The following is a 1138241-nucleotide window of genomic DNA, read 5'->3' on the forward strand; positions in this document are numbered from 1 at the left end:
CCATAAGAGCCAAAGACTTCACAATGGGAGCCCTTCCCCTTAAAACTCAGTAGGGCTTTATGAAACTGCTTCAAGGAAGAAATCCTATAGCTTGGAGACTTGTTTTCAAACTCTCAGTTGTAGGATTCTACTAGAGGGGCCAGTAAGACAAAGTAGAGAACATACTGTACAAGGAGAGATGAAAGGAATGAGCACAGCTTAACAAAAACAAATTATAGGAGAGGATATGACTGCTGTCTATAAATACATGGGGAGAGTAAACAGTAGAGGGGAAAAAAAGAAGTCCCCTATCCAAGCTACATAAAAATCTTGGCGTAAGAACAAATAAGCAGAAATAAGCCTTGAAAGAATTATCCTTATTTGTCTTCAGGGTCACTTTGTTGTCTCCCAGCAAAGGTTGCAAGAGTGAAAAGCTTCAGCTGAGAGGAAACCTGCTCAGGTGCTGCACTGCTCAGTCTGTGATGCTCAGCAGCTGGGGACCCTTCTGCCTCCCACACCCATGGAAGGATCTGAAGTCCTCATTTCTGACCATTTAAGGAAGAGTAACCGCTCGACTGATATTTCTGTCGTGATCCATATTGAAGTGATTAGTGGGTTTTCCCCAGGCACAGTGCTTATTTTTGCTGGTTGTCAGAAAGCCTGCATAAATAGTACGAGTACCTAGATTATCAGATGGGTATTAATGCTCCTGTGGAGGCATTAAACACAACTTACCCACTTTGTCCATCTGGTCGTCTTTCATAGCTGGAAGTAGCAGGGCTGGCTCTGAGGGATCCCCCCTCCCAGCAGAGGTGGCTCAGACTGCCTCCATCACCTCATCACCCCCTTTGGAAAACAGCTGTCAGAAGGATGTGTTTTAATAAATCCAGGGCTGGACAAGGGGAAATATTCTGGGAAAGTGAAGTCCTTCAGATCTTTCACGGTTCTTTAAAGACTCTGTTGTGATGCCTAGATATGGTGTTAATTCTAAGAGATAATATTTCACTTTTATTTCTGCTCAGCTTCTAGCAGACTCAGAAATATCAAAAAGCATCATTAATAGTTTTGAGTCATCCCAGGCTGCTTAATGGGGAGGAAAGGAAAATAGCCTTTGGTTACTTAGCAGTTGGCACAGAATTATCTGCTGCCTATGAGAGTGCACCAACAGAACCAGACACAGGGCAGGGGCGACACAGGGACCTGAGCAGAGCATCAGCAGGGCCGGGTTCTGTCCCCATCGTAGAGCTGCTCAGGAAGGAGGACATAGGGATCCATTACCAGCAATCCCAGGTGAAGGGGCTGACCTGGATTTGAAGCTGAGCTCCATCTGCCCAGTGCAGATTTCTGGGAAATGCTCCAATAATTAAAGTAAAGAACGACTCTGCTGCATTGGTGTTCTGTACGTGACATGGCCTGCATGCGCTGCTGCTGTGCCTGTGGGATCTGCTGAACTCAGGTCTGAAGTCCCTGCCAGAGGCAGCAGCCTTACAGTGGGGGCAGGCAGGCACTGCCATAGGAACAGCTGTGTTCTTCCTTACTGCTATGTTGGCAGCTCCATCCCAATTCCTGTACCCAGCATGGCTTTGTTATGTAGGTCCTCATGGTGAACTGAAAAGCTTCCTTTTCCTAGGAGTTAGTGCACATTTCTGTGAAGTGCACAGGAAAGCCCATTCTGGAGCACGTGAATTGTTTTGTAATTCACTTTTCTGCCTGTGTTCATTAAATGTTGGGGAATGAATGACATTACTGTGGGTGCAGAGCAGCTGAAGGTAGCTGAACCAAATGCATGTGATGAAATGCTTTCTTTAATGGTACAAATTGAATTTACCTCTTAAGTCAAAGCAATCTGGAGATTATTAGGTAGGTGCTGTTAGAACAGCCCAGCTTGTTTGGTGAAACTTTTCTGTGCTGAATGCAAAGGATAATTTGGCTTATTTAAAAGAAACTTTTTTTCTGGAGGGACAACAGGAGCACTTTGTTACACTTGTGTGTTCTATTTGTATGTCTTGCATGAGGCAATCTTAATTACCTTTATTATGGCTTGCTCTAAATCAGTAAACTCATATCGTTACCTTCACCATGCTTCATATTCTCCAAGCAGAATGCAAAGTAATCACATTTCGGCTGCATTATAATTCAGAAGGTTCTAACAAACATTTTCTCCATCTTCTAGATTGGTATTTTAAATCAGCCTTGCGTGAGGGAAGTTCAGTGGATACTACAATGCACAGCCCAATTCCACACAGTTTAATTTGCAAGTCTGGATGCGAGTGCCTACTTATCATGCACAGATGTAGACAGGAGAGGTCAGTGGGGCCATCAGGCACGGCCTGCTTACATAACTCAGATGAGTTTACAGCACTCAAGCATTTTTCTTCATCTCATTTTAATTTACATGCCTCTCAGAATGGGACAATGTCACAAAAAAATCAAATAACCCCAACAAAACCAGCAACCAAGAGGTGTGGGCTGAAGGAAAGCTTCAGAAAAGCTTTGCAGGAGGTCTGGAGGGAGATGGGGGGTTGCAGAGCATCTTTAGGGAGAAGTGGCCCAGGAAGCGGGAGGTTTGCCTTCTATGGCAAAAACTTGTGATGGTGCCTTTACTTGGCAAAAGGAATGGATGGGGTGTTTGGGAGAGCAACTCGGGTCAGGCAGATGTTGGTGAGTAGATGAGATGGGGCTGCTGTGCTCTTCCAGCCGGAGGGAGGAGAGCACAGCCCTCACTGGGAGGAGCTGAGTGCACGCAGTGCTGTGTCCCCTTGCAGTGGCCGTGGGGATGACAAAGCAGGGAAGGCAGGAGGACAGCATGCAAACGAGGTGGTGCAGAGATGGAGATGCAGAGATGGAGATGCAGACCTGATGGCCTGTGAGATGAGAGAAAGGATTCAGTGCAGGGTTACGGTGCTGTTCCAGACAACGCAGGCAAATAGGGAAATTATTGGGACTACCTGTGAAGACTAGAAATAAAGCAACCTAATGTGAAGGTTTTTCTCGCTCTGACAGCGTGAGGCCATTAGGAAAACAAAGAATGAATTAAATGTGGGAAATACAATGGGCATTACATCAGATTCCAGATACGGCAGATGATGAATCGGAGCAGCACGCCTTCTCTGCATCTGGCAGCTTGTTATGTCCTCTGAGCGCCTGCCCTGAATCGGCCTTTCTAAGCTAAGGGAAGAAAATACCCATGAAGAACTTTCAGAACGTGACCCACGTACCAGGAAAGGACAGCCCTGAAGTCCTCCTACACTCTTCTGTGCTCAACTGCACAACCACAGGGTTGCATGGAAATGTAACACAATAGCGTGCTTGTATGCAAGTCAGTGCTGAAATGCTAGGGAGGCTCATAGGAATCCCAAATAAAATAGGATAACTTGAAAATCTTTGTTTTATTTCTTTCTAAAATGAGTACAGATAGCTGTTGAGGAATATGGGAAATAAAGCAATTTTATTTGGTCTCGTATATTTCCTTGTGCTATTTGTTATCCCAGTGTTTCAGCATGGTATAATGAAATTGAGAGTGGTTTTTATAGGATAAGGGGAGAAATTGACTCTATAAGTACAAGGAGCTGCCCAGAGGACTTGAGCAGAGAAAAAGGTATAAGGAAATTGGGTAAGAAATTCAGCTCACTTCAGTTTCAAACATGTTTCTTGTGTAACAATTCAAGTCATTGAGGGTGAGTTAGAGAATTTGTATCTGATTTTTTCTTTTTAACTTGGTTGCTTGTGGAAGGGCCGTGTCAGTGCAATAGGGGCTGGTTTCTGTGCCCCAGTATAAAGGGCTGCAGTAGGGACTGTAGAGAAGTGGCTTGCACTGAGAGCTGAGCTTGCTGCAGTTCTCCAAGGGTACAAGAAGGGTACAAGCAGCAGAACCTGCCCTCCCCTGCTATGGGCTCACTGGGCCACAACAGGCCAGGTTTGTGCGTGTGCTTGTGCAAAAACCGTGTGTGGAGCAATCTGGATTAAACTGAAGGATGCTCACTCATATCATCTTATTTAGGAAGTTTCTCCTAAGCCACTAGCTCACACAGCTTGCTGAATGCATGCTAATGGCAAACAGGGACTGAGCAAAGCTGTATTTTTGCACACTGCCATAACACAAACACCTCCTGAAGAAGAGCTGCAACAGGAGGAAGGCGATGAACCCCACCGCTGGGACCCGTTAGCTGAATTCCCCGGAGCGGTCAATCAGCGCGGCTCCTCCCCACCGCCAGAGGGCGCTCCGCCCTCCCTCGCCCTCCCAGCAGGGGGCGCTGCTCGCCTCCCCCAGTAGGGGGCGGAGCGCCGCGATAAGAAGAGAGCTCGGATTGGCGGGAAGGACCTCTGCGGAGCGGTGCGGAGATGAGAGCGGCGCGTTGATTGGTGGCGAGCATCCGGGGGGAGGGGGAGCGGTGAAGGCCTGGGCAGCGGTTCCCCCCCCTCCCCGTGGGTCGGCCCCCTCCTCCCCCCCCATTTGCTCCCCGACCCCCACACTTGGCCTGCCCCAGAGTCTTTTCTCGACGACTTTTGTGCCTCATCTTCGCGGGCGGAGGCGTTTCAGCCAATCAGCGCGCGCCGCCGCTGACTGTTGCCAGGCAGATTATGGTAATGAGGTCCGGGCGGCCGCCCCCCCCTCCCGCTCTGCAGCTACCATTGTGAGGTGAGGACAGGTGGGGGGGTTTGGGGCCGCAGCGGGGCCGGCGGCGGAGGCCGGGACGCGGCAACCGCACGGGACCCCCTCAGGTAACGCGATGGGACGGTCCGGGAGGGCAGCGCGGTGCGGGGCCGCCGCGGGGCCGCGCCGGGGGTTTCGGCCGCGTTGTTTTAGTCGCACCCAAGATGGCGCCCGGAGCTGGCGGCCGCTGAGCGCTGCGGCCGGGATAAACCGTTCGCTCCCGGGAGTGGGGGGGGGGGGGGGAAGAAGGGCGCGATCGTTCCCCTCCCCCCCCCCCCCAACCCCGCGGGAGAGGTACGGTCCGCTCCCCGCCCCAGCCGGGATCCCCCACCCGCCCGGCCGGAGGGAAAGGGGCTGCCCCCACCCCTGCCCCCCTCCCCGGATGGTACAGTCCGGACCCCGGCACCTCGCTACGGGCGGGGGGTGTGTATGTGTGTGTGTGTATGTGTGTGTGCGTGCGTGCTGCAGCCATCTTGTTCCCCCCCAGTGCTGTGGGCGCTCAGCCCCCCGTTACGGCGGGCCGCTCGCTTTCCTCGGCCCGCTCTTTAGCCCGGCTCCCCTCCTTCAGGCAGCCGGGCCTTCCCATCTCCTCTCCTCTGCCCGCTCGGCGCGGCCTTTCGCCGGCAGCCCCTGCCCCTGTGCCCCCCTTTCCCCCCCGGTGCCTCCCTCGGTGGTTGGTGCTGTGTGAGCGTCGGGCTGGGGGGGGCGGCGGGGGTCAAACTGAGGAGAGCGGCGGCAGGAAGGGGCGCACCTGCCCCTACCTGATTGGCCGCGTGCCTCGCGCCCCCGTTTGCCATTGGCTTAGAGAGAGGAGGGGGCATTGCGCCCCACTCCTCGGATTGGCTGCGGTGGGGCGAGGAGAGTATATAAGGGACGGGTGGGGGCACCTCCGGGCTTCAGCTGCCCCTTTGCGGAGCGGCTCCTGTGGGCCGGCTATGGGGTTGGTGGGAAGGGCTTGGCAACCCTCACCACCATGTTGGAGGTACCAAGGTGGGCCCGGCCAAGGGCAGAGCGGGACCAGCCCCCTGTTTGTGGCTCCTGCCGTGTTGGGTGCTCTGCAGGATAGAACGAGGGCCACCTGTAGCTTCTGTGTGTGGGCTCTGATAGCTGCCCACGTGGTGCTCAGGTTGGTTTTTGTAGCAGTGTCGGTGGTTGCCTCAGCCAGATGAGCTCCTTCTTGTGGGCCGTGGGTTGGCTGTTATGTGTGACTGATTTATTTCTTTATGGGGCCTCTTGCTTTCAAGGTTTGTGGTGTTGAGTCGCTGGAACTGCTCCTGTGTTGCTCTGGCATTGAGAAAGCGTTAAACTATTGAGTGAAAATGGAAAAAATGAGGCCTTGGGTTTTTGTCTTGTAGACTGTAAAAAGGCAGCTGACCCCATAAAGGGTTCATTATCCTGCGTGAGAAACTTCATGTTTGGAGGCTGCTTGTTGTGGATCCCTGGAAGGAGCCTTTCCAAAGCTTAAAAACCTCCTTCCCAGGTCTTTTGTTTTTGAACCTGATCTTTGCAGCCGAAGGACTGAAATGAGTGGGCAGTGTTTGCTGTTTGGTTATCTGCACACAATGCTTCTGTCACATTAGTGCTGTATTCATGGTCCTTATGGGCTTTCGAAGGACAAGTGAGCTCAGTGCTGCCTATCCCTGTGAAAAGCATATCAATATTTCTGTTTACGAGTTTTGATGGTGATGGAGACTATACTGAACTTTTTCTTCTGTTACTTCTTTCAACAATTGAATTTTCTCCCTCTTGGCCAAGTCAGAAGATGAAATGCTTGTGAATCAACTGATTTTACAAGAGGGTTATTGGGCTTTTCTGTTGTGATAAAGTAGTTGGCGGTCCCAAGCCTCCTAATGCCTTCATTTTTAGGAGCAGTAAGGAGGTGTATTTCTCAAGTTAGTCCTAACCCGAATAACTTGTCTCCTGGAATGTGATGCTTTCTGGCACTTTGCTATGTGCGTTCTTCTCTTGTGTGTGAGCTGTTTGAAATGAAGACAGCTTTATTACCTTGGTGTGGGATGAGATATCGATGTGACTGTTGTTATCTGATGGAATAACTGGCTGCTTGCTCTTGACAAGAAGTTGGTGTGAGGAGCTTGCTTTCATCCTGCACCTCTCTTTGCTGTTAACCTGCATAGGAAATCCTTAGATGAGCTCTGTTAATTTGCTTTGCAGTAAGCAGCTACTTTCAGTGCATTTCTGACCACCTGCAGTTGCTGTCAGCTGTGTAAACAAAATTGTAATTAATTTATAAGTGTAGCTCGTTATGGAGGCTGACTTAACGTTGTGGATTTTGTTTTGGCTTAAACGAGAGCTGAGCTGTTTGCCACTTCTATTTTTTGTGTCAGTACACCATAGAAAGATAAGCGGCCTGATCTGTTAGGTCGGCACCTGCTGTCGTGTTCAGGAGGCCTGGTTTGTTCTCAGTTTATTCTCTTGCATTTCACACCAGCAGTCGATCTGCAGCAGGTGAGTCTTGGGGCTGCTTCTTAATGTGCAGAGAAGAGGTTTTGTCATTTGAAAGCGGTGATTTAATGAGGAGGGGTGGGAGAGGGAGGAAAGAAGCAGCACAGTTTGCAGGAATGGGAGCAAATTGCAGCTTTAAGTGGTGGTGGCTTTGGGAGGAGGAATAGGAGACGGGTGAGGAATGGAGCTGAGTGTGGTGGTGTGGTTTTCAGTTAAAAAGGTGCATTTGCAACAGTGTAGGCACAGTTTGCTACAGATGCTTTCCTTGTTACTCTCGAGGAAGTGCCTTCCCTGCTTTGTTCCTTTATCATTCTTCTCTGTCGTTTATAAACCAAATCAATTAAGTAAATGAGGTCACTACCTCGAGCAGCTGAAGCCTGAGAGTTGTGGTTTATGGCAGTAGCAGATGCTGAGGATATCACAGGGACACAAAACATTTGAAAGAAGAAAATGACATGAAAAATATAATAACGTGTTCAGAAAGCTGAGGAGGAGGAAGAAATCAATTATAGGGGTGACTAAGAAGAACATGTGTATAAACAAATTTTAATCCTGTCTCTCTTCCTACTGAGAACAGGAAGGACAGAGGCTGTGAGAAGCACTTGGTCATACAAGAACTGAGGCTGCACAGAAATCTAGAGAGGGAGCTGCATCTCCAAGCAGGTCTGGAGCCAGGTCTGTGCAGCTCTCCTGTAGGACGTAAATCTGCCTTGGAATTCACTTGCAGTTCCAGATTATCTCCTGTGTTTTGTGGGATAAACAGACCTGTAGCTACTTGTGTGCTACTTCCAGAGCATAGCTGCTGTCGTGGTATTGTTTTGGAGCTTGGGCAGTGCCTTCAGTACATCACACGAGCCCTTTCATTGATGCAGCAGCAGAGGACTTCTCTTGGAGATCTGAGAGGCCTCTTCCATCTCGTTGTGCTGTGATGGATGTGGTGCAAGGATGCAGCTAGATCAATTCATTATGTGCAATTTGAGCAAAGAGTGAGTTGGTGTTTGGCTGAGTTGTTCTATTTATTATATGGCTAAATAAATTGAAGCCATTTTTCCTTTTGTGGAAATAAATAATCTCTGCTGTCCCAGCCCTGTGTATGATTTCTATTTCTAACTCGCCGATAAAACATAAATATTGTGGCTATATATTACCTCCCCTGCTTATTAACGTGCAGACAATGCACAGGAGCTGAGCTCCTTGAAACAATGTGTGTTTTTGATGAATGAGGATGCAGAGGAAGAGCCAGCAGTCGTGACTCAGTAGTCAATGAGGATGGAACCCCAGCGTGCTTCCCAGCCGTGCTGCTGCAGTGGGAGCACCTCCTTGCCAAGGAACCTCAGGAAATGCAGCAACTCTGCCTTCTAGGCAAGCTGGGGTAATTCACTTAAGTGTGGGATATAGCTTTTGCAGGCACATGTGATGTTCCTTTTGAGTATCGTAAATCACTTTCATATTAAAAGCTGGAGGAAGACCCCGTGGTCATAAAACCCCCTTTTGTAGCAATCTTGCTGTCCTTGCATATGGTTAACAGTGGGAAAGAGTGGTCAGTGAGCTCAGTACTTAAAGAATTAAGCTAATAGCCACTGCTGTTATTGCTGCAGGGAACTCCAGTCTATATGCGAGCCTCTTTTACACTAGGGAGTAAATCACATTAGCTTTTTTTATGTGCCATTATTGTAAAGTGGCTTCTCATCTGAGATACTGCAGTGGCTTTATGACTCCCTGAGAAGGAAAGCAGGTTTCTCCCTTTGCCCAGCTTTAATGTTCCCCCCTCGCTGCCATCTCAAAGAAGGGACCAGGATGGATGTTTGGCAGCTGCTGGCTCCGGTGCTTCCTCAGCAGAATGCTCTTAATTGAACTTGGAGAGCTCTCTGCAGATGAAGCCTCAGGAGTTTTTGTCTGTATCTCCTGCGTGGCCCAATGGTTGAAAGAAAGTCTCATTCCCTAACAGCAGCTGTGTGAAGAAAATACAGGTGCTGTTGATCCTTTTTATGACTTTCAGAGCTGAACTTCTCTTCGCAGCGCTGTGTGGTTTCACTTGTCAATTTCTGTCAGGAATCCTTGCATGTCAAATAAAAAGAGCAGCTGCTTTACCTCTTCTGAGCCCTTTTCTCAAAGCACTGCTCCATCCCATTCCCAGCTGATGGGGTCACAGGGGCACCTCAGGGTGCTGTGCTGCAGATGCTGAGGCTGCCTGCAGGTAGGCGGTGCTTTCATCAGCACTTGCCCTTTGGGGCTGGATGGCTGCTGCTGAGGACAGCAAGGCTGATGAGGACGTTGGTGTTGGTGGTGAATGAGGTGCCTTGCCCTGAGCAGAGTTCATCCAGAGCTGAATGCGGCGAATGGGGAAAGCTGCTGATTTAATGATACAGCTTCAGATGCTGCTGGGATGGGAGAGAGGGGTTATGGTGTATTGTGGAGGTCAGCAGGAGTTCTCAAGTAAGGTTTCCACGGAGATGAAGAGCAGGTCAAATGCAAAGAGGCTTTCCATGCAGAGGAGAGGCATCACCATTAATGAGCATTCTGGATTGGATGAGGAAGAACTGAAGATGAAGGCCATAGGTCTGTGGCAGCTGCAGGTCTGCAGTGGGTGTTAAGAAAAGGAAGGTAAATATGAGCAGCATACTGAAATGAACCAGTTTCCTCCTGCACAGGTTATTGGTTTACCTGCACTTACCCGGTGAGGCAGGCAGCTGGGTGTTCTGGTGCATAGGTGTAGAGGAGGGTTCTGTTCCTGCCCTGTGTCTGCTGACTGCACTCCAACTCCAGATCAGATGCTTAGCAGCTGTGCTGAGGTCCTTTAATGATTTGAAGTCATGGAGCTGTGCTGTCATGCCACGTTTGCACTGCATCCTGTTGCTGCCTTGCTGTTCTGATGCACTGCAATGCTGCTGGGCTGTATTTATAGCCACTGCTGCTCCAACCCATGTCCTTACCCAGTATGGATTGGGTGAAGCACACCTGCTATTCTGGAGAGGAAAATGCTTGTAAATGGTTCAGCATGTTGTCATTGCTTCCTGCTTGTGTGCATGCTGCTTATCTGGCTGTATTGAAGTGTGTGTGCCCCATTAAGGTGCCTGTTTTTGTGTGTTTTGCTCCATTGGAAGTGCCTCGTTTTATGAGGAGAAACCTCAGCAGCTGCAAAGCACAGTCTGGGGGCAAACAATGCAGAGAGCAAGCAGACAATGTCCCCTTGTGTGCCAGTATGGTAATATTGGCACTTTGATTTTAGCCTGAAGTCTCATGCTTCTGCTAGGAAACTAACAAAGCTTGCAGCTAGACCCTGTGAGAAAAGTGCTTTTCTTTACAGGCGTCTCCCAAAGTGCTCTTGTTAGCAGGGTTAATGTGGGCCTAACGTGCTCATTGTGGTTCCTCTGCAGCTAATTTGATAGGAATAAAGAGCTGAGGCTGTATGTGCTGAGCTGGACGTCTGTTGCTTCCTTGTGCTGCGCGACATCTCTGCTGATTGAAACCCACAGGGAAATCATTAAAATCTTGAGGCGCTCTGGCTGTCCGTGTCACAGCTGTAATGATCTTTGATGGGGGATATGAGGAAGAAAATCAGGTCATGCAGGATTAATTAGGGAGCGTCCTGTGTAGAAGGACGGGAACAAAGTTGGTGGTGTATTTCTGTGCTCGGTGTAGGGAAGGTTCCTCAGGTGCCTGTTGGTGTCGCTGTGAGTGACTTTGGTGATAACAGAACTGATAAGAAGTCAGAGATGGAGCAGTGGTGTAGGGGTGCATCCCAGCCCTTATTTTGTAGTACAGAAGCTCAACAGATCCTGCAGCTTGTGTTCTCTGGCTGCTATTGCTACACAACTGTCTGCATGCATCTCATTTCTCTGGGAAACACCCATAGGTAATGGCACCACTCATAGAAACCACACCACTGAGCCTCTGAATTGGCTCATCCTGGCTTTTTTCCCTGACATTTGAGATGTGTTAATTTTCAGAACTAGGATAAAACTTGAAATTTGTGTATGCTGCTTTCTTTTCCATCTTTTTACTTTTTTTTTCTGGTAGATATGAATCTTCACGTCTAGTTTTATCTATTTAAAACCCTTGTAAGTTGTCTGTGCCTAAATGAGCTGCTGGAGTGAGTCAGCAGCTGCCCTCAGACCTCCAGTATTTGTGGTGGGGAAACTCAGCCAGAGCTCCTACTTGTTGCACCGTGTGGAGCGAGCCATTTCCGTACCTTTCTCTTCATTTAATCTCTGATTAATTTAATTGCATTCTTCCTAACGATGTAATTCTGTTATTGTTATTTTAAAGATCAAAACAACAAACCGTGAAACCTTTGCCACTTATTGTTGTGAGCAATTAAGTATTGGTTAACTGATTAAACTACTGGCTGTTGTTAGTCCAATGACCTGAGCTGGCTCTTGTTTCTGACTGCCATTACTTAGCAAGGGCTGTTTGGGATGAACAGAGCTGCACAAAGTTGGCAGGCAGGCATTCAGTTTGATGTGAAGTTGTTCAGGCTGTTGTTCCATTAACACAGCTCTGTTCCTTGGTTCTGCAATCACCAAAAGGTCTGAACCCAATGGAACGAGGCGTGGAGTTCAGTGGAAGTGGACGGATTAGATAGGATTAATCCTGGGATTTTCTCCTTAATAACGCAGCGAGAAGCCTTGAGATAGCAGGATGAAAGTGTAAGGATGGATGTTTCCCACTGTATCAGAGCTTATGTGAGCTGTAATGGATAAGTTATGTTTATTTGTAATCGAGCCATGTTTCAGCACTCTGAAGGCACGGCTGGCTGCTCACTGTCCACTGCTGCAGTTCTTTTTTGCCATATTAATGAGATCTCCTAGCTAAAGCATAGCATGCAGGTGCATCGATTTCTTTCCTTTTCGGTGCCTTTTCTGGATGCCTCGTAATGAGCCACGAGAACAGAGATAGCATTTCTGTTCATTTATCCCAGGCCCTAATGCAGTGTGAGCCCAATAAGTGAGAGCTGCGTGTTGTAGTGTGTTGCTCAGCATGAGACAGCAAATGCTGGGCTCTGGCAATGCCCAGGAATAACTTGCCCAAACTCTGTGCGTGGAAGTGATGCGATTTCTTTTTGAATTTATTTCCACCCCCCATATTCTGTTCAGTGATGTTTCTGTGCTGTTGATTTCCACGTTCTGGCTGAGGCCGATGGTTCAGACAGTGCTCAGGTCTGCAGAGCTTATTCATTCGTGGTGAAATCAGCAGAAGGCAGAAATGGACTGCTTTTTTTCCTTATCTTTTTTTAGCTTGACGTTGAGGAGCCAACTGCTGGCATTTATGGGAATAAAATATGACTAAAATAATTTGCATTTAAAATGCAAATGAATGAAAGCATCAGCAAGGAGCCTTCTGCTTTCTTCGTGGTGCACAGACAGGGTGCTGGCGTTGGATCAGTCCAGGGAGGCACTGAGTATAAAGCAAAGCTAATTGGAGTAACTGAGAAACGAAATGGGCTCAGCCTTGTGCTAATTCCAGGGCTGTGGATATTTAGTGTGGCATTGGAGACGAAGAACTGGGAAGGTGCTGAACCACTGACTGAACCAATCACCAGAGCCAAAAAACAAACCCTTCTGACATTCCCAGTGGCAGATTGAGAAGCCTCAGTAAAATTGCAAGAGGTGAATAAGACATAGCTTGAGAGCACTTTGTCAGGATCTTTGGACTTGCATCAATTAGAGTTTATGTTTCATTATTCTTATTCTAAAAGTTGCCTTTGTCACATTACCTGAATGCCAGCTGCCCTTCTGTGTGAGGAGAAGGCTGGCTGTAAGCGTGAGGCCAGCAATGCATCTCTGAATGCATCCTTTCCTGTTAGAAGTCTAATGTTGATTTTGGGCACAGTTTATTGCTTTCTGACCTTGTGTGTGCCAGCAGGACCACGTGCAGAATGTTCTACTGCACGCTTGTGGCTGAGGAGGGATGTGCAGGAGGAGTTCAGTACCCTTCTGTGTGATGGCTGAGTTCTTCCCAGCTCCTATTAAGGAGAAAATAATTAGGCAACGTGCTTGAGAATGGAAGATGAGAATGCCTGTGTTAAGTGAAGCCTGCTTTATTCTGCAGTGTGTTGCTGTAGTGCAGTAGCTGGTAGCTCCAGCTCCCTTCCATCACAACAAGAACGGGCTGTTACACGTGTGTTTTCATATCTGCATCTCCTTTCCTTCTAGCCATGTTACTGAAGATCCCCTTCTCTTCTGGAAGTAGAAGCACAGTGAAGAGATGAATCTATTCAGCCAGACATTCCTCCAGTAGTTATTTCCCATCGTGGAGCACCACGGCAGGGGGGAGATGGACTCGAAGGAAGAAAGTCCTCAGGTGTGGCCTGACTCTGCTGAGCAGGACCAGAATGCTGCTCAGGTGACTTCTGCCTTGGTTTCTGGTTCTGCTGGATTAGGCTCAGTGTAGTGGCTTTGCAAGCAAATGCTCCCATTCAGCTGGTTTTTGTTGGTGTTTGTTTTTTTTTGTTTTTTTTTTTTTTGAAACTATCTGGAAACTCAGCTTGTATTGGAGGGGAAATAGAAACATGCTTGTAGTGATTCCAGAAAGTGAGCTGTGCAAACCACAGCAGTGAGCACACAGGCATTTGAAATGTATGAAATGAAACCAACCAGTAGCAGTATGCATTCAGTGTCCAAAAATAAATATATATGGTTGTGGGAAAGCGAAAGGATATTTGGATTAATGAATATTAAGAAAATATGTGGTCTGTGGCAGCCCATTCTGTTGGCATCAATTGAATCAGCTGGAACTGTGAGTGGACTTTTTAGGAAAGTAATACAATTTTTTTCCAGTCAGACATCTGGGTAGTGGGGAAGAGAGAAATGTTAATTGTCACTGACTAATGTGGTCAGATTCTGCTGTGTGCAGCCAGTCCCTCCATCCCTGAGACAGTGCAGCTGAGAATGTTTAGAAGACTGATTTATTTCTTTGAATATGTTATGAAGGGAGCACTGCATGTCATTTGAACCACAAGCCAAGGAATCGTGGCTTTTCTGGTAACTTCCAGCTTTGAAATTTGCAAAGAAAAGCAGCCTTCAGTAACCTGTGTTCTCTGCAGTGGGATCACAGTGCTGCTGTTTGCACGTGGCAGTTAAAAGGTTTGATCAGTATTTGCAGAGCACTCCAAACGTGAAACACTGCATGCATTTTTACTGTAGTGTTTGCATAAGGATTTATTGTATGGAATCAGTGCTTAGCATCCCTGGGGAGTGCCAGGTGTCTTCTGAAACAAACTAAAGGGTGAAATGAAGTAAATAAAATTTGCAGATGTGGCCTTATTTTATGTGAAAACACGGTGATGGATGTGGATACCAAAGCTTGGTTTCCTACTAACTGTGCTATTTTTTTTCTGTGCACTGAAAATGGTTTTCAACATATGAAAGGTGTCAGCAGATAAGTATGTTGCTATTACCACTGGACTTAGTAATACTGGCTTGTTCTAGGTAATGTTTAGTCAAAATAAATGTATTTGCATTTGAACTGCCCTGGAGGTAACTGTTCTAGTAGCCATTGGAGTCACTGCTTCGTGTTTGCAGTTGTTTCCCTGTTTAAACAGGTGAATTGCCTACTGATGCTGTTTGTGCTCCACAGAAGCAATCACAAACATACTGTTGCTGTCTTGTGATAGCTGCAATCCTATTTCTTGAAGCAATAATCAAAGTTAATAGATTCTGCTAGCCAGTTCATCAAACAGAAAAATTTCTTGCAACTATGGAACCAGCTGAAGTAATTATCATAAATCCAGAAAGCAAGATAGAAAATAAACAGTGCACGTAGTGGCAATGCAGAGGCACAGCCTGAAGCAGGGATGGAGCACCTCGTGGGAAGGCAGGGCCAGCACAGGGCAGCTCAGGTGCATGCAATGCACTGAGTGATGGAAGGGCTGCAGCCAGGATCCACCCCTTTCCAGCCCTCATTTAAGGGTTGGCACTGGAGGGGAGGGGATTCTGCTGGAGATCTCTGCATACGTGGGGCTGTTGCATTTGAGCAAGTCCTCACTTGCTGCAGGCTAGGACTTTGCTGTTCTGCTGTCATTGCTGCTGCTTCCATTGCATTTCTATGTACCAATAAATCCCATATGAAAGTTCAAATCGACAGTTCAAAGTTCAAATCCAAATGTTTTCTCTTACAAATTTTCAAGGTGTTCCAAAACTTGTTTGAATGCATGCTGTGTACCAGTAAGGTCTTGAGTTAAAATGCAGGGTAAAACCTGGAACCAGTGGTAGTTATTACATCCAGATTTCTATGCTGCTAGTGTAATTCAGATGAGTTTATAAACATATTTATTATACACTGAGGTTTCTGTTGTTTTCCTGACACCTGGTTTGTTATTTGGGGCATAAGGTGGTGGGTGCCTCTGCAGCCGTTTCAGTCCAGGGTCTGTTTTTCTTGCAGGTGCACTTTGTCCCAGAAGCAGGGACGGTGGCACAGATTGTGTACAGCGAGGAGCAGGAGCGTCCCTCCCAGCAGGTGGTGTACACAGCAGATGGCACCTCGTACACCTCCGTGGACACCTCGGAGCACACGCTGGTTTACATCCATCCCGTGGAAGCTACGCAGGCACGTGTGGTTCTGAGCCCACCCCTCCCTTATGGCATCTAGGAAATAAAACAGGCTTGTTTGAGATTAAAGCCAGCTGCCAGCGAGCGGCGTGACTGGAAAATAGCAGGCAGTTACTCCTCACGCTTTTATCTGCCCCTTGCTGAACAGGGACTTCATGCTGTTCGTTTCGGTCTGATGTGCAAATGTGGTAATCAAAGGATGTTGAGGCTATGAATTATGAAATGCTTGTTATTTCACTAAAGGTGGACGGGGTGGTAATTAAATCCAAAGTGTTTTTGAAAACGATTAATAGTCTCTCCAGAAATTCTGCCTCTGCCTGTATTTGGTAAAAAGCTGAGAGATCTGTGTCTTCTGGAAGAGTCCTTGTTTGTGCAGTGCAGTGTTAATTATTAATTGTAACAATAACAGCCTTGCCTTTTTGCAGAAGATCCTGGTGACTTCAATCTAATTTTGTAATCTCTCTTCACAGAAGTTGTTGATTGCATAGGCCTCAGTTATTTTTCTTCATAATTATATGGAATATCAAAGCTTTTTTTTCCCCTCTGACAGAGTGTGTTTATATGGAGTTAATATAGCATGCATCTGTACCTCTGCATGGATAGACTTTAAAAATCCAACAAACAAGCACACATAGGCATGCTTCATCAGGGTGCTTTATGTTCTTGGACAGAACAGAGCAATATTGCTGCTAAGGGCCTGTATGTGACACTGCCAGCAGCACTGGCGTAGGCTTCTGTGGCATGATCTTGTCTCTTGTGCAGTTTTCAGCCATATAAAAAGCAGTTCCTATGTGGTGGGCTGTTCTGAGATAAGATACCAAGAGGATATCTCCCAGGAAGTTAATGACCAAGAGAATCTGCAACTCTCTGAATGTTATCACTTAGTCTAAATTAAAAAATGCACTGTAGTAACGAGACATTATCTTGCAAAAAGCACCAAGGGAATTCTTCCCATCTCATGCCTCGGTTTGCTGGAGCCAGACTGCTGTGTGCTGGGGTGTTTCAAATGTTGGCCAAGCAAGCAGGCAAGCTGCTGTCGGTGCTTAGTGTTCCTCTGAGTTTTGCTCTTCTGGTGTAGCAGCTCTCCCAGCAGAGCTGTTCTTGAGGACTAGCATATGAATATTGGAGTTGTTGTGTCTTCTATTAAATGAAAGCAGACATCCTCACCCTACCAAATTCATATGTAGGATGTGCTGATATCCACGTGCTTTCTTTTGAAGAGCTCTCTTTTGAACTTGGAGGAAGAAAAATGAGTCTGCTGTGTTAACAGGCATGTTAAAAGCCAGCAAAGCAGTTATTCTTATGGGGATTGCATTTTGGTGACAGAGCAATGCTTGCGTTGGGAATAATCAACCCAAGGCCAGTTTGATAAACCTTTCTCACTTTGTCTAGACTCTGTTTACAGATCCATCCCAAGTGGCTTATGTCCAGCAGGATGCCACCACGCAGCAGGTAAGAAGAGATCGTTTTCTTTGGGCTTCAAATTATAAGGAACATCAGTGACAGAGCTTAAAGAGCTTACTCTGAATTAGCAAGGTGACAACCTTCAGTCACTTACCATCTTCCCAGTGATGGTGAACAAAAAGCAGGTGTTGGTGAGAGACTGTTATCTTGGCCCTTCTGTGCATCAGTGTCAATAGAAAGCATGAATTTATTTTTTAATACATGTTCAACACCAATACAAATTTACTGTCCCAGACATCGTGAGAAATCTTTCAACAGTATTGCTTTAAGTCAGTCAGCAGGCTGATACATCTGACTTTACTTTAATGTCATTCTGCAATGACTGAGTTAGAAATTGTCCCCATACAGACTGATCAAAATACCTAGAAGCCCCTAAAAGCTTTCAAGGGGTAGAGATTGGTTCTGAGCCAAGCTCTCAATCTACCAGAAACTTCCCTGGAAAATAAGCATGGAACCTGAAGGAACTCAGTTGTTGGTTTATTTCTTTTTGGGGGATTTCCCTGGGCTGACATGCTTGTCTGTAGGAAGTGGTCTGGGAGTAGAAATGCCCCTGGAATGGCACTGGTGTGTTAGATGTGAATTATCACCATATTGCCAATGCTATCATTACAGTGTGTATTGGCTGTCTTAGTGGAGGGTTGAATGTGCACTGAAAAATAAAGCTTCTTGTTTAAAGGAGACCTAAACTGAGACACAGACTGGAAACTGAATGCCACAGAGCTGTGAGCTGCTTTTTTTGCTTGTCTTTTGAAGGTGTCATTTTGAATATTTTTGCCATATTAGTTCTGCTCCAGCAGAAAGCCAAAAAATTCTGTTTAATCACCACAAAGCTTATTCAGCAAGCTTTCCCAGTAAATAGATGATGAAACTGGGGGGATGGAATTCTTACCTGCAGTGCAGGTGACTCTGAGAGTAGGCTGTGAGCTGCTGCTCTAATACGTTGAGCACCAAGGGCATCAGAAGTTCTTGTCTGTGTGTCTTCAGGCTGCCCTCCTTTCTTAGGCTGGCAGCAGTCCCAGCAGAACAATCTCATTATGGCAGTTATTACCTTTGCAGGTGTTTTTACATCAGCATTTCATGTAGGACATCCCTGAACAAAGGCATCTTTGTCTTTGGGAAGTTTTACTTAAAGAAAAAAAAAATCTTTAAAATTTCCTTTTAAAATAATGCCTATATTTGCATTGCCTGGAACTTACATGGAAATGAAAATTAGGGATGTTTGAGGTGTGATTAGCAGTGAGGAGTGCTAATATGTGGTGCAAACAGACGTGAGGTTGTATGAGCCTCTGGATGCTGGCACTGCTGAACAAGGATGCTGTTCTGTTGCCCCTTGGCATCCTCCATGGCAGCAGTGTGCAGTTCAGCTGTGATCCTGGATGTTTCTTATTTGCTTTCATGCACTTCCCTGAAGTCTTTTTATTCTTTTTTTCCTGTAGGTTTATAAGCAGTTTCATAAATTACTTTTAATACATCTTTAAGCTACATTTGAAGTTTTAAAACTATCTGCTTATGTTATGAATTTTCTTGTGTGCTCCTTTAGTGCTGGCGTACTTCACTGTTCTCAGTTCTATCTGATATTTATTGTGCACTCTGTAGTGGGGCAGAGGCTTTAATTTTAGCATCAAAGCTGTTTAACAGTCAGAGACATGAACTTGCAGCCACATAATGTCAACTGTAGAGAAGGATGGAAAGTCATGCAGTGTGCTGGCACGAGTGGCTGCATAGATAAGCAGAGCACAAAGACAGGAGAGGTGATTCTTGAGAGTTCAGTTCTGCTTTATCACAGTATGAATGGGAACAGTGTGTGATAATGTGTTAATTTTCCTGTTGCTACACTAAGATATGGTATAAAATTGAAGAAAAAATGGATGGCGTGGCCAAATAATGTAATAAAATTGTTGGAGTTCTCTCATCTTTGAGTGCTTGAACCTCCAACAAGGTCAGTACACCTCTTTGTGTTATAGTGTGTCTTGTTTACTTAAGAAGAAGGAATACAGATGAAATCAGGAGATGATTCTTCATTTTATTTTTCAATGGAGAAGGAGGAAAGTAAATTTGGAAATGGAAGAGACAAAGACCATAGTTGAGTGGTTTGCCAAGAGCTAAGTAAAGAGCTCATCACGCTTGGCTTTGGCCTCTTTGAAGCCCAGGCTGGGTAACGCTTCTGCTTAAAGGAGTGGGACATGGGCTGAGAAGCTTTTCAGTTTGGGTTTTGTCTTTTCCTGTTGTCTCTGGATTTTTTAGGCTTTATTCAAGTCTGTCATCCATACCAAAAACGTCATTGAAATGCTGCAGATTTTGACCTAGAGTAGGACTCCAGGGAGCTTTGCATGCAGGGCTCTGCTGTGTACAAGTGAAAAATGGAAATGATGCAGTGCTAAAATGAGTGCCTATAATTTTAGGTAACTGTGCTCTTGCCTGCTGCTGCTCAGAGCATGAATCCCACCAACCTGTCTGTGCTCGGCAGCGTTGCTGAATCCCCCCAGCAAATGGCTCTGGAGCAGGGTCAACAAGCAGATAGAGTAAGTTGCCAGGCACCCTTTTCTTTTTGAATGCAAAAGTACACTGATTTCATTGTCTCAGGTGATGAACTGTGTCTGAGTGATATGGGAGGAGATGCAGAAAACCCTAGCACAGATTTGTACTGTCTTCATCTCACCATAGAATGTGTTGTGTTATTTTCTTGAGAGAGATCATATCTGATACACAGCAAAACCTCATCTGAGGGTTGTTTTGTTTTGAGCAAGCACCTTAAGATCATCCTTGCTTTGAGAAACAAAGTTAACAGTAGTTGTAACTCTGACTGTCACATAGGACCAAGATCCTCTGGGTGTCCTTGCCAATCTCTTGACAGCTTTACTGTGTTTGGTGTTTCTTGTTCCCTACCTGAGAAACCTGTGTAGCAGATGGATATTCAGTGCACTGCATGTTGGTTAAAATGTAGGGGAAGTCAAGGAAAAAAATCATTAAAATAGTGAGGGAATAAAATAGTCTTGGTGTTATCTCCTCCCTCATTGACTTTTTTTACACATGTGTTCTGGGGATTGTTTTCATCTGATTGTATGATAGGAGAAAAAAAAATGTACTGAAGTTCAGGGTTTGACAGTTTGTACAAAACAAGTTGAAATACAGCTTTAGGCTCTGTGTAACTTCCAGAGAGCTTGGACTCCATTGCTGAAACTTTTCATGAACATCCAGAACTTCTGACTTCAGTTTTTCCTTCCTTGAAGTCAGGCCTTGCCAGAGCTGTCCTGGGTGACTGTCAGCAGCAGGGATTTCAAGCATCACTCAGCATTCATGTATCGTGTAGCGTCTCTTTCCTTCCTCCTTTCCCTTACCAGAGAAAGCAGGAAGGTTAGGCTAGCAGGAGCCCTCATTGCTTGTTTTTGTAAGAGTGTTTTTCCTTGTGAACCAGTTGTGATTGCTTTCTGTGAATTCTGTCTTCAGGCATCGTTACCGGTGCATAACCAGGTGTTGCCTCCTATGGAGGCAGTGGATGGTTCTGACCCTCTGGCACCGCTGCAGAATCAGATGGAAAGGATGGAAACAAAAGAGGAAGACGACGAGGATGAAGAAGATGATGAAGATGGGGAAGACACTGACATGGATGAATGGGATCCAGATCCACCTCGACCGTTTGATCCCAATGATCTGTGTAAGCATGTGAAGTAGTATGTAGCTTTTCAGCTGCCCTTTCTTTTGCTTTCACCAGGCCTCTACTAGAGCGAGTCAAAGATCTCTTGTGTTTTTAGCAGTAATAACTGAAGCCCTTTATATCCAGAAATGCATGCTCATGTTGGGCTTTGTCATATAGAAGGCAAAGTGAGATAGTTCTTCATTTTGTGGGAGGCCATCTTCCCTAATCTTTTAAAAGACAGGCAGACTATTGGAGTGAATGTTCCTGTATCTGAGACGAAGATGCTCAGAGTGATAAGGCTGTCTCTTCTGAGCTGGTGCGTGTCTGTGTGACAGTCATGTCCTCTCTGACTTTGTGTTGTAGGGTGTGAAGAGTGTAATAATGCACATCCTTCTGTGTGTCCAAAACATGGACCTTTGCATCCGATCCCAAACCGGCCTGTGCTGACCAAGGCAAGAGCCAGCCTCCCCTTGGTGCTCTACATAGACAGGTTTTTGGGAGGAGTCTTCTCCAAAAGGCGCATCCCCAAACGCACGCAGTTTGGACCTGTCGAAGGACCCCTGGTTAGACAAACTGAGCTCAAAGACTGCTATATCCATTTGAAGGTAAGGGTGTGCGAGAGGAGAGGAATTTATATTTAAACTTTGATTTTTGTCAATTTCAATCAGTGGCTGCAACTTGATCAACTACTTCACTGGACGTGTGCCTGTGTTGCTTCATTTCTGAATGTAACTCAGAAATATGCAGCTTGCTTTGGCTTCAAATCTGTCCTTTTATCAAGGAGGCAGTAATCATGATGAATATTCTAACATTGTGGTGTTACGATGTATAGGACTCCAAGTATGCAATGCTGTGAATCACTGTCATGTAGGCAGAAGCAACGTGTAGACATAAAAATAGTCTGAGGATGTTTTGCAGCCCTTATTTTGCATCATGCTGTAACTTATTTTGTTTTTTCTTCCTTTCCCTTCTTCCTCCACCAGGATGTAGGGGAGAGGAGAGATTTTTCTCTCCCGTTCTCCTTGCCAAGTCTATTGGCACGAGATAAACTGGGTTTCACTAATTTCTATTTCATGTTTACTGGCTTGATCATAGGAGTTACTCTAGTACTTGCTTGATGTATGGTCCAGTCTTAACAGCAGTGGTCAGTGTCTGACTAGGAGTACAGACAGGTTCAGTAACAGATTCACAAGTTCATTTGAAGAAGTGGGTTTTGTTTTTTTTTAACAGCTTGAGGCACTGAGAGGCCTGAAATAGAAGAAGTGGGTGTGCTAGTTAGAAACATCGGGCAACATCTGCTGTGTCTGCTGCTGAAAGTTCAGCTTCTTGTGCCTCAGTCACAGCTGTACATCACATACTGTGCCTGACTCTAATCACTACCTGTGTCTAAGTATTTTCTTGTGTACTGCTTGTTCTTGGATCCCCATTGGCAAAGAGATCAGCTATGTGCTCGTTGCTTTTCTGATGTAAATGTTGTGTAGTCACAGTAGACTTTGTTTAGAAGTTGGAATTCTTTCAAATCTGCTGCAGGAAAGTCATGTGTAACTGATTCTTATTACAGGTGTCTCTTGATAAAGGTGACAGAAAAGACAGAGATTTACAAGAGGACCTGTGGTTTGAACTTTCTAGTGAGGCTCTTTGTAACTGGATGATGTTTGTGCGTCCAGCTCAAAACCACTTGGAGCAGAACCTGGTTGCTTATCAGTATGGCCACCACATTTATTACACAACCATTAAAAACGTGGAGCCCAAACAGGAACTCAAGGTATGGCATTGCTCGTATTTGTGGGCTTACAGTTTCTGCTGATGGAATTGATTTCAATTGCTACCTAATAAGCACATCTCCAAGAGCCAGAAATGATTGCTGTAAATAATTGGAGCATTTTTTAGGGCTTTTTCCTGTGATAAAGCACATGGTGGCCTGAATCAAATGTCACTGAACTCGGCAGTCAGCCACTTACGGGTTTTAAATGAGTTTGGCTGAGACATAAAATGAGGAAGCTTAAAATTAGAGCATGTAAATGATTTGCTTGTCACTGTCATGCTTTACACTGCATATATTTTGCTGATGCAATCTAATTTTTATTACAGTAGTCTTATTCTTTTTAGTTCTGGATGCCCTTTCCAGTTAGTCCTATGTGCCTTTGACATGTTTTCTGGTGCTTAAGTGAATGTGGTCTTTCACTTTACCTGGCTTTCCTGGAACTTTTGAAACTTTGCATGTGGAAAGTGATAAAGGATGTTGTGACTGCTCTGTGAGTGACTTTTTGTTCCCTCTAAAAATGTATAGATTACTTTGAGCTCAAAGCAGCATGGCTGGCTGAGACAGCCTTCCTTCTTAACATCATCTGGGGAACTGGGGAGGTGACAAGGGGAAAGCTAGTGTCAGGAAATGGTTTGTTCTTCAGAGCATTCTTGTTGCACGTGAGTTCTTACAGTTTAACAGAAGGAAGTTGGAAACACACTTAGCTAAACCAAAAGCCTGCTTATACGCTTGTTGCTGATTTTTTAAGAGCAGAAACTTTTTCCTTCCCTGGAATCAGTTCTTAATTTGTTTAAACCAAATCACTGGGAACCTTATTAATCTATTCTAAATGTATCCAAACTGCATTTTTCAACTGGTCTAAAATCAATTTGAAATCAGGCTTCAATTAAATCTGTACAGACCTCCTTGTGAAAGCACCATTTTTCTTCATGTGTCAGTAGTGTCTTTAGGGGTAGAATCGTTGGGGTAACTGACAGCAAATTACCTAGCCTGTACAGTGTTTTCTTTGCCAAGTGAGCATCAATATGAATGTGTGGAACTTGAGCACTGCATGACAGGTGAGTTGTCTGGGGGCTCCAGGTTTCTTCCTTAGTCCAGCTAGTTAGATGCCTACCAGGTAACATGTATGTGCTGAGCAAGTCTCCCAAGGTCTTAGAAATGCTGCTCATAGCACTGCTACAAAAACACCTGTGACTCAGTCAAAACTTGCCCAGGTTTTTCATGCTGGAAATCCGTTCATGTTTATTTAAGAACATCTTTTAAAATTGAGCCTTTTTAAGTAAACAGCAAGATGAAAAGTGACACAAGAATTTTGAGCTAAATTTAAGCATCTGATTCTAGGTTCTGGTAAACTTAGCCATTCATGTGGCTCTGTGCTGAAGGTTTCCTAAATCACTTTAAAAGTGAGCCCAGCAGGCTGCAGCCTAGCAGTCCTTTGTTCTGGGAAGCAGGACCATATTGCTTGACTTCTGCTTCTAAAAACACTTTTACTTGTGTCTCTGCGTGCTGTGCTGCCTGTTGTCTGTGTAAAGACATGGGAAATCCCTGCAGTTAAGAACTCTTCCTTTTGGTACAACTGCCCTCCCAAATAACAGTGCTGTGCAGTAAGATCTGCAGAGGTGAATTTTCTTTCCTTTAGAATAGTGGTAGCCAGGTGTGAGATTCACATTTGTATGAGGAGGCTGTACTTTAACATTACGTGGACATGCTTGCTAAGCTCTTCTATTCATCCATGGAGGTATATTAAGCTCAACAGCTTTATTAGCAAGGACAAAAGGAGAAAAAGGAATTAGGGTTGAGGCGAATAAAGTAAGCATATTGCATAGAAAACATTTTTCAAATGAATTCCTCTTGGTTCTTTTCCATGTAAGGAAGCATTATGTTCCCTTGTATTTCCCACTCAAGGTGTGGTACGCTGCCTCTTACGCAGAGTTTGTGAACCAGAAGATCCATGACATATCTGAGGAGGAACGCAAGGGTAACTTGGGCTTTTCTGCCTTCTGTTTGTGCAGTGTGATGCTGGTTGGGTGACAAACTTAGTTTTGAGTATGGGGCCTATAAGCTGCTGGAAAGAAGTGTTTCTGAACTTGAGAAATGAACCTGTATGCTCCTGCTTCAGGTTGAAGAGACTTCTGTTGACTGCACCTAGCCACACAATGCTGTAGGTGCTCTTTTGGGTACCTAATTCATGTGAATTTTCCCCAGTGACCTTCTTGTCTTTCTACAAGGAGCTGCAGTTGTGTCCCAGGGCAGAGAGGATTGCTAAAAGCTATGTTGAGTGGGGCTGTGCTGGGTGTTCTGCAGTCTGTCTCCACTTGAGTGGAGAAATACAGCCCAGGATAGAAGTGCTTGGGGAAAAAAAAACAGAGGCATTTAATTGATAGTGTCTGAAATGCTGTTACTGACCTTTCCAATGGAACACAGTTCTCAGAGAGCAAGAGAAGAACTGGCCGTGTTACGAGTGCAACCGTCGTTTCATGAGCTCCGAGCAGCTTCAGCAGCACCTCAACTCCCATGATGAGAAGCTGGACTTCTTCAGCAGGTACTGAAAGCTTTAGCTTTGTCCCTGTGTAATGTTGTTGCTCTTCAAGGTTTGCAGAGTTAATATCTGCAGGTATTAGTAACCAACTTGGGTATTCAGGAGAGAGTGGCTCAGCACCAAGGAGGTGAAAATACAGCACCAGAAAGCTGAGCGGCTTAAGAGGTTTTGCCACAGAAGGAGCTGAAGGAAAATAAATCCTTCAGGGAAGCTGGTGAAGTTTTTTTTTGTTTGTTTTGTTTTAAACAATGACTTAAACTGCAATATTTTTGTATGGCAGAAGTGAAATGCTGATCCTTTTCTGATGTATCCAGATACAGAGCTCAAAGAATGAGGCATCCTGTGCTTTGCCTCTCCACTGAGGTGGAAAGATAGTTATCCTGACCTATTATAAACTCAATCTAGAACCATCCTTCAGGGAACAGTAGACATTGGTGCCTTGTTGTTCCTGAAATTTGTTAAGTGGCTGCATTTTTTTTTTGTTTGTTTGTTTTGACACAGAGTTGTTCCCTTCAGTTTGCAGTGTCTGAGTGCTTTTTTGGGGAGGGATGTTATGGCTTCAGGCTTTAAATTGGATTGCTGGTACAGTTACTTCCCAGCACTCCGTACCCTGGGATGCCAGAAGAAGAGTTGCCGTGGCTGAGCACTTGCTGGAAGCCAGTAGTCCTGTCAGTCCCAAAATTATCAAAGTAAATTATAGTGTGTTCTGTACTGTGATTTCTCAGAGTGCAGCATAAGAGCACTGGTTGGTACCTGCTTATGGTTTTTGGTGACAGAGTTTCTTCAGATTTTGTTCTTCATTGCAGGCTGTTGTACTAAGTAAGAATGCATTAAATGAGTGAAGATGCCAGATCCATCTCTTGTCTCTAACTTGAAGCATTGTGCTCTGCAGAGCCAGAGGAAGAGGTCGTGGGCGAGGAAAAAGAAGGTTTGGACCAGGCAGGCGCCCGGGACGCCCTCCCAAATTCATGCGTATGGAAGTGACCATTGAAAATGGAGAGAAGTGTGAAGAAGGAACACAGGTATATTTGAGGGATGGGGAGGAGGAAAACAAGATACCACATGGGATGTAAATGTTTAACTGGAAGAATTTAGGGCATCAGTGTAAGCTGAAGGCTTGCTCCTGCTTTATATCCAAGTAAATTGTGATGTTTCTAGGTGTGAGTCTTTGCTGGAGGAGCACATCACTTCTGTTCTATAAAGTCTGTAAAATTGCTTGCATTTCCACAGCAACTTTAATCCCAAATCTTGTAGCAGTGAGATAGGCTACTGCAGCTGTTTAGCAGCATCACAGAAGTAATTTAGACAGTAAAACTGTAATGGGAATTTAGGTTCACATTTGTCCTTTCTGGAACATGAGGTCAGAGCCTGCTCTTATAACTGTTGCTGGTGGAATTAAATCAGGTAGAGCTATGATTCTTTATGATGTTTTAATATTAACAAAGGGTCCTTCTGTCAGCCTACTTACTGCAAAATTATTTTGCTTGTGGCTGTTAGTTATATTCTGCAGGAACCTAATGTGATACATTGATATAAATTAAATGTTAATTCTGTCTAATGCTGACTGGGCATAGGGTTAACATAAGACCCTTTTATGAAGGTGTCACAAGAAATCAGTGGCTCAGTTTCGTTGCTTGGCTGAAAGCTGGTGTCTGGAGTGGTAATTTTCTTCTGGCATCTCACTTGGTTACAGTTCATTGCTGATTCAAAGGGAGGAAGGCATACATGGCCTCTGAACGCCTGCTATTTGCTTTCTGAGCATGCAGAACTGCCCTAAATTTTGCATTATATGCATACAGTTTGAGATGGTGCCACTCTCTTTGCAAATTGAGCCAGCAGCCAGCTCCAAGTCCCAGCTCTTCAGAGAGTCAAGACTCACTGGGCACAATCCTCTGCTAATTTGTCTGAGTGGCTCTGGGCTGGTGGTGGCTCGCATCCTCCCAGCCTGGGAGTATGGCCCACATTTAGTTCACGTGAGTCTGTGAAGTCAAGCAGGGAAGCGTCCCAGGTCTTTGGATGTCTGCCCACCTTCCTAATGACTAGGCACAAGTTCATCTGCCTGAGAACTTGAGGCTTGAGGTGTCATGACCACGGTTCTGTGTCGACATGTGTGAAAATTTGCCACCTAGGCCAGGATGGGACCTTTTGGATAGAATACTGTTCTACTGAATCTGTCTGTCTGGTAAGCACTAATGGTTTATAACAGCTGCACTCCTGGCATCTTGCTGTTTTGGCTTTTTTCCTCCCATGCCTCCATTTATGTTTGAACAGTACCAGCGCTGAGCTGTTGCATTCTTGATGTTTTTCTTCATAGTTTGACCTTTCAAGTTCCTTAGTTGCATTATAAGTGATTACATGTAAGGATCCACGGGTTTTTTCTCCTTATACTGGAGGTTTCTATCCAAAAGGAGTTACTGGACTTTATGAGGAAAACAAATGTGGACTGTAGCATGTGTTTCCTGTTCCCAACACCCTCCCTTTTCTTTTATAGTCATGCTAAAATGGAAGAGAATATCTTTGTGTGATAAATATAAGTAATATATGCAGCTGGGTAGATGAGAGTGCAGAACTTGGAAACTGGATAGTAAAACACACTGTGCACAGTGTAATGATCTCATTTATCACTCTTCAGTTTGTCATTCCAGCTAGTTTGCTAGAAAGGGGAGACTGCATATCAATGCCCGATAATGATTCGAAGTGACAGCAGTTTCAATGAGACAGATTCCCTGCTTTTCCTGGAGGTCTCATCTGTGCTACAGACTTTGGTCTTAAAATTTCTTACAGGTCAGCCTAAATATCTTTGGTTCAAGCAGTGATGAGGTCTGTAGTGCAGAAGTTTGCTTGGCTGTTAACAGCTGGGTCATTTTGATCCTGTGTCCAGTCAGATGTGGATGATGTTATGGCAAAAAGTGTTACATTCTTGTAGTGCTGCTTCCTCAGTGCTCTGAATGTTGCTGCTGTAGGTGGAGAACTGCTGAGATTATCACTGAAACATATTGGAATAGAGTAGTGTGGACACTTGTTTATAGCTTACAATGAAATATGTAGAAATCTGGTTGTCTGCTGAGTGATATCAAAGCATTTTTCAGTGGGTGGGGGGAATAATCACTGGCTGTATGGTTTGCGATTTCAGGACTTGCTGCATTTTTCCAGCAAGGGGCAGTTTGATGAGGCCAGACAAGCAACACTGAATGGGCTGGAGCAGCAGGAACAGACTCCAGTGCCATCAGAGACACAGCCGACACTGGAGCAGCAGTCAGAAAGCCACCCACTGCAGATCCAGCCCCAGCACGACGAGAGCGCGGCGCCTGCGCAGAGCACCATGACTGCAGATGACATGAGGCGAGCAAAGCGTATCAGGGTGAGCAAAGACAATGGTGGCTCATGTTTTCTCTCACCCCCTCCGTGTGCTGTAACCCAGAGAATGCTGGACCTGCCTGAAAGGAGCAGCTGGTCCCTTTCTCCCACTGCAGTATCCATTTCCAAGTCCTGATTAAAGCATCTCATTCCTAGCAAATTTTCCTTCTGAGAGGAAGACAAATCTCATGTAAAGAACGAGTATCTCATGAGATGCGATGGAGAACTGGTCACCAATTGGAGCTGATTCAATTCCAGCACAGTAATTCTTTCACACAAGCACAGTCCATCCAAGCTGGCAAGCAGGAGTGCTTCCAACAGCCGGCTGGATCTGTGCTGTGGCACAGACTGGCTTATTCACAGCACCATCTGTGTCTCTCAGAACTCTTGCCTTGCAAATAGTTGCTAAAGAGAAATCACAACCGCAGTTCAAGTCTGCTTAGTTGATGATAGTGATAAAATCCTTTCTTGGGGTAGAAAACCTGTCTGTCTTTGTGAGATTAAAACCTGTGCTAAGAGCTTTGTGTACCAACAGCAAATGCTTTGAACCTGAGCTCTGTCAGCTGAGTGAGCTGTTTTTTTTTTCTCTATTGTGTGTGGGAGGGAAATGATTCAAGCAAATAATCCTTCAAGCCATGTAACTGTGAGATTGGTTTATTTAGCCAAACATCTTTCTCTTCCATGTGTAAAATTTTGATTACAGAAGGGAACAGCTGCAATTTGGTAAGGCATAGTTTTTAGGGGATGAGAAGATTAGAAAAGAGTTGAGTAACAGTTCAGTATAGGAAGATGTTGAGCCAGATTTGTGTCTCAGTTTATGGTGATATGCATGCAAACGATTGTGGTGTTACCCCATAAGTACAGCAGCATATCTGGAAGGAGGAGTTTGGCTGTGATGTTAATTTAAGGTTTTGTTAAACAGTAAATGCAGGAGGAAAGGGAAAGAAATTCAGAAGTTACTTATGTCCTGCTGCTTGGTGTTCATCCTCTGAATGTTTATCACAAGCAGATCACAAAAAGAGGTGTGCAGTGGTGGTTTGATCCTCAGTGATGTGTTTGTATCACCAAATCTACAAATTAAACAGCTTGTTTAGCAGTGATGTTTCAAGAGAGGGGCATTGGCAGAATGGCACACTGATGGTTGTGTAGCACTTCTCATTGCATCAGGCTGAGACAACAGAAAACTAGCTGCCATTACTTTTTAACAACTGAAGAATTGTGTTGAGTTCAGTACCCTGTGAGTGCTCCTTCCATTCAGCTGTTCTCAGCATGCACAGTAGCATGTCCTCAGTATTATCAACAAGTAAATACTTGGTTTTAAGAGTATAGCATGTAATTCATTTCCAGAGAATAGGTAGGAAGCCTTGACAGCTGATTACCATCTGGAAACCTGTACTGCTGTAGTTCTTCCTTATTACTCACATGAGGTTGCATTTTCAAAGCCAGCAATCTCTTGTGACTCACCTCAGCTTTTCTGAGGTTTGAGGCAGGGATGTTCTGTGTGTGTTTTCATTCCAGCTGTAGTATTGAACTCTGGTGCCCCAGGTTCAAGTCCTGATGGAATTAGTTCATTTTTCATCCTCTGCTTTGAAGCCTGTGGAGTTTGACTTTAAATATGGAAGTCTGTTAGTTACTATTGAAAGGATATAGCCACCCTATTCTTCCAATGAAATAAAGTACACTGTCTTCAGCTAAAAGGAATTTTTTAATAATTTCGATTTAGTTCTGTTGTCCAGAGTGATTATGGACTGATCTCAGGAACACATGCACTTCCAAATGGCCTTTTTTCATGTACAGACCTGATCCTAACGTGCCCTTCATGGGGTGACTGTTAACCCAGAGGAAGCAAGTGGCATGACAGGGATATGATTAGGAAAGCACAGTCATTTCCTTTGTGCTGAAGGAGGGAAGGTGCTAAGTTCTGTAATGATGAGTACAATGAGGTGAGGCTCAAAATGTCCCTGTTCCTCAACTTTCCACCGTATCAATCCTTGCCTGCTTGTCGTTCTGCCCTAATTATTCCCTTTTGCCAGAGGTATTTCATTCTCTCTGGCTCCACAGTTACATTACATCATTATTAACTCTGAATCTAAGAAAATAAGAGAAGTCACAATATACTTTCAGGGTTATCTGTGCTTTTTATTTCGGTCCTTTAAATCCTCCTGGGCAGTTGTTGTTTACAAGTGAAACATTGAAGATCTATTTAGTGTTTCCTAAGGCAAAAAACTCAGCAGAAGTAAAGGGGGAAAAAAAAAAGCAATCTGAAGTGCTGGCCCCCATTGAGGCCCACAGAAAGTGTGAACACAGAAGTCAAGACTTCTGTTTTCAGGTCCATTGCATAACATAAGTATTTTTCTCTCCCTTAATGCTGCCTGCTCAGCTGGAGCTGCAGGTAGGTTTATTTTTTTGAGTTATTTCTGTTTCTAATCAGATGGTACATAACAACATTGCATTCTATGTTGTTTTGCCCAGCTTCTGTTGAGTGTCTCTTGATCTCCACATCATCAGTTACAGTTACATAGTTGTCCTTTAAGCAACTGACATCCAGAATGAAGAGTTATCTGAAAAACAACTGACATTTTTCTAGTGATTTCCATACTTTACTGCTTCCAGGACTGTGCTGACTTAGATGTAGAATAGCCTGGCCTGCTGTCTTAGTGGTCAGATTGTTTGAGGTACAAATAGCAATGTATGTTAGCAGTGGAGTTGAGAACTTGTAGCACATCTTAAACTGTTTGACTTATCAGCACATCCTTGTAGTTAAGGCAAAATTATATGGAAAAGTGGAAGAAAAGAACAACTTAAGATATTAAATCTTAAAATAAAAATCTGTGCTACTCTTGCTCAGTTCAGTGTTCCTAGTTTCTTTCAGTAACAAGAAAAGCAGTTTCAGGTTTGACTGTGTTTAGTCTGCTTCCCTTGGAGCAGACAACAGAATTTGAGGGAGTTTCTCTTGATTTAGAGCCTTCGTGGGTTTTTAGCTTCTTCACTTTCAGTCTCTCAGATGTGATACGTGCTAAATGGCAAAGATGAACAAATTGCTTTCAAGTTCTTACTATGCTTATAAAACTGCCGTTCTGCCCCTGCTGTAGTATTCTGAAACTCTGTTCTTCATAACAGTAAAAAGGGTCAGCATCTCTTAAAAATGCACTCCACCAGAAGTTTTCCAGGCAATGCTAAACCACTGCTGCACACCTCTGATCTTCACAGAAGTGGATTTTTGTACAGGGCAGTGGAGTTGCATCAGCCCTGCTCCTGCATGACAGATGGAGGGATAGACAGCATGAGGCTGACTGCATGGCCCAATCCTGAAACATAAGTTGGTACTACAGCTCTCTTCTTGTACCCAGGTCTCTTCTTTGGAGGGGGATTTAGCTCTATTTTACAGAAGGATGCCATGCTAAAGATGGAGATGTGGACAAGAGGGGGAACTTCTCCATTCTGCTTTCTTAACTCAGTGTGTAATTGTAGGTATTTCCCTTCTATCCATCACAGCATCCACTTCTGTAAAATGCAGACTGTGTGACCAGAGCGTCTTTTGAAGTTCAGGTTCACTGATCCATTGTTTTTGATCTTGGAAACGGTCTGTGAGGTCAGTATCCAGCAGCAGCTAATGGACTCTGTGTTTCTTTCAGAATGCAGCTCTTCAGCACCTGTTCATAAGGAAATCCTTCCGCCCATTCAAATGCCTCCAGTGTGGGAAGGCATTCCGGGAAAAGGACAAACTGGATCAGCATCTGAGGTTCCACGGCCGGGAAGGGAGCTGCCCTTTGACTTGTGACATTTGCAACAAGGGCTTTATCAACAGTGGTTCTCTTGAGAGCCACATGAAGTTCCACATGGACCAGAAAACATATTCCTGCATTTTCTGTCCCGAGTCCTTTGACCGGTTGGATTTACTCAAAGATCACGTGGCCATTCATATCATTGATGGCTATTTCACCTGTCCTACCTGCAAAAAGCGCTTTCCAGACTTCATCCAGGTGAGATGTTGTACTGATTTAAAGCCCCACCTGCCAGATCTCTTGCACTCACTGTTTTTCTTCACTGTTTTTCTCGCTGCAAGAAAGATATTGAGGCCCTGGAACGTGTTCAAAGGAGGGCAACAAAGCTTGTGAGGGGTCTGGAACACAGGCCATATGAGAAGAGGCTGAAGGAGCTGGGAACGTTCAGCCTGGAGAAGAGGAGGCTCAGGGGAGACCTCACTGCTCTCTATAACTTCCTGAAGGGAGGCTGTAGTGAGCTGGGGGTCGGCCTCTTCTCTCGTGTCATTAGTGATAGGACCAGAGGGAATGGTTTCAAGCTACGGCAGGGGAGATTCAGGCTGGACATGAGGAAGTATTACTTTTCAGAAAGGGTGGTCAGGCACTGGAATGGATGCCCAGGGAGGTGGTGGAGTCACTGACTCTGGGAGTGTTGAAGGAAAGGCTGGATGTTGTGTTGAGGGACATGGTTTAGTGGGAGCTATTGGGAATAGGTGAATGGTTGGACTGGATGAGCTTTTAGGTCTTTTCCAACCTTGGTGATTCTATGATTCTTTTTTCTGGTGCTTGGATTTCAAATGTGAAACCTCATTAATATTTTTTGAAAGAAAAGCCTCGAAACACAGAAAGCTTTAGGAAGTGAAGGCTGGTCTCAAAGTAGGCAAAAGCAATTGCTGTTATATAAAGTGTCACCACGATATCAGCTGTTAAGATGAATTTATTTTTAAGCCAGAGATTAAAAATTTTTTTGCTAAGAATTTCTGAGACTGTTTTACCACACAAATCTTTATTTGAATAAATTCCACTATTCTGTCATCTGCAATTCCAGGTCAAGAAACACGTCCGCAGTTTCCATTCGGAAAAGATTTATCAGTGCACAGAGTGTGACAAGGCTTTCTGCCGCCCCGACAAGCTGCGGCTCCACATGTTGCGGCACTCGGACCGCAAAGACTTCCTGTGCTCCACGTGTGGCAAGCAGTTCAAGGTAAGGTGATTCCTCACTGGATCACTCCTGGTACAAGTGGAAGTCAGCGTTCTTTACCTCCCTTTGAGCAGATAAGGTCGTCCTCTGAGGAGGGAGGAATGGATGTGTGTAAGCTGCAAGCACTGCTTTGCATAGTATGAGAGTTAAGGCATTTGTTTCTGCTAGAAAAGGGGCGAGATCCAACCCAGCAAACTCTGCTGTAATAGGGTGCCTCATGTTTCACATCTTGTCTCTGATCAGTTAATTTCTAAGGCAGTTTCATCTGCTCATTAAGAAACATCTCGTTAAACAGCTCAGTTGCTAAGTGCTCGTGTTGTGTACTTCTGGCAGTTTAGTTAGGAAAGTTTCAAGTTACACCAATGGATTGGTAATATTTCTGGCTGAGGTGTGCGTGTCCATGGAATGCATCTTGTCAGCACATGGCATCCAGATGTCTTAGTAGATTTCTTCAGAACAGGCAGAGCAGACTGAGCCAGGTAAAGGGTGATGGCTGCAGTCTAGTTTCCCATGAGATACTGGGAGGATTGGAAAGCACTTTGGGGTGAAGAAGCACATTCTGAATAGTGTGTGCCCAAAGGGGCTGAATAACATTGGGACAGACTCAGTACCACTGTGGGGCTTGAAGTCAGCATTGCTGGAGAGCATGAAGTGATGTAATCTTCTAGTCACATAGAGTCAATTTTAGATGAATTCAGAGAAAAGCCAGGTTGGAGGGGTTCACTTCTATTGAAGCCACTAACTTAGCATTAGTTTGACTTTGCTTTTTGTGGCTGAGTAACCTCAGCTTTTGAACAGTCAGCCTAAACTCAGAGTTATTTCTTGTCCATTGCTGAGCATGCACCTCTATTTCACAGCAGCAGTGAAGAGAAAAAGCCAAAGAGGTGTCTGAACAACTTACATTGTGGTTCCTATCTGTAGCAAATAGTATGGCAGTAAGCATTACTGATGTTGTTGCTATTGTTACTGTTATTCCCTGATGTAGAGGAAAGACAAATTGCGAGAGCACATGCAGAGGATGCACAACCCAGAGAGGGAGGCCAAGAAAGCTGACCGAATCAGCCGCTCCAAAACTTTCAAGCCTCGCATCGCTTCCACTGACTACGAGAGCTTCATGTTCAAGTGCCGGCTGTGCATGATGGGCTTCCGCCGCAGGGGGATGTTGGTGAGCATCCACGTGATCCAGCCCCACTTCTCACATCTTAGCTAAGGAATAAGGGTAGAATTCCCATCGCTGGAACACAGTGATGCTGTGAAACCAGCATAATCTTATTGTTGGTTTGAAGTTGGGCTCCTTCTTTAAACCTGTACATCTTCTCTGTTCAGCAAAATGCATTTGTGTATTTCATTGCCTGTCTTGCATGTCTGCTTGTCTCCAGCATCTCAGTGTCGTGCAGTGTTGGTTGAGCCTTAGTGATTGTTCAGCTTTTATGATGCTTTCTTGTTTTTCTCTTGCTCCTCGGGAGGGGCCTCTGCTGGCCAAGCACTGTAACTGGCCCTGTGGAAGAATGCTTGCAAATAAGGCTGCTTCTTTCATGTTTTGAGGGTTGTGATCTCTCCTGGCAGAGATCCTTTATATCAGCTTGTTCTCAGCTACCCAAGACTTCTGACAAGTTATTTTAACCCTTCCCATTGTATTTTCACCAGGGAAGCTATGAGTATAGCAAGGCCGTGTTTACCTTGCAACTGACGGAATACACAGTAGCCTTTGCAGTAGTAAATGCTTCTGGTGCTGCTGGCTAATACCACAGTTTTGGTTTGGCACTTACCATGTTTAGGACAAAAAGCAATTGCTTAGCTTCCAGTTGTAATGTGCTCTCTTGTTCTTCTGTTTCTTTCTCCTAAGGTGAATCATTTATCAAAGAGACATCCAGACATGAAAATAGAAGAGGTGCCAGAGCTCACGTTGCCCATCATCAAACCCAACAGAGATTATTTCTGTCAGTACTGTGATAAGGTAGGTAAGGAAATGACCCTCAGAATGTAGCTCGGTCCTGGGCTTGTGTACAAGCAATTTGTCTCTGCACAAAAACATCTGGCAGGGCTTGCAGTGTTTCTGAAGGGCTTGCCAGCAAGCACTGACCAAAAGAAATTGAGATGAAATGAGTTTAGGCAAGGGAGCCTGAATACTAGCTGAAAATTGCAGTTATTCTTTTCTGCTGTGTTTGGAGTTGGTAAGACTAAAAAGATTCAGCATGCAGCGACCCATCCAGAGTCCTGTGTCACTCTTTGCAATACAGGACTAAGTATCCTACTGAGCTATAATTTCAGAATTTCTTCTGGTTTTTCTATTGCTTCTAAAAGTTCCAAAAATCCCAATCTCCCTTTTATTTTAAGCTGCTTGGTCACATGTCAGTAATTCCCAGTGTTCGTAGAGCCTGAAGGTTCTTCTGCACTTGAGTTCCTGTCCTTGCTCTCTGGCCTTTTGCTTTTTATGTATGTAGGCCTTTATTTACCTGAAAATGCATTTTGACTGACTGTTCTTACCCTTGGTACATGCCTTAGCCATGTCTCTTTTCTTCTGTTTAAAGAGGGGGGGAAAATGATAGTGTTTAAACAATGCTATACCATATTTATTTATGCCTCAGAAGTTAAAAAATGGCTGTGGTTAGTTAAGGTTATTAAAGCTGTTTGATGCCTCATGCAAGAATGGAGACATCAACCTTCACGATAAATTAACACTGGGCCATGTAGAAGTTTGGTGATTGTTGGCTTCCCTGATGTTTGTCCTTTAAGTACAAGCCAAAGATGATTTTCCTCTTCATTTCCCATCCTGATTTGATGCTTTGTTTTACACTGAGCATGTTCTCAAATAGCTTCTATGTTCTATACAGTAGTTGCTCTTGCAGACTGATTAAATGCTAGAATGTGCATCTCTATCTATTCATTATGTTGTACTTGTTTAGAGTTATAGCTAAACACTGTCTAAAACAACATGGAGACGTTCCAGGTGAAGAGAAGTGATATCAGATTTCTGTGCTTCCATTTGAAATTAAAACGATGTAACTCCAATCATTACCCTTCAGGTGTACAAGAGTGCCAGCAAACGCAAAGCTCATATCCTGAAGAACCACCCTGGTGCTGAGCTACCTCCAAGCATCCGGAAACTGCGCCCTGCAGGCCCAGGAGAGCCAGATCCCATGCTGAGCACCCACACCCAGCTGACAGGCACTATAGCCACCCCTCCAGTCTGCTGTCCTCATTGTTCCAAACAGTACAGCAGTAAGGTATGGGGGCATCTCATGTCCTCAAAGGACAGCTTCTTTTCATAGTGATGCTCTTTCACTGTGGCTTTTGCATGTAGAGCTCTTTTATTCTGAGCCAGAGTGCTACTTTCATGCTGCATGCTGACGGGGTAGGTGCAGTCTGCTAGTTTTATGGCAACATGGGGGGGATGAGCTTGAAAGAAGAGATGTGTTATCAGTGTGTGGTTACAGAGAAGTTTGGAAACTGATAGCTTGTTTACTTGTGAGGGAAGAGGGATAGAGGAACAAAATTCAAAGAGAAGGTGGCCTTTGGAGAAGGTGTCCCAAATGTTTAGCTGCACTGAGGTAAAAAGCTTATGGATTCTGATGTTTGATGTTTTGTATCAGATGGCTCTAATCAGAAGAGATTTTGTGATCTTATTTCCTTTCTTGCTGACCAGAAAAATCCCATGGTGCTAATCCTAATGCTGTCATACTGAGAGAAACCTATAAGCTGCAGTCCACACGTGTTAGGCTTCAGCTGACCTTAAGCCTCAGTTGCTGGCCATTTTCCTAGTGCTCTTTTGCATCTCTCTGCAGACAAAGATGGTGCAGCACATTCGCAAGAAGCACCCAGAGTTTGCTCAGCTCCCTAATGCTATCCATGCCCCCCTGGCGACAGCTGTCATCAGTTCCACTCCTGCAGTCCTCACCACTGACAGCACTACTGGAGAGACCGTCGTGGTAAGGATCCAAGACGTTCAATCAGATCACTGGAGGGAAACAAACAGGATAGGAGCCCTCTGGTAGCAGACTTAGTGTTTCTTAGTATTTCTGGCAGGCATCACTTTAAAACATGTGTTAGGACACCACTGGAGGTCATTTCTGTTCTTGAATCTGTGCTGTATTTGTGCTTGACCAGGAGTTGTGTATTTCTTCCTGGAGCTGTAAGGATTTACCTTTTCCTCTATTCCATTTCCTTCAGACATGTGCCACTGACTCTACATAATACTTGCAAAGATGCCTGATTTATTCAGGAATCCATGTCTCTGGATTTTTCAGAGTCTGCTCTCCTGAGATGCTGAGGATTGTAAGGATATGTTTAACAACAATAGACAGAGGGCTGGATCAAACTCCATTCAAAGGAATCAAGATTTTCCTGAAATCCTTTAGACAGTGCAGTACTGAGTGGTAATCACCTCTGATGGTTGATCTCTCCAGTGTTAATGCGTTAGCTGCTACAGAAGTGAAAGCTGAGGCTAGAAAATCAGTCTTCTGTCCTTTGGTGATGCTGGGGTGCTGCAAAGCTTCTAAAAACCTTCCATCAGTAATGTTTTATAACCTTTATTTGAAACTGGATAAGAGACTGTTTTGCTTGGAAATAGGGAGATTCACTCATTACATTTTCTAATGGATTTCAGAAATGCAGTTGTCAACAGAAGTATCATTCTGGCAGATGAGGAGGAAAGATGGAGTATATTTAAGAAAACAATGCTCTATTTACTAGCAGAAATCCTGCACTTAGAAAAAGTAGACAAAGTTCCCAAACAAAAGAAGTATTATGTCAGAAAATCACATACAATAATTAAAAAAAAAAAAGAAAGATTATGGACTTTGAGTGATTCTGACTAGCATTTAGATAGTGGATGATCCTTGGTGACAGCTTGTGACCCATCAGCCTAGCTGGGTTTAGCTCTTGTAAAGCAATGGCTGGGCTCAGTGGTGTAGGTGTTAGGTTCAGTGCAGTGAAAGAACCACGACCTGCAAAGGTATTCAGTCGTGTAGGCACTATGGATGATATTCTGTCTCTCTCTACTGCTCAGACAACAGACTTGCTGACACAAGCAATGACAGAGCTGTCCCAGACCCTCACAACGGACTACCGAACTCCCCAGGGGGACTACCAGCGAATCCAGTACATCCCTGTGTCTCAGTCCACAACTGGCTTGCAGCAGCCTCAGCACATTCAACTGCAGGTTGTTCAAGTGGCCCAGGTGTGTAACCTGCTGGGAGGCTTTGTATGCTTTTTGACCCTCTCATAGGAAGCCTGCGCTTCCTTGGGGCTGCAGTACTGGGAGATTTGTTAGGGAACAGTTGAAAATAAAGCGAGGAAAGTTCTTGGCTGCTTCTGCAGAGAACTTGAAATATATACCTCTGCTTTGGTTTTCTTTCTAGGCTACCTCACCTCACCAGTCTCAGCACTCCACAGTGGATGTTGGACAGCTTCATGACCCCCAGACGTACACCCAGCACGCCATCCAGGTGCAGCACATCCAGGTGGCAGAGCCATCACCCACAGCTCAGTCAGCATCGCAGGTATTTCACTCTTCTCTGCACAGATGGCATATTACTATCCTGAATCACAGTAATCATCTTGTACATCAGTTGAAGGACTGCACATGGAAGATAGATTGCTATATAAACATCTTTGAGATCGTCGTAATCCTTAGGGCTTAGTTGTGTTTTCAGAATGTACAGAGGGTAGAGATAAATGGCCAGAAATGGGTGAGTTCACAGCTATTCCTGATTAAACAGAGGCAACCACTTGAAAGATATAAATGAAAATTGGCATTCTTCAAATATTTGAAGTACAGTTCTTCGTGCTCTGGAATAATTTTTAGCCTCTTGTCTAAGTCCTCTGCCAGACTTTTTATCTTGGAATCAGAGGATCAATGAGTCCAACTGATGGGCTACCTAAAAATTAAACCATGTGTGACAGCATTGTCCAAATGTTTCTTCAAAATGGAGTAGGCTTGGCGCTATGATTTCTTCCATGTGGAGCCTGTTCCAGACTGCCAGCTCAGTGAACAACCTTTCCTTAATATCCAGTCAACCTCTCTGAGCTGTGCCATTTCCTCAGGCCCTGTGTAAACTTTGGGAAGCCAGTCTGTCTTTAGTAGTCTCTGAATATTGATCATGGAGAGATGTAAGCTGGGGGAGGTGGAGGAAAGCTTTGTACTTCTTGTGCTCAGTGTGCTGTTGAAACCTCAATTTTCCTCCCTTACTAAAGGAGGCTGTGTTGATAATGTGCAGGAGTATGCAATCCTTAGCCTGCTTGCTGCTTTTCTTTTCCTAGGTTGGGGGTCAGCCTCTGAGTCCCTCCTCACAACAGTCACAGCAGGAACTCAGCCCCTCGCAGATGCAGACAGCTGCATCTACACAAAACCAAGCCCTCCAGCAGCAGCAAGGATCTTCAGTTCAGCACACATATCTTCCCAGCACGTGGAACTCATTTCGGAGTTACTGTAAGTGTCAGTAGTAGCTAGAAGTTTGGCTAGCATGTGAGGCTACTGTTTTCTAGCTTTACTGGCCAACAAATGGAATGTTTTCAGAACTTGTCAATCTTAAGTATTACCTTAAATGAAAGTGATTGTGTTAGCTTTTATTACTGTAGGTCTATAATTATCTGGTACGTGGTCTGGTCAGGCAAACTGGATTCCTTTAGTCCAAGGATTGTTCAAACTTGAGTGGATCCTTGAAAAAAATCAAGAAGGTGGAGATGATATGAAATGATTTTTTTACATCCTTGCAGCTAGGATGGTAATTTTGTAATTTCTTGGAGGATAACAGGATGTCAGTTATATTCATGAAACACCAAATCCTCCATAGCTATTCTTGTTAATGATGCAAGGCATAATCATCTTTCAAGGTGGTCTTTGAGTTTGCAGCCCTTGATTCTCTGGTTTCAATCTTTTAGCATCCGAGATCCAGATGATGACCATCCCTCAAGGCCAGTATGTCATCACAGAGACAGCTGTAGGTACACCTGTCACCACTGTCAACACAGGGCAAGTGAAAGCAGTTACTCAGGTAAGGAAAAAAAAAAGGCTTTTTTAAATCTAGAATAATGTCAAGCTTAAAGGCTGTAGAGGTTAACTGAACGCTCATGTAATAAGCAGTCCCACATAAGGAGTTGCAGCAGCTGTACTGCACTGACATTGGGCACTATAAGTAGAACTTGAGCTCAACATACGTGAAATGCATGAAACTTTCAGAATAGTTATAAATTGCTATCTTAATTTCTAGTGCAGAGTTAACTGTATAAATAGTTAAACTGTTAATGGACCAAAGTAGTCCAAAATACCTCAACAAGAGTGCTTTGTTACACTGGTCTTATAGCTACATTTAAAAGCAGGACATCTTCAACTTCAAGATTCCTTATTTATGCCAAAATGTCATTCAGCATAGCAGCAGGAAGTTTAGAGATAGAACAGAAAATATAGAAGATGAAATGATTGACTTTGTGTTCTTCTTGCAGACTCACTACGTGATATCCGAAGGTCAACCTGATCTGGATGTCAAACAGAATTCCTCACTCTCCAGTGAGGTGCAGGTTGGTGTTTCCCAGCCACCAACCCACACTGATACTCTGGAATCTCAAACCAGTAATCAGCAGCAAACAACCCAGTACATAATCACTACAACCACCAATGGAAACGGGGGCAGTGAAGTGCACATCACTAAACCAAGAACTTTCTCAGCAGAACACGAGTGAAGAAGCACTGGGGTGTCACCTGTATTTTTCACCTCCTCTAAAAGCCCAAGTATATGGGTATCCTGGAGCTCATCTGTTTTAAAGTATATGCTCACTTCAGCTAAAATCCTGGAGCTCTTGTTAATGCTTTAAGAGGGTTTAAGTCCTCAGTGGCCATGAAGAATTACCCTCAAAATCCTTCTGGGATGCCACTTTATGCAGCTTTTAACAAAAAGGACAAGAGGAGAAATGAAACCTCTGCTTGCCCTGGACTTTTTTGGCATGTCTGCTGACCCTAATTTTTTCCTTCTGAGAAGTGTCTCTGGTAGCCCTCTACTATTTCAATTGTAAGGGAGTAGCTTGCCCCTCTGAAGGCTAGTTGGCAGGTCATGTTGTATGTATATTTATAATGGAGCTGTTAAACAAGAGGACATCATGTAAATTGCTGGAATATGGCAGAACTCCTTTCTCTGTCTTTGTTTCAGCAGCCAAGGTGAAAGGGAATATAAACTTGAGAGCAGACTTCCTGGAGAAAGAGAGCAGCAGTGCAGCGGTGACTCTGCGTATGTGTGGGGATGGAATTGCAATGAAGCTGTGACGACGTGCAGAAGCAGTCCATTAAATTATTATTTTTCCAACCCTCAAACTGTTTACATGCTGTCTCACCTATTCTACTTTACCAAGCAGTTCCAGAAAAAGGATAAGTACAGCCTTATGTTTGGAATAAAACAATAGCAGCACGTAACAGTAGTATGGAGCCGCTGTTGTTATTTTTCCCTCCAGAGTTTGCAGGGGAAAACACCTTTTTTGCCCATAAACAAAAAAGGTTTACCTTAGCCTGCCTAGCAGCTTCTGCTGTGATCTCTAACAATAGATCTGCCAGGAGAAATGGCTATAGAAACACACCATCTGAAAATGCAGGGTAGTCATCTCTGTTGCCACCTCAAAGTTGGATGTATCTTTCTCTTGAAGACTGGATGAAGAGTTGGTTATGCTGGTTTTCCAAATACCTTGTTAAAAACACACTAATTCCTTTTGGACAGTTTCTTAAAATGACCAGCCTTGGACTCAGGAAACACAAGAAAAATACCAGTGGACCACTATTTACAGGACACAGAAAGCCATCTGCAAGAGTTGCCTGCTTTGCAAGACCTGGTCTATGTACAGAACTCGTGTTATGTCTAGGGACCAGGAGAGAGGGAAAGGTGTTGTTTATTTTTCTTTTAAGGCAGTGGGTTTTTTTCTTACATAATTCTCCTTCACAGGTCGTGTTGGTTGGTTATTTAATGCTTTTTGGTATTTGCAAGAGTATGATTACAACACCATCTATACTGCTGATGGGCTGTACTGTATCTGTCTAAATGTTCATTCGTTCTGCTTGGAGCCTCATTCCAGAATATCAGTGCATAACAGGATAAGTTTATTTATAGAGTTGAAAGCAGAGAAGTTTTGTCGTAATGGCCCTTGAGAAAGGCCAGAAGAACTAAAAGAGGATCTCAGTTTTTTCATTTTCTCTTAACGCTGCGTTGAGTGCAAATCTGGAACTCTGGTGTAATTGCTTCTACAGATTGAGATGGAGTTGAATCATGTGAGCAGTGTTACACATGTACACAGGTTGTGGTGCCAGGCCTTACGGAGGCAAAGCTCTTGGATATGAGAGAACTTACTGCTCAGACTTGGAAAGCAGATGTCTTGTGACTTGCTGGCAAAGCCTTGTAGCATGTATTCCCTTGGTGAATAACGTATCTATGGAAATAGTGACTGTGCATGATGAGAAACCCTGATTAAAATACTGGCCAGTCCAGAACTGTTTCAAGGTAGCTTTGAAGTGATTTGCCAAAGTGTAGATGAATTTGTGCCTGGGATTTCACTTCTCTTCTTGCAGCCACAGTAGTGGGGCATTAACTAATAATTGGGGCATTAATGAGATCAGTAAGTCGTTGAAGACCTGAGCTCCCATTCAGTCATGTGCAGTGATGAGTCTTGGTTCTGTGCATTTGGGAGCTCATCTACTTAAGCAGTGCAGCCAAGCAGCTGTGATTCCCCTTGATTCATTTGAAATCACGTTGCTGAGCACTTTTTAAATAACAGGCCATTGCAGTGTTTGTATGGGAGAATAGAAAGGAGCTCTTCATACTGGCTTTGCCTCAGTGTCCCTTCTTAGGAAAGGGTCTGCTGCATGAACAAAAGTCACACATGTGGTATGAGCAGCAGGAAAGTAGAAGACTGGGAAATTAAATAATTGCAAATGGATGCTGCTCTACAGGAGCATTTTTAAAGTCTTAAAGCCTGAAATCTTTGGTGTCAAACTTTAATGATTTTGCAAATGTGAAATTAAAAAAAAGAACCATCAACTTTGCTTTATTCAACTTTGTGGAGGGTTGCAGAATGAGGACGCTTGCTCTTGTGCCAGTTTTTCAAAGCTGAAAAGTGCAAAGTGTTCCAGGAAACAGTTGTAAAATGGCATCTTTGAACTCACCCCTGCTGTATTGAAATTTCTGCTCTGTCCCACAGCAATAGCAGTGTACTCAAGCCATCAGCTTGACACCAGCATTAAGTGATTCATCGTGTCCTCAGTCAAACTGATGCTTTGTGGAGGGAGAAGCATGTCTGGAAATCAAGTAGTGTGAATTTTCATTCCAAAGTAATTAAGTACAGTGACTTCCCAGAGTGTGGGGGGGAAAGCTGAACAGCTCTGCAGAGCAGTTGTGCTGCAGGACTGGCCGTTAAAAAGAAAGAAGACAAAGACAACAGTTTGCATGGGTTTTTTCCAACTTCTGCAGTGCAGAAGACATAGGATTTATAATTGTTTTTTAACCAGAGCCACCCCGGAGATCTGTCTTTTAAAACAATGCCCTCCTGGAGCTTAACTCTGCAGCACTGCTACCTGCTCAATGATGGGAATTGCCGTGGGCTCTGCTTGGGCTCATGCTTTTCTGTGTGGTGTTCCGGGTCGGATTCTGTTGTGGTTTTGTTTTTGTTCTCCACTACCCCCCCCCCCCCCAAAAAAAAAACCACCCTGAAATGACCTGTCTGACTGCTTGGGCACTGGGGACGGAGCTCAGCTCTTTCCCACAGTGTTGTGCCTGCCATTATTTAAATGTGTATGTTCATTGTACATTCGGTGACTGTTAGTGTTAATAGTCTTGTGCTACCTGGCAGATGTAAAAACAAAAGTAATAAATCTTTTTTTTTTTTTTTTTTAAAGGCTGTGGTTTCTGTGGGCTGCTGTGAGCGTTCCCCTGCACTGTGGGGAAGGGGTGGGGGAAACCGTGGCTTTTAATTAAGTGTTAATTAAGAAAACTGTCCATTGTCACCGAGGGACAGGAGGGGGTGGGGGAGAAAACTTACCTAGACGCGGCTCTATGGAGGCTGCCCCAGAGGGCAGCACAGCGCAGGCGCAGCAGCTGCGCTTTGGCGCATGCGCCGAGAGCGCCAGGCGCCTTACCACTTCCGGTGCGGCTGCCTTCTGACTTCCGGTTCGGGGGCCGTGAGGGGGCTGAGAGAAGCGGCCGGCAACTCCGGGCCGCGCCTCGGCGGGAGCAGCTCCGGAAGGCCGGGTGCTTACCGGGCGGCGGCTCCCCGGCCTCGCTGCCGGTGGAGGAGCCGTGCGGGTTCCGCTGAGGTGAGGAGGCGGCCTGGGCGCGGGGGAGGCGGCCTCCAGCGCTCGGTGCGGGACAGGCGGCCCGCCGAAGCCCCCCGGCGGTGCGTGCCGCTGTGCCCGTGGTCGGGGCGCGTGGCGGGGCGGTCGTCTCTGCTCAGCGCCGAACCGCTGTCCTCTGCGTGCCGTGCGATGGGAAGCTCGGGCAGTTCAGTGTGAAATACCCATTTTTGTCCTGGTTTTTTTTTTTTCCCCTTCACTTGCTCTGCGTGCTTCCCCCCCTTCGGCCTCTGCACAAAGCCAAGGGAGACGAGAGCTGAGCTGCGCAGCTGTTTCCAAGTCCTGTGCGAGGGGAGCAGGGCCCTCCATCAACCCCTGCCTGCAAACAGAGCTTGTGGAAAGCTTGAACTTAGTTTCAGTGTTTCGGTTTGCGTATCAAAGACTCTCCAAAAAGATGAATGTAGTCACTTTATCGTGATGCTTCGCTCCGTATGTGGCAGCTTCTGCACGAAGGAAGCAGTGTGAGGTGATCAGCTGTGCTTGTTGGTGTTACGTGCTCACTGGAAAAGCATTCCTCCGTTGGCACAGTGTGTGCTGCAGTTGAACATCCTTTTGTGTTTCCCTCTGGTTGTGTCCCTTGGATTAATGGTGTGATTTGCGTTTGAGCAGCTGCTTCATCAAATGTGACCCCTCAGATGTTGTCAGTGTGGGGCGTAGCTGGTTTGGGAGCTCTGGTACTGGTGGGTGTGCTCAGGGTTTTGCTGCTGTTGTTCAGGAGCTGGAAAGAGAAGAATGGACTCTCTGGATCACATGCTGACAGACCCCTTGGAGCTGGGGCCATGCGGGGACGGAAATGGGGCGCGGATCATGGAGGACTGCCTGCTGGGTACAACCAGAGTCAGTCTGCCCGAGGACCTTCTGGAGGATGTGAGTAGTGCTTTGTGTTTGCAGAGCCTTGACGAACAGCGTGTTTTAACTTCTATTGTGGGGATCACAGAGGAACAGAATTTTCTTGCTACCAATCTCATTTATTTCCTCAACTTCTGTACAGTGTTGTTTGGTTGGGTGTGAGACAGCCTTGTGTTACTTACAGAGAAAGCCTTAGGAGCTTAAGCTGCTGAAGATGTTTATGCATTTCTTCTCATTGTTGTTATTTCCCTTCTTTAGCCCGAGATCTTCTTTGAGGTTGTCAGCCTGTCTACGTGGCAGGAGGTGCTGACAGATGCACAGCAAGAACACCTCAAAACGTTCTTGCCTCACTTTCCTGAAAACAACCGCGAGCATCAGAACAAAATCATCTCTGCGTTGTTCAGTGGCGAAAACTTCCGCTTTGGAAACCCACTGCACATTGCCCAGAAACTCTTCCGGGGTCAGTGAGCACAATAATTGTGGTGTGTTATCAGAGTTAAGTTCTCAGGCTGAAAACTGAAGGAATTTTTACCTCTGTACCACAGATGGGCACTTCAATCCCGAAGTTGTGAAGTACCGGCAGCTGTGTTTGAAGTCGCAGTACAAACGCTACCTGAGCTCTCAGCAGCAGTACTTCTACAGGCTGCTCAAGCAGATCCTTGCTTCCCGCAATGTGAGTGACTTCGGGGCGCAGCCATCGCTTTCTTGTGCTCTGTAACTGGCAGGCTGTCTTTCCAGCAGTGTGCCTTGGTGTCTGTGCATTCGCAATTCTCCAGTCTCCTTTTTCTTCTTTTCCAGTGGCCTGTGTAAAATAAGAATGCTAGAAGTTCTGTTTGCAAAGATGCACCTCAGACTTAGGTTTTAAAATTCTCATAGCTCTCATTTGTGTAGTGTCCTTTTTGTGCCCACCTCACCCTTGATTTGCTTTTTTTCACTGTATTTTAATGAGTCAGTCTGCTGTGATTTTTCTACATTTGTCACTGTGAAACCAGAAGTTTGCTAACAAAGCCTTACAAACCCACTGCTTCGTTGGAAACAGTAGAACAGCTTAGGATCTCTAAAGTCTTATATGGATACTGCTGTCAGCCAATCTGCCGACTGAAATATATCCTTTGTAAATGCTTGTTTATTGTTGCATTAAGCTTAAACACTGAGGTGGGTGAAGAGGGAAGTCTGTATAAAATGCCTCACAGTTAATGAATGTGGGAAATGAACACAGAACCGTGCAGGAGCTGATTTCCTCTGTAGCTCTCACAAGGGAAGTTTTTCATGTTTCATTAGGTGTGCAAACTGCACAGGAGATCTCAGACCAGTGGTTTGTGTCCTGAACAGTCCACGTATTGCTGGTCTGTGGTCGTGCAGTGTTTTACGTACCAAGGAAGATGCAGAAATCTCTTACTAGATCTCTTCTTCTTCCCCTCTGCTTGAATGATTGTTTATAATGCTGATTTTAGAACTGCCAACAAATTGTGATACTTTGCAGGGGTTGCACATAGCTTGACCATTCTAACTTACAGAGCTGTAACTGAGATAACTCATACCATGCATATCTTCTCTTCCAGCACTTGCTGGAGCTAGCTAGGAAAGGAGGCCCTGATATGATCCTGAAGAGGAAGCATTTCTCACCATCGTATGACGCAGAGGAGCGGGAGAAACGCACGCATCGGCGCTACTTGAAGATTCTGAGGGAAGTGAAAGAGGAGTGTGGAGATACTGCTTTGTCTTCTGATGAAGAAGGTAATGCCCTGGGCTGCAGTAAGGATGTGAGTTGTGAATAGAGAAAAAGGCTTTTTTTTTTAAAGTGAGGATAATGTATTTGGTAGAGGAATGAGAGGTGAACTCCAGTGTTACTGACTGCCCTTTGACAAGCACTGAGGAACAGGATTAGCTGTGTTTGGGGCTGATAAGACCTGCAGAAATTTATTTGATTGTTTTGTTTATTGAAGATCTAAGCTCCTGGCCCCCGAGCTCTCCTTCACGTTGTCCCAGTCCACCGGTTCCCCTGAGGGTGATACCCACACTGTCAACCATGGACATGAGAACAGCAGGTGAGAAACAACCTCGGTGTTGGGGTATACTGACCTCAATAAGGATTGAGGTGTGAGGATTACTTTGAGAATCCTCTGAGAGCCTGCAATAAATCTGCTGTGAGAATCTGTTGTTTCATGAGAAATCATGTAATACTTCAATTGTGTGGTCCCCACAGTATCCAAATCTTCTCATGCTTTGTTTTCACTTGAAAAAATAATAGTATTTTAACACAGAGTCTGCAGTTTGTTTAATATTGCTGATTTTTTTGTTGGTTTTTTTTTTGTCCTTGATGATTGAAGCAGTAGCATGGTACAGTTGTAACTGTTTAGCTGTATGTGGCAAGGGAATTCCTCTGAAGGTTACTGTAAGCAGGGCTGCAGAGCCTTTGGTGCTCACTTCTTTTCACTTCCATACCTGCGTTAGCAGTGAAACCTAATGAACAAAGATAGAAACTGTTGTAACAAACTGGTCGATGAAAAGAGTTTCCAGTTATCAAGTGATATTTATTTACTGTAAGTTGGAGCTTTTGAGAGTGAGAATGAATAGAAAATTGCATTCTGAGTCTGTAAAGTAACCAAGCAAAACAAGAAAGGCATCTTATCTCTGACTTTTTTCACTGCAGACAGAATAGAACTTGGTGAGAGTGATCTGAAGATGATGCTGAGGAAACACCGCGAGAAGAGAAAATACCAACCTGTAAGAGAACAGGAAATCTTGGGGTCTGACAAGGAGAGCGTGTGGCCACCTTCAGTTCATAGCATCACACGTGTAGTTGTTGATGGATATGTGCACCTCTTGGGCATGGTTACCTGCTTAGAAGTATTCTGTAACTTCCACCGTGTGTTGTTGAGACACATTTTCCACTTGGGGATTGAAGACTTCCCTGTTTCTGTTGTAGTGATTCACTTTTTAAGCTGATCCCAGACAGGATTGAGGCGTTTCAGTGTTTGATTATCTTCTGTATCTTTGTTGCTAACACAGCATTTTATCCATTCCTGACTTTCCTTTCTGTTCCCTTGTCCCATGTAGGACCACCCGGACTTGGTGACAGCAGATATTACTCTTGAGGACATTATGACTCGTGTAAATGCTGGCAGGAAAGGTTCCTTAGCAGGTCAGTGGCTGGAAGCAGTGCTTGCACACTGCATAAACATGGGGTGTTCTGTGACTGGGAAATCTAAGGATGGAGGTAGGCTCTGCTGAGTGTTGTATTCTTTTGCTCTTTGCATACCTGGCTAGCTGCTGTGGGATTGTAAGTTTGGATTGCACACAGGCAATCCCAGTTTCTATTGAATGTGCTTCCAGCTAATTGATTTTAAATTAATTTGTATGCCTGCTCTGGGCTGTTACCTTTGCTTTTCTAATTTCATGTATGTTGGCATAGAAACTGGGATTTTCCTGTTGAGGGATAAAAAAAAAGACGGGAGTAGGAGGATGGGATGAGCAGATAGTGAATAAGTTTGTTTCATGTGTGGTTTTGAATATATGTTTAATGATGTTGTTATTTTATGGTCCCCACTGAAATATAGTAAGATGCTTTCTTGTTGTTTTTCTTACCTTTTATCATTTCTGAAGCTTTATTTGACCTTGCAACCTTCAAGAAAAAGGTGAAGGAAAAGGATGACAAAAAGAAGAAAAAGCTGAAGGTCGTTAAGTCAGAGGTGGAAGATTTGGCTGATTCTTTCAGCGGTGCACATGGGATCCCATCACTGTCTCAGGACCATTCCCCCATCCCTCTGTCATCTGTCAAAGAGGAGTAAGTGCTTCTGAATGCCCTGAATGCTCTGTACTGCTTGGAGGATGTTCAGCTCCATATCCTCTGTCCATGAAGATGGGCTTTGTATGATGTGTGATCTCAAACTCAGGATGCTCACACTCTGCTTGTGTGTTCTTTCATTTGAAGACCTCTTGAAGAGATGAAGCCATGCCTTGGAGTCAATGAAATATCTTCCAGCTTCTTCTTCCTTCTGCTGGAGATACTGTTTCTGGAAGGTCCTGCCAGTCTCTCTGTGGTGAGAACCACCCACATGGTTAAGAATCTTTGCAGAAAGTAGAATTAGAGTGCAGAGTTTTTTGTAGCTGTGTAACAGAGATTTTGTCTGGAAGCATCTTGCTGTAAATCACATCCTGTGTGGTTCCATATTAAAAAATGACAACCCACATCTGTTTGTAACAACTCTCACCTGCCTTTGTGAGTCTTTCCATATCTGCTGTTCAGGCCATGATTACATAAATTCTGTGTATTAAGCCTGGTGATGGGGGGGAATTTTTTCCCTATTTTTGCTGTCTGTTTTCTGAAATACCATCTTACACTTGAAAAAGTCAGGTGATCTTTTTTTGTCGGTATCAAATCTTTTTTTCCCATTAAATGTTTGGCTGTTTTGGTTGCTATTTGAGCATTCATAGCTTAGGTCATTCAATCTTTAACAGAATGCTTGTTTTTTCTTTCCAGCTTGAGGATAAAGTTATAGATTGGCAAACTTCTCCTGCCAGTGCACTGAATACCTGGTTCTCCTTTGCCCCTAATTGGTCTGAACTGGTTTTACCTGCCTTGCAGTATCTGACAGGTGACAGCAGAGGTAAGAATAGCTGTCAGAAATACTAATGGTGCTTGTGCATTTGTTCTAATCAGTGCTGGTTTGTATTACAGCTTCAGTCAGTCTTTAATTCATCAGTACAGTAAGTTGTTGTATTGCTTACAGTGTTTCTGTAATAGGTCTTAGGTTTCTTTCTTGACCATGGTAGACTTTGTATGAGGATAGTAGGTAAGACCCAGCTTGATTCAAATGAATGTGAAACTGAAACAGGCTGTTTCTCCTGTTTAAACCGTGTCTGTAAAGCAGCATGTTTGAAGCAGGTGCAAAGAGCTGTGGTTGCCTTTGGAGATAATGACAAATAAATAAGATGCTGCTCTGAGCAATCCACTGGAAACATGAAGTTGGCCCAGCTTTTACTTGGGGCTTGGGCCAGCTAAGCTCCACTTGTTCCTTTTAAACTAATTTAGTCTATGGTGCTGATTTGCTTAGTTTTAAGTGGAGGGACAGTGTGGATTGCAGTGGCCTTTGCAGAATGGATGCATGATGGTGATTACTGTGAATCTGAAGTTTGTTTCAACGTGAGCCCATGGATAGCCACCATGCAGTAAAGTTCCTGGGATCTCATCTGACAGCTTGGAGCTGACAGGGTTGTTACCCTGTTCTGTTCTTGGGCTTGCACTGTTACTCAGGAGATGCTGACCTTCCCATTGGGCAGGTGTGCATTTGGGGATGTAAGCACTTGAAATGCTGTCACTGTGAGTCTGACTCAACAGTTTGCATTGCAGCTGTGGAACTGCAGGGGTTGTGTTGGTGTGTGATGATTCTGAACTGCGCATCTCTCTTTGTAGATGTTCCATCCAGCTTCTCACCTTTCGTTGAATTCAAGGAAAAAACTCAGCAGTGGAAGTTGCTTGGTAATTTGCACTTCTCTATGATTTCTACTGTAGTAAAGATCATTTGTTTTCCCCAGAACTCTTCTGTTTTCCTTGTAGCCCAGAGATGAAGTCCAGCAGATCCACAATTTCAGTGGTTAGGCCTTTTGTATTTTGGCTGAGCAGAAATGAGGTTTACATTCAGTACTTTTGCTAGGCGTTATTTTCAGCAGTAGAAAGAGTAAGTGATCAAAGGCACTGAGCCTTTCTTCCTTTATGTTGCTGGCATAGCTGTGTTTGTCACCCTTCAGATCTTTCTGAACACTTCCATATTTTCCATGCTGCAGAGCATGCTTTCTGATTATTCAGTCTAATTCTTAATTACAATTATAAATAATTTAAGCTTCTCTGTGAAGCAGGCTGATTTTATTCTCATTTTACAAGCAGGAACTGAAGAGCAAATTAAGAATAAATTTGCCCAGGCTCGTATTGTGTGAATTACAGATGCTTTGCATTTTTTACTTCAGCTACTAGGCAGATCTTTCTATTCTCAGCTATTGTGACTCTTGGTCATATTCACAGGTTTAAACTGGCAAAATTTTGGAGTCAGGTTGGACTTGGTGATCTTAGAGGTCAACATTAATGATTCTGTTATTCTGTGGTATTCCTCCAGTCCTTCTGCTAGTCTTTGGTGCAGGTTATGTAGACACTTGTTTCTGCTTGGGGTCTTGCTGACTGCATTTACTTTGGGAAGTGGAGACCAGCTGCACGTGTCAAGTATTGCAAGCAATGTCTTGTCTGCTGTTCTGGGGGTGAAGCATTGTCCTTCATCTGAGCACAGGGCATTTATTAGATTGCAGCCCTTTGCTGTGCCTGTGTTCAAGTAGTGAAACTGGAGCATCTGTGAAGTATGTAAGGTGCCTTGTGATGGTGACATGTGAGGTTAGAAGAGAGCAGGAGGTGACTGCAAACTGTGAGCAGCTGGCTTTGTAACAAATAATTTTCATTTCTTATGTTTCTTGGTTTTTGGATTAGGTTCTTGCCAAGATCATGAGAAGGAATTGGCAGCACTGTTTCAGCTCTGGTTGGAGACCAAGGACCAGACTTTCTTCAAAGTGAGTCAGAAGAAAATGGTCTTTTAGCAGCACAAAGCCTGACTGGGTTGTATCCAACACTGACATTTCTGTTTCTTTGATAGGAGAATGAAGACAGCTCAGATGCCACAATGCCAATTCCTAGAGTGTAAGTGTACAATTCTGCTTTTAAACTTTCACAGTATGTGCTGAAGCTGGGAGGTTTGGTCCTTGTACCTCTAGAGCTGGTTTCTTCAAAGGAAAATTTTGCATCATGTGTCAGGAGGGAATTTGTAGTTTATAGATGAAATAACTGGACACTGCAAACCCAAAGAGTCCTCTGATCTAACACGTGTCCTCGTTACTGGATTGCTTAAAATCCTTGCTTACTTTCAGGTAGACTGTAAAGAATATATTATGGTCTCTGCAGGATTATTTATACCAGCATAAGTGCTTTCAGAGCCTTTTCTTTGGTGCCAGAAGAATTTGCAGTGAGGTGGCTAATCCTTTGGGATAGGTTTTGGGAGTACTGTGGGTTTGTTGCTCAAAACTGATGGTGGTCTTTGTTTCAGAAGGACTGACTACGTAGTCCGACCTAGCACTGGAGAGGAGAAACGTGTATTCCAGGAGCAGGTAAAAAGAGAATCTTCCTAAGAGTTGGCCATGGAAGGAAGACAATTTGTATTTTGAGAATTGTTTGAGAATTGTACACTCTCCAAAAAGTTTGTTGGTACAAATGATTCATGTGTTCCTTCTTATTGAAGTGGGTGTTTCAGCCTCAGATAGAACTTGCTAACAACATATCCTGACTGCTTATTTCAAAAACCCCTATGTTTCCAACAGGTATCAGGTAAATTAATTGACCTGAACTGTGTTTGTTCTACACTGTTTAAGTGTTTAATTAAGGAACTATCTAGAGAATGATAGTAACTTAGCCTGTATTACAGTATCAGTTACAAGCCTCAAGACTTTGCTCTGTTTAAGTTCTTTATGGAGAGTGGTGAGGTGCTGGAACAGCTGCCCAGAAAGGCTGTGATGCCCCGTCCATCCCTGGAGGTGTTTGAGGCCAGGTTGGATGGGGCCCTGGGCAGCCTTGTTTAGTATTAGATGTGGGGATTGGTGGCCCTGCTTGTGGCAGGGGGTTGGAGATCCGTGATCCTCGAGGTCCCTTCCACCCCCAACCATTCTGTGATTTGTATCCTGCTAAATTCACTCCTCTTGTTTCAAAACAGGAGCGTTTCCGTTACAGCCAGCCCCACAAAGCTTTCACCTTCCGTATGCACGGCTTCGAGTCGGTTGTTGGTCCTGTGAAGGGGGTGTTTGACAAGGAAACATCATTAAACAAAGCCCGAGAGCATTCTCTGCTGCGATCAGACAGACCAGCATATGTCACCATCTTGTCCCTCGGTAAGGCGATTGCATGCTCTGACAGTTGTTTATTTACTAATTAAAAGGCACATTTGTCCACCCAAACAATGACTTTAGGAATCTACATCATGAAAGAAAAAGGTGGATGGACTGATAGGACATAAATGAAGAAGAAAAAAATGACCTGAAATAATGGTGATGAAATGCTGGGAGCTGGAGTTGACTACAAGAACAGAAGACAGCTGTGTTTTACTTCTTTTGTGAGAGAAAATGGGAAATGCAGAGGAGAGCTCACGAGGCTGGTGGGAGCTAAGGCTCAGATAACTGCAAGACAAAGAATAGTGGCTTAAGTGTGCTGTTGTGAAGTTGGGGCATTGTGAAGTTGAGTGCTGGTCCCTGTGTTCATTGCTCCTGGCTCCACACCAGCACAGTCAGTGTACTTTAAAATGATCATTTGTAATCTCTGCTCCTACAGACATCAGGGGCTCTGAGGGATCACTGGGACTAGATTTTGTTGACTGTGAGGGCATTGTACAGTGGAGAGGAGATAGGCATACAGAAACATATCTGCTGAATTATTTGAATGCCACTGCTTCTCTAGGGCTGGAAGTTTAAGCTCTGATTTTCTACTTCAGTTCGTGATGCTGCTGCTCGGCTTCCTAATGGAGAAGGAACTCGTGCTGAAATTTGTGAGCTGCTTAAAGATTCCCAGTTCCTGGCTCCTGATGTCACAAGTGCTCAAGTAAGTTGAATGTCATCTGGGAAAAAAGACCCAGAGTTTACAGCACATCATGCATGCAGCTGCTTACAGAACAGATTCAGAAACAGTCGATTTTTCAGAGCCCTTGGATTTGTTGAAGCTCCATTTAATCCAAGAGGGCAAGCAGCACCCTGCAGTGTAACTTCTGCTCCTAGTCATTTCTTGCATTTAGATTGCCAGCGACTTGCTCTGGTTTAATGCTGAATGGGTTTGACTTTTCTGCACGTGACCCCCAGCTGCCCCAACAGGGACCTGCTGTAATACAGTGAATTCTGAATTTTCAGGTTAACACTGTTGTTAGTGGGGCTCTGGACCGACTGCATTATGAGAAAGATCCCTGTGTCAAATACGACATTGGACGCAAGCTGTGGATCTACCTGCACCGGAACAGGAGTGAGGAAGAGTTTGGTAAGCCTGCCTTGGTGGGACTGCCCTGTGCATCCTTACCTACACCACTATCCACATGTTTCACCCTGCTTTTTCAAGAGCATTTGCTGTGCTCTTGAGCTTCTCCATCCTAGTTGAATGATGAACATTAATTCATCAGTCTAGCTTTTTTTCTCTAGTCTTTGCTAATATTTGCCCAGCAGCATACAGTCTTGCAGAGCAGTATGTTAGTATTCTTTGTGCAAGAACTGCAGATGCATGTACATTGACAACTTCAGCACATCTTCATTTCAGCCTTTTGGGCTAATTTTGTTTTGCCTTTTTTTATGTGCTATTACATGTACCTGCGTGGATGTGTGTTGTGTTTCTTGCCTGAAGATGAACTGAGAGGTGGCCACTTTCTTAAGCACATTTGTTTGTGTTCTTTAACTCTTCTTTAACTTTCTTTTTAACTTATACTTGCAGAACGGATCCACCAGGCTCAAGCTGCTGCAGCAAAGGCCAAGAAGGCTCTCCAGCAGAAGCCAAAACCTCCAGCAAAAGTGGTAAATTCCTTTGCACAGATGGGCATGGATTTGTGATTGAGAATGAGATATGGATTTAACTTAATCTGTAAATTTTGCATCTATTGAGGCTGGTGAAATTTGCCACCTATTTATTTAATTTCCTTTCTGTACACGTATGTGAGAGTTAGTCTGGTACCAGTGCACAGAATGTAAAAGAAAAGAGGGAACTTTGCTTCTCCCCATATTACCCACATTGATCTTGGCAGGAAGATCAACAGGATTTGTGCTCCTTCTCTTAGAAGTGGTAGCTTTAGATCTTTTGAGATCAGTCTGTAGCAGGGCATGTGAAACATGCCTCTTCCTGTGCTGAAGCTGTGAGGATTTGCATGTCTTTCTTTGATTTTTTGGCATTGATACCAAATATCTGTAAAATAGTCACAGCTGGCAAATTAACCAGAGTGGACATCTGACTGTTATGAACGTTTCTCAGTGCTGAGAGGCACTTCTCCCTTGGAACAGGAACAGCCAAACTGATCAGCCCACTTGTGGCTGCCGCTGAGGAAGGCAGAAAGACAGATGTCTGTGATTTCAGGATTCTGCACCGTGGCATCATTTATAATTTTCTAGCTGTTTAAAGTGCTCAGTCTGTTCTCCTTACAGTGCAACAATGACAACCATTTCTGTAAAAACTTTCAGTTTGACTTGGTTCCTCTGCAGAAATCTAGTAACAAGGAGAGCTCTGTGAAAGCACTCCCCAGCAGCACGTCAGAGCCCAGTCAGCTGAGCCTTAGTGACTCCAGCATGCCACCAACTCCCGTGACTCCTGTGACACCTACTGCACCAGCACTACCAGCAACCCCTATTTCACCCCCACCAGTGTCTGTGGTGAGCAAGAGTGTACCTAATGCTGGATCAGAGCCAGCAAAACCCAGCCAAAGGTATGCTCTGCTTCTATCTTACACTTGTGAATATTACTGGTTCTTTCTCAGTCATCTACACCTTTGCTGACCTACTGGCTTTATCTTTTCTGTAGCGTTCTTCTGGTTTCATCCCCTACCATGCCACAGCTTGGGACGTTGCTTTCCACAGCCCAGAGTTCACAGACCCAGTCTGGGCAGCAGCCACCTCCCAGCAGGGTGGTAAGTCACACTGCATCATCAGTATTGCCGCAGGTCCGAGTGGTCAGTGCCCAGTCCAGCCTCCCAGCTGTGTCTCAAGCCCCAGTGGTAACACAGCAGCAGCAGCAGCAGCAGCAGCAGCAGCAGCCTACATCAGTGCCTCAGATCCGTGTCCCAGCTACAGCCACGCAAACCAAAGTACTGCCTCAGGTGAGACTGGCTGCTTGGGAATGCTGCAGTTGCTCTGATGTTTGTCTGTGGGTCTCTCTAGTTTGGTGCAGCTGCAGGAACAGAGCATTGTTAACAGCTGTGCACAACTACTGTTCTGTGCCCCCTTTTTTGTTTCCGTTGCCAGTTTATGTGGCAGCATCTGTTTGTGTGTTACACTAAAAAATACAGAATTTGCAAGCTAAGGCATGAGACAAAAGCACTGTGTATTAGTCTGTTAGGGTTGTGTTAGTCTGCTCATAAGCTGCCTCTTTGTTTTGCTGTAGGCTGTGATGACTTTACCAGTAAAAGCTCAAACCAGCCCAGTACAGGTGCAAAGACAAGGAACCTCTGTGACAGGACAGACAGGCATCACTGTGACAGGACTGTCTGCAGCACCCAGTCCTGCTGTAAAGGCAGTAACCAGCTCTCCAGGCAGTTCTGCTACAAGTACCTCCTCTACCACTGTCATCCAGAATGTAGCTGGCCAGAATATCATCAAGCAGGTGAGAGGGAGGAGAGATGAGAGCGAACTGCATGTCCCAGTTGTTTGACATTTGTCGTGACAGATGTGCATGCAGATGTGAAAAGAAAGTGAGAGGAATAGTTAGCCATCGTGTACCAGTTGATTGACCATGCAGACTCAGGCAATTGCTGGTTTGCTGTATTTTAGCCCCATTTTCATGTGCAGGTAAAGAATATGTTAGTGCAGGCTCTTTAACTTAGAATCTGCACCTGTTGTTCTTTTATTCCATTCCTTTTGTTTGAAGTAGAAACAATTTCCAGAACATTTCATATGATTTTGTGAATGCTGTGTAGCAAGCAACCAAAACTGTTTTCAGGAGTGCAGTGAGCACTTAGCATCCTGCTGAAGAGGAAAAGAACACTGAGCAAACATCGACCTGTTGGAAGTTTTACTCTTGTTTTACTGTGCCCTGGACTGTGTTCCAGTTTGATGCAACAAATCTGGTTCTCTGGTCTTTTCCAGGTGGCTATTACAGGGCAGCTTGGCATGAAGACCCAGCCTGGAAGCAGCATCCCACTTACAGCCACCAATTTTCGGATCCAAGGAAAAGATGTGCTGCGCCTGCCCCCCTCCTCAATCACCACAGATGCGAAGGGACAGACAGTGCTGCGGATCACCCCGGACATGATGGCCACCCTGGCCAAATCTCAAGTCACTACTGTCAAACTGACTCAGGACCTCTTCACAGCAGCTGCTGGAAGCAGTGCTAGTGGGAAGGGCATTTCTGCAACATTGCACGTGACATCCAATCCTGTCCAGACTGCTGATTCTCCGGCCAAGACCAGCACGGCCTCATCTTCTTCTTCCAGTCCAGCTGGAAGCACAGTGGTTAAAGTGACTCCTGACTTAAAGACTGCAGAGCCAGCGAGTTCTGCTTTCAGACTGATGCCTGCTCTGGGCATGACTGTGGCGGATCAGAAGAGCAAAGCCATTACTACAGTGGCATCCACTGAGGCCAAGCCAGCTGCTACCATAAGAATCGTCCAAGGGCTGGGGGTGATGCCACCCAAAGCTGGGCAGACGATTGCCGTAGCTGCTCACTCTAAGCAAGTACCTTCTTCTGCAGCAGTGAGCGTGCCTGGCTCAGTCCATACCTCAGCTGTCTCCTTACCAACCGTGAGCGCCACAGTGTCCAAAGCAGTTGCTGTTGCCTCAGGAGCTGCTGGGACTCCCATAACTATAGGCACAGGAGGTACTGCTGTGCGCCAGGTTCCTGTCAGCACCACGGTTGTATCCACATCACAGGCAGTAAGTAATGCTGAGGTTTTTCTGGAGTTGGCAGAGAAAAGGGAGTGGTGGTTTATTACTGATGGCTTATCTCTAAAAACCTCTTACATCTGCAGAAGGTCAAATTAAGTAGTGTAGAATGTGAGTCCACAACTGATTTTGTGGTGTTGGAATTGCAGCTAAGTATTGAATGACCAGAATACAGTTAACTGTGTGTCTTCCAAAAACTCCTTTTGAGACAGTGAGTGAAATAAATTGGGTTTATCTGAAGTCCTCACCACTAGATGCAGTTCAGCATCTTGCCTCATGCTTCTGAAACCACCTTTTTTGGAATAGTGTCCCAAGCAGAAGTGCTCTTCACTTGTATAAACATTTTTACCAAGTTACCAGTTCATTGGTTTAATAGCTATTACCAGTGGTTTTAATGCCCAAAGCTGAATGCAATGTAAACTGTGTTGTGAAAGTTGAGTAAGTTAATTGACATTACCATAGTTTCATAAGGATAAAAATGATGGGCAAATGCAATGCTCCTTCACAGAGAAATATTGTGGTGCAAAGATGAAAGGGATTTGCAGGATTGGGGCAGCTGTGAAGTGAATCAGTTGGAGGTGAATTTCAATTAGACTGCAGATTATATCAGCAACACTGCTTTGGTTTCTATTCCCAGGATGCTGAAAAGCAAGCTGAATGGCAACTGCCTGTTGTCAAGCAGTTTCTCTGCTGCATTCCCTGTGGCTTCTCATGTATTTTCAACTTCTCTAGGGTAAACTACCAGCACGAATAACAGTGCCTCTGTCAGTGATCAGCCAGCCAGTGAAAGGCAAGAGCGTGGTGACTGCCCCCATCATCAAGGGCAACCTGGGAGCCAAGTGAGTACCTTCCACCTAGTAGTTTTGTGTGGAAATAGACTGAGGAGGTTCTCTGTGCAGTTCGGTTCCTGGGGATCTAGCAAGCAGAGGATGGTAGAGATTTGAAGTCTGTTGAAAGGACCACTAACAGCAAGAAACTGAATGTGGAGTCTGACAAAGAATGCAGTCCTTGTTTAGGTGCACTGAGATGTGGATTCTAACAATACAGGGAAGAAAATAATAATATTTGCTTTTAAGCCAACTATAATAGTTTAGTTTATAATAGATTAGTTCTTTGTTTGAGCAAGAATTAACCTGGTGACATACCTAAAATTGTTTGTAATCTGAGGGCATCTCTCTGTCAGAGAAACTAGTGCAGTGTTAACTGCCTCAGTGCAAATCCCTGTGGCGTTCAGGTATTGTTGTCTTTCTGTTTATTCTTCCATGAATTCTGGTAGTATCTCCCTTGGTTCATATTTCAAGGCAGAACATTGTGTGCTCAGCTATTCTCTGCATTCCCTGGGAAGTGTTCAGGTCTGATCAGACTAGCCCAGTAACAAACACGGTCCAGAGTTAGAGGGTTTAGTCCATGTGATAAAGTCATTCTCCCTAACCGTGAGAAACGTTGACATAAACTTTTCACTTGTGTATTTGCCATTGTTGTGAAACAAAAATAATTAAAACCATTAGTAAATTAGCTAAGTCATTTAATCTCCTAGCAACTGAAAAACAATTCATAAAAGACATAGCCTGCTGTACTGTTTATTAACCTTTCAACAATTCTCTTTCCTTAGCATCAGTGGGTTGGGCAGAAATATCATCCTGACTACGATGCCAGCAGGGACAAAACTGATTGCTGGGAACAAACCAGTGAGTTTTCTGACTGCACAGCAACTGCAGCAGCTGCAGCAGCAAGGCCAAGCCACACAGGTAATGGCATGAAGAATGATTCCCTCATTTGCTTTGTGATGACTGAACATCTTCATGAGGACATCTGATAGATGCATGGGCTTCCATGAGAAGTGCAGGTGCACAGCTTGTCTGTATTGAGCACATGCACTGCATCGTTTCCTTTTCCTTCCTTACATCCAGTTATGGTTTTTAAATGTTTGTGAAGTACTGATGGTATAATGAATGGAAAACCAGGAGTCCTGTCATTTCTGGTTGACTGAAGGATTGTTTCTGTACCCTGACTTCCTATTGCTTTGCTCTTTGGCTTCTGCAGGCCTACATTTCTTGAAGAAACCACATTGCTTCTTTGTGTAACCATTTTGCTGTCTGGAAACTTAGTGTTCGGTTTCAGAAAGGTAACCTTCCTTGAGAGCTGCTAATAATAAGTCTTGAGAAGTGAAGCATCCAATGGAGTGAAGTTCTTCCTCAGAAAACTTGTCATAGCAGCTGATATGTCAGTTTTTATTCACACTAGGTTTTAGTTCTTCCTGTCTGATCTTGAGATCTCTTGCCACCCTCCCACATGAGTAGTGGATGCAGCGATCTTCTTGTGCCACATTCTGTTTCTGATATGTTTTGGTGTTTGATCTTGTTCACCTAACTGAAATTTTGTCAGCAGCAGAAGCAATCATTTACAGTGTGATGCAGGTGCTGTGTGGCACCAGGTTGTTCTTGACACAGGTTGAATTTTTTTCTTTCCATTTCAAACAGGTGCGAATTCAAACAGTTCCAGCCTCCCATCTGCAGCAGGGAACGGTGTCTGGCTCAACTAAAGCAGTTTCCACTGTCGTCGTGACAACAGCTCCATCTCCAAAACAGTCCCAAGATCAGCTATGAGCACTGGTCTGAAAACCAATGGCTTTCCTGAATCTGCTGTCATCTTCCAAGGTCACCCAGCCACAGTCATGGCGAGGGACTGGACTGGATTCTGTCACGTGCAGCACATGTTACTTGTCCTGCAGTCAGCATGTGCTGTCGAGGTAGAAATGCCACATCAGAAGATGCTGTACCTGTAAAACAAATGGTTTCAGTCCAGATCTGTAAAGCTAAATTCTGTGGCATTCAGCATTTAAGAGATGTTTTTCTTTCCCATGTTCTCTTCCCATCTGAAGTTCTTTTTACCAAAGGCCATCTGTCATTTCTGTCCATTTTGGTTTATAGACAAAGCAGTTGATCTTGGGTCTTCTTAACCAGGGTATCTTGCTCAGAAGAGACAACTTGTTGGCTTTTCAAAGTCACAAAGAAGGTGCAGCATTTTGGTGGAGTCTAGCTGTCACTGATTTTATACAGGTGACTTAGGATCATGGCATGAACACCAGACGTTGTTTGTAACATAGCCTGGAAGTAGATCCCTAAAACATTCAATGTACTATTTATGTATAGACTTTTAAAATACCTCTTCCCTGTCTCTGAGCTCCAACTTCTTGTTGAATGGATACCACTTCCATGTCAAATTTCTGTCAAGGCAGTATAAGAGCCCCTGGTCAGGATGATTCTTGATACAAACAGAGAGACAAAGGAGATACAAAAAAGTCAGAGAGATAAAAATGACAAGAAGTCACTGTGAGTAAGTCTGTCAACAAATAAGAATATGATGGAAAGGAAAGCATTCACCAGAAGCATTCTCCTTTATTTTTCCTCAACAAATGTTTGTGTCTGTCAGAAAGGACTAGTTTATTTTAAAAGCTGAGAATATGTTTTCAAATATACCCCAACTTCAGTCTCTTGGACGTGGAAGAAGTGTTTTAGCCAGTGATTCTGTTTGGCCTTCAGTTTGGTTTTTATCTTTGGAATTTTAACCCTTTACAAATTTGAGTTTTGCACATATTGGAGAAGAATTCCTTGCTGTCCTGGTGTGACCCTGAAGCTTTTCCAGAATAAGGTCACAACGAGTGTTGAGCTAGGAGAATAAGAATACAGAAAGCCTTACAAATCCCTTTGCCATCTCCCTTCAGTTTTGTACAGCTTGTTGTTTTGTGTACATGATTGTTTAGCTTGCCAAGGGCTAATAGATTGTCCATCTTCCTTTGTGAGATGGTTCCTTCTAACATGGTTCCTCTTGTCTTTTTTTAAAACCTGGTTTGCTCTGAGTTACACACAATTGAATAGAATGTATTTACAGAACCAAGTCTCATCTCTCAGTGCTCTAGAACTTCATGGCAGAAGCCTCAGCTGAAGCTGTGTGTTGCTGTTCAGACTGGCTGCACCTGAGCAGAGCAAACTGTTCTGCTAAGCTTCAGTCAGGTATGTCAGTCTTTCTGTGCAGCAGCTAACCTGCTGTGTGAGTTGGAGGAAATGGGTGTTTATATGAAAAAACTGGCTAGCTGCAAGTATTAAACAAGCAGGACACACCAACACACAAAGCAGCTCTTGGATATGCCACAAGAACAGAACTGGGAGTGATAACAGTTTTCTGAGCACCTGTCCTGCTTTGTCAATTTGTGTACCTCTTGTATGAAGTCTGTCAAACAAGTGGACAGGACAGGGCTGTGGTCTGGGGGGTGTATGAAGACATTCTGAAGTCCTTCTACAAACGCTTTTAGTTGTGAAGTTAAACATTAGAAGTGGAAGAGATGACAACCTTCTTCTATGGCTTACATGAAAGAGTCTCTAAATTCAAAGCATAATCAAGATGATTGTGCTCTGTTGGTTCTATTTCTAAGGTTCTTCAGTGTCAAAACTTGCAATCAGGTGCTGAAGGATGATTACAGTGTGAAGCACCTTTAATTTCTTGCAAGCAGCCGTTTGAATTTGTCTCTGGAACATAAGGCACTGAAAGCATTAGGTTTCACAAAACTAAAAAACGTGCATCTAATTGCATGAGTTCAGTGTGTCTCTGAGGCTGTTGCTGCTGAGTTTCAGCAGTCTGACTCCTCAGATCATCACCGTCTCCTTTCTTCCATAACCAGCTTTGCTAAACTGCTTGTCCACGTGAGCTACCTTTACATGCATGGCTGCTTGACTGAAGACCATTCTTGCTGCTTTTGAAGCCTGTGATCTCTGGGGAAGGAGCACCAGCCACTGTGTGGGTTTCTTACGTTAAAGAGCTGCATTCTGAATGGAATAGCACACCAATTTCAAGAGCAAAGTACGCCCTGTTCCATGGTTCAGCTTCACCCGTCTGATGCGTTGATTCCACTCTGGTTGAAAAATAACCCTTCAGCTTCTGCAAGTAAAGAGCAATCGGTTTTATAAGTAACCTATCATCTCTTAGCAATGTGCTTAAAGGCAGAGAGGGGTTCAAGTTAGTTTTTCCTTATGCATGCTAGGGCTGGATGAGGGTATATTTAAGCTAGGCTGTTTTCCATGTGTTTGCTCCTTTGTCCCCTTGCACTGGGAACTAAACACTCTTCCTGTGAGTACCACAGGGCTGTGCACAGGAGCAGGAGTAAAAGGCTGAGAGAAAGCAGTGTGCTGACAGTATCTGTTTTCCAGCTGTTTGTCCTGCAGGGCCTGAAACTGAAAGGATTTTTGTTCTAATGCATCCCGGCCATTATCTCTTGCAATTAAAAAATGGGATTACAGCCTGTTTTCATCACAGCGAGTTCCTCATGAGTGTTATGTAAGAGCCTTTATTGTTTCTTAAAAGCTGTGGGATAGGTATTTATTTCTACTGAGAGAATATCATGTAATCACTGCTTATAAGAACTGAGTCCTACACAGACTGCCTCAGGCCATTTAAACACACTAACCTTTATTTTAACAACTGCTTCATTTTATTCAAATCGTGGGGAAAATCTCTATTTATACCTCAGTGAGATGTTCTCATAACCTAATGATCTCTCCTTGGGGTTACTTGGAGTGTTCCTTTTTCAAAGCAAACTAACTGAACAGCAGTCTGCCTCTTTTTAACAGTTGTTCTTCATTTTTCAGTTGTTAGGTAAGTTCAGAAACCTTATTGCTTGCTTTTCATACGGCAAAAGTGAACCACAGACAGCAGAACAAAGTAGAATTAGACTCAGCTTTGGAACCTGGTCCAGCATGGCCTGGATTTGGCAGCTGGTGCCTGACCTCAGGACCCTTCAGGCTGAGTACTATTCACAGTGCACTGTGTGGTGGCAGTCTGGCATTGAGACTTTTCCCCTGCAGCCTTAAACACAGCTTGTTACAGAGCAGACAGAGCTGCAGGGGAAACTGATGGAGACTGCCTCAAACAGAGATGTGTTCTAATGCTGTAGTTCTAATGCTGTAGTTGCTGGGCACTGATGAGCTTAGTTCCCTCTGTAACTTAGTTGAGTCATTATTATTAGGTTAGATGTGTTGTAAATCCAATAGCATCTACAGTGCTACACTGGTCATTCGGTGGTAGCAAAGTACATCCAAGTGCAGCAGTGGGAATTAACATTTTGCCACCAGCAGAGTGGTTAAACATTAACGCTGTCTTCTGCCTTTGTCTTTAATAACCCAGAGGAGTACTATGCTTACATGTTTAGTTTGCATTGTGAGCTGCTCCTTGGAGTCTTGGTTCAGTTGCTTGTGCAGCGGTGCAGTAACCTGTGAGCTGCACAGCTGGCGTGTGCTGGAACTTGGCATCTTCTGTTTACTTTGTGTTTCCAGCTCCACTGAGCTACTGACCTCGTTTGATAAAAACTTCAGGGTGGCATTGCTGTATCAAGTGATACAGCAAGTGCAGCTTGTGAATACAAACTCAGTATGGTTGTTTAATGGAAGTTTTGTGAATGTGTGTTGAAATGCAGGGTCGTTTTGGCAAGCTGCTTCCTCCCACTGTGCCTCTCAGTGTCCAGTCCTGCTGTCATCCAGTGAGTGTTGGGATAGCTGGGTATAACAAGGAATAGAATAACTGTGTACCAGCAAAAGCAGACTGTAATCATTATCAGAAGTGTAGTGTGGGTTAACAGTGCACTTTGTAGTTTTGAGCCTGGGCTTCATTAGCATTCTGGCATTTTGTATTGGTTCTGTGTATCTCCCAAGCTTTGTACAGATTGCTGCTGGGAGGTGTGGAAGAAATGTGGCATCTGTTTGCAGAAGGGAAATGGTAGCATCCAATGGTTGGCTGAATTTGTCTTGTCTTAACTGAATTTCTAGATACAGAAATCTGAATTACTCACCACTGGTACCTCCAGAGGCAAATGCATCTGACCACCCCCAGATTCTTGTAGGGTGAATTGCTCTCTGGATATTGCCATTTTTTTCCATGGACTGTAAAGATAATCATGGATGACTATGATCAAAAAAGCTCAAATCTGAGCTTTTAAACATTCACTTTAGAGATGATGCATCCTATGTAAAGTGACCCATCCAGGAGTATGAGGGAAGCTTCTGGAACAAAGTATGAAACTCAGAGCATTCCGGCTCCATTTAGTTTTATTGTTAAATTACTGTCAGGAAAAACTGTCAGTTAAAGTTTTGGAGTTTTAATTTTTCTCAAAACAGTGTAAGCATTTTGCCTTGAAAATGATCTGATGTTGGCTTTCCCACAAGTCTGGCTGAATTCCTATCTGTGAACAGAGATGGAGCACTGCATCCTCATCCATGTTTTAGGGGAGTCCTGATTTCTTTTCAGTTGTAAACCCTATCAGCAGTTTCCAGTTTGAGCATGGATTGATCTTGTACACAGCGTCCTGCACTGAGGACTAATAGGTAAAAGGTAAAAGGTAAGGTAAAAGTTCTAAGAGCCAATTTGGTCGCTTCCACTGAGAAGTATCCACCAAACTAACAAGCCTTACACCTGTCAAGTTACCTTTTCTCACTGTCCTCCAGTTTGCAAGACCTGGGGCAAAGTAATTCACCTTCCAGAGCAAATATCCTTGACAGAAAATCGTGCAGGTCTTTAATAGCCCCAGGACCAGCTGGGTTTGCATCCGCACTTACAGCACAAGGTATCACCAAATGCAGGAGGGGGCAGACCTGCTGACGGTCACACTGCTGTGCTGATGAAGATAAAGAGCCAACCAGGACCTGGAAACAAGCACCTGAAAAGATGCTGGCGTTGTTTGAAACTGGGTAAGTGCCTTCAGTGCTTTGATGCATGATTCTGAATGAATTGTCAGCAATGGGACGATGTTTGCCCGTGGGGAAGCAGTGGTTAGTTGGCATTTCTGAGACAGATGGAAACACTACATACAAAAATAAGCTTGATTACTTAAAGTATTGTGCTGAGGACTTTTTGACTGCTTAAGCAAGCTGCCTGAAGGCCTACGCTGAGAACTGTTTTCTTCCCTGTTTCCTGGTGCCCTCAATTATACAGTGAAAATCTGAGTATGGGCAGAGAGTGAAAAGTCACTGCAACTTTATGAATTGCTGGCCTCTCTTTGCACTGCCTGGTGTAAGGAGTGTTTTCATAGCTGGGGTGGAATGAGTGTGTGTAGTTTAAATGACAGGCAGTAGGTTGGTAAGCTGTTGCACTGTGATTTGCTTTTAACATTTTCATTTTGCTCCTGTAATGAAAAAGCACTTCCCATGTAGCTTGTCATGTAGTAGCCTATGAAGCTGTCTTAAAGCTGGTGAAAAGCAGAGAGAGATGGTTGTCTTTGCTGTCAGTTTTATTGTCACAGTGTCAAATGCGGTCATACAGGATGCTGTTAACTAAAATCATAACTGAGCTGTTGTTCCAAATGTGCTGGAGGACAGCTGGCAGGCAGGAACACATTAATATGCAAAGCTTAGGACTCCCTAAAAAGCCCTAAGAGCTTCATGGCCACAAATCCAGCACCTTCTTTCTTTGAAAGGCAACAGGAAGGCCTGGTCTGTAAATTTAGTGGTACCAGAGAGAAAAAGACCACAGTCAGAGGGGTGAGTCCTGCACCTTCTGCAACCTCCATGGAGAGAGCTGTAAATACAGGCAGCAAGGAGCAATGTTCATCAGCTTCACCCAGCTGTTACCCTTCCTGCAGTGATGCTGTCCCACAGGAACGAAGCACACAGCCCAAAATCTTGACCAGAGATGCACAGAGCCACCAAGGGAAGGGAAGAGCAGCTCTGCAGCCTGTGGTAGGCCAGGCTTTTACAGTTGGTCTCTTCTGAAACAAATCTATGTATTTGATTGGTTGTCTTAACTCTGCAAATACCTGCCAAATCTTTCTGTAGCTAGAAGGCAGCTATACCTACTTAAAGCTTATAGGATGTGTAAACAGGCTGGCCAGAATTCCAGTACATTTGAGATCTCCATCTCTCTGATTTCAGTCTGCTTAGCAGCAGTGCTTCCTGCACTGGCTGGAACATGCAGAAGTACTAGCAGGAAAAGAAAGGCCATTTCAGGCCTCATCTCTCCAATGTCAAGGCCATTTTTTCCTGCATGTTTCCTGTGACACAGTTAGCATGATCAAAAAGGAAGCTACTGATAGGTTCTGACACATGCCAGGAGCCAGGGCATCCTTGATATGCTGTCTTCTGTCATTGTTGTTTAAGGTCACTTGGCTGCTTTTCCCTAAAATTTACAGCATGTTTTTGAATTACAACACACTGTGAAGTCCTAAGAAAAGTCTCTTCTCTGTGACCTGCAGGACAGTTACGTTGTTGGAGTGAAGGTTCAGTTTAGGAATCTGCACCAATAAAGCTGCACATCACAATTCAGTTTGGTTGTCCAGCAGACAGCAGAGCTGCGCCAAGAAATCTGTGGAAGATTTGGGCCAGCTTCCCTCTGGGTGGGAGGCAGTGCTGAGCAAATTGGCTTCACCAAAGCCCTGGGTGTTTGTTAAGCAGAGGATTCACAACAAAGCATCCGCCTCTCCTGATTCAGTGCAGTGCAGGAGAATAATTGCCTGTATTCGTTGCTGCTCAAGTTTTGTAATTACTACTGTGCAGTCAAAAATACATGTTAGTGTAGCTGAATCACACCCTCTGGTGCAGGGAAGGGACAGCTCTGAAAAGTGAAACAGAGAATTACAGGAATGATCCAAGCTACTGATCAGTAGCTAAAGTAAGGCGAAAGGAAGCTGTCCCACAGAAGGATCACCTGCATCATATATATTTTTATATATATGCACTCACAGAGAGAGAAAAGATATATATAATGAAGCTACTCCTAAGGATACATACCTCCAAACTAGGAGCATCCTCGCCCCCAGTCCTGTCAGTCAGCAGTTCACCACAATAAGGTTCCTTCTCTCCTTTGTGCTGTGTGGTTCAGGCTGAAGGCAAACAGCTGCAGCTTTCCACTGCATTCCCCTGCCTGCACCAGGCTCCCTGCAGGGCAATCTGAACTCTTGTGACTGGTGTAGGACAGAGCTCAGGGCCAACCAGTGGTCTGTCTCACAGGAACACAAATGAGTTGGTATCTCAGATTTGTCAGTCCAAGTCATGCACAGAACGAGACAGAACTGAGGGTGAGGATTACTTCTGCTCTTACACAATAGGTGCATTATTCCTTAAGTCAGGTGTGGTCACCCTTTTGGCTGCATGACCTAGGTGGAAATAATGTTGAGATAAGTGATTCTTTGGTAGCCGAGTGCTAGTCGTGCCACAGATACTCAGTACAGTCTCAACTTCCAGAAGCCATTGGGAACTACTGTAGCTTTTCAGAAACAAACTGGAAGGGTTCTGGATGTCAGAAGTTCCAAAGGGGGTCCCTACTCCCATAAGCATAACAAAAAGTCCTTATCCTTATAGAAAGGGACAGACTACAACTTCAGCCCAACCAAGTAGGAAGCCCCCTGCTTACACAGACACTCTGGATGAGGTGCCTCTATCTGAGGTTTTGTGCCCACTCCATAACCAGACCAGGAGAAAGTTACAGGTGAGGCTCTTTGTACCAGAGTATATCCTTGCTTTTTACTAGATGACTCAACTGCTGATGACAAACGCTGCTTGCTTCTTTGTAGGTTTTCCTCTGAGACTTTCCTGTATTCTGTTACATGTACAAAGGGTGTGCTTCCATTTTGTGCAACTGCATTTAAAGGTATCACGACACCATAATCCTATTGATTCCCTATTTGTCAGTAGAGTTTTTCATTGGAAAAGTAGCTAAAGATACTGCTTTGTTCTGAGAGCACGAGTCAGAAAAGCCTGAAGCAAATACCAGAAGTAACCAGTACCCAACAGAGAAACCAAAGAGAGCCACTCTGCTTGTAGGAAGGTCATATTTCAGCTCTTGTGCTTATGAATCTGCTGTTTCCACCACTGTACTTGGCACTGCTGCCTCCTATTGTGAATGCTGCTGCAAATGCTGGGCACCCTCTACACTGTGTGTTTTCCTTTACTGCAAGATCTGCACAGCACTTTTGCAGTCAGATCTTCCCTGTGGATCCTGCAGAGCTGCCTTGTGCTGGGGCTCAGACAACTGACAGTGCAGATGCCACCCAGGAGGTTTATCACGCGATGTGAAAGCAGCAGGATGAGGTATAGAGGCTCTTCCTCCACTGTCCTTACCTTTGGAACTCATAACAAGATGTTTTCTATTTTCTGTAGTGTAGAAATGGTTTTTGTGTGTTAGAGGAGAGTTGCTGCTGCTGCTCAGTGGGTTTCCAAGACCCCATCCCATGCTCAGCAGTGATTTCCAGTTCCTGCTGAGCTTGAAGGGCTGCTTCCTATTGCAGCTTTCTTGTTCTTCCATGCCAAAGGCTGCTGGTCCTTAAATTAAATGATTAGCTTCTGTTTTTGGAAGTGAACGTGTTCTTCCCAGGTTGCCCACATCAATATCCTTGTTGTTCTTCCGCTCCTGCTTCACTGAGTAGAAAGGAAGGTCACATTAATGCAAGAACAGATTGTCCTGGGAGGAGGGGAGGCAGACAAATTGTCATCTTTTGAGGTGGAGAATGGATTAGAGCAGGTCTGCAATGCTGATCTAACCAGCAAGGTGTTTCATCCAGCTGATGCCTCATCCTGGAGAGTACAAGCAGCATCTTGGGAGAGCATGTATTACTTCTCACCTTTGGCAGACTGAACTCTGGGTGAGTTCATGCCTGATTTCCTGCTTTAGGGTGGGCCTGTTGATTTTACATGCAGTCTCACCATACCCCACTAGAGGGATAACAGAAAGAACATCAGTCTGTATGTTTGAAAGCAGGAGCTGGACCTGCAAAAAAACACAAACAAAAAAAAAGCCCTGCTGTATGGCACATCCCTCATCAGCAAAGTGAGGGAAATAAGAGGAATCAATGAAAAATCAAAGTTGTGCCTTCTTTTTTTTGGTTATAAGCAGTTAAGGTAATACCAGATCTTTTCCATAAGAAACAAGGAGGCAAGGCAGGTGAGCACAGGTTAGGTATACTTGTTTGTAGTAAAGCAAAGAGAGATAGGTGATTCCAATGCACTGTGTGCATCTCAGTTCTTACTCATTTGCAGACTGTCAGGCAGACAGGACCTTAACTGACTTTGAATCTTGGGTGTGCCCAAGTGCACAGCTGCATTTCAAAATACACAGTGCCTGAAACCTGGCATTCAAGCCTGTCCACTCTATTACACTTACAGTTTGGCAAACACTGCTGTTACTGATTCAGAGCTCACCAAAAGAGGCTGTGCTTTCACAAGCCATGGAAATCCTCAAGAAAGGCCTAGCAAATTGTAGAATCCTGGCAGCAAGCTTTCATCCTACGGTGTGTTTCTTAGCCATTTGCATGCTATGTCCCACAGCTGTCAGGTGGCTGCTAAACAAGAAATGACCCTCCTTAATTTTGAAAGTGTGTCTCAGAATTGTCTGTGGTGTGCTGGAGAGCTGCAGGTGGGCTTTCCTATTGCATGCTGGTTGCTTCCCTCCACATCCTTTGCTCGCTGCTCATGCCTATGCCTCCCACAGGATGGAGCTGGTCTCTTGTGCCAGCTATCATGAACTCAGGAAAGCTCTGTAATGAGCATTTGTATGGCTAAGTGCTAAAGCAGTTGAAGTGACTGGTATTACTGATGTGAGGGGCAAAGCTATTTCTGATCCCTGCCGAAGTTATGTTTTGGAAGCAGGACTCAGTTCACAGCTTCTGAAAGAAGCATTAGAGATCAAAGGGAATGTTCCCATCCAAATTAAACAGAAATCCCTGAAAAGCTTTCTGAAAAGCAGTTCTGCATCTCAGCTTGGCCTTTGTGACCCCATGTGGCCAACTGAGGGCAACTTGCTGCGCTTTTACAGGTCCCATTCTCCAAAGTCAGTAACTATTCTCCTCGCATTACAGATGGAGAGATGAATCATGCTGAGACAGCTTACAGGAAGAGCTGTCCTGTGGAAATCCTCGGTTGCACAGTACCCAATGTTCACCAGGAGATCACACTCCTTTGCTGGAGCCGGGGGCTGCCGGTTCAGCTGGAAACCGCAGTGCTTCTGGATGACGTTTTCCCCTCCTCCCACTGAATCAGCCTTCTATTTACCCATTGGAATGCAAAGTAACAGGACACCCTGTGAGTTTTATCGCTCTCCCGATCTTTTGTATCGCTGTCTAAGTTGCCAGACCGGATTGGAAGTTTTAGCTGCAGACATATATGGGGTGGTTTCAGGGTTGTCTGGCAGGAATCTGGGTGGGAGGGAGCTGTTGGTGAAATTTGAATTTGGGAGTCACACTGAGAACAGAATCCTTGAGACGCTGCAGCAAGGAAAACCCTTTGTCACTGGCTCTGAATCTAACCCATCGCTGGTGTGCCCATGTGGATGGATGGTGCTTCTTTGTGGAGTTAGAATTACTGGGAACTGCCTCCACCAGAAGACGTTTCCCCTGCAGGCAGCCTGCCTTCGCTCCTTGTGTAAGCAGCTACCTTTTCCTCTTTTCACTGCATGGCATTTCCAGGGCTGGGAACTGATGTGAAAGAATTCTGTTCGGTCAGATGGTGTTTGCTCCTCCAGCAGCTAATCCCTGTCTCCTCTTGGACTCTCCTGGGGGTAGAGCTGGCTGTGGTTTAGCTCCTGGTACTTGTGTACAGTTGTAACAAAGACAGACTTGTTTCTCAAAGTTTCGGTTGTACCTAAAGCAAGTCATCTCCTTCTTCCTAGAGGTATTTTAAACCTCAGCTTTCTGCTCTCATGCTGCTGTTGTGGCCATACAGATACAAAGAGAGGAGGCTAGGTGGAAGAGGTGACAGCCTTTATTGAATGAACTGCTGTAAGTGGGCAGAAATGGAGGCTTTGTTTGTTGCTGACTGCTACCATTGCAAGTGAGTAATTTGCTTGATCTTTCTGCTTTAATTACATCTTTCTTAATAGTGGAGATGGACTTGCTGAGTTCAGCATCCTTCAGTCAGACCAGAGAGACACGTGGCATGTCTGCTAGTGCAAAAGCACGTGGCATATGCTTATTGAGAGTGGTGCTTTGATGTTTTGGGTCTGTACAGTGGTCAGAAGGAGCAGGCCATCACCTACCGTGGCAACTTAGCCATTATTGCAACACAGCCACTGTGCTTGGGCAGCAAAGAAAAGGGAATCCTGTCATTTAGGGCTCTGAACTGACTGCCTTCCAGCTATGTAATATTTTATATTCAGCAATGGATTGCTTTCTTGTTTTCCCAGCCATGATTGTATCTTCTTTTTCAAAGAGCCAACTGGGCTAATGAATTAGTTTGCAGAATGTCAGTGGCTTGAATGACAGGAAGCACTGAGCATTTGCAGCTCTGCGTGAGACCAGGAGCTGTGCATCTTTTCAAGAGACACCTTAGGTCTCAAAGAGTGAGACTGCCCTCATTAGCCACATCCCAGAGCACAGCATTTTCTTGGCACCTGCCTGGAGGAGACTAATTGATATGCAGAAGAGGAGGATAAATTTGCAGAAACAAAGAGCGGTAGTTCAGCTCAGAGTAGCTGCTTTGTACATACGCTGTTTTACTGGGGTATTAAATCAGATTGGAGCACCTGCAGTCAGCCAGGGAGGGAAAAGCTGTAAAACTGGAGTGCTGGGAAGGGCTGGGCATCGGGAGAGAGCTCAGAGCAGCTCCTGACATCAGCCAGCCACGTAATTTCAGCAGTCTGACTAACAAAGCCACCTTTTGAAGGGGAATACCTTAAATCTGAAAATAGTTCCTGCCCTGTGGTACTCAGCAAGCAAAGGGATTCTAGTGCCTGATAAGGGAGCTGGGAAAGCAATGGCAGAAGCACTTCTGCAGGAGCACAATAGTTAAGTTTTTCACCCGGAGAGAAAACAGCAGGATCAGAGAGCAGACATCATCTCTTTTTCCCCAGGGAGGCACCTGTGAAAGGGACAGGAAGCTTGCACTCCGCAGGAGACATTTTAGAGCAAGGGCAAACAAAGGTAACGCAGCACGCATCTCCCTGCGGCGCTGTGAATCAGCATGCAGCTTCTGTTACACCAAACCAGAGACGTGGCAGGTGTGTGTGTTCAGGTATGGAAAAAGTCAGTTTCAGGGCTGGAGGCAGTTGTTTTAAAAGGAGGACCAGTTCACACTCTGATTTTTGAGGGGTACGTTGTGTGGTGGCATAGGCTATGGCATGTAGCATGGAGAAGGGAAGAACTTTTTCAAGGAGGATGGTTTTGGTGTCTTTGATGCTGAACGTAGGAAACCTAGAAGTCAGTGTCATTGGAGTCATCTTCCCAAGAAGAGGAAAGCAGTGGGGTAAAACTGTGTTAGGAATGCAGATTTTGGTACTGAAAACTTTCTTTTAGATCTGCATTAGAACATCCTGAAAACGCAGATCTTTTCTTCTGATCTCTCCTTCTCATCCCTGGCAGTGCTGCTTAATATGAGGCTGTACAATCGCTGAGACACGTTGCCCAAATCTTGCAGTGTGGGATTTGGATATAGTGTGGTTTCTGCTGTGTTGTGTGTCATTGTGCATCTCTTTTCCTCTGGCTGGAGAATGATTAATTGAAGAGACCTTTAAAGGCCATCTGTGCTGCTACTTGAGGGATCTAAATGGTGTACAGGAGGGACAGAAAGGCTGTAGTGCTGTGTGAGGGATCAGGGTTGGGGTGTATGATGGACAGTGGTCCATGCTGCTGCCTGGGGGACCTGATTGGGGATGCTGGGTGGAGCTGTGTTACTATAGAAGGGATCTTTGTGGGGTGCATGTGGACAGAAGGGCTGTGCTGCTACCTCAGGAATGTGTGCGTGGGCTTCAGGGACGTGGGACAGAGGGGACAGCTGATGCTTGAAGGGTGTGAGTGCGAGTACAAGGGGTACAGAGGATCTGCATTGCCACTTCAGGGATCTGGGTGAGGGTTGTGGATGGACAGAGGAGCTTCTCTGCTTGAAGGAATCTGGGTAGGAGTGCTGGATGGACAGAAGGTCTGTGCTCTGCCCACGGGATCTGGGTTGGGTACATGGCAGGCACATGGCTTTGCTTCTACTTAAGGATGTGAGTGAAGGTCCTGGATGGACAGAGGGGCTGTGTTGTTACTTGGGGGATCTGGGTCGGGGTACGTGGTGGACAAGGAGACATGCTGCTGGTGGAAGTATCTGAACTGGGGTCCATCTGCTGGAGGCATCAGGGTTCCGGTACCAGATGCACAGAGGAACGGCTGCTGTTTCAGGGATCTGAACGGGATGGTTGGACTGGATGACCTTGATGGTCTTTTCCAACTGCGGCGATTCTGTGATTCTGCGACTGGGGGCACAGATAAGGACACGCTGTGCTCGGGCAGCTCCCCGGGGTTCCCACGGGACGGCTGTTGCCACCCTGCTGCCCGACGGGGAGCACACAAAGAGCGGGCAACCCCAGCCTCCGGCTTCACCCCAACCGCGACCCGCTCTGCTCCCGGGCCGCTTCCTGCTTCCCGTACCGCACCTGCCGGAGGGCCGGGCCGGGGGAGGAGCCGCGGAGCGCCGCGCCATGGCGGCCTGAGCCGGCGGCGCTGGGCATGGAGCGCGGCCCCGGGGCGCCCGGCGGCGGCATGAAGTACACGGCACGGCTCCAGGTGAGCGTGAGCCCCGACCGCGGGATGGGGGAACAGCGGAGGGCCGGAGATGCCCGCTGCTTCGTGATTCGCGGTGCTGAGGTTGAATGAGTGGCGGCCGATCGGGATTTCAGCTTGAATGCGCCGCGGTGCGGGGCTGGGTTCGGGGTGCCGAGCAGCGCTGCTCGCCCTAGAGAAGTGCTGTGAGGCTTTGCTCGTTAACCGGTGAGTTATCTGCGTGCTTAAGCCGCAGTCTTTGCTTTCTGGGGAAAGCGAAGGGTCGATCGGGAGCAGCTCTGCGCCCAGAGCTCTGTTCAGTACCGCGAAGCTGCTCCAAAGCGGCTTTGGACTGATGGCGAGCTGCGCGTTTTCTCGCTGCCTTGCTTGTTGGGAGCCCGGCGAGGGCTGCTGGTTGTCATCTGACGGCGGGTCGCTGGAGCGCTGAGGAGGAAGCTGGCCCACAGCAGGAGAAACTGGTCTCCCTGCTTCCAGCCCTGTGTGCAGCCCGGCACAGGGAGAGTCGTCTGCAGTGTTATGGGTGAGGTCCTGCGTCACCCTTGTGCCAAGTGCTGGTTGTCCTCCAGGAAAAAGGACGTTTGGGATCCTGACAGCCTGCTGCTGTGCTGGGATGGAGGTGATGGCCTCAGGTTGTGCCAGGGGAAGTGCGGGTTGGTATTAGGAACAACTTCTCCAGTGCGCTGCATAGGGGGTCACCGTGCCTGGGGGGGTTCAGAGCCGTGGGATGCGGCACTGAGGGATGCGGGCAGTGGGGGTGGGCTGAGCTCAGGGATCTGAGAAGTCTTTTCCAACCTGAAGGACCATACGGCAGCTGTGGGTTTCGTACGTCTTCATGTCGCAGCTGGATGCTCGAGCCACCTCTGCCACACTGCGGTTGAGCTGCCAGGGTCAGGGATGTGCCATGTCCCTCCCTGGGGTCTGAGCACAAGAACAGCTGATGTGCTCTGGGAGGTCTGTCCTTGCAGATGAACGCTTTGAGGAGTTTGTTTCTGGTCATTCAACTGCTGTTGGGCTCGGTGGACCTGGAAACATGGCGGTGCAGCAGATGGGAGTGTTTTGCAATGGCTGTGCTTCCTGCTCTGAGATTTACAGCCCGTGGGTGCAGTGCATGGGGAAGCTAATCCTTGTCCTTAGAAAGGTGCAGAGCTTTTCTCTCAGGCAGTGCCAGTGGCTGCTGGGTGAGCTGCTGCTTGGGCCAGTTCTGCTGCTCTTCTTGCCAAAGGCGCAGACGGATAAGGAAGGCACAGAGAGAGAGAGGCTGAAGTTGATCGAGAGTGCGGAGGACCTTTGCTCTGTAAACAAAAGATCACTGTAAAACTGTTGAGGGAACGGGGAGAGCGGTGTAGAGGGCCTGGCTGGGGAATGTATGGCACCAAATGTTCTCACCTTGCTCAGGGAGAGCACGCCATTTCCAGCCAAAGGCCATGCAGACACACCTTACAGAAGGTGTGCTGTGATATCTGGGCAATGAGCTCACACAGAGGAGAGAGCAGCTACTGCAGCGGCTGAGTAAGGGTGGATTTGCTGATACAAGGCTTTGCTTGGTCAAAGATTCTGGTATTTCCCCTGCTGTTGACCCCGAGTATCGAAATATCTTGGCCCAGGTCCACCTCAAGACTGGAAGAGCCAGTAAAGAGTGTGGGCGAAACGTGATGATGAGCTTAGGATGCTTCACCGAGGTCTGGAGCTGTTTGTTGTTGTTCAGACACTACTGTGCACCAGGCAAGTTCTAAATAAGCTACTTGCATCTGTGGCGTGCTTCCCTTCTGGGCCTTGGAAATCAGGGAGGAATTTCCAGGCTCACAGCTATATGTCAGGCCTCTGAGGCGACTTTAATTCTCACCTCTCCCCAGGGTTGACAGTCTTACATGAAAAAAACCTGCTGCAACAGAAACACAAATAGATGTGGTCACTCCTATGAGCTGTGTGTTGCATGACAGAGCTGTGCTGATAAGGCTGATGCCAAGCCTATGCTGTCCTGTGCAAACATTAACTTGGTTTCTTCTGTAATTAACCCAAGGGGATTCGGTTTCTCTGTGACTCAGGATGGTCACAAGATAATTGAATGCTATAAAGACCTGTGTTTGGAATTGGTGTGTGACAGGTATCTTTCCCTGTTAAACTTGCCCTCTCTGCCTGGAAGTTGGACAGACTGGAGGATTCTGTCCCTTATTCCCTTCTTGGTTCAGATGCCATCGTTTTACAGTGCAATTACCCTTCATAAGGAACTACTGGAGGAAAATAAAACACTGATAAAGTTTCAACAGTGCTTTACTGCCAATCCCGGGGCAACGCAGTGTGGACATGCCTTAGTGAAACTTAGCTCTCATGTTTGCCATTTCCACGTCGTTCTTATCAAGAATTTGCATGAAAATTATCCTTGTAAGTTTTCTTTCTGGAGCAGTACTGAGGTTTTCAGCAGGTGTTGGTGCAGCAGTTGGTCTCAGGTTGGTGTAGCTGCACTTGAGCTACGTGGGTGAAGTGAGTTGCAGGCTGTGCACATGCTCCCAGTAGCTTTTAGGGTATTTTTTGATGTGAAACAAGTTGTTTCCTCATGTGCCAGCGCCATAAAACTGCTTTTGTCTTTGAGTATCATCTGGAAAACTTTGGGTTTTGAAAGAACGATTTTCTGTGGTCTTTCTGCACAGCAGTGCACAAGCCTAATGCACGGTAAGCCCTTGGAAGGTCTGTGGGATCTGAACTGCCCCTGTGAAATGCCTGTTTCTCTTCCTCTGCCAGGCCCAAGGAATGCAGTTGGTGATGAAACACCGCTTGAGCAGCAACTTCCCTTTCTGCACCCCCATCAATCTCAGTCTTGAGAAAATAATTGTATTTTGAAGATCTGTAGTGAGAATAAGGTGTGGGATGTGATGGCGTCCTCGCTTCGCGAGGCTTTTGTACCCACTCCAGAAGGAGGAGCTTTGCTGCAGTGAAGCAGCTGGGTGTGATGCAGTGTGTGTTATTTGGAGGCAGGCAGTTTCCCTGTGCAACAGGGGGAGATCTGTGAGCCCACTCCACTCCTCCCCAAGGCCTGGCTGTCCCAGGCAGTGAGCCTGCCCTGCTGCCTGCAGCCAGAGCTGGCTGATGAGGTGGCTGATGGCTGCCATCCTTCTCGTTTCCAGTACTGCACGCTGCTCATGTGATAATTGTTATAGATTTTATTGAGCAGGTGTGGCTGGAAAAGGGGAGGTGAGAACTGCCTCTTGGATACACAGGCTGGGATCCGGAGAGTGTGATTACTTGGCAAGGGTCAGGTAATGGTCTGATGGCTCTCCTTCATCTCAGGCGACCTCCCCCAGGTCCTGTCTGACTTTGCACTGCATCTCTTGGCTGTGTGCATTGGTCAGGGAGCTGTAGTGCAGACCTGGAGCAGAGGGAAGGAAGGGGGCTGTGCAGAGCCACAGAGCTGCCAGCAGAGCTGGGTGATGCTGTTAGTCACAAACCTGCTGTTCGCTTCTGTGCGGATCTGTGCAGAGGAGATGGGGTTGGAATGTGGTAGCAGTCAAGGGAAGCAGTTGAATCCCATATCTGTGTTGTGCCGGGCGAACAAATTAACTGCTGGTGATAAGAGACAGGTGAAACTCATGGCCAAGAGCCCAGCAGTTGTGTGGGGCAGAGTCCAGTGAGGCAGACGTGGACACCAGGTCAGAGGACGTGCCTGGGAGGGGTGCAGAGCAAAGGGGGCTGTTGGTGTGTGGGCTGTGCTGGCACTGCCAGGCAAGCCTGAAACCAGCCAGTAAGGGTAATGAATCCCACATTGGCCAGCCCTCTGTAAACATCTTGCTGGGAAGAAGCACGTCCTGACCTTGCTGGGAGTCCCTGCTGCAGGAGAATCTCTGCTTTCCAGTAAATCATCTCCCATCCAGAGACTGCTGTGGCAGTTCCCACCCTCCCTCTGTGCCTGCTGCATTTCCTGCTAACAGAATTAGTCACTTCTGCATCTTCTGGTTTGTCCAGTCAGGCCGATTACGGTTGCTGTCTAAAAATAAATTACGTAGCTGTTCTGCTGAGGAGTGGGAAGGTTTGCTTACATACTGGATGTCATTGGGAGCCCGTCACTGGGGAGCTGCATGCAGGAGATCTCGGAGCACAGCATGCATCTCTGTGCACACTCCTCTCCTGATCCTCCTTGCAGTCTGTGCTCCAGGAGGAACTGAGGTGTGGGAGAAGTGAGGCACCCTCTGAAAACAGGCGCTGAGTGCAGGAGTCCCAGTCCTTGGTTTGTTTTGCTGAGAAATCAAGGCTTTGCAGAGATGAGAGGAGATGCTGAGGGTGGCACAGGATGCTGCAGTTCCCCACACTGCAGTCTGCCCAGCAGTCTGACCACTAAATGAACAGCTGAAGGCTCACCTGCTGCTTGGTTGAGGGCTTTTTGATCTTGTTTTTTTGGGGCAGTTTGGGCTGTTGCTTGCTCTTCCACATCAGGAAAAGACTCGGATTATTAAACGCTGACTTCCCGACTCTTCACCATCCCCAAAGGATATTTTGAGGAGGCCCGGGCACGTGCTGCTGTACAAGAAGCTCCTTCTTGTCACCTGGAGGCTTTTCAGAAGTAAGCTGCGGAGAAAGCATACTTCCCTCTGTGCCCTGGTGGCTGCAGCTCAGGGTGAGCTGCTCCTGAGTGCCTGTCCTGCCTCCTCAGCTGTGACACACATCTTTCTGGCCCTTTCACTCGCTTGGCACGTGTCTTTCCTCCCAGGACACTGCAGGCAGCAGCACCAGTTGGAAACCTCGGTGCCTACCAGAGAGCCCTGCAGCCAGCAAGGGCTGAGCGAGGAGGAGCAAGAGGAAGTAACTGAACCTGTGACTAACGCGGGCAGAATATCAAGGAAGGTTTTCTGCTAAGGTTTAGAGAAGTCGTTTCCTTGTGAGGGCTGAGAGAGTCGGACCTCGGATCGCTTTGTGCTGGCAAGTGTCTCTTGGGGAATCACGAACAAGGTGAGAGCAGGACATGCGTTCGCATCCTCTCTGATTTACATCTGAGATGCTGTTGTGGTGAAGGGAAAGTTTGGTCCGTGTGAGGGAAATGCACAGCAACAGTCAGCTAAAGGAGATTGGAAGAATGGTCATCTTTCTCTTGATTTTGCTGTGATCTTTTGGCTCTTTCTTGCTTTTGGTTCCATCTGGTTTCTGCCTGGCTGAGGGGCACTGAGCAGCAGTGGAGAGGAGCTGTTTTTCCCCTACAGGCAGAAGGGGCAGCAGCAAAGAGGATGTGCAGCACACTGAGTGTGGAGCAGTGGCTGAACTGTGCCGTTTGGACACAGATGTGTTTGGTACTAAGGTCAAATGGGTGCTTTCTGTGCTGAGTGTGGGCAGGACAGATTACTCAGAGGTTGGGACAGAGCTTTGTCTGAAATCTTCTGGCATGGTCTGGTACATTCCATGGTGCTTGGGGAATGCTTCAGATCCTTTGTATCGACAGGGGACTTGTCAGGAATCACTGGTGCTTGCCCAACCTGCAGTATGCAACAGGTTTTCAAAGCATCTTCATGCATGTCAGAGGAGGCTGGGAAACAATGGGGCTTGTGAGGGGTGAGCATGGGAGAGGATGAGACCTTAGAAGAGAGGGTAGGGACAGAAACCTCTTTATCTCTGGACACTGGGAAGCCCAGGAAAGCTGCTGCCAAGTGAACATCATTAAAGCCCTGGAGGTTGTTCTCTTGCCTTGGGCTCCTGCAGATGTTAGATGTGAATTAAATACTTTCCTTTTGCTGACAACAGCAGCGTTTTGGAAATCCTGGAGGCCAGGTCCTGGGAAGGGTTGGCTCTGCAAGCAGTGGGGAAGGGGAGATGCTGGTGAGGTTTGTGGTTGGGTTCTTCCCTTTATGTGTCCTTTACGTGAACTGTGATGGAAGACTCCCAAGCAGAAGATTTGGGGGATTTGTTTGCTTTGGGAACTGATGCTTTGAGTGTGCAAAGATGGTGCATCAGGCACAGAATCTTGATTTGATGGAAGAGTTTCTTGATGTGAGGCGTATACTTGCAGTCAAGTTCTCTTTGTGTGTTTTCTCTTACAAAGTTTTGCATTTTCAAGTTCTGTGTGATGGTGGAAGCTAAGCCAGCAGCAGAGCAGTCGCAGTGGGATGATCCTTGTGGCCTTCTGAGCCTTTTCTTTCTGCTGGCAGTGGCTGGATGTTGATGACAGAAACAGTCTGACACCTCAGAGATGATGCGGTTCATTTTGATTTCTTTTTGCCAGTAATAAATAGCACAATTGAATGAGGGCTTCCTACCCCATGCTGTCGTTTTTCCTGAGTTGTTGGAGTTTGTGACATTTGTCTTTGAGCAGTTGGTGACGTTTCTGAGCTCTGACACTGAGAGGGCAAGCAGTGTCTGACCCAGCATCCAGCTGGCTGGAATGTTACCCCCTTCCAGAGCACAGCAATGCGTTTGAAAGCGGCAGATTTGTGCTGGTCAGCATTTTGGGTTGTTGTGTCCTTGCTGTCAGCCAGAGCTGGAGGAGAGGACATGCTGAGCTTCCTCTGTGCACAGCTAGAGCTGCCCTCAGCTGCATGAGCTGTGCCCATGCTGGGGGCACGAGGCAAGCCCTCCCTTCAGAGGACATCTCCAAATTCCTGGTGCGTGCCCTGGCTCTCAGCTACGCCCTCCAGCTTTCATAAGGAGAGCTGAAGTCATCCCTCCTCCTCTCCGTGCACTGAGTGGGCACACATAGGGCGAGCTTGTCTCATCAGCATGGGGATGGGAGGTGGGTTTTCTCTCTCCAGTTTGCCCCAGCTGGAGGATGGAATGCACTGCTCTGATTCCCTCGCTGGGTGAAGCCTGGGCAGCTGCAGGTATGTGGGCAGGGCGAGGAGCTGGGGCAAGAAAGTGAAACTGCAGGCAGCAGGGGCTCACTGACACTGGTTCCTGGCCGTGCTTTCATCCTGTGCGTGCAGAGCTGATGCAGGGCTGCGTGCTGTGACAGAGCCCTTCCCCTCGGTGGCCCAGCCCAGCGCAGGGCGGTGATGGCTGAGTACTGCTGATGCCATTCTTCACTCCTGGGTGAGACCTGCTGATATCTGCCAGCACGTTTTGTCCTGAGAGGCGGGCTGGCTGCTGGCGAGGGGGGAGGGTTGTTTGGTGTTCATCCTTGTGTTTTATTGCTTCTCTAAGGCGTTTGTTCTGAGTGAGAAGGAATGTAGGAGTGTTGTGTTGGCCCAGCAAACGCACGGCGTGGTGTGAACGTTCAGGGAGGAAGTAGTTTGCCTTCTGTTTCGAGCACACAGCGCTGCTGTGTCCTGTGGGGTGGCACACCTGTCTCATAGCAGGTGTTGTGGTGATTTTCTGTCTGCTTTTTCCACTCGCCCTGAGGTTCTGGGTTGGTGACCTGCCACAGCCTTGGGTGCCCCAGCATTTGCTCCAACTGATCAGCTTGGGTTAGGCCCAGAAGGAAGCACCCACTTCCTTTTGGGGTGTGAGGAGGAGGCACATGTTAGCGCTGCTGTCTGCGCAGGATCCTGCTTGGGGGTGGCTGTGGGGCTGCCGGCACTGAGGTGTGTGTTGGGCTCTCAGTGATGCCCGAAGGCTCTGCTCTGTGTCTGTAGGTGCCTGACTGCCTTGCAGTGTTGGATCTCTCCAAACCAAACCTGGGGAATGACGTTTCCATTGCCCTGCCCTCTCTTCCCATACAGGACATGAACAACCTGGAGGAAGGGGTGGAGTTCCTCCCTGCCATGAACTCCAAGAAGATGGAGAAGCGTGGCCCGAAGCGAAGGGTAGTTGTGGCCATTCTGATCATTGCTTTTCTGCTCATCTCCCTTGTCACTGGCCTCCTGGTTTGGCACTTCAAATGTGAGTGTGATGTTAAGCTAACGTGGGGTGGTGGCATGCGCTGGGAACATAACCCTGCTGTTGTGGATTTGGAAGAGCTTCATTACCAAGTGTTGCTCACCTGTGACCTTCCTACAAAGTGCAGTAGCAGCCAGAGGCTCCAGAAGGCAGAGAGCCCTTTTCTCCCCCATCACTGGAGATCAGCTGTGCCACAGTCCCTGCCCTGACTGCCTTTCCCTGTGAAATGTTGCCTTCCAGACAGGAACGCGCCTGTGCGGAAAGTCTTCAACGGCCACCTGCGAGTTCTGAACTGGGAATTCATCGATGCCTATGAGGACTCCAGTTCTCCAGACTTCATCATGCTGGCTAAGAAGGTGAAGAGCACGGTAAGCATTTTCTTGGATCCCTACTGCTGAGTTTTTGTTTCTGTTCTGTGGCCATAGAGATCCTACTTGGAGCTTGGAGCTTTCTCACTTCTCTCAACTCTTCCTGCTCATCACGAGTCGTGTGACTCACTTTTAAATGGATCTTGGTATCACAGCTCCAGCCCGTTGCCACGCTGTCTCCCTGCCCTGTGGCCCAGTGTGCCATGTGGGGTTGCCTAGGCAAATCCCAGGGCTGGCAGGTTACCCAGGTCTGGCATGTAGGGTCAGAGAGGAAAAGCAGCTCTACAGCTGAGCAAGCTTGGGGGCTGGGGCTGAGGCAGGAGCTGGCTGCAGGAATCTGGACACTTGTCTCCTTCTTTCAGCTCTTCTTCTTCCACTCTTTGGCTCCTGCAGATTCCTGCACTCCTGGGATGCTGGGTATGTGTCCTGATTTTCCTCCAGAGGCTTGAAGCTCTGTCTGTCATTGTCCTTTCTGCTCCCCTTACTTTAAGATGTGCTGATCATTCTTCTTTAAACTCCTTTTAGGTAGAGGATATCTACAGGAGTCATCCAGATATTGGTCCTTACCATAAGGAGACAGTAATCACTGCGTTCAGGTGAGTGTTAGGAGATGCTATCTGAGCCGAGATTGGGAGTATAGGAAAGCAGTTCTGGGGTGTCACGTTGGCCATAAGACCCTCTTTGCTGGGCTGCTGTTGATGGAGGCACCTCAGTAGTCACCCCAAGTGAGGTGGTAAAGGTTGGACAGTGAAAAGCAACCTCACAAGCATTGTGCTGAGCCAGAATATTGCTTTCTCCAATCTGTCTCATCGTGTGCTGAGGGAAATGTCTTGGGAGAATTGGATATGGTGCAGTAAGCCCTATAAGACACAGCAGCTGGTGTCTGGCAGCCTGGAAAGGGTCTTCACGGACTGACTGGGGCCTTTGCTGGACTTCAGTTTGCTCAGCTTGTTATTGAGGCTGTCCCTTTCCTGTGGTCATCCTCCAACAACAGCTTATCATTTGACTGGCCCCCTCTCTTTTGATACGTCAGCCCTCCCATGTGTGTCCTTGCTGTCCTTGCCCTCACCCCATAATCACCCTCCCTCACAGCGAAGGCAGTGTCATTGCCTACTACATGTCAGAGTTCGTCGTCCCCAAGTACTGCGAGGAGAAGCTTGACCACGCCATGGCAGACAGGCAGAATTTGGTGCAGAGGCTGAACCCACGGCTGCGAAACCCCATGCTGAGGGTGGAGTCAGTCATTGCTTTCCGTGAGTGCTGTGTTACTGTGTGGGACTGGGGAGGAAGGGAGGCTCTGGTGTTTCACTGGAGCCCTTAGCTGCCAGTTGTACCCCTGCTTCGGGTGCCCTTGGCTGCAGGGGCTGCTTGCAGGGTAAGCACGAGCCACAGCAGTGCAAACCCTAGCGACCTCTTCAGCTTTGTGTGAAGAGACTTTTCACAGCTCAAAGGGTGACAGCACCTCTATTTCTTCCTGCAGCTGCCGACCCCAGCATCGCTCAGAGTCCTCGGGACAGTAAGTACAGTTCTTCTTCAGTCTCAGTGTAATAGCCTCTGTGCATCCCCAGGTGTCTGCAGGGTGACAGTTTCCCTTTTGGGGTGAGGAATGGCCTGAGGGGAGGGGCTTTGCCTGAGGCAGATCTCCATGTGCTGCTTGGAGCCGGTTTGGGGTTGGCCACACTTGCTGTTATCCAGCAGTGGTGGGTGGCCTGGTCTGTCCTTTGCAGTGCCTTTCTGCAGGAAGGCAAAACTCCAACACATCTGCTGTCCTCTGTATACCCTGCACCCACAAGAAAGGTCTCTCCTCCTCCTCATTTGCCCTAATAACTCTTTGCTGTTCTCCTGGGCAGATAGTTGCCTTTTCACCCTCCACGCCAAGGAAGGGGAGATCACCAGTTTCACCACGCCGGGGTTCCCCCACAGCCCGTACCCCAACAATGCACGCTGCTACTGGACACTGAGGGCAGATGCCAACTCCATCATCAGCCTGACCTTCAAGACACTGGACTTGGAGCAGTGCACAGACAGCGGTGACTACATCAAGGTGTATAACTCTCTGAGCCCTGTGGAGCCCCATGCTTTGGTGAGGTGAGTGTTCCCAGGGTTTGGTGTTCCTTCTCCATAGGGTGGGGAGAGGGGTTCGTGTTGGCTCTGTGTTGGCTCTGTATGTGGCACTGAGTTCCTTGTGGGAGCTGACAGGCTGATCCTGAGCTGCACAGAAGTCCTGGTGGTGGAGCTCTTGTCCCTGCTCAGAGCTGATCTGTGCTACTTGAGGCTCACTGTGCAGCTGCCTCACAGATTCTGTTCCTTCCTTTGTAGGCTCTGTGGGAACTATGCTCCTTCGTACAACCTGACCTTCCTGTCCTCCCAGAACGTTATGCTCGTCACGTTGATTACCAACAAGGAGGGGAGATTCCCTGGCTTCAAGGCTGAATTCTTCCAGCTCCCAAAGATGAAAGGTAAGCATAGACCTTGGTCCAGTTTTCCCCTCCTCTCCCTACCACCAGCAGCTGAAAAGGGGAGTGCACCTGTGGCTGTGGTCAGTTTGCCAGGCATTTTTCCAGGGCTGGGAGATGTGGAGGCAAGGTCCCATCTTAGCTCTTTGAGCTTGTCTTGCTTGCAGCTCTTGGCTGCTGTGATGATGTCCCCTGAGGAGGGGAAAATAAGAATTAGGACTGGCATGCAGATGGGTGTATGCAGGAAGTTGGTTTCCTGAGTGCTTTTGAAGCCTTGGAGCAGGAGCTGCTTTCTGCCAGAGATTAACTTCAATGTGTTAAGGACTGGTGCATTTCTCTCCTTTCCTGCCTCAGCCACTTATGTCTTGGGAAAGCCACATCTCTTTGAATCTCTAATCTGCTTTCATCTTCCTGCTTCTCTTCCAGCGTGTGGTGGGACTCTAAGAGGAGAGAGTGGCACTTTCACCACTCCCTATTACCCAGCTCACTACCCACCAGCCACGGACTGTGTCTGGAACATAGAGGTAAGACACATTCTCCTCTTAACCTTAAATATTGTGTCAAATAAACCTGCCTATATGGGACAGAGTGCAAGTGAGTTTACAGAAGGCACTGCCTAGAGGCTTAGAGTCTGAGATGGCTAGAAGAGGTTTTAGGACTAATGTCAAAGGCAGAAGAGGCTGAGGGAAGTCTGGACCTTGTGTGACACTTATTGTAGCCCCCAGTAGCTGTAGCTTTGCACAGTGCACTTGATCTGGGCTTGGGGACAGAGCTGTCTCTTGCTGGTAAAACTGCTGGCAGGGTCTGTCTTTTGCCCTGGGGGAGTGGACACAGTTGACAAAGGTCTGGCCTCAGCCTTCTTCTGTGTGCTGCTTTAATGTGAGATCCTAGGGTCAGCAAGCCAAGTGGCTGTCTGAATGACAAGGTGAGCAGTAGTGGCTTTTTGGGAAGGTTTTTCTTTTTCTGCTTGACTTCTTTCCTTTCTCAGTTATCTCTCCTTATCTCAAACGTTTTCCCATGTAACTCATTCCCTTATCTATTGCTTCAGAAAAGCAGCATGCCTCTGACTCTTTCCTTTTCAGGTTCCCTCTAAAAAGAACGTGAAGGTGCGTTTCAATATGTTCTTTGTGCTGGAGCCCGGGGTCCCAGTCAGCTCCTGCACCAAGGACTACGTGCAGATCAACAACACGAGGTAGGTTTTGGGCAGCCTGTCTGACTGTGGCTCTGGCCCTTCAAGTAAGGAGGGGCTGTGTTCAGTTCTATGGCATTCTGTGCTTTCCTTAAACCTGCTGTGGAAGCAAGGTGCTGTGCAATTTGGGCTGAGGCAAGGTAGTGCTCGGGTCTGACCTCATAGCTCAATGGCCAGTGGTGAAAACAGATCCACACTCCCTGTTCTGAACATCAGACAAAGGGTTTGTTGCATGCTGCAGCTGAAAAGAACCCAAAGATGGGCTGTGGAGCATCACATTCCATGCATTTTGTGCAGAAAGGCAGGTCCATGAGGAAACAGCTGGTGTGATTTTGCTTGGATGAGTATTTCTCTATTGTTAGGCTGACTGCATCCCCTTCTCTGATGCATTTACTTTTAAATTTACTGTTAACTCTTACACAACCTAATGGAAGCTGGACTAAAAACACAGTGTGGGACTGCATAGGGGAAGCAAGCAGTGTTGTTTCACAACATTTTGGGCAAGGGGGCTGACCCTTTGAGGAGAGAGGGTTTCAAAATCAGAATCTGTATCTCTGGTCCTGTGTAGCTCCTGTTGTTCTTCCTTGTGAAGCAATTTCCTACTGATCCATCATGGGAAGGGATCCTGGGGCTTTAGAGGCTGCCCTGGATGGATTTGAGATCAGAGAGACAGTGATCAGCTTCAAATCAGGGATCTGGGTGAACTTGTGCCTGATTGTCAGCAAGGCCACTGTTTGGTGTTGCTTGCAGCTGGCTCCAACCTTCTGCCAGCTACAACAAAATCCAGCACTTGTGTGCAGGCCCTGAGATCCAGCAACTCGTGCTCAATTCTGACCTGCTCTGTTTTCTGCTGTGTGCCCACCTGAAGTGACCCTTTGTGGCGATGGGGAAATCAGGGGTGTAAGAAGGGCTCCTCAGTGTTGATCTGTCGCACTCCCTTGGTGTTCATTTTCTCATTTACCCATCAGGTACTGCGGGGAACGTTCCCAGTTTGTGGTGGCCAGCAGCACCAACAAGATAGCAGTGCATTTCCACTCAGACCGTTCCTACACAGACACTGGTTTCTCTGCAGAATACCTGTCCTACGACTCCAGCGACCGTGAGTTGAAGCCTGGAGGTGGTGGGTGGGAACTGGAGGTGTTCTGCAGGATAAGTGACCGGGGGCTCTCCCTGTTCTACACTTCTTCTGTCTTCCTGTAAATCAGGAAGCATGCTTTTCTGGGGATAGGAGCACGTCTTGTTTTCCTGCTGATCTCCTTGTAGTCCTCTGTTCTGAGGGAAAGCTGTTTTTTACGTTGGATGCTGCAAGGAGGAAGCTCAGAGCATTGGGAATTACCACAGGGGGGGCAGCTGCAGGGCTCACGTGTTGTTTTGCTTCTCCTCCCTCCCAGCCTGCCCTGGCAAGTTTGCCTGCAACACCGGGCGCTGCATTGAGAAAAGCATGCGCTGCGACGGCTGGTTGGACTGCGTGGATGGCAGTGATGAGCGGTCCTGCAGTAAGTGCCCTGCCTGCCTGAGGGTGCCGTGCTGGGTTTGTTCTGGCAGTGAGCCTCAGTTCAGTTACAGAACTGGGCAGGAGTTGCAGAGTACATGTGGAAAACCCGTGTGATGCATGGATGTTGTTCCTGTATGCAGGAGTTTCTCCTCTTGCATTCACAGCGCTATCTAATATGTGTTATTGTTCCTGTTGTTTGAAGTTAATTAGAGAGAAGGGGATTCCTTGGTTTGGGATCTTGTCCTGAGGCGTGGGGCTGTTTTCTGAAGGAGAAATGTGCTGCTGGCACATGCTGTTTTCTGGTGTGCTTGTTTCTGTGTGCTTGAGTTCCCACTTGGGAACCACCCAGGTTTTCCTGTGGTGCCTCGCATGTTGCTGGTGACCCCATGGGTAAATTGCAGATCTCTCCCCTGATTTCTCTCTGTTCCTTCTCAGCCTGTACCGACCAGCAGTTCAGGTGCCAGAATGGCTGGTGCAAGCCCAAATTCTGGCTCTGTGACAACGTGAACGACTGCGGTGACAACAGTGATGAGTTGCAATGCAGTGAGTAACTTGTGCTGTGGGCAGGATGGGCTGAGGGCTTGAAAAAGGTGAAGGGGTGAAAATGGTGGAAGCACCGGTGTTTGTAGCTGCAGAGGTTTTACTTATGTTGAAGGAGAGGGAGATGGATGCAGCCATGCAGATTTTCTGGGACCGTGTGTGCTTTGCTGTTTCTGAGGAGCTGCTCTCTCCTCAGGTTGTGCAAACGACAGCTTCAAGTGCAGCAATGGGAAGTGCATCCTCAGCACACTGAAGTGTGATGGCAAGGACGACTGCGGAGATGGGAGCGACGAGGGCACCTGCAGCAAAGGCAAGGATGGGCTGTGGTGGGGACCTCCCTTGAAATGCAGCCTCTTATGGATGTTCTTGTGGCTGGGCAGCCTGGAGAGCATTTCTGCCTGCAGTGGCAATGTCCTGGGGTGGGCAGAAGTGGGGAGGGGCTCCTGATCAGCACAATTTCCCCAGTGCTGGGACTAACCCTTCTCCTTTGACCTTCCTGCAGCATCCCAGTCAACAGTTGCCTGCAAAGATTACACATACAAGTGCCGCAATGGACTCTGCATCAGCAAGCAGAACCCAGAGTGTGATGGGCAGAATGACTGCGAAGACAATTCTGATGAGGACAACTGCAGTGAGTACCCAGCAAAGGGAATACGTGGGGTTCTGGGCTGGGCCACTTAAACCAATGTGTAGTAAAGAGAACCCCTGGGTAACAGCTTGGATCTGGAAACAGCTCTGTTCTTTAGTAGTGCACCGAGTGCCTGCATTGTCCAAGATGTTTCCAGAGGGTTTACAAAGAGAATGCAGGCGTTTGTCTGCATGTTTACTGATTTGGCCAGTGAGTGTAGCAGATTTGTTTTTATGCTGATGGCTGATAGCGTCAGCCATCCCTGGTGTAGGAGGGAGCACTTGTGCTGTTCTGGGCAAAGGAAAAGAGGGTGGTGGGAGTATCTAAGTGTCTCTTCTCCTTCCTCATCCCAGACTGCGGGACCCGCTCCTACGTTAGGAAATCAAGGATCGTTGGTGGGCAGAACTCAGATGTGGGAGAGTGGCCATGGCAGGTCAGCCTCCATGCCAAGAGCCAGGGCCACGTCTGCGGAGCCTCGCTCGTCTCGGAGAGCTGGCTGGTGTCAGCAGCACATTGCTTCCTGCAGATTCAAGGCATCAGGTAGGTGGGAGCTTCTGCCAGGGACACTTTGTGCAACAGATCTGAGGGCTACCTGGTTTAGCACTGTCACAGACGGATGGATTTGGGGGAGAATCTTGTAGTGAAGTGGAAGCAGACAGTTGGAGTACACTGTTTACTTGTTGAGGTGTCACATGAGTTCCACTTTGTGTTTGCAGGCACTGCAGTGACTGATAGATGGTGGGATTTGGGCTGACAGGTCACCCAAAGTGGCACTTCCCTTTTCAGCCACTTGCTTCTCTGAATAAGCAGAAAGATTTGTAGGTTTTGAAGACAGCAGGCACAGTTTGTGAGCTGGGATGTCTGCTGGCTCTGCACAGCAGGACCTCACTCCTGTACTCTGTGACTCCTGCAGGTACTCAGATGCCAGCCTGTGGACAGCCTACCTGGGCCTGACCAACCAGAGCAAACGCAACGATGCCAACGTGCAAATGAGGCAAATCAAGCGCATCATCTCCCACCCCTACTTCAATGACTACACCTACGACTACGATATTGCTGTCCTGGAGCTGCAGAGCCCTGTCACCTTCTCCTCTGTCGTCCAGCCCATCTGCCTGCCCGATTCCACGCACAACTTCCCCGTGGGCAAGGACCTGTGGGTGACCGGATGGGGAGCGACTGTGGAAGGAGGTGAGCACTGAGGTGACTTCGTTTGCTGGGAGACCAGAATCAGATGTGATTCTCTTGGGAGTGCACACAGTTGAGGTCTCAGAGCTCAAGGGAAAAATGCACTGGGAAAAGACAGTTGTTGCAGTGGGGACTTAGCTGATAATTAATTGGTCACTTGTTAGGAGCCGGAGGCACGAATGAAGCGTACAGGTATGAGACTGTACAGGGGTGGGGGCTGCTGCTAAATGGACTCTGTGCTTACGCTGCTTCTGGTCCTTGCAGGCAGTGGATCCACCATCTTGCAGAAGGCAGAAATCCGGGTTATCAATCAGACTATCTGCAACCAGCTGCTGACCGACCAGCTGACGCAGCGCATGATGTGTGTGGGGGTCCTGACGGGCGGCGTGGACGCGTGCCAGGTAGGCGAGCGCTCCGCTGCACTGCTGATAGCAGGGCCAGCTCTTTGCTCAGCACTTTTTATTCTGGCACACTGACTCGCATTTCCACACTCAATAATACGCTGCACGTCTATGTGGACCCTTCTGGGTTCGCACGGACAAACTAGAATGCATGGCAGCAGCAAATTGTGTTTATTGATGCTGTGGTCTCATAAATGGATCACCGGGTCGGACAGCAGTGCAGCTGCACTCAATTATTGAGGGCCTTGGTGGCCCCTTATTTAGATTTGTTCAGCTGGTTTTATTCTGGCGTTCTTGATTCGGGGGGCTGGTTTTGTACATTGGATCGAACAGGAAATTGTAGGACTCGAATTAATCAAATTATTTCATCCCAATTTTATGATTTTTATGATTTACTTTAAAAACTTTTTTTTTTTTTAAATGTTTTTGTATTTACAGTATGTTTTTTTTTTTGTGCAGGGAGACTCAGGAGGGCCCCTGGTCAGCGTGGAGGACAGCGGGCGGATGTTCCTGGCTGGCGTTGTGAGCTGGGGTGATGGCTGTGCACAGAGAAACAAGCCTGGAGTCTACAGCCGGCTGACAGCCCTGCGGACGTGGGTCAAGGAGCAGACGGGGCTCTAGGGGCTCTGTGCACAACCCCCAGCCACAGCCACCTCCTGCACAGCACCGCCTGGGCACAACGCAGGGCTGTGAGGCACTGCCTGAGGAGCTGCCTCCAGTGTGAGCCTCTACCTCACCGCCTCTGAGACTCCCAACCCTGGGCTGCAGGGTGAGCGCAGCCCTCAGTACTTCGTCCTCCCAAAGCCACGTCTCCACCTCTTGATTTCTCTCTGATGGGGAAGCGAAGGCGGTTCCCACCCCAACCCTGAATGAACAGTCAGGGAACAGAGAATTACAGAAATTTCAACTTTATTAAAAAAAAAAAAAAAAAAAATTAAAAAAAAAAAAAAAAAGAAAAAAACACACAGTGTTTTTAGAAGCAAGCTTCCTGGGAGAGGTTCAAAACAGTCTCTCATCATCATCTATTTCATCTCATTCATTTATCTCATTAAATTGTTTTTAAATTGTTATCTGCAATCTTCCATCTGGTCTTCAGTGATGAGGGGGGAGAAGCTGTCAGCCTGTGTCCAGCTTGGCTTCTGCTCTTCTGTCCATGCAACGCTGCGTAAGGAGCCCAGGGCTGCAGCACTGAGGGAGAGAAGCAGAGCTGCAATGTGGCTGTGGAGGGAAACCTGGAAAAGGCAGGGCCCTGCCCCGAGAGCAGAGAAATAGGCATTACCTTCTCATTGTGCTTCACGTTGCTCCTTGGTACCCAGCACCACCATTCCCACTGCACTGAGGTGCTGCATTGCGCTGTGACTTCGTCCTCACAGGGAGATCCCAGGGACAGACAGGGGTGTTCCCACAGCTTGGCCCCTGCAGAAACAAAACAGGTTAGCTGGGCCTGCTCCCCAGCTGTCAGATCCCCCACTCTTTTTTACCTGTTTTAAGGAAAAAATGCAACCCTGTGACTGCTGAATGTGATTTCTTTTTCCTGTGTAGCCCAGTCCTGACCCCAGGAGAACACACTCCCAGTGAATGTAGTTAAATCTTTATCTGTAAATACATTATTTTTTTTTTTTTTTGTAAGACTCTCTATGAAATGGAAGTGCTCTAATAAACTGGGATATTTTATAATACGTGGTCTGGGTGGTTCTTCATGGGCTTCTGTGCAACCATTCCTCTTCTAGGAAATCTGCAGCACAGATCCTCCAACCCAAGCTCATTTCCCTGTGAACAGCTGTCCAAGGAGGAGGCTGAGCATCACAAATGGAAGTGCTCCAAAACCCTTTACCTCTTCTCCTTCTCAGCAACTGCATCAGGCTCTGACTTTGGGCAGCCTCAGGTCCCCAGCCCATTCCAGAGAGGCACAGCTCCTTTGTGCTGTACTGGAAGAGGTGCTGACACAGGCAGTGCTGCAAACAGCTTCCCGCCTGGAAACACAGAGACAGCACTGAGCTGCTGCAGTTTCTTCTGTAGCTGGCACAGGGACTGCTCTGTGTGCTCAGCTGCACTGCTTCCTACAGCCAGGAAAGCAAACCCTAAGGAAAAAGCAGAAAAGCTGAAAAAAAAAGAGGAAGAACCACACACAACCCAAAAGACACCACAAGGAAAAAGATAAATAAAACACCACAAGCCACCAACAGCTCACAACCAAACCGTTTCTCAAATCCAAAGTCCAGCCTGGACACAGGGTGCAGATGGATTTGTGCAGCACACAGCTGCTCTCTGTTCCTGCCAGCTTCTTTGTCTGGGGGACAGAAGGATTTTAACTGCTTTATAGTCTCACCAGAGCGCTGCAGAGGCAGATGTGGCTGGCAAGGTGATGCATTGGCCAGGGTGTGCCAGAAGCACAGCTGCTAGGGCTCGCAGGGGAGGGCCTGTGCTTCACTTCTCCCTACAAAGAGACAAAGAAACGTCTTTGTATCTGAGCTTACACAATGCTGCAACAACGTACAAGCCTTTACTCTGGGCAGTCACAGCCCTGGGTCTGTGACACAACACTCACACATGGGCAGGCTGGGCTGTGTGCCAGGGTGACCCCACAGCTGCAGCACTTTGTTCTGGCCACGCTCTCAGCATTTGGAGGAGAGACACTCAGACTGGAGCAGAACAAGCAGGGTGCAGTGCATGAAGCTGCTCCCCAACCTGAAGGATGGACGCTTGCAGGACTGGAGAGCAAGGACTGGCTGTAGTCACATTACAGCTCATGCACACGAGTAGGGAAGCAGCAGGCAGCTGCACACAGCTTGCTGCTGTGCTCTTCCTGAGCCCGGCCTGGCTCAGCACCTCTTGTTTTCCCAGAAGATGCAAGGAAGCTGCCATAAGCCCAGCTCACATCTCCAAAGCTGCTGGGGTGCTCACACAGCCCTCTGTGGGAGCTTGAGCTGCCCAGAGGTCTCCCCTCTCCCCACATCCACTCCTGTGGTTCCTGCAGGTTTTCCTACCTCTGTGCAGACCCTCTGTCCAGTCCTGCTGCTGGATGGGCTCCTGGTCTGGTGCAGGCAAATCCTCTCTTGGTTTTCTCACTAGAACAGAACCAGGAGGGAAAAGTCAGTCATCCACGCTCCAAAGCCGCTGCTCCCCACCTCCCAACCCAGCTCATGCTGACGGGCTCAGCCCTGTGGTGACAGGCTCTTTGCTGAGCAGGCAGGAAGAAAGCTGTTTTCCGAATCCCCCTCATCAGCACGAGAACAGAAACCTGCCCTGGGGCTACAGCTGCCTTTCCGGCTGCAGGGTTTCCACCTGCAGCACTGGGAGATGCCTGCCACAACTGCAGCAGTTTAACAGCTGCAGCACACTGCACATGTGGGTACAAATGGGCACAGCTGCACCCCTGAATTCCTGCAGGAGGTAAGGGAGGACGATGATCAGAAAAATGGCCCTAGGATTTAGAGCTTTGTGCTACTTTGCAAGGCTGGAATGGGCCGGCCAGAGTCCTCTGCCCATCATCCCCCACCAGCTCGGGAGGCACAGCTCTTCTTCATGCAGTCAGACAAGTAACCTAGCTTCAAAAACAAGAGAAGATCAAATACCTGTCAGCACCCACCCAGACTGCAGGCTGCTACTGAATCTGCAGAGTAGATCGAAGTCCTCTAGACCAGCAGCACTCAAACTACTGCAACAGGCAAGAAACAAACAGCATCAGAGAGCTGGAGACCCACCAGCCCTGCCTCACCCAGGAGCAGGTGGGCTCAGCCTTACCTCCAGGCAGCACAAATGAGTGCTCGCTCCCAGCTATCCCCAAGACAGGCTTTGCACTAAGCATCATCTGCCCTGAATTACTGGGGAAAGAGAAGGAAGGTTTCTTAAAAGCCTTTTTGGCTCAAGCATTGATTTCATCCTTGCTTTTGCCAGCACGTTTCCTTCATGCCCCAAACATACATGTAACCAGAAACTAACTGCCAGCAAAGGGCTGCATTCACTTCTTTGTGAGCCTGCCTCTAATGGAAAGCTCCTTTCTCCCACCATTGTGAGCTCCCAGTGCCATCCACACCAGAAGGGGTGATTGAAAACCCTGGATAACATCATCTGATACACAAAGGAGACGAGCAGGGGAAAAACACACCACACTGATCCTTGCTTTGGATGTGCATTTACTGTGCCTACAACTCGAGATGAGTTGTGTTTGCACTGCAGTCTTGAGGGTTTGGCAACGCAGAGCTTGGAGTAGTTGGGACAAGAGCTGCAAACATTAATGGGTGGCTGAGCTATGGCTCCAGCATCACCTTCACCCTTGGCAGAGAAAGGCCAGCACCCTTAAGCCTGCCTCCAGGGTTCAATAACCCGGGTCAGAGTATTGTGCAGACAAAAGGAAGGAAGCAGCATAGAACTGCCCTACCCCAAAGCTTTGCAAGCACTTGCTGCTTTGGAGCTGCATGATTACTGCTTTGCTTCCCTCCTTGCCCAGCTTCTGTGCTCACACCTCCTGCAGCCTGGTGAGTGCCAACACTGGGCTGCAACTCCCTAAGCTACATCAAGCTTAGAAGCCTCTATCAGGACTGGAGACCTACAGGCTTGGGACTCCAGTGATGAGACAGACAATTAATTCCCTAAATACCCCCCCTCCTTCCCCCTCCATTCCCTACAGCCTCACACGAGAGCACAGCAATCTTTCCCCTCACGTGCTTTCTTCCCTGCTGCTATTGCTGGCTTCTTGCAGCCCATTAAAGCAAGCCAAGGAGGAGTGCCAAGAGCAGGATTTCAGCAAGAGACAAAGCCTGCAGTAAGAGATCAGCCCTGGGGAAACTGTGAGGCATGCAATGGGGGGTGGAGGGGCTACCAGAGGCCTGGATGCACCCAGAACAAGCAGGTCCTATGCAGTACTAAAAGCTGTCAGAGAAACCAAGGAAATCCCAGCCAAGACTCCCATAGCATCAGAACAACATGAAAATAAAGTCACACAATGAGCTGGCCTACCAGATGCCCTCTGTGCCCTAAGGCAAACAATACAGGACTACTCAGAGCTCAGCTCCTGCTCCTACAGAAGCCATTTCTTCATGAAGAAAAGAATAAATGAATAAAAAAAGCACGATTAAACCAAGCTGTGCCCTGGAGCTCAGACCCCACTAGATGTCCCTCTCAGCCAAGGTACAAATGCTCCTGGATCATCACCAGGAGGAGGACGAGAGAAATCCAAAGGCCAAAGGGGAGGGAGCCAAGGGGAACAAGTGCAGAGGAAAGGAAGGAGCAGGCAGGGAAGGGAAACAAGAGTAGGCAGCACCAGATGGAGAAGAGAGCTAAGCAGTCCATAGCAGCTGGCTTTGCCTGCAAGGTGCTAAAATGAGGTACTGTGGGGGGGAAAAGTGACCCATAGAGTCCCTGTGCTCGGGTTGGGCAGCTCAAGGAGTTTCCTCCAGCAGCTCACTTGATGTTTTTCCCAGCTCACCAGGCAGCTCCAAACCATTTCCCCTGGGCTGTTGTTCAAATGATTGCCTCCAAGTGGCAATGTGTCAGAGGAAACAGCCCTCCTGCTGCTCCACGTTAATAGAAACAAGCTGACAGAACCCAAAAGGTGCTTCATTTCAATGCAGGGTGCATCTGATGCAGTGGGATTTAGGTACTATTTGGAAAGAAGAATGGGCTCACACTGTCATCCTCTGCATGGCACAGCACAGCACTTAAACCTACCGCAGCCCAACAGCAGATCTGACACAACGTGCATCATCTAACACAAGCTAGAAGGTACATGAGCCCTGCTCTGAACCAAAGGAAAACACCCACACAACTTCTTGTAAAACCTATTTACACAGCCTGGCTGTTCCACGGGCACGCACAGCAAGAAGGCCATCCTTTAAGATGAATAACCTCAACCCACTCAGCAGAATTTCTGCTATACAGTTACTCACCTGTGGATGGCTGTAGCTTCACTGCATTTAACAAATACCTGGTCCTCCTCAGCTTCTGTGATCAGCAGCTCCAACCCAGCTGATGCTCCTGGACTGGGGCTCCTCAGATCACGGGTGCACTGGGCAGAATAGGTCTCACCTCCTGTAGCACAAGTGTGAGAGCAAGAGGAAGATACCTTTCATGCCCTCCAGCCTTTGGGGAACGTCAAGTGACACTGCTGACAGACGTGGCAGAAGCTACAGAGTTCATGGGAAGCGCCTGATGGAACACGCGCATCCCAGCTGCCTGGCACAGTTGGCAGCCATCTCAGGAGAGGGATCATCTCATCCCAGGGCCGAGACAGCAAACCAGGGACAGAGGTGAGCTGCCCAGATTTAGAAGCAGACTGACAGAAAGGCAAGAGCTGAATGCTCTGTGGGAGGGCTTTCCAGCAGCTGCCGCTCAAGACAGAGCAGACAGCAAACCTCCTGCACAGCAAACCAGAGCTCACACCTAATCTAATGCTACCCCTCTCAGAGCTCACAGTGGGAAATAAAAATGACAGCAGTTTTATAAATAAAAGAGCTCGCTGTCACCCACGGGGAACACGAGATGCTTTGGCAGAGGCAGGTCTTGCAGTCACCTTGTTTTCACTTCAGTCAGTCACTCTTCTGAGATGGCAGCTTGGGCTTCCTCCTAAAAGAGGGGTCACTTGCTGTATGCTGATGACCCTAAAAAACAAACAAAAACACCACCACCACATCAACCAGGAGTAGAGTCAGACGCCCATTTTGAAGCTGGACAATTCTGCTGGTCCAGGTCTACACATCTACCAAGGGAGGCAAGGAAGTGTGGTCCTTTCCACGCTAAGAGCACGGAGTTCTTTCCTCCTACTTTGCTCATCCCCAAAGAATTGCAATACCCTTAGCAAGAAGAAAGCACCAGTCCTTCAATTCTGCATGAGCATTAGATCAATCAGAAAAACAAACATGAGAAAACATAAACCTGAAGCCTTACAGTTCCAGACTGAGTTCTAGCATTGGCCAGCATAACTGATGAAGTTGATTTCTATCTACTAGCACTGAGCACGTACCAGGCCTACCTACCACAGAAGAGAAGACATCCACCCTATTTGACTTACAGCCTCACCCCAGAGGGCTTCTGATGGGACAGGGGAGGCAGGCCCCTCTGAACTGCCAGGTTCAGCATCCACAACACAGAAGATGGCTGCTCCTCCTTATCAATACAGCTGGCAGCTCAGAAGAAACAGAGAAGCCTCTACGAAACACGAGGGTCCACATTGCAGTTCAGTTGTTTCCATACCAAAAGCATTCACATTTTAGTGCAGGACCATTAAATCCACCTTGGGACCAGCCTTCCAAAATGAATGCTTTGTGTGGCAGATGTCAGCACTGCAAGGCTGTGCCTCAGAAGAGGTCTTCTGTAATCCTCATGGCAGCCCGGTCTCTTTGTGCAAACACTGTTGGCTACAGACACATGAAAAGGCTCAGAGCACAAAGCAGGAGACATTTTGTAAAGCCACGAGTGGACAGACAGCGCCTTTCAGAGAGAAGCATTATACCTAATGCAGCACTGCCCCTCCGAGCAACAGCATCCCGGGGTTCATTGGCACAGGTAAAATCTTTCACATCTGCTGCACTTACAGTAAGAGGGATGACAGCTTCTTTACGAATGCACAGAGCTTCCAAAGAAGAACAGCATGGAGGGTTGCCGTGGAGACTGCAGTAAGCAATGTGCTGCCAGATGACTGGGTCTCATACCACAGCAGGCATTTGCCAGAAGGGTGATCTCAGCAGTGTGTGCCGCATTATCAAATATTCCTTGATGGAAAGAGTGAGTCTGTGTAAGGATCGGGTGAATCAGGCTGCACGGAAGGTGGTTCTTTATGTTACCAATTAGTCATGTTCTTGGGCTTTGCCACCACTGCAAGTGGCACGGCTGCGGTTCTCAGAGCAGAGCAGCCTTTCTCTCCAAGGCCACAAAAAGCAGCAGGGCTGGCATGCAGCACTGGGCTGCAGGGGACCACAGACCCACCAGCTGCCCTCCGTTTCACCACAAGAGATGCAAGCACAAGATCATCCCTACCTCTGGTCAAACCACAGCAGGGAACGTGTTGAAGAGCCTTCTGCTCAGTTTGGGTAAAGCACGAAGCAGCCGCCCAGGTGGCTCCTGACAGAAAGCAAAGCTCCCCATCACACGATGTATTACACTACCACAGGCCTCTCAACCACTCCCAAGCATCCCCCCCACCCTTAACATTTCTGCCTTTATTACATTTTATTCTAGTCTTCTCCCTTGCACAACTACACATTAAATATTTACTTGCCCCTTCTCATACTGGCTCCAATTTGACAGTGCCTCCAAGGCCCAGTCCCACTCATCCTTCATGGAAGATGCTTTACCCCATCATAACTCATCTATTTAGCAGATGATATTTTAAGAACTACTTCAGCATTAGCTGAGCTACTGGTTACACAGCATTGGCAGCATGGGAGGATAAGCAAAGAAAGCAAACCATGGGAAAATCCTCAGCTTGCTAAGAAAAAGCAAGCTTCTTGACTAAGCGCTAGGCACAAGCAAAGCCAAAAGTAAAGAACAGCTATTGCCATATGTTCAGTTTGCCATTTAGTTCAACATTCCAAGGGTAATCTTTCCCATTTTCACCATTTGGAGATACGCTCACACGCTACAGAAGGTCCTTCCACAAACCAACAGGTCTTGGTGCTCAAACTACCAACTATCAACGCTTGCCAGTCTTTGAGACACTTGTCTCTATGTCATGAAGTTCTCCTATCCAAAGCCTTTTTGTTTCAGGACAAACATCAAAGTGACACCAAAAGAGTTAACCAGTTCTCCAAGATCACGATGAGCGTTAACCCACTTGTAGCTTTGTGCTCTCTTCCACTGTGGAATCTGGGAGAGGAACAGATCAGGTGGAAAACTAGGAAAACATTTCTCATAGTGAGAAATCCACCAGGCCTCCCAAGGGAAGCAAAAAAAAGCTCTGATGCTTGAGTCACTTAAAACTGGACCAAGTACAGGAAAAGTTAGTGGAAGGGAACAAGCCTTCCCTATTGTGGGGAAAATGGAGAAGTTGGATGACCTCAGATCTTTCCCATCTCCAGTTGTATGGTTCCAAGAGTGTGAAAGCAGTAGTTCACCCAGGTAAGTCGACGACTGGTTGTTGCTATCAACCTGCCATAGGATGAGCCAACCCAATCAACACAACTCATGCAACAGCAGTCAGGACCTGGACCACACTGAGCTTGAGGTGAGGAGCAGCTGCTAACAGGAGTAGAAGTGTCACATCTACAGGATGCAGATCTACAGCATCTACAGGAAAACCTACACTCTATGCAACAGTCAGGCACAGCAGCTGCTTTTGATGGGTGTTAATATTATATTGACTGGTTGAACCTCCAAGATGAAACACTTCAGACCAATATTATCTGACAATAAACTCACACTTCATATAGTGCAACTGTCAAGTTCAAGTGCTTTCAGACAGATCCTTTCAGTTACTCACAATGCCAATGGCTTCAGGAGAGCTAATAGTCAAAGAAAGACCCAGCAACACTGTACAGGATACTACTGGCTTTGCTGTTTAAGAGCCACCTGCTCCAGGAATAGCTACCTATTACCAGCTGGAGAGAGGAAGAAAACCCCACTGGGAAAAGTCCATTCCTTGATCATCATCAGCCTTTCACACACCTTGGAAAGGACTGGTGTCAATGCCTGGAAGATACTGCCTGGGCAGCCCAGTCATTTAATGGCAAACCCTGACAAGCACGAGTTAACTCTGACACGTGGTCCAGCCATCAGAGACCTGCGCTGACTGACCACAATACACCAGCAGATAAACTCCAAGGCATCAACTCTGAGTCTACCAGGATCTCTGTAAAGCAGCAATTACCCGTGCAAGGACACTTGCCCTTGACAGCAACTTGGCAGAGCAGTGAGGAGGGCTATTAGATTGCAATTCTAGCAGAGCGCCAGCTTGCTTGTTGAAACGTGGTATTTGCAGTATGATGAATTCTGATTTCAAGATAATTTATAGCCTCAGTAAATAAACAGGCTTATGGCTGTTTAAACACTGTTTAACAGTCGTATACAACAGCTCTGGGCAAGCACACTGAAGAACAGAACAGTTGTCTGAGCTGGGAAACAGACAGCAGCAGAAAGCAAGTGAAATCCAAAATACTTCCCATCAGAAATGAGCTGTTTCCTCTCTCAAAACCAAAACAACCTCTGGACGCAGTTCTTGCTCACCTTTCTCCTCATGTCTGTGCCAGAAGATCAAAACCTTTTGTAGAAGGCTATGTTATCCTGTCACCTTTCACGGGGTGCCTTTTGCACTGGCTGATCCCAAACGCTGTGCCTCAGCTCACACCAGTTTTGCTCGTCTGTTTGGGACACAGTAGAGATTGCAGTGACAACTTTTGGGTTTTCTAAAGTAGAACTGACAGACCTGGAAAGTTTGGAGATAGATTTAGAAAGCAAGTTAAGACACCTTTGAAACCAGGGTCATAGGGATCTACTTTTTGCTCTGTTACCTGGGATGTTTTGGACTGAAAGACATTTCTGCTCCTTTCCTACCCCTGTTTAATACACAAACATGCTTGCAGGGAAGTTGCATGAACCTGCAGCTCCAAGAACAAAAGAAATCATTAGGGGCTGGAAGCACCAACCTGGGAAAAAGAAGCCAAAAGGGAAATTACAGGGAAGAGCCACCCTACAGATGCTGAAATGCACCAACCCTCTGGACAGTGGAATTATTCTGGACAATGCAAGGGGCTGGATATTCCCTAAGAGTCATGGGATGAGAGGAAAAGGAAAATTTTAGCTGCCTACCAAGGGTTGCTCCCAAGAGGAAGGCTCAGATGAGTCTCTTCTTCCAGGGAAGGGACAGTACGTCCTCCCTGCAACCAGCTTATCACCCCACCGCAGCACACAGGAGATGCAGGAACAGCCCTGCCAGGAGCACAGAGGAGATGAACTCATTCCCTCCCCTGTGCTCTTGTTCCTATAGATCAAGCCACTCAGAATATTTATCCCATGTTTCGATTGTGCCTATGGGTCTACTTGGCTTGCTGCTCTGAATAAATTAAGAGCAAGGAAAGGGAAATTGCTGAACACAGCCAAGCCGTTGTACGGGGCCAGAAACCTTGCCACTCTTGGACAGCAAATTCCCACTCCAAGCAGTGATGTTACAAGGTCAGAGCAGGGAGCCATAGAATTTACTGGTGGGCTTGCTGGCACCTAGGCCAAGTACAGGGTCAGCAAGGCAAAGAGAGCTCAGCAGAAGGAAGCTAGAAAGGGGTTTCAGCCATACATTACACCATGGCTGAAGCACAGCATGAGGGAGAGGCAACAGGAACCACCAGAGCCAGGGATGAGCAAGAAGACAGTCCTGCCCATACAGGATGTGAATAGCCTCTGACATAAGGGTAGCTGAGTCTCTTGGATGAAAGACAGCTTACAAAGCCACCTGCCACTGCCTTATTGGAGCCTCAGGCAATCCTCTCAGGCCTCCATTTTCCTCTAAAGACAGGACAATAGTTCAGAACTGCCTCTGTAATGACAAAACACACAGGACATTACTGCTGCAGATGATCTCATACAGACATGAAGGCTTCACACCAGCAAACATATTTCACAGATAGCACAGCTTGCCAGCACTTACCTGAGGAACCAGTGCAGAGCTGGGGCAGCTCCCAGCCTCGTTCCCTCTGTAATTACTGTGTCTCACTCAAAACAACACAGCTCATGCTGTAAAGACTGCCAGGAACACTCATGCCTCTCTTCACCCTGCAGGAAGAGTTCACACATAGATGGAAGGAAAGTAGAGGCCTGATTCAATGGCTAAGTGATGTCTTGACCTAGAAAGTTGGCATCAGAGTCCAAAAGCTTGGATGTGAAGTTGATTTTCTAAAGAACTCAGAAGAGCTCAAGACGCAGCCTTTGCCATGCCTGTACATGTGCATCTACATCCGAGCCAACTGCAAGTCTTGTGCCTGCACTAACTTGGTACCAACTTAGCACTGGAGGATCTTGTCTCTTAGCTGAGTTCACTGTTACTACAGGGTGCCAGTTCATAACTGGTTTGTGTCCAGAAGTCTCTGAACACAGGCAAAATGAACATGCACCTACCTGCAGAATACCAGAGACATTCAGACTGGAGCAGGTCAGGTTCTGAGTGAAGTCAGGATCTACAGGGATACCACCTCAGTCTCTCAGATGTTAATTCCACACTACCCTGGAGCACTTTGCTTAGAGTGCTAGGAACCACGGCATCAAGCAGCAGCAAGTTACCTACAGTCACAGGACACAGGAGATGAAAACACAGCAAAGTTGAGGGTTGTTTGTTTGTTAAGTCGTAGGTCTGACCCAGAACATTGTCAGAACAGCTACCAGTTGGTTAGACAGTAGTAGGTGGCACACAGAGCACCTAGAGACCCCTGTCAGATATTTACAGAGAGGCTTAGCATACTTCCAAAATCTTTCCACCAGATCTAGTTTTGCTCACAGGCGTGGGTGTTACTGAGAATCACTGCTGCTGGGAAGAATTGTTCAGCAAACACACTTTGAACAGGATCCATACAGAAGAGGTTTGTATTTCCTGAATGGAAACGAAACCCCTTTATATAGGCTGGATTGGAGATTCAATGGCCAAACTGTTCCCTTCAGACCTTATTTTCTTTGGACCTCGAGCATACCCCACATGAGACATCTGGCAAAGGACTTACAGGATACAGTTTGCTTTGGCACTGGATGGGTTTGGAGCTCACAATGTTTAAATAGGATTTTATGAATTGAACAGTCTTGCTCTCTTCTGTAATGCTTCAAATTAAGGTTTCCACATGTGCCTTTAATAGAGATTCACTAAGACACTTATTGCACGTTAAATAAACATCACTCAGTGAAATAGAACACCCTCATTGAGGGATTAACAAACATACAATTCAGTCAGGCTGCTGCAGCTGTTAAACCTCAAATACAACTTCAATGTCATAATCAGTCATTTTATTAAGATAATAATTGCCCTGTTAATGCTAATTAAATGACTAATGCCCTCACAGTCCTGTGATGCTGTTCACTGATAACCCCTGAAATAGATGCAGCAGCCCACTCCCTCCCCATCTTCGAGACAGTTCAGGTTAATTAGCAACTCTGGACTCTCCTGTTCACTGCCTGCTACTCCAAATAAACTTCCAGAGAAAAATCAGAGCTGTGATCTGTTTCCTTGGAGAAGGAGGAAGGCATAAAAACCAAACAAACAAAAACCACCAAACATTTGGGTTTTGTTCCTCTCTCTTCCTGAGAGGAGATGGCAAGTTAGTCAAGCCAAATGGCTTGTTTTTAACCAGGTAAGCAGAGTAGAGGAATAAATACCAGCCAAAATCATCGGCTATAGTGCCAGTAAGGTAGAAAGGGATCACTGCCCTAACCACAAGGCCCACATACATACCTGTGTCCTGCCAAGAACACCTCATTGGGACCTTACTCACAGAGCTGGGGAAGCCCAGACAACCTGCTGGTCCAAGACCATGCTCAGATGCTCAACAGAGGATGCCAATTCACAGCCTGTACCTCCCAGCACAACACTGCAACCCCAGCTCCTTCCCCAGGACTGTCTCAAGCTATGCAGACACCCAGCTCTGTGCTCAGTACATTGGACACAGCTGTTCAGCCCCCACAGCCTAGAAGCTCGTGCAGCAGTTGAGACCAGACTCCACTGCCCAGTGGTTCAGCCTGACCATCCATCATGAGATGGACCAGATGTTCCAGCAATGGGCTACAGCAGGGCTCAGCAGCAGCCATGGAGCCTGCAGCCAAGGCAATGTTGTAACACTTGGCTGCCTATGCAGAGAGATTCCCTACCCCTCGTTCCCAGATTTTAGGAATGATTATTACTTTAAAAGTTTAAAATAAAGAAGGGGAAAGAGGATTCCTTGGGTCTTCATCATTTTAATTGGACGAATATCTTCCATAAATGGTAAATGTAGCTGACCTCATAAAAAAAAAAAAAAAGCAGAGAGGAGCAAGTTACCACTTGCCATGTGATAGTAACCTTTCTTGTAGCTCACGGATTCAAGTTACTAGCACAGGCAGGCTTCCATTTGTTAGACCATAAAATAACACACTGCCAAGCCCTATAATGGACTGCAGATTTAGATATTGATTAATTGTTAAACTATCTCTGCAATGTACTATGTTAAAAGGGAAATGACCTCATGTTTCCTTTGAGACTCCTCACCTTCCTCCTACTCCAAGAATTTCTGCAGCATGGCTTGCTGCTGTCCTTGCCATCCCCTTGTTGCGTGGAGCTCCATCACAGTTCACACAGGTCCTTTGGAACATGTTCATCTTACACTGAAGCTTCTTCTTGTGGTATTCAGGAAGGGGAGGGAAAAAAAACAACAAAAAAAGGGATCAGATTCAAGCAGAAAAACCCACAGCAAGAACATAAGGAAGAACAGGAAGAACATAGCCCAAGATGCTTGAGATGTGCAGGCACACAAGTGTCACAAGAGCATGCCAAAGCAGATATGTCTAATATTCAGGGATCAGAGCAACATCTCAACGGGAGAGAAACACTGAATCCTGCTCCAAGCCTGAGGCTCCAGAGAAGACAAGTGGCAGGAGGGGAGGCCAGTAACCATGACAACCTTTCCTTTTTTGGTACCAGACAACAGAGATGACTCCTGTCAACACAGGCCCTATAGCCACTGTCTTCATTTCCCTTTTCTCAGGAGGGCCCTCCATCAGCAGAGCTACACTGCAATGTAACACAGCTTCCCCAGGCTTCAGAAAGGCTTCCCCTTCATTCAGAGGCCACAAAATGAACACCAGTAGATCCTGGGCAGCCATCGCCTTCCATTTTCCTGCCAAAAGCAGAAGATAACAAACAGAAAAGACATGTGAAAAATAACACGTGTGCTAAGAGACAGAAGTTAAATAAATCCACCATTTCATGGCACAGTTTCACCCATCTAGAACAGCCAAAGCAATTCTGAAACACGCCACTTAATTCTCGTTGTTATTCACTGTGCACATCAGGTAAGCAGCTTCCACCTCCACTGGGCAACCTCATCACTGACTTTTTTATGATCTATGCACAGCACATAAGGTTAGGAATGAAATTAAAACTACTCAGATCCCAGCTCTTACACAAACATGGCACAGGACAAGGCAGCACCCTCCCAACACACCTCCCAGGCATCTTAAGCAGCACATGCAGAAGTAGATTCTTTCTCCTGCCTTCCACTGAAGCTTCCCAGCACTTAAAGCACTTTTTGATTGCGTTGTTTTCCCAGCACATCCACCCAGCTACAAAACAGAGATGTTCCAATAAAAGCAGTGGTACCTCAAGGCAGCTATTTGTTGATATGGTCTTTTTCCACTTGGGCTGGAGAAGAGGGTTTCTAGATCTTTGGTCTCCTAGGAAGGGCTCTAGCAGCTGGTTGAGCTACAAATGGAAATCAAGCAGTTGAGGGTGAAGGGGCGACAAACCCCACATTAGCTTTGCAGCTTTCTTGGATCTTTGCTCCAGCTCAGAGTTTTCATATATAACATTTACTTTATCAAAGTGATTTCCAAAGCCTGCAACACATGCACCCTTACCTTGTCTCCCAGCAGAGAATTAATTCCTTAATTCTCAAGCACCTACTGTCCAGAGGGCAATTGAATAAAAACAACAGCCCTACCTCCCCACCCCAGTTCAAATAACATTTGTACTTCAACATTATGCTGTATTACTCACTTTCCACTGTAGTTTTCCTGCACGTTTCCAACCGTAGATTCCTGAAAGCAACAGTTCAATCTCCTGGATCTGACGTAGAGAAGTTCCAGCTAGAGCCTCCAGCACCCACCTACAAAAACACATTCCTGTTTAATCTCACTGCTGTGCTTTAGAATTTTTACTAATTTCTCCCCTAAATCCCTCTGTACCCCAGAAACAGCAATGGAAACTCACCAAGTGAAAAAGCCACAGGCAGCTCTGCAGTAATGAGCAGTATTTATGCAGCACCTGGTGCCCACATTCAGCCTATCAGGCTGATTAGGTAAGAACTTACCTCCTCCTGAACCGAGCCTGGCTGAGAGGACAGCAAAAAAACCCCAAACAAAACAGCACACAAGAGCCCATGTTTCCCTAGTTAGAGGTTCAGTTTTCTTGAGGATCTGCTTTTCAGGTCTGTGGTTCCTATGTGCAATCCACATAGCCTAAAGAGAAACTCAGCGCTACAAGGAGCACCAGGACTGTTTCAGATGTCAGTGCCTATGGCTGCTGTGTTGATGTTTGAGGGAACAAATGTGCCTGGTGAGGCAGGGAGGTTAACATAACTCTGTCACTGTTCAATGCTACGAAAAGCATTAAGGTTCAAGGAGTGAATACAGAGATCTGTGGCGAGCACACAAAAACCTTATTTGGAAATGTGCAGATTTAAACATACAAAAGAATAAGAATGGAAACAAAATGTACAGAATTTCAAAGCTGACATCAGACGAGCTCTGCAGGACGACCTTTTAATTAAACCATATTAAAGGCCCCTTTTCAGAAAAAAAAGCACAGGGCTTTAAAGCTGTCCTCTTCTTTAAACTATTTCGTAAAGGAACTCTTCTCACGTGGGAGATGAATGAGGATTGAGCCTTGGGTTGAAGAACAGGGTGAGTTTGAGGATGGGTAGCGCCCTGCCTGTGGAAGCCCATCAGAAATGGAGAGGAAGATGATGGTAGTAAAGTGAGGAAACGTGGCTTCCAAGTGAGGGTTGCAGAAGAAGGTGGCAAGTGAGTCAGTCTCGCTTCATCAGATGCTGTCTGAGCCACTTCTGGCCTGGGAGATCACCTGGCTGATCCAGTCAAACCTCTTTCTTTCTCCATGAAATGAACATCACTCAAAGCCGAGGAAACTGGGGGGAGAGCTCAGGGCAACCTTTAGCACAGCCAGCCAAAGGCGTACAACAGGTCTGCTTTAACCCTGGGGCTTCGCAGGGGGTTTATGTCTGGAGAGCAGATGCACACATGTGGACTGGGAGATGGGGAGGAAGGAGAGAGAAGATGTGTCAGGGACAGGTAAGTGGAAAGTCCGAGTGACTGCAGCTCAGAGCTGCACTTTGAGCTCGTGACTGCGAGCTTCTCTGCCAAGTTTTGCAATTCATCAGGTAGGAAGGTGCTGTGTGAGCACAGGGTTATAACATTACCTGGGAGCGTTTCACCTGCCAAAAAAACAAAGCAGAAAGTAAAATTTCAAAAGAACTCACAAAAAGAATCGAACAATCAGGAATAAACTCCGCTGGACCAAATTAGGGAATGAATTCTCCTAATTACCACAAGATGCTCCCAAAGTCTGACAGTATCTCTCGGAGCAGATGTGTTCAAATAATATTTCCTCAGCCTCCAGCCTGCGTGGGCAGATTCCAGAACCAGCCACTAATGTTAAAAAGTACCTAATAAGCATCAACATTAAGAAACTGCCTTGGCTTTTGGTGCTTGCTTTTTTCCCATCCTCCAGGCCAAGCTGCAAACACTTTATTGGTATTATTCACATCAGAAAGCATTTGATTAAATAAAACAAACCACTAAATTCTGGATCCATGAAAGCAATTGCTAGAAAGGAAGGACTGGAGTCCTTGCAGTTCTTATGCAGACAAAGGAGCAAAGGAGCAAGTCTTAGTTTTTACTAACAGTGACAGCAAACACTGCCTGCCTCTCTGGAAAGGTTTTCTTTAGGGATGAAGAATTATACACACTTGCACACAGATCCCAGGCAGGTTCACTCATTTCCCACGTGATGAGCTGCAGCAGAAATGCTGTATGGTGACAGAGGTTCTTGGAGTGCTGTCTTTGCTGCACAACGGCAACTTTGCAGCTGCAGAAAAGCATCAGATAAAATCATGCCAAGTTTTTCTCCCTTGTGCTTTCTGTGCTGCTTTGGGTTACAGCTAACTGAGGAAGAAGCAACACGAGTCTTGCAGGCTCTTTTGATCTTTGCCCTTTGTGATGCAGTGACAAGAAAAGCGAAGAGTCGGGCCATGCCTGAACAGATATGGCGTGTGTAGAGAAGATGGAAAATGTCTTCAGAAAATTTGCCTCATCTCTGGTAGCCACCTGACCTCTTAGGATGCTTCGCATGGCCCTTGCAGGGCTGCATGAGGACAAAGATGAGATGGCTTCTTGGAAGAGCTAGGAATTAAGAAATGCTACTTAAAAGCTTGCCAATTTATTCTTCAGAAGGTCCCTGCAGCATCACACTGACAGCAGGTATCTTTCCTGCTTGTTGAGAGCTCAGTTTCAAAATTCAAGATCTCGTCCTCCTCACAGCCCCCTCTCTACCCCCACTCTGCATTCTCATTTCTGAATGAGCTCCAAGGTTGATTTCCTGCATGTTTGAATAGGACCAGCTTGACACAGCCTGCCTTGGGATGAAATCACCAACTTGGCTTGCCTTCCATCTGAAAAACAAATCCTTCTGCAGGGCTTTCATCTAGAAAAAGGACAAGGATTCTGAAACGCAGGCAGGCCTCTGCCAAGTTCCTGTGAACCAGTGCCTGAGCTAAGCTTATGTTTGCTGTGTATTTAGCTTAGCTTTAATAAACTGAGAATTTACACTAAAAAAATAATGCACGAACCTCCTCCTGTTTGCTTTTGAAATAAAGAATCACAAATACAGGTAAGAGAGATGTGGAGGATACGGAGTGCTTACAGAAACTGTTTCCACAGATGAAATCAAGCATGTGGAAATCACACACAGTGTGAGCAAAGACGAGGGAGAGCACAGAGAAAGGAAAACTAGGACAGCAGCATCAAATGGTGGGTGTTCTAACATCACTCCTTCCTTTCCTTTGACTTCTTCTGTGACCAGATCTTAAAAGGTACCTGATGGGAAGAACATCTTTAGGGATCTCTGGTCTTCAGCTTTACTATTAACTCTGCAAGAAAATGGTGATAATAATGCAAATTTATGGTATGCAAGCAGTGTCGTGGCAATGGCTGGATGGTAAATGGGTATAAGGGGTGAACAGTGAGCAAGTGAGGGAACAGAGGGCAGCCAACCAAGGGCAAGTTCCAAACCCAGAAGGAGGTGCAACAGCACATGCTGAGAGCCTGCTGAGGGCTGTGGTTCTTGCACTGGGGCAGGGTTGCTTCAATGGCAGTCCCCAAATATGACCAAAAAATCTAGCTAGTGATGGTTGAGAGAACATCCTAAATGAGTGAGATGGCAACATAGTAAGGTACCCAAATGTAGTACTACAACTGTACCAGGTTGCAAAGGTGTTTACTGGGCACATGCAAGCAGCTACAGACAAGGCTAGGTTGCATATCTATTCTGCAGGAGCTTGTATTAATTCTTGCTAACACTTCCACTCGTTGGCCATCTAGGGTCTGAGAACCACCATATGGTTATCATTGGTACCGGAGAAGCACGTGGCCAGGACATGTGCAACTCACATTTTCCTCTGGACCACACTCAGCCTGCACTTGTTTATTGTGGGGGTGAGACTGGAAAAATCATTGACTCACTGTCAGGAACAAAATATTTAAAACCTTGAGTTGAAAATGAGTCTTTTAACCAAGTTTTTTTGCTGGTGTATAGGAAAGAGAACACATATTGAGCAGGAAAGTTTGAGGGCTGCACAAGTGGTTAAGATACAGTGCAGGGACATAGCATCGCTCTGGCCAATGTCAAGTTTCTACTCCAACCTTGCTCTAAGCTATACCTGGTTGAACCCCCACAGAAAGATAACCACACTATCTCTGTTCCTCAAGTTTTAGATATCACTGCACCTTGCAATGTTTCCATCCAAAATGATCTGACCACATATGGACCCATCTGCAAGGATGTTATGACGCAGGCAGACCAAGACTGCACTCTGGCCCATACTGGCCCTAGAATACAATGTGATGTGACAGAGGGGGAGTAAAGGTTTAATGTGGAATTCAGTGCATTTCAGGTGCAATACCCAGCTCTGCCATGCACTTTGTGGAAGTCATTTTGGAGGCTTGGTGCCACAGCCTATGTTACTGGGTCAAAGCTTGCAGTGCACATGTGGTTCTAACACCACATTGTTTATGATTTACAATAGAAAAAAAAATAAGTCTGTAGAAAAATTGAAGACATTGAATGGCTGCAGGCAAAAAGTTCTCAAATGTGTGCAGTGCTACCCTCTGTTCCATTGCACAGCTGAACTCAACAGCTGCACTCGAGTCTGCTTCAGTGATGCTGCCTGAAACGCATTCATCTACCCACAAAGCTCCTGCAGATCTAAGGAGGCTCTGCTGGGTCTAAGATCTGAGCCAAGCTTAAGCCTGGATTCTGTGGCATCCAGTTCCATTTGCCACGATGGTTTCTGCCAAGCTCGCCTGACCACGGGAAAAGCTTCCAGTTCTAATTCTCAGCTCTGTTCTCTTGCCTCTTTCCATTCTTCCTCTCTCTTTCTGCTGCCGGAAAACACACGAACAATGGAGATTAGCCAGAGCTCAAAGGCCTTTCAAGTGTTTTCCAAAAAGCATGAAACCTCTGCTTCTATTCCTTGCTGACGTCATGCAAAGCCAGCTCACCCCCCTCCCCACACTCTCAAACATCTGAGAACAGTGAGTGCCTCACATCATTGAAGGGGTTCCTGTCCTCAAATCTAACAAACAATAAGACAACTGAACATCTGGAGGGAACAGATGCTTCTTGCATCTCTAGAGAATATGTTTCCATGTGTACTTTATGCTACCCAGGGCTGTGTGCTTATGAAGAAGAGGAATATGGGTTCCTTGGCAGAGCAGCACCCACCAGCCATGAATCAGAGTTGCTCAGTGCACAGATATGTAGCTGTAGAAATGTAGCTGGTGGCACACTGCAATGAACAGTGACAGACTGAACTTTGCTGTTCACCTGATGACACCAAACTGTACTGCAAAGACAGGCAGACCTTCACAGCACATTTGAATCAGACAGATCCAGGAATAGGTGGGGGTAAACTGCTAGCTGAAGGCTGTAAAAACAGGCATGTACAAAATTAGTGGGCTAACTGCTCCACAGCTGACTATTGAGAAATTATTCCATTTCAACTCATAGTAGGGCTCTCAGGAGAATGGGCTTGCTTGGTTCAGCCTGTGCAACCTCCTTCCAGAAAGAACAGTGCAGGTTTTCAAGCAAAAAAACCCCAGGGATTAATTAAAACCACAGTCATTAACTACAGAAGAGCCACCTCTGGGTTCTTGACCAAAATCACTATAGGGGCAGAAGCCTCGTCTCCTCTTGCAGACCAAGCACAGAAAGGAAGAAAGTAAATCTGTTTTTCAGCTATGACATCTGCACACCCTGCTCAGATATCAGATTTTCACTGCCTGGCACCCAAGGAAGCCAGAGATGAGCAGCAGCACAGACCAGTGGAGGCTGCCAAGTCAAGGTTCCATGGGAAGGGCACTTTGAAGATTGGTCATGTACTATTTTTGCAGCCCAGCCCTGTGTGTTTATTATGCCAACTGCTAAATAAACTTCAGTCAGACCCTCAGCAGTCTCACCTTAGGAAACAGATGAGTGAGATCATACCTGCTGAGTGAGAAAGGGAAGATCTGTGCTGAGAAAGTCCCACCTACCAACAACAGGGAAGGCAGACGAGGATGGTGAAGCTGCCACAGTTCTAGTCCATACTCAGCCAAGACAAGCCCTAGAACTCCAAACTCATGGAACTTTATAGTTCAAATCCACAAGATATTAGTTTAGTTCAGTCACTTCCAATATGGTCGCTAAGCTGCCAAGCAGCAGCATAGGGAGTTACATAGAAATAATCCTAGCCTGAGCTTCTTGTGGCATCATAAATTGCCTGTGTCGTCAGTCAGCAGAAATTTGAGATGAAATTCTTTCCTTTGCAGTTGATTATTTCCAAGACTTTGCAGAACTGGTGAAAGGTGCCGAATCGACAGCCCTGAATGCCTTTCCATTTGTCCACAGAGACAGGCAGAAATAAGCTGGTAATCAGAACTTAAAGCTGCTCCGCCAATGTACTGCAAAGCTTTTGCTTGAGTTGGGCTACTCTTCTTTCTTACTGGTCCGCACCATTGCATGCCCTGGAAAAATCACAACCTCAAACTTCTACAGCTCATTCACAGGGCCAAACCCAACGAGAATTTTACCCCATGTGTCTGGCAGCCCTCTAAGGGTGAAGCAGCCTCTTCCAAATACACTGCTGATGTTTATCAAGGCCAGGTGCAAATCTTCTTGCGCTGGCCTGGAGCCATGAGACCAGCATGTTTTTAAGAATTTCACCCTCCTACCAGACAGTGTTTTTCAATATTTTGCATTAAATCTTCTGCTGTATTTGATTAGCCTGCAGCAGCTGCTTTCCACTCTCACAACAAATCATAAATCTATAAGCTTATGTGTGAGAGACTGTCTGTGCCTAAGAATGCATGTGTCTGAGAAACTGTGGCTGCACAGTTGCACGTGAGTCCATACCTGAATGCAGTCTTGAGTGAGGAAGAGCAAATCAATGAACCCTCATGCATAAACAAGTTTGGACCCATGTTGGAGGCCATATGATTCCACAGGGTGGCTTATAAAAGCTTGTGTGTGCACACATGTAAGAATTCCCACTTGGAAAATGCAGCCAAATTTGTGCAGTTCTTTAAAGGACCGCTTCACACTGAAACCACGAGAACTGAAGTTAATAAATGCTTGATTGCACCAATGTGATTGCAGATAAGCATGCACAATGTAGAGGCACAGGGTTATCAGAGCACAGGTAAGAAAGTGTTACGAAGCCCTGGCTTGCACCCATTCCCGTGCACAAAACCATGAGTTCATGTGCAGTCGTGTTTGTGGTTGTGTGTACTCAGACAAGAACTGCTTGTTGTGATGCCAAGGTCCCCCAACCCACAGCCAATTCAGATAAGGAGAGCAAATGGTTGAAAGAGAGGGAGGGGAAACTGCTACATACATTTATAAGAAAAAAAAAACCCAACAAAAAACGTTATTCAAAGACTATAAAAGGCAAAAGTTTGGATGAAGGAGAATAGAGAGGGTTGCCAAGTCATTACCAAAAAAAAAAGAACAACGAGCAAGCTGCTGCCAGGTCCTGGCACGTGTGCTTTTACTTGTATAAATCAGTCACTGCAGACCTATGGTAGTTCTTGCTGACAGGCTGTCAAGCTCCTTGGCTGGGGGAATAGGGCATGTGCTTTACATGCACTTACAGAATAGTAAACTGTTATTAAAAGTGGAAAAAAAAATCCAGTCTGATTTACTTGCGGTTTTGCATGCTCAGCTGTATTATCACAGAACAAATTCACTCGTGCACAGAGTAGTCTGGGTGCATGGAAAACTACAGGCTAACCTCCCTGTAGAAGCACTTGACCTCTGAAGGGGATAGGCAGAAAAACAAAACATCTCCATGATCTGAGAATGGTAAATGAAGAAATGGTCTTAAGCCACAGAAATTCTGCGTGGATTTCAAACAGCCCAAAGCACTGGGGGATGTGGTTCCCTCATGCTTTCAACTGGACAGACACCTGTGAACGTCTCAGCCTGATTCAGGAGATGGGGAAAGCACCTCTAGGCAGGCTTAGCTCAGGGCTGGGATCAGGCCTGCTGCTATGTACAGCACAGACTCATTAGCTGGGCACAGAGCAGAGAAGCTGCGTGTGCTCAGTGAGCAGCCAACAGTCCTGAGCTGCCTGGGGTGCAGCAAAGGGGGAAGAAGCTTGTTGCTTTCAAAGGTAAGGGAAACAGGGAGGCACATGCTTTGCCTGAAAGCTGCTGGGACCACTGGCACGAATGGGCTCTAGACAGCAGGAGATAGGAAGAATGGATGATCAGCTTAGGGGAGCAGGGAATTAAAAACAGTAAAGCCAAAGACCAAACGGAAATGCTATATAGTAAGAGAAGAAATAGATAATTGTCTGTGGAAAACCTGACCAGACTAGTTCTCGCTGTATTGACTTTGAGTTCAGTATAGCTTCGTCACTGCCTTCCCACGTTACAGGGCACTCGTCCTGCTTTATCACTCAATAAGATGCACAAATATAAATACAGACACGCACCAGTCTGGACTATCTGCCTGTGTTATCCCACCAAAACACCACGTCAGCAGCCCTGACTACCATCCAGAACCTTTCAGCCTTCCCAAGACTGTATGTCTTTGACTGTATTTCTCAGTTTATGGGGACAGGGACTCACCTGCTGCTGAGAACCTCTGCTTACCTCATCAGGAACCTGTTCTCATCACTCCCTATGGCTGATCTGTCCTCAACAGCATATTCCCTCACTGAGCGTTACTGCTTATTTGTTGTGGTCTCATCTGGAAGAGAATGCTTGTAAGATAAAAACAAATCTAAGCATTACTACTAATACTATTATTAAAACATTACATAAAAAATAACCTTCTAACAGAACAAAACAAACACCAACAACTGCAGCAGCCTAAACTGCAACCCAGAATGAGATCTCATTTGAGCATGCAAGCAGACAAAATGTCAGTAATAATTCTAACACTAATTCAATGTTAGATAACAGGGAGCATAGGTTCTCTGGGACAAAGAATGTGGATATAATGGAAACAAAATAGAAAAAAGAGATGTTTGGGTGGATTTGCAAAGCAAGCCTGCCGCCAAATCAAGCTCTCAAGGTTTCCAAATCACAGCTCCTGGCCTCAGCTGATGGACTCACTGCCTTGCTAGTATGCCTTCTGCACATGTCCAGAACAACACAAGATGCTCAGAGATGGGTTGTGCTGCTAAGTGTCTCAGGGTGGATCATGGGGAGAAGGTCAGACTTGCGCAAGACTCGTATGTTAAAGTAGGTCACTGATCCAACCTATCCATTTAGGGTTATATGCCTTACTGATGACTTCAGCATCTAACTGTCTTGACAGCACTGCCAAAACATTAATGGATCTAGGGCAAAACTCAGCCCCGAGCAGGAAGCCAGTGCAACACCCAGGCACCTTAACCGCGTTCAGAACTGTGCTTAACCAAGATCTGAAGGGCATGGGAGCAAACTGAATTGTTAGCAAGCATGTTTGTAACACCAATTATATTCCTGTGTGGTCTCAGCAGTTGCACAGTGGCCTGCAGCTGACAGATACAACAACCTTTCTAAGTGTTACTGGGGATCATTGCGCGTCCTTTACTGATAGGGACAGTGAGGTGCAGAAAATACCTACAAAACAAACCTAGGGAGAGCCTCACCCAGAGAACTGTCACTGGACACTTGTTTTTTGAACAGGAACAGTATACACCCAAGCCCAAGTGAACCAAAAAACAAGTACAAATACCTCAGCTGTTATGTGTGAAGGTACCTCAAGCAGATTATGTTCGTCTTCTTTAAAAGGTGTGGCTGTGAACATAGGGCTTGGGGGATTAAAGGAAGGGGGAGTAAGAAGCTAATTGGATTCTATTTGGAGGTGGATTTATGTTGGCTGAATTTTTTTGGTCAGCAGCATAGTGGAACCTGTCACTTGTAATTGAGCTAATGAAACACCTTTGGAGATTAAAAAACCCAACAAAAAACAACCCACGAACTAAATAGGGACTTGGTGGAGAGAGCTGAAGCTCATTCACTACAGGCTTACACAGAGATGCAACTGCTTTGTTTAAGAGCAGTGGACTGGGAAGGTAACAGCTGAACAGGTTTTACTTTGCAAAATCTGTTTTTCTCACTCAAGGCTGCTGGACCAAGGGGTAATTAGGCAGATTTTTTTGTTAAGGACACTCTTCCAGGACAGGAATCTACACTCTGCCAATATGGTAATGCAATTAATTAATTCCAGCCTCTCCCCTGGTCTTGTTTTCAATAAATAGAACAGGGAGGGCAAGCTGTTTGCTCCACGGTTATGGCAATGGAACAACACATGGCTTAGCTGAAAGATGGCTTCAAATACCTGGCCTTCTTGGTGCACTTTTACAGTGAGCTTCCATTTTCCAGCTTAGCTCCTTTCGGTTTTTAAAAGGAGAAACAAGAGATTGTTTTCTAGTCTTCAAAGCTGTAGCAAACCCCCACTGACCTAAAGCCAAGCAACCAAACATGACTTGAATGCAAGTGAGGGAGTCCTGGCTTCCCAGGCCTGCCAAAAGGCTGAGCTACAGTCCTGCAGGGAACTGCAGCTTCTTTGTGAAAAATGTTAATGTATTGAAAATAAATACCTTGTCTTCCAAGTCAGGAAGAAAAGACACTTTTATAAAACCTTAATTCCACTTCTTTCCCCCTGCATTCCCTTCAGGAGTTTAAGAATAGAGCTAGGTTTAATGAGAAAAGAGGATGTACTTGACACCCCTGATAATAAAAAAGCCCACAGTACTGAACACTGTGCAGTTGTACAAATAATAGTATGGGCATGAGGAGCACAAGAGTGGGCTTTGAGTGCACAAGAACAGATCTGTGCCAGCCTCACTACTCAACAAACCCTGCACATTGTGTAAGAGAAACAAGAGCACATAACACTGCATGAAAAACAGAGTTACTACATGAGAAGGCAGAGTACAGACTTAGGTACACAGACCCTGCACAGATTGAGATGGCAATGATATCCTGGAGGCTGGCTTTTAATACTCTGATAGGAGAGATGGCTGTTCAACATTAAGTGCCTTTTTCCATTTAAAGCTTCCTGCTGTGGTTTGATTCCTCCTTCTCTGGCTTTAGGAAAGAAGACACAAGTACCTGCTTGGTCTATTAGCAGCTACCTGGAAAGAGGAATGCCTTGAGTTAATGAGGGGATCACAATAGCCAAGGTGCTGAAGGAGAAGAAAATGTACCTTAGTATGTCAGCAAGCTGCATTCTACACTGCTAGGTTCTTTGTGTCTTCCAACATGCAGCTTAGAGTCTCTGTGTTGGACAGCAAACAAAATAAAGGCTTTTTCAGAACATGGGTACTGCAAACCCACTTTGAGATGGAGGATTTCTGGCATCATCACGAGGAACGCAGACAAAAACAGATCATGCCCAGTTACGGCTCAGTAGCTGATTCAGTGAATTTGTGCAAATGGCAGCTGATGGGGAAAAGACACCATTGCCAGTGTTTCAGCTAACAGTTCAGCTGCCAGTTTTGGAAAAAAAAGGAATCTGGTACCTTCCTACAAAGCTGTGATGCTCCTACAGCACTGTGGCAAACAAGGGCAAAACCAGTAGCAAAAAAATAAAACAAATAAAAAATAGATAAAACAGCACAGACACAGAGAAGAATGATCTCCATGCAACAGCTTTATTGCACCCAGAGCTCCACAGACACTCTTTTGATCAGAGCCATACTTTAAAGGCATTCTGTCCTGCTTTATAAATGGCATAATATCTGGGGAGCCAGGAGCTTGCTATTTCACAGTAAGCACTATTAATTGTTCTGCTTATCATGTTGTGCAGTTTGACCTAACCTACCAATTTCCCTCCACTCCTGCTGCAAAACATCCATCACTTCTTAAAGGGTTACATAAAACTACACAGAAAGGTTCTGGTTTGTGTTAGCTTTATTGCTATAGACTTTAATAAAGCACCCATCACAGTTGCCTAACCACAGAATAGGTCAAACTCCTATAATTCTTCTCATGTCTCCAGAGGGGAAAGCTATGCAAAACATAAAATTTAACCTCCCAGTGCTTTATTACTGGCCTGGAAAGATGTCAAAGGCCGTGTGAGCTTTCACTCATTCCTTGCTCCTTTACAGTCTACAGCAACAGACCAAAGGAAGAAAGCAGGCAAGGCAAACAAGGACAGTAAGATGGCAACATTAACCACGCTCTTCATGTCAGCCAACAGCACACCAAGGGTAATATGCAACACTGAGTTACTGGATCAGGAAAGTGTAAACAAGTGGCATTTGGAAACTTAACAGCTCAAATGGGCAGCTTAGAGATCAGCTTTCTTCCTCAACAATAGGTCTGTGTGGGGTGAAGCCACTTCTCCAATGCCAACTGCTGGCAAACCTGGCAGGGAATCCAACACAAAGGCTCATCACAGCTGACTGTGCATGCAGCAATAGCGAGTGCACTATATTCTGCAGGTTTTCTTCAGCATTTTGCTCACTGAACCTGCTACATACAGGGTAGTAAATACACGGAATGACTCACACTTGTACACACATCAGTGGGATGTGCAACAAACCCACTTTGTCTAAGTGCCTCCAAAATCTGCTACCTCCTCCCAATGGTAGCGACGAACCAGAGCTCCTCTGCATCCTTGCATTCTCAAAGGCACGGATGAGCAAAGAAACAGGTTTGTTTCCTGTCCCCCACCTCTTCTTGACCATGAGCAGGAAAAATACTGGAGAAACAAAAAAGCCACAGAATTTCTGTGATAAGAAATCCACTCGGGGATTGTTTTCTACATCTGTCTCACAACTGCAAATTAATTCCAGGTTAGCTCATGTCCGTACTAAATCTTTAATGGCACTGCACAGTAATTGCATCCTGCCTTTATCTGATGGATCACGGAAAATGAGAGTCAGGTACAACTCCTGTATAATAGATGCAGGACTTGGGCATTGCCAGCCAGCTGCACAAAGAACTTTTGTTTTCCTTCTATGAAATAGTGTACTACCAAATGGGTTTTCAGCCCAAGGAAGCATCCCTCCCTGAGATACCAGATGCTGACCATGCAACGTGCAGCAGCCATGTTGCCTTCAGATCCACTCAAAGACATCTGAATGCCTGCCAGATGGTGAGAGCAGGAAATAAAGTGCATGCATACGTGGGCCTTCACCGCAGACAGCGTGAACCAGTGACACTGCAATCACAGTGCTCAACAAAACAACGTGCTGAACAGCTCTTTCGAAAGGAATTTAAAATAGGAACGCAAAATTAAAATATTGAATTACCTCACTGTCAGATTTCAAATTAAAAAAAGCTGCAAGTCTTAAGACAGTAAACAAAATTCTGCCTGTACCACAAGCAGAATTTTTAAGAGCAGTTCACTGCCTGTTTTTTCAAAGAGGTTTTTCATCCTGGGCTTGCCCTCACTTTTGGGAAGGAGGCAGAGCTGCGCATTTTTTATTTCCTTAAAACAACAAGTTAACCCAAAGCCATTTCTTCTTGTTTGGCTCTTTCTTTCTCTGTATTAATTTCAACTCAATCAACGAGGCAGTTGCGTAACTGTTGTTTATAATTGCTGTCACGTCAGCCCTGAAACTGATCACTGTAACACTGAAGTTACATAAAAGGTTTTGTTAAGATTCTTATTACTTTTCGCATTTAAATTGTGGGAAGACAAAATTCAACCTTGGAGAGATGTTTTGGTTTCCCAAACTGATATTTTAGTGTCTTTCTTCCAGCTCTATGGAATGCAAGGGTCTGCTTACCCCAAAGCTCTGTACACCCCGTTAATGCACAGGACAGAAAATACAGAGCAGCAACTCTGTCCCAGCACAGAAGTTCACAATATGGGTAAGATGTTAAGGAGCAATTTAAACCTATTCCTGGAAAGGCCCACTATTGGAATACTTCAGTGGACTGGGACTGTCATTTACCCTGCTGAAGCTGAAGTCTGAAGGCAGTGGGCTGTTGGCCTTCAGCAATGCATTGCAAACCCTGAGTAATCACTTCTGCACGGGTCAAAATTTACACATATACAAATGATCCTGGACTTGAGTCATCTGCTCCACCAGCCTGCGGTCTCATCGCTCCTCTCTCGACGTTTTTGTTTGCTCCTCTTTCACTCAGAGGTGTTCTTACCTGGGAGACTTCTCCACCCTCTGCAAAGATCTCAGATGATCCATTTTACCACCAGTATTCTGGTATTGTCTTTCTAGACAGATGAGTGCCCAGGGGCATCCTCACATCTACCTTGGGTCCAAGACTGTTTGAAAGTCGTACTGCACTACAGTCCAACAAATAATTAAGGACTACGATTTGTTTTGGTGTAAATGAATACTGCCCATATTTATTCAATGCTACTTCGTGCTTAACAGCAATCTATAACTGACATTGGCTTTTCTTAGAAACGGTCTGGAAAATGTTAGGGTCTACGTGAAGTAAAAACTACAGCAAAAGCTATGCTGAAGAACCATCAACATTCTCCCACTCCAAAAAAAATATCTCAAGACCACAAAATATGTCTGCTTCCTTACGATGAATATCTTGTCCATAAGTCCTGTCTCTCTGCGGAGGAGGTTTAGGGATGAGTGCAGGATCACATGAAGCCATGTCTCTGCTGCTGACTGCAAACGCGAGGGAAGTTTGTAAGGGCTAAGAGAAGAGCAAAGGGAGGCTCTTGCTGGAGTCTGAAGCTAGTGACCTGTCTCATCCAACTGAAAATTAACCAAGAAAAGCATCGTAATAGCAGCCACTTCTGGAGGGAAGCCGCAAGGAAAGAGTTTGTCAACCAATGTTTTCGAATGCTCGTTGTTCAAAATTCTTTCTGAATGAGCACATGTTGTGTGCGCGTGCGTTTGTGTACAGGGGAACAGGCAGTACTTCGAGAGAAAAAACTGCTATCTTCGAAGTTATGGAAGGATTACGAAACACAGAGTGAAGCATCTAGATTTATGCAAGTACGTGAAAGAAAGGGGACGTAGTTTAGACCTACACAGGAGGTGTATGCTCAGAGATACGCCCATATAAATCCAGTCAGAAATGTGAAAAGCAGCTGGGTTCAAAACAGGAGGGAACCATGAAAGTCATGGCTGTTATCAGTAAGTGCACATCTACGAGAAGTTCCACATTTCTGAAAAAAGTGTTTAGATCCAAAAGTCAGAATGACTGAAATCTACTTCTCAGAAGAGCTCTGAGCTGTAATGAGGCTCTAATGTACACACTTACCCCTGCTCTGCTTGCTCATGGTCTCACAGCAATCTGTGCTCTGAGAATGGTGATGACAGACTTATGTTCAGTACTCTGGAGATGCTGCACGCACAGGCAGCTTGTGAAAAATGCTTTATATGTGATCCAAGCCAGGTTCCTCTTAGCAGCTTCATTTTCACCAGGATATCACATATGTAGGAATGGTGCAGTAAGCCCTGGAGAGCTCTTCCCTGCTATTCTACATTCTCAGTAGCTATGAATTCAATCTCATCTCGGCCGCTCTCCTCTGTGCAAAAGAAATGGTACTTCATTACTGTCAGGAATAAAATGCTTAAATGCTGTAAGTAAGCCACAGAAAAACTTTGATAGTGTACATTTGCTTTGTTAAGGATCTCTAAATGATGTTTCATACCAAACCTAAACATATGGCTGTGCTTTGCAAAAATCCACTTCAGTCACAAGGCTGAAGCTTGATATCCATCAAAGGCAAGCATTCTCACAGTCTCGCCTTAGCTTTATGGCTATATATTCATATACAGTCATACAGGCTTTAGATTTGTAATGGTCTGCTAAACATCACTGCATATTCCTAACTGTAGTCTGACAGTCTTCAAAGCGACTGGATTCTTTCTTTTGAGGGAGACCAATGGAGTCAAAGCCTTTACATTTCAACCCGTAATTCTCTCCAAAGCTTTCCCCAGATACGTTCCCTCTTCCAATTATGCTTTTGATAAAATACTTCTGTCCCTACGCAAGGTCCTCAGGAACACAAGAACTTGGAATTTACTCTCAACCTCCTCTACCCAAGGTTCACTGTGACTGCTTATGCTGTGCAGCGGAATGCTTTTCTTTTTTTTCCCCCCACTTCCCACATCAGATGCTGACTCCTAGTGTATTAATCATGTCAATCTGCTTGTTATTCACACAGGTTACTGAGCAGAGTTATAATCATTTCAGCCAAGTAATTAAAATGTCCATTTTCCTACCTGTGCCCTACCTATGAGCTGATCCAGCTAGCATCCCTACTCGGTCAGACAGGCGGATCTGGACGAGGCAAATTAATTTAATTGCAAGGGTTGCCAGAGATGGCAGAGGTGTATTTTATGTCCCACGACTCTAGGCTGCTTCAGGACTGCTTTGCAGCTCATGGCTGTGATCACGATGACTGCCTACTGTCCCTTCTAAACATCTTCTGCTTTGACTAATTTGGTTAGGCTCATTCTTGGCTGGCTTTCCATCAATAAAACCCCATTCAGAAGACTGCTTTTGCAGAATACAGCCTAAAAGAGAACATTAACAAAAGGAAATGTAATATACAGTGGAAAATCAAACAACAACACGTACTTTATTCTTAATACTCCTCACTTATGTAACTTCTTCAATCATATCTCAATGTTTACTTTATTTCAAACTACCTTCCCTCTAAGGACAGCTTGAACAATATTGAGTTCTTCCTCATATTCAACTGTTTGGAGATGAATTATAAACAAAAGTTATAAGAGAACGTAACTGAAGTAACAGATCTGCACCTTTTAACCAAAGTCTTTTGCACTTTAAGACAAATGTTGATGTAGTTAAAGAATGACACAAAACAAAGATATACTCCATAAAACATTAATATTTTAATGAAAAATCTTAGCTTCATGTTTCTATCCAAAGACACTCAAAACTAGTTTTTTCTCCCCCCTTAATTTTGACCTATAATGGGACCAGTTTGGATAATTTTTTTTGCATTTTAGAACATTTTTTTTTTAAAGATTAAACAACCAGGCTAGCAAAAAGGTATCCAATACATACTTTTCTTATATCAAACAAGCTAGTATTTCAATACAATGTAACTATACAGAATATATACATTACACATATGATCACAAAGCAAACACTACAGGCTCAGAACAGATTTGAAAAAACATGATATTCACATTGATTACAATAACTCTAAAAATGATTGCAACGTTGAAACGGCACTTAGTTTACAAAAAAAGTCACAAAAATATATATAGCCACCAAGAACTATGGTTCCTGAAAAATACTAATAGCCAGATAGTAGTATATAAAATGTGAAGTGTATTTAAACATCGTATACATTAAAAAACAAAAACAAAACCAAAAACCAAGTCTGTTAAGTCAATAAACATGCCAAGTAATCTAGCTGTGGCCAGCATCAACAAGAGAAGCTGTACTGTGGATGAGATGACGACTGGATATACGGCTGGTGACTGGAGACTGGCACAGTTAAGGGGGTTTCACTGTTACTAAAATGCACAAAGAAGCCCAACAATAATTTAATTCACATTTTTCCTCCAGCTTTACTCTTTCCCTCCTCAGGGTTTCACCACAGAGCAGCACCTAGAGTGAAGGCACTGCAGGTACAGGGCAAAGAAGCCGTCCAAGAAGTTTGTGTAGCCAGGGCTATAAGTCAGAATATCAAAAGCATGCACCAGCTAAACGAATGGTTCAACAAAATCACTCCTCTGGGGACATCAGCAACCCTCAGGAAGACTGTAGGTACAGTTGCCACACAGGCTGGCAGCACCAGAAACCGATTCGACTTTGTTTTAGTGCAGCCAGATTTGTAGTTGAGACCTGTGGGACACTGAATTACTGTGATAGCACATATTGAGTTAACAAAAACCCAGAGCAGTTAAGTACTGTTGCATTAAAAGAAATTCACATTTGTTTTTTATGGTACATTTCCTCAAATACTTTGAATCGAGTCCACCTACGAGGGACCTCCGATGTGGCTGAGGCACAGTCTGGCCTTGAACACTTTCATCTGCCATCGAGATGCTATGGAATTTATTATGTCCATCACTGGAGAGGAGAACCCTCCAAAGATGGGTTTCACCTTGTACGCAAAACTCAAACTTAATCCATCTGAATGAAAATTAGCTATTTTCCATTTTCTGATGGTGTGGAAGTTGCAATGGATCCAGGAGCAACAGGTGCTCCCACATCTGCATTTTCTCCATCCCTGCAGGGTGCACAAAGCTCCCGTTCTATTTGCATATAAAATGCTTCCTGGTGTGTCTCAGAGAGAGACTGGCAATAGTCTCAGTGCTCGTCCATCCTGGGGCTGGAGGGGAAAGCCAGCAACCAAGAAGCGACTGAAGCCCTCATATAAAAACTTTAAACCATAGCTTAAAAACAATAAAATTTTATCCTGTAAAGGATATATAGGGATCATAGTCTTACAAAATATATCTTACTGCATTGGCAGCTAGTACTTTTTAAAAAAGTTTAAATTCACACCTTTTAGACTCAAATACATGTGAACCCAGAACCATTTTCAATAACCTAGTCTACTAATCTCTCAGTATGAGAGACGTGACTACACTATCTGTGAGCCTGACAGCTGAACTCAAACAGCAGCGAGACAAACCAAGAAGAACACATATCACACGTGGTGCAAGAAAAGTGACAAGCAGTTCTGATGGGGAGCTTAATTTGCTGAACGTGAAGGCAATCCCATGGATCTCCAGGGGACTTGTGCTATGTGTCTGCATCAAAAAACAAAACAAACCCTTACAACTTGGCCAGATCTCCCACACAGCTAAAATAGCATTCATTTTTCTTCTACTCTTTGCAGGGAAATAGAGAGCTGCTGAATTTTATCCCCTCTCCCGAAACACCACAGTGAGGCAGAGAAAAAAACATCCCACTGCTTTCTTGTTTTTCTCATTAGACATACTGCTCATATGCACAATATGCAAGGGAGAAAGACCCCATACAGAAACCCCAAGAGTCTGGGACCCGAGCATGCGGCAGAATCTTGCTACTTCTGCGGTAGTGAAGGCACTCAACTTGCAAATGAATGGGTGAGGAGAGGATTTTCCACTGGGTGAAAAGAATGGTGCTGCATAGGAGAAGGACATGCAGAAGTAACATGTTTGCATCACTTTGTGAGTGAATTTGGAGGTTACTCATCATGGCAGAAACTACTGCAATGGGTAGCATGTATCCATCTGAAGATCTCAAGACGATGAAGGGATTGGAGCATCTCACAGTGCATGCTGAGAGAGAGCTGGGACTGGTTTGCCCAAAGAACAGGAAGCTCAGGAGGATCTTACCCACGTGTACAGCTGCTGGATAAAAGGCTGTGAAGATGGAGCCAGACTTTTCTCAGTGGGCACAAGCTGAAATACTAGAAATTCCATTGAAACATGAGAAAAATTCTACTAAGGTGAGGGTGGTCAAACACCAGAACAGATTGCCCAGAGGAGACACAGGGTTTCTTCTTTGGAGATATTCAAAACCTCACCTGCCCTGCTTTGAGCATGGGGTTTTGGACCACATGATTTCTGGGGGTCCCTTTCAGTCTCAACTATTCTGTGATGCTGGTCAAGTAGAAAGATAAATGCAAACCAAGGAACTTGAGGGTAGGGGGGGAAAGGATAAAAACGCAGCCCGGGGTTCAAGACACTCAGATAACGTATGGAAGGAAGCTTTCTGATTAACCCCAGGTGTAGATCAGACAAGTTTCTTCTAGTTTAGATATCTATCTCGCTCAATTTGGAATCCAAGTTTTAGCAACAGAACTTGTTTTAAGATGTTCTACATTTTTACATCTGTCCCGTGAAGAACACCAGTACTCCAAAGAACTGAACATTTCCAACAAGCTAGGGAGGAAAAATAAAAAGGATATTTGTGTTTAATTTATGCTCTACGGAGAAAAGAGACAGTAGCAAGAAACACAAATGGGAAAACTAACAAAAAATGCCTAATCCTAAACCAAACAAACCCTCTAAGAACTCTACTGCCCCTGCAGTGGAATCAGACTGAAAAGTGAGAAAAACAAACCAAACCAAAACAGATGTTACACAGATATTACAGGGATGAAAAGATAATGTGTAACACTGTGCAATGAAAAATGAAACCCACAGCTTGCCTTGTCCCAAAGTGTTAACTCATTTCTTCTCAAGGAAGAACAGATTAGAACTACAAAGGTAGCGGGGTGCTTTTTAAACTCTTTTTCACTCCTCTGTGGTATTCAGAAAGCAGTCTGCCTTCTGACACAAAGTTATGACTTCTAAAAACCCAATATCCGGATACGTCTGTTCTGTGTTTGCACATCTCCTCACCAACAGACACATTAACAAAAGATCCAGGGGGTGAAAATTACCAGATTCTAACAGAAGTTTATGTCCATCTGCACCTGACCACTGAATGTTACACCTGTACAGTCTGGAACTGTTTCTGTGTGAGTACTATTTTACTGTGTGAATCACAAAGGAATCTCACGGACCTGGAAAGATGAGTAACACTTATTACACAAAAGAAAATCCTTTATTTGAGTTCAGTGTCATAGCCCTATAAGTCAAGATAAAACTCATCAAAAGGCATTTTCTTGTCTCACTGGCTTTTCAGTTATAGAAATCAGAAGTGGAAGAGAATTGGTCTTTAAATTCAGCCCACCAAAAAGACACCGGACCGATTGGTAGCACAGCATCACAAAAGACTATTTCTCCTTTAAGCCCTTTTAGGAAGACCTCACAAAGGTAGACAACAAGACTGAACTGTAGCAGAGAACTCCTTTGCAGCATATTTATAAAACACTCTATGGATCTGGTAGGGAAACTTCAGTAACATGGAAAGGATTTAAATTCCAACCGTTTTCACTTTATTTAACTAAAATGTGTATTTTGTACTTAACACGGAGTGGAGAAAAACTGCTGAAGACAATGAAACTCTAAGTTCTTTCCAAAGGGCAATAGGCTATTATTCCTTACAAAAGCAGGCTATCAGTAGAAACAACCCAGACCTACAGAGTATCAGCTGCCTAAGCTAACTGAATACAAACTGATGGTGCAATATAATACGACTTTTGTGTCCTCTGTTTCTTCAGGAGCACCCTTTCCTATCAGCATTTCCTCCTCGTGTTTGCATAAAGCAAATCCAGACAGAAAACAATAACTTAAAATCAAGATTCAAAACTGAGGGAGTGTATCATGCCTTTGGAATACAAAGGCCAAGTAATACCTACTCTCTCAGCACATCATCTGTAGGCGACAGGCATTTGGCATCAAACACCGAGTTAACTTCAGAAGCAATAAAAAAAATAAATCAAAAACCTCCTAATGTGTTTCCTAATTCAGCTTTCAAAGCAGTACCATAACCCAAACAGCCTCAACAACACAAGAATCACTGCTCTGAAAATCCCATACCCTAAATTTGCAGCTTTTTCTAAATATGGAAAAAATGAAATTGCAAATCTTTCACAATTTATTGCTTACTTGAGCTGTGTATATAGCTGGAGTAATGGCCTTTAATAAACTGAATTGGCAAGGATTTAGAATGTTTTGAAATACGAACAATTCATCACTGCTATATAGGCTTTTTGTAAACAACCCCTTGTTGGGTTAGAAAGTTGGCCTCTGAAGGGAATAAATTGCTTGTTTTGTCCAAAACAAGCCTAATAAAAACTTGAGAAACCATACATGCATATGTATAAACAAAAAATGTGCAGTAATGCAGAAGAGAGCCCATTTATTTTCCCCATCTGTAAATTCCCTTTAGTTAGGTTTTGGAGACGAGTAGAATACAGTATACATGATAGGAAGAAGTGACCAGAACTGCAAGCAATCCGGCCAAGATTTCAGAATGTCAGTTTGGGAAAACCTTCATTTTCACACACGGTTTCCCTTCTACAGAAAGATACAGTCATGAGACATCAGTCAGGTGTGCATGGTCTCACACCCCTCTGACCTCCTCACTTCATTGCATACCACCAGAATTTTCCTGACCATAGTACTTCCATGCCCACCCTCAGACTGGCAAATCCAGAGCGGCCATTTGATTGAGATGTTTCTAAAAGGACTGAAATATAAGGAGAAGGAATACCTGGCGTGACACTGCTTGGTTTGTCAAAACCATTGATCTGAGATGAAAAGGGACAATGTGTTTTTTAAAAGTGTGTGTCTGTTAGTTTCAAAAATGCTTACGTTGCCAACAAAGGGGTCGCAGTAAGCGCTTTGAAAAACAGCAGGCACAGAGATAGGAAACGTCATTTTTTTTAATGCAGAAGATTAAAGCATCCACTCAAAACTAGTCAAAGCTGCTCAGTAATGATTTCCAACACATCCTGTTGTTTGTCATTTTAAAAAGGTTCCCTCTGATTTCTTTCCCTTAACCAGAGGGTCTGCAGAAGCAAGAGAAACTTAATGAGCTGTTCTAACTGTGGAAGAAGAAATAGTTAAAGTGATCTGAATCAGTTGTTCTTCTTTAGAAGTGTATCACAGCTTCCATGATGTTTTGACAAGATCTTTTTGTGCATTCAGTCTTAAATATTTTCACAGAAGTGATCATTCAGTCATGAAAAATAATGTAACATCTGTTGCAGTTTCCTGTTTAAAGCGTAGCTTACAAAGTAAAAAGGGAAAATCTCCCCACTTTCGTTTAAAAAAATTAAATTAAAATGTACAGGACCAAACACAGGCACTTTCCAAAGAACAAAAATGAAACCAAACCATGAATTATTCAATAGTAATAGATGACAGCTCCGGTTTTGGAGGGTCACCTGCAGTTGCCTCAGCAGTGGCGTTAGTCTTTGGCTGCTCTGGCACATCTTCTTCCTTCTCTGCCAACCCACCCAGAGACCCCAAGGGGAAAGTGCTTTCACAATTCTGAGTTGACGAGACCTGTGAAATGACAGGCATTTGGACAGAAGAGTTGCTTTCAAAGCCATGCTCCCCTAGCTCATACTGCCCGAGGGTCTCTTCTTGTTCCTGGTTTAAGTAGTCCGGTACTAGGAAGTCACTAGAAGAGGGGCAAAGGACAGAAGAGAAATGTCACTTCTAGCACAAACACTGGAGGTATCAGTTTCTTTGTATCAGTTACATTATACAAGCTGCACAGAGAAGAGATACTTGCTTCACATTGTTCTCAGATCTTCACAGCAGCACACCTCACTAAGCACCCAGTTCTCATTTAAACACACAGAAAAAAATAGTCAACAACATCTCTTTGTCACTGTTGTGCACCCATATTTCCCACACAGAAACCTTCTGATTTAGACTGCATCACCTTGATGAGAAAGAAAGTTAACGATCGGAACATCACATGGCACTGAAAACCTCATCGACAAAAGGGAACGTTCAACCATTAAAAACAGAAACAAAAATTAGTTCAGCACTGGCAAAGATGTGGGCCTTTTCCACCCCTGAGATAAGATCCACCCAAGAAACAGCAGCACTCAGAGTGGACAGGCTGTAAAAGAAGCACGAGGTGAGGAAGCAAAGCTTCTGCTGGCAGTACAGGCAGGTTGCCAATTGCAACAGTGTTTTGTGACGGGCACACAAATCACACGAGCTTGAGCAAAGCCGAATTTCATTTCCTTCTCTGATCCACACCAGCTTACTCCTTCATGGACAGCAGTTCTACAACTATTTAAAGACACCACATTCTGTTAGTCTGATCATTTAGCAATAGGTTAGCTAGAAAACTAAAAAGGTATGAAGTCAATGCAATCTTTCCACAATATCCACCATTAAGCAAACACTTTAAATGAAGTCACAAGTCTATTCTCTATGTAAGCAAACAGTCTGTGGACAACATTTTGAATATCAAATCACATACAGCACTCCACAGACAGTACAGAATGGCTTAACTCCATTAGCCTGCCCACAGACACAACTGAAAATATAAATTAAGTAGCCCAGAAGCAGTTTCTGCATATCACTGGGTTCTCCAGTGCCCTCCTATAAAGTTCACACACTGTAAAACAGATCAGATATAACAGATAGTGGTGCAAGAATGAATGTGACTCAAATTAGCTGGCAACCTGATGAGAGGCACAGCAGGCTGCCCTGCAAGCAGGAAAAGATGATTTAGGAAAAAAAGGAAATAGGGGGAAAAAAAAAAAAGAGAGGGGGGAAAAAAGAAAAAAAAGCAGCAAGTTTCCCTGTTAGGTTTTTGCTGTGCACCTCACCTGCTCTGGAAGTAGTTTGCTAGCTCTGATGCTTCATGGTTCAAGCTCCGCAGGTGAACGATTAAATTTCCAGAGTTGGTGAACATGGCGCCGCATGTTTTGCACTCGTAAATCCGAGGCTTGCGGATAATGTGCCGGGAAACCCGCATGTGGTGTTTATATTCCCCGAAGGAAGTGAAAGTGGCACTACATATCTGGCACCGGAAACAGCGTTTACCTTCGTGCTTCAGGCGATGCATCTTGAGCGAGTAAGCTCGGGTGAACTTTTTCCCACAGCGGTCACACTGAAATGGTTTAATGCCTGCAAAAAGAGAGCAGCAAACGTTCAGCTTTTGGCATGGCAAAATCCTTGCAGATTTCTCACAGTGAAAGCACAGGAGCAGCGCCCAGCCGCAGCGAGGCGCCGATTCAGGAAGAAGCGCTCCTGTTAACTTTAAAATGGCAAAACAATTAGCACAGAGCTGCCATTTTTCAGAACCAGCTGCTATTATTTCATAATTATGTAACCCATCTTTAACGCTTACATTTCTTCTTCCTCACAGCTTAAAATGAGCGTAAGTTTCCATGGATTAGACTATGATTAAGGAGCTGAACCACAGCCAGAAAGGATCTGATGCAGCTGTCATCTCGAAACATCTTTCAATTCTTTTGATCTTGGGAGATTCTTGTGCCAGACTGGCTCCCAACAATGCAATTATCAGACTACCCCTAATTGCAATGTCTTTTGCTTGCCGCCTCTGGCCTCAGAGCAGTGTTCTGGCAGGGGGGACATTGTGTACAGGGTTCCCCCTGTAATGCAGCAGGAATGGTGATAAAAAAAGTAAAGCAGCAGCCTTTATATTGTGTGGGAACCCTTATATACAAGAATTTTCAGCAACCTTGCATGACAGACAACTCTTTAAGACGGTTTAAGTTCATGCTTTGCCTTTTTTCTTGCTTTAATTTAGTCATTCTGTTACCCGTTCAGTTTTCATTTGTTATAGGCACTAATAAAACCCCAAAACATATGAGCTCTGCAACATGCTGCAGTGCCTGAGAGTATGTAATCACACCCAAACAGAACGATTACAACATAAAAGACTGAATCACCAAAAAGTTAAATAAAGAGTCTGAACTCCAGAAAGTGTGGAAATCCAAACATGAGGCCAAGAATCTGGAATACGGAGCTCTATTCATAATAGGGCTGTCAAGGAATAAAGAAGATTTTTTCAAAGGGCTGAATGTGCATCAGTCCACGCTGTTAATTCCACTGGTCTTTCACTCTGCTTTCGTTATGTTCAAAGTGAGAGCTGAACTTTTAATTGGGGCTTTTACACAGAGAAAGCTGTAGTTAAGGTTACACTGAAACTCCTCGTTAAGCATGTGAAAACAAGTTAATATTCTAGAATATCGTCTGGTGGAGCTTTTCATGCTCGCATACTCTTCACGGGCACATACTTCCTCAGATAGTCTGAGCAAAATCTCTTCATCCACTTTGCTCATGTGAAAACACTTCTAACACTTCCACGGTGTGGGAACTTATTCTGCACATTTTGCACAGTAATTACTCTACAAGAGTAATCTCTTCTCATATTCTCACCCGGGTGCAGCCCATCGACAGATCTGCCAGAGATGCTTTGCTGAAGCTTTCTTCCATCAGCTACAACTTCAGCAACCTCCTTTGGATAATTTTGCAACTGATACATCCGTACAGTTTGCTTTTTTAAATACTAGATGTATTTTTACGGCTGGCCTGAACACATTACGGCCATTTTGCTTGAAGGCATTTGACAAAGAACTGCTGACAGTGAAGAATTTATGCCTCGACCTTTGCGGGTGCTCTGCCTAAAACTGGTACAGCATCTGAGTGCAGGTAAGAGTCAATCTCAAACTATTAGATGCTGAACTGTTAAGCTTAGTTAGTGCTCAGCTATAATAACCCCTTAATATTCCCTCCATTCACTAAAATGTCCATGTTCTTGCTGGGTACCACTGAAAAGTCTTGAAAAATACTGACAGCAAAGACATTAGGAGTTCATACTTTGGTGAGAATTGAAAATGGGTGCAACTACTTTGGGATCAAGAGTCAGAAGAGGCACTTGTACAAACCATTTCATGCCTGTATTATCTGTAGAAACTGAATTCATTATCAAACTAGTTCAATTACAATTTCTCCAAAAACTCAGATCCAAAACCACGACATTCTTCAAAGCAAAGACACAAGATGACATATTTTCTAATGGCTGCAATTCTCCTCTGAAACACAGCAGACAATTACGGTCTCTAAGAAGAATTTCAATCTACATCACTTCTTCAGTATAATAAAAAAAGCCAAATATACTGTGAGGTTTCATCTTAAATCTTTCCTGCGAGAAGAACTTATCCTGATGACTTCCAAGCACATTTTTTTTCAGTCCACACAAATGCTGATTATCCATCAGTCAGATCTATGTATCAGAACAAGCACTTGGTGAGACCTCTCTACCCAATCTTTCTGAAATCAGTTCTCTTGCACCTGGCACGTGATTAAAAGGGAATTGTATTACTGCATTTGTGGCATTGTGAGCCAACATCTGCACATCTGTGAATTAGTAATTATTGGAAATAGCACCATTCCTTACCTGAGTGGATAAGCATGTGTTGTTTTAAGTTCTGAATGCGAGTGAACCGGACCCCGCAGGTTGGACACTGAAAAGGTCTATCTGGACCATTTGGGCTGGGTCTCTCTGTGCTGCTGGTAGAAGGAGCAATGTAGAGTTGGTAGGGATACTGAACGTTCTCCAAACTACAAAGAAAAAATTCACTGATTTACAAGCAAGCTAGAGAAAAAAATTAGAAGCCATGTCTGTGGAAATCTGAACCTTGAGCATATTAGAAGGAAAAAAAGACTGGCCCTCTGCATTCCTGTCGAGATCTATATTTACATGGCAAACCTCTTCCTCTCTACAGCTATGTGTCTGACCTGCATCCTGAGTTTCATGTTCACTGAATAGACAGAACAGTTTGTGTTTTTTCCTTTACACAACAGGTCTCAACACTAGCTGAATGCAATTTTCAGGCGTGGGCATTTTATCATGCAGATTGATGATTTACAACCAGTCAGAAGTCCCTGAGGAAGAACTTAAAGAACTGAGTAAATGGGAAAGAAAAGGTTTATTTTGCAGCTTCAGTGACATTTACAAAGGAAATTAAAGCCAATTCATTTCCATTTCAATTCACGTTCCATGAACAAACATTAGCATCTACAATTACACAGTCCTACATTTAAAATATTAATCTAATTCATCAATACTTTTTCTTATCTGATTCAATCAGCTCTATCAGAATACCTCAAGCATTGTGCTGAAAAAACCAGCATGCAGACTATAATAACAGAACAATTTAACTTCCAAAGTAATTCATTTAAGACTAATTGCTCCTACGCAGCCTCTAGCTGCAAACTGTTTAAGTGTTACAATCCAAGTCCTCTGGCAATGCAATTGCTTCACCAAAGGGCACAAAGAAATAAAAACATCTCTGTGGGTATAAACAGAATAACAATGGGAATTTGTACTTACCTGGGATTTCCCTTTCCTGAGCACTAAGGTCTACCTTCTTTTTTGGGGGGGGGGTTCAAAATAGACATTTCAGCTTGCTCACAGCCTGAGGGCAGATCAGATGTCACTGGCAGCAGGAATCTGCTCTGACCCTGAATCTCACCTGCAAGTCACAATTACCACGGGCAGAGCAATGCAATTTTACTAAACCCTAATGTCTTAAATGCAAAGTGAAAGAAGGACAACAATGTCTCCTGCTGAAGACAGTCAGAAGGTCTCCCTTACTGCACAAACCCTTTGGCTGGGACATCCACCTCAAGCCCACTTTGTTGGTTTCTAGGTAGGGTTGTATTTCTGGACTTCCAACAGGAATTCCAAAAGGAATTTCACAAATACACAAAAAAAAACGCAGACCAGATTAGCACAGGAGGATAAGCACTGGGATAACATCTTTGAAATCAACACCTTCACTGTATTTACTTTGGAAGTAAATGCCAACAGAACTTTAAGAACCAAGTATCTGCATTCTGGGTGCAAATTATGGGTCTCAGCAGCAAAAGTTCCAGATGAAATATTTATCTGGTGAGAGGGCATCAAGCACTGCTTGATATACACAAGGTAAGAGTCTACTGCAGAAGTTTAGCGTCTATAGTCTATAAAATCAACAATTTCTGGCCTCATATGGAACTGGAATAATACTTGCCCTAAGAAAAGTTAACATTGGGATTTATACAAAAATTTATAGAATTTTCTTCCTGCTTGCTGATAATATTATCACAACAGGTTTCTCTCACCCATAATAACGGAAATGCTGGTACCAGGCAGCACAAACCAGGTGCAGCAGCACAGCTCTGGCCGCAGCCTGACCACGTGCTCACTTAGTGCTGAGCAGGCACCACAAATGGGCCAAAGTGGACCCAAAATGAGTCCTGGGGAGTCATCCAAACAGGCTTAAGCTGCCTATCTACAGCAGACTTCTGCTATGAAAACCCACTGCCCATCCTATTATTAGAAGCCTGCTGAGAGCTGTACCAATGTTTGGAAACTGGATAAGCAGTTTTACTGCCCTTTACTTCTTTTTATACATAATTGGGTCCTAAAGAGCTGTGGAAAAGATAGATGCTGGCAAACTTTGCTAAGGGGAAAACTTTCACAAAGGAAGTTACCAGCTCATATCCTGCATCTGACAGAACGGGGCCTGCCACTTAGGGGTCCAAAAAAGATGCCTCACATGCACCTGCAACAGATGAAGTTATATTCAAACATAGGTTCTGATTTGCCTAACTAAATTTCTGCCATAAACTCTGGCACTCCTGCTTCCCTTTGTGAGCAGATCATTAGACAAAGAACCGAGTTTACTCAGGTGGTATTTGAGAAATATCACAACGTTTGGCTAAGGGATAAATCCCTTCAGAAAAGGTTTCATTGCCCTCAGCTAACTGGAGAATTCACAGTTAAAATGTAAGCTAATATGTGGCAACAGAAGTGACAGCTGTGATGCACAGAACTGCTGAAGGGACTCTGGATAGGCTAGAAGCTCCTGGCCTTAGATGTACATACAGATATATACATGTTAGAGTGTTCAAATAAGAATTACACTGCGTTATTTGCAGCAGTATTTAAAATGCCTTACAGAGAACTTCATTTTCTGGTCGCACATTTCTCAGGTCCTTCCTCCCTCATTTCCTGCACTGTGGGCTTGTCAAGAGGCAAAGTACACTGTGCTCCTCATGCTTTCTAGGGAGACACTCAAACCAGGGCAGAAATTGGGAACCACAGCTCTCCTTTTGTATCCAGCTTTCTCAGGCCAGCTCATCTTCAAAGCCTGTAATGGTGCCAGGTTCTCTGCGATTAAAACTGAAAGGAGATGTGCTATGGGACAATCTCCCTGGAAGAAATTTGAAATAAAGATTTGGTTTTCTACATTAAAAATTCATAATGAGAAAGGCTGGTCAGAGCAGATAACAGGCTCTGCAGCTACCAGTGACTGGCACGTCCAAGGCCATTCTAAAATTGTAAGCAGGCTGAAATATCTATTGGTGACATAACTGTCCACCTTAGCACAACAAAGAAATCACATTTTAACACAGTCATAATGTCCCTTCCCTGCTTCTTTTTCCTCATATACACTCAATTTCTCATGACTCTGTATTTGTCACAAATGAAGCACTTATTAGTTGAGATTTTTCTACCATCTGAGAGAATTTCTCTCACAGATGTATACAAAGATAGACACAAAATGCTACTTGCAAGTTTTTCCCCTTTTCACCCACAGATTACACATACCTTCAATGATGTAGAACTAAACACTGGCAAATGTAAATGCCAGAATGCTTGGTGAGCCTAAAAATGTCCTCTGCTTGTAAACAACAAGTGTTTTAGACAAATGGAGGCTCTCATTATAGTGGATGTTAGAGATCCTGTCTTTGCAACCTCTTTTTAAATGCAGCCATGAACGTGATATAGAGGCTAACAGTTAAACCAGCCAAAGCTGTGCTACAAAGCTGTCAGAAAAGTGTGTCAGAATCCAAAGGTGAAATACCAGGGAAAGAACGTAACAGAAATCAGTGTGAAATGGTGATTTTCATACGTAACAGATCCCTGCATGCCTGTTAAACTGACCACACTTACATGTGACCTGCTCATCAAGAATGCCTTCATTTTGTTGGGATCCTATTAATGAGTGCCTCATTTAATGCACCCCAACCTGTGCATCCCAATTGCTGCACAGTGACTGACAGCTGCATTCACTGCTGATGTGCTCATCCCGTGCTTGAAACAAGAACTCAAAAGTGCAGTGCTTGAATGGCTGTCACTGCTTATCAGAACGCACTGCCCAGCCTAACAGGCATTATACACACAGGCATGTGAAAGAAAGTGTCTTATGACTTGAAAGCATCATTTTACTCATTTAACTGGACAGGAAACCTTAGTTCTGAGTCTAACATTTTCATAAATTCCCAGAAAAACCACCGATTTTTCTTTTTTTTAATAGAAGCAATGTGTAACGTGTTCATTTTTATGATGGTTCTGATATTCTGAGATCAGTTTGTTTCAAACTTGGCCATAATCTCTGGTAAGCACTCTTTCCTTGTCTGCACGAAAGCGTTGACAGAAATCCTCATTGTTAAAAGGATTTTATATATTTTCATTTTTTCCACTCAGTTTGCATGGAAGTTCTATAATTTGATGGGAAATTTCTAAAATAAGTCATTGCTGAAAATACGTCACTCGATTTTGTAATTTAAAATCAGCCTCAAAAAACTGACATTAGCTCTAATGAAGGCAACGTGTTCCCCCAATTCAAACCCCAGGCGTTGGGTATTTATTTACAGTGAGGTTTTCTAGCAGATCCATACCATCTTCTGTCGTACACAGAATCATTTCCAGGCAGTTATTTTCCCTTCAGATTTAATCCTACAATGAGACAGTTTTAGATGGAAATGGCAGGGATGATTTTAGAGCTATGAAAACGCAGCTCTTCATAGTTATCTCCATGGAGTTTCACTTGACACAGTTTCTGGAACAACTCCCAGAGGTTGGCACTTCTCAGATCAACTTGTCTAACAAAACACTGTGCAAAAGCTAGCTTGTCAATATTTTAAAACTTTTGCTTAGACATGGAGCAGCCATCTATGCACCACACCTGACACACATGACAAAAGCAAAGAAATAATGAGCACAGCCTTGCAAGTCAACTGCAGGTGCACCGCTTGGCTCCAGCAAGGCCACCATACATCTTCCGCTCAACAGACCTGTCTGAGTTCTGCCTTCTAAGCCAGCCTGCCCTTACAAGGGATTCCCACAATAACTTACCTATTTCCACACAGCAAAATGTCTGAATATATAAAGCATCTTGGTAAAGAGCTACAGTGAAAGTTTGGGGAAAAAAACTATAAGGTTGCCCTGTCTGCTTTGTGTTTTATGACAACAGAAAGGTCTGAGGCAGCCACAACCAGCTATTCCTTTTTGTTGTTTTTGTGGCTTTACGTCAGCTTCAGCACACATGCAACAACCACATCTGCCTCACAAGAAAGATCTCTGTATTATTATTTATTAATATAGAGCAGCGATTAAGAAACAGCAAAAACATGAATATCTGTCTTCACCAGTGTAGCCTGGAAATAGACAGGAAATGAAAAGCAACAAGTAAACAAACTCTGACTTTCATCACCTACATTCTTCTAAAGCATCCGATCCTTCAGGCACTGATTGTACTTTGATCAACGCAGAGAAGCGTACGTACAGACAGCTGAACATTCTGGGATTAGGGCTGGGTAGGTTAATTACAACACAGCACTTGCTGCAGAACAGTTTGCACACTGCATGGCTACATACCGATCATCGTCATCCGCATGAGCGTTGGCGCCAGAGGTGCTCTGCAGTGTGGGTAATCCCTCCGTCACCCCCTCATCCATTGAGCCTAGGCAAAGAAAAAAGGGCGACTTAATGCAAATATGTGTTCAAAAAGGGCTGAGGGGGGAGGTAAATACACATACAGCTTGCTTCGCCAAATCTCTGAGAGTGAGTGCTTCCTGGGTGGTGAGATACTAAAATTATCTTGGGAAAATCACTTAGAAAACTGAGAAGCAACGTGTTCCAACTTCAACTTCTCCTCCGCACAGATTATCTAGCAAATGGACAACTCAATAAAGGGCAAATATTTGGCACACCTAGAAAACGAAAAGAATCTATGTTAAATGCAGCCAGAGTTTATAAAACACGTCCAGTACTAACAGAGCAAAGCAGAAATGTTGCTTTCACCCATAGGGTAGATTTCAACTGCTCAAGAGTTCATGAGCAGTGGAGCTCAGTCCTGTTACTTTACAAGGCTTTTGCAACCCAAACCTTCTTGGGGCTACTGAAAGGAGGATGGGAGGAAACATGCATCTCCAGCAGTTTCAAAATAACACTTGTACAATCAATTTCTTTTAATTTTCCTATGATCTGACAAACAATATTTGGGAAATTCAGCAGTATGCAATCTATGCAGTTACAACAGTTAATTCCATTTTGATTTATCCTTCTTTCCCATGCTATGCTTAACTAAGTCGACTGAAGAATAATCCCAGCTCCTCATAGGTTTGATTTTATGCCTTCACCTCTCCAATGGAAACTGTGCTAATGAGTTATGAAAGTATCTTCTCAGGCATAGCTATTACTGTTGCTATAATGACTTATTTATCAAGGCCCCGCTTCACATCTTCTGTATTATAAAGTGCCTCCAAATACAACAAATTGCAAATGAGTAATTCTTGAAATTGCCCAAAGAGCAAAGAAGAGCTTTCTGCAATATCAGAAAGGCAAGAATACTTTCACAAATGCATTATAAAGCACTGAGATAAATATATGCAATTATACAAAGAGAATTCGTTGAGAAAGGAGAAAGCTGTACTTTAACATATCTTGCTGCCTCCATTTACTGTTCTTTCTATTACTGCATGAAGAAATACATCTTCAGGAGGTAAAAAGTGCTTTCTGAGCTACAAAGCACGCCTTATCATATATCTGATACATGCAAACTGTGACAGCGCTGCTTCTCTTGTAGGCAAATGTGAATAAAAACTGTTCTCAGGACAGTTAATAATATTATGCAAAGGCTGCTAAATATTAATCCAACCATTCAAAGACAAAGTAGAGACTTGCACATTGAAGATTTAGGGCTGGTTAGCATCCCGTATCTCCACGTAGCCCTTTAAAGAAGAGCATGCTGTACTAATAACCCCAATAGCAGACATTTTAACCTTAAACATCATCATCACTAAGGCCTGAGGTCCTCCACTCCATACTGTACAAACTGAGGTCAGCTACATGTACAGTGGTACAAACCCTAGGATAGGAAACAGAAAATGCAAGATTTCCATGAAACAATTGTGGCTCCAAATCAGACACCTTTTAAGATGGATATGTAAAGCTGCTTGTCAACAGAAATCATTTCAGAGATGAGAAAAACAGCTGAAGCAATTCTCAGCAAGGTACAGCAAGGTGCCTGGCTGTGTTTCACAGGATTTTTTGTAGCCTAGAAATTCTACCTTGTTTATTCTTTCAAGCTCCTGGATAAGGTATTTCTATAGTTAGTAAAATCCCCTCCTTTCACTCAATACACTATTTTTAACTTCACCTAATCATCATTTGTGCTTGTTCTATTTTGTCTGTCACAGTACAATTATGTTGATGCAATAATTTGCATCTCTGATCACTTGGGCCTGGTGAGGTCTATTCTGTGCTCCTCCTACAGTGAGTGAACAGCTGAGTCAAACAAAATGTGTTTGTGAGCGAAGATCACTTTTCCTGGAAACTATCCATTGAGCAAACTTTCTTTTAGATTTTAATCTACGCGTTATTTTGTCAGGCTACATACAAAGAATTAGCAATTCTAAGCTTAAATCTGCTCCTCAGAAAAGGTTAACAGCACTCACTGCAGTTAATAAAACACTCTGATTTGGAAAAAGCATTACTGACCTCAAACGTCAACACAAGAGCTACATAAACTGATGAGCAGAATCAAGATGAAGCCCTGAAGGATGGCACAAAGGGAGGATGTTTTCATTTCTTTTTAGTCAATATTACCTGAACTACTTTAACAACAGACAAGCCTAGAATGCTCAGCTCCACTTCCTGCAGAGAACGCACCGCAGCGCTGCGCTGCCCAAAGAAAAGAATTTATGCAGGCTACATTTATTTACTTTATTCTAGTTTATTTTAATTAACTGACATAGCCTTTCATGTAAACATTACTTGGATGAGGCAGACCAGCACATTCTGCACCCTTATGGTTTTCTAATAAAATAGGCTTTATTAAACATCAGTAAACAAACTCTACCAAACACAGGTCAAGCCACTTAACTGAAGGCAAAATAGCTGGCTTGGGCAGAATTTTGGCAATTAAACTGGTTATATTGCAAAATGCTTGCCTTCTGACCTACTAATAGCCATTCAATGCATGCTGTGCAAAGAGAAAAAAAGATTATTACAGTAACTCAAGACTAGCTTCAAATTGTCCTTCATGGAAAAAGGTTTCTCACAGCAATTGGCTGTATTTGAAGAAGCAATTTGAGAACAGAATCCCAGAGAAATGGAAAGATACTCAATATTATGACTGTGTGGTTTTGCCTTCGTCTGGGACATTAAGATGACAGTGTTTCACCACTTATTTTGCAAATCTTCTTACAAAGGCTCTCTGTCATGACTACACAAGATTTCACGTCTGATGCAAAGAACCATTCTGTCCCTCTGTGGCTATAAGCCATAAGCCTTTCAAACTTGGTGATACAATTTAACTGAGCTCATGCCTTGCGATACCACTGCAAACAAGATTTCTGTTTCTGCAGTCAAGCAACCAGAGGTAAAATGGGGTTATCAGTCTCTTCTGAATAATCAAGAGCTCTACCACCAGGCTCACCTCAGCTGTGTTGCACAGTTATTTCCAGAGCTGTAAGTCCCATACTCCCACCATGGTTTATATGTAACATTAAATAGATAAAAAATACAGTAAAACTTGAACTTTAGCAGACTTCCCCCCATAACCTCACGATTATCACTATTATACGTGCACTATCTACCTGCACATATATCTAACCCCAGCAATGGTTATATATATCCTCATACCTATAGAGGACGACTGTGGGCTGATCAGGAGATCCTCCTGAACTTGCTCGCTTCCTGGGACTGTCTGCTGGTCGCTCAGGGAGCTCTGGGATGCGCTTACAGGCTGTGACACTTCCTCATGAACCTCCTCATCACTTAACCTTTCCACTTTGACACGCACGTCTTCTTCGATCACGAGGGGCGAATTGGCTTTTGTGCTCTCACACGTCACGTAATCTGCAATTCTCCTGTTTGACTCCGAGGGCCCAGGCATGTCCAAAGTCCTAGAGTTCTCCACCTGCTTCACTTTCTCAGACTGAAGCCTTCGATCAATTCCAAAAGGAAAAGTCCACGGAAAAGCTAAGGAGGAATCTACGGGCTGATTTCTGGACTCTGGGTAAGAAGTCGAAGGATTCAGCACTTGGGGGGAACTTGTTTGTGTGTTGCACTTGACAGGGCTCTCAGGAGACATAACTATGTAGCTTTTGCGCTTTCTTCGCGACTCTCTGCAAACAGGAATGGCTCTTTCCACCACACTGCATTCAGACGAAACTGGAGAAAGGCTGCCATCTCGAGAAGTAAAATTGCAGTTTGCATTACTCTCCTGTCCTGCATCGAGCACTTTCTCTTGCTGGCTGTTGGGCGTATTCCATAAAATGCTCGACTTCATGAACTCTGAGCATGTGCTAGCAACACTGAACATTTGCATATAGCTGGCTGCTGCCAGCACATCAATGATGTTTTCTGTGTTAATGGACAACGTTGCTGTGTAAGCGTACTCCAGAAGAGGAATAAAACCAGTCACTGTCACGTGGTGCAGGTCCAGGACACTCTTGCTCTCGTCTTCTGCTTGGCCAACGAGTTTGGAACGGAAGAAGTCACTGCAGGCTGCCAACACCACCTTGTGAGCCCTGAAGATTTTGTCCTGGACACGAATGGTGATGTCACAGAAATGTCCATCGTTGCGAAGCATGTTTAGCTTTCCAAGCATCTCCTGACTGTGAGCAGGGGAATTATGAGTGAATGTTTTAACACCCATTTTTACACCTTTCTGCCAGCGTTCTTTCCACATATGAGAGATCACGGGTAGCCTAAAACAAAGACAAGAGCTGTCACTTTCATTTCTGGAAGCAGAAGTTCATAAGACTGCATGCAGAAAATTCACCAGCATACTCTAGGGTTGTTGTTTCTTCTAAGATCCAGACTGTATACTGGATTAACTCCACAGAAATGCAATTACTTACTTGTAATTTTCAAAAACGCAGACACAATTATTTGCAGTCTATCACTAATATCATCTTCCACGTTTCTGCTACTGTCCAGTCCAAACAAACTCTGAGCACAGCTGAGAGAAACAGCAGTACCCAGCACCAAATGAAAGCATCTTGGAAACCACCACCTGTGTTAAAAATCCCTATTTTTATTCTGTGGATTCAGGAAACCATTGCTCACAGCCCTTAAGCCTGGGAGAATTTGTCAAATCATTCTTTTAAGCAGAACAGACATTTTATTGGTCCACTTACAAGTGTGAAGGAGCGGGCAAATATCCCAGAGAAGGCATTTAATAGCAAAAGAGTTTTAGAGAAACTACAGCATGAATTTTCAGAGGGCAGAGTTCAAGCTAGTAAACATAAAATAATTGTTGCCAATAGCTCTGCTTTACTGCTGTACGGCAGGTACTGATTGCTTAATGCTGCTTTATGCATGTGAAAAATAAACAAGGAGAGCAACTTTCTTACAAAAAAACCCAACAAACTGCCTTCTTAGGGACCAATTCTCTTCAATGTGTAAAGCGCATGCATGGGATTTGGGCAATGTCCTCAAGGACCAGAAGGGACCATATGCCCCACTGTCTGGCAGGGTTTTAAGGCTGCATTGGTTTCCCAAACCACAGTGCCTCTTTGATGAAGCTGATCCACGACTTAGTTCCTCTGTGATACAGAAAAACACTGTGCCATGCTAGGTGCAGCATGCCTAGACATCTCCTGCCCCTGCATGGGAACAGCTGTGGCCACCAAAGCTGTCCCAGCTAGCAGAGAATAGAACATATACAAAAAAAACAAGCCCAACCTTAACTAAGTTCATATGTTCACTCAAACTGTTTCTGAATTATTCCACTGTAAAGGAAAAACAAGCTGTAATGTTATACCTTCTTAAGGCCCCCAAGCTTCCATGCAGTCTTCTGTGTTCTATGTGACTCACACAATTAACATGATACAGAAACATCATCTGGTAAAGTTGGTGGTTGAACATCAGTAACATAATTGGATCTGATTATTTCCTGGAGTCAGTCAGCTTACTCACATCATCTTTTGCTTTTCCCTTACACGTATACAAAGCTGCTTCACTTTTGCAAACTGCTCGTGTGAAGCTTTTTAGATACAAAGAGCACTGCAAATCGGGAGCAACTTACCACAAATCTCAGCGCATGTTTAAATGGCAGCTGTCAGAGCCAACCCTGTTCTACAGGGCTTCTTGTTGCTTTTGATACTGCAAACCCTCTCACATAGAGGAAAAATAGCTACTCTAGAGAATAGACCAGCACTTAATATATACAAAGCCTGAGTGAAACTATAGATGCCATTTGGATTTGAAATGAAATTTCACACTACTGCAAAAGAAGAAGTTAAGCACAAGCAAAACACTCTTCAGTCAAAGAAAACATATTGACCTCAAGAGGCATCTGAAGATCCAGACTGTTTGATCTCCAGCACGAACCAAATGAAAATCATATTTAATTGATCTCAGACCAAAACTCTGCAGTAAAATCTTGTAACAGCATATTCTAGAACGGCCTTAGGATACCATTCCTTCTGAATTCCTGAGTAGCTACAGCAACACGTTGGCACCTCAGAATCCCAGAACCACCGTTCAGGAACTGGGTTTGAAAAGATGAACACGTGCACAAGGACAACCGACAGCAGATATGGCATTTGGAAATAGCACCAATACATAATGGTACAGCAGGAGAAAACCTTAAACAAGCGATTCTCTCACTTCTTAAATGCCTGGATGACCAACCAGCATCTTCCTTCTCCATTCATCTGAATGAGTAATGCTCATCCCTCCCATCTGAGGGTTCTATTCTGCTCACCTCCTCCGGACTCCCCTCAAACCATTGCTCCTGCTTCCCCTTCCTGCCCGCCTCTCCCCTCTTCAGGCTTCCTTTCCCTTTCATCTTTTGCTTCCTTGACCTTGATCTGGTTACAGAATTTTAAACAAAATAGCGGAAGGCAGTGATGTGCAATAAATTCATCTGCATTTATTACAGGAGCAGGGTGCCTGCCGTGAACACGGGACAGTGCTCTGTTAAGTCACTTCTGTAGCTGACTTTGCCCTCGCTTCTCTGACACGCCACCATTCAAACAAGTGGCTCCTACACAGGCTGCAGTGCTGCCAAAGGATGCTATATGTATATGCATGTTATTTTCAGAACAATCAGAAGAAGTGGGCTGGGAAGGGGAAACAACATCAGTTATTTGGAGCTAAGAAGCTAGTGAAAACGTCAAATATTTTTAGAAGGTAATTTAAACAAGATGAAAGTATTTTTCACATGAAAAGATGGGCATGCTAAAGCTCAGACAGGTCATAGAGGGGTTCAATTCTCCTTTTTAATCTTTTAGTTGCAGAGGGCACTTTTATAACTGCAGTAAATCATAGTCATGAGAGTATGTCAAGCGAGTAAAGGGCTGAGACAACAACTTCACCTCAAGTCTGACATCTGTGGATTGCCATTTCAAAGTGACACTTTTTTTTGGTCATACTATCAATTATTAGATACACCTGACAGCAGCAGTTAGATCCTGAGGTGTGGGGTGCTACATTCGGAAGCTATTAAGAACCATAAACCAACCAAACACACAGTGCACTGGGAACCTTCAGGGCTGGAGATTAAGGCACGTAAATAAAGTGATACATGGGTTGCAGTTGAAAAGTCACCATTTGTCCTTGAGTCATACACCACTGGCAATTCCACCACCAGGGATGGACTCCTGGTGTCAAAGAAACAGCAGCCTGCTTTTCCCTTGCAGCTGATGACAGCACAGCTCCTCCTCCCAGTCCCCATGCACACACATCTTGCCTTGCCCCACGCCACAGCAGAGCATTTCAAAGGTCAAGACAGACACAAAGAAATTTAAAGATACGTTTCAGAAGTAAAATATTCTCAGTGGGACACTTCAGTGTGCATCTGAGTTGTTTTTAACTCTGCTCAGACTCTCACAGTTGGAGAGAATGGCTGTTCCAGGGAGCATGCTCACAGTGGGAATTCACAAGTCTTGCCCAAGCACCGACCCCAAGACAAGGTGAGAATTCAAACAAGAGCGTTTCAGGACTTCCAAAGAGAAGGGAATGTTAGCCACTATGAGGCACAAGCAGTTTGAAGGCCAGCGCTGCAGTACCAAAGACTTTGTACAATTAGTTTGAATGTTAATTCAGACTTGATTTGCTTTTAATCCTACAAGCATTCATGTAGACCCTGCCTCTAAGCTGCTCAAAGTAACTCAGCTCATCTGTACTCAGTCATGGTCAGCACACAATAAGTTTTAGCACATTTATCAATTCAAGCACACTGTTTTGTGACAATGATTAAATGTGTGGCACGCTTGGAACAGTAAATGTGTAAGTATACACTGTGCTGCATAAAGGGAAAAGAAACTCTAACAGACTTCAAAAATCTTAGGTGATCTGACTGCTTCCACAAAGCCAGAACATAGCTTCTTATTCACCTCCTGAGCAGTGCTACCACTCAAATCACTGTCTTTAAAACACTTACCAATAATGATCTTGTTCTTCCTTTGGAACAGTCAGTGTAGTGCACTCAAAGAGCTGTTACGTTCAATTTCTGACTTAGCTACATCACAACAGGCACGACATAAGTTTTAGTGCCCACCTTTATGTCCCAACATGCAGACTCTTACAGAACCACCACTTTCCTGGCTACTAAAACCAACAAACTTCAGAGATGTAGATGTCACGTTTTTAGTGCCAAAATAACTGTAGGAAATTCCTGCCCTGCTGCTCCCTGATCCCTCAGGCACATTCACTCACCTCTGATATCATGCTGTAAAATGGGATCACTACAGTCACCTTTTGGGAGATTTGCTCTTTGCACAGTGCTTCTTGGACACTGCTGCAGCACCAACTCCTGCAGAGCAGCAGCAGCCCAGGGGTCTTCTGTGGGGATAAATGGCTGGACAAAGAACAAAGCCCAACTACACCTTCAGCTAAAGAAACAGTCTGTTAACCCAACTTTCACAGTACACCTCTTCTCTACTTCTTCTATGTTCCAGAGATAGTATCTGTCTAAGATACAGAGGCAAAATAAACATTACCAGTCAACATCCCACCCTGCTACACAGGTACAGGCATCCCATTCACCCTCAGTGTCTAACTGGTTAGTACAATCATGGTTGTAATTGAAATTGAACAACTGCCCTAGTGTGTACTTAATTACAAGTTTGCTGTTCTTATTTGCGACTTGAAACACTCACGTATCTAAACACACATCTGTTTCTCCCAACAAAGCCAGCTGGCCTATTGCAAGGTACTATCCCCATTACAAATCTTGCCTTGCTTGCTGGCTGCAGATCACAAACTGTTCTCACTTCCAAAGAATCAAGAGTGCTTTCTAAACTTTCAAACAGTGTTTTAGGTCAGTAAACCTAGCTTGAACTCAGCCTCACGCTGCCAAGTCTAACGGTACTTATGAAAAAAAGAAAAAGAAGACAAACACAAGGTTTCTCTGCTCAAAATTACGTCAATGTGCAGCGTTCACTTTGGTGTGCTGGAATCTGCGGAATGCAAACCTGTAACCTTTAGCTGCAGCAGGCACACGGACCAGGGAAACGAACCATCCCGAGAAGCATGCAGTGGGTCAGAACTCCAATTTCCTCCAGGATACTTCAAATTGTATCTGCACAAAGGAGCTAGTGTTAATTTAGTTACCTCACGAGCACCGGTGATGTTAAACATGACATAAATGCTGAGCTACAATCTATAAACAGAGGCCGAAGGGAGACTACATCCTGCAGCAAATATGCCAACATTCAGCACTGAAGCTGACCCGGTCCTTGGTTTCTGGGTGCTGGAAACAGATTTTTCCTTCCTCACTGCCCTAAGAAACTGAAATGCTCCTCTCTCCTCTTCCTTACAGCTTCACAGAACATTGCTATTTTCAAGCATTGTCCTTCCTAAGGAGGATGCCGGGGGCTTTATGCTCAGACAGGGCTCTCCAGCTGCAGGTTTGATGCTCCTCCTGGAGCAGCACCGCACGCACATCCCTTCTGTGGAGGAAAGAACTGCTGACAGCACGATAAGAAACTGCAGAACTTCACCTGGGAGCTTTAATCAGAGAGGAATTTCACAGAGTAACCTGAAGCTTAGAAACACTATAATCCATCCATTTACTGTTAGCAGTAATATTCCTTTTCACAGTAGAACACAGATGAAAGCGCGTTTTGCTTTCCATTCATTCCCCAGCAGCGCTGCATCAATAAAACCATTTGCAGTGCAAGAAAGTGGTTTTGGCACACCACTTTGAACAGCTTCGTATACCAAAGCTTTTGAGGCCATTGACTCCATCTACCATTAGCACTGCTTATAGAAAACATTTATTAGCCTGTTTATATTAACAGTAAAGTTTGTACATACATTCTCCACACTGTTTTCCATAAGAAACCTTTCCCAACATACCACAGCAGCCTCCTAAGCTGCCACCTCCTCCTCTACAAACATCCTGACAGATACTTTCCAAAAGCAGACCTTCCCAAATCTCAGCTCTACACCCCCAGAAGTTGGTATCGAGGGTGGCAGAAAGTATTTTGTAATCAGAATTCATAGAAGCGGCCTAAAATACTACAGCTGACAGTTGTGGTTAAAATGTGTAAGTCTGTAAATAGCCCACGTAATTTTCAGATGAAAGATCAACTCCATACACCCAGGCCCATTTAACAGCTGTGAAAACCACATTATGGCAACAAATGCCACAACCAACTCTAAATCCTGAACAAATTAGCAGGGATTCAGCTAAGTTCCCCACAAGTAGCAGTTGAGCTTTACAGAGCCCAAGTACAAAGGCTGAAAAGATGAGCACATCTGGAAATCCTGAGCTGTGCCACAACCCATAACTTTACCTGCTTGGTACCAAGGCAAACCACATGAATAAAGGATACAGAGAAGCAGGTGCAAAAGAGCACTTTATTCTTTCACTGGATGTTCTCTGACAGACTCAGAGCATCCATCAGCAAAGGACACAGAGAAAAAGCATCCAATAGCTTCTCTTCCAAAATAATTACTTAGGAAAGGGAAGCACCCACAAAAATATGTTTCGTATTCCTAACACATCCCTTAAGTTTCCCCAAAATTAATAGAAAAGCCACAACTGTAGCATGCCCTGAGAACAGAGAAGAGGAGTAGGGGCATGGCAAAACCCTGATGGCAGTTACAGCAGTGACTAATATTTTTAATAGCAATGATAATGTAGATCTTTAATGTGGCTAGGAAAAGAGCAACTTAGATGACAGAAAAGTAGATCTGCATGGCACAGATCTTGTAGGTGCACGTTACTCCATAGAGCTGGTGAAAGCACCGAGGCCAGTGGTGGGATGCCAAAAACAGCAATTCATTCTACAAAATGATTTTATTGTAAATTGAGATGGTAGGTCAGCTGCAACAGAAAAGTTTTGAGAGAATGAAAGCATTTACGTATCCATTTTGATGGAAAGCTGATGTAATCTTCGCAGTAACAACAGATGCCATTCCCCTCCACTGTGACAGCAGAGCACAGATCATCCTAGACAGGTTTGCATGACTGGAACTTCAGCTCTGAGCTGGACTGAGTGTGTGCCAATATTCCTTCTCCTTAAGGCGCCACAGCTCCAAGTCATTTATCATTTCTGCAGTTTATCACTCAAAACCCAGATACTGTTTTTGGCAACAGTGCTGTAATTGCTGTTGTTTTAATCCATACTCTAATCCACCCAATTAACTTTAAGGTCCATTCCCAAATTAGGAATGAGCAAAAATGCACCTGTTCACAATTTCGGCTTTATCTGCTGATGGATTCATCACGGTTTGAGGTTTGACCAGAAACCAATGCTCTGCTGAATGCACTGAACTCAAGCCCTCCATCTCCTGAAACACGAGTTTTACTTTGTGCTGAGTAAAGTCATAAGCAGCACGGATGAAGCTAATGGAAGAGTTCACATTTCTGTGCAAATCCCTAACATAATTACAATTCGCAGCTCTGTCCTCAGTTTTTGTCACGACGAGCCCAGGACCCGCTCAGCAAAATTGTTTGTCATCCTTATTCATCATCTGGTAGTGGGTTCCAAAGTTCTGGCTGAGCAAAGCACTCTTTCAAAGCTCCAGCAGCCCGTCCCTTAAGTGCCACTGCTCTCCTGGCACGCAGCGAGAGAAACATTTCCACTTCACATGGCTGCCTTGACTCAGAGCTGATCTGAACAGAAACAAAGAGGCCTGTGAGTTACATCGAGCCATCCTGTTAGGGACCCTGATGATAACAACATACTACTACTAAATCTCTGCTGTGAGGCAGGGTGGGGAAAGGTACTGATTTTTGCAATCCACTCTGCACACTGTTGTTGGTGTTGTTTGGTAAAAGATGCACAGGTTGCCCTTCTATTCATTCCTCGGTTTTGAGATTTTATTTTAAACCATGGATGTTGAACAGCTACACAGCACAAAACCTGCTGTTACAGAGCGAGAATAAATCAGATATTTACTTATCTGCAAACACTTCAGCTATACTGGTTCTATAAGATAACACTCGAAACAGAAAGTCTACAGATGCCAGAGTGAGAAGATCAAAGTCTTCCTCATGTTACAAGACTGCCTGTGTGCAAAAGCAGCACCATTTGCTGGATACATGAAAAAAGCAATGTTTACTGTAATGAAAAACAAGGGAATGTGTCTACTGCTTTAATCCTAAGTAATTTAGGAACATTAAAAACAGCACAGAACATATCACAGAGCTGCTGTGCCTGTAACACGAGATCATGAAGGCAGGCCATAAGCCATTAGTTAAATCAATATTTTTCAGGAGCTGCTGTTTGTATACAATGTGAAGCACTTTTTTTTTTTTTCTTTCCTCCAAATTGGTCATTTGCATGGAAGTCAATGCATCAAACACAGAAAATCCAGTATTCCTCTTCTGACAACATGGCAGAAGACATTAGATAAAAAGAGTTCGGGAGCTGGCTGATAGGAGGATACACTTCAGCCTGAGCAGCATCGTACAGAAGCCAGCACTTGGCAGAGAGGATGGAAATTCATCCAACAGAAGGGCCTCCATGCTTCCCAGAGATGCCACTGAAGAAGATGAGGAACATACCAATTTGGAGGACATATCTTCCAGTATAACCTTAGCACAATGTCTGTTTGAAAGCTCCAAGCATGTTCTTGAAGTCAGGAAAGGAGCTCTTCCAAGCCCTGCATCTAGCAGAATTAAAGAAGTCATCTGCCTGAACACAACAGGCTACAGATGCCAAGGCCACATTCATTAAGTTTACCAGCAGACACACACTTGCAACAGACACTTGTGCAGCTCATCAATTCCACATGGAAGTGACACTTCTGGATTTACTTTTGTCCCTTACCATCTTATATGTGGCCTCCACGGCTTTCTTCTGAACCTATCTTAAGTTAGCAAGAGAATTCAGTCTCACTGAAGACGTTTCTTCTTATTTCTGCTGCAGGAACCGTACTCTGCTGATGTCTCTGCAGCTGACAGACTTATGCCTGTCATGAGACAGGTTCACATCAGACAACCACTTTACAGATAAATGGGAAATTAGTAACTGTGGAAGGTGTCACAGCATTGGAATTCAGGTCACACACAGTGAAACGTAACCTGCTGAACGGTTTTGGTCCCATTGGCTTTGAGCAATGGAAATTAACCTGCACTGCACTGCAAATGGCCCTGGCCAACAGCAGACCCCTCTGACTGATGGGAGAAGCTGAAAGTCGACAGCAGTTTGTGACCAAAAAAGGTTGGGGACTACTGACAGGCAATTGAGAGCTCTGTATGCGTGCGCAGGGCACGCTAGATGACTACAGCCAGATTAAAGCATAGCTGCAAGTCCTAGCCTAGATAAAATTTGAAGATTAAAGGCCATGTTGTAGGTGTATAAAATGTTACCACTGCTTTCATTACAAGTCAACCTAAAAATGTTTCCATTAGACAGCGCTGCAATTACAAACATGCAAACTGATACTTTAATCCTCAAGAAAAGGTGTTAGTGTAGTGGGAGAAGAGGCACAACTGCTCCAAGATTGTCTCATTGTGCTGCACGCACCTGCCAGAAATCTTGGCAACCTTAACACAGTGTTAATGTAATCCTTCAAATATTTAGTGCTGAAGCTCTGGTAATTTAAACATCCTAAGATGTTTCCGTCTCTCAAGGATCAGCAGTGATGTGTGATCAGGTGTTTGTATAAAGCTGCAGAAATCTGGCTGAATGAAAATAACCTGAAGGAAAGAAGAATGAGAAACCAGAGACAGCACCTGTGTGTACTGAGGCTAAGTATGTCATACCAACCTGATAATGTGTGTTTCAGAAAAAGGGGAACACCACGTATGATGTGAACTGCATTAAAATGTTTGAATCATGTGACGAGCAGAGCTAAAAATGAGTGAAAACAAGGAGATGAACAGGCAAACTAAGTTACCTAAGGAGCCAGTTAAAAAAAGAATTAATCCATATACTTGGAATAGCAGGTCAGAGGATTTAACTGCAAAGTGTCACAAGGACTTGTCTTCAGCAATAATCTGAGTGTTTCTGAAGAGACACTCAAAAGAACACTGATGAAAAGCCTAAGATGTATCAGCACAAAGCATGAAAACGTATGACTGATAACTTGAGCTCTAGAACTAGAATGAAGTTCAGGGCCAATCCAGCAGTATGGAATTAAAACTTCATCATTAAACACACGGAACCTAGAAACAGATGAGCTATAATCTGGAAGCTAATTAGTTAACAGTGACATTAGAAAAAGTTCTCCATAGTATTTAACTAAACTGAACAGCTAACTGAAAGGCCCTCAAATAATCAGACTTAATAATCTTTTGTCAAGTGTTTGTCGGGATTTATTTCAACTCCCAAAAGGTTCTCAGGAGGTTTTCCGGTGTCTTTCCTCTCTGCTCACCTGCTCCTTACCTTTGTCTGTAAGGAGAGCTGGGCGCAGGTCTTGACAGAGCACTTACCTCAACCAGGCAACATTTCAGACAGAACGTGCTCTAGGCAGAGCCAACAGGACATCCATTAAGTGCACTGATCAGCAAGACAGTTCTTAACCTCAGGATCTAATTAAAAGGGATTACGATAGTCAGGGCAGTACTGCAGTGCAGGCCACGCACGAGGTGTTGATCTGCTGACATTAAGTTCTCTTTTATGCAAGACTTAAAAGACACTCCTTAAAACATTCACAGATACATAAGGAAGATAGATGGCGCTTTCTTAAGCCACACTACCTTACAACATCACTGAAGCGTGCAGATCCCTGACGTGCAGCTGAACTCTGACAGACGAACCGGGTGAGAACGTACAGCAACTGCACACAGCCCAGCACCAAGGGCGAAGAGCTTCAGGAACACCATCAGTGCAACGTGCTGATGGCTGCTCCCAACTGCCACAAACACCACCGGCTTTCACAGCCTGCATCTTTGTATCTTTCCCTCTGGTCTTGTTTCCATGAGCAGCAACAGTTCTCCAAGTTTTGGTGTGATCATTTCAAGCCACTTCTTTCAGAGAACAGAATGTTACCATTCACTACTTCAAAGGACCCCTATTTAACTTGTTGCCTTTTTGAAGCTGCAGTGCAAAGTATAAACTTTATGTGCCCAATATAGCTTTCACATGGTTGAATAAGCAAACTAGACAAATGCCACTTTCCCCGGCTTCCAGCACTTTGAACTTTTGGTTGTAAGAATCTCACATTAGTGTTCCATATAACACATAAAAGTGAATTTTCAGACGGTGGTTAAACCGAGGCTCATTTAACAATACGAGCAGTAACTGCTAAGAGATGTTACAACATACGGAATTATATCTTCATAATAAAAATTAACGTGCAAATTTCACTAGATAGAACGTATTGTGATATTGCACAATAGATTCATTGTCCTGCAACCTTTTTTTTTTACCAGTTCTCTGTAAAAGCACACAGCCAAGCTGTTAGATGGCAAGTAAACAGTGGCTCATCCTGACGGCATGTGCCACAGACCGCCAGCACATGAGCAGATCTGTTCTTGTTGTTGTTGCTTTTGTTTCAGTAAAGGAGCCCAAACCAAAGTGAACCAGCAGTGCCCTCACACAGCACACCCCACAGAACGTAAGGTGACACAGACTGCTCTGCTGTTACATCCATGAGGCGCACATTCAGAGCCGACCACTCTTCATAATGCACAAGGTGTAACTGTAACACGATGTCTACACCTCCTGCACAGTTTCCCTCTGAACTAGCAGAGTTCAGAGGAAGTTCCCCAGTCTCTCAGTGTAGACAATCCATCGCATGACCTCTTCCCTTCGTGCACAATAGAGCAGAGCTTATGTTTCACAGCCTCAAAGAGCAGAACAGCCCAACACCACAACCCCCAGCTCACCCAGTGACCCCACAGGGCTGGTGTGGAAGCCCAGGGCCAGACAGCACAGCAAGACCCAGACCCTGAGAAAGCACAGCAAGCACACCAATGCTCTTCTAACACCAACAAACCTCTTCTAACACCGGCACTGGGGCAGCTCAGGAAGGGGAATCACTGCCCAAGACCAGCACACAGTTTGGTTCCCCACAAGCACCACTGAATGGCAGTCAGGACGCTGAAGGCTGCCTGCCCCACACACCAGGTCCCACTCCTACACACCTTTGCTGCCAACTTTTCAGGCCCTTTTGAGCACACTGGGCAGGAAGTCCTGGTTTGAACAATTCTTTCAACCTGCAAGACTAATATGCGCAAACACAGAAAGACACCAGTTAAACATAACATTCTTTTTAAGTGCTGCAAACTGCCAAAAAATGTCCATAAAGCACTTTTATTTGTCACAAGGCAACAACGTTCTAGTTTAATACCAGAAAGCTGTTTTTTTTTTCTTGTTCTGCCATGGCTACCTATAGCACTTCAGTCTGCTTTCAGAAGCCTTGCAAGAATTATCAACAAAGTTCTGAAAAATACACATCAAAGGCTGCTCAGCCCGGCCTCCCTCCCAAATCACTAACAAAAGCAAAAGTCTCCAAGCCCTTTCTGGGGGAACCACATGAAAGAAACAGGAAGAAATATGGCCTGTTTGGCGTGTCTGCGTGCCAAAATATCCTAATACAGCTGAAGGTTTTCTTGGTAGCCCTGCTGCATTAGATCCATGAAAGAGTCAAAAGGGAAAATACAGATCTGTGCTTCCTCACACACATGTATGCCTATTTACCAGACCCAGCCAAGTCTGCCTGCGTGTGCTCAGAGACGAGGGCACAGGAGGCCTGCTTCCAGACAGAAGGGAGTCAACTGCACACACCACTGACCGATGCCACACGTGGAAAATAAACCACTTCTTTGTTTCTCCCAGGACAGAACGAGCCCAACTGGGCACCCTGTGCCCCCAGCGCTGCCAACAGCAACACAGCTTTGGCAGTGGAAGAGTTCCTCCTCCCCACCCCTGCTGCCACCCCAAGCAGCGTCTCCTGCTTTGCTGTACGCAAGGCTTTAATTTTTGTCACTTGGAAGTGACGAACCTCCTTTTACAGAAACAAAAGACTGTAACTGTATATCACAATCATTAGGTTTGTGACAGCCAAATTTGGCTAAGTGCTAGTTGTTACTATCTGCACAAAGCTTAGCTGTCAGCCGAGCTGTTGTTTCGAGTATTCAGTTTTATTACAATAAATGACAGCTTTCCTTCTCTAGCTTTTATTTCAGATTAGCAAGGAAGCGTTACACCTTAATGAAATACACAGTAACTACAACAGATGAATTTATCTGAAGCACAGTGCAAGCCTCCAACCTCCTGGAAGCATTCTAGCCCCGTGAATGGCAGCAGTGCAAAGAGCTTGCACTGACAAGCAGCAGCAATGGAAAACCTGTGTGAGGAGCAAAGGGGAGACACTGAGGTGAGGTCACACACGACAGCCAACCCCACCACACCACACAGCATCTCAAGGCGTTATGGATGCAGACAGCACGGAGCACAGCCTGTCAGGTGCCCAGACACAGAAACAAACAGCCACCTTCCCACCAAAGTGCCTGTAAAGAATCCTGAGCAAGTTTAAGCAAGGCAGGAATGCGATTGTGTCATCGGCCTTTTAGCACCATGCATACCCTTTATTTTCCTAATGACTCAATTATGCAGGTAAAATTAAATGCCTGAAAGGAGTTCTTCCTGGCCCCAAAAACTGAAAATCCTTGTGTTTATCCACAAGTCAGTTAACGCAGGAACTGCAACACCTCAAGCTTTCTCTCTTTCTTACCTTGTATGGCCAAACCTGGACTGGGAGGATCAAATGCTGGGAATAAAGACAATCTGGTGGTTTGTTTCAACTGCAGCATTCTAGTAGCATTTCACAAACTTCCTGGAGTCATTCTTATCATGGGTATTTAAGCACTACAGGAAAAGAAAACTGCAGCAACTGTTAGACCTGGAGAGCTGCAGCACTCTGTAATCACCAGCTCCCAGCACAGGATTAACACACCTGAGCCCACCAAACATCTCCAGGGCTCCTGGGTCTCTGCTGTATTTTTGACCATAAGAATACTGCATACAGTAGAATGCTATCATAGATGAGTGAGAAGGTGTCCCTCTATTAGGAAACATGTCTTGCTGCTCTGGAAGAAAAGGCCTTTATTCCATCTTCTTGGTGGTCATCCTGTGGTCAAATCACCTCTAAAGAACACAGCAGACCTCAAAAAAAAAAAAAAAAAAAGGCATTGCAGAACAGTCTGCAGACAGAGGTACAAAAGACCAGGACGATCCAGCTTGGAAAGGAAAAGAAAACAAAACCCAAAGAAAACAGAACCCACATCTATACAATTGCAAATGAAAAAGTTACTGGGAAAAAAAGATCCTTTATTCTTTCTCCTGCTACAAAAACTAGGAGGGGTTCAATGAAGTTACCATGCATTGGGGCTACAAAAAAAAAAAAATCAACAGGAAATATTTTTGCCCAAGTTGTGGCACTCATTGCATAGCATAAGGTAGAAGCTAAAGGTATAAACTGCTCCAAAGGTTTAGGCAAAGCCACAGCTGACGAATGCACCAGGCATCATTACCCACACAGCCTGCACAGCTCCTCTGGCTCAGGCCATCCCTGGCTGCTGGCAGACACCCGGAGCCAGCAGTCCCTCATCTGCCTGCTCTGCTTCTTTCCCCTTATGATTTACTTCTGGCCACTGTCACACACCACATGCCAAGCTCCACACACACTCCGCAGCCCTTATTATCTCATCATTCGCGTGTTCTGATAATTATTTCACACGAACAGGTTTATTTCCCCAGCTCTACACTGTCACATATTAAAAACACACTATCTGCAAATTACGTATAGTTTAAGTCACTTCCTTAAGTTGATTAAATAGGAGAGAATTAAATGAAATTCCCAGCCTTTACGGTTCACCCCTTCCATCCGCACATCCAAATGCCATTTTACCAGGCTGCAGTTCATCCCCTCCCACCACCATTTCATTTGTGCACCTTCCACAGACATTTGTTTTCATCCCGTGAAACCATTAGAAGAATCAATTTGAACTCCAAAGCAAGCTGAGAGTAATGGACTCCTGTGTTTACGTAGCAGTAAGTACACAACTATTTAATTGGATCTATTTGCTAAAAACTGCATCTTCCAAAGCAACAGCAGCATCCACCACGGCAACAAGGAGCTGCCATACATTTCTTATGTAAACCAACATTCCCAGTATTTGTTCTCCTCCTCAGAACTGCCAAAATAGCAATCATTGACTACTGAAACAGTGCCACAGAAGGCACATCTCCCATCTAGTTTTACTCCTGAAATCGAACACTTACTCAAAGGAAGTAATTAAGTTGCTGCCCCTTTTCAGCAAGACAACTCCAAGACTGATGTCATAATTCAAGCGACAGGCTGTGAACAGCTCTGCAATCATAGCATTTAATTTAGAAGTCAGCACTTGACACATTGAAGTATTTGGAATTCCTGAAGTCTGGCTGTCTGCACAGTTGCATAATTTGAACAGGAATAACCTACTTACAACCAGGCAAGATAGAAGTATGTCAACAGACAATCCCTTCTACGTCAAGGGACATCTCCTTCCTCTCACATACCAGCAGCAAGAGCATCACTCACCGATCTGTCACGGTTTGGTTTTCTTCCCCTTTAAGTTAGTGAACTACAATGCCTTTGAGAGCTGTTACATTTATCATCACATCTTCCTGTAGAAATATACTCAAATGTTCTCAAAGACCATCAAGAAATAAGTTTCCACGTGCAACAGACTCCACCAGCGAAACACTAGATGTGCAGAAACCAACACCAGTGCCAAGGACCCAAGGCCTCCTCGCTGCCAGAGCCACGTGAGATCACACAAGCACCATCCATCTTACAGCAGGCATCACACAGCCATTCAGGAGAAGGACACAAACGTAAAAAGCCTCCAGAAATAACGTCTGGACACTTGTTCAGCTTCACACACACAAGGGAAGCTGTATTTTCTTTCGCCCCCTCCTAGCAAACAACCGACCAGACGCTCAGCACAGCAGACGTTTGCTACAGACACCACAGAAAGAAATCACCCTTTTAAAAGTTGCCAGTTTATGATTAACCTCCTGTTACAAAAAACATGGCAAGGGTTCAATTTCACTTGCTAACTACTTCTCTTACGTGCTACATAAGAAATACACGCAGACACTCCTCCCCCTAAACTTGACACTCACAAAAAGAGGAATTCTCTCACCCTGTTAAAAAAACAAGAACAAAAAAAAGAGCCAACAGTGCAAAACCTTCTGCGTGGGAAAGCAAACGTGATCCCTCCTCCTCACAGGTGAGCATCCACACAACCAGCATCCACCTGGGGAGACAAAAAGCAAGGGCTGGAAATTCCCTTCCCCTGGAAAAGGATGGCTTTGAGTGTTCACACCAATTAGAGTTTCAGATTAAAACCAGCTGTTTAAACAGAAGAAGTCCCCAGGGAGACACACTTACAGTATTATTACTAGTTTCTGGTATAAACAGCTTTACATCAATGGAAGTATTTATATTGGTAGAGCTATATGCAAGCTAGCAGGTTAACACTTGTTCAGCTCTATCTTAAATAGATTCACTCAGACCCAGGCAACCTCTCCAGGCACATCACGCCTTGGATCTGCGTTACACATGGATATCAAGATGCAACAGGAGAGCTCAATGGCAGAAGAGCAGCACATGGAAATGCCCCACGAGACTCCTGGACACCAGCCTGTGCCAGACAGCCATTCCCACCCAGTATCACCTTGCAGGGTTCCCAGAGCAGTCCCATGTCACTCCGTGTACAACAGCTTGCTGCTAGAAACCAGAGGTCAGCTCAGCAGGTGGGCTGGGTGACTGCCACCTGAAGAGAAGCCAGGAGAAAAGAACAGAGAGAGCACAGGGGGCAAACATGTAAGTGGGAGAGCTGAGAAATTTCCCTCATGATAATATGGCAAACCTAGGACTTTGTGTGAGGAAAAGAGAGAATGCTAGAGGCTTCTGGAAACATGTGAGAAAGGCTGAATGGGAACAAGAGGCAGACAAAAGTCAGGAGACTTCCAAGTTACATGTATGACTAGAGAAAAGAAACGCAGTACATTTTAGACCAGTGATGTCTGACTTGAGATCTGCAGATGCTTAGGGAATGCACACAGTATTCCCATGTAGAAAAGCAACCCAAATACAGCCACAAATTGCAGGGCACAGCTGGTTGGCCCTTCTGGCACACACAGCAAGGAGTACCACACATGGGAGCAGGCACCCAGCAGTGCCACGAGGAGTCTATGGGAACAGATAGATGACAATAAAGGACAAACAACAGAAGCATCAAGGTGTGCCAGCTCTTGGTCAATGGGATAACCAGCTCTTGTAGACAGTCAATGGGATAACCGTTACAGAAAGCATAACAGGCTGTCCTCAGCAGCAGGTAACCCCACAGCGCAGGGAGATGGAGGAGCTGCCAGCAGGTCTGCAGGAAGACGTGTGGTCCTCTACTGGGGTGGAAGAACTCAGAGAATGGGCAGGGTTGGAAAGGACCTCAAGGATCATGAAGTTCCAACCCTCCTGTCACAGGCAGGGCCACCAATCTCTACATTTGATACCAGCCCAGGCTGCCCAGGGCCCCATCCAACCTGGCCTTGAACACCTCCAGGGATGGACGGGGCATCCACAGCCTCTCTGGCAGCTGTTCCAGCACCTCACCGCTCTCAGTAACTCAGAGATTTTTGAGGACATTACAAAGCCCCGCGGGACGGCCGTGCTCCACTTGCTGCACCGTCCCAACACACCCATGCAGGAAAAGCAGCACGGGGGGCTCCAGAAGCCAGCAAGACCCCCAGTTTGAGCGTTCCTACAGAAGAAACGACAGGCTCCGAGCAACCAAAAGCACCACCTCCCCCCTCCGCATCCCCATGTGCCAATGTTTACGTCGATACGTGCGGCGGATCGGGACGCGCATCGCGCACAGCTGAGCCCCGCACCCCCTGCGGGTCGCGGCCCCCGGCAGATGGGCGGCGGCGGGGGGGAGGGAGGCGGCGGCGGAAGGGGGGCACAACAAAAGGCCGCGGGCTGCACAGGGACGGCCCGAGGGCCCCGGCGGCAGGACAGAAGGGGTCGGGACAGGAGGGCGCCCGGCGCCGCCCCCACCCCCCAAACACGGACACACAGACACGCGCTCTCCCCTCAGGGCCGCCCCGAGCCCAGCCGTTCCACCCTTACCTGCGGTCGCTGGGCCCGGCGGGCGCTGGAGGCCGAGCCCCCTATCTCGGCGCTGGCCGGGCCATGGCGGAGGGAGGCGGAGGAGGAGCAGAGGCCGCCGCCGCCACCGCCGCCGCCGCCGCCTCCCCCTCAGGCGCGGTGCTGGCGGGGCGCTGAGGCGGGGTGGGAGGGAGGGGGGCAGCAGCCCCGCGTGCGCGGCCGTTGGCGGCGGGGCGGCGCGCTGCAGCTCGGCGGGAAGGGGAAGGGGAGGGGCGGGGGCCGCGGGAGGGATCCGACGGTCCGAGCTCCCGCGCGCCGCGCCGCCCGGCCGGGCACTTTGTTTGTGTCCCACAGTGCAGCGCGGCGCGGGGGGGCGGGGCCGGGGGGAGGGGCGGGGCCGATGGGATCGCGCGTGCGCAGTGAGCGCGGTTGCGGGGGGTCGCGAACGTGCGGGGAGCGCGGCGGGCGTCCGGCCGTGTGCGCGGGGGCGCCGCGGTTGTGCATCGGCGGGCACGTGGGGCACCGCGGTGTATGTGTGCATGCACGGATCGGGAGCGTGAACCCTCAGGCAGCGAGCAGTCAGACGGTGCACGCGTGCATTCGTCGGGAGCGTGCAAACAGAGCACCTCAGTGCATGCATGAGGGGACCAAAAATGCGTGCATGCATGCACGAACCAGGATTGTGCATACACGCACATCCAGGCACCGTGCGTGCACATTGCTGCATGAGTGCATGCAAACCATGCACGGTGCACAGCATGCCATCGTCCCAGTGGGTGTGCTGCACACAAATTGTAGCACAGAATTTATTTGAAAAGCGCCTCCTGAAAAGTAGCACAGTGCTCCTAGCTCCCAACGTCCTCAATAGAACCCCTGGGGCCGTTTTTGACTGTTTCTTGCAAAACCAGAGGAAGAACGGAACCCCAGTGGGCTGCAAGATTGCACTCGCTGCTGCTTAAATTTCTCCTTTTGCTTCCCCTGGCTTTGCATTCACACGGAGCTGCATGGTAAGCCTGGTGCATTGCTCTATGCCGATTGCTTTGGTGAAAAACTGGAGTGAAATAGCATCAACTGAAGCAAATTGTGTGCGTGTGAGTGCGTGTGCAAAGGTTGCTCTCGCTTTTTTCAGCTGACAAATAAGAGGTTATTTGCAAGGCGAGGAAGAATGCTCACCCTCCAAATTCTGCTCCAAAAATCACACAGCTGGGGGTGTATCATGTTTGCAAATGGAGCGATGGAAAACGTTACAGCCTTAAAGCACTCTGCAAGAGCAGCTCCTGAAGAGCTCAGCCATCCGGCACGGCTTCCTCTGGGGCAGCGCTGCTCTTCCTGCTGCTGAAGCCTTTAGGATTGGGAACATCTGACTTTAGGAGCATGCAAGTCCAGCTCAGAGCGCACGCACAGGAACCGTCCCACCAGGAAGCCACCAGCATGCTGATTGCTACCACTGCAAAATAATAAAAAAAAAAAAAAAAAAGTGCTGCTGGTGCAGCTTTGCTCGCTGCTTCCGCCTGTTTTGCCGCAGGAGGTCCCAGAGCACAGTGCTGGGGGCCCTGGGCAGGATGCAGCAGTGCCCATGGGTGTGACACATCCCAGGGTGCTGTATTGCTGCTCACGCTTTAGCGCCTTAAAAAGAAATTCACCCCTTGTTGAGCTGCTGGAAAGGGAACTAGAGAACAACCTGAGAAAAATATTAATAAAAGCCGAGAGGCGATAGGCAGGAAACCCTTTATTGGAAAGGTAAAGGCAGAGTCACAACCAGAGTTGCCCTGAAACTCAAACACAAAGATAAAATCAGAAAATGGTACTTTTTTCCACTTGCAACGGAAGTCCCGAGCTTGGTTCTGCTGGATCCGTTCTGCAGCTGATGGGATCTGTGCATCCCAAGGGTGACAGCGGGCGCTGCCGGGCCATGCGAGGAGCGATGCTTTAGAGGAGGGACAAGGGAGCAGCATGGTCAAACACAGACAGTCTGTTTTTTTTTTCTTAGGGTACAGACAGCTACTGTACAAAACAAACCAGAAATCTGTAATAAATACACAAGAGGCTCAGTACATTGCTACAATCCTTCACTGAAGGGAAACATATATATACACATATATATCCTAATATATAACCTCTTTGATAGATCAGCATAAAGGCTACGTGTTGCTATGGGAAGGCAGGAGCAGACCCCGTGTCCCCAAGCAGGACCCACCAGCCCCCAGTAAAGCCCCAGAAGGCCCAAACTGAGCAGTATTTCTGCAAGGAGCCACCAGCCTGCCTTGGCCATGGGTGGGCGCCTGCAGCTGTGCTGCAGCATTCCTCCTTTGGCATCCCAGGGGCAAAACAAAGGGCACAGCGTGGGGTCTGATGCAGCAGGGAGCTTTCTGCATAGGGGAAGCGCTGCAGAGCAAATGTGAAAAGCTGGAAAGGCCTTTACGGGCTGCAGAGCTCCTATACATGCAGACATTTTCCTTGGCACTGTCTCAGGCTGAAATATCTGCCCCATCCTAAATGGATGCTGCTTACACCGCTGGAGAGGAAACACATGCTTGCCTTTGAGTTAAAACCCTCTCAGCTGCAAAGCGGAAAAGAAAACAACCCAGCGAGGCTACATGACTTTAGCATCCAGCTATTTGTTAGAGCGAGAGGCCTTAAATTCCTGGAGATTAATTAGCAGACAGAGAACATTGCCCGAAGGTAGGTCTGAACTGCAGCCCAAGCAGCCCTGGATCCAGACTGCGCAGCTGGCTTTTGTTTTTGGCTTTTCTCAAAAAGAGCCCAGCCAAAACGTTCAGCCCCTGCACTCCTTGGTTCTGCAGCCCTTGGTGTCACTCACAGAGGGGTTCGTGTCCCTCCTAGGGGATGGATTTTACATCACAGCTTTGGCCAGGGCTCTCCTTCTGGCCCCATCTCAGACCTGCACGGTGGGCACTGCAGTGGGGAAGAGTCCACGTGAATTTTGAAGTGACCTCCCTTGCTCCAAGCACACAGTCTGCATCCCCTCTCCTGAATCTATATCTCATTCCAAAATTCTGCGTCTCCTCCAAAAATCTGCATCCTTCTCCAGAATCTCAATCCCTCTTCAAAATGTGCATCCTTTCCAAAATCTGCATCCCTCTCATCCTTGCAGCTGCCCAGATTCACATCTCCATGCAGTGAATGACAGCAGAGCCTCCTTGCAGACAAGGCAACCTCTCTGCTTGAAAAGCCTCCATCCTGCTGTAACAATGGGGACAAAAGCGATTCCCCCCAAGGCACGGTTTGCAATATGGACCTGCTGTTCGGTCACCTCCATGCTGGCAAAACAATTGCATCATGCTCAGCCCTTCTTGCAAAAGCTCCCTCCCATGTGCAGGGCAGGATCGAGCAGCTCCTGCACCAAGAGCAGCTCCATGAGGCAGCTTCATTTTGCAAATGGGGAAAGTCAAATGTAATAAAAATCCCCTAATATCCACCCAGCATGCGATGTCAGTGACAAAACATTTGCAAATTCCAGCCCTGCTCCCAAGGCTCTGGCTGCTGCCAGCACACATCCAGCGAGAGGCGATTGCTTCAAAAGGGGAGAGGTCAGTGAGTGAGCAGCATCTGCAGCACGGCCAGAGCGTCTGGGCTGGGAGAGGAGCTGCAGCCCTGTGGGACTCCCTGTTGGAGCTTCCAGGCCCAGATGGAGCCAAATGCTAGGGCTGAGCATCCTCGGGTGTCCTGGGCTTGAGGGATTGGGGCTGAGCAGTGGTACCGGTTGGGTCTCATCTCCAAAATGAAAAGCACAGCTGGTAAAGTGAACGTGTGGCAAGCAGAGCCAAGAGGATGGGAGAGGGTATGTGGGCGCAGCCAAATGTTTGCTCTGCAGGGGAACAGGGACAGCAACAGGCATTTCGCAGCCAGAGCGCTGCAGAGCTTTAATTAATCCTTGGGGCAACCCTGCAAGTGGGAACAGGGGTGGGATCATTTTATACTGGGGAAATGGAGGTGAGGAGATACGTGTTCCTGGTGGGGCTGCAGCTCAGGGAGGAACAGCGGCTGTGGGGGATGTTTGGAAGCAGAGCTCTGGCACCTCCTGGGTTATAAATCCAGCAGAAGCCGCCACGACTGCCTATAGCCCAGCCCTCGGCTGATTCCCTTCCAGCCACACGAGCCACTTATCTCCAGCTGAAAAACCACAGCCGATAAAATGCTCAACACACCCACACTGCTGAATGGCAGGGACAGCGACCTCAGCTGCACAACAACGCTTTTGCAAAGAAGCCCCAATTTCACCACGTCCCACACCACCACCACCCACCCCATCTCTCCTGAACCCGCAGCCCCAACCAGCCAAAAAGGAAAGGGCACAAATAAGTGATTCCTCCCTATTTTGCTGCCCTTATTCCCCCTTCTGAGGTAGACGAACCGCCGGGCTACCAGCAGCTCTCGTCCTCAAGCAAGCCTGCGGCACAGTGGCACTCAGTGGCCTGTGTCCCCAGCCCTGTGCCCTGCTGTCCCCACTCAGCACTGCTGCAGCAGGCAGGTGGCAGTGGCTGGCTGTGGCCCTGGGGAGCTGCATTTCTCCGGGGCGATGACGGTGCCGGTGTAGTGGATGCAGGAAGCATTGCGTGTCCGCACGCCCTCGCCACACGTCTGGGAGCACGGCGACCAAGGGCCCATGCGCCAGAGAGGACATGGGATGTCACCACAGGGTTTGATGTCCTCAGGCTTGAGGGCTCGGTCGCAGGTGGCTGAAGGTTGGCCTTCGACATCCCGGCACTCCACTGTCCGTCTCTGCCAGCCAGAGCCACAGGTCTTGGAGCACTCGGACCAGTCGCCCAGCACCCACTGCGAGGTGAGCATCGGGCGGATGACGTTGGCCGACTTCTTCTCTTTGTCCTTCTGCTTGCTGAAGGGGACGTCTTTAGGGATGAAGAAGGTGTACTTGACTTTGGGTGGGAAGACCTCGCTGGCAATGGTCAGCAGTTGGACGGTCAGGGGCTCTGGGAGCTGCCGGAAGCTCTGCAGCCTCTCCAGAGTCGTCATGGAGCCACTGTACTTGAGGATGGTGCCCTTAATGAGGATGTCCTGCTCCATGGCCGAGATGGCAAAGTCACCGTTCAGCAGGTACCTGCCCTCCAGGGTCCTCAGGGCCAGGTAGTTCCCGTCGTGGCGCACCCCGCGGTGGCTGCGCTGCTTGATGTCAATGTTGGTTGCCCCAGCTGGGATGGTGACGATGTCATTGTAGCCATACCTGCATGGGGCGAGGGGACATGGTTATTTTCCTGGCCTTTCCAAGGGGGATCGTGGCTCTGAAGCCATCTCTCAGTACCCAAGAGCACTGCAGAACTGGTAACACTGCAGTTGTGCCAGATGTGCGCTAGGCTGGAAAGATTTACTAAATTAAACACAAAAATGAGCAATGCAATCAAACAAATTAGCACAATTATCAGCCTTGGTAGGAAACTATGTTTCCACTGCTCCCCTTTGTTTGACACGGCTGCAGCATTTGGCACGAAAAGCCAAGGTGCCCCCATGGCTTTGTCAGCGCTGATGGCACAGGGGGACAGGCGAGCTGGGTGCTGCTGGCATCGCGTGCGTTGGCCAGATGTCCCTGCTCACATCCAGTCAGGAGCCAAACAGTTAACAGCACAGCCACCTCCGATCTTGTTGGTGCCAACTGGAAAGCCTTTCCTAGAAAACAGCAAGAACTAGGGCAGCAAAAATACTGCTCACCGCAGGCGGGCATCGCTGCACCAGGCACCCCAGGCTCCTCTCGGAAGGGTTGGCAGCCCCATCCTGATGCCAAGAGCTCCATTTGAGGACACTGTGCTGGAAGAGTTTTTTCTGCAGAGCATGACCCTTGGGAACACTTTGCTTTTCTCTTGGCTCAGGGCTGCGTCCCTGCGTGCCCCCAGTGCTGCAATGCTGCCTGGTGACAGTGACAAAATGCCACCCTGGCACCCCATCCCCCCACATGAATCACGCCGTGGAGCTGGCAGGGGGCTCTCACACATTCCCCAGGTTGACGCTGCGGTCAGGAATTATGGTCAGAGTATTTTGGAACAAAGCCTCAGGGTCAAAGCCTGCTCTCAGTCGCCCTGGCCTCCATAACCCCGATCTTAATGGGATCTCTTCTTGGCTGTAGCTACCACGCTAATCTCTCTTTAGTCAACCACAAACAATTCATAGGAGAATGGAAGCTCCATTCATCTGGCTCCCTGGAAGGAAACCATTTAGGAAATCTAATTTGACTGAGTGAGTCACCTCGCCGCATGGAATTGGATGTGCTGGGCTTTGTTACTATCTGTTCAGCAAAAGCCTCTGCGGGACGCATTAACTCCAGCTCTGTGACAAAGCAGCAAAGATTTTGGGCAGCAGAAAGGGCTGCCCACATCCTGGGACCTTATGGAGCAGAGGATTTTTGATATTCCTAGTAAAGGGGAATGAGAGGGGGATGGTTTCCTGAGCATCACGCTGGTTTGCAGCAGAGAGAAGCAGGAACGAGTTTTGCTGCACGAGAGCAAAATGCACCACGTCAAACACGCAGCTCACCCTTGTGCATCACAACACCTTTCAGAGCTGCATGCTGAGCAGCACCGTGCAGACACAGCAGAGCAGTGGGGACACGTGGGGTCGGTGCAGGGGAGCCCAGCTGTGGAAACGCTGCCTCTGCTCTTTGCTAAGCCCTGACTCGATCTCGTTTCCTTTGCGGCGAGCGTAGGAAGCGCTTACGCAGACATTGGGCTTTGTGAACATCTGCCCAGCACCCCTGGGCTGCCCGCCGGCATGGAGCAAGCAGAGCTCCCCGGCCAGATGTTGCCGGGTCAGGAGCTCTGCAGAGCCAAAGCAGCTTTTCCAATCACAGCCACAAGAGGAACAAATGTCTCTGTGCTCCTTTCCTACAGCCTGATGCTGCTTTTCATAGAATCATAGAATCATAGAATCATAGAATCACTAAGGTTGGAAAAGACCTAAAAGATCACCCAGTCCAACCGTTCACCTATTCCCAATAGCTCCTACTAAACCATGTCCCTCAACGCAACATCCAGTCTTTCCTTGAACACCCCCAGGCTCGGTGATTCCACCACCTCCCTGGGCAGTCCATTCCAGTGCCTGACCACCCTTTCTGAAAAGTAATACTTCCTCATGTCCAGCCTGAATTTCCCCTGGCGTAGCTTGAAACCATTCCCCCTGGTCCTATCCCTAATGACACGAGAGAAGAGGCCGACCCCCAGCTCACTACAACCTCCCTTCAGGAAGTTATAGAGAGCAATAAGGTCTCCCCTGAGCCTCCTCTTCTCCAGGCTGAACATTCCCAGCTCCTTCAGCCTCTCCTCATATGGCCTGTGTTCCAGACCCCTCACCAGCTTCGTTGCCCTTCTTTGAACACGTTCCAGGGCCTCAATATCTTTCTTGCAGTGAGGGGCCCAAAACTGGACACAGTACTCGAGGTGCGGCCTCACGAGTGCTGAATATAGGGGAACAATCACCTCTCTGCTCCTGCTTGCAACACTGTTTCTGATGCAAGCCAGGATGCCATTGGCCTTCTTGGCCACCTGGGCACACTGTCGGCTCATGTTCAGCCGAGCATCAATCAATACCCCCAGGTCCATTTCCTCTACGCAGTCCTCCAGCCACACCGCCCCAAGCCTGTAGCGTCGCCTGGGGTTGTTGTGGCCGAAGTGCAGGACCCGGCATTTGGCCTTGTTGAAACTCATTCCATTGGCTCCAGCCCAGCTCTCCAGCCTGTCCAGATCCCTCTGTAGGGCCTCGCTACCCCCAGGCAGATCCACACCTCCAGCCAATTTAGTGTCATCTGCGAATTTACTGAGGGTGCACTCGATGCCCTCATCAAGGTCATCAATAAAGATATTGAAGAGGACAGGCCCCAGCACCGACCCCTGCGGAACACCACTCACGACCGGATTTTTTTTCCCCCCTGCCCATCTCCAGGGACTGCTCTCCCCTGTGCCTTACTTGGATCTGTTGAGCGAGCCGGATATTTTCCTGCAGGTTGAGCCGTTGCCACCACACACCCCGCACTTGTCCAGTTTCTTGGAGGACCCAACAACGTGATCACAGCCAGCCTTGATGCACTGCCCATGCACACAGATGGACAGGGTCTCCGGACCACACAGCGTCCCATCTATCACCTGGGGAGAGCGAACAAGGAGCGTGGAATTTGCAGGAATTTGCTCTGAAATGGGTATAAAGATGGACATTGGGAACTGACGTCGTGAGATATCTTACTTTGGGCTCAAAGACTTTAAACTCGCTCCTTCCCCTGGCTCGGCAGAAGAGCTTGCAGCGGTCCCGGGGGGAAACCCCTGCGTACTTGGGGACCCACTCCAGCCGGTTCCCCTCCAGATCCGTGAAGTTGTAGCTGTTGTATTTCTCACACTGCTGCTCCCGAAAGCTCTTGCCTAAAAGGAAACGCAAAACAATGAGCCAAAAGCCCTGTGCTGCGAGTAAGGAGCTCTCATCCTCCTCAGCGGAGATGTGGGAGAGATGTGAGAACGGCAGAAGCACACAGAAAGGAAGATGCTGCTTGTACCCAACAGACTGCAGGGCAATCACGGGGTGCAGGAAAAAAGCACGGGGAGCGGGTGAACGTGCCTTTGGGAACAGCAGGGAGCTTACCATCCTGTGGGCACTCGTTGGTGTGGCACGACTGGTAACGGGTGCGCTGGCCCTCGCAGTAGCGGCCGCCGTGCTGTGGCCGGGGATGATCACAGTGGCGGTGGGAGAACTGCACGCCACCACCGCACGTCCGTGAGCACGAACCCCATGGGCTCCATGCACCCCAGCCGCCATCAACCGCCGGCTGCAAGAGGCCATGAGAAGCTGCCAGGGTGGAAAAAGTGCAACCATCCCCCCCCCTCCGCCCCCAGATCCTCTCCCCATGCCGCGGACCGGGGCCCTGATCCAGCAAAGCACTTAAGCGCGTGCTTTGCGTGAAGCTATTGCTGGTGTGCACGGGTTCGTGTGCTGGAAGCCTGCAGTTTGCTGACTGGCTCAGGCATTGCTGCTAATTCCTCCGGTAAAGCAATGCAAATAAATCAGCTTAAGCAGAGTTAATTGCAGAACTGCTTGCTGTGGTTAGGACTAGCCTGGTCCTATGATCCTCTATGAGCTCTCTCCTGGTTTTGGCTGGGAGGGAGTTAATTTTCTTCACAGTGATTGGTATGATGCTGTGTTTTGGATTTAGCAGAAAAACAATGTGGATGTGCTGCACAGAGCCAAGGACCTTTCACTCCTTGTGCTGCCCTGCCAGCGAAGGGGCCGTGGGGAGATGAGGAGCTGGGAGGAACAGAACTGAGACAGCTGACCCAAACCAGCCAAAGGAACGTCCCATACCATGCTGAGCAATAAAACTAGGGGGAGCTGGCTTGGGGGGGGTCACTGGTGCTTGGGGATCGGTCAGCAGGTGGTAAATATATACATATATAAAAGTACACAAATATAGAGAGGTGCAACCCCATCCCTGTCCTGCAGTACCTGGGGCTGCAGCGCATCCTGTGGCAGGCAGGCTCCATCCCAGCACAGCCCACCACCTGTACAGGGGGTGCCATCAGCCCATGGCAGGCTGCCGTTCTTGGTGTGGCACAGTGGCTCCCCACTGCTGGTCCTACACCACAGCTGGGCACAGATGTCCTCCTCCGTGGTGTTGGGGCAGTGCTGGAAGTCTTTGCCAAAGATCTGCTGGCACTGCTGGTCCAGGCTGTATAGCGCTCCTCGGCCAGGCAGCTCCGAGGGCAGAGAAAGGGCTTGGGCTGGGGCGTCAAGCAAGCAGTCACCTGCAAGCAGCAAGAAGGAGCATGGATCAGGATGGAGGTGCACTGGGGTTTGGTCCCATGGGTAACACCAAGAAGAGGACACTGAGATGGGATGAATGCCCCATCCCTGGAGATTTCCAAGGTCAGGTTGGACCAGGCACTGAGCATCTGATCGAGCTGTAGGTATCTGGGAAGTTGGGCCAGGTTCCTTCAAACTCAAACAGTTCTAAGATTATAAGGGGACAGAGCTCAGCTGGTGTTCTGACTGAGCCCTCTTCACCCTCTAGAGTTTGTAATGAGCCTAAGCAATCATGAAAAATGCTTTAAATTCTGCTGAGCTGAGCCTTACCGTGCCCTCCATCCAGGAACTCAGTGAGGTACATGGCACTGCATGGGGACCAGGGCTGGCTCTTGTTCAGGTGGACAAAGAGCGGGGCCATCATATGGTGCTTGCCCAGAGGCCCAAAGAGCCGCTCACAGGTCTTGGAGTCATCGTGGGGCATGCTGAGCACGTGGCCTGCAGAGCAGAGGGCATCTCCAATGAGTTATCAGCCTTTTTCTGTTGCTGCAAATGCTTTTTGCTTCCAGAACAGAAGCAATCATAGAATCATAAAGATTGGAATAGACCACTGAGATCAAAAAAAAGCACAAAAGCTCCACAAAAGCACACATTACCCAGCTCGTGAGCCAGCGTGTAGGCAGCCTGCAGCCCCTCATCCTCGATCACCGAGCAGCTTTTGTTGCGGTCACACATGGTGCCGATATCCGCCACCCCCAGCGTGTCACAGCCTTGATGCCCACAGAAATCCTGTTGGGAGGCAGCACCCGAGAAGGTTGAGCAAACCAAAATTCCACATCCTAAATGCACTAAACTCCCGAATCGGCTCGATTTGTGCCAACTGGAAGCTCCATCCCTTGTGATAGGAGCTCTCCCCTCTCTCTGCGCTATCTCAAAACCTCGTCTCCCCCAGCGTCCGCACCAAGGGACCCCCAGACCTGTCGGGTGAGCAGGATGGCTGTGTCATAGTGCTCAGGGTGCCGGTCGCTTGGTGGGTTGAACTGCTGCTGCCAGCTGCAGAAGTTGCGGAGGGTGAGGCCACCGTTGTCCGACACCTCCGGCCCTGCTGCCTCCTCATCCACCACCAGCACCTTCACCACCACCAGGTTGACGGCATTCTTCAGGCTGGGGTGCTTGTAGATGCGAGCTGCCATGGACATCAGGGTCAGGACGTGGTTCTGCAAGAGGGAGATAGCTGGGGTGAAATCTCTACACAGGGGTGTGGTGTACCTGCCACCTTCTCTTATTTTTGTACAATCGTAGAATCATTTGGGTTGGAAAAAACCTTTAAGGCCATCGAGTGTGACTGTTAGCCTACTTATCTTTACTAGGAAAGGAGAAATCAAACCCATTTATGGAGTCTACCACATCCAAACAGTCATAGATCCACTTAGGCTGATGGACTGGGTGTTGCCATTCCTATACGCAATGCTGTGCACCCTGAGCCTGCAGAAGCCACGGGCACAGCAGCGTCACTTCATTTTCTGCCTTCACACCCAGCACCGCTGCTCTTTAAGGACAGTTCTGGGCCATGCAGAGCAGCCACAAGGCCAAGCCACGCGTTACCCCTCCCCACCACAGCCTGAGCTCCTGACTGGGGCTGTGGGGCTCCCACACCAAGGCTTTGCCCAGCAGCATCCTCCACTCAGCAGCCCAACAGCCGGCGATGACTTCATACATCAAATGCGCCAGCACCGTCCTGGCTGATGTAAACATCTTATCAGAGCATCGAAATTCCTCTTCTGCTTGGCACGCATTCACAGACCCGGAGTCATGAGAAAAAAATGCACGATTACACAACAGCGAGTGTTGTGAAAGAGAAAGTGGCTTCTCTGGTCCCCAGACGGATTGCCCGCCCGTCTCGCTGCAGTACCAGCATCGCTCTGAGAGCTCCCAGATGGGATAGGGAGCACGTCCATGGAACCTTCCCATCAGCAGATGTCTTGCTTCAGCAATTGCAGCTGAAGCCTTCCTTGGGCTGTGATAAAACAGCGGCCCCAGAGAGGCTGGTGGGAGCACAGCAGACTTTATTTAGACTGGCCGCTGCTCCATGACATGGCTCACATCCCAGCCAAAACATGCAACAAGTGTCATGGAGAAGTCACCATGCAGATGAGGTCCCTGTGAGTGCAACCAATTAGAATCACACAGCCAGTAGGGTTGGAAAAGACCCCTGAGATCCTCAACCCACCCCACTGTGCCCACTGCCCACATCCCTCAGTGCCACATCCCTATGTTATGGAACGCCCCAAGGGATGGTGATCCCTCCCTGGGCAGCTGTGCAGTGCAGCACTGCTCTTTCAGAAGATAAATTTTTCCTTAAATCCAACCTGAAGCCATTTGCTGCAGGGGATGAGGGATTTGTTTACCCCATAGGGGAGACCAACCTACAAGTAGCATAAAGCATCCCCAAAATTGCCCCCTGGAGCTTCCATAGCCCCGGACATGACTCTGTAGGGTTATGCCAAGCCAAGGAATTATTCCAGCAGTGGGAATGGGGAGCTCAGAAAACACCCACCTGCCTGCCCTTCATCTACAAAGCTCCAGAAAGAGCTGGAAGGATGGAAAGCGAACCGAACAAACAGCTATTTAGCACAGATTAAAAGGTCAGATTCACTTGTTCCACCATCTGGTGTCTATTTATACCCATCTTCAGAACAAGTGGGAGCCCGCTGGGTTTTGGGTGGCTGCTGCAGTGCTCCGGGGAGAGCAGCAGCACACCTGCATCTCCTTGCTGCAGCCAAGGGCTGGGAGCTGGGGCTGAACATGAGCCCTTTGGCCCCATGATTAGGCTCAGCAACGAAAAAATAAATAAGACAGAGCATAGAGAACTGAAGCGATTGCTCACAACTTGCCAGCGTTGAAGGATTTCACTTTCCAATACAACCTCTTGCAAAACCCCTACTTATGTTCTTCTGCAAAGGAAGTTCTAGGAAGTCTGCAGAGAGCCCCAAACTGGTTTTTGTTGTCCTCTTTTTCTTTAAAAATAGTGTTTCTGCAGGGGAGAAACCGTGCTTAGACACCATTACTGCGGTATGCACATGATGGTCCAACACCCATGCAGGAGGGCAGCAGGGTGCAGCTCCCTCCCAGCTCCCAGCAGGACCAACAACAGGAGAGCTGCTGCGTCCAGCTTGGAGTGGGGCTGTAGGTTTGTTTGTTTGTTCATAAGGTCACCTTCTTGTTTTCCCCTCCCTGGAAGCCAGCAGTTTTGCAAGGGGAAAAGAAACGCTGAGATTTCTGGAGCACAGACAGATGGAAGGAAGAAAACACAGGGCCAGATGAGAGGGCTGCCCAGCTATTGGAAACAATGCACATGGACATCCCAGCCTGCTTTCCTGTCCCAAAACATCTGCTTGCAGCCCCCCAGCTCAGATACCCTGCAAAATCAGGGCCTTTGCCTCCAGGCCACACAGGCAGCAGGTCTGAGCATCGCAGAGGTAGCAGCAGGACCCTGGCTGTGGTCAGCGATCCCACGTGCCAATCTTAGAGAGAAGGGATTGCAACAGCGCTCCTAAAACCTCATAAATCTGCCTGCAAAAACCGCAGAAGTCAGGAGAGGAATCCCGGCTTAATCAGCCCGACCCAGTTCTGCTGCGCTCCCCCACGTGCCGGCCCTTTACAGCAGGGGTTGCAGATTCTTTGCTTGCAAGGAGAGCGGCCGGCAGCCACCCGTCTGCAGGGGGAGGCTCAGGGAACGTCTCATCTGCACCCAAGAGATGAGAGAAATCCCACCGCAGGAATCCGGCCCTGCTGCCAACTGGCTGGGGATGCTGCGGCCACTTCCGTAACCGTGCGCTGCTCTGGGTGTCCCGGAGCATCCCAAGCACTGCAGCATCGCTCTGCAGGTGCACAGCATGGAAACGGCCCCTGCAGCACCTCCTGCCTCTGCTCCCACTTCTCCCCAGCCCCATCTCCTGTGATCTTCAGCTCAGAGCAATGCCCAGATCCCACATCTCAGCCCTGGTTTTGCTGTCGCTCTGTAATTTCTTCCTGGTTTATGTGAGTATCAATTCTGCCTCCATCAAGCTCTTGTTATCTAAATTAGGTTAACAGCTGAGTTATAATGGCTCAATCCATGACACAGATTGATTAAAAATAAATCACTAATAGCATTTCCCTAATAACAGAATGGCATTGATTGTAATTTGCAATGCTTGAATGCATCTCATGGTGACTATCTTCTGCTTGATCTCTTACAGCTCATGCAAGAAACTAACAGGGAATGCAAACAATGCTTGTGACCTTTAGTAAATATGGTTACGGGAAGAGAAGTCACAGCAGAAATATGAAAGGGTGCTTTGGACTCAACATTCCTGCTGCCTGGGCATCTCCTTGTAACATCACCAACACTTGTTGGCTCCCCAGCCCCAGATGCTTTAGGGAGCAGCAAGCAGCTGCTGGGTCTCTGGAGTTGGGAGTTTCTCCCTATGTTTGTGCTGCTGAGAAGATCTTAGGGGAGAAATCCATGCCGTAAGAGCTGCCACATGACTGGCAAGGTTTTCTCCCAAATTCTGAAATGTTAGCATTCTGTTCATCCTGAGTGTTATCTCTGGAACTTTCCTTCCAATTGAGAAGCACTCAGCGATGCTGAGAAGATATTGCTTTCTGGGACAAAGGAGATGGGAAAAAGGGAGCTGGGCAGACTGGAAAATAATTAAGGTAATTAAGGAGGAAGCTGCTGTGCATCTGCCCTGTGGTATCGCCCACACTCTGGGGCACAGCACCAGTGCTCCCGCCCCATGCAGCTCAGCAGCTCTGCACAGTGGGATTTTGCTTTTTCCTCAGCTGGGCATTCTTGCAATTCCCCCCAAAATGCTTTAGCTGTAGCAGAATGCAGACCCCTGTGTGCTGTGCAGCATCCACTGCTCCTCCATCCTCCGCAGTGAGGATTCTGAGCTCTCTGGAGCTCCAGAGCCCAGCCTGGGGTTACGAAAGCAAAAGTTGCAAAGTGCAAAACCTGAACGCTGCTGAGCACCAGCAGAGCAGCTGAGATCAGCTGGAGCACCAGGGCTCCACATTCCTCAGGGTCAGGCACTGTCTGAGCAGGGCTTTAATGAAAGCTCTGCTTTAATAGGAATGGAGAAATGGAGGGAGACCTGGAGAGGAAAAAAAAAACCAACAAAAAAGGGACGAAGCAGCAAAGCCACAGTGCCAAAGTGCAGATGATGGTTTCAGGTGCTCCAGCTACAAGGACTGCTCCCCCAGCCCCATACCCAACCAGTCCAGAGGATGAGCAACTTCAGTGCATGGTCACCAGTGACAAAAACCCACAGATTTCAGCAACATCTGGACCTGAAGACCTAAACAAACCTTCATGCAACCACACAGCAGCACTTGGGGCACAGCACAGCACGGGGCTGCAGACAGCCTGCAGGCAAGAGATGGGGAAACTGAGACACGTGGAGGAGGTGACCTCCCTGAAATCAGGGACCGGAGCTGCTCACCACTGAGAGTCGCTTTGATCAGCCCTAGAACCCCTCGCAGCACCGCAGTCTCGCAGCCTCCGCTCGGCTGCAGCAGGTGGCTCGGGCGCAGGGCTGCGATGCTCACGGAGCTCAGCGCATCACCCGGCAGCGCGGCTCCGACCCGACGGAAGGAATGGCTTTAAGACCCTCTGTCCCTCCGCCGCGGGGACACGGCGTAGAAGGGGCATCGCCGTGCTCCTCGGGATGGATGCTGGGTTTGCAAAGGATGCCCCAAACACAGAACCTCTCCTCTGCGCATTAAGGGGTGGTAGACCCCCACCCGGAGCCGAGTGGGGGCACGGCGAGCTTGAGAGAGGGAACAGGAGAAAAAAAGAGGGAGGGGAAAACGAGGGAACAGATGGGGATGGAGGAACACAGGCAGGAGGTGACAGAGAGGCAGCGGAGACGGAGACAGGAGAGGACAAGAGGGGACAGACGCGGTGGGAACGGGGACGCGGACAAGAAAGGACAGGAACGACAGGAATGGATGGGGGAGAAAATCGCCCCCGGAGAAACGGAGAGGATGGGAAAAGTAGGGAACGGAACGTCAGCGGGGACGGGAGGGACCACCGGCAGCCCTTACCTCCACGTCCTCCCCGTAGAAGCGCACCATGGACGCATCGGCCACCAGCAGCGTCTCCACGTAGCGCGCCTCGGAGACGAAGCGCCGGGCGCGGCGGAGCGGCTGCCCGGGAGCGGCTTCGGGCCGGGGCTGCGATCGAGTCGGGGCCGGCGGGGCGGCGCGGCGCTGGAGGCGGTGCGGGCGGCGCCAGGGCGGGCCGGGAGCGGGCGGCCCGAGAGGCTGCAGCGCGTACGCCGCCCCGTCGAGCAGGAAGGCGGCGCGGAGCCCGGCACCGCAGCGGCTGAGCACGGCGGGAGCGTCGGGACGCCCTTCGACGGTCCCGGCGTAGAAGCAGCCCCGGCGAGGAGCGGCCCGGCCCGGCGGCCGTCGGCCTCCCAAGCGCTGCAGGCGGAGGCGCGGGGCGAGGAAAGAGGCGTCGGGTCGGAGGCGAAGCACGACGGCGCGGCCGAAAGCGGCCAGGCGCAGCGCCAGCTGTCCCGGCGGAGCGGGCAGGCGGGCGGGCAGCAGCGGCTGCGCCTCTCGCGGCGGCGGAGGCAGCGCCCAGGCGTGGCACAGCAGCAGCAGGTGGAGCGGAGCCCGCCCGCCCAGCAGCGCCCGCCGCCCCATCCCGGCCCCGCCGGGCTCCCGGCCCTCGGCCCCGCGCTGCCTCCCCCGCAGCCTCCGCGCCGGCTGCGGAGCCCGCTGTATTTATACTTTCTCCCCCGGCTTTGACATAAGAGGTTTATTTTTGATCTCTCGCTGTTCTCCCCACTCCCCTCCCCTGCCAGCCAGAGGCCGGGGGAGGAGGAGAAGTGAAAGAAAAAAAAAAAAAAAAAAAAAAAAAAAGCAAGGGAAAGAAAAAAAAAAAAAAAAAAAAAAGCACTTTTGGATGGGGTTTGAGGCCAATCAGGCGCCGGGAGCCCCGCCTGCCTCCAAGTGTCAACTTCAGCCTGTTACTCTCCCAGCATTAACCCCTTCAGGACAACCTCCGCCCGCCCGCTCGGAGTCCTGCCCCGGCTTGGGGTCCCGCCGCCGCTTTTCCCCCCACCACGAGAGGCATTGCCCCGGGGTGAGCCCACCCCACCTCCCCGGACGTCCCTGCCGTGCTCCTCGGGACACGGCTCCAAAGCACGAGGCCTTTGCCATCTGCAGAGCATCTCCGTGCAGCCTGCGGGGCAGGAGGTGCCTGGGGAGCGCCGGCCCTGCGGTTCCCACGTCCTTTGCTCTGCCAGGGATGGAGCTGCAGGCCCCGGGGGAGCTCCAGAAGTGACAAACACGGAGGTTTCTGTGCCCCAACAGCTGGGCCCACATGGGCTTTCCTCGGGCTGGGACAAAGCAATGGGCTCGAGTGGCTAAATCGGACTGGTGGAAAATGCTTGGGAGAATAAAGCAGTGCAGCCAGCTCTTGCTGTCCGCTTGGGGGAAACGTGACTTCATTAAAAACCCACATCTCCTCTTTTCAAAACTGGATTTTTTATATCTCCACATCCACGTGCAGTCATTGAGTATGAAGGTCTCACACTGCACACCAGGCAGAACTGTCCCTTGTACAGAGGTGGCAAACGTTGGGAGATGGGCAGACGCACGCTGTCCCTGGCTGGGAACCTGCTTAGCACCAGGAACAACCCACTGTAATGGAGCAAGGGAAATTACTGCTTATGCAGATGACTCCTTTCCTCCTAAACTCTCCTTCCCCATTATTTCATGAGATTCCTGGCCTCCCCGTGCAGCACTGGGACGTCCCTGCTGCAGTCTGGGGGTGGCACGTCCTATTGTGCTCCATGTCCTCATTTGTGTTTGTGTTTCCTTTCTTTTGTTTTTTGGGTTTTTTTTTTGTTTTTTTTGTCCTCAGCTTAATCCTAAAAAGATCCAAATGGGTGAAGCAGCATCACAGCTTCCTGGGAATTCTGCTTTCCTGTGGCTGGGAAATTGCTCCTGGCCACTGCAGGCAGCGCTCCCTCTACACGAGGATGTATTTACATCTGTTCTGCTATTATTATCTCCACTTAAAAGCCACAGCCCTACCTATATAGTAAACAGAGGCTCCGAATAGCAGCACTCCCTGGGGCCAAGGCTCTGATTGCTTCTTGTCTTTTTAAAGTGTGGTTTTCTGCGGCTGGAGGAGGAGAAGGGAGGAAAGAAATACAACCTACGGTGTGCTTCAGTCTGGGACATCTCTGAGAGGCCTCATATCAAACGTGCTTCCCCAACACCCGGCCTTGGCTGCTCTCTCCCAGCCGCCCGGCTGCAGCTGGAGAGGCTTTGTCATAGTTCAGATTTGCATTTGAAAATCAGCAGAAAAGCACAAATCAGGACCAGCAGCCAAAAGCGAGCCGTGCCTCTGTCTCCTCCAGCCCCAAAGCTGCTTTAGGAGCCTGCTGACAGCCGGGCTGTGCTGCAGGAAGGCAGAGGGGTGCCCCTGCGCTGAACTAGGCCAGGTAAGGCTGCAGGCGATGCAGGGCACGTCTCTCCAACAGGATGCAATTTATTCCCTGCTTTCCGCTCTCGTTGCCGCATCTTTGATCTCGGAGGACGTGGCTGCTTCTTTGCTCTGAGGCACCGCTGGTTTTCATTAGCAGCCCTCAGCACACGGTAGCTGGAATTCCCTGCGGCCGATACGAGCCTCATTGGGCTCGTTATGAGCTCGAAGGCAGCGACCCACACCTGGCTGTGACTCCTGCAGGCAGAACGGGGCACCCCAACACTTTCTGGGGTTTCACACCTCAGACCCTCGCAGCGTGGCCTGCTGGTGTCCTTCACCCCATAGACAAACGCTGGCTGTGGCTTTCATTTCTATAGGGCTGTCTGAGCATGTGAAAGCCATTAGTGTAGTCACTGTGATTTAAAGACCCTTTTGATCACGCATCTTGCGAACGTCTTCCCTTCTGCACAGCCATGCAGTGACTGTGCCCTTCTGTGTCTCCCTGGGCTCGTGCTGCCCAGCGCTCATCTCCAGGGGGTTTTTGGCCACGGGGATGAGGCCCATCGTACAACCGGGTTGTACCCTTTGGGGAATCTCTGCGGTGCTCTGCTGTGCCAGGCTGCTGGGTCTGTTCATCCCCTTTGCTTTGCCTTCAGCCCTCATCCCAGCATGGGGCAGAGGATGGGGAGAAAGCAGTGCGAGGATCTCAGCCCTCCGCTGCAGAGCATCGCCGCTGGGTGTCAGTGCCGCCCCGCAGCCCGGAGAGCTCGCAGGGCAGAGGGACGCACGCCCACAACCAATTCTATTCGTTTTGCTCTTAAAACAAGCAGGTTGGAAGAAATCTCGCTCGGAACATTCGCCTGAGCTTTAAATCGGGCTCGTATCCTTCCAGTCCATCCCCAGGGAAATGCCTTCGCTGCAGAGATTGGGAGCTGCGCTTGGGGATCTGGCTGCTGAGCTGGGTTTGCTGGAGAGCTGGTGTGAGAAGCGACTGAATGAAGGAGAGGAATAGATCTCAACATAAATGCATTCAGCACAGCCACGAGAGGGCTCCCGTGGCTCGCAAGTGCTGCTTCAGCATTGGCTCGCAAGTGCTGCTTCTTCAGCATCGAGTGCCTCAAACCCCTCATTCCACACACGAAGCTGTTTTACCCATCCCTCGGTGCAGCGCTGTAGTTCCCACAGGGCCCCTTAGAAGTGAGATAATTTGGTGATTCTATGGCTCTAAAAGCCGACTGCAGTGCTGGGACAGAGGGCTGCAGGGTTGCATCGGCCCCACGAAAGGCAGGTGCTGCGCTCACAGCAAAGCTGGGTGCCGAGAGCAAAAGCACGCGGGGATTTCACCCCAAAGGACGCAAACTCGGCTTCCTCAACCTGCCGGCACCCACGTCTTTATTGTCTATTTTGAACTGAATTTGGATTTTCAACGCAAGGCATCGCATCGCATCACTCGTAACACCAGCAGAGGGCTGCCTTGCCGCGGGCTCGGAGCTGCGCTTTGCCCCGATGGAGGCACTCCAGCCTCAGCACTGAAGTAATCCGGAGCCGTACCGAAAATCACTCCTCTAGGAAAAATAAACAAAAAAAACAAAAACAAAACAAAACCCAAGCTCCAAACCAGGCACCAATCCCCTCTCGTCCCTGTTTCCCCGCTGATGTTAATGGGCTGATGGGAACGCAGAACTGGGGCAGTGGTTTGGATTTACACACATCTCTGCTCTTCTGCAGACCTGGTGTGTGCAGGCATGTTTGGTGGATGGATTTGTGCTGTGAGCATCACGTGAAGTTAATTAATTAAGCCATCAAGGATGGAGCCTTCTTGGGAAGATGTGTATCATATAAGGGCTGTGTAGTCCCGGCTCATAAACATTTGTGCGGGGCTGTCGGTGTGTGAATGATAACAGATGTGACATTGGCTTGGGGGAATACGTGGGGCCATCTTCTATCTCCCCTAAATTTCCACTTCTGCTGCTTCAGAGCATCCTTGAAAAAACCTGTTGGACTCAATGATCCCCACGTGTGCTTCCAACTCTGGGTTTCTATTCCATGATCCCATGAAAGCTGCTTTTCCCATGGCCATGTTCCTTTAAATGGGAGCAAGCCTTGAATACCAGGGGATGGGAAGAGGGGGATTTTGGATACTTTCTAGATATATGAACCAGCAACACCTCAGGACCTGCAACACCAGCTGGAAATCAGGTAAAAACTTGTTAGGATGTTTTTCTATGCCTCTCAGCATTCCCTTACCAGGTGCCATGTGGGCCACGTGGTCACCTCCACGTGCTCGGGTTCCTTGCTGCTCTCTCCCTCGATGACCCTATCCAGACACACTCAGCTTTTCTCCAGGCCTTTCTTTCCTGGAAAGCCTCTTAACAACACGCTTTGAGTCATCTTCAGCCCCTGGAGAGGATCCTCCTTCCTGCCCATGTGGTGGGGAGCAGGGAGAGCACAGCCTGAACTTTTGGGATGGAGCCCGGGCTGCAGGGCCGCAACGCCAGCTCTCCCCTGGCTGCAACCCTTCTTTTCTATCTTTGCTGTGCAGCTCTTGGCCCATCTATCTTTATTTATTTTGTGAGCAGGAATGTCCAGGGGAGGTGCGAGGTTTTTCGCTCACCTTTTATTTTGGACTTCTCACCCCTGGAATTGCATTGATGGATGAGGAAATAATAAGAGAAAATGAGTTGTTGCTTCCCACAGTCACTTGAGAGGAAAGGAGGAGGTGGGAGAAGAAATCCTCAGATGCCAACCGCTCACATCAGCATTTCCTGGTCAGGGTGGGCTATGGGTGAGGCCTGGGTGAGAAGGGATTCACCTTAATGTGGGCTCTGGGCGAAAATCAAAGTAGGATCAGAATTTGAGGCATTTATATCTTGGTATCTGTGAGGTCAAAAGGCATCTCTCACCTCTCTTCATTCTTCTTTAGGTCATCTCTATCCCTTCCATTTCCATTCAGCTCGGGCAGCAGCCAGGTGCAGCCCTGCAGAACCTCACCAGGCCATGGCAGCCGTCCCACTGCTGGGGTGTCCCACACTGCCCTGCTCCTCCACACAGCAGCAAGCATCTTGCTGCCCCCACCAGCCCTGGCCCTCTCTGCTTTCTCTCATCTGCCCCTTTGCACTGGCAGGAGACACAACAGAGATGTTTCCCCTGTGAGTTCCCCTTCGTGCCTCAGAGCAGACAATGCAACCAGGGGGTTTGTCCACATCTTGTCCTTGAGATAGGGGAAAAATGAAAAATAATGCCTTGCTTCTTGTCTGCAGTGCTCTGTGGGATGCCAGCAGCCCCAGGCTGCCTGCAGAAGAGGTGCCCTAAGGGCTGCCTGTAGGCAGTTTGTGCTCCGTGGAATCCACAGCTTTCCCATGAACCACAGGCAGGAAAAGGAAGGCAGCAGAACCTGGCAAACAAAGCTCTGCGGGTAGTGATGCCCCAGGAAAGAGTGAGGGCAGGGCAGAGGGCTGAGCTGCATCACCTCCCTCTGACCCCAAAGACACTGTACACAGCAACAGCCCAAAGCCATTCTCAGGGGATGGAGTGGGTCCCAGCTCAGCCAGATCCAAGCCACTCACATTTTCTGCCTGCTTTCCCCATCAGGATGCAGTCAGATGTTCTGCAGGCTGGAGATAAAGTCCTGCCAGTTCTCTTTGACTCATCCTCTGCTGCTGGAGAAAAACTACCAGACGCAATGATGAGTAACCCTGGGCTGTGGCACCTGGAGCCAGGGTGCTCTCGTGGGGATCCTTTTGCTCTTTTTTCCATCTGCTCCTCACTGCCAGCCCTGTGGGCCGAGACCCCCTGAGCTCCTGCCCTGTGACAGCCCTGTGCTGTGCCTTCTGCCCTTCTCCCTGGTCTCCAGGGGTAAACTCACCCCTTTGAAAGGTGCGGTGTTGCAGGATGTCCATGCCCATGTCAGCACTTTTCCCCTTCATCCCTACTCACTGTTCTGCCAGTGTTATCTACCAGCATCCTGGGGCATGTTGCATTTTGTCCAGCAGACAAACTCCCTGATTCACTGAGTGCAATCTGGGACCCCACTTCAGCTGCAGGGATAAGGGACAACTGAGCACAGCCTGGTGAGAAAGCATTGCACAGGAAAGTGCTGGCACCAAAATGAGCCAGGCTGCCAGCTCTGTGTCTATGCCTTGGGTTGTATTTCATATACACACGCATTTTCAAGCTGTGCTTGCAGCCTTTGCTGAGGCTTGAAATCACATCAAAACCGGTGTCTCTGCAACAGGGCCTTAATTTGCCATTAAACAAACCCAGACTGCTGGAAAGGCTGTGAGGATGTGCACGCCTCGGGTGCCTGGGAGTGGAAAAGTCCGTGCTTCCCTCTGGGCACAGAATCAGCCTGCATGGAAACAGAGCAGCAGATAGAGACCCACCTGGGCACCTTCCCATGCAGCCTGTCCCGGTGTCTGCGTGCTCATCACTGGCAGTAAATTTGGTCCTTGGCCTCAGACAAATGCTGAGACCTCTTCATCATTCTCCCTTTAGCTGTCTTCCTCTACTGGATTCCATCCATGATGGGATGCTTCTTTCCCCTGATAGCATCAGCAGCCTCAGCCTCCTCGCAGCCCCAGGCCCTGCTCTGATGATCACAGTGCATTTAGTGGCTATGAGGAAACCCCTCTCTTCCTTTACACTCCTTACAGCGTGCCCTGGGCTCTCAGCAGACACTTTGGATGCTAACACTCCCTGTGTGCACCCTGCGGTGGCCTTGGGGATGCAGGGAGGCTGCGCTCCTGCCGAGCAGCTGGAAGCACCACCTGGTTGAAGCCCTGTGATGGAGCTGGGGCAGAGCAGCGTGGGATGCGCTGGTCCTGGAGAGAGAGGAGCTCTGGGGTACCGTGGTGCGTAACACAAGACGTGGTGTTTCACAGCAGAAGCCCACCGATCTCCGTACTGAACTCCTGAAGGAGAACAAGAGCAAATCCCAGAGACCCCGACCAGCGCATCCTGCTGAACAGACCCACCTCAAAACCTTTCCAGCTCCCAGCCCGGCCCCCGCTCAGCTCCCCGAGTTGCAGCAGTCTCCTTCAGCCCCGCGGGTAGGTAAGGAACCCCCTCCAGTTCTGCAGCACGGAGCCGGGGTGCAAAGTCCGGCTTCCTCCGTCCCTTCCCGCAGGCGCCGGGGGAAGGCGGCAGCGATTCCCGGGCGGAGCGCTCCTCTCCCGGCCCCGCTCCTCTCCCGGCCCCGCTCCGCTCCCGGCCCCCCGCACCGGAGTGGCTGCTGCGAGGCCAAGCCGCGCCCCGCTCCCCCCGGCCCCGCTGTATATAAAGGCGATGCGCCCCAGAAGGCAGGTAGCGGCGGGGCAGGCGGCTCGAGCGGCCGCTCCGCTCCCTCCAGCCGAGTTTTAGCAAAAAGAAGGAGGGACGGAGGAAGCAGCAGCAGCAGCAGCAGCAGCAGCAGCAGCAGGGACTGGCTCCTGCTTTCTCCCCCCATGTGAGCCGGGACGATGCTGCCGCTGCTGCTGCCGCTGCTGCTGGGCGCCCGCGCGCTGAGCGCACCCCCGGGGGACACGGCGGTGGTCACCCCGCTCCGCCTCGACCCCGACATCAACGGGCGGCCCTACTTCAGGCGCGGCCCCGCCGAGGCCGTGGTGTTCCAGCTGTCGGCTTTCGGGGAGGATTTCTACCTGCATCTCTCCCCCGACGCCGGATTCATCGCCCCCGCCTTCGCCGCGCACTACCTGGGCTCCGCGCCCGGTGCCTCCCGTCCCCATCACCTCCGCCACTGCTTCTACTCGGGGGATGTCAACGCCGACCGAGAGTCCTTCGCCGCTCTCAGCCTCTGCGGGGGGCTCCGGGGGGCTTTCGGCTACCGGGGAGCCGAGTACACCATCAGCCCGCTGCCGGGAGCGGAGCACGGCGGGGCTCATCGCCTGCAGCGCCGCAACGTCGCCCACCCGCTGGGTGCCTCCGCGTCGCGCTGCGCGGTGGGCTCCGGGCTCACCCCGGGGGTGCTGCAGGCTCTGGAGAAATACCGGGGGAGAGCGGCCGGGGGGAAGGCAGGAGGGAGAACCAAACGCTTTGCCTCCGTGCCCCGATACGTGGAGACCTTGGTGGTGGCCGATGAGTCCATGGTGAAGTTCCACGGGGATGACTTGCAGCACTACCTGCTCACCCTCATGGCCACGGCCGCCCGCCTCTACAAGCACCCCAGCATCCGCAACCCCATCCAGATCTCCGTCGTCAAGTTCCTCCTCATCGGGCAGGACGACAAAGGGCCCAAAGTCACCAGCAACGCCGCCCTCACCCTCCGCAACTTCTGTGCCTGGCAGAAGAAGTGGAACAAAGTCAGCGACAAGCACCCCGAGTACTGGGACACCGCCATCCTCTTCACCAAGCAGGTGGGTGCGGATCCTTGGGGAAGGGTGGACGACCCAGCAGGGCTGCCCTCCTCCCCTTCAGGTGTCCTGCACCCTGCCACCCCTCCTGTGTCCCTACCACCCTGCACCCCTCTCCCAAGGAGCTCGCTGTCTGGGTTGGATGGTTGGGAGGGAGTCAGCACTGCAGAAATCTGACAGGGGAGCGAGGCCAGGAGGTGCACAGAGGCAGGTTGCCCATGCACCCATGAAACTGCCACTCAGCCCCCCGTTGGCAGCCAGCTCTGCCACCCAAAATGCAGGGCCTGAGCAGGGCAGTGACACCTGCCAAGAAAAAGCCTCTCCCTGCTTCCTCTGAGTCATGCACGAGGTCCTCCTGAGAACCTGGAGCTCTCCTCTTTGCCCTGGCTGCTCCACGTGGACTGAATTCAGGGCTGGAAGGACAGCCAGCACTCAGCCCAGGGAACAGAGCCTGCTGCATCCCTGCTGGGCTGCAAGGAGGCTTTGCTGTGCTGCCCTTGTTTCTTGCTAGAAATGTCACCATGATAGGCAACCAGCAGCACCAGCCCCCAGTTGCTGTAGGGAGGGGAAGAGGATGCACCCCTTTCAAGGGGACACAGTCACATTTCACCCCAAACACAGCGGGTTTGGCCAGCAGCGGCAGTTCGCATTTTCTCTTTCCCCTGTCCCTGCCCAGATGTCTTTGGATTAGGGACAGGTCAGGAACTCTGCTCAGCAATTCTGAGGCCATTCCCAAAACTTCTTTCCAAGTCAAGCACACGTGGGTGGGAAGGGCGTAGCTTCCAGCTCACTCAGCACGTGTTAGCAGCAGTGATGCTGTGCGGGACGTGAGACCCCGGCCCCAGCAGGGGCTGCATCCCCTGGCCGGGTGTAAATCTGCTGGAGCTGCTCCTGCCTGCACCAGCCAGCTGTGAAAGGGAGGAGGCAGCTCCGTGGCTGGTGGAAGCCTGGTGAGGTCAGCGGAGCTGCACGTGGGACAGAGCTGGTCCCAGAGATCTGACAGCCTCTCCATCCTGCAGCATGCAGCATGGCCGGGCTGCATTTTTTACACATTGCTAAGCCATCCATTTCTGAAATCCCAAGGCAAGCTCCATGCAAAGGCACACGATCAAGGAGACATCTGCCTTCCTTGAACGCATCCATCTGTGGTCCCCCGACACCCCAGCGCTTATCTCCCTGCCAAAAAGCTGTTACATAAGACCCCGACTTAAGTTTCACTTCGAGCTCGGTTGATCGGCAGTTTCCAGTTGTGTCAACGCGTTGCTGATGGATGGGCTGTACTGCCTGCACTCCCTGCGCCAGACCTCGGATTCGCCTTTGGGGAGCTCAGTGCTGCTCGGCTGGGTGGTGTGGATGTGCCGTGGGATTTCTGCCTTCCTACCTGAGCTGGTGCATGCTGGAAGGACTGCAGAGCACTCATCCTGCTGATGCCCCTTGGAAATGATGGTGCAAATCACAGAGAAACGTTTGACCGCAATTTTCATCATCCCCAACCTTGATGTCCACCAGCTGTAACAGCAAAGGCTTGCTGAGCCTGCCATCAGCTGAAGGGATATTGCACCAAAGGATGTCTCGCAGTAGCTTGGCATCACGGGGGAGTTTAGAAACCCAACAGTTTCAGCACTTTGAGGAGCTCACATTTTTGGGATTGCTTTGGACACATGCACTGGGGAGCATCGACAGTTGGGAGAGCGCTTGTGTGATGGCCTTGGCCTCTGAGCATGGGAATGAAGGTAAAAGCCACAGGGATCCCCCTCAGGTGACCTGCAGACCATCTCGAGAAGCTTGCAAGAAGAACAGCCTTTGGAAGGTGTCCAGGGATGAAGCTAGGGCTCCTGGTTTTATTTCTGGCCGTCTGCACACAGAGGACGTGCCAGGTGTCAGTGCTTGGGTAGCCCTCTTCCCATCCTGGTGTTCGCCCAGGAGTTCCTTCCCTGCCCTCCTCCCATTCCCCTACTGCTGCTCCCATTCCACTCCCTCAGCCCCAGAGATACATTTGAGGGGTTTTAGGACCCCTTCATTAGAGCCCAGAGCTGCTTCCCCTGGGGCTGTGATTGGGTTCTGAGCCTGGGCAGGGGGGTGATGGAATGCCCCACAAAGAGCTGCTCCTTCCTGCAGCCCCACAGCCAGCAGGCGAGGCTGGCTGAGAATGAGAAGTGGGTCAGTGTGTCAGCGCAGGTGCTGGGCTGGGAGCCAACAGCTCTCTGTGCCGGCCAGGAAACAGGAACTCCTAAAAGAGCAATGAATAGGGAGTGGCTGCTCCTCCTCACCTCCGTGGGGCACCCCATGCACCCCACATCACCTCCAAACCCACAGCGCTGGCACTGTGGCATCCTTCTCACAGCCAGGTGTAGCTCTGGACCTCACGCTGGCTGGGATGTGCTGGTTCCCACTGCGGGATGGGGATACTGTGCATGAGACAGGACCTGGGATTCAATGGGGTCCCAGTGGATGTGGAAAGCTGTTGTGAAGCAGAGTTGAAGCTGTTTATAAGACAGGGTTTTCCACCAGCTACAGCAGCCAGGATGGATTCTGGGCTCAGCTGTTGGAGCCTCCTCACCACCTCACAGCACCTTGCCAGCCCCACACCCCATGCCTCGGCTGCTCCTCTCCCACGAGAGCGGTCCTGTCTGCTTTTTGCAGCCCTGCAGCTGCTGCTAAACCCATCTCAGCTCTGGCCGGGGCTCTCTGGCGTTCTTGGGGCCATTACCGATAGCTGAACCTGCCTGCATGGGAATGCCTTCAGCCTGGAAACCTTGCTGGAAATGTTGGCAGAGTGGCTCCTGTGAGGTTTCTAGCAACACAGGAACGTTGGCTGGCTGGGAGCTGAGCATGAATCACTCTTATTTATAGCATGGGAGCACCCGGACAGTCCCTTACGTTTTCTTTTCATGTGGAAAGCTGCAGCAGTTCTCCCTGCCCTGTGCACAGCTGCCACTACAGCTCCATGGGATGAAATACCCCAGGGGTGAAGCTGCAGGGATCCATCCACCCTGCTGTGCTGCTTTGGGGTGTGCTGGCCAAAGGCAGTGATTGCAGATTGAGAAGAAATCACAGCACTGCCCATCCAGGAGAACACGGCAGTGGATGAGAGCAGGGTTTGGCTGAGCCCAGGATGGGCAGTGTTGCCTTTGGGGTTGGCACAATATCTTTTGGAGAGGAGTGGAGGGATGGGAGCATCTGAGGTTAACTGCTGGGCTGCGGCATGTCCTCAGCCAGCAGCTTTTGGTTTGCAGTAGCACCTGTGGATGCTGGGGGTGGCATCCTCCTGTGGTGCTGGGGTCTGGGCTGGTTCATTGCATCAGCTGGGCGTGCTTGCTCCTGGAGAAACATCAGTTGTCATTGAGGACACAGGAGCAGTTCCCTTAGCATGCTGGGCCTGCTTTGGGAGCTTCTTATCACTAGGAAATGGAGAGATGGCTCAGCTGTCAGCCAGGGCCAGGTCTTTCCACTGGCCTGTCTGGGTCCAGACCTTGAGCTCATAGAAGGACGGAGCCAAGCTGGCTCCTCTGCGCCGAAATGGGCTCCACCCTGCCTGGAGGAAACGCTGACACCGAAGGCACAGGAGGATGCTGTGTGTAACAAAAGGGTCACATGCAAAAATGCCACTGAGTCACCATCCCTGGAGGTGTTCCAGAACCACGGAGACGTGGCACTGAGGAACACTGTCAGTGGGCATGGTGAATGATTTTGTGATTCTGTGTTTCCTCTGCGCCCTGGGGCTGCGAGGTCCCCATTCTCTGCAACTGACACCTGCCCAGCAGATCTGGGGCCGGGTCCTCCGGAGGTAAAGGGGCTGTGGTGGGAATAGGACCAAGTACCAACCCCAAGATTAACCCCTTACTTCTCCACAGGACCTGTGCGGTGCCACCACCTGTGACACGCTGGGCATGGCCGACGTGGGCACCATGTGTGACCCCAAGCGCAGCTGCTCCGTCATTGAGGACGATGGGTTGCCCTCAGCTTTCACCACGGCCCACGAGCTGGGTAAGGCATGCCTGGGGGCTCTGCGTCCCAGAACACCGGGGGGATGCAGTGCACCACAAGCCCTGCATTTTTAGAGAAATCGCATTTTTGGTCTGAGGGCTGTGCTTGCAATGGATGTGCTGCCCTGCCTCATGTCCTCAGTGTCACCAAGCCTCATCCTCCAGCCCTGCTTAGTAATCAGGAGCAGCAGCAAAGTTCAAAATAGCCCCAGTTCAGCCTACGGAAGGCCAGACAATGACAGGCATCCGGAGAGGGGAAACTCCACCTCAGCTGGGGGGAGGAAAGGGCTGAGAAAGTGAAAGGCATCACTGTTGTGATTGCTGGGTTTCCAGAATTTGAGAATCCTGAAATAGCAGAGAGGGATGCTGAGGGCGCACCGACTTCTGGAGACACTTGTGTGGTTCTGCAGGGTGAAGGAAGAGCTCTGATCTCCTTTTCTTTGAGGTTTCCTTAGACCTTCCTCAAATGATGGCCATCCATGATGCAGATGGGAGAGCATGTTGGAAAGGCTTGGGGTGCTGCAGTCAGGGTGGCTCACATGTGCCTGTCTTGCAGCTCCCAGCATCCATGTTCAGCTCAAGCCAGGGCTTTTGCAAGCTCTGTGCTTCCCCAGGCAGCTCCTTCTCCTCTTGAGCTGCCCACAGCCTTTGCAGTTGTTACAAGGAATACCATGCTCCTTGCCTCAGTTTCCCCCTCTACACACAGCAATGCCAACTGGGATTATTCACGTTCTCTCCCTTTCCATCTCCCAGGCCACGTCTTCAACATGCCCCACGACAACGTGAAGGCCTGTGAGGAGGTCTTTGGCCGGCTGAAGACCAACCACATGATGTCTCCCACCCTCATCCAGATCGATCGTGCCAACCCCTGGTCAGCCTGCAGTGCTGCCATCATCACCGACTTCCTTGACAGCGGCCACGGTGAGCTCTTCTTGTTCTCCTATCCTTGTCCCCACGCTGTCCTTATCCCTGTGACGGTGATGGGGACAAGCTGTTGGGGTAGGCAGCAAATTTCTCCTTGCTCTCCCAATAAATCGAGAAGGAAACAGAGAGCTGAGTGGTGTTTCAGTGGGCTGAGCTGGGGCTGAATGCGAGGTAGCTCCAGTCCCATGAGGATCGGCTCAATGTTCCCCTCCCTGCTTCCTCAGGAGACTGCTTGCTGGACCAGCCCTCCAACCCCATCCCGCTGCCCGAGGACCTGCCGGGAACGAGCTACAGCCTGAACCAGCAGTGCGAGCTGGCCTTCGGTGTGGGCTCCAAGCCCTGCCCCTACATGCAGTACTGTGCCAAGCTCTGGTGCACCGGCAAAGCACGCGGGCAGATCGTGTGCCAGACACGGCACTTCCCCTGGGCTGATGGCACCGGCTGTGGGGAGGGACGCTTCTGCCTGAAAGGAGCCTGCGTGGAGAGGCACAATGTCAGCAAGTACAGGGTGAGTACCTGCGAGTCCAAAAATGCCCTGTAGACGATCGCTTGGCACTTCTGCACGGGTGCTGGCTGAGCAGTCTCCAGCGGGGTCCTACAAAGGGACAATAATGGAGGAAGGTGAGGAGAGAGCAGGGATAGACAGTGCAAGCAGGCTGCTCTGCCTGTCCCATAGAAGATCTGGGATAGGCAAGCCCGCAGATTTTGCTTGCAAATGCATCTAGCAAAAGGATAGCTGTGAGTCCAGAGAGGGGCAGAGATGGAAGCCATGGGGACAGCAGATGACGCTGTGCCACGTCCCTGCAGGTGGATGGCGGCTGGGCCAAGTGGGCGCCCTATGGCACGTGCTCGCGGACATGCGGCGGTGGGGTGCAGCTGGCCAAGCGCGAGTGCACCAACCCTGTGCCTGCCAACGGGGGCTCCTACTGCGAGGGTGTCCGCGTCAAGTACCGCTCCTGCAACCTGGAGCCCTGCTCGGCTGCAGGTAAGGGCAAAACTTGCCAAAATTCATGACCTGACATCAAAAGGCGCTGAGCCAAAGGGGAGCCTGGCTTCTCGTGCGTGTTGGTGCCTGTGAGCTGAGTGGGATGAGCTGATTGCAGCTGTGAATCCTCTGCTCAACCCACTGCAGAGGCACTGCTTGCATCTCCAGACCAGCTGAATTCTGGCAGAGTCGAGCCGCCAGCACACCAAAACCCCAGACTTGCCACAGCTCCTTGGGTGGGGTGGAGGAGAGCCAATGTCCAAATGTCAAGTTCTTTGATTGTTTCAAAGCGCTTGGAAACACGGTGGAAACATGCCCCTAAATGTGCCCCCTGCAAATGTCAGAGGTGGCCTTGCCATTTGCAGTTCCCTGGCATCCTTGTGTCACTGCATTGTGCAAGGAGCAAAATGTTTCAGAGTTGCTGCGCTGAGGCTGCGGGCTTTGCACGGCCGCCCTTAACAAGCAGTAACACCTGCCCTAGGGCAGTGGTCTGTGCCCCGTCTGATGCACACTGTGTTCCTTTCAGTGCCAGGAAAGAGCTTCCGAGAAGAGCAGTGCGAGGCATTCAATGGCTACGGCCACAGCACCAACCGCCTCACTGCCTCCGTCTCCTGGGTTCCCAAGTACTCTGGCGTCTCACCCCGGGACAAATGCAAGCTCATCTGCCGGGCGAATGGCACGGGGTACTTCTATGTGCTGGCACCCAAGGTTGGTGAGGGCTGGGTGGGCTGCAGGAGGACTCCAGTGCATGAAGCAATTGTCTGTGCTTGGTGGACAGATGGATTTTTGTGGGTTAGAAAAGATGGGAATCCATCAGGCTGGGTTGAATCAGCGCGTGTGCATCCACTTATTTTCTTCAGTGGTGGATTGGGTTCGTGGAGGGTCTTCCTCTGGGTTCATAGAACTGCCTGTAGGGTATGCCTATGGTCCTGCTGAGAGGCTGGAGCAGAGGATGATAGTTATTGCACTGAGGAAGTGGTTCACCTCCTGGTCTGGAGCCCCGTTGCATTAGCATAAAGACAGTGATGTAGCAGAAGCAGTACTGCATGGCTCTTCTCAGAGACCCCAGAATGCCCAATTGCAAAGCAGAGAGTGAGCACGGTACATGCCAGCACCTCCTGAGGTCCTGCTGGGCTGATGCTGAGCGGCTGCAGTGGGACAACTGTGGGGTGATGCAGGGTACAGCTGTTGTCTTGCTCGCTCTCCTGCAGGTCGTGGATGGCACCCCGTGCTCCCCAGATTCCACCTCGGTCTGTGTCCAGGGCAAATGCATCAAAGCGGGCTGTGATGGGAAGCTGGGCTCCAAGAAGAAATTTGACAAGTGCAGTGTATGTGGAGGAGACAATAGGAGCTGCAAGAAGGTCTCGGGCTTATTCACCAAACCCATGTAAGTACTGGGGGGACCACATGTGAGTTCTTCTCCCCTGTAGGGTGGACGCAAGAAGGTGGTGGGGATGGTGACGATCAAATCCTCCAAAGTGCCTGCTCTGAAGTAGTAGTGCATGCTAACAAGCCCATGGCTTCTAGTGACGGAGCCAGCTCTGGCACAGCCACACTGCTGAGCTTCTCGTGTCTGGGTGAGCACAGCCTAGATGAAACTCAGCGTGCAGAAATAAATCTTCATGGGATGGAGGAGATAAGCTTAGGGTTGGAACTGCTGCCATCGCAGCGGGTGGGAGATGGCGACACCTGCAGCTCCGTGCCTCATGGCTTGTCCTGCCTGCTTCCTCCTTCCAGGCACGGCTACAACTTCGTGGTGGTGATCCCCGCCGGAGCTTCCAACATTGACATCCGCCAGCGGGGCTACAAAGGGCTGATCAGCGACGACAACTACCTGGCGCTGAAGAACGGGCAGGGCAAGTACCTGCTGAACGGGCACTTCATCGTCTCGGCCGTGGAGCGGGACCTGATGGTGAAGGGCAGCGTGCTGCGGTACAGCGGCACCGGCACTGCTGTTGAGAGCCTGCAAGCCTTCAAACCCATCCAGGAGCCCTTGACTTTGGAGGTGCTCTCTGTGGGGAAAATGACCCCTCCCCGGGTGCGCTACTCCTTCTACCTCCCCAAGGAGAGCAAGGATGACAAAACCTCCTACAAGAAGGAGGGCAAAGCTCCTCCGGATCTCAACAACAGCGTCCTCAGCTTGTCCAACCGCTTGGATGGGGGCAGGCCGACCTACAAGCGTCCCTCCTACAAGTGGGCAGCGGGCGGCTGGGAGGCGTGCTCTGTCACCTGTGGCAGTGGGCTGCAGAAGCGAGCGGTGGCTTGCCATGACTCCTATGGCCACCCAGCCTCCGAGTGCGAGGCTGCCCAAAGGCCGGTCGAGGTGCGGTCGTGCGGGGAGCCCTGCCCGGCCTGGGAAGCGGGACCGTGGGCTCCTTGCTCCAAGAGCTGTGGGAGAGGCTTCAAGAGGAGGATGCTGAAGTGCGTGGCCTCCGGTGGGAGACTGCTGCCCCGGGAGAGTTGCAGTTTTCGGAGGAAGCCGCAGGAGCTGGATTTCTGCACCTTAAGGCCATGCTGAGCTGTGCCAGTGAGGATGAACATGGTGTTTCTCGGGCAGCGGCCATGGGTGGGGAGAAGGGGAGATGTCCATAGCACATATCGAATGAGGGTAAAAAAGGGAAAACAAACAAATGAAAAATAAAGGGACCTGGGTGCGGGGAAGGGCGCACAACCAGGTGATGAGAGGGCTTTCACCGAGCAGGTTGCTCGGAGGTGAGCAGGAACCAACCTACCTCGAAGCTGCCGCACACACAGGGACCCACGGCTGGGAGCCGGAGGACAGACAGACGGAAATCACTGCCAGGATGGCCCCAAGGACACACAGAGGGGACAGCCCCGCATGGCTCAGACAACGCCTGCCCCGTCTTCCCAGGGCCAAGCCTACCTCCCCCTTCCCCGATTTTCTGTGTGGGACCAAGCCAATTTACCTACACAATGATGGCAAGTTGTACTGCCCAACAGGGTGCTGGGTTTTGTAGGGACTGTTACCTTCAGGGCTTGCAAGCCTTTGCAGCTGTGTGCATGTCAACGGGGATCCCAAGTGCCAGGCTGGGAGGTGGTGGCTTGATTCTCATTTTCTCCTCATGTTTATGATCTGACCAGTGTATATTTTATGGTGCTTAACTCTGTGTTGTTTAACATGCTCCCTGTGCTGGATGCAAACCTGGCATGGAGGGAATAGCATTGCTTCCAGCAGAGCCCCTCCTGGGGCTAAGGTTTTCCTATGGTGCTCTGGGGAGGCTGAGACTGGCTCTTGGCTAAATGGGTGCCCAGAGCACAGCCTGATGCTCGTTTACACCCTGGTGCAGGGAAGGGTGTAAAGCTCTTTGGGACTAAAAGGGATCACAGTGGAGGTTCAATGTGAGCAGTAATTGCAGAAATGACCAACTGTACTGTAGCATCATAGTGCGGTGCCTGGGAGCATCCCTGCCTGTTGCTGGTGCTTGACTCTGCTCTGAAAATGGTGCTCACAGGGCCAGCACGCCATGCCCAGGCACTCTGCTGCCTGCCCCATTCCAAGCTTCAGGGTTATTTGGGGCTGTTCTGATCCTCCTGCTCCTGCAGAGCATCCACAACCAGCTGCATCCTCCTGGGTTTTGTGCTAGGGCTCATTCCATACCTCTGCAGTGTCTGCAGGCTGTCTTACCTCATCACAACCCTGCCACACACCTTCCACCATAAGCCTTCTGCTCAGATCAAACCATCAAGGATCATTTCACATTTTGCTTTCCCACTGATGAAGGTCCCTTGGAGGGAGCTTGCTATGGACCTCTTGACCGAGATATGTCACTATTGGGAAGAGCAGAAGGGTCGACCCCAATTTTTGGGTAGGCTGCTGTCTCAGCAGTGAGATGCTTGGAGTCTGCTCAGCACATGTGGAAGCTCTTCATGCTCCACCAAGCCTCCAGCAGTGGTCAGAAGGGTCCCAAGGAACAGCACAAACGTTCTCATGGAGACCTTTCCCACCAGCTTAGCACATTTCTTGTGATACTGTTTGCAGACCCACCCTCCTAGATTTGTGTAATTCTTTTTTGAGCACAATAATATTTCTGGTCTCCGCGATGCTTGATAGAGCCAGGAGCAGATGTTGTGGTTGCTTTGCACAGCGGGGACGGGATTTAATGTTCTAGGAAATCCCTTCCAGGTCTACATTCCCATGAATGCATCATCCATTTTCTGGACAGTTTTCCTGCGTAGCCGAGCCTGCAGTGCTTTCGTTTGGGGACAGAGCTCCAAGGAGCTGCCCTTTGCGTCTTGCCATCAAATCGATGGTTTCCAAGCCACCGAGGAACTGTCATCCTTGTCCGATGGGGGCGAAGGATGGGGTGGGAGGGACTTCTTGAGTGCAGTTCTTTTGCCAAGTGTGCAGCAAAAGGATGGAGATGCCTATTGTACTGGCTGCTTTGTGTATACCATGTATACTAAACATCGATCTCTGCTGTTTGTGCATCAATAGCAAACCTGAAATAAAACCGTATTTAAAGATCCACCTTGCTCCAGGGGGCTGTTTGTGCCCCCTTGTGTGTTTGCTTGGGCAGCGTTGGCAGAGTACATCCTGGCTTATTGCAGCCCCTGCTCATTCACTGGAGGAAAAACATTGGAAGGTCCAAACACATTATTCTGAATATTATGGCAATTTGTCTTGCTTCTGCTGTAGAATTTGTAGTTGGCAAAAAAAAAACAAACCCCAAAACATCATGTTGGATGAATCCATGCAATGGCAGGACTTGCCTGCACCTGGGAGCGATTGCAGCGAGGCTGTGCCACGAGGCTGGTTTTGCTTTAGCCTGGGATCGGGATATTCTTCAGTCAGAATCACAGCAATATAGAACATAGAGTTAAATGGATGAATGCAAACTGGAACAGTGCTCTCACATCCTGGAACAACCGTGTCCGTGCATACCACGAGCTGGGAGTACCCATTCCCGACGTGCTCCTCTGGCGTCATTCATTCCGTCCACAGAGCAAAGCAGGAGCCTCTTTCCCACCACCTCCAGTGGGCCCAGGGAAGGCTGGGGGGTTGCTAGGTGCTTACAAAACACTCAGCAGCTCCCAGCCCTCCTCTGGGCCAGCGGTGAGATAAGGCACTGCCTGCTAATGGGCCACGTCTGCTGAGGGATGCCTGATGTCACTGCCTCAGCTTTTATTTCCCCCTGAACAATTGCAACTTTCTGTGCAGCTATGCTGTAACCCTTTGGCAGCTTTTATGAGGTTTTTTTTGGTTTTTTTTTGCATAAGGCAGAGCACATTTCCAATACCAAAGCAAAGCACAACAGCCCTGACTGAACACCTTCCCCTCTGCAGCCCGGTGACAGACAGCTCTGCCTCACCCCATGAGAAGCTCAGTTTCAGCCCCAAGAAATCCCACTCTGCAGCAGCTCCAACTGCACACAGCTTTATTAGCAACAGAGGGCTTGCACTTCCGGGGCTCAGCAATAGCCATATGTAACCTGAACAAATCACCCAGAGAGATAAAAACGTGCACAAAGGAAACATTTACCTGGGAGGGAAGGAAGAAGCCAAGCGCTGATGCCAGAACCCCAGTTCAAAGGGAAGGTCTGTGTTTAGCCAAGTTGTGGTCTGTTTGCTCAGGGCCCTGCTTTGCTGGGAAGGCTGCAATTACTTAACGGCTCAGGGATAAGGGCAGGCACCTGGAGCGGGGTGGGGACAAGGTGAGCTCCTGGGGAGGGAGGAGCAAAGCTGCAGCCATGTGGAAGTATGGGGGTGGCAGACATGAGGATGCAGGGCACGTTGCTTGTTCCAAACTGCTGGGACACTTGCATTTGGTTTCCCCCCATTATTTTAGCCTCCCACCCCTTTCTTTGTTCCTGTATGCTTCTCCAGACATCAGCTTTTGCAGAAAGGTGCTGGGTTGGGCAAGATTCTGCTCTCACCCCCTGTACCTTTCCTTACAAACAGAAAGCAAAAAGCATGAGAATAGAATCCACCCTCGTGGCATAGCTGGTATTCACAATGAGACATTCAGAGCTTCAGCCTCTTATAGCAGCACCTATATTGTAAGTCATGCTCCTTGCACGATGTCACACACTGGGGTCTTGCTGGGCAGGAATGTCCCATGGTGCCAGATTGAGTGTTGTGCCCCAAAGCTGCCCCTCACTGAGCCCAGGCACTGAGGATCCCTTTGGAGGAGGGAACACCCCCTTTCTGTTATCATTGCCATTAATGTTGCTCTTTCTTTCTGCCTGGAGACAAAAGCACCACCAGACATATTGGGAACAAACAGTGCTAATGGGGAACACGTGGCCCAGCCAGCAGCAACGCTCACGTGAAAATACTGATGTGGAGCAGCGATGGGGCACAAAAATGCATTTCTATGCCAGGATAATTGATTCCCCCTTTGCCACCATAGGCTGCCGGTCACTTGCAGCAGACTAAACTTCCCCCCATCATCTTCCCCAGCCAGTAAACTGACACGTTCCCACAAGAATCCATGTGAGTTTTGTTTTTTTTCCCCTGTATTTTTTCTAATTATACAACTCAACCAGTGCCAAAATCTGTCTGGCCAACTCGAATCTGGCAGCGGAGCTCCTGCACACAGGGCCAAGAGAATCACCTCCTTGCTGAAGGGCAGCAGGTTGGGAATGTACTCAGACAGAGCTCTTTGCAAGGCTCCAAACGGAGATTTCTATGCATGCATACACCTCCAGAGGAAGGTTGGCATTGGCTGCCCGTGTCAGCACTGTGCCTGGAGGTGAAGGCATGAGCTGAGCCCATCAGATGGCTGCTAATGACTGCAGCCCTTAGCTAGGGAAAGCACCTGGAAATGGCAGCATGGGGCAGTGGTGTGAGCCCCCAGCCCTTCCTGAGGACAGTGCTGTTGGGTTTGGTGTAATTAATATCAGCTGGGGGACAGAAGGGCTCCCAAGGGCTTATTTAATGTGGCTTGATTATTTATTTTTTGAAGTGTTTTATTTTCCCCCTTGTAAATGAATTTAGCGCTGAGGAGAGGTGTTGGATTGGCAGCTCTGGAAATACAAGCCCTGAAGGGCACATGTTTTGGAGTCCTGCAAGTAACAGCACTGCATGCGATCCAGGCGTGAGGGCAATGACTTGCAGTCACTGCAACAGCTGCTATGTGCTCTGCACTCATTGACATTGCTGTGAGAAAGCAGAGCACACTGCCCACGGCCACCAGGCAGACTTCTCAGTGTCCCTGCACTGCTTTGGCCTGTCATGCAATGCCACATTGTTTGCACTGCATTCCAAGTGCAGTGTGCAGGCTCCAAATAGCAGAAATACGTGTTGGCAAGACCCTGGTCACTGCAGGGACCCAACCATAGAATCATAGAATCATAGAATCATAGAATCACCAAGGTTGGAAAAGACCTAAAAGCTCATCCAGTCCAACCGTTCACCTATTACCAATAGCTCCCACTAAACCACGTCCCTCAACACAACATCCAGCCTTTCCTTGAACACCCCCCAATGACATGTGCTGTCCAGAAGCAGCCCCATGTGCTGTGTGGATGCGGTCAGGACATCTGGAGTGGGGATGGAGGGGAAAGTGCAGTGAGGTATGGTGATCTACGTGGGCATCTCGTACACCCAGGGAGTTTGGGAAAAGCCAGCATCCCCGTGCTCTGAGTGAAATTTCCTGCAGACACCCAGGGTCAGGGCTCTGAGCACCTTGTGGAGCTGTGGGTGTCCCTGTTCAGTGCAGAAGAGATGGGACTGGATGGCCTGGAAAGGTCCCTTCCAACACAAACCATTCTATGACTCCATGGTTCTAAGAAAGTTGGGTGTCCAAAGGCTTCATCTACCTTTGGGCTCCCTCTGGATTTAGGAGGAGGTGATGGGTTTTGGGGTATCACCATGGTGAAGCACTGCCTTGATCGGGGCAGTCCCAAGGTGCCCATTAACCCCTGTCTTCAGCACTTACTTTTGAGGTGAGGAAAAACGACCACAGAGGGAAACAGGGACTGAAAGACAAGGAGAACCTGGACGGTGCTGTTTTATCCCAAAGGCAGAGAAAAGGAAACAAGGCAAAGGAATGAAAACAAGGGAAACCTCAAGAGGGAGACGTGCTTGGCAGCCCCTACTGCCTCGCTCTGCAAACACGGAGCAGCTGTTATCCCACCTGGACCTGGATGCTGGCTTCTCTGCATCCCTGGTGCGTCATGGAGCAGTGGAGATGCTCCACGAGTGCTCAGGGCACAGGTAATGCACAGCCCTGAGAGGTGATGGGGAGAAAGAAAAACACTTTTATGTTGTTCAGAGTGAGCTCTTTCTTTCTCTATTTTAATTTTCGGTTGGATGAAGCTGTGGGGAATGTGCTCCCTTTTGAGAAGGAACTCTTTGGGTTGTTCCCTTTTTCTTTGTGATCTACATTACCAGTTTTGGGGTTTTTCAGGGCCAAACTGCATGTGCCATCACCCCTGTGCCCAGCAGAAATCACCAACCCATCACCCCCAGTTCCCATTGCCCTCGCTGGCTCTGTATTTAATGCATTACATGGGAAAGCAGAGCTGGTCACTTGGCCCCAGTGGTGGCGTTGGGTTTTTCTTTGTGGTTTAAGGCCAAGCTAAAGGGCAAAGGGATTTGGGAAATGAGTGGTGCTTCGGGGTGGGCGCTGGCTCTGGGTAATCCCTAATCCCACAGCATGTGGAGAAATCCTGGCTTTGGGACACCACAAACACCATCAATCCATGTCAGCGTAGCGGGGTGGAAACAAAATAGGGGGAATTTGCTTCATAGGAGGGGAAGAAGCACGAGGCAAGGTTTGAATCGCAGGGGCTGCGTGTGAAGGAGAACAGAGCTGGCAAAAATGAAGGGAAACACTCAAACCCCTCCATCCGTGGGAAAAGATGGGGTGGACGCAGCCCCTCTGGGGGACAACCTAAAATCTAGGGGCTGCTTGCAATGGAATGGTTCCTATTTGTCTGGGGAAAAGCGACGTCTGCTCCAATTAGTGCGTTGCGTGCGCGTGCCGGGGAGGAGATGTTTTTGTTTCCTCTTAGGAAGAGAGAAAAGAATTAATAACAACAACAACAACAACAACAACAACAACAAAGCACGAAACGAGCTCTGTTGCAAAGCCAGAGTGCTGTGTCAGAGAGACCGGGATCCAAATGGTTTCTCTTGAGCCCTCCAAGAGGAACGGAGCATCCAACGCGGCTGGAAAACGGAGCACTACCTCCTAAAGCTGTCCTGGGGGAGGCCTTCAGTTGTTGAGGATGATTTTACAACTCCCCACAGCTGGGAGTTCAGGAGGAGATGCCGACGGGGGCTCTGGAAGGGTTAAAACCATTCCGCCTGTTCGCACTGTTCCTTCTTAATATCGCCCTTGAATAAACAAACAGGCGAATCCCACCCTCTCCCCGGAGACTCGTACTTGGCTTGTTTCAGAGAACAAATGATAATTATTTGCCTTCATTTATTTATTTATTTAAAATTTCATTGTCTCCTTTCGGCAGCCATCGGGATTGAGGAAACCGAGTGACAAAATGAACAAGGGAAGCCATAAACTCGAATTAAACAAATCACTGATAAGCCCAGAGCAGAAAGGAGATAAAAACCCGATGACATTCCCCTCGTGGCACAGAGGCTGGAGATGTTGATAAAGCACAGGGAGACGGATGGATGCAGCCAATGGATGCCAGTAGGTTAGGAGATGCAGGTGCAGCCGTGTCCTCCTTGTTCTAGACATTAGGACTGGCTTTTTGGGGATAGGTCAGGAAAATATCAGATAGATCAGGACGTTTGCAAGAAATTCCATTGCTTTGCTGTAGCAGAGGCTGGCTGGCTGCAGGGGATACGCAAAGCACTTCACATCCTCAGGATTCAGCCCTTTGTCTGCTCCTCTGCTTCTTTCCAAGGACCAGTTTCAGTTTCTGGGGAGGAGAGCAGTGCTGCATCACACAGCTGCCCAGGGGAGGTGGGGGTATCACCATTCCTGGGGGTGTTGCAGAGCTGTAGGGATGTGGCACTGAAGGATGTGGGCAGTGGGCACGGTGTGGTGGGTTGGGTGGGGATGAAACAAAAAGAGTAAAGGAGAGGTGGTGCTGCTGTGGATGTGATGGCATTCATGTGGTTGGAGCTGCACCGAGCATCCCCCAGGCATTCCCACACCTCAGCAAAGAGACTCCACGTTTTCCTTCTTTGGGAATGGGATTCGTGTGCCTTTCCCCTAATCTCCCATCTGAGAGCCCCTCAGAGCCGATAATGAAAGACTTCCCCCTGCATCAGGATTGCTGCTTTGCGAGATTAAAAACTGCCCCTGAAGGAATCCCCCAGCCATAACAAAGCCATTTGCTAAGATAACATTAGTTCAGCATTGGGGCTGCTCATGGCACGCTCAGAGGAAGCACTCAGATGGCTCCTGTGGCCCTGACTAAAACCAAATGCATCCACAGACCAAAGGGACCACCTGGCACATTCCATGGATGCCTTAAGTCACTTACTGGGTTGAACTGGGAAAATCACTTCTAGACATGCCTAACGGAGGGAGAAAGCAGAGCACAAGTTTGTGCCCTTTTGCACGTGATGGCAATGGGATGCTTTCACAGCAAGAGGGATTTGGGGACAGGATGGCGGGAAGAGCTGCTACTGTTGGATGGGGTTGCATCACTGCAGGGGAAGGGAGAAGGAAAACAGGAGTTTGGAATCAGGGTGAAATTCCTCCTGGCTCTCTGCTTTCTTCAGAAATAAAAATACCCCAAATAGCCTGAGAACGAGGCTGCTCAGCAGATGGTACTTTGCCCCTTTTGGGATGCTTTCTATCTTTGCAGCTGGGAATCCATTATGGGAATCTGATCCCAGGAGGCTGCAGAGCTGCAGGCCCAGGAGCTTGGGTAGCTTGGGAAATTTGCAGTTGTGCCCTGCCCTGAACCTTGGATGTGAGCCCAGCTCTGATCTCGCTCCATCCGAGTGCCACTGAGCCCCTTCCCCAGGCTGCAGCTCCCCAGCCAGCCAAGCTCTGCAAAGCCACCCCAGATCCCACAGTCTCTTTCTGTCCCAAACCATGTCCCAGTCCCCAGCTTCTTTGGCGGACTGCTGCATCCAAGCACGCACCATATGTGCTCTCATCAAAGCATTTCCCAGTTTCCTTTCCCAGCACTGGTGGCTTCCTCCAACCTTTTCTTGGCTGTCCCTATTTCTGGGGACATCTTGTGCTCAGCACACTCTATGGATGAATTTTCCATGAATTTTTAGGAACACTTGGTGAGAAGTGCAGTGATTCCGTCCAAAGCTGGGAGCAGATGTTGGAGAGATGCATTTTGGTGCTCACCAGTCACCTGCTCAGCATCTCCTGCACTGCATGTGGGAGCAGGAGCAACAGGGACGAAATGTTTTCAGAGCTATGAGACATTGTGGGAAAGCTAGCTGAGCTCTGAACAGCTTCTTCCTTTGGGTTTCCTTTGAAAGTAACTCCCAGTTTAGCGCCTGCTTTGCAGAGCTGTGCCTGCAATGGTGCCTGAGCCCAGAAATCAGGGTGTGATTTGGGGTTGTGCTGTAGGCTGCAAAGGATGGAGAGGAAGGCTGCATCCCTTGGGATGCTCTCAAGTGCTTAAATGGTTTGTGTTTACGAGAGCTAAAAATATTTCCTAAGGGAGGGAGAGGGGACAGAAGGTCTGTTTGCTCTGTTATCGCTTATAGGCTCTGTTTTGGAATGAGGCTTAAATAGAAATAACATGGTATTGAAGGTTAAGTAAAACACAATCAAGCAGCATCCCTGCGTGGCACAGGGCAGCTGGGATGAGCAAAGCCCCTGCATGGCCCTGGGGACAGAATAGGGACGGGGATCCCAGCCCTCAGAGCTGCCATGCATCCCATGGCCATGCTGGTACCTTGCTCAGCAATGCCTGGGTTCCTGCCCTGCACTGCAAACTGCAGCTGGGCCAGGAGTTTCTTGATTGAGCTTTTCTTCCCCCCGGACTCAGCTGAAAAATAGGAATCTAGGGACACTGCCCATGGGAAGAGGTTCTGATGGATGCTCTGGAAGCAAGGGGCTGGGGTCTCCTCCAGATGGGTCACATCACTCACGGTGAGCTCAGGGTTTGCAGCAGGGTGAGAGGGGGGCAGCGCTGCTCAAGCTTTCTTTTTAAAGGGCATTCTGTTTCCAGTGTGAAAAGGGAATAAATCAATGACTCTCATCGTCCTGAGAAAGGCATGTCTGTGCCCCTGCACCATGAGACCCTTGTGTTGCCCCCTGTGACACTGTGTTGGTGATGCACCAACAGACACAGGCTGGGCATTGTGCAATGTGTTCCCAACAGCCCAGCAGTGCCCAGCCACGCTGCAGAGCATCAGCACGGCCCCCCCAGTGCCATGATCCCCTTGGGCAATCAATGGGACATTGTCTGGGGAGAGCACTGGGTGACATACAGCAGAGTGGAGCGGTGGCACAGAGGTCAGGAACGTGAGGACGGTCCAAGTGCCTTTCCCCTGCACTCATTAATTCTATACGTTTTGCATAAATTCCAGCACAACGAGGAATTTGGGAGTGCTACCAACCCATCTGCTTTGAACCGGCACTCTGGTTTGCAGGAAGGAATGTTACTGGGAACAACTCCGTGCCTAAAATTGGGTCTGATCCAAATCTTGCTGCTTCACCCTTCTTTCTGCCTTGAGCTGAGACCAAACCTGGGACTGAGAAGAAACTTGGGAAAGAGAAGAAAGTTGAGCAACCTGGGGCTGCATTCACATCTGAGCCTCCCAGCTTACCCTGATGCTTCCAGCCCCTTGCAGATGGATGGGCAGTGCTGGTGATGGAGGAGACAGAGCCAGATCCTGGCTGGGGAGTTTAGAGAAAGAACTTGTAAATGGAGAAAGTGATGAGCATACAGGGATGCCTTTCCAACAGCCAGGAGCAGAAGAAATCGGGAGCTGACACCCATCTTGGAGGGTCGTGTGTCTCCTGATGGGCCGAAGGACCATCTGGTGAAAGGATGAGGTCTTTAGAAGATGCCCATGGCAGCAAGAAGGCAACACAGGGACTGAGTGGCTCTGCTTTCCAATTCCTGCTTTGTGCACAGGGTCTGACTTTCCCAGCTTGAATTCCTCGTGTCTATTCAGACCATGTCTGACTTCCATCCCAGGCACGTCTGTGCGGCTGCTTAGGGAAAACAAAGCTGGGAGGACAGAGATAACATTGCTGATGTTGGAAATCTGTGCATCCCTTGGTGCTGGGAGATACCTACAGCAAGTAGGGAACTTTCTATGAAAAATCACAGGTTTTGCTAAGGCTCTCAGGAAAACACTGCTCTCCTGCCAACCTCACATCACATCAGTGCTTTGTAGACAAGATCTCCCTCTGTGCCCTGCACGGATGGATGTGTTTTTGCCTTGGCTCCACCAAACAGCCGTGAGTCAGCTAATCCAAACCAAACAGCGCGGGGAGCGGGAGGTCAGCCCAGTGCACGGCTGTGAACTCAGAAACAGCACCTCGAGCAGAACCAGGGATAAAATCACAGCACCACGAGCAGGGCAGTGCTGGGTGTCAGCGAGGACTGGTGCCAGGTCAGGGAGCACCCGGTGTGACACTGGGAGATGGTGACTTTTCCCATCCCCTCTGCAACCTTTCTATGCAGATGCTTCCCACCAAGAAGCCTCTGCATTCACTTCACCACTGCCTTCTTGTTGCATCCCTCTTATTTTTGGGGTCATTTTCACCCCTGTTTTGCTGGCTCCCCTTTCTTTCTTACCCTTCTCTCCTCCAAAAGCATCCCTTGGACACACTTATGCAGAGAAAAAAGTCCTTCCAGCCAGCTGCCAGCTCTGCCTTTGGCCTCTTGCTCCGGTTTCATGTTTGACTCTAATCCCACAATTTATACAGCGGAGCCCTGGGCCAAACCCAGCGTCTCAGGAACCTGCCAGAAACCTCAGCTTTTCCTAAGCTCTATAAACAGTTTCCTGCCTCCATCCCTGCACCTGCTGCCCATGCCGTGCTGCTGGCCAGGGATGCTGGTGGCATCCTGAGGATGGTGGTACCCTGGGGATGGTGGTACTGTAGGGATGGTGGTACTGTAGGGATGGTGGTACCCCCAGGAGGGACAGGATGCCCAGGGGTGCTGCTCTGCTGGATGGGATGCCCTGTGCTGCATCCCCTTCACTCTGCTTGGCAATATCTGGGGGCTGTGAAACACTCACCCAAAGCATGAGCAGTGAAAGAGTTCGATTCCTCAGAGCATCTCAGGGCAACCTGGGAAGAAGTAGACAAGGAGTTAGGGGAGGCAGGGACAAGAAGAGACGTGTAGGTGTCCCAGACACCAGCAATGGCTGCTGGTGTGCAATACAATCTTTTGAAGTGGAGCTGCAATGTATTTCTTCATGTTAGTTTCCTTCCCCTATGTTTTCAGAACAACTAAAATCCCAGCGATGCAAACAAGCAGCAGGAGTGGGGCCTGGGGAAAGCACAGAGTGGGGAGATCTCTTCTTATTGTGCTTCTAAAACGCAGTGAGGACACTGCAAATTACGGAGCACCATCTGCTGGCACGTTATTTATTGACTGCCTCTTTCCTTGTGATGCAGCACTGGGGCAGCACTGAAGCAGCTGGGGGCATTATACAAGGGTGAACCCAAAGCACGGTGAGATGAGAAAACCAGTGGGCAGAACGTGCTGGGTAAATGCACAGAGGCAAAATCCCACTCGCTCCATCGAGGGCAGGACTTCACCCATAAACCTCACCCTAATGGGGAGTTCAGAGCTTAAATTCATTAAACTGATGGTGTCCTTCCTGAGCGCGAGATTAAAACCAGGAGACTTTGCAGGTCTCTGCTGGCAGCATTCGGGGCTCCAGTCGAACGGGACATAAAGCCATTTCCTCCTGTATAAATCACCTGAATGCTTTTAGCTCACCCCGAGGCCCAAAACAATGCTTTCAGCTCAGGTTTGCTCCTTGGTAATGCGTGCTGGCAGCTGGCCCCATCAGTCTCCGGCACAGACATGTAACTCAAGCCTCTGACAAGTGCTGATTTAGAGCTTCAGCCAGTAAATCAGCATAAAATCATCGGAGTGCTTGCTCATATTTTTCCAAGTGGGGCTTTCTCACATGCAAGGCAAAAGGTCCTGGGACCCAGTGCTCACTATGGGACACCAACCGCAGGCTGCTGTGTCCTGGACCCTGCAAACTGCTGTCAAATCCACACAGTGTGCAGGATGGAGATGCTGGGAAAGCAGTGCAAGAGGGCTTTCTGCTGTGGAAGCTGTTTGTGCATGCATGAAGTTGGCATTGCACAGCTTTGGAAGCCCTTTGCAGCGCAGGGAGCTGAGGGTGCACTAGTGGGCTGTGTTGTGCTATACGGGATGATGCTGGGCCACTGTAAATGAGCCAAGGGCTGTGTTTCCCAGCATGGATTTCTCTCCCGTGGGCTCTTCTGCTGGCACTAAGGGAATGGGAAATTTGCAGTACTTCAAAGCCCCTCTGCCACTCTAGACTGTGTGATCCAAGCCAAAGTGCAGCCCCAATCCATCATCCAAAGAGGGATGTTTGTGTATGTGTGTGCAATGACAGACTGGAGAGACCCGGAGCTGAAAGCCAGATGCTTTCCCCAGAAATAAAACGGGTTAAGGGCTTTAAAATGCAGGAAGAGCCTGTGAAGGAAGCACCACTGCAGTCAGTGGCTGTGACAGCCCTGGCCCTGGGTCCCAGCATCCCAACAAGCATCGACTGCCATCCTGTGTGCTGAGGGGAGACAAAAGGACACGACCCAGACCTCTCAATCATTCCACATCAGTAAGTCCTTAATGGGGGCAGAGAACTGCAGAAGTCAGCATCCCCCATGGGTTACAGCTAACGCTTCTCCAAACAAACACCCATCAGATGCTGATAAAAAGTTGCTTTCCGTAAACACTCTGTTTATTGCACTGTCCCACTGATTCCTCTGCTGTCAAAACAGACAGGCAAACGAGAGCAGGGCTGAAACCCATCCCAAAGTCCTACCAAGCTGTGAAAGCATTTGGTGACTTTGTTCCTGGCTTGGATTTCTTTCTTTTTTTTTTTAAATTGTTTGGATTTGGTCACAAGCAGGAAAAGCTGATCTCATGACAGCTGAAAAAGCCCCGTGAGAGCCCGAGCTGTGAGATCTGATGTCACGCACGGGCAGTCCAGGAGGGAAGGAAACCTCTGTGTCAGCCCAGAAAAGCAGGCAGCTCAGCTCGCCTTGCCTCCAGGCAGCTCTTGGTGGCACGTGGATGCCCGAGGCTTGTGCCTGAATGGTCAGCCCCAGGGAGGGGCTGGGGGTCCCACCAACATCCCATCCAAAACCTGCCCGAGAGGTTGGCACGCAGGCTGAGTCAATGGAAATAGGGTGACAGAGCCATTCAGGTTGGAACAGACCTCTAAGAACATCCCATCCAACTGCTGTCCCACCCCACCGTGCTCACTGCCCACCTCCCTCAGTGCCACATCCCCACGGCTCTGCAACACCCCCAGGGATGGGGACTCCACATTGGGGAGCCTGTAAACATCAGTGCCAGCTGCCACCCAGAAATGGGGGAACAGCAGTTGTCAGAGAGCTCAGAACCCCCTCAGCTGCCAGGTGCTGCGCTGTGCACACGTGAAGGTGTTTCAGTGCAGGGAAGCATTCAGGCTCAGGCTCTCGTTCCCAAAAGCCGATGCAAAGAATCCTGTTTCACTCTCTACACTGCGATTAGCCACGTGTACAATGGGCTGACCGCTGGTATGCGTGGCAATGCCAGAAGTAAATGAAACTCCTCCCTGGGGAGAGGGCTCCATTGCTTTTGGCTGCTGAATTTGTGAAGTTTTTTCACTGTTTTGTTCTTTTTTTCCCCCCAAAATGCCTCCTTGGAAAACGCCTCTGGATTTTGATGTGAAGAAAAAATAAACCCAATGCTTTTGGTTGTGCAAGGAAAGAAGGAGGAAAAAAAAAGAAATCATTGATATTTTTGAAAGCTGGATGATTTAACCAAACATGGGAGAAATTGAATAGCATCCATGGCCATTGGATGTGCTTAAAAGAGCTCCGTGAGCCTCCTGACAGGAGAGCAGCCTGCTGACACCTTTCACATGCAATGAGTGCAGCTCACTGCTGCAACAGGAATAAGCCATGGGGAGGGAGCCTGGGTGCTGGGAAGGCAAGGATACAGAGGGCTGTCCCGCCTCAATGCACTCTTGTGCTGTGGGCTGCCTCTATTCTGTGCTCATACACTGCAAGAAAGGGATGGGGGCAAAAAGGGCATGAAAGAGAAATGGACAAGAAAGTGAGAAGTGGTGGTTTGCACTCTTTAATTTCCTTATCCAAGTGGAAGCTGCTCTGGTAATGTGTGCAAGGAGTGAATACCTCCAAATCTTCCCAGCAAATGAATAAAACCAATAATATTCACAGAGCGTGGATTCGACTGATTTCCCTCCGTGTGTTTGGACTGAGATCTGACAGCTCTGGATCCAAAGGGGAGATCTGTGTTCGACTTCCTTGGCTCTGGATCACACCTAAGGAGCTCGTGTTTGAGCAGCATCACCAAAGGCCCTACCAACACACCTCCATTGAACGTTGGGTCACTTTTCCCTTCTGGTCCACAAATAAATTATCTGCCAATAAATGGAACCAGAAGTGGCTTGGCCAGATGTTCTGCTGGGGCCCCAGGGAGTCGTGGTGCAGAAAGGGTAAAATAGGGGGAAAGAGAGAGAAAAAAAAAAAAAAGAAGGCAAATAAAAGATAAAATACGAACATGGCAGCTCCATTGGCTGCTCAATGCCGGCGTGGGACCCCCGGCTGCAGCAGCTGTGCCCATTATGGGGTGAGGTGCAATGCCCCAGCTGGGAGGCCGTGCCAAAAGCAGGATATGGGAAAAGACCATTTTCAAACACAGATGGATTAAACCTTGATTCCTTTTTAAATGAGATTTTAATGCGCTGGCTGCACGCGGCCGATGGATATGGGAGATGCTGGCTGGACATGAGATGGGTTGGGGTTGAGTGTCCCCAGGGCACCTTGCTGACCCCATGGTCTCCCATGGGAGAGGCACACTTTGGTGTCCCTGTGCTCTCAGCCCTTGTGCTGAGCTGCAAACCCTGGAGCACAACGCTCTGCAACCCACCAGAACCTACAGACGGGAGATGGACAGATGGAGCAGAAGGACCTTTGATTTTGTTGTGTTTTTCCAGCTGGAAAGAGAAAGAGAAAAGAGAACGTTCCCACAGAGGAAACACTATTTACTTTTTTTTTTTTTGCTTTTTTTTTTGCTTTTTTATTGTGGTGGAGCTGAACTGTAACAAGTCACTTTAGCTCTGTTGAACGCAGGATTTTCTCACTTTCCGGTAAACTGCAGTTACCATGGAGAGCTCTGAGACAAGCCAAAGGCAAAACATTGGAAACTACACCCAAACTCACCGCAGCCATATCAAACAGTTAATTAGAAAGGCCGTCCATGTGTTTCCCATTCCCTGGAATGGTTTGAATCAATTGCCCCGTGATTTATCACCTGTTTTCTGTGCGAACGGTTCAGCTCTGCTCTCGTGCATGTGTTGGAAGGGGGATCTGTGCTGTGCAGCAAAGGAGGGGAGGGAGATATTAAGGACTTACAAAAAAAAACAAAACCCAACAAAAAACAATCATCAAACAACCAATTCTGCTCCTTCCTCCAGTCTAAATCTCCCCCCGGAATGATATGCTCTGGATTCTGGTGGGATTTCTATCCCTTGGCAACTGAGAAAAAAGGAGAGACAGCTTTTGATTTTGGAGCACGGAGGATTACAGCTCACCGGGCCATGGCAGGGCTGTGCTGTGCAGGGCCCAGATAGGATTCAGTCCCAGCTGCTTCTCTCCCCTTCCCTGTCCCCATCCCTGCATGAAGCAGAGCCCATCCGGATAGGTGGCTGCAGATCCTCATCCCTGGGTTGCATCTCCTTTCCAGGAACGCTTTTCCCCACTTATCTCATGCCTTAAAACCCACAGACCACGGGGTTCCCCCTTGGTGGCCCATGCATCCCGTTGCCACCCTGCTGGCAGGCATGCAGTGATGGCTGATGGGCAGTTGGTGAAGCCTTAATGCCCAGAGCTAAATTCCCAGTTGGGCTTCATCCCCGCTCCCCCTTCACAAGGCATGGGGAGAACACACCTTGGTCCTGCCTTGTGCCAAGAGCTTCTATGCAGAGTTGGTTTCTCCTAGCATCCAAAAGCAGCAAAGAGATGGTTTGGAGGAGATCCCTCTGACCTTCAGCTCTTTCCAAAGCACGCTGACCTGATTTTTCCACTGCCATCTGCATCGCTGCCCTTTGGGGTCGGGTGAGGTTGTGAGCCACTGCAGTCCCCTCCGGTGGTGTGGGTTCCTCCAGGAAAGTTTGTGGGGATGGCTGGGATGGACACGGTGTTATCAGCAGCCATTCCCCCACGCTATGCTCCAGTGAAGCGCTCTGACCGAGGTGTGTGGGGCTGATTGGAAACCCTGCACATTTATCTAACCCATCCCCCAAAGCAGCTGTTGGCCTGAAAGGTGGCTGCTCCTCTCGCGCTCCGCATTCCACCTTTCCTGCCAAGAGTGGGGGAGAGAGGGAATAAAAGCTGCTCTCCTATCATTAGCAGATGATTGAAAAACCTTTCAGCTCCCCGAGCCAAGCGTGGGAGATAGCAGTCCTGCAAGACAGGAGCCGAGAAGCCCACAGCAGCAGATGGTGGGAAGAGGCAGGGACTCCCCTCCATCTGCAGAGGTTCGATGTGGAGCTTGGGGTGAATCCTACACCTGCAGCAAGTGAGCAGAATGCAGCAGGAGCGTGGCAAAATTGCCATTTACCCACATAAATGGCTCCCATTTCACTGTTCCCATAGTGAACATATGAATGTGTGCACTGCTTTAGCTTGAATTTATCTTTTCATTGCTCTGAGTTCCGCCAGCCTCACTCCTGTCCTGCTCCTGGCCACAGAAGGGAAACAAAGTCATTGCCTGGCACAGGGGTTACTTGCCCCATTTGTCTGCAGATCTCCTTTGCAAGAGGAGAAGGTCAGACCCGTGCCTCAGTTTCCTCTCTCACTGCAAAGAGAAGAGCTGGTGGCAGGGGATGCACAGAGCTGCCTTGGAAAGATCCGCAGGGTTGAGCTGCTCTGGCTGTTTGCACCGCCTGGGACCCTGCAATCTGCGAGGAAGGAAACCGGCCTCAGGCAGCAGGAAAAAAGAGAAATCTCCCAGGACTTTCCAAAAGTTTTCCCACCCTGTGAAAAAAAAGGGCAGTGGTGCACATGTGCACTCATGCCCTGGGACTGCTGCAACTCCTCATGCTGCCCCGACCTGCAGGAGGGAAGAAAATGGCAGGGAGATCTACAAGGCAGGAGGGAACGAGGCTTGCAAAGAGGAATGACCTCTGTGAAGTGCTCTGAGGAGCAGCAGTTTGGAAAGGAGGATCTCAGCTACAGATGTGTGCGCAACGGATCCAAGAGCAGTCAGCTGCCATCCAGCTCGATGGGCGGCTGTTATCGGCACTCACGCTCCGTTCCACGACAGCTCCTTTTCAGACACTCTGTTCTGACAGGCTGAATAAGAAATTCCTCTTGTCTTCATTTTCCAAATCCAGAGTCAACGCTTTGTCCTTTTTGTGGCTGTGAAATATTTTGGCAATGCGGGGCTCCTTCTCCCACCTGGGAGTTTGCTTTGATTGCATTGACAGGGCAGTTGGACTAGATGGCCTTTAAGGGTCCTTTCCAACTCAAACGATGCTACGATTCTGTGACTTCCTTCAGCCCATTGCTGCAAGCAGGGCTCCAGGGGCTCTGCCAACACCACAAGAACTGAAGGAGGGAGGCAGAAGGGAGGAAGAGGAATCAGAGCTGCCCAAACTAGAACCCATGGACTCCAAAGGGTTGGCAGCAGGGTGTTTGTCATCACTGCAGATGTAGGGAGTATGTAGGAGCAGAGCCAGAATTTGCTTTGCATATGCTTTATACAAGAGTGAAAACTCAATCTGCTTAAAAACATGAAGAGCCAGAAGTGCTGCTGACGTGAGCCCAGGCTGTGACAGCTTTGGTTAAGGAAAATCACCCAGGTGAGCACAGGGCATGCTGCCGTCCTGCTCAGGGTGCTAGAAGAAGGCTTGTGTGTTTGCATTCTAGGTTACACTCCCTTTCCATTTATCAGGGAGACACCGTGGTTTCTTGTGCTTTATTATATTTAATGGGGTATTATTTTTTTTCTTGCTGGCTGTTTGTTTGAGAAATTTCTCCCAGGGGAGCTCCTTTTTGATCGCTTGGTTGCCAGACAGAATGACATCAGACAGACGCTCAGAGGAATGATATAAAGGCAGAGCCTTATTTCTTAATAACAGGCTCTGGCAAAACACAGAGTAAAGTTAAACATGCTGGAGAGCACCAGGACCCAACGCTGCATGGGCTGCAGGGCAGGGGGACAGGAGGGGCTGCTCTGCCCAGCCCATGCATGTTCACCCCTGTTTGTTTGTGGCCAGGGTGTCCTGGTCCCTTTGGGAGCAAAGGAGATGCGGTGGCAGAAGGCATGAAGGTGAGCTTGTGCTTGCAGACCAGCTGGTGCCAGTGTATGGCTGTGTGCACAGGGCACTGCTTATCAGTTCACTCTTTGTGCCCTCTGTGCTCCTTGCGGTGTTCCACAGACTTTCTGCCTGTTCCCTCTTCCTCATTCCAGCAGCTGATAGCAAGAGCTGAACGAGATGGTCAGACCCTCCCACTGGAGATGGGCAGCAGCCCAGGCACCAAGTGACCTAAGGTTCACAGCTGCCTCAATGCCCAGTTACAGATATTGGAGAAACCTCCTCAGTGAGAGCTCCTACACAGTCTGACACTGAGCTAAAAGCCATCTAATGTTATGGTTACATCTGGCTTTCAGTTTCTTCTTGCTTTTCTTCTTAAGTTGCTCATAAATTTTTTTTTTTGGGGGGGGGATAAAATTCCATTTGGGCTGAAGTTGTCTATGTTTGGACATCCCTCAAAACTTCATTTAAAGAAATGTAGAAAAGGGAGAAGAGGGCTCTGTCAATTCACATACTTTGTCATTCAAAACCTGAGCTTCCCCTCACTTCCATCTTGGACTCCCACATCCAATTCGTACCCTACTTCTCAACAGCACCCAGAACTGCCATGAGAAAATGCTGTGAAACCCACTGTGCCCTGAGGCTTTGTGGCCAATTCAGGCTCTCTGCTCTGTCAAGTTGGCTGAGATGGTTTCACCTCCTCCCATCTTTTCAGCACGCCGCATTTTGGAGGAGCAGTAAGGAAACCCAAGCAGCCAGCAGTGGGATCAAAGCGGGGGCTGTGTGGGGTGGGAGCAGTACGTGCCCAGGAGCCAGAGGACAACTCGCCTGGGAACAGAGCACTGTTGTCAGCCCCACAGAGGAGAGCATTCTCCATTCATGCCCACGCCATTGTCTGCCCCATGAGGAGCACCGTGCCGTGCCGCGGTGAGGATGTCTGTCTACACACAAGAGATGCACTGTGGCGGCTGCTGGGCAGGCAGGGAGGGGATGCACGAGTTAATTGGGCACAGAAAGGGGTCTGTAGGGGTCTTGTGTTTCCCACTCCCATTTGGGTTGATACGTTGCTGGAGGGGGAATTCCCAGTTTCTACTGGAGTCGGCACAACACAGACACCCTGGTTTGATGTGTGATACCTACAGGCAGAGTTTGGAGAGTCAAACCCACCAGATATGAGCCATGATGGGATTAAATCTGCAGTTTTTTCAGGAGTTCATATGGATTTCAAGAGCAGTGATTTGAACAAAGGCTTCTCCAATCAGCAGCTTTGGGAAGGGCCTTTGCGTGCTTTAGGCAGCTTTGGATAAATTAATCACAGAATTAGATGGCTTTGCCCAATTCACATGGCTTTGCCCCACCTGCAGAACCCTTGGATGTAAAAAGTCTGAGTGCCAGCTGTCACCAGACCAAGCTCTCATTCTCTTGAGGCAGTTCTCTGTACCCAGCTCAGTGAAGGTCCCAGATGTGGGTCTTCTCCTCCTTGTCTCCTCCCAAGCAACCCAACTCAGTGCAGACATCATTTTACCATCCCGTGGAGCAGCTGCCATCTGTGAGCAGATGGTTTGATGCTGTGGGATTAGTAAACCTGGATCTGAGCAACAAAAACCAAGGGGGAAAAATATAAAATAGCAAGCCTCAATGGCCGGTATGGCATCATTGCCCTGGGTGATAGCTTTCAGTGGGACAGATGGCACCGAGGCCTTGGAAGAGCAGTGAAGTAAGAAGGGCTGGAGTGACACAATGGATTTCTTGGGGGGTGAGGAGGGGATGCTGTCACCTGATATGTGTGCACCCCCATGTCTGTGCCACAATGCTCATTTGGAGCACGGTGAGACAGCTCTGCTGGCAGCCAGGGGCTGAGGGAGCCGGGTGCTTGGAGGGCTGTGCTGATGCTGCTTGGCTGCTCCAGGGACAACACGGTGAGAGCACACAGAGCAAAGCCTGACGTGGGGCTGTGACAGCGGTGTGCACCGGGAACCAGCAGCGCTCTTTCTCCTGGTGGCACAGAATAAAGGCTGAGCAAAGTTCATGGAAAACACAGCCGGTGTTGCACAATGCTGGCAAAAGGTCCCTTCATGGAGAACACACTGAGAGCTTTGAGGATGGGGGAAGGAGGAGAGCGAGTGATCCCACACTGCTGGCACTGCCTGTGCAGCCAGATGCTGCTCCTGGTGGCACGGCAGTGACCCGGGGCTGATGGATGCCAGGGCTCTCTGCCCTGCAAGAATGCAGCCCTGGCAGGGCAGGCAGGGAGGAGAGCAGCACACCCAGCATGCAGAAATCAAGACATTCCTTTCTCCCCCTGCAGACACAGACACGAGGCTGGGATGTGCAAGACAGCTCCTTGTGCCCGCAGTTTCACCACGGCCAGATGAAATGTAGGAGATAGGCCAAGAAATAGGCTTTGATGTGCAACCACCACCCGGCTCCTCTCTGTTATTCCTTCCCCCCCCGTGCCAAACCGAAGTAATAGATGCTTCCCCTCTGCCCCCATGATCCAAAGGTCCTCGCATGGACGAATTCATCACTCAGATAACTTCCCGCAGCCATGAGATGGGAAGGCCAAGGTAAATACACACCCATCCATCAGCAGATATGTGATGAAGCTCTCCTTTCTTCAAGGAGTTCACTGCAGAGGTTCAACCACAAAGCGATGCTGTAGCAAGGCAGTGGGATGCACAGAGCCACTGAGGATGCTGTCAGCATCCCCGCTAACAGGATTCATCCTGGGGTGCACAGCTCACATCCGAGGGGTTTGCCAGCAAAAATGACCCTTCCCTTCAAAAATGAAGTGTTTTCAAGCTGTGTGTATTGGTGGCTTTTGCTAGAAGGCAAAGATGAGAGGTAATGGCCTCACGCTGCACCAGGGGAGGTTCAGGTTGGTTGTTAGGAAACATTTCTTCTCAGAAAGAGAGATGCTGCGTTGCACAGCTGCCCAGGGAGTGGGGAGGTCACCATCCCTGGGGATGTTGCAGGGCTGTGGGGATGTGGCACTGAGGGATGTGGGCAGTGGGCACGGTGGGGTTGGGCTCAACGATCCGAGAGGTCTTTTCCAACCTGAATGATTGTGTGACTGTATGACTAAGGCAGCGGGGACAGGGCAGACGCCATTGGCACACAGCCTATAGACAAACAAAACTGAACTTTAGACCAGAAAAACCCGAATCTTTTCGAATCAAAATAGCCTCCAAAAGGCAAAAAGAAAAAAAGAGCAGATTAGGAGAGTGAAACAGATTCCCATGAAGAGAGCAAAGCTCCGAGTGCATCCGCACCGTGTCTCCACATCTCGTCTTCCCACGGAGGGACCCTGGCTGATCTCCAGACCCCAGCTGGGCAAGCAGCAAAAATGTTCCGACGCGACAAACTGTCTGATCCCTGCAGCACAGGGAACTGTCTCTGGAGCAGTGGGGCACTGAGTAAGATGCTCTCACTGCAGGGAGCCCCAGGCCAGCTCCCACCCTTATTGCAAAGGAGCAGGAGTCAGATAAAAGCTCCTCTGATAAGGATGAACTGTGCTATGCCCTCCTCTGGGCTCTGGAGGATTAACCCAACAGGAACATGATCTTGGGACTATAGTCTCTATGGGATGTGATGGGAGCTGCTGTGGACTCCAAGGAGTGCTGAGCAGACAAGTCCATATAGCAGCATGGCCATGGGAGCAATTGGCCAAAGTCAACGGCAATACTGGGAAAGGAGCTTGGTTACTGGCTGTGAGAACAAGGATCAGAGCATGATGGATCTGAGAATGTAATGTGTTTGCTTGGAGATGTCAAGAACAGAAATTTATTTGCTGTCAGGGTGGTGGCAAAGAAGAATAAAAGAGAGCAAGAGGGTGTAGCAGATATACTTCACTCCAGCTTTGTTGCACCCCACCCTTCAGCCCCAACCTTGGGTGGATTTGGGTTTCTTTGGACTGAGGATGGTTCAAGAGAAGAAATCAGGAGTGAAGTCAGGATCAAAGCCTTAAAAAGTCTTCTGCACCAACACAGTGTGAGGAATAGGCACATACCAGAACACCTCCCTGCCACTGGTGCCCGTTTTTCCCTTACCCTTTGCACATACCTTAGAGCTCTGCTCTGTGACTCTGCTGAGTTGGCTCCAACAATAGACATAATTTATATTCGGTGGGAGACCTGACTTCCCTCCCACCACCTCTGCAAGATACAAGTGCTCTGCCTGTAAATGCTGATACAGGGGAAACGAGCTGCTTGCTGCAAGCTCTCCGTGCCGTTCTCATTGGCATGTGATATATCACAACTAACAGTCTCTCCTTCATGATATTACCAGCCCCGACCCGTGATCTTGGGAAGAATTCAAAGTCCAGCTTATCAGCAAAAAAATAAGCTAGTTAAACTTAAAACAGCAAGACGCAGCTTGGGCTAGAGGATGATTTATTAAGAAACACGGACTTCGGAGACAGAGAGAGGGAAAGGAAGCCACAAACCCCACATACAGCCTGTAAAAGTTCCAGTTTATAATCTAACATGAGTGGCTGCACTGCTCTGGCTGAGAAATCATCTGGGATCCATCACAAGGTGGAGGCACGCAGCTGCAATGAATCCACGGGTGGGAGCATCACTCCCGTGTGCGCAGTGCAGAACGTGGATCTGAGGACACAGCCCTGCTCGGGCACCCCAAGCCCTGCATTTCCCAGGATGGAGCACCCAGGGGGCTGAGGCTCACCTCTGGGGGTGCTCCCCTTGTTTGGGCACAGCCTGGCTCCAGCGAGACTTCATGCATCCCCCCTTTCAGCTGCAAATAGCCGTGGTGCTCCACGTGGGCAGCATGCCATTGGATGCTCCATCTGGGCAGCGAGCCGTTGCTCCCTGCTAACCAGGCACAAATATTTCCCTGTGGTATCTAATGACTTGTTAAAAGCAGGCAACTCTATTACAAATACGGATCTGAATATAAAATCGCACCTCAAACAAGGCAAAGGCAAATGATGTACAATAATACTTTACACTCACATTTCTTTTTTTTTTATTTTACGAGAGCAGAGCAAAGCATTTGAAATGAAGTGAAAAGAAGATATCAGAAACCAGGTGTTGTTTTTGTGAGACCTTTTGATTTGGAAGAAACTCACTTTTTCCACTAGGAAGCTGTTACATCCCAAGCCTTTGGCTCACACTTCCAGAAAGCACTGCAGGCGTTATTAATGACCACCAAAACATGAGGACCAAAGCATCTGAGCTGACACCTCCCTTCCTGCTGAAGGATTACACTCATTCATAAAATCCAAAAGAAAAAAAAAAAAGCCAATCTGATAGCATGAGCTGGGATGAAAATCATTCAGGAAACAAAGCAGCGAGGCTGGATTTCATACCTTCAGCCACACCACTCTCAGTAGGGCCTGGGATTTTAATGCAGCCTTTGAAACAGGAGAGAAGCAGAGTATCTGGTGAGTGGGAAGGGCTAAAGGCAGTGAGGAGATTGGGTAAATCCCTGTCCTCCTCTCCCAGCCCCAGGGGTAACCCAGACCCACTGCTTCCCATGTGCACCCTCCTTGCTGGGACCCCTCTCCCCGTGTTTGTGCATTCTTGTTTTACAGGGAGGGAAACGCCAGCGAGAGCCAGCAAACATAAACTGAGTGAGCAGGGAAGCTAACAAGCTGCCCGTAAAAACAGAGCTGCAAGAGCCTGGGGCGAGGGGCTGGCAGTGGAGGGGCCGTGCATTGGGGCTACCATATTGCAGAGTGCTTCCACACCAAAAAGGGCCCCTGCAGGCCCATTTGGGTGTGGGCTGCCTGTGGTTCCCACTTGCATGTTTGGGTTTTGCTGGTGCAGGCACTGCCATGTGTCCATGCTGCAGCCAAGGCTGCCTGTGCCAGCATCCCTTGCAAATGAGTGCACGGGAAAGAGGAACAACAATGGGTGGCAGTCAGGAACTGAGGCTCAGCTCCCAGCCCTGCCATGGCACAGCTGCCCCACTAAAAAAGCACCAACACCCCCCAAAATGCGATGCTTCACCAAATTTCCAGCCAGCTGTGTGCTGCTCTGACACACAGCACGCCCCCAGGCAGCCCCAGCCCTCTTCCCTTGAGTGCAGATGCTGCAATGCAGTTCTGCCACAGAAATATTTCCACCCCACTGTGACACACAGAGCATGTTTTGAAACGCTGCAAGGCATTGCAAAATGTCTCTGTGGTCGCTGTTTATCCTGCTGAGATGGAGAATGGGGTTCCTGGTCTGTGCTGCTGTGGATGTGGTTGGGGAAATGCCAGCACTCGCTGCACAAATGATCAGTGCAGTGGATGCTGTGGGAGGATGTGAGAACGCCATCATTTATGTGCAATGAGCTGTGCCTGTTCTTGGCTTCACCCACCTGGTTTTGGGAGTTTGCTTCCAACTGGAGCTGCTCACAGTGGCCAGGACCCTTTTGGGACATTTGGGCCAGAGCTGGGTTCTGTTCTGGGTCCTTTCCGTGCCAAGGAAATAGACCCACATTGCTCTCATCCTGCCAGCACTCCAGTACAGACAAGCAAACACATGACCAAACTTGAGCAAACCTGCAGGGTGAGAGCTTAGTGAATGCAGACTGAAAAACTCTCCTTTTTTGGTCCTTTCCTGTTTTACAGCTGGTCAGAGGACGTGGGCAAATGTTCTCAGCATGATCTAAGAGCCAGGTGACACTTTCTGGGACTTTCCTAAGAGGATGCAGAGAGCAGCATTCACTCCCTGCCACCACGCACTTGAACACAAGAGGTTTGCACAAGAAGTCATTGACACCTGAAGGAAAAACCCAACCACTGGTCACAGAAGAGAACAGGATCATTAAGATTGGAAAAGACCACTGGGTTCATCTCCAACCATTAACCCATCCCTGCCATGCCCACTGTCCACGTCTCTCAGTACCACATCCATCCCCTTATTGAACCCCTGCAGGGATGGGGACTCCACCACTGGATCTGACATAGCCTCACCTGAGGACATCAGTTCCTGCTCTTGGAAACACCCAGCTCCAAAAGAAACGAGAGCTGCGATTAGAAAATGCACCCTTCTAATCTGCACTGACATCTCCATTGATTTTTGGGTTCATTGGCTCTTGGAAGCTCGAGAAACCCAAGCTCAGATTTGGTAAACTCTGAGACGAATGCTCCTGCATTTCCAGTTGGGGCTGAACAGGTCGTGGTTCCCCACGCCCCGCACGGGGCTGACATCAGTTCCTCTCGTTTTTATTGTCCCAGGCCCAGCTCTGGCCCTGATTTTTAATTGCCTCATAATTTCTGCAGCACTTAGAGCTTTTATAAGCCTCCTGCCTTCCCCGAGGTCAAGAATGAGTGCCCCCAGATCCCCCATTTTCTTAATCACCGAATAGTTGTGAGCAGTAAAAGAGGAACGTGGATGCCATTTCCTCGCATTGAAGGGTGCACTGCAGTTTAACGAAGGCAAAGGGGGGAAAATGATTGAGGGATGAAGTAACTTTGTGGCCTTCCTTGGCCACCTCCATCTCCTGGTGTCAGGGAGCACCAGAAAGGTGGAGATGCTGGGGAAGGACAGATGTCCTTCATGCTTTTGGGGTGGTTTGTTGTCAGACTCTTTATAGGGGCCGGTAGCACTGAGGGTAGGTTTAACCCTGCCCAGTTTGCCAGAATTGGGCCTGGTGGACTGACTGCCTGTGGGTGGTAGGAAGCAGGCAGGCTTTGGCTTGCTTTCATTAGGAGCAGACTGAAGCTGTATGAGGCTCTGAAGGAGGTGTAAGGAGGAGCTGCAGCCAGGAGGGGTTTTCTAGGGAAGGTTTCCCATTCTAACAGCCCCCACGCAGCCAATCTGTGCCCAGCACTGATGGAGACAGCCCCATCCCAAAGCAGCCCAAGGCCTGGTTTGCAGGCAGCAGCACACGGAGTACAGAACCATAGAATCATAAAGGTTGGGAAAGGCCTCCAACATCACTGAGTCCAACCCCAAGCCGCCCCACCATGCCAACATTCCTCAATGCCACATCCCCATGGTTATGGAGCATCCCCAGGGACAGTGACCCCCCACTCCCTGGGCAGCTGTGCAGTGCAGCACTGCTCTTTTAGCAGAGATTTAACCTCAGTGAGAACTGAACAAAGCTGTTCAAGCAAATTCTACACTCGGCAAAAAATGAACCTCCCCAGATGTCCCTAAATAGATGTACTGACTTACTCTGTTTGCACTCAGATTTCCCCCAGGAAAATACTAAGTTGGAGAGGCCAGAAGTGTCCCTGCTCCCCCCAGATACCAGGATGGACAGAAATAACACAGCATGGTCCTAGGATAACAATGACTTCGTGCTGTTGTGTTATAGCCCTAAACATAGCCAGCCCTACTGCAGTGCAGATAAGTTCATTGGGAGCTGACAGACACCAAATACTTGCTTGATTTCATGTGCTGGGGCTGAAAAATTTCATTAGCATCAGAAGCACTAAAGAAAAAAGCATTTTTCTAGCTCTCAGAGTCAGCAAAAAGCTCAAAGACGTCCAAGAGGGAATCAAAAGGCAGAAGAAACGGCAGCAACAGAAGCAAAATGAAATAGAGAGTTCTTGCTGAGTGCTGATGCTGGAGATGCAAATCGTGATTTGTGAACGCCTGGAGATGGAGAAGTGGAGGCCATCCGAAAAGGGAGCGAATAAATGAGACTTTGTATGAGGTCCATAGAGATAACTCAAAGCGAGAGCGAGCCGGTGTTTTTCCAGCTGAATAGAGTTCTGCCAGACAGCATTTTGCAGGCAGGTTTTGATGTGATGAAAACATCTATTCAGGATTCTGAACGCATTGTGCTTGGGGAAGGTGAGCAGCAGCACCAAGCCGTGCCCCTGCCCTCTCTCAGATCCTGCATTACTTTGAGCACTGAGGACTGCAAAGGGCTAAAAGTCACAGCTGTGATTTATTTTCCCCTTTCTTTCCACATTGAGCATCCTTGCTCACACAGCCTCCTGCACCCTGAGCTACACCACACTCCCAACCCACAGGGAATGATGCAAAAAGATGCAGGGAATATTGCAGGGCTGGAAATGATGGCTCACAGAGAGATGGGCAGGGGGTGGCAGGTCCTCACAGCCCCCCCAGCTGACACCTTCAGGGGGAGGTCGGCACAGAAACAGCACAGCACAGCCAAAATACGCGGTGGTGCCGGCGGCCCAGGTAGGTGCTCGGGGAGGGATGTCCATAGGGTGGGCTGTGGAAAGCTGGCCGGCGGCTGCACAAAGCCTGCTGTGAGCCAAAGCAAACAGCTCCTGCTCCAAGTGCCTGCCTGGCTCAGCGCACAGAGAGGCACCGAGGCACAAGGTGAGGTGCTGGAAACGGAGCTGGGAGCACCGGGGGCCTTAACCTTCACTTCTTGGGCTGCTCCTGGGTTTGCAGGAGATGGGGGAGCCATTTATTTGTTGCATTTGTGCTGTCGGCAGCGAGCCAGCAGCTCAGAGCACCGTGCATCACACAGCACCGTGCATCACACAGCACTCTGCTGCCCCGCACCCCTCCTAGAAATGTGCAAACGAACCCATTCTAAGAAAGCACCTTAAGATCTCCATACCCCTCTCATCTGAGCCCTTCTGCTGCATGTGCTCCAGCGATGCGCTGTGAACACAGGGCCACCCCTGGCTGCTGCTGGCTGCTCCTGTCCCCTGCCACAGATGGCACGGGTCCCAGTGGATGGCATGGCCCAGTTGTGACCGAGGTGTGGAGGGCGGTGGGAGGCGATGGCTGGAGGCCAACCACCCTGCCATGAGATCCCCAACTGTTCTCCATGAAGAATGGCCCCTTGTCCTGCCCCAACCAAGGGACAGCCGGGCGGTGTTGGGGACAAAACATCGATTTGCAGAACCATCAACAAAGGAAGCCCAACAGCCGAGGCAGACGGGGATACCTCAGCCCTTGGCATGGACCCAGCAGTGCCACAGACATCATTTCATGCTGGGATTCCTGCAAAGCAAAGGGCAGCCGCCCTTTTCCCCAAGCACTGTGGGACGTATGGGATGAGTGTGTGTGTCACAGAGTGACATTTATTGTTTTTTTTCACACACACAGCCTGCTTTCTCCCATAGCCTGCCCACCGTGGGGAACAGACACATGGGAACCTGCCCAAGTTATGTCATTCATAACCAACTGAGCGTATGGGGTTTGCTTGCTTCCTTCTGTCCACCAGAAAAGTCCCAAAATATGGGTTGGTCATAGAATTTACTCTTCCTGATGTCAGAGCTGCATGCAGCTCTGCAGGGCAAAGGCAGCAGATGCACTGAGTGATGCCAAAGAACAAGCAGGCAGCAATAAAAGGAGTTGGGCTTGGTGATCCCTCCCAGTTGTGAAAAGGCACTCACCTGCCACAGCCTGCAGTGAATCCCTCTCCTGCTGGTGGTCCTCATGCAGGAATTTGCAAGCATCAACCCAGAGCCTTGGGGTGGGAGGGTGAGGGTTGGGGTGAGCGTCCACAGGTGGGTTTGGGGGTATTTCCTGAGCAGCAGAAGCCAGTGAGTCTGTGGGAGAGAGCAACAGCTTGTCATTCTTGATATCAAAGCCACCAGCTATATGTTACATTTAATAGGACAGTTATCGAATGTTAAATACTGGCATGATTAAAAGCATATTTATAGAGGATTAACAGCTCTGTAATGGCTGCATGTCTGCTCCGAGGCCCTTAAATCTCCCTGAATATGTTTCTAATCATCTATACAATAACCATCTTAATAAATCAGAATTAAAGGCATGTTTGGGTGAGCGCGGATCCCAGCCTGCACCTGGCAGCCTTTTGTAGATGGGAAAAAAGAAAACTCCCAATTTCTGTACAAAAAATGCCATTCTATGGGGGGTGTTTCTCACTCTGCATCACTCCAGGCCTCCCGGGATGGGTCTGGGCTGTCCCAGGGCAGTGCGTGTCCTGCTGTCAGCAAAGCACTGCAGCACAGCAAAGGCATTCTGCAAAAATAAACGCCGGGGCAGAGTTGGAAATGTTTATTTTCCAAGAGCAGGCCATTCATCCAGCGACACCGCTCTGCTCCAGAGAGTCCCCCTCTGTTTATATGGGATGATTAATGAGACGCAGATTGTCTGTAGCCCTGACGGATGCTGCAGTCACCAAGTATGAACTTGGGAGTGATCCCACCTCTGCCTGGGCCATCCTGATTGGCCTGGAGAACGGATTTTCTTCCTGTTTTGTGCAATCAAATCCAAGATTTTATTGCTTTTTTTTTGATTTTATGGTCTCTCCATCCACCCTCTGCAATCAGTCCTCTTTAGGCTCTTTAGGCTGCGACCTCCACTAAGATGGGAGCGGGGCTCAGAGAGCTCCAGGCAAACAAAGGGGCCGAGCCAATCCTAAAGGAAGGAGCAAACCCAAGAGCCGAGGTGTGCTCATGACCATACACCACGATGTGCTCCTGCCCTGCAGCCTGAAAGCAGTGCCATGCCCATAAGACACAGGCTGTCCCTGTCCTCATCACTCCACCATCACTCATGTTGGTTTTGTGCCGTCTGCTCACCCCATGGGTGCATACCTGACTTCCCCATAGAGAGATTTAAGAAAAGCTCAGTTTTCACCCTTTGAGAAGCTGCCATAAATCACTCCCCACCGTTAACAGGCACAGCTGCACAGGGGGTGGTGGGTCACTGACCATGGGGGTGTTCCAGCACCGTGGGGATGTGGCACTGAGGGAGGTGGGCAGTGGGCATGGGGTGGGCTGGGGTTGGGTTTGGGGGTCTGAGAAGTCTTTTCCAAGCTGAGTGATTCTATGAGTTGTTTCTAATTGCAGCTGGGAGGGACTGGGGAGCTGTGGCTGAGACCAACCTGTGTAAGTGGGCTCTAATTAGCCCCACTAATCAAACGCCACCAGGGGAATCACTCTGCACAGAGACAGAGGAGCTGAGGGAAAGTGCAGGACACAAATTAATGAGCCCAATTAATAATAATAATAGCAAAGACATTTTTGCAATGGCTAAAAGGGGTTGGATTGAAACCATCTTGAACTTGTCACCACAACAATGCTTTTGCACCCCTCCGAAATATGGCTCAGGGCAGCAGCAGTTGACACATTTCTCCAGCACTTGAAGCTCAAATTGAAAAACTGCCATTAACATTAAAAAGGAAAAAAAAAAAAAAAACTTTTAAAAACTCCATACGTTCCTATTTTTTTTCCTCCTTTCTGATTCACCCTTCCGATATTTTGCTTGGACTCCAGTCCTGATGCATTCGTCCTCCTTAGCACATTTTTGGGTTGCTTCCACCATTGTTCTTGGAAACGTCTTTTTTTAAAGGACATATATTTAGATATACAACCTGGTCTCCCATGTTAAAAATCCTGCTTGAAGCTGGAAGGGGAAAGCATGCAGGAAAGTGAGCCAAGCCCCGGGCCAAAGCTGCTGCCCCGGGCGCTCGTGGTGTGCATGGGGGTGCATGCAGCACGGGTGTGTGTGTGTGTGCAAGGGGTGTGCATGCAGTTTGCACAAGCATGTGTGCAAGGGGTGTGCATGAAGCTGTGTGTGCATCTGCACGTGTGTGCAAGGGATTACATGGAGGTGGGTGTGCATGAATCTGTGCATGTGTGCGTGTGCAAGGGGCTTTTTGCACCGGGTCAGGAGAGAGTGCAGGTGGCTACGTGGTGCTGGGGGACCTCGAGGTGTCAGCACAGTTGCTGGCACAGTGGGTGGGATGTTCTGTGTGTGGCACTGGAGGGCTCTGTCTCCAGTGCAGAGACATCTCCCAAAGCTCTGCCAGCACAAACAGCAGGGCTCACTGCTCCAGCCCTATAGTCCCCAGAGGGGCTGGAGCATGGCCCCGCATCACCATCACACCCAGCAGCCCAAGCTGGGTTCAGAGGGTCATGAGCATTTCCTTCAATCTTGCAGCATGCCCAAGTGTCTTTGCAGCAATGCTTTGGGCATGGTGAGGGGCTGCACAGGCTGCATGGGCAGCTGCACCCCGTGCATTGGGGCTGGGGCAGGCTGGATTTAATAACCCGCGAGCGCTCAGCCCGCACCCAAACATCTCATTTTGAAAAGCCAGCTCAGAGTCCAAGAAGCACTCGCAGGCTTTTCATAAACACACTTTAATAATCTTCATCAAGAATTTTAATACAGAGCGAGCAGCTTGCCAGGAAATGCATTTACACTGTCAGCTGCCGAGAGAAATGGCCCTGCACTGCTGCTCAATACCAGAAACACCCTCTCCCCCTCCCTCCCATGCTTCCTTTCCTTCCCTTTGTATGAATGTGATGGAGCTGGAGAGCAGGTGGGGTGCAGGCAAGCAGCACAGAGATGCTGCCCATCTCCCATTGGGATGCTGCCCATCTCCATTTGAGATACAGAGACTCATGCTATACCTCTTCTTTTTCTGATAGTTTGGGGTTTTAAAGGCTGCAGGCAGCATCTTTCCCTCTCTTCTGCTAACCTGCAGTATTGGGGGGTAGCTACAGAAAGCTGGTTATTTAGATGATGGGAAAAACCAGGCGGTTGCAAGCTATGGATGTGGTTCCAACAGCCTTTCCTTCACAGCAAAGATTAATGGGATCACAAAAAATGTCCTGGCTGGCTGTGGCATTAAACAATTAAAGGTTGAGGGTTCACCATCTGCTGGCGCATCAGGTTTTGGTTGCTGCCAGAGGCAAAATACCCGATTTGATGTACCCCGGGCCCACAGGGCTGCTGATGGTGGGAATTGTGTTTTACAGCCTTTTTCCCAACAGCTGAAAACGCTCTGCTGTAACACTGCGTGTGCTGCTCTGAGCACTGCGCCGTGCCCTCCCCAAGCGTGCAAAGAACATCACCGTGTCCCTGTACACTGATGGAGAATGCCCTCTTCCTCCATCACCTCTGCAGCCCTATGACCCTAAAGCTGAGAGGAAAAGAAATGAGGCTCACCCCAGCAATGCCTCGAGCCAGGGGAACCCTAAAACCAAGCACAGGCAACGAGTGGGACAACGCAGGTGTCCCGAGGCAGGGCTGGAAGCAGAGCTGTTGTACCTTGTTTGTGTTTCTATGGTATTACCCCACTGCTGGCTCCCCTCCCGCAGCCCCCACCAGCTGCATCTCAGCGAGGTTAATTTCTAACATGAAAAACGGCCTCCCAGGAGCAGCCGTGGTTGATTTAAAATAATAAAAATGGAAATCTCAGATTTGATGACTAATCCCAGGAGAGGGGCTTAAATTAGCGGGAACCAATCGGCCGCAAAAGACCAGAGGAAAATTCCTGCTGGACTTTTCTCCTCGGTCCACTCCCTGGCTTCATTTTCCATCCCCAGATCCTTCCAGCCTGCAAACATATACAGTGTTGCCTCGGCAACCATGAGACGAGATATACGTACACGAAAAAATGAGACAATCTCTTTCCTCGGCGATTGCCTGGAAGGTGGAAAATGGAAACCTCTCATAGCAAGGCCAGCCCATCCTCAACACCCCAACCTGCCCCGAAATGCACCAGCTCCCATGGGAATGCTCATAGCATCCTTCACCCACGCTGGTCTCTGACATGCACCGCTCCTTCAGCCCATGGGAGGATGCTTGGGATACGCTGGTCCTCTAAAACAGCAGGAATGCTGCACGTGCCTGGTGGTGAAAGCAAAACATCCTCCTACAAATAAGCAGAAGGCTGAAAACGAGGGGAAATAGCTGGGTGAAGCGGGCCACTCACATGTCTTGTGGCTGTGACAGAGCAGTAAGGAAAAGCTGCCTTTAGTACCCTGTTACAACTGATAACATTGGGTTGAGTTGGGATGATGTTGGGCTGGGTTGGAGGCTCCCATGGAGCAGTTCCTTCAGCTCAGCCACCGTGTGCTCTGCTTGGGATGCCAGAAAAAGCTTCAAGTGAAATTCTGGCATCCTCAGAATCGGTGTGGATTTTGCCTCAAGTCTCATCTGAAACAACAAATCACTCCTTGCTTCCAGCCCCACAATTGTCTTCATCAATGAAGTTCCTCATCTAAGATTTGCCCCATCAAACAAGGGATGTGCCTGGGATTAAACGTGCCAGGGCCATAACCAGATTTGTTCCTTGGATGCTCCAATGTACTGCCATGCAGTTCTGAGCAGCCCCTTCTCACATCACAATTGCTGTTTGCAGCGTTAGCGCTGAGATGGGCAGGAAAAGTCCTCCAGGGCCAGCATGAAATGCAAAGCTGTGATAGCAGAGAACATCATCACTCAGAAAGTCAAGGAGAAACATGCTTTGCCAAGGTGTGAAAAATATTTATATCTGAACACACAGTTTCTCTCCAATTTGCAATTCCCTGTGCACTTGGGAACCTGAGCCCTATTTGCGGGAGCGGTTGCTAAGGTAAGCTGCTCTCTGCCATCAGCGTGCCAGTTCTGGGGCGCAGAGAAGATGAAGTGAAAAAAAGGGTGGGAATGTGTGATTTGATCTGCTTTTTAAGCAATAACAGCTCCACTGCAAAGCTGTAATCCGTGGGGTGGAGCAGGACCAAGATCATAACTCCCAGAGAAGAAAAATGATGCCCTTTCACATGCTGGTAGCGTGTTATCTTTAAAGTCAGAGGAAGATAAAATAACTGTCTGCAACTATCACCACCTTTCATCTGGAGGGATTCTTGCTCTGTGCACATCACTTTTCCTACAGCCGCAGTGGGGCCACCTTTGGGCTGGAATGCAGCAGTGGCTGCACAGAGCAGGCAGGGCTGCAGGATGGGAGGGGATATTTACTGCAAAACGAGGATGAGGGTTGTTGATGGCACTCTCCCTAGAAGAGACACCAAATGCTGTGCAGAACTGCAGGTGAGGGCTGATGCAGGGGCAGCACATCATTAGAAAGCTGAAGTTGGAGCAGGGATGCTGGACCAGACGTGTGCTGGACCCCACTATCCCTTTGCTCCCTGTGTTTCTGATTATGAAGCATCACAGCTTTCCACCACAGGACCCATCCCACCTCTGAAGAACTCTTTTCCCTTTAAAGATAAAGGCTTGAGGTCAGAACCATAATTCCTACCCCGAAGTGAGGGGTTTGCTTTCCTGCAGGGGGATGAACTCCAGACCCCGAGCTGAACTGGGTGCACTGAGACAGCTCTTCTGCCTGGTAGCACTGATGATGTACAGAGATACCCAATACTTCAGACCCATGGATTGCAGGGACCAGAGGCCTGGTACCTGAGTCCAATTGCAGGTGGAATTTTAGGTAGTCGGGATGTGTTTCCTCAAACTGGAATTTGGGCTGCAGTCCAAGACTAACACCCCCGGTTCCCCTCCCGCAAATAGAGCCGAGGGCTCTTTAATGACCACGAGTGGTCTAGGCCTGTTAATGTCTTATCCATAAGCTATTCAGTATTTCCTTTTAAAGACAAAATAGTTGGAATACCTCTCTTTTTCTCTTCAAATTGCAGTCGTGGCGGCTGAAAACGCAGCCTCTGCACTATTTCCATATGTGGCACCAATGCTGAGAAGCCTCCGTTCCATGGGAGTCCCACCTCTTGGATTTTTATGGGAAACTCCAGCATTATCAGGTTTATAGCAGTGCTAATACCCCGAGATAAGGGCAGCTCCTCTCAGTGCTCAGCGTGGCTGGGAACTGAGCATCCTGCAGCCACTGCTCACATCCCTGTGCATCCCAGGAAGGGCTTTAGGGTGGTCACATCCCCTGTTGAACACCTTGGAAGAACAGCAAAAGCCAACACCACAAAGATCCCCAGTCCAACTCCAACCCACCACACCGTGCCCACTGCCCACATCCCTCAGTGCCACATCCCTACAGCTCTGCAACACCCCCAGGGACAGTGACCCCCTACTGCCTGAGCAGCTGTGCCAATAATATCTCCAGTCTGCTCTGGAAAGTACAACTTTTTCCCATGGTAAAATCTATCACTTTTCCCATATTGTTTTTCATATACATACATATATATTGCTGTTGTTGTTGTTGAAAAGCTGAGTGCAAAAAGACAAAAGCATTTTTCTGGGAGGTTAATTCCTATGCCATCAAGTCCTGGGAAGACGCAGCTTTGCACCGTCCCTCCTGGTGCACAGCAGATGAGCTTTGGCCATGATGCTCACAGAGGGAATCCTTTGTTAAGATTGGAGGACACAGCTGAAAACTGCGGCTCTTTTTGGCCCCTGAAGGGTACCATGATCCCAAGTTGCCAAAGAACCTTTAATGCTAGTGGGATTTAGGGCTTAGTTTCTTAAGCAATTAGGAATCATGTTCCGGGAACGATTCTCTCATGTCCCTGCAAGGGTCAGTGGATGAACTGGCATCAGTTTAGTGAACAAAGATCTCCTCCTTCCTTGCAAGAATTATTTCACATGGATGCTTACAGGTAACAGGGATTAGGTTGTTGCTTAGATAGTCCCAGTGCTGTGGGGCCCCTGGTCTGATATGAGCTGCTAATTGCTACTTCAACATCACCAGCACGGCTAACAAAGCGCTGGGAAGGCAACTGCCAGGAGAAGCTTTCCATCCATCCAGAGCACAGACATCATCAGCATTTTTGGAATAACACAAGCAATTGGGACCCCAGGGATAAATGGTTGGGAAGGGAGACAAGTGACATGGCCTGATGACCTGCCTTGTGCTCAATGCTACACATGTATACATAGCTTATGTTTCAAACAGCCCAGGGACGGGGTGTAAGCACAAAACCAGCTCTTCTAAGCCTTCACGCCAAAACCACGCACAAGGAGGCATTTTCCCTGCCCTGTTTTCATGTTTCTTGACAGCAGTGGCAGCAGCTGCAGTGAAAATGGAAAGGAAAGGCCTGGCCCAGAATTCTTTGATATGTTTGCAAGCTCTCCTGAACGCCCGTTTGCATTTGGATTGATGATCTGGGTCACTTCGTGGCCTGTCAAGAAATATATTTTGTTTTTATGAAAAATGTCAGTGAAAAGAAATGATTCCTTTGATATTTCTCTTTAAAAGGTTTCAGGCTTCCTTTGAAAAGAATATGCCTGAGCCTTGCGAGAGGAGAAACATCCAGCTTAGGCATTTCTAACAGAAAACTGATTTGAAAATATTTGTTTTCAAATGCCTAGGACCCCTCTTGTCTCCCCCCTCCTTTTGCTTGAACTGCAGATTGTTTCCATTCCCAGTTCAGCAAATCCTCAGCTCCATTCCTGCCAGGTGCTGATTCCATGCGCCTGCAGAAGCTGAAGATCCCACAGGTCATCCCACTGGGACACGTCCCTGCTCAAACCCCATTGCAAACGGGTGATGGCACATCCTGGGGTAGAGCTGGGATCTGAGTGTTGGGATGTGCCATTGAGGACCCCGAGGATGCTCTGGGTGGGACCATTCTGGCTGTTCAGCTCCGCTTGGTGCAAACAAACATTCTTTTGGTCCCAATGGAGCACACATCCACATCCCAGCTTTTCCACCTTCGGTGGCTGAGAATGCAGAGAAACATCAGGAGAGGCACCGTGCCGGCTTTAGCAGGCCCTTACAGCAGTCCCTCCCTGCTTTGACAAGGGATTGCCAAGGGCGGCTGCTCCTCGCCCATGTCACCTCCTCACGCACTGAGGATCCCGTCCCCATGAAGGGCCGTGGGCTCCCAATGAATGGCACTATTGAGGTGCCCGCTCCCAAACATATCTGTGGCTCCAAATCACTGCAAAAATGATTTTTTTTGGATGCCTCGAGCCACCGGTAAAAGTTTCCCTTGTTTTCATCTTCCTGGTAGCTCCCAACCACAGCAGCAGAGTGCTCTTCTCCTGCCAGCCTTGCCAGAAAAACAGGAAGGGCCAGAAAAAGTAGAAGAATCACCTGAAAAAGGCTCTGTGCAGGGCAGCACTGAGTAATTGCCCTCCACTGGCATGCAATGGGCTCTCAGCATGGCCCTATGGAGGGGAAATAAGGGGGAAAACACCACCTGGCCACCTCAGGTACATCTGCCTACAGGTTTTTTTACCCAGGACATTGTCAGGGATGTGCAAACAGCAAAATGCACGAGCTCACACTGGCCCTGCAAATTGTTCCAAAAGGAAACGGGATGATCCTGAGGGAGTAAAAATAGTCCTGTCTGGACATGTGTGGGTGAGCCATTCCAGCACTGGTTCCTCCCGTGCCTATGATTTTCTGATTCGAATAGATTGCCGCTTCCCAATTTCCATCTTTTAAATTCAGTTTGAATCAGAATGGGAAAAAAAAAAATAAAAAATTCCCCACCGTCTGAAGCAAGATAAGAAACCCTTCAGACTTTTCACTAGCTGAGAAAAACCAACAAAACTCATTTGGATTGAACCACAAGCACTTTCCTCATTATAAGGCTTTGAGGAGCTGCCAATAAACCACAGCAGAAGTCCTTCCCATGAGCTGGGCTGCACAAAGCTGGCCCTGGGATGCTGGGGGACACAGAGCTCGAGGCTCCCTGAGATCTGTGCCCATCTGAGGTGCTCAGGTGGTCCTCACAGTTACTTGCACAAAGCCTACAGAGCTGCCAAAGCCCCAGAGGGGTTTGGTCCGGGATTCCCTTGGAGCACAGCTCTGTGTTTTATAGGACCACAGTCTATTAGCTCATTTATAAGGCAACGTTAAGCTGTTTTCAGGCAGTTGGAGCAACGGGAAGACCAGATGGCTTTGGGACTGAGGGTCCTTTGCCATGCGGGATGTGGGTGCCAGCTCCGACCCCTCTGCTCCCAAGGTGCTCGCATCTCACCCCACCCTGGGGTGTGGGAACTGGCTGGGAGGGAAACTGGGGTGGGATTATGCTTAAAAGGTGCACGGGATGGGCAGGCTGACATCACCACCACTTACATGGGCTGCGGATGATTTAAAGCAGGCGTGGGGCTGGGTGGGTCTGGGTGCAAATTCGGTGGGGCCTGGGGGGAGCCTGGTGCCAAAGCACAGCTCCAAAACGATCCTCCTGGAGCCAGCAGGGAGCTACGGAGCGAGGGCTGCTCTTAGACACTCAGCAAGCATCCAGTGCTCCAATAAGAGGCAGCACCAGTAGGGATGGATCGTTATGAATGCTGTATTTTTGTTTTTTAAACCATTACTTGTCCTCAGAATGGGTTTCACCAAGCAGGAAAGGAGCTGAAGCGTGGAGGTGAGAGCAAGCTGGCTTCCCCTGGGGAAACAAGAGAGCAAAGGCAGAGCGTGTGTGGATAATTTGAGGGCAGAACAAAATGGGTTTGTGGCCATGGTGGTGAGAATAGCAGCAGGAAGGGAAGCAAAGCAAGAGGAGCACTCAGTGTGGGTCACAAACAGCACAGTTTTCAGGAAAAAAACCAATAAATCTAAACAGAATGCTTTGGGTCATGGCAATGTTTTCTCCAGTTTAACACTGCGTTCCACTTTGTTTCGTTCTGCTAATTGGTTTACTCTTTTGGTTAAGCAGGACATTGTATTCCTTGAGTCGCTGTCAATTTTTGAACATTCCCAATCCAGAATGAAGGGTCAAAAAGGTTTATTTTGAAAAATGTCTAAGCAAAATATTTCTACATAAAAAAAAAAGGTCCTTCTCTGGCCCAAACGTACTTGCCAAATTAGCCTGGTATTTGTGACTCATTTCTCTGCCACATTTCTTAGTGAATTTACTATTTGTCAAAAAGGGGGGGGGGGAAGGTTAACCTTACTGTTAGGAAAACACACATACATTGGGTTTACATAAACAGACTGGGTGAAGAAAAGGCATTGGAATATTGGTATTTCCTTTGCGTTTGTTTCAGCATCTGTCTCTGTGCAGATTGGATGCAGAGCAGCAGCGTTCCCCTTCCCTTCCACGTGTGTTTCCCCATCAGGAACCACAAGGCAGGCCGGCGGAGCAGCGTGGGTAACATATTTCAGCAGATATGCTTTTAAGTTTATTTAAACTTCAAAGCAGGGCATGGTGGATGTGATTGTGGAGGAAGGAAAACACGGGTGGTGCTGGAATCCCTTTCAAAGCCAGACACTCAGCCCTTAGCGGGATCTGAGCACACATTTTTCTTCCCCTCCTGCACATTGCCCCCAAAAGCCCTTCTACTTTACTCCTCCTTCATATTTTCAAGACACAGAGTTAAGTGAACTGACTGCCTGCATTAGGAGGAGCAGTGAGACTTCATGTGGGAGTTGGCAGTGCTGGGCATTGGTCCCTGGGCTGGAGTGAAAACAGGTTTTGAAGTCCTTACTGACAAAGGAAGAAGTAATGGTGAAAAGCAGCGAGGATTCACCCAACAGCATGGAAAGCCAAGCACCTCCCACCTCCAAATGCCATCAAATGCAAGTCTGCACACTGTGGTCCTGGAGAAACGGGCATAAAGCTGCACTGGATGCTCATGGTATGGCCTCCAGCTCTCCAGGCCAGGAACTGACCCAGGCACAAGGTGACCTTTACACGTCCCTTCCAACTCAACCATTCTATGACTTACAACTCCCAAGAAGCCCAGAAGAAACAACGTTGGGACAATTTAGCCCCATGAAGACAGCAGTTTGTCCCAAGGGAGACACAACCGCCTGGAGGGATGCCTCTCTGATGGGGCACACGTCTTGGGGAAGGAACAGGAATAGCATCATTCCATCCATTCCCCTTGGTTCCATCCATTCCCCTTGGTGCCAGCTCTTGGCACTCTCCACGTTTCACTTGCAGAGCTGTAATTACCATCTCTGTTACAGCTTGGCTGTTCTGCATTCCCCAAGCTCTGCTTTGCTCCATGTTTCTTCCACAAGGCTTCCTCCCTGCAGGAGGAACTATTCCCACTAAAATCCCTCCTCGCACAGCCTGAGAAATGTCCATTAAATCATTTTTCCAATGGAAGATTGTGCTTTCAATTAAGCAAAAGAAAAAAAAACAAAAAAAAGCTCACAGAAAGCATCCGATTTCCTCGAAAGTGCTTAAGCTGTTTTATTGGAAAATAAAACGACCAGAACTTGAATGCTGAGAAATTCCACTTTGAGCAGAGAATGATCAAGTTTTGGTCACTAATCCCGTATTTCTCTTCCAGCAAAAGTCAACCTTTTCTTTTTTTCTTTTTCTTCCTGACACATCACAGATTCAATTTTCCCTGGGCAGGCAGCACGTGGAGCTTGAGTTTGCAGTCACACCTCTAAATCAGCCTGGAGACACGGGTCTCAGTTGCCTGGATGAGGATCTAAAGCAGCAACACCCAAACATGGCCTCAGTTGTGGGACCACCAGAGAGCATTACGAGGGCAGAGCTTTGCACCATCATGAGGAACCTTTGTTGAACAGGGATGCTGCAGACACGAGCAGACCCTGTGCTGCTTTCCCATACCTTTGCAACTATCACACGCCAATATAAAGATGTGTTTTTCCACTAATTCCTTCCTTGCACTCTCTTATTATAGGGCAGAAGGCTACCTTCACTGTCATTAATGAAAACCACCACACTTGCAGGGCTAATGGCATAAAAAGCTTTAGATTCAGCTGTTCAGAAAACAAATCTCCATCTCCACCACCCCCGAAGCTCCTCAGTTCAACCAGCACTTCAGTTCCCCTGAATAACTCATGTCCTTTCTCACAAAGGCAGCCTATGCATACACCTGCTTGTTCTTGATTGTTAATGAATAATCCTGAATTAGCCACGAAATGCTAAATAGCACCGTGATCTCATCAGGCACTAACCAGCCATGAGACAAGCTTAGCAACCATCCAAACACACGGCCCAACCTGGGGAATGCTTCACACCCAGAGGGTCTTTCTCAAGAAGCAAGAAGGCTGAACCTGGCAGGAAAGAAACCTCTTGATGATAAGGCCATCAGCACTGAGAGAGATGAAGAGGGCTGGGATCGGAGTGGGGCTGCATGCACTGCACTTGGGATCTCACTCTGCAGATGGGAAAACTGAAAGACATGGAGGTTTGAGCCTGAGGCTGTGAGCCCGGGAGTTCCTGGTGCCCTCATCTGGACTCAGACCAACGGAACACCTTGTCTTGGGTTTCCTCACCCAGCGGAGCATCCTGCCTTAGGTTTCCTCACCCAATGGAGCATGTTTTGTCTCGAGTTTCCTGCCCCCAGGCATGAGCTGCTGGTGCTCCCAAATGGGCACCCCACTTCCAGCAGTGCATCTCTTTCAAACTGCATTTCCACCAACATATCACAGCAAAGGGTCAGCACTGGGGAAACTGAAGCACAGGGGAGTCAGACCTGCCCAAGACCAGAAGCAAACCCTGCAGCAGGGGTGAACACTTCAGCTGAAATAATCCAATTTAATCACAAAACCATTTCTCCCTCTACCCTAGGAGCCTGGTGTGCTTCATTCCCTTTCCCAACAAAGCCAGCTCGAGCTGTAAAATCAGGATGGTTTACAGTTATCTAATCATCAGCTTTTCAGTCCCTAGACATGCTGGAGCCAAAGATTTGAGTTCTACCAGGGCTCAGCACAATGATGTTTGGCTTCAGGAGGTTCCCTTCTGCTGAGAGCTGTAAACACCAGCTCTGCTCCACAGTGGGGAGATGTTTTTTAAAGGGGTCACACAGGTAAAGGAACTGCAGCCCTATGCTCTCTCTGTGCTGTTTTGAGGCTATGAGGTTTACAAACTTCATTCGCTGCTCAACTGATGTCCTTACACTCCCGGTCCTGCAGAGCACTTAGGCACGTCCACGTGTGCTTTCAGACAGAGCCCTCAGCAGGGAACAGGCTGCTAATTTCATATTTAAATCGACCCCAGGCCTGATATCCCATGCCCTGAGCGCTGACCCAATGGCTTGCACAACACTGTTCTATATCTGGAGGAAACGCAGCGATTAATGCTAAGCCAAACACTTTGGCAAGCTGTTGTGAGAAAATGATCGTGTGAGGCAGAGAGCTGAGAAGTTTTGAAGTTTTTAGCTTGGCCATTCTCAAGTCAACTGCACTCCACCAGCAAGTCCTTGAGCACAGCCTGCTCCTTCTGTGCTAACCATTAATTCGTGGCTGAGGGCTCCCACTGATCAGGAACTCAATCAGAAGGAAAAGCCAACACCCATCAGGATGCTCTGCTTCACAGAGCATCTCCTTGCATTTCAAGGCAGCTCAGAAGCTAGGGCTGTATCTGCTTAGCAAAACTTAGGCTTGCTGTTTAGGGATGCCATTCCACACTCAGACTTTTCTGCTGGAGCCAAGCATTTATCATGCCTAAAGTAACCAGCTTGCAAAACGCAGAGGTGGGAAGTTTGGTTTGCTTGTTGAAAAAGCTTTGAAGCAATGTGACTTTTGTTTGCATCATATGTAGAAGTCTAGAGCTCTACAGGAGGTAAGCTGTGCTGGTGGCTACAGCAGGACCTGAAGCCATCTGTGTATTAGCTGGCACTGACGTGGCAAACACAAAGACCCAACGCACCTCAGATGAACACAAGAAAAATTAGCTCAGTTTCCAGCGATGGAATTCATGCAATTAAACCCTGCCTCACCACATCCTCAGTCCAGAAGAGCAATTCAAAGAGCATCAGACAGAAATTAATATATTTTTGCTTTCAGGCCCCCCAAAAAATCAGCTTTTTTTTTTTTCCTTTTAATGCTGAAACATTCTGCAGAAACATCTCACATTTTCCAGTTAAAACAGAGCAAAGCATGGTGCTAAAACATACACAACCCATTTCATCCTAAGAATATTCAGCCAGCTCTGCAGCTAAACCCAAATTGCTGGATCCCTGGTGAAGAGACGATGCACTTGGGGAAGAATCTGGTTCATTTTGTCCAGTGCAAAGCAGGGATGTCACAGGGCACAGAGCAGCTGCTATCTCGCAGCATCGCTGCCCTGATTGCAGTGCCCTCTGAACCAGGAAAAGAAATCAGATTCAGATCTGTTCCAACACACACTTGTGCAACACATGTTGGACTGACTCAGCTCAAAGCATTTCTTAGGAATTATGTCCCTAGGTACAAGCTGTCTTTAAAATGCTCGGGAAAGAATCATTCCCTTCACGAGGGGCAGAAAGGAGAGCTGAAAATGATGCTAATTCTCAAAAGTCAATTGAAAAATAAAACAAAAAACAGTTGGAGAGTCAGTGAAGCAACAAGATCCTGGTCAGCCCAGCTGGTAAGGGAAGCAGATCAGGGCACAGCTGGGCTCGGAGGATTGCAGGGCTGAGGCAGTGGAGCACAGGGAGTTCAAGGGTCTGGGTCACAGGGACACACTAAGTGGATTTAAGGGAATAGGGCTGATGCAAGTCCCATGCTTTGGGTTCGGAGGAAGGGCTGATTCACATCGAGTCACGTTGCAGGTCAGCTCTGGGGCTTGGAGAGCCAGCTGGGGAGGAGCAGGAGAGGACCTGCATGGAGCAGCTCCAAAGCCAGCTCCAAGGCAAACACTGCTGCAGTGCTGCCCAGCAGGGATGCAACCCTCTGCATTTCAGGGCAGGGTACGCCCAGGAAGGATGGAAGCTGATGGATGTGGGCTTGAAAACCTGCCTACAAGAGAAAGCTGTTTCAGGAAGACAGCACAAATGGGGAACAAACCTGCTTAAGGAAGCGAAATACAGAGCTCAGCAGTCTCTGTGTGGCCAGGAGGATACAGGGGTGGTGAAACAGGCAGATGGGATATGGGAATGGCTTAGCAATGGCTTGGGGTTCTGCTGTAGGCTGTCCTGAGATTCTTCCAGCCAAACCCTCATGCTTAATGTATTTCAGGTATTTGTGCCCAGGTGTTATTGTTATTTTGCTATGGTTTTATCATCATTTAATAAGGAGTGGGATTCTTCCTTGGCTCCCTTTGCTCCTGCCTGCTCACCTTGGTCCCACAGCAAGGCACGGCTGCTGGCTTGCTTTCCACCCACAGTGCTTGCTAAACTCAAGGACAGCTGAAGGGTATCAGAACCAAACTGCAGCCCAACCCCACGAAGTCCCAGCTCCAGGCACCCTCCCGCAGTCAGGGGTTAAGCAGCAGCCATCTCTGAGAGCCTTTATCTGCCTACGCTGGGAGCTCAGCCCCCACAATGAATGAGAGCAGCAGGGAGAAGGCTGGCTGTGAACAGTGCCCACCCAGGGAGACAAAGCTCAGGGTGAGAGCTCAGAGCCCTGGAGCAATACCTATACACAATACAGACCCTTAGTAGGGATGCCCAGCCTGGTTTAGGCTCTGTGTAGACAGCCACGAGCTGATCTCTGAGCAGGACCAGGCCATCAGGGAATGCATCCTTTCCCCACGCTGGCTTACAACTACTGGCTTGAAAGAAGCTTCAAAATAAAATAATAAAAAGCTGAATTCCAGTACATTCCATTACACCATACAGTCTCAGATTAAGGCCCTCAAATATGCCTTTAATTTAAGCTTAATAAAGCTGTTATTGTCCAGTCATTAATGACTGCTTATTAAAAACATATTTATTGCATATGGTGCTGAGAGATCTCACAGAGAGCGCCCGGGGCAGCAATCCCTACCTCCACCCCATAGCGTTTAATGAGAGATACATGTGTATGGGGCTGTTAATTCTCAGCAAGCATGTTTCCAATAAGCACTTGTTTCTCAGCTGAGGTAGCATGCAGGCATACCTGCGTGTGCACAGACACGCCGTGGGATGTAAATGAAATGCAGACATACAGACCTTCTTTTGACAGCACTACTGGCTGCAGAGGGACAGGATGAGAACACAAGTGTTACCAATAGCAGAAGTCAGCTTCTGCTCTGCTTTAGTAACAAGTTCAAAGATGCTCAGTGCGGGTGATGGCTGGGGCACCATGCTAAGGATCCACAGCCCCTTGCACCCTCAGTGACAGACAAGAGGATGGCATTGTTGGGCTGTCCTCAACAGGAACTTTATCCAAAGAGGTCAACAGGCCCACTGAGAGCCAAAGCATCAATAAGAAAGGAAGGGTGTCTGTGCAAACATCACCTCTTCTGCTTTGCAAGGACAAATGACAAGAAATAAATGCTGATTTTACTCATTGGAAAGCTGGCTTCGCTCAATTTTATAAATAGATCTGCAGAAAGCAAAAAGCCTTTTGCAACCCCAAGTCTGAATTGTTCTGTTCCCTGCCCTCCCACCAGACAGCCCCAGCCTGCAAGGGCCTATAAAAACCACTGACTGCTCATGTTGGTACTCTGATGCCAACTATTTTTGTAGCAAGCCGTACTGCGGATAAGAAAAGGACAGAAGGAAGAAGAGGGAGGTGAGGAATGTCATCTCACAGCAGCTGCTTGCACTGTGGGGACATTCATCCCTCCTGGGGCCCACTCACCCAACTAAATGACACAGGATGCACACACCGACCCCATCTGCCACGCTGAGGTTCGTTGTTTCGCCTCTCAGTTAGGGGGAATTAAAAGGGTGGGAGAGCTGATTTTTGGAACACTCCCTGCCTCCTTCCTTTCTGCTTTCCTTCGAAGCAGCTCAGCCAGAGGCTGGGGGAGAGGAGGGGAAACACTGCCAGAACAGCTCGAACAGCCCTCTTTGGAGACCAGGTTTACACGCTCAGCTGTCCCTTGTAAACTAAGCCCTGTGTGAGAATTTTCCCAACCCTTTCCATCTCCCCTCCTCGCCCCCTTCCCTCCTGCTTTGCTCATGCTGCAAGAATGCAGAAAGAAATACTTTGGGACAAGGACATCCTTCAGTGCTGCAGGAGAGAGGGGGGGGCACGAGGATCAAATAAAACAGCCCCAACTGCAAAAGGGCAGCGAGGAAATGACAGAGTTGCCTCGATCGTCCTTCCTGAAGGCTCTCAAGCACCTCGCTGGAAGGAGGCAGCCCCTCTGCCAGACACAGGTTCCCCAGACAGTAGCCCCAGCCAAAAACCTGTTTGCTCACCGCTGCGGCGATGTCACCGCCAAGACCTGTAAGTGGAAGTGACAGCACAGGGGGTTCTGCTCGGATCGCTTTCCTGCAGCCTGTGTGTCTGAACACTCAAGGTCAGGTTTGCAAATGGGGAGATCCTTGGTTGAGCACTACTGAGCTGAGATGGAGCAGGGATGCTCCCTGGGTGGTAATTGAGCAGGATGGGTTTGGCTGTAGGTGAAACGCATTCTGCTCACTCTGTAACAAGGCACATGGGGAGGAGGAAAGAGACCATCCCTGCAGGACCTGATGTGGCCTGAACCCTTTGGAAAATCTCGTTTAAAATGCTGAGCACTTTCTGACTTGGAGCAGGATAAAAAGGAACAATTTGCTCTGTTGTGGCCAGAGTGGATGTGTCAGCACTACGAATCTGCAGGGCGAAGGATTCCTGGGACTGGCTCCTGGTGCAGAAAAGAGGATCTGGGGAATGTGTGTCCCTGCTGGCCAGATGTGCAGTCTCCATACAGCTGAGCTCACTGAAATGCCCTGGGAGCCGTGGTTGTGTCCTTGCTATGCCTGCTCTGGGCAGGAGGATGCACAGGGGAGGCTGCCGGCAATGAGCATCACTCAGAGCCAATTTAACACAGCCCTTCGATCCTATGACGAACTCAAGACAAGCCCAGGCTGGGTGATGCTGCCCCAGGAGCCCTTAGGAAGCAGGCGCAGGCCTCCATGCTGGGGTCTCACCATCTTCCCAGCTGCTCTCTGATGGCCAATGATCTACAAGCACCATTACTGCAGCCACACCACCTCCCCGGCACAGCCCAGGCCTGAGCCCAAGAGTTTCACTCCTTGAGTCGAAGGAAATATTCCCTACGCAGAGCTGCCCCCATCCCAGAGACACTCCTGGTGCACAGAGGGAGCAGCAAACACCTGACATTGGGCAGGCAGGATGACACCTGGACATCTCCTGCACCCCACAGAGGCTTCCCAACACAGCTGGACAAGGAGGAAGGATGAATTCAGTCATCACTTCAAGCAAGAAAGCTGCAGAACTCATCCTGCTCAGGTTGCCCTGCATCATCTGTGAGATAAGACCCCACCAGCCCAAGCTTCACGCAATGCAACAAGCCAAAACCAGACTGGTTTCTGCCACCCCTGAGGACTGCCTGCTGTCTGTGGCTGTTCTCACCCACATGTTGGTCTTCCATCCCCATCACTGAGGCCAAAATCGAGGAGGGCCTTCTTTTTACTAAAATGCTTTACATCTTTTCTAACCTCTCTGCCAGCCGGACGGCCACGCTTCCAGTGCAATTACATGCATCATCTAAACATCATCTGAAACGAAGGGACTTCATTTAATTAGGTTATTTAAATGACACGTTTGATGGAAAAAGCCAAGAGGGCTTAGCAAAATGTTTAACGATCACGTTAGCTTGCATGCATACAGAGCATTGCCTGAAAGCCTCAGAAATCAATGGCAAGACTTCTGTTGGCTCTGGAGGCTGCGGACCAGATGCGGGCAGAGGGTGACAAGAGAAGCAGCCACTGAAGCTGGCCTGGGAGCATGGGCACCGTCCTGTGGGCTCCTACCACACTTCTGTGGCTTTCCTCCCCCTTTAGGAACAGCACTTCTGCAATTTTCGCCTATTTGTGTTATTATTTTTCCCTCCTGCTATTCCCTCTGTGCAGAAAACAAGTCCAAAAGAGGCTTTTAAAAGGGGAAATTCCTTCCCTTCAGCAAAACCAAACCTGAAAGCATGTCTGCTGTTAAAAAATAAGAAATCTGGTGTTTCGTACCAAAACAAACAGCGATTTAGTTCAATTCTTTCAACTCCTTCCTTACAAACCCAAAAAGCCCAAACCAAGGGGCACGTTTTTCTAACAACTTATTTTCAAAGTGTGACAGAAAAGATTTCCTGTTTCCTCAGCCCTTAAGAAGCTCTGCAGGTACAAAAGGCAGAACATGTGCAACTGGGCATCTGCTGATGGAAGGCACAACCCAAGGAGTCACAACTGATGAGCACAGCATTAAAAATAGCTCTGCCCAGACAAGCTGCATGTAACCTTGTCAGATGCTATGCAATAAAGTTCTGGAACACAGCTAGCCTAAACAATTTCTCTTTCTGCATACGCAAACGCAATCAGTGCTGAGAGTCGAGAGCCAATTCTTATATGCCATATTCAATAGCATCCCACTGAAACACAGAACAGCAACAGAGAAACCAAGAGAGGAGAACATGCAGAGAACTGTCGTGTATGACAACTTGAGAAAGATACGAAAGACATCTGTAATACTTGAAAGGGAAACCGTTGGATGATTTTCAGACTTCATGAGTATTTTAGCTTTTTCTTTTTTTTTTTAGTTTTCTCCTGGTGGATTCTGCTGCTAACAATTCCCAGTTTCTGGGACAAACCAACCTCCTGGATGCAACCCAGAGCTATGGCTGTTGGTAAGGCAGCACCAGCAGGCACGGCGCTGGACCAAGACCCTCATTGCGGGCAGAAGGGTGGGACAGCCCCGTGATGGGCAGAAGGGCTCGGATGCCCCCAGGATTGCCCTTTCCTTGGGCAAGGAGGAGCTCCTTTGCTTCTCCCCCAGCCTCATCCGCTCAGCAGGGCAGCCAAAGAGTGTCAGCAAGTGAGTCACCACAATGGAAAGAGTTGTGCCGAGCCCAACTCCTGGCCCTGGCTCCTGCAAGTGACACAAGCACTTTGGCACTTGGCCCTTGCTCTCTTTAATCTATAGATCTGTAGCCCCCACCGCTTCCCTTTGGAGGTTCCTGCTCTCCCCACAGAATGCTCCATGGAGCCGAAGGAAAACAGAGGTGGCCCTTGAAGCTGCAGGAGTTGGTCTTAAATCCTGACACCTCCCGGGGCATGAAAAGCTCAGTGGGGAGGGAGAGACCAGAGCGTAGGAACACAGTAAGTGTTGGCAGCCTGCTGGGAGGGCAGCAGGGAGCAGAATGCCAGCTTTGTACCGTTAAAATAGGAACAAATATGGGGTGCTGGAGGCAGCTGAGAGCAAACGCACTGGGAACCCTTGCACGCATCATTGGTTGGTAACCTGTGAGGGCAGGAAGGGGAGCTCACTGGGTGCCGTGCTACGTCTGAGGGTGCAAATGCCCAGGGCTGAACTACAGGATCCATCAGGTCCCTCCCAAACCATCCTGTGATCCCAGGGCTTTCCTTTAAGCAAAGGGAAAAGAGCTCCAAGGAGAGCCGAAGGTCCCAGCCCCAACCCAGCGGAGCCATGGGGAAACCCATCCGTGCTCAGCTCCCGCTGCACAGAGCAGCACGTGGGGAGGTCTGCAGAGGGAAACAGCTCTGGAAAAAAAGTCTCAGAAATTTACGGAGCTTGGCCTGGTACACAGCCGTGCATCACAGCGGGTAAATGAAGATCGCAGGAAGAGCTCAGTTCGGCTCGAGCCAAACCAAACTTTTTCCAAAAAACAAATAAAGAAACCGAAAACCAGATCCACAAATAGGCTCAGTCTCTTCCCTGCTGTTTCCAAAACTGCACTTCTTTCGGTGAATTAACTTTCTGGACCTCCTACAATGAAGCAGCCACTGCAGAATACGAGCAGAAGAACCCAGAGACCGTTCAAATAAACACTTCCCTTGTGTATATTTGAATCTTTCATCATGTCCTAAATATCTGTGTAGGACTTCTATTTGTATTTGTAAACTCGGAGATAAAGGTACTCAGAGAGTTTACTTCTTTCTAACATCACACATGTAAATAAGCAGGGAGCACAAACCCAGCACAGACCTGTTTACCTTTTCCCCATATTCCTCTTACTTCCATATCCTCCTCCCCAAAAACAACAACAGAAGACAAGCTAAGGAAGCTGAACACAAACAGCGCTGCAAGCTCAGTGCTGGGCTGCAAGGAGTTCAAGGATTCCAGCTGCAATTGCAGCCACAACGCTCCAGGAATTACTGTGGGGTTGGTGACAGCAAGAGATTAATCACGTTTAATGACACATCACCTCCACCCAAATTAATTTAGGTCTTTACGAGCCATTTGGTTTCAAAACGGGTGAAGAAAACTGGCAGCAGTGATACACCACAGAAAAGGACCTGCTGGGTTCTGTGACTCTGGGATGCTGGATTGCCATTGCCACACGTGGTGAGGATTGCACGGACCAGCATGCAACACAGGTGTGGAGTTATTCCATGTGCTTCTCAGCACAGAGAGAAGTGGTTCCTGCCTTCACACCCTGCCCAGACTCCCAGCAGTCAGCTTAGGGGAAAGCTGTGGGGGACACCAGATGCACAGAGCCCTCAAGCAAAGGGGAAAGGTGAATCTCCTCCCGCCATCAACTCCTGTTCTGTTTAGCATAGGACAAGCAAAACAAATGCAGGGAAAATAATAACTGCATTCCTTCAAAAAACTCCTCAAAGAGATGCCTTATGAATTATATGCACAGAAAATCATTTGTGTGGGCTCTCATTTTATCAAAACCATCCCACTTCCTATGTCAATAAAGGGCCATTACCGGTTACATGATATTTCTGGCTTGTAACTTGATGTCTTGCCCATATTTCTTTGCACTGCAGTCAAAAACGTCTTGTCTGCAAAGCACAGGTCAGATAATCTGGGCTCTACAGCTGTTGGCAGCTCCGGGGTTGTTTTTCCTTCCCCTTCACAATTGCCTGCTTTCTTACAGCAATCCACATCGCTGCCCTTGGTTATCCATTCTCTGCAGCCAAGCGACCACCACCATTTTGCTTCTCCTTCTCCCCAATGCAGCAATGCTCTGCTCCAGGCTGATGGAGCTGCACCAGCATGAGACAAAACGAGTGGGGAATAAATGCCCTGCTCAGGGATTCACTGCCCCCGTTTCACTCTGGCTTCATGCACTGCTGCTGCTCCCCAGGTGTCTACTCTGCAATTAGCAGGGTTTGCTGGCATGCAGCAAAAACTGGGCTTTGTCAGGTTTTATTAATTGCACTGAATAACCACCTCCGCATTGATGTTTTGATCTAGAGATTTCTTGGTCCCTGGTGGCTTCAGGAGCTGCTGATATTGCATCTCCAGGGCTATTTGATAGCACAGTACATCTGATCCTCCTCCGTGCCTCGCTGGCCTTACCCTGCTGATTGCAGTCCCTCCCCTTGCCTTTGTAAATCTTCACCTCCGTGCATCAGCAGCACAGAGCCTTTCTCCAGCTTTCAACCCAATCCAGAGCTGCCCTGGTCCAGCTGGGTCTCCCATTCATCTCATTACAGCATCTCATCCACTTCGCCGCTGCATTTCCCTCCTCAGCATCACAGCCTGGCCTGGCTCATACCTTTCTTTGAATTTTTCTGGAGGAAAAAACGCAGGCTAACCAGGATCCTCGCTGTGGTGCCTCAGTTTATGGTTTAAAGGAGAAAAAAGGGCCCTTGTGTTTATTCCACAGCTCTCTGGAGGCCCTTACGTTAAGTAGAGACAGATGAGCTGAGCACACTAAGCTCAGTGTTTCTCTGGGACAACATCTCCATACCTCATACTTCTCTGGGACACCTCTCCATACTTCATGCAACCTTGAAGGAACATCTGATTCCCTTGAAGGTGAGGTTATTCCTAATGAGCCTCTCTAGGGGAGCAAGAAAAGGGAGGTGGATTTTTTTGCACACGTAACCGAAAATCCTGGAAATGGCTGTTGGCTGAGTTGCACTAATAAATAAAGACTAATTTTTGCGTGCATAACTCATGCTGGTGGGAGATAAGAAAGGAATGCAAGTTCCCTCCGAGACCAGTCGAGGAGAGAGTTATCCTCTGAGATCAGAGCAGAGCTCATCGAGCCAGCAGCACAGGCCAGTCCCCATAATAAATCCCCGCTCGGCACAGCAGACCCCGCAGCGAGGCACCGGCTCGCCCAGCAGGGAAGCAGGAGGCATGCCAAGCCTGTCCCAGAGCAAGAGTTTGGGGTTTGCAACACAAGCTCCATTTGAGCAGCAGGCTGTTTATCACTGTTATGAAGTAAATGCATTCCTCAAAGGTGAGGCAATGGGCTCTGCGGATGGGAGATGGTGCTCGCCCTCCCAGAAGGCTTCGGGTGGCACTCCTGCTTGGGGAATGGGCTCCACGTGGTTGAAGGCTGGAGAGGCTGCCAAGGAGCCCGGTGCTTCCCTGCTGCCAGAAGAGGAGGGAGCTTGCTGGTTCGCCCTGCTCTTGCAGGTTGTCGGCTCTGCCTGCTTGTCGACCTCGTGAACGAAGTGATGGAGGCTCAACCAGCACCTTTTGTGCACCACTGCTTCGAGACCCTCACTTATCCCTCCCAAAAAGCTGGATTTTCCTTCATTCTCTACTTCTTTCTAGTTTTCCTAGTTGAGCTTTTGGAATGATTCAAACTCCTGTCCTCCTTAAAAACACCAAGGTCTCCTCATGCTAGACACAGTCAGAAACCTGGCAATAGAGAATGGCACCGAACTCCTGGGTGTAACAAAAATCCCTCTTGCAGGATGTTTCACATTCCCTGCTCTTTTCCACAGAACCCCTGCTCCTGTCTCCGGTGGGAGATGCACATCCCCCTCTCCTCACCCATTGCAGCATGTTTTTGGCAGCCAAGCCTGTGCTGCTGAAGGAGAAGTCAGACAGAGCTCCCAGCACTGCCCACCTTTTTAAGTGCACCCTGGTTACACTCTCACTGTTCTGTGCCTCCTGGTGTCACCACAGCCAGGTGCCATCACAGCTGGGATGAGGGAACACCCTTCCCTGCTGGCTGGGCAGGACACAGGAGCAAGGAAATGCCTACTGCACAGATAAGTGACAACTGCCCTATGCAGAGCAGTCCTGCTGCTGGCAGCACTATGAATCACATCTGCCCTTGCCTGATGGTTACACCCAGCCTCACGTACACCAGTTTGGTTCAGGATCACAATGAGAGCTGGGTTTTGCCTGTCGTTGTTCCTGTCGAGTGCAACACGGTGCAAAGCAGCCGTTTGGCAGAGCTGGAGGAGCCATGGCTCTGCGTGGGGCCTCTGCTGCTCCTAGGATCCTGCCTGACATCCAGTGATGCATGCTGACAGCAAAGCCATCTCCTTCTGGGAAGGAGGAGCCATCAGCCGTGGATCGGACCGCAGTCCCAAAGAGCTCACTGCACCTGCTCTGTATTTATATAGCAATAGTAGGAAAAAGTCAAGGCAGTGGGGCTGTGGAGAAAACGGGGTGGGAAAATCCAATCTCAGCTATGCAACACTGCATTTTTCTACCAACACATTAAGCAAAACCTTCCATATTAAACCAAAGCTACATTGTTTAAATCCTAAGGGGCTAATCCAACTTCCTATCCCGCATCTCTCCAGAGTGTTTCTTCTAGCAGGCTCCCATAGAGATGTGCTCTAAAGAAAAGATGTGAAAAAAATTCACAGCAATCTTTCAGCCAATATCTTAAAAGTGATGGAGTTGGTTTCAGACGCACCTCCTACTGTGTGATCCATGCCTCTCAATGAGAGGAGGAATAACCTCACGCAAAGACAGATGGAGAATTTCTAGGGACACGCAGCCTTCCACATTGTCAATCCCAGCGAGGCCATACCAGCAGCACTGAGGACACAGCTCACCCATTACCCTGATCCTAAAGCTTCCTAAGTCACTTTTTCCAAGGCCTATTTTCCCCATTCATCACCCCACTATAAAAAAAAAAAAAAAAAAAGCAAACACCCAACATTAAAAACCTGCTGGGAGCACAGTGGGGTTTGTTGCAGCAAACCCCAGCCAACGTGACAGAGACATCACCTAATAGCTATGCAAAGAGCTCTATTTTTAAACCTTTGCCTTGGCTACCTATTAACTCCTTTCCTCCTGGGACGAGGCGTGGAGATCCCTGGTTAGCAGCGAGCACCAGACCCGATTCCTGCCTTTCAACCTTTACGATTTGTTTTCATCTCCAGGAGGGAGAGCTGCACCCCCCGGCCGCATCGCACGCCCGGCTGTGTTGGTTTTGGAGCAGCACGGGGCTGCTTCATACTTGGCACTGGCAGAGTTGCGTTACACCAGCTGCTCAACAACAACACACCTGGATGCAGGCTGAGGCTGCAGGGAGCCGAGCAGAGCTCTTCATTACGGCAGGGTGACACGGTGATGCCAGCATGACCTCATGGTTTACTTTAGCTGCATGGTGACGTGATGAAGAGCACGTGTTTGCTCAGCTGCCCACGGCCCCTCCAGCAGAGCCGTGTGGGATGGACACCTGTCTGCAGGGCTGGAGCTGTCACCCAGCCCCATCCAAGCTTCTTCTCTGCCCCGCCGACGTAGAATCGATTTTCCTCTTGGCAAGATGCATTAAAAGTGGTTTCGGGTTTGGTTTGGCTCTCCGGACTGATGAAAAGATTTAAATTCTCTCTTTTTGAAAACCGTGCCTTACTCCGGCTGCCCAGAACAGGACAGGAAGCTGAAAACCCGATGGCATCCACATAAAGGCTGGGAAAACATCTCTGCAGCAAGCTGAAGGCTTGTGCAGGAAAATATGAGACATTCATGTCATAATTATAACTCACACTCGCACAGAACCTTTCAGCAGGGGATTAAAAAGCACTTTGTGAACATTATCGACCGCAGCTCCTTGACGAGGTAGGTGGGAGAGGCTGAGAGGTGCTGCTCCAGCCCATCTCTTTAGCAGCCAGAGTGTGCATCTGGGGGGCCGCAGTGCCTGGATCCTAAAAATGACACTGAAAAGGGCATCAGAAGCCAAAGCTGGTTCCCTACCAACAGCACCACGCGACTTCAGGACTCTGGATACAACACAGCAGCACAACTGAGATTCTATAACAAAACACCTCAAATTGCCATGAGATGGAGCACGCTGTTCCTAACCCAATGCACAGCACAGGACCGAGGGCTGGACCTACAGCAGTGCCAGCATAAGGCTGGGGACGCTTTGCAAAGGTGCATCAGCAGCGTGCTGGCTGACAGCATCCCGCTGTAGGGTTACAACTGAGTAGATGAGAGATCCTCAGCTCCAGACACACGAGGTTATCCATTGCTAACATGCATCTGAAGCATCTGCCTCTCACACTTTGGATAGTTTTGTCTCACAGTGCCAGGAACTACAACATCCCAGAAAACTTTGGAAAGCTTAGAGAAAAGGAAATTGTTTCAACAAAACCTCGGGACTTGCAGGACTCGACCAAACCAGCCCTGGCCAGCCATGAGCACATCCCCCTGCACTGCTGGAAGCAGCTCCTGAACCACAGCAGCATCAGCACCGCAGTGCTTTGTCACAGCTCAGGTCAGCTATTCCTGATCTGCTGGAAGATGGACGCACCCCTAAACCCTGCACAAATGCCCCACAGAATTCTCACCTTCCCACTGCAAGCAAAGGGCCCCAAAGGCCACCTCCAAGCCATGACAAGGCAGTTTGCAGGCTGAAAAAAGATCACAGTGACAACTCAGTGAGGTTCTTCCAACCTACACCTCCTCACGTTGACCATTCCTATTTTAGACCCCTCTCCACTTGCCACAGAGCTGTAAGGGTACCCAGAGCCACCCAGCAGCACGCACTGTGCCAGCATGGGGCTCCATTGGGCCAGAAGGGCACGCAGGGCACAAGCTCTGATTAGGAAAAGCTGTTTCACAACACAGCGCAGTTATAGGATGAGCAGTGGACTCTGCCAGGAAGAGATTTTTGTTGTTGTTGTTGCTCAAAACTGAACTAAACCAGAAAAAGCTGTGATTTTTATTGTTGGTGAAAGGTGCTGGATTTGCACTCACTCAGGAAGCACGGGATTGTGAAACGAGCTGGGGAGAGCTGATTTTCCTATCCCATGAAGGCTTTTAACTATCCAGAATTTCTTCATGTCCACATCACAGGATCAAGAACACAGAGTTACTATTACATTAAACAAGGATTTTATACCAGTTCTGTTATCAAATTCACCAGCTTCAAACCAGAATATCATGAGATTTGACAAATAAAGCATTTGTATTTCTCCTGACTTTTTCACTAAAAAATCATTCTTCCAAGAGGAATTATCAAGGATTCCTTAGAGAAAGATTTGGCCAAAATCCCTCTGGAGGAGGCCAGCTTGGCTAGGGCACAAACCCAGCATTCCATCTGCAACTGGGCACTGCACACCTCCTGGCACACCTGAGCTGATGGGATGGCTGTGTTATCTGCCTATGGACTTCAGATAGTGGGTTTGAACAGCCACCAGCCGAGCAGTGAAAGGGCATCAGCTAATTGCCTTGGGGAAGTAGGGAAAAGGAAACAAACTTCTGCAGTGAGAGCAGTAGAGAAGGTGATGACTGATGGGAGGTGAGTGAAGACATCTCTGGACCCAGCTCCCCTTCAGCTGGAGCATCACTGAGGCTGCAACAGCAGCTTCAGCTGACAGCTCCAACAAATGAGGGTACTCACTTGTATTCAGCTTGCTCTTCCAGAGCACGTAAGCAGAAAGGAATCCAGTTCTATAAGAAAAAAGCTCTGGTGGGTTTCAGACAACTGCTGCAAGGCAAGGCAGGCAGCATCCCCACCGCAGGGCTCTCCAGCATCCGGTGTGTTTGTCAGTACAAGAGCACAGACCAAGTGCTGGGATCTATGGTTTCAAAGCAAAAACACAAAGCTGGGGCTGCTTCCCTCTGTACCAATGTTCTCTCTGTAATTTATCTTGGCCGGTGAAGAACTTGTGCTTTTGGTTAATTCTGATTAGGGAAGCAGCAGTGAATTCCAGCCCAACTCTGATGGGACGTGGGGATGGAAACCGGCGTCACGGAGCACGCAAGCACTGAACCCCTCCCGCAGCAAAAGCCATTGCACCAAGGCTGCAGCATCACCCCAAAGCAAAGCTGTGCTGCAGGGATGGGGCTGGGAAGGAGTCTGGGTGGTGCCAGGATGCAATCGTTCCAAAGAACTCAGAAACCACAGCATAACTTCCCCCGTCATGTACAAAAACAATCTGCATGGAAGAGGGGCCAGTGAGTACATACACTCATTTACACTCTGTTGTTATTATCATACATGTTATTCTCCATCAGTGATGAAATCCATATGTCTGCTTTTCCCTTCGTTCCTTCTGCATTACCATCTGAGGCTCTGATTTAATTCCTGGCTTTCTCTATCGATAATTCGGAGCCATATAGGAGGGAAAACATGGAATGGGAGACCTGGAGACAAAGCCGTAAGCAAAAACAAAGGGCAAAAAGGCAACTGCGGGGCCAAGCACCACATCTGTTGTCTCAGTCAACAGGGGTTGGGGAGAGCATGGAGCTGATCTCCAAAATGAAACAGACAGCGATTTACTGCGGTGAACCAAAGGCATTGGGCAAGGGTTAAGAAACCAAGGACCTGAGCTTATAAACACTGCAGCACATAGTTAACTCGGTTTCAACATCAAAGATGCCTCACGTGAGCAGAGTTATTGAGCACGTGTTTGCGGGGCACGAGGGGTTAGCACTGCAGTCAGAAAAGCTGGAAAAGGCGGGGACAGAAAGCACAAATAAACAAGGATTAAAAATAACCAAAATAGAGAAAACTGGCAGGGAAAAGTTGGCAGTGAGATAATAATAGGAAAAAAATTAAAAATTGTTAGCATATATGTGAGGCATCCTCAACCTGCTCGTTTGCCAGAGTGAGCAATGAAACAGTCTTGCTGCTGGAGCCTTTGTTCTCTATTACCCTTCTTGCTCTATTAACAGAGCCTCATCCATGAGAAAACAGCTTCATTGGCTTAAAAATTCTCACCCAGGTACGACAGCCTGCAGAGTAGGATGGTAAATTCCTTCCCAGCAGGATCTTATCTTTGCACACAGATGGACTGATGGGTCGCTCAAGCTTAGGACAACTCACCCAACCAGCAAAAACCAAGCAGAACAGCAGTGCCATTGTTTTTGCTTCCCATCACTCATGAGGGCCACACATCAGCCCACCCCCAGTAACCTCATGCATTTGCAGCAATGGCAGCTCAGAGCAGGTGTAAGCAACGGGAAACACTCCTGCAGGTTCCTTCCTGGGACTCTCACAGTGCTGCCTGCAGCCAGGTGGGATGCAAACATCCACTCCTCGCCGCCACTGCCCAGCTTCCACCAGCTCAGAGCAACAGCAACGCTTAGGAACACCAAACTCGAGCTGGAAAAAGTGAGAGGCAGTGAGAAAGTGAGGAAAAACCCACCTACCCACAGAGCTCACACATTTCCTGTGGGAAAATCTGCATTTTTTTTTGGTGGAAGGCTGTCAAAAAAGGGATTTTTCCCATAGCTAACTTTCTTCCAGGGGAAATGCTGGAGTTACAGCCAGCTCTATTCTGAAGCTCTTAGGTTTCCAGTACTAGGCTGGGAATATAATAAAAATAAGCTTCTTCTGGAAGAGCACTGGTATTTCTAGCTCCGAAAAGAGCTGATTTGAGGAGCAGCATGCACAGCCATTAGTAGTGTTAGAAATCTGTCAATGGGAGATACAGCAGCGCAGATGAAAAATGTCAGGAGGAGCTTTAGAGAACATTTTAGCTCCCGTTTCCCTCTCCAAGTTATTTCCTCTGCCGTATTTCTCGCTGGTGTAAGACGACGAGTTATGAAGCATTCTTGCAGGCATGAGAAAGCTTTCACAGGTGCCTGCCATTCACTGAGAGCCCAACCTGCCTGGCTTTGGTGGAGCAGCTCAGCTAGGAGCACCCAACCCACCCCATCACAGTGCATCCAAACCCCAACCCACGCATCCCCTCTCCAGGGAAGCACTCAGCACTCTCCACACGCTGGCTGCCAGCAGCAATCCCTAAATCATCCCCTGCTCCTCTTCCCCTTCCAGTTTTGCTGGGGAAGGTCTGCAGCCGTCCCCTTTCAAGAAGGGTTACTGTGCCTCAGCAATTGCAGTTTCTGGGTATTGCTCCTTGACCTTATGCCTTCACGAGGCTGAAAGTCTCATTTTAAGTGCTGAAGGCACCTAAGGGATGGTGTGCCACTAAGATGAGCAGGATGCCAGCAGAGCGGGCAACTTGCATTTCCTGAAGTTCAACAAGAGTCGCATCGCTTTGCTAGGAATGAAAGCAAATGCTTTTTTGAGGTTCCTCCTCTATTCTCCTTACCAGGAAATGCTATCAGACACCAGCAGGAGAAAGCAAAGTTGGCTGCAAGAAGCAATTATTGAATCACAGAACTTTTTGAGATGGAAGGCACCTTTCATAAGCTCATCTACTCCAAGTCCCCTGCAATGAACAGGGACATCTGCAGTCAGGGCTTTGCTGAAGTCAAAGCTTTCCTTTTTTCAGTAGCTCAAATGACAGTTCCATAGCACTGTACTCCAGGCACGTTTCCTTGGCAGCTGATCTCAGACAGTCCATATCTCATGCCTAGATCAGCTCCATGCAACAAGGAATGTGGTGCACCTTTATCCCACCTTCTTCCAGCGACCATCAGCTTTCTTCCTCCACCCCTCAGCTGTCTGGTTTTCAGCACTTGGTACCATATTCCTCGCTCTGAGCTGGCAGGAGGATGAAAGAAGCCTGCAGCTCTCCTCCTCATGAAACATAGCAAAGGGATCGTGTCATGGCTAATCCCTCCCCCACCACCTATCAGTTATTATTACAAGAAAACTAAATCGCCTTGGAAGCAGGAAAACCATTTTTTTCTCATCTCAAGATTGTCTCCATTTACAATCAACGGCGTAATGCTAAACCAGCAATGTCTGTGCTGACCGTGAGGAGCCGTCCCCGAGGTGCAGCCGTGCCTGCAGACAAACAGGATCCAGACTTGGGCTCCATGGGACTCCAAGACTACCTTGCCCTGTGATAAGACCCAGCAGAAGGAAGCAAGCCTTGGGGGATTCACATGAGGCAGTGAAGGCTTGCAGCTGGACGGCAGCAAGCTCCGTGCTTGGAGCTGGAGAGAGATCACAGGAGAACCCATCGCTTCCCCTTAGAGATACCAGCTGGGCCAGCAAGCAGTAACCTGAGAGGGGCTGTGGTAAGGAGCTACGCTAGCTAACACCCTCTTATTGTCCACCAAGGCCCAGGCCCACCCTTCCCCAGTCATTTTCCCAGAAGTTTAACCTTTTATCTTTTCCAGGCATTGCTTTATTTTTCTGCAGCAGAGTTCACTCGCCGCTGCCCAGCAGGTATTTGTGGCAACGCATCTTGGAGGCTGATGGCCACATCCCTGCAGCATTCCTTTGCTTCCCTAAGCACTCTACCCTCAAGCTTTAGGTGACTCTGAGGTTTACCAGCACCAAAGGAAGAACCATGACCAGACACAAGGTTGGGGTAAGCAGAGAAGCTGTTTTTCTCCCCATTGCACGGCAGGTTGGTGGCTCACAGGGCCCCCCAGCCCCATGCTCTGCCCAGCTTGGGAACACCAGGCATTCTGCCTGCTCCGTGGCTCCTTGCCACAAATAAAAGCGATCGTGCTTTGGGGCTGCTCTCTCTTCCCACAGATTAGCTGCCTTTGCACATTCCCAAACAAAGCATTACACTATGTGAAAAGAAGGCGCAAGCCCTGCAAAGCCCATCCCGCTGCTGGGACAGGAAATATCTCCCATCATCTCAGCTAATCCTCCACCAATACAATGAGAAATGATGTCCAACGGCCGCCAAAAGATTATTAAGTGAAGAACAAAAATACTGCACCGCCCATTGCAATGGAGCCAAAGGCAATAAAGGGGAAATACAAGCTGCAGCCAATGGCTGGAAGGAGGAGGGGGTGAGGAGCAACAGAGCTGTAGGCAATTCCTTCTGCAAACCCCAGTGCTGCAGTACAGGTGCTTTGAGGACAGCAGCTTAACCCCAGCTCCCCAGGAGGCCACCTCAGCCTTTTTGCTGCACCAGCAGATGCGTTTTGCTGGCAAACAGGCAGGCACACAGGAGAGGACCAAAGGCCAATGCACTGATGTGAGAGTGGGAGCAGAACGGAGCACACAAAGCTGCCAGCTATGAGCCAAGCACCAGCAAGGCCTCCTAAGATGCAAACTAGGGTAACACCACAGCAGTGCTCCAGCTTGATATCGCCTTTTCTGGATGCTCACCAGCTTCTCTCCTTAGGCTGGCTGTAGACCACAGAGACAACGGACCAAGTTTATGATGCACCTCGAGACCTGCCTGCAGGTAACAGAGCTGCTGCACCAAGGCATTACTAGCAGGGTCCTACCTGTACATCCTACCTCTTTTGCAGTACATTAACAGTTTGGCTTTAGCTACAAGAGATCCAGCTAACACAGCCATTCTGCAGCCACCCCCAGCAAGCTGCTGCTTCTTACACACTTCAGCATCACACCATAGAGAGCTCTGGGTTACCTGGGGTGATCCTGCACAGCCCAGCATCAGCCACACCAGCTCCTTCTAGGAGAACGACATGCAAACACTCAGAACAAAAATCTCGCATCTCCTTCCTGCTCTTCTCCTCGGTGCTTGAAAAGGGCTGTGAAATTAAACGAGGCACCTGGACGGACAGCACTGAGCAAAACTTGGCGCCCGCTTCAACAGCAGCCTCCAAAAAGCATTTCCCAGTTTGAACAGCTTGTTTTTAAAGGCAGCATGGGCTCGAGACTTTTGTTTAGATTTCTAACAAGTGCATTTAAGGCAAAGAGAATTAGCTCCTGCGGAAGCAGCACAGGTGCTGCTCCTTCTCTGTGCTCCCTGCAAGAGCTGTTCCACCATCAGTGGCTTTGCTGAGCTCCTCCAGCCCATGCACAGCCCCACTGTGCTGCTGCTATGGGAAAAATCAGGCAAAATTCACTCCACCAAGAAGGTGGAACGTGATTTTCCTGTCCATGTGATAAGAGTACACAGCCAGTTCTAATTCAGAATTAAAAGTGGTGTTTAAGTTCCATGCTCTATCTCAGCAGAGAACACACACATTTCAAAGCCCACCTTCACCATTCTGATCTCACGTTTGATCTTCTCAACACACCAAAGCATCGCCCCATCACAGGGCTCAAACCCTACCCACACCTCAAGGAGATGCTTTGCTGGATACGGTGCTCCAGCCCTGATTGCCCACATAGCATAGCTTCAATCCAAACACCCCAGTTGGCTCTCAGCCCACAAACACCCCCAGTTCCCCTGCACACCTATTCTTCCACAGCTCCTTCTGCATCCAAACCCATTTCCCTTATCCTCCTTCAGGCAGCAGGTCTCCAGTCCCAGGGAGAACTGTGCTTTGTGATAGCAGAGCTGCTTGCCAATCAACAGCTGAAGCCAGACTTAATCCCCTAAACAGACAAAGGCTTGGGGAACAAACTCAATTTGTTTTAATTTGTTGTTTGCTTACATTTTTGATAATGAACATGGAGATCTTGGCACCCTGCGGAGCACAATCTCTCCTAGGTGAGCTTTTAATTCCTCCTCCTCATTGCCATGCAGTGACATTAACTGTTCCTCTGACTTCAGGGAAGCATTTTTGCTGTGTGCTTTGGAGAGCTTGCCGACTCATGTCCTGCTCTGCAGCACTGCTGGGCACTCGTGTCCTTCCAAAGCACTTGGGAACACCTATGGATAAGCTGCATGCACGGCAAGATAGCCCCAAGCAATTAAAATTGAGGGAATGTGCACAGAGCTCACACAACACAACACCTGGATTGCTGCTGATTCCCCAGGCACCCCACATCCTGCCCTCCAGACTGAGGACAGACACATCCCCTTAATGTCTGTGCTCGGATGCTCACAGAAGCACTTGGGAAGATGCAGGGACCAGCTGTCTCTGAGCACAGTAAGTGCCTGGGTCTCATTTTTATTGATGCTGGGTAGAGTCACACATTACTGAACACTGGGCTGCTTTCCTTGCAGTTCAGCAGAACACATGAATATGTGCAAAGCCTGGGTCTGGGGCCCCTTTGCAGCATCACAATTATGCTAATAATGATAATAAAAAGAGGTTGTTCCCTCCTAGAAAGCTGAGTTTGAGCAAACAGCCAGACAGGACCAGAGCAAAGGATTATCCTTATCACCACTTTCTGTGACTCATCTCAGCCTCCCCAGAGGTCACCACTGCTGGGAATGGTCATCACCCAACTTCCCACAGCCCTCCTGTGGTGCTGCCCTGCTGCATCCCTTTGCCCCACACCTTCCCACTAGAGGAACCCTCCAGTTCTGTGAATAAAGCAAACTTTAACAAAGGGGAGTCCTGTTGCTATTAAAGCAATTAAATCCTCCAAACAGTTCCACGAATACCTGAGACAAAAGCTGGGTTCTGACTGCTGGCTCAGACATCCATTCATTTCTGCAAGTCGTTCTACAACACATGATGGAGATCTTAGGGGAACACTAAAATGATTGCACCAAAATGTGGAGATCTAATGCTTTCCAGGAAATCTTAAAGGTGTTTTCCTTAGGCACACTCAGTCGATCTTTTGCAATAGTGACCCAATCTGTGATGTTTGGGTATTATATTCCCACTATGGATTCATCGCCAGATTTTCCATATGGAAGTAAAGCTGAAAGGTGGCACAGAGGGAATGCACACCTCATCTCTCACCAGGCTCAACATCTGACAGAGGCTTTGAACTGGCAGAGCTGTTGGAAGTCAGCTGCCCTCCAGCAAGGTGCAGAGCCAAGTGAGGCACACCTCAGCCCTGCTGCTTTGGGTGCTGCTGGGTACGCTCGTTGCATGGGTCTGATCCCAGCTCCAATCCCTCCTATCTGTATCCTCCCCTTGAAGCTGCTGTTAAGCAGAACCATTTCCTCCTGGTGGCCTTACTTAGAGGGTGGTTGCTAGCAGAGATTGCTCCCTATTAAACCGTCAGAGAGCTGCTCCAGGGTTTGAAGCAGTGACATCAGGACTGGGGGTGGCTTTCACCCCAAAGACTGCTGACAAGGTTCCCTGTGCAGAAACTTCATCAGCTCAAAGCTCCCGATGGGCAGAGGCAAAGAAAGTGCCACTGTGCAGCAGAGAGCTCCACTGCCCTCTGCCAGCACCTGACCACGTGTGGAAGTCTGCAGAGAGCCTGAGATGTACATGCTCCTGATTTTGACACCTGTCATAGAAGTGTGCACACAGAACGTACAGAATCTCCCCATCCCCACCTGGTGCAGCCAGCACCCACAGGTAACAGCTGGCAGCGTGCTGAGCAATTGCAAGAGTCCTGTTGGTAAATCCTGTCCCGCTTGTCTTTTATATGCAGTAACAGATTGCATGCAGCCAGCCTAAGCCAACCCCAAACCCTCCCAGGCGGAGCTGTGAGCTGCCCAGTCATCCTTCCTTCTCTATTTATGCACCTGGTGATTTACGTGCAAGCCTCACCCACAACAAATCCTGCTCCCCAGCCAGCAGGGAGGGTGTTCCACCACACTGGCTTCCAACCCAGCTCATCCTCCAGCAGGCTCCCAGCACCTCCCTGCCTGGCAGTGCTGACACACGTGCTTGTTCCCTCCTCCATTACCCAGAACCTCTGGGATTATGAAACACTTTGGGTTTGAGTAGTTTTTTGGGTTTTTTTTTTTTCAGGCCTGGCAAAATCTCACTCCATAAAGCTTTCTGTTCTGGCAGTGAACCGTTAACAACCATTCCACGTCTGTTTTTCTCCTGCTTACATCGAGCAGCAGCCTATAGACCACGCTTACCCACTTAAAGAAAGGTCCACGATGCAGTGTCAACAACCTCCAAGTCAAAGACACACAAATTTATTCTTCCTTATCCTCATATCCTATTACTCAATCAGAAAGGCAATTAAATTAACCGGTTGGGAATAAATCATGAGCAATAGCCTTTATTCCTTGACATTTGCTTGTTCTATGTCACAGCAAATAGTTATATAAGTAAATATTGGGGAAACAACCACATAATTCAAGCAAGGAACGTCACAGGGTTTCTGGAGCCATTGTAAGCAGCATAGGTCATGGGGCAGCCTGCATGTCTGTGCTGCCACATGCTTATTTGCAAGATGGTCACACAGAGGGTTTTATCTCCATTGGACTGTGTGCAACTTCCCCCGGATCTCCAGCTTTGCACCTGTGAAACCCACAGGTACATGCATGGAGGCTCTGGGCTTATCTTATCCCCAGGCTCACACAGTCACCTGCTGCATTATGATCGTGCCTCCAGGTCCACTAGCAATAGCACACAAGCAGCTGGCACTGAGGCTATTTTAAACAGAGAACCATCATCAGGGGAGCCTGGAAGCCATGCCAAGCTCTTCTTGAGCTCCTTCTATGCAGCTGCTTTCTGCCTACCAGAAAAAGGTTTGCCACATAGGATCCAACACTCCAGTGTGACTCAGAACTCAGAAATAAATCAAAGCACAAGCAGCAGCCACAGAAGTGATCCAGATGCTTCTATACTTTCCCAGGATGATGCTTGCCTATAAGCAGTCACCTAACAAACGTATGGAGCGCTCAACCTGCTCACCAGTCCAGCCAGGCAGGCACTGTCAGAACTGCTGCACATCCCACCTTGCATTCCATTCAGGATTCACAGGTTTTACCATCACAAGAGAGCCAACTGCCCACACTGCACCATTGTGTCACTCATTCCCACTCCCTTCTATGGCTGATGATGTTCTGCACTTCACTTTGACAAGTCCTCCCAGCACATTTCAAGCTTTTAATCAGAGGCGAGATGCCAGATCTTCCACCAGTCACCCAAAGCCCTTCACAGCCATGTGGCTGTGGCTAAAAGATGACTTGTACCCACCTCTATTCTGCTGTTGATGACTTACTGCTAAGTCTCTGCTCCTTCATTCCCCTTCTCACCCTCATGCGTTAGGGAGCATCCCTCCAAGGACCGTCTCCCTCCCATGGGTTGACCCACAGAGGTATCACTGCCTTTGGGATGGACACACGGAGCAGATCAAAACTCCCAACAGCAGCTCTGGCTCAGTGAAATGAGTACAACTGGGACCAGGTGAGCAGAAGTGGGGTTACCATAGGTATTGTAACAATACTCACAGCCATCCAGTGTCCGAGGGAAAGCCATGCGATTGATTTGCACCACGTGATGATGGAACAGCTTCTGATTCAACAGTAACTACAGGGGATGTTAGGCCACAGCTAGTAAATGAGGTATTTGGAAATCAGCAAGCCCAGAGAACTTGTAGCTGAGATTTAAAAGAGGCCTGGCCAAGGAGTGCTCTGGATCGTTAATGTTGACTTTTAATAAGTCTTTGGAACACTGAGGATTGAAAGAAAGCTTATGTTGTGCCAGAGTTTTAAGAGGATAGAAACAGGATGACCCGCATAATTATCCACCTGTGACCCCAATTCTTATCCCAGGTGAAATAATGGAACAGCTGTAAAAGAACTTCATTAATAAAGCATTAAAGGAGGGTAACAGCAAATGCCAACAGCTTGGGTTTATAGGAAGCAGATTTGTCACTACATTGAGAAATTTTTTTGGAGTTGAATATGTTCCTTAAGCTCACAGCCTGAACGTAAAAGGAGTAACAAAGTTTGTACAGTTTAAAGCCATCAGAGGCCTTACAAAAATCTCTGCCTTCCTCTCCTCACAGAAAGGCTACCAGAAGAGTTGCAGGAACCACCATACAAAGCCAGGAAACAGCGAGGCAAGGTGGGGAAGCCATCCTTGAGTCACTGTGTTCTTTGGAAAGCCACAATCAATGAGCGAAGGGAAAGGAGCAGCAATCACTGGAATTTCCCAGGTGTTAAGTGCAGAACATTGTCACTCCCTGCTATGGATTTCCTTGGTTCAATGTTTCCACAGCTGAGGAGTGCACTGGCTTCTAATTAGTTGCATTCAGTGCAAGATCTACGTGGCATTTACAAAACCTTCGCTTTGCTGAGGCCAAATCTGTAATCTTAAGCACAGCTACCAGCAATGCTTCCAGGTATGCGCCAAGGGATGTACCTCTGAGTCAGAAACGGCAGAGAGAGCCAGAGCTAAGCAACATCCTGCTGGTAAGGGACCACTAAATGCACCATGCATTGTGAAGTCCTTGGGCCCTCGTCCAAGGGCAAGGAGGGAAATGTGGGGAAACATACTGAAGCAGCTGGAAGTTGCTGTCCGTGTCATCTTCCGGGATGAAGAAATGGGGGATGAAGAGCCAAACTGCATCATGCTTTTGGGTCCAGTATTACACAGAGGATGCACTTCATCACCAGCAGCACTGCCGCCCTGCCTGAGGTCAGCCCTGGTGTGATCTCCACGAAAATGCCAGGTCTTCAGCACCGCAGCCAAAAACCTTCAATCCCTGTCATCTTCCTTTTGATTTATGCCTGCATCCAAGCCCCTGCCAGCTCCAGGTGCACCGGTGGGAAGACATTCTTCACCCTGAACCCATCAGCACACAGCAATGCACATGGGGGGACATCGCTGCTCTGCCAAACAGCTGGGCTGCCCTGGGCATCACAGGGATGGACGGACAGAGGGGCTGTGAACCATTTCAAAAATCCCCTCGACAGTCATTGTCAAGCCTCTATGACTTCATCTTTGTTACTGTTATGTTTTTGAGAGTCAAGAATAACACCGACTTTCCATATCTTGTGGTTTTTGGAGGGTGTGAATAAATTCTCTTGCTGTGAGCTGCTTAGGTATCAGTAAACCCAAGCATTGAGCAATATGCAGAGCCCACGGTGGAGATGTGGCAGGCAAAGATTCACCATCATGACACATCCTGAGCTTCTAAATGTCAAGTCAAAACCACCAAGACGTGCAGATGTCTCTCACATTCATTACAGGTCTGCTCAGCCACATCAGCTTGAACTTGAAAATGGTGGCACATGGCTTGTCCTTCTACATTCACACCTTACACACCTGATTGAATACAAAAATCAAAGCTGAGTCCATCTCAGAAGTACTTGGAGGTCACCTCCCTCTGCTGGTGTTACTCATGTTATCCAGTTGAGAGCAGCAAACAGGATACATTAGGCCATGTCAACCAGAAGACTACAAAACACTCTGGAGAGCCAAATCAGGGCCGTTTTTGGTCTCAGGATTCATTCAGTGAGTCCCTGTGTTCGCTTCACTCCTTTAAGTTCTCAAGGCTGGAAAGAACAGCAGCGAGGGGGCAATGAATGAGGCACCCCAAAGTCACAGTGCTCCCTAAAGGCAGCCTTACACCACCATGGCTGCTTCCTCCCTCGTCTCTTGATTTTTCCCTTCATTCTTTACTCCAGAAGACCCTTTGTATTTTTGCTTTCCCTTTGCAGTGCTCCTCAGCTGACCTAAAGCCCACGAACACACACAGCAAGCCTTCATTTTACTCCATGGCTTCCAACTCCAGCTCAAGAGGAAGAAACCTCCTACACGAACAAGTGCATTAAGAACAGGAGGAGAGGGAGAGACCTCATTTAAGACCATACAAGGGGAAATTGCAAAAAATTACCTAAACCTTTAGGAACATATTTATATTTTGATTTCATGTAATATTACTTCCTGGTTTCCAGCACATATTCCCTGGGCGTCCCCTATCAAATATCAGGCAGTATTAAATCACTGATCCCTGATCCCCGTAGCTCTCAGAAAAACATCTGTACTAATTTGTTGGTTTTCCTTAACACGAGGGCCAGATGAACTCCTCCAGGGCTCAGCCAAGTGAGATCGCTGACAGATGCAGAATAAAAGTGCAAAGATTTTTCCTTTATTAAAAATAAGGTTCCACACTCCAAGCCCCGAGCTTGTCATTTGCCAGAGTGATGAAATGACACGCGGCAACCTTGATCCAGCACTGTTGTGGATACAAAAACAGGGTTCTTACCTAATGCAAGCAAATGGTTTCTGACAGCACATCCAAATTGGCACGGGCCAACGAGGTGAGGGGTCCGGAGTCTGGATGTGGTGCCTTTTTGCTAGGGGTCTCTGAAATGACTCAGTTGTTGAAGTTCACTGATCTGTGAATGCAGCAGTTCTGGCACTCGGCTCTCTGCTGTCAGGGCTCTGCCTGCAGCGCTGCCAAACCTGGCTGCAGCACTTCGACACGGAGCCGCATTCTTAGCGGGGACAGCGGTGTGAAAGCAAGCCAGCTCTTTGTCCTTGTTCACAGCAAGGTACAACAGCCCCAAGCAGCAGCAGTGACTGCTGCCAGAACAAACTGCACAGCCAGCACCGCCTTTGGGGGGCACCTTCTGACCTCCCTTCCCTCTGAGTCACACTGAGACCAAAGCTGTACCACGCTGTTTGTGGAAGCAAGAAGGCAAGAAGTAAGAGGGCAACCTTCAGTTTGCTGAATCACCTCAGCCACGTTCCACAGCAACAGCCTCACACATCCCAGCAAGGTGCACGGGCATCTGGCCATTGCATGGCCGTGGGTACGTTTTGTAGATGAAACTGTGATGCTCTTTGTCCTGCCTTAGGAAAGGCACTGCACACCAATAACAGTCAATTGCAACTCTGACAAAGAACCACCATTCCCCAGAAAGGGCATAATTTTCATAGTAGAAGCTCCCTTCCAAGTTCAGAAGAGCCCCAGGAGATGCTGGGCACAAGTCACAGCCCTGCTGCAGGCCTATGAAGCTCCCACTAGTCACAAAAGAACCTCAGCTGTCTCCAAGAAGCACGGCTCAAGTCAGGGCCACTCATCTCAGGAACCAGTGGCATCTTCCCAGTTGCCACAGGAACCTGGCAGAGCTGGGCTGCTACCGGAGCAGACTCAGTGTTCTCTTCCCTCCCTTTTCTACAATGGGACAATTCAAGAACTAACACAGCACGGTTCTTCCCTGGGGACACTTACATTGGAACAGGACAGGCTGGGTAGGGGATTCAGATGGCATTTTGCTGTGGCTACACGCTCAGAAGCTCACTGTGAGGTCTCAGCACACCACTGACTGCTTTCATGTCCTAAGGAAGCGCGAGGGCTTAAACTTCCTCACGTCATCCAGGATGCTGAAGCAGTGCTGGAGGCCAGCCTTGCACTGACAGGGATATTAATAAGGGGAAGACACAGCTGTCAGTACAACTCAGCCCCACAAGAGCCACCCCAAACCTCATCATCCCACACCACACTGCATCCAGTGACACAGCTGTGTTCATGCTGGTGGCTCATGGTGGGCATTCCCCCTCCAGCCCCTTCTCAAGCAGCAGTGACACAGTGCAGGAAACCACAGAAACCAGCATCCCTCCACCAGCAGCCCGCAGAGCAGCCCAGCCCGGGCACTGGTCAGCCCATTGACAGCTGTATCTGTTTTCAATAAACTTTTATAGCCTGTCAATGCGCTGAATCCTACGCAATAAAATCTGTCATAAAAAAAGGCCTTGCAGTGCCAGTGTCTTTTCTTTTTCCCTTTTAATTTGAGGACAGCTGGGAGGGACCAATTCAAGGGCCAAGTCCATAAGATGTTTTTTGAGAGAAAAAAAAAAAAAAAAACAACACTTAATTACAATGGGAATTTTCAGAGCCTCCTTGTGGGGAGAGCAGCCATCTTCAGAAGTGACTTCATTTCCAGAGCTGGCTTCCCTCCCAGTATTTGAACAAGCAAGGAAAGTTCAGAAAGGAGATAGGTTTCAAGTTTGGCTTCAATGGCCATAAACTGGCCTTTAAAGCTGCAGGCAGGCTGTGGGATGGTTTGCTGGAGTCCCGAACTCCAGGCCATAGACCTTCAGGAGCAGAAATAATGCCTGGCACAGATAAGGAACTTGAAAATCCTCCATTGGCCAACCTGTAGATTTAACCCTGCCTGGCTTCTCCATCTCCTCTTATAAAGAGCCAGGGTCTGAAATCCCTGGTTTGTATTCCCTTCCCAACATCAGAACTTTTGGGATCACCATTACAGCCATGTTGAGCCAGCTCCAATCCCCTGCACATAGCCAAGTGAAGGGAGAAGGGCACTTAAGAGCAGTTATGAGATCCCAGTGGAGCACAGCAGGAGACACAGAGCACATGGAGACTAAGAGCCAACAGCCTCTTTATTCTCTACCTTTAAGATGGAGATAACCTTGTCTCAATGAGCATCTTAGGAAGATAAACGTGGTGCCAGCGATCACAAACTCCATCTCTCTCAGGATATCCCAATTCCCAGGCCTGCAGGCAGCTGCTGAGGGCAGCTCTCACCGCAGCTGATGGCTGTTTGGTTATCAGGCTGAGCTCTCACTGCAAGGAGCAGGGCTTTGACAAAGCTCCTGCAGCCCCAGGGACAAAAGCTATGAGTAAGCAGGAGGAATTTTCCCTGCTTGCATTGTTTGGACTGTCAGTCACCCCAAGTAGTACATGAGCCTGAGAGTGAGCTGCAAATACTGTGTCCCAGCATGTGGCCCAGGGAGGGGATGCACGCAGGCACGGTGCAAACAGCTGGAGCTATGGACAGCTGCTCTCCACCACAGCACACTGACTGATGCAGCCTCTCACAGAGACGTCAGCTTTCACTTGTGTTTGAGGAAAGATAAGTCACTAATGACCACTGCTTAAATGATTCTTGGCAGGAAGAAAAACACAGAGGTCCTTTATGAAGGGTTGCTCTTTATCTGTCAGAATAGCAGCGCCAGTTCATTTCTTGGTTTCATGCTGAATGCTGTCTCTGGAGCGGGCTGGGGGATGCACATGGGGGAAGAGCTGCTTTCCCAGTCCTCCAGACAAGATGCTGATGTCTGAGAGTGATTGACCACCCGCTGGAGTCCCACAGCTCCATCCACCAATAGCAGCTCCTCAATTTAAGCTTCTCTTTTCTTCCTAATGAAAAGTGGGGGAACTGACAGCAGTCAGTTGGAACAGCCAGGGAAGGGGAAAGCTCCTGTGCCCCCAGCTGGGGACCAGCTTGGACAGCACAGCCAGGTGATAGAGCCCAGGAGGGTGATGACTTACACCCATGGGCAGCCCTTGGGATCACTTGTTCTATCCAGCAGCCTAAGCAGCAGCTCTCTACGAAGGTCTGCCAGCACTCTGGCACAATCAATGCCTATTCTCCAAATGATATCACAAGAAAATCCAAGGCAACAAGCCATCCCCAGGCTGCAGGAGGCTTCCTCCAAACTTGCATGGCTTCAGAAGCCACTTGCTTTCCCATCTACCCTGTATGTTTTCTAAGTCTCTGCTCCCCATCCTTCTCAATGCACAAACTCCTGCATGGCAGCAAAGCCCAGCTGCACACCTCTTGGCACAGAGCAGGCACAGTGAAGGCTGTGTTCGCCAGATCCATTACAAGGAGCAGGAGACTCCCTTCTGCCAGGGGTCCTCAGGGGTCACTTTTCCTCCCCATCTGCCCAGAGATGGATGGCCAGACTGCCCGACCAACTGGTGAGAGTTAACCGGTGCCTCAAAGCATGCTGAGAGGCTTCCATGACAGGTACTACATCGCTGAGAGCTCTGTTATGTCATTCCACCAACCCCTTGGCCAAAAATCTGCCTTTACAGAGAAGATCCAGACACCAAATAGGTTATTAAGTGAGGATGTCTGACAGTAGTTCAGCTACAGAGAGATGTTAAATAGGAACAATGAAACGATACTCACATTTGAGGATGCTGTACATCTTCAAAGCACTTCACCAAAACATTAACTGATTATACCCAAAAATAAATTGCTCACAGCTGTTACTGAGATCCATGAGGTATTCAGAAGAAATGGATGGGACATCATCCATCCTGGAACATACAACATGTGCTGCAGTGTAATCAAGAGCTCAAAGGAAATAACTCGCAGGGAGCTCAGCTTTTAGCACCCCTTCGCCGCACACCTCAAAGCAGGGCTTGTTGTTAGGGGAAGGAGCCCAAGCTACCTCCTCTCTGCTGCAGATGAAAGCTGTGACGGAGCCAAAGCCCTGTTCAAAGTTCAATGTCACAGTTACAACTCCTATTCCTATTTTACCTTAGCAGGAGTGATGTGCACTTCTGTGCATGCCAGACAACTGAAGACATTTACAGTGTTTACAGCTGCAACCAAGAAGAGAACATACATCTGGCCCTGCTTTAGTAAACACTGCAGGCTCATCCAGCAACCCCATTTGCACCCATCTGCATCAACTTAAGCACAGCCCTCACCACCACTCCACTGCACGGTGTTCAAGAATTCAGACTATCAGTGCACACCCATAACAGCATCCCACCCCCAGAGCAGGGAGCAGCAAACAGGTGCAGCACAAAGCCTCGTGGCTGGAGCTGCTTTTGGTAGCACAGTCAGAAGAGCACCAGGGCACTGGCATCTCAACAATCCCAGGAGAAGTATTTGCACACAACTATTGGCAAGCTCTCCAGCACTGGAGCTGGTTCCTGGCCTGCTCCCCACCACAGCACAGCATTTGCCCAAGCAGATGCCTGGAAGGACACGAGCAGGGATCTGGCATCTGCAATAACTATTAAGGTATAAAAGGTTGTTTGTTAGCAGGGCAGCATGTGGCTGATTGCTGCCATGGCTCTGTGTCTGCCACTGACCCACTTTGCTGTTTGCTTGTGTTCCCAAAGGATGGAGCAGCCCTGAAAACATGCCTGGAGCAGCCCAAACCCAACCACTTCCACACCCAGTACCAAGGCATCAGGCCTGGCCCTTACAGCCAGTGCCCCCCCCAAAAGCAAGGCTGCCATGGGAACACCCAGTGGGGTGCAATGCACAGGGCAAAGCTGGCAGCTTTCCGGATGCCAATGGAGAAGAAGGCAGCAGACCAGGCAAACTCATGTCTGCAGAGGACTACGGTGTTACAAATAGCTTGTACGAGGGAGCAGAGAAACCAAGGCTTGCTAGGAAAACAGCAGAGATGTATGGAAGACACGCTGACGCAGCCCACATCTAGAGGAAAGAATAACAGCCCCTCATTTTCACGAGCATTAGAGCTCACAGCATGCTCAGTCTCACAGGAGTTCTGGTTTCAGCCCATTCTACCATTCACACACCGTGTGCTGGAGATCATCCTGCAACACATCATCAACATCTCCAAAGAATCCCAAGGTGACTGCGTTTAAAATGAAACTTGCAGTACCCTCCAGGAAAGCCTTGGAGCTGACGTGCCCAGGGTAACAGAGACAGCAACCTATTTCAGGATGAGTCGTTGCAAAGCAGCAGCCTGTGGTGCTGTGCCAGACTCTGCACCTGGGGAGAATCCACCACCTTTCTGTGGCTTGCCCTCAGTTCACACCACACCAGCTCCAAAGTAGCAGCCTGGTAGGTTTCATTTTGCAAACCCCATTTTGGTGGGTGTTTCCATGCTTGCAGAGTACCAGGAATACATTATCATGCTTTTTAGGCTCTGCAAGGCAGGAATTGTGTCCTTATTACAGTGTCAAAACTTGCCTCAATCTGTATTACTTGAAGCCAACTGTGAACACACACCCTGCAAACTGTTTCAGCTTGAGGGATTTGTCCAAGGACAGCAGTGTGGCACGGGGGCTGAACACCTCACCCCCATCCTGTTCATGGCAGAAAAATATCCTCATAATACTACAAAGCACTCAGCTTGAGATGTTATAAAAGCTGATACCAAGGGACAGAGAAGAGGAGGATGCTCCAAGAGGTGCTATGGATATCAGTCAAGAGAAACACCTCCAGATGCAGCTCTTATTTAGGATCTGCAGCATGAGATGCAAGGCAGACTGTCAGCAGGTTGTAGCTCAGAACTGGGGGTCTGGAAATAATGCTTAAAAACCTCAGTGTGGGGCATCAGAGGAGAAAGAACCAAGAGCTGCCACAGCTCAGCACTGCAGTGCATTGAAAGAACTGCATGCAAGTTCCAGGGGTGGGCACAAGCTGTGCCCAGAGCTGAGCAATGGGGTGACATAAGGCAGATGCTCAGAGCTGCCTATGGCTGCAGGAGGGTCTGTGCATCCACACAGCCAAGGGAGAACTGTGGATGGGCAAAGCACACACAGCACCTGCTCGTGCTGTGCCTGGATCCAGTCAGCACTGTCAGCCTCTCACTTAAAAAAAAAAAAAACCCAACAAATAGAGTTTTCTCCCATCCAAACCTCTCTCCTTCCCCCTCTGAGCTCATTCATGGCTCAGGCTCCGGGACAGCTGCCTGGCTGCCAAGTCCCCCCAGCTCACTCCTCGCCTCAGCACAGAGCAACATGAGCAGGATGATAGCAGGGCCAGCTGTGAGAAATCACTGCACCACTCAAAACAACTGCAGCAGAGAGCGAGCAGGGGAAAAAAAAAACATAGAACTGCAGCAAGCCCCTCAACTCCGTCCCCTCTGCCTGCCCACTGTGGTCTCATTGTTACAGCGATCCTCAAGTCACCAAGCCAGCCCTGGCCAAAATGACAGCTCATTAGGAACAGTTAAAAAACTACAATGGGTGGGGAGTGCAGAGCCCAGGGAGCAGGCAGTGGATTTTTTCACACCTAGGTGATTGTTTAGAACACAGCTCAGGTCGATGGAAGTGACCTGGATCCCGGCTGGGCGCGGGGCCAGCAGGCTGCAGTGTGAAGCCCTCAGCTGCTGCAGAGCCCTGCTGACACCCCAGTGCTGCTCGGTGTGAGCTGGGAGCCTGCAGGGCCTTGTAAGCATTTACATTTTATGCAGTCTCTGCTTCCAAGAGTTGCCAAGCTCTTAACCTGCAAGCTCAAATCAAACCCAGAGCCTTCTCTATGGATAACAAACAAAAAAACCCTGTTTGGCTACAGCCACTTAGTGCCCCCTGAAACTCCACAGGAACCATTTTTGTTTAAATGAGAGCACAAAGAAGGCAGTGATGCCCATGCTTATGTTTGTGGAAACATATTGTTTCCCCATGGTGACTTGCAGAGTGGGCTCCCAGCCGTCCTCAAGTGACACCAAGCATCAGCACAGGGATGCTGAGGGGATGGAGCTGCTCACCAAACACAGACATCAGGAACAGCACAATCTCAATAGCTTGGCAAGACAGACAGGGTTTGGAAAGGCAAATATGCCCAGGAACCCCACTGATAGCAGCTTTGGCAGTCAAACCAACTGTGGCTTGCTGTCCCCAAGAGGACAGCAGTGCTGGGGACACAGCTGACCCCAGCAAGGCAGGAGCAGAGCTCTGTCTCTGCACATGGGACTGAGATGGGGCTCAGAATGCCATGGCAGCTGCTGCTGGTGACAGGACTGCGTGGGAAGCTGAGAAAGAGCAGCAGCACTCAGGCAGTTAAGAACAATTTTTTCTCAGTGTATCACCTTACTGCTGCTCCACAGCCCTCAAGGCAGGCCCTGCAGCCCCTCTGTGGCAGGGCAGCATGGGGCCCTGCAGCCCATTTCAATTTGAAGCCACTCCCAGGCGATCATGCTATTGTCCCACTTTCCCTGTTCGCTGGCTGGCACAGCATCTGGGAGGCACAGCATGGCTGCTCCTCCTCTGCACCTCCTGCTCACGTGGGATACCAGCCACAGCACAGAGCTCTGGGAATTTCCCTCAAGGTTTTAGGTGAGTCTCTGCCTCTGGGATGCTCAGATGCACCCTAAAAATCAGCACCCCCACAACATGCCTCCACACCTCCTCTGTGCTGCACTAGCTCCAGAGGAACAGCAGAGCCCTGATCTGTCGGCTCTATTTAGCTTTGCTGCAGGCACATCTGATGAAGCAGAGCTAGAGGTTATGCTCCCTGTTACAAAGTTGGAAATAAGGTTGCAAGAAAAAAATGAACCAACCAAGATAACAGTTCTAGGATGTGCCTGTCACCAGGATGCCTCTGGAGCTGCATGCACCTTCATCTCCCTAACGCACATTGGTGTTTCTGTACAGAGTTCCTCCAGCACAAACCCTCCCCAGCTTTACTCCCTGCAGGGCAGTGCCCCCACTCTGTTGTGCAGCCATCCCCAGAGTTCTGCCTCTCCTGGATGTGGGCTAAGCACAAGGGAAAGGAACAGGGCTTCACCTCTGCTGTGCAGGGGACTCTTGACTCTTCAGAAGCAGCACTGATTGCACGCGTTTCAGCAAGCCCACGGGCTCCCACATCCTCTCAGCACATGAAGGAACAGCTGACTGTTAGCTAGTCAGGACTCTGGTCCAGATGAACTCCTCCCTTCCTGTCCTCTGCCTTCCAGAAAGCCGCTCTCTCCCTTTGGACAAGTTGATCTCTCACCTACAGCAAAGGCTCTGCCCTCAATAGTGAGAGCAGGAGCTTCTCCAACCTCTTCTGAAATTGCTGTTCCTTGCCAAGTCTCCAGCAGAAGCATCCTGACAGCCTGCTGCCCTCGTTTCCCTGTACCACCTCTTCCCACAGAACAACAAGCTTGCTGCCACCAGGTGGGATAGCACAAGCCTATCTCTGCCCAAACACTGCTTTTGGGCAACCAGTTTCTTTTTCTTCCATTCCTTCATCCTCTGAGGCTTTGATGTGTGCACAGAAGGGAGGACAGATGGACAGGCTGTGCCCTGTGGGACAGCGATTGCAGGATGAGGTAAGGCAGAAGGAAGTGGGTGCTGTAGGCTGAAGGACAGCTGTAGCTGTTCCCAGGATCTGGAGCAAGCTAATTGATAAATAGCAGAGTCAGAGCTAGAGGAAAGCTGGGCATTCACAGCCAAGAAAGCCTAACTGCTTTGGAAGACATTCTGGCCTTTGTTACACAATTTCCATGCAAAGCACTCACTGTACTCAGAGAGCGAGAGGTGAACAGGGGATAGATAATGCACAGCCCTCACTCATTGCACAGCCCAAAGCACAGCTCAGCGCCATCCTCCAGCTTCCCACCTAGCAAAGAGCACAGCCTGCAGCAGCCAGCACTGCAGCTTGTCCTGGCAACTGCCACTGGAGGAAGCAGAGTAAGGAGCAGCAAGGTTTCAGCCTCAGAGCAGCAGCTCCTATTGCTTTCACAGTGCCCATGGCCCCTTGGAGCCTCAGATGATGGTAAGCCAAAGTCTTCCAAAAGGAAGACTTAAGAATAGCCAACCAAGAGGTAAATAAAAGCCAATTGGAAGCACCACAATTCACAATTCAGTAAGCCAGCCTAGTGCTGGCCTGGACAACAGCTACATTAACAGAAACCCAGGTCTATTCCCACCAACCAACAAGTTCAACCAAGCCTTACCTTACCCAAGCAAACAGCATCCGAGGTCCAGCCAGCACTGCTGCCTGATGCTCAAGATGATCTGACAGAAGGAACCTGGAACAGAAGGAAAAAAGCTGTAAGCCTTCCAAAAGACCCAGACATAACATGCTCACCACCTCCCTACTGCTCCTCAAGGCTTTGCCTTCCTTTGTCACCCCTAAACCTCCCACCAATACCAAACATACCCAGAACACTGCCTTGCCCAACCACTCCACCAAAAAGCAGCCAGCCTCAGCTCAGCCTGACTTATATCAGCTCCCCAGCCCTCACAGCCCTGCAAGGACAGATGATTACTCTTCTCCAGGTGGGACAGGTTACTCTATGAGCCCCACAGGTGTCCTGGAGAGCTCTTCTAGATGCAATTTGAGCCACTGGTTCTGCAAGACTCGGCAAGCTTTGTATTTCTGTGCTTCCCAGCCACAGCAGCAGGACGTGGGCAAAGCCTGTGTGTGCGTGCACCAAACACACGTGCACACCATCGTGTGCAAATTATCTGTCTTCCATTTGTGTTTGGTTTGGCTGCACAGCCTGCTCTCTGCAGGCTCAGCCAGTGGATATCCCGGCTCAGATAAACAGCAGACAGCTGCTGGGAGTCAGAGATATTCTGGTGATTAACAGCTGTGTGGGTCTATGCAGCAGAGCCCCCCGACCCCTGAGATCCCTCCTGAACAGGCTGTTTCTTTTCAGATTTCTGTTTGTCAGGGGAAGGCTGGGAGTGATCAGAGGCAATTCTCTGTGAAAGTCGCAGGTGAAACCCAGTGAGAAGAAGCTGCAGCCCCAAATCCTGTCCCTTCCTCGCCACAGCAACGTTTGAGCTTTGCCAATGGCTCTTGCGCAGCACTGCAGTGCCAACAGCAAAAATGAGACTGCTCAGTCTGAATTCCCTAAGATGGAATTCAGAGATGATCATTTCCAAAGATCTGAGGACATTCCAGGACGATGCTCTGGCTGGAAGGAGGGCTTCTTTCTGTTAGAGAAGGGAACAGAAAGGGATGGAAATCCATCCCTGGTGTGGGACGCCTTACTTACAAGCCAAAGACTTTTTGATGGATGAAGGGGGTGAGAAGTAGGAAGTTGCTCACAATGCGACTATAAAAACAAAGTCAAGAGATTAGTTAATAATGTGTGGTCTGAGAAAACAAACACGTCTTTCCATAAAGACTAGTTCAAATAAACCGGTGCTGTTGTCGTTAAGCCCTGCCATCTGCACGCCTCTTCTCCACTGGGTCCAGTGTGAAATTTAAAGGGACCACTGAGTGGAGGAAGAGTCCCCAAACATCATCCTGTGGGGCACTTCAAATCCAGATTCCTCCCTGGGTAACGTGTATTGAAATGGGATGTCTACAGTTGCATGTGCAAAGGCAGGAAGCCTACGGTGAAAGGGCTGAGTTCATAGAAGGATTTGAGTTGGAAGAGACCTTAAAGGCCACCTGGTCCAACTCCCTGCGATGCACAGGGATACACACAGCTCCATCAGGAGCTTAGAGCCTCATCCCCTGACTCTGGGTGCCTGCAGGGATGGGGCATCACCAGTTACAGGACGGTCTCTTCGAAAGGCTGAAGCCTGACAAAGTCAGCAAGCATAGGTGCACGGAAAGGGGCAGGGTGTGCCCATGGGGCTCTGTCCTCCTTTGGCTCTCAGCTGCCACCATTCGGTGGAGAGCAGAGACCTCCCTGGCTCTGCCCTGGTCATGCTTTCATGCTTGATTGCAGCTCATCAAGGCCCAAAGTCTAATAATGCAACAACTGAGGCTGGGAGCTCCCTCTGACAGTTTAACTGATGGTTGTAATTAGGAACTAGCCCACACAGCTTTTCATTAGTGTGCTGCACCGCGTAAGACTTATTATGACTGTTGAGGAGAGACTGTGCTTGACGTCCAGGAAAAAGGCACGAAGGCCTCCAGGGAACTGAGGGCAGCAATGCCTGGTGTGAACAGGGAGCACACGCATTTTCCAGGTGGCAGGTAGAGTCCTCTGGGCTCCCTGCTTTCTTCCTGCCTTCTCCCTTCGCAAGCAGAACCTGCTTCCCTCACCCGCCCCCTAAAAACCCCCCTAAGCACCCCCTAAACAGGGTTTTGTTTGTGTCAGTTCCATCCTGCAGCCTCAGTTCTTCTGACTCCTGGGCAACGTCTGCTCTGCTCGTAGCTGTTTGATAGAAGAACTTGTGATTGTAAATGGCACAGGGAAGGAAAGGGAAATAAACTGGTTATCGTGCCAGAATCACTCCTGGCACTCCTCCCATTCCTATTTTCTCTTACTTTATAAAGCTGGAATAAATCAGAATGATTTTCCCTGGAGTGAGCAGCACACCGATGTGCTGATGGAAGGGGAGCAGAATCAGCACCTCAGGCCTTGCATTGCTGTCCTGAGCTGCAAGTGGTGGGGAAGGGGAATAGAGTCTGAGTGTTTATTAGCAGTCATAACCTTAATCAAATAACACTCAAGGATATGTAAAGAAATCTGTTCCAACTGCAGCCTCCCAAGCCAAATAAAGGAGTAAATGGGACTTCTATCAAAAATCTCTTTTAAAACGCACGCATGTTGGGTCCTGAAAAATATCCCCACTTCTTGTGGAGGAGCCAAAGCTCCAAAGGAGCCACCCCAGAGCAAACCACGGCCCTTCGTGCCACACACCAACCCAACACACTGCGGGATGGCGATGCTCTCCCTGCAGACACCAAAGCAGCCCTGAGGCATCTCCCAGCTCAGGGATGTTGGACCTTGCATTGCAGGAGCCTCATTCACTCTCTTCCCCCCACCTATGGGACCGTTTATGCATTACGCAGAACGATGTGGGAAAAAAAGAAAGAAAAGAAACAGGCTCTGTGTAATAGAGGTGCACGTAAATAATCACTGGCCTAATCCCCTTTGACAATGAAAGATATCCAACCAGAAAATGTTCAAGCCTGTAACTCAACCTGAAATTTAAGCACAAGGAAGTTGTGTCAAAAGGGGACTTGGGTTCCCATAAAAGCCTCTCTGCTTTCAGACCCTGGGCCCCCAAGCCAAAAAAACAGAGCCAACTTCCAGACATAACATCTGAGAAGTGCAGGCCTCGCAGAGGGACTCGCAAACTGCTGCACAGAGACAGCCACTGGGAAGGCATGGGGTGAGGGTCCTGGGGGCCTGGTGGGCGGCCTGCTGTGCCAGGCAGGGATGCTCTCCACCACAGGACCTGAGGGATGAGCTGTGTTGTCCTACGAGGTCACTGACAGCTCTCTCCAAAGGGTCATCTTAAAGCCAGCTGGGCAAAGTCCTGCAGAAGCTCCTGTGCAACCCTCCTGAAGCTGATGTGTGACCGTAGCATTTCGCTCGGTGCAGGAAGAGGAGCCCCTGGGCAGAGAGAGGTGGATTAAATAACCTTAATTGTGGTTTCAAGCCTCCTGCTTGACTGCTTCTATTCCACTGAGGATAACATGTGTGTGAGGTCCAGCGCAGAGAGAGGAAGTGCTTGTCCCTCTCATCCCACTCCTTGCAGCCTCATTAACTCCACTGGAGTGGATATGTCCCGCTGTGAGGACCTGAGGTTAATCAGTGGCCATAAGAAAGACAAGAAGCAACATGAGCTAAATGCTGGGTTCTCACATCACCTTGTTCCTCTCCTAGCTCATGCCCCATCCAAGGAAAGGCAAGCCACTGGGGCTTCAGTTTGCACACCCATTACATCCACACCCCTAACAGGTCCATCTGCCGTGCCTCTGCTCTGCATGCACACTGCACCCTCTGCCTGCACACAGAGCACCAGCATCCTGGTGACAGAAATACCAGGAGAGAAGTCCTGGGAAAGCAGGCACAGAGCAAAGCCAGTGCAGCTCCGTTGCAGGACTCTGTGGTTTCCGTGCTTTATCTGGCTTTACCCAGAGCCTCTAAACACACGACCCTGCTGGTGTTATGTTTCTTCCCCCGACAGCATCCCTCCTGATACGCTGGGGAGTTTCTCTTTGCTCGTTGGGAATTTTCCTATGAGCTGGTTTCTCATCGGAAAATGCCGATACACTGAAATCAAAGCTCTTGGTGGGAACGCAGCAGTGTCAGGGGATCTTCCATGGGAAAGTTTTCTCCAAACGCAGGCTGGAGCTTTCTGTGTGAGCCAGCCCTTCCCTGCCACCTGGCTCAGCAGTGTTCCCCTGGGATGGGGACACCCCCACCCACTTTCCTCTCCCTGAGGATATCCACCATGAGTTAGCGCGACTTGGGTTGGAAGGGACCTGAAGCAGGGCTGGAAATGGGTTCGGATTTGGGAGAGGCACCACATCGTGAGAGCTGAGTCCTACCCCACACCCGGCTCCAGCTCGGTGGGTCTCCTCGTCCCCTATCCCACAGGCTGTGCCCCCTCAGCCCTTGGAGGTTCTGCCATGGCTGAGACAACAGCACCACCGTGCGCCTCTGCAGCGCCGGGGGAGATGCAGGCAAAGCCCGCAGCTCCCTCTTGCGGCTCCTACAGCAGCCCGGAGATGAGGATGGGGATGCAGGGTAAGCACAACCCTGCCTGAATCTCGGCTGCGTTCTGGGGGAGCCGCTCCTGGGCATGGCAGGAGCCCAGCAGGCGCTCACACCTGGTTTCACTAAATATATTACCAAAAACCATCGCAAAGGTTGCGGTCCTTCTGCATTCTGCTGCTGCAGTGCTGGAACCCCTAAGCACTAATTTTGCAGAGCTGAGGGCAATTTGTTCCTGTTTGTCTGTTTTTTTTCCCCACAAACAATCTTTCTCCTGCAACCGCTTCCTAAATTCACACTGATGACACGGGGTCCTTCTGAGGTTTTTCCCGACAACAATCCAGAGGGCTGAGAGATTGCAAAACATCTCAGTGCTGTCTTATCTGCCAGGGCTCGAGCCACTCTCCAGGCTAAACACAGCTGCTGCCAAGCAGAAAAGTTGAACAGTTGCTTAAGGACAACACCATCCATAGAACAAGTGCAGCAAACTTGTTGCCCAAGGAAGGCAACGTAGGCAGCCCTGCTCAGCCACACTCGTCTTATGCCTGGATGCTGTGTCCCCAGTCTCCCTACAATCCCAGTTCTTCACTCCCAGCCAAGCACCCTCCATCTCCAATAGCACAGCATGTTTAGGGGTATTTGGCCGAGGCCACCAGGAGGACCTCAGAGCCCTTGGACCGGCTCACACCGAGCTGTTTGCCCCCAGCAGCCCTCATGGTGCTGAGCTTCCCAGGGAACATCGCGCCTGACGGCGTGCCAGCCTTGTTGTTGGCTGCCGATGAGATAACGTCTCTTAAATCTGGATCTGTGACACGAGGGCGTTCAGCCCCGTTTTGCCTGTGGCTGCGTTCCAATTTCAGGACAAAAATGACCAGGAGAAATATGAGAGGTTAGTGACATTCTTGGCTTGGAAATCATCGGCCTGTCGCGGAAAGGAATGCGATTGAAAAGAGGTATCGCTGGTGTTTGTTTTCAAGCCCTTGATGTGAGATGCACTTGAATACACAGTGTTCTAATGCAGCTTTTGGGCTTCAGGTGAACCTTGCTGAAAGGGGTGGGACAGCTTATTTTTGACAGAGGAACATTTTGGGCCAGGAACTGCCCTTAAAAAAGATCCCAATGCATGGTGCCTATTTATACCCAGGATGCTGCTTTCCTGGGGACAGGAGAGCCAAGTGATGGGCAGCCCTGCATCCTGCTTGCCCATCCATCCTGTTGCCCATGCAGCACTGCTGCCCAGTCCCTAGTGCTTGCCTAAAGGGACTGGGGGGGTCACAGAGCCCACTGGCGCTGCTTTCAACACGCACGTGCATCTGGGAGAAAACTCTCTAAACATGCAAGGGTGTGTATGTGCTTTGTGCTGGAAACAACAGCCATGTGCTAGTTTATTAGAATTCACTTGCCCGGACAAAAGCAAAACAAAAGCTTAACACAGCTTGACGGAGCCCAGAGCAGAGCGGGTTCATTAAGGGCACATTGCCTTTTGATGCAGTGATGAAGTGCAGTGCTGGGAAGGCTCTTTACCAATCAATCACGATGGGAAGGCTCGGGTCGCTTGGTCTTCATCACTTGTTACAAAGGAAGCAACGAGAAGCGACCTCCATCCCGCCAGAACCACTCTGAACAACCCTTTTCCATGAGGGGCAGAGAGGTGAGCCGGGTGAGAAATGCAGTGCACAGTGTGCAACACGTGTTCTGGAGAAGAGGGAGCATTCCAGCAATTTTTGTTGGTGTAATCACACAAAAATGTTGATGGGCGCAGGAGCACGCGCTCTTTGCGCAAAGAATCCTGCGTGCAGAAGATAGAATCAGAGCTGAGAGCACGGAGTGCTAACGCTTCAAAAGGACTTGGCTCCCTTAGTGGATGTAAAACGTGAGCAAAACACAGGATACAGAATCATAGAATCATTAAAGCTGGAAAAGGCCTCTCAGATCTCTGCTCCCACCCCACCATGTTCCTCAGTGCCACATCCCCATGGCTCTGGAACGCCCCTAGGGATGGTGACCCCACCACTCACTGTGCAGCTGGGCAGTGCAGCATTGCTGTTTTAGAGCAGAAACTTCTCCTAACACCCAACACACTGGACCATCCAGCAGCATGCCCAGTGCCTGTGCTTGCCATGAACAAGTTGCATCCATCAGGAGGAGGACACGGCCCAGGCAATGGCTCCCATTTGGGAAGAAGCCCTGCATGGTTCACTGTGCTGGGAACATCCCATGCCAACCAGATATGGAAAAGATGAGCCACCAGGCCCACAATTTGATGTTAAGAGATACAAGCTCAGCTCTTGTGCCTTTCTCTCCATCCCATGTCATGTTCCCTTGGGCCCATCACCGCCTCACAGTCAGTGAGCAAAGCTATTAAATATCCACTGCTTCCCACGAGCTGACATCTCTAATCCCCCCACTGCCATCCCATTTCACACACCAGCAGCTGAGGCCTTTCCCCACTGCGAGGGGCTTTCTGCCCCCCATTTCTCTGGTCTTATTGCTCCCTCCTACTCGCAGCTGAGAATTAAAAGACATAATAAAGAGCCCTTGAGCCAGAGATGGGGAGGGGGGGAGGGAAAGCAGGTCCTTGTTAGAGCCTGGGATTCATCTGCCTCTCCCTGTGGAGATGAAGAGGCCCTTTCACCCCAGCAACCAGAAGGTTGGAGCTGGATATGTGCTTACGAGCCCGGCCGTGGCTGGGATCTGCCATCCTGGGGCCGGATCCCGGTGAGGTTTCCAACCCAGATTAGATGGCACGGTGCAAAACGCATTAGAGCCCCGGCCGGGAGCGTTGCTGGGAGATCTTCCCTTCATAAGGCTGCACGCTTGGGAGAGAGCTGCTGTAGCTATGAAACCGTGCACACCGCAGCTCTGGCCTCTTTCTGCAGATTAAGGTTAATAAGCAGCTCCTGGCCCCCGTGCCCACCCCACTGCCGGAGGTGGGAGCCCAGCACCTCTTACCTCTGCTTTTGTTCTCTGCTTCTGCCGAGCGATTTTCATTACAAATATCCTCTTATGGGGTGCATGGGGGGGGAGGGGAAAACAGGGGGGGTGGCCCACACAAAGAGAAAAGCAGTAATTACAGGGCAGGGGCTCCTGGAGGAGAGATTGGTGTGGATTCGACATGGCAGCGGTTCACACGTAGGGCCCCTCCAGGGGCAGCTCCTGCTTCCATTTCATTAGGGCACACTGCACTGCTGGGGGAACTTCTGCCCCGAAACCAGTTCCCAAAAAGGGGACAGTTGCACTTCTTTTATTCTCACTCAGAAAGCAATTTTGCTGCCAGCCCCAGGAGCCCCCGTATGCAATGGGAAGCACAGATGCTGTGCGCTCTGTCTGCTTTAGCAAAGCCAGGAGGTGCTGAATCAGCCCCTTCAACACCTTCCAGCCTTGGGCACGAAGGCTGAGCCCTCAAGTTGCTTACTAAGAGAAACAAACTGATCTCCCTTTTGAAGGGGATGTGAAATAACCCACAGACACGAATGCAAGTAAAGCCTGAAAGTTGTTCTTCTGTCCTCTCTTGCTTAGATAGCACAAGAGACCCGAGAGAAGGAGCCATCAGCCCACCTTCTCCGTTCCTTCTCCTAACACAGAATCACTCAGGTTGGAAGAACCTCCCAGATCCCCACCCTGCCGTGCCCACATCTCTCAGTGCCACAGCCCCATGGTTCTGTAACAGCCCCAGGGCTGATGAGCCGCATCCCTCCTGAAACAACTGACAAGTACTACACAATCCCTGCCCCTGAAAGCTCACACACTGAACACCAAGCAGGAGCTCAGTGCCCTTGCAGGTGCCAGCAGCCATTATTCCAACACAAGGCGTGCAGTGGGACTGCACCTCAGGTTTCAGGTAACCCCACTGTTGCTAAAAGCAGCCCCAAGCTCATGGTTTGCCTCTCTGTAACAACATGGCCAACTGCACAACTCAGACCCAAGCTCTGCAACTTGTTTCCAAACGTGCTGAATTCTGCTTCGGTTCTGTTTCTTAATTCCCATCATTTTCTCTTTCTCTCCTTATCTACTCATTAATTTCCACGGGTTTTCATTTCCCACAGCCTGAGCCCTGCTGAGACCACTCTGCAGACACGGGATTGCACACCACAGCCCTTCCTTCTGCAGGGAAAGGTCAGGGATGGAGGTTTAGAGCACTGAGAAGAAAGGCAGCAGCAGACAGACAGAATGCTCATAAAGACCTGGCTGTGAGCTGCGCTGAGAAAATGTCAGGCTGGGGAGGCTGTAATAGCTTTAATCTGCAGTACAAGGGGATTAAAAGACTCGTTCTCACAGGACAAAAAAGAAAGGAGCAGAGCGGAAGGAGCCGAACAAGAGGAGAATGGAGGCTGCAAGGGGAGGAAAGGAGAAAGTTAAAGAGCTCAGCTATAAAGAGCATCGCGACTCAAAGAGCTCCATCTTCCAGCGCAATAAAAGTGAAGTGGCCTGCATGGAAAAAAGGCTTCAGCCCATGGCTTCCCTTGTGCTTTTTCACACTAAGCACACACACACTTCACCCTCCTTCAATCAAGGCAACTTGTTATGTTTGTCTTTGTTGATTTTCAGGGGCAAAGGAGTAGGAGGGGGAAACAGAAGGTTAATGAGGCTCTGCCAGATGCAGCGCTCCAGAGGAGCGGTGGGTGTTATATATTTTAAACAGTGGTTTGTGGTCTTTGATCCTCACCCCTGCTGTCCCTCTGCCAGGATGGCCCTCGAGCCCCCCTTGTCTCCAGGGCTGTGGAGGAGCCCTGGGAACAGGAAGGAAGCAGGAGCATTGGGGGATGCTCTCCTCAAGTAACCTTTCAGCAATGCTGCAGCAACCTTTTCAGCCACTCAGGAAGGCCAGGAGTGGGAGAAAGCCTCTGTGGAAGGGGGAAGAAAAAGGGCAACTTTAAATACTTAGTGAAGGGGAAAACAAAATCCAACCTCAATGCATCATTTCAGGGAGATATAAAGGCAAAAGGAGCCACTAACAGGGAGAAGAGCAAGCTGCACTCCAAGAGGGAAATGAGGCACTTGAAACCAGCTTGCAGTACTGCTCAGGAAGCAGAGCTGCTCTGGGCTGGATACAGAACACAGATCAAGACAAGACAGCAGGAAACTCAGGGCACATCCCCATTAGCACGCTGCCAGCACTGCCCTTCATGGCAGGAGGTCTCTTCCCCACCTATACGTACATAAGGACACACTCCAGACTGCACAACTTCAAAGATCTGTCAGCACAGGATGCTAGAAGAACCATGAAAGAGTTCTGGCTTCCCCCCATTGTCACCTGCATCACCCCCAGGACTCCAAGCAAAAAGAAGCGAGTTTGTAGCAGCTTTCTGCTGTTAAACAGGAGAGGAATCATTTCTGCCATCCAGCTTCCCAACTCAGCAGGCTCACGTGTTAGGGGAGAGGCTCTGGAACAGCACCAGGCAATGCCAAATGTCCAAAGCTGCTTCTCTCAACTATTCCACTATTTGAGCAGCTCAGGCTGCCTAGCCCTCTGTGCACAAAGAAAGAAACCAAAATGCAATGAGCACACTCCAGAAAGGAATTAGAGTACAGCATATCTGGTGGAGACAGGGGCTGGAGTGGCATTAAGGGAGGAAGAATATAATTACCTGAAGTGGATGGCAGCCAGGAAAATGGTATTAATTTATTTCAAGAAAGCCAGAAGTGCCCAAACCTGAATTTTACATTTAAATCTAGAAGATGGCAAATCACAGCATCCTGATTCCCTTCTTCCAGGGTCTGGCTGGAAGGGAAGGTCTCCAGATGGGTTCTGACTCCCACTGCCTGTGGCCACAATGCACCCCACCTCCATCTGGGAAGCCAGGTGCCATCCCAGCACAAAGCTCTGCTGTGAGGCACACAGCAGCAAGGCAAGGCCTGCACCACACAGCACAGGAAAACCCATGTCCCATTGCATACAGCTCACCTGCAGGCAATAAAGCCACGCTAGGTCACAAACAGTCACAGGAATGTTCTCTAGAGCACAGCCACTATTTGGTCTGCTAATAATTATCCACTGTTCTGCAGAGATAAATGCTTAATCCTCTGGTTGTTGACACTGGAAATGGACCAGTTGGGCCTGGGGTGGATATCATACAGGGGAACTTGGCTCCAGCTCCGATCCCTGCATCATGTGCTGTACAAATGTTCACTGGCTTATAGGTAATGGATTTCATAGGGTGTATGGGATCTTTCTATGGCAGAGCTAATCTAAAATAATACATGACCCAAGCATTCATTGTATCAAGTTTTCCTTCCTTTTCTGTGTTTTTTTTTCCCTTAGATTAACATTTCAATTTTCTCTTTCAGTCATTCCTCCTTTCCTTATAGCTTACCAGCTTTCTCCTCTAGCACTGGTATCAGGGAGAGCTTCCCAAGCAGCAGTGCCCAAAGGACATTGAGATGGGCCTGCATGACCCCTACTCAGGGAGAAAGGAGCAGAGCTGATGATATCTGAGAGGGGAAAATTGTGCACACTGTTGTACACAAGCAGCCTCTGCCACAGGATGTTTTTTCATTTATTTCTGCTGGCCTTGTTTGCTTTACCAAAGCAATATTTCCAACCCAATGGAAATAAACTTCCAGCCCACCTGAGTACAGAAGTTTGCCATTGTTGTGCTCAATTTAATTTGAAAGTGATAGGGAGACGAAGAAGCAGCATTAGAAAAAGAGCTGAGCTTCCTATTGGATTTTGTATTGCTCAACAAGACACAGAGAGGGGCTACTTGTTCTTCCATTGCTCCTGGGCAGCCTCATCTTGACTGTGAGCACAGACTAATATCTACAGAGAATGGGAGCTTGAAGCCCAGCCTGTAAGAGCTGGAGAAAGGGCTCCAGCAATCCTGGGTTCTGCTTTCCTTGCTCTAAGAAAGAAAAAAGAAAAAAGAGTTCTGGAGATTAAATCTGAGATCTCACAATCCAAACTCCTGAGGTCTGCTCCTGACTCTGCTGCTGATTTGCAGTGCATGCAAGTAAACTTACTTCATCTCTCTGCCCCAAGCATTCCCACGCAGAATTACAGAATGGGTCAGAAGGCCCCTTTAGAAATCTCCTGGTCCAACACCCCTGCAGTGACCAGGGAACACAGAGGAGATGCTACTACTGCACCTTGTGAGCAAGCCCACAAGACGCAGGCTTTGCATGAAGGATGCAGAGCACACACACACGCACTCCCCAAGCAGTTGCCTGGTATAACCACAAATCACCATCACAGCACTCCAGCCAAGTGCCAGTTCTCAAGCTACAGCCCTCTGAGCCCACCAGCAAAAATCACAGATTATTTTCATCAGAAGGAATGAATACCGAGCTGTTTGCCTAGTGCCAGAGGTCAGGGCGTATTAGAGCAAAGACAAATCTCATCCTTCCAAGGACAAATCCAGTGTTTGTAAGCACTGTGCTAGCCTCTGCCCCCGGGTGGAGCTGGTAGCATGCAGTCTGCAGTCCATCTCTGACTTATCTTTCTCAGCAGACACTTAATGATATCCCTTATCAGTGGCAGAATGCAGTCTTGGTGCTCCAAACCCACTAAGTTTAAGAGAAAGCAATAGCAAGCAAGCACACCATGAGCACCTGGGAAACCACCAAGCATCACAGGGTATGTACATCACACCAGCCCTGGCTGACAGCTCCTTGTCCTGCTGCCTTCACCCATTCCTCAAGGTAGGCGATGCAATAAGTGGAAGCTGTAGGGAAAAAAAAGGGAATCAGAAGCCTGGCAGTGAAGGAAAAGGTGAAAAGGGTACTCCAAGTAGATAGTGTCTAAAGGTATGAGTGCTGCTTCCCAACCTGCTGCTTGGCCATTTGTGATCATCCCATACAGAACATTCTCTAGCACACTGCCTGATCTGTTCTTATGCTCTCTAACACACCCTGTGTTCCTGTCCCTCCTGTTCCAACCTCCTCAAAAGTGTCATTGCTGAGAATCCTCCTTTTACCACCTCAAAAGTATCATTGCTGAGAATCTGCTCCAATAAACTGTGCAGAACTGCATTGATTCATTACATTGTGCTTTGCCTTGGGATGTTCTGGGGCTTCCTAACAATATACTTCCAGGCAGCAAGCTACTCCTTCCCAGTATTTATTGCACAACACAGGCAGGCAGACACACACCAGAAGCATGAAGAAACACAGCCATGTGTCCATCATTAAGCAGCTGTCTCTGGGAAGGGCAGAGGCTCTGCTGTCAGTAGTGTCCATGTTCAAATTACATGATCTCAGCGCTCCAAGAAACTGCATGAAAAGCACCCCTTGGTACAGTAACATGGAAATTAGCTGAGATCTTGCATGCTTTCCTCTTGCAATGCCTCCTCTTTCCAGTGCTTTAATCTGTTGAGAACACCAGGAGCAGCATCTCCTTGATTTGCAAAGTCCTGCACTGATCAGTTCAGTGATCCACATCCTGGCAGAAATACAGACAGGTCTGCTTGCATGCACTTTCCAGGTCCTTGTCATTGGTCTGGCAGAGGTAAGGTGCTGCTCTGAAGGCCATTTAACAGCTGACACCCCCTGGCACACATTCAGCTTTCCTTCTGGCCTCAGAGGTGCTCACTCCCCTCCTGGAGCTTGCTGTGAGGAGCACTGTGCAGGACACAATTTATGTGCTGTGTGCCACACAGAGGTCAGCTCCTTCTCTCCTGTGCCCTCCAAGTGAGTGTCTGTGGGACTGAACTATGACCCACCAGGCAAAATACACAGTCATCCTGAAGTCCAATTAAGTTACCAGTCCTCTTCAGGCAAGGGAACAGTTCTCTTTCCTAGGATCAGTCTACCCAACTTGCCTCTTGATATTCAGTCAGCAAAAGATGCCAGAACAAGACTGTGGCAGCGTGGCAGCAAGGAGACAGCTTGTCTTCCAGCTTCCCAATCACGTGGGATGCAGGGATGAGTTCCTGGCTGACTCCATGGCTGATGTCATCACACTCCATCCACTCCCCATCTTCCTTCTGGTAAAACAGATGGCACAGGGCAGGCTGCTTAGAGAGAGCAGGGACAGCATTTGGCCTTCCCATCACCTGCCACCTAGATACCATCACACCACATCTCTGCATGCCAGTGCCAGGTGGAGCTTGAAGTCACAGAAGCAAAGCTTGTGTGCCATCTGCCTTTATACATTAGGACTGGTCAGGCACATGGGCAGGACATGACATTCCAGCAGCATCTGTGGGCAGCCTGCACATCCTTCTCAGACCATCCAGCTGCACAGAAGTCAGAAAGCTTCAGCCCAGGCTCTCCACCAGATCAGCAATGGAACAGCTTCTACATGGCAGAAAGAGCTCATCAGCCAGCGACACTGGGTCTAATCCATCACCCAGACAAAACAGAGAAGCCTGGAAGCAGCCTCATTTAGTTACAGCTGGAAGAATTCTTAACAAGAAGCTCCCAGACATGTTCAGTAAGCATCAAAAATTAAATCAGCCCATGCCTGTGGCTTCTCTCCTTCGCTGCTGGCTACACCAGCCCTTGTTAATGTGCTGCACCACCTGCTTTCTCCAGACCACTAGAGTCAGATGGCACGACAGTTGCAGTCTCCAGCTCATCACTGGAGCCTTTCAGAACCAAGAACTCCAGCAGAATGTCCAAGAGGCAGAAAACCAGGTGCCTGAAATGGAAAGAAGACAAAGCTTAGCCAGTGGAGCTGGAAGATCAGCTCCAGACACACAGGAGCCAAAGAAAGGCAAGGCAGAAACAATGACTGTCTTCAGGAGATGAAAGATCTCAAGCCCTACAAGAAATATTTCAAGGGATGGTTCAGCACCCCCACACCCAATCCAGGGAGTGTTTGAAAGCTGATGAGCACTGCAGAAAGCACAAAAGCATCTCCTGGAGCAAGATAGCATGTGCCTTTCACTGCAGTTGAGTATTGCTTCCCAAATGCACAGCAACAGGTATGCAGAAAGACACCAGTACAAATATATGCAGCTCCCACAGCTCTTCTACAACCAACAAACTAAACCAGGGTTTGTTTTATTTCCTTCCATGACATCTACAATCTAAGAAAACACAACACCATAGGTAATATGATTGGCTCAACAGCCTCCGGCCACACAGAGGTCCTAAAACACACTTTCACAATCATCACACTAGGTTCCTTGATAGCATATGAAGTCTGTATGTGAAGCATATGCAGATCAGCCAGATAGATTCTACATCAAGCAGCTCATGTCAGAGCACAAAGCACAGCTTACGGGCCCCACAGCAAGGTAAGGAGACCATAACCAAAGTACCTGTTTATAACAGGATGGCCCAAGGACTCCAGCACCAGGCTCCAGCTCATGCGACATTTATCGGTTCCAAGGATTTCTTGGACCACATCTGTCAACACCAGAGGCAAAGCTTTAGGAACAGCACATTTTCACTGTAGGAAAACAGGCTCAGTCTTCTCCTGGTGGGTGCCAAATCAAAGTTTGTGATGGTGCTTCTGAGTGAGAGGCATCTTGTGCCCAACATTACCGTGAGAGAAAATATCTAAGGGCAGGCTGATTGCCAGGGAAAGTGTTTCTGCCTGGAACAGAATGTAGTGGTAGAACTTTTTCATTCCCAAAGGGCACTAAAGGCTCCTTACACTCACAATTCCATTCAATGGAAAAGTCACTTTATCATTTTAGAGCAAGAAGCCAAGTGCATGGCTTCATGACTTCAGCAGTGGCATCTCTAACAGCAGGCACAAGCACAACATGGCACAGGCCACATTTTGTTGGAGTGGCTCATAACAGCTGTGCTGCAAGCTCCAAGAAGGGGCACATGGCAGCCTGCACCTGAGAATCACTGTGCCCTCTGTCAAGTTGTGCTGCTCTCTAAATGCTTATACAAGCTGCCTAGAACTGGGAAACTATTGCTTTTGCATGCAGGAAGCTATTAAAATCCCATAGGTTATGAATGTTTCCCAGTATGTTGACACATGCAGGCTCCATCTCTGTAGCTGTATATCTAGAGATGACAACGCACTGGAGAGTTCCCCAGTCTCACCCTCAATGGCAGGTGACATCTTTGGGACACACTTACTAGGCAAGATCCCCATCAGGCTCTGCAGGGCCTGCTCTGCAGCTGCTTTCTTCTGTTCCTCTGTCCTGGCTGGCTTGGGCACTTCTGGCAGAACTCCTCCAGGCCAGATGGACTCCTGCAGCAGCTGGAGGTACTGCACCCAGCGCTGGGTGCAGGTCAGGTTGACCACCTGGACTTCCAGCCACCTGTGGAGAGAGAAAGATAGGAGACATCAGGCTTGAAGCAACCCCAGAGCTTTCTGGAAGGAAAATCAGCTTGCTGGGTAAGTTAACACAGCTTTCAAGTATAGATATCAAACATTTTCCCGAGTCACTCCCCATCAGGGCTCAGAGGTGCCTGCAGCCAGCGTGAAGGAGACATATCACCACCATCCAAGCTAGCCAGGGCATGTTTCTAAATGAATGGCTCAAGGTTTTATGTCACTTCACTGCACAACAGTGAAAGCCACAGCCATCGACCAGAGCGCAACACCAACTGAAGTCCTTCTTCCCCAGAACAAGGAGCAGCCATAAGCCAAATCCTCGATGCCACCAAGGCCAGCAGAGAGTCCCCAGTGACTGAGAACTGGGGTCTGGAGAGGGAGAAGGCTCATGATTTCACCAGGACTTCGAGAACCACAGAGGAGCCGGCAGGCAGGGCCAGAGAGCCGTTCCTCTTGGCAGCTGGCGTTCGTGCTTGCAATTCCGTCACCACTACGCCCCGGCAGCTCATAGTACATCCAAGAGCACAGGCCCTGCCAAGGCAAACTTTATTTAACCTGCACTCTGCCAGACTGTCTGCATTCTTCTCCGGCGAGGCATGTAGGCCAAGGGCATCTTTCCCTGTGCAGCAGGGACAATGCGAGCGGAGCATCAGGAATAGCAACACCAAAGGTAAGAGGGCTGAAGAGCAGGTAGGCCATGAGGGTGCTCCAGAGCCATGGGGATGCGGGCAGCGGGCACAGCGGGGTGGGATTGAACTTGGGCATCTGAGAGGTCTTCACCAACCTGAACGATTGTGATACTTGTGTGTGCTGTGCAAGCCTAAAACTGCGGTGGAGGAGGAGCCTGTGTGCTCAGCTGGGGACCACGAGTTCCTATGTTGCTACATGATAGCGCAGCTTCCACCAGGGTAACAGGACAAGATGTCACAGCAGGGTCTTGTGTTTCAAACGTGCCTTTTCCCAAACAACCCTTTGAAAGAGTTTTTATCTCCAGCAATCAGCAGCTGAACGCCTTGGATCATGGTAAACCTTCCAGCCATCCCCAACCAAATTAAAGTGCTAAGCTGTGGCTCCTCTAGGGAGAAAGGCTTTCATTAACATGTTTTCAAATACAATCTGCTTCTCTAATTGAGAAAGCACTTGACAGGCAACAGAAGCTCAGAGACTTGGGGACAGAGCTGCAAACAGTACAACTCTGCATCTGGGGACACCAGATCCAATGTTGACTTGAAATTCACCTCAGCAACAGTCATCCACCACCCTCTAAAAGGTTGCAAAAAGCAAAGAAGAAACATTCTTTTTCTTAAGAATGCTCTTAAAATAGCAAAAACTCAAGCAAATAGCGCACAGAGTGAAAGCTGAACTCTGAGAAGGCAGCACACATTTCCAGACAGCTTGAGAACGGGCTGAGAAGTGACGGATGCTGGAAGGCCTGGTACAGACAGCCTTCCATTCCTAGCTCTTTTCTGTCTATAAAATCAGCACAACCAGGCTACAGGACCTCCAAGTAACACCTATAAATCTTATCGCATGTGCACGCATTTTGATCAGGCAAGAGCTTGCAGGTCTTGGTTCCCACAGTTACAAAACATAGCAGATGGATTTTTTTTTTTCCCCTGGTCTGGCAGCTCCTTGCCTTTCCATCTGGGAAGAGAAGGGCTGGATCCCAGGGCAGAAAGGGAGAAAGACAGACCCAAAATGACAGAATATGCATGAAAAAAGAAGAGATCAGACAAGAACAGGGCTGAGAAGGAAGAGAAACCAAAGCTAGGTGCAAATGGAAGACTAGGAACAGGGAATCATAGAATGCTATGAGCTGGAAGGGACCCTTAAAAGGCCACCTGGTCCCACAGCTCCATCAGTGCTCAGAGCCCCATTCCCTGATCCAGTGTCTGCAAGCACAGGGCACCACCACCTCTGTGCCATCCATGACAGTGCTCTGCTACCATCTCTGATAAAACACATTTTCCATTCTAAACTTCCCCTCCTACAGTTTGAAACCATTTCCCCTTTGCCTATCACAACACATGCTGTGGGTTCATACCCTTCTGTCAGTCTATCAGCATGTGTTGACCCATCCCAAAAGCCCTGGGAAGACAGGAGTCCTCAGGCTGGTGCCACAGCATCCTTGAGTTCTGCAACTCATGGAGAGTCACGTCAAGCTCTATTGAGAAACCCACCTGAGCAAGACCTGGATTTCTAAGGCAATTGACCTTTTCACCAGGCAGACTTGCTGCATCAGCACCAGATCAGGTTTAGCAGCTCAGACTTCTCACACAGGAACTCCAAACATGCGTGGGTCCAAAGCTGCCCCTCACCAGCTGATCCCAAATGATTTTTCTTGTACTATTAAAGTATTAAGCAACAGATCCATGTGCCACATCACAAACACACATCCTTGCTTCCAGGTAGAAATAAATGTGGTAAGAAGCAGAAATAGAATTATCCTTTCCAAGTTACTATTTCCACTCTGGTATTTAATGAAGAAATAACCTTAATAAGAAAAATAAACCCATCACCAAACCATCTCCTTAGACTTTGGCAGAGACCACAAATAGAGAGAAAGTGACCTGCAGGGCTCAGACATTCAAATGCTTCAATAATGCCCAATGTAAGACGACAGGCTGCCAAGGCTACGAGCTCCTGGACATTCGTCTGGGGGTGCATAACTTGCCCATGTTGTAAGGGTCCTCTGTCTGAAATAGCTGCTGATGGAGGAATTAAATGGCTGCTAAAAAAGAGCTGTTTTAATGCCATGGCTTAAATTGGAACTCCAAGGTCAGCTGAAGGGACCCATTAAGACAAGAACTGCAAAAGTGCTCTGGGAATGATGAACAAGGCCCGTGTAGCACAGACCTTGGTCCTCCTCTGCCCCCTGAAAGAAACAGGGCTGCTAATAGAGAGCAGCCAGGTCAGGAACAAAGCACTGCTTATGAACCAGAGCTTACCTGAAAAGAGGAAGCATCACTTAAGTGCTCTATCCATAGGGTTCACCTGCTGGAAAGGGCTCATCTCCCTAAGTAAAGGGATTGCTTCTTCTGGAAAAGAAGGATGGACCACGACTGGCCCAGCAAACCAGAAGATACAGTACAATCCATACTTACAAACAGCTCTAGAAGCTGAGAAACCTCTGCTCTCCTCCACCAAGGTAAGGCTGAGAACTGCCAAGTTCATTTGAGCAAAGGAATGGCTGGGTTGAACAGGCAGTAAAACCTTTTTTTAGCACCAGTCGTGATTACAACTGAACATACAATAATTGTGAACCCACCCCAGAGCAGGGACTGCAAGGATACAGACCATATAGACCACATAGAGACTGTGTTAGGGAGGGAAAGATGGGAAAGTTTTTCCTTGTCTGCTTTAGCTATATAAACACAAATAGCTCTGCAAGTACATATGATCTGTGCAGAACAGTAGCAGTAGTGCAGGTCAGGCTCTACTAACTCAGCCCAGTACAAAGCTTCTGATTCCCTGAAGTCACTTAGCACAGCTAACCAGAAGCTCAAACAGGGCCTGTGAGACCCAGGTAGGGATTTAAGGAAAAGGCAACATCTGGAAACACACAAGGCAGTCAAACACTTGACTCCTATGAAATCAGAGAAGGCTGATGCTTAGACCACCAGACCATCCTTCCTTCCAAGTCCTCGTCCCCCAAATTCTTCCTCAAATGGTGCCTGCAACAACAAGAAGGCTCAGAAAGAGGGACATCTGAATGCTGCAAACCATTTCTGAACAGAGCTTACAAACCTAAAAGAAACAGCTGGAAGTGGGCACAGGAAGAAGGATGGAAAAGCACACAGGAGAGCTGTGCCCCAGGCTCAGCACCTGCTGCTAGAGCCCATGCTCACCTGCCAGGGCCACGCGCCAGCAGCAGCACGTGTAGCTCAGAGCTCGCACGCTTGGCCCCACCACCTTCAGAGCAGACCCACACTCACCCAGCCATCAGTCAGCTTTAGCAGAGGAAGGAAGGAGAAAAGAAAAACAAAAAGAAAGTCCTCCATAAATCAAAGAACACGAAGCATCACAAGTCCTTTTAAACTTCTGGCCAAAGATACGCATGCAAAAAGTAAACTATCCTTCTCACCTTACTGGAAACGCTCCTCTCCTGCTGCTCTATAAAAAGTTTACAATTGTATATGCTGTGAACAATGCGTCCTGTACCCCTGCCCGAGCACACATGATGAAGTGTTTGACCAGCGAGGCAGCAGCCCCATGGCCAAGTGCCTTCCCCTCGAACAGAGTGTCTTGCCAGCCTCCCAAACACAGCTGTGCCAAGGGCAGCTGCTCTGGGGGAAGGAAGGAAGGAACACACGAAGCTGCAGGGAGCTCACACAGGTAGCAGAGGCAGCGTGCTTGGTAGTCCTGCCTGCACCAGCACTTTGCTGATGTGGTGCGCTGAGATTGGAGCTGGAAAAGCACTGGGAGATGAAGGGCACAGCATTTCCCTGGGGGCAGAACGCATCAGCCTTGCTGCTGGGAGGCACAGAGCTTTACCTGCAGGTTCACGTTTGCTGCTGCTGCGTTACTGGCTGCTCTCTCCAACACAGCTGCTGCAAAAAGAAAGCTCAGGAACACGTGGCTCCAGCTCTAACGTCTTCCCGCAGTAAACCAACATAGCTGCTTTGCTGGGTTCGTTCTTTTCTCAAGTTAGATCTCCCTGCAACACCGTGGGGCTCAGGAAAGGGGGAAAAGCTCTGCAATGAAAAAATCATCCCCCAAATCCCCTGATTTTGAACAAAGCATCCCAGCTTTTTGATAATATCTTCATCAAGTATTTATTGAGCCAATTAAGCTCTCAGCAGTGCCCCAGGGAGAGGCCAGGCTGTCTCAGCCAGGTCCTGCTCAAAGCAGATTGCTTCATTAGCCCACTTCAGAAAAAAAAACTTAATAACAGAATTAACCCTTCATGAGCTGGGGAAAAACTACAGCCCACAAGGAGAAATTACATCCCTTCAATCTTTTCCTGCTTATTCTTCTCTGTTGGAAATTTTCTTTCTTCTTAATTTGGAAAAAAGAAAGTTGGCAAGTCTCTAATTGCTGAAACAGAATCAAAAGAAAACGAGACGCAGTTAAAATAATGTTGCAATTGTTATCAAAGTAGAGAGCACTCGCCTCATTCTAGCGGCTGTTTTTGGAAGAATGCTGCCTCTAAATGAGGGGAAAAGAATTATTTGGGACAAAGATTCAAAGCCAGATCCAAAATTTCCAGGTGCTTGGAGACAACTGAATCAAGGCTCGTTTCCAAGCGGCCTTTTATTTACTTTACACACACACGAAGACACACACAGTCCTAAAGATTGCTTTTGCTGCCGCACCCCAGGCTTGCAAGTCCTCTTGCTGCTTGCAGCTACAATGGCCAAAGCCAGAGGTGAGGAGGAGGATGCCACAAGGCTGCTTGCCCTGCATCTAAACTACTGCTGCCGTGCAGGCAGGGGCATGGGCTTGCAGCAAAAGAGCAATGAGATCTCTGCAGCCCTCACTGCAGAGCCAAAGGGATGCTGGCTAACTGTGCCCACAGCAGGGAACAAGGCAGAGGAACAAATGGACTGAAGCACTCCACCTGCAGCAAAACACGGGACATGTGGTGAGCTACCTGCCAGCAACAGAGCTAAAGGTAACCAAGTGCTGGGAACAGCTTTAGCACCAGCCTTCCTGGCTTCCCCTGGCACCAGAAAGCACAGGCTGGTTCTCCTCTGTAATAATGGCTTTTTCAGAGATAACGCAGAGAGAACAGATCTCTGCAGTGAACATCTGCCCAAGCACAACCACATCCTGCTCTGGGTGCAGAGTGGTTTTGCACCATGCTTAGCACCAGGTCTTACTGCTGCTTTGGATGCAGACATAGCTTGTGCAGAGCTGACAGCTCTGGGCAGCCAGGACAAGGTGCTGGCCATGGGCAGCACATCCCCAGCATGCTCACACTGCAGGTGCAGGCAGGCTGACTCATGGGCATTGAAGGGGACCAGGCAACACTACATGCTGGTGGCACTTGAGGTGGAGAGGATCAAGGGGGCTGCCATGGGGCTTTGTTTTTGCCAGTTCTGCTGGCACAGAGATAAAGGAAGATAAAGCAGAAAAAAGCCAGCAAGAAACACAGAAGAGCTGTGATCTCTGACTCATACCACAAGTGCCCCAACACCTGGCCTGACAGCAACAGGCTCCAACACAGAGCCCTGAATCCAAGAAGGCAGCAAAAAGGAAACCCAGGGTAGCAGAGCCCACCCGAGCCATCCTGCATGATGGCTGCAGCACCACGATGTGCCCTTACACAAGGAGCAAGGGGCAGAGATCTCTATGAGAGGAAGCTGGACCTGTGCTGTCACCCAGATTGCTGCAGGGACCCCAGGGTTGGCTGCAAGGACTGCCTGCTGCTCTGCTGACAGCCTGTCATTCCCAGGACGCTGGTCTGAGATGCTCACCTGGTGGTACTGTAGTTCCCAACTATTGGTTGCCCTGCCTTCAGAAAGTAACATGGTCCTGGGAGAACCCCAGCAGAAGCCAAAAAGAGCTGGCAGACCCCGACCCAGTGACCAGCATGCCACTGAGGACAGATCGAGGGCAGGGTGCAGGGTCACAGCACAGCATTCTTTACATGCCCACCATTTATTTTTACTGCTGCTTTGACTCACGGGCTCCAAAAAGGACGTGGATTCTCTAAATGCTTTTTATCTCTTTCCCTGAAAAGCCCAGAATAGCCCCATCTACTCTCAGCAAACAGGTTCCTGGTGAGAGTTCATCATTCCCAGCCCGTGGGAGGGAGGTCAGACAGATGGGCAGGGAGCAGGGCTCAGTTACAGGGACCTGGAACATGCAGGGGCTGCTGGAAGCTCCCCTCCACCCACCTCTCCTTTCAGCTCCAAAAAAGGATCACTCCCTGTTACATAATGGGATGAGCACTGCTCAGATGCACGCTTGCACACACAGCTCCCTTTTACTTAACAATACCTTTTTCGGGCATACTCTGCACTGCCATCAAGCTGACAGTTAGCAGAGACAGATGGTGCCTGGCTCCAGTGACTGCAGCTACAGAGGAGGGGGAAAAGGGACCAGAGAGGAGCAGAGTGGGATAGGGAGGGCTCAGCCATCAGCTGCACAAAGGTAATGCTGGTGCTCCACAGCAATGCTGTAGAGACTAAAGCAAAGGAAGAGAGGTAGCTCCCTGCAGAAGTCTGACTTCTTCATAGACTGTGCTGCTGCTTTGATTTTTCTACTTTCACACAGGGCACATGGAGCTCACAGTGACAGCCGTGCCCATAGAGGTGGCTGCAGGAACAACATGTTTCTCATGGAGCCCAAGACGAGAGAGAAGCCTGCAGCAACAAGCCCCTTCTACTTTCCAATAAGGACAAGCAGAATTCAGCACAGACACATCCCATCCCAGGGACACGTGGTACCTGCACTCTGCAGGAGGTGCTGAGCATAGCACTAAGAAGCCACAGGACTTTGCACCATCACCTCCAGCCCAAGGTTTGCATGCAGCACATTCAGCTTCACCCAGACCCATTGAAGCTGAGCTGCTACAAACACATCTGTCCTCACGCTGCTCTGCCAGCACAACAGACAGAGCTCCTCCAGTTTCCAGAGCCAGGCATGTGCTTTGGATATGACAGCTTCTCTAGTGGAAAATACCAATGCCACGTGTCAGTGCTGCAGGCTCCCTGGGTGACTGGGACACAGCTTATTAGGAGGCTATGACATGCATGCTCAAGCTCTCATAACTCTGTGCTTACATGCAAGGATTGGGTTCCAGCTCATTCCCCAAGACACCAGAACCCATTTTGGAGAAACTGGACTAACACCCACCTCCTCCCACCCGAGGAAACCAACTCCAGTGTGACAGCCAGCAGGCTCTGACCTCAAAACACTTCAGCAACCTCTGCTGAGGGCAGCTCAAGTTACCACCCAGGTTACAATGTGCTGTGCTGCACATTCTGGCACTGTCTTTGAATGCCTGCTACAGAAGAGAGGGTGCAGGAGTGGGAAAAGCACTGCCCTGAGGCTCCCCTAGCCCAAGTACTTCTGGAAAGGCTTATCTTTTACACTACAGACCATGTCCTCAGCTGGTGATAGTCTCTGACCTGCACAAAAAAAAAAAAAACAGAAATGCTCTGTTTGTGTGTCTTGGCTTGGTGCCTTACCACACAGAGGCACTGGCCTCAGAAAGGCTTGGCAAGCACATACCAACTGGAAAGGAAGTCTTCCCCTAATACATCTGTGGGTCAGTGCCCAAGGCACAGGCACTACTGGCCCACCACAGATTGGAAGGGGATGCATCAGTGAGAGCAAAGGCCCTGGGAGCTGTTCCTTGACAAGTCCCTGTTCCCCATGCCTGTTTATTCTCCTTTTGCTGAGAACACAAGCTGAGGCCCTGAGCAGCAGGAGTGCAGCAGAAGCCAAACTCTCCCTGGAGAGCTGAGGAGTTGGGCATATTCACTCCTTCTCTAAGGAGCAAATTCACATAGCTTTCCACTGTATCAAAAGCCAGAAGGTTGGCTCCTGGCATTATACTGCTGCTCACAGGGAAAGCAAACCTCCAAGATATCTACTCCATAGAACTCCATTTTAGAGTGACTCCAAAGGCAGTGCCACCATGCTGCTGGGAGGATGGTCACTGAGGTCTTACCTTTGAATGAGGGTCCCAAAGAGCAGGTGGAAGACCTTCTGGATATTCTCTATGCACAGCCAGCTCCAGTGATCCATCAGCAGCAAACGCAGCAAGTCCAGGGCCAGGTCAGCCAAAGCAGTCTCAGAGTCTGCCAGGAGGAAGAGGAGGATCAGATAAGTCAGCTCAGAGCCTAAGCAAACAATGGTGAAAAGCAGATGAACTCCACTCTTTTCCCCAACAGTCTGAGCAATGCTTTGCTCCCCAGTTTAACACCTGGTGCAATATGCAGGTAGTCAGCCTGTCAATCCTGCCCTCATCATCCTCATTTCCACTTCCACTCAAGCAGCACAGCCCTGCAGCCACCAGAACATAGCAAGGGCAGTTTTGCTCAGTCCCTGCTAACTTATCAACTCCTAGACAACGCATGATGGCAGTGCAACCAAAACTGGTGAGAAGGAAGACTGCCAGGAGCAAGGAACACTGCTGAGGACCATCCTCCCCTGTTTTCCTGAACGTTCCCCTAACGCATGCAGTTCTCCAGGCACAGAGCTCTGCTTGGTGTCTGTGGGCTGCCATCGTGTGGCAGGTCTGAGTCTCAGCAGGACGATGGATGGAACATCTGGTTAATCCAGATGCATCAGTTCTGACAGTAACACTCCTACATCCAGACAGAAACACCTGCTGGTACAGATCAGGTACAGCAAAACTTCTCTCGTCCTCAGATGGATGAGAAAGATGAGAAAGCCTAGAGTAAAAACAAAATTCAGAGTAAAAATAAACTTCAGCTTGCTAGAGAAACAATTCTATGCTGCCTGGATGCAGAGCATCGTAGAGATGCAGAACAAAGCTGTCAAAGCACAGCAAATCTGCCTGAGATAACCACTCCTAGGCCAGCATCTCAACCCAAGGCTGGTGCACCTGCAGAACTACTAAGCCACTTTCCAAAAACTCATCTTTCAACCTCTCTTCCCCTATAGAGAATTGATGGAGATAAAGGGGAGAGTTTCCAAACCCCATCATGCCTCCTTCCCTCCTTGCTACTCATGAATAACTTGAGGCCATTTATTCAGAGGAATTCAGGCGTTTGAGTGCACTCAGCCTCTTGCTCTGGGCCACACACAAGCTGATCCCATAGCTGTGCCCTTGGAGCTGACTGCCCTATGCAAGAACCAGAGCAGGCTGCTTGCTTCACTGCAACTCCATAGGTCAAAAAAAGTGCTGTCAGTGAGCTGTTTGTTCCCATTTGCATCCAAGCCTCCTTCCTTCCTGAGCTGCTGGCCACTCTCCTCCACCCAGCAAGCAGATAGGGATGCTGCTTGCCTTTAGCCCAGACATACATTCCTTTTGTCCAGCCAGACCAGTCTGCCCTGTCTCAGCCCACAAGCATTTGACATCATTTATGTACAGGCTTCCTCCAGGGTGAAGCTAACTTGGCCTGTCTCTATCTCCTGTTCTCTGTACAGTGCTGACTTCCCATTCCAGTCCTGTTCCACAGCAGCTCCAAAACAACTGCAGGCATGTGTTCAAAGCTTACAGGCAGAGCTGGTAGCACAGGCTGTTTCAGAACCCCAGGCCCATCCTGTCACAAGCACGTGCTTCCAGTCACAGCTTGTCAGACTTTCAAACCACTGGAACAAAATTTCTGCAACGTTCCAGCTGATACAGTTCAGCTATTCCAAGATTAGAGAACGTTTTTGCTCACACTCAGGGTAAGCTTGTAGTTGCTCTGAGAGGACAAAGACCTCTGTGATTCAGAGGAGGGATCTATAATCAGAAACTGAACATCGTTCCTTTAGCTGAGGTTATGCATTTGCTATTTGCAATGAATTCATCCCAACTTGAAAGACTCTCAAATAGCCTTGATTTGTCCATGCACTGTGAAAGGATAACTTGACACTATCAAGAAACCATAATCTGGCATTTAATCCATGTAAAAGAGCTTGATTTGACAACATTAGCAGTTTAGGTAGCACATCCTAAAGAAATGTACTTCAGCAGTAACTGTAGTGAGCACACTAACATGAAAATCCACAGCAGCACAAATGAGCCAAGACTCGAGTTGCCTCCAACAGCAATAAGGATGAGAGCAACTGCCCAAGAGCACCACAAAGGACTCAGCTTGCTGCCTCATCAATCAAGGAGCAACAGGCAGGGGACCAGATGCTCAGCAGGCAGCTGGTGCAGGACCTGGGGAAAAAGGCTGGAGCAATGGGGCTGAGCTCACCCGTGTCCAGATGTGCTCCCTGCTCCAACGTGTTCAGCCCATCTGTATCCTCCTGCACACATTTTTCCTTGGCTTCTTCACTCCCCTCGCCCTCAGGAGCTTTGCTGGGGACTGCTTCCAGCAGCTTCTCCTGCTTCTGGATGAAGGACTCCATAGCAGCCAGTGACAGCGTGCCAGAGACCTACAAAAGCACTGCTGTATCAGTACCAGCCTGTACTGCCCAGACAGCCCCCAGCACCCAATACAGCACCTAGGGGTGCTCAGAGCCTTTCTGCAAAGGCCTGACATGCAGGTACAAGGCTGCAGCAGCCACAGTTGTGCACGTGGATAATTCCAAACCAGCACCCCAACAGGGCAATGATCAGGATCATGAAAGCATCATAAGAGGGAACTGAACTTACAGCACTGCCCTCCCTCACGGAGTACACAATCCTGTCATGTGCTTCACTCACACTCAGCACTGGAGTGATTTTGCTGGATGGGAACCTCAGCCTGGACCTGGAGAAGGACACAGGACACAGTCAGGATTTTCCCCACAAGCTGCAAGCAATGTTTCCCAGTTCCAGCCAAGAGTTTGTACCAGCTGTTTGCTAAAACTAAGTCTGATAGGAGCTAAAGTGGTTCCAAGCAGCACCTGCCCCACCAAGGGCAACAAAAGCTAGCTGCAGAACCATGCAATGAAAGCTTTAGAATTACTTGTCTTCAATAACAACGTTTTTAAATACTGGCATCGCCACAGCTTTCCAATATCCACCACAACACCTTCCTGGACAGGTGTTTTGGATAAGAGTCTGCATGCAGATGCACACGATGCTGTTCAGCAAGGTATGAGCACATCAGCACATCCAGGAGAGCATTCAGACAAGATCTGAGTTGAGACATACCCAGCAGCATTGTGAAATTTAATTATGAATACAGACGTAAAGGAGGATATGAGAGGGCATTTCAGACTTGGGACACATTGTAAAATAGTCTGTTTATCATGAAGGAATGTTCTTTCCAGCCAAGATGCTTTAGAAGTTGAACTTTTTTTCCTTCTTTTTGTTCTCACACAATTTTTGTTAAAATTTATCCAATGCTTTTCCTAGCAAAACATCTTTTTTTTCCCCCTGGAACAGCAACAACAAGAGCTATATTCATGCTGTGGAAGTCTGACCATTCCTGGAAAAATCTTTAATCCAAACAAGGGCTCAAATGCCCTTCTCAGCATGCAAGAGAGAAAGAAACTCAACTGCAATTGACAGCTGAAGGAGCCCTTACTTGTTTGCCTTCTTCCCATCTGGCTGATATTTCCCATCCACTTCAGACTCACTCAGATCCTCTGTGGGGCTCTGGGGCTCTGACCTGGGGAATGCTGTCTTCAGGGTGTCCACAATGGCATTTACAACAATCTGCAGCGAGAGCCAGGAACACCATCAACCACTAACAGACTTTTCTTGAATAGGAATCAAAGAGTTTTAAGACTTGCAGTGTCCCTGTTTTCCACGTGGAAAAAAAAAGCCACAAAACAGGCTCTGAGAGGGGCTCTCACCCTTTGTGATGTCCTGGGCAAACTCAATGCATCTACACAGAGTTTGACTTTTCTAGCTGCTGCTGCAGCAGCCATGCAGACATGTGCAAAGAGCATTTGGTGCACTCAAAGGAGGTTCACTCTGCCCATTTCCCACCACCTACCTTGTCTATCCTGGAGACAACAAAGGGCTTCTTGACAAACGCAATCCTGGCATCCGTGTTCAGAGCAAGGAACTCCTGCACCTCCTCACTGTTTGCAATCTCAGGGACTGCACACAATTGCTGTAAGGGGAGAGGGTTTTAGCTCTTCTCAGAGTGAGCATCCCAGCTTTCTCACATGAAGTGCAAGCAGAAAACACCCGAGGTGCTCCAGTGCATCAACAGACAACTGTCCTGAGCCACTGCTTTATGCCAGTAAAATAAAATAGGAGCCAGCACAAGAGCCCAGCTCCCAGGTATCACATCAGCAGTGAGCTGATTGCTGCACCAAAGGAAGGGGAAGAGTGAAAACCATCTCAGCAGCCACAGGAAGCAGTGGATACAGGCACCAAGTACCTCACCTTCAAGAAAGATTCCAGCAGACTTTTTCTGGCTTCCACTTTATCGCTGTCCATATTTCCAAATGGGAGATCAGGGAACAGTTTCTTTGGTCCTTTGATATCTGGAAATAAAATGCACGTTTGTGAGCTCGAGAGAACTGTAAGAGCTGTATTAAAATCTTAATGCTCTTTTACTTAAAATGACCACTACTGTGCCTCAGCCCAATACACAGCCCAGATCAGGCTGAGTCAGACCTTAAATCCATCTGTGTACAAATGAGGTAAATCCAATTTTTTATTTATGATATAGCTCATACACAACACTTGCTCACACAAGCAAGATGCTTGCAGATTGCTAACATTTTAGTGTTGCTGTTCATTGCCAAGGTGCAAAACTGCAAAAAGCTGTTTGGGAATGTAATGCAATAATGGGATGGAAAGTACAGTGATAATAGCAGGGTGACAGCCTCTTACTGTAACAAATGAGAATGAGCCATGCAGCAGCTGTGGATGCAGAAATGAAGGAAAAGAGCTGCTCACCTTTAGAAAACCTCAGTTATGCAGGGATCTCCAGCAAGAGATGCCTTCACCTCCACTGCCAAGCCTTAAATGAGGTCTGGGAAGGGGTGGAACCTGACTCCACCCCTTCCAATCACTCAGGTATACTGTATGCACCTGAGCTCCCCTGCATTGGCCCTGCCTTCCCACCAGGTGCCCCATCACTGTTTCAGGCCATGTCTCAGCATTTCCACTACAGGGAACAAGGATGATTTCTGCAACACTATAATTTGCAAGCTAAAGAAATCCCACTTCCCATCATAGAGGACACAGACACCTCAAACAGCCCAGCACCCAGACGGGCTCAGACAGGGCTGCATATGCTCAGAGCAGGAAGGGGCACACTGGGGTCACAGAGGGGTGGTCACAGGAAGCTGATGCAGCACTGACTTTTCAGGAACTTGCGGAGCTCCGGTTTCTCCTCCAGCCTGGTCTGCAGGTTGAGGAACTCCCGGTAGCGGCGGTTCACAGTGTGGTAGGCCATCTGCTGAAGGCTGCCTGCAACCTCACCCTCCAGGGCTGTCTCATACTGAGGAGGAAAGCAATGCTAGTTAACCCTTACAGACCTCCAAGCAATACCATGTTGCCCACACATCCCACCTAACAACTCCCCAGCTCTCTCCCCACACAGCACACAGGTTCCTCACAATGAAGGGATGGGTGACATGGGGCTACAACTCACCTTGATGGTGTACAAGGTGTAGGGGTGGAAGCCAGTCCCGCTGTGCTCACGGGCAGTGATGGTGCCGGTTATGCGCAGGTTCTGGATGACCACCGGTCCATCGGGGCTGCTGAGGGGCTCAAAGCTGAAGGTGCTGATGGGAGCAGTCGGGGAGGATGAGAGCAGGGGAAGGGGCTGAACAGGGTCTGAAGGGCTTTGTGGCAGGGCCTCTGGTGTTCCCAATTCTTTCCCCAAGCTGCAGGGCCGTTGCACAGAGCACTTCTTGGGACTGTCCTCCTCTGTCTCCATCACTGGATCAATCTGGATGTCAGGGCAGGAGCCCAGAACATAAGCAGATGGGAGTAGCAGTCCAGCATCACTACTGGTGGTATGGCCATCCTCCAGATCCCCCATCCCATCCTCTGAAGTGTCTGCTCCCTCCAACAGAGCAGGAACATCAGGGAGATGCTCATCAAGAAACTCCCCAGCGGGTGATGGTGCCAGCAGCTCCACATCCTGGCCTGGAGAATCCAGCTCCAAACCCTCATAAGGGAACAGCAAGCCCAGGCCTCGTGGCCTCAAGACAACCCCCTCACTACAGGGTGGCTCACACGGCACATCCACACCATCCTCACCACCAGCCCCTGCTTCTCGCCCAGGTGATGGGGATAGAAGCGGTACTGCTGGGGCAGCACCCAGCTGAACTGTGAGAGGCAGAGAGTCTGGCACTGGAACTGCAGGGCTGGGCTCCTCGCCCTGTGCCTTCCTGGGGAAGGCCCCAACCAGCAGCAGGTTGATCCAGTCAGGGTCAGCCATCTTCCTGATGGCTGGCAGCAGCACATTGCAGGCCACCAGCTCCACCACCACGAAGCGACCCGTCCGCGTCTCCAGGTGGGGCCGAGGCACCAAAGCCCGCAGCAGCAGCTCCACAGAGGCGCGGGCATAGCTCACCTCAGCCGCCGGGCTGCAGAGGGCTGGATGCAGGCCCGCGACCCGGCGGTACTCCTCCCACAGCAGCCCGTGTCCCCGTAGGGCCTGCAGGTAGCTCTGCAGGTGACGGCCACACAGCAGGAGCAGCCGGCGGGCCAGGGCCTGGCGGTCAACCCGCGCCATCCGCCACCTCAGCTCAGCTGCCAGCCCCATCATGGCCTTCTCCACCTCAGCCTCAAAGGCGTGCTCACTGCTGACGGTGCGGTACCACGAGGAGACGAAGTCCCTCACCACTTTCCTGACGGTGCTGCTGATCTCCTGCTCCAGCAGCTCCTCCGCCTCAGGGCTGTGTGCCGCCGGCCGCAGGGATCCAGCAAAGCGCTCTAAGCGCAGCCTCCAGCCTGGCCTGCTCAGAGCTCGGGGTCCCAGCCACCCACCCAGCACAGCTGCGGTCCCACACAGCAGCGCCAGCACCTGCAGGTCCAGCAGCAGCACCAGCAGCCAGCCCAGCACGGCCACCAGGGCCAGCATCTCACGGCGGCACGGCATGGTGCAGCAGCGGTGGGGTTCAGCGGTCAGGCTCTGCGATCTGGATTTGGTATCGGGGCTGCAAACACCGGGCCTCAGCCGAACCACCTCTGGGCCAGCAGGCTGCGAGGAGCGGGCAGCAAGGGCTGCAGCCAGTAGGCTGCTCAGAACTAACAGCCGCTGGGGCTCTGGGCACTCGGGCTAGGAGAAGCACGCACGCAGCTGGGCATTAGGGCCGGCCGAGGACTCAGTTAATAGAGCTGCTACCTACTGGGCTCCCAACCGAACATTACGGCCGCAGCCCCCTCGCACAGCACCACTCAATGACCCCACGCGGCTCCAAGCCCCGGGGCTGCACGCAGCACGGCTTCACCGACCACCCCGCCCCCTCCGCGTCCCTCCCTGACCCCTCACCGAGCACCAGAACTGCAACCGGCAAACACCAGAGCACCGACACAGCAACTCCGCGACTCCAATCTCAGCCACCCGACATTGCTCCAGGCCCCGGAGCTCCGCGCTACCGCCTGCGCCCCGCAACGGCACGACCGCACCAGGATGCGGGCGGCGCGGGATCCGCCTCTTTTCCCTCCTTTTCCGGCTCCGCCCCACGCGGCTCCGCGCGCACTGCAGCGCCCTCTGGCGGGGGGCGCGCGGCACTGCAGCCGTTGGGCGCGCGGCACTGTAGCCGTTAGGCGCGCGCTGGAGGTTCCCGCACGCGCGCTGGGCTTCTTTTGCACGCGCTGTGAAAATGGCAGAGTTCGCCTTCGCGGTTCTCATCGTGCTTTGAGAACAACAGCAAAAAAAGTCAGTGCTCTCATATTGACGTTCCAGCGTGCGCTTTGTTGTGATGGGGACGTGTGTAAAATGGTGCAGTTTTGCACTTGGGCCGGAGGAATCCCAGGCATCCATACAGACTGGAAGGAGCGGTCCTTGAGAGCAGCACTGCAGAGGAGGACCTGGGGGTCTTGATAGATGAAAAGCTTAACGTGAGCCAGCAGTGTGCTCCTGCAGCTCGGAAAGCAAATGGGATCCTGGGCTCCGTCAGCAGAGGGGCGGCCAGCGGGGACGGGGAGGTGATCGTCCCCCTCTGCTCTGCTCTTGTGAGGCCCCATCTGCAGCACTGCGTCCAGGTGTGGAGCCCCCAAGAAAGACAGGGAGCTGTTGCAGAGGGTCCAGAGGAGGCCACAAAGATGAGCAGGGGACTGGAGCACCTCCCTCATGAAGACAGGCTGAGGGAGCTGGGCTTGTTCAGCCTGGAGAAAAGAAGGCTGCAGGGTGACCTCAGTGCAGCCTTCAGTACCTGAAGGGAGCCTGCAGGCAGGAGGGGAATCAACTCTTTGAAAGGGTAGGTAACAGCAGGACGAGGGGAAATGGTTTTGAGGGAGGGGAGATTGAGGTTGGATATCAGTGGGAAGTTCTTTGCTATGAGAGCGGTGAGGTGCTGGAACAGCTGCCCAGAGAGGCTGTGGATGTCCAGTCCATCCCTGGAGGTGTTCAAGGCCTGGTTGGATGGGGCTCTGGGCAGCCTGGGCTGGTATTAAATGTGGAGATTGGTGGCCCTGCCTGTGGTGGGGGGTTGGAGATCCATGATCCTTGAGGTCGTTTCCAACCCAACCATTCTGTGGTTCTGTGAAAACGCAGTGGCTCGGAGCTGAGGGATTCTGGAGGCTGTAAAGCCGCGGTGCTGCTGTGGGGAGGTGGCTGCAGAGCTCTGAGCCCCGTGTGGGGCATCAATCACAGTGCGAGTCTGGCACAGAGAAGCGTGGTGCGGTGCCTTCGCCTTGGGGCTCGTTTCCTTCTCCCCTTCCCAGGTAGTGACAGGAGCTGCTTGGATGGATGGAGAAGGCAGCTGCCATCAATCCTATCCTCAGTCATTCCCTATGGTGAAATTGTGGCTTTTGTTGCAGTGCTTTTTTGGAAGATGAGCACAGTGTGAGCTGTGGCACGACGGTGTGCTGAGGTGTGGGGGTGTGAGGTGCTGAGCCCTTGGCTGGGGTGGGCAGAAGGCAGCGTGAGGCTGCTGCAGTGCTTTGGGTCTGACTTTGTGTTAAAGCACTGAGGCTGTGGATGAGCACTGTTACTATAGGATGGTGAGATTCAGATGCCCTGCTCAAATATGGGTGATGCAGGCACTCCTGACGCATCACTCAGCAGGCGCTGGTGGGACTCCCTCTCCCCCCCCACGCTTTGCTTTTAAATTATTTAATGAGCTCCTTAAGCTGTTTAGCATGGAATTTGTCAAGGCTCCATCAGCCATATACAGCACAATGTGACAGCCATACTTCTATTACAAACAGCGTATTAATCTTGGAATAGCGCTATTTGTTTTCCTCCTTTGCTTTTATGGTGCTTAAAAGCATGTATCTTCTCCTGAAAATCAATAACTAAAGCTATGAATAATAAAAAAACACTGCGGCGAATGGCTCGTGGAGATCCTATGGCTGCAAGTTGCAGCAGTAATGACTCTGTTTGCTAGCCGTTAAGTATGTGAACTCAGAAGAATTATGCAGATTATAATAGCTGTATCAACATAAGTATGTTTTGCTGATAGACTTTCCTGATTGGATCCGCAGGACGTAAGCCTGCTAATCCCCTGCATCGAGGACCTGATTATATGAGAGCGCTCTGCAGATAGAAAGTTAAGAAACAATTAAAAGAAATGCTGGCCCATGCACGGCGTTTCTCCGGAGCTCTGCTGTTGTTGCTGTTTTTGTGTTTCTCTGTAAGATTTTTCTCTTTCCCTGTGGCTTGGCTGGAGGCCAATGGACCCAGCTCGGAGCCCTGCTGCAAACACACGCTTTGTGCTTTGCTCATTGACGTGCAGGCAGTGTGATGTGGCCCGTTGGACCTGGGTGTCTGCATGACCTTCCCTTCTCCACTCCTCAGCCTCCCAGAGATCTGCTGGCTGGAGCTAATAATGGTGCTGCAATGAAAAGACCCCCTGTAATTAAAAAATCTGCTCGCTGTGCACTTGACAGTCTTCAAAGTTGTGCAATTTTGCATGTAGGAATTTGCATGTAAGATCTGCTTATTAACATCACCTTGCTACTATCAGCTGTCACTGCAGGAGGTTGCAGTCAGCTCTACAAAGTCTGCTCTTGCTTAACGATGCTTCAGATGTCTTGTAGTTGGTTCTGGTGTTGCTCTGCACCTCAGTTTCCCCTTCCTGTTCATCCTCCAAAGCTGTGCCACTCCCCTGATGCTGTGTGATTGCCTGGGAAACATCCATGGGATGCACAGGAAGGTTGGTGCATTGGAATTCCCCATCCTCCCTGGTTGTACCTTTCCCTGTGCTGCTGTGGGCTCTGGCTGTGAGTTTGTGGTGCCTGACGGACACCTTGGCTCCCCTCTGCCTCTTGCATTGATGGTTGGAGAGGTTCTGGCAGCTCCTGAAAGGAGTAGAAAGGAGGTCATTGTGCATCAGGGCTTGTCAGGAAAAGATTCCCCCGGTCAGCAGAGATGCATGCAGAATTCTGAAATGTGCTATTTATTTTTAGTTTAATTTTTGAGCAAAAAATAAAAGCACCTTTCCACCACGATCTCTTCCAGCAGTTCTGCTCTATGCTGAGTGGGGCAGCAGGGAGGAGCTGGTGTCTCCATGCCCATCTCAGATCTTTTTGCAATAGATTTGCAGCCAGGCTCCTCTGACTGGTGGTGAAGGTGGGACTGGGAGCTGTGGAGAGGCTGGGCATTTTGTCCTGTGCTCCCAGTCCAAAAAAAAGCAACCCAAGAGATAAATCAGGCTGCCTCAGGAAACAGGATGAACAGGTCTTAATTATGGCTTGAATCCCAACTGGGGATGCGTGTATACTCTTAGTGATGGTTTCCAGGCTGCTGGGGGTGCTGTGTTGGAATAGCAGTGCTGTACTCACTGCACAGGGACCGGGGGGTCACCATCCCTGGGGTTGTCCCATTACTGGGGATGTGGGCAGTGGGCATGGTGGGATGAGGTGGGGTTGGGGAGCTGAGAGGTCCTGTCCAACCCGGATGATTCTATTCTGTGAAGGGTGCTGCATGAGAGCATCAGCTCTAGGGTTGGCTTCCGCTTTCCCATATAGGCTAAGGGAAGGGTATGGGTTGGGTTGGCAGGAGGGATTTGTCTGGGAGCGGAGGTGGTGGAGGCAGGATGCCATCCCCCACCCGCTGCCGTCCAACCTAGGAAGCCATTGCTGCTGCAGCTCACCCTATGCTGTCTGGCATCCCATTAGCAAATAAATTCGTTATGTTCAGGACAACGCAGTCACTTAATGTGATGTGCACATCACCAAACCCCAAACGTGCTGCGTGCGGAATCGGGCGAGTTGCGGTGATGAATGTCATGCAAAACTCCAAGGCACTAATTGAAGGTGGTTTCAACAGAATATTCAATTAATGCTCTCTGCGTCGCAGACAGTCTGGAAAAGGCGCTGTTTTCTCCCGAGGATCTGTGTTACTGTGCAACAAACAGATGAAAATGAACCGTTTTACGGCCTTCTAATTGAAAGTCGATGCACCAGTTTTATTAAAATTTTCATGGTGGGGGGAACTGGATGCCTGAGGGGTTTGGTAATGGGATGAGCGAGCTGCCTCGCATCCAGCCGCAGGCAGGAGCAGCTGGGAGCAAAGGGCTGAGCCGTCCCTGGTGGCACGTGTGGTGGTGGCAGGTGGCCCTGCAATGGAGCAGGGTCTGCGTGGAGCAAAGAGAGGGACTGCTGTGTCTGTCAATAAACCCCTCCTGCCTCCTTTTGGGACGCGCTGTCCTTTCAGATGGGAGCCAAAAAAATGAGCTGCGACTTCACAGAAATCAGCCTGTTTGCTGCCTGATGCATTGAAGCTGTTGGCTTGGGGCCTTCCCTTGCATTGGTGTATGAGTACTAATTTATGCTCCTGCATCTGATGATGATTTAGCTGTTTTAAAGTGTTATTTACGATGCGTTCCTGTACCCATTTCGCCATGATGATAGTGTTTTGATAATGGGAATTTACAGTCCTCTCTGACAAGAGGCTGTAAACCAACCGGCTGGATGTGTTTTTGTATTCCTACAGGCCTAATTTGTAACATAAAGCACTTAATAATTGTTATTAATGAACCTGCTGTGGTCAGTCTATGGACCCAGCTGGAAATCACATCTGCTGTTGGATTTGCAGTGAATTCCTGCAGGTGGAAGGAGCACGGCTGGAGCAGGCCGGGTTTGGGGAGTGTATGGGAACTGCTGCATGGCCTGAGCCTCGGATTGAGGACCTGAGGCCAGCAAGGAGTCAACCTGGGAGCACAGGTGAAGGCAATTCTGTGCTGTGGAGGGGTGGAGCCTGGCTGCACCTCTCCTGGACCCCATTTAAGAGCTGACTGCCAGCAGGGAAGGTTTTCTTTCTGGAGATCCTCTGGAGTTTTGCAGTGGGCCCAGGATAAGGTAAGCGCTCTATCTATTCTCTTTTTGGTGTGATAACTTGCTTAGCTGAACTTTCTTGTTTATCTCACAATTATGATATCTGTGCATTTGTTGTTTACATAGGGAGGTTTGTGGCTGTGTGGGGTTCTGCCACCCCACGCTGTGAGGGGTGAATTGGTGTGGAGAGGTTGGATTTGTATGGCTGTGAGATAAAATGTGCGATTTGTCCATCTGGGTGCCTTTAATTTTTGTTAGTGTGATAGAGGGGAAGTCATCCTTTATTGCAATATAGGAAAGAGGCCTATGGTTTCACAGAGGCAGCAGGGGTTTGGGGACAATGAAAACATGTGGTGCTGAGCAGCTTTCAGGAAAGCATCTCTGGGGATATCTGTGCCCATCTCTCACTGGAACGGGGGCAGTTGAAGCTTTCACAGCCTTCTGGGTATTTCTGATAGATTCCGGCTTGGAGAGCCAGCCTGGAATGAAGGGGTAAAGGATGCTTTTGATTGCCTCCAGTGGGCTGTGTGACCTTGAGGAAGGCATGTACTCCCTTTCTAGTGGAAACAGGGCAGTGCTGGCATCCTTTGGGTCGCATCTGATATGGTGCTAATGTCTTTTATCCAACCTCGCAATAGACTCCTATTATTGACCTCCCAATAGACCCGTATGCATTTTGGTTTTGGTGCTCTCACCAGCTTGGGATAATGTAGCTTGATGTCAGTAGGAGCCTCTTCAGATACAGCAATAACAAATCAGAATACCTTTTTTGAAGGCATACCCGTGCTTTTAAGTGCTCATGTCAGTAATTGAATGGCTTTGGAGGGGTTCAGTCGATGGCTTGAGCATCCCTTGGCAAAGCCCTCACCCCCTGTTCACAGCCCAACATGCTGTCTGCTGCTGTTGAAATGAGGTAATGCTTTGAAGTATCACCAGATCTCTGCAAGAGGAATATTTTGCATAATTGGTTTCTGACAAGGCCTAAAATACTATTTAGAGTCGCATGGCTGAGTGTTAATTTATGCCTGTACTCCTAAGCGTAACTTTGTTATACAGCAGCGTTATTTATGGTGCGAGCTCGGATCTATTGTGTGTTGGTGATAATGGAGATATATAGCTGGCTGTTGCAAGAAGCTATAAAAGAAATGGGGAGATGTTTCTCTGCAGTTATGGACTTAATTTTTTAATGTGAGATATGGTTGCGATTGCGAGTGATGTGATCTGATAGTCAATAGGATGGCGCAGGGCTAGGGATGGCTTGGGGGAATAGGTTCCTTTTGGAGGATGCTGTTCAGCTCCTGCTGAGCCTGATTGCTTCTTGCAGCGTTTTTAGTGACTTGAAATCAAAATGGTGGCAGTTGACTTGTTGCTGCTCTTTGGTTCTATTAAATATAATTATCACATTTAATTAAAACTTCAATCATAAAAGTGTATTGAAGATGACAAATCTTAGATTAGTGGGGATGGAAAAAGTGGCATTTTGCTGTAACATTTTGGAGACCCTCCACTGTTTTGGGCAATTTGGCTTTGTGTGGAGGGTGATCTGCTGTCCTCACCCATTGCACCAATGGGTTCTGAAGTGTTGGGCAGTTCCTTGCCTTTCCACCAGAGATCTGCCTTCAACCACAGGTTTTGGGCATTGTGGCTTTGTTTTGAATGGGATTGAAATACTGTTTTGCAACTGCATCAGACATTACAGGCAGGAACATGTCTTGTTTTTGCGTTAGTTTGTTTATGTTGTACTTGACAAAACATAACAGGAAATAATTGGGGAAAGCAAGTCTGAGGTTCAAGTTGTTTCAAAACAAGGAATGCAAATGTGAGATTTTGAGAAGTATCAAAGCAGGATGATTCAAAGTCGTTGGATGTTATTTTTTCCCTCTCCCATGAAATGAAATTTCTGCAGGGAAAAGAGCTGACTCTGCAGAGTGCCTCACTTCCAACAAATCTCATTTTATTCCGATGGAAAACCATTCCAGCCCAGCTGTTTCCAGCCAGGTCTGCTGCTTTCCTTTCTGGGCCAGATTTATTCCTTTCCTCTGTGTGCTTCCCTGTCATCAAGACCGCCCCAAAGCTCTGGGAAAGGCATCAAAACAGCTGTGGGTACTTCAAAGTGTGGCAGTCCTGTTAGATGTCCTGCAGCCACTGAGCCAGCGTGGGACGTGACCCCTCCCAGGTGTCCCCCTCTTCCAAAGACCTTGAAAGGAGCCCTGATAGACTGAACTCCACTTCTGCAGCAATCGCCTGCCTGCGAGACTTTCCCTGTGAAAATGCAGGGGATTGGGGAATGTGAAAGGAGCGCGAGTGAGATGAAATGAGAAACGAGGGGGAAGCTGATGAACGGGCGAGGTGTTAGCGAGATGGAAAGAGGAAAGGCTTTCCCAAAGCAAGCTGTAAAAGCCAAGACGGTGCTGTCACACTGAGCATAAAGCTGATGATTTGCCAGTGGCTCAGCTGCTGCAAATCCCTGCTGGGTGGGGAGGAAGGGGTTTGCCAGAGCAAAAGGGAACCAAAGTGGTGGTCCTCCCTGTGCAAGGGGCTGTGGGCCCTTAGCATGAGTGTGAGCGTACATGAGGCTGCTCCTTGTGGGTTCTGCATGAGGCAGAGCTGCATTTCATAGGGAACTGTATGGGAACTGCTGAATTGTGGCCTGAGCCTCTGATTGATCACCTGAGGTGAGCAATGAGCCCTGGGGGCACAGGTGAAGGCAATTCACCTGTGCTGCTGGAAGGGGAGGAGCCTGGCTGCAGCTCTCCTACAGCCATTGAAGAGCTGATTGCACGTGGGGAAGGATCTCTTTTGGAGATCCCTCCTCTGGAGTTCTGCAGCGAGCCCAGGACATGAGTAAGCATTCCATCTATTCTCCTTTTGGTGTAATAACTTGCTTAGCCAAACTCTCTAGTATGTTCCGTAGTTATAACATCTGTACATTCATTGATTGTCCAGGAACGCAAGGAAATGGTCGTTCTTGGCTTTCCTGTGGGCTTTCCTGCATATTCATTGCTTTTTGGGAATAAAGCACTCTGTTAATAATATTATTTCGGAGTACTGAAGGTTAAGGCGATGCCCATAAGAAATGGAAGAATCCTTTGTTTAGTTGTAAGCTCATCCTTAGGTGATGCAGAGGATGCTTGTTTGTGTTCTGTCTCAAGGCTGCTCAGGCTGATTCTTCACTTCTTACATCACATCTTAAAGTTTTCTTTAAACTGTTATCACTTAAAAAAAAAATCTTCTTAGCAATTATGGTTGTTTAAGAAAAAAACTTAAAATCCCCAAGGTCAAAGCAGTCTCATCTTTATATGGATTGCAATAAATTACTTCCTGCCTATTCATAGGATAGGGAAGACCTTTTTATGTAGAAAGGATCATTATAGAGTTGCCAGGTCGTTAATTACATTGGGCTCTTCTCGCTGTGCGACTCATCTCCATGAAGCAGCAAAGATCGTGGTGAGAGATAATGCAGTAAAAAGTGCATTAAAATGCTTCAAATGTCCTTTGCTCCTATCTGTACATCAGTCAGAACTACAACTGATTCCAAAAGGGCACTGCCAATTGGAATCAATAAACTTTTACAGGTTGGGCTGAGGCCTGTATGGATACTTGGAGTCAAGGCAGGGGCTGGTAGCACATTCTGTGCTGATGCTCAGGAGTATTAAAGTTTAATATACTCTGTTCTGGCTGGCTGTCACCTTGGTGCAAATCCAGAGTTGCTCCATTGCAGCTGATGGAGGAATGCAGGTGCACGAGCAGAATCTGGCCCTGGGTGTCTTATTTACTGCTCAAACCACCTGCTTCAGGAGATAAAGCAGCTGCTATCTCTGTAGCCTTAAATGTGACATTCAGGCAGTGATGTGCCTGGTCCCCCCGTCGCTTTAGATGCTTGTTGATTTTTCTTAAATGTCAGAAGAGTTTTTAAACTTGATTTGGATGCAGCAGCACAGCTCTCCCGTGGGGTCTGTCTGTCTGTCCTGCTCTGGGGCTGTCTGGTTGATGTGTGCTGGGGGGGCATCAGCCCTCTCCTTTGTTAACAAGGGGAGATTTTGGCCCGCTCCTTTATTAGAGAGACTTTAGCTGTGATTTTGCTCCCTTTAAGAATGCAGTCCCTTTCTGTAGGCATCACTCCATGCCTGTGGATGGGCTGTGTTCACACTGCTTTTCTCCCATCTCTTGGTGGGGCAGAGGGGCCTGGTAGTGCCGTGCAGTTTGGCTCTTCTGATGGTGCTTGTGCTTAAAATTGTTGTCAGAATGCATCTCAGCACTGTGACTTGTCCTTGGGGGGAAGCAATGTATGCCCCATCTCTGTGGCACCATGGCAGAGTGGTCCCATCCATCTCCCTTTTGGCTCTGGGAGGTTACGAAAGGATGCAGAACTCAGCACAGTGAAATGTTTGGTTTTTTTTCCTGCTAATTTGCTGTTTTCCTTGTCTGGTAATGCTGGCCCAGCCACAAACCCAAGCTCATTGGTTCAGCAGGCTGTGTGCTACCAGTGCAGTGCCCAGTGATACCTTTGGGCTCAATGTGATGGCTGCTGTTTGGAAAGCACAGCCTTGCTCGGGGTCATTGCAGCATCAGGAAGTGGGGCTCATCTAAAGGAAGATGGTTTGCAAGTTGTCCTCAGTGGTTTCTCATAGACAACAGGGGTCTGTGGAGGGAGTCAGGTGCAGTTCTCATCTCTGTGCCTCCCGTTCCTTGCTGCAGGCTCAGCCCCTGCTCTGAAGGTGAAGTTGGGAGAAGCTTTGTGGATTCTAAGGAGAAGAATGCAGCATCCAGGCACTGCTCATCCACAGTGGTGTTTGCAGCACTGGAGTGCATAAGCAGAGTTGTGTGCTCCGGAGTGGGGCAGGGTGGCCGTGGGGCAGGCACAAATGCGCCGTGTCTAATCGTGAGCTCAAAGCCTTCGCTATCAAACCTTCAGCTCTTCACAGCCTAATTACAACTTGCCTGGTGCATTGGTTACGATGAGCAATGAAGATATAATCGCTGCTGTTATTTGTCCTTCCTGGCTCCAGCTGTTAAAACAATTCCTCCTTCATAGCCCAGCCAATTTCATGGCTCTGATGCGTCCCTGCTGCTGCCAGCCCTTCCCTGCATCCCGTGTGCTGGGCGCGATGCTCCACAATCTCCATGAAAGCAGCCTATTTCCTGCATGAAGCCCGTGAAATTGGGAAGATAATATTTTCAGAGCTGCTGGTACCCTGATTGCATGTTTGTTTGAAATGACAGTTTATGTTGTCTCTCTCTTTCATTAGGGAGGTTCAGCGATCGCGATGTTATTAACTAACAACAGCACTCACTGCATATAAACATGATTCCGCAGAGACACTCCAAGGAGCACTTGAAGGCAGAGGGGAGGGAGATTGAGAAGGGAGAGAGATGCTCTGTTCCTTGCCTTTTTTTCCCCCCTCTCCTTCTAGTGCAGGGGAGAGAATTTGAGCTAGATTAAAGTCCAGAAGAGTTCTGTTTGTACTGTAATCCCTTGGAGGGGGAGGGATGAGAATCTACCTATTCCCTTTCCAATCAAAACCATGGTGCAGAGGGATGCAGTGTGCTCTGCCCAGTGTCTGCAGCATCTCCCAAAGCCATCCCTCCTCCTCCCATTGCCTGCTGCAGTTCCACCTCTGCCCCAGGCAAATGCTGTTAAATTGAGGCAGTGTGACTGCATCCCAGGCAGGGATGGGCTGCAGCCTGAGTGCCAGCCCTATGGAATCCCTTCACAAGCATAGGCTGTGGCTGTGGGCTTGTCTTCTAATGCAGCTTGGTGGTGGGCTTTGGTGTGGGCTAACAAAAAACTACTGCTGGGATGAAAATGGGGGAAGGAGTGTGGATTTCTCAGATTTTATAAGTTAAGGATTGCAAGCTTGTAAGCTTGCATGCTGAGGTTTCTGGAGTTGTCATTGATGTAGGCTGCTGGCCCTAATGCATCACCAAATGTGGGAGCTGGAGCCATCAGGGTGCTGCTGTGAGCTGGGCTGCAGGAGCAGCATCGTCCCCAGGCAGATGGGAAGTGATTGATGCTGAGTGCATGGTGTGGGTTTGGGATGGAGGCTGTCGTGGCAGTGTGGCTGGGTGGGCAGACAAATCCGGAGGGATTCTTGGTGGCAGAACTCAGCCTAGGAAATAGAGGAGATGCTGACGTCCTCAGGGCTGGGGCTTGTCTGTCTCCTGTCTGTGATGGAAGAACAAGAGGAATGGTTTGGTGTGAGCATCAGCGCCTGCCCTGCATGGTGGCTGTGCTGCTGATTTCCCATGCTGCAGGTGCTGCCTCTTATTAAATGTAAACGGCTGTGAAATGGGCTGCGGGGGAGTTCTCTGTCCCGAGGTGTGGAGCTTGTTTTAAACAGAGCCAGCAAAGTTGCTTGTAGCCATGGCTGCCCATTAGAAGATCCTGTTTCCAGTGAGTTAACTCTCTGCCAGGAGATAATTGTTCAGGCTAAAAATTTCCATGCTGTAAGTCTGCCTTGGGCTATTTGAAACCGGGGAAAGGGAGTCTTATAAAAATCTAGTGAAGGAAAAAATGAAGTGAGGTGGCGGCGGAGCTGAAGAGATCGCGTCTCTCCATGAGATGGAGGCAGAGACTTGGAGTTGGGCAGGGGGACGCGGGTGCTGTGCAGGGCTGAGACGCAGCGGTGGGCATGGGCAGAGAGCAGAGCTGTGCCTGAGAGGGAGAACTGTCCGTTTTCATTACCACCGACTCATAAACGGGAGGCTCTGCTGCGGCTCTAATAGCTGCTGCCTTGTTCATCCCCACATGGGCTGCTTGGTTAATGTGGTTCTCCTGGCTAGATAGCAAAAACGCTCACGACAGGTTGTTAAAGGAGCTTGATTAAAGGTATAGCAATTTAGGAAATAGCAGAAGGCTTCTCATTCAGCCTTAATTTGGCCATTTGCATGGATTTGTTCACTGTGATTGTTTTGAATGATATAATTGGGTGTTATTTTCTCGATGGGAGTGCTTTATCTATTCCAAAGAAGTGCTAGCTACAGTGCAAACATCTCTCTGTGGGTTCTGCTTTGTCTCTGTCCTGTCTTCAACAATAACCATCAACAACAAGCAGACGGCAGGGGCTGCTGGGGTCCTTAAGCCCCTGCATTCTGCAGCCTATGGCCTGGGGACTTGCTGAGCCAAGCTGAGCTCAGCCCCTGCTCTCCACCATTTTGATCCTTGTGACCTTGCCCACGCTTTCGCCTTTCACAACACCTTGCTGCAACAAGTTTGACAAGGTAATTAGATGTGTGCGTGTGCAGAAAAAAGCACTTGTTTAGGTTTTGCACTCAAGTCTGCAAAGAAAAAAAAAAAAACACCCAAAAAACCCAGAGCCTGAACTTGAGATCTGCCAGCATCCCCACCCTCAGTACTGGTGGAGGAGTAGGGGCTGCACCCCTCCATGTGCCCCAGAGGGCTGCTGGGTGTGGTGGTACCCAGGGGGGGCTGTGCTGATGCCTCCCTGCTTGTGCAGCTGATTAGAAAGCAGAAGAATGGAAAGAGAAAATGGAAATGGGAAGGAGCTTGACAGCCCATGGAGAGGTATTTCAGAGGTATTTCAGCTGCAACACAAAACATTTGGTGGTAATTATAGAATAACCTTCATTTAAATGCAAATAAGCTTGTAATTAAGATAAGGGCTCTGTCATTTGCCAGCATTTCTTCCTCCTTCCCTCCCTTGCCAGCCATGGGTTGTGAGATGTTCCCCATCTTGCCAGAGCTGCTGCTTGCTGGAGGGCTCCTATGGCAGGGTGCTGTGCTCGGGTGCTGCTGAGATGCAGATCCCATCCCCAGGCTGTGCTGCAGCCTGCTCCAGGTGTGGGATGCTCTGCAGGGGCTGTGGGAGCAGAGCTTCTCTGCTGTGTCCTGCTCTGCATGGAGTGTGAGGTTGGAACCAAGTTCCAGAAATGGCCCATGGCTGCTTCCCACCCCCAGTGGGGAGGTGGAGAGCAAGCAGCATTGCATAGGGATCTTCCAGCATTGATTGTGCCTGGGGCTTTATGAGACTAATCTCTGTGGGGAGAAAACAGAGGAGAATAGGGATGCTACTTCTGGCCTTAGCCAGGATGCTGGGAGCTGGGCAAAGGTGAGTTGGTGGGTTGGGCTGAATTGAATTGCACACCTACTCCTGGACACAGGGTAATAATGTCGTGATAACGTTTTGACACTCCTTGCTGGAATTATCTGTCACCAGCCTGCAGGTAGCACCTTGTAATGCGGGAGGGATCAGTGTGTGGGGCTCCTGCATCCCTGCAGGGATGGGCACCGGAGCACAGCGCGGCTCCAGGAACAGCCGCTGCTGGAAAGGTTAGCCAGCAACCTTTGCTTAAACTGTCTCAATCTGTGTGAAATGTTATCTCTCCGCCTGACTAAAGATATGTGAGCCGAGGGAGCGGAGATGCTCCCAGATTGTATTTATCTAGCCCTTTGAAAGGGCGTCTGAGAAATTAACTCGGCAGCTTAGGAGAACTTTAATGTTTTGATAAGTGGTTGGTGTTGCTGCTCTGCTTGACAACTGCTGTGGAGCATCCCCATCCCAGGCTGGGGAATGGCACTGCCAGCTGAGCAGGAGCTGCCAACCCCCTGTGTGCTGCTGCTGCCCTTTCCTGGGCTGTGCCTGCTGGGAGTGCATCCTTCTGTCTGCATCCATCCCTCACAGCTGGGCATGGGTGATGCTCGAGCCCTCAGGCCATCTGTGTTGCAAATCCCATGGAAGTGATGCCTGCTTTATTCATTTATTCTTCCTTTCTTCCTTTTCTATAGGCTTCTGCAGGTGTCAGGGGAGGAGGGAAGGGCTGGGAAGCGCAGGCCCTGTGTGGCGGGAGTGGAGGTGACTCCAGGGATGTGGATGGTGGGATTTGAGATCAGAGAGGAGGCTGCAGCAGCAAGAGTTTCAGTGGGGTTGGAGGCAAAGGATTTGTAGGCAGCCTGGAACAGCTGGTGTTATTAGATGCTTTCCTCTGGACTTCTCCTGTAAAGCATCCAGGGGAGGAGCAGACCTGGTCATCCCTAGGGTGAGATACAGAAGCTTCTCATTGCTGGCAGAGAGCTTTGTTTTCTGCTGAGAAAACTGGAAGAGGCTGCAGGGTGGATTTTCTTTGCTGGAGAGGAGCAGGGTAGGAATGTGTGCTGCCCTGGGTGGTTTTGTGCTCCCAGTTGAGGTCCAACCAAAGGGTGAGTGTGGGTGAGTGCCTCGATGCTGTTAAACAGCAAGACATATCAGGAGGGCCTGGGCTGCTCAGAAAGCTGCCTGGAGGAGAGAGAAACTTACTGGTGGGAATGTTCCTGAATATACAAAGAATTTGTCAATATAGCTCAGTTTTTAATACTTGATTCTGAGCTATGAATAATTGACCTCAACATGCAGCAGCTTGGTGACCTGTGAAGTGATGCTGAGTGCACTGAGGGGAGCAGAGAAAGTGTGGATTTGGGATGAAAGCTTGACGGGGTGAATAGGACAAAAGCCCTGGGGCAGTCTGTGGGGGAGAGCCCTGAGCTCTCTCACCACTGCCCACGAGATGGCAGCCAGTGCCCGTGCAGCACCCAGCGCTGCACCTCGGTACTGTGGTCACAGAATCATTAGGTTGGAAAAGGCGTCTCGGATCACATCGTGACCCTCCACTGTCAGCTTCTTGGCTGCAGGATGGAGCTCAGGCTGCTTCCTGTGTGTGGGCAGGTGGATGGTAGCACCTGGCAAGGAGCCCTTATGTTGGTGATGGATGCTCCCTGGGGAGGCATTGCAGCAGCAGTGGAGGGTTTGCATTGTCAGTTGTTCATCTGCACCCCTTTGCTGAGCACAAAGCTCAGTGTTACCCCTTACCCCACCATGACCAGCAAAGGAGCTGCAGCACAGCAGAGGGCAGCAAGCCCCAGCTCAGCCCTCTGCCTCCTCTCCTGTACACTGGCCCTATTGCTGCAATAGTTCATTTGCCACAAACAGCCCCAATTACAGTATTGATCTTCTGCATGCTGGGAGCTGATGGTAGGTCCCTCCCCAGCTGGCCTGGCAAACAGAACTCTCTGTCAGCTGGCACTTCATGAATGTCACACAGCAACTTCCTCATCATCTCCCCATGGCCATCATGGGCAGCTCTCAGTAAGGAGGAGGTGAACCATTTGTGAATAAATGGGGTCTCCTCTTCCCCTGCCTATGTGTTTTATGTGGTTCTAAAACTGGGTTTGTTTGGGAGAGTGGTGCAGTTATGAAGGGGATGCAAACTAGCAAGCAGCAGATGAGCAGTGATGTCCCAGTGATGCTGTAGGTTGGTTCTTGTCAGTGGTGCTTTGTGGTGCTCCCCATTTTCTGTGGGTTACTTCAGTGTGCTATTTTGTGTTGCTAGAAACAATTCAGTTTTATGCCTGCCTTCATTGCTCTCCTCGTTAGGCTGAAATACTCCACAGCTTCCAGAGCCCTGGTTATGGGTCATGTCCTTGAGAGTGTGGAGCTGAACATCCTTCCTGGAGGACCTGATGTGCAGCACTGCATGGCCAAATGTGTGGCATAAGGGTGAATAAGACCTGCTTTTTATGGTGGTGTTTTTTTGCTGGCTTCTGTGTATGATATAAGCATCTTTACAGTGCAGAAATCCCCTCTGGGGAAAGGTGTGATTGGTTTCTCCCTTAACCAATCTGCTTGTCCCATTCTAGTGGTGAAATAAGTTGTTTTTGTTGTTTTCTTGCATGGAGAGTTTACTTGCAGAAGTCCTGCAGGAATGCTGCCTCCCTGCTCTGTCCCCTTCAAGGAACACTGTGCAGAATGAACAGAGGCTTCAGAGGTAGCATCCAAGCTCCAGCAAAGTCCATTGCATTGACTACAGATCATAGCTGACGAAAGCAACGTCCATTGAAAAATGAAGTTCAGAGCCTTGTTTCCACTGCCTCCAATTAGCAATATTGTGAGAGGGCCTGGAGGTATCCTGCTGTCCTCGGGGCGGGACGTGTGAGGAATGCAGAGCAGGGCTGTGCTGCCCCGTGCCTGCTGGTTGGAGCAATCTTCTGCAATTCAATTCCGCCTCGTGTCCCTGGGCTGTTAATTTCCATTATCTGAGTGTCTGTGCACAAGGTGATGAGGACAAATGGGGACTGGGACAGGAGGGCCCTTCCTCGTGCCTTGCAGGGATGCTCTGCAGCCGCTACATTAAGTGGTCCCCCTGCTCGGGCATGGCAGTCTCATGTGGAAGGGCTTTGGTTGACCTCAGCCTGACTCCTGCTGTGTGTCTGGCTTCAGTTACTGCTAATTGACTGGCTTAGGAAGTGTGAAATGAAGGCCTGGTATTGGTGTCTGCTTAGGGATGAGGTTCTTGTTCCTTTTTGGCAGGAGGGTGCTGCTGGCAGTGCTCAAGGTGCATCATTTCCATGATGTGCAGAACTCTCTGCTCTGGCTTTGCAGGCTCCTTGAGTAGCATCAGTAAGAACAGGCCAATGGGACTGCTGTTTTGGAGGGGGGGACCTAGCAGCAAGGTTAGCATGCAAGCAGGATGTAAAGCCCTGCTTGTATCTTGTATTCCTCCAGCATTGCAATTTGCAGCCAAAAATCATGAGAGCTGGATGCTGAGAGAAATCCATAGTTGCCATAACGACCAACAAACTGTAATTAGTCAGAGTTGAGAAGAGGGGTCCGAAGAACAAATGGAACAAGGAGCTGCTCTTGGAGGGGTGCTGATAGAGATCAGACAGCCTGGTCACAAGCGTGCTGCAGGAGAGCTAATCTCTCTTGGTGCAGCTCAGTCATTAGGCTCCCAGTGGAGCTGATTTGAAGCCACATAAACTCCAGATTTTCTGATGTTTTCCCTCGTGGAGGATGCAGGAATCAGAAATGCCCCATGTGCTGGGGCTGCTGCCTTGAGGTGCAATGAGGTTGTGCTGGTGAGGAATCTGGAGGTGTTTGTTGGTGCAGAGAGCTGTGGGTGGAACAAAACTGAGCTGCTTCAGGTTTCCCCTGAGCCAAAAAGAGGCAGCAACTGCTCTGCTCCAGGCACTGGGAAACCATCTATGGTGATGTGAATCAGGGGCAGCAGCGCAGCCCTCGCTGTGGCAATGGGGCAGAAGTCCTGGCTGTGTTTTTGTCTCAGCTCCCTGTTGCAGCGTGGCCTGGCACGAGCTGCTCTGCTTCTCAGTGCTCCAGTTCTGCAAAAGGGATGCTGGCAATAAAGCCCTGCATAGTTTGGGGGAAGCTAATTAGTTCCATTAGGGCCCGGGGCAGTGCTGACTGAGCTCTGCCCTTGTACCCATCTCTGTGAGGTGGTGCTCCCCTGCTTTAGGGGGTGAGAGGCAGGCGGCTTCCACGTGGGAAGAAGTCATGCTAGCATGAAAAACTACCCCTGGAACACCTCACAGACAATATAGAACAAAACCCATATATTATAATACGTCTGGAATACAATAGAAGCAAAATCTCCTGGCAGCAAACATTCATGCACTTGACTGCCAAGAAAAAAAGGACCGTACAGAAGATGAGACATGAAAGGGATCCCTGCACAAAGACTAAAAGTCGGAACACAATAGTATATATTTCAGGCGTATGAAAAGGAAGTGCGACAGTAATACTAAGGAGACAAGATACTCCAACAGAACTGGAGCTGAGGAGAGAGGAAACTCAATCAGCAGTGACACAGGCAGCACGGAGGAGGCAGCGCTTTGAATGGATCGCAGTCCTTTTTTTTATTATTATTTTTTTTTTAAATCCTGCTTATTTATTTTATTTCTCGAGGAATTAATCTTGCTCCGTTTTTCTGGGCTTGTACAAGAACAAGGGAGCACATGAATAATACATTGCTGAGACCAGAGAGATACAAGGGGCTGCGTGCATGGGAATGTCGATACAGATGCCGTGCTGTATGAGGACGGTGCTGCTGGAGAGGGGCTGCAGGAGAGCTGAGGGCTTTGTTGGCATCTGGTGCTGAGTGCACGGCTCCTTGCCTGGCTCAGCAGCAGCTCTCTGTGTATGTTTAACAGAAGAGATAATTTCTAATTCATCTCCTTGTCCCTCTCGTGTGCTTTGAGCTGTGCTCTGAGGGGAAGAGCTGGCAGTGCTGGGGCTGTGCTGGCCAAGGGAGCGGGGCTGGAGAGGTGCGAGAGCTGTTGGTTTTTTGTGTCTGTTAACTTTTCTGCATCAGATATTCAAATGCAGCTGGTGGGCTGAAGCCTGGACTTTTTTCTTCAGTTCCTGCAAAAGCCAGGCCTTTCCAACTGTTTGATGGCTCTATTCAAGAGGCTACGTTCCTTTTTAAATAGGTTATTCTCTCTCTGCGAGATCAGAGAGCTTGCCTTTCCCCACCCACCCCTGGCAAGGCCCTGCTGTCTGCAGTTCAAGCACATCCATTAGCTTTAATGATGTCCTGTAACAAGAAGCCTCCTGCCATCACCCGGCTTAGATGCAGAGCCTCAAATGATGGCTTTAGAAAATGGGGATTGCACTGCAGGAGCACCTTGGGCAGAAACAAAGGGCTCAGCTGGATGTTTGCATGTGATGGCAGCGCCAGTCCTGCCGGGGGGCTGCAGCCCTGATGCTATACCTGTGCTGGTTTGATTGTCCTGGTAGAGCATCATTCTGGAATGCAGAAGGGAGCTGGGAAGGCGTTAGGTCCAACAGCATCAGGCTGTTGGACCTTGGAAACCAAATGCTCAGGTCAGGGTCACCCTTGCTTTGTTACCCTTGTTTGTTTTGCAAGGAGTGAGCCTTCAAAAAGTAAACCCTTGAGTTGAGTGTGCAAGGGGACGGCAGGGGATGCAGCCTCGTGGCATGAGGGAGGATGGAGCCTGGCAAAGGCAGTGGGGCTTGTGCAGGCATCCCATCCTCAGGGATGTCCCCATCTGGAGGGCACGTCCTATGTGGAGCCATCACAGGGCTTGGGAGGACAAGACTTGGCTGGTCTGCCCGCCTTTACCTGTCCTAATGGTTTTTATGGGGCTGCTATGAACAGATGACACTTATCAGCCAATGTTGGTCTTTTTTTTTTTTTTCCTCATTAATGTTGATGCACCAAAAGCTTAATCAATCTTCTGTGACAAACGACCCCGCTCTCAAGGGAGTACAGAGCTGTAGAACGAATCAGCCATGCAGATTGGAGGCAGAGCTTGCAGATGTGGCAGCCAGGTACCAGCCCATGCTGTGCTCTGCAGCATCCCTCTGCTCAGAGCACCAGAGCTGACTGCAGGATGCTCCATCCCATCCCACTGTGCTCCTCGGGGCTTACTGCCCTGCTGGCTGCTTTGGCACCAGCTGCAGTGGGTTGGTAATGACTTTCCTTCTCCCTCCAGGGCTGGATGTGAATGGCTGGGCTGGAGGTGAAAGGCCCTGGTTCCCATTACTGATCCAATTTCCCGGACTTTTACCGGGTAGATGGGAATTGCCAGAGCGGAACAGCCTGATGGGCCATTGAGCCCAGTGTCTCCTCTCTGACAGCAGCTACTGTTTGGCGTGTAATTAAAAGCCTTTGTGTTATTTGACTTGTAATGTAATATCGCCCTGCTGTGTCCATATCTCATTCAGGAAAGAATAGGCCCTGACATTTGCCAAGATGGAAACAAGTCCCCTTGCATGCTGTGGCCATGGGGTTGGCTCTGAGCCTATGCCATGCATTGCTCCCTGCACGTGGGCAGTGCCTGCACCCTGAGCGTGCATTTTGCACATGGGTGGAAGGTCTGCAGAGAGCTGAGCTTGCAGGGAACAGCAGTGTGGGAGAGCTTTGTGATTTATTAGGTTCTGCTGCAAACACTGAGATTAAGGCAAGTGCCTTAAATGGTCCTTAAAAGCTGCCTTTGGTTGAAGAGATGAGCCTGTATGATATTCTCTTCCTGCTGCTGTGTGGGCTTGCTCCAGCCCCTCTGCGCTGACACCGCTGCCTGACTTTGTGCTGCAGCAGATAAGCAGCATGCAGCCCCATCCGTCAGCCCTGCTGGGAGGATGCAGCATGGTGAGCTGTGGGCTCTGCTGGCAGGTGCGTGCCTGTTCCTGGACTGTGAGCAGAGGCTGTGCATTGCACTGCCTTGCGGAGATAACAGCCCTGTAGATTGCAATCTGCTGTCCTTGTTTGCTGTGTGCTGGCCCGGGTCGGAGCTGTGCTGTGAGCAGCACGTGGTGCTGCTGCTCTGTATGCACCTGCTCTGCCCTTTGCTTTGCTGCCTGTTGGCCACCCAGAGGGGCTGACCCTGCAGGGTTGATGTTCAGCAGTGCGTGGGGCTGAGGTGATGCTGCCAAACCCCTGTGCTCTCTCCAGAGACCCTCTCCACAGGGGGGCTGTATTTAAGGCTGATTAATTTGCCCACCTGCCTGCTGTTCCCTCTAATTGACTGAACCTACAAGAAAACAAACCTGTGCTGATCAATAGAGAAATAATTTCACAAATTGTGGGCATAAATCATTCCTGATCGGCGTGTGCTTGCGTTTGTTAATGAATAAAGCAAACAAAATCAATTTTCTTTATTGAAATGCAATTGTTCCATCTATTATTACTTTACTTGGTGAGGAAGAGGATGGCAGCTGCACTGTAACCCCATGGGCTGCAGTGGACACAGGTGGGCTGTATGCCATGCTGCCCAGTGCTGAGGTGTATTAATTAGCATTGTTACTGTGGTATTGCTGTCTGCAGGCAGGAGATAAAGGAGCCAGGTCCCATGCCCACATCGATGCTCTGTGTTGCAGCCATTGCCACCAAGTGCTTGCATTGCAGCTGCTCAGAGTGGGAGATGGGGATTTGTGTGTGATAACTGCCTTAGAGCTGCATGGATGCCTAAGGGATCTGCCTGGGGAGCCCCATCCTTCTTATGCTTTTAGTTTTTGAATAGTACAAATGACAGTGCAGCCATAAAAGCAGGGATAAATAACCTCGTGCTTGGCATGCTCGGCCAGATGGGACTGTGTGGAATGCAGTGCCCAGAGAAGGTCAAGTTTTTAAATCTAAGCTGGAGCTAAGTAAAATATTGGCTAACTAACTGGATTCCAAAGCTCATAAAACGTTGATAGTGCTGAACGTCAGCTCGAATATATCTCCTCATCTTTTAGACAGGGAGCTGGTGCTTGCTTTCCTCTTCACTCCCTGGGGAGATGCAGGAGGCGGCCGGGAGCAGCAGAAGGGAGCCCGTCAAGTGCCTTGTTTTCCTCTGTGTTGGCAGGGCAGAGCCGGAAAGGTCGCAGGGGTTAAGAGCAGCAGCGAGAGCTGAGCTCCAAGCAGTGCTTCCAGGCACCGTGCTTTGATTTCTTAAGCTGAGCTGCAGGCTGGGAGCACTGAGAGAGGGACTGAGTGCTCTGAGCGTGGGCTGACCTGCCTGTGTCCTCTGTAGGGGTGGGGGGCTGCCTGTGGCTGCAGGAGGGACCCCTGCACTTAATGTGCTGCGCTCCTAAGAGGTCACCGAGGGCTTGTTTGCTGTGAGGATGGGTGCTGTTCCAGGCAGGGATGCCTTCTGCTATAACAGCAGAATAAGTCTCAGGGTTTGTGTTGGTGAACCCCATGTGAAATGCCCCTTCAGGTTGGGTAGCAGGAAACACTGCTCCAAAAAATGATGCTGCACTGCACCGCTGCCCGAGGAGGTCAGCATCCCTGGGGGTGTTCAGAGCTGTGGGATGTGGCACTGCAGGATGTCACTGGGCATGGTGGGGAGGGCTGGGGTTGCACCTGGGGATCTCGGGCGTCTTTTCCAACCTAAATGATTCTATGATTGTGTGCAACACTTTGAAAATGCTTTTGAAGTTGTGATTGGGTTCTATGCTTTGCTTCTCTCTCCTTTTTTTTTTTCCCTTCTGTGCTCTGCAAGGAGCATGGCTCAGTGCTGTGGCAGCATCAAGGTCTGCTGACCTCGTGCTCCCCAGGAGAGTTGTGTTCTCCCTCGCTGGCTTCACTTCAAGGCAGCGTGGCCCATTGGTATGCTTGGTGTGCTGCTTGCTCTTGTACATACTGCATTTTTATTCAAATAATGGTATTGATCGTTGAAAATGTAATGGAGAAAGTAAATGAAAACAAATAAACACAGACGATTTGTACTAAACTTTTCTCAAGGTTTGGCTCTGAAAGTCACAGAACTGTTTGCCCTGAGCAGGGTGATGGAGCTGCTCCCTGCTGTTAGCATTTGCAACCAAAGGGATCTATGAGCTGATGGCTGGACAAGATCCTGCTTGCACATCCCAGCCACAGCTGTCTGTCTGGTTACAAAGATCTGTGATAGCACTGAAAGATTCAGGTTTGTGTTTTGGGTCATGGTCTGTCCTCCATCGCTTACAGTCTGGTGAAAGTTCTGCTTGTGTTGGGTGTCAGCAATGCATGGGAAGCATCACAGCCACCACACAACGCTGCACAACTGCAGCTTGCCCTCCCTCCTGCCCATCACAGGCATCTCGCTGATGTTTCCTGCTCCTCTCAGGGTTTAGCAGTGGGATGGGACTCAGACTGCACTGGAAATATTTCCAGGTCTTGTGGTTGATATGAAGGCTATTGTCTGAAGTGCTTTGAAAGGCTGTAATTGATTGGTTTTCCCAAAGAGGAGAACTTCCTTTCTTGTTTCCATCAAACTAAATGCTTTTAGATTAAAGAGCAACCAAAGAGCAAATCTCTGCTTGAGAGCCCCTGCTGGGTTTAGGGTCACCCTTTTGGAGCTGGATGTGGGGTTGCAGGGCTGGGGTGACACAACCAGTGAGGAGCAAATGCCCCTCTCCCCATGGCTGCTGGGGGGCTGTTCTGTCCCACACTGATCATGGTCCAGGAGGGTATTTTGGCTGGGTCCTGTGGGGTTCACGGAGCAGCGATTGATGGAGTGCAGCGGGGAGCAGCCAGTTCCAGCAGACAAGATAATGAACTGCCAAACACAGCACGCGAGAAAGGGAAATCCATGATAAATCCACCTCTCATGTGCTGTGGAGGAGACAGATAAACTCCCTCTCCCCTCCTGACAGTGGGATTTTTCTCTCGTGAGCCCACGGCAAGGATGCTGCTGTCCTTTGGCACTGCTGGGCGGAGGTGATTAATTTGGGGGATGTCAGGGTTGTGCTTTCCTCCTCTGGAGTGGTGGGGTCAGCATCTGTGCCCACTCACTGCTCCTTTGCCTGGTGCTTCGAAGGGGGTCGGTCCCTTATCTGCAGTGCTGTGCTCTCCCAACTCCTCTCCATGTCTGATTAATAAATCATGAAGTTTGCCCAAGACTTCCCTCTGTCCCCACCCAAATACAAACATTCCCCATCACTGCCACCTTGCAACCAGCAAAGCTGCTCTCTCTGACAATCAATTACCCTCCGGAGATGAAATTATTGTTTAATGGCTTTTGGAACAGGCTCCTGCTCTGACATTCATCACAATCAATAATGCATCAGCGGGGACAAAAGAAATTACCTGCCTCCTGCTAAGTGAAAGGGTCCATTTGTATTCTGTGCAGACCCTTTGCACCCTGGGCTGCGGCTGGGCAGGGGAACTCTGGTGAAGTTGGCTCCAACCTGGGGCTCCTGTTTGCCAAACTGGGTGTGCGAGGCAGTGGGAGGGGATATGGGGGATGCTGGAGGTTTGGGGGATGCCAGGGGAGCAAGGCCTGCTGCATGGAGAGGTGTCCCCAGATGATGCTCAGCCTGGCACAGGTTTCCCTTCAGCATCCTTTGCTTCTTGCTACAGCTGCAGTTCGGTCCTTATCTCAAACAAGGCAGGAAGCAGCTTTGCTCCTCATTCAAAGCAAAGAGGGCACAGTGTCCTCAGCGAGCGAGCTCTGATCTATCCAGTGCATCTCCTGAGATGGGGTATGATATCAGTGTGTCCCTGCAAGGGGATCGGCGTGATCGATGTGTCTGCAATGCGAGCAGTGCTGCTTAGTGTCTGCTGCCGGGTTGTCTCAGGTTCTGTGCCAAGGTTTGCCAGCACCCAGCATAGGTTATGGTGGCACTGGGGAGCAGGTCAACCAGTCCTTCCTGTTTCATCAGGCTGGCAGCAGCAGTTTTGCTTTTTTGGTAGCTGAATCTCTGTACAAAAAGCCCAAAGAGTAAAGAAACAGGGGTTGCTCCTGTGCTGCTGTCCTAAATGGACTTGTGACCCAGGTCTCTGGCAGCATCGGCCTCCCCATGTATGCCATTAGGTTTGGGTCCTCACCCTGTGCCCTGCAGCATCTCATAGTGATTAGGGAGCATTACTACTTAAGTGGCCACCATAATTAGTGATGAAGTGGCAAGTTTCATCAGCTCAGCACCTGCATTAAAACCACTTGATTGCAATTGTTTGTTTTTACCTTCTCAGCTGCTGCTTTGCCATATCCTAAATACAACAGCAGGAGCCCAGCATGAGGCACGTGTGCCAGGTCCCCATTTTGACACTGTGTGTGGGGTGAATCCAGTGGAGCTGAAGAGGAGCATTTGTAATATTTTTCTCCTCTAAATCAGCTCCTTGCTGCAGAGTGGCTCAGCTCTGAAAGCGTTGCTTCAGGAGCCTCGTGGGTTTGGGAGCACAGTGCTTGCCTTGCAGTTCCCAGGCAGCAAAGATGCGGTGCAGTGAAGGAATGCTGAGCCTGGAGCAGGGGAGGGAAACAGCATTCACACCAACACGGTGTTTAGCTGTAATCTAACATGACTTTCCCCTCTGTTGGCGAAGGGGAGCACATGATGTTAACATCCATTATCATGTCATATTCGATGGACTGCCACAACGCATTACGCTCTCTCCCATAACACGTGGGGTCCTGACAAAACCCATTCTCTCCTCGTGCTGAAGGCTGCTCTGGGGGGCGTGCAGAAATACCACTGCCTGCAGGCGGGGAGGGGATGCAGCTGCAAGATTCCTGGGCTCAGCAATCAGAGATCAGAGCATCCTTATGGCTGAAGACCTCCCCACCCCACTGTGCAGCCCTCTGAATTCAGCCCCATCACTGCCGTGCTGCAACTTCACCAACTTTGCCCAAACTCCCCATTGATCGAGGTGGTGATTAAGCTGTTGAATCACCACTGCTGTATCTGTAGTGTCCAACTGTCATTTTTTTTTCCCCCCAGATCTTAAAAGGATTTTTAACTGTCAGATGTACGCAGCATATTTGCTCCTAATAATCAATATTGATTTTCCCGTAATACTGTCTGTCTGGATGCCATGCCTTATTTGTTGTAAGATTAGAATCTCGATAAGCTTGTAAAATAAATCAAATTTTTTCTCGTGTGTGCGTGTGCACATATGCAGAAATATCTTGTTAAGATAATTATCTTGCTCTGTTGGTGGAAAAAGAAAAAATGGAGCTGTGCCCTGCAGCTCCAAAACCAGGACTGAGCTCTGGGTGCCTTACTTGTGATTTTAAAATGTGAATGTGGGGAGATGGACCCTGGGTGCTGCAGTCTGTAGATAGGGAGCAGGGCATAGGCAAATCCTGGCTGCAGAATTATCCTCTCTGACACTGAAGCCTATTGGAAGTTTGCATTTCAAAGCATATTTTTCCTTATTTTTATCTTTTAGTGGGCAATGATGTGCTGTTAGAAGCCATGAAACTGGGTCTGCTGGTCGCCTTTAATGCTGCAGTGCCTTGGGGCCAACCTGCGAGCGAGCTGTTCTGCTAGGCAACAAGTACAAGGCACTTACACCCTCCTAAGCGTGAGCCTCGTGTGTTCTGCATGGAGTTACCTGCATCAGCAGTAAATGCTCTTGCTGTGTTCTGCCTTCAGCATGCATGGCCAAAGCGTGCTGTAGGGTTTGACTCAAGACAAGCTTCCACTGCCTGAGGACCCATGGTAGGGAGAACGCTGAAACAAAAGCTAATTGAATATAACTAAAATGTGTCTAAGGAAATAGAAACGCTTTGCCCGAACTGTTGGGAGGAAAAGTCAATTTTCCCCTTTTTGACAGAGGATGCCAGATAAGATGCTTCAAATCGGCTTATTGAATTATAAAAACGCCGACATTTCCAGGCACGGCGCTTTGCTTTGAAGTGAAACGCTGAGGTTTTTCATTCTGACATTTCCCAGTTGATGTTTTTGGTAACTTTCCACGTACCTGGTTAAAAGTGAGATGTGGGGAGGGGAGAAACGCGTGGCATTAAAATGACCAAATTGCTGAATGAGATAAAATAACGAGTAAAGCTGTTCTCTAGGTAATTCTCATTAAACTCGACCATTCAGTTTCTGCTTCACCTCCCCACTGCTGTTCCAATTGTGACCCAAAACACCCCACAGCTTGATTATTTTTTTTCCTTCTTAAATTATTTACTACTTGTACTCAACGTGCCAAAAGTCCCATTGAGTTCTGTGACTCCAAGTCATTGCAGGGACTTGTTGGGAGCGTGAAGGTTTTCTTGTTTCCTCTTTGAAAATTGCTGTTTGTTGCAAGGGGAAAAAATGAAGATCTCCTCTGCTATAGTTTCCTATTCTGTTTTTTGGCTGCAATAGGGATGTTGTGTCCTCCTGGGTTTGCTGTGAAGGGGATTTCTTGGAGAGAAGTTGATAAACATTCTCAGTTCCACACAATTCAGTTTGGGGTTGAGCAGGATAGTGAAGTGGCTGCTGCTCTCACCAGAAACAGTTGGTGGAGATGGGGTGCAGTTGAATTGCTTTGGTTTATTTTGGGTTTCTCTATTCCCTGGGCATTCCTCTAGGAAGTGAACTGGAATGCGTATGGGAAAGGGAATGTCTCTGGGGAGGGATCACCACCTCCAGCTGGTGCATCGTGTTGCCTTCAACACCTGCTCTGTCAGAGAAGTAGTGGTTCGGTGGTCTTGGAGGTGTTTTCTGACCTTAGGGACTCAGTGAGTGGGAATGGTGGTGGTGAGCTGATGGCTGGACTTGGAGAAGACCTCCAAGATCATCAACTGTAATGATTCCATGAGTGGGTGCAATGGGGATGGGTTGGACTTGGGCTAGATGATCTTAGAGGTCTTTTCCAACCTTAATGATTGTGTGACTCTGTGATTTGGGCTTGGGGTCTCCTTGGAGCTTGCTGTTGGTTGTCCCCTTGGGTCCTGGTAGCACCGTGGGGCAGGAATGGTGCCACCACCTCCTGCAGTGGGGCTGTAGGTGGGTGCTGTCTGCAGCAGTGCAGGGAGATGGGCGTGCAGAGAGAAGGCTGGAGGGCAGCAAAATGCACCAAAAAAGTGCTGTTAAAAAAAAAAATAGGGGAGAATAAATAAAACTAAGGAGAGAAGAAAAATTAAACATCAAAAGAACTGAAAAGGCAGCGAAAGACAAAGTGAAGTTCTGCTTCTCAAGCGTCTTTTGTGGCTTTCTGCACATCCCATTTGGATTCCCTCTGTTTCAGGGGGGCAGAGAGATGTGTGAGCGAGCTGAGCTGAGCCAAGGATGCTCAGTATGGAAATAACCCCTCCCCAGAGTCCCAAGCTGCACATGAAAGCCCTGCCCCTGGCTCTGCTGATTATTCAGCCTCTAATTGTCTCCCATGCCTGCTTGCAACGTAAATACTGGAGAAGGGAGAAACCTGGATGCTGTGTGGCCGAGCCTGGTGTGCTCCCAGTGTTTGGGAAGGGAGAGGCATGCAGCATGGGCTGAGCATCCCTAATGCCTGCTGGTGGAGCTGAGCTCAGGGTACCTGTGGGCAGCAGACACGTGTTGGGGTTGGCTTGGGGGAAAGCTTCAGCTTATTGAGCACGTGCAGCTAAAGCTTTTAGTTCAATACCTCTTAGTGCTAAGCCTCAGTGTATTAACTCAAGACTTCCCCCGACTGGGGCATAAACATACATGAGTTCTTACTGCAGAAAAAGCATTTGATGCTTGCCTCAGAGAGAGATTTTCTCCTCTGCTGTGTAATGCCAGAGGGCTGGAGCTGCCCATTGGCTCTATGGGGCCTTCTATGGCCCCAGGGGGGTGGCACAGTGTGGGGACGATGGGAGCAGCACTGGGGTGTCTGCTGTCTGCAGCTCACGTTGTCCACTTACAAGCACCTGGCCAGCTGCTCAGCTCTGCATCACAAACAGTTCAGGCAAGCATTGCTCTCATCTTGTGTGCATTTGCAAAGGAGCAATTTATCAGAGCGATTTTTATCCTCGTTAAGGCAAATTAAGCCCACAAAGCTGGCAACAGAGGGGAGAAGGGGAAAAAAAAAAATAGAAGTCTGTGTTCATGAAATATGTATTAAAAACAGCCATTGTAATAAATATTTGAAACCTGGTTATTAATGTTGAATCATATCAATGTCAAGCGCTTGTTTCACGTCGCCTGTTCCGCTAATTGGGTGCAGGGGTCGGCGGACCTCGTGTGTCAGGGCTGTGTTGGACCCAGTGCTGCTGTGCTTGTGGAGTGTGAGGCCAAAAAATGCAGTGCAAGATTGGAGGGGACAAAGGAAAAATGGGGAGAGCTTGCTTTGAGGGTTTGTGCAAGCGTTGTGGTTGCAATAGAAGCGCCTGCATGTGGAGCTGGGGGTGATGGCTGCTTTCCAGTGTGGAGCAAACATCTGTGTTCCCTATCAAGGCAGGTGATTATCCCAGGGAGCCTGGTGCTGTAAAGCAATGTGTCTGTGCTTGGCAAAACAGGAATAAATCTCCATGCTTGGACAGTAACAGGGGCAGTAAAATCAGTGCTGGTTATTAAAGAGGGGGCAGTGAAACTCTGTAAACCTACAGTTTAAGGCATGGGTCTCCCCATGCTGTTGGTGTCTCACACACACAAAAAACCCTATGAAAAACTACAGTGTCAGTGACAGAAGTGGTCCTTCTGTGGCTTTGCTGGCTTTTTGTTTGGAGCATCCTGTATTAGGAAACCTGAAAAGCAACAGGAGCTTGGATTGGAAGCAGAGCACTTGATTAAGCCCAAACCTTTCTCCCTTCCTTTCCCCTAGATTGCTTCCAGCCCCATTCCTCTATTTGCAGGGCTCTAACTGCTATTTCCCAGGAGGGCAATGATGATTATTAGCTCCATGGCTCTATTTAGCAGCCCTCCAGAATGGTGCCAAGTCCGGGGGAGGTTTGCACAGGAGGGCTGTGGATTTCCCTAGAAGATGACGTGCTTTGCAGGGCCAGCAATGCACACTGTTTTCCCCATTCTCTGCTGCTTTGCCCTGTTGCTGTTCTTATGGTTGTGGGTAGGGTAGAGCTTTGTGAGTCCTTATTTCTATATTGCTTTATTTGCAAGCCTACTGCTGCCTTACTTTGGTGCATCATGCCTGTCCTGCCTTAGTTTCCCTGCCTTGGAGGAAACTTTTTAGTGCCTAATTGCCTGGGGCTGGAGGTCCCCACGTTACCACATGGCCACTTGGCAGCTCTGCTTTGTCCCTGCTGCCCTTACAGAACCCATTCCATCAACGCCACGTGCCAGCCCTCCACTGAGCAGTTGCTGTGGGTATGTGGGTTCTTTTTTTCATATTTGAAGCAAGCAAATAAATAAATGGTAATTTAGTCGTGGACCCAACCCAGCCGCCCATAAAGGCAGATGTAAACCAGATTTACAGCACCATGCTGAGATGCTTTTATGCGAGACAGAGCTTCAGAGGGGAAGCCATCTATCAGGCGAGGAGCTGGAGTGAATGAGATTTAAAAGGCAGCTTCCCTTTGTTCCCTAATAGGTTGGAAACTTCGGTGTGGAAGTCGGGGAGGAGGGAAGGGGGAAATCAGAAGGTGTTAGGGATGGCATTGTAGTGTGACATCGCACACCTATTTGGGTAATAGGCTTTAAATGTCTGAGAAGGAGAATCCTCTGGTTTCCCATGTTTTTCTCCATCGCTGTAAACTTATTGGTTGGGGCTGAGAGCTGTGAGGGACCCAGAGTGGGGGTCCTCTGCTGGAGGTGTCTGCAGGCTGTGGTGTGCTGGGCTCGTGCTGGGGCTGTTTGCTGGCTGTGCTCTGCTGGACAGAGGTTGAAGGGGAAAGGAGTGGGAAATGGGGATCCTGGGGTTGGGGTTGGGGCTTAGTGGCTCTTGCTGCTGGGGTTTTGTGCTCCTGCTGGGAGCAGTGCTGTGAGCACCTCGCTTTGCTGCCTGCATTTAGGACAGTCCCAGCAGAGCATCTGCCCTGTGCCTTGCTTGCATCAAAAACCAAAAGCAGATCTTGATTAAATGCAGGATTAAAGCAGGAAGGTGAGAAATCCAATGTTGCTGTGCTCTGGGTTGGAGCTGACAGGTGTTGGAGGGACACCTCTAGGGCAAAAAGGGGCAAGATGTGCTGGGAAAAGTTAAGTTATCCTTACACTGCATCATTCAGGTGATTCAGATGGGCACAAATCAGCTCCTCCGTGTGAGAAACGAGTTACTGCAGAGTCAAAACGCTCCGACATCTTTTCAGACTTGAAATGACCCCGCAGTGCTCAGTGCCTCTGTGCTGCCTGGTGCACAAAGCAAGGAAACCAAAGGTGCTGGGAGTGCGATGTCTGGGGGTGATCAGAGGCAGCTCCCTGCTGCCCGTTGGTTTATCCTTACCAGCTTTTGGTACCCAGGCCAGCAGTTGTCCTTCATGGGATGTCCATGCTGGGCTCTTGTGTGCAGCACAGGCACGATTCCCCATTCAGCTCAGGGGCTGCTCCGTCTGTCCGCGCGTTCAGCGGAGATGATTTCAGCCATTATTATAACTATCCTGTATCGCATCGTCTAATAAAGACATCAGTTTAAACCCCTTACAAGTGGCAATTACCTAATAAAATGCAGGAAGGATCTTCCAAGTTGGCAGTAAAATTAGCATTACCGGGGTTTAATTAATAGCCCAAGCCTGAATGGCTCTTCTATGCCCGACGTAGGAGGAATGGCTGCATGCTTGTGCATGCAGACGGGCTGAGATGAGGAAAAAGTCAGCGTGTCCTGAAAGGGCTCCGTGCCTGTGAGCCAGATGGGTGCTGGGGTTGGGATCCAACACTGGTGGGGATGCTGGTCATGGAAGTATGGAATTCTTTGAGTTGGAAGGGACCTGTGAAGGTCATCTAGTCCAACCGTCCTGCAGTGGATGTGGAGTCATGGGATGGCTTAGTTTGGAATAGACCTTGAAGGTAAATCCAGCTCTAATCCTTATCCAGTTTGAGCACCTACAGCTAGATCACGGTGCTCAGAGCCTGCTCCAGCCTGACCTTGAGCTTCTCCATGGAAATGGCATTCACCTCCTCTCTGTCTCTATGGGTTATTTGTTCCTTGTGTCATTTTTCTGGGTTTGCTGAGTACTGGGCTGATCTGTGCTGAGTGTGAGCTCCCTCCCTGCTGCACCTGAGCTCAGCCTCGCCATGCAGCAGCATGCAGACACACACACACACTGATTGATCCAGTGTAAAACGAGCTGCTACAAAGTCAGCCTGTCAAAAGGAGAGAGGGGGGGAAAAAGTAAAAGAAAAAACTGAACAAATCTGAAATGGCAGGGTGACTTTATACCTAGCCAGCACTTTGCATCGCGTAGCCACGGTGTTTCTGATGTGGTACAAGCAGCCCTAGAGCCAGGCTGATTTGTGCTGTCAAAGCTTGGTCCTGCCTGTCTTTTTTCCTCAGCCCCCCCCATCCCATCTCCCTCTGTGTGTCCATAGCAGAAGCGAATGGGTGTGGTGCTGTGCTGGTAGAGGGAGGGACCCCCAGCATGGTGCTGAGGAGGGTACGTCCATCAAGCACAGACACTGCAACAAGATTGTTTTGCTGGGGGTGCGGGGGGAGCACAATCTGCCTGCAGATGTGCATGGAGGGGGGAAAGCAAAGCTCTGTGTTTAGCAAAGCCAATTTCCTCCTGTGTTGGGAACGGGAAGCGATGGTTTGGAGAATAGTGTTTCCCAAGCTAACTGTGTTGACAATGTAATGAAAGTATTTGTATGCACTTGTTCTTGTTGTATATAAACTATGGCAAATGGAAATCTACAGGATTTTTTTTTTCTCGTCTTGCTATTCTCAGGCAATTTGTAGCTGGGAAATGATGGGAATTCAGTGCACCAGCAGGAGGCTGCATCTCCTTCCTCTTGCGCTCTGCACAGGCGTTGGCAGGAGGATGGCTTCTGCTCCTTTCTGTGGCTGGTTTGGGGCTGTGCATCACTTGCAATGCTAATTCAGCAATGCAGAGTCCAGGTGTGGGGTTGGGAGGTGCTTTTGGGGAAAAGAAGCAATGTGCTCTGAAAAAGCCTTGCAGCATTTTGAGCAGTGGAGTCTCCGTGTCTCTGCTTTATGGATGGAGGGTTGAGGAGGAGTTGGGTTTCATGCGCTCCCTGTCTGTGAGCACCTTTTTGGGCTGTTTCTGCCAATTCTCAGCTCCATCACCTTCTGCCAGCACCCTGTGTTGCTGCTGTGCTTCCTGCTGTGCTTCCCTGGGGCAGCGCAGGGACCGCCAACTTTGGAGACGGTTGTGGAGAGCCAGAATCCCGTCATCGAGTGTCACTGATGTGGAAATACGGGATCAAATGAGTAGCAATTCGTGTGTCACCGCATGACAGAACAAAACCCTCTACCGAGGAATTAAAGCCATAAATATCCTACAGGGCCCCTTCCTGCTAACATGCTCCTGACATCTGGAGTGGCAGCCCGCTGGAACCTATCTGCTGTCAGAGAGCGGTTGCAATTAAGTCCTGAATGCAGAGGGGAGAAGGGGGAAAACAATTTTTTAAATGACTTGGCAGGTGATGGAAAACCAAAATACCCCATTCCATTAACGCGAGCAAATTTACCTTAAAAAGACTGGGTTAGAGACTAAGTGAGTTAATTGCCAGAGTCAGTCACTCAGTTCTTGGTCTCTGTGGGGCCGGTGCGGGAGTGATGGAGGGTCCATGGTTGGGTTCCCACCTAGGTCTGTGCCGCTGCAGTATTTAACACTTGGACTGCAGCACAGTGTAACTCCTGACTCGCCGTTCTCCTCCAGTTTGGCAGCGCTTTCCCCTCCGGCCAACCTGTGGGAGCCCAGCAGTCCCTTGCAGATGGCCTCCCCCTGCATTGCTGATGGCTCAGCCAGGCAGAACCGCAGCATCCCTACGCGACGGATGCCAGCAGGGCACGAGGCTTCGCGTCTGTCTGTCCTACCCGTGGGCAGCCGTAGCAGCGATGGCCCCGCAGAGCCTCATTGGCATTCTGCAGGATGCTCCTCGCTGAGGTGGTGCTGCTCTCGCCGCAATTTGCATTTGTGGAGCTTACAGGAGGTGTCGCTGAGCAGATATACTGGCAAGCTGCGTCTCGCGGAGAATTTATTTTGTCGGGGTTTCGCTCCCTCCTTTGCAATCTGGCTGCCTCAATTCCCATTAAAGCATCGAGCTGCTCCGTTAGATTATAAGGCACAAAACCCGCAGCAGGCTCTGTGCTGGGTTTGGTTTTCCTCTCCCTTGCCCCGTTGCTTGGCTCCTCTCCAAACACACAGCCATTGTGAGACCGCTGCGTGCGTCTGCTCCGTGTCGGTGTCCCTCCCCGACCATCCGAAATCAGGGAGCAAAATGTGCCCTGAGCAACTTTGGAGCTGAGCCTGGGAGGAATGAAGGGCAGTGGTGTGGTCACCGTCCCTGGAGGTGTTCCAGAGCCGTGGGAAAGGATGTGGGCATGGAGGGGTTGGGGTTGAACTGGGGGATCTTGGAGGTCTTTTCCAACTGGAATGGTTCAATGATTCTGAGTTTGCTTCAGCCCTCACCCTGCAGATCTGTTCGTGAGCCCTGCCCACGTTGCCCAAATTCTGCAGCTGTCCTGTTGTGTTTTTTGGAGTAAATATCACCAAGTCCTGGCTCTTCACAGCCTCAGCACCCGAGTGCTGGTTTCAGGCAGCTCGCAGTGCGTGGGGCTTTGCTCTCCAATTTGGCTTGCAGCAGTGCTGGGCAAATTGCTGGCAGTGAGGAGTTCTTTCGCCCCGAACGCAGCTTTGTGCTGACCGCAGCGATCTGCTCAGCGTGTGTTGTCAGCCAGGAAAAAAAAAGAAATTAAAAAAAAGCAAATAGTTTTCAAATGGTGCATGCTTTCTATCAAGTCAGCTACATGGAAATTTTACTTTATTTTTTAAGGGATGATGAAAGGGGAGGAAAGACTCATCCGGAAGCAGTGCATTTCATCTAGTTCAATTGCTGTGGTTGTGTTTTCAGTGCTAGAAACGCTCATACGTGTTTTTAATTGGCCTGTGAAGTTGGTTGATTGCTCTTTTGAGTTTTAGTGTGAGGCCAAACGCTGCTGTGCATCTTTGCTGCAGGGAAAACTGGGGGGAAAAGCACAAGAGAAACAGGAATGGCTCTCTTAGCAAGGGCAATCAGAGTGCCCTGCAGGCTGGTTTTGGTTTGGAGCTGCGTGGACCTTCTGTCTGAGATGGGTAAAATGCTGCACCAACAGTGGGTGAGCGCGAAAGGAGAGCGCTGGTGATGGTTTTGTCTTATTTACTGCTGACATCCGGAGGTCAACGCGCTCATCTCCAAGGAGAGCACAGCCCTGTTAGTCAAACACGGAGATCTCCAGCTTTGTAGCTTTGCTGCATGATTTATAAGCTGTGGGGGTATAAAGAAGCTTTCCTCTGAAAATACGAGGGGATATTTTGATCCTTTCGTTCCCGTGTTCCCCTGTTCATTTTAACTTCGGTTTTCTGATGCCAGAGCACCAGAGCTCAGCTCTGCTGTGTGGGTTCACAGGATCGGGCTGTGAGCTCACACCCATCCAGCATCCCTTTGGGTTCCTTTAAATGAGCGCCTCCTGGTCCGAGTGGATGGGATTCTGTGCCATGTGACGAGGCACTACATCTGGTATTAGCAACTTAGCATCTCTGAGGTGCTGGGCAGGGGCTGAGCTGAGTCAATGGGTAGGGCAGGATGGCTGCAATCTGGTCTCCAATCCAGCATATGGGGACAGAGGGTTGCTTTATGGTGTAGGGCAATGTCAGGTTCCTTTCCCTTCCCCGTGATCATAAATGCATGCTTAATGGAAGAGGTGGCAATCGCTGCTCTCGACTGCTCCTGCATCCCAGTTTGGAGACCAAATGGCACCGTGTGAGCAGCTGATGAGGTCAGGAAGGAGAACTGCCTTTCAGTAAGATTTCAAAGTCAGGAGGCCTTGGTTTGTTCTGCATTTGCAACTCTAATGTATTCTTCCCCTGCACTCCCACCCACTCCTCACGCTCAGCCCCAGACTTCCTACTCACATGGCTATCAGTGTCACTTCTGAAACATGTCTTTCCTTGAAGATCCAGCTTTTCATCAATTAAACATTTCTGACGGCTTTTCTGAAACAAATCCTATATTTAAAAAAAAAAAAGATCACAATACTTCTTGCTTTCTAGCAAAGTTTTCCTTTTGCCTTAAGTCTCTGACACCTCCTCTCCTTCCATTGGAATCAGGTTTAATTTTCATGCCCAGTGGTGCTCTGAAGCCCCTAATGAGCAGCAGGTCCATCCCTTGGTGCCAGCTATCCAGGATCAGTGTTGTAGCCATACAGATGCTGAAGCAATAAGATAGAACTGACAGGACCTGATGGCTTTGGGATGACTTGCAGCCTTCTTTAATTAAGGTGAACACGTTTAGCTGGCAAAATATGCACAGTCCATGAAAGTTTGCTAAGCATGTTGATTTAATTGGCAGTGACTGAATTTAAAGTAAGCATCCAAGTGTGTAGCCGGCCCCCTTGTAGACCACGGCCCCTCTGAGGGGCACCAAGGGGATGAGGGCAGGGAAGGACTCAACATCTCTCCCTATGGAATGCATCACTGCTTGGCTTGGAGCAGCTTTCCAAACATAATCTTCCCTTGTAACTTGATGTTAGAGGCTGATAGTTTTGCCTTCCCCCTTTTCCCCATTTCCAGTGGTTGGGACAAGCATCAAGCTGGTGCCAGGCTCGCATCCACCACCGGCCGCACATGGTCTCCTGCCAGCACTGCTCTGGGCCTGTCTGCAATAGGCACAAGCCAGCTCCCAGCACCCTCAGCCTTCATTTCCTTTATTAGCAATGGGTGCAGGACTCTAATTACGCTCATTAGGGATGGTTATGTTTCATTCTATTTGAAGCATCCACAGCGCTGGGTAGGTTTGGAGGGACTGTGGGAGCTGTGCAGGGAGCACCAGCCAAGGACTGCAGAGCTCAGGGCCACCGGCCAGAAAGCACTGTTTGGGTTTTGTGTTTGATGATGGCCATTTTCATTCTAAAAAGCCAAGGGACTAATTTGTGAATTTTTTGCAATTTTCCCACTCTGAGCTCCTGTTTCTTCTCTCTGGAAAGCAAACTCTTCAGTAGGGAGATTTTAGAAACCCCAGTGCTGTAATGCCAAACCCTTTATTTACTGCAAAGGATCACTTCAATTACAGTTTTGTAGCAGTGAAGCGTGCGCCTTGCAGCCGTGCATCCCAAACAGGTGCCTCCCCCAGCACTGCACGCCAGAGGAAGCCTTCAACAGGTGTTATTGTTCCTCCTGGGATGGAACGGAGGCACAGCTAAAGCTCCTGATTGCTTTAGCATGATTTTTGCACGGCACTCATGCACCCATGCAAACCCCAGGCTGTGCTGGGATGCACCGCTGTGCTGCAGGAGAGCAGAGCGCTGGGGGTGGCGGTGGGGAGCAGCAGGAGCCTCTTCTTACAGCAAGTGAAAAATCAATCCTTGACCTTTAAAGGAGTTTATGAATTCCTGGCTTAGGGATCGATGCACATTGATTTCTGTGTGTCTGCGTGGGCTCGCCGTGTGCGCTATCAGGTGATGAAAGCTGAGTTTTGCTGAGTCCGGAGTGGGCAGAGGCAGGTGCTGTCTCTACTGAGCTGCCAGCAGTGAAAACATGATTTATTTATTTTTTTTTCCTCTCCCTGCTCCCCACCTTTTGCTCTGTGATCACCGTGGGACCGAGGTCACTGGGAGGTGCCGTGTTTGGTGTTCTGGTGAGGGATGCTGGAGTCTCAGGTGGAGCAGAAGGATGGCTGCTGTTTTCTGCAAGCCACTGTGCTGGAAAACAGAACATAGCATCTGCTCTGGTCCCTTTTTTCCTATGGTATTACCAACAGGCACAGCTGGGGTGGAACTGGCATGCACTGGGGCTTGGCTCCAATAGGCTGAAGAGCTCTTTCCCCACCCTATGACAAGTAAGGCACGGTGACAAGGGCTGCTCTCCACGGGGAGACTGAGGTGTGGGACTAAGAGTAACCCAGGGGGTGTCCAGCAGAGCCAGGAAGCAAATCCAAGCTCATCCTGCAGGATTTTTCACAGGATCCATTCTTTGCATTAGCTCTTTTGTAGTATTTGCCCAACCTTTTACCTACATCCAGTGTTCTCAGCTCTGTCACTGCAAAATCAGTCTATTAAATGGTTGAATATGTCCTGAAACTTGCTCCCCAGCCTCACCCTTGGTGAGCACCCTGCACACGAGGCAGATGCTCTCTGGTCTCCTGCTGCTTTTTGCACTGCTTTACACTCAAAGATCCTAATGCAAGACTTGCTGCAGGCAATGCTGTGCCACACCTGGGTCTGGGTTGGAAATACTTTGTGCTTCTGTTACTACAATTGCAAACTAATGATAACAGTGATAATAATGGTTTTCCCAAACCTTTTTGCTGCCAGACCCAATGTGGGGGCAGGAGGGGAAACACCCCGCCGGGTCGGCGCTTCTTTATTTAATCCAACAATTCCCCCAGCCTCTCCTACTGTCTTTTCTAATGTATTCCTATTTGTTTGATCTCCTACAAACTTCCCCTCTCTGATCTTCTGATGAAATAATAAATCCGGGGCCCTTGAAGACGCTTCTCGGCAGGAGAGTCTAAACGAAAACCCTTTTAAGCATTTAGAGTTTTTTAATGTGACAATCCCCTCCTGCAAGGGTACCGTATATACTGTGAAACACAGGGCCACAGAACCTTGTTATTTCCCAGGCTGGATCCACTTTCCTGTCTGGGGGTGCACAAGGATGTGGAAACTGAGCTTCTCCTTCAAGCTCGGCCTGAGAGCGGCCATCCTTTGGTCTAATATTAATATTCTGGGGCCTGGCACCATGCTGTTCGCATCCCTCTCCTTACAGCAGCTCTGAGAAGTGAACCAGCCGTCCTTTTTTCCCCTATTTCAAAGGGAAACGCTGCATTGTGTCTTGCACGGCGCCGCTGCAGAACCCAACAAAATGAGAGGGAAACGCAGTGCCATCGTGTGGCTCTGCTGCACGGCAGGGACAGCCCTGGCAGCCATGCAGGTCTGCGGAGCCAGCACTGGGATGCATTCCCCCCCTCTCTTGTTCCTTGACAAGGCGTAATCACGTTTGCTCCATTCAGGGTTTTGGCAGCTGCTGCTGTTTGTTGCATCGCATCCCTCAGTCTGCAGCGCTGATGGCATCAGCGTCCTGCTGCACGCTCACGATGTTTGGTGGTGTGTTGCTTCCATCCCGAGGAGGAATGGTGGATTTGGGGGAGCCAGCAGCAAAAGGGCTGCTGTGGTGGCTGGGAAGGAGCCAGCTCAGGGGTGTGTGGAAAGGGCAGATCCTTTGTTTCTGGTGGAGGGTGGATACCTCTAACCTGGTGGCATGGGGTGGAGATGATAATTGCTAATGGATGTCACTAAGTGCTTTGCAAAAGCATGCGTGGCTGCAGAAGTGCTGTCATTATTTGCATCCCATTGCGAAGCTCCGGTCAGTGCTTTGTGCTGGATTTCATACATAGAGAAGAAGGGGGGAGGCAATAGAAGTGGAGAAAACACCATTACCAAGGTCACCGAAGGAGAGAACAGCCCAGGTATTTCATTCCAGGACCAACAGCTTTTCCTTCTGCTCCTTTTTGTTATCGCAGTTCCCATTTCTCCCCTTCCCAGAGCTGGCACTTGCTGTTTCGATCCCATCCGTCGTGAGCGTTTGGGCAGTCAGGCACCCAGCTCGGCCAAGCAGCCTTAAGTGAGTTTAAAGCGAGGGGAGAAACACGAGCTGGGAAGAAAATAATGAAGTTTGTGGCTCTGAATCTTAAGCAGCAGCTTTGGTGGTGCTGCACGGCGGATAGGGATGAACTCGCCCCTTCCCAACGCTTGCCAGCCAATTGGCGGCTCCCTCCAGCCAAGCTGCTTTATAATTAAGTGATAATTGTTTTTGCTGGGGAGCACACAAGAAAGATAAACAGCTTGAGGAATCAATAAGCATCAAGGTCATAGGCTGAGTTATTTACTTGAATCATCTGCAATTTATCTCCCAACTTTGCTGTGCAAAAGGGAACGGTGACTGTTTCATGGAGGATTTAGGGAGTCCGGGGTGAGCGTCGTTACTTAAAAATCGTAATGAGAGAGGCTGAAAAATTGGTATCTTTATATGAAAAATATTCAGAATTAACCAAAGATTTAGGAGTGTGCAGCCAAGATGCAATAGAGTTATCCACAGGCATGCATGTCCCCATCCACACATGCACTTCCTCTCTTACATCGGTTTAACCAAATCAATGCAAAGCGCAGTCTGGACACTTACTTCTCATTAGCTTAAATTTGTCCCTAATTGATGCAGACCAAATCGCAGTGAAGTCGGGGGGGAGCAGAGCTGGGAGCAGCACACATAGCAGGTTGGGGCTGTGGAGCTGCACCCTGACCTGGTGTTGGGTGGTGGGAGCAGGCAGAGATGCAGCCATCAGAGGCAATTAGTCCTCTTTAAATCCTTTTTATTAATTATTATTATTATTATTAGCCAGTGGTAGCTGAAATCTATTGCCTCCACACAAGGGCTGTGGGGTGGTCCCAGCTTCTCTTTGTGCTCGAGTCGGTTGCAAGTGGGTAAAGCAGAGGGCAGGACATTGCTCTGTGTGTGATGGGTTTCCTGTCTGATGGAGGCCGTGCTGGAGATGCTCTGTGTGTTCTCCAGTCCCCAAAATAGCAATTACAGAGTGCTTTTCACTGGGAGGGTCTCAAAGCCATTTGTTGTCCCTATTTGGCTTAGGAACAAGCAGAGAGCATGTGTGGGGAATTGGGGTAACTGGGGCAGGGGGTGACATGGTCTCAGCACAGGACATTACCCACCAGCCAGCACTGCCCCTTGCTCTGTGTGGCAAAAGAAACGTTCCATTGATGTGGAAGAGTTTTAGCCCAGGCTGCTCCTGTTGGGGCTGCAGGGTGAGCAGGTCTGGGCTCCCTGGCAGTGCCTTTGGTGTCCATCTATGCTGCCAGGCCCTCTAATTCCAGAGGCTTGTAGCTCTTCTCCTGCCAGCCCTCCTAGCTCTTGCCCTCTACACAAGCATTCCTCCTCATCCACCCGCCCTGCCCATGCCCTCACGCTCTCCATCTCTTCACTCCCCTCCAGCTCTCAGCACCCATTGCTCTCCCTTTTACCAGAGCGTCCTCCCTGTGGCATCCCTGAGGCATCAGAGCTGAACTTAAGCAAAAGCTGGAGCAGACCCACTGTTAGCACAGCGTGCTCCCTGGTCCCCAGTGCATGCAGATGGAAACGACAGGAGCAGGAGTGATTGTGCAGATTTTGCAGCCCGTGGCTGTGCCTGCTTCCTGTCCAGCCCTCTGCAGCGAGGCCCATCTCTAGCATCACCATTATCAGGCTCTGCTAGCTGCCTCGTGCATGGCTGGTAGCGTTTCAGCTGAGGACTCAGGGGAACAGTGTTTCATTTTTCCCATCGTTGGTGTTTTGCGGCGCTTCCCGTGCTGAGGAGTTCATGGGTTCAAGGATCCATCAGGGAGGCATGACGTGGCTATTTCTGATAGCGAGGAGTGGGGATGCTTGACCCAGGAGGTCCCCGCCAGCCCTCCACACAGCTCCTTTCTGTTCAGCTCTTTGCTCTCATGCAGACCCAGCGAGCTGTGCCACAACCCCCTTTCCTGTGCATCTGCGTTCCGTGCCACCAGATGCTGTCTGAGCGCTGCGCTGTTATCTCGGGTTCCTTTATCTAATGAATTTATCATATCAAGGCAGCAATTCACACACCTCCTTCGCTCTCAGCAAAGGCTGGAGTGCATTACCCGTCATGCTAGTGTCCGAAATTACAACTCGGTGTCGATCAATCCCGGCTTTTGAAATCCATTTAAATGGATGTAGCGATCTCCAGCGAGCGCAGTGCGAGAGAAGAGATGCTGTGTTAATCTGTAATGAAACAAGAAGTAACCCTGAAGGGAAAGACAAGCGAGGGTGAATGGGGCTCTTGTTGCAATGAGCATTTCCAGCGATGTTCTCATTCTCTTTCCATTTCTGCTACACACCCTCTATTTTTCTCTATCCTTTCTTTCAGTGCATCGCCTCTTTTCCTTTGGAAATGCTCTCTATAATGATCCAGTCGCCTGAGTTTTCCCAAAGAGAAACGAGCTCTTTTATTTCATTTGCTCACGACCCCAAGAAATTTCAAATGGAGATGGTGCTAGCAAAGCTGTGTGCGTGGAGATGACAACCTTATATTATATTTATAGAATCTGCCTTTAGATGAGTTTGAATATACTTTTTGTACCTTGGGAAAGAAACTTTTGAAATTATTCACCCACGTTATGATTAATTTAATTTCTTATAGTTGAAGTGTTTGCAAAGTCAAAAAGTGTTTCCATTCCCTGTATCTGCGTGCCATAAACTTCTCTCCTTTACAACACAAATTAAGTTGTTTTGAAGCTCGAGACTGAAATGTTCAGAACTGCCTTAAGCGCTTTGATTAGAGCTGCCTGCAAAACTTTCTAATGAAAGTTTCCAAAATGAAAACACGGGTTCACCGAAATCAAATCATTCTGTGGGACCATCACCATTTTCTCATTTCCAATTTCATCATTGCTTTATTTCAGCGACGCCAAATCCCTTCGGTTCTGTTGGTTGCTTTGCATGTATGGCTATGTTGCAATTTGGGGTAGGGAATGGTGTTATAAAAGGGAAACAAAGCCTTCTGAACTCATTGCAGTAGTGCCACAATGAATGTGATTTTTTTTTGTCCATTGTTTTGAAGCAATGGGAATTTTTGTTTGGGGGGGTAATGGAGAAAATGATGCAAGTTGGATTTTTCCAGTGACGAGAGGTGATGTTGGCTCCAGCTGAGGTCTGGGTGCCCATTTCTGCTGGGGTTTTTGCCAGCCTTGGTCTCATCCCTCCAGCTCTCTCCATCTCCCATGCCAGAGGAGCTAGCTGTCACGGCAACTCATAAATCACAACTTTGTAGCATGGCTGGGGCGAGATTGCTTTGAAGATTAATTCCTTTGAAAGATTTAGGGCAGAGGGCAAGATGGGGACCTTTCTCACCCCTTGAAATGGCAGCAGTGATGTGAAATGTCTCAGGGTCTGTGGGAATTGGCAGCACTGGGTGCTGTGGACGTGGTGGTGTTTGGGGAGGACGTGGAGGCTGGGATTGTGTGCTGGGTCACCATCAGCCGAGCATCTCCTGCATCACAGCCTCCTCCTCTCCTTGGGGATGAACTCAGCTTGGGAATCAGGGGGTTGCATCCAGGACGCTGTGCTTCCCCCAGACCCTGCCCCATGTTGAGCCACAGACGCTGGCTCTCCTCAGTGAGTGAGGCCATCAGCTGTGCCAGCCCGTATGTAGCACTGATCTCTAATTCTCTTAATGTGGAAATATAGAATGTCTTGTGGATGTGGCCTGTGTGATAGCATTCCATCAGAGCTTGAACCTTTCTGTGCTAGTGCTGGAGAGATGGAGTAAAATCCAAGAAATGATTAATTTCTGGGGAAGTTTCTTGCCTAGTGGGTGACCAAGGTATGGGGGAAGGCATTACAACCCTGCATCACACACAGCAGCACACTGGTTCAGAGAGAAGCCCCCCATGATACCCAAAACACCCAAGCACTTGCCCCATCTTTTGAGAGCTCAGCCTTGGTGCCAAGATCCCAATTTTTACCAACCCATTTTTTGGTCCATCCCTCATGCCCACCTGCCTGTTGGTTTAGGTTCCCTGTGTCTGTGTGATGAGGACTGGCAGTGTTGGGTTGAAAACCCCTCCACTGAGGTCGTCTCCCAGTGCTGCTTCAGCTGCCTCTGCCTGGCCAAGAGGTTTTTCAATTTCCCTGTGCTGGCAGGTACAGCACCATGGTTAGGATTTAGGGCTTGGCCTGGCCATTTCTCCTTCCTGCTTGCCAATTAATCCCCTGCTGAGTAAATACATTCCCTGCGCTTCATCATCCTGCAAAGAGTCCTAAAGACAAACAGAAAAGCGAGAAGGAAACAAAACAAGCCATGCACCGATAAATTAAATGCACTGAGGAAAACACAGAAAAGACCGAGCAAACCTCAAGCAGCCCCTTCCTCCAAGTTAATTAATTGGAGCCTTGTTTGAGGACAAGCACCCTCTTAAATCCCCCATTGCCAAATGCAATTTTCTTGGTGCAGTCACTCTGTCCCTGACGGACGGGAGGCCAATCTCTTCTTGACAGAAGGCGAGTGCTGCAGCACTGCTGGAGTGCAAATAATAGGTTTTTAACACTCCCATAGGGGTTGTGATCACCCTGTGAGCATCCCCCTGCTCAGCACCCAATGGGGAGGCACTGATAGGAGATGTTGGGCTGGAAGGAGATGGTCATAAAGTGGGGGTTGGCCTCCTCTCCCAGTGACGGGATGGGAAGCGATGGCCTTAAGTTGTGCCAGAAGGTGTTCAGGTTGGGTATTAGGAAATATTAGTTCTCCAAAAGAGCGGTGATGCTCTGCACAGCTGCTCAGGCAGCGTGGGGTCACCATTCCTGGGGGTGTTCCATTACTGTGGGAATGTGGAACTGAGGGATGTGAGCTGGGGATGGACTGGGGATCTGAGAGGTCTTTGCCAAGCCTAATGACCCAATGAAGAGGAGGAGGGTTGGGTGCAAATTGTGTATGTGTCACTGAATGACTGGAGCGCATCTCCAGGTGCACCTTGCTTTGCTCCCAGTGCCTTTTCCCTCCTGAATTGCTGATGGCCTCCTTGGCTGTGATGCAGCTCTGCAGGCTTGGTGGCTGCGCAGGGTCAGCGCTGCGCAGTGCCTCATTTGTGGGCACAGGGCTCGTGACTTCACTGTGTTTATAATATCAGTGAGAACCCGTGTCAAATCCATTGTTGCATGATGTGACCAAATCCATTACTGCACACATGGAAATCAATTACTGCACATTAGGGAACATTTAACACTTGGGCCTTTTCTGCCGCGTTGTTTGCACGGTGTGGCGGAGGGAATCGTTATCTGCTGCTCTGGGAATGGATTGCTTTCTTTGTAGATCTGTAACAGATGCACGCAGGGATGGGGTGAAACATCTGTGTGATGGTGCTTGGTTCGTGCAGCAGTGGGGCAATATGGGGAGCTCACCCCAAAGCAGTGCGAATCGGTGTTTTCCTCCACCACGTCCACCATCCTCCTCTGTTGCCTCTCTCAGAGCCACACCACCCCCACGTTGGCCCACATTGATGCATTTCTCTCCTCTTTGCCACGTATTAAAAGACAGCACCAAAACAGCCGCTCACAAAATCCTCAGGTGAGAAAAGAGCATCCCACTCCCGCTCTTTCCCACCCCTTTGCATCCCCTCAGCATCCCCATTCTGCAGCCCACTGTGGGATTTTTGCCCGTCCTGCTTCCCCCTCACATCTGTGCAGGGATGAGGGAAATGGATGAAGGTTAATTTTTTCGATCCCTCTCATAATGATTCATCCATAACGATTTCTATTGGTTATATTTCCTCGTGTGACAGAAACAATTTACTGCATTCCTGCAAAGCCTATTTTCTCTGCATGATCTGCTTGTGTGGAGGTTTGGGGAAGTAATTTACAGATATTTTGCCTTAAAATAGCTTACAAAGACAAAAGAGTCCTGTTGACACCAAGGTGCACTCCTTGGGAGTGAGGAAAACGGGGATAAAACAGCTTAAAAATAAAAACACTTTATTATAGTCACTCAAAGTCAAATTCTACATCGCCCACCGCTGCCTAAAGCTGCTTTTGCTGGAGGGGACTCAGGGATGTGTAGGGCTTTGCTGAGCATCGCGTTCTGCTTGGGTTGGAGGATGCGTGGGGATGTGCATCAGTGGGGTTTTGGGGTGCTGTGCTCCATGGGCAGCAAACCCTGCAGTGATGGCTGTTTGGGTTATTGGCTCGGGCAGCGGTGCAGCTCACACACTGCTCAGTAATGGCTTGCTCCATCATTTCTTGGTTGGCTTGGCCTGTCTGTGTCTCCCCAGGGGCTCAGCACTGCCTGTGTGTGACATGCTGGGCCAGGCAGGAGCATTGCACGACTCAAACACACCTTGTGTCAGGGCAGGACGAGCGCTGGCTGTGTCTGTGCATGCCACATACCAAAGTTTGCCTCTGGCTGACAGCTCCCCTGCCTTTGAACGGGCTTTTGGTGCCTCACCAGGGAACAGAGGAAGGGGCGTCTGCAGCCACTGCTCTCCATGCACGCATCAGTTTGGTGCACAGCATCTCCTGCTCCCTCCCAGGGCGGCAGCGCGGCGATGCTCGAGCAGTGGGAGGGGGTGGAAGGCAGGCGTTCATCCTGGATCAGCCGGTGACGCAGGCAGCAGCAAACACTGCCTCTTTATCCGCCTGCTGCCCTGCTGAACATAAGGCCCGTTGTTGCTGAGCCGTGTGCTCACAGCAGCGCCTGGGGAGTCGGCTCGGGGGCTGCTGGGGGCAAAGGCTATCGGGGAGCGAGCCCTCAATGAGCCCTTTGTGGGGAGGCAGGAGGCTCCTCTTGGCCAAATAGGATGCGGGCTCATCTCAGTGCAGTCGCAGGGTCTGGAGGGATGTGCTTGCAGCTGGTTGGGCTCAGTGCTGTACAAGAGGCAGCATCCTCAGCTTCACCAGGTCCTTTTACCCCATCCTATTGCCCCGTGAGCGCTGGTGACTTTTCTCCACTGCATAACCCCATCCTTTGAAGGCAGGGAGGTTTTGTGCTGGGGACGCACCTGTCCTGTGGTGACAAGTGTCCCAAGGGTGGCAGCGGTTTTTATCAGCTCTGTGCTGAATATGGGGCTGGTGGGGGCTCTAAGATAGCTACATCTGGTGTCTGTGCTGCTTTACTCCTTTTTGGGAGAACGTATTGAGGTGCTGCGTGTTGTCCCAGCCCAATTAAAACTGTTGTAGGTAATTAGAGCGAATAATTGGCTGGTTGGATTTGGGAGGCATCACGCCATGCGTTGTCTTCCCAGCAGCAGACAGGGAGGCGTTGGGATGCTGCTCGTGGGTTTGGTGAACAGGAGCTGGGAAATGCTATTTCTGAGCTAATAAGTGTGGATTTGGTGTTGTGTTGAATCTGCACCTCAAAAAAGTCTTACATTTATTGTGGTCACTTTGGTCTTTTCTTGAAAAATAGTTGGGAGCGGCTTGCTAGAATTAGGCTGATTCTGAAGTTTCAGGCCATCCATTCTGCACTGATGTGATGTTCTCCCCCGACGTTTTATTAACTGAAAACTCCCTTTTAGTAGAAATGAAGCCTGGATAGTGAACAGGTTTGTGGCAAATGGGCTTTGGGCACGGTTTGAAGATGCTCCAACCTTTCCCATCCACTGTGAATGTTCAGCTCCATCCCAACCACCCCTGACTCCACACACAGTGATGTTGTTGTGCCCCCTTGCTGCTTACATCCCTTCAAATCAGAATTACAGTATATCCCAAGTTGAAAGTGACCCATAGGGATCATTGAGCCCAACTCCTGGCTCCATTCAGGACTGTCCAGCAATCATACCATATGTCTGATTTAAGCCATGTCCTCATGTTTTGTGTATTTGTTGGTAAAGGGATGAAATTATTCCAAGTTCCAGAAGCTGTAACTGTCTGTAAGGGGCTTCACTGACGCTCCTTTCTTCCCCTACCTGATGCAATAGGATCAGGGACCTTGCATAAGCCAGCCCCAGCAGAGCAGCAGGACGATGAGGTTTTGTTCTGTGCTAATTTGAAATGAGGTGAGTGATGGCAAATTGAGTTTCAAGGGCAGCAGAGACAACTTGTCAATTTAGCCTGTGCTCCACGACGTCGGTGCAATCCTTAGTAGCTGGATCTGAAGCTTGTTTACGGCAGTGGGTATAATAGCTGCAATCCCCCAGGTAGATTAAGCAATTTCTTCATTTAGGACTCTCAAAACTCTATGACATTTTGAGGGATTTTTCTTGACCTTGCAAAGGGTGAATGCTGGTTTCTGATGCCAGCACTGTGGCTTTCCTAACGACTCCAGGGGGGAGCAGAGATGGAAGGAGGGGTTGGGTTTGTTGGGGTGGTGTGGATCTGATCCTCCATGGGGCTGGGGTGCATCCTTGGCTGTGAATGCTGTGGGCAGGCCAACTCAAAGGGATGGATCCCCATGGGCAAGGCTGTTAGTGGGGAAATGGGCAAGAGCAGAAAAGAAGCAAACAGAGCTTCTTAAATTAATATATATACATATCTGTGCAAAGCAGCAACCTGAAAGCAGTGGGGGCAGGGGGTGACGGGTGACATCCCTGCCCACCTCCCCGCTCTGATGCGCCGTCTGATTGCGCGGATGTTCACGGCTGCGTGTAGGACATGGGAGGCACCTAATGACTGCTGGAGCTGGCGTGATTCCTAAGCAGGGATGGCATGTGGCTGCTCTGCAAAGGGCTTCGGGACTGACAGGCTGTGAAAAGTGATAGAGCGGAGAAACGCCGGCGTGGGGAATTAAACACATGCACAGATTAAATGAACTCCATGGTGACAAAGCGGGGATGCTCCAGCACTGCTTGGGTTTGTGGGGCCGGGGGGTGTTTTGGTGGGGTGCACATGGGCAAAGGAGCTCAGAGCAGAGGTGAAGTGCAAGGGCAGCACTGGGGCTGTCCCACCTGCACCTTTTGCTGCTGTTTCTGGAGCTCTCTGACCATAGAATCGTTAAGGTTGGAGACCTCTAAGATCATCGAGTTCAACCATCAATTACCCCCCCTCCCCCCATGCCAACTGGCTGTGTCTCTTAGTGCCATGCCTGCCCTGGTGCAGGTGCCTTTCTGTGCCTTTCAAGCCAGTATTTGGGATGGAAAGGTGCAGGATCCCTTTGGCCCAGAGGCTCTTCTCCCCATTTACCATAGGAGTTGTGTCTCCTAAGTCACCTTCCCTGCCAGTCTCCTCCTTCACTCATCCTCTCCCCAGGTTTTCATTATGTTAATGAGGGAATTAAAATCATTTTCAATATTTTTAAACCAAATTATGAACTCACAGGCTGCTTTTGCTCCTGCCATATTGTTAAGTGTCTTAATAGGCCTATTTCCTATTTAAATATACTTCATATGTCATTGCTCAGATGGTCAATGTGCAACAGCCTCTGTCAGCATGGCTGTGTAGGCAGTGGGAGAGAGTGACCAGTTTGTGGAAGCCCCATATAGGAAATTATTTGCTTTTTGGAGTGGAAACAAACTCCTGGCAAGGGCTGCAGAGCCTGGCATGGCTTTGATTTTGGGGCAGGAGTCTGTTGGGTGTGGGGAGGTTTCTTCCATCCCTTCTTCTGGGGTTGGTGGGGCTGTGATGGAGCAAATGAAGTTAATACAGCAGGGGAGGAAAAGAAAAACATAGACCCCAAAAGAAGTCAAAAGCATCACAATAAAGCGTAAAGTGTTGGAATAAATATTATTAGAGCATCTTCAGCAGCAATAAAAAGATTAATTTGTGATTGCACAAAAGAAAAAAAAGCCACAACAATGCACTTATGCTAAAAATTGCTGCCAAGAATTGCTTTCCATCTATTGCATTCTGCTTTATTGGCTTTTCCCTTCTTGCCCTCCCTTTATTCCCCCATCTCCCTGAGCTGGCTCTATTGCTGTGGGTATTACGGAGGTCTGATCTATCGGTGGGACATCCCTCACACATCTCCCCAGGGCTCTCAGGTTCAGGATTTTACCTTTCTTTCTATTTTTTTTTCTCTCTCTATATGTTTTTAACGCAGTGAAACTGATTTGCCACCGGCTGCTCTAAGAGGGTTATGCATACTAGACTGGCAACATCTGATGTATGGCCACATTTGGAGCCACAAACTACACCAGCCTTAATAACATTCTTCTTTACAAAGTGCTTACTGTTAAATATTTATGAGACGATGCATGAACAACTGCTGCCACGTCCATGAGCACATGAGCATCCCTCCTCTGTCATGGGCTGTGGGAGGCAGGTGGGCAGCCGGGCTGCTTATTGCTTGTGTAACGCTCTGAGCCTTGACTTGCCCTCTCTTAACTGTGTTTTCAATAGATGAATATTGGCCATCACAGATTTGAGGTGGTGTGGATCCAGAGGGCTGTGTTCCCAAGACTGCTCCAGACTGGCTGGGTTCCATAGAATGAGCTTTTCTGGATGTGTGGGAGTTCCTGGCTGCAAAATGGGATGAGTTTGAGCCGTGTTAGGTTCTATTACAGGACGCTTTTTGGTTGCTTTTTGGAGCCCTTACATCTTCTGAACCCCTTGGAGGGAGAAAAACGGGACTCAAATCTGTATGTTCTTAATTTTTAGAGTCAAGCTCCTGCCTTCACCTCAGCCCACACCCCACTGCTGGGGGGTCTCTGAGCCCGTTAGCTCCTGCAGTTCACCCATGTGGGATAGAGGTGGGGATAGAGGTGGCTTTTGGCTGCTGCCTCTGCTGTGTGGGTTATCCTGGCTCTGTGCTCCGTGCCACGGCTGGCAGCTTCATCCTTACCGACACACAGCATCATTGGTGCACATCCTGTATTCCAAGGAGAGATGATCTCTCACCGCTCACAATTGTTTTTGAGTTATCTGATTTTATCCCGGCGATAACGATCTACAAATTGCACCGAAGCATTTGGAGGGCGGGTGCCAGCCCAGCTCCTGTTGACTCCTTTAAACATCGCCTTTTCCATCCCACCCTCAGGAATGGGCTTTGGTTGGGTGCCAGGCTGAGTTCCACTTGTAATGCTTTTACTTTTGTTTATTTTTTTCTCGTTATCTGATCGCTTAGAGATGTGTTTGTAGCCTACAATTCAGAGCGCAGCAATAACACCGCGCTGCTGCAATACTCTTTACTTAGGGAGCTTCTACTCCACAGTAGAGAAGGAGCTGCAAACCTGTCTGCAGTGGCAGAGCCCTGTGCTGTAACCTGAGGTCCTTTAATGAAGAAATGAGGTTTTGGAGGCTTTCTGCAAAGACACATCGGGGCGTTTCTCTGCCTTGCTGCTTGTTGGCTCCACACCCCAGCCGTGGGAAGTGGTGGATGGAGGGATGCGTGGCCCTGCTGCCACCCATCATCATCCCTCCCTTGCAGCCCCAGCACTGCTGTGTGCAAAATCATAGCTTTGCTCCTCCAGGAGTGAGTTTATAACCTTTATAAGAGGGAATAAAGCGATTGGTATCAAGGGCCAACGAGTGAGGGCCGCGCGTTGATGTACTCCTGTGGTCTTTATGGTTACCTGGAGAGTTTGGGGCGCAGACGATTTAGTGTGTATGCATTTCTTTATTTCCTTGGCTATCTGTATGGCTGGCACGTAGGGGCGACGTGTTTGCTGCCATGGAGCTGGAAGCTCCATCTCCCAGTGCGTGCATTGCTGTGCCCGAGGGGCACTGGGGGCATCGGGTTGGGTGCAGGACCAGGATCTGTGCTGTGGTGATGTGGCAGGACAGCGGCAATGGAAATGTCACCTGGCTCAGCAGTCGTGGCCGTGCACTCAAAACCACCCCGACCGTGGGGTTTCTTGCAGCTGCTGATGAGCCCCCAGGACGTGAACGTTGAGCTGTAAATGGTACACATAATATTAGTAATAATTTCACAGACAGCTCTGTTCGTTTCTGAAGTGAGAGGAGACACTTGTGCTATTCCGCCCGGCTCTCTTTATGGTATAATCTCCCATTGAGATTCAGGGCACAGCTCCACTAATTAAAATGATGAATGCCGGAGGAAGGCTTTGGGTTTGGGTTCAGAGGTTTTTTTTTTCCTTCTGCTGGGTCTGGTATCTGCACATACAGAGACTGCTTCAGGCAGAGGATATTTGCTCACTGAACGAGTACCTAGGACAGATAGAAACGCTCACATACCCCTGCACAAACACTGGCTGAGAGATACACGAGCCCTGCTGCAGTCTGCCTGGCTGTCTGGGCTTTGTGCTGGTGCACACATCTGGAACCGTGCAAAGCCAGAGCTGAGATACTTGCTTTGCACCTACAGTCCCACCCAAGTGGGAGCTTTGCGAGGTGGCTGCACGGCTTGGGCTTTCCTGCTATGGGATGTAGAGAGGTTTTGGGCTGAGTTGGAGTTCCTGCTGCTGTCTGTCCTGTGCCTGCGTGCCCTGGGTCGGTGTTGCAGATGAAGAGTAGCCCTGGGAGCATGGCTGGTTTGTACATCCTCACCTTCACACAGCACTGCCTGGGGCTGGGATCTCAGCTGCCCACCAGCACCTTTCTGCTTGAAACAACTTGTGTTGATGAACAAAAAGCCATGATAAATGAAGAGATCTGGTAGGCTTTCTTGCAGTTAAAGCCTTTTTTTGGAGGCTTTTGAGCAGGGCTGCAGCAGGTGTGCACCTCAGTGGCAAGGGACACTTTGCCTGGGGAACTGCAGCGTCTGCACCTTAAAGCAGGGCTTTAAGCAGGAGCTCTCCATGAGGTTCTTGCATTGCTGCATGTTGACAGCAGCTCCTGCATGGGGCAGGGAGGCTGTTTGGGCAGCTCAGGTCTGGTCTCCATCCCTTTATTCCTTCCTCTGCGCCAAAGAGCTGTGCTGGTGGGGATATGGGAAGGCATGGAAATCTTCAGGCAGCTGCTCTAACTCAAACTACTCTTTAATTCTGATGATTTAAATGGAAATCATGAGAGCCTACATAGGGACGAGCCCAGCTGCTCCGCAGCAGTTGAGCATCGTGTGTTCTAGGATCCGTGCTTTTGCAGGACTGGATTCGTTTGTTTTCATTTCTCCTCTTGCCTGCTGATCATCCAACTGTCTCAGTGTTTGGGTGAGCTGCAAAATACCAGAAATACCAATAATAATTAAAGATAACAGGCGATGGAACCCAAACTGCAGCCTGCTGCTTGGCTAGCAGCCCTTGGAATCAGTTCAGTCCTTAGGACCTGCACGAAAGCCCTGTGTGCCTGGTGCTTAGGTGGGCTGCAGCCCCCGACCCCTTTCCTACCACTCCTTGGAACGTGAGTTTGAAGGCTGAGTTTATTTCCTGCCCAAATTGAGTCGTTTGGCTCCAAGGTCCCACCCTCCGGATCCATCTGGCTTTCTGCCCACGAGATTATGTTATATAAACCACCCCTAAACGCAGCGTCTGGGAAAGTGCCTTTATGTTTTAATTTCCAAATAAGCAGGCAAAATTGAGTGCTCTGATTGGCATCTGCAATCAGAGCCCCATTCAGCAGGAGCTGTGAAGGGAGCTGATTGCAGCAGGCGCTGCTCTGACCTTCTGGGGCTCTGCTGCTGCCTCGGCTTCATTAGCAGGATAAATATTTTTCCAGAAACAACATTTCTGAGCTGCCAGAAGTCGTGACAGGGATGGGGACTGCTCTGCATGTAGGCAGTGCGCTCATGCATCCTGTGGCTTGGGGTCTGGGTGCTAAACGTGTGCTTTGGGGAGGTTGGTGACGATGCTTGGGACACGTTTGGGACACCTGGAATTATCCTCCCTCTCTCTGTGGTTCTCTTTTCTTAGCAGCTCTCCTTCCACCGAGCGTGGGGGACGTGATGTGTATTGCAGTGCTTTGTGCTAAGGGAAATGTCCCGTGTCCAAGTGCTTGTGGCAGTGATGGGAGAGCAGAGAGCAGCTGGGGGCTGTCCCAGGACTGCTCCTGGGGCCACATCAGGGACATGTCTGTAGCTGAGAGCTCTGTGCCTACAAGCAGCATCCAAGCTGCTACTGCTGGGACAACAGCATCTGTGGCATCAGCTGAGCCCCTCGACTGAGTTACAGCCCGCTCTCTGCTCCAGGGGCCTCTTAGCATCCTGCAGTCGGTAATAGATGTTTTTAATTCTCATGGAATTATTGAACAAACATCAGGGAAATATGTTTTACAGTCCAGAGCCAGCCCTGAGCATCGTTAACATTGTTATTGGAGACGAGGCGGATGATTTAAGCAGGGACCTCTGACAAAGACACACACCTGTCCATGAATAAAGGGCTGCAATTTAATACCTGTGCTCTTAATTAAGAAGAGGATGAGGGTTGAGTGCAGTGCCCGCTGCTGATGTCTCCTGAGCCCAGCAGGCGAGGTGATGCACTAATGCTTCCTCCCTGCTCCTTGGCACGGCTCTGAGGCACGGTCTGAGGGCACGTGGGTGCCAGAGCCCATGTGTCACCATGGGGTGATGGCATCACATCATCAGTGTGGCGATGGAAATGAGCAGGTGCTGCCAGCTCCAAGAGCTAAGTGCATCCTGCTGCTGTCACAGCCAGGCAGGCTGCTCTGCTGGCTACGCTGCTGGCAGCATCTACAGCTCACCAGCACTGGGAGAAGAGGATTTGGGTTTGCCCCACTGAGGGCTTTGTGCAGCCAACTCAAGCAGCTGTGTCCCTGAGCTGTTACCTCCCTGTGGGCAGCACAGTGCTGCACACAGCTGCCCAGCCCTGCTGCAGTGCAGCCATTGAGGGGCTCCTGCTTAATGCGTGGCATTGCATGGCTGCATAGTCACTGCTCTCCACTGTGCACCCAACTGGGGTTTTGTCTGGGGGAAGGCTCTGCTCCCACTTTCTCCATCCCCCTAGGGCTGCTGAGCTTCCTCCCATTGCACTGGGACTCAGCAGGGCTGTGGGAACCCTCTGCATGGCCACAGCAGGATGCAGTTGGGGTATGCACGTCCTGGCCTTGCTTGTTTCTGCTCTGCTCTGGTCTCCCCTTTGCAGAGTCTGACAAAAAGCCAGTGCTAGAGGCATTGTAATCCTAGCAGGGCCTCCGAAACAGAAATCTTGTATTTTGGCTGCAGCGAGCTCTAGAAATATTGGTAAACACTGATTTTCTTCATTTGGATGCAGCAACGAGCTGATGGGAGGCTCTGGAGGAGCAAGGCTTGTTTGCATGCGTGTTCAGCACACAGGCACAGCCGTACACATGTTGGCTCGCAGCGCGGTTCACTTCACCCGCGTCCTGTGCAGGCAGCCATGCAAGGAAATTACTTCTGCATCCGTTGTGCTGCTCCATTACAATAAAGGACGAGCAGCTGGTGGGCTCCTGCTCCTCGTCTGCATCCCCATGGTCCAGACAGCACTTCCTCTTCAGTGCAGCTCAGATTCTAAGCTCAGAAGTCTCAGATTGTTCTGGTGTCCTCTGCAGCTTCCCTGCTGCCTGCGGTGCTGAAGGGGGATGCAAAGAATACAATCACAGAATCGTTCAGCTTAGAAAAGACTTCTCAGATCCTCAGGTCCAACCCTTCCCACTGCACCTGCTGACTGTGTCCCTCAGGGCCACCACATCCTTGCAGCTCTGGAGCACCTCCCCAGGCCACCTGTGCCACTGCATCACCACACTTTGCAAAGAGTTTGAGTGTGATGACAGCACGCAGCAGCTCAGATTGGGCTTTGCATTGTGATTTTTGGGAGCGTGTCTCATGATGCTTTGTTGTGTCCAAAGGGGCAGAAACCCCCAGTGACAGCAGTGGTGGGAGGAGAGGTGGCAGCGTGGGTTGGTCCCCCTGGTGAGGGGGGAAAACTGAGATCAGTGCGTGCACCTCATTAGGCATCTGAGAATTGAGCTGTGAGACACCAATCTATGGGCAGGCGAGCTTCATTAGTTCTGCTTGTGGGACTGCCTGTTTAAAAGAGCCTGTAGATTGGGCAAAATTGTCTTTTGTTTTTAATTATTTTTTAGGAGGATGTGGTTTTGTCAGAGCCCAAAGTTTTTGATCATTATTAGTGTCAGTTTGCTCTGCCCAAGGCTGTGTTCTGGAGGATCTGTGGGCTGTGCTCCTGGTGCACACCTGATGTTTCATTGCAGAAACTGAGTCCTGATTTGTGCAGAGCTGATGCTTTGATTCCTTAGTGTTTCCCGATGCAACTCTTTCAGAACAAACAAGCAGGCAGACCCAGCAGGCCTGCTCTGGGGCATAGGAGCAGCTTTCTGTGCAGAAAATCTTGGAAATCTGAGAAGTCTGAGCTGGTTTGGCTACGAGGGCTGGATTTGCTCTGGTTTCAGCTGAGCACGGTGCGGGTGTTTCCACACTTGGCTTTTCCCTGCCCATGGCCTTGGGGATGCAGCCCCTGAGCATCCCTTGCAAAGCGAGGGCAGCCCCAGCTCTGTGCCGGCTGCAAAGCTCCACGATTGAAAAGCGCCGAGGAAAGATGAATGCGGCTCTGAAAAGGTTGATTTGCACCATTCTCCTGCTCAGCTGTGCGTTAGGGAGGGAAGTGGCAGAGCACAGAAGCCCCACGTGCTACAGACAGACCCCACAGCTGAGGGGAAGGAATTAGTCGCTCGCACACCGCGTTCCAGTCGAGATCACAGCTCGGCGAGAAAATAGAAGCAGGAGAGGCAGACCTGCTATCGCCTCCAACCCCTCTGATATGAAAACGGAGGAGAAAAGCCAAGTGCAGAGCAGATGAGAGAGACATTTGCCTCCTCGTGTGCAGGCTGACAGGAGCGGGGCCGGCATTGTCAACCCCAACCTTGGGAAAGCCACAATGAGAGCAGGAAAGTCTTTGCAAGACAGGATCCCCCACTTGCAACGAGCATGAAGCTTTAATTTCCAGCCCCAGCTGGTTGTGAGATATTGAGCATTAAAATCACATTATTCTGATTACTGTCTTACTACGTTTTCCACTTTTATTCCTCACTTGGACTCCAGCTCGATTTTAGTGCGTACTCCCTCCAGATCCGCCGGTGCCAGGAGTCAGTGCTGTATACCATTGGAACGCTCAGCCTCCCGGCTTTCAGATGGTATAATTAAAGCATTAATCTCTTACTCCAGCAGTCTGTAAGACAGCAGCTGCTAAAATAACATGGAAGGAACCGCTACAGAAAGGCGCTTTGGTTCCTGGATGGCAGCAATGATTCTGTAGGGTCGGCACACATCGCGCCCTGGTAGGGTGGGTCTGGGGTGAGAACAGAAACTGCTGCTGGGTTTCAAGTCTGTTCCTCCTTAGGAGTTGAAACCTCGGATATGGTTAAGGATACTGACATCTCTGTGCTGTGTAGAGGTTTGGGAGCTTCACTCATTCCAGTGTGGGACTCGTGTAGGTATGGAAAGTGGAGGAACTGGGGAGCGGTGATGCTTGTGGACATTCAGAGAGTGGGGGGACCCCCAGCCCTGGGGCTGTTCAGAGCTATGGGGATGTGGCACTGAGGCACATGGTCAGTGGGCAGGGTGGAGTGGGCTGGGGTTGGATTTAGGGATTTTAGAGGTCTTTGCCAACCTGAATGATTCTGTGATTCTATGCCGGGCTCATTTACAGGCTGGGAGAGCAGCAAAGCCTTCATTTATCCCCACATGCATGCAGTGAGCTCTGGTGGTGGGAGAACAGCTCCTCCCCAGGTGCCTCTGAACACAAGCTGGGTTCTCCTCATCAAGATGCGAGCTGCCAATGATTTTCATAGCTTGATTAACGCTCTTCAGACCAATTTCCTTTGGCTGCTGTGGAGGAGCTGAAGGAGATGGATGTTTTCCATTACTTGATGTAATGACTGCAAGGCAGCCTAATGAAACCTATGCAGGCAAAGTTTACAAAAAGGCCACCAACAGGCATCGACGGCAGGGCTGGGGCTCAGCGTTGGGTCAGTGGGTGCTGATGAAGCAGGATGGAGGAGCAGCGATGTCTTGGCTGTGAGATGGGATGGAAGAGAGGAGAGAGATGGAAGTTTGTGTTGCCCCTGCAGCAGATGCCTGCTTTGTTCAGCTCTCTGATGCAATGTCAATGCCTGCTGGACATTGACCTAGATCTGCACTGAGAGGATCTCTGCATGCATGGCTGCAAGGTGATGCTAGGAGCTGGCTTTATGGACCTGCACTTCATTATGCTGAGAACAGGAAAGCTGTATTCCTGCTGGGGAGAGGTTAGCTTGTAATTTTCAACTGAGCGAGCAGGTCAGGCAGGGTCCATGAGACAGGAGGCTGCAGGAAGCAGCTCCTTTGGCTCTCCTCTTCCCCTTTTGCAGGTAGTGGCTCCCACCTGCAGGGCTGCAGCACGGAGGGCAGAGATACTGCAATGTGAGCAGCACCACGTGCAGGCAGGGATGGCATCCACCTGCTGGCATGTGGTTGAGCAGCAGATTTCATTGTACCTCTGGAACAGCTGCAGTTAACAAAAGATGAGCGGCCCAAGGGCCAGTTTCATCTTATGGAGGCTGTGGGAGATGGCTTGAAATGTGCCCACGAGCACTGAATGGGGTCTGAGCCTAATTAGCCCCTGAGAGGCACCTGCTTGGTGTGTGAGATGGATGTTGCGTGGGCTCCAGGCTGCTGTGTCCTGCACAGAAGGGCTGGATGTGAGCCTTGCACTGCTGTGATCCTGCAGAGAGAGCACAAAGGGCACATGGGCTGTGCAGAATGAAGCTATTGCCGTGCCAGCTGCTGCTGAAAGGCAGTGAGAAAGCCATGTCCAGCCCCACGGTGCCTGTGGGGTGGGCAGGGGATGGCTGAGATCCTTCCTCCAAACAGAGCACATACCTCCAGACCTTGGGCACTTGCTTGCCACCAGCCAGGTCTGTGAATCCAGATGTGGCACAGCTGCATGCAGTCCTCATCCTCCTGAGAAGAGATGCTGACAGCAGGCAGAGCCCTGGGGCTGCACCCAGCATGGAGGTTGAGGTACATATAAATATATATATAGGTATATTTCACAGGCAGAGCAGCAGCTTACGGTTCCCTGTGCTTTATTCATGACTCAGCCATTTCCTCATCTACCAAATGAGGATAATGGTGCGTTTTTGTGTCCCAGGTGTGTTCAGAACACTGGCAACAATGCAATCGAAGTGAACATTTCCATTTTTTTGGGCTCCAAGAGGAAGTTCTAAGTGAGGATAATTCTTATTTCGTATCTAATACTGCGGGAGGTGTGGCAGAGTAAAAAGTCCCATCCAAAGTAGGAGAAGTGAAGGGGAAAAAACAGTGTGTGGGTCCACAGAGGGCTGGATGTGCTGAGCAAGCACCCGTAAATCAAGGCAGCCAAAATTAAAGGCCTTGATAATGGGTTGGATTAATCTGCTCTGACTTCTGCGTCTAAAAGTTCGATGTCAGTGCTGGGGTTGGTTGCCTCGGGCTCCCTCCTGGTCCATGGACAGAAATAGGCATCTCCAGAGGCCGTTTATTTCCTACCAGAAAGACGGGTGAGATGAATTGCCCTCCGGAGGTGCTGGCCTCTCTCCATTGGCAATGGGAGCTCTGGGTATTTTGTTGGTTTGTTTTTTTTTTTAACATTTATTTTAGAAATGCATGTGGGGAGGTGAAGGCAGACCCTTAAATCCCACCAGGGCTGAAAGGAGAGCTCTGCACAGGATGGGATCTTTGGGTGTAGGGATGCAGCATCTCACCTCACTGCTGGGGGTGCCCCCTTCTCTTGCCAGGCAGTTTTACTCCCAACTGATGGGGTTTTGTATCCATGCACTCTTTTCATTTGATATGGAAAAGCAGAGGGATGCCCTGCAAGCCCGTGCTGCACTGCTGTGTGTAGGAGAGCCAACCTCTGTGAATGGCAGCAAGCAAACAGCACAGCTCAGCTGGCATTTGCATGTGGACACTGGAGCGATGGGCCACATTATAACATCATAAAGCAAAGGGAATGGAAACAGCGAGCTCCTAACTACCAAACCCTGAGTTCTGTGCTTTAAAACCTATTCGAGAGGGCTCAGAAACAAACTGTGCACTTCCACGGTCTCCTGTGTCCTCCTTCTGTATTTCAAATGAATAATAGATAAAGGAATCATTTTATTTAAAGAGAATGAGAGAGTTGAATAGAGTTTGCCTTCAAAAAAAACCAACACACCAACACACACAAAGAGCGCTGCAGCGCTCGGCCCTGATTGCTGCTCTAAAAGAAAAGTTGGCTTTCCATTTATTATGGAAATAAATTAAGTTGATTGTTGGAAAGTTGTATGCAGGGTAAGAACGGTGCCATTGTGAGCTGCAGAGAGATGGATGCATTTAATTTACCCCATTGGTACGTTCAGTGCATCCTCACCGCTGGGTATTGCAAGGGACTTTTTGGGGATGCAAATCTGCATCTGGGGCAGTGGTGACAGGGGGTGGAAAATTCCTCGGAGGGGAAAGATGTGAGTTTGAACTGTTGAGTTTTGCTACAAAATAGTGCAGGGAAATGTGTGCGGGAGAGCAAATGAAGGGCAACGTCTTGAGGGTGGAAAGGGAGCTGCAAAATGTCTGCTGATGTTTATGGGCAGCAAAGGTGAGAAGCAGCCCTGCGTGGCTGTGCTCCCTGTTTGCAGCGTGCTCCAGCCTGGTGCCTGCAGGCCATCTCTCCCTTTGCACAAAGCTGCCACCCCCACGGTGGCATTTACACTGCTCTGGAGTGTTTTCCTTTCTGTTACTGCTTGTTGTAGCTGAGGAGCGGGGCGACCTGTCTGTGTGGCTCAGCACCTGTGGGCAAACAGCAAAGCAGGGACATGGGGCAGCATTGGGCTCTGTTCGTTCCTTGTTTGGCTTTGCAAGCTTTGACTGGGCAGAGCTTCTCAAGAATCATCTCTCCAGCTGCTCTTTGGATTGTCCTTCTGACTCTCACATCCCTCACTGCCATGTGCCCACACTGCTGGTGACCCCCCCCCCCCCAGGGATGCTGGTGACCCCCCCAGGGATGCTGGTGTGACCCCCCCCCCCCAGGGATGCTGGTGACCCCCCAGCAGCTGTGCAGTGCAGCGCTGCTCTTTTGGAGAAGAAATTTTGGGCCGTGCAGGATTTCTGCTTCCCGTGATCAATTCAGGATCAGCTGCAGCAGCGCAATGAATTTAAGGCCAGAGGGGACTTTTAGATCACATAACCAGGCCCCAGAAAGTCATTAGATGGCTCTTTCCTGAGCCTCAGATTTCGTGTTTGTAGAACATACATCTTCCAAAAAGGTGCTGGGGGTTGATTTATGTATCTCAAGAGATGCTGCATGCAGGACTGCCATTGGTGGTTTGTTTTAAAGGTTAATCATCCTCGCTGCTAAACATTTGTGCTTCATTTAATTTGTCTGCCTTTACCTTTCAGGTGTTGCCTGTTGCTGTGTCTAACACCTGGCTTTGTCTCTGACCCACCCCACACCTCTCTCCCTTCTCTCCCCCAAACCAAAGAGTTTCTCAGCATCCTTTATCTCAGTTAGTTTTTAATCAAGCCATTTGTTCTTGGAGCCTTTTTCCACTTCCAGTTCCTCTTTTGCTTCCCTCGTTCGGTTGTTATTTCAAATACAAACAGGAAAGACATGAAAACCAAAAAGTGCTCTGCAGGGCTGAGTTAGAGGGGTGGGATGAGGCCACGTGTGTCCCACTGCCCCATCACACCGAGCTCAGGGCTGTTGCTGGGCTGGGGCCAAAGAAGGGGGAAGCTTTGGGGCTTTAAGGAGTGCAATAGATTTTGTGTTTCCTTTAATGAATGAGTCATGCAATTACTGCAGCCTGAACACCTGGGCCCAAGGTCTCATATCTCCAGGGAGGCTTTCACTTTTTCCACATAGTGTTTGTGGTGCTCCTGCATTTGCTGGGAGTGGAGGGTCCTCCCCACGTGCTCCAGTGCTGCTGTGTGTGCACAGAGGCAGGAATTTCCAAGGAAATTCCAGCAGGAATTTCTCCTGCTGTCCCACTGCATTGTGCTCTTGTTCTATGGAAGCCTGCTGGGGTAGAAGCACTGTCCAGCCTTGGTCCATCTGAGATACCTTGCCCCAGCTCAGGTGTTTGATGGCTGAGCTGCAGGCTCTGCAGGCATCCCAGTGGGGAGGGGGCCATTCAGCTGCCTCCTGCAGAGACCCAGCTCTGTTTTGGGGGTTTTCAAGTTGGAGTACCTGGAGGAGAAATGGCATGGAGCTGCATATGATCTAGTGCCCATGAGGCTGCAGAGTCACTGGGGAAGGGAGCTGAAGGAACCCATATCTGCAATGTGATGGAGTAGAAACTGGGAGGAAAGAGGGACTTGCTTGCTCTGCTGTTAGCTGCTGCTCCGGCCCCTTAGCTTGGTTCAGCTGTTCTGGATGATCACAAACCAGGTGTTCCTGATTGGGCTCGTTGGGTGGCAATGGCTGTGGGGCTGTGCTTCGTCCTCCCACCTGGTAGGGGCTGGGGGGGGGGGATCAGCTCTGCCCAGATAAAAGGAGAGCAGGAGGGGATCTGCTCAGACATGGAGCTCTGTACCAGGAGCTGGGGGTTGTCTGGGAGGAAAATTGAGTTTTTTCTTGGCGTTGAAGTCATGTGAGGAGCTGCTTCAGTGGGGTGAGTTGGTTTCTCTTATTGCAAGATGGAGACCTGGTTCTTACAAAATGGGAGAGGATTTGGGGTAGTAATCCCCCACCCCATGGCAGCTTGCTTGCACAGCTTAGCTAGGGCTGTGGTGTTTGCAGTGAGCACTGCAGCACTTAGCAGGGGCACAGGGTAAAGCCAGGAAGGAAGGGTTGGATCGGTGGGTGAGGTCTGATGTAGGGAAAATGCTTTTAGTTCTCTTTCTTCTGCTACATTTGGGGCATTGGCATGGCTGTGCTGCTTCTAGGGGTGGTCCTGCAGAGCTCTGCCCTGAGCCCGAGGGGGTTGAGCTGATGTATTTACGTACCTTCCCTGCTCTGTGTTTAAAAAGCACCTTGGAAAAGGCAGTAAAAGAAGCCACAACTCTTCTCGGTGTGCTCTAGGGGTTTTAATTTATTTTTATTGTTTTGGATGCTTGCTTTGTTGTGTTGTTTTCCTAATACTGGAAGTTAGCCTTACTGCAGAGGTGGCGCAAAGGAAAAGCATTGCACTGGTTTAGAATTGTGTGGGCTTGATAAGGTAGGACAGAGGGATGTGGCATAGATGTCAATAAGCTGCAGAATTACTTCAGATTCCGGCAGAATAGCAAGTCTGTGTTTTTTCCTGTAGTTTCTTGCAATAATGTAACTGGTGATGCATGGACACAGCTGCCCAGGGAGCGGTGGGGTCACCATCCCTGGGGTGTTCCGGAGCCGTGGGGATGTGGTACTGAGGGATGTGGGCACGGTGGGGTGGTTTGGGGTTGAACTGGGGGATCTGAGAGGTCTTTTCCAACCGTAATGATTCTGTGAATATCAGGAGTCAGAAGGGACCTAGCAGGCTCACAGAGTCCAACTCCCATTTGTTGCATTTTCCATCTCAGGGCTGGAGTGTGCAGCGGTCAAGGGGGGAGGGTTCTGTGCATATAATGACTTAATATACAAAAACTGTTTGAAATGGCTTGACTGGCTGCCCCAGTAACTACATCAGAAAGCAACAGTCCAAGTCTATATGAGTGAGCATCCTCTCCCTGTTGCAGGCTGGACCAGGCTGGCTGACAGATGCTCCTGGCTACGCAGGATTGCTGCGATGAGAAGACATCCCCAAGGTAGGGCAGACTTGTTTCTGATTACAAGATTATATGTGTCTGGAGGGCATCAATCTGTTTTCCTGGTTTTCAAGGCAGTTTTTATTGTGTTTGTGTGGTAGTGCTGCCTGTGATGGCTTGTTGGGAGTGCAGTTTTATCTGGCTGGCATTGGGTAACCTTGCTCAGTCCAGAACGGGAAGCTTCCGAAAGTGGTTTTGCAAACCTGGAGATGTTTCAGGCTTATGAGGCTTTTGACCTGCCTCATTTCTGCTCGTCTCCTGTATTTCGAAGGGAGAAGCTTAGCAATGTGAATCATGTGAAATACAGTGTGAAATCTTTTGAGTTATCTAAGCCATGCGCATACACACAGGCGCTCCTACCTCCCTTAAAACTTCATCTCTCTTTCCTCTGCTGATCCATGTCGGATTGCTTCGTGCCATGCTGGGAGGGTGGATGGGGGCAGGTGGGGATGTGCTGCCCTGCCCTGCTCTGCTTTCTGCCTTCTCTTTGCATTGCTCCACGTGCCACGTGCTCATTACACCTCAGCTTGGCGGCGGTGGGGATGGAGGGCTGACCTCCCTCAGGCTGGGACTGTGTGTTCCTAAACCTCATGCATTCTTTGATCTTTTTTTTTTCTTCTTCTTTCCCTGCCCTATTTTACTCAGTACTGTGGCAAAAAAAATGTCCACGAGGCTGAAAAAAGTGGTATTCCTTCCTAAATGTAGAGTCCACCTGCTTCTCATATATGGGTTGTGTGCCCTTCCTGCTGCTTTCCCAGCCAGCCCTTTGCTGCTGCAAGGCTCATGCTTGTTGGTAGCGCTCAGTCTCTCTGCTGTTCTTTCCTTTTGCTGAGCAGTAATTTTGTGTGGCTTCTGCTCTTGTCAAAGGCAGAAGAAAGCTTAGCCCACGCCAGGCAGTGTTTGAAGCTGTGGGGCGCTGGCTGGGCTGCGTCTCATCTTTGCAAGGGTATCAGTGCAAAAAGGAGGGGAAGAAACGCCAAGGAAAGGCGTAAAGATGGGCAGGAATGGAGGAGATGGGCAGGAATGGAGGAGATGGGCAGAAATGGAGGGGATGGGCAATGCGGCTTGAATGATCTTAATGATCCCAGGCTTTCCCAATCATTCAGTGCCGCTGTGTATTTGCCACCTAATTTCTTCCCAACAGCCCTAAACCGAAAATAAAGTGCTGTTTAATAAACACCACTCGGCATTTCATTTCCCTGAATGTTCTGGTAGCAACTGCTAATTATTCCAATGATTTCCCCCCACTGTAATTATTCAGAACCAGCTATTCACGGATCCCTCCATTGACTTGGATATCCATACACTCGCACACTGAAATATGTATATATTTTGGTGTCCTATTGAAAATTCAATAGGATCCAATTTCAGTCGCTATTGCCTTCCCCCTGTGTCTCCCCTCTCCAATTTGCTGATGCTCCAGCTGCACGGTGGAGAAGAAAGGATGCAGCGTCTCACGCAGACGTAAACAACGCCGTCCAACTGCAACGGGGCGAGAAAAATTACTTCCTTGTACTCCTGTGCTCCTGACAAGAGCTGCTTCTATTTCTTTTTATTTTTTTCCTTCCCTTTTTTCTACTACGTTTGATTTTTCCAGCAGTGCTGGGTGGTGGGGAGGGGGAGTACACAGGGAGTGCTGTTTTTTTTGGGGTGTCTGGACATGCTCAAATTGCAAATATGGATTTCTGAAGGCGGTGGGTTTGTTGGCAAAATGGGTGCTGCAACTCGTGGGGCTGCCTTACCTGCATTTCCCCTGTTGGGGATCGGATGGGATTCCAGCTCTTCAGGTGTTGGGACACGAAGGTGATTGCGGGCTCCTCTGTTTCCCTGTGTGCTCAGCAGATCCTGAGTCTGTGCTCTCTCTCCAAGCCCTGGAGGGAGCAAAATGAGGAAAAAAGACCAAGTTACACAGAGATGTGTTTATGTTTGGGTCACCCTCAAGAACGGGTGCGTTCACACAGTAGCAAACCCCCTCTATCTCCTCGAGCCATCTGTTTGCAGAGCTTTGGCCCATGCAGCCGTGCCTCTTCCCTGGGTGGGCTTATTGCCTGCTTGTAATCTGTGGGTAAACAGCCTTCTGAGCTGTGATAAGAGATGTGTGGGAAAACCATCACTGTAAATGCTGGGGATAAGGAATGTGGTTTGTCTGGGGGAAGGAGCAAATTAAGAGGTGAGCAGATTCTTGCTGACTTGCCGGGTCCAACCCCGTTGTTTCACTTGTGTTGCATCTCGCTTGGAACTGGGAGAGTCTTGTTCTCCACATCATGCAGCTGAGTGGTCCTTAGGTGTGTGGTGTGTGCATCCCTGTGATGCTCAGGGACTGACACCAGGGCAGGGCAGACGGTTGGGTCTGTCAGCAGCCATCCCATGTCTGCGTGCACACCTCAACCCAGCCCTTCCTCCATCCATTTGCCCTTTCTTTTTGCTTCTCCTACCATGAAGATCACGTTGTCCCTCAGCACGTAGTTCAAATTTAAAGCAATGTGCCCTGAACGAGCAGCCCCAGCTGGAGGCTGTTCTGGGCACTGGGGCGGGGTGGTGGCCCACTGCCCTGTTAGCACATGGAGTAATGTTAACACATTACTGTGTTTAATGTACTCAGTGCTAATCTTTCTCCAAACAGAAACGATCTTGCTGAGTTCAGCACTGAAGGAGCAATAACCAATGAAGGAGATGAGATTAAGAAAACTCACAAGAATCAAATGTGCTGGAAAGGGCTGGGGAAGAGCCAGGGGCACTGCAGTAAATGACCTCTCAGGGAATTAGGACAAATAAAACCGTGCTCTGTCTCTTCTCCGAGGCACCGTATGGCAATGCCTCTGCTCTCCCCTCTCTGCTGTGACCACGGATGATGCTGTCAGGGTTATTTCTGCACCAGAGCGCAGCAAACGCTGTGTGGTGAGCAGTGCAACAGGGCTGCAATGAGGGATCTGCGTCGCTGCGTTCAGCAAAACCAACCTCTCGAGCTGGAGGATTGCTGCTTCGGTTGGTGGTAGCGTGAGGAGCTTTATTCTGCCTGGAACAGCCTCGAGAGGGCAAACAAACCTCTGTGCTGTGGCTCTCGTTGCAGAGGCTCTGTGCAGCTGGTGATCGTGGTGTTCTGTAAGCCAGGAGTGGGGCTGTCCTGCTGTGCTCGCTCTGCAGTGTGCTTTGCTCATTGCCGTGTCTAAATTCCATCGGGCTGTGATGCAGCAACCCAAGCAAATCATGGCAGTGCAGAATTGGAAGGGAAACACGGGGATCATTGAGCTCAACTCCACGTCTTTACATAGGATGACCTAAAAAAAACCAACTCCAACCATATTTCTGGTAGCAATCCAGCACAGTCCCACACTGAGCTCTGCTGGGCTGGATGGAGCTGCAGGGAAACCCTGGGTTCCGCTGCTGTGTTCCCAATTCTAGATGGGGGCTGCAGGGCTTCAGTCCACAGTGGAATGGAGGAGGTTGGGGCCCATTGGCTTTGCTTTGCAGCGGTGTGGAGGTGTGCACCCCGTGCTGTGGGGCTGCTGGGGGCTCACCCCATGGCTGTGCTGTCAGAGGCAGGATGTCCTTCACAGAGCCCAGCCATCCCCATGCACCCCGCTGCCTTCGATCCCGACCCAGCGCCGTGCGGGCTGCAGGGATGGCTTGGCAGTGATGTATTTACTACAATTACCATCTCTCTTCCCAGAGGAGGAAAAAATAGATGAATAATATGTTTTGAAGGTGTCATGGAGTGAAAGCAAGAGAGGAGCTTGAGCCTGAACTTATGAATAACTTATAGGCTTCCTCCCTCCGTGCAGTCACTCCATTTGGGCTTATCTTTCCTGCCCGTAGGAGGTGTAATTAAAGGAGTGAAGCTGGGCACAGCGCTCGTCTGTCTGGCTCTGTGTGTGCGAGGTGCCACAGAGCCTCAGTGGGGCTGGGAGGGCTGTGTGACTTTCTGCCACCCTTCAGCAGGGAAACTGGTGTTGTTGCATTACTCGTGGTCTCCGAGCTGTGCTGTGCTCTGGTGTGGGAGCATCCCCCTAAGGCACCTTTGGCACTGATGGCACCTGTGGCAGGGCAGTGGTGGGAACCCCCTGTTGGCAACGGGGAGAGCTTCAGCCCTGGCACCAGTGGGGATTCCCTTCCTGACCTCAGGCGATGACTTTGCCTTTCCCAGCTTTGCTTTCTTTCCCTCCATAAAATGAGTAATTTGCTCTTGTCTCAACACTTCTCTCCGCTTTCTCTATTTTGACTCCAGCAGCTGAAGGGAGGGGATTGCATTTGAGCGGTGTGCACGCAGCGCCGCGCGCAACGGAGCTGGGATCTTATCAGCAGCTTGTGAATGCTATTGTAATGCATATTGTAATTATAGGTATGCATATAGAGGGATGATGGAAAAAAGAAAAACAGAACAAAACGGGGCATTTCCCTCTGGAAAAAATGGGAGTGAAATAAAGCCATGCCTGGGACTGTGTCAGTTCCAGCAAGAAATGTCTATTAAAAATTATGCAGTGCTGCTCAGCAAGGTCACTGTGCTCCTGTTGGAGCCACTTGGAGGTTTCCTTCCAAAACTGCAAGGGGGGGGAAAAAAAAAATAAGGCATGCAGACTTTTAGGTGATGTGCTGTAATTTTGCCCTTCAGATTGGGGATAAAAAATAAATTTGTGCAGAAACTTGGCCCAAACGATTCCTCCCTCCCCTCTCTTTGCAGCATCCCTCCTTAACCCCACATCCATGTGCGATTTCCAATGAATAACTCCTTCCCCGTCCCCTGTCTCGGGAGCACAGCCCTGCTATCTGTGCTTTCCTATCACTGCACGCAGATATGTACGGGGTGATGGATATTAGGTGTTTATTGCACGGCATTGTGTTGAACATTACCTGCTGTTTGACACGAGGAGCTGGTGTTGTGCAGAGCCACGAGCCCAGGGCTCCTTAGGAGCTGTTCCGGTGTGTCGGGTAAATAGACGTGCCATGAACAAGTGCTGTGTGACTTAGTAATGCATGGAGCAAATCTGGGAAGAGCACTGCAGCACAGGGGCTGCTCTCTGCTTGGGCAGACAGATGGGAAGTTTGGGTTTTAGAGGGGAATGTGTCGATAATCAAGCAAATGGGGTGGTTCTCTGGGTGCTGTAATAGCTGGGGTTGTGTTGTGTTGAGTGCTGGCCCTTGGTGTGACTGTTGGCTGGCTGTTGTGCTGCTGGGACAAAGATTGCAGAGCTGCCCCATAGGAGCTCCCCGGGCTGCAGCCATGCAGGAGGAGCACAGCTGGATGTGCAGAGGTTCCCGGCCAGATCTTCTGGATTGCAAAGCAAACAGCTCAAACTTGGGAATCTCTGAGGAGGAGTCGGTGTAAAAAGCCAAGATATTCTTTTTTCTTTGTGACTTTTCTGCCTATAATGTTGTTTTATGTTGCTGTGAGTCATCTCAAGCAACAGAATGCGCCACTAATGAAATGCTGAATATTTAACACAGCATTATTTATTTGGCCGGCATGAAGGAGGGATCTCCAGGTTCGGTGCTTCCAGTTTTCTCTGTGTTGGACAAATGCTGGATGGGGTCAATATATGGTGTTGGTCTCCGGGCCCACGCTGGTGCTGTGCTCTCAGTATTGCGTTGCATGTGGGCAGATGTGTTGGTTTTGGACCTTCTAGGATCAGAGGAAGGGGCCGCCTCGGGGAATGGGCTCCAGATAGAGAATCGCAGAACCATTGAGGCTGGAAAAGACCTCTCAGATCCCCACCCCGCAGTGCCACATTTCCATCGCTCTGAACACCCCTGGGGTGGTGACCCTTCTGCTCCCTGGGCAGCTGTGCCAATAGACTTGCTGGTTAGCTGTAGGTGCCCCCGTTCAGGTCATTTCCACCTCTAACCATCCTGGCACCTAGCAAGCAGTTCGTTTGGGCGCAGGACCTACACGAGCAGCATTGGATCAGCTGTTAGGAATGGGGCGAGCGCAGTTACAACACGGAGTCCGTTCTTATACGCGCACGGCTTTATCTGGAATAAAAGTAGATCGATGCCACGAGTTAAATTAAATCTAATAGAGGAGAGGTGAAGGGGGGCCGAGCTGCCCTTGGGGTCGGGAGCCGAGCCGGGCCGTGAGGGCAGAGCGGAGCGGCCCCGCGGCGGCGCTGCCGGAGCGGTGCGGTGGGAGCGGAGCGGAGCGGGGCGGCTCCGGAGGCGGCGCGGAGCCAATGAGCGGCGCGGGGCGGGAGCGGTGCGCGGCCGGCGGCGTGTGCAGCCCGGGCGGCGTGTGCGGGCCGGAGCGGCGGGCACGCAGCGCCTGTCCGTCGCACCTTGCCGCCCCTTCCGACCCCCCCTTCCCCCCTCCCCCCCTTTTTTTTTTTATTTTTCATTTATTTTTTTCCCTCCCCCATCCTGCGGTGGTTTTTTTTTTTGTTTTTTTTTTTTTTTTCTTTATTTTTTTTCCCTTCCCTATTATTTATTTTTCCCTGTGGGGATTTTTTTTTTCCTTTTTTTTTTTTTTTTTTTTTTTTTTTTCCTTTTACCTCGCCTATTTTTTCGCGCTTCGCTTCGGGAAACGCTGGATTTTAAACCTCTCCCCGGCAGCAGGCAGTGAGTGGGGAAAGGAGGGGGAGGCACGCAGCTCCGAATATGGCCCAGGCGAAAATGCAGCACCCCGTCTCATGGGTGATCTTCGCCGGGATGGCCGCACTCCTCCTCTTCCAAGGTAGGGGGCTACGAGCGTGCGTGATCCTATACCGACATCCTGGGGGCGAGGAGCCCCCAATGGGGGGGGGGGGGTATGCGAGAGGCTGCTGGGGTCCCCCGTCCCCCGAGTTGTGGGGGATGCAGCACGGTGATATCTCCCTTCCTCCCTTCCTGCCCCCCCCTTTACTTTGCGCTATGGAGGAACTTCTTGATTTTTGGGGAGAGGGGCTGCTGGGCGATGCCAAGCGGCTCTGCCATCTCCAGCAGCACAACTTGGCTCCTGGAGGAGCCGTACATCCAACAGGCGGTGGGCACGGGGAGGTTCGTGGCCCTTCTGCGCTGCTTTTCTGCTTTCCCCCCCCCCCCCCCCCTCCCCGGCTTGGTTTGGTTTTCTTTTGCTGGATCCGCCTGCAAGGTCGTCCCAAAAACTCGGTGCAACCCGAGGGCTGCGGAGTTGGGGAATTTGTGGTCTGATGTGTTCTGGTGGCGAGCAGTTTGCTCACACCCTGCAGCCCCTGGGGAGGGGATTTGCAAAATAGATAAATAAATGTGTGCACTTTATATATAAAAACAGAGAAACGGGGTGGGGGGGAGGAAGGGGGAGGCGGCAGCCGGTCCCAGCTGGCCGGCAGCACCGGGCTGTCAGTCTGCGTTAGGCTCCTTACAGCCATCTGGAGGGGCTGTGGGAGCGGGGTTTCCTCCGGGGGGTCGCATCCTGCAGCGGCTGCCCGGCCATCTCGGGCTGCAGGAAAGGGGGATGCAGGCGGGGGAGCCCCCCGAGCTCCATTGTGGATGTATGATCCTGAGGGCTCCGGTTGCCCTCGGGGGTTTTTTGGGGTGCAGGCAGCCCCGGAGATGAGGATGCGTTTACATAGGGGATGGTATTGCAGTGGGAATGCTGCAGCTGTCCTGGTGCCTGCTGTGGGCAGCTGTTGCCCTGAGCATCCCTGCTTGGTTCATCCTCCGTGCAGCAGGACCTTGTGTGGGGCTGGGGGCTCGTGAGCGGGGGCTGTGCCCCAGCAAAGCAGGGGGAGATGGGCAGCGCTCAAACTTCTCTCTGCTGGGCCCGCTGTTGCAGGGAGAGCTGCTGGGATGGAGCGGCGCGGGCTGCTTAGCATGCACAGCACACAGCGAGGCATCGCTCCTCTTCGCCTTCCTCCCATTGCCCTCCTCAAGCTCCCGCTGCCTGTGATGCTGCTGGGAATGCTGGCGCTCTGCATCTCGTTCCCCTTGGGGCTCCCGGGGCTGCCGCCTCCATGGGGAGCCCAGGCTGGGCAGTGGGCAGCCATCCTTCTCCTTGCTTCCCTGGTGCAGAATCTGTGCCTCTTTTAGTGCTTTCTTCTGTCTCCTTGCAGCCCTATTCCCTGCTCATCTCTCATGCTTCCCTTCATTCTCCCATCAAAGCCTGCAGATCAAAAAGTTGATTTTTTTTTTCCCCCTCTGCAGCACAGCAGTGAGGAGGGGTGGGCTGCCTCCTCCTGACTGAAATCCTTTGCACACACACCCCCAACCCCCCCCTGCACTCAGCCCTGCATGCAGTGTTGGTCCCACAAGGCCCTGAGTCACTGCTGGGTGGGAACAGCTGGAGCTGCAGCACAGCGTGGGCTGGGGGGGGCACAGCCATAGGATGGGGGGAGAGGGTGGCATAGGGCAGCCAAAAGTTCAGACCTTTTTTGGAAGCTGGGAGGTGCTGGGTCATCAGTGCTGCATGGGAGAGGGTCCCCCTGGGAGGCTGGGTTGCATAATCGTGTTTCAAGGAGTCATTTCAAGGAAATAAACTTGGGAGCAGAAGTCATTTTGGCTTTTAGCAAAAACTTTCAAAGTGGATTTTGAGCAATTGGGCTTCCATTCAGCCCCAGAGGGAGCGTGTGCATTTACATATGTGTGTGCATTGGCAGATATGCAGCAGCCCCCTGCTGCTGTAGTGATCTTTTCCGCTATTTACAGTATTTCTTTGAATTTTAACTTTCCTTACCTGATGGTGGAACTGGTTTGTGGCTGAAAGCATGAAAATTGTTGTCATGCAGGAAAGAACTGTTTTGCACATCGCTACTCCAAACAGCTCAAGAGATCTGTGCTGCCCTCTGCGGCAGTTTGTCAATACTCCGGGTCATTTACCTATTTGCAGCCAAACAAACAATAAGGAGAGTGGCTTGTGAGTGTGCTTGAATGTGGAGAGGAGCGTGAAGTGGGGTAATTCAGGAGTGCTTGGGCGCCTGTATTTATGCAAGCATCCATTGGTTTGCAGCTTTTGTTGTTGCTTCTCTTTCCCTTTCCCCTGGTGCTGGGCACGCAGGGAAGCAGGGGCTTCGGCCCCAGTGCTGGGGGATGAGTGCTGCTTGCAATGCAGCATCCCCCACAGCTCTTCTGCACCATGTGGAATAGTGGCAGTGGGGGTGTGGAGCAGCTTGGAGGCTGTGTTCTCTCTTCCCAAAGCAGAGGGATGCTTGTGGCCATGCCCTTACTGCCACCCAGCCATGCTTCCCAAGGATGGGTGTGAGAATCACAGTCCAGGAGAGGAGGGGAAGAAACTCCTCACTCAGCCACGCATGAGGGGATTAATCAGGCTAAAAGGTCAGCAAAGATTTAGCTGGGCCTTTAGCATCAGTAAGCCAAGAATTTGGGAATTTGATTTACAAATTAGCATAAAGACCTTATTCTAATGAGCGCGCTGCATAGGTATGTAAAATAATAGCAGATGTCAACATCGTACACCGAGCAATCTTCACTTGGAAGAATTATTTGCCCCCTCAATGTGGTTGGGTTGCAGATGGTACCTGAAGGGGAACGGGGCTGAAACAGCACAGAGGCATTGGGGTGCTGCCATTGGGAAGGGCAGGGTTGGGGAACGTGGCCTGGAATGGGGCTGCAGCCTCAGGAGGGCTGGAGGGAAACCCAGCAGCTCCTGCACGGAGGTAATTGCACTAATGAATGTGTATCAGAAAAATTATGTGTATCGATGTCTTCTGGTGAACACCCGGATTTATTGCTCCCCTGGGGAAGTGCTGGATGTGGCTTCCGTGGTGGTTAATGGTTACCACGCAGGTCAATAAAATGTGATATTCACCCCAACGACAGAAAATAGCTATTTAATAGGTAATAACAGTAATAATCAATACCGACATGATTAGATAACCTAGTTAGGTGCAGTACATAAAAGAGGGGGGTGCGGTGTGGGTACTTGGAGCACTGCTGAACATCTGTCACTCTTGTTGATTCTAACTGGAGGTGCAAGCAGGGATCCGGCACCTCTGGAAACAAGGCTGCTGGCTGGGATTAATTGGCACATTTTTAAGACTCAGCAGAGTCAACAGGAGCCCCAGCAGACCTTTGTCATGGGAAGGATGCACTGCGGATGAACGGGACGGCGCCGAAGATGTTGGTTTGCACGTGGTGGGGCTGAGCTGGGCTGTGTGCAGTGCTGCACATGGGGTTGTGTGTGTGCTCCTTGCTGCTTCCATGCATGGGCGCAGCTCCGGGGGGGCTGTGCACAGTGCTCCTCCTCTCAGGTACAGATGAATTCGTGATGTATCAGAGGGAGCCTTCCTGCCAATGGTTGGGTGCTCTGGGGACTGCCACCGGTTTTGGGGTGTCCCAGTGCTCAGTAAAAACCATTTTTTTTTCCTCTTCTCATTTGGATCATCGTAGTAACCTTGGCTGATGGTTATTCCATCTGCCTGTTGTGCTCGCCCTGTTGTGCGTGAGATGAGTGCATTTGATATTCCAAGTGTCTGCTTCGTTTATTTCTCTTGCTGTTTTTGCTTAAAAACATCCATATTTGTGATTTCCTTCCCCCCATTTTATTTTTTCTCTATGAAAAAAAGAATTGATCAGTTGACAGATCTGGGTCAAGGCAGCAAGGCTGGCTGGCTGTGATAAGCCAGGGTGGAGGTGGAGAGGATGGCTGCAGCCAAAGCATCATAAGGGGATGTCCTTATGGCCACAGGGCCAGAAAAAAACCTTTTGGTATCTCTTCCCAAACTTCTGAAGGGCCAGGAGAGGGTAAATGTTCTTTGCCTGTTCCCCAGCCCAATGGATGCCTTTACTGGAGCAAAGCCCTAAGGAGGGTAAATGTGATGATGTTTTTGGGTTGTTGGTTGTGCTCCTTTGATGCACGGTGGCAAATCTCTCTTGCTCAGTGGGACCAAGCCGTGATCCCTCTCAGATGTTGATGGCAAAGGCTCACAGCTGCCTTGGAGCTGTGACTTGGGATGGAGTTCTTGGTTTCAACCAGAGGCCAAGAGGAGCAAGATGCCAACTTTTAGGATTCAGAAACCCAAGCTGTGCTGATGTCTCCATCTCCAGCCGGCATCCTGCACCTCTGTGTGTGCATCCTCTCATTCCTTCATGTAGCCAAGAGCACAGAGGATGAGCTCTCCATCACTGCATCCCCGGGGCACCCTGATCCCAGGTGCTGGAGCCCTTTTGCGTGGAGCACGCTGTGCTACTGGCACATTCAGGGCTGCATCCGCCTCCTTCTGCCTTCCCTATGCGCACGCCTCGCTCCTGGTTAATAATAAATCAGAGGTGCTGCCTTCAACGTGCTCTTATCTCCTGCCAAGAAGGATAGCATGGATTTTTGATGCGCTTACAGTTAATATGTCCAATGCTGAAAGCTGTTGTAAATTAATTGACCCTTTGACCCGCCTTGTCCCGCTGGCTGTTCCCTCTAAAGGCAGCGCTCCTTTCTTGGCATCCTCCCCCCTCTGCTTTTTCCTTCCTCCACCTCCTGCATGCTTTGCTTGCTGAGCAGGGCTGGGTGCTGGGCAGTGTGGCTCTGAATATTTCCCTTAGAACACCGGGGAGGTGCTGATGGAGCTGGTGGTGCCTCATCCCTGCAGGTACCCAGGGTCAGGCTGGACGGGGCTCTGAGCAGCTGGTGGAGCTTTGGGTGTCTCTGTTCATTGCAGGGAATGGGCCTAGATGGCCTTTAAGGTTCCTTCCAGCTCGAACCATTCAGTGGGAGCTTGGTTCTGCCTGCATCCTGCAGTGAGTTGGGGTTGTTGTGTGCTCCATCCTCACCTTGCCACAGGGACAACACCTCTTCCCTCTCTTCTCGCAGCTCTATCTAGCTTGTATTCCCTTTGCAACTGGGGTCTTTGCCCCACGATGCAGTTTTGCACCACAGAGCATGAAGAAAGCTCCTTCCCCAGCTAAGCCAAGCTTGCAGTACCCCAGGCCCTCAGGTGTGCCCTGCTGTGACTCAGTGGAGCAGCAGCAGCCAAGGAGTGGGAAACCCCGCAGGAAATTGTGTAATGTTGGAAACAGAGGGAGTTTTTCCATTCAAAGGCACGGATTCCCAACGATAGAAAAACGTGGGGGAAACAGGGATTGATTTCAAGTATTTTTTGCTCCAGATCCGAGCTTTGCTTTACGAAGTTGTGAAGTTATTTCAAACAAAATAGCAATCCGAGGGCGGCGTTCCAGCAGCACAGCAGAGCCCGCAGTCTCGCGCCTCGTTCCATTTCTTTTTTTATTTTTTTTATTATTACTTCTTCAAAACAGACCCTCTGCTAATGTTTTGATTTTGTCAGAAGCAGCATCCTTGATTTAAAGACCTGCTTTGAAAGCCAAATCCAACCCGCCTCATTGGAAGCGCGACAAGCACTTGAAGTGCGAAGCAAGGTTCATTAATACTGCAGCGCTATCTGGCCCTTTGAGCGTGGCTGCATGTATTGTTTTCCCCTCTTTGGGAGGCTGTCTGGTGGATAACGCTGAGTTGCTGGGTTTGTTTGGTTGCTTTCAGGCTTTATTCCCGTTCTGCAGGACAGATGGTGTGAGGAGATGAGAGGGTGCCTACAAGAGACTTTTTGCTCGGTCAATCCCTGAAGCCGGCACCGGGGTTTTGATGGCAGTCCAAGGAGCGACAGGGCTGGTTTTGGCTTTGGCATGAGTGACATCTCTCTTAATGAGGCTCTTTTTGGAACAGTGCTGCGGGCAGCGGGAGCCGCTGGACAGCCAAGCTGTCATTGAATGCAACATTGAAAAAATGGTATTATTTATTGTTGTTTTCTGCTGCTTTGCTACCCGTCAACACTTCCCGTTGTAGGTTCTCAGCTTCAAAACCTGACATCACATTAGCAGCCGGCTCCAAAGCCCCCAAATAATGCATAAACTATGATTATTCCTTCTGATCCACTTGTGTTTATGTAAATGGCTGGAAAAGCGGTTTTTGGCTTATTTCAGAAGCTTAAGGGATTCATAGCAAGCCTATTATTGAAAAATCAGAAAGTGAAAAGCAACTTCTGAGACGAGGAATTAGCAGCTCAATGGCTGCGTGCGTCGCGCTGCCTGCGCTGCTCCGGCGGTGGCACAGCTGGGAATTCCCCCTGGGATTCACAGCCACCCACACAGCAACAGGTTGTGCAGGGAGCTGGGATGCTCTGCGGGTTGTACAGGCCGGGATGGGGGATGCTCGTGCAGGATGTGTGCAAGGGATGCCTGCGAGGATGGGAGTCGTGTTCAAGGGATGACTGTGAGGGATGTGGGATGCCTACAGAGGATGCTGGGTGTGCACAAGGGAGGTGGGATGCCGGATGGTGTGTCTCTATGGGATGCTGGATCTGCTGCACCTCGCTCTCTGTGACCACGTTGGGTGTTTCCTGCATTTGGGTTGAAAGTGCCTTCTTCGAGCTGGGTGACTGGGACAGCACCTGGTGCAAACCTGCTGCTGTGCGGAGTTGGCTGTAACCTGCCAGTGCATATGGTGACCAAATGGAGCTTGGAAGAAGCCAGGAGCTCCACAGAAAAAGATTCAGCATAGAGTCTGGAAGAAAAAGCCATCGAAGAATCTGAGAGCGGTGACAGGAGTGAACCCATACACCAATATAATGCAATGCAGTGCCATTCTGCTTTGTGCTCAGAATCACAAACTCAAGGAGGAGAAGAGGGCTGAGGTCTCAGCTAAGGTCCAGGCAGAGCCAGAACTGCAGCTGAGGGTTAGCTGAAACAGCAGCACTGGGCAGCATTCAGCCACCTGAGTTCAGAAACCTGTAGTGTGGATGTACAGCTAGTAAATTATATTGGAGCAGTGATAGGAGGGGGGAAAAGAAGAAGTGGTATAGTGGTTGTTGTTGTCCTGCTGAAGGGACCCCAGCCCTTCCTCTGGAGCAGTGTGTGTGGGTTGGTGATCAGGAAATGTTTCTTCTTTGAAGGACTGGTGATGCGCTGGCCCAGGGGGTGGTGGAGTCACCATCGGTGGGTGATCCAGGATTGTGGCACTGAGGGATGTGGTCAGTGGGAATAGTAGGAAGGGTTGGACTGGGGATCTGAGAGATCTCTTCCAGCCCTGATTCTATGCCCAGGAGGGCTGCAGGATGCATACGAGGGATGCCCGTGAGAGGTGAAGGTGTGTACGTACTGGTGGTGCTGGGGAACACCTGTGGGCCCCGTGTGGGTCTCCATCCTCATCCCTCTGCATGATCCTCATCCCTCTGCCCCAGTGAGGATGCAGATATTGGGCACATCCTCCTCAGACCTCTCTGGCCGCCCCGCTGCCTCATCCCTCCTCTCCTGCTGCTTTTCTTTCCCTGCTTCGGTCCCTTTCCCCCTTCCTTATGTTAATTTCCCACCTGAGCACCAAGTACTTTATAAATAGCAAATCTGAAATGAATTTCCTAGCAGCAATCATTATCTCCCTCGACAGCCATTAAACATTCACACAAGCAGAGCAAAATGACAAAGGGGATTGATTTTTACAGTATGTTGGGGGGGGGGGGGGAGGCAGGAGAAAGGAAATATGTTGACAAGGCTCTTTTTCTCCCCAATTCTCTCCCCCCTTCCCCCGATCCTCGATCTCGAGGAATTTAAAATCACCCAGCAACTCCTTGCTGGGGGAGAGGGCAAAGCGGGGGATAAAAATACAGAAATTAATGTAAGAAAAGCTCTCTCCCAGCCTTGCTGTACTCTGCCAGCTGGTAAACATGCAGTGGGTGCTGCAGAGATGGAGGGGTGGGCTGGGGGGGCTCCGTCCCTGCAGAACAAATGTGTTGATGCTGAAGTCGGGAGCGGGCGAGCTGCTGCCGTATGAAGCACTGTAGCTGAAAATTTAACTTTGATTTCAATTTTCATATTTGTCAGCAATAATTAGATTCAAGAAATGTTTTTGCCGCTGTTCTAAAATACTAATAAGTAGGAGCCTTTGTAGTAGGGCTAATGGAGTCTTTTTTTTCCTAGTGGGCTAGAAAAATTCCATTAAAGGGGAAAGTCATACTATATTACCGTGCTTCAACATGCATTGGCTTCGCCACCGCCGTAATATCTGTGCTGGGAGACAGCAGCTGTGGGAATGGGGCTGGCAATAGGGCTGGCATTGCAGCTGGGGCTCTTTGGGGGCTGTTTTGGGGCAGCTGAGGGCTCTCAGAGCGCTCATGGGATGATATTGCACTGGTCCCCTGGCTGGTTCCTGCTGCCTTGCTTTGGCACTTGTTCTCGGCGTTTCAAATCCATGTGGGATTTTTGAAGATGGTTTATGGGATTCCCCTTGCTGGCTCCGCTGTGCTCCTCCAGAAGGGAAATGAAAGGCCTCTTCTGCTTCAGCCCTGACTGCTGTGTGTGTGGATGTCCTTGGTGCCACGTCTGAGCCCCGAGCGATGCCCTAAAATAAAGAGAGATTAAATTTGCTGCCGATGTGCGCAGCAAATGGGGGAAGCTGTGAGTTGCGTCGTTCTCGAGTTACTTCAGCCTATTAAGCAAACAAAAGCACTTGTGGAGTGAGAAATGGAAAGGGCCAGCGCGGCCCGATTAATCCTGGCTGTACAATTCCATTAATAAGCCAGCTTTTAATAGGTGGCTCTTTCCAGGAGCTGCTGGGACGAAGAATTGATGCATTCGCTGTAATTGTGTTGCGACTAATAGGATATGAAGAAAATTGTATGGAGAACCTGTTCTTTTGCCACCGTTTTCCAATCAGCTGAAATAATGCCTTCCTCTGGAGGAGCCCACAGGGCAATGATACTTAAATCTCAGTAGGAGCAGCAGTGTTTTCAGTTCTGGCACAGGTGATGCTGGGTGGTTGGGGATGCAGGGAGTGGGGATGGAAGCGCTGGGATCCCTATGGAGGGGGTTTTGTGGCACGGGGACACCCCTGGCATCCCCCCCAGCCCCTGCATTGTCAGCACGAGGGCCCTTTGCCCTCTGCAGTCGCTGTGCTTCCTTGGGAGAGCAGCCCAGGATGTCATATGTGGAGGAGCACAGTCGGAGAGAAGGAAACACAAAGCTGAGGGCTGCGAAATGCTGACAGCCTCTGGTTCCTGCAGCCTCTGCACTGGGCAATCTGGAGAAGTTTATGTGTGCTGCAGAGCTGATTGGGGGCTGTTTTTGTTTTTCCCTCTTCCTCCCCATTTGTATGCACGCTCTGACCCTTGGCTGGGAGCAGGCTGCACAGTAAGTACAAAAGCAGGGGGAGCCCAGGCATGGTTCAGCTGAAATCCCCTGGGAGACAGATGTGATTGCCTTACAGAAACGGCTCCAATAAGGCCAGAAAGGGATATTGCTTTTATAGCTTTTGGGATATAAAACATTTAGGAAATGTGATTGACTGGCAGAGCCTAATTCATCATGTGCCCGTTTCTCTCTCTCTCCACCCCAACACAGCAGCACGCTCAGATGGGCACGGCTGTGCCTCTCCCTTTCCACCTCTCTTGTGCACATAACAGTGTGCAAACCAGCACTGCTGCTGTGTGCACGTGCACACCCAGCACACGTTCCCTCTGCTCCTGACTCCTTGTCCCTCCGCCCGTGTCATGGATTTATCATCATTCTGCTAAGCGCTAGAACTCCTGTGGCTATTTATAATTAATGCTCAGAAACCTGCCAATCCATTTAATGACACTAGGAGGTCACGGCCTCCCTTATAGCTTCCCATTAATCATCATTAGAACAGTTCTGGGTTTTTTACATTCTTTTTAAATGTTAATTCACCTTTATAATGCTCCTTTCAGCTATGACTGTAAAGGGAGACTCTGTGGTGACTCCAGACTGTCTTGCGAGTGTGTGCAGGTGAAAGGCACAGTGGGACAATTGCACTTGATAAAGTCTCTTTGGATGGCTCCCGCTGGAATGAATCACGCTCACAAACTCTGTGAGATGGGATTTCTTCACTGCCCTCTGCTGCCTGCTGCTCGCAGTGCTGCTCTGCATCCCTCGTGCCTCCATCCCTCGGGTACCGCCGAGCCGGCGCTGATTGCTCCCTACCCACAAAGACCCACGCTGCTGGGATCTGAGCAGCAAGGAGGTCCCGGAGGGGTCTGCCAGCTCAGTGATGTTCCTGCACTGTGCTGGAGTTGGTGGGTTGGCACAGAGTTTGCTCAGACTCCACGGGCTGTGTTAGTGCAGCTCCTTGCTGGGGCGTCTTTGGATTTCACCCGTCTGTAGGTTGGTTGTGGTTGCTGTGCCACTTGGCATCTTGTGACACTTTGCCATCCTGGAGGTTAAAAAAACACAGCAGGAGATGCAGGGCTGTTAAAGGAGGGAGTCCATCTCCTTGTCTGCTGCCTCCCTGCAGTCGGGCAGCCCCGAGGCCTGTTCCCCTGTGTCCCAGAGCACTGGGAGGCAGTACAGCAGTGCAGCAGAGCCGACTTGCAGAGATGTCACGTCACTGTCTGGAGGAATGAAAGCTCTGAGTGCAATCTGGTTGCTTTTGGCAAAAAACAATCCTTCCTATGTAGCCCTCCCTTGGCTTGCTGTCATCCCCTGCCTGGAGTCAATCTGTGCTTGCCATTAACGGGAACGGGTCTGAAGTGATGCTCAGCTCATCCCAATTCTGGCTTTGGTGCTCTCAGGAGTGTCCATGCTGTCGTAGGGCACAGCTTTGCAGCAGGGGTTGCTCCAGATGCAGTCATGCATGGAGCCATAGGATCCTCTTCCCGCAGCCCCACATGGGTTTGGGAGGAGGAAGGTCCACGTTGGAGGGTCTGGTGAGGCATGGGGACTCCTCCCTTGGCCCTGACGGGAGCCCAGCCCAGCTTCTCTGAGTAAATACGCCAGCAGCATTTGGCTTAATGAACTGTGGCTTTTAATAAATGGCTCTTATCTTGCTGAAGTGCTGCTAAATTGTCAGGATTTAAAATTAGCCTAATAGATTTGCGGGCGATGTTTTATTCACTGGTTAGTTGGGAAGAGAGAGGGGGGATGAGATGGCTCCACCCCATCCTCCCTGAATTATACAAGAGTTATTTATTTGTTTGGGCCGAAGGGGAAATGTTCTGGATTAATGTGTGATGCCTCAGCACCTGACTTAATGGGAATTTAGAGACCTATCCCAAACTGATAGTCTCCAATTAATCACTCGGTGGCCCCTCTGCTGGGCTGTCCCTGGAATATATTTTTCACGTTGGTGTTGAGTTGTGGCACCCGCTGCTGCTTGCCAGGGGATGGAGATGGGTCCTTCCCTTTGGCTGTGAGCTTTTTGGGTGCTGTGCACCACTTCTAGCAGGTTCATCCTGTGCCAGTACTGAAGAAGAGCCCGTATCTCCTTGTGTATGTGTGTGCAACTCGACCAAAGCTGAGCTCAGCTTCTGCTGCATCCCATGAAGTTGCTTTGTGCCTTTTGAAAATGCAGAGCCAGTTACCATCCTGTTGACAGTTCAGAGACATATGGAGGATTGGGACAGAAGAATGTTTTATAATAGACTAATATCAGATCTGGTTGGGATGAAAGATGCCAGGGAAATGTCAATCACCGGCATTATCCGAACAAACTGCTGTACCTGCCGAGATAATATTTAGCAATTATGTAGCACCCAACTAGCTTAAGCAGCACAGACGGTGGCTAATTAAATCTCCCAGGACTTCCTTTGGGTGGGTGTTTTCCTAAAAGCACGGCCCTATCTCCTCACAGGGTGTTTTGTGTGAAGCTGGGTGCACTTCTCACCCACCTCCTGGGTAGGGAGAAAGGGGCACAGGAAGGAGCTGGTCCTGCTGCTCAGTGAGGGTGGGCAATGCGTTCTGCTGAGTGACCCAGATAGCCCAGGGTGCTTGGCTGCTGAAGGCCTGGTGCCTCTCATCCTTTCTGAAACTGGGAAGCTTGGGTGCAAATCCAACCAGCATCCCTCTGTGGTACAGTTTGCAGGGCTGGATGGGGAGTGTTGCACTTTGTCCTTAGTGCTTCTGCTTTCCCTTAGTTGTCTTTTCCCTGTCCAACCTTCATCCTTCTTTCCAGCACAGCATCCTTAGAAAGCCTCGTGTTGGGCAGTGCATCTCCATGGACGTCCCAGCTTGGGCAGGGGCAGCTGAGATCACAGCAGCTGGGAGGAAAGCTTTCAGCTCATCCCAACCTGTGCCCCCCTCACCTTGCCCTTTGCACAGAGCATCCCGCCGGGTGAGGCAGCGCTCTGCCCGTGACTTTGTGAAGGTCAGCATTTGTGTGTGAAGTGGGGCTGGTCGTAGTGATGCGTGATGCACGGTGTCAGCCGTAAAGGAAATATTGTATATAAAAGATAAGTTTTTCCCTTTCTTGTGGCGGAGGAACAAGGCGCTGGGTTCATTTAGCATTCATAAAGTCTTGCTTTGGAAACGCCTTTAAGTACTGCTGAGGGAGACTTGAAGGAGCGTGTTTGAGAGTCAAATGCATATCTCCTTGGGCTCTCCTTTCATCTGCTTTAAAAAACACAATCTCTTTTTTTTAATCTTTTTTTTCCCCCTCTGTAAAAATACTAATCTTCTCCAACAGCAGCAGACACCCAGGGTGCAGGCGCTCAGCAATTAGCTCAGTGAACAGAATAAGCGTGGAGCAGAGGGAAGGGGAGCCTCAGCCAAGCGCTGGGAGGACGACAAAATGCAGCCCGCTAATTAGGGGGCAGCACGGGGGAAAGCTGGCTGCTTAATTCAGTGCTAAGCTGCTAAGTCACCACGTGTTATCCGCCCCGGCAGCCCAGGCTTTGGGGATGCTGGGCTGACATTGGGCAGAGAGGAGAATGGAGCAGGGACTTGGAGTCTTGGGGTGGGTTGGAAAGCAGGCGGCCCAAGCACTTGGTGAGGATGAGGATGGAGCATGCAGCAGGGTGAGGTTTGTTGCCTTGCAGTTATAGAGACGTAGAATTATTCAGGTTGGAAAAAACCTCTGAGATCCCCAGCCCACATCCCTCAGTGCCACGTCCCCATGGCTCTGCAGCACCCCCAGCGATGACCCTGCGCTCACTGCGCTGATGCATCACAGCTCCTTTGGAGAAAAAATGCTTCCTTATATCTAACCTGAGTCCCACCTGTTTTGGGCTCCACATGGAGCCTTTTATTTGAGTGCTCCCAAGGTGGGGAGGGGAGCATCCAGCCCCCACCACACCACCTCCATCCTGCCGAGCCAGCCTCGGTGTTGCATGGGCTGAGGTTCAGCTCAGTCTTTCCCTTTGGCTGAAACTTTTCCCTGTCCTTGAAGTCTCTTCTCCTTCACTCTTCACTTGAGGGAAGGGAATTTATTGCAATGAAATATGTTGTCTTGTGGCTTTTTATGAAAACAGCACATGTCACTGCCCCTGTTTCCTGGAGCCAAAGGATGTGGCTGGATTTCAAAAAGAAAAGGGCTGGATGATTTCATTATTGCTAACAACTGTTCCCACAAAGATAAGGACAGTTTAATCACATTTCCCGTGCAGAAGTATCGAGGGAACCAAGAGGGAACGTTTCCATTTGATTTTCTGTGTTGCCTGCTGTGGTTTGGTCGCCTTTGGTGCATCGCGGTGCCAGCCAGGCCTGGGGGGAGCATCATGGCCATCAGGGCACCACGTCCCAGGAGTGATGCTCCAGCCTGGCCTGTGGGTTTGTTTTGCTGCTGCAAAATCAGTGCAGGCAAAGGGGATGAAGTCGCCATGTCTTCCTCCTGTTGTTTGCATGCTCACGGCATGGCGATGCTCCATAGAGGAGCTCAGTGGTTCAGTGCACCTGGCAGTGAGCACAGGGTCACCGTGTTGGATCCCAGCAGTGACCACCCAAAGAGAGAAGCTGGCTTGTAATTACAGTCATAATTGGAAATGATTAATGGTAGCAAAAGAACTTCAAGCGATTTCTTGTAATTAAATACTAATTTTAATTCCTTTGCAGTGCCGAGCACCATGTTTGCTTTACTGGTGATATTTATGCCTGTGCCTTACATGTATTTTTAAGATATTAAAAGTGATTAACATTTTTTGTAACCGGGTAAACAAGTAAATATCAATTAATTTGTTTACTTTGTGTCTGAATATAGCAATTACTATTTCATGGTTTCAAAGATCTCTGTTCTTGAGGATTTGTGGCTTTCAGTGTGTGTAACAAAGAACGCTCCGATATGAAGTTGGGGATATCATAGCCTCATTAAGACTGGAATCATAGAATCACAGAATGGATTAGGTTGGAGGGGTCCTTAGAAATCATCCAGTTCCAATGCCCTGCCCTGGGCAGGGTTGCCATCCAGTAGATCAGGCTGCCCAGGATCCCTTCCAGCCTGGCAAAGACGGCTCCGATCCCCCATCCAACCCCAGCCCACTGCCTGCACGGCCCACATCCCTCAGTGCCAAGTCCTGAGCTCTGCTCCAGCGAAGTACTGGTGGGTGCTCCTTGATTGCTGCTTGGCCAAATGCATTTCCAGACCTTGTTTTTTCCTTACCTTACTGCCATCATATTTAGTTGGCTTTGAATTTTGACCCCATAGCTTGGGATTGGGGGTTTGGCGTGGGCACGAAAGTGAGACCCACAGAGCCATGGGGACTCCCATTCCAGGGAGAGACCTGCAGTGCTCCAGGGAGCTGCAGAGGGCTGCACTGGCTCCAAACATCACCCAGCATGGGGCTGTGCATCCCTCGCACCCTCTGTACCATTGCTTCCAAGTGCTGCTGTGCGAGCATCGCTCGGCTCAATGCGCTCACGTCCTTCCCATGCCTTGACAGAGCTGTGTTCAGCAGAGCCAGGCTGGGAAGCAGTTTGCTGAAAAGTTGGTGCTGCTTCTCATAGCAACACACCAGGCAGAAAACACTTGATGGAAATCGTGTCTTTTCCTCACCAGTTCCTTGGTTCCTTGCTAATGCTTTTCATTCCCTCTTGCTGCTTGAAAGAACTGATCGTCTGATTAAATTAAGACAGACACAAAAGCAGCTGGCCTGCCAAAGCCTTGGATTTTATTAAAAATAATATTGTTTACAGAGTTCTCTCCTTTTATGGTGCATATAAAACAGCGTGTTCCACCCGAGCAGCCAGCAGGCTTGCTGCAATTTACCCAGGAAGAAGAAAGAGATGGAGAGGCATTAAACCTTGTTGTGATGGGGAGTGAGGAGGAGAGGGGAAGGAGATGGGGAAACAGCCACGAAGGGAAGGGAAGGAAATTGGAAGAAAAGAGCAGAGGAGAGATGGGCTGGGTCCTGGGTTGCGGATGCCTCGCTGCAGGAGTGCCCTTCCCATGCTTGGCTTTCTCTTCTCTTTCTGTGTCTTCTGTTTGTTTGTTTGTTTGATTTGGTTCCAAATAATTAATGGTAAAAACCCGTGGCTAATGGTTTGAATGAAGGATGGATGGGTACTTTAATTAACTCGTGAAAGGATTATACACTTCTGCTTCCAGTCTGGCTGACCCCAGTGAGGTAGCGAGGCTGTCCCATGTGGAGGGGAGCTGGTGCTGGGGATGTCACTGTCAGTCAGTGCGGTTGGGAGGATGCTCAGCCTGCTGATCTCAGGGCACCAAAATCCCTGGCACGGGAGCTGGGGAGCTGCTGCAGGGTCATAAGATGGAAGGCAGGGCTCACTGCTGGCCCTGGGCTGCTTCTCACCAGCTCTGCAGCATAGAAAGTAATTTCTACTCACGGCTCATCCGTGCCACATTTTGGATCAAAAGCCGTTTCGACTCTGAACGAGGCCTTTTTGGCCTTCCTTCTGTAGTGGTATCTGCCCCTGGAATCCTCCTCACTTATCAGCCCCTCGGCAAGCTGCTCCGTTTGATTGCTGATCTGCCTTATTATGTTTTTAAATGCACTTTAATATTTTAGTTTTAGCGACTTTTTCTTTTTTTTAAAGGCTAAATTTCAGCTTCTGAAGTGCAGTACCTCTCTTTCACTTCAATGGGAGCCTCTCACATTTATCCCAAGGCATAACATGGTCCTTGCAGCGTGTGAAATTAGAGGCACTGATTAGAGCCTCTCAGCCACCGCCGCTGTGCACCTCAAAGGATGTTCAGGAGAGTCTGGTTCTGGAGCTGGGAGTGCCTGTGTGCTCAGCATGGGGTTTGATGGGATGTCCTGCCCCTTGGAGCTCTCTGCAGATGACCTGGAGATAGGGGGCTGCTTGGAGGGTCATGAAACACCTGGGTGGTGGGATTGATGGCTTTGGTGGGAGGTCTGTAATGGGTTGTGCCTGTGGGACATGCAGGATGAGCCAGAGCAGAGAGGTGAACACACAAGGTCAGTGTGAGTGCTTGCTTTTGCCTTGCTCCTTTTTTCTTCATATTTTTCCTTCTAGCTAGAACAGTGCAACAGGACGTTGGTAAAAATTGTTGCACCTGATATTCTAGTTTGAGAGTGCCTCTAGCCAGATATTTAGTGCTTTCAGTCCTTGATGGAGCCAGCAACAACCTATGCTCTGCTGTGTGGCCTCGAAGGCGCTCAGCACCCATTGCTGTGGGGTGCACCCATTGCTCTGTGCTGCCTGGCAGGGTGGGCTGTGTGCTGCCCTTGGGTTGGCTCCTGGGGGTATGGTGCCCATGATGGAACCAGAATACGTGTTTTGTTATGGGAATTCATTGATTTGTTTTGAGGGTGGTTTTTTTTCTCAAACCTTGGTGTGGTTTTGGGATATTGTACGTGCTGGAGGGAGTGGGGCAGATGCTGCAGATGTGGGCTTGTGCTGCTGATGTCATGCAGGATCCGAGCAGGGCTCGGCAGCAACCTGTGCTCTTTGAGATGCCCTTCCTCACCTAAATGATTTCCCACAAAGAGTGAGATTTCGGGATGTCAGTGCTTGAGATGGGGAGACTGAGTCCCGTGGGGCAGGAGGATGTGTCTCACAGAGCCTTCAAACCTTTTGGAAAATGGATAAAAGTCCGTCTGCCTTCTGAAGCAAAGCCTTGAAACAAGGGTGATTAATACCCTGGGGTGTAGGTGGCTGTGGGGTGTGCTGGGCATCTCTGGGGTTACAGCAGAGCTCTGGTGCAGAGCCCTTGCTGTCTCTGAAGTGGTTCAGTGGTTTCAGCTCACAAAGATGGTCAGAAAGCCTGGTGTGGTGGGGTGGCCGTGGGAGGTCTGCGGTGCTTCTGTCACTCAGTGTCTGTGCCATAGCTGTCGCTTTTGGCTGAGGCTTTCCGTCCTGTCCCTGCCAGGACCTTTGAGCAGTGTGAGGGAGGGACAGATGGTTACAGGCTGGTCACCCTGGTTCTGCTTGGAGCAGTGGTAGCACCATCCCCAGATCCCCTGCTGAGGGCATCAGGCTGGGGGCAGGTAGAGAGGAGAGGTGATGGTAACTCTCCAGCAAAGCAGGTTGTCCCTGGAAATAGAACATGAATAAGTAATCCGGATAAATAATGGAGCTGCCTGAACTGGAACAATAAAGAATAAAAGTGCTGAGTGTGGCTTGCTGTGATTTGTGGGGTCGTGCTGGCTGGTCCGCTCTCTCTGGTGAGTGGGTGCTCACCCAGCAGCCACAGCATGGTGACGTGGAGATGACTGGTGTGGTGATGGCTTGCTTTGTGGTCTCCTCCTTTGTCATGCTGCTCTGGTGTGTTGTCACTGCTGCAGAATAACCCCTGCAAAGCTTGGGGGCTCGGTGGGTGTAGCCTTGGGGCACCCCTTGTGGGCAGCTGCCAGAGCTGCTGCTTGGTGCTGGAGGTGATGCAGACTCCTGCAGACATCCTGCAAGGCTTTCATGAGCCGGAATGGAAGTTGCACCAAGTAGCAAGTCAGAATCTCTGCAGCAAATTAGGCTTTTCTCTTCTGCCTCCTCCAAGGGATGTGGCAAATAATTATTCACCACTACCTTCATATGATATTTATGTATGGGAAGAGTGCTGTCATGTCTTACTCAATCTTTTCTTCTCGAGACAAGGCAAACCCCAGCGCCTTTCATCTTCCTTTGGAGCTGTCTGTGCCTCTCACCCATTTCATTGCTATTCCATGGACTCAGCCCCACTTGTCCGTGGCTCCGACGTGCGATCAATCGCATCCCATCAGCCCGAGGTGTGCGCCTACCCCTGCGTGTGCACTGTGCTGAGCTCAGCCCGGATTGATCTGAAGGGAAGGGGACCCTCCAGCAGCAGCTCTGCGCAGACAGATGTGTGCTTAGCAGGGGCAGCTGCTCGGTGGCCGTGCTAAGCCACAACGCCTTAACCTTTGGCTCTGTGCGAGCGTGACGGCCAGATCGGGATGGATATTGCAGCTGAGGCCTGAATTAAAGCAAGTGGAGCAAAATAATTCTCCTTTGTCCTTCTTACGCTGCTTGTGTTAACACAGCCTGTAATACGATTTGCCATCTTGCGTGGCCTGCTCGGTTCCTCTGCAGTCTGTGGTGCTCCAGTCCCTGCACGCCGCTCCCTGACCGCTTCTCCTCGTTTCCATCCGTGCGTTTGATTTCTCCTCCCGAAGTGCATCACCTGGCTCCTGTCCATATTGAATTTCCTATTGCTCGCTCCGGAGGTGATTTGAAATTCTGGTCCAACCCTCCGAGCTCTTCCAGTCCCTCTCCTCCTCGCTTGGCATCGTCTGCAAATTTTAATAAGCGTGCTTCTGGCTCCATCGTGTAAGTTGTTAATGCAAATGCTGAGCAGAGTGGGGCTCAGGACAGAGCTCGGCACGATCCCACGTCGGGTTGCCCTCCTGGCTTGTGCGTAAATAATAGATAAGGGCTCTTTGAGAGCGCTTTGTCAACAGCCTGTTAGCCTCCCCTCCGCCCCCATTACATCCAGACCGCGCGTTGCTCGCAGGGTGCCGTGTGGGACAGCTTCAGACGCCTTATTAAAGTCAAGGTATATCATGTCTACAGCTTTCCTCTTATCCACCAAGCCTAGTTATCCTGTCAAGGCAGAAATTAGGTTGGTTTGACATGATCTGTTCTTGACAAACTCGTGGTGGTGGTGGTGGTGCGGGGCTTTTTTCTCGCTTTATTAAATTCCCGGGCCTTACAAGCTGTGATAGTTCCATCGTTTGTTTTAGTATCTTCGCCGTGATTGAAGCTGAGCTGATTGCCTGCAGCTCCTGGCTTTTTTTTCCCTTGAAGATAAGGGAGGCTCCGTGCCCTTTCTGCTGCCCTCCTCCAGCTCTCCAGGAGCAGTGCTGGCTGATTTCCCCCATTTGTGAGCACGCTCAGGACGGCTTCATCAGCCCCCGATGACTTTTTAGTTTTTGTTTTAACCCTTCCTGTGCCGGCATGAATGCCTGCCTCCCTTCTAACATGGAATTGGGAGCGATGTGCTCATGTTGTACCTTCCCTGACAGACAGACAATCCGACACGCAGTGGAGATCCCAGCCACGATCTCCTTTGAACAAGAGCTGTGTTGTTCCTGCCTTGTGTCCCTCACTGATAAGAACTTGGTTTGCACACTGGCGCTGCTGAATTTCTCCCTGGTTGCTGTTGCCCTTCTGTTTCCCCCATCCCTAGTTATGAGCCTTTGTTTCTGTATTTTTTTGGTGGGGTTCCTCCTTTGCTTCCAGGCCATGGAATGGCTCCTGATGAGCCATGCAGCCTCTTCCTCAGCTCTCCAAATTCCCTTTGCATGGGGATAGCCCGCTGTTTATGCATGTAATACAGTCCCTTTCAGTACTACCAGCTCTTCTCTCCTTTGTCTCATAGACTTGTCCCAGGAGACAATAATCCACCAGCTTCCTCAGTTTATTGAAACCTGCCTTTTGGAGTCCGTTGCCCTTAGTCTACGCCTTGCTTCCCACTGACCTGTGAATCATGTTGTTTCATCAGTGTTCTCACCCAAATTGCCTCCCCTCGTATAGCAGCAGGGTTGGCTGCAGTGCATCCCTGTTCTCCCCATCATGGAGCTCCATGGAACCCTCAGCAGGGGCTGGATGGAGCACGTCTTGCCTCGTGCTGCAGGTGCTGTGCAGCAGCTCTTGGTGTGGCACAGGTCACCCGGGATGGCTCTCATCCTCCCCATGGATTTGTGTCGCCAGAATTGCCCCTAAGAAGAAAAAGGTAGCTTGGGCTTGACTCAGCTTTCAGGCAGCAGGGTTGGATGAAAGTAATCCTGTCCTCTGTAACAAAGATGTGTGGGGGCCGGATTGACAGAGACCTTTAAATGTCAATAAAGCAATTCTGCATGGCCTACAAATCTTCATGGGGAGCTGATAGGGAGGGTCTGCAGGGCTGGGCAGGAGAATTGTCCCATTGCACAGCACCGGCTGTCCATCTCAGAGCAGCCCCAGGCTATGATGAAACCCATTCTGTAGATGGTGCTGCAAACCAGGGGGGCACAGCAGGGTGTGTGAGATAATAAAGGGCTTTATATAGGATTTGCCCACCCAGCAGTGCCCTCAAACAACACCCAACCAGCTCAGCTTTGCTGTAGCAGAATGCCCCCACCCATGGCTGCACTGGGCATAAAATATGGGATTTCAGGGCACCCCCTGCCAGCCACCTTCTGCCCAGCTCAGCCTGCGATGCTCACGCCCCATTAGCAGCATGTGAGGGATGCAATCTGGCATCTGTCCTCAGCAGCGTCCCAGCCGTGGTGTGACAGACACGTCCCCAAAACAGGCTGTTCTGTCCCCAGCAGGCGCACAGGGACTGTCACTGGCGTGCGAGCTGACAGCTGGATGTGCAGTGCGTCCCCTGTGTGCATGTGCATGGGTACTGGAAACCAGCATGGGCTCAGAGAGATGTGATGCTTCCCAGTTGCCCATGAGGATATTAAATTTCATGTGTTGATGTCCAGAAATTATCATATTTGGGAAACAATCATTAATCTCTGTCTCCTCCCTGGGCCCTCCTCCTGCTCTCAGCTCATGCCTTGCTCCTGCTGCCCAAGTTTTGCCTCCTGCCCTTCTCCCCTCCTGCCACACTTCTGTGTCCCGGATCCCACCAGCTGCAAGCTGGAAGCCAGGAACAGGGCATTGAAAATAGTTTTGTATTTTATTTATGGCTGTTTTAATTGCTTCATAAGGCTGCAAGAGCTGACTGGTGGCATGTTGGGCTGCTCACTGGCTTTGACATGGAGATGCTCTTATGCCCCAACAGTGATGGCTCCTCAGCTTGCAGCACACACGCAGTCCTGCAGAAGTATCTCCCCTCCTCCCTTCTATCCAGGCTCTGAATGGGGTTTGTTACTGTCCCATTGCCGTGCTGTCTGGGCAGCGTGGTGACAGCATGGCATCCAGCTTGCTTTTGCACAAAGAGCCGGAGCTGGGCACATCCCTTGCCTGGAAGTTTGCTGGCTGCTAAGCGTGTTGCTCTGTGGAAGCTGAGCAAAATAGGCTTCTTAACTTAACGAGTAAACTAATTTGTCAGGCGGGCGCTGTTCTGTTTCCCTCTGCAGTGCAGCTCCTCTCTGCCAGCACTGCACATCCTGACACGCTGGATCTGCACGGCTGGGAGCAGCTCGGCCCGGCAGCAGGGTGGTGATTTGGCGCAGGAACTCTTTCCACACAAAGATGTTTTGTTTTGTTTTGTTTAATAAAGCATAAGACTGAACTGTTTGCTCTCGCTTGTAGGTTCTGAAATATGCATTTAATTTAGGCTTAATGAGGGAATTCTTGTATATAAAATGAAACGCCTTGCGTTGGCTCTCCAGGATGGGGATGGGAGCTGCTGTGACAAGTTGAGCTTGGAATATCGTGCAGTCATTAAGGTTGGAAAAGGCCACTAAGATCAACTAGCTCAACTGTCAACTATTCACCACTATGCCTGCTAAGCCATGACCCAAAGATGCTGGGGATGCTGAGGAGTGGGGCTGGCTGGTGAGGATGACAGGAAGGGATGGCTCAGCACAGCAGATCTCAGCTGCAGCTCGTGTCTGTAAAGAGATCTGCATTATTTCAGGTATTTAGGTATTTATTTTGATAATTCAGCAAATACAGGCACTTGTGCAGGGTTGTAAGGAAAGACTGGCTAGCTGAGAATAGCTTTTGATGAAAGGACCTAAAGATGCAAGCTCCATCCATCCCCTCCAGTTACGTGGATAGAGCAGTGGGGACGAGTTCAAAGCCACTGCACAAATAAACTCTAATAGCTTTCCTCTTGCATTTACGTTATTAGGGGGTTCATTTGACTGGCATTATGATGATAAATGAAAAATGCTTTGCACCATTACGTCGGGCGCTAATGCGTAGTGGGAAGAATCTTGGCTCGTTTAAAAGGAGCAAAAAGTGACAATGGAGGGAATGTGCTGGGTTTGTGCAGCTGTCTGCAAGCACAGGGGCTGCAGGGATAGTGGGATGGGGGCAGAGCTCACAGCTCTGGTCTCGCAGCGTTGGGGTAAGGGCGATGGATGATAAGGGGCTGTTGCACGCAAGCAGTGCTCAGAAGGGTTGCTCCCACACTGCAGTGGATAAGCACGTGGATTCACACCTGGTATTGCTCAGGCTTTGTTGGCTGTGCTGCCTTTTGGTGTGGTGTCCCACTGATGGAGGGACAAGGAGTTGAACTCCATCATTATGGGTGCTTTCCTACTCGGGGTAATTGATGAGTTTGTACCTGCCTCCATCCCTGGTTGTGACCCAGGGGCTGGAGGGTGAGGCGCACACCAAAGCTCACATCAGAGCCTGCGGGCAGCCCTAGAGCCCTGGGAGAGGATGCTGCTGGTCCACAGCCTTCCCTTCGTTTGAAGCCGTGGAGCAAATTGAGTTCAGAGGGTCAGTGTTACTCCCAGCTGCTGCGACAGAAATCCCTAATGCACCGTATGCCAGCTTTCTCCAAAGCTCCGGCTTCTTTTTTATGAGCCTCTGTCACTCTATTATCTGTCTCTGAGTTGGTCTTTAGCTCTTTAACCTCATGAGAAGGGAGGGAAAAGGAACCTTGAAAGGGGGGAAAGAAAAGCAAAAAAAAAAAAAAAAAAAAGCAAACAAGATGCTCTTGAGGGAGGCTTTTCATCCTTGGCCACGGAGCTGTAATTGGGTGCATGGCGAGAGCCTGGCTGGAAAGGGGCAGGTTTGAAAGACTCATGGGGTGGGGGCTGAGGATCTGCAATGCCTTTTTGGGGGAGGCATTGTGATGCACTGAGCATCCTTCTGTCCCAGCCCCAGCTGTGGAGGCAGCCTCTTGGTTATGCCAGTCCCTTCTGTCCCCATCCCTGCATTGGGATGGGGGAGCAATGATGGGGTTACAAATTCGGTGTGGCCCCATTCCTTGCAGGCAGCGTTTGGCTGCTCGCTGGCCCTGTGCACCGTGGCACAGACAGGGCTTCAGCTCAGCTCCATCTCCTGCATGCTAAGCACGCCGTCTCCCTGCAGGATCCTGCAGCCTTCTGCACTGCTCTGCTGCAAAGGGGGTGGGGAGGTGGATTTTGTCTTCAGCACAGCAGTGGGGAGGTGGGAAGCAGTGGGACGAAGCCCCCCTTCCTTGCATGTATTTCTATGGGTCTGGTCTCACCCAGACCCACGCCAGTTGGGGTGCAACCAGTGCCAGCCCCAGGCTGCTGTGTGCCCGTGTGCTGCTGCAGTGCATTAATAACATCTCCTTTCCCTGCAGGGATTTGCAGCCCCAGGGGTCGTGTTGTTGCAGGAAGGGCTCTGCTGGTGCCGTTCTGCAGGTGGCAATGGGGAGGCAGCTCTGTGCTGCAGAGCACCGAGTTTAGTTCATCCTTAGCAGCCTTCTGCAAACCTTTGCAGGGTAGAAGGGTGTGGGCAGTGGGGGTGAGAGGGGCCATGGGGTGGCACATGGGCCCTGCTTTGGGGTCGGGTGTGCACATCCCAGTTTACTCCTGTGCCTCATCTGGTGCCTCTTCTGTTCAGGTTACTGACAGCATTGCAGAGTTTGTGGTGGTCAGAAGCTCATGCATGGCATGGCCAAGTGCTCCGTATTTTTAAGCAAGACCCAGAAAATGCCTAATTGCCTTTCTTTTTCTCTTCCTTTCTAATAATTCCTCCTTTTCAGTGCTAAAAATAAGGCACCGAGAGGGAGAATGCACCAAAAACGAGGAGAAAAATTGTAAAGTTCCTATTCGTGCCTAACAAAGAGCCCCCCGTGGAAACGTGTCTTTTTTCTGGGGAGGAAAAAAAGCCATTTTGAATGGGGTGTGGGTAGAGGAGGAAAGAGAGATCACTTTAAAAACTTCCACTCGCTCCAATAATGAGATTAAGGGAGCTGCCAGATGAAACCATCTGCCTAATCTTTTACCCAGAGCAGCTCTGTTCCCAGCTCCCATCCAAGGATGGCACCGGGGCCGCCTTCTGCCGTGGACTGGCCTGGAGGATGATGCCCTGTGCCTGCATCCCTGATATGGAGGAGATGCTCACTGCAGCCCTGCGCCGTGGTGCCAACACGCGCCGGGTGCCCGCGGATGGGAGGAGGAAAAAGAAAGGGGAGGGGGGGGAAGGGGGCGAAAGGCACTCATAAAAAAGACAGTTTGACATTTTCTTGACTGTTTTGAAATTTTCCTAGCACAACAAGCTGTTTATCCGCCACTCCAGCTCTTATTGAATTAAAGTGTGGAGGGGGTGTTAGGAAGAAATCAATTCGTGCTCCATATGCTGCTCTGTTGGGGAACGTGGCTCTCTGCACACTATGGAATATGTAGGGAAGGGTGGGGGAAGGAGAGATAAATCCATCAGCTAACAAGGTAAGTGCCTTGTTCCTCCATCTGTTACTGCTGTGTCCTTATCTGGGATTGCAGCGTGGCAGCAGCGATACATCTTGTGTCAGGTATTATATTCCAAATTCATATGAATGAATTTTCATGCTCGCAACAATCCATGATCCGGCAGCCACAGCCTCCTCCAGCTCTGCGTGCTGCCACGTGGCATCTGCAGGCATCGCCCTCTGCTCCTGGAGGATGGGCAGATCTTGGTGCTGGGGCACGTAGCCACGTTTTGGGGGACAGGAATTGACTTCAGTGAATCCCTGCGCTGCTGAGCAACTTGGCCGTCGGTGGAGAGCTGCGCGTGTCTCATCTCTGTCCTGCTGCAGACCGGCTCTCAGCACATCCATTTGTACCTGTTGGTGCCTGAAGGGGCTGTAAGGAAGAGGGAATGGGCTCTTCAGTCTGGTCTGCTGGGATAGGATGAGGGAAAATGGTTTCAGGCTAAAAGGGGGGAGATGTAGATAAGAAAAAAGTTTTTAAGGATGAAGGGTAGTGAGGCACCGGGTGCCCAGAGAGGTGCTGGGTGCAGACAGGCAGGGTCAGGCTGGATGGGCTCTGAGCACCTGATGGAGCTGTGGGTGTCCCTGTGCATTGCAGAGGCCTTTAAGGTCCCTTCCACCTCACACGATCCTGTGATCTGGCTGTGAAAGCAGCACGTTTCTGGATGTTGCCCGTGTTCAGCGTCAGATCAGCTCTGGACTGAGCTGAGCACACGCAGTAGGTAGAGGTACTCAGTGCAGCACTGCCAGGAGTTTCTCTGGAGGTTCAGTCTTGAAATCTGAAGTTGTCCTCGCCCCATACTGGAATCATGCAACTATTCAGGTTGAAAAAGACCTCTGAGATCCCCAACCCATCGCGTTGTGCCCGCTGTCCACATCCCTCAGAGCCACATCCCCCTCCAGGGGACAGCTGCTGTGCCAGTAACTGAGTGTGCAAACGGAAGCTCCTCAGGAGTTTTATGGGCAGTCTTCAAATCCCTGCCCTCTATGTAATCAGCTCACCCAAAAACCTCAGTTGTCACAGCGACTGCAAAGCCTTCTGCATCGTGAGGGGATGCGTCAGAGCCTGGCCAGGATGCACGGAGCCTTGTAAAACCCACAGCATTATCCCAGGGCCGTGCGTAGGGCTGAAAAGCCGTGTTGCTGTTTGCTGTTCTGAAGGACTTTGCTGTTGTTCTGAGTGCTGCCGCAGAGGACAGCACTGAAAGTCTGTGCTGGGACTGGGAGCGTTGGTGAGGGCCAACGGGTTTTGTGCCCACTGTTGGTGTGAGGCATGGAGCAGCAGTTGGATCTGAAAATGAAGAAGGTTGGCTGGGCTGGGGCTGGGAGCCAGGTGTGCTGGAGCTGCTGAGCAGCGTTATGGCTGCCCACCTTCTTCCCCGTTCCCGAATAAAGATGCTATTTTTATTTTCCCTTCTGTTTAGCCCCGATGGGCTTAACCCATCTCTGCGGAGGCACAGAAATCCCAGCTCTAATTTCAATTAAGAGCGCTCCTTTTGATTGCAGCCCGGGCTGGGGTTTGGGATCCATTCCTAATCCCTATATTAGCACTGATTCATCTCTTCCATGAGCATTATCATCAGTGGCCCTTAGGGGGAAAGGAGGGGAGGGATCTTTCGGGAGGATAAATACCATTTGTTTGTGTTTGTATTAGCTTCCACGCCGCATCCTGATTACATCCCGCTTTTTGACACAACAATTATTATTAATTTCCCGGCGTCTGCGTTTGGATTCTCGCCGACACAAAGGGAAGATGACGGATAATGTCAGGCTCGGTAATTGGGTGGGGGAGGGGGAAGGAAGGGGGGGTGCAGATGGGATATTATTAGATTGTAATTCTTGGTGTGGAACGGGAAGGTATTTCTCAGCAGATGTCGGCGCGAGCTCTTTATCCACACGTTAGGGAGCGATTGTCTCGGCTGCGCTCTGCTCCATCACCCCTGCCCCGCTCTGCCCCTTCTGCACAGAAATCCCATCAGCTCCTCCTGGTGGGAATTGGCTTTGCAGGGCTCGCCTTCTGCTGCCGGCTTTGCAATTAACTTTGCAAAGCGATCCCTGGCTGCAGCCATGGAAAAGAGAGGCTTGCTGCTGCGGGACACTCCGAGCACTGCGTGCGTGCCTGCAAAGCGCTGGGTGATTCCTCCCCTGCTCTCTCTCTGTGTGTGTTGAGGGTTGAGTTCAAGCTGGGAAAATAATAAATAAACCAGAGGAACTAACTGTGTTTCAGCGAGCATTGATTTCTGAGGCTGCTTGTGAACCATGGAGAGCTGTTTGTGCGTGGAGCGGGGTTAGAGGAGAGCGGGAATGGGTGGGACTTTGGATCTTTGGAGAACTTTCTTAATTGTAAATCGATGCCAGGCAAGCGAGATGTCGGAATATCTTTTGCTTGTTATCACAGAGACCAGAGGTGGTGATGGAGTTGCTGTGATGGCTTGTGCCTGGGGCTGGCAGGGAGGGAGAACTAAGAGAGAACCTGTAACTCATAAAGGCTTCCAGCAGAGGTGTCTTGTGTTCTGCTCTCCGGCACTGGAGCTTGGGGTGCTCTTGGAGTCCCCGCTCACTCTTGGGTTGTCCTACAGAAGCAAGCTGTCATCTCTGCTCAGCTGGAACCAGCGTAGAGTCATTCAGGTTGGAAAAGACCTCTTGAGATCACCAACCCCACCCCACCGTGCCCATTGCCCACGTCCCCCAGTGCCACATTCCCACAGCTCTGGGACACCCCCAGGGATGATGACCCCCCACCCCTGGTAGCTGTGCAGTGCAGCACTGCTCTTTCAGGGAATTTCTTGCTAATTCCCAACCCGACCCCTCTCCCCACTGCAGCATGAGGGCAGGCATGATGCTCTTGTCCTTGGATCCCTGGATCTTTTCGCTGGCTGTGCTCTTCTGATGGCGCCAAATCCCTTTGTTTGTAGGGTCCTGCTATGTGTCCCAGGCTGAGCCTAGCTCACCTGCATCTCTACTGTGTGGCCAGCAGCCGTATGGGTTTTCCCTATAGGGCAGAATGAGATGTGTTTTGGGTTTCACCCCTCAGGGCAGGTTGCTGTGTGAGTGGGAGAGGCTGGAAGCATCTCATGTGCGTGGCAGTGAAATGGTGGTGGGCTGGAGGGGGCGCTGCCAGCTGCAGGCATCTATTGGTGCTTTGCAATGAAGTGGGGCCAGACTGCATCTCAAGGATCAGCTGCTGAAGTGGAGGGTCTGTTCAGTGTGGTTTGGCCTTTGTGAGGCACTCTAGAAGGGCAGGGAAGGTCAAGGTGAGCAATGGGATGATGCACCATCTCAGACCGGCTCTGTTCCGGTTGGGACCTGGAGGTGAGGAGAGTCCCAGTGCTGCAGGATCCCAGCCAGCTCCTGCTCCTTTATTTTCTCTCTCCAGCTTTGATCTTTTCAGCCTTTAAGCACTCCTCGCCATGGATCTGTGTGTTCAGCATCCAGCACAATTCCTGCGGGTCGGCATAACGGCAACAATAATGCAGAGAATTATCAGAGATGTTATCAGCCAAACTTGGCAGCTTTTCCAATCCTCTCCTCCAGCCTCACCCCTCCTCCTGCAGCCTGACCTGTAGGTGCTGCAGCCAGGCCACCAGGTCATCTCATTTAATGGCAAACCCTGTGTCCTTAGAACAATGAATCTGACGCTTCGTTCCTCTTCTTGCATCTTTTTTATATCCATTTGCACATTGAAATCTCTTTAGCTGACTCCTGCCAGTCTTTACAAAAAGCTTTTACAGCTTCAGATGTTTCAAAGATTGAGGGTTGCCCATCAACCAGAGAGTTCTCCTTGTAAGCAGCTCAAGCTCTGCAGAAGGCAGTGGGAGGGAAGCGAACGTATTTTGGAAGAAATGGGAAAAGGAGGCAAAGAGAAGAAGGGGTTTTGTACTCTTTTTCTCTTGGGGGAAGCGTTTTTATCTCTAAATCTGTGTAATTGATGCCCAGATACTCTGGTGATGAGTGCCTTAGAAATGCATCTGCAGTAATAATCTAATATCCGTTTGTTAGGACTCCAAGGAAATCTAATAATACTGATGCTTTGCCTAATAGAGCTCCTTTCATCCCAGGATAAAATGCGAGGAGTTTGAGATGGAAAAGACCGATTTTAGGTCGCGCAGTTCATCTCCCTTCCAATGCGAGTCTCAAGGTATTTTGCAGGCATTAAATAATTAAGGAGCAGTTATGGTCAGGGAAGCAACGAGGTGAGGGAGGCGGCAGCTGGTGAGCGCGTGGGGAGCAGAGCTGTGAGCTGCAGTCACTCAGTATGGAGTTGTTATTTTCAGGGAAGGAAAATGTGTAAAGGTTTGGGTTTGTGTTTTGAAGTGCCCACCTCAGTGCTGCTCTTCTGCTTCACCCTGCAGTGGTTGGAGCCAGGCCAGCCCCACGTTGGGGTCTCTGCACTGCTGGACCCACATGGGGTTCCCTGGGCTTGCTGGCAGCAAACGGTTCTGGTCGCTGTCAGCTTGAGCACGTGGTGTCTGCATGATCCCTGGGACAGGGGTGACAGGAGGGTGGGATTTGGGGATTTGCAGAATTAATGACGTCTGCAGTGAGCTGTTGGCCCACAGAGCCAGCGAGGAGGGGAGAGCACCTGCGAGCGGATCTGACCTCCTGTAAATAATGGTGGATGGAAATGTCAAGCCCAGAGCTCCTAAGGAAAGGCTAAAGGAGGGGATGAGCTGAGGGAAACGTGGGCCTGGGTGTGGGAGGGTGAGAGATGGAGGGGTGTGATGGAGGGAGGTGGTGTGTGACGGGATGGAGCCCTGGGCAGGGCAGACGCTGGAGCTGAGGTGGCCCCATAAGACCCCTGGGATGCAGTGGTGCCCTTTGGCTTGGGCTGCTGTGCCCAGATCTGTGTGCCATCCTTCCAGGCCAGAGCCTCAGGGAGGGAGTTTCAGTAATTGTCCTTCCAGTGCATGAGGGAGCGCACAGCAGAAAGTGGCTGCTCCTCTTCTCCAGGCCAAGGCTTTGCCACCTCCTCTGAAAAGATGCTCTCCTCCCAGTCCTTTGCTTCTCAGTTGAGAGTGCTAATTAGAGGGCCAATTAGTGCTCAAGGTCAATTTGATTTACACACTCACTCCGCCAGGAATTGGAAGGGGCCTGTCTAGCGATGGGGGGTCACCACTGAGCAGGGCTGATGTGGAGCAGAGGACCAGGAGGTGAAGTGGCTGCTCCCCCTGCAGTGCTGCCCGGATGTCAGTGCAGCCCGGTGATGTGCCATGCACACCTGGGCAGCTGCTGTGCACATCTGGGTGGTGCTGGGTGAAGGCATGCAGTGAGGGGCCGGGCTGTGCTGCTGGAGAGTGAAGCTCGGAAGCACTTCACTAAGAAAAAAAATTGAAGCATGCAGCAAAGAGTCACGAAAACTCCTTTATCTGCTTCTCCCTTGGCCTTAAGATCTGCATCTGGGCTCAGCAGTGGGTGCCAGAAGGTGCGTGGGTCACCAGTGTTAGTGCATGGAAAATATTTTGTGCCACTGTGGGAGTCACCCCTCTGCCCATGCAGCTCACCACCAGGATTTTAGGGCACAGCTCTGTGCCCACCTATCTGCCCTATTCCCGTGTCCCCAAGCCCCCCCAGTCCCTCACCATGCCCCACCAGGTGCTGGCACATCCACCATCCTGCAGTCTGAGCTGCCTGTGTGCAATCCATGCCGGGGGCAGCGGCTTGCTGGCAGCTCCAGCCCAAAGCCGATGAGAAATGCACAGAGCAGCAGTGCTGGACTGCATACTAATGGGGCGAGAGCTCGGAGGGAGCGGGGAAGAGAAGGGGAAGGAGCCAGACTGCAGCTCCTGGCTACCAGCGATTGATTTATTACCAGGTTTGCTGATGAATGTGTGAGAAATGCTATTGGTGATAAAGCAGAAAGGCCGTAATTAAAGTAACAGCTTTCAGTTTTTAAGCACTGCCTGTGCATTTCTCCTCTCTGGCAGATCGTGCGGTGCTGCTCTGTGCCCCCCCGGGTCCAAAAGCCCCGTCACGGAGCTGCCCTGGGGACACGTGGGGAGGCTGCAGCACAAAGGGGGCTCAGGAGTGGGTTTGGAGAGGGAGTATTGGGTTTGAGAGGCTCGTGCTCACTGCTCTGCCACCCATCTGCTCTGTGCACCGCCAAAATGCCCTCCTGCCATTGCATGCTGCTGCTGCAGAGCACTGCAGAGAACTTGGCAGGATCCAGGGTGGCACGGGGTGCTCGTACTGCTGGGTTGTGGATTGGATTTTGTGTTAAATCTTTTCTTCAGCTAGGTGAGAGTGCTGCTCCCAGCAGTGTAACCCATGCAGTCCCCCCTCCTGATGCACCAGGGTGGGGGGAATGGGGGTCCTGCTGCTCAGTAGGGTCTGGATTGGTGATAGATGGCAAAGTGTTGGGTGCTCTCATGTAGTAAATGGGGCAGAGCAGATTGTGATGGATGGGCTGGAGGGTGGGAGGGTACGTGAGTGAGGGATGAAGGGTGGAAGAAGCAAAGAGGAGAGTGCTGCTGATGACAGGTGGACAGGTGTGTGCGTATCTACATGTACATGTATATATGTGGGAAGGGAGAGGGTCTCTGATGAGAGATAGATTGGGAGAGATGGATGGATGGGATATTTATAGTGATGGCTGGGTAGATAGAGCTGGATGTGTGTTGATGAATAGGGGGATGATGGATAGAGGGCAGGGATTGTGAGAGCCGGGGAGCTAAAGGGTATATACGGTGCTAGATAGATTAGATAGAAGGATATATGTGATGATAGAGAGATAGTGCACACAGCAGCCTCTGAGTGCCCAGCAGCGCCGCTGCTTTTAGCTACTGTGAGCTTGGGTGTAATCTCGTTTTGCCCCGGTAAATTCCTTATCAAGGCAGCTTTTTTAAATGAAATCCCCTTAAAAGAAATGAAAAAAAATGAACAGAGCACAGGCAGCAGCGCTCCTCCTCCGCCAGCACTGACCTGGGCTGCCCGTTTCCATGATGACAAATTAACCACTGCCAACTTCCACCGCGGACGGATCCGTCCCTGGGCGACCGCCACCTCAGGGACCATTTCTGTCCCAATGCACCCTCGGCTCTGAGCATCCCCAGAAACTCAGTATTGGCACACGGCGCCACCAGCACCTCGCCTTGTGGCAAATCCCATCGCCATTGCCAGCCTTGGCCAAGAGGAAGGCTGGGAGATGAGTGCTGACTGCTTGCCCTCCCCACCTCTCCCCCTGCAAACAGCTGAGGGTCCTGGGGGGGAAGATTGCTTGCAGAGCCCCAGCCTGCAGTCTGTGGGGTTGGGGCTGCACGGCTGTGGGTTTCCACTCTCCCCAGCAGACAGACAGACAGACTCAGCAGACGTATGGAACTCTGTTGCTGTGCCCATAGCAATTAAGGTGTGCTGATGAGCCCCAAGGAAATGGGGATGTTGGGATGAGCCTTCAGGAAGCTTTCGCTTACCTGCAAACAGTTCTGGTGGGGGGAAAGGGGAGAGTTCCTCAGGAAATGTTAGGATAAATGGAGCCAGTCGTTGTTTTTAAGGGATTTGGTGGAAAATAAGGATTTGATGGCAAATAAATTTCAGATCTGTCTCGCCTTGCTGATGAGGGAGAGGGTGATGAGGTCCCTTGGTGTCACCTGGAGCTTGTGGCGTCAGCTGGTGATGCTCAGCACTCATGGGAGTCCTGGCAAGTGCTGCAAGATGTGAGCACTGATGCTCAGAAGAAAATGGCTGTAATTGACCTTTTTTTGGCTGTGGTTGCCACTGCTGGATGTCAGCTCTGTGTTGCCACTGTTTTCAGCCCAGAATGTCCTTCTGTCCCCTTTTATGCTTGGTTACCTTCAGGCTTTCCCTATGGGGGTGGTGAGCCAGCAAAGCACCTCTGCTGCGAGTGAGTCATATCCCACCTCTCCACTGAACACCCTGAGCAAACACCAAGCCTGCACACCCTCGCTTCACTTTATGAGGCTGGGGGAACGCTGAGCAGAGCTGAAGTGCTCACACTGGGATTCCCTCTATTCCTCTGAACTCACAGCCTTACCAGCAGCACCTGCTTGCCCATGTGCGTGGGATTTGGAGCAGCGCGGCTGCATGCAGGAGCACTGCACTGTGCTTTGTGGCTGCAGGATGGAGGGGTCAGCTCTCCAGCACCTGCAGCACCAAAGGGATGCATCTGCAGTGCCACTCTCGGCATTTCCAACCAGAGCAGCTGCACAAGGGCTCCCAGTTCCTTTTGGGACCCTCCGTGGCACAACGGTGCTTGCCCCAATCTGGCCCCTGTCCCATCATTACACAGTAATGGTGCTCGAATGGGTGATGCTGAAAGGTGGGGTTGGTTGGGAGTGTGGGCATAGAGCCTTCTTTGGGTGCACCTATGGGCTGGAAACACCAGGAGATGCTCAAAGAGCTCTTACCAGGTGGAAAAGGCATCAGGTGTGCTTGCGGGGGGGTGACTTCTAGTGCTGCTGGGCCTCCTTTGTGCTAGATCTGAAGCCCTGCCAGCACTTAGCGAGCCGTGTTGGTACTTTTACACACTTATCGCATGCTTCAGCAGCCTGAAACAAAGCTTTAGGAGGCCAAGTGGGGAATATTTGCTGGCTGTCGGTTCTTTTTCCCCACGTGGGGCTGTGTGGGGCTGCGCTCCTGGTGTGGCAGAGCAGCACCGCACTGCTGCAGTGCATCTCCGGCCCCTGGCTTTGATTGATTGATCGGCGTGGCAGGCTAATAAGCGATAACAGCACATATGACAAAGCAAACAACCATCTAATGAATTGATTGACATCCGAAGGATTTGACTTGATGCACAACCCCAGTCGCAGATAAGGTTAATGAGGGAGAAATTAAAATGTAGCTCGATGGGTAATGAATACAGCATGTGCCTTGTTGTAACACATGCCAGATCCATCACTCTGAATCAAGCGATGGGAGCAATTTCTAAATTATTTATTGCACCCCTCATCCTCCCGTCTCGAGGGAAGAGTTGCTCGGGCTGGCTTTTGTATTTCTTTTATATATAGATAGAGTGGGGTCTGCCCGTCTGCATGGTGAGGGGCCGTAGCCAAAGAAAACTGCTCTGAATTTTGCAATTTTCACGTTTTTTTTTTCAAACTCAATAGCAAAAAAAAAAAATAATACAACAATCCGGAACCTGTCACGCCATTTGAATCATAATAGCTACAAATTCACTCCTCTGAATAAACGGAGAGGCTTATTTATCAAATATATACAAGATGTCTGGTTGTTAACACTGAGTAGGCAGAGGAAATGGGGAAAGTTTGCATATTTGCTGCCGTCTCCGGGGACCCTTCTTTTCCTCCCACTTCCATTCCCTGTCCCCTCCCCCGGTGCATCCCCAACTTGTTTCAGTTTGCTCTGTTTCTTTTTTTTTCCTTTGTAAATGCGTCTGGCTGACAAAACTTGGGCTGTCACAATGATCAGGAGATGGAGCTGCCAAGGAAGGGAGATTTGCATGGAGCCCGCGTCTGGCCGTGCGCGGATGGCGGTCGGTGTGCTGGCCGGGTGCTCAGCCTGCTCTGTGCTCCTCAGTCACTCATGTGAACGGGGTTTCACTCCCTGAGGGTGAGTCTGCGATTTATCCAAAGCCAGACTGATCCACGTGGATGCAGAGCGAGGAAGCGCATCGGCTCGGCTCCGTGTGTTGCTGCGAGGGGGAGCAGGGGAAGGCGAGGAGCAGGCAGGGCTGGGGTGGGCAGCGTGGAGGGGATGCGGGCAGCCTGCTTTGGGCTCTGATGGGGCGCCGTGCTGCTGGGCTGGGGGCACCTGGGCTGGATGCTGTGCAGTGAGCGCTGCCAGGCTCCGGGCCGCGTGTGCCAGGTGTCGGCGTTTCAATTAAGCAGTGAGACAGGCAGCACTGCAGCACCTGTACGTCTCTCTCCCCAGCAGCCTGGATGCATTGTATGATAAATAACAATAAGCAGGCCCAGTCAAAGGCTGTAATTGAATCTCTTCATTTTGCTGACGCTGTGAAACGGCGCCGTTGAGTGAATTACGCCGCATGGGGATCACAGAATCACACAATTGTAGGGGTTGGAAGGGACCTGCAGAGATCATCGAGTCCAACCCCCACAGGGATGCGGTCAGAGCGATGCACACAGGTACACATGGCAGTGCTGGGGGAGAGAGCCCAGCACGGTGCCTTCCCCCTTTGCTGCTTCCTTTTACCTCCAGCCTGCTGTTGTTCGCTCATCCTCCGCTTCCATCCAGAAGTCTCCCGACGGCCGGTGCGTTCTTCAGCCCAAATTTTGCCCTGACAGAATATATTGCATCTGCATTGAGGCGGAATGGAATGGGAAGAGGAGCTTGGGGGTTAAACGGCTGCTGCTCCTGCTCCTCCCAAACATCTCACCCTGTTCCCGTTTCAGGTTTTCTTGGAGGTTTGCATTGAAAACAAGCTCTGCCTTTTTATTTTTTGAATCCACTTTGTGCACCGCTTTCTTTTTTCTTTTTATTATCTTAACCATCCATTATTTAGGAACTGCTGGAGCCTAGAAACCAATTTCCATGCTTATTTCAAAGAGTTTGCAGTGTTTTGTGTCCGGGCTGCATGGGAGCAGAGAAGACCACAGGGAATGGGGTTGGTTACTGTGGGGAGGGGATTGCAGCTGGTGGCACCGGCGGTCCCCATGCATAGCACTTTGTCCTTTATTGTTCTAGGCTTTGCAGGGCTTGGTGTGTAATGCTGTGAGTCCCTGAGGATGCTGAAAGCCACTCAGGGAGCAAGCAGAGGGTTATGAGCAATCCCAATGTGGCATCGGGGCAGCTTGCAGCCAGGAAAAGGGGGTGGTGGGACCCCGTGGTCGCAGCATCATGGCTTTGGGGTGGGCTTTTGGGGAAGCCCCATCTGCAGGAGGAGCGAACCCATGAACCCTGCTGATGCTGTATAGGATTGAGGTGGTGGTGGGAGGGAAATGCAGGATTGGCGGATTGAGTTCATCCCTGCTATAAGCCCTCAAAGTCAGCAGAGTTGCAGCATGAGCAGTGCTGGCTGGGGGCACTCGTGGACTAAGAGGTGCTAATTAGAGATCCCTAAGTGCTCTTGACTCGACATAACCCTGCGCTGAGCTGCCTGGCGTCACATCATGCGTGGGACCCCGACCTGAGGCCGTGCAGGGCTGTGGGATTCACTGCTGTGAGGATGTGCACGTCAAGGGAGAGCTGTCCCAGTGGGATACGGTCCTTTTTCCCTGTGCTGAGCCTCAGGTCTTTCATCTGGAGATTTCAAAAGGGCTGGAAAAGATCAGTCGGTGCCATTATCATCTCTGGAAATGGAGATAGCAGAAGTGTGAGCAGCACTCTGGTTCCCACCTCTGTCAGAACTTCCCCAGTGCTGTGCACGCAGGGTGCCTCTCCCCTGTCAGTATCCACACTATCCATGGTACAAAACTGAGATGCGATGATTGAATTCACAAGCAAATCTGTGTGCTGGCAGTGCACCATCTCCTCTTCCTCCCCTGCTGGTGGCAGTTCTCCCTGTGGGGTGTTGGGTGCTGGGATGGGCCGACAGAGCAAAATCTGAAGGTTTCCCAAGCAGCCTCATCCATCCACACTACAGGGAAGCCCCTCGAGCTGCAGCAAGCACGGCGATCAACCCATATCACAGACAGCAGCAGCGAGGCCTCACAGAGCTTCTGCACTCATCGGTTTGGGGTGGACAGCAGCCAGCATCCTCACAAAGCCAAGTTAAAGCTGCAATTGGAGCCGTGTTTTGGCACTGCCCACGTTCCCCCGGTGCTCCAGCATCTTCCTCGGGCCGTGCCAACCCGCAGGAAGGGCTGAGGTGTGGGTTGCAGCGTGGCGTTGCTGGGGGTGATGCTGTGCTGCTGCAGGGAGGGATGCAGGCGGCCGCCGCGTTGGAATTTTCTCCGCGTCGCTGCGAGTTAATTCATTCCAGTAAATCATCCAAAATAATTTGCGGCGAATATCAATTTTCTGTGTGAACTTCTCGCTGGCTGCACAGAAGTATCTCTGCCGACACGGCTCCCTAATTCTGCTGATCTGAGACAACAAAGCAGCTGGGGAATAAACAGGAGGCGAGCTGGAGTCCCCAGGGCTGCCTGCGCCAGGGAGGTGCTGGAGCTTACAGAGCTCACAGATAAAACCCAGCAAACGAAGGCGATGATTAAAGGCTAATTTGCTGTCTGTGTAGTGTTAAGTGCCCCCTTTCCTAATGAGCAGCAGGCACTGCCAACCGCATTCGCCTTTGCTGTCTTGCTTTTATTTACCTTTTCAATTATTTGGATGCCTTTCAATAACGGACGCGTCTCTGGGCGGGGGCTGTGAGCCCACCTCTGTGCCGTGGTGTGGGGGATTTGCTGTCTGTGCTGGGAAAGGCTCTGGGGCAGGGAATGTCTCCCACACTGCCCGTCCTGCTCCACGTGTCTGGCGATGGATCTCAGCCTGCGCTGGAAGGGGTTCGGCTGTCACTTGCTCGACCTCTCTCCCCACCAGCTGGTAGAGCAGGGCTGTCTCACAGCCGGAGGGAGGGCTGTGCTGAGGCCATGGGAGAAAAAAAAAAGAGCTGAGGAACAGGTTTTGGGGTTGGTTCGGTTCCTTGCAGAGTGGCGTTTTGTTGAACGCTATTCCAGGGGGCAGGGATGGCATGGAGCGAGCTGAGCGATGTCAGGTGCAGGGGGTGCATGCACAGGGTGACCACAGGGTGCTAAAGGACATTACCTGAGGGACACGAGTCCTGCCAGCACTTCTAAGCAGTTACTTCTACAGCATCCCTGTGCAGCGTGTGCTTGTGTCTGATGCCACTGTTCATAGAGGTGTGAACCTGCAAAAGGGTGCGATTCCCATTTAATTGAGGACCTCACATTAGGAGCAGACGTTGCACTTTGTGCTTGCATCCTTTTTCACAAAGCACAGACAGCGGGCAGCTAGAGCAAATAACTGTGCTTTGCTCAGGAGCTGGGATTCAGTGGGCAATGGCAATGCAACAGTGGTCTCTTGCATCCTTTGGCAAGCAGTGGCAATACAAAGGGCTTCCTGCATCCTTCTTCTGTGCCCTTCCTGCACTCATGAAGCAAGCAGGGCTTCATTTTTCACGTTGCTCCATAATGACAGGGCCCATTTGTTGTCTGAAGTGGGAGCCAATTTCCATGCTGTGTCCACATGCCGACACCTCCATCGTGGTTGCAGATGTCTGAGAAGGGGAATCCTGGGGCACTGTGTGTCGCTCAGCAGACTCATCCTGTGACTGGGATGGATGGATGTCCTGGGTTATGCAGTGACAGTGTTCACACTGGGGACTGGGAAACCCGTGATTGGCGTTTTGGCTTTTGTTGGGAGCAGGTTGAGATGGGATGCTGGGACGCAGGGGTCGCATCCTCCCATCTGCTTATTGTGGAGATGATCTGCCAGATGGGGCTTTGCCAAAAGGTGACGGGAAGGCAAGGAAAGAGGGGTGGTTTCCCCACCTACAGGGTCTGCTACGTCTTACTGCCATGTCAATCCATGTGGCTTGGTGTCCCTCTGCTGATACGAGGCAGCCCCACAAAGATCTGGGGCACCCATTTGCAGCCGGTGCCGGCACCGTGCATCGCCTCCCAGAGCGGGGAGCAGCCCTGATTAAAAGAACTATTTATAAAGAACCTGGATGCAAGAGAGGGAGGAGCGATAATGAGCTGTGAGCAGGGTGGGGAGAGGGGGCAGCTCTGTGCATCACTCCAAATTAATATTAGTATTTTATTATCGCTGCTTTATTTGGGCTGTGCTGCTGGTTCCCATTGGTGGGGTGGTTGGAAACTGTGCAGTGCAGAGGCTCCATCAGAGGCTGTTTGGGCAGTGTTTTCCACCAAGAAAGGCTTTATTTATTTGTTTCTTTGCTTCCTATACGGTTGTGAGACAGAATGAATTTTTCATGGAGAAAAATTCAACGGTGTTTTATTGCTTGAAAAATTGGCTTTAAGTGCACGCGAGGTGCGTATAGGAAAAAATGCAGAGCTTTTCAGCCGCCTCCGTGTATTTATTTGTTTGTTTGATGCACGGCACAGATTTATTTAACTGATGGCAGCACCTCGAGTGCATCAGGCACTTCCTAAGCACTCCCTGAGGCCGGTGTGAGGTTGGTTGCAGCCTGAGGACAGACGGAGGTCGGCAGAAGGGGAAGAGCTGAAGTCGGTTGATGTGTGAGCTCCTTCTCTTCCTGTGCGCGGCCTCGTGGGGCTGGGTTAGCTCCTGCCACCTCCCCTCGGCCAGTTTGTAGATAGATATGAGTGTCTTTGCCTTCCGTTTAGCTGGGATCAAAATTGCTGAGTCAAAGATTCGTTTTCCTGCGGAGCCCCGTGGAAGGCAGATAAAGGGGGCTGCAACGAAAGGCATCAATAATGCATAGGGCATGGGAGCAGCACTGTGCCAGCAAGTAGATCTCTCAGTAAGACACTACCCTGCTTACTGTCCCCTCTATGGGCACGTATGGGCTGGGCTGGATGGGGCCCCTGGCAGCCAGGTCTGGTGGGGGGCAGGGTGAGCTCACACTGGGTATTAAGAAGCATTTCTTCTTAGAAAGAGCGATGCTGCACTGCACAGCTGCCCAGGGAGGGGAGGTCGCTGCCCTTGGGGTGTTCCAGAAGTGTGGGGATGTGGGCATTGGGCACGGTGGGGTTGGGAAAGGCTGTGGCTGCCCCATGGAATGCTAGGGGTTAGTGCTGGAGTTCTGTAGGCTGAGGACTGAGCTCGCTGTGATGCTCTGCAAAGGCAATGAAGGTGTTCTTGAGCTCATGGGGGCTTTTTCATGCAGTCCCAAGCCGCAGGGGGCTTCAAAGTGCTTCCCTTTGAGCTGCTGCTTCAAACGTGCTGCTGTCCTCAAAGCAGAACACTGAGCAAAACCCCATCAGATTTTATCCTGTTCCCATCGAGTCTTGATGCAGAGCCATATATCAGCCCCAGTTTGGCATGGGGGCTCCAGGTGGGTAACTGGGGCTGCTGGAGCCCTGTGTGCCAGCATACGGACAGGGGATGCTGCTGAGTGCAGCTGAAAAGCAGCAAATGTCCAAGCGATGGAAGCCAAGCTTTCTGCTCCCTTTTATTTCCCCTGCAAAGCGTGTCCTCACTCCTGGAGTTTCTCATCCTTCCTTCCCCGTGTTGGGCCTCGTGGATGAGCAGAACGTGGCTCCAGGGGGCTGGGGAGGAGGGGGCATCCTATATCCCCCATGGTAACCTGGGGGAGTCTGGGAGGCTGTCAATCACCCCTTGGTGAGGAGGGTCAGCAAGGAGCTCTGCTCTGGGAAGGGTGGCCCATGAGTGCCATCTTCAGGTCTGTTCTTACCTTGAAGTTGCAGCTTGGTTGCCTCCAACGTGCTATAAATCCCAATGGTCTGTGTTGTACCCCATTTTACCCCACAGCTCCTCCCCAATGCCTGCATGCCATGGGTGCTGCCCCTTGGGCACCTGCTCAGGGGTGTTGTTGCACGGTGCTCCTCAGTTCAACGTTTTCAAGGGTGTTTGAAGGAAACGTGAATGGTTCATTGAGTGGTGTTTGAAGGAAGAGGAGAATTTAATTAAAAAACATGAGGGAAAATGAGTAGTAAAGGAGGCTGATTGCGGGGCTTGGCACAGGGAAGGCTCGGGCAGGGCAGTGGGGCTGGGGCAAGCTGCAGAGCCAGGCTCTATGCTCCATCCTTATGCCCGACTGGAGAAAGTAACAAGGGGAAGAAGAGCAAAAACTGACAGTTCTTTTATTGTTGTTTGCCGTTTTTTTACATAAATCTTGCAGATTGCACAGTCTGTTTTTTTTCTTTTTTCCTCCGTCTGCTCTGTTTAATGCAAACGGCACCTTCCTGCTGATTGCAATCACACTGATTGAGAGATACTCGCGTGGGGCTGGGAGGGAAGCAGCAAGCTTAACCCTTTCTCTCTCCTCCCTTGTCCCATCTTGCTGCCTCGCTCCTTCCTCCCTTTCCCTTGCTCTGTGACTCCAGAAGGGCTCCTGCTTTACATGCACCACAGTCTCCGCTGCACCAGCAGTGAGTTTGTTTCAATAAGCAAAGGCTTCAGTTAGCTACCAACCTGCCTGCTGCAGGGCACAGGCCCAGCTTTAGCTAATGGGATTAGGAAGGAACTTTTCTTGCAGAGAAACCATCACCTGTCTGTCTGCAGCAGAGCTGTGCTGCAGGAGCAGTGATGGGAACGATGCCTTTGCTTGGTTCATCTTTGTGTGCCCTGTCCTGTTCCTTGTATCACAGCTCCTTCTATGGTGCATGGAACGACACATGGCTCCTTGCTCTTCCCCGTGCCTTGCAGGTGGACATATGTGGATGGTGCTGCAGCAAGCTGCTCTGCTCCTAATGTGCATGCACTGTGTTGGTGTGCGTGCAGCTCTGCTCTGCTGGGAGATGCAGGTTCCAGGGCTGCAGGAACCAGATGATGATTTTTTTTTTGCCGTCCCTTATGCTGCTGTAATCTTTTCTGCAATAGATACAGGCGTTTTCATGGTGGGCTTTGCTGGATACAGCTGTTGGTCAGTAGTTCTTGCATCTCAACATGGGGTTTGCATCAGGATGCACAGAGGCCAGCTGTTTGCTCAGTGCACTCAATTTCCAAACCCCCCCTGGCGATGGGACAGCAGTGTTTGCTTCTGTTTTGCTGCAGCTTGTGCCAGGGCCACACCACGTGCTTCTGAAGGGTTACCAGCATCACAGCAAAAGGCTTTTGCTGGTTATGCGCACGGTGGGAAGGCAGCACGTGTGAGCAGAGCAGTCCTGCAGGCGCTGGCAGCTCAGCCAGGTGTTGCATGCAGGTCTGCTTGGTGCAGTAGAGCTACCCAAAGCAGCACAGAGCACTTTGCAGCCACAGCAGTGCCAGTGCTGAGGTCAGGAGCAGACGTGGCCTACATTACCTGCAAAGGCAACGGCCTGGGGGATTGGATTGCATTGCCCAACTCAGTTACGTCTCGATAACATCACGGTTTAAGACATCGATCATCTCAAAGGAACCTGCAGAGGGATTTTAATGCCTCACAAATTGCTTTTCCTTCTATTCAATTTACATTCGCGATTGCACGGAGCATATTTAGGAGCTTTCCAAACCGCCACAAACAATGACAAATCTCCCCTGAAATGTTCTCCAGCTGCAGTAAATCCAACCTGACAAAAGTGAGGGAGAAACTTCAGCCTTCTCATGCCGTGCACGTGAGGACCTGGCCAGGGTTACGGCAGGCACCCGGTGTGTTTGCCAATGTGTCCTCATGCAGGTTCTTCCTGGCCTGTCGGGGCTCCTCAGCCCACCCCTCTCAGCTTCTGCAATTAGTTTCCCAATTGGAAATCTGAAGATGTCAAGGAGCCAGCTGAGCTCTTGGTTGTCACAGCCAAGATATCTGAGCGAAGCTTCTCACTGCGTCCGTCTCCTCTGGTCCTGCACCTGGCATCTGCCAGAGCATCACTGCTGGGCAGAGCCAGATTGCAGCTGGAGAACGTCAGCTGGCCCTCAGCGGATGGAGATTTGGCATCGTTCCTGGCACCTTTTTATCTCTTCCTTCCACGAAGCTCTGATCCCAAGAATGACCATGCCCGAGGGGAGAGAAGCAATCAAACGCAGCAAGGAGAGCTGCTGCAGCAGAGCAAAGCCCGCTGCTGAGGCCCCAGGTGTGGGCAAGTGTCCTCAGCCTTCTCATTCAGCAGTGCTTCCGTTTGGGGGTGGTGTGTTGGGCTTTAATCGGGTTTTCCTGTGCTCTGGGGCTGTGAGATAGGGCCTCGACTGCTGCTTGTGTGTCCCAGGAGCATGGGAGGGTTGGAGGCTGTGAGCAGCAGGCTGTGGTCGTATGTTAAGCTTCAATTCATGGTGGTTCTTCTGAAGTACTGGGATGGATGGGAGTGTGGACAGGAGCCCATCTCCAGCAGTGCATGTGGCCTTGCTCCCGAGTGATGCTTAATCAGCCTGACCTCCAAAACTCACCTTTCCCAGCTGATTGGGATGTACCTGAGGAAATGGAATGAGTGCTGCAGTGAGGCTGGGAGGTGAATTGGAGGCACTGCAGTGTGGAATAACAGGGACTGTGGGCACAGAGCCCCTTACCTTAGGGTAAAAGCCCTAAAAGCACAGAGAGGAACCTCTGATTTTCCAGTCTTTGCTGCCCTGGTTGCTGCCTCATCCACCCAAATCCAAGCTGGCATAGTGAAAAATATTGTGATGATATTCCTTTCCCCTGCCTTGCCCCTTCAAAGCCAGCCCTCTCATTGAATTAGTGGATGCACCAAGGCTGATCATTAATCTTCCGCAGCTCTTGAGCACTGCTGGTAAATCTGCTCTGGTAAAGGCACCGAGTCCTCTGCACCAAGGGCTCTGTCCTGGCTCGGGGCTGGAGATGTGCTGGCTCCAGTTGGGGTCCCCAGGCTGTCCCCAGTGCAGGGCACAGCACTGCAGGGCTGGAAGCAGCACTGGGATCTCTGCTCCTCTCCTGCTGCCTGGAGCTCACCAGTTTGCATCGCATCGGAGGAAATGGGAAAGTCATAAATCAATCTTGAGTGTTTCTCTTCTCTTTAGGGGAAAAATAATAACCCCAAACAAAAACAAGCTTGCAGTCGGGAGAAAGGAATTCCTAATGACAAACTTACTTCAGCTAGGACACCAGGGGCTTCAGCTATATGAGATTAAACCTGCTGTGCTGAGACTCTATTACTCCATATATTACTGTGTGCTGCTGGACTGATGGTTCTCACAGGCGGAAATATAACCCTTTGAAATGTCAAGGCACATAATAAAGAGACCTGGCAGGGGAGGCTGGATGGCTCCGGGGATTGATAAAGCCTTTACAGTGCTGGCTGTGCTGCGAGCAGGGGTGGATGCCTGGTGGAGCTCACACGCTTTGCTGGCCCTTTTGTTAGATGGCTTTCAGGGAGAGGCGGCATGGGAGAAATTCTCCTGCAACAACCCTGTCTGACTGAGTTTGCTTTGGAAATAAAGAACGGATCTCAGAACGAAAGCTTGGATGGAAACTTGACTTGTTCCGCAGTCGTCGGCCACAAATGTTTGTCTCTTGGGTGGCACTTGCAGGATGAGGAGCAAAGCTCTTAATGCCTCCCGTTCCTTCACTGCGCTGCAAATCTGACATGGATGGACCCATGTGTGCTGGGGAGGTGCTGGGAGCCCCTGACCCTGTGAAAGACCCCGCTGTAAACCTCCTGAGAAGGGTTGTCCTAATGGCTGGTCGACACAACCGTTGCAGGATGAAGGCAGGCAGCAGATGGGAGCAGCATTAAGGACCTCGTAGCAAATCCTTAAGGGTCAGGAGAAGTATTTGCTCGTTGGCTGATGGATTTTCTGCTTCACAGACTGGGTTGATCCCAGCTGGTGGTGGGCAGGATCTGCTGGAGGAGCCAGGATTGCCGGTGCCGTGGGTCTGTGCTGCTTTCTGCATGACATTCCCATTCCTCCCCAAAAACGCGGGCTGGCAGCTGTGAGCTGGGAACCTGCCCATCTCCTCATGGCTGCTGTGGGCTCGTTAAGGCGAGAAGAGAGGAATAAATCTGCTAGAACTCATGAACTATTTACAGCCGTGCTGAGCAAGCAGTCCACGATTATTTATTTATTCTCCCCAGCCAGACCATGCTCAGAGCCCTGGAGAGGCCGAGCTGCTCATGCCCACCCCGTGCTGCCTTCTCTGCACTGCGGGGGCACAGGGCTGGATATGTCCCTCCAGGCCCCAGGATGCACGCGCTGTGTGCTGCGTCGGCTCCTGTTCATGTCACGGGGAGATGAAACCTTTGTGCTTTGCTTTGGGTGGGTATCTGTGCGCCCGAGGCCACAAAAAGGAGGAAAATCATGTTGGAGAAGTGATGGCGGGCATGGGAGGCAGCGCCAGGGCTTGTCCTGTTGTCCCTCCTGCCATCTCACCGTGGTCCTGCACTGCCCATGGGTCTTCTCCCCCAAAATTTGGGCCGAACCACCAGGCTGGATGAGAAGTGGTCTCTTTTGCTGATGTCTGCCTTCCAAGACTAGCGTTGCCTTCAGAGGTTTTTTTTGGTTGTAGGGCTTATGGGCCAAGGACACTTCTCGCCTGCAGCTTTATATCTGTCAGTTTGATCAGCAAATGGGGGAGAGGGCCATAAAACTACAGAGGCTGAGTCCTCATCCCTTTAATCCCGCCAGGAGGGCCTGCGTTATTTCTCCACCGAGAGCGCTAATAGGATTCTAATACGCCGGCAAATGGGATTTTTTACAACTGCCATTCTGCAGTTACTGAGACGGTGTGTCACCAGGACAGCCCCGTAAATCCTCCTGGAGGTGGAGGGGGACGGTGGTTCTGCTGCAGCCCCCGTGGGTGCTTTCCCTGCTGTCAGGGCATTGCTGCAGCTCAGTCAGATGCCATCTGGTCGGGAGGTGGGGCTGGCGGAGTGCTTCGCTTTGGCTGTCACTTATAGGGTCAATATGTGGCCCTTGGGACTTCCCTCCTGGCTCTCTCCATGCCGTCCTTGCACTCGTGTGGCAGCACTGAGCATCCCTGTAGTTGCTCTTAGCAGCTTGGTTCCCAATTCTCTCGGAGGAGCCTTCCTAGGGTGGCAGGACCTGTTCTTTCCTCCCCTCCATGGTCCCATCTCCTGTTGCTGTGCTCTGCATTGCTGCTAGCAGCAGTGGGACCAATGGGTCTGGGCTTCCAGGCTCACTCCTTTGCACATGGAGTTACATTCCATGGGTTGAGAATGTGCAGGCAGCCTTGGCTGTAGGGAGTGAGGGCAAGCGAATCCAACTCAATTGGAGCTCATCTTGGGGACCCGCAGGACATGTGTAGCACTGCTCTCCATCCCCTCCTTCCCCTCAAGCAGCAGAGCCATATATATTGCATTACTCCATCCAATCTCAGCTCCCAATTGATTTTTTTCCAGCCCTGATCTCGGTAAGCCAGGAAGATGGGATTTTTTCCAGGGCAATCACGGGTTGATGGGTCCTTGCAGCTGCTTCCACACTTGAACATCAGCAAATAAGCAGCTCCCCACACTGCTCTCTGAGCAGCACCTAATTCCCTGGGACGTCTGCTGGGGTTTTGTTGTACTTAGCTGCAAATTGCCACAGCAGCGTGGGCTGCTCCCTCTTCTCTTACAGCAGTACAGGCATGTATGCTTTATCTCATCTATTATCACCTATGCCTGGTAGCTAACAAGCTCCCACCTACCATGCTTGCAACTCCCGTTCATTGCATTTGTACCACTGCCCTCCAGCCCCAGACTGACAGCAGGCATCCTGGTGCGAGGTGCTGCACGAGCAGATTGCCACCACAGCCCTGCCCTGTAGACAGAGCACCAGCCCTCCCCATTCCCACCCTGCAGACAGCGGAGCCGAGGGGAAACACGCCGTCCAAGTTAATAAAAGCACACAGCAAAAAAATCTCTCCTGATTTATCCAAGGTGATAAAGGAAAGCTGAGGTTTGGAAACAGATCTCAAGAGCGCTAAACAGAAATTTGCCTATCCGTAAACAGCTCGCTCTAGGGTTTGTAAATTGCCATTTTAGGAATGCAACAAAAGTAGCAGAGTTTCTTCCCCAATTAAACGAAAAATTGAGGAGAAAATTTCCGCATGTAAATCGGCACCGGAGAATGAGATCGTGTTGTGCAATAAATGGGTGAAGGCAGGAAAATGTCACATTTTATTGAGGTGAGATTTGTGATGAGAGAACATCTCTTAGAGCTAACGGATGCGTGGAAGGGACGATGAGTTGGTGCCAGGCCGGCTTCGGCACGGGGTCAGAGCAATGGGAGGAGGTGGGGAGGGGTGTCCTGGGGACGTGACACCAAGGACACGGCAACGCTGCGGGAGCAGCTCTGGAGCTGCCACCATTTCCAGCAGGGAGTTAATGCCAAATTGGCACCATCTGCTGCGCATTCGGGTTTGCTTCCCATGCTGTTCAGCCCTGCCTGGCGCACATCTGTGCGGGCTGCTGGGGACATCGACCCAAGCACTGACAAGGCATTGTTTTAGTGCTGCTGCTCCAAATTCTGCCAAATGATGCAAATCCCAAACTTGCCCTCTGCGCTCAGCTCGGTGGCTGCACCTCTGCAGTGCCCGGAGTGCTGGAGCTGGGCTCGGCCCCGATGCGCGGTGCTGCGTAGGAATGGGGCTGGATCGAGGCCACCAGCCACCAGTGTGCTGCAGTGTGATTAAGACCCAGCCCCAGCTGCTCCCCTCGAGGCCTGGCTGTGGTTTCCATATGGATGAGGTGTTGAGATGGAAAGGTGTCCAGAGCTGAAGCTGAGAGTTTGAGAAATCCAACTCGGTTCCACTGGGGCTCCTCAAAGCCGCCCTGCTGAGCTGCTCTCCAGTCAACCCCACTGGAGCTGCGTTGCTTGTACGAATGTAGCCCATCCCGTTGCTTTTTGGTTTAACTTTCAGAATGGTTTCTAGTAAATCGCCTGATACCCCGCTTCTCAGTTTTCCTGGCTCTCAACAGCTAAATAACACCTTTTCCCACGGTGCAGCATTAAAGCAAGAAAAGAAATGAGCACCTGAGCAGCTCAGTGCAAACCACGCAGCACCTGCAGCACTGGCAGTGGAGAGGAGCAGTGCTGGCGTTTCCAGCATCCCAGGATGGGGGCACTGGGGGCTGTGTGCCCCATGCACCCCAAATTGGGTGTGAGGTGTGCGTGCCTGGGTGTTGCTAGGAGCTCCAAGCCTGGCTCTTGGATTGGAGATGGAGAATAGGAGGAAAAGATCAATTTTCATTGCTGCAAAAGCTAAACAGCACACAGTCTCAAATTTCCTCGGGGGTCTCGTGTTGTTTAACTTATTTCTTAATGGTCTGAAGCAAGGGGTGAGCAGGGCTGTGGCCTTCAGCTACTGGAGAAATATCAAGTTGCCCTAATAAGGGAGTTTGGGGAGTTATGAAAAGGAAGTGGATAAATCAGACTGTAGTCCTTGTGGCAGAGGCCATGTCCTTCAGAGAGGTAAATATCATTATTAAATAAGAGGAAAGGAGAAAAGCAGGGCAGATCTGCTCTGCGTGCAGGAGAATTTGTGCTAGGGAAAGAAGCACTGGGGTGGGGATTGCTCTGCGTGTGTGTCTCTGCAGGAGCAGAGCGGTGGGACTGACTCTTCCCATCATTTCCAGGGCAATAATAATAAGAAACCATAACAAATGAACACGCAACGTTGTGACAAGAACCTCAAACTGAAATTAAGCACAGAATCATGGGCCAAAAGGTGACTTTTTCCTCCCCACAAGCGCTTCATGAAGCCAGCAGAGCCTCTGGGATGTTTGCACCTGGCCCTGCCCAGTCCCAGTGCTGACATGGGCTCGTGTTGCTGCTTTCAGTCCATGCTGTGCTTCTTGGTTGGCTCCATGGCAAGAGCTGCGGGGTTTTGCAGTGATCTGCACCCCTGCAGTGTGCATCCTTCTGGCCTGAGCAACCTGTGACGTTCCGCCTCTCACTTCAGTGACCAGAACTGTTCCACTTGGGCAGAGCAAACTTCCATCAATGATGCAGAGAAAAAAAAAAGAAAAATAAATTACCCCCAAGCCCCAGAATGTTCGTGTTTCTCTTCCTGTGTCTGCAGCTCGTTGAATAGTCTCCCTCCTTGTTGGGAAGTGGGAATAGAGTTCATGGCATTGGGAACATAACCGAGCAAATGGCCTTTGCGCTTATCAAGTGCCTCTGCTCTGCTTGGGCATTTAATCACCCGCAGAAGCCATTTATTGCCTCGTATACTCCTCTTCTATGAACATTAGGCCTTAAATACCTGGCATAATTAGAGGTGAAACTGCAGCGCTGCGCCGCACCTCCTGCCCGTGGAAGGGTAACAGATGAGGTAGGAGTTCTGCTGGAGTTCAAGGTGAGAGCCGTAAAGCCGATTTTCTGCATGTGTCAGGGACATTATTTTAGGAATGTATAATTCTGCTCGCGAAAATTGAGGCTGGCTCAAATAATAATTCACACTTAATGAACTTAGAGTTATAGCCCTGGCTCTGAGATCCCCTCTGTGCCTCGCATGGTCGATTTGCCTTGTCAGATGTTTAAAGGATGGTGAGGAAACGACAAAAAGGATTTGGTGGAATTATGCGGAATTCCCCCCAAAACCTCTTTCTTTATGTTTCGATTCCTGTCTAGGAGAAAAGGAGAAATTCTCTGCAGCTTTGCCTGTAATCCAGTCTGCTCCTTGGCTGGGACTTGTCGTGTTTTTAACCTTGCGCGTTCTTCTTGCAGTGCTGCACAAACCTCGTGGCCTTTCTGTGTGTTAGGGAGAATAAATGCCAGCTGTGAATATAGGTACCATGTGTGTGTAGCAAATGCAAGAACCCATCACAGCCCCGACGTGTTCCCTGCTACCCAGCAATCAGATATTCAGAGTCTCCATCATTAATGCAGTTATCCTTGAAACACCCCTTTGATAGTAAATTAATGGGCTGTGCTGTGTAGAACATCACACCATCGCTAGTGCTGGTTTTATACACTATCAAGCTGTATCACAGGGAAATGCTCACCCTTTGATGAGTAAAGCCATGGGGATATGGTTTGGTGATGGAACTCAGTAGGTCAGGCTGGTGGTTGAAGATCTTGCAGGTCTTTTCCAGCCTGGGTGATGCTGCAGTTCTGCTGCTGTGTGCCCATCTGTTGTCTCTTGGCGGTGAGGCCTCGGTGCTGAGCAGGCTGGAGACCTCAGCAAGATGCAGAAGCAGCAAGGCCAGGGCTGGTGTGCATTGGGTGTCACCATCACCTCGTGTGTTGGAAGCTCTGCTTTGGGGACCCGTGCCAGCCTCACAGCCCCATCACCCACCCATCCCAGCCACGGGCTCAGCCCACGTCTGGTGCTTCGTGGTGCTTTCTGGAGCCCTGCAGCACTTCCTCGAAAGATGGGGATTTTTTTTTGCTGCTGGGAACGCTTGGCATCTGTATAAACAATTGTGTTAAGCCTCTGTTGTAGCAATTTTGTTTGTACAGTGAAGCAAGAAGGCTCGCTTTACCCCTCTGCTGTCTGGAAATGATTCCTCCAGGTTATGTGCGGAGCATTTTTCAGTGTACTGATTTCATTCAGGGAAAAAAAACCCAAACCAACACGACACTATTACAATGACATATTCTTCCCCAATGGTAACTTTATCCCCGCTTCTGGCTCATTGCAGAATCATAATTCATTTTGTCACACGGATAGCAAATAAATAATAAGAATAAATTGAGCAGATTATCTCATCTTTGAGCCCTGCCCAGCGTTCATCAAATCCATGCCAAGAAGCAAGACGTGGCTGCGGCCGGATTGATCCTACAAGAGCGCCTACCTTCAGCTCCATTAGCGCCCCTGGGAGCTGCTCGCCCATCTCCCCAGGTCCTCTCTTGCCTCAAATGAGCAGTCATTAAAGTGACACATGTTCCCAAAGCGCCTTTCTTATGAAGGCTCTAGTGAAAATGTATGTGTTGCTGTTTCTCTCCATTGATTTTTACTGGAAGGACCGAAAGTACAAAGGCGAAACTCGGCTCGGCGGAGCTTTGCTGCTCTGCATTCCTCGCGCCGCACATGCAAACCATCCATTTCTTCTCTCACTTCAAGGAAGTTCTAATAACAGATGCTGCAGGGAGTTTCTGTAGGACTAAGGTCTCATTACTTTTACAGGAGATGCTACTGTACATTTACTGGTGTACTGCAAAGCGTTATAAATAATTAACAGAACTGCACTGAATAAACCTACTGCAATCCCACTAATTGGTAAACAGACTCGGAGCGTATGAGCAGTATTACCACTTTCAGTGGGATGATGATGCACTTGTATAAATTCAAGCTTATGAATAATGGCTTAAAGGGCCGAGGCTTGCTTTTATTTATTCCACAGCGCTCGAAAAATGGAAGGTGCGTCATAAGGCGTGAATGAAGGTGAGGTGTGCTGCCCCAGAAAATATTCGCTCCAAAGTCTCATCTGCGCTAAGGCTGGAACTGAAGGAAGTAACTCGTTAGCAAGTAACAATTACTGCGGTGGAAGCTAAATTGAAATAATGCTCACTGAACCTACGCCGAGTCCCCACTTGAAGTTATCGCCGTGCAGCACGTGTGGAATGCAGAGCAGGGCTGTTAATTTGCAGCCGTGCTCCGAGGTGCCGTCGCGAAGGTCTTGCTGCCAAAACAAGCCTTGTCTTCCCGCACGCTCTAATATGAATTTAACCTGATGTATTTAAGCTGCAGAGCATGCAGGGGTGAATCCTGTGCTTCGGCTCGAGTTGAGGGGGAACGTATTTAAGCATAAACTGGACCCTTCTTAAACTGAAATGCATTCTGTTCATGGAAGTGTGTGCCCCCATTTAGGGGTTTTGGTTTGGGGATGGACTCGAGTCATCTGGCTGCTGCTCAGCCGCACGCCACTGTATTGCAGATTGGAGTTGTGTTGTGTAAACGGGATGTGGCACCACTGCAGGTCAGAGAAGAGCAGTGCTGGCCTTGGTTTTGTGTGGCAGGAGGGAAGAGTGGAGCGAGAGCTGTCATGGCAGCCAGTCCTTAGCAGGATGTGCCTACAGAGCGCTGGGTGTTGGAGCACAGAGCTACGCTGCGACTCAAAAAGGCGAACAGCCAGCATGGTGGCACAAAACATTTCAAGACTATATATAAATATCTGACCTATTTCTTATGGATAGCACAATAAGGACTCGATCAAAACCCCATTGAATTCTGCAGGAGCCTTTCCATTGACTTCAATGGCTTTTGGATTGGCCTCTATAAATGGCTTGCGAGGAGCGGGTGGTGGTGCATTTGCCTGCCTATTTTTGTGATGTGTTTGATCACTCACTCGGTGATTTTTCAAACTTGAGCCATTCGCAATGGGGAGCTGTTGCAAATCACAATGTCGGATGTCCAAAGAAACGTCTCTTGAAATTGAACTGAGACTCATAAAACAGATAAATGCGTTGGCATCCCGTGGCCCGTCGAAATGAAAGGACAGCATTAACACTCATTAAAAGGGACAAGGCAGTGCCACACTCCTGCTGACCCTGTCATGGGGACGCTGGGATTTTGTCACTTCAGCTTTCAGTTCTGCCAGGGGTGCAGCAGCTCCTCCACTGCCCTTTCTGCAATGCAGGAATTGAGAAAAGGGGCAAGAAGTCTCCCAACCCAAGGCTGGGAGTGCCCTGGGGCTGGAGGGCTGGCTTTGTTCTGCAGCAGAGCCCTGCAGGTTCTCCTTGCTCCTCTTCATCCTCCATCTCTACGCTTCTCTTTACATGCTTCCACGTGGAAGCGGGTATCTCATACCTTAGTGCTGCTGATTGAATGCCATGGAGGGGCTGCCACTTCTTGGCATCCAGTAAGGTCACTTTCACTGCAGGTTTTGAAGAGCATGGCCTATTGGTGTCATTGCTGGAGCTGCAAAATTAAGTTCCAGCCTTGTTTTTTTTTTGGTCTTATTTTATATAGTAATAAAAAACAAAACAGAGTCAGAATGAAAGCTTTCCGTCAGGTTAAAAGACTATTCCTGGGAATACTCTGTGATGTGAGGAAAATTCACTGCTTCAGAATTTTGCCCTGGGTGAAATTCAACCCAGATTTCAAAGTCTCTGCATTTCCTATAGAAGAGAATTTCCACGTTTTGACTTTTTTTTTTTCCCAGAGAATAAAGGTGTCTGCTTTTTTCTCCCGTTGTATCATGCTCATGTAGATAGCAATATTCAATCTTTTTTGATTGTCAATCCTAGACATTTCTGAGTGGAGACAGAGAGCGTTTGAGAAATACGATGTGTGCAGATTGCCTTATTCTATAATAACAGTGTTGTTTTTTGTCAAAAGCCTTTTGTGGATGTCTTGGAAGCAGTCAGAGGATTAGGGATAGAAAATCACCATGTGCGAGGTGATGCCTCAGCCAAATTGCAAGGCTTTGCGAGGACGCCGCTCGCTCTGCTGTTGCTCTTAGCATTTGCTCTGCCTGTTGGCTTCGAGGAAGAAACGCTGATGTTTTGTTGATGCTGCTGCATCAGTCACCTTCCCAATGTCACCGCCTGTCCTGGCGCTTGTCAGTCCTTTCATGCCTTCCTGCTCCCATCCTGCCCATGATGAAGGCTGGGGCCGCCCTCACAGTGGCGAGATGGAAGTCGAGGTATTCATTTCCTTTCTCCTCCACGTCCTCACGCTCTAATTGCTCCCCAGCAGACCTTTGGCATGCTTCCCTCTGTTATTGCACAGGGATCGGCTCTGGCTGCAGCTCTCGCTTTGCTCTTGTCCGACCTTACCCAACAGGACCTCCTCAAGGTAGAGCTCTCATCCTTTCCCTTCCAATGATGCTGCTTTACCTGGGTCACGGTGTGCTGCTCTGCTGTTTACCAAACTGTAAGGCTATTTGATTTCTCAGCAAATGCAGTCTTTGTACTGCATAAGACAAACGCAGACGACTTCTCCAGCAGCCCTGCATCAGTTTGTCTCCTAAATGACTCCCTGAGGTGGGTCCAGACAGCAGCGTGTGACCCAGCATGGAGCTCTGCTTCAAACTCAGGTGTTCTTAAGTTGGTTTAGAGCAACACCTCCCAATTTAGTGACAAACCAGGAGAAATTTAGCCATGATTGAGTCTAGCTGAATTTTGCTGGGAAGAGTTGTTAGGGAGGATTGGCCAAAAGCTTCTGAACAAAGCAGCAACTGAAGAACCAAATCTCATGAGTTTTGTGCTGTGGTAATTAAGAATAACGTGCTGAGGGTCCGTCAGGGAGAAAGCTTTCTGCAAGGCTCAGTATGGGCAGAAGGAAGCTCTGTTCTTTGAATGAGTTGTAGGACGTGGAGAGCCAAATCCACGGGTTGTAATTGCGCTCAATAGACCAACAGCAATTTGCTGCCATCGAAGATCTGCTCTGTACAGTAGAATGGGGAATTAAAGGGTTTTTACCCCTTCTAAAGGCAAGGCAGTCATGTCCTATGCTAAACTGGTGAGTCCCCATGACCTCCTGGTGTGCAGGACCATGAATTTGTGCAGGATGGATCCATCCATCAGCACCGTCCTGCAGGGCCACAAGCAGTGCCAGCTCTTACGTCCCCATGCATCCCCTGGTCCCTTTGAAGCAGATCCTCCTCCGTCAGCCACAGCAGGATTCCCTCCTGATTGCGATGCCTTTTTTTTTTTGCCTAAAGCAGAACTGAAAATTAAGTGAACAGATCTGTTTAAACCTTTATAAATACATGTTTAATATCCGCTTAATGCGAGATGGAATTTATGAGCCGTTAAGTGATGCTAGATCGTTTTTGTAAGAATAGAGAAGTCTAGTGGGAAAACTTCCTCCTGGGACATAATCTCATATTATTATTTTTTTAAGAGCGAGAGATTTAATATGTTATAGTTGACGTTTCCAGTGACATTGGAATATTTCCTATGCAGGAGCTTTCGCGAGCGCTTTATAAATCTTTAAGGGATTGATCTAATGAAGTCCTTACGTAGGGGTTGGGTGTGGGTGTGCTGTGGGTCTGGGGCACCCATTGGGGTGGGCAGAAGTGGGGACACCAGCCTTGCGTTGGGTTTACCAAGGATGAGAAGCGTTGTGCTTCTTGCTTCCCCATTGAGCGCCCTGTGGCGTGGCTTTGCCCAAAGGAATTCCCCATCTCGCCATCCGGGGCAAGCAGAGAACATCTATTGGTCCCTTTCTTTCCCATTTTTGTCCCTTTTCATCTTCTTAGTGTGTGTCTGAGAGGAGCACTGATGTCTGCTCCCATCTCCCACTCCCTTTGGAGGCTCCTGGTGGGGATGCTCCCATGGAATTGGGGATGTGGCAGCAATTGGAGGCTCGGTGGCTCCGTGGTGGCACTGCAGCTTTGGGGAAAGGAAATCATTCTGCTTCCTGCAGGCACTGCTGAAATGGGTTTTTTTTATCCTCTGTTAGAAACGCCGATGAAATCCCTCTGTTCCTGTTGCAGTTTGTTTCAAACATTTTGAGTATTTCCGGAAAAATCCCCAACCAGTTTTGATATGAAACTTTAATATTTTCTCTTCTTTTCTCCGCCTGCCAGATCACACATTTGGAGGAGAATACAGATTGACAAAAAGGGGTGGGTGGGGGGAATGCAGCCGTTCCCATCTCATCAGATACCTCCTTCCCATCAGAAAAGCTAACTCGGATTCGGCTTATTTCAGCATTGTCTGCACTGCTCTCTCCCATTCCCAGCAGCATTACCTGAGCAGCACTGCATTGGGGTCCCTTTCGAGGGACGTCCCCAAGCCAAAGGGCTGGAGCCATGCCCTCCACATCAGCCCATTCACAGGGAGCTGCTGCAGCCCCACTGTGAATTTTGCCCCACGCTGGGGATGGCAGCATCCTGTGGGGTGCTCACAGCAGCCCCTGTCCCAGGGGGGAATTTCCAGTAACCCCCTGCCCCATTGTGGGCTGTTGGTGACTGATTGTTGGGTTTCTTGTGAATAATTAGAAGGGGGAAAAAAAAATAAGAAGAGACTGAGGCAGAGAACTGAAGAAATAATCTTTTTACATTTTAATCTTGAGCAGTTTTCAAGCAGTTTGATAAGGCGGGTTGTAGAAATGTCAGCTTCCCCTTATCTCTAATTGACTTAAAGTAGAAGCAGGCTTTAATCCTTGCATGCAGAGGAGCTTCTGATGGGGAGATGAGGGCAATTGATTTCTGCCTTTTTAATTAACACTCTGTCTGCCTTAAAAACAATGGAGAGGGAGGAGGGGAAAAGCACATGGTGGCATTTAGAGCTGGGAGGTGGCTCATGTGACGATGCCCCTAAGCCTTGTCTTGGAGCTGCTGGCAGAGAGCAGTGATGCTGCTGGTCCTGCAAGACCCTTTTCTTTTTGCTGGGGACGGAGCCAGTTGGCCCCTTGGATGCCCTTCTTCTTCTCTTGCTCCCAACCTTGCTGTGCTTACCCCCAGCCAAGCGCAGGCACTTTGAATCACAGAATCATTAAGGTTAAGACCAGTGAGATCACGTAGTGCAGCCATCAGCCCATCTGAACCATGATGCATCCAAGGAGCTGAGCTGATGTCCTGCACAAAGGCAGGAGCTCAAGGGAGCTCCAGCCTAGCCAGGAGCATGGCAGCCCAGTAACGTCCAGAGGAGGAACAGAGGGTATCCCAAGGATATCTCCATGTCCCTGCTGTCCCATGAGGGAGTGATGCTCCACATCAAATGGGGCAGAGCAGGGGGCGCAGCACTAAAGTTGCTTTCAAGTCATTGGCAGCATGGAAAAAAATGATGTGGAATGGCACACAATTAATTGTCATAGAAGGATATAGGGAGTTTTCTTCCTGCACGGGCAGCTGGGGAAATGGAGTTTTGGCTAACCAGTGTTGGGCGTAGAGCATCATGCGGGCGAGCTCAGCGGAATCAATGCAACCCCCCCCAAATTTATGGGGCTGCAGGGCAAAGCCCTTCCTTGACAGGTGCCATGAGCAGGGTGGAGGCAGCAGCTGGGAGCAGGGGATTTTCTGCTGCTTGGGCTCGGGCAGGATGCACCGCCGTGCTGGCGTTAATGGCTTTCTCAGTGGGGGCAGTCGGCTGCTGTGTGTGTTACGGCTCCGTTTGCCGTCCTGCTGCAGCACGCTTACACTTACACGCCAAAGTGTCAGCATCACAGCAGAGAGGGTTGTTTATGCAGCACTTAGTAACATCTACGGGGTAATGGGCTGTGCAGAAGACCCTGGGATAATTGGGGAAATGTCTGGAAGTGGATTAGCCGTGTGTCTGGGTGGCTGATGCTTGGAAATACATACATACATTCGATCTTTAAATACATATTAGGCGAAAGCCCTGCTTCTCCCTGGGACTGCGGAGGTGGGGTTAATGTGGCGTGGAGGAAATGAGTTAACATCCCATTGCTTTGGGCAAGGCCGAGGCGCAGGGGGGCTGCGTGCCTTTGTGGGGTGCATCGCTGCGTCCCCCCAGGGTGGCTCCCAGGGGTAAAGAGCTGCTGAGATGAGGGACGTGTGGGATGGGAGGACACCTTGCCAGCTGTCCTGCCCAGGGATGCTCTGCACCACGCAGGATGGGATCTGGCCAATTCCAAAAGTGGGTTTTTGGCTTGAGGATGGCTGGCCACATCTGCACGCTGCATCTAGCAGAAGGGAACTGTGAGGCAGAGCATAAAATAGGGCTTAAAAACCCAGGCATGGAAATTGAGGGGGGTGCTTTCGTGGGCTTGGTGGCACGGTGGTGATGGCCTGGTGGTGATGGGCTAGATGCTCTTAGAGGACTTTGCCAACCTTAGTGATTCTGTGCTTCTAAGGCCAGCCCTGTTCTTGCTGGACTGCTCAGTGCAGGCGGTGCTGGGATGCCGTGTTGCACACATGCAGTGCACATCCCACAGGGTTGTGCCAGCAGTGTGTTTTCTGTTTTGTTTACAGGTATCCATTTCTCCACGTTTAAAGCTGCCCAATAATTCTTATTTTCTTAATGCTGTGCATGGTCCCCCTCCTTCTGACAAATCGATTTTTTAAGGGTTGCATCCGCTGCTGCTCAGCAGTAGGGAGGAGAGGAAGGAGTGGTGTTTTTGCTCTGCTTTTCCCCATTCCCTTTCATATCCTAAGGGTTATCAAGTCAGCCACCAGAATGCCACAGCCTGCCGTGATGGGCATTTAGAAAAGAAAGAGAAAACACAAAGTAATCCAGTAGCCCAACCTCCAAAACCTATCTGAAAAGATGGAGTGAGTCCTGCCTCCCGTGTACAGATGTAATAGAAAAGCATTATCTGTGTGTGAGTCCTGATGGAAGGAGCCCACAATTCAATTTGTATCGTGCGGGTCCGAATAAATATGAAAACGCTGACAAATCTGCCCGGATAAATCTTTGCAGGCAATGAGGAGTCTGTGAGGAGCAGTGGATGGGGGACAGATGTAAGGGCAAAGGTGCAGACACTGAGGGCACAGCAGTAATGGGGCAGAGGCTTCAGAAGAGGACCGCAGTGTTTAATTAGAAGCGAGCAGGGCTGAAGTCTCCCAGCTGCTGAATGCGTTGGGAAAATGGGAATTAGGCCTTTAAAATCACTTTGGTCCTGTGGGAAGTGGTGTCCGTGCAGAGCTGTGGGTAGCAGGTGGCTCCTGTACCTGAAATTGGGGGTGGGGAGGGGTCTGCATGCTCTGTGCACCGATGTTGCTGCTGCAGCTCAGCGGCTGCATTGATTTCCCATCAGCTCCGGATCCGGCCGGAGGGGTTTTCTGCAGCCAGTCTGAAATTTTGCAGCTTTGCATTTCGCTATAATTAACATCTGGGAGGAATTAAAGGGGTCTTGGGGGAGAGAAGCGAGATCTGAAGTTTAAATAACAATTTGGTTCCAGCACAATTAAAAATAAGCTGCGATGCCATTGCTGGGGAGTGGGGGATCAGCAGGATCACCATCCCTGAGGCTGTTGCAGGGCTGTGGGGATGTGGCACTGAGGGCTGTGGGCAGTGGGGTTGGAGAAGGGGTGGGCTGGGGATCTGGGAGGTGTTTTCAGCCTGGATTCTAGCAGTTGGAGGTGGTTGTGGTCCAGCTGGTGTGGATGGGAGCGCTGGCAGGAGGAGGAGGTGGAGGGGGACAGGGACGAGGCAGGATGTGGGGGGGAGCAGAGTTGGTCCTTGGTGCTTGCTGGGAGTAAACATGGGTGGCAGGAATGTGAGAAAGCATTTTTGTACGTGTGTGCATACAAATACGAGCACTTGGTGCTTTGGGTGCACGTAGAGCATCGCTCTCCTTGTGTGCAAAGCTGGTCAGATCTGAGCTGCAGCTCCACGCTTGGATGGGAAAAAAAAACAACCACTCTCGAAATGAAATATTGCGCAGGTTGGGTGCCAAGACCCTCTTGAAGCTGATTGGTATCAGTGGCCGTTTCGATTCCCCTGAGATTTCTTTAATTGCTTTATTTGCACTCATCTGATTGCATCTCATAGTACGGCATTGGGAGGAAGTGGAAATGGATGCAAACAGAAACGCTTCAGTGTGCGGAGCAAACTTCACATTGCCTTTGCGCTGACTGGACTCAGCAATGCCGTTCTGCTGCTGCATTGAGGAACAGGAAAGGCTTTTTTGGCACAGTGCTGGCGTTCGTGGGGGTATTGCAAAGAAACAAATGGGTCGGGGATGGGGAGGAGCGTGTGTGGGATGTGGGGGAGCAGTGAACAAACGCGCTCCGTGCCGTGCGGAGCCGCTGCGTGCGCGGCTTTACGGATTTCCATATTTATTACTTGTTTTGTGCCGCAGGGGGGACAGAGCTCTTCATGATTGGAAATTTAAGCAGAGGACTTCTTTTTTTTTCCCTTCTTTTTTGTGTGTGTGTTTCTTTTTGTGTGTTTCTCCCGCATCGTTAAGGTGGTGGCGGTGCTGTTTGTTGCTGGGTAATTAAATAGGATCTGTTACGGTGTGGAAGGAATCCTCAGGCACAAATCTGCATTTGGTTTTGTTTTCTTTTTTGAGGGAGGGGGGAATGAGCACATGGGAATAGAGTGGTTTGGTAGCTTTGAATTTCTGTGCTTGTGAAGGGTGAGTGGTAAGCGGGCACCAAGAGAGGCAGCAGAGCAGCCAGACTTCTGTAGCAGCATTCCCAGAAGTTCTCATAAGTATAACCCAGGATTTCCAGGCCTGCTAGGCTCTGTGCAGCAGCTCCATGGCACGCTCACTGCCACTGCTGCTTCCATCCCTGTATGGATGGCTGTGTGGCATGGCAGGAAGGCAGTGGATTCTTGGAAAGCTCAGAAATGGCAGCCTTGAAGACTAGAAGGCAAGTGGAAGACAAGGCAGGAGTCATAGAATTGTAAAGGCTGGAAAAGACCTCTGAGAGCCCCAACCCCAGCCCACTGTGCCTAGTGCCCACATCCCTCAGTGCCACATCCCCACGGCTCTGGAACACCCCCAGGGATGGTGACCTGCACTCCCTGGGCAGCTGTGCAGTGCAGCACTGCTCTATCTGAAAACATTTTCCCAATATCCAATCTTGGAGAGATCCTCAAAAGACTAAAAAACCTGAAATCTGACATCCCCCTTGTTTTTCTTTCCCCCCTCCAAGAGCCCCTGTCCTCCTACCGCCCTCCTCCAGCATCCATTCCATCTGGGAGCCAGCATCCCTTCTGTCATTCCATTTTTCAGCAGCTGTGGGTTTGCTCCTGGACTCATTGCAGCCGTCATTTCCAGACCAGTCAGTACCACTTCTATACAATGTACTTGGTGGTTTGTCTTGCTACAGTTTGGTGGTGGATTTGTTCTTTGTGCAGAGTTCAGTTTGCAGAGCCGAGGTTGAATCTTCTGAGTATTTCAGTTGCCCAAATAATAAATAGTAGCAGCAGAAGCCAAGAATACTGGGTAATTGGTCAGTGACATACGTTGTGTTTGAAATTCTCCTGCTCCTGCAATAAACTTGTTCCTCTCTTTTATTGACTCTTGATTAAATTTTTGTAACAATTACCGACCGATAATAAGCAGGTATTGATTGCTCTGGAGGTGAGCACTGAGATTTACCGGCACGAGGGCGGGAGCTATTGACTGCGAGGAGAAAAATGGCTCACACTGGGGGGGGGGATGCTCCTGGAGGTCCATTTATTTGCATGGTTGTGCAGTTGTGATGTCTCCCCAGCTTGGGACTGACCCATGGGAACCCAATGCTGTGATCCTGCCTGATGGCAGCTGCTGTTTCCTCAATGCCACCAAACGTGTTTTGAAACTGGAGATCTGTGCTGTTCGGCAGAAATTAAGCCTTCTGTTGGCAAAATCCAGCCTTGATGAGTACCCAGATTGGTGGAGAAGTCCTGGCCTTGCGAAATGCTCAGAATTTGTCGTTTTGATGTTTTCCACTCTTCCATTGATTTCAACTCTTCTGTTTCAGGAAGTGATTTGCGCCTTTTTTTTCCCGAGATCTTTCACTTTCCATCGCGTTTGGGAGGAAAAAGTGCTTGTCTGCTTGCTTTTCATCTCAAAAACTCTTGTCAGCTCCCACTCTTGTGCTTATCACCTTTTCAAATGGAGGCTGCGCGTGTCATCGCGGGCTCTTGAAATTAAAAGGCACTTTGAAATGCCGCCTTTAACTGCATCCCAAGGATAACAGGCAACTTGAAGTCCGCGGCTTCATCTCCCCAGTGACACAAACCCACTGCTTGAACTGCTGATCTGTATCTGGGGATGCAGTGATCTCCTCCATAGCACGTGCTGCTGTGCCAATAGGTGGCAATCTCTGCTCGCACACGGCTGTGACATGTGTCACCTCGCCTGCTGCACGTGATCCCTGCTTTGCCAGGCATCTTGCAACGGGAGCATGAACTAAGGGGGTATATTGTGTGCCTGGGCGTGCTTGGCCTCATGTGTGGGGAAAGGGCAGCAACCAAAGGGCTTAGTGCCCTTATGGAGCTGTTTTAGGACTTCTCCTAACGTTTTGTGGCTCTGTTGGCAGTGAGGGATGGAGAAGGGCCACAGACCCCGTTCCCTGTCCCTTTAAGAGCTTTTGCTGGCATAATAGGATCCTTGATCTTGCAACTGCATAAATCACAGGCAGCCAGCTCGAGTCAATTCATATTTTTGCAGTTCGTTAGCAGCTCGGGAGGAAATTGCATTTATTATAATTGCCTCTAATTGCACCAGATTAGTGATTACAATTATTGATGGTGGCTGATTATTCATTAGGCTTCAAATCAATTCCCCTTGCTTCATCATTACCCAAAACAGTAACTCTGATGAGGAGAGAGGGCTGGAAGAGCCCACGTCCACACTGCTGCCAGGAGCCTGCCTGCCTCCAAAGTCATCTGAAATCAGCTCTTGGCACTGATTAGTGAGATAGGAGAGGTCATTAGCCAGGGCTTGGGGTGCCTTTGGAGCCTGGGAGCTGAACGGAGTCACTCAGGTGTTTTCCTTGGTGGGGCTTTTTGCACCACGCTGAGGTTTGTGGGAAGAGTCACAATAGCTCACATTGCTTGCTCTCAGAGCAACTTGCAGCCCTCTCACCGCCTTTGAAGCAGGTGGGGAATGGAGGCAAAGGGAACAGTAACCCTAAAGCTGCCCATTGGGGTGCAGAGCAGCCCCATTGTGGCACATGCAGCCTTGCAAATCTGCCCAGAGCACTGCTTGCAGCCCAGGTGCAGGCAGCCAGGCACCTGCACTGTGATGTCTAATTGTTATGAGCACTGCCTGACTTGCATAATAACTTGGGTTTGGGGCTGGGAGCGCCCTCAGCCTGCTCAGATGCTCAGCTGAGGTGCTGCGGGGTGAAGAAACCTGGGTGCAGTGCAACTCTCAAGGAGATCCCAGCTATGCAGATGCAGTAGTCATTCCTCCAGTGGAGCTCTGCTGCCCTCCCACCAAGAAAGCATTCCTGCAAAGAAGCCCAATGAGTCAAGATAAGACCAAGGAGCTGGAAGTTGTGTGTGTTTGGTTTTTTTTTTGGCTGGCATCTGTGCTGTTGGCTCTGCTAGGAGATGCTGCTGCCCAAATGGTGTCAGTCTGACCCATCAGCCTGGAGCTGCAGGATGCCCCCAGCCCCCAGCCCAGCAGTGATGGCAGCTGCCCGCTGTGCACTGCTCTGCTCTGTTCCAGCTGTGTTGGGTGGGATGGTGCAGGATATGGTCAGACTCTCATCCAGAAGCAGTGGATGACCCACAGCCCTCCCCGTGCTGCAGTCAGTGCTGCAGAGCTGAACTCCTTCATCTCATGCTGATGAGGATGAGGAGCAATCTGGGTTCTTTGAGCACTGCCCATCCTTGGCCTCTCTCTGACGATAGAAACGTTCTGGGTATTTATCCCCAAGCGTTTGTCCTTGGTTTTCCTTCTGATTCACCTGAGCATATGCTGAGGAATGATTTATTTTGCCGATTGTTCACAGCAGAGTGTTCTTCTTTTGTCCTCCCATTTCAGATAGCTGTGAGCGTCTGAAATCCCCAGTTACTGTGCAGTTTACATTCAGCAGATCCCAAACGTGTGGGTTGGGTTTTTTTATCACAGCAAAACTCAGACGTCCTGCTTCTTCTCCCACTGTCTTTGCGGGCGCTTCATTTGAAATCATTTGTGAGGTTTTGGTGGAGCTGTGGAGAGATGTCCTCCTCCACCGAGGTGAGAACCTGCTCAAAGGCACAGCCCCAGTGCTTGCTTTAAGGTTCAGAAGGGTTTTTTGGGTTCAGAAAGGTGCAGGTGGAAAGAAAAGGTGCCCTGGGGTGCTCTGAATCTCCCAGTTCTGAAGACAGGATTGCTGCTGAAGGCTGGGGACCAACAGTGCCGTGATGCGCCGGTGGGAGTTGGCTGCCATTGCTACAGCTTTACAGACAGCAGAGTTTTAAGCGTACGTGTTTGAAAGCTTTAAATGAAAAGCGTTAAAGAAGAGATGAGGTACCAATGGGGAATAGAACCGGCATCATCAGAGCCTTTCTGATAGAGCAACACAGCTTGAATTTGACTAATGAGCCTGAGAGTTTAAAAATAGGTTTATCTGTGTAACATCGCCTTTGTGGCTGCGGAGCATTGGCCGTTGGATGCCTTCAGGTTTGGATTGTTGCATGCACGCTGTTTGGCCTTGACGTTTGGTGGCTGCCCGTTGTCCCCAAGGTGAGAATCCAAAAAGAGAACCTTCATTTCGCCTGCCAGGATTCTCATTTTGAAGGCTGTGATTCTCATTTTGAGGAACTTCTTTAGATAACCATGATGCTCGTCAAGGAGCCAAGATTCTGGTCCTCAAAATGAGAATCCTGGTCCCTGAAATGAGAAACTTCTCCCCAAAATGAGACTCCAAAAGGAGAATCTTCATTTCATGTACCAGGAGTCTTGTTTTGAAGGCTTAAGATTCTCATTTTGGGGACCAAGACACTTCATCTGGAAGTCAGAATTATCATTTTGGGGTCCAAGATTCTCTTCTTGCATACCAGGATTCTCATTCTGAAGACAAAGATTCTCCTTTTGGGGACCAGGATTCTCAGTTTGAGGAAAAGGTTCTCATTTTGGGGATCAGAATTCTCACCTTGTGGACTATGATTCTCGTTTTGGGGACCAAGGTTCTCAATTTGTGGTCCAAGATTCCTGTTTTGGGGATCCTGATTCTCATTTTGGGGACTAGGATTCTCATTTTGGTGTTGAAGCTCAGGTGATGCCCCAAGCCCAGATTCCCTCTATCCCAAACACAAGAGAAATATCTGAAATAGCAGATTCTTTTTCTTTTAATAAGTGAATAATCTTGCCATGGCAGCATCCATATCAGAGTGCATCTGAGACAGAGATGCTGTGTTTTGGCTCATGTTGCAGGAGAGAAAATGAAACGAAGTGCTTGGAGTTTATTGAGGAGATAAGAATTGATGGTTGTACATTTTTGTGATGCCATCACTCAGGTTTTGGGAACCACCACGTGTGTGCAATAGCATCAGTGCTTTCTGTGCTTGCGTGGGCTTTGCTTGGCGAGGCCCATCAGCATTTGGAGGCGATGACGGTGCTCCTAAAGCACCCATCAGCAGATGAGATCCCATGAGCTGTGCTGGGGATGCTGAAGCAGCAATGTGCGGATGCAGGGTGATGATTAAGGAGGGTCTGTGGATGCTTATCCCTGCTTTTGGTCTCACGGAACGACACGTGTGCTCCGTGCCTCAGTTTCCCCTTTTGAATGTGACATTTGCAGGGAGCAGCCGAATTGCTCAGGATGTGACAGGGCACAGCCCAGCAGGGAGGGGGGGAGGAGCACTTTGGAAATGACTTCTGCTCAGTGCCCAAATCCCTGATACAATCGAAAGCACTTCAGAAAGGTCCCAGCTGCTCGCAGGGAGGCAGATGCTCAGCCAAGCAGGACCGAGAGGCGCGTGATACAGCGCTGCAGCACCGGAGAACGACAGCCCTGTCATGCTGACTTATGATGGATGAGGAAAAAGCCTATTTCTCATCCGCTGTGGGAAGACATGAAGTGTAAAGAAGGATGCTCCAGGAGTCTCTGGACGATTCATCTTGTGTCGGGCACGCTCCTGGAGCTGGTGGAGTTGAGAGAGAGCAAAGCCAGAAGGCCCCCCCCAAAAAAAAGGAGGGGCTGGGGAAAATTCATTACGCTCAAGCTAATCTCCCAGGGAAATAGCAAAATGTCAGCAGCACCCGCATAGGGATAGGGGAGGGAAATTAACGGGTGGCATTTGTCAGGTGCTAAACCAGGCGTGGAGCGGAGCGGGATGCAGCCGGGTGCCCACGCCTCCTGCGAGCCGTGCCACAAAGTGCAGCTCTGAGCTTTGGCACTAAGGGGAGGAATTAAATCCCTGCACCCCGCTTCTGTGAGAGCTGCTTGCCCCCCTCCCCAAAGGGGATTTGCCGCAAATCTCAGCTCGCTTTTTTGCAGATTGCACCTTTATGGCCACGGAAATGGGGCTGGAGGCACACTGCCCCCATCGCTGCCCCAGGGTGTGCAGCGGGTGGCCGGATCCGTGCTGTTATTTGCCCACCTGGAAATGGCCTGGCTTCAGTTCCCAGCGCCTTGTTTTCCATTTGGGAGATCTTAAAGCACTTTCTGCTTCGAGACATCTCCCGAGTCCGGTGGCAGCAGTAAATAGCTGGGCGTTTAGGGATGATTGAGCCATTATTTCCAAGTGCCACCAAGGCTGCGCCCCAGCAGTGCGTCTGGCAGCACTCAGCATATAGCACAGAGGGGACGTTTAATAGCTGCAGTCCCAGGGTACGGTATTTGGTGTAATAGTTGGGGCTTGACACCAAATAAAAATCCCCTATTAAAGAAATCAGGTTAATTTCGTGTGTGAAATGAACCGACCTAAACTGCTCCCAAATAGACAATATATTGTAGTTTTTCAGTGGAAGCAAAGAAGTACGTGGAGGCTGTGCTGCAGCAGCCTGGTGTGATCCTCAGCCCCCTGCAGGGTCCCATGGGGCAGAGACCCTCTGCTCAGCTGCAGGATGGGGATGTGGGGGCTGGAGAGGTTCAGTGCCACTCTTCTCTCCATTCAGCAAGACTTTTCTTGCCAGATCCTGGAAGGAGAAGACCGTCTCCTCCTCCACCACCAGAGACCCTTTCTCCTTCCCGCCCCAGGAAGCCGTGATACAACTTGAAACCGATTAATAATACACAAGGGATGAGGTGGCTGGGCAAAGAGCGGCCGTTTCCTTGGCTGGCTTGTGTTGTGCTTTTATTAGGCTGCGATCTAAAGCGAAGGAGAGGGAGTGATTTTATAGCCTGCAGCGTCTTGTTTGCAGATGATTTTCCAAAGATGCTTGGTAGAATATCAATTGCCTGCCAGGAGAGATGCTGGCAGGCACTGCCTGGAGTGGGAGAGGCACTGTGGTCCCTCCTGGAGTCGCAGCACCAGGGACACTGTTGGGTCCCACGTGCAGCACAAGGTGGGGATGGATCAGGGATGCTGGGTGGGCACAGGGCGGTGGGCTCTGGTGCAGAATCATGGAATGGCTTTGGTTGAAGGGAGCCTCGGAGATGCTCCAATTCCAACCCCTGTGCCTCCTGCTGTGCAGTTCCCCACACCCTGCAGACCAGACACCCAGGTTTTGCCCAGAGATGTGTGTGGACGGCAGCTGGGCTGTGCTTTGTGGCTGCTGAGCCCCTGAATTACAGCGTGCCATAGCTAGCAGGAAAAAAAGAGATGAAGGGAAGCGAGGCAGGGGTTCTGCTTGAAGAAAATAATACTTTCTGGTTCTTTGCAATGCTCTGAACCCTTGAACCCTCTCAGATGCCGGATGATCAAGGGTGCGGAGCTCCTGCCATCAAGCAGAAGCTACAAAGCCCAATCAGCAGGAGAGGAGCAATTGCTGCGCTCACGGTATCAGAGCTCTTCTGCTGATGAAGAAGAGCAGAGTCCGGGCAAATTGGGAATGAGAAATCAGCATCCAAGCAGAGCTCCGAGTGACCTGGCTGGGAAGGAGGCAGGAAGAGTTGGCATCAGCAGCGATGGTGTTTGTTCAGAGCATCTTTAATCACATCCCACGTCATCTCCATCAGCAGGAAGGTGGCAATCAGGGGATGGGGCTGCTCTGTGCCATCGAGGCTGTGCTGCTCTGGAGCACAGAGGGCTGTGATTTGGGAGCGTTTGGTTTTCTGTGGGCAGCGAGGGGTCGGCTCACACCGTGCTGTGGATTGGGATTGAGATGCTCTTGCAGAGGGAGCTAACGAAAGACAAATGCAATGTACCCTCTTATTTGTATTTTTTTCTCTGCCTTCTTTCTTTGTAGTGGTAAAATGATAGAATTTCATGCAGTCAATTGAGGCTATTGAGTTGTTTTGCCACTAAAGTGCTGGAGCATTGACTGCATAGATCCACTGCGTCCCCTTGGAATCACATCCCTTTTAACAATGCGCCGCTGTGGGAGGACCAGGACGGCTTTAAAAGGTTTTCTAGGGTTGTATTTCTGCCTCTCGCTCTCCCACTCCATCCATTGAAATCAGACCTGAGGCTGTATCAGGGGAAAGGGGAGCTTATGGGGTGGTCAGACCCCACGTGTTCTAACCCAGCATCCCCCCCGCCAGCCCATAATACCCAGCTCCTGCATCCTTGCTGCATCACCTGCTGCTGTTAGTGCCTGTGATATTTATGAGATCCAGCTCTCCAGCATCCAGCCCATTCTACCCCTCCGTCCTCTCTTTCCTGGCTCTTCGGTGTGCGCTCTTTTAATAACTGTAACCCATCTGATAATGTTGTTATAAATTAATGATCTGTTTACAACCTTAACTCTGTTTTAATGAAGATTTTTTGTTGTTGTTGAGGAAAATAAAAGCTGCTGTAATTATACCTTGTAACTGCGGGGTTTTATAGCCGGTGAACTCATCCAACAAGCAATTTCTATTAGTTTATCCAGGCAAATATTCTGGTGTTGATTTCATATATATAAAAAAATACACAGCGACTCCTGTGAGCGGCAGAAATCATTTCTCCTGGATCCCTCTGTGTCTGCATCTCGAGAGCAAAGTGCTGCAGGATTTTGTGATGTCTGAGGGAAGCTGAAATCACCGTTGTGCCTTTCAGGCAGGGTGTTAAAGGTGTCTTTCCTTGGACCAGCTTTGTATTTTCCCCAGGCTTGTGTCTCAGAAGGCATCTCACCTTATAACAGTCTAAGGGGGAGCAATCCTCATAGCTCAGAGAAGCTGTGGGTACCTCATCCCTGGAGGTGCTCAAGGCTGATTCAGACCTGCCTCATCTCTGCTTTTTTGCTCATGTTACGTTTGCAAGTTTAAAAGCAGCACTTGGGCATGAAAGCTGATGTGGGCTCTGTGCTGGGGACACGTTGTCACAGTGCTGGGAGCAGCAGGGCTGGGGCTGTGGGGCTGTGGGGCTGCTGTCTGAGCCCTGGGGAAGGGATCAGGAGCATCGCAGGAGATCGGGGCCTTAATTTTCTCTCTTATTTTCCCTCCATCCCCCCGCAGATCTGCATAAAGCAGCTCCTCTCTATCGTTTATCCATTCGTGATCCAGCACAAAAGGCTCTGCCTTGGAGTGGAGATGTCATCTGCAACAGTGTGAGGCCCTGGGAGAGGAGCACCCCCTGCTCAATTGCAAACCCTTTCTAACCATTTACCTTGTGTGTATACAGAGCATTGCATTCAGATTAATCCCTGGTCTCCTCCATCGAATATCTCCTTTTCTTACATCTCCAAGGCAGGAGAGTGCAGACCCGGAGCATTGCAGCTGTGAGATGGTTCATCTCTGCTGCAATCCAGGAGCTGTGCTGCTGGGGCATCCCCTCCACAACCCATCCTTTGTATTTACTGCACATCCCCGTGCTTTTATGGCCCATCCCCTCTGGGCCACCCCATTACCCTCTTCTGTCCCCAAACTTTGCGCTTTGTTCCCAGCATCTGCCCCGAAAACCACCTGAGGCTGAGCCAGCTGCATCACAGAGCTGCTCTGACAGCAGGGGAATTATTAATAACCCGACACCTAATTATGTGTGTCTTAAGCCTGCACTGACATCTTTTCCAGAGGACGGAGGAGGGGTTTTGGGGAGACACCTCGCTGTTTAATAAATAAAAGAAGAGATTCATAAAGTGTGTGGCAAGCACATTCCTCACATGGAAACGTTACGGAATAACGCAGGATGAATAATAGAAAAGGTTATTGAAAAATTCATAATTTCCAAGCGCCGGTGGAGGCGAGGCTTCCGTGCCGTTTATTTGCCTGTAGAAAAGTGATTAAAATACATGTTATTGTCCCGTCTATAGGAAAATGTTTGATGAAGTGGATACCAGCACGACATTTGAAAAATCCATTTTGTTGCATTTAGTGGGGGGAGGTGGGGGGGAGGGGGGGGCTGTGAGCTGCGTCATCAGGGCTCCAGAGAAACATTAAAATAGGAAAATTGGGAAAAAAATGTAATATCCTTGGGGGTTGGGGGCTATTGAGGATGCCCTGCCTCTCAGCAGTGTCGTTTGACTTCATTTCCATGCCTTTAGCATTGAAGTTGGAGTGAGATTCCTTTGGCTTATTTACTGCTTTAATTGCCGAGATGGGGCACAGAGGCTTTCTGCATGGACGGGAGAATTTCTGCAAAGTTTGCTATTGGGGAAGTGCTGAGGTGGACACAGTGGGTGTTTTTGGATGCTTTCTGGAGTTTCTTGTAAATCTCACTGGGCATCAAGTCGATTTCATATGGAACTCGGGCATCAATTCGACATCAGATGGGATGTGGGCATCTGGTCAACCTCAAATGGGAGCTGATCATCAAATCAACCTCAGGTGCAATTTGGGAATCTGGTCAACCTCGCAGGCTTGTAAGTGGATGGGACTTGGCTGTGTGTGAGATGTGCAGGTTGACCAGCTGGGACTGGTGGAATTCAGGTTGCTGGGTGCTTTGGAATGAAACCATGAGCATCATGTCTGTGCCCTGCATTGTGCCCTCAGCTTTGGTTTTGGAAACCTGGAGGATTTGGGGTTCTGGGGATGCTGATGTCTCCACTCTAGCATCTGGGTGGCCAGGCAGTGCATGCAGTGATCTCTGCACAAACACTTGGGTCAGAGCAGTGTGGAAAGGTGCAATCACCCATGGGATCTATGGAAATCCTTGGGAAAACCATTTTTGCAACGTGGATGGTGTGAGTGATTCTCCAAGGTGGACCCCTGAGATAGCTGCACTGGACAGGAGGGTTGCACCGTGCCAACCCCCACTTTATATGTTTTATATATAGCCCACAGGCACTGAATTTACCTGTGGATTAAAAGGGAAGAGCCAGACCCCGTGCTCTGTTAATGTTGTCGGGGATGCGTCATTCACATTAGCCTGGATCTGTCCCCAGGAAGAGGTGACAGCTTTTCATCCCCCCCTGCTCGTGTCTCAGATCTCGAGCAGGGTCTATATTTGCTGCGTTAATGACTCGGAGCCTATCTGCAGCTCCTCTTTGGTTTTATTCATAGATCCCATCTGGGATTGTCAGAAATAGAAAGGCAAAACCTGCAGAGGAGCCATGAGGCAAGAGAGGACATGAGGCAAATCACTGATTCCAAAAAAGAAAACAAGGAATTGATTAAAACTATTTATCAATCAATCTGGGAGGAGTGGCCACATATTTTCAATTAAAAAAATCCAAAAGCCATTTCCCCCCCCCCCCCTTTCTTTTTTTTTGTATGTTTAGAAGTGGAGTACTTTCATTTTGAGGGAGTGTTTGTATTGGACAAGTTCTCACATCCCAAACTTAGCAGGTCGCCCCATAATTCAGCAGAGCAGCACACAAAGCGTTGATGTCAATGGCCTCCATCCATCCGTCCTGGTGCAGAGAGCCTGGATTCTGTCCCTGCATGAGATACCTGGCAGTACCTGCAGGTGGGCACTGCTCCTGTGTGTCTGAAATGGAGCTGTGCTCTCTCCCACAACCCAGAGCTGAGCCAGCCCCAGCTTCCAGCTCCCCCTCCCTGTCCCCTGTACCCATCTTGGATGATCTAAATTAAAATCTGTTATCATTTCCCGGATAATCCCCTTTGATGCCCTGAATGCAGCAGAATCTGTCCTGCTTCAACCTTGCATGTAAGTGCTGATAGCTTTTGAACAGCTAAATGGCTTTGTATATCTCATACAAATGTCTGCCTCATCCCCGAGCTGGCAAGCGCGGCGCGGGCGGCAGGGGAAGCTTTATGAGTTACAAGTGGAATTACTTCGGAGAGCTGCTAAGAGGGCCAAACCTTTCAGTGCATGTTCCCTTGGCATCTTCTGGCTGGCAGGGCTGGGGCTTGCGTTGTTTCAACCTCTGTGAGCAGCTAATTGTCATCACGGTGCTGAGGCAGCGGCTGCCGTGCGATTTGTCACTCGGGCTTTGCTGAGGGCCAGCCCCAGCTGCTGACCTCTGGGAGCTCTGCACTGAGTTTGCACATCTTTCCTGGTGCTTAGCCCCCGTGCAGCTCCGTCATGAAACGTGCCACTCTTGGGCTGCCTTCCCTGCTGGAGAGGTGGAGATGTGCAGAGGGATGGGGATGCAGAGAAGTGTGGGACTGCACTGCAAACTGCAGAGGGAGAGGCAGTGCCCTGTGGGTGTCAGTCCCTTGCCGTGTGCACATGCCATCGTGCATTGCAACGTTCCCACATGCAGCCAGGGCTGTGCTTTGCTGAGGAGGAGGGATGGAGGCTCAGTGGCTGTGGCTGCTGGCCCAGCTGCAGTCATTCCTCAGAGCTGCCTGCTGTGTGAGCTCATCTGCCAGGCTGGCCAGAGAGTAGTTAAGTGGACTTAACCTTCCACCTTTGCTTTTGCTTCCTCGGCAAAAAAAAACACAAACAAACACACAACAAACACGCTGACATTGCTGAGCAGGGGCTTTATGTGAGCAAAGGTCTTGGGGAAGGCAGCCAGCTGCAATCTTGGCTCAGCTGGGGCAGCCCTGGGTTCCCGTGCATATCTGAGCATGCATGGTCCCCCCAGCTGCCCTCGGGCTTCCTTTTCCTTTGGGACAGATGTCTGCAGACAGGAACAGCAGCTGGTGCCTGCGGGATGAGCACGGCTGAGTGCATCCCATCCTGCAGCATCTCTCTGCAGGGCGATGGCATAGCAGAGCTGTGAGCACGGTGCATTGCTGTCCTTGCAGATGGGGGCTGTGCTCCGCTGGTGGCTTCTGGTGCTCTGGGTGCCGAGGTTGTGCTTTGTTTTAGCACAGAATCACAGCATGGTTAGGTTGGAAGGGACCTTAAAGCTCATCCAGCTTCTGTCCTGGTGGAGGGATCAGCAAACTGATCCTGCCCCCTCCAGGAAGGTTCTTTGTAGACACTGTCTTTGATGCAGGTGGTAATTGAAGGTCGCCTTTGTTCACGGAGTTCCTTTCTCATGAGCTTCCTGCTGGGATTTTGTGCAGATATTTGCAAATCCCCAGGAGTTTTGCTAATTTTGCCACAGCTGTGCTGGTGCACTGCTTGCAGGAGGTGCAGGGAGTTTTCCATTTCCCCGTCAATACTGCTAACAACAAGGAAACATCCTTCCCAGCAAGGTCTGCTTATGGCAAATGCCACAGGAGGGCTGGGGCTGCTGCGATGTCAGCAGTGCTGAAATCAGGGCGTTGAGACACTGCTTGCTCACTGTGCAGTGCAGGACGTGGGGAGCAGGGTGGGCTCATGCATGGCACTCAGGCTTTGCACCCAGAGAGGGACTCTTCTCCCTCGAGAGCGAGCACAATTAAGCGCATGCTAACGATGTGCCAGGCAGCAGTGTGGCAGCATTTCCCTGCAGAGCCTGGCTTGTAGAGTACGATGAATAATCATGCCTGTCCTGCTCTCCCCACGTGGAAATATTGCGATAAATAAATAAAACAAGATGCATTTTTCATTTCATTAAGTTTTTCCTCCTCTCTCTCTTTAATTTTCCTTTTTTCCCCTCTGCTTTCCATCAGCGCTCTCCCTCTGGTGAGCAATTTCCATCCACGTGGCACTGAGCAGCTCAGAGGAGAGGCTCTGTGTGGCTGACACGTCTCTCCCTGTCCCATTTCTGGGGGTGAAGATGATGGGAAGTTTCCTCCCTGCACTGCTCTGGGGCTGCTGTGAGCTCCCTGTGCTGGTATGAATGCCCCAGAAAGCCAGGAGTGCCCCTATGGAACATCAGTGGGGCTGAGCAGCTTGGTGAGGCTCAGCTTCTGCCTGCCCCTATGAGCAGTGCTGTTTGCAGGGGTGGAGTTAGCAACTGAGCCTCTCCCTGCTGTTTCCTCCCATTCCTGCTGGGATGTGCAAAGTGCTGCAGGCACCGCAAGGTGTGCAAGCCCAGCCAGGCACCAGCATTGTGCATTGAGGTACCACTGTGTGCTGGGACTTCCCTGCTGTCAATGTCCCTGGGAGCAGGATTGATGGATCCAGCATCCTTCAAGCAAACTGTATCTCCAGCCACGTTCTGGAGTTAAATGACACAAGACGGGGGATAATATATGGGGTAAATGGCAAGAAAAGAGCGGCATAAAGCTGTGGCAGGAGGGATAAATTAAAGCCTTCTGTCACAAAGCCAATAACGGGGAGAGGGGGAGTGGAGAGGTGGAAACAAGAAGGAGAGGATATTTATTTCCAGATGAGGTATGAAAGCAGTGGAGAATCAATGAGTGGAACACAGGGCATCTCATGCGTGTCACTGGTGTGTACACAGCCTGTGCTGCTGGCTGGGACCTGGCGGAGCTGAGGGCACCCAATTTGTGCAGCCACAGTTAGAAGTGATGCAGCCTGCTCCTGGCTCACAGCACCACGCTGCTTTGCTTACTTCCAGAGTTGCTCAGGGATCTTGCAGCAGGTCTCAGGTGCCTGAAGCCAAGTCTGTCCTGTTGGTTGGTGCTCCAAACCCCATTCGGCTTGGCATCATCCAGCTGGCGCTGGGACCATCATGAGGAAAATTGGATTCATTCTTCTATCTTCCAAAGTCTGAAGACCCAAAGTCTGAACTTTGGGTGAAGCCCAGAGTTGGATTCTGTGTCTGGACTCCCTATGGGTCTCTGCCTACTTGGGCTGGGATCTGTGAAAGTATCCTGCATTGGGCTGCTGTGGGGTTGCAAAGGGTGTATTGTTACACTGAGATGCATTGAAATTTTGGAGGCTGAATTGCTTGGGAAAGCAAAGCATCAGCACCCTGCTCCCTGCAAGGATGCCAGCCTTGCAGCTGATGCAGTTCATCCAAGGTCCCTGCAAGGGTCGCAGTTGATGCAGTTCATCCAAAGCCATGCAATGCAGTGAGTTGCAAATAGCATCCTTTCCAAGCAGGCCCTGTGCTGGACAAGTTTGCAAGCTGGGTGCAGGCATGCAGGTGTCCTCGTGGCTGCGGCGGTGCTGGGAGATGTGCTGCTGCTGCTCAGCTCCCTGCTCACCCCTCTGATAAGGTAATGAGATGCAAGACTTTGGTGTGTTTGACAAGCTGCTGTCCTACAGCGAGCGAGCTGAGAGTGCTCAGAGGCTGGGAGAGGAGATTAATTAATGCTAAAAGACACAGTTTGATGTGGCAATGAAATTTCGATTATAATAATCTCTAATTATCTTGTAGCACAAGTGCCTCAGCTCTCCCAGGTGTCTTCCCCACTCTGAAATTGTTATTTGTTGGCATCAAAGGCAGAGAGGAGCCCGGGTAGGGGCTGCACATGGAAGGGAGCACATTGCAGGGTGGGGATGTCTGCCTGTCCCCATTGGGGGGCACCCAGGTCCTCCACTCCAGGTCACCTTTATCTCCTTAGTGTTATGCTAGGGAGGTGAAGCAGCTTGCTTTTGGAGGCGCTGCCCTTGCCGTGGGATGGCTGTGCACTCCAGAGGTTTGCACGATGCTTCTTGGCGAGCAGGAGGCAAAAAAACAGCAGCCCACATTCCCTTTGCGGGCTGTTTGCAGTCGCAGCGTTGTTTGCAGATGAGCTCGGGGCCTCGCTGGGTAAAAAGGGGACGCTTGGTGAATCCTATTTCACTTCACCAATGAGCTGAGAAACTATTGGATAATGGGTTATGAGTTGTAGATCTGTTTGATTGCATTGTTGCAAAGTGGGAATTGTTTTGCAACATAGATTCTTAATCACTGAGGCATCTATGATTGAATGCGTCGAAAATTGGTTGAAATTGAAAGTTAACTATACTGCAGACGGCTTATTCTTGTGTATAATTGAAAATAAATTCTAATAACTCTTCTCAAAAAGGGCTGCCAGGAGGAAATTTCCAACCTTGCCTTCTCCTCAGCCCCCTCCTCCGAACCAAAATCCCCTCCTCTTCCCCTCATTGCCTCTTTGCGGAGCTGGGAGACCAAACCTGATCTCAGCATCTCTCCTTGCAGCCATCAGCTTGCAAATGGGTGTCGTCGTGATGCGTGGGGATGGGATGCTGAAAGGGACAGAGCTGGTGGTTGTGCATGACTGCAGCATCAGATTTGCTGCTGCTCAGGGTTTTGTTTGCCAGGTATGTCAGCATTTTGTAGTGTTTGTGGGATGGTGAACGGCAGAGAGGTCAGCTGCCAGTCCTGCTGGTCTGTTGCAACTCGAGATCCAAGGGATGTCCTACAGAATTAGGAATTGTCAAAATTAAGCCTGATAGAAGAGAATTTTATATCCCTAATGAAATTTTAGTGGCAACACGATTGCCCTGCGAGACCTCCTGCCACAAGTTGTTCTGGAGGCTGAAAGTGGAGCAGGAAATGACTGCTCCAGAGAATAACATCAGTGATGTCAAAGTAGATGATCTCTAAGGGCTTTTCCAGCTCAAGTCGTTCTGTGACGCTGTGCCATGCTGCTGTAAGGCACGGGGATGAGCCTTTAGGAGTTAGTTTGAGGATAGATGGGAGCTGTGCTCTACAGGCTCAATGCTCATTCTTGAGTTTGAGCTCCACGTGCAGCGTTGTGATGCAGAAGAGCTAAGCTGTGCCTCAGTTTGTAAGCCATACAGTGTGGTGTGTGCCCCTCTGCTTTATTCTGGGCACTCAGAGGGGAGATTCATGCTTCCTGCAGGGCACAGCAATGGGCAAGTCAGGTCTTGGTGCATTATATGAACTTTTGGGATGTCTTCCTACATGCAGCAGAGCTCTGTTGCCCCACACCTCAATGCCTGCAATGATTCCCTCCCCACATTCACGCTCCTTGCCCCTGGGGCTTCTTGCTCCATGCATCCCTTCTGGCTGTGCTCCCTGTGCTCCAGCAATCTTCTGCTCTGAGAGCAGAGGCTGCACACCCAGGTCCTGCCTCGCCGTTTTATGCAGACCACAGAGGTGAAAATCAAATGGTAGCCTGCTTTTAGCAAGCTTATGGCACTCTGCTGAGGGGTTATTCTTCATGGGACGAGAGGTCAGTTTTGTTTGACAAAAAGTAGGGGCTTTCTTACGTTTTCTTGCTGTGCCCGAGCTATTTTTGTCCCTTTCTCCACCCTCGTGATGGGATGAGGCAGTCCATAAGGTGCTTTCATGGCCTCATTTCAGAGAGGGCTTTGCAGAAGTTGCAGGGATGGGTTATTATTAAGTACTTGCAATGCTAAAGGTGCTTTGAAGCCACACCTGGGCTCGTTTGAGATCTGAGCCAGACCACCAGAGAAGAGAGGGGCAGAACAGTGCCCAGGGATGGGGAACAAAAGGCTTTTGTGCACTGACTCTCCTTTGCTGCTTGGGAAAAGCAGGTTGGGCTCTTCTGTGCCACCCAGAAAACTTTGGGCAACGCTGCCTCCTTTTGGAAGAGCTCCACGAATTGTATGGGGAATAATAGCTATTTAAAGCTGGGTTAACTGTGGAGATCTTCCCCAGTTCTGTGTCATCGTTACTTACAGTTATCATCCAAATTTGACATTCGACATCTTTTGGGAGAGCTCCAGCAATGAAACAAAGCGTGAGCTGGTCTGCAGTCCAGACTGAGCTTAGCAATGTCTGAGCTTGTATTAGAAAAGTTGCACAAAATCAAGCAAATTGATTTTAAATCAATTTATTTAAAATAGTGCTAACTCGTAATACAGACAGAACTAGTTTAACCTTTGCTTAAATTGATTTTGCTTGCAACAGTAAATTACAGAGTGAGACGGAAGTGATTTAATGGAGGGTTAAGCCTGCTTGAGTGTGTCCTTCTGGGGGACTTGCATTGGTTTGCAGAGCAGTGGTGGCCTGGTTGTTGTGAGCACCTTTGGCAATTTGGACAACTGAGTTTTCTTCCTTGCTCTGCCACCGCTGTCGGCAGATCCCCATCTCTGGACCTCAGTTTCCTATGTGTGAATGGGGGAATTTGCTTGTTTTGTAGGAACCTGGGATCTGAACCCAGCTGTGCACTGCAGCATCCGCCTCCCCCTGGCAGCTCCTCATTTCCCCCATTTGATTTCCAAAGAGATGGGCTCAGGATTTTGGAGGCGAACGTGAATTTCCCCAGTGCTGGAGCAGCACAGATCTGGGGCTGGGAGCTGAGGAGCCTCAGTCCAACCCAACCAATGTTTTGCAGTGGGCAGTAAATTGGCCGTGTTGCTTGTCTGGAGCTGGTGTGATTTGAATTAATCAAATGCTGCTCAACTACAGGAGGGGAAAAAATAGGGTCTAGATTGACGGAAGAAATGGAGTGGTGATAACTGTGTTTTAATCCAGTAGCTTAGGGCTTAGAGCAGTCGCCTGGTAATCAATCCTGCTTTTTGCCTGGGGAATGTGAACCCGCAGCTCCTGGGAGCTGCTGAAGGACGTTCACGGATGGGAGATGCTCAGCTGCCCTCCTGCTGGCACGCTCTGCTTTGTATACAAATAGGTATTTATTAATTAGGAATCTGAGTGGCTCCTTCGTTCTGAGGTTAGGCTGCTCGCCGGGGAAGCTCTGGTCCCTATTCTCATTAAGCTTTAATTATACAAAGTAAAATACCATCAATAGGAGGGAGTGAGCCCCCTGAATGCTGGATGAGGGGCATTGGCTGGGAGGTGGCCACAGCATCCAGCCCTGGGATGAGGGGCTGAGATGGTGCTGAGGGCTGAGGCTTTGCTTTGGGGCTTTTCCACATCTCCACAGCCTCTCAGAGCTGCTGCCATCCGTGGATGTCTCTCAGCACCCTTTGCACAGTGGGGTTTTCTCCAGCCAAGCCAGGTACTGCTGCACAGCTGAGGCTGCTGCTGACTTCCATACCCATCTGTGTGCATCTCAGGAGCCCATACATTTAGAGGGATAATTAGTAGCTGCCACAAAGGAAGCAGAGGGGCACTAAGCACTTCTGCTCAAATTTTAGAACATCCCCTCCCCGGGAGGAAGGGATCTCCAGGTTTTCCACCAAGGCATCTCCCTCCCCATTTTCACAATGCCATCAGTAAGGCAAGGAGCGAGATGGGAGTTTTCTGGCTGAGATGCAGCCACATGGCTCCATGTCTTGCTGCTGTGCTCGGCAGTTTGCTTCCAGCTGGGGATTAGGAACAATTTCCTCTCTGGAAAGCAGTGCTGCACTGCACAGCTGACAGAGAGTGGGGGTCACCATTCCTAGGGGTGTTCTGGAACTGTGGGGATGTGGCACTGAGGGACGTGGGTAGTGGGCACAGTAGGATGAGGTGGGGATGGCTTTGGGGATCTTGGAGGTCTTTCTAACCTGAATGATTCTGTGATTCTTCAGTTTCCACTGTATCCCTTCCAGCCCTTGTGTTCTGGAGCTGGGGTCGGAGCGCAGCTGGGCAGGAGTGGGGCAGTCAGTCTGTCTGCTTCCATCTGTCTGTCTGCGGGCTCGGCCTCACCAGAGGGAAGGGAGCTTTAATGAGTTCACGTTTTGGAAGTGCTCTCAACTCTTCAGGTGAAAGTTGCTCTCTGGGAGAAGTGCAAAGAGCACTGATTTGCATTCTTATTGCCAGCAATATCCATAGGGAGAGAATGTCAGAACAGCTGTTATGTCAAATTACCTTCCTTCAGGAACAGGGGATTTTATCTGTCATCTCGTGGAGGGCAGAGGCACTTGCACCCCTTGGGGGAAGCCTGCTTTTGCATAGTTTTGGCATCCAGTGCTCAGTGGAATGGCTCAGCCTCAACCAGCACGGTGCCAAAGGAGCACAGAAATGGGACAGGGATGGGGACGGATGCTCCTCTCCCATCACCCAGCTCCCATCTCATCACCCAAGTCCTTCCCACCCTGGGCTATGGCAGCAGCTCGGTCCATCCTGCGCCATGCAGCCTTCATTGCAGGCTTTCACTGTAATCACTTCTTAATTAACTCAAGCGACGGCTTTATTTCTCGGAGCCCATTTCCAAGGGCTTAATTTTATTTCTACACAAAATTAATATTTTACGTTTTCTGCTCGGAAGGAAGGCAGCATCCACGGGAGCAGAGGAAGCGGGGCCGCGTGCGATGCCGTCTGTATTTTCCCAAGCAGCAGTCAATTGCCAGCGATCATTTGCAGGGAGGAAAAAATGGAAATAAAACCAGGCATGAATCAAGATCATTAAAAGGCTCCATCTGGACCGAATTAAGGATGGGTTATGTCAGCAGACGTTGGCCTTTCCTGGACTGTGCTGTGCCCATCGCAGCGGGGGCAACAGAGCCTGGCCGTTGTGATCTCCATCTTTATATTTAGTTTTTGGGGCCTGGGTTTCATGCTCATACAGTGCTGTGATGCAGGGCTGGGCTGCTTCAGTAGCAAATGTGCCATCATTTCTGGTTTTGCAGCTGGAGACCCCAGGCTGGAGCAGAGCCTTGGTCCCACTGCAGCAGTGTGCCTCAGTTTCCCTTCCCATGAAGCCACGCTGACCCCTTTTGGGAACTGCTTTGATGCACACTGGGGCCATTAGGGGAGCAAGGAACCACTCTGTTGTCCATGTATGGGGCTGTAGACATTAACCCTCTGTTCCCAGGAACAGCCTGAAGCGTGTCTAAATGAACTTGCATCTGAGAGGAATTTCTGCCTCCCCCTCCTGCTAATCCTGTGCATGTGGCTCAACCCTAAGCTGCTCAGTGGCATTAAGTTTCTAAATAAGCTCCGGATGGGACGAGGCCACAAGTAGAGCTGGGTGCCCTCAGCCAGGTGACCCAGAGGGCTCCAGAACAGCCCATGGGTGGAAGGGCTGGATGCCCACAGCCCAGCAGCTCCATCTTGAAGCATTCTTTTAATGCAAGAATCTGATTTTTCTCCAGAAATAAAACCTATCTTGAGTGGGCTGGCGAGGATGGCAGCAGGGTTGTGGTGCAAAATGTGGGAGAAGCATTGGCATCACCTGCATCACTGCTGGGGGGACCCAGGGATGATGACACCCAGGGCAGGGGTGTGTTAATATTGCGTGTTATTAATTGTAATTACACATGTAAGCATTGATGCTTTACTCCTTGCTCAGAGTTGCCCGTGCTCCAGGCATAAGGAGCAGAGAGGCAATGCCAGCCCGGAGTTGAGTGTTGGAAGAGAGGCTGAGGAACGCTGGGAGATATTAAATCTCTGCAGTCATTCAGCAGCTCCATAATTCATAATCCTGAAACGCACAGGCTGATAATTGCCCTAATCACTGGAGAAACATGGCCAAAATGTACTGAAATAAGCCATAAAACTCATTACAAGATAACAAGATTCTATCTATTCTCAGAGGTCGCGTTAAAGCTCGGCGGGTCAGGGAGTTAATCACCTCCTCCAGTGGATGCAATACCGATCAGCAGAGCTCGCTGCAGCGCTGCTGTTGGGCGCTGCATCCCAGCCCATGGGAAGGGGCTTTTGCTTCAAACAGATCCATGGGGCACATACGTTTTTTGGGAGGTTGGCAGCTCATTTGCTTTGCATCCATCCATCGCTCTTGGGTTGGATCAGCTTTGCCCCAGCCCGTGTCCCGGCTGCGTTGTGCCTATGGAGGACTGCAAGCATCGTTGCTTAGGGGGCCAAAAAGCTCAGCCCCTGTTTGAGCAATGGCCCTGGAAGGTTTCCCTGATCCAGAGGGGGGTTCTGCCTCCCCATAGGGTTCGTGTGATGGATATTGTGCCTGCAGCTAATCCGTAATCCTTGGTAAATGCCGCTGATGAGTCAGTGCTCATTTAACATGAAATAGCCCTCCTGTGAAATCCATCTCCATCGATTTAGCAGAGCTGCTTGTTGACTAAATATTAATTGGTTATTAGAGGTACGGGTGAGGAGGGGGAGATGAGCTTTCCTGGGGCTGTGGCTCATTCTGCCTCCTTTGCTCATGCCCTTCTGTCCCCGTCCTGCTGTTTGGGGGTGCTCAATTTGGTGCCTGAGCTCCCATTGCTCAGCTTGCAGTCCTGCACAGCTTTATCCTGCTCAGCCTTCTTACTTCCTGTTCATGAACTTAACATATATTACACAGTTTAGTTTTGTCTCTCTGCTCTGGGGGAGATGTGCAAGGCACAGACCAAAGTGTCACCTCTGCTAATGCCAAGTACTGAGAGTGGACCCAGCACAGCATCCCAGGGTGATTGTCAGTATTTTCTTTAATGCAACATTTTTCCAACAAGAAAGAAGTCAAATGAATGTTCTCAGCCTTCTTTTGCCTGTATGGTTGCATGGGCTGAGTCCTGCTGGGTGACAGGAGCAACAGTTCAAAGCTGCCATGCATTTTTCTGTCCCCTAATCCTCCCCCCTGCATCAGGAGGGATGGCAGGCAGCCCCGTGGCTCTGCAAATGAAGCTCCCCACAGGTGCAGGATGTGTTGCTTTGCCCAGCGTGAAAAATCGATAAATAGGCTTCCTGCAAAAAAAGAAATGAGTACAATGCACAGGAAACCCTGCTACAAAGCATGGAGAATGAGAGCATCTTGCCTGGCCGCAGGGCTCTGTCCCCACCTAGCGATGCTGCAGCACGCAGCTGCTGTGTGTGCAGGATGTGCTGCTGGTGCAGTGCTGCGTTCTCAGCCGGTGTGATCCTGCTTTTTTGGGGCTCCCATGCAATGGGAGCACAGCACCCAGCCCTGCTGCAAGGAGGGAGAAGAGTTAAACCAGTCGCATTTACTTCTTGCAAAGCAAAAGGGAGACCTCGTGAGTTGAAACTGGGGAGCAGCAGCTCATGGTTTTATGGTTTTATGGCACTGCTTTGAGGAGCAGACAGCAATTCGTTAAGGCTGGGCTGCACAGCAAGGAGGGCTCCTCCAAGAAAGCATTACCCGTTACAAATGGGCAGCACTGACCTGTTCCAGTCTGGTGCTTTGCAGTAGAACCCCATCGATGGCCACAAGCTCACGAGTGCAGCAAATTGAGCCCATCTCAGTCAGGATTTGTTTTTTCCTTGCATATGCCCTCGGGTGGATGGCAGCAAGCTGCAGACTGATGCTCTGCAGAGGGATGAGAACAAATTTCTCAACCCCTCCTTGCAACAGCTGAGGTTGTATGGCGTGCTTCCACCCCTGTCTGGTTTGTGACACACAGCTCGTGTGCTTTGGAAAGGTGGGCAGGGAGACGGATGGATGCAATAATAACCATCCCCCCTGGTGCTGAGGATTTCCCAGCATCATCACCTGGGTGGTGGGGTGCAGTGAGGTGAGCTCCTCCCTGCTGCCTCCCCATCCACATCGATCCCCCGTCAGCTGTTGTTGGGCTTCATGGCAGGTCGTGATGTCCTCCTTGAGGTCCCCCCCTGTATACCCCAACTCCTTTTGTAAAGGGGCAGCAGCCATGTGTGTGTGTGTGTGTGCACATGGATGTGCCTGCCGTGCCAGGTGGAGCTGTGCATTGGCACACAGTGGGGCAAAAAACCACAGTGAAGGGAAAAGTGGACTCATGGAGATGTTTGAAAGTAGGAAGTCCTTTGAAAGGAGGGGGAAGGCAAAGAGAGGAGTGGGAGGAAAATATCGTTCAGTTTTTGCCATTTCAAAGCTTTGAGCTGACCTGATTTCAAAGAATGCCTGTGTAATACTTCCCTTTCTCTCCTGTTTTTTTTTCTCTCTGCTCAATAGGTAAGTGGCATTTCGTTCTACTCATCCTTAAGGCAAAGTGAGACTGTTTCTCTCACACGGGTTCTGAGCTGCGCGGCGGCGGACCAGCAGCACAGGTAGGGCCAGCAGCCCCAGGGCCAACACACAGCCCTCCCTTGTGCCCAATTTGGGGACAGCTTTTGGGAGAGCATCAGTGCTGTGGCAGCAGAGGGAGACGCTTGTGGATAGGAGATGGAGCTGTGGGTGTCAGCATGTGTTGGGTTCTGTGGTGTCTGTGCAGGAATGGCCTTGCTGGCAGCTGCTGGTAGGACTGAGCTCATTGCTCAGGGCCCTTCCAGTTGCGCTTTCAGTGAGTGTGCTGACTTAGTCCAAAGATTTGGCCTGGAGTGGCAAACCTGAATTACAGCAGCGAATGCTCTGGGCAGCATCCAGGAATGGGCAGGAAAGAATTATTGTCTCTTGCCCTGTTTTGCTCTGCAGTGAGATATCTTCATAATGTGAGCAGAGCAGGGGATTGCTGGGCTGCAGGGAGTCTGGCAAAAGAGAAAAAAGTAACTGTAAACAACAGGAAAAGCACCAAAATGAGGAGCAATGCGTCCTTTCCCTGCTGGCTTCCCCCCCTGCACACGCTTGTATTTGCAGAATAGAATGGAAAACAGTCAATGGCAGAAACACTTTGCTGCAAGCAGACAGTGTTCCCTTTGCTTTGGGGGTGGCTGAGGCTCTGCTTCGCTGTCCCAGGGAGTGCCATGCATGGTGGTGACAGCAGTGCCCTGGGGGACCTTGGGTGGATGGGAACGGAGTGCAGCACCCCGAGGGGAGCTGAGCCGAGAACCAAAACAGCGTGCATCCGAGGCAAATATTTGGACAGTCTCAAGGCTGTGTTGAAATGAAGCGTCAGCTGCTAATGGTTGATCCTGCAGGGAGCAGCGGGTCCTCCTGCCGTGCTCAGATTGGAGAGCGATGCGCTGGGGCTGCGCTGCCGTGGGCACAGGGAGCGCTCAGCTCTGGGCAATGGGCTCAGAGCACTGCTTGGAGAAGCAGCCAGGTGAGCTGTTGGCTCCCTGCATCACCGCCTGGCGACCCTTTGCTGTGGCCCTTGGCTGTGCTGTGGTGTCAGGAAGGTGCCGCGTGTTTGGGCAGGGGCTGCAGGGGGTGGGTTTGGGTGGTGCTGGATGGAGGCGTTCTGGTTTTAATGGATGAGATGGGGTGTGTTGGTGGGCTGGGGATCCTGGCAGTGCTGGAGTGGCATCGCAGCCGTTAGGAGATCCCTCTGATCTCACTTGGCCTCCTGCCTCTTCCCTTCACACCCCTTTCTGATCTGCCTTGCAGAATTGCGGCGTTTATATCCCACGATTATTGTAATTACCTGTAGAAAACATGGCCAAAGCCTGTGTAAATCAGAGGGCATTTAACCCCTTGGGTGCCTCTCCTGAGTCTGCTCCCACCAGCCTGGCTTTGCTGCACTCCCTGTGCTGAACACCAGCACTGAGGTGTTAATCTCCCCTTTTCCAGCCCCAGCCGTGTCAGCATCTCCTCTGCAACAGGTCGTGCTCCTCCCTTCCCTTTCACCCCCTGGTTCTGGACAAACACCGACCCAGAAGGGAGAGAAAAGGAATTAAATTAACGAACACAATTTCTCCCTGTCATTGAACTCTGACTAATGAGTCTATTTCTGGGTAATAAGAAGGAGCAGGAAGTGACAAGACACTGTAATGAATTAGTGGCCCAGAACCTCGTTAGTCAGAATAATCTTTCCATGAAAGATAAACGATGCAAACATTAATTATGGAGCTGCTGCGGAAATGCATTCTGTTATTTGGCATCCCAAGACATCTCTCCAAGTTATTGCTGGAGCGGGGTGAGGTAGAGAAAAAGAAGGATTATAAAAAGAAGCAGTGATGATGCATAGCTGCACTGCAAGCATGTTTGATCACTGTGATGTGACGCAGATCTGAGCAGTGGTGATTTCCTGGGGACACCCGGATGGATGGGCGCTCCTCCCTGCTTGTGTGGCACAGTGCTGCCCATAAGGATGCCCCACGGATGTGAAGAAATGCACCTTTCAGGGGTTAAAAAACCAGCTGGGAGCACTGGGTGAATGATTCCCCTTTTGACACAGAGGTTTGGATGCTGAGATGAATGCTCTGTGCCCATAACCTGGACACTGCTGCTTTCTGCAGGCGGTGCCTTAGGAGTGGGGCAGGTTCATGCCAGCGAGCCACAGCTGGGCCTCAGTTTCCCACAGCAGCAGCTGAACCTGGGATGGGTTTCTCTGGGGAGGAAGGAGGGAGGACCACCTTAATCTCTATCTCATTAGAAGACAGGGAAAATCAATCCACCCCCACTCCACTTCCCATCTTCTGGCTGCTCCCACCTCCACCGTGTTAGCGCAGCTTGTCCCAATTTTCCTCTTTGTTGTTTTTATTACTGATGTATTCAGGCAGCTGCTTGCACATTTCAAAGAGGCAGTGCAGGGAGGTGGCTCCCAGCACCAGCTCTGCCTTCCAGGTTCAATTACTTTGCAACACAACTTTATTTTGCGCAGCATCTCTCTTAGCAGGCAGCCTGGGAAGGACCTGATGGGCTCTGGTTGTGGGGGAATCGGAGGGGGACTTCTGTACCAACAGTGTGTGCATAAGCTTTTAATTCTGCAGTCGCAGCAGTGGCACCTTGGAACCCAAATAATGGGCTGCAGACACACCATGCAGCGCTGTGCTTTAGTTCTGGTGCTCAGGGTGGGTTTATTCCAGCAGCAGATCCTCACCCACGTCTCAGTGAGGGTTGCTGTGTCAGTGTTCCTTGCAAACCTTTCTTTTGGCCTCCCTGGATGGGGAATCACTGCTAGTAAAAGGGCAGAGCAATGTGTGTGTTGCATTTCCAGGGGGCTGTGAGGGTACAGCATCTGCAATGAGAAGGTGCTCAGAAATTGCCACGCTGGAGCATTGCAAACACTTCACCATGCTGCAGGTGCACTGCTTTGCTGTCTGCCTGCTTAGAGCCATCTGGCTCTCACAGCCTGCTCTGCAGGTGAGGGGCTGCCCCTGCCCTCCCTGTGCAACTCCTTGCCCTGAAGAGGCTTCAGGCAAAGGTAAGAAGGGATTGAGGAGTGATCCTGGCTCTTCCCGACTGGTTTTGCTGAGCTCAATCACAGTGTGAAATGGTGTTATGCTCCGTGTAATCATCGCCATCATCACAGCTATTGTCTCAAGAAGGGGAGAGAGAAAAGAATCAACCCACATCTCATCATCTTAAACATTTTATTATTGTTTTCTGCTAGTTCTTAGCTGGTCCCCAAGGTAAGGGAAGGGAGAAACAAGCTCAGCTGTGCTCACATGCATCACAGAGCTGTGGGACCTGGGGCCGGGAGAAGAAAAGTGCCCCAGCAGCTCTCCGTGTGCCAGGTTGTTGTGTTTCTTGTGTCTCAAGTGCTCTTCTGCGTGTTCAGAGTGCATGAGAATGGATCAAACAGGCTGTGCTCCTTTCTGCCTGGGCGTGCAAACCAGGCTGGCTGAAAGCAGCTGCTGGGGAGTGAGAGGAGATGGTTCCAAAGCTCAGCAAAGGAGGTGGGAAGTGGGAGGAAGGGCAGCAGAGACCCAGCCGCCAGCATGGCATGGGGACCCCTGTGCCCAGCCATTGGGGTTCACAGAGCACTGGACCAAAAAATATGGAGGTTTCGAGGGGCACGAAGGTTCAGTTGTGCCTGATTTTGGAGAGGAGCTTGAATACTGTGTTTTGCAAAATGTCTTTTGGAGGTGGCTGTCCTCGCATGGTCTGACACCCCCAGCAGGGCATCTCCTGCTGTCCATCCCCATGTTTCTGTCCCCTCAAGCATGGCTGACGCACCGCAGCCCCCTGCAGATAACTGACTTGGGAAGCGCTAGGCATAGGCGATTTGGGAAGAAAACCCACCCAGCAAAGCCCCCAAAGATGTGATTTTACAGCCTTGATGCTCCTGACCTCGTTGGCTGTAACAACGCACGGCTCAGGCTGTGGAACCACGACGTGGCAGCTCGGCGGGGCTGTGCTGTCCTCACACGGCTCTGCTGGGTAACTGCACTGCTGTGTGCAGAGCAGGGCTGCGTGCTGCAGGGCTGTGCTAAGGCAGCAGGGCTGCACGCTTCTTTCTCCCCATTCTTATCCCACGTTGCATCTCCAGGCTGAGCATCCTGAAAGGGGCGATGCTGTCAGTGGGACCCCCGCTCCTGCAGCCCCCCAGTGCCTCAGGACACCTTGGCTGCATCCTCCTGTCCCAGGTCCCTCTCTGCCATCTGTGCCAGGGTCGTTAAAAATGTGAATTAGTGCTTGTCGTGCAGTGCTACTTAAAGGTAATGAAGTTTACTTGGCTGGGTAAATTACCAGCTCTCTTTAAATGGCCCTTTTTTTCCCTTCATTGCTATGCAGATGTATGCTAATGCGATGGTCTCCAAACGCAACTTTGATGACCTTCTAATTTTTATTTATTTATTTACTTGACGAAGCAGTTTGGATTGTAAGTGTAATTTAATTAGCAGCCCCATTTCAGAGGCTTTCCTGACAGCCAGCCCAGGGGCAGGTGAGAGGAATGGGGCTGTGGGGGTGTCCCAGGTGGGTCTAGCAGCCCTGGGCTGAATTTGGGTAAACTTCTGGGGCTTAACAGTGCAATGCTTTGATGAGGATGAGCTGTGCATTGTGTAGAAGGAGGGCACTGTGTTGAATATGGGGAAGTTTGCATGTAGGCTGAGCTTGGCTCTACAGAACACGCAGTGCATCTCCTGCAGGCTGGGAGCACTGAGGCCCTTGGCTGTTCCTCTGAATTGGTTACTTGGGTGTGCAGGGTGCTTTGGGACCAGGGGAGGCAGTGGAGGCTGCAGCCCCTCCTCTTACAGGCTGTTGGCCTCTCTGCAATGAATCACAGCGCAGCAGCATCGCCTGCGACGCCTCTGCTGATGGATCTGGAATTTCTTCCCTGCAAGGAAACGTGTGGCACAGCAGAAATTGGGCTGGCCTGGGAACCGAATGCCCGTGGGTTTGAGATTCACACCCCCAAATCCCACATTCCCTTATGGTTTGCCCCACGCTGCTTTGCCCCTTTGCATTCCCAAGCCCCTCAGGCAGCGTGCCTTGACAAGGCAGCTCCAGCTGCTGCTGTTGAGGTTTGCATCTGTTTGTGGCAGAGACACCCCTGAGGTTCCCCTGCTCATCCACAGATGGGTGAGGAAACCCTCGAAAGGCATTTGTCAGCAAAACGTACCCAGCTTTGTCATCTGCATGGTGCTTGGGTCCCAGAGCAGGGCTGGCTGCCCCCAGACCCACCAAAAGTGTGATTTGCTCACCTCACAGATGTCCCAGCATGGGGAGGGTAAGAGCAAAACCAACTGGGGGTCCTTGGAAAAAGCCAGGAGGAGCCCTCAGCAGGTGGGCTGATGCCCAGGTGCCCAATGGAGGTGGGACACGCCACCACAGCCCCTTGTCCCTTTAGCCTAGGGCCATAGGATCAGTCCATCAGCATCTCCATGAACAAAGCAGCACAGAAGCCCCAAAGCAGCTGAGCAACTCAAGCAGCTCTCTGCACAATGAGTGCAGGGAGCCCTGCAGGCTGTGCCTCTCCAGCCCCTCTCCTCCCCCAGGGGCTGGGAAGCGTGAAGTCATCTTGGTGCCCATCTGCTCCGCTCCAGATCAGGGCTGCTGGCATCAAGAAGGCAGCTCCAACTTTTATTGGCGCCTTCATGTCCTCCGATTGACTGATAAACGGGCTCCTCGTTATGTTTTTGTGTTTTACTCGGCTTTTTAATTAGCCTAAGGGCCTCATTAGCGGCAGCGGCGGTGGCGGCTCTGTGATCAGCCTTGCCTGGCATCCAGCCTGCGTTGTGTCACAGGGGCTGGGCTCTGTGGGGTCACCTGCACCTCCCTGCCAGGAGCTGCTCCTGCTGCTGGATTCACCCCCGGGGCTCCCTGCCCCCTGATGTCACTTCTGGCCCCTTGCTCTGCCCTCCTCCCATTGAGTCCCACCAGTCCCCTGCCCTGTGCTGAAACCCTTCCTCTCCTGATGTAGGTGGTGAGGGTCTCTCTGCCAAGAGGGGTCCCTCTGCCAGGGCTCCGTTCTGCAGGGAAGTGCTGCCAGGTGTCACTGTCCCTAAGGCGTGGGGACCCTGATGGGAGCACCCAGCTTTGCCGTGTTCACAGCCACACGAGGCACTGCTCCAGCTGGTGCCCCCTTGCTCTTCCTGTGCCATCAGGCAGTCAATTAGCAAGAAATTAATATTGTGATTAGCAAATATTATGATTTTCTATCTGAATCTGTAATAAGCTGATTATTCACTTGGAGCCGGTAGATGCCTCTGCCTTTTCCATGTTTGGTGCTGGTGGAGGAGCATCAGCATCACTGCCTGGATGTGGTCCTGGCTGGGGGGTGGCACCCAGTCCTGTGGGGGTGCCACCACTGCATCCCCACCTCCCTGCCCAGGAATCTCTTCCCTAGGGGCACCTTGGTGGCAGCTCATCCCCCCAGCCCTGATGCTCCATGTAGCTCCATCCCTGCAGCTGGCTTTGGGATGCCCCTCTCCCATCCCACCGCAGGGATTTGGGGATGCTCCTCCGTCCCCAGTGGGTTTTGCAGGGTAGAAGCAGGCAGGGCTCGCTGCAGGGCTGCAGCTTGTCAGCAGATGGCAATCCCTTCCTGCAGCACTGCACAGCAGCTCGGTGGCACTCGGGGGACTTTTGCACTCTACCACAGCCCGCCCTCCCCATGCAGCCCTGCAGCCCGCAGGCATCCTGCAGGGCTCAGCTCTGCTCCATCACTTTCTGCCTTCCGTGGTTCCTGCTGCAGCTCGTTGTGGAGCTGGGACTGGTTTTCCTGCTTGCTTTTTATTCTGACTAGCTCTCTTTTCTCATATTGATTGCAATGCTTTGTGATTTTAATGTTGGCCAGTGTCCGGGCATGCTGGGGGTGTCAAACTGTTCTCTGAAGGGTTGCTTCTCTTTTGCACAGTCTATTGGAGAGTAGTGTGCATCCTGAGCATCGTGCAGGCAGGCATTTCAGCCTTTAAGAAGGCACTGGTAACTTTCATCCTGCAGGTTCCCAGCATACTGATGACGGATGAAATAGATGATTTTCTCTGCATTTTTAAGAAGACACATTTTCTGCCCATTTTTTGGCTGGGGAAACTGAGGTGCCTGCAGGGTTTACTTATGGTTGTGTGGACATGGAGAGCAGGAGCAGTGTGGGGGGCTTTGGGGGCACAGCTTGCAATGATCCTGTGCCTGCTCAGCCCCATCTGGGACCATTCATTGCCATTCTCAGTCCACGAGCAAAAAGTTTTCCTTAGAAATGGCTCAAATATGAGGGTTTATGGCTGATGTTAAGTGCTCATAAAGAGGACAGCATGTAGGTCTGAGTCATTTTGGGGCTGCGTGGGCAAGCCAGCATCCCATCCCTGTTCTATCCATGGGAGGTCGCCCCTATTTCGGGCCGTTTCTGGGTGGAACTGGGTGCTGGCTGAGCGCGGATGGTTTTCTGGTGGAGAGCTGAGCGCTAGATGGCGAAAACGAGCCGTGGAGCCGCTCTCAGCCCTGCTGCTCTCAGCCCATCGTCCGTGCTGAAGACTTTGGGGAGAAAGAAAAAAAAAAAAAGAAGGGAAAAAGAAAGGAGACAGGAGCTCACCTCCCTCCCTCCCTCCCACCCCCAAAAAATGAAAAGGAAAGAAGTTAGGGTAACAGGACTTGTGTGAGCGTGGTGCGATGCAGAGCTGCATCCCTGACCTACAGCATCCTCCCTCCAGAGCATCCCACTGCTCTGCAGTGCCAGCTCCAGCACGTGAGCATCCCTGTAGCTGTGTCTGGGTGCTGTCTGCTCCTCTCCCCTCTCCTCCTGGCTCTGGGCTCCTGCATGGTGCGGGCAGAGCAGACTCCTGCTGCCTGGCCATTTGTTTGCTTTGCTGTCGGAGCTGAAATCACTCCTTATTCCAGCAGCTTCGCCACATGGGTGTTTATGACCCGTGCCTGAGGCAGATTCCCTCCTGCTGAGAGTTGGCTGAGGCTCTTGCAGCTGCTTTTCCTCCCAGTGCCAAGTCTGGAAGGAGTTTATTGCATGCTAACGCATTGCGATGCAGCCCGGTGGGGATGTCGGTCTGTCTGTCCTCCATCCGCCTTCACAATCTCTTCCTCCTCCTAAGCCCATCCCAGAGCACAGCAGGGCAGTGATGGCTGCTGGAGCAATGCGGGATGGCCGAGGGAACACAGTGGGGCCATGAGGGCTGCTATCCGGGCAGAGTCAGAGACACCAGCTCTGTAATCACTGACAAAAAGGAGATTAAAAAGGGGCTTCATCGAGGGCTTACACATTGCTGGAGGGAGTTGAGCGGATTGATGCCACGAGGCTCTTTGAGCTGGTGTCAGATTAGAGGAACGAGTGGGCATCAATTTAAGCCAGGATGCTGCAAAGCAGGACACTGAAGGAATTTGGGTGAATATACATTTGTTTAAAATATTTTCCTACGTGCTGATTAGTTAATCTCCGTCATTGACTACCCAAGGCAGCAGTCGGAGTAATCAGTGCAAATGACTTCAAAATGAAGCCAAGCTGGTAATTAGGGATAACAAATGTCACGTCATGAAAGCGGTGGTTTGGCTCAGCGGTGGAGGAGCTCTGCAGAGGTGTTCCTTCAGCACCCATGGGGCCGTTTGGTGGCCCTGGGACAGATGGCACAAAGGGTTTTGGTGTGTTAGCCAGCTCTGCGTGGCTGCTGTCTTGGAGCTCGTGCTCTCTGACTGCCTTTTTTGGGTTGCTTGAAGGGTGCTGAGGTACTTTTATTGGAGAGGAAGCTGGCCGTAACCCAAGGCAAGGTAGCAGAATGCTATGATGACTTGTTGCTTGCCATCAGTACGCTTCAGAGTTAACATCCTCAGGTGTGAATGAGCAATAAGTTGTCTGCAGTGCTCAGCCCCGACCTTTGCAGACTGTGCTGCAACACAGAGCCAGTGCTGGCTGCTTTGGAGGGCCGGGCTGGTTTTGCATGTTTGTGAAGTGCACAGCAGGGCCCTGATTTCAGCCATTACCTTTAGGGCTCACTGCAGCAGTAATGACATCTGAAAGCTTGGGGTTTTGCAGTGACTGTTTTTCCAAAGTCTCTTCCGGTGGTGTTTGAATTATGATTTTTTTGTTTTGAAGTTGCTCTGTGAGTAATAGAATCAACTCAGGCCATGAAATTACAAAAAAAACAAAGCCAGCCCAACAGCCGGACCCCTGCAAAGTGTCACCTTCACAGCGATGCAGAGCGTGGCACTGACACAGTCACCCGTCAGGGTGACACGCTGGCAGATGGCAACGTCTGCTGGGACAGAGAAAGTGAGAAAGCAGAGATCCTGCATCCTGCAGCCACGCACACAGCACTCAGGGCTGTGGCTCTGCCTGCTGGGACCAGTGCTGGCAAATGGGGCTGAGCCCAGGGCTGCCCAGCATCCTTGAGTCTGTGCAGAGCCCAACCGCTCCCCCAGCACAAAGCTGGAAGGAGCCTGGCAGTGTTTTTCTTCCTTTCCTTCCCCTTCTTTCATTATTATTTTTTTTTTCCTTCCTCCTTCCTGCCTGTGACTCCAGCAGACATCTGTCTAATGAATGTGAAGGCATTTATACTGGCCAAAGTGAAATGTATGAGGCTGATCGCCTTCATCTTATTACCGCTAATGGGAGCCCGCGTAGATAAATCCTCATGGATCCTGATGGAAACTTACCTTTAAATATCTCGCGTTCCGAGTGAAATATGGTAATGCCGAGTCCAGGGGAGGGGTGAGACCAGTGCCTGCTGCAAAGCACGGGGCTTAATTTGCTCCTCTGGGGATTTTAGGAGTGAAGGAGGAGGGCTGGCAGCTGGGGGTTGGTTTTGGGGACGTGGGTTTGGGGCTGGTTGCACCGTGGATTGAGGCTGCGGTCCCTGATGCTGTCACAGCCACGTCCCTGCTGGGGGAAATTATAAATAAATGCCAATAAGCCCTGAATTCACCGGGTAATTAAATAGCTAGTGGCTATTAAGCACATGCCTAGGACTAAGGCTTAATAAGGCAATAATAGGTACTGTGCATTTTTACACGTGTACCCAGCCATAGGTGGTAAACCTCAACCCAGGTGCGCTTTAAATAATCAATTGTTATTTATTAAACACGGAGCAGCTATCTGGTTGCATTTAAATTAAGGGCCTGGCTGGGAGATGAGCCTGGATTTAAAGCATTAAGGGGTCGGCAGTCTCACACAGCGTGCTCTGAAATCTTCAGTTCTCTTATCCTACCCGATGCCGACAGCGTTGTGCGTCAGAGCCCCGGCTGTGCTGTGAGCATCACCACACGTGTGATGTTGGGATTGCAGCAGGAACAGGGGCACCTCCCCAGCTGGGACAGCGGAAGGTGTCTGTGGGGTGGATTGGATGATGCTTATGGGTCCCTTTTTGGGTGTTCTGTGGGTCTGTAGCACACTCATGGCGCACGTGTTGGTGTGAAGTTAATGCACTTTGAGCTACACTTACTGTGTGATATCTCCATCACAGGTTCATCGCCTTGAGGGTCTCAGTTGTCTTTTTCTTTCCCTCCCTGAGGAGGGATGGGGTGGCTGTGCCCTGCTGGCATTAGAACCTGATGTTTTCATAGGCTGGCAATGTCCCCGTGGAGCCCTGCTCCCCTGCAGCCCTCGGCTAGAGCTTAGCAGTTGTCCCTGCATGTCAGCGATGGGTTCAGCATTCCTCCAGGAAAAAACAAGCAAGAAACAACAACAACAACAAAAAACCCAATGCCATAACTGCTGCTGTTTATCCCTCTTATTTTCAGTTCATTTTATGCAGCTTCAACGCAGCCGACACTCACCCAGGTCCATTAATGGAAAATAAAGGTCACGGCTGGAGGCACCGAGCGGTGCCTTCCTGCACAGTGTGTGCTCTGAGCTTTTCAATTTTCTTTCTGATCCGGTGCAAGCAACCTGGGCAGGATTGGCCTCACTGCACCCAGCTGGCCAGCAGTGCTCAGCTGCACAGCGCTCACAGCTGTATTGGGGCAGCAGCATCGCCCTTGGGCTGGGCGCTCCCTCAGCCCTGAGCCTCCTGTTGGTATTTCCAGCCTCAGTGGGATTTTTTTGCCACAGTTTTTTGCTAGAGGGAAAGTTTTCCCTGGCTGCGTTTGCAAGATGAAGTGTTTTTTTTTCCCCCCTCCGCTTCATCCTGATCCCTTTGTAACAGGATCAGCTAAATGAGCAGATCTGTTGCGCCAGTCCGCCGGCCCCTGGAGGTGAAAAGCCACGGCAGATTAAAGTGGTTTTTGTGATCTCTGAAGCAGCTGTATTTTACATGCTGACCTTGTTCTGCTGATCCTATTAATGGGTTTCACAAAACACAGAACCCCACGGCTGTGTGTGCTTGGCTCTGGGACCTCAGAAGGCATTCCTGCATCCACCCGATGCGCCGGGGACCTTTTGGGTCCTGGTCTGGGGATGGAAACCTGTGGGCAGGGCTGGGGGACGTGCCTTTACCCTTTGCTGTCTTGGGGGAGGCAGTGGCAGCCCCCATTCCTGCAAGGACGTGGTGCCTTTTCTAGCCCCTGCTCATCCCTTTCCATACCTTGTCCCAGGCCATGTATCCCTACTGCTTGCTTGGTTGTGGACAGACTTAGGTTTATTTCTTTGCGTCTTGTAAGCTTTATATATGCATGTTGGTGTCCCACAGCCAGCAATGACGGGCGTTATGTTTTGAGACAGTGCGGAGGGAGAATATAAAACCTAATGGGTGGAAACCCCCATCTTTGGGCAAGGAGGTTCAGCACAGCCCTCCTGCTGGCACCAGTCCGTGAGCAGCGCCCAGTGTGAGCCTTGTGCCATAGGGCTGGGGTGCAGCCCCTAGGCCCCTTTCCAACCAAATGGGGGAAAACAGTGCTTGTGGAGCTGCTGGCAGGAGGAGAAGGTAAAGGAGATGAGGATTTAAGGGCCTCAGCTCTTCCCGTCGCTCACTGGGGCTGTGACTTGTGATAATGCCCCCAGGCACTGACTGTAATGCACGTAATAAATTAAAACCAAAAATGTGATTACTTTGTCGCTCGGAAGACAAATGCATGTGCCTAGGGAGTAACAAAGCATGTTTGATTTGTTGTTGTTTTTACTATGTTTACTATTATTATAACTTATTCCAAATTATTCTGGTCTGAAACGGAGAGGAGGCTGTGGCTCAGAAAAGTGGGGTTAGGGAAGGGACCTGGAGGAGGCAAATCCTATAAGAGGTGAATCTTATAGGAGGCAAATCCTTTAAGAGGCAAATCCTGTAGGAAGCAAATCCTACAAGAGGCAAATCCTATGGAGATGGAATCGTTCTTGATCTTGAATGCTATTGGGGCAGCCGGTGGTGCCTTGGTGCTGCCCAGGAGGGCACTGAGGAGGATCTGCTCCTATTTTCCCCTATAGGAGCAGAAATCTTTTAAGAAAGCTCCATCTCTTGTCATTCCTGGCTAGGGAAAAGAAGAGCAGAGCTTCTAATACCCAACTCTGCAGGAGTCTCTAATGCTAAAGAGCTTAGAGGGAGTGCTCTTGACTTTGAGAAGAGTAAAAGCCTCCCTTGTCCCCTAAGCGGTGTCCGGCTCAGTGAGCCAACGCGCTCTGATACCACAGCAGATGGGTATTTCTAGCATTTGTTTTGATGATGAAAGTGTACATTGTGCTCAAAGATGCCCCCAGGACACATTGTTCTCTGGATAAAGCGATGGAAATTAAAACTAAGTTTCCTAGGTCAAAAGGACGCTCGTTAAAGCGTTCAGGCCTAAGAGGAAAAAGGAGGGGGGAAAAAAAAGAAACAAAACCCAACAAAACCCAGTTATTTCCTTACGGAAAAAGTGCCTCTGGGGGTGGGGATGCGCCATGTGGTGTTTGAAAAGGTGTTGGGTTGTGGGGCCTCTGCCTTGGGATGTGCCATCAGTGGAGCCGATGGCTAAAAATGGGGCAACAGGAGGAAAAAAAGGGGGTTGGGTGGGTTTTTTGTCCTGTAGTGGTGTATGTAGTTTTACAGGGCCCTGTAAAATGGGTGATGTTGCAGTGTTCAGATGGCTGGACTAGATGATCCTGGGGGTCTTTTTCAATGGCAATGACTCTGTGGTTCTGTGATTCTATGGAAATGCCATTGGTGGCCATGCACACACGCTCCCTGCTGCTGATAGCAGGGTTTTGTCCCCGTGCTCCATCACTCCTTGCTCCTCAAGAGTGGTCCCAATACTTACTGTGCTGCGTGTCTATTCTGTACGCCATACAAGCTGCGTAGCATCATTCTGACTTGCTTTCCCCCTTATTTACGGTTTGATTTTCCCTCCAGAGATCGGCACGGAGCGTGAAACGTCACTTTCGTTCTACCCTGCAGATCAAGGGAGGAGATTAATAGGTGGGAGCATGCGTTGGGTCCGCGCGCGCATCGCTCTCTCCTGCAGCGCTTTCTGTTCTCAATCACATTTGGACTCTGGCGCAGCGCTGAGCACAAACTTCCTCCTCTCTCCCTCTAAAAACCCATCAGAAATATTAATCCCCTCGTTGCCACGGAGCGCCCGGGGGCCGCGGGGGTTTTCATCCTTCTCTCCATCCTCCACCAACCCCGTTTATTTTCTGTCATTAAGCGGTTTCCTTTTGATCAGGACATGAATTCCCAGGCAGCCAAGGGTCCCTCGTGGGGCTGCTGCCCTGCTGCGGCCATGGGCCACAGCAACAGGCGTTGTGGGGTGTAAATATATGTGTATGTATCTGTAAAGATATGCCAATGCATTATGCGTATATAGGAGTATATACCTGCATACAGAGTCCTGGCTGTGCCTCAGTTTCCCTTCCTGCCTTCCCCATACGGAAGGAGTGCAGCCCGTATGGAGGGCAGTGCCAGCAGGCACAGAGATGGGAGATGCACAGAATGCAGGTCCTGAAAGGTGCTTAAAAAATCCTTTCCACTTCACTTTAAAGTGCATTTATTTGTAATTCACTCTCCATGTGTGTACGATTAAGGATTGGGGCTCTCAGACATATTGCTTTTTCTAAAGGGTGAAAGGCACTCAGGTTCACCTTTAAGGATTTATTATTGTTTCTCCAGAGCAGGTATTTGCCAGGGGTATTTCTTGCAGGAAATCACTGCAGATTATAAAACAGTAAAATAAAATAAAATAAAATAAAATTAAAATAGAATAAAATAAAATAAAATAAAATAAAATAAAATAAAATAAAATTAAAATAAAATAAAATAGAATAAAATAAAATAAAATAAAATAAAACAAAATAAAATAAAATAAAGTAAAATGAAACCCCCTCTCCCAAAGCCAGTAACCTTGTGGAGTGATGGATTGTCTCAATGCAAGCAGGGTATGGAGAAATGGAGGAGGAGAGGAAGAAATGTAGATACCAGAGTATACTCCAGGGGGTCAGGAAAGGGATATGAATTATTAAGTAAAATTAATAATTGAAATAATTAACAGCTGCGAGAGATTTTTGTCCATTCTCCACATAATAGGGTAGTAATGTTTAGTATCAGGCCTTAGTAACCACTAGTAATTTGATGTTAATTAATTCGTTGGCTCAGCATTCCAAGCTTTTATGGGTATTTTCTTTCCTTATAAATATATTAATAAGTTTAAGTAATTCTACAAAGTAATTTCAAAAATATAAAAAAAGACAAAAGAAAGAAGTCCTAGCAAATGGCAAGTCATTTATTTCTGATCAGTAATTAAAATGGCTTCTTCCCCCATGAATGTACATCAGAGGAGAATGGCTTTGTTCCATGGAGCTTCTATTTGCAGCCTCCTTCCTCTGATATAAATGGCTGCCATTTGCTGTCTGGGGGCTGGGTGGCTGAGCGCTGCAGTTTGCATTTGGGTCTCCTAAGGGTTTTCCATTCCTGACCCCGTGTCTCAGAGCTCTTTGGGCTCTTTGGGTTGGGTAGAGATCTCCAGCTGATGCAGAGTGATGGTGGTGGTGCTGCTCGGGGCCTGGGGTGGCTGGGAGGTGGTTGTGGTCGGGGGGAGCTGAGCCCCTCCAGCAGCTCACTGGGAGCTTCATCCAGCCCTGCAGCGCAGAGGCAGATAAAGACACAAGAAATAGGGCTGAAGTTGGGTTTCTTGTAAAAAAAAAAATACAAAATGTGGATACGGGGATGGCCGTGGGGTTTTGAAGCACGTGGCTGGGAGGGCGCTGTGGAGCCCCAAATGTCCCCATTGAAACTGGGCCCAGAGATCCCTCCCCATCTCAACCGCCGTGTGACTGATTTGAACGTTGGGTTCTGTGCACCATTTGGGTGCTTGGACTGCAGGGATGGAGCAGAGGCACCTCCAGGGATGGGGATGCTCTCCTGGCTGCTGGAGGCACAGCAGCAGATGTGTGCACATTTCTCCCACTCACGAGCTCACCTTACATGTAATTTTTTCCTGACTTCTTTAGTGACTCTGTGAGCGCCATGGAGTTTTTGGGTACTTTTCTTTTTCCCTTCCTGCTTGATGAAGTGGGTTTAGTTTTTATTGAATCAGTTTCCTCTGAGGATAGAGGTTGCGAGTGGATAAAACCTCTTTCAATCCCATAAAAATGCCGTCAGGGGATTCACTTAAATTTATTTAATCCTGTGCACTTTATCGTGGTCACTTCATCATGGCAGGTAAGTGGATGCTAATGGATCCCTCTTCTTTATGGCCTGCAGCCTCCTGGAATTAGATCCCCCCAGTGCAAATCTCTCGTTTGTGGTTGGCATTTTATCTTCCGTCTTTTATTTGATTAGCAGCAGGGGGGGGGGAGGCAGGGAGCCCATGTCAGGGTATTAAGGCCAGGAGAACAGGCTGCTCTAATCTGCTCTGACCTTCTGAGTAGCACCAGCCCAAACTTCTCCCTGCAGATGGCCAAATTCTCTCTCCCATATGGATATATGGGGTCTTGGGCTGCTGTGGGGTTGTGGCCTGTTGGGCTCTGCTCTTGTCTGCTCTTGCAGTGGGTCAGAGCTGATGTGATCATCCCTCTTCTGATGGCCCCGTTCTCTCTCCTCCACATTGACAGCCCCTTTCCATTGGAACGCTGAACTTCATTGTAGCTCCACGCTTTGCCTCCGCAGAGTCGAAGTGTTTGGATGCTCAGGTGAAGGTTGTTGCATGCCTGCTCCATTAGTGCTTTTAAAGCCTGGAGATTTGGTGTCACAGTGCTGCTTTTCTTGATGACCTGCCTTAGTGTGCTGGTTTTGCTGCTGAATCTGAAGTGCTCGCCCTGGCTGACCTCCAAACCTTGGGCTCAAGGCTGTGGGATGCTGCCTGCTGTATCCATGTGGTCCAGGAGCTGTTTGGGTTAAAAGACCTTCACTGAGGGACAGGCAGCTGTGTGGGCTGTTGCTTTTGAGAACAGGAGGAATATACCTGCCCAGGTTTAGTGCCATGGCTGCAATGATGCAGAGGTCCCTGCTGAGTGCAGGGGGGTTGGACCAGGTGGCCTTTAAAGTCCTTTCCGACTCAAACCATTGTATGATTTGCTCTTTGCACGTTGGTCCTGAAGCCCCACAAAGCAGAATAATCCAGAATACTCTGCAAAAGGGAAAAAAAAATACAAAGCCTGGCGTGGGGGAAATGAATCTTGCAGCGCAGCGGTGACATGGGAGGAAAGGTGTGCAGCAGTGCCCGAAGGGATTTACTGCCCGGGGGTTGGGATCCTGACACTCCCCCCGGCCTGGCCCCAGGCTGAGGGAGCTGGTGTCAGAATTAATGAGAAAACTCCATCACTGCTGAAGTGCAAAAGGCATCGGTTGGAAAAACAGACACCGGTTGTGAGTTATGGAGGAGCCCTATTGCTGCTCGCTGCCGGCGGAGCAGGTATTGGTACTGGGGAGGTCCAATTATTTCTGAACTGCAGACAGCCTTATTAACTTGGGCAGAAAATTAATTAGTCTAATTAGAAAACCTCGTTGGAATTGGATGGGGAGTGACTGGGGGAGATGGCCGTGGTGCAGCCATGGGAGGGAGGAAACACGAGCGATGGGGGAGCGGGCAGATAGATGGGAAATTGTAGTGATTCTGGCCTAAAAATAAAAAGCAAGCATGAATATTTCCTATACACACACACACATAGCTGTGTCTATGTGATATAATGCGGAGGGGATCTACTGGAAGGTTCCTGTGGGTGGTTGTATTTATTTCTGATGCGCCAGTCCGTCTGCATGGGGTTCTGCTGTAAAATGCTGGGTGGGTGGGATTGAGCTTTTGGGATTTATGAGCTCCTTGAAACATCTGTTCCATCCTGATCCCCAATGGCTGGGTGAGAGGCACATCGTGGGGCCACGGAGGGTTGGGAGAGGTGCAGTCTGTGTTAATGGTGGAGTGGGGATGGAGGAAAGGGAAGGGAGCAGGGAGGGATGCGGTGAGGGATGGCACATCCCTGCAGGCCAGGTATGCTGAGGGAGGGGGAGATACTGCAGTGTTGTGGGGATTTGGCATGGGGATTTGAAGGAGGCATCAGGTGCTCACATTCCGGTAGGAAACGTGCATTTTCCTCCTTTCACCTCTTTGCAAACACCAACCAATGCTTGGTTCTTGACCTTTGAAGAGTATTAAAAGCAGAGATGGGCAGTCCAGCATCCCGAGGGCAATCTCCCCAGGCCAGTGGGGCGCTGGAATCCAGCTCCAAACACAGAAATAAAACCCAGCTGTGGGTGAATTCAGGATCGCCATCTGTGCTTTGGACCAGGGCTCTCCCAAACAGAACCAAAGCGTCCTGCTTATCAAAGCAGGGTGGTGGCAATGTCAGCCATCCCCTGCCCCCTCCGTGGGTCACTCGGTGTCTCCCACCCAGCACCTGGCTGGAGCAGCAGCTGCCTGTAGGTGACATTGTGGGCTTGGCAGCGGCTGAGCCTGGCAGGCTGCATGGCCCCTGCCTTCTCCCCAGTGCATTTGCCCTGATGGCTTTTCTGCCTGTTTCTGAAATAACCTGTCAAGCTCAAGCTAATAATGAGCCATAAGTCAGATTCTCTCTGGTAGGTTGCCCCGGGTGTCCATCACAATCTTTAGGGGTGACCCAATTATGATAATTGGCCAATCTTGCGACTGGCGTTTGAAAAGAATTGCCAAACAAAGCAGGAGAAAATGAAAGCTCCCTGGAAATGTGCAAAAAACCCACAGGTGGCTTTCTCAGGGCCCTTTTTTGGTACGACATGCCTTTGTTACTGACCCTTTCAATGTGCCTTGCTCTGATACCTGCAGGGAACAGCAACATGAACCCCAAAATGCAGCCAGTCCCACGGTGATGCTATGCATGGATGGTGGGAAAAGTGCTGGACCTCATTGAGCCTCCTCCATCCCACCTCCATCACCCTGCAGTGCCGGAGCAGCTCACCAGTTTGCTTGAATTTCCTCCAAACCTTCCTGACGGGGTGAGAAGGATCGTTTGGCACTGAAAAGCTTTGTAGCAGTTTGCAGCTGGAGGTTTTGCATCTTGCCTCGCAACTGCTGCTCTTTGGCAGTGTTGTATTTCAGATGGCCGCGCGTGGGACCTGTCGTGCTTTGCTTTCCAATCTGCTGTCATCGTTTTGACAAATGCTGCCCCAGGACCCCACTCTGTTGCTCCTTCTGCAGGGTTGCTGCTGAGCCAGAGGTGCAGCTGTTGCACAGCTTCGTGTCCGAGATGCGAGCTGAGAGCAATAGGCTTTGATTTTGCAAGAATATTTTGAATGATTGTGGACTCCGTGAAAGGGAAGAGCAGCAATTCCTGCCCTGCTTTGTAGGGTGTGCACTTTTAATTTAGGATAATGGGAATAAGGGAATTTTAGCCCCTCTTTGCTACCCATTCACTTTCTCCATTCTGTGATTCTTTGGTTTCCTCCTTGAAAGTGGCCCTGGTGTTATTATCAGAATAGTAATAATACAGAGACAGTGCTCTGCTGGGACTGCTGTGACCTGCTGCCCAGTGTTTTCTGCTGGAACGCTGCTGGAGTTGCAAGCTGGCACCAATCTTTTAGCTTCGGGTTCATCTGCAATTTACAAAACGCACTCAGAGTCATTTTTTATGGTGTGTTTTGTTATGATACCATTTAAAAACCTGGAAGAAGCGAGGCACCTTTTAAAAGGTGCTCCTGAGCCCGCTTTGTTTTTTATTTCTTTGGCTGTGTTTTGGTTATTAGGTCTGTCCCCAGGGACTCCCCACGTCACAGCATCCTGCACCGCAGCACTGGGTCAGCATCCTCACTGCCTGTGCTCACACCACCCTCTGTATTCAGACTGGTGGTGGGTTTGCAGGAGGGCTATGAGGAGCCCATCCGGGGCACAGTGTGATCCCAGCAGTGGCAGTGGGTGGCACAGAGCTGCCAGGCAGGAGGAAGGTGGGCCCTGGGGAGCAGCGCGTGAGTGAAGAGCATTAAACAGAGCAAAACTGATAATGAATGCTGCTGTTATAGCACCTGTCACAACTGCTCAGGAGTTTAATGCCGTTCAATTTTCAGAGGAGAGAAGTACCTTTCTGTGATGACTTTTTTTTTTGGTTGTTTTTTAATCTTTGAAGAGGAAAAATGCTCTGTGCTGCTGCTACGCTCTCAGCGCTTTGCTCCCTTTGGTGAAGATGGGGAAACTGAGGCAGAATGTGGCTGCACACGGCTGGCTGCAGCAGCACTGCATCTCCCCACGCATCTGCAGATCCTCAGGAAGGAGCTGTGCAGTTCTTTTTGGGAGCTCCTCGCGGCCATGGGTTGTTGTGCAGCCAATATTTAGGTCAGCAGAACTGAATTCCTTTTGGAATCATAATATTATCACCATCATTGCAAAGGTTTTTGTTAGGTGCTTGGGACGGTCGAGGAGCTCCTGGGCTGGGGGCTCGGATCTCACTTGATCCAATCTGCAAAGCTGTGCTCCTCCCTGTTGCACTTGGGTGGGCTCCTAGTTTTGGCACATTCAGCACTCGGTTTTGCCTTCCAACATGGGGTTGGATCCGGTCCTTTTGCTGTGGATGCACAAAGCTGAGCATGTTTCCTTGGGGTCAGTGACTAAGAAGCCCCTCAGATACCTGTATGGGGAAGCACCGTGCCCCATGCTGTGATGGCAGTGACTGTGTCTGTCTGTAAATGCCACCGGGAGCAGATTTGGGGTTGTGCTCTGCTTGCAGGGGATTTGCAGCCATAGCCACGCACGGGGTGGTGCTGGGCTGTCACGGAGTGTCATCCTTCTGCTGGGCTCTGAATTCACGGCGAGAGCGAATTAGCTTTCCTTAAGTGAGTTATTGTGTCTCGGAGTCGGGGCTCTGCTTCTGCAGAATAAAACAAAACTCTCTCTGGAGATCCGCTCTTAATACCACCTGCCTGGGAGCCTTGATACGGGGCTTAACGCCAACATGAATATTCATCCCTTGCTGTGGGAAGTCTGATCTTGCTCCTCATCTTTGGGGGGATTACAGCCGCTTCCCAGAGGGATGGCGAGGTGACTGCTTGCTTTGGGGAGGGGCCCCCTGCCTCCCAGTACGCACACAGCAGGCTGCGGTCCCGATTTTTGGGCAGGTGAGGTGCTGAGATGCTTTGGGACGCAGCACAAGAGGGTCTCAGTGCAGTCTGTGCTGGTGCAGTGCCGCTCTCCTCAGCAGAATCACAACCTGCAGAGAACTCTGCCCTAATCAAACCTAGCCAGCCCCGATTGAGGAGCGCACCGCTGTCTGCTTATCAGGGAGCTGGGCTCCAAATTGGCCCCTTTAATGGAATCCCGGCTCACGCACAAGTGTTTGAATTAATGGCAGTGCCTGCTGCGCATGGAGAAGTTGGGCATTTGATTCCAGTTACAGGAAATTGCCATAATTTCTGCTCCATGCTCCTCTCGAGTGACACTGAGCATCGCCCTCTCTTTCTCTCTCTCTGCTTATTTATTTGCAGGGGATGATGGCAATGGATGTGGGCGCGTTCCCACCCGGAGCAGCTGAGGGCTTGTCTTGTTAGCATGGCAACCCCTGCTTAGCAGCAGACCTTTTGTGTGCCGAAGGAGGGAGAGAGAAAGGGAGATCTGGAGGAAGAGAAAGGATGGTTTGCAGGATGAAAAGGATGCAGACGAGAGCTCAGGGCTGGCTATTGGCCGCTGCCCGCAGCCACCACACTTCTGTAGCAAATTGAGGTTGTGTGAGCGCAGGGGATGCTTATGGGGCTGCCAGCTGTGGAGCATTGGGGCCCAGGGGTGCCAATGCCACCAAGCATCCCCAGTCCTGCTGCAGTAGGCCATCCCTATCCATCCCTATAGGTGTGCTGTGCTTGCTGCCTTTCCTTCCCTCTTCTCCTTTAATGCAGGTAAAGGTTACGTGGGGATACCCAGCGTACTGACTGCGAAACTGGGAGATCTGGAAGCTCTCGTTGGAGGGCGGGCTGCAAAGATGAATGCGGGGATGTTTGCAAAGCATTTAACACTGTCATGGGAAGTGCCAGAGAAAGGCTGAGGAGGAGATGAATAATTTTGTCTTTAGAGCAGTTTTGAGCAGAGTAAAATAAATACATCCTGGAGCCACCTGAGCAGTGAGGGCCTGTGCTGGAGGCTGCTCTGTGATGGGTATATAGAGGGCTCGGGCAGTGGTAATTAATGCCTTCCCTAACTCTGAAGCACTTGACTCCTCGACCCCAGTATTGGTCACCCAGCATGTCCTTTAGCTTCCCTAATGCAGTGAGATGAGCAGAGAACTACACAAGCAGGAGATGCCTTTGGGTACCGTTGCTACTGGAGGATGGAGGGGTCCTGCATCCCCTGCTTGCGGAGCTCTCTGCACCTCTGTGCTGCCGGCCAATCCTTAAAACCCAACCCAGAGCAAAAAGAGGTTCTACTGAGTGTATGAGCACTGGTGGGCTGACTTTGTGGAAGAGGGGATGCTTTGGGGCCTTGGGGGCTTGGTTTGGTTTAATTCTGGTATACACACAAGTCCTGGGGAGCCCTTTGGGAGAGGACAAGACCCTGCTGTGCTGTAATGACATATTCAGGAGATGTCAGCAGTTCTGCATGATGCATCAGGAGGTCTGCACTGCAGAGCTGGTTGCAGGCACATCTACACAGTGCTCGATGCAGTGGGGCTGAGCACTGTGGGGCGAAGGAACCCACAGACACCTTGGGTACCTTGTGGCATCCCTGATGGATCCTTCCCTTACAGCAAGGCTGCAGCCCTCCCCTGCTCCCCCCTTTCCAGCCCCGCGGATGCTGACAGCCAGCACCATCCATGATCCCAACTGACCTTCTTAAAAGGGATCAACCGCGGAAAATGAAGAGATGAAGGCTAACGGGAGGAGCCAGGGGAGGGGGAGGAGGAGGAATGAAATTAGGAGTGGATATTAATAACCATGTTAAATATTTATCTGACCTCCTTTCACATGATCCTTTTAATGGTGACCCAAAAAGCTGATGCGCTAATATTCGCTCTGGCTGCTCTGTTCTGCCTCTCTGACTGCGGCTTTGGGTTGGAATGGGGAGAAGTTCTTTCTTGCTTCTCTTGGGAAGAGCTGTGGAGTGGTGGAGGGATGGGGGGTCCTGAAGGAGAGTTGCTCATCCACAAAAGCAGCGCTGGTGATGGTGGGGCTGCTGCTGGGAGAGGGAGAGAAGATGCGGAAAGATGGTGGTGGATTGAATGGATGGGAGAAGGGTGCAGATGGCTTTAAGAAGTGCAGGGGATGTGCCTGCAGCCCGCAGCATCCTTGCCCATCTCCCCACACAGCCTTCTGGCCCAGGCAGAAAGTTCCTTGTCAAGGCTGGATATTTGCTGCAGATGTGGCTCCCTTGCGTTGCTCCGTCCCCCGTAGAAACCATTCACGTCTGACTGAAGGAAATATTTGGTGTATTTTTGTGTAAGCACTCCTGGTCTGGGTGCAGCTGTTCCGAGAGCAGCACTGCACCAGTCGTGCCTATGGTTAACTTCTCTGCTTTCCAAGCAGGTCAGGAACGGAGCACAGGGGAAGAGCAGCAGTGTAATTTTAATGCAGGGAGCTCTTTCATGTCTTCTTCTGATCCCACTTCTGCTGCTTTCCCCTTTCTGCCTTCCGCTTCCTCCTCCCATCAGCACTGAGTGGCAGCAGCGCTGAGTGCCTCCCAACCCTCCGTGTTTTCCAGCAGCTCGTCAGCTTGCCTTTTGCTACTGAAGTGCCTGCTGTGCTTCCTCTCTTGTTTCGGTGGCTCAAAGCCCATAAAAGGCCCTTGAGAGCTGGAGTGAAATATCCTCTCATATTATAGTATTTGTCTTTTTATAGGGAACCGCATTCATTAGAAGTGAGGCTGAATACAGTGCTTAGATTTTTCCAATCTCCCCAGCATCAGCCCCCTGGGATGACGCCCTTTCACTTCTCTGGGGCTTGACTGAGTCCTCTGAGACGTAATTCCTATTTTCCATTCAAGTGTCAATTAAGCAATAGCCTCAGTTTCCCCACTGATGGAGCTGGCGGCACTTACCAGCCTGGAGAAGCGTGCAGGGAGCTCCAGCAGTGAGCAAACAGCATTTGTCACCAACAGCAGTGGGACAACGCTTTGGGAATAAAAAGCAACATAAGATTTTACCCATTCACTCAACGTTCAATGAGGGAGTGGGATGGGGAGCTGCTGAGCCTCTCCATCGCGTAACAGAAAGGCGTTTAATCGCTCTCAATGTAATCTTGTAGAACAGGAAATTCTCCACTGGTCCGAAAGGATATTAAGATCGCTGCTCTGAAAGTGTTTGAAATTATCGTCATTAATCTAGAAATGATTATTGCTTAGTTCAAGCCGGGCAACGTGAAAAATAAAGTTAACTTGAAGTGTATATGGTGAAAAAGCAAATTGGATTTTTAAAAAAGCTTTCATTTCCTTAATGGAAGATAAGATTAATAACATGGCTCGAGAATTCAGAACAAGTGCGGGTTTCCGAAATTTCAAAGCAGTTGGTGTTGGGAGAGGCCAGGAGGAGCAGAGCTGTGGGTGGTGGGATGGGAGCTGTGCTGTGTGGCATTGCCCCGTGTGCTGGCTGATCGTTCCTGGGCTGTTATCTGCCCCTGTGAGCCCCCCGGCCCCGTCCCAGTGGTCCCACCACAGCTCCGTGGGTTCCATGCATCCCCCATAGCCCGTGTTGGTGTTGATAGAAGGTTAACGCCGGTGGGGCTTCACAACTTTTTGATTTATTGTCTTTCGGCATTCATCACTCTTTTCTTTAAATTAAAACTCCCTCCAGATGGGGTCTGTGACACAGATTTATTGATCTGCAATAAAACCTCCCTCATAACCTGTGCAGCTGTCCATTCATCTTTCAGTGAAGGAGGGATCATTTCTCCATGGATGTCCCAAGAATGAAAGCGAGCTGCTAACTTTTTCCCTCCATTGCCTTTGCAGCATCGTAGTTTCCCCCCAGAATTTCCATTTCCCTTCCCTTCCCTTCCCTTCCCTTCCCTTCCCTTCCCTTCCCTTCCCTTCCCTTCCCTTCCCTTCCCTTCCCTTCCCTTCCCTTCCCTTCCCTTCCCTTCCCTTCCCTTCCCTTCCCTTCCCTTCCCTTCCTTTCCCTTCCCTTCCCTTTCTCTCCCCCTCCTCACTCTCCCCCCACCCCCATCTCCCCTTCCCACAATTGCCTCATCCCTAATGTGGATTACACTGCAATAGATGGGCTCAGCATCATCTCAGAGCTTGACCCTCATGCATCTGCAGCTGTTCAGATGTCACTGCAAAGGTCCCAAGTGATGCCCCGGAGTTGGAGTCTATTTTAGACACTGAGTCCTAATGAGGTTTCCATGCCCGGTTCTCACAGGGATGTGCAGAGAAAGGGCATCATGGCAATAAGTTGCAAGAAGCAGCAATAATTAGGTGCTGAAAGAAATTGGAGCGAGATAAGTTGGCTGGAAAGTGTAATGATCTGCTGGTTCATGACTCCTTGTGTTCGCTTGTGGCTTTCTCACAAATGGCTCTGCTGCCTGACCTGGAAGGAACCCATCTACAACATCGTCTTGGGCGGCAATGGGATTTTGTTCAGGTTTTGTGATGTGGTTGAAAAGACTCTATGGAAATGGAGGTGCTGAAATCTAGACTTGCCCAACTCAATTCTTCTGAATTCCAGTATTACTTCGTTTCTGGTCCATGGCTCAATAGTCCTGGTGCTGAACGCCCCGAGGAAGCACGCAGTGCTGCTCGCTCCTGGGGAAGCAAATGGGATTAGGGAAGGATCAGTCGCTCTGACAATCGAGACAGGGCTTTTTAGGTGCCTCACAGCACAATGCTGCATGAAGCAGGATTATGGTATGTCTCACCGAAGTCACTTGACACATTGAATGTGCATAAAGATGACTACATGTGTAAGGCTGTCAGATGCTGGTAGTGCATATAAAGGCAACGGTGTCGCCTCACCTAGAGCCATCCAGGTCCCAAGAACATCCCTTCTGATGCTTCACCTGCAGTCTGGAGATGGTCAAAGCACATCCCTACCAATATGGAGGGACAAGAAAAGCTGCAGGAGGAATGCACACACTGGTGGGAAGGCAAGTGGGTAGATGGAGTGGCCCTAATGGAACCCCTAGAATCAATTGAGTTGGAAGGGACCTATGCAGACCATCTGGTCCCACTCCCTGCATTGAACAGAGACACCCACAGCTCCACCAGGTGCTCAGAGCCCCTTCCAGCCTGACCTTGGTTGTCAGCAGGGATGGGGCATCCGTCACCTCTCTGGGCAACCTGTCCCAGTGCTTTACCTTTCTTAATGTAAAAACCTTCTTCCTTATATCCAATCTACATCTCTCATCTTTCAGTCTGAAACCATTTCCCATCCCAACAGATCCTACAGAAGAGTCTATCCCCTCTTTTCTTGCAGCCTCTTTAGATACTGTTGGTAGACAAGAGCTGAGAGCCATGCAGGGCTACAAGCAGTGCACATGGGCAGCTCAGGACTGGTGGTGGCTTGGGTGGGGGTAAACAGGAGGATGGGCAAGCGTTGAGTCAGAAGGGAGGACATCCTCATTTATCACCATAATCAGGAAGCCAGGCTGAGAAGGTTTTAATCACTGTGCACGGAGCTGGAATGCAGAGCAAGTTTATGGTTTACAGTGAGTGGACTGACACAGCTGATTGATGTCAAATATGTCATGATGTATATTGTAAAGCCAGGAGATTTAATGGTGTAACTCCATGGTAGTCTTGGAAGTGAGGCGCTGCAGAGCAGGGAGTGATGGATGGGCTCATTTACATGTAAAATTGCCGATGGCATTGACAGCACTGGTATGCAGAGGGAAGATAAGAGGGAGACAGTGAGATTCACTCTGACCCTGGTATTGAAATATTAAAATACAGCTGTAGGATCATCTGGACTTTGCAAACTGAGTGCATGTCTGGGTGTATTTGAGCATACATACACACTTGTGCTTATGCTTATAATTACATGCGCAGTATGCCTTTGCAAAGTCGACAGCTCCACGCAGCATTATCAGCTCTTGGCTCAGGCAGAAATAACGTGTGCTGCTCCCACATCCGCAGGAGAGGAGCTCCTGGTGAATGCAGATATTGCTCATTTTGAGGAGCCCTGTGGTGGTACCCAGGGGGATGGGCAGGCACAGAGGCACAGGGAGCTCAACCCACCGAAGCACAGCCTGCACGTCCCGTGGCACATGGTATGCAGTGCTTGTGCAGCTCAGCATCTCCCTTCTAATTTCCATTGACTTAAGAGGAAGGTGTGAAAAAAAAAAAGGAAAAAAAAAAAAGGAAAATTTTGGCTGCGTGTGTGATGCAAACTGAATGTGGCAGAGCAGAGAGCCTCGCCTAAATAAACTGTCACAGGATGTTTTGTTTCCAAGCCCTTAACATTCCCAGTTGCCCTCAGTTTGTTTCATGAGGATGGCACCGAGGTCTGGTGAGCTGCTCATGGGGAGCCCAGGAAGGTCACTGCAGGCGAGCGGTGCTTGAGGTGCATGCACATGGAGGGAGTGCATGAGGCCAGGAGGCTGAGCGCCCGTATTTAGGGTGTTTTTATCAGGGTTTAACTCTCCTTCCAACCTCTCGAGCCTATCTGCTGTGCCCCAGCTGCAAGTGAGCGCGCGGAAGCCGATGGTGATAAGTTGTCGTGGTTATCTCCTGCACAACTCAGGGCTGAGCAGCACGGGGAGAGCAGAGCTCTGCTGAATGCTCAGTGCAGCTCAGGCAGGGGTCTGAGGAGCAGTTGGGGAGAGAGATGCCCTTGGTCCCTAATGAGGGTTACTTACATTGCATTTACCTTCATCCTCTTGGTCCCCGTTGCTTTTGATCCCGTCCCTCATTTCAGCCTGTTTGACAGTCAGTGGAAGGGCCTAAACGGGGATATTTTTTGAGGCAGGTTGACTAAGCACCAACTGAGCTGACCCTGATATAAACGCTTAAGAGGCTTTGCAGGGGATTAAGTGACTGTATTTTAATCTTGCCTCCTTCCTGGGGATGTGTCGCGGTCCCAGCACGCTGCCTGGGTCTGGGGCTGCTCTCCTTGGCTGCTGCTCCCAGGACAGATGGACGGGGTGGAGCGGGCAGAAAAAGGACAGCACTTCCAGGAATTACCTTGCATTGCTTTTTCCTTAAATTAAAATCCTGGTATTAAAACCCTCCTTGCAAAGAACCGGAGTTGGAGGGTGCTGTGTTAGAGAGAGCAGTTGTGCTGGGGGGAGGCAGGAGGGATGTAGACATTTTTTTGGACTCGCGGAGCTCATTCTGTGTCTGATCCCAAATCCTTGGCAGATAGTGTGAATCCCTTTTTCCATTAACTCTCCTGGGCTCCAGAGGAGAAAGCTGTTTGTAGAAAAAGGAATAGGGATTGCAATAGCAGATCAGTGCAGTGTCTATCTCCAAAAGTTGCCGGTAGCAGATGCTGTGGGAAAAGTAATAGGGTTACACTGGAGTCATCAGGTGTATGTGGGGAGCTGCAGTGGGGGCTGCACACACAGTGGTGCCCAACGGATCCTTGTCCGAATCGTAGAACCATAGAATCATAAAGGTTGGAAAAGACCTCTGAGGTCATCAAGTCCAGCCATTGACCCACCACCACCATGCCCGCTAACCGTGCCCCTCAGTGCCAGATGGGCTCACGAGATGAAATAGACAGTCCCCAGTTTGTGAGGTGTGGGTGAAAGCATCACCCAAATCCTTGGCAGTATCAAAATCTCTGAGAATGCCTTGTGCAGAAAGTCCTGACAGTGGAGATTTCTGCAGCATTGGGGGCTGCAGGGACCACACCAGCTCTCTCTGCTCCTCTCTCCATCCGGACCACGCTCTGCTCGCCCCTCACCATCCCTTCCCAGGAAGTTGAGGCTAGTTTTTGTTTGTTTATTTTAATTATCGTCTTTCTCCTGGCTCGGTGCTCCCACAAGGGAGACGGCATCTGTGTTAATGGGATTATGCGTGCTGTTTGCTGATGTGTACGCGTTTGCCACTTCCTCTCCCTTTGAATTTCACCCAGATAATTGATTTCTGTCTCTTCCCTGGCACTTGCTTTTGCAGCGCGGGGTGTTATTAGTCGTCTTTTGTTTCACTGCCGAGTGATGAAGCCTTTACAAGGCAGCCCGAGCACAAACAATTGTTGAGTCTCTCGCTTTCCTTATTAACTAACAGGGGATTGCAGCAGCTTGAAGCCTTTGGAGAAAAGTAATATCGTAAGTGATGCCCTGGGAGCAGAGTGGCTGGGTGGATTATCCCTGCCTCCTGCTGCCAGTCCTCCGCTCAAGTTGACTCCAATGTCTCTTTGCCATGCTTTTATCCCTGTTTCTGCTCCAGTTGAGCTGTTGTTTGTGTTATTGTGGCACCTGGAGGCAACCCAGCCAGAAACACAAGGAATTTAACCAATGTTTTAAATTTGGCTTAGTGGGCATGGTGGTGATGGATCAACAGTCAGACATGATGATCTTAGTGGTCTTTTCCAACCTTAATGATTCTATGACTCTTGTTTGAGGTCTTTGGTTTGCCAGTCTTCAGGGTTTCCCTTCCCTTCCCTTCCCTTCCCTTCCCTTCCCTTCCCTTCCCTTCCCTTCCCTTCCCTTCCCTTCCCTTCCCTTCCCTTCCCTTCCCTTCCCTTCCCTTCCCTTCCCTTCCCTTCCCTTCCCTTCCCTTCCCTTCCCTTCCCTTCCCTTCCCTTCCCTTCCCTTCCCTTCCCTTCCCTTCCCTTCCCTTCCCTTCCCTTCCCTTCCCTTCCCTTCCCTTCCCTTCCCTTCCCTTCCCTTCCCTTCCCTTCCCTTCCCTTCTTTAGAAGGAACAGGACTTCATTCCATCTGCAGAGCATCCTATCTACCACCATGCCTTCTGGACATGGGGAAGAACTTCAGTCATGGAGCTCTGCTGAAAATAACCCCAGATGAGTCTCACCCAGCCAGGTCCCTTTGCTCAGGGCCTTGCAGAAGTGGGATGTGCTCCCCAAAGCACAAGGAACTGACTCCCTCTCTGCCTGCCCTTTTGCATCTTGGCTTTGGTTTCTTCTGTTTGCATAACTGTTTGGCTTATTTTCTCCTTCTATTCTCTTTTTCCATTCCCCTTCTTTTCATTTACTTTCTCCTCTCCCACAACCTATTTTCTGTTTGATTTCTGCTTTCTTCTTCCTTCCCTCCCTCCCTCTCCAGACTAGAATGTGGCTAGCATGAATGAGTGATTTTGAGGAGGAATAAAATTGTTTAAGGAGGGGAAAAAAAGCAACAACAACAACAGCATATTCTGTGCATCCCTGTGTAAAAAGTACAGCAATAAAGCAGAACCACACTAAATGAATTAGGGTTTGAAAAAAAAAAATTACCACATGTCAAATACTATTAGCACTCGGATTTGTAGAAGGAATGTGTGAACAGTGGAAGCTTTCCTTATTTTATTGTGGTTTTTTTTTCCTCCTCCCTTTGTAAAGCAAATGCCAGCCTCTCCTAAGAGCTGGTTTTGGCGCTTTGAATGAGTAACTGATAAAAAGAGGAAAAGCAAGACACGTTCACCAGAACCATTTTTCATGATGTCAGGGTATCAAGGTAATGTGTTACTTGTTGCAGGAACTTCAGATGTGTTCCTGTATGTGAGCAAAAGTCTCATTTCCTTTGACGGGATTAATGATCGCTTGTTCCACCCGAGAAGAAAGATGGAAGAGAATCAAAACCAAGAGGGCCGAGAAAGAGAAATTCTGTCAAGGGATTGATTTGCTGGCATGGACTAGCAAATCAAGGAGGGACTGCTTTAATAAGAGAGCTCCTGGGGGCCTGGGTAGCATAGAGCATCCCCAGGGACTGTGCTTATTGCTGGTAGAGCCCACAGTCATTTGGGTGGCCCTATCTGTCATTGCAGCTCCCGTGGCTCTCAGTAGAGCTGAGAATAGGGCACTTTAGAAAGGAAGGGCTATTTTCCTCATCCAAAGCACGGTTTTTTAATTAATGGCGTTATTGCTCTTGCAATCGTTGTGGTTATTTTCACTTGTACGGTTGAGTTTGAAAGGATGACGTGTTCAGCCGAGGGATGAAATGCTTTGGGTTTGGCCAACAAAACCACACGTCCGTGTTGTCAGCCTGTGCTCCTGGGCGATTGCTCTGAAGAGCACGAGGACTGAGATTGTCTGCGTCTCTCTTTCGCTGAAGCCTCTCCACTTTGCATGAATAAATATTTGTTGGGCCGGCAGGGATTTTATAGCCCATCAGAGGGGCACTCAGCCGGGCTGCAGGAGACGCGTGTGTTCCAGTGCCTGCTTAATTATTTATCTCAGCAGAATGGCTCCGAGAGGAGACCGAGAGAAAGGGCGAGAGGCCAAGTCTGTAGCCTGATAGCTGAGGCGTCCGGTTGCCAAGAGAGCCCTTGACTTTTTATTGCTGAAGATACACTGTCTTTTTTAGAGTTCAAGTGGGTTTTCATAGCATCATAGAACTGGGAAGGTTGGGAAAGACCTCTAAGATCACCCACCCCTACCGTCCGCCTCCAGCAGTGCTCTGTGGTTCCTATCTGTGCCATTCTTGGCCACCTCCAGGGATGCTGACTCCACCACCTCCCTGGGCAGCCCGCTTTCAGCTCTTGCTTTCAGCAGGAGGTCTATGTAGCATAGGGTTTTTTTTCATATCCATTTTTTTCTCCAAACTGGGCTAACCCCCTTTGCATTCCCATCTCTTGGATCTCTTTGCTCTTGCTCCTCGAGTGTCTCCCCCATTTTCCCTCACTGCACCACCCATTGCAGCGTGCTCTTTTCCAGGCCCTGAGCTCTTGTTCCGGTTGCAGCATTCCATCAAGTTGAGCTTCCATGCCTCGTGCATCCTGGCACAAAGGTCTGCACATAGTTTGCTTTATGTTAGGTACAGGCATTTAGTTTAAAGTGAGCTAATTAGCAGCTGAATTAATCAGAAGGAAGAAGTTCTAGTCCAATAGACTCATGACTTGCAGGGGCTTCTTCCAGCCATGCTTTTCCACAAGGGCTTGGGAGATGTTGCTTGGCTTCTGATGAAGATGCCCTCAGAAGTCTGCAGGCCTCCAGCAGTCAGATTCTCATCCTCTGCTATTATGTGGGAGGAAAAAAGGTCACTGTGGCCGACCTTCCTGGGCAGATCTTACACTGAAGGAAAGCTGGAGCTTCTTGGAGGAAAGGCTCTGAAGCAACGCCAAGTATTTGCCATTCACACATTCCTTTCAGGCTGATTCATTACCTGTTTACAAAATTGTGCTGTGATAAAAATAAAAAAAAATAAAAAAAAAAAACAATGATACTTTTAAATAATTGCCCAAATCAAAAGAATTGACTCCACTAGAAAGTGCTTTAGCAAACATATTAGTTAGGCATCTTATTAGAAAGTGGTTAATAAGAAATAATGCATTAATTGCGCCGCTAATAGCTGTAGGTTCCAGCCTTCCCGAGGCTTCTAGTGGATGCAGTATTGAAAGAAAGGAGCTTTGAGGTGTAGGTTTAAGCCCAAATCTGGGGAGGTTGAGGCAGTGCTTGCCATGGATGGGCTCTGGCTGGGATTTCCTCCAGCGACCTTCTTGCTGTAGCCGAACACCCAACGTCTCAGCACGTGTTCGTGTACCGAGGAAGCCCGAGGAAGGCCATGTGTATGGTGCCACATTCTGTGTTAAACAAAAATAAATTCCCTCTAACGTGAGTTTTTCAGACAGGTTGTCCTAATATATTAACTTCTGTCTGTGTTTTGAATAGTCAATTTCACGGTGAAATGAGTTCTTAATAATATATTTACCACCTGGGAGAAATCTCCCAGCCATCTGGAAAGGAGTGGGGATTTAGTGCCTCCAAATGGAGATTGGTTTTTTCTTTATTTGTTTGCCCAGCCTTCCTTCCCCAGGCGGGACCTGCAGGACGTGTTGGGTGCGAGCTGACCATGGCACCTTGGGGTGGGGGCTTCTCCCCCAGCTCCTGATGGCATGGAAGTGTCAAGAGGCACCTGGAGGTTCCCCATTGCTTCCCAATTGGGGAACTGGTGTGAGGATGAGCTCCATGTCCCCTTCACCAGCCCCGGGTTGGGACAGCTTCCATCCAGGCCCAAAATGGGTTTGGGGAAGAGGAGCTTTGCCTATAGATGCTGGCAAAGCTGGACTTGTAGATGGAGATGTCAGTGATACATGACCTAAATCCAGGCTGTTTTGTGTAATACATCTTTTGAACTCCGGTACGATGGAAGCCAGATGCAAACCAAGCTATCCCTTGATTACATGGGAAAATGGTAAATTCATCATCACTTGAAGGCTTTTAAGCAAGACTGATTGTCGCTCTGTAGCCTATGTGTTGCATCAGCAAGAAGTTATCTGGTCTGATAGTGTTTGCCTGAGTGCAAGGGAATAATCCTTCTGTTTGCTACAGGGCTTGCAGGGTGAAATTGTACGGTGTGACATCTTCAGGCTGTCAGATTTGATCGTCCCCTCTGACCACTGACATTGGGGATTGATGGAAACTCATCATGGCCTTTCCCTTAAGTCCTTCCCTACCTTCCTCTAGTGCTAAATCTTCATCTGTTGCATTTCTGGAGTGTGAAGTTCCCACGTGCCTTGAGGGAGGTTGGTGTTCACCCAACACAAGTCCCTGCAGGAGCCCAAATAGAGAATAAAGAACAGAGGAACCTGATGGCTCCAGGGCTTGAAAAGCATTAATTTGGTTTGCAGAAGTGCTGACATTAGCATATCCCAATCCCCTGCTTTAATCCTGTGGGGAGGTCAAAGGAACTCTTTGCCATGGCAATCTGCACAGCAGTGCATGGTGCTGTGGGTGCCTTGCAGGTGTCATTGCAGGGGGGATGCAGGGCAGTCCTGCTGCCTGAATAATTTCTTTGCTAAATAACCTCCACTGTGCAAACGTGAATAATCTGGTGAATTGTAACTGCCAAAAATCTTCTTTTTGGGAGCAGTGGGAGAGGCCAGAACAGCAGGCTGTGAGAGCCAGGTGCAATTGCATTGTACTGCACATGGCCTCTAACACTGTTGTACATGCAAGCCAGCACGGTGCAGGCTGCACTCTCTGAGGAAGGCATCAATCTCCATTGCATTTTTCATGGGCTGAGAGCAGCTCTCAGAACGCTGCTTTCTGCTGCTTGACTCCTCTCTTTGCAGGCGGTCAGAGGTGCGGGTTGAGGGTGAAGGTGCTCTTCGAACAAGGCTGGAGGCAATGAGGTTTTGTTTGTTTGTGATGGTTTGTGATGGTTATGCCATCCATTTCAGCCTTACAAGGCAGGGGATGCCTCCAGCAATGCCCCACCTTGACCCCAGCTCTCTCCCATTCGGTGCAGACACCTGGCTGCTCCTGAAATATGGATGGGGGGGAAAAAAAGGCTCTCGGTGAGGAGCAGCATTTTACAACAGGTTGCACCAAGCCCCCGGATTTCGCTTTCCTTGAAGCTGGCAGTAATTGAAGACCAGATTTTGCAGCTGCTGTTCTGACATGATATTGCTGCCGGGTGTTATGAAAACCACCAGAGCTGGAAGCCAGAGCTGCCTGCTCTTCTTGGAGTTTCGGCTTTCAAGCACACGAAACATCAATCTCTAGCTAGCGGCTCATGAGCTATCAGCTCCTACAATCAAGTGGAAAAGAGTATTTTGAAGGCACTTAGTTACTGGAACAGCACAAATGCTTTCTGGACCAGTCAGTGCTTCCATGCCTTGCTCTTGGACCATGATTAGAAAGATAAAATCTGGTCCCTCAGAATGTGCACTGTGCAGCTGCCCGTGCTGCAGAAATGCTGAAATAAAGGGGAAGATGAAGGATGTGGGGTCCCTGAGCCTATGGGGCTGCCTTGAGGTGCGTCCGGATGGTTTTACATCCTTTTTGGTTCTCCTTAATGGTAGATAACTCATTTTCCCTCTTGATCTTTTAATACAAAGTCTTTGCTGATGAATATGTGAGGAGGCTGATTCCGTAGCCCTGAGCATCAGGGTTTGTAAGGCTTAGGATGATTTTTAAAACTTCTATAGAAGTGGAGGAGCTTGGTTTTCGCTTAGGATGAGATTCGTTGCTGTTGTTTTAATGGGAGCCGGGGAGTTCGTGGACTTCAGTAAGTGAAGCACTGCGTTGTATTATTGCTGCCCATTGTGAGGGCTGTGCTGTGTCCTTAACAGCGGTGTCTGAGAGGAGTGCTGCTCCATTAGGAACCCATTTCTGAAGACTTGGAGCAGTTTGGGATGCACGGTAGGGTTACCCCTCATTGCTGCCCTCATTGCTGCCGTGACGGGCGCTGCGTTTCTGTGTGTGACATCACTGTCTGTTACCTCGATTTATTTCTTAAAGAAATTTAAAAGGTCGGAGGGTTTTAAATTGAAACCATTTCCACTCACAGTCCATTTTCCATAAGCTGTTTTACTGGTGATGTGACATGACATCAATAACAATGAGGTTTCTCGCTACCTGCTGTAGTTGTTTATGGAGAGGAGCTTTGGAAAACAGATTATTAGAGAGAATAATGGATGGGCTGTAGGGAGACGAGGAAATAATTGCATTGAGGGGGCTCAAAACCATCATAAAGCCAAGAATGGAGTTTGGTTGGACTCTGGTGGCACAAGGTCTCTAGGACTGAACTGATTCGCCATAAATCTCTGCATCCCGATCAGGCGACTGCTTTTCTTCTCTTCTCTTCTCCACAAGTTGTTTGGTGGTTTTTTTTTTCCCCTCCTTTTCTTTTGAAGAAATACCATGGAGGAGATGGAAGTGAATAAAAACCACCCAATCCGCAGTGATGGCGGTTAATTATCCGCTCGTATTCTGTGAGCACCTCTGGATTCCGTGTCAGGGGGCTGAGAACCATCCAAGCATAGAATAGAAAACGCATCCCTTTCCTTCAGAACTTGAGGAGTAAATAAATACTGGGGGGAAAAAACAAACAAATCCAAACAGCTGAAGAATTAAGAAAGAAAGAGAAGAAATCGGCATTGGGAGGTGGGAAGGACTGCAGCTGGGGAGCCATGAGCTCACCCTGAGCACTGGAAACACTGCAGGACCAAATGTTTTCCTGAAGTTCTGCTGAGTATTTCCTCTCCTGTGATCCTGGGGATTTCAGTTTGGTGTCTCACAAAGGACCCATTGACAGCTCGTTTCACACAGGAGTCTCCCTCTGTTTTCCAGTCAGTCATCTGTGTAACTTGTTTGCATTACATCAGTGCTGGGGGTGCAGAATCGAGGTAAAAAAGCAGAACTTTGGGCACCTCCGTGGGCGGCCGTGGGGCTGTGGTCAACATTGGGAGAGATGGGACTGTCCATGTTCCCTGACCATTGCTTTTCACAGCTCGGTTGGCATCCAGAGCAAAGAAACAACGTTGGCTGGGGGTCACCTCAGAGAGAAGTCAAGACTTTTTATTTATTTTATGGCACAAAACCAGTGTTTTCTGTCAAATTATAATGAAACAGTTTATGCAAACCTGAAAATAAGCCCATATGCTTCACTTATGTCGCCTTCTCTCTCTCTCTTTTTTTTTTTTAACCTTTATTTAAATGTCAATTTTTTGGAATGACAATGACATTTCTAGTGAGAGATTGAAATGTAACGCGCAAGAAACATCACCGCGCGGTGTTTTGACTTCCCTTCAGCTCCCTCCTCTCCTCATTCTATTTATTTTCTGCACAAAGCCGTTCACTAAACCTGACTTGAATCCACAGATAGTTTCAGTTTCCTGAAAATGACATTTTCCAGCAAAATACGCCGTCAGTCGAAAACAAAAAGACAAATGCAATGGGTTTTGCCCACCCCCTGCTGCCAGCTCCAGCCCTTATGGCACGTGCTTGTCAAAGCACTCGGGCCAATAAAATGCAATCCGGGGGGTTCCAGCCCCTCTGTTTGCTTTTTTCTCTTTGCAACCTGCACATTTTTGCTTTTTTGTGTGTGTGTGTGTCCAAATTGTGTTTCAAGCAGGTGGGCTCTGTGCAAAGTTGCAGCATGCTGTGGTCAGATGAGGGGATGCAGCACGTTGGCCGCACTCCTTGCAGTCAGAAAGGCTGCATTTATTGCATCTCGGTGGCACCAAACCAGAGCAGTGTATTAGTGACAGTTTCCCGTGGATGAATGGAGCCCAGTGTGAAATGTGCCACTACAGGAGCACAGCACAGCCCCTGGCTGCAGAGAGCAGCAGTGTGAACCCAAGCACTCCATCAGAGCATTGCTGAGCTGCTGCCCGTGTGCTTTTCTGAGTCGCCGTCTGGAAGGGAAAAAATGCTGCCTCTCAGCATCCTCATCCAATGGGCAGAGCATCTTTTGTCACCTCCTGCTTCCTTGCCTCCAGCTTGCTAAAGACAAGCTTCATATTGGGTTTGGTCATCAGAGAGGTGATAAATGCCATTTCTGCAGTGGTCTGAGCTGTGGTGTGTCCCCGTGTGAGCGCAGCCCTGTGAGCGTGCAACTTTGCATCCAGCAAGGGAAAATTAACGGCAGGCAGCTTCCCAAGGTGGATTATTTCATTATCGTTGTAATTGGTACTTATAATTAGATGTTGCCGTGGTGTGTGGTGTGCCTTGAGCACTGTGGCCAGAAAAAGCAGAAGGAAAAAGCATTTTTTTAATAATTAATTATGACTGTTGTTTGTTTTGTTGTGTATTTATGCACTTGTTATTTCAATTGAGCACCCTCGCTTGGCTCAGTACGGGGCTCTCTGTGCTCTGCTCAGGCTCAGCTCTGCCCCATGCCCTTTTCTTGTGCCTCGTTTTGCCCGTTTTGGTTGTAAATTGGTTCTCATGTGCCCACAAATTGGGAATATCTCTGCATGCCCGGCTCTGATCCTGGCTGGACCCAAGGAGGGCTCCCTGGTGCTGCCAGTGAATGGCTGCAGAGCTTTAAGGGCAGGTTTGAAGCCACTTTCCCAGTGGGAGTAGAGCAGGGGCAGGGGGTGCCCGGTGCCACCAGGGCTGGGCATCTCGTTAGAGGACAGAAGGCTCTTGTCAAGGCCAACTTATCCTGGAAAACCCCAGCTATTTGCCCTGAGGCAAGCAAAGGGCTTTCTTTGTGGCACTGAAACAATAAAGGGCCTCATCTTCATTAGCCAAGCATCCCAACAAAGCGCCATTGATTTGGGTAGGTGACAAGGATGAGAGGGATGGGGACGAGGGATGGGGACGGTGACCCCAGCATCCATCTGGCTGGCTCTTAATGAGCGTTCCGGAGCACAAAGTGGGTCAGCATCCCTCAGCTCTGCCTGGACCCGAGGCACAGACCTGGGCCGTGTGCCATGCAGTGGCACGAGCCTCCTGTCCCCATCCCCAGCCTCCTGTCCCTGCTGGAACCTGCGGCTCCCCGCGGCCCCGGAGCTTTGTGTGAGTGGCACTCGTGGTGAGCTTTGAAGCCTGCAACCTTGAGCACTTCAAACAAGCAGAGGACAGGCAGATGATGGATGGGAAATTAATATCTAACAGGGCTAAAAATTGTTCCCAGCGTCGCCCTCACTCCCCTGCCCAGCTGAGCTCTATTTACTTTCATCCCATCCGGAGCATTTAGCACAAAGCGGCCGATACACTCTGAATTCTCTAAAGCACAAAGCCTCCCATTTCCCACATCCAGCTGAAGCACTCCGCTTTCTCTTCTGCTCTGTCTCCTTTGAAAGCCTCCTCTCCCTCATCACTGCCTCTCCAGGGGAGGAACAGAAACCAGGGAAGTTTGGGGAGGGATTTCCAGCAGTTGGGTGGGAATGGTGTGGGTGTTTGTATTACCCCACCTTGCATGGCCAGGGAGTGCCTGAGGTTATCAGAGCACAGTGGGCAAACAAGTGATGTTTCCACACACCGCCAGGCAGATTTTCCCAGGCTGATTGTTTTGGGGTTGGTGCAAAAACAACGTAGGAAAAAATACTTCAGTGATGACACCTTAAAGCTGGGTGCTACTGGGCCGTCTGCCAGGGGCAGAGCTGAGATCCGGGCTGTGACATGGCAGCAAAGAGAGGTGCAAAAGCCCCTGGGGGGCTGCGGGTGGCAATGCTGTTGATGCCCACAGGGCTGGGGTTGTTCCTGCTCTGTGAATGCGTATCACGTGCCTTGGGTTGTGAAATGGGGAGGGGTGGGCTGGTCTGTGCGTGGATCTAGCTTCCCCCAGGGCTTCTGATTGCTGCAACTGTGCTGACACGTCAGAGAGCCGCAGACGTGTTGGTGCACAGTATGTGCATCTCCCCTCCCTGGGGACACCTGCTGGGGGACCCATTCTGCTTGGGCAGTGTGGTGAGCCCAGAATGGGGTTTGGTGCTTCTCGCCCTCTGCCTGCCTGCCCCAGGCCCCCCAGCTGCTTTACTTATGGCACCGTACCCCTATGGGGCGCCTCCAGCCAGGAGGTTGTTGGAGATGTGCCCATCCTGCCCTTTTCCTCCCTTCTCCCTTTCGGTTCTTCCCCATCTGTTCATCAGGTTGGATATTAGCAGGAACAATTTTCTCTGCAAAGGAGTGGTGCTGCACTGCGCAGCTGCCCAGGGAGCGATGGGGTCACCATCCTGGAGGTGTTCCAGAGCTGTGTGGATGTGGGCAGTGGGCAAAGTGGGGGTGGTTTAGGGTTGGACTTGGGGATCTGAGGGTCATTTCCAACCTGAATGGTCCTGTGACTCAGTGGTGCCTTCCCAGTCTTGAGCCATCCTTCTTTTCTCTGCACGAAAGAAGCTGAGGGGGAGGGAAGAAGAAAAGCAATCCGAGTCGATAGGTTTTTCCAATAACCTTCCCTAAAATCTCACCAGGTTACATTATGCTCTAATAGACTTTAAGCCAATCTGCCTAATGCCATTGCAAAGGTCAATTAAATTCACCCTAAAAAATTTACTCCTGGCTCATTATACATTTGGAAAATGAATTAGAAGCACAAGCTGCCCCAGAGGTTTCTGATATTTTGCTAATGAACATGTCTTCTAATGGAAGAAAAGGAAAGAAAAGCGCTGCCAAAAGAGCCCTTTGAACAGAAGGGTTTGCTGGGCCTGGTGGGGAGGTGGAGCTGAGCTCTTGGGCACGATGGGGATGGGCTGGGGTTGGACTTGATGATCTCTGAGGTGTTTTCCAACCTGAATGGTTCCCGTGGTTCTGTGATGGAGCAGCATTGTGGTGAGGGTGCACAGCCAGCAGAGGAGCTCATGAAGCCAACTCTTGCCCAAGCGTTTGCACAGAGCCCTGCCATGTGCCCATCCCAGCAATGGGTGGCTTGGCATCACCTCTGCAATGCCACCATCCCGCTCTGCAGGCCAGCTCTGCTCCAGCTCTGCACGCTCACAACCCACCCCATTGTAATTACACCTGCAGCACACCGTGCCCGCAGGGACCCCCTGTCAGAAAGGGAGGCAAAATTAATCAAGTGAATGATTAATTGCGATCTGCGACCCAGCTTTCCGCCAGCCACAAGGGGTTCTGTGGGATTTTTCAGCCTGAAGGTGCTCAACATGCAGTACCTTTAAGGAGAGCAAGAGCTTTTTGCTTTGGTTTGGGTTTTTCTTTAGAGAGGGCTGTATAAAGCTCCGTGCCTTTGAGCGCCCTGCTGCTTATCGGGCTTTCATCCGCTTTGCTAACCTGCGGATGCAGGCAGGGCTGCATGAATGCAAACGTGCTCTGTTGTCCTTTGAGCAGCTGGAGATGGTGGCATTAGGGAGAGCTATCAGGAGGGCCCAGGCTGGCGTTAATTCTGAGCTGCTCTCAATAAGGTGTTAATTTTGAATGGTCCATTTGATTTCCTGCCCTGTGGTGCCGTGGGGTGAGGATGGGGAGGAGGGCGGCTCACGGGTGTGCAGGATGGGGATGTAAAACACATGGAGACCAGAAATGGTGTATGGGAACGGAGTGAATCGCTGCCAATAAAACCCTAGACGTCATTCCTGTGGAAATCAGCACATGCCCACAGAAAGGCTCAGTCTCAACAAAACAGCGTTTCTGACCAAACACTCACATCCCTCCCGTTGGTGCAGGAGTTAAATGAGTCAAGGCTGTTTGCTGAGCATCCTTGGGGCTGAATGGGGCTCACTGTGCTGATGTTGGGATGCCAACACCAGTAAACCCATGGCTGGGGCTCACATCTTGGTGGGTGTCATGGCAGAGCTGGCATCCGTGCTCCTCCTGGAGGACAGCTTGTCCATCCTGGAGCAGGTGGCTGAGCTGGATGGGATGCTGGGCACATCTCTCTGTTCTTGGCTGGATGGGAGGCTGGTGCAGCTCCCGTCATCTGAAACAGGCTGCAGCTCCAGCCTGAGCTCTGCCTTCTTCCAAGAAGCTGCTGGGAGTTGTCTTGCAGAAAAATCTTTTCTAATTTTCTTTTTTTTTTTTTTGGCACGGGGAGAAGCTTCAGGAAAACTGTGAGACTGGGCACACCTCCCTCCAGTTTGTCTTTAATTACAGCGAGGGAAGAGGTGGTAATTACAACACACCTTGCCGTGCCTCATCTTCAGGTGAAATCAGAGTTAGGAAATATGCATGCTGCTCAGGGGAGCATCAGTGCCAGTGCTGGGCACGGATACCCAGCTGGCACGCAGGGCAGGATGGGGACAGCTGTCCCTGCCTCTTGCTATGGGAGTTGAGCAGGAGCTGGGGACAGCAGCATGCTGCTCACAATGTCAATTATTAGCGTGCTTAGTAAATTACCTAGTAAATTGGTCCTTAAAATTTCCAGCGGCGTGTCCTCTCTTGCACTCAGTGCCTGCAGCTGAGCTGTTGTGCTGCTCTGCAGGAGGATGGATGGAGCTGCCCATGTGGTGCTGGGCTTGGTGCTGTGCCCATCCCTGAGCTGGTTTTGGGGCTGGGTTGGGCACGGCTCCTTTCCCACCTCAAGGTGTGTTTTCCTTTCTGCTCGCTTCCAACTCTCCTTTCGCCTTTTCATGTGCACTTTAAAGGTCAGCCCATATCTGGAACACGCTTTAAATTTGCACGGAGAGCAGAGGACAGGAGGAGAGGGGAGGCACTGCTGCAGCAGCTCCTTAGAGGGCACCATTTGCCACTTTCCAATGCCTACGGACTCACAGGGGCACGGGACCACCCACCAGCCAAGGAAATAGCTTTTTCCCAGCAGAAATCCCCCAAAGCACAGGATGAACACTCTGCAACCCTGCTCACTGCCATCAGCAGCTGACCCCGGTTGCTGGCGCTCCATCACCTTCATCCTTCCTTGAGGGATGCTCACCTCTTCACCCCGCTGCCATCAGCAGGATGAAGCATCTCCTCCTCCTCGCTGCCTGACCCACTCCTCCTTGCTCCCAAACCTGTGTCCTCACCGTGTCCTGCATCCCTTAGCTCATCACAGGGCAAGGGGCACACCTGGCCCAGCGCTGTGCCCCCTCCTGTCCCCACATGCCACCCCCTGTCAGCACTGCCTCCTCCCCCCAAGACCTAATGCCGCTTCGTTTCTGTTTTAATTTTGCTGCGGTTTCACGACAGCCACTGCTGGGTCAGGAGTTACAGAAAGGTTATTGGTGAGTGATGGGTATTGACATCCTTAGCAGCGCCCTGACCCCATCAGTCTCGCTCTGTTCTTCTTTTTCCTTACGTTTGCCCTGCTTTTTTCTGGAGGGCTGCTCTGCCACAGATTGGCTTTGCTCGTGCATAAAGCTTGCTTCATCAGATTTTTACCCAAAGCCACGTTGGATGCTCCTGATTGCAGAGCAGGGCGGGAAGCGCTGGTTGTGCTGAGTGTCAGTACTGAGAGAGGCTTTTCATCATCATATTCGTATTTTGCTCCCACCCAATCCTCCTGTGCTGCCTTTTTCTCAGCTTTTTCACCCTCATCCTCTTGATTCACCCATGCAGCTTGCCCCGGTACCCACCTGCATCACATTGCCCATGCTTGGGGATGGTACAGGGACTCAGGAACAACCAGCTCCATCCTGCAGGGATGCCTGGGGCAGTGGTAGTCACCGTCCCTTGGGGGTGTCCAAAAACGTGGAGGTGTGACATTGAGGGATGTGGTCATTAAGGTTGGGAAAGACCTCCAAGATCCCCAAATCCAACCCCAGCCACTGCCCACGTCCCTCAGTGCCACATCCCCATCGTTCTGGGATGCCTCTAGGCATGGTGACCCCACCACTTCCATGGGCAGCTGTGCAGTGCAGCACCACTCTTTCAGAGAAGTTGTTCCTAATACCCAACCTGACCTCCCCTGGCACAACTTAAGGCTTTTCCCTCTCATCCTATCGCTTTTACCTGAGAGAAGAGGCCAACTTCCATCTTACTAACAGTTTTTGGGTGGAAGGAGGCACCAATTCCACCCAAAAATCACGAAAAACTCAGAGATCAGGGCAGAGTGCCTCGGGTCCAGCAGAGCCACGGCTCACCCCATCAACATGCAGAGCTGCTCTCCCATAGGCAGATAAGGACTGCCTGGCAGCCCATCCCTGCCTTCATCTGGAAGGACAGCAACCTTGGCTCAGGCTGTTTGGAAATAGGGCTGAGCTCATTGGAAGCACCTCTTATCTCCCTGCAGGGAAGGTTCTGTGCTGAGCACGGCGGTGCTGCGCTCCCCGATGCTGCGATAAGCCGCCCTTATCAGATGCTTCAGCACTAAAACTCACCGTGCTCCAACTAGTTGGGCTTTTTTTGGTGTTTTTTTTCTCCTTTTTTTTTCTCTTGGCTTTATGGTTGCCTCCATAAAACCGGCTGGGAAAACTGCTGAAGCAGTAACCCTGCTTGCTTTTAAAGGCAGCTGCAAATCAGCCCCGTGCTCCGCTGCAGCGTGGAGCTGCTTTTATGAGTGCTAATTAACCAGGATCTGCCCTGGGCTCTGCCTCCCATCCAGCCCATGCAGGGCTGGGATTTCACTGCGCTGTGGTTCTGTGCTCAGCACTAATAGGGTTGGGAACAGATTGGTGTTTTGTAGGATTTGGTGGTGTTTGGACCCTGGGGGAAGGGTTGGCTGTTGGAAACTTGTGACCTCTGTGGGTCTGTCTGCATGAGCTGTAGTTGGGAAATGGTTTTTTGGGGAGAGCGAGCACTGTTGGGGTTGGAAGAGGAAACTGCCGAATGCCATTCTGCAACTTGAAATAATGGGAAAGGGCAGCAATTCCAGGAATTTCTGATCTAAGATGAGGAATGCATCACCTCCAGGATGTGGCAGGGCTGCTCCTCAGTCCTCCTGCCCATAAGTAAAGGGCCACCATTAGTATCCAGCCTTGGGACTGCCTGGAGCTCCTTGGCCACAGCAGTGTTTCAGGCACAGACTGTCTGTTTGCATGCTTCCAGGTCTGTTTGCATGCTTCCACATGCTTGCAGGTTTGCTTCTCCTGATGTTGCAGGAGAGGCAGGAGGCTGCCTCCGAGCTCCCCTTTACCTGGCAGGGCTGGGGCTAAAGGGAAAGACCCTGGTGCTGGGAGAAGCACTGCCATGCTGTGAGGTGCTGGGAGCCGAGCTGCAGGCTGACACATTGCAATTTATTTGGACCCCGTGAGTCTTTTCAAGAAAGCAATTTCTTTGACATTTTCTTTTGGCATTTGAAAGGGGGTAAAGGTAGTATTTCCCACGTACACTCATCGCTCCCATCCCTTCCCCAAAGTGATTTAGATTTCTTGCTCTGCGAGATGCAAGCCATAAACTGTGCATAGAGGGAGGTCGGTGCACGCAGCGCGTGGAGCCTGGTGTGCTGTTTGCACAGCAGTGTCCATAAGGATGCCAGGAGCTCTGCACAGCTCTGGGCTGCGTGGCGAGAGGCTCCTTCCAGCCTGGGCTCCCACTGATGTGACACTCACAAGCAACAGTGAAATATCATCAGCATCATGGCTAGGCTTAAATCTTTACTGAGTCTCCATTTTTCTTTCTTTAAACGCTTACAGAATAAATGGAATTTATAATCAGAAACCATAAAATCCCTGATTTATGGTTCATCTTGATGACAATATTTAATAACTCGTGTATATTTTATTACATCATTTTAATGCCCTGTTGTGGAATTTTACTTAGGCATCTCGCCCTCTATATCAACCTGTCGCAGCACAGATGGGCTGACTTCTTGCCTTGGGCTGCGGACGGAGCCAGGCTGGGTTCTGCCCAGGGCTGCCTGGGTCCATCCAAGTGGGCTCCACACTCAGACCTGGACGATTGCAGATCTGACGCTGTTCTCAGCTCCCTTCCAGCATCCCCAGCCAAGCTGCAGTGCAGGTGGAGGAGAAATTCAGCTGTAGGGCCTCTCATCCCTCCTCAAGGACTTTCTGCTTGGAAACCAGCATCTATTTAGGTTATTGCTTTCCCAGTTCAAGTGCATTCTCCTCTGGAAAGCGCTCCCCAGCTTTCTGGGATCGTTAGAGCAAATTAGCTGATGCATCCTATCAGCCTGCTGCACCTGAGGTACCAACCTGTGCTCAGTGCTTGCATGCAGAGGGAGCTCAATGAGCCACATTCTGGCTCTGTGGAAGCAGCAGCTGTCTGCATCCTCCCTGCACAGCTGAGGAGGGGAGGAGAGAGGGCTGTGGGAACTGGAAGAGGATGGGGAGCAGATAAGGATGGATGTATGGAATGGACCGTGGCTTGGGGCCGTAGAATCATAGAATCATTTAAGTTGAAGACCATTAAGATCCCCAAGTCCAACCCAGCCCACCGTGCCTGCTGCCCACATCCCTCAGTGCCACATCCCCACGGTTATGGAGCACCCCCAGGGATGGTGAGCCACACTCCTTCTGCAGCTGTGCAGTGCAGCACTGCTCTTTGGAGAAGGAATTCTTCCTAGCATCCAACCTGTGTCACATCACCCTGATGGGGACTGATGGGCCAGCCACAGCTGTGCCCTCCCATTGGAACCCATTGGTTTCTTTTAGATATAGCCAGAAAATCTAAGTCTTGTTTGCAGCAACTAATTTTTCATTGTGGGACTGTCTGAAATCTTTGCACTGGGAAATCAGCTGCTTCCTACAGATCTCCTGCTCTCTTGCAAAACATTTGTAGAGTTTTCATCCTGGGAATTGTCTCCCCTTCAGTGATTCAGCGTCTGCCTCTGCTCTGCCGGGAGGTGGGGCTGGCAGAGGTGTGAATAACCCCAGAGAGCTGTGGTGTGATGCTACCTGTGTCTAACTCCAAATTAAAGTCTGGCAAAGGAGGTGGCAGCCTATTAATACATCTCAGGCAAGGCTGGAAATGAAGAAAGGGAGTTACTCATGGTCTGGGAAGGTGGTAGGACAAGAAGGCTGGGGGCTGAGGGAGGGAGGGGTTTTGCCCAGCCATTAGAAGGCTCCCTGAGGGGCAGCCCTGGCGCCAAGCATCTGTGGGGCAGACAGAGGGGAGGATCTTTAGGAAACGCACAGGTCATCCTGCTGACCCCATCGGTGCCATCGTCAATTCCACCGTGGGCATTCAAGAAGTCGGCGTAATGGCTGGGAAATCTCTTCTCCTGACTGCATGCAGTGCTGGGAGGCACCGTGCTGCCCATGGAGCATTGAGCAGCAGTAATTGCAGCCCTGCAGCTCCGTGTTTGCCATGGCAGGGGGCTGGGCTTTGCTGCCGAGGTGCCAAGGATGCTCACAGCAGATGTGCCGTCAGCCATCCTGGTTTTCCTGCAGGTCTCCAAGGTCTCGTTGGAGCTTGTGCTTTTTTTCTTAACACTCCTGGAGTTGTGCAGTTGCACAGGAGTCTTGGCTTTCGTTTAGGAGGAGGTTTGACATGGAAAAAATGTGTGAAAATATGGCCGTAGGCTAATAAGCAAGTGTGTCTTTATTATTAATTTTTACGTAGGATCTGAAAATGAAGGCTTTTGGGGGGATCAGGCGTGGACTGGTGGAACTGTGGGGTTTGCAAGGGCTGCAGTGCTGGGTTTGACCTGGGGAGCTCTGAGCCCCACGCCTGCAGGGACTGAGCCTTTTTTAGAGGGAAACCAGTGCTGGGCAAGGGGGGGTGAGTGATGCCCAGGGGCAAAGTTTGGGGTTGCACTGGCAGTGTGGGTGCTGGCAGCCAGCCCTGGGCGCTCCCCCTTCTCTGCACTGAGCAGAGCTTAAATGCCACAGGAATCCGTGTCGCTTTTCAGAGGCTGTTACAGCAAATTGTTAGCAGGCGAGGGGCAGCGCAGGAGCTGTCGCTATCGGCTGCGTTTTGCTAATCTGATCTGAAGGGTCCTCTTGTGAGTGCATCTGGAGCGGTCCCTGCCTCGCTCTGCAGATGCAGATTGCCATGTGTGGGATAAGGGGCACTGAGACATGCCAGGTTCCCCTCCCAACCCTAAAGCTGTGCCCCCCCCCCGCGTGCTGCTGCGTCCTGCGGCTTTGCACCTGAGTGTACATCAGTGCACAGTGAGTCAGGATGGAGAAGGCTGTGCGTGGAATCCTCAATAACACTTCTCACTTCAGAAAACACCTTTATTGCAAAAGCTGTTTGGTTTCCTGGGACAGTTTGCATTCGTGCAGGGCAGTTGATGTTCCAGGAGCTGCTGTGTGTCCCAGTGGGAGTGCAGCACACATCCCGTGATGGGTGGCTCTTCCAGCAAGCAGAACTGCCTTCAGTTCTGATGAAACCCCATTGCCGAAGTGGAGAAAAATCCATTCTGTGGAAATTTTGCTTGTTGGGAATTTCTTTTGCAGATGAGGTAGTTAGGGGATTTTTTTCATTAAAAGCATATATATATATATATCTCTATATTTGAGTTTCGCTGGATTTCCATTTTCCAGCCAACTCTCTCTGCGATGCTGTTCCTGCAGCAGCGTATGGCTTTTTTTTCCCCTCAGGAAATTTTCTAATATCAATTTAATTTTGACTCTCACAACTGCATCTATTCCGCAGGGAACGCTCCCGCCAAGGAAGTGTTCCCTCTTAGCAGCAAGTTCATTTTCCAGCTTAAAAACATCATTCAGTCATTCCTAATGAAAGATATAATCAACTTTCAGGTTTCATGGCTTAGCTGAGCCCCTAATGGGGATGGGGAAACCATTCCAACAGTGGCTCAGCCTGCCTTTCCCTCACTGCAGGCTGTGCTCACAGCTTGCAATGAGTTGCACTGGGTGAGGTTGCACCCAGAGAATGCAACCTGTGCAGGGCTGTGCACACATGGGTGCAGCATCCACGTGGGTGCAATGCAGGAGTTGATTGCTCGATTTGTGGCCTTTGCAGCCTGCAGGGTTTGCTCCATTCCAGCCTCAAGCTGAAGCTTTCGGACATTGCTGCACACAGTGCTTTGGGGCTCGCAGACTTGCTTTGCTTTGCTGCATGACATCTGCAGGCAGTGGGTCAGCTGAGCTTTTGTTTTCTTGCCTCGGAATGAACGAGAAAGAAGAAAAACCCAGACAGCCCCATTTGTGTCCTGTCTGATTGCATTTCCGTGCCTACATATCTGCTCTGCATAAATGTTGGTGGAGCGCTACGGGGGGAATAGGCTGTCGTTGCATGAATGTGCCTTGCAGCAGAAAGGGCTCGGTTTCCTTTGAGACCTCACTGCATTACAGCACAGGTACTGCACCACGCATCCCCTCCTGCACCCAGATCTCCCTCCTGAGCAAGCAGGATTACACTGCTCTGCACTGCCCTTGGGTCTGCACACACACACAGCGCCCATCCCAGCCCCTCTGCTCCCCCAGCCCATCAGTCCATGTCCTTCTGTCCTTCTGCTGAGCCTTTCACTGCTGCCTTTCCTCCCTCTGACTTACAGGATTAGGCACAAAAATGGAGGGTTGTGGTGTATAACAGTGGGGCTGCAACTACCTTAAAAATAGAGTGCAATTGCACCATGGCAGTGCTTCTGAATCACCTCCCCACCTCTCACTACTCCTGATAACTGGCATTTCTCTGTGTTTCAGCACTAAGGATGCCTGCTTTCTGCCCAGTTGTGCCTTTGGCTTCTTGGTCACCCTGTCTGTGTGGTTTTAGCATTCAGTGGCACCACTGATACTGCACTTACTCTTTAATTAATTTACAGCCATGGAGCTGCCCTTCCAGTTACATGTGTGGAAATTACAAGCGTGGGCAGCACAGCTGCTGTGCAATCATCCCACCACTGCACTGTGATTGCACCTGTTGTGCCATCAGCGTGCAGCTAAGGTGGAGTTTTGGTGGCTCTCTTGGCATGGATGGGGGAATGGTGGAATCACAGAGCTGACAGGTGACCCACAGAGCTCATGGAGGGCAGCTCCTGGCTCCACACAGCATCACCCAGAAATCACACCCACACCCAGAGTGATGATGCTGCAAAGGCTGGTGGTAGAAGCCAAGCACACACCTTCTGGGGTGCAGCAGTGGGATCTTTTCCATTTGGACCCCAAATCTGTTGAATTTATGATGTTAAGCAACCTCTTTTCCCTTGGTGATTTGCCACGTGTGACAATCCTGCTGTTGAGAAGGGTCCCACTCAGCAGACTTGGGCTGACAGAGCTGAGCTCAGTGCCTGTCACACATCTCAATCTCCCCCTTTTCACTGGAACAAGGAAAGCTGTTTTCCTGCCTCTCGAAGCTGGTTGAGACCTACAGATGACGAGCACAGTAACGTAATGCATTTTTATCGTTATTAAGCTCCCAGCGCCTCTTTCCCTGTCAGTACAATCAGGCTAATGAGATGTACCTACAGCTCCCAGAGCTGGGAGGACAATTCGGTCCATTTCTTCCATTTGGATGGAGCAGAGCGCTGTCGGTTGCCCATATCCCTCTGCCACCACTGGTGCCAGCTGGTGCAGGCTCCAGGACCGGGGGCCAGGGTCCTCCCTGGTGCATCATCATTGACTTTAATTGGGCTCCGCCAGGGAGAGGTTTGGATTGCGGATCTGCTGGCGGTGGGTTGGTGCCAGATGGCAGATCTCCATGTCCTCTTCCCCTACAGCCTGAAGGCAGAGAGGGGAAAGAGCCTCGCAAAGGGGGAAAAATGGGCAGAGAATCCTGAAACACAATGAGGGCTGATTCAAAGCTGCTGTGCTCCAACCCGGTTTGCTCATTATGCGCTTGTAATTGGCATCTGAGATGTGTGCTTAGAAGCAAAGCCTTGCTACCCCTTGGCCAAGTTCTGCAGTGACGTCGCTGCCCTCCCCACAACACCGTTTCTCCTTACTTAACACAGAGTCATTAAGGTTGGAAAAGACCTCAAAGATCATCTGGTCCAACCATCAGCCCTTCCTCCCACCGTGCCCACTGAACCTTGTCCTTATGGCTCTATGACACTAATGCTGAAGTGATTTAATGACCAGCCCGGGTGTCCTGAGGGAGGGCCACGACTCCTTCAACCACCACAAAGAGTTGGGGCTTCGTGAGGGGACAGCAGGGCACTGTGCTGGTGGTGGACTTGGGGTGTTGTGTGGGGAAGCCCTTGGCTTTCACGCTCTTCACCGTGAACCCTTCTGCTCTGAATCTGCTCTCCCATTTTGATATTCCCTTTGGTGCTTTAGAGCTCGCTCATGGCTATTTTATGTATCTATCTATAGTTGTATAGTTAAGAAAAAATGGCCAAATTGTGGCTTTTCATACACATGCAAAGAAGAGCAGCGTTGGGAGGAGGTGGCAGCGATTGGTATAGGCACAGTGGGATGTGGGGACGCGGGGGGTTCCCTAAAGCAGCCCAGAGCTGTCACCCAGAGCCCCTTCTGTCACTGCTCCATCTGTGCCTCGTGGGTTATCTGAGGACGTGGGGCCCATAAAGCAGCAGTCAGAAGGGAGCAGCGCCGTAGTACAACCACATGGAAGCTGATAACTCGCACTGATGGCTTTGCCAGCAGGGAGGAAAAAAAAAAGAAAAAAATCCAACACCCTGTAAATTTACTTTGTTTTGATATTCAGCTACTCCTTTTTCTTGTGGAGTATGTGCTAATGTGTGTGATAGCTCCGTGGCTGTGTCAGAACACAATATTCAGATGGTTCCCACCAGTTGGTGCTTGACGAGCTGTTTCAGAAGGCTGGCATGGAAGAGGGGAGCATCTCCATGTCAGCATCCCCCCTCTCCCGCCTGCCTTCATCTCAGGCCTCCATCCCCACCGAAATGAGCAGCAAATCAATGTGTGCCTAATAAAAGATGATTGGAAATTGCTAATAGGAGTGTGGGAGGGCAGCCTTGCCGCCCGGAGCCGAGATGAGTATGGATTTTCTCTTGCCAGGGATTGTAAACACTGCTGAGCTCCCCAGAGAGCCCCGGATGCTCACCCTCTCCTTTTGCCCTCATCGTTCTCCAGCAGCCTTAAAGGAGCCCAGTAATGGCAATTAGCTGCATTAATTAGCAAGAGCTAGCAGCGCTTAGCCCCCGTCCCAAGCTGTGCATGCTCTGGAAGGCATGTGATAAATGAGGGCGTCGGGTGGGGAGTTTCTCAATGCCTTGGTGCTGGGCTTTAATCTCTGTTCCCCGTATCTGGGAGCCTCTTATTTATTTACAGTGACCCCACGCCTCCCTGGGCAGCCTGTTCCAATGCATTACCACCCTTTCAGAGAAAGGAATTTTCCCTAATATCCAACCAGCAGATGCTAAACCCCTTCTGGGCAGCTGGTGCATGTAGTTCATCCGTGTCACAGGACAGTCCAAAGGCAGCTTTGAGGATGCTCTTTCTTTTGAGTGAGGTGCCCAGTGCCAGGACACGGAGCTTTGAGGTGTGATGCCCAAAGCTCTGCTTGGCAGCAGCCCACGCATCACCGTGGCCAAAAGTATTAATGCAGGGGAAAAGTTAACCACACTTACTGAACTGCAAAAAAGGTTGTTTTTATACCCCTTTATTGGAATATAAAGACAGCTTTTATAACCTTTTAAAGGGACATAAAAGCAGCTCGGAGACTTGAAAGCTCGCTCCAATTTAAGACGGCGTGGCGATGCTGACAGGTTTGGGATGCGGTTGCAGGGAGGACAAGGGGACTGCAGCAGGCCTTCCTGGAGGTGGCACGTACTGCTGGGGTGCACACTGCGATGGGATCCCTCCTCTCCCCCCATCGATGGGGATTTGCATTCATGCCCTGTGTTGGCCCTGTGTCGGTGGGACGCGACACGAACAGCAGGGTGACCTTTCCAGCAGCCCCACGGAACAGGTTGAATATGGAGAGGCTGTGATGCTCTCTTCTCCCCATGCCACCTCCCAGATAATAAAGCTTCCAGACAGAGTGCTGCATGGCCACGAAGAGGACGGGAGCGGGAGCAGCTGCTTCTAATTTTGCTTTGTGGGGAGGGAGGGAGGTGATGCTGAGAGCACCCCGCATTCTCTGCACATATTTTTCATCATTATAGGCAGAAATGCCAGAGTGGTGACAGATATTAATGCAGTTCACGCCGGGAGAAAATCTTCTTTCCATCAGACTCAATGTTCAGCAAGAGGGCAGTGCCATTTGCAGCCCTCGGGAGGATGTGTTTGAAAGGTGATGTGTTCTTTCCCCGGGAAGTTTTATTCCGAGATGAAGTTGAGATTGGAGCAAGGGCACCTGGATCCGTCGCAGTGGGGCATCGTGGATCCAACCAGATGTGCTGGAGAGGCGATGAGGTTTGGGTGCAGCCCAAAGTGCCCACGCAGAGCCTGGGGATGTCACTGCCACGTGTGGCTGTTTTGGGGCTCGTGCTCCATCCTATGGCACGCAGCTGTAAGGTCTGCAGAGTTCCTCTGCACAGCGCTGCGCTTCCTCACACCCCTCAGCCTCCTTCTATTTGCTTATCCCACTAAATATTCATCAGTAACATTTAAGACAAAGGAAAGAGATAATTACAAGGGGAGAATTTTTTTGCAGTATTAAAGGTTAACAGAATTCTTGGCATTTGTGCCTTGTCGATCTCCGTGTAATTATGCTCATTTCCCAGAATTCAGAGGTGACTGTGCCTGTTAACGCTCAAAGATGGTACCCCGGGAATTAAATTTATGAGATCATTTCTCAAAATCTTCAGATTCAACCCAAGCATCCCGCTTAATGGCACGGTCATTATTAATATTATTCTTGGACCCGCCGCGCGGGGCAGAGGACGGGTGGCAAACAGAACACTGATGCATGTGGGCAGCAGCACGCCTGGCTTTTGTTCCTGAGCCATTTGGCAACCTCAGTGCTTTGTGAAATGAGCATTTCGCTTTGGGTTGGCGGGAGCTGCAAAGGTGTGGGTTGGAGGTCCAGCAGAGCAGCGCTGTTTTGGCTGTCGGGAGTTGGGATGGGAGCATTTGCATCTCCGCAGCTCTGGTGTTTAATGAGAAAACAAGTGTTAGCCCATGCGACGTGCCTTATCAGTGCACAACAGGAGGCAAAAGCAGAGGAGCAAAGCTCGGTTCTTTGCATTCCTCGTGTCCGTGCTGGAGCTGCTGAGGAGCTGAGGTGAGCACCGAGGCACGGCTCGCTTTGCTGTGCCGCCTGAGCAGACTTTTCCTCCCTTGGTGCTGTTAAAATGCAGAGCGGGTAGGGCTGCAGAGCACTGGGTTAATGTCATACACTTACACAGTGCTATTGGATGGCCCACGGCGTGGTTTTACCCGATGTCATCACCTGATTCGTCCCATCAGATGCTGTGAGTGGAGGGGCTGCGCTCCTGAGCGCTAACACAGCACGACCTTGCAGCCATGCAGCGAGCAGCAGATTGATCCGAAACCAATATCGATCCACACCACGCACAGCTGGGATCAATCTCCCTTAATATCTTCCCCTGTGCCAGTGTGGCTCGGTATCTTTGAGAATTCTCTAGTAGACATGTTTAATATGACAGCGGCGCGTATGGAGGTGTCACTCCATCAATGCATATGTTGTGTTGGGTGGGCTGTGCTCGGAGGCTGAGATAGTGAGAACTGTCAGAAAGGAGCAATCAATAAATCAGAACGTCTCCTAAGGGGATTTGCCCATAGGGATGGGGGGGGTCACCATCCCTGGGGGTGTTGCAGAGCTGTGGGGATGTGGGCAGTGGGCACAGTGGGGTGGGCTGGGGTAGGACTTGAGTTGCAACAGGTTGGGAAAAGCAGAAAGCGGAGCAGGGAGGAGCTGCTTGGATGGCTTTATGCATTTTGCATGCTGTCTGTGCCCACTGCTTGGAGCCGGTGTCAGGGAATGAGGGCTGAGTGCCCGCAGGGACACTCCACACATTCAGAAAAATGGCCCCAAATGGCCCCAAATGCAATTTCTCCACTCAATGCAGGGAAAGCCTTTGGGGCAAGAAGGGCTCAGAATGGCTCCAGCCAAGGAAGGCTCTCAATCATTGCTTCTTAATTGGGGTTGGCGTTAACAAGGGGATAAATGAGGCAGTGTGGTGAGCAGAGCAGGAGCCCACATCCTTTGTGTGCCGTGAATGGGCACTGCTGCACGGGGCTCAGTGCTGTGTGTGTGCACCTGACTGATGCCAAGCAGTGAGGCCGTGTGTGCAGCCATGGACCTGATGGAGAATAATGCAGCGCCGTAGCATGGAGGGGAATTGTGAATGGTTTGAGCATAAATTATGGTTCTGATCATATTTGGCAACTTCAGACTAAAAATAAATGTGGACTTTGGGGTTACAGATTGCCATCTATCAGCTTTGTGAAAAGGAGAAAAAAAAAAGGAATTAAAAGCCAAATCCGGCCCTAGAAATTGCCTGGCTGTGACCTACTTATGGAAAGTCAGGTTTTTTGTTGGTTCTTTTCTTTTTTTTCCTCTAGGATTGAACTCTGTCAGTATGGGGAGGTGTGGGCTGTGTGTGTGTAGGTTTGCTGGCCGCTGGGTGTGAGGGCATCCATCGAGCAGCCTCTGAGCAAATGCATGGGAGAGGGATGCCGTGTAGTTCTGGGCAAGCTGGAAGAGGTGGAAACTGTTTTATTTCAGTTGATGGAGGAGCATCAGTGGCAGGCTTGTATCAGGGCATGGGACCACTCAGTGATGCACGTTGGCCTTGTTTGTTCTGTTTCACCCCAAAGCAGGAGGTTTTGCTGGAAGGCTCAGCACTGAGGAGGCCCCTGCAGCAGTGGAGAATGCTGGCTGAGGCTGGGTTTGGGCTTACAGTTGCAGCTGATTTGGGGCAAACCGATGGTGCAAAAGCCATGGCTGGGCTTTGGGGGAGCACAGGGGCGAGGGAAGGGAGCGTGCCCCAGGAGCTGCTGCAGAGTGGCACTGCTGAGTCTCACCCTGTCCAATCTCGCTGGAAAATTGAGTCAATATCTGTCCCCTCCCCAAATATTTTGCACAGCAGCACCCATGGCTCCTTCTGGCGGTGTCCCTGAGAGCTCTCTGCATCCTCCCTGCTGCTCATTGCTCCCCTGCATCCCTCCATGCGATGCTCCCCGCCCCTCCTGCTCTCAATTGCTGCCAGGAGGGGGGGCCTTCAGCCTTGGAGGCTGCGAGAGGAGATAAATATGTGTGCAGAGCAGGTGTGTGTGTGCGCCCGGCTCGTTCCGCTTGTTTCCTGCCTGTTGCTTGCGAAGGAAGGAGATTTTTATCTGAGCAGGAAGAAAGCAAAGGAGCTGAAAGCAAGGCGAGGTGCTGCTTTGCAAGCATCTTCGTCCGTGCATGGCAGGCTCTGCTGCTGTGGTCAAAAAGCAGCGAAGGAAGAAAGGCTCTCTCATCCCCAGAGGAGGCTACAAAGCTCCCTTTCTCTTCCTGCTGAACCTTCACAGCTGGACTCGGTTGCTGGCTCCTCTGCTGCTGGAGTGACTGAATTATTGAAAGGAATCTTGATTTTGTTTTCTCTTTGCTGTTTTCATGCGTTGCGTTTATTGTCTATAGATATTTTTAAAGTCTGAAGCAATTACAGCTGTCAGAAAAGAGACGAGCTGTGACAGGCTGATTTATATGTACATTGCATGTGTGCAAGAGAGGGAGAGCGGGATGGGCAGGGATTCTGCTGGGCATTGGTATGCAGGAACCAGCCATTTAAATTCCTTGGGACTTGCCGAGGACACCAAGCTTCTCCTAACAGGGTTGGTTGGTGACTTTGGGTTGGGATGTCTGGAAGTCACTGCAAGCCTTTTGAGGTCCTCCTGCTCTCAGCACTGACAGGTGCTTTCTGTCCTGATGGAGGGTGCCCAGCTTGAATGTTGCTTTAGGAGTTTGCATGGCTGCAGTCCTTGTGATCCCATTGGTTTTGCTGATGAAGGAGCTTGTCACTGCCTGGGCAAAGGGAGCAGGGTGTGCACTGAGAGTCCTGTTCATGAGGGCAGCTAGTAAGTAGCACGGGGTGGTCCCAAAAGGATGCTCCAGCAAAATCAGTGCCTCTTGTTCCTCGCTGACTCACACATCCCTGAAAATTCCCTGCTCTAGAGGAAATGCAGCTCTGCACGTGGAGTTTCATTCTGTCACAAACTCATCTTGCTGTTTGCAGCTAGGTTTTGTGGCTGCAAAAGTTGTGAAGCCCTCCTGCGCTGAGCAGGGCGAGCTGCAGAGCTCCCTCCTCCCGCTGAGGGCTGCAGAGAGCTGCTCCCTTCTCCAGGGAGCCGGGAAGCGGAGGGAGGGAATGCAGGGCAGCACGTCCCAGCAGTGCTGGATTCATAAAGCAGAGCCTTCGGAAGGGAAAGGAGTCAGGAGAGAGATGCAAAGCAATCCCCTTCTCATATGACCTATCAGCGCGCACAATAATAATAAAGCTTTATTTGATTGAGTGTTTCCTCTGCCTGGCACAGCTCATAATGTTGGAGAGATTAAATAGCACAGTTAGTGAATTAAGCAGTAGTTTACAGGGGATTCGGAGACTCCGGGGATTAGTAACGGGCTATGGATCCTTTCACATCTAGGTCACCCCTCGGAATCCAGCTCAGGTTGGCAGTGATTTAAAGCCCACAAAAATTCCCCGGTGCGGGGCGAGGGCTGCAGAGCGTGCGGCGAGGGATGGAGGAGGGAGGATTTGGGGACGGGGCGATGCGTGAGCCGGGGGTGCGGGGCTGCAGGAGCTGAAGGCAGAGCAGCTCTCTGTGGCTCCGGGATGTTGAGCTCTGAGGATTGCTCCCAGCACCTTTTGCCAGCATGAAGCTGTGCCTGGAAATATTATTAACGCGTCCGGCCGCTAGCGGAGGGAAGGAGGAACTGCTCGGCATAAGCAAATGCGATATCTGTTAAATTATGAGCTGATAAAAAGTACTCGGGGACTGCGCTTGCAGCTGGGGAGGAATTTAGCGCTGACGCTCATGTCTGTGAGGTGCAGAGGACCAGGAGGGCACCCTCCTGCCTCTCCTCGTCGCTGCCTGCATGGGTTTTTTTTTGGTGGGTGATGGGAAGTGTGGGAAAGGGGAACCATCCTGCGCCTCAGTTTCCCCTCCTGCACAGCGCCTTTGTGCCCGGGGACGGGATGGCGTGGAAGCAGAGGGGGTAAATATCAGAGGTCGTTTGGCTGCCGGGTGCAGGTAAGCACGCCGGGAAGCGAGCAGGGGAGAAGGGGGGGGAGGTACCCCATCCCATCCCCGTGGAGCACGGTGCGGTGGGGGTTAAGGCGGCCGTCCTTCGCCTGAGAGCGCGCGCCCACTGCCTGCGCGCGGCTGTGCGGTGCTGTGAGCGTGCGGGAGCCAAAGTGCCGGTCAGTGATGGAGCCGCTGCCATGACAACCCCGGGCAGTCAGCCTGCGTGCCGCGCAGGGATGCTCCCCAGCAGCCGTGCCGCCGGGGCTGGGATGCTGCCGCCCTTCTGCACCCCGTCCTCCTGCTGCTGAGGGTGTCCGACATCCCAACATCATCCGACATCCCAACATCATCCGACGTCCCGCAGCCCGGCATCCCAGCGCCCTGCGTCCCGCCGGGACCAGCCTGCCTTTGGGACCCCGCGCTGGGGCTGGAGGAGGAGAGGGACTGCTGGGCACTCGGAGGCCTTTGCCCGCTGTGCCTTTGTTGCTTCTGGACCCGCTTGCTAGCTCGCTGCAGGGAGTGGTGGTCTTTTTCTGCCGCCTGTTGTTGGCTTTTCTTTCATTCTTTTTTTTTTTTTTTTTTTTTTTTCTTCTTTTTTTTTTTTTCCCCTTGTTTTTATGGACTGCCCCCGCTCGGGGAGCTGCGAACTCGGGACAAGTGTGTGTGTGCGGGGCGGGAGCGCGGCGCAGCCCCCGGCACCTCCGTGCCCAAGTGAGCCTCGGACTGCTCCCGGGAAGAGCCGGCTCGCCCAGCGTCCAGCACCTTTGCCACTTCTCCTCCTCCTCTTCCTCCTCCCCCCGGCCCTCCCGTCCTCCTCCCTCACCCGAGGATACTGGGGACTCCCTCCGGATGCCGCTCGGCAGGCTCAGTGCTCGCAGGCTGCCTTTCCAGGGGCTCTCCTGATCTCCGTGGAGCTCCGCATCGCTCGCCTCCGCGCCCGCCCCGGTGGTTTTGCTCCCCCCCGTCCCCACACACACGCACCCCCTCCCTCCTCTCCCCCCTTTTCGCTCCCGGTGGCCTCGTCGGGTGTGTTTTTTGCCTGGTGGAAAAGTCCCTGCTGCCCAGGATGGGGGTCGGTGGGTGCTTAGCCCTGCCCTGGAGGTGCCTAGTCGTCCTCTGTCTCAGGCTGCTCTTCCTTGTGCCCGCAGGAGTGCCCGTGCGCAGCGGAGATGCCACCTTCCCCAAAGCTATGGACAACGTGACTGTGCGGCAAGGGGAGAGTGCCACGCTCAGGTAGGAGCTGCTGCCTCGGGCTGTGCTGGGGGGAGTTGTGCTGTGTGGGAGCTGCCTGTGCCTTTGGGATGTGCCTCAGTTTCCCCAGTCGGGGAACTAAAAAGCTGTGAGTGCCACTCCCCTCTTTAGGGCAGTGGGGGGGATGTGGGGCTGTGTGCTGCACCCCCTGCTCAGGTCCTGTCTGCAGCGGTGCCATGGGAGCAGGGGTTGTGCCCAGCGCTGTGCCCCACTCCTGGTCCCTATTCTCGCAGCAGATGGGCGCAGTGTCCTGCTGGGGCTGCTGGGCAGGGACATGAGCAGTACGAGGCTGCATTTTAATTGCTGTGTTGGGAGCAGTGCTTGCAACTCCGGAGAGACTTTGGTATCTGCGGGGTTGGGTGTGCGCAGGGGAGCGAGTGGAGCAGGGCCAAGGCAGGATGACAGAACAAGGGGATGATCTTTGGTCGGACTCTCTTTCAAATGTGAATCCTCTCCCTGTGTGTTTGCTGGGACTCGGCATCGTGTAGCTGTGCCTTTCAGCCCCACAGCCCCTGCACCTTCCCAGGAGGAAAGAATGGAGCAGCTGTGTGCCATCCCGATGATTTTGTCTTGTGGCATGTCATGGCTGGGCCAGAAAGGTTGGGTGTGGGTGCATAGGGGTGTGTTGGATCAGAGCTCACCTCCTGGCTTCTGGTTAAAATAGCTCTTCCAAACATCTGGGCTTTCCCAAGCACCGAAAATCCTATGGATTTACAATGGGATGTCGAAGAGGGAAGGTTTTGTGTTAAGGGAGCAAAAGGTGCAGGAGCCGTGGGTATGGGCACTCTGCAAACTCACTGGGAGGAGGAGAACTGCTCTGCTTGGGGTTCCTGCCCACGGTGCCCAGCCCTGCTCAGTGTGCAGCGTGCAGACAAACCAAGCATTGCACAGAAAGCAGAGGGACAGCGGCGTGAGTCAGCACGGAGTCAGGGCTGCTTTCCTTCTCAGCGAGGCTGTTGGGTGGTGACACACGGGTGACAAATCTTGCACCTGGCTTTGGGAAGCAGCCCTGCAGACAGTATTCCCATTGTGCTTTCCCTTGGGCCCGTTGCTTTTGGGAATTATCCATCTCATGGCATTAGTTTGGTCACTGGAGAGGTGTTGCAGTGGCAGTTTGGTGGTTTTTTCCTGCTGGTGTAAGGTGGGGACGGTTGGGAGCAATGAGCCGCTCTGGCGGTGCAGCCATCGATCTGTTGTTTGGGAGTTCACTTGTTCAGAATAGCAATGCTGCCGCGTGTTTCCTCCCGCCCAGCACACTGATGCTGGGAGCACAGGGAGGGGGAAAACGATCTTCCTCTCCTTTTTTCCTCCTTTCCCACTCATTTCCATGCGCGGTGGGAGGACGGCGAGCCGCAGCCAAGGACTTGGAAGAAAGCATATGTCTCTGGAGGTCCCTTTTTATGGTTCTTTCTTTTTTTCTTCTTTTTTTTTCTTTCCCAACTGACAAAAGGGAAAGCAAGCTGAAAAACTTTGCTGCTTCTGTGAAAACCCCACGAGGGCTGCAATTAGGTTACTCCACACTGGGTGCCAGCAGCCCTGCAATGCCCTCCCCGCTCCATGTCCGGCGTGCTGGTCACAGCACAATGCATAGCTGCAGGGAGCAGCTTGTGCCCAGGCCCAGCAAAGCACAGCCCCAAAGCTCATTTAAAGGCGTGCAGGCTTTGCTCTGTGTTGTTCCACAGTTATGTTTGGGTGTAATGCTGCAGGTGCTTTGGTTGGGGATGGTGCGTTTGGGGTCAGTGCTATGGGGCTGCGCTCATGTGCCTGCAAGGATGAGTCAGAGTGGGGTGGGGGCACCAGGGTTGTTTGTTTCCTTCTGTATTGGGATGTCTGCTGAAGCACACACACTTTTGTGTTGCTTTGGTCATGGTTAAATGTAAATCTGTGGTTAGATGCTGGTATAGAGCTTGTGCCTGGGGTGGTTGTGGGCGAGTTACTCTGGGGTGCAGTAGAAACTGCAGGGATGGGAAGAGGACTTGTGGATGTCCAGCCTGACTTCTCAGTGCCTTTATCAGTGCCCACGTTGGGCTCTTGGGGTTATGCTTAGGGCTTGGGGATAGCACAGGGTGCCTTTCTTCATCACACGGTCAGGGTGAGGCTGGTCCATCCCATCCCACACCTTGGTTGCATCCTACCCACCCCGGTAACAAGCAGCTCGCACCCTGTGCTTGCAGCAGCGCCGAACCCAACCCATTTCTCAGACCTCTGCAGGAGCTTTCTCAGCACCAAAACAAGAGGTTTGATTGCGGTTTCACTCTGATAGGCATCAGTCAGCACTTCCCACGCACGGCTCTGACAATGCCAGCAGCACACATGGGTGCTTGCAGGCGTCCCCATGAGTTCACAGTGCCCTGAGCAGGAGCAGGTGCAGATCCAACCAGAGCAGCACTTCTTTCCCTGACTGCTCCCTGGTTTTCCCGATGCTTTTATTCACTTTGATTCCACCGTGAAGAGTCAAATCTGAGTTTAACAGAGGCTGAATCCCTTCTAACCCCTATGTTTCATGTGATTTCTGTGCCCTTTGCCATTGCTCTCCACAGTGCTTTACCTGAACCTGTTTTTACAAATGCATTTTGCCTGTGTTGTGCTCTGGAAGTAATTTTGGAGAAATGATAACTTGGCGGTGAAACAAAACAAAATCCAGCATGTTTGTTTGCCTTTGACGGATACAAACAGAACCTGCCTGCTTGCTGCACAGGAGGGAATCTTCCTCACACACAGCTCTGTTCTGTGTTGGATTTGGAGACCTCCCTGCACCCACAGACCCGCAGCAGAGGGGCTGCACAGCCCCATTGCATCCCCAGCGCTGCTTCTGGCTTTGCTTGCGATGGCGTTTCTGAGAGAGGAGTTGATTGCTAAAGTGACATGTCAGCAAATCTCAGCCACCTCTCCCCCATCTCTGAGATGGAATCAGCCTAAAGTGGGGGGGGGGGGGGAGAAAAAACACACACACGTCATATGCATGGATTATTTTTATTTTTTCTGAGTACAATTTCCATCTGAGATGAGATGCGCTCCTGATTGCTGTGCCAGAGAGGGCTTCCCTTTATAGCTCTGCTGCCTCGAGCTCAGCGTGGCTTTTGGGGCTGGGGGCATCTTGTGCATTTCTGTGTCCATCCTAAGGCTGAGTGCCAGCTTGAGGAAGGTGTAAATCCAGCAGATGGCACTTTGGGATGGGAAGGGCTGGTAGGGTGAGGATCAGAGCCTGTAGGTACACAGCTGTCTAGTGGGAAGGTGCTGGGGTGGCATTTCTGATTGCTAAGCCAGTGTTATGAGATGGAAGTTCATCTGATGTTAGGTGCCCCCCGAGGTCCTATCAGTGTGTTCGTCTCTGTGTAGCCCTTGGAACATTTGCTTTCTCTGTCTTTGTGAGTCATCTGCTTGCACTGCAGTCTTCAGTGGTGGGATGTGCCCCTCTGTTGGGAAAAGTGCAAAGTGTGTTATGCAGGGGGGCTCTGCAGATGGCCAGCAGCACCCTGCTCTCACCTGGAGCTTGGAGTCCCAGCAGTGGGACAGCCTTCACCACGACTGAGCTCAGAATCAAGCATGGGACCTGAATCTGTGCCCCTTCTGTTGGCTTCAGGGGAGTTACCCAGCCTTGGTCTAGCAGAGCTGCTCCTCTCTTCTTCCAGACCCCCCAGCCTGCCCGTTTCTGTTTGTGGTGCTGGAGCTCAGACACCCTTATTTTCCTTCAGGAGGAAAGGGGAAAAATAGGAAGGACTTAATCTACGACCACATCAGCAGGAGAACTGGCTAATAGAAATTGTAATGAGAATACAGAGCCAAACAAACAAGCAAATGGGAAAATGCAATCCCCCCAATGCAATAAAGAGATTTATGCCGACAAAGGGGCTGATCCGGCGCTCATTAATGTCACCACAAGTCTTTATCCTAACTGTAATGGACTGTGGATCAGGTTGGAAGACAGCATCTTAGCTACAATATGCAAACTGTTGACGCCCTGTGCAAGGAATAGCAATGCAGAAAGCCTTCTCCCAGCAGGAAGAGTTGGCTCTTTGTTGCATGCAGCACCTCTGCAAGGCGAATGCGTGATGCCCTTGGGTGTAACGTTCAGAGGTGCAAAAGCCACTGGAAGCTGAGAGCTAGGCTGGCTGCTTGGATCTCCTTCTGCTGGAATGCCACGCATGCCTTCATTGCCAGGGCGTTAGGAATCTCGCCTTGAGTAAGGGTTCCTGGCTCTTCCCAAGCAGCAGTCCTGCTGGAAGGAGGTCTGTGGTTCACGTGCAAAATGAGGAGATGGGAGAGCAGATGGGTGGGGATGGGTGGCTGGAGGCAAACTTGGCAGCTGTGCTGTCCTCTGGAAGAAGAGCTGGTGGTGATGCTGAGATGGGGAGGGAGAGACACCTCTGGGGAGGGAAAGGACACCAGGGGTCAAAGAGGAGACGCATGAGTCTAGCTCTGCATGCCAATGAGGACAGAGTAAATAAGGAATAAAACCACCTTTCAGCACGAGCAGCTGGTGAAATATCACAGGTTTGTTTGGTGGATTTTTTTTTCCAGAGATGGGAGATTTTGACCGACTCTGCAGCCATAAATGGCTCTGACACCTGCGTCTGTTTTATCAGACACATGCAGAGCCCCAGACATGATCCGAACATCCATTACTTTGGATTTTTAAGCCTGTTATTTAAAAATAAAAAAGTCATGATGGGTTCATTATTTTCCCAGCATTTTGTTCTCTATTCAACAGAACTTGGGTGCTTTTCAGTTTCTTGCACATCCCTAATAAGAAAGTGTCAGGCAAAAGAAACTCCCCAGGGTGTGGAGGAAGGGAGCAGGACAGCTCTAGGTTTAGACCCACTCCCAGATCCATAGGTGATGTGGACCTGCAGGTGGGCACAGCACTGACATCTGGAGTTACATTTGGGTTCTTAGCCTGAAGTCATTCAAATCCAGTAAATTTTAGGTGTGAGGCTTTGCTCCTGAGTAATCCTTGCTGTGTTACATCTTTGGTGCTCTCCTGCATCCAGTACAAAGATATTGAGCTCAAAGGAAGAAGGGCCATCTCTGTGACAGGATTGCAGGGCCTGGGTGAAAGCAAAGCACATCTCTGTGGGTCCAGTGCTCACCTTGCAGGGACATTTCCTGGGAGCTGGGCAGGCACTTTGTGCTCCAGCTTTGAGGTGGAAAATTCACACTTCAGTTCCATAAGGTTTTAGAGCATCTTATGGGAAATTTTGTCTCAGAGGGGAAGAATTCCTGGAATCAGAGTTTCCCTTTGGCTGCAAAAAAAGTGTTTTCCTGCACACCTCTGAGCTGCTCTCATTCTGAAATCAGTGTTTCCCTCTTTCTACATCCTTCCTTATTGCTTCTTGAACTGTAGGAGCTGTTCTGCTTTGACTTGAACAAGGATTCTGTTGAATATCAGCTTGCAGAGGCCAAGCTGTAGGCTGGCCATTGCACACTGCGACCCCATTTGCTCAGCAGTTCAGTGCAAGGTGTAAATCAGGGCAGGACGTGGCGGTGTGGGGAGGCAGCAGTGTGGGTCCATGAGTCCAAGGCACTCCAGTGTGCTTGTGAGACGTGATTTAGTCCTCTGCAAACACACCGTGAGGAGCTCAAGGCAGCATTACCCTTGACTTTCCTCTCCCCTCTTGGTGCTTAAGCTCTGTGGCACGGCAGGATGTGGCCGGAAGGCCAAAATCCCACCTTGGGTTGTTATTGCCCTGTCGTGGAGATGGATGTTTGAGGGAGATGCCTTCACTGGTGCACGTCAGCTACATCTCCTAAATTTCCCTGCTTGTCCTTGGCTGGTGGAGGACAGCAGCTGCAATCTCCTTGCTGGTTTACAGCCAGCAACACGCAGGCTGCTGATCTTGTTTAGCCAAATACGGGGCTTTGACCTCAGACACATGCCTGGGAGCAGCACATGAGGCACTGTGGCCATCTATAGATCCACCTGCACCGTCTTGGTGGCCTCCATCCATTCAAGTGGCCAAGATCACGGGGGGTTGAATACCAAGAAAAGACCAAAGGCTTGATGGCCGAGAGTCACATGGGAGAAACTCTATCCTCCATGCTAGGACCCAGCCTCAGTATTAGGGAGCTGCATCACGAACCCATAGAGGTGCTGGATGAAAGGGTGCAGAGCAATGGCCTGGTGCAGCCCAAAGGATGGGATGGGGATGTGCCCACTCTTATCACTACTTCTCTTCGCCTTGCCAGCTGTCAGTAACTTAACTAAGCCATGGCTGGGCTGGGTGCAAGCAGAGATCTGTCCTAGGAACCTCTTGCTTATCATACCTGTCCTTTTAGGAGCATGTTTCAAAACTTCATGCTTCATACTTCTCCTAACAAGCGTGACTGGGGGTAGGATACTGATGTCTCTTTCTGTGATGTGAAGTCTGGATTTCAATCTCTCATTTTTCAGCACCTCCAAACCGCCCTCCTCTGGTGCTGGGGTGGTTTATCCCCACCATTGGGTTTTCCTGCAGTCAGCACCCATAGCCAGGCTGTACTGCGCTGATGTGATGCAGGCAGTATAGAAATCGGCACATGACATCTCCCTCTCTACGCTGCTGTAAAATTAGCTTCATCTCAAGTGGCAGAAAATGATCATATCCTCGCTCGAGGGCGATGAAGAATATTCCTGAGTCACTGCTAGTGATGAAACAGGCAGAAAATCCAGAGTGATACACAACTGCCCACTCAGTTTTAATCGCCGAGGCCATTTGCTGCTGCAGAGCCCAGGGAAGCGCTTCCTCCTCCTCTCCTTCATCCCCATCCATCACCCGCAGTGCCAGTCCCAGCAGCCGGGCCACGAGCAGCGAGTGTTCCTTTGTGTTCCCTGGGAGGAGAGGAGGAGGTAGAAGCTTTGTTTCCATAAAGTACAGGAGGAAATCAAAGCAACCTCTGTTCCTCAGTTCTCCTCCTGTAATTCTGCAGCCTACTCCCAGCTCACCCTCATCCCCACAAATCTCCCCTCTGCTCATGGCTCAGAAGCAGCCCTGTGCCCATCAGCTTTAGTTCAAAGCTTTCTCCTTGGGTTTTTATGTTGCCGCCTTGGAATGAAGCACCCTCTTTCCTGCAAGTGCCAGCTCAGCGCTTGGGAAACGCCTTGCCAAATTTGCTGGTGACTAGGCCAAGAAAACCCTTCAAAACACTGCTGATCAGAAGCAGAGCGCAGCAATGCTTTCGTTCCCTGCATATGCTCACTGGCAGCTTGTGAGAGCTGAGCACTCCTCGAAGGAGCTCCTGCAGCCACGCTGTGCCGTGCCGTGCCATGCTGTGCCATGCCATGCCATGCCATGCTGTACCATGCTGTGCTGTGCCATGTCATGCTGTCCCTACCTCCAGCTTGCACGTGCACTGGAGATGTAGGGTCTGTAAAGGCTCTTAGGACTTGTCAGTGTTTATCCCTTAACCTGATTGTAGATGTTTTCTATCCTGCATGTTTGCCAGAGTATGCTATTCAGACAAAGCTCTCCTGGTGTCACACTTCTGCTAGCATAGCTTAATGTCTCCCACAGCCTGCGAGGGGAATACGCACCGCTGGCAAAAGCACAGATGCGCAGGCATAAAAGTGTCAAAGCAGGGGTTTTGCCAGCTCAGAGCCATTGCAGCAGCTCGCTCCACAGATGCAGCCTGCCACACCAGCAAAGCTTTTCCGCACCAATTGGCCAAAGCCAGGCAGGTTCCCCCAGACCCCCACTCTCCTCTCCATCATCCCCCAGCTCTGCACGCCGTGCACTGATTTGTCGCGATGATGGTGGCAGTGTGAGCAGGTGCAGAGCTGCAGGACGTGCTCCAAGCAGCTCGCTTTGGAGGTTGTTCCAATGTGCTTTATCCTGTCTGCACACGGTGCAATAAACATGTGTTTTTCCTCCTTCTTTATTTCCCCATCCCTTCCCCAAAGCCATCCAGATGCTGGCTGCTGCCTTTTGGGTGAGGCTGCACTTCAGGGAGGTGGGCGTTGAGCTGAGTAGAGGGCTGAGCAGTTTGGGATTGCTGTGTGTTGTGATGACCATCTCTTGCATTCTGCACATGCCAACCATTGGCACGCATGGAAATCTGTCTGTATTGCTATAGGGGTGTAACACACAGAAACTGAGTGTCTGTCTGTGTTGGTATGGAGCTGTAACACGTGGGAGCTGCATATCTATCCATATCAGTATGGAGGTATAACACATGGATTCTGAGTATCTGTATCAGTGCAGAAGTATAACACAGGGAAACGGAATATCTATCTGTGTAGTTAAAGAGGTATATGGGTATAGAGGTATAGAAATATGTAGGTATAGAGATACAGAGATATATAGTTGGTACACAGCTAATGAACTGAGATAGATACGGTGCAGGGGAGCAGTAATTCCTGCAGATACCTACGGAGAGATGCAGGGTGCAGAGCTGCAGGCAGTAGGAGCAGTGCAGATGGAAAGCACCTGCAGGGAAGCAGTGCTGAGGTGGAGCAGAGTTGGTTGGGGGCACCTGGGGGAGGTGGGGGGGTCGGGCATGGGGAACTGCTCTCATCTTTCCTCTGTGCTGCCAAGCGCTGCGCATCGCTCCTGCTGTGATTGTGAAACAGCCCTGGAGAAATCAGGGGGATAACAAGGGAGGGAAGGCTGTGGCTTTGTTAGTGGCATTTATTTTGTTTTCTTTCCTGGCACGAGAAGGAAGAAATAAAGTTGGATTTCAAGTGGGGTTGTTGCAGTAATGGGGGGAAATGAGAAATGCTCTTCAGCTGCCTTCTCCCTCCTCGCGGCCCCATAAATAACCCTTCTCACGCAGAGACGGCTCGGCTCTTACTTAGAGAGCCCATTTTGGCTGCCTTTATTTGTTTTGCTGCAGCTCAAGGACTGCTTTCATGAGAGCAGAGCACCTTGTTGGGGCCCAGCAGCCCTGGGGCTGCTCCTCAGAAAGCCAAATGTCCACAGCTGGTTTTTGGGGAGCCCCTGTGTTTGCATGGCATGCTGCTGTTGGTTCCCTGCTTTCCAGCTGTGCCCTTTGTAGGTCCTTCAGCAGCATCCAGTCTTCATAAAACTATGCAATGTCTTTATCCAGCAATGGAGCAGAGCTTGCAAATTGCATCTGGGGACCAGGGGACAAATAGTTCCATTGTGAGATGGGATGGATCTTCATCCGAGGAGTTTTGGGCAGATGCAGTGTAATTCAGCCACAGAGTCAGTCAGCCCTTCCTCGTGAACCCATGGAAGCAGGGTGTAGGAGGTCATGTCCTCTGCATGCCCTTTTTCCACTTCACCATTTCTGCTGATTTTTGTTGGTCAACTGATTTCTTGCAAGTTTTAGAGAGGGCTGGGAGTTATATGCCTGTAACTTCCATGTGAGGCAGGTAGATGTCCTCAATGATCCTTATGGGCTCCTTCCAACTTGGGATATTCTATGATTCTGTGTTGACAGACCCCATTAGCTGTCTGAAATAATGTAGGAATGAGCCCAACTCTTGTATGATACACTCAGGACTCACAGGATAGGATTTTCAGGGTTGGAAAAGGCCACCAACATCATCAGGTCCAGCCCCAATCCCCATGAGAATTGGCACGACGTGGAATTTGAGGGAAAGGAGAGCTTCAGTCTGCACTGGTGTCACCTAAGGTACCCAAATGTGTAGGAAACCATTGAGGTGTGCATGGAGGTGCTCGTTATGGGTGCGAAGATGGTGTGAAGATGGTGTGGTGTTGACAGGGACAATCTGCCAATCCTGGTGTCAGGAAGCAGCAGCAAAAAGCACAGGGTTTTGTTCTGACCGCTGCTGATATCCAGTGGGAGATGCTGCACTCTGCTAGAAGATGGCACCAGCTGGTGTCTGTGGCTTTGTTGGAGCTGCCTGGCTCACCCTTCATTCAAGGGGGGAAAAACAGCACAACAGCAATGACAAGGGGAAAAAAAAAAAGAGCCCATAGCTCGCTTTCCAGAAGTTCCTAATGCTGCAACAGGCAAAGCATCAGAGATAAAAGAAATAAAAAAGCGAGGGAAAGAGGGAGAAAATGCGTTTATGAGCTCTCAAGCTAACAGCATGCAACTCTCATATTATTTTTCCTTCTTAGCCTTTGAAACAGCACAACGGCCCGGAGCCTTCCCGGCAGATGGACAATGTGCATGCCTTAACCACTTAACAGCCATTAGCCTAATTTCACATACTGGAGCCAAATTAAATAATAAGTAAGAGGCTATGAAAAGCTGGTTTGGAGCCTGTGTTACTGCCTTTCACTTGATAACCTTCTCATAAACAGATGCTCTCTCTCTACCCTATTAACCTTGTCTGAGAGCAGGGGGGGGTTGGCGAGGCAAACAAGCCAGACCCCAATGGTGAGAGCCAGGCCAGATGTGTGTTTGGGGGGGGCAGATGTGTGGGGCCAGATGTGCAGGTCTGCAGTTTCCTTGCTCCCCATAGCTGCTGAGCAAGAGCCCGTTCTGTGGTTGCATCCAGGTCGTTTCTGCGTGCCAAAAGCTTCATGTGGCTCAGCGAGCCCATCTGCACTGCTGGGAGAGGCTGCACGGGGCTGGGGACAGCTCTGCTGTGCTTAGGGGAGCCCTGCCTTGGTTCTGCCACCTGAAGGTGAAGGCGTTTTGCTGCTCATTCCCCTCTGTGCCCATGAAATAGGAGCGGCAGCACATGCCTTAGCGTGGGGAATTTGTGAGTATTAATTAGCAAGCAAAACACTTGTGACATTAATGTGGTCACGGGAGGGTGAGGCAGTTGCAGACGTGCACAGAAGCGACCGGTTGTGTATTTTGCAAAAGATTTTGGGATGGTTGCCATATTTCTGCGCCGACCTCCACCGTTTCCCATCACTCTGTGCCACGCACCTCAACTTTGGACCACGTGAAACACCAACCCCAGCATTACCGATGGCTCTGCAGGCATTTTGGGCGCAAAGTTTGACTTGTTAGTAAACTATCTCAATTTAAAAAGGGCAGATTGACGGGGAATAGATGGGCAGCCCCTCCTAGCACAGCACACCGGTGCCTGCAGACAGCGTGCTCCCACCGGCTGCTTTTCCAGCTGCAGTAGATGGGAGCTGCTCTGCTGGCTGCAGGCTTCCAGCAGTTTCTTGCTGCTGAGCTCGTTGCAAGGCGAGGTCCTGAGGAGAGACGTGACCGCTTTGCTCGCATGGAAATGTGACTTTTGTTCCTTGTTGGTTTTGCTCCTTCCTCTAAGCTGTCACACGGGCTCTGCTTTCATATGCAAAATCCGTCATCTGCTTGGCACGGCAGCCAGCTTTCTTACAAGTTCGCTTCATTTTGGTCCAAGCAGGAGTAAATTACTGCAGCCTGTGGCTGGGACTCCGGGAAGGGCTCTGTGCTGGTGGGCTCTGAGCTTCCAATGAGGCTGAATCTCATTTTGTGTGGCCTTTCCCTCCACGGGGCAATGCAGAGTCCCTCTCCTATACCTGGCTGCCTGTCTGTACGAGACTTGCAGGTACTTAATGTCTTTGAGCCATCTGTTCTTCTGTCAAATTTAGTTAAAATTGGCCAAAGACTTCACAAATTATTGGGGAATATTGCTAGACAGAGGCACGCAGGCGAAGAGCACAAATGCAGAAGCTCATTCCAGTAGGAGTCTGGGCTGAAAACACACCAGGGGATATTATGCAGAGACGAGACAGCTGGAGAGATGGGGTCTGCATCCAGCCTTGCCCCGGTGCGGGGGATGCTTGGCTCTGTGCTTAAGGCTTGGGTCTGTTTTGGGTACTGCAGAAAGCTCTTGTGCAGAGATGGATTTTGCTTTGGGTAGGATGCGACCCTCATTCCCAAAGCACTGGGATACCCAGAGCCTCTGGGGCACCCAGGAGTTGGATGCCTGATTTAAGCAAGATTTGGGGAGAGAGAAGGAATAGCCATCCCTCCAAGTGTGCCTAACCTCTTAAGGTGACCCTACTATAGAGATGCCTTTCTCTTCTTTTTGATGTAGATGACCAGCGTGGGCTAAGGTGAGATAGAATGCATCTGTCACAGGGGAGAAAAAGCAGAGGCACCGGCAAAAAGCCCCCTGGAAGGCTGGGTGGCTCTCAATCAATTAGCATTTTGGTCAGAGCACAGAAAAGCACGAGCAATCTGGGATACTTGCTCGTGTAACTGCAGGTGTCTGGGATGATGGATGTCTGCATCTGAGCGTGTTGTCTAGTCCCCCTTTGCAATCGCTGGAGAGCAATGGGCCTTTTTAGGGTGCAATCCATCCCAGTCTAAGGCAGATGTCTAAAATAGGTCAGACAGATTGTGTCCTAGCAGTGCCTTTTTCTCTCCATTTGCTGTAAAATGGGGTCCAAATGGCTAGCTTGCATGTCGATGTGATAAATCCCCACCCAAGCATTTAGGAGAAGGAATAGGATCAAAAAAGGAAATATCCAACATTGATCAGAGTGTGGTATGAGAGCCAAGCGTACAATTTCAGCGAGAGAGCTGCAGAGAAGTACCAGATACTTCATCAAGCAGAAGAGGGGCAAGAACAGAGGGTTTTTTTTTGGTGTTTTTGTTTCATTACATTTTCGGGGTTTTTTTGGATGCTGAGTCCATCTGCATCTCATCCCTCTAACTTCCAGAAGCCTCAGCTAAGCAGTTCTGGAGGAGGCTTGTCATTAGGCTTGTCATTAGCTACCTCACACAGCAACCTGCGAGTTCATTAGTATTCTTTTAGTGCTAACGAAATGTCCGAGCTGCATCTTTTCTGCATGAGAGGCTGAAATGCTTTAGCAGTAAGGGAAAACCAGAGCCAGTGCTGTGCAGACCACCCGGAGCAGCCCTGCTCTGCCAGCAAAGCACTGCTTGTGTCAGCGTGGCAAAGTGACCCCCAGGAGCAAAAGCAAAAAGCTGGTGCAAAGGGAATTTTGTCTGTATGAATGCATCTGCAGCCTTTATAAATGCATCTGTAGGGAGGGCTCTGCTAACAGGGCTGCTGGAGTTGAGGTTTGTGCAGAGGGCTGCCAGCACCTGCAGGTACCAGTAGAGCATGGAGGGCTGTGCTAAGGATGTTCTGCCTTCTCCTTCTCCTGTAGGAACCTAGCGGGCTGCCTGGTCCTGCTGCATGCTTTGGGTTCCTGCGTGCTGGCATGATGGAGGGAACTCGGGTGCACGGGGTGAGAAGGGAAAGTCAGCAGCAGGGCCGTCGCTGTGCCCTGCCTGGCTAAGAGGCTTTCATTGATTTTTATTTTCTTCAATGGAAACAGAACTGACATCCATTAACCAGCCTCGCAGCCTCTCCGGAGCAAGAGATGGAGGTGGCAGAGGCTTTATTGCTGATTTTTCCTTGTTGGTTCGTGCATTGCTCTCCTGCTGCTCTCTGGTAATGCTCAGCAGCTCAGGCTGCGACCTGGGAGGTGCAGAAAGCTTTGAGAGAGGAGCAGGACAAATAGGAGGTGGGAGTGAAGCTCTCCTAATCTGACCTGTCTCCAGCCTGTGTCTGTGTTTTGCAAGGCCCTCTACTTACTTAACAACCTTAGTCATCCTCAGGTAGCTCTGCCAGCAGCCATGGGGAAGATAAATGGGAGAATCCATCCCGTCTGGCTGCGTGGTGCAGCTCTGATGCTTTTGCTGCCTGCAAAGCCTGAGTGATGCAAACAGGTTGGGATGGTGAGCAGCAGGATGCTGAGGGAGCTCCCAGTTGTGTCAGTGGGAGATGGGTGCCGCCCCACTAATTGAATTGCTTGAGCTTCATCTCAGGTTTGTCTAAGGAGAAGGCTTGAGGCTGCATGGAAGCAAAAGAATTAATATGTATTTAAGTTACAGTGTAGATGGAGCTCGTGTAGATCATGTATAAATCCACATTTGATGTCAAGATTTTGCCTGCTGAACTCTCAGCATAATATTTTGCTCAGCATTGGCTCTATGTACTTCTCCCCCTCACTTTTGGTGTTCGTGTTTCCCATCAGGGGCTGTCACTGCTCTGCAATCACTGCGCTTCGTATTCCATTGCAGTTTTCTTTGGGGGGTTGGTTTTTAATATACTGCTTATGAGGAAGCCTGATTTTGGGAGCGGAGCAGCAGAGCATTTCTGCAAGGGGAAGAGCTCAGGAAATAGCACAGAAATGAACAAACACTGTGAGGGGAGGAAAGGATTGCTGGACCTTTTTGGCTAGTGAGTGCTGCAGAAATACCTGTGGGTTTCAATGAAGGAGTGGTCGGTGCTGTTATGTGCCTCTGTTTTGGAAAGGACAGGAGCTTCCTATGGCTCTCCATTCCCTGGGTGCTTGAGAGATGCTGAAGGTCCCCACACGTGCCATGCATCAGTCCTGCTCCTTTCCTTGTCACTGTTATGGGGAAGTTGATTAAATCAATTAAAGCCTCTCTGTTGTAGATGGGGCCCTGGTGAGGATGCTCTGGGTGTCGTTCTCTGTGTTTTTGCCTTGACCTCATGGCCACTCCAGTGACCTGGTGACAGTGTGTGGAGGGGGAAACCCAGGAGCTGGAAATAGGCTTTGTGCTTGGTTGCTTTCCTGTTTGGTGCTCTATATATATAAAAAATGCATCAGAGGAAGAGCGCTTGGCTTAAAGAGTGCCTGGATGCCAACACCATCTCTGTTTGTTTCCCTTCCTTTAACAGAGGCTTTGTAAAATTTTTATGAAGCATTAATGGAGGGAAGATTTTCCTCAATCTGATTTTATAAGGTGAGCAGTGAGGACCACCCCCTGCCCATGCAGCCTGGCTTAGCACTCTGGGACAGCCCTGCAGCCATTCCTTGTGGGAAGGGGAGCGCTTCCAACCCTGCTGGTGTTGGGGTGGTGGGTTCAGGAGTGCTGGGGAAGCAGAGGGATGCGCTGGGGATGGAAGTGAGCCGTGAGCATGAGGATGGTTTGTGGAGGAAAGCCAGGTAAAGGTGAGCTCATGCTGGGGGAGAAAGGGTGAGACAGCATCCCGAGCATCCTTGTCAGGCTTTCCCTTCAGCACGTTGGAAATGTGCTTGCAGGCAAGAGCTTGATCAGAAGTGATGGATAGGAGGTTTCACTCTTTCTTCTTTTTCCTTCCTTGCTTTTTAAATCTTCTGTGCTCAGCGCTGTTATCCTCCTCTCAAGGGGGAAGGCTGACCTGGCAGATGCAGAGCCTAAACCCAGAGGCTGTGGTTCTACCGTGGGTTTCCAGGCAGCGCTGAAGGCACACAGGGCACTTACAGCACTGCCTTGAGCTGCTTTCCTTCAAGACTGAGCTGGTGAGGGGAGCAAACAAGTCCTGGCAGCAGCCCCAAAGAAAACCATGGAAAACATCCAGCTCTGAGGAGCTTAATGGGAAGTTATTAGCTTGAATGTCCTCCTTATTGTGGAGGCCGGGCTGCCTTATCATCCTGACAGCTCTGAGAGATTGATGTCCCTATGGTGGGAAGCCGAGCAGTGGTTTTGTGGTTCACGGGAGCCTTTGCTTGGGTTGACCTTCCCTCTGGTCAGAGAGCGCGGCTCCAGGGAGAAAATAGCAGAGGTGGATGGGGGGAACAGAGGGGACAGAAAATCCCAATGGTATTTGGTGGTGTTTGGAGCTGTTTGGTGCTGTGCTGAAGCTTGCACTCACATCTCATTGCAGAGCAGTGCGTTGTGGTCACTGGCATTGGCTCATGCTGGGGTGCCCAGTGAGGCTTTCTTGCTTTACTAAATTAAAAGTGTGATAAAACTGACTGCGCTGGGAAACGTAGTGCCTGGCCAAGAGCGAGTTGATATATCTGCAATTACTGCAGGTGGAGTGCAGTGAGATTTATTTAAAGGAGAATAAAGTCACTGTTTTGGGGGAATAAACCTGGTGCCATGAGCCTACCAACATTGGCAGACAGATGGTGGCAGGAATGGAAACTGCATGCAGCTCTTCCATCCCGGTCCTGCTTGGCATCTGGGTAAGACCAAACCATAGAATCGTAGACACAGCCATGCCACAGCTGTGTGCTGTGCTTTCCTGGGGCTGATAATCGACTCCTTAAACCTCAGCTCCTGCATTACCTTTCTTTCCAGAGGAGCTCTTTGTAGGCATCGTGCTCTGCTCTGAAATCATTTTCCAAGTAGTTTGGGGGGCACTGTTGGGAATAACAGAGGACACGTTCCACGTGGTAGCAACAAGCATCCTGGGAGAGCTCAATCCGGGAGACAAGGTGTTTTGGTGGCAGGACATCGTGTGAGCTACGGAGATTTCCTGGCCCCAGTCTCCCCAGGGAGGTTTAAAACTTTTAGTGCCTTCTTGCTTGGATGTACTTAGCAACAAAGAGATGTCAATTATTTAAAGATACAGGAAGACATGAAAGCCATTAGGAAGGGACTTGGCACCCCCGGAGACACTGCAGTCTTCTCCATGCTTCCCCCAACGTGCATACAGAGCCGGCTACAGAAAGCTGCAGTGGCAGAGGAGCTTGGGTTGACACAAGCAAAGTAATGACCTTGGGTCAGAGCTGGCTTGCAAGCAGCCCCAAAGCTCTGGTTTGCAGCCTAGGAGCAGTGAGGGACTCTTTGTAGCTTGGTGTGGTCCTTAAGGGAAAGCAGAACATCCAAACACGAACAAGGCAGGCTGATCCCTTAAGAGGAAATAAGGCAGAAGGGTTTTATCCAGCCCTGTAGCATCTCCTTGAAGGAGGGCTGGCCCCGTGCAGTATACAGACATGCAGCATAAGGAGAACCTCAGCTGCATTTCTTGTGTTTCCTTGGCTCATCATCCTGCCAGGAGTCTGAATTTATGTGACACTTGTTGAGCTGCAGAGGTATCTCAGACCAAAGCCAGGGATTGGGTATCGTCAGTTTTGAATATGCAAGTGCAGAGCTGTAATGTGCTCAGGAATGACTCATGCTCTGTCTTACGCACTGAAATCAACTCTAACAAGGCAGGCAGCAGCTCAGGACAGTGCCAGGTTGGATATTGGGAAACATTTATTCTCTGAAACAATGGTGCTGCACAGCACAGCTGCCCAAGGAGGGAGGTGGGGGGATCACCATCCCTGGGGGTGTTCCATAATAAGTGAGAGATGTGGGCAGGGGGCACGGTGGGGTGGGTTGGAATTGGACTACATGATCTTAGAGGTATTTTGCAGCTATTACGATTCTATGAGCATTGGCCTTTCCTGTTGCTTCTCCAGGACTTGTTTCTTACATCTGGTCACGATGGGGAATCCCACAGCCTGGCATGCTTTCCCCTCTGCTTGCCTGGCCACTCGTGCTGGGGGAGGGCAATTTCACATGGGCACCTGGTGCTGCTCACAGGAAGGTCCTGGTTGTCTGTGGCACAACTCCACCTGGGACAGTTGTCACCATTTTGCATTGCGTCGTGGTTGTGCCGTAGCTGTGGAGATGGCTTTTTTCTTTGCAAGGAGAGCTGGCTTACAGGGAGGGTGCTTAGGAAGCTGTTTTATGCAGAGAGGAATTTCTGATTAGAGAGAGATCTCGGTGGTTTATGGAGAGGTTAATCTCAGCGACTTCAGCCCTATAAAACTTAGTCGTGTAATCAGCCTCTGCAGTGATTGCAGAGCAGCAAGCAGCTTTCTGAGAGCTATCTGCAGCAGCGTAGGGATGGACAGCAGAGGAAAGCAGCTCCCAGGGTCATGAAGAAGCCTTCCCCCACTCAGTCCTGCAGCAGAGCTTGAGGGCTGTCCAAGCCCCAGGTGATGCTGTCTCACACCCAGTTTGGAGCAGGCTGCCTGCCCACCTGGCTGCTGCAGCACAGCGTGCAGTGCTGAGTGCTGAGGCTGCAATTAGCGCAGTCCCAAAGCTGCCAGCACTGATTGAGAGCTGTGCTCTGCTGCTTTGTCCCCAGCAGCACGTCGGGTTGTGGCTGCTTGTGATGCAGGACCCCCATTCAGACAAGAGCCAACGTTTTTGATGGCTTATGCATTCCAAATAGCATTTTGTATTTTGCTTTTGTCGGGCCAAGGCATGGCTTCTGGTGTCTCCCATTCTCCACTGTTGCTCTTACCTACATGTTCCCTTCCTGTTGGCCATCCCAGGTTGCCAGGCAGGTGGAATCCCAGTTAAACATTGGGCTTTCAACCCAGAGATCACCATGCTTCATCCGTGGGCAAAGCAGATCCCTTTGTGCCGTTGGACCTGTCATAATGAGTAAATAGAAGAAGAGTTTAATTGCAGTTTGAGTGGAGATGGTGGTCAGATAGCACGTCCCAGGAGCTCCCTGCCTGGGCTGAGGATGGAGGAAGAGCCAATGGGCGCCCACCAGGTCTTCCACAATGGCAAAATCTCTTCTCTACACAGAGCAAGCACATTTGATTTATTACAACGAGGTCTGAAAATAGTACTGGAGCAGTGGGAGAATTAAAAACATGCATGGCATGTATATGATACAGAATAACTAATCTCTCCTGACACTTACTGTCAATCATGGGAAAAGAGAAGATAACTAACTCTGCCTCTCATGTTCTCTGGTCTGCAGTCTTCAGTCATGAAGATAAATGTCAGGCATCAGCTGTCCTTTAGTACAGCCATATCCTGGCAGGCAGCAAGGTTCCAGCAAATCCTTGTGCTGGAAGGTGTGTGGAGAGCAGCTCACACCCCAAAACCCTCAGGATGAACCCTTGGGCTGGCTGTCAGAGCACGTTGGGCCCGAAAGAGAGGGATGTGGATGTGCAGAGATATGGATGTGAGCTGGGGCTCAGAGCAGCCCCTTTGGATGCTCCTGTCCTACATGCAGCAGCCTTTGTGCTCAGCCTGATGTGGGATCTCTTCTGGTGACAGCCAGATCCAATTCCATATGCAAACCCTTTTTTCTGAAGAAGTAATAATGCCTTTTTAGGTCATCTGAAATCATTTTCCCATTCATCCTAGAACTCTCAAATTATTTCTGAGGAAAGGGAAAGCATGGAGAAAGATTAAGATAAAAAGGGCTTCTTTTAATTTTATTTTTGAACGTTTCATTTGAAATGAGGGAAGGGGGCAAACACAGCTCTTGTCGATTTAAATTGAACTGCTTAACTCGAGTTGTTTCAGAAGGAGCCTTACGTGAAGGAGGTTTGGGCTCAGTCACAGAGGAGAGAAAATCATATTTTGGAGCTAGTTTTTTTCATTATTGGGGGTGAGGAGAGCATCTCCCCAGCTTTGTTCCCCCTACAGAACGAGGCAGAGGAGAGGCATGAAGACCAAGGAGCAAAATTGTGCCCTCATTCAGTGGTGCAGGGGGGGAGCGTGGCTGCAACAGACACCCAGGCATTTGGGGAAAGTGTTTATTGACATTTGCAAACATTATTTCCCTCGTAGAGGTGCCTACAAGGGCAGCGTTAGCATTACCACTATTAATAATAAATAACAGTAGTACAGTAAAATGTGTGCTTCTGTATTCTGTGTCATTCAGTGCATCTCCCCATGCTTTGCAGAGGAGAAATCTAAGCACGTGCGAGGAGGGTAAATATGAGATGGGGAGGTGAGATGGAGATCAGGCAGTGCTTGTTGTCCCCTTTTGTCCTTATTCCTCCTGGCATTTTTATTTCCCATTTTAACCCAGATCCGGGCTGCTGGGGCTGCAGGTGGATCCGTGTGGGTCGTTTCTTATCCAGAGAGCAGTGCTTCACTGCACAGCTGCCCATGGAGGGGGGGTCAGCATCCCTGGGGGTGTTGCAGGGCCGTGGCACTGAGGGATGTGGGCACGGTGGGGTGGATGTGGGGATCTGAGAGGTCATTTCCAACCTGAACGCTTCTGTGATTCCTTCATTGCTGCTTCCCCCAAAGGATCTGAAGCTGTTCCACGCTGACTTAATGATGTGAAATAACGGGGAGACTCCTGAAGCCACCTGGCTGTTTGGATGCTTCATTCTCTCCAGCGCCGAGTTAAAAAATGGGGGATATGTAATAAGAGGGGTGTGAGATGTCCCTGAGAAATGGGCTCCATCCTCCTTTTGGGAGGGTGACTCATCTTCCCCAGCATTTCTCAGCAGCTGTGAGGGCACGGAACTTTTTTGGAGAGAAAATGAGATCCTTGTGCAATCACATGATTCAGGGAGCTGGCACTTTTCAGTGGAAGAGCACTAAAAATAACAGGGCTGGGTGACAGGATAGTAGCACTTTGGGTTGTTTTGCATGCTGAAAGGCTTCTTGCCAGCCCTACGGAGAGGGGTCGAGGGCTTTGCCCTGTGGTGACCCCGTGGCTTTGGGGTGAATTTGGGGTGAAAGGATTTGGGGTGAGAGAAGAACGGGTAGGGAGGAAAATGGGGTGGAATGACAGCAAGAGGGACGGGCACAGCATTCCTTGAACTTGTGCCCGATGGGCTGAGATGGCATTAAAAGAAGACAAAAGGAGAGAGACAGGGTGAGAAGTACAATGACTTTAATTTGTAGGCAGAGACTGTTAAGAGAGGGGGAAAAAAAAGAAAAAAGGAGTACTTTGGGTTCTTTTATTCATCACTAACCATAAAAGGCCCAGACTGTGTTGCCAGTGGCTTTAAAATCCAGGACCCCATTAAACCTTCCTTGATAGTAACTCAGCATTTGGAAACATGACTTAAAGGAGGAGTGAGAGTGTGCAGGGGGGGTGGAGGAGCTGCTTTAATCATGATTTGGGGTGAAAATCTTGCTTTTCTGCCATTTTGGGGGAGCCAGGGGCTCTGTCTGCCTGTTGGCCTGTTGGAGCTGAGTAGGATCAGCATTGCCCTGACTGCATCCCAGGGTGCTGCCCTGCTTGCCCACAGGTATGAGATCAGGATTTATGCCTGCTGCTCCCAGACCAGCTGCTGCTCAGGGGAGGGTGCACGGAATGCAAGATGAGGTGGGAGAGACCAGCAGATAAAGGCGATGGGTAGAGCCAGCAGCAAAAGGCTCTTTGGATTAAATCCCTTGATCACAACCAGCAGGCACGTTCCTGTCTGGTTTGAAGCACACACCAGGGTGAGGGCTTGGTGTCACAGTTTGGCTGCTTTGAAGTGGGCTGAGATGAGGTGACGGATCCATTCCCTGCCCTCTGCCTCTGGTGTGGCTGTGCACTTCTTTCTCCTCAGGGGAAATAGGAGAAACCATTCATTTCTAGAGCAAAGCTTGGATGCGGTATGCAAGGCTGTGCCACACCACGTCCATTGCTCTGTGTGACAGATCCCAGTGCAATGGGGTGAAGAAATGGCTCTCTGGGGAGATGCAGTCCATGGTGACCCCAAAGCCCTGAGGGTTTCCCTTCTACCAGGGGTGCACTACCCCAGCGTGAGCATCCCTCCTCCGAGCCAACATGGGGAGAAGGGAAGGGCTGCAGTGGATCTTGGGCATGCATTCAGCCCTTCTCATCAATCCTATCTGAGCAGCTTTGGGTTTCACCCCATGTTATCTCCATTGTGGAGCAGGAGCGACTGATAGCCGTCCTATCAGCTTGCTGTGCTTGAGGGAATGGGTGCTGCCAGAGGGATGTGGCTGTGGCCAAAGCCCCACTGGGGATGCAGCACAGTGAGCGGGGCTGGGGCACTGCTGAAGGGTCAAGGGGAGGGGTGTAGGGTGAGCTGCTTTCCCTATGGAGGTTGGGAGCTGCCCCCTATAGATGTGTGCCTTCCCCTGTCTGAGCCAGACACGGTGTCTGCAGACTGTTCCTTTGTCTGCTTTAAAGGAGAGATGACAAAAAACAAGATTAACCTGCAGAAATTCATGCTTCTGTCATCGCTTTCTCTTCCTAATGGAAACACAGAGGATCCTAATCAGTCAGTGGTTGTTAATGTGGCAAAAATGCTCATCTGGGTGACTTGTCTGGGAGAGACGAGGCGGTTTCACGCTCAGTTATAGATAGGGGTGGTTGGGAGGTACTGGCAGCTCTGCCATTGGTGCACTGAGGAGGTTTTGGATTTGAGGGGTTTGCATCACTGCAGCAGGATAAAGAGCTGCTTGGGACCTCACCCTTTCCATGGTTGTAAGGAATGCCCAGAGAATGCTGCAGTCCACGAGGTCTCAGCCAAAATCCGGCATTTCCAAAGGGCTGAAAGGAGAGGAAGGAATCCCATTAGGATCTCTTTGAAAGCTCCTTTTCCCCCGAGCATGCCAAGCACTAGTTGCCCTCAGTTCCTGTGCTCAGAGCCTAACAGGCTTGTGGAACATCTTTAAGTATTACTGGGGGATTTGGCCTGCTGGAAGCGGGCAGGCTACAAAATCCCAGCATTGTTGTGCTTGGCAGGGGCACCGTGCTCTTTGCAGAAGGGGAAAGGCTTTGTCCTTTGCTAAAGCTTGAGCAAACTTCCATTAAGAATTAACCAGAGTCCACCGCATTTCAGCACTCTCTGATGGCTTCCCTCGTGTTTGCCATGCCTCGCTCGTGGGCAGCTGCAAAGCATCCATTTTCCTAGAAAGATTTGCTTCCATCTGCTCTATCGACTTCCATAATGGAGTTAAGACCCCCCTGCTTCCTGAGCCAGGGCACGGAGATTATCCTGCTAATAGAATCCAAGGCAACCCCTCAGCTCCCAGATGGCTCTTGACAGTTGCTGGGTGATAGAATTCGCTCCAGAAACAAGAAGCTGGTCAATCTGGCCCAATCCGTAGCACCCACTGTTGGAGATGAATCTGGAACGACGGCTCAAACTGCTCCACCAAAGCTTTTCTCATTTTCGCTCGATTTCAAGGCTGACTGAGGCTGAATGAGGTTTTTCATTGAGGATGCTGGTGTTTTTGCAGACACCCGTGGAGGAGAAGAATGAGAATTTGGAGGAGATGAAATGTCTTTCCCAGTTCGTGGGGACGGTCCTCCAGCTGGACCTGTGCTTCAAGCACAAAACTTTAGGATCATAGAATCATAGCATGGGTGAGATTGGAGGGGACCTCAGAGGTCATCTAGCTCAGCCTGCTGCCTGGGGGTTTCCAGCCACGAGGTCAGGCTGCTTTTCCATCACCCATTGGTGTCTGATAGCTTTGGGTCCTGTAGGGGCAGGACAAGAGCAAATGGAGTGCTGGGTGGGGAGGGGGCACAGGTGTCAGCATCCCAAAGCCTGTGCTGTGGTCCCGTGGCCACAAGGGAGCTCAGAGCTTCCCATCGCAGCATCATAGGCGCCTTGCCACGAGAACGTCCTGATGGTTCTTTAAGGGCAAATTTTGCTTTGGAAATAAGAAAAAGGAAAAAAAAAAAAGGAAAGAAAAAAGGGAAAGATGTACAAAACCAATGAGACAAAAGGAAAATATGTTGATTTTTAGTTTGGATCCTTACAGAAAGGAGACTGTGCAACCATGCAGACTCTGCCTGCCCTACCCGCTCCTTTCCCTCGTAGTTTCTGAGCCCTTCGGCCAATTTCTACCCAATTTGACAGAAGGAAAGAGGTCTCGAGAGATATTAAATTTCTATAAATTTCATTAAAATTGGTGGCTGGGTAGAAGGGACCAGCTATTACAGCAACCCCACGAGACCGGGGCCTATATCATATGCAGAGCCTTTGTTCAACTTCAAACGGTGTCTGAGGAGAAAGACTTGGCGTGAGAGCAATTTCAGGGAAAATCTTTGACCGGCCCTTGCACCTTAACAGGCACCGGGGAACCTGGCTGGAGAGCCCTCGAAGGCAGTGTTCCATTTGTTCCACTGCCTGTGGATGGCTTGTTCGTTGAGAAATGAACTTGTAAGTCCTCGAAATAGGTCAGGAGTGGGATGGAAGGAGCGTAGGGGCCTCGCTGGTGCATCTCTGCAGCAGAATAAATTGCAGCCGCGGAGATCGGGCTGATTTCTGCCCCTGGCACGCTCTGCTTTCGTGCTCAGCTAAAAGTGCTGAGCTCCAAATTGGGAATTGGTTCCGAGCAGAGAGCCGGGAGGAGGGGAGGGAAGGGAAGGCCAAACAAAATCTCTGTATTATTAAGATTTTAGATATACAGTTTTGATAAAAGCTTGCAAGTAGCAAATTTGCTATCAAGCCTAATGTAGCATGGCAGATTTTGTCTGAGCTAGCAAAGGATCACATTTGCAGCTCCTGTGAGGCGGGGAAGTGGGCTCAATAGGCTATTTTCCACATCCACGCTCTGTTCCAAAAAAAAAGGGAGGGGAGAAGGGAGAAGGAAGGGAAAATAAAGACAGTTTCTCTTTTTTCACTCTGCCCCGATTATGAATGTGTTTGCTGTGAATGTTAATAGCCAGTAACTTGCATGCTAAGTGCAGGCTTTGCCACAGGGTTTGTTTTTGCTGGGTGAGCAAAGTTGCTTGGGAGGGCCCACAGGAGGGATGCGGTGTTGCGGTGAGTCTGACACGCTGTGTTTTCACTCCGAACCTTATTTTAGTTGCTCTGAATGTTGCTCTGCATCTTTCTGTGCCGTGCTGGGGCTGCGGGGGGGTGGGAGATGGGAGGAGCCTGAGATATCCATCACCAGTTGCTCTTCTGAAATACCCATCACAAGTTGTTTTTCGTTAGGCATTGGCTTTCTTAGTCAGGAGCTGATGTCACAGCTTTGATTAAAAGCGATTCATTTGCAAATGGAAGTTTTGGGAGGGAGTCGGTGAGCTGGCATCACTGGTCCCACCACACCAAGATGCAGACAGCATCGCTGCAGCGCACAGCATGTGTGAGCCAGCAGGGAGAAGTTCCTCACTCACCATCTGAGCACTGTTACACACAGCGTAGAGGAGGCTGCGAGTTTCCCCCTGCTCATAGCCTCGCGTTTTTCTCATGCATGAAGCAACCTGTCCTGCTTTAGGGGGCCGTGGCGTATTTTCCTGCTCAGGAGAGCGTAGGAAGATGGCTTATTTGTGCTGGGATCAGATGTGTGTTTTGTTAATGCCCCCTGTGATGTGCTGCTGGTTGTATTTGCTCCGTGTGCTGTAATTTGGTGGCATAGTGACCCACTGTGCTGCTGCTGTGAAGTTATGGGATGGGTTGGGCTGGAGGGACCTTAAACATCAGAGAGCCTCCAGCCTCTGCATCTTGCCGTATCCTTTTTGCTCTTCGTTCCCTTCCTGCATTTCTGTGCTGCTTTGTACCTAGTAGAGTTTATTAATGCTCGCCTGATAGGTTTTCTTTCTGCTTTCCTGCAGCATCCCTGCTCGTACAGCCTTGGCTTCATTTAAAGGGGGATGGGGGGAGGGGGGAATAACCCTGCTGCTTCTACTCAATCAAGTGCTGTTTGTGCTGGGAAATGAGAGAGTGATGCCATCAAACTCACTTATTCTGGAGGTAGTCCGGGTTTGCAGCTGCCTGAGCACGGCACGCCATGGCAGCAAAGCCCAGCATCTGCCCTCCCTGCGCCCTGCTGCTCCCTCGGCGTTTTGGAAGTAAAGCAGCTCACTTGGCTTTTATTTAGCAGCTGATACAGCAGAATTCCCCAGGCAGAAAGGTCATCTCCCTGTTTGCTCCGTGGGAAGATTAGGGCATAATTCCCCCCACTTCTCTGGTTCCTATATGGGCACGGCGATGCTCAGCGGTGGCACCCAGCCCCATGCTGTGCCCCACTCCCCAGGGCTTCCCTGCCTCATCCCAGCAGCTCTGTAATCGGACAGCACCATTTAGGCTTTTAAGACATCTGAGGCCACTTTTCATCGCAGCCCAGGCTGCTGCACAGTTTTACAGGGTCATAAAAGCCCTGACAGGAGTCATAAAAGCCTCCAATTGCACTGCACAAACCCGTGGAGTATATTTTAAGGGCCCCTGAGTTTTCATTTTGCTGCTTTTATGGGAACTCATAAAAGCCTCGATGAGCACAGCCCCTGATTGGCTCCTCAGCACGGAGGTAGTTAAAATTACAGCCACCGACAAATTGTTCCAGTCTAAATAAATCAGTGCTTTGCATGTAGCATGAGCCGGGAGCCCTGTGTGCATGCAGGCACACGCGTGTGCTCCCAGGGAGCACTTCTGCTCCATGCCCGCAGGGACCAGGTTGCACAGCATTGCGCACGCCTGCTCCCTGCTGCATCGTCGCCTTGCATGATGCACCGGCACGCTCAACCTTCGCCGTGCTCCCACCAAATGCACCCATGGGATCACTTGAGCCCTCTGTGCCTGCTGGTGTAGCAGGGCTGGCTGTGTCACCGTGCGGGGATGCAGCCACGCGTGGCAGAGGTTGTAACGGAGCTGCCGGGCTTTGGCTGCGTTTTCTGGCTCTGTTACATTGCCACTGAGCAACGTCAGTTTGTCAGGAGGGGAATATTTCACCCAAGGAGCTCGCTGTGGCTTTTCTTTTTGCACGTTGCCTAAAATCAATGGGTGGTGGAAGTTCAGATGCGATGTTTGGAAGCACTGGAACAGGCTGCCCAGGGAGGTGGTGGAGTCTCCTTCTCTGGAGATGTTCAAGACCTGCCTGGATGCCGACCTGTGCGACCTGCTGTAGGGAACTGCTTTGGCAGGGGGTTGGACTCAATGATCTCTGGAGGTCCCTTCCAACCCCTACAATTCTGTGATTCTGTGAAGCTATGGCAGCAGACCTGTGGCTGGAGCATGGCTTACAGTGTCATTGCTTGGGGAGCATCTGCCTCTGTTTGGTGACCTGGGGATTGCTGAGTGGTTTTTGGGATGGCAGCAAGCAGAGCATCACCTCAGTGCCCCTTCAGCCCACATCTGTCATGGCCCAGGGGAGGGGAGAGAGGGGGAGCGATCAGAGAGGCTCTCATTGCTCTGCAGAGATAAATGTATCTTATTGCTGTCTTGCCGTAGCTTTATATAGTAATTATATCAACTACAGCTGATCAAAGCATTTGTTAAAGAGAAAACTCTCTCTCCTTTGCTTTTGTTACTGTTTGCAGCCAATTTGACAGGCTTTACATCTCCGACTACATTTTCTTTTATTTTCCATGCTTGATTTCTCTTTTCTCTTCCTTCTCCCTTGTTGGCACCTGGCACGTAGACGGATCTCTCCCTCCCTCCCCCCTCTCTCCATCTGGCTCCATCACAATGTTTTTAAGCCATCCCGGAGACCTGAGAGCCACCAGCAGCAGTGACACAGGGTCCACCTACCTGTGCCCTGTGTTGTTTTTCCAGATGTTTTGCCCTTTTGTTGGAGCCACATCCACGAATCCCAGAAACAGCATGCTGCTGCTGCTTTAATTTTAATTCCTTTTGTTTTTTTCTTCCTCCCATTGACTTTCAATCCTTCTCTAATCTCATTTAAAAACCTCTCTCTCTCTCTCTCTTCGATGTCTGGGCTTCTGTCTCTCCGTTATTGGCTTTATGGCCAAACGCTTTAATTTATTTGCCATACAATATCTCTTTACCACTGTTCTGGGGATACAAATTGTTTGAAAGACGTTCCAATGATGTCGATGCCTGGCACATCTGTTTGTCAACGTGCAGCATTTCCAGCTCGGGGATGGGTGTCTGCTTCTGCATGAGCACTGGGGAGCCCGACTGCAGTCCCCTCAGCTCACATTCAGCTGGGCTGTGGGTTTCCCAACACAAAGTGTACAGGGAAGCCCTTCTTTCCCAGTGTTTGCAGTGTGGTCTTCGTGCCCCACTGTGTTCGCAGCCCTTATCAAAGCACTTCATAACTTCTAATGTGTATTGATTGCTGCCTATTTCTCCTCTTATTTTTGCGTCGTGCCTGATTGCTGCTTTAGCAGTGAGAATAGGGCTTTTAGCCAAAATTGTCTTTTTTTTTGGATGGTAGAGTCCTGACTCTGTCTGTCTAATAAGTTTTTTGTTACGAGCCCACATTTCTCTGTTGACATTTTTCCTTCCAGCCAATTTCTCCCATAATTTTCCCCGGCGCTGGAAATGAGTCCTTTTGAAGCACTGAGTATATATATTACTGATTGGGGCAAGCCTTTATTATCCATAGTGAATGTAATCAGGTCCTCATCACTAGTTTCTTGATAATCACCGAGCGCCAGTTCAGTCATTAATTTCGTCTTTATCCATCATGTCTTCTTTCCACGTTATTTGCTAAATAGCTCGGACGTGATTGCGACACTCAGCATCTGAGCTTGTAACTCTTTGCTTTCTTAATGTGTTTACATTGCCAGCACACGCCGTCCCAGCTCCTCAGGTCTGCAGTATTTTACTATGAAGGATGCTCAGCCAAGCACTGTTAGCCTGCATTGAGGAGATGAATGCCCCTTTGTTAGGCCATCACCATTGACAGTCGTTAGACCCCTATGTTTCAATACTGGCTGCCTGCAAGCTCTAATTTATTATCTCCCCAAATCAGGCTCTTCAGGGCTGAGCTGTTTGTCTTTCCCCTTGTTGTGGTGCAGAAATTCATCCTGATGGAGTTTTTGGGCAGCGGTTCCTATGTACCCTACAGCTCTGAGCCGCCAGCAACTCTGGAAATAAAAATCTAAATGGGTTATACCAAGGCCAGCCCTTCCAGCCTGCCTGCTTTCCACCAGGCAGTGCCAGCAACCTTCTCATCAAAGAGATATTCCTGTTTTTCTGCCTCCTGTGGTACCCGTGGAGGAGCAATGAGTGCACGGCTCCTTTGGGGCAGCATTTGCTTGCTGGGAGTCCTCAACAAGCTAACACCCCCTGTTGATTGCAGGATGAGATTGCTAATTAGCCAGGACAGGGCTTAGCATTGCCATCCTCTGGTACCCAGAGCAGTGTTCTCAGCCCTGCCCTGGTCCTCTCTGCTTGCACTGTGCTGCACCTATTAGAGACTTTCAGTGTCTTTCAAGGAGAGTTTGCAGAGCTGCTCTGGATTCTGCCAGGAGCTCACTAAGGCTGCAGGCATTAATAAGGAAACAGGTTTGGATTGCTGGTGATCCTCAGCCGGTCTACAAAGAGCCAAGGGATGACAGAGGCCTCAGGGGAAGGCATGGTGACTTGCAGGGCTGAGCTGAGTCCTGGCAGCACCTCTGCTGTCCTCCTCCCCCAGCAATGTGCTGCCAATGGCTTTTTCTGTATGGCAAGCTGCTGTGCTCCTTGCTGGCTGCTTGTCTGGGGCAATGCAGCATTGACATGGGGGTGAGAATACCCACGGTTACACCTCTCCCTAATGCACATCTCTATCTGTCCTTCCCCACTTCTGCTCATTCTTACTCATAGTTTCAACTTCCCTCCCTCCAGAGGCATCAGCCCCTTTGGATAATGTGCCCTGACAGCTCCTCTTCCTGCACGTTGTGTCCAGCTGTGCAGGGATGGGAGGAAATCCACAGCATAAGTGCTTTTATGGGCTGGAAACAAACTGCATCGAACCATCAGACACAGCACCACCCCAGAACTGAGCGAAACCTCGAGAGGCTGGCAGATGTTTGGTGCAGGGGATCAATGCCCCACAGCTTGCTGTTCTTACCCATTTTCTCCCCTCAGGAAGGTGCTGCTGGCCGGGCTGCCCATGTGGCCATGGATGGAAATAGGCACATTCCATTTCTTTTTATGCTTTCCAATTTCATTTATTGTTTTAGGATAATATAATTTACTTTGTTTTTAATACAAGGGCTGCATAAGCTACCATCTGTATTATTTTGCATCCCCTGACATAAATCTCCATTACGCCACTTACTAAAAACTCCCTTTATTGCCCTGACCATCCCTGCCCTCTGCAGATTTGTTTTCCCCTCCAACTACCTTATGAACTCAATGGGTTTGCACCTGAGAAGAGTCTTTGGGAGGGTGAGGATGGAGGCATGGAACATCCCTGCTGTCTCCACCTGTGCAGTGAGCCCACATCCCTCATCAGGGCTGTTCCTAGAAGGGACCTTTGTGTCTGCTCAGTGTTTGTGCAGCGTCTAGCCACGCAGGATCCTTCTCTCCATGCGTTCGCAGGCATCCTTCTAATAACCGTGATTAATAATGAATGACAAGCATTAAATCACTTTAAATATCTAAGAGCAGCACGATGGAGACCCGTTGCTTCCCGGCAATGCTGATGCCATCCAGGTGCGGCTGGGCGCGTCGTGCCAGGGCCATGGGAGCCTGGAGAGGAGCATTGCAATTTGTCTGCTTTATTTAGCTGCACTGCCCGGAAACCTGGGCACAGCAGGGCAGGTTGTTCCTGCATGGCTCTCCGGGTTCATTGCAGTGCTGCAGGGATTGGGTGAGGAAGCAGCTGCTCTGCCTTGGCAGGCCACAGCTGAGCAAAGCTCGCTTTGTGGCAGCTTGATGCCTGGAGAGTGGGGTTTTGCAGGCAGAAATTATCCAGATTATAAGGACCTGCCGTGCTTGCGTGGAGCAGGAAAGCTCTGCAGACAGGGACTCGTTATGTGATTAGGGGCTAGAACACATCCTGCTGTAGTCTCCATCCCCTGCTTTGATGTGGGACCACCTCTGCGTAGCAGGACTGTCCCAGTGGTGCTTTAGCCCTCTGCTCTCCCCTCTGCCTCCATCCCAGCATGGCTGTGCCATGCACCTTAGCTTTCCCCATGAATCCCATCCATGGGAATGGGCTGGAGGCGGGGGGCCATCAGCAGAGCCGTGGGCCTTTAGGTTGTAGCAGTGGGGGAACAACGTCCCGTTCCTTCTCAGCCAGGCAGTGGTGCTGCCATTCCCATAAGGTGGGACAAAGTGCCTCCCTGCAGGGGAGCCGCAGAATGGCTGCATGGGGCAGGAGCAGGAATAAGGGGGAGGTGTGCTTCCAGATGCTCAGCAGAGCAGAATGAGATGGAAAGCCTATCCTGCTGTGAGGAATTCCCCTGGCCATCGCTTGGATCACGAGTGGAACTGGGGCAGAAGGAAAAATGCTAAAACATACTTGGGGAATGGTGAGTGAAGGGCAGAAGTGTGGAATGGGAGGGAATAAATTATTTAAGGTACAATCATTAGAGCAGTGGGGAGAAAAAAAAAAGGCTTTTTCTTTTTTCCCTGTTTTTTGCTTCATTTGCAATATTGGAAATGGGAAAAATCATTTTGAATCAAGTTGGAATGCAGCCTCAATAAGTGACAGCTGTAGAAAAATAAAGGAATTCGTGCCAGGTTGAATGATCTTTGTTCAGTGAGAACTGAGAAAAGTTTTGCTTGAGTGTTTTCGTAGCAAGACAGATCAGAAAGCCAAGGGAGCAGCAAAGTGCTGTGGGTCATGCAGTGGGGGGAGGACAAATGACCAGCTGTAGGGGCAGCACTCTGAACAGGAGACCTTGTGGCATGGGAGGTGTAGAGCCCCGCTTGCATCCCAGCTCCTTTTCTTATGGGTGACATCCCAGTGACAGCTGTCCCCTCTCCCTGGGCTTTTCTGTGCTCCTGTGCTCAGTGAGGCACGCAGTGCTGTCCTGGCAATGCAGTGCAGCCAGCTCTGGACAAGTGCTTTGATAGTCTTTTAAGATTTCCAAAGCCACTCTTGGAGGGCCGTTAAGACCTTCGGCTGGTGATAATTGGATTTGTAAGACAGTGCAACATGTGATAAAGTGCTCTTGTTGGACAGGATCCCAGTTTTCTTCTATCATTCCTATTAATGTGATAAATGTCGCTGTCTAAGCTGATAGGGCCGTGTTGGATAATAAGATTGGAATCAGCTTTGATTTCTCCAGCTCACTTTGGCATCAGAGCCCTGCTCCCCCGGGCAGGGAGAGCCCGGCCAAGGGGCTGTGAGGCACGGGCTGCTCACCTTCCTGCCACAGCATCTTGTAGGGCCAGGCAGCAGAGGGGATGAGTCCAACACACTGAGCTTGGGTTGGGTTGGAGGAGCAGGAGATGAAAACTGTCCTAATGAAAGCTGATAGCAAACGAACACAGGAGGCTGAGTCCAGCAGGGAAGCACAGGTCCAATTTGGAACTGAGCAGCTGTGAAATTGGACCCTTCGACCACAGCTGGGGCTGCAGGAGGAGCAGAGGGGAGCATGGCTAGGAAAGGGAGTTGGGGCTGAGAGGAAACTTTTGTGGCCAGAGATGATGGAATGGACTGCCAAGGGAAGTGGTGGAGTCACCAACCCTGGGGGTGTTCAAGGAAAGGCTGGATGTTGTGTTGAGGGACATGGTTTAGTGGGAGCTGTTGGGAATAGGTGAACAGTTGGACTGGATGAGCTTTTAGGTCTTTTCCAACCTTGGTGATTCTATGATGTTATTGCTCTCCATGTCTTGGCTTGCCACGGTCCATGGGAGGTTCTTCTCATCTCTGCCTACTGGGAGACGTGCAGCCAACTGGATCCCAACTGGAGAGGTGACACTGGAGAAGTGCTGCGTGCTCCATCTGCTCTGAATTGTGCTCCAAGGTGTTGTGCTGTGGCAGAAAAAGGAGGGCAGGATATTTTTTTTCATGTCAAACCTCCATTCTGTCTGAGAAGTGATGGTTACTCTTGTTCTTTGTGTTAGTAGATGAGAGATTTCTCTTTCAATCAAGTAGTTTTTTAGATGGAGACATTTTCCCTCGTCCTTCTCTCTGCATCTCCCCTGTTGCGTTTCTGCTGTGGTTATTCCTTAGGGATGAGCTGTGTGTGTTGGAGAGGACACTTAATAACACTGCAGTAGCAGCCCAGTGTGTGATGTTCTGTGGATGAGTAGTTACCAGACTTTATTCATGTTGTTGGGGTTTTTTTCGGTAGGACCCATGCTTTTCTTGCTGAACAATTGCCAAATGAAGTCTCCTTCTTTCTCAGGGCTGCTTTGATGGGGCAGCTGGAGGCAGCAGCCTTGAAATGAGGCTGCTGAGCCGCTGCCCATTGCTGCACAGCAAAGACTGTGTGCAAAATGAGGGTGGGGGGAAGGTGCTGTGCCCATGCAGAGCCGTTGGGCTTGCTGTGAGCCACATGCAGGGACAGAGTGCTGCTCAAGGCCCTAAAAACAGCTTTCATGCGTGGTGTGGAGGCAGCCAGCAGTCAGCACAGCAAATCTGTAAATGCCCCCATGCACAAAGCCATGCAAACAGAAATTACAGTCGAGACGCAGGGAGGCACTGCAGTGATCATCACGTTATTATCCTCAGGTACCCTTCCTTACAGAGCAGCTGTTTGCTGCACTCAAAGGGAAAGAGGAGCACACACTGTTCAAACAGCCAGGCAAAGTACCCTGGGCCTGCTGAGCCCCAGTTTTGTAAATGTTATTTCCAATCTTCATTGACTTCCCGGAGCGTTCTTTCCACTCGCTCTGATTGCTGCTTCTCGCTTTGGGGAGCTCGGTTTTGTCCTCTCCATTGATTGCTCTGATCTGCACAGGAAGGGGAGCCCAGCGAGCAGCAACGAGGCAAATCAAAATTAAAAATAATAAATAATAATAAAAAAGCCCCAGCCCTCAAGATCCAAGCAGTTTGTACTGTCCAGGGCTCAGATGGAAGCGATGCACCTGAGCACTTGAGCTGTAGAGGATGGGAGTTGCATACTGCTGGTATGGGAGTGCAAAGAGAGAAGGGTTTGAGGTGAGCTGGGCTTAGGACTGGGAGAAAACAGAGCTGAGATCTTTGGGGTTTGGCAGCTCCTGGGCAGCAAACAGAAAGAGTGAGAGGAGGAAGCTCTGGAGGCCAGGCAGCCGGGAGCATAACGGGCTCTTATCTCTGCAGGGCTTTATCTGTGCTCAGCTCATTGCTCATTGTCAGCCATGGCGGTTTTTTGCTCGGGGAAAGCGTGTCATCCCATCACTGCAAGGACGAGAGATCCCAGGGCAGAATGGGAAAGCATTGCTACAGCTGCCCAGCCAGGCAGAGGGATGCTGCCCTGCTCTGCCTGGGACCAGCAGGGACCAGGACATATTGCAGGGTGATGATTTGCAGCTGTTTGATGAAGGCCATGAGGAGCAGAGATGCTGATTTCCAGAGCCATTGATCTGTGGTCACACTGCTCCCATCCTTCCCCCGTCGCTTCATCTCAGTTTTGGAGGAGGCCACAGGGCAGCAGGAGTTTCTGCACTTCAAGTAGTGGAGGTGCACCCAACCCAGTGATCAGTGTGCATGAAGTGCCCAGAATTCACCACTGGTCAGCAATCGTTCTGTAATTGATCCTCTGCCTTGCTCAGCTAATTACATCTCCTAGAAAGGCTTTCCCTGCTCGGCCCCGCAAATCTTTGTCCAGCAGGAGATGACAGAGCTCCACTCTCTGTCGTTGTGCCCTGGCCATTAAGCACTGACCCCTGGAGCATCTGGGTGTTAGGTTTTCTGGGGTCCAGACGTGTTTTATTGCAGCCCCGGAGCAAAGGAGTACTCCCTCATGTAGCACTTTAGATGCCACACTGCAGTCTTTTATTATTATTATTAGTATTAAACATAAGATTTTTAATCTTGAGAGAACGGATATTTATAATTTACCACCTAGGGCTTGGTAATTAATATTTGTGTAGAGCTCTCAGCGATGTCTTGGATGTGAGATGTATTATATAAATAAAGACCGTCTTGTGAGCAGCAGGGGGAAGGTGGAAAGAAAAAAAGGCTTCTGCAGTGCGGGTGGCAATGGCTGTCACCTCGATCCCTGTCACCTAACGGGGCTGTGACACCTCAGGGACCAGCGCTCCCTGGGCCACCGGGGTTTGCAGTTCGTAGGCAGCTCACGGCGTGTGAAATGAGTTTGTGTTCCAACACGGCTTCCCAGCAGAGCAGAAAATATGACATGCTTGCAGGGGCTTTGGTTGCGTGTACAAGGAGCCGTGAGCATGCTGTCACCACGTCCCAGTTGTGGCACCGTGTTGGGACTGAGGTGGGACGGCATCGCCGAGCTGCGGTCCTTCGTGGCCAGCAGCACTGGCCAACTTTGGGAGCCCACGAGCATCCCTATGCCTAGAGGTGGTGAAAATACTTTCCACCCAACGATGCCCCCAGTTGGTGTTTGGTGTTAAAGGAAACCCCCCCAAACCCCTGGCAAAAAGGGGGAATGGCGTCGAATCCCATGCAGTTGGTGCTGACGTCCTCCATGCCTGAGTCCAACCCTGGGTTTTCAAGACAGAAAGGGGGGGTCTGCGACCATTGGAAGCATTGGGGAGCGAATCTCAGAGCGGCAGCTCAGGGTTGAGGGAAGGAGAAAAGCAATCTGGAGCAAGTTGTTTCATTTTCCAGAAGAACACTGGGATTCTTTTGTTTCAATTACCTCCTCTTTGGTTAAAAAAAAATACAGCGAAGCGCCTGTTATTAAGGTTGAACAAACAAACTAACGAAAAGGAGAGAGCCTGACAATGAAACAAAACCTTTATTTTCTGGTTGAACAAAATGTTTAATTTGACCCACACCATTTTTCACCTGATTTTTCAGTTCTGTCATAAAATCAATTTTCTGCATAGCTCTGTTCTCCCACGCTGCCCATGTGATGGCTTGGGGAATCCTTTTCTCCTTTGGTTTTTATTGCTTCTTTTTTCCTTTTTCTACTTCCTTTTTCTTCCCATTTTTCATTATTTTCTACTTTTCCTCTCTTTTCTTTCTATCCTTTTTTCCTTTTTTTTTTCTCCCCCTCCTTTTTTTCCTTCCATTTCTCTTTGAACCTCTTTGAACCGCTCTAATTATAACGTAGATCTTATGTAACTAATATGTGCAGGTAATATTGTGATTATATATAGAGAGCCATATGGTCCTGTGCAGTCACTTTCAACGTTGTTAAACCGCTGAAGCGGATAAACTCCATGTCCGTGCACAAAGTAATTGCACAAAACTAATTTGTGTTTGCAAACAGAACTGAAATTAAGTATGTAAATAAGCAGAGCTGCAGACTAAATATTATACTAGGGAAGGAGGGGGTGGGGAGGAGAAAGTAGAAACAACTTCATAACTGCAAAGTACAAGCAGCTCAGGAGATGGGGATGGTGAGTGTTTGTAATGTGCTGAGAGCTGATGCTGTGAACAACTGTTGGAGGCTCTGGGGCTATAAATCCTGCCTGCGTCCTTCCCAGCCCTGCCTCCAGCTGCAGCACCAGCTCTGTCATTCGGGGGTGGGGGGGAATATATATGTGAGAACTTAATGTTTTTGCTGGGAAATGGACGCAGTTTAACCCCGTGTCATTCGTTTAGAGACTCTGTTTTACTTAAAAACTTTTAAGAAGGAACGTTTTATCGCCTGGGGTGAGCGACGTGACTAATGGCTGCAGACACATGCTTCTGCGACACATAAATCCAGCGCTGCTCACCCAGCCCTGGGGCTTGGGGAGGTGCCAGCTCCTCGTTTTGGGGCCGCCGTGTCTCAGGCCGTAGCTGATGGTGCGGCCTCTGCATGGAGGAGGGATGCAGGTGGATATTTGCAGTTGGTGTGCTGGATTGGGGGACCGTTTGCTTGTGAGCATCCCAGCAGGCAGAGCTGTGCAGCAGGAAGGCACTTTGCACCAGCCCCAGTTGCATCCAGTCCCAGTGGATCCCACGCCATCAGTGCACATGCCGCAGCCCCCAAAGCAGGCAGCGATGCTCGCTGCTCAGCACGGCGATGGCAAGGTTCCCTCTGCTGGCAGATGCCATGCTCAGGCCCCTGCAAAGCTCTTGGCAATTACACGGAGCTGGAGTAAAGCTAGAGAGGGGTTTAATTGCATGAGTGCTTGGGAAAATGTCACTGAGCGTACGCACACGTGACATCCTGTATTTACCAGGAGAATAGGTGCTGGCAATCCTAGCTCCTATTTATAACCTCGTTAACGGCTTGCATTGGGAGTGAGGGAAGAGCTCTCTGCAAGTTTTCCCTTCTTCTCACATTAGCATCATGTTTGCCTCACTCCAATGGGTGCTTGCAGGTGAGTCTGAAATGGGTTGAAATCTGCCAGCGGAAGCATGCTGTGCGAGTGCAATGTCATTATTCCTGCTATCATCATTAATGGTGATGTCCTTGTCATGAAATCGGTGGATTTCAGCTGTGTTAGAAACCACAGAGCTTAAAAAAAGCTCCCGAGAACATAAAGCAGAATAGCTGTTTACCAGATGGATAAGGGGCAGAATAGCTTGGGGGATATTATGACTCCTTGTTTTCAAGATGGTGCAAAAGCACAAGGTAAAATAGATACATTAATTGATAAATAAATAAATACTCCTCGAAAACAGATGGGTCCCCTTGAGCCCAGAGCCATATCTCTTTGTTTCTTTTCCAAGCTCATACTTCAGAACAGAGCAGGAGTTGTGCAGCACACGCTTCCCTGCCGCAGTGTGCAGAGCCTGCCTTCGTCTGCACCGTGTTGCTTCAGCACCAGTGCTGCATCCAAACAGGCTGTGGGTCTCAGAGCCTCTCCCAGCCCTGTGGACAATCCCCCTGCAGAAACCTGCTTGGGTTTCCTTGTCCTGCTGTAGAGCATTGCTCTGCTCTGCTCTGAAAATAGCACGCAATTTTGCATCGTGGCAGAGGGCACAAGCTTTGCTACTGATACTGTGCCCAAATGGGCTAAGAGTCACAGAGGTTCTTGCAGCCCTATGGAAAAACCCCCTGCAGAAGTCTGCTTGGGTTTCCTTGTCCTGATGCTGGGCTTTGCTCTGCTCTGAAAATAGCGTGCAATAATACAGCTGGGGCAAGCAGCAACCCAGGATGCTGTGTCCCAGAGCTCTGCCATGCATTCATTGTGTGCTGCTGCAGAGCTTCTGCAGGGTGGTCTGTTGCTGGGAACAGCGTGGATGATGTTTCATGTCCAGCTCTCTGCTCTGGGTCATCCCCCATCCCGTTGTGTTCATCAGCATACAGGGCTGCCCTGGGACACCCAAAGGATGCTCTGAGTCCTTTAAGCAGGAATACTGGGCACTGGCCAGCAGCACATAGGAGCTGTCAACACAGCACTGCACCTTTTGTCTTGAGTAGGCATGGGGTTGCATGGCTCTGGTGTGGTTGCTTGGTTAGAAAGCAGAGGAAAAGCTAAAGATGCACCCATTGGCTCCTAAAAGCAATCTCAGAGCTGGTGGACTGGCTGTGGTCACAAAGCAAAACCAATATCTGGTCTTTGGTGTTGCTCTGCATTGCTTTGCGTCGCTGACGTTGGAATTCGGTGTTGCTTTCCCCCGAATTGAGTGAATTCACTGCAGAGCTGCAGGAGGAGGGAGCTCAGCCTCCTCGCCTTGACCTGAGCCAAACCTCAGCCTGCAGGACGTGGAGTCCAGAAAATGGGGAGGTGAAAGTTCCAGAGATGCCGGGAGAAGCCACTGTGAGGCTGATTTCCACCCTCAGCCACGATCATTTTGTTCTGTTGTTGTGCAAATGTTTTAAAAATAACCAGAGAGAAAAAAAAAAGAAAAAAAAAAATGCAAGTGCAGGGTGAAGGCACTGATAAACACAGCCTGAAATGCTGTTCCAGGCAGACTTTAGAGCCTGAAATCACCTCAAATGTATTCTGAATTACCTTGAGCATATTTAGACAGATCTATTTTTCATTGCAGGACATTAATGGACTGACTTGGGGGATTTTTTTTCTCTGCGCAACCATTTCTGTCGCACGTTGTGAGGAGGAGGCAATAACCCTCCTGGCACCAGGATGGGAGGAGAGGATTTGGGAGGGGGTGGCTGTGGGCATGGCGGTGGGTCACAGCTCCAAGGCTGTTTTCCATAGAGCACACCAAGGCTGGAGCTTTGGGGCTGGGCTCTGGGGAGGCTGAGGCTATTTTCTTACCTATCTCATGCACTTTTCCTGGCTGTCGTGCTTCGTGCAATATTTGCATCCCTGAAGGTTTGTGAGTTCCTTTCCATTGGTTCCGATTCGAGACGCGACGTGTGTAAAGTAATACAAAGAGTGGCAAATTGTTTTTTCTCCCCAGGCTCTGTGCTATTAGGGAGCTCTCCCTCTCACAAGCAGTTCAGATTTCTGGGTGAATTAAATGGAAGCCAGGTGCTTGTGCCTCCCAGGTCCTCGTTTTGCAGCTCTCTCTGTGTCCAGCAGGCAGAGGGAGGATGTGGGAATGGGGATGCTCTGCAGGGCTGGAGGAGGTTGCTGGAAAAAAAACCAGTGCAGCTGGCAGCCCAGTGATGCAGGAAAGGTCTGCTCTGTCCGAACAGCAGGCGAGGGGCAGGCGGAGCAGCGCGGCAGATGCTGAGGGGTTGGCCTAGAGCAGGCTTGGGGAGAGGAGGAGGCAAAGGCAAGCAGGTGAGCAGGGCGATGCTGTGCTGGGAGGTTTGGAGAGGGGATGGAAGGAGAAAGATTTCTCCTGCTTCATTGGGTTGCTGCAATCCTGGGCTTTGCTGGAGGCAGGGCTGGAGCCAACGGCTTCTCTTGCCTTCAAGCGCTTCCACGGATGCCCTGCCCAGAAGGAGCCTCCAGAAGGAGGAGAAAAGCCAAAGGAGCTATCTCCCCTCCTCCTTTACAACTTGCTGCCTGCTTGGAGGAACTGTAAAGCTCTCCCCATCCTTATGATTAATGACTGCGGCTGCCACTGAGCTCCGGTGGGCAGCAGCCTCCCACCACGACCCCAGGTAACAGCCTCAGCAGTGCAGCTGCGCTCCGTGGTCTGATGGAGCTGGTGCTGCCCTGTGCAGCAAGGAGGATCTCAGTGTGAAATCAGAGCAGTGGCTGTGGATGCCCCCAGGGTGAAGGAGCATGCGGTGTGCGCCATGGGAAAGGGCTTTGAGCATCCCCAGTGCTGAGCAGGTGTCCGAGCAGATGGCAGCAGTGATGGGCCGGTGCCGCAGTGGAACAGGGCACTATTCCATGATTTCTCCTCTCATTGCTGTTCCTGAGACAGCACTGCATTTCTGTAGTTCCTATAGCATGAGTTTGTCCAACAGTCGTCCTTGGTTTCTGTTTGTGGACAGTGAAGAGGAGCCATATTGATGGCAAAAGTGTGGAGTTTTTCACTCATCCAGATACATTCCCAATTAAAAAGATACGCAATAGTTAGGCTTAGTATTTTTCCCTCCCAAAAAGACAAGAGTAGGGTCTTCTTGCAAGCATAACTTCAGAATGAATGGGTAATTACAACTTTACCACCTTCTAAGCAGTTGTGCTCTCATCTGAGAGCTGTGCTCTGCTCGATAGGTTTTGTTGACCCCACATTGCCCTGAGCTCTGCCCTGCCTGAAGCCAAGATGGGTTCCCAATGCAGAGCCATGCCCCGTGCAGGGCTGTGAGCCTGGAGCATGGCGCTGCTGTTGGATGGGCATCCATAGGGTTAACAGAATGGTTTGGATCAGAAGGGACCCTTAAAGGCCATCTGGTCCCACTCTGTGCATTGAGCAGGGACACCCACAGCTCCATCAGAGGCTCAGAGTCCCATCCCCTGCCCCTGGGTGTCCGCAGGGATGGAGCACCACCACCTCTCCGGGCAACCTGCACTGTTAGAAAGGAGCATGCCCTTCAGCTGGTGACCTTGGCTTATTGAGCTGTTGGAGATCGTCGTGCTTGGGATGAGGCTTTCTGTGTTGTGGTGTGTCTGCTGGAGGTGTGACCTGGCTGCAGGAGCAGGCAGTGGGTTTGCTGCAGGAGGATGAAGAAGAGGAAGCACGGAAGCAGATGGGGAAGGCATTTGTCCCCTCCTTCCCTCGATCTCCCTGGTAGGAATCGCTCACTGGTTGTTCCTGCTGAAAGAAGGCAACGCTGTGCAAAGCAACAGGCAAAGAAAGCAGCGGTGTCGGGAGAACAAGAAGGAACATTACAAACCAGCCAGCTCCTGCAGGAGAAAACGATGCGTTCCAAGGATCCTTGAAAAATATAAGCATCAGTTTGAAGGAAGGGAGAAGGGAATGTGCCAAAGTGCCCTCCGGTCCCCTCAGCAGCAGCCGGAGGAGTGGCTCGCCAGGCCTTCCCTCAGTCTGTTCTGCTTTGGGCCGGAGATTTTTGCAAACTCTGGCATGCCGGGAATTTTAATCAGGACCAGGGCCTTGTTGGTGGTGCTGTTTATAAATCCGAATGGAAGAGAAGGTCCAGATTGTGCCTTAAAAAAGGGGAAGGGAAAAAAAGAAAGAAAGAAAGAAAAACACACAGACACAAAAAAGCAAACCGGAAAAAAATAAAAAAGCCGTGCTCCAGAGGGGAAGCATACAAGCTGTTCCCATCCTCATTCTGTCCTGGCTGATGGAAAATCACCAGCGCTTGCCTCATCTAAATGGCACTTTATCCACTGGAAATGTGAATGCTGTCACCAATGCCCGGGTCTGTCAAGCTTATCAGCCAGGCTGCGAGACGGGAGATGCACCCCGTCCTGCCCGCACTGCTGTGATGGATAATGACATTTCCAGGCTGATGGACGGGCGTTAAGGTGCCCTGCAGAAGTCCAGTGCTTGTTCACTCCCAGTTCCACAGCCACAGGAAGTGGTGTTTGCTCTCCAGCTGGTTTTATGTCCTTCTTTCATGCTGTTAAGAGCCAGTCCTGCAGAACTGCGGTGTTGAGTCAGTGGGCTTGGGGGGAGGGGGGTTGGACCTGGGGGTCTGAGAGGTTTTTTCCAACTGGAATGATTCTGTGATTCTGGGAATGAACTCCTCGCTCCTGTGCCATCCATGCTCTGCGTGCATCGCTCCCATTGCAGGAGAAGGCAGATGAGCGACGAAGCCCATAAAAAGGGAGGTGCAAAAGTGGCTGTATTGATGGTAATCATCAGCTGGGTGTAAATGCGTGGATAGAAAGGAGGCTTCCAGTCTGCACGTCTGGTGCTGGTACAATCCCATCAGATTTCATCATGCCCCAGCCCAGTGAGGGGTTATTAATGGGGATCAGAGCTGTTTTCCATATGCATGACCCTGAAATATCTTCTTCCAGAGTGAACCTTAAGCACGAGTGCCATAATGTAATGAGTTAAACTGCTTGTTCACAGTTCCACTAAAAGCAAATGGGCTGGGGATTTGTTTTAAAAACTGGACAGAGCTTTATCGGCCAATTAATCAGAATGTATAATGGATAAATTAAAGGGCAGCGTCAAGCGAGGCTGCCAAATAAAAACCAATAAAGTGCAGTCTGCAAATGGACGTGGCATTATGGGATGGCACACAACATAAGCAGGGGGGGGAAAGGAAAAAGGAAATAGGAGCGTGTGATACAACCGGACATCACAGTAATCCCTCTGCTGCTTTCATGGGCAGAGCTGCTTCTCCTGAGGAGCACAAGCAGGGGCTGGGAGCAGGAGCTGGCAGTCACTGAATGGAGCTGGGACATCAGGGCATAATGGGAAGGAAGGGAAAATACTGGAAGAATTGGAAGCAGTATTTAGGGTATGGAGAGGTGGATCTGATGGAGAGGAGGTGACAAGAGCGTTGGCCAGGCCCTTTCTTTGGGAGGTTTCGATGCCAGGCTGGCCCTGCTGTGCTGCTTCCGTGGCACCACTCCCTGCAGAGAAACTTCCATACGGAAATCTTGTAGCTGAGAGACGGGGCCAAGTCCTGACGAGCATATTGCTGGTGAGCAAACACGAGCAGCTAGCTGCTCAGCTGCTGCGCGTGCCGCAGTCATGTGCTGACATCCTCCCAGCTGCACCAAACCCTCTCTGGTCCCGGTGTGCATCAGCTCCTGTGCTCATCCCCCTTCCTCTGTCCTGCCTGCAAAGCACAGGAACCCAAGCAGGTATTTCCGTAGACGTGGACCCCCTCCCATGCCCTGAGCATGCTCCAGCCCTGCGTGGGTGCAGTTATCCATCCTCGTTAACCAAAAGGAGAGGCGAAGGGCAGCGAGGCGTTAGGTGCTGTTGCATCTTCCTGGCGTGCAGAGATGCTCTTTGCAGGGATGCTCTTTGCCCGCCTGCATCCATCTGCTGCAGGAACAGCTCCTCGCCTCCCCCAGGCGAGCTCCACTCTGTGCAGACTCTCACTGGAGTTTGTGCCGTGGAGTGGGAGTGCTGCAGCATAGGGGAGAGCAGCGTGGGAGAGGGTTGGAGCCCAGCAAATCTGGGCATGTTTTCTTCGTTTGGACAAATAGCTTATTCTCTGAAAATTCACTGGTGGGTCAGCCAGCACCATCTGTGAAGCCCTGCCAAATGTGGCAAAGAGTTTCAGCCAAGAAACGGAGAAAGAAAAGGAAAAATGAAACTGCCTGGAAGAAGTCCATCCTCAGAGCTGCTTTTTCAAAACAAATGTTTTGGGTCTTTCTTTCCGAATTATACTTTCTGTTGACATTCTCCTGGTTAATAACATTTAAAGGCCTGAGGTACTCAGGTTATTTGACCCGCTGTCTGTGTGTGGGAAATATTTTTGTTCCTGGACAGGGACCTATAGGAAAAGCTTTGCTTGATGCCCGTCTGGTAACTGTCACGACCTGGCTCCATCCTACAGGGACAGTGCACTGCTTCCAGTCCCCTGGTGCCAACGGTGCAGCAGCTGCTCCAGCTCCTAAGCTGAAAATGGAAACTGGGAGCCACAGCTTGCAACAGGGGCAGGTGACCGTTGCAAAAGGAGCTGGAGTTTCTGGAAGAGCTTAGCTGCACCTGCTGGTGTTTGCTGTCTGCCCTCCAACACCGCTCTTCCGTGGTATCTCCTCTTCCCTGATGGTCTTGGTTTCCCAAATGCTTCTCTGCGAGAGTCCTGAGCCTCAGTGCAGCATCACTAATCCCTTCTTGCTATCAGATTTTAACGGGGAAGAGGCAATAACTGAGGGCTGCTGCCCAACACCTGAGGCCACGTTCTTGTTGAGCGTAAGTGGGTAGAGACATGAAATAATGTAAGCTGAAATAGAGTTTTTGGACGTCATGGTTTAACCCCCTGCTGAGTTGGAAGTTAGATCCGTAGGTGTGCTTTGCTGCATGCTGTTAGAAACCATTCAGGCTGCAAACTGTGGGGTATTGCAGCAGTGCACACACATCCAGGCCAGTGGATGCGAGCAGACCTTGGAGCCATCATCTTGCAAAGCGGTTTATTTGGCTAAATATGCCATTGATTTGTTTGGGCTGCGTTCCGACTGTGTGGGCTCTGTTAGTCAATACAGCTCCAGTCCTGCTCGCTGTACTTGCTAATTGCTAGGTAGCAAATTATATTTAGGAAGTGCAAGGCTGAGTATGTGTCGATGTGCTTGGACAATGGGTGATGGGAGCGTTGTCACCAGGAGAGCGCGGCGAGGGCTGGGAGAGGTGCTGGGCAGCAAGGGGGGGAGGCAGCAAGCAATGCCTGCAGGCAGCTGGAAGAGGGTGAGGGATGGGGTTGTGTCCTGTGGGCTGTGTCTGTGCTTCCATATATTGGAAGTTCCCATCACCATGTGTTCTGTGTAGGGACAGCATCAAGAATGAGAGTCCCTGAAGCTGAGAACCGGATGGAGGTGGGAGGGATGGGATGGGTGCAGATGGGCAAAGCAGCACCAGGGCTGGGTGGGGGGTAAGGGCTGTTGTGGCTGTTAGCAAAGGGAGCTGTGAGGAGGGGTTGGGGTTGCCTTTGCATCGTGGTGAGGTGCAGCCCCCAGCCTGCATGCCGTGCTGCTCCTCAGTGCCATCTGTTCCCAGCACCAATGTCAGCAGCAATGCTGTCACTGCTACACTGAGCACATGCTTCCACGTGCCAACCCAGTGTCAACTGGGGGCACATGGCAGCCTGTGGGAGACAAGGGCGCAGCCAAGTGGGATTTGTTTCTCTTTTCCCTTTCTCTTTCCTCTGACAGCAGACAGTTGTAAATACTCGGTTTGTTTCCCATAGAATTGCAGTGCTCCCATCAGACACCAGCAGTTCCTCCAGGCAGCGCGCAGCTCCACAGACCTCTTCTAAACAGAGGCAGAGATACTCGAGAGGTCCATTTCATTTCTCTGAAAACAATTCTTTGCACAGCTGAACCAAAGAGCAGCCACAGTGGCATGTTCTGTGTGCATCCCCACTGTGTGTGTTTGTCCAAGCTGACCATGCCCATAAGCTCACTGCCATTAGTGTGTATTGAGAGTAACAACTCCCTGTCTTGCAGGAGAGATGTGGTTAAGGCTTGCACAAAGAGAAGGGTTCCACGGGTGCTTTTTGGGGGTACCTGAGCAGGCAGTCACAGGCTGTATGCTCATTGCCTGCACCATTTGGTGTGGGCAGCTGCAATCATAGAATGTTTTCAGTTGGAAGGGACCCTCAAAGACTCTCTGATTCCACTCCCCTGCAGTGAACAGGGACACCCACAGCTCCGTCAGGTGCTCAGTGCCTGGTCCAGCCTAACCTGCTCCATGCACAGAGCTTTGCAATGGGACAGTGCCCCGCTCAGATGCTGATGTGCAGAGCTCTGCACGCTCACACACGTATTGCAGTGCCTTTACTCATGAGCTGCCTTCCATCCAGCATCACTGTCACTTCCACACACGCTGCTTGGAAATAAAATACAATTAAGAAATGAAACGAATCAGCATCGCCCTAGGATGGGGAGAAAGGCAAAGCAACCCTTGCTGGGTGTGCTGCAGCCGTTCGCCATCTGAGCCTGTTCCCCCAGCAGCATTCAGTCTTATCTTCTCTGGTGCTGGAGCACAAATAAAGTATGTAACAAGAGTCTTTCAGGTCCATTAGAAACACAGGGGGAAGCAGTCAATGTTAGCCAAAGGAAGCCGACAAAGGATGAAACTGTCAGGGCTGAAGGAAAGCCATTTCCAGGCAGCGAGGAGGTGCTAATTAAATTAAATTTGAGATTTCTGCCGCTCGTTCCTAATCAAAGCTGGAAAAACTTTCTTTCTAAGAAGAAAAACAGGTTGGGGGGAGGAGGGGGTGTTGCTGCTCACTGAATTGCTTGTGGAATACTGCACCCCGTGCTTCCATCCAAGTGTGCACACTGCTGCACGTGATGGAGCCCGTCGGAGATGCCTTTCCCTTTGATGCTGTGATTGATTCCCCGAGGACAGGCGGGTGCTACCTGGGGAAGCAATTTCTGATTATTTTTAGCCTTGCGAGCGCCGATGGGGATTCCACTGAAGGACGGCATCCTGTTTGCATTAACCCCTCACGGCCCAGCCCGGCTCTACCTGCTGCACAGTGGGATTCCCAAGCTGTGGGACCCTGTGGGGATGTCAGCACTGTCCTGCAGGTGGTTCTGCAAGGTGACAAACGGGGGAAAATGGAACAGCTTCAGAGAGTGAGCGCGGTGATGCAGACAGAGTGCTCCCACGGGTGGGATGGTGATGGAGCAGAGTGGTTCTTCCAGAGGGCAGAGCAAATGGTGCAGAAAAATGAGACGGTGAGGTTGGAAGCGGTGCTTCCAAAAATCATTCGGGTTCAGCTCGCAAACAGAACATCTCCAAATGTCACCGGGTTTAAAATCCGGAAAAATGCTTGGAGTGGATTTCGCCCCTTTGCCTCAGCAAAATCAAAACAGTCCTCTGTTTGCTTTTCAGCACTCAGATCTGCAGCTGATGGAAAGCAAATGCAAGCGGAAAGGTTGCTGCGAAGGATTGTTTTGCATGCAAGGATTTAGGATAAAAAATGGGGAAAAAAAGCTGTGTGAATCCGTGCGCTTGCAGAAAGATGCCGGTGCTTCTCCTCTTGTCAAACTGGAACTTAGTAGTGATAGCGGTGCTCTGTGCTGAGCCCATCACCCATCCCTCATGGTGAGAGCAGGGCGAGGGCTGCTGGGTGCTCAGGCCAGAGCTCTCGGGTGGATGTTGAGCAGTTCTCTGCTGCGTGGCACATCGCTGGGTGCAGACCCCTGGCGATGCTGTGGGGTTGCAAGCAGAAAAGCTTTACGCCCCCAACTCTGCTGCACCCAAAGCAGTGCTGCTTCTCTTCCACCTCCTGATAGATTTCTGCACCCCCTGGGACTGCCCTTTGTCATGCTGAGCCCTCCTGGGCTGTGCATTAGCAGTGTAACTGAGTGTGCTCTAATTGGTGGAGAACCGGTCCTGAAATGTCACGGGAAGATTTATATCGCAGTGCAGCCTCTCCAGGTGCTAATTTTGCTATAGGCCACTGGATAATGGCTCCTGGAGAAAATTATCCCCGTGTCTTCCTGCTCTCTCTCCCCTCTCTCTCTTGCATTTTTTCCCTTTCCTTTCGTTCTCTAACTCCTTGGTGCTGGGAGGGCTCAGGAAGGCTAAGGCTCATGCAGGGAGGGTGATTCTGCTGCAACAAGTGAGGAGTGGGTTTACCATGAACTGAAATACTAGGAAACATCAGTGAGGACATGGCTGAGAAGCTCTGAGCTCCCGGCCCACTGGAAAGCCTCCCTTGGCCCTAAGGAGTGTGAACACAGGATGAGAATGGACCTCCCCAAAGGTTTTCCTCTCCCAGCCCCATTGGAGGTAATTGTGAGCCAGGCGGCCCTGGTGGGGGCTGTGTTTGTAATCAATGAGAAGTTTTGGTCAAACAAGACAAGTTTTTTTTTTTCTTTTTTTTCTTTTTTTTTCCCTTCCCCAACTGAAACAGCAATATTGATCTTCTCGGTCAGTTGCATAAAGACCATCTGCATTAATCTGATTTAATGGGGATTTAGCTGGCACTGGAGTGAACCTGTTACTCTTCTAATCTCATTTCAGCAACACACCACTGTTTTTAATACTGTTTTTTTTCCCCCCCCTCCCCTCTGCTGTCCCACTCCATTTGGATCAGACTCCTCCCAGCCAATCCATCACTTGGTTTGGCAATTCTTTCACATTTCCTCAGTGCTGGGCTCCTCCACCACCCAGCACATCCCAAAAAATGCTGCAGGAGCACACACAGAGGTCTGCTGTATCACAGAGCAGTCTGTGTGCATACTGCCTGCTCCCATGCTGCCCAGTTCTCAGTGCAATGAGTTTTCTCACCTCCAGATGGTGAAAACTATGCAAACTACATGGGTGTGGGGTGGGGGGAAGATCAAGCACCGTATTTTTGGCACTTCTGCCTGAGGCTGAGGAGTTGCGAGGACCGAGCAGCGAGAGGCAAATTAAAACCTTGCATTAATTCCATTAACTACGATCATCTTCTCACCGGGGATGAAGTTAACCGCTCGCCATTAGTATTATTATCAACAAAAAGTTGCATCAAGATGCCCACGCAACATTAACCCGACCCCGCCGTGCAGATGCGTCGCTCTCCTCCCTCCCATTCCCCCTGTGTTGCAATGACTGCATGCTGAACCCAGCGAGCCTCCCTTCCTCTGCGTGCTGCCTCCCGGGTGCCTGAGTGAGCAAGGTGCTAAAAGGCAGCGCAGGGCACCAATTTAATTTGCCAAGCCACTGGCTCTGCTGTCACCGCCGCGCGCACCGCCAGCTGTGCCATTAGTGCCTGCACAGCTGGACTGCTGTGCTCATGGCAGGCAGGGCTGCTCTCCTTTGTCTTGCTGTTGAACCAAGTGCAAATGCGTGATGAAAGCACACGGTGCCAATTTGAGCTCGGCTTTCTGTTTCAGCCTTGGCAGTGGGTGGAAGCGTTGGAGGGTTTGGGCTTCGCCAAGCTCAGGTTTTGCTTTTGGGGGGAAGGTGGTGTGCTTTGGATAGTGCTGATGGCTGCTTTGCACTGCTTTCCTCTCTTTGTTCGGTCCTTCTGCACCGGAGGGGTGGGCACAATACTGGTTATTTCCAGAGATAAGAGGAGACCTTATCTTTTATCCCAAAAGGAGTTTGTGGTGAAGCGAGGGTTAGCCTCTTCTCCCTGCCAACAGGTGATGGCCTTGAGTTGCACCACGGGAGGATATGTGGCATTGATCTGAGCTCTCACTGTGAGTCTTTGGATGAAGCAGATGCCTCTGCTCAACTGGGAGATTTGAGATCTTCTCCCTTGGGTTTGGGTTTGGTTTAACCCCATTTTCCCCATTGCCCTTGGAACACTGCAGAAGACAGTGATGGGATTAGGGAGGGCTGGACAACGTATGCAGTGTGGCTGTGGGTTGATCGATTTCTCATGCCCTCCACATTCACCCACTTTGGCCGTGTGCTCCCTGTGTGCCATGGGGTCTTGTTTTGGATCCCACCCTGCAGGGAACAGCAGCTCTTCTTGCTCTGTGTCACACAGCTTTGGGGTCAGGCGGTGCTGGGCAAGCCAGCCCTTTGCAGTGGAGTGCATTACTTGTCAGGGAGCACCGGTGAGTTACAAGTCTGCAGTGGGTAATTTTTCCTTCCCTTTTGCATGGATTACACTTGTTCTCTGCATGGCCTTTTCAGCAGGGAGAGCAGTTTGGTTACACATTACCTACACAGCAAAGTGTGCTCTAATTGGCCAAGAATTGGTCCCAAAATGTCAGGGAAAGATTTATTTCCCAGCACAGCCTCTCCAGGTACTAATTTTTCTATGGGCCGCCAGATAATGGCTCCAGCACACAATAGCTCAGAGTCCCTAATCAGGACACAGAGCTGTAATTGGGTTGAAGGGATTTGAAATCATTAAAGCCACATTCAGGGGAATAAAAAAAGGAACCCCTACCTTTCCTCTTCTCTTCTCCCCCCCAAGACAGAGTAACTGTGTTTAATGAGCAGCTCCTGGCACATCACTTGTGATATTCCGGTAATTGTGTCGGCAGCAGAGCAGCCCGAGACGAGGTTATTGAGCATCCTGAAGTGCAACAGTCACAAGTTCTGCCATGTTGGTAATTTCAGGGTCCAGCACCCAGCCTGGTGTTGGTGGAGCTGCAGTGAGTCTGACTCTGTGTGCTTCTGTGTCCCTGATGCGCTGTGCCTCTTCCAGCCGTGCTTTGGCTGTCCTTGGTGTGTAACCCTCAGCACAGCATGGTTCCAGAGCTGTGCTGCTGTTCTGGTGTTGTCCTCTGTGAGAACTGATGGGAACAGCTCTGCAGCAGGTTCACTCTGGGTAGTGGCAGGTGTGAAGCTGAGAAAAGGTCTCCCACACTGCGCGGAGCCAAATTGCTCACTCTCGCTTGAATTCGCTTTGATTTTTCCCTTCTTCAGCATCCTGCTTCACACTTCTAATGGGTCATTTTCCTCTTTTTTTCACATTGAGCGATTTGCTCCGGTGTTTTGAGATGCATTGAACTCCACTTCTGTCCTCTGAATCTCTTGCAGACCCCCAGCTCGGTGTCACCCACTTGGTGTACGATGTGCATTTGCTTCGATAGTTGCCAGGGCTGGGGACGGTGCTGGCACCAGGCAGAGCCCAGCTTGATGAGCTCTGCTCTGACAGCACGCTGCGAGAGCTCCTCAGCCCCAGGCTGAAACACTGTCAGGATCTAAATGCAAAAGCAAGAAGTTTTGTTTGGGTCAGACGACGCATTTTGTTGGGCATGGTGTTTGTGCACGTGGTAGGAGCAGTGGGGCACAGCTGGGCACCGTTGCTGCATTGAATCTTCATTGCCATCGTGTGATGGGATCCGGGTGGCGTTTGGTGGCTGCAAGCAAGGGACCACCACCACTTTTGTCTTTGAACTGCTGGGATATGAGTGCAGTGCTGTGGCACGGCGCACTGCAGCTCCGTTTGTTTCCCTTAAGCTGCGCAGTGCACCCTCACCCGCTCTGCAGGGAGGGAGAAAAGGTGACATCAGGAGGTTCACCAGTGTGGGGGAAATATTATGTCCAGGTTTAATTGGCAGCGATTGTTTTGTCTTCTGTACAAAAGCAGCAAATCCCCAGAAGCTGGTCAGGAGCACAGCTGTTTATGGCGAACAGAAGCTGCTGCTTATCTCCTTGTAGCAACCTGTCTCCAGGAGATCACGGCTTAATTAACTCGCGTGTTATCGAAAGTGAAATTGTACAGACATTGTTTGGGGGGGGGGGGAAATGAAAAAAGAAGAAAAAAAAAAAGGGAGATAAAGTGAAAGGAAGGAGGTGACCTGGGAGCCAAGTGGAGGGAACTCTGCAGAACGCCGAGCACGCGGCCGGGTGGCTCTGAAGGGAAGGATGACGCAGGACGTGGTGCAAAGGCACAATGTGGGGTTCTGCTGGAGGGGGTTGTGTGCTTCCAGGGCTCCTCCCGACCCGATTGCTCCTCAGATCAAAGCCGGAGAGACAACAATACATTCTGAACTGAGAACATTAATTTGTATCCGGAGCGTTTTAATAAATAATTTTTTAAAGCCCAGCTCAGCCCTGTCATCTCAAGCCAATTGCATTTAATATCCAGCCCTTCTGACTGATGGGTTTTTAACACCGTAATTAGCGTGTATGGCTCTTAAAAGCCTTTGTTGGTATCTCAGTCCTTCTCTGCATTATGGTGTCCCTGCCCCCCTCCTCACGGCCCCTGTTTGATAGTGTTATTCCATTTGTAGTTGTTTATTGCTCCCACTGAGGCAGATGAAAGGCAGGGAGGGTCCAGAGCTCTGCTCAGAGAGGCTCTGCAGCTCTTGGGCTCCAAACCTGAATTCTGGCCTTAAAGGCCACATGTCTGCAAAGCGGATGTGGTTCCCAATGCGCTTCACCGGTGCTTTGTTGGCTCCTTGCTGTTTGGTTTGGGGTTGTTTTGGGGAGGGTGCTTTCTCCTCTGTGAGAGCTGAAGTCTTTATCTAACAGCCTGTGGCTCAGAGCTGGGGCTTAAGAGAAAAAGAAGAATCCTCCGTAAGTGGAATTAGCACCAGGCACAGTGTTTGCCCACTGTGTGCCATCTGATCCACGGGAGGAGCTCAGCTCTGTTTTTGGAAGGCAGTGGAGTGTGAGCATGGGGAATCAGACCTTGTCCAGAGCAGCCAGGTGCTTTCTTCCACGTTTTGTTCCACTTCACTGTTGGCTAAAGATGGCCCCAAGGCAAAATCCCAGCTCTGAACAAAAACCTCAAGTCTGAACCCGCTCCCAGACTGCAGGTGCTGCTTATCTCGGCCGCGATAAGAATCAAATCTGAAAAGCTGAATCGCTGCTCTGTAGCAGCAGCAGACCTCTGCCGTGCAATTGCCCTGCAGTGCTTTAAGCCTCGGGTGCAGTCGTCTGTCTGCACAATCTGCGAGCGCAGCGCATTGCGAGGCTCGTGCTTAACGCCGTGCACAGCTAAATCCTGCCATGACCCCTGTGCTAGGCAGGCCTTACAGCTCCCGTTTTGCAAGCAAGGAGTGAACAGTCCCTGGCTTTCAGTGAAAGCAACACCGGGGCACGTTTTGCCATTCAAACCATGCTGTCAGAGAACTGTGTTAAGCTATCGTGGAACCCAATGGAGACCACTGTAAAGGGAGTGCTTCAGTTGCCCTTGGTGGCAATGGGCAGGCGGCAGTCCGGGGCACTGCAGCCCCCAGAAGTCCATCCCCGTGCCCGTGGACATGCGGTCTCTCCAGCAGCTGTAGGTGCTTCTGTTGCCTGCTTCTGATCACTGCAGTTCTCCCACGAAGCCATGTGCACAGCTTGTGCCGGCACAGCCTGCAGCAATTTGGACTGCAAAGACCTCGCACCCAGAGAGCCTGGAGCAATACAGGGGAAATATGCAGAAGACTGGAGCAAAACACCGGTGCTCGTGCTTGCTTCCTGCTCATTTTGGCAGGTGCTGTGGGTGCTTTTAGGGGGCTGCTTTCCCTGCCATGGCCAGCAGCGTTGCCAGCTGAAGGTTTTGCAGGGTGACATGCCTTGGCACCTTCCCATCCCCAGCTCAGGCTCTCTGGCAGAGTTCAGGGGGCTTGCATTAAAGTTTAGGGCCTGTCCATGACTTACTGTTGGCACATGCTGCTGCCTTTCGCTGCTCTGGTGGCATTGCCTCTGGCTGGTGGTGTCTTGCAGCTGCTGGCCCCAAAAATTGGCCTGGAGCTAAAGCTGTGCCTGCAGAGCAAAGCTGAAACCCTTCCCTACCCTCTGCTTCTTGTGTTAAAAGACTGTTTAGTCACTGGGTTTGGTGCCTGCTTGGCAGCAGATTGCTGCACATCCTCGTAGTCTTGTTTTGTTTTCAGATTGCCTTTTTGGAGATAAACACTAACATCCGCCAGGGAATGATGGACGAGCTCTTCCTTCTGAAGCCTCTCTCGCTTTTCTTTCTGGAGTGCCTGCAAAATGTCCATCGCTCTCGTCCTGTGTCCTGAGTGCAGGTGCTTGCCCTGCTCACATTGCTTTGGATCGCATCGCAGATATGCAGAGATGCTCTGGTGGGGGTGGGTGGATGCCCAGTTTGCTGTGTGCTGGGCTGGAGCCCTTTGAGATCTGGATGTTGAGGCCTGACAGCGATTATCTGCAAACTGCAGGTTGCAAAGACTGGCAAAAATGAGCCAAGGAGGGGCTTATGTGAGTGGCCTCTCCTGTCCTTTACCCATCCTGAGGCTGCAGGGAGCACAGCGCATTCAGTGGCTGCTGGGGGTCAGCTCCTGCACAGAGAAATGGAAAAAGCAGTTGGGAAAGTTGTGCAGGACAAGGAGAGCTGAAGGATGCTGTGCGACGTCAAGGTGAGCAAGGTGATGGCATTTACGCTGGAGATATTTGGGACTCAGGATCTGGGATTAGTGTCAGCTCTCGTGGCAAGCTAAATTAGAAATGCAGAAGCTGTCTCTGTTTGTGATATGGGGCTGTTAGGTGCTTCAGGTGCTGTCATTCTTATTTAGGGATATATTTAAGGATTAACAGTAAGAAGTCCGGCATTAGCAGCAGAGAAATGAATGTTAGTGAGCTTAGGCTTGGAGGGCTTATTTTTGATGATCATCATGTGAGCTGCTTTAGGAGAGATGAGCTCCGAGATGGGGAGAGATTCTTGTACTTCCACAGGAAAATAAAACCTTATGCAAGTTTAAATACAGATCAGAACTCAGCAACAATGACGGCTGCACGGGTAAAGCCGTGTAACTCCGATGCCTTTGCTGGCTGAGGATCTGCAGCTCACAGCATCCTGCCTATTTTTAGTCGCTCTCACTCTCTCTTTTTTTTTCTTCCTTCCTCCTGCAAAATATGCACAATCAAACAATGTCCACAGATTTCTTTGTTCTTTGAAATCACTCTCCGTTTTTAATTGGCAACCTTTCCATTTCTGCCTTGATCACAGTTGGCTGCAAGTAGGTTACATTTGCTATGCGTGCTCTCTCAGGCACTGGAGCTGGGCTGGAGGAGCAACCTGCTGCTCTTCCCTGGGTGCAGGCACGAACATTTGGTGCTGCAAAACATTTGTTCCGAGGTGTAAACTCCACATTTCACTTTTCCCAACTTCGGCCTCAATATGTGCTGCCCACCAGCAGCAGCACCAGGGAGAAGCTGTTGAGCATTCACAGCTCCTTACATCCCAAGACTGGAGATGATCCTTGTCTGTTTGGGTTTGTTGTGTTATTATGATCATTATTATCGTTACCCTTAGCATCATTGTCATCATCACTGCTTCTCGTTATTTTTCTAAGCATTCATAGAATGGTTTGGGTTGGAAGGGATCTCAGACAGCATCCAGTTCCAACCCTGAATGTTGAAGCTCATCCCAAGCTCATCCCTCAGGGTTGTTTCAAGTGCATTTCAGACTGCATTTCAGCTTTCTGCAATGGGGGATCAAGGCTGCAAGACTGCAGAAGTACCCAGTTTTGTTCTCCAAGCAAGTGATCTGCTGGCCTCATGTCTGCTGCCTGGCCAGGCTGGACAACGATTGAGTCTCCATTACTTATGCGTTTCCTGAAGCTGAAACAATTGCTATTATCCCACATAACATTGCATGACCTACATTTTTACTTTGAAAGCCTCCAGCTAATAATTAGTTTGAGTTTCGAATTATAAATAAACGCATTTAAATTCCAGTTTAAAAGAAAAAAAAGAAAAAAAAAACAACCGAAAAGGGGTGGGGGTGCAAGGAAAGCAAGCAAACCTTTTATTAGGTGAAATCACCACCTCTCCCTGCTGGTCTCTGCATTCCCTCTGTTCCTCAGTCTGTTGGGGTGGGAAGGAAGGAGCAGATTTGAGGGAGGAGGAGGATTTGGGCATTTTCCTGGAAAACTGCAGGAGCTTTGGTGCTGGGGAAGTTAGGGCCATCTGGCTAAATAGGGTCAAGCTCTTCATTGGCAGCGTAGGGAAGTTTGGAGGAAGAGCAGAATGGGGTTGGGGCCACTCCAGTGGATTTATCATTTAGGACAGGGAGCATTAGGAAGGGAGCAGGCTGTTCCTTTCCAAACAGGGACCTTTAGGAAGGGAGCAGGCTGTCCCTTGCCAGATACCCACCATCCACCTCTCCATCCCATATCCAGCTGCAGCAGCCCAGGAGGCTGCGTGGTTGGGATCGTTAATGGGGTATCTTTAAGTAAGCATGATGTGACACCTAGGCTGTGATTGGCAACCAGTGAAAAAAAGTCTGTTCTGATGCCTCCAAGCATGGCTAACGTGGAAAGTGCCGTAATGCGCCGAGCCGCGCGGCCCCGCGCCGGTAATTGTCATTCTGCTCTAAGCTGGCGATCCGTGTATGCCTTGAAGCAAGACAATTGCTAGCCTTTGTAATTTCCTTTATGGAAAAAAAATCCAATCAGACTTAATAGGGACAAGACCAATAGAGATCTGTGGAAATTAGTGTGAAACCTATAGGAAAGGATAGACGATGAGACGTCTCCGGAGCAATCCCACGGGTGAGTTTTGCTGTGCCCAGGGAAGGTTTGCATTCTCCTGTTGCTTCAGTGGCATTTGCCCATAAGGAGTTATCCAAAGCGATGCTACTTCAGGTGCTGTTTCTATTCAGGAAAATGTCAAATCCTTTCTGGGAACTCTTGTTGTCTTGGTAATTTCTTGCAGAAACAAGTTCTATAAAAAATCCTCTCTTTTCTCGGCGCTAGGTTTTTCTTGTCTATTTTGGATGTAAATATTTATTGGAATACTTTAAAAAAAAAATTTGGGAGCAGCTTTAATAGAACACGTGTGGTGTAATTTCTCCCCCAGAATAGCTCTTGTGAGCTCTTTGAAGCACAGATGGAGGCGGAGAGGTAGCTCATATTTCTGATACCAACGCGGTGCCTTTGGATAAGAGCCCTTGGACGCTGAGATGCTGTCTGGCCCCATTCTTTCTTCATGCACTGTTTCCTAATCTGAAGTGCAGCTCTCTGGGAGGTGCAAGCCCAGCAATGAGAAGGGTCAGATTCACAGCAGTGGGATGGAAGCACTGTGGTTTCAGGCAGGAGGCTGGCTCGCTTCTTTTTGGGATGAGCAATGTCTACCATTGCAAGAAGATCCCCCGAGTCAGAAAGAGCAAAGCTTGAGCACAGAAGCCAGGACTGCCCTAATAAAACATTTACTGGGGTTTGGAGATACGCTCACTCCAACACGGTGCATACATATTAAATGATCAAAGTTGGAGGCCTTTGGAGGAGCCGGCTGCTAATCTGATGCAACCCTTGGGCTTTGCTCACCGCTGGCTGCATGGAAACAGGCAGCAGCTCTGTTTTCCCATTTAAAAGATTTCAGGGGTAAGCCAGGCAGGTCATAGCTCAAGAAGCAATAGGATTTGGCTTCTTAAAGGCTTTGACAAGAGGGGACTTGGGGAGGTGTTTGGGTTGAGGATGAGTTGGGCTCCACCTCTTGAGTCCGTTGCGCTCCTGATCCCACTGCACGCCATCCCAGTGCCATGAGCATCACAGGATTCTACGATTCAGTTTTACAAATACAAATCTACTGATTCTCACTGCTCCAGCAGTTCGGTACTGATGGTTTTCAGCTCAGTTACAGCATCTTCTCTGTTTCTCTAGCATCTTCTACAGCTTTCATCTAATTCCTTGACTAGATTCCATTTACCGGCGGTCTCGTTCTTTTAAGGTACTTGAATCTGTTTGATCATCAACAAATTCCTCTCTCTGTTCCTCTGATAAAAAATTAAATCTGGGCACCTTCTGAAGGCTTTCCAGCCTCCCCCTTTTTTTTTTCTCTGTGCTCTGTGGGGAGTCAGAAAGCCCTTTTCTAGAAAAATAAAATAAATAACAATTAGAGTTCAAAGTGTGACATCTCCTCTTAGAAAGAAGAAGAGGTTGAGAAGAAGAAACAAAACCACCCTATATTCTTACAGATGTGACATCAAAATGAGAAACTATAAAGGATGTGCTTTCAAAGGCTCACGCAGGGACTGAGTTGGTTCAGTGGGAAATGGGCAACTGGAGTCTCTCGTGGCTCTTTGAAAGCGTGTCCCCAAGCTCCCAAAATCCTGTTGTTTTACCTCAAGTGCCAACAAACATGCTGCAGAGCATCCTGCGGGCTGCAAGGCTGCTGCGGAGCAGGGAGATGGTCATGGGAAGCTCTTCCCTAGGATCCCTGTAGGATTTTCTCCATCTATGATTCGTTTTGGGGAGGGAGAGCTGCAATCAACCTCTGCTTGTCTTGATTGCATTTTTATCATCTTCTTGAGCTAATTGTGCGCGTGGGTTGGCATGCAGGGTGCTGTGCAGGGTTTCTGGTGGTAGAATCTCTCTTGCTTCCAATGCACTCATGCAAATATGTGCAGTCCCAGGTGGTTTCAGTGCCTGGGTTCCCGTGCTGAAGCTGTGGGATGGGTTATGGCTATGGTTATGGTTAGGGTTATGGTTATGGCTATGGTGAGGGTTAGGGTTATGGTTAGCGTCCTGGGCTGGCTGTGCATCGGCGCCTTGCTTTGCTCCATCTGCCTCTGCATCACCTTGGATTAATTACAGTACAGTGCAATATACATTTGTATGGTGTCTGCACAAGTGTCTCAGGGCCCTTTGCAATCTTAAAAATCTAATTAAGGTGCAGCCTCCAACATGAATGCTTATCACTGGAATGTGTACAGCGAGGCAGACGCAGCAGGCCTTTACGTCTCAACCAGGAGCTGAATCCACATTCTCGTGGCATTATTAATTACTCAGCTCCTGGTATCTGAGACACCAATCGATACCATGAGCCTGGCTGGCTGGGAAGCTTTCAGTGAGCGTGAGGGGATAGGTGATAACCATCAGTGAGAAAAGGCTGAGCCGCTCTTCTGCAGTTGGGCTGGGAGGAGGAGGAGGAGGAAGAGGAGCTGCAGTGCAGGGCACATTGCATTAGGGCACATGTATCAGGAGGCTGTTTGCTTTATGCAGAAATGAGATGGCTGTTTGGGATCTTGGCCTGAGAACAGTGCTGCCCTGTTGGGGATGTGATGCTGAGGGATGCGGTCGCTGCTCACGGTTGGATGGGTTGGGGTTGGACTTGGGGATCTCGGAGGTTTTCTCCGACCTTAATGAGTCTGTGATTCAACGAAGGCTTTGGTGGCTCCTCTCATTGGTTTCACAAGTGGCAGCGGCCCTTGGGAACACTGGGAGGGGGGAGGAGGGAGTGCCACAAGTGCAACACAAGCGTAAATAACCGGGAGGAAAAGGGAAAGGAAATGTGAAGAGGCCCTTTAAATATGAGCCTCCAGAGCCCCGAGCCCAACTAGCGTTCCCTCAAGTATTCAAATGAGATTGCAGCATCAGATTGGTATGCATTAGGCTGGTCTCAATGAAAATTAACATGTAATTGCTTCAAATGAAGTAAGTGAGGAGGTAATCTGTTCTTAAATTGGATTCGCAGGATTTTGTGGTACCATAATGCAGCTGTGAAATGAAATATATTTTAAGGATGATGTCCTTAAGGGGAGGGAGGGGGAGGGCGTCTGTGCTGGGGAGGGTCCTTTCCCTCCGCCCCTCTTTTGTTTTAGGCCTTTGGGTGGACTTGTTGTCTGTCGAAAACCCAACACCAGAGCTCAAGCTCTCCTCCATACAAGTTTCCATGTGCTGTGCCCACCTCTAGTCTTTGTTTGCAACTCTCTTTGCTCCGTTTGCCCCCAGCAGCATCCTTCTGCTCACAGCCCCGGCTCACCCCTCGCCGCTCCTGTTTTGTGCCTCAGCTTGTGTGGAAAAGCCACTTTAGTGATAATTTTCCACTTGTAATAAGTTAAGTGCATCGCTTCCTTTCGAATACATTTTCAGTGCAGTTAAGCCCAGCAGTCCCTTGCCTGTGTGCTTAGTTAAATGCGCTTCTTTGCAGACCGTTGGGGTAGATGGCTTCACTTTATTCCTGGGCCATTAGTGTCAATTGCACAAAGCAGAAGCAGGATTTATTCCGGGGGCACAGCTCATAATTGAGCGAGTTCAGCGCTGGGGATCAGCGCTAACTGCTGGGAGTGCAGCGCCGAAGAACTTCCCCAGCAGGCTGCCGGCAGCTCTGAAGCTCTGTGGGGCCAACAGCGGGGGATGCAAAGCTTGGGGTGCTCTGCACGGCGTCCCCCCCAGCCCAGGCTTTGGTTCCGTGCACTGCGGGCATCTCACATCCTGGCTGTGGGGTGAGCAGGAGGCACGGAACGGAGGGATGGGGAGTGGGAGGAGATGTAATTTCATGGAGTTTAACTGTCATGCGATGCTGGCAGGGAGGTGATGAGATCATTAGGGAGTTCTTTTCTTCGTGCATCATTTCCCAAGAGTCCTTTTGAGTCCTCTCCAGCTTGCAGACCCGGTGTGGGGTGATGCTGTCCCTTTTGTAGGTACCTCTGGAAGACCTCTGGGGAAGGGGTGGCTTTTGTCTGTGGTTGTTTGCCTGCTGGCATCCAGGAGCCCCAAGCAATAGTTCACCTACTCTGCCAAAGAAAAAAAAAAGGAAAAAGGGAGAAAATCAGCAGCAACAAAAGGTCCGCAGCTTGCAGGAGGCCCCGAGCTCATTGCTGGAGCTCCCTGTTGGGGCAGCACCTCATTAGTAACCCAGCCATGTCCCCGCACAGCTGCCTCCACGCATTTCGGTGCTGGCGTCACCCCCTGGCAGCATCAGCACTTTTGGAGGGCACCCAAAGCAGATGGGCCAGGAGCCCCAGCCTCGGGGACAGGGACTGGGTTTGGGACACGTGTCCTCTGCGTGCTGCCTGCACGGCTGCTTTGTCACACACTCCTCTGAGACGGAAGATGCCATAGATGTGCAGAGCCCCGTTGTTAGCAGAGACAATAGGAGGATAAATAGAAAGGCTGGATGAGCCGAGCAGGGGAGCAGGGGACTTGGAAAGGTGCTGGTGCACTGCTGCATTGCAGAGAGAGAAAGACTTTTGCAGACACGCCGTCCCTGCTTGCTGCATTGTGCCCTGCTGCTCTGCACCAGCATCTCCCAGGGCTGGGGCAGCTCCGTGCCCGGCTCTGTGCCCCCCAGCACACTGCAGGGGGGGTCCGGCTCCATCCCTCCCTCCCCAGTCTGCTTTCCTCCTGTTTCTTTGGCATTTGCCATGAAGGCAGCGTACTGGGAGTTGTTTGCAGCATTGAATCCCGGGCAATGAACCAAGGCAGATCTTTCCGAGCCTGGTATATTATTATTAATGTAATTAGCGTGAATCATTTGCATGTATAAACTTTCAATTGAGGAGATCAGGTACTTTACAAACATGCATTAACTCTCCCTCCCTGGGAAGGAGGTGCCAGCTTTGTTTAAACCTTGCAGAGGGCAGAACTGAAGGGCAGGGATGTGCTGCAGGTTGGTGCGAGCAGAGGAAGGGCGGCACCTCAGGGCTCCAACTGCACCAACCAAAATGAAACTTGGGAGGGGAAACACAAAGGGTTTTTATTTTCCACTTCTGAGCGCTGCTTTTGAGCACCTCTGCAAGAGGCTTTGTGGTGGAAGCTGATCTTAAGGCACCCACAGCCTTTGGGGATTGCTGGGGGGCTGGAGGTTGGGACCCCCCCATTACTGCTGTGTTCATTGCTGGGTCGGGTCCCTTTGCTCAGGAGGTGGCAGCCAAATTCTGGCTGCCCCCCACAGCAGAAACAGCACGGGGAAGTCTATGAGAGCAGTGGGACCGTGCTGGAATGGGATTGAGCTGTTCACAGCCCAGCCTTTAATTAATCATAATAAATAACAATAAAATGTGATAATCACAGAAATAAATCTAAGATGTGAAGCTCTGCCTCGGGCGGAGAGCTGGTTTCGTTGATCATGTATAGCACAGTGGTGATGCTGGAATGGGAGGTGCTGGGGGTCGGTCCAGGGGTGGCTTCAGAATCCAGAGCTGCCTGAAAACTGCAGAATCGAACTGGAAATTGCTGGATGAGGCTGGGAATGACCAAATCAGACTGGAAAACAAAAAAAAAACCAAAAGCCATCGGGGCTGCTGAGTGATGGTGCCACGGCGCAACACGTGTGAGGCTCCATCAGGTGATGAGGATGTGGGCAGGGGGTTTCTGCAGGGTGGGTGCTGAGACCCCATCCCTGTCTCTGCACCCCGGGATGGAGCTGGTGTCCTGATCATTGCCATGAAAACAGCAATCAGGTTGCTAATTTTACCGAGCTCTTTTCAGTTCTAATTAGCATTATTCATTTCTTATGTGTCCTGCTGGGTTGAGACAATCTGTGCTCTCCAGCCCAGCCCTCTGAAACACCAGCGAGCTGCACAGGAGGCAACAAAAAATGTTGTGTGCCAATTACTACACTTCAGTAATTAAAAACCTCCTTCCTCCCGCTGCCAGGCCACCCCCTCTCCAACATCCCTGTGTGCAAACTCGAGAAAGCAAAGAGGAATTTGGGCAGCCATCATTGCCTGTGCAATCTGTGCCGAAAGCACGGGGAGGTGCTGGGGGCTGTACGAAGCATAGCATGAGGGCAGGGCTCCCAGCCTGCGTGCCGTGGTGGTTGTAGCCTTGATACGTGATGGTGGGATGCTGGGATGGAGGTTGGTTGGGGTTCTGGTGGTCCGTGGGGTGGTTGGCCAAGCCCAGATGCTTTAGGAGATGTCGAATTGTGTCAGTAACATTTCCATTTCCCATAGGGGAAACAAAGAGGGAGAAGGTTCGTTGCTCTGCATCTTTTTGGAGGAGAAGGCCTTGCTTTCTGAGCAGGAACGTAGCTGGGATTAAGGAACTTGAGAAAGAAAACGAGCTCATCGGAGCTCAAATATTTTGCCATCTTTGTTGGAGGCCACCTCTGTGTTCCAGCCTGCCTGGGGCCTTAGAATCGTAGGATGGCTCAGGCTGGAAGGAACACAACAGATAATCCTGTTCCAGTGTCTCTGCCTTCCCTCCCCATGGCAGGGCAGGCGGAGCATCCATCAGTCCGCAGCATCTCTGGGCATCACTGCGTGCCAGGCGTGGGGCGGGGGGAGCGCGGCGGTGCCTCTGCTGCCCACCTGTGCCTGGAGCTCTGATCCCAGCCCCTGCCAAAGGCTTAACGCTCGGCTGCCCCGGGATGGAAGGGAGCAGATGGAGGGGTGGGAGAGCTGCGAGGAGGGGGCGAGCCACGGGGACCCCAGTGCTTGTGCATGGAGGAATGGGCTGGAAGGGGCGCAACGGGGAGGCTGTATCCTGCCCTGCAGCCTTGGTTCCTGTCATATTGAAGTCATTTGCTTGTCCTGGCCTTACCTGCACCGGGAGGGGAAGGGAGCCTTCCTCACGGCAGCCAGCTCGGAAATAGAGCCTGGTACCTGCAGCTTACAGCACTTTGTCCCCAGGGCTGTGCTGCTGCATATGGCACAGGTTTGGCTCGGTAGCTTGGAGAAGGAGGAAAGAAAATAAAATAACAAGTTGAAGCTTGCCGATCCGAGGGACAGAGGAGCGTGTCTGGGTGATAAGAAGAGATTGCGACCGGGTGCTGTGAAGGGCGACAGCACTTATTTCACTGTTGCCTCATGCGTTACCTGAGCCCCGTTGCTTCTCAAAAGCACTTAAATGCCCATATGATAGAGGGAATGCTTGGATTACACACTGTCTGGCTCCATTATTATCCAGGGATCTCCAAACTGATGCATTTCACAAAAAAAATAACAAAAAACTGGTGTGGAGGAGGAGAGAGGGAATATATATATGGTTAGCTCAGGCTGCTTATGAGTCCTCAGTGATGATCTCTGCAAAAGAGGTCAGTCTGAGGGATTCAAGCTGCACAGGGCTTCCCATCACCCAGAAATGCAGCTTTAGCAGAGGGCTGGACACCCCTTTTCTCATGTGGAAGCACTGCAGGAGCCCGTTGCATTGCACTGGAATGGGCAGGCCAGAGCCAGAGAGCAAATCCGTACCTGTGTTTTATTCAGACCCCGATGGTCTAAGCTGCCAGCATTGAGATCCAGAGCCCAGTATAATAAAGCCATCCTTTGAGGTGAAATCCCACATATTACTCAACTTGAGAAACTCAATTCTAAGGTTTCGCTCAAGTTGTAAAGCAGCTGAGAGCAAGCAAGAGCAGAGTTCTTGGTGTTCAGCCCAGGCTGAATCTATCACTTTTTTTTTTTATGAAGATAATAAAAATCTGCTTGCATTTAATTTATTATTATCGTCATATCATTATGGAACAGCAGTGAAATAGTTTAATTTATCAGATGTTTTTCACAGCAGAGAGGGAGGACGGTCTGACTGCTGGGGTAGCAAGTCCTCAGCGTCCTCGGGGTCCAGTTGTCCCCCATCACCTTGGGCAGTCCCCCTCCATGGGCGCTCACATCTCCTTCCTCCAGATGTTGGGTGTTTGGGTCGGGGTGGTTTTCCAGCTCCTTCTGCAGCTGGAGGGATGGAGGAGGATGGAGGAGAGGAGGCGGTTTGTCCCCCGGGTGTCTGCTGGCAGAGCTGAGCGCCGCTAGCTCTCACGACCGCACGCTTCTCTGCATCTCCCTCCCACACCTATAGAATGGGAATAATGGCATCGCCCACCTCCTGGGGAGAGTCGGGACATGGAGACGAACTGGAGGTGGTGTGGCTCTTCTTGTAAACACTCTGTGCAAGTCCATGTGAGACACACAAACCCTCGAGGAGGAGGGGAGCAGCAGCACCATGAGGAGGAGGAGGTGGCGGTGGATCGTGCCCCACCGAGGCCAACTCCAGCTTCATTGCACACAAGGGGGGGCACATCTTGCAGCTTCACAGAATCATAGAATTGTAGGGGTTGGAAGGGACCTCCTTGTCGCCTGCCTGAAGTTCCCCTTTACCCAGCTTCCCATGATAAGAGTTAGGCTGTTTCCATGGGGTTCTGCCTTCCTTTGCTGCCCTGCAGGCTGCTGGGAGCCTCTGGTGCCTCCAAAGTTAATTTGCATCCCAGCCGGTGCACAAATAATGGAGTAGAATGGGGAGAATATAAACAGTGGAGCTTAGGCTGAGTGGTTTTATGGAAGGACATTATCCGCCATCGCTGGCATGCAGCAAAGCCCGACTTGGTTCTGTAATCTCCAGCTTGCTTTGGTGGTTTAGGCAACAGGGAGATGCCTGTGTCCTCCCAAAAGGTGTGGTTTGGGGTCAGCAAGGAGGTTTGAGGCAAGGAGCAAATGGAAATGTGGGGGCTGTAGGTTGTACAATGGATGGGCTGCGATCTGCAATAACTGTGAAGCTGTCGGGGAAATCTCTTGAGCAGAGTGCTGGGTGCCCAGAACTTCCAAAAAGGGTGAGGAGTGGGGCTGGGAAAGGGTGATGGCATCATGCTAACAGGTCTGCTCTGCCCACAGGTGCTCCGTGGACAACCGCGTCACCCGCGTGGCCTGGCTGAACCGCAGCAGCATCCTCTATGCCGGCAATGACAAGTGGTGCTTGGACCCGAGGGTGGTGCTCCTGGCCAACACCAAAACCCAGTACAGCATCCAGATCCACAACGTGGATGTGTACGATGAGGGGCCCTACACCTGCTCTGTGCAGACAGACAATCACCCCAAGACGTCGCGCGTCCACCTCATCGTGCAAGGTAAGGGGAGGGGGCTTTGAGGGGGGGGTGGGCTCAGCGCTTTGACTTCCTGCTCTCTTTTGCCATGGGGTCTTCCCCTCCTATTGCTCCTGCTGGGAAGACAGCTTGGTGCAACCATAGGTGATCCAGGATTGAGAGTCCACATGAGGTTGGGCAGCGCTTGAGTGTGGCAGTGTGCTGACAGGTGGACTCGACTACCTTAGTGGTCTTTTCTAACCTTAATAATTCTATGATGTAACCCAACTTACTTGTAGCAGTCATGGGACTCTGGTACAGGCATCTCTGCCTCCCAAAATAATCACTGCTAAACTCACATTGCTGGTTTTTTGTTGTATTTTGATGCTTGCATTTTTTTTTTTTTCCCAATGCTGGAGGCAATGCTTAAAGTAAAATTTGTGTTGGGGGAAAAGAAAGAGCAAGCAGATTTGTGTACTGTGCGGGGGTGTGTGTGTGCCTAGCAACAATATGTGTTTGTGTGTTAAAACTCCTGCGAGGAGGAGGAGGGATGGCGTGGGGCGATGCAGCATGTGGTGACCCAGCACATCTCCTTGGGGCTGCCGACCCCAGAGGTGTGTGTGAGCCCATGGGCCCACAGCAGGGAAAGGATGGGTGCAGCTCTGCAGGTGTAGGGACACGCTGAGTAAGGGACTGCTGGCATGGAGACAGCCTATGGGGGATCGATGGAGAATTTCTGATCCCTTGCTAGCAGCCCTTTTTTTCCTCCTGCTTCTTCTGTGATTTGGCCAGAAGCCCTCTTAGCATGACACACCAACTCGAGTATTGGAATCTCATCTCGGGCTAATTTTCGAATGCTGATGGATGTATTGATCTGGAAACAAGCTGGGTTAAAAAGGCATTGGTCTTGTACACAGAGCTGGGTTGAGCTAATCCGCCGTCAATATGCCAGGCCCGAGCATAATTGACAGCCTAATGAATAGAATGGGGGGGAAAAACCCAAACCCAACCTTCCCCCCCTCCTTCCCCTTCCGTTTTGTCTTTCCTCTTCGAGCAATCAAGCAAACTAAACACAGCCGGACTTTCTCCATCTCCATTAACCACGGAGAGAAAGCGGATGTGTTGCCATCCTGGGTCTTTGCTGTTTATCTTGCAATCTGTTATTACCTGCCTGCATTTCTTAAGCCAAAGTCGATCACCCGCAAGTTCCCATCACCAGGGTGATGCAATTTACGTTGGCTCCCTTATTCCAGTGTGCTGACCGGTTTCCCGTATCACCAGACACCCAGGCTCATCCCTCCTGTCTTGCTGCAGCATTAGGAAGAGATGTTTGGATACAGGAGGAAAAGGTCACATCTTAATTCCCAGCAGTGGTTTGAGCACTGGAGGACTCAGTGATGGTCTCAGCCCTAGAACGTGCTGCACATCCTTCCTGCTGCTGGAGGAAATGCTGGCTCTTGGAAGCATGGCCCCTCATTTCAAGAGTTATTGCTTGGCTTGCTCAGCCATCTCTTGGGTGGAATGAGGCAGTAGTGTGTTCTGCAGCAGGGTGCATGGAGGTGAGCCTCCTCAAAGGGAGGACTGCTGGAGTGACCCCAATTAAAGACAAGTGAATCCCTCCTGCCCCCAGGTGTGGGGGGATGTCCGTATGGAGAGAGCTTGGAGCTCATCATCCCTCATGGAGCTTCTGGATGGAGTGGGTCTGTGGGGGAAAGAATAAAAAACAGAAGAGGGATGGGGTGGGAAAAGGAGCTTTCTGTGGGATATGAGCGTTGGAAATGGTCCTTTGTGGCAGCAGAGGGAGAGGAAACTGAAAGCCATTGGGAGCCCTAGGATGGCCGCGCTGCAGCGAGGGAAACGCCGTGCATTTATTTCTAGGTTGACTCTATTGATGGCTGAGATCCCAAAATAGGTGGGCAGAAGGCACCTCCAGAGCTAATTTAGCCTGTCCCCCTGCAACAAGGCAGGGACAGCGCTGGCAAACATTTGTGAGAGCTATTCTTGAAAATCTCTAACGAAGCAGATTCTGCCATCTCCCCAGACAATCCATTCTACTGCTCTGCTACATTTATAATTAGGAAATGTATGGCTATGGCTAATATCTAACTTGAACCTTCTTTGTTGCAAATCAAGTGGAGTTTTTCTCATCCTATTCCCAGCGGATGTGGAGAACAATTGATCAATGTCCTCTTTGTTACAACCTTTTGCTTTTGGGAAGGTTGTTATCTTGTTGCCCCTTAGCCACCTGCTTTCTGATCCCACTGGAGCCCTCTTTCTCCCACCTTTCCTTGTTGGTCAGGCTTTCAGAAACTCGTCACTCTTGAAATCCTTCTCCTGAAAGGCAAAAAGGTGATGGCTGCTGATCCAGGAATAGCAGATCACTGCATCTCCCCCTCCCATTGCCAGCGAGCCTCAGCACTAATATGGGACAAATGAGCCCAGGAAGGAGACAACAGCCCCGTGGCTCTGAATGCATCAAAGTTTGGACCTGCTATTTTGGGGACTGTTTTAAGTGAGGTCAGGCTGGGTGTCGGTGATGTGAAATTGATGTGAGGCAGCAACATCGCTGCAAAAGGTGCAAAGTGCAAGGAAGGAGCTCCCAGCCACCTCCTGCCTGTTTGGCGTGGAGCCGAAAATGAACCTTTGGGGCAGAGCCTGTGTTGTCTGCAGTGTCTGGGCGGTGGTCCCTGCACATCCCAGTGCTTCCTCATGGATTTCTTGTCAGGAGGGGCTGCAGCTGCAGGAGGGAGAAGCGCCCAGCAAAGCGTGCGGGTGTTATTGGCACAGCTGCACAGGGAGCGGTGGGCTCAGCATCCCCAGGGGTGTTAAAGAGCAGCAGAGATGTGGCACTGGGGGATGTGGCATGATGGGGTTGGACGTGGTGATCCTTCTCCAACCTGAATGATCCTGTGGGGATTTTGTGAGTGAGCTCTGTGCGTAGAGAGATGCGGAAACCCGGGGCAGAGAAGAAGGCTTCAGTTTGGCCCCATTGACCTTTGAAGAGTAATGCTCTTCTCTCCTCCTTCCCCACGTGGGTTTATTTAACACACAGCTCCTTCTCCCTCTCCCCAGGGGCACTCCAGCTATTTAAGCCTCTGTTCTTCAGGTCGCTGGGCTGAAAAGCGAGAGGAGAGGAGGGAGGAGGATGGTGTCTGGAAAGCTCTTATTTGTATTGATAATAAGCCGACTCCGACGCGCGCCTGCACAACACTCCCACTGCCTTGTAAGATGCATTATGGAAAGTTGGCCTTATCTCAGTGCTGGAAATGGACTTGGTGAAGGAGGCACGGGTGCTGCCGGAGCTTAATCTCACTTAGACACGCGAATTTGCATGATAGAAAATGGTGGAATTTTAGTGCTTAGAAAGAAAAAAAAAATAAAAAGGGAATGCAACTGGGGGATATTAGCACTTTCCGTTGCTTTATCACTTTCTTTGCCCCTGTCTGGCTCTTTCTTTTGTCACCGTTGCAAGTAATCACCCCTCCCCTTTTGTTTGGTGTAAATGAGTTTTCCCACTCCTTCCTGTGTTGGGCTTAATCTGCAAATCCCTGCTTTCGTATGGGAACTAATTACCTGCTTGCTGGAGTTGGGGGCAGTGGGCATAAGTGACACAGGGCTGCTCTGGGGTGGGAGCTGGCACTGGGTTGGCACCTCGACCTAAGCATCACTGCCACCCCATAGCATCACTGCCAAGGTGTGTTCTGCAGTGATAAAGCTTCTGATGGGGCTCACAGCCCCACCCTGGCTTTGTTTCAAGCCCTGAACTCTGCCCAATTAATTTTCCTTTGATGCAATAAGCCCCTTTGGCTCAAGGGAGGTCGGGAATAACTTTTTGAGGGCACTGCTGCTGCCTGCCTGGCATGTGAGCAAGGAAGGGCTCACACAGTAATGCAGGAGGATCAGACCCTGCAGCTGTTGTTGCTGTTGTGCAAAGGCAGCTTGCAGGGAAAACAAGGTGGGTAAGGATGATGAGGGCTGGGCACTGGGTCTGGTCACTTCTGATGGTGCAAGAAGTGGGATTTTGGAGGAGTTTAACCCTCAGGTTGAACCCAAGTGTCTGGGTACCCACTTTGGGGCTGGGCAGGCTGTCCCGGCCCCCAAGAGTCACTTGACCCCTTTGCAAATCAGTTTAACATCTGCAAGGCAGAGATAATAATTGTCACCTACTTCACAGGGGGGTTGATGAGGATTAATTTGGTAACGTCGACAGAGGTCTTTGAAGATGGAATGCGCTATCTGAGAGCTGAGCATTATTATTAATTAGCAATTATAGCGTGGGGCAGGAGGGGGGAAAACAGACTCTGGGACTTGCACCAAGCACTTGTCCCTGCTCTCAATGCAGTTTCAGGCTCTCCTGGTGCTAGAGGGACCAAGTGTGCTGGTCTCCACTGGGTGCATGTCCTGCAGTGCATCTTCCTTCCTGGGGACACTGGCACAGGGAAGAGTGGGAGGGATGGGGAGGTGAATGGTATTTTGGGTATGGCCAGAAGCAAACAAATGCCCAGTAAAGAATGTCATTGCTCCCATACAGAGAGAATTGGCAGGAGACTGAAGTGAGGGGAAGGGAAGGGTAGTGACTCATAGGACACGGACCGTTTTCATTTCCTGCATGCTTTTATGCCTCACATGCATCACAGCTGCGGGTAGTTTCTCTGCTTTTCTCCCCTGGTGAACTGCTAACACTGGAATCCAGCAGGTTCCTCTAAGCAGTGCAGATGCAGACCCTGCACCACAGTGCTGTGACATCCCAGGTATGTGGGGGCATGCAGTGATCTCGTCGGGGCCATTCCCACCTCCCAGCACCCTTTAGTTCCCTTTATTTCCATGCCTCCCAGCATCAGCCATGCGTGCTTTGGTTGTGGCAAGGCGAGCTCAGTGCAACTCTTTGCTACTCCCACAGAGACACACAGGTCACCCTCGGGTCACTCCTCTCTGCAAAGCAAGAGCCTGCTCTTCTTGGAGCCTTTCTGTGCACGCAAGCTCCCAGCAGCTCCATTCACCCATGGCTTTCAGGGGGAGGTCACCTGCATCACCTGGAGCCATTCAGCAGCAGCAGCTCTGCAAGTGCTCTGCAAAATCTCACGGCTCCCCAGGCAGAGCCAGAGGAGGACGTTGGGTTTCTGCAGGTCTTGCAAGGTGTTGCACGAGTCATCCTCCACCGTCCCAAAGGAGATGAGCATCTCCCCGCCGCCACGCACGGGTCCCAAAGTAGTGTTCAGCCTGGCAAAGCCAGCGGCGGGTTAATGAGGTGGCTGCCATTTAATGTTACTGCAGTCATCTCTTTTGTTTTACTACGTTAAAATATTTGCGGCGGAGCGGTAGGACCGCTGTAACGCGATAGCGCTGCCTTAATGCTATTGTTACCATGGCAACGCTAATGGCAGCTCAATAACATTATTGCAATTTAATCTTACAACAATAAAATTAAGGGGAGAACAGTGAGACCTCAACAGTGTAACGTTACTGCAGTGACAGCGCTGTTATCGCGATCGCGGAGTCAACGCAGTGTAGGGGAACACGGGGAGCAGTGTGTATCGTTCCTATAGTAACACAGAGGCATCCGCACAGCACAGCAGGGATGGATGGAGGAGATGGGGCCGGGGTGGCTGTGTTGCAGCTCCTGGGGCTGTTGGCAGGGAAGGTCACCGTGCTGTGAAGTCGCTCTGTTCGCCCAACTCTGCGATCGGGTGTCGTTATCGCAGCCTTTCTTCTCCTCCCTCTGTGCTGGAGCTCTTTGGAGCAGGGCTGTTGTTTTAGCGGTAGTAACTCTGCGGGGAAGGATTTAAAGCACTGCCTCCATCTAGTTCCAGATCCTTCTGCCCGGCGTTTTATAGCATGTGGCTGTTATGGAGCGATAACGTTTTATATTTATATGTCATCTTTCATCGTGAAGGATCCCAGCACAAGCTACAAATTATGGCCGTGCCGCAGGGCCAGGCAGGCAACCCGGCACACGGCGGTGATGGAGGGGCTCCATCCAAGGGCACTGGGGAGAGCTGAGCACCTGTAACTAAGTGAGCCGTTCTGGGAGGGCTTACCCTGAGTCCCCAAACTTTGTGACGCTGGGTTTGCCCGAGGGGATGGGATGCAATGGGTGCAGCCTTGTGCATCCTGAGCCACGCTGGTTGCATCCAGCGGGCTGCAGCTCCCCTCCTCCTTCACCTATGGGTGAGCCTTGTGCACCCAAGGCAGCACCCACCACTGCCTGGGTGGGCATGGGGAAAGGACCAACAAAAAACACTTCCTGACTTTTGAGCATGAGGAAAGCTCACCCTGTTTCTGGGGTGGAGATGGGTGGGCATAGAGTAGGAGGTGGGACAGGGGAACTGGGAGGGAGGGAGAGCTACTGCAGGGTATTTGGTATTGTAGTGGTGGTCATTTCAGGGGATGCTTTGCAGCTCAGCACAGGGCATCAGCGTTTTGTGCAGCACCAGGCATGGCAGCAGTGGGATTCAGTATCTTCAGTTTCTTGAAGGAGAACCCAAAATCTGAAAAAGTGCTTTGAGGCCCTAGCACAGATTGAGTGCATTTGTACAATTTGGGTGCAGTTGTTGGACTTGGGTGCATTTGTAAGGCTTGAGTGCACTTGCAGGATTTGAATGCATTTGTAGGTTATGGATGCATCTGTAGGGCATGGACACATTTTGGGGGCATGGATGAATCTGTAGGGTTCGGATGTACTTATAGCAGGATGCATCTTTAATCTGCAGCATGCAGCAGAAGGACAGCATCCCGATGCCATGCACACCGAGTGCAATTTGCTCCCAGCTCCAGGGGAGGGAGTCAGAGCTGCTGCTCTGTCCCCACATCCCTGTCACATCCCTCGATGCTCGCTGTGCGCTCGCTTTGTCACCATGCCTGGCAGGCAGTGTGATGCCCAGTGTGCTTGCTGCTACCCCACAGTTACCACCCCCATTCCCTCTCCTGCACGTCAGGAGAGCATCCTGGCGTGGAAGGCAGGTTTCAGTGCTCCAAGACCTTCTGCTCTCCCCCTCCTTGGTCAGCAGATCCTGGCCAACCCCGCTCTGTACATTTGGAGCCTGGGCACGGTGCTGCCCGCCTGCCCACATTTCTCCATCTCAAGTGCAAATCTGGGCCCGCTCCGCAAGGCAGCTGCTTGGCTCCCCTCACGCATCAGCATTTGGTTGCTGTCCATGGGTATTTGGACTCTGACCACCGCTCTAATTCCTTGTTTGTCCTTTAATAAAAGACCTGCGAGCCCCTTGACACCGCAGTTGGAAGCAGTGGGACCTCATGCCCTGCGTGCCAGCTCGCGTGGCAATCTGGTGTCACATCCATCCTGCCAACCCGGCTCCTCCGGGACTCACATGTTTGAAAACAGGAGCAGCAGCTCATCTCCCATTCACTGTTTTTCTCCATCATTTGCTTTATTAAATATTGATTTTCTGTTGCATTATTAAACCTTAAGTCCCGAGCATAAATTCTGAGTTGATACTTTAATCTGGCTCTTCTTTTTGGCCTTTAGAGCTGATTTTATGGCCAGTCCCCCCGGAGCCTGTCCAGCAACAGCACTCTGGTTGCAGCAGGTTTGGTCAGCTTGGTGCTGCCTTCACCATTGCCACACATAGGGCAGCACCTGTGGGGGTCCATAGTGCAGGGTGCAGGGTGCAGGGGGCCAAGGGTGCGATCTGGCAATGAAAAAATGGCAGATGAGTTTTGGGGAAGTCAGGATGTGTGTTATACAGTGCCGCCCTCGCTTGTTTGGGTAGCACAGACAGACTGCAATCCAAAAGAGGAGTTTTGTCGCGGGCAGCAGCATGGCATCCTCCTGTGTGCCCCCGTCTGTTTGCTCCCCAAGGCTTTTGCTTATTGCTTTGCCAAAATTGCCACACTCAGAGGCAGGCAGTGTGGCTGCAGATGGCGATGTCTTGTCCTGAACACATCTCCTGCGCGATGCTGTCCAGAGCTGCACTTTGCTAGCTCACAAATCCCAGAACTGGGCTCAGCCAAACCTCCAGGCGAAGCTGTGGGGATACAGTGGTGGGACAGCTGCCAGCCCATGCAGGGACGGCCACCAGCACATCCCTGATAGCCCGGCTGGGTCGCACTGCCCTCCCCATCCCTATCGCGGAGCTGCACGCAGCGCATCGGTGCCAGGGCTGCAGGCTGCCAACAACCAGGTGTCGGAACATGGATCCTGAGCCAAGCTGGCTCTGTGGCCAAAAGGGAGGAGGGGAAAAGAAAAAAAGAGGCAGAGGAGCTTGCACACGGCCTTTGGATACCTATCCAAACGGAGCATGCTGGGCAGTATGAAATCCGCATCTGGCAGCCGGAGCGCTGAGCAGTGATTTAAAACCCGGCTCCCAGCGGCAGGGAAAAGGAGGCAGAGTGGGAAGCAGATGTGAACACAATGCTGGAGATAAAGGAGAGGCCAAGGGAACAGCTGCTGGAAAAGCTCGACAAATATCTGCGAGCTTAAGGACGGGCTGGAGGGGTCACTGAGCCTAGGGGAGAGTGAAGGGGGGGAAATGGGGCTTTTTTTGCTTTGGAGAGGCTGAAACTTGGAAAATGAGATTGGGGACTGGAGGGACACGTGCTGGGAGCTGTGTGCTCTTGTCCTGCTGGCTTTTTTTTTCTTTTTTCTGCTTTTCTGTTCTGGTGGTGCAGTGAGGAAGAAAGATTTACAGAAGGAGATGGGAAGAAAAATGGCAAGTGGGGAACGAGAAAGGAAAGAGCCTTGAAAAAAGATGGGGAAGTGTGACCTTTGGGAAATGCGTGTGGAAATGAGTGCGCTGTTAGACTTGGTCATCTTGGAGGTCCCTTCCAACCTTGGTGTTTCTATGAATCTGTGAAATACAAGTCCTGAAATATGGGTTTCCTGGCCCTGTTGATGGAGCTGGATCCAAACATGGGGCAAGGCGGTGATGATGGCAGCCCCATACGGATGTCCGTGGGCTCCCCTTACTCTTCCTGGGCTCAATAGAGATGTCTATCCATGCCATGCCCTCTGCAGTCCCTTACTTGCTTCATCCTGAGAGCTCCAGCTTTCATCCCACTCCTCTTTTGCAAGCACTTCTCTCACGGAATTAATTCTTTCTTGCAGTGTTTTCCTTCTCTATCTTTTCTTCTGGGCCATGTCTGTCTGAAATAATATTTTTTGCTCCTTCAGCAGCAGGGCTATATAATTGATGGCCTCGCCAAGCTTTCTGAGCTAAACATTAAACCCTTCCTGCCTTGGCTCCAGCCGGAGTTCATTACTTTCTGAAAAGCTTCGTGTCTGTTTGTGCTCAGATTATTGTTGTTGTGGAGGGGAGGATATTGTCAGCAGAGAGAGAGGAGGAGGGGCTGGATTTGGCCAGCACTGCTTTGTAATCAAATCCCGCTCGCCTGCTTTTTAGCAAATTTTCCAGCCTAAAAAGGCCTCTTTTAGTGAAATTGGAATACCGGCACCCTCCTGGAGGCAGGAGCACAAATCCTGCCCCTAAGTAACGTGCAGCATGTGTGAGATTGTGTTTTCCTCATGCTCTCTCTCTCTTTTTTTGGTTTTTTGGTTCTTTTTTGGCCAGACGATGCGGAAGTTTTTCTCTCTTTATTTTTCCCCTTTCTTTCTGCCTTACCCCACTCCTCCTCCAGGCTCCCCTTCCACCTCAGCCCTTAAAACACAGCAAGGCGGAGGTGATTACAAGGATTGGAGATGCAGTGACACTTCCCTGCCAACAAGTAATTGATTTATTAAAGACATTACAATACATTCATGGCTGAGCGTAAGAGTTTCCTTTGAACTCGCTCTAAAATCCAAAGGGATTGTGGCTGTTTGTGAGCACCGCGGGCAGAATAAATCTGTGCTGCCCCCCACCTCCCCCTGCTCCACTGCAATTTCATTTCCCTTTGACTGGCACAAGTAAATATCACAGCTCGACAACTCCCGTCCAGTGACCGGTGTGATCCAATTTAATAGCATTTAAAAATTCAAAGTGATTGTTAGCCAAATGGAAATGTAAGATTTCGTACCCAGCCTGCCTTGGGGGAGGAAGGGAAGAATAGGGGAGGGCGAGGGGGATGTAGACAAATGGACTAGATAAAAAATAATGGAAAGTAACTTAATTAAAGAGGCTCGAGCCAAGTTAAAAACAGTGATGATTCTGAATCTGAGAACCGCAGGTTTTAGAAGTGAAAAGAGGAAGAGGAAAGAAAGGAAATTCTGGAAAAAGAGCCTCCAAAATGATTAAATGGAGGGGAAGGAGGAGCAGGAAGGAAGGGGTAAAAATATTCCTTCCTTCCTTGGAAAGCACGAGCGCAGGGGGAATACGCAGCGCCATCGGTGAGGCTGGGCATTAGCAAGACAAATAGGAAAATTAAAGGATGCTCTGGGGGAAGATAACTCCCTGTGGCTTTTAGGGCTTTCTCAGAGGTGCGAGGGTGGCCAGGATGAAGGCTGGAGGGTTTCACTGAGGAGAAATGGGAAATGAAGGCACATTCCTCATGGAAAACGAGAGCAGCCCCCATGCACGCAGAGCACGCCGCTGTCCCTGCCTGCCGGTGCCTTTGCTTTTAACTCTGTCCAACTTTGCATATTTGTGGGTAGAAATTTCTTGATGAAATTTTAATCGCAGCTCCGTGTGTGGATATCTTGCTGTGCTCAGCACAGCCTGGCAGGATAGCAGGTGCTGGTTGAGCATCAATCCTAATGGGCGCTTTTGGGCCGTTTGCTCTTCGGGTCTCGTTTCCCCATCTGTAATAATAGTACTCCCATAACACGTGGGGGTGTTGTGACAGTAGGGTTAATGCCAACACCGTTGGCAGAGCCCAAGAAATGAACATGGTGGTGTGCACAGGTAATGAGCACCTGCAGCACAGTGTTGAGCTCCAGGCACATCAAAGCGAATTGAGGCAGCAGGGACCATCCTGTCCTCCAGCATCGTTGAACCTGGAGGGCTAACCATTAGCACCTCCCTTTCAAGGAGATGATAAGGGGTGAGGAGCTGTGGGTTGCATGATGTGGGTCATCACACAGCAACTAGGATGAAAGGTAATGGCTTCAAGTTGTGCGAGACTGGAGATGCTCCATGGGACGAGCAAGGGAAGCATGGAGACCCCCACAGCCTCCAAGGAGGGAACACAAGCTCCAGGCTATGCAAAGAAGTGCTGAAAGATGGAACGGGGAGGCTGTGGGATGGCAGCTCTGCCCCAGCATGGATGATGGATGCGCTGGCGGGTCGCATGCTGAGCAATGTGATCCCAGGAGACAAGAGGAGCGGCGGCATCTGGAGGCATAAATCACCTCGCCCACGGCTCTCGTGAGGCTGCCGGGCACTGCTGACCTCCTGCTTCATGAGCAGGCGAGCAGAGGGGTTGGTCAGCAGTAGCAGTGCTGGCCTCGAGACCTCCTAATCAGAAGATAATGGGGCCGTGCTCCCTGCCCAGTCCATTTATTTTTCACCGGAGTTGAACGCGAGCAAAAAGAAAGGGATTGAGGAGGATTGAGGAGGCTCCTGAAATTGATGGAGCTTGGGGTGGAAGCACAGGAAGAACAATTATTTGGGGATGCCAAGGCACGGGGAGGAAAAATAACAGCAAGCAGAGCCGCTGCAGGCAGTGTGGAGGAACAGCTCGAGGCTTTGCAGGCAGATGGGGGATTTGAGGACACGGCAGCCGTGCGTATCTCCAGCAAGGTTTATGGCTGATGTGTGGTTCAGGATTGCTTCCATCTGACCCCACGGAACACACTGTATTTTTGTGTCTCATTGGCACAGCCCCTGGAACAGTGAAAGATGTCTCAGAGAGGGCAGGAGGGACGAAAGTAGATGGAAGAGGCCAAAGGGACACAAACAGAGGGGAAGATACGGCTAGAGCGCAGCAGCAGCTCAGCCCAAAGTTGGGGCTTTCTCTCCTCTCCACAGGAAAGCAGTGTGGAGGTGGGAGCATCAGGCGACCATTGCAGCTATCCCTGGGCTCCTGCAATGAGATCAGTGTCGGTGTGGAAAGAGTAATCAGAAACACTTATTTTGTGCTTGAGCGGGGGGAGAGGGAGCGCGGAGGAGAGCGCGAAGATAAGAACAAATATGCAAGAGCGTAGTGTGTTTCTAATGGAAGGGAGATTTATTTCTCTCTGTGTCTTTTTAAGCCTCTAGATAGATCATAAAAAAAAAAAAAAAAAAAAAAAAAAAAAGCAACCCACACACAACCTGTCTGCTTGAAATAGCCGAAATGTAATTTAAAGAGCATCACTTTAACTAATACTTCACTTCAGAGACACCTGCCCTATATTCATTGGAGATGCGGGCTGCATTAGAGCATCTGATTTATCTTTGGGAAGGATGTTGGAGCTCTTTGTTCCTGTGTTCCTCTCTGCAAGGGAAGTGGTGTGGGCTGGCTCAGCAGGCTCAACTCACATAGCGCCCATCCTGAAGTGGGGAACACATGGGGGGCTGCTGCAGGACCTGCATGCAGGGCTGCTTATGGGAAGAGGAGCTGACTTCCACTAGATGATCATTAATGTCCCTTCCAACCTAAGCTGTTCTGTGATTGTAGCAGGATGGCACGTGCATCTCAGTTGACGTGAGCCCCAGTTGCATGTAGGGTGTAGTTAGTAGGACTGTCCCCATGCAGAAATCTCTCCACCTGTGGTTCCTGTGTCCCCAGGCTCTGTCTATCCTATCGCATCTTACTATCTTATCATTCCTGAGCATCATGGTAAGATTTCTGGTGCACCTTTCTCTTCACTGTCTTCCTGGTTTTTTGCCCATCACTACTCCATGCAGAGCAGGGCACAGGCATCGAGCATCCCCTGCAGCTCACCGACAGGCAGCAAGCAGCTTTACCAACCAAAAAAAAAAGGGAAATTCCACAAATCCAAGTGATGATTTTCTCCCAAGGCACTACCCGGATCCAGCATCCTTCAGCATCCATCACAAGGCAGGATCTGCTCCCAGGCTCTCAGCCCTGCTGTGGGACGGCTATCGAGGACGAGCAGGGGAGAAACAGAGAGGAGAGTTATTGTCAAGTCCCTCGCTCTCCCTCTCTGATCTGAAGTTCACTTGTAATATTTTTCTCGACTCCAGTTGCTAATGCGTTTTGTTCTCCAGAGTGCGCGTGGCCCGACTTCCCGCACAGCCTTTAATTAGTTTCTGGATGATGACATCTCCTCTGAGAATCGTCTCGTCGTGTCCCTCCGATCTCGGGGGGAGATAAAGGAATCTAATAAAGACGTTCAGCATTTGGAGGTGATGGGTTTGACAAGCTTTGTATTAGCGAGGCGTCGTGTTCCAACTTTGCCGGGCGCGCTCGTCCCCGTGCAGTGACATCTCCCAGGGGTCCGACGGAGCCTCCAGCAGCACCCGGGGGACCCTGCAGCCCCCACGTGTCCCCACGTCCCTGTCAGTTTGATGGCCGTGGAGGTGGCTGTGTGCAGTGCTGTGATGAGAGGTGTCAGCGATGCTGGGAAGATGACGCCGGGTGTCTCAAGGCTCTGAGATCCTTCAATTTTCTGCTTTTCATGAGGCGTTGCTTGTCTGGCAGGGGGAATCCCAGGTGACTTGGGGGCAAAAAGCAGAAGCTGAAAACTAGATCCTAGCTCTGTGAAGTGTGCGTGGAGCCGAAAATGAGATCTGTCTAGACAGGGAGCTGATCTGTCGAGCAGTCTTTCTTCAGCTGCATCTCTTCATGGCTGACAATGTAAAAACTTCTTTCTTACAGCTTTCATTTTTCTTTTTTTCATTTTCGTTTGCATGAGAAGCATGAAGGGCTTTATAAAGGAGGTCTGCACCATTAGGTTCATTTTAGGGAAGGAAGTGTCCAGTGCAGTTCAGCAGTTTGGTGGATGCCCCATCCCTGCGGACACCCAGGATCAGGGGATGGGGCTCTGAGCTCCTGATGGAGCTGTGGGTCTCCCTGTTCAATGCACGGAGTGGGACCAGATGGCCTTTAAGGTCCCTTCCAGCTCAAACCATTCTATGATTCTATGATTCTAACCTCCTTTGGGCACCATAATGTGAAAGCAGATATTGGGTCTCTCAAAGCTGGATTCTGGCTGTACACTGAAGCCATTTATTAACAGCCATGCTAAGCAGGCTCTTGCTTTATTTCCCAAGATGTGAGGCTTAGTTTTTCCCTTTCGTCGAGCAGATGGGAGAATAAAGACCTGGATCCTTCCAGAGCCTCAAAAGCAGGCGACCCAGCATTAAGGCTGCTTGGCCTGATGGCAGACGACCTGCACCCACCTCAGAGTCAGAAAGAAGTCGTCATGCTTGAGCTCTGACTCTGCTTTTGTGCCGTGTTTATTCTGGCACATCCCTTGTTGACGACGGCAGGAGCAGCGCAGATTTATGCTGTCGTAAGTGGAATCAGATTGGGCTCCCTTTTGGCACTTAGCTATAAAGTTTGTCTGCAGCAGCCCTGCGGCTTATGCGGTGAATTATATCAGCGTTCACAAATACTTTACTAATGAATGATTGGGAACGTCTTTCTCCCCCCTCCCCCTCTGAGTTATTTCAATGCCTTGCCATATAACCTGCTGCAGAGACAGGTGTAAAAAATTTGGTGTCCTCCAAGCTCAGAGAGCTGTGCTGCAATAGGAGGCATTATCTGCTCGGGAAATCATTTAGTTACATCTCAGTGCTGTATGACACATCTCATTACGCCTTGCTTTAAAACGAGCAATTGCCATTAGTTATTTATTAATTGCTTATTAAGGTCATTATGTATGTCCTCTTCGTTTCCCGGCTCTTCTCCCAGTGCCAGGTTTGTGCGGGGGGATTGGGGGAGGGGGGCTGAGCCCTTTGGTGAAGCTGGGCCAAGGGATTGTGCAAACCTGGGGTAGGGTCTGCACCCTAAATTGGAAGTTTTTTATATACAAGCCTGCACGACCCAGGACATTTCTGGTGGCTGCATGTAGCTCCTGTTTCTCTCTCTGCCTCTGGGGATGGTTCCTGTTCCTCCTACTTCATGGACTACTTCCTCAGTGCAGCCTCTGAGCTGTGCTGGTGTTATGGAAGGGTGATGCCCTCTCTGCTTTCCTCTTATGGTTGTGTGAGAGTAGCAGCACCTGATTTAGAAGCACATTTTAGGAAACAGTTATTAACTGAAAGAGTGATGCTGCACTGCCCGGCTGCCCAGGGAGTGGTGAGGTCACTGTCCATGGGGGTGTTCCATAACCATGGGGATGTGGCACTGAGGGATGTGGGCAGTGGGCAGAGGGGTGTTTTGGGGTTGGACTTGGAGATCTGAGAGGTCTTGTCCAACCTTTATGATTCTAACTTGGTGTTGGGGTCCCTGCACCGCATCGCAGCCAGCCCTGCTGTCCCTCAGTTGTTGGTGCAGCAGTGTGGGCTCGATGTGATGCTTGGCAGTGCAGTGAGCAGGGCTGGGGCTCCCAGCAGCAGGGCCCTGCTAGCAGTGTGCTGTAAAACACGGAGAAGTCTGTGGGTAACAGTGGAAAGTGTCTGTTATTAAAGGCACGAGCTGTGGCAGCCTGATGCTCAGGAAGCTGCCAGTGCACATCACAGATCGCCTGCAGAACACAAGTCTGAGTCTCCCTCTTTTTCTTGCTTCAAGATGCTTTTATAGATGTTCTTTGCTGTTGCCTTTGATCTGGAACAGATGTTGCTCATGCTGGAGGATGGAGGTTTGCATGTTTTATGAGGGGGAAGCAAGCCTTACCAGCAGAGCCCGTCTTGCTGGCAGGCTGCTGGCATGGGCATTGCTGGGGCTCTGCACTCTCCAGCAATACCCCATGCACAGATAGCAGGCAGAGATGCTGCAGCCCCATCTCCTATCTTGGTCAGGATGTAGGTGGCTGAGCCAAAAAACGCAGTTCCTCATTGCAGGCACCCTTGCAGGCTCATGCTGGTCTCCTTCCCCTGGATCTGGTGGTGAGCTTGCTCCAGGCCCTGGGCTGTGTGTGTCAATAGGGACAAGCTGGATGCGGTGCAGGGACTCAGCATCTGTGCACAGCACTGCGTTTGGCTGCTGCAGGGTGCGTGCAGGGGGCGTTTGCACCTGTGTTGGCTCTGGGATGGATGCTGGGAGGTTCATCCTGTGCCAGGGCCAGGAGGGTGCGTGCGCACACAGCACAAGTTGGGGAGTACATCTGTGTAGGCAAGTGCATATGCTTGGAGCTGCACAGGCATCTATCACCTGACTGAACACCCTGAGCGTGTAACGTGCCATATGGCTTGGTTAAATATTTAAGCACGCTGCTTTCTGTCCCTGGGACTCCGTGCATGCAAGTCCAGCCGAGCTCTGGGTCTGCAGTTCAGCACTGTGCTGAGACCTTTCCCATCACTGTGGCAAGAAAAAAAGGGGGGAGGGGGGGGAAAGCAGAATTCAGATCGATGAAACACCAGCCGGTCTCTGGGGAAATCTGCACTGTGTCACTGGAGCAGCTTGGCCAACACTGCCATGTTTAATCACTTCTGAGCAGGAGAGATGCTGAACACAAAAGGACTGCCCGCAAGGAGAGGTTCCCGCCTGGGAAGCCGGCATTTATTTAGCTTTATTTATTTATTCATTCCCATTGGGGCGCAGCTCCATCTGCGTCCCGCGCTCAGCAGAAGGAATTTCTCCTCTGCCCCAGTGCTGCAGCAGTGCCGACTGATGGGGAAAGCTTTGAGTGGAGGGAACGGCAGCACCGGCGGCCGTTAAATAATGTTAAATATATACTTGCGATCACTTATTTATTGAAGTTTCCCTCTCTAGTGTAGTAAAAGCCTGACGACGTACCTGCTAAGTCTCAAGAAAGGCATTTTACAGAGTGCGCGTGGTTAATTATTCAAACGTTTAATTAGCATACAATAACTGTCGCGTTAAATCCTACCGCTTTTAATTTAAGTGGTTCCTAAAGACTTTGCTGACGCTGTCGCTCTCCTGCTCCCCAGCCCTCACCTCATCCCAGGCAGGCTGCAGTGCATTGCTGGAGACCGACCGACCGAGGGCCATTCCCAAAAGCTGCATTTGCACTTGTTGTGCTGCAGATTCTCCCATTGCATGGCCAAAGCCATCATTTCACCTCCCTTTCCCATCCCCAGCAGCATGAAACACTGCAGGAGCACTGGTGCTGCTCTGCTGGGGAGGAGGAGGAAGCAATGCCCTTCAGGATGCATTTTCAGAAGAAGTGGAAACCAAAGTTCGATTTGTTTTGATTATGTTTTAGAATCTGGTCATTTAATTTGATTGCAGATTTCTATCCGTCACCCGTGTGGATGCAAATCCCTGTGCGCGGCACCGGCATCACAAATGCAAAGGCTGAATTTGCTGTTTGCCAGTCTCCGTGAGCTCAGCAAAACAAGCCAAATATGAGTGATGCGAATCCATTAATTAAAAAACATTGCCAAGGTTCCTCCTTGGTACGGTGTGCATTGCATGGGAGATGGCAGATAGCATCACTGTGCGGGACCGACAGCTGCAGTCAGTCCTTAGAATCCTACAGTCATTATAGTTGGAAAAGACCTCTGAGATCATCCAGTCCAACCGTCCAGCTCCCACCAACACTGCCCACATCCCTCAGGGCCGCATCTCCATGGTTGTGGAACACCCCCAGGGAAGGCGATCCCTCACCTCCCTGGGCCTTTGGCTCCAGCACTGCTCATCCCTTCAGTATCAAACCCCCATGGCCCGTGTGATTCTGAAAGCTCCGTTGTGGGAGCTTTCCGTCCTCCCTACTTGTAGCACTTTGTCATTAATTGAATCTCCGTGGACTACACGGCTGTTGGCAGAGCATCTCCCAGCCGGCCATCCCAGGAGATGTGTGCCCTCATGCTGGGCTTAATGACACTGATGAATTTTAATATTTCCTTTGGTGATGCCTTCACAGCCGCTGTCCTGCCCAGAGCCCCATTCTGGGACCTCCTGATTCGATGCATGATTATCAGATTAGCCGTCATGCCCAGAGCAGCAAAAAAATGAACTCCCAGAAGCCCTTCAAAACAGGGAATAATTCATTACCCACCTTGATTTCCACTTAAAATGTACTTTAACTACACTTCCAACTACAAACCCTAAATCACCCTCATGTTCACAAAAAATCCATCATTTCTTATTTTATTGCACGGCACTGGCATGACATAATCCCTTCCAGAGCGTCTTGGAGTGCTTTACGGATCAATAAATTACTTACCTGCACAGCAGAGGCAATGCGTGCAAGGCCATTGCAGACATTGCAGTGTGTGTGCAGCAGCTGGGATGGGGACAACAAGGGACGGGGTCCTTGGGAGCAGCAGCTGGGTGGGGAATGCCCCGTTTGCTCCCCGTCTGTTTCCCATCGTCAGCCCCTTTCTTTTTTATGTCCCCTCTTTGGGTCTGGCCCCATGCCATGTGTGCGCTCAGGGCCTCGTGTTGCACTGGGGTGGCGGAATTAAGGCACAGAATTGTAGAGTATTGAGTTGGAAGGGAGCATAGGGATCGTTGAGTCCAACTCCTGGCTTCACACAGCACCACCCAAAAATCAGACCACGTCAGTGAGAGAGCTGTATGGTTATGATGGTGTTTCCTTCTTTGTGTCGCTGCAGTGTCGCCGAAAATTATCGAGATCTCTTCTGACATCTCCATCAATGAAGGCGGCAACGTCAGCCTCACCTGCATAGCCACAGGAAGGCCAGACCCCACAATCACCTGGAGACACATCTCACCCAAAGGTAAGAGTCAAACGTCGCCCAAAATACCCCAAAACGGGCTGGGAGGTGCTGCTGGCTGCTTCGCCTGTTGCTGAAGTTGAGTAAAGAAGATGATGTGCACTGAAAAGATGTAACTGGATGCAGGAGGGTTTTATTAGGGAATTATCCGGCCTGGTGGCTTGGGAGAGGAATAATGTGGGTTTTTTTCTTACGTGGAGGACTGGTGGTGGTTACCAGGTTGGGGTTGTGCTGTGCATTGGGAGTGCTGGGGCTGCCACAGCAGGTGGCTGCGTGTGGCACAGGGCTGCGTGCTGAGAGCCCCCCCAGGGAACCTCACACGTTGCATCAGAGAGGGGCTGGAAATGGTGCAAAGCAACAAGAAAACACACAGAGCATTAATTGGTAGCCTCGTTAATTGGAAAGCAAACCCTGAGCAGAACTGTGTGGGTGGGAGTGCTGGGAAGTGAATTCCCATACACACCCATTGGGGGCTGTATGACTTCAAAATCCTCTCCTCACTGCTTTTGGGCAGTTGGATTTTGCTCTTTGCACTGTACAAGCTGCTGGGCCAGACCCATCCTTCCTCATGGCCCCAGCAGAGAGCAAGCACAGTCAGTGCCATCTCAGGCTGCTCTCTTGACAGGAGCCTCTGGAAGATACGTTTCTCCATCCTGCATCCCTCCTGCCCCCAGGACCCTCCTCTCCCACTCCCTGCCCCTCGCTGCCTTCCTCCCCTGCACCCATCCATCCTCTCCTAACCAGGCTCCAGCTCCCAGTGCCTCTCACTTTCACAGGGGTTATTTTCGCTGTTTGCTGCCATCCTGCAGGTTTCTTTCCCCAGGGAATCTTTACCTGTGCTTGAACCAGATGTTTCCATTTTACTTAGGACTTAGCTGCTATGGAAACTGAGGATGCATCACGAGAGGAAGAGTGAGCTAATCAGAAATTACCTGTGGTGCTGTGTAATTTGCAGCAGCAGCTCTTACCCGATTTTGGCCATGATTAGGCATTCTGCCTTCAAAGCTCAAAGAGAGCAAATGATTGCAAAGATTTACCTGGCTCTGCCTGCCTGACAGAGGAGGGTGCTGAGCACAGGGATGGCCCAAGACAGCTCTGGTGGCTGCAAGTAGCTCCTGTTCCTCTCCCTGCCTCTGGGGATGCTCTATTTGCCCGTTTCCAATTCAGCATGTATACAGGAGACAAGGATTTGAAGTACAGGGACTGAAATAAGAGCCAGAGCAGGTGTGCAGAGGTGCTGTAGAAGATGCCAAGGTGATGATGAGCTCCCTGGGAGGAGATGCTGTGGTTTGGAGATCCAGGACCCAAAGCTGGCTGCTGCTATGCCAGTGCTGGAGGAGCTGCTTCCCATACTTGCACCAACGAGTGCTCCTCTGCACAGCAGCACTTCACGGGCTTTATTATTTTCTTGGCAGCTCTCAGTCTGTTCTGTGGTTCTTGGTGAGAAATGAAGCAAATAAGAGTGTTTGCTCACTGGAAGGAGCATGCAGTCTGGTTTCCCAGAGGACTGACACCAAAGCAGCTCAACTCCCCAGCGATCCATCCCACTGCAGTCCCTTCCCAGCCACCTGTCTCCTGTCAGTGCACAGGTTGAAATGGAATAAGGAGGAGGTGGGTGCAGACACACGTTCCTCCATCACAGGGCTCTGCTGAGAAGCCACAGCTGTGACAAGGGGTTTGGGGGCTGCACATGGCAGAAAACCCATTTGGGAAGCCAAGCTCCAGCACCCAGCAAGCCAGCTCCATCCCCTGTGCCAAACCCACTGGGATGTCAGTCAAGAGAAGTGTTCCAGCAGGGTGAAATCTTTCAAAGTTATGAGGGCTTCAGATGCATTGGTCCTGGCACCACGGTGCTGATGCCATCTGCAAACAATGGTAAGACCTTGTGGTTAATGGTGTGGTTTTGGTCACGCAGGTGTTGCCATAGTTACTGGGCTCTTTCTTTATTTTTGGGGTAACTCTGATGTTGTCATGGTGATTGCCACGTTGTCAGTTTGGTTTTCATCTCTTGGTGAACAAATGCATCCCTGTGGCAGGCACGAGACTTGTCTTGCCTCCTGTTAAGCTCAGGAAAAGTGCTGATGAACTGCAGTGAGTGGCACCAAGGGCTCACTGCTATCCCGAGCCAAGGGCTGCATCCAACTCGTCATCCTTAACAACCCTTGATAGACTTTTCTGCCACGGTTTTGTCTAATTGCTGTTTGATTATTGCAGTAGTATGATGGATTCTGGTGTAAGGCTTAAGAAGGGAGGCTGCCAGGGTAGCAAAACATTATGGTTTGGCTTGATGGTGTATTTACTCATAAGAGGGCTGATCAAAAGGTCTTTATAGCAGGAATCCCTCATTAATCTTAGGATTAGTCTCGGCAATGAAAGCAGGAGCCCAGCCCTGCCCCACAAGCACAGTGCTGCATTGCTGCTGGGCCAGCAGCACCTGGAGGGGGATGTGATGCTTGGAGGGCCCCATCCTGCCATGACCCAGCTGTCCTCAGTGAGCAGTTCTGTTAACCTCTGCTTCCTCCCTGGGAGAGGTGAGACAGCAGTCCGTTGCCTGGCAGGGCTGAGGGGAGGCTAAATGCATTCAGGACGTGAGGTGCTTGGGTGTGGGAGTAATCACAGCTTGTATATGCACTTAAGATAGATGAGACATGGTGGCCTGATGTGGCAGAGGTCTCTCGAGATCGTCTGTCTATACATCAGCAGCAAAGCAGCGGAGGGACTCTGGGAGAAGTGTGGTATATTTGGATTTATTGATTCTCTCTGGCTCTTGGCAGGGCTTAAAATAAAAGGAAAAGCTGCTGAAAAAACATCCAGCTTGAGGAGTTGCATGTCCCCAGGAAGGGGGCACGTCCCCTCCATTCAGATGTTTGTCCATTGAGTGCATTGCTTGCTGCACCTAATCTTTCCAGATCCTTTCTGGACTGCAGGCAGGAGATGCCTTAGAGCCTAGAAAGGAGGCACTGAGAGAAGCAAGGGGAACCCTTGTCCCCAGGAAGGGCTCCCTGTAACCATGCCTCAAGTTACCACTGTATGGGAGCTGCTGAGTCACGGCCTGAACCTCTGATTGATCACCTGAGGTGAGCCATGAGGAGCACAGGTGAAGGCAATTCAGCTGTGCTGCCTGGCTGCACCCCTCCTAGACCTATTTAAGAGCTGGCTGCCAGGGGGGAAGGATCTCTTCTGGAGATCGCCTCTACTGGAGTTCTGTGGGTGAGCCCAGCATTAGGGTAAGCCTTCCATTTATTCTCTTTTGTTGTCATAGTCTACTTTGCCTAACTCTCTTGTTTATTTTGTGATTATAACAGCCTAATATTTTTTGATTATACAACCACTTTCACTTAATGACAGAGAATTGTTCTCTCTGCTGGTCATTTTGACAGGGAAATGGCTCTCACAGAGCAGCTGATTCGTGCCTATTGCTATGTTCCTCCTGGATCTTATCTATGGTTTTACACTGTCTCTTGGCTCTTACTGAAGGTTCAGAAGGCATTGGAGAAGGCCAGTGCACCTGTCTTGCCTTTCTTGTCTGTATTTAGATGACATTTAGTTGTATGCATCTTCTTGAGCTGAGCAAACACCAGAGCCAACTGCAGCCTTGGGGGAGGTAGGGGTGTGAGCCCCAATTTGTGAAGAAGGACTTTTGTTGTATGGGCCATCAACAGCGGTATGTGAAGGAAAGGAATTGAACCTCTTGTGGCTGAAGCAGAGAACCAACCCAGAGCTGCATCGTTGGGTTGGATTGGGTTGGACTGAGTTAGGTTGAGTTGGTTTGAGTTCTATTGGTTTGAGTTGGGTGAGGCTGGGTTGAATCTGACTGGGTTGACTGAAGTTTAGTTGGGCTTGTTTGGGTTCGATTGGGTTGACCTGGACTGGGTTGGCTGCTCTGTCAGACATGACATCCCATCTTGCCTTGTTGTATGTGTTCCCCTGATCTCATGGCCTTTCTCCAGCACTGAGGCCCTGACTGCCTGCAGAGGCCAATGCCCAGGATCTTGCAGAGGCTCAGCCAGCAACCCTCATCCTCCTTCCAGGAGGCACTGCAGGCCTGGGCTCCAGCTAAATTAACTGAAGCATTTCAACAGGCTCCAATCCTGTCGGCAGCTTAACCGTCCCCTTGTTTACTGTTGAAATAATTACTGCTTTGCCATAATATTAGCTCTGAGCCGTGACTCCATTACCATTATCGCCGGAATATTACCCATTTATTATCTCCCAGCAACCCTGGAAGATGAACACTAGGCTTCAGAGACCAATTGTTTTACAACAGACAGGATCTTGGTGTGCATTGTTTAATGAGGTAAACTACATTATAGCCGGCATTAATTTGGCTGCGGTGCACTCCACTAAATCATTGTTAACCTGTAAATCTGCCACCCATTTTGATGTGCATTTAATCAGTGCACTCCGGACAGATCCATTGGGAGAAGGGTCACTGGTGGCTTATTTCCATTGGTACCAGTGTGGCACAGGCAGCAGTTTTTGGCCAAGGTGAAGGCGGTGCTGGCTTGCAAAGTTCTTGTGCACGCGTTGCAGGCTGCAATGGGATCCTGCCAGGAGCAGGGGGAAGATTTAGCCCCCCAAAGCCTGCTATGGGAGCAAGATGGGGTAGGAGTGACTTAATCCTGGGTAACACATCATGCATGTTGGGTGCTGACTGTGCACGGCCTTCTTAGTCTTTCCTCTCCAATGTGATGCCCTTGTTCTTCTTGCTATTGTAAAGCAACAGGAGATTATGTACCTACGTGTGTGTATATATAAAAGTAATATTTTTGTTTCTCCACATGGTGGAAATGAACCCGCTCAGCTGATTTGTTTGCATATTTGGCACAGCCGCCTTTACAAGATGCATTTTCGTACAAAAATAACAAGACCCCTACCAGCTACAAATGAGGCAATGCCTTTCCATTACAGAAAGGAGCAAAAAAAAAAAAGAAGGAAAAAAAAACCCAACTCTGTGCTTCAGCATATTCCCTAAGCACAGCTTTGCAGTGTCACTCTTTCCCTCCTCACCAGAGGCAAAGCGTGCTCAGCTCCCCAGGATTGGGGGATGCACGCAGACCTGGGATGCTCTTCGCAAGCAAAAAGCAGACGGCTGTCTGCACCCCTGAGCTCATCCCATTGCTCACCGCCTTCCCGAGGCATTGCAAGAGGCCTCCATCTGCCTTTGCGCCGTGCCCAGCACAAGGGAGCCGCAGCCCCGTGCAAAGCGATAGCAGGAAGAGTACAGGAGATTTATTTGTCTCGTTCCCGAGCCGATCCATTTGCATGACAATCTCGTAAGCCCTGCATACACGCAGCAGCAGCAGGACGGGGAAGTTTCCACGTGTTCCCGGTGCGGACAAAAACCCCAATGTGCTGACAGCATCGGCTCGCTGGATTTTCTGTCTCTTCTTTAGCAGTTAGAGCTCTCCCTCCTTGCCTGGTTCGTGCAGGGCTTTGTGTCGCTGGCTCAGGATGTGCCTTTCACTCGGCTGGCATTTGGAAGCAGAGGAAGAGCAAGGAACGGGAGTGTCTGAGATGCGAGAGATCTCCACACAAATTAAAACCTTTTATCAGCCCCTAATAGCTGTGCAAACTAATTATATTTGGGCCAAACTTTGCCAGAGACTCCCTCGAGGTATTATTATAAAAATCTGAGCTGTGGAAACGCGTCCCCATTCTGTCAACACCAGGTCGCTTCAGCTATAGAAAACTCGTCTGGTTTTAGCTCCTGTGATGCGCTTTGCATAAGCCATGGCAGTTGTTTTGGGGGAGGAGAGAGCTGGCCGGGCTGTGTCACACATGGGCCAGGTCCTCCCACCCCATCGTGGTGGCTTTTGGAGGTACAGGGAGAGGGTGGGAGGTTGCAGGGAGTTTGGTGCATCCGTCCTCTTCTGACCATAGGGTCAGCACCATCAGCATCTCACCCACCGTGTGCTCCGCTGGTGGGAAGGGTCTGCAGCCACGTAGGCAATGTGAAAATTGCTCTCTTTGGTGCCAGCACTTTGCTGGCTACGTTCTGGTTGTCTTAGAGCTGATTTCCCTCAAATCTGTAGAATCATGAAGGTCCAACCATCCGCCTACCACCATTATTAGCCACTAAGCCATGTCCCTCAATACTGCATCTACAGGTTTCTTTAACACCCCCAGGCACGGTGACCCCACCACCTCCCTGAGCAGCCGTGCAGAGCATCACCACTCCTTCAGAGAAGTTTTTCCTAATATCCAACCTGAAATTCACCCCATTCTACCCAGCATCACGCTCTGCTCCCTTCCTTCCCCATGAACGAGGCATTAAGTCCCAGTGCACCCCGGTGTCCACAGGTGGGAGATGCTTTGCTGGCATCTCCTGACAGGCTTGTCCCCTGTCCCCATGCCACCGTTCCCCTGCCTGCCTCGTGCTGTTCCTCTGTGCAGATTGCTGGCTAATGGGGCGGAGCCAGCGAGAGTGCTCTCTATTAATGGAGCAGAATATAAACAGTATAAAGCCTTCATTTCCCAGGCTGTGATTTCATTATTAATATACTTTACAGTTCACAGGTTGTTCATTTGCTTCCATGTTTTCTCAGCTGGTGTAATCTGCGGCTTGGAGTGAGAAGAGTCATAAAATTTCCATTTCCAGTTGAATGTGCGTCCAATTCGCCGTGAAATGTTTCTCTCTGTCGTGAATATTAAGTGCACGAGGAGTCAGTAGCTGCGGGATTAGTTAGGGCAGGTTGCCAGCCCCTGTTCCACCTCCCGGGGTTGAGATGCTCACAGTGTGGGAGATGCAGAGGAGGCAGTTGAAGGAGGACCAGCGGTGTCAGGGCAAGGAAAGGGTTATGGGCAGAGGGAATGAGCATGTGGTGGAGTGAGGAGGGACAAAACATGCAGAGTGTGGTGGAGAGACAGGGGAAAGTTGGGGAATGGTGGAGAGACTGCAGGGAGGGATGTGATGGGTTGAAGGATGACTGAGACCTGGTGGAGCCAAGCTTTGCTCCTCCATACAGTCATAAAATCGTTAGCATTCAAGAAGACCACTGAGATACTCAAGCCCAACCCACCCCACTGTGTCCACTGCTTGCATCCTGCAGTACCACATCCCCACAGCAATAGAACACCCCCAGGGATGGTTACCCCACCACCCTCTGGGCAGCTGTGTGGTGCAGCACCACTCTTTTGGAGAAGAAATTATTCCTAACAGCCAATCTGATCCTCCCTGCATAGCCTGAGCCCATCACCTCTCCATCTCACATCTCTATAACTCTCATATATGTTCTCTATAACTTGCTGAAGGGAGGTTGTAGTGAGCTGGGGGTCGGCCTCTTCTCTCGTGTCATTAGTGATAGGACCAGAGGGAATGGCTTCAAGCTACGGCAGGGGAGATTCAGGCTGTACATGAGGAAGTATTACTTTTCAGAAAGGGTGGCCAGGCACTGGAATGGATGCCCAGGGAGGTGGTGGAGTCACCGAGCCTGGGGGTGTTCAAGGAAAGGCTGGATGTTGTGTTGAGGGATGTGGTTTAGTGGCAGCTATTGGGAATAGGTGAATGGTTGGACTGGATGAGCTTTTAGGTCTTTTCCAACCTTGGTGATTCTATGATCTCTGTCCACAGCCTTGGTGCTTGGCAAGGAAAAATCCACACTGGTGTGTGCTCCATGTTGTAAGTCAGCCTGGTGTTGGGCCAGCACCATGGGGTCGGGGGCTGTGCCTTTCCACTACCCCAGTGGGTTTCCTCATCTCTAGCGTGCTACCATGGGCAGGAAGCTGAAATGCTTCTAGTTCAGCTTCACACAGGCGTGCTGTGATGGAAGAGAGGGCTGTGTGAGCACATCTGGAGCACAGCTGGCCCCATGCAGGCAGGGTGGCACAGCTGGAGGTGGTGATGGATGCCCGCTGCCCGGCTGTGCAACAGCAATGCAGGGTGCAGCATCTGGCTGGATCAGTGCTGGTGGGAAGGGGACAAACAGCAGATCCTGGTTTGTGCCCAGATCGTGGAGCAGTGTTTCTGTCCAGCTCCTTGCTGAAGTGACTCCTGCCATGGCACTCTTTGCTGCAGGGAGAAAAAATGCCTCTTCCTTTCCCATCTTCTCACGGCCGAGTCAAGATAATAATAGTCTTTTTCTGATCCCTGAACTTTCCCATCTGCTTGGTAAAACAATGGCAATTCTTTTTCCTCACGGTCTCTCTCTCTCCATCTCCCTCTCCTTTATTTTTATATAATTTAAAGCTGCAGCAATGCTGTAGCCCGGGGGTTTTCCCCTTCCTGTGCTACACTGCTGTTATTTAGAATGGCTTTTCCCTTACATAGCAGTGCCTCTTGCTCCCTCCCCACCCCGCCTGTCGGGTGCTCATCCCATTCCCAGTCTCTCCCATTGCCCAGCATCACCCAACCCTGGTGTTCCTGGCACCATGCAGCCCCCAGACCCACTCCCCATCTGCTTTCCCTGGGATCACAGCATCCCCCAGAGGTGCCGTGCCCACCGGTCCGGCTGCTCTCCATAAGCCACAATACTGCAGCTGATCCTCCAGAAATGGAGACATCAGTGCCATAAAACATGAGGGACAGAGCGAGGCCACTGGGCTGGAAAATAGCATCTGAAAAAATAAAGACAGGCTAAAGATGATGGAGGGGCGGCAGCCGGCCTCACCTGGCCCCAGTTCTGAGGTTAAGAGCCAGGCTGGGTGCTCCTCATCCTGGGTGAGTTGGGGTGAATTAGAAAATATCCCCATTCCCCAGCAGCTGGCGGCCAGGCTCAGTGTGCAGGGAAAGTTTCCCACATCCGTGGGACTTCTTGCCAGCGCTCTGAATGGATTTAGCCAGCACTTGATGCTTATTTTTTTTCACTCTAATGCCTTTATGCCACTTGCTTCCCATCCTCGGGATATTTTCTTAATGCGGCTGAAATGCAGCTTAGCAGAGGTTACAGCCATTTAAATGCTTTGGATTGAAATTATGTCCTAAGAGCTTCTCCTGCAGGGAAAGCCTTTGGGTTTAGGTTTGCAGACAGGGGGACTTTAAGGTCTTGGGTACAAGCAGCTGTATTTTGGAATGGCATGGAGGAAAATGGGGAGAAGAGGGACGGTGCTGGGGATGTTCCACCCTGTGAGTGAGCACAGTGAGATGGGTTGGGCTTGGGGATCTTTGTGGTCTTCTCCAACTTTGATGATTCTGTGACTGGAGGGCGCTGGGGGATCTCACCATCGTTATCCCCGCTGCAATACCTGCGATAGTGAATCTGGACCTGCGTGGCATTTTTTTTGGGTGTTTTGCAAACAGGAGCAGCTCGCTTCTTGGTGTTAGCCAGGGCCAAGCCTTGCGCTGCGCTGCTTCTCCTCCAGGCAGCACAAGAGCTGCCAGCAATGGGACGGGCTCCAGGAAAGCCAAGTTGCAACAGGATTTAATGGAGGAGCAGAGCTCCTGCAAACAGGATGCGTGTCTTTGTCTGAGTGATTTTCTCCCGGAGCATCTGTCACTCTCCAACATCTCGGTATCATCGCAGCAAATTATTTAAACACTACCCACTGTACCCCATCTGTCAGGCGGCCCTTCCTCGTGTATGGGGCCCTACCTTGCTGCCTCTCCAAAGGAACTCACCAGCAAAGGCTGAGAGCCAAACAACAGGACAAATTAAATCAAAAGCACAGCTTCGGCACCCAGGGGGAAAATGCACATCAGCTTTGACTTATTGCATGGCGCACGCTTACAAGAGAGAAGCAGCGGCTTTTGTCACTGCGAGGGGCCATGAAAAATGAATTAGGGCCGCTGCTGGGAGAGGGCATGCAGGAGAATCCTTCATTCTGGCGATGCTGTCCTCTCTCACCTTGCAAGCGGCAATGGGGGAAAATAGTGGGGAGGAAGGGAAGGGAGGAAGGGAGAGGAGGGCTGGGGCTGGGGGTAGCAGTGGGGACAGGGAGGGAGAGGAGCCTTGTGCTATACGGTCACCCACTGTCAGCTCGGCTCGTGGTGCTTTGTGTGGCTCGTTTACTCCTGAGTTAGAGCCTCCTTCAAGGGTGGTTGGTCCCTGAGTTGTTGTGTTTTGTTTCTTTAAATATTAATTTCCATAATCCTTTTATTTCCCAATGAACTACTACTTGCAGACAAAGGGCTTAATGCTCCTTTTTTATTCCTGCGCACAAAGAAGTTGCATGAGGCTCACAAACATGTGTGAGCAGCAGCGCACAGAGTCACGATGTGCAGAGCTGGGGGACAAGAGACGTGTCCCCAGGTCATCACAGGGGTCACAGCCATATAGGATCATTAGGGTTGGAAAAGACCTCTGAGATCCCCAACCCTGACCCATCCCACGTCCCCAGGTGCCACATCGCCACGGCTCTGGAGCACCTCCACAGTGGCTGCCCACCACTCCCTTGGGCAGCCTGTGTTTTCTCTTTGGAGAAGAGATTTTTTCCTAATACCCAACCTGAAGCTCCCCTGGTGGTGGTGAGGTGCTCGGTAGGGCAGCCCAGGATCCCCATCCTCTCCATCTCAGCGCTTCTGACATGCCTTTTGGAGATGGGAGATTTGAGAGCTGAAGGCCGGGAAGCACAATAGAAGATAGACTGCTTGTACCTCATTGTCTGGAGAATAGATGGGCTGCGGGCTCCCGGAGAATAGGAGCTGCCACTCAGGCAGCTTTAATAGAACAGGCGGCAGATAGATTTCAATAAAAGAAATGAGTATAAATATTGTTAGCACAGAAGAGAGGGAAAGTGAAAAAGATCTTGTTTGACTAGTCACAGTGGGAAACTTTCAAGGACTTTTAAGCTAAAAACTCAGCACAATGGTGATACAATGGGCAGCTCGGCTGCATCTCATGACAGCGGCAAGGCGAGCGGGACGGGCTGCTGCATGGCATGGGGATGCAGTGGCACCCGAGGGGCTCTGCAGGGAGCAGGGAGATGTGGTGTGTGCATCTGTTTAATGGCAATCTGAGTTGTTGCAGGACGTCCCTTTCCTTTGCAGCCCGCAGAGATGATGTGGGAGCAGCAGGCCTGGTGGCTTTGTGCACCAGCAGCCCTTGGAATCCTGCTAATTAACACAAATAACCAGTGTGTGGGGTGAGATAGTTCTTTCCTTGTTGTCAGGAAACTTGAAAAAGCTTCTGAGGGGTGAAGAAGAGCGGGGTGATGGTTTATGGTTGTCCCCACCCCAAGCTTTGTAACAGGGTCACCCCTCCAAGGGGCTGCAGATGGAGCCCGTGGCATTGGGATGCAGTGTGCTTGGAAGGAAGGACAGAGCCGTGCCCTCCTGGGTCGATAGGGTAATCTTGAAGAAATCATCTTTTAATGATTGCTTTGGATGGTTTCCAGAAGGTTAATTACCCCACGTCTTCCTCCACTGGAGCGTGGGGAGTCAGAGCTTGGGGTGAGTGGAGGTGATGCTGCTGTCACAGTGCCATCGGCCAAGCGAAAGAACAAGGGAACATCTTGCAGTGCCTGAACTTGGTTCGTGATGTGCTAAATGAGCAGTCAGTAGTAGTGGGGAGATGCTGAACAATAAAAGGGGCAGCAGGAACCTCCTCAACCTTTGGCCAAGGGCATGGGATGGGGTCAGCTTTGGTTCTTCGTCACCCAGGGGCACAGGGCTGTGTCACTCTGCAGTCAGGTTTGGGGCATGGTGGTATTTAGGGGGTTCCTTCGTCTTCCTCCTCCTCCTTCCCTGCACAGAGGAGCATTGCTTTGCTGCTAACTCACCCACACCGTGTTTCCATACTGGAGGAGAAGGGGGGGAGTCAGCTCTCGGATGCTGGCAATTCCCTCTTATTACCTTTGTATATTTTATTTATTTACTATAAACTGTTATAAGAAGGCCATCACCGCCGTGTCGGTGTGACATGTGAAATAGATGGCTCTTGGTTTTAAGAGCGTCACTGTGAGCCGGGAGTCTGCACGATGTTAATTTTTATTGCCAGAAGTAGCCATAAATTGATAGCTCAGAATTGCTGTAGGGGCTGTAATTAACTAGTTACTATTTCACCTCCAAAAGGAGCAATGTTTCACACTCTTACTTTTACTTATCTGGAATCGGCCACTGTCAACATCTGCTGAAGCCAGTATAAAGATTTATAGACCTTGGAGGTAAATATTGACTAATGGGCAGCTTGGCTTAATGTTCACCTTGAAGGACAATAAATTGTGCTATTGATTGAAGCTAGATGTCAATATCTGCATTGTTGTAAACATTTTAATAAAATTATCTCCATAAAATATTCCCATTCTCAGGCTAGCCCGATCGGTGCATGGCCAATGACTCAGGAGCAGCACTGGAAATCTGGGCAACCATGGGGAGCCCAAACCCATAGCGGGGCCATTGCTGAGATCCACAGAGGTAGGAATATGGCAGGTCTGCAGAGCAAGGCGCATGGATGTGGTGTGGGCACACTGCAGCATTGGGAGCTTGCTGGGTGTCGTGTGCTGTGCCCTGATTAGTGCAGGAGAAAGGCAAGGAGCTGGTGTGATGCACGGGAGCAAAGAGGTGCACAGAAACAGGAGAGCTTGCTGCAGGGCTGGCATTGCCTTGCTCTGATGCTGGCATTGCAGCAGTGCTCAGCCAGGGTAACGGGAAGCGACGTGGCCCAGAGACCCCAATGCTGTGAGCTGGGGGACGGCGGCACATAATTAATTTGGGAACATGTGTTTGCTTTCTGGTGAGTTATTATCTTGTCAGAGGCTCAGTGGAAACTAACAGGTGGGAGGAGGCAGAGGGGAACCCAGTCAGGCCTAGCAAAGGGGAAGCAAAAGAAGGAGAAAGGCAAGGAAGGAATAGATGAGGCCCCTGATCTCCCCACATGTCATCTCATCCACTCTGTGCAGGACCCCAAGCACTGCTTGGATGTCTCTTGGAGCAGGGTTTCACCCCCGTGGTCCAACCAGCACCCCTGTCCCAGCACTGCTGGGCCAAGCTCTGCTCTGCTTTGCGGTGCCCCTTGGCCCTGCCGGTGCTGCTCCCCGTGCCCCCGTTTGCACCAGGTTAGGTCATCACCCTCTGCAGAGGAGTGAGGTGCTGTGCCTTTGAACAGTCAATGGCTGTTCCATTTCTGGCCTGGATTGTATTATTATTGTTAATAATAATAATGGGTGCTGGCTGTGCTGGTTTTGTAGCTCCCGAGGAGATGAGAGCGCTGTGCCATTAATTCCTGCAATATTTCAGCAGCTAATTGTGCTCGAGCAGAGGCAGCCCTGAGAAGTTCCCGAAGTCACTCCGGGCATTGCAGAGCTGCTGCTGGCTTAGGGCTGCTGAGCTCCAAGCAGTTGCAGAGGCAGGAGGAGTCTGCACCATTGGAGACCCGCAGAGCAACCCTAAGAAGTCTGATATACGTGAGACCAGTCAGAGGGATGACTCCCATCCAGAATCTGGGCTGGTGGTGCCCTGATCCTTAGCCTCAGGAGCTCAGCTTCCCCAAACATCAGTGTCCCCAAACATCAGCATCCCCAGCCACTGAGGGCCCCAACAACCATGGGGCAGCAGTGCGTGCATGGAGCTGATTTTCCTGCCATGTCCTTTGTGCAGGAGGGGACGTGAGCCAGAGCTGTTGTTTCCTCACATACCACGCTGATTTTTGAGCCCATTCATTTCCAGTGCTCTCAGCTGGAGCAGCACATAACAAGCCGCATGGCTTCGCTCTTTATTTACTGCCACTTCCCCATCAGAAGCAGCTCTCAATATAAAACGCAAGAAGTGGAGAGCACCCTGTTTGTTAAGCGCTCTGGCAGGAAGGCAGGGAAAGGAGATGGGGCACAGCTCAGCAGGTGCCTCCATCCGGGTACAGACTGGCAGAAATCTGTCATTGCTGCAAAGGTGCAATAGGGCATCTCGTGTCCAGACCACTTCAGTGCCTGTGTGTACGTAGCTGCTTAAGCTGGCCTCTGCGTGTATGTTGAAAGTAAAGCAGGTAAGGGAGAAAGGGGGAAGTACTGTGTACAAGGGACCCTCCTCTCCCATTGACCTTGGTGTGGGATTGCTGCACTAATAAGGCTGGATCCATACAGGGACCCTAGCAGCAGTGGTCTTCATCTTAGTGTCATCTCAGCAATAGCACGCAGAGCATTGCATGGTGGTACCTTTGCAGGCTCTGCGTGTCAGGGCTGATGGCACAAAGCCAGACCCCAAAACTTTGCATTTTGTCCCTCCAGAAGCTGATTACCAGGCACTGACTGATGTCAGACTCCTGCACTACTCCGGCACAAAGGCTGGGAGCCTTCATCTCTCCCTTCCCCAGCTTTTGCAGGTGGCAGGCTGACCCTGGCCGTCACTTCACAAAGTCCTTTGCTGGGTGATGAAACGCGCCCTCGCTGCCTTGCTCCAGGATCAAACCTCAGCAGTGCAGTGCTGGCGAGTGATGATTTGGGGAAGGGCCTTTGCTGAGTTTGGAAGCAGAGCTTTATTGGGCTCTTTGCACAAACAGGAGTCAGATCTGCACGCAGAGCATCCGAGGGCTGCAGCTGTGTCGTAATTCCATCGGCAGGCAGCGCTGTGCTACTGAGAGCTGATTCTAGGTCAGCCGGAACAGGCAGCTTGTTTCCTTCCCTCTCTCTCCTTTTTGCTGCGCAAACTGCTGCTGGATATAAAACTGTAATTTTTGTGTCTCCAAAGGATATCGATTTTGGGGTAACGCCTTCATATCTCGCCCTTCTGCTGTGCTAAGTGCTGATGAGCTCAGCGGTTTTTCACTGCCAGCCGCTCTGCTGGGAGCTCAGGCGCGGGGCTGAGGATGCTGCAGGTGGATGGCAGCCATCCATCAGGGCTGTGTGCATGAGAGGACTCACCTCAGCCCTGGATGGGGTCCATGGGATGGGGGTGGGCACAGTGCGGGGCTGGGGTTTGTGCTGATGATGCTGCAACTGCAGCTTGGGCATCAGCATCTCAGTGGGTACCCAGGGTGCTTGCTGCAGGATGTGGCATTCAAGAAAACACATCAGGCTCCGGCCCTATACACAGATCTGCATTTATGCACGTGCTCAAAGCAGCTGCATTCAAAGCAGTCTGTATGGGCAGTGTGTGACTGTGCTCACTGTTTTGGACCAGGGCGAAGAGCTGCTCTAAAGGTATCGTGCCACGCAGGCAACATTCATTGTATACAGTCTTCATGCACATGTTAAGAGCAAGATGCGCCCGGCTGGCCACCCAAGCATGTCAAGCCACAGCATTTTGGGTCACAGCAGTGCACACGGGGCTGTGCTGGTCACATCACCACATCCCCTGGGAGCAGGGACCTGTGCTTGGCCTCGCTGCCATTGGCACTCACTCCTGGAAACAGCTGTCCAGAGTTAATTTATTTCCTAATGCTGCAGCAATGTTAATTTATAAATTACACTGGTAATTCGAGCTATTATTAATTTCAGATGGTGTAGGGCAAGCTTAATTAAAATATGATACCAATTGCCACACATATGTACCAAGGACTACCGTTTAAAATTTATAGGAATATTAAGTGTGACACTGGTCGTGGAGATGCTTCGTGCTGTAATTATCGCGTCTGAGCTGCAGGAGAGCTGAGAAAGGCAATGGGGAAGTGTCAGGGAAGGGAGGAGGATGCCACCTCTCCATCTGGGTCTGGTGGTTCCTGGGTGAAAGATGCTTCTCTGGAGCATCCTAATTGCTGTGTAACTCGGTGTCTGTTGTAAGGTCTCCACGCTGGAGGAGCTGGATGGTTTTGAGCATAGAGTGGCACGGGGAGAGGGATAGAGCGCTGCAGCTGAAGGGCAGTGTTGGTACTGATGGTGTAGGAGCAAGCTGGCTGCGATTCAGTGCAGCTGAAAGATCCGAGGGAGGCTTCAGGGGGAATCCAGCAGCACCTTGGGGCGGGAAGATGGGATGGGATGAAAACCCCCTGCCCATCCTGCACACACTGGGGACATTAATATGCAGCAAGTGATGCTGTCAGAAGGGCTGGGACCAGTGCATCTGGCACCGGTCTAGCAGGGGTTTCTTGCAGTAGATGGGTGGGACAGCATGGTGGCCCATGGTGACAGCATGGTCCCAGCTGGTTACCACAGGTAGGGCATGGGCTCACCGTGTCCCCCTCGCTCACAGCCCACTCCCTCCACCCAACAGCCGTGGGCTTCATCAGTGAGGATGAGTACCTGGAGATCACAGGCATCACGCGGGAGCAGTCGGGCGAGTACGAGTGCAGTGCCTCCAACGACGTGGCTGCGCCTGTCGTCCAGAGAGTCAAAGTCACCGTCAACTGTGAGTAGCTGTGGGGTGCAGGGACAGCCCAGGGCCACTTTGTCCCACCCCGAGGAGATGCAGCATTCACCTGCCTTTGGTCCCACCGCCCAGCCTGGCAGCAGCAGGTTTCCAAGCAGGTGGTGCTCTGCCCTTTTATTCCCCCCCTTTTTTTTTTTTTGTTTTCGAGCTCCGTTTTTTTCCACCTCTTCCTCAGCTGTCTCCATCAACCTGAGTTTTCTGCCTGTGGTGAGATGCTGTGCTGATAACCTCAGGGGAGAGGAGGGAAGTGAGCAGTAAATAGGCATTTCTTCGTTTTGAAAAAAGGGAGAGAGAGAGGAAGAAAGCAGCACTGTTTGTGCTTGTAGACAAAAGTGAAGACCCTCCAAGCACCCCAGACTCCATTCTGGTCACCCCTGGAGCTTTTGGGCATCAGGGAGCGCTGGTCCTTGGAGGATGCAGGGATGTGGTTGGGGTCCCCCATCTGCCCAACCCTTTTGGACAGCAGAACAAGAGTTGCAGGAGCTGGGCATAAGCTCGGAGATGATTTTTCTCCTTCCATGAGATGGGGAAAGAAAAGGAGAGAGAGGTGGGAGGCACCAACCCCCAGCTCCGTCCTCCCCACAGACCCGCCGTACATCTCGGATGCGAAGAGCACCGGTGTGCCGGTGGGGCAGAAGGGCATCCTGATGTGTGAAGCCTCCGCCGTCCCCTCCGCTGACTTCCAGTGGTACAAAGACGACAAGCGGTAAGAGCCCGGGGTGCCCCATGGGGGTGGGAGCTGACCCTTCCCCCCTTCACCCTTCATCATCAAAAACCCCCAGAGCAAAGCCAGCTTAGATCCAGGACCTTCCAACACCTATAGGTTGGGATTCACAGAACCGTAGAATCATAAAATCATTCAGGTTGAAAAAGATCTCTTGAGATCACCAGTCCCAACCCCATCCCACCGTGCCCACTGCCTGCATCCCTCAGTGCCACATCCCCACTGCTCTGGAACAGCCCTAGGGACAGTGACCCCACCCCCGGGCAGCTGGGCAGTGCAGCATCACTCTGTCAGAGAAGAAATAGTTCCTAATATCCACCCTGATGAACCTGTCCTGATGCAACTTAAGGGCAGTACTTCTCATCCTAAATCATAGGGGATGCTTCTTTCTTGGTGCCATCTCCATCACCCCTTCTGCTCTCCTCCCAGGCTGGCTGAAGGACAGAAAGGGCTGAAGGTGGAAAACAAAGCCTTCTTCTCCCGACTGACTTTCTTCAACGTCTCTGAGCAGGACTACGGCAACTACACCTGCGTGGCCTCCAACCAGCTAGGAAACACCAACGCCAGCATGATCCTTTATGGTGAGCAGCACTGAGGGGCTGGGATGGGGACCAGGCACAGCTTAACGGAGCGACCACCAGTGTGCAAGACCTGCAGTGGAAAGCTGGGGCTTCTGGAGTGATGCATGTTCCTACTCATCCTTTCTAACACAGAGTGTGGGTGAGCACAGGGGAAGCATCAAAACCTCCAAACCACCCTCCTGACTGGGCACTGCTTAGAGGTGTTGGGCACTGTTGCTGTGTTTGGGCATCAGTGCAAAGCAAGGGTCTAGCTACGGGTGTCCATTGCCTTGCTCTGGCAGATGCCAAGGAGAAGCAGGGCTTGGGGGCCTCCATTCTCTCCCAGCATCATTCCTCATGATGACCCACCCTCAGTTCTGGGCCCACTTTGGATTTGCAACAATTGTGTGCAAAGTGCATTGTTGTCCACCTCTTCAACATCACCTTGTGCTGGGGACACCCAGGGGGAAACCCAGGGGAGGCACGGTGTGGCATTCCTGCCCATGGGTAGCAGTGTTCATGGATGACATTAATAGCAGCCCATGTTAAACAAACCACAGGATGGAATTAATCACTGCAAAGAGGGTTTAATGGAAAGCACCAACTTGCTCCTGGCATTGCAAACCCTTTCCTAGAATGTGTGAGTTATTTAATTAAGCCTAGAGAGGTTACAAGAGACCCCTTTTCTGCAGGAAAGGCAGGGTTGTGGTAGAGCAAGACACTGCTTTTGTAGGTGTGCAATGATTGTAGGTGTGCAGTGATTAAGAAAAGGAAAACAAGATAGCAATTAGCACTTTGTACCAGCAGGGCATTTGGGAAGACATCTCTGGAAATGTGGTCTCTCTTTCCTGCTGTCCCCCCGTATCTGTGCAGAAGGCACTGCCCATCACGTCTGCTCCTTTATACATGTTGGGCTCAGTGAGCACCTGTGTGCTGCTTGCATCCTCATCTTCTGTGGGTACCAGCTGTTGCACTGACTTTCCCCACAGATCTCTTTCCCTCACTGTGCTCAGGGCTGTGCCCACAGCTCCCAGGTCGCTCCAACCTTGGGTGTTAATGAGCATCACAGTCACTTCTGCAGGAAAAAGTTGGTGCTGTAAGTGACAGACATTAGTTGTTACCTGGCTGTTAAGCCTTCATTAGGGTTGCTTAGAAACGATCTCAGCTTCTTCCCCATCGGGCTTTCCAGTAATTTTGGTCACCAATGACTCTGTTTTTCAGGGAGAGGGACAGGACACCTCAGGGCCACATGGCTCTGTCCATGCTGTCCTGCCCTGGGGACCGAGTGTCCCACGTGGCCTGGGCCACTTGTGTGATTGTAATCTCTGTATTGGCTTATGGGATGAAAATCTCACATAATCCTGGGACCCCATTCAAGGGTTGCACAGTGCAGGCTGGACAAGAAGCCTCTGAGTTAAGAAGGACTCTCTCTGCTGGTGGTTTAATGAGAGCTGCCAGTTACTGGATTTTCTTCCATTAAAGACACTTGGAGTGGCTCGTGCCATAATGGGAACGTGGCCCCATCACCTTGTGTGCAGCCCAGCTGGGAGCCAAATCCCCTTACGGTTCCCAGTGAAGTGCTGTGCTACCTGTTGCAGGAGAAATGTCCAATCTGTGTGGTTTTGGGGGACGGTTTTGTGTGCATCCCCTCTTCCTTGAGGCTGAGTGAACTATTCAGGGTTCTCCTCCCCCAAATGGAGCTTTAATCCACGTCAGCACATTGACGTTTCCAGTGCCTTGCAACTGAGGATAGTGCAGAATACATCTTGTAATCCTTTCCTTAATCTTTTTTTTCAGGGAGGTCAACTGGTGCTTTATCTAACACGTAGCAATTCTTATTACAGGCCTTCCACCTAATTCAGCGGCTCATTTGATGCTGTCTTTAATGTGATGAAGTGCTCTGGAATCAAATAATTTTCTTGAGTCAGAAAAAAAAAAAAAAAAGGAACAGAGCTCTCTACTGCTCCCCTTTTGTGCAATCCATGTGGATTCCCAGAGGGTTTGCAATAACATCACCCAGGAAGCTCCACATGGATGGAGGACAGAGGCCCTATAGCAATCATGACCGTGCATTTTCCCATGCCAAGAGCAGGCTGAGCAAAGCACCTTGAGCCTGCCATTGCCTCTGTGCCTTAACCTTGACTTGTTCTTTGATTTTTAGAAGAGACAACAACCGCTCTGACACCCTGGAAAGGTCAGTAATGATGAGCCTGCAATGCCAGCAATCCCCCTGCTCCTTGTCCCTGTGGGTCCCTCCAGCAATATCCAGGGAGCAGCTCCCCTAAACCCCATTGCTCCAGCTCTTGCAGTGATAACTTTGGGGCTGCTCGTGGCTTCCCCATTGCTGCTTAACTGTAGCCACATGCGTTTAGCTGCATTTCTGTTTGGGTCTTTAACATGCCCACCTCCCACCTCTGCATGCCACATCCCCACTGTCCCCTCCACTGCTCTCTTCCCCCCTGTCTCCAGGATGCAGGCAGGGATGGTTTCGTGGTCCTGTTGCCCAGTGGTGCTGCAGCCAGTCCTTCTTCCTCTAGGATGCTTTTAGTGTTGCTTTAGTGCCTTTTTTTTGCCTCGGGATGTGGTAGGGGTGCTCTTCCTTGCGTTGCTGCTCTTACCGATCGATCGATCGCTTGCCCTGGGGACCACCACCATCCTGATCTGGGGCTCTGCAGCCACGTGGCTCCATTTGTAGTGCACTTGGTGGCTGCCAGTGGGATGATCTCAAGATATTGGGAAGAGTTGGAGGCAGCACGAAGCTGCTCTTGGTTCCAGAGCTGCCCATTGCCCAGCTTGTTAGTCCCACCATGATTTAGGGCTCTGTGGGTAGTGGTGTCTGTAGGGGTGCTAGAGTATGCTGCAAAAGGGAGACCTGATGGAGAGTGGTCCTCAGTGCCCTGAGTGAGGGGACATCTCTCGGGATTGCAAAAGTGAGAACTGATCTGATCCTCCCACATGGTCCCACTTGAGCAGGACAGTTTGGGGTGTTTCTGCCAAAAAACACCAACTTGGGAGCCCTTCTCTGTGGCATATTTTGAGATCCTCACCTGTCTGCCTAAGCATGGGGATCTCTGTTCCTTACAACCCACTTCATCCTTCCTGCAGAGGGACACAAGGTGGCTCTGGGGAGGCTGGGTGCCAGCAGGAGCTGGGTGCAGTGCTGCACATGGAATCATTGAATGGTTTGGGTTGGAAGGGACCAAGCTCCACTGTGGGCTGGTTGCCTCCTACCAGCTCAGACTGCCCGGGTTCCCATCCAGGGCCTTGGGCACCTCAAGGCACGATGCACCCACTGCTTCTCTAGGCATCCTCTGCCAGTGCCTCATCATCCATCTCCTGGGTGATTTTTACAGAATCGTAGTCATCTTGGAGTCACAGAGTTACAGAATTACAGTGTTACATGATATCCCAGGTCAGAGGATGAAGTCCAATTCCTTGGTGGTACTTTTGGTTTAGCTGGGTGAAAGCTATCACCTCCAAGTTCACAGAACATTTGGAGGAGCTGGAGGAGGTTGCTTTGTGGTTTTGCATCCAAGATGATAGGCTGGGGATGGGAAATGGGAACCAGCACAGGACCGTGGTGGGGTTCACATCCCAAACCCAAGGATGGGAATGGCTGCACCATGCAGCTCTCGGCGGCGACCCCAGTGTTTGTAATAGCACCGGGGCACAAAGCAGCGTTGTTTTCTTCCCCCCTCCATTCCCTCCAGCTAACAGTGCGGGTGTTTCTCCCCCCGCAGGCCCCGGTGCAGTGCACGATGGCAACAGCGGTGCGTGGCGACGAGGCAGCTGTGCCTGGCTGCTGGCCCTGCCGCTCGCCCAGCTCGCCCGCCAGTTCTGAGCCCCGAGGCGGCCACGACCACCACAGCAGAAAGGAGAGGAAGAAGATGTATTCACTGTTTCTGAAAATAATCATAAGAATTGAGAGAGTTGTCCGGCCAGGCCTTCTGGGGGAGGGGGAGAGAGGAAAAACACGCAAAAAAAAAAAAAAAAAAAAAAAAAAAAAAAAAAATTAATAATAATAATAATAATTCAAAGGGAATTTGGAAAGGAGGGAGGAAAAAAAAAAAAAATTATCCAAGGCTTCCTGCTGAAGACGCAACGCGACTGAGTCTTTTTCTTTCCTCTGGTTATTTTTTCGCCTGCCCCTTTTTCTGCCCCGTTTCGTCGTTCTCTGCTGTGGGTCAGTGTGGGGATGGGGCAGCCCTGGTCCCCTCACCATCCCCGCTCACCCGGAGCCCCTCCGTCCGTATGCGCAGGTTTTTTTCTTGGCCGAGATTTCCTCGTCTTCTCATGGACTGTGCCGCCATTTGTGTTCTGAAATATATATATATATATCCACATATACATATATATATATATGTATAGATATATAGATCTTCAACAGTTACACCACACCGCCACGAACGGAAAGGGAGGAAGGAGAGCAGTGCCGAGCCACGTTCATCGTACGCCACGCGGACATCGTGAATGATAAGGGTTCATTTTATTAATTATATTTTCTGATACGAGCCTAGAACTCTTAGTTCCTAAAAAACAAAGATGCAAAAAAAAAAAAAAGAAAGAAAGAAAGAAAGAAAGAATGAAAACCAGGAACGAGAGAGCAAGCGGAGAGAAGTGTGTTTCTGAGGAGGATGGTGCTGGCTTGTCCCTGGGCGAGGAGCAGGAGCCCTGTGCTGAGACCCCTCACCCGGCCTGGACCACGGCCATACAAACAGTTCCTCCGTGCATCGAGGCGAAGGGAGACGCTGAATCTTTTTATGGGATATATATATACAGTATATATAAATATACATATATATATATATATATATATATAATTTTTTTTTTGTTAGCGTTCCAGCCACAGTTCCCAGCAGGGTCCTTCCGCTGCCATTACTGCATGCTGTATATGGAGTTAGGTGTGTATTGGTCCTCCGTGAGATGAGGAGAGGTTCTCGCTCCGCACGTGCCCAGGTCCCATCACCTTTCCACCCTCGGGTGTCTGGGGACAAGGGGACACAGGTGCTGCATGGGGTCCCTCTCCATCACCCTGTGCTGCGCACCCTTGGTGGTGGAATAAAGCAAACCGAGGGATGGACGTAGATATAGATCTATATAGCTCAGTTTCATTTATATATATATATATATATATGTATATGTGTGTGGGTGTGCGTGTGTGTGTGTGTATATATATATATACATATATATATATATATATATAAAAAGAAGGCGAAGCGATCGGCACCCACCGCTGAGCCACCGGCTGAAATTTGAGGGGGGGGGGTAGGGCACCTCAACGACTCGCTTTATTTTTCACTGGTGGGGGTCTCTCCTGCAGTTTCTTTTCCTCCTTTGGTTTCCCTTCCTTCTCCGCGGCCGACAGCGAGGCGGGGGCACGGCGGGCGGGCGGCGAGGGGGCTCTCTCTGCCTCTATCCATTAAAACGATTGTTCCATGTGGCCGCTCCGTCTGCTTGTGGTGCTCATTGCCCCCGCCGCGGCCGCTGGGCGATGGGGAGGGCTGCTGGGATGGAGGGAGGGAGGGAGCAGTGATGAGGAAATGGATGGAGCAGCAGGAGGAGGTGAGCGCCGAGCCCGGATGTGATGCGACACAAGGTGAGGCTTCAGTGAGTACATAGAGGGCCGGGGTGAGCTGACTGGTGTTGGAGGTGATGCGGTGGGGCCGCGCAGGTCACAAGTGAGTTTTTGGGTGTTGGTGAAACCTTGCTGTTGGTGCGCTGGCGTTGGTCTCTGTTGGTGCGTGGAGGGGTGTTGTTGATTGAGTCTTCAGCTTTCACTGTAGCCACCGGCTTCTCAAGGCGCGTGAGCTCCACCTGGCACATGGCGTGTTGTGTGAGGATCAGAGCTGGTCTGTAACGATTGCAGGGCTTTTAATATTTTATTTTTTTTTCCTCCTCTGAGTTTGTGCAGCCCGAGAAGTAGGCAGGGAGAAGGGAGAGAGAGAGCAGAGAGGATAGCGAGGTGTTGTGAAATGACGGCGCAGCATCTCCCGGCCCCGGGCAGCATGTGGGGACCTGAGGTTGGAGCATCCCTCGAGGACGGGGAGAAAAGGTAGGGAACAGAGACCCCCACCCCTGTGTGCACAGTGCCCAATGCACCTTTGGGCTGATTGCGGCCAGCAGCATTTGCAAAATGTTCAGCTGTTCCCATCCTTCAGGGAGCCCTGCCCTAAGCGAGGGTCCCTTGCTGTCACTGTGGGCACCAGTGCACCATCACTGACAGTGCAGTGGATGCAAGGCCCTGTTTGGAAAAAGGGGAAAATCTCCAAAGGGACTTGCTGTGAGCCCCAGGGTTGCTTGTGTCTTTTCCCTTGGTGGCAAATACTGTCCCTGTGGGAATGGAGGTGCCCCCAGTACATGGGCTTTATCCCAAAGTTACCCTGTTGGCAGGGTTGCAAAGGCATCCCACTACCATGCATTTCCCCATGGGCTCGTGGCATTTAATTGCTGTTCCAGGGCAGGATGGCCAGATGCATGCAGCTTTCTGCATCCTGGAGTCAGGATGGCAGAGAAAGAGGGGATCAGTGCCAACCACAGTGCTAGAGCCACAGTGATGGCTTTGTAGGAACTGCTGTGGCCACATTTGTTGTGCCACGGCCACAGATGTGTGTCTGTGCTTCTCCTGGGGGAGGAGATGGAGCAGTGCATGGCTGTTGGCTTTCAGGAAAAGAAAGTTGGCTGTGGCAAGGCAAACCTGGCAGGTAAGGGAGGAACCCTGCCCACCTCCAAAGGATGCATCTGGGGTTAATGGGGCTCCTCCCTTTATTTTTGAAATTCTGATATTTTCAGTGCTGTAGGCAGGAGGTCAGAGGGCACAGTGCCAGGGTTTGAGCACTGCAGAATTAGTTGGAGAGAGAGACAGAGAGATGCTGGTTTATGGGTGTGTTTCTGTATTTATTTAGATACATATTTATTTGTGTCTCTCAGTGAAGGGAGATGAATGTCATGGCCTGAAAGATGCCCTCGCTCCCTCTGGATGTAGCTGTGCTCCAGGTGTTAGTGATGCTTTCCTGTATGTTGTGAAAGGAGCCCACTTGTGCTTGTGTTGTTCAGGACAGGGTTTATTGCTTGTGCCACAGGTTTCCCAGTGTGTTAGCTGTGATTCTTGCCTTGCAGGAAGTGATGATACGGAGCACGAAGGGAAGCCCTCTGGTCTGGGGCCACAGCAGAGAAGGGAGCGTGTCAGGCTGTCTCTCATTGTTCTTCTTGGTTGTGACACAGCAAAATTGCACTCAGGAGAGGCCAAAAGTGTCCAAAAAAGGGAGGAGCAAGGGCTCGTTCCCTTCTGGATGGCTCTTCCTTCTTAACACTGCATCCCAATGACTGGTGCTTGTCATCCTTTTACCAACCACACCAAGAAGTCCAAGAGTTTTGCATGGGGGATGGCTACAACCTGATTCAGTTTTGCAGGTTGTACGTGCAGCTGTTGTTTTTTTCCTAAGAGGCATGTAAAAGGCTGCTGGTAGGTGGACGGAGAGCAAAGGGACAGTGTCACCATTGTATCACCTGTAGAGATGTGCACAGACAAGAAGGATGGCCCAGCCGGGTGATTTCCACCTCCATGGCCACGATCGAGGTGAGCTGTTTGGAGTCTTGGTGCTGCCCTAGCCCCAATCCATTTGGATGTGCTGGAGCAGGTGTGCTCCTCCCATCCCAGACCCCTCTCCCAGTGTGTTTAGGGAAGCACTTACCTTTCTTTCCAGTGCACACAGCCAAGGTGTCCCTGATAGAGCCATATGCTCAAGTGGTTGCAGGCTGTGGGAGGCTGTCACCATGAGGAGCAGCTGGCTCAGCAATACGCTCTGAGGACACTGCTTTCCAGCTTCATGTCAGGAAAGGCAAAGGGAGGTGCAGAGCAAGCAATCAATCTCCTTATGGGTCAGGCGTTGCCCCAGAGCATCTTGCTGCTCTTGTGCTCCTAGCAGCCTTCCTACCCTCTAACACAGCTCTGAGATATCAGCTTTGGGGTTTCTGCAGGAAAACAGGGCCCCTCACTGAAGAGCATCCATCAGTGGGATGGGAAAATGGTCCCAAGAGGCACAGGTCCCTTCCCGTAGCCTTCATCCGTTGATGAAAGCATACTGTCTGTGTCTTGTGGAGTCACGTCTTGATAGGCGCAAAGCACTGTTAGGAGCATTTCCTCTGCAGTGGCATTCCTTGCACAGAAGTAGGTTTTTTGGAGCAAACGTTGTTAAGAGACGATGACACATGAGACAACACAGCCACCAAAAGGAAGAATCCAGTGGTGCTTCTGCTGAAGGTAGGCGAGTGAACAGAGCAGAGCCGGTCCTTCCCCTGCAGGGCTCCTGAAATAGGTATGTGCTTGTCTGTGCTGCACGACCCATCAGCAGAGGACAGACGTGGGGATAGGGATGAGGGAAGAGTCAAATAGCAGCGAGGCACAGAGCAAGGAGCCTGGTTGGGAACCAGACAAGCCGTGGGGCTGGAAGCAGTGCCAGTGCAAGGGCAGCCAGGAGCTGAATGCGGCTGCCATGGAGCACAGTGCACAGGAGCCCCGCGCTCGCCATGCGCTCCGTGAAGCAATGCCCCGAGGGTACAAAGTTCGTCAAACTTTATTGATACACTGCACAATCACAACCATCTCTTATTCTTGCCGAATTAGAAAAGGTTACAACTACAATGTAACATGCACAAATCTCAGGTAGTATAGCCACCCTTGGAATACAATGATCGACGGAAACTCGGAGACCGCGCGCCGGCAAGGCGAGCACGCGGGGAGTGGCGATGGCACGAGGCTCTGCCACCCACCCACACGGCAGAGCCGCGGCCTCGGACAGCCAACACGTTCCTCACAACTGCACGTTACATGGCACGAGAAAGTCGAACGCCGTCCCGACGGAGGAGGACAAGGAAGCCAGCCCAAACCAACCCGGGGAGGGAGAAGAACGGGGAGCGCGGGGCGGCCCCGAGGCTGTTGTGTGTGACCTCGGGGCATCTGGTAGTCGTCATGTCTTGTCTCTGCAATGCCACAGCCTTTGGCCTCGTGTCAGGGACTGGTTCAGTGTTTCTTCTGCAGGGAGAGAGAAATAGGGCACCGGAGTAGTGTGCCAAGCAAGGGTTGTGTGCCAGCTGGGGGGTGTTGGAGGGGGGCAGGGAGGTGGCACTGGGGTGACACTGCCGAGCGTCTCCCATGCCCCAGGAATGCATCTGAAAGCCCCAGAAACAAAGATGAAGAGGGGGCCACCTGCTGACACCATCCTTTGCCAAGCGTGGTTGTGAGCATTGCAGGGCACTCAGCCCATCAGGGTGTCCCACGCAGTTTTTGAGAGCTGGGAGATGGAGCTGCCAGGTAGAAGTCAGGGGGGTTATGTCTATTTCCTTGCAGTTGATGCGTCACTGCTGTGGTGGGATCACATTTGCATGCTTCTGCCTTGCTTCTGGGTGGAGAGGGGCCGTTTGTTCTGTGGATCAACGAGTTGGGATGGGGGGCTCGGAGCAGGAGCGTGGGGAAGGATGTGTGGGCCACCGTGCCCCCCTGTGATGGTGCCACTCGCCTCCACAGAGATGCACACAGATGGGATCGGGTTGCTGCTCATGACTCCTTCCCGGGATGCTGGTGGGAGTGCAGGACCAGCTCACTGCTCACCGTGCCACATCCCTGCCCATCAGGTAAGCTGGTGTGCCTGGTCATTGCTGGAGCGGTGCCTTCAGGCTGTGTGGGTTTTGTCACTGTCGGTGTCCCATGCGTGGGGTCAGGAGCATCCCTGCAGATTTTGCAGCTGCTGCTTCTTTTGTAGCAGCATTGTAAGTGTGCTTGTTTGTGCAACGCCCAGGAGGCCCAGAAGAGACGAGGGATGAGGCGAGGGCACCGCCACAATGAGGACAGGGCGGTGGCACATTGCAGGGTCTGTGCCAGGGTTTTCTTTCTTTTCTGTAGGATGGAAAACAGGGCAGCAGCAGTTTGTATGGGGAAAGATACACAGCCTCAGCTCTCAAGTCATCTTGCTTTTGGAGGGAGAAAGAAGGGAAGGGCAGGGAGACAGATCCCCAGGGTAAGAAGGTCATGGTAAGGGGGGACATCGTGTGCTTCCTTGGTGTGCTACCATCATGTTTTGTCCCTTTGTTGCTGGCACTTTGTTCAGTGCTGTGCGGGACTTCTCTGGAGCTGAGTAGGAGGTTCTGTCCCTGGAGTACAAACCCAAAGCTTCCCTTCCTTGCCCCAGAGCATAAGGATTGAGGTTACCCCCCATGCAAGGAGCATTGCAGCACTGTGGGGCCACGGGCTGAGAACCAACACAGCCCCATTGAGGTGACCACTGCAGGGCAGCTAGAGGAAGCAAAGAGAAGGTTCTGACTGCGCATGTTCTCGTGTCAGTGGAGCCTCTCAGCAAGCAGCAAGCTGGAGGCACCAGGGCATCCTTGTTGTGTAGGTGTAGCAAATTGACGGCCATTATTTTTCCAGTGGAGCCTGAGCTGTCGCCAAATGGTCAAACACCACTGCTGGGACAGGCGGAAGTTTTTGCCTGAACAGTGTAGGAAGAGCCCTTGGGGAGACCTGAAGCACCCATAAAATGGAACTCTGTGGTCCCACACCTCCTGGCACACAGGGGTGGCAGCAGGCATGTTGGAGCTGCAGCTGGGGCTCTGTTTGCTGCCTGGTGCTTGCCTGTGTTGGTTACTGCCTCCTCCCAGTGCCAGTGCTGCAGTGCCTTAGCTGTCAGATTGAGCAAGGAGCTGGAAATTCAGTGAGCATCTCAAGTGCCCGTGGTCCAGAGGAGCTTCCTCTGGGCAGGGACACATCCTTGGGCACAGGGCAGAGGGGCTGCAGTGCAGAAGGGAAGCAGCGGGGGATGGAGAAGCGAGGAGATGGTCTGGGAGGAGCTTTGGTGGTGAGAGATCACATTCAGGACGGAGACGGTGCAAGGCAGACGCAGGGCTCCAACTTCAGGGTCTGTTTGGGCATAGGTGTCTCAATGTGACGACAAGATGGACGTCCCCAGCGACCGCTCCGGGTGGCCCCCACCCACCACACCCGTGTCCAACACGGTGTCACCAAGACGCCTGCCAGGTGTCAGCAGGGAGCCCCATCCACGCTGTACCCCATCCGTGGGGCACATCGCCCACAGCCGGCTCGATGCAAGGAGGGACAAGGCGGCAGACAAGGCTCGGTGCAGCATTGCCCTCCGATGGGCAGGCGATGGTGGCGGGTGACAGTCTGGTGGCACGTGGTGGGGTCTGTACAGCGTAACTGGCGGCGAGAATGATCCCGGCAGGTGGGAGACGTGGCCGTCCTCGGCCCTTTGGCGCCGCTCCCCGTCCTCCGGCGTTGTGCCCGTCTGACGGAGAGGAGTCCCCGGGCGGCCGTCCCGGGACCCTCCACTCCCTTATCAAAAGTCGAGGAGGAGGCGAGCGAGGAGGGTGGCCCAGAGGCAGAGGCCAGCGGCCGCCCGGGAGGCTGCGTTGCCACTGTCGTGCACCGCTCCGGGCCCTGCACCAGGGGGAGAAGAGGAAGAAGAGGGACGGCGTTCAAGGCAGTGATGAGAGGATGAGATCATGCTGTCATGCAAACAGAAGCCCTCCCCTTGTCGTCCCTTGGCGTTCCCCTCTCCCCCCTTGGCAGGTTGGCAGCAGTGGGTCAAGTCCCCAGTTTGGGGACGCTGGTGACATTTGGGGCACCTACCATACAGGATGATGCTGGCATTGGTGTTGCCCAACTTGTTTGTGGCCACACACGTGTAGTTGCCATAGTCCTTTTCCGAGACATTGAAGAAGGTCAGCGTCGAGAGGCGGCCCTTGCTCTCGATCCGCACTCCCTCCAGCCCGTTTGCTAACCTGCACAGGGGGTCGTAGATGGTGCTGCTCAAAGCCTTACATGGGTTAATATAAAACAGCCCCAGGCACCCCCTCCCTGCCCTCCACAGCCTTATGAGGTCCACCCTTCACCCCGCTGTGCCACCCACCAGCACCTCACTCCATCCCCAGTCCCATCTCCCTCCGTGGGTTGTCCCTGGGATACCCACACTATCCATGGAGAGAAAGACCTGAAAATCCCCGTGAGGTCTGGGATCCTCCATAGCAGGAAGAGCCTGGCCTCTCTCCAAGCTGATCCCTTGGCTGCCTCCATCCCGCCCTGCATCCTCCATGCACCCGCACCTGGTGTCCTCCTTGAACCACTGAAACTCTGCCACGGGGACGGCCGAGGCCTCGCACTGCAGGATGCCCTTCTGGCCCACTGAGGCGCCTGTGTTCTTGGCATTGGAGATGTACGGCGGGTCTGTGGGGATGCCATGCCATGTCACGTCCCTAGGATGGACCACGTGCCTGCCCCACCACCACATCCCCACCAGGGATCCCATTCCATGCACTTACAGTTGACAGTGACTTTGACTTTCCGGACATCTGGGACGGCCACATCATTGACAGCACTGCACTCGTACTCGCCCGACTGCTCCCGTGTGATGCCCGTGATCTCCAGGTACTCGTCCTCGCTCACGAAGCCTTGCCCTGTGATAAAATGGGGCACCATCACCAACAGCTCCCAGCTCCAAAACCAACCTACACATAAATCCCCGCACACCCCTGCCATCCTCCTCCATCCCTTTGCCAAGCTGGCATCTCCTGCAGCCAGCACTCAGCACAGGCAGGTCCCCAAGCCTTCTCTCACCTTTCCCAGAGAGATGCCGCCATGTGACAGTGGGCTCCGGCCTCCCAAAGGCCAAGCACATGAGGGTCACACTGCTGCCTTCATTCACGGTGATGTCTGATGAGATGTTGACGATCTGAGGGGGGACTGCAGGACACAACAACAAAGGGACCGTCAGCACACAGGGTCATGGAGACCTACCAACATTCCCAGCCCTTTCCCCACCACCAGCCCTGCTCTGATGTCACTTAGACCTGCACAAAGCATGGCCCCATTGACCACATGGCAACCTAGAAAACCTGGACCAACCCCTACAACCTTTCAGAACAGAAATTCCTCCTGGCAACCCCCATACAGGCTCTTCAAGACACCAGAGTCTGCCATACTTCCCCACCAGCCACCAACCCTTCACCTGGAAAATGCCACCTGTCACTGGCATGGAAGGGTCTGCACACCCCATAACACCCACCCTGCCGCTTCAGGCAACCCATGATAACCAACTCATTATGACTGCCAACAGCTCTCATATCTTAGCATTTTTATTAAAGCTTTCTAAATTACTGATTGTCTGCTCCATTCAGTGCTGGCCATTGTGATTTATATTAGTCTATCCCCCGATACTCCATCTAATAAATAACTTGGCAATCTCCAAGCCCATAAATCCCCATCCCAGCAAAAAGCAATTAAAGCCCGTTTGCTGACGCCATTCATCGGTGCTCCAGGCCTTGGGGCTGGTGAATGCCCCTCCCCAGGAGCTGATCCAGCAATGCAAAGGGAGTCTCTCTCAACCAAATCCCAGGCTGGCTATGCCATGCTCAGTGCCCGTGAGCCCTCCGTGGCCATGGCAGATGTGAGATCTCAGCCCCACAGTGCCCAGCAATGGGCATGAGTGCAAATGGATCTTGGTAGATCCCTCTGCTCCATCCTCCCTATTGGGTTCCAGATAGAAAACAAAGATCAAGAATCACAAAACCATAGAATTGTTCAGGTTGCAAAAGACCTTCCAGATCATCAAGTCCAATCTCAGCCTAACCATACTACCTAAAAGACGGGGCATTCCAGGGGAGGGGTAGTTGAGAGGGGCACAGAGACTATGGCAATCTCTACTGGGGAACTCTGCCTAAGCTGTGAATGCAACAAGGCACACATAAGCCCATCCAGCCAAGTGATGCTCTCAGGCATATTTCACTCTCCATAGGGACAATGGCAGCGCCACGTCTCCACCAACGCCACGAGACACAGCCCCTCTACATAAGGCATCAGCTGCATTTGGAGCTCTTCACCCTTCCACCATCCACCAGCAACACCGCCTGCTCCAGTCCTGCTGATGCTCAGCTACTGGCAGTTCCTGTGCCTTGGCAGGGGTTCCAATTCAGCCTGAGAGCACCTTTTGCTCCCGGGGGGGCTCACAAAGGCTGGGCTTCCCCATGCATGCACTCGCAGCTCGCTCCCCAGCACAGCCCGATGGCGAGGGCGCTGCCGAGCCTCCGCCGCCTGATGGGCCCTGCGAGGCTGTAAATTTCCCAGCAACTTGACACTTTAATATAGAAGTACAGTCTGTTATAGCAGAGGGAGATTGTCTGAGTCCTTCAGGGGAGACTGGCAATCCAAAAATGAAAAGTGTGCGGCAGCAACCGGTGAAAAATGTAGTTAGTGCTGGGAGTGCGAGCGGCACGCTGCCATGGTTTGTCCCCAGCTGCTGCTCCAAGCAGCCCTGTGTGATCAGAGCTCCTATTGCTCCTCGCAGCACCCAGGGACAACGTTCTTTGTAAAGCTGCTTGCACGACATGGGAACTGCGGAGCAACCAGGGCATGGAGCAGAGCTGCGCTGTGCACACACGGTCTTACACTTATGCATTGCAATGTTGTCCCAACTCATCCGTGCACCCCAGCGTAAGGCAGGCCACAGACAGACACCCAGACTATGAGGGGCCGGGAAGTGTGACCGCATGGCCCCTTGCAGCACGCTGATCCCATGGGATGCACAGGGCTGGGTGTCCCTGAGAGCACGGGAACATCGCCGGCATCGATACCCAACCGCCACGGCAATCGTTGCCTATGAGGTTACATGGACTGGCAGGAGGACATCCAAGGGACCTGATTGCATTTCTATAGATCCCACCAGCTGCTGGCTGCAGCCTCAAGGGCAGGCTGCCATTGCCTTTGCTTTTAGCCACAAGAAGGGCGGGAAGGAGCTGGGACTGTGCAGGGACATAGGAGACAGCAAACAGGACCTAAGAGCAGGGTAACAGGGAGCAAACACGACAGTGGTCTAACAGTGACCTGCAGGGCCAGTCCATCATTACCTGCATGCTGCAGGTAAGGCCACAGCACCCGCACAACCACACAGCAGGAGATCACCATGGAGGCAAAAAGCTCTCCTGTCCTCCCAGCACCTACACAGATCAGTGGGACTGACAGCACTGCTGTGGGTACTATCATTGCTATTCATTTACCTGCTGACAGCAAGCTATTTTTTGGCTATCTTTGATTTTTTGCAATAGCCACTGAGGGCCCTCTCCTTGTCCTACATCCCGTATGCAGCTAATATCCAGCTTTATGACACTCCTGTCACTAAATATAGAACATAATAAATGATCCCAGGGCAAACCTGTTAGCAGTCAGAGAAGCAGCAAAACCGGGGCCGGCGTTCAGGCAGGGACATGGAGTGCCATCTCCTGACACATGTAATGCACTTTACTGCAGCTCACCTTGCCTTGCCTCGTTAGCCCAAACGTACCTCACAACACACCAATAATAAGATACTCAAGGGAAAAGGGGTGAGATCATGGAATGGAAAAGACCATTAAGATCATCAAGTCAACCCATCACCACCATGCCCACTAAACCAGCTCCCTCAGTTCGTTGAGAGGCACAGGTGCTGCCAAAAACTGGGGCATAGATGCTGCCCAAAATACACTGCCATTGGTACAAGACACAGCTTCCCAGAGAGAGCCACCAAAACACAGCTCTGGCTCCCACCACACCGAGGTCACACCAATGTGGATGCCAGCTACAGAGGTAAAGCAAACCAGCATCACAGGAACTCTATCCCCTTATTAGCAGTCTTGTTTTCTATTTAAAAGACCACTTTTAAGAGCACAATGGATGTGCAGCAAATCCCGTGCTCTCGCCAGAGCAGTGCGTGGCCCGCGGAGCATTGCCTCCATCCCGTGTAATATTAATCAGGGGGAAGTTAATGCATAACGTTCGCCAGGCCAAAAAAATACATTTGGGCTGTAATTTCTTGTTTGTTCGGAAAGCGGGCGAGAGAAATTGAATGTGAAAGTGATGCCACTAAATTCAATAACAATAAGCCCGTGATTTATCTCCTTCCTTTACCGCTCAAGACCCGCACTGCCCGACGCGCCGATTAATGTTTTACGCTGGGTACAGGAGACGGCCGCACAGCGGTTCCTGCTGATGCCCTTGGGGGCTGTAAAACCCTGTGCCTCCCCTCGCCCCCAAACCCTGCCAAACGCCAGGGCTGCCCCGATCCTCCGGGCTCAGCTTTGCTCCTGTTCTGCAGCAAACTCCTTGCAAAATGGCTGGAGATGCTGCAAGACTCTCAGCGATGACGGGGGATGGCTGTTGCAAGGGGCATGGCCTTCTCCTGCTAATCTGTGCACTGAGAGGCGGCTCTTCGGTAATTACTGCCTGCTTATTGACTCAGAGCGACACAGAAGCGTGCAAACAGACAGGAGCTGGCTTGGCTTTTGGCCACTCTGTATCCCAGATCCCCACCAGCAACGCTCGCTGCCCCAAGCTGACTGTTTTTAGCTGTGAGATCATTAACGCCGCACGCACAGAGCTGAGCCACTGATGTCCCTCCGGATCATTAGCTCCTAAACCACTCCAAGAGACCTCTTCTTACACCTGGGAGAAGGTGGGATAAGATGGGTGCCTATGGGCTCTGCACACCGCTGGGCATCCATGAATGCCCTGCCCTATTTGCTGGCACAGCATGGGGTCACTTGGGTGTGCTTGGTGGCTTTTTTGCCCCAAAACAGCACTCCAAGAGGCGAGCTGACCTGTTTTACCCATGCAAAGTGGCACAGGACACTGCTGCTCACTTTGTGCATCCCTCCTTCTGCTGGATTTTCTCCAGAGTGCCTTTTGGCTCCTGCTGCTGCCACCCTGGACACAGACAGACCTTTAAGGCAGCACCTTTCAACATAACCCAGATGCAACATCTGGGTGTCCAACACCTGTTTGGATCTTGGCATTTCGGGTCCCCTCTCATACACAGCTCAAGACAGGGATGGTGTCTGCCTACAGCTGGCACCAGTGGTGCAACACACAGTGATGCCAGATGTGGGCATCCTTGAATACCACACACAAACTGCACGTGCTTCCTGAGGTCCCCATGTGCTACCCTGGTTACAAAAGCACCTCCTGCTCCCCCCCCCAGCCTCTCCTTTTCCTCTTTCCAGGGACAGATCTGACAGGAGAGCTGCCGCCCTCTTTCATTAAATGTTAATGCTTTTATTTATTCTCCAGTATTTATGGACCTCTCATCTCTTCCCATTGCTAGTCACATATCTCCCTCTCGTTACTGCCAGACGAGGATGGACAGCCGATTTGAAGCATCAGGACGCACACCTGGATGGCTTCCCAGACACCCTGCAGGGACAGAGTCCTTCTGGGACAGCCCATCCAGCACACAGAGATGCAGACCCACCCATGCAGCCCACCCAGGGCTGCCCACCAAGAGGGACCCCACATACATGCACTCAATATCCTGCCTGGCACCCTGGGAAGGGGCACATTAAGGCTTTAACCAAAGTGCTGCTCGTTGACAGCCAGGATTACCACCTCTCATCAACCCCATTCTGATGAACCACGATGCTCGTCGGCACTGATTTTATCAACACTAGATTAAGCACATCTGACAGCTACAGGTTGGGCACCAGGATGGTTTTCGTCAAATTTCTCAGCCCAGAGAGCAGCACATCATGCCATCACCTTGCACACTCTAAAAATGCTCTATCTGGGGGGAAGTTTCCCCTTTCCCTTCTCCTACCCATAAATGCTGCCCTCCCAGTGCTTTCCCAGGTAAAGCACACCTCACAAGGTGCAGGCTGGGCAATCACCACAACCCACATGCTTCAAACAAATCATCTCCACAGCACAGATGAGGTTTCCCTGCCTGGCTGATACTCCCTCAGTGACCACATCTCTTCTCCTGCCTCCCTTCCTGAAAACAATCCAAGTGCAGCCAAGGGGAGTGAAGAAAACTGACCACAAGCACTCTATAAGGAATCACAGAATCATTAAGGTTGGAAATGACCACTAAGATCATCACATCCAACTGTCAAATCATCCCCACCATGTCACTAAGCCATGCCTCTCACAGCCTCATCCAGACACCTTAGGAGCCTGGAAGCATCACATGGCATGTCCCATATCTCCAGCTGCCTCTCATATCCCTTCCTGCCCCTCTTCTGGGGGATGTGGACACCCCCAGCACCATGCATGGTCGGACCACGACACCTTCGGGCTGCAGTCACACTCAATGGGACAAAGCAGTGGGATAAACACACCATTAAAGACCCCACCACCCATGCAAAACCACAGTCTGAATGTACCAGAGACCACGAGCAAACAAAACAACCACAAAATTAAAGCATGGGCGTAGAGCTGCCTTCACTATGCAGCATCTCCCACCTGCATACCACGCACCCTTTTTCTCCACGTCTTCGCACTGAGACGGTGCAAGCAATAAAAACAAAACTCAGAGTGTTATACCTACTGTGTAACCACCTGTCAGTAAATTTATGAACAATTAGGAAGCAAAAGTGCTTCCCAGGGAGCTATTTGTGTGCGCGATAAAAACGTTCTTTCTGTTTGGGAATATAATGGGGAAACAACTTCTCCCGTCCTCCCCCCGCTCTGCCATTTTTTGCTTTTTGCAGTAATTAATCCAGCTGCTGACACTCTTTTGTTCTGTCAGCTCCCGATGCCTGCAGCACATCCTGCTGCTCTGACCTGCCCGCTGCCAGCTGCTTTTTGGGGCTTTCCCTTCCTTTTTTTAGGAGCCTGAGGATGCTTTCGCATCACCCCCCTATGGCTGAAAGTCACAGCCTTCTCCCTGTACCCAGCTAGATTTCAGGCTGGTGTTCTCTCCCAGCCACTCTAAGGACATTTTGCTCTCTTTTCAGCTCAAAAGCCTCAGGTTCCCAACACGTGCCACTGCAGCACTGATTCCCCAGCATTCAGCATCTTCCCTTAACCCTTTGGTTGCTCCCCACACTGCTCTGCCCTTCATCCCCCACCTACAACCACACATGTGTGACTTTCCTGCTCCAACACCCAGACTGCTGATGCATTTACAGATGCAAATTCACGAGTCCCCATGTCCTTAATTCCACTGAACAAGACCCAACCCCTCTGTACAGCTGAAATCCTACCTCCTCCAGGGCATCTCACAGTACCACCCTTAGCAAACCCAATGCCCATTTCCCTTCCCAATGTAGCCATTCACACCAGGGTGGTGGCTCTTCCTGCAAGCCAGGCTCTTTCTCTTCCAAGACCTCCCCCCTCTTTATGCCTTCATTATTCTTTCATTTTTCTCCTTTGTTGTCTTCTGCTCTTTTTTTCCTGGGCACTTTCCTGCATGCACACACTTTGTTCTCTCTTCCCTTCGTAGTACAAGTCTCTGGGCTTCTCTTCTCTCCTCTTTCCCATCCAGTTATCTTACTCTTCATTCATTTCTACCCTTCCTGTTTTCCTCTGAGCCATCCTCATCTTTGAACTCCAGTTGTTTTCACACCTACCTATTTTGCCATCTATGGGCTCAAGGAGAGACATGAGCTCTTCTGACCTGGGGAGAACCAGGTGAAGGCTGTATTATGAGCTCATCCTTAGAGAAAGCATTTCCCCTCTGCAATGGCACCTCACTGCATGCTCCAGCAGCTCCTCTCCTGCTGCCACCACCCCTCTCCAGCCCCCATCTCCTGCAGCACGATGCTACCACGAGACTCACTCCACATTTTGGCCACTTGCAAAGATTTCTCCTCCCTTACGTGGCAGTTTCCAGAGCCCCCATACTTTGGAATGAAAAAGCAGCATCTCCCACTTGTTCTAACAGTGCACATGCCAATTGATTTTCCCCCTGCAGTTGCTCATGGTTCGTTTTTTCCCCTCTTGTGCCATCCGGTGTGTAGTTCAATAAACTGCTCAGCAAATGGCTCAGGCCCCTTCCATCCTCACCCCCACCTGTGCAAATACCCCCAGAGAAGGAAATGTGAAACATTAGTTTAACTGCCATGGACATTATGTGTTCTTGCCTTGTGCTCCTGCTGGGAAGACTTCTTTCCAGCCTAAGTGATTTTTTTTCCCTTTTCCTCTTAAAAGCCTTTTGATTTTTCTCTATTTTCCTGCACTCCATCCCCACTGCTACGAAGCCAAACTACGGAAGAGTTTTCTGCTTAAAATCACCGTTTCGCTTTTCCCCACCAGGACGATTAACCCAGTGCAGCCAGAGCCAAACCTCCAAACAGTCATCAACAAAGCACCAAATGAGACCCCGAGGAGCGATGAAGGGGAAGATGCACTCGGATAAGGAGTGTGTCCAAACTTCGCTGTGCCGTTTGCTGGCCCACCTGATGAATGGCTGCAGCACCGAGAGGAGAGAAAAGCAAACAAGGAGCCTCCTCCGCCCATTGCTGGGCCACCTTAGCCTGAAAACTCAGCCAACACACATCATTTTTGGTGCACTTTTTCCAAAAATGCCAAGAGAAGCTTGGGTAGGTACCAAGGACATGGGCTGAGCCTCTGAAAAGCTCAGGGTGAGGAGAGGAGCACCTCCTGGCACTCTCACTGCCAGAGCAGAGCCCATGGGCACCATACCATAATGAGAGGTGCATTCGGGATGGGTAGGGAAGGAACAGTTTGCTTCGCACACCAGGCATCACCCAGCAAGGTAGAGATGTGCCCCAAGCACAACGTGTGATCTGTTCCTTGCAAGCTCTTGATCCCTGCACACCACACAATGCAGCAGGAACCACTTTTGCACTGGACAAACAGAAGCTGGACACTGCTATCCTGGATGGATAAACTCCATTTATCCTCCACTAGAGGGTACTGGATAAGGCCCCTGTGGACCACCTCCATGGGCAGAGGGACCCCCAGGCTCCTTCTCAGACATGCCCCAGCTGCAAGCACTTCACCAGGCTCCGCTGTTCAGTCTTTGTCTTCCTCATTATTGCCTTTTCTCTTAAGCAGACAAAAATAATAACCCATTAAGGAGCAAGCAAGTGGTCAGGCACTGGCACAGCTGCCCAGGGAAGTGATGCAGTCACCATCCCTGGAGGCGTCCAAGAACCACAGGGATGTGATACAGGGATGTGGTCAGTGGGCACAGTGGGGGTTCCAACCTTCCTGATTCTGATCCTTAGCATCCCAAGTGCAGATAAAGCACCCAAGGGCAGCAGTGAGCCTGCTGCAGAGGCCACATCCTGCCCTGCTCATTCTCCAGGCTGAGCTGCAGCTGCTGTTCACCACGTGCACAACCCTCATGTCAAACTCTCCTGCGCCCTAATAATAAGCAAAACCACTGACACTCGTGTGAAGCACTTTCTGCACGTACAGCATTTTATCAGCTCTACTACAACTGAGCTGCTCCCCTTGCTTTGCTATTTGCCACACAGCCTCCCGGTAAGGTTTTAATAAGTATCACAGTCTCAGCTCCTGCCTGGATATCAAAGGTAGCACGATAAAAGCAAGTTTAAAAGCATCACTTGTGCAATCGGAGGTGGAGGGGGGGCCCGCAGCACAGCCTGTCTTAGGGGAGAACAGCTCAATGAGGCTGGTGTGGGGGGGCTGCCCTTTCAGAGAGTCGAGAAGAAGTCGGTTGTTACTGGGAAGAAAGAAAAAATAAAGACTCCATTTGCTTGAGAGAAGCTCGCTGAAGAGCTACAGCTGTTGTCAGCGCCACGTTGAAAGGCAGAGGATGCAACTATTGACACAGGACCTGGTTCAGGGCACTGCCTTTACGTGGATTCAGGGGGGTACTGCTGAAAGGAGATGCACACCCAGCTCTCTGCTGCCAAGAACAAAGGCTGTGGTCCTTCAGAAGCCATCCTGCCCATGGGGAGAGGAAAGCAGCAAAACGCCCAGACAGGAAAATGGATTGCACCGACCAGAAACTAACAGTAACGATGCAGACAGCTGGGAGAGGCTTTAATGAAAAATCTATGGTGAGCGGGATTAAGGCAGAACAGAGGAGGGTTCTCCAAATAAATCAGAAACAGAGGACATCTGAAGAGTACAAAAGACCACTGTTGGGTAGGGATGGGCAGCACCGGGGATCACTGCTGAGATCTCCACCAGCTGCAGCGCTCCAATCCCGGTGCAATGCCACGCTATGCAAAGCTGCTTTGGCCCAAACACAGAGTAGCAAGAGCCAGGAAGTGTTCAGAAATACCTGCAGATGGGGACTTCCTCCCTGTTAGAAGATATCCCCGAGGTCTCAGCCCAAACCCCGCTCTGCATTTCTCCGGACCCGATGCAAAACCATGGAAGAAAGTCCCCCATCGTGCCTGCAGGATGCTCTGCTGCATCAGTGACACCACCCAACCATGCCTCGCTTCTGCAGCATCACTGCAACCTCTTGTTTAACCGTTCATTGTGCTTGGGAGAGGCTCCATCTCACTCCTGCTGCCTGATTTCCCATCACCTCCTCCCACCTCTTACCACTCCCTGTGCTCCATCAGCCCTTCTGCTGCTGCCTTCCCCTCAATCCCATCCCCAGCCTCCACTCCCAGAAGGAAACCTGCCTTATTCTTTAACATCTACAGTCTCAACCACATCACTGATGCCAAGCTCTGCACTCGAGGCAGAAACACCCCCTGGCTGCTGCAGCAGCCCATGTCAAGGAAGCACAGCTATGCCCTGCCTGTTGCTCCTGGCACCAAAACCATTCTGCAGGGTCTCCTGGCCCATCCTGGCCCACTGCACCTCTGGGAACAGGGCTGCACCTTGGGACAGCAGGGCTCCCCAGCACCCATCACTCTGGAGCAGCCTGCCTTCACATCTACTGGCTACATTCGTCAACAGTTCAATGCAGGCAAAACTCTCTGCTTCCTACTAATTGCTCTGACAGAGAAGTTACAGCTCCTTTGGTGTCATTAGTGCCATCAGAGCTGCTCTGCTATGCAGACTCCCCTCCCATTCACCCCTACGAGCTCTGTTTGGGCTTCCTTGCTCCAGCAACGGCCCAACAGCATCCTCATTTCAAGCTCTTTATGATAAGAGAGGGATTAGGCAGCTCGTTCTCTCTTACACCACATGAAATCCCAGCTCTCCCTGTGTTTGCAACCCCCCCCAAAGCACCAAAACACCACACATGTGCCTATCAGCCTCCATCCTGTCGTCACAGGGAGAGAAAAAAAAGCTGCCTGGCCTCCCGCCATCCCCGCTCTTACAAAGTGCTGTTAACTGCTGTAATGAACCAATCCCAGAGACATATTAATAACGACACGAAGAGACACATTTACTGTTGATTGTGACTCGCTGGCAGATTTATCGCCGGGTTGCTAGGAGGGAAGGTCTGGCCCTGCAGTAGCGCAATTAAAACCAAATTGAATACAGGGACAAAGAATCAATAATCTATCCGGGCAACTTTTAGTTGTGCAAAATACAAATATAAATTAATTGACCTGAACACGGATGCTAACTGGTCCTTACTGCCTGCTTGGGTGGGGAGTGCCACCAGGACAGTGCCTGCTCTGTAGTCCTGAACCCACATTTGACACTGGGACAGCTCTGACCAATATAAGGTGGTGGTTCCATCCCTGGGGACCAGACAAGTGCTCTGGATGCGACCATCCCTTGCTTTCCCCCTCTGAGCCTTGGAGGTGCATTGCAGGCTGCTCTGCCCACGCTCTCCTCCGCTGCAGCACACTCCAAGCACCAGCACTTGGCACCAACATCTTCGTGGAATAAAAGGATTTTTGGCCTTGCTTTAATGAGATAAGATAATCGCACGGGGATTTTACGAGGCAAGATATTGGGTGTTAGGTGCTGGAGATTTATTACGAGCCAGAGCATGAAGAGGGGAAAAGAAGAGGAAGAGATGTAATCTCTCTTGCTCTCATGCTCATTTCAGGCTGTTTGCTCATACAGCACACGGAAAAGCCTGTGCTCCATGGGCAGAACCAGCAGCAGCCCTGCATGCTGCACAACCTGACCAGCCCTGATGCCACCAGAACCTCAGGGAAGGAACGTTTGGGGTGGTAGGAGCCAAGAGCAGGCTCTGCTGTGTGTGACCAAAGCCATCCATCCCAAGCCTCTGCAGGGCGAGGGGTGAGGCGGGTGTCATTCCACCAGGCAGAAAGAGCTCGGATGCTTCACAGGTGTTGACTGGATGGATTAGCACTATTAGTGAGCAGACAGGGTAAACAGATTAAACTTTGCAGACGGGTGGCTGGTACGCAAATCGCTAAGGGGGGAGGAGGGAATGCTCTGATATCTTTCTGCTCCCTTCTTTCCAAGCGACATCCTGCCCTCTCTGCACCACCAGCACCCCAGGACAGCCCAGCACGCTCAGAGCAGAGCCCCACTACAAACTCCTATGGAGATTTGGCAGCAAACAGGCACACAGCAGCCCGTGGAAGCAGCAAGTCGCCCATCTCTCACACCTCGCAGGACAGCTGACAGGCTGGGTGAGGTTTTCCCCGCTTTGATCGGTGGCCGTATCGAACCCTGCCTCTTCCAAATGAGAAAGATACATAAATATATACATATCCGTGTTGGGGGCTTCTCAGAGACATGTTGAGGCTGAGAAATTTTACAGATTTGCTCATTGCAAAATCAATACCCATCAGCTGTTTGAAATTAAAGGAAAGATTAGGTCCTGGTTTTATACACGCTTTATTGTATTCTGAGAGCTTTCTACTCAGCCAGATAAATCTTCTTTAAGAGGATTAGGAAACTTTCATTATCTTTATCTAACCTGAACTAACACTAACTCTGAAAAATTAATCTACAGACTGGACAAAAGCTGATAGCTGCTGCAAAGGAGCCAGGATCAGAGGCACCATCCACCGGAGCTGGGGAGCCTGGTGGTGACCTCCAGCAAACCAAGATCCCCCTGGAAATATGCCAGCGTGCTTCATAACTGGCTCAGCACCAGCACTCTATGGGGTCCATCTTACTGGTGGGCTTAAGCTTGGTTCCCACACATCATGCCTCCAAGTGGTCCTCGGTCTGCTTCCATTGGCAGTGTTGGCAGGTGGGAAGGTTGGGAAGCAGCACGCATGCTAGGGTGAGACAAGCAAGCTGAGAGGCCAACATCTGACCAAGGCAAAGACATGTTTGGTGCAAGAAAGGCCCCCAAACACCTCACTGCAGCCCATGCTGCTACAGGCACCCTGATCTGCCAGCACCACGAATCCCCCAGATGATGAGATCTGAGGATGCCAATTTTGAAACCAACATCAGCTGCTATGCCAACATGCTCTCCTATGAAGCCCCATGCCAAAAGATCATTGAAGCCCCCCCCACACACCATCTGCCATCTTTCCTACAGCCCTGTGCTCTTCGAATCCATTTCTCTGTGCTCTTTGATTCCCTGTACTCTCTGAATCCATTTCTCCACCACATCTGACAGTTCTTTGCCTTCAGCCTTCCAGAAGCATCTTACAAACAACTCCCCAGTGCAGCAAACCGAGCCACATGGTAGGAAAAGGGGGATGCCAGCCTCACTTTCAGTTTCCAGGTGTTCTCCTCCCCGTGCCACAACCACACAACACAGCAAGGCATGGGCAACCTGAGTTCATCTCCTCCCAGACGTAGCAAACACTTGCACAGATCCCTGCCCCATGCCACTGACCACCCAAAATCTCCATCACCAAGAGGGCCTCCAAACCCTCTGGCACTCTTCGTCAACACTCAGCTCAAGGCCAGCACCGCGAACGTTAGGACTTACCTTGCACGATGAGGTGGACGCGCGACGTCTTGGGGTGATTGTCTGTCTGCACAGAGCAGGTGTAGGGCCCCTCATCGTACACATCCACGTTGTGGATCTTGATGCTGTACTGGGTTTTGGTGTTGGAGAGGATGACCACGCGGTTGTCTATGGACCACTTGTCATTGCCAGCATACAGGATGGTGCTGCGGTTCAACCACGCTACCCGCGTCACCCTGTCATCCACGGTACACCTGCGAAAGAATAGCAGGAAGGTCACCAACCCAGTGCCAACACACACACACAGAGCTCCCAAAAGTGGATGGGAGCATCATCACCATCCCCCCACCCCCTACAGCTGCTATGGGCACTGCACGCCCCACACACGCTGCACACCAAGGCAGTGCAACCCTCCCACCACCGCCTGCATCCCCCATCATGGGAAGATTCCTCAGAAGACGGTGCTGCCTATTTTCCTTTCTATTTTTCCCCCATGGCTCTGGGGAGGCGCAGATGAAAATCCCATTAGGTTTGACCTCCACGCGCCGCAAAGGCTTCCCGCATCCCCCGCTCGCCCAGGATTGGAGATGAAGCTGTAAAATTTGCTGACAGTTTGGCTTGTCAGCACAGCCCTCGAGCCATCCCAGTGTGATATACACCGCCACGGCGGGGGAGAGCGGCCGGCACACACCGAGAGAGGAAGAAGAGAAAGAGCCAGAGACGGCGAGCCAGCACGCAGGAAGAGAAGGGAACATTTGGATAAGCAGCTGTAAATCCTACAAGTGCCTTGAAAACACAACGCAGTCATTGCAATTATTTATTTCCTGCCTGGCTCCCTCCTTCCACAAGAAGCACGAAGGCTGGGGAGCTCCGGTCCGCGGCGCTGACTTACGCTTGGCACGGAAGAACCGGGGAAAGGGAATAAAAAGAGGAATTAAAATGTTCTCTGAGAACTTGGCTTTTTCATTCTGTTTGATAGATTTTCCTCGATCTATTTACTCCTGGCCTTCGCTGCCTCCACGGTACCCGCAGCCAAACCACGGTGCATTTGGGTAAATTAAGAGCTGAGCGTTCCTCGGGAGCTTTGCCTTCCCCACCTGAGGACTGCGGTCGGAGAGCTCTCTCAGCGTGAAAGCAAACCAAAAAACAACCCCAGGCACAACTCACGCTGGCAGCAACTTAGGGCAAGGCACTGAAGTCAATCAGGCAGCTCTCACGCGTTCCTTCCCACACGACCATAAATTCAGAGGTGGGCAGCAGGGCTGCCCCATCCCCAGCACGCAAGGGTTGGGTGCTATATGCCTCCCATGCCAGGCTTGCTGAGCATCGTCTCGATGCAGATTATTAATTGAGCAGAGAGATGGGGCAATGCATGGTGTGTTTTGGGCTCCCCATAGGTCTTTGGTTTGGAGGAGTGAGCAATACATCCTCCTGCAAACAAGTCCCTTTCCCCATGTAGGAGCTGTACATCTGCACTGGATGCAGATGCCCAGAAAACCCAATGGCTCTGAGGGCACTCCTGGAGCCCGAGCATCCTCATGCCCCCACTGCCATAGAAATGCACACTGCAGGGCAGGTGTTGTCCTGGTTGTCCCATCACCAGGGAGGTGAGGTGGCCTCGTGCCAAGCGTAGGCATCGCCCTTTATGGGAAAGCAAGTCCTCCATTCAAATTAACTGGGGGAGAGCTAAGCACAGCCTAGTTAAGTTCAGCCCTGGGGGATTCCAGTCTAGTGGACTATTACTGCTGTCTCACTTCATTATAATGAATAATAAAGAGATACTTACACACGGTTTCTGTAAATTATTCATTGCGTGCACTGAAAAATCAGGGCAGTAATATGTAAAACAGACAACTTGCATGTCTGCGCTCATATAAATATCCAGACTAAAGCCCTCCGAGGTACTCCCGGGTCCCCTCATTAGGGGTGAAGTACAAGGAGCAGGGTTTGAAGTGACAGGAAGATGCGCTTGTGCCGTCTCTGGGAATGTTCAAACACCACTCACAGGCTCCAGCTCACTTGAACTGGGGCTGTTTGGGGTGGGCACACGACCCCCGGCAGCCCAGGCTGCTCGTTTTGCATCTCCTGCCCGCATCTGGGGCTTGAAGCCAAACCTCCACCAGTCCCATAACACAGACAGATGTGCTCCTGTGGGCCGGAACGAGGACAGCATCACCCTTCCTTTTACCCACAGGAAAGGATCTCCATCAAAAAGACTCCGAGTGAACAGGATTGGGAAGCCGTTGTGCTTCAGTAACGCGGAGAGCCGACCCACGGAGCCTCCCTGCTTTGGGTGACAGCAAACACCAACACACATCCCAACGCACAGAGCGCCCTGCCAACTTCTTCATCAGGCTCAGAAAGCGATATCCATTAGCAGCTAAGCTGCCAGCACTCCCTCGTCTCTGAGCCGCCTTTGCTACCTATTTCCAATTGACCAGGATTATGATAATGTCTCCAGTAAGCAAACAGGTAAAGAGACTTCTTCAAAGTGTTTAGATAAAGCAGACAAGCTCTGACAAAGCTGGATAATAAAACGGGCCAGGAGGTTTTCCCTTGAAGGGATCTAATTAAGAACAAAGACAAACCCACATTAACAGTCTCCTGGAGGCACCATATCCATCTCCAGAAGAATCGCTCTGTTACGAGTCCAGAAGGGACAAAAGAAAATAAAGCATGTGTCAGGCAGGAGGGAAATAACCCCTTCCTGTCTCCATGGCTCACCTGGAGACAGCGAGGCAGGGGAACAGCTTTGAATGGAGATGCAGGCATCAGCTCAAACCCGCAGCCTCATCCTGGCTCCCTTCTGCAGCACTTCTTCATGCAACACAACCTATTCCATCCTCTCCATGTCCACCCCGCTCAAACCATCAACTCCCTCGAGCAGAGATCCCTCACTACCTGTAGCACCTCACCATGCTTGCTCTCCACCAGCCCATTTTGCTGGGGTTTGAGGGCAGGACCTGGATGCCGTGCATTGCCTGAGCTCCATCCCACGCTGCACCCCACTGACAGACACAGCCTCAAGAAAGCAACATCTCCCCAGCCCCACATTCATCCCTTTGCTCTGCAGGGGGATGGCAGCGGCTGTACCAATGCCAGCACCCCATGAGAGTCGAGGGCAATGAACCCAAGCATGGCAGAGCGGGAAGATGCATGAGGGAGGGACCTGGGGGCACCGATGCTCTGCTTCTTCCCCTCTAATTGCACCCATTCCTCATCCGTAAATGCTAATTTTGAAGTTTCTCCGAGGAATTATTTCACTTAGTGTCAACAATACGAATAATTCCTCCGACATGGCCTTTGTGTTTGGCAGCGCTGTGTGACCATCTTCCTCCTCCCGCCCCTATTAGCGGGGACCCCTGCGTTGCTCCCATGGCAGGCGCCTGCCCAGCCTCATTAATGACACTGACAGCACTTTCCCTATGCATGGGATGCAAAATGACACCTGCTGCCTTCCTTCCCAGCCTTCCCCTGTGCACATCTCAGCCCTTCCCTGCAGTGGCAGCGAGGCAAAGGCTGGCATCTGCAAGCTGGGGCTGCCCCACGGTGAGGGAAATAACACACCAGGGGCAGTACGAGTCTTTCCAAGGGATAAATGACATATGAAGAGTTAGGGGAGTAAAGCAAGGCTTCCAAACAGGGATCTGCGGGTGCAAAATAACCCAAAGGATGGATATCTCCAGAATGCTGGGGCAGCACAGTCTTTTTGCAGCTGCAAAGCAGGGCAAAAGGAGAGCAGGAGCCTAAGGGGAGATGCTCGTCTGCGCATCGACCCGCAACCCTCTCTCTTCCTCATGCAAACAAACAAATCCATTCTTTTAAATACTTTTACAGCCCTTCAACCCCAAACCATTTTTCACTCCTGTAGGCTACACATCTCTTCCAAATGACAAATGGAGATGCCAAAATCGGTCGCAAAACGTGTCGGCTGACCCAGTTTTCTGAAGCTAAAATATTTGACCCAGATCAGGAGCGAGGGAGAAGCAGCTTGGAGCCACGATGGAGCAGAGGAACCTGACATGAGGACATGGCCACAGCCACGGGCTGAGTGTGCTCCATCTTCCCAGCAGGGTACGGGTAGCTTTGGCACCTGCTGCAGGGACAAGGGATGCCCATACAGTCAGGATACCCCAAATGCAGATGGGTCAGTGAGGATGCTGAAGGGGCACAGCCCCCACTGGGCTGTTGCACCCCCTCAATAGTGACAGCATGATATTTCAGCATGGGAAATTTCCAGCCAAAAGCACCTGTCCAAAGGGCAGAGCATGCACCCAGTACGAGAAGCCATCGTTAATTATGTTTGCAGGGGATTCCTGCTGGGATTTTTCCCTCTCTTCCAGTACCTGCTCCAATGACAGAGCTAGCAGGCTCTGAACGTGGCTCTGAATGCCTTTTATTCGGGGCGACTGGAGCAAAGGCAGAAGAGATTTATTTGTAATCATTGGAAATAAACACAGCTCTTCAGAAGTAAACACAAAAGAACAGAACCTGGCGGAGCTCCCGCTTCGTTAAATATGCAAATTAGAAACAGGCCAGCAAAGCACGCGGCTCCTCTAATCCTCTCCCAACAACGTAAAGCATCACATTAGCCGTGGTACCAGGGCATCTGCAGTGCGTGCTGGTGGGGATGGGACAGCAGATCCCCAGGGCAGGGCTGAGCATCAGCACCGTCAGCTCTGAGATTTATTCTGCAGGAGGATGATGGGAGGCACTTTGTCTTCATCCCATTCTGCTGGGATTTCATCTGGGCCATCAGCTGTTTTCCCTCTCCCTCCTGTCCTACTGGGGCTGTGTGACTCTACCTTTCCTGATCGAACCCAAGCTCCTGTTTTAGGGCCACCCCAACCCTTCCGGATGCAGGAACCTCCAACTCACATCTCTTCTTCTGCCAAGGACACAGCAACAGCAATTTCCATAGCAATGCCAGCGCAGCCTCAGCCGCATCCCCACGGCCCGACTCGACTTACATTTGTTCTGCTCCTTTTCCCACCACCTCCCTTTCCGCCACCAGCTCTCCATTTCTGCACATTTAATTAATTGCCAGGCCCATTGCTACCGCACTGCCGGGGTTCCCCAGGCGATCTCAGCACGGTTCCAACACACCACAGACCACCAGGAAACCAGGAATCCCCTCCCACCCTCCAAGCCCCCCCAGCCCAGTGCCAGGAGGGCTTCTCCCCTCTGCTTCCCCCACAGCATTGCTCCCTCTGCCCCAGCACCAGAACAGAAGCCGGTCCCCATGAAAAATCAAAGCCCAAATTGATACATTAGAGGTTGCTAAATATAAAATATCCATCTGCGAAGATAATAAGCCTGTGAGGGCCGGGGCTGTCTTGTTACTCCATTTCAGAGAGTTTAATGGTGTTTTGGTCCATGACTGCAGCTCCCAGACATTAGAATAATAACAAGATGATGAAGAAGGCGGGCGCTGGCTTTGCGAAGCATCACAACTCCAGACTTAACCCTCGCCGTGCAGCCCCGAGGGGTGAAGCTGCACAGAGCAGCACTGATGCAGTGCAGCACACGCACAGCCCCCCGTCTCTGTGCAGCCCCTGTGACCGCCACCACCCCCAGATCCTTTGGCCCAAGCTCACTGCCAACCCTGACCAGAGCCCCTTCCTCCAGGGACTCACTGTGTTCTCATTCTGCTCCCAGCAGACCAGCTGGTCAGCCACCAGCAGCTGATCAGGAGGTTCTACCAGGTCCTTCCACACGCACATCTGTGTGCAGACATCTTCACCCCCCCACACCAAAAAAGTAGACGGGGTGTTGAAATGAGATTTTTGCCTCCTGCGGTGGCATCTGGCCCCGATCTATTTGCTGAGATGCTCTCTGCCTTGACTCAATTCTTCCTTGTGAGAGATATGAAAATAACAAGCACCCAACTCTCTCTTCCGCACATCCACCTGTTCCTGCTGTTATCTCTGCCAACCTATGCCTATAGATTACATTTCTCCATATGTCTGTACACAGCTATGGGAAACCACCCACTGCCTCAGGCACCGTGCTCCCATTGCAAGACAACACAAGCATCATTACTGAGCAAATATGCCCCCTGACACCTTCCCAGGGCTACAGAGAAGATGTTATCCTCGTGCCCATTGCAGCAGAGAAGATCAGAAAGCATCAGCCTTAGCCTCCGGTGGCCAACAGCCATTATTAGCTTAATAGAAATCTTCATAAGAAAATATGAGGCTGCAGCAAAAGAAATAGAGCGGGAGCCCTTTTGATAGAGCAAATCAATGGGGATGTTTATAGAGCAGATGGCACTTAAATGCTAACATCGGAATAAGTCAATGTGTGCATCCACACCTGATCTCCTGAATGGAGATGAAAATGAAGGCGCTGAGCTGGGCATTCAGTCCCAGGAAAACGCCTCTGGAGAGAGCCTGGCTGGGCTGAGTATCCTCCCAGCTCCTCTCCAAACAGCTTTCCAGCCCACCAAAGCATCACCACCTCCCCTGGGTAACATCACCTGCAGCATCCCAGCAGCCTGCAGGGGTGGGGGTGGCTTCTCACCTAATTCTCTCACCCCGCACTGATGCTCCGTGGTCCAGCAGGGGAGAAAAAACACCAGGAGAGACCACTGACAGCCCCAAAGGATGTGGTCCCACTGCCCCTGCTCTCACAGCACACCGGGGAGATGGGCACCTCAATCAGCACCTGTGTAAGAAATTCAATCAGTGCTAATCTAACACAATGCAGCACCTGCTCCCCAGCTGATTTCTAGTGTTCTTCAATCAAAAGGAGGAGAAGAAAAGCGGAGTTTATTGCTCACGGTGTTAGCAGACCTGAACAGCCAAGAACCCGGAGCCCTCTACTTGTGTGGTGTGGGTTTTGGATGGGTTGATTTTTTTCGCTATTCCTTTTTTTTCTCCCCCTTTCTATTTTTTTCTACCACCTTCACAGGCAGAAATAACTGGCTCACTGTCACAGTTGGTCATGCAGCTAAGTAGTGGTAATTAACGTGTGGCAATGCTGGGCTCCGACCGCTATGACTCAGCCATCCTGATGGGGATGGTGACAGTCTCCACCACAGCCACTTTCAACCTGGGACAATGCAGGCACAGCTCTGGTGACTCCAGCAGTGTCCCGTGGATACAGAAGAAGAAAGAATGTTGATTAAACCTGATTAAAGCACGGGCCAGGGCACACCTGGGATACAATGATCTTCTGTATAGCCTGAGCAAACTGATCTTACAGATGTCCCTGGATGGCAAAAAGGGAAAATTGGACCAGGACAGCATGAGTGCTGCCTCGTAGCAGATGCAGCTGACGTGTGGTTTGCCTCTGTGCATCACCAACAGAGGAGGCTGAGGCTGGCAACCAATGAAAACACTGTGCAAGCACCCACGCAAAGCAAAAGCCCATATTGGTGGGATGCACAACCACCAGTGTGTGCAACTGAGCTGACATCAGCTCTGAGGGATCCACGCTGGACCTGGAGAGTCCATGGGATCCATCATTGTGGGGCAGGGAGGTAACAGCATGGAGGTTTGGCAAAGGGGCACACGGATGTCCCCCGGGGAAGTGGTGGCACGGCATGCAAGTCACTTTGGATGGACATCTGGCCAGGTGTGCTCTATGCTTCCGTCAGTCTGTCCATCCACATCACTCCCCCCCCCCCCCCCCAGACCCCTCCCCAGCCCTTCTCTTGACTCGCCATTAATTACCAGGAAAAATATATTTGTCATGAGACACCCGCTCCTATCTCTGCAGCTCTTAAGGGTAATGGAGAGGTTTCAGTCTTTGGAGGATAAGTCTCAGGCTCTTGGCTGCCTGCCCGGGAGGATTATTTTACATCAGGTTGAGTTCTGTAGTAATTATCTTCAAAACAGCTGGACTGCTGGATAAACTCGCTGTATCTTAATACACAATACAAGAGCAAATACGGAGAATTAAACTGCAATTTCAGACGGGCCTGACAAATAGGTGGAAAAACCACTTGGCGGTGCTTTGGAGGCTGAGGCTCAGGACTCCTCAAAGGTTGGGCGTGGGGAGGCATTTTTAGGTTTGAAATCAATTCAGAGTTCCCCAGAGCCGGAGGGGAGGGGGAGGGAAGGGGGGGGGGAAGAAGAGATTCTAGATGAAGACGTTTCACCCCAAAGCTCCCGCTGGGTGGAAAAAGCAAAGCACCATTTTCCTGACCCTCATGGTTGAAAAATCAGACAGTATTTGATCATTGCCTGGCTGGGAAGCTCAGCATCGTGCACAGCCTGGAGGTTTCGATAAGAGCTTCAACTCCTTGAGCACGGAGCTGCACCCCCAGCACAGCACAGCCTGGCTGCAGCTTCATGCACATCACTTCACCCTGATGGACAGACGGATGGAACAACAGCCAACCACTGGCCCCAGTGCTCCAAACACCGCTGGGCCTTGGGATAATGAAGGAAAAAATCAGCATCTCTCAGTGATGCAAGCACAAGGCTAATAGTGCCTAAAAGGAGGGAAGTTGTGCCGGTAGAGGTTGAGGCCATATTTCACAGCGAACGCCGCACAGCACTGCTGCCAAATGAGAGATCTGCAAATTAGCCGGGTAAGCAATCAGCCCAGGAATATAATTGCCAATTTGCAGAAATTTCACCAACAATTAGGCAAAATAAAATAACCCACCAGAGGAAATTCTCTGCCCGCCGCTCCCGCGCCTCCCCTGACCTGTCTGCTCTGTGCTCAACTACTTCATCGCGGGCTCGGAAAGCAGGGCTGGCTGCTCCAAGCACCAGGTAACGAGCAGCCAGAGCACATCACACCTGTATAGAGATATTCATTTGTCTGTGTGTGCGTATGTGGAAGCACTACGAACGTCTCAACTCTCTGGAACAGCAGATTCCTTCTCTCTTGAGTTTGTCAGCAGATGAGAACACAAAGAGAACAATAATCGGGACGTGCTTTAAAGAAACGCAGCTGATGACCATGATGCTAACACGTGGGGCTCAAATAAACCAGCAGTGTCAGGGCAACGTGCTTGGTATTTCCACTGTGCTGAAACACGTGGGTGATGGACTGACCTCAAAGGTGTTTTTCTTTGCATCCCTTATGAGCATAGGGTTGCAATAGGCAATGCAGATGTGCAGCAGAAGCCCAGGTCACGCAGTCATAGAATGGTTTGAGTTGGAAGGGATCTTTGAAGGCCGTCTGGTCCAGCTCCCCTGCAATGAACAGGGATGCCCACAGCTCCATCGGGTTGCTCAGTAGTTCCTCCAAACCATGCCAAGAGCTGATCTCTTTCAGGCCCACGCTGCCATACCTCTGGCTGGCCAAAAGCAGCACAGCCAAACACAAGGAACACAAAGGTCACATCTGAGGATGACTGGAAGAACTTCAAGGTCTCGTGCCCCATCCCCCAACTCGTTCACTCCTTCCTTGTACCAGGAGCCCAAAGCACACATCCTGCAGATGGAGAAGACCCCATGGACCCAATGGATGAAGTCATCCCAGGTGCAAGAGGAAGGCCCTGCTCAAGGAGCCATCAGCTTGACAGCTGGCAGGAGGCCTCTCCATCAGCACCCTACAGCAGGGCGTCTGCGCAGCCCAACGACTTCGTGCAATTAGGGGGGGTTTATTTGTTTGAGTTGTACATGAATATACCAAATTACATTATCAGATCATAGTCCTGCTTCTGATTTATTCCTTCTTTGTTCTTCAAGTCTTCGTACATCTAAGCAATTAACCTCTCAAAGAGCTGGAGAACACATAATTATCCTCATTTGTCTAAACGTCACCAAGATGGCTGCCTTTCAATTAACCTTCTGGGAATGGAGGAAAGTTGGAGTGATACAGTGATCATTTCCAACTTCGGTGTAAGCTTTTTTTTCCCCCTTAAAGTAATTTAATTGAAATATTCAGATGATAAAATACAGCCAGATAACTGTTACTGCAGGTAACGGGATCAAGAGGGGGCTTGCAATAGAAAAAGAAGTCAAACGAGGTACAGTAATATTATATCAATACGTGGCGCTTCCATCTAAGAATATCCAAGCACTTTGTGCGTGTTAATGAACAGAACCATTCTCCTTCTCCTGCTGGGCCGCAGTAAGGACTTCTCTACCAGTGGGGAAACTGAGGCAGGAGGCATCACCAGCCTATGGGACGTGGCTGTCAGCCCCCCAGGGCTGGCTTCACGCCGAGGGCATCGTTCCTGTGCTTCTTAACAAAGTTAGAGCTGGGGACACGGTCGTGGCCAGGCGGCTTGTGCCTTTGTTCACTCCAATAATAGCCTGGTTTTGCTGAGATAGCGTCTGACACGCCGGGAGAGGCATTAATTCCCACCCATTGCCTCGCTGATAAATATGCATCGCCTCCACCAGAGAGTGCCAGGTCAAACTCTGCACCCGTATTAAGAAAGACACCAGTGTTGTCTGTCGCATGCGAATAATATTTATACAGACCCACACACCCGCACAAACAGACACGGAAAATAAACAACCCAGCTCCGAAGTTCATCACATCTCCTCCCTGACAAGCGTGCCTTCTCAATTCAGCGCTGCTCCCAGCGTGAAATCGAGCCCGCCAAATAGCAATTCCAGCTCAGGTCCGTGCCTTCCGACTGCCTCCCCACCAACCCAACCCAACCCCTGAGGCCATGCTTGGGTTCACACGGTGCCAGAAAGCAAGCGGTCCCCCCCCGGAGGGACTCCATAAAACCACTGCTCTCCAGGTGCATTTATTCGGAGAGATGAAGCAGGGATAACACAATAGCCACTGAGTTTATTCTCAGCACAGGCTGACGGCGACATAATTAAAATGCAAGCTGGAGTCAAGGTACCTATCAATAAATCTTTGCTTTTGGCTCTTAGGCTTGACAGGAAGCCTATACCTGGCGAGGGGAGTTCAGACAGAGGGGGAGGCACGAATAAAGGCTCTGGTTTATGGACGGCCATTTTAATGTTTCGTTTGAGTAATGGGCCTTGCAAATTAGCACCCCGGCGGACTGAAATACATAATTTTCCAAGGACACGCAGGCTCTCGATCCGACAGGTGATGTGGGCAAGCAGTCCCCGAGGGGAGCTGCGATCTCAGCGCTTCTCGGTTGCAGTCATATTTTATCCTGGGCGGGATGACTAAGGAGACGACAGCACAGAGCTCGGGGGGAGGGGACCCAGAGGCTGGGGGAGGAAATGGAGCAGAAAACGGCCCCGTGCCAGTGTGGGGCTGACGGGCAACAGCAGTGGGGAGCAGCCAGGCAAAGGGAAGCGGCGCTCGGAGCAGGCAGGGAGGGATGACGTGGAGCAGCACAGTACACAGCACAGAGCTCATCCCAGAGCCTGTCTGCAAATTGCTTTGAGCCTTGAAGGAGCCGGACGCTGGTAATTCTCCCCCTTGATGTCCCTTCCTGGCACAGTGTGACATCTCTGTGGTGCACAGCCCTGCTCCTCCTTTCTGCCTAAATAATGAAGATGTGGAGACAAGCACAGGTCCCGCAAAGCTGAACTGTGGTAGGACCATGGTGTGACACCCTGCTGGACCCCCAGGAAACTTGCTGAGGTTTCCCTGTCCCATGGCACTTTGTATGGATTTCACCATAAGGACTCACAGATGGGTGGCACACTCAGACCCTGGAGCTGCGTCTGCATCCTCACTGCTGCCTTTGGGATCACACAACACAGAGCTCCTACGTAGCACTGTGCCCCATGGCAGGATTGGCAAAGCTCTGGCAGCCCTCACCCTGCCCACAGCATCCCCTTCACTGCCCTCAACCAGGATGGGAACATACTTCTCTTGCACTGCAGCAGATGACAAGTGACAGGGGCTGGGGAGAAGCCAGCTGCCTCCTGGTGACAGCTTCCATCTCCTGCATCCAGCCCTGGGAGTGATGCTGCCTTGCCAGCCACCAGCGTGTGCTTCCCCAGCTGATGAGTGGTGCTGGGGTGCTACTGGGGAAGGTCAATTTCAGAGGTACTACACCTGCACTTCCACCTACATCAAGACACTATTTCTCACACTGTTTCTCCCTGACCCACAGCTCACCAAGGAGAAAGCAATGACTTTCTCAGGAGGCACTGGGCTCAGCTCTCTGCGATCGTAGCCATCTAGGGGCATTAAATTTCATTTATAGCTACCCGAAAGCTGAAAAGAGTGGCCAAAGCCACTCTGGACAGTTAATCTGCCATCCTGTCACCTCTCCAAGGTTGTTCTGGGAAATTCCTGTAGCCTTTTCTACCCATAATGACAAAAAAGTGGGGCTGGCGACACTATTTTTGCCACTCCGGCGCACACAAGCAGGTAGAGGGAAGGAAGACGGAGGAATGGGCAAACACACACAGAAATCATTTTCTCCTGGCAAAGCCGCCGACTCAAGGAGAAACATAAAACCCTCGATGAAGGGCTTGCCTGGTTTATTATAACATCGGCTTTAATTTATGCGCCTGCCTTTTATGATTGTTCTCTATCACTGTTCCTGGGGCTTATTTATAGAGGGCCATTAGCACGGAGAGCAAGCCCTGATGAGTGAGCATTTGCAGCGTCTGCCAGGGGAGCAGGGATGTAAACCGGGAGGAGGAGGCAGAGAGCTCCCACACGGGGCTGCAGCGAGTCATCTCCCCAAAAGCCAAGAAGGATAATTTGATCTCGGAGTGAGATACAACTTCATCTCACGTGGCTGCAGCCTCCTTCACGGGCACTTTGCTAAATCCCCGAGTCCCTGGCTCGATGGATCTGCTCGTCCGCATGCAGGGGAGGGATGCAGGGAGGAGAGCTGCTGGGAGCAGGAATGCTCGTGGAGCTGATGGCAGGGATGGCAGCGCGAGGCTGCGTCAATTAGACAAAGAGAAATGAAGCTGAGAATGTTGGCATCATCCCTAGGGATGAGGCTCCGCTGCCAGCACCGCGGGGACCCACCGGGTGGAGGCACCCACTGCCAAACAACACCAAAAGGGAGCCGGGAGGAAGGAAGGAGGATGGTGATCTTGGCTGTGCTGCTTGCCAGGAGCATCGCGGGGCTGAATCACCCTGCTGCACAGGGAGGAGGAGGAGGGGTGGGAGGATGGGGAGCAGGAGAATGAGAGCCATGGAGAATGTTCTCCCAGCCAGACCATGCAACACTGTGCTCTGCACCCGCACCTTCCCCAGTGCCCAGTGGGGACCTCCAGGTCCTTAAGGAATGTGGCCTTTGAGCACAGGTAATTTTGAAGCATCCCCTCCTGCCTTCCAGCCCCAACCCCTTTCCATCTACCATCCACATTTCAGGGGCTGATTTCCCCATCTGTCACATCGCTGCGAGAATTCACCACTTCTCCACTGCCTGTTTCATAAGGAGGGACGGCACAGAGCTGGGCTTCCATACAGCATCAGGATAACAGCTGGGTGGGATGCAGCAGAGCCCACCCCCTCAGAGCAGCATTACAAGACAAGGAAGGTGTCAGACCAGAACGGGTCCCTCTGAGCTGTGAACCCATCTTCGTGGCAAAATCCTTTCCCAAAACACAGCGATGCGCGCGGAAAACAGAGCGCTCGGTTCACAACCTGCTAAAGCAAGTAGGTGGGTATGTTGCCAGATAGAGATGATGTAAAACGAATTTGTACCATCAAAGCCTTCCCATACAGTTCACAGGTAATTTGCAACGAGAACAAAAGCTTTAAATTCATCTCCTAAATTATTCACTACAAATCGTCCTCTCGGCTCCCGTGCCGGTGTCCTTCAAGCTGTTCAAGGCGGCGGTTCCACCCCCTCTTCGCATGGGGAGGATGGAAGTGCTTTGGTTTATGGAAAGAATTGGGGGGAGCAGGCAGCTGCCTGAGGACAAGAGAAACTTCAAGCTCCAGCCGTCCCATCAAGGGGCTTTTTCAGCTCTTTTTCGTATCGTTTTTTGGGTTTTTTTTCCTTTTTATTTCACCAAACAAACTCCCACTGCAGGCAGTGTAGATGACGTTAAATTATTTTGGAATATGCTGAGAATGCCCTGCCAGGCCAAGCAAAGCCTCATAAATCATTCTGCTTCCCCCACCCTCTTCCCATTCCTGAGCTCTCTTTCAAGCCAGAGAATGCAGCTCCTGCTGGGGCACGTACAGGGTCTGAGCATCTAGGATAAGAGGGTGTAAGTGCAGCAGAACCATGAGATCACTGGGTTTAGGCTGCAGAAAGCAACTCTGCACCACACATAAAGGCTATGAGTGCTACTGCAACCAGCAGTTGGGATGCTCAAGTGATGCTCCAATGGAGCAGGGCACCCAGCTCCTCTCTTGTTACCCTTCAGGGCAGAGGGAGGTGACATGGAGAGCTGTGCCCAGGACAGAAAGTGTGCACATCTGGCACTCCTGGCACAGCCAGAGGGCTCCGTGGCCCCTTCTCTGCTGCTAAAATCCCATTAAAAACACCAAATTGAGAGCCCATATTCAAAGACAGCACCCAACGGTCAGGGCTGCAGCATTTTGGCTCAGGACCCAGAGCTCGACAGAGGCAAAGTCATTTTCTAATACCTTAAGTGACATTTACCGAGTCCCTCATGCTCTGCTGTGACACCAACAATGTCATAATAGGGCCATGAGAGCTGCACATCTCTGTTGTGGCCTGGTACCCATCACTCAGGCATGATGGATAGATTGCAGACTTGGGAAGCGCTGACAAGAAGGATCAGCAAGCAGCTCCATTTGTGGCTCTGGGCAAAGGGGAAACCCATTCCTCCCCGGCTCACAGCCAGCCAGAGAGGGCAAACTGCTGCAATACAATGCACAATTGGGCCCAGATACCTGGGGACAGAGCCTGGAGGTGGCCCTCAGCTCACCACGTCCCACCATCTCATGCATAAACACAAATGGAGTTCTGTGTGTTCTGTGGGTTGGTTTTTTTTTCTTTTTTCGATCAGTGATCTTCCTCCTCCCCAGGAAAACAGTAAAATGCATTAAAAAAAAACACAATAAAAGCCTCGCCAGGCACCCTTACCTCTCCAGAGCCTGAGCTTTACGACACTGTAGCTATTTATTGCTTGCTGTGTTTTGCAAATACCAAATGTGACGCTCATCCTGAGCAGCCTCATTGAAGGCCCCTTGCTTATTCTGTAGACAGAGCTGCTATTTTAGACAAGCCAGACATGAAGCAAAAACAAAACCTAAAGCAGACGGAGGGGAAAAGCCCTCGCAGCTCTGCCACAGCAGCAGAGATCCATCACGAGGCTTTGAATTCACCCTTGCAAAGGAAGGTGGGGAAGCCAAGCAAGGATCTGCATGGGGCTGGGTGGCCAGCCAGGCTCCCTCTGCCACTTGTCCCCACGTCCTGCACAGCATCACAGCGCTTTGGGGATGCCCAGCTGCAATTCCATGCTCTCCTCCAGGACACCCATCACTACCAAACTCCCCTGCAGCCACACCAGCAAGGCCCAACGTACCAAATATCTCATCCCCAGCATCCCGCAAGGGCTGAGGAACACGCGGACGCGCTCCATAAACCCACCATTAGAGATCCCCTGATGGAGATGGATGATAATTTGCGAATGATTAAAACACAATTAACGGCGGTAGGGAGGTACTCGAGGCTCTGCAAAGGAGCCGTGCAAATGAGGAGTTATCAGGACCTTCGGTGTCCTAAGCACCTGTCAATTCTTGGTTGAAACAAGTGCATTAGCCTCGTCCAATATCCATCTAACCTTTACACTCTCCCTTGCTCTGTTTCCCTGGCAACCATTTAAAAGTGCTGGAAAAAGGCACAGCTGCTTTCAGGAAGAAAAAAAAAAAAAAGGGAAAACAGAAAAAAAATGGAAAAAAAAAAAGGAGGGGGGAAAAAAAAAAAAAAAGGAAGGAAAGAATCATAAAAAAAAGGCACTGTGTTCTTTTATGGCATGCGGTTGCTTGTTGGCTCTTTTTTCTGTTCTCTTTCTGCTTCTTCTATAGGTGCCTCTGTTTCCCCCGCCGACAGCTCAGGACTGCAGAGATGGACGGGATGCCATTGGGAGGGGGATGCAGTGCCTAAATGCCCCCCAACCCCCCACCATCACATACAAACCCACACAGCTCTCCGGAGCACGACAAGCTGCAAACTCCGTAATTCGCAGAGCTCCCTGTCACACTCTGAGCAAAACAGCAGTTAACAAAGGTCAAAACTTGAGGCTGTCACTAAGCACTCCACCGCCACCCGCTAAAGAGGGTTGTTTTCCCCCTTTTGCCTTTCCTTCCCGTTCTCTCCCTGTCTGGGTGTTATGCACGCTGATGAGAGTGGCATTTGTCCTCTGGGACAGCAAAGGGTAGCGGGGAAATGGCAAGGAGAGGATTGGCCACCCAGCACAGTGCCAAGGAGATGGCCCTGATTCTGCCACTGCTCTGCTCTGCCATCTCTGCTACCAAATGCCAGCAAAGGGCTGGAAATGGATCTCTTTTCCCAATGCCCGGAGCAACCCACAATAGATAAGGGAATGGGAGGGAGAGGAGAGGTGGGTTCTAAGGGCTTCCACTGCAGGAGCCATTGGGAAGGATGGAGCTGGAGGGAAAGCAGCAGGGATGGGCTGAGGAGAAGGTGCTGCTTCAAAGCTGTTTGACCATGGAAAGCTTGTGGATTGTCAGTAAGAGGGTAGAGGTGGCACTGGGGGACGTGGTTTAGGGGGCATGGTGGTGATGGGTTGATGGTTGGACTTGGTGATCTTAGTGACCCCACTCACAGGCATCCATTCGCCTCCTTCACACAGGTTTCACTTTCAGCTCTCTGATGACCACGGACTAATTAATCCTCCCACTGCCCTCGTGAGATGGTTACAGAATGGAATTACAGAATATCCCAAGCTGGGAGAGACCCATCAGGATGGCTGAGCTCAACTCTTGGCTCCAAGACACCAAACCATGGCACCGTACCACACTCACTGGGAGCAAATGGGCACCAAGGGCTCCAAAAAGAGGGTAAATGCACCCAAAGCAGGGGGGGCTGGGCTATGAGGGGTGGGGGCAGCACCCACGGGGAGCAGAGGCAGGGTGTGATGGGTGCTGTTAATTAATTGCACAGTTTGAAGCGTGCCACTGCCACTTCACATTCAGCTCCTTAACCAGAGGGCGGCGGGGGGGAGAGGGGGGGGGGGATAAACAACCCATTAAACAACATGCATCAACAAAACAGAAGAAAAACCACGAACAAAAACATAAACAAAGGGGAAAAAAACACCCTAATCTAATGTTCCACAAACACTGGGCACCCAAACAGCCTATCTTTGTCGGGAACCTCAGTTCCAAGAACCACTTACAGGCTTTCATCAACACATTATAATATTAATCAAGACTCATAATGCAGAGTGATTTGCATGCCAACAAATATATTTACACTGTAAATTGTTTGTTGAGAAGCCTCAGAGAAATATGCAATTCACTGCTATTGAACTTGGGTAGCAGGGAAAAAAAATACAAGTACAAACTCCCTGTAGAGTTTGTTCCTTCTGGTTTTGGCAACGCAACTCATTAGCATGCATTCTGATTTCCACGCAGGCCTTTGCTCGGAGCTATTTAGCTGGATCACAGCAGTCAGGGATGGAAAGGATTATGAAGGGTCTGAGAGCTGAATCCAGGACACCGGCTTCTCAGCAGAGGGGATGCTGCTTATGCTGAAGTGCTCCAGCACTCTCCTAAGAGCCAAAGCACGGAGCTTTCCTGTGTCTGGATCCTCTCCATGGGACCAAGTGCTGTTCCCCAGCCCTGGGGCCATGGGGCTGCTGACCCCCAAAGCCCTGCTCCCACTGAGGGCAGGATGGATGGATGCAATGCTGGGCGATGGGAAAGCTCCCAAACACTGCAGCCCCTTCAGCCTCAAACCCCAAAGCCCAGTATCACATACCAACCAGCCCTCACAGCCTGTTCACCCACAGACAAGAGGAGCGTTTATTCTCTCTGTTATAACAGATAGGCTTTCACAATGCAGTCGGTGTCTGCAGCCACTGGGGGACAGGACAAGACAGAAAGCAGCAGAAGAGATGCATCTTCTGCACGGTTTGCACAATCATGCTGCACTACTCATCCCAAGCAGCCTTCTGCTCCATCCTTAAGGTTGCTTTCACCCTGACTTTCCCCACCAAGGTGTGCTACCATCGTGCCTGGCTGGGGATGTGGGGCTGGGAGGGATGATGAACCACGGCGTTAGAGGAGAATTAAAATGAGTATTTTGCTGTGCCTCTCTAAGCTGCTGAAGAGCCGATTAGCAGGAGACATTGATCTCCTGGTTCAGAGATCTTCTAAAGAGTGAGGTGAAAAAATAATGGGAGGGAGGAAGGGGAAAGCTAATTAACGCTTGCAGGGTTGCAAGCTCTCCGCGAGGAGCTGGTATTAATAGATGTGATAGAAGGTGCCCCGGCCAGCAGAGCAGGAGGTGTTTGCTCACCCAGAGGGTGTCTGTGCTGCAAAGAGGGCTGTGCTCAGCCCATGCCAAGCAGGGAGGTGCTGGGGGATGGCACGGAGGGATGGCAGACAGCAGCGAGGTGCTGCGGCTTCAGGTCACTGCGGTCCCCATCGTGCTGTGGGCTGCTCACACCCAGGTCCCTGCGGCTGTGGCTGCTGCCTTCGCTCAGCCTTTGCTCAGTGTAAATACGAGCCGAAGCAGGAGGCTGGAAGAAGTGTTCCCACACCCCCCAGCTTGTTATCCTACCCCCCGGCCATGGGCTATTTTGGGAAGGCAGCGATGTAATGTTGGCTCATCCACACAGCGCTCTCTGCACAAACCCACCATGTGGCCATGATTTCATCCCTGTAAAGAACAGGGAAATGATCCGAAAGCACAGAAAGCATTTCTGTAGAGCAGGGAAAATCACCGGAATAAACTTTCAGGGTCCATCAGGTAGTTTGATCTGTTTGTATTTAATACTCCATTTCTCTACGCATGCAAAGTGCAAGCCCCTGATCCCTGCTCAGTAATTACCAACATTAGAAGACTAAAGCACGGTCTTAACCATTGGCTCTTGCTAATGCATACACAACCACTTCCCTAACCCTCTCCGTGCCACAACATTAAAGATGGGCAGATGCCTCCAAGCTCTCAGTTCACAACGACTGCCCTGCAAAAACACCAGGGAAGGAGGAAGAGGTTGGATGGGGGTGAAGGGGCATTTTATTTGATAAAATCATAAAGAGCAGCGCATCCTGCAGAGGAAGAATCTCCGAGACATAAATGTCAGGTTTATGAACAATTGAGCTGCACTATGCTTGTCCAAAATTGCTCTTTAAGGTCAGTGCTGTAAGTGTTCCCATGGGCAAATGGACTGCGGGATGCGTGCTGAGTGCTGAGTGGTGGTTTGCCTGTTGAGAGGCTCTCATGCAACCAGCACCCAGCGCTGAGTGAGGAGGGGCCCCCAGCTCCCTGCATCATCACCCCTGGCAAGGGTAAGGCTGCTGTGCCCTCTGCAGCACCTTGCAGCATGCAGGCTGAGCTCACAATGCTGTTTCTTACCCTGGGACCTCCGGTCACTTCTGCACCCCACAATGGGACGTGAGCATCGACCAGGTTTAACTCAGAGCAAGAGGGAGCTGCGAGCTGAACTTGTAAAGGTTACAGCAAGCAGCCTTGTTGGGAAGCAGGAGGGACGATTGCTAATGCAAGTTGCTTTACGCTCCTCAGGGTTGTTACGCTGGGGCTGTGATGGGCCATATGGTCTTGTCTTGACCCTTAAATCATCTTACGCCTTTCCAACAGCAGCACTCGCTGTTGCTGGCTTCCATTCCTTGTTATTCTTGGCACTGGGAGGCTGGGATTGCGAGGCAGCTCAGCCTCGTAATGAGATGCATCAGATGGAGACCATCTGGAAGGAGCATCCAACTTTAACCTTCAGGGCTACTTGGAAAAGGACCTTCACCAGTGAAAGCCTCCTTCCCGCGGACAGGCAGCCTGCTCATGGATGCTCCTTGTAACACACGGGGGTCGTGGGAGCCATCGACCTCCATAGAGCCCAGCACCAAGCCCTCTGTGCTCAGTGCCTACAAGAAGGGCTTCCATCTGCTGCCTGCCAAGCTCCATGTCCTCGCCTGGTGCGAAGGCTGCGGAGCGGGGCCAGGAAAGAACCCGGGGGAGGTGGGCAGCAGGCAGCCAGGCGGGTCACGGCCGGAAGAAATTAATTAGGCAGAGCTTCTCATCAGGAAAGGCAGGAGGGGAGTTGGGGCAGCATCCAGCTCGGATCAGGAAGCAGCAGGGAAGGAATGTGGCCGCCGGCGTTTTGGACCTTCATTTCCTTTCCCCTCACCTCTTGCTCCCAATTTCCATTTGCTAATAGCAACCCTTTGCATTTCCATATTACCGTTTATTTAAGGACTCTGCACATCTGACAGATACTGCTGACAAATCTTGCCGGGCCTCTCTGAGGGAGATAAACTTTGCTGTTAGTGGAAAACTCATTTTCCAGCCGTTTCGGAGGCTTCTGTGTTTGTTTTCATCCCAATTAGGAAAGAAAGCCATAAAAATGGAAATTCTTCACACAGCAAGTTTCTGAGACAAGAAACCCGTGCTCTGGGTGGATCAAAACACTTCACATCAAGGTGCTCCCAGCACCGACACCGCACAGAACCGTTTGTCTTTATGGATCTAAAACGGTGTTCCAAGCAGAGCAGCCCCCATCAGCGCCCTGATGCTTTCAGTTGTGCACTGATTTCCTCTGAAAAGGAAACTGTGGCACACGCAGAGGCAATGAAAACGCCTCCTGACTTCAGTGCAGGTGTGTGCTGCGCTGCTGAGCTTTTCCTGCTTTCCCCCCTTAGCATCAAAAGGAGATAACTGCAGGCTCCCTGCTGCCATCCCGAAGAGATGCTGACCCTGCAACGGTGGGGAGGTGGGAGGGGGACAGCAGGGATATCCCAAACCCGACTGTTTCCAGGGGTGCCAATGCAGCAGGGATTTGTGCTTTGAGCTACAGGACCCCAATTTCATGGAGCAAAGCCCCAGAGCATCTCTAAGCACCCGCTCAAAGCATAGGAAAATCTGCTCCTTTAACCACGTGCTCAGGAGCTTTGCTCAATTGTGCTTTTTTGTTCTTTCCGGTTTTTTAATTAAAAAAGAAAGGCCCCGCCGTAAAAAGAGGCATTTGGAAGCAGCAATCTAGCTTGTATTCATGGAATGAGGCAAAGTTCATTTGAATGGAAATTGAGAATCCAAATCCTCGGAAAGGCTTTCAAAAGCCCACCTTAAACGGTTTTCTTTGTTCTCCGAGGGGTTAAACACCTCCTTGGAGCCGGGATATCTTTCCTGAAATAACTCTGCAGATCCCCACAAAGGCCACTCCTGGTGATGCTGCCGTGCTTGGGCGGCTTTGCAGGCACAGGAGCCGCAGGGAACCGTAGAATCATTAACGTTAGAAAAGACCACTAAGGTCAGCAAGTCCAAGCGCATCACAGCATCGGCCCACCCCACTTTGCAGGGCCCCAGCAGCGTGCAGATGGCCCACTGGACGCACGCACACCCCACTCCTTTTTCTCCACCACTTTTAGCCATCAGCCCCACTGATGGCACACCCCAAAGCAGCAGTCCCCTATGTTTGTTCCAGCACAGAAAAGGACCAGGATAGAGGAGAGTCTATGAGCTGCGCTCTCTGCCAGCATCTCCAGCCAATCAGAAAGCTTTGCTTGCAAAGAGATCTGCCACCAGCCTCCATACATCCCCCACATCCCAACCCCAGGCATTGCCTGAAATCATCTGAGATGCTCAGGCAAATTGTTTCCTATCAAACATCCCCCTGAGACACACCGAGAAATAAAGATTCCTTGCAAGAAAGGAAGAAAAAAGAGAGCAGCAGAGATAGGATCTGTGATGGAAGGAGCAACCAGAGAGGGCTTCAGGAGGAGCGCTGCCCATCCACCAATGATGAGCAGAGAGCACAGCTCTGCCCAGCCCAGGGTGGGATAGCAGACAAGAGGTGAGTGCTGTCAGCATGACTTTGCTCCCACCTCTGGGGCTCGTGGTCATAATTTCATGCCCAGCCTGGACTGCAGGGTGTATAAATCTGTCACATGCCATCCCTGATGACAGCAGCTGGCTTCCTGGGGAAGGAAAAGCCTCTTCCCATACAGCAGGCCATTTCGTACATGTCCACTAAAGAAGATTTAAACCTCCCTGCGAAGTACCGAGCGCTGGTCAAGACTCTAAAAGAGGACACTGCATCTTCTGCCACGGCTGCACCGGGAAGGAGAAATTTTGGCCAGGAGGGCTGACACTGCTTGCTAAGGGAAGGGCAAATTTGAAGGATGTAGGGAGAAAAGCCACAGCTCTGCAGCACTCCTAACCCAGATCCTCCACAGCACAAAGTCACCTCTTAGAGTCACAGAATCGTTAAGGCTGGAGAAGACCACTAAGGCCATCAACTCCTACCATCAGCTCATCCCCACCATGTGCACTGAACTGATGTGAAAGGCTGATGCTCCCCGTGCCCCAAGCAGGTCAGGAACGGTGACAAAGCTCTCACCCCCAAGAAAGCTCCTGGAGCAGCACAAAGGGACATCACAACCTTTGCTGCTCCTGCCTCCCTTCCTGCTGTCAGTGCCTGCATCCCTGTGAGCTGAGCTCAGGCTGGAGCTGCCTTCGGATGCAGCACTGATAACTTCGAGCCACACAGGGAGCCGGCGAGCCACCCCACTGTGTTATTAATACATGAACTTTGCCACCGCCCTCCCACGCTGCCTGCTGATTTTTATACCGTATTGCATAATTAATCTGTCAACATTCTGTGACGAGGTATAAATATTAATAATACGATCACACACTCGGCTGTTCCTTTTAAAATTCAAACTCTGCAAAGATAAATCGCGCACTTAATCTCAGCGAGCTTTGAAGAGTGTATTAAAAAAGGGGAAGAGGAGGAAAAAAAAAAGGAGAGAGAGAGAAGATACATTTGATTCTGAAACAGGATCGCTTGCTTTCACCTGGGTCTGTCCTCTCTTTATCTGTGCCTCTCCCTTCGCACTCCACGCCGATGCAATGGGAGCAGCACGTGCTGCATTGCTGAACGGCGCAGCAGTTGCTGGATGCTGAGATGCTGCTCATGGGCAGGATCTCCCTTGCTGATCACAACCCGGGCAGAACTGCAATGCTGAGTGGTGGGAAAGATGCCAAAAAGAGCTTTGAAAATCCCTTAAAGCGATGTGAGAAGGGCAGAACCAGAAGGGGTGAGGTAGAGCTGTGTATCTGCTTCTGGTGCTACCCCGAAGACCAAAGCTTCGTCAAGGCTGAGGTTAGCAGTGTGGGGAATGGGAGCAATAAATTCACACATCCCTTGAAAACACAACTCTGGAGGCCGTGGTTCAGCACTTCAGAAAGTGCAAGCCTTTAAAGCACGCCAGTTGTCCAAACTAGCAGGTTTCTAAGCACTTTGCTATGCACAGCCCTCAGAAGCAGGCATGTTAGGTCTCCTGCCTGAGGGAAGCCTCTGGTAAAGCTCATAGGCTCCGAGCAACCTGATGGAGCTGCAGATGTCCCTGTTCACTGTAGGGTGGTTGGACCAGATGACCTTCAGAGGTCATTTCCAACTCAAACAATTCTGTGATTCTATAACCAAGGTTTATGAGATGTCACTGCAGAACAGCCTTGATCAATGCCTCCATTCCCAGCCACGGTCTGACCAGTGAGCCTTGCACCAGAGAGTTCCCCCTGGAGGAGCCACCTTGTGCATTCTGGGCTATAAGACCTCAGTAGCCCATGCCAGGTCCTCTGTTCCATCTTACCTTCCACTTATTATTCATCCTTGTTGAGAAGTTGCTACTTGCTGAGATTTTCCATTCCCTATGATAAAACAAGCTGCCTGAAATCCCTTGACAAGTTTTCCATCACCCTTCTGCCAGCTCCAGCCTTGGCTGTGCCACCAACTTCGGCCAGAGGTTCTGAGCTACCCAACTGCTCTGTGGAATATATAGAAGAGGCCTCCAGGGTGACCCACACAGCCACTCTGTGGGCTAATTGAATCACAGAATTATTAAGGTTGTAAAACACCACTGTAGTCACCCAGCCCAACCATCAACCCATCATAGGAGAGGCTCCTTCATAAGGGGGTTCCTTTCTTCTCCATTTATAGTCTGTAAGCACAGGAGCTTCACCTAGCCCTGCTTTGGATGCTAGAAGACAAGGAAAGGAAGGAGACCCCCTAGCCCCCATCAGCCTCTGCAGCACAAAGAAAGCAAACTGACAGCAAACGCTCCCATCAACGCTCCAGTCACTTTGTTTTACAGAGTGCTGAAATGAAAGGGATACTTTAGATTAAAAGATTTGTTTTAATGGCCTGATTAATTCATTCCAAACAGACAGAGAATGTTCTGAGGATCTCTGTTAGCTCTTAACCTTTCCAGCTTGGGTTGTTTTTTGGTGGGTTTTTTTCTTTGTATGTAAGCGAAGGATGTGTTTTAATTTAATATTCAGTGCCTGCTGTGCTCTCTCTGGGTTGGATCACATGGCTTTCCTTCCTCACATGGAGTGGGACCAAACGCTTCTTAAAATAAACGTGGAGGAGCTGGTAAACACGGAGGGCGAAAGCAGGAGGGCTCACCTGTTGGCCCATGCACGCCACGGGCAATTACCCCATTCACCCTGGTTCAGTTCACAAAATTAATTAGCACTGAACGCTGCTGGTCCCTATTATTTATGAGCTAATGAGCAGGAAAAGCTGCAGCTCCAAGGGTAAGTGCACTGGGACAAGTTTCCAGCCACCAGGAGGAGCGGATGCCACCCTGTGATGCCACCAAGGTGTTGGGGATGGGGACCCGCAGGGACAGCAGAGCCACCAGGAGGAGCTGAGAGGCTCCATGGGCAGCGTTTGCCCACCTCTTCATGCCAGTGCTCTGAGAACATCTGGTCCTGCTGCCCCAGCTGTGCTCATCCCCCTGTGCCTTCTGCTCCTCCAAGGAAGGAGGCTGAGAAATGGAGTTGGCTCGTGGTGTGACAAGCACCGTGTCCAGGACTGGTCAGAAATGATGGAAATTCTGCTACCTGTTGGCAAAGGCCATCTCTCTCGTGGCTGTCACTGTCATGTTTAAATTCAGGGAGGCCCCTCACATCACACCTGTCTCCTGCAGGGCCCGAGCTGTTTCTCTTTCCCTCCCTCTCAAGCTACGAAGACAGATTCATCCTCGGATTGAAACATAAGGTTGCTTTGTCTGGAGGAGAAGGGACAGTGACAAACAGGTGCATTAGCAATCAGGTGAGCACGAAGCACTCTCCAAGCCCTGGGTTGGACAAATGCAACGCTTTGCCCTCGCTGCTGCTCCCATCCAAACTTGGGTGCCCAGCATGGCATCACCCCATGCTGGCAATGGGGCTGTGCTGGGGCTCAGCAACGTGCAAGCCCCAAGGCACAACGCTGCAGCAGCTGCAGGGTGAGAGAAGAGAGGCATTTCATTTCCCCCTGGCTGCACTCACTCACAGGAGAGCACAGCTCCAGCTCTCCATCTCACTCTTCCCCTCTCTAGGACCATGGAGAAATATCACCACTTGCTTCAAGCGAGGCAGAAAGTTCAGCTGCAGCAGCTGCTGAGAGCACTCCATGTGTAGTGCTCATTTTTCAGCCCTCTCCTGCAGTGGCTCTGCTGCACTTCTCTGTGTCGTGGTGGGACCTCCCCATCCTCACCCCAGGGGTTTTTGCCCCTTTGCCAACCTTGCTCCAAGCTGTGGCATTATTTGGGGTAGACCAGGCCTTCTTGTTATTTCTGCATCCTGCTTGCTATTGCAATTTGATTCTCCTAATTGCTTTGTCTTTGCCTGGTGTATGACAGGAAACCAGTCTGATCTGCACATTACCTGCTGTAAGGAAGAGAACACTGCTCCTGCATGGGTATCTGGCCAAGGACCTCCTCTGAGGCAACAAGAGATAATAAGGACTGGAGGCAATGATGGGCACCAGCTCTGGTTGGGCACACTAATTGAGAGAGGATGCGAGAACGTATGAATGCTGCTGTACCAACAAGGTTATCTGATGGAGGACTTCTAAGGTGGGAAACAATCACAGGCAACAGACCCTCCTGGTCACACTAATTGGTGGCTTAACGAGCTACGGGTGCCTCTTCCAGGAGGGGTGAACCTTGCAGCTGATAAGATGCGAACCAAGAGGTCCAGACTGGGAGGCCTGGGAACTGCAGAGCTCTGCAAACCCATGAGGGTGTGCAGGAGGAACAAAAAGGGAGGATAGGTTGGAAAGGGTATTAAAGGGCTGTGCCCCAGCAGCTGCAGGAGCTGGGCTGGAGGAGGTAGCCACACTCCCATCTATCTTAATCTCCCTTAGCATCTCCTCATACCCAATCTCATATCCAGGAACCAACCAACCAAACACAAAAATCAGCTGCCCAGCCAGAAAATCATCTTATTTTATTCATATGTTTGTAGGATTGTGGGGTTGGTTTTTTTTTGCCCATACTCTCACATTTTTGTTTCCATCTTGCTGCTTAAAAAGCAGAGGGGGGAGTGGGAAATCGCATCCTAGCGGTTTTGCTTCTATAAGCCTTTTCCCTTTTTTTAGCACACAACAGATGTTTCACACGTCAGTGTCTCTTGACAAAGGCGGCCTTTTTCTGTTGGAGAAAAAGCACTCAGAAGGAAAATTTGCTCCTGCAGCACTATCCCCAAATTCTTCAGCTCCCCCACACCTCCTCCTGCACCCCCAGCTAAAGCACATGTGCATCAGACGTGCTAAAGCATGCGGGTCCTCTGGGCCATCCCTGCACGATGGTCTTCCTCCATCAGCCCCCCACCCCTGATCACCACCAGCACAGTGGTTCCTACCAAAATGGCACCATAACGGAAACGGTAGTAAATAACTCTCATTAACTTCAACAGTAACTCTCCTAAAAGGCAAAAGGATTCTGCAATTAAAGGCATAATGCTGTGTTAGACTTAAAGGAAGAGAATATAATTAAACTCAAACTCTCCGGACAAAACCGCATTTAGAGAGCGCTGAAGGCACAAAGCCCCAAGTGAGCAGGGATGCTGATTGCAGTAACTAGCTGGCCATTATCAGCTTGATAAAGGGCAAGGAGAAAGGAGGGCCCTGCAGCTGTCACCTCAAAGAGGAATCGCAGTCAAAACAGTACAAAAGCACAGGACTCGGTGCCAGGACTTCTGGCTATTCTTTGGCTCGACATATATAACTTGCTTGTTTTCTCCCCATGCTTCAATCTACTCTTATGAAAAATGGGGATGATAATAGCCAGCTAATGGTGGCATTGTTTGAAATAATAGCTCTGCTTTAAACAGGTGAGCTGCCTCAGCTTGCAGAAGCAATGCTGTCAGCACTGCCGGAGACGGATTTTTTTTTGCCCTTCACAATAAATCACCAGCTCTTCTCTGTGCTGTGACAGCCAGGGAATCGAGGAAGGGTCACAGCTCATCGTGCTCCAGAAACCGGCCTGCAAGCAATGATTGCTGAGTGTTGGAGCACCAGGAGGGGAAGAAGGCTGGGATTCACTTTGTCTCTTAATGCCCAAAAACGGGACGGATGCCACCCTGTGATGCCACCAAGGTGTTGGGGATGGGCATGAGAAGTGTGAAAAGCAACGGAAGGACCACGTTGTGCGTGCTCAAAGGGCTCCAAAACTGCAGAATCAGTGCTTGCCAATGGCATAAGCTGACCTGTACGATGGCAGAAGCCAGCTGGGGCTGCCCAGGGCCCTGAGACACAGACCCCAGAGTGCTCCCATCCCTCTGCACATCCCCACCCTGCTCCATGCCCATACACAGAACTTGGAGACATCTCTTTGGGAGCAGCCGCCACCCGCGTTGGCACCAACCCCTTCCGCAGGACGAGATAATGTGCATTATTTGCTAAAATAAGTCTGACATTAATTAGCAGGAATCGCACTGGCAAAGGCTCACACTGTGCAGCAGATGTGCTGCGGGCTCACAGCTCTCTCCCTCCCCGCTGGGTGGGTTGGGGGAAGAGCTGGAGTTTGTGCAAGGCGGCCAAGGAAGGCTGCGTCAAGTGCGACTGTCACCGGCGGTGCCAAGCTGAAACGGCGTCCCAACAGCAGGTTGGCTTCCTTTAAAAGACACAGGCTGGGGAAGAGACAGATGTCATCTGCAATAGACAAGGGGTGGCTGGCACCAGGGCTCTGTGCCCCCCCTGAAGACGCAGGTTTGGGACACGGGCATTTGACTTCCTCCAGAAAGTGGGGAGTGAGTGATCGAAGCACTCATCTGAAAGCGCTTGTTCTTTCCAGAACATCAGCCTCAGATTCAAGCAAGGCACTTCAATTCCTCTTCTTCTGTGCTCGATAAACCCCGGTCCATAAAATTTATTGCATGCTTCTAGATGACAACTGCAGGAAAAAAATCCCACTGCTGGAGCCTCGTCTCGTGTACACAGCCTTACAGATGGCACTGCTACGGCTGATTTACACGAGAGCAGAGTCGGGACAAACCTGAGTGCCATGAGCCATCCATACCTGGGTGCAAAGCAGCACCTCTGCTCCATGGCCTCATTTTGCCGGTTTCCAACAAGCATCCCAGCACGCAGGTCAGCTCCATCTTCCTGGTGAAAGCTGCAGCACAGCCATATACTGCAGAGAACTGCACATAACGACCTGCGTGGGGCTGTACATCACTGCACATCCGCATCCGACCTTCTGACCATACACAATGGACTCAACACAGGGCAGGAAACCTCTCTCCGAGCACAGAGAAGCTGCTGTAGGACCTGCTGCTACCTGGCATTTACAGACCATGAACAGGAGTTTGGTCCTCACATATTACATGCTTAGCAAAGCTGAAAGAGTGGGCAGTCAGCCCTGGGGAAGTGCATCCTGCTTCCCTGCCTGAAGAAGGGGAGGTGGGAGAGATGCTGCTGGTGGTACGAGACAGAATAAAACCAAGCATCCATGAATGCTGAGAAAAAGGCACGGCTTGAGGTGACAGCATGGCACAGATAGGTGTGGGGTGCTGGGGGATGGAGGGAGAGAAACCATGGGGGCTGAGGGAGGTCAGCACTGAAGGGTGCAGTCCTCAGGCACAGAGGGCTCAGCAGCTGGAACAGCAGGCAGGTGGAGGGATGAAAGAGAAGAAAAAAGGGAAGGAAAAGAAGAGGGGGGGAAAAAAAAAGAAGAGAACGAGCTGTGCCATGGTGAATGGAGTGGAAAGTCTTCTGAAGGAGCCATGTTTGTCACATTAAAGTGAGTGAAAGGCAGGCACGGGTGCTTCCCTGCCTGTCAAGTGCGTTTGTCTCCGGCCCTGGGAATTTTCATTATTCATTACTCGCCCAGCATGGACAGCAACACGAGCACCAGGCTCTGTCTAATCCCCACCTGATAATGTATTTCTGATAAGCATGACGGAGCCGACACCGCCAACCAGATTCACATTTCCACTGTAAAAGTGCCATTTACAGGAGGCAGGCGTCGCGAATTTAGGTGGGAGATGGAGGGGAGGTGTGGGCTGATGGGTCCCAAGGGCGCAGGTGAAGAATGTCACCGTGGGTCTGGGGACAAAGGTGACATCCATGCTGCCACCTGTGCAGCAGGGATGGGTGGCAGGGCTCTGCTGAGGGCAAGGATGCATGCTTTGTATCAGTATCCCTGATACAGGGAGGTCTGAGCATGCTTCACAACATGGCAAGAGCCTTGGGTTGACTGCTCCACAGCACAGAGTTCAAATCAGAGGCTAAAAATCCCCATTGCAGACACAGTTCAGAGCTCCAGAGGAGCACTGCTCTTGGGGAGCGTGTTAATTCCACAACCAAGCAGGGTCCATGTCCACCAGCAATTATCACGCCTCGGATCAACCTCATTGACTCCAATACTACCACGGTACAAAGCCACAGCAATGGGCCATTAATATTTATCAGGCTTCGTATGAGGAAAAATGGCTTGTATGATGTGTTCCGTGTAATTTATGTCATGGATTTTAACAGTGGGTCATGTCAGAAGCCAGATAACAATAACCTTGTCAACTAGTGAGATTTATAGCTTGGTTAAGACACATATAAAGGTAGGATATTATTCTAAAACCTGTATTTGAAGTGTGAAAACTCTAAAGAAGAGGTATAGATGGCTGAAACTAAGGCTATTTGAGAGAGAGAATTTAGGTCAAGTATAAATATGGAAAAAGTTCTCGATGCCGAGATCTGCAACCATCTCCCAGAGGAAGGAGGAGGTGCTCCGTTGCTTTCCACATCTCACAGCAGACCAGACCGAGGACTAAGCATTACACATGGCAGAGAAGAGCTTGTGTGTTAGCAAGGGGATAGGCTGAAATATAGCCATGCATGAGAAGCAGCAACGGGAAAACACGCGGCCTTCCCTCCCTGTTGATCCAGCAGCTTCCCATGCACACCAGGAGAGCAGGACGAGGCCAGCAGTGATCCCAGCAGACAGCACAGCTCCTCCATCCCTTCTCACTGCGATCATAACTTTGCCACAGCGGATCTTTAACGCTCCCCTCGCTAACAAGCTGCTCTTGTTTTCACGTTTTGGAATGGCTTAATCCTGTATATGATAACATCCCCAACAAGCGAGTGCATTAAACTGTGACAGCTTTTCACTGACCTAAGCAATTGCATTACGAAAACGCCATTAGTGTCTCTCTCTTCTTCATCTAATCCCCCTCCTCCCTCCACCTTCTCCTCGGCCAGTAAAAGCTGTGCTCAATGCCACTATTAAATTACCCTTAGAAATACGCTCCTCAAAGAAAATCAATGCACACGTGTTTTAACACTTGTCACAAATAGATCAAGCGGGCCATCAAACATATATTATTCCACCGGAGGTTTAAATAAATGGGAGGGCTGCCTGTTGGCTGTTGCTGCCAGGCAGCCCCTGGACTCCTCCTGGATGCAAAGATGCTGTTGTATCACCTCCCTCCGTTTGCTTCAAAGCCCTTTCTCCCCATCCCATCCCCTACTATCATTTACTGCCCCGAATGGGACAACCATCCCCGTGAGCACAGCTCTGCATGAAGGGGTTTGTGTGGCAAACATGCATGCAGATCTGAAGTGCCTGATAAACACATCGCGAGCCCTGAAATCTTTTCCTACTGTGCAGACATTTGCTGATGCTATTTTTACTTCAACATCATTTTCTCTGTTTTTCTTTTTTTTTTTCTTCCCCCCCCCTCTTCTTTTTTCCTTGGTCAAATCAGGACAGAGACGGATTTCTTGCCGACTAATTAAAGCCCCACATGTTAATGAACTCCCAACACTTTACTGCCTCAGAGTGTCTGCAGCCCCACAGGAAATTAATAAGAGCTTTAATCACAAAGAGACTTGAAAGGTCAGTGCCTGCAATGGGTCTCCAAACACAGAAGGCAACAGAATCATATCATATTTTCAGAGCATCCCACTGAGGAGCTGAGGGGGCTGAGTACAAAGTAAGAGGCACAGAATGAGAGATGCTCAGTCGTGGGGCGAAGGAAAGCAGGACAGAGGCTGTCATCACACTTTGCCTTTGTCTTCTGTTTAATCTGCTGTACCTTGGTTATTTCTCTTTTCCCCAGGTGCAAGGCCAGATGGCACGTGATCCATCTGCTAAAGAGTAACCCTTTAGCACCCGCTGACATCTCCTCTCCTGACCTCCCTCCCATCTGCATGCTAAACGAGCTCTCTCCAGTTTTCCCTTGCTGCCTATTTGCATGCATCTTCCTAAAGCTCCTTTCAAGATATTATGGTTACCTAGATAAATTGGTATCATAAGTGGACACCCCGGATAACCTAATTACTGCATGAATCCATAACACCTAAGCATGGCTTGCTGGGGCTGGGCAGCACTGCCAGCAAAGGGCTGCTCCATCCCAGGAAGGTCTGTGGGTCAGCACATGCACAGCATGTGCATTTTCCATATGTCCATTCCCAGCCCAACGTGAGTTTTACCAGCCACTCCAATGGGAGCACTCAGAATAAAAAAAAAACACCTATGCTATGAATGCAGGTCTGGCTGGAACACAGAGTCACTCACCATACAGAAGACAACACAAACTGATGTTCAAAGCACAAGTTGGGACACCCTTCACCAACCGGCCAGCCAAACTGAGCTGAAGAGCCTCGGCTTCAGGAGTCTCAGAGGGGACACCCCACCAGCAGCTGGCAGCTCCCCTCTCCCCACTTCCTCTGACCTCCATCCTGCTACTTCCCACCTGATTGATTGCAAAAGCTTCAGCGACTCTAATCACAGATCAGCGCCCCGCTCCAGGGAGACAAAATCAGCCCCAGCGGTGTTTATCATCCCTGCAAACTTCTGCCATCCTTCTCTTGGTCCTCCACCTCTTTAACCCCTCGCTGCCTGCAGCCCTCAGGTGCTTTCCCACTGGGTGTTCCTTGGGATGGGCTTAGGAGGGAAGAGATGGGAGCAACCCTGCGAGAGAAACAGCCCCCAGAATTGCTGCTGAGCTCAAGCAAACCCCCAGCAGTGCATCGCCCAGGAGAAAACACACTGCTGAGCCACAAACACTCCATGCAGCTCCTGTCTACAGACACACAGCCAGGCTTCTTCCCTCGAGTTCAGAGCTCCTCTCCTTTGGGCAGGTTGTAATTGAACACCACGGCAGGACCAGCCGCTCCGGGAGGCACAGCGCAGGACGAGGCTGATCATCACTCCACTTCTGTCTGGCAGTTCCTTGGCCTCATTTTGCCTTGCGGCTCCTCATCCCCCCTTGGGATTTGGCCCCATCTACAGAGATAATTGGAAACACACCCTCCGTGTCCTCTGCCTGTCAGAAGCCAGCTGGCTGATGCTCTAAAGGTGATCTCCCTTCTTCTGAGGCTCACAGAGACCCTGACAAGATGAGTGCATGGGGAGCAGGAGAGACCCCTCTGCCTTCCCACACCTCACCTCCAGGCCAGCCTCAGCATTCTCTTTAATTTCCAACTAGATCTCATCTGACAGCACTTCACAAATTGTGAGAAGTCACCATCAGAGCAACGATCCAATTACAAATCCTCTACAACCATACACGAGGATGCAGTAAGTGCAGCAAGTGCACCCACTGCTCACCTCCAGCTGCCCAGTGCCTCTAATTCCCATTCTTGCTGCTTTTGTATTTGGCTTCATTCTCATCCTGCCCATGGAGAATGCAAACAGCAGAGGAGAGGAGGATCCAGCCCTATAGAAAATCCTTGGAGGCACCGACAGCAGGTTGGATGGGGCCCTGCTCTGCCTCATCCAGTGGGAGGCAACCATGCCCACGGAAGGGGTTGGAAATGGATGGCCCTTAAGGTCCTTTCCAGCCTAAGCCATTCTTTGATTCTGTGTGCTTAGCAAACCTTCCCAGCCATAGCATCCCTCCTTCTCTGCCTTTCTGCAGCAAGGGACAGCTTCTCTTTGCTGCCGCCGGCACTGATGTTGGCCTCCTGAAGAACTGGGAAATACATATATATACATATAGCTATATATATATATAAATATAAAGAAGAACGACCCGCTTAATGAGCTCTGATACACTCCTTGTAAAGAGTAGGAAATTATCTACGAGTCTAGGAATATCTTCATTAAAAATGCATTTAGCTGCGGAGCGCTACGAAAGAGAGACCTGTAATACATGAAAGATTAGCCCCAGATTGCTGATTGGGCTCTTTCACATCGTTATGGTAATTAGGCTCGCACGCTGTTTTGCTGACTCTGACACTTCGCCGGGTTTGCCTTTGTCTGGGATTTAAGGTGGATTTTCCCCCAGTTCTTCGCCCCGTCTCCCTTCCCCACCAATTCCTCCCTCTCCATTGGGCTCGTTCTGCCTCAGCTCATGGATGTGCAGTGCTCCCACACGATTGCTCTGCCCACCCCAGCCTGCCTCGCATGGAGGAGAGAGAAGACATTAATGGTAATTACAAGGTGCGAGTGGATATTACAGCTCTCAATCTGATTGCCACTGAAACCAAATAAAAATGCAACTCAATCAGGCAATTATTAAAACGGGGAATAAACAAACTGAGGTTTGTGTTCATCCTCCCCAGCACCGTGCCCTGCTCCCCATTCCATGGAGCAGAGGGGAACCATCTTCCCACATCCCCCCGTGTTGATGCTCGCCCAGCCCTGCGCCCGGGGCATCACAGCAGAGCTGCTCATCTTGTGTTAACCTGAAGGCACCAGGGCAGGTTTGGAAACTTTCCAGATGTGCTCAAGAGCCTCTGACTCAGAATAATAATAGACAGGAACGATCATAAATTAATCTTCTCTTCCATCTCTCCTTTCCTCATACATGTATTGATGTGTTTCTATAGCCTCTCCGCATCCTCCCTCCTCTCTATTCATTCATCTATCCCCCGGCATGTCCTTTAATTACCTACCCATTAGGTTTCCTCTTTCCTGGCTGCACTTTTTCTCCCTTCTCTGGTTACTGCGGGGAATAAGCTTTAACCCAGACACAGAGCACAGGGGAAGGCTCAGGCAGGATTCCACTCCTCAGGGAGCTCCAGAAATTCCTTCTTATGGGCAAAAACCTTTTGATTAAGTGGAGGAGCTGCCCAAGGCGACATTATTGGCTGCCTGTCTACCCCAAGCCACCACCAGCCACAGGGGAAAACCACACCAGACCTACTGCAACAAGGATGCAGCTTTGCACACCCGTGCTGCCCTCTTCCTCATATCCCAACCCCTTCAAATCCCTCTGCAAACCCACACTCCCCCTAAGACCTTGCAGATGAAACCACAGCAAGCAAGGCAGCTGCAGTGGACCTGCCTGGCTTTTGCTGGGTGCTCGCAGAGACCCCAGGAAGAGTGGGGCTCTGCTATTCCTGCACAGCATCAGGAAACCATGGTGGGTGCTGACGCAGCGTCTGCCTTCAGAGCAGATGAAACTTTTCCAGAGCTCAGCCTCCAGAGTCGGCATTCGTGTCCAAAAAGCACAGCAGAGCCTCTCTGCGAGCAACACCACAGCCACAAATAAACCCAAGCACCAGCAGGATGACAGCTGTAATGAACCAGTGCTTACGTCCCACTTGGAGGTTTCGGAGAGGCTGCTCGGCGGCTGATGACTGATGACATTTGGGTTTCAGCGAGACAGTTTTCACAGGAAATCTGCAGAGCAGCCAGTTTGATGACACCCCCTCCACTTCCCCTATAATTGCTTAATAAGCATTGGATCACAGCAGCCTCATTTGCTGCACGTGCGTCTCACGGTGAGGGATAACACAGCGCTGGGAAGCTGATGGTTGGAGGCTTCGTGCATCTCACGAAGCCACCCCATGGAAACAGCATCCCATCCCATCCTCAGTAGCTTACACTGCCCTTTGTGGGCCCCAGCAACCAGATTCAAGCCTGTCGAGGGATGTGGTCAGTAGGTATGGTGGGAATGGGTTGGCTTGGGCTTGGTGATCCTGGTGGTCTTTTCCAACCTTAATGATTCTGTGATTCTCTCACACTGCCACTCCCAAGACACTCCAGCACTTGCTGCCAAGGAGATTTCTATTCCCAAATATTTAACCTTGATCTTCCCTACTGCAAATTAATCCGATTCCTTCCTGTTCTATCTCACAGTGGACAGAGCAATCGATCGGCCTCTTTTCTGTAACAACTTCTGACATATTGGAAGAATCGAGATCACATCTCCCTCTTCCACCGTCAGATCCTGCGAGTCCCACAGTTGCATCTTCTTCCCCACCCCCTCACCCTTTGCTGGAGTGCAGCAGTACCCAGACCTGGGCTCCCACGCAGGGGCTGCTTTCCCAGGCTGCATCCCAACTTGATTCCCTTCCCATCGCAGCTCAACGTTGCTACAACCACCAGGATATCAAAACAAGACCGAGCTCTCCTCCAGGAGCTGCTATTTATACCCCAGGGACTGATGAGCACCAGCAGCACAGAAGAGCACAATGGGGAACAGCAGCAGCCTGATTGCTGAGGGGTATTTTTAGAGCATACCCAAGACCCCTCACCCATGACAGGGGGTTTTCATCTCCCCCCCATTCCCTTCTAAATCCCTATGCACAGAGTTGGCTGCTGGCGCAGTGCCTTGTGCACACAGCTGACACCTCACTGCTGCTCACTGCAGCCAACAAGGTAAATCACTGCAATCACGCTCCGAAAGCCACATCCTGTCCCTCCTCCCTCCCCTCTGTGCCCAAACCAAAATAACAGGTGAGGACTGAAATGTTCATACAGTCAAACGCACGCTGTGCTCCTCGGCTGGCAGAGCTGGAGCCTAAGCAGCACCTCTGCTCTGTCAGCTGGCAGCAGGAGCTGGGGGTGTGCGTGGGAACCCGGCTAGGAAGCAGCTCCAAGGGGAGACAGTGGCTGTTAGAACCCCCAGGTGACAGGCTGCCCTTCCATCGTGGCTTAATCACAGGCAGACAGGAGCTGCTATTTGCAGGCACGTTAACACAGCTGTGTCAACTTCTAGGTGAATCAGCTTTGCTTCATCAGACGCATCAACAGACTCAGCACTGCCATCTCTTCTCCTGCTCAGATTTATTTTAATTGCAAGCTGCGAATAGCATTCTCCCTCATTTTCCTACCCACATCCATCTGGAAATCTCTTTCAGATCTTCTACGTTTGCATTCCTTACGTTTTTAGCACCCCCCCCCCCCCCCCTTCTCTTTCCCACCTCGCCCTGTTCGACATTCAGGCTCAGGTTTGCAGAAGGGAACACCAAGTTAGAAATGAAGAGGATCTGGGTTGCAGCAGCCTGGCACTTTGTGCTTGCTCAAAGACTGGTGTTCCTGAAAGCATCTCAAAGTGGTGCCCATCTCCCACAGCTGCTGGCTTCCCTGCAGGCTCAGAGCCCTTGTTCCCCAAAGACACCTGCACCCCACACTGGATACCCAACAGATTCTATCGACAAAAACAAGTGCCAGCCCTGAGAACCAGGCTATGCAGACATAAGGGAGAGGACACAAGGTGAGAACATCTCCGAGGCAGGAGCTGGGAGTCCCCACAACCACCCTGAAATCTCTTCCAAGGGTTCTGCATCCCTCTAGGAAAGCACAATGCTCCCTTCAAACCCACCAGTTCCTTGCACTCCTCCTGGATGCACAGCAGCCATTTCAAGCTTGTCCCTGGACACCTCTTACGCAGCAAATTAATACCAGCAATCAATCATTAATCAGAGCTTTCCTCCAGCTCGCAGGGAAGGGGTTTAGGCAGGTTCTGCTCCCACTCAGACAAATGCACAGCGGTGGAGCAGCTCCTGCACTCCATCATGCCGTGCCAGAAGCCAAGAGCACAGCGCTGCCCCAGCATCTGCCTGGGTTGGACTGGCAGCAGCAAGGATGTTATTAACAAAGAGAAAAGGGAAGAAAAAGTCCGCCAGCAGTTAGTCATCCGCCCAGCCTCGCTAAGAGAATGGAATAGTTAGATATGGCTTTTCCCATTATAGCTCGTTAATGACTTGCCATTGTCCTCCTAACGTGTTAGGGGGAAGCATGGAGGACAGAATATCTCTGGCTGATTATAGAGGTGTCCTGGAATCGCCATATAAAACCCTCGGCCGTAATTAAAGGCTGCTCTTTCCCATTTCTTATGAAGGCTGCTTGGCCCTTATATACATATATTTCAATGCAATTATTTGCCAAATAAGAAACAGCCTCACTCTGCAGGCACTTAAAAAGGACTCCACGCTGGGCCCCACCATTCCAACGTGCACGTTTACTGTGCCCTTAGCACAGCCTCTGGCCCCTTCCAGGGCTACATCCTCCTTGCTTCCATCCACGGTGCCCAAGCCCACCCTGAACTATGGGACTGCAACCCACGTGCCCAAGTGAGGCTACTAACCTGCTTCTTTTAATTCCCTGTGACACCAGCTATAGATATCTGCTGTGAAACTCATGATCCTGCGATTTCTAGCAGCTCTCTTCAGGGACCAGGCAAGCACAGCACTGCCACACAGCACAGAGCTGCTCATAAAGCGCTCTGCCTGCTTGCACGGAGAGGAGAGCAGTGCTTTTATGGGGCTCCTGCACCACACTGCCTGCCAGTTATTTGCAGCTGCCATAAAAACCATGCAGCAGCCATTTGCAGATGGGCAGAAGAGCGGTGGGGAGGCAGAACTGCGAGTGATGGGGGAGTGGGAAGATAAAAGCAAGGCACGGAGCACAGCGAGCATCACTTCCAGAGATGGAGCCCAGCAGAGCCTCGACCAACCCCAAGTGAGCAGGGTTTGTCCCAGCACTGACCCCCCCCCAATGTGAGGACGCAGTGCCTCAGTCCCTACAGACTCCTCAAGCAGCCTGCCATGGCTTCCTTTAATAACTTTGCAATCAGGTTTAAATTGCCACTGCAAAAGGTTTATAAAAGTTTGTGTTGCCTGCTAATTAAATCCATACAAATGCCAGCTCGGCATTAATTTACTGTAAAATTACTGTGAGGCTACCGTGGGTTATTTGCAAGAAGCTTGCCCACGCTGAACTACCAGCGAGGAGCCGCTGACCTTGGGAATTATCTCCCCCAGCCCTCCCTGCCTCAGATCAGACACAGCCACTCTTCGAGGCACCACATGCAAATATTGTTGCTTTTCAATTATTTGGCGACTGATCCGATGGCGTGGAGACAGCGGCTAATTAAAAACTAATTGAAATCAAACCATTTCCAATTCCGCTGCCTTTCATCGCCTCTTGGAGCAAAGGTTCCTTCCCTTGTGGGCTGGCTGTCCTCTGTCCTGTTGGCTCCTTAGCTCTGTAAACAGCCTCTGCGCGGTGGTGTTGGGTGTTTGTCCCAAGCCTGGAGCATCACGGAGGCTCCCATGCAGCAGAAGGGATGCTGGGCAGATGCTGGCTGCATGGAGATACAGGGTGAACGGCCGTTGTGTTGGGCCATGCAGCGATGACTCCCAGAGCACCATGGAGGCACCCCAAGGAGCAGAATGATGTTGGGCAGGCGATGGCATAGGGTGAATGAGAACCCAAGGAGGCTTGGTTCCTCAGTGATCATTTAATTCAATGCCACATTCCAGCTGGGTTTCATAAAGGAGGGGTTTCAGCCTAAAGGACACAGCCAGGGCTCCTCTGGCCACGCAGCAGGTGGGCAATGAGCAGGCAGCACAAACCAATGAGGTTTCACCCTTAAAAGCCAGGAAAAACCCATCTGCATAAATCCAGCAGAGGTGGCAGAAACGGCTTCCCAATATAGCTGCGCCTCAGCCTCCGAATATAGAACTGGACACACTGTATAAAACCCAATTATGACTGTGAAAACCTCTCTCAGACGTACACACTTGAGACTGTATTAACTCCAGCAACACAGTATATCTTGTCATGCCAATAAAGTTCTTGACACTGAAATTGAGAGGAAGGAGAGCGTCTCTATGTACATGGGGAGCAGGGACGGAGCGAGCCACAGAGAGAAAGGATACAGGAGAAGCAGCTGATTATAACAAGCTCGTTTAATTTGCCTGACACATTTGCCCTGGTATCTTTTTTTTCTTTTTTTTTTTTTTCCCTCAACGACTTTATGGCTTAGCAGGAATAACAATAATAATAAAAAACAAATGCTAACCAGAGTTATAAATAAGCGGGGAGACAAAGAAAGGAAGACGCACACGTGGGTTCGGAGGCACTGAGCTGCCACGCTGAGGTCTCCAGAGCCCAGCCCCACCATGAGGACACCTGAGAGCATGGGATGTTGAGGTGCAATGGGCAACCCCTCCTTTTTGGAGGGATGTCTGCACAGAGGTGCTGGAAAGGCACTTTTCCCTTCCCACGTCCCTGCATCTTCCCATGGGGAAAAGCTCCCTGCTGTGAGCACCATGCCCAGCAGTGCCGCCTGCAGCCAGCCAGCAGCACGCTGCTCCTCGGGCTTCACACCCCGAGTGCTCTTCATTATTAATCCTCGTGGAGGATCACGCTGATCAAATGATATCTGCATTAGCAGGAACACTGCAGAGCTGTCACTGCGTTACGCAGCTCTTTCTCCTTCTCAGTATTCACGGTAGCTTAAGGGCAAAACAAACTTGGCTGAGGAAGGGGGAATGGAAACCTTCTGCCTCTGCCATGCGATTAACAGAGGCCGTGGTGGCTGGCAGCTCGGGGCTGGGGAAGCTTTATGGGGTGTGGGGTAGGAGGTAGAGTGGGGTGCAGAGTCCCAGACCTGGGCAGGAGGACGTAGAGCTGCCCTCATGGACACAAGCAGCAATCTGTCCCCTTCTTGTTCCAAATTTCCCCTCTCTGAGCTCAATGGAGACCCCAAAGTTTGGGGGGAGAAAGGCTGACAAAGGGATGGGGGCAATGGGTACCACCTCCAATGCACATCTGCACACCATGCACAGCATCTGGGCAGGGGGTCACAGGGGGGTGAAACCCCCCCGACATCAAGTTCCATTGAAGATAAAGACATAAACAGATAAAATCCCAGAAGGGAACCCAAGGTGTTGGGAAGAGGAGAGGTCCTGCTCCACCCCTCGGAGCGCTGGCAAAACCCTTCCCATCCCCTTGTGCCCCCTGGGGAAGGCGATGGTTCCTCATATTAATGCCGAGTGTCAGCGTATCAATTTCAGACTCTCCCAGAGTTGAGATGAAACATGTGCCAAGGTCAGGGCTGGAAGGCTTAAGTGTATCTATTGTCATCCGCATAATAGCATACGGATTCATTTCTATCATTTTTATCTCTCTCCTTTTTTAATAATCCTATAGCAAGGGTATAATTCTCTATTAATACTTTATAGAAGAAGCTTGATGGGAGGAAGCGGGGTGCTGCCTTCTTTTTCCCACTTACAAGCAGTGCATACAGAAAGGTGGGGTTTGAGGTTCCTTCTTTTTTTTAACTGAAAAAAAAAATGCTTTCGATTGTTTGCTTCCCTCTTCTTTTTTTTTTCACACTACTGCAGACGAAACAGAAACCTAAAGCTCTTTCTCTGAGAGAGACTCATTAGAGGTCCCCAAAAATTGGAGGTTTTCTCAGCTGTTATTCCCAGGCGCAAGGTTTAACGAGGGCTTCTCTCTCGAGAGGGTTTCTCCAAAGAAAAAAAGTCATTAAAGAAAGAGGTGACAACAAAATCCGCCCCCAAACGTGGCGTTTCCAACGGGCAGCTCTCCCCTGTCCTCCAAAGGCATCATCTCTCAAACAACATAATCCTAACCAGTTCTCCAGATGTCCTCTGAGCCTTCCAGAAAATGGAAGACAGACAGATCTTGAATTTTTAATGGGAAAAGCAGTCAGAAAAGTAAGAAAGCAAACAAACAGCGACGAAAAAAAACCAAACAAAAACGGGGCTTTTTACTCCTTCTGTGTATGTAAATCTCATCTCCTGTAGATTCCTGTTGCTGTTCTTTTCTATTTTTCAAGCTAGCAAACGAGAATCTACAGCAAACAGCTCTGGATATGGCCTTAGGAGGTGTGCTGGGGTTCAGGGATGAGCTCCCAGCCAAGCCATGCCAACACCACACACAGCCAAGGACACGTCCTGCAGACAGCAGGGTCAGGGGACGGGGCTGTAATGCAGTGTGGGTGTCCCTGCTCAGTGCACTGAATGCCTTTAAGGGTTCCTTCCTACTGTGACTCTATGAACAAGTATCAGTCCTTGCAAGGGTGAGCCTGGATGTTGCTCGGACAGGGCAGTGCTGTTTGCAACACATCTGCAGTGCCTCCGTCAGCGCTGGCTTCCTGATGTCAGCTCAGCAGGCAGCCTGCTCCTATGGCATCCATAGGTGGATTGGAAATCCACTGTGGAAGGGGAAACAAAGGGTGCAACTGATGGACAAGTGACATGCCCTGAGCAAGACTGGCAATGCCACTCGTTCCTCCCAGCATGGCTAAGGAGCAGAGACACATGCTGTGGTGCCGGCTGGACCTGTCATCTCTAATTTGGAGCCTGGCTTCCTGCCTGTCACTGCCATCGAGCAGCCTGTCACCTGCCAGTCGCATTGCAGTGCAGCACTGAGAGGTGGCCGTAAAACTCCACATCATCTTAGCCCAGTGCTGGAAGCGAGCAGAGCCTCCTGGAGGGGAGGGGATGGGGTGGGCAGAGCAATGAGACACCCAAGCCTGACATGGGGAGCGTCGGCCACACCACCACCATGCCTCAAGGCATTGCTTTTGCATTGGTACAGAGGCAGCGGGGAAGCACGCCTCCCCTCCACTAAGAAGACTGCTTTCCACAAAGGCTTCTCCCCGTGGCTCATCACCTCTCCAGTGGAACAGCCTCGCAGATACACTCCCACCCACACAGACCTTATTCCAGTGCCATCACTTCTTGTTGACAACGCAATGATCAGGGTAAGCAGCTTCCAATCCACCAACACACAAGATGCAGAGCAAGGAGATAAGCATTAGCATGTCCAGAAAGCTGTAGCAATAAAGAAATGATGGCCAGCCTTACTCCCATCAGGGCACAATGTAAGAGCTGCAGCAGTCCAGAGGCCCACACTCTCACCCCACTTGCTAAGCAGCCAAGGATATCCAGAAACTCAATATTTTTAGCTGACTGGGAAGGGGAAGAAAATAAGAAAAAAGAAAAGCCACCCTTCTATTCGTAGCACAGCTCAAGAGGATACAAGTTGTAATGCTGAGCGAGAGCATCCTTGGATGACAGCCCCTGGATTCCTGCTGTGCACGGCAGGGCCGAAGTGCAGGGAATTCACTACAGAGAGATGGGATTCAACCTCTGCCCAAACACACGTGGAATCCAAATGCCAAAACACTCCGGGGTCCACAAACAGGGCTATGGTGAGCACAGACTCATCTAACGTGGTTTTAATCTTTGCCCCTTAAGGAAATCCTATGGGGTTTCCAAGGCACAGAAAGAGCTGCACACAAGGAGAAAAGAAAGTGGGAGGGAAGGGGGAAGGAAAAACTGTATTTTCCCATTCTCAGAAACAAATCTTCCAGCCAAAGCCCCACCATCCCTCACATCCCAGCCGGGCAGGGCGGTACTCAGAAGGAAAATTGATCTCATTGTCGCATTAAACGCCGTATCAGCGCTCACCGTGTTGAATTAGTGCCGGTAGATTTCTCTGACTAGAGCATGTTAGAAATCACAGTTGGGTTACAAGAATCAATTAGGGCCAGATGGGGCTGCGTAGAAGTTAAACAATTTGCCTTATTGTAGGACTTGGTGCTGTGGTAAAGGGTTCTTTACATTTTCATTTAGATTTAAAAATCACTCGAGTGCACCCTCTGTATAATTCAAACGAGGAATGGAAAGGAAACTACCAAGAGGGTAAGAGATATATTGTTCTCCTCTGGAAGATAAAAGTGAAAAAAGGAGGGATTAGAGCACAGATCCTCAGCAGAGGTAAATCTGCATAGGGATGCTGAAGTCAGTGCAGGAGCACCAGTTTGTGGAGGAGCTGTGCTCGCCCAGAGGCAGTAAAGCGCATCGCCTCACATCCATCCTGGTGCTGTTTGGTCATCAGTGGGAATTCAGGCTAGAGGTTTTGCAGGTTGATCTCGAATCGCTGCCCCATCTTTGGGCAGGACAGGGAGGCTGTCACCTTCACAGTGATGGGAGAAGGACCCACACCGACCCACTCTCAGCAGAGCTGGGGACTGGTAATGAGAGCTAGCCAAGGTTAGTCAGGGGAAAAAAATACTCGCTAATATGCAGCACACCTCCACTGCTGCAATAAAGACAAGATTGAATTGCAGAACGTGGCTGCGGGTCTTGTTTCTATACGTTTCAATGTTGTGCTCCAACAGGTCGGAATATTGTTAGCAATTCCGTCTGCAGAGGAGACATTGCTGAGCTGGGTAAAACATGTGGCAAATTTCTTTTTGCACTCATCCCGGATCAGGTAAAGGCATTTGATTATATAGGCTCGGGGGTTATTTGCATTATGGGATTCCCAACACTCCTCCTGAAATGGTTAGGAGCATTATGTAAATCAGCCAGAGGGGAAGCTTCCGACGCGCGTCTCAGCTGATGGAACAACTTTAATCTCAAACCTGGCTACTTTTCCAATTACCTTGTATGTCTTTTGCCACCGAGCGCTTCGTAAGGGAAATCCAGCCTTTGTGGGGGATCCCTGAGTTGTTACGTTAGAAGAAGGAAAAGGGCAAAGATCCCATTCAATTTTCCATCTGCGTGCGTGGGCTAATGCGATGTGCTTTCTGCAGACAAGAGGAAAGGTTAAGCAGAGCTCTCGTCAGGAGAGAAGCTGGGAGGCTTAAAGCCAAGATCTGCATAGGAACCACAGAGCCAGGGCCCCCTGAAAGCCAAAGGACAACCAACATCTCAGCCCATGGGGCTTCTGAGCTACCTGTAAGCTTTCATGCTTGGATTTCCGGGCTTCAAAAGGGCACCAAACTGCAGAGCATCGCGTGGACGCCCACCTGCCTCCCTCCCCTTCCTCATACATGAACGGCGATGGCAGCTCAGGGCTGGATGAGCAGAGCCCAGGGTAGGAAAGGGACGAATAACAGGGCAGAGAAATGCTGTGCCATGCCTCAGACAGCTGCCATCGCAGAGCCCAGCTTCATTTTGCATACAGAATGCTGCCTTCATCCACCTTTCCTTCCCTCTTCTCCCCAACAAGCACCAAGACTTCAAAACAAGTCTTCACCCTTTCGTGGGCATGGACAGCTCTTCACAGGAAGCTCTTCATCACTGAACATGAAATCTCAGAACAAATGACACTGTTTAAAGGACGAGGAACTACACGTAGAGAATTCTCTCTGCCTCTTACTAGAAACGAATTCATTTCTATTGCTGTTGACAGTAACTGAGCTGCTCCTGTGCTCACTGGATTGCAGCGTCCATCCCTCCCTTCAGATACACCTTGACTAATTTTGCATCATGTATTATTTAAGCCTGGTACCTTCGTGCAATATTGAAGACCTGACTCATCCGTTATTATTAAGCCCTGCCATACACCTTAGGAGGCTCTGCAATCTCCACAGCCTTCGATCTGCACAAAGAGAACAAACACATCTCAACCTCTCAGTGAACACAAGGAAGGGGTGCTACTACCACCCTGCTCCCCCTTACTATGCCCACATTACTGCTTTGACACGGAAAGTGCTCGAGATCCTGCCAAAAGCCAAAGCAGAGAACAAAAAGGGGACACAGCCTCTCATTCCTGATGCCTTCCGGGTGAGGACAGTGCACCTTTCGGGTCCGTTCTCCCACCAGGTTCCCCACTGGTTCTCATGATCTACAGCCTAACCTTCCATTTATTTTACATCAATGCCTTCCTTCGCAGAGAGGCAGAAACAGCTTTTGCAAGCCCGACTTCACACAGCGTTCATTGCAATGGGAGGATTGTGGCATCTTCCAGGGTGTGCCAAGCTCACCCCAGCTGGTTTTCCGGATGCAGAAGGGATCACAGCCAACAGCCACTCCTGTCACTGAGGGATGCTTCCCAAGCTTCCCTTCCCAGGCACTGGTGCTCTTTAGCTTAAAAGCTGGGTGATCAAACCATGCTTGGCGGTCGCTAGGCTTAGGAGGAATTTACATCTGAATTTCACAGCTTGGGTCCAACTCCCTAACAGGCAGAACATGAAACGCAGTGAATGCTTCCCTCTTTTGAGTGTGGATCTACACCTCGAGATGAAATTCTGTGGCTAAAATGCATCTCTGCTTCAAAGGAGTAAGCACAAGTCAAACGCAATAAACCCAGGAAGGGGAAAAATTGAAAATATCTCAGTGGGAAAAGACAAGGCCTCACATGTCTGCAGCTCTCATAGCACTTTGAAACGTAACAGTGCACAGCCAACCACAGAAGAAGCCGAGTTCATGTCTTGAAATCAATCCTAGCTGATGGGAAGGGAATTTGTGAGTGATAAACCACTTACTTGAAGGGGCTCTTAAGCAAAATCCCACAGGGATGCCTTAAATTGGACACTTTACGGCACGATCATAGAATTCTAAGGTTGGAAGAGACCTGTAAGATGCCCAAACCCAACCACCAACCCACCCCACCATGCCCTCCAACCATATCCCTCAGTGCCACAGCTTCATACCCATTGTGCAAAGGCAACTGGGGAGGTGAGGTTGGCTGGGAAGGGATTTGCTGGCCACCCCAAGCAGGAACCTGTTTCTATCCCTCCCAGAATAGCTGAGGCTCAGCTAACTACAACCATTTAGAAGTCAGGAACCGAGTGCAGGTGATGTTCAAAGCTTCCACCATAGCTGACAAAGTGGTGAATCTTCATGAGCAGCCTTGAGCTTCTTAGGGTACAGTGGATCACCCTCCTGAGAGGGGCACACTCAATGGCCATCACTGCTAACACCCAGGGCAGAACTCCCAGTTTGCTCCCAGGTGGAGCAAGGAGGCATCCAGTAACAGGGAGATGCGTGGGTCTGACCTCCTGCTTCTACACACAGTGCCAAGTCTCTGCCCTATATCTGGATGCAGCCACTGCCAACGTCTCCAAAACATGGGATTCAACATCCACGTCTCAGCACTGACACACGCAGGCTCATGCAGTGTGACCTTGCCTGCCCACCACTGAACCTGGGCACCCTCACTGCGAGTTCACACTAAATCCAACAAGGAACAAGCTACACATTTGCAAATATTGAAGGCAAAGTTGTTTGGGGAGAGTTCAGCACCTTGGGTTGGGGTTTTCTTTTTCCATCCCCCCCCTTCCTTTTTAAGCTTTGTCAACACCAACTGTGCTTTCCTTCCTGGAAACCGTATAATGATGAGAGAAACTGTTTATTTTTCTCTTTAAAGGGATGAAGTATGTCTCTCTGATATTACACACGTCCATAAAAACGATTTACAGGATTGAGTGGACGGGTCACACGATGCCCTTTGCCTGCCCAAGGGAAGGAGGGAAAAAAGGTCACTCTGGGGTGAGATTTTCAAGTGTTTCTTTGCTTCTCAAAGGCTTTTGTATGAAATACCATTGGAGTGCAGGCAGCCAGGACTCAAGAGACCGAGCTCTCATGGAGCTTGCAGGCAACAGCGCTGTGTGGTCTGAGCACAGGGCTGGGCAGGGACCTGGGGCAGCAGCATCACAGGATGTGCTGCATGCTCTGCTCTATACACCCATATGTACATGGATGGAAAAGGACAGAAACAAAGAAAACTAGGACAAGGGAAAGGAGGCAGAGTCCAGCTCATGTGACCCCTCTGCCAAAGAAAGCAGCCAGAAATAAAGCAGTGCCGGAGACAGTTGTTAGGGATGAGATGGAAGCAGTTAGCTTTTGCCTGTTTGTTTTGTTGATGCTGCCGGATTTTTGGCAGGGGAAGAGAGAATGGGGCTCTAAGCACTTGTCAGCATGGGCTCATCTTGAGAAAAAAGATGGTGCGAGACAAATATAATTGCATTTGTTAAGGGAGTGGTGGAGGCAAACAGACAGGGAAGGCAGCGGATGCTGCTTGCTCCAGCATCAGCTAATCTTCCAAAACACAGCCCTGGAGGATGTGCTCAGCCGCAGCCACAAGATCTGGGGGCAGCAACACACACACCCACAGCGCCTCCAGCATCACAACTAACCACCAAGGCAGAGAATGAGACATAGCCTGCCCAGCAGAGGCAGATTGTGTCTGACAACAGGCACTGAGCACAGCAGTGGTGTCCCCTCTGGACATCAAGGTTGGGGAGCATCCAAAGAAAGCGTCGAGCACTGCGATGGGGCAGGAGGAAGGCTCCTCGTGGGGTTACACCAGAGGGGAAGGGGTTGATGGGAGGACAAAAGGTGGCTCAGGTGCCCCAGTGCCCTCCTGCAGACCTCTGGGTACCCAGGTGACTGAGGAGCATCCATCTGCTCAACCTCACCTCCTGCCTTCTCCAAAAGACACCTCTGTATCTGATCAGCTTACACCAGAGATGGCTGAAAGGAGTGCATTTCCCCCTTCCCCTCACTCTCTTTTTCTCCTCTGGATTTACGACAGCAAAACCCAGACCTCTATTCCTGGAAGCGCAGTGCTGGCTGGGAAGCCCTGCGGCTGGCAGATGCACCAGGCCATTAACCCCATGCATACAGGAAGCAAAGGGACAGCCAAGGAGAGCAGAACCCATGGTTCTGCAGTTCCCAATCACTGCCATTGGGTCCCTCAAGGACTGAGGACCCTGCATTCCCCAGGAGGTCATCCTCCCAAGCACTTATGCAGCTCCTAAGCCCCTGATCCTGCCTCCCCCTACCACCCTGGTACTGAAGTCCCCCAGCACCTTGCAAGATCAGCCTCTAATTAAACCACTCCCTTGACAGCCTGCAAGTTAGCTATGGCTCATTATCCTCACTTAAGCAACTGGAGAAACTGAGGAAAGAGAGAAAGATTAAAGGATTTGCTAAATCGTCAGCAGCAGTCAGTGGCAGCAAGGATGCAGCAAGCCCAGGGACCATAAAACTCACCTCTAAGCACGGGAGAGATTACAGGCACAAACTGCTGCACTTGACCGGGGTGCTGAGAATGAACCCAGTGAGCACTGTGCCCCTTTTAACACCTCTGGGTCCCCACTGCTGTGCCCACGGCACCCAAGGGCTGCGGCTGCGTCTTGGAGGAGCCAAAAATGGCGCTGATTTCCTCCAAGTGAGCAGGCAAGGGCGATAAATCAGCTGCAGGAAGGGCTGGAGGAGCAGAGGGCCCCCGGGAGAGGCTGCAAAGCCCAGGCATGGAGAAGGAGAGATCTGAGAGAGGCAAACGAGGGCTTGGGAGAGCGGAGTGTAAAGCAAAGAAAGGAGACAGGAGAGGAAAAAGCAAGAAGATGGGATATTACTCCCTCCTTATCCCTTCTGCTGCTCTGGATCATATCCTCATTACCCCCTCAATGCCACTTTGCCAATCATCATTCAGTTATTATTGCTCCTGATGACAAACTATTGCAGCTAGCGCTCCCTCGGCAGCAAATCCCTGCCTCCATCCCCTGCCCTGTCATGGCCATACTGATGATTGCTGCAGCGTGACTGGGAGGAAGGGATGGGGATGAGGAAGCGATGAAGGCGAACGCACATCCCAACCCTCCACAGCAGGGTGAGAAATTGCCTCCCTTAACAGAGAGGATAGGGACAGGGGGGCTGTCTCCTTCTGAACCCATGTTTTCCAGTTGGGATGGGTTCTCCATCATCAGCAATGTCTCTGCTCCCAGCAGATGTGCAGCCCATGAGGCCCAGGTGCACAGAGGGAGACAAAAACAACACTTCAAGCGAGGCTTGTTCATTTTTTTTTTCCCTCTGCTTATCTCTTTCCTTGCATTCTGTTTGTTATTTCAGTGCAGATGGGCTGGGTTTAGGAACAGACAGGATTTGCTGCGGCGGCACTCACTTCCACCTCCCAAGGAAAAGAAACACAGCAGCACAGGTGGGAGGTTTGCTCCTGTAAAACACAACTTGAGGCCACAACAGGGATGACGTCCCACCGAGGGCTAGGAAGTTCAATTCAGAATAAAAGCCAACCCCAATAAGGGTTTCCATCCCACAAGCCCCAAACTCCTGCAGCCCACAGCCCCTCACAGCCCTCCCTGCAGCAGCACCAAGGTGCAGGCACGGAGCAGAGCTTTGGGGGCAGATCGGTTGTCTGTCAGCTCTCCATCTCCCCAGTGCCTTGGCAAGGCAGCCGAGCAGGGAGAGCCCTCCAGAGATGGGAAATGGGGGCATCCAGTTCGTCTCATAACGACATCGGGCTCACGTTGGAGCGTCGCTCCTCTGAGCTTCACCTTGCAAATAAATAGCTCTGAATCGCAGCCAGAAGCAACAGGATCTTTCAAAGACATTATCTGGAAGCAGTCAGTAGAATGCACCTAAAGTCTCATTAATCATCCCGCCGCTTACAGTACTTCTTAATGGCTTTTATGGTTTATCCTTTGAACGCCAACAAAGAGTGCGATTTCTCCTGGCTTATTCTATTAAACAGAAATCAATATCTAATACAAATGTGCCGACGGTGGGATATTTGGAAAGGCCGAGGAGGCACCTGTCGTGCTTTTCTCCTCTCCTCTTTGATTCGAGCAGGATGGGAACAGCCACTCAACATAAAGAAGCAAGAGGGGCAGGAGCAGCGTAGGGAGGTTCTCATCTCTGTAAGGGCTCCTGTATTTTGAGCAATGGCTGCGAGGCAGCTGAATCAACACTGAGCAGAGATATAAATAAGCTTCTAGGAGGGTGGTCTCAGGAGCTGGAGCTTGCTATTAGTACTGGGGAGCTGCAAGCCTTTTGCTCTCCATTGGACGTGAGTCTGGAAGGCAGAAAGGAGAGGGGATCCGCTTTGCTCTGCTGGCTGGGATAAGCACGCTGCTTCAGGACACGACTGATCCTCTCCTGGCAGTGCTTTCCAGCCCAGCACAAGCATAACCCACCAACCCAGGCACCACAAGAGGGGCCCAGCCACAGGACTGAAGCGGCTCTAGGATTTAGCAAGCACAGCTCAGGGCTGGCTCCTACACTTAGAGCAACACGACTCTAAACAGCTACAACAAGTGGCATTAACCACATCGGAAACCAATTCTGAGATCCTAATAGAAAATGAAATCTGTATTTGTTAAAAACCACTTAGAGGGTTTGGAGCGTTCTTTAGATTCCTCGTTCAGAAACACGCTGTTAAGTAATTTGCAATTTACCAGATTTAAACAGTTAAGAAAATCCTTCCTGAAAGCATCGAGGAAGACGAATCGTATCGCCCCACAAATGAGCTGATTCACCCATAGCTTTCAATGGCATCCATCACCTCACAGCACCAGAGGGGGACCCACCCCCCCCCCCCCCCACCCAGTGATTCCAAACACACCAAACACCCCAAAGCAGGTGGGAATAATGGAGATCGGGCAGCAGTACCTGCACGTGGTGGTGCTTCCTGCTGAGGCTGAGGCTTGGATATCTCATCCTTGCACATCCCATCTGGGTGCAGCTGGCTCAGGCCATGCACCGCAGCGATCCCACCAAGGCTTCAGCAGCTTGGCTCTGCCTGACCTCAGCTCCAAACCTTTTGCAGCTCAAAAGATGCTAGCAAGCAGATACGGAGGAGATCAGACGCAGAGCTGGAGGAAAGACTTCAGGCAAAGGTTCAAAGCAGCTTAACGCTCAGAGCCCTGCCCAAATCCTAGGCCAAGGGAAGGAGAAGAACAGGGGGAAGCAACCAGCAACCAGCACAGGCACTTGCATGAGCCCCCTGTGTCAGTGTGTGTGGCACCCTTCTGCAGCACCCTATGGTATTACTTAGCATGGCTGATTGCACTGACTTCCTTCTTCCCCTCCAGAAAGTTTCTCTTTGGGGAGAAAAACAAGGAGCAGAGCAGTTACGGATGCTCGAGGCACTTAGCTACACGTAGCAACCCCGAGCCTGCCAGAAACATCCTTGCACAAGTGATGCTTCCAAAATTAACTCCCTGCTCTCAGCATGTTTGAAAGGGAAAAAAAAGGCAGAAAAGAACACTGCACCTCTCAAATGGCAGCGCTCAGCTCTGCTTCAGCACTGCCATGAACCAAAATGCAACAGCATCCCGATGCTCGATACAAACTGACAGGGGCCCTGGCTTCCTCTGTATCATACCTCACATCTCACATAGAGTCACAGAATGGTCTGAGCTGGAAGGGACCCTCAAAGGCCATCTGGTCCCACTTCCTGCAGTGCACAGGGACACCCACAGCTCCATCAGTGCTCAGAGACCCGTTCCCTGACCCTGGGTATCCGCAGGGATGGGGCATCACCACCGCTCAGTGCCAGTGCCTCACTGCCCTACTTGCTACAAACTTCTTCCTTATATCCAACCAATCTCCCCAGCTTGGAGTCCAGGTACCTGGTGAGCACACTCTGTCCCCTCGGTGCTCACACATGGCCAAGCAGGGTGCTGCTGCACTCACCAATAGGAGAAGGGACAGAACTGCAGCCCTTCAGCCTTCAGGTGAACGGAGGGAGGCAAGGCAAGAAAACACCATTTGTTGGCAATGCAACAAAAGGTCATTTATTTTTCCTTCCCAAGGAAAGACGTCTCCAGCTTAAATCATGAAGGCTGCTGGCATTGTTCTGCTGCCTATCTGGATCTCCTTATTTATTCATTTGGCTGCTGCACCGTCTGCCCATGCATCACCACCAGCCTGTCTGCAGCATCACTCCATCCCGAGGCGCTCCTGCTTCGGCCAGCCCGACTCCAAGGCAGAGCCCACAGCCAAAGCAAACACCCCCAGCATCTCTCCTCCAAACAGAGAGGCATTTTAATAATTTAAAGCTTTATGGCTCTCTCCGGTTGCTTGGTGAATTATTCACAAATTTCACAGTGACAACAACAACACCGCCCACCTGCGCGCACACGGAGCAGGTGCACCTACACAAAGAGAGCTGCTCTTTACAACTTCAGAGATGCTAAATCATGTCAAAGAGAAGGGATGAAAGACAGGGGGAGGCTGCCAGTCTCCAATCACATCCTCCGCTCTTCCTCTCGAATAGCTGAACGCTCCGGGTGATTTTCGCGGGGCATGTGACGATCGCAGACACTTCTGCGGTGCACAGGTGTGAAAAAGGGAGACAGGAGGGAGAATAAAACCTGCTAACACTTCACTCGGGCAGCGGCAGTGAAGGCAGGTGCTTTTTTTCCCAGCTGCACAGAGCTGCGAGGAACAGGAGGGAAGCAGCAAGCAGCCGAGCCGGCTCAGATCCCAAGCATGCTGCCTTCAGCCTCTGCACCCTGCAATGCGAGGAGGACTCCAGCGGTGAGTCAGCTCTGTTCCTGCAGCAGACAGGTATTCTGCTGGCAGCAGCTCAGTGCTTGCTCTTCAAAACTTCTGTAAGCCAGGGCTGCCTGCTGCTGACAGGCTGCGACAAGGATTGTAAGCAACCAAACGGGCTCATGCCAGCCAAAGATGCTCTTTTTCTTTTTTTTTTTTTTAAATGGTCTTTTTTCTTTCAGAGAAACTGAAAGCGGGAGCACCTGAGAGATGGGTTTGTTTGCTGTCAGAAGGGCTGAGATAAGGACCATCTGGTGCAGAAGGTGCTGGGTGAGCAGCTGAGGGCAGAACCCGTCCCGTTGGACTTGAACAAAACCCGAGTGGTACAACAGGGCTGGGAGAGATCCTTAGCAACAGCAAAATTAAAGAGAGAGTTTCTGAGATATCATAAATCAGCAATTTCTGCAATGTCAGATATTAGCAATGAGCTTTGTGGCTTATATTCTAACTAGACGTGCACAGACACACACACACACAAACACATACATATACATGGCTTCCTATCTGCTCAAATTCTTCCACAGCTTTGCCTTGCTCCCCACCTTTGGGGAGATGCTCTGCCCACCCCCCACCGCCCATCCCAGGACAGGCATGGATGAGCTCCTGTTTCCACAGGGTGAGATGGGCTCTCCATTTCTCAGCATTGAAGAACTGCCCCGCACCAACACTCAACCCCAACCCCCTTCCCCAGTGTTTCCAGCATCAGCCAGCTCCCCACACTCACCGGGATACATTCTGCAGCGGTGCTGTGGTGACAGTGGGGAGGTGATGCTGGTGGGTGAGGTGACAGCCAGCAGGATTTATCACCGCAGGCTTTGGGAAGAGAATCCAGCTCAAACTCAGCTGAGCACAGAGGTTTTTGCCTCTGCCTGAGCGTGCAAGGGACGTGACCTTTTCTGAAAACTCTGGTTATTTATTTTGATAATCCTTTTGTTGGAATAAACGCTTTGCTCCCACCGTGGCCCCAAGGTCGTTGGAGTTAATGAGGAGAGGAGAAAGGCCAAGAGAATGGGATTTGTCCTTTGCAACTGAGTGCATTAGTGTAGGAGAGGTGAAATGAGGGGGCTGGACTCTTTCTCCTCTGCTTTCTACTCGAAAAAAGCCAACAACAGCAACACACAGCCACACAATCAATCTCTTTTTCTATCTCCTCCTCGCTCTTCTTTCTTTACCCCTTCTTTTTGTCATTGCTTTCCTTCAGCCTTCTCTAGCTAATCGTATCACCTCCATGCTGAAACCACTGCACACCACCTGCTGGAAGGAGACTGATGTCCACGCACTGGATTCCCGTGTGGGACAGCCCTAAGGTACCACTGACCCCATGCAAGGACCTCTCACCCCTCTACAGACACTACAGCTCACAACTGCCCTTTGAAAGCAGTGGGGCGGAGAGGAATCCGCGCACCTCCCTGCTCCAATGCAGCCATTTTGGTGCAGAGATCTGCAAGAGGAATATTAAGCTCGGTCTGAATGCAGCAGCCTTGCTTAAGATTTATGAAGGATGAAGGAAGGAAGATTCTGAGGCAAAGCATCATCTCAAAATAACTGCCGAGTCCTGGCGGGTATAAAAGATCTGTCCATAAACCAGTTTGTCATCACCAGTCAATAAAAATGCAAGCAACAGGAGATGGAGGACGCGATAGCTGCCATCCCTGGTCCTCTGCAGCACAGCCACACGATCCCAGCCAGACCCACAGTGCACGGCTGTGTAAGGGCAACAACACGGTCGGTCTTGCCCTGAATATATGTCCCCCTCCCCAAAATGTAAAGGTGAGCGTAGATAACGCTCAGCAGCAGCTTTAGAGCTGCCAAAAATAAGCACCACCACTTAATTAACCCACTACCCAGGCAGCACCGGGATGGGCAGGGGAGAAGGATGCAGGAACATCCCATAAAAGCAGTGGAGCAGGAGTCAGCACACAGCCCTACAGCCACCCCTGCCCAGCTCTCTGCTGTATTCTCCAACGTGCAATTAAGTCATATTTTAAATAGCTCAGATGATGGAGTGGACTCCATAGGCTTTGCAATCTCTCAGACAGGAGGATTTCTTCCCCTGCATAATTATTTATACCCTAATGGCGCTTATCAATCCACCTCTCCTCATCTTCAAACCCAACGGATCGGTGGCCCCATCCCTCTCAGCTCATCCTGCAGCCCCGCTCAGCAAACATCCCATCGTGCGGGGCTACAGCGATGCTTTGCAGCGTGCCAACTCTTTGGGATGCCTCACTCTTTGGGGGAAAGACCCAAAGGATGACTCACAGAAGAGCTTTACCTTCACCCACCTTTACTCACCCACGATGCTCCCACGCCAGCTTCAGCCAAGCACTCGCCTGCATCCTCTCTATTTTCCATAACCTTCTGCCCAAACAAAGCCCCGCCATCTCTTCTCATTACTGATCACTCACATCAACCTCCCAGCAAACACTCTGGGGCCACTTGGCTATTAACAGGGCACTAACAGCGAGGCAGAGGAGGATATATTAATATCTAATAAGAGTGATAGATGATGTGAACCGCTCAGGCACTCCAACTCAGGTACTCATGTCAGGTACTGGAGCTAATTTAAAATAATAATAATAACAACAATAATAACAACAGCAGCAGCTGCTGCCTTCATTTTCCAAGCCAATTGATTCCTCAGCAGGAATGCCATCTTGACAGATTTATTTTGATCGAATTGTCTAATTGAATACAGTTCTTGTTTCCCTTCACTTTGTGACCTTTCACGGCCGTGAAATAAATGCGATTTGGAGAATTACTCCTTGGCAGCAGATTCAGTTCCTTCAGGGCTGGGGCAGCTGCTTTGTCTCTCTGCCTCGCAGTCCCCATTCCTGGGGGTTTTCAAGAAAAAGGTGGATGTGGCACTGAGGGATGTGGTCAGCACGGCGGGGATGGACTGATGGTTGGGAGTAAACTCTTCAAAAGGGCTGACAGTAGCAGGACTAGGGGAAATGGGTCCAAGTTGAAGGAGGGAAGATTTAGGTTGGATGTTAGGGGGAAGTTCTTTACTAGGAGAGTGGTTGGGCCCTGGAACGGGCTGCCCAGGGAGGTTGTGGATGCCCCGTCCTTGGACGTGTTTAAGGCCAGGTTGGACGGGGTCCTGGGCAACCTGATCTGAATGTGTATGTTTGGTGGCCCTGCCAGGCAGGGGGGTTGGATCTACATGATCCTTGGGGTCCCTTCCAACCCGGGTGATTCTGTGACCTGGGGATCTCAGAGGTCTTTTCCAACCAGAATGATTCCACGGTGCTTCCAGTCTAGTGGAAGGAGTCTTGCTCCCAGCCCCGGGATGCTACAGGAATTAGATCCACCATCCATTCCCCTCCCCTGGCAGAGACACGGGGTGTCAGAACCAGCAGCCTTCACCCAGTCAGCCCTCCTCCCTTGGGCTTCCCAAGCACAAGACTCCTCCCAGCCACCAGACCAAGCCTGGTCCAGTGTTTGGCGACCGTGCCCATGGCAGGGGGTTGAAACTAGATGAGCATTATGGTCCTTTTCAACCCATCCTGTTCTATGGTTCTCCAAAGCACATCCAGGGAGCCCTGCAGTGCCAGACACGAGGCGACGTTTCCCATAAATTTCACGGGAGCCGAGTCTCAGAGATTAAAAATAACCAGACCCGATCCCTCGCAGACAAACGCTCCGTCTGCGCGCCAAGAGAGGTCCTGGTGAGAAGAGTTGCAGCTGAATCTTTTATAATAATATCAATCAATATTAAAAATGTATGGTCTCGCTCAATTTTTAAAGCATCTCAAATTAATCTTTAAACACAACTATTTTGCTTAAACCAAAGGCTTTGGTTTGCCTGAGAATGGTATTTCTGTCTGCTCCCCCGGGCTCGTGCCAGGTATTGAGAAGAGGTCTAATAAGTAAGTAAATAACATACATCCAGCAGAATTCCCCAGAACCACAAATGGGGAGGGAAAGCAGAACTTTCCTCAAAATCCATTATTGACTTAACAGCAAAACTGGCTTTATCTGTGCAGCGTGATAGGCCCTACAGACAATATTAAATGAGCTCAATCTACAGGGTTTAGGCTGGATAAAGAACAGCCACTGCAGCTTGAGATGAAGGCAGAGGACCGGGTGATGGTGAGGCACTGGCACTGCTGCCCAGAGATGCTGGTGATGCCCCGTCCACAGAGGTGCTCAAAGTCAGGAAGGATGAAGCTCCAGGAAGCCCAAAGAGAAGCCAGACAGAGCAAAGAGCCATGCCCTCCATCACTCCATTGCCAACACAAACACAGAAATGCCTGTGAAGGGAAGGGGGGGGAGGACAAAAAAAGCACTCAGCCAACAGGGGCATCCTGGTGACAGTGCCTCTAATGTGTTCTGGGAAACGTGGCATTTTGACGGCGAGACTTCTGCCTCACTTGCCGTTTAATGTTAAGAGGCTTGTACAGTCAGCAGCGTTTAAAGAGTAATGACTGTTTTCATGGTAAATGCTCTGTTAAATAACCCAGGATTATTGTGTTGTGTTAGTGCATATATGAAATGGCATCTCAAAAAAATAATAATTGTTTTAGAGCTAATTGATGTTTTTAACCAGCTCCGTGCGCGGAATTTTTATTTGGTGGAGGGACGGGCTGCCATCAGGAAGATGGCAAAGAAGACAGGGAGGCTTCAGCCTAACGAATCCAGTCTGTCTGGTGGCCAGGACTGCTTCTGAGAAGGTTTGAGCCACCTGCACTGAAATGCCAAAGGGACGTCTGCATCCTGAGTATGCACGCCTCCAAAGAGCCCCACAAACAGTCAGTGGGATGCTGGCGAGCCGTCACTGCAGGGCCACCATTGCTCTCAGCCCTGCTTTCAGCATCTACTTACAACATCTCTGACCTCAGCTGCAGTTGTCCATGCAGTGGTATTTCAGAGTCACCTGGAACTCAGAGAATGTCACTCCCAGGGGATGACACAGAGGCAGTGCTGATCCTCCACCCCTGTCTACCACTGCAGACAGCAAAACAAACCTGTTAGCAGCACGGGGCTGATGAATCACTGCTGAGCAATCCTGCTGCAGGAGCTTAACCATGGCTGCTCCAGCAGGGATTTGGGTGGCTCACCTCCCTCCCCTCCATCTCCTTGAGGCCAGCCTCCTCACCAAGGCACACAGATCACAGCCTTCGGGCCAGAAAGAGCCACTCCAGGACCCTCGTGCTGAGCATGTCACGATTCTGATCACATTCTGTGCAGAAGGATCTTGAGCATATTTGTTCAGGCTGCCCAGCTCCCTGTTTCCGCCCCGCGCAGTCTGCAGGCACTTCACTCCTCCATCAAAGAGCAGAGAAGTACTCTTGCTTTCAAACCTGGAGCCTTTGAGCTGCTCTGGCAGCAGCAGCTTGGCTGACCCTTGGCTGGAGGCTTGCAGGGCACTCAAGCAGTCAGCTGAGTCCTGAAGCTTCACAGAGGCAGTGACTTTTTGGATGTGAAGTTAATCACACGAGCACGAGTCTCGGAGTTGCCGGAAGGGAGAGCGGGGCCATCAGAGACCACAGTTAAAAGTCTCAACAATCTCCTAAGATCTCCGTATCCAGACACCAGTGAGCTCAGATCACAGGGTGAATTGCAGCTCCTGGGGAGCACCTGCTGGGTCACTGGGTCTCATCCCTTGCAGTCAGGCAGATGATTAATCCAAAGGGTCCTCAGCATCCCCGCTGCACGGAGCAGCACGGAGCAAACAGCTCCTAACAAACCACAGACCTGCAGTGCAGAGGCCAAACGCCACCAGCTCTGATTCCTCACAAGAAAGGAGAGGAGATGAAAGCTATTGCTGTGCCCCAGACCCCAGCAGCAGCAGGGAGCGTGTAGAAGGAAAGCACTGAAGTGAAGCACGCTCCGAGGTGTGCAGATGGGCAGGCAGGAAAGCTGCGTGCTCCTCCAGCATGGCACGAAATAATTGGGCTGTAGAATCTCAGCAAAGACTGCCAGACAGGAGAGCTCAAGACCACAAAGCTGCTGGTTTGAAGTTGCTGCTCGCCCTTCAAAATCACTCCCATCCCTGTCCATGCTAAGAGAGCATCCTTGCACCATCGCACAGACCTTGCAGCCCATCCCAGTTCCCTTGCAATAGGAGTCACCAACTTTTTGCAGCCCTCCCCAGCTATGAGAGACTTGCAAGAGCAGCCAGAGATAGGTTTGAGCTGATAGCCTAAGAGACATTGCCCTCCTTCTTGGAGAGGTGATGAGAGCAGTGCCCTTTCTTAGCATCACCCCATGTACAGACTGATGTTACAGCCGCTGGATCACCCAGATAAAGCTAAATCCAGCTCTGTGCACACCGACATCATGACTCACAGCCTCCATGAAATAAGATACAGAGGGAGATGCTGAGGTCAAAACCTCCTCACCCGCATTTTCTCCCCACCTTATCTCCTGCTAAACCGCATTTCAGAGCAAGCCATCCCCAGCTCAAGGACAGGACAGCTGTCCAATTCGCTCTCTTCCTCTTCAGAGGGAGCCCTTCCTTGCTCCCAAGGCTCTGTCTCTACCTCCTCTTTTCCTCGGAGGCATCTGGACCCCAGGAGGACGCTGCCCTAATGGGTTCCATCTCATTACTGCAGCCGCAATGTCAAACTCTGTCTCTCTCCATCCCTTCAGCATCTGTCTCTGCGGTATCTAAGTGCCTCAGATGAGTAGAAAAGTCTCTTTGTGTGTTTTCCCAACCCTTGGCCATACAAGCACCATTTAATCAAGCTCAGTAATGAAGCAGAAACAAGTCAGAGCAGGCAGTGCAGTGACACGAGGGGACAGCACAGCCCTGGAAGAAAAGAGAGGGACCAGCAGCTGACAAAGGGAAAAGCAGCAAGCAAGGGTCCAGAGAGCTCTGAGGTCCTGCAAAGGCCCAAGCTCTCAAATAACCCTCAACCTATAACTTGAAGGTGGGGTTGTCAGCACTGCTCCCTGCGCAGAAGGGCTATTTATTGTCCTGTGGTCCTCAGGCTCATCCTCCCACCTGACAAAAACAGCACAACCCACCCCCAGCACCCCTAAAAACAATCACTGCAAGCCCTGCAAACAGCATTACACATTACACAACGATCTCATCTGCTACAGAACGAACAGGGATGTGCACAACTGCAGGATTACCACAGATGTACCCATCTCTGCAAGTCACCCTGGGCAGCGAGCAGCTCTGCCTGCACAGCGCCTGTCCCAGCTGCTGTAAATGCTGACAGCCCCTCACTCAGCAGTACAACAAAATGCTTGCTCGGTAATAAAAATTATTTAAAATTCATACCTACATTGGGAAATTATTCAGTGAACTCTAATTACTTATCAAAAGCTGCGACGATATTTTTTAAGGAGAGGGAGTGCCCATAAATACAGAGCCATAAATAAACTGCTCCTCAGTAGCACGAATTAATTTGTATTTAATTGCTAGAAATTGCTATCAATTACCAAACATTCCTTGCAGAATAGGCAAATTCTTTTAAGAACAATTTCAATTGCTAATTGGAAGTCATTTTTATTTGTTTGCCTTCTTTCCCATCTCCCAGCTCCTGCAGGGTGAGGCACCCATCCCACTCTGCAGGATCCGGGCTTCAAGGTGGGAGCAGCGAAAGACCTGTGAGTTACAACCCAGGATCTGCTCCTGAGATCTGGGAGTTGTCCATCCAATATCAAGCAGAGGAACACCTCCCAGGGAGCATTCGTCTCACTTGTATGCAGACAGAGCAGCTCAGCTGAGGCAAAGCAATGCAGACACTGCAGGGAGCATCCCCAAACCCAACCCGTGCTGTATTGCTCCTCTCCAGGCACCGACCCTGCCCTCTGTCAGAGGCTGCCCATGCATATGCCATGCAGCAGGAGACAGCACGCCGAGCAGCCCCAGCATCGCTTCTGATTCATTTTCTGGTGTTTTCTGCTTTGCTGTTGGCATAACATCCTATCAGCACAGTTAATTACATCCACGCTGAGTGTGAAGGGCAGGCTGATTCCCAGAAAGAGCCGCAGGCCATGCGATCCATCCCGCTGCTCTCACAAAACAACCTCCACGTCTGCTGACAAACCACAGCACGGCTCTCCCCGTACAAACCGCCCTTATGCTGCTCTTCCACTCACCCCCAGCTGTCAGCTCCCACCCCACGCCCAGCATCACTGATGGGAAATCAGGCTAAGGCTGCAGTATCCATCCACATCACCCAAACAGGCAGCAGGGATGCCTCAAAAGCGGTCATGCAAGCATGGAGGATGGAAAAGAAGAGGGGGACAAGTTGGATTATTGTGCTGCATTTGTGAATCTCCCAGCAAAAGGCAATTTAAGAGCTACCTGAGGGTCCTCCAGAATCGGAGAATGGCAGAATCAATAAGGTTGGAGAAGACCTCAAAACCACCAAGTCCAACCCAACCCCATCCTCACCATGCCCGCTGATCGCGTCCCAGATGGAATCATTCAGTCATTAAAGTTGGAAAAGACCTCAAGATCGCCAAGTTCAACCGAATCCCATCCCTGCCATGCCTACTGACCACATCTACATCTATAGACACATTTGGGACAGAGGCAAGACATGGATGTAAGCCCTCAGCCTGAGGGGTGACCTGAGCGCTTTCTGAGCACAATATGCAGTGGGAAAGCACCGTGGCTCCAGCCCAGAGCTCATCCCACTGTGTGGAAACAGAGGTACATCTGTGGGTAAACTGGGATGGGACGTGCTGGAAGAGCTGCTGGTACCCATCATTGCAAAGCAGAGGGACTGGGGGTCCCAGGGCTGTGAGCCCAGCATCAAGGCATCACCCCCCCAGCCCCCAGGACCAGGGTGACACTGACATGGAGCCATGTGACACCCGTGACAAGTGGAGCAAATGCCATCGCTTCTCCGCTCACCAGAACAGGCCTTCTGTGTCTAATCCATCATATTTGATGCAGATCTCTTACCCTGAAGTGTTGTCAATGAGGATTTAATTTAGCGCTAATTAGACAAATATTGCATGTTAAACAGCCATTGATTATTAAGAAACAGTGAGCACGGTTGAGCCGTGCAGCGTGCGGCGGACACGCCGTGTTATATCTGGGATGAGGCTGGTAAATGTCTTGCTGTTTCTAATCATCAGCTAGTAATTAATGTCCAATAACTTGTAACTTGGTTTATCATTATAGATTTAGGAAGCCAGCAATGGTACAGTATGTTAATTAAACATCAATTGATTATTTAAGGCATATAAAGATTTAACAGCTAGGTGATAGATAGACAGAGTTGTTAAACTTTAATAACCGTCACACATTCCCCTGTACTATTAACTTAATGACAAAGAGCCTTGTTCTTGAAGGTAACTTTTGAGTGTAAGCTGCAGAGGCACATGGCTCTGAGCAGCCCCGTGCTGAGGACCTGAGTCTTCTGCTATGGAGGAGAGGAACAGAAATCAGGGCACTGGGAGTCCTCACTGCGCTGCCATAGACATCAGCCCTGGGGCAGGGAGGCAGGATGCCCAAGGGACCCGCCAGCATCCCACCTGCCTGCAGGAAAATGGATCAGAATAGACACGCATGGGCTGAAGGCTGCAGAGATCCCCATGTAAGATAACGAGCAGCAGAGATCGTTAAGTGTTGGCAGCACTGCAGGAGCACACCAAGCCCTGTGCCCACTCTGCAGCCCTGAGCTCTACAGGTGGGTGCTGACCTAGAGCAGTTTGCTGGGAGGGTTCGGAGGACTGCACACCTACAGCGTGGGAGGAGAAGAAAGATGAGAGGCTGAAGCCTGCGGATGAAATGGAAAAGCTAAATGGCTTCTGAAGGGAAAAAACCTGCTGGACTCAATGGGTTTGGCAGCACCCCACTAAGTGCAGCATCAGGCTTGAAAAACCATTGCAGCATGGGTTTCAAAAAGCAAGAGTGAGCGTGGGGCAGGGGTCAGAGCTCAGCCCCAGCAGGACCCTGCAGCCAGGGCTGGGCCGCCCGCATGGCTCTTGGCTGGGGAGAGCTGCAAATGGCCCAACAAAATGAAGGTTTGAGGCGTGAACCTGGCCTCAGGCTGTCACTAAAAGCCATGGGGCCACAGCATAACCCCCAGTACAGGAACGGCTGTAAATTCATCCTCCAGTGGGTGATGGGAAGGAAAAGCAAGCAGATCTTACAGTGAATGCAAGGTGCTTCTCTCTGGACACCCCTACATGGGACATTGTGAGATGGAGTGCGAGACATCAGTGAACACAGAAAGCAGAGGAACAACCCAAAGAGTTCTGCTGTGCTCAGAGGGGTTTACCCACTGCAGCAGGGACGTCAGGAGCAACGAGGCAAGGCGGGGAAGTGTCGTGGCAGATAAAGGATCCTTCAGGTAGGAAACAAAACCAGCTCTGGAAATCTCGGGGAAGTGAGTTTAAAGTCTCTGGAGGATATCAATTGAGAGTCTGTCACTTGGTGTCAGGATAACTTTCCGGACAGCTCTCAGAGCTCGTTAAGCTCCCGCTTGGGCTGCATTTGAGCTCTGTTGGCAGCGCTGTCTGCTGGCACAAATGTTGAAATTAGAGATGAGAAAGGCCCATGGGTGCCTCCTGCCTCAAAGCAAGGCGCAAAGCCTGAGTGATGCATCAGCCTTGGGAATTCTCCCCAAAGCATGGGTGCTTGCACCTCTGGGACAAGCAGTGCCTGCTGTATGCAGTCCCAGCATCACCAACTATGGCCACAGGGAGAAACTCACTGCTTCCCCCATAGCAGTCACTGCCTCTGAAGCCCTGCAAGCCTCCCACTGCTCCACCAGCTCCAGGTGACCAACTTTAATTAAGTCCAAACAGCCTCATTGCAGGAACATGGGAGGAGAGGGTGACTCAGGCAGGGCTGGGACCAGCTGGCCTAATTACCATACAGTTAAGAATACTAATTAAAACCGGCCCACCCCCCAGTTATATATTATAATAATAAAAAAAACCAAATTAATCAATTCCACTTAGAGGGGTATATTGGAATAAGGAGCAAGAGTGGGGAGGGTGGCAGAGGGAGAGATCAGATGTGACACGAATGCTAACAGCTTCCCAACGTAGCATTGCTGCAGCAAGCCCCAGGCCTGGCTGCCTCCAACAGTTACTTTGAGTCTCCTTGGAAATGGGTTTAATCTTTCCCTCTACCTGCTGCTGCATCAGAGCAACTCCTGCGAGCACACAAAGGACCTTAAATCTCTGCTTTAACTGCCTTGATTGAATTAAATGCAACCACGCCATAAAGCAGCCTCTTCATTTAAGGTGCAAGCATGGAAGCTTTCTCCTCTGCTCACGGCTCTCTCCCTGTTTCTGAAATGATGAGTTGCTCGCGGGTTATGCTCTTTTTAGAAAGAAAAAAAAAAAAAGAAAAAAGTCATCTGATAAAGTGGGTTATAAAACTGGTGGTAGTAATAAAGGGAGAGCAAGGAGCCTGATGCAGAGCCGGCCGGGGAGGCAGAAAGCGCTGTAGGGACACAATATCTGAACTGTGATTAATATGTGACCCTGGGTGACTGGGGAGGGAGCAGCGCCCTGCTGAGAGGGGTGGAGGAACTGAGGGGTGATGGTGGGGATCCTCAGTGTCACAGCCGAGGGAGGAGTGATGCCTATGGGTGGTGCAGGGGTGAAGCATCAGCAGTGGCTCAGCACAGCCACCAGTCCCCAGCGTGCACATCTCCCTGCTGAGCCACCCCACAGCTCCGTATCCGACTGCTCATCCTCTCCCACGGTACCCAGGGATGTCCTGCTGCTCCCTGCCCCTCTGCCCACCAGAACCACGGCCTTCACCCAGGGCACAGACACGGCTATCGGCTCCTTTTTACGAGCCTTCATTGTTATTACCACCTATTTCTTTTTACATCCCTGCCAAAATACCAAACATTAATCTCCCTCGCTCCCTGCAGGCAAAACATGGGTAATTGGATTTATATGGGTTAGAAATTTGTTAGATTTTATATATATATATATATACACACACACATGCACGCGTAACAAACATAAATAAATAGGAGGTGGGGAGCTCTGCCGTATCCCAGCCCCACTACCAGCAGCATTCAGCCAAAGCCCGTTCATCTCCGGGATCACAGCTCCCCATGCTGCCAGCTGGCTCTGATTTAGGAACTCATCTCTCAGTGCCGCTCTCCAGCTCCCTGATGGGAGTCACTGGTCCTGATTTTTACTTCCATTCCCTCCGTTTTTCCCTTTTCTCCCCCCTCAGAATCATAGAATCTTTGGAGTTGGAAAGGACCCTTTAAAGGTCATCTAGTCCAACCCCCTTCTTCCTCTTTCCTTTCCTGCCTTGACCATTCTCTTTTTCCACTCCTAACTTTGCCCCCTCTTGTACTTTCACCTCCATCCTCTTCCAGCTAGAGCCAGCAGGTGCCAACACACACAGCAAGAGAAGAAAAGCCAACACAACCCCACACAGCCTGGCAGCCCCTCAACTTTGCACCAACTCCTTGTTTCTCTGCTCCGAACTCCTCCTGCACCAGATGCAGCACCGGGTGCCAGCAAAATCCCCCATCACGACCCCATCCTGCTCCACGCAGCTGCTGTTTTCCTCCTCCTCACGGAGAAGCAAGCTTTGAGACTTGCTTGTATCCTGAGAAACGAGCCCATCCGTGAGCACAGTCATGGAAATAACTCATTTTAAGCAAATCTCAGGAAACATTCATAAGAAAACAGAAGTACAATACGCGAGGCTTTGCACCGAATGTCTGACCTTGAAGGGTTCTGTCTGTCAAGGAAGACAAGACACATGGAGGCAAACCTGCAGTAAACAACCCATTACAGGCTACGAATCGCTGGCAGGGGCTGTGGGGGAATTATTTTTCTCATTAATAAAAAAAAAAAGAAGAAGAAGAAAAAAAAAAAGAAGAAGAAGAAAAAAAAACCAGAACATCAGAACCCTCAAAGGCTGCTCGCAAGGACGGAAGGAGCAGTGATAGTCACCGCATCAGATATTCCTTATGAACTGCCTGCTCGGCTGCGGTATCTAAAGATTATCACTTAACACAATATGTCCAGCTGTTGTAAAGAGCATCTGCGTTGCAGGGCTGAGAAATGGAAGGCTCTACGTGGAGGAGGCAAACTGTGAGAGCAGCTGAGGGAGCAGAGGAACTCTTTGGAAGCGGGGATGTGGCAGCCAGCCTCTGTGCCCCCGTTCCCTTATGCAGCATTTACACCTAATCCCTTCCTAGAAACAAAGGCTGGCGCTCCTGGAGCAGCACGCTGATCCAGGGAAGGACAGCTATTACTGCTCACCAGCCAGGGGAGTTTATTATGCTTGCAAAAAGATTGCATGTACGCTATAGTGAACGGATTACTAACAGTTCAGTCTCATCCCCCGGAGCTGAATATCGCTGCTTGTTGCTATTTCTGGCTAGCAGAGCTCAACAACTGAGCGTGGAGGTTGGTTTCTCACTAGTAGGGGGACTTGTGTCCTGGCCTTCGAGGTGACAGCAAGTGACATCTCTGCCTCCTGGCACAGAGCTGGGCTGGGCCTGCTGCATTCTGCTGTGCATCCAGCAAGGCTCCAGCTGCAAAACATAGACCACTAAATGTGCAGCACTGCCGCTTGAGATGGCATCTGAGACACCAACATCTCCAGTGGGGAACCAGCATCTGCACTGCAGCTCCAGCATCTGCACTGGGGAACCAGTATCTGCACCAGAGCACCAACATCTGCACCTTGGGCCTCCAACATCTGCATCTTGGGCCTCCATCACCTGCACTGGGGCTCCAACATCTGCACACTGGGCCTCCATCACCTTCACTGGGGCTCCAACATCTGCACCTTGGGCCTCCATCACCTGCACTGGGACTCCAACATCTGCACCTTGGGCCTCCATCACCTGCACTGGGACTCCAACATCTGCACACTGGGCCTCCATCACCTGCACTGGGACTCCAACATCTGCACACTGGGCCTCCATCACCTGCACTGGGGCTCCAACATCTGCACACTGGGCCTCCATCACCTGCACTGGGACTCCAACATCTGCACACTGGGCCAAGGGCTGGCCAGGACGGGGCCCTCCCAACACCACCCTCCAGCAGTTGCAGCATTACAGTGAAATTAGCGGGCACTGTAATTATAACTATCAGGAGCAGATAAGACAAGTTAAATACCAGCTACCTGGGGAGAAATTATTATGCCAGCCAGGAGGATCCAAATGCCAGAATCTGTGGCTGTAATTTCACTGAGTCGCCAATTACAGCTCCTACATGCAGTGAGCTCTACCTTGGAAACGGCAGGTATATATTTAGCTGCTCCAGAAAACTTTTGGGGGAGGAGGGGGAGGAAAGGGGCAGCGATGGAGCAAGTCCTCGCTAATCTTCTCCCTGCTAATCCCCACGCTTTGAGCATCTGCACACAAAAAGCAGGAGCCTCTTCCCACTTCTCAGCACGGATTTAACAGCGGAGACGTGGCTGTGTTAATGCTCCTGTTCTCCAGGTTGCATGGGGAGTGTCAGCACCCCCATCAATGGTAAGGGAAATTGAGGGCTGGCAGCAAGCAAACCAAACCTGTGTGTGATGGCAATGCAGAAAGCAAGCAGCCAAGCTGATCTCTAGACTGCCCAGACCTACACCCACAGCCCACGGTCCTGCAGCTTGTATTCTGCAGGGAAACAGATTGCAATAGATGGTGACCAACAAAGAAATAAATAAAACATAGGAGAAGCAGCAGCAGCGGCGTTGTCAGAAATAATTAAAACTATAATTGCAAAAATAAATGGAGGAAAGGCGTCTCGTGGTGTTTTATTCTGGCTTTCTTTTTTTTTTTTCTTTTTTTTTTCTTTTTTTTTTTTGCTGTTGTTGTCTGTAATTGGAATTGTTCTCATACTGGCTAATGGACAAAAGACAGCCAGTCACTGGGGAGCTGGTAAAGCTACACCGTTCTTTTGGTCCTTTTTCTTGATGAGAAATGGGGGGGTGCAGTGAATGGAAAGGTGGAGGGGGGCTTTGTGGGAAAAAGCCTTCAAATACAGGGAAAAAGCATCTCTGCCATGTGCTTTAGTGGGAAACTCAGGTACAGATACCTGCTACTTTTGGTACAGTCAACCAGCTTTCTCTTCTAATTACCTCTGAGAAACAGCCACTGCTGCCCCCGACCTACAGATGGGGAAACTGAGGCAGGGAGCAGCCAAGGAACCCCCCAGGTGCTGATGTCCCTGCAGTGACAGCTGAGCACAAGGCCCAATGCACCCATCCATCCCAGTGCTCCCCCCAGGCGCTCACACACACTGCCTCTGTCCTTAAAAAAAAAAGAGCCAATATTTCTTAAATACAGATAAAACTATAAAGCCTTGAAATTTTGAGCAGCTGTTGTTTTACGTCTTTATGAACTGTACTGATGCCTGTTATAAAAGGTCGATTTGCTGGCAGCACCAGCAATACGACCCAATTTACTATATATCCCTGCTTTTACACCACTTGAATATTTGCCACCGCAGCAGCTCTGCCTGCACTTCAACCCTGGATTGATGCTGAACTCTGACAATGGAAAAGAGGCTACAAAGTGCAATGCAGATGTGTTAAAACACACAGCAAGGCTTCAGGCTGGGCTCATCCTTTGGGACAACACCCCAGTGCCATCCCAAGGCAGCACACATCCAGCCTGAGGCTCTGCTTCCCAAAAGCAGAACTGAATCTGCACCAAATCCCAGCTGGGCAATTAATCCCTACCCTTCCTTACTGCTACCAGTGTGCTTGTTGTTCCATTCCATGCCCCAAACTGGTGCACAGCTTGGGTTGCTGTTGCCATCCAAACACCTGCCCTGCTTCACAGCAGGCTCTGTATTTTGGAGTCAGAGAGCAGGAAGCTTGATTTTATTTTTAATAGCACACGGAGAATTTGCAAACTGCCGCCAGTTCCCCAGAGAGGAAAGGTGCATGACTATTATGGGAATTGTTTGTTCTTACAATAAAAAAGTAGTGAATTATCAACAGTCTCTGCCTGTGGGGGAAGCGTTTGCTGCTGAGCTAAGATGACCCAGAAGTTGCCTGCAGATGGAGCCTTTGTTTCTGCAAGGATTCTGCGGAGCCTTCCCAAGAAAAAGAGTGGAGAAACGGGGAGGAGAGCACCCAAAATCCAACACAGGAAAACTACACCCAGACTGAAAGGCCTCCATGTTCCCCCATTGCTGCCACGCAGCTCTGCTCTCTCTCTCCACTCCCCTCTGCAATGAAATGTGGGTTTCAAGATCTCAGAACGCAAAGAGCTTCCATCAGCCCTACTGAAGCCAATGGCACTCGGAGGCTCAGCCCTTTGATGTCCCTTCTGGTGTCTGTGCTGGATGGATGGGGACCTTCCAGACGTGGCAGGATGGTGGCTATGCCTACAAGTGCCATGACCTGGAGCTGTGGCTCTCAGTCTCTGGTCTGAGAGCCAAGCAACGAGTTGAGAGGAGGACAACGAAGCCCACACTCCATGCCAGCAGCTGGCCAAATGAGGGTCCCCACGCTGCATGTCCACCAGCAGCCACCACCCCTCTTGTAAGGACCCGAAGCCACGCTGAGAACCACGCAGCAACTTCTCTCTGCCCAGCAAAGCTCCAACACAGCTCTTCCCGTAGGTCCCTCAGATGAGTTGCACGATCCTTCAGCACACCACCACTGCACGCCGTGTGCCTTCTGCCCCCCAAATCACAGTGCTGGCTGCAGGTGCGTGGCTGCCTGCTGGGCCCAGGGCAATTCCTTCCTTCTACTTGTCAACAGAACAAATAAATCCTTGCAATGCTCCACTTGTGCTTGCTGTCTGTAATGTCTTCCCAATCCTTAGCCCCAGAGAAGGCTGCTTGCTGCCCAGAGGCTGCAGGGAAGGGGGGGTAACACTAGGAAACAGCAATGCAAGATAAGACTGGGGGGCTTAGAGCAAAATGGAATGACTGCAGCAGGGAAAGCTGAACTTGAAGATAGAAAGGGAGGAGATGAGAGCATAGGAAGGTGCACCACAGAGCATGGGCAAGAGTAGATGCTGGGAAGGGAAATGGGCACAGAAAACACTTTCAGGGCAGGGATCCCTCTAAGTCCCAATGGGGGCTGCAGAGTTTACAGGAAGGCTAAAAGCCCCTCACGCCAGGGCTGCCTGCTTCACAAACATCCCCTCTCACCAAAAGGAGGCCAGGAGCTTTAAAAAAAAAAAAAGAAAAAAAGAAAGAAATCCAAGTCAGCCCTCTGCTGGCAGCAGCCTCGGCCAGCACAGAGCCCAGCAGCCTTTGGCCCTGGGGAGGGGGCTCAGCCCCTGCAGCTCTTGCCCCCAGCAAGCCCATGGGCATCGCTTCTGCTGCCTGCCACCAGCATCACCTCTGGGATGGTCCTGTTGTATGGCACGACTACAAGGGTGTCCCAGTGGGTCCTCAGCCCCAGGCACAAAGCAGTGTCCCAAAGCACTGCACCGCCGCAGCTCCCAGCGCACGTGCTGGGCAGGTGTAGGGACAACAGGGGCACATCTCTAGCCCTGGTCAGAAATCCATCCACTGTCTTCTTTCGTGCCCACAGGGAGCCCTACAGCATCTCCTGGAGCTTTGCTCCAGAGGGGACAGCACTGGAGTGAGCATCCCTGCCCTCCAGGCAGCACCCAGCCCCTTTATCCACACTATGTACCAAATGTTTCCCCCTTTCCCAGACCACAAGGAGCGTGTCTGACCCTGTACCTCCAAGCACAGCAGCCTCAAGCAGCTCCGGCTTCGCAGCTAACAGAGGGCACGATGCTCTCAGCCTGCTTGTGGCTTTGGGAGCAGCTGCTGTCTGCTGCAGCCCTGGCTTTCAGGTTTTGAGCAAGGGAACACGCGCAGCATGACCTGCACAGCACAACCCAAAGCCCTGACACAATCCGTGTGCTCTCTGCTCATCCACCTGCACCACTGCCGTGCCTCTGAGAGCCCATGTCCTACACAGGCGATGCACCACGTACACCTGTAACTCGCTCAGGGAACGAAAAGGGATGCTGTGCTGTACTATGCAACCTACAAGTGGCCCATCTGCATCTAAGCCGCTTGCATTTCTCCTCCAGCAACCCGCGTTAAGGTAAAACATCCATCAGAATTCATAAGATGCACCCCTGGAGTAAAAGATTGATTTGATATTAACAGATCCGTGCAGAGACTATCAAGCGATCGAGCCGAGCCACCGACACCTCCGAGGCATCGCAGCCCTGCAAACCGCCGGCACGGCGCGGACCCTCCTCCGCATGCAGACAACTTGCAGGCAGCGCTCAGTTGCCGTCTGCCACCTCGCCCCTTTGTCAGCCCCACGTCTGGCACCAGGCAGCGGCAGGAGGGGGTCGCTCCGCGCGCAGCCCCCAGCCACACATCCTCCCCAAAGCGGCTCCAAACTCACAAGCCGGTCCCAGGACCGCACGGCGCACAGATCCCATTACGCACACGGGGATCTCGCCGCACCACACCGATCCCATCACGACACAGCAGCACAACGAGACCCCCCGCCCTCCCCCCAGCACAGCCCGAGGCAGCAGCTCCTACCTGAGCGTGGCACTCTCCCCTTGCCGCACAGTCACGTTGTCCATAGCTTTGGGGAAGGTGGCATCTCCGCTGCGCACGGGCACTCCTGCGGGCACAAGGAAGAGCAGCCTGAGACAGAGGACGACTAGGCACCTCCAGGGCAGGGCTAAGCACCCACCGACCCCCATCCTGGGCAGCAGGGACTTTTCCACCAGGCAAAAAACACACCCGACGAGGCCACCGGGAGCGAAAAGGGGGGAGAGGAGGGAGGGGGTGCGTGTGTGTGGGGACGGGGGGGAGCAAAACCACCGGGGCGGGCGCGGAGGCGAGCGATGCGGAGCTCCACGGAGATCAGGAGAGCCCCTGGAAAGGCAGCCTGCGAGCACTGAGCCTGCCGAGCGGCATCCGGAGGGAGTCCCCAGTATCCTCGGGTGAGGGAGGAGGACGGGAGGGCCGGGGGGAGGAGGAAGAGGAGGAGAGGAGGTGCGGAGCAAGAGATGAAGGTCACAGAGCTGTGTCTGCTCGAGACGCTACTTTAAGATTCAGTTGGGCACGCGCTGCGGAGAGCTGGCATCAAAAGTTTATAACCCAAGGAGGAAACGTAAGTGTCTCTGGCAGGAAAGGGAGGGCGGCCATAAAAGCAGGCTGGGGGAGCAGAGCGGGCTTGGAGTTGGGTCGCTGGCTGGCTGCTGTTCTTTTTGCTTTTTAAAGAAGAGAGGGAAAAGGAAAACAGAGAAGACGAAAAAAAAAAAAAAAAAAAAAGCCCCAAAAAAACCAAAGCTCCCCAAATGCCGATTCTGTCGCAAGATCGAAACTTCCCCGCGGAGCTGCAGGCGATGTCCGGACGCGGCGCTCCTCGGTGCCGGGCGCAGGAGGTGGCTGCAGGTTGGGGCTGCAGCAGGGGCTGCTCTCAGCGCAGCAGTGGGGCAGACGGGGTGCAGAAGGGCGGCAGCATCCCAGCCCCGGCGGCACGGCTGCTCGGGAGCATCCCTGCGCGGCACGCAGGCTTTCTGCCCGGGGTTGTCATGGCAGCGGCTCCATCACTGACCGGCACTTTGGCTCCCGCACGCTCACAGCACCGCACACCAGCAAAGGACGGCCGCTTGCAGCCCCGCGCCCTGCGTTAACCCTCGCAGCCCCTTGCTGCAGAGAGGGCTTTAATCATGCAACACACGGCGCGCAGCTCGCAATGCAGCCCCCGAGGAGAGGCGGGATGCCGGCTGCCCAGCCCACCCGGCCACACCTCGCTGCTTCTTTCCCTGCATCCACCTGTTGATGCTTCCCCGATGCACGCAGAGCGGGGATGGCGTTCTCTCCTGTGTCTGTGCAGCAGAAAGGCTGGAAGGATGCTCGTGGTTAGGGCAGGGGGACGTGGTGTCCTCTCACTGCGTGTGTGCCCCAGAGGACTGCATAGGATGCAGAGGAGCTCCAGGGCATCCCATGCTCTGTCCCTGCCATCCTCACACCTGCTCTGCTGTGACACTGCAGTCAGAAGCTCTTGGGTTCGCCGCTCCCACCAGAGCAGCCCCAGACACCAGCAATAAATAAATGCCTTGCTGTCCAGAGACAACCCCAAACCTCCATTCAGCTGCTCCAAGAGCAAAGGGGCACACCAAGACCTCACAGACCACCCAGACACATCTCTGTGCCTACAGACAAAACTCCATGCCGTGCTGCTGCTTCCCACACCATGCTGTACAACTACTTGTGCCCACACCAGTAGGACAGCATGTTTGGGTGCCGTCCCCCAAAGGGCATCTTCTGCTGAATGCTTCTTGGGAAAGGGGCTAGAGGAAGAATGGAAGGGCCTGTGAAAGGGTTTTCACAAATTCCTGGCCCCAGCCTAGTCCAGAGACCCACACATGGCTACTAAAACTGATGGAGATCTGCAAAGGGTTTGCATTGCTCCCGAGGCCAATTATGAGCAGAGCACAGTGCCAGTGAGACGCAGTGACCCTAAATACATCCCTAGCCACAGGCTAGCACTGCAGAGCTGCACGCTGGCTCCCGGCACTAGCTATGGCTGCAGGCACCGGAGGGATGCTCACTGCAGCTTGGATAAATAGGGCAGTGAGGGAAGCACGGGGAAAAGCAGGGCTGAGTTTGCCATTGGAAAGTTAGCTTAACCCTGAATATGCAGCCAGCAGCAGGCATCCTCTGGGGGGAGAGATGGGGATGAAGGACACCCCATCTCCTGCCTTATCTGCTCACACAGCGCAGAGAAAGCAAAGCTGTGGCAGAGAAGGAGCAGCAGAGGGAAAGAAGTCAGCACAAACCCACTGCAGCTCCCCACCCATCAGAGAGCCCAACCCCAAGCGCTGCTGAGCCTCCTCCAGCACTGGGAGCAGCTCCAGGGGCAGAATACTGCAAGGACCAGATGCTCCACTGGGGAAATGTTGTTTATCCCTTGGGACAGGAAGCTGTAGGCGAGGAGTGCGCATAGCAGTGAGCCTGCCAGAGACAGTGCAATTCAGGAAAGGAGAGACTGAAAGGGGAAGAAGGCTGTCTGCCTCCGAATGAGACTCTGAGGAGGCTGGAGAGACGTGGTTACATGAACAGATGCATAGGTAGGGCATAAATGGATAGATGGATAGCTGAAGTGGCTGCTGCAGACAGCTGGGCACAGGTGAGCATATATGGGGCATTGGGGAGGGGAAAGGGGGCTGGAAAGAGAGTGCTCTGCATATTTATGTAACAGAAACCTACCTAAATGGGTACGGACCCAACAGCCTGGAACAGCTCTGCAGGAGGCTGCAGGCAACACGCCTCAACCATGCTCACCCCCGAGGCCACTCTGAGCTCGGAGATACAAGGAGGAAAGCAATGTTTCAAATGTTTCAATGCAGCCAAGCTCCCCCACTACTCAGTAGCCCCAGTGACGATGCTTGTGCCTGGGAAGGGAAAAGGCAGCAGCAAGGGGTGATGGATGAGGCAGAAACACCTGCATGCTCCTCTGGGTAACAAGGGAGTGACATCCCACTGCCAGCTGCACACCATCACGGTCCCTTTGCTGCTTTGCCATGTGTCTCCCCTCACAGCAGCCCCCTTTGGGGCCGCATGGTGATGCTGCACGCCGTAAGCATCACCCCAAAGCAATGCAAACAGCTGGAGCCTCTCCTGCTCCGTCTTCTAGGCTGCCCCATCACTGTCACTGCCACTGAATGAAGGGAGCAAGCTGGCACATGGGGGAGAAAAGGGTGAGGGAGAGAAAGCTCAAAACGCAGGAGGCTGCAAAAATGCGATCCCGACACCAAGCGAGAAGGCAGGAAAGCAGGGCTGGGCTTTCCAGACATCTGCAGACCGCAGGTCGTATGGGGGGCTCTGCAGGTGGCCTCAGCTCAGGTCCATGTCCAATAATACCATGCAGCTAAGAGGGACTGGGAGGCTGGCACGAGCCCTGGGGGCAGCAGGCATATGGCAGCGGCGGATGCTGCTCCTCACGGTGACGTTAACAAGCCCTGACCTTCTCTCATCATCCCAGAGGCTCAGAAAGAAACCGAGACTGCAAGGACAAGTCCCTCCACCTCCCTCGCTGCCTTCCCAGCCGGTTGTCAATCTCTGCTTTTATTAGTGGCGCAGTTTGGCCTCTATCTCCCTTGGAGATTTCTCCCTCGTTGCTCTAATCAGGAGCTTGCAAATGTCAAGAGTACAGGCCTGGAAGTAATTAGTGAAGGACCGGAGCCCGGGGGCCATGAGCCGCTCAGCGGCAGCGCTGCTCCGCACCGGGGAGCAGCCCAAGGGCTCCAGGACCCACTCACTGACTTTCTTCTCCAACCTCACATTATTTTCCCCTGCTGCAACAGAGGGAAGCACAGAGAAGCTGTGTGTGCAGCTCGGAGTGAGCAGAGCTTCCCTGGCAATGCAGTGAGGGGTGGGCTACCCAACGGCACCAGAGCCCAATGGCATTTGGCCACCAAGTGTCACCTCTGTGCGTGCAGGCGCTGCCTCACCCAGACGAGCCAGAAGAGCCCCAAGGATCACTGCTACCTCCTTGCAGATATTCACAACCCACGTCCTTCCCAGGAGCACAACCCATGGGCTTCCACTATCCCAACCTGAACCTACCCTTGATACAGTGGCAGCAGCAAGGTTTGCCCCTCCTTGGGCAGCAACTCCTGCCCAGGCTGTGCACAGCCAAAGAGGAAAAGCCCTCACCATGCAGAGAAAACCACAGATCTTCCTGGGAAACAGCTTTCTTTGTGTTGCTCCAAGTCTCCGAGCCATTCAGCCTCGTGCACAAGGAAATGGGGTTAAAGCTTCACCCAGGAAAGCAAAGCCTCACAGAGTAGCAGGGAGCACTGAAAGGAGGGCAGAACACCAGGTATTTAATCAAAGCACCAAGCCCTGCTCGCAGGGTTCACCCCAGTGCTGGGGGAAGCAGAAGTCCTCCAGCACTCCCTCTGGAAGCCCCAGAGCTTGTTCAAAGCAGCACTGCTGCAGCCCCTGCCCACAGATAGCAGAAGCCAGGTTCCTTTCACATCTTGCTCTGCTAGGGCATGGCAAATTTCACACCAGAGGGCCACAGCACACAGCTCAGCCCCATGGCAGATAGGCAGAGCTGCTCAATATTGGCACCCCATTACATACGGGTGGCATCTGGGTGCGGGGCTACGGGACTCCTAACCACAGCCTTTCTGCACTGTTATCCCCTCCTCCTTTTCTCCCACCTCCTCCTTCTCTCCCTCCTTCTCTCCATCTGTCCCCATCCCCCTTTCTTCCCCACCTTTTCTCCTTGCATGCTTGCAGCTGCTAATTTTTACCCAGCATATTTGGCAACTCAGCCCAACACCTCTTCCCCCACACCTTGCCCTGCTTCGTGCTTTTCCCCTATTCTTATTTCTTCACCCCAAAGCGAGAGCATTCCCCTACCTATCGCCTGGGAGATCCCAAGGGCAGGTGTGCTTACAGCAAGAGCACCACCAGAATTAGGTAAATCCAACCTCTGAACGCACAGCATCCTTCTGCACTGCAAACAACACCAGCCAAGCAACCCTTCCCTATGGAAAATGCTCTTCCAGGATGAAAGCCTTCCTGAAACCATCCACAGCTGGTCCAGTGCTGCCCAGCTGCTCGCCCAGCAGCAGCTCTCCATGCAAAGTGCAAACCTCTCCTCCTTTCCCCCCCTCACCCCCTTGGCTCTATCGGCCAGGATTTATTTATCCCACTTAATTTTTCCAGTTGTTTTATCTTGTTTTATCTTTGCACTAAATCAGGATTGCTCCGCCAAACCCAACTTTTATTTTCCGTGCTGTTTCATGTAATGCATTTTATCGCATGAATTTAGCAAAGGGAAAAGCTGAGGTAATTGTGAAAAAAACGCAGCCCATTCTTCAAATTGATCGCCCTGCTCGAGCTCGGCGTGGCAGAAAATGCAAACTTGAGTCCTGCTGCTCCGTCACCCCATGGACTGCATGCTGCCACATCCCTATGGAGCTTCATTGGGAACTAAAGGCTCTGCTTCAGTGCACTCACACCATGCCCCAAGGTGCTGATCGCTGGGAAAAAGCAAGGGCAAAGCATGGAGATCACCAGCAGGGCAGCTTGGCTGTTGCTTTAGCTCGGCATGGTGCAAATGGACCAGAGCACACCATCCCTCTGACATGCCCTACATGCAGGTACAGACCCCCCCCAGCTGCCATAAAGCTGTGAAGACATGCAAGCCCAGCCTGGGGCATCACACAGCCATGGCTGCAGCTCAGTAGGATGTGCAAACCAAGCTCCACTTCACACCGATGGTTTTAATGGGATTGCTTTACACTTAATACTCGGCGTGCAGCTCAAATCCCTGGATGAGGCAGACAGATGGCATGCTCAAAGCAGAGGAAAACCTGACGGCTCTCAGAAAGGAGGCCGTGCTGATGGCACCCACCTCGCAGAGCTAAAAGCAGCCGCCCCTCCTTTACACCAAGCAGTAAAGAAAAAAGCACTCTGCAAACACTCAGTGCTGCTCAAGCAGCCCTCAAAGAGGCCGAGAAACTCAGGTAGAGCAGAGCAGGACCGAGCCTGAAATTCAAGGATTGCATTTTCCAGCAGCACTTCTGACAACAGCCCAGGATTTGATTTTTCCTGGGGAGGGCAAAATGTTAAGATCTGCTTTGCGTTGCCAAGATTCTGTGTTGCCATTACTGTTGGTACGCAGTGTGTTTGGGCAAGTTTTCAGCTCCCATGTGTTTATTTTTCCCCTAAGAACCGTCTCTCAGGGGATGGGAGATGTGGGCGATTACAGATGTGACATTTTGCTTCATTAACAAAACATTTCCGTACCAAAACACGTGACTGTTCACCCCATTGGATGCAGGAAGCTGCTTTGGAGAAATCACAGAGCAACAAAAACATTACGACTCCTAGACAGCTTCTGCAAATATTATCATCTCTGCTTCACCCCATTACGGCACTGCCAACCTACCCCATCATCACAGCACTGCACACCCACCCCATTCCTTTGTACAACCCGTGTTGGTAACAGCTCTGGGTCTGAATCCCAAATCTCACACCACCCACAGCCTGTAGAGACCCACAGAAAAGCAGTTTGGGGCCAAATCAGACTGCTGCTAAAAGGAGGGGCTGGGAGCAAGAAGGGGAAAGTGTTGGGGAAAGAAAGCACAGGGCCAGGGGTGCAGGCAGGCAGCACTTGGATGAGTCCAACCCTGCTTAGGGAAAGGACATGGAGCAGGAATTCAAGGCCTGCTTTGTTACTGTCCCACAGATAACTGCTTTTCCATACTGGAGATGCTCAAGGGAACCTGAATGTGTGGCAGGTAGCTGTGTGAGCATTGCCCCATGCCTTGGCCTCCCAGCCATCCCCCCCAGCCCAAAGCAGAGGGACTTTCCTTCCACCTCCCAGCAGAACTACAAGGCTCGTTTTATAGATGCTCACAAAGCACTTTGTGAGCTCTTAACAGAATGAATAAAAGAATAAACAGATAGCACAAGGCCCTGTTTATCCTCTTTCTAAATACGATGCCACTGCATAGCCTCCAGGCTTATTTACAAAATACAGAGACGTACGAATGATCAGAGCACAGCCGTGCCACCTACGCTCCATGCTGTAATAGGGAACACGAGGCTTTGGCTGCCCTGGGAGCTCAGAAACAATGCCCCCCAGCACACATATGGAAAGCCAAAGGAAGAAAATCAAATCAACCCAATCTCCTCAGCACGCACTGCTGTTTTTCCACACTCAGGTGACACAAGGGCCACCCATCTTGGTGGCTACAACCCACTGCCCTGCTCAGAGGCAGGAAGGAGCAGGCAGCCCACAGCCCTGGGCTGAGCAGAAAGCCCATACGAGTGCCTGCAAACCCTGGTGCCCTGCATATACACATTTATACACACCTAGAGGTGTATATATATACCCACAGACATACACCTATTCCCCTCCTTGCATGCTCTGCTGGGTCTGTGCTCTGCTGCTGAAGGTCTGGGCACTTACCCTCACCTCTGAACCACCCCAGCTTTGCAGACTGCAAGTCTCAGCAGGAATAAAAGCTCTCCAGATTTTCAGCCAGTGATTTCTTTTTATTATTTTTCAATATATATTTTTTTCCACCTTTGAAATTCTTCTAAGGGCTGAAGCTTGGAGGGGGAAGAAGAAACAACAAAGAAATACTTGGTGAGGGAAGGATGTCAGCTCCTGCAAGGCCCGGAGAAGTTCCCTGGGAGTTTGATTGGAGTGGCTACCTGAGCCAGAGCACCTGCTCTGTGTGCACGTCGCTGCTGATTTATTCCCAGTGGTATCAGCACATGGAGATAAATATGCAAGCTGCACAGCCAGGGTGTGAATGTGAGCAGCTCCATCTTCCCGGGTCAGTTTTAATTCATCTTACAGAGTCAGCCAGGTCTGAGCCACTCGCTCCTGACTCCAACCCAATTCTCTTCAAAGCCCAGGTCTGTCTGGAATCTGGGATTTAAATCTAGGTTTGCAGCAAAGGAAACGAAGCACGCTTTATGAGCGAGAGGAACCTTAGGGGAGGGTTTGACTGCAGTTTCAAAGGCTGAGCAAGGTTTTTGTACACAGCGCTGCCTCCGTTCTGCTCACTGTCAGCAATCCGTGCTATCTCCGTGTTGCTGACAACCCGACAATCTCCGATACTGCAGCAAGGTAACAACCTGCAGGCTGCAAAGTGTGCTAGCTCGTTTTCCAGTGGGAATAACAAAGCACAAAAAGACAAAGGAAACCAAATAGGTTTGGGGATGCAAGACACTTGCCCAACTGGAAGCGTCCAGGGTCTTTCCAAAGCTCTGGTGGAAGCACAGCCTTGGAGAACCCACAGAAACAGAGATTTGTTCAGGTTTGAGAAGACCTTTGGGATCCCCAACCCAAAAACCCCAACCCAACCCATCGTGCCCACTGCCCACCACCCTCAGTGCCACATCCCCATGGCTCTGCAACACCCCCAGGGACGGTGACCCCACCACTCTCTGTGCAGCAGTGCCCACACAGCACTGCCCCTTTGGAGAGCTTCTTCCTAACACCCAACCTGGCACAAATTGAGGCCATCCCCTCTCACCCTACTGCTGTCATCTGAGAGAAGAGACCAAACCCCACCTGCTACAACCTCCTTTCAGGGAACCATAGAGAATACGAGCCATAGCTGGCTTACCCCTAAGCAGCCCAGTGCCAGCAGAACGACACCCCTGTGTCAGCCCCAGGCAGGAGTGTCAGACAGCACAATGAGCTCACAGCCCCATCGCTGCCTCTGCCTGCATCTCCTCCCGTACGCCGCATTTGAAGTCGGCATTTGTCACCTTAAGCAGCTCTTGTAACACAAAGCAAAACTGTCAAGACAAATATGAGCGCTGCAGATGGGTGGCATTTTCTTCCTAACTGCTTTATTTTTATTTATTTGTGGTTTTCCCCTCCCATCTCCTTCGCCCTTTACAGCTGTCCCTGTTATAGCAGCTCGCCCCGCACGCTCTGCTGATGAGCAGCCGCTCACCAACTTCTTCTGGACCTGAAACGCTTCTCCTGTTCACTGCTGTTCCTCTGTCACTACAAATTGGCACTTCTAAAGAGATTTCCAGGCCAAGCATTAACCCCCTCTGGAGCCCAGCCTCATAAACACACACGTTATTTGTCAAACGAGAGAGGGAAACAGTCAAGCTTCAGGAAAACAGAAGTGACTTGTCTGAAACAGCACAGAGCAATGAGGATGGAGTATGGAGTGGAGACAGGCGGCCCCAAATGCCACCCAACCCACCCTCCCTTCTCCCTGCAGCATCCCCAAATGGCTCTGCCTGCTCCATCAACCTGCAAGCTCAGGTTGTCTGCTATTCAGAGCCAGAAATAGTGCCCAGGAGTCCTGACATCACACAGCCGTATGTAAGCACAAAACAAGGTTTCCTCTGGTTGCAAATTCCAGCCCAAACTCCTTTTAGAAAAAGGTTTATAGAGGTTTTATTTATTGTCAACTCCCGGATGATAAAATGAGGCTTCTACCGGTCCTATTTATTTCCCCCTCACAGGAATCAGAGGGGCTGAGATGTGGAACAAATGAAGGGCTCCAGCACTGACCCTGGGCTCGTGCTGCTTTGCAGACCGCCGGGTGATTATTTTATAATAGCTGATAGCATCTATGATTTAATGCAGCTGTTAGAAATTAGCAAGGACTCCATCGAAAGCGTCCCAGTCACTCACGATAACAGGCTAATAAATCATTCCCCCCCTGCTCCCTGGCATTTACAGTGCTTTTGTAGAGATGCAAAGCAGAGATCCGGCCACCCTCCCGGATTTATTTTTATTTATACTTTTAATAATGCAATCACATAAATAAATTTAGGACGCTGTGACTCTGTTGCCCAAAGCAGCATTGATGAGAACTTCCCCTGTGTGACTTCCCTCTGTAGTTTTCTCCCCACAAGGCAATTAAACAGATAACAAACAGCTTCAAGGCACCTCGGAGATTCCCAATCCCAACGCGTGGGGTGAAAACCTGACTCCATTGGAACCTAAGAAGGGTGAGGGGGGAAAAGCCGCCTATGGTGGCACTTAAAACCTGCATGTAACAGGGTGGCTGATGCTGGGGCAGGAGGAGGACAGTCTCATAGAATCACAGAATCGTTCAGGTTGGAAAAGACCTCCCAGGTCCCCATCCCACTGTGCCCACATCCCTCAGTGCCACATCCCCATGGCTCTGGAACACCCTCAGGGATGGTGATCCCCCACTCTCCAGGCAGCGCAGCATCATTCTTTGGAGAAGAAACTTTTCCAGCCCCTGTGGCACAACCGTCTCCACTGAACCACATCACAACGGAGTCCACTCTGCCCTGCCTGTGCCCCTCTCAGCAAACCCAAGGGAATGCCATTTGCTGCCCAGCACGACACACCTGGTGCAGACAACCTACATCCGAGCACAGTCCCAAAGGACCCCACGAACTCCACAAGCCATGCACTGAGGAGCAACGCATCCTTCCCCACCTCCCCCCGCCCTGGCCCACCCCTGCTGCACGCTTATTTGCACACCCACACACGTGCCTGCTCTCCAGGGGCAGCCAGCCAGCATGCACAAGCCTTCAAAACATCTCCCTGATGGACTCATGGGAGCTCTCAGCTTGTGTCTAAGCTGAGGCAGCAGGGCTGGGAGTTGGGGAGCAATAGGGGTTTGTGCAGAAGAAGCAGTGAACGCAGCCACCTCTTCTCCTTGCACACCTCCAGGTCCAGCTCTGAGGTCATGATGCATCTTTCTGCTTTTCCTCCCTAGAGAAGCCTCTGTGTTCAGTGTGTCCTGAAATACAGCACGCCCCAGATTGACAGCTGCAGGTTCACAGCCGATTGCAAAGGGCTTTTCTGCAACATTTCACCCGGTGCGCTCTGCAGGCGCTGGAGCGGAGCGAGATGCACCCAGCTTGGGGGGCAAAGACTGGGCAGCAGAGCTGGGAGCGGAGCTGTCTGGGTTTACTCCCAAAGGAAGTTCACCCTGGGTTGCATTTTGAGCTTCTGCGAGGTTTCCATTCTTACACATTCTTTAAAAATGCCCCTTCTCTAATCCTTCACACCATCAGTTCGCTTTTAGTGGGAGCCTGACAAACGCAGACAGCCCTGTGTGCATGTCAAGGGTGAAGCTCTGGAGCTTCCAGCACATGGAGACCACCTCCATCCTGAGCCAACACAGGGAACAAGCACCTTGCTGCTGCTCCTCCTTGCTTTGCTTCACTGAAACACAGCAACAGAAATACCAAAAATAAAAGCGCTCTTGCTTCTCCTTCATCTAAAAACATCTGCTGTTAATAAGGAGAAGGAGTCAATTTATTTCTTAGCCTTGCGCTGAGCTCTGCTATGAGAGAGTTTAGAGGAAGCCAACACCCCAAAGACTCTACACAGACATCAGTGGAGCTGCAGCACATCTCTGTTGAGTCCATTTAAAATGCTCTCAGCATTTTCATCATTTCCTCCCTTTTAAGTAGAGTTAAAGCCAGAAAAATTACTCTGCATACACAACCCCAGAGGTTCCATATTTCTTCCCCTGTGATGACATTTCCTGACCAGATCTGCTTAATTTATAAGTTGGGAGATAGGGTTCCTTCCCACCCCCACCCCTTAAAACTGCCAGCCCTGCAAATTCCTCTGGAATGGAAATATTCATCCGTCCTCCCTGCTCTGCCACCTCCGCACAGATATATGGCACCAGGCACAGCTCCCGAGACACGAGCAGATGGGAGAGGGAAACCCATTGGGATCCTGAGCCCAGAGCTGCATTGGCAGTGCTGGGGGTGAAGGAAACCACGAGGGATGGGTGCTGGGTGTGAGCATCCCCGGAGATGAGGCAGACTCATGGAATCATTCAGCTTGGAAGAGACCACAAAGATCATCCAGCCTGACTGCCACAAGTGATCCAGCGCCAATTATTCCCGTCCTCAACACAAATTCTCTTCTCAGCATGCAAGAAATTGGAAAAGCCTTGATCTCAAAAGAAAGTGGAGGGCTTCAGTAAGCACTTTCAGCAATACTTTAATAATTCTAAAAATTCTAATTAAATTTTTAACATTTAAATACATTTGTCGTATGTTTCCATTAATAACATCCTGTGCCTCCTTTAATTTGAGCATCTTCTCACCCTCGACAAATAACTTCCCCCCACGTATTCCAGCATATCTGGCACTGCAGATGACACCACTTTCCCAAGGCCGTGGTGCAGATGGGGGGCAGCAGCCCGTGGTGCTCTGCTGTGAGCAGCATGAGAGGCAATGGGAAAAGCAAACCAGAGAGCTTCGTGGGACGGGCCTTCCAGCAGAGCCAGGAACACGTCACAGCAAACTGCTGACAACTGGGGATAATGGGAATGTTTTTCTTGCTATTATGGCTGGGATAACTACAAGCAGAGCGAGCGAAGGAGCAGAACAGCAACAAGCTTCAGAGGCAGCTCTCTGAAAACATCCACAGCTATCTCCCAAGACCATTGGCACAGCAAAGACAAGCTCCCAAGCTTCCTGCTGCCTTGAAGAAGCAGCTGCTAATGGAGAAAACAAGATGTGAGCTCTGTATGCCTCAGTCCCTTCTCACTTCTGCGATACCATCTTTAGAAAGGGCAAAAAAGCTGATTCTGGAGGATAATTCAAGCCATCCGTTGATGACTGCCTGGAGCAGAGCGGTGCTTAGTAGCTGGAAGGGATCTTTTATAGTTTGGTATTTATTTTATTAATATTATTATTTTTTTAACCGTTGAATCATTTTATTAATATTAATAAACTAGCAGGAAAGTGCTAATTTCCTTCATCATTCCCCTAATTACCTCTATTGAATTGTGAGGATCATCTGCATGAATAATGACTCCCCATGCACTTGCATCACTGTTCTGCCTCTGTTCAGCACAGTCGCCATGAAGAGCTGCATCCTGCATGGATGCTCCAGCACTGCAGGTGGGAGAGAAGGGTCTTTGGAAGCACCACGTGTGTTGGGAAGAGCAGCTCATGGATCCTTCCCCAGCCTTAACAGCCTGGCAGGGATCATTGTGTTCATTCTGCCCACACCAACCACCCACCCCAGACATCAGCAGTTTCCCTGCAGGCTTGGGCCAAGTCCAGAAGCTCGCCCTGCATCTTGTTCCCAAGGAGCCAGCAGCAGCACCAGGGGACATCTCCTTTTGTCACACACTGAGGCCACAGGGTTCCACAATGGACCAGATGGTCTGCATGGTTCTGATCCCACACACAGCAAAGCAATCTTTTCCACCTCATGAAATACCCCAGGGCCCAGCGTTCAGCACAAATCCCATCTATGTCACCTCCAAAGCTCCCTCACACAAAGTCCCTACCACACAGTTTTGCAATGCAAGCCAGGAGGGAAAGGGACACCAGCTTGGCAGATGACAGCTCTGCAACACCCTCTGGCTTGCTGGAGAGCCACAAGTCTTTAAAAGATGGATGGTGCTCTTGGATGGCATCCATTCCCTGCAGCTACTGTGTGACACAGGGCTTGTATGAGCAGAGGGGTCTGCCAGCATGTGGCAATCTGGTGCAGAGCCTCTGCTGTGCTATCTGATGTCCCCAGATACAGGATCTGCACTGGGACAGCATCCTGTCCTCTTCTCTCACCAGAAAGCATGAAGCACAAAGGACATCTCCATAGCCATCCTTGTTCTCAACATGGAAAAGCAGCTCTGACCAGCCTCTGCTCAAACATGGGGGAGGAAATGGGACATTTCCAACTCCCCCACCTCTCATCACTTGCTGTGAGCACACTCAGCTTGCACGGCACCCTTCAACCACTGCCCCTGAAGCAGGAAAGCGCATTCCTCCCAAATTTGTATTCATTTTCATGAACTCCCCATAAAAGTCACTAATAGAACACAATCTGCTAATTAAATTTCACTCAGGAAAGCATTTTCACCTTAGATTAGCGGTGTCCTTGCACATTTTTTGCCACTAATGTACTAATAACATCTTATTTATCTTATAAATGAATTCGCTTAGACTTATCATTAAATTTGAGATATTAACACACAAAGTGAAAGGAGGGCAAATAACTCCAAAGGGATGAGAACCAGGAGTCCATTTTCCTTTTTACTGCTAGGGAAATAAGGCAGCATACTGAGAGCTCAGGAAAGCAACGCTCTTCCTTTGAACTGCAAGCAAAAGCAAGGAACCAGGACCCAAATCCCAGCAAAGGGAGGCAGCACAGCTTCAGCAACCTCAAGTCTTTGCAAGGAGGTCTCTATTATAACACTGTCCTGTGCCAAACTGCACTGAGATGCATCTCACCCCACTCTCATTCATCCCATTGAGGCCACAGCTACATGCCAACACCCAAATCCATGCCAGCACCCAAATCCATGCCCCAGTTTCCCAACGACTTGCCCCCGCAGAGATGCCCCATCTGCATGTGCAAATAGGCTGGAGAGCCCGGCTGCTGTACCTGCTGCCGAAAGTGTGGCCTGGATTTAAAATATTTGTCAAAGGGAGGGAGGAGGTGGGGGAAAGGCGTTCTTGATCATGAATCTTGGCAGGATGCAGCTGCTGTCTGTGCTTCCCTGCGCCTGGCTAGAAGATGGATCACAGAGAGGAAGCCAGGCTGCAAAACTTAAATCTAGGCCTGCCTTCGCTCTCTGCTGCAAATCCTCCCTGCTAGAGCTGTTTTCTGATGACACATCCTCAAAACTTCCTTGTACCCAGCTCCACAGGGACACCTCACCGCCCTCCTGAGCATCACACGAGGTCTGTGCCAGCTCCCAATGGCTCCGCAGGCACCGAGCTGCGCCTCCAAGAAGCAGGATGCGTTTTTGTGCCTGGCTTTTCATTCTGCTCAGGCTTTTTGTCCCTAATGGGGGGTTTAGCCCATAGGCAGCCTGGATGGAGTCCCACCCTGGCTGAGCAAAACAAGAGCAATGATGGTTCCCTCCACGGTGCATTCATACATGGCCCCATGGTGCTTAGCAGCCAACTTTGCAGAAAACAGCATCCAAACTCAGCTATTCTGACAGCAGCATTTTCTCCTTCCTGACGACCCAGCTCTTTCCCACTCAGGATGAGGCAACATTGACATCCAGTGGCCGATCAGGTTAATCGCACAGGAGATGGGGTTTTCTCCTGGGGATGGAGCACGCCTTCGCCAAGAGCCAGCAGTGACATCCAGAGCTTCCCACGGCCACCCTTCCTGCAAGAAACCTGCCAGCACCACAGCCCTGGCATCACTTGGGCCCACCAACACCACGAGCCAAGGGACTGCATCCTGGGTCTGCCTCATTCCCACGTTCTCCATGCTGGAAGATACAACAAGCCCACTGGCATCACAGCCCCTTTCTGCCATACCAAGCTCCAACCAATCTGCCTGCACGCGCAGCTCATGCCCATCACCTGCTCACACCGCTCTGGGTTCTCTCTTATTCAGGCCATGTTGTCAGTTATCGTCTTTTATGAACAATTTGCATGCCTGCAGGGGCAGCCGGATGCTCTTCCCTCCCCTGACAGCCGCGAAAACAGAGGCTCCCCCTCCTCAAGTCTGCTTTAAAGGTTTTCTCCCGGTTTCTGCGGGGGGTTTAATTTTATTTTAAAGAAACACGAAGGCAGATTACATGCTATGCAATTAAATATTGATTGGGAATTCTCCCCAAGTATGCTTCCCCTCCATCTCTCTGCCTCCGCAGGGAGATGTCAAGTTCTGTTTCCTAAGCTGTCCCCATCCAGTGATTACGTTCATTAGGACAGCAGCCTTGTGGTTAAAAGAACTTTCTTTGCTGCTGTACGTTTAATTAGACAACTCTTTCCCAGAAATTATTTATAGCCGAGCTTGGGAGCTATTGTTAGTCCGAATGTAAATAAGATTCAAAAGGGAAATCCCAGGGCACCCCTGTGGCTGGTGAGCCGCTCACTTCAATCCATTAGCACTGGTCCCAGCGCCCCTGCTTAGCACAGCCTTCCAGAGGCTGCAACTTGTGCTATTTCACAAAATAATACAGCCAGCCAGGCTCGGCACAGGCTTCCAATGCAACTTTTTGTGCACGAGAAATATTTTCCCTGTGCTCAATGTAGGGAGATGGGAAAAGCGTTGTCATGCCGAAAGGCTTTGGTTGGAGAAGGGCACAGCAATGCCAGCGCCTTTACAAACACAGATTCAGCCTGGCTCAGCCCAAGCTGGTCTGCTCCAGTCTGAGTGCCCCTTCCTTCCCCACGCACCTCCTTAATTCAGCTGGAACGGAGCTTGGTGGGAAAAATATCAGCTTTAATGAGGGCAAACACCTCTTTGCAAAACCACCTGAGAACACCTGAGCAAGCTTACGTGTGTGTTTAAACAGGATCATTTCGGAAACGTGCCTAGAAAGCAAGCCCTGCAAACTTAAAGCCCTTTGCAGTGAGAACGTGATGAGCTCCAGCAACCAACTGCAGGCTGGGTATCAGGAAAAGGTCCTGCACCAGAGGGTGGTTGGGCATGGAGCAGGTTCCTCAGGGCAGTGGTCACGGCGCTGAGCTCAAGGAGCCCTTGGACAATGGTCTCAGATGTGATCTGAGTTCTGCCAGGTCCTGTGTGGGGCCGGGAGTTGAATTCCATGATCTTTATGGGTTCCCTCCAACTCCACATACTCTATGCTTCTGCAGGAAAAGCCAGCACTTCAGTCCCATCCTCACCACAAAGACCAAATCAAAGACCAGCACAACCTCCAGGTGAGATGCATCCATCTCTTCCTGAGCCCCTCTGCAAGCAGAATGGCCAACAACTGAACACCTCCATTTTCAACCCAACAGAAGTACAGGACAGGATGGGTGTCCTCCTCCCTGCCCATATGTACCCACAGCTGTGGTTGAGTTAGGATATTCAGCACTTGCAAACCATCTATACATCATTAATGGGGGTTAATCTCACACCTTCACACCTTCAGCTGTCCCCTGCTGGATCTGGGGGCAGGGGGATGCACTCTTGCACTGCTAGTTAGCAGAGCAGCACTCTGCAGAAAGCTGTGGCTCTCTGCTCTGATAGAAAAAGCATGCAGGGGGCAGCAGCAAGGCCAACGTTGCAAAAACATGATAAACCTCCACAATCTACAAACAAACCAACAGCAGCAGGCTGAAGGCTGGCCAGCACGGCTGCGTTGTACCAAAAGGTGACTGCAGCAGGCAACAGAGCCGGTTCTGATGCACCTCTCGGGTGGTTTCTCAAACCCTGGAAGCTGAAGGTCATTGCACAACCTGCACTGCACGTGGGGGAAATGCAAAACCAAGTGGCACAGCCTGTGCTGCCAGCTTTCCATTTCTGCATTCCCATCTCCGCCAGCGCCACTGCCAGCAAAGCTCCCATCAATGCCACCAAGCCCAGGCAAAAGCCATCACGGTTCTGGAGGGTAGCGCTGTGGGGAGGTCTATTATTTTAAACATATAATTGATTCTAATTCATCACTTATCGCGCGGTGACAGATTTTTATATAGTTTATTATCTCAGTCACAGCACGGGGGCCCGGGGGGCTGGCTCCTATTGTTTGGCATTTCCTGCTCCTGCCTCATCTCGAGCTGCTCCTGTTATCTGTCTGATTAAGTTAGGGATGCTGGTAGCTCCTGGTCCCCAGGTAACTGTCAGCACTCGCACCTCCCCTGCAGGACTGAAGCTGCCTTTGTGCACCTCTCCTCCCCGACCCGCCTGTCACAGGCTGTCGCTGCACTCAGCTGATCTGGAGATGAAAAGAAAGCAGTTGGGCTCCAGGGCACCGCAGCACCCTGGAGGATGCTACCTATAAAGCAGCCCAAGAGGGCAGGGACCCCAAGTGCCTGGGTTAGCACTGGGATGCGCAATATTGCATCTCTTCACCACCCCACCCAAGCCCTGAGCCCAGGGGCCGAGTCCTCCTGCAAGCTGCACTGGGGAGCAGCTCCCCTTGCAGTGACATGGGTCCATTTTGTGTTTTTCCACTCCACAAAGGCACGTGCAACTTTTCCACGGCTTCAGTTTCATTCTGTACGAGAACGAATAAACCTGAGCGCATGCAAACGTTTCCTCCCAAAGAGCTCCAGCAACACCACAACCTCCCCCGACGCTCCACGCAGTCACACCACAATTTTCATGTTTCATTTCAGCGTTTTGCATTATTTTTGAATTATTTCTACAACATTTCACGACGCTCAACGCAACGCTGAACATCGCACACAACAGCTCCGAGGATGTCATTACGTGACACAACACAGTGATGGAAATGTTTCACAATTTGGTGCTATTTTGGAAGCGTCGAGGGCTGCCGCTTCTTAGCTTTGATTGAAACGTCTCGTTTTGATTTATTTATCTTTCCCCCCCTTCTGGATCAAAGCGTGCCGTGCTCCAAACTGTACGGAAACAGTTTGACGTTGCTCTATAAAACGGAGTCAAAACAATTCTTCTCAACACAAACAGTTCAGACTTTTCATCTCGGTGTCAAACCGCTTCGTCACAGTGAGAACAAAAGGCGAAGCTGGGATGCTGCAGCTGACTTGAAGTAGCAGCTGCCCTTAATTATTTTAATAGCAAAAGGAAACACCGCCAGGATTAACCTGCTTCCCCGGTGGCACGGCACACAAATGGACCAATCACCACAGAGCTCTGACCAGCCAAATTCAAACAGAAGTTTGAAACGGGGAAATTCTGGGCCCTTTTTCTGCCTGGTGCAAGGCAGGTCCGTGGCCCTGCATGCAGCAACGCCTTTGTGGCACACTGTGGTGCTACGGCTGCTCCCCACGCACCTGGATCTCCTTTAGCACAACACAACCGGGCTCTCAGCTCCACAAAGATCTCTGGTTTCCCCACCAGCAATTGCCTTTGCTGCTGACATTTTGCTCAGCACGTGATGAGTTTCCTCCCCCACTTCCCCTAGGAATGACACCGCTGTTATCTCCGCTGCATCTAAAGCACACACAGACTCAGTTTAGGGACAGTTAATTTCCAATTCTTTCCAGATGGGTTGGAATAATATCCCCAGGTGGTAAATACATTATTAAGAAGGCAGTTTGGTGTGAAATTGGCTATTAAAATATAGATAAAGTTTAATATATTGAGCTCCTTGTCAGAAAAATCACTTTAGAGGGAGCTTATTATTTGTTTGATATTAAAAGAGTCACAGCTCCGCTCCAAGTGACAAATGGGGAGGGGGAGGAAATGCCACTAGTAATGGACAAAAGCTTTTTAACATTTAAATTTAGGATTCTGCTCGGCACCCCATGCTGTGCTGGGTGCGTCCATGCTGGGTAAACCCATGCAACGCATCCGCCTTCAGTCCTCCAAAGCCAACAGCTGAGGTTGGCCAGGCCTGCAGCATCCCTCCTTGTGTGCCTTAGTTCCAGGCATTTAGAGAGGAGAAATCAAAGAGGAATCACTGGGAGGGAAAGAAAAAAAAAGCTTTCCCAGTATCCATAGGGCGCTGTGCTGTGGCTTTACCCACGTGTCCTCTTGCTGGAGCTCCATCCTATCTCCACACCTCAAAAAGCAAAGAGCTCTGAGAGCAAGCTCAAGCATTTGATGATTCTGTGATTCCAAAGCTCTGCACATCCCAGCCTGGGTGGGATCTACACAGAATAATTAAGCAAAACATCAGCAGTCCAATATGGCACTAAGCAGACATGAGAGACGAGCTGCCTCTTCCCTCTGCTCCGCGCAGGGCTCAAGTCGGGGCTCGCATTACTAAGACTTCATTAGTTTTACAAAATATACTACAGAACATTTACTAGCGGGCTATGAAGAATCATAAATAATTAAAATTAAATTACACTTGTCAAGGAAATGAACGAACCGCTTCCTTGAGATGCATTATCCTCACGCACTTATTTGTTGCTGTTTGAAGCACTTGCTCGCCAACTTCGCCGGGCTCTGCAGAGTTGGGCTTGGAACACAACGTGCTCCCAGGACCACAAAACACCACCGACCTGATTTGTGCCCTGCTGAGCTCCGAAGCAGAATTGCAATGTGAATCACCCACGTTGTGACACTGCAGCCGTACTCTGAATCAACCGTGGTGTTAAAAGCATTATCAATCGCTATTATTATTATCATCTGGCAATTAGCAAACCTCAATAATTGGCGCTTATTAGATCTTCCACTTGATGAGAATTTACAGTCAGAAGCCTTTGAGGGGAGGCACAATAACAGTGGAAAACATCTTAACTAATTAATTAAACCATCCAACAGCCCCAGAGTCCTTATGGGGGAAAAAAATAACCAACCCTAGCAGGTTGTTCTGAGCCCAGGATGTGGAGGTGCTCAGGGGACTGCAGGCAGCAGCTTTGTACCGCCCAGCCCATGTAGGAACCATAACCCCATACCCAAATCCTCAGGTATGCACAAAGAGGGGCAAACCCATTCGTTCGGTACGGCGTTAACTTGTGAATCAATAATTAATTAGCTAATTCAATTAATTCTTTCAACACTTGCAAAAACAAGACCAAACTCAAACAGTATCGTTCAGGATTTATGTTGGAAGGTTTGCACAGATCTGCGCTTCCAAGGAGGCACGTGCTGATCCTTGCACTTTGTTGCACTGCCCTGCATTTGTGGGGGGATCTCTCCCCTGTAACTTAAGGAAAGCCAATACTGCTGGTTTCCCTTGGAGAGGAGAAAGGCAGTACACCAGCAATAGCAGCAGAACTCTATTAATAAACTTCACAGGGCTGCAGCAAGGAAGGCAGGGAAAGCCCAGGGAGCAGCAAGCCCTGCACAGAGCCCAGCAGCAGGGAGAGGGCGATGCCACAATGGGCTCCACCATCGTCTCCCAGTCAAGCATGGAACAGGAGAGCACACAGTCTGTGAGCACATGCCCTGAAGGCAATGATCCCTGGTGGGATTCCTAGTTTGGGCCCTTCCAACCCAGGCTGTTCCACAATTCCATGATTCTACGAACCAGATTTCTGCACTCTCCTCCTCACCGCACTCCTGCAGAGCTTCTGAAGAAACCTTCCCCATCCCTTCGCCCTCTCTTCCTCACTCTGCTTGCTGGCAATTATCCACCAAGCACTGCAGCCTGAACCTCGTGCTCTGCCCAGCACCAGGCACGGGGTTTGAGGCGAGTGAGAGCCAGTGAGTGGCTCGCTAGTGGAGGAGGAGGATCAAGGTTGCTGGTGCTCCTTCAAAGGAGATGTGGAGAGGTTTGGAGGAGAGGCGGGACTGCCGGCAGGCTTCCCCAGAACATCTTATTAGAGTCACTTTCACACATCACTTGAAAGCTGCCTGACAACGTTCTTTCAAATACAAAGCAAATACTGTATAAATTAATAGCCCTTCAGGGAAAGGCAGAGGCAAGCGCTTCCCACCCGCGGCCCCGACGGCCACTTCCAGCAAAGTGCCACCAGGATGGGGAGATGAGATGAGGATAAACCCTTCTGCTCCAGCTCAACACGCGCCCAGGTCCCCATGTGCACCCTGACACTTCCAAAAAGGAGGGTGAAGTGAGCAGAAGAAGCCTTGCATCCCTGACTGCCCTGCACCGCTGCTTCCCCGAGGCAAAGCCCAGGGATCTCTTTTATAGAGCTATCAATATTTCACGTGCACACGCTTGGAATTTATGAAGGTAAAGCGATGTCTCTCCAACAGCCATCCCGTATGCAGCTCAGCTCGGTGCAAAGCGAGGGCTGCTCCCGGCTGTGGAGAGGAGATAGGCACCGCTTTTGGCTCGAAGAGATTACAGGACACCTCGATTGGAAAAGGATGGGCCACTACACCCAACCTGGCTGCACCCCTGAGCTTCCATTGGGCTGGGACCTGCAGAACAGCCAAGGCTGGCTGCACGCTGAGCTCTGCACAAGAGCCCTTCCTGCCCCACCGAGGTTAAAATGGAGCTTGAGATCCTCACTGCGATGCTCTGCAGGGACTCTCGGTGGCAGAGCCAGCCTCCTCCTGTCCCCCATGAAACATTCCTCGTTTCAGACCCACGACCGCACCATTCCAGTATTACTGCATCCCAGGACCCCCCGTGGCTGTGCGCAGCATTCCCGCATCTCTTCCTCTCCCTTCCCTCGCTTTGCTGCCTTTGCCCTTTTCCCGTGTTTAACAACGCCGGCTTCCCTCCTCCACTGCCCCAAACCCACCTCCTTCTGTGCAGACCCTCACCGGAGCCACGCAATTGATTTAACCTCTGCTATCTCTGCGATTAGCCCAGCCACAGAGCAGATAGTTGCCTCTTATCAGCCCATTAAGGAGTCAAAGAATGCCGTTACCAGTTTTTTATCTGCAAAGTGCACACAAAGCCCCGCTGATTATTCTATTAATTTGTTAATGAACCTGTCTTGCCAGACAGACTCTCAGAGCCTTTGCAAAGTAGGGAGAGGAAATTTTCATCTTCCTAGGGGTTCATGCCCTGGGCTCACCAGGCTTTCTGTTCCCGACTTCTGTAGGATCTGAAGCAAAAGTTTATCCCAAATTACAGAGCTAAGAGCGAGTCTGCGCTGCGGGTACCGAAGCAGAAACTCGGGCTGAAGATACAGCTGCAGGTGCTGCTTCTGATGCAATCCTGATTACAGCCCTCTTTCCAGACCCTAAATCTCCACTGACCTTAAGATACTCACAAATAACACCAAGGACTCCCATGAAGCTCACACTGCTGCCACTTCTTCTGAGCACAACTGAAAACCCACACGGGCACTGCACCAATCTGCACCACAAGTCCAGAGCTGGGACCCTACAGCTGCAACCAAAGCAGCAAACCTGGCAATTCAGGGATCTCCCTGCCAAGGTCAGCCAGAAACCTTCTGATTGACTCAGAAATGAGATATTAAAAATAATAAATTCGAGGCTGCGTTCGTCTGCCTTCGGAGCCTCTGAGATTTCTGAGCTCGTGTTCTCTCGCTGTGCAGCAGCCTTACGCTGCACCTTAATGCCTCCAAATCTTTAATATATTTACTCTTACAACACCCTTGTGCAGGAGTGATATTATTACAACCTCAGAAAGGCCCAGAAAGCCTGGGATCATGCAGAAAGACAGGAGCAGAATGAGCGATTACGCCCAAATCTCCTCAATCCCGGGCTGCCTCTCTAAGCACCCGCCTGCTTCTCCTCCCCATAAGCAGGACAGGCTGCAAAAGCTGAGATTCCCCAAAATGCTGCGAATTGGGAACTCAATTGCAAAGCACAGATGTGGCGAAGATGAAAAGAAGGAGCCCAGCCAGGGGAGGAAGGCAAAGCTCATCACACTCCTTCCATTATATTCCCTCACAGCCACTGCTCGAGAAGAAAAGACTGAAATAACCAGGAAAACGCAGTCAGTTCTGTGCAGAATTCACCTGTCTCCTTGACCCTCCCTTCTTGCCCCCATCCTGAAAAACACAGGCTTTCTTTTCGGTTATTTTTAGGTGAGGACAGCTGGGTGCTTAAGTACTTCTAAAGCTGCCAATTGCACGAGGAATTAAATGCAGAACCCCGGAGCAGGGAGGATGAATACATCACGGACAAAAGAAACAAGCCATTACACCCACACGCAGCTTTGTTTACTTTGCATTCATACATGACTGCTGTCACCTCCATCCCTGAATCCCAATGATAAAAGTCAAAAGGCAGAGAATCCCCACTCACGCCCTAAAATCTCTACCTGATACATACAAATGCAATTTGTCCCAGCCTTCCCGAGGCCCCATGGGCAGGTAGGACCCAGTTCACCCAACTGGACTGGGAGCAGAGCCCCTGGCCCAGCCTTGGCCAAGCCTTCTGGCTTCCCTGATGGCACTCAGATATCTGGAAGCCAACCATTTCCCACGGACATTGAAGAGCTGCCAGCATTCCCGTAGGAACCCTTCCTGCGCTCTGTGCCAAGAGAGGCAAGATATTTGTTTCCACGCTCCTGGGTTTCAGCCATGCTCTGCATGTCATTCATCCTGTTTTCACACTGAAGCAGGCTTTGATCTGAAGACCAGAACTGATACCACATCAGAATTTCAAAGCCACGTCGCCTTCAATGGACGCACCACTCAGAGCCTCCTCATCGCTCATCCTCCCCTGGAAAAGACTAACCTCATTTGCAGTTCACGTTTTGATGCCTCACCCCGTGCCTCCTCTGATGCATCCCCAATCCCAGTGTGGACTCAAAGGTTCTTTAAACCAAAGCATTTTAAACCAAAACAACGGCAGCATCTGGCAGGGCGCAGACCAGCCAGCCTGCAGGTCGGCTCCATCTGCTGCTGGCAATGGCTTTCAGGTCAAAGCAGGCTTTCTTTGCACAGAGCAGAGACAATCCATGCCATAAGGAGACCAGCGGAGCTCTATATTAAAGGTTATGAGTGTAAAAGCACAGATCCTCAGCAGAAGAGCCCATGAAAGCCTGCCTTGGAGATAATACTGTGGGAAGACCAAGCTCCACATATCTCAAAGGCAGAACTTTGGACTCTTGACTCAGATTTTCACACTCAGCAATTCAGAACCCTTCACTAAGGGAAAGGCAATAGCTGTCCCTGATGGCCAAGTGCTCAAGGCTCAGTTCTGGGACCTGATCTAGCAGCACACACACTCCAATGCTGCCAATGGTCAGCAGCAATCACCCCAAGCAAGACAATCCTGCAAGCATCTAAACCATTCGATTCAGCACTGATCCCCCTCCCTGATGACACTGGAATACAGGCATCCTTACATGACAGTTTCATACCACCAGTGCTTTCAGCACAGATATTATGTTATTAACTTAACCCACCGTTACAAGGCAGTGCTTGGCACACAGAGCCAAAAGCACCGTTTGTCAGCTGGATGGCACAGGGGTCACTCCGTGCTTCTCACAGCTTTGAGCACAGCTTGGTTTCAGCTTCTCACTTTTGGGCCCAGAACACAACGACGGCAATAAACAGAACTAATGGCGTGTAAAATGGGGGTGAAACCTGGAGAGAAGTCCTTCTGCAGCCAGGGAAACCTTCCACTGCCAGCACTTGTGCTACTGAGGAGCCCGCTCTTCCCAGAGCATCCCAATGCCACCCAGGCATCCCTACCCCAAAGAGCTTCTTGCAGCCCAGCATCCTCCCAACAGGCACCACCTTCATCTTCCCTGGCTACACCTTTCTGTCTAACCAGTGCTTGGCATTTGAGTCTAAAGGTTAATTAAGTGTGGCTGCAAGGATGAAAGGCCACAATCAATTACCACGTCTCCTTGTCCATTTGAGTCATTTTTTAATCACGGTGATTTGGTATTTTGGGAGGCGTGGGGCGAAGACAAGAGCGAAATTCTCTTTCTTCCTCTTTCTTGAAAGGACTTTTATTCCAGCTGGACGATTCCCCAGTCTCCAGGCAGCATGCCTTCCCTTAGCACCTGCCACCTCCTCTTCCTTCCCTTTGTCTCTGCACAGTGCTCCAGAAGAAGGAAGCCATCAGAGATGGGGAACACAAGAAAAGCTGCCTTCAAAATATTCCCACCGCAGCCTTACAGCCTGCTCTGAATCATCAGGAGCTGGAGGAGCAGGAGGAGCACGGTGTGCAGGTGTGCTCCCACGCAACTCTTTGAGCATCTGCCCATCACATCGCTTCAGTTCCCGCCCTGTCTGCTCCATGACACACCTCTGTTCCATCCCAAATTGCATTTGACTGCCCACAGACCTCGGGACACAACCCATCCCACGTTCCCAACAGACACTCCTCCCAAACCTCACTGCAACACGACAAACTCACCCCTTAACGCACACCCCCCACCCCAAAGGCACACCTCCCAACACACCCCTCCTGCCTTTTGTAATAATTAACTATTTAAAATTCTACCAGTGCTAATCGCAGCAGTCCGGGCTGTGTTCTCATTACCCAGGATCAATTCCTGTTTAATATTCACCTCTAGGGGTGGATGTGGCTGGAATGAGCTGCAGATTTCTCTTTCGCTACGCCAAAGCTAATGAGTGGCTGCTGCTGTTGTAGTACAGTCACTCTGCTGTAATCAGTCAAAATAACAAGCAACAGCACCTTCCAGGGATGCCAGATATTCTACATAAATATACACAGACAGCCTGCCACACCAACGGACCTCAGTGAGCTACGGCCAAGGTGCAGCCAGCCGGCTGTGGGGACAAACCCACGGCCTCTTAATTAGCTGCCATCATTATGGGGTGTCACCCCCGTTCGTAAGGGCTGGTCTGCACCTGGGAGCTCATCGGGATTCAGGCTGAGAACGGACATCTTTGTCCTGCACTCATCCTGGAAGCTGCTCACTTGAATCACTGTGGTGGAGACATTGGATTGGAATGAGAGTGATGTGGGAAGCCATGCCCAAGTAACTCCATGCCTGTGGCATGTGCCACGTGACAGCTCACAGCCAGCCTTCCCTTCAAACCTCTCTCTGCTGTGCTGCAAAAATAACAAGGGTAAAAAGCACCCTGCCTGCTCCCTTCAATGCGTTTGCCAACAGGTCTTGCATGGGACGGGGTTGACTTCCATCTCCTTCCTTTCCATTCAAGGGGAAAATGAAAACAGTGTGTTTCTCCTCTGCTTTTTAAAGCACTGGGGATAGCTAAAACCCACTCCTCTAGAGAAATCGACCCAACAAACTGTACTGGTAGGACCATCGGGATGGCAAACTGAGGCAGCACCATGGAGGCTCCCTCCTCTCCAGAGCCCAACAGGGACCACTGTGCTGCTGTGGGTAGAGAGACCAGCAAAGGCAAGCTGCAATTGGAAATGCAACCACCACCCTCCCAAAACCCAGCTCCCAGACCAGATGTGAAGATTGGTTCAATTTACCCTGAGAGCACCCAAAGCAGGATGCAGCACCAGAACCCCCAGCAGAGGGTCTGAACAGAAGAGAGGCTGCAGGATGGCAGCAAGGAGCATGCACCACTTTGCTTGATGAGAAATACAGGGATTGGAGCCCTGCTACATAAAAAGGACTTCCTAATAATAAGGACACCTATGAAGGATGTTTGAGGGTCCTGAGCATGCATCTGACCGATCTGTTTGGTTACCCCAAAGAGGGATAGGAAGCTCTCAGCTTGGAGGGGCACAGCCAGCTCCAGAGGGAGATGCTGAAGTGCCCAACTTCACTCAGGGAACAGCACTGCTGATGGAGCAGAAGGAAACTGTGCTCCTGGTGTTTGTCTGCCACCTCCCAATAGCTCACAGGGGAGGAGAAAACCACAGATGCCTCAAGGCAGTTTGCTTGCTGAAAATCAATAACTAGTATTAAAAAATGGATCCAGTTCCCATTGGAACAGACTGCTGAGGGCTGTGCCATAATTCTGCAGAACAGTCAATATTTACTGTAAGTGTCTCAAATAAAGATTGAGCTTCGATTTAGTAAGATCGTTATTGTGCGTTAATAATATGCCAATTGATTATTAAACATATTTACCGAGGGTATGAAAAATAGGCTAGGAGATGAAAGGGCATCTGACGCAGGAACACGATGTTAACTAGGAAACCTAATTGCACAGAGCTGCATTAGCCAAATTATCTTCCCGTCATTAGGAAACGTCCTATCAAGGCATTAAAAGGCTACAGATAGAGAAATGATAGATGAATATTCAAAAGGAGTTGGGCAAGGGAACAAACTGCATCCCAACGAGGCACCGTGCGCCCGCTTCTGCCGCGGCACCGTGATGGCATTGATGCTACCAACCCTCCTCCCTCCAAATACCAGGCCAGAAAAGAACCAAGCCATCTCTGCAGACAGCTTCAACACCATCTCCTCCAGCCCTGCATCCAACCCCTGCAGCATTCTTTCGCTGCTGTGGGGTTAATTGGGGCACCCTGGTTAATTGGGGCGGCCACCCCGCGATGCCGCTCTGCCGTCAGAGCGCTGACGCAAACTGCAGAGCTCAGTGCTGACATTTGGCCGCCTTCCGAAGGAGACTTTGTGCTGCTGGAGGATTTTCACAGCATGTCCACAAATGTCACTTCAAGTAACGCTTCGAGCTAAGCAGTCAATTCTCACTTTGAAAATACAGGGAAACGTCAATTTCTGCATGTTTTGCTCCTATTCGAAATTATATCCTCTTACTGAATAACCAGCATAACAGAAGGGGTTTTTGTTTTTTTCTTTTTTCTTCTTTTTTCTTGTCCTTTTCCCACAAGTTCTTGATGAAATGTAAATGATTTTCAACTTTGATCTTTATACTTCCTGGCTGCTTCTGACTAGGTTTCTTTCTTAACGATTGGACTCAAACTCGCTCCTGAAATAAAGCTCTTTCCTCCCATCCTCACCATGCAAATTAATGAGCAGTCCAACGTAATAGCTCAGAACAGGCTGCTCTCCTTCCTACCCACTGGAAATCGTTTCCATTTGGAGCAGTATATCCCATTGCTCCTACTCAGTGGACTGCTGCTCACCAGGCATTCAAATTCTGCTCGTCTTACACGCAGGCTAATTTTAAATGCACCAAAACCCAGGCTGTTGATGCTGATCAGATTTGTGTCAGAAACAGGAACCTTCCAAGCACAGGGAGATGCACAGCCTCACATCTTCCCTAGGGTTTGGGTCCAAGGGCTTCAGGGCTGCTCACGATGAAGCCACAGCCCTGGGAACCTGCAGGTCTGGGCTCTGCACTCGCCACACGTACATCACTTTGGCTCCACACTGAGCAAACTCATTATGTTGGGGCTAATGGGTACATTTTAAAGACAGCTAATTAAAATATATGCATATATATATAAGCTAAACTCAGCCCTAAAGGACACAATGCTTTCATTGAGGGGTGCCTCCCACCTCCTCGCCATGCCTGCTCTGCATCCCTGCTCTGCCCAGCCTCAGCAGCAAAGCCAGAGCTCTCCACGTGCTGGTTTGATCCTACTCTCCAGACAGCTAACGCTGGATAATTCATGCACTGAAGCAACAGGAGGAGAAGAAAGGTATAACTTGCCTTCAGGCTTCCCACCCCTCATCCTCCTGAGACACCCCTGCCTGGTGTTGGTGCAAGACTTTCTGCTTTCTGCTCCAAAAATTGGCTCCTCTACATCCCAGCAGAATCCCCAGCTCCATCAGTGCAGCCCAGCCACCAAATCCACCTCCCCAGCCCCACTGCTTCCCACCTCTTGTCTGCCCATCTATTTATTTAGAAGTGGGAATCCTGAAAATCCTTGGTGATCTGTAACCACCTTTCATCAGAGGATTTCGGAGCATTTTCCAGACATGAACAGAGTAAGCCTCCCTGCTCCCCTAGGAAGATGGATGGTAAGTAGGATTAATCCCAGTTCAGGAAACTAGGGCCTGCGAGGCACGAAGAGGGAAAGAAAACAAGGCAAGAAATCACTCTGGGTCCCCAGTGCCATCGATTTCCCTTCCTCTGCTCAAGCTACCATGTCCTGAGCCCCAGCTCTGCTCTGCTCCCCGGCTGAAGAGAGCCTGACTCCAGCACCCCAAGGCAACAATTACCATCTCTTCTCCAGCATTTTCCCATCCTCTGCCCTCCAGAGAGGCCTGGGAGAGACACAGCCACGACGAGCTCTTGAGAGATGCACGAACCTGTTTGCAGAATATGACTTTTTTTGTGGTGTTTGATGGAGAGGGAAAGTTCCCCTCACAAGAAAAGGCTCTGCAGCAGCCACTGCTGCTGCCGGAGGGAAGGTGACAGATAGGGTAGCGGAGAGCTCTCTGTTTCCCTCTCCTGTCTGCCTGCCTACTGCTGGAATGAAGATAATCTATGAGCAGTAGCGTGCATCAGCACTGCTCTCTCCCTCATATAAATCAGAAGGGTGAAGCTGTATTGAAGGCAGCGCTCCCCAAGCCTTCTCCCAGCACGATCCATCTGGTACTGAAGGTCACAGAAGTCTCCAAGGACAGGATAATCACTGCCCAGAAAAGGGCTGCACTCCATCACTTGCAGGGTGGAGACAACACAAGGCGGGGACATGGGGATGCTATCCCACCTCGCTTCTTGTTCTTGCACTCCCTGCTTTCCACCTGTTTCCCCTGGGCTGAGCCAGCAGCTAGGTCAACAGGATGGGGCATCCCAAGATAAGGGCAATGCTGGTTGGTTTGGGTAGGTTTGAGTAGGCTACGGGTAGGTTTGAGTAGTCTTGGGTGTGCTTAGATGGTCTTGGGTAGTTCTGGCTAGGTTTGGGTTGGCTTGTTGGCTCTCCACAGTGCCCCATCTCAATGGACAGCCCTTGGCCTGCAGGAGCAGCAATGGTTCCTTGCTCCAAAGTACAAAAGATAGGTCTGCAAGATGTCTCAGCAATGCCTGGGGCCAGCCCAAACAAACGGAGGACAGCCCACTGGTCCGGGCAATCTCTAGGCTGCGATTTATCAGCCCCGCTGATGCAGCCAATAAGCTCATCCCTCTTTTGACATGGCTGTGATGGAGGAGGTGGCTGGAGGGCATTTAACAGGCCGTGATGTGCAATTGATGGCGTGACCGACCAAGCCATCAAGGAACCCCCCCACCCCAAACCAGCCTAGCCCCCTCTTGCCCTGTGCCCTTATCCACTCCTTCCTCAGGACTTGGTAATGGCCATAATCTATCTGCTGCACAACTTAATTAAAGTCAGTGCCAGAAAAGAGCTGATCAAATCATCAATGCTGCCCTGGATCTTGCTCTGCTTGCTCCTGTGCTGTCACTGCCCACAGCACCCTGGGCTCCTTCCCAGCCCAAGGCTTTGCTTGACTTGTGGTTTTTCTTGACAGAAGCTGCCGCTTCTTTATTCGCTTTCCTCTGTAGTGTTTTACAAGCCACAGCTCCAATGCAGAGCTCTGCCTGCCCAGCGTGCAGAGGAGTGCATGCCAAAGCCAGCCCATGCTGCCCATGTCCCTTCCAAGGGACATCATTTCATTCTTCCAGCCCGCAACAAGTGAAAGAAGAGGGGCAGGAGAAACAAAAGGAAAGTTACAGGTTGCAATACAGGGTGTAGTAACTAAAAATGAGACAACAAAGCAGCTCATGTGCAGCCATGGATGCTTCCCAAGGGATCAGAGGTGTCCAGCTCCCATCCCTGAGCTCCTTCTGCCCCAAAGACTCATGCTGGAAGCTTCCCACCCATAGAACAGCTCAGCCCACTGCAGAGGGCAGCCCACCCTGCCTGCCCTTGGGAGATGGGTGCTTCCTTCAGCACAGGGGTTGCAGCCACACCGTAAGGAACAGGCTGGCATTTGTCTCTGCCAGCCGCCAGCCATAATTGGTCCTCGCTTTAAGAAGAAAAAGAAATAACCTACATCCAAAACCACTTCTCCAATCAATAAGCATTTGTCCTTTGCATCTGTGGCACGGTGGCTGTGGGCTCACTGGGGCTGCTGCCAGCCTATTTTTCTTCTCCTTCCTCTGGCCCATTGCTTAAGCTAGGTGCTGAGATTCACCTCTAGACCCCCTCTCTCCCCCAGGCTGATCAATAACTAACCCTCTGCTAATGACCTTTCCATCCCTCTGGAAGAGCAGATCCGTCAGAGAGCTGGGACAAGGCAGGAGCTTGCTCATCCCTTCTTGGACAGTGACTAATTGCTGCCATTAGATGCAGAATTACAGACAAAGAATGAAGGCAGGGAGATGACTGACCCTATGTTTAATGCAACTGATGTCCGAGTGTCCACTGCTGCCGCAATGCTGGGTGAATGATAATGCAGCACAGGGGCCCGACACCACGGATGGTGTTGGGTGAGCTGAAAGTCTGGGGAGAAAGGAGATGCAGCAGCAGCGATGAGCAGGGACACCTACAGCCAGATCAGGTTGCTCAGAGCCTGGTCCAGGCTGACCTTGAAAGCCTCCAGGGATGGAACATCCACCAATTACCAACATGATGCAGTAAGTGAGGAGAAACGCATGATAAAACAACCAACATAAAACCCCTTCAAAAATGCAGGGCATCTCCAAGCCCTGTGCTTGCAAGCCCTGGAAGCAGCCCAGCTCAAACACATCCCCAACTGGGATGCACCCAAACCACCACAGCCACTGGTGACATACACCATCTCCAAGGGGCTGCTATAGCTGCTAACAAACCAAGGCCAAATGGGCAGAAGCTTTTGACTTGTAAATGGAGAACACTGGCTCAGAAAGTCATTGGAAGAGAATAAACAAGTAATTCCCAGCAGTGTGGAAAGCAAGAGGAGCTTTTTTGTTGTTGCTATCGTCATCACTGTTGTTTTCTTCCCTGCAAACCCCAGGCCAGACTCTCTCTTTTTGTAAAGCATCTCTCTGATATGGAAAATTTCAGCAGCTTTCTGTGCACAGCTGAAGCAATATATTCCCATCTCAGCTCAGCCTGCCTGTCTTTGTGCATCTGATTGAGCCCAACGATCTGCACTTCTGCCAGTCGCAGCTTGCTTTGGATTCAGAGTCAAGTCTCTATGTGCCGGTCTTTTGCAGCAGATTTCTGAGCCATGAACTGTCAGGCGTAGAGTGAAATGGCCACTGCAATTACTCTGCTTTGGATCAAGCCTGGCCAAAACTCAGCAGCACCTCCCCACCATCTCCAGGCTGCTTTAGGCTATGAGTTTACTCAGCAATCAGCACAAATTGCATAGCTGAGCAGCAGGATCCTATCGAGCCCAGGATCCCTCAGGGCCTCACGGTGGGACCATGAGCTGGGTGGGATGCTGACATACAGCAGGACAAAGCAGTTCTGGCTCAGTGACACAGCAAGAAGAGCTGCTGCCTTTTGGGATTTGCTTTGTGGCCACAAGCGGATGGATATCACATCTTTGTTAGGATAAGAAATGACTGGTCAGTGGAGTCAAGGCAATTAAGAACAACAATTACCATCACACATTCTTCTTCCCTGTCTGTTCGCTCACTTCGTGTCCCAACTCTGCATCTTTCCAAGGAAACTCCTCCACCCAGCCCTTAACCCCACTCAATACTTCGCCCCATCACAGCAGGAGGGGTTGGTGGGCACAACCTCCCGCACCCCTCCAGCAGCAGCACTCAAACCACAGCTGCAAGGCGTAGCAGCACTGAGCTCTCCTTGGCTCTGGACCTCTTCTCCAAGTGTCAATGCTCACATCACCCCCATGCTGCCATCCCCCACCACCAAGCACGGCGGCATGCAACCCAGGACACGAGGCAGAAGCAGGGGAGCGAAGAGCTATATATACATACATATATATATCTTTTTCAAAGTCATTTTCAAGTGTCCCTTGTGGGAGAGGAATGCAGGAGACGTTTTCTAAATGTACACGGCCGTATCTATCTCGGGAGCAGTATCAGCAGCTGCAGACAGAGACAGGAGGCACAACTGCGCAGACAAAGAGAGATTAGACAGACAGACAGATGAAGAGCAGGAGAAAAACGTAGATTTCAAGCATTATTCATCTAGAAAGACTTTGCCTTGTGAATGGAGGAAAACTTTGCAGAATCGTGCTCTGAAGAGTGCACACTCCACACTCACATCCACCAGCAGAATGCTCAACCAGACTGAAACCACAAGCTAAAATTATCACAGGCAGAGAGAAGCAAAGCACCGGGCCTCCTCACAGCCACTGCAAAGTACCTGCAGCTACAACAGCCACAGAGAGCAGGAGGCAGTCCCTGCACCCAGCGGATGCTGCAGTGGGAGCAGGATGCAGGATGAGCATCCCATGCTCAACCTGATGCAGGAAAAGCGTCCCTAAGCATTCCTGAGGCCAAACAACAAACCCTGGGGACTTCTGATCTAAGCTGTGGTCAGAGCTCTACAGGCCAACAATGGCAGTTGAATCTCAAAGGCACACAGAGCTTGATATGGGTATAACTTTGGTGCAAACCACAGACAGGCAGACAGCAATGCCCATCGGTGGCAACGGTGTCCAGGAACCCATGCAGCAGCTGCTCCATGCCTGGGAGCCCTGGGGCTGCAGAGACTTCAGTGATGGCTGAGCAGGGGCTCGGTGAGCCAGGGCAGGCTGCTGAAGTGGAACAGTTGCTATCTATCCCCAGAATGAGCTGCTTCTCTCCCACCAACCTACTGCAATCCACCGCAGCGAGCCTTATTCTCTGCTTGATTGGCACGCACTTAATTAATGTTAATGGAGCACTCGCGTCACGATCAAGGAGACTCTGAACCCCAAAGTATACTAAATCTGAACAATTACAGCAGAATTCATGGCCTAATTACGGAGCATTGTTGAAATACCACTTAAATATAGTGATTATTAAAAGCATATTATTGATTGAGGTTTAACTGCTATGTAAATAAATCTAGTCGAAGCAAACTGAGCTACAAATTCATTACCTCGCCGTAAATCCTCAATAAATATTTTTTCCACGAATCGGTTGTTGTTTATTATACAATAAACGTCTTATTAAGCCAAAATTAATTGCGTATTTGGGGAGAGAAGGCTCCATTGCTGTGCCAGCCACCCTGTAATGCACAACCTGAGAGCGATGGGGAGCAGATGCTGCGGTGCCGAAGCGAAGCAAAAAGGACTCAAAACCAATTTCCCCTCTCCATCACACCCAGCTCCGTGGCTGGGTGATTTCCATAGACCCCAGCAGCTAAGAAAGAAAGAATCCCAACTCTTCCTTGGGCCCAAACCGTCGTGATGAATAATAAATAAAATAAAAAGCAGCGATATTTTGCATCTACTGAGAGCTTTTCATCCGCGGAGCTCAGAATGATTTACAACAAAAAGCAAAGCGTTAGAGGTGTTAGGAAAGCAGCATTTCCTTCCTCTTGGGAAACCTCAGTAGTTCAACATTTGTTTTCATCTTGCGATCGGGTGAGAAGTTGAAAGGTTTTCTTCTGGAATCATCAGTTCCACGACGCTGAGATTCAGAACCGGGGACTTTTCTTTTTGTTTCATCAAACCCTTGTGTTGTACCAAACTGCATCTGCAATGTTTTGAAGTGCCAATTTCAAACAAAATGTCTCAGTTTGGATTTTCCCCAGGAAAAAAAAAAAAGAAGCAGAGCATTGGAGCAAAAAGAGCATTGGAGACGTTTGGTTGCTGCCCCCTCCCACCATCACAAATGTAAATCTGAGTGAAGACCAACAGCGCTGGCAGAAAACACTTTGTTCCACAATGCTCCCCTTGGAGTCTGCTGCACAGAGCAAGGACCAAAGGCTCACAGAGGTGGGAGCAAATGCCCACTGAAAGAGCACATCTATTTGCTTCCACTCCTTTCTGGGCTGTCTATCACCCATGGGCAAGAGGAGGCAATGGCTTCCCGTGCTGTTTTGTCCTCACCCACAGAGGCAGGTAGAAAACTGTTCAGTTTATGCAACAAAACCAGGCCAGGAGGGGCAGAACCCATCCAGCTACGAATGCTCTCATTAGAAAAGCTTAATTATTAACATCAGCCTGAAGTTACTTTCACTGACATTCATTCCATCCCTGACATCAGGGTGATCAACCTATGCAGCCCCAGCTCTTCTCCCTCCATGCCCACTCTTTCCCGTTGCTGCATCCCATAGATGGGAATGTATGCACAAGACAGGTGCAGTGCAGAAGGAAACGAAACAGCAACGGGATCTCATGTCTTCTCTCTGCTTATTGGAAGCACAGCAGTAGCCATTCCAGAGCTCCTGATGGAGAATTGATTGCTGGGTCATAAAACTAAATCGTGGCACTCATAAGAGTAAACAAGGAGTCAGGCAGGGAGAGCACTGCAGGAGTGCAGGGATGTGCATGGGGGTGATTAGCTGCATAAGCAACTCACTCAATACGTACTTATGGTCCTCAAAGATTTAAGAGTCAATGGGATAAATTGGATCGATGCTGGGCTTCCCCCGAGATCCCATAAATCCCCAAATAACAAAGCACGTGGGCCTTTTTGTCACCATCAAAATGGAAACAACCACAACGCCGACCAAAGGCGCTGCACGAGAGCAGAGCTTCTCCTCCAAGCACCCAACAGAAGCCAAGCTGAGCACACGCAGAGCTGGAAAACTGTGAAAGCAAATGGGGAAAGGGCTCTCTGCCTCAACTCCCCTCCCTGCCCGACGGGCTGTGCACATCTCACCCTACCCTCTACAAGACGCACGGCCCAATTACACAGCAATCAATTTTGGGAGCACTGAGGAGATAATGGAGTGATAAGAAACAGCCACCATGGATTTGTCAATAGCAAATCATGTCAAACGAACTTAATTTCCTTTTTTGACGGTGTAATTGGCCTCACAGATACTGGGGGGGGCAGGGAGGGCAGCAGATGTGATATACTTTGGCTTCATTAAAGCATCACGCACCGTTCGTCCTGACTTCCTTACCAGGAGCTTTGGGAAGATGGCTCGGGTGGAAATCCTATGGGAAAATACTGCTGAGCAGTTGCTCTTCCCTTGGGAGGGCACTTGGTGTGTGTTCTCCCCACCTGCCCCACGCTGGGGTTTATTCAATGTGTCTGGGGGATCTCCTGAGGTCCCTGTGGTGGTACAGCAACGGTAATGGGGGTACAAAGCAGAAAACGCATTAGGTCTTGCATGGATGAGACTGGACTGGAAGGAGCTGCGTGTGCTCCAGGAATGAGGATTAGGAAACAAAATACTCGTGATAAATTAGACAAACAGCTGGAAATCATCAAGATGAAATCCAATAAAGACGACTGCAAAGTAATACACTTAGGATGAAGAAATCAAACGGCGGATAGACAGCAGCACTGCGAAGCCGGGTGTGCAAACAGACACTCAATCACAGGGTAAATACAAGCCGACTGCCACGGGGCTGCAAGGCAGCTGGAGGGGCAGGGGAACACTCAGGCACAGCGGAGCCCAGTCTGGATGCTGAATCACAAGGAAGAAGCAACATCCTGGGGAAGGTGCCAGTAGGATCCAGGGCTGCAGGATGCAGGCTGGTGTTGTGCAGGAAAGGGAAAATGCATGGGGCAGAGAGGGGGAGAGGATGCAACGAGCTGCATTCTCCCTTTAAAAAGGTCTCTGAATCCATCCCAGCAGCCGGTTAGGAAGCACCTGCACATTTAAAAGCTGCTTTTATTGCTAAATGCCATCAAAGCACCGCTACAAGACAGCAACAGGTGGAGAAAGAACTAAGGGTTAGGCAAAGTTTGGGCTGCCGTTTTCAAAGTCATCCATGAGACAGATGTCCTGTTTTGATTAAAATTAATGGGAACTGAGCATCCCCGTCTCCCAGGTGACTTTGAAAACCTCAGCCACACTTCCCATTTTCTGCCAGTGCCCACAACACCGCCTCTCTCCTCCTTGCCAGGGGCCGATGGGGGAAACAGGGTTACAAAGAACAGCATTTTGCAGCAGAATAAATTGCTCTTTAAATAACAACCCTGTCTGTCATTTCCATACACAGAACAAACGCCAGATTAGGAAATAGAGGAGGAAGTGAGGAGAGCCCAAGTCACGCTCCCAGGCACCCATCCCAGGGGACACATCCCTGCCCAGCCCTATGGCACCCCACACAGCATCCTTCAGCAGGGCTAATAACTGCTCAGGGCATTCTTCCTCTGTCTGCAAAGCAAATCGCACTGCCTGGCCCTGACAGCCCCAGCCCCTGGGAATTGTATCGACTGCAAGCTCAGGAAATGAGCACGGATTACAGCCAATATTATTCAAGACCAGCTTAGGTCCCCACCATCCAGACTGGCTAATATACCCGAAAAAAAATGCACTAGGCAGGAGTGATTTCTGACACAGCTCTTTATAACCAGGAGGAAAGAGCATAGAGAAAAAGAAGAGTGAACAAAATGATACACTTCTGCTGTGCTGCGTGCCTGGGTGGTTCTTAAACATCCTTCTCTCTGGCTGAGCAGAACACCAAAAGCTTCCTGGCCCAGCTGGGCTGCTGAGGATGCTCAGGGCTTTGCATACAGCTCTGAGCACCATGCACAGCTGGGCTGCCCCATGCACAGTCTGCTGGAAGTAATCCTGCAGGCAGCTGCCATAGGATCCTCTGCCTTTCCAAAGGTTGCTCTGCTGCCCAGAGCAGTGCATTTGGCCACTGAAAGTCATACTGTGCACCCACTGCAAATGGAAGTGCATGAAATGCACCTGGCACTGCATCTGTTACATCTCCAGAAGGAGACACTGCTCCTCCTTCATACATCTGTCTGAAAGCACTGCCCTCTCTTGTAGACTTTGCATTAAGGTTGGTAGAGGCTTGTTCACCCTTCTGCTCTCCAAATCCCCCTGGGCACAGTGCAGTACTAAGCTACTCCGCACTTAGATTGCTGGCCAGCTGATGTCCAAGCTCAACAAGGAGATGGGAAGCTCCCAGCAGACAGCAGATTGAGAGTGAACCTTTCCCATTCATTCCTCATGGCCACGTGCTGTGCAGATTTGGTCCTGAAGGCAGCAGGGAGAGAACTGGAACCCCATCTCTTCACCTACCCATGAATTTCTTCCCTCTCACTGCAATCCCTCCCATCACTTAACACATCGGTCCCATCCTGGGGTCAAGATGCTCTTAGATAACAGCGTCCACGAGACAAAGAAGCTGCCTAAAGCCAGTTATTTCCTCCCACTCCTCCCCAGGAGCATGAGATTGCAGCAGGAGGGAGGGAGGTGCAGCTGGGGCAGCAGCACCCAGGTACAGCAGAAGGGAGGAGGTGGGGGTGAGCCCGAGCATCTCGCACACAAGAAACATCCTTGTGGGACTAAATTGCATTCACTATAATAAACTATCATCTTGAAACGAGTGTTCCAATTGAGTTTTGATGTAAACACTAATATTTTCTCCACTCCGCTATTCTCTTCCAGGGAGATCTCATGTATATTTCACTATGTGTCCTACCTACTATTGCTCTCATACATCAAAGGGTTCGAGGACAAGGAGCCTGATTTTGAAAACATTATTCTTTTAAAGATTTATTCGCTCTTCTTGACCACCTCCTCTGCTGAAAGGGAGAAGCTCTCCATAAATTATTTTAATGCCCTATGTAAAACATGCACACGCTCACCACCCCCAGATCCGTAAACTGTGCAAGGAGAGAGAGACCCGCCGGCCCTTGTTCCTCCTGGCCCATGCTTTGCTGAGACACTTCCATGCCCTTGTAGGCTCCAAGCTGCCATCCCACTGCCCACAGCATAGTCCAGCATCCTGATCCCAAACGGGGCAAGAATGAAGCATGAATCTCCCCAGCAATTTGCCCAATGCCACGTGGGGAACGAGAGGCAGAGAAAACACCTTCAGGCTGCTTGCTGTCCCACCTGGGCTCTGCTCTAGCATCCCCAGCCCTGAAGCTCAGCCTGACTCCAGCACCTCCTCACCCTCTCCCAGCTCCAGAGCTGATGCTCCCACTCTAACCAGCTCAGACACAAAGATGCTGGGAGAGATGAAGTATTCATGGCCACGTTTTGTAGCCACAGGGACTGGCTGGCACAGGGTCACAGAGGACACCTGCAAGAAACATTAAAAACTTCCACCAGCCCGAATAATACACGGCTCTTTAAGGAACAGCCCATGCAAAATTAACGGCGTGTTCCTTCTGCCCACTCCTGTGGCAGATGCTGGGAGGCACTCAAAGGAAGCTCCACATATTTAAAATTAAATAAAAGAAGCTAATTTTGGCATGCAAGAGCTAACGCACCTGGGGGACTCCTTGCTTCAGGGCACTGCCAGCAGAAGAAGAGTAACAAAGTTAAGAAAGCAATTAAAAACCCGCTGCAGCTGCCCGGTGGGAGGCTGGCGCTTTGGCAAAGCCACGGGGCACAGTAATGTGAGAAGATTTCCACACCTTGCCTTCGGGTGGCAGCTCGGGAGCTGCGCTCAGGCTGCTGCCCATCACTGCCAGCAGCAGCTCCAAAACGTGGAGACGCTGCTCTGCGCCGCCCTGCACGCTTTGCTGCCGCCAAGCGGGTGCTGGAGAGCGCTTGGTGCAAAGGGAGCAGCGCCAAACCCTGCAGGGAGCAAAAGCCGAGCATCAAAGCGAGCAGAACCAACGCCTCCATCCTGCGACACAGCCCTGGGGATGCAGCCACCCTGCCAGCAAAAAGCCTAAGGGCCGGGGAACTGCTGGTAGGGATAACCAGAACCTGCGGTGGAGATGAAGCGGCGGTGCCGTGGAGTTTTGGCAGCACCGTGTGGAAGAGCTGCGGCACTGCAGCCGCAAAACAAGCGGGCACGGCGCTGCCATCGCGACTCCGCACGGCTGCCTGCAAAGTACGGGAGGGCCGTGCACGGAGCACGGGGGCTGGGAATGATGCACAGCTCTCCAGGCTGCCCCCCATGGGGCTGAAATCAACCGCCGCAGGCTGTATGTGTACTGTTTGTTCTGCCCCTGCACCTCAGTGCTCTGCAGTGACTCAACGCTATACTGTGGCAGAAAGGCACAGTTTGGATAGTTTGAGTCTGGGCTTCTTGGAAAGCGATTGCAAAACCATCCCTGATTTGACTCAGACAAACATTGTGCATGAGCTCAGCCTCACAACTCTGTGCTGCTGGAGCTTCGGGGTTTGGGGGGCAGGGATTGGGGCTGGGGAAGCCAAGCAGCCCCCAGGCTCTGCCATGAGGGCCCCCTCAGCCTGGCTGAGGTGCTGCTGCTGGTTCTGAGATGCACCAACACCAGAATGCAAAGGGAAGCAAAATAAAACGTCCAGAGGTTTCCAAAATCTCTGCACTTCACTTGAGCAGGCATACAGTACTCCGTTCCCGTCCCCAGATTCCTCAGCAGCCTCTCTGATCCCTCAAAAGCCCTTTTGACCATGCTGAGGCAAAATAACAAGACAGAGAAAACACACCCCGGATGGAAGCAGCCAAATCCGAGTCCTCACCAAACTTCAAGCCAGCAGGACGCAACCCCATCACTTCTCTAACACCTCAAAGCAGCCCCTGATCCTCTGTCCCAAGGGAAAGCAATGGGGCCAATAAGAGAGTCCAGCTGAGATTCAACTGCCAGCACCTGAAAATCTTCACAGACAGCATCTTTATGTCCTGACAGCATCCTGTCAGCGTCAGCTGAACGCTGCGATTGATTTCTTGCAGGATGCAGGGCTTACTCCTAAAGAAGGGTGAAGGGCTCTCAGCCAATTAACACATAATTTCATCCCTTCACTAAATTGCTGTTGCATAAACAGAATGGAAACGAGCACGAAATAAGCATTTCCAAAAGGCATTTTTCTGGGACCACTGAAATCTGCCTCCTTTGTGCTGCCAACAAGCTGCTGCAATAGGAGGGAGCACCACACTGTGAGCCCAGCTCCTGCTGCCCATGGGGGGACTCCTCCTGTGGGGGCAACAAAACACTTCCAGATTTCCCTTTTGCAATCACACCAGCTGAGCTATGAAGCTGGAAAGCCAAAGAACACAAAATATGAATCGATTTTGGTTGCTTTTTTTTTTTTTTCCTCCCCCAACCATCACAACCTTCCCCAGCTACTCCAAATGAAAGCAAAACACCCCTGGGGCACCAATGAGCGGCATCCCTCCTTCTACTTGAAACCCAGCTCGTGTCAGGGTGGCAGCTGTCTGGTCTGAATGCTCTCTGCGAGATGCAGGGATGGAGCAGCTTTCTGTTCCCCATCATATGGCCCCACATTAGGATTTTCTGAGCATGGGCTCGTAGTTCCAGACAGAAACCTGCGCTTACATTTCGGATACACGGGACGCTGAGTAACAGAAGGGTATTTCTGGCTCAGAAGCAGCCCAACGATAGCTGAAACGTCAAGCACAGCTGACTTGCATGATTTTCCATTGATTAAGATGACAAACTAGGGCCAAAATCTTACAGAAACAGATTACAGAGGGCTGATGCCATCTAATCTCAGCCCCAACTCACCAGCTTTAGGCCTAAATCCTAGCTGAGTCTGGAAACGATCTGTGCTTCTTTGGTTATCGCCACCAACTCAGGGAATAAGCAGTCATGTAAAACCACCCGCCGAAAGACGTTAAGGAAACAAATTAATGAATTAAAAAGAAAAAACAAACAGCATATGCTCTGCCTGCTTCTGCACCGCTCCTGGGAGCAAAAAAAGCAGCAGACAGGAGATGTGAGCCTTGAGGGATGCTGACACTGCCCCATGTTGTCCCCTGTACCAAAAAAGCTGAAACAAGGCACAAAAATCCCCTTTCCAAAAGCAGTGTATGAGTCAGGGCAGGAAAGGGCAGCTGGGCAGCTGAATGCCCTCCAGGGTTGGCTCTGAGCTCTGTGCCCATCCCTGGAGGACCGGGGGGTGTTCAGCTGAGGGTCTCACTCCATATCGACAATAAATACGTCTGCAATAAATATGCAAAGTTGTAACTGATTTGCATTGACATTTGGGCTTGGGGGGGAGCTAAGGGGAGAAAGAAATAAAGTCCATTATAGCGCAGAGTAATTTAGGATATTACCACCAGCATCTGAATTACAAATCTACCTCTCATTACTGGTATGTTAACCGGGAAAGGCAGCTTCTGAACAACATGCAAGGCAGAGTTTATTAGCATGAATTTGCATAATAATTAGCTCTGCAGCAAGCAAAGGCTGTTGTGCCTTTCAAAAAGCCAACTTTCAATGTCAATATCCAGCCCCAATTTGGCTCCTGCCTGAGGCCCTCCGGCATCGAAACGCTGCGGGCGTTCAGCAGCTGCCAGCACACACCATGATGCCATCACCTGCACTGGGGGCTGCAGGCATCCTGCCCTGTCCCTTAGCTTTTGGGCTGGGAGGCACAGGAGAGCTCCTGGGAAAGGCTTTTGGTACAGCAAACTTCTCTGCACGGACAGTTCTGCATTGAACAGTTTTGCATTGCAAAGTTAAGCACCGCACAGTTTTGCATTGCGGTTTTGCATCGCACGGACGGTTTTGCATTGCAGTTTCTTTCCCTGGTGCATCAGGATGGCTCCAAAGAGTCCCAGCAGTCCTGTGCTGAACAAGTCCCATGCCATTCTTTCCATCCCATCCCATAATGCTGAATCTGCCTCCAGCTGCAAACCCTAACCCCTAAGGCTAACCCTTAGCCCCCACTGACAAACTGGCCTTTAGACAACACGATTTGCATCATAGGACTGAAAGAAGACACAAGAAAAAGATATTTTCTGCCTAACGATGCCACGATGAAGAAAGGAATGTGGTAACAGAGGGATTGTAATTGTTCTCCATCTACCCAAGCTGGCCCTCAGAAATCTGGAGCTGGCTCACTCTGCTGCTTTCCAGCCTGGCATTTTCCAGGTAGAGCTGTGCCAATAACAGACTCTTTGCTATCCAGAATGCCAAAATTAAGAGAAAAACATGAGGTTATTTCAGTCTTTTCGCTGCAACTCCACATTTCGTCTCCAAGGGCTCTATCTGTACCAGTGGTGTATTTGCAGGTTCATTTTGACTACAAACAGCACATTCTGAACACAACAAACACTGAACACAACGCACTGGTTGGGTGGGGAGAGGCCGTTTGCTCTGGTTTGTTTCTCCAAGTGCTGGTGTGCCTCAGTCTACCCTGAGAGGAGGGCATCCCCACGCAGGGCCTGAGCTGATCTTCTCCAGACAGCAGCATCTCACTGCCAGCCTGAACTCAGCCACCACAGGAACAACGGTGTGCATCTCTGCAAGCAAAACACAACTGGGTGAGCCTCGCTCCACCAGGGTGCCTGCAGTGTGAGACCCACATGCTGGTTTCTCCTGATCAAATTCAGGTTTTTTGGGGGGGATTTTATTCTGTCCAGCTTTCATCAGAAACCCTTTTAACCTTTTATCTCCTGGTGTTCTGGCAGAAACCTTATAGAGGATGAAACTTCCCACTGGCTCCCAGCTATTGGAGTGATGTGCAGAAACCCTCTGTTTTTAAGGGCGATGAAGTCTGGCTCCCACACACCCCTAACACCCATTTTTCCTCTTGGAACATGACTTGCAGTTGTTATTTCAGATATGCATACGCTGTGCTGATATAAAAGGACACTGAGCAACAACAAAGAACATCAGCACCTGCATGCATCCCACCCCAGACCCACTGCTGCCTCCCCAGGAAAGCAGCAGCACTTCCAAAGACTCGTTTAGAATCATAGCATCATTAAGGCTGATCAGCAAGTCCAACCACCCACCCAGCACCACCGCATCTACCTCTAACTCATCTACCTAAGCACCCTAGTTCCACGTCTGACAAATACCCCCAGTAACAGGGACTCAATTACTTCCCCATGCAGTTCCAATGCTCCACAACCCATCCAGTGAGGGATTTTCCCCTAGTAACCAACCTAAACCTCCCCTGGTGTAAGTGGAGGCTGGTGCCTTTGGGCCTTCCAAGCCATGCAGCAGCACCCAGAGCATCAGAGAGCTTCGGACACATCTACCCATGAAAGGTGGGATAAAACTGAAGGAGGGAAGCACGGCCATGGGGTGCTGGAGGGCAGGAGGGGGGGTGGGAGGGAGCATGGATGTGGAGGGCCGCGAGGTGGTGCTGCAGGGCTGGGCATGGAGCTGCAGAGCGCAGGGAAGGGATGCACGGATGGATTGCAGCTCATTGCACAGCCGTTCATACGTGCAGAGGGAGGGAGCTCAACTGCTCTGCACGAAGTGCATCCCCCCTCAAGTGAGGGGCTCATAGCTGAGGAACGCCAAGGTTTGGAGAAGGGAGAGCTGAGCGAGTGGAAAGACGTGCCGACCTGCCGAGCACTGCTTGCTTCCAGCCCTGCATCTAAAGAGAACTTGGATCTAGCCCTGCAGTGACCCACTGCTCTGCGTCACTTTGCAAACTGGAGCAGAGGGATCCTTAGCAATCTGCTGCCATCCATCCCAGCCCACCAAAGCCAGGGACACAGGGGAGAAGGAGCATTTGGAAGAGGATGACTCCACAATGAATTTAAAAGGAGTTATCGGCTGCTGCTGGGTAAATCAGCTTGGCTAAGATAAGAACCAGAACAAATATTTATTCCAAATTTACACTGACCTAAACCTGAGTGCTTGAGGGTTCAATAATTACACTGAACTCCATATTTTTGTCCAGTTATTCCCTGGGCTTCTTGCAAGGGCTGGGGAAGGATAAATCCTGGCTGCTTCCATACACTTGTCAAAAGGATGGGATGGAAACATAGACAGAAACAGAGATGGGTGGCAATGAAATGAACTTCATAGTGTTTCAAACACAATGGCAAAACTAGAGCCAGACTTCTCCCAGCAACTCCGACCACCTTTCATCCAGCAGTGTCAGGAAAGGATCCCAGATTTCAGAATGTCTTTACAACGACTCAAATGCAGGCCCCCAGTCAGATGTGCAGCGGAAAGATAGGAACAAGCAGGAGCTAAGTTTACATCAGCAAAGAACACAACATAAAGGTTGTCTGTGCCTGCAGGCTGCTGCAGGATGCTGTGAAATAGAGGTCCCAGGCTGCTCACACTACCAGAAACCTGCCTGTAACTGTAAGGCTGATGCTTTGCTTTGAGCCCCAAGCTGCTCAGGGCTCAAGGTGCGACCAAAACAAACACACAAAGCTAGAGGCTGCAGTGCAGAATTGCTCAGCATCTCCTATCCTGGTGCTACACAACATCTCAATTCCAACCTCTGCTCTGAGAGCAGCAATCACTGGGCAAAAACGGGCACCAGTGGAGATGGCATGCTTCAAGCTCCTTGTAAGCACCAATCTACACAACACTGAGAGTTAGCCACGTTGTATGGATAGGGAAAACAGGACTGTGGAAGTTAGGTGACGAGAATACAAGAAAGAGCAGAGAGCACTGCAACTTCCTTATGCCTCCAGCCCAACTTTAGGAGAGAAATTGATGATGTTCCTTTAAGAGCAGAAGGCCTTGCTAAAGGAAAGGCAATTGAGAGAGGCACTGAGTTACAATCGGGCTCACAAAGCTGGCACAAAGCAGCAGCGTGTGTTTGCATGTATATAAATACATCTCGGTGTGCGCACACATATGGAGCCCTGATGAGCCAGGAGGGGGTGGAGCACATAAACTTGGGGAGAAATAAAATCTCAATAAAACCCCACCAAAATTAACGAGGGGAGAGCGCCTTTCCTCAAACAAACAGAAGTCATTTCGCAGCCACCGATTGCTCCTTGCTGCGCTCTCGCTTTCCTCTTCCTCTCTCCAAGTCGGCACCGTGCGGAGCCGCGCTCCTTTCCCAGATTTCAGCCGGCGCCGTGCTCAAACGAATCCCCTTTTGTCACCATCCGTGCCTCTCCTCCGCTCAATCCTGCCTGCAGCCCTCGGTGCAGGCAGTGCTGCTGGCCGCCCTCCAAGCCCACGTTGGCACGGCGCTGCTGCGCGCACCTCTCCAAATGCGCAGCGCCTCCAAACGCTGCCGAATGTCACCTCCACCTGGGTAATTTTTAATTTTCTTCCTTTTCCCTATACTGTTAAATTACCTCCAGCTTATTTGTCTGGCTAGAGGTTAATGAAACACTAATGATGTTAATGAGCCTTTCATGCCTCAAGTTTTTTCAAGAAAGAGATATAATAGCTGTTTTCCTTCCCTTTTAATCTTTTTGATCGCTTGGGAGTTGCAGGGCCAAAGCAATTAGCGGCTCACGCAGCTCTGTCTTCCCTCCCGGTCACAGCCCAGTGGGGCAAAGAGAAGAAACCTATTAAACCCGCTTCACGTGTCCTCAGGTGAAGAGCTGGTGGGCTGATGCAACACGCTGCTTTAGCCAGAAGGCAAAATGCTATTTGGGGGGAAAGCAGGGGAAATTAACAATCTGGAGCTGAGGCATGGAGGCGGCGGGAGCTGTCCGGAATGGTGAAGTGGTGCCATTAGTGGAGTGCTGCTCGTTAGAGGGGACAGCAAGATGGAGGAGAGGAGCTCTGAGAGGTGATGGAGGTTGGGAGGTGCTGAGGTTGGATAGAGCTGCCCGATGGAAGTTCAGAGCACGGGAGCACCCCAGCATTTATGCTTTCTCGGGGTGAAAGCCAAAATCTGGCTGCTCCTTGCAAGCTCACGATCTCATTTGGTTTAAATACAGAAAGAGACTGAGCAAGAGCAAACCTGGAGCACTGAGAGCAACGGCTGCACCTTGCAGAAGGGAATGCTGCCCATCTGCACCCTGCTGCCTCTGATAGGGTTTCTTTCTCACTCCCTAATCCTTCCAACACAACTGCATGGCAAAAAAAAAACCAAAAACAACCCTATCCCAGCCCATTTCAAAGCCAGCTCCTGCACCGTGCATGGGGGACATGAACTGGGCATCCTAAAGCCATGGCTGAGCCCCTGCTGCCACCGCGCTCCGTGATGCGCCTGGAAGGGACACCATGTCTCTTCTATTGATGGATGCATCAGTGCCAAAGGGCACACAACTAAATTACGAGCTGGCACTTACAAGGAGTGAGGGCTCTGCCTTGTGCTTCCATTAGAGGGTATCTATCTGCATTTAAAGCTGTGGCGCTCTGATAAGGAGAAGGGAGGAAGCTAGAGAGACCTCAAAAAATTGCCTGGACGAACTCCGAGATAAGACTTTTCAGACAGACAAAAAAGCCTGTCCTGATTTATAGAGCTTCGTCCGTCCTTGACAGTACCTCTGGAGCTCCTGATCTCGGCTGTAAAAAGAAAGTTCCATCAGAAATGCATGTTCTGCCCCCAAAGTATTTATCCAGACAACCTGTCAACCTACCACAGCCAGATCTGCCGCTGACATGGACAAGGCAGCAATACAATCAGCCGCCTTTCCTTCTCGCCCCCTCCTCTCCCCTGTTCTTACTAATCACAGATGCTTTGTTTGCACGACAATAAAGATCCTGGCTGCCTCAGTTTCCATTTTTCGTTATCGTGCCTTTCAGCCAGCATGTTTATTTATGACTGCCACAGAGTGCTTTCACGAAGAGATGCCATTAGGCTGCTATGATGCTCTCTTGACATTGAGATCAGAATCTGCACAGACGCCACGCAACAACTCATTTTTATGTTTGCCTACTTGTCTTAATTCCTTTTCTTTTATTATTATTATTATTATTTCCATTGCAAAAGCTGCCAGGGAGAGAGAGGCAGAGGGGCACTTAAAGCACAAAGACACAAAGCAGCTCTGACTGAGGCCACAGATGGTATGGGCTGGCTTGGCTGATCCTGCCCTCGTTCAGGGCGGCTGTTGGCATGCATGCTCTCACCAAGCCCATTAAGAGAACAGGACCCCAGCCTGACAAGGGCACAGGAATGGATTTATGTTTGCTCATGACCAGGAGGCGGTCATCCTGCATTCCACAGTGGGAGAACCTGCATGGAGACACCTAAAGAAGGGCTGCGTGCCCCCATGCCTGGGGAGCAGGGCTCAGCAATTGGCTTTCACGCCTCAAATCCAACAAAACCCAAAACTGCAGCATCATCACACAGCAGCCATGCGATGGTGATGTCAGGATGTCCCTACGCATCCCAAAAGCCCCACTCCTCCTCTCCTGCTGGACCACAGCACCCAGCTGTGCACTCTGAATGCACACTGATACCAATGAGGTCTTCTCTATCTGCATAGCAGCAAATGGAGAAGTCCTGCTGCCCTTCTGCCTGCTGGCCCTGGGGCTCAGACACATGCCCACAGAGGTACAGGTTCCAGGGTCCTTTCAGTGCTGTCCCCAGAAGGCCTGATCACACTGCCTGCCCTCCAGCTTCACCCAAGACACCGGGGCACGCAGAGCCAGAGCTCAGTATGACCTGGCATCTTTCTCAGCTGTTAGCAAAGGCGCGTCCTTCCCGGGCATCGCTTCTCTAATTAGTTCTATTGGTTTCAACAGTTCGGCGGACTCGGTGAATGTAATATTTAACACCCTGGAGGAAAGCCTTTCATGCCGATGCCTCTTTCATCATCTCTGCCCATCTGGTGCTCACTTGAAGCTCACTGAGCACCACCTGCTTGAAAAACAATGAACCCGCGTGGGTCCCACAGAGCAGCCGGGCTCTGCAGGGGGGCACAGGGACACAAGCAATGTCCACCCGAACCTCAGGGCTGCCACAAACCTCACCTGCACACCCTGGCACAGCTTGCTTGCTCGCCTTCACCATCTCACTCAGCTTAGCAGGGATGAAGGATGCGCTACAGAGCAACAGCAACGGGCGAAGAAAGGAAGCGAGGAGCTGTGCAACTCCACAGCAGCACGCAGCAAACCGAATGCATGCAGGGTGGCAGCCAGGAGCACAGTGACACGATGTGGCCACGTACATCTCCCTGGTGGGTCGGAGCAGGGACAGAGCCAGAAACCATTTGCTTTCTGCAGCCCCAGCTCCACGGAGACGGCAGCAGGAAGACCACGTCTGGAAATGATTAGATTCCTTCCAGTGAGTGACACCTGCGAGATGGGCAGAGGATACTTACATTGTCGTCTCCAGCTATCTACAACTTCATTTTGCATCATCTTTGTCACTCAAGGACGGCAGCAAAGGATATTACTGCTGCTGTTATTGTTATTGTTATTATTTACGCCATGCAGCCACAAATCTGCAGGTGCCTGGGTTGGGTGGATGGATTACACCAGTAGATTCTCCTTCAGATCAGAGGGAAATTTATGGCAAGGATTATGTATAATGCATTTTTCTATTAAATTAAAATAAGATTCCCTTTCAAAGTTCAGCGTGTTAAGCGGCAGCTGGAAGGACGCCGGTTTTAACCTCACGCTCAGCCACAGCGCCAGCATAGAGGGGAGATGGATGGATGGATGCTCACTCCAAGGGAAATACAATAATCTCCTCTGTTTGCAATGCTGAACTGCATTCCTGAACCTCCTGCCTCCCCGCACAAAGCCTATTAGCCACCCATCGGTGCTAAAAAAAAATAAAAATAAATATGCCAGTGCACAACAGTGCCAAGGGCAGGGAAGTTAAAGGACATTATAACTCTTTAATTACAGCAGTCTTGGAAAGAAAAGAGTTGTCACCCCCCTCCTTCACCCCTCCAGGGAACACTTGGTATCTACCTTGGCCAGAACCCCCTTAGGAAAGTTGTTGTAACATATGTCTTCCCTGTGATTCGTGCCAGGGATGGGTTTAGTCCTGTATTAATATTCCCCACCCACTATTTACCGCGCTCACACAGGCACGCAGATACACACAGACGCGCCTTTCATCTCCTGCCTTGAAAGGAGAGGAGAAAAGGAACCCTTCGTTAAGCTTTCAAGATAAGAGAGTCACACACAAGTGCCGGGCTGGAGCTGAGAGGGAAGGCTTCCTTAAGGCTGATTGGTGACCATGCAGGATGCAGGGAGGACCTGGCAGAGTGGGAGCACCCCCAGAGCTCCACTCCTCCCTGCTCGGCCATCATTGCCACGCTGCAGTGCTGCTGGGTGCACACAGCCAGCGCAGCGCATCTCCAACTACTCCCCCAATGAGTGTTTTCCTGTGTATTTTGCCCTGACAAAAACGCCCTTTGTAGAGATGAAAACGGCTGTCAGAAACCCGTCGCCCACCTCCTAAAAGATCCCATTACGCTGCGGTATTGAGCTCCTTTTTTATCAGGAAAGTTATTGAAATAGTGATGGAAACAGCCAATAGCGCTTCCGATTAAAAATGTATCACAGCGTTTTGTGATTTAAAAGCAAACAAACAAGAAAGGCCCATGAAATGTTAATGCACACGTGAGTGGGTTTGATTTTTGTTTGTTGTCTGTTTGTCAAACACTTTCGACTATCAATTAATTATCAAAACTGGGCCAGAAAGGCAGAGTGTGCTCCACGCAGCCCGTGATGCACATCCCCTGTGCCAGATCTGCAATGCTGAGCAATTCAGACAGCACTGCACGCCCACTGCTGCCCGTCATGATACCTGAGCACCAGGACACAGCATGGGGTCTGTAAGACTTCATCCTCCCAGGGGAACCAGTCACCATGGGCTGCTAGCCATTAAGCCCGATCTGTTCACCTTGGATCCAAGGCCAGCTGTGTGTGCGCTGCCAGGCACTGAAGAACCACATCATGAAACTCCAAATGTAGAATCATTAAGCAGGAAAAGACCACTGAGGTCATCAAGCTCAGCTGCCTGCTGAACTACGAGCCCAAGTCCCACATACCCACAGTTCTTGAACATCTCCAAGGATGGTGACTCCACCTTTTCCCTTTGTTCCAGCAGTGTCCAATGCTGCGAGATGCAATGCTAGAGATGGGGCTGCTCCCATATAGGCTATGCAAAGGGGAAGGGAACTGGAGGTGGGTCAGCCCCACACTCTCTACTTCTGCTGTGTTTCCCAAAGCTCTTGCAAGCACCAGCTTAGAGTCTAAAAGATCAAAAGACACTCTCTGAGCTGCAGCTGGTGGATAAGGAGATATGGCAGAGTCAGGAGGCAATGGCCCAAGGGACCCATTAACAAGATTCCTCCCACACAACCTCCACGAGCCCACACCATCCATAAACCCTGCTCTCCCCCCAGCCAGCCTTGCGTGGCTCTGAACTTTCCAGCTACAGGCTGCAGATTGGATTCTTCCGTCATCACCATAAAAACAGATGAATTGGCCACGGCTGAGGGCCCTTTGATAGGACGGGACCCTTTAGGCAGGAAGGCACACTTCATAAAACCAGCTCTGCCTTTCTGTGAAGCCTGGCCCTGTGCTGCTGGGGTAAGCACTCGGTCCCATTTCTCTCTTCCCACAACTCTCATCAGACTCCAAATTGCTGGAAACCCAAATCCCAAGCAGGACAGCCAGAGAGAAAGTCTTTGAGCCAGAAGCTACAGCAGACAGACCCCAGGGCTCTGCAACAAAAGCATTTTTTTCCTGTTTTGTTTTGCTTTGCATTCTCATTGCCAGGTTCATTATCAGGGTCCTTATTCCTGCACACGCTTCCCATTTTTCTCCCTCCTATCTCTGCTTCCAACACAGCAGCCTGTATTAGTTTGTTAACAAGCTGTGGCAGCAGTAATCTTGGCCTCTGCGGCTCCGGCACCTGTTTTGCTGACCAGGCACATTGCTTGTCTCTGCTGCCTGCAAGCTACCCCCAAGATGTGGCCTCCCCAGGGCAGTGCAGATGGAAGGAGAACCTCCTCGCCCTGCTGGCTACACTCTGTGTCATGCACCCCTTCCCGTCCATCAGGCAACACTGCTGCCTCATAAGCAACCTATTGGTCACCACTGGCCTTCTTGGCCACCTGAACACACTGCTGGCTCACGGGCAACCTGCTGGCCACCAGGACACCCAGGTTGCTCTCCATAGAGCACCCTTCTAGCAGCTCAGCCCCCAGTCTCTACTTGTGCATGAGGGGGGACACATTCTGTGCCAAATTCTCATTCAAACGTGCTGCTCCAAGGCCAGTCCCAGCACACTGCACTCACACTGTTATCAACCCAGGCTGAAAAAACCCTTTTCTTTTCTTTTTTTCCTTCTTTTTTTTTTCCTCTCCTCTGGTGCAGAGAGCCAAATGAATGGCAAAGCTTGTTTTGTCCCCAAAATAGAGATTGTCTTGAGTAAGCCCAGGTGCCGCTATGCAGCAGAAATCACAGCATTTGTGTGCAGGGCAGGAGAACTCTCTGCCCTCTCCTCCCACCCCAGCCCTGCAATCTGACAGCACACATTTGTCTTCTCAGGTCTGACTTCTCCTCAGCCCAGGGTGACAGCAAACAGCACTTGGAAAAAGAAGAGGAGGTGGTGGGAGGGGGAGAAACAAAAGCAGAGCAAAGCAAAGCATAAACCCAGCTGCTGTGGCAGAGGGGGTGAAGAACACTGATTTCAATCCCCACCCTGCCAGCCAGCAGCACAGCTCCACTCCTCTCCAAGCACTGCTGCCCAACAGCGTGCAACAGGGAACAGAGGTGAGAGGCAGAGATACTCAGTGCCTTCCCAGTACCTCTCACCACCAACGCAACCTTGCTCCTCACCACTTCAAAACCCATCTTCACTTGCAAGAGCTATAGCAGGGACGAGGCTGAGAACCTCTTTGCCTTCCCTTGCTCCCTAAGCACCAGCTCTCAGACAGCCCGAGGCAATGAAAGAAGCCTTCTTGCTGCTGGGAGAGCCCCAGTGCTGCATAGCCCTGCTGTGCTAATGGCCGGCCTGCTTCAGCACACGTGGGGAAGGAGTCGGTGCGTGCTGCTGATTACCACTCTGGGTCTCTGAGGCCAAAGAAGGAAAGAAATTCAGTGTAAGACTGCAAACAATTACTGCTCTTAGATAATCACTGTTTCACAGTCCAGACATGCATAAATATTGCATAACGCCGGGGCTCAGCACGTAATTGTCAGATATTATTCAAATCGAGCCACTGCTTTATTGGCAAGTGCTGTGTGCTTGTCACAGCTCGGGGTCAGAGCTGGATGGATGGGGGATTTTCAGGGAAAGCTCCAGCAATGCAAGAAGCTGTTCCCTAAACTGCTCAGCGCTGACCTGTGCAAAGTGATCTCATGTTTCTGGCTGTGCTGGATAAACGGCCCAAACCACAGCAATGCAAACGCATCCCAGGGAGCAAATGGGAGAAGCACATCCAAATGCAACACTCAGATCCCGCCCAGATCCGGGCTTTGCAAACTCAGGATGTCATATTCTCAAAGCTCCTGTCCTAGAGGACAGTCAGAAATGCAAAACCAGAGAACACCTCTGCACAGTGCAGATGCGAGGCGGCTTACTGAGGTGCAACCATAAGGCAGAAAGCACAGTGCACAGATGGAAGATGGCCCTGCAGGAGCTCGGTGCTGGTGTCACCTGGGACTGAGACAGCAGCAGGAGGGAGCAGCACTCCAGCCACGTGTTCCTTTGGACAGGTCTCCTTCCTTTCTCATCTGAAGCTGTTTTGGTGCAAACCATCTGCTCTGCGCCCTGCAGCGCTGAGGGGGCCCAGATGGACGGCTTCTTTGATAGTTCTTTAAAACGAGGCACCCAAGCACAACATCACCATATGCCAAAGGGCCGGCCAGCACGGAGCGCTGCCCGCAACCCTCCTTCCTTGGCACAGCCACGGGACACCAGCGCTCCTCACCTGCTGGGAGCCTGCAAACACTTCCAGGCTCTGTCCCTGTCTGCGACACAGCACCAGAAGGAGATGCAGGCTCCTGGGTGGCAACCAGCGAGCACACCGTGTCCTCCCATGTGCTGGGAACACGTGGCGTGTGCCCCTGAGCTTCCCAAGAGAGAATATGGGCTTAAAAAAAAAAAAAGCAGGCTGTGAGCTCTACAGAGTGAGGTCGCAACCCCCATTCACACTCAGTTTACCCTGAAAAACAGCCAGGGCTGGACTTGTCCCAGATCACCTCATGAACAAGTGGCACAGAAGAAAGCCAGCTGCTTTAGGGAAAAGAGAAAACCACCAGTAAAAACCTACCTGGGAAAGTGGATTCTTCTCACTACAAAGGCACAGCATCACCTCCACAGCCTCCAAACCCTTCATCCCTTCTGCAAATCACGTCGCACTCAGGGCAGCTCAATCCCAAATCAGCGTGATTTTTTGACTCCTCTAACCCAGCCCCACTGCAGCACCTGCTCATCAGCACCAGCTGCCTCGTTACAGCCTGACCATGCATTGTGTGCATCGGTGCCCATCACATTTTGCCCCCCTCCATCACCTGCCACACATGGCTCAGTGCACCCACAACCCTTGCAGGTATCTCAGCTCTTTGCCCTCCTGTCTTATTAAGTAACACACAGCCTGGGATTCCCATGCAATCGCAGACTCTCAGGGACTGGAGCTTTAAGGAAAAAAAACACCTTGCAAAACCGCACCACAATCAGATAGATTTTGATAGAAGCTGCAGTGAAGGATGGCTCTGTGGGATTTCAGATAAATAAAGCCACAAAGGCCAGTGAGATTGGACTGACACCTTCCAGATGATGTTTTCCTGACCCTGCGCCTTGAATATCAAATCCTCCCTGTTGCCAGCAGCCCTGAACCCCAGGCTCTGGAAAGAGGGGTGGAGGGATAACAGAGCTTCCCTAAGCCTCTGCTCCTTACAAGGCTGGATCCAGAGCAAGGAAAGGCTCAGAAGCACCTAATCCCTCAATCCAGCAATTTGCATCACTGAGGATCCCTGCTAAGTTCTCACAGCTGTGGTCCCAGCACAGGGCACTGCTATTGAGGGATGCAACTACAGTATTGGGGCTCCCAAGCTGCCAGCATTGCTCCCGGGCAGCATTCCCAATAAAGTTCTGCAGAAGGGAGATGACATCAGCTTCCAGAGAGAGAGTGTGAAAAAATGAGTTGGAGCAAAGAGTGCCTTGGGGCATGAGGAAGATGCAGCTGAGTGGTGACAGGGCTCCAAGCTCCAGCCTGGTCTCGGGGCCCTTTTTTTGGGGGCTCTGGATCCCAAAGGGGCCATCACTACCAGGCAGATACGAGCAGTGGTGCTGAGTGCCATGGCAGTGCCTCCTCAGCTTTTCTTCTGGGGACAGCAGGACCACATCCCACCCAACACACCATGCATGGGTGTTTCTGCTAACACAGATCCCACTCACTGCCTCCAACAAAAGCCTGAGCTGGGTCTGGCCCCAAACTGCAGCAAAGTAAGCGTGAATGCTGATAACTTCATCATCCAACGAGGCACAGATGAAATCGTTCTCCTTTGCAAACAACACAGGGGAGAGGTGCAGAGCTGGCACAGGACAAAGCACTGGTGATGGAGAGCGACAAACAGTGCACAAAGTCAGAGCAGAGCTCCTTTCAGCAGCCCTCGATCAAGCAGCGTCCCACCAAATAATGAGAATCTTGCTCTATTGTATCCATGCAAATCACAGGTGCTGCTTGAAAGCGTGTGCATTAATAACTCATCTGTAGGGCCAATAAGAAAAAACGTATCGCATTATCTTGTCCACTTAACCATTAGAGAAACTCAGAAGTGCAATCATTCACCTCCCATGAGCTCCCAGCTCTGCTCACAAGCATTGCATTTGCTGCAGTCCCAGAGTGCTTCCCTCCAGGTCAGCCAGACCCGGATCTGACCCAGTGCCCAGCAGTGAGAGAAATGCACCCACGTGGATCTGAAGGCTTTCAGGACAGCTGCCCAGCACCTCCCATGGAGGAAGCTCTAGGAAAGCATCCAGCAGTGCACTTTAACCCAGGAGCAAAGGGATCTCAAAGCCCTCCCTTCCCTTCTGCTGCCTGTGTTTCTTTAAGGCCAGCCAGGGAAGAGCAACATTCTCCAGCTGGAATTACACAGGGAATTCAGGTAAGCAGAATGTAATTAACCGAGCTGGAACGCTGCCATGTCTAACAGATGTAGAAATGCACCTTGGGAGGAGAAAAAGGAGGAGAGGGAGGAATGAAGAGGAGGGAGGGATGGATGCCTGGGCTCTGTGCTGCTCTTTGGTGAGCAGAGCCCATGAGTGCAGGGCCAAGGAGGGGATGCAGGAGCTTCTCCAGAAACAGTTTTTAAGTCGTTTGTTCATGCAACTGCCTAGGAGTGCATATCCTTGACTTGCCCTGCTTTGGTCTGCCTGAAGCTGGCCCCCACAGCCCCAAATCCTGCAGAGATGGACCAGCACGAGCATCACCATCCTGCTGTGCCCTAGGGGACAGCCTTGAGCCCCAGCATCACTGGAGCGTGGCAGGAGCTCCCGACCCACGTGGCAAAGCACGACTTTCACCTCTCTCCTTTCGCTTTGTTCGATAATTTGCCTTCTCCCTGCTCTGCCTCGTAATCAGATTGGCAATGAATTACAGCAAGGGTGGCTCCGCTCATTTCAGATGTCAGAGCCCACAGTAATTGCGGCACCCACTTAAAATTTATGTCAAAGAGAAGAAGCCTTTGTACGGAGGCAAGCATCACACGCCTGCCACACGGCTCTCTCAGCTCCAGCAAAGTTTCCCTTTGAAGGGCCCATGTTCCCAGCTCTCTCCTACTCCAAAGCCTCACCCGCACAGCACCGCATGTTGGGCACCTCATCCTGCAGCTGCTTTTTGAGCTGTGCATGTTTCACGTTGTAAAAACAACAGCACGCCGTGCTTGCTCTGCACTCAGCTCCCTAAATCTCCGGAACGACTCCAGCACACGCTCCCCTGCCCTCCTCCCCCCCCCCCCCAGCCAGCTGCAGCTCAGCATCTCCAGACGAACACAAATTTCCCTCTGCAGGAATGTGCCAGGAGAGGCACGGCAGCTGGTGGGGGAGCAGAAGTGGTCCCATCTGTGGGCACATTCTGCTCTCCAGGTGGGAGTTGTACCCATCTGCAGCAGCAGCAGAGGGCACCGCAGGGCCGGGGAGAAGCGTGGCATCCTACAGGTGTGATTTCTGTGCCTGTCACAGCTGCTGCACGGAGCCCACATGCACCCAAATGCTGGGAGAGCTCCTGCAGAGCTGCCAGCGCCTCGGCATCCCTGGAAGGAAAAGGATGCAAAGTAAGATGGTCCATGAGTTTCCCAGGTGGTCAAAGAACCTCAGGGGTTGGAAGGGATCTCTGGTGATCAAAAAGCCAAAGCCCACAATGCAAAAACCAAACAATGCAAAAAGCAGAAGCTATCAAATACTAAAGGAATCAAACTCCTCCTGTCAGCAAGGAGGAACTGTTCCCACACGCAGCAGGGCCGGCACGTCCTCTGATCAGCTTCCAGCAATGGCAGGCGATGCTGCCCCTGTGTCTCTCACAGCCCTTGATGGAACAGATCCTCCCTGGTGCAAACCAGCCTGCACAGCTCCCTACTGCAGTGATGCAGAGGGAGGAGAGAGCTGGGCATTCCAGCGTGCTTCCCAAAATTGAGACTGAAGTTTGGCATTGCCATATCTTCCTGAGCTGAAAGCAATGGATATACGTGTCCTCCTCTTTTTTCCTCTCCCAGCAGTACCTTCCTCCTGTCACATCCATGCAGGAAATGGGATGTGAGCATGAGGAGGTCACAGCACCCTTCATGCCTGGCCAGGCTGCTGCATGCACTGAGGTGTGCTCCTGGGAGGAGATTCAGGGGATTGCAGCCATAGAAGGAGGAAAGGTGTTTTATGGCAGTGTTTAATTGTTTTTCTGTCATCACCGATACCTGAATGATCTGTTAGAATCTTAGGTAATGATTAAATTAAGAAAAAGACACCAACATTTGCAAAGCAGCCCTCTGCTATTGCACTCAGCCCAGGCAGCTCCTGCAGAAAGCAGCTTCGACTGCAAGGGGGAGAATATCCAAACCCTCTCCCTAAATATCCGCCATATCCAATATATTCACTCCTTCATCAGGACATGGAGGGCACACAGCCCTGCAGGCACATGGCCCCACGTGCCCAGGGATGCTGCCTCTGCAACACAGAGTGAGCTCAAGCCCCCTGTAATTGCATTCAGTCTGCATTTTGCACTGCTGCCTGCAATCTGACCTCTGAGTCTGGGCTCTCTGAGCCTATGAAGTTCATCTTCACTTACAGTCAACACGAAGGCACTTTGCAAGGCTCCTCCATTCCCAAACTCAGCGAAAGCACTGTGAAATCCATCTCTCTTCCCACAGCAAGCAAGCTCCCATCCCCACTATGATCCCTCCGCTCTCCCCTGTAAGCAGCTTGGGCACAGCAGGGCCCAGGGGGGAAGGATGCAGTTGGCGTGGAGTTGGCCTTCCCTGCAAGCAGCAATTCCTGCTGCTGTTTAGCTACCATGAAAGCTGATATCAGGAGAACTGCTGCCCAGGAGCTCCTTCCAGCACTAATTTCGGCCCATTAAATATTCAATAACCCCCAGAATAAACACAAAGATATCCCAGCCCTCGGGGACTCCCTGGAGATACACAGAGACTTCACCTCGACTTCTGGAGCCATAGGGAAGGGCTGAGTGGTGGGCTCAGCAAGCAGCCACGTTTTCCTCTGGCTGCATCCATCCCAGCACAGCACCAGCCCAGCTGTCCCTTCAAACCATGAATTCTAACCTCGTCACAGCACACAGCGATCTCCTTCCTAATCAACAGAGTGCTAACGCAGTAATGCCAGCAAACTGTAATTAATTTCCCCCCTAATTGATGCGTGGGAATACCCGGGACCCTCATTCTCCTGCCTTCATTTCCTTTATAAATATATGATCTGACAGGTTAATTTGAAAGTAAAAGTTCGGTTCTTTACAGCAATCCAAGCAGGAGCCCCGGAACACAGCCTGCTGCCTCGCTGCATGAGGAATGAAACGGGCTGCAGTCAGGTTGCCATCGTCATCATCATCATCTTTTTAATTTCACTAATTTAATTTCTGTCATTTCCCACCTCCATCCCCCTCCCAATTCTTGGAAGATAATAAAAGCTTCATTTCACAGTCCAGGAAATTTGGCAGCAAAAGGTGATAGGCAGCCAAAGAAAGATGGGAAAGAGGTGTAAGCACGGCGTGCTCCCTCCTGAGCTGAAACATGGTGCTCAGCAGCCTGAAGAAGGGCAGAGGAAGGGACACAGGACACAGAGGCATTAAGAAACATCTTCCCAAGGTGGCAAAGTGAAATCAAGCAATACTAACGACGGTTCTCAGTGCCAGAGGGTGCAAGCACTCGCTCCATTGCAAGCTGCAGAAGGGTCAGGTCACCTTCCTGGAGCTGTCACCACTTTGTGCAGTGAGTCTGTGGGATGGAGGGCACTGCAGTGGCGCTGCCAACCCACAGCGTGGAGCACAGGGGCTGCTCGCCACGCTGTCCCCACAGGGAGCACAATAAAAGCTCGGGGAGATGGGGAAAGGAAGGACTGATGTTGCCTCAGAGGGTAAATAAATGTGAGTCTTAGATGTGGATGACTGGCAGACAGTCAGACTTCAATACCAGTTGCTGAGGGGATTTACTGGAAGCAGATCTGGAACACAAAGCATATGGGAATTCTGTTCGTCCAATGCTGTCTCTCTCTCTCCAAGCTGTGTTTTGGGGCTTAGGGGACTTCTAGGAGGAAATCTGCAGGAAAATGGGATCGGAAGTGGGAAGAAAAAAGGAAGCCTATGATGTAGTCTGCAGCCTGACAAAATGATGCTTAAATGGTGACATTGAGAACATTTACAAAACCTCTGTTTTCTGTCCATTCCTCCTGGTCACCAAGTGCCCTTTTCATCCACGCAGCAGCAAAACACAAAGAAAACCAGCAAACAACAAAGGCAGAGAGAAAGAGCGGCCCTCCCCGTCCCTTTTGGAGCAATGCAGAGATTTGGTGGAGCTCCAGGAAATGAGAAAAAAATATCAGTTTTCAGTTCTGAGAGCAACTGCTCCGATCCCTGCCCATGCCTCCCCAGTGACACACGTGTATGACTGGGTGCCAGAAGGCAGCCACCACTTCTCTTCCCATTTCAAACACTGTGCCTGCGTAAATTCAGGGTGGAGAACTCAACCCGGTGCCCCAGCAGGGAGCTGGGATGTTTTCTGCACCCTGCATTTCCCATCAGCTGCATCCCTCTGCCTCCTGCCGCCTCTCGTGAAGGGGAGAGAGATGAGCTGTCAATTTCTCAGCAAGAACAAAAAAAAAAGAGGAGAAAAAGAGGGTTTGTATCTTGTGGAGGTTATATTTTTATTGCCAGCCGCTGCTGTAACATTTGCTCTGATTACCAGATTAATCACCAGGCTGCAGAGCCCATTAAATAAAATCAAGTCGGACAGTTGAGGTGCTCCAAGAGCGATGTCTCCCAGCCTGTTTTTCCCTCTTCTGTTCCCTACCTGACGCTTAGCTCAGGTGAAAAACATCCCTCCAGCCCAGCCAAAAGGGGAAACTCAACATTTCCCCCTTCCTCGAGGATGCAAACCATTCGGATACACCAACCCAGTCGCATCCTTCCCTCAGCCAAGCTCTTATTTCCCAACCCAACACATCAGTATTTTGGGTGATGGACAGCATCAAGCCGCCAGGCCGTGTTGCACAACCTTTTGCTCAGGTCTCTGCAAATGAGTGCTGTAGATCTCCCCTTCTCCTAATGTCACCTGTCAAAGCCTCCGCGCTGCCCGGGAACAGGATCCCGCATCAAAGCACAGTTAAATGGGGTGTAAATGCCTCTTTCATGCACAGAAAATGGGCTGGTTGGAAGTAATAGGGGGAACTGTAAATGCTGTCAGCGGCTACATTTTGTTTATTGATTTACACCGTGTAATGGGATGACTCGATTTGAATCATATACCCAGGTGTCACGTCCCATTCATCGCCATCAGATTTAATAAGAGAACAGTGCAGCACTGAGCTCAGCTGCGTTGTAGGGTATGGAGGTGCCCGAGGGGCACACACAGATCCCGGACCCTTCATGCTCTGTATTTCCACCTTCATCTTGCAAGCCCACCATCACACCAGGCTCAGGATGGCAGGGTTGGAGCCAGACTCGCCATACCTACAGCCCTTGGGGTGGTGCCCACTGTGTGCTTGCTCTGGTTCTGGGTGCCTTGTTGTGATGCCTTGTTAGGCACGCACAGACTTAACCCACCTGCTGCCCTGAAGCAGCTTTCAGAATTACACATCCCTGCTGGTACAACCCAAGCATGCAAACTGCAGGGCTCCTGCAGCACCCTGAGCAAAGTCACGAGCTTGCAGTACCATGGAAGAACAAGGGTGATGTTTCCACATCCCAACCTCCTCCTGCACCAGCCAAATCCCACGCTGAGTTCGCTCTGACATGGAAAACTCGAGGGATTTCTTGTTTCTGCACTGTCTGTCTCTGTAATGACACAGAGGAATTAATTCCCATCGCTTAATTTCTGCCGCATCTGCCAGGTTCTCCTTCTCCAAAAAGGAAGGAATCCAATCAAGAACCTCTAAGCGTATCACCCCAGTGGTTACAACAGCAATTAGCAGAGAGTCAACCACTCAAATGGCCAAGCAAAACAAGGCAAATGACAAGTAATTTAAACCCTGCTGGGCACTCTCCTACCAAACGCAGCCTGCCACATCACAGTGATCTGCAGCAGTCACTAATTAGTATCCACTCAGAACACTGCAAAAGAGCATTCAAATCATGCTCCAGGTGGAGCAGTGCATCATGTTTATCCCAGCTCCCACCATGCGAGGGTCCCAGGTCAGACATGAGCCACTTCTATTTCTCCATCAGTATACAGGGCACAGCCAGCTGGCTCGTGGCTGCAGGGACAAGGAAAGCACCCCCCTGTCCTGGGACCTCCAATCTCTCTTCCCAAATCTCCAAAGCATCCCACATCTGCCCATGCAGAAGGAGCAGGGTCACTGCTGTGGGGTGACTCAGCATCCCTCAACCTGACTCAGCACCCCAGCCCTGAGCCCCCACCTCAATCTGCCTTTGCCCAGCAAGCGGACGCAGGCCAGGACGGCACTGTCTCCATTTTTTCAGGTCACGCTTCCCCTTGAAACACCATCACTCGGAGCAATGAAGCTGTCATTTTTTGTATTTTTAGTTTTTCAAACCTTATATTTCATTCCACCGCTGGCTGCTGAAAAGGACGAGCAAAAGGCCAAAGCAGGGAGCAAAAAATCAATATGCTGCAGGAAGACGGAAGATCTGTTTCTATTCCTCATCTCCGACACTGGGTACCCAGTGAACACCACTGCAAACTATGCTATGGGCCGCTGCCCTCCTGCTAAAGCTGAGTCACCTGGTTCCCCACCCCAGGCACTATGGGGTGGGCTGGCTTTTGGGGAAATGCTCAATGAATCCTTGCATAAGGGAAACGTTCAGGGTGGATATTAGGAGCAATTTATTCTCCAAAAGAGCAGTGCTGCACCACACAGCTGCCCAGGGAGTGGGGGGTCACCATCCATGGGGGTGTTCCAGGAGTGTGGGGATGTGGCACTGAGGGATGTGGGCAGTAGACATGGCGGGGGTGGGGTTGGGCTTCATGATCTCATAGGTCTTTTCTGATCTGACTGATCCTGTGATCCTAAGGCGGCCTTTAGATAGGTAGCACTTGCTCACTGCTCTCCAAATTCCCATCCCAACCTGCTCTACAGATCCTCTGTGCTGCTCCTCCTCCAACAACTCATCCAACACAAACCACACGCTTTTATTTTCCACATCCCTTCACTTCTCATCAGCAGCCACCCACCAACATTCTGCTCTGAGCCCATCCACTGCCAAGGCACTCCACGTCCACCTAATCCCACCTCCTGCCCTCACTCCCTTTGCACGGGGAGCAAAGTCCCCCTAAATATATCTCCAAAACCACCTTGGCATTGCACTCCTTCAGGCTGCCCTGCTCTTCTCTGAGAGCGAAGGATGAGGAGCTGCTCAAGCTCAGCTCTCTTCATGCTCTGACGACTTGCTGCCTTGTGCAGTGTGGGAACGTATTGGACACATCCAGACAGATCTTGTTCTGCTCTACAAACATGACAAGGAAGCCATCCGCTGTAGGAGCTGCTCAGGCTCCAGCTCAGGCGGGTGGAATATTCAGAAAGGGCTTTGGATCCTGGGCAGTAGAAACTCCCTTGGAAGAGAGACCAGCCTAACAAGCCAGCCCAACCTGAAGGGCCTTTGGAGCAGGAACAGAGGATGAACAAGATGAAGGACTAAAGGCTCTTCTCCTTTTCCAGACTTCACCCTTTCAAGAACCATGCAATGCACCTACAGTGCCCAGAAATGGAGCTTACAAGGCAGCAGAACAGCTGAAGCCCTGAGGAACAACGGTCAGCATCATCCTGCCCAGTGGCACCATCCATCCGCTCCTTCCATTGGGCCCTGCTCAGCATCAGCCTCCCCATAAATCAGGGGGTGAGCGATAGGCGCAGAACATCGGAACTGCAGAAGCAGCAGCACTGCAGTCATAAATCAGGACCTAATTCAATCTTGCGAGATGCCTCGTTTGATTAATTTATGTCAGCATTTTCCGTTCCATCCGCGCCTGCCGGCCCTCCCCGCATCGCCTCTCCCTCCCATCTTCAGCCCATGGGTTCAGTGCATGCATGGCCCACCAGCTTCCTTGGCAGGTGAGCTGCTTCCATAGGGGATGTGCTCTGACACCTTTGCACGGCACACTGCATCCTGCCATGGATGGTCAGCAGCTGCCATTTCCTAACCACCATCCTCACCACCATGACCACCAGCAGCCGGCACCACCACGCAGACATTGCCCTCTAAAACCTGGTGGTTCCTTCTTGTTTTGCACGGCTGGGGAAGCCGAAGGTCTGCTGCAACTGTAAAATAAAGATGGGCCTCGTTGAAAAACTCAACGCTGAGCCCAGGTTTCGTTCAGGGGAAGAAATTACTGGCCTAAATGAACGTGGAGAGGGGAGAAAAATAAAACCCAATGCCAGCTATCCCTGCTGAATCCTCCAGTAATGAGAGTCTGATCAAGAGCTGCATGTATCAACTGGCATCTCAAGGCAAGAGGGTGTAAGAGTAACATCCACACTGACCTCTGCCAGCCCAGCACACATCTGAGAATGCATTATAAATCCCAAATCCCTCTCCGGACCGCTCATTTATTTAGTAAGGAGGTAAGAGACAGCGAGATGGGTACTTGGGCCATCTGCCCTTCACCAGGACATGTCTCTGCTTGAGCTCTCCCCTGCACAAAATTAACAAGAGCCTGCAAGAAACAGCAGCATATGTTTAATTCAGCCCTGCAGATTGCTAGAGCTGTCTTTGGGGTTTGGTTTATGGCAAGGTGAACTTTGCAACGAGGTTTTAAATAAATAACTGGGTCAGAGGTCCAGCAGGCTGAGGCAGCGATGCTCTAAGCATCTCCATCCAAGGAGCAGCCCTGCAAAGAGCCCTGCAGGTGTGGAGCAGAAGCAGCTCATGCAGCAGAGAGACACAGTGTGGTGGCCTGGGGACACCGGTGTGCTGTTACAGCTGAAAGCAGAGCAAGGGAAGGGTGAGGGCAGTGCTAACTCAAGTCATGGCAAATAATGGCATGCCTTTGGATCCTTCCCACTCACATCCCATTACGTGCTGTTGCCATGTGACACAAGGCCGCACAGGGGCAGCCTGACACAGTGGAGTCTGACATGGAAGTGCATAGAAAACAAAGGTGCAGAACTGAATTCCACTGTGCAGAAAACACGTTGCCGCCGATCAACATTCTTCAGTGCTTGCTGAACGTTGCTAAGAACCTTGCTCTATCAAGCAAGGCTGCTGTGCTCACTGTATCTGTTGTAGTTTCCATAGAAATAAACAGGAGGCATAACTTTTGGAGCAGCCTATATGTGGCCCACAACAATTTCTCCTCACTCAGGGCAGCCCAGGCAAGCCAAAAGGCCAGATACCCATGCTCCAAGCAAACAACAGCTCTGCTTTTGTCCTGGCCCCATATCTTCTCATCCCATCGCTCCCAGCATCCCAGGGCAGGCTCTGCTTTGGCCACCTGGGAGTCCTGCCCGCATCCCCTGGGCACAGCACTGCAATGGGTGCCAGTTCCGTGTGTGACGCTGCATGCACACACCCTGCTGGCACTTCTTCAGATGAAACTCCACTCCACCTATTTGTATGCGTAGCAGCAGCAACTTAGAAGGTTTGGATCTATTTCAGAACATCCTCACTGGCAATTTTCTCAAAGGCTGATCTTCAAATAGTGACAAACCTGCCTTGATCTTCTCCGCAGAGCAGCGGGAGACAGGCTGAGCCTGTCCTCTTAATTGGTGTTACTCTGCCATTATTTCCAGGCTGGTAGAAATCCTGCAGACTCCCTTTCTGGCAGGTGGGCAGAACGGGATTTCCTTGGGACTGAGCTGAGAGCAGCAGCATCAGCGATAGCTTGGTACATCCCTCCTGGGAGAAGGAACCACAGCCCAAGGAGCCAACACTTCACACAGCAGCGATGCCCTCCGCCACACCTCCCTGATACACAGATAAGGAGCATCACCCACCCCTGCCTGCCTCACAGATGTCAAAGCAGTGCATGCACCACCCCCTCCCATACCAAATTGGACCGCTGCTGTCAATATTCAAGACAGAGATGAGTCCTGCACTGATACAGGGTCTGTTGTGAGACCGAAGGAATTCATCAGAAGCTCAACTGGCTTTCCTATACATTATTCAAATGTCAGTCCCAGCTAAATGCTGCTTGAGTTACCAAGGTGGTGATGCCACACATGCTGAAAGTCACAGCCAGAACGTCCCCATCACTCCCTGGGCTCTCACACAACAACGCTCCAGCACTCAGCAGCTGCCATCAGTGGCTGTGACGGGCACAACCAGTCATCCAGCACCAGCACTGTGTTTTCCAGAGGTGCTGCAAGGTGATGGAGTGAGTTCTGTGAGCCCAGGGCAGCTGCTGCCCTGCATGGTCCTCTGCAAAGTCAGACCTCAAGCCTGAGCAAAGTTCCTTCCAGAGAGCCTCCATCTCTCATTTCCCTTTTAAAGGTAGAGGACTGGGGGGTCAGGAAGGCAGCAAGCTGTGATTTGCAGTGACAGCTGCTCTGCTCCACGTTTGCAGGCAAGAAAAATCCCTTCAGTTACCAAACCATTAGCATTAAGTGAGGGCTATACCTGCACGGGCAGCAAGGACGGAACAGAAGCGGGTTTCCAAAGGTTGCACTATTTGTACCGACAGCTCGGCCAGGTCTGAGACAGACCTCTTCATTTTCAATCAGCCCAATATTGGTGACGGATCACCAAAGATCTCGGGGCAGAACCCTGAACAGTGGAAAGCAGTGCAACTCGGTGCAGTTGCTGAAGACACGGCTCCAGCTGGGAAAGAACAACTCAGATACGGAGAGAGACAGAGACCTATTCAGATGGGCAAGACTGCAGGTCAGGCTCCGTAAGTGAGGAGGAGGAGGAGGATCGGAGGGGTGCTGGCCTAGGAGCAGGCGAACCGACAAAAAACACCAGGCAAATACAAAGAGCAGTCGAACTCTCTTCCCCTTGTGAACTCTGCCATCCCACAGAGTTCAGTGGTGGGGAGTGGGAGTGCAGCTCCCGCAGCGCCCAGGCACAAAAGCACTGTGTTCTGTGTCACAAAGCAGCCTTGATTTCACAACTGCGTGTCAAGTATGTGCAGACACTGCCTGCAGGCAGCACGGAGCCTTCGTCTGCTATTGGGACCCCTCGAGCCCCCAGTCCATCCCAGACGCCCCTCTGTGCTGAGCTGCATCCTTGGGGCTGGGGGAGGTGGGCTGAACTCATTGCTGAGCGCAAGACCTTGGCCAGAGCAATCCCTGCAGTTGTTGCTGGCATTATTCCTGCGTCTCCTGTTCCTTTCATGCCCTTGAAACAAGGGATGTTGATGAGGTCCACCCAATCATCCTCACTAAACCTAAGTGCTGCTAATCAAATATCTGGTGACGAGCAATTAGAGCAGGGTGCTCAGCTTCAACACTCCGGCTTGCACACATCACCCAAAAAGACAACTTGATGGGTATCAACTACATATTACTTATTAAACAACCTAATATGGCTTTAGCAGCTCTGTTTACTGAACAGTGTTAATCTTAATGAAAACAATATTTGAGGCAGACTGGCAGGATAATTCTCTCCCCTTTTATCCAGGGATCTCAGAACACAGAAACAGTAATTGATCCTCTCCGCATCTCTGCGGGTATTACACCTCTGTTAAAAGGGTAAACAGAGGCACTGAGAGGTTATGCCGTTTTCACAGAGCCCATTTGCTTGGCTGGCAGTGTCAGCAGTGCCCTCGGGGCACCCACAGAAGCGTGTCCCTAACAAGAGAGGTCTGCCTGTTTTGTCCTGCTTGCCCCAGACAAGCCTGGCTAGAGCTCTGCAAGGATGAGCAGAGCAGAAATAGCACTTAACAAGAGTTAGAGATGGAGGAGATCCATAAAAAAGCTCATCAGTATATGGAAGAGATAAAAACGCAGGAGGGATATAAGCCCTTATGCTTTGGCACAAAAGTCAATCACTAACTGACTGAGATTTGCAAAGAAAATCCTTCCCAGGCAAACGATTATATTAAGCTGCCTGCACCTTCCTGCAAGGTCTGCGGTGCTGGGAGTGGTACGTCTCTGCCTGGAGGCCAACAGAGCATCTCAGGGGCTGGGGTACATCAGAGCATCAGCACTGCTCGTGCTGCCCAGACCTCAGGCAACAGGGAATGCAGATGGGCTGCAGCTCCCTGAGCCCAGCACCATCATGCTGATCCTCACCGACAGCCTCCTGAGCCAGGCCAAGCCAGGAGAGGGTGTGACAGAGGCAGCACAGCACAGCATAGGAACGCTGCCCTGTGCCATGCTCTCCAAGGCATTTTCCATCATTAGGACATCACAGGCTGCCTCCGGAGCAGGGAAAGATGTCAAGGTTCATAACATTTCCCTGTTCTTCACAGGAAATACTTTCTACCATCGTGAAGCCTTCATTATCATCGCTTGGGTCCATCTCATAAAATTCATAAATCTTTCCCTCGGCCAGAAAAGCACAGGTCAGCCCCAATCCTGAGCAACGCACAGCCTGTTCATGACAAGCTCCTGACAACAAAAGCACCCAGGTGTCAATCTATCAATCAACAGACTGGTGAGATGCACATACTCGGAGCCAATTAACCAATTTCATTAAGATAATGGCGATCCAGACACACTCAGGTTTGCATTTAGATCACTGTATTCCCCCTAGCACTGAAAATGCTTTTATTATACACTGCCATCACCACAATCACAGCCCTCCCACCTGAGGGGCAAATCCAGCACACCTGCACCACGTCACCAAGAAGGCACCTGCACATCCATGCCCACCTCTCCACATCCCAGCATACATGCTTACATTCTTCAGCAGGGGGTTATTTTCATGCAGGTGTTCTCCTGCTGTCAGGATTTATATTTTTAATCTCACCAGAATGCCTGCAAAGAAGCCAGCCTGAGTTTTTAAAAGCTCTTTATCTGCTTTAGGGGAACTCTGGTCCCCGAGGCCATAGGTACACCCATGCAAAAGGCAATAGGCAGAATTTTCAATGTGTACACAGAGAGCAGATCTGGTAAATCCAGACCTTTGGCATGGTGAGAGATGGCGACTGTTATCAGCCCAGAATCATTTCACAGCATTTTATCCACGCAGCAAAGTCACTTTCCACCACCGACTATGAATTCATGCCATGCCCACAGATATCACCAAAGCACCATCCCTGCTAGTGAGAGCCTTGCAACTTAAAAGGGGGAATCGTGGACATGCAAGTCACGTCCAGCTGGCTGCAGTTCCCAGAGCCTGGGAAATGCATCCTCATACAGCCAGGGAGCTGACAACCTGTTAGCATCACCTATTAGCCAGATCCCAAATGTGCTGCAATCTGACCTGCTGCAGCTCAAGAGCCTGTCAGCTAGGAGAGATGAGGGGAAAGCAGAGGCAGCAGCCTGGGGATTGATACACAGCAGGTACAAATGAAAGCAAGAATCACAGTATTTACATGTGCCTCGCCTTGCTAATGGCCTTGCTGCTTGCACTTATCTGCTCCAGGTCCTGAGGATACGCACCACAATCAGCACTGACTCAGCTAGCCTCACTGAGGAATGAATTCCAATCCTTTCTATGATGCAGTTGGAAGCCTAACAAAGTGCTTTCCATGCACTTTGGCTCCTTCAGACGCAGTTCCCCTGCCAGCTGCCCTGGCTCTGCAGGAAGCAGCCCAGCCCAGCCTGGTGAGCATCGTTGTTCTGCCATAAAGGTGCTGTGTCAGGGATGGGGTGTGGGCATACAAAACCATGATGGAAACCCTGCCTGAGGGCAGCATGAGGCTGTGCAGCACAGAGAAGGGTGGACAGGCAGACGGGGAGATGGACAGAGATGGGAGATTTCCCACTACCTCAGTGGGAAAGGAGCAGATGCCACAGCAGTCTGCAGCCCCATGGGATGCCCAGTGCCTCAGAATGGCTGTAAGAGGGAAAAGAAGACGTTGCACGGGCAGTAAAAAGCCATTAGTGCTATTTTTGAGTTTAGACCAGTCTTTAAATCCAAATATAGATTTGGCTCCAAGTCTACACGGTCGCTTCGGTTTGCCAGCACATTACTTCAAAGCTCCTGCTGTCCTTGCCATTGCTGCAAGCAACAGCATGAAGGACACCTGGACAAAGGAGCAGAGGTGGCAGATTCACCTGTGAGCAGTGGAAAGGCTTTGGTTTGCATCACAGGACTCAGACCAGGGCTGTCCTAGGGACAGAGGCTGGGCCCTTCCCACCCTGTTCTCACGCAGAAGCCTGAAATCTTGCATGATTCTATGGAAAAGAGCCCTGAAATCCCATTTTTCCCCCCCTACACTGCAAAGCCCCCAGCAATCACTCACACCTTTCCTACGCTGCCAGCACAAAGCAAAGGCTGCTTCTGCTTCCCCATCACTCAGCCTGGTGTGCAGGCAGGCGCCGGCATCCCCCTCCTTGTTGTATTTTGCTGGGGAACTTGTAGGGCTTGTCTGGCTAATGAAAAGCTGCTTTGGATTCCCCTTTGGGCTTTTCAGGAAGGATTAGCAAGGTTTCTCCAAAGTAGACACGGCAAGACAGCGTGTTCCTCTAAATACATCAGGGACTTCTCCGGTGCTTGGCTCTGGCAGGGGCTAAGTGCAGTTGTCTCACAGGTTGTCTCCTTGCCTGGGTATACAAATAGGAAGGTGCTGTCAGGCATTGATACGGGGCTGTTGGGCCTTTCCCTCTCTAGGGTGCCCACACAAATCCGGCCCCGGCTAATAGCAAGTGAAAGCTGTAACTGTCTGACAGCTCTGCAGGGCTCTATCCGCCTGCACACAAATGATGTGAGCTGCAGAAAAGCATTCCTGCAGAGGCAGCCGACCCTTCTGCAGCCCACAGCTCCCCTGGCAGCCCCACAGGAAGGGGAGCAGAGCCAAAATGACCCAAACTGCGCTGCACAGAGCCACCTCCTCATCCTCCCACGTGTCCCCAAGCTAAAGGCCAGCTGCTCTTAATGGCCAGGGAGCAGAAATTACATCCTAACCTGCTTTCTTCTCAACGCACAGGCAGCATCAGCACCTTTCACTGCCTGCCAGACACAAAGAGAACCACAGTCAAAAAGCAAAGCCATAGGGTGGAGCTGGGGCTGAGGCTGTCCTCAAGCTCTATCACCTCCTAAGGAAGAAGCTTGGGTTCTATGGGCGCTGCTGCCGAGTCCATAACAGGTGCTGCACCCACTGAACTGGTGCGATCCTCTTGCAGCTGGCTTGCATTTCCCACTTGGAGTAACTGGGGCAGATGATTAGCTGTCTCACCAGCACGTATGGGAAGCTGTTGTTGGCAGGGGTAATTGAATGTTATCCCAGTCAAAAACAAGGGGAACAAGATGTGATAGCCGTATCATCTCAAAATAGCCTACACACAGGCCATTCATCCTTCCCTCCGGGGGCCTGGCTTTGTTTGAGCAAGATTATGAACTCCCCTTCAGAAGAGCTTCATCATTTCCACATATTTCCCATTGGCCATGGGCAGGCAGGATCAATAAAGATATAATCCGAGAGACAGCTGCAAACACAAAAGTTCCTAATGAATTCCAGACCAGACAGCCAGCCCAAACACACATCCCGTCAGCTGGGAATTTGTGCAAAGCCATCACTCCAACACGCTTAAAATCTCCCTGTGGAGGGCAGAACTGAAGGCAAGGCAGCACCAGAGGGCTCCCAGTCCATCTCAGAGCCCATCCTTATCCCCAGGGCAATCATCCCTCCAGACACCACCACCTTCACCTGACCAAAGCAGAGCGAAGAGGCAAAGGAAAGTATGCTTGAAGTCAGGACTCTGGAAATGACCTGGAAGCGTGACCCTGGTGGGGAAGGAGGGGTGATGTGAGCATAATAAGGATGAGTCAGTAGCCCAGATTGCATCTTGCACTGATGGTGATTCACAGGCTGTACCGCTGGCACCACCTTGGCTTTTCATTTATTCATATTCTGTTCTCAACTCCTTCTTCTCAAGGCAATTTAGTGTCTCTACAAGTACACATTCTGTCACTTCAGCCCCACCCTCTAAACAGCTTGACTAGTCAGATGTAGCGAGAAAAAATCTGCGTGGATTTATGCTTTCCTAAATTGCATGGAACAAACTGCCATCTCTGTGTCACCTCAAAGGTGCAGGGAGGGGGGGTTACCCAGTGCTCTATTCAGTGATGGCATCCTCTGCTTGGCCACAGCCTCCCACAGCTGTTAATAAGTTAAAAACCGGTCTGCACAAACTGCTGTTTCCCAGCTTTTTGTGAAACCTTCTTGCAAAAAGCCAGCAAAACTTTCTGAGCCATTCGGGGGAACTCAGGCATTAAATTCTGATTGCAATGAAGCACGCACCCGCAGCTCCCAGGAGAGTCTGTAAATCCCAGCTAAACTGTGCAGACACTGCACTTAAACCCACTCACACCCAGCAGAGCCACTGCCACCACATAGCCAAGGAGCTCCTCCCATCTTCATTTCTGTGCTGCCAGGAGGTAAGGTTGAAGGCTGGGCAGGGAGCAGTGTGAGAGGTCTCCTGTTGCGCCCTGCAGCACACAGGGTCTGCATGTGGCCTCTGCCTGATGGTGAACGCACAGGGTTGGGCTGCAGCTCTTCTCATACACTCACGGATGTCTTACAGCTTAGCAAAAGATGGAGAAGGACTGCGTGTTGCTTGTCAGGCCCTCCCTAAGCTGACAACAAAGCCCAGAGTCAAGTCTCAGGGAGCAGATTCTCCTCTTCATAAAGGTAATCTGAATGCCCAAGCGACTCAGCTTGTACTGCAGCCTTTTCTACCACCCTTGCTTCCCCAAAAGTTTACAAATGATGTTACTTATGGCAATGGATCACCAGAATCAATAAGTGCTCTGTTGCAGTTTGTATTGAGCTAATAAAAACATCGAGCACGAGGTGCTGGCCCTGTTCACAAGCAACGCTCTACGACTGACTCTGCACCTGGTTAAGCAGTGCCAGGCTGAGCAGATGGAGGGCTGGCTGTGCACACAGACAGCCCCAGGGCTGTCACAGCAGCCTCAAACCCAATGGCCACGGGGCAGATCAGTGCTAAAAGGACGTGAGTTATCCTCCTTCCCAGTGCCATCCCTCCTAGGCTCCCTGTGAACTTTGTTAGCCGAGGTAGAAGGAAGGTTTCCCTGCTCTGGCCAGCGGGCATCATTCCATTCCTTCTTGAGCAAGGAAGCAGAGCTGCTCAGAAACGGCCCCAGGCTCTTTGTAAGGATGTGACAGGAAGAATTCAAGGGGCAGGACACGGGATGCTTTGAAACCAAACACCTTCTATGCTATTACAGACATTGCTGTGATTTTTCTGAATGGGCACAGTGCGCATGCAGTGAGAACTCGTGTCTCTAGCAGTACCCAATTTAACCGTATGAATAGGATTAATTACTGAGAGATTAAATGACTTGCTCAAAGTCAAAACGAAGCAATGGCAGTGCCTGAAAAATAGCCCAGCAGTCCTGGCTCCCTGACATCAGATCACACCGCTCCAGCCTCCTGCGTGGCTGGTATTTATTGACTTCATTGTGCATGACCGCCATCTCCCTGCCCTGGGTCACAAGACTCAAAGCCCACGGATGAGGCTGCAAAGCAAAGGGAGGCTCACAGGCTGCTGAGGCTGCTTTTGTTGTTTCTCCTCTCCGAAGTTCGCCGTCAAGAGCATCTGGGCGTTTGGCTGGATCGCTCCCTGATATACGAGGAGCATGTTGAACATGTGCTGCCTGCAGTTGGTACAAGGTTCTTTGTCAACCCAAGCATTGCCTAAGTGCCCATAATAGGGAACAGGTTGTCCAACAGTTCCTCCTCCCTGATATTGATTATGGGGATATAATACTCCGCAGAGCAGCAGCAGCTGTCTTTCACCGGCTGGATCTCACGCATAATAAAGCATTGCAAGTTCCTTCTCTCGTGCAGTTATTACTCGATGCACCACGATGACTCTTGCAAACAAGCTCCGTTGGCTCAGCCTTGCTGCAGGCATCCCTACTTAAAACAAGCACACAGCAGGGAACAGGTATGTGCTGCAAGGACTGTGAGAGCAACGGCCCATCAGCTTCAGCATCCCGCCCCTGTAAGGCTCTGGAGGAGCAGTCAGGAAGCTGGATGAAACAGCATCCATCTGTATATCCGAGAAGGGAATAAGGTAGTTCGCTCATCCTCATCTTATGGTAACAATATATGCAGTCAGCTGAAACTTATGAAACTTTGATGCCCATGTACATATTTCCATCCGACTCAGGAAAGCTCTTGGGTTTGGTCCCACCTACTGCAAACTGGAGCACTGTGTGTGTACACAGAGCAGGAAAAAAGTGGAGGTTTTCAGAGTGGGTTCCCATCTGCCTTACTCCAGCACTCCTTCTCCTAAAAAAGCACACTGCCTGAATGGCAATAACAGCTGGAACGAGAGGCTTTTGTGCCGAGTTCAATTCACACACAGAGGAACAAAATCTTTTACCAAGCCTGCCTGCAATCAGACAAGAAGAGCAAGCAAAACGACACACCGCTGGGGAGGAGAGAGGCAGACTGCCGCTGATGTGCTGAAGGTCACGCAGGCACAGCAGTGGCAGAGCAGGGATCGGCCCCACATCCCAGCTCCATCCCTAAGCCACGCCACTTCCCAGCTCTTCTTCTACACATCTTTTTGCATGCCATCATGCAGACTGCAAAGCAAAACAAGCAAACCTGGAGCAAGGGGAGCATTCCCCAGGGGAAGGCACGTGCCCACCTCGATGCACACGGACAGACCTCTCTCCCCACCCCATGTCTGCCCTGTGGATGAAAGCAGCTCCGGGATGCGACTTGTGGTGCCAAGCTGTCATTCAGCCTTTGGTTCATTACATGGAAATGAACTCCGCTCCCCGGCGTCGGGGGGACAGAGAGTAATTGGGTTCTGTGAAACCTTTCCACTTAATTTACTCGAGTTGTGTTTATTTCTCGCAGAATTCGGTTTTAGACAAGACTTCAGAAAAGGCAAACGGCTGGAATAATAAACTTGTATCAAGAAAAGCGTCGTCCCTCCATCTGTCCTTCCTCCCAGCCTCAGTCATCTCTGCCATTTTCTCCCCTTTCTCTACAGAAGGCGTTGGGCTGCTGCTAAAAAGCCCGACTTCACCACGACGTGCCTTTGTGAAAGGTGACCTTATTATCTGGGTTCATCCCCATGTGGAAAGAAGGGTATTTAACACGGGTTAAAGCGCTCCCTCAGAACAATCCGCTGCATTTAATGAAACCAAAACGTTTGCAAGAACCTATTGATTGTGTTGACATTTTCAGGGAAAAAAATTATCAAAATGTTATTTTTGATAAGGTTGAAGTACTTCATTTCAGCGTATTATAATTATATCTGATATCCTTATGGAGAGAAATCCAGAATATAATATGAAAGCCAGAAAAAAAGGCCTCTATTTGGCAAAAGGAAGCAAGCCCAGGGCAGCACTGCTCCAGATTTTCTCATGGTGAGGCTTGGGGCAAACCCAGACCCCAAAAGCAAGGAGCCCACCCATTCCACAAGGTTAACTCACCCCTCTGAGTTCATAGGGGATATACAGTGGGACATCCATCCCCAGGGTACAGTCTGCAGCCATCCTGGTGCCATCGGGTCCCTGGGCAGAACAGGGGCAGGCAGCAAGGCAAAGCGCACACGGCTTCGCCTCACCCCGTGCCACCATAAATTATGCAGCTGTCCTCATCCATTATTCAGCATAATTTATTTTGAACATTTAGATCAGCAGTTTGCGCGAGAAAAAAAAATAGAGGGGGGAACAGAATTAAGTGAAGGAGAGAGGGAAGCGCTGGAACGGATGGTCCGGTCATTAATCAAAGATGGGCAGAGAGATGACAGGACGAGAAGGAGCAGCTGGGAAGCCACTTAAATAATAACAGGAGCTGCAATTCCCCCGGGCTTAGAGGAGTAGGGAGTGAATGAAAACGTCCTGTCCGCGTGCTGTGCTCAGGGCCAGCTTTGCTCCTTCTTGTCCCCAGACCATGGGATCAAGCTGGGCTGCATGCACGAGTTGTGAGCAGAGCACTGAACAAACACAACGTCTGCCCTGTGCTTCCAACACCTTCCGGGCTCCCAACTCACAGACAGTGCAGATGAAGCCTGCAGACAGAGCGAGGAGGTGAAAGGATGCTTTTCCAAAACACCCAGCCTATGCCAGGCATTTGGACTGCACCACTCCAGCCAGCTTTCTGAGGCCACGAATGCTTTCCAATACAGAAGTTTCATTATATATTAGCATATTACTCCACGACTAATAAATTGAAGGAAATAGCAACGTGCCCAGCAGACATACCCTGAGCTTGAGACTGCTGAATTCAATGAATAAATTGCTTACATGAATTATTCGCTCACTTCTAACGCGGGCAGAGCTGCTCTAAAGCAACTGTTCCAAACCATAGTGATCAGCGGCCCTGAGGCACTCAAGGGCAAGAGGGAAAAGCGTGCCCAAGATAAGCTAGGTCAAAGTTATCACCACGAAACACCAGCCCCAAAGAGGTGCCCTTGGCTGCCAAAAGCTTGCAAGTTCATTGCAAGTTCCCTTGTAGGCACCTTCACCTGCATCTCAAGGGCCTTCTGAGGCATCGACTGCCCATCCCAGAGCCTTGGGGAGCCAGAAGTGATGGTAGGGTTTATTGCAGCAGGATCCCAGCACAGGAGCTGGCGATGGAGGAGGGTCGGGGGTGATTGAAACACCAGAGGGGGTGACAGGAGCACTTACAGAGGAAATGCACAGCTATTCTGTGGAAGAAATCAATAAAAGTTTTGTTTTGTACCTTTCAAATCTGCAGGGGACTGTCAGATCCAGCTAGGAAAAGCAAGTTTTGTTTGCAGTGAAAAGAAAAACGTTTCAATTGTCCAATTACCATCACACCTGAGGTGCTCGCTCCAAACCAAACTCAACTAGCTCCTTCCCTACCACCATATGTTGGGCACACACACACTGGTGGGCTGTTTACCTGCCCTGCTCACATCCCCAGGCTGTGCATCAGGACCAGCACAATCAGCTCTAGGAAAACCAGAGGGTTCAGCCCAGGCTCACCGCTCTGCTCCCATTTTCTGGGCTATAACTCTGGAAAGGCAACACACCAAGAGCCTTCCAAGCAAGCAACCACCAAAACGAGGAGGGGAAAGCTCCAAGTTTCCATAGCCCTGCTATGCCATAGCAGCTGCTCTGCTGTCAGGGCTGGCAGAGGGGCTGAGCAACCGGCCTGGCTGCTGCAAAGGGCTCAGCTCTGCTCCTGACTGCAGGAAAACTGATGGGTGTGGGAAATGAGGCAGTGGGAGCACTTTGTGCAATGCTTGTGCCCTGCTGGGATGTGGCCATGCTGGTGACGATCGTGTCCTGGAGCAACTCATTACAGCAGCTGCCTGGGAAAGGTCCTTGCACCCTGGGCTGGCCATTTCTCAGCCTGTCACCACTGCCTCCACCAAGAGTCACCGAGGTCTCATTCTCTCTGAATAACTCCAGAGGAAGAGATGCTGGCAGCACGTCACTGGGCAGGAACGTAGCAGCCAGAAATTGAGTTCCCTACAGGGGACACAGCCCTGAGCTGCACGGTCACAACCCTGAGGATTCGGAGGTGTGCTCAGGACGTGCTGATCCTCTCGCTCGGTTTGTTGAGGTAACGGCGCAGTTTGCAATGAGATGCGCTCTGTTCCCACACCTCCCATCTCTCACTCTTCTTCTCTGCAGTTCCTGGGAAACTCAATACAGCCTGAGCTGACTTTCAGAGCTTTAATGGGACCAGATGGTTCCATAAAATATAAATGCAGCGATAAAAATACCAACATACCTCCCAGTGATTAACTTTGGATCTGCCCTGACTGGGAAGGATTCAACTCAGCTCTGTTGAACCAGCAAGCTTGCCGCCTTCCTTCTGGGTCCATAAACTCTCTCTGTACCCTTCATCTGCCTCAAGAGCAATGCCAGGGCTGTGCCCACCTCTCCACGGCCCTCCAGCCCCTTCCCAATGACACGGCTGTGCTGCAGGGCTGCCAAGCAGCTGACACATTGGCCAGGTCCTCCTCAAAGAGGTGTTGCAAAGGGGGGGAAAAGCTGTAGCACGTCCCATAAATGTCACACTGCCAAATGGTTCCGTTTGCCGCAGTGGAGAATTTTGGGCAATCACAGAACAGAGGAGATGGTTTTATGTCATTTAAAAATACCAAGTCAGTTTCGTAGATTGAAAACTAAATTAAGACTAAAATTACCGCACGATTTCACTTGGTAATTTTTGCTGGCATGGGAATGATCGCTCCTTGCTTTCGGTAGATAATTCCAGGCTTCAAAGGCTTTTTGCAGCATTAGGTAAACTTGTTAAAATTAGGGGTTAGGAAGTTGTAATGAACTAAGCAGAGGAAGGTGACGTGGCAAACAGCGGGGCTGGTAGAAAATAACGGCGCACCTCTCTGATCTATTGGAGTTCTTTGTGGCAGTCAACAATGCCTCGGAAAAAGCAGGTATAATTTATGGGACCTTCAAAAAATGTCTTAATTAATAATTACCAACACCCCTGAAGAAGCAGCAGGCTATGGAGATGAAAACCCCCCGATTGCAGGCTGGGCTGTCATTTCAACAAGGAATCTGGAGCGTAAAATACACAGACCAGACAACAGCTGGAGGAGAGCAGCAGCTTGTCAAAAGCCAGGCAGAGCGGGGATGTGGCAGAGCGAAAAATAAAAGCCAGCCCTCCTGAGTCACAGCAATCCCTCCCCTGTGCTGGGCAGATCCCTGATGCTACATCCACACTTCAAGGGGGCAATGTGACAAGGAGCATTTGCCAGGTTCAAGCCAGCAAGGCTGAGAGAATCGTGGACTTCAGTACGTGCCAACAGCCCCTCAGCATTACGCCTTTGGCTTCTGGGAACTGGAGCTCTCCTTACCCATCCCATGTACATCCAAGCTGCAGCATCTCCCTGCACGGTCTGAGCATCCCCCGAGGCCACCAGGTTGCCTTAGGATGGCAGTGACAGCACAGCACAGATCCACAGAGATGGGAAGAAGAGAAATAATGACGGGAGAGACGAACAGAAGCTGATAGCAGATTAAATCCGCCAAGCTGGGGTGAAGCTCTAAATGGCATGGGGGGAAAAGGTGTCAAGTTTGAAGCGTTTGTGATTCGAATGCTATTCATTGCAGCCAGGAGGAGAGGACTCTGGGAAATTCGACATTATCTAACACAGGCAATTAAGAAAACAATGACAGCTGAAATTTAATACAGACAAGTACAAGGTAATGCCTATCAAAAGAAACATTTCCAACAATTCATACACACTGATGGATTCTAACTTAATTGCAACCACTCAAGAAAAGAAAAAAACGAGGTGTCCCTGTGGACGACTTAACACAAACATCTGATCAACAGGCCACGGTGCCCTGAAAAACAAGATGGATGGGGAAAAGGAGAGGCAGCAATAACGGGAAATATTGTGATGCTGTTACAGAAGAAAACAACATTCTCAACTTCCAATGCCTTCTTTGGTGTCAGACAGATAGATGTGTGTATGTTGGAGGGACAGGAAGAAACAAACAAATCCGAATCTGATCCTAAGCACGTTCCCATTGGTATGGGATATTGGTAGCCCAACAAATTCAAAAGGGTGCAATTCAAAAGGAGGATAGGAGCGACGTGAACAGACTGCAGAACAAAAGTAATAATAATAAGGTTAAGTGGTGCCTCTTATACATTCTCTAATAGTGAGAAGACAGGTGAGTACTCAATGCAACTGAAAGCCAACACATTTGGAAGCAACGTTGAGCACAGGAGCCACTTGGGGAGCCTTTGCCATCAGCCACTGGAGAGGCACAGAGGTTGTCAACTTTTGCAGTATCTTTAGACAGCAACACCAACATTCACGTCCAAAGAACTGCTTATAGGATCAAAATCCATTAGGATCCAAGCAAAGGACAAGCTGCAACCCCTGGAAGGTTTTTCCATTTGCCATTTTGGGCAGCCTGGTATTTACTCAAACACCAGCTCCTTTCAGAGGCCCAAGGCCAATTGCTGACAGCCTGGAGCTACAAAAGGATATTTCCCCTTAGTTGTCTCTGGAGAGGACTTCTCCCCTCATGGAAGCCACATATCACAGGCAGCTGCCTGCAAGCCCGAAGCGGCCGCAGCAGAGCAAATGGAGGGATGCTGACATCAACACACAGCAGACCTTCAGCACAGCCCTGCAGTGGAGGCACCAGCACGGCAGTAGCAGCGCTCAGCAGCACGAGGCACTATTGATCCAGGTTTGACAGACAGCACAGAGCACCACCGGCCTCGTCTGACCCCGCGCTGGGAGCAAAGGGAGCACGACACAGCTCCAAAGGGCCCTGCGTGCAGCTGGTAGGGCTGTCTGCAGGTTAATGAGGTCGCTGTCTGCAGAGCCCAGAAGATGAGGAGGAGCCGCGGGTGCACCCTGCGACGCGCTTCCATTTTCCCATTGGCCACTTAATTAATTCCCAAAGTGTTGACGAGCACAGAGGCAGGGAAAAGGAGGCACGTGTTGGTGGGGACCTGCGATGCGCAGCCACGCGCTGCCACTGCTCATAACCAGGGCTGGATGTGAAGGGCAATCGGAGCGCATTTGCAAACAGATTTAATAATAAGGGGCTGTCTGCCTCGATGTGTCAAGCTACCCGCGAGTACTGCAAAAGAATATCATCGAGTGTGACATAATGCAAAGCAGGATAAGGTCATTTCCTTTGCTTTCCTCTGTTTTAAAGCATCAGAAAAATTCTTTTCAAAATAGAGCTTTCACAGGAACATGACCGCCTGCCTAAGGAACGGCGCGAGATCAAGCGTTTGATATTCAAAATTAATCCCAGGGGGACGAGGCAAGATACGTTCCCTTTCCCTTCATCCACATCCAGGCTGCAGATATCTCTCCTCCATTAACTCAGCTCTCCCCTCCCTTCTTATCCCCCAACCAGGTTTTCTTCGTGGGCTCAGAGTTCATCTCTCTATTTTATTTTCTTATGAGCTGCTGAACTCAATGAGGGTTGGATCCTTATTCAGATGGTTCTCAATGGGGATTTTCAGCCGAGTGAAACCTTCAGCACCTGAGCAATGCCGAACGCCCCGGGACGACACAAGGTGACATGAAGACAAGTGGGGACTCCCATTGCTCTCCCCTTTGGGAAGAACCAGAAGCAAAACCCAGCAGAGAGCATTCAGCACCAACTGCCCAAAGTTCCTGAACTCACACCTATTTAGGGAGGGTTGAAACCAGAATCGCTGCGGCACAGGCAAACAAAATCCTTGTGTGAGGGGATGGGAATGCTTCAAAACACAACGTCTTTCATCCAACCACTGTATGGGTGCCCAAAGCAGAGGGACTGAGCGTGGCTGTGTGCTCCATCAGAGCCCCGTGGTAGGGAGCAGCTGCTGGAACACAGAAGCACGTTGCACAGCACGGCCCTGGGGCTGAGCTGTGGATTTGCAAAATAAAAACTCTACTTACAAAATGAGGCGTAAGAAATGGAGCCTTGGCTATGGCAGCTCAAGACGTGTAAGCATCTGGTAATGGTGATGGCTGGGGACACCCAGCAATGCACCCAGCACGGAGGTGCCTGGAGGAGCACGGAAGAAGGGGAGCACAGAGCTGAAAGGCAGAGCTGTCTGCCTGCTGCATGAGTGACCACAGGGAGGGATGGAAGCTGCATCCCAGCATTCTCACCAGCACAGCACAGCCCAGGGGAAGTCCTGCTGGGAGAGCATCACAGCGGAACTCAAGGAAGGCCCCAGGAGAGCAGAGCAGCATGCAGGAGGACGCCTGCAGCCTCCTGATGGGGCTGCGCAATGCCAGCACCTGCCTGAGCTCCAGCATCGCAGGTCCTCTGCATTTAGGTCCTCTGCTCCACTCTGCAGAGCCCTCTCCTTCCTAACAAGCATGTTAACATAACATACAAAGCCCTCAAGCACGCCAATTTCTCAGGAGCCTCAGAGGAGTACAGGAAATTCTTCTTAATTACAATACATGTGTTAAATAAGGACACGAGAAAACAGCATTTAAAATACCTGGAAAAGGTTGCAAAGACAACGCCACTGCTCCTCGTTTCCTCTTTCTTCTTTCTTTTCTTTGGGGGTGGCCCCCAGGGACTGAAAGGCATTGATGCCACAGCATGGCCAACAAGAGTCCCACCAAAGGGGCTTCAGGCATGGGGAAACATGAACTGTGATTGGAGATGCAGAAAGCTGCAGTGGTGGAGCTGCAGAGGACACATCCCCTGACACCAAGTTTTAAATAAATAATTACAAGCAAGCTGTTATCTCTTTAGCAGCATCATCAGCCCTCGAAAAACCCATTGCAGTGCCACTGCAGCCCTCAGCTCCGTTGTCACCCATCTCTCCCACTCACACCATGGGAGTCAAATCCTGTGCCTGGGGAAAGCATGGCTTTGTCACTCCCATGCCATGTCCCACAGCAACACTGGTGTGGTTACATGGGAACACACCTCTCCCTGCACAGTGTGCACAAAGCCACCTCACACCATCAGGACAGGCTGCTGGGATGCTCACCTGGCCATACTGGGTCCTATATTGCACAAACCCATCGCTCCTTCCCGAAGTGCTGCCAATGGGAATTTGCTAATTAAGAAATGATAATGAATTCCCTCTGGTGCCTATTCACAGCACATTTGTGCTCCCCCTCTGCCAGCTCTCGCCCATCAGTTGGCTGGTGGGAACTCGACTGAAATCAGGGCTCTCGTGCCAAGAAAGCCCATTTCGGCTGCGTGGCCACAAATGCTCACGCCAGGAACAGAGCTTAACACTGTGTTCATCCAAGGAGGGAACAATCCCACCCTGCCTGTGACTCCCACTGCAGCAGAGGGGAACAAAAATATGACATCACTGAGAGTTGATCAGGTGTCTGATGTCTGGAGGAGTCTCTCCTCCCAAAGAACTGCTGATTAACAACGTTACAGAGTCCCACCAGCAAGCACTGCCCTGTGCTGGAGGAACTGGGACCTGAGGAAGCAAAGCAACACAGGCAGGTGAGGTGGGGTGGGTTGGTGGGATGGGATCCCCTGCTTTTCTCATCGCATGCAGCTGACATTCCAGCAAACCGATGTAAATGGGATTGATGCTCAGTCAGCTCGAGGCACGCCTGTTCCTCAGACATTTCTTTTCATCCCCAAGATGTCTCAACATCTGAGCACGGTAATTCCCTGGTGATTAACTTCGTTATTTATTTAAAACGAGTCGCGGGGTTTTCACAAGCGTGGCTGTCACTTGTCATCACTCACAGGCAGTGGGACAACACGGGAATGATGTGACAAATGCCCTGTGCTGCCAGTAGGGTCCCCTCTGCAGGGAGCATGCCCTGGCACTGCTGGGGGCTCACACCCACTGAGTGCAGCAGCGAAGGCTGGTTCGGATGACACTCAGAGCCTGGGTTGTTGCCTTCTACTCAATTAGACACCCCCCCCCAAAAAAATAACAATGCAAAGACATCAAAAAAAAAGCATCAGACAGCTCAGATAGGATGCAAGCATCAAGATGGCCTTTGGCCACGGTGATGATACGTAGCATCACTGTGATGACGAGCACACAACAGACCCATGCAGCATCCCTCCACACCTGGGAAAGGATCTGCTGGGAGCCAACGCAAGGCTCAGCACAGCACAGCAAATCCTTAAATGCCAACAGAAATGCCGACAGGCAGCAGGGAGGCTTTGCAGCTGCATTCCTGCCTTCCCAGGGGGTGGCCAGGGCTTCCCGGTGAGAAAGAGGAGACGTGAGAAACCCTCCTGTTTAAAATGAATAAAATATGTCACTCCTGATCTTGTAGCTATTAAATCACTGGCTATACAATTACTTAATTATGTAGCAGCGAAAGAAGGGGGGGAGGGGGGGAGATGGTATTTTTCCTCCTCAAAACTTCAATTTGCTACCTCAAGAAAATAATTACTTGATTCAAACATTAAATAATTGAGACATTCATTAGCAGTCCCATTGTATGATTAGCACGAGGAAGGTACCATTTAACGACTGAGAAATTGATTCGCTGGAGAAAGTCGGGCTTAATGGGATCAGCGCGGCTCAGCGGGGATGGGCACAGCCCTGCTGCATTGCTGGGCAGCAACTTCCCCATGCTGAGACCCACACACCCCAAACACCCTTGTGCTGAAGTCAGAAAGGGCACACACAGCCCTGCGTGCACACAAATCCCCTCTGTGGAATGAGCAGCGTGAGGTTTTCTGCTCCTGTTCTCAATGCATGAACATACAGAACCCTCCCTGTGCTCCCCTCCCCTTCAGATGCACCGTTTAGCACCTTCCTGCAGAAAAAAAACCCTTCAAGTTCCATCAGCCCAGACTCCGGCTACACCTCAAACATGAACCCTGTGTGCATTCACTGTTGCTGCAATAACCAGCTGCCAAATAATTTGATCCGGGAGACAGGAAGCAGGAACTCTTTATCCCCCTAGATGCAATCGAGCGATTTACAGAGTCTGCAAAAAAAGGAAAAAACAATGACAACAACAACAAAAACCCCTATTGCCAACGTGCTGCTGCTCAGCACGAGGTGGGGAGGGAGCCAAGAGGGGTGGCAGAGGACAGCAGCTCTGCAGCTCCCATAAAAGGGAGAGGGCAAAGGCAGCACCGAAGGGAAAGCAATTACAAGCAATTATTGGCAGAGGCTGCCATGTGGAAACATTCTCATTGTTTAAAGTTTGACCCACTGCGAATATCTTTCTTAAAATGGTTATTGCCTTATCCTGGCTGATCTAAATAGCGCTCTTCACACTCGGCTGCTCTTGGAAGCGGCGCAGCTCGGAGCGGAGGTTGCTAAAAACAGAGAATGTTGGTTGGTCGCTATTTCCCTCCTGACCCATCTCTGTTAGTGCCTTGAACCCGGGGGAAGATCCCTCCCAGCACAGCTCAGGGGCTGTTTGGTGGAGCATGGGAGCAATGGGGCTGCAGCAATGTCACCTCCGAGTGACGCCACCAGCAAACAGCGGGGAGATTTCCAGACGATGCCGCGCTGAACCGAAACGGTGCTGGAACAAAAGTGGCCGTGTTGTTAATCTTGGCTCCATTAAAAAATAATAATGGATCAAAGTTTGCCAAATAGAAAAAGACAAAATCAGCAGAGAATTACTTTAATTACTACCTTCAAGCTTGCAAAAAAGGGTATTACAACGGAGAGCACACACGAAAGGGAAACTATAAAGGAAGTACTTGACAGTGCCCCTTTAATTAAACTGCTCTGAATATCATTAGCAATGGACCTTTGGAATTTAAAGCCAATTACAATCTAAATACAAAAGTTACTTGCTTGCCAAATTGCTTACACAACGTCTTTCAGAAGTGGGCTTGGTGCACAGGGAAGAGCCTTTGCTCTGCAAAGCACTTTTATCCAGTACTTACAAGCTGGGCACAGAAAATCCTAACGTGAGCAGTGAGCGGGCGCCCCGCTGGGCTGCAGCCATTGGGATGAGCGTGCCCATGATACCCTGTGACACACACAAGGGTCACCAGCCAACAGATATGGACCCTTCAGCCCCACCAGGGCCTTGGCCACTGTGCTCACCAGTCGAATATTCCAGCTCCTGAGGTCAGTGCTTTGCTTGTGCAACTGGGACCAAAGCTTCCAACGCCAGCTAAGGAGAAACTCAAGCCTCTGAAACAAGCTTTCCAAATGAGACTTTCTATTGCTCAGCAGCCCAGTGAGGTACATGAAACTCTTTGCAGCTGCATCAGAAGCTGCCAAGCTTTAGCATCTCCCTGTAGTTGTACTGACAGCAAAGGACTAGGGTTGAGCAAATAGCAGAACCTGCACTGGCTCCTGTGCAGCTCTCGACAGGCAGACACACGTGGTTACAAGCAGGATGACAGAGAGAAAGAAGGAGCCCACAGCTTGCCTGCTGTCACTGCTTTTTCCCTCTGATAAACCACTGAAGGATCCCATCGCTTTCTGCAAGGTTCAGATCAGATCCTGATTACAGTGCAGAGTAACTGCAGTTTTATCTGCTGGACAAAAGGATACGACTGCAGGGACAGGAGGAGGCAGTTTGCATGGTGACAGTTGTCCCTGTGCTGGCATAGTGGGACAGATCCTGCTCCCTGTAGCTGGAGGGGAAGCAGCTGCATGGGTGCACGTGAGCTTTACATGGGACTTGTCCATGGGGAAGCACAGGGGTGCACGGGGCTCTGGGCAGTACTAGGAACCATAAAGACGACCCTCAGCTTTTGTATTAGGGGTTGAGAAGGGGACCAGAAGGCAAAGGCTTTGTTCTGTGGTGTCCAAACGTTCAGGTTATTAAAGCAAAGCCATAATTAGGGATCAGAATAGATCCTTCTTTTCCCACACACCTTTCATCTTCATGGAAAAATCCCACGGAAATATTGCAGACTGTGTGCATGTTTCAGATTCAAAGCAAAACGAGGACTCACATCCCTGTCACAGCATTTGATGGGACAGCTACAACGAACCCAACAGAAATATTCACTGCCATATGTTCTAGAATGCTTTCCACAGACGTTCATTAGCATCATTGCCATGAAGCTCTACAGGACTTTGCTACAAAGAGAGTGAGGATGTCAAAGGAAGTGGCAGTTGCTAATTAAACTGCAAACATCCCCCTGAGCGAGGAAGGTGAGGCTCCGTGTCTCCATTTGGAGGGCTGAGGAAGGGCTGTGTGATGGAGCACACTGCAGAGGCACTTGCTATGACAACACAGGACCCCGATACCAGCTCTGTCCCTGCTGTAAACCCAGCTCTCCTACCCTTCACACTGCCAGGCTGCCTACAGGAGAGTGAGGATGTCTACGAGTTCCACATATTTGCATTTTTTGGTAAACAAACCCAAGTACAGAGATGCTTTCTTGCATAATTCGGCTCATGCTGAATTCCTCCATAAAAATCAAAACAAAAACCTCTGAACCCTATAATGAAAACAAAAGTAGCTGGAGGTTTGGGAAGCCATGGCTGACACTTCCCTCGTGACATTTAACATTACATTTCAATTTGGTATTTTTTATTACTTAATTGCAGGGCAGCTGAAGGGTTTGCATGCAGAGGAGCACTGCTCCTTTCCATCACTCACACTTCCTTTGCTGCTGCCTGCTCACCCTGCCAGCTGCTGCTCCATGGACAACTCCACATCTCAACCCTTCAAGAAGCTTCTTCAGACACTGTGAGCAAGAAACCAAGTCCAAACCTGGGATATAGCCAGATCCAGGGGAGCCTTGTGAGGTGGAAGAATCAACTCATGATGAAAAACAATTGTTAGCCCAAAGTTGAAGGCTTAAATACAAAAATTCAGAGCCGGAATGGCAATGCAGAAGGAATTAGAAGTAGGCTCATGGCTTTCCCAGGCAATTCCTTCCTTCCTTAGCCAGACTCCCAGAGAGGGAGCACAGAGAAGAGAAACACAGCAGGAGGAGGATTGAGTCAATATCACTTGGACACGACGCCCTGTTTTGTCATCCTGCATCTTCCAGCCTCCTCCACGCGCCACCCCACACCTCTCACTCCTGCTCTGAAGCACACTTTCCTCTTCTCCTCATTAGAAAAGGACACAGCCCATGAATGGGAGAACTGCCGAGCTCCATGTCCAAATTGCTCTTGCCTTGCTGCACAGCGCAGGGCTCTGCCTTGCCTTCTCCATGCATCAAGGAGGTGCACAATGGTCACCCACCTCAGCAAATTGCTGTGAGATCCCAGAAGGTGACAATGCCACAAATGCCACTGTTAATGACTTAATGCATGCAGTCTTGCAGCCACCAAACTCAAGGATCTCCCCATGGAGAGACTCAAACACGTGTGTAGAAGGACTGCAGAACACAGTTATTTGGAGAAGACGGATAGACAGGCAAAAAGACAGGGCTTGACAGCAAGCAGAACATTTCAGAGAATCTCAGCTGTTCAGCAGTCATCCATCATCGCCTGCAAACACCAGCAAGACGGGGCTGTATAATCACAAGGAAGTTTTTAACATCTGTGCTCACCTATACAGGGTTTTAAACTGCATCTCTTGGACTTGGCCCCAAATCTGTCATCAGGGGCATCACCCCGAGTTTAACATCCATAGGGTGAAACAGCATTATCAAATACACATGTATGTGCACCTCATGCATTGCAGCTGCATACATACACGCATCCCCCTTCCCACTGCACACAGAAAAAAAAGTGAGGGCTGGAAGGGAACGCTTCACACTTTGCCTACAGGGAAACTGAGGCAAACTAACAGCAAGGTGACCTGCCCACTGCCCCGAAACTAAAACCCATTTCTTACAGCCACAGTCTGCTCACCGAGCTGTCAGCTCACACTGCTTTGTTTTCCCCTCTGACCCCAGCCAGGAAAGTCATTTCATTCTGCAGGCACACGCTGGGCAGATGCACTTTTTGGTGCCCCCCCAACAGCAGTGATGAAGTGCCCTTCCCTCCCAGCTCTGCAGGCAGCACGGAGAGGAGCCCACGATGCTGATGAACAAACAGAGACCTGCTTTTTGTTCTCCCCTTCCACCTAATGAAGTATCACTTCAGGATGTTATTGGTTTTAATCAATACAGAAAGAAAATGTTCATGTCAGGTCAAGAAAACAACCCCTTTCTATCTAAGGAGCGAGCTGAACTCCTCAGGGGAAGAACAACATCTACAAATTCCTGAGCCCGTCTGCAGAATAAAGGAAAAGGAATGAAAAATGCCCTTTTTTTGGCTTTTATCCCCTGGGGGAAGATCCAGAGGACTGTGCTGGGGGAAGCAGTGGCAGCTACACGGGAACAGAAGGACCTGGCAGGCAGGAGAGCGGTTGGTCTTTGCAATCTGCCTCCTCCATCTGAAACTCAGAAAGCAGCAAAGGGAGAAAAGGAGGAAAGGAGATCGTGGTTGGATGGGACCGCTAAAGAACGAGCTCAGTGTGTCCAGAAGAAGGGATGGAAAGTGGGGGACGGGCATCAGGAGATGGGAAGAGGGGACGATGGGCAGCAGGAGATGATGGCTAACAGGAGATGATGGGTAGCAGGAGATGATGGGCAGCAGGAGATGATGGGCAACAGACCCACGTGCCTCATTTACAGAGGAGGAATCTGAAGCACAGGCATGGCATGAAAAGAGAGAAAAAGCACAGCAGCGCATGGAGCCTCGAGCAGATGGGTCTGAGTTGACCAGAGAAGATAGGCACAGAAGCTGGCAAACGCACGCACGGCAAAAGCCCGTTTCTGTTCTTCTTCCCAGTGCAAGAAACTTGGAACAAAGATCAGACGCGTTGCTTTTCTAAACGCCGCTCCCAGCAGCTCCAGCGGAGGCTGGAGGCATTCAGAGCAATTTCCTGCACACATGTCACCGCCACGTCTCCAAACAACGGGCTTAAAATGGACACCCAGGCTGAAATTTACTGTCTGCAGAGACAGCGCAATTTTACCTTCCTCGTCCTCCTGGGCAGGGAGGAAAAGCAGAGGATGGAGCCCACGCCGCGGCAGCGGGACGGCGAGCAGACGGAACTGCCGACGGCCCCGCGGTGCTGTGTGGCATTTAGAATGCAATAATTAAGTGAGCACCTTTTGAAGATGCCTGCGAGGGGTGCTTCCCGGCACACCGAGGTTAGGTAGCTATTAGAAGTGGTTTTGTTTTGCCGGCGAGATGGGGCTGTTAAGCTGCTGGCGTCTCCTCTGCGGAAAAGAGATAACTGATCTTCTCAGATCACAGTATATTAAAGTTCACAATTAATTTAGATAACTCCAGACAAGCTGGGTTATTAGAAAAAAAATATATAAGGGAAATCTGGAGATTAAGACTTATAAATCGGCAGGCATTAGGGAGAATTGAATTCTTTCTTATACGGATGTAAAATCAAGTCTTTTTTATATGATTCAATTATAGATTGATGGGAAGACTCGGGAACGTGGATTAATGATCTTTTCTTAAAGGAAAAATTATATAAGAAAAAATAAAAAGAGAGTCACATAACAGAAAGAATTACTGCTCCCCAAACCATGATTAAGGTTTAGTAGGTTACGTTCAGAACAGCGTAAAAGGGAATTTGTGGATTCCCAACCACATTAAGCGAGTATAAACGGAGATAAAGAAAGCAGTGTGGGCCAGTAAATTATCGTCCCTGCAGCACGGCCAAGGGGGGAGGCAAGTCTCCAGGTGATGGGAATGGCACGCAGCAAGCTGGTGACTTCATGCTGAGGAAGAGGACACGGTTTATGGGATCCCTAAAGCACCCAGGGCAGCTCAAGAGATGTGGGGTGATGGCAGCGTTGATGTCAGTGGGGTTGGGCTGGTTTACAACAGCCAAGGAGATGGGGTTTTCCCTGCAAGGAATGGGGTGAGAACGGCGGAGCTGCAGCACCCTACAGCCCTAACATCAACATCCCCAGGCACCTTTGTGCTGCAGGGCATCCCAGCACAACCATCAGAAAATAACACAATGCTTCTTACCATTCCAGCCCCCAAAACCCCGTGCATGCAGATTTACTGGACCTCATGTCTCAGTCGGGGTAACTCAGCCCTGCCTCACAAGATTAACATGGCAATGAGCATCTCCACAACCTGCCAGAGGCGGACAGTGTGCTAACAGAGGGCATCCGAGCACCTCAGATCATCTGGTTCCAAGTGAATATTCCTCTGATGCAAAATCCGAGTCCTACTCGGCGGGAATCAGCAGCCAAGCGCATCGTTTGCACAGCTATTGTTTTGCTTTGTCCAAAAGCAGAGTGCTATGTGGGTCATTGGTGACCGGGGAGAGCTGTGCAGAACACAGCCTGGGCACTGCTATGGAAATGAGGGAAGAGATGGGAGAGGAACAGGCACAGAGCTGACGTCGGCTGCCCAGGAAGGATGGAGGGATGAGGGAGAGTGGCAAAATCTCATTCACACCTCTGTGCTCACAGCCCCCAGCTCACAGGGGTGGAGGGAAGCGCAGAGGACATCGGGGTTTGCTTTGAGAGTTCAGCCTCGGCCTCAGTCTGGAAATGGGAATTTGCAATAGGATAAATAAGAACATTTTTAAGGCCCTTTTGGCCGGGGCTGTGAGCTAAGTAATTAAAAGGAAGATGGGTTCCAGTCATTTTGGTTGGCTCTGACAGTCCAACAGAAGCTATGTAACACAGCACAGACCCTCCAAACCAGGTGGGGACAGCAGTACAGCATGGAGATGAAGGATTGCAGGGAAGCAGCCACCGTGCTGGGAGGGATTTCTGCAGGGCCTCCTGCCCAGCACTGCTCTCCTTTCCCCTTCCTGTACCGCTATCCACAGCCATCACTAATGGCAACTTCTCCTCTTAAAGCCCACGGAGCTCCTGCAGCACTTCCCCTCCAAATGCCCACTCCACCCACCGCTCTCCATCCCGACTTCCATTAATTGATTTGTACGGATCCTCTTCTCAAAGAAAATTACCCGAGAACTCCAAATCCTGAAGGCAGCAACAAATTTCAGAAGCTGAAGGTCTCAGGAAGTGGTAAGAGCCAGTGGGAGCCAGGAAGTGTTATTGGTTCGCCTCCTTGTTTGAAAATTAAGGGTCTTTGGTTAAATCAAAGTTTCTCTCTCCCTCTAATAAGATGACAGCAAAGACTGTTCGACTGACTGCTGAGACACTGACTCCTTGCTGGCTTTAGATTACTCAAGTGCTCAGAATTTAATCTCAAATGGCTGTTATTGGATTTTGCTTGGACTAGCTGTCTGACGGGCATGGTAATAGAAGGCAGCGGCCCCTGGGCAGCTCCCCACTTCTGGAGTTTAACAGCCTGCTGCTGTGCAGCCGTTTTGCAGGAGGCTTTTTGCTCCAGCACCTCCGAGGAGCTGAGGCTCCCGTTTGCTCAAGACAAACCTGCTTTCTCCGTTGCACACAGAGGTATTAATTGTAAGCAACAGCAAGGAGCTGCGCGAGGAGCGATCCCTCCGGATGCGTGAAGGCTCATGGCAAGACAAGGCAATTCTCCAATGTACACACGTACCTCAGAAGGGTAAATGTTTCCCAGCTCCTACCTGCGCTCTCATGTCATTTACACAGCACCGTCAATCACTGCTCTCCCAAGAAGGGGAGCAGTGTAAACTCACGTTTAATGCCAGATCTACGCACATTTCTCTTCTCCAGTAAATGAGGCCGTTACATGTGTTGTGTCAATTGATTTTATAGTCTGGCTTTGCGCGTGTTTGCACGAGGGCTGTGAGAAGGGATGCACTTCAATCAGATGCATCTCTGCTCCCTGTACTCCATCCTATCAGAGCCACATCCTGACCTTTACCTTCTGGCATTAAGCTCCTCCGGGCCACGGACCTCCTCAACCTTATCAGCAGATCCCACAGAGCAGACTCAGCTGTGCAAACCTTTCTCTCTGACCTACCTCCTGCTGCAGGGGGCTGCATTCATGTCCTGCATCTCAAGTAGAGACCAACAGCCAGAATCTGCCCCCAGATTTCACTGTGTCCAAGAACTGGCATGCTTTTGGCCGTATCAGGATAAAACAGACGAGCTCTGTCCTTTCACGTGTCCCCACTGTGCTTTGCTCTGCACCACACTGCAGCGCGGGATGCCGTCACCCTTTGCAATGGCACAACTGACAAGTTGATTTGCCATCCCTTTAAGAAAGTCCTTTTCATCGCATCTTGCCAAAATAAAGTAACCTTCCTTGCTGAAATTATCCTGTGTAAATACCCCCCAAGGAGTTAGCAGTTCCTTTCTCCACTATGACTCATCCTCCTACACGACGGACCGTGAAAGGAGCAATCACGCTGTCATGTCAGTCTGCTGCAGGGATGGCACAGCCCCTCTGAATCACCCCTGAGTGCAGACTGGGGTTCAGCTCCACCTGCTCGCCCCGCATCGCCCACCTGCAGCGCCCAGGTGTCCCCATACAAAGCACCCCAAGGTGCCACCAGCATCCTGCAGGATGCGCTCTGCAGCTTCTACCGCTTGGGTGCTCTGCCCTCATCAACATGCACAGCAGCACCTTGTGAGGCTGGAGCAAAGGGAGACGATCCTTCCCTGGGTGGCTCTTCACCCCCGAGCCAAGCGGCTTCTCGCTGTAATTAACTGCAAAGGAGCTGCAGCAACGACCTCCAAAAGCAAAGCCCCGGATTTCGCTCCCCATCACCCAGGCCACGCCACAGACAGCAGAATGCAGAGGCAGGAGGCAGCAGAGCCATTCAAACCAGACACGGGCAGTTTAACAGAAACAGAGCCTCGATCCAACATTAATTTGCAGCATCCTGGGCTGAGCACTTCAGATAAGCGGTGACGGAGCCAGCGAGATGACAGAGAAAAGCTCACGTCTGTGCACTCACACAACACCCCATCCGTGGGCTGGTGCTCTGCTGTAACACAACACAGCAACCGAAGGGCAGGCGGACCCTTCCCAAATCCCCAGCAACGCCTTTCCTCCCCGCCAGGCTTAAAGCCTCACCCTGCTCCAGTTATTCTGAAAGGGAATTTAGTGCCTCGCCATCAATTACGCCACCATTGGACATCAGCGTCGCTTATGCAAAATCGCTGCTCCCCAGAACAAAGCGAGTATCAGCTTCCTGACAAAACACTTTTTAGTAAGATTGGCAAAGGAATAAAACCTCCCAATGAATACCGGCGTTCTGATGAAAAAGTCCTACTGATTTTAATAGAAAATGATCGTTTTCCTATAGGATTTTTGAGCCATCTCGTTGAATTTAATGGAGATTTTCTATTCTGGTCCACAATTATGAAAGAGTTAAGATACCTCCAGAGACGAGGAGATTATCTATTAAATTTTATAGGATTGCACAGTCATTTCCATAGAATCCTGTTATGTTTCTATAGTGCCTGACAAGTTTAATCCCTATTGAACTTTACAGGGACTTTTCCATAAGGGACAAATAGACGCTGACATCTGTTAGCCACAAAATGAGTAATACCCAGAAAATAGAGGTCTTACACACCAGCACTGTACTCAAAATGCTTGAGAGATGACTAGAGCAAGCAGCTTAATGGGGAAAATGCATTAAATTGGTGTCACATGGCCGCATTAGTATGGCTGTGTTGCAACGTTTCTCTTACACACAATGTCATTTGTACAACCAAAGCTTTACAAATCGTGTTTGCCACCAATGCGCGCTTGATCTCATCATCCCATGCTGAGACTTTCCTGTATCAGAACAGAAAGAGCAAGAGCAACCTAAATTGAGGGGAAAAACGGCAGTTTAAAGCGCGGAGCCGGTGGTGTATGTGTGCACACTGCTCTGCCCTAATGCTACTAATAAATGCATCCACTACAACCTCTCTCTCATTGCACTCCACTGCAGAGCTGGAAGGAGGGCTGCACTTTGCTTTCATCCACAGCGCTAGAGAAATTCAGCTGAGCTGTCTGGAGACTGAAGTCTTTTAAACTTAACCATAAAGTGGTTCTAACAATGAACAAAACGAAGAGGAACAGAGGAAGTCTTCCTACACCAATTTGTCCTCGATGGTTCGAGGAGCAAATGAAGGCACACCACAGCCCCTGTGGGTCTTCTCCCACCTTTCCTTGTGTAATGACTTGTCAAACACGATGTATGCCTGCAATATGGCTGTAGCACAATTGGCCACTGCTCCTTTCCAGTTATCCCTCCAGAACCCCAGGGATGCTGCAGAAGGTTTCACCGTTTGCATACACCTCTATGCAGGTGCTCTGGCTCTTTCCTAGCTGTTCCAATGCACAACAAATCCCTTTTTTCAGGGTGGTTTAGGTTTACCCTGGAGAAAACAAAACCCCTAAACCGAGCTGAACCCTTCTTGTTGTGGTGATGATGTAGCTAAGCAAATACCCATCACTGCATTGATTGTAATAAGCACCTGTAATAACATCATGGCAATGGGAGCAACCTGGTACGTGATAACAGCCAAGTCAACCTTCAAATTATACAGACAGCAAGGAAAAAATCCTAAAGCAGTACAAGAAGCCTGATATAGACCTTTGGAGATGAAGAGGTAAAAGCAATACCTGCACCCCGGTCAGTGGGCAGCAAGCAGACCAAGGCAAAACCAGGCAGCCACTGCAGCATGCTTGAAGACACTGAAGACAAACCCATGGCAACAAGAAGAACAAGCACTTCCATATGTCTCCCCAACTGCACTTCCTTTCCAAAGAAAAGGACAACGTGAGAACTGAGCACAGCATTAAAAATATGGCTTTAATATTTTATCGTTTGCCAAATGCTGGCGGGGTGTGGATGGTGGGTGTAGGGAAGGCTGTGGGGGCTGGTTTGGCTTTTTTCTCTTCCTGAGCTACATGCAGAAGAATAAAATCCTTACTGATGATAGGATGAGTCTTTTTTTGCTAGCTAATGCCCTGAGGCCCATCCAAAGTGGGCACAGACCACAGAGGGGATGTCTGGCATCTCTCTGTGCAATAGCATCACGGAGATCAACACGTATTCCTATCTGCATGCATCCCATACCCATGCAACTGCCCTTGCCTCCTCACACGCTCACTTTAATCAACCCCAGTGCTTCCAGAAACCAAACCTAGCTTCATCGAATACTAATGAAGATGTCTCACGTCCCTTTTAAGATCCCATTACAGAATACACCAATATCCACAAAGAGAAAGCCTCATCGACTGCACAATCCTGAGTGCTGTAAGACTGAAAAGTGAGAGAAATGAGAGAGGCTTGTAGTTCTAATACCCAAAAGGAAGCAACATGATACAGTCTTTGATCCAAGCAGGCAGCTGTGGGTTTTCACACACACACAGCAAACAGGAAAGAGTAAAAAGCTATGGAGAATGCAGAGCAAGGCAAGCAAGGTCATTCCATCCCTGAGCAGCCACTTCTCTCCTACAGAAGAATCCTGCACGGGGTGGAGATAATCTCCCTGCAAGCACTTTCTGTGCAAAGCACAGAAGAAATGCTCATCCCTGTGAAAGGTTGGGAACATCTCCAGTGACGTGAGCAGCCGTGCCACTGCTCAGCAGGGATTCCCAGCAGGGCCCTAATAGCAGCCTGGGAAAACAGCAGCCGAGTCACCCGCCAGCCATTGCGAGAAGCTGCCCTGGGGAATTTCAACATTTCTATGCTGTCATGCACGTGGTGCAGACACCTGTATCCAGCAGTGATGGATGCATTCATACTTGTGTCGACAGCAGAAGAGGAAAAGGCTGAATTGCATCTTGGACAAGGCCAGCTGCCTTTTCTCCACCTCTAGGACTGCACGGAAACCTTGCTACACCTCTAATTCAGTTGCCTAAAACTTGAAGTTACGAAATAAGGGCAATAATAATATTAATGTCTATTATAATTACCTACCTTTGCACCAGGCTGGTGTCCAGTGCAGGAGGGACAGCTGTCCATTCATCACAGAATGGCCTGGGTTTGAAGGGACATCAAAGATCTCCCTGTTCCAGCCCCCCTGGCCATGAGCAGTGCATTCAACCACTATGTCAGACTCTAGATCAGGTTGCCCAGGGCCAACTCATGCACCAAGGGAGAAGCAGAGGCTGGGGTTGGCCAAGGGAGAACAGTCAGGCACTTTGAGGCCAGCCACCAAGCATGCAGGACCAGCCAGGCTGTCTCCATCCTCCAGCTCTCATGCCCTTGTAATGAAAGCTGATACATCAAAGGGACAGGGACTCCCAGGCAGCAGCCAGCAGACATCTTACAGCCCGTATCCTGGCAGCTTTTGCACCTGAGTTAAGGCAGAGCAAGCCGTGTTCCTGTCTGTATGAAACTCCTTGCAGTATTTTATCCAGCACAGAATTAAGCATGAAGGAAGCAGAGAGGAGGGCAGGGAACATTCTGCCCCCAGCATCACACTTCAAACGTCCGCCGCTCAGTGCAATTTCATCCCATCCAAAAGCAAGACAACGTGCCCTCTGGAAGCAAATTTGGAGGGATGGAAGGATGAAAATGAAGCTGTGGTGGGGATGGCAGGAGGAAGTGGGAGAAGTGGCCAGGCTCAGCCTTTGCACGCTTCAGGAGAAAGGCACAATTGTCGCATTGTCACAGGGATGGGCGACAGGCAGAAACGGAAAGGAATTTCAGGATCCAAGCACACAACGAAAGCGGATTGCAAAGAAAGGCACGGAGGTGTGACAGCCCTGCTATAAACCTCATAAGCACATGCAAGATCTTCCCAAAGCTATGGCATCCCCCTGAGCCCAAGGGCAAGCCGGCTGCAATGCAGTCTCCATGATCAGCTGGTGGGGCAGAACTGCACCCTAAGGGAAAGCTGAGCTCAAGCTTTGGGAGAGAGGGCTTTGCTTTCCCTCTTGCTGCCTCCCTGCAGCATGGAGCTGCTCGCCCCGGGCCGGAACTCGCCAGGCTGTGATTTGCAGTCTGCTCAGACACAGCCGTAGATCACTTGGGAGAATGAACCTACAGTTTTATAAACTATTTATTAGCCCTGTCCTGTAGCGCTACATCAATACAGCCATCGGTGAAGCAAAGCAGGAGCTATCAAAATACCATCTATCCAAAATAAGCTTCATAAAATCAGGGGCCAGTACAGCCTGGGATGGGATTGTGGCTTGACACATAAAGGGCCTCTCAATCTTTGAGATAGGCCATTAAAATCCTCGAGCCCGTTTGGTTCACAGAAGTCTAAAACAAAAGGGGAAAAATAATGGCAGCTTCCATCCCGGAGCAGGAGCAGCAGGGCGAGGTAGCATAGGAGCATCGTTTGATCCCACAGAGCTCAGATCACTCTTTCTCCACGCAAAACAACTACAGGTCCAAAAACATATTCTTTACATTGCCTCTTTTCCTCTGCCTCCCCCATGCACCTCTGCGTGGTGAAGAAGCCTCTGTTTTGCTGCAGGTGAAAGTTTCCTCTCTCTCCAGCAGCAATGCACAGGCAGTGGGAAGGCAGGGCTGAGGCACACTGATAAAGGCAGGTCAATGCCTTGTCGGAGATGTTGATTAACATTTCCCGCCAGCACTCCCTCAAACTGCCTCTAAAACACATCTTAATAAACTGCATTGCAAATAGCCTTGTATTTCTAGCTTGCTGCATCTGCTAGGGCAAGATAATACGCCAACCTGAGGAAAAGTGACACGCTGGGAATGAGCTGCTGACAGTCACACGACAAAGCAAACCTTGCTCAGCACATCACTGCCCACCCTGCAGGCAGCACCCAAACCCTGGGCTCCAAACAAAGGGAATAACAACTCACATGGGGTTTGGGGCTCCAAGTGCTTGAGGGAGAAAACCACTACGGACTGTGAAACTGAGCATATGAGGGAAACATCTGAAAGCTCTGAACACAGTGGTTGGTTATGCAGAGGCAGGCATCACGCTTTACAAGGTCGGAGCAAGTTTAAGCATTGTTTTCCCAGGAATGCAGCTCTGATGATCAGCAAACTTCACTCCATGCTTCCCCTGGGGAAGCCCCCCCCAGCCCAGCTCACTCCCAGGAGGGTTTTGGGTACAAAAAGCCCTGTGTTCACACAGCAGCGACGCTCCTGGTGACGAGTTTGCAGTGTTGCTGTAAAACACAGCTGGCCCCAATTGCCGCAGGGCCCAGCATCACCTTTCTGGGGAGTTCTGGACCTCCACCTCCCCACACTGCAATGTTCAGCACCGTGCACGGCAGCGCTGCCAATCCAAATCCCAACCCAGCTCTTCAAACCAGCGAGCTGGAAATGAAGCTCTCACACCTTCACCCCTTCTCCTGCAGGATCAGTCTGCTTCAGTAACATCACAAGAAAGAGAAAAACAGTTTGGGTTGGGCAAAGGGAAGAAAAAGGTTTGGGTTTACCTGCCAAAGAACTGCCAACCAGACAAGGATGTTTTACATCCCCCACCGCGGGCCTTCAAGTAGTTCAACAATAAATGGATGCCACTTACCTATGAGGAAGAAGAAGAAAAATATTAAAAGTTAAGGTTCACCGAGTTTTATAGCGCCAGGACAACACGTTTTAAAAGTAGCCTATAATTTGCCTTTAAACTGGAGCGAACACAGAGGGAAAAGCTCCAGTTTTAAATACACTTTATTAAAGGTCAGCGTGAATGGCACCTTGCTACAAAGGCCATTCTGCATGAGCTTTGTTTCCTTATTTATTCCTCGCAGTCTCACTTTGCTGCTTTCTCCACCCCACGCTGCAGGCTAGCAGACAGGAGGACGCGGCTGCACCGGCAGCTCTTGCAAAGTTGCACTGACCTCTACAACACCAAGAAATTCCACCACTGCCTTTCCCCATCACAGAATCTGCTCCAGAGACATTAAGATGCCGATGTCCTTCTAGACATGCAGCATGTCCTTCCATTTTGTTTTTTCCCCAGACATCTGGAAACACGGAAAGGCGGCGGTGCCCATCCAGCTGTTGCTCTGTGGGCTGTTGCAGGCATTCAGGATGATGCGATCGGGGCATGTCTTGTTAATGTGCAACTGTGTGTACCCTAAATTACTTAAAGGATGCCTGGGGCTACGGACAGATGCTGCTCAAACACACAATTGAATAAATAAACGGAAGGTAACAAAGAGAGAAGGGGAGGAATGCAAAGGGAGAGCGATTGGCAGAGTTGCCTGCCAAGGTGTTACAAAAGCTCCCACGGAGCTGCCTCGTCCTCTTCCGAGACTCCGCTGCTACGTGTTTCAGATGCTGAAAAGATTGAACTAATAAAAAAGAAATGAGAGAACTGTCACTGCAGATTACATGGTATTTATTCCAAAATCTGCTCATTATAGAAATTTGCAAGACAAATGGGTTTTTAGCAGGAAATGGCAGCTTTTCCTTAAGTGCATAACGAGGAGCGGAATTCGTTGGAAGCTGAGCCTCTCTTTTTAGCTACTCCGGCTCCAAGTCTTACCAACCACCCGAGAAATACTTGCAAGGCTGAAAAAACATTATTTTTTTAAAAATTCTCCACCAGCCTCTTTATAATCCTATAAGAAACTACGATTAAGAAATATTTGAAGCAAGAAAAGCTCATTTGGCCTAGAGAGTTTCTAGACGGCGAGAGCTTCTATTGCTCCTCAACAGCATGCAAACGTCATTGGTTGGAGCTGCTGCTAACTCTCTGGATCCTTCCTTCCTTGCAGGGAAAGCCCTTCACGAAGAAGAGTATTTGCTGGTCAGGCTTTAATCCCCCTGCCTTGATAAATGTTTAATTCCTGGTCCTGCCTTAGTATCTGAATATAGACTGGAGGTGGTTTGCATTCTGCCGTATCCAAGTGCTTCTAATGACATTTTGGCTTCTTTCCCAGTTAATTCCAAGTGCCTGAAACCCAAGCATCTCCCCTCCTCCCCCTCCCCTTCCTAACACCATGGATGCACACGCGGATATTCGACTGATAATATACAAAGCCGTAATGTGCGGCTTTAAAACAAGTCTCTGCAGCGGAGTCTCAAGAAGGAAGAAGAAGAAGGGCGAAAAAATGCCTTGAAATATTACAGAGTAGGAGCTGTCAAGTTGAAAAAGCTTCTACAAGGTTTTCAATGCCATAACTGTGTTATTTAGCTCGGGATGAGAATTTTCAGACGCACATCAACAGGAAAGAAGGGGTTTGGGGAAGGGAAAAAAAAAAGAGAGGCGGCCTGTCTTATTTGCAGCTCTCCTTTGTTGGAAAGCAATTACAGCCTTACTCAATTTATGACCCAGAATGCACCCTAATCTACTTGTAAATGCGTCTTATTCACCACACAGCACTTTCAGATACAGCCAGGGTAAATAAACGGGAGATTGTTCCTACCTACGTTGCGGCACAACTGTTAATTGTAACGCCCCATGAAACTTAATTATGCAAAGCAGAGCGGCGACACTGCAGCCATTAATGAGATGTTTGATTCAAGAATAATTTGTTGTTTGGAGCTTCGGACTTGTTTTGCCTGTCCCTTGGACTGCGCTGCACTAATTCCCAATCCGTGCTTATTTTAATAGGGTGTCAGTAGGGCACAAAATGGCGCAGCTGAGGACACAACGGGAGAGCTCACAGCTATGAGCCCATTTAGACGATGCACAGCAAGTGCCCACCATATGGGTTTCTTGCACTGCAGCAGTCCCAACTTCAATCTGCCTTCCCTAGAAAAGCAGCAGTGGGAAACGCAGCGTTAGGCTGAAAAATGCCAGTGATGCAACCAAGCATTCTCAGGTGCAGGTATGGAGAAGGGTTTGGCTACTCCTAGACTCTGCCAGCTCCTACAGACTCGCTGGGATATATGCAGACACTTTTTCCCATTCGTTCTCTAAATGCACAAATAAATGGCTCTTCTTTCCACGTCCCGTCTAGGAAATACACCCAGCCAATCAGAAACAGCCCAACAGGGAAAATCCAAGCATGCAAACCCAAACATTCGCCCTTTTTCAAGATCCCACGCTTTGCTTCCAGCTCAACTCAACCATCACGTTGTTTGCCGGTAAGTAGCATTACAGTAACCACAAATTAAAGTACATAAGAGGATGAACAGACAAAGGAAAAGATGATGACTCTGTACAAAAACATGTAGTACACCCACTGATAAGGTGTGTGATAGATAGAGCTACAAGCTGCCGCGTGGAGCCCTTCGCCGCCGCTCTAAGAGACTTTCTCTCTAAATGGGGAAATGAGATTGGTAGCCAGACCAAAGTCTATTATTTAAGCCTCCAGTTATTGATAGAAACACACTATCTTTTTAAATTTACAAGCAAGCAAGCAAGCAATTCAATTTCACCCATTTACAACAGCACAAGATGTTTGCTCATATCTGCCGTGCAGATACCGGAGCCTCTCGGCTCTCCCCCAGCAGAAATCTCCCACCTCCTCCCAGCCTCGTTTTTCTTCCCAGTGACACCCGCTGCTTCCAACCCAGTCCCAGCCCTGACCCTCTCCTCCCGTTGGCCCCGTTAATATCTGTGATGAGCGGGCTTTGGAGACCACAGCCACCCCAGCTCTCCCAGCCCATGAATCAATAGGATTTCTTCCCTGTGCGGCAGAGGAAAAGGAGGGAGAAAGGGCACTTTATCTCTGATATATCTCTTGTTGATAGGAAAGACACTGCTGGTCTACTGCAACTGTCTATATTTTTCCATATAAATGCGACTCTTAAAACAGCAAGTCACGGAGAGGGTTTCAGACACATCCAAGGCCCTTGGGAACAGCCCCATCATGACTACACGATTACAGCGCGCGATATTGATGGCAACTGAGATAAAGAGTAACTTGCACTCCAGCACAGTGAATCCTGCCGACGTCTCTAATAAGATCAGGACAGATGACAAGGCACTCAACTGTGCCCCAGCAAGGTCATTACAGAGCATTAATAAAGGAGCCTGATTATGAACGTATCACTCAGCAATATTGCATTTCCCACCTTCTCTGTTCAGAGACGATGAGCGCGGCAGTTTCTCACATCCCTGACCTGCTGACTTGGGCTTTTGTACTTGCAGCCATCCAGGCCAAATACAGCCAATCTTCCTCTTCTTTTATTCGTAAGAAATATCGATCTCCTTTCATCGCTTAAGAAGTCGTGACCGCCTATTTGCATCTCATTCAGGCACAGAGAGCGTCTGAAATTCTCCTTCCCTTTACCTTCTCCAACCTCTTCCCAGCCCAACCTGGCTTTTTCTCAGCACCACAAAGGAGCAGCCATAGATGTGGCCACTCTCCTCTTCTCCAACACAGACAAGAAGATTTAGGTTCTCTAGATTTTCCATCACCTTTTTCACACTTTAATTTGGAGTCCAAGCCAGGCAGAACTGTCACCACCAGAACTTCACACTGGGCTCAGCCGAGACTCTGAATGAGTTCATACCAATGCCACTGAAAATTTTTGGCTTCCAGGAGATGAAAGCCATGCTTGGAGAAGGGCACGATTTTTTTTTCCGAAACGTTTTTCTTCCCCCCACTGATATTTCATTTCAGGCATTGCTTTGATGTTATAGGAAAAAAAATAAAAATAAAAATAACAAAAACTATCTGACTCCAATTGTTCAGAAGTGCTATGAAAAAAAAAAACCCACCCTGATATTCGCAGAGCTCTGCTCCTGTTGCCCTAATTCTCACCTTCTCTTATTTTCTAATTTCCTCCTTTATGACATGGTGACTGGAGCCGTGCGCAGCGTCTCAGACGTGCACTCAGCTCGGGCTGAGATATTATTGTTGATTTATACGGGCTGGCTCTGCTTAGGGAGCAGTGATTTACTTTGCTGTGTTTTCACAATGCTGCTATCTCTTTGGAGACAGATATCGCCCTCATCTCCCCACAGCCCAGCCCCTGGAGCTCAGCACTGGGTCGCACACTGCTGAGACGCTTCCACAGCTCTCCTCCTCTCTCAAGCTTTGTTTCAAGGAAGGTCATTACCACTTTTGCTTTGCTCTGTAACACTTTAACAGCCCAATTAGGAGACAGGCAGCACTGCAGTGGGTGCTGGCCAGAGTGCGCCCTTATGCCTGGAAAGCAATTCTCTCTTACATTTGTAGACACTTCAATACGGACCCAATCTCAAACCCCACTTATCTCCACAATGGAGCAGGTCAGGAGTTTTTCTTCCCAGCTCTGCCTTTTGTTGGTCCCCTTCTCTCAGCGCTGCTGAACAAGCACTGGGCTCACTGTTAGCCCTCCAGAAGGATTTCTGCTCCTCACATGTAAGCAATCCTGCACAGTGGTGTCTCGTTTTTATGACCCTGTGCCAGAAGCTGCCCAACGTCCAGCCAAGTGCCCGACCCCAATGGAACGTGCTGCTCCCCAGCTGGCTCCTGCAAGGACAGCTTGCTCGGAACACTGTGCCTGCAAATGATCCTCAGAGGCAGAAAGAGGAATGGGAAAGACTGTACAGCAGAACCTGGCCATAAATGTCCACTAAGGGACCCACTGTGGCTTTGCCTTTTACAGCATTTTTATATATACATATATCAGTAAACACTTTAATAGAGCGAGTCTTCTCGACATCGCCTTCTGGGCACTATTTTGCAAGCAGAGGTACATCACTGTAATTTCACACTTTCAGAAAACACTCTGGAAAAGTTGCTTGCTGGCCAAAGGTGGCATTCCTGCAGTTAAGAGAGCAGCACAGAGAGACTGGAATGCATGCTGCTTCACCATCATGCATGTGTTTATGAAGCTATTTGCATCCAGCTCCTATCACAGCTCTCATTTACCATAACACACAAGCACAAGCAGACCAGCACTGCTGGCAAAAGGAGGAGATGGAGGTAACTTCCAGCCCAGAGCAGTGGAGCAAACACACTATGCCCATCAACTGCACACACTGCAGATGTGCTGCTCTATTTTGCATCCCAGTCTCAGCACTTCCCTCCCTCCTTTTGCCTCTGTTTCCCCCACCGCAGGACATCTCAAAGCCAGCTCACTAACAGAGATATTGAGATGCTTAACAATCGAGCAACGCGCTCAGAGCCTTTGAACAAGTGGCTTTACGTGGGTACGATGCTTCACCCCAAACAATAATGCATTCTGGCTCAGCACTGGCTTCTGCAGCGACTGTCCTCAGCACAACCGCCAGCCCTCCTCCAACTGAAGGCTCTTCATTATTAGTGATGAGCTGCGAAGCGCAGTGAATACAGCTTGATTTTGCAGCTCCAGCAGTTAGGGAAAAGAATACATCTCATAAACCTGTAATCGGTGCAAACTCACTGTTGAAATCATTGAGGGAGAATAAATACGGGATCCCACTGCCGCTTCCCAGGTGAAGCTGTGCTTTCAAGCCCGTGTTTTCCCTTGCTGCTTTCCTCCTGTGAGAGGAATGCAGGCTAGACACCAGCTTGCCTTGCTTTCCCTCCACTCCCACAGCCCCTGCTCTATAAATTGTACCACTTACATCCACGAACAACTTCCTACACACTTTGTAAACTCTAATGTGCTCTTAAGGAGTTTTACGCAGTTCCTCTCTGATGCTCATAAGTATCAAATCTTTCAGGTGCAGTAGAGAGAGCCAAGATCAAATGACAGGTTGATTTAGTGTAGCTCTTACTAACAGCTTGCAGAAATTAGAAGTAAATAGGAGGTCAAACAGCTCGCGAGTAATTTGACATTGGCAAATGCAGCTTAGTTAGGCTCCTTCGGTAATAGAGAACAGTTGCATCCTTCCTTCACCTGAGTGCTCTGCAGCAGCAGAAGGGTCATTACAGCTAAACGTACTCCAACAGAACCACACTTCCAATGGTTATTATTTTCTAACAAGGGCTGGGTATTTTAAATAGCGCCTGGCTGCACGCTGCCGTGACAGAAAATGGATCAAAATCAAAAAAAATTAGGAAAAAAAAAAAAAGCAACCCGAAACAATGGAAATTGGAAACGCAATGTGAGGCCATCCATAGCTGTTAAATGTCAGCCAGTAAAGCAAAAGCTGCACAGGCATAAGCCAGCATGGAACTCCAGGCAGTATGGTTGGGTTGCAGTTGGCCTTGATGATCTTTAAGGTCTTCTCCAACCCGAGCAATTCTATGATCCTGTGAATATAAACATCCCCACGTGTTCCAGATAGAGAAATACACCCAAACTCTACCAAATGCTTGAAGTAAAATCCACAGTGAGCTTTATGTAGACTGAAAATAAAGAAAATAAAGAGATGAAAGAAAAGAAACAGCTGCAGTCATGATATACAGCACCGCTGGAAATGAACACGTTCTGCAATAGTCTGACTTCAGATGCTTTTTGGATGTTGATTACCTCTTAAATCTCTTTCATAAAATATAAAGGTAATTAGGGACGAAATAATGACTCTGTATGCGCCGATTGCTTCAGACTCAAAATTGCAAAATAATACATGGCTGTTTTGAAATAAGTAATAAATGAATGACGGGGTCCAAACCATTCCTTTCAAAGGTATCCCTCCTGTAAAGCAGCCAGAGGTCCTGGGTGAGGAGGGTGAGCAATTGCCTCCACGTGGCCACTAATTCACGCACTGACATTGGGATTACAAAACAAAAGGACAGGAAAGGAAGAGTGGGCCACCGCAATGATAAAAACCCTTCTGAAAAAGCCCCTGTTTGCGTTATGGTTTCTGTCAGAGAGGGAAGAAGCCCATCTCTGCATCTTAAGGACCTCACGATGAACGGATCGTGGAGCACCACGAAGCTCCCCGCCCTCCCAAGCACTGCGCTGGCAGCACAGCGGGGCCCATCTTCCCAAAACGGTGGCAGCATCACCCAGCCCGAGGCGGTTCTCCATTTCCCCGCACCTCAGTTTCCCATCTGTCTAATGGGAATAATAACAGCGGCCCATTTCATAGCGACGTTAGCGTTCCAGAAGCACTCAGATGCTATGGTAACAGGCGGCATTACGCCGCCCACACTCCCCCATGCTGACTCCATTATTCAGCAGAACGCAGCCAGGCCACCAGAAGCTTCCTGCCATGCTGGATGAAGGATGGGCAGCACACCTTGCACAGCTCAGCCCCTCTCCCGACTCCTTTCCATGTGCCATGTGGGGCACATCAGCTGCTGGATGGATGAGTGGCTTCATCCGAGGTACCGCAGAGCAGAAATGTGTCCTACTGGCCATCCAGCCTGCTGTGCAGGAGGTAGAGAAGAACAAGAGATGCACAAAGAGCTGTGAAGTTCAGCAGAAGACACAAGCCCGGCACATACTGAGGGCCAGGCAATGCTTCAGCACCACATTTGTCATCTTTCCCCACTGGGCAGTGACATACGAGCTCCCTGCTCTCAGCAAAAGGGCCTCCAAGAGCAATTTTGACCCATCCCACAGCTGCCCTGGCCATGCATCAGTGACTGCTGCTCCCCAGAGCCGCTGCTGCAGACAGGCTGTGCTGTATTTCAGCCCCAACGTTACCCAGCAGGCAGCAAGAACTGGATACTCATTAACTTCACTGGGACAGGAGCAGCTCCTCCTATAGAAGGTACTGAAACAAATGCAACACTTGGTGCATGTCATGTAGCGAGGCGCAGGGCTGTGATGTGCCCCTCTTGCTGTTTGCTTTTTTTCCTCTTCTCTTCCAGTTGTGTTTTTGCTTGGTTGACATTTGCAAGCGGGAGCCCTTGAAAGCTGCGGCGTTGGACACTCAATTCATAGCCCTTGTTCATTCCTGCTCTCGCTGTCACTTAGCAGAAAACATTCAGAAATCCAATATTTGATCTCTGCCTCCTTCTCCTCCCGCCCTTTGATCATCTCCTTTCTGCACCTCTATCCCTGGTAGGACAAAGATGCTTAACAAACGGGAGCAATGGGCTGAGGAGCGAGCTCCGGGAGGGATCCAAGGCAAGGCAATCAGATTTACAAAGCACTTGATACAAGCACCGCCAAGATTTTGGCAGAGATGTTGAGAGATTTGTGTGCTGCATGCCAAGTGTTCTAGAGAGGGGCTCTCAGCTGGTTAGCAGGGAGTTAAGCATGGCAAATAGTTAACAGTTAATGGATTGCCGAACACTTGGCCAATGAATCAGTGCTCAGCTTATAACTATGGCACGTAGCCACCAGCAGCAACATCTACTGATGGATTTATACCAATCTACTACTAATATCTGCAATATGTTTCTAACATCTGCTAACCCCTTATTAACTCTATACAGACTCTTGAAGAGCTATCAATAAATGTAACTTTAATAGGAAGGCTGACCCTGTTGCTAGCATCAGAACAGAAGCAGAAATCTCATTAAATCAACTTTCCTAGCTGGGCATCTTTTCTCTGACAGAAATCTCATGAGAGCGTCAGGCAGGATCGGAGCAGCACTTGTCCTGAGCGGGGAGGAACAATCCTTTCTGTGACCCTCAGTGCAAGCAGCAACATCCAAAAAGGATCTGAGGCTGAGCACAGCGTCTGGGGACACCTCCACCTCCTCAGAGACATTGCAAGTAGGCATAATTTCCTCTAGTGGTGGAAACTGAGCTAAAACGCAGCAAACAGCTCAAGGTCAGAGCATCCCTGCCAGCTTGTCCTTGGGACTGCAGAGCCCCTGCCCTAAACCTCAAGGCAGAGCTCTGCATCGGGCTGTGCATTCCCCTTCTCTCCTCCGCAGTCACTTCACGCTGTTGATATTCAAGTTCCAAACCATTAAAAGAAAAAGTTCTTAACAAGCTCGAGTGCGGTGACCTCATTCCGCATGCAGCAGCTTTGTGTGTTGCAGCAGATATTTTACTCTTCCTATATTAAAGGTGAAAAGCGTGTATTTAGGGAAGGCGCCGCGGCGTGAGCCGTCAGGGAGGATGGCAGGGAGTCAGCTTTCCCTTCCCTGAAGGAGGCTGTCCTCTCTGCCCACATCCTGCTCACCTACACACCCCACTGCCAACACACCCCACTCCATGGGGCCAACTGAGGCAGGAGGGCTCACAGGGCCACGTTTCTGCTGCTTCTGTGGCTCTGCTCCATTGCCAGCTCAGCCCTGGCAGCAGTTTGCATCCCTGCACTCACACATCCTGCGCGGATGGGGCCAGATCCCAAGCTAAAGCTCAGCTCCTCCACCCCCCTGCAGCTTCAAACGCTCACGCTTCATTCACCCCTTTTATCCAACTCTACCATTCCCAAAATAAATAGGTTTTTATCAGCACAGTTGTTAAATCTGACCGAGAGGAGCTGCTCCTATGGAACAAACACCCTGCACCGCAGCCAGCACCACTGTCCCGCACTCAACAGAAAGGCTGCAGCTCTGTCACCGCTTCTTGCATCCAAGCCACTCGCATGGCTCTGCCAACCTCCACCACCTGCTCTGCTTTCCACGCTTTGGCCCCGGCTTCTGCAGCCCTCAGTAACACAAAAACCACCCTGGCATCTCGTGGATCCTTCCAGCAAGCAATGGGCTTTGCAGCCTTCGCCGCGGCACCATCAGGCACGGCTGGCTGCGATGCTAATGCACTGCGATTCCGCCGCGCGGAGTAATGGACATTGCAGCACGAAATTAACGGTGCATCTGCTCCTCGCTGCAGACGCCGGAGAGAGTGGGCTGTAATTTCGTCTCCGATCCCCCAAATAATGTTTGTTGTCGTGCTGTAATCTTGGCAATCAATGTAACAGCTGAACAGATCGTTTCGGCTGAAATATTTGCTAAACACACTAAGACCTTGAAACCACACCTCAGCGTGTGCGTATTGTGTATGGAATTACATACTGAACTAAATAAGGACTGGATGGGGGAGAAACAGCAAGAGTTGCCAGCCAATTAAAAAGCAAAAACAACACCAATGGAAAGAAAACCCTGCCGTGCTTATCTCCAGCACCTTTCACCAGCAGCATCTTACTGCCTCTGAAACAGAAAAAACACAAAAGCTTTGAGCACTGAGTGTTTCAAGCACACCACCAGCCAAGACGTATCTACTAAAATGTATATGCAAGGCTTTTAGGAGTGGAATTTAATGGTCAAAGAAATCAATTGGCCAAACCAGCTGTACACGTATTAACCTCCCAATATCCCCCTGACTGAGTGCTGCTTTCACTCATCTAGCTATAAATAGGCTAAGCCACAAAATGTTTTTATTTGGGGAATTTAGTGGGCATTGCTTTTTTATTTCTGCTTTTACCCTGCTTGAACGGAAGGCTCGGGGGCTGGAAGGAGCAGATCTAGCAAAGACAAAGCCACAGACAGACCAGGTCTTGCCCATGGCCACGCTCCTGACCACCTGCATGCCTTCCACAAGCCACAGCACATTGGTATTTTCCCTATTTGCCCTTCAGCGGATGTTTATTTTGAACCAAGCTTTCCAAAATAAAGACTGTGCCTTCTTATGTGTCCATACAACAGCAATGCTGTGATCCTGGCTCTGGGGGTCTCCAGGCAGTGATGTCTGTAAGCATGAGAGGTTCGGTTCCATCACAGCCACTCAACACCCTGATCGCTGCAGTGCTCAGCAGTACCACTGATATGCCACAAGGTCTTTGGGGACACGAGAGAAAAGTTGGTCCTTTTTGGTCAAATTCTTGTGCTTCCAATGTTTTGATTTCTTCCAGCACTGTGAAGCATTTGTATAAGTTGGATATACATCAAATTTGACAGGCTTAGGGTGAGTTCAAACTTCTGATCACATCATCCATTATAGCACTGAGCTATTTATCAACAACTGCTCAAAACAAAGAGGGAGAACAAAACCTCTCGCTCCTGTGATACCCAGGGACTCAACAAGACCAGGCTCACCATCACCATTCTCCCCTCCTCCATCTGCATGTTGCCCTGTGATCTCAAGGCTTTACCCTTACAGCCCCTTCCAAGAAATGCATCTTGATGGGCTTTTCAAGGGATCTGACACCCCTGAGGGAGTAAAACCACCACATGAACCTGTTCCAGGCAGCAGTCATCCTTTCATCCTCAACCCAGCTGAAATCCTGCCAGGCCCACACAAAAGCACTGATCACCGTAAAATAATGGGTAAATGGGTGAAGAGAGATCAGAGGTATCACTGATGGAACCGGGATGTGGGGCTGTGGGTAGGAGTAGTCACTCCTGCTCTGCCCCAGGCACATCACACAGCCTCTCTGATCTCAGTCAGGTTAGGATCACCTTGGGAGTGCTTTGGAGGCAGCACATTTGCAAATATGGGGTGCCAAGATACCACAGCAGAAGGGGAAAAGTCATTCCAGGAAGACCCAGGCAGCCCTTTAATCCTCTCAGCCCTGCCAGCTCACAGCTGCTGAATCACAGCACTCTCCACTTGGCCTCAAAAAAGAGTCTGGGGCTGGTGAGCACCTCTGTGGTGACCTGTCAAGCTCAATTGCTTGGCTGCAACAACCCGCCCATCACTAAACATCTCATTCAATGGGGTTTCAACCATCTGCACTGTGCAGGGACCAATATCTTGCCTGGGCTGCACATTTGGATTGGAGAAAACTCACTTCAGCCAACTAGCAAAGCCAACAGCCAGCTTAAAGCCAACAGAGCCCCATCAGCACGAGCATCACCTCCACGGCTGCGGTTATCCCAGTGCCCATGAGATGGAAGATAAGGGAACCACTCTGCACATCTCTGTCATGCAGCAGGTTCTAATCCTGCAGCAAGAGCCAGCTTGGAGTGCCTGGATCCCACATGAAGACGCAGCCAACCTGCTGAGGAGAGCTGCCTGGGCTGCAGTCTCACAGTGGGGAAGTGATGGGCTTTCCCCAGAGGCACCATGCAGACAAATGAACCCCATGATGCTTACAAGCCCTGGCCAGGGGACACGTGTCTGACAGATCCCCATCCCAGCAAGGGGATCATAGGGAGGCAAGGGGATCATAGGGAGGCAGTCCCCAACCTCTTGTGACACAGCTCTGTGAAAGCCACGTGGGCCAAACGTGGAAAGGAAAACACTGCTTTCCTTTGAAAAAAAAAACATAACAGAACACCTAATTTAGTCATTTTCTGCACATTTGCTAATTACTCATCAGCTTTTCTAATGAAGGTGCTGTGCTGGGCCCTGGGAGAACAAGGGACTTTCTGCTGAAATCAAATGGTAAGTGCTGCGTTTACCAAGGGAAGGCAGCTTCAAAGCTTTCCCTTCCACTTAGATTTTAAGCACTTCTACAAAAGAGCATTGATTTTGGGTTAAATTGACTGATTTTATTCATAGCTGGTTCATACGGTGTATTCAAAAGACAAATTGTACGAGACTGCAAGCTATGGATCAGCTCTGATAATTCAGAGTCCTCTTTCCTCTTTTTTTCTTTTTTCCCCTCTTTTTTTTTTTTTTTTTTTTTTGTTCTAAATATTTTCCATGCTTATAATTTGCTATTATTTGGCCCCTGCTTGGACAGAAAAGGCATTTTCACAGTATGGGAGCCTCTCTTTGAAGAGAGGGTATTATATTTTAATGCCAATTACAACAGAAGTAAGAATCAGACATCCCTGCAACACTTTAGAGCTCCAGCTTAGGAAATAGCCTATCTGGGGAGGGGAGGTGTGTTTTCTTCATACACATTATATTTATGCAAATAGTTTATTGACTCCAATTTGCTTGAAATGTGTAATAAACACGTGTATCAAGCACTAAACACTTGTGACAAAGATCAGCTCTGATCCCCCAGGTGCTCCGCTGTAGCTGTTAAGAGAAGTGCTGTACCAATGCTTTTCAAACACATAACATGCCAGGAATGTTTAAGGGCCATTGTAAGGTGGGGACAATGCTGAAAGCCCAGGAGAGCTGGGAAGCTGCTGTGTGCCCTCACACACGGACCTGGGGGGTTTTCAGCTCCTGCCAACCCAGCACAGGTCATCACAAAGGTCCCTGCATCACTCATGGATGCCCCAAAGCACAGCCACCCCCTGCCCAGCCCCACATCTCAGCTTGCCCAGGCTGGGAAAGGGGGATGGATGCTTCTATAGAATGAATCTGAAGCTGTAAGACACCAGCAGCTGCAGCAGGATTGCTGCTAACATCCTTACCCATGTCTATAACCACGGGGAAAAAACTCAACTATCAAACTTCTTTCCCTAAAAAAAAAACAACTGAGGGTCTGCCGACCCAAAGCATTTTCTGCATTGAACCCACTCAGTTGTTTCAGGGAAGGGGAAGACATGAACAACTTTAAAAAATGCTGAAGCACGAAAACCTGCAGAGCATTCAATCACGGGCTCATCTCACAGCTCCCTTCTGTTTTATTTAAACCCTTGGGGAATACATTTAAATGGATGAAATCAAAACAAAACAGTGGGGGGTTTTCAGTGGGAGGAGTTTCACTTTTCTTTTCTTCCTTTCCCTTTTTCCTTCCGTTCCCTTCCCTTCCTTCCCTTTCCCTTTTTCCTTCCGTTCCTTTCCCTTTCCCTTTCCCTTTCCCTTCCCTTTCCTTTCCCCCTTCCCTTCCCTTCCCTTCCCTTCCCTTCCCTTCCCTTCCCTTCCCTTCCCTTCCCTTCCCTTCCCTTTTCCTTTTCCTTTTCCTTTCCCCCTTCCCTTCCCTTCTTCTTTTCCCACTCTTTCCTTTCCCCACTCTTCCCTCTATAAAGGAACTCCGCCACCCAGCAAATAAGCAGGGGAAAAAAATAAAATAAAAAAGGTGATACACACCAAGCTCAGCTCAGAAAAGAAGTAAAAATAATAAAGAAATAAATAGATAAATAAAGAGGAGAGAAAGATCACATCGACCGCTGGGAACAAGCAGCCCAGATTTGCATTTGCAACGAGGTTATTCATGTCACACCCCAAACACAGAGGCATGGAGTGAGGGGAAAAGGGCACAGACTGCAGAGCACAAGGGCAAGGATGCTCCTCGTTCAGCTGAATTTAATACTGATTTTCTATTATTGAAGTAGGTATCTTGTAAAAAAGAATCTCTGAAGTGTCTCAAGTATAATTAGGTTCCCAGCAGCCACGCAGCAGCATTAAGCACAGAGGATCTGCATTGTGCCCACAGCAGTCTGAGCACAGCCTGTGAACGATGGACACTGCTGACGTGGTGCCTGCAAACGGCCCCCTGCTCAGAGAGCCAAACCTGGGTGGTTTTGGCACCAAGGGAAACCCTCCACGCCCCAGGTGAGGCATAAAACAGCAGGATGGCACACAGGTGCTAAACCAGTAGCTGGGACCTGGACCAACGCAGAGGAGCATCTCTGCTTTCTCACAATCATTCAGGTTGCAAAAGGCCACTCCATCCCCAAAGCCAACCCCAACTCATGCCACCATAGCTGCTGATCACGTCCCTCAGTGCCACCTGGGGGGGGAGGACAGGTCCTGAGCCCTCTCAGCACAGTGCACACAGATGCCAGGCACGTCTCCAAAGCTGGCTGCCCTCTTATGGTTTCAGGGCATCTGATGCCACTAATTGATACATGGTAACACTCTCATTTACTCAGCGGCAAGTCCAAGCGTTGATAATTGATGGATTGGTTTGCCTTTGAGGATTTGCAAAATTAAAAGCCACAGCCCTGCAAGATTCTGAGTACTCCTATGACAGCCTGCAAGGTCTCCAGCCCCCCCTGCAATCAGCAGGAAGGAAAGGCACTCAGCACCAAGCAGGATTGGACTGCAATCCAACAGCCCCCATGACTGTTTTCATCTCTAGCTATTAGCAAGGATCTAGCTGTAGGTTTGTATTCTATTATTGTCAAATGAAATGAAATTAGGAGGATGCAGCTCCTGGTTCTCTGGGGACCATCCACACTCCCAACCCCCGATGGCTTTCACTTATGGGGGACGGCAAACGGCAACAACTTCAACAAGACCTCTCTCTCTTTGCTCTCTTGGATGAAAAGCTTCACTGCAAAACCCACAGAGCTGAGAGGACTGCAGGCATTGCACTGTATGACAGCAGTCTGTGCAAAGCCTTCCTCTCCTGTTCAGTTGCACTGCCCTTTCTGGAGAGGAGATGCTTTGCTCCAGCTCAGCATCCCTAGGATGCAGCTCAGAGCACATGAAGCAAAGCACACACAGAGCTGTCTTGCAAGCCCAGACGTAGAGTATTTTTCTTTCAGCACATTCAACAAGCTGAACGTTTCCTTACAGAGAAGGGGAGAATAGCTGGCTGCACTGACGTTAATTGAGATAGGATTTCTCTTCAGATTTCTACAGATTTCTGACTCAGTTCTGCCCCGGTGCTGCCCACACGTCAGCCCTGTGAGATCTGTGAGGTCAAGGAGACGTATGCTGGAAGGATGACAGTTGGATGGCTCCTCTCAGCCTCGTGCTGTCAATCCAAACCCTCTCCCCATGTATTATTGCTCTTTCAGAAATGACTCCCCCATCTGCAAGCGACGATTAGCGCTCTAATATTGGCGTAATTACTCCTGCCTCTCAATTCACACACACACACACAAAAAGCAGAAGAGCACTGAGGAGTCGATATCCCACCACTGTGCCACCCAGCTATGAGACCAGCCGTGCACAGCCCTGCCCCACTGCTGGTGGGCCATGAGCAGAGCAGAGGACACCTCCACCTGCACACCCCCACCTCATTACCGTCTCACCCAGTCACAGGGTTCATCAGGTCACTGCTTCCAAGCTTCTCTTAATAGCATCTCAGCGTCAGCTCTAGCTTATTTCTATCTAGATTCCCATAGTACTGCCATTAAATCATCATTTAAGCCTCCTCATTCTGGGCAAAGCAGACCGACACCCAGTCAGGATGCCTGCCAGAAGCACGTCCTGAGCATCTCTTAATTATCTCCATCTCTTTCTAATGGGGGAAGGTCTGAGCTCAGGTGAGTGCTCCGTGCTCCCTTCTATTTGATTCAATTCTACGGCTCATGAAATATGCTTCCACTTCATAGGAAGGACAAATGAAAAGAAACAGTCTCCTGGAAGGAGATGAACAGAGGATGTGGGTGAAGTCATCATTCAAGAGACTTTGGGAAAGTCAGGTGGCGATTAGGAAAGGTACCCAGGGAATTAATTCAGGAAAGGAAGCGCTAGGTCAATTCACTCACCTGTGTCTTCAAGGCCTCACAGATGATGGTTTGGGAGGAAGGGGATCTCTGTGGGGTGGGAGAAGACAGCTGGGCGATTGGCAGCATGGGTGCTGCAAGACAGGCAGAGTGTCTCCAGAGCAAATGCTGTGAGCAACATCACTCATGCCAGTCTTCCATGAGGGTTAAGCAAGGAGCAGAGAACACTGGTGGCCAACGGTGGCCAACTCACATTCCTGGAGAGCCCCTGGATCTGGGGCCAGAAGTGGCCGTGAACGGCTCAGCCCCACTGCCATACAGCAGCCCTCACCAAACATCTTGGCCAAGAACACATTATTTCTCCTCTGTTTGTTCTCTGAGGTTATCCATGGCCCCAGCAGGGACTGCAGAGGACGTCGATCTAAAGCACGGACTAAAGCCAGAGGTAATTAAATACAAGGGGCCTCCCATTGTCAGCGTTGTGACTCTGTTTTGGCAGGCAGCTCCAGCAGAGCAGAAGAGGGAAGATTTGATTTTAATCACACAGATTTCAGGTTTTATTTTGCTCATTAAAATTTCTGATAAGGATTTAGTCTGACATTATGCAGTATTTTGGAAAAGGATGTGCAGCGGCGGGGGGGATGGAGAGGACTGCATTTCCTTGTGATGAGAAGATCCTTCTGCCTCCCCACAACAGACACGAGGATATGAGCAGGTGTTACTTCAAAGGGAAAGGATTTGGGGGAAGCAGGGGGCAGGAGGGAATCATCCACACCAAATCAAGGATCTAAGCCTTGGATTATGGAGAAAAAAGGTCCCAGGGCCGAGACGAGGGAAGGGAGACGAAGGGCTGTGCCCCATTTCAGAGCCACCTCGCAAGCGTTGCAGATCAGATGCTCTCCTAATGCATTTTTAGGACCCATCAGAGGGAACGTTTCATCTACTTGGACCTGACAGAAAACAGATTTTCAGAGCCTCCCACCCTCCCCACGTCCTTTAAGAAAGAGCTCCAGAACAGGGCTGGCACTAACTGCACAGCTGTCTCCAGGGGAGGGGAAGGATGAAATCATAATGATTTCACTGCCTTCTGGAGCATCCTTAAATACTTCAGTGAAGAGGAAGAGTGAGAGGTTGGACAGGGGATGCAGTGATTCACTGCCTCAAACACAGACTTGGCTGCGCCCAAGTGGGGCGATAGCATCTGATCACAAAGACACAACCAAAGCAAACTGCTCTGAGACTCCGGTCCCAGAGCTCCATCCCTTGTCACAGCGAGCAGCATCCAACAAGCACAGGGGGAAGCAAACCTCTGTCCTGAGAGGATGTGCTCACGTTTCAAAAAGCCATAAGCCACCAAAATTCTGTGACGTGATCTGTACAGAATGGGGATGGGACTCAGAGCTGCTGTCCCGCTCCATCTCAGCCTGTGCACCCACAGCTGAGCAGCCTGGCAGGAGATGTTAGAAGGAGCAGAAATCTGTGAAATAAATTGAAACGAAACCTATGAAGTACTCTGTAATTCCCACCAAATCAAGGGCAGCCAGGACTACAATGCAGAACGACGAGGCAAAGGTATTCAGCCAAACATTTCAAGCGTATCTGAAAGGGTTTGTGCCAGCAGAGGATCACAAAGGTTCCCACTGCCTTTCCACCAGCACCCAGAGCAATAAAGTTTTATTGCAAAAGGGATTTCACAGGTTTGGCAGTGCCACCATCCCCCAGAGGTATCATTTTGCAAACAGTCCCCACTTGCACCTCCCCTCGATCCCCACTGTGAGCAAGGAGCTGCAATTACCGTGCTCAGAAGATGGAGAAAATAGCACAAGGAAAACCATTCATGTATTTTTAATATTTTCTCCTGGAAGTGGGCAGCTGGGGATGGGTAGGAGTGCAGCTGGCTCTTGGGGACCAGCAGAAAACCCACCATGCCATGCTGTGGGAACTGCTCCATGCACCATGCTGGCTGCCCATCTCCGCACGGCTCCTTCCCTTTCCCACAACTTCTGGCACCCAGTTACCCCCCTCCCAGCACTTTGGAGGTCAGTGCCAAGTGAAAAAGCAAGGACAAGGCTTGGGCCAAGAGCCTGGCTCCCTACAGACATGGCATGGACGGGGGATGTGAGCACAGGACAAGGAGCGAGCTGCAGGACATCGCTGTCACCACGGGGCCGCTGCCCCCTGCAGCAGGGACGGCTCTCAGGTGCTGCAGCTCATCTGTCACATCTCTCCTCTCTTCTCTCCCACCTGCCAATGCCTTTATTACATCTTTTTTATTATTATTATTATTATTTGCAACCAAAAGGGAAAGAAAGGGAAGGAAATCTCTCCACCACAATAGCATGTCAGGCTCCTATCATTTTCAAACCCTCCTCTCCCCTCCCTTTCAGCTCTCCTTACTTAGCGTAGAATTTTCCTTCATTAAAATTAAGCCTCATTTCAGGCTCATCTTCTTTTCTCTCTCTCCTTTTCTCCAAATTGAATTGAACGTGATCTCCATCAACCTGGCCTCCCCATCCCTCCCCTCCCTTCTCCTCTCACTTTCATAACCAAACCTTCCTTGCAGCGACAGTATTCTCACACCAGCCATCCTCCCTTCCCTCTCACTGCTCTGCTATGGGCAAATCAGCCCCACCAAAGACAACTTGATTTTCTTTTCTTTTTTTCTTTCCAAGAGAGTCTTCCTTCCTCCTCCCCTCACACCGACCACTTTCAGCTCATTCTCTATAATTGGGAGGTATTCTCTCCTGTGTAATTGAATGAGACTTTCTCCCCTTCCTGTTTTCCCACCACCACTTACACTCTGTTTCGTACTCCTGCTGTTTCTCTCTTGGAAGCCAGCTGGAGCCAATCTGTGGGACTGCTTCCATTCACCTGTGCTCTGTGAGAGCTGCTAAGAAACACCCAAGACCATGGGAGCCCTCGGTCCCATAAGAAGCAAAGGCAACCAGACAGTGCATGGCACCACAGCGCATTTCACACCTGCTTGCCTCCAAAACACCTCTCCTTGCAGCCTATGGGGTGAGAGTGAGCTTTCCAGGTCCCAGCAAAGAGACAGTAGGTAAAAGATAGCCCATGCATCACAGATGCCCTTCACTCTGTGGCTCTGCACCAGGCATGACCCCCTTCAATGGCCAACGCAGTGGCCCCAATGGTGCCCCTGAGTGTGCTCTCCATCCACATCCCACTCGCTTTCCCCTTCTCCCCCTCCCTCTCCCAACATGACGTTCTCACCCATCACATTCTCAAGCTTTTCTCCACCAAAAAAATGTATTTAATATTCTCTGATGCTCAAGGCCAGCCGGCTCGTTAGCTCTGCTACACCTGGATCAGGATCTGGAGACAAATTGCTGCTTCATTATAGGAGCTGAGGCTCTAATCCATTTTTTTCAGGCTGTTTAACTTGTGAGGGCAACAGATGGATACAGGGCTGCATAATGCAGACTCCTTAAGATCCATCACACAGTCTTGGAAGTGCAAAAACACAAGGCTGAGGAATGTGAAACTAGAGCAGATCTTACAGCGGTCACCTTAAATTAGGCACAAGGAGAAAATGTGCCAAGGCTAGAATTGGACCACACTGCCAACTTGTTTTGCTGAAGATTAGAGGAAAAAAACCCAAACTTTTTCCTTCTACAACTCAAAGCCTTTTAAGGCTTATTTGCTTCTCTCTCTCTCCAATGAAAAACAACAAGCAGGGCATACAGCAAAAAATTAGTTAAGAAATAAACACACTTCCTCCTTATTTGAGTTCTAAAGGGACAGCGTACAGAAAGCTCCTTGAAGCCACAGCCTGGAAAACATTGGGTTTTGCCTTCTGATTTTTCTCAAAGGCAACTGAAAACCTTTACCCTGAGAAAAACTCTCAGCAAACACATTCACTTTGCTCAGAAAGACTTTCTGACAGTGGTGGAAAAAACAACCACCACAACACGAAGCCTTATTCTAGCCTAGAAAGCAACGTGTTCTTCCTTTCAGTGTATATCTAAGTGCTGAACCCATCTGTGGAGACCTCAAGAAGTCAGGAAGGCACAGAGCAAAGCAGCACAGCTCTGACCTGCCTGCCCAGCTGCTCTGGGGAGCTGGGAGCCCCATAAGCTTGGAACTGGCTGGGTTGGTACCCAGGCACCTATAGGGTGAGTTTAGGCCCTACAAGCAGCAGTGGCACTGCCCTGAGATGGGGCACAGTTGGGTGGGTGCCCCCATCCACCTCAAAATGTGCCACCCATTTGTGTCTTTTAAACCCTCCCTCCTCACAGCGTTGGGAAGAGGTGCAATGTAGGTTGAGTGAATTTCTGAATCATCAGCTGTCGAGAGGCATTTTCACTCCTCCATCAGTTTAACTGCTACCTACCAGCATCAGAAGGTGACTGTTGATGACCTGGGAGCTCTCATTTTCCCCCACTGAACACAATTGTTTAGATGACAAGCCTGTAAGTGCTGCAATTTCTCAGGTCTTCAAACACTTAATTCATCTCGGAGGTGATACTGAAACGCAGGGCTGGCTCTCACCCTGGCATCACCCGCTCCTCCCAAAGGCTCCAACCAACACCCAGGGTTCCCAAACCCAATGGTGAGCACACACCCTGCCCAGGTACCCTCATCCAGGAGGGAGATTTGCACCCTGCCCAACAAGCTCCCAGTGCTGGCACGCTTTGGATACAACGCTGTTCACCAGGGATGGATGGATGGATGTCCTCTGCCCCTGGGATAACCCCACTTTCGCACAACAAACCTTGGAAACCTTCCCAACATGCTTGCTGCTGAGCTTTGGGGATTTGCTCGGACAATGCCAGGGCAGCAGCTCCCACACTGCGCCTGCCCAGGGGCAGGCAGATGAATAGGCACAAGGCTCTCTATTTACTGCGCACAATAAAGCACGCAGGGCTGCCGGCACGCACGCTCACTCGGCGTTTGTTCACGTTCCCTGCTTCTTGGACTCTCTCCTGGTCCCTCTCGCAGCTTGGAGGCAATAACTTGCCTTCTTATCTGACCCAGAAGGACAGCCAGCTGTCAGCGCACAAACATGGCCTTTGTTTATCCGTAAATGAAAGCTCAGTTAATTAAAACCAGAAATCATTTTCCCTTATCTGCAGCCTCTGGCCCACGTGTGGAAGGCAGGATGCTCCCCACCACGCTCGGCCCCAGGGCTGCAGACAATGGCCCCAACACGTGCCATGCTGATAACCCCGTGGGCACCCAGCGTGTCCAGCTCTGAGCTCCGTGCTCAGGGACAGCAATGTGCAAGGCAACAGCTGCTCCACCAGCAAAAACGCTGCTTGGTGCATTCCCCTGAACTGCACAGCCAAATGCTTGTGGGTTCTGTGCAGTGAGTTTAGGGGTCTCAGAGCTCTGCTTTGCGATGCTGCGGAGAGGTGACTGCTCTGCAAGCCTGCATCTTGCCTTGCACCCACACCGGCACCACCATCCCAATAAACCATGCACCACAAGGTAACCCCATCCCACAGCCAAGGGCAAGCTCTACACCAGCATAGCACAGCACCACTGCCATCCCAAAAGACCCCCACTGCTGGGCTGGGGGCTGCAGCCACCGCGGCTCTGTGCGTGCTGGAAGCTCTCCCCAGCAGCAATCATGGTTATGCAAGGCAACAGCTTGATAGAGTGCCTGTTCTGCATGCTGAAAATTGAAAGTGATCGACTTCCACCTTGCGCGTAAGGCAGAGAAAATCACATTCAACTCATTGAGAGGCTTCAACAGCAGAAAGATTGATCAACTTGATGAGAAGTGACTCTCTCCCGCTCTCTGCCATCCCCTTGCCCCCCCCCCCCCCCTTCTCTCCTGTTGATACTGGTTTCGGTGCAAACAAGGCAGCTGAGAGGCAGGAAAGGAACCCACTTGTCGCCAGTGGGAGCACAGGGCTGCAGTGCTGAGATGCTGGGCACAGCACAGCCCCCAGCTTGCTCTGAGCATCTTCCAGATGCCACCCTGGATCCAATTGCTCCCTCCCTTCCCTTTCGCCTCGCCCGGCACTCGTCACTTTGCCACTTACACGTGTCACACCCAAATCTTTCTCATTAAGTGGAAATTGAATTTCGTTAATTAAAGCAAAAGAAATCAATTAACCTTATCAGCAAACAGGAGCCATTTGAAACGGAATAAGGAAAAGGCTTCTCTCCTGTACACCCTGGATGCTCGAGCAGCACGCAGCCCACGGAGAGCTGCACAGCAGCAGCACATCGTGCGTGCTGGAGGGGGACTGCTCCAAAGGTGGGGAACTGCTGACGAGCAAAGTCAGAGAGGAAAGGGATTTCAAAGCAATTAACACCCCCAAGATTTACCATCAGGTTGACAAGCTCTCAGAGTAGCCATCACTCAAACGTAAGGATTCAATTAATTTTTTTTTCCCCTTCTCCTCTTAACTCCCCCCGTAGCTTTGCACTGAGCAGCAGAACGACTCCGGTGAAGAATGGAAGATTTAAAACCAAGCAGAACGGGGTTATTTTAAAGGAGATAAAAGCACAGTTTCTGCATCGTCGTCCCCCCAACCACCACTGTTTGTTTTTTTCTTCTTCCTTTGCTGTGTGCCTCATTGGAACAGCTCCGAAATGCGGCCATTTTATAACTACCCCTGGAGACTTTTATGGACTCATTTTCTTTTAAGCCTTGCAGAACCTTACCCCCAGAGGTGAGCCTGGCAGGCAGTGATGCTTGCTCCATACTAATTGCTGGAGTGGCCCCAGCAAAGGAACCAGTGCTGGCTCTGTGTCAGACCTGTCCTCAGTCAAAGTGGTGATGCTGGGAGGCTGGGGCTGCCCACTGCTCATCAGTGCAATGAGGAGCAATGGCCTCTGCCACCCCAGGCAGACAATCTCAGCTCTTCTCTGCTTCAAGTTGTCTCTGGGGGCAGAAGCTCCCACCCAGATCTGCTCCTGCTCCTCTTCCCTACCTCTAGAAGCCTATGCTGAATGAGTTCTTTAATATCTCAGTCTCTCTATGCAATAAAAACATCACAATAATAATAGCTCCGGCTGAGCACCCTTAATCTGTGGAGATCCAGGTACTTTAGAAAGGAGCAAAGCAATTATATTAAGGGGACAGAGGAGAAAAGAAGCCGGACTCAGGGATTTGCACAAAGAAATCAGCAACCTGAGTCGCATACATCCCCAGTCTCTCAAATCTCCCTCCAAAGCCAAGCTGCAGCCATGCTTACACCCAAAAAGTGCTGTGCTGCAGAGAGCCAGAGCAGTGCCTACGGATGGGGAGATCAGAGAATTACAGAGATCATTCAGGTTGGGAAAGATCTCCCAGATCCTCAGGCCCAACCCCAGCCCACCGTGCCCAATGACCACATCCTGCACTGCCACATCCCCACGGCTCTGAAACACCCCCAGCTGACTCCACCGCTCCCTGAGCAGCTGTGCAGTGCAGCACCTCTCTTTCTGAGAACCTGGCACCATCTTGCTTGCCCTGGCATCATCCTCACCACCAGGTTTTGACAGCGGAGCCCAGCAGGGCTCTGCTCTCCCTCCAATCAGGTGGGGCTGTGCAAAGAGCTGAGCTCAGCGAGGCGAAGCGATGGAGCCCCCCGTGGGTGCTTCAGTTTGCTCCACGCATTGGGACATCCAGAGGTGCCACTCAAGATGCCCCTCCAGGGAAAGCCCAAGAGCCTGGGAACGAGCAGAGGTGAGCAGAAAGGATTTCCTCCAGGCAGCTCATTGGTATGAGGAATGCTACTCTGGGTGCAGGGCCAAAACAGCATGTGTTTTCTGCAGCGCAGACAAAAGTAGGGAAGAAAAGATGCAAATATCTTAGGATTGTGCCCAGCAGTCTTTTGTGCAAGCACATTAGAATACAATACAAATGTGACTAAAAAAGACTCAACAGAATAAATACTGCACTTATAATAGGCCTCAGAGAGAGAAAGAGATTTAATGGCAACATATTAAATGTAAATCAACACAAAAGGTAACTGGGAAGGGAAGAGATATACCAGCTTAGGGATTATAGCACAAAGCTGTAATATTTACTCACGATATTAAGGCACTTATAGGAAATGAAAAATTGTCCTTTTGTAATAATTCAATCCCTCGCCTTTATCCAGAAGGATTGGACATATCAAGCTATTTCAGAGATGCAGACATACATTCACACCTATTACAAGCAGAGGGATGCAGACCTGGTGCCTGCATCTGTCACAGCTCTTCTACAGAACTCAATCTTTTGCTTAGGAAACCCATCTAAAAGCAACCAAAGACATCAGTGCTGCAGGCAGCCTGCACACCCAGCAATGCCAGCACTGAGATGATCACAGGTTTGCCCTGGAATGCCTGGATGGACCAGAAGGTGACTGCTGGCCATGCTGGTGGGATTCCCACCCACCCAACCAATGCAGGTCCACCAGCAATGCCTGGCTGCTCTGGTGCTTTGGGGCTGCCAAGGGCTACGAAGGACCCCACGTCCTTGGGAGGTCAGCAAATATTCCCACCTCCATTTTCCATGTCTTGGTTTCCCTCCAGCAGAAGATGCTTTGGGCCTATTGCCCAAATTGTGCGCAAGGAATGCAATCTATTATCGCTGTGCATACGTTATCTCCCAGTTTACTCTCTGTTGTGTTTTTTTTTTTTGCAGTCAAAAATTAAATTTTGAAAACTCAATTTCATTTCCAGGTGCCAGACAGAGCTGGTAGGCAATAAAAAAGACGGTCTTCTCCTTTTTTCCACACTGCAAACCTTTCCCTAAGCTAAGATACCTCCGCTCCTTGTGCATCCCCAATCAGCACAGCATCTTTAGCGCCTCACAATCTTTAATAGACTTGTCCTCTGCAAACCCCCTTGGTGAGGGAGGGAAGTGCTATTATCTCCTTCATCCAGGCAGGGAACAACAGGTGGGAACAGCGTGCCCACAGCGGTGCCTCGCTGCACTGCAGATCTGAACCTTGTGGGGTACTGCTGGCAGCATGGGGCTGGGGAGGGATGAGGGGGAACTCGGTGCAGCCAACACTGGGGGCTGAAATAGCTAGATGAGGATACGTATAAACAAACTAAAATGTAATGAAAGATGCATGTATGCTTATCTACACATCAAATTGCCAAAATTCAGTCTTTGCCATCCTGCGTTAACACAGGCTGCCCAGGGAGGTGGAAGAGCCACCATCTCTGCGGGCGTTCAAGAGAAGGGTGGATGTGGCATTGAGCAGCAAGGCTTAGTGGGCATGGTGGGGGAGGGATGATGGTCATCTTAGTGGCCTTTCCAACCTTGCTGGTTCTATGATTCTTTAAGCCAGAATCCAGGCAGACTGGAAAGGAAAACCTGCCTGCTGTGCTGCCTCCAGGTTGGGCTGGAGGGCATGGCCAGCAGAGCCAAATGCCTTACAGAAGTGTCCTTTTCTCTGCGTTACTGACTTCTAATCAGCTGCTGGTGGGGAAAAGAATATTGTCAGAGAAAGCACTACTGCTGTGTGTGGAGGACCAGTAGGGTAATGGGGGCATCGGGAGCACTGCTGGCACAGCAACGCTGCGTGCACTGAAATCACCTCCCAGCCAAAAGCTCCACTTCATTCCAGCTACCAACAAATATGCCACTGTGACAGGCTCTTCAGAAGCCACAGCTCTGGGTATCCCCCATAGCACGGCTCAGCCAGCCCATCACACAGCCCTGAAGTGGTTAATGCCATTTCAAGCGCACGGGGAAGCTGATAGACACAGTCCCACTCTGCTCTTTATTTAATAATAATTATCCGGATAGTAAACCCGACCCTGCTGTTTTGCTCACTTAAATTTTTTTGTTTCCCCAGCTATGGCAGTGTCACTTCTCCCGAGGCAACCTCCCCCACTTCACGGAGTTAAATTGCGTTCTGATTCTATTAAATGGTACTAAATGTCTTCAAAATCAAAGAGCAAATATAATTTAAGTGCCATTTGGGTCTTCCCACAGGTTCTCAGCTGTTCACTCAGCAACCAACCTGCAGAAAGCCGCCTGGTGACAGGGGTATAGTTTAAAAGGAAGCACACAGCCAGCATGTACAATACAATTCCCTTCCACAACGTCCTTTATGCAAACTCATAATGCACCGTGGTTACAGCTTAAAACAATACGGCTGCTATAATAAGAAGAGAGGAGGAGGGGAGCAGACGACCAGCACAGCTGGGGCAGGAGGGCTGTATGGCACTGCAGGATGGGTGCAGGGCTGTGCATGGGGCACAGAGAGGATGGGGGAAATGAGAAAGCAAAGCAGGTTCAGGTACATGCATGACGTTAAAGGGCAAGCCAAAGCCTCACCAGCCTGCAGAGCTATGCACAACCCATGTGCAGGAATACATCCCTCCCAGCAGGGCAATGTCTCAGCACAGTGGGTCTCAGTGCACCTGGCATGTCCCAAAGTGATCCCAGGTGCACGAGTCACTGCTGTGTCCTGGCACGCAGGGAGAAGACAGAGTGGGAAGATATGATAGCTCCAGCAGGTATTGGAGTTAAGATGATAAACCTTAATGTGCCTGCAATGCCTTGCAATTCCAAGGCTGGTTTTTAAGGGCAGGAGCTCAACAGATGCAAAAAGCACTTAATTAAGGTTTTCAGAAACACCTATTGACTCAAGCTAATTTCATAAGCTGAGCAACCAACAAAAAGACAGATTTAAAGGAGAAGTGCAGAGCAAAGTGATGAAGGCTCCTGGAAGGCACCTGCCCATTCTGGGTCCCAAAGGAGGCGAATCTCAGATGTCTTGGCACTGTGCAGCACTGCACTGGCTCCAGCTGAGCCAGAGCTCACCTACAAATGATCAGAGCTGCAGCAGCAAGGCCCTGCGGAGCGGCCAGGCAGCCTGCCAGCCCCCAGAGCTGCTGCTTAACTCCTGCAGAGGAGAGAAGCAGTGCTGGCAGGGAGCTGGCATTGGCACACAGGGCAGGACTGATCTGACATCTTTGCAGCTCCACAACCAGGGGGAAGGAGTAAGGCTGCATAAAGGGAAGCAGCAAGGAAGACAAAGCTTGTCTGGAGTGGTCCATCCCAGGGGCAGTGATACAGGAGGTTGGCTCTCCAGCTTCCTCAGCCTGCAGCCACAAATAGTTCAAGCCCTTGCTCTCTCCTCATGCTGGTGGAAGTGACTAATGGTATTTTGAGAGCAAAGCAAATCATCTCTCGAATCATCTGCACCGGTTCCAATAATAGCCACTCTTCCTTCAACCATCTCACAAAAGCTGCCTAAGGCTCATTAGGCAGCAAATGCTGTGCAAAGGCACGGCCAGGTCAGAGCCCAAGGTCGTGCCCTGCCATGCCCCAATATCCTCCCTGAGATGCCTCAAACCCCCCTGAGCTGCAAACAACCGGTGTGCATTGACAGCAAGAGAAGCGGTTACACAGGGAAGGCATTCAGCAAACATCCTGTCAGCTCCAACAGCATTTGTGCGTACGGGACGAGGCAGACAGTGGCTCTAAAAGAACAGCACTACTGGAGAGGCAGCTCCAATGGACGGCTCTGGGTGATGAAATCACGTTTTTTGAGGTGGCTCAACTGCTGGACTTTCCAAGCAGGAGCCTTTCGAGGCTATGGAAAAGCCAAGGAGCAAGTAACACAAGTCGAAAGAGCAGAGAAGGAGGCTGCATCTCCTCACAAGCCTCAGCAAAGCAGCACTCTCAGTGCCTTGAGGACCACACTTCCCAACCTCCATACTTTTTTCTAAGCCCTTATCCCCAGAGTGGGAGACATTCAGGTGCTGCTGGTGGGCTTGAGAACCACTTAAGCTTTCCAAAGGAAAGCAAAGTGTCAGCAGCTGTGCACAGCAGCAGTGGGAGCACTTCTGACCCTGCCCAGCATGGCAGAGCAGCACCAGACCCAGGGATGCTGCTGGAGCTGGGGGCACCAGGGACAACAGACACAGGCTGCAAACTGGCACTAGGGGATCTGTCAAGAGCCTTTCTCCCACCCAACACACACAGCAGCCACAGGAGGAACTACAGACCTGTTTCAAGCCTGCTCTGCTCCCTGCAGTGAGAGCAGCTGGGGGCTTTTAAACATTCTACACCACCCGGCCAGAGCAGGCTGTGCTACATACAGAGCTGCTCACATCAAAAGATCCTCAGTTCAGAAGACTGAAAGGCTCTGGGGATGTGCAGTGCTTTTCACCTCTGGGTGGCTGGCTCAGTTTCTAGGTTGGGAGTTGGCAAAAGCCCATGTCTGTCACATAGCTGTCCCCTCCTGAGGGCCACTTTGTCACAGCATCACATAAACTGTGTGCTGAGATGCACCCCATCCTGCTGCTGAGGGCTGCACTGCCATTGGGGCCTGGGCATCTCCAGGAGCAGAAACAGGAACCCTGCAGAATAACCCCAAAGCACGTGCTTGCAGCAAATAGGGATGCCCCCAAGCAGAGTAGGACTTGATACTGACAGAGGCACCTTCAGACCCTCTCCATGCACGGACACAGTTGCAAGGCAGCCAGGACATCGGTGCAATCCTAACAACAAAAAAAAAGCCCCACTCTGCCTCAAATTCACACCTCGGCTTCCTCCCCGGCAATTTGCAAACCTGGTTCCTTGGCTGGGTTGGCAATCTGGCACTTTCTGCCGGCGCCGACTGCACGTTTGGGAAAAAAAAAACGTTAAAAATATCTCTCACGCCTGCACCCTCACCACGATGCCTCCCACAGGCGCACGTTCAGCTGTGCCCCCATTGCTCTGCCTGCTGCGGGGAGGGCTGCCGCAATGCAGTCAGCCGCTCGGCTGCATTCCCCTCTGATTTGCAAGGAGAGGTGGGCAGCAGATGGAAGGAGCTCTTCGTCTCTGTCTCCATTTTTAACCTCGTTGCAAGCAGTTGGGAGCTGGTGTTGAGGAGGAAGGTGGTGTTTTCAAGCAATGCATCTCCAAGGAGTCTTGGCACCTCTTGGAGAAATCCCTGACTGGTACAGCAAATGGGAGGATCGGTGGGGCTGTGCCTGCAGGTTGGATGCAATGGATTGGGGCTCAATTCTATGGAGAAAGAAGACTTTAAGCAATTCAGAGGAGTCTCCCATCATCCTGTTTTCAGAAGTCTTATATCATCGTTACTACGTCCCACACCAAATATTTCTGCTGAGGTTAAGCCATCGTCTCCATTCACTGGAATGCACCAATGATGAGATAATTCCTCAGGACCTGATTAAAGCCAGCTTCACATTCTGGAGGTAGGAGTCCAGAGAGAGATTTTGTTCAAACAGGAGCAGGATTCCCTCTCAAGATCTCACCAAGAGACACCTCATCCACCTGTTACCTCCCAAATCTTAAGTGCCCAGTCCAGCAAATGCTCCAGGTCTCCTCTACTGCCAGCAGAGATGGAAAGAACAAGTGACTCCTGGCCGTTCCTCTGGGGACTGGGAAGGAACCCAGACACATACAACAAATGGACTTCTAGGCCCACACAAAGCTAACCCAAGCTCCCACAGAGCCCATGCCTGCAGTGAGGTCCCTGAAAATGCTATGTGCAAAACTGGTACTGTGACACCTGCCTGAATTTGTGAGCAAAAAAAAAAGGGGGGGGGGGAAAAAGAGTTTGCCTCGGCTCCAGCCTGCTGAGTTGCAGCAGATGGCATGCTGCAAGAGCGGGGAAGGAGGAGAGGGATCTCTGCACAGTTACGAAAGGTTGCCTCCTCTTCTTAGTCTGCTTCTTCCCCACCTCCTTCCCCACACTCCTCCTCTCCAATGGAGAGAGAAATACGCAGGAGAGATGCGGGTGAAATCCCACACGAGGTGCTACTTGACTGACTCCTCCAGGTTACTTTCCTCCTATCCAATTTATCCTAACTTTGCAAGCAAGCTGTGACCCACTGAGAGCCGGCTGGGCGGGCTCATCAGCGTTCAGATCATGCAGGACTCACCCTGCTGCATCACCAAGCACGCTCAGCTTGGCTGGCGCTCCCCGGGCTCTTGGAGGAGACCTCATGCAGCTCAGCAGTGCAAGGTGAAACCAAGGGGCTCCGAGGCGGCATGGATCAAACCCAACAGCAATATTTGCACAGAGCTCCACGAAGTGAAACCGCCAAGCTTCTCACGGCTTTAATTACGACTGGCAACCTTCCACGGTATTAATAAAACTCATGTTTCTACGGCACCTTTCATCCCGCAGGTTCCTGAAGTCAAAACCTTTTGCAGACTCTGCTGGTGCACTCATGCTGAGGGCACCGGGCTGCTGCCACTGCTGGCAAGCACGGCTCCAGCCTTCGGCTGCACACAGCGTGGCTGGGCCTGATCCTTCTGCTGAACCACCAGGGTGAAAAGGGGAATGGCTCTGCTAAATGCTGCCGTGCCAGCTGAAGGGTGACAGTCACCATTGAAAGGTCACAGAATCACCATGGTTGGAAAAGACCTCCAAGATCATGCAGTCCAACCGCCCACCTATCATCAGTATTCCCCTTGAACGTTGGAGATGGATGTTGAGCACCATCCTTGTGTCTTCCTACCAATTTCTTTCTCCACTTATTTACAACCCATATTCAAATATTCACTGCTCATCGGTTTTTCTGATATTTCTTCCTTTGGGGGTGAAAACTCCTAATCCCCAACCATCCCTATCCTAATCTCCACCATCCCTATCCCAATCTGCACCATCCCTATCCCAATCTGCACCATCCCTATCCCAATCTCCACCATCCCTATCCCAATCTGCACCATCCCTATCCTAATCTCCACCATCCCTATCCCAATCTGTATCATCCCTATCCCAATCTGTATCATCCCTATCCCAACCTCCACCATCCCTATCCCAATCTCCACCATCCCTACCCCAATCTGCACCATCCCTACCCCAATCTGCACCATCCCTACCCCAATCTGTGTCATCCCTATCCCAATCTCCACCATCCCTATCCCAATCTGTATCATCCCTATCCCAATCTCCACCATCCCTATCCCAACCTCCACCATCCCTATCCCAACCTCCACCATCCCTATCCCAATCTGTACCATCCCTATCCCAATCTGTATCATCCCTATCCCAATCTGCACCATCCCTATCCCAATCTGCACCATCCCTATCCCAATCTCCACCATCCCTATCCCAATCTGCACCATCCCTATCCCAATCTGCACCATCCCTATCCTAATATCCACCATCCCTATCCCAATCTCCACCATCCCTATCCCAATCTCCACCATCCCTATCCCAATCTCCACCATCCCTATCCCAATCTCCACCATCCCTATCCCAATCTGCACCATCCCTATCCCAATCTCCACCATCCCTGTCCCATTCTCCATGCTGCACTGCCTGCAGATAGGAAGCATGAAGGACATCACTGGGGGTCGATAACCCACCCAGCTGCTCAACCTCCCAAGCACCAAAGCCCTTCCTCTTCCCATTCACAAGAAGATTCCAAGGAGAACCATGACAAAATATAAGGAAGCCGCCCCTACCCCTGCCATCCATATGTGCCTTTTCTCAAGGTCACCTGCAGCCATTTGACACGTTTTCTCCAGTCGGTTCCAAGGCAGCCCAAAGCCTCGTATGAACAACAGAGCTGCCTTTCCAGGAAGGAAACAATTTCCTCGACGGCGAAGGAACAGAATTATCCATTTGGAAAAACGGCGCCTCGTCAAGCTGACACGTACAACAAAGGCAGCTTTCCTCCGAGACTGACAGAGGCACAGCAGGCGAGATGAGCGGAATCCCACAAAACATCATTTGGAGGTATAAAATATTCACCATAAATTGCAGCGCCGCTCGGGACCTGGGATTCAAAGCATAGAGAAGAAAGCGGAGGCTCTGCAATGACATTCAGCTCCTGAGCTGCACTCCCTCCCGTGGCCCCAAGGAGGGATGGAGGCTGGTCACAACGGTCTGCCTCCCATCCTTGCTTTCAATCAGCGTCTCCCCCAGTATTTTAATGAGGAGATGAATATCTTTAACCTCGTTTTACTAGGCAGACAGAAAGACTTCTTGAAGACTTGATGCCCTGCAGGCATCCAAAGCCAACGCTGGGCAGCAGGTCAAGATAAGGCACTGCATGAGAAGGCAGAATGCCTTCACAAAGTGACACAAGGAAACGTCCCCTCACTTACAGGTGGGAACGTTGCCATTTAATTCACCCAAGATGACCGAAGCTGCTTTAAGCTCAGGCTTGCAGATGGTCCCAGGGATGTGCTCACCCTGAGCTGCCCTCCCCATGGGTACAGCACTGGGTGCCAGCAAGGAGAAGGACCTTCACCCACCACACAGCACAGGCACACCTCAGCTGCTCTCTGATTTCCCTTTTGCTTCTCCATTCCTTTATTTTTCCCCTAACAAACACACAATTTCCTGCAGAAGGTAAACGCTCCTCATGGAAATTTTACTTTTTGATGAAAACCCAACTTTCCATCAAAAAAAAAAAACACAAAAAAACACCTTTCCCCTGTAAAATTTTTCCACCAACTCTAATAAGTAACAATAACACTTGGATGTGAACCACCCCTGGCTCAGTTTTTTGTTGTTTGCAAACCCTGCTGGAGGCTTTGCCCACCTGTAGTTATTATTTCATTGCTTTGTTCCCGGCTGTCAAACTCCATCTCTTTTTTTTTTTTAACCTTAACACCATATGCCTCCTAATGAAAAATGTCTCCATATTCACACCTGAAATTAGAGTCTCCTGCACAGAGCCCTTATGGAATTTCACTGAATAAAAAAAAAAGTAGAAGAAAAGAAAAGGTGAGAGAGGCTTTAAAGAATAGAGAGAAGACCTCTTTCCTCTCATCTCCCTGCGACTGTTCAACAGAAGCCTTCGTTCCTGGTTCCCTTCGCCAGAGGTCCGGGGTGAGCTGGATGTGGAAGGCAGATTTCAATAGAGGGAGAAGAAAAGGGCACCGCAGCCATGAGCTGCCTGAGCTTCATCCCTTTGAGAGAGGGGTGCAGTAGGTTGGCCGAGTAACTCTCCAGCTATAAAAGAAGCACCCAAGAGCCTCTTAATCTCCACTCCTTTTGGAGGTGACCTTGCCGCCTGAGCCACAATGCCCTGAGCTGTTTGATGTGCTGGCTGCCTGCTGCATTCTGAAGGGCTGAGAAGCAGGGACCTTCCTGCAGCAGCAGAGCCCTCCTGCAACAAGGACGCCCCAGGGGCAGCAATCCCTGCCTCCCCGAGGACTCCTTGGTATAACACACAGCATCCCTGCAGAACAGCCTGAACCTCTCTGAGCTACACTCAGACAACGACGGAGCAATGCATGATGCTGTCCTCAGCCCCGTGAAGGATCCTTCCCAGCAAAGGGAAGCAGGCTTGCAAACACTTCCTAAGCAATCTGACGTGCTCTTGCAGGAGAACAGCAGACAACATGTTGCTCACAATCAGGACTCAAAGAGCCTGCATGCATGCAGAATGAATTCTTATTTCCTCCCTGCACCACCGGACAGCTCAGCAGCCACCTCTGCCTCCATCCTCCACCCAAGCAGAGGAAGCTGTTGTGACACCAAACCCAAACTTGCCACGCTGTGACCTGCTGCAAATCATCTCACCAGCACCGTTCCTGCCAGTGCTGCTTCAGAGCCAGGCTGATGGGGCTGTCAGCAAGGCTTCCTCTTTACTCTGAGCAGTCACTTAATGAGCCAGCACGCTGCACATTTAATTAAACTGTGCTTTTCATATTTGTCATTCTTGAGGCTTGGGAAACCGAGCAGAGCTGGAAGGTGCTGATGTGACACCTGTGGATACAGAGGTGTCACTTGACACAGGAGCAGCCCAAAAATGCTTTGCAAATGGGAAAGGGGATCTGAAGCATCCCCTGTCCCATCCCATGCTGACATTTCCTGCAGCTACACCGCAATGCATTGGGTATGCACGAGCACAAGGCTTGGCAGAAAGCACCATCAGGGCAGTGGGGATTGCCTCATCCCATTTCCTCAAAGCCAGGTATGAAAAGAGAAAGATGTTGAAAAGGAAGAAAAGCAGTGTGACAGCAGCACTTCTGGATGGAAAAAAGAAAAGCGAGTTGCTGCAGAGGAATTCTGAGGTAAGCCAGTCTTGGATGAAATCCTGCAAGAAACGTTCCTATTTTGATGAGGAGGACGTGCAAGGTGGGAAGCTGTTATGCTTCTATCACACCCAGGCTCTGGAGCGCTCAGTCTGGGGTGGGAGGGCACGAAGCAGCAATTCCCACAGCCCCCGTGGTGCTGGGACTCTGCTTTTCTCCCCCAGCCCTGCTGCAGCCCACGATGGCTTCCTGCAAAAACCACTGTGACACCAAAGGTGAGGAAAGAACAGGGTCGAAAATGCATTTGGTTTTTGTGTGAGAAGCAAGACTGGGAAAAAAAAGATTTATTCCAGACATTATAAGGCATTTCGAGCCCCCTTCCCCATCCTCCATCCATTTAGCAGCAATCAGGCATTTTCCTTCCCAGTTTATCCTTTGACAAAACGAGCTGCACTGCTCAGAAAGTCAGATTGCTTTCTTTGCCTCCCCCTCAAAGCTTGAAATTGCAAGCTGGTGGGGGGAGACCTGCTGCCTGCCCAGGTAAAGGAGCAATCCCCATTTGGGTGCCCAGCTCTGCAGCCCTGCACTGAGATTGCGACAGCCCACAGAGCAGCCAGGAACAAATAAATAAATAAAAGCACCGAAGATTGCATCCATTTATTTCCCTTCAAACCTTCCCCAACAGCTGTTGGTTATTTACCATTATCTCTCCTTGCAGTGCTGGCATTAGAGCTGGGCTCCCCTGCACTCGTTGTTTCCAAGCAGTGAAGCACACTTGCTGCAAAACCCTGCAGCCCCAGGTCGACGCAAGAGGGAAAGCAGAGGGGGAAGAAGGGAGCCATGCTCAGCACTCAGAGGGATGGATGAGTCCTTCTGACCCCCACCTCCCACCTCTCTGCAGCTGCTTGGAGATGCTTAGCACTAACATCACTCCTCTGCTGCATGCTGGATAGGGATGAGCACATGCCATTTGGGTAACGGGTGCTGCAGGATGCTTCAGCCAGCTCATCTGTTTTATTTGCCCAAGACAGCATTTGTTTGGTCACGGTAGGAGCGGGCACACACAGCAGCTTCTGTTTTATAAGAATTTATTGCCCCTAAGGAAGAGCTTTAACTAGTTTGCACCATCAACCATGGATGAAGGAGCACTAGAAGCAATTCGCTGCACTGCGCTTCACGACTAATCTACGGCTTCCTAGTTAACCTTCATTGCAGGGCAACGCGCCTCGCTGTTAACCCTCAGCTCCTGGAGGCAGCTGGGATGTTTCCCAACCCTCTCCCACAAAAACATGTTGAGAAGTGGTGAGAAGTGAGAGAACACTGGATGGGTCCCACAACAAGAACGTGCCCATTGCTCATGCCCGCCTATGCCAAAGGAAGGCGGTGCTCTTCAGCACAAATCCATCATGCTGGGAGCAACACTCATCCTCCCAGAGCGACAAGCTCAGGTGCTGCGAAAGCAAATCCAACCCAGTGAAGTGGGGGGATCAAAGGTGAGGGACTGTTCTTCAGATCTGCCTCGCCCTGGGCTCCTCTCAAGAAACTCCTGGCTTCTTTCCCCAACCTAGCTCCCACATCAGCCGGTGATGCTCTGTGCTCTGCCGCCCTTCCGACCCATCCCCATCACACAGAGGGCACTGTGGGCATCTTTCCAGCACAGCCCAGCTTTCTAAAGGCAGGCAGCCAGCACCCCTGGTTGTCCATTCCCCACAGAGGCTGGGCCCTGAAGCCATTCCTGAACATCTCTGCCTGTCCCTTAGCCCTGCAGCCCCCCCTCCCTGCACAGCCTCCCCTTAAAGCATGCAGATTATGTCAGCCCATAAGCCCGTGCTTACTCTGTGGCTCAGAGTAAGTTGCTGCAATGATTAATTACCCTCCTTTCAAAAATTGGGTTCCCTCTTCTACCATAAATGAGTCCAGCTTCTAACGCAGGATCCCAGTGCCAGATTAAAGACCTGCCCATTTCCAACAACCTCTTCCCCACAGATAAACACACGGCCCTCTGGAGCTGCACGCAGCCCCTCTGCACACATCGTGATGATGCACAAACACTCACTGCTCTTCACATACACCCAGGGATGCTTCTTGACCAAAGGAGTTAATATTTGTATTGAAAGAGCGACAAAGGCTGAGAGAGAGGAAAAATAAAGAAAGAAGAGATTCTTGTTGTATAGATGAAGGAACTGAAGCACGAAGATGAAGTGATTTGCCTAAGGTCGTGCAGAGTTTGAGGAGCTGTTTGTGCCTATCCATGCCAATAGTCATTTAGTAACAGGAGTATCAATAGATGGCAATGAAGAACACGGTTCAGCTCCTGGATCTCGCTGTCTGATGATACTCCAAGCAGCAATCCAGCCCTCATTTCCCTGACAACAGGACCTCACTGCGCTGGGACTGGAGGCTGCTGACGGTGCTTCCTATTGCAGGAAAAGGAGCAAAAAAACTGGGAGCCGTGCTGCCCAACGGTGCCAAAACCTGAGCACCCAGAGCAAGGGGAGGGACGGCTCCTCCAGCCCAGCCCTGCAGCCCAAACCTCCCCACTGCCTGGCCATGCGCAGCGATGACGATCTGGGCGCTCGCTCCTAATGGGTTTGCTGCAAATCCCCACGCGCTCCTTGCTGCGCCCCATGCTTGGCTGCACACTGAAGACAGGGCTACCTTTGCATACCAAAAGCATTTGAAAATCAGCTTCTGATTCTCCCCTTGCTCTTCAAAATGGAGATAATCCTATTTCCCTCGCCGTGCTTGCAGAGCTCGGCGCATGACTATTTATGAAGTGCTGTAAAGGCGTTTCTCGAAGTTCTCCCGCCACCCTCCCTCACCATCGTGCCTCGCTCTGCCATCTCCCTGCTGACATGGGGAGCACTGCAAAGCTTTTCCTTCTCCCACCCAACACCTGGCTCCCTCCCAGGGCTCCCGGTGGCCAGCGGTGACGGCAGCTCCTCCAGCTGGGTGCTGAGCCAGCAGCATCACGGCCAGCTCTCAGCGGGAGACTTCCGACAGCCTTGGAGATGAGCACATCCATCCTAAGTGATTTTCTGCATGCTGCCAAGTACCCATGGCCAATGCAGTTCTCCTCACTTCCCTCACCACAGTCCCACTTCATTCTCCTAAGCTGCTGATTAGGCAGTCAGCAGAGATGAAGAGAGATCACAAGGAGCGGCAGTGCCTTGCTTACTGCTCTGACACAAGGAGAACGCTTGCTAAACAGCTAAAACCAAAATGGTCCAGTGCCCAACACATCAAAATTGCACTCTAAATAACTTTGAGCTGTTTTTTTTCCTCCCTCCCCCTCTTTTTTTTTTCTCTCCTGACATCAAGAACTGAATTGAGATGCAGGTGATTTCATTTTCATAAACTATCGCTTTCCATCAAATCTATCTAATCCATTTCTATATAAAATCCCTTAAGCAGAAGATCTCGCTCCCACTCTGCCTTCCCCAGCTGTGTAAGCCTCGCAGAGCTAGCAGAAATACCAGGCGTGGGTGGCACTACAAGTTCCCAGCTCTCTCTAGATGTGAATATCACTGAGCTTACATGTCCTCTCCATTCCATCTAAAACATATGGCTTTAACGTCTCACCAGTCACTTCCCATCAAGATCAAAGTTTAAATATATCTGAAGCCCAGGACAGAACAGGAGGTGCTGCACAGGAGGCCGGGCCAAGGGACCAAGCAGGGCGCAGCTGGGGAGGAGATGCTCCACATCTGGAGGAGACAGAGATGGAGGGAGGAGCTGGGAGATGGTTTAAGACAACTGCTCAGCCCACAGTGCTGTGGTTTGTGGGGAAGGGCCCTGGGAGCATTCCTCAGGTGCTGATGTGAGCAGTGGTTCCCTGGCAGGGAGAAGCAGAAGCTTGCAGTAGTGCCAAAAAAGAGGAACAACAAAGATGATGAAGCATCAGAAAGGGACAGCTCATCCTGCACAGACGCCTGCAAGGTGCCAGTAGGAAACTCAGCTGGGCTGCCATCCCGCTGCCTCCCATGAGCCTTCTCTCACCCCTTCTCTCTCCTCCTGTCAGAAATCTGTACATCACTGAATGTCTGTGAAATTACAGAAAAAGCAGAGATGGGAAACAAGGCGGTGTCATCATCCATCTGTGGGCTTCTCTCCCAGGATGGCAGAGGTACTGCAGCACGGAGGAGTAGCTGTGGAGCTGCAGGTGCTGATATCCCATTTTACAGAAGGGGACAGCAAGGCACAATGACATCAGCAAGATGGGGTCAGAACCAGAATAAGACCACGCTGGAATTCCTCCAGGAACAAACCCCACTCACTGCCCCTCTCTGCAGGTACTGGGCAAGACCCCAACGCTTCTGACATCCAACCCCAGCAGCACACCACGCTGATGCAAGCATCATCCCCCAGCTCTGCACCCCAGCTACAGCCTCACCAACCACACAGGTCAGCAGGGCACACCAGGTCCCCCAGCCCTGCCTTGAGTTTCACGCTGCCTTTTCTCCAGACCCACTTTGCTCCAGTCCAACCCTACCATCAGGGGACTTGGCCTGCTGGGCAAACAAGCTGGCAACAAGCTGGGGAAAGAGCAGAAGAAGGAACAGAGAGACATTTCTATTATTAAAGCATGGCCCAAATTTACTTATCAAGACCACACACAAAGGTGTTGGCCGCAGGTTGATCGCAGTTCATGGCAAGCGTTCCTGAAAGCCGCTGGGAGCTGGAGGGTTCCTCAAGGAATCTTAATTGGTTTCCTCTTAAAAAAAACCTCAAATGCATAAATTAAAGCAAGACAATAAACTCCTGGCTGCTTTTTGTTATTAATAACATTATCCAAGCAAGGAAACACAGCAGATCAACTTGGTGCAGATCCTCTCACTGGAGGAGGAGCAGCCAGGAGTGGGTACAGAACACAGCACACCTTGCTCCTTCTACTCATCCCCTTCCCCCCCCCCAAAAAAAATCATCCTAGATTATTTATATTTTAATTAACGTGAACACAATGCAACTCTAAGCCAGTTTGCTCACCCAGCACTGCCTCTGCTCTGTTGGGGAACCCAAGCACAGCTCCACACCACGCAGCACATGGAGTGCTGTGGGATCGTGCTCACAGTTCATCCCTAACCACTGCACACTGGTGTCCATTAGAAGGGAGAGAACAGGTGATAATGAGATGAAGTGTGAGGATGGGGGTAAAATGAATAAAAGCAACACCGTGAACAGCACATGAGAGGCAAATGAAATAATTACTCTGCTCACCATTGTTACAACAACGCAATAAATTTAATGTAATTCCTAAAGGCCAACCAGTTTCCTTTCTTACTTGCTGTTTCTCTTTCTTTTTTTTTTTTTTTTTAAGTTCCTTTTTACAGTTTCAGAATTATGCTTTAATTAGCATAACATTTAAATTAGCGAATGGAATCTTAATTAGCTGAGGAAATAGACTTTTGTTGGAGTGGTTGCTAAAACAAATAAATCCTCTTCCTCTTTCAAGAGCCATTTGCTTATGGCACATTTAATAGCCTAGTGTACCATAAACAATTTGAGACAAGGATAAGTAATTAAATTAGAAAACATGCCGGCAGAAGTACCCCAGCCTGGCCTTGTCTGAGCTACAAGAGGCTCATGCAAACCTTCCCTCACTGGGGGAAAGTGTCCATTTGGGCTCTGCTCAATTAGCACAGCAGAACTTGGGTTGCCCCCGTGTTGCCTTTCCAGTATTGGACCCCGAGGGCTCAGATCCCAGACTTGATGTATTTAGGTTTGATGCAGAGCTCTCATGGGAAACCAGGGCTGCAGAAACTGTGGCTGAAGGGGATAAACCAGAAACAGTGTTTTCTATTGCAGAAGGACCCCGATGGTGAGGAAGGTTTGGATGGTGAAGGCCTAAACGCATTGAAAAGAGTGGGGCAGGAGCCACAGGTTGCAAAGCCAAGACAAACTGCTAGCAGAAAGATTTTCAGCTGCTGCGCTCAAGGAACAGCAGCCAGGACAAAAGAGTCAGGAACCACATTAGAATCACAGCATCACTAAGGTGGCAAAGACCAGTAAGACTATCAAGTCCAACCCAACACCACCATGCCCACTAACCATTTTCCTAGCTCAAACCTACTCCTGCTCCTGGCTTTTTCCCTCTGTCCTGGCTAGGATGCATCTCTCCCAGCATCAGCTCCCCACAAATTGGGCTGCTGGCCTCAGTGCTGCTGCATAGGGAGCAGCACCAGGGATGTGATCTTCCACATTTTGCAAAATTCCTACAAGCTCCCCATCACCAACAGGACAAGAGATGCACTGCAGCACAAGTAACAGCACTGGTTTCCAGCCTAATGAGATTAATGTGTTCACACAAAAAAAACAAGGGGAGAGATTCTTCAGCAGGGTCTGTTGGGATAGGACAGGGGGAAATGGTTTCAGACTAGAAGAGGAGAGATGTAGATTGGATACAAGGAAGGAGGTTTTTACAATAAAGCTAGTGAGCACTGGAATAGGTTGCCCAGAGAGGTGATGGATGCCCCATCCCTGCATGCACCCAGGGTCAGACTGGATGGGGCTGTGAGCACCAGGTGGAGCTGTGGGTGTCCCTGTTCAATGCAGGAGTGGGACCAGATGGCCTTTAAGGTCCCTCCCAACTCAAACCATTCTACAGGAAGGTGTCAGAGAGACCAAGAAGCCCTTCAATCTCAGGGGAAGCACCAGTACTCTTTAGTCAAGACTGCAGAAGCTTTTGCTTCTCTCTATGCCAGGAATCACCCTGCAAATCACAGCATGGCTCTGTAGGATCAGATTCCTGGTCACCCCACTCCTCCTGCCACGTTCTTGTGACCTCTTTGCTGCTACCTTGCTTCGATACTTCTGGATGAACGCCTCCAGGGCGATGCTGCTGACCTGCTGCTGAGCTGCCACACTGAAGAAAGCACTGCTGCAACACTGAGGATTGAGGAACTGGAGAGGTAAGAAGCAGCAAGACACAGAGGGAAAATTCCAGACTGGAAGACCTCTGTGCCTAAAGCACCTTATAGCTAACAAAGCAAAGCATATGCATGGCCCTGCATATGGGAAGGCATCTCCACAGCATCCCTCTCCCACCCCAATTTCCAGCCTGACGCAGGCAGACTGAGAGCTTCCAGCAGCAGGTTGCTCCATCCTGCTCTGGCCAGGCAACTGCAGAGAGCAATAAAAGTTTAATGGCTCCCAGCGGGTCGATTCAGAAAGAATGAAAACGCTATAAATCCAGCATAGTGCTTATGTGGAGCTTAAAAACAAACTGCTCCAATCACACTTAGCGAAGCCATCCAGTCTTCACAGAAGACGGGGATGAAAAGGAAGGATTTAACCTTAGCCATGCCTTGGGCAGCGTTTGGGTTAGGTAGAAAAATGAAGTTTGGGATCACTGCAAAGATCTTCTTGGCTTTGCATTTGCACAGCAGGATGTAAACCTACGGATGTGCAGCTCCCATGCTAAAGCCCACACCTGAAGGGATCACCAGGAATACCCAACCAGGCACGATGTGTGAAACATGGAAAACTGCCTCAGATCAGACAAAAGCTGCTCATAAAGCCAAAGAAAAGGGTGAAACCAAAGGTCTGGCTCTCCAGAGATGCAGCCATGCCCTGCAGTGGCAGAGCCCAGCCCCATTCACACAGCATTTGGGCACTTCCCAGACCAATTAGCAGTGAAGAGGAGACCCTATTAAATGATTTGCTACGCTGGAGTTTTCCAAATGCAAACCCATGCCGTGCTCACTGCCTCATTTCTCCTCTTGGTGCATGATAATAGAGGAGGATTTTCAGTAACAGCCTCTTTCAAGGAAGATGGTCTATTATAGGTCTAACTCAATCCTGGATGCTGCTCTCTCTCTCCATATTATCTCTCTTTCTTCCCTGCTTCGCTACACAGCTGCAGACTATGGCAGCAGCTTCCTGGGAGGAAGAAAGAAGCAAACCTACGTGTGTAATAACCATCTCTCACTGCACTGCTGCCTTCAGAGCTGTGCCTCTCCGAATGAGGCAGAGGTGCACCGCAGATCTATCCATCTTGTGTCCACTCGCTCTTTTGTGCTAATAAAGCAGGGAATGTAGGTGGTTACAAATAACAATTAGCCTCTGCTCTCTGGAGGGGGGAAAAAAGTCATTCAGCGGAAAGGAGCCAGAAAAACAGCTTCTTCCACCCCGCATTGGTTTCTCCTCCTCCAAAAGCAGTGGCAATGCCATCCCCTGGGCTCTTGGTTTCTTGCTGCTCTGCCCTCAGCATTAAAAGCCCTCAGGTAGCAAGAGAAAGGCAAACCACCTCATGGGGGAAGAGAGCCTGACCCAACAGCAGGGTGTCTGCAGATCCTCGGGAAGCTTGGAGATCCCACGTTGGGTTGCACAACCCACTACAGACGCTGAGCTGATCAAATCCTTCACTACAAGGAAGTTTTAGCAAGGAATTCAGGCTCTTCCCCTGTTGAAAATTGCCCATAATCAAATCTCTGTATGCATCCACCATCAACGCTCATAGCAGAGCCCCACTAAGCCATCCCACGCAGCCAGCTCCCACAGGTATCTGCTCTGCACGGAGGGGAGGAATGATGGGCTAACTCCAGTGATCTGTTCCCAGTCTCAGAGTGGATGTCTCTTGGAACCAGGACACCCAGATTCTGGCCAGGTTGTCCCCCAGCATCAAATCCCCACTGCTCCTCTTTGGGGATTCCAGTACCTCCAAAACAATAATACTTCATACGTCAGAGAAAATCCTGTTTGATACTCTGACCTACAACTGAAAGTGAAGTGAACCAGTGCAGCTGGAGGGCTGCAGGGCACCAACATCCCCTCCGTGCCACCCCACCTGGTCTGCTCCTCCTAGACCCCAAGGAGGATGCAAGATCATCTCCAGTCCAAACCCAAAGGTGATTTCTTCTGCCCTGACTTGCAACACAACACACCTTCACCCCCATACATTGCATTGAACCAGCTCAGCCACTTCTTTATTTATTAAATTGCAGCCCTCTGGTATCCAGACATACAAAAAATAAAAAAATAATAAAAAAAGAGGCCCGGCTTCGTCCTCCAAGCCATTACCTCAGCAATATTTATAGCTTTCCAAGAACAAACAAACCTATCACACTGAAGCCTGAGCCTTAATGGCACAGCCTCGGGATAGATGACTTTGGGGAAATCACTGCGGCAAGCGCTGAATGATGATGGATGGGGGAGGAAAGGGGGGAAAAGGAGAGCAAAAACAGCAGTCTGCAGAAACAGGGGGACAATTTGCCAGCTTGAGTAGAGTCACACCTCCTTGCTCCAGTGACAAATTTGCTCCATTAGGCCTATAAACCACACTTTGCCACCGCTGCACTGCAAAGCACAGGCTCGTGCTCCGTAATGGGCCTCCAAAGGCAAATGCGTGCCCCAAACGCTTTCCTAAATGCCTCATCACTTTGTTCCAACCGCCTGTGAGAAACGCCCGACTGCTGCAAACCTGAGCCCACGCCTCTGCACCCCTTCCACCCGCTGCAGCACTCCGTAACAACCTGCTGGTGACGTCCCATCAAAGTGTGAGCTGCACGCTTTGATACGGCGAGAGAAAAGGCTGAAGGCACCTGGAGGGGTGTTTTCAATCCTGTGATGCCATGATTTCAGGAGATGCAAAGAGAGGAACTGCAACAGCCAGCACAGAATGGGCAGGAACAGAACCCCAGTCCCATCCCTCTCACCGACCACCTGCTTCCAACAAGTGATTTCTCCCCTTATGCCCAATTTTCCCACGTGGATGGTGAGGATTAAGGAGACTTGCAGTCCAGTGATAGAGAGATATTATGGGAAGGGGAAAACGCAGCGCTCGGACACAAACTCTGACATCCTATCTTAATCCTCAGCCTCAACAGGAGTGCTACCTTGGGATCTCACCCCGTGTTATTAAAGCACTCCAGATGGTTTTGATGGGGAAGAGGCATTCATTTCGATACCCCAGACACCAAGCTGACATCTCAGCAGCCGCAGGAACATCACAGAGAAAATCAGCTCCCCACCAGCGTGTTTGTGCAGCAAGGGGGAACTCAGGAACTGAAGCAGAAAATCCTCCACGACTGCTCCAGACTAATAATTGCCCAAACAACGGGTGGTAGCAAGAAAGAAAAAAACTGATGCCTGGCTCTGAAACCCCAACCACCCCTCTCCTCACCCAAGCACTGTGCCTTTCCCACACTGAAAAGGAATGCAGCAACAAATGTGATGCAGGACAGCTCTCAGAGCACCCCCGCCTTCCCCCCAAGTTGGCTCCTCTGCACCCAGCCTGGCTTTGCTCTGCAGCACAGCTATGTGCAGGCACTCCTGCTCTCTGCTGCTTGTGGATGCTCTGGAGTGAGAGAAGTTGTCTGAACAGCCTTGAGTAGAAAGCCATGCTACCTACTCATCTGACCAAAATGCCTTTGCACTGATCAGAGCAAGGCAAGAAAAGCAGAACTTGCAGCCAAATGCTGCAGGATGCTCCCTTCGAGCCAAGGGAGGCAGCGTGCTGTGCCAGGAGTGCAGCAGCCCAACTTGGATGGGAACAAGGGGCTGCCGCCTCCATAGGCTTGGTGGCCCTGGTGGCGTTGCATCAGGGGTCAGCACACACATAAGGCTACAGTGCAGGAGTACAGCACACAGGGAAAACTCCCAGCTGTAACACAAACCCCTTCTCACCCAGCATCCAGGGCAAGGAGTGTGTAATGCAGCAAGGATGCTCCTGGAGAAGCTGCCAGGACCAGAGGTGGGTGCAGAGCTCCCACTTAACCTCACCTGCAGGCACCGTTTTGCAGAGAGCACCATGCATGCACAAAGCCAAATTCACCCGCAGCCGCTCTGAGGTGAGCTGGTGAGCGTGCTGCACCAAGGGCTGCATCAAAGGAAAGGAGCAGAGCCCAAACAAAGGGATGAAGCAGGGCGAGGGGAGCGGGCAGACTGCAGGAACGCGTGGTCACGGCTGCTTCCCTTCAATCACCGCTCGGCTGCGAGCAACATCGAGGAGATCACTGCAGCCTTTTTAAAGAGCAATATCATCTCCTGTTATTATCATACAGAGCGGCGCGCCGAGAGGTTTGGCACAGCGGGAGAGTTATGAGGAGTTTGGCTGCTCTGCAAAGTGCAGGCTGGGGCTGCTGGAGCCCGGCTCACCGCACCGCCCTCGATGCACCCATGCATGTTATTGCTGCCCAGCACGCGTGCAGCCCCGTGCACCACGGCCAGCCGCCCCTGCAAGCCAGGGAACATTTTGCCATAGGTGAAGCTAATGAGGCAGATCATCAGCTGATGTTGCTTGGCAAAACGCTGCGAGCTTTTACTAATTTACACCACCAGAGAGTCCTACCCCAGACATTAATTATCATTCATTCTCAGGCACGCTTGATGACTTTGGGTTCCTTTCCTCCCCAAGCTGGATGCTTTCCCCATCCACATCAGTGAGGCTGGAGCTGGTCCCTCCTGCCAGCTGCTGCCAGCACAGATGATGGCCCAAACTCCACAAAGGGAGAAAAAATAAGAACCAAAGCTGGCAGAACAGTGCCAGAACTGGTGCCTCTTTTGCACGGGAGACGAACAAGGACTCGTTAGGGGATTGCTAATGGGGAACAGATAAACACTTTGCTAGCTGTGAAACTCTGGGTTAGACGGGCCAGGGAGGTACGAGGATCACATTAAATGGCACATGCAAGGCAGAAGGGTGAAATGAGGCTCACCTCCAGCCAAGACCCTCTGCTAAAGCCAAATCTTCCCAAGGTGACCACCTCCTGTTAAACCTTCTCATCCACTTGTTTTTTCTGCCATACTGACAGCCAACAGAAATAATGCTAACTCTGTGCCTTCCCAACTACAACAACACAAGTAACGATGCCAGTAGAAAGATTTTGCCCTTGTTCTAGAAGGCAGTTCCCTCCTTGAGAAGGGGACAAGAGTCCTCATCCCTAGAGGTGTTCCAGAGCCGTGGGGTTGAGGCAGAGGCACGTCATCCGTGGGCATGGTGGGATGGGTTGGGCTTGGGGATATGAAAGCTCATTTCCAACCTGAATCAAACACACAGCTCTAATCATCCCAGTCCATGGGATAGGAACCATCCCACCATCTGGCACAAAGAAACCCAAACCCTAATTTTTTGGAGCCTTCTACCTCCTACTGCAGCCCAAATTAACACTGTTAAAGATGCTCGCACTCCTCTGCAGCGTACAAGAGCATCTCCTCCTTGAAGGGCAAGGGTACGAAGATGCAGGCAGGAGGACAATACCACTTAAAACTCTGCTGCTTCTGCAACAGCCAAGCCCACGTCTGAGCTGGTGCGAGAGAACAGCTCAACAGATGATAAGGAAAATAGAACACCAGGCAAATTTAGTTACACTGGATTATGGGAGACCAACGCTCCCCAGGTTCTCCACAGAAGAAGTATATGCAGGAGTCTGCTGTGAGCTGTTCCAATGAGAGGCAATAATTGAATTTGTTTTCATTTAATTTGAAGGGCCTTTAATTAAAAGCCAAGCCTGTGTGTGCGGAGAGATAAAGCTGAGCACGTGGAGTCTGGGGGTAATTTGGGTGCTGAATGCAATAATTAATTGTAAACGTGGAGGTCAGGAGACTGGCTCTATCTCCCTGCAATCAGCACGCTGCGCTGGCCATCCGAACGGAATGGGCTCGCGAGCGCCGGAAACGCTTAAGTGATTTTTGAAGCCTTAATAGCAATTATAGAGCAGCGTGGAGGTTAATTTGCAGAGTTCATTAATCAGAGAAATAAACACGTCAGCGATCACCACGGAGAAGGGAAACACAGGAGCCTGACTTGGAGATGGAGAAGGCTGACCCTGGCTTGGGATGCCAAGCAGGGCGCTGGTGGCAGCTGTTTGCAGTTCGCCACTCCGAGCAAACCACGGCTTTCTAGCTCTGAGCCACTGGCTCTAAGCCCCTCAGCCACTAACCTAGGGCTCAGCATGCTAAATATCCTCCAACAACACGAGGCGTTAGCTGGATATCAGCAGCACACTGCTCCTGGGCTGCTAACACCATCCTCCCATTGCCTGGCAGCCACAGCCTCCAACCATGAGGTTGCCACCATCAGCTCAACTGCAGGTCTCCCCCTGTCACAGGAGTCCTCAAGCCCACTCGTAAGGATACTCGAGAGCACACAGTGTCTCAGGAAGAAGAATAATTAGAAATGAAGAAAATGGCTTGAAATCTCTTTCAATTCAATCAACGCAGTGGCCATGGAGCTTCTCGGCCATAGAATGACTAAGGTTGCAAAAGATGACTAAGCTCAAATCCAACCAACCCATCATCACCATGCCCACTACACCACGTCCCTCTCCTTGTGCATGGGGAGAAGGAGATGGTGGTGATGATTGACGCTTGGATTTGATGATCTTAGTGATCTTTTCCACTTTCATTCTTTCTTCCCACGCATGGGCAGAAAGGGCAGTGTCAGAAACACCACCAGCAGCATCCCAGGAGGGTGTCAGGACCAACAGCAGGACAGGAAGGGGCTGAGCTGAGGGCTATCAATGTCATCTTCCTGTAGTTCAGACAAAATACAGTTCTGCACCAGGTGGAAAAAAAACATGCTTCTACAACAAGCATCCTGCACCATCGTTTCTGATGGTAGCAGCATTTGCAATGCAAAAATCTGCCTCCTGCTACTCACTCTTGGCAACTTGAAAAAAACAATCACTACAATTTATTTGATCTGAAGTGGAGGCACTAGCAAACCTGCTATGAAGGGAACGCTGGCAGGATGAGGATGGAGGTCTCCAATTCATACATTCCTCAGGCGTTCCCTTTGAACTTAAGGAAAGGTAACAGAATGGGGTAAGATGTGGGGAGGGGGGTTCTGGGGAGCTGGGCAGCCCCTTCCCTCCCTCACTGCCTGCTCCTGTACCTGCTGCTTAGAGAGAGCAGGATGGGAGCAGGATGCACACACATGGGAAGGCATCTGAAGGAGCGGAGCACTAATAGCTGCTTCTCAGGCTGGTAATTGCTCCCTGGAGAAAGGCTGTACATTGCACAGATTCCTTCCCTCCTTCCTTCCCCACAGTCTATTTCAGGATTTGGTTTCTGGCTCTTTTTAAAGCCTTGGATGTACCTGCATAGAAGATCTGCAAGGCAATGAGCAGAAGAGGCCAAGCCCAGCACAGCCAGGTCTCTTCTTGTTTTATGTTTAGTTGGTTGGTTTGGGTATTGTTGTTTTTTCCATTCCCAGTACAGTAAACATCAGCTACAGCAGTGAAATTCATCCAGCACATAATTCTTTGAGCTATTCCCTCCTGTCACTGCAAGCACTGTTGTCTCTTGGACTTCCATGTAGGAAATGAGTTTAAGAAACCTCAGCACAGGTCAAGGTTTTATCTTTATGGCAGCAGATGCGTTCTCCAGAACACTGGAGAGCATCCATGATGTTGAGCAGGGGGAAGAGCTGGGCTCAGTGCTTGGGACAGAATCACCCCGTGTGTAGGCTGGAAGGGATGGAAAGGAGGATAGAAAGCATGGCCAGGAGGAAGCTGTCGCACCTCTCTGTCACCAGGAAGAAATCACTGCAGGAAGGTTTCTTCCCTCCCAAACAGCAGCACCAGGACTGGACAAACTGCTCTCCTCCACTGACTCCAAGTCTGGGGACTTGACCGGGATCAGTGCTAACTTTTCTGCCTGCTAGAACAGTGCTTAATTAAACATTTTAATTAAAACCTACAAGAGTGATTGCTCCTGTCATCCTGTGGAGGAAAGGCTAATCAAGTCCCTTTTATCCACACCGACACGCAGCCCAAGGACGTGATGCTGGGCAGCAGGCAGAGCAACCTAACGCTGCATGGGATGGGAACAGGATGCTGCCCTGCACCAGGGTGGGAATGCTGCAAGGAGAGCCCAGCTTGGGTGCAAAATCTGCACACAGGAGAAGGTTTGGGAGTGGAGGTGAGAAGATGCAAACCTGCACAGGAGAGAGCAGCTCAGAGTCTTGCCTGCAGAATTTGCATCTGATGCAGCAGAGAAAAAGCAGGAGCCAGCAAAGGAAACCTGGAGTCTCAGCAACCAGCAATGAGATAGATCACCACCCTGCGCTGGGACGGATAGGTGCACAGACAGATATGGAGGAGCCATGGCTTTCCTCAGACCTTAAGGGTTGGAATCACTGGAAAAAGACTCAGCAGTACCCCCAAGAACCACAGAATCACTAAGGCTGGGAAGACCACTAACATCACAGAACGGCCTGGGTTGCAAAGGAGCACGATGCTCATCCAGTTCCAACCCCTGCTGTGTGCAGATCAGCAACCAGCAGCCCAGGCTGCCCAGAGCCACATCCAGCCTGGCCTTGAATGCCTGCAGGGATGGGGCATCCACAGCCTCTGTGCAACCTGTTCCAGTGCCTCACCACCCTTTTGGTGATCACCCAGTCCAACCATCAGCCCATCCCCACCCCAGCGCTGCACAAAGCAAAGCTCTCCGCGCTCGCCCTGATTGGGAACGAAATGTTTGAGCACCATTTCACAAAGTCTCCTCCCCCGGCGCCCGTCAAGAACAAACAAAGTATTTGTTGTTGGGGGGAGTAAAAAATTCATCAAACTAAAATCAAACCAAACCAGAAGCGGGAAGGCACGCATCTACATTTGAGTAAGCAGGGAGAGAACACGCTCCGAAACTTTTTGATCAGAGCGCAGAGTCTCAAATCCTGACAGAGAAAATGTATTCATAATTTATTAAAAAAAATAATTTATAATTTATTTTTAAAATTCACCAGGCTCCTTTTTTTTTTTTTCTTTTTTTTCCTTTTTTTCCCCCCTCTCCTTTTTCTCCCTTTTATTTTTTCCTGCCGTTTCCAAGGATAGCAAACAACCCAACCATCCTGCACAAGGTCCCTCATCCCCACTGCCCCCCGGTGCAGCCCCTGCTTTATATGCCCACCTCTGCCACATAGAAAGCAGCCAGGCCACAGCACTGCAGCCCCGAATCCTCCCCAGTTCACTCTCCATCCAGGCAGATTATGAGGTTTACTGCTGCTTCTCCATTATCCTAAATAAAGCAGCCTTTCAAAATTGCTTCAGACGTATTAGATCATGTACTCTTTACACTTCCAGAGACACTGGTTATAATATCTTTTTAACAACGCTGGGCAGAATCTATTTTCTTCTTCCACTGAGCTGAAAAATACTGTTTTCTCAAGGAAGGAGAAAAAGGAGGAGGAAAAAAAAAAAAAGCTATTGATTTTGTTTAGGGTCAGAATAAAATATCATTGGAGTGGGTGTTGAAATCCTCAGCCACGAATTATTTCCAAAGTGACAGTTTGGGCTGCGGAGATTTGTCTTGTGAAATAAAACAAAACAAATGAAACACCGTGTTCTTCATCTATAGGTACACGCTCAGGGTTCCCACTGGTTCCAGCTGGTTCCTGCAGGCTGTGTTTTCCATTCTGATCTATTTTCCCCTCGTTCCCATCCCTGGAAGCATGGCAGAACCAAACCCTGCTGTCCACCCACCCCGCTGTCAGCCCATGATTCAGAGCCATTCCAGTTGGCACAGACCCCCAGACCAACACCACTGACCACATCCCTGAGTGTCCCATCCCTCTGGCCAGGACAGCCCCTCTCCTACTGCTTTCAAATGCAAAATACAGTGAGGAGCTCCTCAACCCACAGCCTTCAGCAAGCTCACTTTCCCAAAGAGTCAGAAAATTAACTCCCATTTATATGCACGAGCCGCTTCCCTCTAATCTACACACCTATCTCTGCTCTTCTGCTGGTACAAGCGAAGAATATTTGCTTTAAATGCAATAATTTCTTTATAAATAAAGAACAGGCAACACTTCTGAAAAGGAAACCAGATGTCTTCCTCCCCTTTTCTGTGGTTTCTGCTCCTCAGCATTGTGTGCCCGAGATAGAAGTGTGCCACTGCAATGAGGAGATCTGCAGGCCCCTGCCTTCCTCTCTCTGTTTTATTTTATTTATTTAGATTTATGCAAACTCCTAAAGAGGTCACCTACCCGTATGCTCTCTATGCCCTTGACATAACTTTAAAATGCATCATAAAAATGTCCTGGGCACAGCAGTATAATTTAATACCACACGCCACCAGGAAGGCACATAACTGAAAAAGCCTAAACCTTCCCCAGGCATATCCCTGCACACATATATATATATATATACACACACATTTTAGCTTCCATCAGCTCTTTCTTTTCCCATCACCTTCTGTTCAGGAAATCTCAGCCCTCTCATTTCTGCTGCTCAGCTCTTCCCAGCCCCTCCATCCCCTCCACCCGTGGCTTTGGGGATGCACCATCCAGGAGCTGCTCCTGCCCATCCTCAAGGCCATCAGCCATCCCTGCCATGGTATCAGGGACTCCTGCCCTTCTCCATGCACCTGAGCACCGAGCCATGGATAGCTCTGAAAGCTCTTGGCTTCACAGAGCCTATATCATAGAATCAGAGAACAGCTTATTTTGGAGGGGACCTTAAAGCCCATCCAGTCCCAATCCCCCTGCCCTGGGTTGGTTGCTCCCCACCAAATCAGGCTGCCCAGGGCTCCATCCAACATGGTTTTGGACATCTTCAAGGATAGGGCATCTACAGCTCCTTTGGTCAATCTGTTCCAGTGTCTCACCGCTTCCTGAATAAAGAATTTCTTCCTAATATCTAACCAAAATTTCCCTTCTTTTAGTTTAAAACTCTTCCTTTTTGTGCAATCAATACTAGATCACATAAGAAGTCAGTCACCTTCCTGCTTATAAACTCCTTTCAAGTACTGAAAGGCTACAGTGAGGTCTCTCTGAAGCCTTCTCCAGGCTAAACAAGCCCAACTCCCTCAACTTTTCTTCACAGGAGATGTGCTCCAAGTTCTGAGCATCTTTGTGGCCCTCCTCTAGACCTGATACAGCTCTCCATCAGCTGGAAATCATTTAAGTGCTACAGAAGCACCAAAAAATTCACCTCAGGGTCTGTTCCTGCAGGGCTGCTCTTCTGGTTCCACAAAGCTCAGAGCAGGTCAAGGCAATCCCAAGCAAACAGATGCTGTTGGGTCACCAGTAGATGGTCTGCACCACACTTCTGTTTGGGAAACTACACCCACCCCGAACTCACTTTGGGCAGGAAAGCTGCCTGTCACCCAGATCACCATGCAGACGTGAGCTCCCGACTCATCAACCTCCCCACCCCAGGGACCTGCCTGTGCCAGAGCTCCCTGCTGCTGCCTTAGGATCCCTCTGCAGCATCTCTTCACGGTTCCCGGCCACCGCTCCCTTGGGAACGAGCACGAAGAGTGAACTAATGAGTCTATTAGACTTAATTAAGCTAATGTGAAATTATTTACTTAATCTGGGAAGATCTTATGATGGCAAGAAATCCCCGTGGAAAAAGCACACAGCTGCCTTGCAGTCAAGCAGAAGCTCACGAGCAACCAGTTGCTAAAGCCTTTGGATGGGGACCCATCCTGCTATGGTCTGAGGCACCCGGGATCTGCTTCCAGCTCTTCCACCCGTGCTATTCATGCTGAAGTCACCGTGAAGAGCAGCTGGATGCAGACAAGGCTCACCCATCTGCAGCTGCTGGAGGGGCTCACAGAGCCCTCGCAGCCCTCTTGCAGCAGGAGCAGCCCCAGAGACCTCAATATCAGCACTGCTGCACGGGATGCGAGCGGAGCAGAGGCTGCAGAGCCGAGAGGGGATTTTGCTTTGCATATTCCACTTCTTTTTTTTCCCCCCCTATGTTAGTAAGAAAGCTTAATGCTTGCTTTGAATTCTTAATACGACCGAGTTCTTTTTGCCACTTATTTTGTTTTGTCATGCACTACATACAATTACACATCTCTAATCCGCAAATCCTCCCCCGACACCAGAACACGTGCCAAGCCTTTACTTTTCGCTGCCGCCGCATTAAAGGTCTTTTGAGACTCCCTCACACCATAGAGCAGGATGCCCTTTCCAAGCTGGGAAGCTCAGACCCAAAACCAGTTCCCAGCACGGGGCTCTCACTGTAAAGGATCCCAGAGAAGATCCCACTCCCATCCTGGCTGTGAGGTGCTTGGCTCAGCATCTCTCTATCAGAAATCACATCTTGTGAATCTCCCCCAGTGCAGAAACTCGCCTGTCGGATATTAGCTCAGCAAAATCTGGCAGGCAAATGACCTAATTAATAATCAGCATTATCAGTAGTTTCCACTTCTCTCAGGCAGCCGAACAGGCAAAAGCTACTGTGCAAGTGGGATGCCTCGCTGCGCTGCCACAAGGTTGGATGGCAGCTACTGCACCTCACGGGGCATGCAAGGGGTTGGGGAACCCAAGGGCCACCCAGGCACTGCCAGGCCAGCAGAGCTGGCTCAGATGCTGGTTCCCCATTTACCAAAGGCAGCAGGAGGAGGGCTGAGGTCCAACCCCTTGCACAGGATCTTGGCTACGAGCACCGAGCCTAGGAGGACCCTGGCTCCCCAGCAACCCAGCTCTGCTGCAGCACCGGTGGGACCAAGAAAGGAAGCAAGCAAACTCAGAGCCACGAGGACCTGCACCCACCACAGCCCCTCTCCTTTTCTGCAGTCAATGGGGAGAACAAAATAGGATGCTACAACAAAAGCAATGCCCCCAGGAGCAATAGCTGTCACCAGCAGAGCCTATCCCTGTTGCTCAGCCCCATCGTGGTGCTTGTCAGAGGCAATGCTTTATCTTCCCCTTATCACCCTCTTGCTCTCCTCTCTTCTCCCACCTCCACCCACATCCCTCTGCTAAATGATGCTCATATCCCATCTGCAGCATGAACTGTCAGGAGGCCACAAACGTCACCGATCACCCATCAGAGACAGCACTATCTCCTCCCTGCAGCAGGAAAGGGGAAAGTGATACCAGCTGGGGCTGCACACGGGGCCAGAGCACATCTGCCTGGAGGAGCAACGCCGGCAGCTCCTCCCGACCCTGCTCAGGGTAAGGAAACAAGAGAGACATCAATTTCCCGAGCTCAGAGCCAACATCCAACATTCACTTTCTTTAAGTGTAATTTATTCAAGCTGCTTTATTATTGCAGATCCCAGCAGAGATGGAGAGGTCACAGCTGGAGCAATAACAATAATAATAAAAAATACTTAACTCAGAAGAGTATCTTGCATGAGTTCATCGTGCATCGGGGAGACGCCTTTTTCCTAGCCGAGGTGCTTTAAAGAAAACGAAGACAGAAGGGCAAGGAAGGTGCTTATGAGCAAGGGCAAGAAAAAAGCAGCTTGCCCCAGAAGCCATCCAGCCCCAATTCCTGCTCAACAAGCACTCAGACTCAGGTGTGCCCTCCTTCTCTGCTCCTTTGCCCCTCCTGATGACCAACTCACCACACTGATGCTACAGCTCAGCACCATGCGCTGCCAGAACCCATCCAGCTGTGGGCTGCAAGCACCCTGCAGGCACAGAGTTCCCCTTTTTGGGCTCATTTCCAAGCTTTCCACTAATTTTACCCTCAGAGAGCACAGCCTTCATTGCAAGCTCAAGCAACTTCATGGCATTGAACAAACCCTTTTTGGGGGGGTGGGGGACGGCAGGTGCTTTGCACCCCTCTGTTCATGAACCCAATTAGGCATATGTCGAGGAAAGGGTGTATGTATATTAGATTTTAATTAAGCAGTGTTAATTATAATCTATGAGATGTGCTTACTGCTTATCTGATAATTATGAGAAAGCCAATTTGGCTGCTGGCTTGTGACTAATTAAGTGGAATTAGTAATGATAATTATAGATTTAATTTTTGTTTGCCTTTATTGGCAATGGGGGTAAAATGGTTTGGAGGGCTGCAAGGAAGGGGGTGGGAAACGCCAAAGGAAAAGATGGCCCCAATGTGGGCCTGCCTATGGCTTCACAAGAAAAGTGCATTTTCAGCAGAAAAAAAACCCACAAATGAGGCTTTTTCTTTTTTTTTGCCAGCCCATATGCAGACTGCTGGGGTCTGGGAAAAAGTTTGAGAATTGGGTAATTGTGAGAGTTTGGCCTTTTCTGCCCCACAAAGAGCAATCCCCCATTGGTGCTGCAGGGATGGGGCAGCGCTGAGCATGGGGAGATGACAGCAGGAGCCCCTCCAACCCCATCCTCAATAGGGGGGAATCGCCCTTTCCCAGCAAAATGTCAACATCTCCCATTTCTGTCCTGAATCATCACCAACCACTTTTTGGAAATGTCAGAACTCAGACTTTAGGGATTACTGAGGGAGGTGAGAATTGGAGGCTGCAGCTTTGAGCTGCGGCGGTTCCCCTCCATCCCACACTGCCCCAACTGCAAGCTGCCAGGAAGGAAAAGAAAAAAAAAGAAGAAAGAAAGACAATTTTTGGATGCTGATTTTTTCCCTCACGGTGTAATTTATAGGATATGAAATAAATATTAGATATTGCACTGTGGCTGCGCGTCTCCTCAGAATGCATCTTCCTCCCTGTCCGAATGCTTGCTGTGGCCACAGGCTGCCAAAGCAGCCCCAAACATTACATGACAGCATGAAAAGGCAAAGAATCAAATTACAAAGAAATGGAGAGGAAAAAAAGTAATAATACATTGCAGCTGGGTGTTTAAAAAGGCCAGAAAAACTTGCAGCTGCACGACACCGTGCGGAGCTGTGCAAGCTCAGCTAACGATAACTGAATCCCTGCTGCAGGGGTGAGCAGGGATTCCTGGCTGTGCAGCGACCTGGGAAGCTCAGTGGGGTGCTGGGGTCAGAGTGCAGACCTTGCTGTGCTCCATTCCCCACTGCAAAGGGGCAGAACCTGGAGCTTGCTGTGCCCATGCCGCGCTCCTTCACGCGAGTGGCGTTTCTCATGCCTAACTAAATAATACATGGCAACTTCAGGTATAAATTACAAGGAGGGAAGACAATGCGGGCTGAATGCATTAAGGCAGCAGCCCGGGTGCAGCGTGGCTCATTTGCAAGATGCTGCTGCAAAGTGCTGCGCTCCCGCTGCTGAGCCCACAGGTAGCAGCATGGAGAGCTGCAGGGCCAGCTCTGAGCGGGGCTTGGCTCGAGGAAAAGCACCTGACCTGACTGCAAAGAATGCTGCTGGCATCAAACCAGGGTGTTCCTGGGGAGCAGATTCCCGGCCCAGGCATTGCTATTTGCACGCTGGATGAATCCCCGGGGCTGATTGCCACAGCCCGAAATAGGCACTGCACCCAGGTACTGCTCATCCATTTCAAACTAAAAGTGGGGAAATTCAGACTGGGCCTAAGTAAAAAGTTTGGTTTTTCTTTTTAAAATAAGGGTAGTGAAGTACTGGAACAGCTTGCCCAGACAGGTGGCTGATGCCCCATCAGGCTGGATGGGGCTCTGAGCACCCTGCAAGACCAAAGCGGCTTCCTCTAAACAAAAAGCAACCAGCAATTCCAACGCCATTAAAGAAGCAAAACCCAAAGGTGGAACAAAGGGCAGCCAAAGCCCCTTTTCCCCAGGGATTCCCAAAGAAATGCCATGAAAGCAGACGCCCGGGGCACCTGCAAACTGCCTGCACAGTTTCCATCTGAAGCAGCACAGCACATCGCATTGCAAACAGGCTGAGCATCAACTCCAGGAGTATTTGCTGAATCACGCTTTCAGGGTCCTGCACTTAATTCTTCTGCAATGCATTTAATACCTTTGCTTCCTGTCCTAAAGAGCTCTGGGATTCACTGGATGGAGAGTGCAAACAGCTTTGACTCCAACCCCGTGCTCAGCTTTACAAGGAAATCATTCATTTGGATTTCCCTGATGAGCACTAAGGTAAAGCAGGTCAGTATTCAGCCTTACAGATATAAATAATAGTTGTGAGATGAACCAGCTCTGTGCCCTCCAGATCTCTTGCTGAGCGTTTCTACACAGGCCTGGCAAAGGATGCATTGCTGAGTGCTTGCTTCCCCCTCTGAAAAGGGGAAAAATGGGGTTTTAAGAGAATAATGCTTCATAATACCAGACAAGCTGTTGGATAAGGAAAAGACAAGACAGAAGGCCAGAGCTGGTAAAAGCTACAGCTTGTAATTTCACTGCACCTTCTCTACTCAATAAAGGGGTTTCAGCCAGAGCATCTCTTCCATCCAATCCAAAAAAGAGCTGAAGGGTGAGCTGATTGCATTGATCACACACACGTTTGCCTGGCAGGGAAAGCAGACCCGCCTATTGCTACTCCCATCCAAAGGGCTCCACTGCCTTATTATGGGAATACATACAGCCAGCTCGGGGGCCAGGAAGCAGGACTGCAGGGAATTCACTGCTCCCTGAGCAGTAGGAAGACGTGCAGGGAGAGCACAGCAGCAGCAGATGCTCAACCTCATCCCCAACACTGGTGCTAGAACAGATCCTCACACGGGATCCTTTCCACCCAGCTACTGTTAACCCTTCTGAGAGCAGCACATGCAGCAGGTCACTGGGATCTGGGGCTGCCCTGCGTGGCCATTAACCCTGAGGAAATCCCTTGTTACACAGCAGCACGCTCCTTTCAGCCAACCGCCTCCGCCTCCCCTGCAAGAGGCTGAGCTGTGCCTGCTGCGGTGTCTTCGAAGGAGAAGCCTATCAGCTCCAAACAGCCGAGACCTTTAGCTCAAATCCATTAATCCTCTTTATTAAACCCAGGTCACCTCTGAGTCCTGGCAAATTAACCAGCATCTCCCCACTGCAAGTACATCAAGAGGAAACGCGCTGTACAGCGCCTGTAATTTTCATGGACCAGGGCTCTGGGGTCAGAGGGCTTCCCGAGCTCCATTCTCTGCCTTTGTCAATTTAAAAGGGAACATCAGCTTGCTCTTGTATAAATTACGGGAGAGGCAGAGCAGGGGCTGCAGGGCACTCTGCAGCCTCCAGCCACAACACCACCCCCATCCTGCCCCAGGTGAGAGCACGGCACAGCAAGGCCACGAGCATCAATAGCAGGGAATAAACAGGGCTGGGGACATCCCCTGAGCACAGCCACCAGCAACCAACGGTGGTTGGGCACCGGGTGCTGAGCCTGGCATCCACCAAAGCTCCTTTGGCCCCTTGCCTTCATACTGCTGCTAATAAAAGCCATGTCCCCATGCCAGCCCAGCTGGGAAGCGAGAAAAAGAGCCTGGGAAGGCTTTGCTCCAGCTCAGAAGTGGGTGGAAAATTGTTGCCTTGTTCCCTGAAATTCCACCATTTGAAACATCTCCTCCCCCCTGCTGCAGTCTCCCAGTGGAGCCACTCTAATCATGGCCCTGCTGCTGAAGGGCCATGGATGTTTAGCTGGGCTGGGGAGACTTTGGGCCAACTGCATCGTAAGCACTATTATGAATCCAGAAAGAGAGCTCCAGCTTGGGGGGAATGGAGGCTGTAAGTTTGGAACCAGGACAGAGGAGGGACTCGGACCCACAGCACTGCTCAGGACGCAGCCCCTGCTCCTGCAAACTGCATTCTCAAAGCAAACCAACTTCCTAGAGCAATTTTTGCCAGCAAGGAGTACTTTTTCAAGGGGGGAAAAAAAAAAAATGCAGTGGAAAAATCCCCAAGCAGCTCAATAAGAGCTGTGAGCACTTCCATACCCCTGAGACAGCTCCACGCAGCGCTCATGAGCCACAGCCGTGCCACCCCGGGGCTGCACACACTGACTTCTGCTGAGACCTCCGGTTTTAGCCCAGCTAAGCACAGCAGAGGATCCCAACCCTCACCCTTCGCCCTACAGCAGGGTCTGAGTTAGTGGCAGGGTCACAGCACCGTATTTTAAATCTCCCAGCCGCCAGCTTGCATCACGCCTTTAGTTTCTTATTAAAAAGACAATTTCTTGCTGTATTTAATCACCGCAAGGTCATTGCAGTGACAGTTGTCAGCATCCCAGCCCGGGAGCTGGAGGAGCACAGCCCCATCCCGCTGACCAGATAAAGGACCGGGTGCTGGGCCTCATCTCCTTGTTTGCAGTCGTGAGGCGCCCACCTCCGTGTGCAGATGGAGGTGTGGGTGGGTCGGTGTCAGCACCCCGCAGGTGCTCGGGGAAGCTGCCGTTCCCTCTGCTCATCAGGAGCCCCGAGGAGAGAAATTGCATCGTTCCCTTTGCGGCCCTCTGCCCACCTCGAACCAATTTCTCTTCCTTTTAATTCAATTCAGCTCCTCCTGACCTTGGCTGGCTGGTGTTGCAGAGTTTCTCTCAACAGATAGCACCAATTACAGAGGTGCGAAAATGGAAGGCTTTCAATTTGGAGAACAAACCCAAGGAACTGGAACTTTATTGAACTGAGAAACAGGGGGTGGAAATGGGGAGGAGGATAGGGGCATAAGCTCAGAAATATTCCTTATATTCACATCAGAAACCAAATGTTGTGACCATTTCCTTTAGAGGGGAAGGTGAAGGCCTTGCCACAAAGCACGGCTGCCCCAAGACGTAAAAGCTCCCCTCTCCATCCCCATCTCTGCCATCTCCACCAGCCATGCACCGAACCTCACTTGATCCACATGCAACCCAGCCTCGCAACAGCACAGAGGACAACATCACGCCACAAAGCTGCCTGCCACACCAACACGAAGAACAAAGAGGTCCTCCCAGCCACATTTTGGCTGGCTGGCACATCAGGGCTGGCTCAGCATCCTCTTTTGGATACTTCCTCCCAAGCCCCAGCCCTATGGGCCAACACAAGGGACGAGCAGCTCACTCTGGCCTCCCTTAAGAGCTTCCAGGAGCTCGCAGGCTCGTGGTTTTGCAGCCAGCACGTAGCACCTCCCGGATCTCCGGCCAAGCCGCGACCGCAGCTCCCCCCAACGACTGCCCATAAATCCTCCAGGTCGGTAAACAGCCGAATTACGGCTCCCCGCCATTGCTTAGCTGCTTTTGACACTAATTGCTCTGCGGAGTGTGTGCAACTGGCAACACCTTATTAAAAGTGAAATATATTATACTGTCCACTTATTGCTACTTTATAAAGATAAAGCACCCCGACTATAGGCAAAGGCTGGCAAAGGCATCCAGCAGCAGCCCCGGAGCAGCCGGCAGACACTGCAGCGCACAGAGCAGAAGCACAGCAAGCATTACTGGGATAAATGTGTGCTCTCAGTTCAACTGCAGAGTGTTTCCATTTTGAGCCCAAGGGTTGAGAGAAGAGCGTGCTTGAGAATTTCCTCTCCGTTCGCCTCCTGGTTTCAGCTCTGAGATCAGCACTCTCAGACCTATGGAGAAGTCGGATGGAGAAGAGGCACGGAAGGACAAGGGCATCCAGAACGTGCTGCCCTCCTGCCTTCACCAACAGCAGCAAAGAGTGCCCACTGACTCACAAAGCCACGTTCGTTGCCTGCTTGTCACCAACCGGTGCTCAGCAACCTCCACACATCACCCCTGGGCATCACAGCTCTGATAGCTCCCAAGTGCAAGCCTTGGTGCCCCAGCTCCACGTCAGCACAGCAGAGAAATTTTGGGGTTCAATGCACTGATTTCAGTCTTTTGATTGTGTTTCTCAGAGGATGAATCTGAAACCTGCTGTTTCACAAGGAAAAACACATAGAAGCCTCCAGTTCAGATTTGGAACTACAGCAAGGACGTGTCTTTTAACACATCTCTCCATGCATGCCTTAGGCAAGTCATTCTCCCTCTTTATTCCTTGGCTTCCCTGTCTGCACAAACAGGGACCATGAAATTTCTCTTCTTCGTGAAGTGTTTTAAGATCTACAGGAACAACCATGACACACAAGCAAGACCCGAAACCACGTTTCAGTAATGAATATTTCGATCCAGTCCCTCAAGCCTCCCCTCACCACCCGATTTGGAGAGAATTTTTGCTCTTGTTTCTTAATTAAAATGCTGTTTCTAGTAGTGAACGTGACAGCCAGCAGAAGACTGGAGGAAGGCAAACACAGGGGATGCCACCAAAGAGTTCTGCAGCCTGGGGAGCTCACAGAGACGAGGTACAGAAAGCCGTGGGCTTAAGGGGGAAAACATCAGCTTCTGGGAATTTGTTTTCTGTAAAAACAGAGATATTCCTCACGCACATCACAGGACTCATCACATCCACATCCTGCGTGCACTCTGCAGAGCGCCCCTGCTCCTATTTATCACATATTGGTTATTTCCCCCGTGGCAGAGACACAGAGCCACCTCCATCAGCTCCGAGCACCGCGGGCGCAGAGGCTGTACTTCAGGTCCTGTAGGAAATGGTGTGTCCTAAGCAACGGATCTGAAATACCCAGACTCTCTGGTTCAACAGGTTCAAATCCAAGCAGGATCAATACCTTCTCACTCCTGAGGTATCAGCAGGTAATTGGGTATCACGCAGTGATGAGCAACCTAGTTTGCTCAGAAGCTGCAAACTTTAATCTTCATCCATTCCTGCTACGCAGAATGGAGAGGGAGGAACAGATCAAAGGAGAGCAGATCAAATTCAGCTGCATTTGGACACAGATTGCAGAAAAAAAGGGACTCATTCTTAAGCAAAACGGCTCAGGCTCCTAAGGCTCAACACGTTGGTAAGACTCGAGTACAATATATCAGAAGTCACTGTTCCTCGTGCAGCCACCTGCAGTCTCAGCACTGCCTCCCTCAGCTTTGGGGCTGCTCCTGATCCCCCCAGCTTTGCAGGCAGCCGAGTTTACACAGCAGCACCTCTGCAACACCTACATCCACCTCCAGCCTCCAGCCATGGTCCTGTCTCCAACCTGTAGGAGCCCACACCAGGGGGTCCCTTTTCAGCAAGGAGGGTCACATCACTGTATCCTACACCACCAGAGCCAGCGAGGACAAGGAGATGCTACCCCACGCTTTGCAGGCTGGAAGGTGCCACCTGGCTGCAGAAGATTGCCACCTTGGCCACATTAAGAAGGGACAAGGCAGATGGATGGGCCGAGACAGACAGAAGAACGCCACGGGCAGCAGAACGACCTGCTTGACAGATTTCCCTACTGATCAAAGCTAACTTTGCTCAGGGCTTTTGACATCTGATTAATTACATCGCACCAGCTTGCTCCCAAGGTTCCGTTTCAGCGCTCCTCACCTCCCATGCTCATGGGGCTCTGCAGCAGAACCTGGTGCCAGAAGAGGAGGGACGGCGGGAAGGCAGCTCTGCCAAATGCCCTGGTCTGTCCCTGTATGCCCTGAGATAAGGAGGGGACGGCTGGGAGCAGAGCCCCTTTGTCTGCAGAGTGTTTGTCGCGGGCAGATAGGACGCATCCGCCTCACGCTGACATTTTGGTGACCAAATTAACATGCGCCGCCATGGAGACTAAATGTCATTAGCCTCATTAGAAGCGATCGCATTAAAAGAAAGACCAAAAAAAAAAAAAATTGAAGTGAAAATTAGCCAAAGCTATTTGATAAAACAACGGGGAGATCCAGCGGGGAGCAGACGGCCAACGCCAACTGCGTGGGATGGGAAGGGTTGGGTGGAGGTCTCCACGGGCCCCGCTGTCACATCCAGCCCTGATGCAGCCAGCACTGCCATACGTAGTCAGACACGTGCCTGGCTGTGCATGGCTGTGTCTAACAGGGACTGGGGTTTTTTTTTAGCAGCATCCAACTCCAGGTTTCTCTCGGATGCTTCCCGTTCGATTACTGGCCAATGCCAACCGCATTTTGCTTATGTGCTGTGACAAGACTGCTGCACAAGGTGGAAGGATTAGTGGAGTAAGTATTGTTTCGCCCTTGTAAAGAGAAGAATTTTTCCTGTAGCCCTTCTTGCTATGCAAACGCCATTTCCTTTGGGGAGGGAGAAGTCAGAGGGCCCTTGCAAGATCCTGCTTATGACAGAGCAGATTTGAAAGCCCAGAGATCTCCTTCCCCCTCCTTCCCTTCTGTCAAAAATTATAATCATCATTTTCCAGCTTGCTGAACAATCAAAGTGTGGCCTATATTTGCTGGAGCTCCTTCCACACGCTACATGCATAGCAACAAGTACAGGAAACAAAAGGCAGAAGTAAACAGTGGCGCAGGAAGAGGCGATGGTGGGTGCGGATGAAGGCTCTTTGGAGGCACCGCGTGGGATGCACAGCATGGACCCCCCAGTGCCCTCCATTGGTACTGCTCTGGGAGCCTGAAGCCTGCTGTGAAGACCCCTTCCATGGTCTGCAAGGAACGTGGGGATGAAGAGTCCCTGTTCGTTGTGGAACAGTTGGACTAAATGACCTCCGAAGGTCCCTTCCACCTCAAATGGTTCTATGCCTATGACAAATGCACCTGGGCCATTTCATTAGTGGAAACAGCAATGCTCCTGCTGTCACAGAAGGGATTCCAGCCCTTTTGCTGTAGGTTCATTCGGTCCACAAGCAACTGCTGACTTAGCCACCATGAAGGAACCCACAGTCCCCAGCTCAAACAATCCTACGTGCCCCACTAGGAGGCTTTACCCCATGTTAAACCCACCAGTGGCCAGCCCTGGCCAACAGGACAGACCTCCTGTTGTTTTTCACCCCGGGCCAACGCACTCCAACCTCAGCATCCATCCCAAAGCACAGACCCAGCAGGACAACGTGCTGGGCTCCCCTTCCCTGCGGATTGCAGACAGCTTCCATCTCCAGAGCTGTCAATCCAGCACTTCTCACTAGCGCTGAATTCACAGAAAAGTAAACCTAAAAATAACTCTTTTTCTTCTTCCCCCCTTTCCTCGCCTCATCGCACACGTGTCCTGCAGGCACATGACTGTGCTGCACATGCAACAAGTCCTGCATCCCTGCATGGCCCCACTGACGCACCGGTGCCACCGCATCATGCTGAGCCCTGCTGCCCAGGGCTGATGTGTCCATCCATAGAATCCAGCCCACAGAGATTCAGTCACTCTTAGAGCACGGTAATGCACTCCCAGAGCTGATGGGAAGCAGGCAGGTAAGTGTTTCTTTCCTCTAAGTAAGGAAAAAAAGATGGAAAAGAAAAAAAAAAAGAGGAGTTTCCTTATAAACCCACCCACTGAGAAGCAAGTGTCAAAGCCACCTCTGTATGCGTAGTTGCTGCATTGGTAATTATAAGTACCATGCCTTCATTAGAGAAAGGGAGGGAAGGAGATTTGTGGCAGAGCTGTTATTATTTTTAAGTTTAAACAAAAAAAGAAAAAAAAGAGGACAAGTTTGACAAGCTGAGATCACAGCCCACCCTGCACACAGTAGCAGCTGGGAGCTGCGCTGGGATTTGCCTGTCTGCGAATGGGAAAAGGATAGGGCTGCAAAGCCCAGGCTGACTGCAGGTCAGCTTTGAGCACAAATGACCCCATAGATTTTGATAAGGAAAAAAAAACCACACATATATATATGTATATATATGTGTGTGTAAAGATGATACTTGATTTTGGTGGGGATCTCTTTTGGGGACAGGATAGTGGGTGACCACCAGCTCTGGGTGCAAACACACAGAGGTTCATCACGCCCTAACCAAGCTGAGCACAAACTTCAAATTGAATATTCAAGTGTAAAATAGGAACATAGCTGTTTATGCAACTTCAGATCCACCATAACCAAACATTCAGGCCTTTGGGGAAGATTTTCAAAAGCATCACTTAATGTACCCAGCTCCCATTGGTGCCTTTGAACCATTTCTCTCATTCCAGCTCCAGTGTCAGTACTTCACAGAGACTCACACCAGCAGACTCCTCCATCCAGCTGTTTGCAACCACAGAACGACACACAGAGGGGATGCTGTCAAAGGGAATGTGCTGGAATAAGCCAAGCAAGATCCTCCATCCAGTTTGGTGCACCCTGCAAGGCAGCAACCGGAGAGAGCAGCCCCAGAGTCCCTAGAACAAATTGTTCCAGAAACTTACAATGCAGAGGGTTTGCACAGAGGAAAAAGCTGCATTTGCTCCTTCTTCTATCACAATCCTTCCTGATACCGCTTGGAAAGGCAAACGGGAGCCCAGGGCATAGGGCTGCTAATGGGATCTCTTCCCCAACATCTCTGACTGATGGAGGGCTGATGGCCACAGCAGCGCAGCCACTACCATCCCCAGCCTTCGAGAGAGCTCAGAAAATCCCTTTTAGTCTAAGTTGGAAACGACACTGAAGCAGAACTAACGTGCTTCAGGTGCTTACTCTTCGGCTTAGTTGCAGGGATCAGCAGCTCTCTGCCTGCCCTTCATCCCCTTTGGCAGAGAGGTCACAGCTGAGCCCCACGTGGCAGTGGCATCCGGTAACCCCCAAGCCCAGCCATCACTCCTGAACAGGAAGCAAACAGCTTTTGTAAGTCCTGCCGTGCCTATTTCTTCATTTTAGACTGCATTTTCATCCACCACCAACGCCACACAGCCCACGTGAGGCTCAGTTACAAGCGGGTGCAGAAAGCAAGTCCTACATGCGAGAGGTGACAGCAGGGCACTGAGGACTCTGCCCAGCAGGCTCCCAGATGCCAGGACCCGCAGCACCAGGAGCAGCTGTCTTGCAGCCTGCACTGCCACAGCTCCGAGCCTGCAGGGCTCGAGCCCCAGCTGGGAAGGAGCCACTGCCATGACAAGCCATTTTGCCAGGCCAGCAAAGGCAGCAATATAAATGTCTAAACAAGCTGACGCGCATTGATTTTTGCCACCAGTAGAGCCATGATGTCATGCCATAACTGCATCCTTCCCATCAGGAGGAGCCCACCTCAGAAAGCACTGTCACCCAGGAGCCCTGCCCAAAGCCAAAGACAACAACATTAGCCTTAGAAATTGTTTTGCATGGGAACTCGTCTGACAAAGAAATAAAGAGCTACAGAGTAAGATGCTATCTATGAGCAGAGGGGTCAGGGTTTCATTACTGCATTAACCTTTCGTGTCTTTACATTCCACAGCAGTGAACTGGTAACGAGACAATGCGAGTCCCAGTGGGAAAAAAAATATACATCTTTCCTAACAAAGGTAAAAGGAGGAAAATGAAAAGGAAAAGCAAAGAACAGAGGTGGGAGAGAAAGAGGGAAAAAACTGGCAAATAAGCTATTACAGCTAATAATAACTTCGCAGCGCTATTTTCTGCAGGAGCCTTCAAGTTGTGATGTTTCCCTTCACTCTAATTACACCTCTAAAAGCAGGTTCCCTTCTCACTTTAACCACCCCATGAGAAACTCCCGCAGGATGCACACACAAATGGTGAGGAAGAGAGTTCACGCTTCACAAACAGCCTCTGCACATCCCAGGGGAGCATCACCTGCACAGAGCACGTGGGATCCTTGCTTGCAAAAAAAAATTCAACAGCATTAAAAACCCAACGGAAGACACAGGCCCCAGGGGTCGGAAAAGGACCAAGGCAGCAGCTTGGCACACCAGAACGCTTTCCTTCCTCTACTGCAGGCAGCAGGTTTCTGTGTGATGGATTAACAGCTGAGCCCAGCTGGGCAAATTCCTAGGCTGGTTTGACTCAGGGGACATTCAGAGCCAAAGCAGATATTGCTGCTCAATATAAATAAGAAGGCAAAGCTACAACGGCAAAGTGCAGATCAAGAAACCTCTCCCAAGTTACTGGAGGCTTAACTGCATGGTCCATTTTCTTCTGGATGCTGCCTTGCATCCATTTCACTGCAATTTCAACCCAACAGCACTGGGCAGACAAGCTGCCCCCCACGCCAGGAAAACCCACTGCCATGTTTTGCTCCAGGTGAGACATTTCAATACTTCCCCTGAAAATCCCTTGTACTCTCCAATGGATGAGAGCATCATCCCTGCTCCCACGTGCTCTCTGCTGTGCTATAGGTGCACCATTTTGACTCGTGGCGCCCTGGGGAGCCAAAGACAGCACATTAAAGGCACAGCTGTTGGAGGTCCTCCTTTGGCACGTCTTGCCCAGCCCATGCTTGCCTAGCACACATCATGTTGCCCTGCCACCGCAGCAAGCATCAGTGGAACCCAAGCATCAATCAGCAGCACCCAGCCCATGTCCGTGGCTGTTTCATCCCTCAGGCACTGCACCCCTGGACACAGACGGTCCCATGATGTGAGCCTCCAGCAGCAACTTGGAGCCTGAGCACTCCTGTGCTCATCACATCTGTCTCACAGAGGTGAGAGCTGTCTTCCAGCTATGACACAGCTCATCTCTTCCCCCTCCAGCTTCTCACACAGCCCAGCCCAGCACAGAGAAGCGCTGGAACTAAACCACAGAGAACGGCTCAAATTGCAGCTGTGCATCTTCCCTGCCCTCCTGAGTCCAACATAATTCTCACTGACAGTCATGAAAAACACATGTTGGGCTGAGATAGGATCCGAGCCTCAACATCCAGTCCCCATCTGTTTCAACAGGGGCCGCAATCTTTTCAGCTGCTAGAAGCACGCATCCTTGTCTGAAAATACCAGTGACTTGTCCCCCAGGAGCAGCTCTGCTGCCCACTCTGCTGCTTCCCCCTCCCCATGGATACGCTGCAGAGCTGTGCTCACTGCCCCACTGCTGAGCATCAGCTCAGAGCCCGTCTCAATGCAAACCTCACATCTCCCCCTCATCCTAAGGCCAGTCTGCATTTTGAGAGCCTCCTGCCCAGCACACAGCAGCTGAGCACCTTTGCTGCAGGTGGGCTCATTCTTGCAGGTGCCCACATCGGGGGCTTCATCTTCACTTTGTAAAAGCAGGCACGGGGCTGGCAGCCCGTTTTGCCCAGTGGCAATCAGCAGGGATGTGAGGGAGCAAGGTGAACAGCACGACAGCTCACAGAGGAGAGAAGGATGCAGGAGATGCCCAACTTGGAAGGGGAAAGAGCTGCGTGATCCCAGCTCCCACCACGTCTAGACAGGGCTTGGACAGAAGAACCAGCTCTTCCCATGCAGGCAGCACGCACACTCGATGTGCAATGCCATCCTCCTGCACTGCCAGCACCCAGAGCTCTCCCCAGAGGCCAGCTCGCTGCCTTGAACCCTGCTGCAAGCACTCGCCGAGCCCTGATGCAGAGCAACTCGCTGCTGCGTGCAGCCAAGCACTACGGGCATCAAGTCCGGGTCCCCCCAGCACGCACCACCACCTCTCCATCCTCTGCACCGCTCCCCTCTCAGCCCCGGGGGAGGAAAAGCTTCCCGCACTGCCTACCTGGGATGAAGAGCAGGGCAGTGGTGGCGGTGAAGACGATCCAGCAGGCAGGATGGTACATCTTGGAGCTGCGGTCGGCTCGCGGCTGATTTGCTTGCTTGCTTGCTGCTGCCGCCGCTGCTTTCGTCTGCGTTGAATGCTGAGCAGGTTTAAATCCAATGTTTGCAGTGGGAGGGAGACTGAGTTAGCGAGCTGGAGAGAGAGAGAGAGAGAGAAAGAGAGAGAGAGGAGCAGGCAGTCAGCGGCTCCGATTTTTCCTCGCACACACACGCACAACTAGCCCGAAAAGCACCGGGCTCCGGCCGTGCACGGGGAAGCAGACCTCCTACCGGGCACCCATTGGTTCGGGTTGCTGACTGACACCCGCACACTCTCTCTGTGCCACCGGGGAGTTCAACACGGGCATCATCCCCCCCCCCACCGGGCACGAGGACCCGCACGTCCCACGGCCGCCTTCAGCCCAGCAGCGGTGATGTAAGCACGGGGCTCTGCCCACACCGTGCCCCCAGCCGGGGCTGGCAGCCCCCCAGCTCGCCCCTCGCAGGGCCCCCCCGGGAGCAGCCGGCAGCTCTGCCTGCTGCCAAGGGAGGCGAGCAGAGGCTCCCAAGCTTGGGAGCGTGAGTGGGTGGTTTTTGCACAAAAATCTGACACAGAGAACTGTCTCCTTGCACCCCAACCAGAGCTCTATTTTTTCCTCCCTTTCTGTGCATTAAGCAGCTCCCAGAGGACACCCAGAACGGGGTTCTCTGCTCTTGCTGACTGCCAAACCGATCCCACCCAGCTTCCACCAAAGCAGAGTTTTTAAATCCTCTCCTTGCACCCCGCTGCCCCCCCACATCACATTCCCACACTGCTGCCCAGCTCTGAGCATCCCCAACACACCACCATCCATCCCTCTGCCACATGCCCCAGCTCCCCAGCTCCATCCCCAGCTTCCTCATGGGGGCAGTGATACCTGCCAGCCAAAACCCCCCTTCACACAGCCCCCCCCCCCCCCCCAGTGCATTTCTGCACCCCAGGGATCGGTTCTGCCACGCTGTGAAGAAGTTTCCAAATGGAAGAACGCTGCTTTTTGACGTTCACCAAACAACAGAAAGAGCTTCTTGTTGCACATTCATCGTGGCTTTGTTAAAAATATATCGTGAGCCTTTTAAAATGCATAAAGGCAAACTGAATCGGCTCCTTTGGCACGACACCATCTCTTTCCCCATTACTTTTAGGCTTTAAGTCTCTTCTTGCTTTGAATTGCAGGCCAGCCTAAAGGTGCTTTTAGCCAAGGCTTTGGGCTTTTAGCTCTGTACTCTTTTTGGCACCACGAGCTCCCACATGTTGCCCTCTACCATCCCACTATTTTCCTTTGCTTCCCCCTTCGTATCTCTTTTTCAACCCCCCCCCATCCAGGAGGCACAGCACTGTAACCTCCCTTCTCCCTCCACACCCCTTCTGGCCTTAAAGGCATCATCTGCCAATAAAACAGAATATAATGCAGAAAAACCATCGATTTCCCCCCCATGCTGCTTTCCCCCCCACAGAAACAAGAGCAGGAAGGGCACTTCCCCACGTGCAACATCACAACCACAGCGCTCACCCAACGAGGGATGGAAGCCAAAAAACACACCACCAGGACAAACTCGGGTTGCATTTCACCCATCCATCTCTATTCATTTCCTATTCCCCATGAATAAACCACAAGTTCTTCAAAAGCTTTTAACTCAACCCTGTTCCCAACGTCATCCACTGAAGGCACCCCACCTCCCAGCCCTTTAGGTGAGTTTGTGCACGATGCAGCAAACGCGCCCGGGGATTTTTATCTTTTAATGGGAGTAAAGCTACATTGTTCACAACAGCCTTGACCTCTGGAAGAGCTAAACCATCGCACTGAGCAAAAAAAAAGAAAAACAAGCAGCCTCGTTCAGCCTGAGATGAGCATAGCAATGTTTCCCTGCTGGATTTCCCTTCGTTGACACCCAAATGGCCGGCACTGAGCAAATTCATCCTCCCAAGCAAACCTGTGCAGCTCAGACCCGTCCTGCAAACCAAGAGGGAAACCCTGCATGGCCATTGAGCGAGCCAGCTCCCCCTACACCCCTCCCCAGACCCCAAAGGCATCACTCTTCACTTCACAAAGGATTTGGGAAACCCACCCAAGGAAAAACGCAGTGCCGTCATCCTCACAGAACCAAAAGGAAGGAACAAAGAAATAATTTCTAATTAGCGATCGCGTTTGATGGGCTCAGAACAAGCGTGCTGCTCCGCTTTCAAACCCAGAGCTGAAAAGCTATATTTGGGCACATTTTGAAACAACACATTCTTACTTCTTCTCCTCCCACGACATTCCTCCCGTATGCTAGGGCTTGCAATTCCACCCCAAAACCTTCCAATAACTATTAAACAAACCCAGCACCCGTTTAGCTGCTCTCCTTCCACGTACATTGGCTGGTTAGACAAGCACAGCCGAGGACCAGAATTTCAGGACATCACTGCCTTTGCTTTCCCATCTGTAAAATGGGAACAACCGTGCTTGGGCAAAAGCATCTGTTGCTGCTCACTAGTGCAGGGCTGAACAGGGAATTGGCCTGTTCTGTTTGATCTCCAAGACAAAATAAAACATGTATAAATATGTACTTCAGCAGCAGAGCTTTTCTGGGATGTTTGGGGATGTATAGGGTTGTTTGTTTCTTGATATAAGGCAGAGAATCTAAACTGTATATTCAAATTTGACAGCAGCACTGGATCTGAAAGCAGACATTATGGTCTGCTGGGCACATTTAAACACCATTTCGATGTGCATCTGCAGTATTTTTTCCCAAGCTGTCTTAATGCATATTTACATCCAGGACCCCCCCCCAAGACTCCTGGGGGAATAACGCACTGCCTTAAGAAGCTGGAGATCCCATAACTCTCTCCTTGCAGCCTCCACTTTCCAGTATGGTGGGACAGAGCATCATGCCTATAGGCATCGTGCCTATGGGCTCAGTCCCACTGCCTGGTGCCCAGCTGCTGCTCTCCCTGCTGGCAGCGCCCTGCACAAGGCACAGCCACATCCCATCCCATAGGCCTCCCCCCACCTTCCAACTCCCCCCCTTCTTCCTGTCCCCTCGCCTCTCCCTGCCTGTGTTTGCGTCTCTCCCTGAATGAAAGGCTACCCTTTTCTCCTTGACATCTTGTTAGAATGTGAATACAACATCTATTGATTTGCATTTCATGGAAGGGAAGAAAAAAAAAGAAAAAAAAAAGCCTCTCTGAACTCAGAGCTACTAAAGAAGTAAACAGAAGATGCCAGCAAAGGCCGCTCTGGGAGAACTGAGCTCCCTGCAGCCCTGCTCCTGGCGTTCCAGCATCAGCTCCATGCACGAGGAGACCACAGCAGCACCACAGATGCGTGTGCATCAGGTGGATGCATTGCCTCGTGCTGCTTCATGCTGGTGATGACCAGCAGCAGACAAGCTATCTCACAGTAAAGGCAAACCAAGGCAAATTCAGTTGGGCAGCAGCAAAATAGAAGGGCAAGCAGGCTGGGGCTCAGCAAACAGCACTGCTCACCTCCCCCTCGGAGGTGATGATCAGAGGCATTCCTCAGGTTGGTGTTAACCTGCAGGCAACGCTGCAGAAATCAGCCATGCTGCACAGTGGAAAGGGTCCTGCTCCCCAGTAACAGGCAAGCAAAGCAGAGATCCACAGGGAGAGAAACCCCACGCCACGGAACAGGAGAGAGGAAGCAGCACTGTGGGTGAAGGCTGCCTCACCTACAGCAGCGGGGTGCTGGGAGGATTAATTAGTGCTTGTAAAGCACTTTGAAGATAAAGGCGACTTGTAGGAGCGCTCACACCCAGGTGGAGATGGGGAGCAGGGAACCCAGGCGCTGCAGGGTTCCTTATCTGGAGCTCAAGCTGCAGCCCTGGCTGGGCGAGTGCTGTGCGGGTTCAGATGAAAGGCAGAATGGGAAAATTTCTGCGGCGTGCAGGAGGAAAAAAAGAGAAAAATCAAACGTGTGCTGCTTGGGAAAAGAGAAAGAGAGAGAGAGATGAAAAGACTGGATCTAAGTCTCTAAAAGCTGAGGAGACCTGCTATTGATTCTGGCTTGGGAAGAAGGGGCCTGAACAAGAGCTGGTGTGTTGTTAAGTGCACTTATCTCCTCTCGTTAGATGGCAGAATGGGGCCGGATGGACGGGGCACTAATTCCCATCACAAACCATTACAAGCCCAGAGCTGGACGAGGCACCTCTCCAAAGATGTGCTCTGAGCACACAGCAAATCCAGGGACCCACTGCTGTCCCCAGAGCACTGCATGACCCTGAGCCTCTGTCACACCTCCCCTTGGGCAGGGGAATGATTGATGGGATGAAGCCATACTCATGTGAAGGCAGGCTGCCCAGGACCGAGTCATTGATTTCTAACCACTTCCACGAATGGACTCTCCACAATTCCCCTGGGCAAACTTTTCTTGACCATCCTCACCATAAAATAAAGCTTTCTCTTGTGTTTCAAGAGAACATGGCAGAGTCAAAGAACAGCTCAGGTTGGAAGCGACATTCAAGACCATCTGGTTCCAACCCCAGCCCCACAGCCAGTCTGTGCCTATTGCCTCTTGGCCTGTCTTTAGGCACCCCAAGAAGATGCCAAGCTCTGTGCATGCCTGTGCGCTCCTGGCCACCATCAAAGCCCCCAGCTCCCACCAAGTATTCTCCAATGGGCAGCAGCAGGGTGGGAAGAGCTGTGATGGAAATGTCTCCACCACAGCCTATAGGAGGCTCAGCCTGCTCAGAACTTGGATCTTTGACCATAGGAGTTGTCCCTTGCCATGTACAAAACATTATCTCCCTCTCCATTCCATCAGAAGCCAACATCCCCTTGCCAGCACTGGGGCAAGGTTTCCTCCTCTCAGAGCCACATACTTTTGTTCCTCTTGCTGTGATCAAAATGACTGAACATCGGGGGGATAAAAAAAAACCAAACCAGGGCATAAATGATGCATCTTGATCCATAAGCAGGAGGTGGCTCAAGGATAATCCCGGCATCACGTATGGGCTGTGTGCTTTGGAAGATGGGTTTTTTCCTTTTCCTACTTTTTTTCTTTTTCTTTTTAATGAGAGAGAAAGAAAACATTTTAAGCTTTGTTCCCTTTCATTTATCGCCAAGTTCAGTGGTTTTACTCGTCAGTCCTCTGTAGCTCAGGTAAGAACAGAGGGCTGCAGATTAAAGGGAAACACAGCAGCAAATAGAAAGCTGTCGAGATAACAGAGAGGACAAAGTCAGGAAAGACAAAGAAAGGAAGTCTGCTTTCTGCAAGATTTCCACTTCTGTTTTTTTCTACAGATTAATCCAAAAACGAGGAGCAAGCTCCCAGATTGGAAGTGTGGAATAGAGAGCAGTAAAGCAAATCAGGAACTCCAAGCAAGTGTCTGCCCATGCTGCTCTCACAGACGCCCAATGCACAGGGGATTTTACATCAGTGGGTAGACAGACAGACAGCATGCCAGACTGACAGCTCCCATTAACGCTGCAAGCATGGGCAGCACAGGGTGCACAGCCCTACAGCTGCAAAGCCAAACCCCAAACTGCCACCCCATCCCTTACCGCTGCTTGGAGGCACACAGCAAGCAGCACAGAGGTTCTAAAAACAAGGATAGTCAATGCTGCAATCCTCTCCTTGGCACAGCTGCACGGCACAACCCTGCCCAGGGTATCTGGGTCCCACAGGGCGATGCTCAGCGCACCCCGAGCCACAGCAAGCAGGTGCCAGGAGAGGGGGCACAGCTCCCTCGTGCAGCACAGAACGTATTTTCCATATGCTGCCTGATCACTTATACATTTCTTGAAATGCTATTGCACAGATATTTCAGAGGCATCATGGAGTGCCATCTGGTATGTTATATATTGCACCGAGCCCGGCCAATTTTGAGATACTGTAATTTTATCTCCTCCATTTCGTATGCGGCACATCGCAAGGCGAGTTGATGGGGAATGGGAGTTTGTAAGGGAATGGAATGCAAGCAAGTAGAGAGGCGAGGCCCAAGGAGCCTGGCAATGCCAGCTGCTGCCCATCCCTGATGCCAGAGAGGAGATTTGGAGCTGGACTCAGCCATTTTGGGAGGGCCACCGTGCAGAACGCCTGCATTAGCCAGGGCCAAGCATCCCTGCCTGTGACAGCAGCATTGCAGGGAGAAGCCGCCTGCAGCATCTCCCAGATGGCCTTTTCCCTGCCTCCCCCAGCTCTTCCCAGCACCACCATGGTCCCTCTGCTCCTCACTGTGCCAGCAATCCGTGTAAGAGCTCCTCTTGCCATACAAACACATCCTGCAAGGGATGATGCCATCAACAAAAAGAAACAAAAAGCCACCAACAGAGCCCATTAACATGGCAGAGATCCTTATCCCTTCAGAAGTCAAAGCTGTGCCTCTAAAATGAGCGCACCCAACTCAGCACCAGTGCACTCCACCAACTCCTCCCCAAGCTCCAGACGCTGCCCAAGCAAAGCGCAGTGCCACGCTGATCAATTGATCTCCATTTCATTAGAAAAAAGATGTCATTAAAAAGTGAAATCGTTCAGATTTCCTGTGTTTTGCTGGCTCCCTCCTCTGGCACTCAGAAATATTTTTGTTTTGTAATTAGGTTGGCCATGCAGTGAGGCCAGCATCCTCCTTGGCCCTGCTCTTCAAAGCAAGGCAGCCTTGCTTGGAGTCAGCGTGTGCCATCACAGAGCCTGTTTGTGAAAGCATCTCCCTCTATCCCTGCTACAGCAGGGGAAAGGAGAAGGGGAATTCATCAGAAACACAGGTCCTCCCATCCTATCCCTCAGACCCAGCTGGGCCTTTCCCCTTCTTCCCATGCAGCAAGCAAAGGAGTCAGGAGTGAGGGGAGATTTAGTCAATTCTAAAAGCAAAACCACGACCTCCTCCTGGGGAGATCTGGATTCCAGCGCAAGCATTTTCACAAAGGTTTTGATGCCAGACATACACTGCTGCTTTTGCCTGCATTTCATTATTATTTTCTTTTTCTTAGTTCATTAATAAGTATTAATACCTTGGTTTTTGTCCGTGCTTAATATTCATCCCAGCGCTTTGATTTTTCATTTGAAAGGGACACTTCAAGGGCTTTTTAAACATTATTTTGCTATTGTTCGTGGAACTCTTCTGATGGAAAACAGCATTTCCATCCTGCTTTACAAGTTGTAAACAACCTTTCCCCTTTATAAAGAAATAAAGAGTGTTTATCCAGCTACCATACACTAACAAGCAGAGAGCTACAGGGAGCCTGTTAACTCCAGGAGCTGGAGGTGATAGGTGTCCAGACATAGGAAATAATGCTTACTTCTCCATTTTCCCTCTAAAGCTTCAAGGACTCTTGACTCCAGAGCCAGTCTCCAACAGCCAAACCCTCAGCCAACCTCCCTGTGCCACAGTGCTGAGCTCTGATGCTTTGCATCATAGAATCATGGAATCATTAAGGCTGGAAAAGACCATTCAGAACATCCAGCCCAACCATCACCCCATCCAGAGACTCCTTTGGGGGCACGTGAGGATGGAGGAGCACCTACAGCAGAAGCAAGCTGTGGTTACTGAAGGAATCAGTAAGCAAGCATGCTGTCTCCTGGCCATAGACTTTCCAAGAAGGGATGGAACACCTCTCCATGAGGACAGGCTGGGGATGTCCAACCTGAAGGGAAGGCTCCTGAAGAGCTGAGAGCTGTCTTTCAGTAACTAAAAGGGGCTGTAAGAAAGAAGGGGACAAAGCCTTTAGTAGGGTCTGTTGGGATGGGGTAAGGGGAGGTGGTTTCAGACTAAAAGGGAGGGAGATTTAGATTGAATATAAGGGAAATGGCTTTTCCAGTAAGGATAGCAAGAGAGGTGGTGGTGCTCCATCCCTTCAGACAGCCAGGGTCAGGCTGGATGGGGCTTTGAGCACCTGATGGAGCTGTGGGTGTCCCTGTCCATTGCAGATGGCCTTTAAGGATCTGTTCTAACTTGAATGATCCCGTGAAGAAAATCTGTGAGGGGATGGGGAAAAGAAAGATGCCTGAAGCCTAAGGGAAGCAGTGAGCAGCGTGGAGGCAGGATGCTGCCCCACACCACCGCACACCTGAGCCTCTAGGTGCTGCTTCCCCCCCTCCCAGGAACACAACATGCCACATCTGGAGAGCTCCTCCTGCCCATCAGTTATCAGCCATGCTGCTCTGGAATACCCAGCCCGTTACAAGCTATGTAAATATTGACAGGGTGCCTTATTAAATAAATAGATCTGCTCAGGCATCCAGTACTGACTGCTTCCAGAAGACAAAACAAAGTCTGGTGGACAGGGGGGTTCATCTAGTCCCGAATTGGATAAGCACACACGCAGCTGAGGCACTGAATATAGCCATCTTCCCACATCCTGAGCACCAGCTGGGAGATGGGAGGGGAAGGGAGGCCCAGGGGGACAAGGAAGGAAGATGTAAGCATGGGAATGATGCTTCGACAAGGAGTTTGTCTGATTCTGATCCCTTCTGGTCAAGTAACTAAAATATTCAGTAGCACGCACGCAAGGCTGGGGCACGGGAGGAATGGAAAAGGGAAGTATTCCTCTGGGGACAATCAATCACAGGAGGAAGGCCTCTGGCTGCCCACTCCTGTTAATGGATGGGATTAGAGAGCTCCTTCTGGGGATCAAAGGAAAGCTCTCCCTTGGGAGCACAGCGCTGCCTGCAGCATCCACAGCCCCAGTGCTCTCCTGCCGCACCGCTTTCCTTTGGGGGTCACCGTCCCCCGGGGCTCATTAAGGATTTTGAAAGCAAACAAATCTCCCAGCAAAGGGAACCACGTTTCATCCAGCTTCGTGTCAGAAGTACACACAGATGCCGGTGTTGAGTTATTTGCTTGCAAGCCTTGGGTCTGAAGATCTAACCCCACCACCTCCCAGCAGACACACACCAGTGCATCCCCTCTGCTCCGCAGCTAATTAAACTGGAAATCAGCATTCCGCACAGTTTCGAGTCTTGTGAGGCATTCATCTCTCTATGATCAACCCATAAAATAATAATAACTACAACTGGAGCTTGCTAGAGAAAATCAGCTTTACAAGTCATCTGGTTCGGATCACAGGAGATCAAAACGGAGAGTGGCAGTAGCCTTGCAGCTCTTGGCCTCGGTAATGGGAACTTGCCTATTTCTCCAACTCAAAACAATCCAAAGGAGAATCGTTCCTTATAATTGTTTTTCAACTTCTCCTCCAGCTGGAGGAATAATGACTGCACAATTCTCCTAACAACATGATCATAATCTATCAGTTCTATGAACTATAGAATGAACCCAAAGAGATAATTGGAGCAGGCACTGAATGATAAACATGTCAAGATTATGATTTCTTTGCTTAAAAATGAAACGAAGATATGATTGGAAATGCCATGCTTGGGGAGTAGGAGCAATATTCCCATGCTCCATCATCTAAATTAGTTTATAATTTGCATACACTTGTATTTTTAGGCATTGTTTGAAGGCAGAGGAGCTGTAAAACATTAAGATCCAAACATCCCCAGACTCTGCCCTTCAGTAGCACCTTTTGAGCACAGATCTCAGTACATGTCAGAGCCCCTTGGTGCAAGCTGCTGGGGAGCCCCAGGGTTTTGCTGGCTCTTGTCCTTGGGGTTTACAGCCTCAGGGACATGCTGTAAGCATACAGCTCATACCAGCACCAGTGTCGAGCTCAGCAGCAGTGAATTTTACAGTCACACCGTCCTGATGCTCCCAGAACGACAACAAATCCAGACACTGAAATCGCAGCAAAACCTAAAGCGCAGCAAAATTCACCTCGTTTCCTGTTTTGTTACACTCCTTTAGCTTTAACAACGAGCCCTGTGAGTTTAGCAGTGCTTCACTGGGGGAAGCACAGGATTGGAATATGAGCAAAACTGAGCCGTGTCCACTGGTGGAGTGGTCACTGCCTCTGCTGGATCAGCCACACATGGGCTCCACTTTCAGCAGTGATACAAATGGAAAAGAAGGGGAGGGAAGCAGAGATGCACCCCCACCTCCCCTCAGTGATACAAAACCTCAAAGTGTGTTTTCTTTTTTCTCCAATTCTCCAGGTGGGGAATTTGGGTAGAGCTGGGGCAGGCTGTAACACACGCTGTGCTGCTGGCCCAAAGCTCTGCTGCACAACACATGCCATCACCCCATGCAGAGCTGCTCCCTGGGGGGCAATGCTTCATCCCAAAAGCTTCTCGTCCAAGCAGATGAGGAGGAAGGGCAGATTGGATGGAACCCCAGGCCATCTCATGTAGCACCCGATTTAGTGGTTGGCAACCCTGCTCATAGCAGGAGGTTGAAACTACATCATCTTCGAGGTCCCATCTAACCCAAGCCGTGCTATGATTCTGAGAAGGGCAGAAATCCCAAGCCCTGCATCCTCTGCCATCCCCAGAAGCAGGGCTGTGCATTGCTGACCTCACCTCCCCACTGCCCTTATGGAAGGTGCCCCAGAGCTCTCTGCAGAGCAAACTCCTGGCTGACTGCAGCATGCAGAGCAACAGGGGGACAGAAGGCACCAGGATGGAAGGGACATTTCTGCTCTCAGACATATTCTGCATCAGCCATGAGAAAAGGGGAAAAATCATAAAGGAAGAAAGAAGGAAGCACCAAGCCTATCCTTTCTGTGAGAGAATAAGAAGTCCCTTAAAGCAAGCCTAGTGAGTTAAAAGGGAATCCCTAGAGAGCCTCCATGCTCATGAACAAATTCAATTTGCCATCTCATTTTGAACTCCAGGAAACCAGAGCTGAGCAATCTGCCTGCAGCCATCGCAGAGCAGCCCCACATCACAGGAGTCACCTCAACCAGGGACCCTGAACAGGCACAAAGCATCACTCCATCACTGTTACAGGGCAGTTTGGGTCTTGCCTACACCAGCGGGAGGAGGGCAGCTGAGGCCAAAGCTGTCTCATATCCTCCCTCTCAATGCATCTCCACCCAAACCCCACAGGCAGGGCTCGGGCATCTGCAGCGTATTCCAATATGCAGCACATAGGAAGGCAGACAACACTGAAGCACACGAGGAACTCCAGCCAATTGAGTTACGTGCTGCAAGTACTTCATTCAAGACACGCTGACATTCTTGTCAGATAATTCACAATGCTTTTTCCATTTATTTTTTTTTTTAATTTCTGAGTAGCTCCATAGATCATTGGATTACTCTCGGGAAGCGATCGAGATTTTCTTTTCCTCCCCCACTCCCCCCTCCCTTCCCATCAGCACCATCAGATGAAGTTATTTGTGAGTCCATCTGCTGGAAACCAAACCAAACATGACAAGTCTATTTTCACTGTCGGGGAAGCGAAGTTGCCAACGTGCTGCAGCTCAGTGCTTACGAGGAGCCTGGGGGGGCACGTAGGGCTGTGGCCAACTTTGTGCGTGGGGAAGGAAGCACAGTGAGGCTGCGATAGCACAATCCCACTAATGAGGGGAAAGCCATAATGCTCGCTGAAAAGGTGGCCGTTTGGATAAGATAAAGGGGTTTTTGGATTGCCTTATCCCAGTGCAGCTTATTACTGTGTCATTAGCAATTAAGTAACATTTGAGTAGTTCATAATTTGACTAATAAGCCTCTGTGACAAAGGCAAAAAGCTAAGACAATAAAAGGACGGTGTGAACCAGCAATTTGTCCTGACAGCTCCTAAGCAAGAGAGAAGCACCCGGCGCTGCGGGGGGAGCAGCCTGAGGGGTGCAGGAGCCAGCAGAGGATTCTGGATGCTGAATTCCCATGGCCTGAGGATTGGCTGGGGGGGACCGGAGGAGCACAGCTTGGGATGGGCACCCAGAGCCACCCAGCTTCATCGCGGTCCTTCCTGGGACTTCAATCTTTCTGCTCATGAAATCTCTTCCCAAGAGGACGCATGGAATAAACTGTCATCTGATAATAGCTACCAGGTGGCGAGCAAGGGAAAAAGCAGACATGCACAGAATGTTTTGACTTCAAACTCATGCGGACTGTCAGAGAGGGAGTGCGTTTTGTGTCCCTTCCTATTCCCTTTCCTCCCCCTCATCACTTTCACCTCTCTGTGGATGGTGCTTATTTATTTATTTTGCTTTCTCCACGTGATGACAAACCCTCAGGTCAGTGGCTGAGGGCCAGAGGCACAACCCAAACCGAATCCCCAAATCTCCACCACCTTTCAAAGGGGCCACAGTGGCCAAGACCGGGCCACCAGGCCACTTCATTGTCACCTCCATAATTAAGCAATAGAGGAAGGAATTCTCTGCAGCCATCGCTGCTCCTCTCACCTCCTCTTCTCCCGCTGTCCCTACCCTCTGCCCTTTCTCGCTGTCACTCCATCACCCTGTGACCTTTCCCATTAACAGCTGGTGGAATGCTGCCTGAGCTCAAGGCATCTGCTTGCAATCCATTTGCACCAGAGCCCTCCTTGGCCTCGGGCAAGGAGCAGTCACTGAGCTCCCTTCAGTCCAGAGAGAGAAAGCAAGAGCACATCTACAAGCAGGGCAGCAAAGGGCATCCATCACACGAGCTTCAGGGGGCAGCAAAAAGCACAGCCACCCCTCCCCTGCTTACACCTGGGACGTGCAAGTCCCTTTCTTCCCATTCCAGCAAGGGGCTTCCTCTGTGCCAGCACACACACAGATTACATCTTGTTCTTACCAGGAAGGAATATTGACTTGGAAAATATCAAAAACACCTCTGAGCCCTCAGCACTGCTTCTCACAAAACAAAAAGAAGAAAAAGAAAAAAAAGTAGCACGAGTCAGAGATTGAATCGAAGGAGCAGAGGCATTTTGCTATCCAGATGATGTGAAGAAATTAGCTTCTATAATAGGGAGGTCAGCACTGAGAGCAAGAAGGAACTTTTCAGTGACATCTCAAAAGTTTAGAGGTCTTTCCTTCCATTCATGCGACTGTTTCTGTCCCCAGCGCAGGGATGTGCACAGAGGCAGACATTATGCAGCCAGAACACACCGACCTCCAGCTCCATTCCCACTCCAGGAAAAAGCAAGTGCCCGCAGGCAAGCACTGATGATGGCTGCCGATACAACAACCCACATAATACAGTCGGCTCCATTGCAAATGTAATTGCAATCCTAATGCAATCAATACCAATGGAAACACCATATTTATACAGAGCCTTTCATCACTCACATGTAATGCAGTCAGTGCCAGTGCAAATATGCCAGCATCTGAAATGAAATATTTGCCGTACATTTTGTGTGCATGCAGACCAAACACTGCATTTGGGAGAACTCTGCAAATCCGCTCGGCGATGGCCTTGGGTGGGTTTTGTATGTCCCCCAAACTCAGTAAAAAGTAAAAACCCCCACAGCCCACCCAGCCACAGCACCCCCACATCTGAACCCGAAGCATCCAGCATAGAATCAAAGAATCATTCAGGTTGGAAAAGAGCTCTGAGATCCCCAACCCACCCTGCCCACATCCCTCAGTGCCACATCCCCATGGTTATGGAACACCCCCAGGGATGGTGACCCCCCCCAGCTCCCTCCTTGTGCAGCTGTGCAGTGCAGCACCACCCTTTCCAAGAAGAAATTTCTCCTAGGATCCAACTTGCACAGTGACAAAAAGGACAGGATTTGCCCCCGTGCTTCACAAGGCAGAGTGCTCTGTACAACAGCACAGCTGGGGAGGCCAAAGCAACCTCCCTGCCCTCGCTCACCATTCCATCTGCCCTCTGAATTTGATCCAGACAGTCCATCACAGGTCTTGACACATTTAATGTCTCAGTAAAGAAAAACATGATGCGTTGATGCTCCTGTAAAGCTCTGACAACTGACAGCCTAATGGCTCCTTATTTTTTCCCAGCTGCAGTTTAGAAAATGAAATAAATTTAGCTCCTTAAGCACGCTGGCTGCTCAGTGAGTAACGTACGTGCTGCTCAGCCAGGCACTGCACCATGGGACCAGGGAGCACCCACAGCCCATGGGCAGGGCATTACAAGGGATGGATGGGGGCTGAGGCACTGTTCCCAACAGATTTAGTGCTGGTTATCGCAGCACCATAGAAAATGCCAAGTTGGAAGGGACCCACCGGGGTCACGGAGCCTAACTCCAAAACACCATGTTGGTAATTGACACTGCAGCTGGCACCGGTGCTCCTGCAAACTGCCAAAGTGGAGCAAAGACCATTTATGTCCGAGCAGCACTGGAGAAAGGCGACTTCTCCCCAGCCATCAGAAGGGACCCAGCGCTTCCCAGCACGCAGAGCTGCCTGATGGGCAGCAGAAGACACTCCAGAGCTCCCGAGTCCCCTCACGCCTCGTGGCTGCAGTATATTAAGCAGCGCTGCTGTAATTAGGCTGAAGTACTGTGTGGCCACAGGGCTGGGAAAGCATGATTGAGAGCCTCTCGTCGGGAAGCGGCCGGGTCCTTGTGGAGCACACAGCAGCCATTACTCACTGCAGTTCGCCCAGACGAGCGCGCGAGTCTCAAACCAGCAGACTGGAAACTTTCTGCAAAATATTTCTCAGCCCGTGAGTGATTGAGGACGGACGGGACTGGAAATGAAGCTCTTATGTCCCCATAAAGGAGGGCAGGAAAGGAGGAGGGGATACGGCACCGGCAGCCCAGCCAGCACCTGCTTCCCCTCAAGCAACGCCGTGACCATTTCCAGCAGCTGAATCTGAGGGTGGATGCAGGGGGGGCTGCTGCCTTTCCCCACATTGTGACATCTATCGCTCCTGAAGCATCTGTAAGTTGGAACTCCAAGCAGGGAGCTGGACTGCAGCTTTTAGGGGAGCTTCTGCACTGTTCAGCATCATTTGGAAGGCACTGCAGAGATCAGAGTCTTCCTGACCAACAGTATAAATAGCATGAAGCTTTCAGACTCGCTACAAGCATTTCCTCACTCTTTTTGCCCCCACCAAGTAATTCCTCTTAAGCAGCTTTTCCTCCTGCCCACGATGTGCTGACCAGAGGGGATGCCAAGCAAAGGACAGGAGGGTTGGAAAAGCCAATGAAGACAGATGGGACAGTCTGGTGACAAGAGTACCTGCTGCCACTGTCGGCTCCTGCCTCACTGCCCCCTAAACAAGCTCATCTATTACCAGCCTGGGTACAAGCAGTCCCTCAAACAAGCTCACCTCCGCATCCATCAGCACAGGCGAGGAGAATCTCCTGCAGCCATTCATTGTGATGAGCTCTACTGCATCCTCACACTGCAGCGCCCAGCTGGGGCTGAGCACCCCTATAGAAAAAGCCCCTCAATCCCAAGGAAAATGTATGCACAGCCCTCTGCAGAGCACCCATCTATCCTCTGCATGCAGCATGTCTATGTGCAGATTGTTCCTTTCAGCACTTTTCTCGCCCCAAATTCCCTGCTCTCCCCCTCCCCTTGCTGCCTGAGGCTGTTTTTCTCCTGATCCAGGCCAGCGACAGCTTCAAAAGCAAAGCTTCTGCAGCACGTCTTTGCTGTTTGCTCCCTTTCTCCAGAGGAGCTAAATGTGTTCCTGGTGAGTGAACAGCCATAAAGACCACATTTCCTCCTGGAAGCATTCAGGAACCAGAAATGGGAGAATGGAAGAGACTGTGCGGGCCGCTCAGATTAAAAAAAACTCAAGACCTTTAATTAGGATGTTGATTACAGGAATGAATCACTACTGTCTACAGGATGTCTGGTAATGACCCAAAAGAACAAAGGGACAGGAAGCAGCAGAGGAACAAGGGGAGCTCCAACAGCAAAGACATCAGTGCAAGGACTTCAGCAACCTCATCCTTCTGGTTCTGCTCCAGACGAGTCCATCTCAGCTTGAGAAAGTTGTTTTATTTGCTCTGTGCTTCCTCTCCTCCCCAAAAAAACCCTCATAGGCTCATCTCTTATTGCAAGCACAGCTCATTTGGGAGAGCAAAAGAGGATGAGGAAGACAGGAGAGCGGGGAATTGGCGCTCAGGTGTGCTGAGAGCATGGTGGGGCATGTGGAGTGATGAAGCCGCCAAGAAGTTGTAATCAGGACTAATAGTTTGAGGTCCTTAATATTCCTGCAATCCAATAAATCAATGGTGCTAAACACGAGCGAGGGAAGGCGAGCACTGAATTGACAGGACAAATTAGGCTTGGCTGCAGGGAAAGATTTCTCAAATAGTTTGTTCCATATGAGCTCCCAGCGAGCTCGTAAACAAACCAACCTGGGATTCAGCAAGGGAGATATCCCTTGGGCGAGCCATGCTTCTTATGGATACCCTCCCAGCACACAGATATAAAATCATTAAGGTTGGAAAAGACCACTAACCGTCATCAAACCCAACCCCAGCTCATCCCCACTATGGCCATCAGTGTCACATCTCCACAGCTCTTGAAAACCTCCAGGAACTGATGCCTCCTATGGCACCCAGACTTCCCATGCTGGGACCCCACGTTACCTCAGAGCCACTTCCCTGCTATGAAAAACAATGACAGCCCCCCACGGCACCCCAGGTGTTGCACAAGCATTAACTACTTGTTCACACCACTCGCAGGACATGGGGAGGATTAGCTCCACACTGATTAGCTCCATCTGCTTTGGGGATGCATGCGAGCCACCATCCAAGTGGTAGAATTCAAGACAGGGATTGTTACCAGAGACACACAGCCACTGTGATTTCTGATAGGGTTAGCAGTGTAAAACAGAGCTGCTGCTACCCATAGCGAGGGCAGTGACAGCCCTGCTGAGACTCCCAAACAACCTGAGAAAGACTTGGGGGTATTCTGTAGGGAAATGGGGCTGCGTAACCTTCCAACAGTAGAACAGCAATGAGGCAGCCCAGCTCTCCCAAGCCCTGCAGAGAGAGGTCCTGCAATTTAGATCACATCTTAAACAAGTGCTGCAGCTACAACCTCAGTCAGGTTAGAAAATCATGTCAGCACAGCGAGCAGCTCAGACATGGTCAGCAACCACATCTCTGCTCAGGACCCAATGTGCCACACAGCCAGCCCCACTGAATTCATCTTACTTCATTCTCAAGCCACACTTAGCCCAGAAATACACTAAAAATGCAAAATATTGGGTGGACAGATGCTTATCTGTGCCTCTGTCCCTATGCTGCTCAGTGGGACATCTGCAGAGAAACGAGCACATTCAATCTGGTCATCTCCATCTTCTGCTCCAGCCCTCAGGAAATGAGATGGCCAGACTAAATATACCAGTCACTCTATCCCTTGTCATTTGGGATTTTTCCAGGTCCTTAAATCATTCTTGTCACCGTATGACAAGGGATTGGAAGGGCTGAGATTATTTATCTTTAAAAGGAGACAAATAGGAAGTCTTATGATAAATGTATGTGAATTAATGAATGAGAGAGACAAAGTACATCTGGTACGTCTGTCCTCCCTGCCTTGCAACACAAGAATCCCCTTTGATTCCACCAAAATAGTGACAAATTTGAAACTGATGAAAAGAAACACTTTCCCCAACCGGCTTATGAAATCTGTTGAAGCCAAAAGCTCAGAAGGTTTCAGAGACATTTATATCAATAACAGGACTACCCGGAGTTAATGGTTAACACTAATGAAAAGGAGATAATGAGTTTAAGCCAATCTCTAATGACTGCATTAGGCTGAATCTAAGTTGTGGAGTTTAGCCAGCAATTTCAGCCCAAGAAAAGCAGCTTTAATTTGCACAGAAGTTGCAAGTCACACTCAGCACGGGTTACCTGGGGCTCTCCCTGCCTGGGGCTCAGAGTCCAGCTCTGCTCTGTTCACTGCCCTCACATTCCTGCACCTCCCTGGAAGCATCTGCACCGTTTTTGGTCACACAACAACCACCAGCACACAGTCATCAGCCTGGATGGAGCTCTCAGCGCTTCTGATTTCTGGTTACAACTCATCTATATTCCTTACCCTTGAATTACCCACACAGCAGAACACCGCTGCTCTATTTTTCCTGGGAATTGTTGCTTTATCTGTAGCCTCTCACTATCATGATTATTATTGATATCAAAAGCGGCGTCCAGAAACCTGAAATGAGAGCCAAACCTCAATAAGCACATGCTGCAAGATGTTCCCCATCCCAGGAAAGGGCTCGAGCACACTGCACAGACAATACAGGAAAAGAGATTTGCAGGTAGCCACAAGGTCACCCAGAGAGTCTGCAGCAGTCAGGAAAACAGCCATGCTGAGACATCCCCGTCCATCAGCCTCACCCAAAGGCCACCCCTCCTCCTTTCCTTCGTGACACACTTGGCTGAAAAAGCAACTATGCCTGTTCTGCATATCCTATATTGATGACCAAGCTGGGCCAACAGCACTTTCCTGCTTAAAATCCGAGGTCTGGGCATATATGTTGCAAAGACAGAAGCTTTTACTTCCTAACATTACCACAGCATCATCTTCCCTTTATTTCCCACCACATCTTTCACGCCTGGCAAGGATCTTTGCCCTTCTGCTGAAGATGACATTAAGGCCATCATATTAAGGCCAGTTAATTAAGGCAAGATCCCCCAGTGGGTTCTTATTCAATAGACCAAGAGAGGGACAGATTCCTTCCAAGGACAGCTCCAAAAGCAGGAGCCTCCCATTGCCTGCTGACACAACATGGGGCTTTTACCCAACTGCACTCAGACATATGGAAAACCCTCCTGAAGTTCTACATCACGAAGCAAAAAAGTGCTGGAGCAGAATGGCACTTCTCTACCCAAACACATTGCAAAACGCTCTGCGTATCCGTCCTGGACATCAACAGCTGCAATGATCGCTATAAAAGGTTTGAACATAGCAGAATGTTCCTTACTGGGGGGTGTAACTTGCTTGTTATTAAGTGCTATATAATGCCAAGCTCCCGTTGTAAAAGGCTCTTCAGAAATGACAACATAAAGAATAACGGTCTCCAAGCAGGACTCAGGTGAAACTTGACAGTTAAAGCCAGGAGAATTTTATATCAAAATCCTGCAAGTTTCACAGGAATGTAACACAAAGCCATAAATCACAGTGGCTTTGCTTACAAGGTTGGCGGAACATGGGAAATATAAAACCCCAAAACTTTTGATGAACATCCCACATCCCCAGCTGGTGACGTGCTCCTGTGCCGCTGTTTTCCAGACCATATTTACCAACATGTCCTCAAATGCTTCTATTGTGTAACAAGTGCAAGATAAGCACTACTCAAAATAGGGATATAGTCCCAGCCTAAAGGAGGTGAAGCCTTTGGAATGCACAGTGAGGATGTTTCTCATGAGACAGAAGGAGTTAAATGCCTGGATGCTGCTAGAGGACAACACTCCACCCTCAGCCTCTGTTGCCCAAATCCCTCCCAAAGCAACAACAGAACAATTCCTCACAACCATATCATGAGCATCACCACAGAGTGGTTAGCAAACACTGAATGGACACGATAGGAACCAGCCCAGACAGAGCACAGCCGCTGCAGGTGCTCAAAGATGGGACAAGAGGAACTGAAGTTGTGCCAGCGGAGGATCCAGGTTGGATATTGCACTTTCCTCCTGTCGCCTACCTGGCCACCTCTCTGAACTCAATGCTGCATGGCACAGTGCCCTACGGTCCAACCCTTGCTATTCATTTCATGGAACATGCACGCTAGCAAACTACGTTTAACACAAGGATCAAGTCAGAGAGGAGCTTTAGTGGTTTCATTTAGGCCGTGTTGCTTCCTCTCACCATGGGTTATCGATCTCTGCAGGGAAGAGTCAGCAGCCTTAGCTGACACACCGTCCCTCAGCCAGGGGTAATATATGACCCTGTTGGGAGCTGCCGTTAACTGATGAACCCATCTGGCAGGGGAGCCGCAAAAGTGATTGATTCACTCTCCATCCTGGTACTTAGACTTTCCACCCTCAACAGGCCACGAAGCCTCATTCATCATCTTCATCAATCAAATGGGTAAATATCATTAAATCTGCAGGCCACAGGCAGCATCATTTATTTTTTTTCTTTTTTTCTGGCTTTTATTTTATGTTTCCAAAGTTTTCCAGCTCCTCTCCCTGCACTCCTTTCTGTAAGGCAGTGCTTCCACTTGCCATGGCTTCACTGAGGCAAATGGAGAAGCTGATCCCTGAGAAGATCAGACATCAGAGAGCTTTTGGCTCCTCATCTCTCCCAGGCTTCAGGAGGAGCTCAGAGGGTCAGAACATTTCTGATGCATCCCAACACCAGGCTTTATGCAGCATTGGAGCCATCTGGTGTGCTGCAGCCCGTGATGTTGCATGCTGCTGAATGGACTGGGGTAACATGGTTAGGTAGCGGTTGGACTTGATGATCTTTGTCTTTTCCAACCTGAGCAAATCTATGATTTTATGACTCTATGACTAAAGGAGGTTTGTTCCAAGATTGACACGGGTTACCACTATGAAACACACTCAAATACCACCACAACTGAGCAACACAAATTGCACATCAGTAGGTGCAACTCAGCAGCGCAGCCACGATCGCTCTACGCTGTTCAACTGACAATTTCCCAAGGACAAAGCTCTACTCTGTGACACTCCTGAGGTCCCTCTGCAATCACAGACAGGACAAATTCCTTTATAGCATGAGCAACTCACACACAGAGCTCTCACCAGCAGACCTGAGCAAGGATGCTGCTGATGAGAGCTCAGGAAAGTGGCAGGAGAAGTTGTTTGAGGTGCCTGGGGAAGGCCAGCTAGTTACAGTACCTGGCGTTACAGCTACTTGCATTTTATCACAGCTGTTTATTGAGTCTGTGACTCATATCTCAATGCACTTTATAGAAGTCTCTTATCACAGATTAACTAGCATGAAGCGTGGAGCCCGTCCAACAGCACACGCCAGCACTGCACACCAGAGTACATGCAGAATGAGGACACAGAACACAAGAAAAGGCGCAGACAGGTTGGAAAGCACCCTGCACAGAGCTGGGGTGGTCATCACAGGAAGCTCCATCCCACCACAGACCCACGCCAGTCCTCCATTCATGCAGCCAAGGATGGATGGACAGACCACGGCTGCAGACAGAAGGCGCTCCAACCTGACCCAGGGAAATTTCCAGCAACTTCACAAAGGCCTCGAAGGAAAATCCCAGCCCAGCACAACTGAGAGCCACGCGAAGGAGCAGACACAGCAGCCGGACCATCATTAAATCATGGAGGCAAGGCTGGAAGAGCCAAATGAGATCTCCACCTGCCATTACTTTGGAGCAGAGAGAGGGCCAGGAATGCCGAAGGAGGGCCAGCAATGCAGCGATGGATGGGCAGGCAAATCATTTTATTAGCCTTAATTGCCGTTTCAATACCGTACTCATGTCTCCACATAAGCCTTCATTTTGTGCAAAGTTGTCAGTTCATGTCCTGAATGGGCCAGGCTTGTTATCAGCAAGCCTTTTACAGCCCCTGGGCTGTGCATTAATTAAAAAGGCTTTGTGCAGAGGCTCATTCATTAGCACACTGCTCCTTTAATCACTGCCTCTTCAGCCACCAGGACAATCTATAAATCTCCTCAAATATGAAATAATGAAGTGGAATGGTTCAATTTATTACAATGTAATAAGTCAGGATAATGTGGGGGTGGACAGGGTGGTGCCAGAACTGCCTCCTTGCCCAGTTCTCCCATCTCATTACTGACAGCAACCACGAAAGAGATGAGCAGAAAGGACACGGGCGCAAGGTGAGCACATAGGACAGGAGCCCTCCCACCTTCTGCCTTCCTCCCAGCAGATTGAGGTGGAAGAAGTGAGCAGGACACAGCTTCTCCTCTTGGGGTCACCTCCCAGCAGCTGGGCTCTCGAATGGAGTTGCCCAATAAAATACATCTTGGGCTCATTACGAAGGGAGAAGAGTGAAAACGAGCCTTGGCCTTTCCTAAACGCGTGGAGGATGCTGAGCCAAACACGAATTTCTCTCTCGGTGGAAATTCGGGACTCAAGACGCCAAGGGAAGAAACAGAACTTACAGCTCTTTGAGGAAAACAGCCACATTTTTCAAAGAAAGCACGAAACGAAAACTGCCCATGCAGAAGTTAACAAAAGCTAATTACGCTCCTGAATAAAAGAGAGAAGTGTTTGGAAGGAGGATTTGTAAAGAGCGCTGGGGCGTCTTTTGAAAAAGCACCTAATAGGAAACATCCAACGCTCCTGCAATTCGCTACTTTATTTTCCCTGTTTGGTTTCTCCTTATTCAGTTGTAAAAAAGTCGTGCATTTTTATGCACTAACAGTCATATAATTAATGCGTCCGTTAATACAATTAATGCTGCGAGTTGATTTATCCCAGTCAAAATTTATTCACAGGAAAGTCAGCTGTGATAAATTGGCTGCGTGAAAAAAAGAAAGCGAATCACCAAAATACCACCTTCCAACGGGTTCTTTAAAACTGGAATCTCTTCCAAGGTCTCTCCTTAAACATCCACATTAGCATCACTCAGGATTTCTTTTTTCCAGATAAAATGTGGAACGTGTGAGCCATTAACGTTAATATTTTCATTCTGCAGGGTGGGGATGACTCAGCCCACCAAAACAGCCGTGGTTTTGATGCTACGCTCCCATTCATTACCAGAAGTGCATGCGAAATGCTGTTACAAGGTAGGAAAATTATTTCTTTCCCTGTGTTGATTGTGCACCCTGTTCAAACCTACAGCTCTGTAATTCTATCAATCTGCTACGTGCTCATTTGTCAACACGGGGTCTTTCATCTCCAGGCTTCCCAAAACACTTCATTTGCTCAAGGGTCACTTGTCCCACCATGTTAAGCCTTCCCATCATCCACACAATGCCTAGAAGAGGAATTTTGGGTTCTGCCACCCCTCCAAGGAGGGCTACTCCATGAGATGTGTGACTAATTACTACTCAAGTCAACAATTAACCCTGTCCCTGGCTAATCCATGAGTTTCAAGGAGCTTTAGAGAGGGAACAGCATGCCAGGGTCCTTACCATCAGAAAACTCTATTATGCAGATCTTCAAAAAAGCTCATTACTACAAAGCTATGAGCATTCAATCCCATTAATAAAACACATCAGTATATAATTATAATATTAGGCACTTAAATTGCAGTTTTCATCTGCAGCTCTCAAAGTGTTTTTACCATAGTAAATTAAGTCCTCCTAATTTGGGCTGGCCCGAGTTTTCCATTTGAAGCTCCTTCTTCAAGGAGGATTTGATTTTGTGCTCAAAAAACACACAAAAAAAAGCCCACACAAAAGGAAATGAGCATCTTGAAGAGGAACATTTCCTTCTGGGGAGGTGTACAAATAAAGGAAATCCACCCCAAACCCATCACAGCCATCACAACCATGGGGATGAGGAGGCAGAATGCTGCCAGAAGGGGAATTGCCACTCATCCAGCAACTTCTACAGTAGCAGCAATACATATGTATAAATATGCCATTTATTTTACTTCAACCTGTTGAGCACAGAGACCCAACCTTCCTACCACCAGCTTTTATTCGTGGCAATCAATCTGACCTCATAGAATCACTAAGGGTGGAAGAGATCTCTACGATCCTGCCCCAATCCTCCCTAACACCCAACCTGAACCCACGCTGGTGCAACTTAAGACTGCATTTGCATCCTGGATTTGTGCAAAGCACAGAGCCACACTCACCCACAACCTGATGACATCGGTCAGCACTGCCTGTGACGAGATGGAGGATGACAGCAGCTCCTCCAGAGCTACACTGTGGTCCAGGCAGGAACAAACACTCTTCCAGCAGTCAGCATAGCTGAGTAAATCAGACATGACAATAAAAGTATCCAGGAAATTCAGTGTCTGGGAGGCAGCACACCAGGCATACCAGGTTCAGCTTTAATTTGTGAGCAGACCCGCGCGCTCGGGAGGTTATCGCATAAATGCCAGTGTAAATGATATCACCATGGGCACCAAACAGGATGCTTGCTCACGGTCCCGTCAACCAGCACACGCTGATCTTTGGTAATTCCAGCTATTAAAAACAACTCTGAGAGAAATCAGACCTCATTTTGCAGGCGGCACAAGGGGTCTCAGTGCCTTCTTGAAGTTTTCCCACATTCAGCTTATCAGACGATGGCTTCTATATATTCAGCTGCTGCGCTGCCTCCAGGTTTATTAAGTTTACAATAAGGGAGAAGGGATGGCTTTTCAGTTTTCCCCAGAGACCCCCTAGGAGAAAGGGAAGCTTCTCACGCACCACTCCAAGCTGCAATTTAGGCAATTAGAGGGGATTCAGCCCTTGTGGTTGGAACAGAAGAGCTTCCACAGCCCTTCTCCATCACCAGCCAGCTCACAGCACCACGCCATTGCTGGGCTCCTCTCAGGGCTCAGCACTGCCCCAGCTGTGAGAGGGGAATGGATTCTCCCTGTCACAGGTAAGAGGATTTAACAGTGCTCATCACAGACCACTGCATATGCTCCATGCAACGCCTAGGTGAAACTCTATTAAATCCACCCAGATTTTACAAGCCAGGAGAAAAGAGAAGAATCTACACACCAGGGAGAAGAGGGGTGTTGGGGGCTCCGGAGATTTTTCTTTTGGCACTTATTGTCTTCTGAATTCTGCAATCTGTACAATATCTATGTTTGTAATCACTCGAAAATTTTCAATTAAATGTAAAAAACCAGAAACAAGTAAATCTATTCTCTCTTTTGACTGTTTTATTGATTGAAATGGATGTCTGAGCTGCGACCACTGAACCATGAAAAGCAATCCGTCTTAGATGGGTAAGAGATCGTTAGGAAATCGTTGTGCTGAGGCAAGAAAAACAGTGCATGTGCAGCACACACCTGCAGTGCACACACAGTGCACAGATGCACTCACATTACTGCACAACAAGCCATCTACAGTGATAAAATTATATATACACATGTAGGAATATGAAGATTGAGGAACGTGGTGATGCATTGGAACTGGTTGCCCAAGGAGGCTGTGGATGCCCCATCCCTGCAGGCATTCAAGGCCAGGCTGGATGTGGCTCTGGGCAGCCTGGGCTGCTGGTTGGTGACCTGCACACAGCAGGGGGTTGGAGCTGGATGAGCATTGTGGTTCTTTTCAACCCAGGCCATTCTATGATTCCATGAATGTGAGGTGTTAGCCCATCATAACATTTCTAGTCTTCTACTTTCTACTTCCACCTGCAGCCCTGTCCCCACAGGGAGGAGCAGAGGGCATTGCATGGCTTCCAGCATCACCAGATCTGCAGATTCAGGGTGGGTTGGGTGCAAGAAAGCCCCCAAGCAAAGGAGGGAAGGAACAGCCCACATGAAGCTGCTGCCTCCCCTCAGGATCCCCAAACTGCAACAGAGACATGGAACAGTGACTGATAACAGATTCAGGAACAGATGGATGACGCCTTAGTCTGCACTGACAATGCTTTCCTTTTTAAGCAAGGCTATCCTAATATCAACTCCACTTCTGAGCACCTCAAGTTCAAGCTTAAATTAGCCAAATATATATATATATTTTAAACTGTAACCCAACCCACATGCTGTGAATCTTGGGGAGTTCAGCTCAGCAAAATGGATATTAGGAAAAATGTCTCAGGAAGAGCAGTGAGCTGTTGGCACAGCTGCCCAGGGCTCAGTGAGGTCACCAACCCAGGGGGGTTCACAACCATGGGGATGGGACACTGAGGGACGTGGCAGTGGGCACAGTGAGGTGGGCTGGGGGATCCTGGAAGTCTTTTCCAACCTGAATGGCTCTGTGAAAACCACACGTGCTCAAGCCAGCCTCTGCAGAAAGGGCAGCCTTGGCAAGTCACACTGCAGAGCACAGCTGTGGGAAAAGCTCCCCTAACAACCACAGGGCACACACAGACCCAAACCCCTTCCAAAAGCTGCTTTCCACCTGGTTTCCTCCACTAACAGCCAGGACAGGGCCCCCAGCATCTTCCTCCCACCAGCACAGCCCAGAGGAGGCACAGAACGTGTTAGCCTCTCCCTGAGCCTTTAATATACTTTCTCTAATTAAGCTGTTCAATTCGCCAGCTTAAATAGCTGCCAATAGCTGCTACAAATTGATTTATCTTTTGATGAAGGTAAAATTTGCTGGAAAAATGAGAGGCAAACAACGTATGGGTTTGGAAGGATTAAATTACTTTGTATTGTGTTACGATTCAAACATATTCTGGGAGACAGGATGAGTCTTTTACAAGTAAATTGTTTTTATACCATACATTCATTTCTATGTAAACAGAAGTACTCTAATTTACACATCCACCTACAATACCTGCTAGATAACAGAAGTGTATAATTAAACGCCAGATGAGATCCTGAGCTCTCCACGGGCATGCACACAAATAAAAAGCAATCCTCCCGGAATCCATCTCAGGATTACAAAAAATGAAATAAGACATCTGAAAGGCACACACGATCCATCTGTAATAGATGCGGCCTCCTGCAATCCCGATGCAAAGGGACGAGAGTGGTCAGGGCTGGAAAACTGCATCTCCATTCCTCAGCCACTGCAGTCCGAGTGGCTGCAACCCACTCAGCATCGCCAGCTTGGAGAGCTCACCACCTGCACTTCACTGTTTTATTATTGCTTTTTAAACCTCATCAGTCAGAGCTACGAGGTGAAGAGGGATAAATATTTAGAGTGAATCACAGCCAGCCTGACAAGACTGAGGAACGGCAGCCAGCGCTGGGTCATTTGTGTGAGCCCAGAGGAGCAGCCTGCCTTTAAGCAGTCTTCCTGTGGGATGGGACACGATAACAGAGGTAAGTAGGGAGGAGAAGCTGCCCTTAGCAGCTCCAATACCTGCAGCACGCAGCGCTGTGAGCAGCAGCGCCCATGCAAATACACATCACCACTCCGTCCCCAGCAAAGCCAGGCCTGCAGTGCAAATTAAACTGGGCTGTGTGCTTGCTCACTCTAAACCACCTTCAGATTGTCCCTGACATCGGCTCTTCCAAAGGCTGAGCTACAGAGAGCTCGTTGCAAAGGACGCAGCAACAGCCAAAGGGGTTTTGCTTTTATTAACCGTTATTTCGGGCATCCACTTTATATGCTATTTCAGACATAGGCATTTTCTACACAAACACATGGCTGACATCTGAGAGCGGATAATTTGCCCAGACAGGCAGTAAATACATCCCATCTCATGCCTCTTCCTAGAATAATTTGCTTTCTAGTGTCACCTGCCATGTAAATCATCACCTTGGAATTCATCCTAAATAACATTTCAAACTGCTCCAGACCAACCAGAATAAAAGAAGGTCCCATCACCTTCCCTGATGAGCGATGCTTCTTTCCCTACCACTATTCTGAATTTATCACAGCAAAGGCATCTCCTGAATTCATGGCTTGCCTGTTGAGCTTCCAGCTCTTAGATTTAGTGGAATCGTAGATTTTCTTCTAGCTATACAAAAGCCATTTACATCAGTTTTTGTGCTACATCGAGAGCCCTCATTCCACACATCTACTTCTCCCTGTATGAGCATTGGACAACCACCCACCATCTGGTCACTGCGCCCAACAGGTTAAAGCCAGACTGGAAAACGTGCTCAGCATTCCTTCTGCTGCCGTTTTGGTTCGGAGGGAAGACCTCCAGGCAAGCCTAGGATTGGGGTTGATAAAGATAGGATGGGAGCAGGTTGACATCTCATACCCTCATCCATAGGGATGTGGCCCTGGGGGCTCCCCCAGCACAGCGCATCCCCATCCTGTGCTCAAAACACTCGAGGATCTCTCTTCTGTTGCTCAGCTGCCTCCCTTAATCCTTCCCTCAGTCATCATTCAATATTTGGTTTTGTGACTACATTATTTAACTTGGCAGAGCGTTTTGGGATGCGGCGTGCAAACGCAAGGCTCCGTTTTAAGAACGGTGCAGGGGGGGGGGGGCAATGAGGGGAGCGACAACAAAGGGGAAAGCAAAGCTTCACCCATCAAAAACCTCTCCGGGGGAAGCAGGCTGCAGCCACAAACCCATCAGCTGAGGGAATAAATCAGCAAAGCCGGCTCCGATGACGGTAATTTTGTGACGCAGAAAATTGATTCGTACTTTACAATCAACAAGCATCTTCCTCCGTAATGTATGCTCGCCATTTTAGCATAATTATTTGCGTAACACTTTTAACATTTGCAGCCTTTCCCCGGCTGTCAACCTGGAAGTAAAGAAATAAAATTTTAAAGCACTCTTCTTCAAAGACAGGATTAAAAGGGGGAAAAAAAAAATAAAATCAATCTCCGAGCAACCTCCTTTGTATTTTGTTGTGACAAGACTGAATTCAAACAGCCTGTGAAGTCAAAACAACAGGAGAAATATCAATACACGTTAATTTAATCAAGAAACGCTATTGCAGGCCAAACTCAACGTGGATTCCGAGGGAGCCGTGCACCCCTGTTGTGTCCCAGAGCATCCAGCCTCCTCTCCATCAGCATGCATTTGTCACATCCACTTACACACGCAAATCTACATCCTCAACAGAGCGCGGCTCCGCTCTCGCATCTCCATCTCTCCTCCTGCAAAAGGTTCAGTCCTGCCCATCCCTATTGACCAGCAGAGAGCAAAGCCTGCTTCCAAAGGACAGCCAGATGAAAGGGTAAACACGTTAACAAAAACCATCCATGCCACACTTGACTTCGTCAAACCCAGAGCCACGCTTTGAAACAAGAATCTCATTAAGGAAGGCCGAGTTGAAAGGATAAGCCCCAGCATACCAAATGCAGGAATCAGATGTACTTGACCTTTCAAATGAATGTACATTTTCTGACTGACTGTTCATGTCAGGGTAATTCAAACAGGCACCTGATAATCCTCTTAGAAGACTGAAATTTGGATACTGGATGGAGTACAGCGCAGTGCTGGCTGTTGGTGGTCTCATCTCCTAGCCTTGCCCCCAGTCTCCCAACACACCTTCAAGTTTCCCTCCCTCCCTGGGTTTTCTTTCCTCCCACGTTTCCAGAAGACACTTCAAGCCTGGGATTCATTACCAAGACAGCTGATTTCTGCTTTCCCTTTTGCACTCCTCATGCTCTGATGCAATCAGATGGATGCAAAGATCTATTGCCTCAAAAGCACCACGGCCACACATTAGCTAAGTGGAAGATTGGCCACTCAGCTGGCATCAGCAGCAGAGGAAGCAGGCTGCTGGGGAGCCGTGTTTCTCACACTTAATTAAGCCTCCTCTGCAACCACTTTTTCACCCACAGAATTGAGGGTGAGAGCTGTTTTGTTTATTTATTTAACAGTTGGACTTGTAACGAGCTGTCATCTCCACCCCATGCCTGCAGCTTCCTCCAGAGCAGAGATCTGACAGCTGGAGCGGCTCCTCCTGCCATGCTGGCCCATGGGGAGAGTAACAAAAAAGTTCAAAGTCTCTATTTCCCCATCAGAGGGTGCTAATTACCACCCAAAGGCAATGCTAAACAAACACAGACAGCAGCTACAGGATTTCTTCACAGAGAGATCATCAGAATGAGATTGATGCCCTGCATGTCTTCCTGGAGCCCCTCCCCTTATGAGTTTTGGCATCTGAGACCCTGGTGAGACCTCACTGCCTACCGTTCAGCTTCCATCACCCCCCAGTTTTCATTTTCATTTACCACATCCATTAAGAAAAGGCATAAATGGCATCAGACCTCGAGGTCCCACACCCTGCAGAGCCCATTTTCCTATCAGCACTGCCTTCCTCAGGGAAGAGGAGCCATTTGGTATTTATGGCCTGAATCCACAACCATGCATAGCAACAGACTGCTCAGTGACTGATGCTGAGAGGTTGGGCTTTTTTTTTTTCCTTTGAGCAACACCAAAAAGAAAACCCAACAAAATGAGTGAAGTCCAACAGCATTTTCCAAGCTGGAAATACATCAGTCTGGTCTAGGAAAGTTAACCCAAGCCATGCAGGGTGCTCACACCCACACTGCTGTTTCCAAGCACGCTGCTGGCTCCTGCTTGTGCCACCTGGGGCTCTCAGCCATTGCCATGCAAGACAGGTAGCTCACGGCTGCGCATCCTCCAGCAAGATCTCCCCTTCCTCCTCCCCCCTAAGCTCCCCTGCATGTAATATTAATTGGCTAATATTTGTTTAGATCATTCCTGACACTTTGCCTTTTGGTTTCCACTGCAGCGCATCAGCAGTTGGGCTGCTGGAGGAGCAAAGCCTCTGCTGGGAGAGCTGGGCCCAACCTGGGAGCAGGGGGCTGCAGAGGAGCTGCTCTCAAGTCAGTCCCCACACCCATGGAAACATCAATAACAGAAGAAAAACCAGCTCGTACAGCAAAGCAAGAGGCTCAAGCAAAGCACCCAGATGGCACTGTTTCAAAGTGTCTGCCACTGCAGCATCTGGGCTCCAACCCTGGAAGTATTTCCATGTAACAACCAATGGCTCTAGAAGCCATCTGAGAAGACTTCCAGCCTAGCTAGCAGCTCACAGTATGTGCAGTGCCACCACAGGATGCAAGTCTCCCTCTGCACCCCTCCCTGAGCCCCACACCACCCCAAACCCTGAGCTCCCTGCAGACACACCTCACACCATCAAGCAGCAGCTCACTTACGTGTCCTCCTCATGTCAGCCCCCTCCTCTCACCTCCTCCTAACAGCTCACGAACTTTGTCAGCTAAATTCGTTGTAATCAAACCATGAAATTGCACATTTACCTCTATCAACAAACAAAGGCTTGGCAGGGAGCAGGCTCTGCTGGGGGTCTGCCATGCAGAAGGCACAGCCCTCAGATGGACACTGTGCCCTGCTCAGTCCCCTCGTACAGGGCAATAACACCGAGCTCTGTGTCACCTCTGTGAACATCACAGCACCCCCAGAATCACAGCTCTTAGCACCCCCAGCATCCCTCCTTTTTGTGCCCAACACCAACACAGAGCCACCCAGCAGTGCAAAGCCTCAACAGCCCCAAAACCCTTTGGAAGAACCACACTCCCACTCCCTGGCTGGCAGCATGCAGGGTGGCTGGGAGAGCTCTCGTTAAGTTAATGGAGTGCTAATTCACTGGCAGACCAAGAGGAGGGATCAGATGCTCTGCCTCATTTGCTCGGTGGAATTGGGCTCTGGAAATGGGGTGGGCAGGAGAGGATGCTGTGCAGCTGGAGGGGGGTGCAGAGGGGTCACCTGGGGATACATGAGGCTGCACAAAACTTTTTAAGAGCATTAAGAACTCCCAGTGCAGACAGTGTGGGATCAAAGCAATGTCCTTGAACAGGCTGCATTTGGGGCAACCAAATGGGAACAACCCCACTGGTAAAGCATGGGGAGGACTGGGCTGTAAGAACAAAGCCCTGATCCACAGAGGCCAACCTTGCCCTGGGTCCCCTGAAATGAGGGGAGCACAGCACCCAGCACTGCCAAAAACACAAGGCACAGAGCCACCAGAAGGTCCTCCCCACCCAAAAAACTCCATCCCAAGAGCAAAAACCACGCTTTCAGGATTATAACTCAACACATTATTAATGTCTATTTTTCAACAAGTGTCTCCATTCCATCCATCCTTCTGTCTTTTTAATCGTAACTTTAAAGCTTTTCCAACTGCGCATTGTGAAAGGACATTTAAAAAAAAAAAAAAAAGGAATTTAAAAGCTTTAAATCTAGTTCTCTGGTCTCTGACCCCCTGAAGATTCCTGCACAGCAAATAAAGTGCTTAGCCACCCTCCTTAAAAAGATTTAATCTACCCTATTTCCAGAGCTTGTATGATTAAACCCTACCTCTAATTCTGTTTTCAGAGCCACAGCTGAATCCTTGCTTAGAAGAAAATGGCACAGGCAATTCTCTGCTCTCCCTTATGTGTTTAGGTACACGTGGGGGATGAGCGGGCTCCAAGCAATTCCCAGCTGGAAACAAAGCCCCCACAGCACGTGCTGTCTCCTCATGAGCAGGTTGAACATCCACGTAGGGTTCCTACTGCTCCCCAACGTCTGCAGATCTATGGCACCTGTGGTAGGAGCAGCAGAAGCCCCAAATAAGCATCAGGAGACCCACGCCTGCAAGAACGAGGGCAGGACAGAGCCAGAGCCAGCACCAGCCTGAAAACACACTGAGATGAGAGCATCTCTGAGTGGGCACTGGGGATTCATTCAAACCACTCATCTATACATGATGGAGCACCCAGACCAGGTGAGGTCTTACAGCAGGGAGCATCAGCTCTCCTGCCCAGGGTCCCCGTCCCACACCAGGAGGAGATGGTCATTAGTGATGAGACAAACACTGCTGCAAAACCAGCTTCACGCAGTGTCACCACATCTCTCTGCTTTATGGCATGCACGGAGTTCGTTAAGGATAATGAGGTGATGCATTTATTGAAAAGCCAGGAGAAATCGACTTTCCAATGAGACACTGCACAGTGACCTTCACCTGCTAATAATCTGGAAGGAGTTCAAGGCCAGCTCTCCAATGCGCCCAGCAAGTGGCAAGCATGTGCTAGGGCAAAATGGAGATAGATCTCCAAGGAGCAAAGCATTGCAAAAGACAATCAGAAGGCAATTAGCAGGCAAGCGTTGCAGCTCTCGCCAGCATCACAAGGTTTGGTCTTGGGATTGACAGCAACACATCCCTTACACTTCTCTTGGTGAATTTGTTCTAAAACTCCATGTGAAACGACACCAAATCAAGTTCCAAACCTTCCCCATCCCCTTGTTTGATGCTGCCAAAACCTATTTATTTCTTGCAAATCTCTGCGAGCTACTGCTCATGAATAGAAATGCTTTTATCAAAAACTGTTCACATTTTCCACTCTAAATTTTAAAAATAAGTATTTTTGGGTGGCAGGTTGGGGGGGGGAGGTTGCCTTCTGCAAGAAAACACTGTATAATGCCCCTTCTAAGCATTTTCATTTCAAAAAGCAAAAGAAAATGTATTTTAAGAATGTCAGCTATGAGACAGGAACAAAAAGCCAATGACAGCATTCCCAGGTTTGGTTTCCAATAACTGCACCACAGATGTTCCCATGGGATCCGTCAGCGCTCTGCAGAGCAGGCACAGCCCTGAGCCCACACACAGCATCCCTGTGCTGGGGGGCTGAGAAATCCCATCCAGTGGCTGGGAGCAGGCAGAGCCAGGCAGCAAAGAGCCCCAGGTCATTTATCTTGATTTCTCTTAGCAACGCCAACGGAGGCTAGAAAACATCAGCTGCATTTTCTCAGTTTGAATTTAGTGTGAGCTATAAGCAGCGAGCAGGGCAGGGCTCTGGGGTTCCTCCAGGGACACCTTCCAACCCACCCTGCTGGGGAAGAGATGGGGCTGGGATACCCAGCACTGCTCCCATAGGGACGTGGCTGCTTTGCAAGCCCCAAGCTCAGGTAACAGCAGCACAGCTGGGTGTGGGGTGAACCCAATCCCAACCAGGGCAGGCTCCCCACTCAGCCTTTCTGCAGCCACAAGGCAAAAACCTGCAGTGTTGCATGAATGGCCAACGGGTGCCGTGCCTGCATTGGCTTTGGGGAGGTAATTACTGCCATCTCTACTGCAGCACAGGGGTTGGAACTCAATGATCCCTTTCAACCCAAGCCATTCTATGCTTCTATGACGTCCTCTCAGGATTAAACACAGCCCCACAAGCCTCCTGCCCCTCTGAAAGTCACTTCCATTTGGATATCACTGCATCTGTTACATCTGGATTGCACTGAGGAAAAGCTCCAACTGCCCAATGCCAATCAATGCATTGTCCCCTCAGTGCTGGCAAACATTTGCAGGCAGAAGAGAAAAAGCATCACCGGTCCCTATAACACAAGAAGACCTAAAGGGCAACGATACGTCTGGATAAATGAACAGGTAGATGTACTTTCATTAAAATCACCACATTTAAATTACTCACAGATGAGATTGAAGACATGAGGTTAAAAACTTAATTGACTAAATCAACTGAGACGCTGAGGGCTGATTACATCATTTAAAGTAAATGCGATATTGGCCATCAAGAACTGCACGATATATTATTACACATCAAAAGTCATGATTCAAGAAGCACAAACAATATCCTCCCAAATCCCCAGAGGATTTAACAGCATCGTCCAGCCCTAATTTCCTGGGATTGCTTTTCTCCTTCTGCAAAGGAGCGGAGCAGGACCGTGCCTATCAGCAGCGCTGCACACAGAGCAGCTCCCAGAGCTGCTGTATGGCAATTAAAACAATAGATGTGTTAATAGATGTGTCCTGCTGCCAGGAACCCAAGCCAGGGGAATGGAGCAGGAAACCCAGGGCTGATGCTGGAGCCCTGCGTCAGATGGATGGATATCACACCCTGGATGAGCAGCAGCAGCCCAAAGCCTGCACATCCCTCAGAGGAGCAGCCATGTTCCATGGAAATCCAGATCAGCTTGCAAATGATTTGCTAATCCAGACTGGGAGCTCATTAGAGCCTGGGTGTTATCAATAATGGAAAGCTGTGGTGGCTCTTCAACAAGGCCACAAGGAATTCACAAACCTCATTTCCCTCCCCATCTGCTCCCACCAGGAGGAAGGGACCCCAAAACCCCAGACCCTAAAAGCCACACAAATGCAGGCAGGGGAAGGTGGGGTCTAACCCCACGTAATGCTATGAACATGCAAATCAGCCCCAAAGATGGGCCCCAGGCACTCAATTACACCGATTACATTATAATTACAAGCAGTGCCATCAAGGATTTCTCAAAAACCCATGCCTGTTTTTAAAGGCTCTGCCAAGGAGCTGCATGCAGGGCACATTAGTATGCATGCACCATGCACACGTGGAGCGAGGTCTCCTGTGCACGGGTGGGAAGCAAAGCAAAAAGCAAGGTTCCTGTGCACCCACCTCCTCCCAGCAGCACCAGGCAGTGCAATGGACCAATTCCCTGGGCTGGTGGGCTGCACACACTGTGCATGGCACAATGGGGTGACCCCAAAGAGCCTGGGCTGGGGGTCAGTGTTATGCAGCAGCAGCACTGGGAGCTCTGGCACAGCTGCAGCCCCACTGCAGCTCACAGAAGCAGAGCATCCCACTGGCTGTTAGGGCATTAAACACTCAGGGGTCTGCATTACTAAGCCATTTGCTGACAACAAAAAGCCAAAATACCCAACCAAATGCACCATAATTGCAGGGTTTCCAGGCACCAGGTTCTCTAGCTCTGCATTTGAGTGCTGTGTTAAACCAGGCTTCAGGAGCCCAAGCCAAAACCAGCCCTACATGCTGCCCGTGCACCTCCCAAGCAGGTCCACACAGCATCCTAAGCCACCAGAGCAGGGTGCTGCTGCCCTGCATGCTGGTGCCCAGCCCAGCAGGTGCTCGGTGCTTTCTGAAGCAGAAGTGTTAAAATTCCCTGCACGGCACAGGAGGAGCCATTCCCAGCATCCCGCCGCAGAGCAAGCTAATCCTGCCAGGTTAATTCTCCCCCTCGGTTCATTCCAGCTTATTAAAGCCAGCAGGCACCCTGCAGAGGATTCATTACCTGTGTCACTGGAAGGCAAAGCTGGGCCGTAATGAGCCGAGAAACACGGGGAGGATGCTCCTGCTACCTGCCCACACTGCTGGGTTTGTCCTGGAGACCCACAGCCCCCAATCCATGCCTCCCTGGGCAGTGTTATAATCAACAAGAGGAGCGTGCAGGTGAGTTTTACATCGCCCCAAACCCATTCCCACTGGCTTTCATCAACCACCCAACCCACGCCCTGCCATGGCAGCCCACCCCACTTTTATTTCTCTGCAGCAGCGATCGCTGGGATTTACAGGCAGAGGGCAAAAGGAGATGGATTTGCAGATAGGTGAGTGAGCACAGAACCAGAGAGAGAGGTGGCAGCTGCTGCACTACATCTTCATCCCTTTAAATAGTTCCCAGCCTTCCCCCCACAGAGCCGGGCTGGTTGGCTAAAAGAGATCTCTTCTAATTAATCAAGTCCTCACCATCGTCACTGAAATAGAGTCAGAGCTGGCAGATAAAATATTGCAAGAGCTAACAGAGGATGGCAGGCTTGGGTTAGCAAGGCAGAAAGCAGAGCTGGACGTCAGCTGAAGGGGCACAATTATTTCACCACCACACTACGCCTCTATTGCCTGCTGGGCTCCAGCACCAGCCTGCCTTTCTCACCGGGTTTTGTTCCCCCCAGCCCATTTTTCACTCCAATTCCTTGGGTGTTTTTTTTTTTCCTGGTTAATTTGTTGCATTCCACACTTTCCCTTCCAACAGGGAAAGCTTAGAAATCATTGAATCACAGAATGGCCTGGGTTGCAAAGGAGCACGATGCTCATCCAGCTCCAACCCCCTGCTGTGTGCAGGTCACCAACCAGCAGCCCAGGCTGCCCAGAGCCACAACCAGCCTGGCCTTGAATGCCTGCAGGGATGGGGCATCCACAGCCTCCTTGAGCAACTTAGATATGAGCTGGGCTTTTCTCCCTTGCCTCATTCCCAAAAGCTTGTTTTGTTGCTTATTTTTGTTTGTTTGTTTTTAAACACATAAAAAAAGAAGAAGAAGAAAAGGGGGAAAACAGCAAAGAATGCCAAAGGAACTGGGAGATGAAGGCAGCTGTAACCAACACTCCCAATCAGGAGGGATGCAAAGAGGGTTGAGGAGACGACCGCCATTTTCCTCACCTTCATGAGGGGGGGAAGGGGGGGCAGCAGCTTCCAAAAGCACAAAAACGCCCAAAAACAGGAGGAAAAAAAACACCACATTACCTGGAAATCACTCATCTTTACACAAGACTGGGTTTCCCATCGCTCCAGCAGCAGCTTCTCCCTTTAACTCCCAATCCATTTGAGCTCCTTTGCCTCTCCCAGCAGCAAAACTTCGAACTCCCATCGACACGCAGCTCAAAAAGCCCCCACCGGGTGCAGCCCCGCTCATTTAAGAGCCGGGCATTAATTAACACCTGTGGGCCGACCAATCAGTGCACGTAGGCAGAACCCAAGGGCCGCGTGCTGCAGGCGGTCCTCAATGTGTGTGGAGCTGTGCTGCACACCTGGCGCGTGCAGTCAGCTGGGGGGTGATTAACGAAATTAACCGCCCAGTGGAGCTTTGCAACAGCCCGGCTGAAGGGGGAAGGGGTGAGCGCCGGGTTCTGCTGCTAAGAGGTCTTGCATGTTGCAAACCCGTGTCCCGGAATGCAACGTGGGCTGCGCTTTGCAGGCAGGCGGCAGCAGCAGCAGAATCTGTTTGCAGAAGCGGGCTGCAGCCTGAGGCAGCTCGAGCGCTGAGGAAAGCAGAGCTGCTAAAGGAGGAGCGTTATCTGCGAGGAACAGGGCGCCTAAAATCCATCTTTGCCGCTCGGCTCCTCCCGCAGCAGCGTCCCGCACACCGCGGGTGTCCGCTCTGCTCGCGCTGCGCTCCGCGCCCTGCGGTTCCCTCTGCCGGGCTGGAGTCCTGTTCAGGTCAGCTTCAGTTAGCGAAAGTTGGAAGCGGATGAGCGAGTCCTTCCGGCCGGGAGCTGCGCTGCTGCAGCTGCTTGTGGCTTAGCGTGCAGCAGAGCTCTGCCGGAGCCCAAACTTTGGACACCTCCCCACACCTGGAGCACCTCTGTGCCCGCTCCCCTCCCCTCTGCCTCCAGACCGAGGCAGGAGCCCCGCGCCAAGCACGGAGAAGCACCCTGCCCTCATTAGTTTGCAGGTGCCATCTGCCTGCTGCCACAATTCCCCCGTGCCCACCAGGCTGTGGCGTTATCCCATTGCTGCCTGCCTTGTTACCAACCACCTTTCAGGTCCTCCTGCTGCAAACCAGGGGTCAGCAAATGCAGCAGGGCTGTGTTTTGGGTTCCCCCCCCACTCCCTGCTTGCTGTCAGAGCATCCCAAGCACGGCTGGTCCCCAGCCCGACTCCTATCACACCTTAGAGAGATAAAGATGGGACAAGAATTCTAAACGCTGCCACTGCTGTCTATCAGCGGGATCTGGAGTCCTTTGAAAGAAAGAGTATGATGAATTCACCCACAATCACAGGCACGGAGCGCAGGGTGACGACTTATCCTTCACCATACATACAGATTTATTAAAAATTTAAAATTGCTACATAGATCTGAAGAGCCGGGTTATTTATTTTTGCAAGGGCTGATCAATCACACGTGTCCCCAAAGGATGCCAGACCTTTAACTACTCATCTGATTATGCCTGCTGTACCCGCTCCAGCCCCGCTGCTTAATATTTTATCCGCACGGCTCTGAGGCAAAGGCGGAGTGGAGTCTGATTTCCTGGCGGAGCAGAGACCTGCCTTTGGATTTTTATCAGCTCCCACTCAAGGGCGAGAGGTGGAAGGAAAGAAATAACTTTTATTTTGCCCTCTGCCCCTCCTTTCAAAGCAACAGATTTACTTCAATCATCGCCGTTCTGAAAATATGGGCTTTTCCACTCTGAGCTCGCACCCGGACTGCAAAGCGTTTACAGCACAGGGAGGAGAGAGCAAGGAGGTGGGCAGAGCTGCTTTCATCCACGGGCTTTGCTGCTGGCATGGTCCCACTGTGCCCATCCATCCTCCTTCCTCCGGGAGGATAGAAGTGATCACAAGTGCTTTTGCAGCCAAACCCCCTGAATCTGCATGTCTTGATGTGGGGGGAAACTGAGGCATGGAAGGAGGATGGGAGATGCTGCTTACCAGTGCTTGATGCTTAAGCCATGCTGTTTTACCCCAGTACATCTTGGCCCTGTGCTGGGGCTCATTGGATGGTGATGGCAGTGCTAAGCAGATCTGAGAAGGGAGTGAGCGGAATCTCCAAAAATGTGTAATTTTTTGCATGACTGAGTGTGCAGATGTAATGATAGTGATATTAAAAAAGGATAAAAAAGAGGAAAAGAAGAAAAAGGAAAGAAAGAAAAGGAAAAAGGGAAGGGAAGGGAAGGGAAGGGAAGGGAAGGGAAGGGAAGGGAAGGGAAGGGAAGGGAAGGGAAGGGAAGGGAAGGGAAGGGAAGGGAAGGGAAGGGAAGGGAAGGGAAGGGAAGGGAAGGGAAGGGAAGGGAAGGGAAGGGAAGGGAAGGGAAGGGAAATCAGGCCCTTAAATGAATGGCAGTTGGCAAAGATGCGCAGTTGGATGGAGGTGCACACAGAGGCTATGACAGGGACAAGTGGCATCCCTTGGCCATGTCCCTTTGGAGGGAGGTCCTCTGCAGGGCCAGCCCTGCCAACAGGCTCATCAGCAGACTCAGAGCTCATTAAGGAAACGAAGAGGTATGAATCCCCTCTCCAGCCTCTCTGTGCCAAGGGGGAGACGATGGGAAAGCGACCAAGAGGGAGAAAAGCTGCACGCCAGCACACAGCCATCACATCTCCCTGAGATTAATAAAGTCCACGAAGACTGACAGGGAAGAGCATGAAGGGGAAGAGCGAACCATTATTATTCCAGGCACACCGGGTGCCCACATCGCCTGCATCAGAAGGAACAAAAAGAGTTTTCAGAAAAATCACGGTCAGTTAGCTGAAGATTTATGAATTTTATTCTTAGTGCGCTTTAATTGCACCTATAAATTAGAAATGAACTAATTCTGTGCTGTGTAAAGTGACTGCATTCACCTAAAAAATTGCACTTCAACTTTTAATTCCACTTCAATTGCGCACACACACAAAGTTAACGCCGCGCCGCGCGCACATCTCACATCGTGCACCCTGGAAATTGCCATCACCATTTAATTCCACCTCGGCTGCACACATACATTTTTTAAAAGTTACTGCTGTGCTGCACTGAGCGACATTAATTGAGTGTTAACGAGCTGTCTGATCAGCTTCCCACTGTCCTTATTACTGGACGTCGGGGTCTCTGCGACGTCCCAATTAAACTGAATCAAAGGATACTTAATGCACGGTAAACTGGTTCCCAGCCACTTGAACTGATTAACCAGCTGTTCCCTGTATGTGGGTCCCTGTTTGGTGATCCCTTGCAGGCTGTGCTGTCAGTGGGGGTTCGTGGTGAGCTCGTGGAGATAAGCAGCTTGGGATGGCACTTTTACATAGAGCCAACACGTCCCAGTGTGGCCTGGAGCGGGGCGATGGAGAGGCAGACAGCTGGCATTGTGGCCAGGGCATCCGGAGTCATCCTGTGAGCCCTGTTTTACTTAACAAACTCCAACAATAAAAAGAGAAGCAGGGGAAGTAAGTCAGATCACTGAAGAAGACATCCTCTCAGCTGAATACCTACCTGCAAAACCCCCCCCTGCGGTGTGAAATCAGCACAGAACTTAAGGGTGGAACGGCAAGACCTCCCATCTGGCTCATGGCTGGCAGGCTGCTTTGGCATGAGATGAAGTGCTTTTGCACACAGGCGTGAGCAAAGCCGAGGTGCTCAGTCACCACGGACCCACCTCAACCCCTGCAATGGCAACGGTCCCATGCTTGGTGCAAAAACCAGGGGCCAAAGGTTTGCCTTTCATCCAGCTGCAGGCAGAACGGCGCTCCAGCTGTTTGCAGCTCGGCGGTGTCACACGGAGAGATAAAAGAGAATTTAAGGTGCAGAGGAGAACCGAGCAGATCCTTGTAGATTGGAGCCAAACAAGATAAGGGAGCAATGATGAATACAGACGCATTACGCTGGGACGATTCAAAGCACATGCAGTTTTGGTGCATGGGAAGAAGTGATAGTGCCATGTACTTACAGCCCCCGAGCGGCTCTCGAAGCTGGCGGCCAAGGTTTGCCCATGTCAGTCTCAGCCAGGAGCAGGCAGTCACGCTTGAGGAGGCAAAGAAAACAATGCTACAACCATCAGCATCTAACCTCAGGAGGGAAAGGCTGGGCTTCAGCATCAAGGGCATTCCTCAAAGCCTGGGCAATAACATTTTCTCTTGCTGCTTGTTTTACGAGGCAGACACGGAGCGCGCGGCGCAATTATCAAAGCCTTCAGCTCCCCCCTCTCCTAAATGGAACAGTCAAGGAAAATAGTCTAATTTGACAATTTTCAGCTTGTTGAAATGATACGTGGAAGAGACACGGAAGAAGGAAAGCATATTATTCACTATTTGACAAATTATTGCTATTATACAGGAGGCGAATCTGAGTGCAGGAGATGCACGGTGCTGCTGGAGGCAGCGCACAGGCTCTCCCCAGCCATCAAAAGGCTCTGCCATGGGGCACAGAAACCCTCCCCTGCACTCAGGCCATGCTCCTGGAGCTGCAAAGCAAAATAAAGGAGCAGGAGGCAAATGGTTGGCAGATGGGGTCTGTAAATGGTGACCTCCTACTGACCACACTTAGGACGGATGGAGTTAAGAGAGGCACGCAGCCACCAGCACCCCCTGGGCAGCAGGGATCACAGAATCATTCGGGTTGGCAAAGACCTCTGAGGTCCCCAAGGCCAACCCTTCCCCACACACGCTGTGCCCACTGCCCACATCCTTTAGTGCCACATCCCCACGGCTCTGCTACACCTCCAGGGCTGGTGAAGAAGACAGGAATAGTTGCAAGGAGATGGTGCCATTTATTTCATATGGAGATGGTGCCATTTATTTCATATGGAGATGAGCAAATAATGCACCTTTCCTCCGTGTTTGCCAGCATTTTCTCCTCCCCATTTGTTGTACAAAAGGCAGAAAGGCACAGGCCTGTGCGAGCTTGGCTAAGGGCAGAGACTGATGCCCTGCTCTCCCCTACCCCAAATCACGCTGTGGGCAGCACACAGGGATGGGACCCGTGCCCCAAAGATCCCAGAGCCATACAAGCAGGGCCACCCTGTCCCTACAGTCCCACCTCCACCCCAAAGTGCCATCCCCATCGCTCCTGATCTGCTCAAATGTATTCATGAATTCGCTCAGAAAGTTCTCTCTGTGCTCAGGCGGGTGCTGCTTGTAATTGCTGGCGGCCAAAATCTGTTCTGTTTTTTCTGGCTGAGGTACCAGGCAATCATCAGCTGTAATTATTTCGAGTCTTGTTACAGATGGATCTCCGAGCTTTCAGTCTTAAACAGAATTCATTATTCAAATGCCTGCTCCAGCCTTCTGCAGCAGGGTGGGCTCCTCGCAGCCACCACGAGCAGCACGTGGCTGCGGGGGGGGAATGGGATCTGCTTGTCAAAGCCGCCCCATTCCTCACAGCCCCTGCATTTGTGGTGGGACCACGTGCTGTGCAGAGCCGCCTCCCAGTGCTGGGGATGATGGGGGTTCAGCCTCTGCTTCTCCTGTGCCTTAGCTCAAATCACAGAACGGCCTGGGTTGGAAGGGACCTCAAGGATCATGAATCTCCAACCCCCCTGCATAGGCAGGGCCACCAACCTTCACATTTAACACTAGACCAGGCTTCTGGTTGGTCAAATTACAACCTGTTGCAGCAGAAAGAGGCTTAATGTCAGCTGAGAAATAACTCATCTGAAGCTTTCTCCCAGCTGAACCACCCAGCTCAGCATTTTGGCAGCTGTTAGCACACGAAGCACCGCTGCGGAGGATGCTGGGCGCTGCCTGGTGATGCACAGCCTAAAGGAAGGAGGATCTGCAGGTTCAGGTGCACGTGAGAGGCACTGCTGGCTCCTCCGTGGTGCTAAAGCAAAGCTCTCCACTCCCTTCCTGCACTTTGCCCCTGCAGCCCCCTCCCCAAATGCACGGGGGGCAGATGGAGCAGCAAAGCCAAGGCACACAGCTCCAGCAGTGCTCTGCTCCGCTCCTCAGCCACTCTCAGAGGCAGGAGATCTCTCTCCCATTCAGCTGCCCGATGGATATTGGCTTTATGACAACATCAAGATTTGCAGGGAAAGCGTCTCGTTTCCTTTCGAATTTCCAATTTTTGATTCACAGCAGCCAAAAAGGATCATTTCCTGGCTGCCTTCCAGGCCAAAGCTGGGGCATTTTCCAATTTAAAAAGTCAATATTTTCCATAGGAAATCTCAATCTTTTGTTTTATTTTTTTCTCCTTTTCCCCCCCTCCACCGATAAAGGATCATTTCGTCAAAGTTTTCCACGGGGAAGAGGAGAGGGACTTTGCAGCAGGCAGCAAAGTGCTGCTAATCTTATGCACACACAGAATGGAAACACCGCTTCCTGGTGGGATTTCTGCTATTTTGTTTTTATAAAACTTTTAATCTCTGTATCCTTCCGCTACTGTTTGTATTTTTCGTGTGTCTATTTGAAAAGCAAACAATATTGCCTGCTCCCGTGGCGCGCTGGGTTTGGTTTTGCTTTACACTTATTTATTTTGCTCAGCAGTTTAAATTATTAGTCCCTGACCCTGCAAATATCTTATGGCACGTGCAGCTCTGTGCGTGCATGCCAGCAAAATGGGAGGAGGGGGTGGCAGCAGGATGGGGCCATGGGTTTGTTGGCACAAGGGATCCCATCGATGCCTCCAAAGCAAAGGGCCAACGGTGGGCTTAAAGTGCAGGGAAGGGCATGGAGAGGAGCTGGGATGGGCTCAAAGAAAGGGAAGAAGCTGCAGGAGCAGAGCAGGCAGTGAAGGCTGGGGGAGCAGCGCTGGTCCCATCACTGTGTGCGCTGCCCCAAGCCTCTCCCCCATCCTAACCCCCAAACTGCTTCTCCCAGCCCTCCTGCACACCAAGCTGTTGAGCAGCAAGTTGCTTGGCAAAATACCACTTTTTATCACGGTTAAAAAGGACAAAATGCAAGAAAAACAACAGCAGCAACAAAAATCACAACCTACCCCAGTCCTCCTCCGTGCCTCCAAGCTCCCCTGTGCAGCCAAGGAGCTGCTGGGACCCAGCACTGCCAATCACTCTGCCCAGCTGCATCTGTGCCGCCCACCTGCAGGGCGCTGCCAGCACCGTTTGAAGGATGCATTAAAGGAAATAAAAGTACAGGGAAGGAGCAGAGCATCGTGCACCCCTTCCTCTGAGTGCTGGCACCCAACCAGCACTGGCCCTGCCCATAAAGATGCTCAGTGCAGCTCCGATCTCAGCTTGCAACATCAGGAATGGTATTTTCTCCAGTTTGCAGCACTGCCTTTGTCTCTTTCTCACACACAGAAGGGGAAGAAAAAAAAAAAGAACAAGAAAAAGAAAAACAAAAGCCCTGAAGAAATGCAATTAAAATATTCTAATTATTGGTGGTGGAGTATTTGCTTTTATCGGCTCCTATTTAAAAAGATGCAAATAGAGGTGAGTTTAGCATTCCAGTCAGCCCTGCTCCCTCCTACAGGGATGGAAATATTTGGTTTAGTCAACTTTGTTGTGTCGATCCTCCAGTTTCTCTCTTCTTTCTTTTTTCCTTAACAAATACACTCACGTTCCTTCTCCAGCAGCAGCGCCGCATCCCCCGCGGTGCTCGGATGGGTACAGCTAAAAGCATAAAATATCCCCCCAGCTGAGGGGGTGGCAGCAGCAGGGCATCCCAAACGCTCCTCAAGGTGCTTTTTGTCCCTAATGCCTGCTAGCAAAGGCTGTGGGGGTGTGGGGGAGCCCGCAGTGACAAAATGGGGGTGTTGGGGGTGCGAGGGGAGAGAACCGACCTGGTTGGGAGGGGGGCTGGGGGGGCACCGAGGCAAAAGGCAGGTGGGGATTGTGGGCTTAGAGCACCCTCAGCTGGGCAAAGCGCAGCCCTGCGCCTCGTGGGCAGCGAGAGAACGGGGCGTCCCGCTACCAGGGCTTCGTGGTGCCCTCAGGCTCCTCCTAGAACGGGGATATTTGGGGACGTTTCCCTGCACTGGGTGCCGCAGCCGCCTTTCCAGCACCGGCCGTGCAATGTTGGGGCTGATGGTTGGAAGTCGAGGCTCTGCTACCTGCGTGGTCTTTGTCCCTTATTGCGCCCACAAAGCAGCTCCATCCCGTGTCCTGTCGCCTTGCTCACGATGCAGTACATGGCCGCCGAGGCTAATTAACTGCCTAATTAAAGATCAAAGCACTGATGGTGTTTTTCCCCACGGGGACAGCCTTAAATGAAATCTCCGCAAGCGTCACCCAGGTGGTGGCTGTGAATCACAGAACGGCCTGGGTTGGAAGGGACATCTAGCATCATGAATCTCCAACCCCCCTGCATGGACAGGGCCACCAACCTCCTCATTTAATAGCAGACCAGGCTGCCCAGGGCCCCATCCAACACCTGCAGGTGTTCATGCATAGGGATGCTGCAAAATCCAGGGATTGCAGAGCACAGCACGGTGCTCCTGGCTTCCCCCACTTTTCACTTCAGCTGAGAAAGGAGGGAGTGAAAAGTGGTGAGAGGCTGAAGCTGATGGGGCTCAGCCCTGGGTGCTGGTGCTGATGCTGGGCTGCGAGGTGGGGGACACGATTAGAAATTACAGCCAGGTGTAAAATCAGCTCCTTGGTTCCATTAGTCATCTTTATTTCTCTCTCTCTTCAAGAAAATAAAACTGTGGAAAACACACAGATGTTGTATTTCATGGCATTTCAGGGAGTCAGTGGGACCCAGGTGGAAAAACTGCCCAAATAACCGCAGGGCACTGCTGAGCAGAGCTCTTGTCCCGTGTTATTAAGCTTACCTTGGCAATAAAACTCACAAGATGATAAAAATGCAAAAAAGGCCATTTGCTCCTCACCTCCTCCGTCCTTCGGTTTGCACTTTCGATCGGACTCCAGAAGAGCTGATTCATTTCCATGGTTCTAACCCATTTCACTGCAGGGCTCAGGAGAGAGCGGATTTCTGCACAAACACCAAACCCAAACCCATGGGGTGATGGAACCCCCCCCCGAACCCCACTCTTCTCCTACAAACAGTCCCCAGAGAGGGCCATTAGTACCGAATATGTTTTTCAAGCAGAAGCTCACAGCTCGAGCCCCTAACAGTTAACCTAATCTTCAAAGCAACAGGCTGATACAAATGAATCATATCAAGCCTTTCTTCTTATTATTTCTTTATTGTTTGCCCTTGTTGTTGAGAAATCTATATTTTAACCCTAATTGTCTCCCAGCGGTAATGATTAAGGCATGACGGGGCGATTTGCATTACAAATGCTATAGGGCTTTCTGCCTGGCCCCGATGAATTGCTCGGTGCCTAATGCCCATTAGCATGTGTTTGCTTTTCCCGTGGTTTATGAACACTGGAAAACAAAGCACTGTGCTCCTCCAGTGTTCACCAGTTCAAATGATTGTTTTTCCCCGGACTGGGTCCCTCTGGCTGACCAGGGGGCTGTGAGCTCGGCAGCACCTCCGTGGAGGTCCCAGCCAATGTGCCAACACTGTGGTCAATGGAGCTCCCAACCCATGTGCCAACAGTTGTAGTCAATGGAGCTCCCAACCCATGTGCCAACCACTGTGAACAATGGAGCTCCCAACCCATGTGCCAACAGCTGTGGTCAATGGAGCTCCCAACCCATGTGCCAACAGTTGTAGTCAATGGAGCTCCCAACCCATGTGCCAACAGCTGTGGTCACTGGAGGCCCCATTGCTGTGGTTAATGGAAGCTCCATTACAGACACACACACAAAAAGGCCCTCACCGAAGAGGCTTTTGTTGTGTAGGGAGTTTAAAAGTCGTGTTTAGAACTAAACACAATCGAACGAGATAATTGTACAGCCAAAATACATATATATAAAATTATATTTTAGATGAAATCTGCATCCTAAAAGGATCCCCGAGAGAAATCAGACAAAGCAGCAAAAGTCTGGGAGTAGAAACAAGTTTGTAAATAATGAATATGTATTAGAAAAATGAAATATATTCACTTAGAAAGTACAGTAGTTGCTAGGCTGGTAAATATCAGTCTATAAAGAGCAAATTGCAGTAGAGCCTTCGTTTATTTTGTCTTATGTGAGGTTTTGTGAAGGCTCAGACCAACCCACTCACAGCTCCATAAATGGAGATTTCCATTATTGTTTTGCAGATTAAAAGCGCGGGCTGGTAGTTGAGGAACAACATTGACCTTTCCACATTACTTTTTATGAAATGACATAACTGGTTTCATTATATCCTCAAATCTCAATGAAATGAGCAATTTCCCAGAGATTTACACATTGCCCTGCAGCATGTGAAACTTAGCAGCCTTGTTACAGGTTATGAGGCCCTGGCATCCAAAAAAAAAGGGAAGAAAAGCCAGAGCAAGTGTAGCTGGTATCTTTATTCATGTTTGGGAAAAGCATAAAAAATAAAAGACAGCAAAACAGCCCCACAAAAAGGCTGGAAAACCAGCGAGCACATAGAGGAAAAACATGCGAGCTGGAATAAATTAGAGGGGATGAGGGTGATGCAAATCCTGCTAGGAAAGCAAAGCAAAGCAGTGATGCCTCCTGACATTAAGGAGAGCTGAAAATTCACCACCACCTCAGATTGACTTGGGACCTGCTGCCTTCTTCACCAGCATGCAGCTGGGGCTGCTTGAGGCGCACAGCTCACACTGAACTCGGCTCTCACCACAAACTCAGCCCTCTGTGAAGGAGTGTTGGCCAAAAATCCCACCTGATTTGGCTCGGCACGAAGTGAAGCATCACAGCAGCAGCAGGAAGGGGTCGGGTCGGTGCCCCCGTGCCCACAGCCACACCTGACAGCACCCCTGAGTGTGGCACTGGGAGACATCTCACCCTATTGCCCATCAAAGCTAATTAGTGTGAACTGCTAATGAGCCTCTGCCAGGAGCTGGAAGTGAGGTTTCTCTACTCTTTGCTGCAATGGGGATGACGCTGGGTCCAAATTGGAGAGGACAGCAGAGCTGGAGAAAAGCACTGGGCTGTGCAGCGTGTTTTACCCCCAGCCATTTGTGCCCCCAGCCGTAAGCAGTCCCCACATCTGAACACTTCTGCTGGCAGCAATCTGGTGCTCCCACTCACCCCCAGGCTTTGAAACAGCCCAGTGCTTGGTCAGATGGAGGCAGAGAGCACCAAGAGCTGTGAAACTGGGCAGGGGGAAGAAGGAGAGAGAGACCTCACGCACTTGTGGGTTGCATTTGAAATGTGTTATTGCAGTTGGTATGGAGGTGAACTCCAGTTCCATTCGAGCGGATGGGGATGGGGTTTCATGAAGGGACACAGCACAGGGAAACAGTGCATCCCCATCCCCAGCACACAGCCAGCAGCACCGAGGCTCCACGTGGCGCTGCCGGTGAACGTAAGGGCAGATCTGATATACATAAATCAACATGTTACTCATTTTCAAGCGTTTCAGCCTGACAGCTGTTACATGAGCACATTGTTAAGAACTGTCAGGCAGTGATACATAGTGCCTTTTACAACATATGTTGACTTTTATCTAATGTTGTTCCATAATTAGCCCCAGGGAGCAGGAATCTGGGCATCCGGCTGGCTGTGTGATCCGGGCTAACCTCTGCTGCCAGGGGAGAGGGGCTGAGCTGGGAGGATGGGGTGGGATGCAGGAGGAGCATCATCACAGATCCCATCCCTTCCTTGGGCTCCTGAGGGTTTTGGAGCCATCGCAATAAGAAACAAAGCCCCCAAAGGTTTGTGAGCTTTCCTTCGGGGTGGAGACCTGAATGTCAAGCTCAAAACGGGGTCATAGGTGGGAATCAGGGCTGAGGTCTCTCCCGGTGGAAAAGGAGGAGGAAGGCACAGCGGGGATGTACTGGTGGGGAGAGCAGAGAAAGGGAGGAGCAGATGGTGGAGTTAATGAATGGAAAGGATAGATGGACGGACAAAGAGACAACAGAGAAAATGTGGTCATGGATGGCTGCGCTTCAGCTGGGATGGGGACTGGTGTGTCCTACAGCCTCGTGCTCAGCAGCACGCAGCACTGCCCACGGAGGAGCTCTGCTTACCCCCAACAGCACAGCCCTGCTGTGCTTCTGCTGTCAGTCCAAACCTGGGGTGAAGGCAAAGCAGGGCACCACCCCAGCACCCCAAAACCAAACCGCATAGCGCTCTCAAACAGAGCTATTACACACAGACCCACAGAGTGAGCTCAGCTCCCCAGATATCCCAGCCTAGGAAAGGCCCTGCGCCCCAGCATCCACCATCCCTCTCTTCTCTGCAGCATCTCAGAGCTGCTCAGAAGCTGCTGCTCTCCCCATGGCAGCGCTGAGCTCTGTGGCTTCAGCCTGGAGGTGGAGAACCCCAGCAGGAAGGCTGTTAGCAGGGCAACCTGTCTGCCTCCAGACGCCTCCCATATGCCTGCCTTGTTTTCCCATCCCCGCTGCAGCTGCCTGAGCTTGAAAAACAGGAGTGGGAAATAAATCAATGAGACACAGAGATAAATACACATTTTAGCTCGTGCATGTTGCAGCTGATTTCTGCGGCCTTGCCATGGCAGCTGCATAATTCATGGGCTCTCTGATAACATGCAAATGGAGAAGCTCCCATCAGGTTGGGACTGGGCTGCCCCTCTAGTGCCTCCTTGGGAGCACACGGGGATGGGGAGCAGTGCTGAGCCCCCATCTCATCAGCACAGCAAAACGCAGCTCCCATCTGCGAATCTGGGCTCTTAAGAGGAGGATTTTGGAGGCATTTCCTTCCAATCTTCGAGATAAACACAACAGAGGAGAGTGTGGGGCTAAGAGCCCTTTGCAGCAGAAGGGCAGAAAAACTGACACGCTTTGATGAGAGATTAGGGGGAACTTAGTTGCATCTTAAGCCACTAAAGGCATCTAAAAGCCCTAAAGAATAGACAGTGCGACTCCAGAAAGCCTCACAAGGCTTAGCTAAGAAAAGTCAATTTAAAGTTTGAGTGCAGGCTGCTTAGCTAAAGAGCCGAGCACGGTGAGAAGCAAACCTGGCCTGCACAGAGAGCAGAGTTTGGGGGGGGAAAAGGGAGTTTTGGTCCCCTTGAGGCGTTGCTCTGAGCTGCAGGCACACAGCTCACCTGCATTAAGTTTCTATTGACTCAGGTAAATGCACTCCTTGGGCAGTGCTCAGAGAGCAGAAGGAACAGAGCCTGGGGGAGCAAAGCCTGAACCCCAGCAGCAATGCTATGGGAAGGCTGGGTGCTGGGGGGGGGGGGGTGGGGAGGTCCAGCCCCTCTTGTGGGCACCTTCATCCCTTCATGGGAGCATCCCTCTGCCCACATCCCTGGGGGAAGCACGGGGAAGGTAAGGCTGTGCCAGAAGGGCAAATCCAAGCGGAACAAATTCGAAACCAAACTAATCAAGAGGCTCCTGGACAGCGGGGCTGGGAGTCACAGCATCAGCACATCTGCAAGATGCAGAGGAAATGTTTAATCTTCCAAACTGGCAAAAGATTTGAGATCGCTGGGGAACAATCCTCGCTTCCCCCTGTGCCTGCAGGAACCAACAGACTCTGCCAAAGCCGTTTTCTGTCCCTCTGATCTGGAAATGCAGACCTGGGGGAACCCCGAGAACCCCTTCCATCCCACACAGAGAGCAGCCCCAAAACCAAACCCTGAAGAAGTGATGGTATCAAGGAGCAGAGAGCACCAGAAAGGGGCAGTGCAATGTGAGGGGATTCAGAGCTTCACCTGCTGCAATCTCAGTTTGATTTCTGCTGTGCGGAAGAGACCATCCCTCAACATTTGGGGAATGCTGCATGGAACGGGGAGGGGACAAAAAAAACCAGCACCTTCTTACTGATGATTCCCCCAGGACAGCATCACCCTGAGCTGCACGCCAGCCTTGGATGACGCCGGAATATTAATGCAGAGGAGGATGGCATCTGCCTCGGCCAGGCACCGGCTGTGCGCGGGAGAGAGATACCAGGAGCTCAATTTGTGTTTGCCTGAGCCAAGATGAAAATCTAATTAAACATGGTGTCGGGGCTTGGAGGAGCCGGGGATGGGGCTGGAATATAAAGTGTGGCTGCTACCCGCAGATCAGAGGGCAATATTAATAAACCCGCAGAGGGGGATCGGAGGATCAGCTGGTAATATTGATAAATGGAAAGCAAAGACAAACCAGCTGGGGAATATTGGATGGTAACGCTGATAAAAATGCTATGGGGACTGCTTTGACAACAGGCTGCCCATCGCCCTGCCTGCTGCCTGGGGCAACACCCTGCCAGGACACCTGTATGATCCCTCCAGGCCATTTCTGGGACCCCACCGTGGGTTCACAGAGGGGATATCTTTATCCCTTAATCATGGATTAAGGGCATGGATGTGGCATCTGGACACAGCACACATAACCCTGCAGGTGCATGAAACCTTTTATTTCCTGGGGCAGATCAGTTCTGGAGAGGTGGAAACAGCTTCAGACACAGCTGGGAAATGGGAGGAGAAAAGAGACCTGTGGGGCAGAGGTGAGGGAGAGGCAAATGGGGCAGGGTGATCCTGGGGACTGCCTAGGAGATGTGAGTGATGGGGAAGGGGCTCTCCTACCTCCTACTTCTTGCTAGGGAAGTTGAACTGGATGTTAGTGCCTGTCACAATGTTCGTCGTGGTTCTTGTTGCCAGCATCCGTTGTGGCATCCATCGTTTGGTCCAGTGTGTCCTGGAGCAGCTGCTGGTGCATGCTGCAGCAAGCAGAGGTTATGGGGCAGAGGAGCAGGACCCCGCCTGCTGCACCTGCCGGGATCAAGCAGCCCTTTCTCCTTGAAGGGAGTTTGGGTTTGGCGCCCTCATCTCTATAATTCTGGACTGATAAAGGGACTTCGGGAGCAGGGCAAATGGGAGCGGGTCTCTCCCCTGCTAAGCTACATGCATGGGGGTCTCTGGGCAAGGGGAACCCCCCAGAAGCTGTGCCAAGTGGAGCTCACTCGTTTTCTGTTTGCTCCAGCCTGTTCTCTGTCTCCTCGTCCTCCAGCATGCTTGAGAAGTGATGCACACAACAGGCCCTGCTGCAAGAATCAGGTGAGATCCTTCAGATGCTGCCACAGGCACTGCTGCCCCAGCACCCAGCCCTGTGCCCCAGCAGGGATTTACCTCCATGTGAAGAAGTGGAACGTGTCCTTCAGGACCACCTGCTCAGACCTCTGCGCCTCCACGTTGGCATCATCCTGCAGAAAGCCAGGAGGGGACAAATGATCCATGGCCACAGGTTTGGGCAGGGGATGGGGTGACCCTGGTGGGGGATTGAAGTGACCTGTTCACCCTATGGGCATCGGATGGCTGAAAGTTCTCAACCTGGGGGCAGGTTGGGATTCCAGCAGCCCCCAGGATGCCCTGTATCTCATAGAGAGGGGCTCCGGATGGGATGCAGCTGTGGATGCCAACCTGGGAGCTTGGACTGCTGCGATGTGGGGAGGCTGGAAGAGCTGCTCTGCGCTCTGCCTTCGGCTCTGCTTGCTGATCTGCCCGAGGCTCTGCCTGTGGTTCTGCCCTCTGCCCTGCCCACAGCCCCATCCACATTTCCAGCATCCTCCTGAACAACCAGGAGATCTGCTCTTCGCCCTGCAAAGGGAGTAGAAGGATTTAAAGATGATCCCATGGACCATCGTGGGCATTTGCCTGCCTCGTCTTCACCTTGTGCAGACACCAACTGACCGTGGAAAACGCATCAAGCTCCATCACAGGGCCATCCTGGAAGAGAGGCACCCGGTGAGCTCCTGTTCCCATCCCAAATGCTGCCCCAGTGCCCGCCCGTTCCCAACCCCTGCTCACTGGGCTGTCATCAGTAGCTGTATGCACACCAGTGCCTTTCCGAGCTGCAATGTATGCCATCCATAAGGACACAATCATCCTGGGCACCCTGCTGGAGGGCAGCACCACCAGCACTCCCAGCATTATTGGGTCAGAGCTCCGGCACCCAGAGGTTCCAGGAGCAACAGGGAGAGGGCATTCCCCCCAACCCCAAAGGAAAAGCATCCCCCCTCTCCCTACAAACACCAGATTCCTCCCCACAACCCCAACCCAAATCAACATCATCAATAAGACCCTGCTTTTTTTTTTTAGCAAATGTTTATTTATATCAAAATACAAAACATTTCTGAAGCAGGGTCATGTTACATGAGGAGCAAGTTAATCGATTCCAAAACCCATCATTCTCCTACAGCATGGCTAGTTGGACGTAACATTGCAACACTGCCGTAATTTCTTAAGTGGGTACATCGGAAAAAGAAACAAACAAACAGAAAGGAAGAACAAAACAAAACAAAGTCAATCCATCAACATGCAATGTTACCGATAAATCGTTAAGTACCCAGCAGGCCTTAAAATCCCAGCAGGCAGAGACCGAGCGACCAGCTACTTCCAGTAAGGCAGGGCTTCAAACTCGATTTCCTTCCAATTTTTTGTTGGCTTATCAGCATTGACTTGAGAACCAACAACAGTCCAAGAGCCGGAGGGGGCAAGTTTTCTTGGCAGAGCGGGTTTATTGCTTACAGCTATCGGAGCAGACGCAGCTCAGGGCCCAGCAGCGGGTGCCTCCGAGAGCTCTGCGTCGGCCAAGCGCTTCGTAGGCTGAGCTGGAAGATGTCAAACCCCACAGCGCAGCGGTGGGGACAGCAAGGAGGAGCACGTGGTGGCTCCCGAGGTCTCATTTCCCTGCCCAGGGCAGGTTAGCACCCAATCAAAAGGAGAGAGCGGGGCGAGGGACCCCACTGCCACTCCGTAAGGGGGAGCGAGGACGGATTGCGGCTTCCCCTCCCCATTGAGGTCCCTATGGGGGACCCTGGTGTGAGATGGCACCTGCCAGGCCACGGCCGGTCCCTGCTGCTGGCATTTCAGAGGTCTTCACGAGAACGGAGGCTGAGAGCAACAATACAGATACAGAGATTATACAGAGCGCGGAGTAAGTGTCGTGTAAGGCTTTGGTACAGCACCATCATGTCTCAGATTTATTTCTAAATCCTTTACAGAAAAAAAAAAAAAAAAGCTGACTGAAAAAATAGTGTTTCGTTTCTTCTTTTTTTTTTTTAATTTTTTTAATTATTATTATTATTTTATTTTCTGCTTTTGAAGAACATACCTGAAGTTCAAAAATTAACCCTCTAGTTGCCGCTCGGGCTCGCGCCAATCGCTAGTTATGCTGTGTGCATCTGTGCCATTATAAAACGAAGCAAATCAAACCCAGCTGCTGTTGGACTGCACCAACACTGCAGAGATTCAGCAGCGGGTCGCTACTCTTAGTTCAAAAAGAAAAATAAAGTACAACAGAAAAAGAGGAAGGAAAAACCCAAAAAGTCACGACGATAAAGGTTATGGAACCAGCGGTACTAAAGTTTCCTTTATTGTGATTTTAAAAAAGTCAGTTCCACTGGTTGCCATTTGAAACAGCACCAAAGAGCACCCTAACGTGTGTTAGACACTGTAATACTCGACATTCAAGAAATGGAGACGAGGTTGAATGGTCCAGTCTGGATATCAATAGGCAAGAACTCTTAAAAAAAGGAAAAGTTGTCCCACACAACCAGAGATCTGTCGGATTCTAAAGGAAATCCTGCCTGAAGAGAGAACACTGTAGAGTTAGGCGGAAATTAAGACCTACCTATGGAAGTCTAAGAGGGTTTCAGAGACTCTATAAACCTATCAGAGTTAAGTCTACGCTGCCTGAGGGAGCAGGGGATGCTCCGAGGGAGCCAGCAGGCGAATGTGATCTCCAATGCCCCAAGGATGGCACAAAGAAGCTACAGAAATGTAGGCTTTTCTGGATCGATTTCAACAGGGCTTCATCAAGGGAAAGGCAAAGGGAGCAGAGTACAGGAGGTCCCATGGCACCTGTGGGGATGGAGCACCCTGCCTGCCTTCTGCTGGCCCCACGGGGAGCTGAGGCAGGGCTGCTCCACGCAGCAGGTAGGGAAGAAAAGGAGAAGTTTGGCCTTAAGTGCAGCCAGGAGGGCAGGGAATGGGCACACTGCCTGTGGCACCAGAGCCCAAACCCCCTCCAGGCAGAGCTGGGCACTTTCCCTGCATCTCTGCCCGTTGTTTTCCCACTGAGAAGAGCCCAGGAAGCAAATATATCCCCCAAGAAGCAAGCTCCCATCAGGAACACGTGCTGTACAGCAGACGGACGTGGCGGGGTTGTGTGTACAAAACAACAGAGATATTAAAAACATCCATGAGGGACGCAGGATGATGCTGTCCCCACGGCCACCCCTCGGTCCCATGGTGCCCCAGGGGAGGAGCGGCTCTGTGTGTCTGTTTGGCATCCAGAGGGTTAACAGTACTGTGGAAAGTGTGCTTTGTAAACATCTCTTCTTTCTTTTTTTTTATTATTTTAAATACCTCTTTTTTTTTTTTCTTTTTTTTTTTTCTTTTTTCTTTTTTCCTCCTGTTTTTTTTCTGTAAGTGATTCAAGGAGAGATGGGGAAAGGAGGGAGCTGCCCACCCCACAGCCCACCCCTAGGAGATACCCCAAAGCCAAGCCAGCCCTGATGCCGGCAGGAAGCGGCTGCAGAGACTGCTCGCCCCTTTGCTTTCTTCTCTTTTGCTTTTTCTTCTTTTCCCCCCCTTTTTAAACATATAAAATACTCACTTATGTATTTACCGCTAATAAATGCAAGTTAGTTCCGTCAAACATGCTTCGCTTCGATATCAAGAATTGGTGCTGAACAAATCTTGGCTCGATATTAGAAACAGCCCCCCACCCCCCCCCCCCTCCCCTCCACCCCCCCCCACCCCAAACCCACCCCAACAAAGACAGAAATATCATGGAAAATACAGGTGACACCTACAGAGGAGGCGGCGCCGCTGCGGAGGGGCCACGGCTGGGCACCCTCACCCTCCCAAACACATTACATTCATGCCTCAGTCGGTCGGGGACACGGCGGGACAAAAGCAAGAAGGGGGAGATCCCCTCTGTGCAGGGGGAATTGAGCCCCAACAGCGTCCCATGGAGCCAAGGGCATGGGAGTGAGCTCGGCCGAGGGGAGCAGCATCCGCTGACCCCACTGTTCTGCCCATGGGAAACCCCAAATCCTGGCCCCTGAGGAGGGAAACAGAAGGAAGGCTGCTGGCATCAATCCTGGGCACGGCTCAGCACCCAAATGCAGGACCTCACGGGTGGGTGAATGGGGGTTATGCAGCCCCAGGGAAATGGGGGACACGGTGAGCATCAGGGGAGGCGGCGGGTCCGTATTGCTTTGAAGGAAAATCCCAGAGCAGCCCTGCCACGTTCCCCTCAGGCCTGCAGCGGGCGCGGGTCTCCCCATGCAGCACCATCCATCCTAACCCACCTAACAGCAGTCCCCACAGCACCGGTCCCGGATCTCTTCTTTCCCTAGAGAGGTATTTAAGTGCCAGGGCCAGGTCCTACAGAGAAGCTGGGAGATGCCACCAAGGCCACCCAGCCTGCAGGAGCACCAAAGGACCAAATGCCCTTTGCGCACCTCTCCCCAAGGCACGCAGATTGCCAAGGAGGAATCCTCAGGTACAGGTGAGGCAGCAGCACACCCACAAGCAGGACGTGTCCCCACCGTGTCCTTGCCACAACCACCAGCCGCATCCCCAACCTCTCCAAGTAGCACCCATCGAGCTGAATTTCCACTTGCCTCCACGAAAAGCAAAACGAAACAAAAAGAAACAAGCCGTGCCCCTTGGAGGAAGCACCACGGGCACCATCACCTTGCCACGGTACAAATCTAGCTGGCAGCAGCTGGGGCTCCCCGTGCAGCCCCACATCCCGCTCCTATTTTCCCCACTTTTCCTACTCAAGCAGCAAGGCGGCAGCGAGCAGCAGCGATGGCAAAGGATGCGGGATGGAGCCAAAGCGGGGCACGAGCCCCAGCCAGCGCCGTCCCCCTCACCACCGTATTGCTCAGACAGCACTAGGCATGGTTACAAAAATAAAACAGCTATGTGGCTTAGATATATATATATTTTATATATATATTTGTATATATAGATTTTTTTTCGTCTATTTATAGGTGGATGGAGAAGCAGAGAAGCCTAAGCGCAATATAATGTAAAAATACTCGCTCTGCTCCCGCTGTTTAGACTCTCCCCACCTCTGACAGCCTCTCTCATGCTGCACAGAAGTTTCAGACACCTAGTACTAAGGAATTATCTTAAATATTTATTCTTCCCCTCCCCCCCGTTCTAAAATAGAAAGTAAATATATATTTGTATAATTTTATATACAACGCAGTTTCGGTACACCAATATCGTTTCTTTAGATAGAGATACTGGGGCTCATGTCTGGTCACGTTCTTTTTTAAGTGCTGGGTGGGATGGGGGAAGGGAGTAGAAATCAGAGGGGCTTTGGGAGCACAGGACGGAGCTGCCCCAGGATGATGGGCAGCCCTCTGGGTCACCTGGTATTTCGATGGTAAAGCAAAATATCCTGGGCAAACTGTCCTCCTCCCCATGGCAATGAGAGGCTGGCTGTTGTCCATGCATGTGCCAGCAGCCCCTTCCCCATGCCTTGCTGTCCCCAGAGCCCCCAGCCTCACAGGAGGTCATCATGGGCCCTCCTGCTCCATCCAGTGCAAAAAAAAAAAGGATGCCAGCCCCTCGGTGCCCCATTGAAACCAGTATAAAAATCCTTACCTACCACTACAACGCATGCTTGCAATATCCAAACCCCCTAAGCCTGGAGCAACCCATCTGCCCCCCCCTTCTCTCTTGCCCACCCCCTCCCCATCTATGGTTCTTCTTCCATCCATGCACGTATCAAAAAACACCCAGAGCCCTGGGGATTCGGGATGCTCGTCGGCACATGTCCTGAGGTTACCCTGCACTGCTGGGTGAGACCCAGTGCCAGGCAATGACAAGGGACAGACAGTTCAGACAGCACAGGCTTGCCAGATGGAAACACTCAAATAGGGAAATCAAGGAAATACTGCACTGGGTGGCCCTGACTCATCCCAGTCACTGGCAGAAGGGAGCAGGGTCCCTTCTCTGGCCTCTCCAAGGGACCAGGAGCTGTGCACAGTCCTTGCCACGTGGCAGTGACACAGGGGACACACAGACTCACGGGAATAACGTTCAGCTTTCTTCTCTTGCACGCACAACTTGCCAAATCACACACACCATCACTTTGCCCTCCAGCACTTGGCTCATGCGCTTCCCCTACAGATTCAGCGCAGCCCGTCCTCCTCTGCAAAGACAGGCAAAGGGAAGCCCAGCAAAAGAAACCAGAAACTAAGCTGAAGGATGAGAACGGGAGTCAGTGTCCCTTTATAAGGGACCCCATGCCCAAGCAGTGCTGTGACGGACTCCCTGGAGAGCAGTGGGTATCCAGCCCAAACTCAGCCACTGCACACCTGCAATTTTGGGCCATGGGTGCTGCCTGCACCCCCACAGCAGGACCAGCCTTGCTCTGTGCTCTGCAAGGAGCTCTAGGTTTGATGCACAAAGCAGCAATGCTGCAGTGCATCAGGCAAGCCATTGCTAAGGTACCTCCAGCAATGCCTTTGGTGGATGAATCCCCCTATCCCAAAAGTCCTGCCAATGAGTTTAAAAAAAGACAACGTGGCAACCAGGGGGGAGGCAGAACATCCTGGCCTGTGGAGCCATTACCTCTGGGACAGCCTGAGCACAGCCAGCACAGCAGTTCTCAACCTATTTAGCCACATTTCTCTCATCTCTTCTGACTCATGCTCTTCTGGAAAGAACAGATGCAAAGCAAAATGCTTTAACAGGAGTAAGCAGAGAACAGCACCTACAGGGATTTTAGATGAGGGGTTCTGCATGGTGCTGCTTCCTCTTTGAACGACTGCAGTGACATGGAAGATGAGGCAGTGTGATGCTCCTTTTCGCCCCCATGCCCTGTGTGCAGGTAAGAGGCCCTTCACTGCTACCTTCCCACTCCCATGGTCCAGTAATGAGTCACATACAAAGAACACAGCAAACAAAAAAAATCTGGGGGAGGAGCATGACTGAAAAAAAAGGCAAAAAAAGGACAACCAGGTCCTGTGTAGCAGGGATGGGGACGCATGAAGGTCAGGCAGAGAGCTGCCCTGTGCCCATCCATTCCCAAATCCTCCCCAGGCTCTGCCTGGTTTTGTCCATCCCAATCCCCTCCCCCTCCACCAACACTCCCCCTACAGACAAACGTACCCTTTACATGCAAATATACCCGACTTCTGCATACATATCTACCCTCATCCTACACTTCTCTATGTATTTATATCTCATATATACATCGCTTTTTGTGCTGGCTCCCTGAAAATGCTCCCTTCCACAAAAAGCAGCAGCTCTGCCAGCTCTGCAGCGAGCCCAAGCGGGCCGTGGAGGAATCACTGCCATCAGACTGTGAGCCTTCCAGCCTCAGCCCTCTGAAGAACACCCCGAGCCAAGAACTACAGCCAAAAGCACATGGGGAAACCAACCCAAAACTCAAAGGAAACCGAATTCTGCATCACTGCCTTAAGGAGGAGGAGAAATCAAACCACCAAGCAGATTCTGTCCTAACTGTGAGAGACGTGCAGCAGTAAGGCATGTGTCATGCCCTGATGCCATTAGCCATGACCCAGCCCTGCTGGGAGGTTTGCTGGAGTGCTGACCACAAGCCCTGGGCCCTCAGCATCCCTGGAGGTAGGTACAGCATTGCTGTTATTCCCTTGATAGCGATGGGGAAACCAAGGCAGAGTGCTGAAGCAACTTGCCTGCAGGCTCAGAGGCAGAGCTGGCAACAGCAGTGACTCCCAGCTGCCAAACCATGCCCCAAGCAGACCATTTAACATGCACAACTCACCTCACTGAGCACCACTGCCATGCACAAATCAGCGAGCCGTTCCCTGCAGTCCGCAGAGCTGCCCAGCAAAACTCCACCACAAACACAGCTATCTCCAGCCTCCATGCATGGATGAGCTGACAAGGAAATGCACGCAGGAACAACAGCCTGGTGCCCACCCAAACCAGATCACAATGCCCTTGTACACATACCTCCCTGCATTATCCACTTCCCAGCTCGGGGCAGCTGAATCCTGCCCATTTCTCACTTGCTGATGCTCTCAGAACAAACCTGCAGCAGCTTCAGTGCTCCTCCAGCCCCACAGCCTGGCTGCAGAGCCCATGGGAAACTGAAGCACAGAGCTGCAACACTCTCGCCCACCTGCAGCACCAGGACCCCAAAAACTGGGGTTAATTGCACGGACACATTCAGCTTGTGTCCTCACCACAGCTTGTGATTCAGAGGTGTTTCTTCCACCACAGCCCAGCGCTTTGCATGAGACGTAATGAAACACATCGCTTTTGCACCGTGCAAGGAGGAACGGATCTTATGTTTGCCAATAAAGCAAGAACCATCTACCCTAGGACAAACTTACAAAATAAGAGAGTTTGGCCCAGAAAGATAAAAAAAATCAAGATATATTTTGCAGCATAAAAGAAAAAGGAAAAGCAGCAGCAGCAGCAGCCGTGTTTGCAAACCATCAAAACAAAAACGGAGTTCAAACAGGGATGGAATGGGGGAAAATGGTTGGCATCATCTGACACAGCTTCGATGTCCCAGGTCCGCGGGAGCAGAGGAGAGAAACCCCTGAAGGGCATGGAAACCAGAGCTGGGAGAAGCGAGGAGGTTGCCAAAGCAAGAGGCGAGCCCATCTGCCAAAGCACGGCCCAGCACGTGGCAAGAGTCTATTGGAAGGTAACTTGGTCTAGCGGGGAAAGGAGGTAGGGATGGTTTAGGGAAGAGCCGCGTCCATGAGGAGCCCCGGCAGGATTTCCCACTGCAGCAGCGTGGCAGGTACACGGCTGAAAGAGAGAGGGCTGCAGCTCCAGCCTTTAAAGGTCGAAGACAATGAAAAGCAGAGGGCCCATCGGCTCAAAACACCTGAAAAAGGAAAACAAACTCTCAAAAGATTGACCAAGCAAGCTGGCGCACTCCGTCAAACCTTCCTGCACTCCAGATCCTCCTCTTTGCAGCAGGATGGGGGCACGGTCCCCCAACCTTGACAGCCCAAAGACGCTGCCTTGCCCGTGCAAACAGGCAGAGTAAATTTGAGCTTGGAAAGCGTTCAAATGAACAAGGAAACCTTCTGCTAGAGAGGCCCAGGCAACGAGAGCCAAAAGAAGAGCGAGCAAGCTGCGGTCCAGCCGGCACAGAGCCTCCACACCCCCCACCCACAGGGCACCACACCACTGAGCATCCCCAGTCACCATCACCTGTAGGGTCTGTGCAGCGAGGGCGGCCAGGGCCGGTGCCAGCGGGCAGCCATGGGGACAGCAGGGAGGCGAGCCCTGGGGCTAAGCCTGCTTCCACATCTGCTAAGGTCTGGGGCCGACATCAGCTCCTCTCGCACCAGCGAGCTGAAGTCACCCACAAGTTTGTCCCACTGCCAAGCAGGCAAATGGCATTAAATCAATTCAGATCCAAGTGGATTCTAGGTCAAGCCCTAAAACACACTCAAATAAAAGAAATACTCTGTTATACTGTTAGCGAAGTTGAAGTCTCACTCTGGTGGTTGATGGCATGAAAGAGAGAGGCACCTCTAAGAGACCCTCCCTCCTTCCTCAGACAAACTTGCTCACGTTTGAAGACCACCTAAAGGAAGTTGTTAAAGCTTGAAAATATCTCATCATCGATTAGAGGATTCTGTCAAGCGGTTCGAGCCTAAGTCAGGGCTTTGAGATTTGAAAAAAGACGTGCTCTGCTTTCATCAGGTTTCTGAACATCTCGGTGGAAGACAAAGCACAGTTTCATTTAAAAACAGAAATTTCTAGGCAGGCTGATCAACAGATTTCTACCTAAAACCTCCCTGGAAGCTTGGCTTGTTCTCACTGCCATGCCCCGACCCTTCACTCCGGCCGTGCAGCTGAGAGGTCGCATGTTTCTCCAAATATCGAAGCCCTTTGAGGTTCAACCAGCAGCAAGAGCAATAACCAAGGCAAATCACAATTAAAGGCAAGACTGCAGAGCATCTCTTGGCAATTCTACCTGGGAATAAACAAGAGCTTCGTATGCAAATGGCAATGCCTGCAGGCTTTTGGATTCTCTTTTTCTAACAGCCTGAATCAGCTTAAAGGAAGAATATCCAGGTGACATTGGTGTTTATTCCCAGGCAGGCTGGCAGGTTTAGCACTTTGCTAGAAAGGAAGAAGTGTGCAAACCTGGATGCAGTGTTTGATCTTACCATTTAAAATAAAATAAAAAAATCTCTAAGTGTCTTAAAGGTAGGGATCACTTGGTAGTAATAGCACTCAGCACACATGTAGCACTTGCTGCCCGTGGGCAGCCAAGTGCTTTACAAAAGTGCTTAAATATGACTTATCCCCATTTTACAGATGGGAGAACTGAGGCACAGAGAGGTTCAGTGACTTGCCCAAGGCCACGCAGTTCGATAGTGGAGGCAGAGCAGGAAAGAGAAGCCCGGTGTTCTTGGAGCAGGCTGCAGCTTTCCTGCTGAGAAAAGGCCTACATAACCCAGAGAAACATCAGTTGCCAAATGAACCTACCCTAGGAAGAGGAAATACATTCTGGTGAAGAGTTAGAACAGCATTACCAAGAGGGGAACAGCGAGTCTCCTCGGATGGGCAAAGGGAGGGATAAATCCCAAAGCAGGAGTCACAGGTCACCTACACAGCCGGGCTGGAACAGGAGGGAGAAGGGGTGAAACCAGCAGCAACACATTTCAAAATGATGCCAAATGCTGGGCTGAGCTTTGTGCTTGGAGCAGCCGTCCATCACGACCCACAGAGCTGGACTTTTCCAGCTCAGGGTTACGTTGGCCACAGGGGCTTTTGGGAACACATGGTGAAACCCTGCTCGCTCACACACCTACAGCAGCATCTCCCCGTTCTGCAGTTATGAACAGAGATTACAAACGTGACCATAGTAAGCAATGACATTTCTGCACAGCACTGAGGAACATATGTTAGTGATACACGGAGCGTCAGGAAGAACTGGTCAAAACCACCCTCATCAAAGCTGGCACAAACCAGACTTTGAGGGGAAACCACCTGTGGATGCAAACGGCTCCATACCTGCGTGCTTGCAAAGGGTTTGGTACATGTTAACAAGGTTCAAAATGCATATGCACAGAGAAATAGTGATTTATCACTTCTCGGGCTGGCGTGAAGCCATGGGGTCTTTCCAGTTTTCCCGTTCAGAGATGGGCAAGGAAACATGTCAGTGACGTTGTTGCTGTTATCTTCACATAATGGGAGGCTGGGCAGGGAGAGGCAAGGAGATTTCACAGTTGCAGCTTTCCTGGGACCATTTGGATGTACTTTATCATAATCAGATTCACGGGATTACCAGCTGTTAGCTAGCTGGGTTGTCAGTTCCTTGTCAATCGATCACACCTCGTGTCACATAATTCCTTCTTTCAATTCAGGGCCGGCTGCTTAATCTCACAACTTCCACCTACACACAACCTGCAGAAGCAGATGTCAGAATCTCCATCTATGCCTTTTACATCTGAAAACTCTCTGAAACAGAGGTGTGACACCCCCTCCCCATCTCACCAAAGCTTTAAGGGAGAGATGCAGATCTGAGAAGCCCCTGGCATCCCCCCCTCTGGACCCCAACCCATCCCGGTCGCCCCAGCTCATCCTTGCCAAAAGCTGCCCAACCCCGGCGTGCACGCAGTCGAGGTTTCAGCTCCCTCTACCCTCTCCCTTTTAACCTTCTCTTGGGTCAGCATGAGGCTAAAGCAAAGTGGCGTGCCCGCTGGGGTCGTCGTGGTCCACGCTGTTGAGGATGGCTGTCTGGTCCTCAGGGAGCTGCCGGTGGCAGAGGTCGTCCTTCAGCGCCGAGAGGCGGGCAAAGGGGTCCTGACGAGGGTGTCTCTTCTTCTTTCGGAGGCAGACAGCCTCGTCAGGCCACAGTACCTGAGAGCTGGGAAGGTGCTGAACCTGGGAGGCAGAGCCGTCTGCAGAGGAGAGAAGGCAGAGGGATGAGATATGGAACCCACCTGTAGCACTGCTATAAAACGGAGCTTATATCAAGTCTGTTCCTCCTCCCCGCAACACTCCAAACCCCAACAGATGTGGGGTAAGGAAGGGGGAAAGATTTGCTGGAAGGAAAGTAGGCCTTTGTAGGAGAGGATGTGGAAAGTCGCCTCGAGTGGAAGGGAGGGAGGAGCAAGAGGGAGGATGGGGGGCTCCAGCATGCAAGCAGCAGGTTGGACATCAGGGAAAAAGAAACAAACATAGAAGAATCCTAAAAAAAAAAAAAAAAAGTAAGTAAAGTCACTAAAGATGAGTAATGGGCAGATGTTAAAGGATGGAAGGTGAATGGGGTTGGGAAGCAGGGGAAGAACTGCAGACAGCACGTGGGCAAGCAGCCATCCATCTGGGAGGCAGGAGCTAGGCAGGCGCTCAGAGACCAACCCAAGCAATCCATGGGGGTACAGGGGGACGCTGCTGGGGGATCGTGGGGTCCTCACACTCACTGGATTGTTTTCTGGATTTCGAGGAGCCCTTGGATGACTTTTTGGGCTTCTTTATCCGCTGGTATTTCAGAGCTTCGAGCCTCTCAGGTGCAGCAGCGTCCCAGGACGGAGATGGACGTTTTCTAGAAAGGAAAAGCAGACACGTGCCATCAGCGGCTCCGGGTCACGCTTGGGCTGCGGGGCGTCCCAGGCGGGGAACGGTCGACCCCAGCCAGCTCTGCCATGGAGAAGGAAAAGGTGAGAAAGCCCAGGCCGGGCACGCTGCCGTAGGAGACAGGAGACCCACACGTGTCCGTGTCCCCGTCCCCTCCCGCTCAGCTGCATCGCAAAGTCCCAGCACAAAGAGAGCGCAGCCGGCACCCGGCTCACCTGCCTGCCACACCGGCACTGCTAGACACAAAGGACGGGGCAGATCCTATGTCCGATAAGGTATTTTTGGGAAGTGGTGGGGAAACCCCTTGGGGATGGAGAGAGGAGGAAGAGACACGCAGAAGCGGCACGACAGCACCGAGACCTGCGCGACACGGGGCGGCTGACACCGGCGCAACGAGCAGGACGGAGGCAGGGATCCTGCCTGGCTCCCATGGCAAAGAAAACAGGGACTGCACAACAGACAGGGACACGAAGGGCACAGCTGGGGTCAGCACCTCGCTCCCAGCTAGAAGCAACAACAAATATAAAGGCACAGAAGCTTCTGCTCCTTCACACTGGGATGTCGGGAGCTGGACGTTCTGGCCTCGCAGAACAGGACGCACCACGGCTTGGAAATGAAAATGCCAACGAGAATTCATTGCAGGGGGCAAGGAGGGGATTTGTAATGGTATTTTTCCAGTGGGAGAGTCAGCAGTTGTAAGAGATAGTTTCCCAGACTTAGTCCCCACGTATCTCTGGTACAGGAATCTGCTCAAGGTTAAGCAGCCTCCCCTTTGCAAAGGCTTTGTGCTCCACTTCCCTTCGCTGTGCCTGTTTTGCCAAGGATTTTTCAATCCAAGGATTGAAAAATGACTGCTATAATGCAGGGCAGTAGAAGAAAACCTTTTCCTTTGGAGAACAGCTGGTCCAGCATTCACCTGTAACACATCACAGCATCCCCCCATTTGCTGCATTCCCCTTTCTTTCCCCCTTTGTTTCATCTTCACATCTCTCCATATTGTATGAACCTCACGCCAGGGGAGCAGAAGTGTAAGTTCAGGCAGCTAAGGCCATGGGTGGTGACCTGGGATCAGCCTCAGACGTGACAGCAGCCTGCACAGGAGGTGCCCAGAAATGACACAAGCCTGCGCTTACCCTGTCCCATCCTTCAAATAATGGGATGGCACTCTTCTGATCTTCTAGTCTCCTAACTCAGTGACCAAAGCACGTCACCAAATCAGCAATACAGCAGGCAGCACAGACAGCAGCTCCAGGATCTTCAGTTTTCTATGATGCTTGCAAGGCTCAAGTGCCAGCCCATCGTGTCTGTCCCCTCTCGCAGCCCCCACCAGCATTCCTGAGGTCAGGCAGGGCTGGCTGTGCTTTCAGAGCTATTGCCAGCAGAAAATGGGAGCAAAGCTCTTCCTCAGTGCAGTTTCTAGCAGTGAAAACATTGCACATCCCACACACAGTTAGGGGAATGAGAACTTCTTGATGGTGAATGCATCTTCTCAGCACGCTTACTTCTACCCAAACACACGATGCTTTTCTTCTGTTCCCATTTCACTGCACTTATCCAGTCCAAGAGGCCAACTAACAGCAAATAACCACGACAGGCTCAAAACATAAGGTATGCAGAAAAAAACATGCATAGGAAATGTTGAGGATCACAAGTGAGGAGAAGCATTCCTGCCTTCTCCACTAACACACTGCTGCAGATGAGGAAGGCGACAAATGGCAAATGAGCACTGTGGCAAGGATGCCACCTACTGCACCATTCACCAAAACTGAAAATATCAGCAGGTTTGAGATCTGTGAGCTGAGTATATAAGCAAAGTGTCTAACCCAGAGGGAGGAGTGCTGAGAGCTTTGTGAAGGACAGGACCCCACAAGCACCTCACAAGGCAGGAGGACGGATGGGTCAGAGCATCGCTTCGATGAAGTTACAGAATAGCCTGCATTGGAAGGAACCCACAAGGATCACCGAGTCCAACTCTGCGTCACCGAAATTTTGAAGCCAAACTCTTCCACCCCATTCTAGGGCTGTCGATGAGCTGTTAGCCATCCACCATGACAGAAACACTGCAGGTGCCTAGCAGGAACAGCACAGAAGAGGAGGACAGGCACAATGCTGCCTGAGGTCCATCTGGAGCTTCTCATCTCTCTCCAGCAGCGCACGCACAAGGCTTTCCCCCTCTGCCAGTCTCCACGTGTGCCATGAAACACCAGTGTGGGAGTGCAGCTCATAAGCAACGCATCAATCTGAGATCCCAAGCGGCTGCTGGAGCTGTGCACACTTCAGCTGGAGAGGCACTAAGAGCTCCCCAGGGCTGTTCCCCCCTTGGGGAGCAGAAGGGGTTGTTTTTGAAGATGCACGTGATTACAAAGCTTCTCACTTTTGCTATTAGCATTGGAGAGGACCAAGGGAAACACAGCATAATGTGGTGAAGCAGCTGGGGCGCAGCAGACGCAATGGGAACCCAAAGAAAAGCCCCTTTCATGTTTCCCATTGCAACAGAGACATCAAGGCACGGATGCTCCTGGAGATCCTCTCTTCCAGCTCCCAGCAGAGCAGTGCATCAGCTGAAAATGAAGCATCTCATTACACAAGCTGGTAGCCCTGCTGGCGGGATCCAAACAAGTCTTCCCTTGTAGGGAAGACATTTACAAGCTTGTAGAGTCGCTGTGCTTAAATGCCTTCTTCCCACAGCCTCAACGTACAGGCAGCTTAAGCAAGAAAGGTACTTGGCCAACTGCAACCTCAGCTACTCCAATACCAGTCCTCTGCCACGGGGCTCACGTGTGCCAAGCCCTGGATGTCACTGCATTGCTACAAGCATGTCTTTCTGTCTCGTAGCCCAGACAACTTTGCTAATACTATTAGAGCTCCGTATGTTAAAGCCTTTTGCTATTTCCATTCTTTTTTCTTCTAAGAAGATGCTAGTGACTGTGGCATGTTGACAAAATGAGACAGATTTACCAAGGGATTATGAGGAAATTGCCTGAAGTTCGTTTCCGCTAGTTCCTCCCTAATTGGGCTTGTATTTATACACACAAATATCAACAGCGAGCGCACTGAACCCATGTGTCACTATAAATACAGTCTGACCTCTGGCAAGGAAGAGATACAGTGGAGGACAAAACGATGCTACTCACCAGCCAAATTTTATCTGCTCTACCCACCCTTTATTTCTTCAAAGGTCTCCGACTCAATTGAATTAATTTGCATTTTAAGTCCAGCCAAAAGCCTCCTCCTGCCCCCAGAGTCTGTACTTTGGGCAGCCATCCATGCACAAGGGATCCTGAGCGCCAACAGACAAGAGGTTCAGAGAGGGGGATGAACTTCTGGAGGCTTCAGGATGGAGCCAAGGAAAGAAGCTTCAAGAAACACGTGGGATTTCCAGCTGTTACTGCTGTGCGATCCCATAAAACATTCAGCACAGAATTTTTCCTCAAGTCTTCGAAGGACAGTCCTTCTGAACCAGCAAAGGTCTGAAGCATGTGCACAGAGACATTCTGGAAAGACTGACGAGGTACTCAACCCCAGGAAGGACAGGGAATGGTAGCTATGGGTGAAGTTGTCCAAACCAACAAATACCACACAGCTACATTTTCTTCAAACGCCTTTCCACATACAAAGTGAAGATGTCAAGGGAGAAGCCCCCTTAAGCATCACTAGTGTTTTTTCGCCCACCAGGGGGAAGCCACGCAAAAGCACAAGCTGTGACCTTCAAGGACTTCGTGGAGGTCTTTCACACTCTTCCACTCTTCTTTTCTCCTTGAGTAAAGTCAATGATATCCAGGAATAGCTTGGACATATCAGAGCATCTGCTTGGCCATCTCCAGTGCCCACCACATCCCAGCCAGGCTCCTCCACCCCCTTATCCTTGGATGAAGAGCTCCATTCGCCTACACGAGGCTCAACCTCAAGTTCAAGTTCTTGCGGGATCCCCTCAAGATTGTCTTATGCTCTTTGCTCTGAGGCAGTGCCCAATGCCACCTCCATCCCAGGATGCCACCATGCACTGATTGAGATCCTTTAGTGCAAGAGGTGCTGGAGACACACAGCAGTTGCGGCCCCTTCCCCCAGAGCTGTTGCCAGACCACTGCTGCCAAAACGAGGGAAGAGGGGGCTGGTGACAGCAGGGAGAACACCGGAGCAGGGGGGCCCTTCTGCAGGTCTGCAGATGACACAACTCATCTACACCATGGACTGCACCATGCTGACAGGAGAGGAGAGAGGATGGGGGAAAAGGGACCGGAGCGGAGAGAAAGGGGAGGGGGGGATACAGTCACAGGAAAAGAGGGGGAAAAAGGAGGATAAATGAAAAACAGGAGTGTGAAAATATATAAGGAAAGTAATAAATAAATAAATAAATAAATAAATAAAGTGAAAATAAAAAAAAATAAGAAGAAGAAAGGAAAGAACGCACTCAGACAGGAGGACTCACAACTTCTCCAAGCGGGAGGAGGCATGAAACACATGCAGAGGATCAGCACATGGACAGTCTTTAAAGGGGAACCTGTTTGCTTTCAAGCGGGGAGCGAGGGCTGCTCCTGCACGCCTGGCACCGATGTCCCTTTGTCACTCAATGCTACGATGCACCCAGCCCATGAGCTCCTGGCATTGGCAGCACTGGCAATGGGGGCCAGGGGGGGCTGCCTGCGATGCCAAGGGACACAGGAGCTCGGTGTCACGTCTGTGGTTTTTGGGTTTCCCTCTGCAGGGAGACGACATTGCCCTCTTCCCTGGTAGGAGATGCATCACCGCCCACTGGGTTGAAGCAGAAGATGGAAGCCGCTAGTGCAGTAATGGCAGCATTTCTCCCTGCTCACCTTCACCCAGCAAAAGCCACCACGCGGCAGCTCCTGCTCCCAGTGCAGCTGCCATCAACTCACAAACCGCCTCTCCCTCTCCTCCTCTTGGTTTTTATTACTGCAGTACAGAAATCCAGCTGCTATAGTAGAAAATCCCTGTGCTCTGCATCCACTGACAATTTTACGACCCCAAATCAACACGAAATTACTTAGCTGGGCTCTTTACAGGATTCCTCGCTTATTAGACCAAGATTTATTCTCCTTGTGGCTTCCCCTTTTTTGGGATAATGACTCTGGACTCACTCCTGCAATTCCAACCCCTGGCAGCACCTCAGAGCAGGACTCACTGCTGTTTCTCAGCAAGTGTCCTGTAGGTCAGTGTCACCCTGCTCCTGGTACCCACCCACCCATGGGGCTCATTGCTGAGACAGGAACCAAGGGCAACCTATGCAAGAGCCCCATCAAGCTAGGACATGAGACTGGACTGGCTTTGCTGAATCCACACTCAATTCAGGTCTCCAGATCCCTTGGATTAAGGAAGCACCATGGATAAAAGAGATAAAACAGCTCTCAGGAGCTCTGGAAGCTGCAAAGCTCAAACCAGAGGGGTTTTGCCATGCCAAGAGGATGGCTCCTCCATGGAGCATCCATCACAGCTCCATGACCAAGATCCAACATTCCTTCCTTTCCTCTCTTCACCTCAGTACAAAGCTCCATGTGAGCTGGAGGAACTCACAGAACCATTTGAGGTCATCTAGTTCAACTCCCCTGCAATGAACAAGGGTTTCTCTCTCCTGGAAATATCTGCTTAATTTCCCTAGGCATCTCCCCCACTCCAGTGGGCTTCTCAGGCTGTTGGGTGAGTATGAGCCAGGCCCTTGACAGTTCTCATTTGTGATTGCAGGTTTTGAACCTAACAAAGCTTGGGCATGGTCGGGCCCTACAAAGTCCTATCTTCAATCCCACCTCTCCTTTCATAGCCAGCCTGGCTGACTCCTCAGGGCTAAGAACAAGCATCATCCCACCTGGTTTTATCCATTTTAGTGAAAGAGAAAAAAGGAGGAAATTCTCTGCCTATATGATCCAGAAACCATCTCCCAGATTGCTCCTGCTGCCATTCCAGGGATGCCTGTGGCCATCCAGGAAACAGCTCCAACATAGGAGCCCCTGAGAGGTATTTTCTTGAGAGAACCTTTCCAGATTTGCTTAGGGCTGTTTAATTACAGCTGGGTCAGGAGAAGTCTTACAGATTTCTCCAAGGAGCTTTTCAGAGAGGGAGGGCTTTGTACTGTAACTACATTCGCCACGGGAATGATGAAACACTTCACCTGCCTGGAACCGCAGCGAAGGTGCTGCCAAGCACAGAGCCCACCTTGAAACATAGATTTCTCCCACTTTCTACATCTGAGAAGCCTCACGAAGAAGAAAACAGATGGAAACAAAAATCTCCATTTTGTGGAATGGAACCGGAGACTTCTTTTGGAGCCACTGCCCACAGGCACCGTTTGCAGCCGGCTTGTCCCAGGGGCACCTATTTCAACCAGCTCAAGGTGCGGGGCTCTGAGCTCCTCCAAAGGGATAGGGGAAACCCAAAAGCCACAGAGACTGTGCGTCCAGAGGTGTTTCCTAGTGTTTTATAATTCCTTATTCCCCTTTAAAGGAAGAGATGGTATTGGAGAAGCCCCTTCCATGTCCCCTCTCATGCCCCGCTCCCGGCCACCCTCCGCAGCGCCCACACCATCCTTTCGGACATGGATCACCCTTACCTATTGAGCTGAGGAGAAGCTTGTCTCGACAACACTGCCCAGATAGCTGAGATTAATCAAAAACAAAGCAGTTATCAACACCCGCAAGGAGCCGAGCTCCGCAACACATCAGCACGTCAACAACTCCAAAGGAAAAAGGAGGGAAAGAAACCAAACTGAAACACAAACGAAACAAGGCTGGAGAAGAAAGGGGGAAAGAAACAGAAGAGAAAGGAAAAGAACAAAAATAATAATCAACAAAGCGAATGGATACACTGCTTAAAAGCACGGACAACAGTGCTCTAACACAGACTTGTCCTGCGACTGTCCTGTACCTGGAGCTCCTCGGGGTGCCCTGGCTCTGAGACTGCGTGGAGACGTGGATCTATGCGTACGTGTCTGCATCGCTACGGACCTGCGCTCCCAAGAGCCGCGCAGAAATCATCTCAGGTCCTCCAGGTCCCCCTCTCCCTCCCCAGCCTCTCCCGTGAGCCCTCCCTGCACCCTACGCACCCCTTTCCCCAGCCGCGCTGCAGGGATTTCCTAAGGCCATAACGCTTCCAGGTACCAGAGAGTGGGAGTGAAATGCGGAGGGCGCTGCGGGGTGAAAGGCTGCCTCCCCCCACCCCAAAAACCACGGCTCTGCTCCGAACGCCTCCGACCGCGCCGCAAGGCTCCATCACAAGCCGAGGGGCTCGGCCCCCCCTACAACAACAAGCCGAAATGAAGCGAGACGAAAGGATGGAACAAAAGCACGGCTACGGGATCTGGGGTGCTGTGAAAGAGACGGAGGAAGAGAGGAGGAATACAGAGAGAGAGAGACGCTTTTTGCCTGGAGCAACCCTGGTACCTGGAAAACCAGCCGCTACAGTCTAGTGCAGCCACATCCCTCTTTAGGGCAGGATCTGAGCGTGCCGGCGGCCTCCTGAATTCCACTGGGTTATTTTTTCCTCTCCTGACATGCTGCTGGTGGGGCTAAGTCCTTGATCTCTCCCTGCCCGCGTCCTGGGGCTGCAGCATCCCTTTTGCAGATGGGGCGGTGGTTTTTATAGCTGTTTCTGTCATGCATTAAAGCTCTCTAGATTCCGCGGGATGGAACAGAAGGAAGACACAGGCGCAGCAGCCCTAACGTTCGAAGAAAGCCAAGAGCCAGAAGCTAGAAGAGGAAACAACCGCCGGTGACACCAGGACACTTACCTACGTGAGCCAGGAGCCAGGCCTGCGGCCCAGGCATTTGTCAGCCTGGTACCCCAACCACAGAGCTCCAGTTCCCACATCAGCAGTCGGGGAGGAGGAAAGCAGCATCGGGAAGGCCGCCTGCCTAACCCCGAGCCGGCTCGGGCAGCGGCCATGCACCCTGCGCCCGCAGCGTGAGCCTCTGCAGAGCCGCAGCCTAGCAAAGCCCGCGGGACGCCATCTCCAAAAGGGATGCTGCAGCGTACCCAGAGAGACCCTACAGTTCGGATGATGATGGCGGGGAAGGGGTTGGAGGGAAGGGAGGGGCGAGGTGGGATGGGGGAAGTCGGGAGAGGGCCTGGGGGTGGGGGGGTGGACCACAGGTCTCACGCACTTACCCCGAGGTGGCTACCGTAGTCGATGTGGGCTCCGGTCTGAGAATCTCCTCGCTAGCCCTCCTTGGAGAGGGGATGTCTCCAAAAACATCCATGGTGTCCGCGGGCAGGGAGGAGCCCTGGGAGCCAGAAAAGCCGGTGGTCAGCGAGGTGAAGGCTGTGGCAGGTCGGTAGCTGGGGCTCTCCCCCCGGCTGCTCGGCGCGGGGGATCCGGTGGACGGCGTGGACTTGCGGGAGAAGCTGACCGCTGCGGGAGGCTGCAGGGTGATCTCTGACACCTCAGCCTGCTGGATGAGGCCCGGACGGGGCCTGGCGCGGGCGGTCAGCTCCGGGGAGCTGTTGCGGGAGCTGAGGGGGCTTTGGGTCAGAGGAGAAAGCCTCGAAGGTTGTAGCACCACCTGATGTAAACTGGGCTCAGCCCTCCTGACCTGCCGAGGGCTGGGCCGAGGTCGGGGCTGGGGCTCGTACCACCTGGTGTCCAGGCTGAATGTGCTTGTGCCGCTGTGGCCGACGGGCTCGGACGGTTCGTGGTAAGGCAACACAGGTATGCCCATACCTTGACTGGTATGTCTTAGCTGCCCTTGACATCCCATGGGTTGCATAGGTTTGTCCTGCCACTTGGTGGTGGTGGGCACAGAGGGTTGGCCCCTGCTGGGTGACTTGCCAGTCCAACTCTTTGGTGCCTCCAGGGGCAGGATGCCCGGGTAGGATGCGGGGACGACCTGAAGAGAGGAAGGAGGCGGCCCCCGAGGAAGACAACCGGTGGGCTGGGAGCCCTCGGCCGCCGCCTCGCACTGCTGGAGCTGAGGGGGGAACGTCGCCGCGGGGGACGCTTCCAGGCTGCCGAAGGGGAGCCCCCAGGGCTCGGGGGACCGGCCCCCCGTGGGGGTCTGGGCCAGGGGCAGCGTGCTGTTGGAGGCGTTCTCCCCGTTCTCCTCGGGGATGGTGGGGTGTCCAAAGGGCCCCTCGGGGTGCAGCGGCGGGGAGGACATGACCGAGCTCAGAGGGCTGACTTCTGGCATGTAGAAGGGCGGCGGGTCCACCTCCCCGGGGCTGCTGCTGCTGAGGTAACCGTAAAACTGGTGGTGGAAAGCCCGGGGGGCCGGCGGACGGGCCTGGCCTGTGGCCTGCAGGGCGCCGGGACCCTCCAGCGCCCGGTGGAACCGGGGGCTGTATGCTGGTGGCTGAAGGTAGGACTCCTGGCTGGAAGAGAGAGGGGTGAGCTGGGCCTTGAGGGCTGTGACGGAGGCTGGGACGACAGGGTCGTCGTTCTCCTCATCCGACTGCCGGAACTCGGGGTACATGTCCGTCTCCTCCACGAAGGGGAAGCCCTCGATCCTCCGCGTCTTCAACGAGGGCTCCATCTCCGCCGGGTCCATGACAAAGCGGCCATCCGGTCCGCGGCTGATGAGCTCGATGGGGGTGGTGGCCTCAGCTTCGGCCTCCGCCTTGGAGACGCTGTACTTCTTGCTGCTGATGGCTCGCTTGGTTTTCTTGTAGAGGGAAAGCTCTTTCTCCTTGGTGGGGCTCAGCATCCGCTTGGCCTGCGGGCCTTGGTCGTCAGAGGACTCGGACGGGGGACGGAGCGTGCGGATGCTCTCCGGACTCACCTTGCCAGAAGACAACCTGGACCACAGGGGAGAAAAACCAAGAGAGGGGGACGTCACCTGAGGGGAAACAAGCTCTTCTCATCCAGAAGAACTGCTGGATCCAGAAAGCAAAGATCTCAAAAGAGAAACTGCTGGAAGAAATCTGTGGGACTACCACGATGGCTCGGCCAGCTCTGACACAGGCTGCAAGAAGCAAGTGGGAAAGAGGAGCTGGAACCACCACACACAGTCCCCGCTCCTCAGGACACCTCTGCATCCCCCTTAGGGCAGGCAGTTTGCTCCAATGTCTCATAACAAGCTCCACAGTCCCATCAGAAGGAAAGACAGATCCAGAGCCTTTTTCCAACTCCTTCCAAAGTTTCCTACGTTCACCAAAGCTACCCACATCTGGGAAAGCCCCCAAGAGGTGCTCCCCCATTTTAGGGCTCCAGAAGAACCTCAAGCAAACATTCCCTCCGGCAGATCTCAGCATCTCACTAAGAGATGCTGACAGATGCTTTCAAATCAATTTTTTCCTCATTTCAAATACTCAAATTTAAGGCTGAGAGCCTCAAAAGATAAAGAGATGGCAGGAAGAGATAAGCATCAGAACAGCATCCCTATTCAGAAAGCCTCAAACAAGATTGAAGGGCAAAAGGTAGCAGATCCAACAGAGATGATGTGAGCGTGGCCATTTCAGCACGGTGGATGAACTAAAAAAAGGAAGATTAAGATCCACCAACACAGGAACGCTATGCAACAGTCCAGGAGCTTAAGCATGACGTGTCCACACCTCAGAATCTTGCACTCACATCAGAAGTGCAAGCATTAGTGGCTATAAGCACTTTTGAAGGGCTCTGGAAGGAGCTGTGGCCAGCGCAGCATCCTGACCCACAGCCTTTGAGCATATGTGCAAAGAGACTTCAGCAGAGACTTCACAGGAAATGAAAAGATATGCATTTGAGATTCTGAATTTTCCACGAAAAACAGAGCCAACAGAACAACTCAAAACTACACTGAGCTTGCATGAAGGACTCTGAACACAGCAGCAGCCCTTCCCTTGAGGAGCCATTTTCAAGCTGGGTGTGTAATTCATTTCCACCTGCTCAACACGTCCAGATCCACAAGGTCATCTCTTACAGGTTGCTGTGCTTGTCCCTGCTGCTTTCTGCTCCAAACCCTGTTTGTCTCTTGTGAACCATTTTGTTCCCACAAGTTTACAGAACATCGAAACCAAATCGTCACAAAACAAGGCCAGATATTTCCATTCGACCTTTGCAACAACTGTAGGAAGAGGCACCCTGAAGACCCACAGCCTGGTGCCACATCTCAGACAGATACTTACGGGGACTCCAAACTCTTCCTGCAGTGGGTTATCGAGAGAGGAGGGTCTGGAAGAGAATAAAAGGGGAAAGAAGAGAGAACGCTGAGGAGGCGCAACAAGACAGAGAGACACACAGACAACATCACAACCACAAAGAAAACACTCAACAAGAGGCCAAGTTTTCATTGCTGCTGTACTTTAATGGTTGCTGACAACAAACAGCTCCCGTCACAGATTCCTATCAGTCCTGCTGCCGCAATTTCACACGCTAGAGGCAAAGGAGCTGATTCCCCTGCCCTCTCTAGCGCCCCAGCTGCCTGAAAAGATGGTGGCTTCCCTACCAGGTGCTCCTGTAAGGTGGCTGCAGGCCCAGCTTTAGGGAAGGAAAATGATGGAGTCTCCTTCTTGGGGTCTTCTCTAGCCTAGCACAGCCATTGGACACCACCAAGCAGAGCCAAGCGGCCGCAGAGCCCATTGCTGGGGGGGCCCTGGGGAGGGCAATGGTCCCCCTCAGCCAAGGGGAGATCCCAGCCCTAACCCCCAAGCTCTAAGAGCTGTCACCACGTGAGATTGTGCCCTCAGAAATCCCAGGCCTCTGTGCCGCCTCGTCACCCACCCTTCCTGTCCCACTCCCGAACTCAGGCGCTTTCAGGCACAGCCGGGGGATGAAGTCAGGGCTTCACCTGAAGACGCGCAGGGGTGGAAGAAGAGACAAGACAGGGAAGAACATTACCACCACGACACAGGCAGGATAGAGGACAGAAACAACAAGAGGACAGATAGGACGAGCAGAGAAGCACGCCGGGGCCAAGCTCACCTTTCTTGCGCTTCAGTTTGCGTTTGCGTTGCTTGTTGACAAAGCAGGCGGCGAGTGTGCTGAAGAGGATGGCAGCAGCCAGGAAGCAGATGGTGGCAACGATGCCAGCCAGCACCGGGCGGGCTAAACCTTCGTCCGTCAGGTCGGGCTGAGGGAATACGTCTGGGGAAAAAGAGGAACCATCAGGTGATAGACAGAGACACACGCATCCTGCCTGCGGGATCAACAGTCTGAAGGGCAGTGCTGCCTTCATGCAAGACAGCTCACTTGTTCCTGGAATGATAACCTTGAAGGAAAGACCCTGCCCTATATCCAGCCCATGTGGGAAAACCAGGCAGTGCTGCTGCAGGCCAAGTGATGCAGAAATGTCACGCAAAAGAGACCATTTTCTCCAATGATGGATACCTAGGGGAGACGTGCTCCCACCACACAAATCCATATTTATTTGCCCAAGTAGGCTGTGGATGCCCCATCCCTGGAGGCGTTCATGGCCACGCTGGATGTGGCTCTGGGCAGCCTGGTCCAGTAGAAGGAGACCCTGCATATAGGAGGGGGGTTGAAACTAGATGATTATTGTGATCCTTTTCAACCTAGGCCATTCTATGATTCTATGATCTATGCACAAATGAACACAGCTGCACCAAACCTGCAGTTATCTACTGTTGTAATAACCCACTGCAGCTCAGGCTGTAGCAACACCAAGTATTTTCCCCAGTGTGTGAATACAGCATATCTCAGCTCTTCAATGAAAACTGGGCTGGAACCAGCACCCACGCCTCTGAACCCTCATTACAACACTTCACTAACCAGGAGCAAATTTGAACCACCACCAGAGCTTAGCTGCAGCTATTTGCAGATGCAAGAGCAGTTTATCAAATCCTGCACACGCCAGTGCTCCTGCCACACATCCACACACAGGGTCAGCGCACATTTGCCTGCTGGGAGCAGCAGCTCTGAGCTGCAGACAGCACCCAGGAGGGTCGGGACGCACGCATGCCCCATGGCTGCAGCTGCGTTCGTGCCCCATGTGCTGTCAAACCCTATCAGAAACACTGGGCAAGAGGAGAGCAGCAGCACTGGGAGGACAGAGAAGCAGGCTGCAGGCTCCCTGCATCGCGCCAGCACCACTTGGGGGCAGAGAGAGACTGCTTCATTCCTGCACGCAGCCCAACTGGGCGGCTCCTCAGCTTTTTCCAGGAAAACCACACCAGCAGGGTTCACTGCATCCTCTGCCTCCTGCAGACCTCCCCCTTCCCATCGCCATCACCTGCCCAGCCCTGGCTGGAGGAGCGCTCCTCCGAGCTGCACTGGGGTGCAGGGGGCACACTGCAGTGTGTAGCAATCTCCTATTTCAAAGCTCTGCTGCTTTTCCCCCCCGCCGCCCCAGACACCGCACTGCAGTGCTGCATTTCCCTCTCTGCACCCTTCATTTCCATTTCCAGGCTGCGCAGTGCTGGGCTCAGGGCTTTGTTCTCAGGGCACCCCACAGAGCAGCAAGGACCAAGAAGGGCACTTTGACCTTGCCTGCTCCCAGCACTGCTGCTCTGAAGACAACACAAGGGAGCAGAGTGGCCCAGCTCTCAAATTCACCTTCGGCTGTGGAAAGCACCAACACAGCATCAGCCAATACACTGCTATGCTGCTTTAAAGACTAATGCTTTCTGTGATCAGAGAGACAGCAGCTGTGCTGGGACACTAATCCTAACCCAGCTCACAGCCAAGGTTGCAAGCAAACGCACAAAAGCAGTTGCTCCAGCCAGCGCTGCTATAGTAATGCACCCCACCAGAGCAGCACTGCAGAGTGCAGATGCTCCCAAAGCAGCCATGCAAAGGGAGGGAGAAGGAAGCAGCAGTCCTTACCTGTACTGGACACACCAGCAACGTTACTGGGTTCGCTGATGAGATCTTGCATGACTGCCAGGACCCGGAACTCATACCAAGTGTCCTGAAACACCAAACACATCAATCAGCCCTGCGAAGGAAACGAGTCACCCTGAAAAGCTTCCAGGGCAGTCCCTCCCTGTTCACCTGGGACAAGTCCTTGGCAAAGAACTCGCTCTCGGTCCCAAGGATGGCATCGTCCAGGATCTCCCACCTCTCCCCAATGCGGAACTCCATGACGTAGCGGTCAATCGGAAAGCTGTGGTTAGCAGGAGGAAGCCACGACAGGAGGACGCCTTGCTGTGTCCGGTTGGCTGTTAGGCACCTCGGTGGGGTAACCAACACCAGAGGCTCTGGAGTTGTTACAGGGAATGCTGCAGACAGAGGAGATGGACCTTTGAGATGGGGTCAGGGGAAGCACAGCAGATGCTCTCCTCTCTGAGGTTATGGCCATGATCTCTCCCCTTGCATTTTGGGGCAGCGGCTCCTCGTGCCTCTGCACACAGCCATGACATATGGGTCTGCACAAGAGCAGCGTGCCGGGATCCCTCCCACATGCTGGCATCAGCAGCAGACAGAGCATCACTGCAGCAGCAGCTCCCCACCTCACAGCAGGTCAGGACATATCTCAGACACGTGCTCTCTCATCCCAGAGACAGAAAATCAGCTTTCCAAAAAGGGGTGGACTAAAGATACAAGGACGGGGAAAAGGGGCACAGCATCAGAAAGCCTCCTCCTCTCTCGACCTATTTCTGAGACAGCCCCAAGGCTGGTACCCAGCTCAAAGCCCTTTGTGAGAGCTCCAGCTCTGAGCCGCACGCAAGTGATTCTATGCTCTATTAATAACTCCTGCCCCAAGCTGAACTTCAGGAAGACATGGAAGGTGAGCAGGACCACAGTACCATTCCCCTGAGCTGCCTTAGGACAAGCTTTTGGGAGCCTCAAGTCCACAAGTTCCATCCAGGACACTCCACAAACACCTCCTTTGCAGCTGGAAACTAATGCTGAACATTACCACCTCCAGGCAGAGGACACAGCCTATGCAAAGGGCCATTTCCCCTCCTCTGCAGACCTCCTGAAACCCTCTTTGCCCTCCTCCCACTGTTCTCGGGGAGGACCTACCTAGAGTGTTCACAGTGACCACCTCACTGAAGGAGCTGGTGCCCAGCTTGTTCTGAGCCAAGACACTGAACTGGTATGCGGTCTCCGGTTCCAGTGTATCCACCAGTAGCCAACTGGAACCAGCTGGCACAGGAAGAGACAGCCAGTCATGGGGGCCAAACTGGGCTCTCTTCATCCTGCCAAGAGAGAAGGGAGCATCTTCAGGAATGCACCTTTGACTGGGAGAACCAAAGATGCTGCATTAACTTCTTGAGTGATAATGGAGCTTTCCCGAGAGATGGTTTGGTTTGGCAGCAGCAACGTGCATGGATGTGGTGCTGACACTTGCCACCCAAAAGCTGGCTCAGGGTCAGCGTGCACCAGGACCTGGAGTGCTGTCCCATCGCATCACAGTCACTGCCATCACCACCTTGCACCCCACACCCTGACAGCAGGGTGGCGACAAACAGAAGCAAAGCCAGCAGCCCTGCTCTAAGGATTACCTCCATCACATCCCCGAAGCAAAGAAGCAAGTTGGCTGAGGTTATTTTTATGTTTGTTTGTTTTGTTTTTAAACTTTGAGTGCTGCCAAAGTGACAAGGCCCTGTTCTCATTCATACCCTGACAGCCCCCAAGCCAGAGCTAAGCTTCCCATCAGCTGTATCCTTGTACATACAATCCCATAAGGGAGGCGGTTAGCTAAATCCTCATTTTTGCCCATTTTGTGGGTTTAACCCCAAAATCCAGGGCGCATAAAGCACAGTCACCACAGCATCCATCTCCAATTCACTGCTACCAACAGGAGTGTCATGGTGAAAGAGACCAATGTCTCAAAGCAGCATCTTTGTGCTGCAATGATATTGCAAATATTGCTGAACTCCACGCATGCACTAGAGATGCTCTAGGGAGTCCCAGCCCTCAGCTGCAGGTTTCTGTTGTGCTCACAGAGGATTTAGAAAGGATCACTGCAGAAGCTCTGTTCTGCAGATATGTGAGCTGTCGGTGCGCTGCCAGGTAAACCCATCTGGAGCAAAGCCGAGCAATGCTGCTGTAAAGGGAGCAAAAGGGAAGGCAGGAGGAGCAGCAGCAAGCCATGGAAACAAGCAGCTCAGCAGAGCTCTGTGCACGTGCAGAGTGCCTAGAGCAAACCCAGCTGCAGGCAGGAAAGCCCCAAAATCACAGCAACTCCAGTGGAGACCCCAGCTCCCACGCCATAGGAGTTGGATGGAGTGCAGCTGCGTGGGGCTCTCCCTCCTTCTCCAACTCCCTACTGCCCCCCTGCATTAAATTTCTTAACGCCCTTCCCTGCCTCTGGCTGCTCTCATTTCGTGGGGGGGTCTGGAGAAAAACAGGGCTGGGCAGGCAGCCAGCAGCTGCCACCTCCCTGCAAGGTGAGACACGTCTCAAGAGCGAGGAGGTCAGATCAGTCCTTCCCAAGGACGTTTTCAGAGGCAGCTACGCAAGGTCTGCGCTGCTACATCCACTCCTGTTTGCCTTCCTCATTTTTCTCTTCCACTCATTCAATTCCTTCTTCCTCTCTCCTGCCCTTTGTCTCCTGACACAATTATCCAACCCCACTGTGCGAGCGTAGAGACCGTCCTCAGTTTAGAGCAGAGCAGAACTCATTATGAGCAGCATCTCTCCAATCTCCACTCTATCAGCAGACCCCATCCGGGCAAATTAAGGAAAGGAAGGAAAGAAAGGCTGAAGAAGTGGGGGAGGACATCAACATCAGCCTGTGAAAGGGCCCTCTTCACATTTCAAAGTGTGGCTCTTAGAAGAGAAGGACAACAGTAAGTGCAGAGCCCAGAGAAAAGCCTGACCTCACTGCAGACACATTTTGCCCTCTCTTGCCTCGGGGTGGGGGGCCAGCAGAGCCAGCCTCATTGTGAGGAGGCTGAATGTATCCTTTGCTTTGGGTACCAGCAGCTCAGGGAGTAAAGTCTCCCAGACAGCATCTCACCGTCACTGGTCTCAAGCTAAACTGGGATTTAACAGCCCCCAGGGATCACACAGAGGAGGGAGAGATCGTTTCTGCTTAGTCACATTTCTTCAGGATGCACTCTCTAAAGATTGCATTTTCCATCCTCTCCATGGCTGCTAAGCTTCATAAACAGTTTATCTTGAAATTAGATGCCAGAGGCAAAGTTACATGAATGCAAAGCGTCTCCCCATGTAAGCAGACTAAAATGTGCTGGGGCAGACAGATGTACTGGCTAGCACAAGAGAGAAAGGAAACACTGCAGACCTACAGCCCTCCACAGCACTTCTGTTGCTGGTCTCTCCAATGTGCTGGGTGGCATTGCAGTGCCCCACAAGCAGATCCCCTGCACCCAGCAAGAGCAGAGAAAAGCTGCAGAGAACAGCCAGGGCCACCTCCATCCTCCCCATCCCTCCCACCCCAGGGTATAGATTTGCACTGGGGCTCTACCCTGCATCACAGTGCAACCCAAGCAATGTCCCCACTCTCCCACCAGCCCATCCCTTCCCCCCCCCCCCCAGCACAGCCCCGCTGCTCAAAGCTGGGCTCAGCTAGGAAGAAAAAGAAGCAGAGAGCAAAGCATGCCAGGATGACTCACAGAGGGCCGTACCAAACTGAGAAAGTCTGCTCATATCCACCGTCGTAGCCGGGCTCCCAGGAGACATTGGCAGAGGTCATGGCAACCACAACATGCACGCTGGTAGGGGCATGAGGGCTTGTGCCTGCAGGGAGAGAGATGGGCTGCAGCAGGAGCAGTGGCACGGCTGCAATTCCCAGCACTAACACAGCCCACTGCTCCTGGTGTGGATTTGCTTCCAGCCATGACACAAAGAGACTCCGCCTGCACAAAGCAAAGGCTTTCCTATCTAGAATGTCTGCTAGAAATACCAGCAGCATGTGGCCAAAATAAAAGAGCAGAAAACACAGCACCACTGGCAGCTGGAATTAAAGGGAGACATCGCTTTCCATGGGAAGCATCCCGTGCCACGCTCAGCACGCTGCTGGGCGCACCCCAGGAATGTGTCCCTGTGCCACCAGCCATCCCCGAGGCCCCATCCCCTGCCCCTACCTACAACTGTAAGGTGAGTGCTGGCAGTAATGCTTGCGACGACGTTGGTGGCGATGCACTCCCACTCGCCATGGTCGTCCTTGCCAAGGGAGCGGATCTGCAGGGTGCCGCCGGGCAGCGTGTTGTGCTTGCTCCTGCTGGGCTTCCCTACCTTGGGCAAGGAGCAAGGGGAGCATGGCAAAGAGAGAAAACCACGATTCAGAAGCACGTCAAGCCAGGCAAGGCAGCAACGCGATGACTGAGCTATCTGCAAGGCCTATGGGGCACCACCAGGCGCTAGCGAGGGCTCCCATCTCTCTGCTTGCTGCAGTCTCTCTGCTTTCAGTACAACCTGGCTCAGTAACTCAGGAGACACGCAAAACAGAGGCTGATATTCCCAACTCATACGTAAGTCTAAAGGCCTGAAAACAAGTCTTACAGACACCGAACCCTTCACAAGAACTCAGCGTGGCTCCTCCAGCATCCGAAGCTGAAATTGTCACCGCTGTGGAGGATGAGGCACTGAGTGTCCCCACAAACACTCTCTGAGGTGGGTGTCTGCCCCAGGAGATTCACAGCAGCCTCTCCTGCTCCACTCAGTCCCAGCCAGTGGCAGAGACTTCAGCAGAAGGCAGCCTGGGGACATGGGAGGATGGCGTGCATGGAGGTGCCTGGCAGCTCTCAAGCCAAGCGGAAGGATGCCTCTTCAAACAACTTGTGTTTATGCCCATTATCCAAAGCTCCACAAATCCCATGTTGCTCTGAGCTCTCTTCTGCTATTCTTCATGCATGGATCCCACTGATGGGCTCCAGGGACCTGCAGCAGGAGCATGGTGGGTTACTAGTGCCCAGCCCAGGTCTTTTGCAGTCCTCCAGGAGAAGGAGGTCAGCCCTCAAGGGCTGGTGGGCAGCAAGAGAGCTTACTTCTTTCACTGAGAACCTCTGCTCAGCCCAATTCAGTCCTAGATGATGTCAGGGGAGGAAAAGCCCAAAGTTGCGTTGTGAGGAAGAGGGTCAGAAAGCACAAAAGTATTGTGAAATAAACCTAAATAAGAAGGGGATGGGGAAGGAAGATAAAATAAGTTGGATAAGATGACTAAAGAGCCAGCAAGTTTTAGGTAGGCCCCTCAAAAGCAGTACAAGTTACAGTCCTCCTAGTGCTGGTGTAACTTGGTGAATAGATCCAGCATCTCACTCACAGGGCAATGAAGGGATCCCCCTGAGAAGGGCTGGGAGGGGACAGGAGATGATCCTGTCAGCTGGGCAGTGGCTTCCCTACGGGAGCAGCAAAGTTGGGAAGCAAAGGGAAAGGGAGACAGGAAAGCCCTGGTGACATCACACCTGGCCCTGCAAAAGGGAACATCCTCAGATTGCCACGTCCAGTCCAGCAGGATCAAAACAAGCTACTTTCCACGGTCTTCCAACTCCCAGGGCAGCAAAGCAGCCACTGGTGGGTCCAGGCCCTTGCCAAAACTTAGCCAAGCCCAGGGCAGAGCCCCCGGACCCGCTGTGGTGGCACAATCCCCTCCTGCTGCAGGAGGTCTGTGCTGCAGGATCAGTGTCACCGATGCCAGCCTCGTGTTGGGCCGGGAGGGTCCTGAGAGCAGCATCAGCGAGGAACAGGGAGCCAGGGTGGGAGCAGAGCTCAGCTTTGCAGATGCTGCTGAGAAGGTTTCCCAGTATTAAGTACTCGATGGCCACAAGCTGGGCTTCCCCCACCCACCTGCGGGACAGGACGGCAGTGGCTCAGCCCAAAGCGAAGCAGCTGTACCTGCAGTTTGTTCTTACCGGGACAGAGTGTGGCTTCTCTGTCTGCAATATTCACCAAAAGCCAAAGGCACTGCAGATTTGTCTGGCAGGCCGGGTACCTTTCTCCAGGCGATGATAGGAAAGGGGTCTCCCGCAGCAGCACAAGGAATCAACAGCTCCCTCCCTGCCTCCTGTCTGTACTCCCAGCCTGGTAGCACCGTGAAATAGGGGGGGTCCTGCAGCCAAGGGAAAAGGCAAGGAGCTTGAGCCCACACAAAGAACTGCCACATGTCAGCAGCCCTGTGCCACCAAACCCTCCCAAAACGAGAACCATCAGCAGTTTGGATGAGGTGAAGGCAGCAGAAAGCGTGTGCTGAGGAGGCTTTATGGTACACTAAATTACACACACACACACACAGAAGTTTTCTCTGAAAAGACACAGTGCTATGATGCCTTGTTTAAATTTTAAGGAGGCAAACAGGAAAAAACCACCCACGTCACATCAGGTATCAGCCTGATTTCATCAGCTCCACAGCCATCTCGCTGGATGTGCGTACACACGAGGTTTGCTAAGCTGCATTGCATGAGCCTCAGCAATAACACAACTCACCACCACCGTTTGCAGGCATGTGTCTTTTTGTTCAGAGAACAAAGAGCAGCGGCTCCTATCCCAGCAGCACTGGTGACTCCAGCAGAGCCTGGCGTGCATTGGGCTGAGCACGCAGCAGAAGCACGTGGAGCTTCTCTACAGCTTAAATCAGCTTTTCATTAAAATTCTCTGCAAATCTAAAGCTGGGTCAGCAAGTCTGAATCTTCCGTTGGCAAAAATGGCCCCTCTCAGGGCCATGAATGAAGTGCTCAACTTATCCCGGTCCAGCACTGTTAAAACTCAGTGCTAGGCACCAACACATATTTGGGCCTGGGCTGCCCCACTAATCTACACCCATTAACAAATCACTGCAGTCAGACTTCAGCCTTTCTTTGCACTGAACTCTTGCAATTTCTGCAGCAAACTTGCAGAGCAGCTGATCATTGCCCAAGTCCTGCTGCATGGCTGCAAACTTAAAGAATGCTTGATGGATGAGTGTTGGCAATGCCTATTTGGCATTTGAAGATGCTTAGCAGCACAGGTAGGCATCCCCAGCTCACCTTGCCAGCTCCAGCACAGCCTAAAATAGCAGTGGCAATGCAGCAGCACAGGCTTTGTGCATGCCAACAACACTGACAGCAGCAGGCTTTGCCCAATCTTGTGCCAAAATTGCAGCTGCACAGTGGTATTTCCAGCTGCAGTAGGCAGGGAGCGCTCAGAATGGGTTTTGCTGTCCCCCTCATTGCATGAGTGCTTATGAGGTCCTGCCCTCGCCTTTCTCAGGTAAGGAACAAAGCTCACAGCAAAAGGCAATAGGTTTGAGCAAGCTGAGTCACACAGGTGGAAAAGCAGACACATCAGTGGGCACCCAGCAGTGCCCAGCATCCCACACCCAGCCAAAGTGCTGGCTGCAAGGCCAGGGCTGCACTATGCACCTTACCTTCAGTACCAGTCGGGCAGGGGGAGACTGGCCCATCGTACCCAGGGCGTTATAAGGCACACAGGTGTAAGTGCCGAGAGCATCTTCGGTTGCCTCCTCAATTCGGATCGACCCATCTTCCAGCAGGTTCCAGCCAGAGTACTGTGGTGGTGAGAAAGAGGGGTTTGATGCATCCTACGCACACAACTGCTTATGTTTCCCTTCAGCCAAGCCCAACACCTAAGCCCAGGGGTGCCTGGTGTGTCTCCTGGAGATTCCCAAATCGCTTTCAAGCGTCCAGTTCCATTCCTAAAGTCCAACCAATCTCCAAGCCACCTCCTCAACTGCAGAGAGAGGAAACGCAGGCAAGATCAGCTTGTCTGCACACAGTCCTCTCACTGCGAGGAAACCCCCATCTCAGCCTTGCTCTAGCCCTCTTTTCTAGCTAATGAAGAGAAATCACTGGGTCTTAGAATCACTCAGGTTGGAAAAGACCTCTCAGCTCCCCAAGCCTACTCATCCCACCACGCCACTGACCACGTCTCTCAGCGCCCCACAGCTCTGGAACATCTCCAAGGACATTGAGGCCACTGCTCCCTGGGCAGCTGTGCAGTGCAGCATCACTCCTTTCGATGAGAAATGCTTCCTAATACCCAAACCAGATCCTTCACAGCTTCGTTGCCCTTCTCTATACGCACACATCCCAGGGTGTGATTCACCCCTTGCAGCCGTGGATGCTTCAGCTCAGTCAAAGAAAAGCTGTCTCCTGGAAGCGCTTCTCTCTCTGAGGACTACGAGAGCAGCCTGGGTGAGTAGTCCTCAACACAGCCAACAGCCCTGGAGACACCTAAAATTAGGTGAGACAAATCCTACCCACGGAGTCTGAATCCCTGCCAGCATCTCGCTGCTCCCTGTCCTTCCCTGGGAAGGATTTCCAGCTCTGAGCACACAGATGACACATATTTATCTCGTTGCTGCTCTCCCCCTCACAGACAATCAGGCTTCTTCAAGTAACCCAAAGGACTCACGGACAGTCTGTCATACCCCAGATGAAACAGACAGGCTCAGTGATCTTCGTAGGTCCATTCCAACTATTGTCAAACATGTGCCTACAGGCACTGAGGTTGCCTTTTCCTTTGAGCACTCTCCTGTTGGGCATTTATTAAACAGAAAGCCTCCTGTGTCACAGGCTGGAGTCATTCCAGGACCCAGCTCCCAACCTTTTGTTAACTGGGGAGACCAGGAGTCTCCACTCAGGCTCCTGTGTCCCCACCAGAGGGAAATGCAGCTAAGCAATAGGGACACCAAAGACTGGTGGCACCAAGGAGCCCACATCAACAGCGAGCTTAAACCAAATAAAAACGTCCAATCGTTAATATTTAAACAAAAAAAAATTAAAACACGAAGTGTTTTCCTTAAATATTTAATGGCTCAGAACATCAAACAATGATTAAAGGATGACGGAGACTTGTTAAAAGGGTCTTTTAACCATTAGCTGCCCTTGGAAGAACACAGAGCCATCAAAAGGTCATTGGAGAGGGCTGGGAGACAGACAGCACGTCTGCAGGCACCTGAATTAACTCAGAGCAAAGCTGCTGATAAGGTAAAGCAGCACCATCCATCCTGTCCAAGGCAAGGACACGCCACGCAGGGACAGCAGCCACCCTGTTCCCTGCCACCCTTCCCTGGCTGCTCACCTTCTCGATGCGCAGGGGTCGGCCATCCTTGTTCCACTTGACCAGCGTGACCGGGGGCTCTGCCTCCACGGGGCAGCGGATGTAACCGTGGATCCCGATGGGAATGTAGATGATGGGGGGCATGTTCACCACACGGGCAGGATCTGGGATAGCAGCAGCAGCATGTCAGTGTTGGGAAGGAGCCCATCAGCCCAGCCACCACCCAGCTCTTGAGGATCACACTGCTTTTGTGATGAGTACAAAACCCAAATGCTCCCTCCAGCTCCCACAAGCTGTTATCTCCACGCTTGCTACACACTCAAAATCCATTCTAATACCCAGCATTTCTGTGAGGCTTTGCTTGCACCCAGAGCGCTCCTACCTGGAGCTCATTAAAAGCTGCATCTAAAACGAAATGCTAAATGCATCTGCTTGGCACATCCAGACCGACTTGCTCCATCAGCACAGCCTCAGCCTGCAGGACACACACAAGGTGACACATGCATCAAGCAAGGCACCCACCCTCCCTACAGCTCACTTTGCACGCCAAGAGGAAAAGGCTGCAGGCAAGTCTGCAGGCATCTGCCAAGGGGACAACACCATTCCTGCTGTTTATATAGGAAACAACTCCAGCACAACAACTCCAGAACCTTTAACCACACCAAGTGCAGCACCCCGGAGCACAGCACAGACCTGCTGTCCAGAGCTGTTTACCTCCTGTTTGTTTGCACTCACAGCCTGTGCCTAATTGCTGCTGGCTTGCGTGGAAAAATCAGCCACCTCCACCCTTCCAAATGGGATGCAAACGCTTAAAATATGCCTCCAAGCTCCCCACGTTTCACCACCCACACGGGAAGGCGTCTCGCAATCCTCGAGTCTAGAACGTGTCATTAACAGCACTTCTAAGAGCTTTTTAATTAAGTGCGAGTGGGTTGGAGAGAACCTAGACTTTCTTTAATAAGAAGCTTTTTTTTTTTTTAAAAAAAAAAAGAAGTTACTTTAATAGGAAGAGCGAGTATTTCTACAATCTTGTCTAGACACCAGCAGCACGAGGTTACGGGAAAATCCTAGCAGGGCTTACGCTGCATGAAGAGACGAAATCGTTTTTGGGGTGCAGAAATGCAAAGTGGGCAAAACGTGCAGAGCCAAAGCCTGGCACGAGAATCCAGATCCTTCTCCTTGCTGCTTTCTTAGGGCAAAAGGAACCAAGCTTGGGTGCAAGCAACCCCAGCAGCACAGAGCTGCGCACATGAGAGCTCCCCAAAACCAGGCACTGCCACAATAACCCAGCTTACACAGCAGTGCATATGGGACTCGCTTTATCCCCCCGCCTTTAACTTGACCTCTTCAGAAATGCAATCAAGGGGTTGGAGACAGTAATGGGATCGAGAGGCTCTGCCAGGCGCTGGCTGTGCTCCAGTCTGGGTCAGCACAAGCCCTGTGCCAGCTCTGTGTGCACCCTGCTCCTCTGGGCACGCCATACGGCAGCACACATCGGGCTCTCCCATTGCAGGGCATTTACCAGCAGCAGGGCTGCAGACACAAGCTGTAAGGCCATTGGGAACCGTGCTTCAAGCCCAGTTTGCTCGAGCCTATCTTTCATTATAGAATAAAATCGCTACAGTCTTTTACAGCAGAGCAATACCACAATTGCAAAGCGTAGCAATTTGGACCATTACTGTCAAATGCCATAGGACGCTCGTGGCACACTACCCATTAAAGCAGGGGGAGCCTGAAAGAACAGGCGTGGGCAGCAATGCTCCTTTCAGAGCTGTTCTGCGTTTGTTTAGATCAGTTACTGCCTGAAACTACTCCATGCACAGCTAACAAATTCACAGAAATCCACGCAACCTATGATAAATACTTAGAAAATACAAGCGGGTATTTGGTGTTAAAAGCTCTGATTTGGTGTTTCTGTGCCCAAGCAATGAGAACAGCAATCGGGAGCACCCACGGGAGCAGCAGCAAGAGGAGATAAACCACTTTTCAGGAAGGCAAGCATTGATCCCACTTAGGGGTGGCACCCAGGACACCCCACCAGCACACAGAGATGCTCTCAGCCTTGTGCAGAAGCATAAGACCAGCCCTAATGGTGCAAGATTTGGAGCATGGGCACCCTGGGGACACCCCCCCCCCCATGCACAGCAGGAAGCAGGCACCTCACAGCATCCCTTAGGGTTCACTGCACTCACACTGCACCGTCAGGTAGGCGGAGGCAGACGGCGAGCGGCCCAGGCTGTTGCTGGGGATACAGGTGTATTTTCCAGCATCTTCTGGCTTCACCCGGAAAATGATCAGCGTGCCATCAATCAGGATCCGCACCCTCAGCTTCAGGTCACTGCAAGAGAAGAGAGGGGAGAAAAGCTGCAGGAGGAGCACGGATGGAAACGGCGATGCCAGGAGTGAGGGAGCAAAGAGAGCGCCAGCGTGGGATGCGTTGCAAACTCACTTCTTGAAGTAGACATTCTCCTCCTCCCAGTACCACAGGTAGGTGAGGTTCCCGGGATACGCCTCGGCCTGGCAGGTGAACAGTGCATCCTGAGAGATGTTCACTGTGATGTTCTCCGGAGGGGAAACGATGAAGGGAGGTCCTGGGGGAGGAGAGCATCACCCCTATGGGACCAGGCTGGGGCCGGTCTCCATCACCCCCATAGGGACCAAGCTGGGGCCCGTCTCCCTGCAAACACATCCTCCTGGCCACGCCAGGACCCCCCAGCTCCTCTCTCTGCCAAAAGTTGTTGACCTAATTAAAGACTTAACTAATAAAGAGGAGCAGGAGGCAGGCCATGTATCACTGCTCTCTGACAAGGTGCTTTGTGACATTCTCAATCTTTCCCTGCTTTCCAAACAAAACCGAGCTGCAATCAGGGCCCGGCTGCTAATCGGCACAGCTGCTTCATTGAGATGACAGGGTGGCCACTGGAGTGCCCCAATTAAATGGATTTCTGCCCTACAAACGGGATGCAGATCCTCACTGGCAATTCACATCAGCCCTGGTGTTAATAGGACCCCAACCCAAACATCTCCCACTGCAATGCACAGGGGAGGAGGTACATATTGGTGCTGCCTGGGATCCCAGCCTGACCCTAACCCTGCTCTCTGTGCCACCAATGAGCTGGCAGCCCCAATATCATTTATATGCCTGGGGTTTGGGCTCCACTTCCTCCTTTGTTTATTTATTGATGGTGTTTTTAATGGAAGGCTGCAGGTAGGGGGTGGCAGCATGCTGTGGCCAAGCTGTGCCACAGACTAACCCTGGTTCTTGCCATACCATGGGGACAGGGCTGGGATCTTCCCAGGGACAACTGGGGACACACAGGGATGTCCCAGCTCCCAAAGCCTCCTGGGGACCCTGAGGACACTCACCTTGGACCAGCAGACGTGTGGTGTGCACAGCCTCCCCCTGGATGCTGTATGCCCGGCAGGTGTAGGCACCTCTGTCCTCCCGACTGACAGAAAGCACCGTCAGGCTGCCATCACTGACCTGTGGGCAACCAGAGGGGATCACAGAGCATGTGGGGACCACACAGAGCCCACCAGCAGGATGCTCACTCTCTCCCTGCACCCCCAAAGCCAACAAGAGGGCAACGGATGGGATTTGAGGCTGCCGGTAGAGCCGGCTGAGAAATGGGTTTCCCCGCTCTGCAAGATATTAATAAACCAACACACACGTCTCTGCTCGACGCCAAGGGGGAAAAAATAATAATAAAAAAAAAAAAGCAAAAAAAAAGCCTTGCAATGTATTCATCTCTCACAATGTATTCATCTCTTGCAGGAGTGATTGACGCACAGCAGACTCTAAACTGCTCCACTCCTGCCAAGCGTTTCCCAACAACAGTGCTGCACTCTGCACGGAGCTCAGTGGGCATCCCAGTCCCGGGGGCACTGCTTGGCGTCCCTGCAGGCTGTGGGACCATGAGAAGCTTCCCATTCCTCCCCCCACCCTTCTCAATGGTCACAGTGCAGCCGTGACCCCCAGCCTCCTGCCCCTGGTGCTGCCTGGCAGCCGTGGCCTGGCTGAGGATGTGCAGAGGATGGATGGGGACTTTCACTCCCATAGGCTGCAGCATCCCCCCCCCGCCAGCGAGCGCCGTGCTCCCAGGCAGCCTCCCTCCCCGCCGCTCATTCTGCCTCATCCTTCTATTTCAATTAGTAACAAATGATTCCTAATTACTCTCATTAGTGCCTGCGCTGATTCCAATGCCTGATTTACCAATTATGGCTCGGATGGAATCTCTGCCCGGGAGAGGAGTGGGAGCCTATGGGATGGGAAACAGGGCTGGGGGAGCCCCCCCTGCACAAATCATTTGATTTCACCCCATTGCAGCCACCACATCCCCAGGTCCCAGCCCTCACCCTCTCCTGGGGAAAGGGAGCAGCACAGCCCCCAGCAGCCCAGGCATCACAACCCCCCCCCACCCCCATTCCCACTGCTGGGAAGCAGGGAAATGTGCTGAGACAGCAAGACTGGCTCCAGCCACCGCATGCACTATCATCCATCTCATCTCTGCTGCAGGGACACATGGTGGGGATCCTCATGGCACCCACCTGGTACTTGGGGCCAGCGGCCAGCAGCTCGCCCTCTCGCAGCCAGGTGACGATGGGCTTGGGGTTGCCGAATGCCATGCAGGTCAGGGTGATGCTGCTGCCCTCCTTTGCCTCCACGTACTGCGGTGGTGTCTCCGTGAAGGTGGGGGGTGCTGGGGAGGGAGCAGAGTGCTGTCACCCTCCCCATCCCACACTGTCATGCAGAGGCACAGGGACAGAGGTGGGGACACCCTGTGAACCCTTTCTCCCCAGGAAAGGGGCAGGCAGCACCCAAAGGCTAACAGGGCTGAAGCTGCAAGGACAGCAATGTCACAGCACTACATGGAAGGCCAGAATCCCTCCAGGTACACCCCATGGCACTCTTTCCTCCTCAGCACAGCACAGCTTTCCCCCTCGCTTCCCATCACGCATTAACTCGCTATTGTCAAAACAGAAGAAAACACCGCAGTGCAGATCGAAAGACTCCTTTCTGACTAAAGAGGTTGGCAGGATTACAGCCCGCCCCTAATTACCAGCAGTTGTTAAAGCCCACTTTCGAGGAAGACAGGTTGGCAATTTAATCTGCTTGGGGGGAAAAAAAAAAAAAAAAGAAAAAAAAAGAAAAGAAAAGTATTATATTTTATTTCTATCTTCCCCAATGAAAATTAAGCATTCTAATGTGCAAGGTGAAAGCCACGGCCCTCCCCCTGAAAGCAGCTCCTCGACCCTGCAGAATTACAGTTATTATTTTGTTATTAGGGCCTTGTGCTGCAGAAAACACGAAGAGCAGCACAAGGATGGGGAAAGCATATGGGGTCACCTCACCCTGCTCAGCCCCACGGCGTGCTGGCAGCACCCAGCAGCTCCCATTCACCCCAGTGCCCTCTGTGCTGGGAAATGGGCTCACACCAGCAGGTGGTGACCAGCCAGTTCAGCTGGGAGTTGAGGCACAGCCCAATGGCATTTCCCAAGTGCTTTACAGGGTCCGTGCACGCTGCATGGTGCAGATGGAGCACACACCATCCTCCTCCTGCATCCCCGCACAGCCTGAGCTCCACCAGCCATTGCACACGCCTTCCTCCCATCTCACCCTGCGCTCCTCCTCCTCCTCCTCCCTCCCTCCTTCCTTCCCAGCCTCTCCAAGCTCATTAGAGGACAGCAGCTCATCCAGCATCGCATGGATGGAAGGAGGCAGCGGGCAGGGACACAACCACCGCGCCCCATGCCCTGCTCCTGCTCGTTAATTGGGCTCAATTAGGCAGCTCTGCACCGTGCCACGGCCCTCCTGGAGGTGCCATAAGTGGCTCAAGGTCAGGCAGGAGCCTCAGCCCCTCTGCAGCACAGCGTCCTGCCTCCCAGAGCTAAAAATAAAGACGGCTCCTGACGTGGAAAACGACAAATTGCTAATTAGTTGAACACTCAGCACTAATAAAATGGAAAGCGGGGAGCGGGGGGGGGGGGGGAAGTCATTGGAGTCAATCTGAATTTCAAGAAAACAAAGATTTGGTTTTCTGATTTGTTTGTGAAGAGGAGGTGCGGGCCCTGCCCTGTCTTCTTCATGTCTCGCCTTTCAACAAGCATTGTGTAATTAAATGGTGTGAATAGTAATAAAAGTTTGTCCCTGTTGCGAGTGATGTCCCTGCTTGAAGTCAGTCTGGACGGTTTTTTTTGTCGGTTAAAGATGCAGACAGGATCTAAGTCCAGCATCAAAGGGAACCTGGCCCAGCCCCACAGCAACTCTGCATCTGGCACGGCCACACCTGAGCCCTCTGCCCTCCCCGGTCAAAACATCATCCTGCAGAACAGCCTCAATGCGTGGCTTTGACAGGGACCTGGCCCCTGCTCCTGGCATTGCTGCCCAGGCCATCTGCAGCTCCCCGGGGTTGGGCACCTGCCCCATTGCCCTCTGCCAAGTGCCAGCCCCAGCAACCTGCATGCTCAGGCTTTGCCAAATCTGGAGGGTGGCTGTCCATCAGTGTCACCTATCAGAACTACAAAACCATGCACAGAATCACACCCTGCAGCCCAGCCTGAAACACTGACTCCAGTGCTGCAGGGATTCACGTGGAGGGAGGTGGCAGACAGACAGGGACTGGTTTTGACCCCACATCTCAGTGCAACAGCGACCCTGTCCTCCTGGTGCACGCAACACCCAAAGCACACACACCTCTATCCCATCACCACCTCTGTCCACTCATGCACACCATGCTCCCAGCACAGCTGTGTTCCCCAAGCATGCAACCTCCTGCTGCATCCTATGCCACGGTTCCATGCTGAGACAGAGGAGCAGCGCTGGGCTGGATGTGGCACCACCACACCCCAACACTGCACTGCTGGGACTCACCATTGACCGTCAGGTGCACCCAGCTGCCGTTGTGGAAGGTGTCGTACTGCTGGTCCAGCATCAGCACTTTGCACTCATACCAGCCCTGGTCCTCGGAGCGCACCTGCTCAATGCGCAGGGATGCCTTGTCGTGCAGGCTGGCCCTGCCTGTGGGGAGAGCACAGCCCATCAGTTTTATGACCCCAGACCCTCCCACCTCGTTCTAATTGCCCCCAGCATGCTGAACCCCACCAATGCATCCTCACAGGAGACGCCTCAGCCTCCTGCATACCCGAGGTCCCCATGGTGATGGTGCATCGCGATGGGTCCACCCCCACTGTGCCACCAGCCCAGGGAGCCTTCAGAAGCACCTCCAGACACACGGGGAAGGTGACACAACAGTGTGCAGCCACGTGGCTCTGCTGGAAATGCCACATATGCCTGGCCACCAGTGGAGGGAGATGTCCCCAGAGGGGACCGAACTGCTGCCTCGCTCCCCTGAGCTTCCCCGGGATCACAGCTGCTCTGGGGCGCAGCAGCAGCCGCTGCCACCACGCATCACCCTGAGTTTCTCTGCCTCGGTTGCTCCCGTCCCACGCAGCCCAGCTGGCTTCCTAGTGCTGCTGCTTAATTAAAACCAACTGGGTGGAAAGAAAGCGATGAGAGAGAGAGCGCACGCGGCTGCCGATGGTGGAGCAGATTGAGCGGAGCCGCACGCACCCCGGAGGAAACGGCGAGCTCCCATCCTCACCTGCATACCCCGGGTCGACATGGGGAGGGTAAAACCCAAACTTGATGAAGATGGGGATGGGGACACCGAACTTGAACCATTCCACCACATAGGGAGGCGGCTGTCCCGTCAGCGGGTGGATGACGTCGCATCCCAGGATCACGCTCTCGCCAGCGCGAGCGGTCACAAACTCGGGTTCCTCCCTTGAGCCGAGGGCACCTGCAAGAGGATGAAGGCAGAATTGGGGACTTTGGGATGGGGAACCAGGAAGCTCAACCCTGCTGCACACCACTGTGCTGACAGTGAGGCTGGATGGAGATGCCAAGCGCCAACCCCAAGAGTCGGACCACACCAAAATCAGAAGCCAAGCGAGCTCAGCAAGCAGCACTGAGCACCCGCAGCCCTGGGATGGCCAAGTCTGAGTGGCCAAGTCCCCATCCTCAGGTGTCACCAAGAGCCCCAGGCTTGAAACCCAGCTGCAACCTGTGGGTCAGGCCTGGCACCCTGCTCCTCACCCTGTCCGCTGCAATTAAAACCTCTTTGCTCCCAATGAAGGTGCTGCTCCACCCTGGCGACAGCCTGTTATCATCCTATGCTTTTCATCAGCATCCTCAGCACGGCTTTCACAAAGGGAGACGGGCACCCAGGGCAGGGAGGTGCCTGCTCCCAAGTTACTGCTCGCCTTTCCCACACTGTAAGCCCTGCAGAACAGCAGCTCAGTGCCTTTGTGGTGAGAAAGCACCAGCACAACCAGCATGTGGGAAGGGAACTGCTCTAGATGGGCTTCCAGAGCTCTCCACTATCCCCAAAAAATCAGTACGGAAGGGATGGAGGGGGGGCCTGATGCAGCGTGGGGCTATGCAGCAGCTCCACACACCAGCCTTCCTGCAGCACTGCAGGCTGGGGATTCCCAAAAGCACAGATGTGGGGTTTAACCCTACCTATGAGCACAGACTCCAGCACATCATAGCAGGGACCCCTCGATCCTACAGGCAGCCGCCCATCCATGGCTGCTGCCCGCTCCCGGGTAAGCTCGGGGAGGGATGCTCGGGGAGGGATGCTCGGGGAGGCACGTTCCCACTCCTCCGCGCTGCTCTTCGGGGCCGCCGGTGATTGGCGGCGAATGACATCACCGCTTCCCCGCCGCGGGAGCCGAGCATCACCGGCTATTTTTGGCTCTGGCACAAGCGTGCACCGGTGAGAGACCCGCGCCGTGCATCCATCCGTCCCTCCCTCCCTCCCTCCCTCCACCCGGCATCCCGGGGCTCTGCCAGCCCAAACCTGCTCTGTGCCACAGAGCAAGGCAACCCCCATCAAGCCAGACATCACTGCTTCCTTCAGCACTGGATTACGGCTGGGAATGGGAAGGGCTGCGAGCAGAGAGGAGGGTGAAAGCACCACAATGCGAGGAGAGCGCATGGAGGAAAGCTTTGCTGCATTGCACTGCTACTGAGGTTTCTGCATGGCCCCATCGGGGTAGGGAAGAGTGGGGCCACTGCGATTGCTTTGCACCACCCTGGTGGCACTCGCACCTCCAGGGCCCTGTTAGCACTGCATTGCTGATGAGCCCAGGCGTTTGCACCCTGTCAGCAGTGACGGCGGCAGCTCTGCCCCCATGGTGAGGAGCTGCAAGGAGCCATCTCAGCCCCAAAAGCATGCCCACGACCTCACCAGCACTCCCCGCTCCCCATGCCAAGCCCTGGGTTTGCTCCCATGCACACAGCTGTGGCAGAGGGATGGCTTTCAGGGCAGCACTGGGACGTGGCCAAGCTCCTAGCAGGAAGGGACACAGCACTGGGAGCAGTGGGATTTCCCCCCGGCTGCCCGCAGCCCCCCTGCGCAGAGCAGGGACAGCAGCTGTCACGTGCAGCTCAAGAGCATCCAAGGACAACGCTGGCCCAGCCTCCCCAGCACAGGCTGCTGTCTCGCCCCAGCGGGTCCCCAGCACCCCGCCAGGCACTGCATCGCCCGTGACCTTCCAAGGGACACCCCTCCTGCTTCCACACAGGACAGAGCCTCCCCACCACTCCCTCACCAAATCTCTCTGCTCCCAGCTCCATCCCCCTGCACTCCTCCTGCCCCAGGGGATGGGATGCCGGTTTTCAGCTTCCAGAAGCCCGACAGAGAGTGGATGGTGCTGTAAGGCAGAGCACTGCTATGCACCCCCATGCCAAGGGGAAGGGCTCTGGGGGACCTCCTGGTGCCACAATAGAAGTCACTTGCTCCTGGGCACTCATCTGTCCCCAGAGGTGACCCCAGCGACTCCTAATTCCTGGACAGACCCAGCACTGACCCTCCACCCGCAGCCACTGTGCCAGAATGCACACAGAGGAAAATAGGTCAGTGCTGGCAGTGCTGTGCCGGGGTCTCCTCTTCTGGCATATGACCACGTGCAGCAAGGCTGCCAATGGGCCACGTGGGCAGAGAGCCCCCAGCCAAGCAGCTTCCCCACCCCAGGGATGAAGCTCAAGGATGGACACCCAGGAACACCCCCACAATCTCATGTTCCCAGGTGCAGAGGGGAATGGGGACAGCACCCGGCTCTCCACTCATCAGGAAGCACCAGGGCTGCCCCATCTCAGCCTGCAAACCCAGCCCTGGTGCCGCTCCTGACCCTACTACATGCAGGTTTCCCTTCCAGTCCCAGCTCCTGAAAGCATATCAATAATGGAGACTGCAGCTTTCCATTAAAAGAAGTGTTTCCCACCCTCACATTTGTGAAGAAATGCTTGAAAACAACCCGCAGACGCCAGAAGAAACAGAGCACAAATAGAAAGGGTATTTTTAAACGCACTTGATTTTCCCAGCCAAGTTCAGGGGGGATTCGAGACACAACCTGGGGCTTTGAGACCTGGGTCAAAGGAGAGAGCCACAGCAGGGATGCAAACCCCAAATGCCCCCACGATGCAGCAGCTCACAGCGAGCTGGGGATGCTCTGTAAAGAAAAGCACACAATCAACAGGCTTCATCATCAGAGCAGATCCAGGAAAAATAAAGGCACACCGCGTGCCAGGAGGCGAGAATACAAAATGTGGAGGTGGAGTGGAACGCATCCCAGAGGGAGTGGGAAGGCTGCCATCTCGTAGGGTGATGCCATCATGGGGCTCCCACTGAGGCTGGGACTACCCTTGTTCCTTGCTGGGATCCAGGCTTCCAGGAGAGAAACAAGGATGCAGCGATGAGGCTTGGCTCTAAAGACTGGGATGTCCCATGGGATGTGCCCACAGGACCCCTTCTACAGGAAGGATGCTTTGCCTGAAGGATGGAGACATCCTGCTGCATTACAGGCAAAAGAACCATCCTGCTGTCCCTGTCCCCAGGCAGGAGCCCTTCCCCCAGCTGAACAGCAGCATCTGGTTTTCTTTCAGCATGATTCCTGTGTTTTAAACCCAATTTTCCAGATGGACGGACTGTGCCGCGTGGAGGTCAAGCGACGCACCTCAAGGTCACACAGAGAGGCAGCGGTGGCAGCTCGGGATGAGCAGGTTTGCAGCTCAAGCCCCATCCACAGGGACAAAGGACATCCATGTGGCATCAATGCCATCCCCATGGGGGCACATGTTAAGCGTATCTAACTGCTGCCCACACACCATAATGGTGACAGCACAGGTGGGACTGTGCTGTCACCCACTGGTGTCCCCAACACATGAAGGACATTGGGGTGTAGGGGGGGGTCACTACGGTACCCCCAGTGCCACATCTGCCCATTTCCCCACACCAGAGCATCCCAACACCCGGAGCCATCTCATAGCACTGAGCTGCAGCAGATGCTGGAGCAAAAACAGCCCCAGGGAGACCCGCTCTGCATCTGGCTCCTGCACAGCGCACGGTCCTCTCCATCCCAGTCCTCCAGCTTAATATCAACTACAGCACAAGCACTCTGTGTGCCGACAGCCGAGCCACCCGCCAGCAGATCCTGAATCATGCTGTTCCTGGCGCAGGCAGTCCTCCCACCAATGCCAGGAAGCAGGAGGAACGGAGCGATGCGTGCAAGGCCAGCCGGGCACCCAGAGCCGCAGGCTGGGGAGATGTCTGCCGAGAAGAAAGGAAGAGGGGATGCTTCCATCATCCCTGTGGGATGGGAGCGTGCCAAGAGCCAACGGCACGGCGTGGAACACAGGAGGCTCACGCTGACTTGTCCTGCAGCAGCTCTGCAGAGGGATGGAGGCTTGCAGGGTCCTCCCATCAGAGGAGAAGCTGCATCGTCCAGTGGAACGGCAATGGAGCCAGAAAATCATCACTGCACAAATCCAACACCAACCGGGGCAGCGCGGCACACACATCCATCCCCGCACGTCTCATCCAACGGAGCACAATCCTCCAGGAAAGGATTGAAACGGGGCCGACCTGCTGCTCAACGGCAGGTGCCAAACCATCCCTGTGCTAGAGATGCAGCGCCCGAGCTCCAGCACCACCACGAAAAGCATCCCCCAGTGCCAACATCCCGGTGGTTCACCCAAAACCGAGCCTAAAATCCCTCCACACGCCGTGCTGTGCCATCTCTGCAACGCCACGCCAACGGGAGAGAGAGAGGAAAGCCCCAGCATCGTCACAGCCCCGAGGGAACGCCGGGAGGCCGGGCCCCCCGACACCCACTGCCGCCGCACCCCAGCACTGTCACGTTCCTGCTCTCCTCCCCCTCTCCATAAGAGGGGATAACACAGCCTCGCTGAGCGGATTACCGCCTGGAAAGCCCTGGGAGAGCCTCGCCAGGCCAGGGGGCTGCTTGCGGCCAGCAAGGCTGTGAGGGGCTGTGGGTCAGCCCTGAGCGAGGAAGAGCAGGAAGAAGAGGCGGTGGCAGCGGGAGGAGGGCTGGCGAGGCAGGGAGGGCTGAAATCTGGTGCAGGATGAGATCTCAGCCCATGAGCAACACCAGCCTGGTTAGCACAGCACTGTGTGCAGCAGCTCAGGATGGACAGACCCTGCAGAAGAGCCCAGGGCCGGCAGGACACCGGCGAATCCATGTAGCACTGCCACCAACCACACGCTGATGGCTCCCTCCCCACAGCCACATCGTCAACAAACGCTGTCCCCATCCCTCGCCGAGTGATGCAGGGTGACAGCCACCCACCCACGGGACTCCCTGCTCCTTGCCCATCGGCTGCTGCAACCCCAGCACTGCTTCGGGCAGGGAACACTGCAATCATCCCCCATCAAAGCTCCTCTCTCCTCATCGCCTCGTCCCCATCCCCACGCTGCTGCATCCCCGCGGGGGCTGCACGCCCCCCGCCCGCTGTGCCCACCCACACATTACTCACAGCGCGCTCATTCATCACGTCGGCGCCTCGCCGTACGCACAGCAGCCAACCCCTGCAGCCCACTCGCCCGTGCCAGCCCCGCCACCCCCTCCCGATTAGGGTAGCCTCAGCCCATTAGGGACAGACCCCTCCTGACCCTCCCCCCTCACACTAGCTGCAGAGATGCCAGCCCCATAGCGGTGCCACCGTAAGCTCGGGGAGCCCCCATGTCCCCATAATTGGGCTCTGGGGCACCCAGGACCACCCCCCATCCCCCAACCATCCGGGAGCTGCTGCTGCATCAGCAGACAGCTCGCGGCTCACCTGCTCCCTGCAGGGCTGGCGGCTGAAGGCAGAGCAGGAAAAGCAGGGTGAGTCCCTGCAGCTGTCTCCTGCCTGACCTTGGACAACCCTGTGCCTCAGTTTACCCGCGCGCAGCAGCCACCCAGGGAAGGAGAAGGAACCACCGGGGTTGTGGGGAGCAAACTGCCCCACAAAGCCTGCAGATGGGAGCACTGACTTCACAGTGCAGAGAAAGCACCCACCCCCCCCTCCCCACCTTCCCCCGAGGCTACAGCCCTGCAGGGAAGGGCACTCCGCATTCCCTGAGTTGCAAGAAAAAAAAAAAAAGGGGGGGCGCAAAAAAACCCTACGGGACACATCCCTAGCAAGGGCTCGTCCCCATTAACTTCTCCCGAGGAGAATTTCAAAGCTGGGAGCGGAGCCGCAGCCGCACACCCGCACCAATTTGCGGCACCGCAGCGCGGGGGGATCGCAGCGTCCCGACGTGCAGCCGCTGCCCTCCGGGAGGTCACCACAAAAACGCTCCGCTCGCAGCGCCCTCCCTACCAATGATTTTTATTAAGAAGACCCAAAATAATAATACTAATAAAAAATAAAGCAGTGAAGCCCTCCCCGCAGCACGGCACGCTGCCCTCGTCCATGCACAGACACCGGAGGAGATGCAAAACCCAGCCGGAGCCGCAGCAAAGCCGCGCGCACAGCGCCCCGGGGGCGCGCACCGTCCTCCCCGCGCCCCGAGGTGCGGAACCTCGGCGCGAAGCCCCGCATCAACCCTCGGTGCAACCAGCCAGCCAACCCCGGGGCAACCTCCCGGTGCAAACCCCGCCGCGCGCACACGCAGCCCCCCCGGCCCCGCTCACCTTGCACGCTCAGCCCGCGGGCGCCGAGCACACTTGCTACCAAAGCGGCCACATACCAAATCATAGTACTACCGGCCCCCGGTGCGCAGCATCTTCCGCCCGCCGGGCGGCCCGGCCGGGGCGGGGCGGGGCTGGCCGGGCCGGGGCAGGGTTCCCCGGGCCGCCGCGGGGCTGGCCGGGCCGGAGGAGCGGCTCAGGGCCGACCGCCGGCCGCCGCCGTTGCGCCCATCTCGCCGCCACCGCCGCCGTCGCGCTGCACCTGCCTCCGCCGCTCGGCGCGGCGCGCAGCCTAGCCTGCGCCCTTTAGCGGCTCGGTGCCGCCCCCGCCCTTCGCTCATTGGCCGCGCCCCGGCGGAGTGGGCGGTGATTGGCTGACGGTGCGGCCCGGGCCCGTTTCAAGGTGGGTTGGCGCGCACGGGGCCCCGCGCCGCAGTATCATGCGCACTGCCGGGTGCGCCGGCACGGCCCGGCCCGGGGTCACCTCCGCGCGCGGTCACCCCCGCGGGGCCCGGGAGCCGCCCGTCCCCGGGCCGTGCCGCCTCCGCGATGTGCCGCCCGCCTCCCGCGCGGTGCCACCTTTCCGTCCCCAGGTGTGCCATCTCCCCGTCCCCAGACGGTGCCACCTGTCCCTGGGCAATGTCACCTCTCCGTCCCCAGATGTGCCAGCTGCTCTCGAGCAGTATCGCCACTCTGTTCCCAGATGTGTCACCTCCTCCGTCCCCCTGTGCCACCGGTCGGCGTGTGGTGCCGCCTCTCTGACCCCGAGCTCACCACCTGCCCTCTAGCAATGTCACTTCTCTGTCCCCAGATGTACCACCTGCCTGTGAGCAGTGCCACTTTCTTGTCCCCTGATGCAGCACCTGCCCTCGAGCAGCATCACATCTCTGTCCCCAGCTGTGCTGCCCGTCCCCATGCAGTATCACCCTGTCCCCAGATGTGCCACCTTTCAGACACATCTCAGTACCACCCTGACCACCGCCAGCGGTACCATCTGTCCCTGACCCCCTGCATGGGGGTTCAATTATGGCCCTGCTGCCGTCTGTGCCCCCCCGCATGGGATCAGCATCCCCATCAGTGGAGCCACCTGCCCCCTGTGCCATGCCCCTCTCACCTATGTCACAAACTTGACACCACAGAGTGGTGCCACATGCATGCACCATCCCACAAGTGTCACCAGCTCGGTGCCAATGCCACCACTGGCATCAGCTTTGCCACCTGCTCACTGTCACATCCTTCTGCCATCCTGTGCCGCCCGTGTCACTTCTCAGCACCCTACAACAGCTCTGTGCCCACTCCGTGGCACCCAGACACAACTCAGTGCCATTTCTCTGCACTCTGCCTTTGCTCTCCTCCCTGCCCACCTCTCCTCCCTGCGCAGACCTCTGCTGATGCCAGATGGGCAAGCAGCCTGGCCTGCTCCTGAGAAGAGAAACGGGCCACTGCACTTCCCAGGAGGTGACAGGCAGCCTGGGAGGGACAGGCTGGCACAGCCATGATGCCCACGCCGACAGGAAAGGGTCTGGAGAGGCTGGTGGAGCTGCTGCTCCCCCACCCCTTCTGCTCAACCCACCCATCTGCAGTGCCACCATCTATTTTGGTCAACATTATGATCCAGGTCTTCTGGATGGCTTCAGCTGGGGCGTCTCCATAAATTCAAAGGAAAATAAACATAATGAAGGGCATTGATTATACATACACAACAGCCCAAGGCAGGATGCACCCAGAGCCTGTGATCGATGGGGACAACCCAGCCCCACAGCCCCGCCATCCATCACAGAGCTGGGAATATGACTTGGGTTGGAGCTCGGGCTGCTGGTTCACACCCTTGTTTTTCCAGACTAATTTGCTAGTTTTATAAAATCCATTCCCCACTGTTTTCACACTTCTCTCCCTCTCTATTTATAGCCAGGTTTATTTACATGAGCTGGGCACTCCATGTACTTTCCCATCAGTTGGCTGTGGCAGAGCTGACAGCAGGCGAGGAGCAGCCGGACCCTCAGCCACAACCCTGCATCTGGGGAGGGACCCATCCTCCAATCATCCAGTGCACAACTGGTGCCACCCCAATAGAGTCAGCACCTTCCCATCTCAAAGGAAAGCTCTTCCATGCAACTAGCCTGGGGATGGCCACAATTCCCCAGCTCAAAAGGTCATGAAAACGGGGGTGGGGGGAGGGGGGAACATCATCACGGAGCAGAGCTTGGTATCACAGCCCTCTGCCCCACAAGCAGAAATGGAAAGCAAAGTGGATCATGCAGGGCTGAGTCACTCAACAACTGCCCAGTGATACGTTTACCAGTTGGCCTTACAAGAGGGATAACAATGTCATTGTGTTTTATTTGCTTTCTTTTCTGAGAGGTACTGACGTTGCAAGCATATGCAATGACAATGCACGTGCCAAGAGGCACTGGGATGCAGCTTTCTCCATCTCACCTTGGGCAAGATCCTTGGGCTTGGGATCACTGGAGAAGGAGAAAGGTTTGAGAATGGGCACAAAAAAAAAATGGGAATGAGCTACAAGATGGGGCTGGAAATGGAGCTGGGCAGCCCTGGGAGCAGCGAGGCTCTGGTTCAGCCTCTCCCAGGGGGCAATAAAAAGAATGAAATAAGGCTCTGGTGCTATGGCACGGTGAGGGCATGGGCTGCAGTAGACAGCCAGCTTGCTTGTCTCAATTAACCTGAGGGGTCACAGAGAGGCTGACCTGCAGCACAGCATCCCTCGAGGAGCACAACAACCTGCATGGACCTGGGCTGCTGCAGCCCCCGCCAAGCACACGTATGGGATTATTCACAGCCCCCAGCATTTGCATGATGGAGTCACGAGTCTCACAACATCTGATCTCCCGGGAGGCAACGGCCCACATTTGGAAAGTGGGACTCGGTGTCTCACAGCATCCCACATCGCCCAGCTGTCACCTCCTCCCCACCCTGGGAGGGGACCAGGAGAACAGAGCATACCCCAAAGAGAGGGACAGCTTTGGGGCAGAGGCACACGGGAGCTGAAATGCTGAGCCAGCCTGCAGCATCACTGTCAGCACAGGGAGAAATGCACAGCCCTGTGATGGAGCAAGCAGGCAGGCAGCTCAGTGCTGGGTTCCTGGCCCCGGTGGCTCATCACCAGCGTGTGACTCCAGCTGGCAAGCAAGGAGCAGCATCCTGCCATGCCTCCCTGGCTACGTGGCCAAGTCGTGGAGCAATCCACCTGTGGTATTTCAGAAAAGACACACTAAACTTCTGCAGAGTGGGGTCAGCTGAGTCACGTTAACAACTTTTTCCTCCCGTTAGCAGGTCTCCAACGTAGCTGATGAGTAATCAGCCCACTAATAGACTCACTCACACAACACTCCCTGTATCAAGCGGCAGCAATTGCCTGCCTTGTCTGATTAACCTCAAAGAAGGATCTGGCTCCGGTAATGCGATACCCCATCCTTATCTCATCCAGCCCAAACACGGCTCTCTGCAGCACCATGGGAAAGGGTGACCGCACTGGGAAAGGCTCAGGGTCCACACTGCATCACTATATGGGGAAAAATCCATAGCCATCATCACAGGGCAGATGCTGGGGCAGATGCAGCCCAGGTGGGACGGCAGACCCTGACCCACATCAGCCCCTCCAGGCATTCCTCAAGTGAGGGGTAGCAGGCACCCATCGCTGTCCCCTCCTGGCAACAGCACAGATCCCTCTCCCACACAGCCCCAGCACCGCCGCCCACCCCATTACTCACTGGGCCTCTTGGCACAGGGAACGCAGCCCCACACAGGGAATTTGGGCACAGCACGTGCTCCTGGAGGCTGGGGACTTGTCATCGGCACTGTCATCGCCGTGAGTAACGACACTGAGTCCTGGCCTCCCCCTAGCACATCCCCAAAAAGCATCACACTCTGGGGGAAGCGCAGCCCCACGGCAGCCTCCCCTGCGCTGCAGGGAAACTGAGGCACGGGGCTTTGGTGCAGGAGGGAAGGGCTGGATCACTTGTGTGACACCATGGGGGACAGGTGACTCACTGAAGGTCGGGGCAGTGAGGCTGGCTCAACTCTGAGTCCCAGCACTCCAACATCTCGCCCTGGCATCCTCCCCAGACCCTGCACATGCAGCGTGTCATCAGCAGTGACACACTCTGCTGACGTCCCCAAATCATGTGGCAGCAGCAGCATCGCCGGTAATTACTGGTGGCAGGAGTGCTCCCCCCTGTGCTGCTGCTTGCTGCAGGCTGCAGCCAGGCGTGCTTGGCTCCCAAGGCTCTGTGGCCAGGTCCCCTGGATCCCCGTATCACAGGGATGGGGACAAGCATGTGCTGGGCTGGGCTGCAGCCTCCCTGGCAGGGGAAGCAGAAAGGGGCTGCAGCATGCTGGGGATTGGAAAGGGCTTTTGCTGCCAGAGAGAAGGGCTCTGTTATAGCATGCCAAGAAACAGGGGAGGCTCAGAGCTGCCTTTGTTTGCAGGGGAGCAGGGGTTGAAGCTGTGCACATCCTCACTGTGCTGCTGCTCCTGCAAGTGGGTAGCCCTAAACAGCCACTGCTGGGGGCTGAGTAGGGCTGCAGGACTGTGCTCAGCATTGAGCAGTCAGAAAAAACCCTTTATTTCCTGCGATTAGCCACCAAAGAGGGGCCACCCTGCCCCTCCAGGTGGGCAAAGCAGAGCCCCCTGCAAACAGCCCACTGGGGAGCTGAGCTTCCTGCACAGCATCACCTGAGGCCAGCACAGTGCAAGCTGCCTTCTCCTATGTGCACATGTGAGCAGAGGGAAAAGAGGCCACGGCCCTCCAACTGCTGCAGTCCAGATACCATGGAGATGGGCTCAAGGAAATGTAGCGTGCCCACTCCCCATGCTGTCCCAGGACCTGTGCCAGGCTCAGGGCATTGCAGTGACAGCCTGAAACCTTTCCTAAGCCAGAAGGGATGTAGAAGCTCAGGGTGATGACCAGATGACACTGCAGTGGCAGGGAGCAAATCCCCAGCCAGAAACCAGGAATGCAGCTCTTTATCCACTGCACAACTTCACATATGCCCTTCTCCCTCTGGTTGATTTGTCTGTGGCACAGAGCTGGGATCTTCTCAGTCCCTGGGATGCTTGGACCCACTGCCAGATGAGGAGAAGCACTCGGCTCCCAGGGATAAGGCACAAACTTGGGAGATGAATCTGCCAGTTCTCAGCTCCCCACCAGCATTTCTTCCCACAGCTGGGCTTGGCCCCGAATCTGCTCCCCCGCCACCAGGCAGCAATCAGCTCTGTATTCAGAGGCTGCTGGGGAGGATGATTAGGCAGCGAGTCACACCACTTTGGGACAAATGTGCAATCAGCCCAGGAGCACAGCACCTTCCCAGCACAACACAGGGGATGCCCCAGAGCGGGACCTATGGGGTGTGAGCGTGGGCTGAGCAGCTCTACAGCACTGCACCTCGTGTGCTGGCAGCCCCCAAACCCAGAATAGCCCCAGAGATGCTGAGAGGCTCCAGGTGTGCTGCCTGCCTGCCTATCACTGCATCATCCTCCGGATCCATGAGCCACAGCTCTGGATGGATGGCCAGAAGCCTCCCACCTACCCAGCTTAACCCTGAACGAGCTGAGCATGGTCCTGGGAGAGGAGGCAATGGAAATGTGCCTCCAACCTTGGATTTTCCCCATTAGACAGCAGCAGGACAGCCTGTAAGAGCCTGCACCACGGGACAACACGCAGCAGATGCATGCCCCGGTCCATTCCCCATCCCCAGCTGGTGAGCAGAGGGAGATCCTCCCTTTGTGCCCTGCCACCCAAGATCCCATAACCCCAATTCCCACAGACACAATCTCACGTAACAGCTTCCCTCTCCATCTCCAGGCTGGTGTGTCGCTGCTGCTGCATGCTGACATTTTTTTGCCGGATGCCACTTATTTATAGCATGCCTGACCTTTTCCCAAGTTTATATCCTCCTTTCCCTTCCATCCTCCCACCAGCACCAAAAGCCACCCCCGCCTTTCTCCCAAGCCCGTTTGCATGCAGCATCCCCCGAAGCTGAGCTTGGATGCTGCTCGCTTGCATCCCCATAAAGGAAAAATCTAGGGGCGTCCATCATGCACGAGACCCACTTTCCTTCTGCAAGGAACAGTTTGGAGTCGAACCTCCCACCCAGATCGTCAGAAATCTGTGCTGGGGGAGAGCAGCAGGGCCCTTTCCCCCCAGCCTCTGTGCTGGAAGCAGCAGCAGCCCAGCTCTGTGTGGGTGGGATTTGCCAGCGAGCTGCAGGCTGGAAGGGCAGGGAGAGCTGGAACAGCTCCTGCACATCGATTGCATCCCAGCTGCGGGTTGCTCAGGGCTGCTGCAGGGAAATTTTCCCTTTCCACCCCCCCCCAGACAGCAAAACCTGGTCCCCACTGGGATGTCCATCACCTGCTCTCTATGTCCATGCATTCCCCTTGCTCTCATCACCCCGGGGCAGCCCAGGTGCTGGAGACACGGGAGCCAACCCTGGGATGCCGTGGGGACCCCAGCACATGCCCCAGGTCCTGACCCCATAGCAGCCAGCCCCCCACTGCCTCCACTGCTCTAATTACTCCTCTGGCACCCGGCGTGGGGCCCTCCGACCCAATTACAATTGATTCCTCACTCCAGCCCGGTCGATGCCATTGACTGAGGCATCAGAAAGACAAATCCATGCTCCCAGCCCAGGAAGGCGGCGGGGATGCCCACGGCACCCACCAGCGCTGGGTGGGGGCTGTTGGGCTGCAGCAAGAAGAGCTAAAGCCTCATTGTCTTATCCCACACAGCCCCAACCTCAAAGGAAATTCCCCTAAAAAACTCCCATCCATCCAGCTCCAGCAGAGTAATTGAGTCAGAGCCCAAGCAAAGGATTGCTCACCAACCTTGAGCACATGTTACATGGATGGGAAACGCACAGGAGCTGCCCCTACATCCCCCACTGCCCCCAAGCAGATAATACACCCGCACAAGGAAATTACAAGGAATTTGCTGCCATCCCATCTAATCCACAGGGGAGACATCTGAATCCTACAAGGAGCATTTGGCCTCCGGGTTCGGAAGAGCTTAGAGGCATGCAGAGACATTAAAAACACACATGGGGATTAAGGGAAAGGGAAAGCACAGCTGGAGAGCCAGGGTGGCTATGAGAGGTGGTTGGGGAACTGAGGTGTGGCAAGCAGGCTTTGGGCAAGGTCTGCATGCCACCCCCAGTGCCCCAAGGTCTAAAAGAGTGGGAACCCATGAGATGCTGTGGATGGATGGGATCTGACCCAACAGCAATCAGATTCTTCAGAACTTGGGGCAGCGATCTGATGCACGAGGAGACATTGAGCACCCATAGCCAGGTCACAAAGCCCATGCCCTGGGGGTCCGTGCTGGTGGGGTCTTGCAAGGATACACTTTGGAAGCATCCCTCATCATTTGGGATTTATTCTGATCATCTCTAATCCTCCGCCTTGATTGCTGAGGCTCCCGATCTCATTAGCAGGGCCATGCTGGGTAGTTATTTCTGCTGGGGTGGGGGAGTTGGTGTTTAAAATTGATATTAATCCCATCTCAATAATCTGATGGTTATTGATTTTTATTTTTAACCTGGCTTTTTATTAAGGCGAGCCCAGCAGCTCCCTGCTCCGGGGCAGCCCCAGCCCTGCATCCCCTCCATCCCCTACAACACACCCCACAAATGGGTTCGCACCACCCGGGGCCCCTGCAGGCTGTGAGCATCACCGCGATGCAGGGCTGCCAGCAGAGCTCTGAGAGCCTCCAACCCCTCCGTTGTTCTCTTTCCAACCCAATAGGAGCATCTTTTTTAATTATAAGGGAAAGAAACCGCTTCCGCTCGCCGCGTTTAGGGACATCAGAGCTCACAATTGCATGATTAAGAAGGAGCCATTAGCACCCCGTCAAAACAGCTTTTCAAAAACGAGCTTTGACAAAATTGTCACGGTAGATGTATCGGGAGAGAGAGGGAGCCGGCACAGCCCGCCAGGCACGATTCTACATCATTTTGACAGCTCGCATTAAGGCAACTTCAAGGCACCTTTGGGAAATTACCTCGGTGCTGCGGGGAGCTCAGCATCCACCCCTGCCACCAAGGCAGCATTGGGATGCTCCTGCGCACACCACACCTCCTGCCTCGGTTTCCCAAAGCGCCGAGTCCAATTGGCTCCGAGCGCAGCACCGATATCCACGTGCGTCGCTGCAACCTGCCGGGGATTTCCTCCTGCTCCAACCCTGCTCCTGCTCTGACTCATTTTCTCCCTGCTCCCGCAGCGCAGGAACGTGCCACCTTTTTGCTGCTGCTAAGAGTTAATGGCTGCCTACCCGCCTCCTCTCCGGACCCTTGGCAAAAAGCAAAACGCCAACAACTTCGGGAACAGCTCGTGTTTAGCTTGGCAGGATGGCTATTGTTCCCGTATTGAAAATACATGTATCATCCCAAAATGTTGTGAGTGAAAGCAGATTGTTTCCCCCCAGTCCTGCTAAAGCAATGGCAAGCACCGTATTGCAGCTGGAGGCGCGTCAAGATGAGCTTTTAAGGAGCAAGCCAGCAAGGCTTTCCAAATTGTTTGCATAGGACAGGAGATTGACCCCACCACAGCATCCCCATGGCCACGCTGGAGCAAAGCCAGCCCTCCATCCCCGAGCCTGTAACCAGCAAGGTTTTGCTTTAGGTGGAGAGAAACCTCTATGGAGCAGAGCCAGAGCATCAAGTGCCAGAGCTGCACTGGTTCCTGGAGGTCCTCATGGAGAACAAACCCAGAAAAAAGAACAGAAGCAGTTTGCCCCAATCCAAGGGGAACACAGGGATCAACCAAAGCGTGGATGGAGCTGGGAGCAGCAGGAGGGTCTGCCTGTAAGAGCCATGGATTGATGGGAGAGGTGTGAGGATGGCACTCAGTGGCCACGCTGTATTTTTAGCTGCTGGTTTTATTTAAGAGCTGATGGTTTAATAAGGAGGTGGCTGTAATTGGAGCTGAAGTCACTAAGGAAAACACAAGCAATGGGAGTAAATATACAAAAATAGTTGGGTTTCTAAAGGTTGTGTGATACCTTCCTAATTAAATGGAGCGTGTTTTAATTACCAATCAAAGTTAGTGTCATTTGAAAAAAACAACCCACAGGCATTTTCTTTGATTTGAAGAGCAGCTGACGCCAACCTGGGAAAGCAGAGTTGCCAAGAAGATGGGCCAGGGGTCAGCTGTGATTAATTCATTTACAATGGCACCATAGCAGAGCCACAAAGACCCCCAAGGTGGGCCATGGGCACAGCAGGAGCTGGGAGAGATGGGCAAAGGCCAGCACAGGTGGGCAACCAGGAAAAGCAGCTCCACAAAAGTATGGCTGAAGGGGAGAGGCGATGTCCAGCTGTGCTTTTAACACCTTGTAAGGAGGCCATGGGGAGGAGATGCAACACTTGTGAACTAGACCAGTATTTGATGGCCCTGCCTGGCCAGCCTGTTGGGATGCCCTTCCTTAGAAGTCCTATATTCACTTTTAACACAGCACTCCAGTTATAGGAGCTCAGGTGGGCACACAGAGTTTCACACATTGTGTCCCCTCCAAGAAAACCCCAACGCAAACCAGCAGTGAGCTGGTAGAGCCACCACAAGCAGAAGGAGAGCACAGAAACCAGTTGGAGATGACACCCAGCTGGAACCATCTCCTGGCCCTGCCTCCTGTTGGGGTGACATTGAGAGAACTGAGATCGGAGTTGAAACCTCCCTGCAGCTCCTGGGGGCCTTAGAATCATATCTCAAGTTGAAAGGGATTAATAAGGATCGTGGCACCCAACATAGCTCCTACCAGAGATGCCCACTACTGGACACCCAAGGCTGCTATCCCCTAATCCTGGGTGAAGGAGGCTGGTAGCACCCAAAAACACTGCTTGAAGCCAGACAATGTCAACCCAGGATCCAGGGAAGCACTCAGTGTTGTATTTGAGAGCTACGGACATCAAGACCTGTGCATCCTGATGTACACCTTCACGCTTCTGGGGCCAACTGCTGAGCAAAAAACCACTCCTGTCCAGGAAACCCAGACACTTCCCAGCCCTGCAGCTCCTACCTGCAGACGCAGCCTGCCTGACACCTCCCCCAAGCCACCTTCCCAGCAATTACCTCCACAAAAAGTTAATAAGGAACGTCTTTGTCTGGAAGGCACTCATTAAAAAAAAAAAAAATTGGCATGAAGAACGATGTATATTGCACAACAAAATGTGTTGCTTTTTAATATGTTTTTATAACCCAAACAAATTTGTTTCTCACACTCCCAGGCTGGAAAAAGGAGCCGTCCTACAGTTTAAGATTGCAGTTTGCAATCAGCTCCGCCAGAGAATCTGTTGCAAAGCTGTCGCAGCAAATAAGCGCCGTTTCCCTGCTGTGCTGAAGCTCTGATGGTGCTGGGCACGGATCTGCATGGCCACCACATCCTCAGCACTGCAGGGAAGGAGCAGGGCTCTGCTGTGCTGGGAGCACGGGGCCAAAGGAAGCAGCCACATGCACGTGTGTCACCTCCAGCTGGCAAGGACACAGCAGCCTTGCACAGAGCTCTGCAGCCCTTTGCATCTCTCTGTCCCGTGCCCTCGCCTGCTTTTGCTCTGCGTTTCTCACCAAGGCGCTGTGCATGGAGTGGTCTGGAGGACAGAGATCTGTGTCCTCCATCAGCATTTGCATTCAGCTCTCACCACCTGGGTCTGACCCCTTTCATCAGCAAAAAAAAATCAAATTTATTTATATATATATATATTTTGGCAATGGAAAGGAAAGCGCAGCCCAGCTCTTTGCAACACCTGCAGAAATGCAAAGGTGTTCAGCATGCAAATGTTCCCTGGTGAGGACATCAGAGCCGTGGCACTGCCTGGCCAACGAAACCCAAGCAAATCATCCCCATAGGCACCCTGCTCATAGCAGCAGGGCCACGGGGAGCAGCAGGAGCTCATCACGCTCTGTGCTTGGGGAATGGCTGATTCACTATTATTTTTTTTCCAGGCATCCCTCGCAGGAGCCTGGAATGAGAAAAGAGCTGGAAGCTGAGCGGGTGCCTTCATGCTGGGCTTCCCTCTGGGAAGCAATCTGAGAGCCAAAACCAGGAGGGTTTGGACAAAAATACAGAACAGAGCCTTTCCAGTGTAATGAAGGAGTACCCAGATACCTGCTGCTCTTCCCCAGCTGCAGCTCTGACCCACAGAGGCAGTGCTCATTCTTAGACAGCACTGAAAGAACTCAGATCTGTTTGACTAATATGTTCCTGCGCTTAAAATTAAGTCACTGAATGACAAAAGTGCTGTTTCAGAAGTGGATCCGACTCAGAAAAGGAGCAGGAATACCCCAGCATGAGTGGGGAGAAGGGGGTGGCAGTGGGAAATGTGTTCCCATACCCACACAAGATGCCCAAATGGGACTCGAGGGACCAGGACAGGCTCACGTCACTCTGCAGGGACAGGGAGGTCACCTCCCAGTGCCACCCCTCCCCTCCAGGAAGGTCTGGGATGCAGAGCATCCTCTCAGCTCTGCACCCAACGCCTGCCTGCAGCGCTCTGTCTCCTCAAATCCTCCCTTCCCCTGGAAAACAAACACCTTCGGATGCCTCCCACCCACCCCAATCAACCTGTTCTTCACACCAGCTGCCACCCGCCCATGTTCCTCGCTCTGACAGCCCCTCCTGCATGCCGTCATCCCTGTGCTTGGGGGAGCCCATCTCCTACCACAGCTCTATTAACATCTCCCCCAGCTCTCCTGCAGCACCCGGGACACCTTGGCCAATTTCATTCAAGAGAGCCAGGGCTGCTCTTGTCAGCTCTTATCAGCTCTGAGGCATGCCTGCATGCTGCTATATATGCTCACAGGGTGATGCACAGAAGTGGTAAAGCAGCCCCAAGGGTTGCATACCCATCAGCAGGTGGGCACACGAGCCCTGCATGCATGGAGCAAATTAATTACAGCCCTCCAGAGCTTGCTGCAATGAATGGGGGCTGCAAGGCACTGCTGAGACCACCTGAGACCCTGGGAATGCCTCCATGCAAATACTCCATGCACGCATTCCATGCCCATGGGACAGATCTGCAGCCTCCCAGTTCCAACCTGCATTCACATCTGCAGTTAAACAATAGCACCAACACCTTATTAACTTGCATGGATAGAGTCAATTAGCAGCTCCCCTTCGCTTCTAAAATCCTAATTGCTTTTCTGCAGAACCTCCTATGGAGTCTCCTTGGGTAACTTCACACTGGCAGCACCAGGACACAACATCCAGCGGGTGCTTGTGACTGCTGTGAGACGGATGGCAAGGTGATGGGGTGACCTTTATCCCCCAGCAGCATCTGTCACTGCAGCCCTGCTGTGCTGAGGGTGTGATAACACCAAAACGTTCACTGTGATGGATGCTGGGTGAGGGTGACAGTTGCTCAGGCAACCAGCCGTGGCAGCACCCAGAGCTTAGAGGGGTTCCGTGCAGCCAGGAGTGCCCACACCCAGCCCTGGGGGGGACAAGCACATCCAGAGCAGGAGTAAGCAAATTCCCCACATGCAGAGCAAACCAAACAAGCTTTCCTAATCTACTACTAATGCCCAAAGCTGCACAGCCCCAATGGGATCCCTTACCTGGCTGGGAGAGCAGGGGTGATGGCATCAGCACAGAACAGCAGAAGAGGCAGAAAGGGCTCCTCCCTCCCCCACTCACTTATTTAAAGCCTCACCACCCACAGCTGTGCCCCAGAGGCTGAGAGGCTCCAGGTTCTCCTTCCTCACTGCTCCATCCCTCCCCACCTGCATCTTCCTCATCGTGATGATGCCCCCTGGGAAATCCATCCCCATTTGTCCTCATCCTCCTCCCACCCCACGCCTCCAAACCACTGCAGTTCACCACTTCAAATCCCCTTTCTGCTTGAGCCCAGGTCAAGGATTTGGTTCCATTAAGAGGCAGCATGTGTGGCTGCAAATCCACTGCTGGCTCATCCCTTGCTCTGTGCCATTAGCACCTCGATCCATGTGCTGATGATGCTCAGCTCCCCAAGCCAGCCCTGCCAAGAGCAAGCCTGGGTGATGCTTTCACCAGTGCCTCACTCCCTACAATTTTGGTGGCCAGGGTACGAGCCTCTGCCTCCACAAATGCCACCCCAGCATTATGCTGTCACCTGCATGGATGAGTTTTGCATTGTCACAGCTTTCTCCCAGCAAAACCACAGCCCCAGTTGTGCTCCACCCACTGTCTTTTGGGAGTGGGCAGTGACTTAGGGCTGTGCCCCCCGGCTCAGATTTCCCATCTTGGAGACTGTCACCAGTCGGTGGGAGCCATTATCCCCCCGCTGCCCTCCTCCTTCTCCTCCTCCCCACTGCCCCAGGTTGATGGGTGAAGAATAGACCTGTCTGATGGAGGGGCTGAGTAATTCACTGAGCCACTCCTCCCTGGCAGTGAGTAATGGTGCTTTTGTTTCCATCACCAGCACAGGCAGGACCATGTTATCTGGGAACATGATGCTCCCAGAACCAAAAGGATGGGATCTGGGGACACCTTGGGGTGACATACGGTTTCCAGCCATGCAGCATCCCTGTGACCATGGCATGGTGGGGACATCAGGGGACATCTGGGGACACCTGGATAGCACATGTCCCACCTGTCAGATCCTGAAGGCTGCAGATCCCTGCGCTCAGGGTGGTGGTGACACTGGGACACTGGGCTCGGGGTGCTGGTGGCCAGGGGACACTGTGCTCCTCTCGCCGTGCTGAGGGACCCCACGGAGCAGCAGGGCTGTGGCAAAGCATCTCTCTGCTGGGTGCCATGGAAACGTGCCTCCTAAGAAATACCTCTGCTTTCACCTGGATTCTCCCCCCTTTCCAAGAAAACATTGGAGGCCTGAAGAGTGTGACCCCAACCTTGATGGCACCCCGCAGCACCTGGCTGTGCACGGCCACCCGGGGGGCTGTTCTCTCCTCCCCCCGGTCCCCATCATGGGATCAGGTCATTTCTCAGGGCACGCAGGGCAGAGGAATCCCAGCACATCCCTCCTTCCCTCCTGCTGCTGAGTCACTCAGTGGTACCCAGGCGCAGGGCTGGCGTGCAGCTCTTGCTCCGGCACCCACACAGCAGATGGTGAACCCACCGCTCTGCGATGGTGTTTTGTGTTATTATTTTGTGGGGCTGTTATTTCAGTCCACGGTCCCTCCCTCTCCCTCCCCCTCCTCCTGCCGTGTCCTCTCACCACCTTCCCCCAGGAGGAGAGGAGCAGGCAGCAGCAGCGAGCACCAGAGATGAGCACCAGCCCCATCAGCACGGCTCCCTGGAAGGAAAAACAACAGGGAAAAGTACAGAGAAAACCTCATCTGGGCCCTGTGTTCGTGCTGCTGCAGAGCTACGGGAGGAAGCTGTGAGCATCAGTGCCACCATCAGTATCATGAGTGTGCATGACCTCAGCCCAGCTCCCAGCCACCGTGTCAGTGGGACAATTTGGTGGGATGTCCCACCTCTAAGACCTATGCTGTCCTTTGCAGAGACACAGCAACGTCCCTCGCATTGATGGCACCTGGGGAAGTCAGAAATTCGGGTCCCAAGTGGTCACCCCGTGCCCAAGCCCTCCCCATGAAGGATGCTCAGTGCTCAGGAGGAGCGCAGTGAGGAGGCTCTCAGGCACAGTTTCTCCTCCGCTTCCTTCGCGATGGCTGCGTGAAGCCAAGCTGATGGAGAAACATCCCCGCGACACTGCCAGTTCAGCAGCTCAGCTGTGCTGGGGAAAGGGGGAGAAAAAAGGCAGCGAGAGCAAGGCAGACTATAAATAAAAGCTGGAGGAGTGGGAGGCAGCAGCCACAAGGGCTCTTTGAAGCAGCGAGGGAAGCAGGTGCATGCGGGATACGGCGTTTGGTGCTTTGTGTTCCCTGAAGAACCCGGGGATCCCTAATAGCCCATCTCCGGGTGGAAGCACTGGTAGGGAGCACGTGGGGCTTCCCTGCCTCGCTGCTGAAACATCAAATGAATCTGAAATGCAAACAGTGTGCAGGGGGAGGAGATGAAGGAGGACAGAAAATGGCCTCGGAGGTGCCGAAACGCTCTGCACATCCATCAGGCTGGAGAAATAGGGGCAGAAAGCATTGGTGCTCCCTGTGCACAACGCACCAGGGAGAGAAGGAAGGGGAGGAGAGGGCGGTTCTGCAGGAATGGGCTCAGAGCTGCTCCCAAATGTGGTCAGGAGGGATGGAGCCACCCCTGGGTGGCTGGGGATGGAGACCCTTCGCTGTGTGCAATGAGACGAGGGAAGAGTGGAAGGGAAGGAGACAGATGGGCAGCAGAGGAAACATAAGTTAACTCGAAGGAAGCGGATAAACAGCAGGCACGGAGCAGATCCGAGCACATATGCTGCTCCACACACAGCCAAGCACAGAGAGGCTCCAGTGGTCCCCATCTCCCAGCTCCTGCAGCCAGGTCCTGTGATGTCGGTGGTGGGAGCTCCTGGCCACGTTTGGGAATGGAAAAGCTAAAGCTGGACCGAATGCTGCTCCTGGTGCCGGGCAGATGCAGGTGACCACGTGCTGGGTGCTAACGAGCCCCAGGCTCTCCAGTCTCGGTGAATGTCATGACCCAGATTAATTGCTCGAAAAGACACTCATAGGCTTCTAATAAAAGGGAAAAAGAAAATCACAACAAGCCCCATACAGTCCCAGCACATCCCCCCTCCTCCCCCCCCCGCAGCCCGGAAAGCCCTGCCCGTGGCAGGAATGCATGTCGGGGCCACGGGCCAACCCTCGTGCAGGGCACACACAGCAGCCCTTGTTCCCCTCTGCCGGCGCAGGGTCGCAGCCGCCGGCACAACGGGGAGGCTGTTGGGATGCCAGCGCTGTCCCTGCGGTTGCCAGCACAACCCGATGCTGCTGCAGGACCCGCTGCGTTCTGCTCTCAGCATCCTCCTTGATTGCGGCACCCCGGGTGTTTGTGGTACCCAGGGACCGGGGGATGCCCACAGGAGAGGCAGGAGGAGGAGTGGGGAGGAAGCAGATGGGAGATGTGCTGCTATCTGCCCTGCCGTGACCCAGATATCAGCACGGAGATGGGCAGAGGGAGAGCAGAGGGGAGGTGGGGATAAACGGGCTTCAGAAAAGCTTTGCCGTGGTGAGGTGGCATCTGGGAGCAGCCCAGGAAAGGCGGCATAAGAAGGAACGGCTGGGAGAGAAAACCCAAATTAGAATTAATAAGGCACAAATTGTCAGCGGTGAAAGGGATTAGCGCTGGGAAGAGGATGCCCAGGGGCACGGGGATTGGCACCCGGGTTCTGTGCTGCTCAGAGCAGCCTCTCCTACCCCAGCAGCCAGAAGCGAGCCTGCCCCATCCCTGCCCCACTCCCTTCCATAGGACAGAGCTCCGGGCACCGAAGGAACAGAGCACCGAGGGAGACAGGATTCCCTCCAAACCCTTTGGGTGCTACTGGGAAGCGGGAGGGGATCCCACAAACCCGATCCCACCCCTCACCCGTCTGCAGCCCCGCGGCTGCCCCGCTCCGATCCGCTGTGCTCGGCTGCGGCGGCGGAGGAGGGAGCGACGATGACTCAGGAGATGATGAAGCAGAGCAGAAGGAGGAGAGGAGAGGACGTGGCGGGGAGGCAGCTGCGTCCTTCAGGCCCACACCCAGCCCCCGGGACGTGACCGCGAGTGCCCTGACTCAGCCGGGGTGGGGGGAGCAGCCCCAGCATGGACCGTTTTTGTCCCCCTGCTGCATCCACCCCTCCTCCTGCTGGGGGTGGGGGGGCTGGATGTGAACACTGTTGGGCTCACGGCTCGGGTCCTTCCAGCCCCGCTGGCTCTTGCCAGTGCTCCCTTCACCCCTGTTATCCTCCTGCTGGCAGACCTGAAGGAGCCTGAGCAGATCTCCTGCGTGGGGAAACTGAGGCAGGGAGACACCAGACTTACAATGGGGACAGAGGGAAGGTGGGAGTCCACACCTCAAGCCCTCCCCTGCATCCACCTTTCTCAGTGGGGTGACCTGCACTGGGGCTGCATGCTGCGTCCCTTACCCACTGCATCCCCAACCCTCCCTGGGAGCCGAGCCTTGGCACAGGGAAGGAGCTGTTTATACAGAACAAATGGAATCCATCAAAACAAAAGGCACTGGGCCTGCTTCTATTCATTCCCCATCCCAAGCTTTGAAGCACAGCTTTACACAGCCATGGCTATTGAGAGAAAGGGAACCCATCGCGGCAGGGATGCCGACGCGAGTGCCCAAAGCACAGCTCAGGAGTGCAGTCCCGGAGCACTGCGGACTCTCTCAGCTCAGGCAGGAGCTCAGAGCCCGCACAGCCCGCTCCTCTCACCCCACCCGGGCCCACGGGCGCTGCCATCCTTGCTCTCAACCGGAGAACCTCCCCGTGCCGCGGCCGAGGTCTCCCCCTGGCGGTCCCGGCCACGCGTGGGTGCCGCCGGCTGCGCTTCAATGCGCTCCGACCATCCTCCAACGAGCCCCCATGATGAGCGCTATGCAGAGGGGAGGTTCCCAGCTATGCAGACACCCCGAGCTGCAGGCTGTGCCCCAGAGAAAGGTTTGAGCTGGCCGTGCATGCAGCAGGATGAGAAGGGCTTCGGTCGGCACCCGGGTCGCAGTCCCTGCAAGCTGAACCAGCGTCACCTTTCAGACAGAGAGGAGATCAGCCTGTTTCCCCTTTCATTTTTCCCATTCGATCTTCTGAAAACTTCATTTTAAATAAATAAATAAATGAATGAAAGCCGCCGCCGCCACTCGAGGCAGGAGGCGAGCGGGGAGATGCGGCGAGCAGGGAGCGTCCTGCCACGAGGGGGAACCCCTGGGCTGGAGAAATGCGTTCTGAAGCTCCGCACGGGCAGGCTGCGATGCTCGGCTCCCACCCGTGCCGGCACTCCGCCATCCCCAGCGCCCCGCAGCGCTCACACCGTGCGCATCCCGTGCCAAAATATCCACGTGTTGTGGCATCAGCGACGCACCACAGCGCAGCCTCATCCCTCCAACCACCCCCTGACCCAAAGAAGCACAGCCCTATAGCTGCACGCTCTGGATCTCTGGGATTCCCATCCACTCCCAGCAGCCGACCAGGTCAGGGATGAGGTTCAGATGCTGCGGGGGAGGGCTCAGAGCAGGGCAAGCTGCCTTAGCCTCTAACAGCACCGCCAGGAAAATCCATGGGCTCTGTGTGGGTGGGTCAGCCAAGCAAGGACAGCTGGGACAGTCACATCATTAAGGTGATGGAGAACCAGAAGGATCCACAGGACAACGTAGCAGGCATCCTGCAGTGCTCACACTGACATCTGTGGGTACCACTGTGCTCCATCTGAACCCCACGGAGCCAACTCTCTGAGCAGAGCACCCAGCACCCACCCCAGAGTATTTCCCTCTAAGGCCAAAGAGATGTGGGCACCAGGAGAGAAGGGCAAAGCAGAGAAAGGGGAAGAAAGATGCCATGAGGAGGATGGAAAACCAGAGGCGTGGACCAGCAGGATTAGCAATGCTAAACTTGCAGCTAAACAGGGCTTATGTCAGCATGTATTACCCGAGAGTGGCAGGAATGATGGGCTTGTTCGTCTGCCCTTTTTAAGTGGCAAATTCTCCCTCCATCCTGTTTGCTATGAATTAACTGGCATATGTCTAATCGCCTTTACGAGTGCAACTCGACTGGTAGATTAGAGCCCTGCTCCTCCTCCAAACCCAGCTCAGTGCTGTGCTCAGCACTGCAACCTGGCTGCTGCCAGGCACCAAGAGGGCACGGGGCACAGCCCCAGCAGAAAATATCATGCAGTAACACATCAAGAAACTTCACTGCTATCAGTCACCAAGGCAGTCTAGACACTGGTGCTATGAGATAAGCCCTGCAAATGTGTCACCTGGTAAACTCATCTCATAGGTGGAGACAAGGAGACATCGCCAGTGGCTGTGTGAGCGATCAAGGAGAGCCAGACTTCTGACTCTTCTTCGCCCAGCAACCTGCAGTGTGTGAGCACAGTGCTGATTTCCATGGGAGTCACAAGGAGCATTAAAATCTGCTTTATTCAGGCAGCCCTGCTAGCAGAGAGCCAGCATGGTGAAACCCAAGGCACTTATTAAACAAGGAAGGAGGTGATGCTTCGCTGTCACCAGCTCCATGCTCAGCAGCACTGAGCCCTTTGCTGGGTCACCAGCCAGGGCCCAACCTGCTGCTCTGCGTGGCTCTGCCATCTCCCCAGCCGGTGTTGGCAGGGGAAGCGTGCAATGGAACGTGATGATGCCCAGCTGGCCTTGTGCTGTGCTGGGGGATGGGGAAGGGGAGAGGAGCTGGCTGTGAACAGAGCAGCAGGACGCAGCGTGCCCGAGGGGTGCTTGCTGCCTGATGGCTCGGCCAGATGCTGCTTGCACGGTGGGGACTGGGAAGGGCTGTGCACAGTGAGCTGCCTTGTGTTGTGCTGGGGATGCGGCTGGGGGCTGAGCATCCCTCCTGCCTTGGGAGGATGCTGAGAGCCAGGCAGGTAGGGATGCTGGGGTGCTGGAAGCCAAGGAGAAAGGATCTCTATGTGGGAAATCTGAATCAAGGCCCTGTTTAATCAGTGTTGTTCTCGTTCTCCAGCCCTGCTAAGTGAGATTGGCTCACGGCCCTTCCTCTTCCTACAGTGAGCTGGTGTTGAACAGGAATGATCCACGCAGGGCCAGCCCCCAGCGCCTTGTGCCTGCCCCGTGAGCTCCATTCCATGCAAACCACCCAGAGAAAGCTACCTCTAATTAAAGGGTGGCGTTAAAAATATCCATTGTCCATAAACAGAGGGAGGCAGACAGGGAAAAGGCACATGCCAGAGTGACTGACGCCCCGGGAGGGAGACGAGATTAAGAGCGACTCAGCCTCACACATACACAGCATTCAAAATAGACGAGCATATGCCTGACACGAACCAGGGAAGAGCGATGGGGCGGGCGTAGGAGTGGGGTCATGGGCTGTGACACCGGGGAGCAACAGCTTGTCTAGACTGTGGCTGGCAAAAATAAAGAGATGCTGAATTAAGCTTGGAGAGGCACTGCAGTGGGAGCACAAGCACTGAACGCCGTGCCCCCCCCTCCCCATTCCATGGGCCTGGCACAGCACAGCATCACCAAGAGCGAGGGCTGGCACTGACCTGACACAGGGGAAGGTGCAGATGGACAGCTCAAGGCTACAGACGGCCTCACACAGGTGTCACAGCTCAGTGCCAGCATCCTCAGGGCCACAGAAGAACAGCATTCCTGCCCACGTGCATTGCTGTTGGAAGTCACCATGACAGGCGCAGGCTGTTGGAGCAGCTTCTTCCCAGCAGGGCTTGAACCTCCGTTCAGCCCCTCCAGGCACTGTGAGCTCAGAGAAGATGGCCTTTCCCTTTGAGCTGCCTTCAGACCCCAAACACTGTGTTTGTGCCTACAGCCTTCAGGTGTTCCTCTCCCAAGTTGCTCCCCATCACCTTCCTCCCCTCCTTGCAGTGAGAATGCCCGTCCCTGCTCCCTGGCAGAGCGTGCTCTCCTTCCCTCCCCTCCTGCAGATTTCTTGAGGGTGGATGGGAAGAGCTTCAGCAACTGATGAGATCATGGGAAGAGGCAGTTTTGTGCTGCCCCTCATCACGCCTGAATACATCCCTGCATGCACAGGGCTGCTCTCAGTGCATATTTTATTCTAGCTACTTGTTTCACCGCTAAATAATGAAAGGGGAGCTCCATTTGTGTGTGAAAATCAATGCTGTACACTGCAGCACTTTGCCATCCCGGTTTGACGGGCACAGTGGTTCTCATATAATATTGATTGTGACTCCTTTTGCTTGCCGAGCTTCACATCTCCAATGGCTCTGCTGTGCCATGACACAGCCGTGGGGCAGCACACAGGGCTGGGCATAGAAATGAGGTGATATTCCAGATCTCATTCCCTGGTGTTGTCCTCTGAGATCACTGATTGCAGCCTGTGGTGCTGGATTTTACATCTCTATCCCTTCAGACCAAAGGAAGCAGGTTAAAATGACTCCTTGCTCAATGGGGACCCGGCCCAAAGATTGGTGCTGCTGGGCTGCAAGCCATCAAGTCTTATTGAGCGAGTCCATCCCCCGCATCCTCACTGAAGTGTCCCATCTGGCCATTAGGACTGATGAGTGCCTTCGTATTCATTTCACCAGGCTCAGATCAGCCCTTTAAGTCTCCTCATTAGCATTGGGAGTTAGATCCACCACATTATCAAGTTAAATACGTTTTTACATCCCTTAATTTCTACCCGTTCTGCCGAGCTCGTGGAACAGAGAAGAGCTTGGCTTTCATTCCAGCTGCTTGATTTTCAACAGCATCTTAATTACATCCCCATCACAGCGCACTGACAGCCGGTGACGCACAGCCGGCTCTCACCCAGGCTGACTTCAAATCACAGAATGGTTTGGGGTGGAAGGGACCTTATAGTCCATCTGATCCCGCTCCCTGCAATGCACAGGAACACCCAAAGCTCCATCAGGTGCTCAGAGCCCCATCCAGCCTGACCCCGGCTCTTGCAGGGGACCAAACGAGCAGGGACTCGAGCGCCCAGTGCTGAGAAGTGTCTCAAGGTAAAAGGCTCTGAGATGCTTTTGAGGACCGTACAGAGACTCGGGGTGAACTCGCTCAGCACAGCACGGGATGCGGCCAACTGCTGGAGCGGAGCTCTCTCCGCGATCCCGATGGCTGTTCGCGTTTCTCCCTTCCCTTAACCAGACCAAAAGTTTGCATTGCCGCTCACTGCACAGCTTCCGCCAGCTTTCGCAAGGCACACCCCCACGAACGACCCTTTTTAAGTCGCCACCGCTCAAAAACACTCAAACCTCCCCCCAAATCTCACAGCACAGCTCGGATGAACCGAATCCATCCCCACCCCTGGGGCCGCCTCCCTCCGTAGCCCCGCCGTGCCAGGCGCCGGTCCCGCACCTCCCATCCCGGTTACCGCAGCAACGGCAGCGCGGCACCCCCCGCCCCCGGGCCGCCCCCCCCGGCCGGGCATTGCGCAGGCTCGGCGCAGGGCTCTGCTCCGCACACCCCATCATGGCGCTGCGGCGGCCGGCGCTTCTCTTGCTGCTGCCTTTGCTCGGTGAGTGCCGGGCGTCGGGGATGGACCCGGAGATCTTCCGAAAGGTCTTCGGAGTCGGGGGAGATGCGGGGTGGATGCGTAGAAGTGGGGGGAAAGGGATGCGGTGAAAGAGGAGGTGGGCCGGGAACGGGGATGCGCCGCTCCGATCCCGGGAAGGGGAGGGATGCGCTGCTCTGATCGCCATCCCGAGCAGCGAGGGGGATGTGCTGCCCTGATCGCCGTCCCGGGTGGGAACGGGGTGCGCTGCCCTGCTGCCGGGGAGCGAGGGGGATGCGCTGCCCCGAAACCGGACAGGAAAGGGGACGTGCTGCCCTGATCCTGGGAAACGAGAGGGACGTGCTGTTCAGATCGGGGTCCCGGCGAAGTGAGGATGCTCTGCCCCTGTCCCAACCCGGGGTGAGCAGTGATGGGAAAAATGCGCTGCCTCCATCCCAGAGCGGACCCCGAGGGGCGCTGAGCTGTGGGATGGGATGAGAGGGGGAAGGCAGCGAGGAGCTCAGCAAAGAGCGGGTCCAGGGCTGAGGGTGCCAGGAATGTGCAGCCTCGGCAGGCGGGCAGGGCGGACACTAGTCCCTATTCAAGCCCAGGCACAGGCGCCTATTGTTCCGGGGGCCCGCATGAATGTTTGCAGTTTTAATTGCAAAAACATTTGCTAATTCCGCTCAGGAATGAATTTGGGCTCATTTGTTGTCTGGCTATTAATAGCGGGGGGGATGAAGAGGGGGGGACAGCAGCCGGTGGGCTCCCATTGACCCCCCTTCCAAGCAGGCGGCAGAAGGAGAAGGGATGGAGGGAGGTCAGAGTGCCAATCAGCAACTGGCTTGGAAAGTTCAGCCACTGAGATACACGGGGCTGTGCACACTAATAACTGCTTGGGGTCAGCTCCAGACTGGAGCGTATCGAAATACTTCAGCCAGTTTATCTAAGGACAAAGGAATTCTTCAGTTCCTAATGATTTTCAGACTTCGGGGCTTTCAATAACGTTAAGATTTGGGTCCCCCCAAAATTAAGAGAAGGGGTGAGAAGATGTGAACATTCCACTGGAATGAGACGTGCACTTGGGGCTCTGCTCACTTTGCTGTGTTTGAGGCTGAACTGTGAGTACCTGGAGCATCACAGTCATCTAGGTCCCAACGTTGGGTTTGGGTGTTCCATTTGTGCGAGGAAAAAGAGCAGATTTCACCCAACTTCTCTCGCAATTGGGCTGCAGAGCACCTTCCTCTCCTCCCCCTGTGCTGGAGCAGTGCTTGAGCGTCCTATTGAATCAGGCCTAAAAGACAGCAACCTGGAAACAAGCTGCAACTACTTGTGTGTTTCTTTGGAGTTGCTAAATGCAGGCAGACCCCGCTGCTTTCACACTTCCACCTGGGAGTGTTCATCTGGCAGGCAGGAGGGTTTGCTCCCCATTTAAACACAGTGGGTTCTGCAGTGCCTCAACCTGCAATGGCTTCCAGCTCTCTTCAGATTTGGAGACGTAAGCCTGGAAGAGTGGAAGGCAGAAGCCTGGGGACAGAAACTCTTGTTGCACTGCGCTTGTGTTAGTGAACTGGGAGGAATCCCACATTAAAGGTGCACTGAAACCTGCAGGGTTGGTGCAGGGTGGTCCCACAGGGCTGTGTTCAATGCCAGCCCGCTGGCTGTCAGAGAAGGAAGGCAACAAGGCCAATGAGATGCTGCAAAACTGTTTTAGGAGCTCAGTTTGCTTCTTAGACTACAGAGCAGGGATGGCCTCTGTGCTTCTCTATCCAGAATGGACCCAACTCTTGGGCATGGCCTCAAAGCACTGCCACGAAACAGAAGGCAGTGAAGCATGGTGAGTGCAGTGTGTACCCCGCTCCAGGCACTAAAAGCATCTAAAGATTCTGCACATGAGGGAAATGCCACGGCCATAATTATGCTGGCGGAAATTATCAGCATCAGTGGTGGAAAGCAGAGCTTGTAACCGACATCCACTGTATGTCCTGCCTCGATGCCTCCGTCTGCTGCAACCTTCCCTTGGAAATCAGCGTTTGGATCTGGAGGATTTCACATGTCAGACTGAGGGCAGAACTGTGGAGCCCTTCCCAAAATTCACAAGTATTTCCTGATAAATATAAAACATTCACTGGGGGGAAAGGATGGGTCCCCAGCGCGCTGCAGCGTGAAAGCTCAGCTCAGCTCTCCCTGTGCTTTAACCCTGAGGTTTGGTGCAAAGGGCATTTCTCAGCCTACCAAATAGGAGTCCTCACTTCCCTTTTTTTTCAATATATATATATGAGGTCCATCTGTCTCAGCCACCAACAACTGTTCCGATCAGCTGTCAGCACCACGAATTGCTTGGTGCAAACACTGCTGGCTCTGCTGCTGATGTTGCTCCTTGCTGATGGGAACTATTTGCAGCATTGCTTTCTTTTCACCAGGCACTGAGAGAGCGGGACAATCAGCTCCGAGAGCAGTGCCAAAATCAGATGCTTAATAATGTCTTCCAAAAAATTCCTAAGGAGGGCTTGGTGCTCCTATTCAGGCACCAGCACCGCAGAGCTGTTGGATCCCATCAGCTTTACAGCTGTTGACAAAGAACGTGACACCGGCGCATTCCTTTTTGCTCGGAATGCTGTTGGGAATTAGTTGGTTATCGAGGCACGAGTAGATCCAGAGAGTCAAAAGTGGGGTTTTTGTAGGGAGAAGGAGCTGAGGATAGAGATGCTGCCCCGATGGTGAACTTTGGTTCCTCACTGACGTGTTTATTTTCTTTTAAGGGTTGAATTCCGGGTCTCCCCGCCTGCCGGGTTGTTTTTCACTTATCCATCCCCATGCTGAGGGTTTGCATCAGGAACACAGGTCGGGCTGCCAGACCTCACCTAAACAATTAAATACAGCAGCATGAGCTGCTGCATCCAGCTTCAGAAATACAGGCAATGGCTGCTCTGCATCTCCTGCTGCTTTGCCCCCATCTTTTGCCAGCTCCCCACTCACTCTTGCTTTCCCCACAGCTCCCATGGGTGATGATTTAAGTTTCTCTTGCAGGCTATGCTGCCCGTGTGCCTGGTACAGAAGAGCTGGCCCCCTGTTGCACACTTAGAGCTAAGAATGCTTCGTGGTTGTTTGTGCTGAACCCTGATGGAGCTCCAGCACTCCTTACCAGGCATCCTAGGAGTGGTGAGAGGGAGTTAGCAACGTTTGTGCAAGATCCCAAGTCCCAAAAAACCAGATTGAACATGCCTCTCAGCTGCTCTGTGCAGAAAGCTGGTGGCCTGCTTTGAAGCCACCGTGTGTATTAGAGATGAACTCGTGATATGAAATTAATTAGGATAATTGCACGCTCAATCTGGTTTCGCTATCAGCTAGCATATGAGTCACACCACCTTCTTCCAATCAATGAGGGGTGTGTTTGTCTGCTCCCCATAGTATCAGCAGTGTTGTGCTGTTGGAAATGGCTCAGAATGACAGCTCTGAGCATCGCAGTGGCTGTGAAACCCACTCCCTGCTCAGTCAGGCTGCAGCCTAACAACCACTTAATGGCGTTAATTGAGCTAATGAATGCTCTGGATGCAGTCTTCATTTCACCCAAGGGGTTGGATTACTGTGTGGGTATGGCTCTGCCAGCAGTTGGGGGCAGAGGAGGTAGGTGTTGTGTTTGAGGTCTCAGGCTCCCACGCTGAAAATGCAAGTTGTCAGTGTCAGGAGGACAGAATGGATGGAGGGAGGGAGGGAGGGAGGGAGGGAGGGAGGGAGGGAGGGATGGATGGATGGATGGATGGATGGATGGATGGATGGATGGATGGATGGATGGATGGATGGATGGATGGATGGAAGAAATCTGGAGCAGCTCAGGTCTGTATTTCTTTATCACCCTTTGGAAGACTCCAGCCCTGTATTAACCTATTAGCCCAGGGTGAGAGGGCTGTCTGCACAACCTGATGCTCTCAGAGACTTTTGGCAATGGGGCACAGCTCTCGGGGTGGCACAGCGAGGCACCCCATGGGCATGGCCTGAATATTGGCCCCATGGGTGACCACTCCTCACCAAACCCTGCTCCTCATTTCATACACATGGAGCTCCAGAGGGCTTCCCTGGCGATCAGTGCTGGATGAGGTGTGTGTGCAAGGCGTTTCCTGCCCCAGAACAGCCAGCTGTGGGTCTGTTAGCACTCGAGCTCAGCAGTAGCTGCCTTTGATTGCCTTGCTGCGCCTCTCACTGTAAGAAGCCTTTGTGTGACTCCTCTGATGGGCTTCAGCTGTCCAACGCACAGCTTGGAAGTTCAAACCAGCAAGACAGCTGCATAATTGAGCTGGTGCCCAGTTCTCATTAGAGCAGCATCCCAAGGCAGGCCTTCCAAATTCCTGGACAAAGCAGAGGGAGGGCTCCAGAGGGTGTTCCTCAAAGCTCCTCTGCTGCACTGGCCGTCCAAGGAGGTTGTGCTTGATGTTGCATGTTGCAAACCTGACAAGTGGCAGAAAAAAAACAAGGCAGCAGATGCAGGAGCAATTCCTTTATTTAAATAAGTGAGACCAGGAAAAATCTAAGAAAAAAAAAAAAGAATTCAGCTGCCAGTAAAAATGGCATTGTGCTCTGGGTTATGTAGTGCCCTGATGCAGGGCAGAGCACAGGGCTTAACGTGGGCAGCTGCAAGGGGAAATGAAGGTTTCAGAGCAGTAATAGGTGGAGTAGATGAAATTAAATTCTGTTCAGATCATGCTCAAGCATGTTATTTTTTTTTTAATCATAAATCCCAGGATTTCAGAGTAAAGGCCAGAACGCATTCTAACCTGCTCCCATCGTTGTCCTTGATTACTACAACCACAGTAAGGTCAGCAGGTTTGTAAGAGTCATGAATCACAGAATGGCCTGGGTTGCAAAGGAGCACGGTGCTCATCCAGCTCCAACCCCTGCTGTGTGCAGGTCACCAACCAGCAGCCCAGGCTGCCCAGAGCCACATCCAGCCTGGCCTTGGATGCCTGCAGGGATGGGGCATCCACAGCATCCTTGGGCAACCTGTTCCAGTGCTTCACCACCCTCTGGGTGAAGAAAAGTCCTCTTAATGAGTCCTCTTAATTCATTTGGAAGCAGCTAGCTCCTTTGAAGAGCCTGCAAACTGCAACCTGCCAGCAACTTGCCACGTCTTTGGCACCTGGCTGAAAGGTAACGCTTTGGCAACGCTCAACACGTCCAGATTTTTGACTGCTCTATTAAAAATACATTTTGGGGCCTAGGTGAGATTTGCCGCTGAGCTGCAGAAATCCACGGAAATCTCAGGGGATTTGTTGCCATTACTTGGCTGTGCTTCCAACACCCCCGGCCTCTTAGAAAAATCCCCACCTTTGTAACCTCTTGAGATCTGCCTTCCCTGATCTGGGCCAGCAGATTGCAGGTGGGTTGGAGCTTGGCTGCTGTGCTTCCAAGGGAAGAAGTGCAGTGCTCCCAAAGAGCCAGCTCTGGCTTTGCATGGTCTGTATAAAGCAAACAACACCTCACTGCACCAATTGACATCCCCATTCATTGGGCTGTTGGGCTTCCTGAAAGATTACAAGCATTCCTTACAGTATTGGATGATTGTGGCTGCACTAACAACTCTTGAATCACAGCAGCAGACAGAATGGAGCATCCATAGGCAAGGTAGCTCTGCACATACCCAGAGGATCCATTAAGGAGATTGCTGCCTGCTAATGGACTTCCTCCTGAGGTGCTTTGGCTGCTAACACTGTTGAATGGTTTCCAGGAGCTTCCCCAGTTAACATCAGGAAAGGTGTTGCAATGTCCTCTGCTTCTGCAAAATAGCTTTTATCCCCCAAAAGGATCTTATCGACAGCTATTTTAAGCTTAAATCTTTGCTTTAATCTTTTTCTTCTGCATTGAGCTCTGCGAAAGCTTGAAGATAAATATTTCTTTATACCCATCATGTTGTTTGGAGGTAGTGATTTTTAGAGCCCGGATGACATCTGTTCTATGGTGAGGTCACCTGCATCCATGTTGCATCTTAGAAGAGGGAGTCCCAGCTCTGCACAATCATTTGTCTCTCTGGACCAGCCCTGAGCTGTGGGAGTCCTCAACCTTTGGGTGAGGGGGGTTGATGTATTCAGTTGTCCAGAGACCAACAGCCAAGTTAAGGGGAATAATACACAGCTCCTCATTAGCAGGAATGATCTGCTGGCAGGAATAGACACGAATGTCATGAAACAAGGTAGCTGCAACCACCGTGGATCAACTTGTCGATCTAGGAGCTCCTACAGCACAGGAGGTGTTGCTTTGTGTTCTCCTTTGGTCTTATCTACTCTGCTGAGATTGCATACAGTGCATAGATGGGGCTGGTCTGATCTCTCAGGGAGTGAGGAGCTGCAGGCTTATCTCCTTGTGCAGCAGCCAGTCACTGTGAGTTGGCTGTGGCTTGGTCAGTGCTGGTGGAGCTGCCTTTGGGCTGCTGGTCTGAGATGAAAGCCAGAGTGCCCTGTAATCACCACCTGAATCTTCTGTGCTCTCCCTCAGGCAGATGCAGCTAAGTGAGCTGATGAGCATCCTTAGTATCTGGTGTTTTCCCTTCGTTTTGGCCAGTTTTCAGCATCCCATAAATAACAGGGCAGCGCACCGCTCTGCCTCCAAGCCTGCCTTGCGCATGCTGAAAGGGTCAAACCAGGTACTGATTTCTCTCTTCTTCCCTCAGAAGTCCTGATGGGCCTGGCCAAACAGCTGTCCTTGCCCGCAGGCACTGCATGCTCTCCCACACAGGGCAAGATAAGCCCTTTGAAGTCTGCGCTGTGGCTGGCAGCCGACTGCAAGGCGCTCCCTCTTCCAGTTACCAACTGCATCTTCAGTGCTCCATGTCAACAGCTGAACTGGTTGACACGGAGCCCAGGTCAGCAGGGCTGGTAAGTCAGCAATGCTGGGTTGCTGAGGCAGGGGACAGAGGGAACTCCAGATTCCAGCTCATTCTGTGAATGTGAGAGGGCCTGGGAGCTTCTCCTCAATGCAGCAGCAAGGCGTGCTTGCTGCCCACCAGCAGCCTGCTGTCGGTCCACAATAGCAATTGTTCTCCTCACCAGGGCAGGATTGTGGTTCTGCTGCAGGCTCTTCGAGCCTCCTCTTTCTGCAGCTATTTGGAACAGATTCTGTTTGGCAGCTTTGAGGGCTTGACTCAGCTGCTAAGCGTGGAGCAAAGCAAGCTGGCCCCAGGTTCGCTGCGATAACAATTAGCTCTATGAAGAGAGGAGGTGAGGGTCAAATTCAGAGATGAGGCAGCAGGCTTATCCCTTATCTGGCTCTGCGGGAGAGGCACGGGGGACTTGTGCAGTGAGCTGGCCTCAGCTGTTAGAGCTGGAGCTGGGCTGCATCCAGCCGTTCTGCCTGCATCGTGTAATGGGATCCCTTCCCTTGGCTGTAGAGCTGCACAGTCTCGAGGAGAACGTGTTTTTGGAGCTTCTTGTGGTCTGGTGACAAAAAAGTTTGGCTGCTTAAATATTTCCCAAGAGCTTTTTAATTCCTGGCTCATCCTCGGTCACTTCTGAGACCCACAAGTGCCGCAGGTCTCACATCTGTCACTCAGCTTCAAGTTCCTGACACAAAGTCTTTCTTTGCTACAAAGACTTCCCTTTTCTCCTCACTCCCTGGTTTCCCTTTCATATCCTTCATTGAGAAGTAGTATCTCCTTCAAAGAAATGCCAGGGAACCCATTTGCAGAATTCACAGCTGCTTCCCCAGGCTTGAGGATCCTCCTTTAGCAGCAAGCTGCTAAGCATGTTCTTAAGTGGGAAGATAAGTGGTGTTATGAACCTTTCATCTTCTGACTCAGAGCAGGCTGGAGATGACTGATAATGGGATGACAGCAAGGAAGACGCACAGGCACCTTTGGATTTAATTCCTACTTTGCAAGGCAGTCTTTAAAGCACATTTCTGGTGGGAACACAGGCTGGTAAAATAAAGCTGGTCCTTCCTTTCACAGCATATGTCTTTTCCTCATGTCTCCGAGGCAGATCCTTCCCCTGTGCCAGCAGAGCAGGGAAGATGCAGAGCGAGCTCCACTTCAGAGCCCTTCCTTCTTCTGGAGCTGACATTCGAGGAGCTTGGCTTGAGGTGTCAGCTGGAAAACAGAGTCAAAAGCAACGTGACCTGGCAGCCATAGCTGGTCCAACGTGGCTGGTGATTTTAGATTCTCTGCTTGACATTTTTTAACAGGAAGCTGACCCGAAGGGCGCACGTTTGATGCCTTTTGAAATCATGCTGCTTCCAAGCATCTCAGAGTGGGTGTTCAGAAACAGAGGCTCCCCAGATCATTAGTCACTTTAGGACTGTCTGTAGACACTGTTTTGGCTGGTGATTTTTGGAGCAGCAGTTCTTTGTGGATTTGAGCTGTGCTTTAAACACAGAGATGCATCTGTGGTATGGGAGTAGCAGTCTTGCACACGATGGGCAAAGATGCATTCCTCTGCACTGGCTCTGTTATGGAGCATACATCAGCGAGAGCTTCACGTGGGTGAGAGTCTTTAGACCACTCTTTAACAGACTGTGCATTCAAGTCCAGAATTCCTGCTTTAGTCCCATGTCTGCTGGCTGAAACAGGTGGCAAGCAGATGCCTGCAAGAATCTTTATTGGGGATGGTCTAGAAGGTCAGCTGCATGCAGCCTGCATTCCAGCTGGGTCCCTGTACCTCATCTTCTCCCCCAGCTGGCCTTGGGCCATGCAGCCCAGAGGTTCCTCACCATGGTACATGGCTCTGCTTGCTGAAAGCAAACCACTTAAAAGCAGGATGCCTGTGGACCAAGCTTGTGCCAGCCTGCTGCATTTTTCTCCGAGGAAAAATAAGGAGTAGTGGTTATGGCAGAATATGTGAGAAGCTTAACAGCACCTGCAGGGCACACACACTGCCGTAGCAGAGCTGCTGCTCATCCCACATCCACCAGAGGATTCAGTGTGAGCCCGTGACTGGTAGGGGATGCTGCTCCCAGGGCTGTGTGTGGTTGATGGAGCTGTGTGGATGGAGTTTGGGAGCTGCGGGGCACAGCTGTGAGCTGAGCTTGCTGAGTCAAGCTCTTGGCAGAGTTGTTGGCACTGTTGGTAAGGGAGCCTGATCCAGAGGAGCCAAACCCTGCTGCACTGCACAGAGCCCACTTCCAGCTGCTGCCATTGAGGAGCTTTCAGAAGAGCCCTAGCTACAGCCAGGCTGCTTCAAAGTGCCTAATCCTGTAATTCCTATTGCACAGAACAGAGATCTCCACTCCAGACTCCTTTCTGCTCAGCCTGGGGAGGCAGCACACAGCTGAGCAGCACCGGGGCTGTACCCTGGAGCTGTTGCATCACAGCCCAAAGTGTGAACAGAGGCCACAGCCTGGCTCTGCGATCAGCCCCCAGTGCCTCTGCACCTTGCTGTTACTCAGCACTTTTCACTGACGGGGAATTAAGTAGGATTTCTGGGTCATTGTGGGCCTGTCAGGAGGAATCTCTCCTCTAGACCTCATTAGCAAGGCTTTCTGCAACACCAGGCTTCAGAACAATTGCAGCCTGGTTCCCTAAACACTGACTAATGAGACGGAGCTGTTAGCAGCAGTTTGCTAAATAAAAGCTGTTTCTGCCTGAGATAGAAGAAAGCCAGACAGGATTCTCCTAGCTGTCTCTCACGCAGGAGGTATTTCAAAGGACCCCTATTAAAATAATGAGCTAGATGGTGCTCTTTTAGTGGCTGCATAGGGCTGGTGGTAGCTTCCCAAGAACACTGACTGCAGGTAACTTATGCTCAAGGGACCCAAAACTTCTCCTGTTCCTTTCACGCTGATGCCCCCATGGGTTCGAGGTCTCTCAAGAGCTGCCCTGAGCTGCTGTGACTTCACCCCACTCTGACTGCTGAGCAGAAGGATACAGGCACAGCCTGAGCAGCCATCATCACTTCTGTTGATGGTCCCATAATGAGGTGTTTCATCCCATCTCTCCCTGCTCTCAGAAGTGCTCAGGTTAAGGAGGAGCTCTGAAGCACGGTGGGATGGATCTGAGTGCCTCTGGCTGGCGCAGGGGCTATTACTTAGCCAGTTTGCAGCGGTGCTTTGATGTGGCAGTGGGATTTGATGGAAGTTAACTGATGTCTAGACAGGTTGTTCTCACTCTGGTGTAGTCTCTGAAGCAGCAATAGTGCCAAACAGGCTGAACAGCTCTGGGATGCAAGCAGCAATGCTATCTCTAGCAAGACAGAGCCGTGGCTCTTTAGGAGGATCCAAGCCAGCTCTGGCTGACCTCCTGTCAGTCCTCCTGCAGGTGGAACTGCTCCTCTGTGCCCTGAATACTGCCTGGGTCAACGAATGGCAATTAGGTGAGCAGAGAGAAGAGGTGAGCAGCATGTTTCCAGGAGAGCTGGCATGGCAGAGAGGTGCAGGAGAGGTCTGTAACCCACTGCTCTCGCCAGCAAAGCTGGGAATCCAGCAGGAGAGTTGACTTCAGCTCTATTCAGAGCTGCAGCAGCGTGCTGAGAAGACTCGGTGTGGTTGGCTGGATGCTGCCAGGAGTAAGTGCCCAGCAGAGCTGACCTGGATGTCCAGTAACAACTGCAGCCAGTGGTTCAGCTGCACTGGGAGAGAAGTGGCAGGCCGTGATCCGGAGAGACTTGTCGCTGGCTGGCTGGCAAGTTGTGCTTTCAGTGCTGCCTTGGCTCCAATGTGCCATCTCCCCCAGGCTGTTTGGGAGGGGAAGTGGAGACTGCATTCAAATGGCCATTGTCTGTCCTCCAGCTGGGAGCAGAGCCAGGAGAGAGGTTCTGGCAGCATCTGATAGAGGGGGCAGATGTTAGGGGAAACATACTCATCCATAAAGTGCCATCGCAGGGATTTTCAAGGGAGCCTCAAAGGTTAAGTGCCCGTGGTTTTGAACACGTGCATGAAAGTCGAGAGAGGGGCTCTGGGCTCCTGGGATTCCTGCTGGGCTAGGAAAAACTTTCTGAAGGTTTTAATTGGAAGGACAAGCCTTTATGCAGCATCTGCAGGCTGCCCAGGTGAATGCTCTTCTCGGGCCCATTTGTTTAAGCTTAGCTAGAGAGGAGGATGAAGTTGCACAGTGCCAGATTTAATCTCTTGTGGGGCTTTTGGAGGTGTGTGGCTGTATCAGTCTGCTGCCTTCTCTTGTAGCCAGCTGCTGCAAGCATGAGCCGAAAGCTGAGTATTTCCTGACCCTGCCTGTCCCCTCCCTTCTCCCCTGCCAAAGGAAGGCAGGGCTGCAGGTTTCAAGCAGAGCTGGAAACTTGGCACTGAGAGAAGGAGCAGAAAAGAGCCCAGCTTGCTCTCCTCTGTCAGGGCTGGCTTCTGTGCTGCTGCAGGGAGTGCAAATATGTTCCCAATCTGTTTGCTTCACTGACATGTCTCCAGGACAGGCAGGCGACAGGCACGCTGACCAAGAAGGGGCCGTTGTTAGAGGGATCTCCTCTGCTGTCACTGACTGCTGCTGCTCTGCCTTTCATTCATAGCACTGAAAGCGCTCAGTCATCCAGGCTCCCCAAAGCTGTAACTGCACATTAGCACAGACAAGCCAGGGTTTCATCCCTGCTGTATTCAATTTGTCCACTCGTGTGCCCTGGTCTGGCCTTTTGATTTATGTGCCCATCTCTGGCAGGCAGGTATTCAGTCAAGCTGGAAATGAAAGAAATTACAGGCACTGCTTCCCCGCCGAGTGTCCCAGACATTAATTGGCACATCACTAATTGCACACGGGTGGACATCCTGAGCTTGCTCTGTGCTGCAGGCTGAGCAGCCAGGCGATGGCCTGACGGACAGGTTAGCACTTTGACTGAGGAGGAACAAGGGGCCTGGGAGAAGCAGAGGAGAGGAAGGGAGTTACCTCATCTGTTTCCAGCAGCCAAGGCAGGGTTGTCCTCCGAGAGGTATTTCCTTAAGCTTTATCCAGTCCGATTTTAGTCGCAACTTTTATGAACAAAAGGCTTCCACTGTTTCCCTCGGAGGTGCTGGAAGGAATCCAAATAGATTTTAGCACTGAGAAGTAAATCTTGCTATTAATGTCAGCCTAATCATTTCTTTCTATCTCCTTCCCATCATTCATACCCTTCAGTAAAACCCTGAGGACGGTTACCAGCACAGTCCACCCTCTTCTTCATCTGCTTCTGGATTGCAGCCCCTTGCTTGGGGTTGTGAGAGCATTCGCCCTGCCTGCACCACATGCATGGGGAATGCCAGGACGTTCCTGGCAGCTCAGCACGCAGACCCCAAAGCCTGCAGGATGGTGGGGACAGGAGCAGCAAACCTTCCATGCTGGGCTGTGCCTCGCTGGGACGAGGGCCCCTGACCAGCACTCAGCTGGGAGCATTCGGCTGAGAAAATGCTCTGCTAAAAATAGCAGAGATATGTTTGAGGAGAAAAACAAGGCAGGGTCTGGGAGAAGTTGGTTCTCGGATGTGTGGCTCGTTCAGCTCCCCCAGGACAAGGAGGCTTTTAACCTCTCCGTGCCGAGGTTTGTTTCCGCTCTGTTAAACAAACTTGGTCAGGGATCCAGGCTGGGACATGCAGAATGACTCTTCCCTTTTCTCCCTTGTTCTTCTGACATCGCACTGCTTTCCTCCTGCTCATTCAGGCCAGCATCTCCCTAATCGTGCTCTCACTGCACCCGGTCCCTCAGCTTTGTCTGTCGGTGATTTCACACAGGCTGCCCTTCCATCCTGATGTTCTCCTTCAGGACCTGCCTTGCACTCCCTTCTGCAGCCTGTGCTGGCTGATGCTGACAAGGTGAAGCTCTTCAGATCTGCTTGCACGGATCAGGGCTGCCCCCGCAGCAGTGTTTCCAGCTCACACATCTTCAGGCCCACGGCTCACACAGCTTTCTGCCCAGTGCTTTTTTCCCTTGTAAATCTGCATCCTTTGTTCTGAGATTTGCTGCAGAGCTGCCTTGCAGAAGGCGTACGGCCCCTTCTCACCAGCAGCAGTTCTGCAGACAGGCTCTGGGTAGCAAGCCCACAGGCAGATGTGTGTTCATGTGTTCACTCATACATGTTTTGTGCAACACGTTGCCTGCACAGCTGTGTGTGAGACCTGAGGCTCCCATCTTTGAGGACTGCTGCTCTCTTCCCAACTCCCACTTTCCTCAGGAAGATGACATTGTTGGCCTCTGATAAGCAGAAGGCCAGGTCTGTGTTTTGCTGGTCAAGCCGTAGACTGGAGGAGAACGGAGGATCAGGAGATTAGAGTCACAGACAGAGGAATAGAGGATTATAGGCTAAAACCCTGCGAGTCTCTGTATTGATGGTTGGGACACAGCCAGACACTAAAGAGCATTGCAAAGCCTGGTGCTGATAGCATATCCGCTTAGTTCCTGTCTTTGCATTCCAGGCAGCTTTTGATATGCGTGTCCTCATCACAAGCTGGGGTCAGGCAGGTAGGGAGCACCCAGTTCCCAAAGTCAAATACCTGCTGAGACCAAGCCTGTGTGCTGGCTGGCATTCAGCCTGGAAAATGTCACTTTGGCTGACCAGATTCTCTGCAGCGCTTGAGTCGAATTCCCACACGAGACCATCAGATTAAAAAAAACCAAAAGCCAAAATGGAACTTGTCCCTTTTCCCGTTTGTTTCTTCTGTCTCCCTGATCTTGGCCGCAGCTCCCTGTCGTGAATCACTGACCTGACTCTACCCCAGAGACTAACATCTGCCTGCTGCAATGGGAGCCCAGCTGGGAGGAAGGGAGAGGGCTGGAGGGAGGGAGACCACTGCTTCTGGTTCTTATCGCAGTTATCAGCTGGTTCCCTCCCACTTTGCACTAATTTGGTACCAGCATCTGCCACTTTTGGGAGGAAGGGGACTTGCTGAAGTGAGAAATAATGTAGGACGTGCCTGTATGGTAATTCTTGGGGCTGCCCAGGGAAACAATGGAAGGCAAGTGGGAATAGGCAGGAAGGGTTGGTTTCAAGTTTGCCCTGTGTAGATATCCCTACTTCCCTTTAGTGCTCACCGTTTTTGTTCCCAGCCTTTAATTTTGCTGCTGTAAGGCATTCTCCCAGATCTCATAATCATGCATCCTCTGCACACTGATATGCATGCTGTATTCCTTACTCATTTTCTTCCTCCAGTGAAATGGGACTGAGTTGGAGGGGGCACTGCATCTGGGAGGACCAAAGCTTAACTGATGAATGTAAAGCCCATTAACAGATGAAAATGGTCACAGGGAAGCTCTGCCCATGGGGATCTCAGCAGACATGTGGGCACAGCCAGCTGGGAGCTTTCTGTCCACGTTCCCAGCCTGGCTCAGCACTGCCTCTCCTAAAGCATCTCTTAGGGAGAAGAGAGCACAAGAATTGACTGGTAAACAATGTCCAAGCTCAACATGCCCAGCCAAGAGTTCATGTGTCTGCTAAGGTGCTGAGTAAGCTTGAAGTCTACCTGTTCAGACAGCTCTGGCACGTGGCTCATGATGCCTCCTCCTGGCATGGGCCTCTGGATTTGCAAAGCAGGTGGTGGCCAAATCTGATGGTGAGCAAACCCGATCGTGAGAATAGGCTGCCTGGTTGTGAAAGTGCAGAGAGATGCAAGGCCTTAATATCTCACCTCTAAACATGCTGTGCTGCCTTGAGGAGAGCCACAACCGAAGATTGGGAAATTCTTCCCTCCAGAAGCCCTTGTCAGATGGACGTTGGAGGCAGCATGTCTGCAACTGCAACCCAGCACGACGAAACCAGATCTTGGGAGGTGATCAGAAAGCACCGTGTGGTGTTCACAGGGCAAATGCCTGTGCTTCCTTCCCTGCATGGGAGAGAGGAGGAATGGTTATCTACAGAAGAAGCTTTGGTCTTAAGAGGGCTCTGTATCTGCTTGCTAGCAACTTGTTTCACAACTGAGTGTGGGTGCATAGGCTGGCTGTGTACCAATGGCTTTGCTGTCTGATTAGGAGGTAGAACAGTAAATCCTCTTGTACAAGAGGGGAAGAAAAAAAAAAAAGGTTGTGTGCATGGTTTGGATGCCAATGGGCCTCATCTGCAGCAAATACAGTCAGGTCTTGAAGGTGATGGTTTAAGTTAAGTGAATTAAACAGGTTAAGATTTTGTTCTACAAATGCATCTGCAGACAGAGAGCTGCAGTAGGAGAAAGGCGTGCAGCTCTGTTTGGCTGCTTCCCCAGCCATCCTCAGTGCTGACTTTGCTCTCCCAAAGCCATCCTCATCAGCATGAGAGCAAGATGGACCAAGGGTTTTCCAGGCAGATCTAAAATAACCATCATTGAGAAAGTAAGAATGAGCTACGCCATTTATTCCTGGCCACACATGTATGGACCCTATATAAATTCAGGCTTATGTATGTCGCAGATAGATTTAAGTCTTTTTAGGTGCTACAGAAGCCAAGGCACAGTCAGAACATAAAACCTCAGAGCTTGCAGAGCCAGAGCAGGTTGAGCATTTCTTGGGGTCTCATTCCTATAACACATTCCATCACCCATCCTGCCCCACCGTGGCTGCACCAACACAGGTTGCATTGTGGAACAGGAGTGAGATGCACTGGGGACAGAGAGGAGGAAAAAGAGCCTGAATCATGAAGAGAAAAAGGGATGGATGTTTTGTTGTGCATAAGGTCGGATTTTTCTTCAGTTTTCTCCCATTTCCTCAAAGCAAGCAGCACACAGAACCTGGCCTCCCTCTTCCTCCTCCTATCCAGCCCAGCACAGCACTGCGGGCTTCCTTTGCTGTCCCTCTGGGGGTTTCTCACAAATAGAACAGCTATTTCCCTTCCTACACAGCACATCCAATGCATGGACCGTGCTGGGGTCAGCTGGGCTGCCCGGATAGCACAGCTCATCTCACACCCCCTGCCCCCATCACCTCTGTGCTGTTCCCCACCACTCCATCTCTCAATGCAGGCAGGGTGCTCAGAAAGGTGCTGACACACAGAGCGTCGGGCTGATGGGTTTTTAACACCTACCAGTCTCACCCTCGTGGCACTGCTGCTGCACAGAGTAACCATCCAGAAAGCAGAGATGCTTAACAAGGCGTGTGGCTTATTGCAGCATTCCCACATGGCTTAGATGATGCGTTTTGAATTGCAAATGGAGCGGCGGCTCATGGCTGATGGACACCTCAAGAAAGGCGTATTTTTGTTCCTTCAGTGGGTGGGTGTTTAAATACAGCTGTGTGTTTTCGTACTGCTTGTGCCTAACAGTGCATTAGCTAAAATTACCGTATCAGATAACTGCACCCTTGGCACAGGGCTCTGCTGTGCTGCAGCTCAGCCTCTTGGCAGCAACTTCGTATTTTCCTGGTCATCCTTTTGCTGTTGTCTGTAGCACATAAGGAATATTTTACCTCTTCTTCAAATTTCTGCCTTGAATTTTTAAGCAGATAAGAGATCGGGGTGGAAGGAAACAGAAGGTCAGGCTTTGCATTAAGCCCCATGCAGAGACAGGAGATTTAACACAGCCTAGTTGTCTATAAAGCTGCAAGTTTATTTCTTCTGTAGGTTCAGCGCAGCGCTTTGAAGTGATTCAGATACCATGAGTCACAGCAACATGCATGGGCTGGCTCTCCTCAGCTAAAAGAAGCACCATAAGAATATGCTATAGACTTCACTGCCTTGTCCTGGATTCTATTTGGAGAGCTGATGGCATTTGGGATTCAACCATATGTCTGGCTGAGCCCACAGTACATACAGATCTGGTGGGTGCCTCTGTTGTGGCATGCATGCTGCTCTGGGAAGGAGTGCATGCCTGTGCACAGCTCTCCTGCACAGCCCTGGTGCTGAGGCCTTTGAAGTGGGATTTACATAACGTGGAGCTTTTGCTGCTTATTTGCACTGGGCCCAACGATGCCTAAAGGAACATCTTTGGAACAAACTTTTTAAGGGTGACAGTTGCCCCCGATGAGGATGATGTAACACAAAGCAATGCACGAGCACGATCACCAGAGAGACAGTGCCAACAACAGAGCTGTGTGACATAGAGCAGATGCTGCCCTGCTCCTGCAGCACAGTGCTGGCAGCTGGAAAGCACTGCCTCCATTAAATTGCTCCAGCCCTGCAGAGACCCGTATGAAAGGGATACCTGCAAGTGATGCTGAGAAGAGCTGTAAAGATGTTTTGCTCCTGCTTTACAATCTGGGTGGTCTCTGGGGAGTTTTGTTCCACGCAGCTGCAGGCATCTCGTTATTTAGAGCATGCCTGTGCCACATGCAGAAGAATAAATCTGGCTTAGAGGTGATTTAAGCAGCTGCATTGATCTGTGCCCACAGTCAATACGTGTAATAATGTGAGTCTCTTGCACAGCCCCCAAGGACTCAGCTTCTGCCTAAAATTTGTTGCCATCCTGCTTTGTGCCTGAGGGATAGACCTCAAGCTTTTGTGTTTAATGGGTGGGAAAGGAAAGATGCTGCTGGGAATTAACCTCTGAGCAATGAGATGGGGCAGAGTCTGATGGAGTCCCCATCTCATGGAGAAGTGCTGCCTTAGCTTCTTTAGGATAATGTAAGATTGAGGTAATGTCATCTCCACTTCCATCTGTGCTGGGGCTGTAGGAGGACAGAATAGATAGAATGGAATAGCTCAATTAGAAGGGACCTTCAGAGACCAGAAGTACTTCAGTCAGATTGTTATCATGTTATCTATTTGGTGGGGCACATTTTTTATCTGAAAAATGATCTCTTGTAAACAAGAGCAAGAGAAAAAAAGCCAGGAACATCAAGTTTCCTTTAAGGAAGCTCTGTCATGTCCCTCTTCCTCCCATTTCTCCCACGTGCATTTCTCCTCCATGGCCCTAAATGCACAAAGGGGAAGGGTGCCAAGGCCCTAAGACCAGCTCTGCTTGCTTGGCTCATAGCTTGCATCCCCCACCGCCTTTTTGTTGAACAACAGTGACTTTGTGCACAAAGGCAGCTCTTAGACCTTGCCCAAATGTAGCTCTCCCCAAAGGTATTTGGGGCCTAAAAGCTGAGAACCAAGGCACTGAGCAAAGCATCCACACTGAGCAAATGAGAGGTGGTAAGAACTGGCAGGGAACATTCCAGTAAGGTGGAAAGGAGCATCATTTGGAGCATCTTTGGGGCATTTCTCAGAGCTCTGCCTTGCTGTTCTGGTGCCTGATCCGCTCCACCAAAGGCACTTTGCCCTTGCATTGTCACTTATTCCCTCCAACCAAAAGCTTTCCATCCAGGAGGTTGGCACACAGGAATCTCCAGCTGTCTGGCTGTGATTTTGAAGATCTCTTTTTTTCTTCTTACAGCTGCCTTTTCTGCTTTTGATTCAGGTTTATTATGACTTTCTTACTCAAAGAGAATCTTAACCTTTAGATAACATGTGCCTTCATGTCACTGAGGAGCTTGTTTCAATCATCTTTGTTGTGCTGATTAGATGCTTGGTGAAGGCAATGGGTATTGGTGGTACCTGCTCTGGTGAAATGCAGAAAGACAAGGAAAGCAGAGTCTTCAAAAGAAAATAACATGCAAAAGGGAGAAAAGGGCTGCACAAATGGGAAACGTTTTGGAGTTCAGAGCAGGAGGGGCAGGAAGAGGAAATAGGTTGCTGCAATGCAATGGAAACTGCAGCAATGACAGCAGGGTAGCAAAGTGCCAGGCTGCAGCAAGTGAGGGCTTGCTCAAATGCAGCAGCCTTGGGGACAGAAATAAAATAAAAGAGCTGCTTACCTTTAGAAGGCCTCAAGCATGCAGGGATCTCCAGTGAGACCCCATCACCTCCACTGCCAACCCTTAAATGGTGGCTGGGAAGGGGTGGATCCTGGCTCCATCACTTCCATCACTCAGTACATTGCATGCACCTGAGCTGCCCTGGGCTGGCCCTGCCTTCCCACCAGGTGCTCCATCACTGCTTCAGGCCAGGACTCAGCATTTCTGCTACAGTTGTGTTCTGAGGATGCAGTGTGGCACAAGAGAGCTGTTGTCCCAGTATGGGTTGGGTTGGAACTCTACCCAAAGTGCTGAACTTCTCTGGTCTCTCCTGAATTACTGCCCTTTCATCATTTTCTACCTTGTGTTTTACAGTACCACACAGAGTCCCAAAACACTTGAAGGTACAGTCAGTGTGTTAGCTGGCACGTTTTGTCTTCTAGGAACTGACCAAAGCCCTTCAGACCCACCTGCTTCCCCCCTCTTCCCAATCATTGGCTTTGTTTGCAGAATAATACATTCATTCTCTCATCACCAGAATGAGAATTCCTTCGCCCTCTACATAAGTGTGAAGCACAGGGTAGCAGCTTGTGCTGGCACTGGTTTTGTGCCATTATGCTAATCACCCTCTTTAATTGCTGCTTCCAACAATTACATTTTCCTGTATTTACACCACAGCTCCTAAATAAACTTTGTCATGCTGGACTGGCATGGGTAGCACGGAACAGCTTCTATGTAGGGAAGTTAGCCCTCAGAGCTGGAGGAGAGCTTTTCCCAGCAGACGATGTGCTTCTACAGGGTGAATTATGAGCTGTGCTATTTCTTATTCTCTTCTGTTTGTTTTTCCAGGCTGGAGACTCTTGGCCGTGGAGCTGACATCCAGCAACACCAAGCCTGTGGTGCAGGAATTCCAGAGTGAGTGCTGTGGGGTTGCAGGCTGCCCAACACTGCCGTGCACTGCCCTCTGCCTGGAGCTTTGCACCCAAACCATTGAGAAAAGCTTGTCTTGTTGCTCCTGATACCTGTTTTTTTGGGTGAGGCAGGGCTGCTGAGAGCTTGAGATTCAGCAGAGCATTTAGGAATATGTATCTCTCTCTGTTTTGCACAGATTTGATTGAAATAGTGTGCTGAAGTCCCCTGAAAGCCATCGGCGTTGCAAAGTGGCTGCCTGAGTGCTTTCTTGAACTGGATCCCAAATAGAGGAAAGGCCGTCGCCTTGCAATTAGTACACTGGAAGGGGGTTGGGGAAATTTATCTTACATCTTGGTCCTGAGACAAGCAAGCAGTGTTACGGCGTGAGCCACCACTCAGCTGTGCTGCAATGCTGCCTTCTGTGGAGGAGATGGAGATGGCAAAGCCTCCTTCCATGGGGATGGGATGCCTTGAGCTTTTCCTTGGGCACCGTGGCCCCCAGGACGCTCAGGCAGACAATGTGTTGCCAGAAGATGACCAGACACCACCCAGGGAGATTCTGCTGTCCTGACTCACACTGTATGCTCTGATTAGCAGCAAGACAGTGCTGTGGGCTCACCCTGTCATAAGGTCTTGTTTGCCATACGTTAGAGCCTGGAGAGAACAGTGTGTTCATTTTTCTCCATACTTGATATCTGTACAGCTATTATTTTTGCTGGCCAAAGTCCATCTTCCCCAACAGCTCCTGGAACCCAGCAGTGTTTCTGTTTGTGAGGCACATGAAAGAGAAGGCTTTTGCTTTGTGGGCAGCATCTCCTAATAAAACAGCGTGTGAGACGGCTTAAAGCAGAACAAAAATACAGCTGCTGCCTATTCATCTGTATTCCCTTTATTTCTCTTTCTAGGTGTTGAGCTATCCTGCATCATTAAATCAACCGTAACACCGGATCCCAGAATAGAGTGGAAGAAAATCCGAGATGGCGAAACCTCTTATGTGTTTTTTGACAATAAAATGCAGGGTATGAAGACATTTTGTCCTCTTAAGACTTCCAAACAGCCTCAGCAACAAATAGAACTGAGAACAGAAAAGTCTGTGAGAGGAAGGATCTCTGGCTGTCTTGCTGCTTTCTTCTGGACCTAGAGCTCAGCAGTCAAAGCACAAAGTGGAAGGAGAGCAGGATGTTCTTTGCCCTCTGGCAGGTCATTGCTGGTTGCTCTCAGTAAGGAGCCCCAGAGCTGGAGGGAGATCCTGTGTAGGAGACGAGCATGAAAGTCAATGCTGCAGTTTCCCTTCTCCAGAACTTGCTCCTTGCATGGTCATTGCATGTCTGGGCTCTCGGGACCAGATGCTGACCTCTGCGATCCTTCCATATGAAATGCAACTGGAACTACTCCAAGATAGTGGTCACTTGAAATGGGACCAACAGCCACATGCAGAGGAGCCTTCCAAAAGATCTGAGGCTGACGTGGACGTCCAGTTTTGCCAATTCTTGAGTTCTGGGGTGGTGCTTCACAGTTCATTCTCTTACATGCTTAGCAGCACTGGTTTCCTTTGTGGTCATGCAGAGAGAAAGGCTCTTCATGTTACATTCCTTTGGGTGGTTCTCTGGCCTCCAGTCAACCACTTTATTCAGGTCATTAAAGTTACTTTGCGTGGCTCTCCTGACATTTTTCTCTCTCTTTCCTCTCTATCAGGTGACTTTGCAACTCGGGCAGAAATTCTGAGCCGGACATCACTGGTGATTAAAAACACCACCCGCATGGACACGGCCACCTACCGCTGTGAAGTGGCAGCACCTTCTGATACCAAAACCATAGATGAGATAAATATCCAGCTTACAGTCCAAGGTAATGCTCCAGGTCCAGCTGTCTTTGCAAGCGCTGCTAGCTGACAGAAGAGTCTCTCTCAGGGTTGTAACTGGCGTTCGACAGAATCTTGTTGCTTAAAACCATCTGGAAACAGCTGGAGGTGTTGGTGCCTTTTGTAGCACGGCCACCTCACAAAGCATGCCAAAGTCATTGCCTTGTGCTCAGCAGTATCATTCACACAGCTTGTGTCTTTCCCACAGTGAAACCCGTGACTCCGAGATGCACGGTGCCTAAAGCTGTACCTGTGGGTAAGACAGCCTCCCTCCACTGCCACGAGAACGAAGGTTACCCCAAGTCTACGTACAGCTGGTATCGCAACAGCGAGCCGTTATCACCAGACACAAAATCAAATGCCAAATTCCAGAATTCGTCCTACAGCTTGAATCCCACCACAGGCACTCTGGTAACGTCCTCGTGGATGTAATCAAGACTTGTGTTGCAGGGCAGGTTCATTTTGGAGTGGCTCGGAAAAAAGTCATTGCATGGCTTCTTAGGAAGGGATAGTTGGAAGGTTTGCTGTTCTGGGATCTGAATGACTTTGGAAAGGGAAGATGAATGTGACAAAAACCTAGCTGTTTGCATGTGGTCCACTTGCATCTTTAGAAAGAGGGAAGGAGAACATCTCATGGTCCACAGCAAAGAGCTGCTCCCTCCTGCTGCTGTACTGCTGGCTCGCCGAAGCAGAGAATTCCCTCTCTGAAATAATCTTGTCCTTGTGTGAATCCCCACAGCAGCTCTGGCCCTGCTTTCTAACACGTGAAAAGTAACCCTTACACATTCAGCACGTTAAACATCCCTCCACCTTCCCTCCTCCCCAGGTGTTTCATGCTGTGCACAAAGGTGACACGGGCCGTTACTCCTGCATTGCAACAAACGATGCTGGCTTTGCCAAGTGTGAGGAGCAGGAGATGGAAGTCTGTGAGTGGCTCTATGTAATTATTGACAATGTTAATTAATATTTCACTGTAAATAAACCACCATCATCATGGGGAGGGAAGGGGGGCATCCTAGAGTGTCTTTCTAGCCCCAGACACAGCTGACTTTTCCAGGAAGGTATCAGGACCAGGTTTTTGCATGGCATTTTCAAAGCTGAATAGCATTGAAGGAGAAAAACTTGCAGTACTGCTGTGTAGCTCACTCTTCACAACCCAAAGAGCTTCCAGAAGCATTTTAGTATCTGGAGGATGGTACGAGGAGATCCAAACTATCCAAGGAAGATCAGAGAATCTTTAACTACTAGCAATCAGAGAACGATGTGGTTGGACCTGCTACACACAAGGCAATAGAGGAGGAAAGTTTGTTAGTTTTCCCTTTTGTTAGACCAGAAGAGCAGCTCTCTGTGCTGTGGAAGGACTCTGAGTCCTTCCAGAGTGGAAATAATTCATAATTCTTAGGAACTTCTGCAGTTTGACACGTATGAAATGTCATTTTAGTGCATGCAGAGGTAGAATATTGTCACTGCCTTAAGAAAATTGCTGGATTGTGGTTTCTGTCTTTGCCAGATGACCTCAACATTGGTGGGATAATTGGTGGAGTCCTGGTGGTCGTGGCAGTGTTGGTGCTCATCACTCTCGGAATCTGCTGTGCTTACAGGAGAGGCTACTTTGCAAACAGTAAAGAGAGTGGGGAAAGGTAAGCTGGGATCCAGCATTCCTGTTGCCACCTCACTGTGTATTTCAGTGCTTGACTTTGTATATTTCTTCTTAGCTCCCTACCAAAGACTACAGTCCTCAAAGTATTCAGATCCCCTCTGCAAGCACTGCACCAAAGGTTTCTGTGCCTCAGGGAGAATGTTGGTATCATTCCTTCTGTGCTCACTACCGGGACCAGACAGGGGAACAGGAGCTGTGTTTTAACATCCTCATATTTTTCACAGTAAGAGGGGACCAACACAATTAAACAGCAGTAGGTGTTTGTCCAATAGGTAACGTGCTGTTGGCATACAGAGGTCTACAACTTAGCAAGCAGAGCTCGTTGCACAATTAGCTGAAGGCATGAGGAGATGCATAGCAAATATATGCCAAAGAGTAGGCACTCTGCAGGAAATCTTGCTAGCTGTGACTCGGAACCTAAATTTGGGATTAAAAACAAGCCTTCTAGAAGGCACATTAGAACGTTAAAAACAACAGCATTAGCACTTGAAGGTGGGAATTTCTCACAGATCAGAAACAAGCCTCGATGTTCTTGCAGAATCTGCAGAAGAGATAATGTATGTAAATAGCAAGATTCTCAGCAGATACATTTATTCCGTGTTCAGTGTTGTGAGGTTTCTCTCTGCTTTCTGTTCACTGGGCCGCTCTTCCTTGTTTTCTTCTTTCTCAGCACCTCCTCTCAAATCCTGCAATCGCCTTGTCTCAGAAATAAGATCTTTTCCTTTATTTCAGCTACAAGACTCCAGCAAAACCCGATGGTGTTAATTACATCCGGACAGATGATGAGGTAACAAATGATTTGCATTTAACATCTCTCTGCTTTGGAGAGGAAGAGGTGGGCAGAGGACTACCAGGGTGGGGGTTTTTTTTAGGGCCTATAGACTTTCTAAGAGCAAACACCACTGAGAAACAAGGATTTAGAACAGGGAGAAAACAGAAGGGTAAAGGCTGAGTCATTTCCTTAGAAATGATGAACAGTTTAAGATGCCTGAAGCAACTGATGCCAAAAGCTATAAGACAGAGCTTTGCTCTGTCTCAGCTCTCTTACAGCTTGACACCCCCCAGGATGAGTTTTGTTGGATTAAATGGGCAAGCCATGATACTTTTATGAGAGAATTTGCATTTTGGGATTTGATTAGATCACTCGGCTTAAGATGAGAAAAAAAGCCTCTCCCTATTAGCAGAGATATTGGAGAGGGAATGAGGAAGCACTGTGCCACACCTTGGTATGGGAGAAGGGGAGAGGGAGCACCCAACGGGTATAACTGGTGCCTCCTCCTCCTCCTTACGTGCTGGCTGCAATGCTCAGTGATCCCACTTTTGTGGGCAGCAGGAAATAAGGGGTGCCCGCAATGCCACCACATCCATCCCACACCCAGAATTGTTTTGTTGCAGGGCGACTTCAGGCACAAATCTTCATTTGTCATATAAGATGCCAAAAGAATATTGCAAACCAGCAAAAGCAAGTGTGAAAATACCTCCTCCAGGAACTCAAAGCGAGAGCAAAAGACGAATTAAGTGCGCTTGGAAGAGTTTGGAACACACAAGAACTTGATAGCTAGCTATCTGTATCTCTTTTGTTTTTCTTTGCCAAAGTTTAAAGCAACTCCTCACTGCCCAACTTGCGTCTCCCCTGCCTTCAAGGACACCACCAGGACCCCCTAAACCTGTCCTTGGAGTAAGGAAGATAAATACTTCCCAAGAGACTGTGCTATGGAAGTCTGTGGAATTGCCTTCTCTTTGTGCTGCAGGGACACAGCCTCAGTGTGCAAACCAACCAGGGAGCAGCGTTATGTAGACATTACTAGTGGGGAAAAAAGGTGCTGATACAGCAGTAGGACTGCAAAGAATAAGTGTTGCCCATTTATCTATACGAGGGGGAAATCCTCCTCGCAGCAGTTTGCTGCCCAGGCCAGGCTGTGACTTGTGATTGTCTTGTGCTTTTGACTATGACTGTTCAGGTGCACCTGACAGGTTGAGAGGCACACATACAGCAAACACAACTAATGTTCTCAGCCCTTCTGTCAACTTATTACTCATCACTCTGTTTAACAAGAAACACAGGCAGCATCAGGCTGCAGGACTGCTGCTGCTGGCTGCTTTACAGAAGGCTCACTGCACGCAGGTAACCCCTCATTCTAATCTGCAAAGCAGGCTTCCCTCTTGCATCTGCTGGCCTGTTAAAGAGGCTTACAGTGCAGGCACAGAACCCAGTGCTCAGTCGTCCCTTCCAGGAAAATCAAAGCCAAATATTTCTGTGGGCCCAGAGTCCTACAAAAGGTACTGAGACCTTTTCAAGCTTTTTTTTTTCTTAAACCTTCTCCCTTTCTTTTGTAAAATCCCACATGCTAAATTTTTTGCAAAGATCTATTTTGATTACTTCAGAAAAGGTAACGTTTCTATTTAAAGTGTAAATACGTGATGCCAGCAGTGTTTAAGTAACGTGGCTATTTTTTTACTTTCTAAGCTACAGAGGAGAGCTCAAACGTTGCTATAGTATGGCACTGTCAGAGCATATCAGTGTTACTGCAGAGTGTAACACAAACCTGCAGGTAGAACAGCATCTCCTTCCTCTTAAGCTACCCTCAGCAATTTCCTTGTCACAGGAGGTCTTACAAGACACAGAACAGAGTCACTCAGGGATAGTTTTTGTAAATTTATGGCAGGACCTCTCAACTTTTTTATACATTGAACTTTTCTTGCCAGTGACCAACACTTTGTTTTTGTTGTTGCAAGAAATATCCAGGGATGGCTTTTTTTAGATTCAGTCCCAACAAGGTGACAGAGTGACTTTACTGTTTGCTCCCCCTCTGCAACTTCCCTGAAGCACTAACGTGGTGCTGTGACAGCTATGGCAACGTTACAGGTTTAGATGGCATAGCCAAGCAACTGTTTCTGGAGTTGGGAAAGCAAAAGGTCAACACAGAAGCACTTTTGTAGTGTCAGTTGCAACTTTTCTCTCCATGGTAAAAGGAAAATAAAAAAAGAAATCTAGTTCTCTTTGCATTAAAGAGAATGAATGGAAACTCGTGTTGATGCATGAGTTGATAGTGTTGGAAAGCAGTGGGTTGCCTAAAACTGCAAGATGTGGATGCAACACTAGAACTGTGCTGTGGTTTAAGAAGTTTTTTAAATGTAGCATAATTTAGTATTCTTGTATTTCCAATATGAATTGTCTTAACTTTTCATGTAGACAGTATTTTGAATACTTGATGATTTGGACTGTCAGTGTTATTTTTTAAGCGTTCTGCATTCATCTGCTTTGTTTGCCTTGCTGGACATGCCATTGCTGCATTTGTTTTACCTACATTAAACATTACCACTTTTCCTTTTGCTAATGAAAGCAAAACTAAAGCTAGGGCAGCAATTTCTTTCCATAACCACAACCATGGCTACTTCTCAACTCATTTTGGCAACCTTAAGATGGGCACACAGTGGCGTTCACCAGCTGCATGCTGCCCCTCGTCATTACAGCAGCAGTGAGCACAACATTCCTTTCTGCACACCCACCATTCTGTGCTGCTTGTAGGATACTCTCAATGAGGAAGAGAAGGTAAATGGTTGAGCTGGGGTAGCTCTGGGAGTACAATCTAGTTTTGCTATGAGCCAAAGGCAGCCTTCATGGGGGAAGCCTGCAAACTAAGAATCACAACTTATATCTTTCCATGTGACAGTGGCATCTCTAACGAGAGGAGGGGAGACGATCCCCCAGCACAGCTCATGAGATCTGATGGATGGAACCTGTATCATTGTGAATAACTTTTAGGTTTGTACTAATGTATGACTTTGCAAGAATGTTTTACATAAATACCGAGCTCTAAAGCGTTCCTGTGGGTTTTCCTGTGTTTGTTTTTAAAAGAAATAAGCTAATTGCTGGCTTCTCTTTTGAATTCAGGGGAAGAGAAGTGTTCTCTCAGAGCACTCACTTGAGTTGGGCTGCAGGAGGTCCAAGGCAACATTACTGGTCATCAGTTCTTGGTCCTTGATTCTTTCTATAGGAGACTGATCAGAGCTCACAGGGCTGATCTTCATGCTGCTCTGGGACAGAGCAAAAGCTACAAATTAGGAAATAAAATTGGACTCTCAGTAAGATAATATGTAAAGCAGTTAAGTAATACTTCAGTGGAGGGGAACAAAATAAATAAACACTGCCATAATTAACCATTGCTCAAGCCAAAGCCATTCCACGTCTCCTGTTCTCAGGTTTTTACTTTGATTTTGAGAATAAAGTTTAACCTCACTTGAAGGCTTCTCTATTCTTTAAAATAAAATAAGGAAGGTGAGGGCAAACAAGGAGATTCCAGTGCAGAAGGTAAGTGCTTCTGGAAGGGCTGTGGCACAGAGGTGCTCAGCCTCCTTGTTTCCATTTGTGCAGAAAAACCAACTGTGGTCCTATGATCTGCTCTTGGGTAAGAGAAATCAGCACAAACACAACAGGTCCCATTTTCCAGTTGCAGCGAAATCCAGGGCCTGAGCCCTGTAATAAAAATTAGCAACTGGAAAACTTCAGTTAGGTTTACATGGCATCAGAGGGAGGCAGGAGCATTCAGAAGCCAGTATTCACCAGGCACGTTCCTGATAAACAAGGTCTCTGGACAGAGCACAAAGCTGTGCACGTATATGACTTACCCACCTTGATTTTAGCAAGTTACTCACATCCTGCTTTAATAACTTGTATCAAAAAGAAGGGAAAAGTTGTGGGTGGAATTAATTCTATAACCATTTATTTTCATAAAATCTTAATAATTGGAAATAGCACAGTTCAAGAATGGAAGTGTTCTGTATAAAAGAACATGAAGGTTGTTCACACGCATAGGAGTTTGCACAACAAATAAGAGGTGATGTAGCATGCAATTACCAGATCTAGGGGTGTGGCAGTGACAAGCTGTTCTGCCTTTGTTCAAATTAAAGCACTTTGAGTGTATCACCAAGTACACCCTCATCACCAATGAGGGACTGAGTGAATAAGCCCAGCCATTCAATTTCCTGCACGCTGCGATAAATGCATTTATTGCTAGGCTTGTAGCAACATTGCTTTTACTTTTCCAAATGGACAAATTATACATCCTGTGAATGAATTGCAAGCCTCCCTTAATACTAGAGCTTTCTCACTTCCTCACTTCACTGAGCTTTGCCAACAGCAGCAGCAGCTTATAATATACATGTTAACACAGACTTTGCGCATCCATACTCCAGACATGTAAGGTCTGAACAAAAACAGGCGAGGAAGGACACTTGTGCACAGTGATTTATCATTACAGAGCAAAAAAGACAACATTTCCCAAAACGTGATGAAGATTCTGTACAAAAGTTCACTGAAAGGATCAGTTTTCTGTTTTCAGAGGAGTTCTCCATCGGGAGCGCCTCAGAGGGCCGTTCCGACTGCTTTTTCTCCTTGCTGGAGATTCGACTTTCCACTCCCGTGGCACGGATGGCCTAGGAAGAAACAAAGTCACCATTTATTTTGAAGCACTCCAGCATTCCTTCTCACTGTGGTCACTGTTTCAGAGCTAGATGGAACTTACAGTTTCTCTGGTGATGTCAAACAGATAATGTCTCCTGGCTGCTCCTCAGCCTCTTTATTCTCTGCAAATAATGCACACATTTTCACATTTTTAAAATGCCAGATTTGTGTTTTTACCCTCCTTGAGCTAGAAACACAGGTAACTTGCCTTGAGCAGAACCAGGTGTGTGCGTCAAGCTGATGTAACTGACCCCAGCACCAAAAGTCAAGTCATTAATGGTCTCTGAAAGAAAAAACAACACATGAGCTGCCTGTGACACAGCCAGAGGGAAGATGTGCTGCAGTATAACACTCAGGTGTCACATAGAATAGGTACATCCAGTTAACTGCAAGTAGTCAATCAAAGCATCTCTCTTTTCCAACTCAGCAGATCTCAGTGCCCCTCCAAACAACACGCCCATCTGGGCCATCTGTGCACATCAGGTTCATACTCCTGAATTACAGCCTTCCCTGTATATGAAAGAAATTAATTTACATGTGGGACCTCGCTGGGGCACCTCCTTGTCCTGAGCTAGATGCTAGAGCCATCATCCACCATCACAGCACCCTGTGAACTGCCCTCAGCACCACAGTCAGACTAGTTGTGTGGTCCAGTCAGGGCAGAACATGGGGCAGAAAAATGACAAAGGATTTGAACAGCCCTTCCAAGAGGAACTGTCTGCAGCCAGACAGGGAATCACTTGACAGGGAAACCAGGTAGAATTTAGCTCGCCTGAACAGCCCATACTTGTGAGCCGTCACTCTCCTGTCATTTATCTCAGGAGAGATGTCACAGTATTCAGATTTTTCTTCTCTCAGCTCTCTGTTTTATGCTCCTGTTTCCCAGAAACCTTCACAAGGAATTACAGTAGAAAACGCTTTATTGGGTAGGAAATGGAAACTCTGCTAAAGAGCTGCCGTCAAGTGAGGCTTCCCTTGCAATCAAAGAAAGGTATTATCTTCAAAACATGCATTTATGTATCACAGTGAATAAATGCACACTTGTCCAGACCCACTCAGCCATTCTCAAAGTAACCAGCAGGAGAGATAAGGAGGTGACAGACAGGAAGGACAGACTGACAGAACAGTTGAGTGAGATAAAGAGACAGCTGTTTTCCTCAAGTACAAAATGATTTACAAAGAGCTCCATCTCCAACAGTTTTAGAACAATGCACCTGGAGGAAAAAAAAAGCTTCCTTTTGATTGTCTGTCAGCCTGCAAGACCCAGCAGCACCATGCAGATGGTTCAACACAAGAACTGAAGTGATGATTCCACTTCATACAGTTTGTCTCTCCACCAAAGGATGCATGCTGCCTTGAAACTAAGTAGGAATCCAGCCTTAGTGCCACTGCAGATTAACATTCTTCCTCCTTGCATGCCATATGGTGCTTACGCTTAAGAGAAACAGCCATGCAAGCTTCCAGACAGAGATATGGCAATTAAAGATTTCTGCTCTCTAAAAACATACCCTAGTTTTTTTTTTTGCACAGAGATCATTGCCTGCTGTTCAGTCAGCGAGGAGAAACATCGAGACAGACAAATGGAGCCAAACACTGGAGCACACAGGGAGGAGAAGGGCCAGATTTTCCAGTGGATGCACATCACTGCCACTGCTTTGCTCCTGCCTGCTCGTGGATGTCAGGTATTTGCAGGCTGCCACACAGCTGACTGCCTTATTGGCTACGTGCTGCTGGCTCTCCTGTGTGCATGCAGGTCAGGTATTTGCACAGACACAGGCAAAAACCAACACACTCATACCTGTGTTTCCAGATCATCCCTGCCCCATGAAAATTCACAACTGCCTGATGACAACTGACCTGTCAGACACTCACTTGGGCTCCTAACTTAATTGGAGTTCACTCCTGAGCAGGGAGGGAGTTCAACGTAATGAGAAACAGAGACCTAAAGGAGTTCAGTGTGCCCATGAACTGACATAAAGGAAGGAAATCTGCTGAAACTCAGCTTCATTTGTAAGACTGCAGAATGCTGTCAGAAAAAACAACATACCAAAAAAGCATAGCTTTTGAAGGTCAACTTTCATGAGATGGCAATTCAGCTGCAGTGGATATAAGCACAGCAGACTCACAATTTGTGTACTAGAGATTCATCATTATGTATTTTCACTTTAATGCCTACAGCAGAGTAGAAAAACACATCATTCCTTCTCTAAAGCTCAGTTCAGCTCTTCCTTAGGGCAGAACATTCAGAAATGACTGTGCAGGTTATTAATCCTCCTTGAGCAGATCTCAATTGACACAGCTCACTGCTTGCTCCAGTGACAGAAGCAGGTCACAACTCACCTGGGATCTTTTGTTTGGACAAAGGAATCTCCTGTTGTACAGCTGAAAAGGACTGAACCCTGAGTATTTCCCCCTACAGCAGGGTTCTGTAATTCAGTCCAGAAGTGCTAAGCTACACTTTGAGAATTAAGGGACAGCAGAGTCCTGCACGGCTTGGGCAACATAACCTGCTAAAGAAGGACAACATGCCTTCTCAGCAATCCACAGTTGATAAAAGAAGAAAGGGCAGTAGGTTCGTTGTTATTCTGGGCTGTTGAAAATGTTTTCATGCACTAATTCAATACTGTAACACCCTGTGATGTGTAAATGAAAAGCATATTGCAGTGTCCTTTCCCATGAGATCTTCAGTTTCAGAGTAATTCTTATTTACCACAGCCATTTAGATAAGTACATGATCTATAGCTAATCCTGACTAGTTTCTTCTGCCCTTCAGGGAAGTCACACATTGTTACCTCTCTTACAGAAGGAGCACTCAGCCCAATTTGGAAAGGGTTCTGTTGGGTTACTTACGTTCTGGTGTGCTGATTGCACGGCCCCCCACAGGATCATGTGCTCCAGTAGACAGCTGATTCACACTTTGAAAAGAAGCTACATATAACAAGAAAATAAGAATAGAAATGTTCAGAGACCTCATGGGTCTAACAACCATGCTGTGTCAACTAGACCCAGGCCAACACTGAGTAAGTCTGCAGCAGTCTTTCTACCTTGCTTGCTGTTAGCTGTACTTGGTGGAAGTGACTGAGCTGATAAAATCCCCCCAGCACTCTTGCTGCGTTGCTTGCTTCTGGCCTCTACTGCTTTCCAGGCAGAGTTCAGGATGGCAAGTGTGCTCAAGGATGCTGGCCTACGGGGCAAGAGACAGACAGCAACATTGAAGTGACTTATTGCTGCAAGCCCAGATGAAATGCACGACGTGACATATAAACAGAAACCCATACCTGTGACCATATAAGGGCTGCTTTGGAACATCAGCTCTAGGTGTAATAAACTCAGAAGGCACAGAGGAAGGAAGTGATCCAGGGGATGAGAGCTGCCTCCCACTCACAGAGGACTGGGCATTATCGCTCCGGGCACCAGAAGGTAAGGGCATCTCCAAAGATAGAGGCTGCTGCAGAAAGAAAGGAAAGAGCAGATCTAAAAACAGACACAAGTGCAGACAACTCTAGATAGGAGACATACAGAACAGCTTGTTGTGTGATTGAATCCTTTGTGTGATGGACGTAAATGGATACCAGGGAGAAAGAATTCACTGGCCAAAATTATAACGAGCAGCAAACAGTAAGTTTTGATATGTATATTTAAAGGGCTATATATAGGTGCTTCTTTAGGTCAGCAGAAAAAGAAAAGAGCTGCCAGGGTAAAAGTCATCTCATTTTAAGGCACGTATCTCAAATAATTTGGGACAATTGAGCCAAGCACACTGGGATTAAAAAAGAGATCTGCATGCCTAGCACAGATATAAAGTTTCCATTCCATTTAAGTATAAAATCAGCCAAAATAAACCCTTTTCTTTTTGACCCATTTATCATCTTTATCACTCCGGAAACAGAGAGATGCAGCATGTAAGCACAGACAGTGGAGAATTAGACTCATCCTTCCCTTTAAATTCAATTCTTTTTACACTAATTGTTTGCTACTTGTCTTTGGCAAACACGTGTTGTTTGCAGTTTTTCCTAATACTAAATGACTTTGAAACCAAAGCCTCTGTCAGCAAATGCACAGAAGTATGAGAACATTACAACATCCATATGTATGGAATTTGGGTGTTGTTTGTGCACAAACTTCTGTACACAGACTTTTGCAGAGCGGACAGAAGGCTTACAGAGTTAATGGCCCCACCAACCTCTGCCTGTGGTGCTGAGATTTGCTCTTGGTCTGACTTCTCCTTGTCCAGCTGCTCTTCATACTTCTTCATATCATACTCCAGTTCTGCTGCCAGCTGCTTGTCCACAGCAAAGAACTCTTTAATTTCATTTCGGTAGTCTTGCATCACTTCCTGCAGCAATAAAGAATATTTAAACCCTTTCAGAAGTCTCTCCTGACTACTGATTCATGCCTCCATTCAGACCACAGCTGCTTTAAGCGCTAAAGGAAATACCAGTTGGTAGAGCAGAGGTGTTTTTAACAGACTAAGAGTTTAAATTCCAATCTGTACTTCAGAACATGAAAAACCTTTCCAGCATTCAAGCTTTCTGCCCACATTCCACGAGGAGGCTCACACGTAACACACTGTGAGAACTGAATCTAAAATCCCTCCACCTCCTGCTTTATTTAACACAGTGGCAGTGTCACAACATCCTATGCCTTCCAAATTTCCTTCTTAGAAGGCTGTTCCTTCCATTACTGGTTATGTATCTAACACATTAAGTTAAGAGGAGAAAAAACAACAAGAGAACACTTCTCCTCACCCGTAAGTAGTTCATAAGGTCCCTAAGAGCTGGGATCTTCTTCCGCTCCATCAAGGATTTCAGCTCAGTGATTATTGGGATGATGTTCTCTATGAAATTCCTCTTCTGAACCTTTGTTTAAACAAGGCACAAACAGTTGCAAGACACAATAAAGGAGAAATCACTCCATTGTTAGATTAATGGCCTAAGTGAAAGAAATTACTGCTTCATAGCATAGGAATTACCACAATTAAGCCCACTTTTATACTACAAGCATGCAGGTTAGGCTTTTAACCTAAATGGAAGTCTTTCAAGAGGTATCACTGAGCCCGCTTGCACATTGAAAGCAAATTGTCTAAAGGTGCACCAGAAACCATTTAGGCTCAGATGCTTTAACAATAGGAGGTTGTGGAACAAATTTAAACAAATTAAAGCTGTTTGTTTTGTGCTTTTTATTTTTTTAAACAGGAAATGCATTTCTGATCAGCCCAACTGACCCTTCAAGTACAACAGGCTGCTACAAATCTAGCCTTAACATCTTGTTTTTGCAACACACAGCGCTTCCATACATGCCCTCAGGGCAGAGTGAATCTACAGACAGAGCCTGAATAACAACTCACATGTACTGTATGTCCTTGGCACCATTACATTACTCGAATAATGCTTGACAAGTCTTCCCAACACAGAAAGCTCAAAGCCCTCTCAGCACTGTGGACAGTCCTCTCCCCACCCAGACCCAAGTGCCATTCACCTGTGAGATGAGCTTTTTTTGTGCTGCCTGCATGACAGCATTAGCCATTGCCATTTCATCTTCATCAGGCTGAATCTCCTCATCAGGTTTTGATCGCATTGTTGACAGCTTGATTTCTTTGCAGCTAAGGATAGCAAAGGTATCTGAGAGCAGCTCACTGGCTTCCATGTCCAATGGAAGGACCCCATCCACAAAGCATGCTGGAACAGGCAGGGAAGAAGTAAAAATCACTTTAGTGGAAAAAGCAGTGGCAGGAAAGACAGAAAGATAACAACCATAGGACTCACAGCCTTATGGTTTTGTTTTCTAAATAGACACAAGATGTGTGCCCAAAGGTGGCCCCTACCCAGGACACTGTGGCTGATCTTCGTCGTAATGCTGAACCTCTGTTCGTCTGTAAAGTGGTCCAGCAGGAACTTGTAGATATGCATCCTTTTCTCTTTGTTATCTTTTCCTCTCAGAGAGAAGAGACTCTTTGCCCTGTAGTAGAGAAAGGCATTTCACATGGTTGAGTCACATTATGCCATCTCACAGAAATAGTAAGACTTAAAATCAACAAGGAATATCTGCACATCACTTTCAAGACCCATAAATGTGCTAAGATACCACACGCTCCCACAAATTACATGCAGAAGTTCTCCCAGAAGTCTCATGGACAAAGCAGAGCACTTAATTCAACACCATCTCTTTGAGCTGTTTTCCCACATTGCATACACAACGTTAAGTGCCACAAATGCCTTCTGTTACCAAAGGCTGCGTGGCCATCATTCAGCACTAAGGAGGGAGAAATGTGCTCAGCTGACCTCTCACTCTGTGGGAACCTGTTGTACTTCTCATGCTTCTCATAGCTGTTGAAATGGAAGATGCACTCGATGAAGTGCTGGGAGAACATCACTGGATTCCTCTTCAGCAAGAGATGCACCAAGCAGAACTCTGCAAACCTAGAAAGGAAGAAGAACTTACTAGGCAGCTTCTAGAAGTCACCCCTGAAACACAGCAGTGGGTCACAAGCACTACAGGAGGAGCTCTCCACTCCCACGTCTCCCTCAACACCCCATTTAATTCCTGCCCTGTTATACCTGGGTTTGAACAACAATCCTAGCTTACTGACCTCAAACTCTTTCTCATTCAAGAAAATAACACTTTCCAGCATCCACAGTACTACTCACTTATTGCCATTAAAACTGAGACAGAAATAAATTTGAACTCAAATGCAGGCACAGTGTTTTCATTACCTTTATGAGTAAAGTCACTGAAACACAGCACTTTGCAAAAAGTTAATCACCAAAAGTCTGGCAGGAGGTGAAAGTCAATCTCAGGCTTGAAGAAAGTACTTTTATGTAGATACAGCCTCTGAATGCAGATGCAAAGAAAAAAAAGCTACCAATGAAATAGCAGTGTGTTCCACAGCTAGAATTCAAGGAACAAGATGTTGCAATGCCACCACCTACTGGAAAGACATTTTTGCATACTAAAAAAGAGAAGAGCAGGTGTGAACGTGCACCTGTAAGCAATGATGGGTTGACAGCCCTGGAAAGACCAAACTTCAGTCTGGATGTTCCAGGCAGAAATAAGAGAAAGTTGTCCAAGGCTCATTTGCATCCAGTATCAACACCATCTTCCATCCTTGGAGGAAAGTGCCTCACATTTCCCACAAAACAAAGCAGCTTGAGACTTTGAAACATACAAAAACCTCACGAATGTGTACTTATGATCAGTGTGCACAATTCTTCTGCTACGTCAAAGTACTACAGAATGTGGCAGAAAGCTTTATAAGACAAGGCATAAACACCTTCAACACCTTCAGTACTTTAGAGATGAGTATTTTACCTGGCAATATCTGTATTTGGATCCACCAAGACACTAATGAAACGGAAAAAGAGACAGTCCTTCCATTTCACAAACTCTTCCTAAAATAAAAGGGCAGATGATAAGTTAGCCTGAACCAGGAAAAACTCGTGTGAATCTTCACAGAGCAGCCAGGGCAGTACCTGATGGAGCCTGCCTGAATATACATTGAGAAATAAACAAGCTATACAACTTCACAGCTGTGTACAGAAAATAAAGCTCAAAAAATACAGTTCTAGGAGATGCTTGAAGCAGAATAAGCACACAGCATCCAGGTTCACCAGACAGGCCAATAAAAAAGGAGAATCAAGAAAAATCTGCTTTCCAGTGCCAAAGGCACAGATGCTCTTCAACACTGTTTTCAGAGCCAAGCACGCTCTGAATCTGCTTTGTTTGGCTTCACATGAACACTGGAGGGGCAAATATTGTCAGCCTCTCCACTTTCACAACTATAAAACAATAAGCAGAGAGAGGAAAAAGGTGCTGTGATGCTCGGTACATTCATTCATAAGGGAGCAAAATGGAAGGGAATTCACAGAAACCAAGATAAGAGATAACCAGTGAATAAAAGTAATCTTGCTATCCAGCTGTGCTAAGTGTCATTGATTTTTGCCCACCTTGAGAGAAAGCAACAGAATGCACGCTTGAAGCCCTCACAAGTTAAGACACTCTGCAGCTACGCTCTAGAATCAAGTTATAAGCAGTAACCTCTTGGTCAGTGCTCAGCACAACAGAAGAGCACCTCTGTTTACCTGCAGAAGGTTGGTAATCAGAATCAGCGTCTGCTTCCGAATGAAGGGATGTGGGTCCTTCAGGCACAAGGAGATGTTGGGGATGTATCTGTCCACCATGGTGGTGTAGCGGACGCAGAGGTCGCACATGACGATGACCACGTTGTTGCGCACAGCCACGTCCTGGGACACCTCCAGCTCTCGAGCCAGAGCTGCAATGCACTTCTTGGCCAGATCCTCGTGCTGCAAACACAATTTACCTGTGAGATAGGGATGAGGCTGTCAGTGCTGTGGATGTATTCTTCCTAACCTCGAGGCCGAGATGAGCCAAGAGAAGAATTGGAGTAAACAGGTGAATAAACATGAAACATATGCTGAAACTTGACGAGCAATCTGCACAACCTCTCAAAGAAATTATACTCCAAGGAGCTCTTCCAAACTCTTTTTAGACCTATAGTGTGGGTCTCTATGCCAAACTCCCTCCCTCACAGTGAACTATTCCTGTGTACAGGGTATTATTCAAAGCAGCTAAAAAGAACAGCCCCAGCTGTCATAGGCATCGCAGGGAGACACCCACCTCTAAGAGCATTACTAAACCAACTTAAAATAAAACAGCCTGCATTCTAACATCACTTCTTCCTAACTTTTTAAGCTCAGTCCAAGAAGTATTAAAGTTCCCAAAGCAGTTAAGGAAAGAATGATTCTGTCTATCTGCAACAGATAGGAGATTTGCTCATATCTACAGCAGAGCTACAATACCCAAAAGTTTCACTGAGCCCTTTTTTTTATACTGGAATTGCAGATTTGACCAGGTTTCCATCACAAAGAAATTTGGTCATTCATACTAAGGAGAAAAAGTAACTACATATAGAAATTCTGATCTACTCTGCATCAAAAGTATCAGGTTTTCTTCATCCTCTGTTGAGCACCCTACTACAAATTGGAAGATCTCTCAGCTAGACAGCAACCAATTCTGAGTACAAGGCCAGCACATATGTCTGAAGAATACTATATAGGCAAAATGCATTAACAGACTTGAAAAACAGTCTCATAGATTTTTATGGTTTGTGCAACTTGTTACCATGGATATTTGCATTGCTGAACGCTGCAAACAGAAGCAAAACAAAACACTGAGTGCTGCATCTATCTGGTAGAGCTGACATGGCTTTTGAACAGAACTTGAAGCAGAGAGCAAACAGGAAGGGTGGGAAAGGGATATAAGAGCAATCTTTTGTTGCAGGACAGCACTTACCAAGAGTAATGAATGCATGAGCTCTGATCACTGGAGGCATGGCTGATCCTCTGAACTGAGACAGTGGCTGAGAAGCTGGCATTTCCTCACCATCAGGAGGAGGAGACACTAAGAAGGAACGGGTCAGGAAGGAAAACAGGCTTTTTGGGAAACAGCATCATTCATAAAAGGAAAAGGCAGAAGGGAAAGAGCCTCACGTTGTTCAGAAGAAGCCAGAATGGATTGGATCAAAAGAAAGATGCGTTTCTCCACTCTGGCTGGGCACAGCTGTGCAGCCTCACCCAGGAGGAAGAGGTGCCTCACCTACAGAAAGAGAAAGCAACACTGCAGACTAAAGGCCACGGCTGGGCTGCAAATCGTGTCAGCAGGAGTCAGCATGGTTACATCTCCAAGAACAACTTACAATTCCCTCTGTCCTTTCAAGACAGCAGCTAACAAACAAAAAGTGAAGCTCTGAAGCAAATATTGTGTGTTTAATACACTAAGCCTCCCCCCAGTATACTAATAACATTAAAATAAACCTTAATGCTTCCTACACATCTTACAGACTTACTTTCTGAAGTACTTCATAAAGAGCATGAGTGAAAAAGCAAAGGAAAAAGCCTCATTTTATTGAAAATACAGGGGCCATCACATCCTTAGAGCTATTTTTAAGTTATCAAACTGCTGAATGCTTCCAGGCCAATAGAGTCAAGATTCCATTGCCATACACAAGCACCTACAACAGGATTTTCCTGTGTAACAGTTACTGCCATGAACTTCACAGACCCCTCATTTTGAGAGCCTGCTCATCCTTTCACCAGCCCACAAAGGGGAACCAAACTTACCAAGAGATCTTCCTGCAGTTGCTCTGCTCCATCCTCTTTGAGAACAATATTTGAAATATAACTTTCACAAGTGGATATTAAGTCTCCAAACACTTGGTTGAGCAGCTCCTGTTCCATAATAAAATTAATTAGCCACTTTATTAACATCTTGACTATGTTCTGTTTACCATCTCCACACATAAATCCCCAATTTAAAATCTTTACATGCATATGATGTGCTACTAACTCTGGGCTTGGGCCCATTAAAAGGGGCCTAGAAAAATACAGGTTTCTGCACCAGCTCTGATGTAGAATAACCTGAGCTTATAGCTTTCAAGTGGAGCAAGCCTTAGGATTTGCTGATAGTGAAGGTCTGCTTTAGGAATGCTGCAAGTTGACAGAAGGTCAGCACAAGCTATTTCAGCTGTTAAACAAAGCCTCTGCGGAAAGAACTCTTACAAATTCATCCTCAGCTACAGGAGGCACTCCAGCAAAACTGCAGCACACCAAGTAAGGCAGCTGAGTAGAACAAACTTGAGTGGCTGGAGCTGGATCCTCTGTGCTTAGTGAGACAACCAACCAACAGGCTGGAGACAGAAGCTGCCTTCAGGTCTCAGACCTTACATGTGTGAAACCAACTATTTTAAAAGAATCATTTTAAGTCACACCTGTGCCTTCTTTGGGACACCTGCATAGGCACAGCAGAGCTTCTGCAGAGATTCCACAGCTGAGCTGATCACCTCCAGGGGACACTGAAACTCCTTCAGCCAGTGCTTGATGTTATCTGAAAAGGAGATGACACACAACATGGGGGTTTTGTAGGCCAAGCAACCCTCCATGGAGAATAACTCTTAGATGGGAGACAAAAGTGAACTGTGCCTTCCACTGTGCAGTTTCTCAGGGCCACTCACCAATCAGCCTCTCACAGGTGCTCCTAGGGAGGTGCTTTGCAACATGACTGATGACAGACAGTACGTGTCCTGTAGTATTACTGCTCGTGTTCTGTTGCCTGGAAAACAGCAGAGCAGACAAAAATTGATGCTTTGCAAAATAACCAACCACAGCAGAAAAACCCATGCATCTTGGTTATGTTCTATCAAGGCAGACTTATCAAACCAAACGAAAACTCAAAAAGCTCAGTGTAAGACTTGATGGCTGCACAAATCTGTGGGTTATTGCTTGCCTCCTACCTGCAGAACGTGGTTGCTTGAATAAAGAATGTTGATCTGAGCAGCACTGTGTCTATGGCAGGACAGATGGTGCTCACTCGCTCATCTTTACCTCCAGCTCTTCCCTGCAGAATAGGGGAGCCCAAAGCACACACATACCTGCTGACAGTGTACCAGGACTCGATGACCTTGGAGTAATCCAGCTTGGGTGAAGAACTTGCCACCTTAGCAAGCAACATCCAAGCTGGTACAGCATGCTCTGTTTCCACATGAGACATCACATTATTGATGAAAGTAGAGGAGAATTTATTCTGCCGGGACCAAATATGAAAAGCTTTGTTCATATAACAGCTACAAGAAAAGAAAAGATAAACAAGGAGTGAAGAAAACTCTTGAGGTCTTGGACACCACTAGCAAAATCCCACATTTGTCCAGGATGGACAGTGAAGCACAAGGCTGCCATCACTTCACTTTCCTTCTATTCAGAATACATCAGGATTTCTGCCACGGGTTTTATTGCCGTCACTCTTTCTGTTAGCAGCTCTGATGGCTGCAGTGCAGATCAATCCTGATGCACTACAGACCTGGAGTGAATGTGTCTATCAGACACAGGAACCAGTATCAGAACAAATCAAGATACTTCAACAACTCAAGACCTGTACCAAAGACTTTCTAGCAGTTTTTATTTAACATCCTTAATGGGACAGCACCAGTTGCATTCTTCTGTTTAACTCTAACTACCCATAGCTAGAGTGACAGATTTATACCCATAGTGACAGATTTATTCTGAGATACATCAAGCTGCAAGGTACTCCGAGGTCACGAAGTAAAGGTACCATGAATCTTCAAACTGTGTCATAAAATAGCCTAAATTAGAACGCTGACAGTTTTACAGATTGGCAAGGCAGCACAACCAGTATCTCATCTTCTATTTCTGAGCCATTATGCCCTGTTGACTAATAAACACACAACTGTCTTTAATCAATGTTGCGTCCTTGTCATACTGTATCAGTCCATTTCTTCTGCTCCATCCCACAACGTTCTGCAATCAGACAGAATCATTCCATTTGTCATAAGAAACATATTGTACATCAGAATTAATAAGAGGAGATCTTCTCCTCTCCTTCTATAGCCTCTCTTACTTCTGTCATCAGAACACCTCCATTTAACATTCCTGCTGCTACCAGCACATCAAGAATAGCAAGTGACATTCCTGTGTACGAACACCAGAGTTCAGGGAGACTGCACAGGTAACAAGAGCAGCAAATCAAAACACTCAACACAAAGCACAACTGCACTCTTCTCACCAACTGCTGATGTGTATGTTTGACAGCTCCTCTGTCCTAGGAGCTGGCAGAGCAACACAGGCAGTTCACAGCATGACAGCTGCCATCTCTAGAGCAATGTGCACTTTCATGGTCTGCTTTGAGTGCAAATAGCTTAGAAAAAAAACACACCCATAAATGCAGGTTTTTGCCCCAGTACAATAGGTGGCACGTGCATTTAAACTGTGACACTCATTGTCCTGTGGTCACACAGAGGATGGGAAAGCTGAGAACTTAAGCACATGCTTGTATCTTAGTCCTCTGGTCACTAAGCCATTTCCTCCTGTAAAGGAAAAGCTGCGTGTTCTAATAGGATTAAAAGTTTAATAAAATAATCTGGATTTTGTCCACGAATGCTAAGATAATAAAGGCAACAAAGATCTACTGGACAAAGGAGTGTTTTGGAAATGCCAGAGGAGCCCACAAGGAAGGACAGCCACACTTACCTCAGCTCCTGGCTTTCTGAAGTCAGCAACGTCAGGAGATCCCATGCCAGCACCTGCTTTATGTCTTCCCTCCTGAATTTACTGTAATGCTTTATGTGCTGCAACAAAATCTGATCAAGGCATTCCAAGGCCTTTTCTTGAACAGAACTTTCAGAGTCCATCACAACAGGCACAACTCCAGTCAACCATGCCTTGCGCACCAGGACGTCATCGTACTGAGCCTGAGAGAAACACAGTGTGTTAGAAACATCCTTTAGTCATGATGTGAGCCTGTAAGCACAGGTAAGATCAACAAAAACCTAGAAACCATCTGTAGAGTCACCTATTAACTTGTAAAATAAATTACAATTAGGCAGTGGCAGGTTGTGGCAGCACATGAACCAAGAGAACACATTTCCCTGGCAGCAGAAAGTACAGGTTGTATCTATGACCAAACTGCCTGGGCTAAAGTACTGCAACACTTAGTTTTGAAACCCTATAAATAATTATGAGTGTATCACAATAAAACTGTACTGCAGATGATTTAACACTAAAACCAGAGTTTTGATTAATACAAACCTTATGCTCTGTGACTAAGTTACCAAACCTTTGAGAATAAATAGAAAAGAAGGAAAAACATTACAATGCCATCATCAGCATGCTGTATCTCAGCAAAGTGACTCAGGTTTTTACATTTCACAAGGACAGCAACATAAACATCACTTCCATGACACATAAATCAACAGGCAGGAAAAAAAAAGTGTTTCCAGTAGTTGAAAGCATCCCACATAAATGGCAAGCATGTGCAAGTGATGGCTTCCCAGTCAAAAGATAACAAAAAGTATAGAATTAAACACAGCCATAAAATGAAACGTGGGGAATGAACAAGTGATTTGCTGTGTCCCCATCCTCTTAACCTACACTTCAGCTACGTCAGGTCTGGGTGAGAATTGGTGTTGCTCTTTTCCTCACCTCGAGGAGCTCTGTCACAGACTGCAAGGCCTGCTTCCGCACAGACACAGCGGGGTCCCTGCAGCGGTCCTGCAGAGTGGACAAATCTTCTGCAGTGCAAGGGATTGCTTTGTGCTTCAGGATGTTTGTAAAGACCTGCAAGTCAGAAGGGAGCATAAGTTTGTTGGGAATACAGGCCAGGAGCACCAGGTAATGAATCAAAAATAAATTCATCTCTAATTGAAGTCAACAGGGAATAGAATGTTTCCCTTTCAGTGAGATACATGACATTAATAATTCCTAAGTACTGGGCAGAACTTGGTACAGAATGCTAAGAGAACATCTTCTCAGTCATTCAGATTGTGTAAGAAAACTCTGCATTGAGTCAATACTGCAATTCCCCTTTGAAGCCAACGTTTCTCTTGTTATGACCTACATCTTTCACCTGCCAATAAGAGGGGAAAGGGTTGAAAACCTCACAACAAAACAGTAGAAACCCTTAACCTGAGGTGTTCTCATTGTAATTTGACCTGGAGGGGAAAACTAGGGGAAAGAACTAACTGGGGGAGAGACAGTCAACAACACATCTGTATTCTATAAAACAGTGAAATTCACATTGAAGAAGATCCCTTTTAAAGTTCACCTCTTAATTAAAGAAGTTAAGCAAGAAGGAAAGCAGTGCATTCCTCAGAATGATGCCAGCTACAGGCCAAACTCTTTGCTAACAAGGTGGAAACAAACAAAGCACCTCTTAAACCTCAGTTTATAAGGAAGTCACTTCAGTTAAATACCTAGTGACATTTGGAAAGAGGCTCTTTTTCTAAATGATGGAATAAGTGAATGCCAGCAGAAGAGTACTCAAACACTTTTTCTTCCTTGCATTATTTACTTATCAAGAACTAGCAAAAATGACCTTTTTAAGGACTGAATGCACTCAGTGGGAATAGCAAGAAGCTACAGCTGGGCAAACTTACACACCATTCACTGCAGTACTACAGCTTAATTATTTGTTCCAGTGGCATTCTGTGTAACCACGCAGAACAAGAAATCATGCAAAGAACACCATACCTGGAGAGCAGATTTCCTCACAGTGGTTTTCTCATCCCCAGCTCTCAGTCTCAGCAGGGCCATGATTTCCTTTCCTATGCAAACCCAGGATAAAAAGAAGTTAGAACAGCCACCCTGAGCTCCCCCTGCATGCTTTGCAGTGCTCAGTTTGTTACTGTCAGGAGCAAGAGAAAAAGACTGAAAGCACAACAACAAACAGAAAGAATGCAGGTTCTCCTTCGCAGCTGCCACTCTGACAGGGGGAAGAAAAATCCAAGGTCTGTCATCTTGACAACAAATCACAGGACATAGCACAAAATCAAGCGATACCCCAAATTTGATACAGCAAAAATGATCTGTAGCTTCCAATTCATTTATTTCTGTATGTAAAAGGTATCAGGCTACCTTCAAAGTTGGAAAGGAAGATTTCCTAAGAACGTTTTGAACTCCCAAGTTCAGAAATCTGTTACTTTGAGAGATTCATCTGGAGAGCCACCATGCTGCCATTAAGAGAAAGCATTAGTCATTAGGAACCAATAAACAGAGGGTCTAGAGTAGGCTTTTTATTTTAAACCAAAGGAAGCCAAGGGATTTTAATCTGCATGACTGGTGCTTTCTTAACAGACAGGTAACTGCAACTGCATCTTACTCCTGAGAATAGCTTGACAGAAAAAGACACAACCTTTTCTTTGCAAGATGCTGCCAAGAAAACAGTCACACTGCTCTTGTGAAGGTGACCAAATCTGCTAAAGTGATCAACTTTGGCCAACTGTCATGGATTCCTATGCATAGTGGCATAGGAATAAAAACAACCAAACAAATAAACGCTGAGTTCTAAATGGCTGAGAACTAGCAAGGGAATAGAGTGTTTATAGGCTGACAGGCACTGCGTATTCTGTAGAATATACTTCACCCTGCAGATTATCCCTACCCTTCTTATCTTTACCCTGGTGCATTTAGCAAGTCCTGAATATCCTCAGCGAAGATTTATTTTGCTTCTAAAATACGAGCTGTTTGGTCTTCATAGAAGTGCAAAATTAGCACAGGCAGGAGCCAAGTAAGCGTGTGCCAGACAGCTTTGCTAATGCACCTTGACTGGCTCTGAGAAGCCTGTTTTGCAGCTATCCTCTTGAGCCTCAGACAGCCCTTTTTGATCCAATCCTTTGCTTAATTTGTTTTGCCAAGTGCCAAGCGTACACTCAGCTGGGTATCAGATACAAAACCAGGCATCCTCTGCCACACAGAGCCTGCAACTGAACAGGGAATACACAATACCTTTAGTGGCCTGAAGGATATTTCTATCTTAGAGAGCAGATTAATGAAATTTATCAGCAAAGTGTTTTGAAAGAAAGCTTTCAATAGAGAAGACAGGAGCCTGGTTCATGAAGATATGGAGAGATCCCACACGAAGAGCAGCATGAGAAATGTAACAAAGACACAGAGGCAGGATGTGAGCTAAGCAGTAAATTGAATTGTCAGCAGTTCAAGAGAGGTGAAGAGCAACAACTGAGAGGAAGATGCTGACAGAGGCCTGAATGTGAGGCCTCCACATAGAAGAGGAATTCTATGAAATATCACAGCCACGAAAGCCAACTTCTGTGCTGATTTCATGCCATTAAGAAATTAGAGCTAGCAGACTGACATCACGTCAGCCCATTTAACCTCACACTTTGCTTTTAACATCAGCCAATACCTGGTGCTGCAGAGAATTAAATGCTTCCCTGCATAACAGTGCCAGACAAAGGTGCTGTGTTCTACGCAGTGAAAATATATCCCTTCTTTGTGCATTGAAGCAAGAGGTTTAATTACCCTTAAATCTATGGAGTTACAAGCACTACATCCCACATCAATTACCATCCTTTTGGGAAAGCATAAATTATCTGCTTTGCCATGAGTATTGCTACCACATTAGTACAAATGAACACCAGTATTTCACAATTAAATGTATTTTCCAAATTTAAGTGGGAATAGCATTTCTGTATAGCAAGCACTTCCACCCCTTCATCACGTACTTTTTTTTTTAAATAGCTGTACAAAACAAATCTCTGCTCTTTGAGAAATGGGCAGTGAACAGATTTCAGAAAATATGATTTAGTTTAAGTTCTGAAAAGCTACGTGAAAGGCTGGTGTAATTTATCACCTACCATCCACCATGGCAGCACTGCTGCTGTTGGTCAGCTCAATCGTTTTGAAAGTTGGTAAGGTCTTCAGTGGATGACTGGACAAAACTGGAAGAGAAGTTAAAAGCTGAAGAATAAAAAAGGCATGCATTCACTCAAGGTGATTCACCATTAAACAGAGCTTCACGCATGCCCCACGTTTTGTGGATACACATTTTTAGCAAACAGCATGCCAAGAAAAGCCTGAGACTTATCACAAGAGAATGACTCCACACCTTCACTGAGCATCAAACTCGCGCTGTTTGTGTTTGCTTCCAAGGCTGCGTGCTCATAGCCTGCCAAGAAGAAATTAAAAAAGAAATTAAATGAATCGTTCTCATTCAGCATATTCTGTCACTCTGATTTTTAGGGTTGTTTTTTGGGTTTTTTGCAGGCAAGTCATCCAACCACACGATGCTGTGTGCACGGTTCTGAACTGTGCCATCTGGCCTCTACCGAACCCAAGGGAGTGCAGAATGCCAATCACAAAGAAACGAATTTAGCAGAGGCAAAAGGCAACTCAGGATTTAATCAACCCTCAGTCAAAAATTAACTTTTTTTAATTGTACAGTTTCAGGTTTCAGTAAACACCCATCAAAAGTATCTCATGGAGAAATCTATTTAGAACATGTACACAAAATGAGCACCTTCCAGATGTAAGGCTACAAGACACATCTATTACTTCCCTTTATGGCAAACACCAAGGGTGCTCTGTGCAGGTATTACAGATCCTGACCACCAGTTCTACAACCTCCCAGGACACATCAAGAAATATTTCAACCAGGTAATTTACTGATAGTGCTTACTTTGTAACAAGTCCTGTATACTATCCAAAGTAGCAGCAGTTTTCATTTCCAGACAGTGGGCAAAACTGCTCAGAGCTTTGCTACGAACTGCAGGTGCTCTGTCTGAGCAGCGGCCAAACACCATGACCTGCACTAAGAACTTGTGCTTCAGAAACCTCTGGTGATCCAGCGACACGGAGGAGTCCAGGTTTCTCTCAGGCAAATCCAACAAAGCTAAAGCTACATCAAGTGCAAACACTCTGTAAGAAATCTGAAAAAAATAAGCACACAAGGCATTTTGTTAGTGTGTAAAACAGACACAGGTATTACCTACTCAGCCTACCTGCCTCTAGCTAGCAATAACAGCCCTGTTCAGGGCTGATTCTAAGCTTGCCTTCTCCAAAGAATTACTGTGGCTAAAGTCTGGGATATTAAGGAGATGTACTTACTTTTGTGTGGAGTGAGTATTTATAAAGCCAAGCAATGAAGTCAGCAAACTCCATAGATGGGAGTTTATTCAGCAAAATCACCAAGGCCTGTGCAGCATACGTGCGATAATCAGCTTTATCTGGGACCTGAAAACCAAAAGCAGTTTGCACTGTGACATTCCAACACTGTCCCAGAAGCCAGAGGCTGTATAGGTCTGAAGAGAAATATTTATTTAATGGGGCAGTGTGGCACAACCAGCAAGCACTGGGACAACAATCCCAACTTCCTTGGTCACTGCTTCAGCACTCACCACAGGCAGCACAAATTCCCCAAAGCAAAGATGAAGCTTGATTAAATCCAGAAGCAGTGCTTCTACATGGCAGTACAGAGCTCTCATAATCCTCATTTTCCCCTAATAAGAGTGTTGAAAGCAATTGCACAGTTTGGAAAGGTCAGAAGTGGGACACAACTAATTCTAACTGAGGTGGGCAGTGTCAGCACGCTCGCAGGATGCAGCACAATCAAGCTGTTAATACGTTTGACAACAAGGAAAATCTTTTCCTTTCCATATAAAACACCATGGAAACAGATTTCTTAATTATTACATGTACTGCAATGTATTCACACCAAAGTTCTTCAGCCCAATATGCACCAGAACTCAGCATACCTTGGTACAGATGTGCTGCAGTAATATTCGAAGAACAGGAAAGGCAGCTTCCTTCAGCTCCTCTACTACTGAACTGCACAGGAAAAAAAGCCAAGCACATTTAAGTAAGGCTGTTTTTATAACAGAGCAGAAAAATCAAGCGTAGGGCATTCCTTTTGAAATGCATTTTGAAAGTCAGGCAGAAGGCATATTCAGGAGTAATGAGTGCCGGTGTAGGAGACACGGTCAGAGAGCAGACCTTACCTTCTGCACTGACCTGACATTTCAGACAGAAAACATTCCTTCCAATACTTTTCTACAAGTAGAGGGCAAAAGAAAAGCTGCTTTATTCTCAATCTTACTGAATGCTGTCTGGGCATCTCTACACAAAATGTGGTTTTGAACAACGTGGATCCTCGCACAGGAGAATAACAAACAAAGGCAACACATATCCTTAAGCAAGAGGCAGCAAAGAGCCAAAAAGAAGTGACCTGCATGTTAATAGAAAGCACAACACAGAAGGTACATCCCCTCCACTCACTGTCAATTCACTCTCTAGCAGCTCCTTATTTCCCCTCCAACAACAAGTTCAGTAAACTTACATTAAAGGAATTTTAATTAAACCTTAATCGTGCAAACAACATCAAAGTCATTCACAGTTTGTCTCATCCCTTTATCAACCAAAGAGTAAAACAAAGGCAGCCAGAAGAAGAAGCAGACCTACCCAGGAAGGGTAGTGCCAGAGCTTTGTACTTCACCTGATGAATTTTACAGCCTGATTCCTGGCACTGATCACAGCTGATGTGATTGCAAGGACTGCATGCCTGGAACCTGCACCACCTTGCACCATTAGAATGACACTGAGGATTCGTTGGAAGACACAGCGAAGAATCTGGAAGGAAAAGGTTACCTTCAGGTTCACCTTCAGCAGCAAGATGGATCTTCATCTATCTTGAGCAGAGCAGATAGATAAGCACTCTTAATCATGTTTATGAAATAACTCTGAACCCAACAATAGCACCTGACAAATCATGACCTCTGGTGGAATAACGCAGGGAGGACCAATAATACAAGAAACACCTTTCCTAGTGTGTTTTACCTTTCCTCGTGTGTTTTACCTTTCCTAGTGTGTTTTACCACCACATGCATGTGAATGTTGGGAGATTCCTCCCTGCTGCACTTCAGAGACCACAGCCTCATCATCCTGACACTCACTGAGCAGCCTAACAGGAGAGACAGGGAAGATGCAGCGGGTCTGAAAGAGGAGCTATTGGATCTTCTTTATACTACAAATGTAAACCATTCTGAGAAGCTGCAGTGAGAAACAGAGGTGGTTGAAACACACAGGCTTCCTGGCTGGGCAGCTACAAGTATACCAGGTTAGCATGTACTCAGCTCCAGGCTTTCTTGACTAGATGGCCAACAGCACCCTGGCTTGCTAGCTTAAAACTAGTTCAGATGGGATTATGCTGATTCCAAAGCACAGCAGCACAGTCACACCCACAGTTCAAAAGCTCCATCTCCTAAGAGCAGCACACAGATAAGCAGGAGATGACACAGCGTGCTTGATAATTTCACAAAATAAAAATGTAAAGCTGCAGACAGATTTCTGGTAGAACTGGATGCTGCATGACGACAGCATTCTCTGAATTAGCATCAGTCCTGCTTATAATTATCTGAGCAGAACACTTCCCTGCTTCCCATCGTGCTTCACTGCACAATCCAAAGCCACTGCACACCAGCCAACAGTGCTGGAGCTCCACCTAGCAGGAAACAAGAAAACTTCAGGCAAAGGCAATCCCTTGGAACTCTCTGTATTAAGAATCTGAGATCCAATGCCTCTGCAGCTGTCCTTTGTTTTCGATTCACTTGGCAAGAGTCATTAAAACACAGAACATAATGCACATGAAATGCATCATCCAGCAAGCCAAAGAAATAAGCAGCGGGGTAGAAAAAAAGCATCTTGTCACTGACCCAGCAAACATACACACAGAAATGTAAATATCATGTAAAATAAAAACATGCAAGCCAAACAATGTGCAGAGGATGAAAGAAACATCTGCTTTTCAATAGAGCAGTGAGAACTCTAAAAGATGTGGCCCAAATTTTACCTCATTTTCTGTGCCATGTAGAGGTGAACACAATAACCACAGTCCATGGTAGGCCAGCTCAGGGACATACTTGGCACGAGTAATGTTCCTAAACAGAGGAAGGCAGAGATATCTTCATCTGTCACGTGAGAAACATCTACTACAGCTACATGTGGTCATTGACTGGAAAACATTCAATATTCACTAAATGTTGTTTACTGTTAGCTAGGTGGAACACATCCTAATTATCTCGAGTAAAAGAAATCAATGCTTTCATTTTGGTATAAGCAAGGTAATAACAACCCAAGCATTGAGGGCTTTACTTTTTAAAGCAATGTTTAAACAGTCAGAATCAATTGCTCACATTGTTGTTGAAAACTCAAACTCACGTTCCACTGGCTCAAAGTTTGTCATTTCAACAAAAGTCTGCAAGGAAAGAAAGCCAAACTTAGCTAATTCACATGAGGACAAGCTGTGCAGGTCTGCAGGGATGCCAGAACAGAGAACGTGAGCCTTTCTAGCTTTGAAACCACCACCCCTCAGTCAAAGCAGAACATAAGCAGGCTCCAAAGCCTGCAGGCTCAATACTTTGCATCTTTCCTCCAGCTACAGGGAGGATTGATACCTTATAATGGAACACTAACTGCCCTGCTTGCAGTAGCCAGCAAATGCTAAGCATGAGGGACAGCCACAGAGCAGACAACCTGCCTGAGCTTCACAGACAGCAACATTTGGGGGGGCAGCTCATGAAAGGCAGCACTGCCCACGTTCTGTGGCCATCCAGTGTTCTGCACTGCCTGTTTGTGCTGGGGGACACAACGTTCTGCTCAAGGAATCTCATTACCTGCAGGCAGTTCTGGAAGCACTGAGGTTTTTCTTCTAGGGAGAACTTTGGTAGAAACCTTAAGAAGTTTTGTAAAAGAAGGAAGATTGCTTTGCGAATTTGCAGAAGATCATCTGTTGAAAAGTAAACGTTCTCATGATCCTCTTCCTCCTCCTCTTCAAATACCTCTTCCATCTGTATTGGTAGTAAGAGAAACAGAATCACCCCATCCCACAGCACTGACTGATCCCTCTCACACATTTTAGTGCTTCCCAGAATTCCCAGGCTAGGTCCTGCAATACCTCATATCCAAAACTCTCAATCTTTTTCTTCAGGTTAGTGAAACACACTTAGTAACAGCAAAACAGACAACAGGATGGAGGTTGGATACAAGAAAGCTCCAGCAGAGCTTATTCTCACTGCAAAGATTTTAAAAGATAAAGTCCTTCAGAACCAGAGACTGCCACCTCAGTTCTAATCTGACACCTGGAAATGCATCCCACAGTGATTGCCATGCTATCTGCTCCGTACTTCCCTTGCCTGTTGTCTCAGGATTTCTGATGTGAAATCCTCAGTGCCACTTAAAAAAACAACCCTACAAACACCAGAATTGTCAGCTGAGTACAGCTAAACACAGCACTTAGCCCTCAACACCCCAGCAGTAAGGAAACTCAGCTGCTACTTGTAACCTTGTTGAGTTTCTTGAAGATGATACCAATTAGTTTTTCCCTCTGCTACTGAACTGTCTAACAGCACATCACAGACATACAAGCTTTATTGTTCTATTAGTCAGCAGCCAAAGAACTGCAGCTGATGTTGAATCATCACACCTCTAGAAATTCCTAATAATAGGTAGGGGATTGAGAGCAGAGATCAATAGCTGAATAAAAGGTTAAGAGGAAAAAAATGGGCTGAAAAAGCAAGGAGAAGCATTACACTGACCTAGAACTGAAACAGCTTGCCAATGATTTGCTTGCTAATAGAGATCTGTATCTGAAGATTACACAAACATCTTACACTGGAGGTGCCATTCCTGTTTGCCATTCCTTTTCTTCTGTTTCTTCTTGCATTGGTCTGAGAGCTTTCAGCATGCGCCTTCTTCCTCTTCCTCATCAGATTTTGTCCCTGAGGCCAGCATTTTGTCAGGGTTTGAAGACATTTATCAAACATCACATCATGGAACATCTGATGAGCTATACTGCCTGTCCAGGAAAGGAAACGTGAGCAATCTTCTGGACACAAAGAATATTAACCCCTTCCAAGAACAAACGATGCTTTATTCAACAATAAGGAGGTGAATCCCTTCACTCACCTGGAATTTCAAGCAGTAAGAAGTACAACCCAGCTGCATGGAGAGCATAAACCCTCTGTTGTGCATTGGCTCTTTTATTCAGGCCTGTTTGGACAAAGTGGTGCCACACAGCCACAAGGGCATTACGAGAGAGGTTGTTTTCAACAAACAAACGCCAGATATTCTAAAACAAAATACAAGAACAACAGTAAGAAACCCAATAATAACACACCTCTCTACAAGGATATCCACAAAGGAAAAGACCTTAATTAAAAAGGTACAACACTGACTACAAGAAAAGCGTTTATCCAGGGAACAGACTAATTAAAAAAAAATTAAATAAACTTCTCTTAAATAAGCCAAACCATATGAAAATCACCTTCCATGTGATGCACAGCAATAATAGCAGCTTGGGCTGCAGCAAATGAGAACAAGCCCAAATGAGCAGCTGTGGATACAGAAACAAAGGAAAAATATTTGCTTACCATTGGAAGGCATCAGGTAGGCAGGAATCTCTATAGAGACCCCCTTGCCTCTACAGCTAACCCTTAAAATGAGGTCTGGGAAGGGCTGGATCCTGGCTCCACCCCTTCTCGTCACTCAGATACATTGCATACACCTGAGCTCCCCTGGGTTGGCCCTGCCTTCCCACCAGGTGCTCCATCACTGCTTCAAGCTGCAACTCAGCATTTCTATTACACACACGCATTAGAATGCACAGGCAGAATATAAGAAATTCAGGTAAAGGATGCACAGAATGCTTTCTCATACTCTATTGTAACCAACTGCAGAAAAGGGCTGCCCCAAAAATAACACCTCCTATTTTCTTATGCTGGCTCCCAACATCAGAGGCAGGTGTTGGTGGTATGGCTGTAGGCTGAACCTTCCCATCACTATTTCAGTAAACTGTGTTTGTATATATATTTTAACACACAAAGAGGCTTCATCTAAAACATTCCAGTGAGTATGTCAGATGAGAGGCTGATGGTAGAATATTGCTGTGAGATTCAAGACAGGGCAAACTGAGCAATAAAAAGGTACAGAGCCTCTGCTGAGCAGCACAGCCCACTGCCATCCATCCACCTCACCCCTCTGCTCTTGTCGTCCCCAGTGGCAAACGGTGTGAGCGCCTGGTACAGAGAGCTGAAGGCACCCAGCCCATCCTCTGTGATCTCCTCTTCAATGCGGGGATCCAACGGTTCCGTCTCTGTGAAATCCAGGTCCCAGACCGTGCTCACCCACACTGGGAGAAAAACGGGTTTAAACAAATCAGATAAACAGATAAGCAAGCAAACACTTCAAACAAGCGGAGAGCACAGCAGCCACACGGAGCGGTAGCAGAGTACCAACCCCATAACCCCCCCAACACCATCCCCCAGTGCTCACTGAAGCCCGAAGGCCGCACACATCATCCTCAGACGCCACCGCCGCCGCCACCCCTTCCCTTTTCCCCTCACGGTGTTATCCAACCTCACATCGCTCTCCTTTCCCCCTGCATGGCCGCCCCGGCCCTCAGCCATTACCCCACTGCCACCCTCTCACCCTCACGGACGTCCCGCAGCCGCCACTCCGCCACAACGCGCGGCACTTCAGCCTCCACCGCCATCGCGCCGCTGCGCTTCGAACCGACCAATCGCGCGCCGCCTCCCGCGCCAGCCAATCCCAGCGCTTCCGCCTCCAGCGCGCCTGCACGCTGCGCACACCGGAAGCGCGACACCACGGGGCCGCGCGGCGCCTGCGCACCAGTGGAACGGGCGGGGAGCGCGCCGCGATTCCCGGCCCCGAGCGGACGGCGCATGCGCTGTGTGCGACCCGGGCCGGTACCGTGCGCTGCGAGGCGGGGACGGCGCTCGAGCGTGGGGGGCTGCGGGGCCGCGCCCGCCCGCCCGCTCCGGGCTCGCTGCAGCTGAGCCGGTCCGGAGATCCCCGCCCCGCAGGTCAGCCGTGCCGCACCGGCATTCGCTGTCCGTGCCGCATTGCGGCCCCTCCGCCCCAGCGGTGAGCGCCCGCCGCCCGATCCCGGCGGTTCCTGGCCGCCGTCGGCCTCTCCGCGTTCTCGTCCCCGCGGGGCTCTGTCCGCGGTGCCGCCCCCGCCGGCACAATGAGCTTCTTCGGGTTCGGGCAGAGCGCGGAGGTGGAGCTGGTGCTGAGCGACGCCGAGAGCCGGCGGCGGGTGGAGCACAAAACGGAGGAGGGCAAGAAGGAGAAATACTTCCTTTTCTACGATGGGGAGACCGTGTCCGGCCGGGTCATCCTCACCCTGAAACACCCCAACAGGCGGCTGGAGCACCAGGGCATCAAAGTGGAGTTCATCGGGCAGATCGGTGAGCGGGGCTGCGCGGTGGCGGTGCGGGGCGGCGGTTCCGCACGTGTGCCGGCTGCTGAAAGTGGGTTACGAGTTGCACGGAGAATCCCCGCGGCCAGCAGCCCGGCTCCTCGCTTACAGCTCCAGGCCTTTTCCAGGTCGTTGTTCCCTTGTCATGTTTCTTTCCCTTCTGCTCTGTCACTGATGTAAATCCCTTGATAAATATGCACTGAGATGGTGTGAAATTCGGTGTAAAACTCCATCCTGCAGGCTCAGGGCTTGGCTGGAGGGCCTGGTGCTGACAGCTGCTCGGAAGCACTCTCCAGACTGTGTCCGTTTGCCACTGCTTTGGTTAATGCACGGCACAATGATTGCTGTGTGCCCATTGGTCTCCACGCAGCAGCGACACTCAGGGCAGAGGATGGCAAATCAGGTGGTTTTTCATGTGCATTTCACATCCCCAACTGCACCTTCTCCTTGTGCTCCACTGTGCGTAGCAGTGCTGCAGCTCAGCTTTCCTGAACCCTATGAGCTGTGCTATGCAGTGTCCATCTCCAGCTCTGCTCTGCTTCGCCCTGATGAGCACATATCATGGCACAGACAGGCCGCTGACTTTCTGTTGCTGGCAGCCAGCAGCTCTATGTGCATGTCCCCAATTTGGATGTAAGCATCTCCTGCGTGCTTGGAGGCTGCCACACCCACTCCTCAATCTGATGGTGACTGCAGCATTTCACAGCCGTGGCTGAGATCCACAGCCAGGGTAACTCTGAGATGTCTCACAGCATCACTGCTCTGTGCCGATGCACGAGCTGAGCCATGCAGGTGTGATACTGTGCCCTTCTGCACTCAGGTTTAACCCTGAAAACACAAGCTGTACGCTTGCAGCCTTTGCACTGTGAATCACACGCTGTAGGAAATGGAACTGGAGATGTTCCTGCTCAGAGATGTTTTTTCAGTTCTTTTTCCTGGCCTTGTTTGTGCGTAACGCCCTGTGTAAAGGAAGGATAGGCTGAGAGAGCTTGTGAACACTTGAGTGCAGGTGAGCCTGTTGCTCAGAGGGAGCTGAAGGCTTCCTGCTTCTTTATGATCCTCGGTGGAAACGAGGCATGGACTTTCTGCTCCACTCCATGCTGCCTTGCATGCCTCTTTTCCCCCATTTTGGATATATTTGGAACAACACCCTTGAATTAATACGTATTGCCATAGGCAGTGTGTGCTCGGAGCTGCTGTGTCCTTTGGTTCTGCCCTTTGTGCTGGTTAAGGTGTGGAAGCTGGTATTGCTGATGGCACTCCCTGCATGCTTTCCATCTCAACACAGCTCTCCTTCTGTTCGGACTCCTCGCTGCCATGAGGTCAGCATGTGTAAAACTGAGTTACCAGCTGAAGGGTTGAGACATGGGGATGGGGCACAGGGAGTGCAGCAGTTCCAGGCTGAGTGCTGGAGCCCAGCCTGGGAGCACAGAACCCGCTGAAGATTTCAGTTCAGCTGCAGTTACTGTGCCTTGAGCGTGCCAACCAGATGTTGGCGGGTTGGTTTTTAAACCTTTCAGCTCCAAAAGCTGAAATTGCAGCTTATACCTGTTTGACATGTGGAAATCTTCAAAAGTGTGGGAAACATCAGTTCTTTCTCTTCAAGGTGCCAATCTCTGCCCTTCTGAGCTGGCAGAGAACGTAGCAAGCTGACGTTCACCTCTCCTTGCCTCCTGCATCGTGTGGGAAGATGATATTCATTCCTCCTTACGTGGCACGAGGCTTTTCCATGTCACATCAGTGAGCACTCCCCTCCCAGTGGGCACATGTGGCACTGCTGCCCCACAGCTGATCTGTGTGTGTCACCCTGCTGCCCAGCCTGATGAGCTCCATGGCGCTTCTGTGTACATCTCAAGGAGCAGAGAACTGAATCTTGCTGCTGTTCCTGAACTCTTGCAGTCCATCCCAACAGCCTCTTCTGCACAGCTCAGTGCTGATGGTAAACCTGTGTGTGCAATTCAGTTTTTGCTTTCTCATCAGAACGTATCAGCTTGGCTGAGGCTTTACTTTTGGGAAGGACTGCGTGGGTGTCTTGCATTCACATAGCTCACTCACAGGGCTGGGAAGGGCAGATTTCATTGATGGTTATGCGTAATACACAGCTGCAAATGGAAATTGTGGAGTTTAAGTTGCTGTTGCTCTCACTTGGGAGAGAGAAGTTTGTTAAATGTAGAAGGAATTGTGCATTAGAGGAGGAGCCTGCAGTCCCATGTCATGCAAGGAGCTTGCGTGGCAAACTGGAGCAGTGTGACCACATGAGTTGAGCTGGTTTGGGCAGTGCTCCCAAAGGTGAATGCTCTTCTTTATTGATGTTTACCTGTTCTCTCGGGGCTGATGGACACACACGTTTGGTTGCTATGCACTGAGCACTGCCTAAGTGCAGAATCAGTGAGGATCTGTGCTGTTGTTGTTCTCTGGTGTGAATCAAAACTGAAGCAGCACCAGCTGGAAGCATCCTAGCACTCCATTTTTGCTCTGTCACTGCTGCTCCATAGAAGCAGTGGTGTTTTTCCTTTTATTATAGTGCCAATGCCTTTGGCCTTGAGTATAAGCCTGTGTAGGAAACGATGAGAGCTGCTGAGTGTTTGCTGGCCTTCTGTTCTGAATGCATTGCTGTTCTGCTTTGAATTATGCCTTAAGCACATATAAGAGCCAATGTCTTCTGGCATAAAGGTGATGCAAGCTGCAGGGCTGCTCTGAGTGTAGATGAGCGTGGGAAAGGTTAGCAGTAAATCAAGTAAATATACCAGGAACCTGAGCTGGTACAGAACAACTCCTTTCTTATTCCTGACTTTGGCATCACTGTGTTCAGTTCAGGCATCCATTAATGTGTGTAGCTCTGCTGACTGGTAGAGCGAGCAAATCACTAATTGTGCCTAAGCAGCAGCTTGCTGTACTGGCTCAGTGGTTGCCACACACGAGGATCCGGCTGTCCCAGCCACAGTGGTGGCATGTGCTCAAGTTGTGGCCTACATGGAGAGCAGTGAACAAGTGCAGTGTGCTGCAGCCGTGGGCTCCCCCAGCAGGTTCTCTGGGCAGTGCTAATGATCTGGACATGAGCGTGGTTCGTAGCTGTGAAATCTGCATATCCTTACTGTGTGTTGTTCCTTTAACGTGGACTTGAATCTTCCTAGAGCTCTACTATGACCGAGGAAACCACCATGAGTTTGTGTCCCTGGTGAAAGACCTGGCCCGTCCTGGGGAATTCACTCAATCACAGATATTTGACTTTGAATTCACACATGTGGAAAAACCTTACGAGTCCTACACGGGGCAGAATGTGAAGTTGAGGTGAGTTTCCTCCCTTTGTTGACCCCTATTCTCAGTTCTGTGTGCAAATCCTGATGCTTACCATAGTGCTACTGGAGTGCAGCATCCCTTCCAAAACATCCCTGTGAGTTTATAATGTGACTCCAAACGAAATTTGATGCTCTGCATTGTGAAAGGCTCTCTGAGGGCTTTTATAAGCATACATCAGGCTCAAAGGAACCTGTTTGGCCCCATTTCTGTGACGAGAGAAATCAGCCCCTTCTGAATCTACCTAATATTTTCCAATTTACTTGGTAATTAAAAAAACGAACCACAAAAGAAATTGTTTGCTTTAGTCCTCAGCAGGGACATTTTCACCATCGTGTAATCAGTCTTGTAGACTTTAATTGTGCTCTATATGCAAACAGATGCCTTGCTGGTATCTCATTCATATGTTGCAAGCTGTATTTCACATCTGAGTGCTCCAATTGACTTCACATCCAGTCACTGGCTTCAGAGGGTGGGCTGGAAAATTGTGAGATCTGCAGCCCCTGGAGACCAATGTGATCTCACTTCTTGCAAAAGGACAGTGGTTTTCCATATGTGTTCTGCAAGCTCTTATTGAGATCCCCAAAATGATACGTAGGTAATTCAGGCTCACAAATGCACGAAAGCTTAGAAGAGTCTTAGAAACTGTTATTCCATTTGAAAATTCCCTTTTGGCTTTGCAACCTGTTGGCTGCTCCAGAAGCCAGGGTACTTTGAGGGAAGATTGAGGTTGGATGTCAGGGGGGATTTCTTTACCATGAGAGCGGTGAGGTGCTGGAACAGCTGCCCAGAGAGGCTGTGGATGCCCCATCCATAGAGGTGTTCAAGGCCAGGTTGGATGGGGCCCTGGGCAGCCTGGGCTGGTATTAATTGGGGAGGTTGGTGGCCCTGCATGTGGCAGGGGGTTGGAGATTCCTGATCCTTGAGGTCTCTTCCACCCCAAGCCATTCTGTGATTCTGTGATACTGATAAGCTTGTTTGGATAGCCCAGTGCAATCCATTCAGCCCCGTGCCCCTCCTTGCTTCATCTCCATTACTCCTATGCAGCACTAACAGGAGGGGGGTTCCCTTGCAGGTATTTCCTCCGAGCGACTGTCAGCCGCAGGCTGAACGACGTGGTGAAGGAGATGGACATAGTTGTGCACACTCTTAGCACCTACCCAGAGCTCAACTCCTCTATTAAGATGGAGGTTGGGATTGAGGACTGCCTGCACATTGAGTTTGAGTATAACAAGTCCAAGTAAGTGTCTCAAGAGCAGCCAGTGGTGGTGGGGAATCTGCTACAGGGGGCTGCTTTCTTTGGTAGCCTGAAGCTTGTGTCTCAAATGCACTTTCTTCACACGCTCCACCTTATGGCTGGGGCTGAGGATAAGAGCAAAGTGATTCGTGGGCTCTTTGCTGTCCTGATCTGCTCCACGATGCTGACTGTGGTGCTTTCCTCCTTCGTATGCCAGGTATCATTTAAAGGATGTGATTGTCGGTAAGATCTACTTCTTGCTAGTGCGGATCAAGATCAAACACATGGAGATAGATATCATCAAGAGAGAAACGACGGGGACTGGACCCAACGTTTACCATGAGAATGACACAATAGCTAAATATGAGATCATGGACGGTGCCCCTGTGAGAGGTGAGAAAGCAGATGACTTTGAAATTCTTCTCCTCGAGTCTTTAAGGGTGGGAATATGAATGCTGCATTTTCAGCTGACTCTGTGAGCTCACTAGAAATATGCATCCTGTTTTACAGGTGAACTCATGGTCATTTATGTGGGTGATAAAATAGGACCCTCTTCTTTCTCTGGAGTGATGGGAGGAATAGAGGCATAATGAGTAGCAGTGATTTTACTTAATTCTTTAATGAAGGCAGAACCAGGAACAGATGTAGATTCACAGTTGGATTGGACCACCAGTTGGCATTGCTGCAACTCAAGGCAGAACGTGTTCTACTTCAGCTCCAGCCTCCTGTGCCACTTGTTTTCCAGTTCCACTGCCCAGCAGAGTTACCTGCCAGAGAAAAATGTCACTTTGTTTGTTCCTGCAGTGCTGTTTTGGTGCAGGTCACAAACAAATTCTGCACTTTTAAAGCTGAGGTGAAATAGCTGCTGCCAGTAGCAGGATCTGGCAATGGACTGTGTGTGCTGATGGCTTTTTGAAGGAGGTCTGTCAGTTCATTTTGCTCCCCTTCTGGAAAGTCACAAAGTTTGATGCGTCCCAGTGAAATGTCGTTTTGCTGGCACTCCTAGTTTGTATTTCCAGGATCCCCTGCTGATGTTTTGTGCTCTTTGTAGGGGAGTCCATTCCCATCAGACTCTTTCTGGCTGGCTACGAGCTGACTCCAACAATGAGAGACATCAACAAGAAGTTCTCAGTGCGTTATTACCTCAACTTGGTGCTGATTGACGAGGAAGAGAGACGCTACTTTAAACAGCAGGTGAGAAAAGCTGTTTGGTCCTCTCAGACCCACAGGCTGTCACTGAGCACCTGCTGGGTTCCTGGGGGGGAGAAGCACATTTTTTAATAGAGTATCTGTAAGGACTGGACAGCTTAGAGCATGCAGAGAAGGCCTAGAAGAGATGGTCCACACGGGTCGGATGTGTGTTGTGCTGGGAATTCATGTAGAAGGCGCTCACCCAGTAGTAATTCTCATCTCTCTTGCTCCAGCGCTTTGATTTATTGATTCTGATGTAGTTAGCAGTGGCAATGGGACAGATCGGCCCTGGACATCCATTGGGTTTGCCTCCATGCCCAGATCCAGGGGAGGAGTGCTCTACCCAACTTTCAGGAAGGCAGCGTAGCCTGTGGAAGAGATGCCAGCGTGGGCAAGTTCCCACTGGGTGCAAGCTGTGCTGGGCAGCTTGGTTCAGCCTTTGGGTCTGGGTGGGGCTGGGGGCAGGTCTCACAAGCCCTGACAAGCCGTGCTGGATGTGTTGCTGCAGGAGGTGGTGCTTTGGAGGAAAGGAGACATAGTGAGGAAGAGCATGTCCCACCAAGCAGCCATCGCCTCCCAGCGGTTTGAGGGCACGTCCTCACACACGGAGGCCAAGACCCCCAGCCAGCCTGCAGAGAACAACGGCCGGCAGTGAGAGGCCACGCAGAGGAGGGCTGCTGTGGAGCCAGCGGGGACAGCAGCGAGGAGGAAGAAAAAAAAACACTTTGGAGACTTTGTGAAAAAAAAAAATAACCAGTTTTTGAACTCAATTCCTTTCTTCAAAGGACTAGCAGGGTGGGAAGGGGCTGGGAGGGCAGGGCGAGGCGGAGCACTGGTGGTGCAGAGTTGAAGTTACCTCAGTGCTTCTCCATCAACTACATTCCTTGGGTCGGCTGCTTTGAGGCGCATCTGGAGGCTGCGGAGCTGCCTGATCTCCTCTTTGCCCCGAGACCCTTTTGGTGTGGCTGCAGGGAAGGAGAGAGCAAGTGAAAGCCAAACCTGCTGCGGCTCAGCGGTGCAGAGGTTGCTTTGGGACTGCGTGGGATGGATATTTTTCTTGCCTTTCAGAAATCTGCACAAGGGAAAATGAAATGAAAAACAGCATTTAGTTGGAAGGTAGAGGAGGGAGTCGGAGACTGAGGCGCAGCCTGCTTGGAGTGGCTTCATCTTATCCCCTCACTGCCTCCTCTTCCTCTTCGTGTTGGCGGTGGATGCTTTGTCACAAGCAGTTATAGAATGTAGCAGTGCCACGCAGCCCCTTTGCTGGTGGGACACGGGCAGCAGGACGGCTTGTGTGTCCTTGTGGGAGCTCCTGGCCGTGTGCTGGGCTGGGGGGAGCTGGGCTGGTTGACATGTGAATCCAGTAGGACGTGGAACAGAGAGGTGGCACAGGCTGGGCAGTGCAGTGAGGGTCAGGAGGAGCAAGCGGTGGTGCTGGGTGGTCGAGAAGTCAGGGCAGGAAGGCTGCAGGCTGAGAGCAGTGCCTTCTGAGCGCTGTCTTTGAGATTCAGCCTTTGGTTGCAGTCCCAGCTGCTGCTGTGGAGCAGGGCAGACCAACCTCGGGAGGTTGGAGCACAGTGTTGGGATGTGAAAAATACTGTGGGAGTGAGTTTGTACTGCACATGCTGCTGTGCTGATGCTTTGTGTCCTTGTGACAGAGCAGGCATCACAGCAGGGCAGAGAGCAGTACAGAAACGTGTGTTGTATTGTTTGCTCTCTCGCCTGCAGAATGAGGGTTGGTAAGGCCAGAAAGAGGATGCAGTTGTTTAAGGAGCTCGTGGCTGATGCATGCTGCTAGAACAAGCCAAGCAGGAGCTGGAAGGATGGTAGAGTTCTCAAATTCCAGAGAGACATTCTTGAGGCCTGAGCTGAAGTCACCAGTGAGGTCTGAGGGTGTGCCTTGAACTGAGAACCTGAATGCAGTTGTGGTTGTTTTTGTTTCTTTTTAATTCTAAAATAAGCTGCTTTTAGTCTTCAGCTAAGTAGAATCATGAGAACATTCCCAGAATGGAATCATTCCTCCATTAAAAATTAGAAATGGCTTTGTGGATTTGATTGAGTTTGGAGAATATCCATCCTGTTCAGATGCCCTTCGGGGAAGCAGGTGGTTGGAGCTCCTACCAGATGGAGGGACAGCACTGCACTACATGCTGGGATAGGAGCTCCATCAAGTGGGATTTGTCTGAGTTTTTCTGCAAGTTTGTGGCTCGCTGTGGTTTTGTCCAGCTGCTTTGATTCTGGAATGAACCTCCTCTGCCTCTGTCCTACAGCTGAATGTAGAACAGTTGTCTTGCAGCTGGGAAATGGAAGCATCTTCTGCTTCGTTTAGTCGAATGATGCTGGTGGAGGGAATGGGGTCAGGGTGGGAAGGGGAGCTTTTTATGTAATAAGACAGCTACTGTATTTCAGTGATCAATGTGTGTTTCTGCTTGCCAAAGTAAGTTATCTTTTAATCACCATGTGTAAGGTTGTGGTTTTTAGTAGAGCTGGGCAGTCTCGCTCTGTTGTAGAGGACACTAATGAACTCATCTCTGCTGAATGCTCGTGTCACACCGTGTTCTGCTCTGTAATAGTGAAGACGTGACTTGCTCTTCTTTACATGAGAAGTGTGTGCCATGGGCTGGAGCCGTGTGCTCCTCAGACTGAAGCAAAAGCTGAGACAACTACCTTGTTACGCCAGGGCAAGGGGAGGTGATGTCTGCAGGTCTCACCTGGCAAAGCAATCTGGTTGTTACTTTGACACTCACTTATTCTACTCCCCCTCTGTGAAGGGGGAACCACCTTGCTGTGGCAATACACAATCCTTGAGAGACAAGTGGAGCTCCTGCAGGAGCCCCAGGGGATAGCAGACTATCTTTCCACAGCTAAGCTGAGCACAGCAGCAACCAAACCACCCTCTGCTTGCCCTCAGCTCCCCTCCAACTTAGAATTTTTCCCCTCGTGAATTCCTTTTGATTGTAGGCCATGTGGTATTAAAGAAACCCCATGGATGAAAATGTCTTTGCATTCCAGGAGTGGTTTGTTTACTGTCTGAGCAGCATCAGTGCAGTCTGACAAGATAATGCACTGTAAGGAGATTTCAGTTCATCATCTGTTCATCACTTCTAGAGAGCTTGCTTAGAATGAATCACAGAATGGCTTGGGTTGGAAGGGACTTAAAGATCATCTAGTTCCTCAACTCCCCTTCCATGGGCAGGGTTGAAAAAAAGCGCATGAGCCCATATGGCTTTTTGTTTTGTTTTTTCCTCCTTTGTGCCTCTCTCCCCCATGTCCCCAGCTGTGAAATCACAATTTAGAAACGATCCCCACTTTTACTTCATCTGAGGATCGTTTCACCCGTTGCCCACTAGGCCCTGTTTGTCTGGGGTGGAGCAGATGTGCTGGGCAGGTAAGTGGAAGCACAGAACAAGGTACTCTAGGAAAGCACTTCATTAGCACGGCGGGGGGCAGACACTAACTGAGCTGTGTTCCCCTGAGCTGGATGGTTCTGTTCATTACTTGGGTCATTCCCTCTCTCCTAGGCAGCTTCAGGTAGGGGGGAGCAGGCAAGTACTAAACCAAGCAGTGCAACTTGTAATTAAGCCTCTGCTGTGTTTACATGTTTCTTAATTCGTCGTCTTTTCAATGGCTGTATTTTAAAACTTGGTTTTTTTTTGTCTCTCCAATTAAAAAAGAGCCAGCCTTGGCCATCAAATGCTGTGCATGAGTTTGTCTGATATGATTTGTAGTGCCTGGCTTGGGTTTTTACTTTTATGGCATTAAGGCATTTTCCTTTGATACAGTCTTTAGAAAGTATGTCACTGGTGCAAGCTGTGCCTACAGAGGACACACAGCCTAAAAATTAGCAGGCTAATTTCTCTTTTCTGATGTCACTGCTAAAGCAATATGGGAAATTTTGTACCTGCTGGAAGTTAACAATGGTCTGCTTGGCAGTAATTAGGTTAGATGTGTATACACCAAAATTTTCTTGCTCTTCTAGAAGCAAAGTGCCATCTTTCTGCAGAAAAACGTCCCACTGCAGTGCATGCAACTGCACTGCATCCTCCAGAAAGGAGAAGAAATTGCAGAACGTCACCACTGCTAAAATTGAGTAGCTTCAATTGATTCTAAAAGGCTTTATTTAAAAATAAGCAAAAAACAACAACAACAACAACAGTGTTGGAGTAAGGAACATAAAGCTTCAAATCATTTGCAGGCTTGTTCTCCTTGCTGTGGCTGAGTAAACTTGAGAATTATGCTGGTTTAGGAGGAGGCATTGATGGGCTGGGTACAAGCTGTGCTGCTGTCAGTTTCTTAATGTGGCTTTTCCTCTTCCAGGCTCAAGACAAAATCAAATTCCTCTGTATTGGGAAGGTAAGGAAGAGAGAGTTGTAAGTGGGACTTCCAAGTTGTCTGGGTTGGAGGCTGCCTCTCAGAAAGAGTGGCACTGAGACCAAAGGAAGAGAAGGCTTTTACCTTGTGTCAGTGGTTGGATGGAAAGACGTTGTCTTGAGAAGAGCATCATGTTCTTTAGGGGCCCTCCATCTGCTTTGTGTGCCAGGTGGTGAGTCTTGATTTCAGAAAGGGGGATGAAGCGTTTTGTCATCCGCACAAACTGGACATCCACCTGGCAGGGGATGAGCAGCAGAGGAGCATGGATGAAGAAGGATTTAGCATCCAGATAACACATAAGATCTTTGGGGAAATGAGGATTTTAAGCTGAATCAAATGACCAATGTACAGCATCTTGTAATGGTACGGAAGTTTTTTCTTGCTGAAGGCTGAAAATCTCAGATGCTTCTGGCAGGCCACTTGTTTCCATCAATCTCAGCACCATGCACTAGAAACATACCTTTATGTGGTCACAGACAATATAAAACAAAGCTGCAGGTTTTATAGCCAGCTTGTGAGCAGTCACTTCCTTATAATGTAGTATGAATCAAAACCATAGTTTTCATTGCTACAGACTAAGAGTAATGCTTGAGGATGTTTGTTCTTCCTGACCCAGCATTCTGCAATGGATGCAGAACTGACCTCCATGCAGGGAAGATCTGAAAATGCAGGGAGATGCATTTTGTTGTGGAAGTAACAGAAGAGTGGAGAAAACAATCAGGATTGGGCTTTCTCTTGATGGAGAAAAAGGTAGGTAGGCTAGGGCAGAAGCTTCTGAAGATATGCAATGTAAGAGGCTCCTAACTGCACTGGGATCAAACACAGAGTTTAAAATGATCATATTTAGTTTGCTACGTTACCATGGACCATTTGGGGTTCTCTTTCCTGCTGGAGGAATCGTAATGAGGATCCTTCTGATCGAACTGTGTGTGATCAGGGTATGCTTCCTTTACAATCTGAAACAGAATGGGAGATGAATGTGAGATGAACTCAGTTAAATGCTGTTGTCAGCAAAGGGTATGAAATGCCCGTGAGAAAGCTGTGCCTAGACTGAAAAGGAATAATGCTGGTGCAAAAGTGAGCTTTGCTTTCTCTGAAATCCATTCTAACAGATGTATTTCCTTCCTTTAGATTCCTTGGCTGGAAGCACTGCAGGACAGTATGGATGTCAATGGAGCATCATCACCTCTTTAGAGAGCAAAGTGGAGGGAACACGAGTAACAGAGGAAAACTGGGTACAGATCTTAATGAAAAAGCTTTCCTGTGCCCTAGGCTTCATACCACTGCCTTGCACAGCAGAATTTAGTGAGTTAGGTACCAATCAGAAGCCAGAGTGCAGAGCAATGTTCTGCATGGCTGGAGATGCTCTGAAATGACAGCAAGGTAACAGTGGTGTGGTTTCATTTCTCCAGGATGCTCACTGCAATACATACAGTGAGCCCAGATACCCTAGGCCTATTTGCTGCTCTGATTAGACTTCCTTTTGCACTCCTCTGGTTGTGAAACAGAAGTAAGGCTAACAGACTGTTTGATAATCCACTGATTACTTTTTTTTTCCCCCCCAACACATAGAATGGGGCACTCACCTTGACAATGCCAACAATGCCAGGCTCCTTGCAGTTACTGTGATAGAAGAATGCCTGTTGCCCAAGTTTCATGGCTCTCAGGAAGTTCCTTGCCTGTCAAATTAAAGTGAGAGACTTTGAGCAGTTGATATAAAACTCAGGATTTCTTAAACCTGCTAGGAACAAGACCTAACAACAGGAGAGAGGTATGAGCTTCAGTGCTATTCATACAACTCTCCTATGTTGGTCATACAGATGTTTTACACTGCAGTGAAATGAAATGAAGGTAAAGAGCAAGGTATTCTTTGTTAGAAGGTATGAGGGACTGTATGAGGGACTGTAACAGCTCAGACACCTTCATTTGGGAGAGAGACTGCAGTTAGCTGTCAGCAAGCAGCCAGCAGGGCAGACTGTTAGGCAGAGGTAGTGCATGTAGCTTTCCTTTGCACAGGAATCCTGGAGCAGACAGAGCAGACAGCTGCACACTGACAAGGCACAGCGTTTGGCTCAGTTTCTTGCTTAGAAGTGTCAAGGGAAATAGAAGCTGATCATCTGTGGGACCTGAGAGAGACGAAGCTAAAGAAAAAATGGACGATTGAAGAGAATATTACCCAGCTTGCATCTATGTTTAATTTAGAGATAATTAAGCAGTTTTGACTCCTGACAGAAAACAGCTGTCAAAGCAGGCAGACTACATCAAAAGAAAATACTTCAGCACTTCAGGCAAAGGAAACAAGTCATCTGTGAAGAGAGAGAACATTTGTCTACTGATACTTCAGTGACTCAGCCTTTGACATCTGCTTCTTACCTGGTAGTTTCTTACTCCTTCCCAGAAGGTTGTCTGATTGGGCTGAGCCTTCAAGTCTTCAATGCTGAACTGCCAAGTGCAATGAACACACAAGTTAAGTCCAGGAGGCAGTTTGATCTCTGTTGCCTTACTGTCTGTTTTACCTAAATGTTTGTAGCTCCTTCAGTTATAGTTCAAACTTCACAAAAACCTTTGGTTTTGTTCCCATGGGGTTTAAAGAAAAATCCTCATGAAGAAGGAATGCTTTGCTTAGTGTAAGGGCAGAGCATGGAACAGATGGAGTCCCTGCTACCTGCAGCTAAGCATTCCAAGGGCCCAATTTAAGTATCAAACCCCTTCAGGTGAACAGAATTATCTTGTCCTTTTATTCAGGAAGACAAGTGCTTTTAGAGAAGGACCAGAGACTCAATAGTGTTGATATTGCAACTGTGTGATCCTGTAATTCAGCACCCTGGTGCTAATGCTCCGCTTAGGAGTGAAATTGCTGCTTTACTTTGTTGACTTTGCTGAATAAGAATACTAGAATGCCTGTCAGTGCTTACTTTCACATCCACTCCCTTCTCAAGCCTGCTCTCTGGTTCCGATTTCAGAAGCCAATGGCAATATGTTATCTTGCTTTCCTCCCCACCAGAATCAGACTCTTTTGCCTTTTTCCAGTTCTTCCATCCTGACTTGGAGCTCCCAGCTGGAGGTTTTGTGGACTTTTCCTCTTCCTCCTTATCTTCATTCTCCTCCTCAGTCTTGGCAATTTTAGCATCAGGCTCCTTTTTATCTTAAAAGAAACAAGGAAGAAAAGACCATTCTGGTAAAACAATGTTTCTGATGAGGATTGGTGCTGGAACCATTTTAGTCACCCATGCTGTCATATGAGTGCAATCAGAAGTTTGGTGTGCCCTGGATCTTACATGGAAGGTAGCTGCTTTACTTATCACTGGTTTCTGCACATTTCTAATTTGCACCTGAAATACAGATTTTGTTTCTTGTTGTGTGCATAAACAAAGCCAGGATAGACCATACTGTCCTCATGAAATGTTATTTGAAGGGTTTTTTTAATTATTATTAATTGCTGAGAAATTAACAGCTGGCCAAAAGAAGTCAATTTAGATCAGTCTGATAAATAACAGGAAAATTCAGCAGCAAAGGAAACTGCTTTGGTTACTGCATTAACTAGAAGCCTCATGTTAAGGCATTTGCTGTGCTTCCAGTATGGAGGGAGCTCCTCTGCCTGTTTGTCCTGAACGTACACAGCAAAAAGCAGTGATAAAAGGGAATGAAGGTGGTTATCTGCTGGAGCCTATTCAACAGATGAGTAGCACAGAGGAGCCAACTGTTTAATTCTCTCATCTTATGCTTTAAACATCAGATAACACTGCCTTAAGTGCAAGGCTTTTAATCATTTTTGTTTTGTGTTTCCTGCAGATGGTACCACATCATTTCTGTGCCACTGAACCAGGTACACTTTGACCGACCAGCTCTAGCATGCAGGCTCTGAGAGCTCTTAATAAATGGATGAGTCACATTTCTTAACTGTCTTGTGCTGAGAATACACCACTGTCCCTCTCTTACATCTACCAGACTTGTCTCAGTCACACATGGATGCTCAGCCCGCTTTTTACAGAGGAAATGCTGTCTCAAATCTGTCCCAGATCTGTCTCAAAGACACGTGGCTTGAAAGACATGACGGTTACATGGCTGTACTTGCAGTGTAGCCCCATGTAAGAGATGCTCAATTAGTCAGGACATAGCACAGACCTGCTACTGCTCCTTTGTCTCTCTTTCTGCTTGGCCAAGGCATCTCTGGGCTCTTTGAATCCTCTTCACTGAGAAGCACCTGCGGAATGAAAGAGGGCAGATTACTGGCAAGCTGAGGGAAAAAAAAAAGTTGGGATAGCTGAGAGAATGGAAAAGCTGTGCAGTAAGTGCAGTGTATTCCCTCCCCTGAGCTCGGCCATTTCCTCTATCAGTGCAAATCCTGGCACCGGTTGAGGACCACACCCGGCCTGCCCTCCCGAGCCGCGCTCTGATGGACGTTGGCAGCAGGGCTGCTTTTCCCCACAGCTGTTGAAGGAAAGTCCCGAAGGCGCTCGGCCTCGCAGCACGGCCGTTTTCTGCCGCGTAAGAGGAGCCGTGCTGCGAGGAAAGCGAAAGCAGCTCGCTCGCTGCTCTCCGTCCAGCCTGCCCAGCGCGCAGCTCGTTGCACGCGAACGTTTGGTCAAACGCAGCGCGACTTGGCCGCTGGAACCGCAGCCCCGTTCTGTCGGCAGCCGCTGTCAGAAGTTACGTGGCTCTGCGCCATCCTCCTCCCGTCAGTCCGGCCGCCACCAACTTTCCCCCCGCCCGCACCCAAGCGTCCCGTCCCACCGCTCCCCTCACCGGCTCCGGCCGCCGTTCGGGTTAAGGATGCTCTCGCTTTGCCCGAGCTTCGGCGCGGGCGGAGGAAACGCGCCGTCCCCCGCCCTGTTGGAGTCGGAAGTCTGTAACCGTTATGCAAAAAAGGCATCGCCCGGCGGCTCGCCTCCTCCAGCGGCCAATGCGGGCGGCCCCGAAGCGAGGACTACAAATCCCGGCCGCCGCCGCGGCGCCGCCTCCCGCACCGCCATGGCGTGGAGAGCGGCCCGGCTCCGCGTTACGGCCCCGCTGCTGCTGCGGCAACGCGGGATCGCGTCCTGCATCGACCGTAAGGCTCCCAGGGGCGAGGCCGGATCCCGCTGCCCGAGGGAGGGGAGGAGGGAGGGATGCTCGCGGTGCCCGCTGCCCCGTGCTCGTAGCGGCAGCGCTGACGGCCCTCCGGCTGCACCTCTCTGCTTCGGACCTGGGAGTCGATCGGAGCATCGCGATAATGAGCGCTTGCACGGGGTTGATCGGGAAGCCGTGCTCAGGATGTCGTGCCCGCTGACATCTGACCTCCACACCCGCTCCCTGCCGGCGGTGGGACTGCGCCTGTGGTCTCCTAAAGGGTCTCGTAACGCTTCCCTGCTTAATTGCTCCGGCATTTAAATGTGTTAAGGAGAGAAGCAGCAGCAGCTGTGTGAATGTTAGGGGAGGAACTAACAAAGTGACGTGGGATCTGTGTGCAAACAAAGCAGTTTTCCAAGGCAGAATGTAGCTACAGCTTTCCATGCAGCTTCCAAAGAGGTTCTTTGCTTGCTCACCTTCTAGCATCGCTTTGAACTGGCAGGAGTGTTCCCTTGTACTTGTGCAGCAGGATGGTGTGGCAGCTGCAGGAGCTGTGCTGTCCCTGCCCCAATCTCACAGCACGGTGCTGAGCAGCCAAAGATGTGTGCAGCACCGGGGCTGTTCGGTTGTAGCAAAGCTTTCCCCAGCACAGATCCCAGTGGCTCCAGGGAGCAGAGAAATGGGCTTCGTAGTGGAGAGCATGAATGCTGACCTATTTGATCCCTTTCTGGTTTTCTAGCATCTGCTGGTCTGACAGAGGAGCAGAAGGAATTCCAAAAAGTGGCCCTTGATTTTGCCACCAGAGAGATGGCTCCTCACATGGCTGAGTGGGATGAAAAGGTACGGCAGCCTCCAAAGGGTCGTTCTGCTCCCTTAAGCTGTTCTTGCCCCTGGGTTTCATTGGAAGGATCCCTTCAGTAGCTTCTCAGGGCTGTAACGACAGCAATAGGGATTTAGTTGAAGATGCTGGTAGTGGGGACCCATCCGAAATTCCCTTAAAGCCTTCCTAGGCAGGTACTTCAATCATCTGGAAGCTTGAGTTTACTCCTGAAGATGGTGTGTACCTGTCTAGGTAACTGCTTATCTTTTAACCAATCCAATTAACAAACACTGCAGAAGTTTGGGACTGAACTTGGTGGCCGTGGTGTCTCAGAACTTCACCACAGACATTCACTGTTGGTGTCTCTGTTCCAATAGGAAATATTCCCTGTGGAAACAATGCGAAAGGCAGCCCAGCTGGGATTTGGTGGCATCTACGTGAAACCAGACGTGGGTGGCTCTGGATTGTCACGTCTTGACACCTCCATCATCTTTGAAGCCTTATCAACAGGATGTACCAGCACCACTGCTTACATGAGCATCCACAAGTGAGTGCAGAGGGGTGGATGGTGTCAGCCACAGTTGTTCTATGGCTCCCAGCTGGAGACAGCTCTCCTGGTGCTCACTTACAGTTGCAGCCCAAACAGGCACGTCACTATGAGGATCCCTTGACTGCAGCAAGCAGATAGCCTACAAAAGCCAAGATGCCACTAAAGTCATTTTGGCTTCGTGGCATGCAGGATGGGATTAAGTTCAGGATTTTGTTTCCTGCTCATCTACTTTAGCTGTCTATAGATAGTAACCTGTCTGGAAAAAGCTTTTTTTTTTGCTTTGCTTGTTCTGTGACAGTGCCATAGCTGATACCAGGGCCCTATCCTGCTCATACAGACATGCTCACAGAAGGGCTTGCTTTGCAAAATAGAGCTTGGTGCTGAGGGGAATGCTGAGACTGTTAAATGGGAATGTGCTGTTCCACAAGGCAGCAACCCTGGTGTGAATGGAAGCTGATGTCCTTCCCAGCTTCTGTGGTGTGTAATTTTGTTCCCTTTCAGCGTGCCTGGGGCAGGTGATGGGCGTGGAACAATAAGCTTTCAGGCCTCAGTGCTTTTGTGGAGCTTTGTTCTTTGTGTCAGGAATGTTCTTGTATGACCCACCTTCCTTCTAGGGCTGTGTTCACATGCACACACTGTAATGCTGCTCCTTCTCTCCTGCTCCAGCATGTGTGCTTGGATGATTGACACCTTTGGCAATGAGGAACAGAGGCACAGGTTCTGCCCATCGCTTTGTAGCATGGAAAAATTTGCTTCTTACTGCCTTACTGAGCCAGGTGAGCATTTACCAACAAAATCTCCCTCACTCCTAGCGAGGTTTTACTGAAGCCAGAGGCAGAATGTTTCTTTTCACATTCTCTTGTGCAATCACCAGAAGTTCAAAAGGGGCAGTTGATGGTTGGTGAATACTTGTGGTACAGACCCCAGTTCTGGGTATGATTCCCAGGACAGCTTAAAGGCTCCGTCTTCAAAGATCTGCTTCATTGGCTGCTCCCTTACCTCCCAAATAGGAAGTGGAAGTGATGCAGCTTCCCTGCTGACCTCAGCTAAGAGGAAAGGGGACACCTATGTCCTGAATGGCTCCAAGGTACCTTTTTGCTCCTCTTAAAGCTGCTGGATGGCACTGCATGCACAAAGGGTCCTGGGTCTGTCTCCTCATCTCTGTTCCCCACACTGTGACATCCTCTGCAGGGCGTCCACCAGAGCTTAGCACAGTTGGGTCCCTAAATGCCTCCTGGCAGTGGAGTCTTTGTCCTTCCACTTCACCCCTCCATTCTTATACCCTGGCTGGTGCTGCAGGCTCTCAGTTAACATCCAGCAGCCAACCCTTTCCTGTTGTACCTTACTGCAGGCTTTCATCAGTGGAGGAGGTGACACGGATATATACGTGGTTATGTGTCGCACAGGAGGCCCAGGCCCCAAAGGCATCTCCTGTGTGGTGCTGGAGAAGGGGACACCAGGCCTCAGCTTTGGCAAGAAAGAGAAGAAGGTAAGAGCCTTGCTTTTTATTTCCTGTGAGGGAAGAGCAGGACAGAGATGAGCTCATCTGCAAAGAAAGCACCGGGAATCTTCTGGTGAATGGGACTAGAATCAGCTGGGATGTTTTTTTCCAAGCCATGTCCAATTTTGATGAAGTTTGCACAATAACATTCACTTGCTAAATGAAGGATTTCAATCTCAGAAATGCTCTGCTCAAATACACTCCAATTTCTAGCTCAGCACACCGACACCAAACCACATAGACCACAGGCTCCAAGGTGCTCTTGCAGCAGCTTGGCAATGAGATCAAGGGGTTGAGAGCAGGCTGGGCATTTCTGTGCTGTGAGATGGATGTGTGCTGCTCCCCAAGCATTTGGAAAGTACTCCTTTGTTTTTTTCCTAGGTGGGGTGGAACTCTCAGCCAACTCGGGCTGTGATTTTTGAGGACTGTGTTGTTCCTGTTGGCAACCGGCTGGGAGCTGAAGGGCAGGGCTTCAACATTGCCATGAAAGGTCTGAATGGAGGCAGGATAAACATTGGTGAGAAAAACAGACAGCAGAGAGACAAGTGAGGAGGGCAAGGTTATATTGCTGACTCTGCATTGGCTTCATGGTCACTCTGTGTTCTCATTTTCTCCCACCAGCTTCTTGCTCATTAGGAGCTGCTCATGCCTCTGTTCTTCTGGCTCAGGAACATCTCACTGTCCGCAAGCAGTTTGGGGAACCCCTAGCAAACAACCAGGTAAACTCTCTACTAGATTTGCATTCTGTAAACTGTTCTTTGTCTCATTCTGGCTGAACAAACAGCTAGAGGCAGACGTTGTTCTCAACGTGTCAAAGGTAAACCTGAAGGGAGATCAGAGATCAAAGTCAGGAATGTGCTTTTCCACAGTAAGAAAGCATGTCAGGCATGAGACCCGCCTGCAGATAGCGGAGATGTGGTTCAGGGCACTCTGAAGATGCTGACCTCATCTTTCCCTTGCTGGCAGTACCTGCAGTTCAGGCTGGCAGAGATGGCGACGCGCCTGGTGGCCGCGCGGCTCATGGTGCGCAGTGCTGCACGGGCTCTGCAGGACGGACGGGAAGACGCAGCCGTGCTGTGCTCCATGGCCAAGCTGTTTGCTACTGATGAGTGCTTTGCGGTAGGTTACTCATCTGAAGTGGAATCTTGGGAGATCCAAGCATGTTCATGGAGCCAGAAGCTTCGTTTCAGTGTACTGTGTACACTGAGTACACTGAGTGTACACTGAGTACCGAGTACTGTGTCCAGTTTTGGGCCCCTCACTGCAAGAAGGGTATTGAGGCCCTGGAACGTGCTCAAAGGAGGGCAACAAAGCTGGTGAGGGGTCTGGAACACAGGGCCATATGAGGAGAGGCTGAAGGAGCTGGGAATGTTCAGCCTGGAGAAGAGGAGGCTCAGGGGAGACCTTATTGCTCTCTATAACTTCCTGAAGGGAGGCTGTAGTGAGCTGGGGGTCGGCCTCTTCTCTCGTGTCATTAGTGATAGGACCAGAGGGAATGGTTTCAAGCTACAGCAGGGGAGATTCAGGCTGGACATGAGGAAGTATTACTTTTCAGAAAGGGTGGTCAGGCACTGCAATGGATACCCAGGGAGGTGGTGGAGTCACCGAGCCTGGGGGTGTTCAAGGAAAGGCTGGATGTCGTGTTGAGGGACATGGTTTAGTAGGAGCTGTTGGGAATAGGTGAATGGTTGGACTGGATGAGCTTTTAGGTCTTTTCCAACCTTGGTGACTCTATGATTCTATGATTCTATGATTCAGGACCAGGATATTTTATGGGACAGAGTTCTGCACTGGAGGCTGCACTGTTTGTGTCTCCACAGTTCAGATCTCCTGGCTTCTAGGCTTTCTGCACAACTTTCTAAAGGACCAGGCAAGGACACAGGATAGGCAGCAGTGTTCTCATTTTCAAAGGGTAACACACATGTTACATGCTGATAACTCCTAGCTAGCAAATGGTCTTTCCTAGACCACTCAGAAATCAATCATTATCACAAAATATCCCCGAGAAAAGAAAGCAAGAAGAGAGAAAAATAAATAAAAGTGAAGTCTGTGCTATGACACTTCTTAGATTAGTTTCATACAGACAGATTTTCTCAGCATTCTGCACTTTTGCTGCCTGTTGGGTTGTACATCTCGAGTTGGTAGATGAAGATACACGGAGTCACGTTTCAATAGAAATCAAAGCCTTGAACAGATTCCTCAGCTGACTGCCGCTAGGTGGTGATCTGGTGTTTTGGTTTTTCTATCAGTAGCAGCATGGAAACGCAGCAAAACCTTTGTTAAGTAAAGCCTTTTTTGGTTACTTACAAGCTTTATTATTCACATAACTGCACCATTAATGTGGAACAGCACATAGGTAAGATGACAGCACTGAGAGCAGCACTGATGGCAACTGAAAGCTCCTTGCTGTCACACCAGATTGCTAAGAGATGATATTAGGTGACCAGAAAAAAATAAATGAGCCCAGGTTCCTGGGTTCTTACTGTGCTTCTGCTGCTGACTTGTCCTCAATTCCATGCAAGTCACTTCAGCAGCAATGCTGTCTCCACAGATTTGTAACCAGGCTCTCCAGATGCATGGGGGCTATGGCTACCTGAAGGATTATGCGGTGCAGCAGTTTGTGCGAGACGTCAGAGTCCACCAGATCCTGGAAGGTAAAGGATGCTGTTAGCAGGCAGGGATTTGGCTGTGTAACAAGAAAGAACAGGCCTTCCAGGCCTTGCCACATGACTGATTCTAAGGTTTCAGAAGCTAGTTTTGCCCTGAGCTTGAACTGTGCCTGATATCACATGCATGCATCCCCCATCCAAGAGCTCTGTGTGTAAAATCTCCAACTCTCTGGTGAAGTTGCCATGTATTTGCAGGGTCTTACAGCAGGGGGAGATCTCTGTCATGTTAGTGGTGCCTCCATCCAGTTTAATCCGATGACTCCCACCGACGAGTGCTGACACTCCCCAGCAGTTCCCATTTAGTCTTTGGCTTTCTTTCTCTTCCAGTGTTTGGGCACAGCTGCGTGTGCAGTGGCCTTTTCTAATCTCAGTTTGACTTCCTTCCCATTTTGTTTTCCTTTCTTTGAAACCCATCCACGTAAAACCAAGGCGCCGTGTAGGGATGTCAACTTTCCTGTGCTTTCTGCGTGCTGTCCATGTGTCACATAGCAAAGCAGTGAACTCAGCTGCTCACACAGCTCGTGTGCAGCTCAGTGTTTGGTGCCCTGCCAGTGCTCAAATAAAAAGAAGCACTAGCATTTCTGAAGCCTTTCCTGAGCAATGCGTTAGCACTTTGTATTTCAGCCTGCTACCTCAATGCCACCTCAGGTGCTCCCCTCAGGGAGAGGTTTTCTGTGCAGATCAGGGAAGAACTTTGTATGCCCTCACTGGCTGCAGAATCAGAACATCTCTTAACCATCTTTTGCATCCTTGACCCACTGCAGGTACCAACGAGGTGATGCGGATGATTGTGGCCAGGAACCTGTTACAGGGGTGAAGCCAGGAGCAAAATCCCTCTGTGGAAACAGCCTGCCTGCCTTACAGCTGGGCAGCACCCACACAGCCACAGCTGTGCTCTGTGCCTGGCATTGTGCTGTGCAGCCTGAAGATGTCAATCACAGCTCCGAACAAGAGCCTCTGTCCCCAGATCGTGGCTGTGGGCTGCCATCCATCCTCCATGGAAGGAGATCCCGAGCTGGGACATAGGAGCTGGAGGCGCAGCCTGACCGCTTGGAACCATTCTACCAATTAAACCTTAATTCAAAGGAACTGATCGCTCTGCTTAAAACCCCATCCTGGAGGCGAGGGGCAGCGCTGCACACCAGCTAACCACGAGCACAGCCCTCTGACCCGCAGCAGCAGCGTTTATGGAGAAGCTCCTGCTGCTCTGCAGCACTCCTTGCATCCCTGCACGCAGCCCAGCACGCAGCCCTCGGATCGGAGCTCCGGCTGCGGGAGTACAAATGTTGGCAAATCCAATTTCTTCCCCGCAGTTGTAATCAGTAAAGCTGCGATGGTAAATTGATCAAGTTCTGGTCGTTTTCTCGCGCAACGAGAGGGCTGCGGGCCGGACCGCGCCGCCCGACTGACGACTGACTGACTGGGGCCGCTGCGCCGCGCGCCCTCGCCCCACCCTGAGAACGAGCCAATCATCAGCGCCGCTCAGCGAATGGGGCGGGGCACGGCTGCGCGCAGCCAATGGAGGGCGAGCGGCGGGCGGAGCGGCCCAAAGCCGCGCTTGGGGTGGGGGGGGCTCGGCGGCGGCGGCGGCAGCGCTGGTGGCGGTGCGGCGCGGTGCGGCGGGGCCGCGGGCGGCCGCCATGTGGCCGTGCGGAGGGCGGCGGCAGCGGCGGTTCGGGGGCGTCGCGCTGCTCCTCCTCGTGCTGTGGCTTCTGGCACGCAGGTGAGAGCCGCCGCGGCCCCGCCGCTCAATCGGTGCTGAGGGCCGGGGGAAGCGGGCTTGGGGGCGGGCTTGGGGGCGGGCGGGGCCGAGAAATGAAGGTTTAGATTAAAAATAATAATAATAATAATAATAATAATAATAATAATAATAATAACTAACAATCGTCAATTTCTTTCCGATAATGGGGAGCTGTGCCCAAGCCGTGCGACGGCCCCGGGTTCGAGGCCACCTGCGGCCGTGCTGAGCGCACCTGAGCCCCGCAGGAGCTGGGAGCTGCCGATGGGCGCAGCGCTGTGAACTTTGTGCAGCACGAGAATGAATTGGCTGCTGCTTTATGGGCGCTCAGGGGCGGGGATCAAAGGAACATCTCCGGTTATTGCAGCGCACTGTTAGGTGCTCGCCCAGTGGATTGGGCTTTAAATAAACACGGCGGTAAAATGATAACTATTTATTGCCTGCTGTGGAAGGGCTGGGTGCTGAAGGCGTGCCGCCCGTTGACCTCATGCACTGCATCAGAGCGCCGATGGATCCGTCCTCCGCGCATCGATCCGAGCGCTCTGCCGGCCGTCGTCCGCGTGTGTCCGTGTCATTGCGAAGCGATGGCGGTGGGAGCACGGGAGTCTGGCTTCACCGAGAGTGGATCCATTGGACGCCGTTGGTTGGCACGGAGCGTTGCCCCGTGGCTCGGCTCACCTGAAAGTAAAGCACTCTGAAATGCGCTGCTGGTCACTGCCATGTGGGCACGAGAAGGCAGCTGGAAGCTTTCACTTTTCTGAAGTCAAAAGAAGCCTGAAATAAACAACAAATTCCTCTTGGGCAGCTCTAAGTAGGGCTTAGGGATTAGCTGTAAAGTCCTTTGTCCTCTGAAGCGCATCCTTTAGTGTTGCCAAAGACAGCTCGTAGCCCCCGGGCTTTATTCCCCACTTCTGACTTTCTTTTCCAGCATTCTCCCCATCCTGAGCACACGGTGTAGGGCAATAGCCAAACTCCATCACACCTGGGGTGCAGAGAGGACCTCAGTCCTCCCGGGCCTCTTTGGTGACAGAAGCTGCTGGAGCTGGGAGGTGGGGAACTCGGAGGGGACTTTTCAGCCAAGTTATGGCCAGGGTTAAGAAGATGAGATTAAGTGATTAGTTTATTTTTATCTGGCCACATATGCTTCCTGAGCGCCGTGTTCCTTCTGCCTCCAGTGACACTGTTTGCATCGGCGCTGTGTGCAGGTGTAATTCAGGGCTTTGGCTCACGAACAGATTTGATGTATACTTTTTTCCAAAATTGGAGCTTCACATCACCTGAACTTTTGAGCTTCCTGCCTCAGGCTCCCCCAACCAGTTCCTCAGGACAGTGCTGTTGCTCCTCAGCCTTAAGTCATCATTCCCTGGCTGTGCTCAGCTTCTGGTGGTGGGCATTTCTGATGCTTTTCCTATCCAGGCAGTCATCCTTTCAATACGACTGCCATTCATTTCATGCTGATTTCTTCTTCTTTGCAGCTGTGCTGTCTTCACAAAAGTTCTGCTGTTCCTGTACCACCTTCTGAATGGGATACATTACTAAGTCTTTGCTCAACGCCATTTTCTGTAAATGATTTGATAAATGCATGAGTACTCATTGACTGAAGGCAGTGAATTCTAACCTAGACTTGCTTTTCCAGGTATTACCCATGCCTGCCGCCTGTTGTTTCAGAGCCCTGTGAGAATGCTGTTGTACACAGGTACTCTGTGCTTGCCAGCCAGCCCTGCCATATGTGGGAAGCCCTAGATTTAGTTCCTTGTAGTGTCCCTGTCTCATGCTGGAGGACAGGTAATGGCTGCAGGCTCCTGGGCAGTAATCCCTGTAGGCTGTGAGCTCTGAAAACCTTCACCCTCTGCTAACACCCGCTCTGCACTTAGTATAGAACACAGCCAGAGGCTGGGGCATTTCCCTCTCCAAATGTGACTTTTTCTGAAATGTGTGGGTTGCTGTTTTCTTGAGACTGGAATTCATTTCTTGCATCTGGCTGTGATGATGTCTCAGTGGAACAAGCTACTATTGTCCAGCTCTGTTGTGTATTCATGTATGGAACTGGGGTGGTCTGATGGAGGCACTGTGGCTGCTTTGGATCTGGACTAGCTGATAAGAAGGTTGTTTTGATTCAGCCAAAATGAACTGGGGAGCAGTGCGAGGCAATAGGAGGTAGTTTCCTGCATGCAGGAACTGACCTGAATGGAGCTGTGCTATAAGCATTCCAACTGGTAAGTGCTTCAGAACCCGACGTCTCATTTGGTCTGGTTCTTCATTAAGGAATGCAGGCGGACGTAAGTTTGTGATGACAGCAGACGCAGTCTTTCCTGAGTGATGAACTGAATCTCCCTTTAAACTGAGGGGGTGATGTGACGAATCCCTCATAGGAGGACGTGCTCCTTTGCTGCAGGCTGGCTGCTCACCTTTCCCCCTTTCTCTTCCAGGTTTAACTGGAGCGAGCTGGTCCCACTGCGGCTGTGGGGCAGGACGCTGGGGCTGCAGACGGAGCGCTCGCAGTTCCTGTTGGAGGGAATGCCTTTCCGTATCTTCGGGGGTTCAATGCACTATTTCCGAGTCCCCAGGGAATACTGGGAAGATCGCATGCTGAAGATGAAGGCGTGTGGTCTGAACACCCTCACAACGTAAGCGTGCTCGCTCCTATCCCTGGGATATGTGCCTACAGCCTTAAGGCTGCTGGGGATGTGGTGGCGCCTGGTGATGTCTGTTGGTACTTGCCATGGCAAAAGATGAGTTTCTTGTCCTGCCAGCCCCTTTAGCATCTGTCTGTGGTTTACACAGCTGCAGTGTCTTCAAATTTAGGTTGTTGCTTAAATGTAGACAGTGATTGCTGTTCCTCTTTCCTGATCTCACTGTGTTTGGTGGTCTTGAGAAACTCAGGTACTGCAGAGTGCAGGAAAAGAGTGCAGCAAGGAAGGGGCTCTTGACAAAAAGGAAAGAGGCACAGATAATATTTAAGTAGGGACTTTGTAATGTGTGCATTCTGTGATCCCTGAATCTGTTACTAAGATATGGAGCAAGCAGCTTTTTTTCTTCTGTGCTTCACAAACACAGCGCTTCGTCGTCACTGCCCTGACTTTGCCTTTCAGGTATGTACCATGGAACCTTCATGAACAAACACGAGGGAAGTTTGACTTCAGTGAGAACCTGGATCTGGAGTATGTGGTGCAAATATTGTCATTAAATACTGGGGGGAGGGTGTGCGTGTTGGTTCTGGGTGAAGATAGCATTTCCAGCTTCTGAAGCAAAGCCTTGCCTTGGTCTGGTGATGGAGACCATCACTTCTTCCCCTGCTTCCCAGAGCCCTGGGAGCTTACAAGTTTAGCATCAATCCAGTGTAATCACTTCACCTAGCAATTCCTTTCTGGTTCTGGTACCTAAATTCTCATGGTGATTGGTGTATTAGGAGAACTTGGAGTAGGGATGCTGCAGTCAGACAGTGATCACAGTGTCTGCATCTCTAGGGCCTTCCTTTCCCTGGCAGCTAAGAATGGGCTGTGGGTGATTCTGCGTCCTGGACCTTACATCTGCTCAGAGTGGGACCTCGGTGGCCTGCCCAGGTAAGTGCAGGTGAATGCTCATCGTGTTGTTGAACTCTGCTGTGGAATAAAGATAGTAAGCCTGGAAATGTAATCCTTTTATTTTATTTTTGGTGGGGGGAGGAATTACGTTGTAAAACAATAGCTGTTATGACATAACGGTTACAGCAGGAAAACAGAACTGAGGAAATCTGTCTTCATTGCTGTTGCAAGTTGACTGTCTTCATAATACAATCAGTAGCATCTGCAGCTTGATGAAAGGATTCGTTTAATCTCAGGTCCATTTTAAAAGTCCTGCTGGAAGATATGTGTGATCTGACTGGCAGTGATAAAGTCCTAAGGTCCTGTAGCTTCTCCAAACTCTGGCTGTGTTTTCTCCTAAAGCACACTGCTTGTTGGTAGGAGCCCTTGGGAGCTGAGCTGAGTACATCAGTACTGAGGCTTGCTTGGGTACTGGATCCCAGTGGAACCAGTGCCTGGTTACACACCCCTTGTTTTCCTTCAGTAGAGACACGTGACGAAACCTGGGGATTCTTTCAGTCTTTTATTTATTTATCGTTTCAAAATGCCTTTTGTATCCTGCACGGTTCAGGTACAGAACTTTGAAGGTGATTTTTGTGAGCTCACTGAGCTGGATGTCTTCCCAACCTCTGAAAGCAGAACTCACTGATGCCTTTTGCAGAGGCAGGGGGGGTGCAGTCTTCCTCTGCTTATATTGTTACAGCAGTACATGCTTCTGCTCTTAGACTGCCTGTTTCTGTGTTAACCCCCAAACAGCCAACTAAATCTTGTAAATCTGCAGAAGAGACCATGGGAACAATTACTGGAACCATTGATTTGAATGATGATTGGGGTTTTATGAGAGAGCACTTAGCTGTAGGGTGCCTTTGGGGATATGGGCAATTCTGGAGTAACCTTAGAGTGATAAGCTTACCCTTTTGTACTTGTTGGTTTGCTCTTGAATAATCCCCTCTATAGTTATCACGCTGTTGCAAACAGCACATGAAGAGCAGGCAGGATTGTTTTGCCTTCTGCATTATCTACATACAAGCGTCTGCTGCAGCAACTTCGTTTCTGCAGCCGTGTTTCTGAAGTTGGAAGCACCCACCATAACTTAACATTCAGGTTTTAGCTTGTGTGCAAGTAGAAAAACTTCCTTCGTCTTGCAACCTGAGCGTGTTTTGGTTGGGCAGAAGCTTAAGAGAGAACAGAGTTAAGCAGAGTTAAGATCACGTCATTGGTGGCTCCCTGTGTTGTCCAGACCTGCACTGAGAGCTTAGCCAAGTGACACAGAAGGATCAGTTATTCCTGCCCAAAAGTGACTTGCTGTCAGTGAGTGGTGTTTCCTCTAGCAGCCTGGACTTGACACGAGGCTTTAACAGATCCTGTTTGCTGTTTTTTTCGTAGTTGGCTGCTGCAGGACCCAGAGATGCAGCTGAGAACAACATACAAGGGCTTCACAGAGGCAGTGGATGCCTATTTTGATCGCCTCATGCCTATCGTAGTCCCTCTTCAGGCAAGTACAGCCATTGCCCCTTTGTACACAGATGAGTGTCGGGCTGTGTCACAGCAGCAGGTCGAAGCAGTGACAAATCTACCAGCTTCACTTGGGCAACCCCTGTTTGCTGTAGTTGCCCATGTCAGCTCTGCAGTGGGAGACGTTTGGCTGTGCTGGGAGGGTTGTGCAGATGTGTGCATCTTTTCTGTAAGCCAGCACTGCTGTGGTTCTGCTCCTTCTGATTAGAAATCGCAGTGAACGTCTCCCTTTTGTTTCCAACAGTACAAGAGAGGAGGTCCCATCATTGCAGTGCAAGTGGAGAATGAATATGGATCCTATGCCAAAGACCCAAACTACATGGCCTACGTGAAAATGGTAATGTTGGCACATTTACTTGTTTCTGTGGTGAGTCCCACTCAAACCACCTTCCTTGCAGTACTTTCTTCTGAGTAAATTTGGCCATGCCTTTGGGAAGCCTTGAAAGCATCAGTGCTAAATCCAGCTAGATTTTCCATGGTACTTCTTTTGGCTACACCTCTCACTGCTGACAGTCTGAGTTCCTGTGTATTCAAAAGAAGAGGGTAACAGAAATGGAGGAGTGGCCATCATTCATAGCTGGCCTTGAAGAAGCTGTCTCCTGCTAATCCTGCTTTGCTTCTCTTGGACAGCATCAAAGAAGGGTTTCTCCATTCCTAATCTCGTGTAATCTGAGGTTCAGCATCAGGAAGGATAATTTACCCAAAGGAAGGTTAATTTTACCTAAGTCTCCCTTACCCTTGTCAGTTGGATTGGACTGCTCCCTGCCTCCAGGCTATGTGGTGAAGTTGGCCAGTACCCAAGGAGGGAGATCTAACATGAGTCAGGCCTGCTCACTCTTCCCCAGCACAATAGCAAGGCAGGAAGTAACAGATCAGCAGTCTGTCTTACAAAGTTTGTTTCTTGGTTTCTTTTCATCGAATACCTGAAGTGTGACAGTAGAGAAGAGAGGTTGTACGTCCTATGAACTGCGTGTTCCCAGCATTATCAGGTCTTTTTGAGACCCTGTGGGTGTGCAGGTGTTACCCTGAGTTTAGTTCTGGCGCAGGTCATTTCCTTGTTCCAAGAATACGGAGGCTCTTCAATCAAGGCAGGAGTGCTGATCTGCCCAGGGTGCCTGCTTCTGCACTAACTCTACCTCCTGGAGTGATTTCATACTGCTGGGAAAGATATATAGCAAGAATGCATACAAATACGTTAAGGTTAGCTGCTGACCTCAGCTGATAAAGTCAAGATTGCCTCTTTTTATCTGCGTTGTTTTGCTCCTTGTTTCCCATGCCCCGTGACAAGCAAGTGGGTCAGTGGCTTTCAGGGCCCCGGATGAATGGGGCACAGAGATTGTTGTGTCTGAGCAGCGTGCCAGCTCCCTTCTTACTTTTCCATTTCTCAGTGACGAAAGAGCTTGTGATGTTCCATAGACTTGTCAGAACAGATAACGTTTCCTCACCAGGCCTGTGGGTGTATTTTTGTGGTGCTGCTTTGTTGTATGCTAGAATTGTGCACAGCTTACAGCTGAGGAAGTGCAGTGCTTCCAGAAGAAGCTGTAGGAAAGCTGGATGTGTGCAGGGCTTCCTTGGATTGAAGTGGTGCTTTGGACCCTCAGCTCAGCAAGTAGATCACACCAGCACTTAGCATGCAGTGCAATTCACACAAAGCCTGGAAATCTGTCCTCCTCTCACTCTGCTGGGCCATCTCAGGCCATGAGAGGGTGTGCTGGCAGTGACCTGAGGTTAGCTGAGCACACACCTGTGACTGCCTCAGACACTGCTGCTATTCCTGGATTCTGTGCTGCGCACTGAAGTCTTGCAGTGCATTTCAATGCCTTCCAGCTCTGCTGTTTCCCCATGCTGCGCTTGTATTTCAATGGAAAGGATATTTAAAAAGGAAGAGACTTAGCTCTAAATGCTTAAAGAGTTATCCTAAAACTTACTAGAAATTCCAGTTCTGTTATCAGATCCCAGCATCCGTTTGGGTATTGATGCAGCGATGACAGATCGATAAACTAAACACGTTTTTTCCACCCTGAATTGAATTTGTCATCTCTAACATAGATTGTATGTGATGCTCAGGTCTCCTCTGCACAGTGTGTGTGGGTGTGTGCAACGTGCAGAAGGCTGTTTAAATGAGCAGCAGGTCGTAACGAGTCGGCACACGTGCTGTGGGTGCTCGTATCACCATTTGGCAGCTCCTGGTTTGGTATTAAGGAGGGTGAAGGCGTGTGTTCAAAGCTCCTTGGAGCTGCTGGAGTTCCTCTGACTGCAGTTGTACTGAGAAGAGGGGTTAAGTTGCTACTAGCAGTTCCTAATCCCTCTTTCAAACATCAGCCACAGTGTGAAGGGACGAGGGTGAGAGAGCACTCCTGGTGGGAATAGCATGCGTGTGCATGCATTCTAACAAAGCTGGGAGTGCCGCATACAGCGCTCTGTGGTACTGAGGAACCCATCAGTTCTTTCAGATGCGATTATCCAAGAACCCCAGCTGTCCTGTGATGGCTCACTGGCAAACGGGCATTTTTCTCCTATTAGTTTCTGTTGTTAGACAAAGAGATGGTGACAACGTGCTTTAACACTGCAATATCCTGACAAATACAGAGCTCGGGCTGTTAACGCTGGCTTTTCCTCTTTTTAATGCAGGCTCTGTTAAGCAGGGGGATTGTGGAGCTGCTGATGACCTCGGACAACAAGAATGGGTTATCATTTGGCTTAGTGGAAGGAGGTGAGAGCTTGTGGGAGAAGCAGGTGAGGCTGTTCCTTGGGGCAGCGGATGAAATTGAATGAAATTGCATTGAAGGAGAGCAGCTGCTTTGTGGCTGTGGCCGGAGCTCAGCCCTGGGTGGCTGCAAACATGCAGAACAACAGCAGTCCCTTCTCAGAAAGGTTTATTTCCCAGTGCATGGTGTAGCAGTGATTGCAGGATTGCCCCACACGGAGGCAGCCTCTCTGCTTTTGAGGGTTCTGAATAGGTGCAGATGAAACACCTCGCTGCTCCTGTGTCACACCAGGCAGTGCTTTGATTCTTTTGGAGCACAGCAGTTTCCAGTTGTGACCACGTAGGGTCACCCTCTCACTGCTGTCCAGGAGGTGTGAAACACCCCAGCCAGCCCTCAGCATCTTCTGCAGGAGTGTTTCCAGCTCCAAGCTCCGTCATGCTCAGAGTTACCTTTTCCAGCATGCTGCACACTGAGAGCTTTTTGATTCCTCTGTGGGCACAGTGAGTGACAAGAAACTCGTGCTTTATAGCTCTGGTTCCCATCTGGGCACTGATGGGCACCAAAATAAAGCTCCAGGTTCCCTCCAGGCCAAAGCTAAAGCACCGTGATGGAAAGGTGTGTGCATGGGAGCGTTGCCTACTGTGGAAAGGTTGAATAAGGCTTTGGGCCTGGTTCTCCATCCCTGTCCAGTGTTGAATGGTGTGCTGTTAATCTGCACAAGGAGCAGAATTAGGCATTCTTGTCTTCAGGATCGCAAAGTAATGTATCACATCAAGGCTAAATCTACATTTTGTTTTGTTCTCCTGTTGTGTTTGCCTGTGCTGAATTCTTCAGCTCAACACACTATATAGATCAGCCCATTAGGTTCAAGGTATATATAGAGAGAAGTAAGCTTTTGCTTCTGTAAGTATTCTGTTTGAAGTGCTCTGTCTGACACAACTGGGGCTGGATCCCATGCTGGCTCTTTTGTAAGAAGTCACTTTTTACAAGAGAATCACACTACTGCTCCTGCAATTTCAAAGTTTTTTGGGGAAAACGGAGTGACTGAGGTCTAGAAAGAATCTGGATAGGTGCAGATGAAACACCTCACTGCTCCTGTGTCACACCAGGCAGTGCTACTCCCAGTGAGGTTAGGCATGAGATGAACATTGCTTCCATCAGATTAAAGGGCTGGAAATAGTTCTTCTTTTATTGCTTTGTTTGAATATACACTAAATGAGCATCCCAGCAAATGAAAATGATTCTAGCATTGTTAGGGGCTGGGACACTGACAGCAGGTCGCTGTGTTGCCAGCTCTTGCCTCAGCTTTTGCAGCGTGCAGCACTGCTGGCTCCCCTGTGCTGCATGGGGCAGGAGCACACAGCCATCTTCCACTTACAGTTTCTGCCTGGTTCACTCCCACTGCAGTCCCTCTCCCCATCCCCACAGACATCACAAGCAGTGAGATTGCCTGGGTAGACATTCCTGCAGCTAAAGCCTGGGAGGTTGGTGTGGCATCCAGAGATGACACTCTAATAATAAGTTTGCCTTTATGTGGTGCCTTTTATCTGAGGATCTCCAGGTGCTTTACAGCCTCTAATTAAAGCTGATGAGGCACTCTGATGCTCTCTTTCTTGTAGCTCTGAATGCTGTGGCTGAGAACACAGCCTGCAGGTATTCCACTGTGTGCTGTGGTCCCCTCAGGTCCCACATGCTCAGTGAGGACTTTGATGGGAAATTCTTGGGGAGGTGGTTCAGGTGATATTCCAGTTCCCTCTGGGCTGATGCATGAGCCCATGTGTGAGAGCATTTTGCAGGTGTCTGAATGAGTAACAGCTTTTTCTTTTCTTGACAGCATTGGCCACTGTTAACTTTCAGAAGTTGGAACCTGGTGTACTGAAATACCTGGACACGGTGCAGGTAAGATGCAGAAAGACTCTGTCTAAGGACAGCTTATCTCAACAGAAAATTAGTGCTCCTTCTGTTGGAAGACAATATTCTTTGGGAGGATAGTTGGAGTTTTTGTTACCCTTTGGGTGCAAGCAGCAAGCCCTTTATTACTTGGGTTTTAATGACAATTAGATCCACAAAAAGGTCCTACATAACAAATGAGAAGGGTAGTGAAGGGCTATTAGTCCAGCTACTAGAGTATGGCACAATTGCACCCACTGCTGTAAAACAACAGGGCACTGACATCTGGTGATGGATGTGATTTGTCACAAAGCCACGAGCTGCAATAAACTGAATTATTTCTCCTTCCTTGGTTGAATTTGTAGGTCTGCCTGCGTAGATCATCTTTAGTGCCTAACAGATTCGAGTGCCTAGTAATTCTTTTCTGAATATTCAGTGATTGATTAAATAATTAAAATGAGCACGCTTTGGCAGGAGAAGGTGCTCTCCATGAGGCTGTTTGGCAAACATGTTTTCTGTAGTGACAGTGCAGCGTGTACCAGTGGGAAGGACAAAAGACCATCCGAAGCACAAAGCTGGTGGAGCAATCTGGTCTCTGCATAAGTTGCCTAACAAGAGCTCCTGTGGATGTGATTATACGTGTAGCTGATCCCAAAGAACAGTAACTGTCAGTGAACATGGCGTGCAGCTGTGCTGCTTTCTCTAATGCCCACTTTCATTGCTTACTCCACTTTCAAGTGTTGATGCCCAATAGCATCCTACTTTGCAGTTGCCCTTCCTCCAGAAGGTCGCTGCTCTTTTCCCCAGGCTCTTTTATCCTGGTGCTGTGCAATCCCTCAGGAGTCAGTTTGAAGGCTGTGGTCCTCAGATGCTGACTAAAGTTCCCAGCAGCACCTTCCAGCAGTGCAGTGCCTTTGCAGCCCTCCGAGCAGCCCAGCCTACTTGGCATTTAATGTTTGCTGCAGAAATGCATTCACATGGAGTGTATTGCTTGAGCACCTCTAATTCCCTGCACTGTCAGAGATGTGAATCGGTGTGAAAAAAGAGGTAGGGAATTGCCTGATGAGCAGTTGATGCTGAAAGTATCTTGTGTGATGCTGGGGTGGCAAGGCAAGAGCAAATTTTGATTTTTAGTGACAGGTTCTTTCTCTCCTTGCGTTCTCTGTCCTCTTCTCTCCCTATTGCTCTGCGTGCTCCAGATGTCAGCCTGGGAAGTTCAGAACAGCTGACATGTGCCCCTGGCCACGATCGATTCTATTCTGATCTCTTCCCCTGGCTTTTGCTCAGTCTGTGAAATGCAGCCTTACTGTTGGCGCGCTGAGAGCTGAATCCCATCACTAACTTCTTTTTTGTCTTGTTCAGACAGAAGAGATTCTGCTTTGTGTGCTTCTGCTTTCTTCAGGTCCAGGAAAATTCCACCACACACAGCAAATGAACAGAGGGCACCTTTCACACAAACTGAACGCATACAGAAAACACAGCCCAGCAAAAGCAGCTCCTCCACTGCCACACTTACTAATTAGGAGACAGGAAGCCTGTCATTCATATTCATAAGGAATGTGAGGCTGTGTTACCTTTTCCTTGTCATGATCTCTTATTCCAGAAGTCAGTAGAACTTTTTTGACTTGTTTACTGGGGATGGAGTGATTAAACATATTACTGAGAGCTGGTCTGAACCTGGAGCAATTAGGTTATTACAGGCACCTGCAGTTGTTTTCTCCTAATGAAACATGAGTTTCTTTAATGCCACTTACCTTGGCTATTTCATGCGGCATCAGATAAAGCCCCTATCAAATAAATGGCCAAATTGCCTTGACTAGAAATAAATATCGTGAGCAGGGAGTGCAGTTGTTCTGTGCAAGGTGATGGGGCCGGGTGGAATTCTGCAGGAGCTGAGGGAGCTGGCAAGCAGTGAAGAATGGGAAGCAACTGCTCTGTGTGTAGAGCCTTTGTAATGAAGACCTAATTCCTGCAAAGGCTAATTTTTTCCTGCCAACGCCATATGCAGCATTAAAAAGGCATTAAGCTGCTAAGGTCTGCTGTTCCCACCTTGGCAAGCGCTGGCTGCAGTGCACCTGCAAGCCCTCAGCTGGCAGTGGCATAGCTGATAAGTAGACATTTATAAATGCCTGTTTCTAGCAAAAGCTAAACACTGACAGTTGGTTAGACTTTTTTTTTGCTACAGCTGTACCAAACAACAATATCCAAAACTGGTGGGTATCACCTGATGGTGTGCAATGGTTGTTGCCTCATGCCTCACGCTGCACTATTCTGGTTTTGCTGCCATTTCTGGATTGCTGGCCCACACTGTCATGCTACTCACTGATTGACTTTTATTTTTTTGCCCACTTGAGGAATAAAAAGAGGGATGCATGCAAGACTCCCTTTGTCCATTGTAACTCTGTTTTTGTTTTGGTGCAGCGAGATCAGCCCAAGATGGTAATGGAGTACTGGACTGGCTGGTTTGATAACTGGGGAGGCCCTCACTATGTCTTCGATGCAGATGGTGAGCAGCACGTGGTATTGTAGAGGTATTGTAGAGGGGGGGCTTCTTCCTCTGCAAACAGTAACAGAAAAATGACAGAACTTTTTCAGATGCTCTGTCCATCTGTAACCTTTGCTGTGAATCTTTGTGAGTGACCAATGTCTCACTGAACACATTGCTGTGCCCTGGGTTTTCTTCAGCAGTGCTGGTAAACAGCTTCTCTTTAATTCCTGTTTTTCAAAGCCAGCTTTCTTTCTGTTTCTCCAAGAGGGACATTCTGAGCTTGTGCAGAGAACCAGACATCTGAAGGTATTAGCTAGGATGTGTTCCAAGGCCTCAAGCTGCTCTGTTGATGTTGAAAATGTAACAAGTGCTTTAAGTTCTCTCTTCCACCTCCTGAGCTGATATAAACCCCATTTTGCCAAAATATCGTCTTCACTGAAGCTTTCTGCACCTCTCATCATAGTAACATCATTTGTCTACTGAATGAATGTTCTGGGAACAGGGCAAACCTAAGCTTCCTGCAGTTGTGACACCTTCTGATAAGTACTCATTTTTACTGCAGTTTACAAGCTCGTTAGGAAGGAAATCTAGTACTAAAATAAATAACTCCACCACCTCAAGGGCATCGAAGACCTGTGTAAGTGTACTTTAATGCCTGTTTCATCCTCCTGCAGTTGTCTTTGTAATTGGATCATTGCTGTGCTGAGTTCAGGAGTATGACTGAGTAGTCCTGCTTAAGAGCAGAACTCCTGCCTGTGTCCATGAGTTTTACTTTTTCACCTGTACAAGAGGTATATTTGCATGGATTAATCTACCCCAGTGTGCCAATGGGTGTGCTGCCCTTATTGAGGGCTAAATGCAGATCACAATACAAATTGCTGTAATTACACAGTCATGGCTGACTGAGAAGGACCAGAATGTCTGAGTCTGCTTTACTAGAAGAGGTTTAGCCTAGCTTCTTGGTTTGTGGACTTCTTGGCATTGCCTTTCCTTTACAGAAATGGTGAATACTGTAGCAAGCATCCTGAAATTAGGAGCATCCATTAATCTCTACATGTTTCATGGAGGCACCAACTTTGGCTTCATGAATGGTGCTTTGAAGACTGATGAATACAAGTCAGATGTCACCAGCTACGGTGAGTTCTCTGTCACTGCCTTGCTCATGCACCTACTGTGAGAGTGCAGCTCAGGCTGCCCTTTGGGCTACTTAGAGTTGCAGAAGCACTTTGAAATAATCAGTGCAACCCCATGGTCACGAGTAGCTGAGCTGGAACGTAGCTCTGAAGCAAATGCTTATCTCAGAGGAGGCTTACTTTGATGTTTCCTGTTTGCAGACCCATTCCAGGCTGTGTCCCTAGGTACACTGACACAGATCATAGAGTACAAGTTTCCTTAACTTGTCTCTTGCTAAGAGAATTGTTTGGGGCTCTCACTTCTTGAATGATGGTACGTGTGCTTCTTTTTCAGATTACGATGCTGTGCTGACAGAGGCTGGAGACTATACATCCAAATTTTTCAAGCTCCGACAACTCTTCAGCACAATCATTGGTAATTATAAATCCTAGAGCCAAAGTACTGTTGCAGTCCACTGCACTAAATCAGAATATTCTAAACTGCTGGAGCCCTGCGGCTTTGATTGACTGTCTGGGAGCATTTTCCAAAAGATGGGAAGGAGGACCAGGGATTTGGGGTATTTAGTCTGTGATCAGCAGGCAGGTAGCACTTGGCACCATCTCACTGTACCCTGAGATGTATGGTGGCTATTTGGAAATAAATGCAGATGTGAAGGAAACACCACTGGCTATATTATATCTTGTTATGTCTTAGTGTTTACTGTTCTGGGCCCAGACAAGTGGCAGTTGTTGCAGAATGACTGCAGTTCTTACTCAACCCTTGCACTTGTTTCACGTTTTTTGGCAGCAGATACAGGGCTCTGTAATTCAGTGGAAAGATTGATCAGAAGAGGTCTGGAGAGGCCTTAGATCTGTGTCGGCTTTTTGCATCTGAAATAGTTGCTCCATCTTTCTTTCTGCATTGCAGGCCAGCCTCTGCCTCTCCCTCCCATGATTGAAAGCAAGGCGTCGTATGGTGCGATCCTGTTGCATCAATATATCTCTCTCTGGGATGTGTTACCATCACTTGTACAGGTAGTACCACCAATTTTATGCACCTCAGCATGAAAAGTCATCACCTGTTAGCAGGGAAAGATCTGGCACTGGTATGCAGGGATAAGGATGTTTTGTCAGCAGACCTATTTTCTTATCTTACGCTTTTTACTGCTGCTTTTGTTCTCTTGGAATTCCAGCTTTGCAACTTCTTGGCTCCTTTTTCTGGTACTTTGCCTTTATTGCTGTAGCTTTCATAGGGTCACAAGGGAGCTCAGGTCAGAACAGATCTCTGGGAACTCCCAGAGTGGATGTGATCTGTGGCAGAGTGGAATGCCTGTCTGAAGTGAATTGCCTTTATGTGACCTGTTGGTGCTGAGAGAGCACTTCTCCCATTCAACTTCTTTTTCATTTGCAGCCCATTAAATCAGAGTTCCCAGTTAACATGGAGAACCTCCAGCTAAATGATAGCAGTGGGCAGTCCTATGGATATGTACTCTACGAGACTGTCATATTTGGTGGTGGACACCTGCATTCTAGAGACCATGTCCGGGACCGAGCACAGGTGAGGAGCCTGGGGCCAACTTCCACTGATGTAAATGCTCTGACCTCAGCAGGTAGGCAGCAAATGGGTCGACCACGCAGTAAGATGTGATGTTTTTACATTAGAACTTGCACTTTCAGTTCTCAGCTAAGTGCCAACCCTTTTCATTTGTAAATCAGCTTGAGGTCTGCTAAAACTCAGAATATCTTTAAATTTTGAATGCTCTGAGAAATATTTTGAATCTTTTTTTTTCCACCCAGACTGAATCAGTGAGAGAGTTGTGGACCCTAGGTTCTAATCTCCATTGGAGACAGTTTTCTCCCCAGATACTGCTCCAATAACCTACACAACACAAGACTGTAACTGATGAGATGCTGCTCTTGTCTCTTGTGCTCTGCTATGCAGGTGTTTGTGAACACCATGTATGTTGGTGAGCTGGACTACAACACAGTGGAGCTCTCCCTTCCTGAAGGACAGGTAACTTGATGGAGGCTGCGCACAGAACCAAAACCTCTAATAAGATGTAGCTCCCAAGAAGGCACCTCCCACCTCATCCATTTAACTAGCTGGTATGGTGCTCTGATGCAGAGGATGGTTGGTGTGCCCTAATGAGATACCATTTCACTAGTGGAACACGGCATGATTTCACTGCCAAGTTCTTCTTGCTGTGCACAGCCCCTTGGGTAAGGTGAGCAGGCATGAATACTCAGTGCTGCTCTTGAAGCTCATGGCAAAGCTACATGCCAAAAGCCTGCTCTATGTCAAACTCCATTTCTCCATCAAACTGGTATTTAAAAATTCAACAGGGGAAGAAAAGGAAAAACCTTTATGAGCAGGTTGAGACCATCAGTAAGCAATGAATTGTGACTGCCAAAAGTCCTGGTGCTGCTTCCCCTCTTCAGCACTGCTGCTGACAGTTGTTTTCCAGGCATTAGTGCTGTGCACTGCTCTTGTTGATGCTCTCCCATTTCTTCTTCATTTCTTCTTTCTTCACAGGGATTCAGGCAGTTAAGACTCTTGGTTGAGAACCGTGGTCGTGTCAATTATGGCCTGGCACTGAATGAGCAGCGGAAAGGCGAGTTGAGTTTGTTGTTCATGGAGCCTCTCACTGTCCGAGATGCTTCTCTGGGTTTAAGTACTGTGAAACTGTCTTTCTTGTGTAATTTACAAACTGCAGACTGATGCAGCTCTGTTAGTTGTAGCCAAGGCGTGAGGGAGATGGGGGGAAATGGTGTGACAGAGGGAACCTGTGAGAACTGCTGTTCATCCCTCCCTGTCTGCAGTGATTGTAGGTGAAGAGTAGCGGCTGCTTGACAAATTGCATTAAGGCTTCTCATTTTATAGGGCAGCAGTTGAACCCAAGGCCATCACTGAATCCTGCTCTGTTCGATTTTGCCAGGTGATGGAAGGGTACCCACTCTCTTGCTCTCTGAGCGTGTTACTTCACAGGGCAGGAAGGAAAAGACCTCTTTTAAACTCTGTCCTCCCCTGGGGTTTGATATTGGAGAATCACAGCATTTTAAAACTCACACAACGCTCAGCGTATCCAGGAGGAACGAGTTACATCCTGTTGAGCAGAATTTGCTGAAACTTTCAAGTCCATTACATACAATTGTGGAGCTGGAAGAGGTTGAAACCCCGGGATTCTATTTTAGTGGGGAAATGTATGCAAAAAGCATACAAGAAAGAATAATGGAGCAAGGCATGTGACTGTACTAATTTTGTTATACTGCAGAGTATGTGTATAAAGCCTCTACTTCTTGGGCAGGCTCAACTGCAGCCCTGCAGTTAGGGGGCTCGATTAGGGCCTAGGCTCTGTTTGCTATGTGCAGAGTATCTAACAAGGAAGTGCTGGAGAGAAATTATTTCTTAAAGTATTTTAAGATCTTTGGATGAAAAACAGTGCATCAGCCCTGGGTGTGAGTGCTTCCCTGTGCTAAATTTTGCTGTTCCTATTAGAGAGGTAACTGATCTAGTGCTTTAACAAATCTCTACGTGGGCAGCTAACGAAAAACCAACAATAACAACAAAACCCCATCTGCTGTGCGTGCCAGCAGTGTTTTCTGCTTGGAGGGTGTTTTAATGGCCTAGTGAGTTAAAGCGAAGGAGGGAGTGGAGAGGCCAAAGTATAGTAATGTTCTCCACTCAGTCTGGATGAGCAATGGGACCATATGGACTCTAATTCCATTGCAGAGCGTGGCTGCTTTCCATCTCCTGCTGTTCCTTGCATTCAGAGAGGAGGATCTATCAGTTTTAGCTGCTTTTCAACTCTTCATTACCCCCATTGCTCTTACAGGCTTAATTGGTGACATATTCTTGAATAAAACCCCCCTGAGGAACTTCAAGATTTACAGCCTGGAGATGAAACCTGACTTCTTGAAAAGGTTTGTGGGATTTAACAATTGTTCTTGCTCATTTGAAACCAACTGCTTAGCAGCAGTGCAGAATCTGGGAGGCAGCAGTTACACGTGTAACAGAAAGGCAACGCCATGTAAAAGTAGGTGAGTGAATCTGTGCCTTGCTAAGTTCCATGCTGATACCTTTATCCAAAACATTTCAGACCACAGTGCTGTTTTCTCCACATGGTTTAAGACAACAGATACCCCGTGGGCTCTGGCCAATGTTCCAAACAGACTATTTTGAGTTTTGTTAATGTCAGAAAATAACACATGTGCGTCCCCCAAGATAGCACAGCTCCCGCAACGTGCGTAGGAAGGAGGGAGAGGTGATGTGAAACCAAGCAGGCTTTTAAAAGAGGAAAAAAATCAACATTTTGAAATTTTTAAGGACAGTCTTAACAGGTGCTGTGTGAAGGGGGTCTTTCTGAGGGGTGATGTGCAAAACCTGTGACTGCAGGGCAGCTTTGGCCACACCACAGCCACTCATGGCAATTGCCCAGTAGCAGCAGAGCACAGCTTGCAGTGAGTGTGTAGGAAGATGTGGCATTGTGAAAGGAGCTGTCATAGGCTTTCACTTGAATCGTTCAGTAGTGGTCATGCTGCACTGGATCAATAGATTCCCTATATCCAAGAGATGCAGTTGTAAGGGTTCTGTGGGACTTTGGTGCTCTGTGTTGGTTGTTCTGTTTGTCCTCTGCTTCCAGAGGGCAGCAGAGATGGTGAAACTCCATATTTCCTTTTCTTGCACCAAGGACTGGCATTTCAGTGGCATGGCAAGCATAGGAGAATGAAGACCAAGACATGTTCCACCTGTTCCTTTCAGCTAGGTGCTTGCTAACAGCATCACCATTTTGCAGTGCGAAAGATATTGCCTTCAGCACTACCAGCAGGAAGTAACTCCTTCCATCAGGCATGGAAGGAAACTGCAGCCTTGTTGTGTGTAACAGATCCCATCCACTGCTGTAAGCAGGGCTCTGAAATGATGCTGAGGCTGTGTTGGAACTGGGTGCTGCCCAGCTGTTAGCTGTGCTTGGCCGTTCTCTTTCAGCTTGCGGCACACTGCTGGATGGAGCGCAGTCCCAGATTACTTTGTTGGTCCAGCTTTTTTTCGTGGGAAGCTGTGGATAGAGCATCAACCACAGGATACTTTCTTGAAGCTACAGGCAAGTCCTTGTCCTTCCCCACCGTTTCTGATTCATGAGGGTTTGCAAAAGCTGGTTGAAGAGAGCCTTGTGTCACAGCTCTGAGCCAGTCAAGGCCGCTGCCTTGTAGTCTTCCTTTGTGCTTTGAGAAAACAAATTATTTTGATGGTGCAAAAAAAATCTTCTAAAGCTGGCAGGCAATGCTGTTGTGTCTGCAGTGGCCTTAATGAGAAAACATGCAGTGCTGACGGAGCAGAGCTGCTAATGAATGGTTAGTCTTGATCACTGATAGGCAAGGGCTGTTTGTTTTCTACTTGCTGAAGAGTGATGGGCACAAAACATAAAGGAGGGGCAAGTTTTATCCCTACCTCCTTCTTTATAGACATGGCACAGGAAGGCAAGCAGAAAACCTGCAGAAAGTGACTGGAAAGAGTGCAAGTGCATTTCCTGTAGGGATGTTAGATACAGCTGCTTCACTAATTCTGTATGCTGTCCTGATTCTAGGGCTGGGAAAAAGGAGTTGTGTTTGTCAATGGTCACAACCTTGGCCGCTACTGGAAAATTGGACCTCAGGAAACACTGTACCTTCCTGGCCCCTGGTTGTGGAAAGGGAGCAATGAGGTGAGAGGCTCTGATGTCTTGCGTGTGTGTATTGTTAAAGATCCTGCTCAGGGTCATGCCCCAAAGATCTAGACAAATACAGTACATTAATTAGTTAGCTACAGCTGAAAACGAGGGCAGTAGCGAAGGAAGGAGACGTAGCTCCTCAGATCTGTGAAAATGAGGGGAGGTGCTGCTCTAAAGCTAAGAATGTGGCTCTGACAGTCATTAAGACATGACAAAGATCTCAGCTAAACTTCACAGTGCAGCATCAAGTTCAAAATCGAGATGAAGCCGATTTGATGCTCGTTCATTTTCTGCGTTGTGCGGTGCTGAAGAATCAGAGTCACTGTTCCAAGTCATATTGATTGATCTCTTTAAATGATCCTTCCTTTCTCTGCACTGATTGTATGCCCTTTACCCTTAGAAGTCGTTAAGTAACTTAGCCTTTGTATGAAGAGCTTTCCACGTGCCTCTCTTCTGCAGATCATCATTTTTGAGGAACGCACAGCAGGACGGATCATACAGTCTGTCGACATACCTTACTTGGGAAGGACCCAGTATGTGGACTGAGGAGAGCATCTTTCCCACCTTTGGTTCATCTTGAACACTCCTGGTTGCATGTCTGGGGACATGATGGCCCATGCACTTGGGCCTCTTAATTTCCACTAGACCCAGGTCAAGGATTTGCTCTTTGGCAGTAAGCTCAGAAGAGAGAATGGGCCTCAAAGGAACCGGAATCCGTGGTTTCATTGATGGAAGCTGAAGCTCATCTGCGTGCACCGCTGAGGAGCTGGGGCTTGGATGGCTGTGCATGATGTTATGGACAGAAGGATCTGAGGGAGTAACATGGTGCTGGAGGCAGGAGAGAGAGAGTGAACTAAACTCTGAGTCCAGCTCTCCACTGACTATAAAAACATGTTATGACTGACCTCTTCATTTTTATAATTAGGGAGAAAATAGTTGGTGAATATATGAGTAACCAGGTGTGGAAACCCATGGTGTTGTACTTCCAGGTGGAATTTATCAATGCAGTCTGCAGAGGGGCTGCAACTGGTTCACTTGTTGGAAGCCACGTTGGTTGTCAAATGAGTTAACTGTGAGCTTTGTTCCACTGCGTTTTAATATGGAGGTTGTCTCTCTCTCAGAAAGGAGGAAAAAAAAAAAGAAGTTCTAAAAATTCACATGTGTTTTTTTTTCCTCTGTCAAAAATACCATTCTGTTTCAAGTCAGGACCAAGTGAGAGCTTTCAGTCATGGAGATGAGAGCTCCCTCCACCTGGAGATGAAATTCCCCCTTATAAAGGAGCAGCAATCAGGTTTTGGTTGTGAGAGAAGCCAAGGAGTCGCATAAATACTTGCAAATGGGAGATCTGGGCTCTGAGAAGCACAACTGTGTGCACTGCCTCTCAGAATGGAGTTGCAGGGCATTCTAGCTCTTAAAAACCATACTTAATTTTATTTAACAAATTTAAATACAGTTTATTTAAAACTGAGAACAGACAGTGCGGCTGTAATACACTCCACCCTGACCAGAGCTGGTCTCACTGAGCGTGCACATCTCTGCTCCCCAGACCCACAGTGCAGCTGTGCAAGTTGGAAGGGCCCAACTTTGAGAAGTGTAAAAGCAGGGCTGTGGTCAGGACTTGGGCCTTTGTGTTTTTCTGGAAGTTATTTTCTTCTGAGGAGGGAAGGCTGCAGCTCAGCAGGGGCTGGAGCTGATGTTAGTGAATGAAAACATGCAGCTAGGAGAGGCCAGCAGTTGGGAACTAGCATAGCAGTAGAATTTGTATGCCTTTAACAATGTCTCTTGGCCCTCTAGGGTGTGCAGACTGAACTGAGGTTGGGCTGCTCATACAAGAATAGAATCAGCCTACTCAAATGCAGAGAGCTCCTATTTTAGCATAAGGTAACAGTGCCTGTTCCCATAGCGTGGCCAGTGGAACTGGATGCTTTCTATCCATGTAGCACTTCAGCCAGTGCATCTAAAAGAACATTATTCTAAAGGCTATTTAGCAAGGCTTTGTGACTGAGAGCTGAGCAATGCAGCTTTCCCCCATCAATTCTGAAAGACAGTGGGAGAAAATAACTTAAAAAAAACACCCAAATGTTTCTTTAAATATTAGGGAATGCACAGCCATCAGACCAAGGGGAGAATTCTGCACTTTGAAGCTAACAATCCCACCTGTAGTACTTAAACAATTCTATGCGTTAGGGCTAAAAAGAACCAAATCTGGGATTACACTTTCCCTTGACTCAAAGGGAAAATTGTGCTTCAGACCCTTCTGAAAGAATTGGGGCAGTGGGGATTGATCAGGTGTTTGACAGCTGTGAGGGGAGGGTGCTGAGTTCTGTGTATTGAGGCTGGAGGTAGGGAGAAGAGCTGAGCTGTACCTGAATTTCTTCCTCAGCAAGTTTGTTTCCAAACAGAGTCAGCCAAGGTAGCAGCACCCAGGTCCTTCTCTGCACTGCTCAGCCACCTGCCTCTTGCTGAGGAGCAGGATACAGTTTCATTAGAGAATACCCTTTCATCAGTGCCTTTGAAGTCACAGAGCAGGGAAGAGGGAACTAAAAATTCTGCCTAGTTTTTCAACCTACCCTTTACAAGGGTGCTGCTCTGTTCCCACGAGTTAACTCCTGATTGGCTCCAGTGTGGCTTTGCTCACCAGTCTGGCCCTGAAAGAGGAGCTAGGGCTGAAGGATACACTCCACACAGATGGTAAATGTACTAAGTTTTTCTTGTTCAATCCCTATTTTTAAGCAGTTAACTTCATTTTTTAAGAGTAGAAATTTGGCTTTATGTAGAAGCACCCTTCAGAGAATCCCATACCTAATGCTCACGTTAACCAAATGAGAGCTAAATAATACTTCATCTGGGCTCAGATCTTAGTTCTATGGTGCAGGGCCACAATAATCTCTTTAAAAACCCCTCACAGCTCTTCTAGCATCAAGGGCTGCATGCTGTGCATGTAACTCCATGCAAGAGCATAGAGCACTCTCCAAACCATGGAGCCAAATGGAAGGGGAAGAAGGGGATACAAGAATCAGATGTACAAGTGGGTTTGTTCTAACCTGCCTTGCTTTTCACTCTCCCCCAAAGCCTTCCTGTCTTGTGCAGCATCATAAACGCTGATTAAAGTAGGTTTAGAATTAAGGGCTGAGGTGCCATCTCGGAAGGCAGCTGCCCCCTCTGTCAGCAGGGAGCTGCTCTGGCTGTTGGACACACAGCCACAGGGTGCGTGTCTGGGGAGGACAAGTCATCGGGGCCAGCATACTCGTGTGTGCATTCTCACCCTTGCTCTCAGGTCCTGTATAACAGCCTGCTCAGTCTGGGCTGCCCTTCCAGCTGGGCTGCATCTTCAGTGCGTCGTGCACTTCTCCCAAACCGAGTGTCTCGCAGGGCAGCTGCTCCTGTAGGGAAGTTCAGTCCTGTATTTCTGTGCTTTTTCTCCACCCCCAGAGCATCAGGTTCTGCTCAGAGTCCAGGAGGAAGGGTGGGGGGATCCGGGTAGTTTATGTATGCAGTGTTGCTTGCTTTCAGTACACTAAAACTCTTGGAAGTCAGCAGAGGTCCTGGCTACTGCATGTCTGGCTGTATGCTGTGGGGAGAAACCTTGGAGGCTGTGCATGAGGAAATCTTCTGCAACAGAGACACAACCAGCATGTTTATTACCCCTCTGCCTCGCTGCAGTGAGCTGCCACCCCTTGGAGCTAACCCAAAACCCATCTCAGATTGCAGAGCTGTGACTACTGCTGCTAGGCAACTGGGTGTTGGTAGAAAGCAGTTGTGACAGCACTGAAGAGCTATGGCCTCTCTGCAAAGCTGCTATATATAGCACAGACAGCGTGCAGTGCAGGCTTTCCTTTGCTGTCCTGCCAACGGGCCACAGCGCAGGCCCTGCAGCAGGCAGGGCTCCATCACTGCAGCCCGAGGGAACGTGCTGTAAGAACTCATTATGTTAAAAATACACTGCTGCTGAGCAGATCTGCCCCTCTCCCATACCCCTTGCTGCTCTGACTTCTCTGTGTCTGAGAGGAAAAGAGAACAAGCAGCAATCTTCTCTCCCCTCCAGGCCTGGTTCTGCACCCTGGTTGAAGGGAGTTGTGCATATATATTTTTTTCCCCACATAATAATGAAGAGCAGCAGTCTGGACACAGGTATGAGGAAATATTTCATCCTTCACTCTAGCAAACCAACTGCAGGGTGCACTCTGGAGATACAGACGATTTAAATGCACCAGAATGCTCAGGTAATTAAAGGTGAGAAGCCAGGGCACGAACAAACAAAGGAGAAGTCAGCCACCAGCATGCATGTTTGCTTTTTCCTCCTCTCCTTTCTCCTCCAGCACTGGTATCCAGAGACACTATATGCTGACCTTAGGTAAATAGATACATAATGCCCCATTTGGGGTTTAACCTACACCTTCCCTTATTGTCACTGACTGTGTGTAGTTTGTGTTCTGTCACTGTTTGGTATTTTCCTCCCTTGCTGCTTCTCCTTGCAGTTCCAGAACATGAGCTCTCACCTGGTGTTGGTCTCCACTCAGCTGTGCACGCTCAGATTTCCACATTGGGATCTGTGAATCCTTTCTTCCCCTCATTCACCAGCACAGGCTTTTCTGTCCTCGTATGCCAGACTAAAATCTGAAGAAACCAGAAGTCATTAGCTGCATCCCTTCACTGCACTAACAAACATTCTTGCACATTAAATCAATAGTGCAATTTAACCATCTACCCTGGGGCCTAATGGTGCATTCACAGCTGCAAGGAGCTTTGCATAAAACTTCATTTAGGTTGGCCTGCTGCTACCCAGAATGCACAGTGCACAGAAATTACCTATCTTATAGTGTACTGTCTTGGGACATTAACCTGCTCCTTCCATGTGGTTATCAACAATCTTCCTCCAAAGGCTCATCAGTCCTGCCAATGATGTAAGGCCGTTCCCTCATCGCCAGAGGATCAGATGCACGTCTCCCACAGTCAGGATCCTGACTCTGGTTCTTGCTTATAGCGTTAGCCCACCCTTGGGCAGCATGGAGCAGTTTGCTGGGTGCAGAATGGAAAAGCCATCTCTTGCCACATTGGCTCACATTGTGACTGCTTGCTAACCTCATTACACTACTTCTTTTTAAATTCTTTCATGACCCTGAAGAGGTGATGAAGTGCCACTGATGGGAGAAGTCCTTACTGCTGCTCTGGTTGTCTGTTGCCACCTCTGCTCTCAGAGGTACCAGAGCCATCAGCTTGGTACAGAATACCCCATCGCTCCCACATGCTCAGGGCTCCCCATGCACATCTCCTCCAAAATGCCAGCCCCAGTGCTGCTCCTGCTATTCCAGACCAGGTACAATGCATTGCATCACTTTCAGGGCCCCTCTCCAACCTACTGAAACCAGCACTGAAGCACATGGGGATGTAAGTTCTACTAAAATCTGAGCAGTAAAGCTCAATGTAAATCAACACCTGCAAAAAAGAACTGAAAAAAAAACCAAAACAAAAAAACAAATGGAAGAGGTTGCCTGACATCTGTGGTGAGGGAGTTAGTATAGCTCAATAGTTCCTCTCAGCCATGCCATGCTCCAAGCTCTGGAAACGCTCTCCCCTCACCAGACTCAATTCTGCTCAGTGCTCAGCACTACAAGCTGTACTGCTGGCAGCAGTTTTGTCCCTTCAGAGATGCGGCTTCCTGCTCCCTCTCACCTGCTCAGTGATGGTTCCTCCTCACAGGGGTCTCCCTCTTGTTGCCATGACAATGCTCAGTGCATTCAATCCAAATATCTGCAAACAGCCTTGTACCCACTCCCTGCTTTTCTGAAAAACGAGGCCGTGCTCTGCTTCTAAAGGGTGAACAAAGCACTCCTCAAGCCCTTCTGGTTAAACAGGAGCCCCCCACCTTCCCAAGAAGCCACTGCTTTTACACTGCTGCAATTACTGATTTACTTCCTAATGAAAAGCAAACAGGTCTCGCCAAGCAGCTCTCCAGGCAACGTCAGCATCAGCTACGAGCTCCTCGTCCAACAAATAGAATAGCCAAGCCTTAATGCAGTGCAGGTGCTGGAAAGCAAGCTGGTGGGCAGTTCTGCTTTCCAGCAGGAGCAGGGAAAAGCTGCTCCCATACAAACACCGCCAGCAACAGGGCTCAGGCTCCCACAGCTCCAGGCACCAAGGCACAAATACAGATTAATAGCTTTTCTTTTCAATTGCATCCCGCTTTGACATTGTTAAATCCGAGTGCCAAAAAGGCAGTTATGTGGAATTAACTGACCACAACTGACTGATTCTCAGAGTTTGCAGCTCAATGCAGCAGCTTCTACCGTTTCTCACACAGCGCTCTTTAATATGGGAGGGAGAGCACCATTTTACACAGCAACACCTGCTTTTGCTCTCAGCTTGATGCTTTCCACAAGCAGCATTGGTTTGATGTCTCAGAGCAGCTTTGGTTTGTGCAAACGTGCAGTTTGCATGGGAGAAAAGGGGAGGTCTGAGTGCCTGATCTCCCCTGGGCAGTGGTTCCTGCAGGTCACCTGCATTCCCTTTACAAATCCTCACTACTGCAACACACATCAGTCATTGACAGCCTTGTCATCCAGAATCACGAGGCTTGGAACAGGTCTAAGACTATAAGGCTTCATTGCCATTGCAAGCTTTTTCATTGTCTTCCAACAGGAAATTAAGCAGGCAAGTCAGCCTGTAGTAGGAAGGGGGTCACGGGATTTGCAGTACCAAAAGCCCTCCATAGAAGGCAGCAATACCTGCCACTTGAAACAGTAATTGCCAGCTATGCAGTTCTACCACCTGAAGGTGATAGGTGTTACAGGCAGAGCTCAAGAACACAGAAGAGGGTTCTGGTGGTCCAATCTGAGTTACCACAGCCACCACACGGTCCGAAGGTCCTGGAGCAGTCAGGGTGCTGCAAAACCCAAACTGCTCAGATGGCTCAGACAGCTTTCAGCTTTGCTACATGGGGATGGAATTGGCACAGCAGTTCTGGAGACTCATCAGGGCTCAACCAGGCAGAAAGAGCCCTCCAGGTTCTGCACGTCCCCTAAAAATCACCAGCTCAGGCACTGTGTGTGAAGCTTTACCAACAAAGCGCTGTCACACAGCAGCCAGGGTACTGACTGCTCACTGCAAACCACACCAACCCAGCAGCCCAATTTCAGGAGAAATCTAAGCAAAAGAAGGGCAGATCTGCTCTATCCATACCCCGCTGCTCAGCCCCTGAAAGGGAAGGAACACAAAGAGCTCACAAAGCCAACTCCCTGCCTACTCTGCAGCACCACAGGGTAAGATCAGGAGGAAGCAAAGCACTCCTTTACAAGCTTTCTTGCCTTAGGCTGAGTTTTTCTCTCCCTCCTGTCCATTAGCAGTCATCTTTAGCTGTTTTACAGCTGTGATGTCATGAAGCAGCCAGCCCTGGTCCCTTTTGCTGCGTAATTCCTTGGCTGCTGCAGGGCCAGGCTTGCTCTCCTCTGATGCAAAAGGATTTATCCCTCCTTCAGAGCTGGTTCCCAGACCTAAAGGATTGGTTGGGGTGCAGGCACTGCAGGGACACTCTGCACTCTCTGCTGCCTGTTCTCAGCCTGTGTGTGTGACAGCAGTGCCATTCCCATGGTGGCATTTCACACTGCCCACACACACGCTGCCGCTCAGCAATCCCTGCCCAGCACACGGCTGCCAGCCAGTTCCCTTCAGCAACATTCACCTAAATGCCAGGCTGTGAGCCCACAGCTTTAATCCCACATCACACTCAGCCAGGAGGGAAGGAGAGTGGAGGAATGGCTGCTTTTAGCTACCAAAATCCCCTGAGAGCACAAAAGCTTGCCTCACCCAGAGAACTATACGACTGCATCCATCTGGGGAAACAAGGAGCTGCATGGGCAGTTGGAACAAGCAGCACATCATTTGCAGTGCCCTTGTATTTTGTGGTCTGTGCTCTCATGCTGTTTGAATAGCTGAGGCCGCTGACAAGGTCTCTGTCCTTTAAGGGCTCTGGTTGAGCGCTGCAGCTCATTTCCTCAGGCACTCATAGGAAACAGGGAGCAGAATATGTCCCAGTTACATCAACCTTATGGGAACACGAGATCTTTTAGACCTTGATCCTGTCAGATGTAATGTGTCAACGGATTGAAGAGAGCTTTGTGTGCTGTGGGGGAAACGCAGAAGCAGCAGGACACAGAAACATACAGCACGCTTGTAAAGCCACGTTCCCTCACAACCCTACTGCTAACCAGCCTGGGCAATTCACTTTGACTTCTTTCATTTTCTTCTTCATTTTTGGTGGATATCAAACTAAGAAGACAAACAGAATCTTCAATCAAAGCGTAAGGTTTTTGCAGGACTGAGCATCTGTGGGCTGAAGGCAGCTGAACATTACGGCACTATGCAGCAAGGGCAGCCCTTCTGGAGAGCAGATGTCTGTTACACAGTTCTCTGATCCCTTCTTAACGATGGTACCTGAGCACATCATAATCTGTAATGTAAATCTGACTGCAGAGCTTTACAGCTGTGAGCAGACACTTGCTAGGAGCACACTGGCCCATTGAGAGTCTGTACGCTCATGCTGGGGACCCCAGAGCACAGCCACCTCTTGTCCTCCTCTGCTGCTTGTTCGGACTCTCCTCCTCATCAGAAGGGTGAACAAAACAGCAATTCGAAAATGGAGGCTGCTGGCAATGGCTAACAGCAGAAAGGCAAAGCCCAAACTGCAAAGCTGCACTCAGAGTTTGCCAGGAACAGACAGCATTCAGTCCTCAACAAGGACCCTTGTAAGATCCCTACAGCCGTGCCAGAAAAAGAAATACAGTCTGCCTCAAATCCTGGGCAGCAATTGCTGCTTCCCCTCCAGCTCTGACCTGCAGCTCTGCGTGCAACACTGGCACGGCAGCCTGTCTGACAGCACCATTTCTTACCTCCAGCCTTTTCCTTCCTTCCTTTCCTCTCAATGCCCCAACTCTTCTTTGCAGCCTAAAAGCAACCTGGACATCTCCCTTGATCTGCTGAAAGCACACTAATTTCCAGCCAGCATTTGCTAGCAGGGCAGTAAGGGGGGGAAAGAGGCAGAAAGACCTAATTGCAGGGCAAGGCCAGAGCTTTTTGCAGGAAAAGCTTTCAGCTCTGAAGTGGATGAGGACTTGGAATAGATGGCCCAACACTGTTTCTATCTGCAGCAACAGCTCATTTGTAAAAAAAGAAAAGGGCTCCTGGGATAATTGCACAATGGAGGTTGGGTGGCTGCCTTCTACAGACAGAAGCGTGAGCACTACACAGGAGTCTCTGATCCCAGATAAAGTCCCTCCAGTGCCTGCCACCCGCTCACAAAGCTTTCAGAGCACTTGACAGCTCCTCTGTTGCTGATGTGCTCTGATTGATGCCTGTCACGCTAACCAGCATTGTCTCATTGCATCTCGCACACTCCCGTCATCCCACATAGATATCCATCTGCTGCCTCTCATATTGGACTGGAGAGTCTTTAGGGCAAGAACCATTGGCATGCCCTCTCACCAGGTCCTCACATCCCATGTATGAAGAAGAGACCATACCTTAGTGCAATTGGCAGCTTTCGGCTCAAGGTCGTTCAGGGTGACCAGCTCCCGCAGCAGGCTGCTCTCCTGGTAGCCTCCCTTCACTCCTCGCAGTTTGAAGTACGCCTGAGATCGCTGGAGGATCAGTCTGAGGTTCACAGCAAACCCTGCCATGTCTATAGCAAAGGGCCGATGGGGGTCAAACACAGTTTTCCAGCCGTAGACCTTCCCTGCTGCGTTCACTTTGGGGGATTCGTAGCGCAAGCCACCGACAAAGGCTACTGGCCACACCGACACCTTTCTGGTGCTGCGCATCTGGAGGCAAAGGAGAGAGAAGGGCACGGTGGGGGTGTGCTGAAGGAGGGGAAACACACCTCCAGCAAAACACCTTCACCTTCCCAGTGTCCTGCAGGAGACACGTGGGGCTGGGAGCCTGGGTGATGCTCCCAGGCACCGCTGTGACTTGGAGCAACGGAGCTTTGTGCATCGCTCACCTGTAAAAGGATGTGCATCCTGGGGCTGCAGAAACGTGGTGTTTTGGGAAGGGGCTCACAGCCATGGGACCAAGCGTGAGCTCAGCTGCTAGGAACAAAGCTGCAAGCAACTGAGGTTTAAGTGATTTTTTTTTTGGTCAAAAGGCCTTCAGAGCTGTGGGACATCAGTTCTCTGCATGGATGGTAGGGCAAGTCAGGACAGCCAGGGGAAAAGCATGTTGTCCAAGGAATCCGGGAGCAATGTATCTTGGAAGAAAGGTATTTTCTCTGAAAGCTGCAGTCTCAAGCTATGAGACACAGGAAAGCTAAAAGTGTGGTTAGGGGGAGCTCACGAGAGCAGGGTTGGGAGGAGCACACAGGACAGGGCGTTGCAGCTGGCCCTGCTACCCAGAAGGACATTAAATGCCTCTGCTCCCAAAGGGGTCACTAGAAATAGATAGGAGCTGTCAGGGGACACTTCAGTGTGTGTGCCTGCCAGTGCAGATGATCAGAACACCCGTCTGCCTGCACTCCCAATGGCTGGTCCTGCTCTCTGGCAGCCTCAGCCTCACGCTCTGCTCTCAGCCCAGGCTCTTAGATCAGGGATCTCCCAGAGCTAATCTCATCACTGCTAATTACTGCAAACGAGACCAGAAGAGCTCTGGCACTTGCCCTTCTGCATTATACACACGCTAACAGCAGTGCCTGTCCACAGGGAACAATAATGCGTGTCTTCTGCATTTCACAGCACGTTCTGTTGGCTCCATGTAACCTTAACTGCAGCTCTGTATCAGAGAGGAGAAGGCTCTCTCAGCAAAGCACACGGGTGAATGAAGGAACCCTTTCTGCTTTATTAATGCAGAGTCTCTCTGAAGATGCTGCCAGCACCAGCCTCAAAGGAGGAAAGTGGAAGAAAGACATTCAGCTTGAGTTTGCTTTCAGCTTTAAAAGTGCGTATATTCTGTGGCTATCCAAGCTGAAGTGAGAGCCATCAGGGAAGAGAAAGGGGCATGTATGGAGTGAATAAACAGGAGATCCCTGGTATAGGAACTGGCAACCACTGGAGGAGGGGGGAATCCTACTTTTTTTGTTCCATGCTGCAGGATCTCAGCCTCAGAGACTATGGGAACAGCTCTTTCCTGAGAGGTGAGGTACACATCTCCCTCCAAAGCCCTCTCCAGGCAGCATAAAGGGCTCCATGTTTCCAGGATATGAAGCAGGCGATGTCAAATGTTCCTTGTAAGCATGGCAATCCAGTGACAAGTGCACAGAACATCTCTGAACCAGACATCCTGCGAGTGCTGTGCTGGCACCACTCTGCAACGGCAGAGTTCTCTGCTGTGCAGAGCAGGCGTTGGGTTCTTGACAGCTACAGAGTTTAACCACTGAACATGCTGGGATGAGAGCAAACAAACGCAAACAGCAAGCAAGGAGCAGATACCCCAGGGACTCCTCAAACAAGAAGAAACAGGGATGAACAGACAGCCAAGTGCAGTATGTAGGGATGGCAGAGAAGGCAACAGATGACAGCAGATCAGTCTGGAACCTCCTCCAGGGTGGGATCTGGGGGTTCCCTTGCTGGGCACGTATGCCTGCCCAAGCACAAAGGACAGCAGATGATGTTCCAACCCTAACAGGTCTCTCCAAAGCATAAGCAGCTATTTATCAGCTCTCTTGATAATAAATTAAAACTACCTACATGTTCTTCTTGCTCAGATCCCACCAGCTAGCTCCTGCTTTGTGATGACCACTCCTCCTCCTCATGGAAGTGTTTAGCTTGGGTTTATGGTACCAAGAGAAAAGCTTTATTCCTGCTCTCTCAGGAAAGCAGCACAGCTAAAAGCCCCAACTGCAGAAGCTGGGAGTGTGTGAGCAAGGCCAACAAGATCTCTTTCAATGCTGCCAATGACTCCGGTGACTGGAGCATGGATGCGTGCCTCCTGACCACGTGCCATAAGCTATGCTGGGATCCCCATTAATTTGCATTGCTTTTGACACCAGCACAAACACTGCAGTCATGTCACCAAGCCCCAGATGAATCACAGAAACATACATTGGCTTCACTTGGATGGGACCTTAAAGATCCCCTTCCCAGAAACATCCAGGACAGCTGCAGTGGGATCACTGCACATAGGACTGATCCAGAGCACGGGAGAGGATGTATGCAGCAGCTTTCGCAGCCCACATACTGAGATCAGCTGGCTGGGGCTCCTCCAGCAGGGTCTTACCTCCTCAAAGAGCTCCAGGCTGTAGGTGTTGTCATCATCAGCAAAGTAAACAATCCCGGGCTGGCTGTTGTTTTTGTTAAAGGTCTCTCTCAGCCACCTCAGGGCAAGGTTCCTCTGCATGGTCCCCCGGGGGATGCGGGGGTCCCTCATGTCTCCCCGCAGCTTGTAGTTGCGAGGGGTCTCCACGTTGAGGTGGGTGTAGTTGAGCCCCGTGTCCCGTAGCAGCCGGGTGATGAGGGGTGTGCGCCTCTGGGAATCCTCCACCAGGATCCAGTGCAGGTTTGGCACATGCAGCAGGGTGTTGGCCAGGCGCGTCAGCTCTGCTTTCTGCACGGGCCGGCTGTAGGTGGGTGTAATGACGTGGATAGTGGGAAGGGTGTCTGACCACGGGGGTGGGCGAGTATAAACATATTCTGTCCTCACCACCTCCACAATGTCCCGGTCCGACAAGCAGTATTCCTTGGAGTCCAAGCCTGCAGCGAGATCACGCCGGGAGTCACCACCATCATCTGAGCAAGGGTACGAGAGAAGAAAAACCGCATGGACTCAGTCCTCCGACACCCCCCGTCCCCCCAGATGAGCCAGCAGGCTGTGTGCTGATAGCAGGAGGTCACCCTCACAGCCTGAGAGGAAAGGAAACAAGCTCAAAAGGAGGCTTGAATAAATAAGTACACAAATTAATAAAGGAATCAGGGACAAACACCCGTGAGAAACAAAGTTCCTGCTGCTAGAAAAGCTGCATCCATCAGAGCCTGAGAGCCCAGGACAGCGGTGCAGCTGAGTGCCCAGAGGAGACAGACTTGTAGAGCAATTAGATCTAGATAATGAAATTAGCAACAGGGACTGATGATCTGTTGTTCCCAAAGAGCTCCAGCGCTCTTGGCACCACGCTCAGCAGGGCAGAACTCATTGCACTGGGACTAGGAAGTGGGGAATCAAACTGGGCTGGAGCTGTGGAACACACGGAGTCCCTGTATCACCTGAAGCTCCCAGCAGCATTGCTGGCCAGGACACTGCATACCCTGCTGCTTCCTGACAGGCCTGGGATGTGGCACAGGGAAGCAAGAGCAAGGCACTCTTCAAATCTAGAAACACAGAGCAGAAATACAGCCCCTCATTGTAGGCTTTTTCCTGCCGAGGCTTTACCTGCCTCTGACTGACTTCTCAACAAAGCCCTACCAGTTTCTGAACATGACAGCCCATTCAGTATAGTGGATCTGAACAATAAAGCAGCTCTGTACAGCAAACAGAGTCTCTAGAGCATAAACCAACCCAAACTACTAAAACCCTTGCAAAGCAAGACTTGGCCACAGTCAACTCAAGGTTAAAATAAATAAATAAATAGAAAAAAAATCATGCATTTGTCACTTTTCCAGCCTGCAACTTTCACACGTTCACACTACTGCAGAGCAGCAGGAACACCAGCATCCACAGTTAGGAACTGAGAGAGATAAAGGGGCACCACCACTCTGAGGTACGCCAGCTGCTTTCTAGTGGGCGCCTGATTCTTACAGCCCCAGATTCTGCAAAGCCAGCTGCTGCTGGGGACTTCAGATGAGAAAGAACAGGAATAGACTGCCATCAGATCTGACCCAGCAGGGTACTACCTGTGTGTTTTTCACAGCACGTTACACATATAGCAGCACAGCCTTTGATACAGCCCTGAAATGAATGAGGGATTTGTACTCGGCAGCTTTGAAGGAGGGAGGGTGCGTGTTTGTGGACCAAAATGTCCTGCACAAGTGGGGATCAGGCCCTATAGAGGGTGAAGCACATCTGCATCACATAACACAGCTCTCTGACAGCACAGAGCACCAGAATCAATTCAAAAACAAAACTGCAAAATGCACTGGATATGGGCATAAAGTAATTAGCCAGCATGGAGCCTGAAGAAGAGATAGTTTGCAAACCCTCCCAGATCAAACCCTCCACTGTAAATCCTGGCACATTTATCCACTGTCACTGTGTCCCCACTAGCATATAGATGCATACATCTCATTTTCAGTACCTGCTACCAAAGGATCTCAGAAATGCATTACAAGCACATAACAATTTCTCCCAAGAGCTTCAGGTCGGTCTCTTTCACCACTCATTTTCCACTGAGCGCTCATAGAAGCACTCTCAGAGGAAGCATCTTACCAAGGGCACCAGCAAGTTCAGGACCAGGTCACAGCATGGCTGTCTCTGTGCTGTGACTTCAATGTCCACAACCATTCACCAACAAACTGGTCCTAGTTTTTAGGGCCACCAATTCAAATCACCATACAGACAGGATATTTTTCTAAATCCCATTTTGGAGCCCAATAGAGATCTCACATCCTGTGAAATACTGTTCACCTTTTGGAGAGGATCAGTCTCCTTTCTCTTAAGTGCTGTCCTGAGCCTTGTGGGGGTCCAAGTCCTCCAGGAAAAGGTAAAACTTTTCAGGATGGACTCTGAGCTTCTGACAATTCCAATGGCTCAGCAAAAGACTGCTCAGCAAAAGAATAAGAAACTGCTGAGGATGGGAGTGAACGTTAAAATGAAAAGGGTAGAAAATCTCCCAGAGCAAGGTCCTAGAGACAGAAAATGAGCTGGCCTTCTTCCCCAGAAGGATGCCCAGAGAAAGGAACAGCCAAGAAGAAAGACTCCTCCCTTAAAAAAAAAAAAAAGAGAGATCATTGGGAAATAAAACAAAAGTACTTTCCTTCTGTGCTCTGTTCCACTGAATCTGGATATAGGTGGGGAAGAGCTCTCCAAGAGTAAGGAGCATACCCTGTGGCTTGGAGGTTGATGTCTCCAAAGACCCCTGGAAAGCACAGGGCCGTTCCTGCAGCAGAAGTGGGGAAGCTTCTGCATGAGCATGGACCAGGAGCTGAGATGGGAATGGCTGCCATGGAGAAATGAAATGAGAGAGATGAGGACGAGGGAGTGATGCAGACTTGGCATGGGCCGGTTTGATTTCTCTCACCCTTGTGCACTGCAAGCAGTGGAGCAATGGTGCTCTGGTGCCAGACGGTGATTAGTAGCGTCCAGGGCAGAACTATCAGCACGATAGCCAGGATGTCTCGTCTCTTCGGCATCTCCAAGACTGACTGGACCCACAGCTCCTCATTACCTAACAGTGAAAACCCCAGAGACAGAACAGCAGAGCAAATGGAGAACAGAAATAAATGGGCAGGAAGGAACAGGGACAGAGAAAGAGAACGCGAGAGAGGGAGAGAGCAGCGAAGGCGACACGACTCGTAGGTCTTACCAGTGCTTACAACCCACCCATTGCAGAAGCAGGTTTGGAGGGGCCTCAGCTGCTGGGACCAGGAGAGCGCTTCTATGGGATGCTGTTGGGCCCTCCAGCAGGAACCTCAGGCACCCATCTGGCAGCAAACCTGCAACACAAAGCAGAGATATCAGGCAGAGAAAAGTACCAGGGAACTGCTCCAGAAAGCTCGCCAATCCTCCCTGAGAAAAGCAAACTAAACCAGGGCAGCGAGCGACAGAAACACGTCCAGCCCCTCCAGGAGAGATGGATGCCTCCTGGGTGCTCAGGGCTCCTTTTTCTTTCCCCTTCTACTCACTGAGCAAGCCCACCGCATCAGCCGAGCAGCACTTGCTCAATATCACTTCTGATCCATGCCCAGAAGGGCCCTTCACCTCCAAGCCATTGTCCCACAGCTCACTAAGCACAGGCCTGGGAGGAAGCAGAAGCCACACCAGCTGCACCACTTGCCTGACGCAGCAGTAAGTGCTCTGACCAGCAGCCCCAACCCTCCATGGGACAACTGGAGGGAAGGCTGTGCTTGTGCTCATAGGGATATGGCTGCAGCAAAGCCAGCAGCCCCACATGCTGCCTGTCTCTGTAATCCCTCAGCTCTGACCATCCCACTGGCACCTCTGATGCAGCCAATTTTAACTCAGGCTTCCAATGGCCTGTTCAGGTTTGTTTCTTCCATCTTGGAGGTGTTGCAAGTAGAGTATATTAAACTGCCACAATAGCTTAGTTTGATTCAATACAAGCACATACAAGATTTAAGCAGACTGTATTTTATCCCAGTATCTTGGCAAGAGAAGTACATCACTTAGCAGGGATACACACGGCGGACAGTTTGCAAACATGGATAGCAGTTTAGTACCACTGTTCCCTGGTGGGGGAACACATTAGCCTGCTGCTTCCAGGGCTGCATTGCAGACTCAGGAGAGCCCAAAGATTACTGCAGACAAAGGCTGGAGGCCTCCATGCTGGGCAAAAGCTCTAATCTCTCACCCTCATAGCCACAAGCTCCCTGGCTTTTCTCTTTCCCTGCAGTGCCCTAGAAACCATCAGATTCCCTCCTTAAATCACAGGGGAGCTCCTCAAGCCCAGGTTATGGATGTGATGCATACAGATGCTGCTTTGCGGATGTTTTTCCTGACAGCTTTTTCTGGAGCTTGCTTTTTCTCAGTTGCACTGGGCAGTCATGGAGAGATCCGGGCTCAAATCTACAATTTAGCCCTGCTCAGATTGATCTGAATCTCCCTTGTCTGAGCCTTGACTATTGGGCTGCACAGTGAGTCTCTGGCACCAAGCCCAAGGGAAGACTTGAAGTATAATGGCTCCAGGAATGGATGGGCTGTCCCTTTAAAGTACAAGCAAGTGGTATTCAAGTCCCTGGATGGATTCTGACTCTTCCAGATAAGCAGTTTAATCACAGAGGTGTTCGTTTGCCAGGGAAAACAAGGGGTGGGGAAAACACAGATAGGCCTTTGTCCTTCGAATGCACATGCAAATCCTCAACAAATGTTTTGGAGACTCCTTTACTTTAACCTATACAAAACCTACACACACAACTAAAAATTCCCAGCCAGTTCCAGGAGGGCTCTCTCTGGGGACAGATCTATACCCACACCAAAACCTGTGCCAGGAAACAACAACAAAACCCCAAACCAGCCACCAAACATGTCCCTTCTACTGGGAATGGGGCTTCCTACAGCCTGGTTTGGGGAATCAATGGCAAGGAGACTTTCTGAGCCCCAAGATAAGTGCTGTGCAGCTGGGCAGCCTGCAGGCTTTCCAGGAAGCATCTCCTGGCAACGTGGGTTTGTCCTTAATTTTTTCAGAAGTGGAGAAATCAGCCTCGTCCAGACAAAATAAAGCAGGGAGAAGGAGGAATTGTTCCAGCAGACATCAGCCTTCTGCTCCATCCCCTTCCAACTACTAAAGCAAGAGAGATCCCACCTGCCTCACACTGCCAAGGCACATGGTGCCCTCAGGAAAGAGCATCTGGCCTCATCCTGCCGTTCTGATAGTGCCCGAACAGAAGGCACCGAGCAATGGTATCCTCTGATTTCCCTGCTAAAGCCAGAAACACCCTCTGAGCAACTGATAGGGCACAGAAGGGTGGCTCTGAAAAGCACCTTGCAGCACATCTCTGAGAACACAGCAGGTATCAGACAGTGACCCTGCAAAGAGGTGCCTGCATGGGCCAGCACGCACCAAATGCCCATTTGCCAAGGGAAGCTTCCCCCAAAGTCAGTACTTTCACCTTTCCCTGCCTCCTGCTAATCCAGTCCCAAATTATCCACATCTTCCCACAGCACAGTCCAATTCTGGGCTTCGTGTGATGGAGAACGTGCACTATTAGGCTGGGGCAGTGCTCTGATTTCTATGCATACAACAGAGGAAAGCCAGCAGGCTCCAACCATTTGTCCATCGGTCTCTGCTGCAACAGTTCCTTTTAATTTGCCACAGAGCACTTAGCAGCTCCCTGGTCACACATCTGTCACTTGGTGCTCCAGTGCCAGCACAGCTTTGCTCCCAGCCTTGCTCAGGCTCCAAGGGTCAGTGCTCTGCCATGGGAATGCATCCCACCTGCAGCTGCCACCCACATTTCTGCACCCCCCCAGCACGCACAGCACTCCAGGTGCTCAGCATGAATTCACAAAGCGATGTTTTATTGATGACCCCAAGAAAACTGACTGAAGGACACAGTCAGAATTCTCCTGGGCCTGCAGCTCACAGCAGCTAACACTGCCAGGGCCTCGGTGACACCACCACGCTCCCTCCCTCCATCACACCTTAAGGCTGCAAGAGGTGAAATCCATTTTCTCCTCCAAACAACACCAGTGAGGAAATAGATGGTCGCCTCTGATTTCATGCTGCTGCTGAGGAAAGTCACAGCTTGGCAGTTCAAAGCAGAGGGCTCACCCTGCAGCCTGACAGCCCCTTACTGCCAAGGCTGCCCCAGGATGTTTGCTGTTGTTTGTGGGGAAAACAATGCTTCTCATCCAGGCATCCGTTCCCCTCCTAATACCACTCTCTTTTTCCCATTGAAAGGTTCAGAACAAAACCTGGCTTGTCTCCAGTTTTCACTGTAGGCTTCTGCTATCTCCTCCAGGAAAAGGAGGGGGAACATATTTAAATGTGAATTAATTAAAAAGAACACGCTCCATTTGGCTATATGAAAAGAGAAAATATTGAAAACCAAAGCAAAATAGACAAACCACCAGCTCAACTGTAAGCAATCCTGGAGTTAAAACATTCCTAAACCAAAGGTGTTTCGCACAGGTTGGAAACCTGTACTTGCTGGAGAAGGATCTGACAAAGGCTCACGTGGTGGGAGAGACTCCTCGTCCTCCGGCAGAGGGCAATGGTGGCAAGGCATGGTGATATCAGAAGGGCATTCATCTAATAAAAAAGCTTTAATAAATCCCAGAGCCATGCGTTAGTAACGGGTTGGCTTATTAAACGTGGATGGTTTCTTTTTTTAAACCTGGCTAATTGGCGTCAGCTCTGACACTTGCCATAGGGAACGTTGGCTTGCTCTGCAGTTGGGTTTTGCATCACTTTCCCCTTCTCTCTTTCTGTAGGGCTGCTCAGCCCCACATCATTGCTCCTCGGCTTCCTCCTATTGAACAGAAGCGATTTGGAGCACGTTCAACTGAAGAATGGGTTTCACTGAGCTTGTGTGCACACACATCACTCACCAGAATAGAAATGCTGCCTAGATGGAACAACACCAAAAGCTCCAAGCCACCCAAACAAACATCCTCCATGAGCAGCCAGGAGCACCAAGCTCCACTTCTGGGCCCAGGGGATGCCTTACCCTGCCCATGGGCAGCCCCACAGGGTCCTGAGCAGGAGCTGCTGTTTGGCAGAGAACCCTTGCAAAGCACTGGCTGAAAATAAAGGTAGCAATAAAGCCTCTTGCTCGTTAATTACCCTGTAAGCCATAACTGCCTAAAAACCCCATAACTTTAATGGGGGCTATTATAAGTATAGTAACAAAACTACAAAGCTAATTATGGTTTAGTTATTAAGTAGAGCATCGCTAGAACTGAGCACACAATTACTTATTCTTTGATATAGGGGGCTGCTGACTCCACCCTCAGCTCTTCCCAGCTTTCTGGGCAGAAGGGCCTCAATTGCAAACCAAGAGAGGGAGTGAAAATGCACCAGAAATGTTTCTGATTTCCACTGCCCCTCTGCCAGTAAAGGCAGAACCACATCCAGCCATTGGAGTCCAGATGAGACCCTCCAGCCCTGAGCCCCTGGTTGCAATGAGAACACAAACTGTCTCACCAAAAAGAATACAGCCAAGAAAAAACCTGAAACTGAGCTCCTCTGAACAACACTTAGAACTGAAAGCAAGCATGAGGAAAGTGGATCAAGGGAGCTCAACACAAGCACAATTAGTTTCTGTAACTTATTGCCACAGGATACTAAGGAGAACAAGAACTTAACAGGATTCAAAAAGGGATTAGTTGTGTATATGAATAAACTGCATATCCAGAATTAGGATGAGCCACCCACCCAGTTTGGAAGACATACACCGTTTGGTCTCAGAGCTTAAGCCAAATTTTAACAAGCATCAGAAACTTTCTCCTCTCCAATTAACCCCTTCCACACTGCTCTGCCTTGACAGATAGCTGCAGAGATAGGCAGGGCTGGGAGCAGGACAGGAGATGCGATGGCACTGCTCTCACATTGACAGCAAACATCCTCACATCTTGCTGCTTCCAACAGCAAAATAGACCTTCTAAGTCCTTAAGAGGTTTAACGCATTGTCCTAAATGTGTTTTCTTTTCTGTACAGAAAAGCAATCAGCACAGCAGCTGCAGGTATCGCTTTATTGCAATGCTATTGAAGAGAGCTGAACACGGGCTTTGCAATCTGCTTGCTCTCAGCAAGGCACCATCAAAAAACATGTCACACACTTGGCAGTGGGAAGTTTGGGTCCTTGGGAACCTCAGCAGCCAGGCCCTGGCCAGCAGGAGGTCTGCTCCAGCTGCTCCCAAGGGATGTGCTGGTGGATCGGGGCTGCTCCAGCCTGGAAAGCTGTGGGTTGAGTCAAGCCTTGGATTAGAAAGCTCTTCCAGCATCCGTTCCTCCTTGATCATTTCACACACTGTTTTCATAAAGCATCTCTCCTCCTCTCGAGATGAAAAGCCGTTTGACTTACAGCCCACTTCCAAAATAGAACGACAACTGGGAGTTGTTATCTTGGGGAAATGCTGACGACACCCATGAAAAGTCGTTCAGCTTTTTCTGAGGTTGCTGTGGGTGAATGCTGAACGTGTGCTGAGGAAGGAGCTCCAACATCAGCCCTGCTGTCCTTCTCCATGAAGTCTTCTCAAGCTGGTGACACAGCAATGCCTCAAAATAGCCCTTTGCTCAGCTAAGGCCACGTCAGTGTTGTCAGACGTATCTCTGGACTCTATTTCCATCTCCATGGTCTGCATGACACTGAATATTTTGCGCACCGCTGACTTCCATGGATTTTTAGAAGTGACATTAACAAAGGATGACCCAATTTCAACATGATTGGTCTAATTTCCAAAGCTCCATAAGAGGCTTTGCATATGCTTTGTCCAAAGGGGTTGATAGCAATGAACCAGAGGTGTCAGGCTGTGATAGACAGGTTCCTCTTTTCCCATTCAGCAGATTTCACAGGAGCTGAAGACGGAATCATTTAGCCAAAGATGCCAGGCTAACACTGTGCTCCCTGGGGGCTTGCCATTCTCCCTCTGCCCAAAGAAACCTAACAAGCTGAACATGCATAACATAGCTGGGTGATGAAATGACCAGAACATCTGTCAGAATAACAAGTAAGGCTCAGCTGACCAGCACCCCCAGATCTTTCTGTACTGCCAAAATTCAGGATGTGGGAATCTGGCTGTGCAGAGTGGCTGAGATATGCTGGAAACTTCCTCCAACAGATGTGCCCATCAAACACTAAGAGCTATGCCCAGCAAGCCACATGCCCTAACAGTAGCTCCCAGCTGGCCCTGCAGTAAGATCTCAATTCCAGCCCTGGACGTGGCCCTGTCACCTCTCACACCACTCTGACACCAAACTTTCCAGCTTGGGGACACATTGGAGCCCTCCATTAGCGTCACCAAGTCCACACCTAGGATGTGACTTCAGGGCTGCCAGCTTTTTCTTTTAATGAGCGAGTTCTTCCATCCACCTCCCCCCAAAATAATCCTGCTTTATTGTGAAAGAGATATTAATAACCTGATTCTAGTGTGCTAAAGAGGGGAGAAAAGGAAGACTTGGGAAGCTGGTGAGCATGCTGGTTCTCTCCAACTGCAGCAAGCCACCACCACACGCTCTGAAATGTATTGAGAAGGGCTTACATTTCCATCATTTTTCTTCTTTTTTCAGCAGCAAACACCAAGTATCTTAAAGGTGCTTTGTCCATGAGCACATCTGCACTCCCACCCCATTGAGCCACTTCCAACGTGCACTGCGTGTGAGGAGCTGCCGGAGCCTGGCACTGGTTGCTTTGCATTTTAGAGGCACTAAGAGCAGCCATGCAGGTAATTCAAACCGAAGAGCTTCTGTGCTACACATCCACATGTAAATTCCTGCCTTCTTGCACACCGCCTGCTTGCAACAAACGAGCTGAGCTTCCAGGCTGCTGCACCCTGCTCCAGAGTCCTCCGTAGCTCAGTGACAAACCCTCCAGCACCAAAGCCTGCCTCAGTGCAGTACAAACACATTCCTACCCCAGCAGCAGTGCTTGGAGGGACAGGACCGTTCAACGACATTTCCTGCAGCTTCTCACTCCTGTGGCTTTGAGGGACAGATTTTGCAAAAATGCAGCTCTCTGCTTAGAAGTCGGCCCCAAACTGTAGAAAGCAAAGCAAATTCCCCAGCTCCCATCCCCATTAGACAGCTTCTTTAAAGAGATGAGGCTCAAATCCTAAGCCCTGCTCAGTGCTGGGGGGGTTAAACAGCACGCAGAGACCGCCAGCCTGTGACCTCTGCAAAAGTCACTAATGGGACTGAGGGATTAACATCGATTCTTTCAGGCTACAGTAGGGAAAGGGGGTGGGGAGGGACCTGGGATGATCAAGCAAATGCCCAACTATAATTCAGCAGCTTGCAACACAATCAATCGTTGCTTGCCGTTCTGCAGCCCATTTGTGCAGCCACAAACCTACACAATATTCTCCTTGGAAACAGGAAGGTCATTTTAAAACTACCTCCCTTCAATTTCTGGTTACTGTTGAGATCCAAGAAGGTCCCCTCACCCCATGGTGCCAGCCAAAAGCAAGTGCACAGGGCTTCTTCCATGATGCACTCTTCCTTCTTCCCCTATCTCTTCTCTCCAGAGCAAGCACTGAAGCTTTGCTTGCCTGGGAACCGGCATGCTTGGAGCTGTCAGGGTAACGTGACCCATCTGTCAGCTGAGAGGCATTTGGAAGGAAAGGATTTCTTTGTGTCTACCAGCAAAACAAACCTGTGTGTCAATCCAATCAGCCCACAGCCATTCCAGCACTGCCCAAGGAGGTAGGATTTGGCTCTCGGTTTGACTCTGAGTGCAGAAGGCAAAGGCTAAATCCACAGTTTGTCCAGCTTCCAATCCAAGCCCAGATCTGACACTGGCTTCCCTGTGGCTGAGTGATTTTGGCTCACCTGCACTGCAGCTTGCTGTAGGGGTGAGATGAAAATAAGCTGCCTACTTTTGGACAAGAATGGCAAGGCTCAAGTAGCTCACAGGCTAAATAGGGAAATGGCACAAACTCTGATGCTGGAGGTGCTGGCAAAGCACAGCTCTCACCGATCTGATGGGCTGATGTGCATGTCCAGGGAAGGTCATTTCTGCTAGTTTTAGAATCACCCCAAAGGCCAAACCCAGCACAGATCTTCTCCATTTGAATGAGAAATGCAGAATGAGAAATAAAAGCTGAGACAGAATTAAGCCAATGGTTTCTCAGCACAAGTCAAAGCAGAGCGAAGCAGCAACTCCTATGGAAGACTGATCCTCATGAGTGCCTCTGCTGCTGCCCCAATCCACTTGCCAGCCCTGCCATGTACAAGAGCATCTCCATCCCCTGCACAAGCCTGACCCTCTCAGACAGACACCAACCTGTCCCCAGAACAGCCAGGACACAGGGAAACACTCCCCATGAACCAGAGACTGTCTCAAATCAAGGATCTCAAACATGCAAATGGTTAAAAGCACATGGGTGTAACGTGATGTATAGAGATCTGCAGACAGGGATGGACAGACAGACTGCCTTGCAGGGCCACACGTGCAAGGTGAGGAGTGAGATAAGCCCTTAGGGAGAAACCAGAGGGTTTTGTAATGGCTGCTCTAAGAATATTGTAATCATGTGGTAATTATGTTGCATGCAAATCAACCAGGCAAATTACATCGTTATTATTACAACCGTCACCAAGCACAGGGACAGAGGGGCAGGCCATCCCACGCCCAAGGGCAGAGCAGAGGCAGAAGTACTAGCAAGCACAGCACAGAACCACACGATGCTCCCTCCAGGCCTGCCCAACCCAGGCTGTGGCATCCTGGAAGCTTCTTCAAGCAACTTGGGCCACATCTGCACTTTCCTACACTGTATCTCAACATGCAACACTTAATTAGGTTGATTTTACTTTTCTTTTTATTAAAAATTAAACAAATGTCTTGAAGCACGAGTGCAGCCCTTGACATTTGATTGGAACTGTCAATCTTGCAAATGTCATCGTTATAGATGACTAATCTTCAAGAATAAGGCAAACTTACTAAACTCCTTGGCTCAGTTGAAAATGAGCTAGAGCTGTAACAGTGGTTGAGACAGAGAGGGAGAAATCAGTGTTGACTGCATGCAGGAGGGCTCAGCACCACACACAGCCAGTGCTTGGGCTGATCCCAGGCTGAATGGGATCATCACTCCACCACAGCCCCTTTCCCCCCACAGACCAAGGGCTGCATCATCCACAGCTGCTCTGTAACAGGAATGACGCAGGCTGCAGGATAAGCTATTAACTTCAGCAGCCTGAGTCTCTCCCCATTAGAGCAGTATGGTTCAAGATGCCTGGGTGAGACAAAAGGGACTGCCAGGCAGAGCACACAGCGCACGAGACAGAGATGAGAAATAATGCTGGCAGCATCATTAAAAGATAAATTGAAGGAAGAAAGGAGGTGCATGTGCGGGGTGAGAGCTTCAGAGGATCGTAACAAATTCTTTGCCACCACCAGTTTTACAGCTGTTGAATTCTCCAAGCAGGGAGCAGGGCAGTAGCTGGGAGACAGCACCAAATTTTTGTTCTTGCAACTCTTGCCTGATAAAAATCATGCCTGGAATGAAGAAGAAGCCAATGGAGAGGAACAAGTACTTCCAAATCCTACAGAAGGGCATTCCAGGAGCTGCACACTCACTGAAAATGAATGCATTAAAGTCACGACTTGTGGACACACCATTATTATAAGGAAGACAGTGGGGAAAATTATTCATTAATAGTGACTTCTGTAGCTCTAATCTCCATAACCAGCTGCCATTCATACAAGTGGATCAGAGCCCATGCGAATAAACCTTTGAATATCCCTACAAGCCTGTGTCACACAGCCAAAGTCAGGCTCCCCCAGGGGATTATTGCATTCCTGCAGCTACTGCAAGAGCTAAAGATGGGAAGGGTGAGCAATTCCTGTGTCTCACTGAGGCTGTGGGGAGCATACAGGCAGAGAGTGCCATAAACTGGCTGGCAGCCTTTTAAGGATGGCAAGCCTGTGCCAGATTTCACTTCTGTCTCCCAAATTAGAAGCAAAACACGCCACTGGAAAGGTGAAAGCTGTGTCTCAAGGAAGAGGCTGCTCTCAGTACCACTGCATGAAGGACTATCTCAAAGCATCTTGCTAATCTGAGCACAGCAGCTGCCTCCCGAAGAACCTACAGCTCCCCGGGTCCGGCAGGAGCCTGCAGGACTGCAGCTGACCCCATGTATCCTGCTGCCTCCTTCAGAGACACAGCCCCCTCCTCTATCTGCCCCTCAGCAATAAAAGGTGCATTATTTAGAAGAATTACCAGCTTATTTGCGTGCCAAAGTGGGTTCCAGATACCACATCCAGACTCTAGCTAAATCCCTCCTGCAAAACTGCTCTTTTCTCATCCTGGGCTCAACAGGGAACAGCACAGCGCTGCTCTCCTGTTTTGATACCTTTGGAGGGTTTTACAGCTTTGCTACAGCAAAGGACAAGAGTTAACAGCCCTGTCAGGCTGCTCCCTCATCATCTGGTTAATGTACCTCGTTAATGGCACAGCAAGCTTCACTCACCTCCTGTACACTCCACAAACTCCAGCCTTTCCTTTGGGCTTGCAGCTGCATCCCTACAGGGAAGGAGGGATGGCAGAGCATGACCCAGAAGCACTGCAAGGCCAGCTGTGTCTCAGCACAGCTCCAAATTTACCCTCCACGCCACAGTCTATGGAATTCAGATGGAATAATCACAGATCACCTACTCTGCTCAGAGCAGTGCCATTCCCCAGCGCTTGCTGCCTTTTGCTCTTCACTGGTAGTGGGTCTCCAGCAAGTACTTTCCTTTGCAGACTCCGATCAGCACAGCCCTGGCCCTTGCAGGCCCACCTGCATTACAGAAATGTGTCAGTACACATTTCTTCTTTAGCTTTAGAAGCTGCTAAGCAGATGGAAAAACAAAGCGAGGAGTGCAGCCAGAACGCCTCAGCGCCCCGCTGGTATTTATGGAGCAGCCCAGGGTAGGTGGGAGTTGGCCCAGGCACCCTCTCCTCTCTCACTTTGTGTTCCTCTGCTCCATGGCAGCAGCGCTCATGCAGCTCTGCTCCTCTCTCGTATGCATCTGCAGCCAGACCCACTCGTCCACAGCAGCACACAGAAGCACCTCAGCTCTTGTTTTGGAACACCAATGGGAGACAAGAGTAGGGTTATTTAAAACTACAACCTGTCAGAAATGGGATCCTTCTCCTCCTGGTGGTGATAGGAGTTGGGCTTCCTATTTGCCAAGAACAGGAGTGGGACCTGAATCATGCTGACATTATGTTATCGTAATGCTGGAAGTATTATAAATGCTCTGCTTGCCAGACAAATCCTGGAGCAGGCTTCCAAATCCCCTCAAAATCCCCACTTGCCTCTCTACATTCATCCATTCATGAAATCCAGAGCAGAGCCTCAGCATCCATCCTTTCGCTTTTGGTCTCAATCCAGCTGTATGGAAGCTGCTGGAGGAGAGGGGAGAGAATGGGGGGAAAAAAAAACAGGCAGAGTGGAGGTCTTTCTTCTGAATTAACCTTCCTTCTCTTTCAGGTGCCAAATCTGGCAAACTGTGCCAGGGCATTTAGGAAAGCAGCTGAGACATGCCTGCCCGCTGTCACAAAGCAAAGCGTGTCTCATTCTCCTTGACCACAGCAAGCTGCAGCACTGGTAAAACTGGGGTTCTGTCCCCATTCACCCCACTCACACTGCTCATGAGGCCAGAGAGCAGGCTGGCTGCAGATTTGGTGCTGAGGCTGTGGACATGCAGCTTCAGACGAATTCCCACTGCCCATGTCACTTCACAGCTGAATCTATGCAAGCAGACATCAGTAAGCAAAGGGATTCCCACCTTTCTGCAGTCACCATTCTTTGTGCCACAGCTCTCAGTTCCTGACCTACTGGGCTTTGACAGAGCTCCCAGACAGAGCAGAAGAGCAATTTCCTCTGACAACCCAACCTACCAGTCAGGATTGCACCAGGCAGGAATGAAAGGAGAGAGTCTGAGCTCGGCTTCCCTCACTGTGAGAGCTGCGTACCAGCTGTTGTTTCAGAGAGGATAACCAGTCTCCAGGAGATGTCACAGAAGGAACGCAGGGCCCAACAGACATCTGCCTTCAGTGGGCTCCACAGTGCACACACACCTTCACAACAGCCCTGAGCTGGATGGAGAGAGTTTTCAGTCACGATGCAAAGCCATAAATCACTTCCTCGTGGAAGCATCAGAGCTGGGGGCTTGTATGCATTTCTAAAGATTGGTCCACTCAGAATTTCTTCTGGACTCCCATATCTCTGCCAGGAGACTCTCAATACGGTCACATTCACCTTTTCTTGTCAGCATCAAGCTCCCCTTCCACCAACAACCATTTCCTCTGCCTACCTAAACACCACGCTTCAGATGCACACAGCAAACCACGTCTGGGGAGCTAACAATAAATAGCACTGCAGGCAGTGTACAGACTGGAGCTGGGCCAGCAGTGACCGATGCAACCACACACCCTTTGAGTGCTGACATATCACCTGCTGCTGCAGAACAGCGCAGGAAGCCTTGCACTAAAGGTTAGCTTGTCTCCTGTCTAGACGAAAACAGCTCTGATCCAGGCAGGAAGGGGATCTTGAGCATTTCCTATTTATTCTGCTGTCACTGCCAAGAATATCACACTGTGCTCCCCATGGATCATCCGGAGGGGTTGCTGAGTACCAGTGCAGCTGGCAAATTGCTTAAAGGCTCCGTGGTGCTGGGACAGGGCCAGGAGCATGCAAGGTGCGTGCATCTCAGAGAGAGCTCACTTCCCTATACAAAGGCAGAATGGAAAACACAGGCGTGCAAAGCTACATGTGGGAGCAAGCTCCAGTCACAGGCTATATAACTCTGCACATCAGTTATTTTTATGAGCCTCTGAGAACGTGCAAATTCCACTTGCACAAATAAGATATCAGACAGAAGGACATGGATTAGCATGCCTACAGCTGCGGGACAGAGCTATAGCAGTGCACAGCTGGGCTCTGCTGGCCAGCACAGGGAACTGTTTGCCTTCAGTTCTCCCATCTCTCAGCTCCTTGGAGGTGTGGAGTTCCCATTAGAAAAATGTAGGAGGATATGTTCAGTAGTGAGTAATATGCTGTGTTACTTAGAGTACTTGGGGGTGGTCCATGTGTCTAATCAGGATATTAAGATTAATTATGAGCCACACCTTGTGATCTCCACTCAGCCAGGCCCTTATTAGCTTCAGGAAGGTGAATCCAGTCCTGACATCAGCTTGCCAACTCAAACACAAGCAGCTGGGTTTGGCAGGAGAAAGAGGAAGAATCCATCCTCACTCTTAAGGCCTTGCAGCTGGCAAAGGCCACCTCTCTTGCCACAAATCCTGGAAACAAATCACTGGAATATCCCAGTTCAGGACCTCTTCAAGTAAAACATAGAAGATTACACAGAACAGAGAATGAGGACCTATGAAAAAAAATACTGCAGAGGGCCTTCCCTATGACATTGCTTCCAGAAGACACTTTCTGCCATAGAGGGGTTGAGGCCACACCAAATGCTCCTTCAGCCTTGTGTCTGAACAAAAAATACAGCAGAGGTCCACCCAATTTTCAAGACTGCTGCATGGCACTTGGCAATGGAGAACTGTAAAGAAATGTGGGGTGAGAAAGCCACAAAGGGCAACAGCCCCAAGAAGGATGCTGACCCAACTCTGCTGCATCCCTGGGAGTTGGAGACATAAGGCAGATCTGGAACCCAGGCAGCCTCTCATGCTGTGCATCCCTGCAAGACAAAACGCAGAGTGATGCAGAACAGCCCAGCACTGCATCCTTTCTTCCTGTGGATTCACATCTGCCCCTTTTATTTGGTTTTTGTTTGAAGAATGAACTGCTTTTGGACAACTTTCTTGAACTGGCAGCAGTGAAATAAGGGCAAGAGAGAGCAAAGGTACTGCAAAGGGCAAGTCTGCATGAAACACTAGAAAAAAAAACCTGCAACATTTGCCCTAATGTCCCTTAAAAGACAGTTCTTTTCACTTCCCAAGACTTCTACTGCTGCAGTGTGAGGGTTCTGGAAAAAATTCAAAGGGCAGACGTGCTGCTTTCCTTTCAGAAAGCATTATTGTGATGCTGAGCAGCCAGCGTTACACAAGTGGAGAGTGTGCTCACACTCTGCAATTGGAAGGTTTCTTGGTCAGCTCAGGCCAGATCTCCCTGTTAGAGGAATTATTTACCAGAAGTCAGCAGTGTTGGGGAGTGATGCTGATCTGACACAGCCCTGCACACCAGAAAGACACAGAACAACGCTGCAGGTCAGGGGAGGAGAGAAAATCCCTGCACCACTGGAGCTGAGACACTGTCCTGATGAGGGCAAAGCCACAAGAGAACAGAATCACAGACCCCAGTGGCACCATGCCAGGCCTGTGACACATTCAAGGTGACAGTCCTGTCCCTGGCTCGGGGCACTGTTCCCCCTTAGAAAGGCAGCACCTACTCTCCCCTATGAGCCACCTCAATGGGTCAGGAAACATCGAGATACTAATTAACACCCATGGAAGCTTCTGTGCCAACACATGCACGTAGAGGGAGAGCTTTCCTTTCGATGCCCTCTCACTTTGCCATCTTAGAGAACAGAAATGACACGAGGTTTGCATCCCATCTCTTGCACCTTCCTCAAGTCAGCCCAGCTCAGAAGCAGCAGCTCTCATCAGGGCAGTTACCACCTCACTACTGACCCCAGGTTCCCAGCGCTGTGCCGAAGAGCTGAGTGCTTCACCTGGAATGCCTACGGAAGGCAAGAGAGATTCAGAACTCAGGTGCATTAGATTGGAAAGCACTCTGTGTCACTCATGGCATTTCTCCCCTCTCTCATACACCCCAACATATTCAACCAGGAAAACAAAGATGTTGCTCAGCTGCCTTCCCCTTCTTGCCGCATCCACTGCCCTGCCAGCTTTGCCCACTTCCAAGGCTCTCAGCTCATACCAAAGGTTAGCCCTTCTGACACAGTATCTTTCTTTTTCACAGCCTAATCACTCCATTCCTTCTTCAGAATATCTTCCATCTTACTCATTGCTTTAAGGCTGATACATAGAAGAGTTGGGTGCTACATACAGAAAGTTATTTTACCTTCCCCTCCTCAACCCATGCCTCCATTTTCTCCCACCTTTTTCACCCTCACCCTGTCAGGTTACCCAACCATCTTCTCAAGCCAAATCCTGGTCAATTCACTCCTATCAGATATTTGCATACAGGGAAGCACTAATCACACAAACAAGGCAGCAAGATGCACCTCGATGGCTCACGAGAATGTCCTCACATAAGCAAGAATTACTCACAAAACAAAAGGACGTCTGGAAGCTTCAGTCCACATTTTCACAGCCCATCTTCAGTACTCATGTGCAATCATGCACACAACCCTAGATGTCTTGTAGGTCCTTTCCAACCTTGTGATTCTATGAGTCTATGATTGTGTTTTCACAAGCTGGCATCACCTCGCTGTAGATGTTCAGGGACACATGTCAGACAAGCACACTAAACCTACAAACAGACTGCACAGCCACTGAGTCCATAGCAAACATTAGGCTGTGAGCTCCTTACAGGTGTAGGCAAGCTCTTGAGCCAACTGACAGCTCATCAGGGCTCGTGACTTTCTGCACTGTGTGCACATGATCTGTGACACGCCGCTAGCAAAGTAACGAAAGCTAATTCCTCCTAACCTCATGCCAAGCTGAAGACCCCTCAAGAAGCCCTCAAAGTTATGCAAGGGTTGAAATGAAGTGGGTATGGTATCCACAGCTGGAGACATCAGGACCTCCTCCGTGCTTTCCCAAACAACATCTGGGCTGAGCCACCTCCCAGCATGGTTTGAAATTCTACTTTCTGGTCTGGCTGAGAGAAATGAGGACCTTTAGGGTCACAGATCCAGGAATTATGTCAGAGGGAAGCTCAGCAGGAAAAGGGAAAGCATCATTTATGGACTGCTTCATCGATTGCTATGGACTTTCTGCCTGTTAATCACTATTTTTCATCCCAGTCCACTCCCACAGCATAACATGACACAGAGATCACTCCTCAGCTGGCAAAGCATTGCACAGCCATCTCCTCTCCCTCAAGAAAAAAAAAAAGCACTTGGAAAGCTCTTCCCTTTAAGCAGCCTTAAAGTTGGCTCTCACCACTGCTGGCACGAATGAAAGGGATTTCAGTTCCCCCTTCTCCTAAATCCCTTCTCTTTCTGTTGAAAAAAAAAAAAAGAAAAAAAAAAGAAAAAAAAAAAAGAAAAAAGGCAGAGAATGACCCGGGAAAGAGAAAAGCAACTCTGATCGCCTCTCACCTCCCTCCTGTCACTCTGCAGGGTACAAGGGTGGGAGGGTGGGCTCTGGGGGGCACAGGGCCATTGAAGTCGTCAAGCAGATCCTGGAGAGCCACACGCAAGCCCACGAGGGGAGCCCCAGAGCAGGTGCAGGGCTTGGAGGGCAAGGCTGGGAGCACAGTGCTCCTGGAGGCAAGACATGAGCATTTTTTCCCAGCCAGCCTTCCTCAGGCAAGGCAGCATGATGTCCTAAGGCACCCAGCCTGAGAAAGGAAGGCAAAGTGATCTCCAGCAATGCAGCCCCCGAGACCCTTTCTGCATCCTTTAAATACACTGAAAGAGATAGAAAAATTGCTTGGAGTCTTTCTTGCATCCTCCCACTTCCTGCCCATCGCATGCACACATACACACACCCCAGCCCCGTGCATAAAGGATCTCTGTCCTGCTCAGCTCAGCCATGCAATGCCTGTGAGAGGCAAGAGTTACCTTATTCCCACAGCCTGAACCGCCTTCTCCCTCCATCGTGGCTGGGAGGCTGCTCCCATTCATGCTTTAATCCCTGGGAACAGAGGCACGATTCAAAGCAGTTGTTCACCCACCGGAGTGGGCTCCCTTCAGCAACCTCCTCCTCTTTCTCCCCTCCCTTTTTCCTTGTTTGTTGGGTCCGGATTTTTTTTTTTTTTTTTTTTATGTATTCTTTTTTAATCCAGGCAGCAACCAAAACGCTCCTTCATCATCTCTCTGCCTCTCCGTTTCACTGTCCAAGAAATGCAGGGGAAAGCTCCTTCCTCCTCCGTGGACCATCAGTTCCCCAGGTCTGCCTCTCTGCAGCGTGGCGGTAAGAGAAGGAAAGAATGAGAGAGGGAGCGAGCATGGGAGGGAGGGAGCGTGCAAACAGGGAGGAGGAGGAGGAGGCCAACGGGATGCGGGAGGAAGGAGCCAGAGCGTGGCTGACTGCTTTGTATCCAGAGCAGTGCCGACAGCTCCCTCCCTCCCCCCTGCCGGAGGAGGACTTGCGCTGCTAATGGTCTGTACCAATTTATTCCACTTCGGCAGGGGCACTTCTCCCTGCGACAGGAGGAAAAGCCAGGGAAGGCTCTGAGATGGCCCCTTAAGGAATTGGTTGTTGCTCTCCTCACTCACGGCATCACCCAGTGAGTTTACTGCCACAGGAGAGGGGAGATGCTCTCCCAGCTCAGCAGCAAGAGGGAAGCATCAGGCTGGAAGAGATGGGTGCGAGGGATGGGTCTTGCTGGTGAGGAGGCTCAGCACCATCTGAAATTGGTGACTTATGCTAGATGGAAAGCAAGGATGTCAGGAAGGCAGGCTGAGCTCTGCTTTATGCAGCACCCTTCGTGCCTTGTAGCACACAGACTCAGACTGATGGCTCCCAGGCTGAGTCCACCTGGGCTCTGAACCAGTAGGCCATGCTCCTTAGATGTCACACAACTCCTCTTATTTAGCATCGTGTCTTTCCACACTCCTTGATGTGAGGACAATTGCACCATGCCCAGTGGGAGCTGGGAGTCACAGCCCTCTTCTGTGAGCTGTGACAGTGCAGTGGGACCTTAGGGACATTCCCTGCCTCTTCTGGGGCCACTTAGGGAAGAAAGGGCTTGAAGGGCTCAGAATAAGATCGTATCTCTTGATACTGCTCTTTAACAGTTAACCCAGGGAGGGCTGACTCATGCTCAGCAGCAGATTTCTGAGATGGCTGAACACCACTGTACATATGCCTCAGAATGCCACACTCACAGCTAGGCAGCTTATCACGAGCCAACATCCAGCCCCGAGGTTGGGGGTGAATTACCTCTTGCTGCCCCGCCACTGCTGCCTGCCCACCTGCTTCCAGCTCCCATCACACTCCAGCATCACCTCCTGGCTACCAGTCGCACAGTGGATGTGCACAGACCTTCAGCCTTACTGCTCCCTCTTTCCCATCTGGCAAGGTTACAGTGCCATGGTAACATGTAGGTATAGAGAGATTTGTTTGCACTTTACCAAAGGGGAATGACAAAAAGAAAATGCCTTCAAGTTTCTGCAAAAAGAATCAGTACTCAGAGGGAGGAGTTCTGTATCATGGAACAGCCTCAGATTTTCACCAGTTGTTTCTATCACTTCCATCAGGTGTTTCATTTGGGGGTACCAAAAGGGCTGCCAGGGCACAGGGATGTCTGCTGGCCAGCTGCAGGCCAGTGCTGGAGATAGAGGGAGACGCCTTAAAGGAAGGTGCTGTGCAACAGCCTCTCCTCTCATGCTACACCTGATCTGCAGGTGAATGAGAAACATCTCTGGGATGGCCAATCCAGAATCCTTCACTGAGTAGAAACTGCACAGGGGACCACCATTGTGTGCCTTCTGCTCAGCCATATCCTCTACAAAATGAGCCAGCTCCTGAAATCAAAGAGAACGCTGCGTTTTTGTGTCCTTGGGCTCATTTTCTGCAAGGTACCTGGGGAGACATCAGCTCCAAAGACTATTTGCCTGGGAATTTTGTGCCAATTCAGCTAGTACTAAGGGTTTCACTGAGCTCTACATCTATTAAAAATGCATAATGTCCGCTTATATCAAAGGGCAGGTTCAGACCCAGCGCTTTTCCAGCATGTCCCCGGCTCAGTGCTGGTGTGGCACACAGGAGATGGATGGGCAGAAGCTGTCCCTGGAGGCCTATATCAAGAGACAGGAAAGGGCATCGCTGCTGACTGTTTCAGGGCTGGGAGAGACAGGGAAAAAACAAGGGAGAAGTGACACAAAAACACTCCTGTCACAAAATCTAAACACATAAAAATTCAGGGAGGAAAGAGGAGATGTGTTACATCTGAGATTTATAAAAATTATGGATGAGCAGTAACATTTCAGGTTCAGCTCCGCATCAGTGTCTCCAAAGGCTCACAGAGGTGAAAGGAACCAGGAAAAGTGTCAAAGAAGCTCAGGAGGGACACAGACACATACAGAGACACTGCTGCGTCCCTCCCCTGCCCCTGGCCTGCAAATTACAGCACTCTCAGCTCCTTTTTGTGATCAGAGCACCAGAACAACGGTGCAGAGCGGCTGCTCTGACATTTTCCAAGGTTGTCCCTTTGAACTTTAGCATATCAACTTGTTTGCATGCTGGGTATGGAGCGTGCCACGTTACCAGAGCCAGGTTCCAGGGGAGGGCTGAAGGAGAGGCTCAGCAACCCTCCTGCAAGGTCTCTGGGTGAGGGGAAGGCAGTTGTTTGCTGGAAATCAGAGTGCTTCAGAGGATGTGAATCTAAACCATACAGCTCCACCGCTGACAGCAGAGAATATAAACAGAGCAGTATTTTCCTGCTCCCTCCCCCTTCTTATTATAGCACAAATACCCCGAGTAAAATACATACACACAGCCATCCACTATAAAAGCAAAACAAAGCCTCAAGTGTGCACACGCACACACACAGATATTCTTCTGGAGAACACGGTGTATATTCAATACCTTAAATGTCATTTTTAAAATATTAATGCTATGCTTCTGGCTAGGTTTATGTAAGGATTATTACCATAGGATTGGAGGCACAACAAAGCCCAGACTCGGTGCTGCAGCCTGGCGTGTTCTGCCTGCCCAGCAGTGCCTCATCTCCCCTGCAGACCCCAGAAACTCAGCGCTGGGGAGGGCACGCTCCCACCAGGCTGTTTTCCTGGGAGGGGGCAGAGCTGCAGTCCCTTTCCCTGCTCACCATCTGGCACTGTCAGGAGTATCTCCATTCCGAGCTGCAGCCAGGCACAAACGCGAGCGGACGCCTCTTCTGGCTGCACAATAACCTCATTAGCTGAGGCAGCGCGGGGCAAAGGGAAAAAAGCACAGGGCAAACGCTGAGCAAATAGCAGGGTACGGCTCAGCACACCATCAGCACCGGGCTGCTGGGATGGAGCATTAGAGCGGCCAGAGCAAAGCTGGGATTGAGAAGTTGATGAGGAAGGAGATGGGCCAGCCCTGTCTAAAGGCAATAGGAAGGGAGGACTTCACTGAAAGTCCCACTTTGAGGCTGAGCAGTGGCTGCTCACACCCACAACTCTAATTAACCATTCATGTTTGCTCTCCATGCGATACATCCCTCAACCTATTAATGCTACTCTCTTTAGGAGCCTGTCTGTTCCATTCAGCTTCTGGAACAGATCCTTGTCCTTCCTTTGGTGCAAGCTGGGCACAAAGATCTACCAGCAAGTGCCTGCTATCCCAGTTACTCCCCAGGGGCCAGGCAAAGGCCAATGGACTTTCAAGCAGAGGATAAGCTTCTTATGGAGTGGAGCCACACGTTCTGCTATTTGCACAGACCATTTCCAACACATGATGCAAATGCCCAAGTCTTAGCAGCTCTGCAAAGAGCTATTTCAGCCTTTTAGTCTGTTGGACTTCAGCAGGGGGAAACCAGCAGATAATTCTATGACAAATCTGCTCTGGAGCCAAGGTCTCTTTTTCTTCTAGTAAATGTACAGCAAGCAGCAATAAAAGCTGTCAGTGCATCCAAAATCTCCTTACTTTTCATCCAAGAAGTCTATTTCACAATGTTCAAGCTGTCGAGCATGACTTCTGCAGCACAGGGTGAGCAGCTAGGGGGGCAGGCTGGGCACCAGCTCACAGCCCATAGACACACACAAGGGAGCAGCCTGCAGAGGGCTTTGGACAGCCTGATAAGAGTAAAGTGGCTGTTGGAGGAAAACCCCTCCATGAGCACTAAACGGGCCACAGAACACCCTATGGCCCATCTTTGCCTTTATGCTAAGATGAGGAGATGCTTTCCTCCCTGGTAATACCACCTATCAGGAGCTCTTTCACCCTATCAAGTCTCTGCACACACATGAGCAGCACATGCACATCCCAACCATTGAAGCAGTGTCCATGGGATGCTTTGCAGATACTCAGACCCACAGTTAGGAGGGGTTGGAGCCAGTGCTGGGGAGATGGATAGAAAAGCCGCAGTGACGTATCAGCAGGTGGTGCTCTCCCCTTCAAATCCTCAAACAAGTTCAGGCCAAGCACAGCACTTCACCACTAGATTTCCCCTTGTAGAGAAACCTCAGCCTGAAGCACAACCCCAGATGAGAGCCAGGGAAGGAGAGGCACCGCTGCATGGAGCTCCCTGCTGGCAGTGCTGCTTCTTGACAGCTTGGAAGAAACTTCACAGCCTAAATACCCATCATAGGTAAACTTGACTCAGGGGAGCATCAAAGAGGAAATGGTTTAATGTGTTGCTGGGAGTTAGCAGGAGTGATTCAATAACCCCTGGGCTCCTTGTCCAGCTGCAGCCTTTCTCTGATCGCTGCTTTGGCCAGAATCCAAGGCAGAGATTGTTCAGAGACCAGTGCACCCCAGACAGCACTCAATCACATCCACCAAATTGTCCTCAGAGGGATTTTAATTCATTGGGAAGCACCCTGTTAGCAAACAAACAGAAGCAGTGATGCAGCTCTCTCAGTGCTTCTCAGTAATTAAGTTCTGCCTCCCAAACCTCCACCCAACACCCCACACATGAAATGCACAGGTCAGAGACTTGGCTTTGCTCCGGGGACCACAGCTGGAGACCACAAGCAGGAGAAAAAGCAAGAAAACAAGCACAGGGCTGGGATTCCCATTTGTTGTCTTGTTGTGATTAGGGAGATAAGCTCAAGTGGAGACTTTCAGATGACATGTTAAAGGCCCTTATGTTTTTAGGGGTCAGAAGCCTTAAAAGCAAGCTGAAGCAAACTGCCTACAAAATACTGGAGCTGGGCTGTTGAAACAATTTCTGCCCCCTTTCCTGCTGCGTTGTCCCCATGTTTTCTACCACTGATTTACCAGGCAAGTTGGGAACTTTCAATTGAGAGATAACATCCTTCAGGAGCAGCTTGTGGCACTCTGGGATCACAACATACTGAACTGATAAAGTAAAGCACTGAAATGCATAAATAATAACAATATAATAATATCCCACACATCCCAAAATCACACAAGCAATTTTGATTGTTTCTCTGTGTCCTTTCACAATGCTGTAAGAGTGGGGTGGCATAGTCCCAGGCTGCAACAAAATGAGAACAAGCCCCAGCATAGCAACCTAGATACAGAAACAAAGGAAGAAAACGTGCTCACCTTTGGAAGGCCTCAGGGAGGCAGGGATCTCCAGCAAGGTCCCATTACCTCCACTGCCAGCCCTTAAATGAGGTCTGGGAAGGCATGGATCCTGGCTCCATCCCTTGCAGTCATTCAGGTGCACTGCATGCACCTGAGCTCCCTTGGGTTGGCCCTGCCTTCACACCAGGTGCTCCATCACTGCTTCAAGCCCTGACTTAGCATTTCCACTACGCCTGCTTATAAATATTCATTTCAGAACTCTTTTAAACCAACAGAGCCTGTTAGAAAACTGCTCCAAAAGTGCAAGAACTCTGTGGAGAGCCTACATCCGTGTGCAGTCCATTGTCAGCAGAACAGTCCTGCTGCTTCTTACCCCTAAATGCAGAGCATGAACGCGCAGCACCAAATCATGAGCAGCAAATATCTCCCACGCACATCCCTGCCAGTCTCTGCTAACCACCTCCATCTCCAAACAGTTCTGGGACAACACTGAAATCACATCGCTGGCTCTGGGTTCACTCAGTTGTCACGAAGTGCAATGGTTTGGTTCTATAAAAAAACAGTTGTGTTCATTTCTGGGGAAGAAAAATTAATATGCAAACGCAGTGATAAATTCTCTGATGTGCACATTTATGTTTTTATCATGTAGTTAATCAGGAAACAGTAGGTTCAGTTTAGATACAGCTCCACGCTTTGCCTCTATAATCTGAATCCCAGAAGGGCCTTATAAAACCATAATCTGCAATGCAAAATTGCAAAGCATATGGGAGTGTCTATAGATTTTCCAAATCACCTGTGCCCTAATTTAATATGAATAACAATTAGTTTACTCTTATCAGTTAATTGTGCCCCTTGTGGATTCAGCAACATTGCGTCTCGTCACCAAACGCCTTTGTCTGAGCAAACTTTAATTACACTTCCTGGCTGGGCCCAGCCGTACTCACAGCTTTGGCAATGAAGGTGAAACTGCTGTTAAACAACAAGCCACCACCGCCACCAGTTAGGGAGTGGAGCATGCTGCTTTCTGATGGAATCAGAGAAGGACACAAAAGCAGCCTGGGGTTAATAGCAGGGAGCCCCACAGCACTGGGAAGAGCAGCATGAGGAGTTTCTCTAGCCCCAGCTTTCTGCTCATATCTCTGCTCCCTCTGCCTCTAAAAGGAGGTGAGTATCCTGGACATCAGTGGCAGAACGTTGGAGGAGGTTTCCTTTCATCTCCAGTGCTGGGAATACAGAGCAGAGGCACTGCGACCCTGTTTCAGCTCAGCTGCTGCCTCCAAATGATCCTGTGCAAGACACTGACCTCAGAGCCTGCTTCCTCACACATTTAAATGGCGACAACATTGTCGTTGATAAAGCTGATGTGGTATGAATGCACATTCACTCAATGCTTTGACTTCAATGCTGCAATTAAAATGCTGCTAATGCAGCAGTAAGCGCTGCAACCTTATCTACTGCCATTGGACATGCTTTTTCCTTTCAAGGCCCAGAAGTCCCCTTGTGAATCATACAAAAAAAACAGATTGAAGATGACTGTGTTTCTACTTCCATTTCAAACACGGCAGGGCTTTGCATACAGACCTTAAATCTCAGTTACACCATCCTCTTGGCAGCAAAACGTTTTGCCTTTGCATAGTAGAGGCCACAGGCTGCAAACCCTTTGGCAGGGATGAAGGAAGAAGCCTGCAGCGCAGCTGATAAAACCCCCAGTGCTAGGAATGCTCCCAGCCCGCTAGAATCAGTGCAGGAAAGGAAAGGAATCGCTGTGGCAGAGCGAGTTGTTGAGGCCACAGAGGATGTGCATCTTCACACCAAGGATACGGAACGCTTCACCACCTGCTGCATCAAACACGCTCCTCATCTCCCTAGGGCACGACCTCTGCACCCCTCCAAACAAGATTTCCCTTTCAAAGAACTCCTTTGCAGCAGTGATTTCTGCTCAGAGCCGTTCCACACACTGACAACAACTCACAGCACTGGTCCAGATGAGCTGGCAGATGAGGACAGGGCCATCCTTTGACCTTCTTGGAACAAAGCTTTGGCTGAAGGAAGAAGCAAGGAAGATAAACCAAACAAAAGCTTATTCTGCAGAGCTGCCAGGTTTGGCAGCGTTCATGCAGGCCTGACAGCTTCACCCTGTAAATAAATTGTTTCTTGTGAAAGTATGGGAGAGATCTCATCTGTCTTGGATACTGCAAATCCGTGTATGGTACAGAATTGAACTGGCTTTTCTAAGGGAGTGTATTTATTGACTGCTGTTTAAATGACTGCCATCAAAAAGCCTTTCATAAACAAAAATTTAACATCTACTCATTATTCACTCTCCTTTCCCCTTTCCTCCCTTGTCTCCCACCTAAAAGCAGACAAAAGCAAGCCAGGAGAAGGCTCAGCATTTGGACCCAGCGCAGGAATGCAGGCTTGTGCTCCCCTCCACCTGCAGAAGCAGAGCTCCAGGCTGCAGCCTTGGGCCATGCTCAGCACATGGGTGCTTCTGTGGCTGTGTCAGTGATGTGTGGGCTGTGCGTGACATTCCCACCCAGCAGCACCCTGTGCCAAGGAGCTGAGCCCATCCTTCCAAACGAACATAAAAACAACAAACATCTCCCTCCTCAATCACCACTTTGTTGCTGAGTCTCAAAGCCCCTTTGCGCAGCTGCTGCTGGATGGTCAAAGCAGATCACAAAGGTCCGCTTCTGTATCCTTCCAAAGGCAATGAGCTGCTGCAGGACAAACTCAGGCATCTTCAGTTCTCCCAGGGCTCACAGTCCCCCCTTCCGAATTGACAATTCCTTCTAAAACAAAGGGCTCCTAGACCTTGTTCTAAATATGGATCAATAAAGAGTGAATTTCCCAAATCCAGCACACAAACTGGAAGAAACCAGCTTGCAAGGGCCGAAGGAGTTCTATGGGGTGTATTAGCTTGCCATGTCAGCTCAGGTAAGTTAAAAATCGTCCCGATCATTTCTGATACTTGTGAACATTCTTCACCAGCAGCTGAGAAACAGACAGGACAGGACAGGAAGGACTAAGTGATGTTTGTGGGTGGTTTCTTTAATTGCCCACGAAACATGACTCTGTTGTCCTGCATCTTTCAGCTCTCTCCTAGCTGGAAAATCACAGCCTCACACACTGCCTCAGCACAGACTGCATCAGAAGCAGCAGAAGTCAGTACAAAATAAGTTATTTCCCCCAATATTTCCATGCTCTTCAGCTTATATGGAAAGAGGAAGGAGCAAGCTTTACACTCCATGTTCCTAATGGCCATTGTTTACCCCAAGGCTGTCCTCTCAAAATCCCTAATGTCCACTTGCTGTTACTTGTGCATCTTTTTCTTCTCCTTATGCTGACTTGCCAGTTCAGGGCATCTCTGCTTGCAGGACCTGGGTTGTACCCTGGTGTCAGAGCTGTCAGCTTGCAGGAACTGACAGCAGCCGTTTTGTTCGGCACAGTTGGGTGAGCAGCCCCTTCCAGCACACTGTGTTATTCACATGCTCCGCCTGCTAATTGCTTTCTGAAATGGGGAAGAAACAGATGACGAGCAGAATGCATCTCCTGACAAATTCCACAGCACTGTAAATACGACTCACCTTGCTGTAAACAAGGAAATGATAAGTGGGGGTGCTGGTTTGTGCGCAGAGTGGAAAAAAGAAGGGAGGAAGGGAGGAAGGGAAGGAGGAAGAGAGGAAAGAAAGGAATGGAGAGAGAAAAGAAAACATTCAGTAAGCAAAAAAAGCTCCTGTTCCCCAAGATACCCTGGACTGCAAATCTGTAAAGCTGCTTTTCACACATTTTCACATTCCTTCTCTAAAGCCAGAAGGCCTGGAGACTTATTGAAAAACAGAAGCTCAAGCTTCCCGTGTTTCCAGGAAGAGAGGCTCTACAGAGAAACATCAAATAGCATTATATCCACAATCACATTGCAAAAATCGACAACACTACTATACAAGCACACAGTATTACTACTTACTTCCTGACCTAAACTATTGTGCAGCAATAGGTTCAACAGTGTGAGTCATTCCGCCCCAGAGGCAATTGCATTTCCATGCTAGATGTAGAAGCAATACAGAAATGAGGTGCACACTCACAGCTGTCACTCCTTAGAGAGAAGGTGCTGGAAGCACTAAGATTATGCAGAGCTGCAAAAAGAAGAAAACTCCGAGAGCAACAGATAAGTAAATGCTTCCTACAGATATCTTGCAACTCCATGGAAAAGGACATAAGGAGAAGAAAACTTCAGTGGGAATTATGTCACTGTTTGGGGGCACAAGGACATTACCTCTGATAGAAGTTGTCAAACAAAGCCAAGGAAACAAGGGAGAATGACCACGGAAATTATAATTCACAGGATCCTTTTCCTGCAGACAGATGGTCATTTCAGGCTTTCTATTCTCTAATCCCCCCTTCTGCAAAGCAAACATCCTAAATCCCAGATAATGTAGGTTTTACTGTCTCATACATTTCCCACAGCATTAAGGCTGGCCCCAGAGATAGGATACATATGCTTTAACATCTGTACGCCTAAATAACGTACAGCCACAAGGAGCTCCCACCTGGATGCAGCACAGAGGTGAGCTCTGCACTCCAACATCGGCTCCCAGCAGCCAGCATGGGCCCTGCCAAGGCAGTCACCCCTTCCAGTAGGCAACACAGGAACTGCAGTCTGCAGATGTGGTACCAACCTCTCCCAGCAGCTGCTTTCCAGTGAGACCCTCCTTTGTCAGAAATACACAACGCAATGCTGTTTCCTCTGTGACCTATTTCTCCTGCAAACTCTGGAGGTGCAGAAACTATGGGGAAGGATCAGGCAAAAAGGAGCTGAAGGAGATTCAGGGTGCAGCAGATCATTATCAGTTTCTCAGCTTCCATGTTTGTGAGCTCAAACAACCTGAAAGGAGCAGTAAGTGTCTCCTAGCCTCACGGAGAGCACTCACAATTAAACAGACATTGAAATTAATTTCATGAAATATGCATACTGTTTGCTTCCTAAAAAGCGGTTTAGATCAGACCATGAAATAATTTGAAATTAATGATTAGACCAACAGTCACTCTCCATTAACTCTCTAACGAGCCCTGGATGGATTTGGAACAAAGGAATGGTCTGTAAGAGCTGTAAAAGAGGTAGAAACACGAGACCCACTCTGTGCTGATGTAAATCACCTTATAGTCAAATAATCCACAGCTTTTCAATGCAGCTGAAGATCCAGTCTGTCTTCCAGATAGGGAAAATATTAAGAAATGTGTTACTGCAACTGAGAAACCACAGCTACACTATTTATAACAGTCACATCAGCAAAGTCCCAACCAGGACTTCAAAAGATGTTGCACTGTGGCATTCTTTAGGAGCTCCAGAGGCCCCTCAAGCCCTTGGGGAACACAAGAGCTACAGAGAAGCACTGTTAAAGGGCTGCAGCCACCACAATTCGGGAGCAGAGCTCACTGAGAGTGGTGGGAGAGCAACCTGATACAGGCTGGCTTAGCAATAGGAGTCAATACAAACCCCATTTCAGAGGCACTGCAGCTCCAAATCCAGCAGATTCTCTTCCCCATTTACAGCAGAAGGACCAAGAGCTTTCCCTGCACCTTCCTCCCACCTCATCCAGGACACAGGAGCTGATTTCCATCCCCTAGCCAGGAGGAGATCCCCTCATCATGCACTGAAGGCACAGTGCCATGGCACGGACCTGGGCAGATCCTCACTGATGTTCAGATGTAGCACATCACATCTTGGGGTTTTTGCTTCTGACAGGCTCTCTCATCTCGCATGGCTAATAGCTCATTGTTTGTATTCATGCACGAGGAGTAAATTCTTCATTATTGGAGAGATCTGACATGTACAAACAATTGGAGTAAATTGATTGTATTTTCCAAATCATCACACAGACTCTAATTCTATCTGCAAGGCGCACTCATTTGCACTAGAATTACCTCCTAAATTAGGAATTAGAGCTTTTGACAGAGAAGAGCAATGACTGTCCTTGTGCTGCAAGGCTGGGGGAAGGGTGCACATCCCTTCCCAATTCCCACTGCAGACCTGCCTGCCCTCAAAGTCTGATGGTATGTGGTGAAGGAGATGCCTGAACAGTGAGGCTCTAGCAGTTTTCAAGGAGCTATCTCTCTGATTTTTATGCATGTTTAAAAAGAATGGAGTATTGGAGTGTAATTACTTTATACTCAGAGCCTACCTTTTTCTCATGCAGGAGACTGGGACTTTCCTATTCCCTTAAAAGAAGACATATAAATCCCTGCAAATTATTTATTTATGTAATTGTTTTTGAAGGAAGACATTCAGAACGGAGCACCACTGCAAATCAGATCTCAAGACATTCAGGGAGCACATTTGTTCCTGCTGGAAGCAGACAAACAGGGCGCACCACGCTGTTCTAGACATGAAGTCATCTGTGCTCATCCTGCAGGCCATGCTGTACCACCTCCTTTAGATGCAAAAGCAACCAAATCCTGAAGTTAACCTGAATCACGCACCCCCAAAGCATCTCTGATTCCAGGAAGAGAAGGGATCAGAGAGTTCAGCCCTTCCCAAGGTGTCCAACACAAGGAGTGTTTCTCTGACATTGCCTTCTCTATCTGAAACATGGCAAGGTTTGTACTGCTTCCAGTCCACATATGCTCCTTTCTCAGGACACGGGAAAGCAAAGAATGTGATAGATGTTAGCTGTATTGCTTATGTGGTGAAAGGAGTGCTCTGTGAAGAAATAAGCTAAACATATAAGCCTGTTAAAACTCAGGTCGTTTTGTGAGCAGGGGGACCAGAACACTCTGAGCTTCCTGCAGAAGTGCATCCTGGTTTAGGCTCCTGTCACAAAGGAGCTCTTCCTGTTCTTGGGGCATTTGCACACAGATTCCAGTTTCTACTAAGGGTGACCTTGCAGTGCAGTGGGGCTAACAGAGTGTTTTCTGTATTTACAAAACCTACAGACATGTTTTTGGTCCTATCAAAGAGCCAAAGACTGTAGGATCTCACAGGCCCTGCCTTGTTTGCCAACCCAGTGAAAGCCATCTCCAAGGAGTAAATATAGTTAATACCACAGCCCAGAGAACGCTGGGCCCATCACAAAGGAACAGACAAAGAACAGAGAGAGCAGGAAGAAGGCAGCACCACCTCTCTTAGATGAGCAAAACTTTCCAGCTAAACCCCAGGGATCCACAAAACTGACTTTGTAAAGGCATGATTAAAGACAAAACAAACACCAGGAGTTCTTTTTCTTTGCCTTTCAACTTCAGCAATTATGGAAACTTAACCTGAAGCACACTCCATCTGCAACCAGATGAGCTACATAACTATTTATGTTCTTAATTTGAGCAGAACACTGAGAAAGTCACATACGTGTGCAGTTTTAGAAACTGAAGATTTGTGCAGGGAAAATAAGGCCATTGAAGTAACACTGAGGTCACTCACATCTGGTGAAGTGTTACCTCTCTGGCCACATTTGGCTACAGCACGTACCAAATCACGGCCCCAATCTGAGGTGAGTCAGGATAGCACTTTCAGGCAGTGAGCTTCACCTCTGAAAGCAGAAGTTTAAATCTGCTTTTGGTCCTGTGCCACCCACAGACATCTTTCAGGATCGTTCTGAGTAAGCACAGATCGACATCACCGTTCTGTGCAACAGCTGCAGTTAGTTCTACCCTCACAACTTCACAAGAGGCACTTAATAATTTTTTTTTCTTCCTAGAATGTATCTTTTTTTCCTCTTTGGAGTGTGCATTCTCAGTATTTCACCACTGCGCTCACAACCATGAAAGTACGATGCTCGCCACAAGGGATGAGGGAGAGAAAGAGTCCATGGAGATTCTGAGAAATAATGCAATTCCAGGAACAAGAGTTTTTTTAGGAGAAAGCAAACTACACAGGTGATGCAAATGAGAACTGTGATTCACACAGCTCAGCACACTTACCCCGAAATGACAGAGAAGTAGCAAGGAACAGCGGAGTGATTTCATGGAACAGAAGAAAGGAGAGAAGCAGCCTATGTTCCCTTCATGTTTGTTCCAATATTTGCAACCCCATCACTCAGAAGAGTGCCCACATGCATTATATTCAGCCAAAAATATAAAAACATACACAAATATAACCACGAGCAGGCACTCGTGGCAATTGCTGAGGTGCTGCATGGGGTGAGCACACAGAACTCTGGCTTTCCTGCCTGTTAGTAGCTCTGCCCCCTTAGGATCCTGCCTCCTTCTGATTATGCAGATACAATCTATCATATTGTTCCGGAAAGTTGGTTAGGGCTGTGCTCTGCAGCTGCAGCAGGCTCAGAGACACACATCATTTCTCTCTTTTATGAGAAGGAAAATTGGCCATTGCTGCTCCTGCAAAAAGCAGCTGTTATTTGCTGTTTTCAGGGTAGTTGTTGGTTTTGGGTTTCTTGTTTTGAACTATTATGATAAGTTTTCCTCCTCTTCCCACTTAACCAAATTACAGTGTTTGCATTTCCAACCCTTTGGTGGAGATGTACCAGGCTGGCATGCCTGCTTAGGGCCAAGCAGAGGTGATACCTTCCTCTTCTCCAGCACTGGAACACCTCTGACAGCAGGAAGGTTGAGCCAAAGCTGAGAGATGCAGACAACCACCACAACATCACCAACCAGCTGCTGGGCAGCTGCCTCTCTCTGTGCAATCTGTGCAAAATGTGAATTTCCACGCCTCAAATAAAAGGATCCAAGCCAGCCTACTGTCTCTTGCAGGAGGGATGCTGTGGTGTGTCAGAGCTGCTGTCTGCTTCCATGGTCCTGTGCAAGGTCTTTTGCCACCAAGCCAGACAGCTGGCCTGATCTTAGCAATGCAGAGTGCTTCCCATCCTGCACTTGGTTGCAATAGACCTCGTGTTCAGTTGTTTTCCTTGCCCTGAAGTACTGGGTGCCTGCTACTTTTGGGCCAAAGAAACACATTACCTTTGTGAAAAGCTTTGACTGCAGTGTGTCTGTTGCAAGAGCTTCTCTAGAGAGGTGGTGGTGCTCCACCCTTGCAGACACCCAGGGTCTGGGTGGTTGGGGCTCTGAGCACCTGATGGAGCTGTGAGTGTCCCTGTTTAATGCAGGGAACGGGACCAGATGGACTTCAAGGCTCCCTTCCAACTCAAACCTGTGCTTCTGTGATTCTGTGTGTCTGCATGCAGGACTTACACCATCTCCACAGAACACCATGAAGTTCAGAGCCTAGCCTTTGCTTTCCAAAAAAAGGGGTGGGGAGAAATGTTTTGTATCAAAATTACAACTGTGGTCCACTTTCTGGTCGGCACAGTGCCTGTGCCAAATACAGGAGGTGGGTGCATGAAATGCAAGCTACAGAAAACTGGATTTCCTCATTGAGTGTTCCCAGCATGCCCACCTGAAGTAATCACATCAAGACGTTCACACCTCGTTATAACAGACCAACAAACAGCCCTGAGCTTCAAACTGGGATGTGGCACAGAAAGGGTTGGACAAGAGAAGGGTTTCAGGTGCTGATTGTGCAGCAGCTCCCTGTGCCCAGATCCCTGCACAGAATTTAATGGGGCACTGCACTGACAGACCCTGGCAAGCACATACTCAC

The 1138241-nt window shown here is 50.2% G+C and overlaps 18 protein-coding genes and 1 long non-coding RNA gene across 93 annotated transcripts in view; 9 read left to right on the forward strand and 10 right to left on the reverse strand.

Annotated features, from left to right (window-relative positions):
* The first annotated feature begins 4489 nt into the window (after positions 1-4489).
* On the forward strand, positions 4490-43554 carry PRDM10 (PR/SET domain 10). Of its 11 annotated transcripts, none has more exons than XM_048968197.1 (24): positions 4561-4701; positions 13252-13441; positions 15479-15643; positions 17038-17097; positions 19512-19631; positions 20557-20764; positions 21110-21351; positions 22308-22511; positions 24417-24489; positions 24936-25053; positions 25943-26072; positions 28184-28411; positions 32043-32390; positions 33220-33375; positions 34358-34537; positions 35219-35329; positions 36399-36599; positions 37158-37301; positions 38381-38551; positions 38733-38873; positions 39634-39802; positions 40255-40367; positions 40816-40890; positions 41520-43554. In XM_048968197.1, exons 2-24 carry the CDS (start codon positions 13373-13375, stop codon positions 41526-41528), a joined length of 3435 nt encoding a protein of 1144 aa, XP_048824154.1. In that variant the 5' UTR covers positions 4561-4701; positions 13252-13372; the 3' UTR covers positions 41529-43554. The 11 variants fall into 11 exon arrangements, with proteins under 11 accessions (XP_048824148.1, XP_048824154.1, XP_048824153.1 ...); XM_048968196.1 differs by having other exon boundaries at positions 4562-4701; positions 41517-43554; XM_048968191.1 differs by having other exon boundaries at positions 4490-4618; positions 40816-43554.
* Positions 43555-44499: 945 nt separating this feature from the next.
* Positions 44500-69781, forward strand: NFRKB (nuclear factor related to kappaB binding protein). 4 transcript variants are annotated; one of them, XM_048968211.1, is made up of 27 exons: positions 44500-44656; positions 45408-45559; positions 45800-46001; positions 46087-46214; positions 47104-47278; positions 47488-47589; positions 48195-48268; positions 48602-48686; positions 49148-49328; positions 49476-49584; positions 50025-50151; positions 50958-51023; positions 52017-52096; positions 52180-52223; positions 52627-52687; positions 53287-53461; positions 54058-54164; positions 54467-54590; positions 55035-55114; positions 55793-56013; positions 56109-56403; positions 56688-56906; positions 57389-58174; positions 58916-59022; positions 59796-59931; positions 60664-65916; positions 69720-69781. In XM_048968211.1, exons 2-26 carry the CDS (start codon positions 45425-45427, stop codon positions 60787-60789), a joined length of 3945 nt encoding a protein of 1314 aa, XP_048824168.1. In that variant the 5' UTR covers positions 44500-44656; positions 45408-45424; the 3' UTR covers positions 60790-65916; positions 69720-69781. The 4 variants fall into 4 exon arrangements, with proteins under 4 accessions (XP_048824168.1, XP_048824167.1, XP_048824169.1 ...); XM_048968210.1 differs by lacking the exon at positions 69720-69781 and having other exon boundaries at positions 60664-62196; positions 62862-62958; XM_048968212.1 differs by lacking the exon at positions 69720-69781 and having other exon boundaries at positions 52630-52687; positions 60664-62051.
* Positions 69782-71213: 1432 nt separating this feature from the next.
* Positions 71214-91699, forward strand: ST14 (ST14 transmembrane serine protease matriptase). 5 transcript variants are annotated; one of them, XM_048968218.1, is made up of 19 exons: positions 71214-71235; positions 82322-82481; positions 82719-82846; positions 83372-83442; positions 83939-84099; positions 84327-84362; positions 84697-84934; positions 85166-85305; positions 85729-85826; positions 86385-86494; positions 87460-87590; positions 87883-87987; positions 88422-88529; positions 88723-88836; positions 89029-89157; positions 89508-89694; positions 90068-90342; positions 90604-90740; positions 91200-91699. In XM_048968218.1, exons 2-19 carry the CDS (start codon positions 82325-82327, stop codon positions 91359-91361), a joined length of 2487 nt encoding a protein of 828 aa, XP_048824175.1. In that variant the 5' UTR covers positions 71214-71235; positions 82322-82324; the 3' UTR covers positions 91362-91699. The 5 variants fall into 5 exon arrangements, with proteins under 5 accessions (XP_048824175.1, XP_048824178.1, XP_048824174.1 ...); XM_048968221.1 differs by lacking the exon at positions 71214-71235 and adding an exon at positions 71964-71982; XM_048968217.1 differs by lacking the exon at positions 71214-71235 and adding an exon at positions 74586-74693.
* A 117-nt stretch (positions 91700-91816) lies between these two features.
* On the reverse strand, positions 91817-121352 carry LOC125703587 (uncharacterized). Its single transcript, XR_007380904.1, has 14 exons — positions 114823-121352; positions 106393-106501; positions 105997-106098; positions 104887-105514; positions 102780-102941; positions 102313-102437; positions 101183-102201; positions 100899-101097; positions 98715-98798; positions 97252-98449; positions 94330-96770; positions 93728-93808; positions 92575-93177; positions 91817-92156 (listed from the first exon to the last, which is right to left on the reverse strand). It is a non-coding gene; the product is annotated as an uncharacterized LOC125703587 (long non-coding RNA).
* A 1592-nt stretch (positions 121353-122944) lies between these two features.
* ZBTB44 (zinc finger and BTB domain containing 44) lies at positions 122945-160465 on the reverse strand. Of its 4 annotated transcripts, none has more exons than XM_048968225.1 (6): positions 160288-160464; positions 141394-142463; positions 138124-138208; positions 132871-132980; positions 130271-130571; positions 122945-129099 (listed from the first exon to the last, which is right to left on the reverse strand). In XM_048968225.1, the coding sequence occupies exons 2-6, from the start codon at positions 142442-142444 to the stop codon at positions 128817-128819; spliced, it is 1830 nt and encodes a 609-aa protein (XP_048824182.1). In that variant the 5' UTR covers positions 142445-142463; positions 160288-160464; the 3' UTR covers positions 122945-128816. The 4 variants fall into 4 exon arrangements, with proteins under 4 accessions (XP_048824182.1, XP_048824180.1, XP_048824181.1 ...); XM_048968223.1 differs by having other exon boundaries at positions 132871-133034; XM_048968224.1 differs by having other exon boundaries at positions 132871-132983; positions 160288-160463.
* Positions 160466-161991: 1526 nt separating this feature from the next.
* On the reverse strand, positions 161992-176709 carry ADAMTS8 (ADAM metallopeptidase with thrombospondin type 1 motif 8). Its single transcript, XM_048968216.1, has 9 exons — positions 176104-176709; positions 170991-171230; positions 170670-170802; positions 170344-170511; positions 169717-170015; positions 168859-169042; positions 168469-168641; positions 168196-168371; positions 161992-165469 (listed from the first exon to the last, which is right to left on the reverse strand). Exons 1-9 carry the CDS (start codon positions 176707-176709, stop codon positions 164737-164739), a joined length of 2712 nt encoding a protein of 903 aa, XP_048824173.1. The 3' UTR covers positions 161992-164736.
* Positions 176710-183822: 7113 nt separating this feature from the next.
* ADAMTS15 (ADAM metallopeptidase with thrombospondin type 1 motif 15) lies at positions 183823-196317 on the forward strand. The gene is made up of 8 exons (XM_048968214.1): positions 183823-184854; positions 188706-188838; positions 189591-189758; positions 189986-190269; positions 190569-190746; positions 191273-191454; positions 191958-192133; positions 192484-196317. Exons 1-8 carry the CDS (start codon positions 183961-183963, stop codon positions 193262-193264), a joined length of 2796 nt encoding a protein of 931 aa, XP_048824171.1. The 5' UTR covers positions 183823-183960; the 3' UTR covers positions 193265-196317.
* A 3835-nt stretch (positions 196318-200152) lies between these two features.
* Positions 200153-271438, reverse strand: LOC125703586 (uncharacterized). 9 transcript variants are annotated; one of them, XM_048968254.1, is made up of 5 exons: positions 271380-271432; positions 222440-222595; positions 204856-204907; positions 203431-203500; positions 200153-200597 (listed from the first exon to the last, which is right to left on the reverse strand). In XM_048968254.1, exons 1-5 carry the CDS (start codon positions 271392-271394, stop codon positions 200591-200593), a joined length of 300 nt encoding a protein of 99 aa, XP_048824211.1. In that variant the 5' UTR covers positions 271395-271432; the 3' UTR covers positions 200153-200590. The 9 variants fall into 9 exon arrangements, 3 of the variants coding, with proteins under 3 accessions (XP_048824211.1, XP_048824209.1, XP_048824212.1); XM_048968252.1 differs by having other exon boundaries at positions 203431-203837; XR_007380898.1 differs by having other exon boundaries at positions 200153-203837; positions 271375-271438.
* Positions 271439-282664: 11226 nt separating this feature from the next.
* Positions 282665-303154, reverse strand: SNX19 (sorting nexin 19). 2 transcript variants are annotated; one of them, XR_007380897.1, is made up of 12 exons: positions 301138-303154; positions 300846-300984; positions 299919-300019; positions 299521-299640; positions 299107-299237; positions 298248-298344; positions 297847-298027; positions 295641-295770; positions 286816-287000; positions 286038-286125; positions 283924-285412; positions 282665-283496 (listed from the first exon to the last, which is right to left on the reverse strand). XR_007380897.1 is itself a non-coding variant. In XM_048968215.1 (11 exons), the coding sequence occupies exons 1-11, from the start codon at positions 302593-302595 to the stop codon at positions 285277-285279; spliced, it is 2766 nt and encodes a 921-aa protein (XP_048824172.1). In that variant the 5' UTR covers positions 302596-303154; the 3' UTR covers positions 283876-285276. The 2 variants fall into 2 exon arrangements, 1 of the variants encoding a protein (XP_048824172.1); XM_048968215.1 differs by lacking the exon at positions 282665-283496 and having other exon boundaries at positions 283876-285412.
* Positions 303155-303883: 729 nt separating this feature from the next.
* On the forward strand, positions 303884-619590 carry LOC125703580 (protein CEPU-1). Of its 12 annotated transcripts, none has more exons than XM_048968235.1 (10): positions 303884-303919; positions 364895-364963; positions 511309-511393; positions 574917-575149; positions 593569-593694; positions 609707-609841; positions 610448-610568; positions 611016-611167; positions 613308-613340; positions 614887-619590. In XM_048968235.1, exons 2-10 carry the CDS (start codon positions 364945-364947, stop codon positions 614985-614987), a joined length of 1005 nt encoding a protein of 334 aa, XP_048824192.1. In that variant the 5' UTR covers positions 303884-303919; positions 364895-364944; the 3' UTR covers positions 614988-619590. The 12 variants fall into 12 exon arrangements, with proteins under 12 accessions (XP_048824192.1, XP_048824193.1, XP_048824190.1 ...); XM_048968236.1 differs by lacking the exon at positions 303884-303919 and adding an exon at positions 307941-307964; XM_048968233.1 differs by lacking the exon at positions 303884-303919 and adding an exon at positions 310773-310784.
* A 111-nt stretch (positions 619591-619701) lies between these two features.
* LOC125703581 (opioid-binding protein/cell adhesion molecule homolog) lies at positions 619702-909710 on the reverse strand. Of its 6 annotated transcripts, none has more exons than XM_048968245.1 (9): positions 909580-909710; positions 873171-873362; positions 707358-707442; positions 636682-636914; positions 623772-623897; positions 623477-623611; positions 623261-623381; positions 622788-622939; positions 619702-622595 (listed from the first exon to the last, which is right to left on the reverse strand). In XM_048968245.1, the coding sequence occupies exons 2-9, from the start codon at positions 873229-873231 to the stop codon at positions 622495-622497; spliced, it is 1014 nt and encodes a 337-aa protein (XP_048824202.1). In that variant the 5' UTR covers positions 873232-873362; positions 909580-909710; the 3' UTR covers positions 619702-622494. The 6 variants fall into 6 exon arrangements, with proteins under 6 accessions (XP_048824202.1, XP_048824201.1, XP_048824203.1 ...); XM_048968244.1 differs by lacking the exon at positions 909580-909710 and adding an exon at positions 873500-873698; XM_048968246.1 differs by lacking the exon at positions 909580-909710 and adding an exon at positions 873493-873698.
* Positions 909711-928170: 18460 nt separating this feature from the next.
* IGSF9B (immunoglobulin superfamily member 9B) lies at positions 928171-986327 on the reverse strand. Of its 10 annotated transcripts, none has more exons than XM_048968205.1 (21): positions 973736-973848; positions 967357-967554; positions 966627-966773; positions 964304-964455; positions 963122-963239; positions 962205-962346; positions 961948-962093; positions 959777-959919; positions 958101-958241; positions 956691-956807; positions 954844-954994; positions 954373-954496; positions 951815-951990; positions 950840-951066; positions 950672-950756; positions 948812-948973; positions 948016-948061; positions 945085-946707; positions 936816-936937; positions 936048-936293; positions 928171-933253 (listed from the first exon to the last, which is right to left on the reverse strand). In XM_048968205.1, exons 1-20 carry the CDS (start codon positions 973797-973799, stop codon positions 936070-936072), a joined length of 4308 nt encoding a protein of 1435 aa, XP_048824162.1. In that variant the 5' UTR covers positions 973800-973848; the 3' UTR covers positions 928171-933253; positions 936048-936069. The 10 variants fall into 10 exon arrangements, 7 of the variants coding, with proteins under 7 accessions (XP_048824162.1, XP_048824161.1, XP_048824164.1 ...); XM_048968204.1 differs by having other exon boundaries at positions 928171-935796; XR_007380895.1 differs by lacking the exons at positions 928171-933253; positions 936816-936937 and adding exons at positions 943532-943577; positions 944361-944666 and having other exon boundaries at positions 936241-936293.
* A 9295-nt stretch (positions 986328-995622) lies between these two features.
* On the forward strand, positions 995623-1022530 carry JAM3 (junctional adhesion molecule 3). The gene is made up of 9 exons (XM_048968249.1): positions 995623-995729; positions 1015120-1015185; positions 1016088-1016201; positions 1016878-1017030; positions 1017252-1017454; positions 1017870-1017969; positions 1018554-1018683; positions 1019436-1019490; positions 1020099-1022530. The coding sequence occupies exons 1-9, from the start codon at positions 995684-995686 to the stop codon at positions 1020132-1020134; spliced, it is 903 nt and encodes a 300-aa protein (XP_048824206.1). The 5' UTR covers positions 995623-995683; the 3' UTR covers positions 1020135-1022530.
* Positions 1022531-1023043: 513 nt separating this feature from the next.
* On the reverse strand, positions 1023044-1049130 carry NCAPD3 (non-SMC condensin II complex subunit D3). Of its 5 annotated transcripts, none has more exons than XM_048968199.1 (35): positions 1048965-1049130; positions 1048511-1048665; positions 1047444-1047606; positions 1047149-1047333; positions 1046153-1046326; positions 1045673-1045734; positions 1045330-1045417; positions 1043977-1044110; positions 1043240-1043312; positions 1042593-1042718; positions 1042165-1042414; positions 1041595-1041654; positions 1041344-1041427; positions 1039221-1039294; positions 1038174-1038308; positions 1037223-1037443; positions 1035611-1035802; positions 1035194-1035291; positions 1034951-1035066; positions 1034304-1034411; positions 1033674-1033779; positions 1033477-1033584; positions 1032246-1032484; positions 1031476-1031555; positions 1030449-1030586; positions 1029992-1030125; positions 1029646-1029845; positions 1028916-1029026; positions 1028351-1028503; positions 1027446-1027612; positions 1027212-1027351; positions 1027018-1027095; positions 1024376-1024450; positions 1024229-1024289; positions 1023044-1024139 (listed from the first exon to the last, which is right to left on the reverse strand). In XM_048968199.1, the coding sequence occupies exons 1-35, from the start codon at positions 1049026-1049028 to the stop codon at positions 1024028-1024030; spliced, it is 4464 nt and encodes a 1487-aa protein (XP_048824156.1). In that variant the 5' UTR covers positions 1049029-1049130; the 3' UTR covers positions 1023044-1024027. The 5 variants fall into 5 exon arrangements, with proteins under 5 accessions (XP_048824156.1, XP_048824155.1, XP_048824157.1 ...); XM_048968198.1 differs by having other exon boundaries at positions 1027446-1027615; positions 1048965-1049129; XM_048968200.1 differs by lacking the exons at positions 1048511-1048665; positions 1048965-1049130 and adding an exon at positions 1047908-1048002 and having other exon boundaries at positions 1027446-1027615.
* Positions 1049131-1049209: 79 nt separating this feature from the next.
* VPS26B (VPS26 retromer complex component B) lies at positions 1049210-1059446 on the forward strand. Its single transcript, XM_048968248.1, has 6 exons — positions 1049210-1049746; positions 1052892-1053048; positions 1054130-1054294; positions 1054509-1054684; positions 1055343-1055485; positions 1055991-1059446. Exons 1-6 carry the CDS (start codon positions 1049524-1049526, stop codon positions 1056135-1056137), a joined length of 1011 nt encoding a protein of 336 aa, XP_048824205.1. The 5' UTR covers positions 1049210-1049523; the 3' UTR covers positions 1056138-1059446.
* Positions 1059447-1059563: 117 nt separating this feature from the next.
* THYN1 (thymocyte nuclear protein 1) lies at positions 1059564-1064710 on the reverse strand. Of its 2 annotated transcripts, XM_048968250.1 has the most exons (8): positions 1064600-1064710; positions 1063979-1064057; positions 1062769-1062998; positions 1062227-1062295; positions 1061440-1061532; positions 1060714-1060809; positions 1059938-1060088; positions 1059564-1059822 (listed from the first exon to the last, which is right to left on the reverse strand). In XM_048968250.1, exons 2-8 carry the CDS (start codon positions 1064019-1064021, stop codon positions 1059776-1059778), a joined length of 729 nt encoding a protein of 242 aa, XP_048824207.1. In that variant the 5' UTR covers positions 1064022-1064057; positions 1064600-1064710; the 3' UTR covers positions 1059564-1059775. The 2 variants fall into 2 exon arrangements, with proteins under 2 accessions (XP_048824207.1, XP_048824208.1); XM_048968251.1 differs by lacking the exons at positions 1059564-1059822; positions 1059938-1060088 and adding an exon at positions 1060098-1060512.
* ACAD8 (acyl-CoA dehydrogenase family member 8) lies at positions 1064627-1071787 on the forward strand. Its single transcript, XM_048968227.1, has 11 exons — positions 1064627-1064903; positions 1065642-1065742; positions 1066100-1066269; positions 1066939-1067048; positions 1067283-1067359; positions 1067624-1067761; positions 1068155-1068290; positions 1068395-1068492; positions 1068740-1068892; positions 1070325-1070427; positions 1071207-1071787. The coding sequence occupies exons 1-11, from the start codon at positions 1064627-1064629 to the stop codon at positions 1071257-1071259; spliced, it is 1416 nt and encodes a 471-aa protein (XP_048824184.1). The 3' UTR covers positions 1071260-1071787.
* Positions 1071788-1072053: 266 nt separating this feature from the next.
* LOC125703591 (beta-galactosidase-1-like protein 2) lies at positions 1072054-1092300 on the forward strand. 2 transcript variants are annotated; one of them, XM_048968260.1, is made up of 20 exons: positions 1072054-1072165; positions 1073817-1073876; positions 1074610-1074807; positions 1075273-1075341; positions 1075648-1075743; positions 1077130-1077238; positions 1077503-1077595; positions 1079890-1079971; positions 1081801-1081865; positions 1084278-1084362; positions 1085343-1085480; positions 1085812-1085892; positions 1086385-1086491; positions 1086868-1087014; positions 1087399-1087470; positions 1087990-1088068; positions 1089290-1089377; positions 1090441-1090555; positions 1091039-1091155; positions 1091621-1092300. In XM_048968260.1, exons 1-20 carry the CDS (start codon positions 1072083-1072085, stop codon positions 1091705-1091707), a joined length of 1971 nt encoding a protein of 656 aa, XP_048824217.1. In that variant the 5' UTR covers positions 1072054-1072082; the 3' UTR covers positions 1091708-1092300. The 2 variants fall into 2 exon arrangements, with proteins under 2 accessions (XP_048824217.1, XP_048824218.1); XM_048968261.1 differs by lacking the exon at positions 1073817-1073876 and having other exon boundaries at positions 1091621-1092299.
* A 280-nt stretch (positions 1092301-1092580) lies between these two features.
* B3GAT1 (beta-1,3-glucuronyltransferase 1) overlaps positions 1092581-1138241 on the reverse strand; it is a 46229-nt gene continuing 568 nt past the window's right edge. The window contains exons 1-9 of one of the 15 annotated variants that reach the window (XM_048968269.1): positions 1117352-1117440; positions 1117058-1117181; positions 1116873-1116925; positions 1106612-1106724; positions 1106310-1106456; positions 1103360-1103868; positions 1100677-1100973; positions 1095661-1095778; positions 1092616-1094773 (exon numbers count right to left, since the gene is read on the reverse strand). In XM_048968269.1, the coding sequence (XP_048824226.1) occupies positions 1095692-1095778; positions 1100677-1100973; positions 1103360-1103868; positions 1106310-1106456; positions 1106612-1106615 (1044 nt within the window). In that variant the 5' untranslated portion in view covers positions 1106616-1106724; positions 1116873-1116925; positions 1117058-1117181; positions 1117352-1117440 and the 3' untranslated portion in view covers positions 1092616-1094773; positions 1095661-1095691. Of the gene's footprint in view, positions 1094774-1095660; positions 1095779-1100676; positions 1100974-1103359; positions 1103869-1106309; positions 1106457-1106594; positions 1106725-1116872; positions 1116961-1117057; positions 1117315-1117351; positions 1117441-1123104; positions 1123619-1128706; positions 1128848-1136602; positions 1136647-1138241 lie in introns of those variants that run through there. The other 14 variants (XM_048968271.1, XM_048968266.1, XM_048968272.1 and 11 more) reach the window with 14 other exon arrangements.

This window comes from Lagopus muta, chromosome 22, assembly GCF_023343835.1.
Source record: "Lagopus muta isolate bLagMut1 chromosome 22, bLagMut1 primary, whole genome shotgun sequence".
NCBI classification, from domain to species: Eukaryota; Metazoa; Chordata; class Aves; order Galliformes; family Phasianidae; genus Lagopus; species Lagopus muta.

Coding starts and splice junctions, on each gene's coding strand:
- ST14 (XM_048968217.1), top strand. CDS start 74,637: ATGGAGCGCGGCCCCGGGGCGCCCGGCGGCGGCATGAAGTACACGGCA. Junction 89,158..89,507: donor TTCTGATGAGGACAACTGCA/GTGAGTACCCAG, acceptor TCCTCATCCCAG/ACTGCGGGACCCGCTCCTAC. Junction 89,695..90,067: donor CTGCAGATTCAAGGCATCAG/GTAGGTGGGAGC, acceptor TGACTCCTGCAG/GTACTCAGATGCCAGCCTGT.
- NFRKB (XM_048968211.1), top strand. CDS start 45,425: ATGGACTCTCTGGATCACATGCTGACAGACCCCTTGGAGCTGGGGCCA. Junction 48,687..49,147: donor CAGGAAAGGTTCCTTAGCAG/GTCAGTGGCTGG, acceptor TCATTTCTGAAG/CTTTATTTGACCTTGCAACC. Junction 58,175..58,915: donor TTGTATCCACATCACAGGCA/GTAAGTAATGCT, acceptor CAACTTCTCTAG/GGTAAACTACCAGCACGAAT.
- NCAPD3 (XM_048968198.1), bottom strand. CDS start 1,049,028: ATGGCGGTGGAGGCTGAAGTGCCGCGCGTTGTGGCGGAGTGGCGGCTG. Junction 1,048,666..1,048,964: donor GCTGCGGGACGTCCGTGAGG/GTGAGAGGGTGG, acceptor TTTTTCTCCCAG/TGTGGGTGAGCACGGTCTGG. Junction 1,024,140..1,024,228: donor TTGACATCACCAGAGAAACT/GTAAGTTCCATC, acceptor GTTTCTTCCTAG/GCCATCCGTGCCACGGGAGT.
- ADAMTS8 (XM_048968216.1), bottom strand. CDS start 176,709: ATGGGGCGGCGGGCGCTGCTGGGCGGGCGGGCTCCGCTCCACCTGCTG. Junction 169,043..169,716: donor AGGATGCGCTGCAGCCCCAG/GTACTGCAGGAC, acceptor GGCCTCTTGCAG/CCGGCGGTTGATGGCGGCTG. Junction 168,372..168,468: donor TTAAAGTCTTTGAGCCCAAA/GTAAGATATCTC, acceptor CGCTCTCCCCAG/GTGATAGATGGGACGCTGTG.
- PRDM10 (XM_048968191.1), top strand. CDS start 13,373: ATGGACTCGAAGGAAGAAAGTCCTCAGGTGTGGCCTGACTCTGCTGAG. Junction 21,352..22,307: donor ACTGCTATATCCATTTGAAG/GTAAGGGTGTGC, acceptor TTCTTATTACAG/GTGTCTCTTGATAAAGGTGA. Junction 34,538..35,218: donor TCCGCCGCAGGGGGATGTTG/GTGAGCATCCAC, acceptor CTTTCTCCTAAG/GTGAATCATTTATCAAAGAG.
- LOC125703591 (XM_048968260.1), top strand. CDS start 1,072,083: ATGTGGCCGTGCGGAGGGCGGCGGCAGCGGCGGTTCGGGGGCGTCGCG. Junction 1,084,363..1,085,342: donor CTATGTCTTCGATGCAGATG/GTGAGCAGCACG, acceptor TTTCCTTTACAG/AAATGGTGAATACTGTAGCA. Junction 1,090,556..1,091,038: donor ATACTTTCTTGAAGCTACAG/GCAAGTCCTTGT, acceptor TCCTGATTCTAG/GGCTGGGAAAAAGGAGTTGT.
- LOC125703580 (XM_048968228.1), top strand. CDS start 510,778: ATGGACTGCCCCCGCTCGGGGAGCTGCGAACTCGGGACAAGTGTGTGT. Junction 511,394..574,916: donor GGGGAGAGTGCCACGCTCAG/GTAGGAGCTGCT, acceptor CTCTGCCCACAG/GTGCTCCGTGGACAACCGCG. Junction 575,150..593,568: donor CGTCCACCTCATCGTGCAAG/GTAAGGGGAGGG, acceptor GTGTCGCTGCAG/TGTCGCCGAAAATTATCGAG.
- JAM3 (XM_048968249.1), top strand. CDS start 995,684: ATGGCGCTGCGGCGGCCGGCGCTTCTCTTGCTGCTGCCTTTGCTCG. Junction 1,015,186..1,016,087: donor TGTGGTGCAGGAATTCCAGA/GTGAGTGCTGTG, acceptor TTCTCTTTCTAG/GTGTTGAGCTATCCTGCATC. Junction 1,016,202..1,016,877: donor TTTTGACAATAAAATGCAGG/GTATGAAGACAT, acceptor CCTCTCTATCAG/GTGACTTTGCAACTCGGGCA.
- IGSF9B (XM_048968205.1), bottom strand. CDS start 973,799: ATGATTTGGTATGTGGCCGCTTTGGTAGCAAGTGTGCTCGGCGCCCGC. Junction 954,995..956,690: donor CTATCATCGCCTGGAGAAAG/GTACCCGGCCTG, acceptor TCCTTGCCCAAG/GTAGGGAAGCCCAGCAGGAG. Junction 946,708..948,015: donor AGGAAGAGTTTGGAGTCCCC/GTAAGTATCTGT, acceptor CCTGTGGTCCAG/GTTGTCTTCTGGCAAGGTGA.
- VPS26B (XM_048968248.1), top strand. CDS start 1,049,524: ATGAGCTTCTTCGGGTTCGGGCAGAGCGCGGAGGTGGAGCTGGTGCTG. Junction 1,053,049..1,054,129: donor GGGCAGAATGTGAAGTTGAG/GTGAGTTTCCTC, acceptor GTTCCCTTGCAG/GTATTTCCTCCGAGCGACTG. Junction 1,055,486..1,055,990: donor GACGCTACTTTAAACAGCAG/GTGAGAAAAGCT, acceptor GTGTTGCTGCAG/GAGGTGGTGCTTTGGAGGAA.
- LOC125703581 (XM_048968242.1), bottom strand. CDS start 707,524: ATGGGGGTCGGTGGGTGCTTAGCCCTGCCCTGGAGGTGCCTAGTCGTC. Junction 636,915..707,357: donor GGGGAGAGTGCCACGCTCAG/GTAGGAGCTGCT, acceptor ATTCTTTCGCAG/GTGTACCGTGGATGACAGGG. Junction 623,382..623,476: donor AGTCAAAGTCACTGTCAACT/GTAAGTGCATGG, acceptor GCATCCCCACAG/ACCCGCCGTACATCTCCAAT.
- SNX19 (XM_048968215.1), bottom strand. CDS start 302,595: ATGCCGTGCCGCCGTGAGATGCTGGCCCTGGTGGCCGTGCTGGGCTGG. Junction 300,020..300,845: donor GCTCCGCAAGTTCCTGAAAA/GTCAGTGCTGCA, acceptor TTTTATTTCCAG/ATATCAAAGGACCAAAGAAA. Junction 298,345..299,106: donor GATGGGAAGAAGGCAAACAA/GTAAGGGCTCCT, acceptor GTCCTTCTCCAG/GTCCAGGCTGAGGTTCCCAT.
- ZBTB44 (XM_048968223.1), bottom strand. CDS start 142,444: ATGTGGAAAGAACGCTGGCAGAAAGGTGTAAAAATGGGTGTTAAAACA. Junction 130,572..132,870: donor ACACATGCTTATCCACTCAG/GTAAGGAATGGT, acceptor CTCTTTTTGCAG/GCATTAAACCATTTCAGTGT. Junction 129,100..130,270: donor GCAAACTACTTCCAGAGCAG/GTGAGGTGCACA, acceptor CCCCTCTTCTAG/TGACTTCCTAGTACCGGACT.
- LOC125703586 (XM_048968252.1), bottom strand. Junction 204,908..222,439: donor TTCACTGCAGGCTGTGGCAG/GTGAGTGCCTTT, acceptor ACTTCTTCCCAG/GTTGCCCTGAGATGCTCTGA. Junction 200,598..203,430: donor AAGGGGCTGGAAGCATCAGG/GTAAGCTGGGAG, acceptor TCTCCTCCCCAG/AAACTGAAACTGGTCCTTGG.
- THYN1 (XM_048968250.1), bottom strand. CDS start 1,064,021: ATGCCTTGGCCAAGCAGAAAGAGAGACAAAGGAGCAGTAGCAG. Junction 1,062,999..1,063,978: donor AGACAAAGGAGCAGTAGCAG/GTCTGTGCTATG, acceptor GTTTCTTTTAAG/ATAAAAAGGAGCCTGATGCT. Junction 1,061,533..1,062,226: donor AAGGAGTAAGAAACTACCAG/GTAAGAAGCAGA, acceptor TTAATTTGACAG/GCAAGGAACTTCCTGAGAGC.
- ADAMTS15 (XM_048968214.1), top strand. CDS start 183,961: ATGCTGCCGCTGCTGCTGCCGCTGCTGCTGGGCGCCCGCGCGCTGAGC. Junction 191,455..191,957: donor TCTATGTGCTGGCACCCAAG/GTTGGTGAGGGC, acceptor GCTCTCCTGCAG/GTCGTGGATGGCACCCCGTG. Junction 192,134..192,483: donor GGCTTATTCACCAAACCCAT/GTAAGTACTGGG, acceptor TCCTCCTTCCAG/GCACGGCTACAACTTCGTGG.
- ACAD8 (XM_048968227.1), top strand. CDS start 1,064,627: ATGCTCTCGCTTTGCCCGAGCTTCGGCGCGGGCGGAGGAAACGCGCCG. Junction 1,067,360..1,067,623: donor ATGTCCTGAATGGCTCCAAG/GTACCTTTTTGC, acceptor ACCTTACTGCAG/GCTTTCATCAGTGGAGGAGG. Junction 1,067,762..1,068,154: donor TTGGCAAGAAAGAGAAGAAG/GTAAGAGCCTTG, acceptor TTTTTTTCCTAG/GTGGGGTGGAACTCTCAGCC.